Source organism: Acinonyx jubatus, chromosome E1, assembly GCF_027475565.1.
Source record: "Acinonyx jubatus isolate Ajub_Pintada_27869175 chromosome E1, VMU_Ajub_asm_v1.0, whole genome shotgun sequence".
Lineage (NCBI taxonomy): Eukaryota > Metazoa > Chordata > Mammalia > Carnivora > Felidae > Acinonyx > Acinonyx jubatus.
In genome coordinates, this window is record NC_069397.1 from 15898302 (window position 1) to 17051734 (window position 1153433).

The 1153433-nt window shown below is 39.8% G+C and overlaps 15 protein-coding genes, 3 long non-coding RNA genes, 5 other non-coding genes and 8 pseudogenes across 94 annotated transcripts; 17 read left to right on the forward strand and 14 right to left on the reverse strand.

Moving 5' to 3' along the window:
• The first annotated feature begins 1793 nt into the window (after window positions 1–1793).
• On the forward strand, window positions 1794–19044 carry TRARG1 (trafficking regulator of GLUT4 (SLC2A4) 1). Its single transcript, XM_015065107.3, has 3 exons — window positions 1794–2581; window positions 14688–14820; window positions 16366–19044. The coding sequence occupies exons 1-3, from the start codon at window positions 2195–2197 to the stop codon at window positions 16377–16379; spliced, it is 534 nt and encodes a 177-aa protein (XP_014920593.2). The 5' UTR covers window positions 1794–2194; the 3' UTR covers window positions 16380–19044.
• Window positions 19045–32945: 13901 nt separating this feature from the next.
• LOC113592768 (U6 spliceosomal RNA) lies at window positions 32946–33049 on the reverse strand. The gene has a single exon (XR_003412726.1). It is a non-coding gene; the product is annotated as a U6 spliceosomal RNA (small nuclear RNA).
• Window positions 33050–47603: 14554 nt separating this feature from the next.
• GOSR1 (golgi SNAP receptor complex member 1) lies at window positions 47604–94361 on the reverse strand. 3 transcript variants are annotated; one of them, XM_015065105.3, is made up of 9 exons: window positions 94218–94360; window positions 91405–91519; window positions 87002–87089; window positions 86499–86606; window positions 82410–82501; window positions 79288–79362; window positions 60209–60238; window positions 53131–53213; window positions 47604–49579 (listed from the first exon to the last, which is right to left on the reverse strand). In XM_015065105.3, exons 1-9 carry the CDS (start codon window positions 94246–94248, stop codon window positions 49455–49457), a joined length of 747 nt encoding a protein of 248 aa, XP_014920591.1. In that variant the 5' UTR covers window positions 94249–94360; the 3' UTR covers window positions 47604–49454. The 3 variants fall into 3 exon arrangements, with proteins under 3 accessions (XP_014920591.1, XP_014920590.1, XP_053068714.1); XM_015065104.3 differs by having other exon boundaries at window positions 91399–91519; XM_053212739.1 differs by lacking the exon at window positions 53131–53213 and having other exon boundaries at window positions 47604–49619; window positions 91399–91519; window positions 94218–94361.
• A 2212-nt stretch (window positions 94362–96573) lies between these two features.
• LOC113592758 (U6 spliceosomal RNA) lies at window positions 96574–96680 on the reverse strand. The gene has a single exon (XR_003412718.1). It is a non-coding gene; the product is annotated as a U6 spliceosomal RNA (small nuclear RNA).
• Window positions 96681–103843: 7163 nt separating this feature from the next.
• CPD (carboxypeptidase D) lies at window positions 103844–184332 on the reverse strand. Its single transcript, XM_027034606.2, has 21 exons — window positions 183527–184332; window positions 177309–177556; window positions 153533–153675; window positions 152564–152733; window positions 151195–151544; window positions 149606–149797; window positions 148348–148515; window positions 139223–139332; window positions 130855–130957; window positions 129781–129923; window positions 128294–128463; window positions 123593–123916; window positions 121470–121665; window positions 118507–118642; window positions 117036–117167; window positions 115134–115229; window positions 114967–115031; window positions 111039–111170; window positions 110294–110479; window positions 109894–109993; window positions 103844–107959 (listed from the first exon to the last, which is right to left on the reverse strand). The coding sequence occupies exons 1-21, from the start codon at window positions 184261–184263 to the stop codon at window positions 107733–107735; spliced, it is 4128 nt and encodes a 1375-aa protein (XP_026890407.1). The 5' UTR covers window positions 184264–184332; the 3' UTR covers window positions 103844–107732.
• A 36597-nt stretch (window positions 184333–220929) lies between these two features.
• On the forward strand, window positions 220930–237693 carry TMIGD1 (transmembrane and immunoglobulin domain containing 1). 4 transcript variants are annotated; one of them, XM_053212045.1, is made up of 8 exons: window positions 220999–221081; window positions 222375–222567; window positions 223047–223153; window positions 225035–225313; window positions 229710–229985; window positions 235768–235871; window positions 236999–237039; window positions 237577–237693. In XM_053212045.1, exons 2-8 carry the CDS (start codon window positions 222383–222385, stop codon window positions 237578–237580), a joined length of 996 nt encoding a protein of 331 aa, XP_053068020.1. In that variant the 5' UTR covers window positions 220999–221081; window positions 222375–222382; the 3' UTR covers window positions 237581–237693. The 4 variants fall into 4 exon arrangements, with proteins under 4 accessions (XP_026890406.2, XP_053068022.1, XP_053068020.1 ...); XM_053212046.1 differs by having other exon boundaries at window positions 223050–223153; XM_027034605.2 differs by lacking the exon at window positions 222375–222567 and having other exon boundaries at window positions 220930–221081.
• A 20592-nt stretch (window positions 237694–258285) lies between these two features.
• BLMH (bleomycin hydrolase) lies at window positions 258286–303964 on the forward strand. The gene is made up of 12 exons (XM_027034603.2): window positions 258286–258424; window positions 258737–258934; window positions 263288–263397; window positions 264086–264227; window positions 265053–265141; window positions 266561–266653; window positions 282649–282804; window positions 283695–283853; window positions 283967–284034; window positions 285382–285499; window positions 288208–288277; window positions 303012–303964. Exons 1-12 carry the CDS (start codon window positions 258412–258414, stop codon window positions 303161–303163), a joined length of 1368 nt encoding a protein of 455 aa, XP_026890404.1. The 5' UTR covers window positions 258286–258411; the 3' UTR covers window positions 303164–303964.
• A 141-nt stretch (window positions 303965–304105) lies between these two features.
• Window positions 304106–352892, forward strand: SLC6A4 (solute carrier family 6 member 4). 6 transcript variants are annotated; one of them, XM_015065102.3, is made up of 16 exons: window positions 304106–305187; window positions 308206–308312; window positions 310295–310418; window positions 328515–328969; window positions 331302–331436; window positions 332840–333059; window positions 334340–334478; window positions 335037–335171; window positions 335505–335608; window positions 337128–337255; window positions 338497–338609; window positions 339340–339471; window positions 340740–340839; window positions 342719–342819; window positions 346951–347118; window positions 350608–352892. In XM_015065102.3, exons 4-16 carry the CDS (start codon window positions 328627–328629, stop codon window positions 350680–350682), a joined length of 1893 nt encoding a protein of 630 aa, XP_014920588.1. In that variant the 5' UTR covers window positions 304106–305187; window positions 308206–308312; window positions 310295–310418; window positions 328515–328626; the 3' UTR covers window positions 350683–352892. The 6 variants fall into 6 exon arrangements, with proteins under 6 accessions (XP_014920588.1, XP_053067610.1, XP_053067608.1 ...); XM_053211633.1 differs by lacking the exons at window positions 304106–305187; window positions 308206–308312 and adding an exon at window positions 309984–310213; XM_053211635.1 differs by lacking the exon at window positions 331302–331436 and having other exon boundaries at window positions 304106–308312.
• Window positions 343911–355509, reverse strand: LOC113592715 (uncharacterized). Of its 3 annotated transcripts, XR_008293980.1 has the most exons (4): window positions 353874–355509; window positions 352391–352457; window positions 348740–348858; window positions 344464–345980 (listed from the first exon to the last, which is right to left on the reverse strand). It is a non-coding gene; the product is annotated as an uncharacterized LOC113592715 (long non-coding RNA). The 3 variants fall into 3 exon arrangements; XR_008293978.1 differs by lacking the exons at window positions 348740–348858; window positions 353874–355509 and adding an exon at window positions 343911–344062 and having other exon boundaries at window positions 345765–345980; window positions 352391–352523; XR_008293979.1 differs by lacking the exon at window positions 348740–348858 and having other exon boundaries at window positions 353874–355501.
• A 10381-nt stretch (window positions 355510–365890) lies between these two features.
• On the reverse strand, window positions 365891–426464 carry NSRP1 (nuclear speckle splicing regulatory protein 1). Of its 2 annotated transcripts, XM_053211642.1 has the most exons (8): window positions 426430–426464; window positions 425145–425235; window positions 392918–392923; window positions 380350–380406; window positions 371448–371576; window positions 370360–370567; window positions 369298–369406; window positions 365891–367450 (listed from the first exon to the last, which is right to left on the reverse strand). In XM_053211642.1, the coding sequence occupies exons 1-8, from the start codon at window positions 426447–426449 to the stop codon at window positions 366397–366399; spliced, it is 1674 nt and encodes a 557-aa protein (XP_053067617.1). In that variant the 5' UTR covers window positions 426450–426464; the 3' UTR covers window positions 365891–366396. The 2 variants fall into 2 exon arrangements, with proteins under 2 accessions (XP_053067617.1, XP_026890400.1); XM_027034599.2 differs by lacking the exons at window positions 392918–392923; window positions 425145–425235; window positions 426430–426464 and adding an exon at window positions 397810–398639.
• Window positions 426465–426542: 78 nt separating this feature from the next.
• LOC106968705 (uncharacterized) lies at window positions 426543–446231 on the forward strand. 5 transcript variants are annotated; one of them, XR_008293976.1, is made up of 4 exons: window positions 426543–426897; window positions 429254–429438; window positions 440044–440259; window positions 443990–446231. It is a non-coding gene; the product is annotated as an uncharacterized LOC106968705 (long non-coding RNA). The 5 variants fall into 5 exon arrangements; XR_003412661.2 differs by having other exon boundaries at window positions 426543–426821; XR_008293977.1 differs by having other exon boundaries at window positions 426544–426833; window positions 429278–429438.
• On the reverse strand, window positions 436464–627490 carry EFCAB5 (EF-hand calcium binding domain 5). 37 transcript variants are annotated; one of them, XM_053211616.1, is made up of 26 exons: window positions 626544–627137; window positions 625382–625475; window positions 605332–605415; window positions 602754–602803; window positions 602070–602132; window positions 600592–600676; window positions 572693–573269; window positions 546829–546985; window positions 543380–543428; window positions 538169–538239; window positions 523557–523712; window positions 502576–502675; window positions 499948–500784; window positions 498184–498258; window positions 497992–498084; window positions 496270–496484; window positions 489537–489693; window positions 471543–471832; window positions 468971–469140; window positions 468256–468484; window positions 465348–465500; window positions 454250–454353; window positions 451625–451746; window positions 450171–450457; window positions 449466–449562; window positions 436464–437219 (listed from the first exon to the last, which is right to left on the reverse strand). In XM_053211616.1, exons 4-26 carry the CDS (start codon window positions 602793–602795, stop codon window positions 437026–437028), a joined length of 4323 nt encoding a protein of 1440 aa, XP_053067591.1. In that variant the 5' UTR covers window positions 602796–602803; window positions 605332–605415; window positions 625382–625475; window positions 626544–627137; the 3' UTR covers window positions 436464–437025. The 37 variants fall into 37 exon arrangements, 36 of the variants coding, with proteins under 36 accessions (XP_053067591.1, XP_053067585.1, XP_053067583.1 ...); XM_053211610.1 differs by lacking the exon at window positions 626544–627137 and adding an exon at window positions 627376–627490 and having other exon boundaries at window positions 436465–437219; window positions 451625–451878; window positions 605332–605368; XM_053211608.1 differs by lacking the exon at window positions 626544–627137 and adding an exon at window positions 627376–627490 and having other exon boundaries at window positions 436465–437219; window positions 451625–451878; window positions 605332–605373.
• On the reverse strand, window positions 470024–470130 carry LOC113592754 (U6 spliceosomal RNA). Its single transcript, XR_003412714.1, has one exon. It is a non-coding gene; the product is annotated as a U6 spliceosomal RNA (small nuclear RNA).
• On the forward strand, window positions 575907–576425 carry LOC106968714 (40S ribosomal protein S20-like; annotated as a pseudogene).
• LOC128313373 (tubulin alpha-1B chain-like) lies at window positions 587951–594085 on the reverse strand (annotated as a pseudogene).
• Window positions 615556–616382, forward strand: LOC106968704 (COP9 signalosome complex subunit 8-like; annotated as a pseudogene).
• Window positions 618463–619102, forward strand: LOC106968719 (peptidyl-prolyl cis-trans isomerase A-like; annotated as a pseudogene).
• Window positions 627167–875472, forward strand: SSH2 (slingshot protein phosphatase 2). Of its 8 annotated transcripts, XM_027034594.2 has the most exons (16): window positions 627167–627406; window positions 684610–684690; window positions 723832–723875; window positions 810307–810410; window positions 813513–813577; window positions 823684–823805; window positions 828958–829026; window positions 829825–829890; window positions 834215–834409; window positions 838052–838145; window positions 838501–838629; window positions 848748–848794; window positions 852579–852725; window positions 855981–856181; window positions 865056–865890; window positions 868501–875472. In XM_027034594.2, exons 1-16 carry the CDS (start codon window positions 627344–627346, stop codon window positions 870532–870534), a joined length of 4296 nt encoding a protein of 1431 aa, XP_026890395.1. In that variant the 5' UTR covers window positions 627167–627343; the 3' UTR covers window positions 870535–875472. The 8 variants fall into 8 exon arrangements, with proteins under 8 accessions (XP_026890395.1, XP_026890397.1, XP_026890396.2 ...); XM_027034596.2 differs by lacking the exon at window positions 684610–684690 and having other exon boundaries at window positions 627168–627406; XM_027034595.2 differs by lacking the exon at window positions 627167–627406 and having other exon boundaries at window positions 684332–684690; window positions 828961–829026.
• On the reverse strand, window positions 769141–784513 carry LOC113592714 (uncharacterized). The gene is made up of 4 exons (XR_008293981.1): window positions 783972–784513; window positions 783586–783686; window positions 782768–782826; window positions 769141–770267 (listed from the first exon to the last, which is right to left on the reverse strand). It is a non-coding gene; the product is annotated as an uncharacterized LOC113592714 (long non-coding RNA).
• On the forward strand, window positions 817554–817634 carry LOC113592789 (small nucleolar RNA U2-19). The gene has a single exon (XR_003412743.1). It is a non-coding gene; the product is annotated as a small nucleolar RNA U2-19 (small nucleolar RNA).
• Window positions 875473–877245: 1773 nt separating the features above from the next.
• Window positions 877246–886951, forward strand: CORO6 (coronin 6). Of its 7 annotated transcripts, none has more exons than XM_053211636.1 (13): window positions 877246–877397; window positions 879159–879375; window positions 880522–880782; window positions 882178–882300; window positions 882761–882890; window positions 882983–883164; window positions 883769–883888; window positions 884322–884441; window positions 884860–884964; window positions 885053–885198; window positions 885527–885584; window positions 885694–885924; window positions 886019–886951. In XM_053211636.1, the coding sequence occupies exons 3-13, from the start codon at window positions 880585–880587 to the stop codon at window positions 886142–886144; spliced, it is 1539 nt and encodes a 512-aa protein (XP_053067611.1). In that variant the 5' UTR covers window positions 877246–877397; window positions 879159–879375; window positions 880522–880584; the 3' UTR covers window positions 886145–886951. The 7 variants fall into 7 exon arrangements, with proteins under 7 accessions (XP_053067611.1, XP_053067615.1, XP_053067613.1 ...); XM_053211638.1 differs by having other exon boundaries at window positions 877247–877397; window positions 886022–886951; XM_053211640.1 differs by lacking the exon at window positions 884322–884441.
• A 138-nt stretch (window positions 886952–887089) lies between these two features.
• Window positions 887090–905017, reverse strand: ANKRD13B (ankyrin repeat domain 13B). The gene is made up of 15 exons (XM_027034574.2): window positions 904793–905017; window positions 894003–894138; window positions 893749–893873; window positions 893617–893662; window positions 892856–892999; window positions 892575–892764; window positions 892432–892498; window positions 891317–891398; window positions 890469–890533; window positions 890112–890242; window positions 889827–889984; window positions 889534–889686; window positions 889247–889410; window positions 889093–889169; window positions 887090–888583 (listed from the first exon to the last, which is right to left on the reverse strand). The coding sequence occupies exons 1-15, from the start codon at window positions 904904–904906 to the stop codon at window positions 888346–888348; spliced, it is 1890 nt and encodes a 629-aa protein (XP_026890375.1). The 5' UTR covers window positions 904907–905017; the 3' UTR covers window positions 887090–888345.
• A 3862-nt stretch (window positions 905018–908879) lies between these two features.
• GIT1 (GIT ArfGAP 1) lies at window positions 908880–924334 on the forward strand. 2 transcript variants are annotated; one of them, XM_027034567.2, is made up of 21 exons: window positions 908880–909176; window positions 914777–914910; window positions 915369–915481; window positions 915607–915712; window positions 916260–916477; window positions 916563–916657; window positions 916996–917038; window positions 918812–918838; window positions 919018–919066; window positions 919515–919587; window positions 920224–920321; window positions 920681–920792; window positions 920923–921056; window positions 921221–921373; window positions 921486–921716; window positions 921806–921859; window positions 922047–922133; window positions 922224–922297; window positions 922401–922583; window positions 922695–922758; window positions 922922–924334. In XM_027034567.2, the coding sequence occupies exons 1-21, from the start codon at window positions 909125–909127 to the stop codon at window positions 923132–923134; spliced, it is 2313 nt and encodes a 770-aa protein (XP_026890368.1). In that variant the 5' UTR covers window positions 908880–909124; the 3' UTR covers window positions 923135–924334. The 2 variants fall into 2 exon arrangements, with proteins under 2 accessions (XP_026890368.1, XP_026890367.1); XM_027034566.2 differs by lacking the exon at window positions 918812–918838 and having other exon boundaries at window positions 908991–909176.
• A 443-nt stretch (window positions 924335–924777) lies between these two features.
• TP53I13 (tumor protein p53 inducible protein 13) lies at window positions 924778–929602 on the reverse strand. Of its 5 annotated transcripts, XM_053211644.1 has the most exons (8): window positions 929383–929602; window positions 928993–929271; window positions 928433–928501; window positions 928163–928204; window positions 926176–926304; window positions 925844–926050; window positions 925204–925759; window positions 924778–925111 (listed from the first exon to the last, which is right to left on the reverse strand). In XM_053211644.1, the coding sequence occupies exons 4-8, from the start codon at window positions 928175–928177 to the stop codon at window positions 924999–925001; spliced, it is 1020 nt and encodes a 339-aa protein (XP_053067619.1). In that variant the 5' UTR covers window positions 928178–928204; window positions 928433–928501; window positions 928993–929271; window positions 929383–929602; the 3' UTR covers window positions 924778–924998. The 5 variants fall into 5 exon arrangements, with proteins under 5 accessions (XP_053067619.1, XP_026890372.1, XP_026890369.1 ...); XM_027034571.2 differs by having other exon boundaries at window positions 928993–929602; XM_027034568.2 differs by lacking the exons at window positions 928993–929271; window positions 929383–929602 and adding an exon at window positions 928690–928844.
• A 797-nt stretch (window positions 929603–930399) lies between these two features.
• ABHD15 (abhydrolase domain containing 15) lies at window positions 930400–935473 on the forward strand. The gene is made up of 2 exons (XM_015065113.3): window positions 930400–931692; window positions 934523–935473. Exons 1-2 carry the CDS (start codon window positions 930824–930826, stop codon window positions 935046–935048), a joined length of 1395 nt encoding a protein of 464 aa, XP_014920599.2. The 5' UTR covers window positions 930400–930823; the 3' UTR covers window positions 935049–935473.
• Window positions 935474–942086: 6613 nt separating this feature from the next.
• On the reverse strand, window positions 942087–1085110 carry TAOK1 (TAO kinase 1). Its single transcript, XM_027034564.2, has 20 exons — window positions 1084970–1085110; window positions 1026738–1026959; window positions 998583–998654; window positions 995825–995926; window positions 994725–994770; window positions 994083–994179; window positions 991687–991800; window positions 988715–988806; window positions 986630–986723; window positions 983830–983911; window positions 979894–980061; window positions 977981–978184; window positions 975725–975859; window positions 973442–973678; window positions 971165–971293; window positions 968872–969075; window positions 966332–966571; window positions 961997–962209; window positions 959869–960051; window positions 942087–951420 (listed from the first exon to the last, which is right to left on the reverse strand). Exons 2-20 carry the CDS (start codon window positions 1026867–1026869, stop codon window positions 950959–950961), a joined length of 3006 nt encoding a protein of 1001 aa, XP_026890365.1. The 5' UTR covers window positions 1026870–1026959; window positions 1084970–1085110; the 3' UTR covers window positions 942087–950958.
• On the forward strand, window positions 971404–971506 carry LOC113592747 (uncharacterized; annotated as a pseudogene).
• On the reverse strand, window positions 980427–983341 carry LOC106968699 (60S ribosomal protein L34-like; annotated as a pseudogene).
• LOC113592767 (uncharacterized) lies at window positions 983948–984044 on the forward strand (annotated as a pseudogene).
• LOC113592772 (U6 spliceosomal RNA) lies at window positions 1057573–1057675 on the forward strand. The gene has a single exon (XR_003412727.1). It is a non-coding gene; the product is annotated as a U6 spliceosomal RNA (small nuclear RNA).
• LOC106983222 (L-lactate dehydrogenase A chain-like) lies at window positions 1060351–1061469 on the forward strand (annotated as a pseudogene).
• Window positions 1085111–1153433: the final 68323 nt, after the last annotated feature.

The window sequence follows — 1153433 nt, forward strand, 5'->3', positions numbered from 1 at the left end:
TCTCAGGCACCCGACTTACCACCCTTTGCAGGAGGTCTCATATTTAAAAAGACGTTAGCACATTCCCAGAGATTCCTGGACCAGGGAACCAAGCTCACTCTCCCTACCCCACTAAGATGAGGAGGAAGCCCCCACCCCCCCACCTTCACCCATGGCAAGAGAGCAACAATGTCACTGCCCTGGAGTGCCCTGCATTTTGCAAACAACGATAAGTTTCCTTTATGGAGCAATAATTCTTAATTTAATATAGTCAAATTTATCAAACTCGAAAATTTGCCCCAAAGCCACACACTATTTTCAAAGCTTATTGGCCCCCCGGGTGCCTTTGCAGCTCCCCAGCCTCCCCCTCAGCCCCTAGCACGTGGCTCTTCCTCCTGTCTGTGGCCTGCTCCTCCCTCTCTCTGCCAGTCACACACCCTCTTCCACCTTGTCCCAGCCCTTTCTGGAAGCAGCATTTCTGAAGCCGGCCTGATACACAAACCCAAGCTCTTACTTTCCGCTAAAATGACTCATCTTGCTCTAAACCAGCCCCTGGATCTGGGGATCTGGATAAGAGATTGGCGTCTGGTTGAGATACAGTTTGGGATGAATGTCTCTCCATCTCTGGCCTCAGTTTTCTAATCTGTTGATATCAAAGGATCTGAACTTTACAACCTCTGAGCCCCCGGCCCTCCTCTACCTTCCCACCCCCATCCTGGATGACCGTAAGGTCTTAGGTTTTTTTCCCGCACCCTCTTCTACCACCCGCCCCAACACACACACATGTACATACATGTACGGTGGTTCCAGGGTTCCAGGTCGTCCTTATGAAACTATGTAAGGAGAGAGATCAGGGACATAGAAAGAGATGTGGAGAATAGAGAAGGAGGCTGAAACAGAGGGAGAAGACACGAGAGGAAATGAAGAAAGACAAGAGACAGTAGGAATCAGAGAGGACAGTCTACCAGAACTTCGGAGCTGCGATTTGCCCCAGGCAGCTCCTGAACAGAAATATCTTTGCTGCTCTTTAAAAGCACCCCAGAGGGTGCCTGGGTGGCTCAGTGGGTTGAGTGTCTGACTCCTGATTTCAGCTCAGGTCATGATCTCACAGTTTGTGGGTTCGAGCCCCGCGTCGGGCTTTATGCTGACAGTATGGAGCCTGCTAGGGATTCTCTCTCTCTCCCTCTCTCTGCCCCTACCCCGCTCGTTCACACACACACTCTCTCTAAATAAATAAATAAACTTAAAAATGAATAAATCAAAGCACCCTTGGAAAGCTCTGATGGGCATGAGATGGAACCCACACTTCCTCCCTTGACACCCCTCCGCCCCACCCCTTGGTGAGGTGCTCAAAACCAATTCGGGCAGGATCCTCCCGTGGTGCTCAGGCTTCCCTCTCCTCCTGGACCCAGGAGCCAGGCTGTGACCTGAGCACCTCTGGGGGTTGGAGGTCAGGGTCGAGGTAGGATGCCAGAGGTCCAGGGCCCAGCGTTTCCCAGCAGATAAGAGGAAGTGCACAGATGGGAGGAAGTGGATGGAGTCTGCTCCAGCAGAAGAGAAGCAGAGGCTGTTTCCCAGGACGGTTGAAGACATACCCTTTTGTGAGCCACTTTGTCTTTTTCCCCTTCCAGAGCCCCCAGCCCAGAGAAGCAGGTTCTGTGGCTGCAGCAGAAACCAGAGGCCCACTCAAGTCCCTCTGGGCTGGGCTGGGCTGGGCTGGGCTAGGGCAGTACGCTGCTGGGTGGCTCTCAGGGGAGAGGGGAATTGAAAAGGAAAAGCATCTCGGAGGAGGGTGGGGAGAGAGGGAGGCTGTGTGGTGTTTTCTCTCTCTCTCTCTCTCTCTCTCCTGGACTTAGCCTAAGCCTCACCCGGGAGAGGAGTGTCTTCTGTCTGTTCTTGGAGCTGCTTTCTGTCACTTCCCCGCCCATCTGTGCTGTCAGCAGCACCGGCAAAGTTGGCCTCAAACTTGAACAGGGCTGAAGGCTCCAGCTTTCCTAAGCTCCGCGGGGGGCATCAGGCAGGCCTCAGCCTCTGAACTCTGGCTGGCCCAGAGAAGTCGACCCCCTCCCCCTGCCAGGCTCCCGCTGGCCCTTGCTCCCGTGGGTGACCTTTCTGCCCCTGGGCCCCCAGTCTGGGCTGAGGAATGGTGTGCTGAGGTCCCCCTGGAACTGATCGTCTCAGTCTGGAGCTGGAGCAACCCAAGGCCCGAGCCGACATGGCCAATCCTGTGCAGCCTCAGTTTCCCCCAGCCCGGGAGCCAGGCACTGCCTCGCCCACAGACCTGCCGGAGATGGAGAAGCTCCTCACTAAGGTGGAAGGCAAGCACGACAAGCCACTGAAGCTGTCCAAGTCCCTCTCGGGGGCCTTGGACCTGGAGCAGAATGGCCATGGCCTGCCCTTCAAGGTGGTGTCCGAGGGGCACCAGGAAGCCACACTCCCCTGGTCAACCTCTCGAGCCAGCTCTAGGCGGGCATCCTCCGTTGTCACTGCCTCCTCTGCCCAGGACCAAGAAGTCCCAAGAGATTACCTCATCCTTGCCATCACCTCCTGCTTCTGCCCCGTCTGGCCCCTCAACCTCATCCCCCTCATCTTTTCTATCATGGTAAGTGCTGCTGGGTTTCAGGGCAGGGGCAAGGCCAGGGCTCAGCAGGCATGGTCCTCTGGGAGGCACCAGACACTCTGTCTGGGTGCAAAGTAGGGGGGCTGGGGGCTCGGGAGAAGACTCCCCTTCTCACCTGGCCTGCTACCCCCCCCGTTAGAGAGGGGGCCAGGGACAGGAGACCTTCTGTTTGCTGTCCTCCCTCATCTCCGCTGTTCCTGTTCGGCATCACAGATCGACCTTGCACGCATCCCTGCTGGGGAGGGGACCCCAGGGAGCCACCTGGAGCTAAACTCTACACAGCAGAAAGATGGCCAAGTTGGGGTGGGGGCGGCTTGCCTTTTGCAGGAGTGTCCTGAGTGAGGCTGTGTATCAGCAGAGGTTGTGGCCAGTGTGGGTTCTCAGGACCCCCAGTTCTCAGAAGGGGAGCCAGCTGCCCCCACCCCCCATCCCAGGTCACCTGGGTATTCTAACAGCCTTTGCCAGCTCTGGTTTCCAAGAGCTGTGGCTTCCCTGCCATGCACTGAGGGCCCTGGGGCCTGGATCCCCCGAGGCTGCTCCTCTGTGGGGCGGTGTTTTTGCTGGGGGCCCTCTGGGCTTCGTGGCTACACTGATTTCAGCATCTGTCTTCAGGGTAGGGGAAAATGTGTGAAAAATGTGAGCGTCAGAGGGCATGGCTGGCCTTGCCAAGGAGGACTGTGTGGGCTAGTCATTGCTTCTCACATACTTGTCCCGTAAGGTTTTGAGTAAATTGTCATAGGTTGTCCCCAAACCAAGCCATTTGGCTAGAACAACTGACAGAAGATCCATAGAAAATGTCAGTACATGTTGGCAAGTGACTTTTGAGGTCCTGGAAGAGGAAGGAGGGAGGGACGGGACGGAGAGAAGGGGGTGAGAGAGAGACTTGTGGAATGAAAAAAAAAAAAAAAAAAAGAATGAAAGCGGGGAGGGTAAAGTACCAGCTCCAGGCTGGTCAGGGCTGGAGACTCTGTGTAGAGACACTGTCTGCTTCCCTCTGGAGCGCCTCCACTGCTGAGTCACCTATCACTGAGTCCCCTCAGGAGTTGTGGTCACTCCTGCCGCCCCCGGGCTATCTCCTGAGAAGGCCACTATTCTCCAAACACCTCTTGACTTCACTAAGGCCCAGTGTCCAGTCGGGGATGCCTTCCCTGATCCCCTGTCAAATCTAGCACCACCCGCCAGTACGTCAGGGGACACTGGTAGCATTCCTGAGTCCGAGACTTGGCATGGGCACAAGAGCCAGGGCTGAGCAGGGCCCAGGGTGGGGCCTCTGAGGAGCTTCCTGTCCTGCCTGCTGCATTTGGGGGCAGCTGGGAGGCAGAACCAGGCCTCAGGGGTGCAGCTGGGGGCTCTGGGCAGGGCCAACCTCTTGGTTACAGGGAGAAGCCCCGGGAGGGGAGACAGGCTTCTGGGAGGGAAACCACACAAGGGCCCAGGAGAAAACAGTTGCTAGAATCCATCTCCTTGTGGGGGTGGCGGGGTGCAGGCTGGGTAGACGCTGCCTTTATCAGAGGAAACCTGGGTCCAAGACTGTGAGACCACTGCACCCACCCCCAATACATTTCTACGTCCTTCCCAGGTTCCTGAGCCAGTTCTGAAGGTCACTGGGCCAGGGGCAGGGAATACCAGACACAATCACCAATTCCCAGGAGCCTCCGGTCCGGTGGGGAGAAACTTGTAAACAGTTCCTATCACACATTGCAAGAAGTACTCGTGCTAGACAAAACAGCAAGATTCTGTGTGGCCTCGGGCAAGTCCCTCGAATCTCTCTTCTCGGTGTTCCCATCTGCAAAATGGGTGCTGCGTAACACCTACATTAGAAAGCTGTGTGAGGGTGACGTGAGATCAGCCACACAATGTGCTTCAAGAACCACAGTAAGTGCTATGACGCCGTAGCAGTGATTAAGTGGCAGCTGAGGGTCTCCCTGGCCAGGGATGGGAAGCCATCACGGGATATTTGTTTCTTTTTTTTTTTTTAATTTTTTTTAAAGCTTTAAAATATAATACACATATCGTGCAATTCACCTGTTCAATGTGTACAATTCAAAGACCTTTAGTGTATTCACAGATGAGTACAGCCGTATCTACTGCACATTTTCCTCACCTCCAACCCCCCAAGCCTGTTTTGTCACTCCTCTCCCGTGCTCCCTCTCCCAGATCTAATGAACCACTAGCCATTCAATCTCTACGGATCTGCCACTTCTGGACATTTCCTATCAAAGGAATCACACAGCATGTGGTCATTTGGGACTGGCTTTGAGCTTCCCCCACATTGCTGCATATATATCATAGGATTTGGAGCCAGAGTGGGGTGTGGTTGGATTTCCAGTTTGGTGCAGGATGAGAGGAGGGACCAGAGGGGCCCCTCTGAGCCGAGCAGTTGGGAGAGGGAAGCTTTGCAGAGGCACAGGTGAGCGGAGAAGAGGCCTGGACCAGGGCCATAGCAAGGGGCAGAGAAGGTTTCTGGAAACCTTCTAAAAATTGTTAACACGGACAATGTATTCATTCATTCAGTCAACCATACGCTTGACTGGCAAGCTGCTTGTTTGGAGGGAACTAAGTGGTACAGAATGACTGGGTCCCCCATGAATGAATATGCCTCTTCTACAAATGAGGTGCATGCTAGGCATTTGGGAAGATGGATAACCTGGTCTATTTGGCATGTGGCCCAAGGATGCAAGAGTATGGTGATGGAGGGAGGGGGGCAGGGACCCGCTCTAGAAAATTAAGTTTATCCTGGTGGTTCTGAGGAGCCCCTGAAAAATTTTAAGCAGAGGCATGATGTGGTCTATTCATATTTTATCTTTTTTTTTTTTTTAACAGAGAGAGAAAGTGAGCATGGGGGGGGGGGGGGCAAAGGGAGAGAGAGAGAATCTTAAGAGACTCCATGCCCAGCACAAAGCACAACTCGGGGCTCAATCTCACCACAATGAGATCATGACCTGAGCCAAAATCAAGAATTGGAAGCTTAACTGACAGAGTCACCCAGGTGCTGTGGTCTGTTCACATTTTAAAACAAACATCCAAGTGCACTGTGGGAAATGACCTAGAGCAGGCAAGGCTGGGAGCCAGGAGACTCCATAGGAGGCTCTCGAGATAGTCTAGGCAGTGATGTGATGAAGGCACAGGCCAAGCAGTGGCTTAGAAAGGAACACACCGATGAGAGGATTGTTGAGGAGAGATCAGCTGCACTCACCTCCCAGTCCTGGGTCTCCACTCAAAAATAGGGCAGCTGTCTTGGAGAGAGCTCTGGGGACTGCAGCATTTAAGGGGTGGGTGGAGGGAGTGGACAGGAAAGAGTTTTGGAAAGAAGACTTCAGGAGGTGGGAGGCAAGCTAGAAGAGAGGGACAGATGCCCTGGGAGGAGTGAGTTTGAAGGAGGAGGGATGGTCAAACTCAGTAGGGAGATCAGGTCAAATTAGGATGGGGATGTCCACTGGTTTGGCCATATATAGACCCCTGGTGACCCTGGTGATGGAGAGGCTGGGCAGAAAAGAGAGAGGTGACTGACAAGGTCCGTGAAGAGTACAGATTGGGATCCAGAAGGACCCTGTCCCCGGGAGCCTGCAGGAAGGGCCATGAGGGCAGAAGCAGATAGAAATCCTCAAAGGAAAAGGAGCTGGCTCATGCTACATGGGCTCCTTACCACCAGGGATGTGGAGGGCAAGGCCATTTGCTGAGAAAGAAGGGCCTGGTGGCAGGGGAGGGGAGAGGTGACAAGGGACAGAGAGGTCAGTGGCCTGAGGGCTCTGCTGAGGCTGGAGACCACGGGTCTGAACTGTCATCAGCTTGTGTGGTCGTGTGTCTTTTCTCCGGCTATAGGTACAGAGTCATAGATGGGACACCGGGCCTACCCAGGGCTGGGGATGGCAAAGCTGCCATGAGGGCAAGACCAGGGGGCACAGAAGATGCCGGGAAGGGTGGCGGAGGTGGTACACTGAAGGATCAGGCTGGATTGGGAGGCAGTGAGGCTGGAAAGATGGTGGTGACCATGGAGGAGAGGCAGGGGTCACAGGCTGAGGCTCAAAGAAGTTAAGGGCAGGTGCTGTAAGAGAGAGATAGCAGGGGCTGAGATTGCAGAGGAGGGGCGTGTGGGGGGGTGGCCAGATGGGGTGTATAGCTGTGGAAATGAATTTCCAAAGAGAACTGTGAGAAGCCAGCAGGAAGGAGCCCGAGGGAGCCCAGTGTTAGGGGATAATATCACTTACTAAATGTTAGACACAGGTTCAAATTCTTCACATATATTATCTCATTGAACCTGGCCTCTATAACCCATCGGTATTGGTATTATGCTCCTTTTACAGTGGAGAAAACTGAAGCGCAGGTGTGAAAGAACCTGCTGGTCACTGGGGAACCTAGGACCAGAGGGATGCCCGGAGCCAGAGCTGGGGTTCTAGCCATTACACTAACCTGCTTGGCGGGGGTTATCAGGAGGTGCCCACAGTTGTCTCCCCTCTCTGGGAGCCAGTCTGGGTCACAGGAGGGAGTGCCGAGACTCGGCCCCACCCAAGCAGCAGGGGTGAAGGAGGGGACAGAGGGTGTGGGCAGCTAGTACGTCTCCTGTGCTGATGTCTCTAGGTCCTGGAGACAGACATCAGAACTCTGGCTACCAAGTAAAGCCCTTGACCCCAGGGCAGAGCCCCACAGCCCTGACAGCCTCTCTACAGCCTACTGTCTGCAGAGCACGCCCTACTATGAGGCTCGCCGAGTCACGTTAATTGTTCTCACTTAACACACGAGGCAAACAGAGACACTTGAACCGAGCCTTGCCCACGGTGGCACAACTGGGTGCTGAATCTAGTGTTCTCGCCACGACCCCACCCTGCCTGCAGCTACCTTTGGGGACAAGGATGGTGTGTCCCTCCCAGGAAAGCCACATGTTTGAGACATTTGTGCAGGGACGGAAGAATCCACTTCCTTCCCTCTGTCTCTCCACCCTCCTCCCCCTACCCCCACCCCCATCCTTCTGCACCCCTACTGACTCCATCAGTGGAAGACTCATGGACCAGCAGTGTCCTTCCCACTGTGGCTTTGACAGGGGCTCGCTGTGACAGGGGCTCAACCCGAGGGGCTGGGATCACAGGTATGCAGACCCAGCCCTGGTCAGCACTGCAGGCTCCCGTGAGCCTCCTGAGGTGGCCAGGGCAGGGCTAGCTTCATCCGTTTGACTTCTGAGTCAGGCTGAGAAATGGCCATGTTCTTCATCAGTGCCAGCAAGGTCTCCTGTCAGCAAGGGGTGCCGGACCCCAGGCGGCGGTCCTTCAGTTGACAATGGTGCTTAAACCAGCATCAGATAGGCCCGGGTGTACATGCCTCATGTACCAACCAGCTCCATGCCTCCTAAGCCACGTGATCATGTCTGAATCACTCCACTGCCTCAGTTCCCTCATCTATAAAATAGGCGTGATGAAACTGTCTACCCCGTAAAGCTGCCGGAAGGATTAACTGGGTTAATATGTGTGAAAACACCTAGTCCAGAGCCTGGCATATAGTCAATGCTCCATAAATGGCAGTGGTTGCTGTTTTTATTAATACTGAGTGAAACTTGGTAATGTCAGAGGAAAGGGCAAATCCCCAGTGGACAGGCAATTCCGACTTTAACCAGTTTGGGGGATAATGGGGTCTCAGCTGTCCTGACACCGGCTGGGGAGGGGCAGCCCTGTCCGTGGTTGTCGTGGAGACCTCTGAGCAGCCCCTTCTCGGTGGATTCCCTTACGACATGCAGGAGCGCTAAAGAGGTCCAGAGTGGGTCCAGGCTTCCTTTCTCAGGCATTTTGGATGACCTGATTATTTAACTGATATGTTGCAGGCTCCCTTTCATTCATGTACGCATTCATCCATTCACTCGGCAAGAGTGCTGAGCCCCAACGAGCTCTGAAGATCAGCCAGCACTCAGACATATGGCTTAAAATACTGACGTACTCCTTATTTATTTAAATCCAAGTTAGTTAACATACAGCATACTATGGGTTCTCCGGTTCTCCGGGACCCCCATCCCCCACCCACCTTGACAGCTGCTGCGTTCCTGACTCCTCCCCCAGAACCCTCCCCCACCGATGCTTCCCCACTCTCCAGCAACTGAAGTTAACCCTGTAGTTAGGGTGTTCCAGAAACAACTGCTCTGTTGCAGAGAGAGGGGTGCGGAGGGGGCATGAAGCACATCCCGTGGCTTTGACCCGCCTGCATTTGTTTGATCTCCTTGGAAGGACCAATAGCTGATCAGTGCTCAGCTGATCACAATTTGTCAAGTCCCCTCGGATCTCCTGGGGGCTTGGCCTGAGCCTCACCGGTGGAGGAAACTCTTTCCTGATAATTTTTGTTGCCGCCTGCTTCTGGCTGGTTTCCTCCGCTGGCATCTCTCCCCAGCACTCTCCCTGTCCTATCTTCTTCCCTCCTCACCCCTACCGGCTCTCTCCAACTTTTTTCAATGTACTTCTTCACCGATCTATTAACCTGAGTTCATCTTTTCCCTCACCATTCCCACTGCCATTGCAATCACAAATGATCTATTAATTTGCAGTCATTACAACCATTACTGCAGTTATGGCTCTGTTCCGTCAACCTGAGCCATTTTGTATAAGGGGAAGATACGGCACTAAGTGGGGTGTGGTATATGCAGCCGGTAATTCACTCGTGGAAAGTAAGAAAGGGTCTTCTTCCATCTCTGGAGTCAAGGGATGGATTAAAAAAATTTTTTTTAATGTGTGTTTATTTTTGAAGGAAAGAGAGACAGAACATGAGCGGAGGAGGAGCAGAGAGAGAGAGGGGGAGACACAGAATCCGAAGCAGGCTCCAGGCTCTGAGCTGTCAGCACAGAGCCTGACGTGGGGCTCGAACCCACAAACCGTGAGATCATGACCTAAGCCAAAATCGGACGCTCAACCGACTGAGCCACCCAGGCACCTCTAGGGATGGATTTTTTATTTGGGAGCTAAGGTTGGGTGGGGGGGTACTTCAGAAATGAGTGCCAGCTAGCAGTGAGGAACTTCTGTTTTTCAAAGTAGGGCTCTACCCTTCAAGGCAGCTATTCCCTCCATTTTATGGATCAGAAAATGAAGATTTACAGAATACTTTTGAGGTTTACACTGGACAATGTATGACACATAAAGTGTCTGACACAACATAGCAGGTGAAGTCGGGTCTGCCCCACTCCATCTGGCCATTCCCAGTGATCTCCCTCAACGCTGTCTCTCGGGCTAAAAGGAACACGCATGACTGGGATGCATGGGCTGATGGTGCTGCGGATAAAGAAGAGGGATTGGGTTTAGAGTGACTGAAAAATTCATCTCTCCTCTTGCTTCCCCTCCCCACCTCTCAAACCCAAGCAACCACACGTGCACCTCTCTCCACGGTCCTGGATCATTATTGAACACACAAAGATTTCTCTGGCAAGTGAGGAGCAGGACTCCTCTGAAACCCTGGGCCCCTCCCCAGTACATGCCATGCTTATGGCCGAGAATGAGTCCCTTGGTAATGATTCCAGGTAGCCCCAGAATTTCTACAGCTCAACTTCCTGGAAATCCCTAAAGCTTTTCTGTATGTTTCCCCCTCTTCCTCCCAATGTTGCCTTGGTGTTGAAGTCCTTAATTCAGTACCCTGGGCCGGCCTTGCAGAGAGCTGGAGGTGGCCTGGGTTAGTGGGTGGGGCCCAAACCCAGATAACAGATATCTCTCCTGTGGGACCTATTGCCTATATTTCATTCATGAATCTTCTATTATAACTTGAGCATTCCACTGACTAAGTTCACTGGTTAGAAAACACCGCTCATTCTTTTCTCTCTTCTGTTATTCTTCACTTCCTCAAACATTTACTGAATACCTACTAGGGCCAGTCCCTAGGTTACATAAGAGGGGCACAAAGATTTAGGCTTTGTGGTCCCTGCCTTCAAGGAGCTTACAGTCTAGGGAAAGAGACTGACACAAGAAGTAATGACACAAGATGGGAAGAGAGGCAAAGAGCATGGTGTGAGATGCTATGGGAGCTCCAAGGAGAAGGTGATTAATTGCTTGTGGACCCCAGGGAAAGTTTTATTGGAGGTGACTCTTGAAGGGTTGGAAGGAGCTGAAGTGGCAATGTGGTAATGAGGAAAGCTATTCCAGCAGAGACAACAGTACAGGCCAAGGCACCGAGGCATAAAAATGTGTCCCTTTTGGGGCATCTGGCTGGCTCAGTCAGTAAAGCAGGTGACTCTTAACCTCAGAGCTGTGAGTTCAAGCTCCATGTTGGATGTGGAGCCTACTTTAAAAAATGTTTTTACATGAAAAACATTTTTAAAAGAAACAGAAAAATTTCATTAAAAAAAAAAGTATCCCTTTTACGGAGAGCCATGTGACCAGGCTTGTGGTTTAAAGACCTCACCTTGGCTCTAAAGAGGTTGGCTGGAGGGGCTCCACGGTGGCTCAGTCACTTGAGCATCTGACTCTTGATTTTGGCTCAGGTTGTGATCTCAGGGTCATGGGATCGAGTCCCGTGTCAGGCTCTGCGGTGAGTGGGGAGCCTGCTTGAGATTCTCTCTCTCTCCCTCTCCCCCTCCCCCCTTCTCTCGCTCTCTCTCTAAAATAAATGAAATAAAATAAAAAAGGAAGAAGAGGTTGGCGGGGGGCAAGGCTGGAGCAGAGAGACCAGTGAGAAGGAAGGAGGCTGTGCAGTCTCCAGATGAAACAAACTGTGAGAGTGGGCTAGGGCCGTGGACTCAGGGCTGGAGAGGTAGGGACAGACTTGAGGAACATTAGAGAGGTCAGGAATTCATACGTGACTGTATTTGAGGACGGGGAGAGATAGAGAAGAAGCCACGCTGCGGGGACAGCTGTGGAGGATGGGGACAGGCATCCAGGAGGTCTGGTTCCAAAGCCTGTGCTCCTATCCGGGCTGGCTGCCTTTGCAGGGAGCTGGGAGGCTGTACCTGCTCCCTCAAGTCCTCGCCATGTCCAAGTGAGCCTCAGGATGGGCTGTTACCCGAGCCCCCGCCCATGCCCCCTCCTCAAGCCAGACCCATCTGTTCTTTCATGTCTCATGGGATCACACTCGTTTATTGTCACCGAGCGCCCTGGTGTCCGGAGACTGAACCCTCACGACTCTGCCCCGACCCGCCTGCAGACCGGTCAAAGCGTGCAGCTGCCCGCACCCACATGTATCTAGTCTCCAAGAACAGCAGTGCTCTCCTCTGCTGGCTGTAGGGCATCCCTTTGCGCAAGTCCAGACCTCTTCCTGCCACCCTGGGACATGGGGGCACCTGTCACTCCTTGGTCTTTTCAGCCTCTCCCTCTGACTGGATCTTTTCCCTCTCCTGTCGAAACCCTCTATTTGTCTCTCCCCGCTGCAGGCTCCCCAGGGCTTACAAGACAAAATCCAGATTCCATCCTGTGGTAGTTCGGGCCCTTCCTGATCTGGCCTTTCTCCCCTTCTCTCACACCTGCATGGTGCTCTGGGCTCTAGCCCCTCCTTTGTAAAATGGTCTAATAACCCTCCCTAACACACTCATAGGAGTGTGGGGATGCTCTAATGCTCTGCCTGATGGCAAGCACTTAACATAGTTCCAGGTCCAAGGTAGATGGTCAAATCATGTTAGGGATCATTATCAGTCCAGTCTCAGCAAGCTTCACGGAGGAGAAGGTGGCATCCGAGGCAGCCCTCGACAGATGGAGAGGATGTGGACGTGTGGTGTTTGAGCGGGAGCGGGAACAAAAGCAGGGAGAGGTCAGTGCCGGCAAAGGCATCCGTTGTGGCAGGGAAGAGTAGAAGATAAAATCAGGAAGGTGCAGAGCTGACCTGGGTTTGGACTTTGTTCTATGAACGGTGGTGGGGGGCCATGGAAGATGCTGGGCAGGACCACCGCCTAAGCCACCATCATCTCTTTGAACTCATGCGTCAGCTCCTGTCTCTCCGCCTCCTCTCTGATCCCACCCTAGGACCACATGCCGGGGGCCTCGCACAGGGCCTGGCATAAACATGTGTGGAGTGGAATGGTGGCGTGGGGGTGACACGGAGAGGAGGAGAGCTCAGAGCCGGGGCCGGGGGTGGGAGGCTCTTCAGGAGGCTGTTGTGTTGGCTTGGGTGAGAAGTGGCACCTGGAACCAGGGCAGGTGTAAGGGGGCCAGGGAGGACTGTGGGGGAACTGGCCAGGAGAGGAAACTGATGGGTAGGGTGGCAGCAGACAGGTGTTGTGACCGAGTGGGAGGACTCTGGGCTGTGGCCAATAATCGGGCAAGTGGACAGAGGAGCACAAGGCCAGGAGCAGATCCAGGGCAAAGAGAGTCTGAGGTCAAACATTGCACCAGGCAGGTGGCACTGTCCTGGAAGGAGCTTGGACAGGGAGCCGTGAGGTGGGGTGGAGGGTTGGTTAGGTTTCTGAGAGGAGAAACAGCACCTGGGGAAGGGGGGCACCCTCTTCCCTGAACTGCAGCTTCTTTACAAGTTTTTTTTTTTTTAATGTTTATATGTTTATTTATTTATCTTGAGAGAGAGAGAGAGCATGAGTGGGGCAGGGGCACAGAGAGAGAGAATCTCAAGCAAAGCTCCAAGTTGTGAGCACATAGCCGGACCCAGGGCTTGATCTCACAAACCATGAGATCATGACCTGAGCCGAAATCAAGAGTCAGACGTTTAACCAGCTGAGCCACCCAGGCGTTCCCTGAACTCCAGGTCCTTTAAAAGTGGCCAACACTGCCAGCCTCATGGGATGGTTCTGAGCCTAAGGGAGATCTTCCAGGTACAGTCCTTAGCAAGTCCCAGCACAAAGTAAGGGCTCAAGACACCATCATCATCACCACCGCCATCATCAAGGGACTTGACTACATTTCTGTGCTGAACTCAGGAGCCTCAAATAATCTGAAAATAAAATAACCAAATAAGTGGCCTAAGACCTTGAAAGCAGTCACACCTTTAGCGGACTCCTGCCTGTGCCTGTTCTGGAAGCCCAAGGAGCATCAGGGAGCTCTAGAGCTGGAGGAATCTGGAGGTCACAGTCAGCCCTGGCCAGCAGGTTGACACCTGAAGCATTATGGGTGAGGGTGAGGGTGAGGGGTGGGGGTGGGGGAGGGTGGGACACACCTCCTCCTGGGCCACTCCCAGGAGCTCCCAGGATCCTTTCTGGCCATCCCCACACTCACCCACCTGGTTTCACCGAATTAAATAAGGCTGAGAAAAACCGAGCTCACTGAGAAAGAAGTATCAAATGGGCCTGGTGAAGCCAGGCGTGGCTCTCGCCAAGCTCCAGCCTTTCAGTTCAAACCCAAGATACCTGCCTTTCTGGTGTGATTCGGCAAGTCAGCTTGGTTGAACTAAGATGTGGTTCCTGGGTGAAAATAGGAGGAGGAAGGATCGAAGATACTTTTTTCCTGCTGTGGAAGAAGGGGTCACAGAGGAGAGGAGGCAGGCACCTCGGGCCACAGAAAAAGCCACAGGAGGGGCGCTGGGTGGCTCAGTCGGTTAAGCATCCAACTTTGGCTCAGGTCATGATCTCACAGTTCATGGTTTCAAGCCCCACACCCGCCCGGCTCCATGCTGACAGCTCAGAGCCTGGAAACTGCTTCAGATTTTGTGTCTCCCTCTCTCCGCCCCTCCCCCCCCCAACTCTCTCTCTCTCTCTCTCTCTCTCTCTCTCTCTCTCTCTCTGTCTCTCTCTCAAAAATAAATAAGCATTAAAAAACATTTTTTTAAAAAGCCACTGGGGCTTAGTGTGGTCATAGCAGTGAGCCTTGGGCAGGGGTCCAGAGGGGCCTGGCGTGTCTGTTCCTGCCAGCCCAGCATGGCCTGGACCTGGTCCACCCTCCCAGGCCCTCCATCTTCACCAGAACACTGCCATGGCCACCCTGCCCCATCACTGTCCTGAGAGGAAGTGCCCCGCATTGCTTGGTTCTGCGTCCAGTGAGGGGCAAGCTCAGTTGGGGGTTCCCACAAGAGAGCTGAGCCACTTGGGTCCAGGCCAGTTCTACAGGAGAAGCCTGCTTCCTGCCCCCGAGGTGGGTGCTGGAGTGTGGGCTGAGGTGGGGGCTGGGTGGGCTCTGGAGGCCCAGGCAAGGGCCCCCCCCCCCCCAACAGGGCTGCTGGGAAGAGCCTTCCTGAGGTCTCTGCCACCCTCTCTCTGCAGTCTCGAAGTAGTGTGCAACAGGGGGACCTGGACGGGGCCCGGAGGCTGGGCCGCCTGGCCCGGCTGCTCAGCATCACCTTCATCATCATGGGAATCATCATCATCATTGTGGCCGTGACCGTCAATTTCGCAGGTGAGGCTCAGCCACACGGAGCTGAGGGAGGCAGCTTGCTCGGGGTGCAGACCACGGAAGGGCGCAGCCCAGCTCCCAGGGGAGGGGGCGGTGAGACTGGAGTAAGAGCATATAAGGGCCACAGGCCAATCCTCTCGGAGAAGCGACCCCGTCCCCGGGAGTGCCCAGCAGAGTGGGACTGGCTTCAGACCTCCCTTATGCCTGGATCATTAGGAAAGGGGGTGGAAAGAGCACAGGTCTGGGAACCAGAGGTGGCCCCGGTCCTGGGCCAGTGTGGTGCCTGGTTGAGCCTGCGAGCGTCACCCAAGATCATGGATGCGATGCTGCTTGGCGAATGCTGGGCCTGCCCTGCGAGCATTCCTGCTGGGGCGGCCAGCACATACGAGAAGTACACTACGCATGTGGTGGAAGTCTGGCAGTAACACTTTTGTAAGCCCCCAGATGTGGCCCACGGAGCTTATCCAAGCAGGGGCACCATTTTCAAAGGTGACTCTCAGCTGCTCAAAAGGCCGGTGCAGCTTTGAGTTTCTGGGCCACGTGGGTCAGTGCGGTCCACTCGCCTCCCTTCACACGCTGGCCTCGGGAAGCCCCCAAGCATCTCTGCCATTTGCAGTGGTCAGTCTAAACTTTTCCCCTAAACATCTTGCTACTCTAGATGCGCTGTGTGGACAGCGGCAGTGGCTGCTGACACTGGGAATGTGTCAGAAATGCAGAGTCTCAGGCCCCATCCCAGACCCACTGAATCAGAACCTGCATTTCAATAAGATTTCCAGCCCCGTCATTAAAGGAGGCACTGGTCCAGAACATGAGTGTTCAACTTGGGGCAGAAAGCCTGGGATACGGCGGTAGGGTCATGGGCAACCTTGGCCACTTCTTTGGAGAGGAAAGAGTTCAGGTTGGTAATCAGCCTGCCTGGGTTCAAAGCCCACATCCTCCACTGACTAAGTATCTGAGAGGAAGCACATTCCGCTCTCTCTCTGGGGCTGACGCACATGCAGGTATATGGAAGACAGGGATCTCCGGCCAGGGCATTAGCCTCCGTATCACCCTGTGTGCTTCACTCTCCTCTGTCCTGCTCGTCATGTTAGCCGTGACTTTTTTTTTTTTTTATTATTTTTAATCTTTATTTTTGAGAGAGAGAGACAGCTCAAGCAGGGGAGGGACAGAGAGAGAGATGGAGACACAGGATCTGAAGCAGGCTCCAGGCTCTGAGCTGTCAGCACAGAGCCTGATGCGGGGCTTGAACTCACGAACCGTGAGATCATACTTGAGCTGAAGTTGGACACTTAACCCACTGAGCCACCCAGGTGCCCCATAGCCATGACTTTTTTGATGGCAAATGAGAACTACCGAATTCAAGTTGGCAAAGGAATTGTTTAAAAACTTCAGGCACAGATGGTTCTATGTTTGGGGGTCCCAAGCCACTGTGAACCAGATCACCCTATTATCATCTCCCACTAGGAAACAAACACCCCAAACCTCAAAACGAGGACTTGAAGACTTGTTCTGAGCTCTGTTTTGCCTCAACTGTTCTCCCCTTTACAGTTCAGAAGAAATAGAACTAACCAGGCTGCTGTGCTGGCAGGGACGGCCCCTGCCGGCTAGAGGCCTCCGCACACCCCCACCACCGCAGGAGGGCAGGACCACGGCTGCCAAGCGCCCACTCTTCCCTGAGCTCCCGAAGCACGGACTTGGAGTCAAGCCCCTAGTCTCCCCACTGTCAGCCCACATCAGATGTGAAAAGCAAGAAGAAGAAAGGAAATTAAATTTCCTGTGAAACTGACGAATAATGAGGTTTAGTCTCATGGACACAGCCTGGTATTTGCCCTCAGTGTTCTGGCTTGTTTCTCGGCCCCACCGTTTCCTGGGATCTAGCAAGCAGCATATTCTGCGTGTTGGAGGAGGAGCCAGTCCCACAAATGAGATGGACTGTGGTTGGGAGAGAAGCAGCGCATTCCCTGCCCATCTGATGACCGAGAGCCAAGACGTGGGACTTTCTCTTTTGTATTTTTTTTGGGGGGGGGGGGGTTGTAAAAAAGACCACTTGCATGCCTGTGCCACATGCTTGCTGTGATCCCAGCCAGTGCCCTGAGCCCAGGGGCCCAGGTGCCGCTCAGCATAGGCCCTGGGACCGGTTGGGCACACAAGATGTGCAGCTGCCTGGAGAGAGGTGACCGCCACATCCATAATAGGGTGGATGTTGGTGAAGACAGGAGCAGGAACCGCATGACCCACAGACCTCTTCTCTAACTTTTCAGCCTCAGGAGCATCTCTGCTAAGAACTCTGGTCCCAATACGTCTCCCAGGATGACCCAGTCTGCCTCTTGCTTCCTCCCTCCCTGTGCTGTCGCCTGGGGCACCAACCAAGTGGCCTGGGGCCTGACCCCAGCCCAGCTCAGCCAGTGGGGAGAAGCCTGGACCGGAGCTTGCCTCCTGCCTGCCATGCCCTTCCTGATGGTCTAGGGTACAAACTTGGGGCCCCAGGTGGGGCCTGGGCTCTGGCTCCCAGCCCGGCAGCACCGGCTGCTCTGTGCCTTCTCCTGTGCCCCTGGCCATCCACAAAACAGCATAGGCTTTCCCTGGAGATTTTGGGGCCACCTCTGTGCTGAGGGCTTCCCACAGGCTCCCAGGCTGTTAGCAGTGTTAGTCCTGTTTGCAGGGGAATGGGCCAGAGGGTTTTTTATGAAGGTTTATTGTTGATTGGGTCTAGAGAGTTCTGGGACAGAGAGAAGAGCTGGGCGAAGAGGCCAGTCTTTGGGAGAGAGGGAGGCCCTGGGCTTGGGAACACACTCACATGCCTCGAGGCAGAGGTGACTCCATGGCTTCTGTCTCAGGACCTAATGAGACACCTGAAAGGACCGAGCAGGGTCCCTTGAACTCCTACCTGACTTCTGGCCTGGGATTCTCCCCAGACCTCTGCCTGGCACGGGCTCTACCCACAGGGGCCTCTCCTGTGCCCACCTCCCTGGCTCACTTCTCTTCCCAGACCCTCAGAGAGGGATGTTCCAGGATTTCCCACCCTGGGATGCCCTGTCTAGCAGCTATGGCTACTGCCTTTGATAAGAGGGCATGTTCCCAGCCACAGCCAGACTAGCCCCAGGCTGGCAAAGAATGATTCCCCTGCACTCATTCAGGGCCCTCATGCCTCCTCTCAGGGCCCTTTCCTGTCTCTCTGACGCTTCTCAGACTCCTAGGAAGGAGCCTGTTAGCTCTGTCTACTAGAAGGGTCCCCAGTGCAGCTCTGAGCCTTCTAGGAGGGGCTTTGTGGCAGGGGAGGGGTGTAGGGCCCAGGGGCACTGGGTGGATCCCTCTGGGGCCCCCGTTTCTGCATTAGTTCCCCACCTGGGGAGCAAACTCCAACCTCTCCAGATCCTAAAGGAGGGGTTGGGTTTGCTTTATAGGACCTTTGAGGCCAAAATAGAGATGCCTCTGTGTTTTGGGGGAGGGAGGGAGGGAGCCCAGAGCATTCGTGTCACTTGTGAAGTCAGGTCAGGCCAGGGGGTGAATCACAAAGTCTATGGAACTGGTGGTTCATGAGGCCATGGTCTCCTGGCAGGCCCCAGGGGTCCCAGCTTCAGCACCCCAGGGGGAAAGAGAATAACCAGTCAGCCGGTTTAGGCATGGTCTTGTGGGGGAGAACGATGGCCGAAGTGGGGCTCTATCTTGCACACTGTAACACATCCAGACCTGCCCTGGCCCCCGCAGTCACACCCACACAGACACACACTTGTTCACACTCAAAGCCCAGAACAGTCGAGAAAGAGAGGAGCCAGCAGCAGACAGCCACAGGACAGCTGGGAATTCCTTCCATTCAGGCAAGGACAACGTGGGAATACTCTAGTTGTACCAAGGACGTAGCTCAGAGGCCTCTGAGGGTTGCAGAAGGAGCAGAGGCCTCAGGAGACTGACTCCTGGGGCAGAGAGGAGCACAAGGCCTGCACCCTGCGGAGATCAGACTGGAGGGAGTGTCCCCTGACTCCCCTGTTGCCTCCACCCACAGGCAGCCTGGCCCACCCCCCCCCCCCCCAGGCCTAACCCCCTGCTGCCCCAGCTCCGTCGTGGGTCCAGCTGCTGGCTGCATGAACACAGCGGTCCCCCAGCTCTGGATGCAGACATAGCTCCTCCCCCTGTCCCAGCAAGAACCGTGCACCCCCGCCCGCACCACACTCTCTAGTTGGCGCCTCTGTATTGCTCAGCATGGAAACAAATAAAGCTGAAAGCGCATGTGCTCCACGGCCCTTTGCTGGGGTCAAAGGATTCCAAACAACAGGGTTGGGGGGACATCCACTCAGTCTGTCGGTGCCAGTTCCGGGGTCAGGGCCCGGAGCCAGGCAATGGGAAGGCTGGGCACACTCGGGGCATTCCGCTGGGTAAGTTTGTCCTCCCTGGGCCTCAGTTTCTCCAGTGACGAATGCAGCTCCCACCTTCCCCTCAGTTGTCCTTTCTGCACCTGAACAAAGACCTCAGGCACAGAAAGAAGAGCCCAGGAAACCGACACTTACTGACAGCCTGGCTCATGCTGGGTGTTTCACATGCACGGGGAAATCCTAGGGGGTTACTAGTGTTATCTCCAGGTTCAGATTGGTAAACTGAGGCTCAGAGACATTCAGGGACTTGTCCCAGGTCACACCATGCCCAGCACACAGAAGGTACTGAATAAATGTTGGTGAACCGACCCTGTCCCTAGGGCTGACCCCAAAGTTGGCTTCTTGCAACCATGCTTTGCTACTCAGAGAGGAAAGCCCTATAGAAGGAAGGCAAGTTAGTTGGTGGGGGTGGGGAGCGGTGGTGGGGGATAAGGTGGGAGGAAGGATCCATTTCCCAGACTGCTGGAGTGTGGGCCAAGCAGGGTGTGGGTGTGGGCAGAGTGACATCTACCCCCCCTTTCTCTCTCTCCCTCTCCCCCTCTGGGAGTCTCTTTTATAAGGGCACTAATCCCAGAACCCTTTTGACCTAAGCACCTCCCACAGGCCCCACCTCCTCATACCATCATCTTGACAGGTAAGATTTCAACATACAAATTTGGGAAGGACACAGCAGTCAGACCACAGCAGTGTGGAGGTGTTTCAGTGGGTGCTCACAGAGAGAGCCGTGGAGGGAGCAGCAACCTCTGCCCCAGAGTGGGAGGGAGGCTCCCCAAAGGACCCTGGGCTGGGACCCCTCCCTCTCTCCTTCCACAAACTTGTAGTAAGTGTGGGGTGCTCCGATCGGATAGGGGAGCCACCAAAGGTGGGGTGTCCCAATCGGATGGGGGCTGGTGGCCAGGGCGGTGAAAGAATTCACCCAAGGCAGAACAATGGAGATAGAAGTTTATCAAATACACCGTGAGAGAGCATGGGGCAGGATAGCAAAAGAGAGCCGGTCAGTGCCGAGGTGGTGGGGAGGGGCCACAGTTACAGGATGGAACGAGGGAGTATGGGAACATATGGAATTTTCCTTTCTTTGGTAATCTTAAAAACTGGTCATTTTTAGGTGGGTCCCTTAATGAGCCCATTTGCATTGCCTGTACCTTACTCAGTTTTCCGTTGCTCAAGCTTGTTGCCTAAAAGCTGCCTCTACATTGAACACTTACTACATACCAGGCCTTATACTGGACCCTGAGGACACATAGATGAAAAGGACAGGCTTTCTGGACCATAGGACCTGTGGCCTAAAGGGAAAGTTCTGGAAGGAAGGAGTTAGTTGCTGGGGCAGGGTGAGTGAATGTGCCAGCTGGGTAGATGAGGGCTGCAGGGAGGGGAACATGGGACAGAGGGCTGTCCTAGGAAGTCAGGGAAGCCAAGAGCAGGAAGGTGGCCTTCACCGGGAGACTCATGATCTTTCCAAGGATACTTAAAGCACCACCCAGGGATCCAGATGAAGATGAAATGCCACCAGTGTAATGCTGCCAATTTAATAACACTCAGGTGACTGGACACTTCCTGTCCACGGGCACTGCCAGTAACAATCACATCACTGTAGTGCCTGGCTTGTTGGTTCGACATTGTCAGACACAACCCAATTTTAGAAACTTTAAAACGGGAAGGGGGCACCTGTGTCTTACAATCAGTGAGGGAAATATTGGAGTTTTCACAATGCAGGAGGCCTCATATGACAGATGGCTATGCCCTGGGACAAGGGGTCTGGCCTCTCTGAACCTCATCTCCCCATCTGTAAATGGGGTGATAATCTGCTCTGGACACGCCCAGGGCTGTTGGGAGCCTGACGCAATCCTGGGGAACCGCGAGGGCTCGATACATGTGGGGGGCACAGCCTGGCCCCCAGCCTGGAGAGCATCCCAGAATCTGGGTAGTTCTGGGCACCCTGGCCTGCCCCTTGAGTCCCTGCCAGCCTCCTGCCCATCCCCCGACCCATGATAGGAGGCAACCCCGTGGGCCCTAGAAAGCTCTCTGGCCCAGGCCCCAAACTTTTCCCTCATTGTCTGTGTCATCGTGGGCAGCCCCTGGCCTCTCTCTGGGCCTCAGTCTCCTCAAGTAAAGGAGTGAGCTGAGCTGGTCTAGAATCACCTGGGGGCTTGAGGACATGCTGAAGCCTGGCTGCCACTCCTAGAGAATCTGGTTTAAGTGGTCTGGGGTGTGGCTGGAGCACCTGCATTTTTTCTTTTTTCAGATTTTTTTTTTTTTTAAAAGTAATCTCTACACCCAACATGGAGCTCAAACTCACAACCACAAGATCCAGAGTTGCATGCTCCACCAAGTGAGCCAGCCAGCCTCCCCTGGAGCATCCGGGTTTTAAAACATTTTTCCAGTGGTCACCCCAATGGTTTTTTGAGGTTGGAAGCCACTGGGATGGACTCTAGAGCCTTGCTACTCAAAGTGTGCTCCCTGGACCATTAGCTTGGACATGACCAGGGCTGGCAAAAATGCAGAAACTCAGACGATGCCCTTTAAGGAGAATATCCACCTTTAACAAGATCCCCAGGCTGTTCCTTTGCATGTTAAGTTTGGGGAAGCTCTGGGCTGGAAGCCTGAAGGAGAGCTGGCTAGTCTCACCTTAGGTGGTTCTTTTCTTCTCTAGTGGTTCTTTTCTCTCCCCTGCAAAAGTAACAGTCATTTGGGTTTCTTTCTTACTACAAGGATCTATTGTAACAAACTGAGAAAATCTAGGCAGTACTGAGAAACAAAGAGAAGGACAAAGAGAGGAACCCCGGGTAAGTATGGCATTTCCTAGCAGATGACGTCTACACCCCTCTTCCCAGTGTTTGCCAGTGAGGCTGCAGCCCTTGGCGGAGGAGGCGCGTGTGAGTAGGGGGTGCGTGTGTGGGAGGCAGTCAGAAGGTCACGGTGGGTGTGCCCCCAAAGCACCATTCCCAAGGAAGCACGGAACTTCCCCAGCCTCTGGCCCCCCACCATGGGTCTGCTGGAGTCTGCTGGAATCTGCTGGAACCTGCTAGGGACCAGAGAAAGTCAAACAGGTGTCTTGAAGCTGCTGCTTGGATGGAAGTTTCTACTTGCAACCAGAATGAACTCTCTGGCTCTCCTGGGTCTCTACCTGCCAGACTCTGGGCCCTGGAGGAAGAGTGGGGGATGTCTCTTGCACCCTCATCCTGTGAGAGGAATTCCTACTCCCAGGGCTGGACCGGTCCACATGGTTCCTTTGTGTTGAGGGACACACGGGCCCCTCCAGGCAGACGAGGTATGGAAATTGTAAAAAAAAAAAAAAAAAAAAAAAAGGCCACCTTCCTGGGTATGTTTGCAGCCCAGCTCCCCAGCCTGGAGCCCTGGGGACAGCTGGATTTCCATGAAGGATTTCAGCGACCCAAGCACAGAGGCCCACACCACCCCATCGAGGGAGGGCTGTGGAGAGTTCCTCCCTGGATCCTGGGGCAGAGCCGGTCAGCTGGAAGATGGGCCCTGCCAGGGCTTCTGCCTCCTGCATTATTGATCTGCTGCCTGGCCATGGACATGAATAATTCATCAGGGGAAGGAAGCACTGAGAAGTGCAAATTGGAGGCATCCAGGCTCCTCTCACCTCCATGTTGAGGTGGAGGGGGGGGGGGGTACTCCTCTTTGCTTAATGGGCTTCCTGGGAGGCCCTGCTGAATCTCAAGTTTCTCCTCCTGCCCATGGGTAGGCCCAGAAAAAGCCCTGCACATTTGGGGTGGCCCTGAATCTGGCCTAACTGGGTACAGAGCTGCCCACAGCCCCAAGAGCCAGATGATCCACCCTGGCCATGCTTCTGCTCACCTGGGACTCCACTGGGCCTGAGTTTACACACTGAGCCCTTTATCCTCTCTGATTAGCTGGATCACCATGCCATTGTTATGCCTGAGAAGGTCCCGGATGTAATCTTGCTCAGGGAACAATAGCCCTTATTGTTGTTGATGCTATATTTACAATAAAAGGTGGCTCCTTTCACTGCTGTCAAGGTCTTGGGGAAGGGCTGAGGGTACCAGCTGGGAAGGGGTGAGTCAGGATGATGGAGAAGCCTGCTTGGGGTGGGGTGCAGTCTGAGCCTCAGGGGGGTGGGGCAGGCAGCGGAGGGCAGGAGGTGCATGTGTAGAGGAGAGCATCGAAAGAATTATTCAGGATCCTTCTAGGGATTTATCCTCTCTGACCAGACTTCTCCAAACTATGGTCTCAGGGGCGGCAGGAATTGGAGTCCATCGACCAGCTCATCCCTGATGTTGTGGATCTCGGGCTCAGTTCTATTCACTGGTTCCATTTAACACATATTTATTTATTTTTATTTATTAAGTTTTAAATGTTTATTTTGAGAGAGATGGAGATAGAGGTGGGGGGGAGACGGAGGGGCTGAGAGAGGGAGAGAGAATCCCAGGCAGGCTCTGTGCTATGAGCACAGAGCCTGATGCGGGGCTCGATCTCACAAACTGTGAGATCGTGGGTGCCCCTAACACATACTATGAAGGGTAATGTACGGCCTATAATCTCAGGCCAAACTCAGGTGTGCAAGAAACATAATTTCTCTTTTGCCCCATTTGGCCTGGTGGCAGAAACTTAAGCTTGGTCAGTTCAGATATCTCTCCCCTTTCCCTGGGGATGACAGCAGGCCGAGGCATTGGGGACAGGGGTGGCAACAATCTGGTCCTCATTCCGCTGTCCTTAGTCCCTGCAGATGGCTGTGGAGGCAAACTTCAGTTGCCGTGTTCAGCCTCAGCGCTTGCTCCTCTGTTCCTCTGCCCTCTCACATGTCTAGAGATGGTTCCATTGTCTCCTCACTGAACCCATTTACAAGTGCTTTTGGTTGAGGGGTGCCTGGCTGGCACAGTCGGTTAAGCGTCTGACTCTTGGTTTTGGCTCAGGTCATGATCTCATGGTTTGTGGGTTAGAGCCCCAAGTCGGGCTCTGTGCTGACAATGCAGAGTCTTCTTGGGATTCTCTCTCTTTCTCTCTCTCTCTCCCTCTGTCCGTCTCCCCTGCTTGTGCTCTCTCTCTCAAAATAAATAAACTTAAAAAAAATTTTAAGAAAAGGAAGTGTTTTTGGTCGAGGCCCTCTGAACACCTGTGTGCACAAGATAGGGTTCTTTTTTTCTCATTTAACAAGAAGTCCAGAGGTAGGCAACCTCAGGGAGGGACAGTGCCCCCACGGTTCATCACCCAGGTGCCTTCAGTCTTCTTGCTTCAGCATCTTAATCTCAAGTCTTTGTCCTCATGCCTTCCACCTAATACTGGTCACAGAATGGCTGCCACTGCTCCAGCTATTCTGGCTAGCAAGGAGGAAAGGGGGCTGCAGAAGTTCTGTCAGGCTGCCCACGGGCTGCCTGCCCAGATCCCCTGGGCAAGTGTTTGTCTTCTCTGGCGTCCTGTTCTCCTTCCATCTGCCCAATCGGAGAAAGCTGCTCAGAGCCCCTCTGTTCTTGGATCTTATACACCCACCTGAGAATTGCATTGTGTGTCCCCGTCACTGCCACTATGTCCATGGACACTCAACTTGGGAGAAACTGGCAAACAGGGCCCCAATCTGCCTTTCTCACTTCCCTTCAGACCAGAGATTCTCGGGGTAGGAGCCCTGCTCTGACTCATGTTACATTTATTCTTCCAAATCCATTTCTTAAGCCTTTCGTTCTTTCAAAAGACCAGGCTTTTGAAACACAAAAGCCAAGAACTGGCTCCTTTTCCTTCCTGCTTTTTCCTGGGTATTTCCTACCGTGAGATGAAAAATAGGAGTGGATGGAGGAAATGAGGATTCAAAGAAATATAAGAAAAGGGGGGAAATATGGTTAATATGTCAAAGTAATACAACTACACTGCGCTGTTTTTCCTAGTTACACGAGCACACGTACAGGAGCAAAGAGCGCGTGGTCTCTGCTCACAAGCTGCTTGCGGCCTAGGAAGGTAGAGAGACCTGCAGGGTAGACAGAATCTGAGTTGTGTGAAGATGGCAGGAAGCAAAGGGAACCGCTGAGGGCAGCGCTGAGGAGGGTCAGAGGGCTCACCGAGGAGCTGAGCTCTGGGCTGAGCTGAGTGCTGGCATGGGAAGAAGGGAGGGTGGGGAAGGGTGTCCCAGGAGGGGAACAGCCTGAGCAAAGACCCAGAGGTCTGGGGTGGTCACAGAGGACATCATGCTGTTGAACAGCCTGGGAGGGGTGGAAGCAGACAGGTGGGGGAGGACCAGATTGATCACAGGAGATCTGGGAGCTCTGGGAGCTGCTGCCTGTGTCCAGGACTCCAGCCATTTTTATTTTTTATTTTTTGAAGTCTATTTATTTATTTTGAGAGAGAAAGAATGAGTTGGGGAGGGGCAGAGAGAGAGGGAGCCAGAGAATCCCACAGCACAGAGCCCAGTGCGGGGCTCAAACTCATGAACCGTGAAACCTTGACCTGAGCCCCAGGACTTCATCCTTGAAGAAGTTTGTTGTTTCTCGCTTCTGTCTTAAATGGAGCCTGGCCCTAACTCCGCCGCCTCCCCCGAAGCAGGGCCTTCCTTCTCACTGGGCTATAGCTACTCTTCAAGTTGCTGCATTAGAAGCAGATGCTTACTTCTTATTGCTCAACTGCTTTTCACAAAGCAAAGAGCTGAGATGAACGACATGAAAACCAGCCTTATTATTATTATTATTATCACTACTACTCTGTGCAGTTAGTAATTACTGAGGAGTGCAAGTTGCTTTTTTCTTGCTTTGAAACAATATTTCCAATATTCCGTCAGACTTGATACTTTTCCTTTCCTTATTACCCAAGACAAATCATAAATAAAACTTGAGAGATCCTCTAAACTGGGGATTGGCAAACTTTTTCTGTAAGGGGCCAGATAGTAGCCCTAAAGGAGCCATAGATAATACAGAAATAAATAAAACTTTATTTATAAGAAACATGTAGTGGACTGGAACTGCCCCATGGGCCGGTCTGCCCACCCTTGCTCTAAACCCACTTGATATATGACTTTCTATGGCACAGAATAGCTTTTTTTTTTTTTTTTTTTTTGGCATGGGCCAAGATCCAGGTGAGAAAGTGCTGGGCTCACCACACAGCAATGTCAGGAGGCCGGTTAGTGAACCTGGCTCCTTCCTGGTAGGTGATTACTCCCCTATTGTAGGTAAATTAGTGACAGTGGAGCAGATGATTGCTTGCTCATCCTATGATGATAAAACCCATCATAAGAAGGAGGGAAAAGTCAGATCATCAGTATCTACATTGGAAATGAACATGGACTCTAATTCCAAAAGGCGTTACCACAAACTGCCGGGTGCCAGGCCGTGGGGTGGGAACTGGGGGTGAGAAGGGGAGGGAGGAAACGCAACCTCTACATCAAAGAGCTCTTGGGGCCTCCAGGGAGGGGTGGGGAGCCAACGCTCTGCTAGAGACACAGTCACCACCAGTAGGGAGACAATGAGGCAACCAGGGTGACAGGCCTCCGCCCTGTGGCTGGGAAAGGGGGTCTACAGAAGAGGGCTCTATTATCAAGTAAATGAGGAAAACACTGAATTAAATAAGGTTAAATACAGGTGCTTGACTAGAAGACTTCTCAGCGCCTTGAATTTGCCGACATGCAACCTGAATCTCCAAGAGAGGACTGAGATGTGGTATTTCCTAAAATTAATGCACTGCCAAGCCCTTTCTTTGAGGAGCATTTTCTTGCAAACCTACTTTAGATTTGCAGAGCCGAGCAATTCCCTACGTTATTAAAGACTCTGTGAACATCCTTTTTAGTGGCTATATAATATGTATAAACCATCACTTATTATTTATTTGCTTATCTTTTCTCCCATTGCTGGGCACTTAGGGGCCCGGTTTTTCTCTCCTCTTTCTTTTCCTGCCTATAATTTAACAAGAGGGCTTAAGCACTAGGGGAGCAAAGTCCAAAAAGTGCTCCAGGAGCAGCTGTTGCTACTGAACCTCCTGGATTTCACTGCTACTTGGAGCCTGGGGGAAGAGCCCCGCCTCCCCACTGGGGCAGGTGGCTGGTCGCCATGGCAACCAGAAGGTCTGGGAAGAGGCAAGATGCTGACAGGTGGGGCTACACGAGGAAGCCCCCAAGGCCAGGTGGCTGGGAGCCTGCAGTGCTGAGGCTGACCAGACCTGACTGTTGCGGGACCCCTGGCAATGATGGATGGGCCTCTAAGCTGCTTTGACTTTCTTCATGGCTCCCGGCACCACCAGGCTACCAGGACCCTCAGCCAGAAGCCTCTTTCTCCCATTGGGGCAAAGTGGGAGACAGGAAGTAGTGAGGAGCTGGAAAGGTGGGTGGCTGGGGGGTCGATCGGCCCACATTCTCGCCTCAGTGTCCTGCATGTCTCCAGAGTTTCCCCGCTTGTTTTCATTGGATGGAGAATTTTCTTCTATGTGTTTCTTAACGTGCTTTGAATTGTAGGCTCCTCAAGGACGTTTTAACAAGGATCCCCTTTTGCACAGTTGCCTGTAAGAGGATGAGGTTTCTGGGTGAGAGGAGATCTGGTCTTCTTGGGACCCTCCCAGGGGCGCAGTGTGCAGGAGGGCCATGCGTGTCGCAAGGACCAGTGTCCCAAGGGCCTCTCAGGCTCCATGAATGCTGTAAGCAACCCTTCTCCACAAGAACTTGGTGCTTCCCGGCCCGTGCGATCTTCATTCTTTAACATTTTTTTTTTTTAACATTAAAGCAATACAAGTTATGTTCACCAAACTGAAGTCAGCAGTCACCCTTGGGGTGGGGGTGGGGGTGACCCTGGGGAGGGGACAAAGGCAGCCTCTCAGTTTTTATGCCATATACCTTGTACCCTCAACATCTTACAATAAGCACTTATTTCTGTATTACTTTCACAATGTATAGTTTAATTTTTAAAAAACAGGAATGTGGGAGGGAGGAAAAATCTGCGCCATAATCCATTAGCTGAAGCAATCAATGTGAATACCTGAGCATTTTTCTTCCAGGCTTCCAAGAAGGAATTTGTTCTGAATACACAGCGAGCTGCTTCATAGTAGCAGAGCTCAGCTAAGGGCTCTCTGTGCTGTAGCTGGACCTGGCAGAGATTTAAGCAGCAGCCACTTTCAATTTCCCTCAAAACTGCCTCCTCACACATGCCAGCCTCTCCTGACTGGAAGGACACACAAAACTGGCACAACATGGGTGGGATGGAGTGGGTGTTTTCAGAGGGGCTGGAAGCCCCTAGAAGCTCTCTCTCTCCTTGGCCTGACTGGGCGGATCTCCAGAAAACCTCGCTCTCTTGGCATAGGCATCGCCTCCAGGGACCTCCCCAGCGTTCACTTCTTCCGACCTTTGCTTTGGATTCAATTCTTGCTCTTGGCCATCGCCCTAGAACTGGATGCTTCGGTCTGGCTCTTGTCTCAGATCTTCTCTCAGCCCCTGCCCCAGTTTCCCTTTGCTGGGACCCTGCCCTCCCATTACTCCAGCTGGAGGCAGATACCTCTGGTGCATCCTCCTTCCCCTACTGAGCTCAGAGTCCCTTCCTGTATCTGCTAAACTTTCTAAGGGCCTGTGGCTGTAGCAAGATGTCCACATAAGGGACAAATTGGATGCTGGAAAGTCCATGTAATGGGATTCAACTTGGATGGACCTGTGTGGTTTTCTCATGCCCCTCAAACCACCTCACAGCTCTCCCCAAACCCATTCAATTTGTTGGAGGCTTTGGGAAGCTGAGGGAAGTCCCAGGCCAGGCTCCCTCTAGGGTCTCAGGACATTCCCCCGAGAGGGAGACACCTGGTTCCAGGTTGAGCCAGCTCGCCCTCCCAGAGGAACCAAGAGCGATGAACTCATGTTTTGATCATGGCCCTTGGGAGCTGCTCTTGAGCTGGTTAAACAGGCAGGAGGTAAACACACACCGAGGAGACCGACTTGGGCTCCCTGTGCAGCAGGTTTAGTTATAATGATGACAGAAAAACAGGGGAGGGACACAGGGAAAAAGCCCTCTTACCAGCACCCCCCTTCCACTGCTGGGTGTGTACGGGCCCCCTTGTGCTCCCTCTGGGTGACTTCCCACAGTGTGGAGTGGTTTCTTCCCTCCTTCATTTTGTTCTGATTACAAAATTAATACTTCATTGTGGCAAACTTGGAAAATGCAAAAAGTGTAATGAACAAGACAAAAATGTCCCTGAATTGCTCTATTCACTCTCTTTCACATTCAGCAGCCTTATTTTCAGTACAGCACTTATCAGCCTCTGAATTCATCTTGTTCATTTATTTGTTCGCTTGTTTACTGTCTACTTCTCCCCCACCACAATCTTAAATGTCTCTCTTTGATTTTGAAAGAGGAAGAGGGCAAGTGGGGGAGGGACAGAGGGAGAGAGAATCTTAAGCAGGCTCCACACCCAGTGCAGAGCCTGACATGGGGCTCAATCCCATGAATTGTGAGATCATGCATGATCTGAGCTGAAATCAAGGGTTGGATGCTTAACTGACTGAGCCACCCAGGTGCCCCTATGTCTGTCTTTCTTTCTTCTTTCTTTCTTTCTTTCTTTCTTTCTTTCTTTTCTTTCTTTCTTTTTCTTTCTTTCTAAGCATTTGCCATTGGGCTTTTGTTTGGTTGGTTGTGTGGACACAATGTATACAAGTTGAGTTGCACAGAAGTCCAAGGAAGAGGCTGTCTTAAGTCTATCTTGTAAACAGCTAATGCCCAGGGCCCAGGAAAAGGCTGGGCACGTGGGAGGTGCTTCATTGCATATCTGATGAATGAATGAATTCAGGGCAATGTGTAGATTTTCACTCAGTTGTGATCACCCAGTTCGTGTTATTTTGTATGCCAATTTCTTTATGTGCTTCATGCAGTTGTGGTGGATGGCAGGAGAGAGGGCGGCTCTGGACAGGGAAAGGAACAGGCCATCTAATGACTGTGATGTCAGAGTCACACATCTGCCCCATGCAGGGACATCTCCTAACTCTTCGGGGTTGTTTGTACAGAAATCTGAGGCTAATTGAACTTGCTCAAGGTCTTGCAGCTGGACAGCAGTGGAGTCAGGTCTAGAACCATAATAAAAGCTTCATCTTTTAGAAAAAAACATATCAAATCAGAGGTATGAGTTACATTTTTAGGCAGCTTTTAACTTAAAAGCTCTGAAGCACATCTCGGGGACCTCAATGTCCTTTTCATTCGAATACTGTTCCATCAAAAGACTTAGTCTGTGCTGATAATAAGATGGGTTTCACAAGATTGGATCCGACAAAGAGGTGTGGTTAGCTGATTAATTAACTGAAGCAGAGATTTGGGAATTTAAAATTTGGCGACCTTTGTTCTCCCTCAATGCCAGAAAAGATTTCTCTTGCCATCAGGCTGGTTTAATGTATGGTTGCCTTTATCCATCTGAAATGGAAAGCTATAGGTTTGCAAAACACATTTTAGAGAACTGTGAGAAATTTTGGTTAAGGAAGGAGATGATTAATACTTCACCGTCTGTATATACTCACCACTTCAAAATAAATCTATCAGTTGTACTTGTTAATTAAAATAAATTTTGGACACCTGAGTGGCTCAGTCGGTTGAGCGTCCGACTCGGTTTCAGCTCGGGTCATGGTCTCATGGTTCATGGGTTCGAGCCTCACATCAGGCTCAGGATTCTCTCTCTCCTCTCTCTCTCAAAATAAATAAATAAACTTCCGAAAATAAATAAATAAATTTCCACACCTCTCTGGGTCTTTGCTTTCCACACCAAAAAACATCTCAGAGTGGCTTTTGAGATGACTTTTGCACCTGCTGTCTCCCACCAGCGACAGTTTACAACGGTGATCCGCCAGAACAGCTTCTGACAGTTTGTAGTTTAAAATCCCACGTAGGTCTTTCTGTTCTCCAAATCCGTGCTCTTTCCAGCTGCCTCCTCCCGATGCTGTCAGCATTCTTGCTGGTCACCTACAGCCATCAGCATTTACAAAGCCAGAATACTAGATCTGGTCTGGATTTTACTTCACAGACTAAGTCGTCATTTTAACGAGAGGCCTTAGCGTTTTGTCTCTGCATTGCTGCTTGTGTTTCTGGGGTTTCTGGGGAGTTTCCTCCAGCCCTGTTCTGGCACCAGGGGTAGCTTGGCTGGTCCACCCACATCAAGGGCAAAGTCTTGCCCGCCAAGGAGCCTCCTTGAGAAACCCATGCCGCCCCCCCGCCCCCCCCCCCCAGCACAACGTGGGCTGTAGTTCTCAGAGAGTCCCTTGCCCCAGGATGCTTTCCTTGCTCAGAAGCATTTCCCCAGGGCACATCAGGGGCTTGGGGAGGTGGGGAGGGGGTGTGGCCGGGGGAAGCTGAGCCCTGGAGACTCATTCTCAGGATACTTGGTTCTGCAGGGAAGGAAAACCACCTCCCTTGAGCCTCCTTCCTCCTCAAAGGAGGAATTCAGTGAGGCAGAAATTAAGAAAACCCTCCATCTGGGGACACGGGCATGTGACTGGAGAGAACAGACATGAAGAAGTCACCCTCTTTACAGATGGCTAACAGAGGGTAGAGTTACCCTGAGTTAAATAGTGAACTGCAGATTTTCATTTTCACCAAAAACTTCCATCTCATTTTTAAAAAATGTTTGTCCATTTTTGAGAGAGAGCAGGGGGAGGGGCAGAGAGAGAGAGGGAGGCAGAGGATGTGAAGTCGGCTCTGTGCTGATAGCAGAGAGCCCGATGCGGAGCTCAAACTCACAAACTGTAAGATCATGACCTGAGCTGGAGTCAGAGCTTAACCTCTACTGGGCCACCCAGGAGCCCCCCAGTCTCATTAAAACAAAAAATTTTTTTTAAATGTTTATTTACTTTTGAGAGAAGGTGGGGAGGGGCAGAGAGTGAGGAAGACAATCTGAGGCAGGCTCCAGGCTCTGAGCTGTGTGCACAGAGCCTGACTCAGGGCTTGAACTCACAAACTGCAAGTTCATGACCTGAGCCTAAGTGGGACGCTTAACTGACTGAGCCACCCAGGCGCCCCTCCCTCAGTCTCATTCTTAATGCCAATTACCTGGGGAAAAATCATGAGATCCTCTATTCCACTCCCAAAAGCTGTTTTACAAGAACAAATCAGTCAATTGACATTTACTGAACATCTACTAGGTACCACTTACTTTTTCGCATATACTATCTCATTTGTTCCCAGTGACAATTTATTTTAAGTAGGAATTAGTTTTCCCATTTTACAGATGAGAAAACAAAGTTTTGCAAGTGTTAAAATTAAATTATTGTTATTACACACAGCCATGAACATGAGGGAATAAAAATGACATCTTTGGCTTCTACCCTGACAGCAGAGAATCTCCCCTCAGTTTTTTTTTTTTTTTCAATATTTATTTATTTTTGAGACAGAGAGAGACAGAGCATGAACGGGGAAGGGTCAGAGAGAGGGAGACACAGAATCCGAAGCAGGCTCCAGGCTCTGAGCTGTCAGCACAGAGCCCGACGTGGGGCTCGAACTCACGGACCGCAAGATCACGACCTGAACCGAAGTCGGCCGCTTAACCGACTGAGCCACCCAGGCGCCCCTTTCAGTTTTAAGTTCACAGTGTTTATTCTTCATTTTTAATTGTGGTAAAATACACATAACATAAAACTTACTATTCATTTTTTTAAAAGTTTACTTATTTTGAGACAGCATGAGTGGGGGAGGGGCAGAGAGAGGGAAAGAAAGAATCCCAAGCAGGCTCCACACTGTCAGTGCAGAGCCTGATGCAGGGCTCGAGCTCATGAACTGTGAGATCATGACCTGAGCTGATATCAAGAGTTGGATGCTTAACCAGCTTAGCTATCCAGGTGCCTCTCTTACTCATTTAAAGAAAAAATGGAAACAAAAAAAGAATTTGCATGTTATTCTTGCACAGGGGCCATGCTAATCTTCTCTTAATTCCAATTTTAGTCCCTGCACTGCCAAAGTAAGCACCCATCTTACTCATTTTTTATTTATTTTCCAGAGAGAGAGAGAGAGAGAGAGAGAGAGAGAGAGAGAGAGAATCTTAAGCAGACTCCACACTCAGTAGAGAGCCTGATGTGGGGCGCGAGCCCACATCCCTGGGATCATGATCTGAGCTGAGATCAAGAGTCGGACGCTCCACTGACTGAGCCACCCAGGTGTCATCCACCTTATGCATTTTTAAGGGTACAGTTCAGTAAGAACATTCATACTTTTGTACAACCATCACCACCGTCCATCTCCAGAACTCCTTTCATCTTGCCAAGCTAAAACTCTGTATCAATTGAACACTAACTCCATATTGCCCCCTCCTCCTGGTCCATGGCAATCACCTATTTTCTATTCTGTTTTCTGTCTCTAAGAATTTGACGGTTCTAGGTACCTCATATAAGTGGGATCATACAGTGTTTGTTTTTGTCACTGGCTTCTCTCACTTGGCATAATGTCTTCAAGTTTCATCCATGTTGTAGCACGTGTTAGGGTTTGCTTCCTTTTTAGGGCTGAGTAGTATTCTACCGTACATACAAACTGCATTTTGCTGATCCATTCATCCATCAATAGATACTGGTTGCTTCTACACTTTTGATTATTGTGAATAATGCTATGGACATCAGTGTACACATAATTCTTAGAGACCCTGATTTCAATTTTTTTGGGCATATACCCAGAAACAGAATTGCTGGATCGTATGCAAATTCAGACTGACAACCAAGTGTCAGTGAGGATGTGGAAGAACTGGAATATTCATACACTGTTGGTGGGAATGGAAACTGCTACCATCGCTTTGGAAAACTGTGACAGTATCTCCTAAAGCTAAATATAGGTATAACCTATAATCTAACCTTCCTACTCCCAGATTTAAATAACCAACAGAAAAGTGTATGTATGTGTCCCAAAACCCGTGTTCAAGAATGTTCAGGGCGGCACAATTTGTAATAGTTCCAAGGTAAAAAATTATGCACCTACAGTAGAATGGCTACATACAGTGTGATTATTCATACAAAGAAATACTCCAGAGTGATGGTTCTCAGACGTCTGTGTGCATCAGAATCACCCAGAGAGCTTGTTATACTGATTGCTGGGCTCCATCTGCCTGTCCCCTGCCACCTCACAGAATGTATCTCACATTTCTCCTCCTTAGCTGCTCTTATCATTGTTGAAGATGGCTGTCAGCCGCTCCCTGAGTATTCTCTCCTCCCCCACATCAGCAAGAGTGGGGACTAAAGAAGCATAAGAAGCCTGGTTTCTGACCATTAGCACAAACACAAAAATCGCTCTTCTGCCAGGTCAGTCCTGCACTCCTGAATTTGCTGACATACTTATAAACTTTACTTCCCATAACTCTGACAACATAATTAGAGCATAATTATGACAGCATTATGGTGCCCAGCTTTATCCATGTTTTATAGAGAAGGAATTGACCATTAGCTGTATTAACTGCAAGGTCCTCCTGCTAGGCAAAAGTAGAGATGAGATTCAAACCTGTATCTTCTGACTCTGGGTTTAATGCTCCCTCCTCCACAGCTGGCTGTGTCCCCAGAATGCCAGCCATGCTTCTCCCTCTTCTCCAGCTATCCAGGTGCTACCAAGTTCCAGGTCTAAGTCAAGGCCCCCTTTCTCCAAAAAATAAATACTGCAACCCAAAGCAAGATGGTTCTGCCTGATGTGAATATAATATTGTTTAGCTACCTAATGTGCTTCTGGGCATTAAAAGCTCAGCCCCGAAAGAGCTCCTTCAGGCAGTGTCTGCTGTTTCTGTGGCTAATTGGCTATCCAGGGAGGTGGATGCAGCTGCAGCGAAATGCTGATCTTTTCACCCTGATCACTAGGAGTGAGCTGGGATATGTTTCCTCTATGCATCAGCATTTCTGAAACAGCTGCTTATGACTTCGGCAGAGCCCAGGGGGAAGTGGGGACTCCCTGAGAGCAGCCTGTGGCTTAAAGAGGTTCAGTACCAAGGGCAGTGACTCAAGCCCCACTGGAGAATAAAGAGCCATAAAAGCAGAGGTTCTCAGTCCTGGGCTCCACCCCAAGTCCAACTGGATCAAAACTGGGGGTAGATCTGGCATATCTATCTATCTATCTATCTATCTATCTATCTATCTATCCATCTATCCATGCATCTATATAGTGATATACCGCAATTTCATATCTATCCATATCTATCTATCTACATACACATATATACATATATGTTTAAACCCCTCTTTCCCAAGTGATTCTAGTACACAACAAGGATTGAGAATGGCTGTAGTAATGAACCAATAAATAGGAGGAGGAGTGTTCCAAAGAATAGGCGGTGTCCATGAGACTTAAGAGTTTTAAAAGGAAACTTCCAGGGGAGGTCACTTAGCTCTCCACAGCCCTGCTTCCGCAAAAATATTCCTGGCCCACTGTAAGCGGGTGAGTGCTACTCTTTCTACTCAGGCATAGCCTACTTGGGATCTCTTTTTCTTATACCCACGAGAAACAGCCTGGACATTCTTCGGGGCAAACTGAAGAGCTCAACTACATCCACTTCAAAAAACAAATACACACACCCAGAAAGAAGCCAAGAGGCAGCAGATGTCTTGGGTGTTGGCAGAATGTTTCCTTTCAAGATTTTTAAAAAGAAAAACCAAGTGTTGCTTAGTTATTCATAATGGGGTAAACCTGGAAACTACTTTAGAGTTAAAAAATAGGGTGTTGGGGGGGCGCCTGGTTGGCTCAGTTGGTTAGGTGTCCTACTCTTGATCGCAGCTAGGGTCTCGATCTCAGCGTCGTGAGTTCAGGTCCTGCACTGGGCTCCACACTGGGCGTGGGGCCTACTTAAAAAAAAAAAAAAAAAAAAGAGAAATATAAAAAATAATTGTTGGTTATATTTATGTAATTAAGCAAGCAGGAATTAGGTGTCTGGATAATGAAATTCGGTGTGGCCACTGCAAAGTATGCCATGTATGAAAATGTAATGACATGGAAGCTGTGTATGTTCTAGTACATGAAAAAAATCTGGTCACAAGAAAGAATGTACCACATGATCCCAACTTTAAAAAAATATATGCATATAAGTGTTTAGGTATTTCAAAAATGAAAAAAAAAATTCAAGTGTTAGCCATTATCATAGAATGTTAGTGAAACAGGTAATATTTATTTTCCTTTAATTTTTCTATTTGATCCTTATTTCCATAACAAACACACATTTCTTCTGTCAGGAAAAAAGAAGTACAAAACCCCCCAGATGCTGAACCAGTGAATTGATCCATAAGAGTTTCTCGTTTTCAATAGAGGAATACAGGGAGTGTTAGGCTGAAATACAATTTCATAGTACAATCAATGGCATTCAAATAATGAAAGCAATATAGATCCTTCCCTAGAATAAATAACTTCTTTAAGGCAAATGTCCATGCCTCCTTGGAGTTAAATATTAATCTCACAGAACCCAGCCCAGCCTACAAGATGAGTTTTAGTTTATGTGAAATTTTTATGAACTAATTAGTGGGTTGGATCAAAGAGTAGGACCAGAATAGAGTCACAAAGAGGTCTTAGAAGATAAGGCATTTCTTAATTCACCATTGTTTTCTTAAAAGGACATGAACTTGGACGAAGAAGTTACCTACTCAGGATCAGAACACCTACTAATCTAAGTCATGTCCCAGGTGGGAAGCAGGGCTGGAAGCACGGAAAAGGGAGGAAATTAAAAAGCTGGAACAATATTCACTTAAACATAAATGCCAAACCCTGCTTGATGGGGTCTTAGAGAAGCCATGGCCCAGATGGCATCATTGCCATGTGTGTGCCACCATAAATGATTAAATAGGATACAATGTAAAAATCTCACGGTTCCATTAATACTTCAGTGCTCCAATTTTCTACCAGTGTGGAGTTTCTGAAGTGCTCTTGGCTAAACAGAACAATCTCTATTCATAAATTAAAAAACATGTTTGCAATACTGTCATTTTTCTAAGCAGCCTATTTCCCCTTTACAAAATATAAACAATTATAGAATGCAGTATATACAGGGAGAGAAAATAAGAGTTCTTTTCATCTATGGCCTCCAGTTTGCTTGTTCTGTTTCCCAGAGGTGGCTGCTCCTACCATCTCCAGTATCTTTCCCAATATTCTACACACAAAATAACCCATAAAAGTGAGCAAAATGGCACAACAGACACTCAGATCAATGGAACAGAATAAAGAACCCAGAAATGGACCCACAAACGTATGGCCAACTGATCTTTGACAAAGCAGGAAAGAATATCCAATGGAATAAAGACAGTTTCTTCAGCAAGTGGCGCTGGGAAAACTGGAAAGCGACGTGCAGAAAAATGAACCTGGACCACTTTCTTACACCATACACAAAAATAAACTCAAAATGGAAAGACCTAAATGTAAAATAGGAAGATAGGAAGATAGGAAGCCATCAGAATCCTTGAGGAGAAAGCAGGCAAAAACCTCTCTGATCTTGGTCGCAGCAACTTCTTACTCAACACATCTCTGGAGGCATGGGAAACAAAAGCAAAAATGAACTACTGGGACCTCATCAAAATATAAACTTCTGCACAGTGAAGGAAACAATCAGCAAAACTAAAAGGCAACCGACAGAATGGGAGAAGATATTTGCAAACGACATATCAGTTAAAGGGTTATTATCCAAAATCTATAAAGAACTTCTCAAACTCAACACCCAAAAAGCAAATAATCCAGTGAAGAAATGGGCAAAAGACATGAATAGACACTTCTCCAGAGAAGACATTTAGATGGCCAACTGACACATGAAAACATGCTCAACATCACTCATCATCAGGGAAATCCAAATCAAAACCACAATGATACCACCTTACACCTGTCAGAATGGCTAACATTAACAACTCGGACAACAACAGATGTTGGCAAGGATGCAGAGAAAGAGGATTTCATTTGCAATGCTGATGGGAATGCAAGCTGGTACAGCCACTCTGGAAAACAGTATGGAGGTGCCTCAAAAAACTAAAAATAGAACTACCCTATGACCAGCAATTGTGCCACTAGGTATTTATCCAAGGGATACAGCTATGCTGTTTCGAAGGGACACACACACCCCAATGTTTATAGCAGCACTATCAACAATAGCCAAAGTATGGAAAGAGCCCAAATGTCCATTGATGGATGAATGGATAAAGAAGATGTGGTGTATATATACAATGGAGTATTACTCAGCAATCAAAAAGAATGAAATCTTGCCATTTGGAACCACGTGGATGGAACTAGAGGGTATTTGCTAAGGGAAATTAGTCAGACAAAGACAAATATCATATGACTTCACTCATATGAGGACTTTAAGACACAGAACAGATGAACATAAGGGAAGGGACACAAAAATAATATAAAAATAGGGAGGGGGACAAAACAGAAGAGACTCTTAAATATGGAGAACAAACAGAGGGTTACTGGAGGGGTTGTGGGGGGGGGGGATGGGCTAATTGGGTAAGGGGCATGAAGGAATCTACTCCTGAAATCATTGTTGCACTATATGCTAACTAATTTGGATGTAAATTTAAAAAAATAAAATTAAAAAAATAAAAATAAAATATTTCATCAAAGAAAGAAAGCAAGGAAGGAAGAGAGGAAGGAAAGAATGGAGGGAGAGAGGGAAAGAAGGAGGTAGTGGAAGAACTGGAGGATAGATAAATGCAAAAAAATACATGGAACAATATTAGCAAAATATTGATAATTGTATGATGTGTACAGGTATGTTTAATATACTATTTCCCAAATTCAAAAAAAAAGTGAGCAAAAGATTTTAAACAGACATTTCACCAAAAAAAATATATATGGGTGACAAACACATGACACCATTAGATGTTAAGAAAATGTATACTAAAACCACAATGAAGACATCACTACAAACCTATGAGAATGGCTAATGTTTAACAGACTTATACCAAACGTTGGTGAGGATGTGGATGAACTGGAACTCTCACAGACTGGATTATAAAATAGTACCCTTTGGAAAACAACTTGGCAATTTCTTAAAAAGTTAAACACACACTAGCCAATTGGTCTAGTCATTCCACTCCTAGGTATTTACCTAAGAGAAAGGGAAATACATGCCCATACATAGACATGGACATGAATGTTCACAGTAGGTTTATTTGTAATTGTCCCAAACTGGGAACAACCCAAATGTCCAACAACAGAGAAGTGGATGAGCAAATTGTGGTACATTCATGCAATGGAATACTATTCAGCAAGAAAAAAGAATGGTCTATCGGTACACACAATAACATGGATAAATCTCAAAATAATTATGCTAAGAGAAAGGAGGCAGACCCACTCCAAAAGAATACATATTGTATGATGCCATTTCTATAAACCTTTAGAAGATGTAAACTAATCTGTAGTGAGAGAGCAGAGCAGTGGCTGCTTGGGGATGAGAGGATGAGGAGGGGTTAGAGGGAGGGATTTACAAAGGGGCATGAGGAAACTTTGGGGGATGATGGATATGTCCACTGTCTTGATTAAGGTGATCAAATTGTTCAATTTAAATACATGGAGTTTACTGTATGCCAATTATAACTGAATAAAGCTGTTTTTATTTATTTTTAATGTTTGGGTTTTTTTTAAAGGTTCTTTCAGTAATCTCTACCTCCATCCAACATGGGGCTCAAACTCATGACCTGGAGATCAAGGGTCTCATGCTCTTCTGACTGAGCCAGTCAGGCTTCCCAATAAAACTTTTTAAAAAACATATTATGGGGGCGCCTGGGTGGCTCAGTCAGTTAAGGGTCTGACTTCAGCTCAGGTCATGATCTCACGGTTCGTGGGTTCCAGTCCTGCATCAGGCTCTGTGCTAGTGGCACAGAGCCTGCTTGGGATTCTCTCTCTTTCTCTCTCTCTGTCCATTCCCCAGTTGCATGCTCTCTCTCTCAAAATAAACTTTAGACTAAAAACAAACAAACAAACATATTACATGTATATGACACATGCATATCATTTTTTCCCACTGAACATAGCTTGGAGATCATTCTGTATCAGGACATAGTAAATGAGCATTCTTTTTAAACAGCTGAATAGTATTCCATGATATAGATTTATATAATTTAGCCATCTTCCCTCTGATGCACATTAGGTTACTTATAGTCTTTCTTTTAGAGTCAATGCTGCTATTGTACTTATAAGGTTGTACTTACAAGGTTGATTCTTTTTGTACTTATAAGGTTGATTCTTAGAAATGGAATTGCTTAGTCAAAGGTTACATTAACTTATGATTTTGATAGATACTATGAAACTGCCCCATTTTTCTCACTGGCTCAAGTCCTGCCTGCTCTGGAATGGCAGGGATGGTCCCCACAAGGATTAAAAGGACTGACTGACAAGCAGCTTTCTGAATTCCACAAAGTGGAATTCTCCTGATGGTCACGCTCCAGTGAGCTGGTAGTGTAGTCTTGGTTTGTAATCACTCTTTGGTTCCAAGCTTTCTTTGACAAAGGATTGTCTTGAAATAGTTGTGGGAAAAGAGGCACCCCATACTGTGGCGCCTACTCTCCCTGACTGGTCACAGGGAAAGGAAAGGGAAGGGCTGAGCAGCTGTAAAACAGTGAGGCTGCAGTTAACGAAGAGGCCATGGCACTCGAGGACATTCATGTTACGGCCAATATAATGCAGGGCAACTGGGTCCTTCCACTCACCTCTCTGTCTTTCTCTTCCTCAATAATGATGGAGCATCTACTAGGTTTGCTGACTGGGGTTGTGGGATCACTAAGGAAGATAAGAGACACAAAGGAGGGGCAGGTCAGGAAGTCTTCCCAGAGGAGAGGCCATTTAAGTAGTGTTTTGTTTTGTTTTTTAAATGGAGTGAAATTTACATAACACAAGTCTTTTAAAATGTACAGCTCAACAGCATTTAGCACATTCACAACACTGTGCTACCACTATCTCTATGTAGATCTCTATGTAGTGCACTGCATCACCCCCAAAAGAAACCCCATAGCAGTTACTTCCCACAGTAGGGTTTTAAAACAAGAAGTGCTTCCCAGGCAGGCTTGGAAGGGAGGCCATTCCAAAAGAGGAACTTTACAAAGTCTTTGGAACCTCAAGCCACTTGGGATGGGCTGAAGAAGTGACTGGGTGAAAGCAGGAAGGAAAGGCAGGGCGAGGGGCAGTGAAGATCACGTGGGCCAGCTTTGTCCTAGAAGCAGTTCGAGCCAGTCAAGGGTGGTAAGGAGTAGTCAGTGGTTATGGAACCTATTTGAGTAATTTTCATCCCTGAGGAACATGACCAACTTTAACATGAATTCAACTTGAGCCAGGGTTTCCCAACACTGGCACTACAGGCATTTGGGGCTGGAGGATTCTTTGCCAGGGCGGTGGCGGCCATCCTGCGCACTGTAGGGTAGTCAGTAGCACCTCTGGCCTCTAACGCGAACTGCCAGCGGCATCCTCCCCACGTTACCACAGTTGTGACACTGCCAACCGTCCCCCCGCGGGAGGGGCAAAATCGCCCCAGTGAGAGCCCTGGAAGGACTGGGACTCTGTACTCCACAGTCCTGAGACGCAGGCAAATCACACAGCGTTCTGGGAGGCACTCCCTCTGAGCTGTGTGGAGACGAGAGGGCACGGAGCAGGACCACCTCTGAGCGCTGGGATGTGAGTCTTGAGCTTCCAAACACAGCAAATTAGTGTTAAAACTTTGCAGTGTTTTTCTTTTTTTCTCTTTTTAAATTCCTTCCACCATTTTTAGTCGACAAGCACTTCATGCCTACCACCTGCCAACTACTGAGGTGAGCACCAGGAGAATGAGCTCCTCAGGGGATTAGAGTCTCATTCTTCCACCTCACCATCCCCACAGAGGAGACCTCAACGGTGTGCGTCTTAGGGAGTAGTGTCTCACCCTGGAAGGAATGGGGAGAGAGGAAGGTGGGAAGACCAAGGGCAAGACCAAGGGACGGGCAGCGGGGGGAGATGTGCACTGGCAGACTGGGAGGTGTGTGGGGATCACTGGTATCCGCTGTGCCTCACCCTCTGCTAGTGTCCTAGTCCCTCACAGTCCTCCTCAGAGTGGCAGCACCTCAGGGGAATGGCTGTGGGTTGGGGTGCACCAGGGAGGACGAACCCAAGGCTCAGAAGCTCCTTGGTAAAGATCCCTATGCCCAAGGGTGACATACGTGGGCTCAGAAAGTGAACATACTGGGTTTAGTGTGGGGTTCAGTGTGGATTAGAGTGCCTGCCTCAAATGTTCTGGATGTTGAAAGACTCTTGATAGCTTTGTACAAGCCAAGACGCAAAGGGAAGGAGATTCAATTATGACCGAGATTCTTTTCTTTTTTTTTTTTTTTTTGCTAGGCCCAGTAGGACAGGGCTCTGAGTCAGAGTTAATTGAACTTAGAAGAGTTATGTGACAGTTTCTGCATAAAGTTCATACACATGACATGAAGGAAAGGAACACTGCCCTAGCTCTCCAGGAACTCACAGTTTAGTGGAACCCTCCCTCTGCCCCCACACTGTTTCCTGAGGACATTCTGAGGAATTTTGTGCCACTATTATCTTTTACTTGATTCAATCTCTACAACTGCATAAAGCCACTAGAGACCACTCTGCAGAAAAGACTGAACTTAAGAGTGGTTTAGTGACTTTGCCCATGGCCTAAATGTATCTGTTCTAGTGCCAGAACACAGGACGTCTGACTCCAAGATTTGTTCTTCCTACTCCATCAGGTAGCCCTGCTGACTGCAGCTCACAAGGGAGGAGGATGCTGTGGTTAGGCAAAGAGCAGCTGATGGCTACCAGGAGCACTCTGATCTCTTGGGCTTGTTTTTGTGTAAACGAATACTACCTCACTAAGTGAACAGGATGTTGTGTGATGTGTGTATGAACGTGGCAAAGCTCCAGGTGTGTATTCCAGGTGTTAACTCACTATAACACACTGGCATACATAACAGGGAACTGGTAGATATTCCTGAACAGGGTGACGAGAGGTTGGAAGTTGTTCGGGAGGATAAACTAGGCAGCTGTGTGCAGAACACGCTGAGAAGGGGTTACATGAGAGGTAGGGCACCCAGCTCAGAGGGACATGCAGAGGGGGACAGGAGAGGACAAGGAGGCGACTGAGGACTTATTCCAGAGTGAAAAACACAGAATTCCATATTCTTAGCACATTACCCACAAGAGGGAGAATTTTATGAATTATGTGCCACACTCACTTAGAGAGAACTTGTCGCTTTGGGGGAAATGATTCTGTCTGAACCATACTTTTTCAGCATTGAATCAAAAATAGTTACTATTTGTATTTGCCTGCTCTCCCTCAAGCTGTAAGCGATTTCATCAGTAAAAGGATGAACTAATGATGCTTGAGAATATCTAAAAAATAAAATAAAATAAAATAAAATAAAATAAAATAAAATAAAATAAAATAAAAAATAAAATAAAAGTAGTAATTAAGAGAAAGCGACTGTTTCCTAAGAGCTTTGTATCCCAAAGGACGGAAACTGAATACCACAGATCAGGATAACAAATTAGATGATGATTTGACGAGGGCAAGAAAATCGTCAAGTGGTATCTGGGATTCCTTTAAGCATTTACAGATTTTCAGCACCCAATCTTCTTAGTTTTTTAAGTATTTTCAGAGAGGGAGTAACAAAGAGCTGTGCAAGCTGAGAAGCTCTGCCAAAGTGGGAAATCTTAGCTGGGTGGAGCGGAAGGCAGCAGACAAAACAGGATCCCTCTTTGTTCCAACTCAGCCAGCAAATCTGTACCTTCAGGAGGAGGAACAGTCTTTTCTCCACGCTTTTGCTTTAGAGAAACAAGAGAAAATATCCTGATGGCAAACATCTTCAGGGAGAGTCTCCACCCACTTTTTTTTTTTTTTTTAAATTCTGGGCCTCTCTGCCATCAGACATGGCATGTTGGGGCAGGGCCTCAGATCCTTTCCCCAAGAAAGGGCAGCATAATAGGAGTGGCCGCCCATCAAAGCCATCACACCTAGAAAGGAAAATGCACCACTGCCTCAGTGTGGGTGGAACTGGCTTCAGGATCTGCTCTGAGGTGCTCTGTCCGGCTCGGCCTCGGCCATCTCTAGGAAGACCTCTGAAACTAGAAGGTTTGAAACTAGAAGGTACAAAAAGAGCTGAGCAGGAAGTGTGGCCTGAATTAAAGTCACTAAAAAATTTTTTTACAACTTCAATATATTCGTTCTCATAAAGGAAGTGATTTATAAATGAGTCCTCTTTACTAAGCAGTCAGCCAATAGTTAGTATTCCTTGAAAATAATCAAGCCACAGGACTTCAAATAAGATTTACATGTATCACTGTTAAAACCAGGCAAAATTGGTGCTTCTTTCCTAGCTTCTCCTGGAATCATGCAGCACAAGTTATACTTTCTGGAGCCAGCACGGTATCTGGCATCAAAAAGCCCTCAAGATTCAAATCCTTGCTTTACTGTTCACTCTGATTTTCAGCAAATTACTTAATCCTTCTGGGCTTGTCTTCTTATCTGTGAAAGGGATGGCTAACCTCACTACGAGTGGTGTTGGGCTCTATGTACGTCTATGTGGGGGTGTGCACGTATAGAGCTGGGCACATGTTAGTAGCCAAAGAAAGGTCAGGATCTCAAGAAAGGTGGGGTACTTCAGAAGCCATGTGAATGGATGAGAGGGAAAAACTGGGGTGGCCAAATCAGTAAGAACAGTCTGTTCAGATAAAAAGGACAGAGAGTGGGGTGGGGAGTCACTGCTAATGGGAACAGTGCTGCTTTCTGGGGTGATGAAAATGTTTTTTTTTTTTAATTTTTTTTAACGTTTATTTATTTTTGAGACAGAGAGGGACAGAGCAAGAACAGGGGAGGAGCAGAGAGAGAGGAAGACACAGAATCTGAAACAGGCTCCAGGCTCTGAGCTGTCAGCACAGAGCCCGACGCGGGGCTCGAACTCACGGACCGTGAGATCATGACCTGAGCCGAAGTCAGACGCTTAACCGACCAAGCCACCCAGGCGCCCCGTGAAAATGTTTTGAAGTTAGTGGTGCTGGTCATACAACTAACATACTAAAACCCATCAGTACACCCTAAAAGGGTGGATTTTATGGTATGTGAATTTTATCTCAATTATACCATTACTTAAAAAAAAAAAAAGATGAAAACATGAATAAAAACACGTGGAGAGGTAATGGAAAATGAGGGATTTTCAAATTCTCTGGTAGGGTAGAGAATCAAGTTCTGGTCTCCAGGATAAAAAACCATTATTTAGGGAGGGTAAGAACCTGTTTATCTTGCTAAATTCTACAATTTTACACTCCCAATCATACCTTCTGAAGTTTCATTTTGGTAAGAGGTTCTCCTGCATCCCTTGGGCTAAATTATCAGTGGAATAGTCATATGATGTTTCTGAACAACAGGTGATAGGCAGCTTCTCAGCACTTCTTCACCCGGGGTTTTAGGACATGATGAGAAATACTTATCGACAGCAAAGATTCCATAATCACTACCGCAAACTGCCTCGATGGTGCGGCTTCAATACAAACGACCACAGGCACAACCATTTAGATTTCTAATTTATTATTAAATTACATAACAAAGCTTCTTCTATACAGTCAGAAAATGCATTTAGATGAGAACAAAAATTAAGTACAAATACAATAAATCTGGTTCCAAGAAGCCATTTTAAAAGCAAAAAAAAAAAAATTAGAAAGTGCATTTGGAATAGATTTTTAAAAATCTGTATTGGCATTTCTCATGAGGAAACATTTTTTATCATGGCGAAGTGTGACTGGAATGGATGTCCCTCCCTCTCTAAGAGCTAACAGGATGTGGACAGATAAAAATACTCTGGTACTGAAGTGAGACACTAAGGACAGAGAAAATGAGAATGATCCCTCAAGACACGGCTCAGCTTTGTCTCAGTTTTTTATCCAATAAACATCCTTAAGAGTCACTTAGTCCTTCCTTATTTTCTTTCCCCATATACTCTAAGAATATGCAGGTCTATAAAAAAAAATAACAAGATTAGTTTAGAAAGACCATGATGAAAAGCTCTGTGTCTTTGTAGAGACCAGGCTAAATAACCTCTAACCCAAAAGGAGAATGGAACATAATCATTTTAATTTTCTGGGTAGAATCCATTTGTTCTCTAGTTATTACATTTGCCACCAACTTCGGCACTAATCCTAGACATGGCCATTTACCCTCAATGGCAAGTTAGAAAACTTGGTCAATTTCCAAAAATATCGTATCTGGCTAATGACCAAACATGAGGTATTAGAAGACCAAAAAGGTTAGTCCAGTTCTTTAAAGTCCTTTTCATCAGGTTGAGATTATTAACAGTGAAGAAAACATTAATGGTGGGAATGCAAGTCCAAGGTGCCTCAATTCCATAGAGGCCAAAAGTCATTATTACATGAAAAGGCTCAATAAGTACATTTTCCTATTCAGATGTACTCAGCATCCAGTAGGAAAGAACTAAAGTAAATATTTGGTTTCAGGTACAAAAAAGCGCCCGCGTGATGTTTCCTCTCTTCACTTGTCCAATTCTTAGGATTTTACTTCCACGCCTGATCTGAGTACTGGGTAGTAGGGAAAAAAAGAGGCATTCTCTGTACAAGTGAATTTTGGTACAAAGGAGAGAGGAATAGTGGAGAAGGAAAGCCCTTTTCTAACATTAGAAAAATAAAGGATGAGCAATACAGGTTACAGGGAATCCTTCAGCATCACTGAAAACACTAAGAAGATTGTAGAGATAGCCAGGACAGGTCACCTGAAGCACTGGGATATCAGGGTTTGAACTTTAGTAATAAATTAAACATTTCTAACTAAAGTCATCAGCTCACATTAAGACAAAATCTCAGAAGTATACCTTTGGGAGGTCTGTCCTTTTTGTTGCTGTGGTTTTTCACACTTCTTAGTGAAATGGAAAGTTTTGAATTATTACTAAAATAATCCCAAAGGAAAAGGTCCCTTATATGACAATGGCCAAGGAAGAATAACTTCCCTTAAGAGGAAACTTCCTTCCTGAACTCCCAGCTCTGACAGGCAACTTACTGTTGGCCCCTGAGCCTGGCAACAGGTCTGTAAGGACAGAAGAAAAGGTGGAAAACCAATCTGGTTAAAAAAAAAACAAAAAAAAAGTTAAATGGCACCAAACTGAAAGAGTTCAAATCAGCTACCACAGGATCCAAATCCTCTTTTTGTAAATGACACACTTCTATTTCCTTACTCCAGGGTTTCTTTCTGCAAATGAAAGAACCGTAAGAGGAAAGGACAAGCCCTGTCCTGGCTAGCTACATTTGGCCCTGGGTCACCTCACTCTGGGCTATATAGCACTGGGAGGTTAGTCAGACCTACCAGACAACAACATCTTATACCAAGCCTTATCAACTTCCTTGGAAGAACTAGTTTATTTTCATAAAGAAAATAACCAACATAATTCTATTACTTCATTTAAGCACTACCCTAAAGGAAAGGCTCATCAGCCATCAAAAGTATTTGCTCAGTGCAGCAAGCAGCTCAGCCCCTAGTTTTACTCTCACACAATCAGCTTTAATGAACATACCAAATAATCAGACCAGTAAAAAAGACTGGTAGTATAATTAAATAAATAACTTTATTTATGATACTTCAGATTTTATAAATGCCAACCATATAGTAATGAAAGTCCCATAAATTCTAGCTGAGGCACAACCACCAATCAAGGCCCTTTGAAAAATCAAAGATAATAAAGTGTCAGGGGAGAACAGTCTTGTTCTCCCAACAGAGAATTTAGTAAATGAACTTCTCTGATCCTTTAAGATTTACATTGGGAAAACTTAGACTTTCTTTTCAGGGCATCCCCAATCAAGTTATCTGATCAATCAACCCATATTTAGAAAAATAAACCCCATAGTTTAAAAAAATGTATCCAATGGCTTTCATACCCAGAACATAATAAAACTTTGACAACAGAATGAAAAAGCTCTCAGTTTCTGTACCAGACCAGGGGTTAGTATAGCCATCAGCTCTTGTATCAAGTTCACCTGAATGTCATCACCGATGCACTGTGATATCGTTAAGAACTACATGCTCATATCCTTTTATTCCCTGTGGCACAGTCTGAGGTCAATACTATAAATACCAGAGTCCATTCCAATGGTGAAGAGCAACCTTCTTTCTTGGTGAGGAGTGTAGATGTTGACATCTTCAAACTATTTGTGGTAGTTTAGGTGAATAAGTTGTAAGTTTACAGAAATGGAGAAATGGTTAAACCTGAAAAGAATTCTGGTGGGTGGTTTAAAATTCTGTTACCGTCCAGGGATGATAGTAGAAGACAGGTGCAGATACAGATAGATTCTGTCACATGCACCTTCAACAGTAAAACCATTCTCTGGATGTTTGGAAAGCTTAACAGATTTGGAATGAGTAGGTTTTCATAAAACACAGACTTCCTGGTACATTAGGCAGTATTTCTTGAACTTTTGCTCATAAATCATGGAGCATTTACAAATGGAATAATCTGGATGGTGACCCCTCAATCAATGTCTTTTTACATGTGGCTTGCTGAACAGATCTCACTGAAAATTGAGCAGTCCCCTCACTCAGGGTTAATCCTGACATGATGAGGAATAGTTGGGGGCACTGACAGACACTGGCTATTAGTTACTTTTACCATGGTAGAACTGAGATTGCATTTTCTCATAGTAGCAAGTATTAATCCAATGGAAGAAATAAACAAAACATCAAAACAATGACGGACAAAAAAGCCTGTTATTCTCAATGCTTTTCCAGCAATATAGTTAATCCCAGTGTGCATACAATTTAAAAAAAGAGGAAGAAAAAAGCTTTTCTTGCAGTGTTTGTCTTCTGTTTCAGACAACCTCAAATGTGTTGAAGTTGACCTGTTAGCATCTCAAAGAACCTGTGAAAAATGTAATTCTTCTGGAATACCAAAACAGGGGCACAGAGTAGAAATTTATAGCACAGCTTATCAAGAAATGACTTGTGATTTCTCTTCACGACTGTAAAATAAAAGGACAAGAACTATTTTTATTCACAACCCAATTTGGTGGCTGAAAGGAAAACAGTCTTTGGATATAGAGAAACCTGGTTTTCTGGAGTCCAGCTGTAAGATCTGGCTTGTTATCAGCCTTCAACACTATTACTGAAGCATAGAAACTCTGTTTCTGATTGGTTTACTTACCTCCTGGGAAGACAAAAGCAACTGAAAACTTTTTTTTTTTTTTAAACTAAAAATAGAAGGAAATGTGTGTTAGAAAAGATAGCACAGGAAAACTGTGGCTTCAGCTCAACCTGACCGTATCACAGAGTCCATCACCATCAGTCTTGAATTAATCCTGTTGGTCAGGCTAATCATCAGGACAATCAACTTCTCCTTCCTATTTTTCCTTATTCCGGATCAGGGTGTGAAAGTGGTGGTTGTCAAGAGTCCCTGGAGATGTTCCATCAGTGGAAAGCATACAGCAGCAATAGGATGGTACAGACACCAATAACACCGCCCAGGATGAGGGAGTCTCGCCGTTTCCTAAGATTGATTCGTTGGATCAGGCTGTTCACAGCAGGAAAACGATCTTTGGGAAATCTTTATTAAGGTCATATTTGAAGAAGCCTCTTTAGTGAAAAGTCACAGGGGTCACAAAAATAGAGATCAGTGGAGTCCAGAAACAATAAATAATGAGAAGAAATACAGAGGAAGAAAATTACAGAGGGAGTCTTTAAAAAAACACATACCCAAACTGGGAACATCCTACTGCTCAAGGTCCCAAACCAACCGAGGAATTACAACCAGGCTTGGGGTCAGGGGGGGAGGTAGTGAGCTTAGGAACAGAGGGACTCTGCAGGGCAGGGAGGTTTAAGTACAGCCAATACCACTGCTAACAACACCCTATTCTGTTCTCTTTTCCTTTCTCTCTCTTTCTCTCTCTAAACCCCTTCTCTCAGGAAAGTGAGAAGTTCGGCCAGAAGAGTTCTGAAGTTCTTGATCCTCTCCTCACAGGGTGATAACCCCCTTGGAATCAGGCAATAGGTGGTGGCATCCAACTCTAGGGTCTGAATAAATCAGTCACTGGTGAATTATTTAAATTTTTTAGTTTACTTTGCAGCAGTAGGTAGGATATGGTAGGTAAGGGGGCTACACTGTTCTAGCTGTCCTACTTAGGAAACATAAAAAAAGATAGGAAATTTCCAATTTTAGAGGTTTAAAAAAGCAGTCACAGCTATATTTTACTTAGTATTTCAAAATATCTTCATACTCTTATTTGTATGTTGTAGACCAAAGCACATGCCTGTGCATCCTAACTTGTTTTGCATTTTTTAAAGTTTATTTACTTTGAGAGAGAGCAAGAGAAAGGGGTGGGGGGGAGAGGCAAAGAGAGAATCTCAAGCAGGCTCTGCACCGGCAGTGTGGAGCCTGACATGCAGCTCGAACTCATGAACCATGAGATCATGACCTGAGCCGAAACCAAGAGTCAGACCAACTGAGCCACCCAGGTGCCCCTGTTTTGCATTTCTGACAATATACCTTCGGGTGCCTCCTCTTTGTTAATATAGGTATTTTATCAAAGTCAGGAAAATCACTGACAAAAACCACCTACAATACTAGAGAGCTAGAATAATACCTCCACTCTGTGAATCTTTATTGCATTTTCCTGTAATTAAACCACCCAGCAGGGCCTATATTTATTTGTACACTTATATATTCTACATATTATATGATTAGGACCATGTTATCTTCTAATCTTGAATTTCCCTATCCAGAACAGAGCTTTACATATTGTAGGCATTAATGTGTTTTTTGAATTAATGAGAAAAATTTGCAGAAATAATTTTTAAAAATACTGAAGCAGCAGCAGCATGAAATAATAGGCAAAAACTTTTACAAGGTACAAATCTCATATAGAACAAATGTTTAATCTTCTCTTGCTTCGTAAAGAATCAACAATCCCCTTAGAATATTTTTGGCATTAGGGAATTCTGTCTATAATGGGCATATTACCTTTAGAGAAGTCCCCCTCTCTCTCCTTCTATAATAATCTAGATCAGTCCATGTAATAGTGTAGGCTGACCTTGTCCTCTGCCATCAGGTATATTTACAAACTCGGATTGGCCAGAAAGAATATTCCCTTCTAGTGACTCAAGCTGGGGCAACTACAGTCCTCTTGGGACTTTTATTACAGCTGGTAGAAAAGACCCCCTTTCCATGGGGATTTTTAACTGGCAGAAGGTGATTCTTCTAGCCATCTCTATCACTATGTGGAGAAAACCTCTTTGAGAATGAGGCCAATCACAGGAAAGCAAAGATAAGAGATGGAGTAGGTAGGGGGAAAAGAGAGAGGAAAAGCAGATTCTTAACAATAAAATCTGAGCTCCTGAATTGAGCCATGCCTTAGGTTAAATTCTACCCCTGAATTTTAGATAAATATGAACAAATTAATTCCCTCCTTTCCCCCCTTAAGTCAGTCTAAATGAGGTTTCTGTTACTATCTCTCTATGGAGTCTCGACTAACACACGCATTTTGTTTTTGAACACATATTTTTCCAGAATTATTATAATTTGTGGTAATGGCAAGATGATACAATGTATATAACAGTACTCTGTAAACTGTACAGCCCTATGTAAAATATAAACAATTATGGATATGTTATTTTGCACTTAGGGTGACAAAACAGGAACAAAATTCACAAAAAGTTGGAAAATACAAAATACACTTCAGGATATTCCTTAGGGAAGTAAGTATCAAACTAAAAGTGACCTTAAATTATCTAGGACCAGGGTACCTGGGTGGCTCAGTCAGTTCAGTGGCTGACTCTTGGTTTTGGCTCAGGTCATGATCTCACTGTTCATGAATTCGAGCCGTGTCAGGCTCTGTGCTGACAGTGTGCAGCCTGTTTGGGATTCTCTCTCTCCCTCTCTCTCTCTGCTCTTTCCCTGTTCATGTTCTTTCTCTCAAAATACATAAACTTAAAAAAAAAATTATCTAGGACCAGAAGGTACTCAACTTTTTAGGCCCTTCCCCTTACTAATTGGGGAAGGAAACTTTTTCTCTAAAAGTCTTGACTTCTCAGAGAGTAAACAAAATGTTTCAGAGTAGCAGGCTTACCAGTTTCCCCACTGGGTTTCATGTTAGTATTAGTAATCCTAATTCAAATCAGGAAACTCAAGAATTAAAAATGTAGAGGTCACAATTAACAAGCAGAGAATCTATTCTAATGTTCAGCTTGTGCATAACGAATCACAATGAAAATACTCTAACAGCAGTTACAACTCATCTACATGTATGGCTGTCTCCTTCCTTCTCTAAGAATCTGACACTGACTTATTCTTCAAACTGGAGAAAGAAGTAATAAAAAAGCATATAATTTATGATGTTGAGGTAAGAATAATATATACTGTGGAGTTTTACTGGGGTGCCTGGGTGGCTCAGTTGGTTGAGCATCCAACTTCGGCTCAGGTCATGACCTCATGGTTTGTGGATTTGAGCCCCGCGTCAGACTCTGTGCTGACAGTTCAGAGCCTGGAGCCTGCTTTAGATTCTGTGTCTCCCTCTCTCTCTGCCCCTTCTCTGCTCATGCTCTGTCTCTCTATAATAAAACATTTTTAAAAAACTTAAAAAAATAAAAAAACATTTATTTATTTATTTTGGGAGAGAGGGAGGGAGGGAGAGAGAAGCGTGAGTGGGGGAGGGGCAGAGAGCGAGGGAGAGAGAAAATCCCAAGTAGGCTCCGTGCTGTCAGTGTGGAGTCCGACCCTGGGCTTGATCTCACAACAGTGACATCATGACTTGAGACGAAATAAATCAAGAGTCAGGTGCTTAACCAACTGAGCAACCCAGGCGCCCCAGGAGTTTTTAAAATGTAAAATAATTTGAAAATTCCTATTTATAATTTTCTAAATCTACTAATGTCAGACTTCTGGTGTAGAATCTTTTACAAATAGTACTAAACAGTATCAACTTCTATAGACTAGGAATGCAAGGCATATTCATATGTAACTATTGATGCTCTCAACCACTACTGATGATGGCAACCTGACCAAAACCAAAACCAAAACCAAAAAAGCACACACACAGACCCCCACCCCCACCTCAAAAACCTAGAAATTTCAAACTTTCAGAAAGGATACTGGCCAAAGTATTCATTTTGCTCTGAATTGACTTCAACATTCCTCTCTGTGAAGTCATATTTTCTTTTGTTGCCATAGCAATGCTGAAGGGGGAAAAGAGAAGATAATTACGTCGGCATTTAAGATTATCCTGCGCAGATCCATCATATTCTTAAAAGTGAAGAGAAAACTAAGATGGGCAACATCATCTTGAAAAGCACAGGCAGGAAAAAAAATCATTTCCCAAGTCACCTTCCCACTGTCTTTTCCTGAATGTCCACTCCATCCCTACTGCTATCTTCTGATGTCTTTCTGGACAGTAGGCCATTTCCTGTGATTTTTCCCAAAGTAACAAATGAAATAACAGAGAAATCCCTATTACAAAAGCTTCTTAAAATGGTTTTGAAAGGGGCCAGCTACTAAAAATATCTTTAATCAGGAAAACTGTTGAGAGAGAAGTAGGAAATTATAATCATAAAAAAAGAACCAAAAGTGTTAACACATCACAAAATACCCATATATAACCAGCCCTTAACTTATGAAAAGATTATGTTCCAGAATTCCACTTGAGAACCATCTAGGCAGATTTTAGGAGATACATGCAACATTATGCTGGGTTTCCAAGCCAGGTGACAAAGGTTATGCATTCATTAAATGACTCAAAGAGATGGGGGAACGTCCCTTCTCTTACAGACTATACTATAGTCTCTTCCATGTGACTATTCTGATGTCCTGTTTAAAAGAATCTCACTTAATATCTTTTTGCTTTCATGCCAGGATTAACTTCAACAGTCTTATCTCCCTGGGCATTAGAATCCTAGAGGATAGGTCAGTACCCATTTTTATATATAACACACAGGAGAGAGCTATAGATACTGATAACATAAAAAACAATAGGAAAAAGAATGTCCTTGAATAATTCTGAAAATATATCAAACGTTGAAAAAAAAAAAAGCAACAGAGATGAAGAGATTCTGGGAAGATGATGATCAGAGCACAAATTCCTGACCCTATCGCTGGTCCAACTTCCTCCATGGAGGAACACATGAACAAAGGCAGATATGATGGCGAGGGGTCCATCTGAGATCCCTCATTCTTTTGAAATATCCAAGGAAGAAAGCCAGGTAGGCTATACTCTCTCAAGCAAGGGAAGAACCAAGGAACTGATGGCAGGGAAGACGAGATTTTTCTTCAAGCCTGGGGCAAAGCCCTAGGTTTCAATTCACCCTAAGGAACCCAACAATGGAAGATATGGACGTGCGTGTACAGGAGCTACAGTGACGCACTGAACTGTAGCTGGTAAAGGGTGGTACACACAACCACAGAAACCTATGAGCCAGGAGCTGACAGTCCATCAGATGGTGTGATGCCCAGCCCTGAAGAAGAAAAAACTGCTGGGGCACCCACTACCACCTAGTATGCCACTGCTTAGGGGTCTAATAGCCTGACCTATCTGGGAGCTGACTGAACACACTCTTGAACAGCCAAGACCAGGTATCCTATTGGAGGAAAATGCTAGGAGTACTCTAAGCAAATGACATATCAAAACTGAAATTTCAAGATTTGAGAAGGCAAAGAAGAAACAGAAGTGTGTGGGGAGACAGATCAAAGGATATATATTAGAGTGCTGTTTGGAATAGTAAGAGACAAGAAAACAAAAACACCCCCAATGGAAACAACATTGGAATGGTTTAACAGATTATGATACAATGAAACTATGAAATAATATTTGGCTATTAAAAAGAATAAGTTGGCATTATTTCTATTAAACTGGAGAAATGTTTATGATACACTGAATAATTAACGAAGCCACAGAATGTGTAAAGTATGAATCCTTTTTTATTTTAAGCAATAAAACATCATTGTATATGTTTGTATGACAATGAGAAACGTATTTAGAAAGATACACAACTGTCAGTGAATACAAGTTACTTAGGGGGATAGGAATGGAGGGACACTACCAGATGAACTTTTTTTTTTACATTTTAGAATGATTTACATTGCTAAAATAAGAACACTGTACTTTTCTAAACTATACATATCTCACAAAGAAAATTACAGGAATTCCACCTGAGTGATGAAGAAACGTGAATAACATTATCAGCGCCAAATCTACTGTAGTTATTTGCCTCAGTACCGCCAGGAGTTAAGCATGATTTATAAAAGTTTTTCCCAGATCCTAGAAAAGATCAAGATTTAAAGGGATCAGGTATCTCTGAAGGCAAAACTGTGAAATAGGGCTAAAAATGGAAATTTGTGCAAGGAATTGCCAGACCCCTAAATTATCTTCCCTGAACAACACAGTCAGGTGACTGCCCCCAGTTCAGTAGAAGATCTAACCTAGAAAAAGAGACCTTAAAGATCCTGACATTTTGAAGTTCCCCACAAAACAACCAGGTCCCTTTCTGATCATTCATTGTAAGGCCTACTACTTGGCAAGTCCCACCACCCATGTACAGAGAACTAGCTTCCAATTACTGGATTTTCTGGAGCCTCACCCTTAAATATGAACAAAGAATCAAGAATCACTACAAGTTTGAGAAAAGCCTCTAACAGAGATCCAAATAAAAACTAGCAAACAGAAAAGTGAGTCTGAGGAAACAGAGGCAATAACAGAAGTTCAAGAAACTCTAAAACTGAATTATATTTAATGTCTTCAGAGAGAGAAAGAAGGTATCACACCCATGAAAGACATAAATGTATATGTGTGTGTGTATGTGTACGTGTGTGTAAGAGTGTACCCACCACTGAGAAAAGAGCCGGTATAAATTTAAAAAAAGAATGGAAATAAAAGTGTAACAGAAATCTCGAAAGGACAAACTGAGTAAACCCCTCAGAAAGTAGAAAAAAAGATAAGTGGAAAACAGAGAAAGGGTAAAAAAAGGAACAGAAAGCCCAACATGTTATCTTTTAAAATTAAAACCAAAAAAAACCAAAAAAAAACAGAAAACAAAAACAGTGAAGAAGGAGGTGGGAAAATGAGAGTTTAAGAAAATGTCTCAGAACTGAAGAGGAGTTTCCAGACTGTAGGAACTCATCCAATGGCCAGTACAACGAACTGGAAAAGATGCATGATAAGGTTAAAAAACACCAAAAGCATAGGGAAAAAGGGATAATCCTAAAAGCTTCCAGAGGAAAAAGGCTCATCACATACAAAGGAACAGAAATCTTAACTGGCAGTGAACTTAAAAACAATACTGGAAACAATGTCATCAAAAATTTCAAAATTATTCCTAACTTAGCTAAACAATGAATCAAGAATAGATGTGAAAAGTCCAAAAGTTGTACCTCCTGTTCTTTCTCAGGAAACCACTGAAGAACGTGGTCCAGCATAATGAGGGAATAAACTAAGAGTTTATGGAAGACACCAAATCCAAGAAATAAGTGATCCAATAAAGGAGGTCACTGAGGTGTCTGGGTGGCTCAGTCCGTTAAGCATCCGACTCTTGATTTTGGCTCAGGTCATGATCTCATGGTTGGTGGGTTTAAGCCGCCAAGTCGGGCTCTGCACTGACAGTGTGGAGCCTGCTTGGGATTCTCTCTCTTTCCCGCTCTCTCTCATAAATAAATAAACATTAAAGAAAAAATGGAGGTCATTTTAAGGTAATGGGGATAGAGCATCGCAGGACCAGTGCAGGATGGCAGGTCTAGAGAACAACCAGTCAAGATTAAAATAGAAGGAAGCAGACAATGTTAACTTTACACTGAATTTTAGATCCAAAGAAAGAAAAGAACACAAGAAGAGTCCAAAATAACAACGTCCTTTGCATCATTAGCTTTTTTTTCTAAGTTTATTTATTTGTCTTGAGAGGAAAAGGAAGCACTAGTCAGGGAGGGGCAAAGAGAGGGAGAGAGAGAGAATCCTAAGCAGGTATGTGCTGTCAGTGCAGAGCCCGATGTGGTGCTTGAGCCCATGGACCATGAGATAATGACTTTAGCCCAAGGCAGATGCTTAACTAACTGAGCCATCCATGTGCCCCTGCATCATTAGTTCTTATTCATAATTTTTCCCTTAAGTGTATGTCTATGATAGAATATAAGGTATTTAAAATGAGGCTTTAAAAATTATTTATTTATTTTAATGTTTATTTATTTTGAGAGAGGGAGGGAGGGGCAAAGAGACAGGGGGAGAGAGAATCCCAAGGAGGCTCTGTGCTGTTAGTGTAGAGCTGGATACAGGGCTCAATTTCATGAACCATGAATCTGAGCCAAAATCGAGTCAGACACTTAACCAACTGAGCCACCCAGGTGCCCCTGTTTTATTTTTTCTATATTTTGTTTTAGAGAGAGAGAGAGAGAGAGAGCATGCATGCCAGCGAGGGAGAGGGGCAGAGGGAGAGAGAGGGAGAATCTTAAGCAGGCTCCACACTCAGCACAGAACCCAGCATGGGGCTTGATCCCATGACCCTGGGATCAGGACCTGAGTCAAAATCAAGGGTCGGATGCTCAACCAACTGAGCCACCCAGGTGCCCCTAAAATGTGATTGTTTTAATATAAATTTATAAAGTACTTTAAAACAGGTATTATGGTCTTATATAAAGTAACACAATTTCATTTAAAGCTAGGCTGAGCATCTGAAAGCAATCTTTGAATCATATATGCCTGTTTTTTTACACTGGGACTATCACTATCTCCCATGCACTCTGACTCAGAAGTAGATAAAGAAGATTAAAAAATAATTTCCACAAAGCACTTTGTATTCCTTAGAGAATGGATATTATCATCATACATTATGTTATTATCTTGGTGAATATGCATGATTGCCAGTACCACACAAAGTATATCTAGACATACTTTCCCATCTCACTGCATCATCTGGAGTCAAGCTGAGTGAAATCTAGACTGTTGTTATTTCAAGGGTCAAATACTCAGAGGCAAAACAAGCTCCAAATAATATATAATGCTTTTAAAATGATAAATCATTGATGTGCTTACTGGAACTTTCTTACCTGTTGTGTGAACTAAACTCAGACACTTATTTTTTCAACAACAGACAATATCAGTTATACATTTAAAGCCTAAGAATAAGTTAGTATTAAAAATATCAGTTCTTTTCAATTAAGTGATGCCAGAGTCTATATTCAGTTGTGTACATATTCTTAAAATCTATTTTTATCTCTAAGAGTAAAAAGTAAATTGTTACATATAGAATATGCAAAAACAATTATCTGACACTTAAATTTTATATTACCTATAAGTAATCATAACTAGCTTTAGAATCAATAAAATTTTACTTGTGATATCTACCAGATTTTGAAATAAAGGGAAATAGTGAAATAAAAGACCTTATAATTATATTATTTTGCTTTTACCTAGCAAAATAACAGTAGCAGTGATTCAATGGTTCTCAAATGTTCCTATACTAGGAAGTACTCCAAATTTTTTATACTCATATTACCAGCCCTTAAATAGGCCAGCTTTGAATTGAAAAGCTTAATTAAGACAGCCTGGCCCAAAGAAGATCAGGCAGAAAGAGGAGGGGAAAAAAGGAAGAAAAAAGGAAAAGGATTATAGAGAAAGTTTAAGTCCTTAGCAAATGCTATCTTAGTTTATGTGCTGTTGAAAGGGAAGGAGTCACAAGGAAAATATTTCAGTTGACAATTAGGCAATTTTGCAAAACCTTTGCCCAGATGGACAACCCAATGCATGCAGTTTAAACAAAATCCCCAGATATGATAACTACACATTATTATAAGAGATTATAATTTATTAAATAATGATAGAAACATTATAATCTACTAAATAAAATAAGAATCCATGAGCCTGTATCAATATAAATGCATACTTAAAATGTGAACAATGAAATATTTAGTGGTAGAGAGGCATCATGTCTGCAATTTATTTTCAGGTAGTTCAAAAAACGAAAAGTGAAAAAGCAAATGTGGCAAACTGTTAACGTGTGGGGAATCCAGGTGAAGCGTATATGGGAATTCTTTGTACTACTGGAATTTTCCTGAAATCTGAAATATCATGACCTGAGCCAAAATCAAGGGTCGAATGCTCAACCGACTGAGCCACCCAGGCGTTCCTGACAAAGCTACCACTGACAGATTACCTAGTATCATTCACACATTGTATTAGGCATTTTACTCATTATCTTTCATGTTCACAACAATTTTTTAGGGAGGTATGATCATCAATCCCGGTTTTTGAACACATAAGAAAATGAAGACTCCAAGTAACTTAACCAAGAACAGATATCTAATAAGTAGCACAAACCAAATCACACTCCGAAGCTTGTACACTTTCTACAAGGTGGGAAATACAGTAGTAGCTTAGATAGAGCTCTGGTCCTAGAATTATAGAGATTCAGGTTTGAGCATTTGAATCCTGAACACAATTTATCAATCATGTCACCACAAGCAAATTACTTACCTTAATTTCTTTTTTGTTTTGGACAGTATTTATTTCATGGGTCATTAAAGAAATTAAATAAAATAAAGCATGTAAAGCATTTGAAACAATACCAAGGCCTACAGTAAGAGTACATGTTTGTTGTTGTTTCCATGTACTTCATCACACCTTTCCCAAAAAATGCTTTAGACATTGCTGAATTCTAACTGTAGCTGGTTCATTTACTTTTTTACCTTCATAAGATAGTATCTAAAAATTCACCACACCTAGAGAATTAAGTAGTTCAAACCAACATAATTGTCCCTTATCTTAAGCAATAAACTACTTCAGTGTTATTACAGATAATACTAAATATTACTGCAGCACATTTTCCACAGCTGCTGTGACTGAAACCCAATCTACATAAATGATATATACACCAAATCACATGTCTAAGATGGTTTTCCTTTAAAAAAAAAAAAAAAGAATAAAAAGACTGAAGCTGAAAGTACTGAGTATGAATTAATCAGAAAAATTAACCTTGGTAAGTCAGCTTAATTCCACTAATTCTTGAAACAAATATTTTGTGCTTCAAATGTCTCTTATAAGTGAAAGACACAGTAAAAATTCATCACAATCTAGTGAAATTCCCATCTCTAAGGATGACAAGTGAACTTTATCCCTAGTTACAGGGTTAACCTGATCTGTTCACTTATGTTGCAAACAAACAAAAAACAATACAGTAAAACAAATTTTTTTTCCTACCTTATTGTCTCTTCTATCAGACGATCTGAGCTGCAAATAAAATGGAAATTAAAATTCTGGAATTATTAAAGCACTTTAAAACTTGTACTTAATTTTTCTACACTTTAGAGAATAATTTTTCAGACATTTATACAAACAGAATACCCAGACTTTTGAAAGCATCTGGAGTATATTCTGGTCCCCGAAATAAATTTAATTTATCCACATATATAATTTTCATCTTACTTTTGTTAGCTTAAATCTATTTCTTTCACAGAGATACTTGATGACTAAAGACAGAACAGGGTTTTTTAAAAAAATATTTATTTTTGAGAGAGACAGACAGACAGAGTGCAAGCGGGGCAGGGACTGAGAGAGGGAGACAGAGAATCCAAAGCAGGCTTCAGGCTCTGACCTGTCAGTACAGAGCCCAATGTGGGGCTCAAACCCACAAACCATGAGATCATGACCTGAGCCGAAGTCAGATGCTTAGCCGACTGAACTGCCCAGGCACCTAAGACAGAACAGTTTTAATGACCGCATAAAGACATGAAACTTCTTTAATCTAGATAGCTCAAACTTGTCACCACCATCTATTCAAAACTTAAGAATTACAACCAACTTGTTGAGGCAGGATAAGGAAATATAGTTCTGATGCCTATAAGAAGTAATTATTTACACCTTAAAGTTCCTTCCATTTTGGGGAAATAGTTTTTTGTTTTGGAAACGAAACCAAATTTCAGCTTACAAAATTTACAATTCAAGAATCTGAATAAAGATACTAAATGCACCTTTGATCTGTACAATGTTTGCCTTTATGCATCAGACCTTGGAAACAAACAACTCTATTTTAGGGAGGAATTTATAGGTATTTAAACTGGTATAAAGGTGCTGCTTTACAGCAGAAAGTGGGAAAACTAACTCCTAAACATCTGCATCTGCGCAGCACATGCAAGGTGCACAGTAGGTTCTCAACTCAATATTTGCATATTTTCTTCCAACTGCTTCTATACAAAAGAATTTCTAGGTTCACTGTATAAAATAACTTGAGGTTTCATAATAGGAAACCTAAGTTACTGCATGAACTAGGTGACAAAGATGAGCTTTAAAAATACCATAAAAGGGGCACCTGGGTGGCTCAGTCAGTTAAGCATCCAACTCTTGGTTTTGGCTCAGGTCATGATCTCACAGTTCGCAAGACTAAGCACTGTGTCGGGCTCTGTGCTCACAATATGGAGCCTGTTTGGTATTCTCTCTCTCTCTTTTTTCCCTGTCTCTTCCCTGTTCACACACTCTCTCTCAAAATAAGTAAATAAACTTTAAAATAATAATAATAATAACAATAATAATAATAAAAGGATCATACATGATGATTAAGTGGGATTTATTCCAGGGATGCAAAGATGGTTCAACATTTACAATCAGTCAATGGAATACACCACCCTAACAAAATGAAGGATGAAAATCACATAATCATCGCAACAGATGCAGAAAAAGCATCTGACAAAAGTCAACATCCATTTATCATAAAAACTCTCAACAAAGCATGTACAGAGGAAATGTACCACAACATAATAAATGTTATGTACATGGCAAGCCCACAACTAGTATAATTTATGATGAAAAGCTAAAAGCTTTTCCTCTAAGATCAGAAACAAGGATGCCAACTCTTGCCACTTTTATTCAATAGTTTTAGAAGTCCTAACCAGAGCAATTGGGCAAGAGAAAGAAATAAAAGGTATCCAAATTTGAATATTATACATAGAAATATATATATCTATAATTATATCTATATTACATATAGAAAACCCTAAAAACTCCATCAAAAAACTTTAGAATGAATTCAGAAAGCTGCAGAATATAAAACTCATAACTCAAAATTGGTTGTTTCTATACACTAATAATGAACTATCAGAGAAATTAAGAAAACAATCCCATTTATAATTGCATAAAAAAGAATAAAGTACCTAGGAATATATTTTACCAAGGAGGTGACTTATATATTGAAAATGACAAGACATTAATAAAAAACACTGAAGAAGACACAAATAAATGGAAAGATATTCCATGCTCATGGATTGGAAGAATTAATACCATTACAATGTCCATACTGTCCAAAGCAATATGTAGATTCAATGTAATTCCTATCAAAATTCCAGTGGCATTTTTTTTTTTTTACAGAAATGAAACAAACAATCCTAAGATGTATAAGGAATCATAAAGGACTCTGAATAACCAAAACAATCTTGAGAAAGAAGAACTAAGTTGGAAGTACCATGCTCCCGGATTCCAAACTATATTACAAAGCTATAGAAATTAAAATAGTATGGTACTACCATAAAAACAGACATAGATCAATAGAAAAGAAAGCCCAGAAATAAACCCATGCATAGATAGTTAATTTATGATAAAGGAGCCAAGAATATACAATAGGGAAAGGGTAGTTTCTTTAATAATATATATACATTATTATATATATATTATATATACATACACACACACACACACTCACAATGGAATACTACTCATCTGTAAAAAAAGAATGAAATCCTGCCATTTGCAACAACACTGATGGAGCTAGACAGAGTATTATGTTGAGTGAAATAAGTCAGAGAAAGACAAATACCAAATGACCTCACTTATATGTGGAATTTATGAAACAAATGAATAAAGGGGAAAAAAAGAGAGAGGCAAACCAAGAAACAGACTCTTAACTATAGAAAACAGACTGATGGTTACCAGAAGAAGATGGGTAGGAGGTCAGGTTAAATAGGCGATGGGGAGCATTGGGTGTTGTATCGAAGTGCTGGATCACTATATTGTAATACTTGAAACTAATATTACACTGTATGTTAACTAACTGGAATTTAAACAAAAACTTTAAAAAATTATTCAAAAATCAATCAATGTAACTCACCATATATGAACAGGCTAAAAAGCATTTGACAAAATATAACACCTATTCATGAGGAAAATTCTCGGAAAAATAAGAATAGAGGGATATTTCCTCAACTTGATAGAGTATCTACAAAAACTTATAGCTAGCATTATACTTAACAGTGAAAGACTGAACATTTCTCCCTAAGACCTGGGACAGGGCAAGGAAGCCCATTCTCACCACTCTTATTCAAAAATAGTGCTGGAAGTTCTAGGCATGCAATAAAGCAAGAAAAGGAAATAAAAGACATACAATTGGAAAGGAAGAAATAAAATTATCTTTATTTGCAGATGACAAGACTGCCTACACAGAAAATCCCAAATAAACTATATAAAAACTCCTAGGGGCGTCTGGGTGGCTCAGTCAGTTAAGTGTCCAACTTCGGCTCAAGTCATGATCTCGCAGTTCACGAGTGCAAGCCTCGCGTTGAGCTCTGTGCGGACAGCTCAGAGCCTGGAGTCTGCTTCGGGTTTTGTGTCTCCCTTTCTCTGCCCCTCTCCCACCCACACTCTGTCTCTGTCTCTGTCTCTCTCTCTCTCAAAAATAAACATTAAAAATTTTTTAAATAAAAAAATAAAAACTAGAGTAAGTCAGTTCAGCAAAGTTGCATTACAAACATGCAAAAATCAACTGTATTTCTATGTACTAGGAAAAAACATGTGGACCCCAAACCTAAAAAGACAATGCCATTTATAACTGTTCAAAGAAGAAAAACATAGATGTAAATCTAACAAAACCTGTATAGGACTTGTATAGGACAATTACAAAATGCTGATGAAAGTAATCAAAGAAGATCTAAATAAATGGAGAGACACATCACATTCAGGGATTGGAAGACTCAACAAAGTAAAGATGCCAATTCTCAAACTGATTTACAAATTTAACACAATTCCTAGATATAGATAAGATCACTGCAAAATATATAAGAAAGCCAAAAGAATTAGAATAACTAAAGCGATTCTGAAAAAAGAATAAATGAAAGTCAGTTTACCCAATTTCAAGACTTATTACATATCTACAGTAATCAAGACTGGGTGGAAAAAAGACTGTGTTACTGGTCGAGGGACAGACACAGAGATCAGTGGAACAGAAAAGTGCCCAGAAATAGTCCCACACAGATATGTCCAACTGATTGTTTTTTTCTCATTTAGATCTCATAAGTAGCACTTGAGGTGGATATCTAAGAGCTGAGTTTTTAAAATACTGAAATGAAATCATGTAACATAAAATTAACCATTATAAAGTGTACAATTTAGTGGCATTTAGTACATTCACACTGTTGTGCAAGTAACTGACACCACCAAATACAGGTGAGGATACGGAGAAACTAGATCATTCACACATTAGCAGGAATGTAAAATGGTAGCCACTCTAGAAAATAATTTTAAAACTAGTTAAAAAGTAAACACGCAACTACCATACGACCCAGCAATTGCACTCCTGGGCATTTATCCCCGAGGAAAAAAAAATATGTTCACACAAAAACTTGTACGTGAATGTTCACAGAAACTTTTGTGTGTTAACAGCCAAAAGCTGGAAACAACCCAGAAATCTTTCAATGGGTGAATGGTTAAACAAACTGTGGTACATCCATAGTATGGAATACTACTCAGCAATAAAACAAAACAAAACAAAACACCAAACCAAACAACAACAAAAAAGGTGCTAGTGATACATGCAACAAGCTGCTCGAAACTCCAGAGAATCATCCTGAGTGAAAAAGTCAATCTGAAATGGTTATATACCATATGATTCCAGGTATAAACAACATTCTTGAAATGACAAAATTACAGAAATGGAAAACAGATGAGTGGTTGTTGCCAAGGGTTAATGGGGAAGGGAGAGGCAGGAGGGAAATAGCTTTTAAAAGGGAGAATAGGGGGGCACCTGGGAGACTCAGTCGGTTAAACGTCTGACTCTTGATTTTGGTTCAGGTCATGATGTCACAGGTTTGTGAGTTGGAGCCCAGCATCAGGCTCTGTGCTGACAGTGTGAAGCCTGCTTAGGATTCTCTCTCTCTTTCTCTCTCTCTGCCCCTCCCCAGCTCTCTTTCTCTCTCTCTCGCAAAAAACAAATAAACTTAAAAAAAAATAGTAAAAAAATAAAAGGGCGATGGAGAAACCTGGTGGTGATGGATAAGCTCTGACAAGTTTATCACTATCTTGGTTGTGATATATAGTGTTATAATTTTACAAGATGCTACCTCTGGGTGAAATGCACATGAATCTACAATTAACTCAAAATAAAAAGTGAAAAATTTAAAAACTGAAGTGTTGACCAATGTACCAATTCTAAGTTAGATTAAATATAATGGTACATACCTTAAATAGTATACAGTGGTGAAGCAATGTTAAAAAAATAACAACAGAGAAACTACTGTGTGGAAAACACATTTCTAACTAAACTCAACTGAATCTGCCTAGACAGTAATGCAAAAATACAAAGCTAAGCATTTCACACAAATCATGAGAAAATCAGCCAGATATACTTCAATGTTAGTTATCTGATTTCTACAAGATTTGAAAATACACTAGCATTTCTTTTCTATCTGTTCTCAACCATAGATGTCAGAGCTAAATTTCAGTAAACTAGCTAATAAATTAGTCTAACTATTAGACTTTGGTTGGTAAACAAAGTCATTATGTTTTCTATTCAAAGACAATGTTCTTGCAGAAGTTGAAATGCCCACTAAGAAACAACTTTCTATATCATGACATAGCAAGAAAATTCTTTGATGTTGTTTGTAGCACACAGATATAAGCCTTGGTTTATGTAATAAGTATGTTCCTTAAAAGATATCCTTTCTAAAAGTAACATTTTGGCCAACTGAAATTGTATTTTAAATGTAGTAAGGGGGCGCCTGGGTGGCTCAGTCGGTTAAGTGTCCGACTTCAGCTCAGGTCATGATCTCGCAGTTTGTGAGTTTGAGCCCCACGTCGGGCTCTGTGCTGACGGCTCAGAGCCTGGAGCCTGCTTCAGATTCTGTGTCTCCCTCTCTCTCTGCCCCTCCCCCACTCACACTCTCTCTCACACAAATAAATAAAATTTAAAAAAATTAAAAAAAAATAAATGTAGTAAGGCCATTCTACTTACATAAATCAAATTAAAAATCTTACAAGGCAAATACTCATGCCTCCATTCTTTGTTCTTCATATTTTTTTTGTATAAAAATAGATCTTCAATGATAGGTTTTCTTAAACTATTTTCATTGAGATAGGTCATTTTATATATTTTTTTTTAATTTTTTTAACGTTTATTTATTTTTGAGACAGAGAGAGACAGAGCATGAACGGGGGAGGGGCAGAGAGAGGGAGACACAGAATCTGAAGCAGGTTCCAGGCTCTGAGCTGTCAGCACAGAGCCCGACGCGGGGCTCGAACTCACCGACCACGAGATCATGACCTGAGCCGAAGTCGGGCGCCTAACCGACTGAGCCACCCAGGTGCCCCATGTCATTATATATTTCTGAGATTCACAACTTATCTTCATAAAATGGTAATTTTACAGCATCATCTGAACTGCAGTCAAATAAAAGAGTTTTCCGGCTTTCCCTAAAAAGGAAACCAACCTAATAATAGGTTTTACTTATAAAGAACACTAAAATTATAATCCCAAATATCCTATTCTGTGGAGGAAGGAGGTCCTCCCTCCCCATGGTATCCTTCATTTATACAGTGGCACATACAGAGGAAGCCCAGTGATTTTTAAATTTCTTCTCAGACTGCCCAAAGTCTCAAAGTCCTTAATTAGCTAAGCCCTCCACTGACTAAACATCATGCACTAAGAGCATCCTGGATAGTGTGGATACCCATTTAACAACAGAATGGCTCCATAAAGATGGCATAATCTAGTAAAAGTCAAATTTAAAACTGCTTTCCTTTGGGGCATAACATATACAATCAAGTGGAATTATCCTTCTTAAACAAGCACTTCATAACAGCCCACAGGCATCCATCTGAGTCTGTAATTAAGCAACAAGTTTCTGTTTCTTTCAAGACCAATTTGAACTAGCTGAAAACAATGAGCCAAATTTCATCACTAATTATTGTATGGAGGAATCACTAAGGCCACATTTAAATAATTCTCTTTTTTAAAATAATTCATTTCCTCCAACATACATATTGCAAATGGTACCAATTTCAGGAATGAAAATGGGATTTCAAGCACATTATTTGAAAGCAATTTAAACCAACAAAAATAAGAATGTGGCAAGATCACTCAGATAACACCTAATTAGAACCCTCTTTTATTCTATTAAATAAGTAAACAAATACGTAAAATAAGCAAGTACATAATAAATACAATTTTAAAACTGAACCCTTTATAAACTGCAATCGATGAGGCTGTCACCCACTAATCCTACCATTTACAACAAATACTGTAGTAATGTAGTCTTTCACTTATAGTTAACCAGAGAGGCCTTCAAGATCTGGGTCTTATTTCTGTATAAATATCTCTTAAAACATGTTAAGTGAATATAATGAAGCTACAGTAGGATACAAAAACCTGTTTCAGGGGCGCCTGGGTGGTTCAGTCAGTTGAGCGTCCGACTTCAGCTCAGGTCATGATCTCACAGTTCATGGGTTCGAGTCCCGCGTTGGGCTCTGTGCTGACCGCTCCGAGCCTGTAGCCTACTTCTGATTCTGTGTCTCCCTCTCTCTCTGCCCCTCCCCCGTTTGCAGTCTGCCTCTCTCTCTCTCTCTCTCAAAAATAAGTAAACATTAAAAAAATTTATATTAAAAAAACTGTTTTAGAGCTAACATGTTTATTTTACAGATAACATCTGGAAGATACAGAAAAACAAAGATGGAAATAGAAATTATTTGTAATCCCTCTTCCATGAATACTGTGGTTTATTTCTTTCCAATCTGGGTTGACCAAGAATATCTTTACTTGCTTTTGTGTGAGTGTGTGTGTGTGTGTGTGTGTGTGTGGCTTATTTGGCACAGTAATTTTTAAAATATTTACATGAAGCTACCTAAGGACAAAAAGTAAGGCATCTGACAGACTCTGAATTCTAATTTAGGGAGAGAAAAAAGAGAAAAGTAAAAGCTAAATTATTAGCAGTGAGTTCCCGGAAAGTCACTTCTTCCATTTAGAAGAGTTCCATTAGAAGAGTTTTAGTATTCAGTAGAAAGTACAGAGTTCCCATATACCCATTTCCCCCATTATTATTATTTTTTTAATATATGAAATTTATTGTCAGATTGGTTTCCATACAACACCCAGTGCTCAACCCAAAAGATGCCCTCTTCAATACCCATCACCTCCCCTTCCCTCCCTCCCACCCCCCATCAACCCTCAGTTTGTTCTCAGTTTTTAAGAGTCTCTTATGCTTTGGCTCTCTCCCTCCCACTCTAACCTCTTTTTTTTTTCTTCCCCTCCCCCATGGGTTCCTGTTAAGTTTCTCAGGATCCACCGAAGAGTGAAAACATATGGTATCTGTCTTTCTCTGTATGGCTTATTTCACTTAGCATCACACTCTCCAGTTCCATCCACGTTGCTACAAAGGGCCATATTTCGTTCTTTCTCATTGCCACATAGTACTCCATTGTGTATATAAACCACAATTTCTTTATCCATTCATCAGTTGATGGACATTTAGGCTCTTTCCACAATTTGGCTATTGTTGAGAGTGCTGCTATAAACACTGGAGTACAAGTGCCTCTATGCATCATCCCCCACCTATTATTAACATCTTTTAGTGTGGTATCTTTATTACAATTGATGAGACAATACTGATAGTTAAATAAAACCCATAGTTTATATTAGGGTTCACTCTTTGTGCTGTATAGTACTACAGGTTTTAACAAATGCATAATGTCATGTATCCATCTTACAGTGTTATGTAGAGCAGTTTCACTGTCCTCCTGTGTGCTCCACCTACTCTATCTTCTCACTCTGAACCCCTGGTAACAGCTGAACTTTCTGCTGTGTACAATTCTCTTTTAATGCTTATTTAGTTATTTTGGGGGGGGGGGAAGGGGAAGAAAAAGAGGGAGAGAGGGAGTATCCCAAAAAAGCTCTGTGCTGTCAGTACAGAGTCCAACACAGGGCTGGATCCCACGAACCATGAAATCATGCATGACCTGAGCCGAAATCAAGAGTTGGACGCTTAACCAACTGAGCCATCCAGGGGCCCCTCTACCATCTACAGTTTTGCTTTTTGTCACATAGTTGGAATTATACAGTGTGTAGCCTTTTCAGACTGGCTTCTTTCGTGCATTTAAGGCTCCTCCATGTCTTCAGGGACTTGCAAGTTTACTTTCTGTATCACTGAATAATATTCCATTGTACAGATATACTACAGTTTATCTGTTCATTTACTGAAGGTCATCTTGGTTGCATCCAAGTTCTGGCAATTATGCATAAAGGTGCTAATAAACATTTGTGTGCAGGTTTTTGTTTGAACATAAGTTTTCAATTCATTTAGGTAAAATACCTAGGAGCATGATTTCTGGATCATATGCTAAGACTATATTTAGTGTTTTAAGGAAGCTGCCAAAGTGGCTATATTGTATTCCCACCAGCAATGAGAGTTCCCTCTGTTCCACATTCTTGCCAACATTTGGTGCTGTCAGTGTTTTGGATTTTAGCCATTTTCATAGGTGTATGGTGGTATCTCGTTGTTGTAATTTGCTATTCCCTAATGACATCATGTTGAACATTTTTTCATATGCTTATCTGCCATCTGCTTATCTTCTCAGATGAAGTGTCTGTTAGATCTTTTGCTTACTTTTTAATTGTTGAGTTTTAAGAGTCCTTTGAATATTTTAGGTAACAGTTGTTCATCAAATATGTGTTGTGCAAATATTTTTTTTTCAGTCTGTGTCTTGTCTTTTCATTTTCTTGACAGTATCTTTGGCAGGGCAAAGCAGAAGTGTTTAATTTCAATGAAATCCATCTTATCAGTTTTTTCTTTCATAGATGGCGTTTTTATTTTTGGTATTATTTTTAATTTTTTTTTTTTTTTTTTTTTTGAGAGAGAGCATGCGCACACAGGGGAGGGGCAGAGACAGAGGGTGACAGAATCTGCAGCAGGCTCTTAGCTGACAGCAGAGTCCTATGTGGGGCTCCAACTCACGAATGGTGAGATCATGACCTGAGCCAAAGTTGGCTGTTCAACCAACTGAGCCACCCAGGTGCCCCCATATATGGTGTTTTAGTGTTGCATCGAAAAACTCACTGCCAAACCCAGTAACATCTAGATTTTTTCTACATTATAAAACTTCTAGAAGTTTTATAGTTCTGTATTTTACGTTTAGGACTATGATCTGTTTTGAATTATTTCTGGGAAAAAGACAGTGTTTATATTCGTGTGTGTGTGTTTGCATGTAGGATATCCAATTGCTCTAGCACGTTTTGTTGAAAAACTCTTTTGTCCGCTGAATTATTTTTGTTCCTCTATCAAAAATCAGTTGATTATATTTGTGTGCATCAATTTTTGAACTCTCTATTCTATTCCATTGGTGTATTTATTCTTTCACCAATACCACACTGTCTTGATTACATCCAACATACAATATATGTACAACAGAAAATCAAATATAAATGGAGAAGAAGTTTTTGTTTCTTTTTCCCTTCTCAAACTATTTTAATCAAACATTTTGGTGCAAAAAATACTTTTTTAATGTCAACAAATGTGTTCAACCATAGCAGAAACAGAAAGCTTAAGAAAGAATGTGGGGATGGTAGTTTCCATAGTCTGTTCTTTAGATAAATGGTTTAAGAAGACTGAAAATCCCAAAAAAACCTACCCAAATCACAAATCTATGAATTAAAGAAACATTTTCCCAAAAAAAAAAAAAAAATAATAAAGCATTTCCCAATGTTTCTGAAGCCTCTAAAAAAAACCTCCATTTATCAATATAAGCTAATCTGCTTACATAAGAATGGAACTATACTTTTCATTTTATGTATATTTCTCTCACATACTTATAACTCAGAAAACAGTTCCATAAATGTAACCACAGAAATTCAATAATACTAGCAATCATGACACTTATGAAACTATACAGAAGAAAATGGCTAGGGGCACCTGGGTGGCTCACTCGGTTAAACATTCGACTTCAGCTCAGATCACGATCTCTTGGTTCCTGAGTTAGAGCCCTGCACTGGGCTCTCTGCTGTAAAGCCTGCTTTGGATCCTGTCTCTGCCCTCCCTCTCTCTGCCATCCCTCCACCCCCTCTCTCAAAAATAAAAATAAACATTAAAAAAAAGAAGAAAATGGCTAATTGCTCTCTCTTACACCCCAGGCCCTGGGTTCTAGTCAAGGCTTTAAGCACCTTGGCTCTATGAATTCACTACACGAAGTTGTCATAAGGCTCAAAGGGATAATGTAAATATAAATATCTTGTAAACTATATAAGCCTGTAGATACGTGGTTGATACAGATCAAGGCACTTTCATGTCTCATAGTGTCTCTCTTGGCCTGGAATCCCTTTACCTGATTCTCAACATAAATTGCTTATGTTTTAAAGTCCAGCTCAGAAGTCAAATCGTCTGTGAAGCCTTTCCCATTTCATCTATATATCCAGGCAGAACTAATTCTTCTTTATACCATAATATTATGCTTTCATAGGTCTTTTGTTCTTATCAATTCATTCAAGAATATATAAGCATTTAAGATATACCAGACATTGTACTATGCACTGGAGGAAAAATATCTCAAATTTGTAAAGCTTCCAGTTTTTTTCATATATGTCATCTCATTTAATACTTTTAATTTTTTTTTTAACGTTTATTTATTTTTGAGACAGAGAGAGACAGAGCATGAACAGGGGAGGGGCAGAGAGAGAGGGAGACACAGAATCCGAAACAGGCTCCAGGCTCTGAGCGGTCAGCACAGAGCCCGACGCGGGGCTTGAACTCACGGACCGCGAGATTATGACCTGAGCCGAAGTCGGCCGCTTAACCGACTAAGCCACCCAGGCGCCCCTCATTTAATACTTTAAAAATGTAACATTTCACAAGATAGCACAATTATGTTTATTATTTCTCCAACCAGAATGAATTCCCAAGGAGTAGAGACTGAGTCTGATTCATCTTTGGTTCCCTAGAGTCTAGTATAGGACCTTGCACACAGGAGACACTCATTAAATGCTTGATAAATGAATAACAGAAACTTGTTAGATTAATAAAGTATCAATCAGTTAACAGTTAATCCATATAAATTCCACGGTGGGGGGTGAGCAGGCCAAGGATGTGTCACATTATGCAAACATGCATTTGGGGAGAGAAAATTCCTCACTACAGCAGAGCATCTCCAACTCAAATTTTACTGTTTAACAAAGCAATGTACCAACTGAAGATGAATTTTTATTTTTAATATTTATTTTTGTGAGAGAGAGAGAGCGAGTGAGCATGCACAAGCAGGGGAGGGGCAGAGAGAGGGAGACACAGAACCTGAAGCAGGCTCCAGGCTCTGAGCTGTCAGTAGAGTCTGACACGGGACTCAAACTCACGAACTGTGAGTCTGACCTGAGCCAAAGTCAGATGCTCAACTGACTGAGCCACCCAGGCACCCCTGGATTTGATTTCAATACAGCTCCAAGTAAAGAAAAATGAGTTCTCTATAAAAGCTCCTAACTAGGTCATTTTGCTTTGTAAAATTGTATATTACCACATGAATATAAAAATAAGAAAAGTATTATTCAGGGGTTCTATTAATTTGCTTTGTCACCTATTTCAACATGGCAGACAACTGCACCACCTGAGACAAATGGAGCTTTGGCATGTAATTTAAAAATATCCCACAAATAAAATGATAGATACATAGTGAAATAATCCAATGCTAGCAGTCCTCATACATTAAAAATTCAACTCACTATTATACAAAATACCCCTAATATAGGTAAGGGATATATCTCAAGATCTTTGCATATTCCCATATTTATGGCTACTATTATTCCATAAGCCTCCCATTTTTCTACTTATGAGCACCACTTTTGTAGCGTCACTTCACTAGCATTACCTTTATAAAGGCATTTTCTCCTTGGAGTGATGTTTCACAAAGAAACAAAAGTATATGCATGTACATGTATAAATCATTTCATAGTAGTTACCAAGTAAATAACAATAAGCAGAAATATGAACACAGAAGTGAGACTGAAGTGTAAATGTAGGTTATACATACTTGTTAGCCAAGTGACTTCCTCAACACCTGCTCATTAGCTCCTAACATTCAAGTTTGTATCTCAACAAAACTATACATCATGAACCTTTAGGTTTCATATATAGTTGAGAAAGCTAATGTCAAATCCTGAATGCCAGGAGTCTATTATACTATCCCATTCACAGATGTTATAATCGGACCATTATTTAATTGGAGTCTTATGCTTTTTATTAAACAATAAATGTACATACGATTACACCAAAAACTTTTGAGATAAAGCCACTCCTTGTGAAGGTCACTAAATTATGGTGATCGTATATCCCATACTTTTCAAATATGATCACGGTCCATTAATACAATTAGGATTTAATTTCACAAAGATTATCCTAGCATCACAAGCATTTCAAATTATATTTAAAACCTGAAAACTATCAGTGCATATAAAAGGTTTTCTCTTTTAGTATTTGCTTTTCTTACTCCTAAAACCCTCATTATGTTCTTTTTTTCTTTTCATTTGAGAGACAGCGCGTGCAAGTGGAGGAGAGGGGCAGAAGGAGAAAGACAGAGACTCTCAAGCAGGCTCCACGCTCAGCACAGATTGAGTACTGTGGGGCTCAATCCCGTGACCCTGGGATCATGACCTGAGCCATAACCAAGGGTTGGATGCTCAAGTGACTGAGCCAGGTGCTTTAACTCTCATTATTTTCTGCTTTGTATAGAAAAGCCTCACAGTTTGCAAAGCCTTTTTACGTGAGTTATCTTAGCAACTCTGTGATACAGATACCGTAAGAATCAGTTTAGAAGCAGTGCGATATTGTAGAAGCAACACAATCAGAATACCTGGGTTTGAATCTCAGCTTTTACTACTAGCTGTGGGACCTCAGAGAAATCTGCTGAAAATCACGAAACAAACAAAAAGTGAAACTGTTTTCATTGTTTTTAAAATGCTTATGGAAAATATTTTCATCACCACAACTTTGGATCACCTGAATGACAAGACTGGTGAGTTTAAAAGATTCAAAATTCAATAGTCTAAACATAGGCTAAGAAAGGTCATAAGAAAAATTGTTAGCAGAGAAATGTAAGCCTCTGAGAATATAATAATTCTTTACTCATTCATGGATATATTTACACCTAAGTATACAAATACGTATGCCACCTCAGTAACAATCATGTCAATGGAATGAAAACAAAACAACAAATTCTCAATACTATAACTGATCCTGTTTATTTAAGTGTAACTTGCTTTAAACAAGTCCTATATTTGAAAAGTTATGTGAAACAAATTCTTTAGATTTTTTAAGGTATTTTATAATGCCTTAACTCTTAAGCTATTCTTCCTGAAAATTACATAACATAAAGGGACAGCTACAATCCCATTACAAAAAACTAAAAACCCAAAAAGCAAACAAACAAACAAACAAACAAAACAGATACAGAGACCAGGTCACTTGCTTTTCAGAGAAGTGAAAAGCAACTGATCTTTCAACTGTTAATAGCATTATGCATGCTGGCCCCCTAATACAAGAAAAATAAAATTTTAAAGAAGAAAGTCACAGGGAAAGCAATATGATGTGGGACAAATATGGAAATAGTTTGGGAAATGTGGGTTTAGTATATTATTAAATAGTTATGAAACCCTGGCCTATGTCCTTTCTGAATCTTGTTTCTTATCTGTAAATAAGAGAGATGTTGCCAAAGACTGTTAATATATACCATATAAGAATTTGATTTTTAATAATTCATCACATTAATAATAGCCCCTTTAGTTCTCAAAGTCAGATTTTATATGTATATGTAGCATCTGGACCAGTATCTTATACACAGTATGTATTCAATAAATATTTGGGGAGTAAGTAAATGAATGAAACACGTTTCCTATATTGGGAAACAGGTGTCCTACATATACATGTATATGAAACCAAAATTAATACCTTCTGTTTACATCCATTTATTTATATAAGAAATAAATATTAAGTGTCTATGATATAACAAACTAGGGGCACAACACTGCCAAGAACTAGACTAACCAAGTCCTTACTCTTATGAAGCTTACATTCAAGGAGAGTCATATCATCATCATCATCATCATCATCATCATCATCATCATCATCACAATACCAAAAACCAAACAGATCATTACATGTTTTCATAAATGCTATGAAAGAAACAACAACAAAAGTTCTTGGTTCAGTTGGTTAAGTGTCTGACTCTTGATTGTGGCCCAGGTCATGATCTCATGGCTCGTGAGTTCAAGTTCCATGTCAGGCTCTGTGCTGACAGCTCAGAGCCTGGAACCTGCTTCAGATTCTGTGGCTCCCTCTCTCTCTGCCCCTCCTCTGCTCATGCTCTGTTTCTCTCTCTCGCAAAAGTAAATAAACATTAAAAAATATACATAAAATAAATATGGAGAGAGATAGGTCATAAAGGTAAAACTCCTTTAAGGGAAAAAAAGAACTTTAAAATACAAAACTAATTCAGATATTTTTTCAAAAAGGAAAATATAAGAGAGCAATGAAAGAGAACAGATTAAAGGAAGAGAAATTAATCTAAATAGCAAGTAAAGAACTCACAGGAATGCATCTACATTATAGCCCAGGGAAAAACAAATAGCTATAAACTTGACACTAACGCAAAATCAGCATTTTATTCTGACTGATACACTGAAACAGACTCAGATTTCAGAGACAAGTAAGAAATGAAAGCTACCTTATCCACAGGAAGAGAAATTATTATCTTTCATGAGATAAACTGTTACAAGCTAACAACACTTATGTTTAGACAAAAAGTGTTAATGGGAACTGATAAAATTACAAAGTTAGGATTTTTTAAAGTTTGCATTCATTTATAAAAATCCTTCTCAAGGGAAAATACATATTTTTGAAATAAGCTGCAGAAATTTACATTAACATACAAATGTTATGAAGAATCAAATAAAAATCTACATATGTTTTTAGCCATAAAAAGTCCAATGCTACTGCACAAAATCAAACTAGTTACCTGAGTTACTGGGTATTAAATGCCTTTATTCATGAAAGATCAACATAAAAATTACCCTACCAGTAAATCTGGCCTATTAATTACAAATGGTACTGATGAACTATATAATCTATAACCACTATAGGTTTCTATAATCACTTAAAATTTTTTTAATGTTTATTTTTGAAAGAGAGAGAGAGAGAGAGAGAGAGAGAGAAAGAGAGAGAAAATATGAGTGGGGGGAGGGGCAGAAAGAGAGGGGGACAGATGATCCCAAGCTGGCTCTGTGCTGACAGCAGCAAGCCCGATGCAGGGCTCAAACTCAGGAACTGCGAGATCATGACCTGAGCTGAAGTTGGAAGCTCAACAGACTGAGCCACCCAGATGCCCCTATAATCACTTTTAGGTTAATTTAACTACTACTTCTTTATGCTTCTTTTGCTTGGCCATTTAACTTGTTTTCTCCAATGAAAATGTATTCCTCATATTAAAAAAAAAAAATCTATTACCTGAAAAATTTTGCCTATCTTGCCATAAATTAAAAAAAAAAATCAAAATTTCAGTGTTACTGAGTGCACTGGGAAATGTTTACATATATACTACTAATAGCTCTCTAAACCAGAAAACCTTCAGAGGAAAATTTGACAGTAATATGCCAAAAGCTTTACAAATGAATATATTCCAGTTCTAGGAATTTATCATAAGGAAGTAATTATGGATATTTGTAAAGACTTCAATATGTGCAATAATAAAAACTGGAAATAATCCAAAAGGCCAACTTTAAGGAAATGGTTAAATTTTGGTTTATCTGTATTACAAAATATATGCAAAAACAATAAAAAAATGATCAAATAACATGCAAAAAGGCTCACAATATACTGATGAGTAAAAAATGGTTAGAGAATCTGTACTAACGAGTGATTTGAATGGTTTTTTTTGTGTTATTCATAGTTTCTACATCAAGGACTTTATTACAAAGAGCACTTATAGCTTTTGTATGGAAAAAAAGATCTTGTTCTGAAAAGATCTTGCCAATTGTGACTCAAACCACTTAGCCAATGAAATAGAGAGGACATTGAAAAAACAGAGTTTTCTGTATTATTTGTACATGTATCATCCATGATTTTACGTTATTACCTAACAAATATTCGTAATTTACACACAAAAGATTGATTTTTCCAAAATGTATTTGGAAGCTCTGTGATCCAACATTGAGAGCAATGACTGAGCTCTTGTTTTCAGTCTCAACAACTTCCCTGATTCATCAGAAGCTCATATTCCATTTAATTCATCCTGCCTCAGTTTCTCTCTATATAGAATGAACACACACAAACTTTTTCACAAGAATATTGAAAGGAATATATATATAAAGTACAGCATATATAAAACTGAGAAAAACGGAAAACACATTTTGATTTTCAGTCTTCTCATCACTTTTATAACCATAAACAAATTAGTTATGTGCCCCTGAACTGTTGTATTTTTTCTGTAAAATGGACAATACAAAACTCCTGAAAGGCTTTCTTTGATTATTAACACAAATGCAAAACCGCAAATTTTCATATAAAATTTATAATAAACAGTGTGTCTTGAAAGTATGAAACAAAGGATATTAATTTATGTAATTACTCTGGTATACTCTTTAGCAACAAACATATCATTCCTAAAGTAATTCAACTATTGCATTTCTAACTTAAACATCTTTTTGAGACAATACAGAAACATTGATGCAATCTAACCTTTATTTTGTATAAGATACTTAAGTATTAAGTATCTTATCCCTTAAATTTACTCTATAACTAAAGAATATGTTAACATCGCTTTGGATGTAATGCAAAGTTCTTTATTCTGGTGGTTTTTATCAAATACAAAAAGAATAACCAAAGCTACAAGTAACTATACACTAAACATACTCTAGGAAAGACTGCCCTCTTGTGCCAATCAATAATATTCAACAGACTAAGAAGGAACACTAATAACTATATCCAACACTAGAAGAACTCAGGCTTCTAAAAAGGTCTTGATTTTTCTAAGTTCTGATTTCAACAGCTTATATTTAGTGGTGATCTTCAAAGAAATATAAATTAAATAGTACATTAAGCTCATATAGACGTGACTAGTTTATGATATTCGGCAGCAAATATCAACATAATTTGTAATGTTTAACTATCATAGATACTAGCTGCTCAAGTGCTTTGAGGCTGACCTCACAGAGATAAGTAACTTTCTGATCCTTAAGTTCTACAACAAAATACAGAGAAAATATTAAAGAAACCAGTAGCTTGCAGAGAAAGATGAAAAAGGGATAGAATGTGGTGACTTGCGTTAAAATACATATAAAGTTCATTCAAGTTTCTAGGCATTTTCTTCTGAATTCTTAGATAATATGATATTCTCTTTTTGATGGATTTTTAAAGATTTGGTGTGTGGCCTATTACTCTTTATTTATTTTTAATTTTTTTTCATGTTTATTTTTGAGAGAGACCGAGCGTGAGCAGGAGAAGGTCAGAGAGAGAGGGAGACACAGATCTGAAGCAGGCTCCAGGTTCTGATCTGTCAGCACAGAGCCTGATGTGGGGCTCGAACTCATGAACCGAGAGATCATGACCTGAGCCGAAGTCAGACACTTAACCAACTGAGCCAACCAGGCACCCTGGCCTATTAGTCTTTATAAAGCTTCTTGGCATAAATAAGTGGTAACAGACCACTCAAACGTAAGTCATTTTTGGCATCATTATTATTACTAATAATGTATAGTACTGTACAAATGTATTAGAGGAATAGACTTGCTAAAGAAAAGAAACATTAAGGTGACAAAAGATGTATTACAAATAACAAGTGATGTAAATGCAGATTTTTGATATTCAATAGCATAATATCTTTTTTCCTAATTATAGCTGGAACAGTTACAATTCCATTTCTACCAAAGAGGGTTGTTAGGAGAATGAAATGAATTAGCACTGATAAAGCGCTTGCTATAAAAAACACTACAAAATGTTTATTATGTCAATAAAGGAATTAGTAAGTATGGGAAACTACATGATATGTATGTGTACAATAATACCTACTTTCGAAGGTGGTCATGTTCTTTCAAAAACAGTTCAGTTCTTCTGTTGTTCACTCCAGACCCACTTTTATATGACCTAGAACAAAACAGAGAAATGGCATTTATGATAAATAGATAAATATTATTGCCTCTTTAATTTAGGGATGTTTATTATTTTCACCAAAATCATCCAACATTCTTTTTTTTTAACATTTATTTATTTTTGAGAGACAGAGAGAGATAGAGCACAAGCAGGGGAGGAGCAGAGAGAGAGGGAGACACAGAATCTGAAGCAGGTTCCAGGCCCCGAGCTGTCAGCACAGAGCCTGACGTGGGGCTCAAACCCACGGACTGTGAGATCGTGACCTGAGCCAAAGTTGGATGCTCAACTGACTGAGCCACCCAGGCACCCCAAAATCATCCAATGTTCTTAAACAAAAATCTTATTTTCCTTTGTCTATTATTATTATTGTCTATTATGGTATCTTTATTGTCTCCAAGTGGAAGTAAAAGTTTAAAACTGATCACTGCACAGCACATGGGGTGGGAAGCTACTGCCATGCAATGTTTTCCTTCACAGTGGTACATGCAGTCTATCAACTGGAGCCTATGGAGCTAAAATGCAACTGAAGATCTGCCCATTTTGGCATACTTAAGGATTTCTATCTTGGTCTTAAGTGCATTAAAATTTATAAGAAAATGCTTTTTATCATTACTATCAACACTTTCATGTTTTTGGTCTTTACTCACAATAAAGTATTAAGAACAAAATAAAAAATTCAAGTAACTGCACATATACTGCAGTAAGACAAGAGGGCCATACTGATAAAACTGAACTACTGGCTAAGGGGAAGTGTTAATTTGCAAAGTATAGTGGAAAAGAAAACCTCAGAAAAAGCAGCATGAAATAACCTAGAGCACACTGGAGTTGGAAGACAGATAATTTAGATTTAAATCATCTCCCATCACTTATTAGCCAGTCAACCTTAGATAAGTCTCTAAATACCTAGTTTTACAAAATGGGACTAATGATTTCTAACTATACCAAAAGAATGAAGTCAAAAAAGCGGTAATATATGGAATAGTGCACAACTACAAAAAACTTTTAAATGTCAGTTATTACTGGGACACCTGGGTGGCTCAGTGGGGTAAGCGTCTGACCCTTGGTTTTGGTTTAGGTCATGATCTCGTGTTTCGTGAGTTTGAGCCCCACATGGGGCTCTACGTGGACAGTGTGAAGCCTGCTTGGGATCTCTTTCTCCCTCTCTCTGTGCCCCTCCCCTGTTCACTCTCTCTTGAAATAAATAAACTAAAAAAAATTTTAAAAATTTAATGTCAGTTATTGCTACTGTATCTCATCTCACTAATCATATTCTGCTTTGTATTATATTGAGTATGTGTCTTACTCCCTCTAGCTCCTATATTATAAAATCCTAGAGGGCTAAGTTGGTCTTTTCATTTCTACCATCTTCTGTGACTTATCTAGTGTCTTACTCATGGCTGGTAATCAGGAAATAGTTTAATGAATGGATGAACACGTTTCTTTTATGATTATCTTTCAGAAAGCAAGTTATTACAGTGGGCTATATTCTAACAATTCCCACCAATTGTGGGGAAACAAAATGCCTAAACATTAAAGGCTGTCCCCTACACCGGGGGCACTAAAATGCATATGTAAATAGTCTGTACAGATATTAAACAAAAGACTTATATGTTCCTGAGAACTAAAAATATTACGAAATTCCTAACTATGGCAAAAATGTTTAGATTTTTTACTCCCATGTGTTTTACAAAGTACACAAGACTAAGCATTTAAAAAAGATAAAACGGGGGCGCCTGGGTGGCTCAGTCGGTTGAGCGTCTGACTTCAGCTCAGGTCATGATCTCGTGGTTCGTGAGTTCGAGCCCCGCGTCGGGCTCTGGGCTGATGGCTCAGAGCCTGGAGCCTGCATCCGATTCTGTGTCTCCCTCTCTCTCTGCCCCTCCCCCATTCATGCTCTGTCTCTGTCTCAAAAATAAATAAACATTAAAAAAAAAAAATTTAAAAAAAAAAAGAGATAAAACAGAGACAAACAATAAAAATTAATTTTCCAAGATAATTCTGGGGGACAGAAACATAACTATTAGAGTTATGTTTAATCCTCAATTAGATAATCCTCAATTAGAGTTCTGAGCAAAAAATTTTGAATCCAGTGAATATGAAATTACTTCTGATGCTGAACTGTCTTACTGGTGTAATAAAATAAAGGAGCTCTAGGAAAACATTTTTCAGAATATACATGATACATATCAGTTTATCATATGGTAATGCATATCTTAGACATGTTTATGAAATACATTTTACTTATGAAAAGTGTCATAAATTTCTCACAAGTGAGACAATGATAGGCATCAATAGATAGTCCAAAAGTGGAAAGTCTTCAGTTTTAATTGGATGCCCAATGGATTTACCTTGTCAGAGGCGAAAAATACTTTAAATGTGTATATGAAATGCTAGAATATATTATTGAAGGTGAGGTAAAGGGATGGAAGAACAAATATTTAAAATTATGGATTGAGATCAGCATAAAAACATGGGAGTCCTTAAATAATTTGACATAAGGCTATGAAGTTTGAATAAAACATAGAAAACACAGATATTTCAGATTCTAGAGAAATAAAGGTTACTTTATATATATATTATGTAAAATATATATAAAGTTACAGATGTGTCTTTGCGTGTGTGTGTATATGTGTGTGCGCACGCGCACACACATAATTGTTAGGGCAAAAGAGAGGGTAGAGAGGTAGGTGGTAATCAGAATGGGAAACATGGACAGCTTCAGCTATTGGAAATTCTTAAGGTGAGTGTTAAGAGATCAGAGAAAAATTTAGGAAGATACCATCTAAGCTGGACTCCAAATTAAAAGAGTAAAGTCAAGATTGGCAGGAGCCAATGATAAAACTAGGGGAAACGAGAGATAAGTCCAGCAAAGTGGATTAGATCCATATTATAGCAGCAATGTTTAAAGAACAGTGAAATGGGAATTAGAAACCTTGAACTCTAAATCATGGTTCTGCTACTCAGTTTGCTGTTAATCACAGATATGCTCTAAACCTAAATGTGAATAAACATCCTACAGAATAATATAAAAGGTAACTTACTCAATATCCTTTCGTACTGATCCCATGAGATTCTCCCTTTCCCGTATTGCCATGAAGTTTGCTTTGGTTTTATGGAATTCATGTGTATAATCCTGCAATAAATCAACATCCAGTCTCAACACAAGCTAATTATATATTTTCATTTTATTGAGCCCATTATGTATTGTCATTGTATTAAAAATTTCTGTCAAGAAGATTGCTATTTAAGAATCAAACAGTCAGGACCCCTGGTTGGCTCGGTTGGTTAAACATCCAACTTTGAATCAGGTCATGATCTCATGGTTCATGAGTTTGAACCCCGCATCAGGCTTTCTGCTGTCAGCACAGAGCTCGTTTTGGATCCTCTGTCTCCCTCTCTCTCTCTCTGCCCCTCCCCAGCTTGTATGTGCGCTCTCTCTCTCTCTCAAAAATAAACATTAATAAATAAATAAACCTCTGAAAAAAAAAAAGAAAGAATCAAACATTCAAGAAGTAAAAATAACATTATAATCCTTTTCCTGAAGAGTGACCAACTTCTTTCAAATGAAAACAATTCAGTGGTAGGGTAATAGTGGCACTAGATCACTATCCTTGTATCTTCTAGTACCTTATGAGATAGAATTATGAAGAAGAAAATAATTTTAAGATAAAATGATTCCAAATAGCCTAGAATAAAATCTGAGGGACTCTTTAGTGTACACCGAATGGGCCTTATTTTCAAATTTCATCTTTTTGGAACTCCCACAGAAATTTGATTCCTAAACCAGTCAAAGGAAGAACAGAACCAAAAGAATTGTAATGAATAATCTTTAATATTTTCCTTTTTCTTTTTCTACTACCATACTTTTAAGTTATTAAGGAATATTCATTACTTTTTAAAATTCAGAGATGTATATAAAGAAAATGAAAATCATAAACCAATCTCCCAGAAAGCCCCTACTGCCCTTTAAAAACAAAAATATATATGAACATGGGAGAATACTAAAAGAGCAGCAAAAGTAATAAAAATAAAAACCATCCTGCTCTACAGCTCATAACTATTATCACTTTCTTGTATTTTCTTTCAGGAACTACAAGCTTTGTATATACAAGCTTACCTATTATTTCTTTCACTTATGCTAAAGAAATCATACCACAATTGATTCTTGAACAACACAGATTTGAAATGCAAAGGTCCGCTTACATGTCAATTTTTTATAGTACAGTTCTGTAAATGTATTTTATCATTTTTTAAATAACATTTTCTTTTTTCTAAATTACTTTATTGTAAAAATACAGTGAATAATATGTGTAACATGCAACGTATGTGTTAATCAATTGTTTATGTTAGGCTTCAAGTCAATACTAGGCTATTAGTACTTAAGTTTTTACAGAGTCAAAAATTATACACAAATTTTTGACTGCACAGGAGTGGAGAGGTGGGGTGCTGGCACCTCTAGTCCCCACACTGTTCAAGGGTCAGCTGTATTCTGCTATATACCTTCTTTTCAGTAGTTCATAAAACATCAAGTAACCTTTCCATATTAACAAATAGAAATCTACATTCTTTTTAATAGGTATATAGAATTCTATCTTATGACTATCATTTAGTAAATTCCCTACTGGCAAACATTTTAGTTGTTTTTTTGCTGGTTTAAAAAATGTTGTTTGAAAAATAAACATTCTTAGATACATATTTTATTGAAATTTCTTTCTCTTTTTTAAGTGTATTTAAAGAGTAAATGCCTAAAAGAATAACTGAATCAAAGAATCTTACATTTAAATTTTGATAGCGCTAAACTACCTTCTAGAATGACCACTACTTTATGTTCCCAGCAACAGTGATGGGGACTCATTTTTCTATATTATTGTAATGTGCTACATATGTTTCAATATTTGCTAATCTGACAGGTGAAAAATCATACCTCATATTGATGCGTATATTTTCCTTTCAGCATGTGGTTTAACGTCTTTTTTATGGTTTTGGACATTTTCTGTAAACAGCCAGTTAGTATCCTTTGCCCATTTTCCTATTAGGTTATCTTTTTTTTTTTTTTTTTAAGTTTATTTATTTAAAGAGAGAGAGAGAGAATGAATGAGAATGCATGGGAGGGACAGAGAGAATGAATGAGAATGCATGGGAGGGACAGAGACAGCCCTCTGTTAGCAGGCTCCGCACTAACAGAGATTTGAACTCACAACTATGAGATCATGACCTGAGCTGCAATCAAGAGTTGGAAGCTTAACTGATTGAGCCACCAGGCGCCCCTAGGTTATCTCTTTATTTCTATTATTTCTCTGTACATTAAGTAAATTAGACATTTGTTATAGTTTCCATTATTAGGTCTTGTTTAGAAAGTTCTTTATTACCCAAAATGTATAATTTTCCATGCTTTACTCTGAACATTTAGAATTTCTTTTTCTACATATAAATCTTTGATCCATTTGGAATTTATTCTGGATGTGAGGACTGAGATAGAAATTCAAGTTTGTTTTCTCCCCCCAAATAATTAGCCAATTATTACAGGTCTATTTATTTTATGATCCCTCTTTTTCCCACTGATTTAAAATACCACCTTTATCAGAAACTAAATTTCCATGCGAACTCTATTCAGTTCTATTGGTATATTTTTTCCTCCAGAATCAAACTATCTTAATTATTCTAGCTTCTTAACAGGTTTTAATATCTGGTAGAACTAGTCATTCTTTACTACTTATCTCCATTTTCACATTTTTTTTTCTTGGTTATACTTGTATCTCTGTGAATCCAAATGAACTTTGGTGTCATTTTGCTAATTAAAAAAAAAAAGAAGAAAAAAAAGAAACAAAAAGCCCCTTTTCATTGGGAAGGCACTCAATTTATAGGCTGATTTAGAGAGAAATATTCTTTCCAAAGGCAAAATAATTTTTTCTCTTATTTAAATTAAATCCTTTTGGGGGGCACCTGGGTGGCTCAGTCGTTTAGGCATCTGACTTCCGCCTTCCGCTCAGGTCATGATCTCACAGCTCATGGGTTCAAGCTGTGCTGACAGCTCAGAGCCTGGAGCCTGCTTCGGATTCTGTGTCTCCCTCTCTCTCTGCCCCTCCCCTGCTCATGCTCTGCCTCTCTCTCTCCCTCAAAAATAAATAAAGATTAAAAAAATTTTTTAATTAAATTTTTTTTTATGTTCCTCAGTAAAGTTTTATACATGCAAGTCTTAGTCATTCTTATTACATTTTTACACAAGGATTGTATAGTTTCTTCTATTATATTTTCTAACAGGTTATTGTTTATATGTAGGAAAACTACTTGCTTTGATATGTTAATTTGTAATCCACCATCCTACTTAATTTGTTTCTAATTTTCTCACTGCTACATAATGCAAATTTTGCCTCTTCCTTTCCATTATTTAGATCTTGTTTATTTATATCTCTAATTGTACCACCAAGAACTTCCAAAACAATATTAAACATCTGTGGTAACTGTGGATATCTTTATCTTGCTTTTTTCTTCAAAGGGAATGCTTTCAGTACTTTATCATTAAATGTGATGCTAGCTTTTAATATGGCATGCACATTTTTGCATTAGGTAAATAAAGTGTCCTATTCCTATATTTTAAAATTAGAAAATGTTGCTGAATTTTTTCAACATTAAAAACATTTGCCTTCCTATTTTTACTCTATGTTTTTAACATCTCTGAATGTAAATATTTAAGAATTTATTTCATTTTATTGGTACACTTCTAACATTTTCTCAAACAATATACTAAATATAGTATATTACCTCCCTTCCACATTATCTTCAAGGCCTGATGAAAGTATACTCCAAACCACCATATTAGGGCCTCTGCATGACAGCTGGCTATTTCACTATTATTGCTAGTGAAATTGCAAGGTCTTCCACAATAGAAGTTTATTTACCTAGTGATGAATATTACTCATTTTTACCAGGCAAAAGCAAGAGCTATCATTTTCAGAATTTTATTCTACCAAGGGAAAAAAGGTAAAACAAGACAAATTTCTGCAGCATAATATTTATCATTTCAGAAGATTCTTCCCTTTAATCTCTTAAATACATGTGTATATATTCTATTCAGGGATTTTAAAAAAACCTACTACAATCACTTAAAAATCTCCAGTGCAATATATTACCTGCAATATATCTCTATGTCGCTGTAATGTATGCATCAGTGCTGCATTCAAAGACGGGACACCTGCACTGTTGGTATATTCTGCCATTTTATCATTTACTCCTGTAAGCTAAAAAGAAGAGGAAGGAAGGAAGGAAGGAAGGAAGGAGGGAGAAGAAAATGAATAAAAATATTTTAAAAAGCAATACAAAGAGATACAAATCAAATATTTGCCTGTATGCGCTTCTGGCTAACAGCAAGCAAATAAAAAACCACCCCCAAACCAAAAACAAAACGACAGGCAAGGATTCAGTATTTCCCCTCAATAATCTATAAAGGCTAAAAATAACACCCAAAAGACTTGAGAATGGCTGTAATGAAAATTCAAGTGTCCTGGGGAGGCATATATCTTGGATGAAAAGGTGATTTCAATAAATATGTCTGCATTAATATAATCAAGTACCATAGCTAACAAGTGACTAACCTAGTAACTAGCAAAACAGTCATTTCACAGAAAGTACTTACCCTTGCCAAAAGCTGTTCAATCTCAATGGCCATTGTTTCAAACATTCTGTCTTGGCTTGATCCATTTAAAAGGGGTGTTGTGTCAGAGCTAAAGAGAGGAACCAGTAAAGAGAATCCATTACTTAAACCGAATCCTTTAAAACATACTTAAAATAAGGTGATTCTTAAAGAGGTCAAGTGGAATCCCAGAGACTTATTTTTTAAGAAGCTACAATTTTCATAGAAGTTTTCCTATAAAGATCACACATGTCCCAAATATTAAATTCAGTATAAAATTATATATATGATTTTTCTGAGCTTTAATACATCTACTCTTAATAATGTAAAGAAGTTTCAAATGCTTGTTTATAATTTCCCAAATGAAAGTAACTTAAGCTATGGCAGTGCCCACTGAATGCTGAATCTAAAGGAACAAATTATGTGAAACAGAACTGTAGAACTAAGTAGTACCACATATAAAAGGAGGTGTAAGAGGTATTATGGATTATTTTATGGGATCTTTGGGAATAGTTTTTTAAATTTTTACACCTAAGCAATTATGGCTCCTCAAATTAAGTTCTCTCTTCTTGGCTGGACTCTTACTGAAAAGAAATAAAATTAAGATTTACATGATCCATGGAAAACTAGTTATTAAGTAATCAGTACTGGCTTTAAGTCTAATATAGATAGCCATGTCCAGCAAGGAAGTTTCAGTACCAACTCTCTACATTTCTACTTATATTACAAAACTGTTTCAGTTTTGTTTTACAAAAAATGCGAGCTCTTCTAAAATCTGAATAACCAGTCAAAAAAACTAACTTTTTATAAGTGAAACTTACGTTTGACAGATTCAAATTCTAAAACCAGATGTCCAGAAAATTTGTTCTGCCTCTTCAGAAAAACCACTAGCCTTCATTAGATCCGCAAATGGTATGCATTATCCTATGAGCATCTCAAAAGAGATCTCAGTTATACTGAAAACAGATAAGTACTCAGGCAATGACTATGCTCTTTAATCTTACTGAAGACTTTGGCTTGTCCTGTGACAGTGCTTGGGTGTGGTGAATGAAAACAGAGTAAGTCATCAGTTTAACATCAAAAAAGTACCTTAGCTATTTCCCTTTTCTACATACAATTTCACAGCAATAGTAATAAGCAATCAAATAACCAAAAAGTAGCTAATAAAAAGGACTTCTACTTTAAGATGTTTACTAGGTCCAAATTTTTATTTCTTAAACCATTTCAATTTGTGGGGCACCTGGGTGGCTCAGTCAGTTCAGTGTCTGACTACAGCTCAGGTCATGATCTCGTGGTTCCTGGGTTTGAGCCCTGTATGGGCCTCTGCACTGTCAACAGGGAGCCTGCTTTGGATCCTCTCTCTCTCTCCCTCCCTCCCTCCCTCCCTCCTTTTCTCTCTCTCTCTCTCTCTCTCTCTCTCTCTCTCTTTCTCTCTCTCAAAATAAACTTAAAAATAATCTCAATTTGCTACTTGCCTTAAAATATATCAAAATATCTAGTTCTTTATTATACGTTAGGGCCAACCCAAAGTTCTGTGGTTATCTCTCAGAATGTAATCAGGCAAAAATGCTGAACCTCCTCTACCAGATATATGAAAAAGAACAATGGGTCAATGAAGGTAAGCCTCATGAAGAGGGAAACTGCTTGTCTTATTCACAGATATATGCCAAGCACCTAGAAAAGTGCCTGGCACATGGTAGATAACTCATTAAATACTTGAATGAATGAGAAGACAATCTCTATATTCACCATTCAGTTAAATTTAATTCAGGTTCAGTTAAATCTAATTCATTTTATAGATGTGTGATGATTCACTGACCATAAAGTTCTCAAAATAGAGAAAGTAAAAAAAAAAAAAAAATTACTCCTAGATGAAGAATTCTGATCATCACTGAGTTTATGCATTATGACATGCTTTCAATCTGGGCAATAATAAAACACTTTAGAATGTATATCGCATCTTGATCCTCCCTGCCCTTACGTTTCTTATTGAAAGGAGAGTTAGGCTATAAGAACCTACAAAGTCAGTCCCAATTTGGTGTAGAATTTCTGAGGAAATGTTTTCAAGATAGTTTTCCCTTTAAAGGAGTTGTAAAAGTATTAAGTTCATGAAGCACAGAAAATATAGAAAAATCATTATGTAACTGTATCTCTTAACAATTCATAGTTTTAAAACTGTATACTCACTGGCATAGTATATATGGGAGACTTAAATTCAGGAAAAATGCTGTGGTAAAATAAGTTTAAGTTTACTCGTACAAAAGAACATCCCTTGTTTTCTTTACTTGCTAAGTCAAGTCCAAAGCAATGTAATGCAATCAAAGCTATGTGATAAACCAACAGCTTACTTTTAGGTCCCCAAATCAATATGTTGGCCCTGCTATCTTTAATTCTTTAATAATGTGCCCTTATTAAAAAGAATCAATCCTTTGGCTGTAGTGTTGAAATGAGTCTTTTGTTGGAATGTGCATAGAAAGGTTTAGGGCATAGGCTCTGAAGATACAAAGATCTGGGCTCAAATCCAGATACTTTTTGTTTTTGTTTTGTTTTGTTTTATTTATTTATTTAATGTTTTATTTATTGTTTTATTTATTGTTTTATTGTTTTATTATTAGTAGCTGAGGATAATCCCACCCCACTGCCAATCCTCAGAAAAGTATGGGAAATAAAGAGCGGATAACAACTAACAGCTCTACCACTAGTAATTCCACTGCTAGATATACAGAAACATTTTTATAGGTAAAGATGTTCTACCAGCCTTCATATAAAGCTCTTAAAACAGTACCTGATACATGATGAACACTGTGTCAGCCCTTAAAATTATTAGCAAAAATGAGAAACAATGTCCATCTACAGATTATAATACACAATTACACTATCACAATATGATACTACATGTAGCAAATAAATATACCACAGTTAAATGCATCCATAGCTTAAACACAAAGATGTTAAACAAAAACACGAGCTGCAAAATAACTAGTAAGATACTATAAATTTTTTAGGAACACAAACATAATGTGTAGATTACAAAGAAGTAGAAAATGGGATGATAACAGGGACTTCAACTGAATTGGTAATGATTATTTCTTCAAGTGGGAAACAGGCACATGAGGATCCATTATTCTTCATACCTTCCTAAGTGTTGTGAATATTTCCTAACAGTTTTTTAAACAAGGGGATGGCCTAAGTGAGCATAAGATTCAAAGATAAAAATACATCTTCCATATGTTCAATACAGTAGTATGCAAGCTTCCCAAAAAAAAACCCAAATTTAAAATAGCTTGGATGATTAATAGTGAAGACACACAATGCATTAGATTCATTCTAAAACACCAGAATAGCAGTATGTATACTTTACATTTGGGTAGTTTCTCAGATCCATTTAGCAATCAGAAGGTATAAGAAATACAACGTGGGCAGAGGCGTCTGGGTCGCTCAGTTGGTTAAGCGTCCAACTCTTGATTTTGGCACAGCCGAAACAATGATCTCATGGTTTCATGAGTTCAAGCCCTGCGTCGGGCCCTGTGCTGACCACGCAGAGCCTGCTTGAGATTCTCTCTCACTCCCTGTCTCTCTGCACCTCCCCCACTTGTGCTGTCTCTCTCTCAAAATAAATAAGCTTAAAAAAAAAAGGGGGGGGGGGAACCTGGGTGGCTCAGTTGTTTGAGCATCCAACTTTGGCTCAGGTCATGATCTCACAGCTCCTGAGTTCAAGCCCCGCATCAGGCTCTGTGCTGATAGCCCGGAGCCTGCTTCAGATTCTGTGTCTCCCTCTCTTTCTGCCCCTCCCCTGCTCATGCTCTGTCTCTCTCTCTCAAAAATAAATGAAAGAAAGACAGACAGACAACATGGGAAAATCAACCACATTTCCTTACACTGGCTGAACTAGAAACTTATCTCTGATGCAAACTCATTCTTTTTTTTTTATTTTAAAAATCTTTTTTTTAACGTTTATTTATTTTTGAGACAGAGAGAGACAGAGCATGAACGGGGGAGGGTCAGAGAGAGGGAGACATAGAATCTGAAACAGGCTCCAGGCTCTGAGCTGTCAGCACAGAGCCCGACGCGGGGCTCGAACTCACGGACCATGAGATCATGACCTGGGCCGAAGTCGGCCGCTTAACCGACTGAGCCACCCAGGCGCCCCTGATGCAAACTCATTCTTAAGCCTTAGCATTTTCCTCCTGACATCTTTATGGCCTTTACTTAAGGATCCCAAATGAATGCTAGTCTCAAGGATTAAGAATTTTTATAAACCACTAAAATATAAACAATAACAAAAAAATATCAAAAACTCACCAATAGACCAAGTTACAGAATTATATATTTTAGTTTATTTTTTAATGCTTTTAAGAAATTATATGGTTTAAGGCATAAGAGACAGAATCTGGTAGTACCTATACCTGTCGCGTCTTCCATCTCGAGTACTGCTGTGACTGTAACTTGTACATAGTTTACTGAAGGAAACTAGTTTCAGGTCAAGTTCATTTTCCAGCTGTCGAGCCTGTTTCCTGAGATCTTTAACAAAATCATGAAAGAAAATAGTTAAACACAGAGTCCATCAGCAGACATAAAAATCACACAGCTATTCTGAAGAAACAAACTATGAAAATAATCATAAATTGAGGCAGTTTCTCCCATAAAGAATGTTAAAAAAGAAAACCAAAGATTTACCCAGAAAAGCAAACTGTCTCTCATTTAAACTTCAGATGGGTCAAGAAGGGGAGAAACAGGGAAAGGTGAAAAATTTCACCGGTATTCCAAAGACAGCTAGACAACAAATGTTCTAACATCCCTGGATTATTTCTGTAACAATGACTAAAATTTTGTAATTTGGCGGGAAACAGAAGAGAACACAAATCATAAAGAAACCGAGTATGGTTTATGACCAACACTACACCAACTTACCAACTAACTTTATAAAAGAGAAAAACCATCACTGTTTTTGACAGAGATTTTCCTATCTCTTTATATTCCAAAGCTTATGAAATTCTTAGATGACTTAGTAACTGAGGCTTAAGAAAAAATAATCATTAACAAAGGATTAAAAAATGGTCTTTCAATAAGTTTACTGAAAGAAACTTAGAGGGGCCTAAATTAACAACAAACAATATGCGATCAACAAGGTCAAATATAAGTATGACAAAATAAGAGCCTAAGTTTCAAAAGAACAGAAGCAAACAGAAACACTGGTATAGTAGTTTGGCCTAGTGGTTGAGGGAGAGAAGCCACAGTCTGGAAAGCTACTTCTAGATGTGAGTACTCTCATTCATCGTAAAGTGGAGGTCAAAATAAAAGGGCTGAAATGTAGAAAGGAACATCGTAAGGATTCATCTTTCATGAATAAGGAATACAAAATATTATTTCAATATGTTTATCAGCAACCAGAAGTAGGAAGCAGTATAATACAGTCTTAGAATCTTAGCCAAGCCTAATGTTCTGAGATTCTGAGAACTGGCTCTGAGATTCAGTGAAAATCTACTTAACCTGTGAACCTCAACTTTTTGTTTTTTAAACTCACCTTCAGGGTTTTTCTATGCATGAGTAATCATGTGCTTAAAGCACCGGGCACAGAGTAGGTTGTCAATAATAAGCTGCTATAATTATTATAGAATGGAGCTTCAAAAAACTATAGCCTGGGGCGCCTGGGTGGCTCAGTCGGTAAGCGGCTGACTTGGCTCAAGTCATGATCTCGTAGTTCGTGGGTTCGAGCCCCGCGTTGGGCTCTGTGCTAATAGTTCAGAGCCTGGAGCCTGCTTCGGATTCTGTGTCTCCCTCTCTCTCTCTGCCCCTCCCCCGCTCATGCTCTGTCTGTCTCTCAAAAATAAATAAAAATGTTTTAAAAAAACCCACTATAGCCTAATGACTAGTATTAAAGATAACCTTAGCCACTTGTACATAAGTTAAAAATATTTGCTACCTAGTACACACATTTCAAATAGGCATTTAAATACACGTTTTAAATCACGCTTCTCTGTAACTAGTAACTGTCTTCCCTAGTAGAAAACATCAAATAAAAGTATTTTGAAAATATAACAGGCAAGGGGTGCCTGGGTGGCTCAGCTGGTTAAGCCTCTGACTTTGGCTCAGTCATGATCTTGCAGTTCATGAGTTCCAGCCCCGCATCAGGCTCTGTGCTGCTTGGGGTTCTGTGTCTCCCTCTGCCCCTCCCCTGCTCGTGCTCTGTCTCTCTCTTTCTCTCTAAAATAAATAACCATTAAAAAAATTAAAAAGAAAGAAAAGAAAATATGACAGGCAAGTATGGATGAACTTAGAATTAAGCTCTTAGACCGAGTGGCTGATAGTGACAATACTGTTACTTGTAGTTTCCAAGAGACTTCAGAGGGTAGCAACAGGAAATAGGTTAAAAGAGAAAAAGGATTCAGAGAGTAGTTTCTGTTGTAATAAAGCAAAGAGGCAACTGAAAGAAAAAGATGAGCCTTCACTCATCCTTGGCTGCCATGGTCCGGGAGTGAGTTTTACATGAGCCCGCTTTATCAGAACATATTTTCAGTGAATAAAGGTACTTGTCAAATCTCAAGACGGTTTTTTGGCAGAAATATAGCAAATGCAATCTTTGCAATTCACAGGGGTTCTCTCAACTTTCTCTTTATAACAAACTCATCTCCATAGCAGAGGGTAAAGTTATTTCCTTTGCCTTCAAACGCGGCTCGACACCCAATCCTCGAAGTCGCAGCCTGAAGCTGCCAAGGGGACCCAGTAGGAGACACTTCGTTCATACAACTTCCCCCGACGGACCGGACTGACAAGTTCCTTCTTTCCCTTATCCTACTCAATTGTCCAACAGTGACCTCAACTCTTAAAACGCTGACTCTTCCTGCCTCCTGGGCTTGGGATATTCTCGCTCAAAACTCGTCTCCTCTCAGAGTTCGTGCCCCAAGACCCTTCGCCCAACTTCGCTTTGCCTCTCAACCCAGTTCTCCTCCAGCGGCTCAGGACCCTCTTCTTCTGAATCCGCGCTCAGCTCTCTCCGCCCAGCCCCTGCTCCAGGTCCCGAAGCCTCTCAGGTAACCCCTTGCCCCAGACCGTTCGGTCTCCTCAGCCCCCAGGCCCGGGGCTCCCACTAGACAAGCCTCACCCGTCGGCTCGGCCACTCCGGAGGTCAGGCTCTTTTCTCTGCCACCTCCCCCAAGACCCGTCCTCACCCAGCCCTTCTGCCTCTCGGCGAGACCCACACAGTAACGCTCGCCCTTACCTTCCCAATAATTGCTGGTTCCTGCAGCCATCTTTGTTATCCAACGTCAGTCGGGATAGGAGAGTAGAGGCGATGCGAATCAGAGAATTAGCTCCACACCTTCTTCCGCCCCGGCGCCAGGGCCGATGGGATACGTGAGCTTCCACAGACACCGCCACCTGGCGGTCAATTATCATTTCACAGCTTTTGAGCGGTGGGACTGAAAACGAGTTTTACTCCCTGACACTACCTGAATGTCTGTCCTGGAGCTCATACCCTCGGGCAGAACACCTAACCTGTATCATCGCCTTCGATTCGGCTTATCCTCTCTCTCAGCAGGGGCCTGCTTGGCTGAGAAGAAAGTCATCATTAGACGTAATTCCCTGTTTTCCTCACCTTTTCTCAATAGGTGTCTTCAGCCAACCTCTTCCCTTCTCAGAGCCAGAGGCTCTTTTCTTCCCAAGACCAACCCTTCCATCCTCTCTCTGCCTAGTTATTCCACTCTGACATAAGTGCTCTTCTCCACTGGCCGCCTGTTCTGTCTACAGCAGTTCAAGTCCCAGCCTTCTTTCTTTTTCAGCTGCCAAATCTAGAAAGTGTATGCTGCTTTTATGTACCTTATCCTTCACCCTCAACCTGTCAAAATCAGCCTTCCAAAGCCACCCTTTCTAGATACGTAAATTATCACAGTCGATCTGTGTCCACATTTTACCAGTTCTAGTGAAATGTACAAGTTACCTCCAGTAAAGGTGTTTAAATGATACCTGTCTGTTTACCCATTCCCAGTTATGACTGTTTTTAAGACTTCCTCTACATTCATCGAGAACCACACCAGATGTTATCATTTTTGCTTTGACTGTCAAACATAATTTATAGAATACAAAAGGAGAAGGAGAGATGACTGTATGTACACTTATTTTACTCTTTCCATTTTTCTTTCTTCATTCCTGACTTCCAAGTTTCCTTCTTTTATCATTTTTATCATTTCATTTCTGTTTCAAGAATTTCATTTAGTCGTTTTCTTGAGTAAGTGTGCTGTATGTATGTATGTATGTATGTATGTATGTATTTTCTCAAGTTAGTTAACATACAGTGTAATCTTGGCTTCAGGAGTAGATTCCTGTGATTCATCACTTACATACAACACCCAGTGCTCATCCCAACAAGTGCCCTCCTCAATGCCCATCACCCATTTCCCTCCACTCCCACCCCATCAACCCTCAGTTTGTTCTCTGTATTTCAGAGTCTCTTATGGTTTGCCTCCCTCTCTGTTTTTATCTTATTTTTCATTCCCTTCCCCTATGGTCATCTGTTAAGTTTCTCAAATTCCACATATGATTGAAATCATATATCTTTCTCTGACTGACATATTTTGTTTAGCATAATGCCCTCTAGTTCCATCCACGTTGTTGCAAATGGCAAGATTTCATTCTTTTTCATTGCCGAGTAGTATTCCATTGTATATATATATATACCACATCTTCTTTATCCATTCATCAGTTAATAGACATTTAGGCTCTTTCCATAATTTGGCTATTGTTGATAGCACTGCTATAAACATCGGGGTGTCTGTGCCCTTCTAATCAGCATTCCTGTATCTTTTGGATAAATTCCTAGTAGTGCAGTTGCTGGGTTGTAGGGTAATTCCATTTTTAATTGTTTGAGGAACCTCCACACTGTTTTCCAGAGTGGCAGCATAAGTTTGCATTTCCACCAACAGTGCAGGAGGGTTCACCTTTCTCCACATCCTCACCAACATCTGTTGTTTCCTGAGTTGTTCATTTTAGCCACTCTGACTAGTGTGAGGTAGTATCTCAATGTGTTTTTGATTTGCATTTATTTCCCTGATGATGAGTGATGTTGAGCATCTTTTCATGTGTCTGCCATCTGGATGTCCTATTTGAAAAAGTGTCTATTCATGTCTTTTGCCCATTTCTTCATTGGATTATTTGTTTTTCAGGTGTTGAGTTTGGTAAGTTCTTTATAGATTTTGGATTAACCCTTTATCCAATATGTCACTTGCAAATATCTTCTCCCATTCTGTCAGTTGCCTTTTTTTATTAAATTTTTTAAATTTATTTTAAAAATAAAATTTATTGTCAAATTGGCTAACATAACAGTGTGTAAAGTGTGTTCTTGGTTTTTGGGGTAGATCCCCATGGTTCATCGCTTACGTGTAACACCCAATGCTCATCCCAACAAGTGCCCTCCTCAATGACCAGCACCCATTTTCCCTCTCCCCCACCTCCCCATCTACCCTCAGTTTGTTCTCTGTATTTAAGAGTCTCTTATGGTTTGCCCTCCTCCCTTTCTGTTTGTAACTATTTTTTCCCTTCCATTCCCCTATGGTCTGCTGTTGAGTTTCTCAAGATCCACATAAAAATATGGAAGCTTCACGAATTTGCGTGTCATCCTTGCACAGGGGCTGTGCTAATCTTCTCTGTATCCTTCCAATTTTAGTGTATGTGCTGCCGGAGCAAGCCCTGTCAGTTGCCTTTTAGTTTTGTTGATTGTTTCCTTTGCAGTGCAGAAACTTTTATCTTGATGAGGTCCCAATAGCTCATTTTTGCTTTTATTTCCCTTGCCTTTGGAGACATGTCAAGTAAGAAGTTGCTGTGGCTGAGATAAAAGAGGTTGCTGCCTGTTTCTCCTGTAGGATTTTGATGGTTTCCTGTCTCACATTTAGGTCTTTCAGCCATTTTGAATTTATTTTTGTGTATGGTGTAAGAAAGGGGTCCAGTTTCATTCTTCTGCGTGTTGCTGTCCAGTTTTCCCAGCACCATTTGCTAAAGAGACTGTCTTTTTTTCCAGTGGATACTCTTTCCTGCTTTGTCAAAGATTAGTTGGCCATATATTTGTGGGTCCATTTCTGGGTTCTCTATTGTATTCCATTGGTGTATGGTCTGTTTTTGTGTCAATATCATACTGTCTTGATGATTACGGCTTTGTAAAATGGCATTTAGCCATTTTTTTAAAGAGTAGGTCAGCTGGAGACAAATTCTACTTGTTTTTCTTCATCTGATAACATCTTGATTTTCCCATCATTCCTGAAAGATATTGTTGCCAGATATAGAAGCTAAGGTTCATAATTTTTTTTTTTCCTTTGGCCCTTGAAAAATGTACCAATTTCTTCTGGCTTCCACGTTTCTGATGAGAAACTGGCTGTTCTTTGAATGGTTTTTCCACTATAGCTAAGGTGTCTTTTCTCTATCACTGCTTTCAAAATTTTTCTTTTGTTTTCAGAAAGGTAATTACAATGCATCTTAAGGTGGTTTTCTTCGGTTTTATCCTCTTTAGCTTCTTGAATCCTAGGTTCATGTCAGTTGGCAAAGTTGCGAAATTTTCAGCCATTGTTTCTTCTACTACTTTTTCTTCCCCATACTGTTTCTCCTCTTCCTCTGGGACTCTGATGAGATGAATGCTAGATCTTTTGTTAGTGTCCTATATATACCTGAGGCTCTACTAATTTCTTTCTGTTTTCTGTTTTTTATATTGGGTAATTTCCATGTTCTGTCTTCAAGTTCACTGACAAGCATATATTTCCTCTCTTCCCTCCATTCTGATAGCGAGCCCATTCACTGAGTTTTTCATTTCATTTTTTGTATTTTTCAGAACTAAAATTTCCATTTGGTTCCTCATATATTCTATTTCCTTTTTTTCTTAAAAAAAAACTTTAGAGAGAGAGAGAGAACATGCAAGCTAGGTAGAGGAGCAGAAAGAGAGGGAGAGAGATAGAAGCTTAAGCAGGCTCCACGCTCAGCATGGAGCTTGGCGTATGGGTCAATTTCATGACCCTGGGATCATGACCTGGGCTGAAATCAAGAGTCAGATGCTTAACCAACTGAGGCACCTAGACAAACCTTCTATTTCTTTGCTGAGACTCTTTTTATCATTTGTTCTGAGTTTATTTAGAATTTCTCATTACAATATATTTATTATGTCCTTATCAGATAATTCCAACATCTGTGTCATCTTGATATTCGCATCTGTTGATTATCTTTTTTTCCATTCAAGTTGAAATTCCTTGGGTTCTTGGTATAATTAATGATTTTTAAGTTGTAGTCCTTGATATTTTAAGACCCTGAATCTTATTTAAAGCTTCTGTTTAAGCAGAACTCCTCTGACATTGTGCTGGTGGGGGTGGTGGGGAACTGCCTTGTTACTATCAGGTTGAAGTAAAGAAATTCAGACTCTCCCCTGGCCTCTGTTGATAGCCCAGGTGGTGGGTGGGGGTGCCTTGTTACTCTTCCACAGATGGCCCTCGGTGACACCATGACGGGGGTCTCATTACCACTGTGCTGTGTGGAGGTCCTGGTTCTCCACCTGGGCTTTCTTTGACACTACCCACCCATCCTGGTTTTATTACAGCCAGGTGAGGGTGGAGTCTAGGCTTCCTGCTCAGCCATTGCTGTAAGGGGTAGAAATGGGCCTTGTTTTTTGTTTGTTTGTTTGTTTGTTTGTTTTTGGTAGCATTTGGCTGGAGCGGTGCAATTATCGTCTAAAATTATTGCACCTTCGTAGGCTGCCCCTTCCGGTGTCCTTTGGCTACAGAAGCATTTTCTTTTGGGGTTTTTCTGTCTGCACCCTTTGGAATCTCTGGACTGCCAGCTTCTCCATTATGGGATATATAATGCAACACCCACTATGGGATATATGAGGCAGAAAGAAAACCCAAGGAATTCACCACATGTCGTTTCTTGGGTACAGAGGTCCCTAACTGGTTTGCCTCTGTCTCTCCACCCTTTCTGTGCTTAGTGGGAGGAACTGAAGAGAAATATATCTACTCCATTTTGTCCAGAATTGAAAAACTTCCATTTAATTTTTAATAGATTTTAATTATTTGCTAAAATTCATCTTTTCTTTCTGCATTTATTCCTTGCCATTATTTTTAAGTTTCTGATTGATAAATGAAAAATCTGTAACTCCTATGGAACTGTTTCTATTTTTTTCTCTTGATCTTTCATCTTTTGATAGTGTCTTTTGACAATAAAAATAACTTTCAATTGGATGCTATATATTCTAAATTAAAATTTGTAGTAATCATTTGAGGCCCCAGATGATATCTTCTTCCAGAGACAGTTTACTGCACTTCACACAGGCAGTTCAGGTAGTGGCACACCAGCTTACTCAAGTATGGGCTGGGACTTTTACCAAGTAGGATTCTGGGTTTGTAAAAATTGGTCCGTTTCTAATTTGCCCTTACTTCTAATGTGCCACCCAAGTGTCCTAACTGAAAGCCTGTTGACCAGTGCCCCCTTCCTTGATAAGTGCTGAATTCATATTTTCCCCCGACCCAGTGATACTGGCTACAGCTTCTGTTTGGGTTCTCTGCCTCTTGCCTGCCCTCTCTGCTACTACGTACCTGTAACTCTCAGTTAGTTATGACTCTCAGATTCAGTTATGAATCAACAAATCCCTCAAGGTGAGACTTGACTGTCATGTTCACCTCTAAATTCCCTTTGCTCTAGGATCTTGACCCCATAAGTCCTTGTTACCTTAGTAGTTCTTCACTCTTTCAAACAATTGTTTTGTTTTGTTTTTAAATCCAGATTTTCTAATTGTTCCTGATGGGAAGGTCTTTTTGTTTCAAGCCAATTCATCTATAGCTGGAAGTAGAACTAAATTATCTTATTATTTCTAATTTACTTGTAGATTTTGTATTTTTCACATGCATAATCAAATCTGCGAGTGGTGACAAGTTTGCTTTTTCTTTGTCAATATCCATATCTGTCATTCGTATTTTCATGCTTCATGGCTGAGGTCTCTTCCATCAATCTAGCAAAATCCGGGTACTTTAGATTTTTTTATGGATTTATTTTGGTGATAGGGAGAGGTTGTAAGTTGCAGGACTCTTAAACATTCCTCTTTGCTTCTTTTCTTTCTCATCACTTGTTAAATTTTCCTTCACCAGAAGCTCTGTGTTTCAAAGCTGTCCCTTTAAATCATGCCTGCCCGCTTTGAATTGTGCTCACTTTGAAGCCTCTTCTCTATAGTTTGTACTCTGATCTACTTGGACATGTTTTTAGACCATTCAGACTGAAGGTGGACTTGGTCTTTCTGGCAGTAGTTTGAGACTAACATTAGGCCCTTCTTTTCTTTCTTGCTGTTCATCTCCATCTGCCTTCTCTCCACAAAGCCTTGCACAGGTGTGGTGTTGGGGCAGGCATATGGAAGTACGTGCCGAGATTTGATGATTTTTCTCATTTTATTCAGGTAGTTTGGCATTTCGAAATTCTCTGACTTCAGGTTGTGCTGAGAGTGTGGCTCTTGTGTAGGTTTCATTTTTCCTTCCTGTTTTTTGCATTACTTTGCAACGAAATATTGGAAGACAGGTAGCTTGGGCTTCACTAATGTCTTCAGCTACCTGGTCGTTCACCTTTATTCTTGAATGGCTTGCTCAATATAGAATTCTATGTTGGAAGCTATTTAGTGTTTTACCCAGCACCTTCAAAGTATAATTTTACTGTACTCTGGTTTCCACTGTGGGGAGTGAGTCTCTAATATTTTAGTCTAACTGCTTATTTTTTTGAAGTTAACTTTTCTCTCTGACCACTTCTCTTTGTCTTTGGTGCTTAGTGGCTTCACTGAGGTGCCTAGTTGTGGGTGCTTACCTTTTCTTGCTTAGATTGAGTGCCTTAAATCTACAGATGTCATTTATCAATTTTGGAAAATTCTGCATCATTGTACCAAAATAGTTTATGTTCTATTCTTTCTCCCCTTTTCTTCTAGAACACTGATGATCAAACATGTATTAGTCTTATGTTCAGTCCACACTTTGGCCCTGTCTTTCATATTTTCTACCTTTTTGTCTCTGTGCTGCATGAGACAGTTTCTATGGATCTATTTTCAAGTTCATTGCTTCTCTGTGTCCAATCTGCCATTATAACTGTGCATTTTAACTTCTGTACTTTTACTTCTGGAAGTTTTATTATTTTATAGTTTCCTGTTATAGTCTCAGGCTTATCTTTTATTCTTTGAAAATAGTAAGTATATTTGTTTTACAGTGTTTTCAGATGTCAGCATCTGAAACCAGCATAGAACTTTTTCTGCTTTCTTACTGGAGGTGTCTTATTTCCCTACGTGCTTGGTTATCTTTGCCTGTGTTTGGTCATTGCCCTTGAAAAATCAAGAGGTCTCCTCCAAATCTAGGATGGAAATGCCTTCCTCTAGAGAAGAATTGAGTTTAACTCAGTTACCTAGAGGTAGTACCACATGGCGTGATGCCAGGACCACGCAGGCTGTGCCTGCCTGGCTAGATTCTAGACACCTTATTTGCTGTGATCAGTCCCTTTGTTCCATTCAAGTTCTGCTGAATACAAGACTATATATACAACCCTTCCCCTGTTGCCCTCTGGACATCCACATCTTCCAAGTAAAAACCCAGTAGTCAATTCTACATTATCTTTGCAACTCTTCTGTAAACCTAAAACTATTCTAAAATTATTTTCTAAAAAATCCACGACTTGTCCAATTCACCCATTACCATAATCAGCCCACTGTCCACCTATCCCATTCTCTATCTTTAGGATCAATTATTATGGGCACCTCACATCTTTCAAACTCTTGAAAAAAAAAAGCCTGTTTGATCTTAAACAACCCTACTGGAATAATACCTAATAGACAATAATAATTATATACATTGGAATAACTTCAAAAACTCAAAAATAGTAGTGGTTCAGATCTAGCAATCTAGATCTTTCCCCATGACCCCTTTGCTTTTGGTCAATCTTGATGACAGTCACAGAATATAATCCATGTTATAACAATTTCTACTAAAGCTGCAATCTCTTTCTACATGTTCCATCTTAAATTTCTCCATCGGCTACTATTTTCCACCTACATTTTGATTGCAACACAACCTTTTCCTATTGCTTCTAACTGAATCCGTAAATTGTCTTTGCTGACATGGAGGTAATCATCTCGATATACTCCCACTTCCAGTTACCACACTTTCAATCTTCTCACCCTTCTGTATTCAGTCTTGACCAGCCTGGCCTCTAAACTTGAACAACTTTCTGCTCCTTGCTTGCCTTGTGTACATTTGTCTATGCAGTTAATAGGGAATAGGATTCCATCTGACTCCAGACAAAGTGCAAAAGAAATAACATGCTTGTTTTTAACATTCTACTGATGAATGTAGGTGGAAACTGTAATATTGAAGTTAAAATTGGGCTTTGTATGCTGATTTCATTGCTTTTAAGTGTGGGTAATAATGATGCATGTATCTGAGGTTTGCAATAAACAGCGTACAATCAGTTGGTGTTCTAGCTGCAAGTGAGAATTAGAGGTGAAGGCCTAACACAATGGCATTTATTCATAACTGAGTGCTCATTTAGCACTGAGCATCATGCTTAATTGCTGAGGACAATTAGCTTCTAGAAACCTGAAAAATGAAACACCACTGATAGATTACCATTTATGGTAGAAACCAAAAGGTTCTTGATCAGTTATGAGAAAACTCCTGACAAAAATTCAGGAAAACATTTCAAACACTGAGGGGAAAAGAACCATTATCACTATTCAGATTTCCTGTAGCAGGTTAAGTAAGGCTCTTTTCACTGAATAGGCATAAATACAATCTAATTTCATTTAAAAACAAATCTGAAGCATTTGGCATAATTTTTAAAACTTTACTGCCATGCTATAGACAATCTATGGAACTACATAATGGAAAATTTCATAGCTCTTTTTTTTGTTTTGTTTTTTAGTATTCATGTGTAGGGATTTCTTCTAAGTTAAAATGACCACCTGTAAACAGATCTCTGTTCATATATTTGATAAAACACCTTTCTTTCAAAAGATCAGACAAATGAAGAAAAATGATGCTGGTTACCATGGGCATTCAATTCTGAGTTAAATATTACGTCAATACAATCCTATCAGGTATTACTCCTTAACAGGCAGAGATATTAAGACTTAGAGAATGTGGAGAAACTTGTACAATGCAAGGTCACGTAGGGAGCAAGTGGTAGAGCAAAGAATCAATCACAGATCAGTCCGGCTCCAAAGTCCACGTTCGAATCTCCATGTTATACTTCCCCTGCCACAGAGATTTCCTTTTTCAGAGGAACCAATCACTGTGGAAGTAAAGCATATTTTCATTTCTATTTCTCTGGTCTGGACTAGGAGTTCCTTGTCAGTAGAGCCCATATTTTTATATAACTTTGCTTTCCCTATTCCTATTAGACCAGCAGTATCAACAAATCATTGCTAAATTGAAAGGGGACAGTGAATTCATCACCACTGTGCCTAAGGTGGCAGGACACATTATAGAATGTGGCTCATTTGGAAAAAGGATAACATTTTTACAAACAAGTTTGAAATGCATACATAAACTTTTCAATGGCCAGCTTTGTGGTGTTTGTTGTGAAATGATTGGACATATAGCAATCTAGCTGAGCCACAAACAGAAAGAACTGTGGCTACTATAAGATGGGATTATTTCGGAAACAGCTTTCTTTCAAGTCAATTTGTGAAGACAAAAACATTCTACAGGTAACACTCTGTATTCCTAGCCTGGTACTATTTTTTCCCCTTAGCACAGGTAGAAAAACTAAATACATAGCTTTCAAGTTGGGACAATAATTTTTTTTGGTCTGTTGCCTTTGAAAAAAGATTATGAGACAAAACACGAAGAAAGACAAACATCATAAAATAACCTTTATACAGGATTAGTAGATCTGTTTACATATAAAAAACAGAAACGACCTCATTACAATTAGATTTCACATAAATTACACAGATTGACTTTTTTAAAACTACTATTCAACTTCATTTAAAGTCCCTTTTAAAAATTTCATTTTGAAGGCACAGTGCATGAGATAAACCAAGACTGAAGCACTTGAGATGAATGAGTGTTGGGCACCTCATATGAATAGCTATAGAATTGTTCTGGAGCCTGGGAATGTCACTCTGGAAAAACAAAGAGGCGAAAAGTTGATTTTTACTCTGAGCATAAAAAAAATACCATTATGTCATACCTCCAGAAAATCTGCAGCATGGCCAGCATAGAGTGTAGCTAGTGCACTCATGTTACACCATTTATAAAAGTCATAATCATACATATTTGCATAATTTATATCCAATTGCCTTAAGATGGTAGCCTATTTTCAATTTCATAATATGTTCTGTCTAATCAAAGTCAACTAGGACAATATTCTGAAAATCAAATGGAATATTAATTAATCAATGCTAAAAATTGGAGAAATGGGTGTTGGGAGATATTTCTTCATGAACTGTAAATCCAAGTTTAGTTGACATTAATCAAGGGCTCTAACCACCCCCAAAGAATCTGCTTTAGTTAAAACAAATCAGAAACTCAAAGAGCTACCAATAAGTTTCTAGATAGAAAATCACTGAACATCAACCACGGTCGAATTTTTTGTAGTAACAATAAAGTTGCTATTGTTAAAAACAATTCTATCAGAGAACCATAAGGCAGGGCACCATTACAGCATTCATAGCCAAGAAGCTTTTAATACAGCAGGGACAAAACCTAGCACAAGTGCATTTCTGGCAACAAGACGAGAAAACTATTTACTATTGAGAATAAATGGATATAGGGGAGCAAGTCATGGTTACTGAGTAACCTGGTATTAGCTCAGAAACACAATAAGCTGAGGCATACGACTACCTTTTATTTATTTGTCAACTCATAATTAGTTTTAAGTTCAAAATTCATTAATTCAGCAAATGCCGTCCAGGTGAAAGTTACCAAAGATTAACCAATCATACTGGGCCGAATATACATTATGTTTCCTTTCTGGAGGATGACAAAGTCCCAAAGCAAATTCCCTCCAATGAAAATTGCAAGCATTCCTCAACTGGATGGAATCCCAAACACTATGCAAGTGTTCAGTGAAGTACAGCAAAACCAAAAGGTCTCTCCTTCTGAAATTAACTTGAGTTCATCTTATGGAACTGCATTAACTGTACATTAACAAGTACATTTACACAGGCAGACACTTTGAACATTACCTACTCAATCACTTTGCCTTTATTAAGGAGCTGGGAGGGAAGAAGGCTTACAAACTGATCACCAGGACAAAAAACATGCCTTGTGAGGAAAGAAAGGCACAACTCAGATTTGGGCAAATTCCTTAATACTGTGATACTTACTTGCCTCCATGACCCCAGGGAAATGGAAAGTCTCTAGGAGAAACACTGAAGAAATGCATTCCCTATCCCCTATGGCTTCAATGCCTTAAGCAGTTAATGTGGTCTAAGATTAGATCCACAAATAAAAAACAAAGCAGGGCTGAGAACACAATCTTAGTAGTCATGATCCTATACATTCATGTTCATAGGTAACACAGGCTGAGAAGGTCTTATTTTCCAGAGCAATGCATTATTTAGAAATTCATTAAAGATTCAAGATTTATAGCAGAATTTGGTTTTACTTTCAGGAAAAATTACTAAAAGAACTATTTGTATGTTCATTTCTAAAAAATTTTTATGCATGCTTAAAAGGCATGGACTCCAGCCACTGTGATGTACAGTTAAAGATATGTTTAACTCAACAGAGAAATGAATTTAAAAGGCACCCTCTACTGAAGACCAATGCTAAAAAAGTAAAGGCTGTCATATCAACTTCGTTTCATTTCCACCTGCAATGTCCCAACCAGGGCCAGCCACTCATAGGCCCTTGTTGGTTTTCTGACTTTGCGCTCTTAAAAGTAAAGCTCAAAAGAGCAATGCCACCACATCATCCCCTTAAAGAAAATGTAAAGTATTATTAGAAGAAGTTAAATCACATACATTTCATGAAGCATTAGCTGTTCTGTGTATGCGGTCAGGTGAGAATGGGGTGGCAAGGGCTCAAAATTTAGAGTTGTTAATGATAGGATTAATACCAGAATGGCTTAACCTTGAACCACCCAAATTTATCGCAGATACTAACAAATATCATGACCTCATTATTCCTGCTTAGCCAAATCTCTTTTTATAAAGCCACTTCGGGTGCATTCCTCACAAAACGTGGAATGACCTACATGGGTGGTAAACCACTCCAGAGGAAGGCTTTGGGATGACTGATACATTAATGGATATAGAATACAATTTGAAAAGATGAGAGCAAGTTTTTTGATCCCCTGATTTAGTACAAACTCAGCAGCAAGTTGGCCACTAAAAACATTCAAAGGTATTAAACCATTAGATCATTGGTAAGACTCATACTTAAAAAAAGCATCAATTCCATTGAATAGCATGATATGACAGACACAATAAAATGCAAATCTTTCAGGTCTTTGCAATAACCTGAGTGGCAGTGAAGATGATACTTTCTCACCACAGTGTTATAGCACACGGCAATCCACAGTTTACATTTTCTTTTAATGGAGGGAGCCATATTTAAATGCTTTCAATTGAACTTTTAACAAAATTGGTTGATCAAAAAGAGACTGCCAAATGAAACATTAGGACAAAGAACCCAATCACTTGCAGAGACCTATATGAATAAGACTGGCCAAGCTATTTCAGTAACAGTAGGATATCCGTAGGCTTGAACTGGAGCATGAACTGTAGTTATTTTGTGTTCAAATGTAGGTTAAGGATGTGCAAGTAGGTCTCTTCCACACTTCCAGATATTTTCAGTAGAATTCAGATCTTGTACATTGCCGGGTCATCTGAAAGCCATAAGTGTACAACACAGAAAAAGTTTCAAATTTAGGAAATATTAAAGAATTAGGCATTCCTAGAATAATCTAGTGCTTCACAGATAAAAAGCAGCAGCACCTGTGGGATTTTACCAAGTTAAAAGATATGCCGCACGAGTTTTAGCTTCTGGTAGATCTCCCTCTCAGTTCTATTCAAATGGACATTTAGATCTTTTACAACAAAGTCAACAAGTTCTCCCGTAAAATGGGGGTATTAGAACTTTGCCAAACCTTAGAAGAGAGGTAGTGAAGTCCTGCTTAGAGCACTGCCCACCAGTTCTGATCTAACCTTGGAACAAGTAGAAAGCCAAATGCGGAAGCCCATGTATTCATTTCCTAATGTTATATATTTAAAAATCAATTCAGCCTCCATTAAACCTGAATAATAAGAGAAACTCCAGCTGCTTAGTAACTAGAGAAAAGTACTTCTCAGTAGGTTGAGAAACCTTGAGTTTTTAAAGCTTTATGTCAGATTCTGACTGCTGTCCCTGCCTAAATGTTTCTGGATTCTTTTGGCCATTTAAAATAAAAAAGCTAAAGCCACTAGTAAACACCTGATGTGCAAAATATAAGATCCAAGTGGCTTTATGCAGTTATAACGTAAGCTCCAAACAGCTCATCTTAAATTAAAAAGAAAAACAAAGTGGCTGTCCCATCTCTGCTGCATAAATAGAAAGCAGATTTTTTTTTTTTTAAGGTAACAGTACTTAAAGGAGGGGAAGTTCAAAACCGCCAGCCAAATTCACAGAGAATACAAATTTAGCAAGTTAACTTCCCAAAGCTCTTTGAAGAAGCAAGAGAGTCTCTCTTCTGAATGCAGTGTCTCCCAAAAGGAACTGTAATTTTGCTGGGTACTTATGCTGGGAGATGTGCGAGGTCTGTTTCAATGTTTGCTAGAATATAAGGTTTCCTCTTCAGTGTCTGTTTCATCCTGGAACTCGTGGCTTAAGAGGGACTTCTTGGAGCCTGTTGACATCATGCGAATTTCATCTTCATACTCATCGTGATGCTGCCTGAGCCGATGAAAGCCATCCTTATGTCTGTTAGACTTGATTGAGCAGATGCACCAAATAATGCAAGCTGTTAGGATCAACGCTGACATGGTGGCACCTATCAAACAAAATTGCCACTTGAGTGGTGTTCCACTTTAAGGATATGAATAAGCTGCTTACAGTGATGCTTTTCATAATATGCCCTTTACTTCTTTTATTTTTATTTCATGCACTCAAAAACAACCATTTATTATTACACAGGCAGTACGTGTAGAAAAATACAGATAAACGGGGCGCCTGGGTGGCTCAGTCAGTTAAGCGTCTGACTTTGGCTCAGGTCATGATCTCACAGTTTGTGGGTTTGAGCCCTGCATCAGGCTCTGAGCTGTCAGCACAGAGCCTGGAGTCTCCTTTGGATTCTGTGACTCCCTCTCTCTCTCTGCCCCTCCCCCACTCACGCTCTGTCTCTCTCTGTCTCTCAAAAAGTAAAAACATTACAAAAATTTTTAAAAAAAGAAAAAAGAGAAAAAATACAGGTAAGTAAAAATACCAAAACCCCAAGCCAAAACTCCACATCACATCTCCATTAACCAGAGATGATTTTTAATAACGCTCATGAATATTTTTCCACAGCTTTCCATGTGCATGTGTGTGTAGGGGTGTGTGTGTGTGTGTGTGTGTGTGTGTGTGTGTATATATAATATATATATATATATATGTGTATATATATATATTAACCACAACGAAGCCAAACTATTGCTCTACAACTGGCTCTATATCAATCAGTGACTTCTGCTCCTTTCCAACAAATTTTATCTCATCCCAAACCCCCATTTATTTAAAATATTTGTACATAAGTTATCAAAATAAGAGTCTTAGTAACAGAAATAATAACAAAATCATAAAAAAAATTAAGTTCATGACAGTAAATGGGTGGCAAAGCTAGATTTAAACCATTGCTGACTCAGAGCTCCCATGTCCGTCTAACCACTAAGTTATTCACACTTTATCTGGTTCAAGCTAATAACTGTTTACTTTAAATATTCCACACTAGTATCTATGATTTGACCATATTTCCAATATACCATTCTCTATTAACTAAGACTCTCTCTGCCACACACCCTGTAATAAAACTTGGTTATTTTGTGTCAAGTCCAAATTGCACTTAGAAATGAGCCAAGGTTCTCTGTATCAAAAGGATACAATACAGAGTATTTATTATTGTACTATACTTTTTTTTTTTTTTAACTTTTTAACCTTTCAGTAATTCAAGCTATGGCACATATTAGTCCTGGAGAAAACAGGATCCACGATGTACTGTATTGTATTTTAGAGAGAGAGCACAAGTTGGGGAGAGGGGCAAAGGGAGAGACAGAGAGAATTTTAAGCAGGCTCCATACTCAGCACAGACCCTGATGCAGGGCTCGATCCCATGACCCCGGGATCATGATCTGAGCTGAAATCAAGAGTCGGATGCTCAACCAACTGAGCCACTCAGGTGCTCCTCTTCCTTCTATGATCTTGAAAAAACAGAATACAAGTCAAAGTCCAAGGGACTTATGATCTTAATATAAAGCAAATCATTCATTCAGTCAATAACTCTTCATTAAGACCCACTATGTGCCAGCCATGGTTCTAGGTGCAGGAGATGTAGATAAACTCCCTGTTCTCTCTGAGGCTTTTATGTTTTAGTGGGAAAGATTGAATATAGACAAGTAAATGACTAAATATATAATATAATGTCAAATGGTGATAAGTCCTATAATAAAAAAAGTGGGGTAGAGAGAGTGACAGGGGTGCTGTCTTAGCTAGGGTGATCAGGGAAGATGTCTCTCTGGAGGTGACATTTGCGTATAGACCTGAACACGTGAAAGAGCAAGCCATGAGAACATATGGGAGAACAGTGTTCCAGAAAAATCCAAAAAAATGTTTAGATAAGGAGGTATTAGAAGAAAAGTGTTTAGCTTCAGGTGATTGGGAGGCAATCCACTCTCAAGTTGAAATGTCAGAACCGGTTTTAACTTCAACTACTAAAAATTTAAATTTCTTTACCTGATACAGTTACCACAAGCTCCCTTGGCAAACCAAATATCCGGTTATCTGTGTCAAAGACTATTACCACAGAACTAGCTGCATCATGATGCACAAAGACCTAGAGGGATAAAGTGCAAGAATTACAAAAAAAAGTTCCCTTAAGGTATATTGTATCCTTGGAATATTCCTAAGGCCTTTATACCAAACCAAGGAGATGAGTCATTGTCATCACAAGTATACAAAATGCTATAAAAATTTCCCTTGTGTTGCCAAAGCCTAGAAAGATAACAAGATATCATAAGCAAGCGTTGGTTATACGTTGTGTTTCTTTATTCCTTACAAGAGTTGCAAAGAAAAATAGAAGTACTATTAAGAATAAGAATTTACATGATACTACTACTTAGTTTGAGTTTCTCACCTGTGAATGTTGTTGCTGATACCCATCAGCGATGGCGTTGATATTATGGACGCCTGGGGCTAACAGTACATGGAAATAGCCCCCTTCTTTTGTGTGTACCTTTATTCCTTCATTGAGTACAATGACTGCTTTAGAAATTGGTTTTCCAGTCTTATCTTTAACAAAACCATGAACTCCCTTGTGGACCTGAAAAAATATTCAACATATAAATTTGTGTTTCCAGATATTTCCAGAGGCAACAGCCTGAGGCATGATAAAAAACAATAAACAAATGAACAAAGCAACAGCAAAAAAAAACCCATAAACCTGGCTTGTTGGTCCTTCCCCAACTGCTTCTGACCTCATTTGCTACTCATAAACTGCTTCAGAGCATAAAGATGAAATATGTGAAAAAAGAACTCTGATAACAGTCAAAGCCTAAAGTGTCGGAACACAAATCTTCTGATATCCTGAATGATTTACTTTCCAGCACAGTATACTCGCTCAAAGTAACTAATGCATGAGATTCAAATGAAAAATATGTGCAACATCACACAGGGTTAAATTATCTAAATTACAGCAGATTCCAGATATGTGAAGTCACGGCACTGACCTAGGTGATATAAATTCAACAAAACTCTTTCCATACATATTTTTAAAATAAATAATAAAATTTTTAGTAAAAAATTGAGAACATGTTTTGATGAAGATTTTCATTGAACATATTCCTGGGAGCTTGCTTCTAGTTAAAAAGGGAAAGGCTCACCTCCACCAACATGCTAAGAAGAGATTTTTTATTTTCTGCCCACAAGGAAGGGAGTTGTGCTGCACTGGGAAAGTAGCAGCAGCTCGTGTACACTGTGATTTCCGGACAGTGGCCATAGGTGACACTATAATCCTGGAATATAAAATTCAAAAACGAATGTAGAAAAATTAACACATACAAGTAGGAGTGAGGCTTTGTAATGCAACAAATGAATAGAAAGAAAACCTGGGTGATGTAAGCAAAGAATCTGTAAAGCATTTTCTAGCAAATAAACTGCTCAGTATTATAATCAGTCACAAACATGGCTGTTGCTAAGAGAGTCCTTGAGACTAGGGACTAGGTCTAATTCACTTTTGTATCTCCAGTGTTTGCCACAGTGCCTGGCAGGTAGAGGAGGTTGACTAGGGTTTGCTGAATACAACCCTACAAATAAGTGCATGCAGACGGCCAGCCTTCCTCTCAACTCTGGAATGTCAGCCGTTCTCAGAGCTCTGGAGGTAGAAGCACAAGCACTCACCCTCTGGTACCTTCCACTGCTGGTGACGGCAGCCACTGTTTACAGAATAGCAATTATCCAGCACAGGAACTGCTGCTGTGGACAGGTTCCCAAACCTAACTTACCACCTTTTCCCCCAAACCTGTTTTTTTTCCTTATTCAGTTAATGGTATGAACTCATGTCCTCACGCAGACATGAAATCTCTTGTCTTTGACTTCGGTTTCTTGCCATCATCCATAATTTGCCAAATCCTGTCAATTCCACCTCTGCAATATCTCTGAGACTTCATCCTGTGGCTCCATTCCCATCGTCACCACCCTAACCCAGACCCTCATTTTTGTTTGTCTAGGAAATTCTACACTAGTCTCCCCACGCCACTCTCTCCTTCCTCCAAACTATCTCAACCCACTACAGAGAGATTAATTGTTCCATAGCACAGTTCCAATCATGTTACTATATGCCTGCTCAAAACCTTCAGTGGCTTCCCATTCCTTACTAAAACAAAGTGTTCAAAGCCCCAAACTCTCTTTCCGTTCTTGTCTTCTGCTGCTCTCTGTTACAGCTCTTGTTCTAACTAAACTAGACTGCTTATTGACCTCTGCCCATATTGCTTTCTCTTTCTAGAATGTTCTGCTGCACCATCTCTGCATCCCAAATGCCATTTTCTCTAAGAGAAGACTACATCTCTGATTAGGTGTAATCTTTTCTGTCTTTAATTTCTTATGGCACATTGAGAGTTGCTCTCTTCTAGATCAAATCAATTAATTATGTAAAATAGTTATTTGTACAATGGGACAGGAAATATATTTCATTTATCACTAGTATAGCAAAGTACCTCATACATAGTAAGTTCTTAGTAAATAAAGGAGGGAAGGCAGGCAGAGATGAGAATGAAGTCAAATTTCTAGTTGCACATGTTAATGAAATGAACTAATCACCCATCTAACAACTCCTTACTCATCTGAAGTGGATGGACAACCAATTAAAATGCTATCAAAAAGAAATTAAAGAAGACCTAAGTAAATGGAAAGACATAACTGCATTCATGAATAGAAAGTCAATACTATTGAGATGTTAATATAACCCAAAGTGATCTACAGATTCAACACAACCCTTAACAAAATTCCAACAGCATTTTTTGATAAGAAAGAAGGAAGGAAGGAAGGAAGGAAGGAAGGAAGGAAGGAAGGAAGGAAGGAAAGAAAGAAAGAAAGAAAGAAAGAAAGAAAGAAAGAAAGAAAGAAACGAAAAGCAAAGCCAATCTTCAATTCAAATGTAATTGCAAGGCACCTTGAATAGCCAAAAACAATCTTGAAAAAGGAAAAAGTTGGAGTACTCACACTTCTTAATTTCAAAACTTACTACAAAGCTACAGCGCTCAAAACAGTGATACTGGGGGAATAGACATAAAGACCAGTGAAACAGAATTCAGAGTCCAGAAATAAACACATACATCTATGGTCAACTGATTTTTGACAAGGGTGCCAAGACCATTCAAAGGGAAAGAACAATCTTTAAAACAAATGGTGCTTGGACAATTAGATTTCCACATGCAAAAAAATCCTACTTCCTATCATATACAAAAATCAACTTAAGATGTATCAATGACCTGGGGCACCTGGGGGGCTCAGTCAGTTAAGCTGGAGCCTGCTTTGGATTCTGTGTTTTCCTCTCTCTCTGCCCCTCCCCAACTCACGCTCTGTTCTCTCTCTCTCTGAAAAATAAACATTAAAAAATGTAAAAAAAAAATATACATATATATACATCAGCGATGGCGATGTATATATATATATACACATATATATATGTATATATATGTGTATATATATATATACACATTCTACATGTGTGTATATATATATATATATATATATATATATATATATATATACATATATATATCAATGACCTAAATACAAGAGCTAAATCCATAAAATTCATAGAAGAAAACATGGAGGTAAATCATGACCTTGGATTTGGCTATGAATTCTTAGATATGACGAGCATGAACAACAAAAAGACAGATAAGTTTGACTTCATCAAAATTAAAAAATTTTGTGCATCAAAAGGCATTATCAAGAAAATGAAATGACAACCAACATAATAGAAGAAACTACTTAAAATCAAACATATGATAAGGGTTTAGCATCCAAAATATATAAAGAATTCTTATAACCTAACAACAAAAAGACAACCTAATTTTAAAATAGGCAATGGAATTTTAAAAATAACAAAATAAGGGGTGCCTGGGTGGCTCAGTTGGTTAAGCATTCGACTTCGGCTCTGGTCATGATCTTGCAGTTTGTGGGTTCGAGCCCCAACGTGGGCTCTGTGCAGACAGCTCAGAGCCTAGAGCCTGCTTTGGAGCCTCTCTCTCTGCCCCTCCCCCACTCATGCTCTGTCTCTGTCTCTCAAAGGTAAATAGATGTTAAAAATTTTTAAATAATAAATAAAAACAAACCAAAATAAAATAGGCAATAGAGAAACAGACATTTCTCCAAAGAAGATGTACAAATGGTCAATAAGCACATGAAAAGATGCTCAACATCATTAGTGTTTGAGGAAATGCAAATCAAAACTACAATGAAGTTCCACTTCATACCTGCTAGGATGGCTATAATTTAAAAAAAAAAAAGAAAAATAATAAGTTTTGACAAGAATGTAGAGAAATTGGAACTCCTATACATTGTTGGTGGGAATGTACCAAATAGTTCATTGGTCCCTTAAAAAGTTAAACATAGAATTAGAACATGGGTAGCAATTCCACATCTAGATATATACCCCAAAGAATTGAAAATGAGGGCTCAAACTTACAGTTGTATGCTGTACAACTTGTTCTTTATTCTATAGCCAAAAGGTGGAAACAACTCAAGTGTTAAACTGATAAACTGATGAACAAAATGTGGTATGTACACACAATAGAACATTATTCAGCCATAAAAAGCAATAGAGGACTGATACAGGCTAAGAAAATGGTTGAACCCTGAAACCATTACGCTAAGTGAAAGAAGACAGGCACAAGGGACAAATATTGTATGACTGCACTTACAAGAAATATCTAGAATAGGCAAAACATAGAGACAGAAAGTAGAGAGGCTACCAGGAGTTGGGGGGTTACCAGCGGAATCAGAAGTTATTGCTTAGCAGATGCAGAGTTTCTTTCTGGGGTGATAAAAAAGCTTTGGAAACAGATGGTTTAGAATGGTGATTAGTTTAATTATCTTAAATGTAATCAATGTCACTGAACTGTACAATTAAAAATGATTCAAATGGTGGAAAAAAATGCTGCCAGAGGTTAAGTTGAGGGCTGTCTTATCAAGAAAGCCATGAAGCAGCTGCCATTCACTTTGCTTATATCAGAAAAGTCACCTATTCTGTCACTCAATGGCCAACAATTATATGCTACTTTCACTGTATTCTATAGAGCATACCTTCATGCTGCCCAGGTGACTGTGCCATTCTGCTCCACGCATTACGCCTCCTGGGATATTCTCATCTACAAAAGCATTGAGAGACAGAGGCTCAACAAGACCTTAGGGTAAGACACCCTCGGTCCCTGAAAGCACCAACAAGAACAAAGGGTATGGAAAATACTTACCTGATTTATTTGGGCAACTGGGCTGACCCATGTGCATGGATGGATGATTATTTGCATAAAGAGATGCCAAATGCTTCAGAGTTTCTTTGTTTTCCACTATAAAAAGAAAAATTCAGAAGTTGGAGAAATCCAAAAAATCTTACTCCAAGTTCAACTTCATGGATATAAAAGTCATCTTTCTCTCCTTCTAGTTAATCTTAAACCCCACTGAAGTGCATTGAGGAATTATTATAATTAATCACATAGTTCTGTTGAGCCCAGGACAATCAGACTAAGAAGATACACATCTTCCTTGTATTAGAAGGTACTAATGGTTAGTTTACACAACAGGACACCACACTAAAATACAAACTTGCTTGGTATGTTTTCTTACATTTAGGGCAATGAAGGCCTAATAACAATATTCCTTATAGGCTGCATTTAAACAACACAAACTACCTCCATATACGATGGCCCCAGAGAGATTCAAGAAGCAATTGTTAAACTCATCTAAGTGCAACCAAGTCACGGGGTGCCTGCATGGCTCAGTAGGTTAAGCATCTGACTTCAGCTCAGGTCATGATCTCATGGTTTGTAAGTCTGAGCCCTGTGTCAGGTTCTGTGCTGACAGCTCAGAGCCTGGAGCCTGCTTTGGATTCTGTCTCTGTTTCTCCCTCTCTCTCTCTCTCTCTCACTCTCTCTCTCTCTGCCCCTCCCCCACCCACGCTCTGTCTCTCTCTCTCAAGAATAAATAAACATTAAAAAAAATTTTTTGTTTTAAATGCAAGCAAGTCAGTCAAGGTTTAAAGCAGGGAAGGGCGATTCTGTATTGCTAATTTTTTTTTATTAATTTGTTTTATTTTTTATTTTTTTAGATTTACATCCAAATTAGTTAGCATATAGTGCAACAACGATTTCAGGAGTAGATTCCTTAGTGCCCCTTACCCATTTAGCCCATCCCCCCTCCCACACTCCCTCCAGTAACCCTCTGTTTGTTCTCCACATTTATGAGTCTCTTATGCTTTGTCCCCCTCCCCATTTTTATATTATTTTTGTGTCCCTTCCCTTATGTTCATCTGTTTTGTCTCTTAAAGTCCTCATATGAGTGAAGTCATATGATTTTTGTCTTTCTCTGACTAATTTCACTTAGCATAATACCCTCCAGTTCCATCCACATAGTTGCAAATGGTAAGATTTCATTCTTTTTGATTGCCGAGTAATACTCCATTGTATGTATGTATGTATGTATGTATGTATGTATGTATGTGTATGTATATATATATATATATATATATGTATATATATATATATATATATACACACCACATCTTCTTTATCCATTCATCCATCGATGGACATTTGGGCTCTTTCCATACTTTGGCTATTGTTGATAGTGCTGCTATAAACATGGGGGTGCACGTGTCCCTTCGAAACAGCACACCTGTATCCCGTGGATAAATGCCTACTAGTGCAATTGCTGGGTCATAGGGTAGTTCTATTTTTATTTTTTTGAGGAACCTCCATACTGTTTTCCAGAGTGGCTGCACCAGCATGCATTCCCATGTATTGCTAATATTTGCTTAAACACAGTATGAGTTTCTTGAGGCAGGCATTGTGTTTTATTCACTTTTGTATTCCCAATGTCCATAGACATAATAATTATTCAATAAATGTTTGTGAACTAGATTGAACAAATGTGACAAGATGGCTGCACTGGATAAAGCTGGCCCATCATTAGATCTGACCTCTCTCCTCCAAGTAACTGAGCTGTTGATATAAGCACAATCTTCCCAAGTTGGTTGTTGCTCATGGAGTGTGCTCAAATGCTCACAATTTTTAAAAAAAATTTAGAAGGAACATTACCTAATTGGAATTTCCTATCTAAGCTTAGAAAATATATACATAAATTGATATTCTACGTACCTGTTTGTACTGGTTTGTCATACGGGTATGTGACCAGCACTGAACCACCATCTAATGCAACAGAAAGACTGAAGTCCTGTTTTTGAATCAAATTTTCAATGATTGCTTTAGTCTCAGGCTGGGAGGCATTATCTAAAAAAAATGCAAAAGTCAAATATGAAGTACCATTTCAAAATTTTAGTATGAATAGCTAAGAAAATATTCTCTAATGAGCACAATCAGAGGCTAACTTTAGAAATCTGTATATAAACACTGTATGACTCAATACTATCTCAATAGTGTGAAAGATATACTCTAGAAGGTAGATTACTTTGAGTTTTATATAATTCAGGATAGTGTGTAAAGGTTAATGACTCTAAGCAAGCTTAAGAAAATTCTTACTGGAAACAAAAAGGGATGAACATATCCTCTATTTTTTTTAAGTTTATTTATTTATTTTTGAGAGAGAGAGAGAGAGAGAGAGAGAGAGGTGCAGAGAGAGGGGGGAGAGAGAATTCCAAGCAGGCTTTGCACTATCAGTGTGGAGCCTGACATGGGGCTTGATCTCACAAACTGTGAGATCATGAACTGAGCTGAGATCAAGAACCAACTAAACCACCCAGGCGCCCCGAATGTGTCCTCTTAAAAAAAAATAATATTGAGGGGCTCCTGGGTGGCTCAGTTGGTTAAGCATCTGACTCTTGATCTCGGCTCAGGTCATGATCTCACAGTTCATGAATTCGAGCCCCACATGGGGCTCTGCGCTGATGGTTCGGAGCCTACTTGGGATTCTGTCTCTCCTTCTCTCTGTCCTTCACTGATTGTGCTCTCTCTCTCTCTCAAAATAAATAACTTAAACTTAAAAAAAATAATTTTGAGAACATATAACCTATCTTTGAAAGAAAATAAGATTTTCAGAAATCAGGATGTTTTCTGTAGCACTGTTTGCAAGAGCAAAAAATTAGAAAGAAAGCAAATGTCCATTAGTAAGAAAATTATTCATCAAACTAGAGTATTGGCATACAGTAACAGTGTACTAAGATGTCATTAATAAGAATGTTAGAGATCTGTAAGTACTGAAGTGGAAAGATACCAGTGATATACTCAATGAAAAAAGTTGAAGAACATATGTATAATTATGATTCTGTTTAAGTAAATAAGAAAGAGGCTCCTTTACATCAACATACACATTAATTGTGTGTATGTGTGTACGCACATACATGGGGGGATAGAGAGAGAAAAAATATATATCTGTATGACTAGTAATGGAACCCTTCCAATATTATTGATTGAATTCATAAGAAAACACTTGAATTAATTTGCAAATAATAAAGGAGAAAAATTTGACAAGTTTCTAGTTTGTCATTTATACCTTACCTGTACAACCTGGAAGGAAGTTCCCCATTATTCATCTACACAATCTACCAGTTTCCTGGCTAAGAGAAATCAAACTATGTGCAAAGCAGTTTAATGGCTCCCAAATTAGTCTTACTTGTGAAGTCTGTATCCAAGTCTTTGCCATGAGCATTTGTCTGTCCTCTTTTTGAAGTACAGTCTTTCTCTTGTGCCCTCTCTCGCCCATCCGGATTTAGAGATGGGACAATCACAATTCTAGTCCTGTCAACCAGCTAAAAGAGAAACAGAAACCAGTGAAGTTTATTAGCAATATGTGGAATCATAACTTCCCATGCCTCAGAGTCTTTATTGTTTTATTTTATTTTTTATTATTATTATTTTTATTTTAGAGAGAGAGTGCAAGCAGGGGAAAGGGGCAGACAGAGAGAGAGGCAGCAGAGAGAGAGACAGAAAGAGAGAGAGAGAGAGAGAGAATGAATCTCAAGCAGGCTCCGGGCTCAGTGCAGAGCCCAACGTGGGGCTCGATCCCAAGACCCTGGGATCATAACTTGAGCTGAAATCAAGAGTCAGATGCTCAACCGACTGAACCACCGAGGTGCCCCAAGGCTTTACTGTTTTACATAGACTTAAAAGGCAGGACTAATATAAATAAAAATAAAATTCTTTCTTGCTTCAAATATATTTAAAAAGAAATGAAAAACTACTGCACAACTATTTCCAGACTTCCTAATGACTTACAAAGGGGTCAGAAACCACTGCCTGCAGGCTAAATCCAGCCCGCTGCTTGCTATTGTAAATAAAGTTTTATTGGCACACAGCCATGCCCATTCATATGACTGTTTTTGTGCTGTAATTCAGAGTTGAATAGTTGCAACACAGAACAGCTGTCTCACCAAGCCTGAAATACATACTACATGTCCCTTTATAGAAAATGTTTGCCAAACACTGGCTAAAACCAATAATAATGCTTAAGACTGTATTTTCCAGGTTAAAAACTGGAGTGCATATTGTAACAAATATCAATGTATGTCTGGAAACAATGAGACAGAAGAGTTGAAATCAGCATGACAAAAAAAATGAAGTAAAATATTTGCCTTACCCATAATAATTTCTCCTCCAAATGATCCATATGCATCAATACCTACATATGTGGCATGAACTAATTTCTGATATACTTCATCTTATCTTATATATTTCTGATAGTAATTCAGAATAAATAATCCCTGGTTTATTTATTCTGCTAAAACAGTCTAAAGATTGAAAATATTGGAGACCCTAAATTCATTAGTTCTTAACTTTCTCCACTGGGAGAGAGTTTTTTCTAAAGTGTACATGCTTGAGCTTTGCTACAGGTCTCAGGGTATGTGTATATTTTCTTGAACTTGCCAGATAATTCTGGCCCTTATCTCAAAACAAATGGCATCTAAAGTAACATTATGAGGGGCACCTGGGTGGCTCAGTTGGTTAAGTATCTGACTCTTGATTTCAGATCAGATCATGATCTTGAGGTTCATGAGATCAAGTCCTGCATTGGGCTCTGGGTTGGCAGCGTGGAGCCTGCTTGGGATACCCTCTTCCCCCACCCCCTCTCTCTCTCAGCTGCTCCCCTGCTGGCACGCTCTCTCTCAAAATAAATTTAAAAAAATATTTAAAGTACAATTATTGGGGTGCCTGGGTGGCTCAGTCGGTTAAGCATCATGATCAGGTCATAATCTTGTGGTTCACAAGTCCGAGCCCCACGTGGGGCTCTGTGCTGATAGCTCAGAACCTGGAGCCTGCTTTGGATTCTGTGTTTCCCTCTCTCTCTGCCCCTTCCCTGCTCACACTCTGTCTCTCTCTCTCTCTCAAGAATAAATAAACATTAAAAAAATAATAAAGTATGATTACTAGTTCTAGTCTAATTGGGCCAGTGAGGCAAATTCTCACAAGCTAGAAGTTTTGAAATTGCTGGTAGGTATTTTACCTAGGTCATACAGTCTCTTACAACCATAATATCAGTAGGCAGCCATCTGGCCAAACATTGGAATAACCTAAAGAGCTTTTAAAGGAATACTAATATTTTTAGGGATGGGGCCCAGGCACCGGTATTTTTAAAAACTTCCCAGATGTTTCTAATGTGTAGCCAGGCTTGAGAAACACTATTCTAGATACTCTCCCATTTTTTAAGAACAGAACAAAACATGTCCTTGGAGTACTCTTTACAACTCACATTAAGAAATTAATACAATTTGCTTTGCTGAAAATGGTAAAATAATTTCTGGTCAAGTCTGATTTAAGTTCATCTCAATCCCGTAGGTACTTTCTGGTCCTAATCATGATCTCAGTTCTCCCCAAATTTCTTTTAGGGGAGGCAGTATCATGTAACAAAACAGCACAGACTTGAGAGTGAGACACGCTTGGGTTTAAACCCCAGTGTTACCACATACTCGCTGTGTGACCTCCTGTAAGTTATCAAATATCTCTGCCTCGATTTTCATATCTGTACAATGGAGATAACAAATTGAGAATTAAATTATGATGTATGCGAAGTATTTGGTGTAAGTACCTGACACATAGGGGAGGGGCAGAGAGAGAGAGGGAGACACAGAATCCGAAGCAGGCTCCATTTCTCTGAGCTGTCAGCACAGAGCCCGATGTGGGGCTCGAAGTCACGAACCACGAGATCATGACCTGAGCTGAAGTCAGACACTTAACCGTCTGAGCCACCCAAATGCCCCACCTCATTTTCAATATAGTGTCCCAATTATAAGTCACTAGCAATGGAAGTCCCTCAAGTTAGAACGTACAGAATGGTAAGTAAAGATTGGAAGGGTAATTCGACTAGTAAATAAAGGAGTAAAAGATTGAATGCAAATCTTTAGTATTTTTTTTCTCTATGCCTCTAATTATATACAAAGAAATACAGCAGAAAGACACTGTTAACGGTGAGTATATACAAAGGTGGTCCATTTTCAAAGGGTAAAGTTTATAGTAATGCACTAAAAGTGCCTCTGTGTCAAATTTAACAGGAAATTTGAAAAATTTTTAATGGTGCCTTGATATCAAGGTATGATTGAGTTTTTTCCTTCTAATGCATGTCAAAACAGGCTATTCTCTTACTTGAGTAACAGCTGGGTTCTTTTTGTAGTTTAGGCAGAGAAATTCTGCCAGGGCCAAAAGCAGTTCAGTTCCGACTGGAGCATTTCCATGGATACCAGCAACAAAACGGATCTTTGGTTCTTCGGGTTCAGATATGTTGGGCTTATTGGAGATCTCAAGGGACCAGATGTGACGATATTCGGAACTCTGTCCCAAACTTTCAAAAATCAAAAACATCAAGTCAGCAAGTCATCAAGCATTATGTTAAAGCCAACATACAGATTTTTTTAAAAATATGTTTCAGACATGAACACAAACATGAAAAGCCTTTCAAAACAGAAAGAATGCATCATTGTGTCAGAAAATCTGAAGAAAATCGCTTTTCCTTGACCAAAGAAAATCAAATACAAGTGAGATATTATCGGATTTAGGGAAGAGTATGGTTTGGTGCAGCATTCCTCCATATTCAGTCATTTTCATACCATCTTCACAATATTTGCCCTTTCTTCTATAATCTATACTATTTACTTAATGTGTGGCTTTTAAATTAACTCGCTTGAAATTTTAATTGTGGAAAAATTTAAATATACATAAATGTACAGAACCTTACTTTTTAAATGTAAATTAATTTATACAGATAAGATACTTTATACTTTACTGTAAATGCAATACCAGTATCGCAGCAAACATCCTAAAGCGCTCTGCTCTTGTCCACGAGCTCTGAGCTTAAGGCCTGGTTTCTTTCACACAAAGGGAGATTTACAAGAGTTACATAGAAAAAAAAATTAGCATTAAGTTGAGAAGGATTAATAGAATAGAAATTATTGGTTTCCCATGTTTCTAATCAGTGATACTTAGTACCTGTTGGTGGACCACCTAAAACTGTCTTGTGTCCCATCACCGGCAGGTGTTGCATATTTGGGGGAAAATATTTAACTAAAAAGTGCATCTTGATTTGTAAGGTTGAAAAAGCTTAAATAGATGAAGTAATGGATAGCAAAAATAATGTCCAATTTTATCTTTTAAAATAAGAAGGTCTATAAGCTCTATACAGCACTAAGATGGACAATATTAAAACCTGAACTGGACAGAAATATTCAAGAACCAGTTGAGGAAGAGAAGAAAGTGGTATTGCCAAAGTACTGGCAAAAACAAAGTAAAAATACAGAAGGCTAGATAATGTTCATAAGGCGTGTAGTAGAGGGCCATCATCTCGGGGCAACTTGTAGAGTAAAACCCTCAATAAGCAGACAACAGGAATCAACAAATGAAGAAAATAATTTTCAAGTAACTGTAACAATTTTTTTCTCATCTTATTTTTATTCTATTTTCTTTTTTTTCTTAATTTTTTTTTTGTTTTTTTATTCTCAAGTTAGTTAACATACAGTGTAGTCTTGGCATCTGGAGTAGAACCCAGTGATTCATCTCTTACATATGACACCCAGTGCTCGTCCCGAAAAGTGCCCTCCTTAAGTGACTGTAACAAGATTTAAAGAAGGTTTGTAATGAAACAGTGAAAGTGAGGCAGAGAAGCCCCAGAAAATGAAGATAAAGGCTGGCTCAGCATCGGTTTTACTTAAGCCAGTACTGGATATTTTCCCAGGACCCTTGATCACAGATGTCCCTAAGGCTTCAGGGAAAAGCAACTGTGAATAGAGACTAGAGTCCGGGGAATGGCAGCAACCAGGCTTCATTTTCTATTTGAAAAGAAAGAATGATCTCTGACAGGTGAACTCACAGTTCCAAATTTGTCCCTTGCCCCCAGAAAAATAAAACAAACTAAGAAACAGGACGTGAATCTGCAGCTGAGAAAGTGGAAAACGCGTTTTTAATTCAAAGTTATCACTAGGAAGAGTAATTTTATGTTTTCCAGGAGGCACAGACCATCCATTGCTAATCTAACAAGTAATTCTCCTCCAATGTTCCTCATAAAAGTTTTCAGATTCATTGTTAGAAAGAACTGTTTCAAAAGAAGTAAATCCAATTCTCCCGATATGCAGTTCCAAATAAATTACAAGAACCATTCAACATGGCTTATGTTGAATGTAACTTCTTTAAAAAAAGAAAAGGAAAGAAACAAAGAAAAAGAAAAGAAAAAAGAACGAACGAATGAATGAAAAAAGCAGTAAGAGGGTGACACTTACTTGGTGAGATTTGTGATGTGTGGGTAGTTCATCACAAGTCCTCTCAGAAACTCTGATAAGTCTTTGTACGAGTGGTATCGGTAAAGAGCCAGATTTGAGGAGGACCGTAACATGAGGCTTTCCAAACCATTCTCGGCTGAAAGGTCTTTAATTAAAGTTTCAAACTCTTTAGTGGTTGGATCACTGGCATCATCGGTGTTGGTGCTGTCCCCCTTTCCCTTCTTTGATTCATTGTTTGAATCTGCTGACGATCGAACAAGTGTGAAGTTGACCTGAATAGCACCTTCACTCTTTACAGTCACATTCTTGGTAACTGGATTATACCTGTAATAAAGGGGAGATTAGAGCCATGCTTCCACAGGTGGAGTACCTATGCTTTGCAGAAACAGAAGGCTGCAGAGGGTATGTGAATCCTTGAGATAAATCCTATGAGAGTCAAATTTTTAACTTTGTGATAATTTATTATTTGTTTTAAACATAAATTAACAAAGAACAGACGTGGGTAAACTGTAAAATATGAGTGGGTTTTTAAGATTAAATATATGACCTCAAAAGAAAGTTAGTATTTGCAGTAAATACTCCACGTCTCCTGGAATCTGAGTTCAGTTGTCTGTCATCAGGGTATACGGTTGGAAAAATTTGAGAGGTACTAACTTAGGACATTAACTACCAAACACATCATTCTTGCCCTATTTTTCAGATATTTTGCTGCTTTCGTTTTTCTAATACTATGACAAAATGTAAGAAAAACAGAAAAGACCTCGTTTCTCATTAGTGTGAAGTTCTAACCCATACATTTTATGGACCAATAGATATTTGAAATCTTTTTTAAAAAAGGTAGCAGTAACTAGAAATATTTTCATGTTCTTACCCTTACTTCAATATAATGTTCAAGCTAACTCTTCAGAAATAAGATAACTAGTAAGGGAGGGGAATAATATCCAGTTGTAACATCTATACTTGTTAAAACACAAAAAAGAAAACTACAACACGGTAAAAATGATGCATTTTGGATTAAACAGGTGGTTCTGATTCTAAGCTGTTTGTAAAGGGTAGAGAAGATAAAGAAAATTAAGTTTTATCCAAGGAAAAAAGTCCTAAGTTCATTCTCTCTCTCTTTTTTTTAAAGTAAATATGTCTTTGTAGAAGTAAAACCTGTAAAAAAAGATGAAAATGTCCTTTCTTAGAGAATTAGAAATAAGAAAGAAAATTCCACCAAAGCAATACCTCAACATAATAAAGGCCATATATGAAAAACCCACAGCTAACATCATACTCAATGGTGAAAACCTGAGAACTCTTCCTCTAAGATCAGGAACAAGACAAAGATGTCCACTCTTGCCACTTTTACTTAACAGAATACTGGAAGTCCTAGCCATAGCAACCCCGCCCCCCCCCCCCAAAAAAAAGAAAAAAGAAAAGAAGAGAAAAGAAAGAAAAGAAATAAGATGCATCCATATTGGTAAAGAGGTTAAACTGTCACTATTTGCAGGTGACATGATATCATACATAGTAAATCCTGAAGGCTACCCAAAAATCTACTAGTAGTAATCAATGAATTCAGTAAAGTTGCAGGATACAAAGTACCCAGAAAGTTGCAGGATACAAATACTACCCAGTAGCATTTCTACACATTAATAACAAAGTAGCAGAAAGAGAAATTAAGAAAACAATCTATTTACAATTGCATCAAAAAGAATAAAATACCTAGGAATAAAACTAAACAAAGAGGTGAAAACCTGTACTCTGAAAACTATAAAACACTGAAAAAAGATATTGAAGATGACACAAACAAATGTTAAGATATTCCATGTTCATGGATTGGAAGAATCGATATTTTTAAGATGTCCATACTACCTAAAGCAATTATAGATTCAATGCAATCCCTATCAAAATACCAATAGCATTTATTTTTACTTTTTTTTTTTTATTTTGAGAGAGAGAGAGAGCGAGCATGTGAGCAGGGGAGAGGCAGAGAGACGGGGAGATAGGGAGAGAGAGAGAATCCCAAGCAGCTTCCATACTGTCAATGCAGAGCCCAACATGGTACTTGATCTCACAAATCATTAGATCATGACCTGAACTGAGATCAAGAATTGGATGTTTAACCTACTGAGCCATGCAGGTGCCCCCCAACAGCATTTTTCATAAAACTAGAACAAATAATATTAAAATTTGTATGGAAATACAGAAGACCCCAAATAGCCAAAGCAATCTTGAGAAAGAAAAACAAAGCTGGAGGTATCACAATTCCAGATTTCAAGATATACTGCAAAGTTGTAGTAATCAAAACAGCATGGTATTGGCACAAAAATAGACAAATATAGATCACTGGAATAGAATAGAGAGCCCAGAAATAAACCCACGCATACATGGTCAATTAATCTATGATTAAAAAAAGGCAAGAATATACAATAGGGATAAGGTAGTCTCTTCAATAAATGGTGCTGGGAAAACTGGACAGCCACATGTAAAAGAATGAAACTGGACCACTTCCTAACACCATACACATAAATAAATTCAAAATGGATTAAAGACCTAAATGTGAGACCTGAAACCATAAAAAATCCTAGAAGAGAACAGAGGTAGGTAGTAATTTTTCTAATCTTGGCCAAAGAAACATTTTTCTAGATATGTCTCCTAAGGCAAGGGAAACAAAAACAAAAATGAACTATTGGGACTACATCAAAATAAAATGTTTTTGCACAGTGAAGGAAATCATCAACAAAACAAAAAGGCAACCTACTGAACAAGAGAAGACATTTGCAAATGATATATTCAGTAAGGGGTTAATATACCAAATATATAAAGAACTTATACAACTCAGCAGCCAAAAAACCCCCAAATAATCCTATTAAAAATTGGGCGTAGGACCTGAATAGACATTTTTCCAGAGAAGATATATAAATGGTCAATAGGCACATGAAAAGATGCTCAACATTACTAACCATCAGGGAAATGCAAATCAAAACCACAACAAGATATTACCTTACACCTGTCAGAATGGCTAAAATAAAAAAGATAAGAAATAACAAGTGTTGGTAAGGACGAGGAGAAAAAGAACACTTTTACACTACTGGTGGGAATGTAAACTGGTATAGCCACTGTGGAAAACACTATAGAGGTTTCTCAAAAAATTAAAAATAGAAATACCATATAAGCCAATAATGCCACTATTGACTATTTGCTCAAAGAAAACAAAAACAGTAAATTGAAAAGATACATGCACCCCTATGTTTACCACAGCATTATTTATAATAGCCAAGAGATGGAAACAACCTAAGTGTCCATCAATAAACCAATGAATAAGGAAGATGTGGTGTATATACACAGTGGAATATAATGTAGCCATTAAAAAAAGATGAGATCGTGCCATTTGCAACAGCATGGATGGACCTAGAGGGTATTATGCTGAGTGAAATCAGTCAGACTGAGAAAGCAAATACTGTATGATTTCACTCAGATATGGAATCTCATAAAGCAAACTAATAAACAAACAAAAAGCAGAAACAGACGCATAAATACAGAGAAAAATCTGATAGTTGTGGGGGGTAGGTAAGCAAAATGGGGGAAGAGGAGTAGGAGTTATGGAATGAATAAGTCATAGAAATAACTTATTTCTATGTTATGGACTTCCAGTTATGGAATGAATAAGTCATAGAAATAAATGGCACAGTACAGGAAATACAGTCAGTGGTATTGTAATAGCATTGTATAATGACCAACGGTAGCTACACTTACAGTGAGCATAGCATTATGTAAAGACTTGTTGAATCACTGTTGTATACCTGAAACTAATGTAACATTGTGTGTGAACTATACTCAAATTAAAAATACTTTTTTTAAATAGAAAAAAAAGAGAATGGTTTAAGCGTGGATAGAAAAAAGTGTGAAAGAGCTTTAAAAGGGAACAAATGTATGGGTGGCTCACTAGGTTGAGTGTCCGACTCTTGGTTTTGGCTCAGGTGATGATTCCAGGGCTGTGGGATTGAGCTCTGCATTGGGCTCTGTGCTGACTGTGGAGGCTGCTTGAGATATTCTCTCCCTCCCTCTGCCCCTCTCCCCTAATCTCTCTCTCTCTCTCTCTCTCTCTCTCTCTCAATAAATAAATGAAAATAAAAGGCAACAAATGTAACTTCTAGTCATTGGACATGACTAGAAGTCATGTAGAGTCATGTACAGTAGAGCAGGAGTCCTTTTTTCCCAACTAACAGGTGCTTCCCAGAATTGTTACCAATAGTGAAGGAAATTACTCACATCTAGACAGGGAGCAGTGGACCTGAGAGGAGGAGGATAAAAGAGGCCACTGTCCAAAGTGCATAATTTCACAGATTTCTTAAATGTGATAATTCATGTACTCACTTTATCACTAGAGGAGATTCAAATGGGTAACCAGCTCTAAACTTCCCAGCATGAAACTCAGGGTTGCTTGGCTTCTCTGGGGCTTTCTGGCAATAATCTTCTAGGATACAACCATGTTTGTCTTTCCTTAAGCACTCAATTTCTTTTATTTTTTTTTTTTTATTATATGAAATTTATTGTCAAATTAGTTTCCATACAACACCCAGTGCTCATCCCAAAAGATGCCCTCTTCAATGCCCATCACCTCCCCTCCCCTCCCTCCCATCCCCCATCAACCCTCAGTTCTCAGTTTTTAAGAGTCTCTTAAAGCACTCAATTTCAAAGTATTCATTCACTCACCCTCGAGCAGATGCTGTGATCTTATAAGTTCCTGGAACCAAGAGACGCCAGTAATCTCCAGTTTTGTAAGTAGTCACTGGGTGATTAATTTCAGCAACGCTAATGGTGGCATTTAATATACCCCTGCCGTCCGTGGCATCTAGGACAAATCCTTTGACACCTTGATGAACCTGGATAAAGTACAAGGACACCCATATGTCAATGGTAAAGATCATCATCTAATTATTTTGGGAGCTTACATCCCAAATAACAGATTGGTAATAAAATAAACATGTGGAGCAAAGAGGAATTTAGGAGTTGACAGTAAAGGTAAACACCCATTAAACAAAGTATTTTAGTTGCTGAAAGGCTAATTTTTCATAGGTTATGTTTGTCTTTATCATGAAGAATATAAATAAGACTGTTTAAACTTTAGCACTTCTGACAATTTCAGTATATAGGGCATTCTACAAGAAAACTGTCCTGGCCTCTTTAAAAGGGGAATGTCATTTTTTAAAAATGGAAGGACCGTTATAGATTAAAGTGAATAAAGAGATGTAATAATCAAATGCAATGCATAAACCTTGACTAGATCCTGGTTCTAAAATACAGCTATGAAAAGACATTCTGGGGGAAAAGAAGGAAATCTGAATGTGGGCTAGGTATTAAATATTAGAGAATTACTGTTAATTTTCTTCAGTGAGATAATGGCACTTGAAGATGTCATATAGAAGAATATCCTTATTCTAAAAAAGATGCATTCTGAAATATTTAGGGGTGAAATGCCATAATAGCTGCATTTTATATTGAAATAGTTCAGGAATATATGTGTATGTGGGTAAGTTTATATAAATAAAACAAATGCAGCAAAATGTTAAAAACTATCAAATCTAGGTATTTATTAGTAACAACTTTTCTATGTGTTTAAAATTTTTCATAATAAAGTGTTTTAAAAAATTAGTACGCAAACTCATAGCCTTTATGCCAGTCAATGCAGCAAAAAGAATAAAGCAGAAAAGTACTGGCACAAAGTATTAGATTACCCTACTAATTAACTAATATTAGCATATTTCTTACAGTCTTTACCTATTGGTCACCAAGCATATTCAAACAAAAGGAAATTAACCATTTCAACAGTGAACCACTGGCAAAAAGAAAAAGAATGAAAACACTTACCCCCTAGCCCATCTTTCTATCACTTGACAAATGCTTAGGGGTGTATCCAATTTATGTCAGTCTTTTAATAAAGACAGAATAAAAAGTCATTATCCATTAAAAGCAAAACATCACTACCCTGTTTAATCATTTTCAACTCTTGCCTGCATGAGCTCTTCAACTCATTTTCATCCGTGAATTTTCCAGATAAAAATACTAAAACATGAATAGTCCAAACTGGAATTCAGAAGAGCATATTTGAAAATCACTGTGTGAAAACTACATGTACACACAATACACACATGTATTTTTGCTCTTGGGAGAAATTTCATACTTCACTCCTTAATAGTTACCTGTTTCATAAACTGGATTAGAGATCTTCGATTCTGTTCCCAAAATTTTGGCAGATCTTTCTCAAATGGGTATTTCACACAACCTAGCTCAATAGTCACTTCAAAGCAATTTGTTTGTAAATAGTTCCAGTCCTGCATACCACCTGGAGGATAAAAAATTAAAATCAGTCACTCTGAAGAAGTAGAACTAGATCCCATCCCAAAAGGTAAACAACATTCCTAGTAAAAAGCTAAATCCATCTTTTCTTAGCATTGGTTGAAAAACAATAATATGTTCATTTGAGAGCTCTTTGATGCTTGTAGTACAGGTAAGACACCTGTACCTTCACGTTCAAGAAGAATTCAAGTGTAGGGGCGCCTGATGGCTCAGTCGGTTAAGCATCTGACTTCAGCTCAGGTCATGATCTCAGGGGTTGTGAGTTCAAGTCCCACGTGAGGCTCTGTGCTGACAGAGCCTGGAGCATGCTTCAGTTTCTATGTTTCCCTCTCTCTCTGCCCCTTCCCTGCTTGCGCTCTGTCTCTCAAAAATAAATAAACATTAAAAAAATTAAAAAAAAAAAAGAATTCAAATGTGGCTTACACTCTTATCAGCACATCTAAGGTTTTTTGTCATAGCCAGAGATAAAATATAACACTTTCATGAAGTTTTAGTACACTATCTTTACTCAAAATTTTTTAAAAATGTTTTTATTTTATTTTTGAGAGAGAGAGAGAGAGAGAGAGAGAGACAGAGTGCAAGCAGGGGAGGAGCAGAGAGACAGGGAGACACAGAATTGGAAGCAGGCTCCAGGCTCTGAGCTGTCAGCACAGAGCCCTATGTGGGGCTTGAACCCATGAACTATGAGATCATGACCTGAGCCAAAGTCGGACACTTAACCAACTGAGCCACTCAGGTACCCCAACATGTGTCAAATTTAAAAATAGTTGAAAAGGTTATTTGAATGTTTTAAATTATTTAAACAATATTTTTAAAGGAATGATATTTTCTCAAAATTAAAAAATCAGTAAGAAGTGGCACCATCCAGGGTGACAGAAAATCCAAGTTATATGGCCTTGGTATTAAAGAATGTTTACCTGGGACATTATACCAACTAGCTCCATTTGTTATTCCATGAGGAAAGTATTCATTAGGGTACATATTCTTGCAGGGTCTACCTTGAAACATCTGGGCATTTTCCTGAAAAAAAAAAAATTAAGAATCTTTACTTATACTTGTTTCCATCTACATCAAAAACTGCAGGAAGGATAAGGAAAAACAATAAAAGTGGTTACCAATAGGGTGTATGTGGGGGTGGGAATGGGGTGGATGGAAGCATGGGAAGCAGTCAGACTTTTCAATGTATATCTTTCTATGCCATGTATAAACAACCCACCTGGATTAAAATACACACACACACAAATATATATATATATATATATGTATGTATATATATATATGTATGTATATATATATGTATGTATGTATATGTATATATATGTATGTATGTATATATACGTATACATATGTATGTATATATGTATATATATATTTGTGTGTGTGTGTATGAACAATCCCCCCTTTCATAAACTTAACACACCAATTATAAGCTTATGATCCCATTGCTTTCTTTTTTTAATCCCATTGCTTTTTAAAAAAATGTTTATTTATTTTGAGAGAGAGAGAGAGAGAGAGGCAGAGAGAATCCCAAGCAGACTCCGTGCTGTTGGCACAGATCCCAACATGGGGCTCAATCTCACAAACTGTGAGATCTTGACCTGAGCTGAAATCAAGAGTCAGACACTTACCCAAGTGAGCCACTGAGATGTCCCCCACTGCTTTCTTATTGAATAAAAATTATTATTTTAGATTACCTTAATAATTGTGCCATGCTCTTTTGCTTTCTGGTTTTTCCACTAAAGGCTTACATACATCTATGTCTTTATCTCCATTTCCATCAATATCTATCCATTTAACTATAAATTATATAGATATACTACTATATTAATATAACATATATAATATAAAGCTACATAAAAAAACATTTAAAGGATAAATTTAAAACTACAAATAGGATTTTTAATATATTCTTCCTATATCTTAGTGGATCATCTAGTATAAATCTGACTCTAGACAACATAGTTCTAGGAAGTAGCTATTAACATTTTGACTTTATTCTCAGAGTAATAAAGAGCCACTAAAAATCTCTGAAGAAAGGATGATATGTGAAGTATTCATGGCTCTAGGAAATTTATCCTAGTAATAGTGTAAAAAATAAACCAAAGCCAGGGAGATCCATCAGAGTACTACTGAAACAATCCAAGTGTGAGATCATGAGCCCCTGGATTTGATTTTACCAGTGCATTTTACCATCTCCTTTAATTCTCGTTACTCTGATAATTGTTTTTATTTTATTTTTTTTTATTTTTATTTTTTTATTTTTTTCATTTTTTTTTAACGTTTTTATTTATTTTTGAGACAGAGAGAGACAGAGCATGAACGGGGGAGGGTCAGAGAGAGAGGGAGACACAGAATCGAAGCAGGCTCCAGGCTCTGAGCCATCAGCCCAGAGCCCGACGCGGGGCTCGAACTCACGGACCGCGAGATCGTGACCTGAGCTGAAGTCGGACGCTTAACCGACTGAGCCACCCAGGCGCCCCTGATAATTGTTTTTAAACCTAAATTAATTTTTTTCAAGCAAACAGTTTGACGAGTTAAAGAAGACTGGGGGTGAGGATCTAACTGTCCAGTCTCAGACCACACAATCTAAAAGTAATTTATCAAGGTACTAAATGATGGATAGTCTTTAGGTTTCTCTTCTTCTTGTTGCTTGCCTGTATCTTCTAATCTTTTTACAATAACTTCCATTCTATGAAACAGTTTTTTAAAGAGGCATTTACAGAGTGGTGACAGGTAAAGCAATTGGATGCAATTGCCAAGACAGTAAAACGGCTGAGGACAGAAGATGGAGGGGAAAAAAAAGGAAAAGAGACAATGTCCAGCCAACAAAAGAGAAAAAACAGCTTTCTATTATACAATGGGACAGAGATCAAGGGAAGAAGACAATAGTGTCAGACTTCAGAGGTCAAGAAAGGAAAGAAAGAAAGAAAGAAAGAAAAAGGAAGAAAAAGAAAGAAAGAAAGAAAGAAAGAAAGAAAGAAAGAAAGAAAGAAAGAAAGGAAAGAAAGAAAGGAAGGAAGGAAGGAAAGAAAAGAAAGAACGAACGAACAGATTTCTGGTAAGCCTCGATGGGGCACCTCCAGGTAAAACAATGTAGGCAGAAGACAGATGACAAGAAACTGAGAGGAGAGAATAATAAGGGAGTGGAGATAAGAGACTACTTCCTTTTTTTCTTTTCTTTTCATTTCTCTTGAACTAATTTTAGACTTGCAGAAAAGTTACAAAAATAGTAGTTTTATATACCCTTGATCCAGCTTTTCCTAATGTTAGCATGTTGTATACCCATAGTACAGTTACCAAGATAAGGAAATTAACACTGGAATACTACTATTAACTAAAGTAAACTCATTTTTATTAAAAATCAGTAGTTTTTTCCACTAATGCCTCCTTGAAATTTTCTTGTCACTTGATATCTGTCACACTGTACAATAGAAAGCTCTGTTTCTTTCACTTAATTGAATTCATTGAATTTCATTGTACTTAAAATATAATAAAAGTTATTGTAGAAAGATTAGAAAATTTAGGAGCACAAAAGGAGAAAAATATAAGCCTAGAGATCATCAATCAGTTAATACTTTGGTATATAACTTTTAGACTTTTTTTGGCTTACATATAAACTGGGATGGTTGGGAATGGATGCCCCATCCCTTAGTCTTAAGGTTCTCAAAATCTGCTTTATTCAAATATAATTCACGTACAACTCAACTCACCCACTTAAAGTGTGCAACTCAATGGTTTTTGGTATATTCACTGAATTGTGTGACAATCTCCATGGTAAATTTTAGGACATTTTTATCACCCCAAAGAAATCCATACTCATCATCACTCCTCATTTTCCTCCAACCTCTTCCCTGCCCCTCCCTGCCTTCCAAGCCCTAGGCAACCACCAATCTATTTTCTGTCTCTATGGATTTGCCTGTTCCAGAAATTTCATATAAATGAATCATACAATATGTAGTCTCTTATGACTTATTCTTTCACTTAGCATAATGTTTTCAAGAGTCATTCAAGTTGTAATTCATATCAGTACTCAATTCTCTGAGTACTCTTCCACTGCATGAATATACCATATTTTGTTTATCCATTTATCAATTGATGGACATTTGGGTTGCTTCCATTTTTGCCTATTATGGAATGCTGCTACGACATTCATGTATAGTTGACCCTTGAATAACATGAGGATTAGTGGTGCCAATGCCCCCACACAGTCAAAAATCCAGGTATAATTTCTGACTCCCCCAAAACTTAACTAGTAAAAGCCAGAAGCCTTACTGATAATGTAACCAGTGAATTAACATATATTTTATATGTTATATATATTATATACTATATTCTGACAATAAAGTTAGAGAAAATGTTATTAAGAAAATCATAAAGAAGAGAAAATACATTTGCAGTACTGTACTGTATTTACAGAAGAAAGTCCACATACAAGTGGACCCATGCAGTTAAAACCCCTATTGTTCAAGGGTCAACTGTACAAGTTTTTGTGTGGACATATGTTTTCACTTCTCTTGGGCATATACCTAGAAGTGGAACTGTCAGGTCATGTGATAATTCTATATTCAACACTCTTAGGAACTGCAATACTGTTTTCTAAAGCAGTTGTGTGCCATTTCACATTTCCACCAGCAATATACAAGGGTTCTAATTTCTCCACATTTTTACCAATACTTGTTATTTTCCATTTTTTAAATTATAAGCAACCCTAGTGGGTACAAAATAGTATCTTATTGTGGTTTTGATTTGCATTTCCTTGACAGCTAACAATATTGAGTATCTTTTTGTGTGCTTCTTGATAATTTGTATATCTTCTTTAGAGAAATGTATATTCAAATCCTTTGCCCATTTTTCAATTAAGTTGTCAATCAGTTCAATTAGTTATAAGAGTTCTTCACATTCTAGATATGATTATTATCAGATACATAATTTTCTCCTATTTTGTTGGTTGTTTTTATAGTTCCTTGATATTCTGTTATGTGTTGAATTCTGGCCCCCTAAAACAGATATGTTGGAAGCCTAACCCCAAAGACTTCACAATGTGACTATATTTGATTACACAGGTATTCAGGTTAAAATGAGGTAATTAGAATGGGCTCTAATCCAATATGACAGATATCTTTATAAAAAGAGAAAACTTGGACACAGACACAGGGAGAATGCCATGTGAAGACAGAGGAGTGGAGTAATCCGTCTAGAAGCCAATGAATGCCAAAGATTGCAAGCAAAACAACAGAAGATATGAAAAGACAAGGAAGAATTCCCCTACAGGTTTCAGAGACAGCTTGACTTTGCCAACACCTTCATTTTGGACTTCTAGACTCTAGGACTAAAAGACAATAAATATCTATTGTTTTAGGGCACCCGGTTGGTAGACCTTTGTCACAGCACCCTTAGGAAACTAGTACAGTATTGTAGCAAAAATGTTTTTAACTTTTGATGATATTCAATGTATATATATTTTTGGTCACTTGTGCTTTTGATGTCATATTGAGGAAACCATTGTCTAACCCAATGTCACAAAGATTTATTACTATATTTCTTCCAAAAGTTTTTTTAAAAGTTTTAATTAATTAATTAATTAATTAATTTTTTTATTTATCTATCTATCTATCTATCTATCTATCTAGAGAGAGAGAGAGAATACAAGCAGGGAAGGGGCAGAGAGAGAGAATTCCCAGGAGGCTCTGTGCTGTCAGCACGGAGCCCAATGTGGGCCCGATATCATGAACCATGAGATCATGACCTGAGCCAAAATCAACAGTCAGGTGCTCAAGCTACTGAGCCGCCCAGGCACCTTCTAAAAGTTTTTTTTTTTTTTTTTTTTAAGTTTATTTATTTATTTTGAGAGAAAGTGCGAGCATGAGCGAGGGAGTAGCAAAGAGATGCGAGAGAGAGAATCTCAAGTAGGCTCCATGTCAGCCAGTGTGGAGCCTACTCTGGGGCTCAATCCCATGAACTGTGAGATCGTGACCTGAGCCTAAACCAAGAGTCAGATGCTTAACCGACTGAGCCACTCAGACACCCCTATTTTTTCTATAACTTTTATGGTTTTAGCTCCTATATTTAGGAATATAATACATTTTGAGTTAATTTTTGGGTGTGGTGTGAGGAAGGGGCCCAAATTCATGCTTTTGCCTGTTCATATCCAGTTTTCCCATCACTATTTGGTGGAAAGATTATTATTTCTCCATTGAATTGTCTTGGTGCTCTTGTCAAAAAATCCATCGACCATACACGTAAGAGTCTATATCTGGACTCAATTCTATTTCATTGATTCCTGTGTCCATCCTTATGTCAGTATCTCAGCACTTAATTACTATAGTTTTATAATAAGTTTCAAATTGGGAAGTATGAGGCCTTTAACTCTTGTTATTTTTAATTTAATTTTATTTTTTTAATGTTTTATTTTTTTATTTTAGAGGGGGGGGCGGGGCAGAGAGAGAGGGGGACAGAGGACCCAAAGCAGGCTCTGTGCTGACGGCAGAGAGCCTGATGCAGGCTTGAACTCACAAACCATGAGATCATGACCTTGAGCCAAAGTCAGATGCTTTGACCAAGAGAGCCACCCAGGTGCCCCTATTTTTCATTTTAGAGATAATTTTGTCTTTTTCTTCAATTTCCTTCCTGAGTTTTATCAACTGTTCTTCATTTGTTCCTATCTTTTTTTTTTTCCATTTCTGTTTTCATCTCTTAAATATCTGAGTCTACATGGTTTTTCATATTCTCAATGGGTGTTTGGGTATATTTCATCTGTTTGGAGTGCTGACTTATAGTTGTCTTCTGCTTCTTGATTGTTTTTTGGTCCTAGTAAGGTTTCCTCAGGCCATATGTGTGAAATTTCATTTCCCGATTTTCTGAAACGCTTCTCCATGGATTTTACTTACCTCTTGTCCATTTTTATGATACTGGGCTGTTACACATGATTCTTAGTTAATGGTGTCTTTTTCTGTCAGTCTAGCAGTCAAGGCACTTTAGTGTATTTCTGGTTTTTTGTTTATTTGCCTTGATGTAGGATGGAACTGTAGGTCCTCTGATTTTATGGTTCTCTTCTATCTTGGACAACCCTATATTTCCCCTTTTTCCTTCTTTTACTCTTCACATTCCAATGGTCAAAGAGCACTTCTTCATTTCTTTTCACTTTTTTTCTGCTCCAGAAGTTAAGAGTTTGGAAGATTTCCCTTTGAACCCATTCTTTTAAATTGTGCCTGTCCCTTTAAATTGCATCAGACCATGTAAGTTGTATGTTCTTTGAAATCTCTTCCCAATATTCCCATGCTCTCATCTGCCCAGTTACTATTTTATTTAGGTTTCAGATTTCGGGGGTACTTAAAGTTTGGTGGTCATTTCATCACCTTCAGGGTTGCCCTTCACAAGTCCCCCTCTTCTGTCTTCACAGAGTGTCTCAGTCTGCTTTTCCTCATCATGAAGCTATGGCAGGGCACAGGGTGGGTTGGGTGCATGATAGATCATGACACATCACAGCTAAGAGAAAGGAAGCTGTGAGTAAAGACTGAGGATTTTAATTATCACCTTTCCCATTTACAACAGAAAAAACAAAGGCACGAGATTCCAGAGGAGGCAGGATGTGGTAGGATCAAGAAATGGAGGAGAATATGGGAAAGACATCAATCGATAATACCTGAGAAGACAGAATCTGAATGAACTCACATCAGATTATTCAGAGTTCTATCTATTTAGTTCAAGGTACAGTGATCTACTGAGAATAAGGGGAGTAAAGCTGGGATTAGGAGGCTCAGGTAGAGGATAAAGGTTGAGAATCGCCAAAGTGTCTAGCAGCAAAACATGAAATACTGTCAAGTAGAACTGAGGGTTCAGCTGAGGCTAGAAAGCATACATATGTATGCAGTGTTGTCAATTTCCATGACTGTGTGACTTTTCTGGGATGTAGAAGAGAGACAGTGGCAATTACTGAGGACTGGACATTGGCAAGGCAGGTATGTCAAAGGTATTCCAAAGTGTAAGTGAGGGCATCACTAAAGTGGATGTCCATGGGTTTAGCTGGGTAGAGAGTAAAATCAAAACAATTCAAGGTCAAAGAAAACAAAAAGAGGCTAAGGAACTAGAAATCACAATAAGGATAAAAAGCAGAACTATAAGATTGGGCACCAAATGTGCAAAATCTGACCACTTAGATTTTATTTTGCTATTTAGAGGGTATCCCACTCTTCTCTTATGCCATGAACATCCCTCTAAAAGTGGTGCGCTCAAACAGAAGACAACTATTCCTTAAAGTGTAATAATAGACATACTCCCCTGTTAGAAACTCTCAACAAGGTCCACTTGTGCAGAAGGAAGGTGTGGAAAATGTAAAACAACAGAAAGCTGTGATTAGAGACCACAGAGTTACAGTATTAATATCCTTTACCTATAACCAATGGAGTCACAGACTGAGTCTGTAATAAGACCAAAAATTGAAACTAACAAGTCTAGTTTCCAAGCCCCAACTTTTAACACAGTATCTAAGAACAAGTTTTAAATTAAAATTTCACACAAACACACAAATATGACATTTCTGATTGTAAAAGTAGTGTATGTTCATTACAGAAAGTTTAGAAAATAAGGTAATTTCTACCTGCTTTCCCATTCTACGTTAGTACAGTCTTTTCAATAGCTTAGACTAGTGGTTGGCAGTTTTTTTCTGTAAAGGGCCAGAGAGTAAAAATTCTAAGCTTTACAGGCTTGAAAGTGTCTGTTTCAACTACTCAACTCTACCCTCTGCACCTATCGAGATGAATGCTGTGTTTTTATTCTTTAGTCTACTAATATGGTTCATTACACTGACTTATTTTCAAATGCTGAAAGAGGAAGAAGCCACACACAGTACGTAAAAAATAAAATATGGATGTGGCTGTGTGTCAATAAAATTTTATTTACAAAACCATTAGTGGGCTGGATTTGGCCCTAGAGCTGTAGCTTGTCAACCCCTACCTTAGACACTTTACTAGATTTATAACTTAAGTACTAGTCAAATGAAATAAACTAGCATGCTAATTTATAATTTTTAGTTTATGAGGATTCAGGTACTATGCTAAAAACTGTAGATGAAAAGACATTACTTGAGCTTAAAGGTTAATGGGGAAACACACAGTACATTCACAGTGAGGTGGAAAACAGGAGGAAGAGTGGTAATACTGCCTGAAAGGAATCATGGAAAGACTTAACCGAGGAGAAAGCACTTGACCTGTGTCTTACAGGACTTTGTTTTAATGCATTTTTTAATTAAAAAAATTTATAGCATTTTGTGTTTAAACACGACCCTACCTTTGAATAAGAAAGTGCTATTTGTTGAAACACAGCATCATCTGGTGATTTACTGTATGTGGCAAGCCCTTGTTCATCATCATCAAAAGGGTAGTTCACTACCAAAGAACCTGCAAGGGAACAAAGGAAAATGTACCATGATATCTCTTTCAAGATGGATCTTCAACATAAATAAAGTACACTTTCACAATACTGCCAGAGACAGGAAACCAATACAATTTTCCAAAGCTAATTTCCTCATTAGAAATAAAAAAGCTGCTAATTTCCTCAACAGAAAATCAACTGGATAAGTAAAATACTAAACAGCTATGCATGACACTTAGAATTTACCTGAACTTCTAGGTATAATTTACATGTCAGAGCTGAACCAAAAGTATACAGGGTGAATTTAAACAATTTTACTCTTATAATAATTAGGATCAGAAAAGATGAGCAAAATTTGATACTTTTTCAGTAAAATTCAGACATTTATAATGGCATGGAATTTTAAGATAAGAAATGATCCCTGAAGTCCAATTAATCCATCCTCTTCATTTTGCAGATGTGGAGTCTAAAACAGAGGGGTTAAATGACTTATGCATGGACAGCAGAGCCATCCCTGATCTACACTCAGAAAAAACTGCTAAAAATTTCCCATATGCTCACATTAGAAATTAGTCCATTAGAGTTATAGCATATGATATTTCATGACTTAAGGTAAAGAAAGTGATGCTTTAAGAAAGCAAGCAAGCAAGCAAGCAAGCTTGAAAACATATGTAAAGGGTGCCTGGCTGGCTCAGGTGGAAGAGCATGTGACTCTTGATCTCAGGGTCATGAGTTCAAGCCCACATTGGGTTTAGGGATTACTTAAAAGTAAATAAATAAATAAGTTTTTAAAAAATAGATAAAAAAATAAAACATACATAAAGAATATAAAGTCCCTTCATGCTCCCCATAAAGCGTAAACAAGTTAGGGTGCTTCTCAGACGAGAGCCCTGATGGAATCTCTTATTTTCCTATTAGTCACACTGTTTTCCTTTATTCATCTGTCCATTTATCCTTCCTTTACTAAAGCCACTCATCTTTGCCTTTGTTATCACACCACTTCATGGAATGGAAATGAAAGAACATATTCAACTTGAATTCAGATGAAGTAATCCTGTGGTAACAAATACCAGCAAACATTTATATAGAGAAAAAATTATTTAAGAAGCAAGTATGAAGAACTATGCTCACTCTATTCCCCAAAATAGTTCTAACGAGAACAAGTGTACTTCAATACCTCTTCTACAAATTTAATGTACCCCCAAAATTTAATTTCACTCCAGAACTATGACCCATATCTAAATATTTGAACAGAGAAAAGTCAACATCAACTTCTACTCAATTCTTTCAAATGGGTAATTTTCTAAGGACAGAAAAAAAAAGTCATAAAACATCTATTTCTATGAAACAGTCTACTTTTAGAAAATAATTAGTATCAACTCAAAAAGCAGGGACAACAACAACAAAAGATAAATTTGTCTTCATCAAAATTAAAAACTTCTGTGTGTCAAATGACATTATTAAGAAAGTTAAAATACAACATATATAGAATGGCAGAAAATATTTCCAAATCAGCAATCTGATAAAGAACGCTTAGAGCTATATAAAGAACCCTTAGAACTCAACAAAAAGACAAAAAATAAATAAATAAATTGGCAAAAGACTTGAACAGATATTTCTCCAAAGCAGATATACAAATGGCCAACAAGTACATGAAAAGATGCTTATTATTAGTCATCAGCAAAATGCAAATCAAAACTACAAAATGGGGGTGCCTGGATGGCTCAGTTGGTTAAATGACTGACTCTGGATTTCAGCTTAGGTCATGGGATTGAGCCCCACGCTGGGCTCTGTGCTGAAAGCAAGGAACCTACCTGCTTGGGATTTTCTCTCTCCCTCTTTCTCTGCCCCTCCCCTGTTTGCACACTCTCTTTCTCTCCCTCTCTCTCTCTCTCTCTCTCTCTCTCTCTCTCTCCCTCTCTCTCAAAATAAATAAACTTAAAAAATAAAACTACAATGAAAAACCACTTTTTACTCACCAAAATGGCTAGAACATAAAAAACAGAAAATAACAAGTGTTGATGAGGATGTAGAAAAACTGGAACCCCCGTACATTGCTAGTAATGTAAAATGGTTCGGCTACTGTGGAAAATGGTTTGGCAGTTCCTTAAAAAAGCTAAACATGCAATTATCATATGGTATTTCCATCAAAAAGCTAAACATGGCTAAATGAAATCAGTCAGAGAAAGACAAATACCATATTATTTCACTCATATGTGGAATTGAAGAAACAAAACAAAGAAAAAAAGAGGCAAGTCAAAAAGCAGACACTTAACTACAGAGAACAAACTGATGATTCTTGGGGTGGGAGGGGAGAGGGGATGAAATAGATAAAAGGGATTAAGAGCACACTTATCATGATAAGCACTGAGTAATGTATAGAATTGATGAATCACTATATTGTACATCTGAAACTATAATAACACTGTATTTTAGCTACACTGCAATTAAAATTTAAAAGAAAAAGCACCAAATATGGAATTACCCAAATTAATTGAAAACAGGGATTCAGCTTTCACATGCCATTGCTCAAAGCAATATTACTCACGATACCGAACAAGTGGAAACAACCCAAATGTCCTTCAATGGAAAAATGGATAAACAAATTGTAGTATACACATACAATAAAATATTATTTATCCATAAAAGGGGATGAAGTACTAATAAATGCTACAATATTAATGAACTTAAAAACAGTATGCTAAGTGAAAGAAGACAGACACCAAAGATCACATATTGTATGATTCCATTTCTATGAAATATCCAAAATAGGCAAATCCACAGAGACAGAACATAGACTAGTTGTTACCAGGGCTTGAGGGTAGGGGAAAATAGGGAGCAACTCCTTAGTTTCCTTTTGGCAAGATGAAAATGTTTTAGAGCTAAAGATGATAGTTGCACAACATTGTGAATGCACTAATGTTACTGAATTGTTCCCTTAAAAATTTTTTTAATGTTTATTTTTATTTTTGAAAGAGAGAGTGTGTGAGCACGGGATAGGCAGAGAGAGGGGGGACACAGAATCCGAAGCAGGCTCCAGGCTCCAAGCTGTCAGCATAGAGCCTGACATGGGGCTCGAACTCACAAACTGGAGATCATGACCTGAGCCAAGTTGGATGCTCAACTGACTTAACCACACAGGCGCCCCTGAATTGTTTGCCATAACATGATTAATTTTGTTATGTGAATTTCACCTCAATAAAAAAATATCAAAATTTACAAAAAGGAATCTTACTTTTCTCTATATTCTCTCAAAATCCTTCTAAATTGTTGACAGCAAAGAAATCCTCCTTGAAATTTCTTTGCTAAGATTTCAAAACCCATTTAAGATTTTATGATGAGTAAACAAAATATGTCATGGACAAGGAGGGGAAGATGGTGGCAGAGTAAGAGACCCTAGGCTTGCCTTGTCCCACAAATACAGCTAGAAAACTATCAAATCATCCTAAACACCCCAGAAATTGATCTGAAGATTGGAAGAACAAATTCCACAACTAAAGGTAGAGAAAAGCCATATCAGAGAAGGCATGAAGTGCAGAGATATGGTTTAGGAGAGAAATGGATCATGTCTACTGTGGTGGGGAGGGAGCCACAGTTTGGAGAAGGGTGAAAGACAGACCAACACACAGGGGATGTACAGGGAAAATGAATCCCCATAGCAATTGGCTTGGAAAGCAAGAAGGCCTGAATTTCATGAGTTCTTGCAAACAGTGGGGTGTAAAGCCTAAACTTGTAAAGGTCAGCATGTTTGGTTCTGGGAGAGCTCAGAGAACACTGGGGTTGTTCTTAGAGAGAAGGCAGGGTAAACAGCCTGTGAACATAGTGTGGAAACAGTGATCTGAAGAGCACCTGGGGCACACAGTAGGGAGGTTATTTGTTCATCTTGGAGTGTGTCCCAGAGAAGCAGCATTCATGTCTCCATGAAGTCTCTCAACTTCTCTAGGAACAAAGAAACTGGCCAGACCCATCTCCCTCCCCTATCCTTCAGCATAAACACAGAATCATCTTCAGGAACCAGTGCAGCACTAACACATGCTACCTAACTTGCTTACACCAAGCCCCACTCTCTACTCCCTGCCCTCTAACCCCCACCCTTCATCTCCTCTCCTCACCCCACCCCCGTGTTCTGGAAGAACCATCCTTCCCAGTCTTACTTGCTTGAGTCCCAGTATGGTGGGCCCCCACCCCCAGATGACCAGCTCAAGCCCCTGCCCATATGACAGCTCTCAAACCTTGAGTTTTGTGGGGTCTTCGTTCTGGTGGTGGCAGCAACAGGTCTCACTTCACAGGCAAACCAGAGCACACCTAGTTAAAACTCACCACATTCAAGGCAAGTACAAAACACTGGCCACAACCGGCAAAAATAGTCTCTGCAGACAACTGGCCTGAAGGATAAAGCAGACAGGACAAAACAGCAGAGCACACACAGCACACACTGAAGACACTCCTGGAAGTGCCAAGCCCTGCGTAACAGGAGACACTACACTACATGGCAGGGCACTACAGGACCTCTTCATGAGGCCATTACCCTCAAGAACAGGAGACGTAGCTAACTTCCCTAACATGGAGAAACGGCACAGAGACTTAGACAAAATGAGAAGACAGAAATTTGTCCCAAATGAAAGAACAGGACAAGGTTGGCTGAGGAACTAAGTGAAACAGATATAAGTAACATACCTGAGAGAATTGAAAGCAATGATCATAAGGATAGATATGGAATAACATAGAGACAAAGGGCTTAATAAATGAAATGAGAAGCATACTTGATGGAATAAACAGGACAGAAGAAGCATAGGAATGAATTAAGGACTTTGAAGACAGAGTAATGGAAAGTAATCAAGCTGAACAAAAGAGAGAAAAAAGAATTATGCAAAATAAGAATAGACTTAGGGAACTCAGTGACTCCATCAAATGTAATAACATTTGTGTTATAGGAGTACCAGAAGAAGAAGAATGAGGAAAGCAGACAGAGAATTTATTTGAAGAAATGATAGCTGAAAACTTCCCTGATCTGGGGAAGGAAACAGATATCCAGATCCAGGAGGCAGAGAACCCCCAACAAAATTAACAAAAGCAGATCCACACCAAGATATATTGCAATTAAAATGGAAAAATACACTGATAAAGAAAAATATTAAAAGCAGCAAGACAAAAGAAGACAGTTGCATACAAAGGAAACCTCATAAGGCTACCAGAAGATTTTTTAGCAGAAACTTTCCAAGCCAGAAACGAATGGCATGATACAGTCAAAGTGCTAAATGGGAAAAACCTGTAGCCAAGAATATTCTATTCAGCAAGGCTATTATTCAGAATAAAAGAAGAGATAGAATTTCTCAGACAAACAAAAATTAAAGGAGCTCATGACCAGTAAAGCAGCCCTACAAAAAACATTAAAGAGGACTCTTTGAGTTAAAAGGAAAGACTAAAAGTGACAGTATAAAGGTAGGAAACATAAAAGCAGTAAAAATGAATATTCCTGTAAAAAATCAGTCAAGGAACTTATAAAATAAAAGGATGTAAAATATGACACTATAAACCTAAAACATAGGGAGGAGAGGAGTAAAGAATGGGTTCAAACTTAAACAACCATAAACTAGGGGCGCCTGGGTGGCGCAGTCGGTTAAGCGTCCAACTTCAGCCAGGTCACGATCTCCCGGTCCGGGAGTTCGAGCCCCGCGTCAGGCTCTGGGCTGATGGCTCAGAGCCTGGAGCCTGTTTCCGATTCTGTGTCTCCCTCTCTGTCTGCCCCTCCCCCGTTCATGCTCTGTCTCTCTCTGTCCCAAAAATAAATAAACGTTGAAAAAAAAATTTTTTTAAATAAAATAAAATAAACAACCATAAACTTAATATAGACTGTTATATGTAGAAGATGTTATATACAAACCTAATGATAATCACAAATCAAAAAGCACTAATAAATATGTAAAGAATAAAGAGAAAGAAATCCAAATATATCATTAAAGATATATGGAAACCATGGAAGAGAGAAAGACAAGAAAGGATCAGAGAAAATCGTCAGAAACAATCATAAAACAAGTAATAAAATGGCAATAAATACATAGCTATCAATAATTTGAATGTAAATGGACTAAACGGTCCAATCAGAAGACACAGAGTGACAGAATGGATTAAAAGCAAGATCCATCTACATGCTGCCTACAAGAGACTCATTTTAGATCTAAAGATAGCTGCAGATTGAAATTGAGGGAATAGAGAAATATCTATCATGTGATGGATGTCAAAGGAAATATGGAGTAGCAATACTTATATCACACAAAATAGACTTTAAAACAAAGACTATAACAAGAGACAAATGATACTATATAATAATAAAGGGGACACTCTAACAAGAATGTATCACAACTGTAAATACTTATGCACCCAACTTGGAAGCACCCAAGTACACAAAAAGGTTAATAACAAACATAAAGGAACTAATCGATAATAATACAATAATAGTAGGGGACTTTAATACCCCACCTACATCAATGGACAGATCATCTAAATAGAAAATCATCAAGGAAACAATGGCTTTGAATAACACACTGGACCAGATAGATTTAAAAGATATATTCATCCTAAAACAGCAGAATACACATTCTTTTCAAGTCCACATGAACTATTCCCCAGAACAGGTCACATATTAGGCCACAAAATAAGCCTCAACAAATTTTAAAAGATTGAAGTCATACTATGCACCTTTTCTGACCACAGTGTTATGAAACTAGAAGTCAGCTGCAAGAAAAAAATCTAGAAAGACTGCAAATACACGGAGGTTAAATAACATGCTACTACATAATGAATGGGTCAACCAAGAGATAAAATAAGAAATTAAAAAGTACACGGAAACAAATTAAAATGAAAACACAACAGTTCAAACCTTCAGGATGCAGCAAAAATGGTTCTAAGAGGGAAGTTTATAGCAAGATATGTAATGGAAAGAAACGCGTCCACATGATTGAAGATGTATTTCCCCCCACGCCGATGACAAGATCTTGATACCACATGTTGAAATCTGTAAATTATTTTCACTGGAATGTAACTAGTATTAAGTTTTCAGATTTAGCCAACATGATATGTGACATATACTGAGAATATTCTTTGAAACTCAAATAAAAAATATTTTCTTTCAAATATGGTATGAAATATATTAAAAATTTATTTGCCAACCAGGCTATAACTTCTTAATTCCTATTTGGGTATTTGAGAATTGTTCATGATTACCAATTGTAAAGATATTTTTTCCTATTACTGGGAAGCTTTCAAAGCAGTTTTTGGAGAATTTCAATTTACTTCTTAAATACAAATATCATAACTGTGTACTGTCATTCTAAAATGTCAGGTTAAAAAATAAATAGAATAAAAAATAAAATAAAATGGCAGGTTAATCTACATGCCATCAAATTTCAACTGTAATACTTCATTGGATATTCCAACATATGTTGACACTAAATTACTTCCCCATTACCCCTGGTGCTAATACCTTCACTCTTTTTTTTTTTTTTTTAACAGCTTTATTGAGATGAACAGTTGACCTGTGAACAATAGAGGTTCGAATTACACAAATCCATTTACATGGGGATTTTTATTGATAAATACAGTACAGTACTACAAATGTATTTCTCTTCTTTACTATTTTCCTAATAACATAACATTTTCTTTTCTCAAGCTTACTTTGTTGTAAGAATACGGTATATAATACATACAACATACAAAATATGTGTTAACCAACTATTATTGTTATCGGTAAGGTTTCTGGCCAACAGTAGGCTACTATTTAAGTTTTAGGGGAGTCAAAAGTTAAAATGTGAATTTTCAACTGCACAGGGGGCCTGTTCCCCTCATGTTGTTCGGAGGTCAACTGTGATTCACGTAACATAAAATCCATCCACTTAAAGTATATAATTCAATGTTGTTTACTATATTCACAGGGTTGTACAACCATCATTACTTTCTAATTACAGATAATTTCATCATGCCAAAAAAACCCCTGTACCCATTAGCAGTCACTCCCATTTCCTCCCACCACTATCCACTATAGCCTGAGGCAACCATTAATCTATGACCTATCTCTATGGATTTACCTGTTCTGAACATTTCATAAAATGTAGTCATATACCATATGGTTTCTAGTGACTGGCTTTTATCACTTAGCATATTTTCAAGGTTCATTTAAGTTATAAAATGCACCAGGACTTCCTTGCTTTTCATGGTCAAATAATATTCAATTGTATGGGTATACTACATTTTACCTATCCAATCATCAGTCCATGGATATCTGAGTTGTTTATACTTTTGGGTTAAAATGAATAATGCTACTATGAATATTCATGTACAAGTTTACATGTAGACATATGTTTTCTGTTCACTTTGGCATTGACACTTTCATTCTTACTTACAAGCCCTAGTTGGACATTGTGATGATTTTTAATCTTGACCTCTCATTCTATTCATCTAATCAATTCTTGCTGAATTATATGAAGGTGTGTAAGCCCAAACACTACATGAGAATAAGGCCAATGTGCTGTAGTTAAATACATAGCAAGGAAAAAATAAAAGAATGTCTTATAAACCTACATAAAAGGGTTTATTAAATTTTAGGGAAAAAAGGACTAAAGATTTCCAATTTGTTAGTGTTTAATTTTTCTGAATCACAAAGAGCATGCTACTAAATTCCCAGTGAGAGAGACAAATATAAAACACATGTGAGGGATAAATACAAAACACTTGAAGAACTAAGCAAGGGCAGGGAGAGAGGCAGGGAAGAGAGGAGGGTGAGAAGGACAAGGGGAGAGAGAGATAGGGAGGAGGGTAGGAGGGAGAAGAAAATAGGGAAGGAGTATGTGGGAGGGGAAGGGAGAAAACAGCCAGAAAACTAGCTTAAAAAGCAATGAGAAAAGATCTTTATTACTGTCTGCTGCAAAAGCAGTAACAGGATACCAGTTTTGAGACAGCCTAAGACTATAAACAGATAAAATTCCACCAGGATTTTCAAATGCTCTCAACAAGAATTAATTACTGGAATATCAAGTTGCTATTACCTCCATGCAGGTTTGCTGACAGTACAAATGGATAGGACTTCATCCAGCTCATTACAGCAATAGTTTCTGGTTGGGTAGGATCTGTGATCTGAAAGAACTGGTCTGGGAAATTTCGGTTCAGGTCAAAGTTGTTGCTGTTGTTTCTGCCAATTACACTCACGGAATCTCCTGTATGATAAAGTGCTCAAATTTAAGCCATGTTTCACTTACATTTTAATCCAACACATACTACTTCAGCTAATCTTAACTCAAAGGTAAATGTGAACACATCAGGCTTCACTCCGAATAAGCACACTATGATTAAAAGACACATCTTTTTTGTATTGTACATTAATAAGGTGTTATCTCTTCCAGATCTTTTGAACAGAGAAGTAAAACCATTATCTTTTCATTTCTGCCCTCTGTTCATACTTTGAGAGGAAAAAAAATCCAACTATATAAATTATATTGTTAGTACTACTCAACTGTCAATAATCCATATACAATGACATGATCACAAAGTTGAGTGGACACGACTGATCAGAAGGAAGTTCTATTTTACCAGTACATAGGTCACTAAAACATTGTAAAGAAACAGACCAAATGGAAGTAAGAAAATTGTGGTATGCTTACACTAACATATCATGAAAAGCTAATCAAGAACATAGTTGGAAGTTTAACCAGATGGAGAAAAAAGGGTTGAACTTAAGTTTATGTCCCTTTAAAAAGGAGTGGAACCCTATTATTATCATTATGATGAGAAAAATCTGAAAGTGAGTGAAAAAAACATACATTATTTTTTAGTAAATAAGAGCCATTACCAAAGTGGAAAACTCCATTAAATATAAACTTGATAGGGGCACCTGGGTGGCTCAGTCGGTTTAGCATCCAACTTCAGCTCAGGTCATGATCTTGTGGTTCATGAGTTTGAGCCCACATCTGGCTCACTGCTGTCAACTTATCAGCACAGAGCCCACTTAGGATCCTCTGTCCCCCTCTCTCTGCCCCTTCCCTGCTTGTGCTCTCCCAAAAATAAATACATTTTAAATTATATATATTTATACATATTTATGTATATATATGTATAAGCTTGATATCATAATTGTTGACTGAACTAGCCTATCTTCTAAGAATACAAAAGCTGCAACAATTATATATTATAAGAACAAAATAAGAAGAAATTCTGAGGAAACAACCAATTCAAATTCTCTTCTACTTCCAAATAATCATAACATACGATGATCGAAAAGGTCAGCATTAATAGACGCCTCTTCTTTACCTTCCTGGGCCTTTTCATACCCATCAGGATTCATGGATGGCATAAGGTGAATTCGAGTGCTGAGAACTAGATCCGTCACTTCAGGGTCTGTTCCAAAGTTCTTACAAAGGTATTCAATGAGGTTCAACAGCAGTTCTCGTCCAACCACTTCATTTCCATGCATATTTCCAATGTACTTAAATTCCGGTTCACCTGAAAACAAAACGATTACATGGAAAGGTCTTTTTACCTTTTTATTTATCATGGACTCTATTTTTTCCCCAACACATACAAAGACCCTGAACTAAAAATTTTTTAAAAGATATATTTTGGCAAAAGAAGCAGTTAAAAGTATGTTATAAAGCAGCTTCCTTACTAACATATATGTCTAAGCAGGCTCAAAGCATACACAAACAGACACACAGACACACACACACCCATATAATATGAAAATAAAAATACTATTAGGAAAAGACATGAATAGACACTTTTCCAAAGAAGACATCCAGATGCCTAACAGACACATGAAAAGATGCTCAACTCATCATCAGGGAAATACAAATCAAAACCACAATGAGATACCACCTCACACCTGTCAGAATGGCTAAAATTAACAATTCAGGCAATAACAGATGTTGGCAAGGATGTGGAGAAAGGGAAACACTTTTGCCCTGCTGGTGGGAATGCAAACTGGTGCAGCCACTCTGGAAAACAGTGTGGAGGTTCCTCAAAAAATTAAAAATACAACTACCATATGACCTAGCAATTGCACTACTAGGAATTTATCCAAAAGATACAATTTGCACAAAAGATGCACAAATGCTGATTCGAAGGGGCACATACACCCCAATGTTTTTAGCAGTACTATCAACAGCCAAATTATGTAAAGAGCCCAAATGTCCATTGACTGACAAATGGATAAAGAAGATGTGGTATGTATACACATACATACACACACACACACACACACACACACACACACAATGGAATGTTACTCTGCAATCAAAAAGAATGAAATCTTGCCATTTGTGACAACGTGGATGGAACTGGAGAGTATTATGCTAAGTGAAATAAGCCAGTCAGAGAAAGTTAAATAGTATATGATTTCACTCATATGTGGAAATTAAGAAAGAGAAGAGATGAACATAGGGGAAGGGAAGCAAAAAGAAGATAAAAACAGAGAGGGAGGCAAACCATGAAAGACTCCTAAATACAGAGAACAAACTGAGGGTTGTTGGAGGGGTGTTGGGGAGGGGGATGGGCTAAATGAGTAAGGGCATTATGGAGGGCACTTGTTGGAATGAACATGGGTGTTGTATGTAAGTGATGAATCACTAAATTCTACTCCTGAAACCATTATTACACTATATGTTAACTAACTTGGATTTAAACAAAATTTTAAAAATTTAAAAAGTACTATTAGCAGAAAAAATCTAATCTATACATTTTATTAAATACATGGATTTTCTTCTTTTCTCGCCAAAGATTGGTTACATTTTCTTTATTCCACTTATACATTCTAAAGGTGACATTTCTAGATGAAACATAGAAATATGGTACATAGTTCTGAAAGGCACTACTGAGATTATGTATAAGACCACACAAATTACCTGGTTCATGGACACCTGGGTTATCAGATATCTCCATTACATAAAGTTCTCTTGACTCTACTGATTTTCCCAAAGAATAAAGCCGGGTGATGTTAGGATATTCATTGGCAAACCTTCTCAGGAAGATTTCCATATCAGGGAAATGGTGGTGATGAAAGTCTTTTGGCTGAATTGGCTGGTGTAAGGATTGGGTTCCAGGAAGATTATTAAGCAGAGCAACTGTGCTAGCGGTTACTACCATCTCAGTTGTGTCAGGGATTATTGAAGCCACAGTTGGCCGAAGGGAAAAATTCACCTTTGTGGCTGGTCCTTCTTTCACTATTATGTTATTAATAGTCAGTGGCATATACCTGCAAAAAAAATTTTTTGGAAAGGTCGGTGGCTTGCAGTTAAATTCAAACACACGATGCTTTTACATTATAAAAGCACAATAGCCCTTTCAGACTTTTACACTTAGTGATCTATCAAAATTCGAATGAAATACAGATAAATGGGTAAATTCAAGACTTTTAGGATATGATCTCAGAGAATCCCTGATGACATCTTTAAAGAACTATTTCTCTTTCCTTCTTCTCAGTACCACACATTAGAATGCTTACCAAAAATTGCATGCCAAGGAGACAATAATATGAAACACAGACGTCATTCACCCACTGCATCCCATTCTTTGCTGTGCCTTGTCAAATTGACTTTCCAACTACCTTTCTAAATAGGGAAATTCAGAATTAAATGAAAGGTTTTCAGTTAAATCCTTAGCAAGCCACGCTTGCAGAAAGGTGCTCAGGGGAGGTCAGAAACCACTCATTTCATATATTAGAAAGCAAATGATAAGACAGCTCTTTAAAATGTCTTTTTCAGAGCTCTGAGTTTGTTCTACTCTGTTATTCACTAGCGTTGAGGCAACGTTTTACACAGCTGACCATCTTTTGAATCAACCTTTTAAACTGGTCCTTCCTCACAATTTTACAACCATACTTCATATCCAGTTGTACTGTTAGACTATGTGACAAAAGCCTCCACAATACTATATTCTCATTATACAAGGAAAAACAAAGGCCAGATAGAGCAAACAACATTTCCTAGACTACATTTCTGTCTTAGCTATAAACAGAGGCTTGATATTTTTAAAGTCTAGTTTAAAATTTTTTCTTAATGTTTTTATTTATTTTTGAGACACAGCATGAGCAGAGGAGGGGCAGAGAGAGAGGGAGACACAGAATCCGAAGCAGGCTCCAGGCTCTGAGCTGTCAGCACAGAGCCTGACACAGGGCTCGAACTCACGGACTGTGAGATCATGACCTGAGCTGAAGTCAGACGCTCAACCAACTGAGACACCCAGGCACCCCTAGAGTCTAGTTTAAATTCTTACCCAGTTAAAACTGCTGTAATGTTGTAAGTTCCAGGAACAAGTAATCTGTGGAAATCACCAAATCTGCCTGTTGTGATATTATGATTAATACCAGCCACTGAGATGGTTGCGTTCTCTAAGCCAGATCCCGTTACTGAATCTTTAACAAATCCTTTAACTCCAATATGGACCTAAAAAAACAAGAATCAAAGTAGACTGCTCAAAGATAATTCAGAAGGCAAGAGAGCATAACCCCTCTGCATTGATGCTAGAATTTCTTTTTTTTTTTAAGTTTATTTATTTTATTTTGAGAGAAAGAGAGAGCGTGCATGAGTGAGGGAGGGGCAAAAAGAGAGAGGGAGAGAGAAAATCCGAAGCAGTCTCTGTGTTGTCAGAACAGAGGCTGATCCCACAAACCATGAGATCATGACCTAAACCAAAACCAAGAGTTGGATGCTTAACTGACTGAGTAACCCAGGTGCCTCTGATGCTAGAATTCCTAAAAAAGTATGTTACTACTATTTCCCTGAAATATTTTTCAATGCCTCCAAGTTAAAATAAAATATAGATAAAAATATTAAATCCTTAAACTTAAGTCATATGTGTCTGACATCTAGACTAGTAATAGACTTTTGAAATTCCCTTTCCTCTAAACCAGACTTCTAATTTTCTCGACAAGCAATAATTTCTCATTAAGTAATAATTGCTGGTATATCCAATAGTATATTATCCTGCCTGATGTTTAAATTAAACTTGCGTCCATGGTTCATACAGCGGTAAAGCCTCTCTAGCTCATATGATCGCATGACATTGTAAGAACCTGACAGTACAAACCTGATTATTTCAGTTTATAAAAGTGTTCTAGGACAATCAGAGAAAGCCCTCTGGAGGAAAATGAATGGTTAAAGATTGCTACTTATATGCAATTGAATTTCTCCCTTATATCATCCATTATTTCTGTACCCCACCCTTCCAGTCAGCTACTTTTACCTTTTCAATCAATGTGATCAAAGACTCACGATTGTTCTCCCATTCTTGTCGAAGCTGTGAAGCAGGGGGGTACTTGCAACAAGACAGTTCTAATGTGATCTCAAAACAGTTGGCCCATACATAATTGTAATCTTGCATGCCACCTGTAACATAAAGGAAAAAAAGTAAGTTTACTTTTGGAATTTTACTCTCAGAAAGACCAAAGAAATTAAATCAGTCATCTCTGCATGTATAAATTTTCTTTTCATAAAATTGTTTGAAATTGCAGAAAGCTCTTGGATTATAGAGGAGACTAAGAAGGAAGGATAAAGGAATATACACCAAAAAGGAATATGCATACGTAAAGCAAATGTATTTGACTGGTGGGATGAACAGTTAGGAAGAGCATGAACACATGGGTTAATAACAATAGCAATAATGCTAACAGCTCTACAATTTGAGTGTTTACCACATGCCAGACCTATTCTATGAGCTCTATGAGTATTAACATTTAATCTTTACAACAAGTGAATGAAGCAGGTGTTACTATCTCACCCATTTTACAAATGTAAGAAGTAGGATACAAAGAGAGAGGTTAAGATTTTTGATAGCATGAGCATGAAAGATACACATGATCTTAAAGTTGTGAAGGATGTTCATGCCAAGCATTAAGTGCCGACTATTCTAACTGTACTCCCTTTTATGAAGAAGGTGGAGGGGCGCCTGGGTGGCGCAGTCGGTTAAGCGTCCGACTTCAGCCAGGTCACGATCTCGCGGTCCGGGAGTTTGAGCCCCGCGTCGGGCTCTGGGCTGATGGCTCAGAGCCTGGAGCCTGTTTCCGATTCTGTGTCTCCCTCTCTGTCTGCCCCTCCCCCGTTCATGCTCTGTCTCTCTCTGTCCCAAAAATAAATAAACGTTGAAAAAAAAATTTAAAAAAGAAGGTGGCAAGAGAAAAAAAGAAAGGCCAAATCCAGGGTGGTGCAGTTACACAAATCGGGGGCGTGGGGGAGAAGACACAACAAACCCTTTCAAAATGTGTTCAATGGGAGAGGGAAGTAAAAAGGGGAAGAGGCATCCATAGCCAACTACTTTCACCACTTCTACACCCATATAAGCCCACTCACTCATTCCATAGAAAGCTTATTACCTTATCATTCCTGTCACTCGATTTTTAAAAATAGACTTTATTTTTTAGGGCAATTTTAGGTTCACAACAAAACTCAGCAGAAGGTACAGAGATCTGCCATATACCCCCTGCCCATTCACAAGAACGGAGCCTCTCCTTATCAACATCTGCACCAGAGTGGTGCATTTGTTACAACTGATAAACCTACATTGTTGACACTTCCTTACCACTCAAAGTCCATAAATTACATTAGGGTTCACTCTTGGTATTGTATATTCTAAGGGTTTTGACAAATGTCTAATGACATGTTTCCATCATTCCAGTATCATATAGTGTAGTTTCACTGCCCTAAAAATTCACTGTGCTCCGGGGCACCTGGGTGGCTTAGTCGGTTGAGCGTCTGACTTTGGCTCAGGTCATGATCTCATGGTTCGTGAGTTTGAGCCCCATGTTGGGCTCTGTGCTGACAGCTCAGAGCCTGGAGCCTGCTTCGAATTCTGTGTCTCCCTCTCTCTCTCTGCCCCTTCCTCGCTCATGCTCTGTCTCTCTCTCAAAATAAACAAACATTAAAAAAAAAAAATTCATTGTGCTCCATGTATTTATCCCTTCCTCTTCCTTAACCTCTGGCAACTACTAATCTTTTTACTATTTCTGTATGGTTTGCCTGTTCCAGAATGTCATATAGTTGGAGTCATACAGTATGTAGCCTTTTCAGATTGGTTCCTTCCACTTAGCAGTAGGTATTTAAGGCCTCTTCATGTCTTTTCATGACTTGATAGTTTTCTTTTTAGTACTGAATAATATGCCATTGTAGGAATGTACCACAGTTTATTTTACCTGATCACCTACTGAAGTGTGTGTTGGTTGCTTCCAACTTTTTTGGAAACTTTTTTAAATGTTTATTTTGAGAGAGGGAGATGGAGAGAGAGAGAGAGAGAGAGGGAGAGAAAGTGCAAGCGGAGGAGGGACAGAGAGAGAGAGAAGAAGAGAGAGAATCCCAAGCAGGTTCCATGCCCAGCATAGAGCCTACTGCGGGCTCAACCTCACGACCATGAGATAGTGACCTGAGCCGAAATCAAGAGTTGGATGCTCAATCGACTGAGCCACCCAGCTGCCCCATTGCTTCCAAGTTCTGGCAATTATGACTAAAGCCACTGTAAACATCTGTGTGCAGACTTTTGTGTGGACGTAAATTTTCAACTCCTTTGGGTAAATACCAAGGAGCATGGTTGCTGGATCATATAGTATGTTTAGTTTTTCAGAAACAACCACACTGTCTTCTGAAGTGGTTGTACCATTTTGCATCCCCCTACCAACGAGAGAGAATTCCTGTTGCTCTACATCTTCGTCAGCATTAGTTGTTGTCAGTGTTCTGGATTTTGGCCATTCTGCTAGGTGCGTAGTGGTAACCTATTGCTTTCATTTGCATTTCCCTGATGACATACAATATGGAGCATCTTTGCATGTTTATTTGCCACCCGTTTAACTTCTTTGTTGAGGTATCTGTTAAGGTCTTTGGCCCATTTTTCAATCAGGTTGTTATTTTCTTATTGTGGAGTTTTAAGATTTCTTCATATATTTTGGGTAACAGTCCTTTATCAGATGTGGTTTCTTTCTGTTTTGGGGCAGAATAATATTCCATTGTATGTGTATACCACATTTTCTGTATCCATTCAACTGTCAGTGGACATTTAGGTTGTCTCTTGGCAACTGTAAACAATGTTGCAGTGAACATGGGTGTGCAATTATCTTTTCAAGATCCTGCTTTCAATTCTTTTGTATATATACTTAGAAGTAGGATTGCTGAATCATATGGTAATTCTATTTCTAACTTTTTGAGGAAGCTCCATACCATTTCCTATAGCAGCTGCACTATTTTTATATTCCAACCATGCAGGGTTCCAATTCTCCACATCCTCACCAACATTTGCTATTTTGTCTTTTTTCAATAGTGACCAACCCAAAGAAGTGTAAGGTGATAAGTCATTGTGGTTATGATTTGCTTTTCCCTGATGATTAGTGATATTGAGCATCTCTTCATATACTTATTGTATATGTATATTTTCTTTGAAGAAATGTCTACTCAAATGTCTACTCCCCTTTTCACTCAGACTAAAAGCCAAAGTTTTTACAGCAGCCTAAGGCCCTACATGATGTCTTCCACCATTTCCCTTCCCCCTTTAACCTCCTTTCATACTCTCTCCATCACTCTGCATCCACCACAATGGCCTCTCTGCTGTTCAGTGGACACACTAGGTACCTCCTGAATTTGGGTCTCTGCTCTAACTCTTCCCTTTGCCTGGTATGTTCTCTCCCAGATAGCCGTGCTTGACTAACGCCCTTACCTTCAGGTCTTTGCTCCAATTTCAACTTGACAGTGAGGCTTGCCCTGACTTCCCCATTTAAAGTTGCTACTTACTTTTTCCCCACTACTATCCCCAAGCCCATCCCACCAATGCTTGCAATTCCCCTCACCCCTTTGTACTTTTTTCTTTTTTTTCTACAGTACTTAACAATTTACCTATTAGGTTTATTATTTACTGCCTATTTCTCCCTGCTAGATTATAAGCAACATAAGAGCAGAGATAGCTGCTACATTCACTGATGGACAGTCCAAATACTAGAAGAGTATCTGGCAAACAGTAGTCTTTCAGTAAACATGTGTTGAAGGAATGAAACTAAGTAGCTAATTAAGATTACTGTTTTGAATGTATTAAAATTGAATGCCCATTGAACATCTATGTAGAGATATCAAACAGACTTGTCTTCCTAGAATATAGGCAAGTTCATAACCACCACAAGCCCAGTAACTTGGTCTTTACCTTTTTCTTAGAAGGCAACATATCCATCTTTTGACTTCTGCTTATTGTCCAGCATCTTGGTACTCACTTTGGGTCTGGCATCTATGATTATCTTTGGTTAACTCTCATTTGTATGTACACATGTGGACATACACGTACCATTCACCATACATAATATTTATTAATCTTTTCCAATTCTTTTTAAATTTTTTTTTAATGTTCATTTATTTTTGAGAGAGAGGGAGAGAGACAGAACACGAGTGGGGGAGGGGCAGAGAGAGAGAGGGAGACACAAAATTCGAAGCAGGCTCCAGGCTCTGAGCTGTCAGCATGGAACCCCATGCAGGGCTCAAACCCATGAACCACGAGATCATGACCTGACCTGAAGTTGGATGCTTAACCGACTGAGCCACCCAGGGGCCCAAATCTTTTCCAATTCTTACTACCATATTGGTCATAGTACAATGGTCATTGTGTGTAAGACATTATACTAAGATTATATGGATTTATAAATAAGAGACATACCTTTTTTTCTTAATGTTTATTATTTATTTTTTTATGATTTTTAATGTTTGTTTTTGAGAGAGAGAGAGAGTATGAGTGGGGGAAGTACAGAGAGAACGGGGCACAGAGGATCCAAAGCAGGATCTGTGCTGACATCAGCGAGCCCAATTTGGGGCTGGAATTCACAAACCGAACTCATACACCGTGAGATCATGATCCCATGTGAAGTTTGATGCTCAACCAACTAAGCAACCCAGGCATCCTAAGAGACATACCTTCATTCAGAGTTTAAAGTCTTGGTGAGGAAGCAGAACACAGAACACATAAAAATAACAATTTCAGAAGAATGCAAGTACGACTAATACAAGTTTTTTTTGCATATGTAAAACTTACTGGCTGTGTTAAATTGCAAACATGGCCAACTCACACTTGAATTATGCCAGAAGGCAGTGAAATAGACTGCTTACAACACTATAATCACCAGGCTTGAGTTCTGGCATTCTTTTGTCTGTCCCTTAATTGTCTTACTTCAGTAGCAATTTAAGAAATACTAGCTAAGAGCAACAGCAAGACCATGTTTACAGTAATATTCTGGAGTATTATCTAATCAGCTTTTTACACTTAACTTTAATAGTACTGTAATTAGCCAGTGCCAATCAATGACACATATAAATATATTCCTGGAGTGGGGGGTGGAGGGTAAGGACAGAAGTCTTTAAGAAATAAGACTTCGGAGCACCTGAGTGGCTCAGTCGTTGAGTGTCCAACATTGGCTCAGGTCATGATCTCGTGGCTCACGAGTTTAAACCCCACATTGGGCTTGCTGCTATCAGCAGAGAGTCAGCTTCACATCTTCTGTCCCCTTCTCTCTCTGCCCCTCCCCTGCTTATGTACATGCGTGCGCTTTCTCTCTCTCTCTCTCTCTAATGTTTAATAAACATTTAAAAAGTTTATTTTTTTATTTTTATTTAAAAAAATTTTTTTAATGTTTATTTATTTTTGAAAAAGAGACAGAGTGAGAGGCGGAGGGGCAGAGAGAGAAGGAGTCACAGAATCCGAAGCAGGCTCCAGGCTCTGAGCTGTCAGCACAGAGCCCGACGCGGGGCTTGAACTCACGGAGTGTAAGATCATGACCTGAGCTGAAGTCAGACGCCCAACCGACTGAGCCACCCAGGCGCTCCAAAAAAGTTTATTTTTTGAGACAGAGAGAGACAGAGCATGAGCAGGGGAGGGGCAGAGAAAGAGAGGGAGACATAGAATCTGAAGCAGACTCCAGGCTTCGAGCTGTCAGCACAGAGCCCAATGCAGGGCTTGAACCCACGTACCGTGAGATCATGACCTGAGCTGAAGTTGGATGCTTAACCGACTGAGCCACCCAGGTGCCCCCCAAAATAAAATTTTTTAAAAAGTAAATAAAAATTAAAATAAGACTTCAAGAAAAGAAACTATATCCAGCAGCGTCCAATCCCACAAAGCACACACTATAGCCATTTTTAAAAATCATATAACACTAAAAACAATCCAAAACTAAAGGTCAGATTCACGGAGACAAAATTCTTTTTGTAGGTCCCATAGATTTGAGAAAATATTACAGTGAATGTACCTAACTGTAACACATCTTTGTCAAGTTAATGTTAGCTTCACAGCATAGAATCTAGTGGAAACACAAAATATGAATTAAATCTTGGCATACATTCCCCAAATGTTCCTTTGATAAGACACTAACAGAAAGCCATGTAAAATAGTATTGGAAATAAAAGGATGACTATACTACATTAAAAAAATTCAAAAATCAATTCCTTTCCCATATTTTAGCAATAATCAGAAAATATAATGGAAAAAAAAGATTTCAGCAACAAAACCCATAATACATATAGGATTAAATGTAATAAAACACATAATCAATAAGTTAATGTAAAATTTTACTGAGGGATGTAGATTTCACACTTCTAGATAGGAGGCTTATACAGATATCAATTTCTCTGAAATTAATATACAAATATTACTCAGAAAAATAGATTCTTATTGGGACTGAACAAAATGATTTAGAATCTGAAAAAATAAATGGATGACAACATCCAAAAACCTTAAAAAATAAGAATGATAATAGGGACTTGTATTGCCACATATTAAGATATAAAACCATACTTACTAAAGCAGTGCATTAAGATCAAAATAAATGGACCAATGGAACACATTAGAAAGCCCAGTAACAGAAACAAAAGAATTTGCAACGTGATTAAAGACACATTTAAAACCAGTGGGGAATGAATTAGTTGGCAACTGTTACATGAACAACTGATCAACTATGTGACAAAAAATATAGGTGAGTTTAGCTCATATCATACCAAATAAACTCTTAAACTCATATGGAATTTGATGTAAAAGTGAAACCACAGACAAAACTAGAAGTTAACATAAATATTTTTATACTTTCAGGATGAGGAAAGTCTAAGTATGACAGCAAAGTAGTAGGAAAGCATAAAAGGAAAAAAATGATAGATTTAACTAGCTAACAATTGTAAAATATTTGTTGATTCAAAAACTACCTTTACAACCATTTAAAAAAGAAACTAAGAAAAAAAATCCATAAAAATAAAGGGAGTATAGAACATTCCTGGGTAACAAATGAATAATTATGTGTATAGAATCTTCAAAAAAGGCACAACCTTAACACAGAAATGTCTTTTCCAGGAATTTATTCCAAGATAATTGCTATGGGGAATGAGGACTGTAGTGTTTAAACTGAAAGAGAGGGGCATCCGGGTGGTTCCGTCAGTTAAGCATCCAACTCTTGATTTTGGCTCAGGTCACAATCTCACACTTTTTGAGTTCAAGCCCTGTGTTGGGCTCTGTGCTGACAGAGCAGAGCTTGCTTGAGATTCTCTCTCTCCTTCTCTCTCTCTGCCCCTCCCCTGCTTATGCTCTATCTCTCTGTCTCAAAATAAATACACTGAAAAAAAATAAAAATAAAAATAAACAAATTGAAGGAGAATAACACTGGAAACAACGTGAATGCTCAAAAGTGGTGGATCAGTTTATAAATTATCATATAAAATGGGCTACTATGCTACTAGTTAAGGTGTGGCAGACACACATTTATGGGAATGATATTTACCATGTAATAACAAAAAAAAGGCTATAAAACAGCATATGGAGACAAATCTTTTTGCATGATACTTTAAATTCTACTCTTTGAAATATACAGAGTTTCTCAGTTCCTCTATACTCAAGTACAAGTTAACTGATTCAAAACAATTTTGACAATCTCTCTAATCAACAAGCTCCTTTACAGTTTTTTTTTTTTAACTTAGGTTTATTGAGGTATGGTTTATATACTGGAAAATTCATCCCTTTTAAGTATACAGTTACATGAATGTGTACATTCATATACTTAATGAATGTACACATTCATGTAACTGTATACTCCACCACAATTAAGATACAGAACACTTGTATCATCCCAGAAAGTTCCCTTCTCTCAGCACCAATCTAATTTCTTTGCCTATATTTTTGTCTTCTCCAGAATGTCATATAAATGAAATCATATAGTGTAAAGCCTTTTGTATCAGACTTCTTTCACTCAGCACAATGCCTTTGAGAATCATTTATATTGTTGCATATATAAATTCTCCTTTTTATTATACTATGTATTCCACTGCAAGGATGTAGTACAATTTGTTTATCCATTCACATGATGGGTATTTGAGTTGTTTTCAGTTTTTGCTTATTATGAAGAGTTGTGTATAGACCTTACTGTGGGCATATAATTGCATGTTTTTTGGATAAATATCTAGGAGTGGCATCGCTGAGTCATACAGCAAATATAAGTTTAACTTTATGAGAAACTATCAAACTGTTTTCCAAAGTGGCTGACCATTTCACATTCCTACCAGCCATGCATGAATGTTCCAGTTGTTCTTCATTCTCACCTAACAAACTGCTCAAGCAACTGGTCAGACTTTTTCGCTTTAAGTATTCTAGTAGGTGTGCTGTGGGATCTCATTGTGATTTTAATTTGTAATTTCCCTGACAACGAATGATACTGCATATCCTTTCATGTCTTTATTTATCATCTATACTGGGAGACCTTAGAAACTAGGGGCTGTTGGTAGTACTGTATAGAGGAGGGACCTTAAGAAAGGGATCCCATAAAGTTGTCTATGAATCCCTGGGCTCAATCCTGAACAGCACATGAGTGGGCATGCCCCTAAAAAGCATACCAAAGGCACTGAGAACTGAATTACAAAACAGACCTGGTCCCACACTGGTCCATGGGAGGTAAGTACACAGAATAGATCTGAACAGAACCACAAAGGCTTTGAAAATTGACATTCAATCACAGCCCACAGGAGGCAAGTCAAAACGTACAACTGAATGCAACTGGGTCACTCACTGCTAAAACAAACAAAGAAATCATCATTTTTTAAAATAAAATGTAACCAAGGTTCAGATTTCATAATGTAAGATCCAAAACGTCGAGCCTATACCCCAACATTATTTGACATTCAGAGAACCAGGAAAATGCATGGGGGCCTGGGTGGTTCAGTCGGTTAAGCCTCCGACCTTGGCTCAGGTCATGATCTCACAGTTTGTGACTTCAAGCCGGGCATCGGGTTCTGTGCCAACAGCTCAGAGCCTGGAGCCTGCTTTGGATTCTGTGTCTCCCTCTCTCTCTGCCCCTCCCTGTTCACACTCTGTATCTTTCTCTCTCTCTCAAAAATAAATAAGCATTTAAATAAAAGAGAAAAAAAGAAACGTTAAAGAAAGTTCTTCAGGCTAAAAAGAAATGATACCAGAGAGAAACTTGGGATTTCCAGAATGAAAGAACAACACAAATGGTAAATATCTGGGTAAATAAAATAAACTATTTTTTTCTCTTAAGTTCTTTATGTACAACAGTTGAAAGAAAAAAATCATAACATTGTCTAGTGGCATTTTCAATGTATATACACATAATACATATGATAACTACAATATAAAGTGGGGGAGGGTAAAGATGCGGTGGTAAGATCTATGCATTCCTCCTGAAGTGGTAAAATACCAATCCTAGGTAGAACTGGAAAAGTTAAGCTGTAAATTGTAATCCTAGAGCAACTACCAAAACAAACAATACAAAGGAGCTATAGTAAAAAAACAAAACAAAAACCACACAATAGATAAAATACTAAACACTCAAAGAATCCCACAGAAGGCAGGAAAGAGGAAGCAGAATTAAAAAATAAAAAAGGGATAAACAGAAAAATAATTTTAAAACTAGGCTTAAATCCAAACATATCAACCATTATATCCAATGTAAATGGTATAAACACACTAGCTAAAAGGCAAATTGTCAAATGATTAAACAAGAGCCAATTAACATGCTGTCCATAAGAAACTCACTTTAAATATAATGGTATAAGCAAGTTAAAAGTAAAAGAATGGAAAAAGATATACTATGCAAACACAAATCAGATGGGAAAATGGAAGGGCTTTATTAATATCAGATAAACTAGACTTTAGAACAAGAAAAAGTGCCAGGGATAAAGAGAGATATCACATAATGATAAAAGGGTCACTTGACCAAGACAACATTACAATTCAACTCCATCACCAACAAAATCTAAAAGATATTTATAGCATATCCCACCCAACAACAGCAGCTTAAACACTCTTTTCAAGTAGAAATGGAACATTCATCAAGACAGACAATATCCTGGGTTGTAAAACAAACTTAACAAATGTAAAAGAACTGAAATCATAACAGGTGTATTCTTTGACATGATGGAATTACATAGAAATCAGTAATAGAAAGTTATATACAGAATAACCTTTTCTTGACGAAATCTTATAAAAGCACATTTTCTTTGAGTCTATAATAAACTATTCTCAGAAAACAACTTATGAGTTGTGATATCTACTGAATCTACCTATTTCTAAACTCATAGGAGCCCTCCAATGTGAATAGTAGCAAAGTAACTTTTACTTGCAAGACAAAAAAAAAAAAAACCAGATAAATCTCTCCCATCTTTAGAATATCAGAAAGTTTTTATTCACCAATTTCAAAGTTCAGTTTAGAAATTATTTCTTTAAGGGTGACCGGGTGGCTCAGTCGACTAAGTGTCCAACTTTGGTTCAGGGCATGATCTCACGGCTAGTGAGTTTCAGCCCCATGTTGGGCTCTGTGCTGACAGCTCAGAACCTGGAGCCTGCATCAGATTCTGTCTCTGGCTCTCTCTGCTCCTCCCCCACTTGCGCTCACATTCTCTCTCTCTCTCAAATATAAATAAACATTAAAAAATTTTTTTAATCATCAAAAAACTGGAAGCAAATTAAGATATCAACTGAATTATGAATAACTTAAGAATTTTTTTGCAAGATGCCACAAATAAGCATTATTTGTTATCTGTGTTAAACTTAACATTTATTTTTCCAACACTAAATGTCAAAGACTCTATATAATGAGTAATCTTTACTGAGTAGCTGGTTCAGATCCTGTCATCTTGATCTTTTCCTCAACAAAAACCTACCTATACAAAGCTAGAGTTCCCTGTAATAGAGAACAGCCATTTATCTGGAGATAAGCCTGATGTTACTGACAGCTGCAGCTACTTCCAGATTCAGTAATACATGTGCTTTTTTTTTTTAAGTGGATGTCATGTGGCTCAACATAGACTAAAGGATTAAATATCAGACTTCAGAACAATATCTTTATCCAGTCAAAAGAAATTTTAATTTGGGGAGTAGAACATTCATTATTGGCATGCCTCAAAGCAATAAAGCACCATACTAATAGTATAAAGGATCTGTTATTTGTCCAACTTATTAACAATCATAAATAAGCAAGCCTCTATTATCCATTCGTCTCTCAGGGAGCTATCTAAACCCTTCAAACTTGTTTATTCAAAACAAAATAATTTGGAAAAATCATACAACACTTCACATATTTTTAAAACATTTTTTAAAGTTTAATTTCGAGAGAGAGAGAAAGCGCAAGTGGGGGGAGGGCACAGAGAGGACACTGTCAGCGCAGAGCCTGATGCAGGGCTTGAACCCATGAACCATGAGATCATGACCTGTGCCAAAGTCAGCTGTTTAACCATTTGAGTCACCCAGGTACCCCACACTTCACATATTTTTAAGTTGATATCTAAAAGTTTTCATCTTGGGGCGCACTGGGTGGCTCAGTTGGTTAAGCATCCAACTTCAGTTCAGGTCATGATCCCACAGTTCATGAGTTCCAGCTCTGCCTGGGGCTCTGTGCTGACAGCTCAGAGCCTGGAGCCTGCTTCGGATTCTGTGTCTCCCTCTCTCTGCCCCTCCTCCACCTCTTAAAAATAAACATTTAAAAAAAATTTTAAAAAAATAAAAGTTTTCATCGTAAGTTCAAATAGTTGCAAACAATGTAATTTCCTGGATAGCATAAATTTTTATATTTTTTAAAGTATTTTTTAATGCTTATTTATTTTTGAGAGAAACAGAGAGAGAGAGAGCGAGAGAGAGAGAATGAACACGGGAGGGGCAGAGAGAGAGGGAGACACAGAATCCAAAGCAAACTCCAGGCTCTGTGCTGACAGCACAGAGCCTGATGTGGGGCTCAAACTCACAAACTGCGAGATCGTGACCTGAGCTGAAGTCAGATACTTAATCGACTGAGCTACCCAGGTGCCCCTAAATTTTTATATTTTTAAATAAAACTTTTACACTGTATCCAAATAAATAAAAATATAGATTTAATTCCTGGAATCCCTTTTAAAAAATTGTGTGAACATTTCTTTAACATTGGGAATTTTACATCTTCCCTTTTTCTATTTGAGCTTTTATTTCCATTCCACTTCATCCATAGATTATTTGAGTGTGATATACTTGCATGGTTCAAAGTCTTTCACTGATCATCCTATAACACTTCAGTCTATAAATATGTATGTATGTGTATTAAAATTTTCCTTAACATTTTTTTTAATGTTTATTTATTTTTGAGAGAGAGACAGACAGAGCTTGAGCAGGTTAGGGGCAGAGAGAGAGGAAGACACAGAATCTGAAGCAGGCTCCAGGCTCTGAGCTGTCAGCACAGAGCCCGACTTGGGGCTTGAACCCAAGAGCCGCATAATCATGACCTGAGCCGAAGTTGGATGCTCAACCAACTGAGCCACCCAGGCGCCCCTCCTTAATTTTCAATGACTTAAATGTCCTAAGTATTAATTATTGTCTTCTAGATTAATTATTACAATAACTACTGGCATAAAACTCATCAGAAAGGCAAAATTATAAATTTTGATAAACAATAAATGGAACAGGTAATAATTACTAAAAATATCTTTCAAAAAATTTCTTATTAAAAATAAGATTTTTTAATGTTTATTTATTTTTGAGAGAGAGAGAGATACAGTGTGAGCAGGGGTGGGTCAGAGAGAGAGGGAGACACAGAATCTGAAGCAGGCTCCAGGCTCTGAACTGTCAGCACAGAACTGGATGCAGGGCTCAGACTCACAAACCGTGAGATCATGACTTGAGCAGAAGTCAGACACTTAACCGACTAAGCCACCCAGGTGCCCCTTAAAATATCTTTTAATAAGAAGTCTGGAGTGATGCTTTACTTATGTATGTATGTAGGTATGTATGTATGTATGTACGTATGTATGTATGTACATATATATGTATGTTTATTTTTGAGAGAAAGAGAGAGACAGAGCGTGAGCAGGGGTGGGGGAGAGAGACAGGGAGACACAGAACCCAAAGCAGGCTCCAGACTCCAAGTTGTTAGCACAGAGCCCCACAGGGGCTCAAACCACGAGCAGCATGATCATGACCTGAGCTGAAGTTGGACGCTCAACCGACTGAGCCACCCAGGCATCCCTGGATTGATGCTTTTATAATACCATTAAAGTAATCACCAAAAGTCACTTTTGTTTTGGTGCCATAGAAGTTTGTAAAACTGAGTCAACATACCGTAGTGTGGGGTGCCTGGGTGGTTCAGTTGGTGGAGTGACAGACTTCGGCTCAGGTCATGATCTCACAGCTAATGAGTTTGAGCCCTGCCTTAGGCTCTGTGCTGACAGCTCAGAGCCTGGAACCTGCTTTGGATTCTGTCTCTGTCTCTCTTTGCCCCATCCCAGCTCAGGCACTGTCTCTTTATCAGGTATAGATAAACATTAAAAAACAAAACAAAACCCAAAACATACCACAGTGTGCTTCACATGGGTAGAAAAGTATGCCTGTGTTCAATCAAGAGGGAGAAGAGGATATGTGATTGAACCCCCACAGCAAGCATCTCTTTCAATTTTTCTAGGAAAGAGTAGGTATGGAAGGCCTGGAAAATTTATTTCCTTTAAAGTTATCAAAACAAACAGGTCTCTTCCTTCTCCCCAAACATACCTCAGTTTGAAAACCACTGATTTAGATTACTTCCTCTACTCATAAGGAGAAATGGCAAAGAAAGAAAAAAGGTATAAAGTTTGCTTTTAAACCTACCTACCCAGGCATCTGGCTGGCTTAGTCAGAAGAGTGTGTACCTCTTGATCTTGGAGTCATGAGTTCAAGACCAGTGTTGGGTACAGAGATTAAATAAAGTTTTGAAAACTTAAAAAAAAAAAAATCCTTACTTACTAATCCAGAGCTTTCTATGCTCAGAAAAATCTGAATGCAATGAACCATAAACCCTATAATGCTCTCAATTCCTTTACTTGTATCAAAAAATAAGCCTAAAAGTGTAACCATTAGGAATATGTCCAGTAATACAAATTGTGATCACTACTTATTGTTAACAGGTAGCTAAGTGTTGTGATAGAACGATCAACTCATACCCATTAACCTCCTTCATTTGTCTAACAACAAACTTTCATATGCTTTAAGACACTCAATTCATCTTTACCGAGGAACCAGTCCCTATTACTGTTCTCACTACAGAGAGATCTAGTTCTGTTGGGGGAGGAGAGGTACTTAAAGACATTCAACTCTTCATTCAAAAATGGGACACTCATGAATGACTCACTCTTACGTCATAAGCAGAAAGTCAATAGAAAAAATACAATCAATGCTTCAGTGTTAAGACTTAAACATACCAAGATTTTTTTTTTTTAACTTGCCTTAGTAGGCCAAACTACAAACTATCAAACTGTATCATACAAGAACCCTATAAATCATTCACAGAAAACAACTGCAATGTATTTTTTTATTAGGACGAGCATTTTAGAGTGTAGGAATAGAGACAGGCAATTTCTACTCTATTTTTAAATTTGGAGCTTACTGTTATTTCTTTAATAAAACTACTTCAAAGGATAGTGAGAAGTTCTCACAACTTTGACATCCGTGAATAATTTCTTTATAGATAGTGACTTATTAAGTGATAATCTTGCACTCCCTGAGATATTTTTAAAAGCTAATGAGCACAGGGCTCCTAAAAAATTTTAAGTGGAACACCTGAGTCAAATGGGTGGAAAAAACAGAGGTTGCTCTTGAAAACAATTTCCCTCACTTTGACCAAATCTTAACTGAACTTAGTCTTTGTATTCTCAGCAACTTTATCTTATGAAAATCTATTTCCTTCACCACTCCCACTGAATATATATTTGCTAATGATATGGTTCTACAAAGTTAAACTAAATTACACAGTCCTGCATCTGTTTTCAGTTTTGTTTCAGTTGGTCAACAGGATCTCCCACACAACTTTTGAACTGCATTTTCCTTCTTTTTTTAAGGTATTTTCCCATCCTCTACCACCTGATTTAATTAGAAAAAGAAGAAAAAGCACATCTAATTTCTAAACATCAGACCTGAAGATTTAGGGACCAAATCCTGAAGTGTGATTAATGTTTGATTCTCAACCTTCACGTAAGTCTATTGCCACATTACAAAATACACAACTGCACAGCTCCTAAAGGTCAGATTTTATATCAGGCTATATTTCAATTTACTAAAGCAAACCCCTGACTCAGGTAGAAGCAAATATTCTGTTTGAGAACAGTTTTACCTTTTTGCTTTCCTTTTAAATCAGGCAGCACTCAGATTAAAAGAGAATGAGAAAAAAAAGAAGAGGTCCAATCAACTCCTTAGTGTACAAGATCAGGTAAGACCAAAAGCACATTTACTAATGCACATTTGACAATCAATAGTATTCTTAAAGCATGAACGATGGACTGAGAATTAATATCTGAACTTCCAGCATTACTTAAATAAAACATCTCAGTGCAAAACCAGAAGTACATTCACTTTGGAGGTAAAAACAAAAACAAAACAAAACAAAACAAGAAAACAAAAACCCACCCATCTGCTCATTTATATATGCATTCTGTTATATATATATATATATATATATATATATATATATATATATATATGTTCTAGTTGAATTTCTGGCTCCAGCTCTAAGCAATTAAATTATGCCAGGAAACAATATCAATTCAATTTTCAAAAATCATATATACCGCATATGCTTTCAACATCTCAAAGGTCCTAAATCTCTTTATCATCTTGATTTCTCTCCCAAGCTCCAGAGCCTATTTCCCAACTGCCCATTGGGTACTTGTAACATCAAGTACCATCCCCAATCTACACTCCTCTCCCTACCTAGAGAGAACACACACACACACACACACACACACACACACACACACACACTCCACTCCTCCAATTAGTTTTCCCATTTTCATTATCATTCTTATTTTTCCAGGCTCAAAACCTCCAAGTTATATCTTTGAGTCCTTCTTCTGGACACTCTGTTCTACCGTCTAACTGATGGTCAATGCTGTAATTTTTTTTGTAGTTTCTTATATTCATCCTCCCTTTTCACTCCCACAGAATCCCTCTAGCTAGAGCCCTTATCTCCCAGAAAGACCTTGCTCCAAATAACTGTAAAAACCTCCCTAGTCTCTCTTCCTCTAGCACTCTTTCTGTGCCAATACATTTTGTATAAAGATAACTCCAAATAAATGGTACCACACTGTCCTTATTATCAAATAATTCACACTCTAGCAGAAGACACAAAAACCTATTAACAACATAAATGGATAAGCATTATATTGATGGTATTAACAAAAAAAACCCTGGGAAGGCAGGAGTGACGGTTACTACACTGGAGGTTTCAGGGAACTTACAGGGGAACTGGAGAAAAGCAATCCAGAAAATAGCCAGAAGTTCATATTTTAGGGAAAGGACAAGGAGTACAGGTGTGAAGTAGGAGAGAAGACCAGAAATGTAGGCTTGGGTCAGACTCTGGGACTTGTAGTGTCATAACAATAAGTTTAGACTTGATATTAAAATGTGAAATAAGCAAAGGTGTAAGAACGCTTTAGGTTTTTGTAGGTTTGCTACTTTGCTTGTAATACATAATTTTAAAAACAAAGTAATACGAGCGCTAATAGAACCAGACACATCTTCCATAAGTGTAACTCGTGGTAAATTACCTATCCTCTACACTTCAGATTAGTAAAGACTCTGCATGAAAATTAGATGTGAGGACAGTATTCTGTACATGTTCATTAGATCAGGTTGATTTATTTATGTTATTTAAATCCACTGTGTCCTTACTGATATTTTTGTCTTTGTGACCCAACAAATACGGAGAGAAACATGTTTAAAATCTACTATATTTATGAATTTGTCTATTCTCAATATCAAATATTGCATTTTTTTCAGTTTTACACTGTCTATTTGATTCTTTTTTTGTTTCAAACAGATTCTGATTTTCCGGTGTCATATGATTAACTCATAATGCCCTGGGTTTTCATTTTTGTTTTGCTTTTTGTGTATTTATTTGAATATAGTTGACACAAAATGTTACATTAGTTTCAGGTGTACAACACAGTGATTTGGCAAGTTTATACATTATGCTGTGCTCACCACAAGTGCAGCTACCATCTATCCCGATACATCTCCATTATGACATCATTGACTGTATTCCTTATGCTGTGCGTTTTATTCCTATGACTTTTTCATTCTAAAACTGGAAGCCTGTATTGCCCATTCACTTCACCCACTTTGCTCAAGTCTCACCCTCCTCCCACTTTGCTCAAGTCTCACCCTCCTCCCCTCTGATAACCATCAGTTTGTTCTCTGTATTTATAGATTTGATTCAGCTATTTGTTTAGTTATTCATTCGTTTGTTTAGATTCTACTTATGGTATTTGTCTTTCTCAGTCTGCCTTATTTCCCTGAGCGTAATACCCTCTAGGTCCACCCATGTTGTCTCAAATGGCACAAATGCATCCTTTTCTAATGGCTGTGTAATATTCCATTGTGTATATACATACACATACATATATGTATACACACACACACACACACACACACACACACCCCACATCTTTCTTATCCATTTGTCTATAGATGGACACTTAGGTTGCTTCCATCTCTTGGCTATTGTAAATACCACTGCAATAAACATAGGGATGCGTGTATCTTTCCAAATTAGTGTTTTTATTTTCTTTGGGTAAATACCCAATAATGGAATTATCGGATTATATGGTATTTCTATTTTTAACTTTTTGAAGAACCTCCATACTGTTTTCTACAGTGGCTGTACCAATTTACATTCCCACCAACAGTGCACCAGGGTTCCCTTCTCTCCACATTTTTACCATAATGCCCTGTTTAATGACACAGAAAATGCTCCTCAAGAATAAGCTTTTCAGTTCATTTTTGGAGCAAATATAACTTTCATGCTGTTCAAAACAATTCGGTAATTGTTTTTCCCTTTCCACCAGCAATCTACTTCAAGCCAAATATACCTCAATATTTAGAGTACATCAGTGCTGCTCAGTCTGACCTCCCCTTTATGCAAAGAATATTTGTCCACATGATCAAAGATGTTTATACTCACAAAAAAACTGAATTTCTTACGTTATATGCTATCTGGTCACATTTCATAACTCTCTGCCCATAAAAGGAGAAGGGGAAAAAAGTCTGAAATAAAGTATAAAAGGAGAAAGAAAAAAGTTTGATAAATCCACACAACATTTTCTTCTTCCAGAGGAGAAAAAAATTCATAATTACCAGTTTGAAAAGACTCAGTCCCAAGTTAATAGTGGTTCAAAAAGACGTAAGTATAAAGCCTCTGGCAGCTGGCTTAATTAATCATATAATGCATAGACTCACATGAACACACGCAGGCCTGACAATATTTCTGACCAATTTCCTATCTCAGCACTCATTCAAATAACACAGAAAACAATCTAAAAGTAAGTCATTTCAGATAAACATGTATGGCTTAGTCCTCACTGGAAATGGCTGACATATAAACAAGACAGGGCAAAATAAAAAGCCTAATTAGTAAGTTACCACATGCAATTTATAAGGTGTTTTGTTCCTACTTAGAATTTGAAAATAAATCAACTTTACCATAGAGTGACCAAAAACAATGCATTTTTAAACTATAGGCCATGACCCATTTGTGGATTGTGAAATACAGAAGTACGTTCAGATAGGCATTTTTTGTTTAATGAGCTGGTAGAGACTGGAAAACAACAATACCAGAATATGCCACAAAGTTAACTATTGTTTCATGAAATGTTTCAATTTTATACATATATGGAATGTATTTAAATGACTGAAAGGTATTTTACATTGTAAGTCACAATAAAAAAAAAAAAAGTCTGAAAAATACAGATCTCGGATCTACCAGTAAGACAAGCTTATTTTCTCAGAGTGGGAATGAAACTAGGAGGGACAGTTTTATAAATTTTTGTAAGATTATCTCATCTAAAGATCATCTAAGATTTTGAATAACTGTGTACTCATTTTTCAGGTGCTGAGAATTCACTTATTCAAAATTCAAAAAAGGCTTATTTTTTCCCTTCTATAGACCAGGCATAGTTCTATGAGCTAGAAATAGAAAATTGAAAAAATCAAGTCCTGCCCTCATGAAGTTTAAATTCTACCAGAGAGAAGTTAGCCATTGTGCCAGCTGCTAGGCTCAGTGCTTTACATACATTCTCACTTGGGCCTCATAATACTATGAGGTAGATAGTATTTATCCTCATTTTATATATGCGGGAAATGAGGCTTAGAGAAATTACTTAACTTGTCCAAGATCTCTCTTCTTTTCTCTCTCTCTCTCTCTCTCTCTCTCTCTCTCTCTCTCTCACACACACACACACACACACACACACACACACTCATATGTGGCTAGTCAATAGTAGAGCTGGAATTCAAACTCAAGGCATCAGGATTCCAAAGCTCTACCCTTAGCCACTATACTACTCTGCCTTCTAGAGTTCTTCTATCGGCAAGAAAATGAAATGTAACAGCATTCTGCCCAAGTAAATTTCTAAAAGCTACATCAAAGGGTGGTTTTTGATCATATAATTTCAATTATAGGTGGTCTGGGGTTACATGCCCTCTTAAAAATTTTATAAGTTGAAAGAAGTCAAGTCTTAGAAGTTGACCTAGAACTACAATTCAGTTTCATCAGTTTGCTTTGGAATAAACATATTAAACCATCAGATGATTTTTATGTCTTAACTGTTTAGAAAGAAAATAAGAATGGTAGACAAAAGGCATACAAATCAGCACACTGTGGTTAAAAAAAAAAAAAGTAAGCCTGTTCCATGAATAAGTTCAGCTTAGGCTCTCAAAATAACAAGGCTTTAGCAGCAGAGCATGACTATTCATTCAGAGGCCTTATTAGGAGAGTCATTCCCTAGAGGGATCCTGCAGGTTTAAGAGACATGTTGAGAGAAGCAAGGCCCACCCCCTTAGTCAGCTAGACCTGCTGAGTCAAGCCCCACAACCAAGGTGAAGGTGGTGGGGCCAGATGACCCCATACCTCATACTTCGAATACACTGCCTGATCTTGAGAGCAGAAATTGTTTCTGTTTTGCTCCCATCACCTAATACAGTATATGGGATGTGGCAGAGACTCAGTAAATATTTGCTAAAAGAATAAATGATATTGCACAAGTTATTTCCTCTCTGGGGTCTTGATTTCCTATAAAGCAAAAGGATTGGAATAGATCAATATATTCACTTTTAGCCGTAAAAGCGTGTACCTCCTTGGGCTAGAATTTCTAAACACATCATAAGGCATCGGTAAAATTACTCCAGGACATCCGGGTCTGAATATATGCCTAGTCACAAGGTTTCACAACATCTTACTCACTGCAGTCCTGTGGAAGATAAACAAAATTAATCTGCCCTGTTGAAACTCCCAAAACTGCTCAGTATTACTGGAGTAGGAAGAAAGATATGCTAGTTGTTGTAGAAATAATAGAAAATATGTCTGACCATCCAGCTAGAGAAGGAGGAAAGTTGATTTTCATAAAAACAATAATAATGGCAGCAGCAAAGTTTAGCTTTTTCAGATGTTTGAAGAATCAGGAAAATCTCATATCTGGTTTCTCCAAATAATCTTACTTACTGTGAAGGCAGCACCCTTGTTTTTTTAATAGTATAACACAGATTTACCATCCTCGATCATCAACTAGAAATTATTTTCTAATCATTTATGATTTTCTCCAAAAAAGAAAAGTAAATTATTTTTAGCACATTATTTTAAATGATATCTCAAATTAATGAAGCAACTGGACTACATCTTAATACCCCCAGTTTCTGAACAGGCTTTATTAAATATGTTTGCTGAAGATTGAAATGGGATTAAACATCAAACTATGTCCCTTATCTATAAAAAAATTTAAGTGGTTTTCAAATCACCTGTAGTTGTTACGGGCAGAAATGGCTTCTAATTATTTTAAACCTCTTTATGGATGTTTGTTACACACAAGAAACATTGGTAGAAACTGTAGGGGAATCAAAACACTCTAGAAAGTATCAAGTCCTCAAACTTAGGACCCAATTTGGGTAAACACTGCTTGACCTAAAAAGTCAAAGAATAATACAAAGTTTTAAATAAAGGCACATTAAAAGAAATATCATAAGACACTTTATAATGTGACTAGTGGCCAGTAAAAAAGTAAGGAAGAGCTAACAAGGCATTTTACCATGTGCAGATTCTAAGAGGAGAAAATGTTTTTACACATGACATTTCCATGAGTTAACTTCTTCCTTCTGTTTAGTCTTAATTAATCTAAGAGTTTATAAAAACAAAAAAGTTATTATTCAAAGGACACAAAAAGTTTAAAAAGCACAATAGCTGTTTACATAACATTTAAAAAGAAGGTAAACAAGCTTACTTTAACAACTCTTTTAAAAATAATATTCCATGGAAAATAAGAACCCTTGTATATTACTGGTGGGAATGTAAAATGGTACAGCCACTGTGGTAAACAATTTGGTGGTTCCTTAAAGCTCAACAGAAAATTACTATATGACCCAACAATTCCATTCTTGAGTACACATCCAAAAGATTTGAAAACAAGGACTTAAACAGATACTTGTACACCAGCATCCACAGCAGCATTATTCACAATAGCTAAAAGGTGAAAACAATCCAGTGTCCATCAATAGATGAATGGAGGGGCACCTGGGTGGCTCAGCTGGTTAGGGGTCCAACTCTTGGTTTTGGCTCAGGTCATGATCTCACTGTTCATGAGATTGAGCCCCACGTCAGGCTCCATGCTGACAGCACAAAGTCTGCTTGGGATTCTCTCTCTGCCCCTGCCCTGCTCACGCTCTCTTCCTCTCTCTCAAAATAAACAAACAAACTTGAAAAAACAGATGAATAGATCAATGAAATGGGGTATATACATACAATGGAATATTTCTCCGTCATAAAAAAAGAATGAAGTTTTGATACATGCTACAAAATGGATGAACCTTGAAATCATCATATTAAATGAAATCACCCAGATGCAGGACATTATATGATTCCAGTTATATGAAATATCTAGAATAGGCAAATTCACAGAGATAGGAGATTAGAAGGCAATGGAGAATTATGACTTAATAGTTACCAAGTTTGTTTGGGGTGATGAAAAAGTTTTGTAAGTAGGCAGTGGGGACATGGTTGTGCAACACTGTGAATGTAATTAATACCACTTAATTCTATATGTAAATATGGTTCAACTAACAAATTTTATGTTATATATATGTGTGTGTGTTCAACCACAATTAAAAAAACATTCTACGATTGGGGTGCCTAGGTGGCTCAGTCAGTTAGATGTCTGATTTCATCTGAGGTCACGATCTTGTGGTTTGTGACTTTGAGTCCTGCATCAGGCTCTGTGCTGACAGCTCAGAGGCTGGAGCCTGCTTCGGATTCTGTCTCTCTCTCTCTCAAAAATAAACATTAAAAATTTTTTTTGTAAAAAGTCCACGGTCACCTCACAGATTAAAATATAAAAGGAAAATGTGCCCTTATCTAAAAATGGAGAGAACTGGTAGTCATTCCATTAACTAAGATGTCCACCATGGCCACATGGCACACACACACTTTATGTGCATCCTGATGTGATGTGATCTATATAATAGTCTTGCTGGAAAATTTGACCAGATCTACAATATGGGATGTTCTATAGTACAAGAACCTGAAAAGCCTGAACTCTTCAAAGGATTCACCATCATTACGAAAAGAGAGTATTGATATAACAGTTCTAAATTGGGGAAACTATAAAAACACAAGAGCCAAATGCAATGCTTGAACCTTGATTGGATCTGATCTGATCTGGAAGCAAAGGAGCTATATAGGATATGTGGGGAATAATAAAGGAAATTTGACTTATGGACAGAATATAGGATGGTAGTACTGAATTACTGTCTTTAAAAAAAAAAGTTTTTAATGTTTATTTTTGAGAGAGTATGAGTGGGGGAAGGGCAAAGAGCGAGAGAAACAGAATCTGACGCAGGCTCCAGGCTCTGAGTTGTCAGCGCAGAGCCTGATGTGGGGCTCAAACCCACAAACCATGAGATCATGACCTGAGCCAAAGTCGGACACTCAACCAACTGAGCTACCAAGGCGCCCCCTGAATTACTATTGATCTCTCAGTTACAGTAATGATAATATGGTTGTACACAATACTGTTTCTGTGCTTGGAAAATACATGCTGAGGTACTTACAGGTGAAGTATTAAGGAATCTGCCACCTATTTTTGGATGGTTTGGCAAAAGAGAATGTGTGGGAGGAAAGGACGGGAGAGGTGGAGCATTTAGGGTAAGATAACAGATGGGGAATTTAAATGAAGGATATACAGGCTTTCATTGCAGTGTTTCAATGTTACTGGGGATTAAAAATTTCAAAATAGAAAAAGGGGATTTTTAAAAATTAGAATTCTTCAAATTTTCCTCTTTTCCACTCAGAGTATACATAAGAAAGCTAAATGAGGGGTACCTGGCTGGCTCAGTTGGTACAGCATGCCACTCTTGGTCTCTAGGGGTCATGAGTTCAAGCCCCATGTTGGGCGTAGAGCTTACTTAATTTAAAAACAAAAGAAAAGAAAGAGGAAGGAAGAAAGCTAAATGAACAAGGGGGAAAAGATAGCAAATTCAGGCCTTTCCATACCTTCCACGTCATACCAGTGTGCGCCGTTTGTGATCCCATCTTTGAAAGTTTCGTCTTCATCTCCTGGACAATGAGGTGCACCAGTTTTCATTATGGGATGGTTTGATGCGTAGGCTTTTGCCAAGTATTTAAAGACTTCATCATCTGAGGTTTTGCTATAGATTCCAGTGGCCTTATGTTCTGGAGAATCATCAAAGGGATAGCTTGCTACCACAGAGCCACCATGCAGATTTCCAGAAAGCACAAACCTTTGAAAACAACCAAATCATGTATCACCAAAAAAAAAAAGGCACAGAAAATGCCATGTATTTAAAAATTCTACATTTTTCATAAATGAACTCAGGTATCTCTCTTAGAGACCCAGAAGACAACTCTATCAGCTATTACAAGCAGAACAACCAAAAAAGAAAATGAAAGAAAGCATCATCAATTTAACAAATTTTAGTCCAATGGTTTTTGTAATTCAACTTAACCTCAATCAACTTTAAAGAATTTTCCCACCATTAAAAAATTAGCTGAATCACAGTGTAAATTAACGTTTCAGAAGACATCTTATTCAGGGAATTCAAATTTGGCATTAGGTTGAACAATATGAACTTCCAAGTATTCAGTCACTTTTTGAGCTACAAAAGTGGCAATTTCATGTAGTTCAACCTAAGACTTGTATTTTGTAACATGTTAACATTGTAGAAAACATGGCTTCTATAAATAAATACTTGTTGAATACATGAGTTACGTTAGTAACTTTCATGATTTTTTATATTTACTACCCAAAAATGTTTCAGGTAGGAAGTCTAATTTAAAACAGGATGTGTTTTGCCTCACTCCAGTTTCACAATATACTGAATACTAAATTCACATTTTCAAAAGAGAAGCCACAGTTGAGAAGACTGGGGGTGGGGAGAACCTGATACAGTGAGCTGCTTTCAGAGAAAAACAATATAGCACATAAAAGATTAGTCCTCCATTGCGTCACCATAGAAGCAGCTCTAAGCCCAATGTTTCTGATTGGCCCACTAAAAAATAAACTGACATGCAGACAGGGCTGCTCCCATAAAAGAAACATTTTTTTTTTTTTTATGTTTCTACTTCTAAGCGAACCAATTTATAATTTGGTGAAATTTATAGATACTGAAATACTGAAGAACTCCTTTTATGGTGAAAGCTAGAGGCAAAAACATGCTCAAGTCCTATTTATACATCTGTCTCTCATGTAACAGTTTAAACTATTACTGTGAGTACAGATTAAACACTCTCCTCTTGGCCCTCTAAACTGGATTTTCTTGCTTCTGCCTTTTTGTGGCTGAAATGAACTGACCTACAGAAGTTCTATATATAACATTTCATTGCTTCAAAGAAAATCAGATCTATCATATGTCTAATTTGAAAGGTTATTTTAAGTATCATCAATACCATCTCAGAGAATATCAAAAAGTGAAAATTACTGGTAACACAGAATCTGGTCATCAGAAGACAGAACTTAGCCAATGAAAACAGTGATTAAATACTAGAATAGACTATGAAAAGAGACTAGTTAAAAACTAATATAATTATTATTAGCAACCTTCCAGACACCAGAGGATGCCATTTGGAGTAGCAGCAATAGCACAAGCTCTGGAGCCAGGCAAATATGGGGGAGAACATTCAGTCTCCCAGACTTGTCACTAACCAGCAACAAAATATGATCAGAAGTTACTGCCTCTAAACTCATTGAACCCCAGTTTCTCTCTCATCTGTAAAATGGGGATTAATGCTACCTGCTTCCCAGGATTGTTATAAGAATTAACACACATACAACACCTTCCCGCACAACAGCTTTATATCCTCTGCTCAACAAATGTTCATTCCTTTGGAGCTATCTAACATCCTAGTGACTAGGGAATCACTGCCTTCAGACTTTCATTTTATTCCCCACTACCAATGCTAGCCCTTGGGTGACAGAATGATACAGAAACAAAACCTAAGTATATATTCTAACATTCTAATTCCATTCTACCCATCTGGCACCCACTGCTAAGGTATTATCAATTTACTTTCTGATACGTATGCCTTAAATAATTTAAGTGCTTTTCTCTCCCCCTCTGATTTTGGGAGAGTTACAAGAAGCCTAGCCAAGTTCAGGCAATCCATTCAGCAACAAATTTTAAGTGTCAACTATGTGCCCTATTCTAGGCCCTAGGGAATAAATCAGTGAACAAACATAAAAATGCCCTCATGGCATTCATATTCTAGTAAAATACAATGGATAACTGCATATTCGAAATAAGTGAAGCATGTTGTTTTAATTGTGTATTTTTCAATTAAAACTTTAAAGTCCAAGATTCTTGGGGCACCTGGGTGGTTCAGTCAGTTGGGTGTCCAACTCCGGCTCAGGTCATGATCTCAGTTTGTGAGTTCAAGCCCTGCATCGGGCTCTGTGCTGACAGCTCAGAGCCTGAAGCCTGCTTCAGATTCTGTGTCTCCCTCTCTCTCTGTCCCTCCCCTGCTTGTGCTCTGACTCTCTCTCTCTCTCTCTCAAAAATAAATAAACATTAAAAAAAATTTAAAGTCCAAGATTCTCTATTAAATGCAGTTTTCACTGTTTGGCATTTTTTTTGCAATGCTTTTCAGAAATATTAAAATGGCCTAACCACGGGGCGCCTGGGTGGCTCAGTCGGTTAAGCGGCTGACTTTGGCTCAGGTCATGATCTCATGGTCCGTGAGTTCGAGCCCCGCGTCGGGCTCTGTGCTGACAGCTCAGAGCCTGGAGCCTGTTTCAGATTCTGTGTCTCCCTCTCTCTCTGACCCTCCCCTGTTCATGCTCTGTCTCTCTCTGTCTCAAAAATAAATAAACGTTAAAAAAAGAAGAGGCCTAACCAAATACTTGTAGAACAAAATATTTGCAATCTACTTGAGCGATAAAATTCACTTATTAGATCTTCCTTATTTTACTTACATAGTCTTAAAAGTATGAATGCTACTCTTATAAGGATTTCAAGACAAAGTGATACCTATTACAGTAGCTAGAAATTTACCGCTTTTAGTCTTTATCAAACCAACTTTGCATGTCAATCCAATTTATTTGAAAGGTATTTTATGGCTCCATTCAAATCATTTCTTTTAAGTGTTTTTCATACTTGACTTTAGTATCATATATTATTTCTTGCATAAGATTTAAAGTAGCTGCTAAATATAAATATTATAAACAAGAATCTATAGATATTTAAAAGTTAATCTCTAAGTTAACTCTGTTATGCTTTCCGGATAACCCTATAACTTTTAAAAATTAAGAGGACTTGAGTCTGATAAACTAAATTCTCAAGATTCAGGAAACTGTACACATAATACAAGCTCCTCAAAAGTAAACTGTACCCACCCCCAGCAATAAGATAATGCTTTTCACAAACATACCAAATAATCATTTATATGCTAATCTCCTATATAAGTCTAAGCAGGTATATTTAATTAAAGAAGCCTAGTGTGCTTTCAAAAATGGGGGTGAAGAAAACTATAAAATCTTTATTTTAATAATGGGGTTAAAACCTTGTATATTTTCCTAAGTATATGTGTCAATTACCAATAATACAAAAATACCTATTGGATGAAGTATAAAGTGAAACAAAGAAAATTCACTTTCTTAAGCAGACGGAAATAAGTGTTAAATTCTTACATATCCAAAATAGCAACAAAAATCTATTTCTAATATAGCTAGGTGAGTAGCATATCAAGAAGTTACTCGGGGCGCCTGTGTGGCTCAGTCGGGTGAGCATCTGACTCTTGATTTCAGCTCAGGTCATGATCGCACAGTTCCTGGGATGGAGCCCTGCATAAGGCTCTGCTCTGTGCTGACAGCACAGAACCAGCTTGGGATTCTCTTTCCCTTTCTCTCTGCCCCTCCCCCTGTGCTAGCTCTCTCTCTCTCTCTCTCTCTCTCTCTCTCTCTCAAAATAAATAAACTTTAAAAAAATTACTCAAATGATTTCAGAAAATACACTGAAAAAGGTAATTTTCCCATACAGACTAATGTGTTCAGTTCTTAATTTTCCAATTCATAAAGCTAACTCTAAGCATCATCTCAAATTGTGTGTGTGCTTGTGTTTTTCATTTTATTCACAGATCTGTGTCCTTTATTATTAATTTATCATTAAAGAGTATGCATTTTGAGTTGATATTTGAAAGCTGAAGATGGATGGATGTACTTTTCATGTACACCCTATGTAGGTAGTCACCTACTTTCCCTTCTGATGAGAGTTATGTGTTTGAAACCTGGTTGGGTACGATCAGGATAGTCCATAGCCACAGAACAAAATGACTTTCTGCATAATACCAACAAACACAGATGAACTCAAAATCGTCACAAGCTCCAATCATTGAACTAACCAGCCCAAACCACAACTTATAATTGTTAAATACTGTAATATGAAAAAGTTAACCAGGGAGCAAATTCCTGGCTCCACATTTTAAAGTTTAAAGCTTTTGGTATAGCCTCAAGGTGACTTGCACCAAGGCAAAGCTCATTTTCATTTCTGGTCACCCACCGCAGAACTAACACTGAAGAGAAAAATCTCATCATGGAATTCATATCATATCTGCAAGGGTCATGACGGGGCGTTTTCATTTAAGCAATGCAAACAACGCATTTGATATATCATCTCAGAAAACCCTCAGCCACCCCTGCTTCTGACAACAAGATATATATATTAAAGTCATGTTTCTTAGATAAATGTTCAGAGATCATGACATGGTTATCTGTAAAAGAAAAAAAAAATCTTCCCAGAATATATGTGAAGTTAAATATCTACAAGGGAGCTCAAAAGGAGGAGTAAAATCAAAGGTGGAAGATGAAAAAAAAAAAAAGTAGGATTGTCATAATGCCTATGAATTTTCTAGGTCTGCTATACGTACTGAAATCTTATAGAAGCGAGGATTCCCACAGAGAAACTTCTCTGTTCATTATTACCTTTATTGCATCTGTCACTTAGAAATCTTCAAATCAAGACGGCAAGTAACTGTTTATTCACAAGCCTTATGAAAGACACAAAAATGGGGATGTGCTGGCAAAGCTGATGCTTGAAAAGGGAAGAAGTACATGCTCACTCCAGACATTATTCCATCTGGAGTAAGTTCTCTCTCCTTTTATTCCTCCCCTCCTCCTTTTTGCTGAAAATCCTACTCATCTCTCAAGACGCAGTTCAAGTTCTACCTCTTCCACAGAGGATCCTTATTATTGCAGCCCACACACATTTTGCCAGTAGGAACAATTCCTGTAAAGTTTAACTGGGTATATAAACACACCTCATATGTATTTATAATATTCTCTTGTTACACACTATTTTCTTGAGGTCCTCATGCTTTTAATTTTTTACATCCCACATAGTGCTTAATAACACGTATGGTATGTATTAAATGTGACAATTAGCCATTCAGCCCTGGCCCACTACTAGTGTGCGAAGGGCATCAGAAACCTTCCAGAGAGTCTAAAATGAAGCAGCTCGCAGATGAAGATACCAGCTCTGTGCAAGTTCTCCAGCCATAGCCATATGCTCCCTAGCTGAGTCAGAGGTAAAGACTGGAAGAGGACCAGTTTCTGTCAAATAACCAAGAAGACCCAGGGAGTGTCATTTATCATTATTGGGCTACAGTCTCCCTCTATAGCTGTTAAAAGCACTGACAAAGAGTCAAAGAATCTAAGTCCCAGCTACACTTCCCACCATAGAAATTACTTAACCAATCTGACCCTCAATTTCCTCTATATGCAAAACAGGGGTTTTAATGATGTCTACTGCATGAGGTTGTGGCCAACATAAAGTGAGATCATGCAGCCCAGGGAAAGAGCTTACTTAGCAGGGTGCCCACAGCAGTAACAGCAATAGCGACAGCTTATCTATAAAATGAGTGAGCTGACCTAAGTTATCCTTAAGTTCTCTTCTATTGCTCATATTCTATGGTCTTGTGACAACACGGACCAGAATGTCAGAAAGGAGTCTCTCTTCCAGCCAAAGAGCTCTTTGCGTTGAGCAAATGACAGCCTCTAGACAGCGCTTCTTGGACTATTGGCGGGATAAGAGGCTCAGCGGCCTGGGCCCTGTCCAGGTTGCGGCGTGTCGCTCTCCACCTTCACTACCCCGGTCCCTTAGGCCTGCAAGCACTGTTTGAGTGTCTACTGAGTGCCCGCCCCAGCCCCTGCCCGTGGAGGCCCACGTGGATGGGGGTGGGAGGAGAAGGTTCACGACACTCACTTGTTCCTGCGGATCCAGTCCATGAGGGCGCGCACCTCCGGCACTTCATCCAGGGCAGGGGGCTCGCCGGTGCTGAACTGGTCGGGAAAGCTGCGGTTGAGGTCACGACCGCGACTGTTGTCGCGACCGCTGGCCCCGGGAGGGCCACTGTCGCTGAGGCCGCAGTCGCCCTCGTGGGCGCGCTCAAAGCCGTCGGGGTTGAGGCTGGGCAGCACGTACACGTCGGTGGTGTTGAGCAGGCGGACGATGCGCGGGTCTCCGCGGCGGTAGCCAGCCGCCAGCTCGCGGGCTAGGTAGATCAGCACCTGGCGCGACACGGTCTCGTCGCCGTGCATATTGCCCACCAGCTTCACCTGCGGCCGGCCCGGCAGGAGCGGCCCCGCCGCGTCGGGCCCCGCTTCGCCGTCAGGAGGCGGCGGCCCCAGGCCGGCGGTGAGGCGCAGCACCCACAGAGGCCGGCCCTCCACCGAGTTGCCGATGCTGAAGAGGCGCGCCAGGCCCGGGGGCCCCGCGGCCGCCGCCTCCCTCAGCGCCGAGCCCAGCTCCTCTTCGTGGTAGTAGCGGTCGAACTGGCCCTCGTCCGCCTCGGCGCCCGCGCTGGTCGTCGTTGTCGTCGCCTCCGCCTTCTTGATGTGCGCTGCCCGGGCCGGGTTCCGCAGCAGCAGCAGGAGCAGGCACAGCAGAAGCGGGAGGCGCCCCGGCCGCCAAGGCGGCCGCGCGTCCCAGCCGCTCGCCATCTTCCAGCAGCGCCGCTAACCCCGGCTCCGCTCCCGCAGCTCCGGGCTCCGGGAGGCGGGGGCCCGCCGGATCCCCTCCGCGCCTAGCAACCCCCTCCCGCCCTCCGGCCGCAGCCAATCGTGGACGGGCCTTCTGTGGCGTCACGCAGCGGGCGGGGTTTTCCTTAAAGCCCCAGATCCCCCTCTGGGCGTGCCTTCCTCTCGTCCCGGACGAGTTTGGTCGCTCTCTTCCTTCACTAAGATTCCTCTCGCTCGCTTTCCCTCCTCCGCTTTTCCTCTATTCGTCCGATCTCTCCTTTATGGCTTACCCTTTAAATTCTCACCCGCTTTTCTCTGAGTACTCTTATTAGTTCCTTTCCCATCTTTGTTGCAGCTATCTCCCGCTGCGCTTTAACGCTTAGAACCGAGAATCGAAAGAATCAAAAGGTTCCAAAGAATCAAAGGACTCAAAAAAAAAAAAAAAAAAAATCAAAAGGTTCGAAAGAATCAACCTTGTAAGAGCCGAAGGACGCCTTAGCTCTTTCCACCCTGCACACTTTCCACCGGAGCCGCCCTGCCTTGGCTTGAGCCCGGTGCCCTGTAAGCTGTTGAAGACAGTGGGACACTTGAAGCTCACCTCACAAAGCAGTCCGTTCCAGTTTTTAGTTTCTGTGTTGACAGGAGGTGTCTCCTTTATGTTTAATGGAAACCTGCTAGGTAGTAGGCTCTCTTTGTGTTAATGTGTAATAATGTATAATGTATATTTTGTCTTTTGGTGTCACTCCAGGCTATTTCGCTGCCACTAATGCTTGTGTGTGCTGGTCTCAGCCCTCTGTAGGCAGATTTCATTTCATAGTTCACTTTCTCACCTCTCACACTTATTCCTGAACAAGTTATTTGTTTAACCGTGGCCTTAGAATGACATTTTCAAAGCAGCAGGTATGACATTTCTGGAAACGCTTGGTGAGTATAATTCCTGAACTCCTTAAGGTTTTGTCAAAGCTGGCAAATAATACGGTTTTTATCGTTTAGAGAAAGGGCCTTTTAAACTGGTCTTTAAAATAAGCTTCAGGGGCGCCTGGGTGGCTCAGGCGGTTGAGCGTCCGACTTCAGTTCAGGTCACGATCTCGCGGTCCGTGAGTTTGAGCCCCGCGTTGGGCTCTGGGCTGATGGCTCAGAGCCTGGAGCCTGCTCCTGATTCTGTGTCTCCCTCTCTCTCTGCCCCTCCCCCATTCACGCTCTGTCTCTCTCTGTCTCAAAAATAAATAAACATTAAAAAAAAATTTTTTTAATAAGCTTCAGTCACTTTAGCTTGAAGAAACATAAAACCTCACAATTCTTTTATCAAGTGTGAAACTCTACTCATCTTACAACATAATTGCAATAAGTGTTGTATTTCCTTCTTTCAGAGCCAGGCATTTCAAGGCCCTTTCTTGAACTATGATTGAACACTAATATGACTAGTGAAGAATTAATTCATTCCTTTGTCAAATATTTATTGAGTAACTACTGTATGGCAGAGCTAGGTGTTGGTAAGATAGAGATCGGATACAGTTGGTGATAGTGCTACAATAGAGATATTCAGGTGAGGGAAATCTCATTCAACCTGAGGAGGAGAAAAGGAGAAGAGAAACTGGAAGGGAGAGGAGGAATTCTGGGCAGCAGGAGGAGCAAGCCCAGAAAGCTGCAAGGCTTGAGAGCAAATACTGCATGTTCTGAGGACTGCATGCAGATCAAGATTACTGATCTGAAGGCACTCACAGGTGTGGAGGTGACCTGACAGGATGCAGGCCAGAGAAGCAGGACCAGAACCCGAATAGCCTCACAAGCTAGGCTCTGGGGAGCATTTAATCCAAAAGACCATGGTGAGCCACTGATGGATTTTAAACTAGATGGATTTTAATTTGGAAAAATCGCCTTCACAGTAACACAGAGAATGGAGTGGGAGGCCTAAGACTCTGAGACCGAGAAACCTGTAAGAAAGATATAATCCAAGAAGACGTGATGAAGCTCTTAACCTTTCAAGGGCAGTGCCAGTGGAGGTGGAGAGAAGGAAATGGATTTGAAAGACCTTCAGGAGAGAAAGTATACAGGATCTGGGGACAGAGAGAGAGGATTGTAGGCTGACTCCAAGTTACAGCCTAAGCAACCTGGCAGGTGTTCGCCGAGATACAGGACAGGAGAAAGTGCAGGCTTAGGTGAAGATGATGAGTTTAGCACAGTCGCTGTGACCGGTCCTGTGAATGCCTCTTTCTCCTCCACGCCCCATTTGGTTTAGTCCACATCATGCACAGCAGCTGCGACTCATCAGGAACATAAGCCCCAACTCTGTACAAAGACCACTTCCCCCTGGGGAGTGCTTAATCATTACACTATGCACTTTTACAATAATCCAAATCAAAGAAGCCCCAGGGGACATGTTAACCTCTAATCAAATACTTCCTTTTCTACTATTTTCACTCTCCTTTGAAACCTCTTCCTGCCACCTCACTCTGGTAGCCTCACCCAGTGTGGCAGACTTGAAATGTAAATAAACAAGCCTGAGTGCAAGACAATGTGATGTAACTTGAGTCAGCGCCCTTCCAGGAATCCCCAGGCCTCTTTCAGGTCTGGAGCCTCTATTCTAATCAGGTACCCTATGCCAGAAGTTAGAAGTGAAACTCAAAGCTCCTAACCCTGGTCACTGCTCACTGGAGAGGAAACCTCCAGCTAGATACCTCCAGCTGTCCCAGAGAAGTCTTGAACCTTGTGACAGGTGTCCCTTTCCTCCTCCCCGACAAGGAGAGTCTTGGCCTCACAAATGAGGAAACTGAGGAAAAGCTTGAAGGTGAAAAGGCTTCCTGTTCACAGAAGCAGAGCAGTAATGACCTGGATTTTTAAAAACAAGGCAGAGCTATTGGATAGCCTTGTTGACTTTAGTAACTACTTTCTTGAAAAGACTTAAAAGTAACTGAAGCACAGCATAGACCATGAATTTGTAAATGTCACATTATTTGGCACAAACATCCATATACATACAAATTCAGCTTGATAAATATTTATGGAACACCCATTCTAGAGAAAGGTCTGCTTTGCTGGGTGCAGGAGGACTGGAAGCTGAATAAGAGATTCTCCTCCCCCTGGAGGTCAGAGTCTAGTGAGGGAGAAAGAGCATAGCCAGGACAGGATATGTCCACAGGGCCAGAGCTAAAGGCACTGTGCTTAGCCCTTTTCATTTGTTGACACATTTAATCCTCACAGCCATCCTGAGGTAGGTACTATCATCATTCCCATTTCAAAGATAAAAAGACTGAGGCACAAGGTCTTACAGCTGGCAAGCCACAGATCCAGGACTCAAACCCAGGGAGTCTGGCCTCAGAGTCTCTCTGTTTAATCTCTATAATAAAACTGCTTTTATGTAGTGAACTAAAAATACAAAACAAAACAAAACAAACAAACAAACAAAAAAAACCCCTGCTATTGGAACACAGGAAAAGACAACTAATGGTGATGAATCAGAGAAATTTTCACCGATACCATCAGATCATGAGCTTTGGCATCAGAACCAAGTTCAAATCCTAAGTCAACCATTTTCTAGCTGTTTTAACTTAGGGAAATTTATTTCATTTTTCTAATAATTAAATGAGATAATACATGTATAATATTTATGTCATATTTGTATATTATAAGCTTTCAGAAATCATTATTTTTGTTTATTTTTTTAATAATAAGAAGAATTCTCAAATAGGAAAAAAAAGTGGAGAAAAGATCACTCCAGGCAAAATGACCAGCAAGGGTAGAGGGATGGAGGCAGGTGGTGAATGGTGGGAGGAGGACTACGATGACAACAATTTCACAAGCTAGTGAGAGTGACCAGGTAGATGGCCTTGCTATTATCTAAGACAAGAAAGGCAGAAGAAAATCTCCTTGAGATGAGGACTAAATTGGATTGACCATTGTTTAGCAATGCACAGGTTCCTCGTGATGTTTATAAGAGCAGTCATGGCGCAATGGTTCAGGGAAAACCAGAATGGAGTGGCATCAAGAAAGACTAGAAGATGATGAGGTAGAGCTGGTGAAGTAAATCTTTTGAGGAGTCCTGTTATAAAAGAGAGTAGAAAATTGGGACTAAGCTGGAAGGGGGCACAAGGCCAACAGAGTTTTTTGGGTTTGGGTTTGTTTTTTTGTTTGTAAGATGGGAGAAATCATAGTTTGTTTGTGTACTGATGGGAATGATCTCGTAAAAAGGGAAGATTTGATGATGCGTTAGAGAAGGTGGAGAATGTCTGGAGCCATGGGATCTAATCCACCAGTGGAAGGGCTGGCCTTAAGTAGGAGCACAGACACTTCATCCGTAGACACGAATAGAAAGGCAGAATATATGGGCATAGGTACAATTAAGTGGGGAGGCAAGGTGTTGGGAGCTGGTGGATCTTCTCTGATTGCTTCTATTTTCTAATGAAATGGGAAATAAGACCATTAGCCAAGAGTAAGGATGTTACAGTAGGTGTCAGAAGTTTGAGAAAAGAGAGAAAGGTATGAAATAATCCTCTCAAAGAGTGGGAGAGAGAAATGGAGAGTAATAATAGTTTTCAGTCATTGACACTTAATAGGAACTGGCTGTTTTTAAACACATCCTCTAGACCTGAAAGCTAATGGGACATGGAACAGAAGGGTTTGTTTGTTTGTTTGGTTGGTTGGTTGGTTGGTTGGTTGGTTTTTTGATAAGGAGATTGTCTGGGAGCCTGAAAGGTATAATTAGAGTCCAAAGAATTGGGTTCTGAAAAGCCAGCTTGAGGGGATGTGAGATTCCTGAGAAGATAAACAGAGATGATGGCAAGACTGGGTCACAGTTAAATTCTCCATTTCATTTGAATTTTGCTCCATGCCCAGGTCCCCCTAGTGTTAACTCACCCCAACAAGTGACCACTTGCTCTTCGTCATCTCTGCAAAAGAAAGTCAAATCCAAGAAACTTGCAGTCCAAGAACCACTAGTAAGAGATCAAGTCATCTCATTCTGACCAAAAGCAACCATCTGAAAGCAAATTGGGGATTTGAAAGATACCATGTCAATCACAGTTTGCATAATAATACCTCCTTACATGTGATTTCTCACGTACATATGTTATCTTGCTCACAACTCTGAGGGGTACCAAGGTTGCCTACAAAGATTCTAGCTTTAAGCTGTCACTAACCAGCTCAGACAAGTCATACAGCTAGACACAGGGCAGAGCTGGGAACTCCAGCCCTACCTGCAAAATCTTTCCAGAGCTCCTGCCGCCACACCCCGGGACTCATTGCACTTAACTCACTCTGAGCTGTATGTGTGTGCTGTGTGTACATCTAACTTATAATGAGAAAGATTGAAAGAAATAAGCAACCAAGCCTAAAACAGAAGTAGAAATGTACGTTGGTGAAAACTCTTTAAAGAATATGGAAATAAGCTTAAGGTGTTAGTGATCAATAACAAAGAAATGAATGCTTTATTCAGGTCCAGACACATGGTTAGTGCCTATGGGAGAAGAAACTGAAGAATTAACTGAGGCCCACGGAGACACATTCATTTAAAGAAGAATTAGAGAAACCGACAAAAAGTTGTCTATAGGTGACAGGGATGATAAAGACATGAAGCAATATCCAATTAGAATTTTCACAAATTTGCTGACATGTTCTAAGTAGCAAAACACAAGAATGGCTTAATTTCTGAAGAGCAATTTTTAAAAATGGAATGAAGTCTCAAGGTGGGTGAATCAAAGGAATTTTCAAGAGATTTGACCACATCAGTTCTTGCAGGTGCTGTTGGTTCCCTGCCCAGATTCTCTGTACCAAGCCAGCATACCCCTTCCCTAGCTGCTGTTACACCTGCACCCTTTTCTGGAAGATTTCCCTTAGCTGACAGGAGATGCTTTGCCCAGAAATCCCTGCCAAGTTACACACACTGCCTGGATGCACGCCCCCTCCTCGCTCTGCTCTCCCACTAGACTCATCCTACTGTTTCACAGATGCAGGGTGCCTTGTCTCTGGATGGGAGAAACTTTGGAGCAATTTATGCTCCAGAGCTCTCTGTGGAATCAGGCTGAGGTAAGAGTTCTTTCATCTCTACTTAGCTTCTTCCCCATCATGCTTCCTTTAATCCCTTGTAGGTTTCTCCTGAGGGCACTTCCTCAATAAATCATTCATCCAAGAACCCCTGTCTCAGACTGCGCTTCTAGAAAACCTGCCTTAAGCCAGCCGGATCGGATGTAACTCCACAGTATGTCTCTCTATGGATTAGATAGAACACATTTTGCTTTATGTTTTTGTTGTTGTTTGCTGTTTGTTTTTGTTTTCATAAAGTTTGCTGTTGCTTCCTTGGGGTCTGTATCTTTCCAGGCCAAAGAGAAATGAAAGATGTTTATTGAAATCTCTTCTAAAATTTGCCCTTGGTTAGGTAAGCCTCTTCTTAAAATTTTAGTTAGGCCTGTTTCTAGGGCAGAGATAAGCTGTTGTCTAATCACGAGGCTATGACAGTGATTTTGATCTGTATTGCCAAAAAATTCACTATCAGCCAGCACCAAATGGACAGCAGTTCTAGTCTCATGAGGCAGAGAGGGAGGGAAGCAAGTATCAAATACTTTCAGTTACACATATCAGAAAACCTGACTCATTCTAACTTGAATAATAAATGGAATTTATTGGCTCGGATAACTGAGAAGTCCAAAGGAGAAGTTTGGAGTCAGTCATTGCTTTTTACCCTGTGACTAAACAGTCGCCACGCACCTGCCTTCTACAGTGTTCACTTTATTCTAAGTTTGACTCCACTTGTGGTCCCAAGAGAGCTCCCTGAAGCTCCCCAAACCACACACTTTCTCATTCATACTCAGCAAGAAACAGAGGATGCCCTTGTCCTATTAATATTGCTGAGTTTCACTTAGATTGGCTCAGCTTAGGTCACATGCCTACCCGTGAACCAATCACTACAGGGAAGATGGTGTATAATGATTGGCTTAGTTTAGGATATGAACGCCAGGAATGGAATCTGATCCCCAAGAATTGCATGGATCTTCACCGGGAAATCAGGGCCTATGGCAAAAGGTAGGTGGAGAATGGGAGCTGGGAAGACAACCAATCTATACCCACCTGCTTCACCAGACTAGCAGCAGAATATTTTATTCACTCTACATTTATGACATGTATCTGTGTGCCCTGTTCTGGCAGAGGGGTAGGGTGGGGGGCCATGTTACTGTGCATGAGAGGAAAGGAAGAAGGAAGAGAAAGTGCTGCAATGAAGTGAAATAAGCAACATGGTGAAATAAGTAAGAAATAGGTGAATAAGTAACTATGTATGCACACGGTGATGATAACTAATACCTACCTGGGCCTTAGAGCTTCCAGTATGCTTATCATAGTTTGTTTGCTAATCCTCACAATTTGAAGAGGGACATTTGTCCTTATTTCTGGCTGCCCTGTATCTGAACCTCCTCCCTTATTTTAGGGAATCCTCCACCTTATGAGTCTTAGTGGGAGGCAGGACCTTCTCTCACTACACAGGGTGAAAATGCCAGGATGTGGGCACACACCCTAGGTTTGGCCAAGCAGGTGAACCCATGACCAGCTTTGAATTGTGACACAAGGAGGCGGAGACTATGGGAAACTCATTTTGGTTGTACTGGAGCAAGGGTGGCAGCAACCTGTAGTTTCCATGCAACAGAGCAAACAGGTCCCCCGCCCCCCCCCCCCCGCCACTCTGAGCGCCAGCAGTAGTGGCCGCGGTGACAGTGGCATGTGGTGATGGTAGCAGCAATTCCCTAAATTTGACTGTTTGCTTTGGGGTATTGTTCCCTGCTGGGTATAATCTCTGGTTTTCCAACCCTGCTAGCAATTCCGTGGACCAACCAATATCCTTTAAATAAATTCACCTTCAACCAGAATTAGTTTTGTGGCTACAGCTTATTGAAATACAACCTTTTGGGGTCAGGTGTTTTTTTTTTTTTTTTAATCAAAAAAAATTTTTTTAATGCTTATTTATTTTTGAGAGCGACAGAGACAGAATGCGAGTGGGTTAGGGGCAGAGACAGAGGGAGACACAGAATCCCAAGCAGGCTCCAGGCTCTGAGCTGTCAGCACAGAGCCCGATGCGGGGCTTGAACTCACAAACTGTGAGATCATGCCCTGGACTGAAGTCGGACGCTCAACTACTGAGCCACCCAGGCACCCCTGGGGTCAGTTTTATCATCCTCATTTTTCAGGTGAGAATATACAGGCTCTGAAAAAGTAAGTAACCAGTGCTGAGGATCACACTATCTTCCAGCTAGTTTTTTCAGTACATGCCTCATTCGTAGGTAATGGAGAAACTGGGAAAGGCCCCTTCAGTTCCCAAACAGTCCTACCCTCTCCCCGTATGTCTAGGGCCTAAAATGTACCTTTAGAGATGGGTTCCTCGAAATCTGAAAGGCTTTTCACAGGCATGCATGGCAGGGATCTTGTGATCTTAGCTGAGACCAGGGATGGGGCAGGAAAGGTGGGGATTCTTACCTTAGAGAGGATTGTCTAACAGCTGCTTGAGAGCGGGGCCCATGAGAATGGGATATGGGTGGGTGGCACAGGAGAAGGAGAGAAATACTAAAAAAAGAATAAGGTTGCCATGTGACTGGAGCTAAAAACAGACTTTGTCCCCACATTTCTTTATATATATATATATATATATATATATATATATATATATGTTTATTTCTGAGAGAGAGAGAGAGAGAGAGAGAGTCACCGAGGAGGTGACAGAGGATCCAAACTCTGTGCTGACAGCAGAGAGCCCCATGTGGAGCTTGATCTCATAAACCATAAGATCATGACCCGAGCCAAAGTTGGACGCTTAACTGACTGAGCCACCCAGGCGTCCCTGCCCCTGCATTTCTTTGGAGGATCTTTGGCTTGTCTGCTTAGTCTGCCTGGGTAAAGCCTGGAGATGTCTTGGGGCGTCTGGGTGGCTCAGTCAGTTAAGCGTCCAACTTCGGCTCAGGTCATGATCTCACAGTCTGTGAGTTCAAGCCCTGTGTTGGGCTCTGTGCTGACAGCTCAGAGCCTGGAGCCTGCTTTGGATTCTGTCTCTCTCTCTCTCTGCCCCTCTCCCGTTCGTGCTCTGTCTCTCTCTGTCTCAAAAATAAATAAACATTAAAAAAAAAAAAAAAAGAGTGGCGATGTCAGCAGGGGAAGCCCCAGGAAAGACAGGATTATTTGATACTGATTGCTCTCAACCCTGGACACCTTTTAAAATCACCCAGGGAGGGGTGCCTGGGCGACTCAGTGGGTTGAGCGTCTGACTTCAGCTCAGGTCATGATCTCACAGCTCGTGAGTTGGAGCCCCGCGTCAGGCTCTGTGCTAACAGCTCAGAGCCTGGAAACTGCTTTGGAGTCTGTGTCTCCCTCTCTCTCTGCCCTTTTCCCGCTCATGCTCTCTCTCCCTGTCAAAAATAAACATTTAAAAAAAAAGAAATCTTTTAAAATACTACCACCCTGCATCCCATGAGAGGTGGGAGGGTAATAAAGGGTGGGTATGAGGGTGGAGGAGTCTCAGAGAGAAAAGGGCTCTTTTGGATTGGAGGAAGCTCTTAAGAAGTGAGACTTTTAGGGGCAAATGGGTGGTGCAGTTGGTTAAGCATCTGATTCTTGATCTTGGCTCAGGTCATGATCTCATGGTTCATCTCATGTGCTGACATCATGGAGCCTCCTTGAGATTCTCTCTCTTCCTCTCTCTCTGCCCCACTCACATGCTCATGGGTGCATATGCTCTGTCTCTCTCTCTCTCAAAATAAATAAATTAACTTAAAAAAATGAAGAAGTGAGACTTGAAGAGAGAGAATGTGCTCTGTAATAGTAAGGTAAGTTAACCATACCTTACTTTTCAAGGCTTTTATGGGAGTTGGATTTGGATTTCTTTTGGATGTGATTCTGTGCTGAGACTGGGCTAAATACAGCCTAGTTTTATTTGGGTTATACCCTATACCTATTTTACAAGTTTGCCCAAGGCTGGCCCTTGATTCTAGCCACAAATTCAAATGGGACCAAGTGCTCCCTTGCCCAGATGTGGTAAGGTATGCCTGAATCCAAAGATACCCTCCAAAAAAAGAGCAAGTAACTGAGACTGTGCACTCTTGCATAAAGCCTCAGAGCACAACTCACACCCCCTTACCAGAAAAGTATTCAGTTACCAGGGATGCTCTGGCAGCCAGCAACTTCAGCCTCTAATTTTGATGAAAATACTTGCCGAGACTGAATTGGCACAAACAACGTGCATTCACACCCAGCCAGCTGGACTCCATCTCAAGAGTACACGATAAAGCTCCAGAAGGTGAAGAGATTGATGCTATTTATGGAACAATCTGCAGTCATCTTTCTGTTATAGGTCTGGGTGGAAATGGTGCAAGAGAATATACCAGCTATAAGAAGAAAGCAGCTACTGAAATGGTGCAAGCCCACCCAGGAGCCAAAGCTCCCAGGAGACCCTGAGCGCCAAGGACACAGAACAAGGCAGTGGGTTTGCAAAAGGACTCTTGTGAGAAGCAATTGCTAGCTCATATGCTCACTAGAGAAAGGAAACACTTTTTGCAACACCCAAAGAAAGGAAAGAACAATGAAGCCAGATAAAATAGGGTGAACCGATGCAATCAAAGATACGACGGAATGAGTGGAAATTACAGCAAATCTCTAGGGGCACCAGAGCAGATGTTCCCACCAGGTTCTTGAATGCTGCTTCCCAGCACCACCCCACTCCTCGCTCTAATCTTTGTCTCCTTCCCAGCACTTTATTCTGTTCTGCAGACATTCCATCCATTTGTTAGTTCATCCAACAGACCTTGACTAAACACGGTCTCCATGCCAGACCTAGTACAAGGCTCTGGACACAAAGAAGTGAAGAAAACACAGTTAAGATCAGATTAAGAAGACCCTCAGGCCTTGAGCACTGAAGAGATTATGGTGTCCCCTCCCTGAAAGAAAATTCAAAAAAAAATTTTTTTTTTCAAAATGCTACAAACCTTACATATGTGCTAAAATTAAAATAGCTTCTTTCTAGATTTGAGGATTACAAAATTCTGGTTCCATTAGTTAAAGGTGAACATTTCTCTTGCTTCCACTTTGGTGTTCTTGCTTTGCTGGTGTCTTAAGGGGTGGCCCAGTTATGGATATTTTCCCTGTCCTTCAAAAGCCCTTGGGAGGATGACCCTCGCTTTTCCGGCTACTCTTCTCTTTCCCAATTTCTGGTAGTCATCATGGTTGTTAATGAGTGAAAGGAAGATGGGGTGGCAGCAAGGGAAGAATTAGCATTCTGGAAAAAGGACCAGCCTGCTTGCTGACAAAATCCCACAAAAAACATTGGTCTCTTGTATGAAGGTATTGAAAGAGCTTTTGGTAGTTGTGCTTCAAGGTGTGGAGAAGGTTTGGAGCACACTAAGTATAGTTTCCATCTTAGAGTGAACTAAGTCATGTTGTACTTTTACCACTAGCTAGAAATACAGAAATTGGGGGGTTATATGACCCCAGGCACAAAGATATGGCTTCAACAAATGTGCCTTCTTTTTTTTCCAACTTTTTTTGGGGGGGGGGTGGGGACAGAGAGAGACAGAGCATGAACGGGGGAGGGGCAGAGAGAGAGGGAGACACAGAATCGGAAACAGGCTCCAGGGTCAGAGCCATCAGCCCAGAGCCTGACGTGGGGCTCAAACTCACGGACCGCGAGATCGTGACCTGGCTGAAGTCAGACGCTTAACCAACTGCGCCACCCAGGCGCCCCAACAAATGTGCCTTCTTTACCATAGCCTTGAGCACTAGAATTATGGTCACTTCTCGAAGCTGAACTCAGGTACCAGTGGAGCCCAGAGACTAAAGCTTGGGGATAATGTTAAACCAGGCAGAACTTGGTGGATAGCAGGTCCAGAGAAAAGCAGTATAGGAATGGGTCAAGGCCATTAAAAAAATAAAGGCAAGATGAAGTAGCCAAAGGAGAATATAGGAAGAGGGAATGTGAACATGCTAGCAAGGGAGGGTAGGCTGTTAGGTCGCCTGGATGGGATTTTGGCTACTTGGCCCAACAGAATATTGTTTAAGTGGAACCCCCACCTCCCAGTTTTTAAGTTAGCCTGAGAGATCATACAGGAACCTGCCCATGTATGCTTAGATAAACTCATAGCTGAGAAATGTACAAGTTAAGTGAGATTAGAAATGTCTGGGCTATATCTCTGATTTGTGGTTGTCAGTGAAGTGAAGAACAAGGACTCTAAAAGACGTTTAGATATCATGAGAATACAAACATTCTTAAAAATCAAGATGAATATACAGACGTGTATTGTTTTACCTGCCTCAAAGAGTATTCTGCTTCTTTGGAAACTGCCCCTTCCCTATTCCAGACATAGTTATGGTGGGGTAGTCCAATCATAGTTTCCCCATTCTCCTGCTTCAAGGCTGGCACACAACCCAGGTTAGTCTCCACCATAAATATGGTGATTGGTTCAGGGACAGTGTGTACTCCAAGCTAGAATAATCAGGTTTTTGTTTTTTTTTTTAATGTTTACTTTTGAGAGACAGAAAGATAGAGAACGAGCGAGGGAGGGGCAGAGAGAGAGAGGGAGTCACAGGATCTGAAGCAGGCTCCAGGCTCTGAGCTGTCAGCACAGAGCCTGATGCGGGGCTTGAACTCATGAACTGTGAGATGATGAGCCAAAGTCCGATGCTTAACCAACTGAGCCACCCAGGCACCCCAGGAGGGATCTTTTTGAAATGAAGAAATGTAAGAAGGGCATAGCCTCAGGATAAAAAACAGTTATTTCCCCAAAATGACATTTGGATATGTTCTGCCACATTATTCTTACTCTTTTTATTTCATTGCTGATTAATTTTTTAAAAATCTTCCCAGATCAGCACCGATTTGGGGACCAGAGTTTGGAACTAGTAGATACTACAAAGTAGGAATTGATGGCACCACCAGTGATAGAAATCCTGAGCTCACCAAACCATTATTCTCATCCAATATGACATTTCTAGTGTCCTGAGAGCATGCTTTCTTTCATATGGAAGAATCTTTTTTTTAATGTTTGAGTTTATTTTTGAGAGCACACAGGCAGGGGAGGGGCAGAGAGAGAGGGACAGAGAATCTGCTGTGCTGACAGCAGCGAGCCTGATATGGGGCTTCAGATCATGACCTGAGCCAAAGTCTGGATGCTCAACTGACTGAGCTACCCAGGTGCCCCTCACATGGAAGAATTTAATTAAAAAATGGCCCAGAGACAGCTACTGAAAGACTGAGATCAGAGAGGCCTCTTCACGAGAGGATGACAGTGAAGGCTGGGCAAACAGTATTTTCCTAACCCTGATACCATTAGATAGCACATTCGTGGTTCTCCTGCACCTATGCTCTAATTTGCGTGCTTTTAATGGGTCACCTGCTTAGCCAGCAAAAGCTTCTACAGCTGCGGCTTCCCAGAAGCCAGGAAGTGAAGCAACCCAAAGTTGACGTAGCCAGAGAGGCTGAGTCTGCGTTGGTGGTGGCAAGGTGAGAAGAAAATATAGCAAGTGTGAAACCACAAGGAAATTCATAGTTGGTTCCAAGGTTCAGCCTTTGCAGCGGAGTCCCAGAAAATCCTGAGAGCCTGAACGCTGACTAAGCTTCATGCACCTGCCTAGGAAAGAGGTGAATGGACATGGCAAAGTGAGGTGGTCCAGGAATTCTCAATGTCTGCAGTCTACCCCCTTCATATTTTATTAAATTAGCATAATTAATGACATTTATGCTGATTTAATAAAATAGCATCACAAAATTCCTTAATGGTATAGCCAAAAGTATTTACATATTAAAAAAGACACAGTTGAAAGGAATCTGTGTCATGTGATTAATATGATACTCCCAGCATTTGTATACATATATATCAAATAAGACTTTATTTTTTAATGTTGATTTATTTATTTTGAGAGTGAAAGTGGGGGAAGGGCAGAGAGAGAGGAAGAGAGAGAGAATCCCAAGTAGGCTCTGCACTGACAGTGCAGAGCCCAACACGGGGTTCTAATTCAGAAACCATGAGATCATGACCTGAGCCGAAGCCGGACGCTTAACCAACTGAGCCATCTAGGCACCTCTCAAATAAATAAGACTTAAAGTATATTTTCTATGTTTTTTTCCTTCTAGGTAAGTAGCTTGCAGCAGAAAAAAAAAGTCTATGCTAAAACACATATAGAAAAATAGTCACATGGGGCTCCTGGGTAGTTCAGTCAGTTAAGAATCTGACTCTTGATCTAAGCTCAGGTCTTGATCTCAGGGTCATGAAATAAATCCCAGTGTTGGGCTTCACGCTGGGCATGAAGCCTACTTTAAAAAAAAATCACTTGGGGTGCCTGGGTGGCCTAGTCGGTTAAGCCTCTGACTTCGACTCAGGTCATGATCTTGTGGTTCACAAGTTTGAGCCCCATGTCAGGGTCTGTACTGACAGCTCAGAGCCCGTAGCCTGCTTCAGATTCTGTGTCTCTTCCTCTCTCTGCCCCTCTCCTACTCACGCTCTCTTTCTCTCTCAAAAATAAATGAACAAGGGGCGCCTGGGTGGCTCAGTCGGTTAAGCGGCCGACTTCGGCTCAGGTCACGATCTCGCACTCTGTGAGTTCGAGCCCTGCATCGGGCTCTGTGCTGACAGCTCAGAGCCTGGAGCCTGTTTCAGATTCTGTGTCTCCCTCTCTCTCTGACCCTCCGCCGTTCATGCTCTGTCTCTCCCTGTCTCAAAAATAAATAAACGTTAAAAAAAATTAAAAAAAATAATAAATGAACATTAAAAAGAAAGCTTTTTTTTAAATCACGTACTGTCAGAAGAATCACAAATAAGGACTCATTTTTATGCACTCCATTGGGGATTCCCTCTCACCATGCTCAAGCTCTCATACTCTATGCCAGTCTCTGCTCCTATGGAGAAGCCCTCCTCATCCTACTTGGGCTCTGACACCCTCATCAGATCACCTCCATGCGTGGACACCTTCCCCATCTGGCTCAGACTCTGACACCCTACCCTCAGCCACCACCACCACCCACCACATGGACACCCTTCTCACCCTGCATAGGCTCCAACTCCTTGAACTCAAGCAGCCCTCCAACTCCAGTACCCTGCACAGATTCTGAAACCCACTCTGTGTGGGCCTGCTCCCCTGCATGGATGCCCTCCTTGCTCCACTCAGGCTCTGACACCCTGTGACGGGACACACCACCACATGGATGTCCTCCTCACTTTCCATGCCAGCTCTTCTTTGTTCAAACATGAAGGACCTATTTTGTAATTATCTGTATTGTTTTGCTTTATTTATAGATTTACATAGATTTGACTTCATGATTAGTTCTGTATAATATTTTCCCCATTCCCTAGTTTTTTATTCTGAAATGTCTTAATTGGCTGGATTTCATCGTCAGGTAGCTTTTTCAAAAAGTGGTCTCAAAAGAAGTTTGAGTGGGAGAGAGCCAAAGCATAAGAGACTCTTAAAAACTGAGAACAAACAGGGTTGATGGGGGGTGGGAAGGAGGGGAGGGTAGGTGATGGGAATTGAAGAGGGCATCTTTTGGGATGAGCACTGGGTGTTGTATGGAAACCAATTTGACAATAAATTTCACATATTAAAAAAAAAACCCAAAAAAACAAAAAAACCAAAAAGTGGTCCCATATGCCGTACCTTCGTTGAGCTTAAGCACATGTGAGACTATTTGTGGATTGCCTTCATACACAGGTAGAAATTTGGCTGGGTATAAAATTCTTGGGTCACACTCATTTTTTTTTAAAACTCTGTAAACATTGGTCTATCATTTTCTGACATCGACCATTACTATAAATGAGTTTGAATCCAGCTTTACCTCTTCCTATTACAATTGACTTGTGTTTTTTGCCTAGATATGTGTAGGGTTATTCACTTGTTTATCAAGTTTAGTCATTTCATGTGACTATCATGTTTTTATGCCTCTAGCATTAATTTTTCTTATGACACAATGTATAATTTGAATTTGTAGATTCTGTTCTTCATTTCAGGAAATTATTTCTCTCTTTGAATATTTTTTATTCTGCATTTGCTCAGCTTTATACTTCAGGTACACCAAGTATATATGTATATGGTAGACTTCTGTTGCCTTTTTTCAATGTGTATCATTTCTATGACTGCAAAATTCTATATGGACATAAAATGTCTTAGTTTGAGCTGTTGTAGCAAAAATACAACATAGTCTGGGTGGCTTACAAACAGAAAATTATTTCTCTTAGTTATGAAGCTAGGAAGTCCAAGATCAAGGTGCCAGTAGATTCAGTGCTTGGTGAAAGTCCACTTCCTGGTTCATAGATGGCTGTCTTCTCACTGTGTCCTCACATGACAGAAGGGGCAAGAGAACTCTGTAGGGTTTCTTTTATAAAGACACTAATCCCATTCATGAGGGCTCCATCCTCATGACCTTATTACCTTCCAAAGGCCCCACCCCCTAATGCCATCACCTTGGAGGTTAGGATTTCAACATATGAATTTTGGGGAGACACAGACATCCAGTTTATAACATAAGCATAATTATTATTATAGGTATGATCCAAATATGGGAATGTTAATGTTATTTTTCAGTTCGGGTCTTAGATACTAAAAACTTTGTGGATAGTCTTTAGTGTGTGTGTATGTGCTTGTGTGCATGCATGGGAATGTGAGTACATTGTTTTCATATGAAACATTAAAAAGAACCAAATGTGTGCTACATGGCTGCTACTGTTTATAGTAATATTGAAGGGGAGAAAACAACACTTATTTGGGGACAGATATAACACAGGTCCAAGTTTTATAAGTATGTGAAGGTGTAGTCTCTGATATAGTAGGCTGAGGTAAAAGATATCACAGCAGCTAATTTGTTTTCCAAGAACTACAGAGACCAGACAATAATTAGAACCAATTTTTATTTAATGTTTAAATGATGCTTAAAAATTGTACCAGGCAAGGACATAAGTACTTTATGCAGTTTATTTGATTTCCATTTGCACAGTAACTATGTAAAATTATTATTATTAAGCCATCATTTTATAATCCCCCATTTAATAATGGGGGGACTATCTTAGAAGGGTTAAATAAGTCTTCAGAGTTGCCTTACTAGTAAGTGGTAGAGTGGGTTTGGAAGCTGAGTTTCCCAGAGCGGTGTCTCCACATTAATCTGGATTCTGGATTCACTCCCTTTCTGCTACCGTAGAAAGTCCTGAAGGAGGAAGAGAGATGCATGTGCCTCTAAAGGGTACTCATATTTTAAGACATCAAATCTGTTGGTTCCCATGAATACATATTATCTTTACAGAAATATGTTGGAACTGTAAAACATATGGACTGGAAAGACATTTTTAGTTGCTGTCACCCACTCACTTTTTTTCAACTGCTCCTTTGATCCTCTCTCTTAAGGTCCCAAAAGGCACTCAAGTTCAACATGTTTAAAATTAAATTCATTGTTTTATGCTCCAATAACTTTTTCTTCCTCAGTTCAATCATTGACACCTTCCTCTCTTTGCTTTCTATATGCCATCAGTCACCAAAGCTTATTGCTCTGTCTTCTCATCACTTCGTTTTCTTGAATCTGTCCCTTTCCATTCAAAATGTCACCACTCTTATTCAACCTTTTTTATTACCGCTGACGTGGAATGTCGCACACCAGAGGTGCCTGACAGGTCTCCTGGCCTACCATCTTTTTGCCTCTCTCTTCCTTTATCTCTTACGTAGGTTCAGACTTCTCTTTCTAAGCAGTGGTTTTCAAATTCTTTTGAAAGCACACTCTCCCAATAAAAATGCTTGAGCATGAATTTCCAGTATATTTCTTTATTTCTAAGCAATGTATACATATGACTAAACATATATGAACACTGTAAAATGGGCATAAGAATATAAATTAAAGGGGCGCTTAGGTGGCTCAGTCACTTAAGTGTTCGACTTGATCTCAGCTCAGCTCATGATCTCATGGATCGAGCCCCAAGTCTGCATCCCAAGTCTATATTGTCAGTGCAGAGCCTGCCTGGGATTCTCTCTCCCTCTCTCTCTGCCCCTCCCCCCAACTCGTACACACACACACACACACACACACACACACGCACACACACACACTCTATCTCTCTCTCAAAATAAATAAGCTTAAAAAAAATAATGTAAATTAAAAGGGAATAGAGAGGAAATGAATATTTTTACCTAAATTTGTATTTGATTTTTCAGAGTTCAAAAACATTTTTGTTCTCTATACACCTGAATAAATTTCACTGTTTTTTAAAACTTTATTTTTTTATTTTTGAGAGAGAGTGCAGGAGGGGCAGAGAGAGAGAATTCCAAGCAGGCTCCACACTGTCAGTATAGAGCCTAATGTGGGGCTCAAACTCACAAACAGTGAGACCATGACCTGAGCCGAAACCAAGAGTCAGATGATTAACCGACTGAGCCACCCAGGTGCCCCAGATTTCACTGTTTTTGTTTTAATGTTGGTTTAATAATTTGTGACTCAGAGATTCACAAATATATTTCTAAGTTCAGTTTATTTTGGAAATAGGTTTTATTAATTGTCATAGCTGAAAATGATACAAAGTAATATAGTATTAAAATGTACTAAAACTACATTACTAAATCCTAATATTCATTTCCATCCACCAATTATGTGAAGTTTTATTGAAATTCAGCCAATACATTTACTGATGTCAAAGAGTTATTCTTGCAAGCCAATTGAAAGGTATTGTAAACCTATGTCTGGAATATTAATAGATTCGAGGGCTGTGTTTCCAATTTTTTTTAAGCATGAAGATACAAATGTTTTAGGTAACGTTACAGCTTTGTCAATTTCAGGAATAAAATAACAACAGATTTCCAAGCATCCATTTTCAAAATGGTCTCAGTAAAAAGAGTTTCTTTGCAAAAGCATTTATTTTCACCTTCACTATTAAACACCTTTTTTTTTTAAAGATACTGTTTAAATGTATTTATAATTTTAATATCTACTGTGTAGCACAGTATTGAAGGTCACTTGGCATAAGAGAAAAGATCAGAAATTTTGGAATCCTAGTCTTTTTGTAAGAGAAAAAAATGTGTAATTCATCTCTAAGTTGGCAATTCTTTTAAGGTCTCTACTCCCAAAATGACCTATGAACCTATCTGATACAATTGATTTTTATGGTCTCTCCCTATTTTATTACACAATATTATAAAGATTCTACTACTTAGGGCCACAGTATGTAGAGCATGCGACTCTTGATCTCAGAGTCATGAGTTTGAGCCCTGCCTTGGGCATAGAACTTACTAAAAACAAAAACAAATAAACAAAAATCAAACAAAACAAAACAAAAACACCCCCCCACACACACACACAAGATTCTACTACTTAAAAGTCTTGGGGGTGTTTGGGTTTTGTTTTTATAAAAATGGTCCTAACAATGATACCCTACAGCGCACAAATTCGTCTCAGGAGACTTCACTTAAACCATTTAAGACACTTAACTCACATACAGACAAGTGTGCCTGCCACTATCAATCCACATATTAGATATCAGAAAGGTTTCATTTTTTTAAAGAAATATAAATAGAAGTTATATATATTTTTTTCTGTACTCCAGGGCATCCCCAGGGATGAGCACACATACCCCCCTCTGATCCTTCACTTTCCTGCCAAGAAACCAACATCAGCAACTCACTGTTTGTCCTGAGCCAGTTTTTCTGCTGGGCACAGTCTGACTTCAGCATCTTAGTTACCAGATACAATTTTCCTGCCTTGTGTCCTCATTCCTTCGTGCTTAGGTTTGAGTCCCAGACTTAAAAAATTTAATAAAATAAAATAAAAGCAAGTGCTACAGAGTTTATTCCTGGCCTACTGTTGTTCTGATAAACATATTTATTTAGTCATCACAACTCTATGAAATAACATTACTATCCCTGTTTTACAGAATATGAAACTTAGGGATTACATAACTTCTCCAGAGTTAATACTTACCTAGTGATGGAGGTGAGTGGGTTTGAGTCTAGGCAGTTGAACTCCAGAGGCTATGCATATAACACCTGATTCTTCTGCCCTCTTTCGTGCCATGGCCATGTGCCATGTGCCATGGCTAACTGTGGAAGGGGCAGAGAGACATTTCTAAGCCAGACAGCTTTCAACCCATAGCATGGCCAAGACTAGAAGTCCAATACGAAATTCAATAGGAGGCCATGCTGCTTCTGAGTAGATCAGATACTCTAGTTCAACAACATTGGCCCTGGCTGGGAGCTGAAATACAAAAGACTAGGAGCCAGAGATGGTTCAAAAGCTAGAGTGAAAAACAGGGGCTGTTGCTGACTCCAAGGAAAAGAGCCTGGTAGCCAAGAAATGGACTGACACAGGAATATGAACAATAGCAACCAGTAATTAAGACACTGTCTTAACCACTTTATGTTCCTTGTCCATCTAACTCCCACGATGACCCTGTAAAAGAGATACTATTATGCCTTCATTTCCTAGACAAAGAAAATGAGACTCAAAAAACTCAAGTAATTTTCCTAAGCTGCATAACTAAATTAAGTGGCTCAGCCAGGATTTAAACCTGGCTATGTCTGAATTATATATGCCAAAGAGTGATTTATTGTGGAGGAGTTCGCCACCACCAGCCTCTCCATAATCTCCATTATATGCCCAAAGCCACCCCAAGTAAATATACATCTAAGGAAAACCAATTGTTAACACTGTAAATGCAGTTTCAACACAAGACCTCCTTCCAACCAGATTGCTGCACCTTGAACTTCCCCAGTCTTATTCCAAAGGTGAGCTGTGAACAGGGGAGCTCTATACCCACTCACCACTGGGAAACGTCTACAGGTAAGAGAGACAAGAGGAGAAGTGAACTTGTACCCTCCTTTCTCCAACTTTGGATTGAGAGCAAGTGACACAAAGAATCGGGAACTGGTTGTGGTGCCTGGTGCCTGACGGTAGTGGTGGCAGAAACATCCATTTGCAGGGGCTACACTTTTAGCAGTGGGGCAATGTCCAGGGCCTCTGGGGAACATTGTCCAATCTCTGTCATTCGATGGCTCAGCAGTCATAGTCATAATATCTTCCTGGACTGATTTATGGTAATATTTAGGCTGTGGTTCTGGTTACTGCTGGGACACCCCTTGTTTTGACTATTTTCAGAGCCTACTTCTCCATAATTCCCAGCAATATTGCCTTAGTAAATTTTCTTTTGTGCTTAATCACTTAGAGTTAATTTCTGTTGCTTGCAACCAAGAACACTGACTGAACAATGATTAAATTTGCATTTTCATTGCCACTGTCACATTGCACCTTATTTCCAAAAGTTTTAAAAAAAGAACTAGTGGCTCAAAAGTAGTTCATTAAAATATTAGTACAGTCCACACATAATGGTAAAAGACTGAAAATTTTCCTTAAAAACAGGAATAAGCCAAGGATGTCTGCTTTTACTACTTCTGTTCAACATTGTACAGATGTTCCATTTGGGACAATCAGACAGGAAAAAATAAATGAAAGGCATTCAGATAGGAAAGGAAAAAGTAAAACTATATTTTCAGGTGATGGAATCTGATCTTATATACAGAAAATCCCAAGGACTCCACTAATAACTATTAGGACTAATAAACAAGTTCAGCAAGGTTGGAGGACACATGATCAGCATGCAGAAATCACCTGTCTTTTGGCACCCCTGGATGGCTCAGTCCATTAAGTGTCCAACTCTTGATTCCAGCTCAGGTCATGATCCCTGGGTTGAACATAGAGCCTACTCAAGATTCTCTCTCCCCCTCTGCCCCTCTCTCCTGCCTGCGTGCACACTCAAAATAAATAAAATAAAAAACAATCAACTGTATTTCTATAAAGTAGCAATGAACAATCTGAAAGTGAAATTAGGAAAACAACTCCATTTACAATGGCATCAAAAAAATTAAAACTCTTAGGAATCAATTTAACAAAAGAAGTGTAAGTCTTGTACTCCAAAAACTACAAGACATCTTTGAAAGAAATGAAAGAATATCTAAAAAACTGGAAAGACATCCCATGCTCATGAGTTAAAATTGTTAAGATGACAATACTCCAAATTGCTACACAGATTCAGTGAAATTCCTATCAAAATACCAGTGTTCTCTCCTGCAGAAATCGATAAGTTGATCTTAATGTTTCATGGAAATTCAAGGGACTTGGAATAGCTAAAAAAAATAATCTTGAAAAAGAAGAACAAAGTTGGAGGACTCATACTTCCTAATTTCAAAACCTAGTAAAAAGCTATCATCATCAAAACAGTGTGGTAATTGCATAAGAATGGACATATATAAATCAATGGAATGGAATTGAATGGCCAGAAATAAATCTTCTCGTTTTTGGTCAGTTGGTTTCTGGCAAGGGTGCCAACACCATTCGGGGAAGAAAAAATAGTTTTTTCAACAAATGCTGCCCACACAACAAGATGTCCATATACAAATGAATGAATTTAAATTCCTATCTCACACTGTATGTAAAAAATTAACTCAAAATGGATCATAAACCTAAATATAGGAGCTAAAACTGTAAAATTCTTAGAAGAAAACATAGCAGTACATCTTTGTAATTTTGGATTGGGCAATGTTGTCTTACATATGACACCAGAAGCTTATACTTGACATGACAGAGAAAAACATAGGTAAATTACACTTCTTCAAAATTAAAACTTTTGGGGGGGCCTAGCAGCCTCAGTTGTTGGAGCATGTGACTCTTGATCTCTTAAGTTCGAGCCCTACATTGGGTGTAGAGATTACTTAAAAATAAAATCTTTTTAAAAGAATTTAAAACTTTTGTGCTTCAAAGGACACTACCAGGGAAATAGAAGGACAGCCCACAGAATGGGAGAAACTATGTGCAAATCATGTATCTGATAAGGAATTTGTATTTAGAACATATAAAGAATCTTAGAACTCAACAATAAAAAGAAAAACAACTCAGTTGAAAATGGGCAAGATTTAAGCAGATGTTTTTCCAAAGACAATGTACCAAAAGCACATGAAAACATGTCCAACATTGTTCAGTAGGGAAATGCAAATAAAGACCACGATGAGATTGCTAAAGGGAATGGAGTTTCTTTTGAGGATGATGAAAGTGTTCTAAAACTGATTGGGTGATGTTTGCACAACTGTGAATGTATCAAAATCACTTTATTGTAAACTTTTTAAAATAGATTTGATTTTGGGGGCAGCTGGATGGCTCAGTCAGGTAAGCATCCAACTCTTGATTTCAGCTCAAGTCATGATCTCACGGTTCATGAGGTCCAGTCCCGTATCAGGCTCTGTGCTGATAGTGCGGAGCCTGCTTGGGATTCTCTCTCTCCCTTTCTCCCTGCCCCACCCTCTGCCTCTCTCTCTCTCTCAAAATAAATAAACATTAAAAAAATAATAAATGGGTGAATTGTATGGAGGTAGATCATATCTCAATAAAGCTGTTAACCAAATATCCACAATGAGATGCCACTTCACGCCCACTAGGATGGCTAAAATAGAAATGACAGACAATAACAAATGATGATGAATACACAGAAAAATTATAATCCTTGTACATTGCTGATCGTAAAATGGCACAGTGACTTTAGAAGCTTCTCAGAACGTTAAACATAAAATTACTATAAGACCCAGCAATTTGTCTCATAGGTATATACCGAAGAGAAATAAAAACACATGTCCACACAAAAACTTTTACATGAATGTCCATAGCAGTATTATTCGTGATAGCTAAAAAAAAGTGGAAACAATCTAATTGTCCACAAACTGATGAAGGGATAAGCAAAATGTGTCATATCCATATAATGGAATAATATTTGGCCATAGAAGGGGATGGGGAAAAATGATACATGTTACAGCATGGATGCATCTTGAAAACATCATGCCAAGTGAAAGAAGTCACACAAAAGACCACATATTGTGTGATTATGTTTATTGCAAATGTCCAGAATAAGCAAATCCATAGAGACAGAAAGTAGATCAATGGTTTTCAGGGGCTGGAGGGAAAGGGGAAATAGGGAGTGATTAATAATGGGTAGAGGGTTTCCTTTTGGGGTGACAAAAATGTCCTAAAATTTGATAATAGTGATGGTCGCACAACTCCATGAATATTCTGAAAACCACTGAGTTACACACTTTCAAAGGGCAAATTTTATGTGAATTATATCTTAACCTGTTATTAAAGTTTGGTTTTTTTAATTGTTTTTTTTTAATGTTTATTTATTTTTGAAGGAGAGAGAGACAGAGTGTGAATGGGGGAGGGGCAGAGAGAGAGGGAGACACAGAACCCAAAGCAGGCTCCAGGCTCTGAGCTGTCAGCACAGAGCCCGACACGGGGCTCGAACCCACAAACCATGAGATCACGACCTGAGCCAAAGTCGGACGCTTAACCACTGAGCCACCCAGGCGCCCCTGTTATTAAAGTTTTTAAAAAAATCACAAATATAGTAATGTGACTACCACAAGTAAAAAATAGCATTATAAATAGTGAACAGGACTCTAGTGAAAATATAAAGTATGATTCTGTATGTTATAGGATAAACACCTGAAAATGTGATTATTTTGCACAAGTGGGCAAAAAAATAGCAGCCAAATTCTAAGAGGGATAGTGAGTACCTGGAAATTGGATGTTACTGGGTTAGCAATTTATTCATCTCTATTCCTCAATGTATTATTATGAACTTGTTCATATATAAGCATAAAGCCACCCGTGACTTTTTACTGGCTTTTTTGAACAGAACACGGTGACCCCTTAGTAAAGAAATAGTATTTTTTCTAGAATAAGAGCAAAATAATGCTTTCCAAATTGATGAATTTTGTTTCTAAAGGCAGACAGAAAATATCATAACTATAGCAACATGATTGAAATCTACATTTCTGCAGCAAAACAAGGCTATAAATAATTCTATTGCCAAAAAGGTATAAATCCAATTACGGAGCTAATGACACATTTTATGCTTGAGGAGAAAGCAAACAGAAGTCCTTTATCTAGTGATGCTCTAGGCCGTTGCAAAAATTCAACAGCGTACAATGTAAAAGGGCAATTACTATTATGTGTGCATCCTGGAAGATACTTCCCTAGACATAGGAAGGAAACAGCTGATGTTCTATGTACAAAACAGCCTTTGGCATACATGTGCTACATATAGTAATAGGAAGATGCTCCATGACACTTTATTCTATTCATCACTGCAGATTCATGCTGTGGGAGAAGAGAGTTTTCATCTGTAATAATTATTACATGAGAAAATACATGTTGGGGTCAGTACTGATGGAAACCTGGCCATATGCTTAGCAAAGAAGAGCTTTATTCTAGGAATAAAAGGTTGCACCTGAATGCCAATCCACGCACTGCTTCACTCACAGAGAACAAAGCAAACAACAGATGCCCGACCTTGAATCAGGGACGAAAGAAGGAGAGGAGATTGCAAATATGCAATACAACCAATGAGGAAATGTCTTTTCAGCATGTTTGAGAAGGAACAAGATTCTGCTTTTCTAAGTGGAGGCATGTCATCTGTTGAGGAAAGGCGTTCCCACACATTTTTTTAAGATAAAGAAAGTGATTTATAGTATTTCTTTGTGACACTCATCCTGCCTGTAGAGATACTTCTCTAATGTCAGCTCTGTGTTCACATTCTTGCATGGCCTGAACTTGGCCCTTCAAGACTGATATACCACCAAGTTTTAAAAGTTGAGCATGGGATTAAACTAGCAGAATTTCTTAAGACAGAATTTCTTAAGAAGATGTAAACAACCTATATTGGTTATTTATTGCTGTGTAGAAAATCACCCCAAGACTTAGCAGTTGATAGCAATAAACATTTATGATCTCACAGTTTCTGTGGGGCAAGAATCTGGGAGCAGCTTAGCTGGGTAACTCTGGTTCAGGATTCTTCACAAAATTGTGGTCAAGCTATTGGTGGGGGCTGCAGTCATCTCAAGGCTTGACTGGAGAAGGATCCATTTCCAAGTTCACTCAGGTGGCTGTTGGCAGACCTCCATCATCTCTGGCTGTTGGCTGGAGACAGCAGTTCATTGCCATATGGGTCTCCCCATGGCAGCTGGATTTCCTGATTAAGTGGGCAAGATGGCAAAAGAGGGAGAGCAAGACAGAAGCCACTGTCTTTCTGTAACCTAATCTCAGCAGTGACATCCTATAGCTTTTGAATATTCTATTTGTTGGAAATGAGGCAGTGAGTCCTGCCCACACGCAAGGAGAAGTGATTACACACAGGTATGGATACCAAGAGGGAGGGATCATTGAGGCCTTCTCTAAGACTTCCTGTCACACTATCCATATACTTCTATATGTGTGACTTTACCTGGACCAACAGTGCCCCATGATTCACAAGGTTTTGGTCAGTGAAGCTCTCTACTCCTCCATCTGTCATGGCCTGAATTCTCAGTGCTCTGTGATCCAGAGGCATACCTTGACCAACCATGTTAGTCACTGAAGGTAGATGCAAGGTCCAATGCCCTTGGGTACACATCTATTATAGAGCTGGTGGGTTTCCCGCTGCCCTCTTCATTGGCATGGCTATTTGGTAGAACAGGTCTAAGTCTATCCTTCTTTGCCATGGCAGGGACAAAGGTTATCTTTAGATAGTAGGCCCTCTTAGCCAGGATACATTGAGAAACTAATTATCCCTATCTTTCAAATGGAGTCGGTCTGACCTGACCTGAGAGGTCAGTGGGTTCGACCTGAGAGGATGCTCTATCTATGGCTTGGAAGTTGGCTCTCAAATAAGAGTGGCCTGAATTGAGGCAATGAGTCTCTTATTGATCTGCTTCATCAGGGAGTAGAGACAGCTGGTTGTCCTTCAATTTCCATTTTCCTTGGACTTAGTAATAAAATCCCTGATTATTACCTGGGCACATGGCTGCCTGGAATAAAAACAACAAGGATCAGTCTTCTTGCAGTTAGATGCAGTCTCCATGCATAACCATGTTCTGGCCAATGAGATATAAGCAGTAGTTGGTATGAGCAATATGAGCAGTTTCTAGGAAACAGCCTTATAAGAAAGTAGTATGCCCTGCTTTGCCCTTCTTCCTCTGTGTTGGCTATAGTAGGGATACGATGACTGGAAGTCTAGCAGCCATGTTGAGATAACCTTGGGAACCATAACCATGCAGGATAAAGCAATATGCAAGAAGGACACTATGGCATATCTTACCAATCCTGAGATGACTATCTCTGGACTTCTTAAATATGAGAGAGAAATAGATTTGCATATTTAAGTTATTTCCAGATTTTTCTGTTACTTCTAACTGATTCTAATCCTAACTAATGATGTGGCTTTATTCAAGAACAGACAATCTTGCCATGACCTTAGCTCCCCCACTATTTCCTACAATATTCTTCTAGTAGGCAGGCATTGTCTCTAAATATAAGGCAAAGAATTAAAGCAAACATTGTTAGGTTTCCACTGGCAATTCTGCAATCTGCAGAAAGCTGGATGCTCCTGCTGAACTGTAGGGATGGGGCTAGGTCAGGTCAGGGGCTAGTCCTTGGGGTTCTCGTTAGATAGAAGGACCAACAGGTGCCTGTGGGGCTCCAAACTGAGCCCTCCTGCCATCTGTCCTGGGTGTTGCCTAAGTCCAAAGGCCTGACAGGTTCAAGATGTGTAGGTCAAGTCCTTGTCTAACTCAGATATGCAGAGCCAGCAAGTACCTTTAAGAATAAGGAGTGGGAGTTGCCAGGGATGAGGAAGTACAGATAAAAGACAAGTGAAGCTGTCTTCTGGAAGACGGTGGGGACTGGACAAAAACAAAAAGCCCGTATCAAGCACCAACGTGGACAGTGTTTGTGTTGTGTATGCAATGCCAGCCAGAGGGCCTTGGGAAACAAAGGGCATGTCTGTTTTCCTTTCATGGCCTCTGCTCCACGGTGTCAATTACTTTCTCTAATGAAACCCACACCAGACTTATGCCAGGGCTATGCTCAGCTCCCACTCTCCTTTTTACTGCATGCCAAGGAAATAACTTGGCTCTAAGCATACCTAGGTGGCATTTCTGAGGTATTTTGTGCTGATAGAGAACCCAGAGTACCTACCGGTTTCTTCTTCTTCTTTTTTTTATGTTTTTATTTATTTTTAAGAGAAAGAGAGAGACAGAGCACAAGTGGGGGAGGGGCAGAGAGAGAGGGAGACACAGAAACCAAAGCAGGCTCCAGGCTCTGAGCTGTCAGCCAGAGCTGGATGCAGGGCTCAAACCCAAGAACCGTGAGATCATGACTTGAGCTGAAGTCAGACATTTAACCGACTGAGCCACCCAGCCGCCCCTACCTACCAGTTTCTTAAGTCCATAGCACTCCTAATGTAGAATGCAAGTCCTGCCTTGTAGAGAGGGCAGGAAATCACCTTAGGCATTAGGAGAATTTCAGTAATTATAACCTGCTATCAGAATTCTGGACTGTGCACATTTTTTAATGCTTCTGCACTACACTTAACTTTAGTTTGATAAACTCACTCCAATATCTTGAGACTGTTCTCTGTTGGTATATGCTGGCCCAAGAATGCCTCTAGTTCAAAATCCATTACCCAGTGCCTACTATTTTTAAATATAGTTCCCAAAATTATGCAGAGGGACACTCCCTGACCCAGAAGTGGTCTGTGTGAGAGCCTTAGTGGAAACGGTATGGATTCTCAAGTCAGGCAGACCTGCAGTGAAACCAAGACTCTCACAATGGAGTTCAAAGATATTATCTGTAGTTGTGGAACGAAAAATAAAGGAGTATGTGCATTACTTAAGAGTTACAAAGGTGGCCAGCTGAGGAACTAAAAATATCAATAAAGCCTTAATGGGAAGCAGTTGGGGAGGTGAAAGGGAAATGTTAGTACACTAGATCCTTATCTTACTTACATAGCAGAAAGCCAACTGATAAATCAAGAAATGGTGGTATTTTTTTCAACAAATATTTACACTGTGCTAAGGCAATGAGGATACAGACATAAAACAAACTAAACAAAGTCACTACACTCATTATTCTACCAATAAGCCTATTGGGTGCCTACCAGAAGAAATAGTAAAAGTCTAAAAAGAGTTGCCTTGGGGGCGGGTGGAGGGGGTGGGTGGAGAGAAATAGGACAAGGGGTTGTTTTTCCTGCAAGCTCTGTTATACTATGCATATATTAAATCTGTTAAGTTACTAACAAATATTCTATTACCTATTAGCTACATATCCTTGAAAGGATTGCTTAAATTCCCTGGGCCTCCATTCTTTTGTCTGGAAATTAGGGATAATAATGGCTTCCTCCAACTGTTTGTTACAGGAGTATCTGCATAAAGTAGGCATGAAAATGTCAGTCCCCTCCCCATGTCTCCCATGTAATATTTTGAAGCTCCAGACTTTCAGGCTGAGAAGTGACATATGTTCCTGGGTCTGGCCTGAGCAAGCCACATGACTTTTCTCTGACTGATTCTGTTCATCTGACACAAAGATGCTCATCTAAAATTTCTTCAAGTGCTGGAGGAACAGGATGCACACTGGTGAAAACCGTGCGTCTGGAAAAAACACTGGCCAAATATTAACACAATTTCCATTTGCACAATATTGTACAATATTGGACAATATTGTTGATGTGGTCTTTACTGCTCACTTATGGGCAGTTAAAGTAATTTGCTGTCCTGTTTTAGTGCCTCAGAATCTCTCACAATTGGCTACTTAGTCCCTGAGGTGCTGAAGATCTCATGATGTAAGAGACAGAACAATTGTGAATTCAAGAGAGAGAGAGACAGAGAGAGAGAGAGAGAGAGGGAGGGAGGGAGAGATATCACTGCCTGGGATCAAGATTCAATTAGTAGAAAAACACTGAAAAATATCATGACAGAGCAAGGAGTATTGTGGACATCCAAACAGGTTATGAACGAGAAAGTGGATAAATGTGATCCTTTGTGTGTTTACCCATACACAGATACACAGGGGGGCATGCTTGCAGGTTCTGTGATTTGTCAGTGTGGTGTGTTGTGGGGGGTGGTTGCAGGGAGGGGAGGCTTTAGGGGTGAAGCACAGGCAGTGATGTGCTGGTAAAGGTCTAAGAGCCAGTCCTGGCAGTTGCCAATTTCAGTGGTGTAAATACTCCCAATGTGGCTGATTTCACACTACTAACTTGCAGTAACTGAATGCAGAATTGAAAGAAATGTGCAGAATCAGCTCTTGCAGCCAGTACCAGTCAGTTTCAACATACTGCTGGCTACAGGTTTACAGCACTATTCTCTTTCAAAACAGAAAAAAATTCCCAGCTCCTTACACTCATTTGCTTCTAAAGTTGTGGGTATGGATTTAGTTTTTATTCCAGAATCCATCTATACCTCCCAAACAGCACTGTTCGTTCAACCCTGATTGATTATTCACTCTTTTGTAAAGTTCATGGCTCATCACAGTTCATAGGAATTCTGGGACTGGAGTATTCCACACCCACTCACCCCCCCCCCCCCCACACACACCGACTAAATCTACACAATGGTTGGCAAGACCATTTGTTTATTCAGAAAGCAGCCAACAGGATGCTACAGGCTGGTCAGTGAACCACCCTGCCTTTCAAGATTTGGCAAACTCCTGCTGGCCAAGGAAAGCTCCAAGCAGGCAAGAGGGAGCTCCCTCACTTCTTGTCCCCCCACCATTACAGCTCTTTGGAAATTAAGTGCTTGCCTGGTTGTTTGGCACACGTATGACTCTCTTCCTCATCCCACAGGAAACTCTCCCTCATTAGTCTTCAGGGCGGTTTCCCTTTGAAACTCCCCCAACTCCTTTCCTCTCTGAAATCCTGTATCCTGGAGCCAGAGGAGCTATGTCTAGGCCTGACATTTATATACTTGGGGTGGGGGGAGGCTTCTTTAAAGAAAAGAATACACCATTATAAATATAAAGCTACTAGGGTCAGGGCCCTTAGAATGGGTCTGGGCCAATGAGGGTCTCCAGGGGAAGCTTCATTAGCTTCCAGTAGATATGCCTCTGTAGCCAGACTATGCTCCAAAGAAAACTGGATGTTTGCCTGGTGATGGGGAGTGGTGGAATGTCCTGTGTTTTTTTCCTTTTAGAGGAGGAGGAAGCCCCAAATGTTGTTCTGCTTCAAAACTCTGCCTTCGAGCCTGATACTGGAAGACATTATCCAACTTCTGAGGAAGCCATTTTATTCTGTATCACTCCTACTGTATCACATGGCTACTCCCCCAGCGCTTGGCACAGAATACAACAGAATGCCTGTAACAGGCAGAGACCTTCCCCATTGGTCCAAGGAAGTATCTTCTCTAATCCCTTAGCTGGCTAACTTCAGAATCACTGCAGATGAGAAGGGACCTCTAGTGGTCAGTCTCAAAGGTCACATCATCACAACCTTCTCCCTAGTCTCTCAAAGGTGTTCTGGTCTGTGAACTCTGGGTTGTCCATCCCAAGAGGTAGAAGAAGGAAAATACAGAATAGGTCAGAGGAATTTTTGGGTTTTGATACAGGTAGGTTATGGAGGGTAGGATGACCTCTGCTAAACGGCGTGTAGAGGATGTGGTAGATGTGTTTTTATATGCTTGCTGACAAAATCTACCCAGCTCCTAGTGAGATGGGGCCCAGCATCATGCCAGGGAGTGAAGGGTTATAGGGAAGCAGAAATGTGACTTCAACCCAAAGTAATAGATGTTCTTCATTTTGAATGCAGAGCATAATATTGTGAAAGAGTGGATTTTAATCCCTTTTTAAAATCATGACTTCTTTGGGGTGCCTTGGAGCCTCAGTTGGTTAAGCCTCCAGCTCTTGGTTTCGGCTCAGGGCATGATCTCATGATCTCATGATCTCATGAGTTCGAGCCCTGCATTGGGCTCTGTGCTAATGGCATGGAGCCTGCTTGAGACTTCTCTCTCCTTCTCTCTCTGTCCCTCCCTGGCTTGCCCCCCCCCCAAAAAAAAATAAATAAGCAAAAATAATAAAATCATGACTCCTTTGGGAAGCTAATTAAAAATCAGAAGCCATCTCCTCAGAAAAATAACGATGCACACATCCACACACCCATTTTTGCCTGAAATTCAGAAATTTCACTGATACTCTAAGGCACATCCACAGTGGTTCCAGAAGCCAAGTTAAACTCTGAAATAAGGCATTTGGATAAGAATGCATTGTGGAAGCCAGGAATCTTGAATGGACTCTAACCCCTTCACTTTGGACAAGTCCCTTGACCTCTCTGAACTTCATTTCCTCATCTATTAGAAAAAGGAAGGGTATGGGGCACCTGGGTGCCTGAGTCAGTTGATCATCTGACTTCAGCTCAGGTCATGATCTTGTGGCTCGTGAGTTTGAGCCCCAAGTCGGGCTCTGTGCTGACAGCTCAGAGCCTGGAGACTGCTTCAGCTTCTGTGCTTCCCTCTCTCCCTGCCCCTCCCCCGCTTGTGTTCTGTCTCTCTCTCTCTTTCAAAAATAAATAAACATTAAGAAAATTTTTTAAAAGGAAGGGTAGGCAAATGTAGGATTTCCAGATAAAAGACAGAATACTTGGTTAAATCTGAATTTCAAATAAACACAGATTTTTTTAAAAAGTACAACTATATCCCAAATATTGACTTTGTCCTGAATGAACAGATAGCGGTTGCACAGGACATACTTATACTAAGAAGTATTCATTGTTTACCTGGAATTCAAATTTCACAGGGTGTCCTGTATTTTTATTTGCTAAACTGGGCAAGCCTAGACAGGTGGCCTGTTGGGTCTTGATTTAAGGTCTAAAATTTTTGGTGATGAAGGAATCCTAATGGAGATTGGGAAGTTGGAGTATCATTAATCACTGTTTAAGCTAGAAATGCTGAAGTCCTGTGGCTGAGTTTAAGCAGCTTATTTTTAAAGTTTTTTTTTTGTTGTTGTTGTTGTTGTTGTTGTTGTTGTTTTTGTTTGTTCATTTAGTAATCTCTGCACCCAATGTGGGGCTTGAACTCACAACCCTGAGATCAAGAGTCGCATGTTCTTCTGACTGAGCCAGCCAGGCCCCCTGAGTTAAAGCAGTTTAGTGGACACTGTTGGATTCTGGATGGAATAGTCACCATGCTGGCTCCCTGAATTGCTCAAAGAACACTCTATTGTTGCTTAGCTGTGATGGCCAGATTTCTAGCTTTTCTGTCACTTTAAAACCCTCAGTAAATTCCCAGTGACCCAGCTAGATGATCTGTCTGGCCTGCAACCCTCCAGCCATTTGCTGAGCTGCTGCCTCTGTCCCATAAAGCTTGGGGACAGTGGCTGTGAAGACTGTGGCTTAAAGACCTTTGGGAATGGCACTGGTTAAAGTGGCTTAGAAACTGTGCCCCTCAGACTCTTCCCACATTCTGGTTGCTTGTTTCCCTCTCCTGTTGTTCATTCCCATACAACAAGAGGTACTCTGAGTTCTGTGCACCTGCAGAGTCAGTCTCCCTCCAGCCCTCCCCAACTCCCTCCTTTCCTTCTTCCCTTCCCTCCTGTTAATGTTTCTTGAGTACCTGCCAGGCAGTAGGGTCTGTGCTGGGCCCCTCCCCCTTGGCTGAAGCTCTTCCACAGCCATCACTCTCATCGACACTTGGTCCGTAGTCTGTGGTTCTCAAAACGAGAATCCTGAACATGGTGTTGGTCACCTGGGAGGCTGTTAAAGATGACAGTCCTGAGTCTCATCAGAACTGCTGAAGGAGGGGCGCCTGAGTGGCTCAGTCAGTTAAACAGCTGACTCTTGGTTTCGGCTCAGGTCATGATCTCACCTGTTTGGTGAGTTCGAGACTCCCCCACTTCCCCGCTGTTCCCCTGCCCCACCCTCCCCACCCAGTGCCGACTGTGGAGCCTGCTTGGAATTTTCTGTCTCCCTCTCTCTCTGCCCCTCCCCCTCTCACTGTCTCTGTATCTCTCAAAATAAATAAACTTTAAAACAAAAAAAGAACTGCTGAAGGAAAGGTGCCTGGAGACTGTTTCTTAGAAATGCTATTTCTTAGGCTCACCTAAATCAGAAGGCTGTGTGGGGCACCTGGGTGGCTCAGTCAGTTAAGCCTCCAACTTTGACTGAGGCCCCATGATTTCACGGTTCTTGGGTTCAAGCCCGTGGCTGGGCTGACGTCTTAGAGCCCGGAGTCTGCTTTGGATTTTCTCTCTCTTTCTCTCTCTCTCTGCCCCTCCCCCATTTGTGCAGTCTCTCTCTCTCTCTCTCAAAAATAAATAAATAAACATTAAAAAAAAAAAAAGGCTGTGGCTGCTTGTTCTTGGACCCCCTTCTCTGTCCAGAAGTGCACAGGCCTAATGTGGAGCCAATTGGTTTCTACTCCCAGGAATTTCCAGATGCGAGGCTGCCTCTCTCCTCTCCCTCTGGGCCTGAGCTACTTATAGAAGATGTGAAGTACTAGACTCTGTTAATACTGCAACCAGCCAAACTACTTAGGCTTAATGGTTAACTACTAGGCTTAATTATTTATGGCAAAAATAGTTTCCCCATTCTGTCAGTTTTAGGAAAGAGGAATGTTCCAGGAATGACAGTGGACAAATCTTGTCACTTCTTTGACTCTCCAGCAGGGGCACCACGATATCATTTTTAAAATCTGAAACCCTGCCCCAGCACTGAGTGCACTTTACCTGGCTCCTAACCATCATTAACTTTCCCTTCTAGAAGATAAGACCTTTCAAGTTGAGGAACTTTGTTTTGCTCATCTTTGTATCTCTCAGGGTATCCACTTAATGTAGTGAAATTCAGGGAGCACCATTTATCTTGTAGACATCACAGTTTTCCACAGATGACAGTTGAGTGACTTGAGAAGCCAAGTCTTTTATTTATTCATGATAAAGACACCATATTGGCTTGGATGGCACCGGCACTTCCAATGTTTAGAATACTCAGTACATGGAGGATACTCAATACATAACTGCTAAATACTTTCCCCCAACATGAACATGTCAAATATACAGAAAAAATGAAACTGGATATCTATTTAACCCTATATAGATTCTAGATTCAGCACGTGTGAATTTTTGCTATACTTACTGTGTGTGTGTGTGTGTGTGTGTGTGTGTGTGTGTTTATTTTTGCTGAATCATTTGAAATTTAATTGCAATCATCACGACACTTAACCCATAAATATTTCAGCAGGTATCTCCTAAGAATTAGGACATTCTCCTAAACAACTGCAATTCTACTATTACTCCTAAGAATAATTAACCATTACTTCCTAATATCATTTAATATCCAACTGTAGAAGCTGGTGTCGGTGCCCCGCCCACATCCCCTTGGTCTGCTTGCAAACAGTTCCCACATAGCAAAAAGGTGACTTCCTGAGTGTCTCTCCCTGAACATTCATGGCTAGACCAAAAGAGTGCACTCTACCCTCATAGGATGGGCTGGAGATGCTGGGGAGTCAATACCCCAAGAGTATTCCTTAACCAATGATGGAGAGAAGTTAGTGGATAAATACCCAAGCTTCCTTCCCCTCATGAGTCGATTCTGAGGTATGTTCCCCAGAGCTTGTCAAAGGGTCCACGGTGACAGTGTCCATAGTTATAACGTATCCATTAACACATACCCTTTCTTAGTTGTCCTTCCTTCCCTGTCTCACTTCCTTACTGTGCTCCTTGAGATCACCTTTAAATAAACTACTTGCAGCCAAAGCTTTTGTCTTAGAGTCTGCTCTGGAGGACCCAGAACCAAGACATCAATTCATTGCTAAATTCACTTACAAATGATGATAGTAAAACACACTCTTCTTAGATCCACCAAGAAGCAAACTCAAAACTTCCTTAGATGGCGCTTGCAACTCAGCAACAGAAACTGCTCTTAGTTATGATTCTTACTGGAACAATGGTATATACGAAGGCTGTGTTTATTTATTATGCCCTGCCCAGCCTGTAATAATAATAATAATAATAATAATAATAATAATAGCTACTGTAAATTAGCAGCTTACTGTGCGGCTGCTTCACATACTTTATTTCACCTAATCCTCACAGTGCCTTTGTAGGGAGGGCACTATTACTGTTTCTGTTGTATTGACAAAGAACTTGAGGCTCATAGAAGCTACACAGCTTTTTTGAAGTCACTAGTAAGAAGCAGATCTCTTCTGGTATGCCTACCCATTATGTCAAAATGTGCAGATAACCATAAATATTCTTTATCCTATTCTTGCATAAATGGGAACAATAGTAGTACCCAGATAACATTGTACAACACAGTGTAATAACACCACAAACGTACATTTTTTTAACCAACCAAAAAAAATGTTATCTTCAATTGCTAATTCTTGAAAGTATAATGCAAGGATTCCCCAATCATGTGAAAGTCTCAAAGGGATAAAACTTCTCCCAGTTGTGCTTGGCTTAGTACATCTTATGCACTGGGCTGGGGTTACCAGCATTGCTTAAGTTGTGGAATCTTCCAATATTTTGGCTGCCATGTTCGAGTTAGATAACTTTGGTAATTTGGCAGCCTGAGAGTGGTAATGGGGCAAGTTTGAGAAGAGGGTTGGTTTTCACAGCAGCCAGAATATTAGAAGATTCCACAACTTAAATAATGCTGGAAAAATATCACTTCCCACTGACCCACTGATAACCCAAGCCCGGTGCATTATCTAACTTGAACATGGAAATGTTTGGTGAAGTGTGCTACAAATTTTTGCACAAGGTCAGGTTTTCTTGGAATAATTACATCACTGTTAGTAATATCTGGCCCCACCTAGTTATTTAGAGACACATGAAAACTTAGGTCTGAAGAAGATGTCTTTCCCAGTTAGTGTCTTCTCTAAGAATCCATAAAAAGAAAGAGACTTTGAACCCAATTTATTTTGTGTACTTGACCCTACTGTCATAAAGTGTTCAAATTCAAGTATTATAAAGATGGTAACAGGGAAAGGATTCAGGGTTCCCAGATGAAGAAACAAGTGGCCAACGAAGTCACCTTTTCAGAGCTTAGCAGGTAAGTGGTAAAACTTTGTCTTCTATATAGAGAGTCGTAAAAATTAAAAACAAGTCAAGTAAGGGAAATTCATTTTGAAAAGATGCTGTCTAATGTGGTAGAAGGGAAGGGGTGACATCCATCTTCCTCTTTAATTAATAGGGTAGGGTATGGTCTGCTAAGAAGCTCACACTCAGCACTTATTAGGCACCTACAGTGGACAGTGCTTGAGAAAACTCTATTAATGATCAGATTCTGAAACCATCACTATTACGGTGGTAGGATAGAAATCTTTTTTTTGGCATAGTTTAAAAATTACGGAAGAATCAATGTTAGTACTAATTGCATCTTATTGAAATATTGATTCAGGCTTGCCAGCCAGAAAGGGTGAGTCTGGTGGGAATGAAGCTTGCTCTTGTCAGGACAGGCCTGGGGTGGGGAGAAGCAAAGCCCATCCACACAGTCGTAGGAATGTTACAGCTCTTGAAGGTTAATACTTGTAATACAGGGATGAAACTCCAAGTCACTGAGGTCTATGGAATGGCCAGGGCTCAGAAGGGATTAACAGCAGCTTCTTAAAGGAGGAGAATATCAGTCTAGGCAGTACAGTGATTAAGAGTCTGGCCCTGGGAGTCCTGGGTTCGAATCCTGGCCCTGACATTTACTGTCTTTGGGATCTTGGGCAAATGATATAATCTCTCTAAACCTTTAGAAATGACATCAAGAGGGTTGTTAGGGACTTCACTGAGATTGGAATAATGTATGTGAAGTGTTTAGTACAGTGCCTGTTGCATAGAAAGCATTCAGTATGTGTTTCTACCATATTCATAGTGGTACTCTTGAAAGGAAGTAATTAAATATATATTTTTCCTAGATGAAGTAGAGAATATCTAGGGAGATGGATGGCAGCAGCAAAAGCACAGAAGGAAAAAAGAAGGACTTTGTTATCTTTTATTCTTAGTCTATCCTGGGTTGAAGAGAATAGGTATTCTGAGGGAGAGTATGGGGGAGGGGTGGAAGGAAGCAAAGAGATTAACATGGTTTAAGACTAGAGACTAAGGGCGCCTGGGTGGTGACCCAGTTGGTTGAGTGTCCAGCTCTTGATTTCCGCTCAGGTCATGATCTCATGGTTCATGACTTTGAGCCCTGAGTCGTTGGGTTCTGCATGTGCAGAGCCTGCTTGGGATTGTCTCTCTTCCTCTCTCACTGCCCCTCCCCACTCACTCACCCTGTCTCTCTCAAAATAAATAAACAAAAAAAGTAGGGGGGCGCCTGGGTGGCTCAGTCGGTTAAGCGTCTGACTCTTGATTTCAGCTCAGGTCATGATCTCACGGTTCCCGAGATGGAGACCCACGTCAGGCTATTTTTTACTGACAGCAAGGAGTCTGCCTGGGATTCTCTCTCACTTCTCTCTCTGCCCCTCTGCCTCCCCAAATAAATTAAACTTAAAAAAAAAAAAAAAAAGAAAAAGGACTAGAGTCTATGCTGCAATTGAGTCTTCTCTAAGGTATTAACTTTTTGAGTCTATGGGATTTGGAACAATCTCAACAACTCTCTTTAGCAGAAAGCAACTTTTACAAAAATGACCCAAGACAGGCTTTCAAGATCAGAATTACTACAGTTCAGTAGAGACTGTCTGTGAATGAAGGGAGTTTCTTTCTCTTTCTGTTAAAATGACATTCTATCAATTTCTCCAGGGAAGACTGGTTCTACCTTCCCCGGGGCTGCCCTATAGCTGCCCTGTATCTTAAAGCCTATTTCCTTGTGGTTTTCTTTTTCTTGCCTTAAAAAAATATCCTGAATACTAAAAGTACTTTGGACTCAGTAATCAGAACAAGATTGTTTAATTAAAAACTAGAAATAGTACTGTTACAGCTGGGATGACTCATCTGGGATTTTATTTTAAATGCGTAATAGGCAAGAGGACGTTTCATAAACTCAGCATAGACCAAAGTACAGAACCAACTACTCCCTTTTTCCCCCCAGCAGACCAGACGTAAATTTGTTAAAGATGGCCTGGAAGATCAGTTGCCTAATGAGAATGTGCAGATTTCTTCTCTTAGTGATTTTGTTTCTGCCCTGTGAGGTGACAAGTAAGTTCATATTCTTTTGGTCTCTTTTTAAATAAAGAAAAATTTCAGATTAAAAAATTATCAGTGGGCATTGGGAAAATCCAAAATCCAAATCACCAAATACACAGTTGATATGGCTCAGAGTACAGGAGTCAGACAACATGACATAACAGTCAATGGAAAAATATTTTTATGGTTCTGGTAATTATGAGACAGAGTAAATGTTCTATTCTCTCCAGAGCCACAGCCAGAATTTTCCTACATTTTAATGCATTCCATTACTAATCACATCCCAAACAGGCTATGCTATTTATTTGAACATACCACTTACAGGAAAATCCTTCCTGAACTTGTTCTCTACCCCAGTCTGGAAGTGGATCTCACCGAACCCTTCGCACCCCACCCCCACCCCACGCACATCCGTTTTAAAAGTAATACATATTGGGGCACCTGGATGCCCCAATCAGGCATCGGTTGAGCATCTGACTTCAGCTCAGGTCATGACCTCACAGTTTGTGAGTTCAAGCCCTGCATTGGACTCTGGGCTGACAGCTCAGAGCCTGGAGCCTGGAGCCTGCATCAGATTCTGGGTCTTCCTCTCTCTCTGCCCCTCCCCCGCTAGCACTCTCTCTTAAAAATAAATAAACATTAAAAAAAATTTTTTAAGTAATACCTAGTCAGTAAAAAAAAATTCAGGAAATATATGAAAGAATAAAGAAAACTAAAAGTCCCCCAAATCCCATCATCCAGAGATGCACTCAACAATATTTTGGTATATATTCCTCTAGATTTTTAAAAAATCCTAGGCTGCAAAGTCACATTATTTTCATCAGTAGTTTATGCATTCTAAAGGAAAAGTTCATGTGTTTACAGACTATATTAACAAATGTTATGTAGGGGGCAAGTCTGTGACAGCTAAAGTCATTCTTAGTTTTTGTTAACTTGCTTCTGAACTAGGAAAGTAAAAATTGAAATTCAGGTATGTTACAGTGAATGCATTTCTGAAAATCAGAGATTAAAAACAACTGTTATATATCCTGATCATCCACTCTATAACCTGTCTACCCTACAAACCAGTTGTTTAACCAACAATTATTTTACCACACTGCCAAAACAATATTAAAACATCAGAAATGCAAGACCCATTTTTCCACAATCCCATCAACAAATCAGAAATCTTTCCAAATCAACTTTTGCCCATAATTCAATTGCATATTCAATTTTTATGTATTTATAGGAATTATTACAGATGTAACTTACATTCTGCCTATTCACCTAGAGTTGTGTCTTATGTATTTTTCAATTTTGTTTTCATTTGTCCTTTCCCACTCCCACCCCCTTGTTTTGCTACTTCCCACCCCTTGAATTAAACAATTTAAGTCTGGAAAGCATTTTTCTACTTTTATTAATTCTATTCAGTATACACAGGGAGATTTTTCCCCCAAATTTTCCTCATAAATGTGTGTGTGTATGTGTGCGTAAATGAGGGTAATTCTGTACATACCCTTTTCTAACCCAGTAGTTCTCAAACTTCACTGTACATTAGAATTGTCTGAAGGTTTTTTACAAACGCAATGCCCAGACTGCACTCATATCAATTAACCAGAATGTCTGGGTGAGGAAGCCAAGCATCAATATGTTTTTAAAGATCCCTAGGTGATTCTGATGTGCAGCAAGATTTTGTAACCATCATTTTAACATTTTCCTTTTTTTAGTTAATAATACATTATTTTTATCTTTATTAATCTTTTCCCTTGTAAAATCATATAGATCAATATGACTATTTTTAATTATTGCAGAGTATTTCATTGTACTGATGTAACATGATTTATTTAACCAATCCCCTATTTCTGCTATTTAGAATGTTCAGTCTATGTTAAAAGTTTCTTCCTGCCCTTTCAGGTTCTGTCTTAACTGTGAATGATAAAACTGAGAACTATATTCTGGACACTTGGCTTGGCTCCCAAGAATCTCTGAAATGTGCTGTTAAAAACCACACCAGGGAGGAAGAACTACTCTGGTACCGAGGAGAGGGGACAGTGGATTTGAAATCTGGAAACAAAATCAACTCCAGTTCTGTCTGTGTCTCTTCCATCAGTGAAAATGACCACGGAATCACCTTTACTTGCAAGCTACGGAGGGATCAGTCGGTGTCCATCTCGGTGGTGCTGAATGTCTTTTGTGAGTGAGGGGGAAGAAATTGCAAGTCAATCTGTGTTGTCTGCACTATATTAAGTGGTACTTGAAATCTGGGTCTAAAGAGTTACATGCATTTTAGCATTTGCTTGGTATTGCCAAATTGCCCAATTTATGCTCCCACAACGGTGCAGGTAGGGGCCTACTCCCCCACACGCTTGTGAGCATCGAGTATCCTCAACTCAAAGAATTTGCCAGCCTGGTTTGAAATTTTATTTTCACTTTCTAAATTACAAATAAGGGTGTCCATCTTTTTATAAATGTTTTGGCTGTTCATGTTTCTTTTCTGTGAAATGCCTGTTCATGTTCTTTACCCATTCTTCAATTGGGTTATTTGTCTTTTTAAAATTGGTTTGGATAAGGGCTATATATTAAGGAAATTAACCTTTTGTCATTTGAGATTATTGTATTTCTTGTATTTATTTTTGATCTTCTTATAGTTCTTTTTTTGGCCATATTGAAATTTTAAATGTTTATGTATTTAAAACCCCTGATCTTTTCCTTTGTGGTTTCTAGCTTTGTGTCCTACTTAGACATTCATTGGGAATCTTTTTTTTTTAACTTTATTTATTTATTTTTACCTTGGGGGGGGCATAGGAAGAGAGTGAAAGAGAATCTTTAAAAATTTTTTTTTAGTTTTTTAACATGTATTTATTTTTGAGAGACAGAGCATGAGCTGGGGAGGGGCAGAGAGAGAGAGAGTGAGAGAGAGAGAGAGGGAGAGAGAGAATCTGAAGCAGGCTCGCTCCAGGCTCGGAGCTGTTAGCACCGAGCCCAACACGGGGCTCGAACCCACAAACCGTGAGATCATGATCTTAGCTGAAGTCAGCCATTTAACTGACTGAGCCACCCAGGCACCCCTAAGTTTTTTTTTAATAAAAACTTATTAAAAGTTTTATTAAAAATACTTTATTTACTTTGAGAGAGAGAGAGAGAGAAAGCACAAGTGGGGGAGGGGCAGAGAGAGAGAGGGAGACACAGAATTCAAAGCAGTTTCCAGGCTCTGAGCTGTCAGCACAGAGTCCGACATGGGGCTCAGACCCATGAACTGTGAGATCATGACCTGAACTGAAGTTGGACACTCAACCGATTGAGCCACCCAGCTGCCTCCAGTGAGAGAGAATCTTAAGATCCATGCTCAGCATAGGGCCTCACGTGGGGCTCAGTCCCATGACCCTGGGATCATGACCTAAGCTGAAATCAGGAGTCAGACACTTAACTGACTGAGCCACCCAGGCACCCTGGGAATCTCTTAACATCACCTTAACACCCAAAATGAGGAGACTCTTTGATGGTTGGATTCAGGTATTGGTAACCCATTGGTAGAACTACGTGGGGGCAAGGGAGCCCTACAAGTAATTCCATATAGGTGATCACATAGGTGTTTTGGGTGGAAAGTGGTGCTATGTGAGGGAGGTATGGATAATACAGAGAGGGGTGATGTAGGATAAGGTGACGATGTGGTATGATTTGGTGGAAGAAGTAGCTCTGGACTCAGAATCTATAATAAAGTCAAAGGCATTTGACTCCATGAGCTCAGCAAACTTTTCTGTGAAAAATGGATGTCATTGCTCTTGAAATAAAAAGGTGGAAAAAAGGCTGAAGAATCCAACTCTGGAAAATACTGGCATCTTACAGTTTGGGTTTCCAGGGTGAAACATTTGCATGTTCCTGGGCAAAGGAGCTTTTTTTTTTTTTTTTTTTTTTTCTATGAATCAGTAAAATGTGGTTTTTAGCAAGCTACCTCTTGGCTACTTTGATAGTAGCCCTGATAGGCTATCAGGGATCTTGGAGGTCTTATAATCCTTATAAAATTATAGATGAGGAAACGGAGGCCCAGACTGAGGGCCCAAATTATCACAGCTGGAGCTGAGAACAGAACACCATTCCCCAGGCTCCTCAGTGCCCTTCCATTGTCTTCCTAAGGGAGACATGGCAGATAGGGTGCGGTGGCTTAAAGAAATGATTTTCAGTTTTCCAACCTGAATGCATGTTTCAGACCATCTTTACAACAATCTCCTAAATGTGGCTGTTGCTAAGCACATATAAAAAAGCCAAGTGGTCAGTGATTCGTAATGACAACAATTGGCACAAACTCATAATCAATAAATCAAAATGAGCTCATAAAAGTGATAAGAATATAATGTACAATTCTGGGGAAGTATTATTATTGTTATAAATAGCAGATTGAGAACTACATGGAAGCTTGATAATACACAATTTGGGGGAGGGTGTACAGAAACAAGTTTTTCTCACAGAACCTGACCCTTCTTTCACAGTTGCTGCTGAAAGTATAAATTCAGACCACCTCTTGTACAATTTTTATCAAAATTTAAAGGGTGCCTACCCGTGATCCAGTGTTTCTCCTTCTAGATGGTATAAGCTTGGAGAAACGCATGCAAAATGTACCTAAAGAAACATATACAAAGATATTTATTAAAGCATTAACATTTTAAAAATGAAAATAATGCCTACCAATCAAAATGATTCAAGAGTCTTATATTATATTGTAGCGCTCTAAAAGCAATGAGCTAGATCTCTGTGGTTCAAAGTGGATATATCTCAAAAACATGCAAGCTTTTGAGAGAGTAAAGTCTTTATATAAGCTTCCTAAAAACAATACAGTGTATTTCCTATTGATAAATTATATGTATAAAAAACTTTGTTCAGGGTCCCTGGGTGGCTCAGTCCATTGAACATTGGACCCTTGATTTGCGCTCAGGTCATGACCTTGTGGTTCGTGGATGCAAGCCGTTTGTTGGGCTCTGCACTGTCTCCCAACTGCCTGGGATTCTCTGCCTCCCTCTCTCTCTGCCCTCCCCCTGCTCATGCTCTCTCTCTCTCTCTCTCTCTCTCTCTCAAAAATAAATAAACAAACATTTCTTAAAAACCTGTTTTTTCAAAAAAGATCTGCAAGGATTTATGTCAAACTCATAGCAGTGGGTATCTTTGGGGAGGAAGCAAACAATATGGAATCAAAGAGGACCTTAACTTTATCTGAAATGTACTATTTTTACAAAAGGGAATACTCACATATAGCTGATATGATTTAAAATTGACCTTCAATGGTTAAATCAAAAGGAACAACTAATAGGACATGTCCACAGGTCCTATGGTATATTTGATAATTACATTCTCTATTGTAGCAGCTTCCAACATATCCGAATACCATATAACATCCTTGTTGGATACGGATACAGAATTCAAGCTCATTCCAAAGAGCAGCAAAATGTCATTCTTCTGAAAGAGTTATTAATAGCACAGCCTACTCAGGGTCTAATTATTCAGTGTGCAGATTACACAAGCTCTTTCTTTCTTCCTTCCCTGACTCTAACTCCTTCCTACTGCCCGCTTTTCAAGCACTTCATTATTCTTCTACACCTTAACCAGAAAATGCAAGGGGCATGGAGAAGAGAAAGAGTCAGTTCAGCCTTTTCTCCCCTTTGGTGGGTGTTGGAAAGCCCTGGTTGGAAAGCCCTGGTGCAGGTGAGGGTTGGAATTATTCGGTGAAGATAAATGTGTTCAAGTATCTATGTCTCTAGGACTGCCCTTATCATGGAGGGAGTACGGACTGGCTCACCCAGAGGGACGAGAGGGACCCAGAATGTCACATTCACCTTCCATAGATGTCAGAGTTGCCACAATCGGAGCACCTTCTGGGAGGGGGACATTATTTCTAGAGAATCATTGAGGAAATGTAAATATGCATTGGGAAATGTGGCCAGGGCAAATGCGGTTAGATAAAATGCAAAAATTGAGGATGTGAGGAGACCTCAAAACCACCGTGGCAGCCGCCGCTTCCTCCGCCGCCGCCACCACCATAAAAATAGTAACTAGCACTGTGGTAAATTCTTTACAGGTGTTATCTCATTTCATCTGTACAGTACCTTGTGAGATAGGTATTGTCCCACTTTTTAGATGAAGAAAGTGAGCAGTTGCTTAGCAATTAAGTAACTTTCTCAAGGTCACAGAAAGTGGTGTAAAATGGAATTAGGGACAAGTGCAATCCCTGCTTTCTTTATATTATACTGTTTTCTCCAACATATTAGTACAGATTGGTTTCAGAGAGCAAAGACTCAAGGCTTATCCTCTTAGGTAGTGCTATAAATGGTCTACTTGGTACAGATTCATCATTATATACATTGGTTTCATGGTTTATCTTCTCTACCACATAGAAGTTCTATAATGTTTGCAACTGGATGTATGTTATTTACCATTGTATCCCTGGTTCCTAGTCCAGCGCTTGGCGTAAAGTAGGTACTTGATAAATTTTTGTCCAATGAATGAATGACTGCGTGAGACAGACTGAAGGAAGATCTTGAACACTGTTGGTAAACTACTGCTTATCCACTAATTAAGCCTAAATGCTTGAGTCTTGCAGTTCCTCCTCTTCTGAGTGGAGACGACTTGCAAACCGTTGAGGAAGGCAGTGATGTGAAGTTGGTTTGCAATGTGAAATCCAACCCCCAGGCTCGAATGATGTGGTACAAAAACAGTAACATCCTGAATTTAGAGCAAAATCACCAAGTCCAACAGACAAGTGAGTCTCTTCAACTGTCAATCACCAAAGTCAAGAAATCTGACAATGGAACCTATAGCTGCATTGCAAATTCATCTCTGCAAATGGAGACCAAGGACTTTCACCTCATTGTCAAAGGTAACTCTCTTTTTAAGTAATATCCAGCACAGTGCAAAAGTCAGAATAGGTTCTCACTAAACATTTTGTGTGGCAACAAATGATGATGCTAATTATGGTTAATAGCCAATGATTTTCTTTGGAGAATCACCCCTATCCAAGAAATTTCCACTAAGAATTCTAATTCATGGGGCACCTGGGTGATTCAGTTGGTTAAGCATCCACCTTCAGCTCAGGTCATGATCTCATGGTTCATGAGTTTGAGCCCCACATCAGGCACTGCACTGACCTGATCATGAAAAGCCTGCTTGGGATTTTCTCTCTCTTCCTCTCTCTGTGCCCCTCCCCCACTTGCACACTCTGTCTCTCAAAATGAATAAATAAACCTAAAAAAAAAAAAAAAGAATTCTAATTCTTCCATTTAGGGGATCATGCCCATTCCATATGAAACACTGCTTTTTGAGCAAAGGTCCTTTCTAGAACCAAGTGGTAGCAGATAATTCTGGTTGGCTTTTAGGGAGGAGTACTTCTGTAAATTCTCCTGGGCCACTAGGTTTGTAGGAACTGGACTTTTGAGTTTACAGCCTAAAGATAAACAGAAAGAGAAGTCAGAAACACATAAAGAAGGGAAGACAGATAAGAAAATGAATCTCTGAAATCACTCCTGACTTGGGGTGCCTGGGTGGTCCAGTTGGTTAAGCATCCAACTTTGGCTCAGGTCGTGATCTCACAGCTTGTGACTTCAAGCCCTGTGTCGGGCTTTGTGCTGACAGTTCAGAGCCTGGAGCCTGCTTCGAATTCTGTGTCTCCCTTTCTCTCTCTGCTCCTTCCCTATTCATGCTCTGTCTCTCTCTCTCTCCATCTCTCTCTCTCAAGAATAAACATTTAAAACATTTTAATAAAAAATTTAAAAAAGTAATACAATCACTCTTGACCCTGAAATTGTAATCTATAGGCTAATCAGTAGTGAGGGAGGGGGAAGATGGTGGAAAAATGTCTTTCTCTTGGGCTTCATGCTTCATCCACCCAGACTTTTCACCTCTTCAATAACAGAGAACAAATGAAATTTCAAATGTTCTTCCCTCCTCATATTTCTCATTCATACAAAAAGAGAAAGGGGACCTGAGCAGAGAAAGCAAGGAAGACAGTAGAAAGAAATGAGGTCAGAGAGCAAATGGAATATAGAACGGTGTTCCCACATTTCCACTTCCCACTGGCAATTGTGGCAAAATTTGACCTTGAGGTGAGCTGCACAAAAAGAAACTTTCAAGAACGCAGCTGTGATGCCTGAGTAGGAATAGCCATCTTGATACCAGGGTAAAGAAAGCTGCAGTCTTAGCACAGCAGAAAAGACCTGTAGAGGATGTTGGGTCTTGGGGACTTCTTTAGACAATGCCCCAGCCGGGGGAAAAAGCAGGACGGTGTGAGACAGAATTGGCAACAATCAAGCCTGTCAATCATTCTTTGCTGCTGTTCACTGAATAAAAGTTCAAAGATAACTTCCTTTTTGATACAGATCCTGAAAGTTTGGTTAAAATATTTAAGTTTTCTTAGATAACATCTCTTTTAATTTGAAACAAACATTTAGTAAGACCCTTACATGTTAATTTTGCAGGGCGCCTCGGTGGCTCAGTCAGTTAAGAGTCTGACTTGATTTCGGCTCAGGTCATGATCTCACGTCGGGCTCTGCACTGGGCACGGAGCTTGCTTAGGATTCTTTCTCCTTCTACTTCTGCCCCTCCCCCACTCATGAGCGCGCGCGCGCGCTCTCTCTCTCTCTCTCTCTCTCTCTCTCATGCTGTCAGAAAAAATGTTAATTTTGATTGCTGAATATATAGGCAAAAACATACCAAAAAAATCTTTAAGTTTGTTTTCATGTTAAAACTGCAATTATGAAGCTGAGAGGCATACCCGATTATGTCATCTGCAGACTTGGGCAAGCTAAGTTAATTTTCCAGTTAGAAAGCCTTAGTTTGGGGACATTTATGAACTCCCTTCTTACTCTAATTGGATAATGTTGATCAGTTGAAATAAAATTTTATTTTTCTGAAAAACAAACAAACAATACCAAAAAAAGCCCAAAAAACAAAAAAGAGAAAGGCAAGATACCTGGTGTAGCAGATGCAGAAAATGCTCACACATTTTCTGGTCTGAGGCCAGTACGCCAAGAACAGCCAAACAAGCTGAGGCTCCTATTTCTTGTTAGAACATTATTCACTCTCCCATTTGCTTCCCTGTGCCCACTCATTGCCTTTCTTGCTAGTTCCTAGGAAGCCAACTGAATCCCTGCCAGAAGGGTTGGACGATGTGACAGGAGGGCTTATTTCCTGCCCCTCAGGGGGGTCTGGGACACCAACAGAGAGGCTGGTGGGGAGAAAGAGGTGCTGCTAGTTGAATGCCCATTACCGTGATTACTGGCATGCTCAGTAATTTGTCCTGCAGGGCAGTGAGAGTACCCCCAGGGTCTGTCCGCTTTAAAAAACCAAACCCACAAATAACCCAAGTACTCATGGGGTAGAAGCAGTGGAAGAGGCAGCTTACTGAAGCTTGTGGCTATTCACCTCCCTGCAAAAGCTCGGTAGGTGGGGCCTCCAGCCATGCCATTCTAACTGGGTGTAAAAAGCTACCCGCAGAGATCAGGGAATTATATCATCCCTCTTGGTTAAGAAGGAATCTTAAGTGCTCTGCGAGATAAAAAAAACATACAACTTGTGTGGCAAGCAGGATGTCAGCTTGACAAATTGGCTTTCAGGTGGGCAGGATCCTATTTTGGATGGAACCCTTCCAAGCCAACTTGTTTTTCTTATTTCTTCCTGCTCTATTATTTCCCAGGCTGTCAGCTGCTTTCACAGCAATAAGTGCTCTGCTGCCTGTGCTCAGGCTGAATGTGTTTGCCACGAGCCTCTCCTGGCTTCAGGGCTCCGTAGGGTAGTTTCTAAATGGGGCCATGCAAAGCTAGAAGTGTAATTACAGATCTTGAGCACGAGAATTTACCCTGTGTGTTGGGATTTTCTTGCATAATAAATATGGAGGGGGAAAAATTACCAAATCTGGTTACAAATAAGAGAATAAAACAGGGGCGCCTGGGAGGCTCAGTCGGTTGGGCAATCGACTTTGGCTCAGGCCGTGATCTCACAGCTCCATGAGTTCGAGCCCTGCATCAGGCTCTGTGCTAAGCTGTCAGCACAGAGCCTGGAGCCTGCTTTGGATTCTGTGTTTCCTCTCTCTCTGTCCCTCCCCTGCTTGCACACTGTCTCTCTCGAAAATAAACATTACAAAATTAAAAAAAAAAAAAGAGAGAGAGTAAAACAGGACAACAGGAGAGATGCAGTTATACTGACCAAAGTCACTTTCATTAGAAACTTGAAATCCAAAGGGAGCCTTAGTGGATCAGGCAGTTTATATCAGCTTGTTTAAGGAGTGAAAGCTGTCACGTGGGGCTTCATTTAATTCAGCTTGGTAAAAATATCCAGATCTTTGACCAAATTCTGATTTCTTTTCCTAATTGTCCCTCCTTTGCCTCCCCTTCATTTTGACATCTTTCCTTGGCACTGAAAGTAGAAAGGGCCCCTACTAAGGTTAAGGCTCTTCGGTGTCCCCCAGGGCTGGCTCTCACAGGGCCGGTGCTTATAAGAAGGCCCACGGAGCAGAATTTCTCCAGAATATTGGTGCAGCTCACACTCTCATGAGAAAAATTTTTAGTAACAGCTAAATGAGAGCCAGAGTAAAGGATGCTTAATCTACTTACTCCCCAAAATTATCCTGCACAGTAACTAGACATACAGGAAAGAAGAAAACAAGTGAAAGGTAAGTGGTTTAAGTGTGTCATACATTTATGGAGGGATAAATGCTATTTTATAATCTTGAGGGAAATAGGGCTTGGGCTTTAAAATGAGATTTATCTAAAGTCTTCTCTTCCCCTCCTTTCCACCTTTTGCCCCTCATATACTATTTCACGACCCTATGTCCTTTATAACACTGATCTCAGTCTGTGGTTTTTGTTTCATGTCTGTCTTCACTACTAGAATGTGAGCCCCATGAGGCCTTCCATGTCTGACCTATTTTTTGCAGGGCTGAGCACCATACCTACCTCACAGTAGTCATTTAGTAAGAACTTTTTGACCACACTCAATCTACAAACTCAAGGGCACAATAAATAGCACACTTTTTATTTCCTATAAGTTCCTAAAATATTATCTTAGCAAAGATTGGAGCCCCGCTCCCTGCCCCTGGTCCTGGGGTGGCATCAGAATCCAGGGGCTTGGGTGAGGTCATTTAAACATCTTTGTTGATCTTACTTTTAAAAGTTTCATCCCATGTCATATCAAACTTATTAAAATGAATCACACACAGTATACTTTTTTGCTGTAAAAATTTTGAAAGGATGTTTGTAACTTGCATACATTTTGAGTTTTATTATATATAAGTTGTTAATGTGGTTCTTAAGGTTTAAATTTGGCTGTTGGGTTACAGTTGACATAAAGCTACGTTTTATAGATATTTAAACATTTATTAATTTTGACCAATCTGCCACTTTATTTTCATATTTTGGAACCAATATGTATTTTCCAGGTCTCAAATATTTTCATAGGCTTTTGGGAAGCTTGCAAGTGCAGGCACTGTGCCTGCAGTGCCTGATGAACAAAATAGCTCTGAGTTTACCTGGTATTCCGAAAACGATGGGCTGGGTTTTCATTTCCAGGCTGTTATGATTGCTGCTGATCTCTTTCTAACCCAGGTTAGAAGTACACCCTCTGGGACCCCTGGGTGGCTCAATCAGTTGAGCGACCGACTCTTGATTTCCATTCAGTCACGGGATCGAGCCCCACATCAGGTTCTGTGTGACGGCACAGAGCCTGCTTGGGATTCTTTCTCTCTTTCTGTCTCTCTCTCTGCCCCTCCCCCACTCACAGCCCCCCCCCTTCAAAATAAATAAATAAACATTAAAGAAAAAAAAAAAGAAGTAGACTCTCTGTTCTTCCACATCGTTTAGAAAGGTATGAAAATCTTTGCCAAGGTTAGGAAGGCTGGTGCTCAGAGTCCCATTTCCCTAGGGGCACCGTGCAGTCACCTTATATAATGTCCTCTCCCTGCTTAAGGCACTATCACAGTACAGCTACAAGGGTCCCCACCTCTCCTGGGGCCCACAGGCCTCTCTCCCCTTAGTCCAGCAGGCTCCTCAACTTTTCTTGCTCTTAAAGCCTTCCTCCCTCCTTTTCTCAGAGATCCCTCCCAGTATCTTTTGGGCTTTCAAAGGGCAGGAAAAACCATTGATTTCAGCCTATTTCTACCTTCTGAGTGGAAAAATTTTGGATGAAGAAAGCACAAAATGGTCTGACTACCCGTTTGGGGGGAGTGATTCATATTATAATAAATTATCCTTTCACAAAGGGATGGATTCAAAACCCATCTCTGCTAATTACTAGCTCTGTGACTCTGGACAAGAGGTTCCTCACCTGCAAAATGAGGTTACTAACACCTACCTTTCTGGGTTGTTTGGAGGATGATACATGTCGAGTGCAAGGTGCCATGGCTGGGACTTAGTAGAAGCATATAAATGAGAAACATATAGCGGTGCCTGGGTGGCTCAGTCGGTTAAGCATCCGAATTTGGCTCAGGTCACAATCTCATGGTTCATGAGTTGGAGCCCCACGTCGGGCTCTGTGCTGACAGCTCACAGCCAGGGGCCTGCTTCGGATTCTCTGTCTCCCTCTCTGTCTCTTAAAAAATAAATTTTTTAAAAAAAATTTAAAAAAAGCATATACATGTTAGTTCTTATCTCCTGTGTTTGCATTTCCAACAGATAAAGGTGTGGCTATACCCATAGAACCCATTATTGCTGCATGTGTTGTGGTCTTTCTGACATTGTGCTTTGGACTCATCGCTAGAAGAAAAAGTATAATGAAGGTATTGAAGTATTCTAAGATATTTAGGTAAAAAATCATCTAAATACAGGCAGACAACTGGCTATATAAATGACTCTAGAATTGGGAACCATACTTGGACAATATGGTCTCTCTAAAGACCTAAAGTGGAAGTTGCTCAAAGGCATAAAAATTGTATGTATGTTATGTTCCACTCTTTAACAAAAGAGTGGAAGTGCATATGGACAAAACCTGAATGAAAATAGCTGTGGTGTTAGGAGTAGGGGATTTGGGGCTGATTTTTTCTTCCTTTTAAATTTCCCTTTATTGTTGCTATGGTACCTCTGGTACAATAAATAAATATACAGGGAAACATCTGCTGTGGATTCAGAGACCTGCATGAAAAAGGTGGCACTTTTTGCTCACCTCCTGAGCACAGCCACAAGGGCAGCTGCAGCAGCGGGGTTGGGACCGGGGCGGGGGGGGGGGGGGGGTGGGGGGGTGGGGTCTGGAGTCTGAATTGTTGAATGGTGAATCTTCTTGGTTAGCTTGATGCAGAGTATGTCTGTGTATTGGTGAATGCCTTGCATTTGGCTCTACCAGTTAATTCAATGCCAAAGGGAGGCAAAAGTGGCAGAGAGCCTCGAAGGAAAAGCCAGTGTGGTCTAGGCTCAGTTAATTACACAACACTATCTCTTTGAAATATATGGTAACTGCGTGTAATTCAGGGCAACAATGTCTGTCAAGAAGAAATTCACCCAACACCCAGTTCTAATCCAAAGCAAATTTTTCCCATAAAAGGAAAGAAGGAAGGAAGGAAGGAAGGAAGGAAGGAAGGAAGGAAGGAAGGAAGGAAGAAAGAAAGAAAGAAAGAAAGAAAGAAAGAAAGAAAGAAAGAATCAACTACCTAAGAATCCTGGAAGCATTCTGATTCAAGGATTATATCTCTGTAGGTTCAATACAGAAATGATTAACATGGCCAAAACACAAGATCTGGACTAGTGCAGCGGTGTCTGTATTTCCAGGCATCTCTGTATTGATGCGTATTTTTCTAGGTAGGAGATTAACAGACATTTGGGTTTCCTATCCCCTGAACCACCTTGATGCATTCAAAATGTTTATCTGCCTTAGAAAAGCATGCAAACTCATTGCCCTTGTGTTTGCTTTTAGCTCTGCATAAAGGATGAAGATCCTCAAAGAGAAACAGCTTTGTAAGTACTCTGGGCTGGGGCCAATGATTTCCCATAAGCAGATGGGTAACAGTGGTGTGCAACATAAAGGCCATCCTAGGCAAACTCCTCCTGAGATGGGAGGTGCTGGAAGGTGAAGAGAAGAAGGTTCTGACAAGAATGGAGGGTGGAGGGGAATCTGCCTCCACTTCACAGGAAGACAGGCAAGGCTAGGTTGGAAGGTTTTCTAGAACAGGAGAGTACCATTGGTCTTAAGCCTGCTCTCCATTTAGGAAGTTTTGGGCTAATGCTTAAGCCGCACCTTCATTGTACTGCCACGTGATGTAAATGACTGAGAGGGCCTATCCTGGGGGAAGCCATGCTACATTCTCCCTCACAACAAGGTCAGAAGCCATAGTCCCCATTCTAAATAATGCCTAGTCTGTCGGCTCCAGCATTGGAGAAGTAAGCAGTGGGTTAAAAGAACAAAGGCATTCCTTCCAAGGGCATGACTCTTGTTTTGAATTTTTTTCATATTGTTATGATCATTGTTATAATTGATTTCTTGGTTCATTTCAGATGAGAAAGCTGAGATGCCATCTAACACAGCAAGAGTTTTGCATCAGGACTTCCTTGATTTATGTAGTCCCATCTGTATTTATTGCTATTATTAAATTCACTCCTGTCAAATTGTCAGAGGTTATGAAGAAGTGTTTCATTAAGCACTGAACAGTAGTTGTTATGACTAACTTGATATACTTGCAGAACATTTTTATGAAGAACGCTATTAAGAATGAAAAGTAAGATTCTGTTAAGGCTTCTTCTTGAAAGGTATGTTAATTGAGATTTGTTCCAGAGAGATTGGTAAACATTTAGCATATATTTTCTAGGTAGGAGATAAATGGACATTTGGGTTTCACAAATAAGGTGCAAAACCAAAATCAAAAGGAGACCTGAATATAGAGTGATCGATATTTTAAGTTCGCCAAGAAAGCACATAAATAATATCAATTATCATCTACTTTAGCTGCTGTTTCATAAAAGAAACGTTTTAGGACTCAAAAAAGGAAGGATGCAATCTCAGAATATAAGGCACTCCTTTAAATGGAATAAATTTAGCGTTATGAAAAAGTCAGCATATGTCCTTATTTTTCTCAGTTCATCATGGTTTGGTGACACAGTTGCAGACCTGGTGAGCTTTACATGGTGACGGAGACAAAACCTGCAGGGCGCGGGGGCTAGCCAGCGGTCTGTTCACAAGCAGCCTTTGCCCTTGTGGAGCAGTTACTTGCCTAGATCCAGGGACATTAATTATGAATCAGCCTGTACTCCTTCTCATACACCTGTTTTAAATTGCAGCTCTTCTAATTTGTCTTCGACTTTGCCCATTTCCATTCTTTCTTCATTCTTTTCCCTTAAGAGTCTCTGGTTCTCTTTCCCACACAGGTGGGATGTATTAGGGAGAGAGACCATCCTGGCCAGAACCACCCCTTTTTTTTTTTTTTTTTAAGTTTATTTGTTTGTTTTGAGAGAGAGTGTGTGCATGCAGGAAGGGGAGAGGCAGAGAGAGAAGAGAGAGAGAATCCCCAACAGGCTCTGCACTGTCAGCTCTGCACTGTCAGCACGGAGCCCAATGGGGGGCTCAAACCCACAAACCACAAGATCATGACCTAAGCCGAAATCAAGAGTCAGATGCGCAACGAGCGGAGTCACCCGGGCGCCCCCAGAACCAACTTTGATGTCCCTGCTGTGCTCACCCTCTCATTTAGAAAAAAAACAATTTTTTTTTCTAATATGGCAGTGGCTAAATGTGCCACAGCAAGAGAGAGAGAGATCTGCTATCGGACAGGTGGTTAAAAGCTGGTGGTTAAAAGCTTCTTATTGACATGGAAGCAAAGAGAAGAAATGGACGGAAGGTATGAAATCTCAATTGTCTTGTTCGGAAGAGAGACCCCCCCCCTCCCCCCAATCCTCCTGTTAGGCTTCTCTCTGCTTCCTTGGAAAACTTCTGTATGGAATGGAGAGAGAGACTGTTAAAGACTATGATTTACAGATTTCTCTGTCTTGTTGGAGGCCCCAGCAGGCTTTTGTGGGATTTCAAATTATGTTCCTCATTCAGGATTTCTCAAAGTAGAATTTGGAAGCCCTGCTAAAAATGGCATAAGAACAAAGTAGGAGGAGTGTGAAAATCCAAAAGTTTAGACAATTAAGGAGAAGCCTGGAGACCAAATGGAAAAAACAGATCTCAGGCAATGGTGGGTTGGGATAGTTTAAAGTGGAAGAGGAAACAGGAAAAACTTACTGGACTCTATCTAACTGGACTTCGGATACAAGAGACCTGAATTGCCGTCTTGACTGTTTTACTTTGGGCATAGTCCTTTTCTCTCTCTTGGGCTTTTGGAAAACTAGAAGAAGGATTGGGATTTATTTTCATGTTAAATTTCATGTTAATTCATGTGATTCTAGAAAGATTCCCAAATAGTTTAGTTAAATGCTGGAAGAAGTTGGCAAGAAAAGCTGAAAATGTAATACCTTTGCGCTACCTGGTAGAAGTATGAATCAGCTTTGTTGTAGGACATATAGCAATTCTTGAGTATTACAAGTCATCAGTAGAGAATTTCGTCACCCTTATAAACTACAGTGACCTTGTACATTAGCATAGGTGAGGAACATTAACTAGTTTTAACAGAGCATAGCAATATTATAAATGGTCACTGCATTTCATTTTGCCTTGCAGTTTTGGAAAAAAAAAGTCTTTATTAAAAACTGTGTCTATTATTTATTTATTTATTTTGAGAGAGAGACAGAGTGCGAGCAGAGTAGGGGCAGAGAGAAAGAATCTCAAGCAGGCTCCGTGCTAACAGCACAGAGCCCAATGCGGGGGCTTAGTCTCACAGACCGAGAGATCATGACCTGAGCTGAAATCCAGAGTCGGATGCTTCACCAACTGAGACACTGAGGGTGCTCCCCAAAACTGTGTCTATTATTTAAAATTAGAAGTTCAGCCTAGGGCACCTAGATGGCTCAGTCAGTGAAGAGTCCCACTTTGGTTTAGGTCATGATCTCGTGGTTCATGAGTTCAAGCTCCACATTGGGCTCTGTGCTGATAGCTCAGAGCCTGGAGCCTGCTTTGGATTCTGTGTCTCCCTCTGTCTGCCCACCACCTTTCCACCCCCCCTCCCCCCTCCCCCGCTCATGCTCTGTCTCTCTGTCTCAAAAAATGAATAAACATTAAAAAAATTTTTTTAAATAAGTTCAGCCTAGAACCTGACTCAGAAGGACATGAAATTCCAGAACTTAAAAGAAGCCCCCAAAGCCTTTCCCTAAATGTGTTCTATATCTACTATGAAATACTTGAAATGCCAACATTCATTATTAGTCTGTTTTTGACACTTTGGACTACAAATACCAGTGGAGAAGTGACAGACAAAGCTACCAATAGGGACACCTTTCATGATTATCATTTCTCTCCTTCTTGGGCCCCATTTTTTGAAAAAACTGGTCTACCAAGCAGCTTGTATTTATTAAATAATAGCAATCTGCTTGCCCAATTTTTAAAACATCAGTGATATCTACTCACCGTCTGAACATCTTTTATGACAACACAATTACCCAGTTGATGTAATTTCATTTCAAAGCAAAGAAATCTGGTACTTTATTTAACCTGGGCAATCTTTCATGGGTTAACAATATAATCACTGCCATTAGGTTTTTGAGTCATTGAAAATAGTTTACAAACTCCTTTGCTCACCAACTTTACCCCTGTTATCGCTACGATCACCACCTTCTTGAACCTACTGGCCAGGAGTCATAAACTCAAATTCTGACCGGGTCAAGCAGATCTGTTTTACAGGACAGATCCGTAAAACAATAGGGAGTGGTGGAAACTGTGGCAAACGGAGAGCACATCTTTGTCTGAACAAGGGCTAATAGCTACCATTCGGGATAGATCTTCTGATTCTTTGAGAGAAGTCAGAATTCTGAATTTGTAGGTATAATTCTTCTAATTAAAAAAAAAAAAGGTTGTTGGTTTTTTTTTTTAATCCTGGATGTCTAGGAGTAGAAGAATCCTCTCACCCCAATATATGCTAATCTTTGTTAGTTAAGTTACAAACCAGTGTTGCCTTGGGCTTTCATTGTCCTGTGGAGATGTTTGTGAAACAGCTCTTATAATTTTCACAGCTATCCTTTTCTCCTCCAAAGCTCAGGCACGATCATTAAGAACTAAGTCAGAGGACAGTTACTGATACCATACTGAGGACTTTACCTACATTATTCGATTCAGTAAAAAAACCTTTAGGAAGTACTCATGGCTGTTCCAACTTTGATGATGAGGACACCTGGGCTCAGAATGCTTAACTGACTTATAGAGAGTGACTAAGCTACAATTCATATTGGACTGATCCAAAGCCTGGGGCCTGGAATGGGGGAGAGGATATCACAGAAGGAGCAAAGTTTGAATAATAAAGACAAAGTTCACATCCAATCCTACTCCTAGTGACCTATATACAGATCATGTATTTTAGTAAGTAAAGGGAATTTAAAACCATCTTGGTTGGCGAGTATTTTGTAGATGTTACAACACGCCTTGAGATAATTTGAGATGTCCTACAGTGTTGTAGTGTTGGAGCTGAGAACTGCTGCCCTAAATATTTGCTTGTCCTTCTGATGATAATAATCACCAAGTATTACTCTTTGCCAAAGGGTTTGCCTAGATAATTTCTTATCATTGCAACAACCCTAAAAGGTAGGTGTTGGAATCCTCATTTTACAGATGAGGAAATTGAGGATCAGAGAAACAAAATAACTTGCTCAGACTTGCACAATTAGCATGGGGTGGAGCTGGGATTCAAACCCAGGGCACACGGACCTCACGGTTCATGCTCCTTCTCTACACTGCACCGTCCTGGGGTGAGACACCAGGGATAAAGGTACTGGAATATGATTGAGAGCATCTTACTGACTGGGAGCTTGGGAGTTGTGGCAGAGATCTGTCATTAACTGAATAGCCTCATGCACGTCACACTTCCCTGACCCCTTTGCCATTAGCCAGTCCATGAGACTAGTCGTAGTCAAAGCACTGTGGATAGAATTAACCGTGTCACTTCTGGGCAAAGCAAAACAGAATGGGCACATGTTCTTTAGGTTCTTGGTTCCCCTGACATGGCAACTGTGGAGACACAGTAGAGCATCTGTCAGCCTGGGATTCTGAGTCACTATGTGGACCAGAGCTACCTACTCACATATAAGTGAGAAATAGACCCTTGTGTCAAACCACTAGATTTTAGGATGAATTTGCTACTGCGGCATAACTTAGCTTATCCTAATTATATTTCATTACAGTAAGAAATCAGGAGAACATTTAATCTACTTTAATGAAATGATGCTTAATTTCAGGCATAAGTTCATAATAATCCCCAACTCCTCCCAACAGGGACCCTGAGTCATTTAAAATGCTGAAAAACCTGTAATAAAATCGCATTTTCCCCAGTGAATTAATTCTCATCTATTGAGAACACATCTTTAAGGAAATAGGGCAGCAGTAGAGCAAGCCAGAAAAAAATTAACCTGTCTCATTAAAAAACCCAGGGACACCTGGGTGGCTCAGTTGGTTAAGCTTCCAACTCTTGATTTTGGCTCAGGTTGTGATTTCATGGTTTGTGAGATGGAGCTCTGTGCTGGGCATAGAGCCCACTTAAGATTCTTTCTCTCCCTCTTCCTCTGCCCCTCCCCTGCTCGCACACACACTCTCTTTCAAAAACATTAAAATGAAAAAAATTCAAAATCCAAATAACATTTAATCTCATGCCAGCAACTATAGAAAACAAAACTTTTACATGAATAACAAATTGTTTAACATGCAGGACTTTTCTCAAGAGTCTATTTCTGCAACACCAAGGTTATCATTTACCAAACAACTTCGAACATGAGTAGTTTTCACTTACAGAATACTGGAAAACATGGAAGACATCAGTATGCATTCCCAAAAACCTGAATTCTCAGAGAATTGTGTACATGGTAAGGGAAAATTGGAGATCTGGAATCCCTGCCAACAGATTCCTACAGTAAAGCTTTGCTGTGGCAGCACACGAAGTATGTCTTTATTTCTTCAGACACTCTTGACAGCAATAATAATAGCGTTGGCCTTCTTTTAGATTATGGGTGTTAACAACATTCTCTTACACTTTCAAGCTACCTTATAGTTTACGAAACATTTTTACGTGTATCTTATTTGATCCTCACAGACACAGCCACTCTTTGACATATGTAGCACTGTCTCTCTTTATGATTTGCAACTGGAGAGACTAAAGTTCAGGGGGTTTAAGTGATCTGTCCAAGGTCACATAGCTAGTAAGAGGAGTCATCCGTCCCATGACCCTGCCTGTGGGCTCTACGTAAGTGCTACAATTGCTTTCAGTTTTACATAAGACACTTTTGCCTTATACGTGATCACTGTATGCCAAGAAGGGAGACAGAAGATGAGAAATTACACTAACACACGCAATTAATAGACACTGTCAAAATTGAGTTCTCTGAGTAACCTAAAGTGACATCACATAACAACAGTTACACTCCTACGCTTACTGTGCTCTGTCCTAATCACTTTAAATATATTATAACTCACTTAATCCTAACATTCACACAACAAGGGTCCTGTTTTTATCATACCCATTTTATAGGAGAGGAAACTGAGGCACAGAGACATTAAGTCATGTGTGTCCTTGGTCATGCAGCTTTTTATTAGTGGCTGAACCAGAGTTAGACCCAGGCAGTATGGTTGCTGAGTTTTTAACCACTAGGAAAAATTACCTTTACATTAAGAACTGACTTATACAGTACTCTCTATATGGCAGGAACAAACACATATAGACTGATTTAATCCCTATGAGTGACACATTTAACATTTGAATTCAAGCAGAAAGTGGATGCAGAGAGACAGGGAGAGAGGGGAGAATGGGTAAAAAAGGGCTGGGGTGAGGAAGGAGAGACAGGTAGCTTCTGAGAAGACTGCCTTTCAACTCAGAGAACACGTGCCCTGATGTGAGCATCAGATGAGGAGGAGAGTCAGCTCTCCTGGCCAGTTCTAGTTCCCTCATAGTTCTGAAAGTGTGAGCATCTCATGTGCTGAGGACGAGTCTAGTGATGATGTGCATTTTTCTTATAACATGGCCCCTAAATGCAGGCCAACTACTCAATTTGATTCTCCACCTAAGAAACAGCAATCTCTTCCCATACTGGAATGAAAACCTGTTCTGCTGTGCACAAGAAGAGGAGCTGTTTGGATCTCTGAAGTGACACTTTCTCAAGGGATTTCCAAGGATATTGATTATAACCAATTTTTGCCCGACTTCGGAACTTAATCCTTGAGTAAGCCACAACCCACTTGGTATCAGTGAACCTGATTGGTACTAAAGGGAGTGATTGCATTCCTGTAGTGTGTAACGCAACTTTGCTGTGTATATTCAACATTGCTCACAGAAAAGTTTTAGTTACCAGATGTACATGAAGCTACCAGATGTATGAACAGTTGCTTCGAAAAACAGGCCTCCCTTCTTGGCTCGGCCACTAATGAGCTGCTCAGCTCAAGGATGTCCCATAATCTTCCAGAGATTCCAAATTGAGGTTCTAGACCAAAAGATAATCTCTAAGATCCTGTGAGTCCTCAGACTAAATGATTGACATTTAAAAAAATATTAATGAAGTACCTCTTAGAAGCCCTCACTACTTCTTTGTATGGCATTTTGCAAATTGTATGCTTCTTTTGCAACAGATTCTTAGCCTAAAACAGGTCATTTTTCACTCCTGCTGTCATGTCATTTGTAGGCTTTATAGGCAGTTCAAGGACATAATTTAAAACATTCCACCAAAGAGGATATAAACTTTGCTGCTGCTAAAGAATCACAGCCTTGAATTCCTGTATTTTATAGTTATGGTACTCATAAAAGTGTTTAATAACAAACTTGGCTCACTTGGAAATCACCAGTCTAAAGGACTTTGCCCCAATTTGAGATGTGGATCATATTTAAGAAAATATTTAATGATTTATTAACAAGTTCATATTTCTGCTAAAGATTCCTGTACACTCTCTTTTGATCACTCTAAATGCAGGCATAATGCGCTTTATGATTCCATAACACTATTAATCATCTAACTAAGGCTTCTGTCATTGATCCTTTTTTGTCTTGTTTGGTCTTCATGATTTTTTTTTAGTGTTTATTTGCTTATTTTTGAGAGACAGAGAGAGAGAGAGCGCACAAGCATGGGAGGGGCAGACACACACACACACACACAGAATCCAAAGCAGGCTCTAGGCTCCGAGTTATAAGTGCAGAGCTCTATGCAGGGCCTGAACCCACGACCCTGTGAGATCATGACTTGAGCCAAAATAGGACGCTCAACCTACAGAGCCACCCAGGTGCCCTGGTCTTCATGATTTTCTACCTGTATCAGACAAATTAAAATGGGCCAGTGTGAAAACATAACAGCTGCATATGTAAGCACCCAAGACAAACTTCCTGATTTTATCCCATTTGTCAAAGCCTAGAATAAAGGAACCCATAAACCTAAACCACCCACAAATGGAATATCCACAATGGTTGCCATGTTGCAAATTGAAAAATGACATATAACGTATGTAACAGCAATTTATAAATCTGTAGGCTTATTGTTTAGGCTGACATGTCTAAAGTACTTGAGTTTCAAAATGCTTTCACTTACATTCTATCTTTTGTGCTTATACTCTTAGTCCCTGGAATCAAACTACCTGGGTGTATATCCTAACTCTACTCTTTTACTAGCTGAGTGAGGATATGCACGTGACCTAACCTCTCAGCTCATTTAATCCTTATCATGACCCTGTGTTAGGAAGTAGCTTCTATTACTATCCCCATTTAATAAATGAGGGGATGCAGGAACAAAGACTTGTACATAGCTTGGCGGGGGGCAGGGGGTTCTGGGTGGCTCTGTGGGTTGAGCGTCTGACTCTTGATTTCGGTTCATGAATTGAGTCCTGTATCAGCCTCCCTGCTGTCAGAGCAGAGCCTACTTGAGATCTGTCCCCCATCTCTCTCTGCCCCTCCCTGACTCATGCTCTCTGAAAGAAATAAACACTAAAAAAATTAAGACTTGTACATGATAAGACCTGTAGCACAGCAAGCACTCACTAAATTTTAGTTATTACAGCTGGTACCCTACTTTTTGGAGGAGGAGGCTGACACTTAGTTTAAATGATTGCAGGGGCCCGTGGGTGGCTGAGTCGGTTGAAAATCTGACTTCGGCTCCGGTCAGGATCTCACAGTTCTTGAGTTCAAGCCCTGCACTGACAGCTCAGAGCCTGGAGCCTGCTTCAGATTCTGTGTCTCCCTCTCTCTCTCTGTCCCTCCCCCACTCTGTCTCTCTCTGTCTCTCAAAACAAAAATGAATAAACGTTAAAAAAAAAATGAAAAGATTGTTTATGCCTATAAATAGTCTAGTTGGGACCAGATTTAATGGACTTCAAACCTTGCCCTCTTAACTCCATGCTGCCTTTCTTATTTAACATAAAAAATTGGGATTTCTATTTGACGGCTTTTAAGAAAATACATTCATATATATATATATAAATATATATATATATTTATATATATATATATATATATGTCCTAAAAAGAAAGACCAATGTTTTATCCACTTTCAGGGTACGATGTATGTTGTCTTTTTTTAGTTTTCCATTTGTCCTGTGAATGTGTTCAGTTTTACTTTTATCTGACAAATTATTTTTCTTGGAATAAGCAAGAAAGAAAATTAAATGAAAGAAAAATAAGATGAGATGTAAAATGAAAGTCTAACGAGAAAATAGTAGAAAGGATACAAATTGGAGAAGGTGCTTTGGAGTCACCAACTCCTATGTATTAAACTTTATTTGTGACATGTTTATGCTTTTCATTTGATGCCTTTTATGCATCTCAAGAAACCTCTTTTTTAAAAAAGGCCAAAAATGTCATAATTAATACACTTCAATATTTGCTTTAGATAGTGATGAATGCAATTCACAAACAAAAGAATTACAGAAAGCTCTGGTTTTGTTCATTGCAGGTTAAGGAAAACTGGTCTAACAGCATTCCTAAAAGGAAACCAGGATCTATGGTCTCCAGTGGTATCTAGTTATTATGTTCTCCCAGGTCCAATTTCTTCTTTCTCATCTCTATTATTTTCTCTTTGGTTTGCTTATTTTTTTCTTTTGTCCTCATTTCAACCTTTATGTAATTCCACAAAATTTAGGTTTTGGTGATCTTAAGTGATCCGTTTATGAAACTGATCAATGTAAAGAGAAGCATTTTCAGAGTAGCCCTATCAGGGCCTCCCTGGGGCTAGATTATCTCAGTGCCTTATTTTGTTGTTCATAGGGATCTTCATTTCTCCCTGGCAAAGGGAAAGGAAAATGGAGGCAGTTTTCCTGCATTTCCAGAATAAGGCCTCAACTCCTTGGTGCACACAGTTGGCCCTCCATGCTTGACTCCTGCCTTCTCAGTTCTAGCTATGCTCAGTGTCTTCAGTTCCCAAAGAGCAACTTGTTGCTTTAAGATCTTTGTATAGGCCATTACTTGCAACCGGAATGCCTTTCCTCAGTCATCACTTAAGGAACCCCTAATTGTCCCAAACTCAGATGATCTGTCATCTCTTCCAAGAAGTTTTCCCTAAAGCTCCCAGTCTGACTTAGATATTCCTCTTCCATGCTCTACATTACATGGCACAAACCTCTACCAGAGCATAATGGTAGACGATCAGGATTAGGGTTAGGGTGATTTGCCTCTACAATATTTCCCATACATATCCATTTCTTTTCTTATCAGTGCTGCCCTCTGGATCCAGGTCACCATTCACCTTTTGCCTGAGCAAATTCTTGTCTCCTAACAGGTCTCCTGCTTATGTTCATGTCTCTCTTCAGTCCATAATTTACACTACAGCCAGAATAATCTTTTTAAGAAGAAATATTTCATATATACAAAAATACACAAAATTAGGTATAACCATAAAGTGAACAACCACCAGTTTAAAAAATAAAACACTGCCCATACCTTTGAAGTTGACTGTGTCTCTTTCCCAAAGGTAAACACCACCCTGAATGTGTTTAATTTTCCTTTTTTTTTTTTTTTAAGATTTTATTTTAAGTAATCTCTACATCCAATGTGGGGCTTCAACTCACAACCCTGAGATCAAGAGTCACATGCTCTACCGACTGAGCCAGCCAAGCACCCATTCCCTTGATTTTTTGTTTTTGTTTTTGTTTTTTAATTCTTGGAGCATCTGGCTGGCTCAGTCAGCAGAACTTATAACTTTTGATCTCAGGGTAGTGAGTGCAAGCCCCACATTGGGCATGGAGCCTCCCTTAAAAAAGGGTGGGGGGGCACCTGGTGGCTTAGTCAGAAGAGCATGTCACTCTTAGTCTTGGGATCTTGAGAGTTCAAGCCTCATGTTGGCTCTAGAGATTACGTAAATAATTAAAATTAAAAAAAAATTTCTTTTACCATGTAGGCATCTCTAAACAATACATTATTCAAATTTGCTTGTTTTTGAAATTTTAGAAAATAGTTGAATGCCATTTGCTTTGCAACTTGCTTTTTGCACTCAACATTATGTTTCTGAAATTCATCCATGTTGATTTTCACTTCTGTGTAATATTCCATTGTATGACTATGTCACAATTCATTTAAATTCTTGTTGATTCACTATTGGAATTCTTCCAGGTGCTATGCAATCACAAAAAATGCTCAGATAAACAGTTTTGACTATGACTTCCAGAGCACGAATGCAAGAATTTCTCCAGGGCAGGGCTGGCTGTCCAATACTACTTACCATGATGATGAAAATGTTCTATATCTATGCCACCCAATCTGGTTGCATGTGTAGCTACTGAGCACTTGGAATGTGACTACTACAATTGAGAAAGTGGATTTTTAATTTTTTTATTTTAATTAATTTAAAATTAAATAGCCACAAATGGCTAGTGGCTACCATACTGAACAGAGTAGCTTTAGAATATATACCCAAAGACGCGCCTGGGTGGTTCAGTCAGTTAAGTGTCTAACTTCGGCTCAGGTCATGATCTCTCAGCTTGTGAGTTCGAGCCCTGCATCAGGCTCTGTGCTGACAGCTCGGAGCCTGGAGCCTGCTTCGGCTTCTGTGTCTCCCTCTCTCTCTCTGCTCCTCCCCCGCTCACACTCTGTTTCTCTCTCTCTCTCTCAAAAAATAAATAAACATTTAAAAAAATTAGAATATACACCCAAGAATAAAGTTGCTGGATTATAGGGGCACCTGGATGGCTTGGTTGGTTGAATGTCCTATTCTTTTTTTTTTTTTTTTTTTTTAATTTTTGAGACAGAGAGAGACAGAGCATGAACGGGGGAGGGGCAGAGAGAGAGGGAGACACAGAATCGGAAGCAGGCTCCAGGCTCTGAGCCATCAGCCCAGAGCCCGACGCGGGGCTCGAACTCACGGACCGTGAGATCGTGACCTGAGCTGAAGTCGGACGACTGAGCCACCCAGGTGCCCCTGAATGCCCTATTCTTAATGTACACTCAGGTCATGATCTTGCCCCATGTTGGACTCTGGACTGACAGCTCGGACCCTGCTTGGGATTCTCTCTCACCCTTTTTCTCTGACCCACCCCCAACTTGCGCTCTCTCTCCCTCTCAAAAAAAAAAAAGAAGAATAACCATTAAAAAACAGTCACTGGGTTACAGGGTATGTGGGACTTCAATTTTACAAATATTAACAAATGTTTTCCAAAGTGGCAATATTAATTTATACTTCTACAAGCAGTATTTAAAGAATTATCAACAGTACTTTTTAATGTCTGCCTTTAAAATTTTTACCTGTCTGGGGTGCATGGGTGGCTTAGTCGGTTGAGCATCGGACTCCGGCTCAGGTCATGATCTCCCTCCTGTTCTTGGCTTTGAGCCCTGCATCAGGCTCTGTGCTGACAGCTCGGAGCCTGGAGCCTGCTTCGGATTCTGTGTCTCCCTCTCTCTCTCTGCCCCTCTCACCCATGTTCTGTCTCTCAAAAATAAGTAAATATTAAAAAAATTTTCTTAAGTAAAATTTTTACCTGTGTAGATATTAAATGGCATCTTATCACAATTTTCTTTTGCATTTCCATCATGACTGTTTGCTAGTCATGCTTCTTTTTTTGTGAAGTGCCTGGTGAAATGCCACTATCCTTTGTAAAAAGCCTGTTTTGTACTGAGTTGTTTGTCTTTTTACTATTTATGTTTAGGAATTCTTTGTATATATTTAATTTTATTATTTTTTATTTTTTAAAGATTTTTTTTTTAAGTAATCTCTATGCTCAACTTGGGGCTTACAACCTTGAGATCAAGAAGCACATGACCCACTGACTGAGCCAACCATGTGCCCTTCTTTGTATATACACATATATTTTTTGTTTTGTTTGTTTTGTTTATTTATTTTGAGAGAGAGAGAGAGAGAGAGGGAGAGAGAGAGAGAGAGAGAGAGAGCGAGCATCAGCAGGGGATGTGGGGCTCAATCCCATGAACCGTGAAATCATGACCTGAGCTGAAATCAAGAGTTGGATGCTTAACCAACTGAGCCATCCAGGCGCCCCTGTGTATATTTCTAATACTATTTTTCCTAATAAAATATGTTACAAATATCTTCAGTGTATCCTTAACATAAACCAGGGGGCGCCTGGGTGGCTCAGTCGGTTCAGCGACCGACTTCGGCTCAGGTCACGATCTCACAGTTGGTGAGTTTGAGCCCCCGCATCCATCTCTGCGTTGACAGCTCAAAACCTGGAGCCTGCTTCAGATTCTGTGTCTCCCTCTCTCTCTCTCTCTGTGTGTCCCTCCCCCACTTGTGCTCAGTCTCTCTCTCTCTCTCAAAAACAAACATTTAAAAAAAAACCACAGGGGCCCCTGGGTGGCTCAGTCAGTTGAGCGTCTGACGTCGGCTCAGGTCATGATCTCGCGGTTTGTGAGTTTGAGCCCCGCATCTGGCTCTGTGCTGACGGCTCGGAGCCTAGAGCCTGCTTCGGATTCTGTGTCTCCCTCTCTCTCTGCTCCTCCCCCACTCGTGCTCTGTCTCTCTCTCAAAAATAAATAAAGATAAAAAAAAAACCACATAAACAAGAACATGTCCCCTCACTCCTTTCCATCGCACTTAAAATAAAATCTAAACATCTTACTGTGATGTAGTGAACGTTGTGTTTGATGCCCAACAGCCATCCCACCCATCCTGCACTCAGGAGAAGCAATGATGTTTGGGGAATTAACTATTGCATGAGGATAGGCCTGACTGATGTAGGGGTAATCCCATTCCCCTAGCCAATGACTGTTTTGGGAACAGACATGTGACCTCATTGTGGACAATACAATTCAGGATGAAATCTGCTGGAAGCTTCTGGTGGTCTTAACTCTTAGAAGGAAGTGAATGAAGTTCCTAGAAGGAAGTGAAAAAAAGCCAGACTTTTTTCCCCCCACTAGACTTGAAGAAGGAACACAAGGGGAACAAGCCCAAGAATGGTAGTAACACTGTGGATGTCAGATCCTGGTGCCGGAAAGAAGCTGGGTTCTTTATGACCTTGCTGGCCACTGCTTGTTTCCCTCCCGAGGCCCTTGCCCTTGCTTTCCCCTTTTCTTGCTATTTTTCCCCAGAGATCCTCCCATGGCCAGATCTTTACTGCCATTCAGTATTAGTCACTTCCTCAGAGGGGCTTTTTATGCTACTACCATCTCTGACCAGTCACTATCAAGTCATGCTGTCTTATTTTCTTTACATCACTGTTGGAATCATCTGCATTTGTTTATTCTGTCTCGCCCACTAGAATGCAAGCACCAGGAGGGCAGGAACTTTGTCTGTCTGGCTTTCCTGTGTATTTCTGTATCTAATACAGTGCCTGACACGTAATTTTTTGTTTTGTTTTGTTTTTTGTTTCTTACATTTATTTTGAGAGAGAGAGAGACAGAGAATGCACAAGCAGGAGAGGGGCAGAGACAGAAAGAGAGAGAGAGAGAGAATCCCAAGCAAGCTCTACACTCTGTCAATTAGGGGCTCAATCTCAGGATCACAAGATCATGACCTGAGTGGAAATCAAGAGTTGGACGCTTAACTGACTGAGCCACCCAGATGCCCCACCTGACACATAGTATGTACTCAATGCATATTTTTTGCATTAATCAAAAAATAATGATTACTTTCATTTTTTATTTTCTCTACTAGATTGAAGCTCCTTGAGGTCAGGGACCAAGGTCTTGTCCATTTTTCTATTTCAAGTGCCTGGTACAGTTGCTGACAAACAGCAGATGTTCAACAAGCCATTGACTAAAAGAAAGAAAAAAGGAAAGGAAAAAAGGGAGGGGGAAATGAAATATTTGGGAGAAATAAAACACTTACCTATTGCCTTTATGGGCAATATCACTTGAAGATGATTTTCTCTCCTTACCACCTATGGGGGAATTTTGTGGATATAGTAATATCCCCATGAATAAAAGACACATGATCTTCCAAATGCTTCACAATATGAATATAAAGTCTTATAAACCTTATTTCTTACCACCTATATATCTTCTCCCCCTCACCCCCATCGTTTAGTCTTGCCACACCAAATTCCAGTGCAGTTGAATTTTAGAGAAGGGATACATTCCTGAAAACTTTACACAAAATTTAAAACATCTATAATTCAAGACTATTTAGCAAGACTATTTAGTGATAAATGTAAATTTATTGAAGGGAAGATACAATTTTACTAGCTAAAATGGCTCCGCCATGTGGCAATAGCATAAGTAGTTTCTGATTCACTGAGCCACCACCAGCTTTGAAAATATGCCATTTCTGACAAATGTTAAACATGTGAAAGCTTCACATTGCTTCAAATTTTGTGCGTACACTAAGGTGTTATTAATAGTTTATAATGGTGCCTGGGTGGCTCAGCAAGTTAAGCATCTGACTTCGGCTCAGGTCATGATCTTACGGTTCATGACTTCAAGTCCCACATCAGGAGAGCTTATGCCCCGCATTGGGTGAGCATGAGCCCTGCTTCAGGTGAGCTCAAGCCCCCTTTGGTGAGCCCTGCTTCTTTCTCTCTCTCCCTCCTCTCCCCACCCTCGCTCACTCGTGACCTCTCTCACTCTCTCTCTCTCAAAAAAAAAAAAAAAAAAAGGTTTATAATTGGGGTGCCTGGGAGGCTCAGTTGGTTAAGTGCCCAACTCTTGATTTCAGCTCAGGTCACGATCTCATGGTTCATGAGTTCAAGCTCTACATGGGGCTCTGCACTGACACTGGGGAGCCTGCTTGGAATTTTCTCTCTTTCTCTCTCTCCCTGCCCCTCCCCACCTGCTCTTTATCTCCCTTTCTCAAAATAAAATAAACTTTAAAAAATAGTTTATGATGAACTACTTCAAATTTGTATAATTAAAATATTCGTAAAACTTGTCCAGACTTTCTTACTTTTCCTGAATCACACTCAAGCTCATTTGTGCCTCTTTGCCTTTGCATACGCTGGTTCCTCTACCTGTATATTCTGTGAATTGCTAGCACCCAGAACAGTGAGTGAGTTGCAGAAATGTCATATCCAGAAGTAGGAATAATATTGCTGATGTATCGATGTCATTCTAGAACATTGGACAATGTTGCAAAAAAAAAAAAAAGACATGATTTACAATTGATGTCAAATATGTCAAATCCTTAAAATCTGAATCTGAAGGAGGGGTAACAGGGTTGGATTAAGCCTACATGGGGTTTAGGAATAGTAGGGAAGATAGAAGTCCTGAAGTTGCCAGTTACCTGTACTCAGATGGGTTCATCTGGAGGAAAAGTGTAGTGAAGGATATGGGCTTCTTTGGGCCCCCAAAAGTCCCAAGATCCAGTATCTGATCTTATCCAAAGCCTTATCCAAGTCAGCTCCTGCAGACTTTGCACATCTCAGGGAGGAAGGAATTTGGAGGTTATGGGTAGGGATGAGTACAGGAGAGAAGTAGTCTTCCCAAACTCCACCTAGGCCACCCGAAATCAGGGGATGAAAAACTCAAATATAAATAAATGTAATAAATGGAAATGAATGAAACAAGAAAGCTCAATATAAAGAAAATTATATGGGGGATGCCTGGGTGGCTCAGTCAGTTGAGTGTCCAACTTCGGCTCGGGTCATGATCTCACAGTCCGTGAGTTCGAGCCCCTCATCGGGCTCTGTGCTGACAACTCAGGGCCTGGAGCCTGCTTCAGATTCTGTGTCTCCCTCTCTCTCTGCCCCTCCCCTGCTCATGCTCTGTCTCTCTCTCTGTCTCAAAAATAAATTTAAAAAAAATTAAAAAAAAAAAAGAAAATTATGTGGGCCCCCTTAACTTGTTTTTTGTTTTTTTCACTTTTGATGGAGAAATGACTATTGTGGGGGAAAAGAATTTTTTTTGAAACAATATTTTCAAGAGAAGCCAGTAACCCAGATTTGTATACAAATTGTCCCAATCCTAAATATTGGCTCAACAATTTTAAAACACCATGTAGGCCAAACGATACATCTAGGAGTTGAATTTGGCCCAGCAGGACACCAATACGTGACGTCTGAAGTTTACTGTCAGGTGTAATGAAATACCAGGAGGCTTTCTCCTTTTTTCTTAATTTTTTTAAATGTTTATTTAATTTTGAGAGAGAGAGAGAGAGACACTGAGTAGGACTGGGGAAGGGGCAGAGAGAGATGGAGACACAGAATCCGAAGCAGGCTCCAGGCTCTGAACTGCCAGCACAGAGCCCAATGTGGGGTTCGAACTCATGAACTGCGAGATCATGACCTGAGCTGAAGTTGGCTGCCCAACCAACTGAGCCACCCAGGCACCCCAATACCAGGAGGCTTTCTGACCAAAGCAAACCTCAGTGTTAAGGCAACATTTAAATGCAAAATATTTGTGTTAGATAATAATCCAGACTTCCATCCAACATAAAAACCTGGTCTTTTCCGCCAAAGTAGAAGCAGGTAACCGACACTTGTCAAAGACAAGTGGACAGTGCAGAAGGGGAACCAGGATGCAGAATTTGCTCAGAGACTTGTCCTGTTGGCTTTAACTGGGTACAGCCCATGGAAGCAACAGGCAGTAGGCACACCCGCAACAGCAGGTGATGCCACTTCACAGGGTTTATAAAGATTTCCTTTTCTAATATTGTGGACTTCATACTGGAATTGTTTCTAGTTGCTTCATTCCATGAGGTGTCACTGGGCCCAACAACATCTCTTCTGGATGGAGCTAGAGGGGTAGATCCTAAGAATTGTATTTTGGGGGACATGTATGTCTTCCTGGCTAGGTCATTTGGGGTGAGCCCACTGGGAAGCCAGTTTTCTTCCACACCTCTTGTCTGAGCTCATATGGGGGCTGACTGTATGGGTGTGAGTTGCTGGGTGGAAAGCTGGCACTTAAGGGTGTCACCCTGACAATGTGGGCAGAGTAGGAGACCTGGCAAAGTGACGATAGGAATCTCTGAGCACGGGGTGGGGAAATGTAATTATTGGTATGAAAAGGGTGGCAGTAGCTGTAAAACTGGCCCCCTCCACCTACCCTGTTGATTCCATCACTCCTCTTTTTCTAGGCTCTTATCTTAGCAACTATACCCTTCTGGCATCTGGTTCCTGCCTTTCATCCTCCTGGTAGACATAAGTTTTCCTTTCCTCCCGAAGGAGCTTCCCTAACATTTCTTCCCTCTCAACTTACTGTAACGTGGCTTCTGTCTGCTGCACCCTTCCACTAAGCTGCCCTCTCTAAGGCTGCCCCTGATCCAATTGCCAAACTCTTCTGTAGCTTTCAGTCCTTTCACCGTCTTCTCCTTGCCTTCCTGGGATTCCAAGACATAACACTCCAAGTCTCTTACCTCTCTGTCTGCTCTTTTCTGTCCTTTCCTGCTGGCTCCCCGGTCTTCAATCATTCCTGAAATGCTGCTGTTACTGGAGTTAATGGCACTTCCATATGGCTTCCTTGTAATGACCTGTAAAAGATGCAGCATGCTCTGATTGAAGACAGCCACGGGCCAGAGCGCGTGGCTTGGCAAGCAGAGCTTGGAAAACACCCTATAAAACTGCATGCTGCCACCCAGGGTACTATCCCCAGTCCTCATCCCTTTTTTGCTTTACTCTCTTTTCCTCTGCAACCTGTTGACTTTCATGGTTCCAAGACTTGCATGTCTTACTTAATCTCTAGACATCCTTTCATCTGCTTCCTGTATTTCTCTTCTTGGGGGTCCTGTGGGTGCCCCAAACTTGCCAAGGCCCAAACTGAATTCATTACCTGCTTAATTGCATACTCCCAAATACCTATTTTTCTGTACTCCCTCTCTTGGTTAATGACACCACGATCCAGTTTCTCGCTCAGCTGAATACTTCCAGATTATCTGTGTCTCTTCCCTTTCCTCAATTTAAGGATCGTTTTCTACAGACACCACTGGAACAGTCTTCTAACTAGTTTCTCTATCTCCAGAATCTCTCCCCTCTAAGTCACCCTCCTCAGTGCCGTTGGGTTTCTTTCTTTACACAGAATTGAGCACATCGTTCCTTTGTTTAAAAATCAATTTTGGCATCTAATTACTCATAGGTTAAACTACAGATGCTGGGGCATGGCATATAAACCCTTCATATCCTGACCAAAGCTACCTTTCCAGTTCTATACCTCGCCCCTGATCTCAAACCCTTCCTTGCTCTTAACCACATCAGACTCTGATGCAGTTTCTTCAACATGATTTTGCTGTGTGCCTTAATGCTCTGTGCCTTTGCTGCTGCCTTGCGTGCCCTTCCTCTTTTTTGCCTTATAAAATCCCATCCATTCTAAGATTATGCTCACCTGTCACCTCTTTTTTCAGGAGCTTCTGGCTCTAATTAACAGCTCTCTCATCACTGTTTCTGCAGTACTATTGGTATGCTACTATCGATTGTCTAAAAGTTATTTTGCATCTTTCCCACTACACTGTGAGTTTCTTAAGGGGAAGTTGAAGCTTTATTGGTCTCCATATCATCAGCAGCTTGCTTCGTGCCTGGTACCTTGTAGACAATGAATAAAATTTTGAGTTGAATTGGGCAAGATGCTTGGGTATCATTTTGTGAAAGTACTTCTTTCAGCCTAATTTCCACCTGTTCCCTTTCTTCAGCCATCAGAAGAATCTCAAAACAGGACAGTCCATGGGCCCTTTTGGAGATAGTTAATATCATATCCCCAAAATGTTAGCTAGGTCTCCGTAGGGACATAAGAGATTGTGCTTTCTCAAATGACTAGTATCTGAGTGTGGATTTTTCCAGATAATAGAATTCTGTAGAACCAGTGATGATTCTCAATATAGCTCCTAGAGTCCAGGTTCCACAATAGACTCTCAGTGTTCTGAGTAGCAGAGTCGGGATTTTCAGCGATAAGGCAGATATATTTGTATTTGCTTTATCATCTGTGGGTCGCATCCCAGTGGGTTTAGATTTCATAGCGCGAAAAACAATATTAAAGGGCATCACAATCTCAAAACCATGGAAAATCGCTGAGTTATCTTGAAAGCCTGCAGAGAGGAGGGGGGCAGCTCATTTGCAGTTTTGTAGAGGGCCTGGCAAAACAGTGTTGGTGCATAAGACTGACCTCTGTCATCCCCCTTAGTTAAGCCCACAGTACATGCTGGGCTAAGCAGGAAACACTCACTGACTCCATGAAGCCCAGAATGGATAGTTTTCTTTGAACGAGCAGATGTCTTATTTGTAGAACCGTGGTAGTAGCTTCTGAGTGGGTGGGAAAGAGCGTGGTTCCAAATTCCCCTCAAATGCAAGAACTTGGTCCTGACTAGAATCCAAGCAACAAGTTGCCATCGAAAACGCAGTGAATGGTCAGCTAAGGATGCCTCCGGGTAGAGCCTTTGGGAACATTTTGTGTGTGTGTCTGCACGAGCCCACCCACCCTTAAACCCTGGGCTTAATGATGCGGCCCCTCAGCTCCGCCTTACTGCCTCGAGCGCCCTTTAGGCTTCCGGGAAGGCTTAATGGGTCCATTCCCCAAGGCCAGAGTATTCGGGCTCCGGATCCAGCACGGAACGGCTGGGGCGCCCCGAGGGCTAGGAAGCGCGAGCCGGACGCGCTAGGGCGCCGGCGCCGCGTGGGTCGACCCCGGGCCGCGCGGAGGTGGGGCGGGGGTGCGAGCTGGATGGAGCTCTTCGGAAGCCCGCCCGGTCGTCCCTCCCCCGGGCGGGGCCTGCCCAGACGGCGCTGACTCAGCAACGCGAGGGGGAGTTTTGTCCCTCCGCGGACCCCGTTTCTCTGGGCTTCAGCCCTCCTCCGCCACCGGGCCGGTTCCCTCTTTCTGGCGTTCGGTGTGTGAGTGGCAGGTCCGGCAGCTGAGGCAGCGAGCCACAGTGTAACCCCGGCGTTCCCCTGAGAACCCCAAAACTACCGTTCCCCAGCCGGGCGGTGTGGCCACCATGAACAACGCGGGTGAGGCGCCGCTCTTTCCCGCCGAGGCCCTGCCGGGGTCCTCTCGGGGGGGTTCAGCTGGGCCCCAGAGGCCCGGCGGCGGAGAGAACCGGGCCTGGGACCGGGGGCGATGGCGGGAATGGAGCGTTCTAGGCGGGCTGGAGCGTTCTTGGAGGGAGACAGCACTTGGAGGAGGTCGCCGGTAAGGGGCCTCTCCGCCGCAAGGGTCACCTCCGGCTGGTCTTCCGAAGTTAGAGCCAAGCTGTGGGAGCTCCGGATCAGCCCTCTTGAGCCCCCTTTTGATACTATCAATACCATTTGGTCTTCCAACAGGACTGAATTCGGAGAAGGTAGCTGCTCTGATTCAGAAACTGAACTCCGACCCTCAGTTCGTACTTGCCCAGAATGTTGGGACCACCCATGACCTGCTGGACATCTGCCTGAAGAGGGCCACTGTACAGGGTGCTCAGCATGTGTTCCAGCACGCTGTGACTCAGGAAGGCAAGCCAGTCACCAACCAAAAGAGCTCAGGTGAGGTCTCAAAACTCCTTGCACACTTTACTTAACCTTCCTGACAGTGCCCCATTTTGAGGTCTTAAGAATGGTACTGAGTAGAAGAAGTTTGCATTGAAAGAACTTGTAAATTTCCAGGGAACAGGCACAGGGAAAGGCAGGTCCAAGAACATTACCTTGTGACTTACTTTGGTCCTCTGTGGCTTGATGGTGTACTTGGCGTTGAGCATTAAAGTGACAAGTCATGTGTTTGAATGTAATTCACTGTATTCTGTCCTGAAGTTATGTGATTGTGGCCCAGTGTCTTGGAGATACATGTTTTTAGTACGAAACAGACCATGCAAAAATGTTCATGCTCTAGAAAACTCTCCAAAATGTTCTTGCCCTGAAGGCCATATACAAATGTATGGAGTGGAAAAGACACACGTAATTGTATCAAAATATCATCAAGCGTTTAAATAGGCCAAAAGTTACAGTTTGAGCAAATGTGCTAATGGGCTTAATTTCCACCAATAGACCAGTTTGTAATACAGAAAAATACTCAGTTCTCCTGCCTTACTGGTCAAGAGCTCTTGTTTTGCTGTCTAGCATGATTGTTTGAAAAGCAGCAATGTGAAAGATTGGTTAACCAGGAATCTAAATAAGGAGGACATTCTTATGGCAGAACTGTACTAAAAGGACTTTTAAAAGTCTATCCATTTAAAAACTAGTCTCAGTCGGGCGTCTGGGGCTCAGTGAGTTAAGCATCTGACTTCGGCTCAGGTCATGATCTCACGGTTCACAAGTTTGAGCCCCGTGTCAGACTGTGCTGATAGCTCAGAGCCTGGAGCCTGCTTTGGATTCTGTGTCTCCCTCTCTCTCTGCCCCTTTGCACTCTGTCTCCCTCTCTCTCAAAAATAAACATTTAAAAAATAAATAAAAAATAAAAACTACTTACAGTGTATTTTGACAGAAAGCAGATCAGTGCTTGGTGAGAGCCAGTTAGAACTCAAAGTGTATGTTTAACATGGATATATTTTCTTGTATGGAAATCATAACTCCGTGATTTTTAGATGTTAAGGCCATGACCTTGCCATAATTAATGTTTTGCCATAGTAAGAAGTGCTTGGGATGCAAGTGATCCAGTTAGTAATGTCATAGTGGTCCTACACAGTTTAGATTGCAGTGACCTCTTAGGGAAAAGCCTGGAAATGTACCTCTGGAATAGATCAAGTCTTTTTTTTTTTTTAATTTTTTTTTCAACGTTTATTTATTTTTGGGACAGAGAGAGACAGAGCATGAACGGGCGAGGGGCAGAGAGAGAGGGAGACACAGAATCGGAAACAGGCTCCAGGCTCTGAGCCATCAGCCCAGAGCCTGACGCGGGGCTCGAACTCACGGACCGCGAGATCGTGACCTGGCTGAAGTCGGACGCTTAACCGACTGCGCCACCCAGGCGCCCCTAGATCAAGTCTTATATTTTGTAGTATCACTTTTATTTACAAGAGTTACAAATAGCATATGAGCTATGTAGTTTTCACATTAACAGTACATACAGGTTTTTTTTACTGGGAAGTAATACAGTATATATGAGAGGGGTGACATACAGACAGACCCAAGGTAAAAATGAGCTAAGTAATTAGTGGTTTTTGAAAAATACTATAGTTGCTTATTTTTTTTCTTTTTTTAAAAAAATGTTTATTAGTGAGAGCATGAGTGAGCAGGGGAGGGACAGAGAGAGAATCCCAGGCAGGCTCTGTGCTGTCAGCACAAACTCAGACTCAGGGCTCAATCTCACAGACTGTGAGATCATTACCTGAGCTAAAATCAAGAGTCAGACACCCAACCAACTGAGCCACCCAGGTGCCCCTATCGTCATTTATTTTTAATTGTTTTTTCTTGTTACAAAGTTATTGTTCTTCAATGTAGAATATTTGCAAAATACCAACAGGTACATATTTTTAAAGTCAGGTCTTTATTCTGTGTGTGTGTATATGTGTGTGTGTGTGTTTAATATAGGTGGATACTTTACATATTGTTAGGTAACCCATCTACCTTTTTCATTTACCAATATAGTGGGAACATGCGTTTATAGCAGTAAAAAGATTACGCCCAGGAGTGCCTGGGTGGTTCAGTCAGTTAACCGTCCATCTCTTTTTTTTTCTTTAATTTTTTTTAATGTTTATTTATTTATGAGAGAGAGAGAGAGAGAAAATGAGTGAGTGGGGGAGGGGCAGAGAGCGAGAAAGACAATCTGAATCTGAAGCAGGTTCCAGCCTCTGAGCTGTCAGCGCAAAGCCCAATGTGGGGCTTGAACTCATTAACCGTGAGATCATGACCTAAACTGAAGTCAGATGCTTAACTGAGCCACCCAGGCACTGCGAGTATCCGTCCAACTCTGGATTTCAGCTCAGGTCATGATGCCAGGGTTGTGGGATTGAGCCCTGCATCCGGCTCTACCCTGCGTATGGAGCCTTCTTAACATTCTGTCTCTCTCCCTCTGCCCCCTCCCCCTCTTGTGTGCACTCACTCGCAAGCTCTCTCTCTCTCTTAAAAAAAAAAAAAAAGTTATGCCAAATAAAGGTCAGGGATTTTTCCCCCTGAATTTTCCTTTAGTAAAGAGAGTTACCTTATATTTGAGGCCTTACAGAGATCCTCATAATGAACACTTGTGGTTAATTTATTTTGAAGTAAAATACAATTTGGTAAGCACTTAACTCTGAAATGGCCTCAATCTGTGTTAGTTTGGGATGCGTGTAGAGATCATTTGATTGAATCAGTTTTTTAAAAATGCGAAAAATTTGAACATAATATATTCCTAGGATGTGACCTCACATGGAAATGTTGGATATCATTGTAAATAGATCTTTTAAAGATCACTTAAATCATTAAGGAAATGGTGACATTGTAAAGTTTGTGATTATCTACTTACTGAACAAATGAGAAATGTGATTATATAATTGATGCTGGCATACGGTTTTCAGGGATAGCATGAAGGATAGATTTAAAACATCGCTGTGACTCAAACATGCTAGATGGAAGAAAGATGAAGTGTTCCATTGAAAGAGTACATCTAATGATGGCAAAAGCACTGATACCAAAATGCAAGTGAAGATATGAATCAATGTGAAAATGACATATGTGAAAGTGGAAGAAACAATGTTTCTACGTCAATTTATTAAATATCTGTATATATTTAAATTACTAAATTAAATATTATAGGTGGACAGTTACTATTTCGTCTATATTTTCCAGTGTCTGTATGATCCAGTTAGCCAAACAACTGTTTCTTTTTTTCCTGAAGATTTTAAGTAATCTCTATACCCGACGTGGGGCTTAAACTCACAACTCTGAGATCAAGAGTTGCATGCTCTACCAACTGAGCCAGTCAGGTGTCCCAACAACCTTTTTTTAATTTGGGAGAATGGGGATTGACTTATGTTAGGGTCACCTTATATTGAAGCATACACTACGTGTTCCAGATTAAAGGGTAGGGACTTTATGCGGCACCCAGGTGGCTCAGTTGGTTGAGCATCTGACTTCGGCCCAGGTCATGATCTCATGGTTCGTGGGTTCGAGCTCCACACTGACAGTGTGTAGCCTGGTAGAGCTTTGGATTCTCTGTCTCATTCTCTCTCTGCCCCCTGCTCACTCGTGTCCACACACACACCCTCTCTCGCACTTGCTCTCTCTTTCTCTCTCACAAAAATAAATAAAACATTAAAAAAAGGTAGGGACTTTTTAAAATTTTTGCCATATATTGCCAATTTGCTTTCAGATATTTTGTGCCTTTTTGGGTCTATATCCAGAGTGTACAATAATGCTGTTTCCCAAATCCTTCTCAATATTGGGCATTATTAATTAAAAAATAATGTATCCCAACTTAACAGGTATCTTATGATAAACTTCAAAAAATGTTTCTTTGCCATTTATATCTTTTTCGGCCATTAAGTTATCTATCTATTCATGATCTCTGCTCACATCTCTCTAGCAGTATTTTCTTTTTCTAATGTGATTTTCTTAGGCGATTTGTATTGGGTTCTTTAAATGATATGTAAAGAGTTTTTTTCATATGTTAAGGACTTTAAGCCTTTGCGTATATATTTCAAATACTAATTCCGACCTTTCTTGTGTGTTTTTTTTTTAAGTTTATTTATTTAAGTAAACTCTACACCCAATGTGGGGTTTGAACTCACAACCCTAAGATCAAGAGTCACATACTCTTCCAACCGAGCCAGCCAGGCGCCCCTTGTTTTAATCTTTCTGTTCTTTCTGATTTAGTTTTAAATTGTCGAAGATCTTGTCATGCATTCAGTTTTAGGAAACAGGGATAGAACAATGTAATCTATGTGAACACTCATTCTAATTTCTTGGTTTGCTTTCTTGTTACAGGGCGATGCTGGATCTTTTCTTGTCTGAATGTTATGAGACTTCCATTCATGAAAAAATTAAATATTGAAGAATTTGAGTTTAGTCAATCTTATCTCTTTTTCTGGGACAAGGTATGGGATTGATCTTGCAAGGCTTTTTTTTTCAGTATCAACGTTGGTAGGGACTATCTCTTCATTTCTTGCTTTTCCAGTTATAGTCTGCCTTCCGTTATAGATGGGACACCATTTATTCTGATTTCCAAAGTATCAAAGGTTGACTCTCTTCAAACACAGAACTGCTTTTGGTTGGTAGGTGGCTACTCTTTGCAATGAAATAATAAGTCTACTGACTCACCCTGATGCTTCCTTGTTTCTTTCTTAGCTTATTTAAAATTTTTTATTTTGTTTTTAATAATTTCCCCTTTGAGCATCTTTATTTAGGTTCTTTGGTCTTTCTACGGCCTAATTTCCCATCCAGGTAATACTTGTTAGAAAAACAGTAAATAAAAATTTCATTTCATTTTTTAATTTTTAAAGTGTATGTTATATAAGCATCCATTAGATGTTTATTGATTAAGACTTTGTTTCAGATTTTGTATCTAAATAGAATAGTGCATTATTTTGGATAAACTATTGAACGTATCTACAGAAATATATGAAGAAACTTTAAATATGAAGCCAGATACTGATACTTAATTACCAACTTTAGTTTAAAAATACCTATTATGGTGTTAGGTCCAAAAATCCTGTTGTGTTGATAATGTCAATAAAAGTATTAGCTCTCTTTTCCTTTAATTTTATTTAACTTCTTTTACTCCAGGTTGAACGTTGTTATTTCTTCTTAAATGCTTTTGTGGACACAGCCCAGAAAAAAGAGCCTGAGGATGGTAGGCTGGTGCAGTATTTGCTTATGAATCCCGCAAATGATGGTGGACAGTGGGATATGCTTGTCAATATTGTTGGTAAGAGCATTTCTCTAATGGAACTGAAAGTCCGTATGATCAAGCAAGGCTCTGTAGTTGGGCGTGGGCCATTTCTTTGGTGGTTATGTACAGAGTAGAATTAGTCTCCCAGAAGGGTATACAGTTAGCTTAAGAACCTTTATCTTACACTCTCACCTATTAAGTACTTTTCTTAAATGAGAGGTAAGGAGGTAGGTACTGTGAAGAGCTGGTTGGAGATGGAATGGTTGTATTAAGTAGAACTGACTTTCTATGAAAAAGTTTATCTCTTGTCCATTGATGTGATCATAAAACTTTGAAACTGCAACTGTTTGAAAGTATTCTCGTTCGGGGCGCCTGGGTGGCTCAGTCGGTTAAGCGTCCGAATTCAGCTCAGGTAATGATCTCGCGGTTCGTGAGTTCGAGCCCCGTGACGGGCTCTGTGCTGACCGCTCGGAGCCTGGAGCCTGTTTCGGATTCAGTGTTTCCCTCTCTCTCTGACCCTCCCCCATTCATGCTCTGTCTCTCTGTGTCTCAAAAATAAATAAACGTTAAAAAAAAAAAATTTAGAAAGTATTCTCGTTCAAAAAGTTGTCTTTTGGGAAAACCTCATCATGCTGAGTGTTTTACAAAGTATAGGTAAAAAGAACAGAATTCAGTCTCAGATATATGGATAAATATGCAGATTTAATGTCCTGTTTATTAATATGAAGTATAAAATTAAGTTTTCTGATTTAGAATGGCAAAATATGGCCTATTCTTTAAAGCAGTGGTTATTTTTGCCAAGGTTTCTAATGCTGGAGTATGCTTTTACCTTACTGAACACCAAAATTTGTTTTCTTTTAGAAAAATATGGTGTTGTCCCTAAGAAGTGCTTCCCTGAATCTTATACAACAGAGGCAACCAGAAGGATGAATGACATTCTGAATCACAAGGTGCAACATATGGAGCAGGGTGGGATTGAATTTAGTGCACATACCTTAAAGCTCTTAACTAATTTTCCAGGGCGATTCCTGGGCATTTCAGTGTACACAGTTTGTGTACAAGGAGCTACTCTGTGTCTGTCAAAGGCAACGTAGCTACATGTTAACTTAAAAATAATTGAGTTTAGAATGTTTTGTTTTATTTATTTTTTTCTTTTTAAAAACCTTCTACTTTTATTTCCATTGATTTAAATGTTATCTCATGGGTACTGAGGAAAGAAAATCCATGCTTAATATGGGCTGTAAGTCCACTGGGTTCTATTGGAGGTGGGCTGGGACAAAAAAGAAGTATTTGTGAGACTTTTCTTAAAGAGTATGTGGAGTTCTGAGGCATCCCCAAATCACATCAGTGTATTTACTCACTAAAGATTTTATGTAGTCATTGAACTGCTTTTTATTGCATGAGTTATCTTAATGAATCATTTTCTTTACATAACCCATTTTCCCAAGGTGGGTTATATATATACATATATACCTACACATACACATACATATACGTTTGAGTAAACTCACAACCCTGAGATCAAGAGTCGCATGCTCTGCTGACCAAGCCAGCGAGGCGCCCCCCCCCCCCCCAAGGATGGTTATAAATCTTACAGGGATGCTACTCTACCAGACATCATTTTTTGACAACTGGGAGTCACAAGAATCTGTTCTCTTGATCTACGAGGCCGAAATTGGATTTGTCACCCCTGGGAGAAAGATGATGTTTTAAAATATAGATGTGTTTCCCCAATATTAGAAGTAGGTTATTTTCCACCCAGGAAACTGAGGATTCTTATCCACAGGCTAAAAGATCCTTAATAGTATATCATTGAATTTCCTTTTAGGGGAGAGCAAGATCCTCTTTAGCACTGATTAGATTTAAGACTCACCTCTGTCTTAGGTACTTTCAAAATTGAAAACAACAAAAATGAAAACTATCGGGTGGTTGGCATAGCCATTGTTATGATAGTTTGGCAGAGAAAGAGAAGTGAATAATCTGTAAAATTCTAAATAAAAATCTACTGAAGTGACTGAGTAGCATAATCATCTTAAGTCTCCTGCTTTTCCTAAGGGTGATAGGTGCTATGGAATCAGATGTGTTCCTCATCCAGGCACATACTGTCACAGAGAGTACCATCAGTTGCATAGCAGGAACGGTTGCACCTAGAATTCTTTGGGAATAATCAATGTTTTTTTTACCCTTTAGGGATAGTGTTTTTGGCTATGTCTTTTAAGTGGACCGGTTGGGGAAAAATATATGTGTTATGAACTTTGCTCTGGGGCTTGGCCGATTTACACTTTAAAAGAACTAGCAGTGATCTGCTAGGCTCATTCACAGTTGAAGTTGGGTAACGATTTGGAGTACTGAATAAGTTTCTGTCATAGATGAGGGAATTCTGTATACGACTACGGAACCTGGTACACAGTGGAGCAACCAAAGGAGAAATCTCAGCCACACAGGATGTCATGATGGAGGAGGTAAAAACAATTATTTGGATTTTTTGTACCATTCTAAAGAGCTCTCAGAATATTTCCATCTGTTAAACTGATGAGAAAGCATAACCGTTGCAGTAAATGTAGAATTGAATTGAAAATTGCTTATTTTATGGCTGAAAAAACTGAGGTGTAAACTTTGCATTTTAATATGAGACTTGCACTTATATCTTCTAATTCTCAATTTAATATTCTTTATAATTCATTCTTTTACTCATTTCATAAGGCACTAGGGATACAAAAATAGAGAAGACATAGTCTGTACAAAAAGCTCAATCTGTTAGAAAAAGAAACACATGAATAGTTATGGTAAATCTTATGCTAGAGGTGTGTAAAAAAGGATTTGGTGGTCCTAAATGAGGGAGTGACTAATTCAGTGAGCAGAAGGTTTCATGGGGAAAATACTTGAACCAGCTCTTGAAAGAGCTGTAGGAATTTACTGGATGGATAATTGGGAAGACCATTCCAGACAAAGAGAATTGCATGTACAGTGGCATGAACAGAAGTAGAATCTTCAAAGAGTAGCATAGCTGAAACATAACCTTTTGTGAGTGTGATTGGTAGTAAATTAAGCTAGAAAGGCAGAGCTATGAGGGATCTTAGGTAGATGCCAGGCTTTTGGCTTTACTTTGTAAGAGTAAAGATGGGAAACTCTTGATGCCTATATCAGTTAAAATAATGTATGTGTAAACGTTTTAGTAAACTTAAAAAGCATGAAACGAATATTAGGTGGTAATACTGTCAAGAGAGTTAATCTTTACTACTTAATGTTAATCTTTAATTACCTAATGCAGCTGAATATGTGTAAAAGTATGAATTACTTTTGAGAAAAGAACAAACATTACTAGGAATCACTCAACTAATAGTCTCTTCAAAACTTTATGTAGAATTAAAATGGCCTTATTTTTTCACAGCCATGGATAAAATTAATACTTCACTTGTGGTTGTTTTTTGAATTTTATTTATTTGTTTGTTTGTTTGTTTATTTTTTAATTTTATGTTAGAGAGTGAGAGCACGAGCTGGGGAGAAGGGCAGAGGGGGAGAGAGACATTCCCAAGCAGTCTCCACACTCGATGTGGAGCCTGACGCGGGGGGCTCCATCCCACAACCCTGGGATCGCAACCCAAGCCAAAATCAAGACATTCAACTGACGTAGCCACCCAGGCACCCCTCCTTTGAATTTTAGAGAGGCGGAAAAGTATAGTTGAGAGTATGGTCTCTGGAGTCAGATTGTCTGAGTTCTAATCTTTTCATTATTTAACAGATGTGTGACCTGGAACAGGTTCCTTTAGCTCTCAAATCTGTTCAGGTGTAAAATGTCTAACCCAATGCTTAACATAGTAACCTGTCTTAGGTTCAGTTTGGGATTCAAAATGTATTCCTCATTGGATTTTTGTGGGGATCAAATAAGGAATTAAATACAAGAATGCAAGGTATAGTGCCTGGCACACAGTGGTTGTCCAGTAAGTGTTAGTTCTCTTCCCTTCCAGCTTAGAATGATCTCTCTTGTTGAGGCCATATTTCCTGCATAATTTGCTTTCCATTTATGATCATAGTAAAATGGTGGGGTATAGTAAGAATGAAAATTCTGTAAATAGTTATGGAAAAGAGCCCAGATAATATTTCTTATAGATCATAAGCAACCTATCGGCTTTTGTTGTTTGTATTAATGATTTTCTAAATAATGTATCTAAGATTCATGTCATGACCCTGAGATGGCTGATAAGAATTAGGGCAGATATATTTCACATATCTTTCTTTCCCTGCTCCTACCTCAGAAAATGAGTAAAATACCACCTTACTGAGTCCTGAGTGTGGATGTTTTATAAGATTATTTACCTCATGATTCTACGTAAACTGTTGACTATAGAATTCTCTGTAGTAGGTCTTTAGATTTTTACAATCCCCCAACCCCCTTTTTATTGATCCTGACTCTTTGGTAATGAAGAGTCTAGCTATGATTTTAAAACCACAAATTAGTACCTATGATTTGCCTAGCCTTGTAGGCACATCAAAATAATGACTTAATCAACAACCATGAAGCTCAGATAGCTTTGAATAAAATGTTTTTATGCTAAATGCATTATTTAGAGAAGTGCAGGTTGCTTGTTGTGATGACAGACAAGACAGACCCATTTTGGAAACGTAGTCACCTTCATTGCAATGTTTTCTTGGTGTGTCTACTCATTCTTTTAGCCTCCAGATATCCTAAGGATTATTAACGTACTCTTCACCAAAATTCTGTTTAAAATAAAACATAAAACAAAGACTAGAAACAGTATTTATCAATGCCATGAAAAGAGACAGGAAGCCATTATGATTCACCTAAGAAATTCTATAGCAGTGGCTCTCAGCTCTTAAAAACAGAATATAGGTTGGGGTGCCTGGGTGGCTAAGTTGTTTGAGCGTCCGACTTCGGCTCAGGTGTTGATCTCACGGTCTGTGAGTTCGAGCCCCGCGTTGGGCTCTGTGCTGACAGCTCGGAGCCTGGAGCCTGCTTCGGATTCTGTGTTTCCCTCTCTCTCTCTCTCTCTCTCTCTCTCTGCCCCTCCCACACTCATGCTCTGTCTCTCTCTGTCTCAGAAATAAATAAACATTAAAAAAAAATTTTTTTTTAAGAAAAAAATAGAATATAGGCCTGGGCTTGCTCCAGACGTGCAAGAGATCAGTTTCCCTGAGACTGGAGCCTAATTATCTACATTTTTATTTTTTTATTTTAAAGACTACTTTGAATAAAAACGTTTTTTATTAGTCTTTTACTATTTTATTATTATTTTGAGAGAGAGAGTGTTAGTGGAGGAGAGGGAAGAGAGAGAGGTGGGGGTAGAGAGAATCTTAAGCAGGCTCCATGTTCAGTGTGGAGCCCAACATGGGGCTCTATCCCACGACCCTGGGATCATGACCTGAGCCAAAATCAAGAGTCAGAATTTCAACTCACAGAGCTACCCAGGTGCCCCAAAAAGTATTTTTTTAAATCAGAAATATAAAAAGGTGTACAGTGAAAAGTCTTCTTCCCATTCTGTTCTCCGTCCTTTTAGTTCCCACACACCTCCCAACCAGTTTTATTAGTTTCTGTTATTATATTAGCTGTCAGTTATCCTTCCTGACTGAGATCTTTTTTTTTTTTTTACAATCCAATCTGAATTTATATTATTTTCCTCCTCCTTGTAGAGATGTTAGTATATTACTCATATTGTTCTACACAGTTGTTTGTTTTTTTTTAAGAACGTCTTGGTAATCTTTCTATATTGATACATAAAGAGTTTCTGCATTTTAAAAAGTATTTGCATAGAATTCTATTGAATAGATGTACCATAATTAATTTATTTGGTCCTTAGTAACGGACGCTCTGATTTTTCAAGCTTCTATTAAAAATACAATACATGATCTTGTGCTTACATAATTTTGCATATATGCATGTATACTTGTAGATTATATTTCTAGAAGTAGAATTTTTTTGTTTTGTTTTTAAAGTTTATTTATCTGAGAAAGAAAAAGAGAGCAAGCGCAGGAGAGGCAGAGAGAGAGAATCCCAAGCAGGCTCCGCACTTCAATGGAGCCTGATGTGGGGCTTGAACCCATGAACTGAGATCCATGACCTGAGCCGAAGTCAGATGCTTAACAAACTGAGTCACCCAGGTGTCCCTAGAATTTTTTTTAAAGATAACTTTACACCCAATGTGTGCTTGAACTCATGACCCTGAGATCAAGAGTTGTATGCTCTACCAACTGAGCCAGCCAGGTGCCCCAAGAATAAGTTTTGAGTCAGAAAAAATACACATTTGTTTGTAATTTGAATATGCCAAATTATCCTCTTTGGGATTATACCAGTTTATACTCTCATCAGCAATATCTGATAGAACTTATTTCCCTTTAGTTAGATCAAGGCAATATATCTATCAATTGAATACTTACCACTCTGATAGGTAAATAGTTGATAGGTAAACAATCTGATAGGTAAAAGGAGTTTTAATTTATATTTATCTCATTGTAGTTTTAATTTATATTTTCTTACTCTGAATGGAGCTAAGCATCATTTCTGTGAACTGTCAATTCATATCTTTAACTTGTTTTCTTCTCTGTCTTTTGTCAATTTCTAGATACTCCTTACATGTTATAGAAATTAGCCCTTTTTGATATGAATTATAATTTTTTTCCTAGTTGTTTATGTATGATATGCTTTTTGTTATGCAGAATTTTTTACTTGTATATAATCAAATTTGAAAGCTTTTACGTTTTTAATTAGAAAGGCTTTTCTTGGGGTGCCTGGGTGGCTCAGTCGGTTAAGCGTCCAATTTCAGCTCAGGTCATGATCTCATGATTCACAGGTTTGGGCTCCTTGTCAGGCTCTGTGCTGACATCTCAGAGCCTGGAACCTGCTTCATGGATTCTGTCTCCCTCTCTCTCTGCCCCTCCCCTGCTTGTACTCTGTCTCCCTTTCTCTCAAAAATAAATAAAACATTTTAAAAAAAGGCTTTTCTCAGTCTAATTATAAAAGAATTCTTCCATTTTTCTTCTAATATTTATGGGGTTTTGATTTTTGTATTTGAATCTCTAATCCATTTAGAACTTATCCTGGTGTGGGGTATGAGGTATGGATCTAACTTTTTTTCCCCACGTTTTTCCTGAAAATACCCCTTAATTTGAGATGCTTTATCGTTCTAAAGCCTCTGGACTTTAAGTTCTGTTCTATTAGTCTGTTTATTCATTTGCTAATAACTCTGTGTTTTAGTTACTGAAGCTTCTTAATAGTGTTGTAATATTTGCGAAGCTAGTTCCATCTCATTCTTATTGTTCTCTGGCTAATTTTGATTTGGCATCTAATTAAGGCATCTGTACTTTAAATTTTTTTTTTAATGTTTATTTTTGACAAAGAGAGAGAGCATGAGCTGGGGGAGGGGCATAGAGAGAGGGAGAGACAGAATCGGAAGCAGGCTCCAGGCTCTGAGTTGTCAGCACAGAGCCTGATGTGGGGCTGGAACTCACAGACTGTGAGACCATGACCTGAGCTGAAGTCAGACACTCAACTAACTGAGCCACCCAGGCGCCCCTAGGCATCTGTACTTTTAAAAGCTTCTGGTTAAGATCCACTGCTGCAAAGAAATAACATTTTCTAGTATGGCCTTCTCTTCTGGGTTCTGGAAGAGAAAAGGGAATTATTCTTTTGATGGCCTTGGAGGACATCTCTGACACTGAATAAGGGACTAACCTCACATTAGTTCTTAAAGGTTCTTAAAGGAAACAGATAATGTTCACATACTATGTGTCCCTTTTTACTAAATAGACATAATCAGGAAAACCAATAAGTACTTAAACCAAAGACTCTGGGGCACCTGGGTGGCTCAGTCAGTTAAGCGTCCAACTTGGGCTCAGGTCATGATCTTACAGTTTGTGAGTTCAAGCCCCATGTCAGGATCTGCACTGACAGCATCATGCCTACTTTGGATTCTGTCTCCCTCTGTCTCTGCCCCTTCTCTGCTCACAGTCTCTCTCTCCCTCTCTCTCTCAAAAATAAATAAACATTAAAAAAAAATAAAAATAAAGACTCTCTTTAATAGTTAAAATTCTCAAGTAATATTAACTAAATATGTAAATTCAGGCAGTCTCTTTTAAGTATTCTGAGCTGAAAGTCAGTTGACTATATTTCTTTAGAGGTGATAATTTCACATCTCCAAACAATATAAAATCCTTAGTTAAAATGGAGATTAACTGTGTATCATGTTTGCTTACAACCCTAAATACATTTTTACAACCTTATCTATCATGAAAATCAAATATAATGACTTATTCCTTAGCTTTGTGAACTGTCATCATTTAAATATCTTTATTGGATCTCAAGTCACATTTCTCTTTTTAGCCCAATGAGGATCAGAATTATTTTGAAAATAAACCTACATTTCTTCTATCTTAGTTAGTGGATATTATAAAAAGAAGGACAGAAGCCCGGGAACATGCTTTCTTCTTTTTAAAGTAGATCAAAAACTTTTAGTCCTCCTCTTCACTTGAAAGAATGTTCGAAATTGCTTGCTGAGTCAGACTTCGATCCATCTGGTTCAAGGTTCTATTTTTCTTTCTTTCTTTCTTTCTTTCTTTCTTTCTTTCTTTCTTTCTTTCTTTCTTTCTTTCTTTCTTTCTTTCTAATTAATTGATTTAGAGAGAGACAAAGGCAGCATGAATGGGAGAGGGGCAGAGAGAGAGAGACAGGGAGAATCCCAAGCAGGCTCCACACTCTCAGCACAGAGCCTGACATGGGTCTCATACTCAGGGAACCATGAGATCATGGTGTGAGCTGAAACCAAGAGTCGGATGCTTAACCACCTGAGCCACCCAGACGCCCCAAGTTTCTCTTTCTGATAGTAGCACCCAGGAGGCATACTGTGTGAAGCATTCTGGAGCTACACAGCATTCAGTCAAATATTTCTCAGTGCCTGGTATGTGGAGGGAGTTACAGATAATACATGTTAAGTGGCTTACGTTTAGTAGGGGAATAAAATAAATTACAAAGCAAAGCAAACTAAATGTCTTAAGAGGTATGCAAACATATCTAACTCCAAAGATAGAATTGCTGTGTCTTATTTGGGAGATCAAGAAAGGTTTCCTGGAGAAAGTTGCATTTGAGATGTGGTTTGAATGAAGTGAGTTTGGAGTGAAAAGCATTCTAGACATGCTCAAGGCAGATTTGTTGGGTGATGAGTGGGGTAGTACCTAGAGTCATAGGGAGGAGCTAGAATGGTATGTCTCAAAAACTAGTCTGAAGTCTATCTGCGTTAGAAGCATCAGCAGCTTGGGGGCCTCTGGGTGACTCGGTTGAGCTTCTGACCCTTGATTTCAGCTCATGGTTTGTGATGTCCAGCCTCCTGTTGGGCTCCCCACTGACAACACGGAGCCTGCTTCGGATTCTGTCCCTTTCTCTCTGCCTCTCCCCTGCTTGTGTGTGTGCATACACTCACTCTCAAATATAAATAAATAAACTTTCAATGTATAAAATTTTTTTTTAGGAAGACAAGAAAGACTCATCAAAAGCTTGTCAAAAAATACAAATTTCTGGGTCCCACTGCAAATATACTGAATCTGAATCTCTAGGGCTGGCCCCTATAATCTGCATTAAATTAATGATATGAGGTATATTGAAGTTTGAAGCTAGAATAAGTGGAAAGTTAGAATTAGACCTAACATTGTAAGAGTTTTGAATATTAGGATGAGAGTTCATTTTAATTTAGCAGGAAATGAGAAGTTAGGAAGATTTTTGAGATGTAATTAAAATACAACTGCACTTTAGGAGATTAATTTAGTTAGGTGAAGCTGGAGGGAGGAGAGTTAGGAAGATCAATTATGAAGCTGTAGCAGTTCAGGGTGTAGTAACTTGGTCTGAACAAGAATAGTGACAATAGAAATGGAAAAGAGGGGAGAAATTGAGAGAGATCTTAGAGGAAAAATCTGTATGACTTGGCAGCTTATCTGCCAACTATCCATTGTAAAAATTATGTTAAGGAAATGAATAAAGATAAGAAGCAGAATCAGGTCTATAAATACAGACAACAAACTGATGATTGCCAGAGGGAGGGGGTTGGTGGGACAGGCAAATTGGGTGAAGGGGAGTGGGAGGTACAGGCGTCCAGTTATGGAATGTATAAGTCACGGGAATAAAAAGTACAGTTAGGGAGTGTAGTCAGTGATACTGTAATAGCGTTGTGTGGTGACAGAGGGTAGCTACACTTGCAGTGAGCATAGCATAACATACAGAGGTATTGGATCACTGTGTTGTACACATGAAACTAATGTAACATTGTGTTATGGTTACAATTATATTCAAATAAAATTTTTAAAAAAATGATAAGATTAGGGGCGCCTGGGTGGCTCAGTTGGTTAAGCATCTGACTTTGGCTCAGGTCATGACCTTGCGGTTCATGAGTTTCAGCCCCGCATCAGGCTCTGTGCTGACAACTCCAAGCCTGGACCCTACTTCAGATTCTGTCTCCGTCTCTCTTTGCCCCTCCCCCGCTTGCACTCTGTCTCTGTCTCTCAGGAATAAATAAACATTTAAAAAAAAATACAAATAAAAAAGTAATAAGGTTTTAAGCCTGGTAGCTGGGTGAATGCTGCTGTGGTTCATATAAGTCAGAGAAATTATTTTCAGAGACCACTGTGAGGAAGAGAAACATTGGCTTTAAAGTGCCTAGTCTCAAGGCACTGTCCAGTTGGAAATGGGTTTCAAGCACATGGGAGCAATTCTGGAACTCAAGAAGGAGAATAATCTAGAAAAGTGATAGTGATGATAGTACAAATGGCTGAAGCCTTGGGGATGATTGAAATCCTTGAAGGAGAATAGAAGGTGTGAGCGCGCTACAAAGACACGCACAAGATGTGTCTACAATATCAAGCTTTATTCAATCATAAATCAACGTTAAAATAACTGTAAAGCAGGTTCAGGATTCCAAATTCAGTGACATTTCTCCGCATTTAACTTGGCTTCATACGTGACACAGAAAACAAAGCAGAATACAAAGTCATACATTAAACAAGATACAACAAGGTAAGAAGTTAACAAATGCAAAGCCAGTCCATGGGCGCATAGTTGAGATGAAGTTCTGAGCATGTGCTGCTTGTTATGTTCAAGCAGTGGAGAATCTGTTATGTTCAGAGATCAGTCAGGCAGAGCCTTCAGTGGCACTGCCTTTTTGATGTGGTGAGATGTGAAAAGGTCAGCATCTGGAGGGTCTGACAGTTTGCTGGAAAAATCTTCCTTTTTAGAGTTTAATCAGCCGTGGGCCTTTGCAGGCTTCCTCTGATTCTGCTGCCTATCAGTTCTGGGTGTCATCAGAAACCAGTGCTGGTTTTGGCAATATCTGGTCTTAGCTGCAACCCCCTTGACTCCTTATGACACTGCTTGACATAAGTCCCTGCTTGACATGAGTGACTCAATCTAGCTATCTACATGGGGATAGAATAGATGTGAATAGAGAATTCTGGAAGATACCTATTTCTATAAAAGTGCATGCCAGAACTATGTTGTGATGTAGGCACCAATCATCAGGGTCAGATGTTGCAGACAGGTCAGAGAATATGAGGACTGAGAAAAGGCTGCTGATTTCCTGAACAGGTGTATAGAATAGTGTTAGTAGAAAGGAGAAGGGAAGGAGCTAGATGGAGAGGAGTCAGACCATGGCAAGAAAAGGAAGGTAGTTTCAAGAAGCTTGGCAATGAAGAGAAGGAGAAAAATTGATACTCATTAATTCCACAAGTATTTATGGAGTACCTACAAATATTAAGCATTTCTAGGCACTAGGAGTACAGTGATGACCAAGACAGATAGGGTCCCTGCTCTAATGGACTTTACATACTAGTGGAGGAAGACAGACAATACACAAATAAATGAACAAGAAACTATCTAATGTGATATGTACTTGGAAGAACATATAATATGGTGATTAATGAGGTGGTCAGGGAAAGCCTTTCTGAGGTCAAATTTGAGCTGAGCCAAGAGTAACAGGAAGACCAACCATGCAGAGAAGTGGACACAGAGCATACCAGGCAGAGAAGACAGTACGTGCAAAAGCCCTGAGATGGGAGAAAGCTTGGTACTTTTGAGGAACAAAGGAAAGCAATGCGGCTTGAGCTGGGCAAAGGTAGGAATGGTTGTGGAATGGGTCTTGTAGAGATGAATTGAGAACTGGCTTATATATGGCCATGGTGGTAATTTTGCATTTTATTGTGAGGTAACATTTCAATTAAAAAAAAAATCCCTCTGTTGGAGCGCCTGGGTGACTCAGTTGCTTGAGCGTCCGACTTCGGCTCAGGTCATGATCTCACAGCTCATGAGTTCAAGCCCTGTGTTGGGCTCTGTGCTGACAGCTTGGAGGCTGGAGCCTGCTTCAGATTCTGTGTCTCCCTCTCTCTCTGCCCCTCCCCTGCTCATGCTCTGTCTCTCACTGTCTCAAAAATAAATAAACATTCAAAAAAGAATAAAAAAAAAAAATCCTTCTGAGTGCTTTGAGAATGGATTGTAAAACCATTAGGAGGCTATTGTGGTCATGTAAATGAGAGGTTATAGTGATTTGGACCAGGTTGGTGACACTGAAGCTGAAGAGAAATAAATACATTTTGGAATATATTTCAGAAGTGAAGCTGTCAGGACTTGCTCATGTGGAGGACAATGAAAAAGGAAGAATCAGGTGATGTCACGGTACCTTGAAGCAGAGGGTTGCAGATTTGAGCAACGGTCTTTTAGCAGTTAGGGCAGTGTGAAGGAACCAGCATGTCAAAAAGGATAGCAAATGCAAATGAGAAAAATAATAAATAATAATTGAATAAGGGTTTGAAGGAGGGAAAGAATAAATATGCTTTCAAACTGTAATGTACTTATGAATCCACTGGAGATCTTATTAAAATGCAGATTGATTCAGGTCTGGATGCAGCTGGAGAGTCTGCATTTCTAACTATTTCTTTGATTCAAACACTGCTCTAGAAGTAACCTCAAAATCATCATTTGACTATTAGTTATCAGCTCTCTGTATGAGCTCATTTCCTTTAACATCACAGAAAAGGCACATACCTTTTAAGGGTACTTTTTTTTTTTTTTTTAATGTTTATTATTTTTGAGATAGACTGACAGAGAGCAAGCATGGGGAGGGGTAGAGAGCAAGAGGGAGACACAAAATCTGAACCAGGCTCCAGGCTCTGAGCTGTCAGCACAGAGCCCGACTTGGGGCTCAAACTCACGAACTGTGAGATCATGACCTGAACCGAAGTTAGACGCTTAACCAACTGAGCCACCCAGGCGCCCCTCAGGGTACTTTTTAATGTCTTTCTCTGCCTGAAAACATATTCAGTGCCTCCAGAAAGTATCTCCTCTGTCCGCTCTTGCAGGCACAGGTGAGTGTTTTTGATTTTCTTTTTAACAGATTGTTGCCCTTCTTTCATTCCCCACTAGAAAGCAGTAGAGAGCTGTCTTCTTGGCATTATCAGCAGTCCCCAAGGCCCTGCTCCTTCCCTCTTATAAATAGCTTATTTACCCTCCACACTGAACTTTCTTCAAAGTTCAGTGACCCCTATTTTCAGTGAACCCTTTTGTGTCCTTGTGGCCATTCTACTCTGTGATCAATAGGTCATTTTACCTTTGAGCCTAATTCCTCAATCAGTAAGTTGGAGTAGATCATCTCTTAAGGGCACTGTAGCTTTGCATTTTTTATAGCAGTAAGCAACTAATATTTCTATAGTTCATTAGACTTTATTGTCCACTCTCCCAGCAACCTAGTGTTGTAAAAACAAATGAAGATTCTGTCACTTCTATAGTGGTTCTAGACACCAAAATCTTTTAGCTTTACCAGTTTTCTCCATTTAGTGTAGTTAGGTTGATATCTTTGAACTACCTTCCATTCTAACCCTTCGAATTACCATGGTTTCCTCCATCCTGTGTCTGCCTGTAGCCGGCTTTAAACTCTTGCCCTGGTAAGTGTTCATGGCTGATTGTCAACTATTCCATCCTCCCTTCCTCCTCTCACTTGATGTCTGTCTCCCATTGAGCCAGGGCTATGGGAATTGATTCAGTCCCACATCATTTGTCTTTAAAGTGAGATCCACACATTCCCTGTTCCATGTTGCATGCCTCATGCTTTCTTTGTCCTTTTTTCTTTTTTCCATTCCCTTTACTGATTTTATCATTCGCCATGTAGACTTCAGCAGATCATTGAAAATGAACAGATCTCTCTGGAGAAATTTTTCTAGAGACCCATTATAATGGATCTTTTTTTTTATAAAATTAGACTTAAGAGGCAAAACCCTTTATAATTTACATTCTTCCTACTTGTAGACAATATAATAAGAAACATAGGCAATAGTACAAAATGGATATAAACTGGAAATAGGACGTGGGCCATTCTGACACCAGTCGAAGCTTTTCTGATGGATTATAGGTTGGTACACATATCCGCATTTTGAGGTTAGTTTAAATTTTTTTTTATGTTTATTTCTGAGACAGAGACAGAGTATGAGTGGGGGAGGGGCAGAGAGAGAGGGAGACACAGAATCTGAAGCAGGCTCCAGGCTCTGAGCTGTCAGCACAGAGCCCGACGCGGGGCTCGAGCTTACAAACCGTGAGATCACGACCTGAGCCGAAGTTGGTCGCTCAACTGACTGAGCCACCCAGGCACCCCTTGAGGTTAGTTTAAGCTCCCTGTTTATTTATTGGCCTCTGTGCCCACTGTGGGGCTTGAACTCGTGAGATCAAGTGTTGCATGCTCTGCTGACTGAGCCAGCCAGGCACTCCATAAACTCCCAATAATTTTAATTAGCCAAGGATATAAAATCATAGAAGCCAGCTGGCCACAAGAGGCAGGTATAGATGCAGCATGTCTCAGCATAGCTTCCCTTTGCTCCCCAAAGTATGCAAGGGAAGGATCTCGGTGAATCCTTCACTGAGATGAATTTTTGGCATACCATTGCCCTCTTATATTTGGCTCATGTCACAATTTTAAGACAACACTCTCTGGTGATCTCTATTTAAGGAATAATTACAAACAGTGGATTCCTCTGGGGTTTGTTGTTGTTTAGTTTTTAAACTATATTCAGAGTCAGCAGGGTCACCTTATTATTAGTTTGGGAAGTTAGAGAAAAAGCACTTTCAGTTCCCATGTGTCATTGAGACCCATATTTCTCTGCCTTCAGTATTTTAGTGTTTTAGAGAGCCCATATTCCCTGAATCCACTCCCTTGGCTCTCTTTAACACCTTTTTATCGGGTTGGTTCTTATACTAAGTTTAGTCTAAAATCACATTCACAAATTATTTATTCAGTAGGTATTTCTTTAACACCTATCCCTGGTACTATCTAGGCATTGGGATGTAGCAGTGAACAACACAGACGGGAATCTTTGCCTTCATATAGTTTACTTTCTTTTTAAAAAAATTTTTTTTTCATGTTTATTTATTCTTGAGAGAGAGAGACAGAATGTGAGCGGGGGAGAGGCAGAGAGACAGAGAGGGAGACACAGAATCTGAAGCAGGCTCTAGGCTCCAAGCTGTCAGCACAGAGCTGGAAATGGGGCTAGAACTCCCGAATCGCGAGATCGTGACCTGAGCCGAAGTCAGACGCTTAACCGACTGAGCCTCCCAGGCGCCCCTAGTTTACTTTCTAATAGAGATGAATAAAATATATAAAAAGTATAGTATGTTAGAAGGTTAGTGCTATGGAAGAAAATAAAGGAAAGATAGCAAGTGCTGGGATGGGGAGTGGATAATTTCAATTGAAGTCACAAATATATTTTCCTAAATGGATAATTATGGTTTTTCATATGTACTTATAATCTGAGGTATATGGTTATAGTCTTACTTTATTCAATTGTGTATAATGACTTGTGTTCGATGACTAGCATTTTTCTTTTGTCCTGAATGCCAAGTGCGTCTTGTGAGAAGCAGGTGACATTCCCAGGTTGACCACCAGAGAGCAGACTTGGCTATCTAAAGCTCTCTGTCAGTCGTACCTTTGAGAACAGGGAATGTTATTTCAGAACAGCAGAGCCTCTTATCAAGAAGATACAGTGTCAGAGACTCTGGAGATTATACTTTGGAAATATTTTTTTTAAGTTAGAGCTTGTGTAACTATTGTTAGTTTGCTTGGAGCCAACTATTCTTTCCAAAGTATTACAAACTGACTTGGAAGTGTTACAAACTGGCTTGGATAATTTATAATCACGGTAAACAAATAATATAAAACAAAACAAAGCAACATGTCTCAAATTGTAAGAGAGTAGATAAACTATAATATGTTTACACAATGGACTACTATACAGCAATAAAGAACAAATTAGTAATACCCACAGCACAGCCAGTGAATCTCACAGGCATTATGTCAACAAAAGAATCAGACACAAAAGAAAATATGCTATATGATTCCATTTATATGAAGTTAAAGAACAGGCAAAATTAATCAATGGTTATATAAGTCAAAATGGTACTTATCGTGGGGGAGGTGTGGGTTATTGATTGCCAAGGGACCGGGGAACTTCTGGAGCCCCGAAAATGTTCTGTATATTGATATAAATGGTAGTTACATTGGTATGTGTGTATATAAAAAGTTGAATAGAGCTGTATATTTCAGATTAGTGTACTTTATATACTTACTGAATGTATGTTATGTCTCAATAAAAAAAGTGAGAATAGTAAATAAGGTCATGGAATTTAGATTTGTTGTGGGAGGTAATAGGGAAGCATTATGAAATCTTCAACAGGGAAATGACTTGAAGAAACTAATGTTTCTAAAATTACTCATCCTCTAATGATGTGGAGAATAGAACAGTGTTCAGATCAGCTATTATATCTAGATCAGATATAGTGCTACATGCTATGCTGTAGGAAAGACCAAATATCCATGACCTGGTCCTTACCCTTAAGAAGTTTATGGTCTTTTGAGGAGACAAATTATATGAAACCGAGAAAGTTACAGTGTTAAATACTTGATTCGTGGTGGTATGGAAACAGCACTGAAATCAGATCTGAATGCAAATCCTAATTCTGCCATTTATTAGTTTTCTGTTAGTTTTCCCTTGAAGTTTTCCCTTATTAGTTTTCCCTTGAGTATTGGTTTCTCTATTTGTAAAATGGAAATAACATACTACTTTTGTTTAGAAGATTTAGAGATGTGGTATTCAAAGACTATAGTACAGCATGACATTCAGTAAATGTTCCCTTTTCTTTTAATTTTTTTTCAACGTTTATTTATTTTTGAGACAGAGAGAGACAGAGCATGAACAGGGGAGGGGCAGAGACAGAGGGAGACACAGAATCCGAAACAGGCTGCAGGCTCTGAGCGGTCAGCACAGAGCCTGACACGGGGCTCAAACTCACGGACCGTGAGATCATGACCTGAGCCGAAGTCCCGAAGTCGGACGCTTAACTGACCAAGCCACCAGGCGCCCCTGAAATGTTCCTTTTTCTTAAACCCTGTACCCATAGAGCTTTTTTTAAAAAAAAAAAAAAAAAACAACAATGTATGACCTTAGTTCAGACCATGGTTCTGGCATTTATTGGCTATGTGACCTTAAGTAGATCTTAATTTCTTCGAGTCTCAATCTCTTGGGGGAAAAAAAAGAGAGAGGGGAAATTATACCTTGAGAGAGTGTTATGAGAATTAACAAAGCCTAGCAGATACCTAGTATCTAGCATAAAATAGGCACATTCAATAAATATTCATTTCTCTGGAATGTAATGGAGTATACAAACGTGTGGTACAAATAATGCAGGTAATAACTGATGAAATTGGATCAGGGTGGTAACTGTGGGGTAGAGATTATGTTATATTTTTAAAAAGATATAGCAAATTTGATAGAGCAGACCTTATACAAGATATTTCTTTATGCTTCTATTTTTGTCTTTTTGTAAGATGAAAATAATGCAAAATATATCCTTGGATTATAATGATAACTTGAAAGGTGTGACATCATTAGAAAATAGGGTCTCGTGACCCCAAAAATGGTACCTTCCACTAGAACGTACCATTATTTTTGTTCTAATAATACTTTTAATAGGCATTATCATCCAAGCTCCAACTGAAAAGTTAATGCCTTTTCTGTTAGTGGAGATCCCTGTCATAATCAATGGAAAACCTAGATGCCTAAAGGGAAGGAAATCCATTTATAAAATACATCATTATTTGTCACTTAAAATATAATCACCAGAGTAGCAACCCAGATCTTATTGGGTATCAGTGGTGAGCGGTTTCTTGGCTAAAGAAGTATAATTTGCAGGGAAAATCCTAAGCACTAACTATTAACATTTCAGAATTGTATTGTTCAGAGTGTTTATGAACTCACAAGTTGAATGATCTCAAGTCCTAGACATCAGCCTTCAAATTTTTGGAAGTACTAGATTTCCTGTGAAACTTCTGGCTTGAATAAGCTGCTGATTTCTTGTGTTTCCCAAGCTTGAAGAAAATGATGAGGTAACACTTTTCCCTAGCAATTGCTCATTTGTCCTCCTTTCTTCCAGATATTCCGAGTGGTGTGCATTTGTTTGGGTAATCCACCAGAGACATTTACCTGGGAGTATCGAGACAAAGATAAAAATTATCAGAAGATTGGCCCCATAACACCGTTGGAGTTTTACAGGGAACATGTCAAGCCACTCTTCAATATGGAAAATAAGGTTGGAGACAGGCACTGGCAGCCACTGGCTGTTTACTTTCAGATACCTGTTGACTACAGGGAAGGGCATAAGATTCTTGGGTTAACATGCGATCATCAAACAAGACACTAAACACACTTTTTTCCCCCTTCCTCTGACATATTTTATGTACTTAATTATAAAGTTGATCATCTCAGGATCTGTCACCTTTCCTCAGTGCTCCTCTTCAGAGACTTTTCTAACTTTGGGCCAGCAGTCAGTTTAACTCGCACATGCTTCCATGATTTGGGCCCAGAATCAATCTCAAGTGCAAGACCATAAAAGGAGATTAGGTGTTTCTCACTGTGGGTTCAGAGCACCTCTGTACTGTGGGCTCATTAGGAACCCTCTTGTGGAAGGGAGCACTGTCCTCTCCTAGTTTTTTCTGCTCTCTTCATGTCTTCTCCACCAATTTAGCAAGATGACCAGAGAATCTTACTTTGTTGGTATCTTGACCCTCTTATAAGCAAATGACATTATCAGTGGAATCCCAGCTTGGTTGCTATATTGCCAGGAGTTGAGCTTGTCTTGTAACTTGAGAGCAAGGATCTTATAGAGATGTCATCTCTATCTTGCCTTGATACTCCGTGCATACAGTTCTTCAGAATTAGTTTTGGGGCAATTCTTGCCAGTAGGAAAAACAAGTAGATGTAGCTCCCAAAGGGTGTCCCCAACTGGATTCTGTAAGAATCTCTCTCACATGACTCACTTTTTGTTTCTTTGTTATTTAACACAGGTATTTGTAATGTTTTTTTCTTGTAGGCAGAGGTGATGAGTTTGATGCCCACATATGAACTTAGAGGAGAGGTGTGTGTGTCTTGTTTCACATTCCTGGTTTTATGTTCTAATCAACGTGGTATTGATCTCAATAGATTTGTTTAGTGAATGACCCTCGGCCCCAGCACAAGTACAACAGAGTTTACACAGTGGACTACTTAAGCAATATGGTTGGCGGGAGAAAAACTCTATATAACAACCAGCCCATTGACTTCTTGAAGAAGATGGTTGCTGCCTCCATCAAAGATGGAGAGGTTGGTGTTGTTTCTGTGTCTTCCACATTGGGGTTAAAACCTCTGCTTGTTTGGTGTATTAGGAAAATAGGATTTATGTTGACTTTCTTTTTTTCCTCTTTCTCCATTTCTAGGCTGTGTGGTTCGGCTGCGATGTTGGAAAACACTTCAGTGGCAAGCTGGGCCTCAGTGACATGAATGTGTGAGTACAAGAAATTTAAAATAAAAAATCCTTTGTGGGTTGTTGCTATTGGAGTGTACTCTTGGTATGAAATGACTCAGCTGAGGTTCACCCAAAGATTAAGGGTCAAGGGTGGATCTCTCTCTTTCCATCTTGTAGAGTTTGAGGACTCATAGCAGAACCTCCACGTACATACATGCTCTAACCTGGGAAGTCAAGATCATACTTCATACTAAGTTGAAATTGTTGCATGTTCCTGAAAAGCCATCCTATATGAGAAAAGCATTTTTAAAAATAGTTGCTCTGTAAGTCTGCTCAGTGCATTTAAGATGTAATGAAAGGTTTTTTAGATTTCTTATTCACTATTTCATCCTTAACTACTTCTCTTTGATGCCTTATGTATTTTGTCTTTATGACAACTAGGACTAATTTCCATGTATGCTTTAAAGCATTTTCCTGGTTGTTTATGACAGTGAAGATTCATTTGCTAACTAAATCATACAAAATTCCTTGACTATTATAAAATACACCCCTTTATGCTTTCTTATTGTTACTTATAAAAAGTTGAGAAATTAGCTGACAGTTAACAACAGAGGAAAGAAATCTGCTAAAAGAGAGAATTCATGTTTTTTTTTTTAACTTTGACAATATTCTTCAATATTTTTGACATTGTTTATTTAAATTTCACCGTCAACAGTGATCTAAATGAATTCAGAAACTGAATGAATTCAGCTCAGAAGAGATCTTTTTTATTTTTTTAAGTTACTTCATAAGTTTGTTTTTTTGTTTCTTCTTGGTGGGGAGGGGCTCCTGGGTGGCTCAGTCAGTTGAGCATCTGACTTATGCTCAGGTTCATGATCTCCTGGTTTGTGGGTTTGAGCCCCGCATCTGGCTCTCTGCTGTCAGCGCTGAGCCCACTTCGGATCCTCTGACTCCCTCTCTCTCTGCCCCTCCCCTGCTCGCACTCTCTCAAAAATAAACAAACACTTAAAAAAAAAAAAAAAGGCATTTTTACAGTTTTTCTTGCCAAAATGACCATTACAAACTCATCTTGTCAGCTTTTTGATATGGGGAATGTTTATATCAACATATTGAAGTAATATGTTTAATTACTTCATATTTTAATATCAACATATTGAAGTAATATGTTTAATTACTTCATATTTTTCTCAGTACTCTTGTGACACATAGAGAATGGAATCCCATCGAGAGACTAAATTCTGCATGTGTATTCTCTGAAATGCTACAGCCCATATTTATTTGGAACTGTTGAGCCCCTTCAGTTTCTTCTATATTCCTTTAAATCCCGAAGCCGGTTTTCCCCCTTGATTGTACTGTCTTTATTCTGTACTACCATTCTTTTTACAGCTATGATCATGAGTTAGTGTTTGGTGTCTCCTTGAAGAACATGAATAAAGCTGAGAGGTTGACTTTTGGTGAGTCACTTATGACCCACGCCATGACCTTCACTGCTGTCTCAGAGAAGGTATGACCCTCTGCATGCCTACTGCAGTGTTTGCACAGATGGACCTACATTCTCCTGTAGACTGTTATCCAAGAGAGCTTCATTCATGTGATTTCTGTTAAAAGTTAACTTCCAAGTAAAACATTGTACTCGCGTCACTTGGGGTTTGGCTGCCTGCTCAGAGGTAATAAAAATAGGAACTTTCCATGAGGAGCAGAATTTGGGTCAAGAGAGTAGGGAAGGAACAGCTTTTTTGTGACTTTGGAAGTTCTTGGTGTGAAGAGAAATCAGCAAGAGAACCTGGAGGAGAAGATAACTTCTATTTATAAGGAATTAACTTACAAATAAAATAACTTCTATTTATAAGGAATTAAATTATGTTCATATCTTGATGACTTATGTTTTTAGACTTACCTTCTTTTCATTTGTCATTCAGATTCTTCTGCAGTAAAATTTCAGGAACAGTAATTTGAGGATTTTGTGCCCATTACTGGATTTATGCACAGCTATTCAGGAAAATGTAAATATAAAGTATTTAGAATTTCCTATGAAATACTGTGAAAAGTAGTGTCACTATTTCTAGGACACAGTGTTGGAAACAGTAACTGAAATTTTATCTTTCACAAATAAGCTCACCCATTTCTAGGCTGTAAAGTGTGTATTTTACCCCTGTGCTAGTGATCAAAGGAAAAAAAGGCTTCAAACTACTTTAATTCTTTACCATCATAGCAGAAATGTTCTTTTTGTAGCCAAATCACTGGAAAGTCACAGAATAACTACCTTGACATTAGAAGCAAAACATTAGAAGGAACTTTTCATAAAATACTATAAAAAATAGAATGAAATACAAAATTAAATAAAATACTTAGAGTAAAATATTGAGTTGTTCATATTTGTATGTTTGGACTGCTATATTGTAAAATTTAGTGGATTTATAACTAAAGGTGGATTTAGTGAAGCTCCTTAAATTAAATTTTTAAATTTTTTAGAGGATTATTAAAGGACAAAAATAAATGAAAAAGCCTGTAATTTCCAGGAGAGGTTCAGCTTTTTATCATTTTCCATCTGTGTGATATTCCAATGTTTTTCAGAACTAAGAATCATACATACTTACTCAGAAATAAAAATCATACATACTATGTCATTTTCTGTGGAACTTCCATTCTTTGATTGGTATGGTTTATTAAGATGTCATTTTTTCCTCAGGGAAATGGAGCCACTTTATGTGCTAATAGTATAAAGCAAAATTTATATTATCATAACTGGAATTTTATATTGAGATTTCTCTCTTCCCTCCAATTTGGGGTTTGACTGCCAAAACTAGTTTGCACTGCATTTGAACGGTTATACAAAAATAAGCGCTGGTAGCTACACTCTGGGATATTCTTTCTTGTTGCTGATTTCTTGGAATCCCTATGAGGGAGGTCCAGGTATTATTCTATATTTGTAGATGGCATACAGAACAGCTGTATGTAGGCCATGCAGGAATTCATTGGCAGAGGAAAGGAGAGGAAACATTTGCAGACTCATTGTAATAAATGACCCTAGGTAATACAGATTCTAACAGATCTAATACAGATATTTAAAAGGAAAATAAATATATTCTACAGTGAGGGGGGTAGAAAACCAGAACACACATCTAATAGGCGAGCCCCAGAATGTAGAGTTTAATTATGTGGTTTTGAAGGTACCTAGGGCTGCGATGCAGGGGTAGTACAGATAAGGGTGTTTGAAACTTGTTGATTTGATTTTTGGCTATTTCTGAGACTGAAAATTACTGAGATCTAAGAAAACTGCCAAGAGTAGAGTCAAATCCCATGTAGCTGAGACTCATGCAGTTATATGCAAGTGGGAGTTGACAGATGAAATCATTAGGAGATAATGCAGTAGCCAGCTCTTCTTCTCATGCTACAAAGATTTAAGTTGTTTTGACATCAGCAAATGCCCTGGGTAAACATAAAAGAATAAAGTCTTTTCCCAAATGGAGCCTTCCTCTTGTCCCTTTCTGTGTCACTATAGTAAAGGTTATAAATGAAGGTTATCATGGTAAGTGTCATTGTTCCTTTAAGAAGATTATAATTGAGTTTATTTTATTAATGAAGATAGAGGAGGGAGAACGGTAGAACCATCTGGATTTTGTTTTATGAAAATAGTCCTTTTGCTTTGCCATTCAATCTGTATTGTATTAAATTCAGTACTTGTGTAACTGAATCAATAAAAGTGCACGTTTGGAGAGTATCATTACTTGGTTCCCCTAAGGAGAAAATTAGGCTGTATGATGAAAATATATTTGTTTTCTTTTTAAAACTCTGACTAGGTCTTAGAATCATTTCTATAATCAATATAGTGGGAAGCCTTTACAAAGAATGCTAATTGATTAAAAGCAAGGGTCCCCGTCTTCAGATGGTATTCACCACTTTTAGTAATTTAATATTTTGTATTTTCAGCCAAGGAGCATTTTATTATGCTTATTTTTAGTATAGACTACAGTGTAATGGAGAAAATAGTATTTATTAGATTTATTGCATTTTTACCTCGAGAGTTAAACCCCATTTCTATTAGAGTATCCCTTTAGTTATAGTAGAGAATATTTGGCCCTGGTCATGTAGATCATGGCTGTATAGAGAAGGCTGTTTCTTCTAAGTGGCTGAAGAAGAGCTAAAATTACGTGACACCTCAGCAGGAGGGATCTAGTTTCCGACCATACACTGTTATCCACTTTTTTGCAGGATGATCAGGATGGTACATTTGTGAAATGGAGAGTGGAGAATTCATGGGGTGAAGATCATGGCCACAAAGGTGAGCTTAATCGGATAATACTAACTCGGGGTTGACTGGAGTCGGTGCTACTCTGCCTCCTAAGACATATAAGTAAAAAGCTGCACTAGTGTGGAGTATTTTTCAGTAATTAGTCTATTAGCTAGATTATTCTATGGAAAATCTAAGGATCTGGTGTGCCCCCACGATCCCTGTGACCAGCATGGTGTGTCAGAACCCACAGTTTATCTCTGACACCAATATGTGCTAGCATTCATTCTAAACCATGCTGACCCTTCTAGATCTTGTACCAGAATCACTTGACCAATGACCAAATGCTATTTGGTGTATTTTCACCTACTGCGCTCTCTAGAAAGTTAAAGCCTTCTGAGTGGTAGAATAGGATTGGCAAGAAACTTTAGGCATTTATTGGAGAGTCCTTAGAAGTCCAAAGAGCAGAGGAGCGCTCTGGTTACCATTTAGAACTGCTCTATTCTGACAAATCAAAACCCAGGCAGAAGTCATAAGGACATTATAGTAATTAGGCTAAAAGCTAACAGGTAATAGGTAATATGAGTTGGAGAAAAATAAATAGATATATAAGCAATGTGAAGAAAATAAAAATTTCTAATAGTGATATCAGCCAGAGATCACCATTGACTAACAGTTTAGGGTATATCCTTGCAAATTTTGAGACCATATATTTCAAGACAGTTTTTCATAGTAGATCAAAGCCTTCTAAGGTGTTTTTATGCTTTAATTTTTAGGGTTTCAAACCCAAAGTGGCAACCACCATAGAGTATTGTACGTGTGTGCTGGTGGCATTTTGTAGCCACTCTTTCCCACAGCCCATATTCTTTTTTAAAAAAAAATTTTTTTTTTAATGTTTATTTATTTTTGAGACAGAGAGAGACAGAGCATGAACAGGAGAGGGTCAGAGAGAGAGGGAGACACAGAATCAGAAGCAGGCTCCAGGCTCTGAGCCATCAGCCCAGAGCCCGACATGGGGCTCGAACTCATGGACCGCAAGATCGTGACCTGGGCTGAAGTCGGACGTCTAACCGAGTGAGCCACCCAGGCGCCCTCCACAGCCCATATTCTTAACATTAGTCAGTGGATTCTGGTTAGGAAAAATACCATAACCACAGCTTACTAGACCAGTTAGGAGACTGAGAAGAAGTAGGTAGGAAATCCAGTAGATACCCAAACACTTAGAATCAAACTTCAGCATACATCCCACCAATCAGGAATCAGCCAGAAACATCCTTATTGAAAAAGAAAATAGAGATCTCAGCAGCTCTTTGCCTGTTGCTTCCCTGTATGTTTAGATAGTGATTTCCCAGCCATGTTTTTCAGAGCCGTAGGATTTCCAAGGGTCAAAGATGGAGAAGAAAGGGTGTGGAGGCTTGGAAGTGAGCAGATGGGGCGTCAGTCATTTATATTTGCAAACTACTGTCTTAGAAGAGTCTGTTAACCTGAGTTTTAAACTTGAGTGTGCTGTGATTCAGCAGCATGGGCCCATACATGACAGCCAAAACCTGGAAGCCATTTAATTTGTCATTCCAAGTCTTTTCATCTCCCCGTGATAGGATCATTGGTAGATTTTGACCAACCATCCCCAGGATCTGCCCTGAAACTCAGCAGCTCGGTGTTTATATGTAAACAAATACCAGGGCTGTTAGTGCAATTCATCATCAGATAGTTGCATATCTCCCTGCTGTTATTCTGTGATTGTGGGCACGTATTAATTAACTGGTGTGAATTAAAGTATAATATATTTCAATGCTTATTTTTGAGAGAGAGAGAGAGCATGCACATTAGAGGAGGGGCAGAGAGAGAGGGAGACAGAATCCCAAGCAGTCTCCATACCATCAGCATCAGCGCAGAGCCCAATGCGGATCTCAGACCCATGAACCGCAAGATCATGACCTGAGCCAAAATCAAAAATTAGACGCTTAACCGACTGAGCCACCTGGGTACCCCCCCAAGTGCAGCATATTTTAAAATTGGTGATTCCTTATATGATGAATTTTGTTTTAAGACAAATACACATAGGGATCAGGTGGAGAGGAGTAGAAACCTTAACAAACCTAGCAGAAAGTAACGGACACTCATAATTCAGTTACATCTGCAAATTGGTAGTAGTTAAGAAATGGATGCAGAGGAATAGCTTGTCTTAATTTGGAAGGATTTGATATTTGTAACATTTTACAACATAAGATACTGCTTCAGATGGACCTCTGTAGCTTCTGTTTCATTTTTGGTCTAATTTGGTCCCTTGTAATTGGGCTTGTGTCCATAATGGTTAGTGTCTAGGAAGTGGACTAGAGTTATGGTTTGTTTAGATGAGCCTGGACCTGTTGGCTTGCTTCTGTGATGTTTTTCCATCTGTCACAGTCACTCAATTTATAGATAGTAGTGTTTTTTGTTGGTCTCAGCCTGTCCATAGCCGGTGTCGTGGCTTGACCGCCCTTGTGGTTTTTACTATGATTACAGGATACCCTTAAGTGGTAACCATCAGGAAACTTTGAAAAAGTAAAAGTTTATTGCTTACAGAACCTGGAAATTACACAGCTCACGTGGGGCCAGACATTGAGGTCACAGGTAGACAGAGAGCATGCACATACCTGAGGTTCTGCTTTAAATAGAATTGAGGATGGGAAACTAGGGTTTTGCAGGCTCACTGTTTATTGGTGAATTTAAAACATAAGAGCAGGAACTTAAAGCGTGGGAAGAGAAGAAGCAAGTGGCCTGAATGGTCAGTTATTGAAATCAACTAGGATTTCTAAAACAAAGGAGCCTCAGTTGGGGGAGGTGGCCTGGCTCTTTCTCTAGTCATGTGGCTGACAATGTGTTTATTTGAGATAAACATCTTGGCAGTGGATGCCATTGCAATCAAAGCCTAAGTCAGGCACTTGCATTACAAAACAACAACAACAACAAAAAACCTCTCAGGGTTTACACTACCTGGTAGTATCCATTTAAGAGAGAATAAACACATAAAGTCAGACAAGTGCTCTTTTTGTGTAGTGTGAGTTATTGCCTTTATTACTTTGGACCTAAATACTCTTAAAGAGGATTCTGGGCCACTATTATTTTTTTCCCATTCAACTATACCTCTTTACTTACTCAATAAAAGTTTTATTTTTGCTAACTTACTCCATTATGTTGAGAGAACTGAGGTCTTGATCCTTGTGATCTGCCTGTAATCCTTGGTGAAATCTTCAGCTATCTAGTTAAGATTAAACTAACTTTTTTGTTGTTGTTCTTGAATAACTAAAATGCCTGAGATTATGCAGAGCAAAGCATTTCAGTGGAGAACTAAAAGCTAAGAAATTGAGGAGTGGGGAATAAGGAATAGTTCATTCAAAGCCAAAATAAATAAATTATTTTCATGTGTTTCTTAGTGATGTTCTTTTTTACTTGAAGGAAGGAAAGAAAACATAAATCTAACTTCATTAGCATACTTGGCCTGACCTTAGGAGAGTGTGTGTAGTATGTTGTTATGCTGGCAATATGTGTTTACCCCAGTGAGGCCCTCCTGTCTGGCATCCTGGTGGGCATTGGCTGGCATGTGCGAAACAGAAGCTCTATTTGTGCTCCCTCTGGAGACATGACAGCCTTAAACAGCAATGCTGGGATTTTGTTTCTGTAGATAACATTGTTAACAGTTTGTTACTATTCTCTTTGGGATTTCTGCCTGTTAAGATTGATGGTTTCTGAAAAAGCAGTGTTGATAATACAAGCCAGATGTAAACAGAGCAGAGATACTTAGGCATGCTGCCCTTGCCCTCTCCTCAGTCCTGGCTTTGGTCTTCCCCATCGGTCCTGTTTCCCCAAGTGAACAAAAGTACTTTCTGACCACAAGACATATAAAAAGAGAAATTCATTCTTGTCTTACTGGGCCCATTGGGTTACTTCATGTTGGTGAATTCCAGTATTCTTAGTCAGCTGGACTGAAAATTGGATGCATATCTAACATGTTGTATTACCAACAAGGCTTTCTTTTTGCACCCGCTTCTTAAAATACTTAGCTGTGTGTTTTGTACGTTTATGGATCGAATCAGAAAAGGGGGGGGGGGGCGTGCCTAGCTGGCTCAGTCGGTAGAGCATGTGACCCTTGATCTTAAGGTTGTGAGTTCAAGCCCCATGTTGAGTGTCGCGTTTACTTAAAAAAATTAAAATCTTAAAAAAAAAAAAGAAATGAATTTCACAACTGGATAAGGGAACAGACCTTGGGACTTGTTACACTGCCTACCATTTGGAGAAGTTGGTAGACTTATTAGAGTAAAATGGTTTGTAAAGTATTTAAGAATTTAAAATAGAGGAAATAACCTTTGGTGTTTCTCTTAGTCAGAAAATCACTTGAAAAGAGGACACTCTTCAAGCCAAAATAACCTGCAGGTCATCTAGATAATAAGTGATAGAACCAGAATTATACCCAGAAAGTCTGACACTAGAGCCAGTTTTCTTAACCACTGAACTCTACTTCCTCTCAGTTTCTCTGTTCTTGTAGCTTCTATTCCGTTCATGGAATAACAGAACAACAGAACAATTCATGATCTTTGGTGATCGGAAACTAGTGGTTGAGGGAACATAAAACTATAAAGGATTGGAGACATCGTGTAAATGGCTGATGCTGGGAAACCGGGCTCCTAGAGCACCATTTATGGCTGGGAATGTGAATAATAAGGGAGCGGCGTGGGGTATCTTGTGAAGTTTTATGTTCAAATTTAGCACGTTGTGAGTTGAGCAAGTAAAAAACTATGTAAATATCCCAAATTTCCCAGAATTATTTTGTCCATGCTGCTTTATAATGTGTTTGTTTGTTTGTTTTTCTTATTTTTTTATCATGGATAATTTTAAGCACATATAAACAGAATAGTACTAAGGAACTTCCACGTGCCCATCACCCAGCTTCAATAATTATTGGCATTCTGTCATGCATATAACAAGGTGTTTCTGATCATCAATAAATTGAATTCTTGGATGTTCCTCCTAATGAACCAGTCTTATAATGGAACTTTACTTCTCCAATGCGTTCACTTAGTCATGAGATGGTATTCTAGTTTTAAAATCTGATACAGCAGAGCTCTGAACATGGAGTTGTCATAACATAGTTCTTATTTAGTTTCTCAATATACTGAATAACACAGTCTTTAAGTGAGGGTAGGGAGAATATTATTTTCATCCTGCAGTGGTCACTGAAAGAAAATATTTCTTTTAAAAATTTTGTCTCTCCTCGGGCACCTGGGTGGCTCAGTCGGTTAAGCGTCTGACTTTGGCTCAGGTCATAATCTCAGTTTGTGGGTTTGAGCCCCTCATTGGGCTCTGTGCTGACAGCTCGGAGCCTGGAGCCTGCTTTGGATTCTGGTTCTCCCCCTCTCTCTGCCCCTCCCATGGTCATGCTCTGTCTCTCTCTGTCTCTCAATAATAAATAAACGTTAAAAAAAATTTTTTTTTTAATTTTGTCTCTCCTAGTTTTCATTTTGAACCAAGATTAGTTTTTCATTTTTCAAATTCCTGTTGTGCCTTTCAGATACATGAACATTTGAATTTGTTTTTAACCTATATTCTTCATCTTTTCTTACAAGTAGCCTCTCTGTTCTGATTTCATTTTAATGGAATTTTCAGACTTTCTCCTAAAAGAGAGTCTCTTGGTGATTTCAATTAAAGAGACTTCGGCATATTAGAGATTACTCTAGAAAGAAATTTATGTGGCTGATTCAGATTATATCTGGACTTCTCCTACTTCCGGAAAACCAGCCTCACCAGCCAAACTATCCCATATGATTTTGGAGACAGTATGTCCAAAGCTAGGCAAAGAAAAGTCCTCATATCCTTCATCTAATATCATATTGTGGAACCAGGAGAGACAGTGACTACTTTCTTGATTGTAGATCCTGGAAAGTAATTTAAGTCCTTACGGTTTCACATTCCTCTATCAGTAACATGTAATTTCTGTTTCCTTATGATGTCCTACAGTTTGTATATACCCATCAAATGAAATAATGTATGAAAGCATTTTTCAAACTGTATGCTATTACATAACTCTGAAGAGTTTAATGGGTATTCTGTATTTCTGTCAGAGGTACTCAGTATATATAGCTCATAGCATCTTGCTTCATAAGAATTCAAAATTTGCTGATGCGTTTGTATTTGTTTTTCCTCCTGGTATCAAGGTAGAGTAACTCAGGATAGGAGTATGGGTGATTATGCCCATGTTTTATGTGAAAAAACTGAAACTTGTTGAGAGGTTTTGATTTACTTGGATTGCGCTGTGTCGGAGATAGAATTCGGACTCAGATGTCTTAGTTTGACAGAAGCAGCTTCCCTAAAAATGTTTATTACCTATAAAAGGTAACCTGTTATTTGCAGACCTATTTGAAATTCAGTTTTGTATTTCTGGCACAAGTAATGTAAATTATAGATAATATTGAGCTGAATATACTGAAACGAGAAAATTATATGAACTAAAAACAGAGGCTTCTGACTTTCTGGAAGGGGGCAAGATACAAATTTGTTATTGCCCTGCAGGGTTTTCATGTCTCTTCTAGCCTGGGAAAAGTGCTGCCGTTACCAAGTATCAGAGTTCTTTCAAAGGGACTTCTCATCCTCTATCTTTATTAACCAAAGAGGCTGCATGACTTGGGCTAAAAAATAGTACATGTGAGTGAGTGAAACAAAGGAAGCTTGTGATCTCGGATCGACCGCTGCTTCCTTATCAAAGTGTATGACTAAGAAGGGCTACCGTTTGTGAGAGGGGACAAACTATGGGACAGTGGCTCCTCTTGACCTGTAACCAGGCGTAAGTTTCAGGGACAAATATCCTCATATTCATCGTAGAGTTTTGTGCCATGTGTTTGCTTTCTACTGTTTTCACCCGATCGTCTCCAAGGTGTATTTGCATTAGTTTCAGAAGGATAAAGGTGAAGCACAGAAGCCAGCGCCAGACCGCCCAGGTCCTGGCAGTCCCACCTATTGGCGGTATAACCTTGGTCATGGTATTTATCCTACCTAAGCCTTATGCTTCTCATCTATAAAGTGGGGATAATAACCATACCTACCTCGGGTTGTCGCGACAACTGTACCAGGCATAGAAGAAGTGTTCGGAATATTAGCTGTCATTGTGACTGTCGCTAGTATTACCTATGGACAAATGAAGGCAGAACAAGAAGAAGGCCCCTTAAACTTTCTCTTCTAGAGGAGAGCTGTTTAACCTGCCCTCGCTTCCAGTTTCAGACCTCTTACGAATTCAGGACTGTAGTGCAACCATCATGCTACATCACCAGTTTACCGGATGAGTAACTCATCTTGTGGGCTTAGTTTCGTGAGAGAAAGCAGTGGAGGTGAATAAACCTAGTGCTGTGGAAAAACCATTAGCAGGAGCATCACCTCACATTTATTGATGGGATGCAGGGAACCGTGCGCAGACCACGGTGGAGTGAATGTCTGGCCCACCAAGGAATTTATACTTCTTCATCAGGGATGCAGGAAGGGGATTTGAAGAGGGCCATGATGTGACAGAAGCGGCACTCATGGTGTGCTCCTCAGACTGTAAGATATAGGATAAGTAGACCCAGAAAAGGAAAAGGAGATGATTTCTCCAAGAGGGGCAGATGACGGAGAAATGGGAACTGGGGAGGGCCCCCACAAAGGGGAGACAGGAGGAAGACACTGAAGCTGAGGTGGGTGAGGGGTTAGCAAGGAGTCAAGGGACTAGATGGCATCCGGGAGAACGTGGTGGTAAATCGTGCTGCGGCAGAGCAGTCAGAAGATGCGTCCAGGGAAAAGGCGTTTAGGCAGGTTTTGGAAACTGTACGAAGGATGGGGATGCTGTTCTGCCACATCAGCAGCAGGACTAATCCCTTCAAATGCTAGGTGCAGTGAGAGGGCAGGATTGAAGCTGGGACGATTGAGGTTGTAAATCTTGCCGCACATGTAGTTTTTAATTATAGGAATGAAGTGCAGCATACTATAGGGGTAAACTGTAAGGTAGCGGGTGAGTGGAGTCTGAAGAAAGGTGTTAGGGTTGCGACTTTTTTTGGAAAGGAAGTGGGAGGCCAGCCAGAGAAAGGGTAGCTGAGGAGGGGTCTTGGCATGTGGAGCGTGCTTCAGCACATCTGAGGAATGAGGCCAAGAAATAGTGTGAGCTTTCGAGATTGAAAAGCAAGCTTTGCCTGAAACAGGAGTCATGATAGTTTTGGGGTCAGAGAGAAGTCGTTGAGTTTCAGTGAGAAAATAGACCCTTGGATGACACCTAAATCTGTACTTGCCTCTCCTGTCCATCGTTCAAGATCTGGCAGAATTGTGTGTGCTCTCAGGCTCGCCTGGGTCGTGCTCACGGGTCCAGGAAAAAGAGAAATCAGACTGGTTGGTACGTTGCCATTTCTCCTCAGCCCTGAGGTAGACAGGCTTCTTCTGGACTCCTTAGCAGAGGACACTTCTTCAGTAGCCTGTGCTTCTGCTATAACTAAATTTGGTTGTGATTTGATGGTTTAAAGAAACACAGCCCACAAGCCAAAACAGCTCTCTTTCCCTACCATATTTTTCACTCTGTAAGTTCTCTAGCTTTTGTTTCTAGAAAGGGGAAAAAAAAAAAAAAAGCCACAGGTAATACCAAGCTATAAGAGTATCCTTTCTCTTATCAGTGAAAGGTTCAGGAAATTGAATAGCCAAACTCACCGTATAACCAAACTTTTGTGTTAACTCTGGAGCGAAAAGAAGCCTCTTCTCATATCAGTGTCCAGTGTTTGTCTCATAAATGGCACTTGCGGTTCCCTTTCTTTCTCTCTCTCTCTCTCTCTTTTGTTTTTGAAACATCCACCCCAACCCGTTCTCTGTCTTCTCAATGCATGCCCTTGGAACACGTGGCATCTCTGATTTAAAGATACAAAATACCTTATAAGCAAACCTCACAAAAACTGGGCACATGACTGCTGATGTGGAATGTGTGAGCAGGTGAAGTTCAGTTGCCTGAACTAGATTACGTGCTGTTATTTATTGCCTAAGCCATAACTACCTAGCCTCTGAGCACTCTCTAGAAGGAAGCTGAACCTCATGGAAAAGACTCTGAATTTGAAGACGGAGGTTTGAATGCGGGCTTTACTTACTGGCTACACGACTTGAGACAATTCATACCAACCCTTCCTGCCTTGTAGCATTGTTGTAGGATTAAAATCAAAACAAGGGCAGTGGATGTGAAACTGCATTGTGAAGTGAAGCTTCCTACAGATTTATGCATATGCCTTTGTTTTGTTTTGTTTTGCTTTTGAAAGTGTAATTCTTTTGGCAAATGATAAAATCACATTGTTCCAAAATCAAATTACCAGAAAGCATATAAAGAGAAGGCTTTTTTTCCATTTCTGTCCCTCTCCACTCCCTTCCCCTTCCCTTCTTTCAGGTTACCATTTCTGTTAGTTTCGTTGTATGTTTGCAGTGTGGTTTAGTGCGGCAGAGGTAACACGCCGTATTACCCTGCTCTGCCTCTTGCTCTCACTCCTCTAAACAGCGTGTCTTGGAGGCATTTCGTATCAGTATGTTTCCATATCGAGACAGCTTCATTATTTTCCATTGTCTGAATGTACCATAGTTTATTCAATCAGTTCCCTTACTAATGGAACTTGGGGTACTTCCAGTTTTTTTGCTATTACAAACAGTATTGCAGTGAGTTAGTATATGCACAATGCTTAGAGCAGTGCTTGGCATATAGTAAGTGCTAAAAAAGTATTAGTTATTGTGCATAAATACATACTATGTTCATGCAAGTATTGTGTGTCTGTGGGATAAAGTCCCAGAAATGGCATTAGTGAAGGCGGTGAATGCATTTGAAGTTTGTCTAGATATTGCCAAATTCCATTTCAAGGGATTGTGTCATTTTGCACATTTGCAACACACTCAATAGAAATGTAAGGTATTACAACGGCTTTATACGGTGGGTACCCAACAAAAGTGGTTGACAGATTATCACCTTTTAATTATCTGTTGAAATTGTATATGTTCCTAATTGGAGACTAGACTGTGCCAAGGCCTTAGTGAGTGGTGGGTTTTCATTTAGACTATGCTTACAATGTTTTCTTACCATTCATCGTTCTTTTTTTCTCTTATTTTTTATTGTAATAGTAGAGAAATGTTTATTAAGCATAGCACCAAAGTTAGAAATCATAAAGGAAAAGATTAATAAATTTGATTTCATGAAAATAAAACGTTTTAGTTGACTAGAAAGCATCCTAGACTAAATTAGAGTGAAAATTATATGATAGGAAAAAATGTATGCCACCATTATAATATATAAATATATAGTGTGTTATTACTGATCACTACGAAAAAGGCAAACACACCAGGTGAAATAGGCAGAGATGCCAGACAGGCACTTTACAAAAGAAAACTGTAAATAGCAAGCAAACACACATAAGAAAATTAAATAATTAAGGATGTGTACAAAGATTTAGTTGCAAAAATATTTATAGCAATGTTGTTTCTAAGCATGAAAACACAATCCAGACTTCAACAGTAGGGGATTAATCATAAATTGGTTTACTCATACAAATTCAGCGCTTAAAAATTATGGTGTAGATAGATGTATTTTTTTTTAATCAGTATGGAAAGAGATGCATTGGAAAACAGCTTGTTTGGTACTTTGTAATAAAAGAGTGTGTATGATGTCTCATTTTATTAAATGTATAGAGTCTACCCGCAGTAACTATCAAAGGCTATATGTAAAACGTGGACAGGGCTTATCCCAAGGTGGTGGGATTGTAGGCTGTTTTTAAATTTATTCTCTTCTTCTCCTCATCCACCTCTTCCTCTTCCTCCTTGTGTTGTTCCTCCTCCTCCCATGCTTCCAAAATCTGTTCTAATATGCGTTAATTATTTGGGTAATCTTTAGTATTTGAAGTCAAAAACCAATATAAGAATTCAGAAATTTTGATAGGAAAATCACCTACCCTGTTGTATAAAATTATCATTTTGTTATTTTTTGTAAGTTTTTTTCACCTGTGTATCTGGATTTGTAACATGGTTGTAATTATATAGGGTATATCATTTTTAATATACTTTACTTTTATCACTTAAATATTTCCCATGTTGCTACATAGCCTTTGCAACTTCATTTTAAATGACTGGCTATGTTCCATGAAGCTGTTTCTCACTATTTATTAGGAAGTTGGAAATAGAACAATGCCAGTGAGGTTTTGCTTTCCTTTCTCGGAGGCTTTCCTCAACCTTGCATTATCACCATCAGGTGAAAGATTGGCAGTGATTTAATGAGGCCTTGACAGTCCAGCCTCCTTAGGTCCATGCTGCCAGACACATCCATCAGAGCAGAACAGAAACTTGATTTTGTCACATTCTTTTCAAAAATAGCCCTAAAAAACCCACCCCATGTTAGCCACAAATCATTTGTTAGTGAGGTGAAGTACCTCGTAGACCAAAGACAGCGCAAGATAGAAAATTGACCTAATCATGAATGATGGTGTATTTATCCCCTGAATCAAGTCTGAGAGGTTAAATGTTAGATTTCTGGTAGAATTTCAGAAAACTGTTTTCTCAGGTAAAGATCTTCTTTCCCTTAAACTAACCTATTCACACCTCTTCTGTTTCTGAGCGAATCTGGCCTAATCCATCTAGAGCTGTATCAACAACACCGTTTTTCTCTTTACAGACCAACGCTACCCTTTTTCTTAATAAATACAGAAACATTGCCAGTTTTTTTGAGGGACTAACTTATTTTATTTCTTTCTCACTGCATATAAACAACCACTTTAAAGTTTAAGCAAAATTTAATTTCACCTTCGTTCCTAAAGCTGACTTTATCTATTTACCTGTTTCCCAAAATATAACCTTGGGATCCTTGTTGCAGATTTTTCTGTTCCGTTTTCCCTGGGGAACGCCTGTTCTGGTTGCCGAAGTGCTTAGGGGCTAGAAGCTGCAACTTTGTTCAAGTCAAAATGGCCACTTTAAACCTGCCTGAATGGGTACTTTGCTGCTTCCTTACACAGCCCTCACTTGGGTTTCAGACATACTGATCCTAATCTCAAACTCCCAAGACACACAGTATACAACAGTTAGAGCAGCCCCAAGTTCATTATCTACTCAGGGTGCAATTACTTGGAGGCCACCTAGACTGTGAGGTTTTTGTAGGCCCCCAGAGAATTCATATCCTGAAGAGAGAGACTAATCAGGCAGGTCCTAAAAGGGTGGATTGCAATTGATAGGAGTTTTAATTTGTGAGGACTTAATCTGATCTGCTTTTGGAACAAGATAGTGTAGATGTACTTATTGTCCATTTTCTCTGTGCATTCTTTGAAGACTCATTTGATTGTGTGATGATAGTATTGTCATAAGGACACAGAACTTTATTACATGAATCTGCCCCTGTCCTTCACCTGCCTCACTGTCCAGAGCTATGCTAGGGATTGATTTAGCCTGCATTCTGTGGGGGCGGGAGGATGACTGATGTCTCAAATGGTGTGGTATTCAGTAGTCTGGTCTCCATGTCCACTGAAAACTCCTTTTGGGGAGGGCAGATGATGAATTTCTCAGGAAGCAGTTACTTAGTATGCAGCAAGTACTGGCCCTTCAGCTGACCAAGTTGAGAGTTGATGTCAGTTGATAGAACTATCTATCCGTTGATAGAACTTACTGGCAGTGGTGCAGGTGACAGTAAGGGCCAGGTCCTTGACTGGCTGACGCAAGCAAAGCAGGGCCTTTGGAGAATATAATTAAGACAGAAACGAGAAACAGCACAGGCTACAGCATTTGTCTGTGTTCCCCTCTCCTGTCTCCCCTGCCGAGAAGAAGAGAGCTGGATCAGGAGGCTTGCATCCACGGACAAAGATGTGTTCCCTCACGTGACTTGGAAGGAGCCCTTGGGCACTTCTCTGGGGTGTTTTCTTATGAGAACAGATACCCTGTGCCACATCAGAGCAAGCTGTCTTTGGCTTCTGTCAGAGGTGAAGAGGAGAATTGGGCACAGGGTGACCTCACCAAAATAGTTGTGGTTTTATGTCAGATAATGTCCTCTGTTGCACCATTTAGCTTACCTTCATGTTGCATTTTAATTACTTAAATCAGTCTGGCATTTAGAGCAGCAGTTGTCAAAGTTGTCAACCTCCCTTTGAGGGAGGTTGCAGGGTCTTCCCTTCTCCAGCAGCCTATCTGTATAAGGCCAGATTTTACTTCCTCTACTTCAGCCAGAACAACAGATTGCAGACAGAAGCAGATACAAGAATTCGTCTGTCTTCCATGAAGCCAGACATTAAATGGTAAAACAAAACCACTTTTCTAACTGAAGTTTAGTTTGTTTTGGAGGATATAATTATGTTTTCCTAAAAATATGTTATTTACATTCATGTTTTTTGATTCTTATGAATTAGTATTTTTAACTTAAGGTTTTAATTTCAAATACGGTAGGTATCGGTAGGTATTACCCACATAAACAACTTTTCACGGTCCTCAGTAATTTTAAGAGAATACATACAGTTTGTGTCCAGGGCTGAGAAGTTTGATAACTGCCACACCAGAGGACCGCCTTGAGAGAAATACCTACATCTGCTTTACTTCTCTTGGTTCTTTGTAGTGAGAAGGGATACAGCATATAGATTTGCACAGACACTTTGAGAGAAAAATGGCTCAAGTGTCTGGTGTAGAACGGGTGCCGTGGGAAGATGGGCGATGGTGACGTTAGTGATGATGACGAAGATGATCGCTAGTCCCTGTGAGTCCTTGCATGGGAGGAGCAGGACCCCTGTGTATATTCACAGTTCTGCGCTCTCTGCTCTCTCCTTGGCCGATTCTTGTTTCAAATACACACACTGTAGTCTCTCGCTTTAATTTTGCTCTTTATATTATCAGTGACTCAAGTGAAGCAGTTTTCCTGCTGTTTAAGTGTGTTGGAATACGTTCCTGAAGGGGAATTTGTTTCATTCTAGTGGAGCCCAAGATATGGGTTAATCTTCCCAATGGGAAAGGGCAGATTTCTAAGATGGCTGGATAGCTGATGACGCCATGTTTTCTCTCAGCTGAGCTCCCGGCCTGGGTGCCGGTCTCCAGTCCGCCCACTGGAGGTCCAGAAACGCTTGGGCCTTCCTGAGGAAGAGAGGTCAGGATGCTGTCTCAGTCTTCCAGTTCTACCTGATCTCACATCAGATTTCCCACGAGGCCAGCAAAGACTGTTATCATTTGACCTATGCAGTATCATCTGCTAAAGGGGGCTCCTGGGAATGACGACATGGCCCCCTCGGGTCTCCTCTCAGCTCTCCAGCTTAGCGAGTTGTAGGAATTTACAGTAGCGAGAAAGGTAGGAGAACAGCCAGTGGTGGTGAGAAGGTAGGTAAGAATGGACCCTGTGTGCTTGCCCTTCTGACCCTAGATGGAGATTAATCCCCGTGGTGTGGCTGTATGAACAAGAAGCGTTTCCTCCTATCTTTCAGGGTCATGCTCTCTTTAGCCCTGACGGCCTGGGCAATGGAACAGCATGGGATCTGGTAACAGTCTTAGGTTTAAGGCCCAGGTCTGAACCTCACCTGTGTGACTGGGACATGTCACTTAGTTACTCTGAGCCCCAGTTTTCTAACTGATAAAACTATAGCCTTGCCTGGCTTGTCTGCTTCACAGAATAGTTAGTAAGACTTAGATTAAGTGAGGTTATAGATGAGAAAGCTGAAAAACATGTGCAAATACTAGTTTTGTAGCAAACTTCTTTATAGTGCCTGTGGGGTTTCTGCTCTTTTCCCCTTGCCCTCTGGATTCATGAGGCTTTTGTTCTTTTCTCCAGGTTACCTGTGCATGACAGATGAATGGTTCTCTGAATATGTCTACGAAGTGGTTGTGGACAGGAAGCATGTCCCTGAGGAGGTGCTAGCTGTGTTAGAGCAGGAACCCATTGTCCTGCCAGCGTGGGACCCCATGGGGGCTTTGGCGAAGTGATGCTGCCTGCAGCTCTTTCCTCCTCCCGTGGGACCTGAAGTGACTACAAAGGACAGACCCAGGGACTGAAGCCAAAGTTACACGGGTTCCCACAGGACACAGTCAGATACTTGGATTGCTCTTCCAGGAACCTCTTGGAGAAGTGTGCTTTATGATGAAACAAAATATTCTGAAAGGGAAAGATCAGGTCACACTATGTACTCTCTTCATCTCCAACAGCTCAGGATCTCTTAGCATTTTAATCAGATGTAATTGTGTGTCTTAAGTCTGTCAAAAAGGTTTGGTTTAGTGTCTGTTTTAATAAGACAGGAGAGGATGAGCAATTGTAGAATATGGAGAGAAAATGGACCTGATGCTCCGTGTTTCTAGAGTAGAGTTGGGGGAGGGTTGTCCTAAGATTTGAGCTTTCAAACTGCATGCTGCCTGACAGTATCACTGTCCCTCCTAGATGGCAGTCACTGAATTCAGGTTTTTTCAAGGTAATTTTATATGCCTCTAATAGCCCAGGAATGGGAGGTTGATCAGATCTGACATGATTCCTTCCTGTTGTTTGGAACTGTGGGGGGGGGCACAGCTCTACTCAAGTCAGGGTTAAGTAGAGGCTTAGAGAAAAAGAGGAGTGTGAAAACAGCCAAAACCATATCATGATCTGAATTCTAATCATTAAGGGGAGCTTGGCCAAATGGCTTACCTTCTGCCTCTGGAATTGGGAGTTGGGTGGGCAGGAAAAAGTGATACCATTCTTTCTGACAACTAGATGGTGCTGAGAAGCTTTTGAATAAAACACTTTGCTAAATGAGAGTAAGTGGCTTATTTGATCTAAGAGTTTCTTTAGCAACAAAGGAAAGCAGCCAGGTGACCCATGTTCTTCAAAATAGAAAACAGCAAGATAGTTCAGGGCTTCCCTGCTTCAGCTTCTGTATGGAATAGATGATCCTTCCCAGTCTACGCTGATCCTCACTGGCTTCTGCTAGGTCCAGCCTCGGAATTGGCTGAAGACTATGTATTTCACTGAGACTGGACATCCCTTTCACTGAAAGCAAAAAGTGTAGCATCCTAATCAACATTTCCATCAGTGCCTGAGCCCCCTGCCTTTCTGACTTCCTAAGAATCTTCTCGGTCCTAGCAGGGGATATTGTCTGTCACAGTACTTTCCAAGATAACATTAGATAAAGGCTCAAGTTTGAATCAAAGTGTTTATGATATTCTAGTATTCCTGTTCCAAGCAAGATAAATAAATCCATTTCTAGACACATCATGGCAAAACCCTAGAACAGATCTTAAAAGCATCCAGGAACACTGATTACCTCCCTCCAAAGAAAAGACAATTAGATTGACAACTAACTTCTCATCAGCAACTATATAAGCAAGAAGAAAGAGAAATATTTCTTCAAGGTGCTATGAGAAGTTAACTGTAAGCCTAGAATTCTATGCTCCATGAAACTGTCTTCCAAAGATGAAATAAAATACATTTTCAGTCAAAAACTTACCCAAGGAGAAGGAAAGTGTTCCAGTATGAAAGATCTGAAATATGATAAATATGTGCATCATCTAAACAAAAAGTACGTGTAGGTAAGTCTAATAGGGTTCAGAGAAAGACAAAACTAAAATACATGAAAGCAGATAATTGTAATTAGGGAGGTCATTGAACTAAACATATTCTTTATATCATTCAGGTAGAAAATAAATACATTGATTAACTTTAGACTTTGATATGTTAATAACCTATCCTAGATTTCTAGATTTGTATATCTATTTTTAGTTATATAAAACGTATAAAAATATCTGTATCTAGATGTATAAAATGTTTATCTAAATTTATATATCTTTTTAATGTTTATATTTATTTTTGAGACAGACAAAGCATGAGCGGGGGAGGGGCAGAGAGAGAGGGAGACACAGAATCCGAAACAGGCTCCAGGCTCCGAGCTGTCAGCATAGAGCCTGACGCGGGGCTCGAACTCATCAACCACAAGATCATGACCAGAGCCGAAGTCAGACGCTTAACCGACTGAGCCACCCAGGTGCCCCTCTAAATTTATATATCTTATATACCTATTTAATATATCTATATTTCTACATTACTACTAAAAAATAAGCAGGATATAGTTTCTAAGCAAGAATATAATCAATCCATAAAGAGACAACATGGTGAGAGAAAAAAAATGTAGGACCAAGAAAGTGTCCAAAATAAGATAGAGATAAATCTAAATGTGTCAATAATTATATATAAATGTGTTAAATGTCCCAGAAAAAAGACACTGTCAAACTGGAGTTTTAAAAAAATAATTCAGCCATAAGCTGATTATAAGAGACATCAGCAACCCTGGGATATAAGAAAGGATAGGAAAGATATATCAGGCAGATACTAACCAGAAGAAATCTGGTGTGGCTATACTAATAATTACCAAATTAGGGCTACTCTGAGTAACCAGACTGATTCCAGAGTATGTTATTCACAGCCTCCCTGGAGTTGTACAACACGATGGCCCTGGAAGTAGGCTTTAAAACAAAAAGCATTACTAGAGATAGAGTCACTACATAATTATATGTTTAGTTGATTCTCTGGAAAAATATGAAGATTCTAAATTATAAATTAGTATGTACCTAATAACATAACCTCAAAAAATATAAAGCAAAAACATAACTATATGGAAAAATAAGCCAGTATTATAATGGAAGATTTTAATTGTTGATAGGTCAAGTAACCAAAAACTCAAGTGAAAGGTTTAAGCATTTAGTAAGGTTGGTGTAATGGACATCCATTTAGAACACTGCACCGAATAACTGCCCATTCTTTTTGAGCACACATGGAACTTTTTCAAAAATTAACTATACGCTGGAAAGTAGAGTCAACCTCACCAAATTTCCAAGCAGTTAAGTTAGAAACTAAAGAGATAACTAGAAGGTTCCTATATGTTTAGAAATTAGCTCCTAGGTCCAAGAAGAAATCATAAAGGAAATTTAACCTAAACAATGATAAATACTGCATATCAAAATGACAGATACAGCTAAAACAGTACTTAAATTTTATAGTATTAAAATTTTATTAGAATGGAAGAAAGACTGAGAATTGAGCTAAGCATCTATGTCAAGAAATTAGAACTGCAAAATAAATCTAAAAATAGAAGGAAATAAAATGTATGTGCAGAAATTGGGGAACCTGGGTTGCTCAGTCGCTTGAGCGTCTGACTTCAGCTCAGGTCATCTCACGGTTTGTGGGTTTGAGCCCCACTTCGAGCTTGCTGCTGTCATTACAGAGCCCACTTCAGATCCTCTGTCCCCCCTCTCTCTATCCCTCCCCAACTTGTGCTGTCTCAAAAAGTAAACATTAAAAAAATGTGCAGAAATTAAAGATAGGATCAACAAAGCTGTAAGTTAAGTCTTAACACACACACACACACACAAAAATTAACAGATCTTGGCAAGACTAATTAAAACACATACACAAGAAATCAAAAGGAAGATACCATGATAGATACTGCAGATATTTAAAAATTAGAAGATACACTTAACTTTGTTAAATGTGACAGTAGAGGGATTTGTTTAGAAGACCTAAATCCACAACTTGGGAGCAATGGAAGAGGAGAAACAATAAGCTGGAAAGCCCACAGAGGCACTGAACAATTTAGCAGAGCTGAAAAAGTTGAATCCTGAGCCAATGGTGGAGACAGCCAGTGCTAAGCAAACCAATTTACATTGTGTAATTCCCCAATATGGTAGTTCCAGATGACCATTAAGGGAATTGGGAGTGAAAGAAGGGTTACTGAAGGTTGGGTGTGTCTGTTAGATCCCCTCCCTACTTTGGGCAGCTGGTGACTGTCCCTCCCTTGCTCTCTCAGCCCATTCAAGATTTATTCTCAAGAGAGAAAAACGGTTTATGCTCTGGAAGTCAGAAACATAACTGAGGATGAAAGTACCATAAGGGGGTTAAGTGAGTAGTTACATTCTGAATGTTCTCTGCCATCTTGGGCTCCTAGAAGTCTAGCACCCAGGAGATTGGAAATCTTCTCTGGGGAATCTTGATTAGCCCAAAAGGAAAGACGTAAAGAAGTATTTTATGACATAAAGCATCATTTTATGAGACTGGCATAACTCTGTCAAGGATAGTAAGAGAAAAAATTACATGTGAATCACACCCATAAGCATAGATGCGAAAGTCCTAAACAAATTATAAACCAAATCTGCAATATATGAAAGAATAATCTTCATAACAACATATTTAATAAAAGCGATTTCCCAAATAAAATCAGGATCAAGTGGGGTGAAACAAACAGCATTGCATATGTCTTCTCTGCTGGAGATAAAGGGAAATGAGCCAAAGGTTTAACCAGAGACCTGAATTGGAGGAACTTGCTAATGTTTGGGTGACCACTGAGCACAGAAATAGGAAGGTGTGACTGGGAACTCTTTAACTGATACTCTGACCTCTGGAAAGTCTTTGCCAGCCAGGATGACTCTGGAGACATGTAGAGTCATGCTGACCCTACACTTCCAAGAAGCCAAGACCTGATAATGAGACATGCCTTCAGGATGTGGTTGTGGACCCATCTGCTTGATCCAGCTTGTCCTTAAAGAGCAGCTTAATTTTAATTTGCTGCTGGCAGAGCCAGGGCCCTTGTGCTCTAATTCCTTCAGTCACATGGTGTGTGTGAGCATTGCTGCTGACTCCAGCCGTAGGCTTCGGTCAAGTGGGACTTCTTTAAGTAATTCCAGATGAGCATTCCCATGTTTAGGACAACTTGTCTGAACCATTGTTGCTGCTCTTGACGCTGACTCTTCCTCCCTGTGGCCTGTGATACAATTTGATTGAAACCTAGGAATAAACCAGCCAGAGTTGTTTTTGTTTCCCTTTTCAAACTCCTAGCCTTCTCCGCATTACCACAAAGGGAAAAGAAGAAAGGGAGGGAGCAAATGTTCAATTCCTACCAGCTGCAGTTATTTGGGAACAGGACTGTGGAGGTGGTGAGCCCATCTGTGCTCCTCTCTCTCAGTGCAGTTTGAATACTAATTGCTCTTTTTCACTTTGCTTACTCCTCTAGAACAACTCTAGTTCCAAGAAAAAAGAAAAAGAAAACCTCTAGTTCCATAACTCCTCTTGATGTGACGGAGCATTCTCTGGAACCATTTCTCAGGCTGCCCCATGACGGTATTTTTGTTTTTTCAAAGTTATTTTTGTTTGTTTGTTTGTTTGTTTGTTTGTTTTAAGAGAGAGAGAAACAATGTGAGCAGGGGCGGGGCAGAGAGAGAGAATCTCAAACACGTTCTGCACTGTCAACGCAGAGCCCAACACGGGGCTCAGTCTCACAAAGTGCAAGATCATGACCTGAACCGAAATCAAGAGTCAGATGCTTAACCAATTGAGCCACCCATGCCCCATTTTTATTTTATTTTTTAAAATCAGCTGCAGTTCAGCAGAACAGGGAGCTGAGGCAGGGTAGGCATATGGTGGGAACTATCAGCATGTGTTTGACTTACAGCTTAGCCTCCCTGCATCTCATCCGGCCGGGGACCATAAACGTTAACTCATCCAAACTTGTCCAAAACAGTTAAGAAATCCTTGGAGTTTTACTTGGAACATTCAGTGACAGGAGTCTTGTGGCCTATGCCTACCTCCGCAGTCTCAACTTCCTCCCTTTCCTTCTTGTTTGCTCTGCTCCTGCTAACTGCTCTCTTCTTCCTTTGTCCCTCCAACACACCAAGTTCACTCCTGCCTCTTTGCTGTTCCCTCTTCCTAAAGCTCTTCCCGCAGGTCTTTGCATGGCTGGCTTCTCATGACTCAGGTCATGGCTGAGCACCTCACCTAGGTAGCCAGCTTCCCCCCACCCCACCCCCTGACTGCCTCTACCTTTTCCACACCCATCCCTCTCTACTGTGACCGGGATCTATTTTCTTCACCGCACTTATCACTTTCTGAAATTATCCTATTTATTTACATGTATTTGTCTGTTTTCCCCAAAGTCAATACTCACTGTCAGCTCCCCAAGGGCAGGGGCTTTGTCTTGCTCACCGCAGTGTTCACAAGCCTGGCTCACGGTAAATACTGATTGGCTGGCTGATTGAAAGTGCCCTACATTCCGACAGCAATGCTCAATTAAAAGTTTATACATAGATCTGAAGTCTCCTTTCCTGTAACTTGCTCAATAGGGACGAGTAGCAGGAGAACAAAGCCTCTGTGACCCTCATTTTAGTGCTTAACAGAAAGGTCCAGACTTCATGAAGGTGACTTACTTAAGGGGAGTCGAAAAAAGAAGGAAAACCCACACAGTTTAGTTTGCTTTTCTCACTGCTTGTACCTTCCTCATTTCAAACCAGCCCAGCACAGCGGGATGTGCAGGGCTTTTGGACTCAGACAGGCAGGCTGGTTTTGCTGCTTGGAGTCTGCATAACCATGGACAAGTTACTGAGCCTCTTTGAGCCTCAGTATCCATAGCACTTTTATTGAAAAATCATTTTTAAGTGTATTAAATATGAAGGGCACCTGGGCAGCTCAGTCAGTTAAGTGTCCGACTCTTGGTTTCAACTCAGGTCATGATCTCACAGTTCGTGGGTTTGAGCCCTGCATAGGGCTCTGTGCTGACAGTGCAGAGGCTGCTTGGGATTCTCTCTCACCCTCTCTCTCTACCCCTCCCCCTCCTCTGTCACTCTCTCAAAAAAATACACTTTAAAAAATTTAATTAAAAAGTTTTTAAAATGTATTAAATGTGCAGACTCACAACTTGAAAAGGAGGGAGTCTGTCATTTATTTTTAAAACCATTTACAGCAAAATACAGCCAAAGAGTTTTGCTGTGTATTGCCTACAGTAGGAGAAGGACAAAAGACAATGTGTAGAATGACTCTGGTGGATGATAGATGTTCCATAAATGGCAGCTTTTATTAATAACTACTTCTGACAGAGCCTCTCCATGTCCAGTATTGTGCCTGGCCGTCTGGGGTCCAAACAGTTCCCTCCCCTCTAGGAGTGTATCATTTTGCTGGGACAGTAAGATGGATATACATGAGCCAGTGGAAAAAGAAGGTGACTTTCTATGAATGAGGTCTTTCTTTTGGTAAGTGCCAGAACAGTTATAAAAGGGCTTGAAGTTGGAGAAAGAAAAGAAATACTGACTGGTTTTAAATTAAAACCACAGTGACCACAGACCTCAAGGATGAGGGTGATGAGCACACCAAGAGGAGACTGAGGGGAAACCTCCCACTACAAAGAGGCACACGTTATCTTGAAGCTCCTGGAAGGGAAGAAAAGCCGAAGGAAGGGTGAGTTTTTCATAATCTTGAGCTGGCAAAGGGGCACTGACAGTAGGACTCCAGGCGAGAGGACTGACCTCATGGGCTTGATGCACAGGACAGGAGTTCTAAAAACAATTCTGTCCCTCTTCATCTGATCCTGAGAGAAGCCCTAAACTTCACTTCTCGGCTCACCGCATCCTTGCTAGTAAATTAGTGCAAATAGATGCCCCCTTCCTGAGGGAACAGACTAAAGTACAATGGCGCTGAGTAACTTGGCCTGGAAGTTACCGTCTATACCCGGTGAGGTGCAGCCGGGCCCCTGAGAAAGCCTTCAGGTTCTGCCCTGCTCTGTGATAAGGCTTGGGGCTTCTAGAATGTCTTCCTGTGTTCTTTCTGTCTGTCTTTTTTCTTCCTTCCTTCTCTGTTTTCTCCCCCTCCTCTTGTTCTTCTTTTTCACTGGTATATACTTAGATTTCAATGTACCTCATCAGCTTCCCCCTGCTCGGCAAACTAACACCTGTTCGGTGGTTTGCTTTTTTTCTCATTGAACAATAAATCTTGTGAACCTCCCCAAACAGCCCAGACGAATCTGCCTCACCCTTTCCACCAGCTGGGGGGCACTCTGTTGTTGGGTGTGTCAGGATTTCCTTGCCAGCTGCCAGGGCCCTGGTTTTAATGGCACTTCCGAGTCTGTCAAGAGTAAAAAGCATTTCCTTGTCATTCACTGGCAGTACCTGTGCTCGCGGGGCCTCCTGTGTGCTGAGACATGGAGAGAGGTAGAAAGGCCCTTCCCTTGGGAACTCAGAGCCTCGCGGAGGAGGTGGGCATGTCGGAGAGGTCAAAGGACTATATCCCAGGTGCACACAGAGCCCTCCCTTGGGACTCTGCCCTTCTCCCGGCTGACACTTCTCTGCCAAGGTAGAAGGCAAAAAAAACAGCTGTCCTCCAGAATGTGGCCCCGGCTAAGGGTGTCCCCAGTCAGAGGAGGAAATTCTGTAGGAAGGAAGTAAACATCAAAACCCTGCTTCAAAGATATTACAGATAGAGCATGGGGTAGTCACCATCACTGTAAACTGTGGGGGAAGAGGGTTGTTTAGCAAAGGCAGGAGGCTCAAAAGGAATGAAAGAGAATGGGGCCAGGAGAGGTGACCAAAGCATCTTTATCAGGACTGAGCCTGACACAGCCTTCCATTCCTGCCCGAGCCCTGGCGAGGTCACCCTCCTGGCACTCCGGATGGGGCTGCCCCTCCCATCCTCTTTCCTTGTTTCATCTGGATCCAGGAGGCCCTGGCGCAGGGGAATGCCTGCCCAGCCCTCTGTGGGTTCACAGTGGCAGCAAATCCTGCCCTGCAGGTGCTGTCTTCTGCACATGCTTGAACATGAACAGAGTCTCCAAAACTGTGTCACCTCCCTGGAAAATCAAGGGGTGGGGTGCTTTGGAAGGGATGGAGCAGACAGACACCGTAAAGGCTAGAAAGGCTGGGGAAAGGCCCACAAGAAGGGGCGGGCCTCATCTTCCGTTACTGTGTTAACCAGAACAGAGCAGGCACACAGAGGGCACTTGGCGTTCTGGAGGGAGAGGATTGGACTTACAGGGTTTCTTCTGGTCTGGCTCCACAGGGGAACGGTTTGCTGAGCCTTGAGACACCCAGAAAGTGGGTCTTCTTGGTAGCAGTGTTTATGTGTGGGGAGGGAGAGGGGGCTGTGTTTATTCTGTGGAGGCCCCGCTATCTCTAGGTTAGTGCTAGCGGAAGTAAGAGAAATTCTTGCTGAACCACAATTGCCTGGCAGGGCTTCTCACCCAGTCACCCAAGTTCACCCAGGTTCACAGAGTCTTTGACAGCCCCATCACTTTCGCAACAGGGCAACCGGTGGCTGGGCTTCACAGGTTCTCCTGATTTCTCACTTCCACCTCCTCCCGACAGGTACTAGTGCCTCCCGGCCTCACTCCTTACTTGCTAAGGAACCTGTCTGCCTCCAGCACCCCCATTGCCCCGCTGGTCCTCTAGCCCAGGTTGGAGGAGCCATGGGATCCTTCCCTGAAACACCGCTTTCCTCATGCCTCTCCCATTCCAGGCTCCCTGCTGCCTACTGTGTTCAGCACAGACCTCCTGCCTGACTCCGAAGGGCACAGCTCCTGTCTTCCTCTGCCTGGCACGGAGCAGGTGCCCAGGTCAGGAAGGTGCTGTGTGATGGAGATGGATGATGGGGAAGGGTACAGGCTGCCCTGGCTTGGCAATAGACCATGACATCTGTCCACTCGCCCTGATATGGAAGGAGGATGGGCAGTGGAGTGGAGCTCCACAGGCAGAGGGAATAGGGTGCCAGAACTGGGGGATCTTCACAGGGGAGAGTCAGCTTCTGGGGATGACTGGGCAGTTGTGGCAGTGAGGGTGAGAAGCAGGACAGGGAAGAGTTCGCTTTAGGGAAGAGAGAGGGGCTGGATTCAGATTCGTTGAGGTGAAGGTGGGGCAGCTGAGGCTAAGTGATGTTTCATTGGTGGCACCCACAGAGACAAGAGGAAGAGAAAGCACGTGTTTAGAGAGAAGATGGACCATCTGGGACATTTTGTATGGACTCTGCCAGGGAGGCAGTGAAGGAACGAGGAAAGGGTGCAGTCTGTGTAAGTCTAATAGCTTTTTCTGGTAGCACCCTCAGGCAGGGAGCAAGAGGAGAGACGTCAGGCCTGGGTGGTCCAAGGTGGTCCAAGGCCAGAGAGGAGATGGGGGAAGTCTCTCTGGGGAGGAGAAGTGCACAGTGGGAGGGATCCTTCCCCCCTCCACACCCCCCAGGCCACTCACAGAATCCCTATTTTACAGACCAGGGACTCAAAGGCCAGAAGGTTGAGGTAAAGGAACTTACCCTGCATGGGAACAAACCCACACAGGCAGTAGAGGGTCAGAGCCGAGATTTAACCCAGATCCATGGGATTCCCACTCTCTAGGCCAGCATAGCACCAAAGAAGGCAGTACCAAGAGGGGCCTGGAGTGGCTGAGCAGAAATGGGTATTAGGATCTAGAAAAAAGGCCAGGAGTGGTGGGGTCAACAGGATCACGAGACTGTCAAGTGGTGTTAAAAAGCCACGTTGGAACCAAGGTGGAGGACAGATCGGGTAGAGCCTTAGCCAAGGGCTGAAGTCACCCCCACTGCTTCCTACAGCCTGTGGTCCCACTCTTGGTCTCCTCCTTCCTTAGCTCTGCCCCTCCCCCTCCTCAGATGGGCGCCCTACTTTTGTGTAGCCCCTTGTTCATACTGCGCTTACACATGAGTTTAAGAAGGCCAAGCAGAGCCCTGGGTGCATCAACTTGTTCATCTGAAAGGGGCAGGTGCCCACATGGGCCCCTGCCTCCTGGGGATTTGGCCTGAGGTGAAATTCCCAATCTTGCGCAGGAATCACCAGCCTGGCTCTGCCGCCCTGGATGCCAGCTGGCTCACCAGAGCAGCCCCGGCCCCTTGCAATCGCCACCCTGACGTCTAGGTGGCACCAAAGCCTCACACTGATTCCTCCCAGGTTGGGGACCCCGCCTGCTCCCGCTGACACTGGCTCCACTCAGCTCAGTGCGCGCTCTGCTTTGTGGGTTCAGTCCCTCCATGCACATAGGGGCTGCAAGCTTGTAATTCCTTTCTTCCTTCTACTCTGCCCCATCCCTGGCCCCCTTTGGGAGGAGGGAGGTGGTTTCCCCTCCCCTCTCATCTCTTCCTCAGGGACATCCCAAAGCAAGTACTCCGTCTATTCTTTTCAAATGTAAAATATAATTTTGCTGAAAAGACAATACAGCCAATAACATGAAATTCATTTTAAAATATTTTTTTTGTTTTATTTATTTTTGAGAGGGGGATGAGGAGCAGAGGGAGAGGGAGACACACAGAAACTGAAGCAGGCTCTAGTCTCTGAGCTGTTAGCACAGAGCCTGATGTAGGGCTCAAACCCACAAAGCGAGATCATGACCAGAGCTGAAGTTGGAGGCTTAACCAACTGAGCCACCCATCACCCCTGAAATTCATTTTTAAACTTAAAAAAAAAAAAAAAAGTTATCAAAGCAGTATATTCATATGATTCAAAACAATAAGCTCCTGTTGAACCTCTTGAGATAAATAAGATATTGTAGTAATTTATCCACCCCAGCAACACCACAGGCATATCCACTTCTGCAGATCACCACCTATACTATCTGTTCTGAGACAGCTCTGGTGTGTGGCGGGTTAGCAAAACGAGAAAGAATTCATTCATTCTGTCTGCCAGGATTTAGTGTGAGCCACCAGGCTGGGCACTGCTGGGGTTCTTGGAGATAGCCAGAAATTAGACAAGGGCCTTTCTGGCCAAGCGCACATCCCACAGTGGAGCCAGATAAACTCGGGAATGCCAGGTGCCAAGTCCTTGGAAAGAAAAACAGAGCAGGATTCGGGACGTCGGTGATGGGGAGGTGTCCGTGGTCTAGAAAGATGCTCTGAATAAGTGACTTTAAGCGGAAACCTAAACCCAGTTCGGGGAGAAGTTGGTGGGGAAGGAAATACACCTGTCTGTTGTGGAGCAGCCCCCTCCCCCGAAATGTTAGAGCCAGCAAGTTGGGAATCTCTGCTCTGCTCGGCCTTCTGCCAGCCCCCCACCACCCCAGGGTTTCCCCGTCTCCTAGAGCACCGTCCCCCTAGGAAGCGTGTACCCCTCAAGTCCCCCGGGGCCCCGCCCCCTGCTGCCCCTCCCCCGTACGGCGCAGCCCCCCACCCTCGGCGAGCCCCCCGGGGCGGCCACCCCTACCCCAGGTGGGAGGCCGAAGCACGACCGGGGACACCCGTAAAGTTTCTGCGGCTCAAAGTGACGCAAAAATTCTTAAAGAGCTCTTTGGCGGCGGATATCTAGAGATCAGACCATGTGAGGGAACGAGAGTACAAATACGGCCGCTTGGGCGCCAGCTCCGGTACAGGCAGCGGCGCCCCTGGTGCCTCGAGGGCGCGAGGGTTGCCCCGCCTCGGAGAGCCCCGGACCAGCCTCCCCACGGTCTCCCGGCAGGTGGGTTCGCCTTTCCTCTCTGCGAACTCGCACGCCAGCCCGCGGTGCCTCCCGGGGCGAGGGCGAGGGCGTGCGCCGCGGGGTGGGCTCCTTGCCCTGCCGCTGCCCTTGCCGGGAGGACTGGTGGGAATAGCCGGCGCGCCCGGGACTAGCGAGCTCCGAGCGGACGAGGGGACCTGGAGGGCTCCTTTGTCTACGGACGCAGGCGGCTTTTTTGATGTCCTGAGCACCAGAGCAAGATCCTGTAAAGACCGTATTAAGCTAAGTGCTGTCCTGCGCGTTGGGAAAAGTTGCTTTAGTTTGAACCCACGGCTTCTGTTTGATCCTTACTTACCGCTGTGGTGTGCAGGTGGCTTTGTGCAAAGGCATTTCGACAGGGTGAGTTCTGGTTGACATAAATGCTCAAACATCTAGAGAAATCTCTGAATGACTCTTAAGTGGGATGAGTCTCCCTGCGCTTGGGTTGTTTAACTGGCAGAGCTGATGCACGCTCAGACAGCTCACAGGCCATTCAGAATTTATGGGAAACTCAACTGCCAACGAGCTGTTTTACATGGTTGAAAGGTGTAACCATCAATTGCTTTAAAAAAAAATAACTGTACATTTAACTAAGTGAAAACACTCTCTGGAGCTAAAGAACCCCGAGGAGCAGTTTCCTTTTTGGGTCTTTTGCATAAAGAATTTCTTTTTCCGCTGGGGTTCTGAAGAACTTGAGAGGGGTAGAATTTCTAAGAGTCAGACTTGACAAACGCTTGTGTGTATGTATTTTTGTGATCAGTTTTGCTCAGAAAAATGAACCAGGTCAATGGATTATTTATGAGCCTGCTAGCTCTCATCATGGTAAGACTAGATCAAATATTTAATGTGTTTTGCCTTCAGTTACATAGGAAAAATGTCTAAGAAAGCAACATTGGGATTTGTGTTTAATTAAACGGAGGGGCACTATGGCAGCATTAATGTTAGGGTTTTTAGGAGTGGAGGGAAACACACAGCTTTGACTCTGTCGCATTCCTTGCTTTTGTGTGGCCACTGATGCCCAAAGGTGGTTTTCCTACCTGGGGTGGGGGTGGCTGCTTCCGGGCGCCTATGAGAGTCTGGTTCTTAAGGGGCTTTTGCAAATTAAGCAAGCCTTTTCGTGCATGGTTTTTTGTTTTGTTTGGTTTTGTTTTTTCACGGAAGCTGAATAAGAGTGGATTGAGACTGCTTCGCAATTAATCAAAAGTCCCCTCAGCACTTTGGTGATCCATGTGGGACATTTCAGGAATGTAACAGCAGCACAGATACTCAAACCTGTTTCTTTCAGCCTCTTGCTTAAGAAACATACACTGAGGGTGGGCGGAGGGGTGAGGATGAAGACAGAATAATGTTGCAGTTTTAACGGACTTAGCAAAACCTCAGAAATTCCTCTTTGGGGGCTTTTTAGAGTCGTCTGAGCATTTTGATGAAACCCGGAGAGGCATGTCAAAGAGTTCACTAATGGGCGATGTGGCCTCGGAAGAGGGGTGCTTGGCTGGAGGCGGTTGTCTCCAATGGCAGGCTTGCAGAAACATCCCTGATGTCCCCTTCCAAAGAGAAACACAGGTAATTCCAGAAATTCAGCCACTAAGTGGCCGGTCCTTCTCCTTCATAGTCATCAAATGGTTTTATTTGAGAGAACAAAGGCAGGGCTGCCTGAAGACGTTTAATTTTCATTTGGCTTTAATGAATCAGTGGGATATGGTCATGATTTGACTTTTTAAAGAAAGATGTCTGTGTAGCCAAAGGGAAAATTATGCGGTAATTTTTCTGTCCAAGGAGGTACCTCAGACTTCGTGCTTCCTGATGAAGATCAGCCCTTCTGGGTGTCACAGTCCTCAGCTCTAAGTGAGGGGCTGGAGGGGGCGCCCTGCCTAACATGAGGTCCCAGTCCCCTCCAACTCATTCTGTGACTGTGACCCTAATGTCTCTGCTTTAAGTAAACATGACTTGAAACGATAGTGGGAAATGCCCGGAGTGCTGGGACTCTACCCAGATGTTGTAGTCAAATCGGGGCCCACTGGGGACACCTCAGGTTTCACTCTAAGGCACATGCTGCCGTGCACGAGCCAAGTCCCAGACCTCAATGACAAACAAGCCACAGTTTCCCAGCTCCCCACCTCCCTTTTGCAATACGCCCAGGGCGCGATGTGGTGGAGACAGCTTCTCGGCAGTACAGATTTGGGCTGTGCCGATTTTCTTTCCAGTCATGGAGCTGTGGACAGTCGGCTGTACGCCTCTGAGGTTTGCGGTATCCCATGTAACAGTAACAGGCTTGGGTGTGGAGTCAAAGATACAATAAGTCACCCCATGTCTCCATTCCTGGGGCAAGTGAAACTGACTCACCCCACTCCTGTGGTGAATCTGTTTCTGGGCTTAACCTTAACGGGCACGCTAAGGAAAGAAAACTCATCCTAGGAGGGACCCAGTTGGAAAATAGATGAAACCAGCCTTGAGAAGAAACCTAGGCAGAGGGTGAACTGCTTTTCTGGGGTGGGCACAAGACCCACCACAGGCTGACACGGCCCCCTTATTTCTAGGCAGAGCTCATGGTACTGACTTGGGCCCGCTTGCAGAAACCATCTCTGAGGAATGTCTCTGTGCAGGGACATTCCCTCAAGCTTGACCTCCGTTGGCTGTTGGTGAATGGGAGGATGAATGCTCATTTACTGATGTCAATAGCATGTTTTTAAGGCAAGCGAGTGATTCCTCAGCCCTGTATTTATGTGGTGACAGAATGAGTAGAGAGAAGGCCAGTGTGGGGCAGTCTGCCTCATTTTCTCCTTCCTTGTGGCGCCCCTGGCACCTGGCAGCATCTTCCTTGCTGCCACCCCAACCTTGGGCCTAGGGTACTTGTTAGTGGGTATTTAATCATAGGGCTTTTTAAAAAATTAATTTATTTGATTTTTATCTTTAAGATTTTATTTATTTTTTAAATGTTTATTTTTGAGAGAGTGCAAGCGGGGGAGGGGCAGAGAGAGGGGGACAGAGGATCTGAGGCTGGCTGTGGGCTGACAGGTTGACCATAGCAGCAAGCCTGATGTGGGTCTCGAACTCACAAACTGAGAAATCATGACCTGAGCTAAAGTCGGATGCTCAACCAACTGAGCCACCCAGGCGCCCCTAAGAGCGAATGTTTAAATAATCCCTACGCCCATTGCGGGGCTCGAACTCACAACTCCAAGATCAAGAGTCACACACCCCACCGACTGAGCCAGCCAGGTGCCCCTAAGCCATAGGCATTTTAAAAGCTAGGAGTGGATATCCTTTCGTTAACCCTGGAGCCCCCTAGCCTGCAGAACAGAGATGAACCCCAGCAATGTGGAGACAAGGAGGCAATGTCCCAGGGCCAGCCTAGTGGCCTGGGCCCCAGGCACTGCCAGGTGGTTGATGGCATGGGGAAGGTCTCCCGGGATCCTGAGGTCCAGTTCTTTATGTCCTTTTTTGAGATAGGGAGGGAAGAGGTGAGGTGGGTGCCTGGGGGAGGTTGTGACAAGGCCAAGTGGCAAACCTGGAAAAGTCAGTTGTGTGCTGTGTCAGAGGGGGGTGGGGGGGGTGGCTGGTAGGTGGGCTGGATAGGAGGGAGCAAGTCAGCAGACCTTTGCCTTCTTGCAGTTTTGTGTGATTTTTCTGGGCCTATTCAAAGAAAAAGAACATTTTATTTCCGTTACTACTAAGCTGCTGAATGAAAATAAACTAAACAGACTTTTTCCCTCTAACTAAGGGACTCCCTCAAATTTAGGGAGGGGCAGAGCTGGAGGTGCCCCAGGTCCCCCGTGGCTTATTCAAGCCCATCCAGGAACTTGAGTCTCCTGTACTTCTGTTCTCTCCTTTCCCCCTGGGTGTGTTGTTTTTAAACACTAATCAAGTTAGCTGGCTCTTTTCCTCGCTTCAGAGGAAAGGAGCTGGGCCGGAGGAAAGGGGCGGGTAGGCACTGCCAGCAGAGTGGAGATAAGCTATTCTGGGTGCTCCAGCCCGGCCCGCAGGGAGGTTTGACTGACCAGAGGTTCCCCAGCCCTCCCAGGGCTAGAACTTCTTTCCTCCCCCCAGTTGAAAAATTTCAACTGAAAAGTCAGGGAAATGGTCCAGTGAAACTTCACCCAGAGTCACCGGCTATTAACATATTGTCACATTTGTGCATGCATGCTCTCTAATTTTTGCATGTGTAATATAGTTCAGTACACTTTCTGTAATATGTGATATAATTCATGTAATAATTATACAGTCTGTATATTATATAATTTTTTGGTTGAATCTCTGAGAATTTGCAGACATCTAAATATGTCCTCTCTTGTCTGCTAAGGACAAGGACATTCTCCTACATAAGCAGAGCCCCATTATTATCACATTTGGGAAACAACGTTGATAAAATATTTTTATCAAATATATAGCCTTTATTTATTTATTTATTTTAATTTCAGTTTATATTTTTCCTCTTTTTTTTCAAGTTTTTACTTAAATTCTAGGTAGTTAACATATAGAGTAATATTGGTTTCAGGAGTAGGATTTAGTGATTCATCACTTACATACAACACCCAGTGCTCCTCACAAGTGCCCTTCTTAATGCCCATCCCCCATTTAGTCCATCCCCTACCCAACACCCCTCCAGCAACGCTCAGTTTGTTCTCTGTATTTGGGTCTCTTCTGTTTTGCTTCCCTCTCTTCTCTTTCCCCGCCTTTGCATATGTTCATCTGTTGTGTTTCTTCAGTTCCACAGAGGAGTGAAATCATATTGCTTATCAAATACACTCTAGCTCCATAGATGTCGTTGCAAATTATACAGCCCATATTTAAGTTTCCCTTACTATCTCAGTAGTAAGGGAAGTGCAGAGGGTTATGTCTTGAAACCACAAACTCCTAGGGTTTGGAACCTCTTGCCCTCATCTCAGTGCATCTGAGGACTGGATCAATGCTGTGTAATGCTGAACGGATTTTCATGAATGCAAACTGTGTGTGACACATTGTAAAGCTCATTTCAGAACTTCTTGACCTAAGAGTAAAGGCCCCTTCAAGCAGCGTTACCTGAGTCACAAACATCTTGTGGCCTCTACGGCCCCCTCCACTCTGCTGCTTGACCCCATCTCTCTCCCCTTTGTGTCCCCCCCACCGCCGCTCCCTGCCGCACCCAAAGAAATGGGCCCAGCTCTTCCTTCCCTCTTGCCTCCATCACTCACACTGTACTTAATTCCACTTCAGATCCCTTTCTCCTGCCTTCTCTCTCCACTTCGTTCAGCTGCCACAGGTAAATCCACCCTCCTTTCATAATACCCCCTCCCTGGGGCTGGTTTTCTCCCTCTCCCGCCAGTCTCTCTTTTGGCTCTCTTTGTGGGTCTAATCATGTCTGTTTTACATGAAAGTAGTTTTAATGCAAGACTTCATATCAAGGAAGAGAAAACCTGCGTTTGGAAATGTTTTTTTAATCTTGATTTGTACTTATTGCATAAATTGCATTATGACAACAATAAAGGTGTCAGCAACACTCCTAATCCCTCCTAACCACATCACCTGTTTGAGTTTCCCAACTCCTTTCCCAGCCTAGGTCACACTGCAACACAGTGGCAGCAATTTTGTTTTCCACAAGAAGTTGTAAATTGTGAAGTTAAATGTAATAACAAATTTGTGTCATCACCTTCTACAGCTCTAATAAAGGAGCCTGAAAGACACCTCCACAGAATCTGCATGGGAGTCTCTGTACTTCCTTGTCCTGTCCTTACATTTAGAGTTTCTTAAGAATCAGAAAGAATGTTAAGAAAGATGATCAGGGTGCTTGGGTGGTTCAGTCGACTGAGCATCTGACTTGATTTCGGCTCAGGTCGTGATCCCAGAGTTGTGGGAACAAGCCCCGCATCAGGCTCTGCAGTGAGTGTGGATTCTCTCTCCCTGTCCCCTGTCCCTTTCCATGGCTCTCTCTCTCTCTCTCAAAATTAAAAAAAAAAAAAAAAAAAAAAAAAAAAAAAAAAAAAGTTAAGCATCTGACTTCAGCTTAGGTCATGATCTTGAGGTTTGTGGGTTCAAGCCCCACATTGGGCTCTGTGCTGACAGCTCAGAGCCTGGAGCCTACTTCGGATTCTGTCTGCTGTCTGTCTGTCTGTCTGTCTGTCTCTCTCTCTCTCTGCCCCTTCCCCACTCATGCCCTGTCTCTCTCTCCCTCAAAAATAAATAAACATTAAAAAATTGTTTTTATTAAATTTTAAAAAAGATAGATAGGTGATAGATGACCAGTAATTCATAATCACTTTCACTGTCCCCCCACCCCATTCTGTAAGACTTGACAGGGCTGTGTTCCATAGCTTACATTTTAGGTGTTTCAGTATTTGACAGTTAAACTAGGATTTTGTAAGCTAGTTCAGGAGGCTAACCACCACTTAACAAGATTTATTTCTGTAGGTAGAAAATACATTGCAAGTTCCAAACAAGCAAGGCACAAGTGAGTGTTTGGAACACAGACCGTTGACGGGCGTGCCTGCTGGTACTTGTTTCAAAGTCTAAAAGCACAACCCAGGCTCTTCTTTAATTCCAGACATGTCAGTCTTTTCTAGTCCATAGTCCATTAAAACGATTGTTGTGACAGTCTTCCTTCTGCCCCCAAGATGCACAGCATATCTTCCTGACGGGTGAGGAGGGGCAAGGCCCCTGAGAATGGGCCCCAGAGGGGCAAGAAAGAGGAGTGTCTCGCCTGAGGCTCAAAACTGCCGGCATGGCGGCTGTGGCTCCCTAGGGCCTGCGCCCAGGAAACCCGAAATAGCGCCTCCTCGCTGGGAGCTGCGCAGTGCACACACCAGTCAGCGAGTATTTGAGCACAGAGATGTGTAAGCCATGGCCCCTGGTTCCAGGGCATGCAAAGCAAATAGACATAGAAGGATAACTAATGGTCCATAATAACCATTGATAAACGACACATTGGTAATTGTGCAGTAATTGGGCTGGGGTGGTGAGCAAAGCTTCATGGAGGGTGTAGATAGAAACTTAAGCCAGGCCTCAAGGGATGCAGCATAATTGGGGGGGAGCAAGGGTGCAGGGTAGGGATGCACTGGGCATGCTCGGTGGCCCACCTGCCCCTGATAACCTGGGTGCTTGTAAAGCATGCAGCACCCACATGGATCTCCTGAATTATAATCTCTGGGACAGCAGCCTAAGAATCTGCTGTTTGCCGGTTTCCCAGAGACCCCAAGGAGAGTAACTGATGGAGAGGAGCAAGCACAAACCAGGGAGGCATGGAAGGAGCCAGAAGCCTTTCCTTCCATTGTGCTGTGGGCTAGGAGTCACTTAGCCTTTGGGCCTCAGTTCCCTTGACTGGGGTGTGAAGCTGAAAAGTAAAATGGGTTGCATATATGTGGTGGCATTGTGACCATCAATTCACTCTCATTTATTGATGCTTTCCATGCACTGGACACTGAGTTAAACATTTGTCATACCTGATTTCCCACAACAGCCTTTAGGAAGTGAGAATTTTAATAGCCTGCTTTTACACATAAGGACATGAAAGCTCAGAGAGGTTAAGTGACCTGCCCCAAGTCACATTGCCAGTAAGTGGTGGATCTGGGATTCCACTGCAGATTCCACAGGAGAGCCATGAGGTGTGGACACAAGAAATGTTATGCGATGCCTCATGACGATGGTTAGTCTAGGCTCGCCACTCATGTTCACTAAAGGAGGGCTATTTATGCCTACCTATGCCAAATCCATTTCTTTTATTAAAGAGAAGTTCACAGCTACTCTGTCCCAGGCAGGGAAAGTTCTGGACAGAGACCCTTGTCCTTTCTCATGGTAACTGGCCCAAACAGCCCTAAGGATTTTAGACTATTTATTAAATGTTTATTTATTTTTGAGAGAGAGAGAGAGAGAGAGCGAGCCAGCAGGGTAGGGGCAGAGAGAGAGACACACACACACAGAATCTGAAGCAGGTTCCAGGCTCTGCTCTGAGAGCAGATGGCCTGATGTGGGGCTTGAACTCATGAACTGCAAGATCATGACCTGAGCCAAAGTCGGAGGCTTAACCAACTGAGCCACCCAGGCACCCTGGTTTTAGACTATTTAATTCCTCTCCAGAAAATTAAACTGTCCGACTGTCTCACATAAGGAATTCTTTGGTTGGGATAGTGGAGTTCATGTCTACCCCCTTTGTCCAGAAACAAGCAGGTTTTCCCTGCTGTCTCCATTCACATCCTGAAGTCTGTTTTGTTTGTAAGGTGAGCCAGGAGTCCCTGCAGATACAAATACAAACCACCGTCTTACACTGTGGAGAGTGTGAGCCAGAACTGACTACAGTCTGGGGTTCTGGGACAGAAGCACAAAGGAACAAAAGAAGGGCTTTGAAAATCTGAGGGCACCTTGGAGCTGGCAGTGTGAGGCATCTCAACATGCTGCATCAGGTCGGCAGAAACCTTTGTTTACAGAAGGGTGCACAGCAGCACTGTGGAGCAGCGCCCGCCTCTCCCTCCTTAGACAGAAGTACCGTTTCTCCCACAGTCAGATTTTGGCCTTGTGCCGTGAGCTCCGTGAAGGCAGGACAGTGGCTGCCTTGCCTCCAAGAGCCTAGCATGTACTAGGCACACGGTGTGTCTTTGTAGAATTAGTGTTGCTGTGTGGCAGAGGGCCCGGCTCCATGCTCACCGTGTAAGTAGACACCAGAGCTTTCTTGTCACCCTCGGGAGGTGTCTTGGGAACTTCAGACTCTCTCTCTGAATAGTGAATGCAAATTGCCACTTGGCTATATAACCTATAATTAATCTTATCTCAGTGGTAAACCCGTAATTCACGTTGGGTTTTGTTTTGTTTTGTTTTGTTTTTGGAAATGAAAACTGAGCATCCTGAGAAATGAACTCACTTTGATCTTCACAAGTGAAGTCAAAGTACAACATTTCTATAGTGTTTCTGCTTAGAATGTGCTGATGTGTGTCAAACAGACAAGTAGGGTCATGGACATTTCCAAAGGTCTGGGTGGTTTCATGACTAATCACTATAATTATACACTTGTTCACATACTGGTTCCCCTGGCTACAGAGACAGAGTTTGTGAAAAGAGGAATAGAGATTTGATCAGAAGAAGTTTAAATGGAAACAATCCCTTTTACTGGGGTAGAGTTGGGGAGGTGGAGTGAATTAGCGCCCCCTCTAGGCTGGGAGGAAGCAGGGTGTGAGCAGAAAGTTGACTGCCAGCCTGTCAATGACACCGCTGTGCTGCCCGTGTGCAGAGATGTAGGGGATGAGAGTCCTGCATGTGAGGTTGTCATCCCACTGAGGACCGGGGTTATGTGGCACCACCCACAGCCTGTCACCTGCTCAGCCTGGCACAAGGGCACACATTCGAGGTGCAGAGGAAGGGCTTCTGGGGCTTTTTCTGGCCACGGAGAAACTCAAAGGCTACTGAGTGGAGGTCACAGCTGTCATATTGACCTCGTTTGCAATCTCTACCCAGCAGGATAAAAATATCTTGTAAAAAGAAAGCTTTTAAGGGAACATTCTTAGAAACCAATATTCTTAACTCTTACTTCTGTGTTCCCGGGTGGCTTGCTCTCAACTGTTACCTGCTGATCTCAGTAGAAAAGGGTGGCCAGTGCTCTGTCGAATCAGAAAAGTAGGAAGGGAGAGTGGGACCCACAAGTAGGAGCATCCTGCAGGCAGAAGGGGGTCCAGGCCAGGCCATCTTCTCCTGGCCAACTGGGTGAGTAACTGGGAGGAGCTTCTTCCACTTGGGAGAGGCAGAGGAATGAATTGAAGAAAAGGAGATGTGCATCTCCCACCTGTCTGGTGGCTTTGGGTGGCTGTAACTTATGTTTGCACATAAGTGATTGGGGGTGCAAGCACAATAGAAGAACCCTAGAAAGCAGAGCTGGGTGGACAGAGAGACCACCTGAAGTCATGGATCGCTCTTAACAGGCTTTCTTACAACTTGAACCATTTCAGGCTGTTGATGCAATTAAAAAAAGTGCTGGGGGATATTTCAGGAAACAAGATCTTTGTAATGCTCAGAACAAAAATAGCACGTTATTTGTCTAGAAGCTGCTCATGACAGATGCCAAGAAATCAAGATTGGTTGCCTTAGGGGAAGGTACTGAAGAACATACATTGTCCAAGAAAGTTCACTAACACACACACATCTTCCAGCTCCCCTGCAGAATGCCCCAAGGGAGAGATTACATGAAATCTAGAACAAATCACTTGACTCTCCCATCAGAAAGGCGACAGAGTTGCTAGGATGGCAAAGTGTGTATTCCCTCTGCCACTGTATTCTTCGGAGATGGGTGATGTTTCCGTCCCATAGACCGTGGTGGATGCGCCAGAGGAAGATCTTTGAGCTGCAGTTTTTTGTTTTGTTTTGTTTTGTTTTAAGTAATCTCTACACCCAACGGTAGGGCTCAAACTCATGACCCCAAGATCAAGAGTCACACACTCCACCGACTGAGCCGGCCAGGTGCCATGAGTGGCAGTTTAAACTAGAGGAGCATTGAAACTAGAGGAGTATTAAAGATAGGAAGAAGTTCCTGCAGAAAATTTGGGGTACGATTTTGAAGTTGGGGGAAAAAGGAATCTCAGTGATGGGCTGGCTTTGTTTGTTGAGTATCATCTGGCTGCACATGGTAAAGTTCTTTATCTCTGTCATCTGATCTTCAAGTTCTTCAGTGTTTAATGTGGAGAACACATCATTGATATAGGCCAAAGGGAAGTACAGAGACCTTCTTCAAACAACACAGCCAGGGACCACAAAGTTCAGGTTTAATTTAGCTGTGTGTTTAAATACACTGACACCTCATCATCTTTCTCTTGAAAAAAAAAAAAAAGAACTTTATTTTTTTATTAAAAAAAATTTTTTTTTAATGTTTATTTATTTTTGAGACAGAGACAGAGCATGAGTGGGGGAAGAGTAGAGAGAGAGGGAGACACAGAATCCAAAGCAGTCTCCAGGCTCTGAGCTGTCAGCACAAAGCCCAACGCGGGGCTCGAACCCACGGACCATGAGATCATGACCTGAGCCAAAGTTAGACACTTAACCGACTGAGCCACCCAGGTGCCCCAAGAACTTTATTTTTTTAAATAAGTTTATTTACTTATTTATTTTTGAGAGAGAGAGGGGTGGGGGGACGGAAGTGGGGAAGGGCAGAAAGAGAGGTAGAGAGAAAATCTCAAGCAGGCTCCACTGCAGAGCCTGATGTGGGGCTTGATCCGATGAACTGTAAGATCATGACCTGAGCCAAAACCAAGAGTTGGACACTTAAATAGCTGAGCCAACCAGGTGACCTGGGGAAAAAAATGAACCTTAAAAAAATCCCTCAGCCTGGTACATGGTTACTTATGGTGGATGAGAGAATGTGTGGTTAATTTTAAAAGTCCAGAGAAGCGGACAGGGAGAGGCTGGAGAACAGCGTCAAGATGAGCCAAATGGGGTTTTACCTAGAACACTCTTGGTCAGAAATGCATGTTCTTCGGTGAGTGGTGTTTGCATCCGTGAGCCCCGGATAGGGTCAGGGGGTGGGGACCAAGTAGCTGGATAGGGGAGAACCCAAGACACCCATCCCCATCCACACACACACACACACACACACACACCCTAGATCTATGGAGCTGGTTTCTCTCCTGTTGCTGTAATATTTTTGGCAACAGTCCCTTTAAAATTTTCTACTTTACAGAAAAAAGAACCCAATGAACACAAAACGCTAATTACTTGCATCCTCTCGTGTTCATTTCTAATCCTTGCCAGTATTTAGGTATGTTGTCATCAGTGTGAATCTACTACTTTGTGTTCTAATTTTTCACCACATTTTCATCTTCATGTTCCCACATGTGGATAGTTAAGTTCTAGTCCCTGAAAGCCCCAAGTAGGTAGGAGACATACTCAGCCATTTTTATTAGTTACCAATTTCTAGCCATCCTCCAACTGTTGGCTCTGAAGGGGTAATATCAGATCTTTTCAGTTGTGAATAGTGATACCAGGCATCTAGAAAGGTAGAAAGTGACCTGAGCTAAGCAGAAATGTGTTTCAAGTCCCAGACCATTTCAAGAGCTTGAAAAGTTCAGGCCCAGATGAAATGAAGTTAGATGGAAGGTCTTGGCTCCATACTACTTTATAACAGGTCACAGGTTTAAAGTCCAAAAGGGCTCAGATTTCTACCCCATGTTTGACGTGTGAGGCCTCGATCTGGATTGCCGAGTTGACTTCTCTGCACCTCGGCCCCCGGCAGGGATATGGCGGTGCCGAGTCCCCGGCCAGCCCTCTCCACCGAGGCGCTTAGGGACAGAGACACCAGTCATGCTGGCATCTCTACCCTGCATGCTCTTCTCCCTGGCTCTTCCGGCCTAGGGGAGAAGTGATCCCACCTGCCCACTGCTGCGAAGTAACAAGTGGACTCACCTTAGGAGAGGCAGGCAGAATAAATAGTGAGCAGTGGCACCGCTTCAAGCCTGTCGGACTTGTAGAGGCACAACGTGAACAGCGGAGCGCTGATGGACTGGACACAGCCAGAAGCAGCTGGCATCTCTAAGAGCTGGATTGCAGGAAGAGTGAACAAGCCCAGAGCTAAGGAGCTAGTGGTGCCTCCCACAGGGTGGCCTTTTCACCTCGTGCCTTTGCTCTTTTCCTTTCAAAGTCATACTTACAATTTATATAAAACATATGGCATGTTCAGCTTAAAAGACGGAGAGGATTGTCCTAACCTATTTGCAGGCAAAAACCGCTTCTTTCTTTGTTATTCTTTTCCCAGCGCAGCGTCCAGGACAAGGTAAGTGCTCTGCGAAGCTTTGTTGAAGCAAGCCCTCTTCTTACACTCTTCCGAGTTACTGGTAAACCCCAGGATGCAATTCCAGCCCCTCAGAGTGACGTCAGTACTTTGTTCTTAAATAGAGCCTGTGCAAGACCTTGGTGACTTGCTATTTTGTTTGTTGTTTTGGTTTTTCCTTCCCAAATTACTTGATTGTGCTTTGATACCTCATGTAGGTTGAAAACTGTAGTTGATTTTATTGACTATCATACAGCAGACAGAACGTTTCATGCTTGACAGAGGCATTTGTAATCCCACTGATTAATGTGGTTTAAGATGTTTGTTGATGTTAATACCAAAGATGAGTAAAATGCATAATTCCGTGCTGTCTGTGCCTTTCCAACAGAGCTCTCAATCCCATTGGTATAAAGCTCTGAGGAGACCCACGCATCTGAGCACTGAGGATTCGGTTCGGGTCCTCGGCAGATGGGTGTCAGTATCATCTCCTAGCCAGCAGGATGGATACCACGCCCTTAAATTCCCAGAAGGAGCTGTCAGCCTGTAAGGATAAAGACGATTGTCAGGAAAATGGAGTTCTACAGAAGGGTGTGCCTGTCCCTGAGGATAAGGTGGAGTCTGGCCAAATCTCCAATGGGTACTCAGCAGTTCCAAGCCCTGGTGCAGAAGATGACACTCAGCACTCCATTCCGGCTGCCACCACCTCCCTAGTGGCTGAGGCTCATCGAGGGGAACGGGAGACCTGGGGCAAGAAGATGGATTTCCTCCTCTCGGTCATTGGCTATGCCGTGGACCTGGGCAACGTCTGGCGCTTTCCTTACATATGTTACCAGAATGGAGGGGGTCAGTATCATGGGCTACGAGCAGAGGCTGTGTCCGAGGGATGGTCTGTAAATCCTCTTGGGAGGCCAGAACAGAAATCATGTCTTTTCTGTCTTAACTGAGGAATCTGGGAACATGATTGCTCAGACTTTCAAGCTAGTCCAAAAGACAAGTCCCCAGGAAGCCAAAATGCTAAGTCAGCATGTCTGGGGCTCTCTGGGTTATGAAGTTGGGTAAAAGCTCTCCCAAATGCAACCTCGCCAGGCTTTCAGCCTCCTTAGTGCGTCGTTTGTGGCAGAGCTCCCTTCTCAACCCTGCATCATCCAAGCTGCACTCTTGCAGCAAGTCCAGAGAGGTTACGTCTGTGTAAGGAAACGTTGGGAAGTGGCTCCAGGGTCCCAGGCCCTCCCGGGTCAGAGAAGGGTGTCAGCCCAGGTCCAGAGTCTGGAGTTAGAACCTGAGCATGATCTAGAGGTGAACCCAGCCACAGCACGGCATTGCTGCTAACCTAAACCATACATGGATATGTCTACATTTTTGTGCTACATTTTTGAGGCTAGAGACTACTTCTTATTCCTCCTTCTACCTTCAGAGCAGTTAACTTGTAGATTATCAAAACCAGTAGCTGACTGGAGGCATGGATGTGGGAGCCCCAAAGAGGAGAGTGGAGAAGAGTGAGATGGTATGGGGCCTCTGTGTTGACAATGGACTTGCTATCAAAGTGGGAAAAGGACGAGAAATGGAGGTCAAATCAGTCAATATTTATTTTGACAGAAGCTCTGGACACTGATTTGGTACAGCAGCTAAAACGAGGTTTGGGGGAGAATTCATTAGTGTCCTTCCTCATTTCCTCGATGGCCGGACGCAGAGTGGCCAGGATTTGCCACATTTTTTAAGGGCCTTGGTCCTTGCAGCTGCAAAGGCAGTTCAGGGGTGAGGGGTGGGGTGGGGGCTGGGGAAGCCCAGCACCCCCTGCCTGGGAGGAGCAGAAGTTGGAGTCACCTTATCTCCAGCCTGCAAGGGCTCACCTTTAGCCTGAGCTTTATATAAGGGGTTGGGTCACTGGTGACGTTTCTTCTACACCAATTCCCCACTATAAAGCTGGACAGATGCCATCCTGAGAACACAACGTGCTTCTTATTCTCAAGCCAGATTTACCCAGCATGATTCCAAGTCAGGTGGGACCTTTGTGAGTTGCACTGACTTCAGGTTTCTGAGTTCAGAGCACTTTACGGGAGAGAACATTATCAGGGAAAATCACCGCTGACCCACCCTGTGGGCTAAAACTCAGGCTGCAGGTGAGCAGTCGCCACCTAGGTTTTCCACATTCTGCCTCAGCCATGAGAACCAAGACACACCAGCACTTCCCGTGACACAACAACCCCACACTTCCTCATTCTGTGACGAACTACCCTTTTCAGCCACATCTGCAAAGGTGGCCCGGAGGGGAGCATTCCGGCGCAGCAGAATTATGGAAATACAACCAAATATCAATAGCAAGTATCTGGAGCCAGGGATAGTACGTACGGATGAACAAAAATACTAATTTGGTGATTGTTGCCACTGTTGTACGGGTTGTCATGGGGGATCTGTCCCAAGGGTCTCGAACTCCGCTCTGTGTACCAGCTGCATCAGAATCACTTGAGCAGCTTAAGAGTTTTTGTCTTACACCATATCTGGAATTTCTGCTTCAGGGGGATGGTGGGTGTGTGTTCTTAAGCTCACCAGTGATTATTACATGTGGCTGGGTTGGGGAAGCTCAGCCCACCTGAACCCTGTCATTTAAAAAAAATTTTTTTTAATGTTTTTATTTATTTTTGAGAAAGAGTGTGAATGGAGGTGGGGCAGAGAGAGGGAGACACAGAATCCGAAGCAGGCTCCAGGCTCTGAGCTGTCAGCACAGAGCCTGATGCTGGGCTCGAACTCACAAACTGTGAGATCATGACCTGAGCTGAAATCGGACGCTCAACTGACTGAGCCACCCAGGCACCCCTCGACTCTGTCATTTTTATAGGGGAGGGAAAATAGAGGTTCAGAGGGGAGAGGTGGCTCAGGGTCCTCCCGGTGGTTAGAAGTGGGACTGATTCTGGGACCTGGTCTGTTGAGTCCCAAGTCCAGCTTCCTTTCCACGCACTCTCTGCCTCCTTCGTGCACTCCCTGAAACCCCCGTTCACTGTGGTGCTCTGGTAGAGCACTAAGAGCAGGGGGGCACAACGTGAGGTCCCTCGGCACACCATGGCTTCATGACACTCAAGCCTCAGGTGGCCCTGTAAATCTTGGTGTGAGCCCAGTCAGTCGGGCTGTCCTGGGAGGGATGTGAGCAGGGAATAAAATTGTCTTTCATCTGTCGCAGGAGCGTTCCTCCTACCCTACACCATCATGGCTGTTTTTGGGGGGATCCCGCTCTTCTACATGGAGCTCGCACTAGGCCAATACCACCGAAATGGATGCATTTCGATATGGAGGAAAATCTGCCCAATTTTCAAAGGTAACTGGAAGGCTTAAGTGGGTGGGTGGATGAGTGGTCCTGCAGGGCAGAGGTGATTTCTGTCCACATATGGAAGCTAGGGACCCTCTTCTGGAATCAATTAGGCCTTCAGGTATCTGGGAGATAAGTTGAGTAATGAAGTTTTTGACTATTTAAGTGGTATGAGATTGTTAAAGGGAAGCAATAAATGGCAATTAAAAGTATACCAGGAGGGGTCACCTGGGTGACTCAGTCAGTTAAGTGACTCTTGGTTTCGGCTCAGGTTGTGATCTCATGGTTCGTGAGTTTGAGTCCCACATGGGGCTCTCTATGTGGAACCTGGTTGGGATTCTCTCTCTTACCCTCTCTCTCTGCCCCTCCCCTGCTCACGTGCACTCTCTCTCTCTCAAAATAAATAAACTTTCAAAAATGTTATATAAAAAAAGTAAACCTGGGTGTCTGGTGGAGCATGTGACACTTGATCTCGGGGTCATGAGTTCCAGCCCCACATTGGTTGTAGAGATTACTAAAAAAAATAAACTTAAAAAAATAATAAAAGTAAAGTAAACATTTTACTTATCAATAAATAAAAGTAAACTTATAAATAAACAAAAGTAAACCTAACAGACCTGTAAGTAAAGAGAATAAACTGATGGTTGCCAGAAGGAAAGGGGGTGGGGGGATGGGCCAAATGGGTAAAGGGGAGTGGAAGATACAGGCTTCCAGTTATGGAAAGAGTAAGTCACAGGGATAAAAGGCACAGCATAGGGAGTACAGGCAACGGTGCTGTAATCGCATCGTGTGGTGACAGGCGGCAGCTACACTTGTGCTGGGCACAGTATAACATACAGACTTTTCCAGTCATTCTGTTGTACATCTGAAACTAATGTAACATTGTGTGTCAACTATACTGAAATAAAAATATTTTTTCAGGCAAACGAAATAGAAAAAAAAGTTTAAAGCATTAACAGCACACGCACCTAGTTTCTAAAATGTGTAGGGGCGCCTGGGTGGCGCAGTTGGTTAAGCGTCCGACTTCAGCCAGGTCACGATCTCGCGGTCCGTGAGTTCGAGCCCCGTGTCAGGCTCTGGGCTGATGGCTCAGAGCCTGGAGCCTGTTTCCGATTCTGTGTCTCCCTCTCTCTCTGCCCCTCCCCCGTTCATGCTCTGTCTCTCTCTGTCCCAAAAATAAATAAACGTTGAAAAAATAAATAAATAAAATGTGTAATCTTGCAAAAAACATCTAAGGAATTTACCACATTGCCACCTTTCCTTTCCGCCGCCTCCCAGAGTCTTGGGGAATGAAGTGAATGGCAGCTCCACCTTTCTCCCTCACCTGAGCTGCAGGGCCCTCCGGCGACCCGGGGCCATCTTTCACTGTTGGGCTGTCCTTGAGACTTGGCCTCCCTTCCCGTCTCTCCCAGGGATCGGGTATGCCATCTGCATCATTGCCTTCTACATCGCTTCCTACTACAACACCATCATGGCCTGGGCGCTCTACTACCTCATCTCCTCCTTCACGGACCAGCTGCCCTGGACCAGCTGCAAGAACCCCTGGAACACTGGCAACTGCACCAACTACTTCTCCGAGGACAATGTCACCTGGACGCTCCACTCAACATCCCCTGCAGAAGAATTTTACACGTAAGTGCATGTAAGTGAGGGGGTGGTCTGTTAGAAGCAGGCCACACCCCTGGGGGTTGGCCTCTTAGGAGGGAGGCAGGGGTCAGGGGCGCTTCACCTCTTTCCTGACAGATTTCTGAGGGATGAAGCTCTTAGGGCGGGGTGAGTAAATGTAAGTGAGAGAGTGGCAGGGCGGCCCCGGGCAGGTTTGGAGCTGGGAGACTCTGCTTTGAGTGCTCCCTAATCTGGCCCTTTGTGATATCCCCCTCCTTTCTTTTTTTTTTTTCTTTTTTTAAATGCTTTTTTAAATGTTTATTGATTTTTAAATGTTTATTTTGAAAGAGAGAGGGGGAGAGAGAGAGCAGGGGAGGGGCAGAGAGAGAGACAGAGACAGAGAATCCCAAGCAGGCTCCATGCTATCAGCACAGAGTCTGACTCGGGGCTTGAACCAATGAGCCATGAGATCATGACCTGAGAGGAAACCAAGAGTTGGACACAAAACAGACTGAGCTACCCAGGCACCCCTATTTATTTATTTTGAGAGACAGAGAGAGAGAGAGAGAGAGAGAGAGAGAAAGTGAGCACAGGGGAGGGGCAGAGGGAGAGTGAGAGAGAGAGAGAGAATGCACACTCAGCACAGAGCCCGATGTGGGCTCCACTGTAAGATCATGACCTGAGCCAAAACCAAGAGTCAGACATATAACAGACTGAGCCACCCAAGCAACCCTGCCCCCTCCTTCCTGATATGCCAGGCCAGGCGGTCCCAATGTGCCCAGGGTGATTCCTTCATTCACATTACAAACTTACTCGCCTGTGTCAAAACTGCCCTTCCTCCTGGGCCCTGCTCTCATTCTGTTGTCATGGAATCCAAGCCTCCCGTTGCTTCAATAGTTTAAAACCATCCAGGGTTTCTGGTTTCATGTGTTCACTTCACAAGTGGAATCTATCCTTTGGAAGAAGATGCCTGGGGTGGGTAGTATTCTTTAATGCTGGAATTTCAGGCAGCTGCGGCCCAGGAGAGAGTAATTTTGGGGTGGAGAAGATGCTACCCACACATACAGATGCTGCCCCAGCCTGGAAGTCTGCCTTGGGAGCTGCGTGCTCTTCTAGGGTCTGTGGGCTGAACGTACGCCCTGTCCATCAGGACCCGCAGACCCAGCGCTTCCTGAGGCCTAGCGACTGCTTGGACCTTGCAGCGCGGTGTCTGTTTCTTCTCTGGACCCCCCCGGAGGTGTCGCAGGTGGTATCCTCAGCTTACTGCTCAGGCCGTTTCATGGGCCTTTCTTTCTTGCTGTCTCCAGGCGCCACATCCTGCAGATCCATCGGTCTAAGGGACTTCAGGACCTGGGGGGCATCAGCTGGCAGCTCGCTCTCTGCATCATGCTGATCTTCACTGTGATCTACTTCAGCATCTGGAAAGGTGTCAAAACGTCTGGCAAGGTGAGGAGGACTCTGGCTGCTGACCCAGGCCTGCCCAGGGGCTCCAGAGGATTCAAACTCAGAACTCAGTAGCCTGGACAGCTATAGACAGAAGGACAATGTTTCCTTCAACACCAAACACAATTTATGAGGCTCAGTTTCTCTTTACCAGATATGTGTTAAAAAAATTTCCATAAACGGGCCAATCCCAGGAACCATTATGTGATTTTTAAAAAATTCCTTTAACCCACTGGTAGTGTCACAATTATTAATAGTGACAATAATTTATTGAAAACCCATGATGAGCCATGATCAGTGCTTTATGTACATTGGCTACTTTATCATCTTTTGCTAGGTGTTTTCCCATATGACGGCTGGGAAGTGGGTTTGTGGTAGTATGGGCAAGCTGTGAGTCAGATCCCTGACCGATTCTAAAGCCGCTGATATTTCTGTAATGCCACCCTGCCTTCTATAGTTACAGAAAAGAAAAGGTACATCTCCTTCCTTGGAGATTTTTGAGAATAAAAGATACAAACATCCACATGCTGACAACCTGTGTTTCTACCCCTTTCTTTACAGGTAGTGTGGGTGACAGCCACCTTCCCTTACATCATCCTTTCAGTCCTGCTGGTAAGAGGCGCCACCCTCCCCGGAGCCTGGAGGGGTATTCTCTTCTACTTGAAACCCAACTGGCAGAAACTCCTGGAGACAGGGGTAAGATCATGAGGAAAACGATGTGCCCCTGTCTGTCATTTTACTAACTGAAGCTAGTCCCCCCGAGTAGGGACAACTATTGAAATTTGGGTTCAATGGCAAGTCTGCAGTCGTGCTTTAAGTCAGAAATAGAAGCATGAAAAGTAGAGTTGAGACCAGTAGATTGGTTTGTGCTTCAATGTTAGGAGGAGAAACCACATTTGTTGGCACTTGGTATGTGGTCATCCCTGGCAAGAGCTTTGAGAGCTGGGTTTTCACTTTGCACGTAGCCACCTGGAAGCCAGAGTGCAGGCCCGGGGCCCAGTCCTCACCCCCACCTCTGCTGCCTTCCAGGTGTGGGTGGATGCTGCCGCACAGATCTTCTTTTCTCTTGGTCCTGGCTTTGGGGTCTTACTGGCTTTCGCTAGCTACAACAAATTCAACAACAACTGTTACCAGTGAGTATCTGCCCCCCACCCCAAGTAAAGCCTGAAAGTGGGGTGAGCATAAGTCAGCTGGCCAGGAGGAAGGGGATCGAACTAATAGCCTCAAGCCTGGCTGGGCTCAGGTGTGTCACAGATCCCTGACCAGTTCCCTCGTGGCCAGAGCACCCCCTGGGGTCGAAGCCTCACCCAGACCATTCAGAGATTGAGAGGAGCCCCAGGCCGCTTCTGTTTTTTAAGTCTCTGTATATCAAAAAAAAATAAAGAAATGCCAAAGCAGGTTTACAAAAATTGCAACATATATTAAATATTTAGACTTCACTTATTGATGTGTTGAACAACAGTTGTAATGTGATAATTTCCTTATGTACATATGCATAAAAGTATGATGATTGGACTATTTTGACCAATACAAAATGCCATAATTTTGGGGGCAAAATCAGAAATTTGGACAAAACAGTGAGTGTTGTACCAATTATGATTTCGGTATCACTCATCATCTTTTTATTTATTTTTTAATGTTTATTTACTTTTTTTGAGAGAGAGAGAGATGAGCAGGGGAGTAGAGTGAGAGGGAGAGAGAATCCCAAGCAGGCTCCATGCTGTCAGTGCAGAGCCCGACACAGGGCTCCATCCCACAAACTGTGAGATCATGACCTGAGCCAAAAACCAAGAGTCAGATGCTCAACTGACTGAGCCACCCAGGCGCCCCCACTCATCATCTTTAGAGTTAAATTTTTTTTTTAATGTTCCACCACAGATGGCAGGGTCCAGCACGCTAATTGTGCTTGTTCATAAGATAATTAATGAATTCTTTTATTCTTAAAAAGGAATTCACAAGTACCCTAAGCAATGTGGCATTGCATCGGGACCCCTGCCTGAAGTTGTATGATGAGGTGTTCTTTTAAAAGTGTCAAGATATTGGGGCACCTCAGTGGCATCTGACTTTGGCTCATGGTTTGTGAGTTTGAGCCCCAAGTCGGGCCCCAGCTCAGAGCCTGGAGCCTGTTCCGGATTCTGTGTCTCCGTCTCTCTCTGCCCCTCCCCAACTTGGGCTCTATGTCTCTCAAAAGTAAGTAAGTGTTAAAAATTTTTTTTTAATTTAAAAGTGTCAGGATATCTCTGTGACACTCTTGTAACCTCATTTGCACATAATTTCAAAAGTCTGAATCTGAGGGCTTTGCAAATGTGAGTCCAAGGCCCCCTCCTGGCCCCCACTGCAATCCAGGCCCTGTTTCCGAGCAATTCTTGCTTGAAATCAAAAGGTCTGTGTTATTCCCGTTCACAACAGCACCATCTCTTCAAACCAGTCCTGACCTGCTGCTCTACCACGCCGTGCATGGTGGTAACGGCAGCTTGTGCTTCGAGCCACCTTCCCGTCTGAGAGGCTGGGCCTGGGAGGAGCGGAGGGGACACCAGGATTGGCCTGAGGTCCCTGTGAACTCAGCCTGCTCGTCCTTGCCTTGGCTGGTGACAGATGCTCTTTAGACTCTCTGCTTGGTGAACTGAGGTTCATTTGGGTTTTCTGCTCCAGAGACGCCCTGGTGACCAGTGGGGTGAACTGCATGACGAGCTTCGTTTCTGGATTTGTCATCTTCACGGTGCTCGGGTATATGGCAGAGATGAGGAACGAAGAGGTGTCTGAGGTGGCTAAAGATGCAGGTGGGAATGTGGGTTCCATTTACATCCCTTACTCGTCACTGAACTGCTTGGCTGCTCTGTGGATCTTTACAAATATCTAACTTTTAAATTATTTCTAAGTGTTCCTTTAAAATTTTTCCAAAGTTTTAGGGAAACTTATTGCCTTCCATGTGCTCCACCCTGGTGGGGATGGGGTAGCTCCCCTGGCACCCAGTTCTGGGACCTTCAACACACATAGGCTTGAAATATGACTTAGATGAGGGCTTTTTAAACCAGTAGGTTTGGGTCCAGTGATGGGTACAAGTCTAGTAAGCAAATGATCCTTAGAATTTCCCCTTGGAGAAAAATAAAATGTAGATGACACAGTCACTCTATTTGTATTATGAGGCTTTCATGGAAAAGGAGTGACAGATATTGAAAAAGTGGCAATGGGATCTCGTGGATGGAATCCCAACATGCTCGCCAACATGCTTCTGTCTCTGGCCTGATGCATAGCTCTGATCATGCCTGTACCCCAAACTAAGGCACCCCTATCTAGCTTGTGAGAGGTTGAGGACAAGTCCCTCACACTATCAAAAGGGACTTTAAAATAGCGGGAGGCCTTTATTCCAAAGCTTCTATGACTCTTCTGAAATCAGTTTCACGTCTCCGACTGTTTTGGGGCTAAAGTGATCAGAGAGAGCTAAATGTTGTGAAATGTTAGAGATATCAGTCCTGGCCCTGAAAAAAGCTCTGAGTTGTTATATGGTGGAAACTTATTCTTGTGTGCAGTTTTGCTAGTCTTAGGGTCTTGGGTTTGTTTCCATTCCCCACGTTAGTTGAGAGTTCACACTTTCCAAGATGGATACTATTCCTTGCCTGCCTCCCAGGATGTCAGCATGGGTTGGTGAGCTGGTGTGGAGTGTAAGGAAGTATTTGGTAGGTGTCCAAGCCTAGTTCACATGTAAGGTCTTGTGACAAGAATTGTAATTGTTGGGGCGCCTGTGTGGCTCAGTCCGTTACGCGTCTGCCTCTTGATCTTGGGTCATGATCTCGCAGTTTGTGAGTTCAAGCCCCACATCGGGCTCTGCACTGGTGGTTCAGAGCCTTCTTGAGATTCTGTCTCTCCTTCTCTCTGCTCCTTCCCCTCTCTCTCTTGAAATAAACAAACATAAAAAATAAAAAAAGAATTGTAATTGCTGGTATGGCTGAGTTTTCCCCTGAGACATCTTTACAGAGCAGATCCCAGGGACTACCTCCTCCTCTCTCCCTCTCTATCTCAGGCCCCAGCCTCCTCTTCATCACATATGCAGAAGCCATAGCCAACATGCCAGCGTCCACATTCTTTGCCATCATCTTCTTCCTGATGCTAATCACACTGGGCCTGGACAGCACCGTGAGTGGATGGAGAGGGAAACCTGGCTCTAAGGAGGAGGAAGAGGAACAGGAGGAGGGGAATGGGGAGTGGGAGGAAGGGGAGGGGGAAGGGGAGCAGGAGGGAGGGGGTGCTGCACCTATCCCCCACCCCTCCCATTCTGGCCACCCCAGGCGGTCTTGGCTACTCCCTCCCGGTGCTTTCTTAGCCCCTGTTCAGTCCTCACTGCTGGTGCTCACGGCCCTCTAAGTGTGTTAGAGGGTCATAATGGGCTAATGAGGGTAAGGTGTCTGCACAGGCCAGGGCTCAGCATATGTGACCTGTTATTACTGGGTACCGTCCCTTGACCAGATGGCAGTATTTAAGGTGAGAGCAAGGTTACTCTTTTGTCTCAGTGCCCTGCTGCCCCACATTCGGCTCAGCACCTTGTACTTATTAGGGTGGAATGAGTCTCAGCTTTGAGTTGGCCTTTCTGGTGCAACCAGCGTCTCGCCCAAGAGATGTCACATAAAGAAGTCCTGTCCAGGCCCTATATTTTCTTTCCTTGATGTCATTAGGGTTGGGTTCTAAATGAAATTGTGAAACAGGGTAATATATTTCCAGTGAGATCTGGTGTATGGTGGGGAACTGGTCATGACCAGCTTGACGGTCACTCCCTCCTGTTCACTGTCCTCGAAGGTGACAGACTTGTCCTCGAAGGTGACAGACTTGTCCTGAGCTTCCCCTGTGACTGCTTGTGTGTCCCTTTCAGTTTGCAGGCTTGGAGGGGGTGATCACAGCTGTGATAGACGAGTTTCCGCACATCTGGTCCGAGCGCCGAGAGTGGTTTGTGCTTGGTGTTGTCATTACCTGCTTCTTCGGATCCCTGGTCACCCTGACTTTTGTGAGTACCACAGCCCTCAGCTGTGAGCCAGCCTACCCTGGGGCAGCGGAACAGCACAAGAAGCTATTCCTTTCCTTCCACCCCACATGGTGCCCTGGCTTTGGGGCTAAAGTAAGAGGGGTTGTCACTGCTGTTAAAATGTCACCAAGGATAAGAAGAAAAGTTGTTTCTGGCAGCATCTGTTTGTAGAATCTGTGCATGGTATCTGGAGGTCTTAGCATTTTACATTAGACCCAATTTAGATTTCAGGCTTGGCAGGGTATCTGGAGAAAAACTAAGATTTGTTCTTCCAGTCTTTAGGGCTGCTTTCATGGGATTATTGCCGTGATGTCCTCATATGCAGAATATCTGAAGGCTGGCATCTCATGTTTGTCATGTCACCCTGTCTCCTCCAGGGAATTTGCAGTGGTGAGGAAGTCAGACCCTCTCTCCTATGATTTTTTTTACTTTTCTGTAGCTGAAGCACATACTGTAAAATGTAATCAGGGCCCACAGGCATCCTAGGCTTGTGTCCTCCCGACATAAGGCAGATTTTGAAGATCTGAATCTTCAAGCTATGACCCCAGTGGCTCTGGTAGCTTTGTCAAGGTGGTAGGGCCCTGAGGAGGATCCAAAGGATTTGTGAGTTAAGTTAGAAGGCAAAGCCATGGCCACTGTGTTCAGTGGGTCTGGTATTACAAACTCTCCCAGGTTCAGTCTTCAGGGACCAAGATTCTTTTTTTTTTTAGATTTTTTAAAAATTTATTTTACTTAGAGAGAGAGAGTGAGTCCATGGGAGGGGCAGAGAGAGAGAGGAAGAGAGGGAGAATTCCAAGTAGGCTCTGCACTGTCAGTGGCAGTGACCTCGGGCTCAAATTCATGAACCGTGAGATCATGACCTGAGCCAAAATCAAGAGTTGGTCACTTGCCACCCAGGCGCCCTGAGGGACGAGGATTCTTTAGGGTAGAATACATAGTAGGTATTCAGTAAATTGAAGAAAGTTGAAAAAAAGATCCAGGGACTCTGTTGAGTTTGTCTCTTAAATCTTAGTGAGATAAAAAAACAAGGAGAGAGTGCTCCATAGGACAGGAAGAGGCGTCTGATGGAATGAAATCTGGCCCATACAGTGAGGGTCAGTCCAAGAGGCAGGTTCTGGGATATTTATATTAGGTCCAAGGTGGGAATTTTCTAGATTTATCCTAAGTTAAGAAGCTGCTTTTGGCTTTAATCATAAAGAGAAGGTAGTGCCTCAGAGGGCCCGCACTCAGGATCATGATGTCGTTTCCAGGGAGGGGCGTACGTGGTAAAGCTGCTGGAGGAATATGCCACAGGCCCTGCAGTGCTCACCGTTGTACTTATAGAAGCAGTTGCTGTCTATTGGTTTTACGGTAAGATGCTTCCTTCCACACTCATGATCTACACCAGCCTGCAGCCACCAGAGTAGAGAAGGGCTGATTTCATTGAAGAAAGTCAGGGCAGGGTACATCACCTCCCAGTGGGTCTGTAAAATAACCTCAGTGGAGTGCCTTCTTCAGAAACAGGTCACCATTTCCTCCACACTGATTCCCCTTACTCTTGGGAGGATGTTTTGTTTGTTTGTTTGTTTTTTTCCTTCTGAGTTTAAATGTTCACCCAGTGGAGACAGGCTGAAGCAGTTCAATATAGCTCATCCATAGTGGAGGCTTCAAATACTGATTGTGTCTAAGAATTGAACAATGGACTAGTGCATAGTGAGTGCATTTGTAGAGTATACAATATCCCACTGTTTTATAGAGTAGCCCCAAGTTTAAATTTTGCAAGCAAGAGCTCCCTGCAAAGCCCTGAGATAGAGTTCAGGAGATTATTTTCCAGAGAAAAGGCAAGAATGTTCCTGTTTGTATTATCTGCCTTGGTGAAATCCCCACTTCACCCCCTCTGATCCTGGGATGGATTCTGATAAGGGTGAAACTAGCAGGAGCACAGAGAGTGGGCTAACATGGGTTCTAAGAATCCATGGGTGGGGGTGGGGATAACCTAGGAGTTGACATGAAGGAAACCAGGTTCAGAGATACCACTCTTCATCTTTATAAAATTAAGAAATGATTATTTTATTCTGAAAATGTATTGACTTTTCCCTCTAATTTCTATGGTAACAAAACAGCTTTGGCATGTTTGTTGTTACACATAATATGAAGAAGGGGAGGCCCCAAATTTCCAGCCCAGTTTTTAAATATGAGCCCAGTTTTTAAATTTTTTTTTTTCAACGTTTATTTATTTTTGGGACAGAGAGAGGGCATGAACGGGGGAGGGGCAGAGAGACAGGGAGACACAGAATCGGAAACAGGCTCTAGGCTCTGAGCCATCAGCCCAGAGCCTGACGCGGGGCTCGAACTCACGGACCGCGAGATCGTGATCTGGCTGAAGTCAGACGCTTAACCGACTGCACCACCCAGGCGCCCCGAGCCCAGTTTTTAAAACAGAAGCCCTCCCTACCTCCTCAGTGATTCAGAGTATGTGAATTGCAGTAGACCTGCCCCAGGTATTGCTGGGTCTCTCAGGGAAGCAACTGCCTTGTCCCTCTTGATGTCTTACCAATACTCACTTTCACATACTTTTTATGGAAGAATCTTGATCTTGATCTGGCATAGGAGATGGGCAATACGTGGTTAAAATTTTCTCTTGGGAGTTTCCAACAAAGGGTTGAAGTCAGCCTCTGTCAAATGGGTTCACAATTCCTAGAAAAAAATTTTTTTTTTAACCATTTATTCATTTTTTGAGAGACAGAGACAGAGCATGAGTGGGGGAGGGGCAGAGAGAGAGGGAGACACAAAAACTGAAGCAGGCCCCAGGCTCTGAACTGAGAGCACAGAGCCCGATGAGGGGCGGCTCAAACTCACAAACCCTGAGATCACGACCTGAGCCAAGGTCGGACATTTAACCAACTGAGCCACCCAGGCGCCCCTCCTAGAAAATCCTTTTCTACAGTAAAATCAAATATATGCTGAGATCTTAGAAAAGCAGTGTGGGTACCAAGCGGGGAGGCACCAGTGGGGGGGTTTTAGGTCCCCCCCAAATGTCCACCTATCCTCCCACTCCGTGTAGAAAGAAAGTTGCTTGCTATCAAATGCAGTTTTGTGACAAGTCCTCTGTCCCACTTTCAGACTAGATGGGTGCCCCTGAGCTCCTGCTGTGGAGAAATTCCAGAGCTGCTACTGTCTCTGAGAATCAAGGGACAGAACAGCCCATGTCCTCCCTCAGTCAATCTATTTTTCTTTTGGGTGATTTTAGGCATCACTCAGTTCTGCAGTGATGTGAAAGAAATGCTTGGCTTCAGCCCTGGATGGTTTTGGAAGATCTGCTGGGTAGCCATCAGCCCTCTGTTTCTCCTGGTGAGTTGTCATTTCCCTCTCCCTCTCCTTCAGGCCCACTCAAACACTTATAAAAAGTAAACTTTATTGAAGTGTAACAGATACATGGAAAAGTGTGCCAATCTTAAATGTACATCTCATTGAAATTTTGTAATGGAGCACACTTTTGTAGCCAAAACTATGCTAACAAAAACACAACCAGCACTCTAGAAGCCCCTCTGATGCCCCCTCCCAGTCACTGTGCTCCCCACACTTCCCCGCCCCCTCTTCTGACTTCTAACACTGTAGAGGAGTCTGGGCTTCGGTCCCTGCTGCATGTATTATATCATTCCCCAACTCAGTGATAATGATAAATAACATTTATTGAACATTAAGTGCCAGGCCAGACTTTGTGCTAAACTTACACCCATTGCTCTATTAATCCTTACAGCAATTCTACGAAGTATTAATAGTTCTAATGCTCCATTTTACATTTAAGGAAATTGAAGCCTTAAAGGGTCCCAGGTCACATGACAAGTAAGACCTATTCAAGACCTGGGAAAGATTTACTGAGCTGCTCTTGAAGGTCCTGGGAGGGGTCCTTGTAGTTTTGTATTCATTTTTTTTTCAATGTTTATGTATTTTTGAGAGAGAGAGAGAGACTGAATGCGAGCGGGAGAGGGACACAGAGAGAGGGAGACACAGAACCTGAAGCAGGCTCCAGGCCCTGAGCCATCAGCACAGAGCCTGATGTGGGGCTCAAACCCACGAACCTGTGAGATCAGGACCTGAGCCGAAGTCAGACGCTTAACCCATTGAGCCACCCAGGTGGCTCATTTTCTTAAAAATACCCCTGCAAGTCCTCAGGCATGGACCTGAGTCAGAAGTAGAATACATTTATTGCTAAAGGACCTGGGTGAGAACATTCAGTTCCAAGGGTTACCTACTTGCCAGGATGCATTCAGCACTCACTCCTTCCTTATAGCACGTGCCTCTGCTTTTCCTCCTGGCATCCCTCTGAAAGGAGGTAACTTGCTCAAAGGAGGATAAGCGCCCTGCTGACATCCCCAGTGTGCTCTGAGGTAGTGTGGGGTAAAGTGACTCTGTGCACATCAGCACAAATTACTCTCCAGTTCTTTCATTTATCTGTAACTTTATTTTGGAGGAAAATTTTAAAATCTTTTAGAGCCAAGAAAGTTTGTTGGACTGGTCCTTCCATCCAGCTCCAGCTTGTTAGGAGTGTCTGGGACATCTCTGCCTTTGGCATATAGCTGTTACTTCCTGTCTTTAAAAACAAAAACAAAACAAAAAACCATTTTGTATTCTCTTTTGACTTTCTCTGGGCAGTCCTTTGTTTGGTATTTTATACCCATACATCTGGACAGTAACATATAAGATGAATGTTCATTCTTGCCTCTGCGATGCTGCCTGTGTCTCTCTCTCTACCCCAGAATCCCTTCTTGACTTCCATTCCCCTGGACCCTGAAGTTTTCTAAAACCAAAGCCAACTATTGTCCCAGGCAGCAGATAATTCTCAGGTCCCAGCGGCTCTGGTATGTTCCCCTAGATCTTGGCCTGGTAGTTCCTTATTACCTTATCAGCTCACTGGTGCTTTTTGGTAGGTTAAAAACATATATATATATATATATATATATATATATATATATATATACACACACACACATATATATATATATATATATATTTTTTTTTTTAAGTCAGACGTTTCAGTTGTTTTCAGTGAGGGTGTTGGCATGAACCACCTAGCCTGCCATTACTAGAAGCATAAACTCTGACATAAGTGGATTATTAATTTATATTATTACCAATGCTTTTAGATAATCTACTTAAATCCTTTCATTTGTTTTTCAAAGCAATTGGAGACATTGCATTATTTCCTTGAGGGAAGAAGCCATGTCTGTTTGTTTGTTTACTTTAGTATTTCCTACACAGTGAGGAGATGATGTCCAGAGCTGAGATTTGGGAGAGGCAAGTGAGGCACTCACCACAGGCATAAAATTCAGCAGGGGAGGTGCCGAAAAACTCAGTAATCAAGATAAAGACCATTTTAATGTAATATTTTCTAAAAAACCAAAATTAATGCAAAAAAAGTCTCCATTTGGAGTACCTGGATGGCTCAGTCGGTTAAGCATCTGACTTCAGCTCAGGTCATGATCTCACGGTTTGTGAGTTTGAGCCCCGCATTGGGCTCTGTGTTGACAGCTCAGAGTCTGGAACCTGCTTCAGATTCTGTGTCTCCCTCTCTCTGCCCCTCCCCGGCTCATGCTCTGTCTCTCTCCCTCTCATGAATAAACATTAAAAAAAAAAAGTCCCTAATCAACAGATTTCATTTTAAATAAACACAAGATCTGACCCTGTGCTTGCATGTCTCACCTCACCCACCTTACCCTAATCTGGCCCTGTCAGATCTTGTCTATTTAAACTATTGCACCATAGTATTATTTCTTGATTGCTAAAATTTACTTACATGTTGTGCCCAAGGTGAGTGCCTCACATGTTCCACCCTAGTCCTGGCTCTGGGTTCTTAGTACTTTTAATTTCTCTGAACCTCTGGTCGTCTAACAGACTGGGTGAATACTTGGTGTACAGTCAGTGAGTTTCTGTGCCCAGCAAAACCCCTGCACAGATCTGTGTTCAGGCACATCACTCATAATTCCTGTGATGTTTGCTTTACTCACTTCCTCTAAAGGCAAGTGCTCCAGTGCCCAATTAAGAGGAGGCAAATCTGTCTTCCACTTCTGGGTTTACTTAACAGAGCCTTTGCCCTGGGCTTTTTAAGGCTGCTTTCAGTAAACAATGAGTAGCTTACTAAAAATATTCTTTTTCACTGAGGCCAAGTTACAAAAAGAGAAAATATTATATATGAGCAAGGAGAGAGGGCCCTGCAAAGGCGTGTCTGGAGCAACACTTACTGGCTCTGCCCCAAGAGCTTGAGGCCCCTCTGAACTGTGCTGGATTTCACACACCTGACATCAAGATGAGATCAGGGCTCCTAACTGCATCCAGTCCATCTTTCCATGTTCCAAAACTGGCTTCCTTAGTAGCTGGGTCTGGGGTGAGGAGAGTAAGTCCAGAGAAAGGTTTGCAATTGGCCAGGCTCCTGTTTTGAAAGCTTCCTCCTGGACTTAGGACAACACTGTTGGAAAGATGGATATGTGTTTAACAGCTTCCCATTTTATTACCTGCAGACAAAGAAAAAAAGATACAAATAGATGTTTAACCACACAAATAATTTACATTACTGTCTTCTTTATGACTATGAAGTAATAAAATAAAATTAAATCAAGAGCAATAACGATTTCGGCCCAGTGGTTACTGGGCAAAAACTGATGTTTACGTTCTCTCTGGAAACCAAACTGAAATAAGAAAACTTATAAATGGAGTGTTGGGAGCACACTGTAGAATTTTTCTTGGGAGAAATTTTCACTGAGTTTTCAAGTAAGAAGTATATTAAGCTACTTTTTCCTTCCATTATTCCTTGCGTGATGAGGGCCTGGGGCAGGTGGGCACCCACTGTTCAGATGCCTCAAGCCATCCTTGTTGAAACCCCAGGCTGAGGTACTCAATGCAGAAAGCAGAGAGCTCAAGAAAAGGGAAAAGTAGGAACATGTACCCCGGAGCCCAAGTCCTCTACAGGACTTGAGAACCTTAGTATCTCTCCTGGACAAAGCTAACTTCCATCTGACCAAAAATAATCACAGCTGAGAAATGAAGGAGGAAAAGAGAATAAAGCAGAGAAGTATGAAGCCTTAGGACTGGCAGGAGCCGTGGAGAGGTCATCCAGTTTAGTCTTCACTATCTGGGAGGACAGGCCCCAAACCACTCTTAGTAGATGCTGGTCTCTTCCCCTTTGCCCTGAAGGGGTTGCTGTAATTCCCCCAGAAACAACTTTCTGAGGCTTGGTGTCCCTGCTCTAAGCGTTAAGGTGGGGGGTGGAAAGGAAAATCAATAGAAGCACCTGTTTTATTGCTGCTGCTTAGGCACAGAAATTTGTGGATCCCATGTGTCAGAGCGCAGTCCAGGATAGATCACATCTGGGGAATTTCCCAAGAGGATCTCAGCCTTAGCGTTTGGTGTTCATGGTATCAGAACTGTCCCTGTCTGCACGGATATTGTTAAGATTTTGAATGTTTTTTGGTATTTCTGTTTTAGTTCATCATTTGCAGTTTTTTGATGAGCCCACCACAGCTACGACTTTTCCAATATAATTATCCTCAGTGGAGTATCATCCTGGGTTACTGCATAGGAACCTCGTCTTTTATCTGCATCCCCACATATATAACGTATCGGCTGATCATCACTCCAGGGACATTTAAAGAGGTAGGTGCTAGCATGTGTGTTCAGAGTAGTTAAATCGTTTTGGGAGAAAAGGGTCTTGTTATGCTCTGTTCGAAAGAGATGAGTCCACCACATGAAGCTCACCTACACCATGGTGTAGACCTGTGACGGCTGCCTCTGTCACCTTAAAAGGCATCCCATAAGCCTCAGATACAGTGGCAAAAGAGTGAGCTGGTTATTTGCATGCGCCACAGCACACAGCTTGAGGTGTGTATAGCATTCTATACTCATCAGGTAACTCCTCTGCCTTCTGCTTGCCATTGGGCATGGACATCAGATCTGTCATGTCTGAAGCAGTATGTGAATTTTAAGTAGAGATGATGGTGGAAAATGTCCATGGCCATTTTTCTAACAGCAGTATGACGAGTGCTATTTTGAAAATCGTCACTAAATAAGGATGTAGTAGTTTTAGCTTAAGGCATTAGAGTAAAAACAACTTACCATTATAGTAATATTAATACAGTAATGAACAATGTGCTCTAAAATTTTAGGGACACCTGGGAGGCTCAGTTGGTAGAGCATCTGACTCTTGATCTCAGGGTTGTGACTTGATCTCAGGGTTGTGAGTTCAAGCCCCACGTAGGGGTGGAGCCTACTTAAAAAAAATGATAAAATTAATTTTAATCATAGAACCTTACAGTTTGTATAAGATTATATATTTTTCAAAGCGTCTTCATGTATATTATCTCATTATGCTACCAAAATACCTTGCTCCATAACATTCTACCTATAAGGGAGGGAGGCCTCATATGCAATTTTGGTATAGTTAAGAAAAAAAAAAAAAAAGACTAAGAGATAGGTAAATTTCTTAACTCTTTAGGGCCCTAGGCAGATCAAAAGTTGGACTTTTATGTGGAAAGTCTACCACTTGTTCACCTGGAATTTGGAGGATAGCGTATGCACCTGCATCCTGGAAGTCTCAAGTTTGGAGTCATTCAACTAGATTAGGTCATTGTTGTAAAAACCTCCAGTAAACTACACAAAGATCCTGGGAAGATGTCCCCTAATAAGTAAGCATTCATGAAGACGTCAATAGTGATCCGTTTTCTTAGATTATCATCTTGTAAAAGGCCAGGGCCTGGCAAGTTTTGAGAGCAATGGTAGTCCAGCAACTAGAATGCTGCCAAAATATGGCAAAAAGCGGATCTGGCATTTTGGGATATCAGCAACCAGAAGGGCAGCAGAATGGGTGGCTAGGGACTAGAATACAAAAGCCAAAATTCTACTTTACAATGCTGTTCATTCCACCATTCTACCAAACACCTTAGTATACACCATACACCTTCTCTCCCTGCACAACATAGCTCCACTTAAGGGTAGTTAGAATTATTGGGGCACCTGGATGGCTCAGTTCATTAAACAACAGACTTCAAGCTCAGCTCAGGTCATGATCTCACTGTTTGTGAGTTCGAGCCCCGTGTTGGGTTCTGTGCTGACAGTGCAGAGCCTGCTTGGGATTCTTTCCCTCCCTCTCTCTCTACCCGACTTGCACTCTCTCTCTCACAATAATTAAAAAAAATTTTTAAAGAGTAGTTAGAATTATCTGTGTCCAGTTCCAAATTACCAAGACATAATTCTGTTTAATCAGTTATGATTTACATACTCGTCTATGGGGAAGGATGGTTTGTGAAACTTCACTTTCTATGGCTTGACACGTCCCAGTAGCTGATGAGGACTGGAGCAACTCCTTTTTAAGGGGATTTCTAGTGCGAGATTTCAGTACTTGAATGGTAAGGTCATTAGAAACACAAAATACATAATTTTATTAATTTCATTAATGGTGCGGCTAGAACTGTTTGGATTCTATAGGCCCTGCTCCTTAAAGAACTCCCAGAACCAGGAAATAAAAAGATTGAATGGGGGGGGGGGCGGTGCCTGGTTGGCTCAGTCAGTTAGGTGCCCCACTCTTGATTTGGGCTCAGGTCATGATCCCATGGTCCTGAGATGGAGCCCCTTGCTCCCCACCCCTGTCAGGCTCCATGTGGAGCCTTCTTGAGATTCTTTCTCTCTCCTGCTGCCCCTCACCTGCTTGTGTGCATTCTCTCTCTCTCTCAAATAAATAAGAATAAAAAAGATTGAAGGACTGAAACTAATGTAACATTGTGTATCAACTATACTCAAAAAAGAAAAAAAGATCAGAGGGGACTACATACTTTTTCAACCCAAAATCCAAAGGATGAGAAGCAGAGCTTCACCTAAAATCCGTAAATCAAAAACTACTTTCAGATCCAATTTTGCCCACTTCCTATACATACAGACTTTTGGCCATCAAAAATTTTACTAAGCCACTCAGTAAAGATTTTTCTAAGCCTCTGAAGTGGTGCTGTTTTTCCTTCTTCACAACCCTGAGCTGCTTCATGTCACCTTGATGCTAAGTTTTAAAAGGTGGGCTGTATATTTCATACCCAAGCCCAAACATATTTTAGATCTGTCTTAAAGCTTCTGTGTACTTCAGCTGTTTCTAAGCTAAAGACTCTCAACCTTTTCCCCATAGTGCGTTCTATGTCAACATGAGTTTGCTTTAGGAGTAAGGACTTAAATGGTCACATCTTTTTCAACTTAGTTATGATAATTTGTACCCTTGTATGAATTAACCAGTACTCCTTCACAGGTAGATTCATTAAATCAGTAACAGCCCAGCCATTACAGTGACTGCTGGCACTGCACCATGCCTGGGGTGTATATGCCGGGCACAAGGAGCCTGGCTGAGGGGTGGGGGAGCTGGGGGACAGAGGCCAGCACTCACTCTGCTCCCCAGGCCCTGTGTGGCCACAGCAGGCCTCCTTTGTCCAGAGAAAAAGATGCCCTTACCCAGGTCATCAAAAGCATGTTATAGGCCAGTGGAGGGTTCTATTGAAAGCTCATTATTTTCTCCCATTAGTGTTACAGTGATAGTCTTAGCTTACAGACGGTTATAGTTCCTGAATATGTCATTTTTTAAAGTTGTATGTATGTATGTATGTATGTATGTATGTGATCTCTATACCCAACATGGGTCTCAAACTTAAGATTCCAAGACCAAGAGTTGCATGCTTTCCGACTGAGTCAGCCAGTTGCTCCCTGAATGTATCATTTTTATCTACATTTGAAAGCAAATTGGGAATTCCTTTGTTTAAAAAAAATTTTAATGTTTATTTATTTTGAAGAGAGAGAAAGTGGGAAAGGGGCAGAAAGGGTGAGACAGAATCTCAAGTAGGCTCCACACTGTCAGGCGCAGAGCCCGACATGGGACTCAACTCATGAACCATGAGATCATGACCTGAACTGATATCAACAGTTAGACACTTAACCAACTGAGCCACCCAGGCGCCCTGGGAATTTCTTTCTTAAGGAAAGTCAATGAGACTATTCCAACTTACTATTAAATGCCATTAACATGCTATTTAAATGTTTCAATACTAAGGTTGAAATATTTTTGCAATACTGTTAAATTATAAGAATGTTTATAACATCATATTTTCTTCTCAACAGCGTATCATTAAAGGTATCACTCCCGAAACACCAACAGAAATTCCCTATGGGGACGTCCACTTGAACGCCATATAAAACACTTCACTGAGAGGAAAATGGCTTCCCAACAACCTCTCCTCTGGTTCTGACTAGTCATGCCTCGCCTTCTCCCCTCTGAGTCAGAGTTTCCAGCTAAGCCTGACAATGGAAGGGCCTTCTTCACGGAGAGACAGTCCCAAAGACTATGGTGCCCAGACTGTAATGGCCTCCAACTACTTCTTTCTGTGAAATCTCCCCGACATATTACGTTAGCTCTGTGACATAGCTGAACTGGACTATTTTGGATGTGCGAGGGTGTGTATGGAGGTGATGAAAACCACCATCTAGTCAGTTAGGATTAGGTTTAGAATCAAGTTTGTAAAATTTGTCTCATGTATCATTTCTTGTTATTATCATTGGTATCTGACATCCATTTGCTTCTAAAGGTTTCACTGTCATGAATGCATAAACCACGTAGGAGAAAACAGGGATGCTGTTTTGCTAGCCATATATTTTCTGAATAGCATAGAATTCTGTAGCTGGAATCTACTAGAACCCTTTAACCTGTGTGCTGCTGTGGAGTCAGGAGAGGAAGATGTAGAAACTAAACTCAAAAATAATGTATACATGTGAGCATGTGTGTCTGTGTATACTGTTGTTTCAGTGTATCCTTATCTCTATTCCAATACTTTGGGCCCATTTCAAACTATATGAATTTCCTTTAATTTTTCTTACATTAACAAATTCCACCTACTCAAATGTGTATGTATGTTATTATAAGGGTATAACTGCTACACATGTTCTGTCACCTTCTCCTTTTCCTATGACACTACTGTAGCCACACACCTTCCTTTATGGGTCAGTGTTCAGCGTTTGCTGCACTTCATTGCCATCTTCCTGTCTCTGCCAGCTAAACATTCAGGATAACATTCCACAGGCAAATCTGGCCTATTTCATCAGTGACTGTGGCTTGGCCGTGAACTGCTTTGAAGATGGATACTGACAAATGCATCTTCAGTGCTCAGTTAACTATCTGGTTTAAGCTCTGTTTCAAATGACTGGGTTACTTTGCTCTGTGAAGAGGATAAGTCCAATTCTTGCTTATAGGATATATAGGTCTGGCACCCTGACTATAACCAAGGTCATCCTTAGTCCAGAAGTAATTGGAGACTTTGGGTTAGCCTTAAATGGAACTCCCCCAACCCTTCCTGGTGACAATCAGGACTGTGAGTCCTCCAGATAATTTCCCAAGATTGAGTCTAAACTAAGTAAGGCTGATTGGAAAAGGGTCAATGAGTAGCTTTTCATTTCACATAAAGCCTTTAGTACATATCAAGTGAACTTGACCTTTTGTGGCTTGTGACTCTCAGATGTGTAAGTAAAGAAGCAAATTCACCTTGTATAAGATTTCCTCATCAAAATCTTAAAGGGAATAAAGCCTAGTCAATGATAAAAGGACTCACTCATCTAGCCCCATATCACTTCACTCCTCTATATAAATCAAATTTGATTCTAACCTTATAGAAAGAAGACCCATATAGCAGAGGCCTGGTTTTATCCAATTATAGATCTTCCTCTCTTGGCTTCCTTTCCCCAACAATTTCTGCCCCAGACATCTTCCTGTGTTCCCCCTACATCCTTCTATTTCTGATTCTTTGCCTTTCTCAGCGGGATATTTTCCATATAGATGTGAGCTGCTGAGAAGTTTCCCGAAATATTAGAGGAAAAGAGAAGAGGGATTAAAAAATGTCCCTCACTGACCTACCTTCATTATCTTCACTCTTTCCTTCCTTCATGCTACCGTATTTCCATTTTCTTTGCTTTCTTTCAAGCTGAAAGGAGAGGGATTGTATAAGTGGCAGCGTATTCAGTGGTAAATAGCTTTGCAAATTTTAAGAACTACTTTATATTCAGATATGGATTCTTTCCATCCCACACACACTTATACATGCTTCAAAGATATTATTTTTTAAAAAGCACTTTTTCAAACAATTAGAGTTGGCCAAGCCAGGTATTGAGGGAATTATATAGGCATTTTGAAATGTTGTCAGACTTCACTGAACTTAAAAAAAAAAAAACAAAAAAAACCTCTGTTCTGCATAGTTTGCATTTCCTTGAGCCCTATTTATCAGTACTACTATGGATTTTTTTTAAAGGAAAACGTAGAAGTAGGGAGATGGACTTTAAAACAATCTTTTAAAGATCTTTTACATTTAATGTAGTATTTACATAAAAGTAAAAATAAAAATGGAATTGAATTGTAAAGTACTGACTTTTTTTTTTTTTTTTTTTTTGCTGTGATTTTATTAGTAAGAAATACCCAAGAAATAGGCAAGACACAAGACAAAGGCATGCAGGCAATTCAACTGATTAAAGTTGTTTCCTATATTGATAAGTAATGAAGCCAAAGAATTCATCACTCTTCCAGAAAACAACCCATTTAAAATTCGTTCCATTTGTTGTGCAGACTGCATATGACTTGTAACCTAAATTCATTGCCCTGGCTGCCCCATCTGGAGATGAATGCAAGAACCTGACAAGCACAAAGTCTATATAATAGCTCCAAAATCAAATCGTGAAAATCGAATCAAATAATGAAATCTCAAAATAAGGCAAAAAAAGTTCTTTGGTGAGATGAATCACTCCTCGCCATCCTTTTTACTAGGCTTGTTAATTTGATGACACTAATCTCAAAATTTAAGCTTAAATATGAATTTCCATTTAATTTATCCACCCCACCGCCAAGCCTTAAAAGGGAGATTATTCTCCTAGAATTAGGATCATATTCTCCCTGGTAAGTAGGAAAGAGTGACCTGATATGTTCTACTTGTTGTATAATTGATTTGGGGTTCACTGTCAAAGCAAAGCTTAAAACTATGGAATGCAATGGCTTCACTGTGGTGTTCTTACACATATCTTAGTGCTTAGCTACAAAATCATACAGTTGAAGCCTGGTTCCTTTCTTAGCAAGTCTCTTTACTCATAAATCAACAACTGATGCTTAAGACACCAGAATTGTTCAGAATGGTTGTCTTCATTAAACAGCAGTTACCAGAGGACATTTTCCACCATCCTTTTGTCTTTTTTTTTTTTTTTTTTTTGGTTAGGGAAGGGTGGGGAAGAGAAGCAGTAGTTTCCTCAGAGAGACTATGTTGCAACCTGTTATCCCATAAGTAATACAATAAAAGCAAAATAGTCTTATGCTAAGTGGGAAGAGATATATAGTTTAAAGTCATCATGGAACTCACACAAGGTGAGGGGCACCTGAGTGGCTCAGTCAGCTAAACATCTGACTTCAGCTCAGGTCATGATCTCATGGTTCGTGAGTTCGAGCCCTGCATGGGGCTCTCTGCTGTCAGCGCAGAGCTCACTTCAGATCCTTGGTCTCCCTCTCTCTCTGCCTCTCTCCTGTGCATGTGCACAATCTCTTCAATAATAAACATTAAAAAAAAAAATAATAAAACACAAGGTGAGTTACACAAAAGGCTCTTAACTAAAAAGTTGAGCTTATAAAGTGCTTATTTGAGAAGAATGCTAGCAAATGAAATTTATAAATCCAAGTGTAGGAAAAAGAAACATTACAACAGAGAATATCCCTAAATTGTAGAAAGCTGTTCTGGTTCACATGAAATATTTTAGTTTTTGACTTTTTTTTCCAGTATCAGAGATAAGTAAATGATCTTTATTACAATTTGTCATGATTAGTTCCATGGATGGAGTATTTCAAATCTCTTAACTTTTTCTTTTCTTACTTTCCCTTCATTGCTTACCTTTCTCTAAATTTTAATGACAACAATATTTTAAGGTTTAGGTAACCACAGTACAGGCAGAGCAAACCTGGTGATCTACCTAATTTCTCTGCTCTTTTTGGGCTCTGGAAATTTCTTTTTTTATTAAATTTTTTTAAATGTTTTATTTATTCTTGAGAGACAGAGTATGAGCAGGGGAGAGGCAGAGAGAGAGGGAGACAGAATCCAAAGCAGCCTCCAGGCTCCAAGACATCAGCACAGAGCCCCAATGCAGGGGTCAAACTCACAAACCGTGAGATCATGACCTGAGCCAAAGTTGGACACTTAACCGACTGAGCCACCCAGGTGCCCCGGGTTCTGGAAGTTTCTAAATGAAGGTGAGGTTATTTCCTTTGCTAGAATGAAACAATACTCCTCTCAGTTGTTTTAGTGGGCATTTACCACAATGGAAAAGATAAACGTTTTAGGATGGAATCTTAAATATTGTCTCTCCTTTGGATTCATATAACTGGGATCTACTTAGTATTTCTAAATTAGGTGTTTCAAAACAACTCACCTTTTCAAGAGAAGACTTTAAAAAAAATAATTCACAATATATTTCAGTTGGAATTTCAGATGGTCTTTCTCTTACCTACATATCACAATATCCATGCCAAATTGCTCTAACACCAGTGCAAGTTCGTCTTTAGTGTTTTGTTTTGTTTCAAGCCATCACAATAGATTGTCTTCACTGGCCAACTCCAATTTGGAAACTCTGTATATGTTTGAATACCTCATCAGAAAAAAGTTTTAATGTCTGCTAAATCTTATCATTTATGGGAAAGAATAGATTATAGCAGTCCTTCAATTCAAAAATTGAAGACTCCAATTATAGTAATTTATTTCTAAGAGTTAGTAACCAGTGACAGCCCAAACAACAAATATTTGGGGAGGAAAAGTTATCTCACCTTTATGCTAAAATACCTAAAATACTATAAGCAAATAACAGCATTTCTGGTTTTTCTTTTTTTTTCTTTTGTAAAAAAATGTCATTTTGGGAGTGCCTATCTGGGTCAGTCAGTAGAGCATGAGACTCTTGATCTCAGGGTTGTAAGTTTGAGTCCCACGTTATGTGTAGAGATTAAAAATAAAATATTTTTTTAAATGTTTTTTTTTTTTTGAGAGAGAGAGAGAGAGAGAGAGAGAAAGAGAGAGACTGCACATGGGGGAGGGGCAGAAAAGAGGACAGAGAATCCAAAGCGGGCCCTGTGCTGCTGACAGCAGAGAGCCCGGTGCAGTGGCTCAAACTCGAACCATGAGATCATGACCTGAGCCAAAGCTGGACATCTAACTGACTGAAACACCCAGATACCCCAAGAATAAAATCTTAAAAAGAAAAAAAAGGTATCTGAAAAAGAAACATTATTCTTATTCAAACTCTAATCTACAGGTACACCTTAAGAAAAGTTGATATATGGAAAATGCATATTTTAAAAGATAAAATTAGGGACTTAAGAATTTAGTTATTTCTCCAATGTTATTTAAAATATGATTTGATTATTGCTTCTCGGCCTTTGGCTAAGATCAAGTGTAAATATGATTTAATTCACAAAATTTCAGGATACTTTGTGTGTTGGACATATCAGCGAGGTGTTTCAAATTCTAGATTATGGTTGAGTTATATACAAATGGTATTTCTTCCCCCTCATCTTTACTTCACCTCCCACATTACCTACAGCAAAAATTAAGCAAATTTTGGAGCACCTGGGTGGCTCAGTCAGTTAAGTGTGTGATTCTTGATTTCAGCTCAGGTCACGATCTCACAGTTTGTGAGATCGAGCCCCACATCGGACTCCACACTGACAGCACAGAGGTTGCTTGGGATCCTCTCTCTCTGCCCCTTCCCTGCTCACTCACTGCCTTTCTCTCTCTCAAAGACAAATAAATAAATATTACAATTAAGTAAATTTCTTCCTCACTTCTGTCAACAGTGGTAATATGAAATTTCTCACTGTTCTTTTTTACATGAAACATAATTATTTTAAAACTTTAGTGGCAGAACTAATTTTTTTTAAGTTTTATTTAAGTAATCTCTATACCCAATGTAGGGCTCAAACTCACAACCCCGAGATCAAGTCACATGCTCTTCCAATTGAGCCAGCCAGGAACCCCAGAACTAAACTACATTTTATTTGTATAAAAGTAGTTTGCTCTTAAAGATTCATAGCATGCCCCTGTATTCATTTATGCAGTTTAGTTGTAAATGGTCCAAGTTAAATGTGAGATGTCAGCAAATGCATTATGTTGTGAACTGTCAACTGTAATAACTTTTCACATTACGATATATAGATTTGTTTTGTCTCAAAATAGAAACAAAACTTACAAACTTTTAAGGTTAAGATAAAAATCTTTATCTTAGGGTGCCTGCATGACTCAGTTAAGCATCTGACTTTGGTTCAGGTCATGGTCTCGAGGCTTGTGAGTTTGAGCCCCCATGTTGGGCTCTCTGCTAACAGCACAGAGTCTGATTTTGGATCTTCTGTCTCCCTCTCTCTCTGCCCCTCCCCGTGCTTTTGCTCTGTCTCTCAAAAATACACATTAAAAAAAAAAATCTTAATCTTGGGCATCTGGGTGGCTCAGCTGGTTGAGCATCTGACTTCAGCTCAGGCCTTGATCTTGTGGTTTGTGAGTTCGAGCCCACATTGGGCTCTGTGCTGACAGCTCAGAGCCTGGAGTCTGCTTCAGATTGTGTCTCCCTCTCTCTCTCTGCCCCTCCCTTGCTCACACACACACACACACACACACACAACACACTCTCTCTCCCAAAAATAAACATTAAAAAAAATTTTTTTTAATCTCAGTCTTAACTGTACAAAACATTTATACAATTCCCAAGCACTACTGCATGTCATTTGCAAATATTTAGTATCGAAACTACCTACAATTAGAAATACTAAATTTCGGTAAGGCTAAATTATGACAATTCTTTGTGTTTTGTGCAGAACTTTAGTTTATAATGTATTTTCACATCTATCATTTCACATGATCATCAGAGCTCTGGGTGGCAGCTGTTATTTCCCTAGTGTTGCAGATGAGGAGCCTGAGGCTCAAAGAAGTTAATTTGCCCAAGTTCACAGCTGACAAGTTCCAGGACAGAACGTGCACCTAGGCTTTCTGATTCCAGGCCAAAGGTTATTCGCATGCTATCTTTAAAATCATCCATAGAAGCCTACATACATAGATCTAAATTCAAAAATGAAAATCATGGGGGATGTATTTTCAATAAATAAGGACATTCTCCTACATAACCACATTACAACCATCAAAATCAGGGAAGTGACATTGATACATTAGTGCCATTTAGTCTCAGGCCTCATTTAATGACATCCTTTTAGCTAAAGGATCCAGTCCAGAATCACAGTTTTCATTAGTTTCATGCCTCTTTTGTTTCCTTCAGGCTGGAAGTTTCCCAGTCTTCCCTTGACTTTCATGACCTCAATACTTCTGAAGATTATAAGTCAGATATTTGGCAGAATGTCCCTCAGTTTGATGATGATTGATTTCTCATGATTAGATTCAGGCTAAGTATTTTTGGCAAATATCACAGGAATGGTGCTCATGCTCCTCTGTCTTCACCTGATACTCCTCTACCGGGTGAAACACAATTTGATCTGTCCCATATTAGTGATGTTAACATCAGTTACCCAAATAAGGTGGTGTCTACCAGATTTTCCACTGTAAAGTTTCTTTTCTTTTGTAATTAATATTTTGTAGGGAGTATGTAACTCTGAGACTGTGCAAATATCCTCTTCCTCTTCTAACATTTATTCATTTATTTTTCATGGATTCTTATTTTGTTCAGTGGACTATAATCATTAATTTTGATGCTCAAATTATCCCACATTTAGCCAGTGAGAGTCCTGGCAAGCTGGCTCCTATCCTTATGACACGTGCCTATCATTTAGAACACTTCCTTACTTTCTGGAGTAAGATGTTCCAGGATCATCTTGTACTTTCCTTGCCACAGCTTTTTCTCTAAGAAGCCCTGGTTCCTTTTAGTGAAGAATGTATTTAGAAACCAAGATTTAGGGGGTAGGCATGATCACTACTAATGGCTTGTCACTGATCCCAAGTCCTCTCATTGGACAGAATGAAAGTATGTGTGTAAATGTGTGTATATCTGTGCACACACACATTTGCATCCATAATTATTTCTTGATCTGTACTGTGAAAACTATGAGTTCACACCCAGTATTTCCAACTCTAACCCAACACTGCAAAGTTCTCTCTAGTTTTCTCTGTATTTATAACCCCTTCTAGGACAATGAGAAACAATGGCTCCCATTTTCCTGAATATATTTACTTATTTGATCAGTATCCCTGAACATGAGCAATATTCTACTGCTGCTGCTCTCCTTATCCCATTCAAGTTCTGACACCTCATGATGAGATGTCCTCTGGACTAATGTCTTTCTCACCTTGCTCAGGCTGACAACGCTTATTGGGCAGTCACCACTGCCACCCACTCAGTGGATGCCTTCCCCACCATACCTGGGCTTAACCTCTTGCAGGGGTCTCCTCTCTGCACAATTACCCCTCACCCTCATTTGGTCTGACACAAAGTATAGCCACTCCTACACAGTTCTTTTCTTCGCTGTGTTGGAGTGACCCCCAGCTCTGGGCCATGAGAGCTTTTACCTTTCAGAGTACCACTTAATGGATTGACTAGTTAGGGAAGGGATGATCAAAAGGGGAGAGTATCAATTTGCATTAATAGTTAAAATTATAGCCTAAGAAAGCCATCATATTTTCTTAAGTGACAAAGTGAGGAAAGGGATTAGCAGTATAATGGGATGGTCAGGGCTTGGAAAAAGAACGCATCTTCCACGGGAGACACTTCAGTGATAAAGTATATTTCTAAACTTTTTCCCAACCCACAACCTTTCCTGTTAGTTATTCCTTATTTCTTCTTTTAGACTTTTTCTTAACACAATGAACAAGAATCTAGTACATCTGGCAAAAGGCCTCAATTTGCTAGATGCATGAAAACATAGCATATTTCATGTCATTCATCTGGCCTATTTTCCCTTCATCATAAGTATGACAGGTGTCATATATTTTGCCAAAAGCAAAAAACTTTCCTGCACTGGTGGAAAGAACCAGATAGGATTGAGGAGACAGGGCTCAAGTTCTTCTCAGCAACCACCAAACTAAGTAACCTTATATAAGTCACTCAACTTCACTGGCCCCAACTCCTCATGGGTTGTCATAACATAACTGGTTATGAATATTTACTGTGTGCTTACTAATATCAGGCACAGCATTATATGCACTGTTTCAAGTAATCTTTATATCAGTCTTAAGAAAGACACACTTTTATTATCCCCATTTTACAAATGAAGAGACTGAAGCTTAGAGAACTTAAACTTGTCCAAGGTTATGCAGCTGATAAATAGTAGACCCTAGACCTCCAAGTCTCAGCTCTTAAACATGATGCCTTAAAGACATTAAAAAAAAAAAGTTTTCTTCAGTTTATTTATTTTGAGAGAGAGAGAGTGCACAGGAAGGGCAGTGGTGGCGGCGGTGGGGGGGGGGGGGGGTGCACACATGCTCCAGAAGGGCAGAGGGAGAGAGGGAGAGGGAATCCCAAGCAGTGCCCTAAGTAGGGCTCGAACTCACAAACCGTGAGATCATGACCTAAGCTGAAATCAAGAGTCAGATGCTCAAATGACTGAGCCACTCAGGTGCCCTGTGCCTTACAGACATTTTAAATTGCAGGGGTTATGTTAGATGTTAGGTCATTCCAGTTTTAAAATTCTGATTTTAAGAAATGCTTAAGGTATATGAAACAAAAACTTTGCATTATAGTAGGCACTAGGCATATAAAGTTGAGTTTAGATCTTTGTCCTCAGACAACTAACATCCTATCATCATACTATAATGCACAGCACGTGAAGGAAACAGGGGTGTTGTTGAAGTGATGAGGGGTATTAAGAGAGGCTTTCTGGAGGCAATGCCACCTCAGGTTAGTTTTAAAAAGAAGTTATGGGGGCGCCTGGGTGACTCGGTCGGTTAAGCGTTCGACTTCCGCTCAGGTCATGATTTCACGGTCCGTGAGTTCGAGCCCCGCGTCGGGCTCTGTGCTGACCGCTCAGAGCCTGGAGCCTGTTTCAGATTCTGTGTCTCCCTCTCTCTCTGCCCCTCCCCTGTTCATGGTCTGTCTCAAAAATAAATAAACGTTAAAAAAAAATTTTTTTTTTAATTAAAAAAAAAAGTTGTTATGTAGTGGGGCTCCTGGGTGGCTCCGTCGGTTAAGCATCAGACTTCAGCTCAGGTCATGATCTCACAGTTCATGGTTTCGAGCCCTGCATCAGGCTCTGTGGTCGGAGCCTGGAGCCTGCTTTGGATTCTGTATCTCCCTCTCTCTCTGCCCCTCCACTGCTTGTGCTCTGTCTCTCTCAAACATAAATGTTAAAAAAAATTTTTTTTAATAAATAAAAATATGTAGAAATATAGGTAGCGTTCTAGGCAAAGCAACAAGTCTGTGAGAAGGCATAGTTATCATGAAACAGTACTATGTATTTGGTATGATTGGAGTAAGAGTAAACAGGAGGAGGGAGAAGGAAAATGAAAACATCTTGAGTTATTTATGTATTGTTAAAAATTGAGAGAGGCGCCTGGGTGGCTCAGTCGGTTGAGTGTCCGACTTTCGGCTCAGGTTGTGATCTCACAGTTCGTGGGTTCGAGCCCCGCATCAGGCTCTGTGCTGACCTCTTGCTCAGAGCCTGGAGCCTGCTTCAGATTCTGTGTCTCCCTCTCCCTCTGCCCCTCCCCTGCTCACGCTTTGTCTCACTCTGTTTCTCAAAAATAAATAAATGTAAAAACGAATTTTAAAAAAAATTTGAGAAAAAAATTGAGTTTGAGGAACAGCTATTCATCAATTCACAAAATTTAAGTATACTGTTTTCGAACTTATATATTTAAAAGAACGTATTTAGTAAAAAATTTAATGAATCTCTTATTCATACTAGCCCAAATAATACATTATTAAATACTGCGGCCCTGTGCATAAGCCATTCGATTAAGCAACATCTATATAGACTCTTCCTGTAAAAATGACTAAGATTAACCAGGATGGCTAATAGTTCCTCTGATTCATATATTAGAAATTTTTTACAAAAGTGTTTACTCTGAGATGTATTATGCATACAGAATATATAAAACATATTTACAATTGAAAGAGCAAACAGCCAAGTAACAACCATCCACATCAAGAAATGAAATATTGCCAATATCTAGAAGCCCCATGTGTACCCCTCCTGTATCACAAATCTTGACTTTAACCATCATTTCCTTGTTTTTTCTTAGTTTTATTACCTACCCAAGTATCTCTATAAAGTATCATTTTGCTTGTTTTTTTAATTTTTTAAAGTTTATTTTTTTGACCGAAAGAGAGCAAGTGGGGGAGGGGCAGAGAGAAAGAGAGAGACAATCCTAAGCATACCCTGAGCTGTCAGTGCAGAACCTGATGCGGGTTCTGCAAGCTCACAAACTGTGAGATCGTGACCTGAGCTGAAACCAAGAGTTGGACACTGACTGAGCCACCTTGGCACGCCTTGCTTGTTTTGTTTTTTAATTTTTTTTAAACGTTTATTTTTGAAAGAGAGAGAGAAAGAACACGTGCATGCAAGCTGGGGAGGGACAGAGAGACAGAGGGACACAGGATCCGAAGCAGGCTCCGCACTGTCAGCAGAGCCTGAAATGGTGCTCAAACTCACAAACTGTGAGATTATGACCTGAGCTGAAGTCTAAGACTTAACCAGCTGAGCCACCCAGGAGCTGCTATTTTGTTTTTGTTTTTTTAAACTATGATAATTACTTTTTGTTACTTACAATACTCTAAAATTCATCATAATTGTATATATTCACACTATATTCATCCTATAGCTCTAGTATTTTTTCACTGTATTGTGTATATATACATACCAGATTGACTTACTACTGATAGACATTTGAGGCTGTTTCCAGCTTGATGAAAAACACTATTATGAAAATTCCTGGTTCATCTGTGGAAGAACACAAGTTATAGATAAGGTGCAGCATCAATATTCCTAGGTAAAACTAAATTGTTGTACCAGTCATCTGCCACTGGTAGCATATATGACTTACCTTGGCTCCACATCCTCACCGACACTCAGCAGTGTGTCTAAACATTTTTGCCATTCCTGGTGGATGTTCAATGGTATTCATTATGGTTTTACTTTGAACAAAGTTTTCATTCACTGATGAGTCCTATTTGATGCCCAGATGGGAAACAATAAATCTTCATCTCCAGATTATACTACATATAAAAATTCATTCCAGATGCATGGTAAATCTAATTGTGAAAAGTAAACAATAATGCTTCTAGAAGAGTGTTGTCCAGAACTTTCTGCAACAGAAGTGTTCTATAAATCTGCACTTTCCTATATGGTAGCTGCTAGATACATGCGGCTGTTGAGCACTTCAAATGTCTAGTGCAAGTGAGGAAGTGAACTTTAAATTTTATTTAACTTTTGATTGTTTAACTTTATAACAATGCAAGACCTCTGTTCATTAAAAGATACCATTATGAGTGAGAGGGAAAAGGCAAGCCATTGAGGAAGAGAGGTTGCTTACAAAGACAAAAGACAACTCCTACCCAGAATATATAAAGAATCATTTAGGTCATGAAAACAAGGCAGATAATATCCCCCACCCCCAATCCCCAGCCCCTCTAAGATAGGCAAAAGAAACATATTCTTCAAAAGGGAAATATTCTAATGCTAGTAACTATATGACAGCCTGTAGGGAACCATGAAACCATGAGAGATCATCATACCCAACAGAATGACTAAACTCAAAAGACAAAAGAGAAACAATTACCAAGCTTAAGCAAGAAGATGGAGCAACTGGAACTCTCACAAATTGCTAGAGTAGTTTTGGATAACTGATTGACAGTATCTATTAAAGCTGAACACATATATAACCTATGGATCAGCAATTCCATCCCTAGGAATATCCCACCCTGCCCCCCCCCCCCCCCCCCCGCCAAAACATATATGCACACACTAGAAGACAAGTACCAGAATGCTCATGGAAGTATTATTTGTAATAATCCCATTCAGGAAATAATGTCTATTCATTCAATAGAATGAATAAATACTATAAAATCTAGGAAACAAAAAACCCAATTTGTGGAGTTCAAAGTCAAAGGGGGAAGGGGTAGTAAGGAGGTCAGGAAGGGGTGTGAAAAGAACTTCTTGTGGGTCAGGTAATGTTTTCACACTGGATGTGTTCACTCTGGGTAAATCCACTAAACTACATACTCAAGATATATGCACTATTTAAAAATGCTTATTATGCTATAATTTTTTAAAGTTTATTAAAAATGTTCCAGTAACTTCTGGCATAGACATCATAGGTAGAACCTTCTATCAAATAGGGCTTTTCTGGCTATAGTGGCAGAAATCCAATTGAAACTGTCTTAAGTAAAAGACAGGAAAAGTATTGGTTTAAATATCTAAAAAATACATGCCCAGGAGAGCCGGAGAGACAAAAGCAATCATCAGGTGTTTGTCCCTCACTCCCCTCATTTCTGCTCTTTGTGTGAGCTTTATTCTGTCAGGCACTGAGGCAGTCATTTTCCCATGCAACTCTGGACTTACCTCATCTTTGAAGTCAGCAATGGTAGTGGAAAACTTTTATCTCTTTTAAGTCTGACAGTGTCAGAATTGACCTAGGTTAAGTCGCAAACCTTTCCTGGAGCCTATTCAACCCCATTTGAACCAATGGACTAAGTAGTGAAGGGGTACTTTTCCTGAAAGAAAACCAAGGCACTGGTCCTAGAAGAGGGTAAAATGAATGCAAGAGAGGCAAAAACATCTATATATTTGGAGGAGATAGAAAAGAAAAAAAAAACACCTTAATTTGTAGTTTGTTCCTGAGTTATGTCAAAACTTTGTTAATAAAGGTACTATATTGTTTTTCCTATCCAAAGCATCCAAGCTGCTTTGTGAAAATTTCTGAACTACTGGGGGATGGAAATCAAATTTCTTATCAAATCTGACTCCAGTCTCTCCCTCCTTGACTGTATCTTGCATACTATGGTCAAATAAATCTTTCTACTATATGGCACTAGTAACTCCAGCAAAGAAACCACATTCCCAACTGAAGGGGAAGATTTTTAGCCTACCACTCATGGTCTTCCATCATCTCACCTGAACTTTTTCAGTTATATTACACGACTCCCTCTGTGTACATGTAGCCAGTGCTCTTAACTGTTTGTCACTGTCACTGATCTATGTTAAAGTATTAGGATGCAACTGACATTTAATGTGTCCATCAAGAGATAATGGCATTAGATTTCTTACTTTCCCTTTCTGGCTTTAAAGGTATAATAAAAATTACTTATGAATTCTAAATTTGATCCTAAATATATAATGTCTTTTCTAAAAGTCAATATTATTAAGTTTATTTTTATTTAATTCGAGAGGGAGATAGAGAGCAAGCTGGGGAGAGGCAGACAGAATCTCAAGCAGGCTCCATGCTGCCAGCACAGAGCCTGATGCGGGCCTCAAACTCACGAACTGTGAGATCATGACCCAAGCCGAAGTCGAGTCAGACGCTTTTTTTTTTTTTTAATTTTTTTAAATGTTTATTTATTTTTGAGAGAGAGAGAGAGACAGAGAGACAGACAGACAGATCATGATCAGGGGAGGGGCAGAGAGAGAGGGAAATACAGAATCTGAAACAGGCTCCAGGCTGAGCTGTCTGCACATGGCCTGACTCGAGGCTTGAACCCACGAACTGTGATCATGACCTGAGCCGAAGTTAGATGCTTAACCAAATGAGCCACCCAGGCACCCCAGAGTTCCAGACGCTTAACTGGCTGAGCCACCCAGGCGCCCCTAAAAGTCAATATTATTAAACTAAGTTTATCCTTCTGAAAATAAGACAATGTAACTTCATGATGAAGTATGAGAGATATAAACTACTTTCTGTTAGAACTACTTTCTCCATGTCATTCATTTTTTACCCATGAATGAATTATTTAATTTCAAATGCTGTTTCTTTATTGGAGTATATAAAAGAAGTCAGGGTCATACATAAACTACCTGGATCTTTAACCTCATTTAGGCTAAATGTCTCCATCTTTTCACCTCAGCTAAAACTGACTGAAATAACCAATTCACTACCTTGCTGAGGTTTCAGAATTAAAGTGATTTTTAAATAAGAAAACAAAGAGGTGGGGCACTTGGGTGGCTAAGTCAGTGAAGTGTACAACTTTGGCTCAGGTCATGGGTTTGTGGGTTTGAGTCTCATGTCTGGCTCTGTGCTGACCACTCAGAGCCTGGAGGCTGCTTCAGATTCTGTGTCTCCCTCTCTCTCTGCTCCTCCCCAGCTCGCACTCTGTCTCTGTCTCTCTCCAAAAAAATAAATAAATAAACATTAAAAAAAAATTTAAAAAAAAAGGAATCGTGGCATAAATGACATTACTTTTAAAATATGAGACTGAATTAAATGTACAAACGTATCACTATTTTTATTTGCATTTAAGCCAAATATTCTGTGAGCTAGAAAGTCAATGTATGATCTATATTTTATATATTAACATAAATATCAAAACAAAGTATAGCAATATTCTGTTACTCAAATCCACAAATTTTTTATCTAGAATACACTATTTATAAAACTAACACCTCCTGCAACAAAGCCAACATTATTAGGAGAGTTGTTTGAGGAGTTATTTTTTAATGGTTAGAGTGCAGACAATTTTCCTCATTAAGAACCTGTACAGGGATTTACCACCAACCAAGAATGTGGTAATGATAATAAAATACATATCAATTCAAACATTCAAGACAAAAGGACTTATTTTTACTTAAGCCAATAATGAATTTTGAAAATATATTAAAAAATACCCTCCCAACCACTGTTAACACACTCGTTTATGCTTTCACACAGCATGTTTCAGGAGTTTTCATTTTTTGTGCCTCCACAGGTCTTTCTACTGGGGCAGTTATCAATCATCTTCTTTCTCAATATATGTCTTTGCATTAACCCGTGCCATCTGCCTGGCCAGGTACCTATCTCTAGCTGACATTACAGTTTCTTCATTATTTCGCTTTGCAAACTTGTTCCCCACTTCATGTGGTCCCTCTTGTTCTTTGCCCATCTCTTGGTATTCCTCTGTGAGTCTATGTTTTGCTCCTACTGATGTTTCAGAACTGGAGGGTTTCTCTGGGTTTCTTTCTTTGTCCATGTTTCTCATTTTATTGGATTTTTCCTGGTCAAGAAACCTATCCTTTGCCCTAGAATTTGGGCTGCTTTCTTTTTTCTCTCGGTTTCTTTCTGAAGACTGAATACTTATTTCTCGTTGTTCTCTATGTCTGTACTTATCACTGTTTTCATATCTTTCTTTCCTTGCTTTCACATGCTCTTCTTTGCTTTTCTCTTCCTTCTCTCCTCCTTTCTCACTGTATCGATCATGATTATTTCGTTGTCTCTCTCTTTCTTGTTCTCTTGGGGAATATTTCTCCCTGTCTTTCTCCCTTTTCCAATCTCTGTCATTTCTTTCTCTTTGGTCTCTTCCCCTCAGTTTATCTTCTTGTTCATGTCTCTTCCAGTGGGAATCTCTATGGCTGGCTTCTCGGTGCCTATGGGAATCCTTCTTTTCTTTTCGGTAATCACGGTCATTGTAATAGTTCTCATGATCCCTGGACTGTCTCTCTTGGTGCTGATCTTCCCTTTTCTCATGAACTCTTGACTTGGACCTTTTTGTGTGGCATTTGGTACTATGCTCTCTTTCTTCACTAGAAGACCGTGAGTGGATTTGATTCCTCTGATGTTTAGAGTCACTCTTGGAGGTCTCTGTGACCCTCTCCCTTCTTGCGTTTGCTTTTTTATTTTCTTCCATTTCATCATCCTCACTGCTATTAGCATCAAAGTCGCTATCTGCATCTGGGTTTTCCTCTACTTGCACAACAGTTTGGAGAATGCATTTCTCATGTGGTATTCTGTTCTCTGAACTTACTTCATCAGAATAACCCCTTGATTTCTCTTCCTTTATTCCAGACCTTAAAAAAAGTAACATTTAAAAAATGCCACATTATCAATTGTAGTAAGCACATGAAATGTTCATATAATTTTTCTCAATACTTAAATTTAACTACTAAATGTGAAAAAGGTGCTATTTACCTTATGACTATTGTAAACTAGTATTTTCTAACCATTCAGGATATTTTCAGAAAAAGGTAGAAGTGAAATAGAGAAAATTAGATTGCTGTATTGGACTGCTAGAACCTTCAGACAGGAGTCTGTACAAGGTTTTTGTTTTTGTTAAGCATGCCAATAATTGGGAAAAGTAAGATATATTCTGTATCTAAGTACTATTTTCATAATATGAAGTTCAAGTTACAGCTCTTTGTTGGATTTTTCTCTTTTTAAAAAATTTAATAATAGTCCTGGGAATAGATGAAGATAATTTTTTTTATAGCAAAATGCTGGCAAAATCTAATTCTTAAGTATCACTAAGTAATTTGTCTTATGATTAAAAAGGCATGAGCACCTCTCCCTTGGCACCTATCACAACAAAACGGGGATATATGAATCTACTCGATTACAATCAATAACACTAAAATTGTTCATATCACCTACATTTTCCCAGCTGATAAATGTGGTTAATTTATCTACATTACTCACACATTCATTCTTACTAATCACTTAATAATTATACTAATAGAACAACAGTGGTTCTTTGGGAACTGGCAGCAGAACTATCTTCTAAAGGATTAACAGGAATTCTATTATTAGACTCTGAGAAAAGTACAATATTAAATGACATTATGGAGTTTCATGGCTGGCCTCACAACTGTTCCAGATGAAACTCTAACAGAAATTCTAATTCTCCATTCAAAATCTCTCTTCAAATATACTTTCTTGGACTCATAATTTTCATCAATTTTGTAATCAAACCTAGCAGTTGGCAGCAAAGGAGGTAGGGGTGGAAGTATAAATCTAATTCCTTCTCTTCACCTTTACTTCCATTCTCCTGCCTCTCTCCTTTTCCCAGCAACACAGACACAGATCCTCTAATCTGAATGTCTCTGTTCCAAAAACCATTTACTCAGATACAAGCTTAGGACAAATTCTCTTTTACCTTCAGCTATATACTTATGAGAGTCATTTAACCATTCCTACAATACTTTATAATTTTATTTTAAAAACCCTCCAATACTTTCTTTTTATACCGGTGCTAATGGAAATATGTACAGAAATAGTAATGTCCATATTTGTGCCATCTGCGGTAGCCACTAGCCATATGTGGCAACTGTATTTGAAATGTGGCTATTATAACCAAAATTTTATATTTTAGTTATAATACATATATTTTTAATGTTTTATTTCTTTTTTGAGAGTGAGAGTGCAAGCGGGGGAGGGCCAAAGAGGACAGAGGATCTGAAGCAGGCTCCACGCTGAAAGCTGATAGCAGTGAGCCACATGTAAGGCTCAAACTCATGAACGCGAGCCAAAGTCAGACACTTAACTGACTGAGCCACCAAGGCGCCCCTAGATTTTATTTAAATAGCCACATGTGACTACTAGCTACATATTAGAGAGTGCATTTCTAGCCCTAAATATGTGAATCTTACATTTTCTGGAGGCCATGTCCTATTTATGAAAATAAACTACTTCTTATGAACATACATGTAGGAATCCTGAAGAATAGAAATAATCTTGAACTAAATCTGTAAGTTTTTAATTAAGAAAGTGTAAATCCTTTGCAATTCAATCAGGTCAGGTTTGGCTGACAACACAACATGCAATGCTGCAATCTTCTATCTTTCAGAGGGTTAAAATAATCCTACAACCACAGATCATGAACAGAATTTTTCTTCTAAATATTCCATATGCCATGTCTCACCTGGCTTCACGAAAGCTGCATGTAGGTACTTCCTCTTCACCAACCGCTTGATTTAATAGGTGTCTATAAAATCCACTGAGATCTTTCTGCTTGGTTACATCCAAACGGGCTGAGAGGGAAAGCAAACATGAGAGGAATATATTCAACAAGGCACAACACAGTTCTGTTTTACAGGTGTAGAGTATGTAACATACAGTATATAAACTGTAGACAGAGTTGGCAAACTATAGCCTGCAGACCAAATGTGGCCTACTGTTTTCGTAAATACATTTTTATTGGAATGTAGCCTTGTTCATTTGTTTATTAAGGCTGCTTTTGTATTAAAAGGCAGAACTGAGGAGCTCCAACAGAGATCATATGGTGCACAAAACCTAAAATATTTACTTATCTGGTCCTTCACAGAAAATCTGCCAACTGATACTCTAGATGAACACTTAATACATCCTTAGAACATTAGACTTGATTTTCTTCTATTTAAAGTTGATGAGCATTTGTCAATTAAGCTATTTATATGTATACATTTTACTTAGACCTTGAGAAATGACCATGAGTAGAAAGGACTGAAGTAAAGCACTAAGACATTCTTTGGCTCCTGCACATCTTTTTCTTTTTTGAATTAATGTTATGCTTTTTCTAAATGCCCACCCAGTTAATGTTCCTTGAGTGGTATTACTGTAGTTTTCTAAAGCCAGAAAATATAACTAGGATTTAAATCTCAGTTTATGTTGCTTCTGACCAAGATTGTGGTGTTATGATTTGTAATAAAAGTTCTTACACTTAGAATTTTTCTATGGCAATGACTCGTAATGGTCATAGTTTTAAACAACAAAATGAGATATATGAAAAGTCCAGTAGAAATAAGTTACTGAGAGTACAACTGTGTTTTTACTCATAATCTCTTCAACATTTTATAATACTACAAAACATCATATCTTATACCTTAAATCTATATACGTAAATTAGGACCACCACATTATAACCTAGAAGTTCACGGACAGAGCAAATGGCTAAACCAATTTGCTGCTTCGGTTTCCTTCTACCCTTCTCCCTCTTCTATTTCACCTTCAAGTGCAGCAGCCCTTTTTTCTCTTTCTTCCTCTTCAGCTCTCTCTTGCAGTTTTTTCTTATAAGCAGATGTCACAAATGCCTCCTTATCATCAAACTCTCCCTTCTCCATCTCTCGTTCTCTCTGTATTTTCTTTTCCATTCTCTTTTCCTGTTCCTTTTTTCTGATCTCAACTGCTTTTAGTAAGTTGTGAATATACTTGGGCTAGGAGGAAAAATAAGATTATTTAGGGAAGAATCAAAAATAAAAATTAAAAAATATTGTTTTTATCATGAATTTATTAAGATAAAAATGGCTAGTCCAAATAGGCGGGACTGTCATCCTCTCAAAATTCAATATAAATTTACTAGCAAGAGTGAAACTAAAATTCTTTACAATAAAAATTTAAGTGTAAAACAAATTATTCAAACTGCTATTTTATTTTTTTTTATTTCAAATTAATTTTTCCACTGTGTTTTCACCCTTTTCACAGGTATTGTCTCAATACTTCAAGTAAGTGATTCAGAAGGTTCCTACTACTTTTTCCATTAGGTGAAATATGCTTATTTAAAAGAATAGCTTTAATTTTATACTACCACCCTACCTGCACATACTATAAGATGCAAAGATATCTGTCTGTGCTTATGAAAGACAAAAAGTGATAGAAAATGTGAACGTATTTCAAGCTCCCACTCTCAAGTATTTTTTTCAAACTAAAAATATGATCACATGTGCAGATGATTCTGTTACCAGCTAGAATGCAATAAAAAAATGAGTGAATGATAAAACACAAAAATATGAACAGGAACAGGAGTTACTAGTACAGAGACTTTCTAAGAAAAAAATTTCCAAAATGTGTGAAGGTTTTAAAGCAAAAAACACAACTTGTTGTTTTTATTGTTAGATAATTTACTCACTCCTGTTAGGATACTTTTAGTAGGGTTTCCTGGGTTCTAAATCAAACCTATATTATCTGCAACTAGGGGCTCTTCTTCACATTTCAAATACCTAAAAGCTTTTTCTCAGATCATCCTCATGCTAAAATAAGATTAAGATATAAAATACAAGTCAAGGTCAAAGAAATTTATACTTTTCAGCTACAAACCTTTCGGTCTTTTCCCAAAAGCAATTTGGGATTATTTTCCTCCCTTTTTTTCTGCATTTCATCATAAATACTGTCATATTCATATACAGTGGAATCTTCTGCAAGGGCCTTCTGGATTTCTAGTTTGGTCTAAAACAAACAAACACATTTAAAAAATGAGCCACTTAATACATACCAAAGAAAGTCTTAAGTAATTTTTCTCAGAGAGGATCATGAATCATATATAGATCATAAAAATTCTATCAATCACATTTTAGACTGAAAATATAAACATCAGTCTGAAGCCAGGCTGCTTGGGTTTGAATCCCAGGCTCTATACTTAGCTACTCTGGGAAAGTATGTGTAATCTTTTTGTGCCTCAGTTTTCATCAAAAAAAATTGAGGATAATAACTGTATCTACCTTCCAAGTTGTTGTATTATCTATTTTATATAATTCATTCATATAGGATTTTTAAAAACAAACAACAAACAAAACCTCAAACCAAGAGGTTTTGGCTTGACAATAGATACCTATCAAATATTGCATTTAATGATAACATTTAATAGCTTTTTCAATGAAATAGGGAGTAAAATAATGTTGCTATCATCAGTTCTGTGCACCTGAGGTTCAGATAAAACAACAGAAAGAAAAAGAAAAAAATGTTGTCGAGCTATTAAAAATATGCCATTTCTGGTGGCTCAGGTCACAATCTCACAGTTTGAATTTAAGCCCCATGTCAGGCTCTGTAATGACAGTGCAGAGCCTAGTTGGGATTCTCTCTCTCTCTCAGTCCTTCCCCTGCTTGAGCACGTGCTCTCTCTCAAGATAAACATTTAAAAATAAATAAATAAATAAATAAATAAATAAATAAAATATCCCATTTCTAAGAGCATTTTACCTTAGATTTAGTAAATATAATTAAGTTAGTATTCTTTACAATAAAAGTTAGTTTTGTATTAAAGCAGAACACAAGAGCCCTTTCTCACAAATAGACATTAAAAAAATTTAAAAAAAAAAAGAAAAAAGTGGTTCTGGACAGCTAAGGTTAAAAATGAAAGTAGATTTGAGATTTATGCTTTAAGTAAGAAAAGATAACACAAAAATGTCAAAAGAACACAAGGGGCACCGGACTCAGTTGTTTAAGCATCTGTCTTTGATGTTGGCTCAGGTCATGATCTCACGGTTCATGGGATAGAGCCCTGCAATAGGCTCTGTGCCAACAGTGCTGAGCCTGCTTGGGATTCTCTTTCTCCCTCTCTCTCTGCCCCTACACTGCTTACACACTCTCTCTTTCAAAATAAATAAATAAACGTGAAAAAAAATTTTTTTTAATATTTTAATTTATTTTTGAAGGAGAGAGAGAGAGGCAGACCATGAGCAGGGGAGGAGCAGAGAGAGAAGGAGACACAGAATCTGAAGCAGGCTCCAGGCTCTGAGCTGTCAGCACAGAGCCCGATGCGGGGCTCGAACCCATGAACCGTGAGATCATGACCTAAGCCAAAGTCGGATGCTTAACCGACTGAGCCACCCAGGTGCCCCCCTCAAAATTTTAAAGAACATCAGAACACTAGATGCCTACATTATGTTGGAGAAGTCATCAGATTCTCTGGAACTAATTCTCTCATTGATATGGTGAAGAAGTTGAACTCTAAAATTCTAACTCAAAGCACCTCAGCATTTATGTTTAAAAAACAATCAGTTTTTTATGTGTGCATTAAACCATCTTGAGGATGCTGAGTTACATTTCCACTATGAAACTAAGATATTACCTTAATATTACTAAATACATAATTCTGTGCCCATTCCCCAGGGTGGCAGTAAACATAGTGGCTAAAAGCATGGGCTCTGCAATTTCAATGCCTGGGTTTGAACTAACTATGAGACCTCATAAAAGTCACATATATCTTTTTGTCTTCATGTCCATCAACTACAAAATGGAGATTATAAGAGCATTTATCTCATAGGATTATTTTAAGAATTAAAGAGAATTCTCAAGAAGTGGTTGCCATAATGTCTGGCACATTAAAAAGTGCTTAACAAATTTATCGTTATGCAGAATTCCAGTTGGACAAGGAACAAACAGATGACAAACATTAAAGGAAATGTGAAGGAGAAGAGACTTCTACTACTCCTACTACTAGAGACTTCTCTTCTACTAGGCTTGCCTCATCCCTGAACACAGCTAGATAAATATCAAATCATTTTGAACACCCAAGAGATGAATCTGAGGACTAAGAAAAAATGCACTAGACATGAAAAAATTGCCACAATGTTGAAGTTAGGAGCTGCGGAGAGTTGATTTGGGGGACAGAAGAGCTGTGGGTGCTGTGATGGGGAGGGAGCCCTGAATGCAGAGAGAGATCAAAACATATCTATGATCCAGCTTCTTTTTTTCTTCTTTTTGTCCTTGACAATATGACAACACAGAGGAATTCACCCCAAAAGAAGGAACAGGAAGAAATAACAGCCAGGGATTCAATCAATACAGATACAAGTAAGATGTCTGAACTAGAATTTAAAACAATAATTATAAGGATACTAGCTGGGCTTGAAAAAGCATAGAAGACACTAGAGAATCCCTTACTGCAGAGACAAAAGAACTAAAAACTGGTGAGGCTGAAATTAAAAATGCTATAACCAAGATGCAAACCTGAATGGATGCCATGACAATGAGGATGGATGAAGCAGAGGAACGAATCAGTGACATAAAAGATAAAATTATGGAATATAATGAAGCTGAAGAGGGAAAGAAAGGTATTGGATCACAAATGTTGACTTAGGGTACTCAAGGACTCCTTAAAGCTTAATAAGATTCCTATCATAGGAGTCCCAGAAGATAAAGAAAGAGAAAAGGGGGCAGGTTTATTTGAGCAAATTAGAGCTGAAAATTTCCCTAACCTGGCAAAGGAAACAGACATAGAAATTCAAGAAGCAAAAAGAACTCCCATTAAATTCAACAAAAGCCAACCATCACTAAGGCATATCATAGTCAAATTCACAAAATACACAGACAAGTGAAGAATCTTAAAAGCAACAAGGGCAAAAAAGTTCTTAACCTATGAGGGAAGACAGATAAGTTTCACAGCAGATCTGTCCACAGAAGCTCGGTAGGCCAGAAGGCAGTGGCATGATATATTTAATGTGCTGAATGGGAAAAAATATGTAGCCAAGAATACTTTATCCAAGGAGGGTGCCATTCAGAATAGAATGAGACATAAACAGGTTCCCAGACAAACAAAAACTCATGGAGTCCATGACCACAAAAACAGCCCTGCAAGAAAATATTAAAGGTTGGGACTCCTTGAGGGGGGAAAAAGCAATAAAGACTAGAAAAGAACACAGAACATCACATACTGGGTCATGAATCAGGCCTCAACAAGCACAAAAAGATTGAGATCATACCATGTATATTTTCGGACCACAACACTATGAAACTTGAAGTCAACCACAAGAAAAATCCGGAAAAACCACAAATACATGGAGGTTAAAGAACATTCTACTAATGAATGAATGCAGGGGGGAGGGAAGGGGGAGTGGATGGTGGGGGGTCTGGATGGCTCAGTCTGTTGAGTGTCTGACTTCAGCTCAGGTCATGATCTCATAGCTCATGAGTTCGAGCCCCATATCAGGCTCTGTGCAGATAGCTCAGAGCCTGGAGCCTGCTTCGGATTCTGTGTCTCCCTCTCTCTCTGCCCCTCCCCCACTCATGCTCTGTCTCTCTCTCTCTCAAAAATGAACACTTAAAAAATAAAAAAATAAAAAAAAAGAATGGGTCAACCAGGAAATTAAAGAAGAAATTAAAAAGTACATGCAAGCAAATGAAAATGGAAACATGATAGTCCAAAACCTTTGGAATACAACAAAGGCAATCCTAAGAGGGAAGTATATTGCAACACAGGCCTATCTCAAGAAGCAAGAAAAGTCTTAAATACATAACCTAACTTCACACCTAAAGGAACTAGAAAAGGAACAGCAAATAAAGCCTAAAGCCAGCAGAAGAAGGGAAATAATAAAGATTAGAGCAGAAATAAATGAAACAAAAATAAAATAGGAGAACAGATCAACAAAGCTAAGAACTGGTTCTTTGGAGAATAAAATTGATAAACCTCTAGCCAGACTTAATAAAAAGAAAAGAGAAAGGAACCATATAGATAAAATCACAAATGAAGGAGGGAGAGATCACAACCAACTCCACAGAAATACCATAGATTTTAAGAATATACCATGAAAAATCATATGCCAACAAACTGGGTAATCTGGAGAACTGGAGAAGCTCCTAGAAACATATAAACTACCAGAATTGAAACAAGAAATAGACAATTTGAATAGACCCATAACTAGCAAAGAAGTGGAATCAGTAATCAGAAATCTCCCAACTAAAGTCCAGGGCCAGATGGCTTCCCAGGGGAATTCTACCAAACATTTAAAGAGTTAATACCTATTCTTCTCAAACTGTTCCAAAAATATAACAATGAAAAGAAACTTCCAAACTCATTCTACAAGGCCAGCATTACCTTGACTCCAAAATCAGACAAAGACCCCACTAAAAAGACGAATTACAGGCCAATATTTCTGATGAACATGGATGTAAAAGTTCTTAATAAGATACTAACAAATCGAATCCATCAGTATTTGCAAATCAATGTAATACATTAATAAAAGGATAGGAACTATATGATCCTGTCAATAGATGCAGAAAAAGCACTCATTCTTGATAAAAACCCTCAAGAAAGTAGGCATAGATGGAACATATGCAAACATCATAAAAGCCATATACAAAAGACCCACAGTTACCCCATCTTCAATGGGGAAAAACTGAGAGCTTTTCCCCTATGATCAGAACAAGACAGGGATGTCCACTCTCACCATTACTATTTAACATAGTACTGGAAGTCTTAGCCTTGGCAACCAGACAACAAAAAGAAATAAAAGGCATCCAAACAGGCAAGGAAGAAGTCAAAGTTTCACTATTCGCAGATGACATGATACTCTATGTAGAAAACCTGAAAGACTCCAACAAAAAAATTGCTAGAACTAATATGTGAATTCAGCAACGTTGCAGGATATAAAATCAATGAACAGAATTCAGTTGCATTTCTATATACCAATAATGAAGCAACATAAAGAGATATCAAGGAATTGGTCCCTTCTATAATTGCACCAAAACCAATAAGGAATATTTTGGAATACAACTAACCAGAGAAGTAAAAGATCTCTACTCTGGAACCATAGAATACTTGTAAAAGAAATTGAAGATGACACAAAGAAATGGAAAAACATTCCATGCTCATGGATTGAAAAAACAAACACTGTTAAAATGTCTATACTACCCAATGCAATCTACACATTTAATACAATCCCTATCAAAATACTACCAGCATTTTTCACAGAGCTAGAACAAACAATCCTAAAATTTGTATGGAACCACAAAAGACCCTGAATAGCCAAAGCAATCCTTAAAAAGAAAAGCAAAGCTGGAGGTATCGTAATTCTGGACTTCAAGCTACATTACAAAGCTATAGTCATCAAGGCAGTACACACAACACAAACACAAAAACAAACACATAGATCAATGAAAATAAGACCCGGAAATGGATCCACAACTACATGGTCAACTAATTTTTTCATAAAGCAGAGAAGAATATCCAATGGAAAAAGGTCTCCTCAATAAATGGTGTTGTGAAAACTGGATGGTGACTGGCAGAAGAATGAAACTGGACTACTTCTTACACCATACACAAAAATAAATTCAAATGGATGAAAGACCTAAATGTGAGACAGGAAACCATCAAAATCCTACAGGAGAACACAGGCAGCAACCTCTTTGACCTCAGCCAGAGCAACTTCTTACTAGAAGTTGCCAAAGGCAAGGGAAACAAAATCAAAAATGAACTACTGAGACTTCATCAAAATAAAAAGCTTCTGCACAGTGAAGGAAAACAATCAACAAAACTTAAAAGGCAACCTGAAGAATGGGAGAAGACATATCTAATAAAAGGTTAGTATTCAAAGTCTATAAAGAACTTATCAAACTCAACACTTAAAAAACAAATAATCCATTTAAGAAATGGGCAGAAGACACGAATAGACATTTTTCCAAAGATATCCAAATGGTTGACACATGAAAAGATGCTCAACATCACTCATTATCAGAGAAATACAAATCAAAAACCACAATGAGATACCACCTCACACTTATGAGAATGGCTAAAATTAACAACACAGGAAACAATAAGAGTTGGTGAGGATGCAGAGTAAGGGTTCATCTTGCACTGCTGGTAGGAATGCAAACTGGTGCAGCCACTCTGGAACACAGTATGAAGGTTCCTTAAAAAGCTAAAAATAGAACTACTCTGTGACCCAGCAATTGTACTACTAGGTATTTACCCAAAGGATACAAAACTACAGATTTGAAGGGGTACGTGCACCCCAATGTCCATAGCATTATCAACAGCCAAATTATGGAAAGAGCCCAAATGTCTATTGACTGATGAATGGATAAACATGTGGTATATACATATACAATGGAGTATTACTCAGCCATCAAAAGGAATGAAATCTTGCCATTTGCAATGATGTGGATGGAACTAAAGTGTATTATCCTAAGCGAAATAAGTCACTCAGAGTACCATGATTTCACTCATATGTGGAATTTAAGAAAAAACAAAAACAAAAAGCAGATGAACACATGGAAGGGGGAAAAACAAAAGAAAGGGAAACATACCATAACAGACTCTATGATACAGAACTGAGGGTTGATGGAGGATGATGGGTGGGGGAATGGGCTAAATGGGTGATGGGTATTAAGGAAAGAGCTAATCATTTTGAGTACTGGGTGTTGTATGTAAGTGATGAGTCACTGAAGTCTACTCCTGAAAATAACTTTACACTATATTAACTAACTGGAATTCAAATAAAAATTTAAAATAAATATATAAATTTTGTTGCAACAAGATATAGCTAAAGAACTGTCACAGAGGGGCACGTGGGTATCTTAGTTGGTTGAGCATCCAACTTTGGTTCAGTCATGATCTCACAGGTTGTGAGTTCGAGCCCCACGTCAGGCTCTGTGCTAACAGCTCAGAGCCTGTAGCCTGCTTCAGATTCTGTGTCCCCCCACCCACCCCCGTTCCTCTCCCACTCGCACTCTCTCTCTCAAAAATAAATAAACACTAAAAAAACAAAAAACCGTTACAGTTTCTCACCTATATAACCATATATAAATAGCTATTAATTCACTAAAAGATTTACTTACTAGTACTGAACTACTAAAAATTTTACAGGGATAATAAACAATGGTATAAAATGGTTGCTAATATTATACATACAAGAGCTGATATTTGATGTATGCAGGTTGAAACTGCTAAAATAACCAACAAATATTGACTAGAGGGTGTTATGTTTTCTCCTGTATTGATACGGAACAAATACATTAAAACAAATTTTTTTTTTTTAACATTTATTCATTTTTGAGAGACAGAGTACAGGGGTGGAGGGGCAGAGAGAGAGAGAGAGAGAGAGAGAGAGAGAGAGACAGAATCTGAAGCAGGCTCCAGGCTATGAGCTGTCAGCACAGAGCCTGTCACAGGGCTTGAACTCACAGACTGAGAGACCATGACCTGAGCTGAAGTAGGACGTTTAAATGATGGAGCCACCCAGGCACCCCTGGAACAAATACATTTAGATGAGTACTTGTCATTCAAGGAGATTTAATCAATTTTGATTCAAATGTTACTACTGACATTGCAAAATATGAGAAATTGTCAAGTGGATGGAGCAAATTGAACCCTATTCCTTACAATTTAACAGTTCCACATGTACGTTATAATGAATACCCCATGACTAAACTATAACAATGGATTAAAAAAAAAATATATATATATATATATATGAAAGTCTCTTAAATCAATAACATAACCCCCAATGTACTACACATGTAGAATAAAAATAATTTTTTTTTGAGAGAGAGCACAGGAATGGGGGAAAGAGGCAGAGGAAGAGAGAGAAAGGGAAAATATCTTAAGCAGCAGGCTCCATGCTCAGTGCAGAGCCGAATGAAGGGCTTGATCCCACAACCCTGGGATCATGAGTTGAGCCGAAATCAGTCAGACACTTAACTGACTGAACCACCTTGGCACACCTGAAGTTTCAGATTTCTTAATCAGGACCACAGGCAAGTTTGCGAGAATTTTAAAAATATAATGTATGTATTAAAAAAAAGTCCTTGTAAATAAATACTATAGAATGCCATATAAATATAAGGCTCTAGGCAAGTCTATCGAAAATTACTAGATATTCCCCATTCTTAGAGAATTTCAGATTATAAAATCATGAAATTACTTCAGTGTGAAAAGACTTTTTTTAAGCAAGTAAGCTCATTAATAAGAATTATTAAACCACATAATCCACTATAAGACTACTGAGTCATCTGAAAGCAGAAATGGGTTTAATCTACAACACAGCAATGAAGAGCTAATTCTTCACTGTGCTTTGCCTTTAAGATTTATCACAAAAACCTGAAATCTATTATGAATCAAGAAACATCCTAAACATTTTCAGAAAACAAGGGTCAAGATAAACATTTTTTTAAACATTTACTTATTTTTGAGAGAGAGAGAGAGAAACAGAGCACGACGAGCATGGGAGGGGCAGAGAGAGGGAGACACAATCCGAAGCAGGCTCCAGGCTCTGAGCTGTCAGCACAGAACCCTGACGTGGGGCTCAAACTCACGAACTGTGAGATCATGACCTGAGCTGAAGTCGGATGCTTGACCGAGTGAGCCACCCAGGTGCCCCTACATAAAATTATTTCTTTATATATGTTCAGTCTCAAGACCTAGATAACCAGAACTTATACTTAAAAAAAAAAACATGAGCTGAAATACTTCACCAAACACATTTAATTCACTCAGTCACCTTACCTGTTTCATTGCTTGCTTCTTAGCAGCTTCCCTCTGAAGGCTTTCACTCACGGAGGTCTATAAAACATAAAAAATACTGTCATTGTTTAAAACTAATTTAAAATTTCGTTTCTAGTATTCTGGTTGGCAGCCAGTTCCTTACCTATAGTTAAAAACAGAAAAAATTATGAAAAAATATTATGAACTAAATTAACATTTTCAAGGTCTTTTACCTAAACCTTAGGAAACAAATGAATTATAAATTATGAGAACAGGCTGTAACATGTAAGAGAAAATAGAGTGGTACAGGAAAAAATGAGGTAACATGGCTTTTTATTCCCAACTTCACCACTAAGGCATTCAATCTCTAACAGATTTCAATTTATTTTGTCTGTACATGTGAGTGTGTGTGTGAGTGTGCATGCATTGGGTAGGGGAACACTGGTCCCTTGCAACACGAAAGTGGTATGATTCCCAGCAACAAAAAGCACATTCTTTTAATATTCACCATTGAATAATAGTATCAAGTTCTTGGCATATGTTAAGGCTTAGGGGCTGCCAGAACTATCTGTGACTATAATCATTCAATAAATATGTACTGAAAAGCCTACATATCAGACACTGTTCTAGCTTCTGCAGATAGCAAGGAAAACAAGAACAGTCTCTATCTCTGAGAGATAAATGGTTTGAAAGGGAAGAAAAAGTGACTAAAGAGATAATTAGAACATAGATGTGACAAGCTATAAAGTGACTAAAAAAAAAGCCTGTGGGAGCACAGAATCAAGAAAGCCTTCCTAAAAGAGACAGGACATTAAACCTGAACCAAAAAAGAATTTAAGAGAAGGCAAGAGGTATTTAGTAATCACATGGGCAAAAGCAAACATTTACAGCTAAGAAAGGAAATATAATTAAAATACTTAAAAAATGTTTTCTTAAAAGGATAAGGCTTTGTAAATATACTAACCAACTTCGAAATGTATATTTTAAAAGTGTGAGTTTTATGGTATGTGAATTTTATATTAAAATAAGGCTGGGTGGCTCAGTCGGTTAAGTGTCCAACTTCAGCTCAGGTCATGATCTCATGAGTTCGTGAGTTCGAGCCCCACATTGGGCTCTGTGCTGACAGCTCGGAGCCTGGAGCCTGCTTTGGATTCTGTGTCTCCTTCTCTCTATGCCCCTCCCCCACTCGTGCTCTGTCTCTCTCTCTCTCAAAAATAAATAAATGTAAAAAAAAAAATAAAAAAAAATAAGGCTACTGATTGAGTTTATCTCTTAATGAAAAGTATAACCCCCAGCCTCAGGACTATACTTCTCTAGCATATTGACATTTGCTGCTTTCAGCTGTGTAGTATCAGTTGGTGCCTCCTTTGTTTACCATGGCAACAAACAGAACAAAATAAATAAACCTAATTCTAGTTCCCTAGAGCCATGGAGAGAAATAAAGTTAATACACAAATGCCATACAAGTAATAGAACACACACTTATTACAAGAATTGTACAGGCAAAGAACTAAGGACATTTTAGGTGACGGTGAATTGACTACAACTAGAGAAAAAGATATCAATAACAAAAACAATAGTAGCTAACATTTACCGAGCCAGGTGCCATGCTAGGTGGATTACTGGTGTATTACATGTATTATTAATTTAATACAAATTTGTTATGTGATACAACACATTTTTACTCATTAGAATACCAATGTTAAATATTAAAATGTTAAATGTACTAATAAGCATAACTCATAAATTCTTTCCAATCTATTTTTAATGTCTCAGTCTTTCTAAGTGTAAATTAAATGTTTCTTAATCATTGACTTAGTAATGTCTTTAGGATTGACTAGAAGATTAAGTGTCCAAATGCAATCAACTTCTTTGATTGCTTTTATTATATTATTTTTTCTTATCTCTCCTCCAGCCGGTCACAACTCATCTGCTGTCGCTTTCAGTGTGGTTGCTTCAACCTAAACTACTGAAGTTAGAAAAGTAAAACACAGAGCCAGTACTTTTTAGACTCATGTAATATAGAACAAGGAGACTGGGAAGGGCCTTTCTAATGTAAAGTATATATACTCTGAGACATAACAAGAGGTTTTGTTCCCATGTTTCTAGCTGTTCTGAAGGATGATTTCTGTCTGACTTTTGAAAAACATCAGATGTTCTTACTTAAAGTGTGTTAACAGAATGGAAGGAGTACAGTATTTTACACATTCTATTCAAAGACTTATAACCCTGGAATTCCAACAGCATCATCAGTGGAATAAAGAGGCAGCTCTGAACCTAAGCTGAGAAAGTCAGGGAAGAGTACCTCCTTTTAAAGCTTCTTCGATTTTCAGTTTAAATTTTTTTTTAAGTTTATTTATTTTGAGAGAGAGCAAACACACGTGCACACACGAGGGGAAGGGCAGAGAGAGAGGCGGAGAAAGAATCCCAAGCAGGCTCTGCACTGCTGAACTCAAACCACTCACAAACCATGAAATCATGACTTGAGCCAAAATCAAGAGTTGGAGGCTTAAGTGATTGAGCCACCCAGGAGCCCCTGATTCTCAGTTTTCTAACTAAACGAACTCTGACAGTGACTATTAAAGGTAATAACTAAAACGTTAACAACTGAGGGCCTCTGACTGGCTCAGTGAGTAAAGCACATGACTCCTGATCTTGGGGTCATGAGTTTGAACCCCATGTTGGGGGTACAGTTTACTTAAAAAAAAAAAGCCAATAATTTGTTTAAACACATACACACAAAAAGTTAAAAATAAAGAGTGCAGTAGAACTTTTAGTTGTTTCTATAATTGTGACCTCACATAAAAATCAGTGAATGTATTGAACAATTTTAAATCAATATATAAAAAATCAATAAATGTATTAATGATCATTTAAAATTTTCTGTATAACAAACATAAGAAATTCAAGTCTAGATCCATCCTGGAGATAGAAAACCAGCCAAATTAAAAGCAGGATCAATAAAATTTTGTATTTTAAAGGTCAAGTTTTTCTAAGTCTTTAGAGATATCCTTGAATTAAAATATGAATGTTAAGACTCAACTTTTAATTCACGGCTCTTTCTCAACTTACGACAAGGTATGTCCTAATAATCCCATCATAAATTGAAAATATTTTAAGCTGAAATGCATTTAATACACATGACCTATCCAACATCATGGCTTAGGCCAGTCTACCTTAAACATGTTCAGAACACTCACATTAGCCTACAGTTGGGCAAAATGATCTAACACAAAGCCTACTTTATAAAAGTGCTGAATATCTCGCATAATTTACTGAATACTGTACTGAAAGTCAGTAACAGAATGGTTGTTTGGGTACAGGATAATTTTAAGTGTATGGGTTGTTTACTCTTGTGATCACATGGCTGACTGTGAGCTGTGGTTCATGGCCAGAGCCCAGCATCATGACAAGAGTACTGCATATCATTAGCCCAGGATAAGATCAAAATTTGACATACAATTTCTATTGAATGGGTATCACTTCTGTATCATTATAAAGCTGAAAAATCCTACATCAAACTATCCAAAGTCAGGGACTGTCTATGGTTTCTATAAAAAGAAAGGAGCAGCGCCTGGCTACCTCAGTTGGTAGAGCACTCAACTCTTGAGCTTGGGATTGTGAGTTCAAGCCCCACTCTGGGCATAGAGCTTATTTAATTAAAAAAAAGAAAAGAAAAGAAAAAGGAAGGATAAGTGAGAGAAGATTAAAAAGACAAAAACAAGTCCTCCTGCATAAATCAAGGAAGGCTTCATCTTACTGAACTCAGTAAGAGAATAGATTTCATGTATATGCCTTATGAATTAAAAAAAACTTAGATATATAATAATCACCAAAATATCAGCCTCTAACTTCAGAGTTCCTATATTGTATGGTATAAAAAGGAAGTACAGAATAATGGTTACAAGTGTAGGCTTGGGACTCTGACCGAGTTCAAACTGTTCTTTCCCTTACTAGCTGTGTTATTTCAGGTATGTTACTCATCTATATAATAGTACCTACCTCAAAGGTCCTTTAATCCTCACAAGGATTAAATGAAAATAAAATATAAAAAGTGCTTAGCAAGTTTCTGGCTCAAAGAAGTACTCAATAAGGGGTAGCCATCATTATTACCATTATTATTACTATGTTCATGTTTAAGAACATGAGACTGAAGAAATGTTTATATTTAAACAAATGGAAGTTATGGGAAAACAGTTACAGTTAAACCAATGTGCTCACCAGAAAAGCATGTAAACTCTGTCTCACCTTATATTTATTGCTATGCTTAATAAAACACAAGATTGTTATTTAATTAGAACTCTAAATACATATAGTATGATTCAATTTACATCTACTAAAATAGAAAAATCTATTCTGTAGAATATTTAAAAGGCTGTACATGTGTTTTGTGTTAAGATGCCTTAAGGTTTTATATCCAGTATACCAATCAACAGGAAAATGGAGGATGCATACATTCAAGTCCATTGCTAGCCATGGGATCTATGGCATAGCTAAGGAATGGGTTTTTTTTAGAACTGATAGTGGCTTTATTAGGAACTACTTATAAATGAAAATATACCTCTCCAAGCATGAGTAGATCAGAAAGAACCCTTCTTTGAGGGAGTCCTCTACTGTGCTGCTATAGTAATAACTGGATAGTGGGACTTGATCTGGGATATCTGCCTTTAATAATTGCTCTGGTTTAGGGTGGAGTTCTCGTTGAAGTATATTTTCTAAAACTTTGTTTTTCAGTAATTGTAAATTCACAGGTAGCTGCAAAAAAATGTACAGGAAGGTCGTTTGCCCAGCTTCCCCCAATATTAACATCTTAAATAACTATAGTACAATATCAATACCAGGAAACAGACATTGGTACAAACCACAGAGCTTATTCATATTTTACCAGTTATACGTGTATATATTTGTGACAGTATGTGTATAGTTCTATGCTATTTTATGAAATGTATAGCTTCATGTGACTACCACCACAACCAAGATATTTAACTGTACCATCACCACAATATTCCTTTTGTGCTACCCCTATACAGCCATACTCACCTCTTTTCCCCACCCCTAATCCCTGGCACCACTAAACTGTTCCCTATCCCTATATGTTACTTCATGAATGTTAAATAAATGGAATCATTTTGAACCTGGCTTTTTTCACTCAGCATTATTTTAAAGGACTATATATTGCTTAGTACAGATATCACAAAACACTTTAGTTCTTGCCTCAAAATATTCTAGCCTACAACTGGCCTAAGGAAAAATAGCTGTTAAATAAAATGATTAAAGCTGAATGTGACCAAACCACACAACACAATCACTGATTGATTAGTTTCAAAATTAGCAGGCAGGCAATTATTCTAATTTTATGTCTGAACACCAAATTAGTTTATAAAATGAGAGTATTCCTTAATAGTGTCTCCTAATAAAACCACAATTACCATTAGTTTTAAATGTAGGAAGATAAAAATTACTGCCTGTAAGGGCTTTTATCTTAAAGAAAAATAACTCAAGTTATAAATTGGCTCAAATGTAAACACTCCAACTGTTCCTAAAAGTGTAAAAACTGCCACTGTACCACAATCTTTCAAAATAGGTTTTATACCAAAAATCTCAGAGAAATAACTTTTCAGAAAACCTGGAGTAATAGTTCCTTGCAAATGTTTCACTTAATTCGACAAACATGTTTTGAGAGCCTACTAGGTATATAGCACTGAAAGTGAGAGAGGAGCCATATTTGGTTAACACCTTAGTTTTTTATGTCTAATCTAAGAGTTAGTAGGTTCCTATTAACTTTAATTCCAAGTAAGAAATTAAGAAATGAACATGAAGACAAATGAGATAAAATGCCAGGTCCATTTTATATATACTAGTAATATATAACAATATATTCTTTCTACACACACACACACACACACACACACACACACACACACACAAACACACACACAGAGTAAAGATGTGATTATCAAGTACAGGCACCCATAAACTGAAGAATTAAGAAAAACACTGCAACTGGATATTCTTAGTCTTTAGTACTTCATTGTTCTGTGTAGATAACAAAAATTATTTAATCAATCTAATGTTTGTCTCAGTAAGCTGCAGACAGATATGATCTAATTAAAAGGGAGATGGGTTTTTTTTTTTTAATGTTTATTTTTTAGTGAGAGAGAGAGTGTGTGTGTGATCAGGGAAGGGGCAGAGAGAGACACAATCTGAAACAGGCTCTAGGCTCCAAGCTGTCAGCACAGAGCCTGATGCGAGGCTCAAATTCACGGACTGTGAGATCATGACCTGAGCTGAAGTTGGATGCTTAACCAACTGAGCCATGCAGGCACCCCATACAAAAGGGAGATGGTTTTAAACACCCTCACAATCAGTTCAGATAAATGCAAAAGAAACCGTATGTCTGTGCCTTTCTTAGATCACTACACATGTTTAGATGGTTTGTCTCCTGGGCTGTGAGAACTACCAGAAGAGAAATAGCTTTATACTATGGTTTAATGACACTGAGAAAGAAATAAGATACTGGACACATTAATTTATATTATTGAATTACCTTTCTTCAGTCACAAAATTTTTAAAAATTAAAAATTCAGAAAAGTGTTCTGAATTTTTCTTTTTTGGGGGGAGAAATCAATCTATTTTTCCATAAGTAATAAATCACAATTTAAAAATCACATATGGACTTCTTTATGAAATAAGAGGTTTACCTATCCACTTATCCAAAACAGTTCTCAGCTAAAGAAAAAACAGTTCAAGAATCAATCCTTCTTTTTAAACATTTTTTAAAAATCTTCATTTATTTTTGAGAGAGAGCGTGTGAGCAGGGAGGAGCAGAGAGAGAGGGAGACACAGAATCTGAAGCAGGCTCCAGGCTCTGAGCTGTCAGCACAGAGTGCGAAGTGGGGCTGGAACTCCCGAACTGCGCGATCATGACCTGAGCCAAAGTCCGACGCCCAACTGACTGAGCCACCCAGGTGCCCCAAGAATCAATCCTTCTTCAAGTGGCTTATCGCTACAATTTTCAATTGTACTCTGAAAACTTAGAAATGATAACTTCCTGTTCTTCATTTTTTAAACTATGTTTTCTTTTTTTAACATTTATTTATTATTGAGAGACAGAAACAGAGCATGAGTGGGGGAGGGGCAGAGATAGAGGGAGACATAGAATCTCAAGCAGGCTCCAGGCTCTGAGCTGTAAGCACAGAGCCCACTGCGGGGCTCGAACTCACAAACCAAGAGATCATGACCTGAGCCGAAGTCAGATGCTTAACCAACTGAGCCACCCAGGTGTGCCATTTTTTTTTAAACTTAACGAGATCATTTAATAAAGGGCCTGCAACTCTGCAATCTCTATTATGAGCTTTATTTGTCCACATTCATATAACTCTTTTGTAAGTACAAAAGCCTATTTAAGAGATGTAAAAAATAGACAAAATTTTTATTATATAAGCTCTGACAGAAAACATGGATATGGCTATCAACAGAAAATTTATAAAAGAGAAAATATGAATGACCATTAGCTATATGAAAAAAGTTCAATCTTATCAATAACTAAGGAGATAAAAATGAAAACATTAACTTTTATCATCAAATTAACAAGAGATTTTAAACATTTTATCATCCAATGTTGGCAAAAGCAAATATATACTCCCACATTGTGAAAATGTGAAATAGTTCCCAATTTGGCAAAATCTATTAAAAGCCTGAAAAAATATCTATTTCTTTTGACCCAGTAATTCCATTTTCAGAAGTTCATTCTATGGATAAAAAGAAAAAAAACAAAAGATGTACAAAAAGATTTAGGTGCTAGGATATTCACTGTATTATATAATGGGGTATCTACTCACACTTGTGAAAACCTTGATGCAACCTAACTTTCAACATAAGAAGATCAGTTAAGTTGTATATCCTTCTACAGTTCTGCAGACACTTAAAGATTTGGTTTCAACGACGTTTAATGGTATGCGCAAACTTTAATGCTTTACCCGTTATCGGTCCACATTCACTACTCAAGAAGCTCTGCTCTAATAATCATCCCCTCTCATACTATGGCCACACTGTTTCTTGTGTCTTTTACCTTGATTAAAACCTTCTCATGAAGTCCAACAATCCCCACATCCTCATTCCCTTTGATGAACTTTAAATTCCTTGATTGAAACCAGCTTTTCCCTAATAATCCCCTTTCTTCTGAGGCTGTTCATGGCTCACATTCTTCAAATTAGGAAAACACTGTGTCATACGCTACGGGTAAAACCCCTACTCCTTTGAACTTCATGCCATATGACTGTTACCTTTATCCTTTTCTTCTCTCGATTTGTGAACCTTTATTACTTACTATCTCTGACATCTTGATTTCAGTTTTCCTCTCTACTCTACATCATGCCATCCTCCATACAACATCCTGACCTGACCTTGTTTTCCTCAGCTCCAGTAATGATGGTTTCGTTTCCTCTCTACTTAGTCACCCTATCATGGTCACTCTCGTCATTATCTGCGACTGCTGAAGCTCTGATTTGAAAATGTAAATCTGGAAAACCAACCCGACAACAACCACTATTCTTCTACCAAATTTCACTGAATATAAGATGTACATTATTTCACATTGTTACATCTCTGAAATTGGGATACACCTTGTAATCAGTGGCATCATCTAATTGCTACTGACCAAAAGGTATTCTTAATATACTTGGTATTGCCTACATATGTGTGAATATCAAAAGTGTCAGCATCAAAACCTTCAGAATGAGTACCATCAAGTGTTGGTGATGTAGCATTTCTTAAAATTATGCAATTATGTAGAGATAATTTACTTTGGACTCCCACTTGGGATTAGTATTTAACAGGCCTTCTTCACCATCTCCAAACACCCTCTTTATGACCACTAAGCTTGATGTCAGAAAGAGTGATAAATTTGGAAAAATAGTCATCAAGGAGTCTGAATGAAAAAGTAAGTTCAAAAAAGACTGATGATGACTCACTCACATTCATTCCATGGAAAATCTGAACAAAATGACAACTCACTACCATTAAGAAAAAAATAAACAAAAAACCCTCGATCTGAAGAAGTTTTAGAGATTCCTTAACCAACTATTTTAATTCACATTTTGCTTTTTATATAAGAGTAAGCGAAGATAAAGATTTACATCTGATTAAGACTAAAAGAATTCTTTCAATATTATATTGCATACTAAATATATAGTTAGAACTCTAACTCATAAGAAAGACTATCATAGTTTAATTGGTAGTGTTTTCTTAATGATGCATAAAAGCGCAACTTACAATGTTTCAGATTTCAATAAAATAGATAGCTCTCTTGCTCATTTATTTCCACTGTATCTTTTCTTTGATCTTATGGATGCCCTTAATCCCTTGATTTTTCTATTTTATTTTTTTTTAAGTTTATTTATTTATTTTGAGAGAATGAGAGAGCCATGGAAGGGTCAGAGAGAGGGAGAGAGAATCCCAAGCAAAATCCACACTGTCAGCACAGAGCCTGATGCAGGGCTCAAACTCATGAACGATGAGATTATGACCTGAACCAAGAGCTGAGCTGAAACCAAGAGTCAGATACTTAACCAACTGAGCCACCCAGATGCCCCTTCTTTGTTTCTGAAGTTTACTCTTGCCAATAATCTTAACTCCCTTGCAACACTGCCCATCTTCTGCACCTACTTGATAATCACAAATCTTGAATGCATGCAACCATCTGCTGTCTACAGTAAGGCAACCAAACATTCCTGGAAAATATAATTTCTTAGCTTCCAATTGTAACTGAGCCCTCATGCTATTTACCACTTCTCCTTTTTCACTTATCAAGTCTCTCTTCTTTCTCTACCAACTATATTCAGGTCTCTTCTCTTTTTAAACCTCCTATACTCTGTCAACTTTCCCTATACATGACAACACTACCTTTAAAAATTAAGAAAAATCATTATGTGCAAAGAATAACACATCTGTGAATTCATTACCCAGCCTAAGAAATGGAACATTATCAGTAAAGTCATTATATATCCTTCCCTAATCTCATTTCCCACCCTTTCCACCCTAAATTTTTATATCATCTCCTTGCTTTTTGTTAGTTTTGCTACATATGTATTTAAGGAGATCAGGACAAGGCCACCCCAAAATATGCTGCTTTGGCATATTGATTATTTTGAGTTGAAGACACTTGAAAAACAGCCAATGCAAGGACACTATGACCTTCCTTTTTCTTCCTAAAAGCAGGAGATAAAATTCCCATGTGAAAGGTGCCTTCTCTGTACTAGAAGGAAGAAGCACACTTATCACCCAAGATGGGGAGTCAAGATCAAGAGACATCTACATAGACATATCTTGTTAAAATAACTATCTTCCTTTAGTCTACCCACTTATTTTGGTTACTTTCCCACAATTTCTACTTTGTTCAACCTAGTATATAAGCACTTAGGCCTAATCACTTCTTTGGGTCTTCATTTTTCTTGTGAACTTTGCTTTTCTCCTGTTAATCTGTCTCGTGTCCAGAGACTCTATGATAGTAGAGTAATAGTTTACCTCCCTTTCAGCATATCTCTAAATGATGCTGATTTTGCATGATCTGAACTTTTATACATTCTCCTGCTGATGAACATTTGGGTTATTTCCCACCCCCTTCAAAGAAAGCAGCTGTGAACATTGTTGTCCATGTGTCCTGATACACATGTGTAACCATTTAGGAGAACTGCTACCATGTACAGCATGTTGTAGGGCATGGATCCTCAATTTCACTAAATGCTGACAAGTTGTTCTCCAAAGTGGTCCAACCAATTCAAGCTTCCACTTACAGTGTGTAAATTCCCATTACTTTATTTTTGTGAACATTTTATACTGTCCATATTTTTCTATATTTCTAAATGGTCTAAAGGAATATGTATTTTTTATGTAACCAGGAGGGACTATGATTATTATGAAACCAGAAGTTATTCTAATTTATTAAGTAACAAAAGCAACTTTAAGATCCTACTCAGAACTTAAAGTTAATTATGCTTAGTATCCACCAGTTGTGGAATATAAAGTGCCATCTGCCTTTGTGTGGTCAGTTTCTAATTCTACACCTTCAGTAAGTACTTAATGTTGCTAGGTCACTCTATGCCAAAGAGAGAATTGAGAGTACACTCTAGGCTTCAGAGAACTTCTTGTCTAGTTAAGGAGACAACTAAACAATACTTTTATGTAACTAAAGAACAATTAACACCAACCTAACAGCATTTATTCATTCACTGAAGTACTTTCTGAACACATACCATGTGCAAGGCACTATTCAAGGTACTGATGAGAAAACAATAAAATAAAGCCCCTGTCCTCAATGAACTTATAAGGAATAACAGACTAGTAAAATTTATGTCAGATATATTGCACTCTATGCAGAAAAACAATCAAAGAAAGGTACAGAGACTAAGGAGAGGACTGAATTTAAAATAGGACACTCAAGGAAGGTTTCAATGAGAAGGTGCCATTTGAATCAAGACCTGTAAAGTTAAGAAAACAAGTCATAATGAGATCTAGAGAACAGCTTTTCAGGCATTGAGAATAAGCAAAAGCATGGCTAACATGTCCAAAGAAGTGGGCATGGATGGAATACAGTGAATGGAAAAAATACTACCAGTATTAAGAATTCAGAGGAGGGGAAATCATGGTCTGAGAGAGTCAAAGAAGAATCTATGGAGGAGGAAAGCCTAAGACAAATTTAGAAAGATGGGTAACATAGAAAAAAAAGGTTGTATTATATAAAGGAAACCCTATAAAGATATATCATGACATAAACGTAGCAAGAAAGAATGAAGAGATCAACATGATTATAGCAAATGACTTCTGCATGGGTGCTAAGGGCTAAAATTGGACTCAGACCATATCATAAAAACAAGAACCGTAAGAGCGATGCAAAGACAAAAAAGAAGTTTTAAATTTTTTTAACTTAATGAAAAGTCATTTACAAAAATGATCTGGAATCAATATAATACGGATAATAGGAAATTAGACTAGGGGCAGAGAAGTTATAAGACTATGGCACATGGGAACAGATAAATGGGATAAACTAGGTCCAAAATATAAACAACTTGGAAATAGATGGACAGAATGAATGCAGAAAACAGGGTCAAACTTGTATTAAAGTTTCTAAGCTAGAAAACTGCAGAAACAGTAATCAGAGATAAAATGACACATATGTTACAGAGATCATTTCATCCAGAGCAGTGTGTTTAGAATGGTTACAAAATGAAAAGTTAAACTCCTTATCCAAATAAGATATGAATGTACTTTTTTTTTTAAACTTACATAATAGTTCTCCATTGAGAACTCAATTATACCTCCTATACAGGACATGATCCTCAATTTTACCTCCTTAAAATGCTTTATCACATCATAAATGGAGAACTTATTTATTCTACGTTATTCTCTAGTATCTATACATTTAGATTTTAAAGAACAGGCAAAGAACCTAGAAATGTATTCATTTGAAACAATTCCTTAGGAAGGCAAGTTTTAAATCACTGGAAATATGATACACATTATTTAATAAAATGATGTGGAGACCACTGTCCAGCCTTCTGAAGGAAAAATTAAAACTGTTTTCTTCCCTCACCTCATTCTTTATAACAAACACCAAAATACATTCCAGGCCTTATTAAACATTTAAAGGTAAATACAAGTTGCAGAACATTAAGAGAAGAAAATGTTTTATTAAAAGGTAAAATGACAGTATGTCTATACAAATGACTTAGAGCAACTAAGACTCTCATATATCAATAGTGGAAATATAAAATGGTGCACCAACTTTGGAGAAGAATTTAGCAGTTTCTTAAAGAGTTACACATACACCTAACATGCAACCCAGCTACTCCATGCCTAGGTATTCATCCAAGAGAAATAAAAGTATATATCCATACAAAGACTCATACACAAATGTTCACAGCCATTTTACTTTTAACAGCCAAAAATGGGAAACAATCCAAATGATCAACAGGTGAACAGATAAGCTGTCATGTATTTATAGAATAGAATATTACTCAGCAAGAAAAAAGAGTGGACTACTAAAACACACAGTGTGAATTAACCTCAAAGTAATTATGCTGAAAGAAGCCATCCACACCCCTCAACCACAGTACATAGTGCATGATTCCATTTAAATAAATTCCTCAAAATGAAAATTATAGTTACAGAAATCAGATCAGTAGTTGCCAGGGGCTGGAGAGGGGATGGGAAGGGGCAAGAAGGAGGAACTACAAAGGGACATGAGAAAATTCTGGGGTGTGATGGGTATGTTCATTACCTTTACTGCAGTGATAGTTTCATGATATTTACTTATACTTAGCAAACTGTACACTGTAAATAGGTGCATGTATATATCAATTTTACCTCAATAAAGCTTTTTAAAATGTTTATTTGTCTTAGAGAGAGAAAGAGAGTGCAAGCAGGGGAGGGGCAGAGAGAGAGGGAGACACAGAATCTGAAACAGGCTCCAAGCTTTGAGCTGTCAACAGAGCCTGATGCAGGGCTTGAACTCACTCACAAACTGCAATATCATGACCCAAGCCGAAGTTGGAAATTTAACCAACTGAACCACCCAGGCACCCCTCAAGAAAGCTGTTTTTAAAAAGTAAAATAACATCAGGCCATACACAAAAAAACTATAGACTATTTTTACCTGTGGTGCGTAATTTTATGTTTATCTTTCATGGTGGGTAATTTTAAATAAAAAATTAAATAATAGTAACAATTTTAACAAAATGAGCTGTGGTATTATAATTCAAAAACTTGGAAGAAGAGAGGATTTGAATCAGTGACAGGACTGAACAGTGTTTTAGAAAAGAACACCTCAATGAATTACCTCAGGAAGAACAGAAGAACATATTTAAAAATAAAGCCAAGAGCCAAAATATGTCAAACCAAGTACATACGAGGACAGGTACAGAGCAAATTCAAAGGCAGGAATCTAGTAGCAGAAGCAAATTATAATGCAACAGATGAACAGACTGACAGAGACAAGCTAAGGAACATGGTCCAAGTATACGAAGCAAATCATTCCTGGAATGCTTAAAAACACTAAGATATGAGACTGATTTTAAGAACAGAAAGCAGGGTGGCCCAAATCAGGTGGAGCTAGAGAGTGTGTAGCTAAAAATGGGTCATAGTCAAGTAGAGTGCAGAATGAACAAAAGCAGTGTAGCTGTGCACAAAAAATCGGAGCCCACAAAAAAAAATTCTCCTCAAAGTAAGGATGGCTGCTCCATCTGGCTTTCACTCCTGGTTGCTCAAAGAGAAATGGCCCTAATCCCAACAAAACACCCTTAGTAGCTTCTGAAATTTTAACTTCTCTCAGAAGTGAAGATATTTTAGTTTTAACTTGAATATATATAAATTCACTTTCATAAAGTATTAAAAAAAAAAAAGCTCCTTGAAAGCAGATATCTTATCTTATTCAAACTTTTATCAGTAACACCCAGTATTATGTCTTCTACACATCACATGCTTAAATGATACTTAAAAGTTTTGAACAAGAAAACCATCAAAAAAAAATGTGCACTGAAATCTAGATTATCCACCTACTTTTTTCAATTAAAAATTTTTTTAATATATATTTTAAGTTTATTTTGAGAGAGAATGCCACAAGGGAGGAAGAGTCAGAGAGAGAGAATCCCAAGCAGGATCTGCACTGTCAGTGCAGAACCCACGAACCGTGAGCTCATGACTTGAACCAAAGTTGGATGCTTAGCCGACTGAGCCACCCAGGTGCCCCTACATTATCCACTTTCTGAATTATCCCTTAATATTCCTAAACCAGTTTCCTTCCATTGCTCAGGACATCTCTTTTTTCCTTTCCCACTGTCAAGAAAATATGTGATCCCTAAATGGAAAACAACCAGTAAAAGCTTAAATAATTGGAAATGATAATTAGAAAAATTTGTGGCAAAAAAAAAAAAAAATCTCATGTAATCAAAAGTCAAACATACATAATTTGTTAAATTAGTCATACTCAGCTTACAGTTCTTGGTAAGATACTAGGCCAAGCTCCCTCCCTTTGAAGTTGTTCTACAAGTGAGAGACTGAATATAAGAAAAAAACAAACAAAAAAACCAAAATAAACAAACAAAAAACTGAAAAATCCCTGGGAAACAAATGCTGGCTTATCAGGACAAAGGGAGGGAAAAGTAGCAACCCAGAGCTGAACAACTTTGGGGGATGGGGCTGGATGATGGGACAGCTTTTCAGAAATGTCTCTCTCCAGTCTCCGCAGGTAAAAAAAAAAGCAATTGCTCTGAGGTAATGTCAGGGTAGTACTCCAGTTTGCCTGGGGCAGCAGACCTGATCTCTGTTTGCTGAACAAACTTCCTTGGGAGCTTGGTCTTGATAAAGAGCAACTCTCTGATGGAGTTACTACCCTGAGGGATATAGTTACTAGGTAGATGATGCAAATGGGAAGTCCAGACTAACACTGTAGGGCTCTCTGCCCTGAGGTTCTTCCTTCCTCTTGACAACCTTACCACTCCTCTCAAACAATACCAGTTAACTTAATGTAGCTGAAAATCTCAATGGAAAATGTGTTCATGGAGAAGAAAAGAAAACAAAAAAATTCAAGCATTAAAGAAGTATAAGGACAATTAAAACCTTTTTAAAGATTAAAAACAAAATACAGGGCACCTAGATGGCTCAGTCCATTAAGCAACTGACTTCAGCTCAGGTCATGATTTCTCAGCTTGTGGGTTAAAGCCTGGCATCAGGCTCACTGCTATCCCCCACTCATGCTCTCTCTTGCTCAAAATAAACATTAAAAAAGTACAAAAAATTGTACATACATTAAAAAAAAGTTAATGACCCAGACAGAATTTATTTTTTTAAATGTTTATTTTTGAGGGGGGGGGGGAGAGAGAGAGAGAGAGAGAAAGAGAATGAATATGCAAGCAGGGGAGGGGCAGAGAGAGGGAGACACAGAATCCATAGCAGGCTCCAGGCTGAGCTGTCAGCACATAGCCTGACACAGGGCTCAACCTCAAAAACTGTGATATCATGACCTGAGGTGAAGTCAGATGCTTAACTGATGAGCCACCCAGGCACCCCAGAATATAATTTTTTTTTAATTTTAGAGAGCGCAGGGGACGAGAGAGAGAATCCCAAGCAGGCCCCATGCCCAGCGTGGAGCCTGACACAGGGCTTGATCCCATGGCGATGGGATCATGACCTGAGCTAAAATCAAGAGTTGGATGCTTAACTGACTGAGTCACCCAGGTGGCCCCAGAATATAAATTTTAGATGACCCTAATACATAGCCTCAGAAATGAGAGGATATGGGTAACATGAAGTGTAAATAGTTTTTTAAAAAAGAAACAAGGGATGCCTGGGTGGCTCAGCCGGTTAACCATCTGACTTCAGTTCAGGTCATGATCTCTCTCACAAAATAAACATTTATAAAGGAAGATTCTCTCCCTCTACCCCTCCCCCCCTTGCTCTCGCTCAAAAAATAAAAATAGATTTTAAAAAAGATGTATAAATTAAACAGGAATACATGAATGACCAAGAATTTTCTAGAATTAAAAAATGTTAAACTGACATGTATAAGTAAAACATACAGACATACATAAATAACACTTTGATACATACAATGAAATATTAAGAGAATCAAAGACAAAAAAAATTCTAAAAGCTTCTAACAAGGTAGAGTTCACTTATAGAGGAATAAGATCAAAATGACATCAGATATCTCATCAGCAACACAAAGTTGCTGTGTGGAATAATTTTTAAATGTTGATAGACTTTTGAACCAAAAAGTTTATATACAGATAAACTATCATCAAAAGTAAAGACCTCAGGCACATGAAGTCTTAGAAGATTTCCTGTATTAAAGGCCCTCTTTGAAAATACTCATTAAAGGAACTATTTCCAACAAGAATGATGTTGTGACATACATGAAAGTCAACAAATAATTTGGTAAAACTCATTATTATTTTTAAAAAGGAACAGAACAGGGGCACCTGCCCCTCCCCATGCTTTCTCTCTCAAAAATAAACATTTAAAGAAAAAAAAAAAAAAAAGAAGTGAAATGTGTAACTTTCCAAACTATGAACAGAAAATTCAATCTATTCAATGGGAAAAGGGGGAGGGCCAGAGACAGGGAGACACAGAATCTGAAACAAGTTCCAGGCTGTGAGCTGTCAGCACAGAGATGTGGGGCTCAAACTCATGAACTGTGAGATCATGACCTGAGCCAAAGTTGGCCCCTAACTGACTGAGCCACCCACACGCCCAGCAGCATTATTCTTAATAACCAAAAAGTGGAAACAACGCAAATGCCCATCAACTGATGAATGGATAAACAAAATACAATAATATATATCCAACAACAAAATATTATTTGGCCACAGGAAGGAATAAAGTATTGACATGTGCTACAACACAGATAAACTCTGAAAGCATTATGTTATGTGAAAGAAGCCATGTTTTGTGACTATAAAAGGCCACATATTATATGAGTCCACTTACTTGAAATGTTCAGAATAGGTAAACCCATTGAGTAGGAGACAGAAAGGCAATCAGTGATTTCCAGGATCTGAGGAAAGGGGCAACGGGGAATGACTGCTAACAGACAAGTTTCTTTGGGGGTGACAAAAATATTCTAAAATTAGGTAATAATAATGACTGCACTGTGAATATATTAACAACCAGTGAACTTTATGGCATGTGAGTTTTATCGCAATAATGTTACAAATACACATATATACACAAAGCAACAACTCTCACAAGTATAGGGACATCAACAATTTTAGATGGCAATTTTAACTTACTCTTCTCCGAAACTAATAGATCAATAGGAAAAGATTAATTACAGAAAATACAAGTAAGCTCAAACTAACAAATATATATAAAACTTACATACTGTGGAAAGTACACATGGTTTTCAAAGACACAAGAAGCATTTGCAAAAACCAACTATGTGCTGACCACAAAGTCAACAACTTCCCCTCCAAACAAACATTATATAATGTATGTTTTTTGGTCCTAACAAAAAAACTAAAAATCTGTATTAAAAACAAAACAAAACCCAGCAACAAACATTAAAAAACAAAACAAAACAAAACCTCCACCCATATGTCTAGAAACTCAAAAGCCATAGCTCTAAATCCTCAGGTTAACAAAGAAATTATAAAGGAAATTACAAAATAATTTTTTAAAAAGTACAAAAACACTAAATGACAAAATCTGTGAGACAGAATACTCAAAAAATCAAATACATTTATATGCTTATATAAGAAAAATTAAAGTTCAAGTTGAAAAAGATCACAGAAGAACTCAAGTTGAAAAAGATCATAGAAGAACTAAAAAAAAAAAAAAAACAAAGAAAACAAAGATATGGGCAGGAATCAATCAAATAGAGTATAAATCAACAAAATGCAAAAGATGAATAAAATCAGGGGCGCCTGGGTGGCTCAGTCAGTTAACCGTCTGACTTCAGCTCAGGTCATGATCTCGTGATTTGTGAGTTTGAGCTGTGTAAGGCTCTGTAATGACAGCTCAGAGCCTGGAGCCTACTTCAGATTGTGTCTCCCCCTCTCTCTGCCCCTCCCACACTCATGCTCTCTCAATAATTAAACATTAAAAAAATTTTTTTAATTAAAAAAATGAATAAAATCAAATGCTGGTTCTTTGAAAAGATTAATATGACAAACTTCTGGCAAGATTAATCAAGAAAAGTGAAAAGGGATGCAAGTGTGATAAATGAAAGATTTAAAAGTACTATTATGATAATGCTATGTTTACATTGTTATATGAGATTATAATATTTGTTAATAAATCTGAAAATCTAAGCAGAATGGATATACTTTCTTAAACGGTTAAAGAACCTGAATACACCAATAACCACAAAGACATCCTCTCCCAAAGAGCTGTAAACTCTGACAGTTATACAAGCTGAATTCTCCCCAATTTTCAAGGAGCAAATAATCCCTATTTTCTACAATTTGTTACAGATAATAGAATACAAAGAGGGAAATATCTAACGTGTTTTATATGGCTAACATCATTCTGATTTCTAAACTAGATGGTAACAAGAAAAGAATCGATAGCTATTTTGTTTTCTTAGATTCTGTATTTGTCTATTTGGCATCCATCCACCACAAGGCCAATTACATTAACTATATTTTCTCATTTTCTGTATTCTTGATGCTCTGGCATTTGCAACCTGGCAGAGAAACTGTCTCTCCCAGGGTTGGCCATTTGTTGAGAGAGAGTGAAGGGTTCACCCAGGAATATATCTTTCACATGTAAATTAACCAACCTAGAACCCATACTCTGAATCATCTCCTTTATCTGGGTCTTATACTCCAGGAGGCACTATTTCTCAGTCCTAAGCACTAAGAGTCAGGTATCAGCAAAAGGAGGTTCCTACCAGTCAATATTCTATGCTGTCATCAGTCAAAAAGAGTTGTGAAAAACTTTGTGAGATTTAGTTAAAACATATTTACTATAATTAATGACCTCTTCCAATTATTAACTTAATTTACCAATAAAAGGAAAACTACATTTTATTCCGCTTAGAAACACAAACTTATTGGTGTGCCTGGTTGGTTAAGCATCTGACTTCGGGTCAGGTCATAATCTCACAGTTCATTAGAGCCCTGCATCGGGCTCTGTGTTGACAGCTGTTGCCTGGAGACAGCCTACTTTGGATTTCGCATCTCTCTCTCTCTCTCTGGCCCTCCCCCACTTGCACTCTGTCTCTCTCTCTCAAAAATAAAAACATTTTTAAAAACAAAAGAAAGAAAGAAAGAAAGAAAGAAAGAAGGAAAGAAAGAAAGAAAGAAAGAAAGAAAAGAGAAAAGAGAAACACAAGCTTATTTTCCAAAGGAACATCATTAACTATGTTGGAAATAACTAGCACACTTATAATCAACAAAGGTCTTGTAGTCCTCCCCACAGGGCAAATTTTAATGAAATACACTTGGCAATGTATTTTTTTTTTTCAAAAGACAAGCAACAGTTTGGCACCTAATATATAATCACAATGACCAAGTCAGGTGTGCAGCATTCCCAGTACAGACTTTATTAGAGTTCAGTTATACATACACAGTCTCTTGACACTGAAGATGTAGTTCTTGCAGATAATGCCCAAAGGCAGGAAATGAATCTCCTCCCAAATGCTGCTTCTTATCTTTAAAGTAACCTCAAATTATTACTAAACTAATAAAGTAATTTTGTTCCAGAAAACGATCTGATCTATTTTATTTTCAGCTTTTGATAAATCCAAGAATGAGATGAGGGATTATTACTTTTTGTCTCACTATACACACTGAAACACAACAAGAAAATAAAGGAAAAAAAATTGTTAATAATTTTTTATGGTAAAGTTGGAATAGGCAGTATCAAAGGCTGTCAATAGATGAGGAAGATGTGTACAGTTTTGGAAAAATAAAAAGTTAATTTTGTTATTTAAAAGCAAATTTGGAAGTAAAGCTTTTACTGTCTTCTAATTAGAAACTGTCAGTTGTCAGTTTAAAAAAATGAGTAAAAAGAGTGCAGTAAGACTGTACACAATAAAAAATAATTCAAAAATATAATTATGGTTATTATTGCCTTCTTTATGGAATTTTTCTAACATAATGGCCCTTAGCTAATGGCTACAACCCAACATGAAGATCAAGATTCTATTAAAAAGCCAAAAAAAAAAAAAAAAAAAAAAAAAAAGCCAGGCTACCAAAATTATGACTGTCAAACACAAAGTAGGATGGAGACAGAACAAGAAAATTTCAGATGACTAATGATTAATGATGATATAGTTACTGCACACAGACAACGCATTAGATTTATTGTAGCAATGTGGGCACTATATATTGCACTTCTACTCTGTGCCATGCAATGTACTAGGCATTTAATATTATAGTGATAAAGGCACAATTACACATCTACTCTATACCATACACTGTACTAGGCATTTAAGATATACTCTAAGCCTTAAAATAAACTTTTAGTAGGCAGTATTATAAAACAGGTTTGTTTGTTTTTAATGTGGAACTGAATCTCAGAGAGATTAAACAATTTGCCCAAGATCTTAAAGCTAGGAAAACAATGCAAAGCTTCTGGCGTAACATGGCAAATTAATACATGTTGCAGCCTCCTTTTCCTCCTAATCCAAACCTTCGAAATGACAGAAAAGAAATCCATAATCATGCTAGAAAACAAGAAGGGATACCTTCAACGGACTGGAAACTTGAAGAATATAAAAGGCAAGAAAGCAAACTGCTTAAAGAGACTGAATGCTAGAAAAGGTGGGAGTGGTTCCCAGGGTGCTACAAATTCTGAGATAAAGGATGCAAAGAGCAGGAAAAGACAGAAGACAGATTAACTCATTTTCTGGAAAAGGCAAATAACAGAGATTTCATTTCTGCCCTTAGTTGGAAAGTGAGAACACAGGAACTTGAGTTAGCCTGGTAAAATTTTAGAACACCAAGGATAAAGAGAAAAATCCTTAAAAACAACTGGTGAAGGAAGTTGGGAGTACAAATTACTTACAAAGAATTAGATTGATACCACACACCTCCATTTGGAAAGAGTGGATATAAAAGTAAAACAAAGTATTATATTTAAAAGTTCTGAAGGAAAGGGGGCACCTGGATGGCTCAGTCGGTCAAGCAGCCAGCTTGGTTTTGGCTTAGGTTATAACCTAACAGTTTGTGAGTTTGAGCCCCATATTGGCTCCATGCTGATAGATAGTGTGGAGCCTGCTTGGGATTTTCTCTCTCTCCTTCTCTCTGCCCCTCCCCTTCTCTCTAAATAAATAAATAAATAAATAAGTAAATGATTTAAAAAAAATAAAAAAGTAAAAGTTCTGAAGGAAAATAATTTTGAACTTGGAATTCTATACAAAACCAAACTCTTTCAAATATGCCTCGCTGGCTCAATCCATAAAACGTGTGACTCTTAATTCTCAGGGCTATAAATTCGAGCCCTATGTTGAGTGTAGAGATTACTTAAAAATAAAATCTTAAAAAAAAAGTTTCAAGAAAATAAAGTAATAAAATATCATAAAATAGAAGACTAAAAAACTAAAAAATAGCAGATAATCAATAATCAAAAAAGCTGATTCTTGAAAAAGGTAGTAAATAATATAGGCAAACTTTTATCAGGTCTAAGAAAAAGGAGAGAAAGCAAACATCAGGAATAAAAAGCAGACAATTACAAATCCAGAAGAGATTTCAGAAGACATTTTAGCTACTACTGAAATTCTCTACAAATATGATTTGAATCCCTAAAAAAAAAAAAAAAAAGATTACTTAAGAAAATTTAAATGGCCAACATTAGCTGAAAAAGTAGAAATGTGAACAGATTTGAAAAAAGAAGAAATCAAAATAGTGAAGGACAAAATGCAAATAAATTACTTTGCATTTTAACATATTTTAAAGGAAAATACTTTCCTTTTTTACTATTCTAGAGCAGAGGTTGTTAAATATTTTGGTTTCAGGACCTTTTTTTTTTTTTTTAAGTTTATTTACTTATTTTGAGAGAGACAGAGACAGCACAAGCGGGGGAGGGGCAGAGAAAAAGGGAGAGAGAAACCCAAGCAGGCTCCATGCTGTCAGCTCAGAGCCCGATGTGGGGCTCGAACTCATGAAACGTGAGATCATGACCTGAACTGAAACCGAGTCAGACGCTCAACTGACTGAGCCACCCAGGCACTCCTCAGGACCTTTTTTTAATACTTCTTAAAATTACTCAGGACCCAGGGGCACGTGGGTGGCTCAGTTGGTTAAGTGTCTGACTTTGGCTCAGGTCATGATCTCACATTTTGTGGGTTCCAGCCCTGTGTCGGGCTCTGCACTCTACACTGACAATGTGGAGTCTGCTTGGTATTCTCTCTCTTTCTCCCTCTCTTCTCTGCCCCTCCCTGACTTGTGCTTTCTCTCTCAAAATAAACTTAAAATAAACTTAAAAAATAAAATAAAATTACTGAGGACCCACAGAACTTTTGCTTTCATGTGTTATCCTATCAATACTGACCATGTTATCTCTGTAATAGAATTGCTAGATTCTCAAATTTGCTGTATTCAATTTGTTGCAATTCACATGTAATGCAGCCTCTGGAAAACCCCACTGTACGCTTCTGAGAAAAACGGTAAAAAAGCCAATGTCAAGGGAAGAGCCAAGATGGTGAACAGCATGGAAGTTTTTTGTGTGTCTGGTGTCCATGAAATACAGCCAGACCAACACTAACTACCCTACACACCTAGAAAACTGACTGGAGGATTAACACAACAATCATACAACCTGAACCACAGAATTCAGCAGGTACGTGGTGCAGAGAAGTGAACTTGGGGAGCGAGAAGGTGCAGGAAGGGAGGTGCTTTTGCCAGCAGAGAGAGGACGGAGACGGGGGGTGGGGGAGAATACAGGGAAAAGCACCCCTCCCCAAAAGCAGCTAGAGAGAAAGTGGAAAATTGGAAACAGCTGCAGGGACTAAACTAAAAAGGGAGAAAGGATAAAGGAGACGGTTTAAATTCCATTAAGACTGTTAACAAGAGGAGTGCAGTCTGCAACTCCACAGCTCGATACCTGGCAGTGCTCTGGTGGGAAGGGCGAATCCCCAGGAAGAGAGTGGGGTCTGGGAGGATCTTGGGCCACACGGGGAAAAGCGGTTCTACTGCTGGAAGGACATTTGGTAGAGACTGTTGAAGCCACCTGGTCCCAGCAGACCCCAGAGAACAGCCACATTCGCTGGTGCTGGAACAAGGTCGTTAAGGGCGAAGCCTGGTGCCAGATGTGTGTTGTGATTTTCTATAATCCCTGAAAAGCTGCTGCCACACTATCCCACCAACTTTTTCTGGGGTGGGCTGGCACCTGGCCATAGTCTCAGGGCACTGGCAGCAGCAGGGTCCAGCAAAGCGTTCCTGTGTGCAGCCGACATTCAGCCATTGCCCATTCAGCCATTGCTCAGTGAGACCCTCCCACAGAGAGGCAGAACAGGTCAAAGCTGCAGTCCTTCAGAAGTAAGGGGTTGGGGAAAACAGCCGCATCTGAGACAAAACTCGGGAGAGAGGTACTGCCTGGGGCCTGGTCACGGAGAGTGAAAAAGCTGGGAGTGGACGAAGGCTGAAGACAGAGGACGGGTGCGCGATTGCTGATCCAGGAGAACAGACTGGGTAGCTGGGTGGCGCCATTTTCACTGCTCCCGCGCATGCGCATACACACCTACCAAGAGCCCAACCCTTCACCCCACTAGGCTAGCAGTGCCATCTAGTGGAGAGCAGAGCCATTACGCTGAGCCCCACCCAACTGGGCCAACTTTGCTCTTCAAGAACACAAGTCTCACTGCCAGCTTAGTTTATGGACTCTAAAGCGCTACACAGACTGACTTCTAGGGGAAAATGACGTAATTTCAGTCCTACTTCAATCTGGTAGTAGGTTCATCTATTCAATTTTCTTTTTTTTTTCTCTTTTACACTTCTTTTTCTTGAATACAGAAAGAGAAAAAATTCATTTTTATTTTCAATTTTTATTAAAAATATTTTTATTTAATTTTTATTACTGATTTTTTACTTTTGTGTAAATTTTTTCAAGTTTTATTTTACTTCCATCATTTTATTTTAGTCTCCTTCAGTGTATTCACCTTTTCAAATTTTCAAACAATCTTTTTCCTTTTTTTCTTTTTCGTTTTTCTTTTTCTTGAATGCAGAAAGAGAAAAACTTCATTTTCATTTTTAATTTCTATTAAAAATACTTTTTTTACTATATTTTTTGCTTTGATGTAAATTTTTTCAAATTCTATTTTACTTCCATCATTTTATTTTAGTCTACTACAGTGTATTCACTTTTTCAAATTTTCAAACGATTTCTTTTCTTTTTTCTTTTTCTTGAATATAGAAAAAGAAAAAATTCATTTTTTTCATTAAAAATATTTTCCTTTAATTTTTTCTACTATATTCTTTACTTCTGTGTATATTTTTTCAAATTCGATATTACTTCCATCATCTCATTTTAGTCTACTCCACTGTATTCATTTTTTCAAATTCTCAAACGATTTCCTTTTTTTTGTTTTCCCCCTCCTTTTTTTTCTCTTATCTGTCAAACCACATTCAACACCCAGACCAAAACACACCTAGGATTTAGCATCATTTATTTCATTTTTGTGTGTGTGTTTTAAATGTTTTAATTTTTTTTATTTTAATTTTAATTTTAATTTTTCTGCCTCATTAATTCCTTTTCTCCCTTCAAAATGACATAACGAAGGAATTCACCCCAAAAGAAAGAGCACGATGAAATGACAGCCAGGGATTTAACCAACACAGATACAAGCAAGATGTCTGAACCAAAATTTAGAATCATGATATAGTAAGAATACTAGCTGGAGTCAAAAACAGATTAGAATCCCTTTCTGCAGAGATAAGAGAAATAAAAAATAGCCAGAATGAAATTAAAAATGCTATAACTGAGCTGCAATCACAGATGGATGCAGTGGCGGCAAGGATGGATAAAGCAGAACAGAGAATCAGCAATATAGAGGACAAACATAGAGAATAGTGAAGCAGAAAAAGAGGGAGATGAAGGCAAAAGAGCACGATTTAAGAATTAGAGAAATCAGTGACTCATTAAAAGGAACAACATCAGAATCATAGGGGTCCCAGAAGAGGGAGAAATAGGAGTAAGAAGGGTTATGTGAGCAAATCATAGCAGAAAACTTTCCCAACCTGGGAAACAGGTTGGGACAGACATCCAAATCCAGGAAGCACAGAGGACCCCCATTAGATTCAACAAAAACCAACCATCAACAAGGCATATATCATAGTCAAATTCACAAAATACTCAGGCAAGGAGAGAATCAGGAAAGCAGCGGGGGGGGGGGGGGGGGAGTCCCTAACCTACAAGGAAGACAGATCAGGTTTGCAGCAGACCTACCCACAGAAACTTGGCAGGCCAGAAAGGAGTTGCAGGATATATTCAGTGTGCTGAATCAGAAAAATATGCAGCCAAGAGTTCTTTATCCAGCAAAGCTGTCATTCAAAACAGAAGGAGAAATATAAAATATCCCAAACAAACAAAAATTAAAGGAGTTTGCGACCACTAAACCAGCCCTGGAAGAAATTTTAAGGGGGGGGGACTCTCTGATGGGAGAAAAGATGGGGGGGAAAATACATATATATATAAATACCAAAAGCAACAAAGATTAGAAAGGACAAGAGACCACCACCAGAAACTCCAACTCTACAAGCATCATAATGGCAATAAATTCATATCTTTCAGTACTCACTCTAAACGTCCATGAACTCAATGCTCCAATCAAAAGATATAGGGTAACAGAATGGGTAAGAAAGCAAGATTTATTTATATGCTGTTTACAAGAGACCCACTTTAAAACAAAAATAAATTTTTTTTACATTTTATTTATTTTTGAGAGAGAAAGAGAGAGACAGAGCACGAGCGGGGGAGGGGCAGAGAGAGGGAGACACAGAATCCGAAGTAGGCTCCAGGCTCAGAGCTATCAGCACAGAGCCCAATGCAGGGCTCAAACCCACAAACCGTGAGATCATGACCTGAGGATGAAGTCAGTTGCTTAACAGACTGAGCCACCCAGGTGCCCCACAAGAGATCCACTTTAAACCTAAAGACACCTTCAGATTGAAAATAAGGGGATGGAGAACCATCAATCATGCCAATGGTCAATAAAAGAAAGCTGGAGTAGCCATACTTATATCAGACAATCTAGACTTTAAAATAAAGACTGTATCAAGAGATGCAGAAGGGCATTATATCATAATCAAGGGGTCTATCCTCTAAGAAGACCTAACAATTGTAAACATTTATGCACCAAATGTGGAAGCACCCCAATATATAAATCAATTAATCACAAACATAAAGAAATTCTTCGATGGTAATACCATAATAGGAGACTTCAACACCACACTCACAGCAATGGACAGATCATCTAACCAAAAAATCAACAATGAAACAATGGCTTTGAATGACACACTGGACCAGATGGACTTAACAGATATATTCAGAACATTTCGTCCTAAAGCAGCAGAATATACATTCTTCTCCAGTGCACATGGAACCTTCTCCAGAATAGACCATACACTGGGACACAAATCAGCCCTAAGTAAGTACAAAAAGATTGAGATCATACCACGCATACTTTCAGACCACAACGCTATGAAACTCGAAATCAACCACAAGAAAAAATTTGGAAAGGTAACAAATACTTGGAGATGGAAGAACATCCTACTAAAGAATGAATGGGCTAACCAAGAAGTTAAAGAAGAAATTAAAAAGTATATGGAAGTCAATTAAAATGATAACACCACAACCCAAAACCTCTGGGATTCAGCAAAGGCCGTCATAAGAGGAAAGTATATAGCAATCCAGGCCTTCCTAAAGAAGGAAGAAAGATCTGATACACAACCTAACCTTATGCCTTAAGGAGCTGGAAAAAGAACAACAAATAAAACCAAAAACTAGCAGAGGACAGGAATTAACAAAGATTAGAGCAGAAATTAATGCTATTGAAACCAAAAAAAACAGAACAGATCAATGAAACCAGGAGCTGGTTCTTTGAAAGAATTAACAAAATTGATAAACCACTAACCAGTTTGATCAAGAAGAAAAAGGAAAGGACCCAAATAAATAAAATCAAGAATGAAAGAGGAGAGATTACAACCGACACAGCAGAAATAAAAACAATAATAAAACAAGAGTCCAGGGCCAGATGGCTTTCCAGGGGAATTCTACAAAACATTTAAGGAAGAGTTAACACCGATTCTCTTGAAGCTGTTCCAAAAAATAGAAATGGAAAGAAAACTTCCAAACTCTATGAAGCCAGCATTACCTTGATTCCAAAACCAGACAAAGACCCCACTAAAAAGGAGAACTATAGACCAATTTCCCTGATGAACATGGATGCAAAAATCCTCAACAAGATATTAGCCAGCCAGATCCAACAATACATTAAAAAAATTATTCACCACAACCAAGTGGGATTTATACCTGGGATGCAGGGCTGGTTCAATATCCGTAAAACAATTAAGGTGATTCATCACATCAATAAAAGAAAGGACAAGGACCATATGATCCTCTCAATAGATGCACAGAAAGCATTTGACAAAATACAGCCTCCTTTCTTAATAAAAACCCTCAAGAAAGTAGGGATAGAAGGGGCATATCTTGAGATTATAGAAGCCATATATGAACGACCCAACACTAATATCATCCTCAATGGGGAAAAACTGAGAGCTTTCCCCCTAAGGTCAGGAACAAGATAGGGATGTCCACGGTCGCCACTGTTATTCAACATAGTATTGGAAGTCTTAGCCTCTGCAATCAGACAACACAAAGAAATAAAAGGCATCCAAATCGGCCAGGAGGTCAAACTTTCACTCTTTGCAGATGACATGATATTCTATATGGAAAACCCAAAAGATTCCACCAAAAAACTGCTAGAATTGATTCATGAAATCAGCAAAGTTGCAAGATACAAAATCAATGCACAGAAATCGGTTGCATTCCTATATACCAACAATGAAGTGACAGACAGAAATCAAGGAATCGATCCCATTTACAGTTGCACAAAAAATCATAAAATACTTGGGAATGTATCTAACCAAAGAGGTGAAAAATCTATACGCTGAAAACTATAGAAAGCTTATGAAAGAAACTGAAGAAGACACAAAAAAATGGAAAAAGACTCCATGCTCCTGGATAGGAAGAACAGATATTGTTAAAATGCCGATACTACCCAAAGCAATCTACATATTCAATGCAATCCCTATCAAAATAACACCAGTATTCTTCACAGAACTAGAACAAATAATTCTAAAATTTGTATGGAAACAGAAAAGACCCAGATTAGCCAAAGCAATCTTGAAAAAGAAAACCAAAGCGGGAGGCATCACAATCCCAGACTTCAAGCTATACTACAAAGCTGTAACCATCAAGACAGTATGGTACTGGCACAAGAACAGACACTCAGATCAATGGAACAGAATAGAGAACCCAGAAATAGACCCACAAACATATGGCCAACTAGTCTTTGACAAAGCAGGAAAGAATATCCAATGGAATAAAGAGTCTTTTCAGCAAGTGGTGCGGGGAAAACTGGACAGTGGCATGCAGAAGAATGAACCTGGACCACTTTCTTAAACCATACACAAAAATAAACTCAAAATGGATGAAAGACCTAAATATAAGACAGGAAGCCATCAAAATTCTCAAGGAGAAAGCAGGCAAAAACCTCTTTGATCTTGGCCGCACCAACTTCTTACTCAACATGTCTCCAGAAGGGAGGGAAACAAAAGCAAAAATAAACTATTGGGACCTCATCAAAATAAAGAGCTTCTGCACAACAAAGGAAACAATCAGCAAAACTAAAAGGCAATCGACAGAATGGGAGAAGATATTTGCAAACGACGTATCAGATAAAGGGTTAGTATCCAGAATCTATAAAGAACTTCTCAAACTCAACACCCAAAACACAAATAATCCAGTGAAGAAATGGGCAAAAGACATGAATAGACACTTCTCCAAAGAAGACATCCAGATGGCCAACCGACACATGAAAACATGCTCAACATCACTCATCATCAGGGAAATCCAAATCAAAACCACAATGAGATACCACCTTACACCTGTCAGAATGGCTCACATTAACAACTCAGGCAACAACAGATGTTGGCAAGGATGCAGAGAAAGAGGATCTCTTTTGCATTGTTGGGGGCAGTGCAAGCTGGTGCAGCCACTCTGGAAAACAGTATGGAGGTGCCTCAAAAAACTAAAAATAGAACTACCCTACGACCCAGCAATTGCACTAGTAGGCATTTATCCATGGGATTCAGGCATGCTGTTTTGAAGGGACACATGCACCCCCGTGTTTACAGCAGCACTATCAACAATAGCCAAAGTATGGAAAGAGCCCAAATGTCCATCGGTGGATGAATGGATAAAGAAGATGTGGTATATATTTACAATGGAGTATTACTCAGCAATCAAAAAGAATGAAATCTTGCCATTTGCAACTACGTGGATGGAACTGGAGGGTATTATGCTAAGTGAAATTAGTCAGTCAGAGAAAGACAAAAATCATGACTTCACTCATATGAGGACTTTAAGAGACAAAACAGATGAACATAAGGGAAGGGACACAAAAATAATATAAAAACAGGGAGGGGGACAAAACAGAAGAGACTCATAAATATGGAGAACAAACTGAGGGTTACTGGAGGGGTTGTGGGAAGGGGGATGTGCTAAATGGGTAAGGGGCACTAAGGAATCTACTCCTGAAATCATTGTTGTACTATATGTTAACTAATGTGGATGTAAATTAAAAAAAAAAAAAAAAAAAAAAAAAAACTAAAAAAAAAAGCCAAATGTCTAATGAAAATAGTCTTGAATTTACAGACCTCATGAAAGGATCTTGGGGGTCACTGGAACCTCCATATTACAACTTAAAAAGTTTTGGGGTAGTGGGAGGGAGGTGAGGGTGGGTGATGGGTATTGAGGAGGGCACCTTTTGGGATGAGCACTGGGTGTTGTATGGAAACCAATTTGACAATAAATTTCATATATTGAAAAAAAAAGTTTTGGGGCATCTGGGTGGCTCAGTCAGTTAAGTGTCCAACTTCAGCTCAGGTCATAATCTCACGCTTTATGGGTTCAAGCCCCACGTCATGCTCTGTGCTGACAGCTCAGAGCCTGGAGCCTGCTTCGGATTCTGTGTCTCCCTCACTCTCTGTCATTTCCCCCCCTCATGCTCTGTCTCTGTCTCTCTCAAAAATAAACTTAGGGGTGCCTGGGTGGCTCAGACAGTTAAGCTTCCAACTTTGGCTCAGGTCATGATCTCACGGTTCATGAGGTTGAGCCCCATGTTGGGCTCTGTGCTGACAGCTCAGAGCCTGCTTCGGATTCTGGGTCTCCTTCTCTCTCTGCTCCTCCCCCACTAGCACCTGGTTTCTCTCGAAATAAACATTAAAAAAATAATAAATAAATAAATAAACTTAAAAAATTAAAAAAGAAAGTTCTGGAGAGTGGTGATGATTGCACAACATGAATGTACCTAATGTCACACCTAAAAATGGTTAAATGGTAAATTTTATGTTATGTATATTTTTCCACAATAAAAAAAAATAGCAAATAAAATCCAGCTGCACATATAAAAGAATAGAAGACTAAGCAGGGTTTATTCTAGTATTTAAATAGTTTCACTTTTTAGAAAAATTGTCAGTATAATTCACCATAGTAACAGATGTCAAAAAAATGTGATAAAACTCAATCCAAATGCCTAATAAAATTTTTTAGCAATCTAGATTATTGGTCAACTTCCACTAATTTAGCCTGTGTTAACAAACAACATTAAAATCTCAAGCCTTACAACATAAACGACTATCTGTTGCTCATGATGTGTGTCCACTGTAGATGGTTTGTAGGTCCATACTGTCTTCATTTCAGGCTGAAGGCAGTCCCTATCTACAACATGCTGTTCCTATGGCAGGGCAGAAAAGCAATGGCTCAATCACAAGATGGCTTTGAAAGCTTCTGCTCAGATATAGCTTATCAGTTTCACTCACATTCCAGTGGTTAAAGCAAGATTCATGGATAAGCTTAGTATCAAGGCAGAAAGTATATACCAGGAGAAGCATCTGATAGGAGAACTCTCTAGAGATGGACCCAGTAGACAGGATTACCCAATAATTATAAATAAGAAGATTTGGGAATGAATAATCTACAACAGAGGGCAACTCCTCTAACTTGAAAAAGGGTATTTAATATAAACCTAGAGCAAAAACAACTATTGCTATATATCAGCAATAAATGCTTGGAAAATGTTATCAATAAATTTAAAAAATCCCAATCAAGCATATGCGCTATGAAATCAAGTGACTACGTGATCTTAGGCAAGTTAAACTCTCTTTGCCTGCTTCCTCAACTGTAAAATGAAGATGACAACACCCTATTTCAATGATTCTACAACATATTTTTTCATATTTTAATGTATCAGAAATTGATGATGTCTTAAAATAACAGCTGTCACCCAGAAGGCAATAATGCTGTGCCAAATGAAAGCTTTCTACTGACACTTTCTGGTAACATCAAGAAAGCATCACTAACAAAGCATCTTAGATTTAACAAAATACAGTAATATTTAGTGTTATTATGATGACTGTATGAATTTATTCATATAAAACAGAACAATGGCTAACAAATAGCAAGTGCTCAATAAATACTACTTTTTCTTATTCTATGTACTACTGTATATCAAACCAGATTATAATGCTGAAGTAATTGAAGTAAAACTGCATTATAGAACATCATTAGAGAAAGAAATTAGTGGAAGAGAACAGTCTAGAGAACAGACCCACATATGTATGGGTATTTAATATATAATAAATGAGTCATTTTACATCATTGGCAAAGGCACAGAATAGTATTTCTAAGTCCTGTTATACTCAATACCCTTTTATAGGGCCCTTTATCTATACTGAAATGAAACACACATAACTCTCTACATGTAATTTTTAAAACCTATATACATATTTCTTCTTTCTTGTGCAGTTTTGGATACACATATATACATCCCTAAAGAACTATACAGAATAAAGGGAAGTAACTTATAATGGAAAAACATAAACTATTTCAAAATGTAAATGCATAAGCACATCAGAAGACAGTAGTTATCAAAAGCTTCTACTATGTAGACTCACTGTAATCACTATTAATGCTACAGATACAAATGCTGACTGCAGAACTGGTGACTCAAATACCACAAGTGACACTGGTGACAAGTGACCTGATTTTCTTAAATGGGGAACTCTCTGTAAAGTTTTTTTTTGTAAAGTTTTAAACAAAATAAGATATAATCTTCCCTCAATCTACAAAATGGTCAAATTAGGGGAAATGTTAGCATACACTATACCGTGCAAAATCAATACTTTTTAATTAAAAAGTATTTAAATTTTTATTTTATTAAAATTTATTTAATAAAAATAAAATGTATAAAACATATTTTGTGTTTATATGTAAAAAGAACTTAGGTCTAGGCTCATAAAATTACAGTTTTTGATCTATATAAATGTTCAGAGGGATTTAACCTATATGGATGGGGGTCATGAAATGCAGAATATCTATCTTGCCTGCTCTACATCAAAAACAGATGGGTGGGGGGAGGAAAAATAAGATAAAAAGAGAGAGGGAGACAAACCATAAGAAACTCAAATACAGACAACAAACTGAGGGTTGCTGGAGGGCTGAGGGGTGATGGGCATTAAGGAAGGTACCTGTTGGGAGGAGCACTGGGTGTTACATGTAAGTGATGAGTCACTGAATTCTACTCCTGAAATCATTATTACACTATTTGTTAACTAACTTGGATTAAAAAAAAAAAATGGTGTAATACTTTCAATACTACAATAAGCAAAAGCCACTCCAAAAATTTCTTAATGCTCCTCTGGAAGTAGTAACACTTCCGCTAAAACCCCTGGAATAGACTCGTCAAAAAAAAAATTCTGGGGGCACCTGGCTGGCTCAGTCAGTTAAGCGTCCAACTTCAGCTCAGGTCATGATCTCATGGCTGATGGGTTCGGGCCCCGCGTTCAGGCTCTATATTGACAGCTCAGAGCCTGGAGTCTGCTTCGGATTCTGTCTCCTCTCTCTGCCCCTCCCCTGCTTGCACTCTGTCTCTCTCTCTCAAAAATAAACGTTAACAAAAAATTTTTTTTAAGTATTCTGGACAACTGGATACCCACTTTGTTGAAAATTAATAGCCCCATCTCCTCAAAATATTCCTAAGTCACCAGAAGGCAGAGTTGTGTAATCTCACATGGTAAAAAGCATGTCTCAACATAACTTCTATTTGTGTTCCTTTTCCAACTAGTAAACAAGATGCACTCTTTGAAGTCTATCTGATCTCTGCCAGTCCCCTGACTAACCCTTTTTCTATTGCTTCTGAAATCCATTCTCTCAAAGTTTTAAAATTCCACTATAGGGGCGCCTGGGTGGCTCAGTCAGTTGAGCGTCCAACTTCGGCTCAGGTCATGATCTCAAGGTTAGTGGGTTCAATCCCCACATCGGGTTCTGTGCTGCCAGCTCAGAGCCTGGAGCCTATTTCAGATTATGTGTCTCCCCCTCTCTCTGCCCCTCCCTCACTCGCGCTCTGCCTCTCTCTGTCTCAAAAGTAAATAAACATTAAAAAAATTTTTAAATTCCACTATAAACAAACTACTTCTCATAGGGAGTACATTACAATGTTAAAAGCATGGACTTTGGAATCAGGCAGATCTTCTGGATTCAAAATCTAACTATTACCAAAGGACTCTGTGTGTGATATATGCCAATTTACTTCCTTGACACCTTAGCGTCCGTAGCTGTATAATCTTTTTCCTTCAGATTCTTCCCTTCCAGCCTAAACATCCATAATTCACCTCTATCCTAAGAAAACCACAAAAAGGAAAATTCCACCAACTCTATTATTCCTTCAAGTTATCATCTCCATCTCCTCTCTTCTCTGTAAAATTCTTTGAAAATAAGATCAAATTAAATCAAATGAGTTAATGGTCAGATAATAAAACAATAAAAGGGATAGAAAGGAGACTGCAGAGCTAACATATTGAGGACTGAAACACCACCATTAAAGCTAATAAATAAATTAAAAAGAGCAAAAAACATATAACTGAAAAAAAGATATAACTGAAATACTGACAAAGGTTTAAGATAATAATGGTTAATGCAGAGAAAAAGACAAAAATCAAGTAATTTCCCCAAATATCTATTTAACTCTCTCATCCTACCTGGCTTTACATTTTCTTAGTCCTTGACACCTTCTTTATTATTATTATTATTATTATTATTATTATTATTTTTATTTTAGAGAGAGTGCACAAGTGAGGGAGGGGCAGGAGAAAGAGACAGAGAGACAAAAGAGAAAGAGAGAGAGAAAGAGACAGAGAGAGAGAATCCCAAGCAGGCTCTATGCTCAGCATGGAGCCCAACACGGGGCTCGATCCCACGATCCTGGGATCGTGACCTGAGTTAAAATCAAAAGTCAGAAGCTCAGTCTTTGACATCTTCTAAATTAACATGTAATTTACCTCTCTGTTAGGTTAACTATTTATCACCTCTGTTCCTCCCACTAGAATGTAAGTTCCACAAGGGCCATGGCTTTGTTTCACTGGCACAGAACAGAAATCACTAAAGATTTACTGAGTGAAATAATGAATAAATACACAAAGATATGAAAGGCAAAGATAATCTTCCAAAAAGATAACCTAGCAAGTGAATCAGAAAAAATACTCTGATACAATGACAGTAAACTTCTGTGAAATGAAGAAAAAAATATTTAGGTAAAAAACAACAATGCATTCATTCCAGGAAAAAATTAAAAATGATTTGCATGACAACACACTGAACTTAAAGAAATAAAGAAAATACTAATTGTCCAAGCCAATGAAAAAGTAAGTCATCTTGAAGATTTACAAAAAAAATAAAACACAGTATTGTACTTCCTCACAAGAACATTCAATACTAGGGAAAATAACATCTACAGGATTTTGAAATGATTTATTATTCGTTAGAAATACTACACACATTCAAGTAGATATTAGGTGACAAAAGCAATAAGCAATCATTCCTTAATAATTAAGAACTTAGGAAACAATGCCCTTATGAACACATGCCGAAAAAGTACTCAACAATGAAATTAAGTCAAAGACCTCAGAAATGGAAATCACTGGTAAAAAGATCAGTGCAGTGCCCAAATCAAAGTAAATAATAAATCAAATATTCTAGGAATACAAGGATGGTTTAACTTCAAAAAATTAATATAAACTCATATTAATAGATGTTAAAAAGATTAAAATTTAATATTCATTTGATAAAAATTCTTAGTAAACTAGAAACAGTACCAAAAGCCAACAGCCCAAACATCAGATTTAATTATAAAATTTTATAAGCAACTCTCATTAAAGAAACATTAAAGAATGTTTCTATCAGTTTCTGTTTATCACCATACATAGTTTCCAGGGAATGCAATAACATGCACACACATGACACAGAGAAATAATAAATATCAGATAAAAGAAGACACAAAGAAACTCAAAAAAGATGGGTGTGACCTTAATTGAGGAAATTTTCAAATTGTACTAAAGGATATATAAAATACCTGAACAAATAAATGAAAAGACTAAAATATTAAAATATCAATTCTCTTCTATAGTACCTATAAATCCAATACAAGTCCAATCAAAATTTCTAGTTTTTTCAATGTGTACCTTGAAAGTGACACTAAAATTCACTTAGATGACCTAACGCAATTTTAAAGAATAAAATAGGGCAGGGAAGTGGAAAAGAGCTAAAGAGAACAGCAAGATAATGCATAGCTTTGCAGGTAAAAAAATAAGATGCTGGTCTTAATTCTAAAAGCAAGGAGAAATCAATAGTGATTTTAAAACCAAGAAGATGACTTTGTCTGAAGTGTTCGAAAATGCATTGGAGAAGCTTAAAAGATAACCTGGAGAGTCACAGTCACTGAAAATGACAGATGGACCAACAAAACTCTTTAACACTGGCAAAAATGTCAGAATCAGTTTTTTTTCCGAACTCTGGAAATTAACCAAAGGCTTACAGGAGCTCAGGGAGCATTTATTCAAGAATAGCTGAATTTCACTAAGAACTTTGTGGTGTTTTAACTTTCCCTATTTCCATCATCCCCTCCCTAGTGCCATGGTAGCCTAAAACAACAGCCCACAATCATGGCAGAAACCAGCAGTCTGGCAGCCACTAGAGGAGGCAGAATGGGGTTAGAGCTCCTTCAAAACCCCTATTCCAGAGAATTATTATTGGACCTGTCTGGTGGTTCCCTGAAGACACCACTCAGTAGGCAGCCTTTATTTGACGTGACAGAGTGCCAAAGTAAAACAGCCTTTTCCCTGGGGGTGTCTGTCAAAAACAATCAAAGACAACTGCTGAACTTCAGGGCTGCCTGTGGCAGTGCGCAGTGCATAACAGTTGGGGTAAACAATAGGCTAACCAAAAAGCTTAAAAAGAAACGTTGAGAAATAGGATGTTCAATAGGGGGATTTGAAAGTTCCAACATATTCCTGGGGATCATGAAGCCCACATACGTACAAAGACATTTGTGCCTGATCAGGAAAAACCTGAGAAGGTCCTAAACTCTCACAACTGACCCTGAGACTGCACAAACAAGAAGTGAAGGCTAAAGCAAAGTTGTAAAATGCCTAGTGGTATACTATACACCTGCCCAGCATGCATATAGAGCCTCCTGGCAGACTAGAGACTTAGTTACAAGTATTTAAAGAAAGGTCTGTCAGGGGCACCAGGGTGGCTCAGTCCGACTGAGCATCCTATTTGGCTTAGGTCATGATCTTGTGGTTCGTGAGTTCGAGCCCCACGTCTCTGTGCTGAGAGCTTAGAGCCTGAAGCCTGCTTTGGAATCTGCGACTCCCTCTCTCTCTGCCCCTCTCCTGCTCAAGCTCTGTCTCTCTCTGTCTCTCAATAAATAAATAAATATTAAAAAAATTAAAAAAAAAAAAGCTAGCTCTGTCAAATCATTAGCTAACCACCAAGCTAACCAAGCAGAGACTTCAGTGGCCACACACACAAAAAAATATAAACTTTAAAAATTAGTTCAGAAAAGTCTCTGTGTAAAAGACAAAAACAACAAAAAACAACAAAAAATCCCAATAAACCTTGGGAAGAAGTGGGGCGCCTGGGTGGCGCAGTCGGTTAAGCGTCCGACTTCAGCCAGGTCAGGATCTCGCGGTCCGTGAGTTCGAGCCCCTCGTCAGGCTCTGGGCTGATGGCTCACAGCCTGGAGCCTGTTTCCAATTCTGTGTCTCCCTCTCTCTCTGCCCCTCCCCCGTTCATGCTCTGTCTCTCTCTGTCCCAAAAATAAATAAACGTTGAAAAAAAAAAAATTAAACCTTGGGAAGAAGAAAGGCTCTAGTTTCCAGAGTTGCCATATTGTATTATTTTAAACTTTCAGTTCCAAACCAAAAATTAAGAGACATGCAAAGAAACGAGAAAAGTATGATCCATACACAGAATGATTTCAAATAAAGAAAACCATGTCTAAATAACTAAAGTATGAGAACAATGTGTCATCAAATAGAGAGTATCAATAAAGTGACAGAAATTATAAAAGAAACCAAAACTCTGGAGTTGAAAAATAAAATAATGCTTATGCATTATATTTCAAACCAAAAAAGATTTTTAAAAAATAAGTTGCCCATGTGCCAATGTAAGTAAATTTGGCTAAAAATGCACAGATTTAAACAGAGATTCACAAATCAACTTTACATATCTTCAAGGACTCATGATTATACATCATTTCCTTCCTAAAAAAACCCCCAAAACTCCTACTTTATCTCATCTTCATAATCTGGGTTCTCTCAGCTACTTCTCTAATATTTCCATCCTACTGGGAGATAAAATAAGAATAGAATTCTCAGGGCACCTGACTGGTTCAGTCCATAGAGCATGACTCTTGATCTCAGGGTCATGAGTTCAAGCCCCACACTGTGCATAGAGCTTACTTAAACAATAAGAATAGAATTCTCTTGTCATCTCTCCCACACCTAACAGAATTCTATCATTTCATTTAGTGCTGTCCTTTTCTCCCCTCTTACATTTTGTTTCTGTTTCACTCCTGGACAGCAAATCAGGGGATGCATTTTTAGCAAAACTGCACAATAACTTTAAATTCCTCACTGCCTATACTGCTGTTAGATACATTCAGTATCATAAATTTACCAGGAATTCATTTTAATAGCATGAGAAAAGTGTAAAAAATTCTTAGTTACCATTAAAATAACCTAAATTTCCTGCCATTTCCATACATCATATGCTTTGTCATGTGTATATAAAACTGTCATTTTAACTGTACCAAACTTATCCAGAGGAATAGAAAATCATATAAGTGATTAAAAAAAAACACAACTGAAAATTTATTGGTTCAGATAGATTAGTATTTTAACTTTTTCTTACCATCAGCAAGCCAAACAGGCTTCCAACTAAGAACAGTTTTTCATTAGGAAAAACAGAACTATGAAGACTACTTTTCAAGACAATGTTTTTAAAAGATTAGAATTAGGGGCACCTGTGTGGCTCAGTTGGTTAAGCATCCAACTCTTGATTTGGCTCAGGTCATGATCTCATGGTTCCTGAGTTCGATCCCCGTGTCAGGCTCCACGATAACAGTGTGGAGACTGCTTGGGATTCTCTGTCTCTCTCTCTCAAAATAAATAAAATAATTAAAAAAAAATAATAAATGCAGTTAAATTTAAATAAATAAATAAATGATCAGAATTAAAGTGGAGAAAGATCAAGCAATAATGAAAGCAATGAAAGTGTACTATGTAACCCCGTTACTTGCTAATGTTTCTAACTTCAAGAATATACAATTATTGTTATCTTTTTCTTAAGTACTCATTTCCTTCTATTCTTCAAAATTACAATAATAATTTTTTAAATAAAAAAACCAGGGGTGCCTGGGTGGCTCAGTCGGTTGAGCGTCTGACTTTGGCTCAGGTCATGATCTTAGTCTGTGGGTTCGAGCTCCACATCAGGCTCTGTGCTGACCTCTTGCTCACAGCCTGGAGCCTGCTTCAGATTCGGTGTCTCCTTCTCTCTCTGCCCCTCCCCCGCTCACACTTTGTCTCACTGTTTCTCAAAAATAAACAAATATAAACAAAATTTTTTTAAATAAAAAAAACCAAATCCTGTCATCCAAAATAATAGTTTTCATTTTTCTATCTATACATGTACATATAGCTTTGTACAATCATACATATTCAATTTTGTATTCTGTTTATTTCACCTTACCTCATGCTTTAAGTTTATTTAAATTATTTATTTAAAAAAATTTTTTTAATGTTTTATTTATTTTTGAGACAGAGAGAGACAGAGCATGAGCAGGGGAGGGGCAGAGAGAGAGGGAGACACAGAATCCGAAGCAGGCTCCAGGCTTTGAGCTGTCAGCACAGAGCCTGACGTGGAGCTTGAACTCACAAACCACGAGATCATGACCTGGGCCAAAGTCGGACACTCAACCGACTGAGCCACCCAGGCACCCCTTAAATTATTTTTTTAATGTTTATTTATTTTTAAGAGAGACATACAATCCATATGACGAATTTCCATAAGTCATTTTAAAAATTCCAGTTTCAAGGAATATTAATGGCATGAGAACATGGCCACAGTGAGAGCTTTAATAAACTGTACAAATGCAATTTTTAAAAAAAAAATTTTTTTTCAACGTTTTTATTTATTTTTGGGACAGAGAGAGACAGAGCATGAACGGGGGAGGGGCAGAGAGAGATGGAGACACAGAATCGGAAACAGGCTCCAGGCTCTGAGCCATCAGCCCAGAGCCTGATGCGGGGCTCGAACTCACAGACCGCGAGATCGTGACCTGGCTGAAGTCGGACGCTTAACCGACTGCACCACCCAGGCGCCCCTATATTAAGTACATTATATACATTTAACTTATCCTCTTAAAGGATAAAGATACAAAACCGCAACAACTTTCAGGTTGTATGGATACTTCTTCATGGCATTATGAATTACTGTGCAAAATAGGATCTTGCAAGAATATTGTCTAGAAATAAGCATTTCAATTGCCAAGATTAAAAGGAAAAGTTACTATGCTACGCAAAATGAGCAAGCATCCATTACTGAGAAATATCTAAAAGGAAGTTCCTTGTTGAACCTGTCATGCAACATCAATTTTGGTCAGAGACTATCTTGTAAAATTTGTGAAATACTACTGGTTATCACAAGTACTCTTCAGAATAATTGTGTAGACCAGGGGTCAGTAAGTTACAACCAAATCCAGCCACCCCTCCTTTTGTAAATAAAGTTTTATTAGAATATATTTATTAGTCATGCTCATTCATTCATATATTGTCTAATGGCTGCTTTCACACTATGAAAGCAAAGTTCTGTAGTGGGCTTGCTCTACTACCTGTCTCTTTACAATATAGACAGCTAAAACATCTAAGTAAATAACTGTACTTGTAGTAAAAGTACCAGAATGGGGCACCTTGGTGGCTACTAGTTAAGCCTCTGACTCCTGATTTAGATTTCAACGCAGGTCATGATCTCACGGTTTGTGAGTTTGAGCCCCACAGTGGGCACTGAGCTAAGAGCATGGAGCTTGTCCTCTCTCTACTCCTCCCCTGCTCATGGGCATGTGCATGTGCTCGCGCTCTCGTTCTCTCTCTCAAAATAAATAAATAAACATTAAAAAAAATGTATCAGCATAGATATCCAGATCCTAACTTATGGAGCTCATACTCCGAGATAGTGACATGATATATGCAAATAACTTACAACACAAGGTATGAAAAGCTAAGTGCTAAGATAAGTAGAGTGACATAAAAAGGATGAGATTGCACCCACTGTATGAAATCTTAAAGGAAGCAGCTTTTGCAATGGGTTTTGAAGGATGCCTATAATATAGACACGTAGGATGGGGAGACTTCCAATGTGAAGAAAAGCAGAGCTGTGAAAAATTACAAACATGACAGTGTACTTTGCATAGAGGAGGACAGTTAGTAAAAAATGCTAATAACCATTTTGAAGCCAAAGCATAGGGAAGACTTCCAATGTCAGGATTAGCAGTTTAGATTTTAAATACAATCAAGTTCAAAAGCAAGGAGGTTATAAGTGAATACAACTGTGCTTTAGAAAGATCAATCTGTCAACAGTATTTCAAACGAATTTAAGGAGACAGGTGATAAGGAAACTAATTACAAAGTATTAAAATAAGTAATGAAGGTGGTGGCAATGGCACTGGAAAAAAGGATACACTGGATAAAATGGAATAAACACATTACTATAATAGCAAAATCACTCAAATACTTATGATCAGACAGTTGCATTTGGATACAATATAAACCTCTTACTCATAAGGGGTAAAAAACCATCTCCCCTACCTTTGAACAAAATATTATTTCTAATTAGTTCTGATAATTTAAAACCATTTAAATAGTAATTTAAAGTGCTGGGCTACCACTTTCCAGTTTTTAAACTTACTCTGGATATAAGCATATATTAATACTGAATTCATTTACTAGGGCCCCATCTGCTGGACCTGTGGAAGGAAAAGTCTGATCTTAAATTTGGGCTCATAAATGCTTCTGCTAAATTGCTATAAATAACAATAAAAGGATGTGCATTACAGCAGCTCTTCTCCTGGTATACCAAATGCCTTCTTTAGGAAAAGAACCATAAAATTTACCTTTATATTTTATAAAGCACGAAAAACTTTATTGTTGCTTAAACTGTTGATTTTTTAAATAAGAGATTTTGTATTCAAACCTCACAAATATTTAAAAATACTTAACTAAGAAATTTATTTCTCAGTATAAGAATAAGCTGGAATTCATTAGACTGATCTTATTGGTAAGGCATACTGAAGAAAAGTTTTACATCCTGTTCATTAAGAACTAAGCTGCAGCTTGTCAGTTGGCTTCTGGCTGAGCTCTACCAATGGAAGACAAAAATAATCTATTGGCAGGTAGAAGAAAGGGAAAAAACAAGGAATTCCACCCTGCCTTTTTCTCTACCTAAAACTGAATCTTCCTAAGTGGCTTCAGCTCCTTCGGGAAGAGTCTAGTTCCCACCAGATAACCCTAGCCCTTGGCCTCCAGGACCTGTATCCTACCTGTATCCCTCCATTTATCACCACTGACTCATCTCTGGGTTGCCTCACCATCTATTCTCTTTTTGGCTTAAGTCTTCCATTACTTATGTAACCAGTTCTCTGCATTAAAGTCCCTTTATGTAAAAGAATGGGAGGAGGCAGGGAGGGACAGAATGAAGAAAGAGCAAAATGGCTTAGCCCTAGCTTTCTCTAGCTCTAGCCTCACTGTACACCAGCCTCATTTCACAATGGAAAAGAAAGAGCAGTAATATGACTATACTTTCTAGATCACTTGTGTACATCCATCCTTCTCAAATATTTTGCTTTGTATTATATGGTGTGCCAAGACGATTTACATGAAACATTAGAATAAGCATATCCATGGTAGGATGACTTAAAAAAATATTTGTGGGGCTGGGTGGCTCAGCTGGTTGAGCGACCAACTCTTGATTTTGGCTCAGGTCATGATCCAGGGTCGTGGGAGCAAGCCCCAAATCATGGAGATGGAGCCTGCTTAGGATTCTCTCTCTTCCTCTCTCCCATCCTTCCCACCCCCCACCGCTATTTTTCAGGTTTTTTTTTTCTTTCTTCTTTGAATTCTTTATTTTTTTAAGTTTCTTTATTGGGGGGGGGGGTGTGGAGGGAGGGGCAGAGATAGGGGAAGAGGAAGAACCCCAAGCAGGTTCCACACTGTCAGCACAGAGCCTGACAATGGCTCAAACTCAGGAACTTTGAGATCACGACCCAAGCCAAGATCAAGAGTCAGACACTTAACCAACTAAGCCACCCAGGTGCCTCCCATCCTCTAAAATTAAAACGAAAAGAAAAGAAAAGGCACATTAAAACAAACTACAAGGGTGCTATCAATTCAATGGAGGATAGCCTTCAACAAATGCTATGGGACAATTGGATATCCATAAGCAAATAATAGTATTATTACTATTAGGACCTAGGTCCTAATAGTAGGACCCCTACCTCATACCATATACAAAAATTAACTCAAAATGGATCACAGACCTAAATTTAAGAGGTAAAACTACAACACGAGTATAAATCTTCATCGCAATGGATTAAGCGGTTTATTAGGGATGACACCAAAGCAATAGAAACCTATGAAAAAAATAAATTGGACTTTCTCAAAATTGAACTTTTGTGCTTCAAAGGATCCTATCAAGAAAGTGAAAAGACAAAAGAATGGGAAAAAATATTTAAATTATATCTAACAAGGGACTTGTTTATATCTAGAATATATAAAGAAATCTTGTAACTCATAAAAGGGCAATAATTCAATTTTAAAATACATAAATGATATGAATAGACATTTCTCCAAAGATGATACATGAATGGCCAACATCCCTGGCCATCAGAGAAATGCAAATCAAAATCACAATGAGATAGTTGCCTGGGGCAGAATGTAGGGAAGTAGACAGTGTCTGGAGCCAGTTTCTTCAACAGAAAGAAAGCAAAAGCAAAGAAGTATCAAATATGTTCAATTACCTACCTACGTCATTATAAAATGAGTAAAAAGAGAAGCTATCTTTCTGCCAGACCAAAGGAACTATCAGACTAACTGATGCAAAGGTCTTTCAGAAATACAGAAAATGACTCAAGACATAAGCATACATTTGAGGCTGTTTCTGCTATAAGCTGTAGATTTCACAGGAAAACATAGTTTTGGCTGCTAAAATAGAAAATATTCATATTAGGTGTTATTATTGTAGAACAATCAATTGTAACTTCATGCACTACCATAATTACAAAACTGAACAACTACATTTAGCAGACAATTAATAATCACAAAAGTAGTCTTAAAAGAAACTACTTTGCTAATAAAAATTTCTAGGAAATTGGTGACATATTAATACCTCATTTTCAGGGACATTTACACTAATAATTTTGTTACTTTAGTATTAGCTGTCTAAAACAGCTTTGTGTAACTACTTAGAAATAACTGAAAATCACAACTTGTGAAAAAAATCTTAGATTACCCATGTAACATTAGTGAAGGAAAAAAAATCAGTGAAAAGTCTTTCTTTAAATATTCCTTTTGATGATTCTGTAAATGATAATATACTCCAGATACACTGTAATGACAAACAACTAAGGCAAGCAAAGACATCAAATTCACAAGTTCGATTTAAAAAATTCTATTTCCAATAATGCAATAGAAAAACATAGGTTCCCTTACCTCATCATCATCAGAATCATTCCCAAACACTGATGGTTTTTGCAAAACAGGGTGCAACTGCTGTGCTTTCTTTGGCAAAATAAGCCCATACCTGCATTTTGTTTTTGAAATAGAAATTACACCATTATATTTAAATGTTAAAAAATAATACATCCACTACTTCTTCCAGATGAAGCTACCAAGTCAAAACATATCACACAGCTTATGAACACAGAACAGGGTTTCCGCTTTCCAATGATCTCAAAGTTCTAATGTGTGTTAAGATTTTATAATTACTCTTCTCAGTAATTATTTGCTGACACGGGCCAAATTCAAATACCATTTTAATAAAAAAAAGAGAAATAACTGAAGAGTTCAGAAATGTTTTAGATGATGAAATAATGTTTTAGAAACAATATGTTAGTGGAACGCTCGTTTCATGCCTACTAAAAATTTTAAAACACTCTAAATTATCCTTGTGGTCGAACAAGAAAATAGCTGTTTGTTTGTTTTTTCCTACTGGGTACTTACATAGTTTAAAATAAGTTATTGGGTAATGTGACCCACGAAAAATTTTTAAAAGATTACAGTAACTGAGAAACTCAAGAAGTCACGGGACAAATGCCCATTATATTCTATTGCGCTCATTTGCTCTGTCTTGGAGCATCTCAGAAAACCACCCCATCAGGTCCAACTCATTTAGTTTCTCACGCTTTGGCCTTTAAAATGCCGAGATGACTGGAAACTCCATCGAAAGTAAGAATTATACATCAAAGGTAAAACTTTCAAGAACATACAATATTTGTCTCTCTTGCGGCAACGTATACCCCAGGTCCCTATTATGCCTACCCTTTTGTGGCTTCTCAGCACAACATTCCTAAAACAAGGAGGGAGGGCGGGAATCAGGACTTGAGCAGCCAAGGAGAACAAGGCCCTCTAAGGAAGCCAGGAATTGTCTCTTCTCATTGCCCCTGAAAGCATCCAACCAGGGAGAAACTCAAGCGCGGGGTAGGAAGCAAGACTGAGGGGCCTCAGACCGAGCTTTTGGAAAATAGAAAAGTCTCGCTCTCTGCCCCTCAGCCTAACTTCCTTTATTTCCTCACAAGTTTCTCCCTCAAACTTCGGACTTCCATCCTGGAAAATGTGGGGGGGAGGGGAATATGTTCCTCAGGATTTCTCGCTTTTTCCCGCCTCTATCCCTGACGACAAAGCCCCTTCACTTCCAGCGCACTTTTACTCGTCGGTCAAAGACTAAGTCGCCGTGATCTTTCATTCCCAGCCTAACCCTAACTCCCGGATCACTCACTGCCTGCCCGGAATCGCCATCTTGCTCCCGTCTCCGCTGAACGTGGCCGACGGCTACGTGACGCTCACGCAGACGTCAACGTCATCACGTACACTCTCGCGCGGATCTGGGCGGCCTGAAACACTTTTAGCGGCTGAATCCCTCCCTTGAGCTGCTTCCGTCTTGCAAGGGCCCGAGTCCTACGGCCTTAGGCTTTGTTTGGAAACCAATTGGCTGCCTGGACGTTTTGGGAAGAAAGGAATGACAAAATTCTAGGCCAGCAATTCCCAAAGTGTGGTCCCAGGAGCATCACCAGGAATTTGTTAAAATGCAAATTCTCTGGCGGTTTCCCAGACTTACTGCATTTGAAACTCCCGGATGGGGCCCAGCAATCTGATTACAGAGCCCTGCAGGTAGCTTTGATAGTCAAGTTTGAAAAACACTGCCGTAAAGCTATCGATTTTTTTTTTTTTCCACCGAGGCTTCAGTGTGAGTATACCTGGCTCAGGGTAACTTGGCAACTGAAAATCTGTATGTTAATATAGGACCTATGCTCATAGACGAAATTATTAATAACAGCATCGTGGTAATACTGGATATAGGAATCAAAATTATATGTTATATATATATATTTTGTTTTGTTTTGTTTTTAAATTCTAGTCGCTTTTCGTCTGTTCATCCACCAGCTCTTGACCTGTTCAAAACTAGTTTTCTAGCAGCCAAAGAGATCTTTTCAGTTACTGACAAAAGGATGTTAAAATCTCCAACTGTAATTGTGGATTTGTTTATTTCTCCTTTTAATTCTGTCAGTTTTTGTCTCACCGATTTTGAAATCCTATTATTTAGGTATTTAAACATTTAGGATTGTTAGGTCCTCTTGCATTGACCATGATACCATTAAGAAATGACCCTGTCTTTTTTTCTCTTTATGTACTTTATCTGATTTTAATATAGACAGTTTTTATTGTTAGCATAGTTTATCTATCTAAAAGTAGATATTTTAATCTACTTGTGTCTTTATATTAAAAGTGGATCTCATGTTGATAGTATATACAATAAAACCTTTGTGAGTATAATTCATTCTGGAAACATGCTTTTAATCCAAAGCATATGTATATGAAAGTGAATTTCCCCATAATAAATAATGGAAACTCAGACGATTTGTTCCATAACCCAAAATACTCATATAAAAATGATTATAATACCGTAATAAAATACAAAATAATATAAAATATAAAGAAAAATAAATTAATCTGCACTTAACCTTTGAAAACCTTTGTGGCTGGTGTGAGGGAGACAAGAGAGAGAGGAGGGTTATTGTGTAGGACAACTTTCACTATCACTAACGGGTCACTGCTGTCTATTGGCTCAATGGTATCTTCTGCATGGGGGCCATTGTATATGCTCACAGGGATGTTGACTACAGTACAATATTAATAAACTTGTCATATACTGTATTTTATTTGTATATTATTATTTTTAATTTGTATCCTAATTAGCATATAGTACAATAATGATTTCAGGAGTAGATTCCAGTGATTCATCCCCTATCACACTCGGTGCTCATCCTATCAAGTGTCTTCCTTAATGCCCCTTACCCATTTCACTCATCCTCCCACCCACAACCCCTCCAGCAACCCTCAGTTTGTTCTCTGTATTTAAGAGTGTCTTATGTTTTCCCCCCTCCCTGTTTTTATATTATTTTTGCTTCCATTTCCTTATGTTCGTCTGTTTTGTATCTTAAATTCCTCATAAGAATGAAGTCATATAATATTTGTCTTTCTCTGACTAATTGCACTTAGCACAGTACCTTCTAGTTCCATCCACAGAGTTGCAAATGGCAAGATTTCATTCTTTTTTGATTGCTGAGTAATATTCCATTGTGTGTGTGTGTGTGTGTGTATACATATATATGTATATATATTCCATTGTGTGTATATATATATACACACACATATATACATATATATACACATAAGATTACATATATATGTATATATGTATATATGTAATCTATATATACATATATACATATGTATATATGTAATCTATATATGTATTATACACATCTTTATCCATTCATCTTTCGATGGACATTTGGGCTCTTTCCATAATTTGGCTATTGATAATACTGTTATGGATATTGGGGTACATGTTCCCCTTCAAATCTGTATTTTTGTATCCTTTGGGTATACCTAGTAGTACAATTGCTGGGTCATAGGGTAGTTCTATTTTTAACTTTTTAAGGAATCTCCATACTACCGTTTTTCAGAGTGGCTACACCAGTTTGCATTCCCATATACTGTATTTAATGTAACTCGGCAATAAAGCAGCAGAGGAAAAGGTCTATATCTGTAGGCAGCCTGACCTAGAATGAATCAAAGCATTCCTAAGCTTACTCTTGTATGGAAAAGCAAAAGACTATCCATAGGTGCTTTGAAGTGACAAAAAATACACTAGTGCCAGTTATGGGCACTTCCAAAGTTCAGAAAAATCACTGATTTCTGCCAAACACCATGGTCTGAGACTGAGCATCTGAGCATGGGAGGTGATCACCCACAATCCTGCAGAGAGAGAGAGAGAGAAGAACCATTGGCTCAGTTGTGGTGATTGTGTGACCTTTGGCATCACATACTACTCATATTTGCAGGACATTGCTCATTTATCAAGTTAAAATTTATTAGAAATGTTTATTAGAAATGTTTGCTTGTCTTGCAGAATACTCACAGAACAAATTACTTGCAATCCAAGATTTTACTGTATTTGGGTCTTGCTTTTTTTTTAATCTAATCTGATAATTTCTTTTATTAGCGTGTTTAGAACATTTTCTTTTGTTTTTTTTAAGTTTATTATTTATTCTGAGAGAGAGAGAGAGAGAGAGAGAGAGAGAGAGAGAATCCCAAGCAGGCTCCGCACTGGCAATGCAGTGCTGGAACTCAGGAATTGCAAGATCATGACCTGAGTTGAAACCAAGAGTTGGACACTTAACCAACTGAGCCACCCAGGCACCCCTAGAACGTTTTCATTAAAGTGAGTATGAGTATGGCTGCAGTTTTTCTATTTTCCTATCTGTTCTTTTTTCTCTAACCCTCCCTGCTTTTTTTTTTTTTTTTTTTTTTTGCCCTCTTGGATTAATCAAGAAATTTTTATGTTTCAGCTTACAATTTTTATGATGCAACCTCTTTGTTGACTTATTAGCCATACTTCTTTGCTTATTGTTTTTTAAGGTATTGCTTTAGGGTTTCATGTATACATCTTTAATTTATCTCAGTCTGCCTTCAAGTAAAGAATATACCTCTTTATGTATAGTTAAAAAACCTTATGGAGCACCTGGATGGCTCAGTCGGTTAGGCGTCTGGCTTCAGCTCATGTCATGATCTCACAGTTCATGAGTTCAAGCCCCGTGTCCAGCTCTGTGCTGACAGCTTGGAACCTGGAGCCTGCTTTGGGTTTTGTGTCTCCCTCTCTCTCTTCTCCTCCTCTGTTTGCATTCTGTCTCTCTCTCTCTCAAAAATAAATAAACGTTAAAAAAAAAAAAACCTTACAAAAATATACTTCCATTTTCCCTCACTTAGGTTTTGTGCTATTCTTTTCACACATTTTACTTCTACCTATGTTACAAGCACACAATAAATTGTTATTTTTGCTTCAAGCAATTATCTTTCAAAGCTATTTTTAAAATAAGAAAAATGTTTATGCACACATTTACTATTTCTATGTAGATCAGATTTCTATCTAGTACAGACATTCTTTTTTTTTAATGCTTATTTGAGAGAGAGAGAAAGTGTAAGCAGGGGAGGAGCAGAGAGAGAGAGGGAGAGAGAGAATCCCAAACAGGCCCCATGCTGTCAGCACAGAGCTCAATCCCACAACCCTGAGAACATGACCTGAACTGAAATCAGGAGTCAGATGCTCAACTGACTGACCCACCCAGGCGCCCCACAGCCATTCTTTTTTAAACAGTTTTATAGAGCTATAATTCACATACCATGTAATTCACCAATTTAAAGTGTATATAATTCAATGGTTTTTAATATATTCAAGGAGCTGGGCTACCATCACCATAATCAATTTTAGAATAATTTTAATGTCCAAAAAAGAAAGCATATATACATTAGTCACTCATTTCTGCACAAACCCTTTGACCCTAGGTAACTAGTTATCTACTTGTGTCTCCATGGATGCAGTTCTCTCAGTTTTTGCTTCATATGCTTTGAAACTCTGTTATTAGATGTATAAATATTTAAGATTGTTATGGTTTCTTAATTAATTGACCTATTTTTCATTATGAAATGACCTTCTTTATCATGGTAATATTCTTTGCTCTGAAATCTACTTTGTGTGTTATTATTATAGTCACTCCAGCCACTCTTGACATTGACTCCAAAAGAAACTTTAACTCCAAACATTAACTCCAGGGAAAGTGAAAAGATGTTCAGAAAAGGAAAATGATTGTAATTTACTACATGGCTAAGCCCTAAATAGCATACATAGTCATGATAATGCAAATGCTGAATATCAATCTATTCTAATTTAAATTCCAGTGCAATATATTGAAAAGGACGGAGGAATGGGAAATGTTTCTGTGTGTGTGGACGCACATACTGAGGAAGAAGCCGAATCTTTGTAATGCATACTGAGAGGTTAATAAATATTGCTTAAATCAGGGGAAAAAATGTAGCCACACCACATGTTATTTCACAATTTGGAGGTACGTGTCAAAATCAAGGGGTTGGGAAACTATGCAAAGGGTCAGATGGTAAATATTTAGGGGTTGTGGGTCTTGGGGTCTTAGTAGCTATGGCAGCTACTCAACTATGCCCTTGCAGTATGAAAGCAGTCATAAACAATATGGGCATCCTTTTCTTTCTTTCTTTCTTTCTTTTTTTTTAATTTTTTTCTCAACGTTTTTTTATTTTTATTTTTGGGACAGAGAGAGACAGAGCACGAACAGGGGAGGAGCAGAGAGAGAGGGAGACACAGAATCGGAAACAGGCTCCAGGCTCCGAGCCATCAGCCCAGAGCCTGACGCGGGGCTCGAACTCACGGACACGCGAGATCGTGACCTGGCTAAAGTCGGACGCTTAACCGACTGCGCCACCCAGGCGCCCCGTCTTTTTTTTTTTTTAAAGTAAACTCTACATCACATGTGGGGCTTGAACTCATGACCCTGAGATCAAGAGTCACTTGCTCCATGGACTCAGCCAGCCAGGCACCCCTGGGCATGGCTTTTCTAATAAAACTTTATCGTAATAGGCCTGAGCTGTTTATTAATTCCTGACCTAAAGGAATTGAAAGTAGTTGACTCGGAGGTAAGAAAAACAGGGGTGAGGTGGGGCTGGGAAATGTTGTGGTCTTAAAAGACCTTATATAACAAGATGACTCTTTAAATTATGAGTATGTGTTATTTTGCTTAAAAAGAATCAATAGAGGGTAAAAATAAAGCCCCCTGCCAAGACTGTCTGCCTCTTGCTTAAAGAGACTGAATGGGGAATTAGTTACACAAAATTACCCAGCTCAATATCCTATATATAATGTGAGCTTTTGAATTGGTGTATTGAATCCTGTATTCTCCCATTGCCTTTGGGATGTCGTAATGAAGCAGTTGTGAGATTTTCCTAAAGGTAGAAGGCTGATTTCTCTGATGCATTGTTTCAGAGAGTTCAAATTCTTCAATCACTTGGCAGAGTTTGCAGCAATGGTGGTACCTGCAGCAGTGAATCAGAGACACGGAAAAGACTCCTAACATTTTGAACCAAGTTTGGGAACTTTAATTGAAGATGGTGTAAGAACAGAAGCAGAGTGAACCAATAAAAGATGGTATCATTACTACCATACTCCTATTACACAACAGAGAATTCCAACTGTCTTAGACTTCCCAATAAGACCTCAAGAACAGAACAGTTGACTAGCATTGGATCTAAGGCAACTGTAGGGACCTCAGCACCCAAACTAATGGATCTTCCATTTAATCTTTTGACATTAATGTTACTGATGTCACTTCCCTACTCTTTCAGTCTCTGCTTCTTTTTGTGCCCTCTGCCTTTTTGTGCATTCTTGTCCCTAACCAACTACGCATTTTTTAAACTTTCTCGCTGCCAAATTGTAGTGTCTGGAAGGCAGTATCCTTTAATTTGTTTAAGGCCTGACATGACACTTTTGGCCTCTCTAAACTCTTTACTGTCCTTCTAGACACTGCTCTTATTGCTGTTTCCTAGTTTGGATTATCCATGGTTTGGTTACTTTCTATATTAGGCCTTTTCACAAATTGGTCTTCCTTTGGCAAGGGGTCAACCCCAGTTCAAAACGCTGTGGCTACAGAGTCAGGGTCACATAGAACAGAATATGGCCACCAAGAGGTACTCTCCTAGTTGTGGTCTATGGAAGGGACAGTCAAAGAGAGGTAAAATAGAGCTAATGATTAAGAGATGGAACAGCTACTGAGGGTAATTACTATGCCTAAGGACAAAGAAATAGGCAATATTTAATTGATATCTATTGAGGGAGGTCTTTATAATAAAATCATACAGGGGAGAGTAAGAACACAGAGTTAATGATGTAGGGTGGGGTTAGGTGGGAGTGGCATTGCATAAAACCTACATGAGAAGAATGAAAATTCCCTAAATTACCTGCGGAAGATCTTCTGAGTCTGGATTGGAGATGTCTGTGGAAGTTAAGGGTAGCTGGTTGCTTAAACATATTTAGATAAAGAGGGAATGGGAAGTGAGTCACAAGAGACCAACATATTGTACGATTCCATTTATATGAAGTGTCTAGAATAGGCAAATCCATAGAAAAAGAAAGATGAATAATTGTTTAGGGCTTAGGTGGGGGAAAATGGACTACTAATGGGTATGGGGTTTCTCACGGGGGTGATGAAAATGTTCTAAAATTGTTGTAATGGTTGCAAAACTCTCTGAATACAGTAAAAACCATTGCACTGTACCTGTTAAGTAGATGAATTATATATCATGTAAGTTATATTTCCATAAAGCTTGAAAAGAGGCAGTAGAAGCTTTCCTGAGATTCCAGTATCATTGTCTTGAAATCTTAAGTTGTTGCTGGACCATGGAAAGCCATAATTAAAAAGGAAAATGGTCTGGGCAAACAGTCTCTCCTTTGCTGTCCTGCCCACTGCTCCCTTGTGGTGTATTCAGTAAACTTCTATCTCCTTTGTTCTGCCCTGGGTGAATTCTTTCACTGCCCCTGCCACCATTCTCCACCCAATCTGGATGACCTGGCATTTTGTGGCCCATATGGGGAATCTCTGCTGGGCCCAGACTCTCCCTGGATTCTCCAGGAATTTCTCAGGACTTTTCCTCAGAGAACCATCTCTAGTAGTCCTTGAGGAACTGATGACCTTGGCTGAGGTCACACCTTGGTAAGGAGCCAAAGGCCCCAGAGGGAAATTGCCAGACTGCCCTTGCCTGAAAGGGTGAGGGATTTCCCCTCTTGACCTTCAGAGGAATCCTTTCTTCCCTCACCTTTCTCTTTTCAGCCCTTTGGCAGTCTAACCCTAGTACTCCTCCACAACTGAAGCTTTCTGGCCAGGGCAGCTATCCCCATGTGGTCTGAAGGTCCAAGGGCAAACAGGTTCGACACCTCATGCCTGTGAGGGCGAAGACTGCTTTCCTCTCCTCTCCCACTCCATCCCCCTGAGGTCTCTGTTACCAATTTGCAGCACATTTGGCAGCAGAAGCTCATCCAGGGCAAATCTGCACACATTACAGACTCAGTTGGGACTCTTTCTGATGCTGGCTGACGCTCAGCTGCCTTGCTTCCTTCTCCCCTGCACGCTTTTTTCCTTTGTTCCCTCAGATCCAACACCATCTTGATCTACAGGCAAAATACATTCCTACCTGTCTGAGTGAATCCAACAATTATGTATAGGAATGATTATTCAATAAGGATTCCATGCCATCAGAGGGTCCCCTCTCCCTAAATCCCATGGACCTGGCTACCAGTGAATTTCACTCCAATCTCCTTTCAGCACATTAAATAATACCATGGTCTGGTCTATAACTGCACAGAACCCCTGATGGACCCACAAGTTGAGGTAGAGACGTGCACCCACCCTGTCTAGCAAGAAGCAGCTACTGAAGATGAGACCTCTACTCAAATACCAAAGATTTGTCATTGTTGATCTGTCAGGGTGGAATCCAGAGGCTGTTTTACGCAACGGGTTTGAGCAATGGAAACCTGAATAAGGCAAAAGGGCCCAGAGTGATAACCAGGCTGCATGCAAACAGGTGCATTAAATGACCCACCTCAAAATAGCCATAGCCCCCAGCTGACCAATGGGCTACTTACAACCAGGCACTGTTACCAAAAAAGGAAAATTCCATAGGTTCCCATACCTCCTCATTTCACCCCATAACTATAGCCCCCCCCCACCGCCTCCTGGCAGACAGCCTATCCTTTGCTGTCCTGCATGCCACTGCTCCCTTACAGTGTTTTCAAAAAACATCTGTCTCCTTTAAAAAAGGGGGGGGGGGGGAGGCGTGGCTCAGTTGGTTAAGTATCTGGATCTTGATTTCAGCTCAGGTCACGATCTCATGGTTTGTGGATCGAGCCCTGTGTCAGTCTCTGCACTGACCGCGCAGAGCCTGCTTGAGATTCTCTTTTCTCCCTTCCTCTGCCCCTCCCCTGCTCATGCGCTCGCTCTCTCTCTCTCTCTCTCTCTCTCTCAAAATAAATAAACTTAAAAAAAATAAAGGGAAAATTGTCTGGATGGTCAACACCATACCGTGTCCATGTTATGTATAAGCTACAGTAAAGAAAGCCAACAAAAAACTAATCAAGTCCAAGCTTCTGAAGTATATATAACTATAAGTAAAGCAATGTATTCAATAAATAGATTTAAATATAAATCTGTATGTAAATTTTGTCAAGTATAAATAACATCCTCGTCACTAAAAAAGTAAGCTCCTAGTGCTAAGGGATAGTATTTTACTTGAATGATCATTAAATAAATTCAATTAATCTTTCTTGTTGGTTGCTTAATTTTACTTATTTTTTTAATGCTTTATTTATTTTTGAGAGAGAATGTGTGTGTGAGCAGGGGAGGGGCAGAGAGAAGGGAACAGAGGCTCTGCGCTAACAGCAGCAAGCCCAATGTGTGGCTCAAACTCATGAAACGCAAGATCATGACCTGAGCCAAAGTAGGACACTCAACCACCAGCCACCCAGGCATCCCTGGTTGCTTAATTTTAAAGTAGTTTCTAAAAGACTGATAGCATAATCATTAGTCTGGTAAAGGTTGAAAAGTGTCAGTGAGATGTCTGAGTGCTGGCAAAAGGTAGGATAGATGGAAGCTAGGTCCCCTGGCTTCTTACCAGCTGTTGTGATGTAGGTAACTCACGCATTGAGCCTATGTCCTCATTTATAAAGTGAGGATAATGGTATTAGACCGCCTCCCTTACAGGTTATTGGGAGGTTATAAGCTTGTGTGTGAAAATACTTCAAACAAGTTAAACTCCATGCAAGTGTATGATACCTGTTCTCATTAAGCTAGATGTCATTTAGTTAACTTAATTCCCATGATAATGGTTAATAAGATAGCGTTCTGCAAAAAAGTCCTGTGCTCGCTGCCTAAAATGCCATTTGTATGCACAGTGAACTCTATAAGCTTGTTCTGCAGCCATCAGGATATGTGGCTATCAGTTTAATATCTTCAAGAACATTGTTCCTAGAAATGTTGTTGCAAATGCCCTGAAAAGCCCTCTTCCAAATATGAAATAGGCTTATAGGTTAAGACTGGGCATGCGATCATCCAAGAGATGAGAACTGGTAATAACACTGCTGCCACTTTATCAGAGAAGGTTAAGAAGGGACCTCCAACCTCAAATTATAAGATGTTTGCAACACATCACATTTTGTCAACCAAATAAAGAAAATGAAGTTTAATTTCCCAAATTTTTATTAAAAATGGACTCTCATCAGATATGTTATTGCAAAGATGAAATCTCACAAAAGAACAGTAAAGTTTGCTGTAATAATAAGCTTTAAATAAATATAAACTCTTTTTGCAGTTCTTTAACTTGAGAGGTTTTTGTTATTAAAAAAAGGTGTTTTCTTTTTTCCATGAGTCATGGACATTCTCCTACAAGAATTTCTATTTATTGAAGTAACTTAAGTTGTTAAAGTCAGTAGGGAGGAGTAGTGATCGTTGGGGAGGGGGAAAAGGTGGTGCAAATTTAAGTCTGAAAAAATTAGAAAAACAATTCCCAGTTCATGTCTTAAAATCTTTATTATTTGGTACTCCTTTAATGTAAAAATAGCCATTTTTCCATAAATCCTCAGTCTTTACTTTGCACCTTTAAAGAGTTGAAATAATTCTACCCAATTAACCACAATAGTCCCACTGCAGATACAAAGCTAAAACTAAAAGGAAACTTTTCAATATATCCTATAACATGCATTTGGTTATGGCTACCTTAACTGGATATTTTTTAGATCAAATTTCTCCTTAGGTAGCATTTTCGTTTTGGAAAATGCTGAGGTCAATGTCTAGGAGCAAAATATGTCTATGTGACACTCCTTTCCAATTGAAGATATTTTATAGTTAACAAGCAAAACTGAACATGACAAAAATAGCCTGAATACAGTACCAATTCATTAGCATTTCCCTGGCAAGCTTCCCTTTGGCATTTTTGCATACACATACGAGTCAGTTTTGGAGGGCAATGGGGGTGCAATAGCACTACTTGTTTTTTTGCTTAGCTCCATGAGAGTTAAACAGATGTGTGCCCAGTGGTATAGGTATTCGATGACACTATTACCAAACTTCCATACTTCAATTCGAGAATGATCTATACCAAGAAAAAAAAAAAGTTAGTATGGATAGTTTTGTACCTTTATTATTAAAATATATAAGTTCCAGTATTATGATGAAAGTTCATCAGATATGCTTTGAGTCAAAACCATGGCAGAATTTTGTTTAAATGTATAATTATAAGAAAATGGATAAATAAATTTTGATACATTCATATAATAGAATATTGCATAGCATTTAATGAATAAAGAACTAAAGCTACACATTACATTGTGGATAAATCTCAGAACGTATTATCACAAAAAGCAAGTTGTAGAATAATATGTTCTTTTGGATACAATTAAAATATAATTTAAAACACTGCAAAATAATTTTGTATTGTTTATGGATTCATAAACATGTAAGTAAAAGTAAGGAATCATGCATAAAACTGATAAACATCAAATTCATAATAGTCTTAGCTCTAGAGAGGAAAAAAAGAGAATGGGAGGGATCAAGGAGAGGTAGAAAGTCTCAACTGTTTCTCTAATGTTTTATTTCTTTAAAAATGTTTGACTCAGGGCGCCGCCTGGGTGGCTCAGTTGGTTAAGTATCTGACTTTGGCTCAGGTCACAATCTCATGGTTTGTGGGTTTGAGCCCTGCATGGGGCTCTGCATTAGCAGCTTAGAGCCTGGAGCCAGCATCAGATTCTGTGTCTCTCTGCTCCCTCCTCCCCACCCTGCTTGTGCTCTGTCTCACTGTCAAAAAATAAACATTAAAATTAAAAAAAAAAAGTCTGACTCGAACATGTATAACATTCAGATTGGATACAGAATATGGCTCTGTAATGACTACACAGGTGTTAGTCTCTAACTTTGGTTTGTAAACTCTACACCCAACGTAGGGCTGGAACTCAGGACCCAGAGATCAAGAGTCTCATGCTCTTCCAACTGAGCCAGACAGGCACCCCTATAATTTTTATGTTTAAAATTTTTCCTAATTAAAATTTATTTTAAAATATGTAATAACTGCACACCATATGTTTCATTTGTTAAATTGTAAACTATTAAACTGCCATTCATAAAAGTTACTTTTTCCCAGGAGTCAGTGACTAATATCCAGATAGAATGGTCCAATGAAAAGAGAATATACTTTAAAATTGAACATATCTGGGTTTCAATCTTGGCACTACCCCAACTAGTTCTGTGACCTTCAGTAGGCCACTTAATTGGTGTTAGCCTGTTTCTTCTTCTACAAAACAGGGATAACACCTCAGAACTGTTATGAGGATTAATAAGAAAAGATATTTAAAAATCTGTCACAGAGTAGCTGCTAAAACAATATTTCTTTCAGGTGCCTCTCACCATTAGCTCGATGTTTTATTCATTTTTGTTACTTCTTATGTCTACCACAGTGACTAATCCAATAAATGTTTGCTAATTTGAGTTGAATAAACCATTAAGTGATACTTATAATTGAATAAGAGTTTTTAAATGTCATCTTCTATCCAATGGCTCTTTAATGACAAGTATGTCCTTCATGGATCTGTATTAGAATGACAGAACGGGGTGCCTGGGTGCTCAGTTGGTTAAGTATCTGAATCTTGATTTCAGCTCAGGTCATGATCCAGGATCTTGGGATCAAGTCTTGTGTCTGGCTCTGTGCTGAGCATGGAGTCTGCTTAGAATTCTCTCTCTCTCTCTCTCTCTCTCTCTCCATCTGCACCTTTCCCCCTGCTTGCACTCTCTCTCTCTAAAATAAAATTAAAGAAAAAAAAGGATAACAGGGACACCTGAGTGGTTCAGTTGGTTAAGCATCCAACTCTTGATTTTGGCTCAGATCATGATCTCACAGTTCATGAGTTCGAGCCCTGTATCGGGCTCTGCGCTGGCAATGCAGAGCCTGCTTGGGATTCTCTCTCTCCTCTCTCTGCCCCTCCCCTCCTCTCTCTCAAAATAAATAAATAAACTTAAAAAAAAGAATGACAGAACATTTTATTTCCCTATATTCTATCCCTTCTTTCTATGAAGGAAGAAGATTCCCTGAATTAGATTTAGCCTTTCTATGATTTCAAAGTTTTGACTTCAACAAAAGTACAATACAAGATATGAAAGGCACGTAAAAGCTGGGAAACATTCACAAGTCTCAATTTTTATTTGAGGCTGATTTAAAACATGGAGGTGCAATTTTCTAAAACTTTTTCTTTCAACACACACAGAGGCACTGTCTTTTCTCTCGGTTGTAACTGTTCAATAAATGTTGAAACAACATTAAATTACAGAATGGTTAAATTAGGTCTTTCAAATATTAAAAGTCTTTTCAGATTATAGCTCAGTAACAAATGAATAAAACAAAAACAGATGGTGGTCATGAGAGCATAGTACAAATATCTGATTCATCTCAAGTTCTGGGCAATCCCAGACCAATCCACATACATACTTAAAATATTGAGGTGCACTAGCTGTAATTGATTCCTTTTTTTATTAATTCACTTCCTGGAAACTTTACAAAGTAATGCTATAGGCTGGAAAGATTACTTTGATTATCTTAACGTTCCAGTGTTATGAATCTAAAGTTCATCCCAGAACACACCTAAAACCAAACCTAATTCATTTTCTGAGATATCGGCTCTGCTGCACCCCACAGTTTTTATTCTTTCTGCCCTTTCCAAATCCCCATCAAGAGCTCTGTTCCATTGATGCCTGCCTGCCTGCCACAGCGTTTTTATCTCAACATCCAAATGAAACAGACCCCTATCTGCAGCCATTATTATTAAGCTAGTCGGCCATCTCCACGGTGACTCAAGGACATGAGGATGGGGAGGGAGGCCTCTCCCTTTCACAAGCCCCTGTTGCTTATTTCCGGTCTTATTGTTACCCAGGACAGAAGCTCTGAACCTATCTGGGTTGTGGTTCCTGTTTGCCTGCGTTTTCCAGTGAGAGAGTGATGTGTTAACAACAGCTGTAATGATTTCTCTAATGAAGCCTCCTTGGCTCTGTTGGGTTCCCATTAACAACGGTTGAGCGCTACTGCCCTCTTGTGGTGGATGGACGCCAGATTTTGCCGCTTGGCAGATGACAAGAGCCAGATTGCACAGGTTTGGTAATTCTTTCAAACAGACCAATTTGTTTCTTTTCTAACTGTTAGAAATTATGTTGTTTTTTTTGTTTGTTTTTTGTTTTTTGTTTTTTTGTTTTTTTTTTTTTTTTGCTTTGCCTTGGTAAAGCTTATAGTAAATTATTGGAGGAAATCTGAACTAAAAGAATTGCTGGGTCAAACCCTTGAATCTGTTTATAAACCTATTAACTCAAAAACATTTAATGGTATTTTTGTAGGTTCTAGTTTAATCAAACTTTTAATTACATAAGGAATTGATTTTGCTAAAAGCTGTTGGATAGTCCAGGATATTTCTAATTCAAACTCCCTTTACAGATCTCTGTTTTAACACTAGTTTAGTAAACTCCCCTTTTGGGAATTATAGGCAATTAGAAAGATGGGCAAAGCAAAAATAATGAAGTACTTAAGCATCAAGTTCAAAAGTCAAAGTATAACTGCTCCTTTCAACTAATAACCCAAGTATTTCTTGAATGCTTCTCTCCTTAGCCTTAGTTCTTAGTTTTAGTTCCTTTATTTCTATTGTTTTGTATACTTTGTGCCACCTTTTAACATTACTGCCACATGCAATGGGCTGAATGTCCTGCAACATCATATAGCTAAAAGATCATGTGTGTGCATGTTTCAGTCAGTTCTTAAGTAGGTCAGAACACCCATATTGGCCATGGCTTTCAGGCACTTACTATGTTATCATTAACTTAAAGTGATCCAAAATGTATTGTAGAGTGCTGCTTCTAGGATCAGTGTTAAATGGGGAGGTAAAAACACATTTTTTTCTCGAATTACCCAAAGTTGGGTAGAAGTTTGCTCCAGACTGAACATTGTGTTCTTGCAGGCATATTAGTTTCATTTCTGTTGGTATAATTTCCTTACAATATCACATTGTATTGGCGCTTTTTTTTCATGATATATCTATAAATCAAATATGAGAGGGGTCCCTGGGTGGCTTAGTTGGTTGAGCATCTGACTCTCGGTTTCTGCCCAGTCATGACCTCACCGTTCATGGGTATGAGCCCCACTTGGGATTCTCCCACTCTCTCTCTGCTCCTCCCGACCTCATTCTCTCCCTCTCTTTCTCTCAAAATAAATAAACTTTTTTTTTTTAATGTGAGAATTGAAATCAATGCAATTTGCTTTACAAAAATTCATAGTTTAATGCAGTAGACTCTGAACTCTGATTATGTACTTCCATCAGTAACAAATATTGAGCATGAGCCCCAATACATGTATATTTATTTATAAATCATTCATTTTAAAACAAAGTAAGCAGTGATGGGCAATAGGCAATAATTACAAACAAAAGTCCTATAGTATTTCTCTTACACCCCGAAAGTACAGGTATCAGCTGTTTGTCCTTTTGTTTCCTCCTTTTTGTTTGGAGCTTTGTCGAGGAAGCTTACAGAGGGCTCTATATTCAGTAAACACACTCATAATCTCCCAGTTTTCACTCTGGTCCTCTCCCTCTCAACTGTGTCTGATGTCCCCCAGTCCAGAGAGTTTCTATGTTATCCCCTTTGAGAAATAAATTTCTAGTGTTGGGGAGAGGAAGTTGCCCAGTGGTGTGATGTAGAAATGAGATACAGACAAAAACACTACAAACAGAAAGAAAGGAGAAACAACAGGGAAGAGAAAACTTCAAAAAATAATTATTGTTGGGGTGCCCAGGTGGCTCAATGAGTTAAGTGTCAGACTCAATTTCGGCTCAGGTCATGATCTCACGGTTTGTGGGTTCAGTCCCTGCATCCGGCTCTGTGCTGACAGCACGGAGCCCACTTAGGATTCTCTCTCTCTCCCTCTCTCTCTGCCTCCCCCACTCACACCCTCCCTTCCTCCCTGTCTCTCAAAATAAAGCATATGCTCACATAAAAACTTGTAAACAAATGTTCGTAGCAGCATTATATACAATAGCCAAAAAGTAGGAACAACCCACATGTCTCCATCAACTGATAAATGGATAAATAAAATGTGCTATATCCATATAATAGAGTATTATTCAGCCATAATAAAAGAATGAAGTATTGATACATAGACCAAAGATGAACCTTGAAACATTATGCTAAGTGAAAGAATCCACCTTGTATGACTCCATTTATATGCAATGTCTAGAACAGGCAAATCCTAGAGACAGAAAGTAGATTAGTGGTTGCCAGGGGTACGGGTAGGGAGGGGCAAAGAATAGAACAGCTAATGGGTGCTGGGTTTCTTTTCCAAGTGATGAAAATATTCCAAAATTAGTGGTGATGTTTGCAAAACTTTATGAATATACTAAAAACTACTGAATGGTACAGGATAAATTGGTGAAATTTGTGGTATATGAATTACAATCTCAGTTTCTCAAAAAAGACAACGGGTCATTGTCTTCAAGATTATGTTCCCTGGAAAACTAAAAATCAAATATGAGGGTTGAATGAGAACATTTTCACACATGAAAGTCTCAAAAAATTTACCATTCACACACTCTTTCTCAGAAAACTACGAGAGATACGCTACCTCAGAGCAAGGCAAAGTAAATTCCTATGATAGCAGCAAAATGGATTTCAGGAAGGCAACTGAGTAGCAGATCTGGGTGGGGGAAGACCCCAGATAGAAGGAGAATCAAGATCTCTAGAAGGGATGGCTTTAAGGCAAAAAAAAAAAAAAAAAAAAAAAAAGGAACTAAAAAAAATTACCTGATAAAACTTCCCCCAAGGGAAATTATATGGAGAGACAAAATGGATGGGGTGGGAATTGTCAAGAAATACAAAGAAAATTTAGGAACTTAAAAAATAAAACTAAGGGGCCCCTGGGGGCTCAGTTGGTTAAGCTTCCGACTTCGGCTCAGGTCCTGATCTCACAGTTCGTGGGTTCGTGGGTTTCAGCCCACAGCCCACAGCTGTGCTGACAGCTCAGAGCCTGGAGGCTGCTTCGGATTCTGTGTCTCCATCTCTCTCTGCCCCTCCCCCGGCTCACGCTCTGTCTCTGTCTCTCAAAAATGAATAGACATTAAAAAAACTTTTTAAATAAATAAAAAAAAATAAAAGTGAATTATTTACTTCAGGAAAGACAAAGAGTGAAAAAGGAGCAACCAAAATATGTTTTATGTTCAGCTGTGGATCATATTTGCATAGGCAAAATCATGTAAACAATGCATTTTGATTTAACTCCAAATGATAATATAATTACATTGAGAGGACAGGATAAGAGAATGGTGGTACAACAGAACTCAACTTTCATCTATAATAAGAGGAAATCAGTTGACGAGGTTTAAAATTGAGGAATGAAAAGATAGCAATGCTCTACAGTATTAAAAAGACAGAAATGTGCACATGCCAGAAGAAATAGTCAAAAGAGTCAAAAAGAATGGCCTCTGATGAGGGGACCTGGGGAGACTGAGAAGAGAGAAGAGGGATGGGCTAATGACTCTTTTGTTAGAAGGCTTTTAGTTCCAGTTGACCTTTTAAAATACTTTAAAAAAACATATAATTTTTATAGTCCTTTGAGATAAAAGATTATTTAACATCCACTAAAATGAAAAAAAAAACTGTGTCAAGAAAATCTGGAAAAATATCTTAGCCTTAAATAGAAAAATGTTCTCATTAAACTGATTTTTAACAGACCTTATTGGATATTAAAGCATCAGTGATGGTACCTAGATAAATAAAACCATGTTGTTTAAAACCAAAAGCAAAAAGAAAATTGATGATTTGATTTTTTTTCTTTCTTTTTTCCCCCAGGATGACTTGGACTAGAGATGGAAAGGGTCTGCATGCATGGGAAATGGGTCAAGCATCCAGGCCCCAGGTCTTTACTGAACCCTAAACTAGTTTCCCAGACAGTGTGTGAGTTGAGTGCTTCTCCAATATCTTTCATACAACGCCTTTTAAGAGGTATTTGCCAGAACAAAAGGAATCTATTCTGAAACTAAATGGATGTTTCCTCCTCTAGAGCCTGAAATCTGGTGAGCATCTCATAAAAGGCACCCTCAAGGCTCCCTGTTTAACCCAGGTCTAACTGTGATTGCAGGTGGGAAAACAACAAATCTCAGAAGGAATCACCACCCAAGAAACCAAGTCTAAGAAGGCGGTAGAGAACTGTAACTAAATCCAAACCAATGAGGGTATATAGAGGGTCCAAATTAATAGGACAAAACAATATTCTTGGTATCTTGTTCATTTCACTTTGACTTGTTTAAAAGAACCAGGCATATGATCACAGTTGCATATTCAGTTCAGTGCTGTGTTCACATTTCTTATTTGTGGAAAGTTGGTAGTGTCTTATTAAAGGTTCCTATCTCATCTTCAGCTGTGCCATGAGGAATGAAGGAGAGGCTTGTCCCACTCTTGCAATGGAGGGAGATAGAGAATAGCAATTGCTAGAGCCACCACGATGGTGGCAGTAGTGCTTAGGGAAAGATCGCCTGGGGAAGGTGAATCTTGAAGACAGTTAATCAGGGTTGTGAGTCCAGCAGTCCTTCCCCCATGATGGTGGGTCATCTCCCTCCATTGCCATCTCTGGTGGATCATGGTGGTGTTTTTTTTGAGGAAGCTGGTGAGTTTCTTTATAGATGGTAATAGCACATCTATCTGGCTGCTTTGGCAGAGGAGGAGCTCTAGGGCTCCTGCAGGGGAACTCCTGCAGAGACCAGCATCTATAGACTTAGAGACCCTTGGATTTAGGCATGGGGAGGAAGTATGGCCACTTGGCAGAAATACAGGCTCTAGAGAGCAAAGTGATTCTGGTCACACTTGAAATGAGAGATCATTCTTCTTGCTTCCAAGTCTGATAACATTTCCCGGTAGATAACATGTGTCTAACCCCCTGGGATGGGGACATGGGACAGGTATGGGACACCCTACAGAAAGAGCAGGCAAAGTTGGCAGCATAGGTCCAAAGTGGAGTGGGGAAAATAGATCCTTGAGAAGGTGGGCAGGTCATGGGTCTTCAGGAAGAAGAGGACAACTACTGGAAGTGCTTTAGGCAGAGTGACAGAGGTTGTTGATGCACTACTGCATGCACAGCTGTCTGGGTCCTGGTCCAGGGGTCACTGGAGGCACTGGGTTCCCTTACAGGAAAGTATGTCAGCAACATTCACATGCAATGAATGGCACAGCCTTAGGACGCCAAGCTTGCTGAACAAAGCTGTCCAATACTCCTTCATAGATGACAGCCTCAATCTAAAGGTGGGATTCAGCTGCCTGGAATTCCACCAGAATATAAAATACCCCTTTTGATGCAAATCAAAACCACAATGAGATATCATATCATACCTGTTAGAATGGCTGTTATCAAAAGTTCAAGAAATGACAAATATTGATGAGGATGTGGAGAAAATAGAACCCTTGTACACTGTAGGGAAGGTAAATTGGTAGAGCCATTGTAAAAAACAATATGGAGGTTCCTCAAAATACTAAAAATAGAACTACCATATGATCCAGCAATTCCACTTTTGGGTATATATCTGAAGGAAAAGAAATCACTGTCTCAAAGGGATATCCGCACCCCCATGTTTATTGCAGTATTATTTACAATAGCCAAGACATGAAAACATCCAAGACTTGGATGGATGAAGAAAATGTGGTGTACATACATACAACGAATATTATTCAGCCATAAAAATAAGGAAATCCTATCATTTGCAACATGGATGGCCCTGAAGTCATTATGCTGAGTGAAAAAAAGTCAGACAAAGTCAAGTACTGTACGATCTCACTTGCATGTGGAATCTAAAAAAACTGAACTCAGAAGCAGAGCATGAATTGGTGGTTACCAGAGACAGGGGCTATGTGCAAAGGTGGTCAAAAGGTACAAACTGCCAGTTATAAGATAAATAAATTCTGGGAATGTAATGTACAGCCTTGTGATTATAGTGAACAATACTATACTGTATATATGAAAGTTTCTAAGAGAGTACATTTTAAAGGTTCTCATCACAAGAAAAAAATCTTTTAATTAAAAAAATGTTTATTTACTTGGGGGGGAGGGAGAGAGAGAGAGAGAGAGAGAGAGAGAGAGAGAGAAGGAACAGGGGAGAAGCAGAGGGAGAGGGAGAGAGAGAATATCAGCGGGGCTCAATCTCATGAACTGGGAGACCTGGCCTGAGCCAAAATCAAGAGGCAGACGCTTAACCAAATGAGCCACCCAGGTGCCGCCCCCCCCAAATCTTTTAATTATGTGAGGTAATGGATGTTGACTAAACCTACTGGTGGTGACCATTTCTCAATATGTAGATATATCAAATCATTATGTTGTATACCTTAAACTAATACAATGTTATATGTCATTATATCTCAATAATAACTGGGAAAAAAAAAAGAATAAAAAATAAAGTGTACCTTTATATATATTCCTTTCTAGAACTAGGATGAAGTAGGGTGAAAGTTGACAGCAGAAGTCCTAAGAAAGTGTAGACACATCACCAGCCCTGATTTTATCTTCTTGGCAAAATCATTAGTTTGAAAGTCTTGGTGGGTTAGGAGCTGTGTTAACAGTCCCTCCCCAACCTGGGCAGAAATGACCACTGTTGGTGGTATTTCATGCTAGGTAGTGTTGTTGACTGGGGCTTTAGTTAACACTGCTAGAAGGCTCAGATAAATTTTGAGCCACAAATTGCCCTGCCAGAGGCTCTTCTCTTTCAGGCACAAACAGAAAGGTGCCCCCGTGAGTTCCCCTTCTTTCCCTAAATGGAGAGCTTACAATTTCCTAATACAATTGTGTCTGAAGGAGAGAGGGTTGGTGTCTGGGTGGCCTATGAACTTTCTTGGTTGCAGCAGAGACTGCTATAATGCTAAAGGCTTGGCAGTGGTGGTGGAAGGGGGGCCTGAGGGCTATTAGGGTTCTGGCTGAATCCAGCTGTGTTAACTGCAGTTGGAATTCCTGCCACCTGAGGACACTGTTGGAAAAGAGAAAGAGGTGGAAGCTTTGGCGATCAAGGCTGCTCAGGAATTGGCTAGCACAGTTGAAAGGAGAGGAGAGGAGGCCGAAATTTGCATGTTTACCCAAACAAAGGAGCTGCATATGACTATAGGAGTTAGTTCTGGTAGGCAAATCAGAGGTGGAACCTGAACTGAAAAGATTCCCATAAAGCATTGGGACAGTGTTACAGAAGATGTCTTTGTCTGGAGATGAGCTAATTGAGGGTGAGAGCCAAATCCTGAACACACTTGCAAGATGGGGAGTTGTGGGGCTTGCTCCTCATCCCCAGCTCCCATCTGACAAAAGGACTAGATTTTTCAGTGGTGAGCGCCTGTGTCCTTGCCCGAGAAGGTGAAACAGCAGTCTGGGAGGACACCAGTGACCCTAGCAGCAGGGTCTGGCTCTAGGCCAAGGGGCTGGCATGTTGGGGTCTACGAAGTGGAGCAGGGACTCAGGTCGCACGTGGAGGGGAAGGGCCTACTGGTACTCATGGTGGGGACTAAATCTACCTTAAAGGGAGGAGCAGCAAGCAGGCACTGACACAGAGATGTTTCTTCTGGATTTTTAAGTCTTCAGTGAACAGTGAGTGAACAAGTATGGAACAAGTGTAGACAAGGATAGAGTTAAACAAGTTTTAATCTTTGGTTTTGCTCTTATTATAATTTCCCTTGAATAGCACCTTAAAAGAAGTGATACCTGTGACATCTATAAATTCAGAGGCTCCCATGAATCAGCCCAGAGTCATGAGGCTACAGGAGAAGCCATTCCAAATACACATTCTAATCTTTATTTTTTTAAGTTGATTTATTTATTCTGAGAGAGAGGGGGGGGGAAGGGCAGAGAGAGAGGGAGAGGGAGAGAGGATCCCGAGCAGGCTCCACACCTTCAGCCCAGAGCTTGATGCAGGGCTCAGACTCACAAACCCATGAGATCATGACCTGAGCCCAGATCAAGAGTCAGATGCTTACAGATGCTTAACTGACTGAGCCACACAGGCACCCCAGAAATTCTAATCTTAACTTTTATTTGAATGTCGTGTTCTCTCCTGTTCTCTAGCATTCCCAAACTTCTGAGAGTATCTTGCTTTCCTAGGCGATTCGATCTCTCCCCTTCATCTATCTGCCCTGGCTCACTGCTACATGCTTCCACTGCCAGAGACACCCTGAGGAGTGTGGTTGCCTTCCTCTTCTCAGACTTTCTCTGGTTCTCAGCCTCTTGGCATAATATGCACATCACAAAAGTCTAGAAACTCTTCTGACTTAGTCCAGAGTCTCTACAGAGAGTTGGAAAGGTGGAAGGGGAGGAAAGGGACAGATTTAGTAAAAAACTTCTACAGAGCCATTTTCCCAACTGATGGTTAGTTTTTCATCAGTAACAAAATAGATACAAACTTTAAATTTCTTCCTAACTGGTACATTTGCACAAATGGCCTGAGGTCTCTGGTGGGATAACATACACCCATGGAAGAATGTATGCCTATATATGTATAGATATTTCTTTTTTAAAATTTTAATTCCAGTGTAGCTAACATATGGTGTTGTATTAGTTTCAAGTGCACCATAGAGTGATTCCACAATTTTATACACTCCTCAGCGCTCATCATAAGTGTACTCTTAACCCCTTCACCTAATGGGTATTAAGGAGGGCACTTGTGAGGAGCACTGGATGTGATAGGTAAGTGATGAATCACTAACTTCTACACCTGAAACCAATTTTACTAAATATGTGAACTAACTAGAATTTCAGTACAAATTTGAAATAAAGAAAATCCCTTCACCTATTTCACTCTGGATATTTACTCTTATATGTGGTCAGTTCTCTGTGGCCAAAGAGCTCATCACCTTTTCCAACCTGGGAGCTCCCCTACTCTGATTTCTGGTGATTCTGCTTCTCCAAAAAGTCTACATTACTCGCGTATAAAGTCTCATGATCTATCATTTTCTTTGGTTCTTCATTGAAACCCAAAGATAGTAATAGCCTTTTTCCTTAATGTACTTGTTTCTTTTCCTCACTGCAGCCCATATCCTCTATTGTTTTTTAGTAAATAATACATATGTAGTCAATAAAGTGGGAGATGAACATGATTCTGAATTCTCGAACGTGTGGCATAGACAGTGACTTTGGGTAATGCACTCGATTATAGTGTTCCTCCCTGTAGAGGATTACTATCAGAACTATTTTTCCTAAAAATTGAACTTATGAGGCACTTGCTTTATTGTGATAAAAATGTCTGAATATTTGAATTGTAACTATGTTTTATTGCTGTTAGATTTCGAACACAATGAAGTGTAAATTTACCTCTGATATATTCACCAATGAGCTTTAAATTAACTTCCACATGCCTAGCAGTTGGATCAAAGGCACAAATGTTCGCGACAAAGTGTCTGTTAACATACTGTGAACAAAAGAATAAAAGTTATGGGAGCATCAGCAAGTGGGAGTATCCAATTCATGAGTTTACATAATTCCATTTCTGTAAATTAAAAAAAAAAATTTAATGTTTATTTTTGGGAGAGAGACACACCCAGAGTGTGAGCGGGGGAGGGGCAGAGAGAGACACAGAATCCGAAGCAGGCTCCAGGCTCTAAGCTGTCAGCACAGAGCCAGATGCAAGGCTCAAATCCACGAGCCGTGAGATCATGACCTGAGCTGAAGTCGTCAGATGCTCGACTGACTGAGCCACCCAGGAGCCCCCATTAATGTAAATTTTAAAACAGGCAAAACCAATCTACAGTGTTAGGAGTCAGGATTCTGGTCACTCTTGGGGTGAGTGAGAAAATGTGCGTGTGTGTGGGGGGGGGGGTAAGTGATAGGAGAGGGTACAAAGAAAGGCTTTGGGGGGTGCCATTAATGTTTCTTGAGCTAGATGCTGGTTACAAATGTTTATTGTGTAAAAAAATCTTGCATTTTTACTCTTAGGATTTGTGCAATTATGATTTGTATACCTAAACTTGTGTGGGTTATTCTTCAACAAAAAGAATGTTTAAAAAAAAAAAAACTTACCATTTTACACTTGTCCCAATTTCCGAAGTCACTTGATAATTCCAGCTCTGGATGAATGAACAAGATAACCGCTAACAGGATGTCATGTACTAGTTTTGTGTTGGCCTCCACCTCCTGGGACTTGGTGTCTGGCAGGTATGTGGGCTCTACCGAAGGATGATAGTCATAGAGTAACAGTGATACAAAGTCTAAGGAGGTAAGCAGTTGGAGGCTTTCCTGCAGCTCTTGCAGCATGATTCGGAAAAAGAGAATTCCTGCCCGCTGGACTTCACCTACATTTTCAATCTCTGAAACAACACAGTAACATCTCACACTGTTTTTCAGTACATATATTGGTTTTTCATAGCATTCTGAACATAATACAGTAACCTTTTTTTTCCAGGAAAAAGACAGCCATATCCTATGCTTTTAAACAATCTTCATTTCTCTAGTCATGAAATTAATATGCAGAAATGGAATTACACTGGTGACGCTCACAGGAAGAGGCTTTGAGGAAAGGTAAAAACTCAAGTTTTGGAGTTGGACCTCAGGTTGAATACCCACTCTTAGGTTTGTCTCTCTGAACCTCCTTTTCCTTTCTGTGAGCATAGGCTGATCCCTACTTCCCTGGTGGTCTGGGAATTGAATAAGATGATATAAGTAAAAGTACTTAGTGGTAAGTACATAGTGGATGCTCAAAAAACATAAATTTTCTTCTTTTTTCTACTTACTCCACCCTACCTGGTGGCAAGAAACCTCTCAGATTAATCCCATGTAGTGTTACTCTATTTACTCCATTCTAGATAGCCAAAGGTCTCCATGTTTCCTTCTTCCTTCCCTTATGGCCAAACTGATTTTGTACTAAGAGCAGCCTATTGGATGTGGAATCACAAGCACTGGGGTCTAGTCTTGGGTTCTGCCACTAAGCTCCTATTGGACCTTAACTCTGATGGTTTTTAGCTTCTTTATCTGTAAAACAAGATAAGATTCACTTGTCCCAGCAAATGAATACTGTGTAATCTAGTGGAAAGAGCACCAGACTGGGGTGCAAATCCAGGTTTCATCACTTGCTAACTGTGTGATTTGGTGTGAGTTGTTTAGTTTCTCTGAGCTTCACTTTCCTCACCTGTGAAATGAGGTATTACCATTCACCTCACAGAGTTAGGGTAAGGACTAATTGAAATTACATATTTAAAGTGCTTGATACATGACGAGGCATTTAATAAATGCTAGTTCTATATTGCCTTTGTGAGTCCTTCCAGTTCTAAACCATATGATTCTAGCCAAGAAAATGAGACTTAATACCCTTTCCTCTAATTTATAGACCACACTCATCAGCCCAAGACTGCATGAGGGAATTCCTTTTATGCTGTATATTGTAACAATTCCTTTTAGAAAGTGCATCCTTCATTGCAATCTATGATTCCCCCAAATTTATTAAACCCATGAATCCAGAACATTTACGTTCACAATACCTAGGATATAGTTTTTCTTTATTTCTCCAGATATTTCTCCCAATATTTCGTAGCAGGCAGCTTGGACCACCTTTATCATTTTCTGCAGATCTTTAAATTCTCGATACAGTAGCATCTTATTCCTGCCAATGTTAACATCAAGAACTCCTAAGGCCTTTCCCGTTCTCTCACGGAGTGGAATTACTATGTGGTTCTCTCCACAGACAGAGGCCAAAATGACTTCTGAAGTGTCTGTACACTTAAAGAGGAAGTCTCTGAAACCAAAACCAAATAAGCATAAGGATATAAGACATCAGCAGTCTCGTAACATTCCACCCAAACATACTGAATCGCTCTTTTGTGCCAGCGATGCTCCAGCCACACCAGCCCTTGTTTCATCTGCCTGGACCGCTCCCCCCTTTCTTTCACAGAGGTCTCTCTCTCAGCTCACTCATTAGAAGCCTTCTCTGACCAAGCAATCTAAATAAAGTAGCAGCGCCCAGGTTGCTGTCCATCTGCTACTCTGTTTTATTGTCTTTTGCTATACTTCTACTTGTCTGAAGGTATTTGGTTTTTGTTTACATATTGTCCAAGAAGTACCAGTTGAATGCCTGAAGGAACTGATGAGTATGTTAGGTCAGGTTCCCTAGAAGCAGAGCCTGAGACATGAATGCTTCTGCAAAGGATTTATAGAGGGAGTGCTTTCCACAGAAACCTGTAAGGGTCTGAGGAAAGCATAAGAGGGAAGAAGAAGCTAATTAAGAATGTGAAGGCTAGGGCCGCTTGGGTGACTCAGTTGGTTAAGCATCCGACTTTGGGCGTCATGATCTTACTGCTTGTGGATTCAATGTGAGTTCAAGCCCTGCATTGGGCTCGGAGCCTGGAGCCTCCTTCAGATTCTGTGTCTCCCTCTCTCTCTGCCCCTCCCCTGCTTGCTCTCTCTCTCTCAAAAATAAGTAAACTTATAAAAATTTTAAAAAGAATGTGAAGGCTAGCCTCAGCCTCATCCTAAGGGGAGCTCTGGAAGGCAAATGGTGCCAAGAATCTGCCCCACCTTGGAGAGGTCTTTTATCAGTCATTGGCTCCACCATGCATCTTTGGGTGTGTGTTGTAAGACGAGTGTTTACCTAACTGTGATGCACAGCCAGGTAAGGGGCTCCCATCACTCAAGGGCACTGCTCCAGAGGAAGCTACAGTGTGCAGCCCCTAGCAGAATGTATTTTAGGGATCTGGGTAGGGCCTCAGCAGCACTGCTCCCTGGAGGGACCTGAGATTTTCATTGAAATGTAGTAGTGGTTTCTCTCTCTAGTGAGGTATAAACACATCTCTTTCCCCCTTTCCAGTCTATGTTGACATTCAGATGTCATTCTTTTGAGGTATTTGTAAAAATGTTGGTGCTTTGCCTAGCCTCAAAAAGCACATTTATGACTCAAAATACCAATCCTATAATGCCAGGGAAGATTATGTCCTTTATGTCTTTTTTTTTTTTTTTTTTTTTTTTTGCTGTTCCCATTCCTTCCTGCTGCTGAGCCACCACTTTGTGTCTTTATGATAACCACAGTCATGAAGCATCATGCGAAACTTTCCAGGCATAAAGATAAAGCTGATTGGTCAACAAAGTTCCTCAAGAGGCACCTGTTGTAAGTTACACACAGGAGTCCAGATTGAGTCTGGGTGTGCAGGACTCTCATAAAATTCGACCAGCACAAGGAATAACTGTGGAAAAGAGGTTGAAACTGAATGAACATTCAGATATGAGGCCAAACTAAAATTTATTTTTTTTAAATTTTTTTTAACGTTTATTTATTTTTGAGACAGAGCATGAACGGGGGAGGGGCAGAGAGAGAGGGAGACACAGAATCGGAAGCAGGCTCCAGGCTTTGAGCCATCAGCCCAGAGCCCGACGCGGGGCTCGAACTCACGGACCGCGAGAGATCGTGACCTGAGCCGAAGTCGGACGCTTAACCGACTGAGCCACCCAGGCGCCCCGTGGCCAAACTAAAATTTAATTAACACATGTACTTGAATGTCAAATTAGCCTACCGGACTGGGATAGATTACTGCCTACTCAACCACACTGACCTCTAACAAGCAGTCAGTCCCTTTTGCGATAGGTGCGTCCCAGGTTGAGATCAGTTTTGCATCTGTCCGGTTTGTGTTCCTGGCATCCCACAGATGAAAGGCATGCAAAGTAACCCAGAACTGAGTACTTATTAAAGACAATGTTCTCTGCTTCCTCCCCACCTTTGCCTGGCCTGTTTTCTTCAAATAAAAAATACACGTCCACAGGCTAGCTAACATTAACATGATGAGCTCTGGTAAGTGACATGGATGTATTTTTCACAATCATGGTGGATTTTTGTTGAATTCCATGTTTGAAAAAACATCACAGAAAAATAAAACACTATCATGCTTTAAAACATGCAATTTTAATATAAAATACCAATGAAATCTGTTTTAAAAAGTACTTGAAGGGGAAAGGAGTTAACATGTCCCACGCAAACAGGAATTTTTCTTTAAAACCTATCAGGGTAAGATTTAAGTATACTAATAATGGACAAAAGCTGTGTCTCTCAGATCTACTATCACAGTAGGGGAATGTGTTTTGGCAGTCGAGCAAAACAAACATGAAAATGCTTCTCATACCTGAAGATGCATGTCTTCCTGAAGATGATAGGGGGATTCCTGTGGATTTTTGTTAGACCCAGGTGCCTTGTAACCATCATATTGCGTAAAACATAGTCTGAATCCTTGAAAACAGGAAGAGATTTCAACACAGAGAGAAATAATTAAACCTTACTTTCCCTTTAGAGAAGTTTGGGGAACAGAAAAATAGAGGAAAAATTTTAGGAAAGTTTAGATGATGTCTAGCTTGAAGTATCAGGACATTTTACTTAGTACTATTAAGAATGAGGTATTCATGGGGCACCTGGGTGGCTCAGTCGGTTAAGTGTCTGACTCTTGACATTGGCTCAGGTCATGGTCTTGGGTTTGGGGGACTGAGCCCTGCATTGGCCTCTGAGCTGACAGTGTGGAGTCTGCTTGGGATTCTCTCTTCCTTTCTCTCTGCCCCTCCCCCACACCCTGATCCCCATTCTCACCCCCTGCTCATGGGTGTGTGTTCTCTCTCTCTCTCAAAAATAAACATTTTTATTTTTATTTTTTTAATTTTTTTTTAACGTTTATTCATTGTTGAGACAGAGAGAGACAGAGCATGAATGGGGGAAGGTCAGAGAGAGAGGGAGACACAGAATCCGAAACAGGTTCCAGGCTCTGAGCTGTCAGCACAGAGCCTGACACGGGGCTCAAACTCACGGACCGCGAGATCATGACCTGAGCCGAAGTTGGACGCCCAACCAACTGAGCCACCCAGGCGCCCCAAAAATAAACATTTTTAAAAAAGAGAATGAGGTGCTCACAAGAGAAAAATTTCAAATTACGACATTCTTTTAAATAAACAAGCTTATTTTTTACAATTGTGATAAAACTGTGTGTTTATATTATTATTATTTTTTTTGATGTTCAAATTGCATTGTAGAACATTTGGAAAATATAGAAAAGTCCAAAGAAAATAAGACAATAAAAAATATTCTCCATTGAGGTCTTTGTCTTCACCAAAACTTCAACAAAAACTGTTCTGGTCAAGGTTACTAGTGGCTCTGTCATTGTATTATCCACTGATCTACCCCCAATCATCATCTTTCTCTATAGCAGCACTTGACTCCGTGAACAACTCCCTTCTTTTTCTTTTTCTTTTTTAATTTTTATTTATTTATTTTTTAAAAAGATGGGCTGTATTTTTAAAATTTTTATTAATGTTTATTTTTTATAAGTATTTTAGTTCCTTTATTTCTTTTTTTTAAATGAAATTTATTGTCAAATTGCTTTCCATAAAACATCCAGTGCTCATCCCAACAGGTGCCCTCCTCAATGCCCGTCACCCACTTCCCCCTCCCTCCACCCCCCATCAACCCTCAGTTTATTCTCAGTTTTTAAGAATCTCTTATGGTTTGGCTCCCTCCCTCTCTAAATTTTTTTTTCCTTCCCCTCCCCCATGGTCTTCTGTTAAGTTTCTCAGGATCCACATAAGAGTGAAAACATATGGGATCTGTCTTTCTCTGTATGACTTATTTCACTTAGCATAACACTCTCCAGTTCCATCCACATTGCTACAAAAGGCCATATTTCATTCTTTCTCATTGCCAAGTAACATAAAATACCTAGGAATAAACCTAACCAAAGATTTAAAAGATCTGTATACTGAAAACTATAGAAAGTTTATGGAAACTGTTTATAGAAAGTTATAGAAAACTATAGAAAGTTTATAGAAAGTTAAGGAAATTGAAGGAGATATAAAGAAATGGAAAAACATTCCATGCTCATGGGTTGGAAGAATAAATATTGTTAAAATGTCAATACTACCCAAAGCTATCTACACATTCAGTGCAATCTCAATCAAAATTGCACCACATTCTTCTTGAAGTTAGAACAAGGAATCCTAAAATTTGTATGTAACCACAAAAGATCCTGAATAGCCAAAGTAATATTGAAGAAGAAGACCAAAGCAGTAGGCATACAATCCCGGACTTTAGCCTCTACTACAAAGCTGTAATCATCAAGACAGCATGGTATCGGCACAAAAACAGACACACAGACCAATGGAATAGAATGGAGACTCCAGAATTGGACCCACAAAAGTATGGCCAACTAATCTTTGACAAAGCAGGAAAGAATATCCAATGGAAAAAAGACAGTCTCTTTAACAAACGGTGCTGAGAGACCTGGACAGCAACATGCAGAAGAATGAAACTAGACCACTTTCTTATACCACTCACAAAAATAAACTCAAAATAGATAAAGGACCTGAATGTGAGACAGAAAACCATCAAAACCCTAGAGGAGAAAGCAGGAAAAAACCTCTCTGACCTCAGCCGCAGCAATTTCTTACTTGACACATCTCCAAAGAAAAGGGAATTAAAAGCAAAAATGAACTATTGAGACCTCATGAAGATAAAGAGCTTCTGCACTGCAAAGGAAACAATCAACAAAACTGAAAGGCAACCAACGGAATGGGAAAAGATATTTGCAAATGACATATCAGACAAAAGGCTAGTATCCAAAACCTATAAAGAACTCACCAAACTCCACACCCAAAAACCAAATAATCCAGTGAAGAAATAGGCAGAAAACAAGAATAGACACTTCTCTAAAGAAGACATCCAGATGGCCAACAGGCACATGAAAAGATGCTCAATGTCGCTCCTCTTCAGGGAAATACAAATCAAAACCACACTCAGATACCACCTCACACCAGTCAGAGTGGCTAAAATGAACAAATCCGGAGACCATAGATGCTGGAGACGATGTGGAGGAACAGGAACCCTCTTGCACTGTTTGTGGGAATGCAAACTGGTGCAGCCTCTCTGGAAAACAGTGTGGAGGTTGCTCAAAAAATTAAAAATAGATCTACCCTATGACCCAGCAATAGCACTGCTAGGAATTTACCCAAGGGATACAGGAGTGTTGATGCATAGGGGCACTTGTACCCCAATGTTTATAGCAGCACTTTCAACAATAGCCAAATTATGGAAAGAGCCTAAATGTCCATCAACTGATGAATGGTTAAAGAAATTGTGGTTTATATACACAATAGAATACTACTTGGCAATGAGAAAGAATGAACAACTCCCTTCTTGACATACTTTCTTCACTTGGCTTTTGGGACAACACTCTCTCTAGTATTCCTACAAATCACTCATATTTCTTGCTGCTTCTTTGTCTTCCTCACCTCTAAGAGGTTTTCAAGCTGTAGGCCATAACCTACCTATGGGCTGTGAAAATGTTTTAATGCCTTTATTTTATTTTATTATTTGAGAGAGAGAGAGAGAGAGAGAGGGAGAGAAAGAGAATCTTAAGCAGTTTCCATGCTTAGTGCAGAGCCTGGATGGGGCTCAATCCCACGAACCTAGGATCATGACCTGAGCTGAAATCAAGAGTCAGATGCTCAACTGACTGAGCCACCCAGGCACCCCTTAATGCCTTTTAAAACCAGTTTTATTGAGGTATCATTGATATACAAAAAACTGCACATATTTAGTGTATACAATTTGAAGAGTTTGGACTGAGTCTTGACCAACTTTTTATTTATTCATTTATTTTTTGGTGGAGACTGATTTACTTATAAGAAAGTAATATTAACATATCTTGTAAAATATGCAGGATATATCTTATGACTGTATAATATATGACTATAGAAAAGACTAATTCAATTGGAAGAAGTAAAAAGGGGTTTTTATGTCTGCCTTTAAAAAGTTCTTTGAGGGGTGCCTGGGTGACTCAGTCAGTTAAGACTCTGATTTCGGCTCAGGTCATGATCTCACGGCTTGTGAGTTCGATCCCCACGTCGGGCTCTGTGCTGATAGCTCAGAGCCTGGAGCCTGCTTTGGATTCTGTGTCTTTCTCTCTCTCTCTGTCCCTCCTCCACTCACACTCTGTCTCTCTCTGTCTCTCAAAAATAAATAAACATTAAAAAAAAAAGTTCTTTGATTGGAGCACGTGGGTAGCTCAGTTGGTTGAGCGTCAGACTTCCATTCAGGTAAGATCTCACCCATGAGTTCGAGCTCCACGTGGGGCTTTCTGCTGTCAGCGTGGAGCCTGCTTCAGATCATCTGTCCCCCTTTCTCTCTGCACCTCCCCCACTCACACCCTCTCAAAGATAAATAAACATTTAAAAATAAATAAAAAGTTCTTTGATTAAGAGGGAACCTTGATAATAGGATCAATAGGGGCAGCATGACGAATGGTGCCTGGGAGAAGAACAACTGTTTTGCGGTGTGGAATGTTTACTTGCCATGACCTCAAGTGTTTTCCCAAACCCTTTAGATGAAAAATGTTTTCAGTAGAATGTTTAGCAAACTGTAAAGATTCTCTGATGCTGGCAATAGAGCATCTAGCTTTTCCTAATATATTTCTTCCATGGTTTGAATCCATCTAATTCCATGGTTAGAATCTCACTGTGTCTGTGTTTCTAGGTTTAAATCTTTAGCCCAAACTAAACAATTCCTCTCCTGTTCCCACCTCTCCCCTCAAAATTGTGTCAATTTGGCCACTTCTGTTAAGATTGGAACCATACTGGGGTGCCTGGGTGGCTCAGTCAGTTAAATGTCTGACTTAGGCTCAGGTCATGATCTCATAGTTCTCATAGTTCGTGGGTTTGAGTCCCACGTTGGGCTCTGTGCTGTCAGCTGCTTCAGATTCTGTGTCTCCGTCTCTCTCTGCCCTTCCCCCACTTGTGCTCTGTCTCTGTCTCTCAAAAATGAGTAAATGTTAAAAAAAAATTTAAAAAAATGCACAAAAAACCATAAAATACCTAGGAATAAATCTAACCAAAGAGGTGAAAAATCTGTAGGCTGAAAACTATAGAAAGCTTATGAAAGAAATTGAAGAAGACACAAAAAAAGGGAAAAAGATTCCATGCTCCTAGATAGGAAGAACAAATATTGTTAAAATGTCGACACTACCCAAAGCAATGTACATATTCAATGCAATCCCTATCAAAATAACACCAGCATTCTTCACAGAGCTACAACAAATAATCCTAAAATTTGTATGGAACAAGAAAAGACCCCGAATAGCCAAAGTAATCTTGAAAAAGAAAACCAAAGCAGGAGACATCATAATCCCAGTCTTCAAGCTATACTACAAAGCTGTAACCATCAAGACAGTATGGTACTGGCACAAGAACAGACGCTCAGATCAATGGAACAGAATAGAAAACCCAGAAATGGACCCACAAACGTATCACCAACTAATCTTTGAAAAGCAGGAAAGAATATCCAATGGAATAAAGACAGTCTCTTCAGCAAGTGGTGCTGGGAAAACTCGACAGTGACATGTAGAAGAATGAACCTGGACCACTTTCTTACACCATACACAAAAATAAACTCAAAATGAATGAAAGACCTCAATATAAGACAGGAAGCCATCAAAATTCTCAAGGAGAAAGCAGGCAAAAACCTGTTTGATTTTGGCCGCACCAACTTCTTACTCAACACGTCTCCAGAGGTGAGGGAAACAAAAGCAAAAATGAACTACTGGGACCTCATCAAAACAAAAAGCTTCTGCACAGCAAGGGAAACAATCAGCAAAACTAAAAGGCAATCAGCAGAATGGGAGAAGATATTTGCAAATGACGTATCAGATAAAGGGTTAGTATCCAGAATCTATAAAGAACTTCTCAAACTCAACACCCAAAACACAAATAATCCAGTGAAGAAATGGGCAAAAGACATGAATAGACACTTCTCCAAAGAAGACATCCAGATGGCCAACCGACACATGAAAACATGCTCAACATCACTCATCATCAGGGAAATCCAAATCAAAACCACAATGAGATACCACCTTACACCTGTCAGAATGGCTCACATTAACAACTCAGGCAACAACAGATGTTGGCAAGGATGCAGAGAAAGAGGATCTCTTTTGCATTGTTGGGGGCAGTGCAAGCTGGTGCAGCCACTCTGGAAAACAGTATGGAGGTGCCTCAAAAAACTAAAAATAGAACTACCCTACGACCCAGCAATTGCACCACTAAGCATTTATCCATGGGATACAGGCGTGCTGTTTCGAAGGGACACATGCACGCCCATGTTTATAGCAGCACTATCAACAACAGCCACAGTATGGAAACCACCCAAATGTCCATGGATGGATGAATGGATAAAGAAGATGTGGTGTATGTATACAATGGAGTATTACTCAGCAATCAAAAAGAATCAAAAGAAATCTTGCCATTTGCAACTACGTGGATGGAACTGGAGGGTATTATGCTAAGTGAAATTAGTCAGTCAGAGAAAGACAAAAATCATATGACTTCACTCATATGAGGACTTTAAGAGACAAAACAGATGAACATAAGGGAAGGGACACAATAATAATATAAAAATAGGGAGGGGGACAAAACAGAAGAGACTCATAAATATGGAGAACAAACAGAGGGTTGCTGGAGGGGTTGTGGGAGGGGGGGATGAACTAAATGGGTAAGGGGCACTAAGGAATCTACTCCTGAAATCATTGTTGCACTATATGCTAACTAATTTGGATGTAAATTTTAAAAAATAAAAAATAAAATTAATGAAGAAAAAGATTTTATGGTAAAAAAAAAAAGACTGGAAGCATACTATAGAAAATAAGGGGTTGGTAAAATAATATGCCTAAAAACAAGCTTTTCATTTAATTTTACTTGGAGCAAGAAACTATAAATTCAGCAAGTGCCTCAGTAATTATTCAGTAGTGAGATAACTACCATAGTTAAAAATTTCTAGGAAACGGTTTAGAGAAAGAGCTGCAACGATATTTTCCCCCATTTTCTTTCTTCTGCTACTGGCTTGTTATTTCCCCCCTTACCTTTCCAATACAGCTTTGCCCCACTATATGAAAGTAGAGCATTCCTATGAAACCTTTCATAAGTTGGACTGGCATAATGTGAAGAAGCAATTACTATTAAATCATACAGAAAAATTTTTGAGCATTCCCAGACCCCTGAAATAACGATTCTTAGGCTTTTCTGATACCTTAGAATACACCTTGCTAACGGATGCACAAAATAAATTGAGATAAAGCACAGATGCTCACAGACACAATTCAAAGATGTGGTGGTTTTGCTGAGTGCAGCTGGGGGGAAGGAGGTCTTGGTGGGGACACCCTTGCTGCTCTGGGGGCTAACTGCCAAACAAACACCGAATGCTATTTTCACTTTTTATCTTTTTTCATAAAAGCAAAATCCTCTTCGGATTTCTTTCAGTTAGCAAAAACAGATACTACTGAGGGCCTTTGGAAAACAGAAGTGGGCTAACATGAACTTCTGGAAGGTGGGAATAATAGCATCTGTTCATTCTCACCTTATATATTACACATCATTTAGTATTTACCCTCCTCTGCTTTGTTTTTCTTGTGAAAAACATTTTTTAAAGAAAGAATGAAATATACAGAAAATAGCAGAAAACATCACATAGTAAAAGTAGGTATTGTTTTGTGAAACTTCAGTCTTAAGTGTGTGTGTATGTGTGTGTGTCTGTAAGGGGTCAGGACATAAAATGGTTTTCATATGATAGGTCAAAGTCAATATAATTTTGAGCCACAATGATTCCAAACACTTGGGAGTACCTCAGGGCTTGGACCTCAGACTTTTTTTTCTATCCTCACTCATTCTCTTGGTCACTCCCTCTAGTTTCATGGTTTTTGTTTTGTTTTAGGTTATTATGGTAAAATATACATAGCATAATATTATTACTTTAACCATTCAAAGGTGTACAATTTGGTAGCATGAAATGCATTAATGATGTGGTATAACCCAGTCTCATAGTTTTCAGTACCATTTATTTGCTAGACTGGATTTTTTCCCCCAATACTAGCTCATATATTCAACTGTCTTTTTAATATCTCCACTTAGATGTCTAACAGGCATTTTAAGTTATAGTTAAAAAATATGTTTCAATTTATTAGGTAACATTTTTCCGTATGTTTATTGAGCATGTTTTTTTTTTAAATTTTTTTTAGTAGACTTGTCTTTTGCTTTTTTTCTTTCGGATTTTTAAAAAAATCTTACTGATTTGTGTAGAGCAGTGTTAACCCTTTGTTAAATATGTGGCAATTTCCCCCAATTCGCCTAAAGCAACTTATTTTGTCTATAATTTTGGTGCAAGGAAGTTGCACATTATTATGCCATCAATGTATCAGCCTCATTTTAATTGTTTCAGCCTTTGGTGTAGGGTTAGCCATTCTTCCCCAAAGATGGTAAATTCCCTCTCATCCTGCATTTTCTTAGCAATGCTCATGCACTTATTTATTCTTTCTCCGAATGAAAATTAAAATCATTTGGTCAACTTAAAAAATTGGGGGATTTTTCTTAGAGTTTTTTGGAAGAAATTATATATATTTTAGAAAGAGAGAGAGAGAGGGAGTGAGTGGGGAAGGGGCAGAGGGAGAGAGAGAGAATCCTAAGCAGGCTCCAAGCTCAGCTCAGAGCCCAACCCAGGGCTCCATCCCACGACCCTGAGATCATGACCTGAGCCAAAATCAAGAAATCAAGGACCAAATGCTCCACTGACTGAGCCACCCAGGAGCCCCAATCAGGGACTATTTGTAAAGGCCTGGGTAGTATATAGAATCCCAGGCCTAGTAACAATAGGGAGTTGTTACCACACTTAGCCTGAAGAGGCAAGGGAAGAAAGTGACTACTAGAACCTGGAGAGGACAGCTGTATGGAGAGAGTCATCTGACTGAAGGTGTAGTGGCCTTTAGTAGAAGAGTACAGCCAATCTACAGCAACCTGGCAGAGAGACTGCCAGAAGCAAATTACCCCAGCCTCACTCTCCGTGTGTCCTGCATCTCCTATTGGTATGTCTCATCGGACAAACCTAAACAGAAGCCAAGGAGCCTATTGATACTGTCTACTTTTTGAAGCAGAGCAGGCTGGAGAAGAGAGCAGAATAGACTGGAGAAGCTGCAGATGAGGAAGGAGGAGGTTTAGGAAGTTAGTAGAATTAAGTGCTTGGAAAAAGGTATCCCTACTGCCACCCACAGCCATTTTTAACACCAAAACCTCACCTATCTTCCACTTAGGACAAACCCCTGACTACACCCTTGGACAGGTGCACTGGTCTCTGCCCAGCTGTGACCTCACCCAGACCCTGGGCTGCTGAGTGGTCCTCCTCCTCATTCTGGGGATGATCTTTTTCACTCCATAACATGACTTAGATGGACAGTGACCCTTGTGATCTTGTCCACAGCATTGTGATTGTGAAAACTACATGCCCCTGAAGACACACTTTTTGTTGACTGCTGTGGGTGATTTTAACTTTCTTCACAGTGCCCTAGATATCATTTCCCTTAAGGCCCAAACAGGGGTCTTCTTAGGTGTGGACACTGGCCAAGTCAAATCTTCCCCAGATCCCACACTATGACTGTGGCCCATCAGACCTGGTGGTCTGTCCCCCACACCAAATGGTCCTCACCCACCTCACCCCCCACTGAGTTGTCCACCCCCCTTCTGAGGGTACTTGGAGGTTCCCATTCCTACCCCACCCCCGGGAGCAGCACCCAGGACTAGGGTTCTCCACCTCCTCAGTCTGTTCACTCCATCAGAGAGCTCTGTGATTCCGCTCTTTGGCCAAGACCTCATCAGCTTGGTCCAGCCACTGAGAGAAGAAAGAAGAAGCCTGGAGAGAAGGGGAGAGACACATGTGGGGGGCTAGCCGAGGGACTGAGAGACCACCAAGGTGATGCTATCACCTGATCAGGCACCACGCAGGATTTTTTAGCCTTTTTTTGTTTGTTTGTTTGTTTGTTTGTTTGTTTATTGATTTATTTTGAGAGAGACAGAGAGAGCAGGAGGGGCAGAGAGAGAATCCCAAGCAGGCTCCACACCCAGAGCAGAGCCCAATGCAGGGCTCTGAAAACTCATGAATTTTGAGATCATGACCCGAGCCAAAACCAAGAGCCAGATGCTTAACTGACCAAGCTACCCAAGCACCCTTTTTTTTTCTTTTTTAATGTTTATTTATTTATTGAGAAGGAGAGAGCAGGAGAGGGCCAGAGAGAGAGAGAGAGAGAGAGAGAGAGAGAGGGAATCCCAAGCAGGCTCCATGCTGTCAATGTAGAACCCGACATGGGGCTCGATCCCATGAACTGCAAGATTATGACCAAAACCAAGAGTCAGATGCTTAATCGACTGAGCTCTCCAGGCACCCCTTTCTTAAAAGGAAGACAGACACCTTTCCACCCATTCTCACTACATGCAAAATCTTAACATTAAAATTAAGTGTAAAAAAAAAAAAAAAAGGAGAGAGAGGCAAACCAAGAAACAGACTCTTAACTATAGAGAACAAACTGATGGTTACTGGAGAGGAGGTGGATGAAGGTGGGGGGGATCGGTTACATAGGTGATGGAGATTAAGGAGGGCACTGGTTGTGATGAGCACCAGGTGCTGTACGTAAGTGATGAATCACTAAATTCTACACCTGAAACTAATATTTCACTGTACATTAACTAGCTGAAATTTAAATAAAAACTTGGTGGGGGGGAGTGTAAAGAAGCACAACAAACATTCAGCAAAAACTCATTACATTATAGATGGGCCTTTTTTCTTTAACTGGTGTGATGTAATCATGTCTTTCCAAAAGAGTAGTGCCTCATTCCTTCCTATTTCACCCATACGATTCTGGTGGGGGCTGCCAGTTACTGTAAACTCCGCCAGCCCCACCCCCGGATGGGGGCCATGTCTCAGGATAGACTAAAAATGCTCTCTTGGGTTTTCCAAATTGAAACAAGAGGATTCTTTTTTAGTTACTAAGCATCTGGCTTGCCCTATGGAGAAAGCCTATCTTAAGCTGGAAGGACCAAGCTAAAGTGTAGAGGGAAGCATACATGAGACTTTCAGAGAGAAAGAACATGAGAGAGTGCTGACGATATCGAATTCCTGGTTCTTTCTGGTCATCCTGGAAGCCAGCCTGACTCCTGTCCATTCTTCATTTTGATCACACAAGTCAATCAATTCCCTTTTTTGCCTAAGGCAGTTTGAGATGGACTTTTGCCACTCATAACCAAGGATCTTAAGTTGGGATCATGGGAAGTACGTCCCCAGTTGGCCTAATAGCTAACTAAATATACTTTTAGCATATTAGCAAGACAATACTATCTAGAAACTCTGTTAGAGGTCTAACATTGCCCCACCTTGCCTACCTGCTTTGGGCCAGGCTCGATGAAGTATGTAGTGATGGTGGTGATGTCAGATGTGATCTCACAGAGCCAGGCGATGCCAGTGATCACAACATGCAGGATGTGCTCCCTGCTGTGGACGTAGTGATAGGCAGTGCTAAAGACATTGGCAACACCCTGTAGAGACAGAAAATTTTAATTGTCTTTTGAAAAAATTGTTTTTAATGTTTATTTTTGAGAGAGAAGAGAGAAAGAGTGTGAGCAGGGAAGAAGCAGAAACAGGGAGACACAGAATCCTAAGCAGCTCCAGACTCTGAGCTGTCAGCACAGAGCCCAACATGAGACTTGAACCCACAAGCTGTGAGATCATGACCTGAGCCAAAGTCGGACACTTAACTGACTGAGTCACCCTGGCACCCCAACTGTCTTTTCTTTTTAAAATAGCAGAATAATGCACCAATTGGCTTATCTTTTTTTAATGTTTATTTTTCAGAGAAAGCACAAGTGGGGGAGGGGCAGAGAGAGGGGGACAGAGGATCTGAAGCACGCTGTGTGCTGACAGCAGCGATCCCGATGTGGGGCTCAAACTCACGATCCCTGAGCTGAAGTCTGATGCTCAACCACTGAGCCATTCAGGTGCCCCGGATTATCTTTTTAAATTAATGATGACCTACTTCAGACAAAGTATTCATCAGTTCTCAAAAGGCAGTGTTCCAGATTCTACTATGAAAAAAAAGATCTCAAGAAATCAAAGATGTAAGGAGATATCTACTACAAGATCCGCATAACTTTATTATGTTTCCTGATAATCATCCACTGAAATTTGTGATATGTGCTATCAGAGAATAGAGTCAGAAGAACAAGATAAAGTTTGAAATGAGAAAAAATATTTAAAAGCCAGGAGCTAATGACAGCCTTGGGCAGATGGGTAGGAGCTGCCCTGATATGATGCAATTTCAATTTCTGGATCTTTCTGTCCTTTTTGTCATCAGATCAGTACAGGTTGTACTCTGGTCCAAGGCCTGCAACATGCTAGATAACACAGTCTTCTTATAGGCATTGAGAGAGGCTGTTACACAGAAAAGGGGGATGAAGTCCTTAGAACGCATCTGTTGTCTTGTTGTCAAGAGACTCTAGGAACCACAAATTCTTCAAGACTATATGAATTTTATAATACAACCCCAGGCATCTAAGGGTAACTCAGGACACTTTACCTCTAGGTCCTGGAGAATCTATTTAAAGTTCATATTCAGGGGCATCTGGGTTGGTAAGTGTCCAACTTCAGCTCAGGTCATGATCTCATGGTTCGAGGGTTTGAGCCCCATGTCAGGCTCTGTGCTGACAGCAGAGGGTCTGCTTGGGATTCTCTCTCTCTCTCTCTCTCTCTCTCTCTTTCTCTCTCTCTCTCTGCCCTTTCCCCACTTGAGCATGCTTTCTCTCTCTCTCAAAATAAATAAACTTAAAAAAATAAAAAATAAAGTTCATTTTGACATCGTCTCTAATAAGATTATATATAATTCACCTACTGTTAACTCCATTCTCCTCCATTTTCTTCTTGATATCTTTCTATCATTCTTATATCAGATAAGAGTGAATCACATTATTAAGAAGATGTCCAGGGGCACCTAGGTGACTCAGTCAGTTAAGGGTCCAGCTCTTGATTTCGGCTCAGGTCATGATCTCACAGTTTGTGAGTTTGAGCCCCACATTGGGCTCTCTCTCCCTCAAAATAACTAAATAAACATTTTTTTAAAATGTCCAGAGGAAAAGATTCCACCACTTTCCTCAGTTATACATCCAATAAATGGGAAGAGAAAAAATTTTTTTAAGTTTATTTATTTTGAGAGAGAGATAGAGAGAGTGGGAGAGGCAAAGAGAGAGGGAGAGAGATTCCCAAGCACAGAGCCCAATGAGGGGCTCAAACTCACAAACTGTGAGATCATGACCTGAGCTGAAATCAAGAGTTTAATCTACCTGACTGAGTCACCCAGGTGCCCTGAGAAGAGAAAATTTTTAAATTGTGGTAAATAAACATAAAGAGCCAGACACTTAGAGGGGAATACGTGGTAAAGGCATAGCAAGTTCCTGATTGTTGCTACATCCCAGTCCATCGCCTCCATAAAGGCTTTCAATCTTTCTTCATTGCAATTACTATTCATAAAATCAAATTAAAATGCTTGTAGAAATAAATGATCCAGTTATAGTCTTAAAAGTGCTTATCTTTTGGAGCACCTGGGTGGCTCAGTCGGTTAAGCATCCAACTTTAGCTCAGGTCATGATCTCCTGGTTCATAGATTCAAGACCCATGTCGGGCTCTGTGCTGACAGCTCAGAGCCTGGAGCCTGCTTCGGATTCTGTGTCTCCCCATCTCTCTGACCCTTCCCTGCTCATACTCTCAAAAGTAAATAAACATTGAAAAAAATTTTAAGTGGCCATCTTTTTTGTGATCTAATTTGAAAACATGAATACTCAAGAAACATTTAGGTTTCTTCCTACATTCTTCATCCTTAAAAATCATGACACTGAAATCAAGAGTCATGGGAATGCATTTGTGGAAAGAGTAAAAGATTTCTAGGTTCCCCCTACTAATAAAACATAAATATCTCCCTTCTAAAGATTCATTCCTACTTTGTGGGTCTTAGTTAGTAGTCTAATGGTTGGATTTCAGTGTTACAGCATAAAATGCTGTTCCTATAATTAATGCAATAGGGCACATATTAACAATCTTCCCAGAAGCTAAAGCATAGATGAGGCTGAGAGTCCTTCTATGTGTAATGGAGAACCTCTCCAAAGACTGTTAGACATACACAGTAAACAGTAACAAGTATGATGACACTATCTATTTTCATCTGGTTTTAGGTTTTACTTTTTAAAAAGTATAGAAGGAGAGGCCATCTTACCATTGCTCTTGAAGAATTCCTCCATGACTTACCTGATAGAATCTGATCTCATGAGGCACAAAGATGTTTATTTTTTGGGGATCTCTTAGGGTGTCAACAGCCATGACCCCAAAGACCCTCATATATGCATCCTGAAGAGGCAGAGCCAGGAATGAACCATTTTGATCACTCTTCTTGATGGAATTGTTCCAGAAGAAGACGTTCCCATGGTGCTGAACCTGGGGGACATGTATTGGCTTCCCTTCATCCACTACTGTAAAGCTGAGGAATAGGAATTAGAAGGTGGTAGAAAGGCACGGGAGAAGGCTTTAGATGAAACCGTGCAGGAAATTAGATCAATTCTCCATTCATAGTTATTGTCATTATATGTCAGAGAAGTGGACTCATGAAATTACTAGTTTGGAGAGTCTGACTTTAGAAAAAGATTAAAAAACAAGCTTAGCTCATACCAGAGAAAACATATATGAACAGGATGCTGGAGACATAACTTATAAAGCAGGCAGAAATAATTGAGCTGATGTTGTGAGGCAGAGTTCCAACATGGCAAATCACTGCCTAGGAGTCAGTTCTAGAATTGACCAGGTGAAATTATTTAAGACTGGAAACCCATCACCTCCCACTCCAGAAGCATTGGTGGCCTGAGGTCTTTCTCTCTTGGGAAGCTAACTGGGATTTCTATACTAGTATTTCAGAAAGGGAACTATTTTTTTTAGAAGTGTAAAACCAACCTCTTCAAGAAATTCTTACCTGATTCCCTTCATGTCCCTGTAGAGTACCCTGTTCAGTACAAATGGAGCATCATCTAAAGTAGAAGCTACGTTCCTCAATAGAACATTCCCTCTATCAGGCAGTAGTCTGTTTTCTTCTAAGAGGGAAATGTGAGCACTGATCTTCTTATTTCCATGGGATTCAGCATCCTATGTCAAAATGTTTCTGATGATGTATTTGGTGATTAAGAGTTATTCTCTTAATCATGTCTCCCATCATTAGCCAGTTTGTGCATCTGACCACAATAATTACCATTCATGGGCAGTGGGGAAAAGGCTGACACCACAGCTGTCTCCTAAACCTGAGTTTTTGGTTTTGTTTTTTATTTGAGAGAGACAGAAAGAGAGAGAGAGAGAGAGGGAGAGAGAGAGAGAGAAAAAGAGAGAGAGAGAGAATCTCCGCAGTGAGTGTGGAGCCTGATGAGGGGCTAGATTCTACAACTGTGAGATCATGACCTGAGCTAAAATCAAAAGTTGGACGCCTAACCAACTGAGCCACCCAAATGCCCCCCAAATCTGAGTTTTAATGAATGGACTGGATTTACTTTATGTCAACTAGACTAAAAAAAAATCTCTAAAGTCTTCTCAAATTTAGAGGTTTAAAACTTGGATCCCTTTGAACTATAGTCATATCGTCTCAGCTTCAGTTAAAAGTATTTATCTTAGAGGGCCAGGGCAAGAATATGGCTTCATTTAACTCATATTTCTTGAGTACATTTTCACCATCTACTCTGAAGTGAATGTAGGAAAAAATGCTCTCAGGGAATTCTTAACATAGTTTGGCTATGATATTTGATTTATGCCAGGAAAAAATTTCTTGGGGTCTCAGATTTCAGAGTTTATGCAACTACTATTTCTAACTAAAATAACAGAAAATTCTCTGTACCTAAAATATTATTGTGTTATTAACAATATTGTGTTGACACATTATTGAGCATGTCCATAATTTGGGGACATTACAAATGTTTTCCTTGATTTTTGCCTTCCCTTTCTATATATTTGGGTTTGCTTTTTTTTTTCTTTTCATTTTTGGAAAAATATTGAATGCTTCACAAATTAGCATGACATCCTTGAGCAGGGGCCATGCTAATCTTCTCTGTATTGTTCCAATTTTAGTGTATGTGCTGCTGAAGCAAGCACTAGGTTTACTTTTCCTGTATTTTTTTTCTTTTGCCTTTATTCTTCCTTTTCTACATAAAAGATCTATAGAGTAACTAGCAAATGTAGTAAGATTTCTCTTAGGGTACCACAGACCTCTGAAGCAAGTTGGAGTAATACTTGTTTTTCTAGGTTGGTCTTCTGCTCCTGGTCACACCATTTCAAAGTACATTGGAAAATTCAGCCATTCAGTTGATGAATCCATTAATTAAGTGTTGCTATTTAATTGAGCTGAATGGCTCCAAGTTCCCTGGACTAGTGGAATCTGTGATATCTATCTATCTATCTATCTATCTATCTATCTATCTATCTATCTCTATATGTCTATATATCTATATATCTATATCTATATCTATCTATCTATCGCAGCCATGCTGGCTGTTTCTGTCCGGGAGGGGCAGCAAGCTGGGAGTGCCTGAGGGGGTGGCAAAGCTGTGGGCAGTGGTCCATCAGAGTCATGTGTTTTAAGTGACATGATTCTATAATAGTATCAGCTTGTTTCTAGGCAGTGCAATGAAATATTGTGTGATATTGGATCCTACTTCCTAATGACCTTATGATTTAAATAGTTTCTTTTAAAAATTTTAATGTTTATTTTGAGACAGAAAGAGAGTCAGCAAGTGGGGGGAGGGGCAGAGAGAGAGGAGAGAGAGTCCTAAGCAGGCTCCATGCTGTCAGCACAGAGTCCAACATGGGGTTCGATTTGATGAACCATGAGATCATGACCTGAGTGGAAACCAAGAGTCAGACATTTAACTGACTGAGCCAACTAGGTGCCCCTTAAATTGTTCCTTTAAAATTTTTTTCATTTTAGAGGAAGAGAGAGACAGTGTGTGCAAGCAGGAGAGAGGGGCAGAGGGAGAGCGAGAAAGAGAGAGTCTTAACCAGGCTCCATACTCAGCGAGAACCCCACACAGGGTCCGATCCCATGACCTTGGGATCATGACCTAAGCCAAAATCAGGAGTTGGATGCTCAACTGACTGAGCCACCCAGACGACCCTAAATAGTTCCTTTTTAAACTGACTCCTAAAACATTTTTCAAGGGAAATGTAGCTTGAACTGCCTGTACCATCTCCTTACTGGTATTTTTCAATATTAGCCTATTGTCTTCTCTAAGCTTATTGACTCTCAGCACAAATGAAATTAGGAATCCCAAGACACAATTCTGTCTCTTATACCTTTCCTCTCTACTGCTACCTTCCCAACCTGCAATCATTCCAGTTGTGTCTTTCCTAGGCTTTGGGTCACTGTAATGTTTTGGAATGAACAAAACATCTATAGCAGTACTCAGTAATTTTTCAAGAGAATTTAGTGTGCTCCCCCTTTGCAACCATTGAACATCACATACTAGGAGGAAATTTTTCCTCTTATATTTCACTTTAGAAAAACATACCTGGGTGAGGGCCTTAAAGGTCTCGGTGTACACTGGCTCCAAAGATACCCCACTTGTCTCTGCAGCATGTTGGATTCGGTATAGCCACTTCCACCTGGCACAATTCCTCAGGTTCTCAGTAGGGCTCCTTTCTAAAGTATTCATCAGAAACTCCACAACAGTTTCCAGAACATGATCTTCATTGCCCCTGAGTTCAGATACAACCAACTGTATATATTTCTGAAATTGTTTTGAAGACATCCTCACTTCTTGACCAGGGTGTGGCTTTGGAAATTGGATGTGTAGTTTAGCTAAAAGACATAAACACAAAATGAAGAACTAATCAAAAGTTCATTTATCTATGGGGGAAATTTTCATTCCCCTTTTATAGCAGACTGAAGCCCCTGACAACTGCTCCCCATGGAAAACCAGGTATATCAAAGGCATCTCAAAGCCTAATGAAACATCTTACAGTGACTTCCTGTATTGAACTCACAATATCCTGTGTCATCTTCCCTGTTTCTGTTTTGTTTTTTTAACTCCACCACTCAGCCAGATGAAACTCCAGGGTCAACTCTGACTCCTCCCTACTTTTTACCTTCCATATCCAATAGGCCACTTAATCCTATCCTGTTAGTCTTTGGCAATATATCTTGTTGCCACTCCTCTCCATTCCTAATTCCATAATCCCAAACCAGTGTTAGTCATTTTATACGTAATTAGATTACCAATAGTAAGTCTCAATACATATTTATAAAATTAAATTAAAACAACTTACAACAAAAAGCAGAATCAGGCCTATAAATACAGAGAGCAAACTGATGGTTGCCAGAGGGAAGGTGGGTGGGGAGATGGACAAAAAGGGTGAAGGGGAGTGGGAGACACAGGCTTCTTGTTATAGAATGAATAAGTCACAGGAATAAAAGACATAGCATAGGGGATATAGTCAATAATATTGTAATAGCTTTGTATGGTGACAGATGGTATCTACACTTGAGGGGAGCATAGCATAACAGATAGAAAAGTTGAATCACTATGTTGTACACCTAAATCTAATGTAACATTGTGTGTTGGTTATACTTAAATAAAAAAATTAATAAATACATACATGCATGCATACATACATACATATATACATATCACACAACTGGAATGAACCTCAAAGGCACTAAGACAAATTTATGGCTTTTATTAATCATGGTATTTAAATAATCATAAACACACTCCCCAATTATTCTAAAGAATAAAAATATATCAACATGCAAAACCAAAAACTAAAATGAAAAATAAACACAATTTGCAGTATGCAATTCCCTGGTTCAAAGTCCTACCATATTCAGTGACAGATGACGATATACTTGAGGTAAGCATAGCACAATATATTGAGAAGTTGAATCACTATGTTGTACACCTGAACCTCATGTAACATAGTATGTTAACTATGCTGAAATTTAAAAATTAAAGATAAATAAAAATTAAGAGATAGGGGGAAAAGTCCTACCATATACAGATCCAGTTCATTTTCCAATAATATCTACCCATAACACCATATAGAAATTATTTGCCCTAGTATCTCCATTCTACTCATGGTCCTGACAATGCCTTACACACTTCTGCATCCACATATCTTCTATTTTTTTAATTGTACAATTATGAATGTGCTACCAAACTTAAGCACTTGCAATAACACATCTTACTCCATGCTCCTACCCTGTTTCATCCCCTGCCCCCCCACAGCCCCACCAATAACCTGTGATTTTGCTTTTGCATTATCTTTCCCTTCCTTTTATTTTCCCAGTAGTGTTATTGTGTGTGTGTTTGTGTGTGCACTTCTAAACAACATGCAGTTTAGTTTGGCCTATTTGTAAATTTCAGGAAAAGGACATCATACTATATATATATATATATATATATATATATATATATATATATATATACACACACACACACACACATATACATACATACATATACACACATATATATGTACATAGATGTGGATGAAGCTAGAATGTATTATGCTAAGTGAAATAACTCAATCAGAGAAAGACAAATACAATATGATTACACTTATATGTGGAATTTAAGAAACAAAGCAGATGAACATATGGGAAGAGGAGGAAAAAAGAGAAGAGAGGGAAACAAAACCACAAGAGACTCTTTTTTTTTAATACTATTTTATTTATTTATTTTTATTTATTTGATTTTATTTTTATTTTTTAAAATTTACATCCAAATTAGTTAGCATATAGTGCAACAATGATTTCAGGAGTAGATTCCTTAGTGCCCCTGACCCATTTAGTTCATCCCCCCCTCCCACAACCCCTTCAGCAAACCTCTGTTTGTTCTCCATATTTATGAGTCTCTTCTGTTTTGTCCCCCTCCCTATTTTTATATTATTATTGTGTCCCTTCCCTTATGTTCATCTGTTTTGTCTCTTCAAGTCCTCATATGAGTGAAGTCATATGATTTTTGTCTTTCTCTGACTGACTAATTTCACTTAGCATAATACCCTCCAGTTCCATCCACGTAGTTGCAAATGGCAAGATTTCTTTTGATTCTTTTTGATTGCTGAGTAATACTCCATTGTATACATACACCACATCTTCTTTATCCATTCATCCATCCATGGACATTTGGGTGGTTTCCATACTGTGGCTGTTGTTGATAGTGCTGCTATAAACATGGGCGTGCATGTGTCCCTTCGAAACAGCACGCCTGTATCCCATGGATAAATGCTTAGTGGTGCAATTGCTGGGTCGTAGGGTAGTTCTATTTTTAGTTTTTTGAGGCACCTCCATACTGTTTTCCAGAGTGGCTGCACCAGCTTGCACTGCCCCCAACAATGCAAAAGAGATCCTCTTTCTCTGCATCCTTGCCAACATCTGTTGTTGCCTGAGTTGTTAATGTGAGCCATTCTGACAGGTGTAAGGTGGTATCTCATTGTGGTTTTGATTTGGATTTCCCTGATGATGAGTGATGTTGAGCATGTTTTCATGTGTCGGTTGGCCATCTGGATGTCTTCTTTGGAGAAGTGTCTATTCATGTCTTTTGCCCATTTCTTCACTGGATTATTTGTGTTTTGGGTGTTGAGTTTGAGAAGTTCTTTATAGATTCTGGATACTAACCCTTTATCTGATACGTCATTTGCAAATATCTTCTCCCATTCTGTCGACTGCCTTTTAGTTTTGCTGATTTTTTCCTTTGCTGTGCAGAAGCTCCTTATTTTGATGAGGTCCCAGTAGTTCATTTTTGAAAACCACAAGAGACTCTTCAATGATAGAAAACAAACTGAAAGTTGATGGAGGGAAGTGGGTGGGAGATTGGCTCAATGGGTGATGGGCATTAAGGAGGGCACTTGGTTTTTTTTGTTTTTTTTTTTAATTTTTATTTTAACATTTTATTTATTTTTGAGACAGGGAGAGACAGAGCATGAACAGGGGAGGGTCAGAGAGAGGGAGACACAGAATCTGAAACAGGCTCCAGGCTCTGAGCCGTCAGCACAGAGCCCGACGCGGGGCTCAAACTCACAGACCGTGAGATCGTGACCTGAGCCGAAGTCGGCCGCTTAACCGACTGAGCCACCCAGGCGCCCCAGGAGGGCAATTGTTTTGATGAGCACTGAGTGTTCATATATATATATATATATATATATATATATATATATATATATATATGCGTGCGTGTATGTGTGTATGTATATATATAGTTTTATGGGACTTATTTTTTTTAAAATGTTTTTATTTATTTTTGAGACAGAGAGAGACAGAGCATGAGCAGGGGAGGGGCAGAGAGAGAGGGAGACATAGAATCTGAAACAGGCTCCAGGCTCTGAGCTGTCAGCACAGAGCCTGATGTGGGGCTCGAACTCATGAATCATGAGATCATGATCTGAGCCAAAGTCAGACGCTTAACCGACTGAGCCACCCAGGCGCCCCAGGACTTACTTTTTTATTCCACATCATGCTACCATATCCATCCATGTTGTTCCTGTAGCTGTGATTCATTCATTTTCACCACTGTATACTATGTCATTCTGTGTGTATACCACCATTGATTTATTCTCCTGTCAGTGGGCATGTAGGTTGTCTCCAGTGTTTTGCTATACATGTCTTCCTGTATGCATGTGCAAGTTTCTTTGACATTCATTATAAATTAATAAGTCATAGGGTATGTACCCTTCTTGTTTACATTTCAAAATCTCGCCTTCCTGAAGAAGGCTTCCACCACGATATCTCCTTCCTTTGGAAGACAAGCATCTATTCTATACCATATGTTTGACAATTAACAAATACTGCCTATTACTTTTGGTCCTCCTACTGATGAAGGTTTCTCATTTTTGTGGTTGGACTTTTGTTGATTTTTTTCTGAGTTTATACTATTTATTTATTTATTTATTTATTTATTTATTTATAAATTTATTTAAATTTTAGTTAACATACAGTGCAATTTAGTTTCAGGAGTGGAATTCAGTAATTCATCACTTACATACAACACTCAGTGCTCTCATCAAAACAAGTTCCCTCCTTAATGCCCATCACCCATCGAGTCAATCTCCCACTCACTTCCCTCCATCAACTTTCAGTTTGTTCTCTATCATTAAGAGTCTTTTTTGGTTTTGTTTCCCCTCTCTTCTCTTTTTTTCCTCCTCTTTCCATATGTTCATCTGCTTTGTTTCTTAAATTCCACAAATGAGTGCAATCATACGGTATTTGTCTTTCTCTGATTGAGTTATTTCATTTAGCTTAATACATTCTAGCTTCATCCACATCTTTGCAAATGGCAAGATGTCATTCCTTCTGATGACTAATATTACATTGTATAGATATACACCACATCTTCTTTTTCCATTCATCAGTCAGTGGACATTGGGCACTCTCCATAGTTTGGCTATTGTTGATAATGCTGCTATAAACATTGGTGTGTATGCACCCTTTCAAATCTGTATTTTTGTATCCTTTGGGTAAATACCTAATAATGTAATTTTGATAGGGATTGCATTACAAGTGTAGATTGCTTTGGGTAGTATAGACATTTTAACGATGTTCTTCCAATCCATGAGCATGGAATTCTTTTTCATTTCTTTGTGTCCCTTTCAATTTCTTTATACTTTTCAGAGTACAGATCTTTTACCTCTTTAGTTAGGTTTATTCGTAGGTAACATTGTTTTTGATGCAATTGCAAATGGAATAGATTCCTCTATTTCTTTTTCTGCTGCTTCATTATTGGCATATAGAAATGCAACAGATTTCTGCATATTGATTTTATATCCCGCGACTTTGCTATATTCATGTATTAGTTCTAGCAATTTTTGGTGGAGTCTTTCAGGTTTTCTTTTTTTTTTTTTAATGTTTATTTATTTTTGAGACAGAGAGAGACAGGGTGCGAGTAGGGAAGGGGCAGAGAGAGACGGAGACACAGAATCGGAAGCAGGCTCCAGGATCTGAGCTGTCAGCACAGAGCCTGACGCGGGGCTCGAACTCACGAACCGCGAGATCATGACCTGAGCCGAAGTCGGACACCCAACCGACTGAGCCACCCAGGCGCCCCTTTCAGGTTTTCTACACAGAGTATCATATTATCTGCAAATAGTGAATGTCTGACTTCTTCCTTGCAATTTTTATGTACTTTATTTCTTTTTTTTTTTGTCTCATTGCTGAGGCTAAGACTCCCAGTACTATGTTAAATAGTAATGGTGAGAGTGGACATCCTTGTCTTGTTCCTGACCATAGGGGAAAGTTTTTCTCGTTGAGGATTATATTAGCTGTGGGTCTTTCATACGTGGCTTTGATGATATTGAGCCATGTTCCATCTATCCCTACTTTGTTGAGGGTTTTTATCAAGCATGGATGGTATATTTTGTCAAATGCTTTTTCTGCATCTGTTGACAGGATCATGTGGTTCTTATCCTTTCTTTTATTAGTGTGGTGTATCATGTTGATTGATTTGCAAATATTGAACCAGCCCTGCATCACAGAAATAAATCCCAGTTGATCATGGTGAATAAGTCTTTTAATGTATTGTTGGGTCCAGTTTGCTAGTATCTTGTTGAGAATTTTTGCATTCGTGTTCATCAGGAAAATTGGCCTGTAATTCTCCTTTTTAGTGGGTCTTTGTCTAGTTTTGGAATCAGGGTAATATTGGCCTCAGAGAATGAATTTGGAAAGTTTTTCTCCCATTTCTATTTTTTGGAACAGTTTGAGAAGAATAGGTATTAACTCTTCTTTAAATGTCTGATAGGATTCCCCTGGGAAGGTATCTAGCCCAGGACTTGTTTGTTGGGACATTTTTGATTACTGGTTCAATTTCTTTGCTGGTTATGGGTCTGTTCAAATTTTGTATTTCTTTCTGTTTCAGTTCTGGTAGTTTGTGAATTTCTAGGAATTTATCCATTTCTTCCCTATTGTCCAGTTCGTTGGCATATAGTTTTTCATAGTGTTCTTTTATTCTCTTATAATTGTATTTCTGTGGTGTTGGTTGTGATCTCTCCTCTTTCGTTTGTGATTTTATCTATTTGGGTCCTTTCTCTTTTCTTTTTGATAGGTCTGGCTAGGGGGTTATCAAGTTTATTCTTTCAAAGAACCAGCTCTTAGTTTTGTTGATCTGTTCTACTTTCTTGTTTGTCTGTTTCTACATCATTTATTTCTGCTCTAATCTTTATTATTTCTCTTCTGCTGGCTTTAGACTTTATTTGCTCTTCCTTTTCTAGCAATTAGGTGCAAGGTTATATTGTTGATTTGGGACCTTTCTTGCATCTTGAGATAGGCCTGAATTGTAATATACTTTCTTCTTAGGACTGCCTTTGCTGCATCCCAAAGGGTTTGGACTGTCATGTTTTCATTTTCATTGGCATCCATGTATTTCTTTATTTCTTCTTTAATTTCCTGGTTAACGCATTCATTCTTTAGTAGGATGTTCTTTAACCTCCATGTATTTGAGGGCTTTTCAAATTTTTTCTTGTGGTTGATTTCAAGTTTCATAGTGTTGTGATCTGAAAATATGCACGGTATGATCTCAATCTTTTTGTACTTGTTGAGGACTGGTTTGTGACCCAGTATGTGATTTATTCTGGAGAATGTCCCATGTGCACTAGAGAAGAATGTGTATTCTGCTGCTTTTGGATAAAATGTTCTGAATATATCTGTTAAGTCCATCTGGTTCAGAATGTCATTCACAGCCATTGTTTCCTTGTTGATTTTCTGCTCAGATGATCTGCCCATTTCTGTAAGTGGAGTGTTAAAGTCTCTTACTATTATTATCAATGAGTTTCTTTATGTTTTTAATTAATTAATTTATATATTTGGGTGTATCAAGTTGGAGGCAGAAATATTTACAATTGTTAGTACTTTGTCTTTAAATTTTTTAAAAATGTTTTATTTATTTTGAGAGAAAGAGAGAGAGAAAGTGTGTGTGTGTGTGTGTGTGTGTGTGTGTGTGTGTGTGATATTGGGGGAGGGGTAGAGAGAGAAGGAGACCAATAATCCCAAGCAGGTTCCACACTGTCAGCATAGAGCCTGATGCAGGGCTTGAACTCACAAAGTGTGAGATCATGACCTGAGCCAAAATGAAGACTTGGACACTTAACCGACTGAGTCACCTAGACACCCCTATAATTGTTAGTACTTCTTGATCAATATACCCCGTAATTATGATATAATGTCCTTATTCGTCTCTTGTTATTGTCTTTGTTTTAAAATCCAGTTTTTCTGATATAAGTATGGCTACTCTGGCTTTCTTTTGATGTCCATTAGCATGATAGATGGTTCTCCATCTCCTCACTTTCAATCTGAAGGTGTCTTTAGGTCTAAAATGAGGCTCTTGTAGGAAACATACAGATGAGTCTTGTTTTTATCAATGCTGATACCCTCTGTCTTTTGATTGGAGCATTTAGTCCATTTACATTCATAGTGATTTTTGAAAGACATGAATTTAGTGCCATTATTTTACCTGTAGAGTTGTGGAGTCCTCCTTAAAATTTCTTGCAGGGCTGGTTTAGTGGTCATGAACTCCTTTAGTTTTTGTTTGTCTGGGAAACTCTTTTTATTTCTCCTATTCTGAATGTCAGCCTTGCCGGGTAAAGAATTCCTGGTTGCATATTTTTCCCATTCAGCACGTTGAATATTTCCTCCCACTCCCTTCTGGCATGCCAAGTTTCAGTGGACAGGTCTGCCTCTAACCTTATGTGTCTACCCTTGTAGGTTAAGGAACTTTTGTCCCTAGCTGCTTTCAGAATTCTCTCTTTATCTTTGTATTTTCAAATTTCACTATAATATGCCATGGTATTGATCTATTTTTGTTGATTTTGAGTGGCATTCTCTGTGCTTCTTGGACTTGAATGCCTATCTCCTTCCCCAAATTAGGGAAGTTCTCAGCTAAAATTTGTTCAAATAAACCTTCTGCCTCTTTTTCCCACTCTTCTTCTTCTGGGACTCCTATGATATGGATATTGTTTTTGCTTTCTAGAATCACTGAGTTCCCTAAGTTTCCCTTAGTAATCTATTAGTTTTCTTTCCCTCTTCTTTTCAACTTAATTATTTTCCATAAATTTATCTTCTATATCACTTATTCTCTCCTCTGCTTCTTCAATCCTCATTGTGAATATATCCAGTTGGTTTTGCAACCCCGTTATAGCATTTTTAATTTCAGCCTGACTAGTTTTCAGATCTTTGAGCTCTGCAGGAAGGGTTTCTCTGGTGTCTTCTATGCTTTTTTCAAGCCCAGCTAGTAGTCTTATGACTATTGCTCTAAATTCTTTTTCAGATATATTGCTTATATCTATTTTGAGCAAGTCCCTGGCTGTGATTTCTTCTTGACTTTTCTTTTGAGGAGAATTCCTCCCACTTGTCATTTTGGCTAAGTTTCTGTCTTTTGCATGTTTTGAAAGCTTGCTATGTTTCCTTCACCTGAGAATAATACTGTATTAAAAAGGGGTCATACACTGTCAAGAGCCTGGCACTTTAGGAAGTTTTTTTGATGTATGCTGTTTACACTCTGCTGTTGCATTTTGGCTGCTCTTTCCCACTTGTCAGTCCTCTACAGAGCTCCTCCTTGCTTACAGTTGGGAGTGTTTGGATATTCAACTAGGCATGCTTTGATTTGTCTGTTAAAATGAGCCTCGCACCTGCCACACTATCTCCTTCCAAACAGGGAGATCCTTCTGCCAGCCCACAGATAGATTTCCTGGGTGCTCCAAATGACCTGACCTCAATACAGCTGTGTTTGAGGAATGAAGAAGGCCCAAGGTCCCCCTACTTCTCCGTCATCTTAACTTCTCCCCTCTAGTGTGAACTTTTGTTAATTTTTGCTCTATCACATCCATTCGTCTTTCTATTACTAGTATCCCAAATTTTGTTTTGGGGAAACTACTCCATTCTCATCTCACTTCGTTTGTTTGAGTAGGATTCCAATCATGGTTCTAGAGATGTAGCATGCATCTCAGGCCTAAACCAGTCAGGACATTCTATTCCTTCAGGCAGAGTGGTTGGTTTAGTCCAGACTAATGCCAAACTCTTTGCTAGCAAGAGGATATTTTCTTTTTTATTCCCACTGGACTGGAGGATGTGAGATTGTACCTGGACTCGACAAGGGGGAAGGCTGTATGAAGATGAGTCAAAACATAGAAAAGAGCAAGATCAGACTGAAAAAGAAAAAGAAAGAAGCAGACACTTGTCCTCATGTCATTATTTGAACTCCCAAATCTGTGTTCTGAACTAGCCCTGGACTTTTCTATCATATGAACCAATAAAGTTTTTTTTTTTTTATTTAACCACTCTAGGCTGGGCTTCCTATTACTTGAACTCAAAGGGTCCTAACTGATATAGTCTTGAATTAAATTAACTTGTGGGTTCTTCCTCTTCCATTTCTTCTTCTTCTTCCTCCTCCTCCTCCTCCTCCTCCTCTTTTTATTCTTTTCCCTTCTTGAACAATTAGGTCCTAAAGCCATTGGTGAGGTAAGGCATGGTAAGTATTTGCTCCTGGTCAAAGTAAGCCCAGTGGCCCAGAATAGGGTAGCAGAAATCCGGTGGGGTAAGGAGGGCATTGTTCAGGAAGTGATAGGCATGGGTTTGTCAGAGCCTGAGCAGGTGAGGATGTTACCCAGGTGCAAGGGCAATCTCAGCCTATGTGAGTGAAGAGGGTGGCCCTGCAGAGGTGGTTTGGCTTGGGGTGTGAGAACCCAAGCAGGATGAAGAGGATACCCACATGGGATAGATGCCCAACATGGGGTATTAGGCCTGAGAAGAGTGAGAAGGGCATCCAAATGGAAGGACAGTTTGATTTTGGAAGTCAGAACATAAACAGAGTGAGGAGGGTGTCTGTGTATAGGGACAGCCCATCATGGGGAATCAGGACCCAAGCAAAATGAGGTCTTCCAGGTAGGACTTAGCTCAGCACAAGGAATCAGAAGTTTGATTAAGGAGAGCATCTACATGAAAAGGTCCCTTGTCACAGAATGCCAGAACTTAAGGGGATGTATGAGAGGCATCCATGTGAGGTGTGTGTGGGGGGAATCTGTTGTGGGATGTTAGAGCCTGAGCAGAGTAAGGAGGGCAACTGGGGGAAGGGAGATTAATACAGGATGTTGAGACTTAAGTGTAGTGAGAAGGAAAGAACATCAGTGTTGGGGAGAGGACAGTGTGATGGGGGATTAGTTCCATACAAGAGGACTGATTAGATAAATAAACAAATTTAGGATAATACAAGCAAGAGAGAAGAAGAGAGCTACAAAAAGGGAGAAAACTAGAATGAACTCTGTTACTGTTTTGGACTTGGAGGTATGAGTGTGAACTTACAGTTATTTTTTTCTTTACAGATTTTACTTTTAAGTAATCTCTACACCCAATATGGGCCCCAAACCCACAGCCCTGAGATCAAGAGCCACATGCTCCACCAACTGAGCCAGGCAGGTGCCTTGAACTTACAGCTTTTAATATTAATAGATATTTACAGAGATATGTACAGATGTAAATTTTTGTGTACACACACACACACACACACACACACTCCCTATGAGAAACTTGGGAGCAGGGACCTGGAAGCAATGAGCATGTATAGAACCAAGATCTTGGGATGTCTGGGTGGCTCAGTCAGTTAAGCATCCAATTTCGGCTCAGATCATGATCTTATGATTCGTGAGTTCAAGCCCCCACATTGGGTAAGCTGGAGCCCTGCTCTGGGCTCTGCACTCTCTCTCCCTTTCTCTGTGCACCTCATGGGATTCTCTTTCTCTCCCTCTGTCTGCCCCTCACTCACACTCACTCTCTCAAAAATAAACAAATAAATACATAAATAAATAAATTTTTAAAATCATTAAAATTGTACATTAAAAAAAAAAAGAACCAAGATCTTGGCTTCTAAATACGATTCTCCACTAAAAGAAACGAAGGTTCCTTAGAGAAATGGGTGATTCCATGCTGGCAGTAGGAAAGTATAAGATGAATCTAGAACATCTCATTGTGCAAAGCAAGGAAGTACTCAAAGAATGATGGATACATGTTAAAAGGACACAGGAAATATTCTGTCAGTTTCTTAATATAACTAAAAATATATCTACCCTATAGCCCATAAATCATACCACTTGATATTTATTATAAAAGAAATAAAAACATGTATTTGCACAAAAGATTTGTACAAGATTGTTTATAGCATTTTTGTTCATAATAGCCAAGAAATGAAATCAGTCTAAATGACTACCAGTTGAAGAATGGACTAACAACCTATAGTTTATTCATACAACAGAATACTACTCAACAAACAAACAAACAAAATAAGGAAATTGTTGGTACACAAAACAACATGTAAGAATCTCAAGGAAAAAAATGTGCTGAGTGAAAGAAGCCTTACACAAAAGGCTACATACAAATGATTCCATATATATGAACTCAGAGAGATAAAACATATCTGTAGTGGAAAACAACCAGAAGGGTGGTTGTCTTGGGGATTGGGTGGTGGGGATTGAGTGAGAAAGAGGCATGAGGAACTTAGTGTTCTATATCTTAATAGGGGTATTGGATACACAATCTATGTATTTGCCAAAACTCAGTGAATGTACACTTAAAATTTGTGTTTCATTTGTTTAATTTTACCTCAAAAGAAAAAAATCTGTTAACATATATTGAATTCTAATTAAAGATACACATGCCAAAGTGTTTAGGGAGGAGTGTATTGGAGTCAGCAATTTATTTTGAAATGTATAAAAAAATAAGAGAAATGGAGGGATAAAGAGATGAATAAATAATTTTTAAAAGTGTAATAAAATGTTAATGATAGAATCTAGGTGATGGATATATAGGTGTTCACTATAAAATTCTCTCAGCTTTGCTGTATGTTTGAAATTTTTCATAACAGAATATTGGAGGGAAGGGGAAGACATAAAATTCAGACTGAAAGGACTCCCATTGGTCAAATCTGAGACAATAGGAACATTAAAATAAATAATGATAGGAGCGCCTGGGTGGTTCAGTCGGTTAGGCGTCTGACTTCAGCTCAGGTCACGATCTCACAGTCCGTGGGTTCGAGCCCCGCGTCGGGCTCTGTGCTGATAGCTCAGAGCCTGGAGCCTGCTTCCGATTCTGTGTCTCCCTCTCTCTCTGCCCCTCCCCCGTTCATGCTCTGTCTCTCTCTGTCCCAAAAATAAATAAACGTTAAAAAAAAATTTAAAATAAATAATGATAGTGTTGGATTACAACATGTTGAATAAAATAGGAAACCATGAATACATATTGTTATAACAAATAAATAAAAAGTTTGATAAGGAAGAGAATGTTTCTGGGGCACCTGGTTGGCTCAGTCAGTAGAGTGTGGGATTCTTAATCTCAGGGTTGTAAATTCAAACCCCACATTGGGTGTAGAGATTACTTAAAAATAAAATATTTTTTAAAAAAAGGGAATGTTTCTATAATTTCAAAGTACAACCACAAAAAAAAAATCTATTAATTACAAAGGGAGAAAGAGTAATTTTTAAATGGAAGGGACTGATAGATATCATCTTTAAAAACTTTTTTTAATTCCAGTATAGTTAGCATACAGTGTTACATTGGTTTCAGGTGCAACATAGTGATTAAACAATTCATATGTTACTCAGTGCTCATCAAGATAAGTTAGTCTTTTTTTTTTTTAATTTTTTTTTAACATTTATTTATTTTTGAGACAGAGAGAGACAGAGTATGAACGGGGGAGGGTCAGAGAGAGGGAGACACAGAATCTGACACAGGCTCCAGGCTCTGAGCTGTCAGCACAGAGCCCGACGCGGGGCTCGAACTCACGGACCGCGAGATCATGACCTGAGCTGAAGTTGGCCACTTAACCGACTGAGCCACCCAGGCGCCCCAAGATAAGTTAGTCTTTAATGCCCTTCAGCTACTATTTCACCTAGCCACGCCACCCTCCCGCCCCTCCCCAACCATCTATTTGTTCTCTATAGTTAAGAGTCTGTTTTTCGGCTTGTCTCTCTCTCTTTTCTCCCCTTTGCTTGTTTGTTTTGTTTCTTAACAAATTATGGCTGAATTATTCAGCTATATAAAAGAATGAAATCTTACCATTTGCAACAACATGGATGGAGCTAGAAAGTATAATGCCAAGTGAAATAAGCCCGTCAAAGACAAATACCATAAGATTCCACTTGTTTATCCATTCATCTATCATGGACACTTGTGCTGCTTCCATAGTTTGGCTATTGTAATAATGCTGCAATAAACATAGGGGTGCATGTACCTTTTTGAAATAGTGTTTTTGTATTCTTTGGGTAAATACCCAGTAGTTTGACTACTGGATGATAGGGTAGTCCTATTTTTAATTTTTTGAAGAACCTCCACAGACATCATGTTATTATCATGGGACTTCTGCTAGGATTCAATGAGAAGAACATAGCATCACTTACGTGACATTCCTGGTAAAGATGAATAATCTGAATTTAATCATAAGGAAACATTAGACCAACCTAAAAGGAGGACATACTATAAACAAACAGCCTATAATCTTCAAATTGTCAAAGACACGACAATCAAGGAAAGACTGAAGAGTTTCTTAAAGATCCCTTGTTGTAGAGTAAAGAAACAGCAGTTGTTTTACACTAACTACTTGTCCGGTTTTCAGTTTCTTTAAAAAACACTATGTGGGATGCCTGGGTGGATCAGTCGGTTAAGCGTCCGACTCTCGATTTCAGCTCAGGTTATGATCTCACAGTTGGTGGGTTTGAACCCCTCATTGGGCTCTGCGCTGACAGTGTGGAGCCTGCTTGGGATTCTCTTTCTCTCCCTCTGCCCCTCCCCTGCTTGCTCCTTCTCTCAAAAATAAATAAATATTAAAAAAAAACCACTATGTGAGTTTTTCAATGAGATTTTCTAAATAAACATGGTTCATAAGTGTCCAAGATTTCTGGAATTTGGTTACAAAATGCATCACAAAAATTTCATAACATTTTATTTTATTTTATTTTATTATTATTTTTTTTAAATATGAAATTTATTGTCAAATTGGTTTCCATACAACACCCAGTGCTCATCCCAACAGGTGCCCTCCTCCATACCCATCACCCACCCTCCCCACCCTCCCACTCCCCATCAACCCTCAGTTTGTTCTCAGTTTTTAAGAGTCTCTTATGTTTTGGCTCCCTCCCTCTCTAACCTTTTTTTTTTTTTCCTTTCCCTCCCCCATGGTCTTCTGTTAAGTTTCTCAGGATCTACTGATGAATGGACAAAATTTCATAACTTTAAGAGAGTTAAATGTCCTACTTATATAGAAATTTTTATATTAAAGTAAATTTTATCATTTAATAGGAAATTAGAGGGTATATATATCCAGAAATGCTAATAGCTATTCCATGGGAAGTAATGGGGAAAGAGTGATCTATTCCATTAAGTTCTACAGTGTAGACAGGTCACATGTTTTACAGATTTTATATGTAATATTTCTCCTCTAAAGATTGAGCTGTATTAGACAAGAATAAACAGGGAAATTACCAGCTAAAAGTTTCAAGTTGCCCCCTCTATATAGACAACTTCCATTTTGAGAATACCAGCAGAAACATTTATAGACACTTCTAATTCTGTGGCTTTATCCTATTTCTCCAATTTTTATCCAATTTTTAATCTTGGACACAGAAATAGATAAGAAGGGTAGAGCAAAACAAAACAAAATGAAACAAAGAGCTATTTGAAGATTTGCTAATCAGTTATTAGCTAATGTTTGAATTTAGATTTTCTCCCTTTTTAAAAGAAGCTAAATCTGCCTTTCTTCTTCCATATGGCCATCAGCTCAGCAATCATCTCCTCAGGCCAGGTGGCTACCAACATGTGTTCAGAGAGAGTCATTTTGTATAAGCCTACCCTTGCAGAGAATAATTTGTTCTTCCTGCTTGCAGAAATTTATTTCTGGCAGCAGTTTCTGCCTCCTCATTACTTTCCTCATTCTCATTTGCTGGGCTTAACCCATTACATTTTATACTTTCTACCTATCCCTATTGCTGTAATTCACTCATATATATTGGAACTTCCTTAATGTCATCCTCAGGTTTCTTAAATTCTAGAAATTATCACGTCTAACTCCTTCATTTTACAAATGAGGACCCCTGAATCTATTGAGGTTCAGTAACTTGTCTTTGGTCCTGTGACCATTAAGTGAAAGATCCAGTATTGGAACCCAGCTCTCCTGACCATTGTGTGGTGTTTTTCCTCTATAGAACATGATTTTATATTATAAAATTTTCCCACTTTATAAGTGGAAACCATCTCATTGTGCCCTTTGAAATTCCATTGTTTGGATGCAGTCTAAGACAAGTAGTGTAGTTTAATGTCAAGTTTGCAGAAGATGTAGTGAATGAAGAACACACGACAATTGATAAACTTAAGTACATTTGAAGATAAACGAATACAATAATTTTTTAAAAGGTTGAAGAACTTAACTAACCCTGATCATTCTTTCTTTCACTTACTATACACTTTAAGAATTGGAAATCTAATATGCAAGAGTCACCAGATAAATCCTTAAACCCAGTAAAACGCAAAATCATTTATACTAGAATCTAATCAAATGGATGAGGAAACTTATTATACTAGAATAAGAATTTTAGTAACTTTTTATTGGGAAGTTTGATCAGAAGAGAAAAATGTAGTATAGGACAAGAAAAGTCATTAAGGAGAATTTAGTGGTTAAGTTAGTAAATTCAGGAGAAACTTGCAAGCCAGACCGACTTGAGAGGTGAATCGGACCTTGTAGAGGCAGAAAGATAAAACAAGAAGAGAAAATAGGCAGAATTGAGGAATGCTTTGGATTTTTTTAACCCCAAGAGTGAGGGTAGCTAGGCACATGGAAGGAATCTAACTAGATAAGAGTTAAGGTCTTGGACAAAGCACTCTACAACATAATACACTCCTGATAGCTCTGACATTTTCTACACTTCCCACCAACAAGGTACGAGGGTTGCAACTTCTCTACATCCTTGTCAACACTTGCTATTTTTCTATTTTTAAAGTATAGCCATACAACATAAGTAACAAAAGCGAAAGTAAATAAGTGAAGTACATTGAACGAAGAGGATTCTACACAGCAAAAGAAGCAATCAACAAAATGAAAAGGAAACCTACAGAATAGAAGATTTTTGCAAATCCTATATCTGATAAGGGGTGAAAATCCAAAATATATAAGGAACTCATGCACCTAAACAGAAAAAAAAATTTAAAAATGGGCAAAGAAACTGAATTTTCCAGAGACATGCAGATAACCAAAAAGTGCATGAAAAGATGCTCAACATCACTAACAATTAGAGAAATGCAAATCAAAGTCACAATGAGATGTCATATCACACCTGTCAGAGTTGTTGTTATCAAAAAGACAAGAGATAACAAGTTTTGGCAAAGATGTGGAGAAAAGGGACCCAGTGTGCACTATCGGTGGGAATGTAAATTGGTACAACTACTATAAAAAACAGTATGGACGTTTCTCAAAACATTAAAAATAGAGGTGTCTGGGTGGCTCAAGTCAGTTGAGCATCTGACTCTTGATTTTGGTTCAGGTTGCGATTCCATGGCTGTGGGATCGAACCTGCGTTGAGTTCCATGCTGAGTGCTGAGCATGGAGCCTGCTTAAGATTCTCTCTCTCTCCCTCTGCCCCTCTCCCTCACTTGTGCCCTCTCTCTTTCTCTCTCAAAACAAACAAATAAAAAACATTAACAAAATAGAGTTATCATATTGTCCAGCAATTCCACTTCTGAGTATCTAATGGAAAGAGATGAAATCACTATCTCGAAGAGATACCTGAATCACCATGTTCATTGCAAAATTATTCATAATAGCCAAGGTATGAAAAAAAACTAAACATCAGTGAATGAATGGATAAAGAAAATGTGTTTCTCTCTCTCTCTCTCTCTCTCTCTCACACACACACACACACACACACACACACACAGGAGTATTAGTCATCCATGAAAAAGATAGAGTGCTGCCATGGATGGATCTTGAAAGCATTATGCTGAGTGAAATCAGACAAAGAAAGACAAATACTGTATGATATCACTTATATGTGGAATCTAAAAAAGCCAAACTGAGAATGTAAAATGGTGGTTCTTAGGGGATGGGGTTGGGGGAAATGGGGGATTGTTGGTCAAAGGGTATAAACTTGTTATAAGATGAATAAGTTCTGTGGATCTAATGTACAGCATGGTGATTATAGTTAACAATATTATATACTTAAATTTGCTAAGAGAAGGGATCTTACATGGTCTCACCACAAAAAAGAAATGGTAATTATGTGAAGTGATAGAGGTGTTAACTAATGCTGCTGTGGTAATCATTTCAGAGTGTATAAAGATATCAGATCAACACATGTACACTTGAAACTTACACAATGTTATATGTTAATTTTATCTCAATAAAACTGAAAAAATTATAGCCATTCTAACAGCCGTGAAGTGGTGTCTTGTGGCTTCAAAATGAGAGTTTTAACTATGTATGACATAGTACTGGAAAACTTGAAACCAAGTTGTTACCACAGTTTTAATGAGAAAATTCTTATCTTTTTACCTTTCTTCATAGATTCTTTTTCCATTCCCTCCTTGTATGTGTACAAGAGTTCATCAACTTCATTCAGATCCAGGAAGCCTGAGCCATCACTGTCCCACATCTGAAACAGGGCTTCTAGGAGAAGTTCCCGTCGGACTCTGGAAGCATTATGTCTAATCTAGGATAGAAACCGGATAACAAAGCACAGAAGACACACTATTTATTGTGCTAGCTGCCATCCTAGGTTTATTCCCCCCAAAGTGAAGCACTATTTCTAAAAACAGCTTTATTGAAAAAACTTGGACTAAGCATGATATTAATGGTAAAATGAAGCATTTAATGTTAATACTCTAAATACTATTTCTCTGTTTCACCTCTAGACCAAAACCAAAAACAAAAACAAAAACAAAAGCAGGCATTCTCTGCATTGGACTAAAACACATTAACTTAGAAAGGGGGCCACACTCCTTAAGAATCTTTGATTCATTCCTTTCCACTCCCTTGCTGTTTGCTCAGGAATGTGATAAACATATGGTATGCTTGACCTGGCTTCTTGGGGGGTGGGGAGGGGGATATGCTATGTAGTTAAGGAGGATGAGTGGCAGTGTTCAAAAAATGAAAAACAACCATGTTCAAAAATTACTTTTTATATTTAACATTGACCTAACTGGACGTTGGTTTATTTACCTTTTAGATTTTTTACTAGATTAATTATAATATCAGTCAGACAGTAACTATTATCGGGGTGCCTGGGTGGCTCAGTCTGTTAAGCATCCAACTTCTGCTCACGTCATGATCTCTCATGGTTCATGAGTTTGAGCCTCTCGACCGTGCAGAGCCTGCTTGGGATTCTCTCTCTGTCCCTCTCTCTCTCTGCTCCTCCCCAACTTGTGTGCTCTCTCTCAACATAAATACATAAACTTAAAAAAAAATAGTAACTATTATCTAGATTTAATCACTAAAAGAAAGTGAATATATAGAATTTGTTTAAAAGGGGGAACTGCAATTGAGGAGGCAAAAGGGATATCAACTCTAGAATTAGGTTGAGAAGACTCATGAGGCTGATGGATATGCCTGGAGAATGTAATTTACATATTTCACAAAAGAGCACATAAATTGTTTATATCAGCTAACATGTATGCATTTATCTATCACTCAAGTAAGTAGTAAGTTTTTAGGAAACATGTAATACCTGGATTCACATGAATAAAAATATATATTCAAATCATAATTGTACTTCTAGGTATGTGCACTTGTAAATGCATTCACAAAGCAGATAAACAGTGCACACACACACACACACACACACACACACATTTTTGCACATACACATATGTGGTCCTCAGAATCTGCTCTGCAAGCTTCAGAGGAGGAAAAACAAAGCTGTACAATAAACCATCTCTTGACACCAGCAATCATGTTATTATTAGGGGAATGAATTCTCTGGAGTGTGATCTTGGACCATTTGACAATAAAATAAAATATTTAATGGCTATGCTCATTGAAATAAGATGATAAGTTTGATTGTAAATTTTTAAAAAGCCACATTAGGAGTAACTGAGGTTAGAGATTTACTAATAATAGTAACCTCACCTGTTTTATTTTATTTTTTAAGTTCATGTATATATTTTATTAAAGAATTAAAATTTTTTAATGGATACAGGTTAAAATTTTTAAGTTTATATATATATATATATATATATATATATATATATAACTAAAGAATTAAAAAATTTTAAACAGATGCATCAGGTGTATTGATGCTTTAAAGTTGTATAAAAGCAATGGGAAGGGGGCCAACAGAAGAACTGCTTATTGGGGTAGAGGCAGCATCAAAGAACTCCTGAGCCCTGTGGAGACTGATGTAACGTCACTTTGCTGAGGATCCTGACTACAGACTGAACTGTAAAATGTAGACCAGCTCTCCAGGCTGAGGAGCAGGGGAGGCAGGGCCAGGTGGCCCTTACCTCTTCGGTATAGATGTCTAAGGCAGAGGCCAGGGCCTGGGCTGTGTGCTCTATCTAGTAAGAAAGCCTCCATGAGGATCCTAGAGCCCAAGGTTGTAAAAGGAAGTGAAGACCTTGCATTCATATGATCCTCTCTGCCATCTCCAATGCCAAAGGGACCCAAGGTAGCTGAACATATTTAAGACTTTGTCACCCAAGTTTAAACAAATGAATGTTAGTTATAAATGGTTCCTCTACTGTACTTTGCCATTTGGAAGGTCAATCCCTAGAACTGGAGATTCTTTCAGGTCACCAAGAAGGTGCTGGTATCAGCTAGCATACATTGTTTACTGGGAGGGCATCCACTCTTGAGGTCTCTGTCAGCCCTTGGGACATGACCTCGGTCCCCTGGCACCTCAGGGGTCTGATTCTTTCATCTGACTTGATAAACCAGCTGCTGTCTTAGAAGCTCCTTCTGCCCTGCTGACACTATCCTCAGATGTCCCCAAGGACTAGCCAGGTACTCCAGCCCCTGTTCCAAAGCATTCCTTCTCAAAGCACTTCACAGCATGGCAAACCTCCTGCTGGCTCTTACACCTCTACAATTGGCTCTCAGGGGCTTTGTCTGACAGTCCTTTCCCTGCTTCCTAAGTATTAGTATTCCTGAGGCTCAGTTCTCTGCCCTCCTTTCATGCATGCTTCCTCGGAGACTTATAAATCAAGGTATTTAAAATGGGGACATTTTATTAACAACAGTTCCTTATGAGTCTACCAGGGATGCAACAAAGGCAATCTTTCCCAGGAGCTTGGGGAAGCTGCTAGAGCATCAGGTGTTCCTGCTAGAGACAGTTTTCAAGGTCGTGCCTCATGTATACACCTCCTCCACCTGCTCCCATGCAGTTCTGAGGCATTAACTCAGGGACTGTCTCATGGGCCTGAGGGCTAACCCAATTTTGTCAGGCAAAAGGAGGGCTGGGAGCACCTGGGTGGCTCAGTCAGTTGGGTGTCCAACTTCAGCTTGGGCCATGATCTCATGGTTCATGAGTTCGAGCTCCGCATCGAGTTCACTGATGTCAGTGCAGAGCCCACTTTGGATTTTCTGTCCACCCCCCTCCCCCCAGCTCTGCCCCTTCCCTGCTTGTGCTCTCTTTCTCAAAAATAAATAAATCTTTAAAAAAAAAAATAAGGCTGAACAGAAAGGCCTGCAGCACCTGGCCTTGTTTTTTGTCCTCTGCTAGGTATGGTGGTCCCTTACCAAGCAGTCACTGCTTGCAGCTGGGGTGATCATTGGTGCCAGTTGGCCCTTCTCACCTCTACTCCCAAGTAGGAAGGTAACTTCCTCTTTCCAGGCACCTTCCCGGGGACTGGGACTGGGAAAATTCCATCATTCAGTCTGGTTATAAAGCTCAGTTTTAAAAAGTTCTGAACCATAACAGGCAGGAATGAACCAGAGCACATAAAGCCACTTTACACAACTTCTGTATGCTACTGGAGGGGTGGTCCGAGGAGTGGCAGCAGGGGCCTCTGCCTCTCCTTACAAGGGCATCCCTGATCACCCTTACCACTCTCATGTCCTTCACCCAGCCCTGCCCTGCAAAGCATTCCAGACTTTTGGAGATCACTGCCAATGCTTGAAAGCCCAGACAGAACTGAAGACAAGAGCCTGGGTATCTAAGGTCATCTAGTCACCTCTCATTGGTGGGGACCCTCACTGTCTTTGCTTCCAACAGCTCTGAATACACCAGAACTCATTCATTTAACAAGGGCTATGGGTCTGCACAGGCTTCATCGGTGACTCATGCATATCTGCCCCCACTGTCCCATGAGATGATGACATGGCATTTCTGTCTGTCTCAGCACCGTATGCCCTAGGAGTGTGCTGTCTGTTAGGGAAGATGGGGCAGATAAAAATAAGTTAAAAGGCGCTCATTATCCAAAAAGAACTGAGACCTGAAAAGGCTTCTCTGAGTCAACCTACTTAAAATGGAGACCAGAGTGGCATATAATAAATGGTAGAAAAGATTTGATTGGAACTTCTTGCAAAATAAAACTACTACTAAACCTAGTATCGCTTAACAAAATGTAATTGCAACTATGGGATAATTCGTAGAACAAAATTATTTTAAGTATATTTCCTACCTAAAATTATATGATTGCCCAATAGGACACCATTTCCATAGGGCAATCAGTCATTTTTGCAAAAGTTAGTCAAGGACTTCCTCAGTTTTCCTGAAGGCCTCTCTCTCTCTCTCTTTTTGTTATTTACATTTAAGTTAGTTAACATGAAGTGTAGTCTGGCTTCAGGAATAGAAAGAACCCAGTGATTCATCTCTTGCATATGACACCCAGTGCTCATCCCGAAAAGTGCCCTCCTTAACGCTTGTCACCCATTTAACCCACACCCCCGGCCCCCCACTCCAGCAACCCTCAGTTTGTTCTTTGTATTTAACAGTCTCTTATGGTTTCCCTCCCTGTTTTTATCTTATTTTTCCTTCCCTTCCCCTATGTTCATCTGTTGAGTTTCTCAAATTCCACATGAGTGAAATCATGGTATCTTTCTCTGACTGACTTACTTTGCTTAGCATAATACCATCCAGTTCCATCCACACTGTTGCAAATGGCAAGATTTCTTTATTTTTTCATTGTCGAGTAGTATTCCACTGTGTATATATACCACATCTGAAGGCCTCTCTTTATCCGTTATCTCATTGATACTCAAATCACCCCCATGAAGTACCTACTTGGTTCCATGAAGCTCTTCATTTGTTAGTGGACCTGACTCTCAGATCCTCATTTGCCAATGACTGCAATCATTTTGAGCAGTTTTGCAATAACACTTTCATGGCTTTATGAAATTCTAGGTTTTAAAACTTAAATTTTACTTTGACACCATTTTGTTGCATTGTCAATATCAGAAGTTTACAACATCCCACAGCTGTAAGTATGAAATGGGCTATGATGGATGGATGGTGTTAGGTAGGGAGGTGTTAAAAAAGAGACACTAGGCTTGTTCTAAGCCCCATGTCAGTAAATCATGGCTTAATAATTAACCTAAGTGCACCTTCGGCTCCCCAGGCATAACTTTTAACCAGTCATCATGGAAATACCCAGTCAGCACTAGTGAGATAATCCACTTGATAGACCCCTTCTGTTCCTGTTAGAAAGGCGACCTTCCTGGAATAATGCATTCTTTAGTAATAATTTGCCTTCCCAGCCCCATTTCTGCCTTTTAAAAAACTTTGCAGCCCTTCAGAGCTCCTTTCTATTGCTGGATGAGATGTTGCTGAATTCATGAGTTGTTGAATCAAGCCAATTTGATCTTTAAAGTTACTCAGTTGAGTTTTTGTTGTTTAATAATATCTATGTGGAAAGTAATTTTTTAAATGGTCAGTTGTTTGGAGAATACTTTTCATGTCTGATGACTTTAGCTTTCCTCTACAACTTTATTATTTTTTAAAATAATTTTTTAAAGTTTATTTTATTTATTTTGAGAGAGAGAGAGAAGAGAGCACACAGCAGGGAAGGAGAGTGAAGGAGAGAGAGAGAATCCCAAGCAGGGTCTGCACTGTCAGTGTAGAGCCTGATGTGGGGCTCAAACTCATGAACTGTGAGATCACGACCTGACCCGAAATCAAGAGTCAGACCCTGAACTGACTGAGCTACCCTGGTGCCCCTCCTTTACAACTTTAGAGGAACTTGGATACTGAGATACTTAGAATGGCTCAAAGGAGCTCAAAGGCTCTCTCTGACCAGAGAGCCTGCCTTTGAGGGGCAGCAGTGACTTCAACTGATGGTAATACTGGGTCAGCATGAGTCAAGTCAGGAGGGCAGGTTTGGGAAACTGAGCTGGAGTGCATGGGTTAAAAGAGTCCAAGAAAGTCTATTTCAGGTTAAACACTGTTCTCAATTCTATAACTATTTAGGGTTTCTGACAAGAGAATTGAAGAAGATGATAATAGTTAAGGTTTATTATGGGTCAGGCACTGTTTAAGTACTTGAATTAACACATTTAATTCTCCTATCAACCTGGTGAGGTCAGTACGATTATATCTTCATTTGAAAATAAGGCATCTGAGCCAGCATTGCTGTTAAGGCTCTGGCACAAGGTCACACAGCAAAAAAGCAGCAGAACCATGGTTTGAGTCTAGGTGCTCTGCCTCCAGAAGCCATACTCCCAACCACTGCCCTATCCAGTCTCTCCTTAGTCAAGGCCAGCTGGGAGTGAGTGCTAGGAGGATTAAGTGGGAAAAACAGTAAGAGGCCATGTGCAGGATAAAAGTCCTAAATCAGAGTGGAGAAGGCTGAGGAGCAATTCCAAAGGGACCCTTAATGTATTAGTGCTGTTACATTGGATTTACACAGGACTTTTTATTTCCAAAATCCAGAACCATATTACATTATCCATGAAGCAGTCCCTGTTGCAAGAAAGAATTCGCTCACTCAGTGAAATTTTCTGAATTTCTTAGGAGGAGCTCCCCCACTCAACTGCAAGACTTCCACCTCTAACACAGAGACAAATCTGCATTTAAGATCATTGGCAGCAGACACTGACTCCATCAGGGGTCAAGACAACTTCAGCCTGAAGAAGCTAGAGCCTGGGGTCTGTCTATGTGTGTGTAGCCCTAGGCTGCTCTGACCCAGGGATTGTGGGACCTGTGTTCGATCCCCCTTAATTGCTTATTTAGGGTGTGACCTTGACCATTCTACTCTGCTTTAATTTCTCATCTGCAGGGATGTTTGTCCAGTCAACTCACAAGGCTGTTGTTGTTCCGACCTCACCTGTTTTATTGGTAAATAATATTACTCACCTGTTCTAAGCCACTTATTTTCTCCTCTTTTGTTTCAACATAGCCCCTCTTAAAAAAGGATGTGAGGGTCTCACTGACACTCAGGGGGGCATCTTCACCAACAAATGTCTCCAGAAGTTGCACAAACTGGAGCAGATTGAAGGAAACTCCATTGAAAGCACTCCCACCTTTTACTTCCTTGTAAGACTGAATATTTCTGATAATTGCATGTAGGTCTATTAAGCAAGAAACATACAACAAACAGTAAAGTGAACAATTTCTTAAAGCTTAGAGAAAATATACGAGTACTTATTGTAATAAACATCTGCTACTTTTTTCCTGTTAGGAATCCATGCTCCCTTCATGAGGAAAACATCTCTTCCCCACTGTCAGTTTAGATTAATCAGGTAGCACTCAGCCTCCCCCACCCTCGTGACAAGAATGACTATGTGACATAGGTCTGGCCAATGATTTCTATATGACAGCAATGTAATCCACTACATATGCCAATGAGAATGAGCCCCAGAACTTTTTTTGGGAACTATTGGGGAAGAATCACTCTTTTTGTATTCTGATTCCTGAACTAGTAGGATATAGGCTTAGCAATACTCTTACAAATATATCTGCCACAACATGAAGAAAACTACCTAAAACTGAAAGTTACACAGAGAGGAACGGGGATGAGAAGCAAAGATGGTGTCTCACTGCTATTATTGAGCCCTTGGATTCATTTGTGTCTGAAGCCAGCTGTAGTCTGGACTTCACAGTTAAACAAATCTATAAATACCATTACAACCTCTCCCCCAAAGAGTCTTGACTAATATATTTATCTTCAAGCTCAATGTTATGAAGCATATTTCATAAAATATCAGCCCAGTGACTTATGTTTGATTTATTCATCGATTCAATCATTCATGCCCTCATGCCTTCCATATGAGATTGACATGACTTGAAAATAATCACCAATGCAATTTTTTAGGTCGTAAAGCAAAACTGAAATAAAGAAGTAAGACCAGAAGAAGAATATGAACTAGTATAGGCCACAAGAGCTTGACCAATGCCATGCATTTTTACCAAAATATTTTGAGGATAGGAAGTTTGTTATTTGACCCAGGCTTAAATGAGAAAAAAATTTGCTGATAGGAAGAAAACAATCTTAATATAATTAGTAATCAAATATACTGCTTGTTGATGAAAGATAAAATGATAAAATAGCATTGTAGTAATATGAGTACTGGTTGGAATAATCATTGTTTAATACATGGTTTATTTGAGAGCTAAAAGTTACTCTTTGCTCTCTCTGTTGTTGAGTAGATCTTTCTTTATAAGTCTTCAAAAACATGACATATTCTCACCTGTCTGACATGTTGAGTTATGGGACTACCAGGGAGAGGAATAGCTGGAATGATTTCCATTGAGTTCTAATATCCAATATCTGATTCCTTTTGTACACCTGTATCATAGCTTCAAAGAAGTTGTAGGGCCATGTAATGGTCAAAACAAATTATATACTAATGCATATGACTTAAGGCAGAAAAGCATTTATCAATAGCACATGCCTACATGTACACTACCACCAAAAACATCCACCTTGTATATATTTAGATCCATCAATTCAGTGACAAAATAATGCAAGGATCATCCTGCCATTGGGTCTTGGCTAAGTTCATGGGGTACCACAGTAAATTAAATTCATCAACTGGACTGCCATCTATCCTTCCTAATTTGGTTGCTGACATGTACCTGTGAACCTGGAGCTACTGTAGAGTAAGTTTGCTTGTTCTTCTTCTTCACATTTGATATAATCCATATTCCAGTTACATGTCAAAAGTTCACCTAAAAAATATACATTCCATAACATGGACGATTTAATTTCACTTTCATAATGTTTTTGTTCTAGAGTATAAATGAAAGGAGGATTAAATGAGGAGTCACCTGACCATGACTTTCCTTCTATTTTTTGGGACTTTTCACAAGATGGATCTTTCTGAACTTCCTTTTTTGTAGTTTCTAAAAGGTATAAGAGAAAGTACCATAATGAACTGGAATTTAAATAAAAACTTGAAAAAAAAATAAAAGGCCTTTGAACTGGACATTATATATTCTATGATAAATTCCTAAGTTAATAAATGAGAAAAATGCTTTGCATACAGAACACTAAAAACTTTCTATCAGATAATTTCCCACATATGTTATATCACACTCAACCATAATGATATCACTTAATAACTCTAGTTGTTGAGAGCAGCTCTATGACAAAAGCTATTCCTGGTACCCAAATCTGGCCACTCAATATGAGGGCTACATTTCCTAGTCTCTGTCACAGCTAGGTGTCATCAAATGTCTAAATTCTGACCAGTGTCATGTGTAAGCAAGTGATGTAATGCCTATCCCTTCTTCTTTCTCCTTACCTTCTGGTCAGAATGTGGATATGTTAGTGAGCCATCCTGGACTATGTGGTTAGGGGAGACACAAGATAGGACTTGAGCCATTGCTGATTTCATGAGACTGAGCTGTCACATGACTTTTATATCAGAAGGAAAGAAACTTCTATGCTGTTTATACATTGCTATTTTGTTTTATTTTTATGTTTTTTTTTAGACACTGTCATTTTGAATCACTGCTACACATAGCCAAAATCAAGTCATCACCAATAACATCTAATTGAATAGTAACTTCACAATTTTTCTAGCTGCATCCCTCCTACATAAGGAGAGCCAGAAATTAGTGGCCCTTTTTGTGAAGAAATAAACATCATGCTGAAAAAATGAGAGATTTCAGATTAGTTAGTGATAATGTAGAAACTACAACACAGGTTACTCATTTCTTAGGAGTTTTAAATAAGGATTTTCTTTGGGACTGTGGGACTTTAAAATTAAAGAGCAGAACTTTAAAAATATTCGTGCCTAACTGAGGTCTTAAGCAGTATTGAGTTTGGCTCTCTAAGTTAGATTAAAAAAAAAAAAGACATACATTGGAATAGGTAATTCAGAGGAAAAGTCTTTTGCAGAATAAATATTTGAAATGCAGGGTGCTTTCTGTCTTCAATGTAACCTTCAGAAATGTTTCTAGAACATATATCTTATATAACTGAAAAAAGCAAGACCTATTTTATAGTCGAAACAAAAAAAATTTTAGGGGTATCTGGGTGGCTCAGTTGGTTGAGTGTCTGATTCTTCTCTTGATTTCTGCTCGGGTCATGATCCCAGGGTCATAGGATGGAGCCCTGTGTTGAGCTCTGCACTGAGCATGGAGCCTGCTTGGAATTCTCTCTCTCCTTCTTCCCCTCTCCCCTGCTCACACACACTTTCTCTCTAGAAAAAAATTTTAAAAAAGAAATAAAAGACATTTTTAAAAGTGGCTTCTAATATTACACGCTACATTTAAAATTAAAGGGCTTCTACTGCCTTTTCAGGAGTCCAGTGAAGCTTTCTATATGTAACATCACCAGATTACTTCTTTATGAATGGGCTTCCTGTGCAAAAGGAATTCTAGGTAAATTGAAAACAGAAACATTCTGGTTTGCATTTAATTGATTGTTCAAGGCCTAGATGCATATTCAGTAGCAAAATATGTCTAAGGTTTGATTGATCTGATATGCCAGAAAAAATGCTAATTGAAATGATTATTTTCTGAAAAGACTTTAACAATCATTCCACAAAACAGGGAGCCAATGTCATAGAAAAACTGCATTACTACCTGAAAGATGATATTTTCTTCTTGATATTGGAACCTCCTCTTGCAGTTCAGGACTCACAAATAGTTCCTCTTCATATATTTGCTCCTGAGTCCTCTTTTCCTGTGGGAGGATTTCAGTATGTTCAAAGGAAGCAGACTCCCTAGATTTTCTACTTTCTCTGAAGATACTACCTCTTCCTGACTGTAAAGTTGAATCTATGTCCTGTTGTTTTTCTGGAATTATCTCTCCAGATGGTTCTTGTTCCGCACGTGACCCTTTGTGTGGTTCTTGTTCTGTTACTGACTCTCTGTGTGATTCTTGTTCTGAGATTGACCTTCTGTGTGGTCCTTGTGCTGCTATTGATTCTCTGTGGCGTCCTTGTTCTGCAGTTGATTCCATGTGGACTCCTTGTTTTGAAGATGATACTCTTTGTGGTGGTCCTTGTTCTGTTACTGAATCACTATGTCGTCTTTGTTCTGTTATTAACTCTCTACTTGATCCTTGTTCTGGAGTTGACCCTGTGTGGATTTGTTTTGTTACTATTTCTCTGTATAGTTCTTTTTTTCCAGTAGACTCTTTGTCTTGTTCTTGTTCTTTGGTTGAAATTCTGTTTGGTTCTTGTTCTGCTGTCGTCCCTCTTTGTTGTTCTGGTGGTGTTGATTCTGTATATTCATCATGTTTATGTTGATCTTCTGGAGTTTCTAACAATGTGCTTTGGGTTTTGCTAGCATGTTTTTCAGAAAGTAATGCATTTATCTCTAAGAGCACTTTGTCAAAGTCTTCATAAATATGTTTCTGATTATCCATGTCTCCCCAGAACTCAGGCAAGTCTATCTCTTCAAATTCAATGAATGGCCCTAATGCAGAAAACAAAATATTTACTTAAACAATTGATCTTATAATGCAGAATCAGAGCCAGTAAATTAATGCAAAACAGCATTGATGACAGTAATTATAACATAGGCTTATTGTTTTAAATAAATAACAGCTTTCCCTCCAACACAAGAGGCAAAAAGATATTCAAAGGAACATAAAAGATGTTCACTACTGTAAGTTAGAAATCATCCCTTCCTAAAAGGTGTGGCTTTGGAAATGAACATGATTCTTCTTTTTCTACTTGCAGAGTTGCTTAAAACTGCCAACAAATAGAATTTATCCAGATTTGAAGGGGTACACACACACCAATGTTTATAGCAGCATTATCAACAATAGCCAAACTATGAAAAGAGCCCAAATGTCCACTGACTGATGAATGGATAAAGAAGATGTGGTATATTTACAATGGAATATTACTCAGCCATCAAAAGGATGAAATCTTGCCATTTGCAATGACATGGATGGAGCTAGAATGTATTATGCTAAGCAAAATAAGTCAACCAGATAAAGACAAATATTACATGATTTCATTCATATGGGGAATTTAAGAAACAAAACAGATGAACACATGGGAAGTGGGGGGAAAGAAAAGAAAAGAGGGAAACAAATCACAGGAGACTCTTAACTATAGAGAACAAACTGAGGGTTTGTTGATGGAAGGCAGGGAATGGGCTAGATGGGTGATGGGTGTTAAGGAGTGCACGGTGTAAGTGAGGAAACCAATATTACACTGCTTGTTAACTAAATTTTAATAAAAATTAAAAAAGAATTTATCTACTCTTGGTCCTCCCACAATAAGCACAGCATAGGGATTAAGGGGAGGACACATGTCTTCCACCTCAAATACCTTCTCAATATCTGCAATATCAAAATAAGGCAAGTCTCTATCCATGACTATCATTCCCTGGACTATGTTTTCCCAATATTAATTTTCCCCCTTTCTTATTCTCCACCTTTCTTTCTTTTTCATTCCTTAATTCCTTTCCTCCTCAACTTATATGAACACCTGTTTCATAAATCTAGGGAAAGATTAGATAGCATTCACCAGAACTCCACTTAAACACCACCACCACCACCACCACCACCACCACCAACAACAACAACAACAAAACAAACCTGGTGTCCAGGACCACTCTCTGTAGTGGGATTCATGACACAAAACTGTTCCTTTCTCACCCAAAATAGCCACGCTATAAAAGTGTGATTCCCACAGTTTTCAGGATTACTCTATATCACCCATAGATTTTTAAATATCCAACTAGTTTTACATAGAACTAAAATATTGACATTCTTTGGAAAACCCATCAATTTAGAGCCTTTTTTCTTTAAAAAATAAAAATAAAACCCATAATTCTATTTGTTTTGGTAGTAACATAAAAAACATATTTTACTGTATTATTTCAATAAAGGCATACAAGTAAAAATGCTTGGGAGAAGAAAACCTAGAAATGTTAGAATTCTAAGTTAGATATTAAAACTAGAATTTACCATTACCAACTTAATTTCCAAAATATTCAGATTATCACTCAAGCACCTCTTCATTTGAATGAACTTAAAATTGAGTTCTAACTTGACAACTTTAGTATTGCACTATAGTGAAAAATACATCTAGTTGTGATGAGTGAATTGTGTGGGAATGAACAGTTAGATATAGCTATCATGATCTAAGGGAGATGTCATGTGAAGGGATTCCATGGGAATAGAATGGCTTTTATTATGCCGGTGTATTACATCATTCCAGCTTGAGCACACTCCCTTTGAGTGGCACTTACATTGTCTTGGGTTTCGCAGCAAACTTCTGAGCATTTTCGAACTTTGGTCATAGAATGTTTCCAGCAAGGCCAATGTCCTCTGCCGACCCAAAAACCCTACCTAAGCAGAAAGTTTGCAATTAGTTGTCACAGAAAATTTGAGATTTTTGTGTAAATGTAATATGGCTTATTGAAGCTTTTATCATCACCACTACTACCATCATTACGTAAATAAAAGCTGAGGAGTCAAAGTCAGGAAAGTTATACCTTGTCTTCAGGCTTATATTCTACTTTCCCATCCTGTGACATGTCAAAATACCTTGCACTTAAATATATAGATGCTTAACAAATAGTTACTGACTTAATTGTTAAATCCAATGTACAATGCTCAGTTCTTATCTAATTTGATCTGAGTATGACACTTGAAACAATTAACTGCTTCCTACTTGTTCTATTTTTCGCATTGTTTTTATTTTGAGAAACATTTTAATTATAGAAAAATAGAGAAAATGATAAAACTAACACTTGTGTTCCCAACACCCAGAAATGATGATTATCAACATTTTGTTTATGTACTTTAAAATATATTGTTGACATCATAAAACGTGTACTTCTTAAAATTGCTTTTACTTACTCAACATTGAGATCAATTCATGTATGTAAAGAAATATACTTTATTCCTTTTAGCTGCTGTTTTCTATTCTATAATATGAAAACACTGTAATTTTTTTAAGTCCCTTTACTGATTGGCATTTCAATCATTTCCAGTGTTTTGATACTCAAATAATGCTGCAATGGATTTCCTTATACACATCTCCTTGAGTACACCTGTAAACATTTCCTTAGGGGAATAATTAAAAGTGTAATTAATGGATTGTATACTATGTGCATTTTCACCATTAGTAGTTATTGCTAAATGTTCAACAAAACACCTATACCAATTTACTTCTCACCATTACTGAATAAGAATGTCATTTCTCCATATCCATGCCAATACTAGATATTGTTAAAGGTTACAATTTTTTTCAATCTGATGGATAAAAAATGGTATCTAGTTATTTTAATTTGCATTTCCCTGATTCTTAGTGACATTAAATATTTTCATTTGTTTACTATGTATTTGCGTTCCCTCATCTATGAATGGCTTTTTTACATCCTTTTCCTTTCTTCTGTTAGAAAGAGTTGCCTATTTCTTACTAATTTGTAAATTTTTGACAATGATCATTCTGTGATCTATATAGCAAATACCCTTTCCCAGTTTATCTCTTATTTTTTAATTTAACTTTTGGTGAGTTTAGTCATATCATAGTTTTTAATTTTGAGGCAGTCAAATATATTGATTATTTCTTTTATGATTTGTGCTTACTAGAGGTATTCTTTAAGAATATTACCTACCTGAGGTTTAAAGGCATGCTCTATACTTTATATAGGCTTCTAAAATGTTTATAATTTTGTTTTCCATATCTAGGTCTTTGATTAGATAGGACCTATTTTTCCTCATTATGGAGGCTCAAATCTAATTTTAACTTTTCCCCAGTTGGAAAAGTTAGCATTTATTGATTAGGCTCTTCTTACTGATTTCTATTGCTACCTATGTCATATGCTAAATTCTCACATACTCATAAATCTAATGTCAGGTCCAATATTCTGTAAATACAGCTTTATTTTGAAAAACCCGGGAAATCCTCCCCAGCTTGCTCTTCTTTTCATAATTGTTTTTGCTATATTTGGACCTTAATTTCCATATAGCTTTTAAAAAGTAAACCTTTTTTTATAGTACAACATACATACAGAAAAGTATACAAATAATAAGCATATGGTTTTATCACAGTATAATCACACACAGGAGCTGTTTCTCAAAGGAGAATAGTTAACATTAGTAGAGGGTATAATTTTGCTCCAAAACTCAAGTAATCTACACTGTAATTCTTCTATTGCAACTTGCCATAACATTCCAATTTGCCCCATACACTTCAAATACTGTAGGATAATCTAGGTGTTAAGGTATAAAGTAAAGAAGAGTTTTTGCACTGTAGAGTACAAAACCTACAAAGCCTTTTCTTTCTCTAGGACTTTAGTAGCTAACAGCTCATTTAATGTGTAACAAAAAAATATAAGAGTAAAGGTTGTTCCTAAAATGTAAAAAGGTCCAATAAGCATTGTTCCTCTTTTTTAGTGGCAGGCGACATATTTGCTTCATATTTGAGATATCCTGTCATGTTTCAGGATATGCTAAAAATATTGCCATGGTAGTAAACCCTGAATTTGTATGGTTTTTATCTCTCAGCCTCTGACACATATGGGTTGTACCAAAGCATCTAAAGCATCATGCTCAGCAGATCCAATCACCATGATGGAAATCATCGTGGTTAGTAGATCTGACATTCTGTGAAATGTCTGCATAATAGATTTTAATAGAAAGAAAGAGGGCTGCTTATTGCTCTGGCAAGGCAGTAAAAGTATAGTGCTGACAGGTTAAATCAAACTTCTGTTGGTCCTTGTAAACTGCTCTAGAGAGAATAGTATTTGACAAACCAATAGTTGTAAATGAGGAGGTTGTGTCAGTTTGGTTCAATAAAGATTCCACACAGTGGATAACAACTGCAAATGGAGTTGTAGTACTCTACAAACATTCTTTAAGATCTACCTTCTGCATAGGCGAAACAGGAGAATTAGACAAGAATGTGATAGGGTTACTTCTTCTGAACCTTCATTCATGTGTTTTTATATCTAATTTCTGTGGAATGATTTTGTTTTTGTTATTTTTGTTTATTTTTACCATTCTGGCAGACTGAGAAAGTTCAGGAGTTTCTATGTGGTCCTTCCTACCATGACATCCTTTAGTCCCTAATTTGTGAGGATGCTGCTAGTCTCTGAGTATATCTATTCTAATTATACATTCAGGAACCAGAAACAAACAGAGCTAAATCCAAAGATTAATTGGGGGACCAAAATAGCATTTATCACTTGACACCTATAAGCTCTAATTTTAACCAGTGGTCCACTGGGGAATTTTGAGATCTTAGGAATTAGTATTAACTTGCAATCAGTGTCTGGTAATCTCTGAAAGTCTGGGATATTTTCCTTTTTCCAATGTATATCACCCTAGTAAATGGCTACAGGTATTTTGAGGAATGCTTGCAGTAAGATCTACAGTATATGTTTGAGGCAGTCTTGTAGGATTCTTTCTCAAGAGAGCCAGACTCCTGTTCAATCAAAGAATTCTGGGTGTATAAATTGGCTTAAGTCTGGAAAGTGGATGAGAAGCCAAGATTCTCCCTTGAGGTGTCTCAACTCATGTTTTTAGCCTCATAGTTAGAGCTTTTCTGTGAATAACTCTAGTAATAATTTAATAGACATCCTATTTATGTAACTCTAAGGAAACCGGTCAAAATTTTCAGATGGCTACTTTAATTCTTATTGTTCATTGTGGTAATTCCAATTATACATTCAGTAAGTAGGTAAATAACCACAGTGTAAGTCCCAGACAAAATGAATTCATTATAATATGGACCTTGACATTGGGCATTGAGTTAAAATGCCATTTATCTATGATATCTATGAGCACTGACTTTGACCAGTAGATCTTGTCTCAGGCAGTTAAATACCAGGTCTTCTATCATTTTGGAATCCCATAATTTCAATGGCACTATCTACTACCATCAACTTCAGCCTACAGAGGAGAGCTACCAAAGAGATTTTTTTTGGAGATACTAGTCTTCTCCTCATTAATGTACTTCTCAAGAAAGTGTCATCTGTGCCCTCTGGGGGGATATGGTAAAGGTGCATAATGGGCAGACCACATAAGAGAAATCAACTTTAACAACCTTATAAGCTTTTGGATTTCTTCCTCTATAGTATTCCAAGAAGACTCTGGCATCTCAATCTCATTGAACATAAGCCATATTTGAGTCAAGGTTTCAATTTACCTACCAAGAAAACTGTTAAAACCATTCACAGATATTCAAAATATTATTGCTAAGTAAATTTTCTAAGTATATTGACAAGTTTGAGCCAATCCAAACTTATATCTATCCTTCCTAGTCTAAAAGTTTTATAATCAATCCCCACACATATTCTCTAGGTTTTTGCTGCTATGAATTAGTAAAAACTTACTATTCCCTTAGAGTACCAACAATCACCTCTCAGTACAGATTTGACTAGTCCTGTTGGGACATGCTGAGATCTGACTCCAACTTTGGGTCTAATGGCAATGAATGTTGGACAGGTGGGCCTTAAGGAAAATAGACATCCCCCTGCAAGCTGAGTGCCTTAAGTGAAGTTATTATAGGGGCTATAAGGAAAGAAAAGCTAATATTCTCAAACAGGAGAGAAGGGATTGCTTCTGCTGCCAAGGAAGGCTTAGAGAGATTTGTACTTCAAGTCTTAGCTTCCATCCAAACGTAAACATTCCAAGCCTCAAGGTCCCTCTATTTTCCAAGCAGCATGCTGACTTTGCTATAAGAGACTTGACAACTCTGTGAATTCAACTTGCATTTTAATCCTGTTATATTAAATTTAGAGGCTGATTTTTCATCCACATCTGCCCTAAAAATAAAAGAAATAGAGATTCCTTCAGAGCCATTATGAAAATTTTATCGTTTTCTGACTGCAACTTGAGCGAGAATTTAAAGCCCTGAGCTTGTCTTTTACTTTCTACAATATCTCCAATGTAATGAAATGAAGCCCATCCACTGACAGCCCTTGTAGTCAACACTTACTGTAATTATGGTTAAATGCAACAGCCACTTGGTCTCTTAAAGCCCTTCCTTCAAAAGACACTTCATCCCAAGCAACCACAGTGACAATTTAAAAATATGTTTTCATTGAATAATAATAAATACATAACAAGGTGTGCAAATACCAAATGTTTATTTCAGCGAATGTTTACCTATACTATACTGTATACTCTATATAAGTACCACTCAGATAAAGATATAGAACATTTTCATAATTGCCCGAAGTCTCCTTCATGGCATCTCTTAGTCAATAATTCCTCCAAAGGTAATTATTATTATGATGTTTTCACTATAGATTAGTTTGCTTATTTTTGTATTTCATATAAATTAAATTATATAGTATATACCCTTTTGTATCTTTTTTGTTCAATATTATATCCATAAATTTTATTCATGTTTAATTTTTCTGTAATTTTTTTCATTGCTACATAATAATCCACTAATATATATAAAGATTTATTATTAAAATCTTTAATATATATAGATTTATTAATATATATTAATTAATATATAAAGATTTATTTAATCATACCATTATTGATAAACATTTGTACTATTTTTAGTTTTTTACTATTATAAATAATACTGTGAGCATTCTTGTTTTTTTATCAACCTCAAAGAAGTATAATTTACATCCAATAAAATGAGCCAATTTTAAGCGTAGAGTTCAATGACTTGTGACAATGTATACATCCACATGACTACCACCAAAATGAAGATATAGATTTTTTCATTAAATCAAAAAGTTCCCTTGTGCCCCTTTGTACTCATGGCCCCAGAAAACTATCATTCTGCTTTCTACTGCTATAGATTAGTTTTCCTTTTTCTAGATTTTCATATAAACGAAATCATGTAGTATGCATTCTTTTTTGTCTTCTTTCTTTCACTTAGTATAATATTTTTGAAATTCATCAATGTTATTGTGTGTATCAGTACTTCATCTCCTTTTATCGCAAAGTAGTATTCCATTGTAAGGATATAATACAATGTGTTTATCCACAAGTTGATGGACACTTGGGTTGTTTCCAGTTTGGAGGTGTGAATTACGCTGCTAAGAGCACTGGCAAACAAGTCTTTGAATATTCATATTTTTCATTTTTTCTAATTTTATTTCATTTCTTCTTGGTAAATAGCTAGGAGTGGAATTGCTGGTTGCTGGCTCATATGGCAAATATATGTTTACTTTTTCTCTATTAAAATTTTTAAAAGTTATTTATTTTGAGAGAGAGAGAGAGAGAGAGTTGCAGAGGGGCAGAGAGAGAGAGAGAGAGAGAGAGAGAGAGAGAGAATCCCAAGCAGGCTCTTCACTGTCTGCACAGAGCTGGACATGGGCTCAAACCCACGAACTGTGAGATCATGACCTGAGTCAAAGTCCAAGCTGTAACAAACTGAGCCACCCAGGTGTCCTTATATGTTTAACTTTTTAAGAAACTGCCAAAGTGTTTTCCAAAGTGTTTGTTCCATTCCTATCAGCAATATATGAGAATTCTAGTTGCTTCATATCTTTGCCAATATTTGGCATTGTCAGTCTTGTTTTTTTTTTTTAATTCCAGTATAGTTTACAGTGTTATATTAATTTTGGGTATGCAATGGAGTGGTGGAACAATTCTATACGTTACTCAGTACTCATCATAAGCGACTCTTAATTTCCTCCACCTATATCACCCATCTCCCCGTCCACCTCTCCTCTGGTAACCATCACTTTGTTCTCTATAGCCAAGAGTCTATTTTCTGGTTTGTCTTTTTTTTTCTTTGTTCATTTGTTTTGTTTCTTAAATTCCACAGATGAGTGAGACCATATGATATTTGTCTTTCTCTGACTGACTTACTTCACTTAGCATTATACCCTCCTGATTGATCCATGTTGTTGCAAATGGTAAGATTTCATTCCTTTTTACGGCTGAGCAATATTCCATTGTATACATATACCACCTCTTCTTTATCCATTCATCTATCAATAGATACTTGGGCTGCTTCCATAATTTGGCTATTATAAATAATGCTACAGTAAACATAGGGGTACATATATCATTTTGAATTAGTGTTTTTGTGTTGTTTGTGTAAATACCCAGTAGTGGAATTACTGGATCATATGGTAATTCTATTTTTAATTTTTTGAGGAACCTCCATACTGTTTTCCACCAGTTTGCATTCCCACCAACAGTGTCTGAGCACTCCTTTTTCTCCACATCCTTGCTAACACTTGTTTCTTGTGTTTTTGATTTTAACCATTCTGATATTTTAGTTTTGATTTGCAATTCCCTGATGATGAATGATGTTGAGCATTTTTCATTTGTATTTTGGTCATCTCAATGTCTTCTTTGGAGAAATGTCTGTTCATGTCTCCTGCACATTTTTTAATTGGATTATTTGGTCTTAGGGGTGTTAAGTTTTATAAGTTCTTAATACATTTTGGATACTAACCCTTTATTGGATATGTCATTTGCAAATATCTTCTCCCATTCAAGTAGGTTGTCTTTTAGTTTTGTGAATTGTTTCCTTTGTTGTGCAGAAGATTTTATTTTGATGCAGTCCCAATAGTTTATTTTTGGTTTTGTTTCCCTTGCTTCAGAAGACATATCTAGAAAAATGTTGCTATAGCTGATGTCAGAGAAATAACTGCCTGTGCTCTCTTACAGGATTTTTCTGGTTTCAGGTCTCACATTTAGGTGTTTAGTCCATTCTGAGTTTATTTTTGTGCATGGTGTAAGAAAATGATCCAGTGTCATTCTTCTGCTTATAGCTGTCCAGTTTTCCCAATACCATTTGTTGAAGAGACTATCTTTTCTCCAATACATATTCTTGCCTCCTTTGTTGAAAATTAATTTACCATATCAACAAGTGGCTATTTCTTGAGTCTCTATTCTATTCCATTAATCTCTGTGTCTATATTTGTGCCAGTACCAAACTGTTTTGATTAGTATAGCTTTGTATTAATATCTTGACATTTGGGACTGTGATACCTCCAGTTTTATTCTTCTTTTTCAAGATTGCTTTGGCTTTAAGGTCTTTGTGGTCCCATGCAAATTTTAAGATTATTTGTGCTAGTTCTGTGAAAAATTCTGTTGGTTTTTGATAGTGATTACATTAAATCTGTAGATTGCTTTGGGTAGTATGCACATTTTAACAATATTGGTTCTTGCAGTCCATAAGCATGGGATATCTTTCCATTTGTTTCTGTCGTCTTCATTTTCCTTCATCAGTGTTTTACAGTTTTCAGAGTATAGGTTATTTACCGACTTGGTTAAGTTTGTTCCTAGGTATTTTATTATTTTTGGTGCAATTGTAAATGGGATTGTTTTCTTGATTTCTTCTTCTGCTACTTCATTATTAGTGTACAGAAATGCAATGGGTTTCTGCATATTGATTTTGTATGCTGCTACCTTACTGAATTCATTTATCAGTTCTAGTCATTTTTTGGTGGAGTCTTTAGGGTTTTCTATAGAGAGTATCATGTCATCTGCAAATAGTGAAAGTTTTACTTCTTCCTTACCAATTTGGATTCTTTTCATTTCTTTTTGTTGTCTGATTGCTATGGCTATGACTTTCAATACTATGTGGAATAAAAGTGGTGAGAGTGGACATCCTTGTTATGCTCCAAGTCTTACAAGAAAATTCTTAGTTTTTCACCATTGGGTATGATATTAGTTGTGGGTTTTTCATATATGGCCTTTATTAAGTATGTTTCCTCTAAACCTTCCATGTTGAAGGTTTTTAATCATGAATAGATGCTGTACTGGCACTGGCAGTCTTTTTAACTCTAGCTATTCTAAGTGGGTGTAATTTTTAGCTCATGGTTTTAATTTGCATTTCTCTGATGACTGACACTGAAATATTTCCATGTATTAAGCATACATATATTTTCTCTTCTGACATGTCCATGGCATTTTTAACTGAATTATTTCATTAAGTTATAGGAGTTCTTTATGGGTTCTGGATTCAAATTTTTTGTCATTAAATGTATTGCAAATATTTTCTCCCAGTCTATAGCTTCCTTTTCATTTTCTTCATAGTGTCTTTCCAAAAATGGAATTTTAAAATTGCTTTTTATCAAATTTTCTTTTAAGGTTCATGTTTTCTTCTGGAAATTTGATTTTTACCTTAAACATTTAGGTCTAAAGTTTATTTCAAGCTTTTTTTTTTTTTTTTTTTTTTTTTTTTTTATCGTGTGAGGTAAAGCTTGAGGTACTTTTATTTCCCCCTAGAGTTGGTAGCCAGTTTTTCCAGAACCTTTATTTCAAAAGATTATCCTAGGCACCACTTTTTGTTGAAAAGCAATTGCCTGTGCACATGTGGTTTTATGTCTGACTCTACCTGGTTCCATTAGTCTGTTTGTCTATCCTTACACCAATACTGTGTGTTCTTGACTTCTGTTGATATATAGTAAATCCTTAAATCAGGTAGTGCGACTCCTCCAACTTTGTTCTTTTTCAAAATTATTTTGGCTATTCTGCATCCTTTGAAATGCCATATAGATTTTAAAACCAGTCCTGTCAGGGGCTCCTGGGTGGCTCAGTCAGTTAAGTGTCCAACTTTGGCCCACCAACTTTGGCCCAGGTCATGATCTCATGGTTCGTGGGTTCGAGCCCCTCGTCAGGCTCTGTGCAGACAGCTCAGAGCCTGGAGCCTGCTTTGGATTCTGTGTCTCCCTCTCTCTCTACCCCACTCCACTCACACTCTGTCTATCACTCTCTCTCTCAACAATAAATAAACATTAAAAAAAATGTAAAATGTAAAACTAGTCCTGTTGATTTCTACAAATAAGTTCACTGAGATTTCGGTTGGAACTGTGTTAAATTTATAGGTCAGTTTGAGAACGAATAATATTTAGCCTTTTGATTTATGAATATAGTCTTTGAGACAAGTGAGAAATGCTCTCTCTGTTTTTTAGGTTTTTAAAATTTCTCTCAACAGTGTTTTTTAGTTTTTAGTCTATAGGCATTGCAAGTATTTTGTTCAATATATCTCTATTTCGTGTGTGTGATATTAATGCAAATGGCATTTTATTTTATCTATTTAAAAAAATTTTTAATGTATTTATTTTTGAAAGAGAGTGAGTGAGTGAGCAGGGGAGGGGCAGGGAGAGGGGGAGACACAAAATCCAAAGCAGGCTCCAGGCTCTGAGCTGTCAGCACAGGGCCTGATGTGGGGCTCAAACCCATGACTCGTGAGATCATGACCTGAGTCAAAGTCAGATGCTTAACTGACTGAACCACTCAGGCACCCCAGGCAAATGGCATTTTAAAATTTCATCTTCCAATTGTTCATTGCTAATATATAGAAATAAATTGATCTTTGTGTATTGACTGTATGTCCTGAAGCCTTACTAAACCATGTATATTTTCTGGTGGATATTTCAAAGATTTTATTTCAAAGATTTTATTTCAAAGATAAAAATTTTTATTTCAAAGATTTCTTAGGATTTTATACATAGAAGATTATGTAATTCCTGAAGGAGTTTTCTTTTTCTTTTCATGCCTTATTTCACTGGCTATTACTTCCAGGACAATGTTAAATAAAAGTGGTGAAAGTGGACACCTGATATAAGGAGGAAATCACTAAAATTTTTACCATTAAGTATAACCATAAGTTTTTTTATAGATGCTCTTTATCAGGTTGAATAAATTCTATTTCTATTTGCCAAGAGATTTATTGTTTTTGTTTTTTAAATGATGAATAGATGTTGAATTTTGTCAGATGATCATACAGCTTTTCTTTTTTTAATTTCTTAATGTGGTGAGTTGACTTGATTGAATTTTTACCATTAATCAACCTTGCATCCCTAGATTAAGCTCCATTTGATACTGATATATTACTTTTTTAATATATTACTGAACTAACTCAAAGATTTTTGTATCTTGTTCAGGGGAGATATTAGTGTATTGTTTTTTGTCTTGGAAGAGTTTTGTCTGGTTTTGATTTAAGAATAATGCTGGTCACATAAAACCAGTAGGATGTATTCCCTCTTCTATATTCTGAAAGACTGCATGGGTTTGGAATTAGTTCTTCCTTAAATGTTTGATAGAATTAATCAGTGAAGCCATCTGGGCCTGGAGTTTTGTTTGTGGAAATGTTTTTAATGGCATTAATTAATTTCTTTATACATATAAGAGTATCTAGGTTTTCTATTTCCTCTGGAGTCAGACTTGGTAATTTGTGTCTTCCAGGAAACTTGTCCATTTAATCTAATTTGCAAATTTACTGACAAAAAGTTGTTCATAATGCTCTCTCATTGTTCTTTTAATGTTTTCAGGCTCTGTAGTGATGTCCCCTTTTTCTTTCTTGATATCAGTAATTTGTATCTTCCCTTTTTTTCTTTGATTAGTCTACCTAGAGATTCATCAATTATATTAATCTTTTCAAAGAACCAGGTTTTGTTTTGATTGATTTTTACTATTGTATTTTTTTCTATGTCATTAATTTCTGCCCATTTCTTTATCATGCCCTTCTTTCTACTTAGTTGTTATTTATCTGGTCTTGCTTTACTTTTCTAGCTTTTTGAGATGAAAGCCTAGATCACTGATTTTGGACCTCTCTTATTTTCTTTATAAAAGAATTCTAAGCTATAAATTTCTAAGCACCACTGTATTGCTCCAATTATAATGCATTGTGTTTTTAATTATCACTATTTAGTTTGATTATCATTAAATTATTAGTTTTAACTATCATTATTTAATTAGTTTAATATTTTAAACTATTTCCTAATTTCTCTGATGATATTTTTTTGTCCATTGGTTAGTTGGAAGTGTGTTTTTAATTTCTAAATATTTGGGCATTTTCCAAGTATTTTTCTGTTATTGGTTTCTAATTGATTCTGCTGTAGCTAAAGAACATATACAATATGATTTCAATTCTTTTAAGTTTATTGAGACCACTTTCATGGTATATCATTTGATCATTTTGGTGAATGTCTCAAAGTAAAATTGAAAATTTATCAATTTTATTGATTTTTTTTCAAAGAACCAGCTTCTGGTGTTATTGATCGGCTTCATTGTGTTGTGTTTTGTTTTTTAGTTTCTATATCATTTATTTCTTCTCTAATCTTTATTATTTCCTTCCTTCTGCTAGCTTTAGGTTTTGTTTAGTCTACTTTTTCTAGCCCTTTTAGGTGTAAGGTTAGGTTGTTTATTTGAGATTTTTCTTGCTTCTTGAGAAAGGCCTGAATTGCTATAAACTTTCCTCTTAGAACCACTTCTACTGTATCCCAAAGTTTTTGGACTGTTGTGTTCTCATTTTCATTTGTTTTCCATACACTTTTTAATTTCTTCTTTTAATTCCTCATTGGCCCATTAATTGTTCAGTAACGTGTTATTTAACTTCCATGTATTTGTGGACTTTCCAAGTTTTTTCTAGTGGTTCATTTGTGAGCTAATACATAATCTACTCTGGAGAATGTTCCATGTGCCCTTGAAAAGAATGTGTATTCTGCTCTTTTAGGATAGAATATTCTGAATATATCTGTAAAACCCACCTGTTCTAGTATGTCATTTGAAGCCATTATTTCCTTGTTGATTTTCTGTTTAGACGATCTGTCCATAAATGTGAGTAGGTTTTAAAGTCCCTACTATTATGGTATTATTATCAGTTAGTTTCTTTATGTTTCTTATTAACTGCTTCATGTATTTGGGTGCTTCTATGTTGGGTACATATTTTCAGTTGTTATATCTTCTTGTTGGATTGTCCCTTTATTATTATATAGGGTCCTTCTTTGTCTCTTGTTACAGTCTTTATTTTAAAGTGTATTTTGTGTGATGTACATTTGGGTTCTTTCCATAATTTGGCTATTGTTGATAACACTGCTATAAACATCGGGGTGCATGCATCCCTTTGAATTAGTATTTTTGTTTGGGTAAATAACTAGTGTAATTGCTGGATCATAGGGTAGTTCTATTTTTGATTTTTTGAGGAACCTGCATAGTCTTTTCCAGAGTGGCTGCATTAGGCCTACCTCAAGAAGCAAGAAAAATCTCAAATAAACAAGCTAACCTTACACCTAAAGAAGCTGGAAAAAGAATGGCAGATGAAGTCTGAAGCCAGCAGAAGAAGGGAAATAATAAAGATTAGAGCAGAAATAGATGATATAGAAACAAAAAAAAAAATGGAACAGATCAATGAGGAGTGCCTGGGTGGCTAAGTCCATTGAGTGTCTGACTCTTGATTTTGGCTCAGGTCATGATCTCAGGGTCATGGGATTGATCCCTGCATCAGGCTCATGCTGAGCATGAAGCCTGCTTAAGATTCTCTCTCTCAGGGCACCAGGGTGGCTCAGTAGGTTGAGCATCCGACTTCGGCTCAGGTCATGATCTCACAGTTCTTGAGTTCAAGCCCTGTGCTGACAGCTCAGAGCCTGGAGCCTGCTTCAGATTCTGTGTCTCCCTCTCTCTCTGCCCCTCTACCACTCACATTCTGTCTCTCACAAATGAATAAGTGTTAAAAAAAAAAAGACTCTCTCTCTTCCTCTGCTCCTTTCTCCCACTTGCATTCTCTCTCTCTCTCTCTCAAAACAAAAACAAAACAAAAACAAAAACAAAAAATAGATCAATGAAACCAGGAGCTGGCTCTTTGAAAAAATTAATAAAATTGATAAACCCCTAGCCAGACTTATCAAAAAACAGAAAGGACCCAAATAAATAAAATCACAAATGAGAGAGAACTAATAACCAAAACCACAGAAATATAAGTAATTATAAGATAATATTATGAAAAACTACATATGCCAACACTTTGGACAAAAATGAATAAATTCCTACAAACATATAAACTACCAAAACTGAAACATGAAGAAGTTGAAAACTTGAGCAGACCAATAAGTAAAGAAACTGAGAGGTACCGGGTGTCTCAGTCAGTTAAGCATCTGACTTTGGCTCAGGTCGTGATCTCACAGTTCATGGTTCAAACCCCACATCGGACTCTCTGCTGTTAACACAGAACACCCTTTGGATCTTCTGTCCCCCTTTCTCTCTGCTCCTCCCCTTCGCATTCTCTCTCTCTCTCTCTCTCTCTCTCTCTCTCTCTCTCTCTCAAATAAATAAATAAAAACTTTTTAAAAATTAAAAAAAAACCCAGAAATTAAATCAGTGATCAAAAATCTCCCAACAAACAAAAGTCCAGGGCCAGATGGCTTCCCAGGGGAATTCTACCAAACATTTAAAGAAGAGTTAATACTTATTTTTCTCAAACTCTTCCAAAAAATAGAAATGGAAGGAAAACTTCAAATTAATTCTATGAGGCCAGCATTACCCTGATACCAAAACTATCTAGATAAAGACTCCACTAAAAAAAGAGAACTACAATATCCCTAATGAACATGGATGCAAAAATTCTCAATTACATACTAGTAATTGAATCCTAAAGTACCTTAAAAAAATCATTCACCACTCAAGTGGGATTTATTCCTGGGCTGCAAGGGTTGTTCAATGTTTGTGACTTCTTCTTAACACCAGTTTGTATTTATCTTACAAACATCGTCAATAGAGTATTTGGTTGTGTTTCCCTTTTCACATTCACTGCCAGAAGCTTAGATTCAAATTTGTAGATGACCCAGAACAAATATTTAGATCATTACAGTATGCAATTTAGGCTTTGTTTCCAGCTTCATTTAGTATCTTCTCATTTATTTCTTCTTTCATCCAACTTTTCAATTATGTTCCTTTGTTGCATTTTATCTATTTGCATAAGCTTCCTTAAATCTTTTCTAGAACATGGGGTTACAAACAAATATAAAGTTCATAAACAAATGTCTTTCAATAAAGTTTGTACCTAATTTTTGCAAATCCATTTGGTATCCTAGCATACTAGTATTCTTCCAAACGCCATTCTTAGAAATACTTTTTTTTTAATTTTAATTTTTATTTTTTTTCAATATATGAAATTTATCGTCAAGTTGGTTTCCATACAACACCCAGTGCTCATCCCAACAGGTGCCCTCCTCAATACCCATCACCCACCCTCCTCTCCTCCCCACCCCCCATCAACCCTCAGTTTGTTCTCAGTTTTTAAGAGTCTCATGCTTTGCCTCTCTCCCACTCTAACCTCTTTTTTTTTCCCTTCCCCTCCCCCATGGGATTCTGTTAAGTCTCTCAGGATCCACCTAAGAGTGAAAACATATGGTATCTGTCTTTTTCTGTATGGCTTATTTCGCTTAGCATCACATTCTCCAGTTCCATCCACGTTGCTACAAAGGGCCATATTTCGTTCTTTCTCATTGCCATGTCGTACTCCATTGTGTATATAAACCACAATTTCTTTATCCATTCATCAGTTGATGGACATTTAGGCTCTTTCCATAATTTGGCTATTGTTGAAAGTGCTGCTATAAACATTGGGGTACAAGTGCCCCTATGCATCAGTACTCCTGTATCCTTTGGGTAAATTCCTAGCAGTGCTATTGCTGGGTCATAGGGTAGGTCTATTTTTAATTTTCTGAGGAAACTCCACACTGTTTTCCAGAGTAGCTACACCAATTTTCATTCCCACCAACAGTGCAAGAGGGTTCCCGTTTCTCCACATCCTCTCCAACATCCATAGTCTCCTGATTTGTTCATTTTGGCCACTCTGACTGGCATGAGGTGATACCTGAGTGTGGTTTTGATTTGTATTTCCCTGATAAGGAGCGACGTTGAGCATCTTTTCATGTGCCTGTTGGCCATCCGGATGTCTTCTTTAGAGAAGTGTCTATTCATGTTTTCTGCCCATTTCTTCACTGGGTTATTTGTTTTTCGGGTGTGGAGTTTGGTGAGCTCTTTATAGATTTTGGATACTAGCCCTTTGTCCGATATGTCATTTGCAAATATCTTTTCCCATTCCGTTGGTTGCCTTTTAGTTTTGTTGGTTGCTTCCTTTGCTGTGCAGAAGCTTTTTATCTTCATAAGGTCCCAGTAATTCATTTTTGCTTTTAATTCCCTTGCCTTTGGGGATGTGTCGAGTAAGAAATTGCTACGGCTGAGGTCAGAGAGGTCTTTTCCTGCTTTCTCCTCTAGGGTTTTGATGGTTTCCTGTCTCACATTCAGGTCCTTTATCCATTTTGAGTTTATTTTTGTGAATGGTGTGAGAAAGTGGTCTAGTTTCAACCTTCTGCATGTTGCTGTCCAGTTCTCCCAGCACCATTTGTTAAAGAGACTGTCTTTTTTCCATTGGATGTTCTTTCCTGCTTTGTCAAAGATTAGTTGGCCATACTTTTGTGGGTCTAGTTCTGGGGTTTCTATTCTATTCCATTCGTCTATGTGTCTGTTTTTGTGCTGATACCACGCTGTCTTGATGATTACAGCTTTGTAGTAGAGGCTAAAGACTGGGATTGTGATGCCTCCTGCTTTGGTCTTCTTCTTCAAAATTACTTTGGCTATTCGGGGCCTTTTGTGGTTCCATATGAATTTTAGAATTGTTTGTTCTAGTTTTGAGAAGAATGCTGGTGCAATTTTGATTGGGATTGCATTGAATGTGTAGATAGCTTTGGGTAGTATTGACATTTTGACAATATTTATTCTTCCAATCCATGAGCAGGGAATGTCTTTCCATTTCTTTATATCTTCTTTAATTACCTTCATAAGCTTTCTATAGTTTTCAGCATACAGTTCTGTTACATCTTTGGTTAGGTTTATTCCTAGGTATTTTATGCTTCTTGGTGCAATTGTGAATGGGATCAGTTTCTGTATTTGTCTTTCTGTTGCTTCATTGTTAGTGTATAAGAATGCAACTGACTTCTGTACATTGATTTTGTATCCTGCACCTTTGCTGAATTCATGTATCAGTTCTAGCAGACTTTTGGTGGAGTCTATCGGATTTTCCATGTATAGTATCATGTCATCTGCAAAAAGTGAAAGCTTGACTTCATCTTTGCCAATTTTGATGCCTTTGATTTCCTTTTGTTGTCTGATCGCTGATGCTAGAACTTCCAACACTATGTTAAACAACAGCGGTGAGAGTGGGCATCCCTGTCGTGTTCCTGATCTCAGGGAAAAAGCTCTCAGTTTTTCCCCATTGAGGATGATGTTAGCTGTGGGCTTTTCATAAATGGCTTTTATGATGTTTAAGTATGTCCCTTCTATCCCGACTTTCTCAAGGGTTTTTATTAAGAAAGGGTGCTGAATTTTGTCAAAGGCCTTTTCTGCATAGATTGACAGGATCATATGGTTCTTATCTTTTCTTTTATTAATGTGATGTATCATGTTGATTGATTTGCAAATGTTGAACCAGCCCTGCATCTCAGGAATGAATCCCACTTGATCATGGTGAATAATTCTTTTTATATGCTGTTGAATTCGATTTGCTAGTATCTTATTGAGAATTTTTGCATCCATATTCATCAGGGATATTGGCCTGTAGTTCTCTTTTTTTACTGGGTCTCTGTCTGGTTTAGGAAACAAAATAATACAGGCTTCATAGAATGTCTGGAAGTTTTCCTTCCCTTTCTATTTCTTGGAATAGCTTGAGAAGGATAGGTATTATCTCTGCTTTAAACGTCTGGTAGAACTCCCCTGGGAAGCCACCTGGCCCTGGACTCTTGTTTGTTGGGAGATTTTTGATAACCGATTCAATTTCCTTGCTGGTTATGGGTCTGTTCAAGCTTTCTATTTCCTCCTGATTGAGTTTTGGAAGAGTGTGGGTGTTTAGGAATTTGTCCATTTCTTCCAGGTTGTCCAATTTGTTGGCATATAATTTTTCATAGTATTCCCTGATAATTGTTTGTATCTCTGAGGGATTGGTTGTAATACTTCCATTTTCACTCATGATTTTATCTATTTGGGTCATCTCCCTTTTCTTTTTGAGAAGCCTGGCTAGAGGTTTGTCAATTTTGTTTATTTTTCAAAAAACTAACTCTTGGTTTCATTGATCGGCTCTACAGTTTTTTTAGATTCTATATTGTTTATTTCTGTTCTGATCTTTATTATTTCTCTTCTTCTGCTGGGTTTAGGCTGCCTTTGCTGTTCTGCTTCTATTTCCTTTAGGTGTGCTGATAGATTTTGTATTTGTGATTTTTCTTGTTTCTTGAGATAGGCCTGGATTGCAATGTATTTTCCTCTCAGGACTGCCTTCGCTGCGTCCCAAAGCGTTTGGATTGTTGTATTTTCATTTTCGTTTGTTTCCATATATTTTTTAATTTCTTCTCTAATTGCCTGGTTGACCCACTCATTCGTTAGTAGGGTGTTCTTTAACCTCCATGCTTTTGGAGGTTTTCCAGACTTTTTCCTGTGGTTGATTTCAAGCTTCATAGCATTGTGGTCTGAAAGTATGCATGGTATAATTTCAATTCTTGTAAACTTATGAAGGGCTGTTTTGTGACTCAGTATATGATCTATCTTGGAGAATGTTCCATGTGCACTCGAGAAGAAAGTATATTCTGTTGCTTTGGGAGGCAGAGTTCTAAATATATCTGTCAAGTCCATCTGATCCAATGTATCATTCAGGGCCCTTGTTTCTTTATTGACCGTGTGTCTAGATGATCTATCCATTTCTGTAAGTGGAGTGTTAAAGTCCCCTGCAATTACCACATTCTTATCAATAAGGTGCTTATGTTTATGAGTAATTGTTTTATATATTTGGGGGCTCCGGTATTCGGCGCATAGACGTTTATAATTGTTAGCTCTTCCTGATGGATAGACCCTATAATTATTATATAATGCCCTTCTTCATCTCTTATTACAGCCTTTAATTTAAAGTCTAGTTTGTCTGATATAAGTATGGCTACTCCAGCTTTCTTTTGGCTTCCAGTAGCATGATAAATAGTTCTCCATCCCCTCACTCTTAATCTAAAGGTGTCCTCAGGTCTAAAATGAGTCTCTTGTAGACAGCAAATAGATGGGTCTTGTTTTTTTATCCATTCTGACACCCTATGTCTTTTGGTTGGCGCATTTAATCCATTTACATTCAGTGTTATTATAGAAAGATACGGGTTTAGAGTCATTGTGATGTCTGTATGTTTTATGCTTGTAGTGATGTCTCTGGTACTTTGTCTCACAGGATCCCCCTTAGGATCTCTTGTAGGGCTGGTTTAGTGGTGACAAATTCCTTCAGTTTTTGTTTGTTTGGGAAGACCTTTATCTCTCCTTCTATTCTAAATGACAGACTTGCTGGATAAAGGATTCTCGGCTGCATATTTTTTCTGTTCAACACATTGAAGATCTCGTGCCAATCCTTTCTGGCCTGCCAAGTTTCAAAAGAGAGATCAGTTACGAGTCTTATAGGTCTCCCTTTATATGTGAGGGCACATTTATCCCTTGCTGCTTTCAGAATTTTCTCTTTATCCTTGTATTTTGCCAGTTTCACTATGATATGTCGTGCAGAAGATCGATTCAAGTTACGTCTGAAGGGAGTTCTCTGTGCCTCTTGGATTTCAATGCCTTTTTCCTTCCCCAGTTCAGGGAAGTTCTCAGCTATTATTTCTTCAAGTACACCTTCAGCACCTTTCCCTCTCTCTTCCTCCTCTGGGATACCAATTATGCATATATTATTTCTTTTTAGTGTATCACTTAGTTCTCTAATTTTCCCCTCATACTCCTGGATTTTTTTATCTCTCTTTTTCTCGGCTTCCTCTTTTTCCATAATTTTATCTTCTAGTTCACCTATTATCTCCTTTGCCTCTTCAATCTGAGCCGTGGTCGTTTCCATTTTATTTTGCATCTCGTTTAAAGCGTTTTTCAGCTCCTCCTGACTGTTTCGTAGTCCCTTGATCTCTGTAGCAAGAGATTCTCTGCCATCCTCGATACTGTTTTCAAGCCCAGCGATTAATTTTATGACTATTATTCTAAATTCACTTTCTGTTATATTATTTAAATCCTTTTTGATCAGTTCATTAGCTGTTGTTATTTCCTGGAGATTCTTTTGAGGGGAATTCTTCCGTTTGGTCATTTTGGATAGTCCCTGGAGTGGTGCGGACCTGCTGGGCACTTCCCCTGTGCTGTGGTGTATAACTGGAGTTGGTGGGCGGGGCCACAGTCAGACCTGATGTCTGCCCCCAGCCCACCGCTGGGGCCACAGTCAGACTGGTGTGTGCCTTCTCTTCCCCTCTCCTAGGGGCGGGATTCACTGTGAGGTGGGGTGGCCCATCTGGGCTACTTGCACACTGCCAGGCTTGTGGTGCTGGGGATCTGGCGTATTAGCTGGGGTGGGTAGGCAAGGTGCACGGGGGCAGGAGGGACAGGCTTAGCTCGCTTCTCCTTCTGTGATCCACTTCAGGAGGGGCCCTGTGGCAGCGGGAGGGAATCAGACCCGCTGCCTGAGGGGTGGCTCCGCAGAAGCACAGTGTTGGGTGTTTGCCCGGAGCAAGCAAGTTCCCTGGCAGGAACTGGTTCCCTTTGGGATTTTGGCTGGGGGATGGGCGAGGGCGATGGCGCTGGCTAGCGCCTTTGTTCCCCGCCAAACTGAGCTCTGTCGTCCTGGGGCTCAGCAACTCTCCCTCCCTTTGTCCTCCAGCCTTCCCGCTTTCCAAGCAGAGCTGTTAGCTTATAACCTTCCAGATGTCAAGTCCCGCTTGCTGTCGGAACACACTCCGTCTGGCCCCTACGCTTTTGCAAGCCAGACTCCGGGCTCTGCCTGGCCAGCGGGCCGCCCCTCCCCCGGCTCTCTCCTGCCAGTCTGTGGAGCACGCACCGCCTCTCCACCTTTCCTACCCTCTTCCGTGGGCCTCTCATCTGCCCTTGGCTCCCGAGACTTCATTCTGCTAGTCTTCTGGCGGTTTTCTGGGTTATTTAGGCAGGTGTAGGTGGAATCTAAGTGATCAGCATGACGTGCGGTGAGCCCAGCGTCCTCCTAGGCCGCCATCTTCTGCCGGTCTCCCGAAATACTTTTTGATATAAACTTTTCTTATTTTAAGAAGCAGCATAATACAATGTGGTAAGCTTCCTATTTCCAACAATTTATTTTCTATAGGAAGCCAGCAGCAAAGAGAGTAAGCAAAAACAATCTTAAAAAAATACATTCTTAAGAATGGAAAGAGACAAGCTGTACATTGTAAAATGGCAGTGCCATTGAAGACATGGTCTATAGGCTGGTACCAGTCTGTGACAAGAAAGGTATAGAAATTGAGGATAGTATCTAAAAAATTGTATAGCAATTTGAGAAAGTAACAGATAAATCATATTTGAATCTAATAATAAAAAATGTGGATTGTCTTTTGTACGTGCATTTTCCCCCCCCAGCAATCCGTTTTCATTGAGTGTTAGTCCACAACGGTTTAGCAATTAAAAACATCACCATCCACAACAACCTAAAATCCAGTCCTTCACAAAAAAATAGTTTGAGAATTATTGCTTTAAGGTCTTATCCTACCTTCCCACGGTCACAACACAGGAAGAGTTCAGCAAACATCTGCCTCCGCATATCCGTTTTTATGATCTCCCGGAATTCATCTGCACAATGACAGAGGTGCTTAAGGAGTTTCTCAAACATTTCACTTTTAAAGTCTGCAATGTATGAGGAGATGTACTGCAGACAAAAAGATAAATGATTGATTTAAAACAGGGCTCTTTACTTGGATTTTCCCTGGGATTCAGTTGATGCGTATGAAATTATTGGCTACAATTTTTTCCATATCATTTGCTTGTCACGTGAATAAAGCATTTTCATGTTAGTACTATTCTTCAGCTGTGCTGCAGACAGAGGTAATTAATACAAAACCATACACCAAAACCATACATCAGTGAGACAAAATATTTTTGGAGCAACTCCCCTCTAGACCACAACAGCATTATATAGAGCACACTTTTTACCTCCCGGCATGAAATAGCAGCAGTTATAAAACATTGCCTGTAAGTTAATAGTTCTAAAAATTGGATGCAGTTTTCTTTTGATGAATGGTATATAAAACCATGTGTTTTCCGAGACTGGCTACATTTAATTATTGGAGTATAAAGAATGGGGATTGTGCAAAGTTTCTGCATCTTCTGATATTATAATAAGGTATCCTTTGTCTATTTTTTTTTTTTGAAAGTATAGAGTCTGAAGACATCTATGCTTATGGGCCATTTCTCTTGGTTCCTATTGAACAGATTCCCGGAAGTGGGATTGTTAGCTTAGACGGTAAATGCATCTGTTTTTTGGGTAGGATTTTACATCAGGCTTGGGCTTTTTTGTTCTTCCAATACTAATGAATGAGTGGCCATTCCTCCTCAGCCTCACCACCAGTGTGTATTGTCTTCTGGATTTTCCCTCATTTTATGGGTCAGGAACATAACATTCTTGATCTATACTTGACTATAAAGATCTTATGTTAAGGGACAAATGGATCTAGTGCTGGAAGAGTTTCTGAGGGAACCTTTCTTGAAGTGTTAGCCCAACTCATAAGTAAATGATTTCCTTGTCTGTCCCAGCACAGTGGTAGCCAAATTTGTACTGGGAGTCCAACTTGGATCAAATCGCCCTACTTCCATAGCCATAAATGATTGGAGCAGGGGATGATCCCTGATATAAACAAAGCCATTCAGATTCTTTCCACTAGAAATTGGGAATTAGGACTGGGAAATGGTTGGTTGTCCTCTGAGAGGGGCTGGACTTGTGAATGTAAACTTAAGAGTTTTGGGTGGCCAGATTCCTCCAGGTAAATGGAGGATGCAGGATAAGTCAGTATATAGAGACAGATGAAACAGAAAGCAGAAAGAAGAGTCTTGATTTTTCCAAGTCCCTGACTTCCAGAAGTGAGACCATATTCTTGCTCTTGGACTCCATACATTTCATTTTCATCTACATTAACTCAGGTTGGCTTCTGTTTCTTACAATTAAAGGAGACTGATATAGCTTGCTTAAAATGGAATGTTTTATTGGCATATTTCATTGGCATAATTTTTGAAATGAAGAATGTAGTAGACATTTCACTTCCTCACTAATATCATCTAGGCAAATTTAGAATGTACTATGTAAGAGATACATTAGGCTTGAATGCATGCTAATGAATCATAAACCATATTCAATTGACTTAGAGATCAAAAGAGGAAATTTAAAGCAGTATAAGAGAGGTTTTCTAAATATTTAGTTTCATTGGCAGCCGAAGCCTTCTAATTGTCATTATTTCTGATGGATCAATGAGTACAGTTAAGTTCTTATGTGTTCCCTTGGGATGCAGAATAGTGTAATGGTTAAGAACTCACATTTTGCCTCATCAAAATATCAATGACATTTTTCACAGAAATGGAAAAAAGAATCCCAAAATTTGTATGGGACCATAAAAGACTTCAAATAACACAAGCAACCTTGAGAAAGTAGAATCAAGCTGGAGACATCACGCTTCCTGATTTCAAGCTATACTGCAAGACTAGAGTTAGCAAAACAGCATGGTACTGACATAAACATAGACACATAGATCCATGGAATAGAATAGAGACCCCAGAAATAAACCTATGCATGTATGGTCAACTAACCTATGACAAAGGAGGCAAGAACATACAATGAGGAAAAGACAGTTTCTTCAATAAACAGTGTTGGAAAAACAGGACAGTTACATGCAATTCTACTTCTGGATCTAGAGAAAATGAAAACACCAATTTGATACATGTACCCCTATGTTCATTGAAGCATTATATACAATAGCCAAGATATGAAAACAATTTAAGTGTCATCGATAGAAGAATGGACAAAAAAGATATGGTATATGTATACAGTGGAATGTTACTCCACCATACAAAAGGAGATTGCCATTTGCGACAACATGGATGGACCCAGAAGGTACTATGATGAGTGAAATAAGCCAGAGAAAGACAAATACTTATGATTTCACTTATATACAGAATCGATGAGGCTTTACCAGACCTGTATTGCAGCTGACTTCTGCCTAATCCTGTTACGCTTCCCTCCCTTCACAACTATTAATCCCTAATAAATAACCTGTGTACCAGGATCCGTCTCAGCATCTGCCTCATGGGGCAAGTGACATTTGAGTCAAGAAGGAGAAGAGGGAGTAAACCATGTGGAAATATGTGAGGAGCACTGTCCTAGAAAAGTGGTAAGGCCCTGAGGTGAGAACATACTTGGGGGTTTCTAGTAATGGCAAGGTAGCTAATGTGACTGAGGCAGAATGAGTGAGGAGTACAGAGAGAGAGGTGAAGAGAGGGGTCATCAGACAGACCAGGTCAAGCCCTGGGGTCATGTTAAGGGCTTTGGTTTTTACTTTAAGTAAGATGGGAGCCCTTGGAGGGTTTTGAGCAGAAGACTGGCTTAATTTACCTATATTTCTTTTTTAAAAAGTTTATTTATTTTTCAGTAATCTCTGCACCAAATGTGGGACTGGAACTCATGACCCAGAGATCAAGAGTTGCATCCTCTTCCAACTGAGAGAGCTAGGCACCCCTACCTTCCATGTTAAAAGGCAAGAGTGAAAAGCATAAGAGACTCTTAAAAACTGAGAACAAACTGAGGGTTGATGGGGGGGTGGGAGGGAGGGTAGGGTAGGTGATGGGCATTGAAGAGGGCATCTGTTGGGATGAGCACTGGGTGTTGTATGGAACCAATGTGACAATAAATTTCGTATATTAAAAAAAAAGGCAAGAGTGAAAATAAGGGTGTCAGTCAGAAAGCTAATGAAATAAGGCAGTTGTGAGATGATGATGGCTTATAACAGAGTGCAGGTGGTGAGAAGACATCAGATTCTAAACATTTCCAGAAGGTGGAGACAAAAAAAAAAAAAACAAAAACCCTCACATTTTGGAACCTATCTGAGTTCAAATCCCAGTTCCCATATTTACTGGCTGAGTAAACTTGGCTGAGTCACTGAACTTCCCAGTTTCTTAATTTATAAAATGCGTACCACAGTAGCTTTCTCACTGAGTCATGAAGAGGATCTTGTGTATGTACAGAGTGTAAGTATTTCATGTAATAAGTTCTCTGTAGCCATTGCTCCTGCTTCCTTTTGAGGTAGGTAAAAAAAATTGACCAAGAAAAAGAATAAAAGTCTTCTCAGTAGACATATCTATTTAGAAGGAAAAATCCAATGAGATCAGGGATTCTCAAAATGTTGCCCCTTGACTACAACTCCTGAGAGCTTGTTAGAACCTCTGAGGGCATCACCTGAGAGCTTGTTAGAAATTAAAATTTGGTATAAACTTAGGGGTGCATGTATCCCTTTGAATTAGTATTCTCGTATTCTTTGGGTAAATACCCAGTAGTGTGATTGCTGGATCATAAGGTAGTTCTATTTTTAACTTTTTGAGGAACCTCCATACTGTTTTCCACAGTGGCTGCACCAGTTTGCTCTCCCACCAACAGTGCATGAGTGTTTCTTTTACAGAAGCATTATTTATAATAGCTAAGATACGGAAGTAGCCTCAGTGTCCATCGATTGATGAATAGATAAAGAAGATGTGGGATATAAATTATGGAAAGAGCCTAAATGTCCATCAACTGATGAATGGATAAAGAAATTATGGTTTATATACACAATGGAGTACTACGTGGCAAGGAGAAAGAATGAAATATGGCCCTTTGTAGCAACGTGGATGGAACTGGAGAGTGTTATGCTAAGTGAAATAAGCCATACAGAGAAAGACAGATACCATATGTCTTCACTCTTATGTGGATCCTGAGAAACTTAACAGAAACCCATAGGGGAGGGAAAGGAAGAAAAAAAAAAAAAAGAGGTTAGAGTGGGAGAGGCCCAAAGCATAAGAGACTCTTAAAAACTGAGAACAGGGCGCCTGGATGGCGCAGTCGTTTAAGCATCCGACTTCAGCCAGGTCACAATCTCGCGGTCCGTGAGTTCGAGCCCTGCGTCAGGCTCTGGGCTGATGGCTCAGAGCCTGGAGCCTGTTTCCGATTCTGTGTCTTCCTCTCTCTCTGCCCCTCCCCCGTTCATGCTCTGTCTCTCTCTGTCCCAAAAATAAATAAACGTTGAAAAAAAAAGTAAAAAAAAAAAAAAAAACTGAGAACAAACTGAGGGTTGATGGGGGGTGGGGAGGAGAGGATGGTGGGTGATGGGTATTGAAGAGGGCATCTTTTGGGATGAGCACTGGGTGTTGTATGGAAACCAATTTGACAATAAATTTCATATATTGGGGGAAAAATAAGATGTGGGATATACACAATAGAATATTACTCAGCCATAAAAAAAAGAATGAAATCTTGCCATTTGCAACAACAGGGATGGAGCTAGGGAGTATAATGCTAAGTGAAATAAGTCAGTAGGAGAAAGACATATATGATATGATTTCACTCATATGTGGAATTTAAGAAACAAAACAAAAAAGTAAAGGGGAAAAAATAAGACAAAGAGAGAGAAACAAATCAAGAAACAGACTCTTAACTATAGAGAACAAATTGATGGCTACCAGAGGGAAGAGGTGAGTAGGATGAGTTAAATAGGTGATGGTGATTAAAGAGAGCACTTGTGATGAGAACAGGGTGTTGATATATGGAAGTGTTGTTACTATATTGTATACCTGAAACTAATAAGATACTGTATGTTAACTGGAAATAAAAAGAAACTTAACTTTAAAAAAAAGAAACACAATCCTTTGGGTGGCTATTAAAGCAAAATGTGTTTAAAGAAACAAACACTTTTCTCCAAAAAAAAAAAAAAAAGGAAGAAGAAATGTAAATTTGGGGACCCTACTCCAGATCTACTGAATCAGAAACTCTGAGAGGGGAGTGGGATCCAGAATCTGTGTTTTTAAAAGCCCTCTGGGAGCAAAATACACTTCTAGCTCTTAAACAGGCTCCTTCCTGTCACAAGTGTGCAGAGTCAGAACAGAAATATGAGTTAATGTCACATGACCAGACTAGCTGCCCCCAGAGTTCTTGGAGAAGGGAAATCATCTTTCTTTCCCCCTCTTAAAATACGGACGGACCCAAACACTTTTCCACTGTTATTCTTTCCTTGTATCTCAACACTCAGAAATCCTGTGACATTAGCCAGTGGGGGGCATGTGGTTGTGTAAACTATGTATAGAAATCTAAGTGGGCCCATCAAGGAGACTGGGTCCTTGGGTCTTTTTCCTCCAACTTTACACATGGTAACTTGAAATAAAAAGTCCACTCTGGAGTGAAAAAAATAAAATAAAATATAAAAATAAACCCTCTGGGCTATTTTTATGTTTACTAAAGCCTGAGAACCATTGAAATATATGACATGCGGGCGACTGGTCCTAATTATTCCAGAATCCTAATGTTGTTTAATATATAAATTAACCTTTTGGGAATTGACCTCAAAGACATTTGAGTTTTCTTGATGCGGTAATCCTATTAAACCACGGCTTAGTTTAACTGCCTCTCCAAGAGACACTTCAACATTCTGGATTTATAGAGTATGGGTTTTCTGAGTGAGTGTGTTCTGTAAGTGTGGGCTATATGACGTAAAGACTAGCAATTGCCAACTAACTACAAATTCCAAACAGAACAATTACAGAAGTTTGCCGGTATCTCTTCTAAAAACAGAGAAAGCAAAAACACATGACCTTTGTGTTTTCATAGCCTCCCAAGGAATAAAACAATGAATACCTGCCAATCCTGAAATGATTGCCTAATTTAATTTAAGAATATAATGAACTACTAACATCCTTCAGTTTAATAGCTCTGTGAGCTGATAAACACGTGAATTGTACTTAATCAAGTTATCTTCATGTGCTGGGTCCCAGTGTGATGAATTCTGGACTTTTTCTTTCTGACTTGAAAACCAAAATGTTGAGAATGTAGTGAAAGTCACAATTAACAGACTGATAGCTACTGTTAAATTCTACAACTCTGGGCCATTGGGATTTGTATTTATTTAATTGTAGGCATACTGGAGAGTTGATGAAGTGGGTAATATAAGAGTGATGGAAAGAAAACTATATTTGGAAGCTGTTTTAGGCATTAACTTCCAAACTATATATGTAAGTCCTGGTAGCATATAACATTTTCAGAAATGCCTGCAGATAAGGACTATAAAATATTGAAATACACAGATTATATTGGCTATCTATCATTGAAGAAGTGGTGTGTTCATATAGGATTTGGACAGAAAATTAGCTTTCCAGTCTCAGAGAGGGAATTTTTAAAAACAATTAATGCTAATTAATATGCCCAACAAAACAGAAATATACTTTAACTTTTCCAATTTTTGAAAATCAGAATCATTTGCTTAACAAATGAATTTCAACAAAGGCCTTATTCAATTATCCAATAATAATAATACATAATATAGTACATATTATATATAATACATATTATATATAATTATCCAATAATAACAAAAGTAATACAATAAAATAATAAATAAATAAAATAAAAATAATAAAAGTAACAGACTGAAACACACGATTTTCCCCCTATTGGTAAAAGGCAGCTTAGGCAATGTTATGGGTTAGGTTGTGTCCCCCCAAAGTTCATACATTGAAGGCCTAACCCTTAGTACCCCAGATTGTGACTGTATTTTGAGATAGGATCTTTAAAGAGGTAATTAAGGGGCGCCTGGGTGGCTCAGTCGGTTAAGCGTCCGACTTCAGCTCAGGTCACAATCTCATGGTCCGTGAGTTCGAGCCCCGCGTCGGGCTCTGGGCTGATGGCTCAGAGCCTGGAGCCTGCTTCTGATTCTGTGTCTCCCTGTCTCTCTGCCCCTCCCCCATTCATGCTCTGTCTCTCTCTGTCTCAAAAATTAAAAAAAGTTAAAAAAATAATTAAAAAAATAAAGAGGTAATTAAATTAAAATGAGGTCATTGGGGTGGGCCAAAAGCTAATATGACCAGTGTCCTAATAGGAAGAGGAAATTTGGACACAGACATGTGCAGAGGAAAGACCATGCGAAGGCACAGGGAGAAGATGACCATCTATCTATAAGCCAAGGAGAGAGACCCTCAAAAGAAACTAACCCTGCCAATACCTTTTCTTGGACTTCCAGCCTTCAGAACCATGAGAAATTAAATTTCTGATGTTTAAGTCACCCAGTACTTTGTTATGGTAGTCCTAGCAAACTGATACAAACAATAAGAAATTACTGATCAGCAAATTCCTTGATTTATGTATTTCTTACAGTTGAAGACCACGTAGGAAGACACACACCTGGGAGGACAGTTTACCATAGACCGTCCCATTTCCTGGGCTTAAAATTCCCTCATTTCTCCCTCATTTCCCTCATGCAGTTTTCATAAGATATTGCTACTCCTACCTCTACCTCCACCAAAGCCATCATTCCTTCAGTCAGAAAAAGACAAATATCATATGACTTCACTCATATGATACAAAACTGATGAACATAAGGGAAGGGAAGCAAAAATAATATAAAAACAGGGAGGGACACAAAACATAAGAGACTTAAAATATGGAGAACAAAAAGAGGGTTACTGGAGGGGTTCTGGGAGGGGGGATGGGCTAAATGGGTAACGGGAATTAAGAAATATGCTCCTGAAATCATTGTTGCACTATATGCTAATTAACTTGGATGTAAATTTTAAAAATAAATTAAATTAAATGGTAAAAAAAAAAACACAAAAAAGCCATCATTCTTCCTTCTTCTGTCCTTCCCTGCCATAACTCAAAGCATATGAAACACAAAATAAACAGAACAAAACAACACAAATTACAAAATGCAAAATTATAAATAACAGAATAGAGAGTCACTCAGATACATACCATTTTGGGGAAAATGCACAGCCTGGATTTAGTAGAATATGTTAAAGGAAAGATACAGTCTTTGAGTAATTTGATGAAACCTCTCTATTTTAAAATTTAAACTTTGAGTCACATCAGCTTGAAGGCTGTGTGATTGGTACAAAACAAGTGAGCCTAAGAAAGTGGCTATCTCAAAGCAGACCACTACGGAGCAAGAACAGACTAAGCCCCAGAGAAGAGAATTCAGGCAGAGATGTGGCCTTTATTTACTCCTCTTTAACTCCCTAGTTTCTTAGTGTCACAAAATCAGAAGTTAATATCTGAATCCCACTGTATAGTATTTGTAGTTTTTGCATAGAATTCTTCTCAAGCCTATTATATAATTCAGGTGCAGATCTCAGACTGTTTGAAGCCCAGGCCTACTGAAGGATGCTCCCAGGAAACTGACCCTCACTTCACCCAGTCCCACAGTAAACAAGATGCTAGATTGTTTTCACTTGCCTCTGGTGAGCAGGTAGGTGCAGCCAGAGTTTCCACAATGACCAGGTAGGAGATAGGATCAAAGCAAAGCAAACTCAGAGTGGTTGACTGCCTCAGTTTGCCTGGGACTTCCTTAGTTTTAGCACTGAGAGTCCCATGTTCTAAGAAACCCCTCACTTCCAAGCAAATCAGAATGGTGTGAAACTCTAAACATTGATCCATGCCAATGGTCTAATTCCTGTGGGAAACTCTGGAGGAACCTCTGTTTGGAAGCATACTGTGTTGTATCCTGCTTTATATAACAAACCATCTCTGTTAATACCTGAATCCTTTGCTATAAAAGAAATTTTAAAGCCTTTAACTGTGTGTGAAGCATCTTTCCATTACCATACCATTGGACAACCACACATAGGACAAGCTGTACAGAGAGTTCTTATTCTATGGTATGCATTCATCCATTCTCAATCCATTTGTTGTATTTATGTAATCACAAGATAAAGAATATGTATCTGTTATAGATAACTGGGAAGGATGATGAACACAAATGACAATTTGAGTCAGGAGTCTGGTGCCTAGAATGAGCAGAACTGATAAGCAGGTCACACTCCTCTAGAGAATAATGCTTTAAAAGACTTCACTCTTGTTTGAGAAGGCCATACTTTGTACTACTTTGAAGGCAAGAGTTCAGGGGACTAACTTTGAAATTAAACTAGGGAAGGAATATAACCCAGGCCAGAGCCAGCTGATACAATCAGTAGAAACAGAAGTATGTCAATCTCTGGAGCCCCCAGAGGTAGGGAAGGAGGATCTGCAGTGATAAGAGGTCAGCCTCCCTCAGTTCCTCACTCTGGGATCTTAGAAGATTCTCCTCTACCTGAGGCCATCCTTACCCCTCATTCCATGAACTCTTGTCATACTAAAAGTCTTGTATGTGGCCATCACTAATGATTTAGAGATAACAAATTTCCTTTCCCTGGTAGTGCATGGTGATGCCTTCTTCAGGTAGCATTTTCCCCACAGAAATAGTCACTTTTATTAAGAACTCCATTTCAGGCACATTCAAACCACAGACTCCAGCCACTACACAAAATATTGCTTCTATTTAGGAAATGGGTTCGAAGTTCCAAACAACCTATGGAAACCTTTTTTTTTTGGAGGGAGGGCATACAGCCACTTGTGGGACTGTCATTTAAAAATTATGGGCATTTTAGGGGCACCTGGGTGGCTCAGTCTGTTAAGCGTCGGATTTCGGCTCAGGTCATGACCTCCTGGAATTCAACCCTGTGTCGGACTCTGTGCTAACAACTGACAGCCCGGAGCCTGCTTCAGATTTGTGTCTCCCTCTCTCTCTGCCCCTCCCCGCTCATACTCTGTCTCTTTCTCTCAAAAATAAAAATTAAAACACTTAAAAAATAAAATTAAAAGTATGGGCACTTTAACAACTCACAGTAAATTTTGCTTTGAAATGTACCAAGAAAAATTTAAACATGTCCAACTCTCAGACTTCTCTGGAAGCAAATTAGTAAAAAATTCTTTATCGAAGCAAATGAAATTTGTAGAGCTCAAAGAGTCCAGGAAATGAAAAAAGAAACTTCCTACCTAAAAAAGTTAATTAAATTCTCTATAATCACATTAATGGTGATTTTCCTCTGCTGATAAACAAATTAACTTATCAGGTGAAAGGTGAAGTGAAAGGTTTGTCCTCTGAAGGATTGAAATCTGGAAATTTCAGGAAGGATACACCTATCAGGAACTGCTTACTTCTGGCCTGAACACAGTAATGCAGTTACTATGCTAATGGGGACACAGTGAAATCTAAAGGTTAAGACTTCTGTTCCTTTTTAAACTTATATTCAATATCGACTTGGACAACTGAACACCAGTGTTAAAATGATACAAATGCTAAGTTTTGTCTCCTGGAATGAGTTGTCTTTTGGAAACCAGAGTGTTCTGAGAACTCAAAACAAGCCTGACACTCTCCAAAAACATATTTCTTTTGTGTCTAAATATCCAACTTACAAAACAAAACAAGAATCCCAGATAAACCAGTACATTCTACATTTTAAATTGTTCTTGTCAATATATTAATGTTTAAAGCACCGTTATTAAGGTTCCTTTCAAAGTAAGGGGCTACAGGTATGGCAGGTGGAAAAAATTCAAACCTCATGACCACCAGATCAGTTTCCTACATGAAACCTGCCCCACTGAAGCCTCATTTTTCTTTTACAATGGATCCTTTGGCAGTGATGAATATAGTAATCATAATGGTTTGAACCTGTTTGTTGCTTTGTAATTATCTTGTGGTGTGTGTCCTTAATGTGCTTATATTTTGATCCTTCTATTCCCTGGATCCTACTCCAGTTCCACCCAGCATGTGTAGGCATGCATGCCCATACATACACACACACGCGCGTGCGCGCACACACACGTGTATGACATATATACTCATAGGCACACTCCCACACAACAAGGCATTATTTGGTCCTTAAGGGTAAGAAATACAACTTCCTATTTTGACATCTCTCCTACCAGAGAGTAAATAAATATTCAGTATATACTTAATAACTAAGAGACTAGACATATTCTTACATAATATATTATAAAGAAAGAAAATATTATTCTAAAAACAGTTACTTTTGATCTTCATTTACTAGAGTAAAACAGATGGAAAGTGAGAGAGGTTACACTCAACAAAAATATTGTCACCTGTTCATTTATCCATCAGAAAACAGCAACCTAGGAAAATGATAGGTATATAGAAGTATCTGTGACCTTTCATTCTCTCCATTTGTCTTTTTCTCTATATTAATTATTACTCAATGATTCCACTTTCTCCAAACACGCTCCATCCTGAATGCTAATCACTCGGCTCATTACAAATGATCAGAGGGGTAATTTCATGGCATAGTATCTTCACTGGATGGCAGGTGTGTGTAATATCTTGCCTTTAAACCCAACATTTACAATTTTATTGTCTTCCAGTGTCATTAAATGAGTGCTGACAAAATAGCCTGAAAGCAAATCTCTTTATCTTTTTTTAAAGTTTATTTTTTTGAGAGAGAGCGAGCATGAGCGAGTGCACAAGTGGGGGAGGGGCAGCGAAAGAGGGAGAGAGAGAATCCCAAGCAGGATCTGCACTGTCAGCGCGCCACTCAATGCAGTGCTCCACCCTGTGGCTCGGACTCACCAACCGTGAGATCACGACCTGAGCCGAAATCAAGTCGGGTGCTGGGTGCTTAACTGACTGAACCACCCAGGCACCCCAAAGCAAATCTCTTTAAAAGCAAGTGTCCACCCCCTCCACCAAAAAAAAAGGCACTGTTCCAAACACTACTTCTATGTCATATGTTATACAGAATGGTTCAATGATTTATTGATCAGATAATTAAATATTTTCAATAAATATTTCCATTCAAGAAATATTTTCTTGGTTTCTGTTGATGTAACAGCTCTTCTCTATAATGAAAGAACCTTAATATGGGCTGTTTATATTTCAGGAAGAGAAGTTGGAAATGTCGGGAAAACTAATATTAATGGCTGAAAACACCCATTAAAATTAGAAATAGAAAAATATCTATTCTATTCAGTGTTCTGCCCATTTTTAAATTGGATTGTTTTTTGGTATTAAGTTATATAAGTTCTTTATATGTTTTGGATATTAACTCCTTATTGGATATATAATTTGCAAATATCTTCTCTTATTCAATAGGTTGCCTACTTGTTTTGTTGATGCTTTCCTTTGTTACGTAAAAGCTAGAACAAATAGTCCAAAAATTTGTATGGAACCACAAAAGACCCCAAATAGCTAAAACAATTTTGAGAAAGAACTAAGCTGTAGATATCAAAATTCCAGGTTTCAAGATATACTAAAAGCTGTAGTAATCAAAACAATATGGTACTGGCACAGAAAGAGAGATCTAGATCAATGGAACAGAATAAAGAGTCCAGAAATAAACCCACAACTGTATGGTCAATTAATCTTCAACAAATGAGGCAAGAATATACAATGGGGAAAAGACAGTCTCTTCAACAAATGGTACTAGAATGGTACTTCAGCAAACGGAAAACTAGACAGCTACACTTTCTTACACTATACACAGACATAAACTCTAAACGGATTAAAGACCTAAATGTGAGACCTGTAGAGTGGAAGAGAGCCAAAGCATAAGAGACTCTTTAAAACTGAGAACAAACTGAGGGTTGATGGAGGGTGGGAGGGAGGGGAGGGTGGGTGATGGGTATTGAGGAGGGCACCTTTTGGGATGAGCACTGGGTGTTGTATGGAAATCAATTTGACAATAAACTTCATATATTGAAAAAAAATAATAAATGTGAGACCTGAACCATAAAACGCATAGAAGAAAACATGCAGTGATGTCTCTGACATTGGCTGTCAAAACATTTTTCTAGATATGTCTCCTCAAGCGAAATTAAGCTATTGGGACTACACCACAATAAAAAGCACTTCCTGTTCTTTTACAATGGCTTCGCTATTCCTGAAACATTTATTTTGATTCATCAATTAATTGGCTGAATTTATTATAAAGCAGTTTTCTTTTTTCAGGAAGGTCACATGGGTATTATATTTTCTGAGTTCTTTTGTGTTGAAAATGTCTGCATATTGCCTCTAAACTATACCATGGATGGATTATAGTGTGATTAGGTCACATTTTCTTTTCTTTTTACCTCAGAACAATATAGACATTTCTTGTTTTCTGGAATTGAATGTTGTGAAGTCTGATGTCAGTCTTACTGTTTTTCTCCCTTCATTTAATTAATTCAACAAACATATACATATACACACATACATGCATTCATACACACAAATCATATACAAATACATATATATCCACATATAAAACACATATATATGTGTGTGTGTGTGTGTATACATATCTACACATTTAAAATGAGGAAATGGGTATGTGTGATGTATACCCAATAATACTTGATACAAAATCATTAGCATTCTACATAATACCTTTGTGTGTGTGTGTGTGTGTGTGTGTGTACACATATACAATTTTGTTTTAATGGGGGGTTTGAACTATTAATATTAGTTTTCCTGACATTTCCAATTTATCTCCTGATTTCAAGAAGGATTCAAGAATCCTACACATAGAACCTTGAAATTGTATATAGTACATAGTCATCATCTACAATGGAGCAAGGGTGAGGTGGGAGAAGGAAAAAGTTACTTTGACTCTGGGACTCAGAGAAAACAAGGGAAATTAGAGGAAAGACATGAACAAATAAAAAAGCAGCCTGTAAAAGACATGACTCTGATACTATTACATTGTTTCTTTTGCTTATCCCAACACAATATCAATACAAAAGTAATCCCATACTTTCACAGATGAAATATTATGTAAACTTTGAAACTAAACTGCCTAAGTACAAATTTCCCCAGCTTCACTAATTTTGAGACCTTGTGCAAATTACTTAACCATTTTGCACTTTAAGTGTCTTCCTCTATAAAAGCAGGAATAAAGATTGCGGAGAGGGTTGCCTGAGTTAATACATGGATAGCTTAGGACAATGCCTGGCCTATAAGAGATGTTTTTCCATTTTTAGATTTCATTATTATTTGTATAACTAGATTTCACTGAAAAAAAAAAAAGAAGCTGGTTTTTCTTGATCCTAACTGAAGGTGTGAGTGGAAGTTTTTCACTTTCACATCATGAGTACCACTAACTGAAAGAAATTGTAAAATGACTTTGATCATAAAATGTACCCTAACTTCAGAGGAGTTAAAATAATATTGCATCTTAGAATCAAAGTGAGTTAGTATGCTTTAATTTAATTTAATTATAAGTTAACGTATATGTGACATCCCCCAGAAGTGAAACTGGCAAAAAAATTTGATTCAAATAACAAATAATATAACTTCTTACTTCTGTAAATTCCATTTTGTTCAGTCTTGGTCCCATTGAGTCAGCAATATCCAATTGTTTGCAACATGCTTCTAATTATGGAAAAAAATGTTATTTGCTAGTTAGTTTGGTTGTAATACAGTCAGATTTCATATTCATTTTATAGCTCTTTAAAAGAACATAAAAAAAAGAACATAAAATTATTTCTTAATTAATGTCCATCAGTTTTTACAAGTAAATGATATACAGTTGAGTAACACTCCAATTCCTACAAAATGATTATTTTTCCTGGCTTTTATTTAACTGAGCAACTCAAACACTGAAATAAACGTGCCTACATTTTTAATGACCAGCCTGAGATAAAGTAAAAACAAATATGCATGTCAATAGCATAAAGATTACAAAAACAACTGTGTTGGCTTATGCTAGCATTTAAGGAAGCAGGTCCTAAAACACACTTCTACAAACTTTCTTTTCAAATATTATGTCTTTAATGTTTCTTAAATTAAATAAAAAATATATGAATATGTTCTTTTAGTAAAAGATTCAAATAATACAAAAACATAAGCAGTAAAACATGAATATCTACCTTTTCCCTCTCCCCACTGCCAGCATTCTCATTCCCCTCTGCCCCAGAAGGAACCACTGTTTTTCAACACTTGTTGCCACCTTTCAAGCAACTTCTCTAAGCATTTTCATATATATTAGACACCTTTTGTTTTCCTACACATAAATATGGTTACATTGATCTGCAACTTGCTTTTTTCACTTACTCATCTTGTAGATCTTTTCAAATAGGATCTGGAACTCAGGGAGAAGGTTTGGGATGGGAATGTAGATATACGGATGGGTCATTAGCTAAAGTCATGGGTTTAAATAAGAAAATCCAAGGAGGGTGTATAGTATGTAAAGTGATAATAGAGCCAAAAAGGAAACTCGGAAAGCCACATTTGAGGTACAAATAAAAGAAGAACCGAGAAACAAAAATGCTAAGAGGTGATCAATGATAGATGAAAAATCAAGATAGAATGATATCACAAAAGCCAAGAAAAAAAGAGTTTCATGAGTAACAGAATGATCAATAATGGTAAATGTGGCAGTTCGTTCAAATAAAGATTTTTTTAAACCTCCTTTTGATATAAAATTATGAAACCTTTATTGACCTTACCAAAACACAAACACACAAACTGTTTAGAAGTTCATGATGAAAGCACTGGCTTCCTCTCCTACTTCTAGCAGCAACTTCTCCTGCCTATCATAGTCTGGTACATAAAAGATTCTTTAATACTCTTGATTTTTGTAATGATTTATTATATCAGTTATTGTTATAAGAAGATTGTATAAATGTTAGTATAAGCTTATGCATTAGATGCTGTTAGCCTCATCCTAAACTTCCTCCCAAGCTCTGGATGATTATTCAGTCCAGGCTGGTTTCTAATGATAATAGCTGTTATTAAGTGTATGTGTCTGTCTCCTGGCTAGACTTTGAGAAACTTGAGAGGAAACATGCCTTAGTCCTGTCTGCCTCCTCTACCTCATCGCAGTATCTGGAACTAGTTGAGAGCTTAATAACTACTGAATGAATGAATGAATGAATGGTACAGAAAATACTAGATAGTATAGGAGGTAAGAAGAGAAAACAATCACTGTCAATTAGAATGGTCTGGAATTTATCTAATTTTATCACAATTTCAAATAGAGCCCTCTTCACTCATTCCTTCTGTATACTTATCAAAAACTAAATAAATAAAAATAAAAGAAGTTATTCACAGATTTTTCTGAAGGAGAAGTTGAGGTTGTTCTAACCATGGAAAATTCTATATTTTGGGTAGGCTGTGAAAAGGTAGGAGAAAGAGTTGTCAGCAAGGCCCCAATCATGTTTGGGGACCAGTTATCAGGAAGATGGGAAGCATATTTTATTTTTTAAATGAAATATGAGAATAGATTTCAGACAATCTATTGTTATCAATGTAATAGCAGTCAAAAATCAATTGAAAAAAAAGCAACTTGATATAAATAATGTAAACCTCAGGACCCAAACTCTAGTGCTTTATTCTACAAGTCAGAATTATTTTTAACAGTTTTTTTTTTTTTAATAATCTCTACACCCAACATAGACTCAAACTCAAAACCCCAAGATTAAGAGTCACATGCTCTTCTGACTGAGCCAGCCAGGCGTGCCTACAAATCAGAATGTTTTGCTTAATCTCATATGAGGAAACGATTCGGAAAACAAAAGCATCAAAATCTATGTTTTTCTGTAGTTATAGTACTGTCTCTTTCTGCCTCTTGTGACCATGGCGGAAATCCGCAGTTTACGTTTTTGTTGCCACAATGATATCGAATTAGAGTCAGGTCAGAAATCCTGCAACTCCTGCACAATGAAGACTTTTTCCATTCAGCCAAATATTCAAGTAGGTAAAAAACTTCCTTAGAATAAATTTGAGTCTAGAAACTATTTTTTTATTTTATTTCTTATTTTTTTAAATTTACATCCAAATTAGTTAGCATATAGTGCAGCAATGATTTCAGGAGTAGATTCTTTAGTGTCCCTTACCTATTTAGCCCATCCCCCCTCCCACAATCCCCTCCAGTAACCCTCAGTTTGTTCTCCATATTTATGAGTCTCTTCTGTTTTGTCCCTCTCCCTATTTTTATATTATTTTTGTGTCCCTTCCCTTATGTTCATCTGTTTTGCCTCTTAAAGTCCTCATATGAGTGAAGTCATATGATTTTTGTCTTTCTCTGACTAATTTCACTGAGCATAATACCCTCCAGTTCCATCCACATAGTTGCAAATGGCAAGATTTCTTTTGATTCTTTTTGATTGCCAAGTAATACTCCATCGTATATATACACCACATCTTCTTTATCCATTCATCCATCCATGGACATTTGGGTTGTTTCCATACTGTGGCTGTTGTTGATAGTGCTGCTATAAACACGGGGGTGCATGTGTCCCTTCGAAACAGCACACCTGTGTCCTGTGGATAAATGTCTAGTAGTGCAATTGCTGGGTCGTAGGGTAGTTCTATTTTTAGTTTTTTGAGGCACCTCCATACTGTTTTCCAGAGTGGCTGCACCAGCTTGCATTCCCACCAACAATGCAAAAGAGATCCTCTTTCTCTGCATCCTCGCCAACATCTGTTGTTGCCTGAGTTGTTAATGTTAGCCGTTCTGACAGGTGAAGGGGGTATCTCATTGTGGTTTTGATTTGGATTTCCCTGACGATGAGTGATGTGGAACATGTTTTCATGTGTCGGTTGGCCATCTGGATGTCTTTTTTGGAGAAGTGTCTATTCATGTCTTTTGCCCATTTCTTCACTGGATTATTTGTGTTTTGGGTGTTGAGTTTGATAAGTTCTTTATAGATTCTGGATACTAACACTTTATCTGATATGTCGTTTGCAAATATCTTCTCCCATTCTGTCAATTGCCTTTTAGTTTTGCTGATTGTTTCCTTCGCTGTGCAGAAGCTCCTTATTTTGATGAGGTCCCAGTAGTTCATTTTTGCTTTTGTTTCCCTCGCCTCTGGAGACGTGTTGAGTAAGAAGTTGCTGCGGCCAAGATCAAAGAGGTTTTTGCCAGCTTTCTCCTTGAGGATTTTGATGGCTTCCTGTCTTACATTGATGTCTTTCATCTATTTTGAGTTTATTTTTGTGTATGGTGTAAGAAAGTGGTCCAGGTTCATTCTTCTTCATGTCGTTGTCCAGTTTTCCCCGCACCACTTGCTGAAGAGCCTGTCTTTATTCCATTGGATATTCTTTCCTGCTTTGTCAAAGATCAGTTGGCCATACATTTGTGGGTCCATTTCTGTGTTCTCTATTCTGTTCCATTGATCTGAGTATCTGTTTTTGTGCCAGTACCATATTGCCTTGATGATTACTGCTTTGTAATACAGCTTAAAGTCTGGAATTGTGATGCTTCCTGCTTTGGTTTTCTTTTTCAGGATTTCTTTGGCTATTCTGGGTCTTTTCTGGTTCCATACATATTTTAGGATTGTTTGTTCTAGCTCTGTGAAGAATGCTAGTGTTATTTTGATGGGGATTTCATTGAACATGTAGATTGCTTTGGGAAGTATCAACATTGTAACAATATTTATTCTTCCAATCCATGTGCATGGATTGTTTTTCCATTTCTTTCTGTCTTCTTCACTTTCTTTCCAAGCTTTCTATAGTCTTCAGCACACAGATCTTTTACCTATTTTTTTAGGTTTATTCCTAGGAATCTTACATTTTTTGGTGCAATTGTAACTGGGATCAATTCCTTGATTTCTCTTTCCGCTGCTTCATTATTGGTGTATAGAAACACAACCAATTTCTGTACATTGATTTTATATCCTGCAACTTTGCTGAATTCATGTATCAGTTCTAGATTACCAGTGTAATCTTTCAGGTTTTCCATGTAGAATATCATGTCATCTGCAAATAGTGAAAGTTTGACTTCTTCCTTGCCTATTTGGATGCCTTTTGTTTCTTTTTGTTGTCTGATTATTGAGGCTAGGACCTCTAGTACTATGTTGAACAACAGTGGTGAGAGTAGACATGCCTGTTGTGTTCCTGATCTTAGGGGGAAAGCTCTCAGTTTTTCCCCATTGAGGATGGTATTAGCTGTGGGCCTTGAATATTTGGCTTTTATGATGTTGAGGTATGTTCCCTCTGCCCCTACATTCTTGAGGGTTTTTATCCAGAAAGGATGCTGTGCTTTGTCAAATGCTTTTTCTGCATCTATTGAAAGTATCATATGGTTCTTATCCTTTCTTTTACTAATGTGGTGTATCATGTTAATTGATTTGTGAATATTGAACCAGCCCTACAGCCCAGGAATAAATCCCACTTGTTCATGGTGAATAATTCTTTTAATGCAATGCATATAATTTTCTTATGTCTTTCCTTGTATTTCTATTTTATATTATAGTTCAGACATTATAACTCTCTTTTAAAATACTGTGTATGTAAGTAATATTTTCTAGGAACTTGATAGGATGATAAAGAGATAATACAGAATATTTATAATAAAACAGCATTTCAAAAGAATTGAAAATTGCTGATTGTTTTTCTGTTTTCTACATTCTCCATCTGGAAAGAGCAAAAGAACTTAAGTACATTTATAAGAGCTTTGAATAACATATATCTCAATATTGACTTTTTATCGTAATCCAGCATCCCTCCCCTCACTGCTCCCCTGCAAAAGAGGGACAAGTAGAAATACCACAGGAATAGGCAGGCTTACCAAGCTGGAAATCTGGATTTTGAAAAAATTCATGAAGGACATTCTGAATCTGCAAATTAAAGAAAGTAGACTATATATTACTTCAGTTATCATACATTTAGTATTTTAGACTAAAATCCATGTAGGAACTTTCAATTTAAGTCTTGGGTAACCTTTCTAACTCAGGGACAGAAACAGTAATAATTAACATTTAGTTTATATACTACTTCAAGGTATATCAAATGCTTTTTCATATATATCCTCAATGACTCCCATTGAGAACATTTTGTTGAGAACTAGGATGCCCAGAGTGATCCTATTTTGTCCCCTCCAAGGACATTTCTAGCAACCCTCAGACACTAGGTACCTTTGGCAACCAGTTTAGCAATCCAAAGAATCCTCTATAATTCATTCTTCAATTACTAAAAAACAAAATTTCAGAGTTCTTCTTGGTCCATTAAAAATTTTTTAATGTTTATTTTTGAAAGAGAGAGAGAGAGAGAGAGAGAGGCAGCATGATGGGGGGAAGGGCAGAGAGAGAGGGAGATAAAGAATCCAAAGCAGGCTCCAGGGTCTGAACTGAGAGCACAGAGCCCCATGTGGGGTTTGAATGCACAAAACCGTGAGATCATGACCTGAGCCAAAGCTGGACGCTTAACCGACTGGGCCACCCAGGTGGCGTTGGTCCATTTTTTAAAAATAGACTTGAGGGGCCCCTGGCTGGCTCAGTCAGTATAACATGCAATTCTTGATCTCCAAGTCCTGAGTTCAAGTCCCACATTGGGAGTAGAGCTTACTTAAAAAAAAAAAAAGTAGACTTGATTTTTTAGGTCAACTTTACATTCACAGAAAAATTGAGCAGAAAGTGCAGAGTTTCCTTATACTCCCTGCCTCCTGCCACCACATACACAGCTTCCCCTGCTATCAACATTCCGCACCGCAGTGGCACATTTGTTACAGCTGATGAACCTACATGAAACATCACCACCCAAAGTCCATAGTTTACATTAAGAATCACTGTTTGATGTACATTTTATGAGTTTTGGCAAATGTATCATGATGTGTATCCATCATTTTGGTATTATACAGAATTGTTTCATCACACTAAAAATCTTCTGTGCTCTGCTTATCCATTCCTCCGTCTGCCTTCACTCCTGGAAACCACTGATCTTTTTACTCTCTCCATAGTTTTGCCTTTTCCTGAATATCATAAAATTGGAGTCATACAGTAGATATTCTTCCAGATTGGCCCCTTTCACTTAGTAATACACATTTAAAGTTCTTCCATGTCTTTTCGTGGCTTGATAGCTCATTTCTTTTTAGTGCTGAGTAATATTACACTGTTTAGGTGTACCACAGTTTATTTATCCATTTAACCACGGAGGGAAATCTCGGCTGTTTCTAAGTTTTGGCAATTATGAAAAAAGCTGCTGTAAACATCCACATGCAGGTTTTTCTGGGAACATAAGTTTTCAGCTCCTTTTGGGTAAATACAATAAGCATTGTGGCTGGATCATATGATAAGACTGTGTCTGGTTTTACAAGAAACTGCCAAAGTGGCTGTACCATTTTGCATTATCACCAACAATTCCCACCAACTGCTGCACACTTTTGGCAGCATTTTATGTTGTCAAGTTTCCAGATTTTAACTATCCTGATAGGTGTGTAGTGGTATCTCATTGTTTTATTTTGCATTTCCTTGATGTCATGTGTGGAGCATATTTTCATATGCTTATTTGCCATCTACATGTCTTTGGTGAAATGTCTGTTTAGGTCTTTTGCCCATTTTTAAGTCAGTTGTTTGTTTTCTTATTGTAGAAGAGTTCTTTGTATATTTTGGATAATAGTCTGTTATCAGATGTCTCTTTTGAAATATTTTCTTCCAGTCTGTGGCCTACCTTCCTTGGTCTATTTTTAATAATTCACTTTGAATTAAAAATATGCTTGGCCATGTATCTAGCCAAGAAATGTTCTCACACTTATGTACACCTAAAAGAATATGTTTAACTGTTAGAGTACAGTTGTTTTCTAAAGGTAAAAGACACAGGCTCTTAGTCTACAGAAGTAATTAGTCACACACATACAATAAACAAAGAGAAAAATGAAAACTATGTCTGTCCTTTTTTTTTTTAGATTTAAATCCAAGCTAGTTAACATATAGTGTAGTAATGGTTTCAGGAGTAGAATTTAGTGATTCATCACTTACATTTAACACCCAGTGCTGAACCCAACAAGTGCCCTCCTTAATGCCCATTACCCACTTAGCCCATCCCTCTACACAACACCCCTCTAGAACCCCTCAGTTTGTTCTTTGTATTTAAGAGTCTCTTATAGTTTGTCCCCCTCCCTGTTTTTATATAGAGAGTCTCCCTCTCTGCTTATATCTTTCTTTTTTAAATTTACATCCAAGTTAGTTAGCATATGGTGCAAGAATATGAATCCAGTGATTCATCCCCTACATATAATACCCAGTGCTCATCCCAACAAATGTCCTCCTTAATGCCCCTTGCCCATTTAGACCATCCCCCCTGCCACAACTTCTCCAGCAATCCTCAGTTTGTTCTATATATTTAAGAGTCTCTTATGTTTTGCTCCCCTCCCTGTTTTTAAATTATTTTTGCTTCCCTTCCCTTATGTTCATCTGTTTCGTATCTTAAATTCCACATTTGAGTGAAGTCATATGATATTTGTCTTTCTCTGACTGACTAATTTCGCTTAGCATAATACACTCTAGTTCCATCCACATTGCTGCAAATGGCAAAATTTCATTCTTTTTGATTGCCGAATAATATTTCGATGGACATTGGGTTTTTTATATACTAAGGCTATTGTTGATAGTGCTGCTATAAACATTGGGGTGCATGTGCCCCTTTGAAACAACACACCTGTATCCTTTGGATAAATACCGAGTAGTGCAATTGCTGGGTCATAGGCTAGTTCTATTTTTAATTTTTTGAGGAATCTCCATGCTGTTTTCCAGAGTGGCTACACAATTTGCATTCCCACCAACAGTGCAAAAATGTTTCCTTTCTCCTCATCCTAGCCAGCATTTTTTGTTTCCTGAGTTGTTAATTTTAGCCATTCTGACAGGTGTGAGGTGGTATCTCATTGTGGTTTTGATTTGTATTTCCCTGATGATGAGTGATGTTGAGCATTTTTTCATGCGTCTGTTAGCCATCTGGATGTCTTCTTTGGAAAATGTCTGTCCTTAATGAAGAGTTTGGGAACCTCAGCCAGAGTCAATATTTTAGAAATATCTAGAATTTAGAAATAGCTAGCTAGAATTTTTCTAAAATGCTCAAGAGAAAATTGAAGAAATTGGCTCTCATGGACCAAACAGGCCAAGAATCAGCTTACCTCAGTAACACTGAAAATTTAGAGGTAGGTTTCTGGCACTCCACTCAATATTCCAACAAGCATCCTCTTATCACCCACCCTACCTCCCCTTCACAGATATCCTCCTTTCTTACCACTACCACAGGAATCATTCCTTTGGGGTCTAGAATCCATTCACTGAACTGCTCCTGCAGAGCCTGTTTCCGTGTATTGGCCACCTTGATTTTGACTTCATTTATGCATTCTCTTTCTTCTCGTTTCTGTTTAATACTCTCCTTCATCTTGGATACTCTGAAGGAGGTCAAAATAAAAGACAGGTTGAGTTAAGACTGTTGGGTTTGATTCAGATTGTTCAAATGGCAGAAAACAAGAATCCAGAGCCTCATTTAAAATTTGTTCCCGTCTTTACTCCATGAAATCTTCTTGATTTAGGCCTGAGGTGACCCCCTTTCCCCCCCAGCACTTACTGAATTTGGCACTGATCACAGGCTGTCTTCTAGTATTATTTGAGTTTTTATAGAGGTGGGCCCTATTTTACCCAAGAAAATATCATACTTAAGAAATACTAAAATAGCCCTAGAGGCTGCCACATATACCTAAAAGCAAAGCTGAATGCACTAAAGCCTTACAGTGGTGGGGCTCTCTCTTCTCTGGATACAGAAATCATCTGGAAAGATTCTGATTTCCGGTCTACGGTGGAAGTATAGAAGCTGCATTTATAATAAGCATCTTAGGTAGTTCTAATGGCTTGGACCAAACTTTTGATTTCTGTCTAGGAATATATATTGCCAATTTCCTTTAAACATCTAGAGTCAAATACTTTGACAGTCCCTGAGCATCATAGCTATCCTTATATTCAGAGAGAGTTACATTATCCATGTTGGGAATGGGAGAAGAATTGTGATTTTGATTGTTCCCATATTTGTCATCCCTATTAGGACTCTAAAACCCCAAGCTGGTTTGGATTGAAACACCAAAATGTCTCAAAGTAATCAAAATATCTGCTGGTTTCAAATACAATTTGCTCGAGCCAGGTCTTCTTGTTTTAAAAAAGAAAGACTAAGGTCTTCCAATCTGATCTGATAGATTTGGAAACGCAAAAGAATTTACAATTAGGACTGGTAAATTGGATACCTCTAATAATCCAAAAGAATCAATCGAAACCTAAGTCATTGCTTTATGCTCATATAAGGCCTTCAAAATTTTTGTGACCACTCAAATTCTATCCATTCATTCAAGCAGTGCAAGGAACATCTTCCTCTTACAGCATCATTTGCCTATATTAAAATTGAATGTTTTATTTCATCAAAACCAATTCTAATCAGCTTATATTGAGAACTAGCTATAAACTTTGAGTGACCGCAGTGTACCAGACCATTGCTGGGCCTAACTGAAGACTCTGGACTGCTGAACAATGGGACTTGTTTTAATCAATCATGTACAAACCTATGGATTCCCTCTGCCCCATACAGTGTGATAGTTTTCAGTTGTTATAACTATAACCATTATAAACTTTTTGAAACTCCTATATTTTCCCCTTCTGTGAAGTAGTTAGTGAATTCTTCACTGCTGTATCTTCCTTTGCCTGGCAAGTTAATAAATTAAGTTTTTGCTTGTTTCTTTTTAAGCTATGGTGGTCTTAGTTTCACAAAGCTAAACTGGACTTCTTGGCATCCCTGGAGCATGTCCATATTATTTCTGTGATGAGTATTCCTATAAAAATCCACATATGACATGTGTCTACTTAATTATTATACTTACTTAATTCTTATTTTTGTTTATTCACCCATATCTTATTATGAAAGGTATAATGACTGAAGCAAAGTCTAAGTTACTGGATAATCAAATATTTGAATAGATGAATAATTAGGCTTATCTAGAATTTTATAAAATGATTAAAAACAGTTATCATAGCTTCCTTATTAAATACTGAAAATTAATTCTGAGATTACAAAATTAAATAATTACCCCAAATTAAGACATATCTTGTAATAATCATATGTGCCTAAAAACAAGAACAAAAAGGCAAAAAAAAAAAAAAAACACAAAAAACAAAACAAAACAAAAAAACCCCAAACAAACCCAAAACTCACACAAGAAAACTTTCATCATGAAAACAAGAGCAGGATTAGAATAAGTTAGTTAATTCATTTAACAAATACTTATTGAGCATTACTTATACAACACAGTGTTAGAGACTGGGGATGTGAAGATGAATACTACAGACAGTTCCTGCTTACATTATAGCAGGGGAAACAACCATTACAATTGTCATAAATGCAGTAAAAGAGAAACACAGGGTGCAATAAGAGATCATATAAGGGAAGAATTTCACAATGAAGTGGTATGTGAGCTAAACTCTAAAGGATTGGTAGGATAAGATAAAGAGGAAGGAGAAGAATGATACAGAGGGAATGGCAAACGACAAGACCCTGAGGTGAAAAGAAGCATAATATGTTTGAAGACCTGAAAGTAATCCTGTGTGCCTGGAGTAAGTATAGAGTGTGAGAAGAAGAGAGGCAGCAGTGAAGGCTAGAAAGTAAGTCCTATGCTAGCTTGGTTGGATGGTGATGACGTTACCAGGATCCAGTTAACCCATTTGGATTATATTTGGAGTCTCGTGTTCAATGGCCTGGAAATACAGACTAGGTTTTGTTTCTTCATTAAAAAGAGGGATGAAATGATGTCTGAGCTGAGACCTAAAGCTTGTGGGGGATCTAGCCAAACAAAGAGAGGGACCAAGTGGGTCATACAAGGAAAGTCTTATAGGCCTATTTAGGGATTTTGGTCTTTATCTTAAGAGTAAGTGGAGACCATTGAAAGGTTCCATACTGGGGGAAAATGGGATAAGATTAACCTTTTTGAAAAAATAATAACTTCTGTTACAAGTAAAGAATGGGTTGCAAGAGGGTAAGAGTGGATATAAATAGACCAATCAGGAGCCTGCTATAATAATGCAGGTGAGAGCTGATGGTAGTTTAGACTAGGGTGGCAGCAGCAGGGAAGGTCAGAAATGAACAGATTTGAGAGAAGAAGGTAAAACCAATAGGACTTAATGATTGATGAAAAGCACACAGTCAGAAAGTAGAAGGTGTCAAGTTGCATCTCTTGGGTTTGGGCTTGAAAATCTTGATGCAAAACGAAATAAGAAAATGACTTGTGGAAGATGAAGTGCTTATGAAACATCCAAGTACAGATATTGAGTAGATGCATATACTGGTCTGAAGCTCAAAAAAGATGTTTGGGCTAGAGATATAAATCTAAGAGACATGAAGGTACAGATGGTAACTGAAGTCATGTGTTGGAATGAGCGCACTCAGCAATGATTTTGGGTGACAGGACAACCACAACTTAAGGAACCTTAATATTTGAAGATCAGATGGCAGAGAATGAGCCAGCACAGGATACTGAGAAGAACTAAAATGAGGTAGAAGGAAAAAAAGTAAAGAATAATATCATGGAAGGGTAAGAAAAGAGTATCTCAAGGAGGAAATGGTCAACATTATTGAATATTGCTAAGAAGCCAAGTAAGATGAGGATTGCAAACTTTCCACTGGGCTTGGAAAAATGGAGAACATTGTGATCTCAGTAAGTGACATTTATGAAAGACAGCCTTGAATGAAAGCCAGATATAACAGGTTGAGAAATGTGTTGGGAGTGGGGAAAATGTATATGGACAACTGCTTTGATAAAGTTAGCTATGTTTTAGTTACATTTCTTCAACTCGAGGGTATAAATTCCTCACAACAAGAACCAAATTTTGAATTTTTTCCCTATAAGGTATGGCTCAACATTGAGTACTTGATAGTTATGCAATAAATACTGATTAACTGAGACTCCTCAATAAATCTTAATTTATAAGATTAATAATTAATAATTTATTATCTTAATACTGATTAACTGAGACTCCTTAATAAATTATTAATTTATCTAACACATATTTATTGAGCCCCAACTCATGTCAAGTACTGTGCTCAGTATTAAAAATACAGATATGATAGAAAATAGTCCTTGTCTTCAAAGAGATTATAGGGAGGTAAATCAACAATTACATTAAAAAATGTGCTAAATGCTGACATGAGCCTACAGGTGCTTCAGGAATATAAAGAAAGAGTACCTAACCCAGAGAAGGTGAGACAGAAGGTATCCAGAGGAAGTCATACTTGGGCTGATTCCTGAAGCACAAGGAAAAATTGTCCAGCAAGAGAAAGGAGGGGAAGGATATTCTAGATGGAGAAAGCTGGCACTCTGGATTAGAGGAAAGGACATCTGGCTAGTGGTTTTCTTTAGTTGATATGTAAGAGATAATAAAATTGATGTGCATAAAGAATGTAGCCTATCTAGCCCAGATGAGTGAAGTCAGGGCTTTATGATCTGAGTTCAATCTCACTACATGCTGGGTACCTCATATCTAGTGTCTGCAAGTTTTAAGCTTGACTTGATGGTGAAGATTTCTATTTCCCTCCCCCCCCTGCCTTTTTTTAGCAACAGTAATTGAAGAGTGGTCAAGATTTCTATTTCCAAATCAGGTGGTTGAACTCCAACTAAACCGCCTTCTTGGAAGCATATGAGCAAGGCAGAGGACATTTCCCACTGGATATTTCCCATGGGAGTCCTGGAAAGCATCTATTTTGATGGTGTAGGACTGAGGTTGGGTAGAGGATATATAAACCAGTATGGTATAGCACATAAGGTCTTCCATCTGTTCTCTACTATAAATAGAAAAAAAATCCTATTTTCTTCTGAGGGTATCAGTTACTGGATAGTTTAAAATGAATCAATAGTTGGGGCACCTGGGTGGCTCAATGGGTTAAGTGTCCGACTTTGGCTCAGGTCATGATCTCACCATTGGTGGGTTTGAGCCCCACATCGGGCTCTGTGCTGACAGCTCGGAACTTGAAGCCAGAGCCTGCTTCGGATTCTGTGTCTTCCTCTCTCTCTGACCTTCCCCCACTTGCACTCTGTCTCTCTTTCAAAAAAAAAATAAACATTACAAATTTTTTTTAAATGAATCAATAGCTTTATCTGGTAAATCCTAGGAATTTCTGGATATCCTGGATAGTCTTATTCCAGGACCACCACACCTTGTCATGCATTGTGACAGATATCCAGCCCCAGCTGGAGTGAACTTGATGTAGGAACTTCAGTCTTTTTTTTTTTTTTTTACTTTTTTTTTCAACGTTTATTTATTTTTTTTTTTGGGACAGAGAGAGACAGAGCATGAACGGGGGAGGGGCAGAGAGAGAGGAAGACACAGAATCGGAAACAGGCTCCAGGCTCTGAGCCATCAGCCCAGAGCCTGACGCGGGGCTCGAACTCACGGACCACGAGATCGTGACCTGACTGAAGTCGGACGCTTAACCGACTGCGCCACCCAGGCGCCCCGGAACTTCAGTCTTTTTAACATCAGGAATGTCTATGCCACTGAAGTAGGACCACAGACTCATTCACCATCAAGTTTCAGGGTGTGTGTTTGAAGGATATTAGGATAACATTCAAGGAGACCATGATTTCTCGGTCTGTAAGAACTTTTATTTCTAAGTACTTAATAAGGGGATATATACATATGCAACAAAGTGTGGCCTAGAGATGGATAGGAAACTGGTAATATATAAACATTGTTATTATGCTTCGGGTTGAACAAAAGTAGAACCTACTTGATAAAGTCCTACCACACACCATTGGCTATAATAGTCATTTAAATGCTATAAAAACACATTTTCCCTATCTATCCACTCACTTTTGGCATAATCTGTTTACTGGATTGATAAACTATGATATTCAGTATGAATTGACAAAATGATTGATATTAATAATATCACTTGTGGGAGAAGCGCCCATGGGATTTCCTAGCTTAATATAACCATAAGAGTTTGGCTGGGTAAAAAGGTGACAGCTGGTGTGGCGTATGAGCAGACAGACATCTGTCTAGGAAGTCACTGTCTCCTGGCAACCAAAGAAGATCCATATCATTCCTTTAGTCTTGCCAAGTCCTAGTGACTGGTGTATTGTAAGCATGAGTTAGACATTTTGGGGTTTTTTTTGAAACACAAAAAGTAAGTACTTTGAAGTAAACCATCAAACCTTTGCAGATACCAGATTCCAATAGAAACATACACAATGGGTGCTGTCATAAGGTCTGCATAAGTTCTTTGAACACTATACAACGAGTTAATTCTCAGGGAATTACTGACTAAAACATTTTTTAAATTATTAAGTAAAATAAAGAGTGCTGTCTCTTTTCCTTTTAGTTTTTACTTGGCTTATATGTATCCTTAATGCTTGAGCATTTATCCTGACTTACTTTTCTCCTTTATGTAGCTGTGGTGGAGAAAGTAATTCTATGAAATAGTTTGTCGTGATTCTTCTCTTTGTGCGTTAAATGTTCCATTGTTACTTCATAAGGCTAATAAAGAGTTGTCAAAGGGAAAATGCACAAAAGGTATCTCAAGGTGCTGCACAGACCCCACACTGATTATGCAATAAGCAAAGGATGTCGGAATCTAAGATCGTTACCAAGCCAGAACCTGGTAGGCATCACTATAATTGCCACACAGGAAAAGATCCAACTTTTTGCCTTGGGTCTCTTATATCTACTTCCTAGTTCATTTGAATTCTCATCTACGCTCAGGACTATATATCAGGACTGGTAGAGAAAAGTGAGGACATTTACAGTATAATAGGCCCTGCTTCTCTGGAATAGTGAAATTCTAGCATTAATAGTCTCTCTGTAATTTTTAAAGTTTTTTTTTAATTCCAGTTAGTTAATATACATCTCTGTAATATTCCTTTACCGTTTAAATTTTTATATTTTTAGAAATATGATATAGTAAAATTGACCTTTTTTGGTACATAGTTTTATAAATTTAAACACATACATAAATGTGTAACCATCACTATAATCAGGCTATTGGAAGTTCATAATCCTATTTTAAAAGCAAATGCTTTGCATTATCAGTTCACAATAAGGCAGTCGTGACTTATAAAATATGCATTCACAAGCACAGGAGGAATCAAGAGTCAGAGGGAAAAGATACTGAAAGAAAGATGTTAAAAGAAAAGAAAATCTGAAGGAAAGCACAAGGACAGAAACCTAACATATCAATTTTGCAAAATTACACACAAGAATTAAAGTCCACTTCAATTCTTTATCTGTTGTTCAGAAACCCTGATGAAAAGCAATAAGGGTATATTGCATATGTAAAACTTACAAACAACAGCGATATTTTATTTTTTAGTTAAGTGGCTACCACTATAAAAATTGTTCCAAGTCAGTAAAGAGCATCTTCTCTATCTATTGTTCTTGGGCACCAAACAGAGACGAATCCCTTTTTACCCAGGGAAGTAGTGAGATGAAAACAATTTTGGATCTAGTTGAGGCAAATGAATGCTTTAACATCATCACCAGAAGATAAAGTCTTGACAAACCAAACAAAAATTTTATTTGTCTTTTTTCTTGAATATAAGTAAGAAAAACTCTCATTCCTAAAATAAATGGACTTCTCCAAAACTCTGTAAGATGACCCAAACAATGATATAGTTTAGAGAATTTAAAAGCAAGACTGTTTTAGCTAAGATTCCTGTGTTTCCAAGCTTTAATGAATAGATATTGTACTGTTGTAAAAGTATGTCAAGGATTTCTGAATATTCTGCAGATGCCTGACACTGTCATATGTTGGCATATCGATCTTGAATTTTTGCAGAAAGAGATAAAGCCCTACTCCTGACAATCTAGGCAAACAAAGCATCTATGATTACTTTAACTCTTTCATGAAATTCCTACAGTATTGCTCCAATAGAAACTAGGGCTCTTATCAACCTTCAAATGACCCTAAATATTCAAACTATCAATTCAAGAAGCATCACCGAAATAAACTCTGTTGTGTTGTGTCATTTGTTGGCAATGAGACCTAGGCCAGTGTCCAAGTGCACCCATTACTATTCTTATTATAGATATTGATAAATGACTAGTTTTATGTACTGATTGAGATTTACATATCCCTAACAGGAGGAAGGATTTGTCAATGTATTGACTTACAGCCTTGACACCAACTCTCAGATTTTAAGTATTTTTCATGGTAATTGACCTAAATACAAATCTAATTTATTGCTTTGCAAGAACAGATGGTGAACAGAAATGTTCTTTAAGCTAGTTATTAAATTTAATGACACTGCCCCCTGCTGCTGTTGGAAGTTTTCACTAGTACTAAAATTCCCTTAATTTGGTTTCTCTACATAATTGGTTTTGAAACTTTTGTCAGTGTGTAGAATGACCTTCTGTGGAACTTGTTTTCAATGCATCCCTAAAGGTTCTGGTTCAGAAGATCTGAGGAAGAAGCTAGGAATCTGCACTTTTTTACCAAGCATCCAGGTAATCCTGATGTCATTCTTAGGCAACAACACTCTGAGAAAGACTGTTTGAACTGAAATTTAAAAAGCCATGTCCACCTATAAAATAAAACAAAAGAAGAGTTCTGTACATATCTCTTACTTTATTCTAGAGGAATATATGTACCCAATTTCAAAAGAATTGTTATTCTAAAGCTTCTGATTAGTTCCTTACCCTGTAGGAAGAATACTAAAACAAATCACAAGGAATTTTAGATTCTTTTATAAATTTTAAGCAATCCCTATCAAAATAACACTAGCATTCTTCACAGAGCTAGAACAAACAATCCTAAAATTTGTATGGAATCAGAAAAGACCCAGAATAGCCAAAGCAATCTTGAAAAGAAAACCAAAGCTGGAGACATCACAATCCCAGACTTCAAGCTGTATTACAAAGCTGTAATCATCAAGACAGCATGGTATCGGCACAAAAACAGACACACAGACCAATGGAATAGAATGGAGACTCCAGAATTGGACCCACAAAAGTATGGCCAACTAATCTTTGACAAAGCAGGAAAGAATATCCAATGGGAAAAAGACAGTCTCTTTAACAAATGGTGCTGGGAGACCTGGACAGCAACATGCAGAAGAGTGAAACTAGACCACTTTCTTATACCACTCACAAAAATAAACTCAAAATAGATAAAGGACCTGAATGTGAGACAGAAAACCATCAAAACCCTAGAGGAGAAAGCAAGAAAAAACCTCTCTGACCTCAACCGCAGCAATTTCTTACTTGACACATCTCCAAAGAAAAGGGAATTAAAAGCAAAAATGAACTATTGGGACCTCATGAAGATAAAGAGCTTCTGCACTGCAAAGGAAACAATCAACAAAACTGAAAGGCAACCAACGGAATGGGAAAAGATATTTGCAAATGACATATCAGACAAAAGGCTAGTATCCAAAATCTATAAAGAACTCACCAAACTCCACACCCAAAAACCAAATAATCCAGTGAAGAAATAGGCAGAAAACAAGAATAGACACTTCTCTAAAGAAGACATCCAGATGGCCAACAGGCACATGAAAAGATGCTCAATGTCGCTCCTCTTCAGGGAAATACAAATCAAAACCACACTCAGATACCACCTCACGCCAGTCAGAGTGGCTAAAATGAACAAATCCGGAGACCATAGATGCTGGAGAGGATGTGGAGGAACAGGAACCCTCTTGCACTGTTTGTGGGAATGCAAACTGGTGCAGCCTCTCTGGAAAACAGTGTGGAGGTTGCTCAAAAAATTAAAAATAGATCTACCCTATGACCCAGCAATAGCACTGCTAGGAATTTACCCAAGGGATACAGGAGTGTTGATGCATAGGGGCACTTGTACCCCAATGTTTATAGCAGCACTTTCAACAATAGCCAAATTATGGAAAGAGCCTAAATGTCCATCAACTGATGAATGGTTAAAGAAATTGTGGTTTATATACACAATGGAATACTACTTGGCAATGAGAAAGAATGAAATATGGCTTTTTGTAGCAATGTGGATGGAACTGGAGAGTGTTATACTAAGTGAAATAAGTCATACAGAGAAAGACAGATCCCATATGTTTTCACTCTTATGTGGATCCTGAGAAACTTAACAGAAGACCATGGGGGAGGGGAAGGAAAAAAAAAAGTTAGAGAGGGAGGGAGCCAAACCATAAGAGACTCTTAAAAACTGAGAATAAACTGAGGGTTGATGGGGTGTGGGAGTGAGGGGAGAGTGGGTGATGGATATTGAGGAGGCACCTGTTAGGATGAGCACTGGGTGTTGCATGGAAACCAATTTGACAATAAATTTCATATTAAAAAAAAAAGCTTCTGTACAGCAAAGGAAACAATCAACAAACCTAAAAGGCAGCCGACATAATGGGAGAAGATATTTGCAAATGACATATCAGATAAAGGTTAGTATCCAAAATCTATAAAGAACTTATCAAACTCAACACCCAAAAAACAAATAATCCAGTGAAGAAATGGGCAAAAGACATGAATAGACACTTCAAAGTTTATTGAAGATAGATAACCAGATGGCCAAAGAAAATATCCAGATGGCCAACCGACACATGAAAAAATGCTCAACATCACTCATCATTAGGGAAATATAAATTAAAACCACAATGAGATACCACCTCACACCTGTCAGAATGGCTAGAATTAACAACTCAGGAAACAACAAATGTTGGCAAGGATGAGGAGAAAGGGGAACATTCTTTCACTGTTGGTGGGAGTGCAAACTGGTGCAGACATTCTGGAAACCAGTGTGGAGGTTTCTCAAAAAATTAAAAATAGAACTACCCTACGACCCAGGAATTGCACTACTAGGTATCTATCAAAGGGATATAGGTGTGCTTTTTCGAAGGGGCACATGCCCCCCAGTGTTTACAGCAGTGCTATCGACAATAGCCAAAGTATGGAAAGAACCCAAATGTCCATGGTCGAATGAAGGCATAAAGAAGATGTGGTATCAGTGATCAAAAAGAATGAAATTTTGCCATTTGCAACAACATGGATGGAACTAGAACGTATTATGCTGAGCGAAATGAGTCAATCAGAGAAAGACAAATATCATATGATTTCACTCATATGAGGAATTTAAGATACAAAACAGATGAACATAAGGGAAAGGAAGCAAAAATAATAATATAAAAACAGGGAGGGGGACAACACATAAGAGACTCTTATACAGAGAACAAACAGAGGGTAACTGGAGGGGTTGTGGGAGGGCGATAGGCTAAATGGGTAAGGGGCATTTAGAAATCTACTCCTGAAATCATTGTTGCACTATATGCTAACTAACTTGGATGTAAATGTGAAAATAAATAAATTATTAAAATATAAATAAATATATATTTATTTTTATGTTTTTATATTATTTATTATTATATTATATATGTAATATATGTTATTATATATTATATAATTATTATATATTAGAATTATATTATATTAAATTATATTTAAATTAAATTAAAATTAATTAAAATATATTAAATATATTATTATATTATTTTACATATATATGTATATTAAGTATATTATGTATATTTAAGTATAGGCATGCCAGAAGACATTCAGAGGAAAATATGAAGATTTAGGAAGAGAATCAGAGTGTCTTATTTGTTTGTTGTTGTTCTTAGTTTGTTTTTTCAGATCTGGAAGAGAGCTAGATGTTATCTAGACCAGGGGTCAGCAAACCAAGCCTAGTGCCCAAATCTGGTCTGCTGCCTGGTATTTTATCACTCAAAAGCTAAGATGGGCTGTTACATTTTAAAATAGTTTTTAAAAATCAAAATAAGAATAATGTGTTGTAGAATGGTAGAAAATCTATGAAATTCACATTTGGTATTCATAAATAAAGTTTTCTTGGAATATAGCCATGCTTACTCATTTACCTATTGTGTATAGCTACTTTTGTACTACAACAGCAAAATTGAGTAGTTGTGACTAAAGTTTCCAGGCAAAAAGCTTTTAATTTTTATGTAATCAAATTTATCAATAATTTCACAATTTTGGAGTGCCTGGGTGGCTCAGTCAGTTAAATGTCTGACTTCAGCTCAGGTCATGATCTCACAGTCCGTAGGTTCGAGCTCTGCATCAGGCTCTGTGCTGACAGCTTGGAGCCTGGAGCCTGCTTTGGCTTCTATGTCTCCCTCTCTCTCTGCTCTTCCCCCACTTATGCTCTCTCTCTTTCTCTCAATAATAAATAAACATTAAAAAAATAATTTCACAATTTTGAGTCGTGGTGAAAAAGGTTTTTCTCTGGTAATAAAGGGATTTAACCCCTGGTTTCTTCTAGTTTTTGTATGGTTTCATTTTTCACTTAGTAGGATACATATACTTAGTAGGATATGTTCTATGGATAAAAAAGCTGCAAATAAATCTAAAACATCATTTAGTAGGGACGCCTGGCTGGTTCAGTCCGTTAAGTGTCCAACTTCAGCTCAGGTCATGATCTCGTGGATTGTGGGTTTGAGCCCCACGTCAGGCTCTGTGCTAATGGCTCAGAGCCTGGAGCCTGCATCAGATTCTGTATTTCCCTCTCTCTGTGCCCTTACCCCACTCTCTGCCCTTACTCCACTCTCTCTTTCTCTCTCTCAAAAATAAATAATAAACATTAAAAAACATTTTTAAACATCATTTAGTAGCTCTATTATTAGTAGGATTATTACCATTGTTATTTTTAAGTTATTTTACGTAAATTGTAGGATAAGACAACTAATTCTGTCAATGTTGTTAGGAGCCAAGATTGTCAGTAAGAAAAAAAAAGAGAGCTACAAATGTAAACTCAAGGATAGGTAAAAAAAAAAAAAAAAAAAACAAACAACAACAACAACAACAACCCTGCAATATTATATTTGATATGAAATGATCAGTATTTACTCATTATTTAAAAAAATTATACTTGTTAACCCTAAAAGAGCCTAAAGCAATATGATATAATATTTTTGAGCATTCCTAGCTCTCAGATGAGTGATCCCCATTAAAAGGAACTAAGAATCCTTTTAAAAAATGCATGAAGCTTCCAAAGACTAAAGGAGTAATGTTGGAAGAACACAGGGGCCAAAGTTGGGTCAAGCTGAGGATCAAGTCGGTAAAGTGTCTGACTTCAGCTCAAGTCATGATCTCATGGTCCATGAGTTCAAGCCCCATGTGGGGCTCTGTGCTGACACCTCAGAGCCTGGAGCCTGGTTCAGCTTCTGTGTCTCCCTCTCTCTCTGCCCTTCCTGCACTTGATCTCTGTCTGTCTGTCTGTCTCTCTCTCTGTCTCAAAAGTAAATAAACATCAAAACAAAATAAAAAATTAACTATAACGGATTAAAATACATTGAATATATATTAAAATCAATGTGTCCATTATGATACTCAAAAGGAAACTTTCCCCCAAAAGGGAAAACAATCTTTCAAATTTGCCCCTCCAGGTGACTATTGATAGATAAATAGGTAGACACATAGATACACAGAGATACAATATACAATACTCTGAAAATCTGTAATTAAAAGGAAAGAATTAAACATTAATTTTGTCTTACTAGTAGGAAGCATATTTCAATGTAACCAAATACATAGCAATCAAATGTGATTTATTGTAGGGATTCCAATGGCTCAAAATTAGGAAACCTATTAATAAAATTCATCATTAACAGGTCTAGGGTGAAAATCAAATGATTATCTTCACAGGTGTTGAAAAAGTGTTTGACAAAATTAACAGTCTTGAGCTTTAAAAATCACTCTATAAAGGAGTTAGAAAGAGAAGAACAATCAAAACACAAACCCAGCAAAAGGAAGGAAATAATAAAGATTGGAGCAGAAATAAATAATATAGAAGCTAAAAAAAGAAAAAGAAAAGCTTTTCTTTTCTCTGCCATAATGGTGTGTGCAGTTGAGTGTTCTTTCCATATCTTCTCACAAGACTTTCAGGATCAAGCAATTCTTGGCCAAGAAACAACGCAGAATCTTCCCATTCTTCAGTGGAATCAGATGAAAACTGGTAATAAAATCATGTACAACTTCAAGAGGACGCATTGGAGAATAACCAAGCTGGGACTATAAGGGATCACACATGAGATGGCACACATATTTATGCTACATGAAGGGCATGTACTTGTATCTTGGGACTCTGTAAACATTGCTGCTACCTAAACAACAGACGTGTTTTATCCAGGGAAATGAATTTCTCTTACTATGCTTCAGTAGGTTGCTTCGGTAATAAATATGTGAGACCTCGGTTTGAAAAAATAAATGAATTTTTTAAAATTTAAAAACAATATAACAGATGAAACCAGGAGCTGGTTCTTTGAAAAGGTCAACAAAATTGGGGGTGGGAGAGGAGTTAAGATGGTAGAGCAGTATGGAAACTCTGAGCTTGTCTCATCCCTGAAATGCAGCTAGTCAGCACAAAACCATTTGAACACCTAGGATATTGACCTGAGGACTAACACAACAATCTGCATAACTTGAGCCACAGAACTTGGCAGGTACACGGTACAGAGAGGTAAATTGTGGGAGAGAAAAGCTGTGGAGTGTAGGGAGCCATTTTTGTGGAGAGAGGGCAGAGAGAGAGAGAATTGAGGAGAGTGCAGCACAACAGTGTCATGCAGGAAAAGCACTCTCCCCAAAAGTAGCTGGAGAGAAAGAGAGAGAAAGAGTGAAAACACTCACAGGAGACTGAACAAGAAATCTGTGCCCTAAAACCTTTGATGGGGAGAAAAGAGAGGGTTTCAATACTACCTGGATTCTATAAACAGTGGAGCACAGAGTCTGAAGGTTGGGAGCTCAGTGCCTGGTGGTGCTCTGGTGAGGAAGTAGGGTGAATCCCCAGGAGCAGGCAGTGTGGTCTGCGGGGGTCCATGTGCCACATGGGGAGGAGTGGTTCCCCTGCTTGGAGTGAATTTGGTAGAGAGGATACAGCCACCCTGTGGGCAAAGGTCCCAGCAGACAACAGAGAGCAGCCACATTTGCTGGTATTGGAAGATGCCAGAGTGTGGTGAAACCTGGCACTGGCTGTGTGTTGTGATTTACCATACTCTCTGAAACTCTGCTGCTGTGTGATCACATGAACGTTTTCTGGGGCAAGCCAGCATCCTGCCATTGCTCAGTGAGACCCTCCCTCAAAGAGCTGGCTCATGTCCAAGCCACAGGGGTCTCTGAAGTGTGGGGTTTTGAAACACTTCCCCATCTGAGATAAAACTCTGGAGGGAGGTGTCACCTGGCTGGTGACAGCTTGGACACAGATAGGGTAGAGGTGGGGAATGGATGGAGGCCTGAGACAAAGGAGGGGTGCTTGATCTTGGGTCAGTGAGAATGTCAAATTCCTGCACCAGAGACTTTGGGGTTGGCTGAAGCCATTTCTACTTCTGTGCATGCACATGCCTACTGCGCTGATCCACCCCAGTAAGCTAAGCAGCGCCACCTAGTGGAGAACAGAGCCATTACACTAAGTACCACTCCACTGTGCCCTCCAAGCACATTCCCCACAAGACCAGCACAAGTCACTCCACCTGCTTAGTGTATGGACTATAGAGGGCTTCATATCAGTTCTAGAGGAAACTAGATATAACTTCATTTGGGTTTCATTCTGTTTCCTGGTTCAGTTATTTGTTCGTTTTCTTTGCTTCTGTTTTTGCTTAAATTGTTTTTTTTTTTCTTTATTTTCTTTCTCTTTCTTGGATTCAGAAAGAACATATTATTTTTTATTTATTTTATTTTATTTTTTATTTTAAAAAATTTTTATTCTATTTTCTTTATTTCATTTTATTCTATGTATTTTTTTAATTTTTAAAAATTTTCTTAACTTTTTTCTTACCTTTCCCTTTTTTCTCTATTCTATCAAGCTTCTTTCAACAAGCAGATGGAAACACACCTAGGGTCTAGCTACCTTTATTTGATTTATTTGTTTTGTTTTTTAGCTTTATTTTTTATTTTATTAATTCTTCTGCCCTCCAGAATGACAAGAAGAAAGAATTCACCCCAATAGAAAGAATAGGAAGAAATGATGGCAAAAAATTTAATGAACACAGATATAAGTAAGATGTCTAAACTAGAATTTAAAACCACAATTATAAGAATACTAGATAGGGTTGAAAAAAGAATAGAATATACCATATAATCCCTTTCTACAGAAATAAAATAACTAAAATCAAGGGAGGCCAAAATTAAAAATGGAATAACCAAGACCAGTCTTGAATAGATGTTGTGTAAGCAAGGATGGATGAGGCAGAGAAGCGAATCAGTGATATAGAAGATAAAATTATGGAGAATAATGAGACAGAAAAAAAGAGGGGAAAAAAGGCAAAAGATTACAATACAAAACTTAGAGAACTCAGTACTTATTAAAAAGGAATAACACCCATGGGGTGCCTGGGTGGCTCAGTTAGTTAAGCGTCTGACTTCAGTTCAGGTCATGATCTCACAGTTCGTTAGTTTGAGCCCCGCATCTGAGCCTGGAGCCTGCTTCGGATTCTGTGTCCCTGTCTCGCTCTGCCCCTCCCCTATTCATGCTCTCTCATTCTCTCTCTGTCAAGAATAAACATTAAAAAAAAATTTTTTTTTTAAGGAATAACATCAGAATCATAGGAGTCCCAGAACATGAAGAGAGAGAGAGAAAAAGTGGCAGAAGGCTTATGTGAGCAAATTATAGCAGAAAACTTTCCTAATCCGGGGGAGGACACAGACATCAAAATCCAAGAAGCACAGAAAACGCTCATTAGATTCAACAAAAACTGACCATCATCAAGGTGTATCATTGTCAATTCACAAAATACACAGGCAATGAAAGAATATGAAAGCAGCAAGGAGAAAAAAGTCCTTAACCTACAAGGGAAGACAGATCTTGTTCACAACAGATCTGTCCACAGAAACTTGGCAGGCCAGAAAGGAATGTCAGGATATATTCAACATGCTGAATCAGAAAAATATGCAGCCAAGAATTCTTTACCCAGGAAGACTGTCATTCAAAATAGAAGGAGAGATAAAGAGTTTCCTAGACAAGCAAAAACTAAAGGAGTTGTGACCACTAAACCAGCCCTGCAAGAAATTTTAAAGGGGAGACTTTGAGTGGAGAAAAGACAAAACAAAACAAAAGAGACCAAAAGCAACAAAGACTAGAAAGGACTGAGAACATCACCAGAAACAGCAACTCTACAGGTAACACAATTTCACTATATTCATATCTTTCAGTACTCACTCTAAATGCAATCGATCAAAAGACATATGATATTAGAAGGGATAAGAAAATAAGACTCATCTATATGCTGCTTACAAGAGACTCACTTTAGGGATGCCTGGGTGGCTCACTCGGTTAAGCATCTGACTTTGGCTGAGGTCATGATCTCATGGTTCATGAGTTTGTGCTCCACATCAGGCTCTGTGCTGACACCTTAGAGCCTGGAACCTGCTTTGGATTCTGTGTCTCCCTCTCCCTCTGCCCTCCTTTGCTCATGCTCTGTCTCTCCCTCTTTCAAAAATAAATAAAAAAAATTTTAAAGAGACTCATTTTACACCTAAAGACACCTATAGATTCAAAGTAAGGGGATAGAGAACCATCTATCATTCTAATGGACATCAAAAGAAAGCCAGAGTTGCCATACTTATATCAGACAGACTAGATTTTAAAATAAAGACTAACATGAGATGAAGAAGGGCATTATATCATAATTAAGGGGTCTATCCACCAAGAAGATCTAACAACTGTAAATACTTATGCCCCCAACTTGAGGTCCCCAAATATATAAATCAATTAATCACAAACATGAAGAAACTCTTCAATAATAATATCATAATAGTAGGGGATTTCAACACCCCACTTACAGCAATGTACAGATCATCTAAACACAAAATCAACAAAGGAAACAATGGCTTTGAATGACACACTGGACCAGATGGACTTAACAGATATATTCAGAACATTTCATCCTAAAGCAGCAGAATACACAGTCTTCCTGAGTGCACATGGAAAATTCTCCATCATAAATCACATACTGGTTCACAAATCAGCCCTCAACAAGTACAAAAAGATTAAGATCATACCATTCATATTTTCTAAACACAACACTATGAAACTTGAAATCAACCACAAGAAAAAATTTGGATAGACCATGAATACCTGGAGATTATAGAACATCCTACTAAAGAATGAATGGGTTAACAAGAAATTAAAGAGGAAATTAAAAAGTACATGGAAGCCAATGAAAATTAAGACAGGACAGCCCAAAACCTCTGGGATGCAGCAAAGGCGGTCATAAGAGGGTGGTGTATAGCAATCTAGGCCTTCTTAAAGAAGGCCTACACAACCTAAAGTTACACCTAAAAGAGGTGGGAAAAGAACAGAAAATAAAGCCCAAAACCAGCAGAAGAAGGGAAATAATAAAGATAAGAGCAGAAATCAATCATATAAAACAAAACAAAACAATAGAACAGATCAATGAAACCAGGAGCTGGTTCTTTGAAAGAATTAACAAAATTGATAATTCCCTAGCCAGATTAATCAAAAAGAAAAAGGAAAGAACCCAAATAAATAAAATCACAAATAAAAGAGGATAGATCACAACAAACACCACAGAAATACAAACAATAAAAAGAGAATATTATGCACAATTATAGACCAACAAATTGGGAAATCTAGAAGAAATGGACATATTGCTAGAAACATATAAACTACCAAAACTGAAACAGGAAGAAATAGACCATTTGAACAGACTCATAACCAGTAAAGAAATCGAATCAGTAATCAAAAATCTCCCAACAAACAAAAGTCGAGGGCCAGATGGCTTTCCATGGGAATTCTACCAAACATTTAAAGAAGAGTCAACACCTAATTCTTTTGAAACTGTTCCAAAAAGTAGAAATGGAAGGAAAACTTCCAAATTCATTCTATGAGGCCAGCAATACCTTGATTCCAAAACCAGATAAAGACCTCACTACAAAGGAGAATTACAGAACAATTTCCCTGATGAACATGCATGCAAAAATTCTCAACAAGATACTACAAACCAGATCCAGCAATACATTAAAAGAATTATTCACCATAATCAACTGGGATTTTATTCCTGGGATGCAGGGCTGGTTCAATATCTGTAAATCAATGTGATACATCACATTAATAAAAAAAAAGAAAAGGATAAGAATCACATGATCCTCTCAATAGATGAAGGAAAAGCATTTAAACAAAATACAGCATCCTTTCTTGAAAAAAACCCTCAAGAAAGTAGGGATAGAAGGATCGTACCTCAAGATCATAAAGGCCATATATGAAAGACCCGTCACTAATACCATCCTCAATGGAGAAAACCTGAGAGCTTTCCCCCTAAGGTCAAGAACATGACAAGGATGTCCACTCTCACCACTACTATTCAACATAGTGTTGGAAGTCCTAGCCTCAGCAATCAGACAATGCAAAGAAATAAAAGGCATCCATATCAGCAAGGAGGAAGTCAAACTTTTACTCTTTACAGATGACATGATACTGTATGTGGAAAACCCAAAATACTCCACCAAAAAACTGCAAAAACTGATCCATGAATTCAGCAAATCACAGGATATAAAATCAACATACAGAAATCAGTTGCATTTATATACACCAATAATGAAACAGCAGAAAAAGAAATCAAGGACTCGATCCCAGTTACAATTGCACCAAAAACCATTAGATACCTAGGAATAACCCTAACAAAAGAGGTAAAAGGTCTATACACTGAAAACTATAAAAAGCTTATGAAAGAAATTGAAGAAGACACAAAGAAATGGAACAACATTCCATGCTCATGGATTGGAAAAACAAATATTGTTAAAATATTGATACCACCTAAAGCTATCTACATGCAATTCAATGCAATCCCTATCAAAATAACACTAGCATTCTTCACAGAGCTAGAGCAAACAATCTTAAAATTTGTATGCAACCAGAAAAGACCCAGAATAGCCAAAGCAATCCTGAAAAAGAAAACCAAAGCTGGAGGCACCACAATTCCAGACTTTAAGCTGTATTACAAAGCTGTAATCATCAGTACAGTATGGTACTGGCACAAAATCAGACACATAAATCAATGGAACAGGATAGAGAATCCAGAAATGGACCACAAATATATGGCCAACTAATCTTTGACAAAGCGGGAAAGAATATCCAATGGAAAAAAGACAGCCTCTTTAGCAAATGATGTTGGGAAAACTGGACAGCCACATGCAGAATGAACCCAGACCACTTTCTTACACCATACACAAAAATAACTCCAAATGGATGAAAGACCTAAATGTAAGACAGGAAACCATCAAAATCCTTGAGGAGAAAACAGGAAGCAATCTCTTTGATCTCAGCCACAGCAACTTCTTACTCAACATGTCTCCAGAGGCAAGGGAAATAAAAGCAAAAATGAACCATTGGGACCTCATCAAGATAAAAAGCTTCTGCACAGCAAAGGAAACAATCAGCAAAACTAAAAGGCAAACGACGGAATGAGAGAAGATATTTGCAAATGACATATCAGATAAAGGGTTAGTATCCAAAATCTATAAAGAACTTCTCAAACTCAACACCCAAAAAAACAACCCAGTTAAGAAATAGGTGGAAGACATGAATAGACACTTTTCCAAAGAAGATATCCAGATGGCTAACAGACACATGAAAAGATGCTCAATATCACTCATCATCGGGGAAATAAAAATCAGAACCACAATGAGATACCACCTCACACCTGTCAGAATGACTGAAATTAACAACTCGGAAACAACAAATGTTGGTGAGGATGCAGAAAAAGCGGAACCCTTTTTCACTGCTGGTGGGTATGCAAACTGGTGCAGCCACTCTGGAAAACAGTATGGAGGTTCCTCAAAAAGTTGAAAATAGAACTAGCCTATGACCTATAGACCTATCGACCTATGACCTATAGAACTAGCCTATAACCCATCAATTACACTACTAGGTATTTACCCAAAGGATACAAGAATGCTGATTCAAAGGAGCACATGCACCCCAATGTTTATAGCAGCACTATCAACAATAGCCAAAGTATGGAGAGAGCCCAAATGTCCATTGAATGATGAGTGGATAAAGAAGATATGGTGTGTATGTGTATATATATATATATATATATATATATATATATATATATATATATAATGAAATATTACTCAGTGATCAAAAAGAATGAAATCTTGCCATTTGCAACAACATGGGTGGAATTGGAGGGTAAAATGCTAAGCAAAATAAGTCAGAGAGAGACAAACATCATATAATTTCACTCATATGTGTTATTTAAAAAACAAAATAGATGAACCTAGGGGAAAAGAAGCAAAACTAATATAATAACACAGAGAGAGAGAAACCATAAGAGACTCTCAAATACAGAGAACAAACTGAGTTGCTGGAGGCATATTGGGTGCGCGGGTGGGCTAAATGGGTGATGGGCATTAAGAGGGCCACTTGTTGGGGTAAGCATTAGGTGTTATATAAAGTGATGAATAACTAAATTCTATTCTTGAAATCAAAAAAATGTTTTTAATTTTAAAAATAACAATAAAATAGATAAACCCACAGAGATTTTCATAATAAAAAAAGATGTCAACAAAATTGATACTCCTCTCATTTTAAAAAGAGAGGACACAAATAAACAAAATTACTAATGAAAGAGGAGAAATAACAACCAACACCACAGAAATACAAACAATTCTAACAGAATATTATGAAAACCTATTTGTCAACAAATTAGACAACTTGGAAGAAATGGATAAATTCCTAGAAACATAAAACTTACCAAAACCAAAGCAGGAAGAAATGGAAAAATTGAACAGACCAATCACCAGTAATGAAATTGAATCAGTAATCAAAAAACTCTCCCAAAACAAAAGTCCAGAACTAAATGGCATCACAGGTTAATTCTACCAAACGTTTAAAAAGGAGTTAAAGAATATCCAACGAGAACAAGACTGTCTTTTCAACAAATGGTGTTGGGAAAACTAGACAGCAACATGCAAAAGAATGAAACTGGACCGCTTTCTTACACCACGCACAAAAATAAATTCAAAATGGATTTAAACCCTAAATGTGAGACCTAGAAATCATAAAAATCCTAGAAGAGAGCACAGGCCATAACTTCTTTGACATCAACTGTAGCAACTTCTTTCTAGATATGTCTCCTGAGGCACGGGAAACAACAACAACAAAAAATACACTAAAAAAGCTTCTACACAACAAAGGAAACAATCAACAAAACTAAAAGGCAACCTATGGAATGGGAGAAGATATTTGCAAGTGACATATCCAATAAAGAGTTAATATCCAAAATACATAAAGAACTTATAAAACTCAACACCTAAAAAATAAATAATACAATTAAAAAATGGGCAGAAGACGTGACCAGACATTTCTCCAAAGAAGATATCTAGATGGCCAACAGACACAAGAAAAGATGCTCACCATCACTCATCATCATGGAAATGCAAATTAAAACTACAATGAGATATCACCTCACACCTGTCACAATGGCTAAAATTAACAACACCAGAAACAACAGGATATGGAAACAATGAGGATATGGAGAAAAGGAAACCTGTGTGCACTGTTGGTGGGAATGCAAACTAGTGCAGCCACTGTAGAAAACAGTATAGAGGTTCCTCAAAAAGTGAGAGATAGAACTACCCTACAACTCTCAAATTACACTACTGAGTATTTACCCAAAGAATACAGAAACCCTAATTCAAAGGGATACATGCACCCCAATGTCTATTGCGGTATTATTTGCAATAGCCAAATTATGGAAGCAGCCCAAGCATCCATCAATTGATGAATGGATAAAGAAGATGTGTTATATATATAGAATGAAATATTCTTCAGCCATAAAAAAGAATGAAATCTTGCCATTTGCAATGATGTTGATAGAGCTAGAGAGTATAGTGCTAAGCAAAATAAGTCAGTGGGAGAAGGACATATTCCATATGATCTCACTCATATGTGGAATTTAAGAGAAAAATAAGCAAAGAAAAAAGAGAGAGAGAGAGAGACAAACCAAGAAACAGACTCTTAACTATAGAGAACAAATTAATAGTTACCAGAGGGGAGGTAGATACACTTATAAATAATAAAATAAAAATAAAATAAAATAAAAAAATCACTCTATAATGTAGGAATTAGGCACACTTTTCTAATGTAATAAAATATATCTTTTTTGGATCCAAATGGAGTAGAGTTATGACATTAATATATAGTTTTAAAAAACTGTTCATGGTGAGGTACTGATATAAAAATCATCCTTACCAAAGTCATAAACAAGACAAGGATGCCCATATCATCACAATTATTTAACATTGTATTGAAAATAATAGCCAACATAACAAGCTAAGAGGAAGATATTACATGTATACAAGTATAAAAATTGGAAAAGAAGGAAAACTCCTATTATTTGCAGATAATATGGTTGCCTCACTAGAAAACCCAAATAATCAACTAAAATTATTCTATAAACAGTTATACTCAGTAAGGTAGTAGTGTATAAAAATATACAGAATTTAATAGATATAAATAGAAACTACATATAAATAGAAAATGTAATAAAATAAAAAATTCCCATTTACAATGGGAATAAAAAATAATAAAATAACTAGTAATAAATTTAACAAGAGATGTAAGCCTAAATGAAAAAAACCAAAACTTTAAGACAACAATGATAGATACAAAATAAGATGAGCAAATGAAAAGACATGTGTTTTCAGAAACACATCATTATTAAAGACATTGATTTCCCCTAAGTTAATAAATAAATTTAAACATTTCAATAAACATTCCTATAAGGTTTGTTTTTCTGTTCTTTTTTTTTTTTTCAAGTAGGTGAATCAACCCTAAAGTTCATATTGAAAAGTAAAAACACTAGAGGGGCGCTTGGGTGGCTCAGTCGGTTGAACGTCTGACTTTGGCTCAGGTCATGATCTCACAGCTCGTGGGTTCAAGCCCCATGTCGGGCTCTGTGCTGACAGCTCAGAGCCTGGAGCCTGCTTTGGATTCTGTGTCTCCCTCTCTCCCTGCCCCTCCCCCATTCATACTCTGTCTCTGTCTCAAAAATAAACATTAAAAAAAATTTTTTTTAAGTAAAAACACTAGAATAAAAGAAGAATAAATAATAAGGACCAGCACAGTCAGATTTATTGAAATACAGATCTTCCTTGACTTATGATAAGGTTTTGTCACATAAACCCATCATAAGTTGAAAATATCCTAAGTTGAAAATGCATTTAATACACCTAAACTACCCACCATCACAGCTTAGCCTAAGCCCACCTTAAATGTGCTCAGAACACTTACATTAGTCTACACTTGGGCAAAATCATCTAACACAAAGCCTATCTCATAAAGTGTTGAATATCTTGGGGCACCTGGGTGACTCAGTCAGTTGGGTGTCTAACTCTTGTTTTTGGCTCAGGTCATGATCTGCAGTTTGTGAGTTCGAGCCCCACACTGTCAGTGCAGAGCCTACTTAGGATTCTCTTTCTCTCTCTGTCTCTTTCTCTGCCCCTCCCCTGCTCATGCTCTCTCTCTCTCAAAATAAATAAACTTTAAAAACATATTCATTATCTCATGTAATTGATTGAATACTGTACTGAAAGTGAGTAACAGAATGGTTGTATGGGTACAGAATGGTTATAAGTGTATGTATGTAATGCATGTAATGTAATGTATGTAAGTGTATGATATGTGTGTATGTAACGTATGTTAAGTCTATGATATATATGTATGTAATGTATGTAAGTGTATGATACCATGAAGGGTATCATGGTTACATGGCTGACTGGGAGTTGTGGCTCAGTGCTATTGCCCAGCATCATGAGAGAGCATCATACTGCATATTGCTAGTCCAGGAAAAGATCAAAATTCAAAATTCAAAGTACAGTTTCTACTGAACACATACCACTTACGCACCATTGTAAAGTCAAAAAATCCTAAGTGTAAATTGGGGGCTGTCTGTATACTTAAGAGTCTCAATGATTCAAGCAGTGTGGTGTGGTGCATGAACAGGGAGATAGTCAGAGGGATAGGATAGAAAAACCCAGAAATACACTCCAAAATATACAGGAATTTAGTAATAAAATTTCATCTCAAAACAGTGGGGCAAAATACACTATTCGACAGTTGTTGGGATCACTATGTAACCATTTGGAAAAGCAAAAAGTTGAATTCATATCTACATCTTATATTAGGATAAATTCCATATGGATCAATACTTAAAATGGAAACTAAAATATTAAAACTCCAGAAGAAAACATGGGAGGATTCTTTTAATATCTTGAAATGTAACAATGACTCTAAGTCATAAAATGAAAGTAAATAAATTCAACCACATAGAAATAATATCTTCCGCATGACAAAAGATAAATAAAAACAGAAGAAAATATTTGTAACTCAGATGCTCTTATATAAAGGAAGAAAATTTAGAATCCAAATTTGCATTTGCTTCTGTATGTATAAAGAAACTGGAAAAGAATCCACTGAAAATGAAGAACACTAGTTATTTATGGCAGAGGTGGAGTATTGGGTACAAGGAGGATAAGAATGGATGAGAAACTTTTCACTCTATAACTATTAATACATTTTGAATTTAAACCAGGTGAATATGCTGCCTATCTGAAAAGTTAAATTTTTAAGAAGTCCCTGCTCTCCTGTAACTTACTTTCCAGTGCAGGGAGACAGATGGTAAACAAATAAATATATACTTTGGCTCATAGTAAGATAACTAAATCTGCAAATTCAAGGAATTTATTTAATATGCTTCATTAATCTTCATAGTGCCTCATAAATAGTGAAGCACATACTAGCAGCTCAATAAATACTTTTTGAATATTTAAGTCCCATTTGTATGATTATGTTATTATTCTACTTCCTTTCAATGAAAGGACCTAGATCATCAACTGAAAATATAACAAATTATGGGGAGCCTGGGTGGCTCAGTTAAGCAACTGACTTCAGCTCAGGTTATGATCTCATGGTTTGTAAGTTCAAACCCCACATTGGGCTTTCTGCTGTTAGCGCCTTTCTCTGCGCTTTCTCTGTCCCCTTCTCTCTCTCTCTGCCCCTCCCTTCTCATGCTTGCTCTGTCTCTCTCTCTCAAAAAAAAAAAATTACATATATCAAACTGTACCTGTTGCCAATAGTATTGGGAACATGTATCTTCAGTTCTTCCGTGACATCCCTCATCACCCTCTGATAACCAGACATTCCTGAGTCTTTGATATAATAAGGATTGTTTCTCATTAAATATTCCCCCAAATGATTAATTGGATCAAACTTGGTTGTAATATCAGCTTCTGCCCAAAGTTTCTTCTTTTCCACTTGCATTAACATTTTTTCCACTCCAGGAACTAAGGCGGGTAGAAGTTTGTCAAGCAAATATGCACGAGTTTTAAGTGTCATGTTTTCAGTATTAAACCACTCTTTGGCCAAATTATTCCTAGGGAATTTTTTTTCAGCCTTTTTTTCTAGTTCTTTCTTCAGATTATCCTTATTTATTATTTTCTGCTGCATTGCCTGGGCTCTTGCCTCCACTCTTTCGTAAAAATTTTTCTTCCATGGCTGTTCTAGCTTTGAATTCAGTACATCTGGATCTAAGTTGAAAATCACTTTGGCAGGTTTTCTAACCACAAAATTCTTTGAGACATTAGTGTCAGAGTCCTTTATTAAATCAGTTGAGGCTTTTGTTTGCTCTTCCAAGTGTATTTCTGAGGAGGAAAAAAAAAGTGAAATGTAAGAAATACTAGAAGTAGATTTTAATCTATGTTACTTTAGAATATTATTTTTAAAAAGTTTTTTTTACATCTATTTACATGGTGTATTCAAACACAACTGAACATAACAGAAAATCAGGTAACTGTGACTTTAAGCATAAGGACATTAATTGTTGACTTAATCAGATGTCATTCAGCAGCTCACTGTTTTTCATTAAGTACATAGCCTGCTTCAATTGTTCTTTATTAATTTTTTGTGCTTGTACCTGAGGCTCACGAGATAGCTATTGTAGCTCCCAGCATCCTTTTAAAGGAAGAGATTTGAGAACAAAGGGGATTTTTCCTCTTATGGTTCTGTTTTATTATATAAGAATAGAATACCTCAGACTTGCTACTCTAAGATTTTCCTTTATATTTCATTGGCCTTATTAAGTTGCATGTCTACCCCTAGACCAGTAACTGGTAAAGGGAAAGAGAATTACTATGAATAATTTTGACTAATCATAAGTTATTCCTTCATGTTAGGGGTTAGAACAAGTTCTCTGGGGGCACCTGGGTGGTTCAGTTGGTTAAGCGCCTGACTCTTGGTTTCAGCTCAGGTCATGATCTTACCATGTGCGTGAATTTGGGCTCTGCACTGTGCAGAGCCTGCTTGGGATTCATTCTCTCTCTCTCTCTCTCTCTCTCTCTCTCTCTCTCTCCTCTCTCTTTCAAAATAAATTAATTAATTTAAAAAAAGAACAAGTTCTATGGTATCAAGTGATTTCCACCTGCTACAGAATTGAGGTTTAATTGTCAGGCAAAAAGGTGAGTAAATTTCTGCCGAGTAGGCAGTGAAGAGAGTCTACTCTCTCTTGAAGAGAGGCTTGTTATTTCCAGCCTCTTCCAGATTTTCATTTTAAAAATGCAATATGGGTGCCTGGGTGGCTCAGTCGGTTAAGTGTCCGACTTTGGCCCAGGTCATGATCCCGCACTTCGAGGATTCAGGCCCAGCGTCAGGCTCTATGCTGACAACTTGGAGCCTGGAGCCTGCTTCAGATTCTGTGTCTCCCTCTCTCTCTGCCCCTCCCCTGCTTGCACGCTGTCTCTCTGTCTCCCAAAAATAAATAAATATTTTTTAAAAATGTTTAATGCAATATGGAGTGGGGCACCTGGGTGGCTTAGTTGGTTAAGTGTCCAACTTTGGCTCAGGTCATCATCTCACGGTTCGTGAGTTTGAGCCCTGCATCCGTCTCTGCATTGACAGCGGACAGCCTGCTTTGGATCTTCTGTCTCCCTCTCTCTCTGCTGCTCCCTCTCTCTGCTGCTGCTGCTGCTGCTGCTGCTGCTGCTGCTCTCGCTCTCTCTCTCAAAAATAAATAAACATTTTTTTAAAATCTTTAAATGCAATATGGAGATATTAGACCAAGAGAGTAGAGTAAGAACAGGCACTTACATTCCCTATCTACTAAAATACCTAGAAATGACTAAAAAGTGTGTGTGTGTGTGTGTGTGTGTGTGTGTGTGTGTGTGTGTGATATAAACATGAGAAAACTGTCAATCATGGCAATTATGAAGGGGGTCTTCAGTAGTCAGAACTTTTGAACTTTTCTGAAAAATGTAAGATAGGGAGAATCAGATTGATTGATAAAACTATAGGATTAAAAAAACAAGAGAAAATCACTGTGAAATTGGGGGGCAACTTTGAGGCACCCCAAGTTTAAAGGATGTGGATATGGGTAGCAGGGGAATCACTGACCATTTGTGTACCTTCATCCCCATTTGAGCTAACCATCAGGCATCAGAGGTGTTCACCCCTGTATTGGGACAAGCGGGTTTGGGCTAGAGAGGCAGGATAATGCCTCTACATAGAGACAAAATGAATTGCTGACAGACTTCACTATTTAAAAATAAACAATAATAGTTTATTTTAAAAAAGAAACTAGGGGTGTCTGGGTGGCTCAGTCCATTAAGCATCTGACTTAGGCTCAGGTCATGATCTTTAAAAAAGAAACTAAATGAATCAAAAAAAAGAGAAATCACTTGGGAATGAAAGAGAATTACTGTTGCCAACAAAACCGTCAATACATTGACTTGAAGATCAGAAAATACTGAACAACTAACGAGCAAACTGGAATGCTAAGCCAAAGCAGATAAAAAAGGCAAAGAGAAGGGAGGATAGATCCAGAACTTTTAATATTCATCTTATACAAGTGTTCAATGGAGTGAGTCAAGAGTATAGAGACAAGGAAATATTCAAAGAGATAATGCAAGAAAATCTTGTAACCCTGAAGAAAGAAACAAATCTTGCACTTTAAAAGGCTTACCAAATGGAATTTCTGTTTGGAATGATGAAAAATTGCTGGAACTAGATAGTGGTGATGATTGTACAACATGTGAATTTACTTAATGACACTGAACTGTACACCCCAACATAGTTTAAATGGTAAATTTTATATTATGTGTATTTTATCACAATTTTTTTTTAAAGCACCAAATAATCAATGCAAGATACATGATTAAAATACAAAAGTCTTTTGAGGAAGATGCAGTTGGCACTATAGTAAAGCTCTGGACATCTGGCTCCTGCTCCTGACTCACTGCTGTTGACTGTCTCAGAGGAACAAGTTGATCAGGAAATCCACTGCAGCCATGGCTTTTAAAGATGCTGGGAAGACACCCATGGAACCAGAGGTGGCAATTCACCAAATTAGAATATTCTAACAAACCACAGTGTAATATCTTTGGAGAAGGTATGTGCTGGCTTACTTGATCAGAAGAGCAAAAGTAAAGAATTGCAAAGTGAAAGGACCAGTTCAGATGCCTACCAAAACTTTGAGAATCACTGTAAGAAAAACTCTTTGTGACGAAGGTTCTAAGACTTGGGATCATTTTCAGATGAGGATCCATAAGCAACTCATTGATTTGCACAGGCCTTCTGATATCATTAAACAAATTAGTTCCATCAGTATTGAGCCAGTTGAGGTTGAAGTCACCTTTGCATATGCTTAAATCAACATTTTTAAGAAATTGTTTATCATTTGTTAGATAGATAGATAGATAGATAGATAGATAGATAGATAGATGATAGGGATAGAGATATCCTGGGTACTAGCAATAACTGATTAAAAATATAATTTTTCAAAATTTCTTCTTATAATAGCAACAAAACTTGAAAATATCTAGAGATAAACCTAACAAAAAATGTGTTAAGACCAATATGAAGAAAACTATAAAAATTTTGCACTGGAATAAGGATAGGCATAAGTAAATGTAATAGAATTAAAAGTCCAAGGGCACCTGGGTGGCTCAGTCGGTTGAGTGTCCAACTTTGATTCAGGTCATGATCTCAGAGTTTGTGGGTTTGAGCCCCACATCGGGCTCTGTCCTGACAGCTCAGAGCCTGGAGTCTGCTTTGGATTCTGTGTCTCCCTCTCTCTCTGCCCCTCCCCTACTCATGCTCTGTCTCTCTCTCAAAAATAAACATTAAAAAAATTTTTTGAAAAAGAATTACAAGTCCAGAACTAAACCCATATGTCCATGACCAACTAATTTTCGACAGAGGTGCCAAGGTCATTCAATACGGAAAATTTTTTCTCTTCAGCAAATGATGCCTATAACAACTAGCCATCCACATGGGGAAAAAATTAAGTTGGACCTCTACCTCACATCCTATACAAAAATTAACTAGCTATCCCTAACATACATATAGAGAACATTTTACCCAACAAAGTAGAATTCACATTCTCCTCAAATGCACATGGGATATCCTTCAGATAGACCATATGTTAGGCCATAAAGCAAATCTCAATAAACTTAAAAACACAGATATCACATAAAGCATCTTCTCTGACCAAAGCAGGATGAAGTTAGAAATCAATAACAAAAGAAAACCTGGAAAAATCACAAATCTGTGGTAATTAAAACATACACTCTTAAACACAAATGAGCCAAAGAAGAAATCAGAAGGGAAATAGAGAATTCTTAGAGATGAATGAGAATGAAAACACAACATACCAAAACTTATAGGATGCAGTGAATGCAGTGCTCAAAGGGAAATTTATAGGTGTAAGTGACTACATTAAAAAAAAAAACCATCAAAATCAATAACCTAACTTTATATCTTATGGGACTAAAAAAAGAAGAGCAAAATAAACTCAGAACTGAAGCAGAAGGAAAGAAATAATAAACATTAGAGTGGAGATAAACGAAATAGAGAATAGAGAAACAGGAGAGAAAATCAATAAAATCAGAAGTTAGTTCTTTGGAAAGATCAACATAATTGACAAACCTTTAGCTAGACTGGCAAAGAATAAAAGAGACACAAATAACTAAAACAAAAAATGAAATTGGTGGCTGGGTGGCTCAGTCAGGTGAGTGTCCAATTCTTGATTTGGGCTCAGGTCATGATCCCAGGATTGTAGGATCAAGCCCCATGTCAGACTCTGTGCTGAGCTTGGAGCCTGCTTAAGATTCTCTCTCTCCCTCTCCCTCTGCCCCTCTGTCCCTCTCCCCAACTCATGGGTGCTCTCTCTTCAATAAAATAATTAATTAAGAAATGAAATTGGAAACATTATCACCAATCTCACAGAGATAAAAAGAATAACCTAGAATAAATGGACAAATTCCTTGAAACGCAAAGTTATCTAAACTGACTCAAAAAGAAATAGAAAATCTCAACATACTTTAGCAAGTAAAGAGATTGAATTAGGAATCAAAACTCTGCCAACAAAGAAAAGGTCTGGACAATATTGCTTCGCCAGTGCAATCAAACATTTAAAGAATTAAAATCAATCCTTACCAAGATCTTCCCAAAGAATTGAAGGGGACAGAATAATTTCTAACTCATTCTATGACGCCAGCATTATTCTGATACCAAAAGCAGATAAAGACATCACAAGAAAAGGAAATAGAATGAAGGGGGAAGAAAAAACACATAATCATCTCAATTGATGTAGAAAAGGTATTTGACAGAACCCAACACCATTTCATGATTTAAAAATAATAAAATAAAATGAATAAAATAAAATAAAATAAAATAAACTTCTCAGAAAACTAGGAACAGACGGGAAATTCCTCAAAATAATAAATGATATTTATTTAAAAACCCACAGTTAACATCATACTCAGTGGTGAAAGACTTAATTAAGATCAGGAAAAAGACAAGGATACCCACTTTCACGGCTGCTATTCAACATTGTCCTGGAAGTTCTAGCAGAGATATTAGAGAGATATTAAAAGAAAAAGAAATTAAAAGGCATCCAAGTCAGAAAGAAAAAAAACCCCTATATTTACAGATGAGATGACCCTATATGTAGAATATCTTGAAAAAAAAAGCTACTAGAGCTAATACATGAATTTGGCAAGTTTGCAAGATACAATACCAACACACAAAGTCAGTTGTGTTTCTGTGTTTCTGTGTTTAGGAAAGCAACTCCTTTTTCAGTAGCATCTAAAAGAATTATAGACTTAGGAATAAATCTAACCAAGAGATGGAAGACTTGAATACTGAAAACTACAAACCATTGCTGAAAAAAATTATAGACATACAGAAATGAAAAGAATCCTGTGTTCATGGATAGGAAGATTTAACATGTAAAGATATAAATACTACTCAAAGGGATCTATAGATTCAATGCAATTTTATCAAAATTCCAATTGTCTCTTTCAAAGAAATGGATAAGTTGGTCCTTGTATTCATATGGTGTTGCAAATGACCCTGAATAGCCAAAAGAGTCTTTTTAAAAAGAATAAACTTGGAAGATTCACATTACTCAATTTTGAAACATACTACAAAGCTAAAGTATGGGTGGCTCAGTCGGTTAAGTGTCCAACTTCGGCTCAGGTCATGATCTCGCGGTTCGTGAGTTCAAGCCCCGTGTCAGGCTCTGTGCTGACAGCTCAGAGCCTGGAGCCTGTTTCAGATTCTGTGTCTCCCTCTCTCTCTCTGACCCTTCCCCGTTCATGCTCTGTCTCTCTCTGTCTCAAAAAATAAATAAACGTTAAAAAATTTAAAAATAAATAAATAAATATAAAACAGTATGGTAGAGGCATAAGGACAGACCTAGACCGGATGAATTGAATAGGCAGCCCAGAAATAAATCTACATATATATATATTTATATATGTAAGTAAATATGTGTATGTATATATATTCAATAGGTTCCAAGCCCATTCAATGAGGGAAGAACAGTTTTTCAACAAATGATGCTAGGATAACTGGATATCCCATGCAAAGGAGGTGGAAAGCTGGACCTTTACACCATATACAAAATGAACACAAATTTAATTAAAGATTTAAATTTAGGAGCTGAAACCATAAAACTGTCAGATGAAAACTTGCGGAAAATCTTTATTACACTGGATTTGACAATGACTTCATGGATAGGACATCAAAAGCATACTAAACAAAAGAAAAAATAGATAAGCTGAACTTCATCAAAATTAGTAACTTTACCCATCAAAAGATATAATAAGAAAATTCCTCTTTCTCTGCATCTTTGCCAAAATCTGTTGTTGCCTAAGTTGTTAATGTTAGCCATTCTGACAGGTGTGAGGTGGTTATCTCATTGTGGTTTTCATTTGTATTACCCTGATGATGAGTGATGTTGAGCATGTTTTCATGAGTCTGTTAGCCATCTGGATGTCTTCTTTGGAAAAGTGTCTATTCATGTCTTCCGCCCATTTCTTCACTAGATTATTTGCTTTTTGGGTGTTGAGTTTGATAAGTTCTTTATAGATTTTGGATACTAACCCTCTATCTGATATGTCATTTGCAAATATCTTCTCCCATTCCATCGGTTGCCTTTTAGTTTTGCTAATTGTTTCCGTCTCTGTGCAGAAGTTTTTTATCTTGATGAGGTCCCAATAGTTCATTTTTGCTTTTGTTTCTCTTGCCTCTGGAGACATGTCAAGTAAGCTGTTGCTGTGGCCCAGGTCAAAGAAGCTTTTGCCTGTTTTCTCCTCTAGGATTTTGACGGTTTCCTGTCTTATGTTTAGGTCTTTCATCCATTTTGAATTTATTTTTGTGTATGGTGTATGAAAGTGGTACAGATTCATTCTTCTGCATATCGCTGTCCAACACCATTTGCTGAAGAGACTGTCTTTTTTCCATTGGATATTCTTTCCTCCTTTGTCAAAGATTAGTTGTCCATAACATTTGTGGGTCCATTTCTGGGTCTCTATTCTGTTCCATTGATCTGAGTGTCTGATTTTGTGCCAGTACCATACTCTCTTGATGATTATAGCTCTGTAGTACAGCTTGAAGTCAAGAATTGTGATGCCTCCAGCTTTGGTTTTCTTTTTCAGGATTGCTTTGGCTATTCTGGGTCTTTTCTGGTTCCATACAAATTTTAAGATTGTTTATTCTAGCTCTGTGAAGAATGCTGGTGTTATTTTGATAGAAATTGTATTGAATATGTATATTGCTTTGGGTAGCATTGACATTTTAACAATATTTATTCTTCCAATCTGTAAGCATGGAATATTTTTCCATTTTTTGTGTGTCTTCTTCAATTTCTTTCATGAACTTTCTATAGTTTTCAGTGTATAGATTTTTCACTCCTTTGGCTAAGTATCTTCCTATGTATTTTATGGTTTTTGGTGAAATTATAAATGGGATCGTTTACAAATCATTCCTTGATTTCTCTTTCTGCTGCATCATTATTGGTATATAGAAATGCAAATGATTTCTGTACATTGACTTTATATCCCGTAAGTTTGCTGAGTTCATCTATCAGTTCTAGCAGTTTTTTGGCAGAGTCTTTTGGGTTTTCCACGTACAGTTCATGTCATTGGCATAAAGTGAAAGTTTGACTTCCTCCTTGCTGATGTGGATACCTTTTATTTCTTTGAATGGTCTGATTGCTGAGGCTAAGGACTTCCAACACTATGTTGTATAGCAGTGGTGAAAGTGGACACCCTTGTGTTTCTGACCTTAGGGGGAAAGCTCTCAGGTTTTCTCCATTGAGGGTGATATTAGCAGTGGGTCTTTCATATATGGCCTTTATGATCTTGAGGTATGGTCCTTCCATTCCTACTTTCTTAAGGGTTTTTATCAAGAAATGATACTGTATTTTGTCAAATGCTTTTTCTGCAGCTACTGAGAGGATCATGAGAGTCTTGTCCTTTTGTGTGTGTGTGGTGAATAATTCTTTTAATGTATTGTTGGATCCAGTTTGCTAGTATCTTGTTGAGAATTTTTGCATCCATGTTCATCAGGGAAATTGATCCATAGTTCTCCTTTTTAGTGGTCCGTAGTTCTCCATTTTAGTCTTTGTCTGGTTTTGGAATCAAGGTAATGCGGACCTCATAGAATGAGTTTTGAATGGGAATGCAAGCTGGTGCAGTCAGTCTGGAAAACAGTATGGAGGTTCCTTAAAAAACTAAAAATAGAACTACCCTACAACCCAGCAATTGCACTACTAGGTATTTACCCAAGGGATACAGGTGTGCTGTTTCAAAGGGACACATGAACCCCCATGTTTATAGCAGCACTATCAACAATAGCCAAAGTATGGAAAGAGCTCAAACGTCCATCGATGGATGAATGGATAAAGAAGATGTGGTGTATCTATACAATGGAGTATTACTCAACAATCAAAAAGAATGAAATCTTGCCATTTGCAACTACGTGGATGGAACTGGAGGGTATTATGCTAAGTGAAATTAGTCAGAGAAAGACAAAAAGCATATGACTTTATTCATATGAGAACTTTAAGAGACAAAACAGATGAACATAAGGGAAGGTACACAAAAAATAATATAAAAACAGGGAGGGGGGACAAAACAGAAGAGACTCATAAATATGGAGAACAAACAGAGGGTTACTGGAGGGGGTGTGGGAGGGGGTATGGGCTAAATGGGTAAGGGGCATTAAGGAATCTACTCCTGAAATCATTGTTGCACTATATGCTAATTTGGATGTAAATTTAAAAAAATAAAATTAAAATAGAAAAAAAAAGAATGAGTTTCAAAGTTTTCCTTCCATTTCTACTTTTTGGAACAGTTTCAAAAGAATAGGTGTCAACTCTTCTTTAATGTTTGGTAGAATTCCCCTAGAAAGCCATCTGGCCCTGGACTCTTATGTTTTGGGAGATTTTTGATTACTGATTCATTTTCTTTACTGGTTATGGGTCTGTTCATATGTTCCATATCTTCTTGTTACAGTTTTGGTAGTTGATATGTTGCTAGGAACATGTCCATTTCTTCCAGATTGCCCAATTTGTTGGCATATAATTGGGCATAATATTCTCTTATTATTGTTTGTATTTCTGTAGTGTTGGTTGTGATCTCTCCTTTTTCATTTGTGATTTTATTTATTTGGGTCCTCTTGTTTTTCTTTTTGATCAATATGGCTAGGAGTTTATCAATTTTGTTAATTATTTCAAAGAACCAGCTCCTGGTTTCACTGATCTGTTCTGTTGTTGTTGTTGTTGCTGTTGTTGTTGTTTTGTTGTTTTAATTTCCAAATCATTGACTTCTGCCCTAATTTTTATTATTTCCCTCCTTCTGCTGGTTTTGGGCTTTATTTTCTGTTCTTTTTCCATCTCCTTAAGGTGTAACATTAGGTTGAGTTTCTGAGACCTTTCTTCCTTCTTTAGGAAGGCCTAGATTGCTATACACTTCCCTCTTATGACCACCTTTGCTGCATCCCAGAGGTTTTGGGCTGTCCTATTTTCATTTTCTCTTTAATTTTTTGGTTAACCCATTCATTCTTCAGTAGGATGTTCTGTAATCTCCAAGTATTCATGGTCTTTCCAGTTTTTTTCTTGTGGTTGATTTTGAATTTCATAGGGTTGTGGTCTGAAAATATGCATGGTATGATCTCAATCTTTTTGTTGTTTTTGTTTTTTTTTCAACGTTTATTTATTTTTGAGACAGAGAGAGACAGAGCATGAGCGGGGGAGGGGCAGAGAGAGAGGGAGACACAGAATCGGAAACAGGCTCCAGGCTCTGAGCCATCAGCCCAGAGCCTGACGCAGGGCTCGAACTCATGGACCGCGAGATCGTGACCTGGCTGAAGTCGGACGCTTAACCGACTGTGCCACCCAGGCTCCCCTGATCTCAATCTTTTTGTACTTGTTGAGGCTGATTTGTGACCCAGTATGTGATCTTTTCTGGAGAATTTTACCTGTGCACTCAGGAAGAATGTGTATTCTGCTGCTTTAGGATGAAATGTTCTGAGTATATCTGTTAAGTCCATCCAGTACAGTGTGTCATTCAAAGCCATTGTTTCCTTGCTGCTTTTGTGCTTAGATGACCTGTCCATTAATGTAAGTGGGGTGTTGAAGTCCCCTATTATTATGGTATTATTATTGATGAGTTTCTTCATATTTGTGATTAATTGATTTATATATTTGGGGACCTCAAGTTGGGGGCATAAATATTTATAGTTGTTAGATCTTCTTGGTGGATAGACCCCTTAATTATGATATAATGTCTTTTCATCTATGGTTAGTCTTTATTTTAATATCTAGTGTGTCTGATATAAGAATGGCTACTTTGGCTTTCTTTTGATGTCCTTTAGCATGATAGATGGTTCTCCATCCCCTTGCTTTCAATCTGAAGCCATCGTTAGGTATAAAATGAGTCTCTTGTAAGCAGCATATAGATGGATCTTGTTTTCTTATCCATTCTGATACCCTATGTCTTTTGATTGGAGGGTTTAGTCCATTTAGAGTGAATAGTGAAAGATATGAATTTAGTGCCATTTTGTTGCCTGTAGAGTTAGTGTTTCTGTTGATGTTCTCTGGTCCTTTCTAGTCTTTGTTGCTTTTGGTCTGTTTTGTTTTGTTTTGTCTTTTCTCCACTCAAAGAGTCCCCCTTAAAATTTCTTGCAGGGCTGGTTTAGTGGTCATGAACTCCTTTAGTTTTTGTCTAGGAAACTCTTTATCTCTCCTATTCTGAATGACAGTCTTGCTGGATAAAGGATTCTTGGCTGCATATTTTTCTGATTCAGCATGTCAAATATATTCTGTCACTCTTCTGGCCTGCCAAGTTTCTGTGGATAGATCTGCTGTGAACCTGATCTGTCTTCCTTTATAGGTTAAGGACTTTTTTCCCCTTGCTGCTTTCATAATTCTTTCCTTGTCTGTGTATTTTGTGAATTTGACTGTGATGTGCCTTGTGATGGTTGATTTTTGTTGAATCTAATGGGAGTTCTCTATGCTTCTTGGATTTTGATGTCTGTGTCCTTCCCCAGATTAGGAAAGTTTTCTCCTATAATTTGCTCACATAAACCTTCTGCCCCTTTTTCTCTCTTTTCATGTTCTGGGACTCCTATGATTCAGATGTTATTCCTTTTTAATAAGTACTGAGTTCTCTAAGTTTTGTATAGTGATCTTTTGCCTTTGTTTCCCTCTTTTTTCTGCTTCATTATTCTTCATAATTTTATCTTCTATATCACTGATTTGCTGCTCTGCTTCATCCTTGCTATCATGGCATCCATTTGAGATTGCATCCCAATTATGGCATTTTTAATTTCATTCTGACTATGGTTTATTTCTTTTATCTCCACAGAAAGGGATTCTATGCTTTTTTCAACCCCAGCTAGTGGTTCTCAATTCTAGTTCAGACATCTTGCTTATATTTGTGTTGATTAAGCCCCTGGCTGTCATTTCTTCTTGTTCTGTCTGTGGGGTGAATTCCTTCGTTTTGTCATTTTGGAGGAAGAAAAAAATTAAAATTAAAAAATAAAAAACAAAACAAAAAATCAAATAAAGGAAGCTAGATCCTAGGTGTATTTTGGTCTGCTTGTTGAAAGATGCTTGATAGAATAGAGAAAAAAAGGAAGGAAAAGAAAAAATAAAATAAAAGTAAGAAAAAATTTACAAATTAAAAAAAATTATATAATGAAATAGAATAAATGAAATAAAGAAAATGAAATTGAATTTAAAAATTTTTTAAATAAAGTAAAAAATAAAAATAAAATTTTCTCTTCATGTATATAAGAAAGAGAAAGAAAGAAAAAAAATAATTTAAGCAAAAACAGAAGCAAAGAAAACGAACAAATAACTGAACCAGCAAACTAATGAAACCCAAATAAAGCTACACACAGTTTTGCCTAGAACTGAAACTATGAAGCCCTCTATATTCCATACACTAAGCAGGTGAAGTGACTTGTGTTGGTCTTGTGGGGAGTGTGCTTAGAGGGCGCAGTTGAGAGGGGCTTGGTGTAATGGCTCCATTCTCCCCTAGGTGGCGCTGCTTAGCTTACCTGGGTGGATCAATGTGGTGTGCATGAGTGTGCCTGCAGTAGAGGTGGAAATGGCTTCACCCTGCCCTCTAGTTTTGGAGCAGGAACTTCTCGCTCTCACCAACCGGTGCACCCCTCCTTCTCTCAGGCCCCCATCCATTCCCCACCTCTACTTTGTCCATGTCCAAGCTGTCCACCTTCCAGGTGACACCTCCCTCCAGAGTTTTATTTCAGATGGGGGAGTGTTTCAAAACCCCACACTTCAGAGACCCCTGTGGCTTGGACATGAGCCAACTCTTTGGGGGGAGTGTATCACTGAGTAATGCCTGGGTTTGCCCCCAGAAAACTTTCAAGTAATCACACAGTAGCAGAGTTTCAGAGATTATGGCAGATAACAGCACACAGCCAGTGCCAGACTTCACCACACTCTGCCGTCTTTGTCCCAATACCAGCAAATGTGGCTGTTCTCCAGGGTCTGCAGGACCTTTGCCTGTGGGGAGGCCGTGTGGCCTCTACCAAATGTACTCCAAGCAGGGGGACCACTTCTCTCCATGTGGCATGTGCACCCCTCAGACCACACTGCCTGCTCCTGGGGATTTGCCCTAGTTCCTCACCAGAGCACCACCAGGCACTGAGCTCCGAACCTTCAGACTCTGTGCTCCACTGTTTATAGAATCCAGGTGGTATTGAAACCCTCTCCTTTCTTCCTAGCAATGGTTTTGCAGACAGATTTCCTGTTCAGTCCCCTGTGAGTGTTTTCACTCTTTCTCTCCAGCTACTTTCAGGGAAGTGCTTTTCTTGTGCTATCCCTACGGGTGCACTCTCCCCTTTCTCTTTCTCTGTCCTCTCTCCGCAAAAACAGCTCCTTACCTTCCTCGGCTTTTGTCTCCCCCAGTTTACCTCTCCTCACCGCATACCTGCTGAGTTCTGTGGCTCAAGTTATGTATATTGTTGTGTTAATCCTCAGATCAATTTCCTAGGTGTTCAAAATGGTTTGGTGCTGATCTAGCTGCACTTCAGGGATAAAACAAGCTCAGGGTCTCCATGCTGCTCTGTCATCTTAACTCCTCTCCTTTGCCTAATAACCACTTTTAAAGTGCCCTTTAATATTTGCAAATGACATATCAGACAAAGGGCTAGTATCCAAAATCTATAAAGAGCTCACCAAACTCCACACCCGAAAAACAAATAACCCAGTGAAGAAATGGGCAGAAAACATGAATAGACACTTCTCTAAAGAAGACATCCGGATGGCCAACAGGCACATGAAAAGATGCTCAACATCGCTCCTCATCAGGGAAATACAAATCAAAACCACACTCAGATATCACCTCACGCCAGTCAGAGTGGCCAAAATGAACAAATCAGGAGACTATAAATGCTGGAGAGGATGTGGAGAAACGGGAACCCTCTTGCACTGTTGGTGGGAATGCAAACTGGTGCAGCCACTCTGGAAAACAGTGTGGAGGTTCCTCAGAAAATTAAAAATAGACCTACCCTATGACCCAGCAATAGTACTGCTAGGAATTTACCCAAGGGATACAGGAGTACTGATGCATAGGGGCCCTTGTACCCCAATGTTTACAGCAGCACTCTCAACAATAGCCAAATTATGGAAAGAGCCTAAATGTCCATCAACTGATGAATGGATAAAGAAATTGTGGTTTATATACACAATGGAGTACTACATGGCAATGAGAAAGAACGAAATATGGCCCTTTGTAGCAACGTGGATGGAACTGGAGAGTGTTATGCTAGGTGAAATAAGCCATACAGAGAAAGACAGATACCATATGTTTTCACTCTTATGTGGATCCTGAGAAACTTAACAGAAACCCATGGGGGAGGGGAAGGAAAAAAAAAAAAGACGTTAGAGTGGGAGAGAGCCAAAGCATAAGAGACTGTTAAAAACTGAGAACAGGGGCGCCTGGGTGGCGCAGTTGGTTAAGCGTCCGACTTCAGCCAGGTCACGATCTCGCGGTCCGTGAGTTCGAGGCCCGCGTCGGGCTCTGGGCTAATGGCTCAGAGCCTGGAGCCTGTTTCCGATTCTGTGTCTCCCTCTCTCTCTGCTCCTCCCCCGTTCATGCTCTATCTCTCTCTGTCCCAAAAATAAATAAACGTTGAAAAAAAAATTAAAAAAAAAAAACTGAGAACAAACTGAGGGTTGATGTGGGGTGGGTGGGAGGGAGGGAGGGAGGGGAGGGTAGGTGATGGGTATTGAGGAGGGCACCTTTTGGGATGAGCACTGGGTGTTGTATGGAAACCAATTTGACAATAAATTTCATATATTGAAAAAAAATAAAGTGCCCTTTAACCACTTTTATCCATATTGCATGGCAGTAGTTGTTATTCGTTGATGCATGTATTTTACTGTATGAATATACCATAATTTTTAAATTCATTCTACTAATGATGGACATTTTAATAGTTTCCATATTCGACTAGAACAAAAAGTTGCCATAATCATTCTCTACATGTCATTTGGTAGACATATAGATTCACTTCTCTAGGAGTATAAATGCTGATCATGGGGTACATTCAGCTTTATAAATAGTGCCAAACAGTTTTCTGAAATTGTACCAGTTTAGATTCCCAACAGCAATGTACGAAAATTCCTGTATTCCATATCTTTGCCAACATTTGGCATTGTCTGTTTTTTAAGTTATTCTGCTGAACACATAATTTTATCTTGTGATTTTAATCTGCATTTTCCTGGTAAGTCATAAACTGGAACACATTTTCCTCTATCTATAGGCTATTTGAATGTTCTCTTAAATGAAGTATCTGTTTATATCTATTGTCCACTTTTCTGTTGGGTTGTCTGTCTTATTGATTTGTAGGAGTTTTCTATACAGTCAGATGAAAACCTTTGATGAACAAAGGTATTGTAAATAACTTTTCTCATACCTTGCTTGCCTTTTCACTCTCTCAATGGTGTTTTCTGATGAACAGGAGTTCTTAATTTTAATGTCTACTTCTGAATTTTTTTTATCATTGGTATTTTTTGCATTTTGCTTAAGAAATCTTTGCCTACTCCCAAATCATGAGAATATTCTCCAATGTATTTTTCTAAAATGATTTATTGTTTTATCATTCACATTTAGGTCTAAAATACATGTATAATTTACTTTTGTGTGTCAGGTAAGGTAGGACTCAAAATACATGTTTTCCATTTGGCATCGTTATTGAGAACACCTCCTGTTTTCAATACAGGACTTTCAATTGGACTATTCTGTTCTACTGGCTTGTCCATCCTTGTGCCATTATCATGCCATCCTAATTTTTGTAATTCTCTTACAAATCTTGATATTTGCTGTTATAAATCCTTCCACTTTGTTCTTCAAGATTTCCTTGGCTTTTCTGGATCTTCTGCATTTCCACACACATTTTAGAATCAACTTGTCAATTTATACACACACAGACATATACAGAGAGCCCTGCAGAAATTTTGATTAGAATCACATTGAATTTAGAGGTCATTGAGGGATAACTACTATCTCAACAATATGTATTAAATCTTGTAATTCATGAGTAAGGTGTGTATATTCATTTATTTGAACATCGTTAATTTCTTTTGGCAAAGCTTAATAGTTTCAGTATAGAGGTTTTGCTCATTTTTGGTTAGATTTATTTCTAGATAGTTAATGTTTCTGATGCTATTAAAATGGTATTTAAAAGTTTTTATTTTCTAATTATTTGTTGCTAATATATATAGAAATATACTTTTTTTTTTGAGAGAGAGCAAGCGTGTGCATGTGTGCAGGTGGGGGAGGGGCAGAGAGAGAGGGAGAGAGACAATCTTAAGCAGGCTCCATGCCCTGCATGAAGCCCGACACGGGGCTTGATCTCATGACTGTGAAATCATGACCTGAGCCAAAATCCAGAGTTGAACACTTAACCACCTGGGCCATCCAGGAACCCCTTTGTTTTCTTTCTTAAAGCCTTTACTTTGAGACATGATGGAAAAATCTCACAGGTACACATAGAAAAGTAAGACATGATCACAGTGAAAAGTGAAGACAATCTAACCAGAAACCTTTAATGCTTGTCAGTGAATGTTGAATCTAAAGTTCTGAGTGTGACATGTTATGGGACTGAAAGGAATGGTAATTAGCTTTCCTCTCCTTCTTCTTTACCCTCTCCTTCAAAAAAATCCACACCAACCAGGGCACCTGGATGGTTCAGATTATTAAACATCTGACTCTTGATCTCAGCTCAAGTCTTGATCTCAAGGTCATGAATTCAAGCCCCATATTGGGCTCTGTGCTAGGCATGAAGCTTACTTAAAAAAAAAAAAAGAAGAAGAATCCACACCAACTTTCTCATAATCTTTCTCAAGAGCGCACCCATGTCTTCATGGGCCTCAGAAAACTCTCCTTCCTCCAAACCCTCACCCACATATCAGTAAACAAGGCATTCTTGACATACATTAGGTCAAACTTGTGGTTCAGGTGAGCCCAGGTTTTAGCAATGGCTGTGGTGTTCAGCATGCATACAGGTCACTGTACTTTGGCCAGGTCTCCACCAGGTACCATAGTGGGAGGCTGGTAATGAATACCAACTTTGAAGCCAGTGGAGCACCAATCCACAAGCTGGATGCTACACTTAGCCTTGATGGTGGCAATGGCAGCATTGACATCTTGGGCAATCATAGGCAGCAAGCCATATATTTGCCATGGGGAGGGTCACATTTCACCATCTGGTTGTCTGGCTCAGAGCATGCCTTGGTGATCTCTGCTACAGAAAGCTGTTCATGGTAGGATATCTCAGCAGAGATGACAGGGGCATATGTGGCCAGAGGGGAGTGGGTACAGAGATAGGGCACCAGGTTGGTCTGGAATTCTGTTAGATTAGCATTCAGGGCTCCATCAAATCTGAGGGAAGCAGTGATGGAAGACCAATCTGGCTAATAAGGTAGTTAAGGTTAGTGTAGGTTGGGTGACAGATGTCATAGATGTCCTTGATGTCTACCATGAATGCACAGTCAGAATGCTCCAGGGTGGTACGGGTAGCAAGGATACAGTTGTAGGGCTCAATTGCATCTGTGGAAACCTGGGGGGACTGGGTAAATGGAGAACTCCAGCTTAGAATTCTTGTCATAATCGACAGAGAGACATACCATCAGTATGGAGGTGAACCCAGACAAGTACCACCTCCAAAGCTGTGGAAAACCAAGAAGCCTTGAAGACCTGTGCACTGGCCAGCCAGTTTCTGAATTTGGTCCAAGGCAAGGCCAATGATCTGTTTGCCAGTAGTGTAGTGCCCTCAGGCATAGTTATTGGCAGCATCTTCCTTGCCTGTGATGAGTTGCTCAGGGTGAAAGAGCTGGCAGTAGGTGCCAGTGTGAACTTCATCAATGACTGTGGGTTCCAGTCTACATACATCGTCCTGGGCACGTGCTTGCCAGCACCTGTCTCACTGAAGAAGGTGATGAAGGAGTCATCTTCTCCCCCAATGGTCTTGTCACTTGGCATCTGGCCATCGGGCTGAATGCCATGTTTCAGGCGATAGAGCTCCCAGCAGGCATTGCCAATCTGGACACCAGTCTGGTCAATGTGGATGGAGATGCACTCATGCATGGTGGCTATCAGTAGAAGGTGCTGGCAACAGGAGCATACAATGGGTCCCAGTTACCATCCCCAATAAGCTAAGAATCAAGATAAGAAAAACACTCATAATTGTTTTTTGTGTGTGTTGTGTATTGACTTTGTATGTAGAAACCTTGCTAAATTTATATCAATTGCCTTATTCAATTATGTCATCTGCAAAAAAAGAGATATTTCCACTTTATTCTTTACAATCTTTATAACTTTTACTTCCTTTATTTGCCTTATTGCACTAGCTAAAACCATGGATTTTTTTAAGAAAATAATCTGTTTCTAACACACTTTAGAAATTAAAACATATTAATGCAAGGACTCTGGGTTGGTTACTACTGATCTCCTAGTGGTTAGAACAGTGTCAGAAACATACTAAGAAATCAAATACTTGATAAATGAATAAATGTGTTAAAAAATATTATGGGCATTGGAATCAGAGATACCAGTTGCAAATTCTACCTCTAACATTTCCTAGCCCTGTGATTTAGAACAAATTACTCAATTTAGACTCAGTTTCTACTTCTGTGAAATGGAAACAATAATTATACTTTGCAGGATAGTCACAACGAGAAAATTATGCACATATATGAAATTATATATACTAAAAAATCTATACTTATTATTATTGGATGAGCTCACACAGAGAGAATGTCTAGAGTGAGAAGAGGACCAAGAAAGGAATCTTATGCAACATTTTTAAGGTGGAAAAGGAACACTTATACAGGAGTCTGAAAGTCTGAGAGTGGGAGAAAAATAGGATAGGTTAAAATCACAGGAGCCATAAGAAGAGTTTCAAGAAGGATGTATTACTAAATATTGTTTTGTTTTGTTTTTAATTTAAGTAGGCTTCATGCCCAGCATGGAGACCAATGTGGGGCTTGAACTAATGATGCTGAGATCAAGACCTGAGCTGAGATCAACAGGACGCGTGGTGAGCCCGGCGTCCTCCTATGCTGCCATCCTCTCTCTATCCTAGACCTGAGCTGAGATCAAGAGTCGGACTCTTAACTGATTGAGCCACCCAGGTGCCCCCAAAAGGATGTATTATTAAAGACCCTTTCAATTTCAAGCAATAGAAATCCATCTTACATAACTTAAATTAAAAATGGAATGTATTAGCTTCTATAGCTGGAAAATCCAGGAATATGACTGTTCTCAGGCATAGCTGAAATCCACTTCTAATTTCTAATTTGCTCTACTGAATTAATTTTTAGGCAGGTTGTCCTCACATGTTGTTAAAAATGATCAACAGCAGCTTTAGACTTGCATTATCTTTATAATCATTGACTTAAAAAATCTGCCATTAAAATTCCAGTAGTAAAAATCTGGGAAAAGTTCTCCTTGGTATAAATTATATGCCTATTTCTGAACCATCCACAGCATTGAAGGGGTAGTAAGTATTCTGATTGATCAGGTTTGGATTACCACCCATCCCTGGAAATAAAGGGGTGGAGTCAGCCCCATCTAAGCCAAAGGGATTAAGAAGGACAGGATGATAGTTTCCCAAAGAGACATTGGACAGACAAAAAAAATTATCACTGCAGAGGAAGTGGCCAACAGTGTCAAATACTGCAGAAAAATCAAATGATATAAGAAGTAGAAAATATACTGGGGTGCCTGGGTGGCTCAGTTGGTTGAGAGACCAACTCTTGATTTAGGCTCAGGTCATGCTCTCGCAGTTGGTGAGTTTGAGCCCTCCATCGGGCTCTGCACTGACATCGCAGAGCCTGCTTGGGATTCTCTCTCTTCTCTCTTTCTGCTGCTTCACCCGTGCTCTCTCTTTTTCTCTCTCTCAAGACAGATAAATAAACATTTAAAGAAAAGAAGTAGAAAGTATACATTGGATTTAGCATCCAGTTGTTCTTCACTGACCTTAGAGAGGGCAATTTCTGTGATAAGAATGGAACCAGGACTTCAGTGGGTTGAAGAGGGACTTGGGGGTGAAGTGTAGACTAAACAAGTGGACAATTATTTCAAGGAATCGGACTGTGAAGAGAAGGATTTTCTTTAAAGGTGGGATAGTCTTGACTGTATAGAGAGAGTGAAAGAAAGGAGCCAATGTAGAAAGGAAAACAGAAGCTACAGACGGGAGATTAGATAATGGTCCTTAGGGTCTGAGGAGATATGAGAGATTGAGATCAAGAATATAGAGTAAATTTGGATGAGGTGTTTCCTACACTATACTGAGGACATTCCCTGTAATAGCCTCTATTTTTTGTGGAATAAAATAAATATTGCTAAAACCAACAAATGGTGGGATCATAGGTTTGTGCATGATAAAAGTTTGAAATAATTTTTGTGGAAGTGGAAAGGAGCAGAAAACAAACACCTAAATGGATTTCCAAGTAATACAGAATGTCCATCTGAGATGGAAGACTATATCTTTATTGGTGTCAGGACATAGAATTGTATGACTTTTTCCTAGCATTAACTGGCTAGCTGGGCTCTGGGTTCCCAGGACCTAGCTAGCTCAGGCTCTGAACAATAAGCTATCAGATGGTTTGTTTGGTTTTTGTTTTGTTTTGTTTTGTTTTGTTTTGTTTTGTTTTGTTTTGTTTATGGATGCCGAGGTGACTGGAATGAAAAAGTTAATGGGAATCTTAAGTTTTTTTCTGACATGGTCATGGAGATGAAGTTATTTCAGGCCTTTTCAAACATTATCCACTAGTCAGTTTGCTTCTGTGTGCTGGAAAAGAATATTAGTGCCCAGCTGAACCACAATAGGATCAGGGCCATTTATTGTTAAAGTCTTTTGTTTTTGATGCAGGAGAAAAGAAGAAATAAATATGAAAATTATTTTTATACTCATTATTTTTAAGATAATCAGAAAGTAGTTACTGATTCATGCCTCGATCATTAATAACTCTCAATAAATATTAGTAGTGCAATAAAAGGGCAAGAGACCAGAACCTCCATAACATAGAGCAGTGTTTTTTTAATCTTAATATTAAATATTTAAGACCTATAAGTATAATGATATAATAAGTAGCCATATATCTACTCTTAGTTTAAGAAAAAAATTACCTAAAAAAAGAAAAAGATGGGGCGCCTGGGTGGCTCAGTCGGTTGGGCGGCCGACTTCGGCTCAGGTCATGATCTCACGGTCCATGAGCTCGAGCCCCGCGTCGGGCTCTGTGCTGACAGCTCAGAGCCTGGAGCCTGTTTCAGATTCTGTGTCTCCCTCTCTCTGACCCTCGCCCATTCATGCTCTGTCTCTCTCTGTCTCAAAAAAATAAATAAACGTTAAAAAAAATTAAAAAAAAAAAGAAAAAGAAAAAGAAAAAAATTACCTAAATATTAAAGCCTCCCATATCCCCCTACTTTGATAGAAACTCTATTCTGAATTTCATGTTTATCATTTCTCTGCAATTGTTTATATTGTATCTAAACAATATAATATTGTTCTTCTTGTTTTTAAACCTTATAAAAATTATTTCATACCATGTGTTTTCTGCAACCTTTTAATACATAATATTATGTTTGTAAATTCATCTGGAAATTCATCATTCAGTGCAACTCTAGTTCATTGATTTTTTTAAAGTTTTTATTTTAATTCCAGTTAGTTAACATACAGTGTTACATTAGTTTTAGGTGTACAATATAGTGATTCAACTATTCCATACATCACCTGGTGCTCATCATGGCAAGTGCACTCCTTAATCTCCATCACCTGTTTAACCCCATCATCCCACCCTTTCCTCATCTGTTTTGTTTCTTAAATTCCTCATGAGTGAAATCATATGTATTTATCTTTCTCTGGCTTCTGTCACTAATAAGTGAAATACAGTATTCACTTATTATATCCCCTTATATTAATAAGTATTATAATAATACACTCTAGTTCCATCCATGTTGTTGCAAATGGAAAGATTTCATTATTTTTTACCATTGAAGAATATTTCATTGTATACTGATAACACATCTTCTCTATCCATTCATCTGTCGACAGACACCTAGGCTGCTTCCATAGTTTGGCTGCTGTAAATAATGATGCACACGTTCATGTATCCCTTTGAATCATTGTTTTTTTATTCAGGGTAAATACCCAGCACTGCTATTGCTAAATCATAGGGTAATTCTTCTTTAACTTTTTGAGGAACCTCCATGCTGCTTTCTACAGTGGTTGCACCAGTTTGCATTCCCACCAACAGTGCACACAGGTTCCCTTTTCTCCATATCCTCACCAATACCTGTTGTTTTCTGTGTTGTTAATTTTAGCCATTCTGACAGGTGTGAGGTGGTATCTTATTGTAGTTTTAATTTGCATTTCCCTGATGATGAGTGATGTTGAGCATCTTTTCATGTGTCTGTTGGCCATCTGGATGTCTTCTTTGGAGAGATGTCTGTTCATGTCTTCTGACCATTTTTTAATTGGATTATTTAGTTTTGGGGTGTTGAGTTTTATAAGTTCTTCTTATATTTTGGATATGAACCCTTTATTGGGTATGTCATTTGCAAATATCTTCTCCCATTCCATAGGTTGCCTTTTAGTTTTATGGATAATTTCCTTCACAATGCAGAAGCTTTTTATTTTTTTATAGTCCTAATAGTTTATTTTTGCTTTTGTTTCCTTTACCTCAGGGCATCTGTCTAGAAAAAAGTTGCTACAGCCAATGTCAGAGAAATTACTGCCTACGCTCTCTTCTAGGATTTCTATGGTTTCTGGTCCCACATTTAGGTCTTTAATCCATTTTGAGTTTATTTTTGTGTATGGTGTAAAAACATGGTCCAGCTTCATTCTTTTGCATATTGGTGCCCAGTTTTCCCAACACCATTTGCTGGAGACTTTTTCCCATTGGATATTCTTTCCTGCTTTATTGGAGATTAATTTACCATTTAATTGTTTATTTCTGGATATTCTATTCTGTTCCATTGATCTATGTATCCATTTTTGTTTTGATTGCTACAATTTTGTAATATAACTTGAAGTCTAGAATTGTGATGCCTCTAGCTTTGCTTTTCTTTTTCAAGATTTCTTTGGCTATGTGGAGTCCTTTGTGGTTCCATACAAATTTTAGGATTGTTTGTTCCACTTCTGTGAAAAATGCTGTTGGTATTTTGGTAGTGATTGTATTGAATGTGTAGATTGCTCTGGGTAATATAGACATTTTAACAATATTTGTTCTTCCACTCCATGAGTATGGAATGTCTTTCTATTTCTTTGTATCATCTTCAATTTCTTTCATCAGCATTTTAAAGTTTTCAGAGTCCAGGTCTTACACCTCTTTGGTTAGGTTTATTCCTAGGTTTTTGTTGTTGTTGTTGTTGTTGTTTGTTTGTTTTTTGGTACACTTGTAATGAACTTCATTAATTTTTCACTGCTTCATAGTATTTCATTATATGACTGTATTGCAATGTATTTATTCATTCTCATTTTCGGTGGGGAGCTATCCACAAATATTTCAAATTCGTTTAATTAATTTATTTAAAATTTCCCCTAGCTTAATTGAGAATACTCTGAAGAATACTTTTAAATCCTACCTAGCTAGATAGTATCCATCTTTCTTCCCAGGAAAAAAATGAGTAGTCTATAAAGAAACTCTTGAAAAGCCAACATTTCATCTGAAGAATGTCTTATGTCCAATAGTAAATAGTATTTATGAACCTCCTCCCAATTTTTGATTTGCTCTTTGGCTAATTCTTTTATCCAATATGCGGGAAGTGAGGAGGGCAGTATAATGCTCTCCCTAATCTCTCAGTTGGATTTGCAAACAAATTAACCACTTTTTTGAGTGTGAAGGGATGTTTACACTCTGGTTGGGTACAACGCTTACTAAGTGTGAAAGAGAGCAATTCTTTAAAGTCTACAGGTTCTGGGGCACCTGGGTGGCTCAGTCAGTTAAGAGTCCGACTTTGGCTCAGGTCATGATCTCATCGTTTGTGGGTTCAAGCCCCATGTCAGGTTCTGTGCTGACAGCAAACAGCATGGAGCCTGGTTCAGATTCTATATCTCTCTCCCTCTCAGCCCCTCCCCCGCTCACACTCTGTCTCTGTCAAAAATAAATAAATATTTAAACAAATTTTTAGGGATGCCTGGGCTACTCAGTTAAGCATCCAATTCTTGGTTTTGGCTCAGGTCATGATCTCACGGTTCGTGAGTTTGAGCCCACATCAGGCTTCAAGCTGACAGTGCAGAGCCTGCTTGGGATTCTCTCTCTCCTTCTCTCTCTGCCCCTCCCTCTCATTCTGTCTCTCTCTCTCAAAATAAATAAATAAATAAATAAATAAATAAATAAATAAATAAATAAATATAATTGAAATAAAATTGAAGTAAATTGAAAAAATAATTTAAAAAAACTTTTAAAGCCTGCGGATTCTAATGTTACTCTCTTTGCTTTTTCTCTCTCAGACATAACCCAAAGAGGATCCTCTCCTGTTTTAAAGATACTGCTACAGATGTACAGCAACTTGATATCTACCCATCTGCCATGGCTCATTTGTACACTCACACATGAATTAGGACATTCTGCATCTTGCTGCAGACTGCTAGTGCTTCTCTAGTGTGCTTGGCTATTATAGGTTGCTAAACAATAATCCTAGTGTTTGCACTGATATGTAGAATAGAAGATGTGTGTTTGGTTACAACTCTAGTCAAACACTTCTCTCTTAGAGCCATAAAACCAAGAAAAGAGGAGGCACAGCAATAGCAGGGTTAATAAATCAGGATTCTAAGCAAGCCTAACTACAGTTTCCTTTTGACTGAGCGACCTCTGAATTCAAGGTTCATAAATTAACAGCCCCAACTGCCCCAAGGGCAAATTAATTCTGAGGTTCAGTTGAATATAGTTTCAAACAGGTATAGGGTTTTTTAGCAGGTCTATGCGTGGACATTCCTAACCCTTTCACAGACTGACTGATTCGTTTATACATTCACTCTAATAAATATTTATAGATGTCTCACTTTGTGCCAGGAACTATGCTAAACCCTGGAATTCTTTTTCAGGATTATCTTCCTAAACTCTTCATAGCATTAAGAGCCTTTCACATTCTTCCTCGACATGTATACCTTCAACCCTGTATTAATCTACCTTCTAACATGCAAAGACTTATTCAGGTACTTTGGGCATAAATGCTTTCAACTAAATAAGTAGGGACATAAAAGAATTCCTTGTTCATATTTTGAAAGGCCCAGCCTTCAAAGTGACTTTTACCATTTCCAGCACTTAGTTCATGGCCCCCTGCTGGGCATGGCCTCAGTACCACCCTATTTAAGGACATATATAGGAATGAATTATAATCCACATTATAAGCTTTAGCAGATTCTTTCTTCACAAGAGGGCTTATAACATTAGTAGGACTGTCAGCTGATTAAACTGGTGCAAATTGACCCAGCAGGGCTACTCAACTACATGTGTGATGTTCTCCTTAAATATAGGTCCTGTCTGAAACTCAGCTGGCTTGATTTTTTTTTCCACCTGGCTTGATTCTTAACATTTGTACATCAGGTAGAATGATTATAAAGAAACAAGGAGGAAAAGAACCACTATTAAATACTATTGGAATTAGGATTCAATAACTATAGGAAAATGTATTTTCCTACAAAATTGTTAATCTTAGGGCTGTGAAATAAGAACAGAGTTGAGAAAATATATTTTCTTTCTTTTCTTTTACTATTTTACTTTTAAGTAACCTCTACACCCGACATGGTGCTTAAACTCATAACTGCAAGATCAAGAGTCACATGTTCCACTGACTGAGCCAGCCAGGTGCCCCGAGCAAACACATTTTCAAAAAAAGATTTCTCAAAATGCAAGTTAAGTTCATACCCTGAAATGTATGATGACTAGGGTAAAGAAATGAGGAATTTTCATGGTACATTTAAACACAATATTTTCTTTGCAAAGATACATACTTGAGTGCATTCTCAGAGCTGCCTGACAAGATAACATCATTTTAATTTTGAAAATATATAACAAGAATAAAGACACTTCCTTTGATATATTGAAATTGCATTAACAGTTCCTCTTCCCACTTCTCACACACACACACACACACACACACACACACACACACACACACACATTTACAAAGGGAGATTTAGAATATTAGGCTTAATAGTGCCTGGTCACCAAATAAATAAGTACATTGCCTTGCAACTGATATTGTAATAAGCAACTGCAATGTTTTCAGTATATAACACATACTGGGATGCACAGATTTAAACAAAACACACTTCCCTATAGCACAAACTAAAAAGCTATAACAGAAATTGAAAATACAGGAACAAGAAATAACACAAACTCTTGATTGATACGTTTTCTAGAGAGGTAATAAATTACATGATGGAATGCATGCGTGAGTGTTGCATGTGCAAATTTGGCCACAAACTGATTAAAGTGAACATCTAATTAAATTTATAACAAATTACCAAGATCCCAATTCTGTTTGGCATATCTAAAATGAAAGAGTTCATTTAAAAACCTGGCTGAGGAGCACCTGGCTGGCTCAGTCAGAAGAGTATGTGACTCTTGATCTTGGGGTTGTAAATTTGAGCCCCACCTTGAGTGTTAGAGATTACTAAAAATAAATAAATAAACTTAAAAAAAACATGGCTGAAATGATTAAGGTAAAGGCAAAGTATATGTATGCAGCAATGGTGATGGAGGGTGGGAGTGAGGAAGAAGTAAAATCAAGAAATTGGGGTGGGTGGAGAGGCAGGTGGAGAGGGACTTTCTGAGAAACTTTTTAAAAGTTAGTGAAGCTATGAAAATAGTACAAGTTTATAATAAAAACAGAGTAAGTGTTGGAAAATTTGGTTCTTAATGTGTATGTATTATAATGTGTGTTGATAAGAAGAAATAGTAAATAACTGCTTTTATTGGTTTAAGAGACAGAAAACCCTTTGGAGAAAAGTTAAGTACCTAAAAGCGGTAAGTAGCACCCATATAACAATTTATACTTTAGAAAATGCTTTAAATAATTATTATGGTAACTTGGCCTAGCACTGCCTAGCACATACTTAACACTTAATACTTGAAACTGAACAGAAGCACATTTCAATTAATTAAAATTGTTAAATTTCAAATATTGTAAAGAATTTTTTTGGTACAGGATTTCACTAAGTATCTAAAGTTTGAAGAACTGCAATGAAAGGGATGACTGTCTTTCCCACTTGTGTTTTGTCTTTGATCTGATACACTTCCAAGATGCATAATTATGTGGGATATGGGTTAAGGATGGGGCTAGAAATCAAACACAATAAATGTGTGGTCAAGTACAGAGTTAAAAAGGAGAAACAAACAAACAAACAAACAAAAAACAATAAGCAGGCCAAATCATTTGTGTTCTTAATGGGTTGCCTGCTATGTATCAGTCAGATCTCAGCTAAATTTTCTCTTTAAGCACAGGATGAATAGTCATAAGGTTGCTTCAAAAATATTAATAGATGATGAAGGGAATACATTTTAAACTATTTCCCAAATTGTGTTTAAAATACCCCTGAGACTATATTTTTTTTAAGGCAGAATCTTAAGGAATGCATCCCCAGTGAAAACACAATTGTTTTAAATTCCATTGTGTAGGGGAAAGGCTAGTTCTATACCTTGGGATTTGATTTCATCTGTTGCTGTTTCTGGCACATTGCTGCTGGTGTCTAATGCAGAGCTGCTTGGTACGCTCTGTGAACTCTGAAAAGAGAAAAGAAATCCCAATTGTAAAATGAGTTACTTTTCTTCAAAGTTGCATCAACCCTCCCAATTAAAGAATGCAGATAAATGACTTATAGGAGTTACCAGACATACGTTTGATTTTTCTAGGATTTAATGCTGTGTATTAGAAGCAAAGACTGCTTACTGCATTGATAAGATAAAATACATTGGTTCAACATGTCATCCCATCTTTCTATGGCTAACAAAGTGATATGCAAAGAATATTATTTCAGATGTACATTAATCTTCAAATTATACAATACTTTCTAGAAACAATATTTGAGACCACTGCAAGATGAAAGTGGACTTTTGAAAATGCTACTGTTTTCTTCTACTATTAGAATCATCTTCTACGTTTGTGGTAGAAAGAAAAATATTTCATCTTAATTGAAATTAAAGGTTAGTTTTATGAATAAATGGTGGAAAAATCATTTTTTGTACTCATGTTGATGTAGTGTTAAAAGAACGATAACAATATTTTTAAGACTCATATTATTGAACTTAATGGTGAATCCATATAACTATTTTCTTTTTTTTTAAGATTTTTTAAAGTTTATTTATTTTTGAGAGACAGAGAGAGAGAGAGAGAGAGAGAGGAAGGGGCACAGAGGAGAGAGAGAATCCCAAGCAGAATCTGCAGTCAGCGCAGTCAGATGCAGGGCTCCAACTCATGAACCATGAAATCATGACCTGAGCCGAAATCAAGAGTCAGAGGCTTAACCAACTGAGCCACCCAGGAACCCCATATAACTGTTTTCGATCGCATCCCTTTTTCTATAGAATATTCTTTCTCATTGAAGTCTTGTATTCAAATAAACACAAAGTTACTTAAATTATTAATATGGAAATTATATTTTCAGAATGAATAATGAAGTTATCCTAAAAACTGGTGGGTTTTATACTTGGGGTAATGGTTCTGACCTTAGAATGCAACCTTTATTTATCTATAACTTGTAATAGCTTTTCACAAATAATTTATCTGTCCACAGACACTTCCTGCAACTGTCTCAGATGAGTCAGCTTAATGGTTAACATGAATCTGCTCATTTCCATTTGGCATTTTATTTATCCTTTTGGACATCCACATCTTTTCCTTCCTTTTGTAAAAAAAATTTTTTTTGAGAGAGCAAGAGGATGAGTGGGGGAGTGGCAGAGGAAGAGGGCAAGAGAATATTAAGGAGGCTTCATGCACAGTGCGGAGCCTGATGCAGAGCTCAGTCTCTCAACATGAGATCATGACCTGAGGTGAAATAGAGTCTGATGCTTAACTGACTGAGGCACCCAGGCACCCCTCTTTTCCTTTTTCATAAGAAAATTAATTTGACCAGTGTATTCTCCAGCATTAACATCTGATTATTTATGAAAACTCTACCTCAGTAGGGACTTTCACTTCAGTTGCTTCCTGTTTCCTTTCTTTCTCTTCTTTTCCATTTTCCTGAAATGGAAACAGTATTAGTTAAGTGGGATCCAAAAGAAGCTAAAGATAAAACTAACATCTTATACTCTAGTATAGCAAACTTTTTATGTAAAAAAATTTACATAATGGGCAAACATCATACCAAATAAAATCACACGAAGTAGCCATATTAAAAAATCAAACAAGGGGCGCCTGGGTGGCTCAGTCGGTTAAGCGGCGACTTCGGCTCAGGTCACAATCTCGCGGTCCGTGAGTTCGAGCCCCACGTCGGGCTCTGTGCTGACAGCTCAGAGCCTGGAGCCTGTTTCAGATTCTGTGTCTCCCTCTCTCTGACCCTCCCCTGTTCATGCTCTGTCTCTTCCTGTCTCAAAAATAAGTAAAACGTTAAAAAATTTAAAAAAATTTTCAAACAATAACAGACATGTTATAAATGCCAACCAACTAGAAGGTTACTGTAACCCAACTATTATTTGAACCCCTTTTTCCAGCACTTTTGTCATGACCTGAGGCAGAATACTTCAACTAAAAAGAGAAGTAAGTAAATGACAAAATATGATCTTGCATCTCAATTTTCTCAAGAATGTTAAATCTCAAATCCTCTTATAATTAAATGGCTAGAAATCTATGTAAGCCAAGTACCTGAACAGGTTTGGATCCCTCTTGAGATGCTGGCTCACTCATCTGGACCACTAAAAGGTATCATCAAATAGTAGGGAACACTATTATCAGACCAATATTAATAACAGAAAGAAAATATTAAACAACAAAAAGTACTGTGGGAGACCAAAGTCACTCCCAACCCCCACTGCATCCCACCATTCTATTGAATGGTACTAAGTTCTCAACTGCTAAACTTTTCAAACTGTACTACTGTTACTGCTGTTGTTACTGCCCAAACCTAGATTAATGCTAGGCTAGTGCCCAGGGAGGCAGGAAAGCTCAACCATAACAATCACCACCATTATCATTTTAAGAAAGAAACACACACACACACACACACACACACACACACACACACACACAGAGCAGCGGCGGCGGCAGCAGCAGCAACAGTAATGCAAGTGAAGTTTTAAAAACATTATTATCATCATGGGGCACCTGGGTGGGTCAGTCGGTTAAGCGTCCCGACTTCGGCTCAGGTCACAATCTCACGGCTTGTGAGATCGAGCCCCATGTTCAGCTCTGTGCTGACATTCAGAGCCTGGAGCCTGTTTCAGATTCTTTATCTCCCTCTTTCTCTGTCCCTCGCCTGCTCACATTCTGTCTTCCTCTCTCTCTCAAAAAAAAATAAACACAAAAATTAAAAAAAAATTTTTAAATATTATCATCCTTAATAATTTTTGAAATAACAAGATTAGGTGAAGTGAAACTCTGATGGCTACCCAATTCATCATGTGAAAGGCATACAGATATTAGAATAATAATCTCACTACAAAGCATTTTTCTGAGTGGGGAGTTCTGAGAGGAATGTGATTTATCTTGCTTATTTATTCATATTAAGGAATTAAAGTAGATAATTATCTGATGCTTACTTCATTGCAAATGACTACAGTAATCAAAATTACTGCTGTGCCAAAAATCATTTAAGAATTTGTGTATATTTAGGCTAGGTGCTATGTAAAAAGTAAATTTTATATACACGGCCTTTGCCTCTAGGACAGTTACAATCTAGGGACTATTTAATTTAAAATGGTTTCTTTAAACTATGCTAGAGTATTTGCATGTCTTTTTATCAACACATGTTCTAGCAGAATAAACCAGAAGTACTGCCTTTGGAGACAACAGATTCCAGCACTTAAGAATAGCTGCCTCAAAGCCTTTTTGAAGCAGTTCATAAATAAGTAATATAAAATAGATTTCTTTGGTAGGTCCCAATTGTACATTCTCACAGCCTGCTTTCTTTGCTTATGGTGTCCATCTCCTGAAATTACTAGAAGCTCCCTTCCATTTCTTTTAAAATCAGGGTTTTTTTGATGCACCCAGATAAATTCAATGCAATAAACCTTTATTGGGTGCCTTCTATATGCAAGCATTGGGGTTAAAAAAGATAAATGAGACCTGTGCTCAGGGAGACAGGAAAACTTCCTTTGAAGAGTTCCTAGTTTAGTGATGAAAAAAAGGATTTACAGGTGCAGTTCAATCTGCACAGTGCAAAAGCAGAGGTGTTAAGGAACACATAGGAGTAAGCAATTAATTTTCCCAGGGAGTTCAGGGAAGTTTTCATAGAGAGATTTCTAAACTGGATTTTAAAGGACTAGTAAGAAATTTTTGTGTAAAGGAGTGGGGAAGGGTATTTGAGGCAGAAGGAACAATACACACTAGGGTATAAAAGTTCAGGAAGTGAAGCATTCATGTACAGAGCTTAGTTATATAAAAGAAAATAGCAGAAGATGAGGCTAAAGAGGTAACTTTTCAGAGCACCTGGATGGCTCAGTCGGTTAAGCATTCAACTTCAGCTCAGGTCAAGATCTCATGGTGCATGAGTGCGAGCCCTGCTTTGAGCTCTGTGCTGACAGCTCAGAGCCTGGAGCCTGCTTCAGATTCTGTGTCTCCCTCTCTCTCTGCCCCTCCCCCACTCACACTCTGTCTCTCAAAAATGAATAAATGTTTTTAAAAAAATTGTTAAGGTAACTTTTCAGTCTATAATGTTTATTCATGTGAAATCAAGGAGGATGGACTTTACTCTGTGCTTTTTAAGCACAGGACAGATGTGATCAAATTGGTGTTTTTAAAAAGTTAACTCTGCCAGCAATGACTAGAATTATGAAGGATGGGGGGAGGGTGCACAGAATGAAGGTAAATTTTGCACCTGTTAAATGTTGCACGTTTCAATGCCCCTCACTCTAATCTACTTTCTGCTAGACATTGCCAATACCCTAACTACATCCCTTCAGCTTCACTTTTCAGTACATATGAATGGTCTCTGACTGCAAGCACCTGCAATTCTGTCTGAGGGCTTGTGCCAGTCCAAATGTGGGATGGCAAGAAGTGCCTGAGAGTTGATATTTTCTAGGAGAAGCCCTCAGCCAGTGATGAATAGGAAGCTGCATAGAGTCCCATGGGTGGAACATTTCTGTCTCCCAGAGTTCCCCAATGGGATAGAGCCTCAGTTGCCTCAGTGAAACCTGCCTAATAGTACAGGCTTCCCTCACTTTCCTGTATTACTTCCCTACTCCCTTGCCATTGTTTCCTGGAACCACCTCCCAAATGAACTTACATTTAACTCCTTGGATCAAGGTCTGTTCTGAAGGAACCTAAACTAAAACAGATATGATCATCAGGATTGGGGGCAAAGTTGGATCTAAAGAGAAAAAGAGAAATAGTTAAGGTTCACTGAGTGTTTTTTCATATTTATAAGGTTGAATGGATCGTGATGCCATTAAATGAAATATGGAAAGGAGAGGAAAACAGGTTAGAGGAATGATAAGAATTTGAGTTTGTAGGTGTTAACACATTTAAGATACCTGCTCAATAGTCTGATAGAAGTTTGCAGGCAGTAAGAATCTTAATGCCACTGAAATATACTGTGACTAAAATATATTGTAGGACGTTATGCAGAATCAAGTCCATTGGATAATGATAGAAGCACTGTCCGGTCTGAAGTATTAATTTGCATTTTAGTTACCCACAGTGCACAGCATTATTCACACCTCACACACCCCACTCATGAGATTCCAGAGTCATCCTACTTAGATTGTCAGCTCTGAGGCTGGGTTTTTGTGAATCTGGTAAGGCCCTTTCACAGGCACTCCCAATAGATTTATAAATTGGTGAATTGCAGCATTTGACATCTTGATTGGCAAGACTGTCAGTCATAGATGAAAGGGTAGCTAGTTATCCTTGAGGAAGAGGTTTCTCAGTATAAGAAAGTAATCATACACAATTCTGATTTGTCAGACTAATAGAAGATAAGCAGTATCATATAGCTGGATTTCATGAGTCTTAAATCCCTGGGTACTGACAGAAAGATGCATTTGCAGGAAGATGCTAGTGGAGCTCACCCAATACGAGTATCTTCTAGGAGATGAAAAAAAAAAAAGCTAAGGATAAACCCTTGCTGATAAACACTTAAAGGTAAGGCTAAGAAAGAAAAGCTAGTGTAAGATAGAGATAACTGCTGAGAATGGCAGGAGACTCCTGCAGCTATTGACCTGCATGCTGCGGGCTTGACTCTCATTACCAGCCTCTACTGCTGGGCATATGCCATGGCAAGCTCCTGCAGTCCCACAGGTATATGCCAACAGCCAACATCTGTATAGCTGTTGATGGGTCTGAACTGAACCCTAACCCCTGTCATTGGTCTGAACAGCCCCTCTCACTTGCAGTTAACCCTATGGTTGTACATCTGCAAGACACCAGCCTCAACTCCCATCACTGGCCTCCCCTGACAAATGCATGCCTACAGCTGGCCCCAATGGTTACACATGTACACACTGACAACCAGGGCCCCTGCAGGTGCCTGTGTGCCTGCAGTTGGCCCCAGCCTCTGCTGAAGGACCTAGCCTTCACCACTGCACATCTGCCTGCAACTGGCCCCTGCAGCCACCCCCCTCAACTAGCCCCATAGCTAGGAGGGTGCACACCACTGGCTATGGTCACCATCACTGTCTGGAATGTCCCTAGCCACTAGACTGGAGATGCCATTAAAGAATCCAACAGTCCTTGCAGACATTGTGGACTGCCTACAGCTCACACAAAGGATCATGTAACTGACGTTATGGACCACAGCTTTTGGAGCCAATGAGACACCATGCCACCTCCACCCATCCCCATCTACAGATGCTACATGCCCTCACACTTGGTATCCTGCAGTACTAGACCATGGGTCACAGCATGTGCCAAAATGCCCCCAACCACAGGTGAAAGTCTTTCCTCACCAAACTCATTCCATAAAATCTGGAAGAGACAACTGCTTCTTCAAATGCACAAACACCTATGAAGGTGACAGGGATCACAAAGGATCAGGGAAACATGACACCACTAAAGGAATGTAGTAAACTTCTAGTAATGGGCCCCAAAGAAGTAAAGATTCATAAACTACCTAACAAAGAATTCAAAATAATTGTATTAAAGATGCTCAGAGTGCTAACAGAGAACACAGATAAACAATTTGATGAAATAAGAAAAACAACAGAAGAATGAAATGATAAATTCCACAAAGAGAAAATATAAAAAAGAACACCAGAAATTTCAGAGCTGGAGAATACAAGGACTGAAATGAAGAATTCAAAAAAAGAGCTTCATAGCAGATGAGACCAAGCAGAAGAAAGTTAGTAAATCTGAATACAGATTATTTTATTGAAGTATAGTTGACACACAATGTGACATTAGTTTCAAGTGTACAACATAGTAATTTGACAAGTCTGTACATTATGCTATGCTCACCACAGGTATAGCTATCATCTGTTACCATAAAATGCTATCACAATACCACTGACTATATTCTCTATGTTGTACCTTTAAGTCCTGTGACTTATTCATTCCATAACCGGAAGCCTGTATTTCCCACTCCCTTCACCTATTTTGCCCATCCCTCAATATCCTCTCCCTGAAAACCATCTCTTTGTTCTCTATATTTATTAGTTGTTTCTGCTTCTTGTTTGTTTGGGGTTGTTTGTTTGTTTTTTAGATTCCACGTATAAGTAAAATCATACAGTATCTGTCTTTCTCTGACTTACTTCATTTAGTGTAATATCCTCCAGGTCCATCCATGTTGTCACATATGGCAAGACCTCATTCTTTTTTATGGCTGAATGATATTCGTGTGTGTGTGTGTGTGTGTGTGTATGGACATCTTTGTCCATTCATCTGTCAATGGGTGCTTGGGTTGCTTTCACACCTTGGCTTTTGTATATAATGCTGCAATAAACATAGGGGTGCATACTTCTCCTTGAATTAGTGTTTTCATTTTCTTTGTGTAAATACTCAGTAGGAACACAGATCATTTGAAATGATCCAGTCAGAGAAAAGCAAAGGGGAAAAAAATGAAGGGGAATGAAGAAATCCTATGGGATTGATGGGACACCATTAAGAGAAACAACCTATGTATTATGAGAATCTAAGGATAGAGAGAAAGGGGCAGAAAGCTTATTTTAAAAAAATATGCCTGAGAACTTCCCAAATCTGGGGGCATATTTGCACATTCAAGTTCATGAAGTTGCAAACAAATTCAACCCAAAGAGATCTTCCCCAGGACACGTTATAATAAAACTTTCAAAAATCAAAGACAAAGATAAATCTTGAAAGCAGCAATAAAAAGAAGTGTGCTACTTATAAAGGAACTCCATAAGACTATCAGTGGATTTCTTAACAGAAGCCTTAAAGGCCAGGAGAGAGTGGGGTGATATACTTTAAGTAACCAAGAATACTCTATCTGGTAAAGTTTTCAGAAATGAAGGAGAGACAAAGTCTTTCCCAGTCAAACAAAAGCTGAGGTTAGTTCACCACCACTAGAACTGCCTTATAAGAAATGATGAAAGGAGTTCTTCAAGCAGGCATGAAGAGACACTAATTAGTAACATGGAAACATGAAAATATAAAACATATTGATAAATTTAATTATATAGTCAAATTCAGAATATTCCAATACTGTAATCTGGTAGTGTGTTAATCAGTTAATTCCAGTATAAAGGTTAAAGGACACAAGTATTATAAATAACTATGGCTACAATATTTGCTAATGGATATATAATATAAGAAGATGTAAATTGTGGCCTCAAAAACAAAATGGGAGGGGTGCCTGGGTGGCTCACTCAGTTAAATGTCAGACTCTTGATTTTGGCTCAGGTCATGATCTCATGGTTCATGAAATCAAGCCTCACATCAGGCTCTGTGCTGACAGCGTGGAGCCTGCTTGGGATTCTCTCTCTCTGTCTCTCTCTGCGCCCCTGCCCAAATAAATAAATTTTTTTAAATGGGAGGGTAAAAGGGTAGACTCTTTGTCTGTAACTGAAATTAAATTGTTATCTGCTTAAAATACACTGTTGTATCTATAAGATGTTTTATGTAAGCCCCATGGTAACCACAAAGCAAAAATTCACAGTAGATGCACAAAAGATAAAAAGAATGCAATCAAAGCATACCACTATGGAAAATCATCAGCTCACAAAGGAAGGTGGTAAGAGAGGAAGAAGGCAACAAAGAACTATGAAACAGCCAGAAAACAATTAACAAGATGACATGATTAAGTTCTTCCCTATCAATAATTACTCTAAATTCATATGGATTAAATTTTCCATCAAAATGCAGAGTGGCTGGATGGATGAAAAACAAGACCCAACTACGTGCTGCCTAAACAAGAGACTCACATCAGCTTTAAGGACACACATAGGCTCAAAGTGAAGGGATAGAAAAAGATATCACATGCAAGTGAAACCAAAATAGAGGAGAGGTAGCTATATTTATATCAGACAAAATAGACTTTAAGCCAGAAGCTGCAACAAGAAACAAAGAAAGTCATTATAGAATGATAAAGGGGTCAATTCATCAAGAATTATGGGTTTCAGTGTTAACTGAATTCACATCCCAGCCAAGTTACTCATGTGAAAATTGGGGCACTGATTGGGAAGAAGGACTTCATTCCAAATTTCCAAGATTTAGTGGAACTAGGAGACTAATAATCTCAAACTCCTGAGTCACTCTAGCCTCTCTTGCAAATGGAGGCAGTTTGTCCTCCTGTATTTGTGGAGACTAGCCTTCACTAAATTGAAAACCTTGTAAAAATCTCATCTGAGGCAACTGCCTTGGTAGGGACTCCCATTTTCCTGAAGATTCACCACAACCACCTCTTACTTCTAGTAGACTCATAACTACAGTCAGATGTTCAAATGCCCCAGCAGGGCAAATACAAAGTCTGACCAGGAGGAAATAGCTTTTACAGCAAAAGACTCTCAGGATTTGCATATATAGTGACAAAAATCCAGGGATCCAGGGAATATGTGAGAGTATACTATAAGGGAGTTAAAGCAAGGAGCACAGAATATAATGTTGAGTTGGTTAGAATTTATTAATATGGGTACACTTATCAGACATTAAGGATTTAATGTTCTAGCATCTACAGCTGTAAGTGATGCTAACCATTTATTTGGTAAACTCACTGAAACTTGGACTCCACAGTGGCCTGTGTTTTAAATTGAGATACTGGAACATCCCTGGCATCGTGTAGGAAGAAATCCAAAGACTTAGGAAGACAGGAATGTTGGAGTATATTTATCACATATTGGCTTGCACATCCACTCCCTCCAAGTATATCCTCTGAGAGGATTCTGGGAACATCCCCTTACCAACGCACTGAAAATTATATTAGTGAGTGGGAGTATTTACATCCTTGAAAAGCTCTATAGTGGCTTTCTTCTGTAGGTTAGGCATGTGGGATGACCCATTTCCGAGTAGCAGAAGTTAAACATTACTGTTTAACCACCAAAGACAAAGCAGGCACATTTACTATAAAGAGAAGTAGAAATATAGGGGCACCTGTGTGTCTCAGTCAGTTGGGCATCCGATTCAGCTCAGGTCATGATCTGACAGTACATGAGTTCGAGTTCCGCATCGGGCTCTGTGTTAACAGCTCAGAGCCTGGAGCCTGCTTCAGATTCTGTGTCTCCCTCTCTCTGCCCCTCCCCTGCTCATGTTCTCTCTCTCTCTCTCTCTCTCTCTCTCTCTCTCAAAACTAAGTAAACATTTTTTAAAAGAGAGAAGTAGAAATATAGTGGTAATCAGATCCTTTTTTGACCCTCACCGATCTTTGTGGCTAAATGATTATGATGGTTGTAGGAATAAAATAGATGACCAGCCTACTGAAATGTTGGTCACCAACATTTAGTATAAAAAATCCATATATGGTGGCCAAAAATATGACTTTAGTCACCACAGTAGAGAGTTCTGACCTCTTACCAGTTACCAGGTCTAAGCCCCATAACTGAAGGCAAGGTTGCATCCCCTTAAAGGAGGCTACTGTAGCACTGCCATTAGTATATACTGAAAATCTTCCTCCAAGTCTTCTTTACAAGGAGCTGTGGCCATCTCCTAAAATGACTGTGTGCCAGGGAAAAAGAAATATTCAGCTTTTTCAGGGATTTCTAAACATTGGCACTAAATTGATGTTAGTTCCTGGGGACTCTAAATGCCATGCAGCCCACCAATTTAAGTGTGGGCTTTGTGGTGCACAGGTGAGAAACTGAGTCTCTCTCTCTCTTTATGGAACAGCTTAGGATCATTTAATTACAGTTCTCAGAACCCTTGTTTAGGGGCTTATGAGTATAGAGGTTGCTGCTAGTTCCTGGTTGCTAGAAATCTCCAGTCCTCTACAGTTAAGGGGACTTGTCCAAGTGGAGGTTACTGCCTCATACTCCACAGCCAATGTTGTAGCTGACTCTGGGCTGGTGGGGGTTGTAGAGTCATGAAAGAGTGGGGAGGAATATGTGGGGGTCTAAGAACATGGCTGTGGTATTCCTAGAGTTGCTACATAAACAACTGTAATTGCCTGTATCTTGTTTAAGAAGGCATTGTATGCTAGAAGACAAAAAAAAAAAAATGTTACAATAGCACCACAAAGAGGGTAAAGAGGATGGTCTGGTGAGAACCCAGAAACTTCTGGAGGACACCTGAATCTTCACACTGATCTTTCTCCATTCTGACATCTGCATGGACATGGAAGACTTTGCTTGCTGGGATGTCTAGCAAAGTAATACTGAACTGCACATGGCCCAACATGAGGGTCTCAGGAAGAAGTATTGCTGCAATGCCCATGGCCTGACTTGGGGTCCTTTAAGATTAGCACCATTTCTCCCAGTGGTGATGAGGAGTTTGAACACAGTTGAATTGGGGTCAATTGGTGAGTTAGGTCTTTGAGGTCGTAGCTGAGTATTAATCTTGATGATGCATTGACCACCACCTGGTTTCCCTAAGGGAAAGAAATCCAAAGGGATTTTTGCCTTTACAAAAAAAGGCAGAAAGTAAAAATAGCATTCAGCATTTGTTTTGAGGCAAGTCATTATAGAGGCAGCATGCATCCTAAGCTCCTTCCCAGGAGCCACACTCAGCAGCTCAGCATTCAGCAACCGTAGCTTTGAACTGTGTCTGAAGCATCTGTGCTTTATCTCGACATATATTGTGCATCAATTAACAAGATGTGTCCTGAGGAAACAGAAAAGCCTAAAAGAGTTGATTTTTTGGGGTCTAGGAATGTTCAAAATTTTTTGCGATATAAATAAATGGTAATTGCTTCTTTGCTTTATGTCATTCTGGCTTGCAGAAGGTTTCACAGGAATGTCATACTTTCAGACAGTGGGGAAAACCTGTACTTTCTTCACTTGGCTTCCAAGATAACAATACTTGAGTTTTTCTTTCACTTCCCTAGTCGTTTTTTATGTCTCTCCTGTTGGTTATTCTTCTTTTCTTAGAGTTCTAATATTGGAGTTCTCCCAGAGCTTAGTCCTTGCACCTTCCTTTTATTTTTTAAAAGTTTTTAATTCCAGTTAGTTCACAGTGTGATTTTAGTTTCAGGTGTACAATAAAATGAATCAACAATTCCATACATCACCCAGTACTCATCACAACAAATGCATTCCTTAATCCCTATCACCTATTTAACCCATTCCCCACCCCACAATCCCCCCGAGAAATTGAGTCTTAACTCAAGTTTGAATCAGTGGATTAAGTAAATCCACAGAACCACTCTATAGTGATTTCATAAGTTCCTGTGTGTATAATTAGAATAGATACATGGTAACTGGCAGAATTTTCAGTTTAGAATTCCAGATCAGAATTTCTGATCGTGAAATAAGGAGGCTTATAGTATGAAGGGTCAAGTTGTAGCCCTTGGAAATTCCCCTCCCCCACATATACATATACCAGGAGAGTAAACAAAAAATATTGTTTTCCTGGGATGACAGAATGGGGATTTACAGAGGTTAGTAACACCAATAAAGACTTGAAAGCAGCAGGGAGTGATGAAACCTATCTCATGCCAACTTAACTTGCCCGTTCGGTCTGTGAAGAAGGTGGATGGATTTTGGAGAATGTAGATTATTATAAATTTAATCAGGTGATGTCTGCCTGCAATTGCAGCTGCTTTCTGCATGTAGTATCTTTACTGGAGCAAATCAATGTACCCCCTGCTACCTGGTATGCAGCTATCGACCTAGCAAATGCTTATTTCTCCATACAAATTGGTAGAGAACACCAGAAGCTATTGGCTTTTACTAGGCAAAGCCAACAATGTAACTTCACTGTCTTGCCCCAGGGCTATGACAGTTCTCCTTCTCTCTACCATGATGTAGTCCACAGAGATTTTGAGCATCTTGACCTTCCAATCAGCATTGACTTGGTCCACTACATTGATGACATTATACTCATTGGATATGAGGCGCAGGAAGAAGGTCTTTAACTATCTTTATGAGATATATGCAAACCAGAGGATGAAAGATAAACCCCATTTCTGGTACCAGTTTTCACATCAGTCAAATGCCAGTTACTACATCATTATCTCAGCTCTCAACTCACCCTTTTGTATTATTCTTTGATGCTGGAGCTGGGACTCTGAAAACCACATTTCTTTGCCTTGCCATGTGGTCCTGTTAAGCTCTGTTAACTGGTGGCACCAGAGGGAGAACCCGAGACTGTGGGAGGGCAAGAGAATTGTTCCTTCCTGTCTACCTCAAGACTGCCTCCTATAGCCTTTTGGTTTCTGTGTGCTTTATGCCAGCAATGGTTCTTCATCCTGGTAGCAGCAGGCCCTTTCTGCAGCAACAACTGAATCCAGTTTGTAGTTTTTCTACAGTTTTGTACATTTCATCGACTCAAAGACATCAACACCAGCCGGCCATTGTTCCTGCCTTAGCGGTCTGGGTCCCACAGAATCCCTCCTCTAAGCTCAGGGACACCGACACCAACTGAGCAGCATCTTCTCATACATCTGAGTTTCAACTGAGGGGTCACTCCTCTGTTTGTAAGTTTCTTCCTTTGCTTCATTTTTTTTTCCCCCAGCTCTAGATGTGGTAATATTTGCTCCCTCTATAATACCTTGGATTTCTCTTTTTAGCTTTGTAGTCACTTCTTCACTTTATATCTGGGTAACAATTCTTGTTAAATTATGTATTCATGGCACAAAAACAGACACTCAGATCAATGGAACAGAATAGAGAACACAGAAATGGACCCACAAACATATGGCCAACTAATCTCTGACAAAGTAGGAAAGAACATCCAATGGAATAAAGACAGTCTCTTCAGCAAGTGGTGCGGGGAAAACTGGACAGCGTCATGCAGAAGAATGAACTCAGATCACTTTCTTACACCATACACAAAAATAAACTCAAAATGGATGAAAGACCTAAATGTAAGACAGGAAGCCATCAAAATCCTCAAGGAGAATGCAGGCAAAAACCTTTTTGATCTTGGCCGCAGCAGCTTCTTATTCAACACGCCTCCAGAGGCGAGGGAAACAAAAGCAAAAATGAACTCATTTTGATGAGTGGGACCTCATCATGTTCGAAGGATTCTCAGAGAATAGCCCAAAATAATCAGAGACTGATGATCCACTCTAGTGTCCCCCATGGTCCCATAGGAAGCAAGCATAATTAAGAATTTGCTTTATTAAAGCAAGTATCCTTTAATAAAAAAGCAAAGCCAAGGAGTATTCTACTACCAGGGCATCACCTTCCAAAGCCAGTTGCAGTGAGTATTGCTGCTTGTCATAAACACTGAGCCTTAGAGCTGCTGGAAGAGTGCATGTTCCAGGTACCCAAGGGGCAGGACTCACAGCCTAAGGTGTGGCCAGGAAACACAGGGAGGCCTGCCAGATACTCCTTATGGACTCAACCCCCAATATCTCTCTTCCTATATATTGAATTCTTCCCTTTCTTCATGGCTGATATGCCCTTTTAGTTACATACAAATTAGCTGCAGGATTTTCATTTTAATAACATAGTCATACTCTGCAAATTAGAGTTTGACCATTATTTTGTAATATATAATTGATATGAAAAAGTGGATTATGAAACCAGTCATGTTATCATAAGATATTGCCACCTTACATTTGCCAGTAGGAAAAAAGTAAGAGTGATTACAGTCAAATATAATTTATACTTGTAACTTTTTAATTGTTGTGAAAATTATTTTAAATTTATCACTTAGTTGCATGAATTATATTCTCATCAATAATGACTAACAAGTGATCATTGTTGAATTGTCTTGTTCAGGAATTATGTGCAGTCATTTCAATCATAAGACTCTACATTTCTTGTGAGACTAGTTTAGTGGTGAGCAACTCCTTTAACTTTTGTTTATCTGGGAAAATCTTTATCTCTTCTTAAATTCTGAATGATGACCTGAAATGTTAAATGGAATTCCTCTTTCTATTTGTTTTTGGTTTTTGTTTACAGGGAATTTTTTAGTACTTCACTGTGGGTGCGATGGCCAAGGGGCTGTCTGGGGTCTACTTTTGGGAAGGTGCTGAGGTGGGACTGGCTGGGAAGATGCCAGTGCTGGTTTTATGACAGAAAGTGCCTTAATTTCAGTAAGTTGCTGGATCAGTGTGGGAACCAGGAACTCAAGGCTCCTGGAGGAATTGCTACACCCCCAGTGTATGGTCAGCTGTTAGGCTTTATAATGATATGAATAATGGAAGATATCTTTGGAAAAGGATACTATAGAATCTGTAAATTCTGAACTTGGGGGAATTTGGTCAGTAGGACAAAGAATCTGGAGAGAGATTTTCCTGGCATCTACATGACCTTCAACGCACACCAGTGGTCTGAGATGGTCTGGCCAATCATAGAAGCACTTAGAGATGCCACAAAGAGAAGAGCCTTCACCCTAGTCTCTCAAGCCTACACCTCCATAAAGAGCCAACGACTTTGCAGCCGTTGTCAGGCTCCTGTGGAAGAGGCTGTGAAAGGTACATTAGAATAAGGATGGCAAGCCCACTTCACCACAAGAATGTTATGCCCAAAAAACCAGTTTCAGGGGCCCTGGATGTTTCCTTCAACTGGATCATTCCCTCATCAGAACCTGCCCCAATTCCACCAATCCCCAACAAGCAGCAGTTAGCCAGACTGACCAATTATGTGGCTTTCATCAAAAACTGATATATCATTCTGAATTCAAGATCCACCTTCAGAATCCTGTATACTGACAAATATAGAAATGTAAAATTTTTATTTTCAATTTATTGGATGGATTAGCACCCCAGCATTCCCTACTGAGTATGTGATAAAATACATATATATAGTATATTATATGTATTTTGTCCTTAAACATTATGCTGAATAGTTGTTGAAACAATTTTTGTTTTGTAATATTTGACAATTTGGATGGAACCCGTCAGTATTATGCAGTTTATATTTCCTAGTGACTATAAAACACAGATTTCCTGCTTCATGTGGGACAGTGGTTGTCAATTGTTTGTTCCTGCCGCAGCACAGCACACCCCCCAGTCTGTACCGATGGTTAAGAGTTACAGTGATTCATGTGGGATTTGAGAAAGACTGTCCCCAGAGGCAGTATCTGAGCTGCTGAGGATTCCTATCCACCCTCTTCAGAGAATGTGCTCTCCTTTCTCCTCACCTCCTGAATATCACACACAGAATGCTGAAATGTAGATGAGGAACAAAAGACCATTTCCTCAGTAAAGCAGTGTGTTAACTTCACATCTTTTCCTGGTAGTGTTAGTACATCCAGTGTACTGGCAGTGGAGGGTTTGTCATGAAAATGTGACTATTTAAGACCCTCAGGAGACATATTAGATGTAATATTCCTTTTAGAAGCAGGGAAATGTAGGGTGGAAAGCATTATATTGGCAAAGTTATTAAGATAAGTGATACACTTTGCCCAACTGTCCTGCAGCCTACTGGTTGCTTATATTTATCCTTTGGTTCAAGTTCTGCCTTTTGGAAAAATAGTGAACAAGTCTTTCAGTTTTTGTGTGATGCCCTCTGAATATTTGGAGATGTTCATTGTATCTTCAGGTTATCTCCCCACACCCCACTTAATTTATTCTGCATTTGTTCAATAAATATTTAATTGAAAAAATAAAATAAAGGGAATTATTTAAATGAAAAGAACATAAATGGAAGAAAATTAAGAAAAAACTTCACTAGTAAAAGCAAACATATAATAAAGGTAACAGATTAATCACTTATAAAGTCAGTAAGGAGGCTAAAACACAAAAATAATAAAATCAATTATATCTACAAAAAAGTAGTCAAGGGATATATAAAATAAAGATGTAAGACATGATATCACATACATAAAACATGCAGGGGGAGTAAAAATTTAGTGCCTTTAGAATGTATTCTTCAGCATACATGTGAACTCAAGTGACCAACTTAATATAGACCGCTAATACACATGTTATATATGAACCCCACATGTAACCACAAATTAAAAACTTATTATACACAAAATAAAAAAATAAACCTGAGCATAACACGAAAGTAAGTCATGAAACCAGAAGGAAAAGTAAGGAGGACAAGAGGATAAGAAAGGAACAAAGAACTAAAAAACAACCAGAAAACAACAAATGGCAGTTAGTACATACCTATCAATAATCACTTTAAATGTAAATGCTCCAATCAAAAGACATCAGGTCACTTAATGGATAAAAAACCAAAATGCACCTGTACGTTGTCTATGATACTTCAGACCAAAAGACACATACAAATTGAAAGTGAAGGGATAAAATAATGATATTCCATGCAATGAAGGTGGAAAAAAGGTAGCAATATTTACATCAGACAAAACAGACTTAAAAACAAAGACTGTAACGAGAGAAAAAGAAGGGCATTACATAATGATAAAAAGGAATCAATGTAAAAACAGGATTGACATGTAAATATCTATGCACCCAACATGGAAGCACCTAAATACAAGCAAATATTAATAGATATAAAGGGAGAAATTGACAGTAACACAATAATAGTAGGGGACTTAAATACCCCACTTACACCAATGAATATATCATCTAGACAGAAAATCAATAAGGAAGGAGTGGCTTTGAATAACCCATTAGATCAGATGGATTAACAGATATGTACAGAGCATCTCATCCCCAAACAGTAAAATAGACATTCTTTTCATATGCACATGGAACAGTCTCCAGCATCACATATTAGTCCACAAAACAAGTCTCAATAAAAAGATTGAAATCCTATCAAGTATCTTTTCTGACCACAACAATATGAAACTAGAAACAAGGAAAAAAAACTGGAAAAAACACAAACACATTGAAGCTAAACTACATGCTACTAAACAACCAATGGTTAACAAAGAAATCAAAGAGGAAATCAAAAAATACATGGAGACAGACTTGCAGGTGCCACCATCCCAGAGTTGCCCATGCCACCCAGTCATGGTCAACCCCACTGTGTCCTTTGACATTGCTGTGGACATTGCTTGGGCCGTGTTTCCTTTGAGTTGTTTGCAGACAAATTCCAAAAACAGCAGAAAACTTTCATGCTCTGAGCACTGGGGACAGAGGATTTGGTTATAAAGTTTCCTGCTTTGACAGGATTATTCCAAGATTTATGTGCCAGGGTGGTGACTTTACATGCCATAATGGCACTGGATCCAAGTCCATCTATGGGGAGAAATTTGATGAGAATTTCATTCTGACACACATAGGTCCTGGCATCTTATCCATGGCAAATGCTGGATGCAACACAAATGGTTCCCAGAGTTTCATCTCAGTGGTTCAATGGCAAGCATGTGGTCTTTGGCAAGGTGAAAGAGGGCATGAATATTGTGGAAGCCATGGAGCACCTTGGGTATAGGAATGGCAAGATCAGCAAGAAGATCACCAATGCTGACTGGACAAATCTAATAAATTTGACTTGTGTTTTATTTTAACTACCAAACCATTCCTTTTATAGCTCAAGAGTACATCCCTTCACCCCTATCTGCTTGAAATATCCTATAATCTGTGCTCTCACTGTAGTTCTATGGGTTCCATATTTTCCTTACTCCCCTCCAAGTCTAGCTGGATTGCAGAGTTAAGCTTATGATTATGAAATAAAAACTAAAAACAACAACAACAACTAAAGTACATGGAGGCAAATGAAAATGGAAACACAATGGTCCAAAATCTTTGGGACACAGCAAAAGCAGTTCTAAGAAGAAAGTTTATAGTCTACCTTGAGACACAAGAAAAAGCTCAAAACAATGATATAAACTTACAAGTAAAGGAACTAGGAAAAGAACAAGCAAAGCCTGAAGCTAGTAGAAGAAAGAAAATTATAAAGACTAGAGTGAAAATAAATGAAAGAGAAATGAAAAAAATCGATAGAAAAGATCAGTGAAACCAATGGCTGGTTCTTTAAAGAGATAACTAGAATTGGATAAACTTATACAAATCCATTAAGAAAGAAAAAAAGAGAGGATTCAAATAAATAAGATCAGAAATGAAAGAGGAGAAATAACAACCAACACTACAGAAATACAAAGGATTATAAAATAAAACTATGAAAAATAATATGCCAACAAATTGGACAACCTAGAAGAAATGGATAAATTCCTAGAAACATACAATCTTCCAAATGGAATCAGGAAGAAATAGAAAATTTGAACAGACCAATTTCTAGTAATGAAATTGAATAGGTCATCAAAAAACTCCCAACAAACACAAGTCCAGGACCTGATGGCTCCACAGCTGAATTCTACCAAACATTTAAAGAAGAGTTAATACTGGGGCCCTCAGGTGGCTCAGTTGGTTAAGCGTCAGACTCTTGATTTAGGCTCAGACCATGATCTCATGGTTCTGACAGTGCACAGCTGGCTTGGGATTCTCTCTCTCCCTCTCTCTCTCTGTCCCTCCCCTGCTCACTCTTTCTCTCAAAATAGATAGATAGTAAATATATATATGTATATCTTATATAATATATAAAATATTTAATGTTATATTATTATATATTAAATACATTATATTTTATATATTTATTATATAATATATTATAAATAATATAATTTATAATTATTATACATAATATTAATATTATATAATATTTAAAGAAGAGTTAATACCCATTCTACTAAAACTATTCCAAAAAATGAACAGGGAAGAAAACTTCCAAATACATTCTATGTGGACAGAAGTACCCTGATATCAAAACCACAAAAAGACACTGTGCCTGGGTGGCTCAGTTAGTTAAGTGTCTGACTTTTGCTCAGGTCATGATCTCAGAGCTTGTGAGTTCAAGCCCTGCATTAGGATTTGTGCTGACACAGCACAGCCTTCTTCAGATCCTCTGTCTCTGTCTCTCTCTGCCCCTACCCTGATCACACTTGCACGTTCTATCTCTCTCTCCCCAAAATAAATAAACATTGAAAAAAATTTTTTTTAATTTTTTTTAACGTTTTTTTATTTATTTTTGAGACAGAGAGAGACAGAGCATGAACGGGGGAGGGGCAGAGAGAGAGGGAGACACAGAATCGGAAGCAGGCTCCAGGCTCTGAGCCATCAGCCCAGAGCCTGACGCGGGGCTCGAACTCAAGGACCGCTAGATCGTGACCTGAGCCGAAGTCGGACGCCCAACCGACTGAGCCACCCAGGCGCCCCGAAAAAAAATTTTTTTAAAGACACTGTAAAAAAACTACAGGCCAATATCCCCAATGAACATAGAGGCAAAAATCCTCAACAAAATACTAGCAAACCAAAACCAAATTCAACAATACATTGAAAGGATTATTCACCACAGTCGAGTTGGATTTATTCCAGGATGGTTCAATATTCACAAACCAATCAATGTGATATATCACATTAACAAGAGGAAGGATAAAAACCATGTGATCATTTCAATAGATGCAGAAAAGCATTTGATAAAATACAATATCTGTTCATGATAAAAACTCTCAACAAAGTAGATTTAGAGAGAACACATCTCAACATAATAAAGGTCATAAATGAAAAACCCACAGCTGACATTATATTTAATGGTGAAACTGAAAGCTTTCCCTATAAGATCAGGAATAAGGATGTCCATTCTCACTACTTTTATTCAACATAATACTGGAAGTCCTAGCCACAAAAATCAGACAAAAGAAATAAGACGCATCCAAATTGGTAAGGAAGTAAAACTATCCCTATTTTCAGATGACATGATACTTTATATAGAAAACCCTAAAGACTCGACCAAAAAACCATTAGAAGTAATAAATGAATTCAGTAAAGTTGCAGGGTACATAATTAATATACAGAAACCTGTTGCATTTCTATAAACTAATAAGAAAGTAGCAGAAAGACAAATAAAAAAATACTCCCATTCATAATTGCAGCAAAAAGAATAAAATACCTAAGAATAAATTTAACCAAGAAGGTGAAAGACCTATACTCTGAAAATATAAGACACTGTTGAAATAAACTGAAGATAACACAAACAAATGGAAAGATATACCATATTCATGGATTGGAATAAGCAATCTACAAATTCAACATAATCCTTATCAAAATACCAATGGCATTTTTCATAGAATTTGAACAAATAATCCTAGAATTTGTATGGAACCACAAAAGACCCTGAAAAGCCAAAGCTATCCTGAGAAAGAAGATCAAAGGCTGCAGGTATCACAATCCCAGATTACAGGATATATTACAAAACTATAATAATCAAAACAGTATAGTACTGGCACAAAAACATACATAGAGATCAACAGAACAAAACAGAGAACCCAGAAACAGACCCACACTTATATGGTCAATTAATTTTTGACAAAGGAGGCAAGAATATGCAATGAAGACAGTCTCTTCGATATATGGTGCTGGGGAAACTGGACAGCTACTTGCAAAAGAAAGAAACTGGATCACTTTCTTATCCATTCACAAAAATAAACTCAAAATGGATTAAAGACCTAAATGTGAGACCTGACACCATAAATTCCTAAAAGAAAACATAAGTAATAGACTCTTAGACATTGGCCTTAGCAACATATTTATGGATATGTCTCTTCAAACAAGGGAATCAAAAGCAAAAGTAAACTATTGGGTCTACAACAAAATAAAAACCTTTTGCACAGCAAAGGAAGCCATCAACAAACCAGAGAGGCAACCCACTGAATAGGAGAAGATATTTGCAAACAATATAACCAATAAAGAGTTAATATCTAAATTATACAAAGAACTTATATAAGCCAACGCTAACAAAATTATACTCTGATTAAAAAATAGGTAGGGGCACCTGGGTGACTCAGTCAGTTAAGTGTCCAACTTCAGCTCAGGTCATGATCTCATGGTTCTTGAGTTCAAGCCCCACATCAGGCTCTGTGCTGACAGCTCAGAGCCTGGAGCCTGCTTCAGATTCTGTGTCTCCCTCTCTCTCTGCCCCTCCCCCACTTGCACTCTCTCTCTCTCTCAAAATAAATAAACATTAAAAAATTTAAAAAAAAAATAGGCAGAGGACCTGACTAGACATTTTTCCAAAGACATACAGATGGCCAACAGACACATGAAAAGATGCTCATCATCACTAATCATCAGGTGAAGACAAATCAAAACTACAGTGAGATATTGTCTCACACCAGTCTTAATGGATAGTATCAAAAGACAAGAAATAACAAGTGTTGGTGAGGACATGGAGAAAAGGGAACCCTTGTGCACTGTTGGTGGGAACGTATATTGGTGCAACCACTATGGAAAATATTACAGAGATTCCTCAAAGAATTAAAAATAGAACTACCATACGATCCAGTAATTCTACTAGTGGGCATTTACCTAAAAAAAGTGAAGACACCAATTTGAAAAGATATAAGCACCCCTATGTTTATTGCAGTATTTACAATACCTAAGATATGGGAGCAATCCAAGTATCCACCTATAGACAGATGAATAAAAAATATGTGATATATATATACACATATACATATACATATACATATTTATTATTCAGTCATAAAAAAGAATGGAATCTTGCCACTTGCAACAACATGGATGGACCTGAAGAGTATTATGTTAAGTGAAATAAGTCAGACAGAGAAAGACAAACACCACATGATTTCACTTACATGTGGAATCCAAAAAACAGAATAAACAAAAAGCAGAAATAGATTCATAAATATGGAAAACAAAGTGATGGTTGCCAAAAGGGAGGGAAATAGGGGTTCAGGTGAAATAGGTGAAAGGGATTAAGAAACTTCCAGTTACAAAATAAATAAGTCATGGAGATGAAAAGTATAGCATAGAGAGTATAATCAATCATATTGTAATAATGTTTTTAAAAACCCTACATAAAAAACATTATGCTTATAGAAGCAATCTCAAGTTTTTCATTAAATTTTTGAGAAACTTTATTTGGAAGTTTATACAAATTCAATATTTAATATCCTGAATATGTTTTTTTTTCCTCATTATATTATATAAATACAAGTATTTTCACCATGCCCCATTATAGTTGCCTCCAAATCTCCTTTAAATTTATCCCAGTGTGCTATACTATTATTTCTATGGATGTCATGATATGAAAAAAGGTTCAGAAGCACTGCTTTAGCTTTAGATAGGACTCTTTACCTGGGGCCTCTCAATGGATTTCAGTGGGTGTGTGAAATGCGCACATATATCTTTCTTGAGAGATAGTTAATACTTTTCATAAATTCTCAAAGCTTAAGAACCAAGTGACTCAAGAATTTCAAAAGTTCCCCTATAATTTCATCCCCAAAGAAGTGATGTTACAAGTTAAGGGTTAAAGGAATTCCAATAGCACAACTAGGCCTCCATTATCACAGGTGGGAAGAATAAAGGTGCTATAAATAGAACTAGGAGGACTTCTGTCTCTGGCTCCTTCTTTTGGGACTCCTGCTCTTGGCCTCTCTCTTCTTAAATTCAACTAACATATTAAGAGGATTCTAGGGTCTTTTCTCTGTTAGAAGTAAATACTTCCTCAGATCACCAGAAAGTACAAACCAGGGTGGAATCCAGGGAAGACAGTATAGATTTCAAATGCTCACATTTGATCTAGCTCTGCAGCCAAAGCCTGAAAGGCAATATTGTAAAATGTATATTTGCCCAGACCTCTTCCTCTGTGTTTCTAAAGCACTTTGCACATAACTAGACTTCTCCTATATCTGTGTCTCCCTTGGGGGCCTAGCAGAGGTGACAAAATCCACAGTGCCACTCTGCCATACTGTCATTATTTGGTGTGTTTTTCCCTAACAGGTTTTGAGCCCCTGATAGACAGACTTTTATTTTGTTTTTAGAACAGTCTCTAGTATAAAATATACACTCAGTATTTTCTCAATTAATGACAAATAAATTAATGAACACGCACCATTAATTTCCAAATCTTAGTTTCCTTAAAAGGTTATATGCCAGGAAGAGATACTTCCTCTGTAAATTAATAAATTAATTTCCTGATACAAATAAACTTAATGTGAATCTGGGTACTTTATAATCCCAACTTTTTTATAATCCCAATTTTGACCAGGATTTTATCTTCTCAGATATGTTTAATAGAGATGTTCTACGTTTTTATTTATTTTTGGGACAGAGAGAGACAGAGCATGAACGGGGGAGGGGCAGAGAGAGAGGGAGACACAGAATCAGAAACAGGCTCCAGGCTCTGAGCCATCAGCCCAGAGCCCTACGCGGGGCTCGAACTCACAGACCGCGAGATCGTGACCTGGCTGAAGTCGGACGCTTAACCGACTGTGCCACCCAGGCGCTCCTAATAGAGATGTTCTATATCTTCCTACAGATGACACATCTCTTGACCACTGATCTACTTCTCTCACTGTTGAGAAAGGCATGAATCATACGTCTTTTTAGCCCTTTTTAGTCCCTTTTTGCTTGATGCTATTTTCTACATATAGGGTACACTCAGCAAAAGCTGACTGAACTTGGAACAAACTTCAAAGAATAATAAAGTTATCTTAATTACATAAAAGGCTTTACAGATTATATAGGACTTTACCATGCATTATCTCATTTGATCACAAGAATCCTGTGAGTTAGAGCTCCATTGTAGAAACCAATGCTTAAAACGTCTAAGCCATTTGCATAAGGTTTTACAAATTGGAACTAGAAGCCAGGTCTTCTGACTCCTACAGTAGTGATCTTTCCCACTGGGAGATTAATGGAATTCTCTCATCTGCCAAAAGAATTTCTTAATATTATGTTGACAACAAAACTAGATAGGCAGTGTTGCTATCCTGAGTCAGTAAGAAAATCAACATACAAGTACATTAAGACCTATTGATCTGTATAATATTTTTTCTAGAACAATACTTTGGCTTATAAACCACGTGTTTCATTTGAGTTCATTCAGCTTTCAGCTATGTAGATTTCTTACCTATGCATACAGCTTCCTGTGTGGTCTCCTAAGCATTGGTTCAAAGTTCTTACTTCTGAACTTTGTCTTGTCTTTTCCTGTTTACTTCGCAGCTCTGGGAAAAACACAGATTGTTTAATCTGTGAACCATACATCTTTGTTTAATTTTTGTCTCGCAGGCACTCTTGACCACCACCAGGGGGCAAAAGCCTACCAGCTGGCTTCTCAGCAATTCATTCTACACAGGACTGTACAGTACAGGGACCCTCAGTGTCTGATTCTTGATGGAACCTCCCTGCTAATTATTTCAACCGCAGGGCCCCAGGGAGAGAACAAAGGCTCAGCACAGAGGGCTCTAGTGGCACTTAACCATACAGCAGCCAGAAGGAGCACATGACAGTCCTGTCAGTTTAAAGGAAGCAATGAAATCCAAGAGAGTTTGAGTGACAAACAGGAGGAGGTGGCTTTAATAACTGCAAACTCCTTAATGTGTGTGTTTCCTCAGTTTTGATACATATGGTGGTATATTCCAGAGCGTCCACTCAAATTGAGAAATAGTTTTGTCAACTTTCTCTGTGTAAACAATCAATGATATTTGCATAGTAAGATTTCCCCCCTTTTTAAATCTTGATTTTTAATTACTTTCTTCGCTTATGGTCTGCTAATGGTTTATCTTTTTTTTTTTTTAATTTTTTAACGTTTATTCATTTTTGAGAGCGCGAGAGCAGGGGAGGGGCAGAGAGAAAGGGAGACACAGAATCCCAAGCAGGCTCCAGGCTGAGCTGTCAGCACAGAGCCCTATGTGGGGCTGAAACTCATGAACTGTGAGATCATGACCCAAGCCCAAGTCCGATGCTTAACCGACTAAGCCACCCAAGCGCCCCATGCTGACGGTTTATCTTTTAGATTGTTCCTTTAAAATATTTAATAACCTACATTTCACATTTGTCTATGAAATCTAGAGCCGAAGGAGAAAAAAAAAAAATCTCAAAGAGCAAATGCTATTTAAGAGAATTTCTCCCCATCGGGAAGCAAGTGGGAGGTAAATAGCAGGTTGGACCCTTATAACTCTGTGAGCCCTGCTTTCTCGGCCTCCCGGGCTCATAGTCTCTCTCACTTTAGGAATAATGAATGAGTGAGTCCTTAGGGGCCAGGGTAATAGAGGAAGTGTGAGGGTACCTACCATGAAGCTTCTCAGGGTATAATATGAAAAAGCTTTCTTTCTTTCACGAAGTCGCATCATAAAACATGGACTCTGAGATAGAGGGTGGTACAGCTTAGAAAAAGCCCCCGAGAGCCGGGTCAAAGGGGGATAAACTCGTCTCCTGGTCGCGCCACGAGGGTCTCTAGTCCAGTAAGTCTCACTCCCGCCTAGCGAAAGCCTTTGAAGCCCCGCGGAGCCCTTTCCCACCAGACAACGTGTTTGCCTCAGGATTTTCACCTCAGTTTCCTTTCTCTAAGATCGGTTAAGCTGTGCGCCCCCACCTCATGAAATGGTCGTCTCTCAGGAGTGGGGACTCCAAAGGCTCCCAGAACCGGGGCCCCTCCCCCCATCCCAGTTCACAGCCTCCGGGCGCGGGCAAACCGCGCGATTCCAGAGCAAAGGAGGAAACCCAGGAAGGGGCGGCGGTCAGAGGCGCAAACAACCGGCCGGCTTCCGGCAACTCAAGGGTTACGGCGAGGCGGCGGCGCGCGCCGAGGGGAGAGGCGGTTGCTGACAGGTGGCGCCTGCGCACTGGGAGCGCTCATTGTGCCCCGCTGCTGCCGAACCGCCCGCCCGCCCTCCCGCCGCCCGTTCGGCGCGTCAGTCGGCGAGAGTCCCGTGGTGGGTGCGGACCCTGCGGCCGTTCCCTCGGCCTCTTCCTCCTCCCCGTTCCCCTCACCCCCCTCCCACACCCCTTTCCCCATCCCGGCTCCGTCACCCTCCCGCCCCCCATACTCAGGACAAGAATGCCCTGCCCGGAACAACCTAGCAGCGCCTAGATGGCTTTGGTCACGGTCCAGCGGTCGCCTACCCCCAGCACCACCTCCAGCCCTTGCGCCTCGGTGAGTCCCACCCGGCGGCCGCTCCGCTCGCTTCTGTCACTGCGGCTCCGCTTTGCCTCAGCGGGTCCCGCCGAGCGCCACTGCGCACGCGCCGCGCCGCTTCCCAGGCCTTGGCACTCGGCTGCCGCGAACCCCCCACACCCCCCATCTTTAAGACGAGCTGCGGGACCCACGGGACGTTGGTTTTTGCCCCCATCACTCTGAACACCTGGCTCTCGCAGTCCTCGCCCCGAACCCCCCCTCCCCCCCCGTGGCATGCTTTCCTACGGCTTGAACACTTCCTTTCGCGAATGAGTCATTCTTGCTTTTCACCCTCCCCCTTCCTTGTACCCTCTGTTGCTCTGCTGCAGGGAGAGGACGATGGGACTCCTGCGTTGCCCCTAACACACACCACATCCCTATACCCACACCCATTTCATGGACTCGTTCAGTATTCCCACCCTGCAACCCCTTCTTCAGGCTCTCCGGGGTATGTGCCTTCCCTCTAGTCACTTGCTGTCTTTCTTGGGCTCTGGTACTGTTTGGGCTTCATTGGATTGCTGAGCTGGTAGTTACTCCTTGGTTTCTTCCCTCCTCTCCAGCAGAGAGGTCTCTTTCTTGGACCTCTTACCTTTTCTCTAAGTAGTCCTGAAGCATCTGGCGCTGTTTGATAACCAGGGCCAATTCATTTACATCTTACAGGTATTAATGCCTTGCACTCATTGCTCATGATCATTCTTGTTCTTGGGTCGTGTTTGTATGCTTCAGATGCGTATGCCAGTGAAGCATGCTTCCAGAAGGAAAATACCCAATAACCAGCCTTTTCCTGCTGGGCCCTTCTTTGACTTGGCTCCTAGCCCCACCTCCATCCCTTTACACCCCACTCTTTTAGGCTTTATTCTTGAAAATGCTTATTTAAAAAATAAAATATTGCATCAGTGGGGCGAAATGGGATCTTTAAAACATGCAAATGTTGTAGAAGGAAATAGAATGAAAATAATGAGCAACTGGAAAAGCCATCTTGAACTCCCTACAGAATTGTAATTTTTAAAACTGTGTTGGTGGATTTAGTAGTTTCAAGTTGCCAAAAGGTATTCACTAAACCCTGTACCACCCTTCACTGTAAAACATCAGGTTATTCTTTATATTTATATGTTCACTGAGTCGTGGGCTTTGATATCTTGAAAATACAGTGACTTGTGATTTCAACATAGTTTCCTGAATTTCAAAATTCAGTATAGTGGTGGTTTCTTTTTTTTTTCCCCTGAGCTTTCTTGTGAATTTTGTGTGGCCAAATTGACAATTATACCCTAATTCTAGAAGTGATTATATTTCGGGGGTTAACTTGTATTGTTGCAGAGAGCAGAACTAGGATCCTTGGGTAAGAAGTTCAGGGAGGCAGATTTTCAATGATTGTAAGGAAGAAGAATCTTGTAACAGTGGAGTGGACTGCTTTGCAAAAATAGTGAATGTCCGTTGCTTAAAGTATTAAAAGAAAAGCTGGAGGACCTTTTGCCTGGAAGTTAGTATAAAGAATTCCTGCAGTGAGGGACTTCTAAGGCCTTTTCCAACTCTTAAGATTTTGTGATTTGAGAATAGTTGCACTTCAAAGGTGGTAAAACGTTTTTAATGTCCTCTGAAGACAAGTATCATAGGATAGAAATTTAGTAAAATTTATTTATATGTAGTACTTTATGCTAGATTTTGGAAAGTTAACATTCCATCAGACCATTTTACTTCTCTTTACTAGTAAACCCTTTGAGAATAGTGGTCACCAGGTGTGATTTTGGCTGAGAAAGCAACTGAAAGTTAGTAGAGTCATGCAAATAAATACACTATAAACCAGTATTATAGTAACATCATTTCCCCTGGGCATTGTTTAAAACAGTTTATGCTATAATAATAACATACATACATATATCAAGTTATCATACTAAGTTCTTTGAGGTGAATGATTAGTATACAGTAAGGCCATATCTACTTGATATGACTTAATTAGCCAAAACTTAGTTATTAGAATATTGAGGTATAGTAATAGTCACTTTTGAGATAGGTAATTAAATTGATCATGTGGTAAGCTCAGTTGTTGAGCTGATATTTCTATGTCTACTTACCATGGTAACTTGGTTATTTCAGTTGTGTATGCATGGCCCTCGGAATCCTGGGACGTGTGTGTGTGTAACACTCAATAGTGTTTGTATGACTGATAAGCCAGTTACCTTTCCCTTTAAATTGTCTTCCTATTTCACTTCATCCAGCGCTGTGTTCAGCAGAGTTGTCTTGTGGTTCTTGTGTTCCGATATTTGGCTGCTGTCTGACCTGCATATATTTGCTCTTGCATCTCTTGCTGCATGAATAGGTTAAGTTGTTTGTTTTAAAAGTAAAAGAGAGCAAAAAGAATCTAGAGAACCATGAAAGTAGAGATTTAATTTTGTGAGACTGGAGATTTAGATTTTTTAATTAATAATTTTAAGCATTTCATTTTACTTTTTCACTGTGGGAGGTGTAGGACATTTTAATACTGTCAGCTTTTCAATATTCATTTTGGGGATTAAAAAAATCTATTGATCATCTACTGGGTATGTGTGGCTGTTATAGATACTAACATGCATAAGACATTGACCCTGTCTATCAGGATCATGTAATCTTGGAGGGGGCAGAAAGAACAAATGTGAGATGAGAGGGTAAAAAAGGAGAGCGAGGGAAATGATACCGCATGTATATGAATAGCTGGTTTGTAATGTCCAGTATTGTCTGAATTCAGATTAAGATAAATTCACTACTGGCAATAGTAGAAGTAACAGTATCTCACATCTCTTGGGTTTTTGTCTGTGCCAGGCATCATGCCAAGTGCTTTACGTGGATTAACTCATTTACTCCTCACAATATGTCCAAAGGAAATTGCTATTATCCCTATCTTACAGATGAAGAAACTGAAGCAAAGAGCCATTAAGGAATGTGCCCAGTGTCACTTAGCTGTTGAAGATTTGTCTAACTTTAGAATTTTCCATCTGGTAATCAAAGAAAAGTACACATAGTAGGTGGATCTCAAACTAGGCCTTTAAGGATGGGTAGAATATGTATAGGCTGGGATAGAAGCTGGGAAGTAGAGAGTATTCCAGGTGGAGAGAAGCTATATTCCCAACACTTACAGGCAGAAAAGTACAAGGCATATCTGAAGGACTTAACTAGACCAGTTTGAAGAAGGATTTCTTTGGAAGAGTAGTAAGAGATAAAGGTGAAGAGGAAGCTGGGACTGCATAGACTCCTGAGCTTAGGAGGTTGAACTTGATGGGGAAGGTAATGGAGAGTCTTCAGAGGTTTTGAACAGATATAATCACAGTGGTGTTTTAAGAAAATTGATCTGGCAGCTGTTGGCCAGAGGGATTTGAGAGAGGCAAAGGAAGGCCATGAGTGGAACCAGTTAGAGGCTATTGTGGTAGCTCAGGTGTAAGATAAAAAGGCCTAAACTGGGGATGTGAACTGGTAGTGGAAAGAAAGGGACAGATGTGAGGGATTATGGAGAAAACACAAAGGGCCTGGGAACTGACTGGATATAGGGGAGGAGGAATCAGAGATGCCAACTCTTGGAATGTATTGTTCTTCTAAGATAATAGATGTTTCCTAATTAATAGGAGGCAATTTAAGAATTATCTCTTTCCTTCTTTCTGGTATGAATTTTATGAGTGGATGCCTATGTTGATCCAGGGTCATATAAACACAATGAAATACTATAAAAATATTTTACTTTTGTGTAGTGCTTTATACTTTTCAGAGTGTTTTTGTGTTTGTGATCTACTTTAAGTCTAGAGCGGCCTTATAAGTTATGCAGGACAGGTACCAAGGTTAAAAGACTTACTGAAGGTTACAAAACTGGTTGGTGTAAGAACCTGCACTAGAACTAAGTTCCTTGGCTCCTAGTCCACATTTCTTTCCATGGTGTGAAACAGCATATGAGTTTCTGATCCTGAGAACTTGACTGCCAGTATAGTAAAGAAATCAAGACTTAAGATACAATCAAGAACTCCTCTTTGCAGTTCATTTATATTGTAAGCTTAACTAGAACAGAATCATCTAGGTCTGTGCAAATCATTTTTAGGTGATACCCTTATTTGAAGCCTGTTATTTCTTAGTTTATACATAATTCCTAAAACTTGGATATTTAGTTTTCTTATTCTTAGAAGATTATCAACAGCAAAAAAGGAATGGAAAGTGTGGCAAGTGCTGCTAAAGACAGGCTGCTAATAGTTCTGGGAAATGATAGCTGATGGTTTTATAGCAAGGGAGGAAGAAGATGATTTCTAAATAACTGGCATAAGAAAAAATTTGGCAGTTATGAACTTCTTAATGTGAGGACAAATCCCTCTCTAAGATGACCCTGAATAATCATAATAAAGCTACATCTTATTTTCTCTTCATTTAAGCAGTCAGGATTGAGTGAATTGTACTTTTAGATAGACATCCATCCAATTCTCACTGAAGTTTTGATGTTTATAATGTACATTTTAATTAATCAGGAAATTTATTTACATATATGATACTTGATAAATAAGATACTATTGAATTACTTATTTATTATATATATTCAAATATGACTGCATCTTTCCCCAGAGAAAATAAAACCATAGCAAATATGAAATTGATTTATCTAAAGTATAAATACTTAAAAGTGATGCCTTTAAATTTTTAAAAGCTTTAGAAACTTTCTTACACTGTAGAAATAATACATGGGCAGTGTAGGAAATTTTAGAAAATATAGAAAAGCACAGAAAAGATAATAAAATATATGTGTTCTATATATCTACCTATTTATATATGTGTTATATCTGTATATATATAACATAGCTGAAATGCTGCTGTGTATGTAACTTCATATATATATATTTTTTTAAGTTTGAAATAAATCATAGATGTAGTACCGTATCACTTAAATGGCTGCATTGAGCAGTTATATTATAACTCATTCTAACCATTCCATTATTAGTAAACATCTGATTTTTTCCAAATTTTTTTTATTGCTATTTTAAATCACATTGCAGTGAACATCATTGGGCATAAATATTTGACAGCATTTTGGACCTTACTAAAATTTCAAGAAATAGAATTACTGGATCACAGACCAGCATAGTGTAAGAATACTCATTTATCCTAACCTTATTAACACTGGATATTCTCATTTCACATTTAATCATTAGTAATTTTCAAAGATAAAGAATAGTAGCTCGTTGGTTTTATGTATATCTTATTACTAGACAGGTTGAGTATTTTTCAAATCTTTATTAGGCGTTTCTGTTAACTTTTTTAAAAGATAGTTTTATTGAGGTATCATCTCCAAAGCCTAAAATAGACCCGTTTTAATAATTTTATAATTCAGTGATTTTTAGTAAAGTTACAGAGTTGTACAAACTTCACTATAATCCCTTATTTCCATTATATGAGCTATTTGGTCATTCTTTTCAACCTGTGTACCCTCTTGATATATTATGAATATTAACTCTTCATTTATTAGCACTATTTGCTTGGAATTGTTTGTATTGCCCTTAGAATAAAGTCTACACTCCAGAGTTTTGCTAGCAAGACTTCTAATGAGCTAACCTTGCTTTTACCTCTTCAGCCCTGTATCTTCCCAAGTTCCTGCCTTGCACACTGCTCAGTCAAGCTGACATGCCATGCTCCCTTTGATCTCTAGGCTTTTGCACATGCTATTTCCTTTACCTGGAACACTTTCTTCATCTCTTTACTTGACTAATTCCTACTCATCCTTCAGGTCTCAGCTTAAATGTCACTTCTTCTGGGAAGCTTCCCTGGCTCCACTCCCAGACTATGGTAGGTGCTCCTTCTATGCGCACCGTAGTACCTTATACTTACCCATCGTGGCTCTGATCTCCTTAACATACTTGATTGTTTGACTACTTATCTCCCCAACTAACCTTTAAGCCAGGGACTAGGTCTGTTTTCATAATTTTGTATCATTAGGGTCAAAAATATTGGACATGTGGATCAGTGGATGGATGACTCGATGGATATAGTATTATTCAGCAGTCTTTTCCATTTTGAGTTCTTCCATTGTTTTTAAGCATTTCTGTTTCCAGAAGCCTTTTAAGACTTTGGGTACATATTGCTAAATTGTCCTCTAGAAAGGCTGAATCAAACTTTGTAGACAAACTGTGAAATATGCCAGAGGTCAGGTGCATAAAATGTTGGCTCTGCTGTTCCCTCGTTAGCCCTATCATCATCATCATCCATTTTCTTTATTATAATAAGTGCTGTTGTTTATTGAACACTTACTCTGTACCAGGCACTATGCTGAGTACTTTACATGCATTGTTACTTAATTTTTACATCACTCCTGTGATTTAGATATTATTATTATCCCTATTTTACAAGGAAAATTGATGCTCAGAGAAGTAAAATGAGTTGCCCAAGTAAAATGAGTGATAGGCCTGATGTCTGACCCCAGACATTTTCCTCTTAACCTCTGCTGTTTTATTGCTTACATTTTTTTCAGAGGTTAAACATTTTTTTTTCAAATATTTGCTATTATATGTTTTATATTCCCTGTTTGGTAAGTCACTCACGCGATTAGCCCAGCTTTCTCCATGGATAGTTATTTTTGCCATATTGATTTGTAAAGAATTTTAAAGTAATCTCTACACCCAATGTAGGGCTTGAACTCATGACACCAAGATCAAGAGTTGCATGCTGTACCGACTGAGCCAGCGGAGCCCTCCTGATTTGTAAATATTTTTTATACACTAAGAATATTAACCTTTTTCTGTTATGGTGGACATTTGCCTTGGTTTTTCATTTGCCACTTTGTTTTATTCATTTCGATGTGTAGACATTTAAAAAATTTTAATGCCATCAATCTAAAGTCTATGTGTATATGTTTTTCCATTGTTTTTCTGCTTAGTTCAATTTTCCATCATTAGAGAAATATTCACCTGTATTTCTTAAGTTTTTTAATAGTTTATTTTTATGTTTAACTTTTATCGCCTGAAATTAATTTTACTACATGGTATGAGGTAAATATTAAACTTATTTTGTCCCAAATAGATAACAACTTGTCTCAGTGCATTTTATGAAACAATCACCTTTTTTTCTTTTCTTTTTTTTTTTAATGTTTATTTATTTTGAGAGAGAGCACGAGCAGGGCAGGGGGCAGAGAGCAAGGGAGAGAGAGAATCCCAAGTGTTGACAGCGCAGAGCCCCTCACGAACTGTGAGATCATGAACTGAGCCAAAATCAAGTGTCGGACACTTAACCAACTGAGCCACTCAGATGTTCCCCAATCACTTCTTTTTCTAATGGTGTATAATTCTACCTATGGGAAATACTAAATTGGAGTATAAGCTAGAATGTGTTCCATTGCTATTCCCACAGGAGTTTAGTTTAGCACATACTACTTAGTATTCATCAAGAGTTGGATGGACAGACAATAAACTTAAACTAGCTTAGATTTAAAAATTTTGACTCAGGTGCCTTGCGAAGTCCAGAGCAAGAGCATGCCTTTGGTAATCAAAAGGTATCTTCAGGTTTCTTGTCCTTTCTATCTGGCTTTAAGTGAGAGGGAACAGATTCTAAATTATGTGCAGTCTGAAAAAGGTACCATGCAGAGCCCATACTGCTTCCTATATAGCACCATTAAATATCATTCCTAGTACCAGCAGCTTGGAAAAACAGTTTTACTGTTTTTCCATTAAATGCCTGCTGTTTTGCTGGCTACACATTGCCTGGCCCATCGTAGGCATTCACGTGTCCATTTTTTTTCACCTATTTGCTCATTCATTCAAAAATCTTAGCTATAGTAAAGGAACTATTTCTAATAATAATAATAATAATAATAATAGTGTGATTATTGATAAGACCCTTTATCCATTCTGAAATATGCCAGAGCTCAAGTATACATGGGAGAGACCTAAGGAAGCTTGTTAATCAGCAAATATTTAATGAGTGCTATTTTGTTCAAGTAACCCCATCCATTCTCTTCCTCTGGTTCTTGGCGCTGAGTCCTTTTCAGATTCTTTTACAAACTGCCCTCCATTTTCTTGTCCAGCTGAGCAGCACAGCTGCTGTTCACAGTGCCCTTCATTTTCCTGTTTGTCAAGAGAAAGTCCTGTGAGGTGATCTTGGCTCTGAAATGTAGTGAGAGGTCCCATGGTTCCCTAGATTTCCTGAAAGACGGGAAATATTTCACTTGCTGAATGAGAGAGGATATGCTTAGAAACAAATGAGGGAGAAGTAGCATACTGTGTTACAGCCTAGTTTTCATGAAGCTGTTTAATTTAATTTTTTTTTTAAAGGTAATTTAGTACCTTTTTGTACCCTGGGCTATACTCAGTTCTAGAGTTATCTATTTACTCATTCATGCCAGTGTCAAGGATCCAGCAACCCGTTAGTCCCTGGCTTCAGGAAGCTTTTAGAGTATAAGTAGAGAGATTGGTATTAAGTAAATAGTGTAGTAATCATAGATGATATAAGCCTTGAGGAAGAGAAAGAAGGCCACCAAGGGTTTCTTAGTTGAGGCTTCAATAGTGAGTGGGAGTTGGCTTAGCAGACAGAGGGTTAGGGGTGAGTAGCAGGAGGGAGGGAAGCATTCTCAAGCATGAACTTAAAGCACAAGGGTAGAAATGGCAGATGTACGCTGGGAACCAGAAGCAGTACAGTGCTGATGTCTTGCAAAGTGCAGAAAATAGGACTGGAGAAGTAAACATAATTTCTTCTGAACTATAACATCTGTGCTGTTACTTTTACCTTTCATATAGTATGTCTGTTCTCTTGACTTTCCTGTAAAGCGAGTTTGTTAAAGTTTGTGATTAGGGGCAAGTATAACTGTCCTAATAGCTACCATGTTTCAAGCGTCTGCTGTGCTGTAGAAACTAGGTTCAGTGCTAAACAGGCATCACAACAACCATTCGAAGGAGTACCATTATCGTTTCTATTTTACAGATAAACTGATTTTCAGAGAGATGTCTAGATTCCCCCAGCATGGAGTGGCAGAGCTGGGATTTAAACTTTGCTTATCATACTCAGAAACAAACTACTAGACTAAATTATCTTCTGGATATTAGCGTTAGTCTCTCTTCCCAGGTGCTGTTTGATTTCTTCCCCCCTCCCTTTTTTTAAACTCATTTTGTTTCACGTTTGCCCTGTGTTAGTTTGAATCACTGTGACTTGTGTCATTTTCCTGCTTATGCCTTCCTTGGTAGTTGATAAACTCATTTGAGAGCCTTCTCAGGCACTGTGGAATGATATAAAGCATTATCTTTGTCTTAGAATTTTCAGGTCTAGTGGGGGAAGGCAGCATAACCAAAAAAAGTAGTATAGTGAGGGCAATGGGAGAGGCAAAACCAAGTGTGTACAAGGAAGAAGATACCAGTTCCAAAAGGAATAATGGATAGGGAATGTGAAACAGTAATTGGAAAAGATGGAGGAACAAAAGATCTTTGTGACTAAGAAAATGAAAGATATGCTATTTACTTCTAAATATTAATCCCTTCCAGTTCCATTCATAATTAGAAGCAAGTTTTTTTGTTTTTGTTTTTTTATTTTCCCACAGGGTGGTTATTGTGAGATATTGCTGTCTAAGGCATGGTAGCCTGATAATCAAGCTTCTATCTTTGGAAAATGTGTATTTCTGAGTGTTACCTTGCCTCTTACCTACTCTTCCTCTCCCAACTCCATACCTTCCCCTAGTGAAAGAAAAATCTAACAACTTCTTTTTCACTGCTTCAGACAGATGGGGGGATATATGAAATTCTATTTATTGAAGTTTAAGGAAAGACGTCTTTGTGCAACTTGCTCATTGGAGCAGTGATTTTCCAATTATTACTTCAGACATTTTTATAGAAACAGCAACAACTTGGGAGAGCCCTTTTTTTTTCACAGTTATGATACTTAGCATGTCTCAAGCAAAATTAAAGTAAACCACATGTTAGCATCTCATGACGCATCTTAATCTGTTAAGGAAGTTCATTGATTCTTTGGGGTTTGAGAAAGAGATTGTGGTTTAGAATAAAAATAGTATCTATGATTCTAATATATACCATGTGATGGAGAAGCCCTAATAGTATTTTCATTTCTCTCTTCTTAAGCTTCAAAAATACCTATAGCAACATGAAGCAGTCCACTGTAGTGGTTAATAGTTTAGGGTCTGGAAAATATCTGCCTGAATCTGAATCCTGACTTTACAATTTACTAGACTTAATAAATAAGTCACTTCAGTGTTCTATGCTTCAGTTTGCCCATCTGTAAAATAGGAGTAATAATAGTACTTCTTTCATAGAAATAAGCATTAAATAAGAGAATGCCTTAGTACCATGTCTGGCACCAAATAAGCATACATTTATGGAGTATTAGTTGTTTTTACAATGATGGTGATTTAGGATGGCTATTTGTTTATTAAGCAATCTTTCATTAGAGTACACATTTAGTGGAGAAGATACTTTCTTTATGACAATAGAATTCAAACAAATAGCCCGTTTCAGAGGTTAGTTTCTCTATATCTTTTTTCTTTCTGTTTAATTATTTTTTACTTAGCAATAGCTTTATTTTTTAAATCAGGGAGTCTCTGCTCTAGTTGCCAGTCTCCCGGCAGAGTATGTTGTGTGTGATTTTGTAATGACCCTGGAGCACCATACAGAATCATTAATGCAACTGTAATCTTTAAAACTCTCCTTCCCTTGAGAGCTTATCAATTTACTAGGCCATGCTTAGCAGCATATGAATTTATTAGATGTTCTGCTATATGGTAGGATAGATCATTGGAAGTGGTCATCTTAGTTTGGATAGTCAAATAATAGGCTGTGTTGGTGTTTTTAATGATTGAGGCTATAAATCATGTGGCAAAGTAGAACAGAAATTTACAGATTTTTTTTTTATATGCAGAATCTGAGGACACTGAATGTATTCATGGGTTTAAATATATCTTTGTACAAAGAAACAATAGGTGAGAAGAATGATCTGTCTAATTCAGCTATACCAAACAGTTGGGAGTTGAAATTGAATGCAGCTTTTAGAAGATGTATTTCTAAAGCAACTGAATGGTGATATAACAAGAGGTCTTTGGTTCAGGCTTTGGCTGCATTTTGATTATAGTTTTTATTATTGAACCCTGTTAGAAAATAAGACAACCTATTTCTTCTTTGAGAGAGTACTTTAAAAAATTGCACTAAGTTTTCTATGAGCACAATATTTTGATTCTTCTTCTTGATGTATCTTATATAAGCTGCAACTTTTCAACTGTGAGCATTTTTTATGCTGATTCTGTGGTTTTGAATTAAACTTCAAAGGAAACTATACTGACTGTAAAGGAAGTCTGGTTAGGCAAGATGTGGCCGAAAAATCCAGGAACTCCTCCACTTGCTTACAAAACATTTTTGCAGGGTATAGAATCTTGAAAATTAAATATAGGGCTTTTAGGAGAAAGAAGATATTCTTAGGAGATTTCCATTTAAGCACTGTTTTATGGAGCTTTAATCCAAAAGATTTTAAAAATTAAGAGAGTTTTATTAATTAAACCATAAAGTCTTATTTTGTTTCTGAAAAATGTCTTATAGAAGACTGTAGTTATGGCACAAAATGAAAATCATTAAAGGCACAAGGATGATTTGAACCTCTGTACTGGGTGAGCTTGTTTAGAATGCCAGTCTGCCAAAAGTTAGAAATAGAGATATCGCTCACCAAATTAGTCTTTCCTTTGCTTCTAGCTGTCCTTTCAGGTGATTCAAGGCACTCAGAGGAAGACTGTGTTTTACAGGTCCCAGCCTTTTTCTTTCTTTTTCTCATAGATTTTTTTTCACTTTATTGGATTGCACTCTTTTGCAAAACATTTAAGTGTACTGTGCACAAGACTTTGTGTCATTTAAGCTACTAGTAGTCTACCCTTTTTAAAACAACTTGCCTTATCTTAAGTATGTGATCTAGAAAATTAGATGATTGAGATTCTGTGTTTTATTCTCTTCATTCTGCTGATGTACTGAAATGTCCCATTTCATTTTGTACTTTTTTATTCTGTATTTTATTTGTGGCTCACATTTCGGAAGTAACCATGATAGTGATTCTCTAATTAGAAATTCTCTAATTAGTGATTCTCTTTTCTGCAATAGTTGTGTGGACTCCAAAGTGAAACCTTATATAGAATTAGATCATATATGGTCCTGCATTCAAAGAGGAAGGAAAAATTATTGAAACGGACAGTTGCCTTTGGAAAATATTTGAACACACACAAATGTTCTTGGAAAATGTATGGGTCAATAGTAGAGAAAATGCCTTATGAGATAGCTATTTCTTTACCCCTCCCTAAAGTTAGAAAGTTCTCTTTCCTCATTTTGCTTTTTACCTACTGTATTTGATTTGTTACTGGCTTTCTGAAATATAATTTTGGAAGTTGAGAGCAGAATTTTTTTTAAGATTATTAGGTAATGTGACAGTGATACTGAAATAATGAGGGTTTTTTTGTTTGTTTTGTTTTATTTTTTTAATGCTGCTAAACCTTTCTTGATTATATTCCTCTGAAGGAAAAGTATTTTATACACTGGCCCTCATTCAGTATACTTTTCTCTCTGCCACATCCGGATCCAAAAGGACAGTTTCCCTCTCTGGCTAATTTAATAATGATTTTATGTCTTAAGAACTTGTTCTCAAGGAAGTAGGCTGCATTATAGTATAGTGATTAGATTGGCTTTAGGTTCTGGACTCAGATTCTGAAGTTAAAATCCCAGCTCCCCCACTTACTAAGTACTGACTTTGGGCAAATCACCTTTCTAAGCTTCGCTTCCTTATCTTATAGAATTACTGTTGGCTTTCATGAAATAACTGAATGACTGCTTAGCACAGTGTTTAGCATTATAGCATAATGAGTGTTCAGTAACTGCTCGTGATTACTGTTGTTAAGTAGATTTAATTCTTTGCTTTTTGCACAGTATTACATACATACTTAATTTTAAGAGATTATGATAGCTTGGCTACCAAAGCATATTTATTTTAGGTGATATATTTGGGTCTTTACTGAATTGTGTCCAGTATGTTGTATTCTCAGATGTGTTACTTTATGAGAAGTTGTATACCCTGGATTAAAATGGACACAGCCATCTTTGTAATGGTAATGAAGTAATGTGTAATTGAAGTATATTTGAAGATGGTGAGAACTGTAGTTTGTGGTTACCTACAACTACCATTAGAGCTATTAAAATTCTTTTCAGATAAAGATAGGGTGAACTTTTGCACTGAGTATATGTCCAAATATAATGTTCAGTGGGCACAAATGGGTGATATTTAAGATAATTCAGCCCTTCGTTTATATTATTTTCCAAGGAATTCACGAGAAATAGTCTTCTGGTAGTTGAGATGTGTGTCATTTCTTGGAACTGCTTCTAGTGAAAGTCTACATTATTTAGCAATTCTAAATGACAGCCATCTTGAAAGAGCCCACAACATCATCCCCCACCTGTGACTAATGAGATTTTTGTGAAATTCTGGCTTTAATAGCTTTGGCTATCAGAACCCCAAACCTTTTACCAGTAATGTGCAGTAGTGGTGTAAGCTTACCTTGCTAAGACTACAAAATCACAACCCAAATTTCTTGTTTTGGGGATCTTGGATACAATAATTTTTATATTTCTTTGCTACTTCTATGAGGGAAATGCAGGAAGTTTCTTGAAACCTTTGATTACTGTCAAAATCTTAGTGTTTATTTATAAACATTGCCTCCTAGGGTTTCACAGAATTTCAGAACTGGAAAATTGACTACTCTGACTCTTTTACTGTTAGTTTCCAGAGTTTGGCCTCAGGAATAAAGTTTAGAATAACTCCTTTCTTGAGCAGTTTTAGGAGAGTTTTTGCTATACTAAAAACCCTACACTTTGTCTTAGGTAGGAATTGATTGGAGGTTTTCTAGAATGCTAGGCATTCAAGTGGCCACCTGGGTTCTAGGCTAGACATACATTGAAATGTAATATAGAAGGTCACATATTTATTTATTTTTTTTTCAACGTTTATTTATTTTTGGGACGGAGAGAGACAGAGCATGAACGGGGGAGGGGCAGAGAGAGAGGGAGACACAGAATCGGAAACAGGCTCCAGTCTCTGAGCCATCAGCCCAGAGCCTGACGCGGGGCTCGAACTCCCGGACCGCGAGATCGTGACCTGGCTGAAGTCGGACGCTTAACCGACTGCGCCACCCAGGCACCCCTAGAAGGTCACATATTTAAATATGGCAGTGGGATTAGGCAGATGAACAAAATTAGTGAAGCTGGCCAAATGGGGCCTGTGATAATTTGGAGACTAAGAGCTCTATTATCAAGGGCTGGCAGTTGTAATGAAGTGAGAGTGTAGATACAGTGTTTCCAGAAAAGTCTTCTAGTTCAAGAAATACTAGTAGTGCAGATTGTTATGTGAAATCTCCTGATTTTTAAATGTTAGCAACTGAATTGGCTGGAAATGATTTTGGCTGCAAGTAACAAAAGACCAAGTTTAAATCATAAGAATATTTTTGGTTTATGTGACAGAAAGTCCAAGATAGATAGTCCAGGACTACTCAGCAACTGAACAATGTCATAAGGATCCAAGTCTTTATAACTTTATGTTCTGCCATTAATAGTATACTGATTCCCATTTTAATGCACATTAAAAAAGTATCTGTTGTAGCTCCAGGCAGCCCAGGCAGTACATCCATGTTTGATGCAAGAAGAGGTAAAACGGTACACTGCCAGCATTTCACTGATTGATTGATTGATTAGGAAAGTATAAATTTTCTCTCAAACAAACCCCCCATTCCTAGCCGACTTCTCTTTTAGTCTCTGGCCAAAACTAGGTTACATGATTACCTAGGTGCAAGAGAGCCTGGGAAGGCAAGTATGTGACTTTCCAGCTTAATCATTGAGTGGCAGGAAGGGAGAAGGATATTTGCAACAGCTGTTTCAGACTTTGTCTATCATAACAACTAATGAAGATTTAATTTTTTTTAATGATTATTTTTGAGACAGAGATAGAGAGTGTAGGTGGGGGAGGGGCAGAGAGAGACAGTGAGACACAGAATTCAAAGCAAGCTCCAGGCTCTGAGCTGTCAGCACAGAGCCCAAAGTGGAGTTCAAACTCACGAACCGTGAGATCATGACCTGGGCCGAAGTCAGACGCTTTACTGACTGAGCCACCCAGGCTCCCCACAACTAATGAAGATTTAAAGGAATGTATCCTGAGGGCTAAAGAGAGCTTATCTGTGGTCCCAGATTTATCTTGTGGGCCACCAGTTTGTGAATACTTTATAACAATATTTTTTTTCCCCATTTACTACTCACTCCTGACTTACATCAGTTAGTTATTTTATTAGGTTTCTAGGATAACTTGGTGGAAAAGAAGCATCTTTTTGTAATGTGGAAAGAGTGTTGAACTTGAAATGAGAAAACTTGAGTTTAAGTACTGGTATAAAGACTTACTGACTGAGTAATATTGGACAAGTTTACTTAATCTTTCTGAACTTCTCATTTCCCATCTGGAAAATGGGCATATTGCAATAGAGCATAGTAGTTGAATGCAGAGGCTTTGGAATCAGAAAAACCCAAGTTGGAATCTTACCTCTGCCAAGCAAGTTGCACGATCTCTCTGCCTGTTAATTCTTTTGTAAAACAGGGTTAATAGTTGTACCTACCTCACAGAGTCTTTATGAAAACCCATGAGACACACAGTGAAGTCCTATCACAGACACAGAGGAAGTCCTGTCCTCCACAGTTCTAAAGTTAACATATAAGGCAAAAATCAAATTATAGTCAAAATTATCCCTGAAAAATATCTCTTAAACCACCCATAAAGAACAATATATATGGTTTTGGGCATAAAACTTTGTAACTGAGACTGTCTGAGGGGATGTGGTTTCTTTCACCTCATGCTTACTTTGTTACATGCACTTGTTGAATGTAATTGCAGGTAAAATCGTGCACTGTAGGATAACTTATATTTTCATTCATATTTACTCTCTTCCAAGCACATGTAATCAAATTAGCATAAATGAAATGCACAATTGTTGCAACTCCAGAGTTATTATGAGGTACTTGTCATAGAACCTGGGCCTTTTAAGTCTCCCATAATGGTAGCTGTTATTTTTACCATAGGTATAGCACATGATGTGTGAGGATGATGAAATTTAAGTTGTCTAGGGCTCATCTAGACTCCTGATGTGCAATATGGACCAAAGATGGGTTTTTTTCTGTCACACTAGCCAAAACTTAGACAAAGTGATAATGTCACTGTTGAGGGATTAGGACAAAGATTATCAATTGTATATCAAGGGAAAATTCTAACATAACTGCCTCCAAATATATAGGTCAAAGTTAATATGATCTGAAGAAAATATGCTAATTTTCTTTTATATATTTTTTTTTAATTTATTTTTTTTAACGTTTATTTATTTTTGAGACAGAGAGAGACAGAGCATGAACGGGGGAGGGTCAGAGAGAGGGAGACACAGAATCTGAAACAGGCTCCAGGCTCTGAGCTGTCAGCACAGAGCCCGACGCGGGGCTGGAACTCATGGACCGCGATATCACAACCTGAGCCGAAGTCGGACGCTTAACCGACTGAGCCACCCAGGCACCCCTATATTTTTATTGTTTAAATTTTTAAGTGTATCATTTATACAGAAGAATATTTTTATTTTACTATTATTTTTTAACATTTTATTTATTATTGAGAGACAGAGAGAAACAGAGCATGAGCAGGGGAGGGGCAGAGAGAGGGGGAGACACGGAATCTGAAGCAGGCTCCAGGCTCTGAGCTGTCAGCACAGAGCCTGACACGGGGCTCAAACTCACGAACCAAGAGATCATGACCTGAGCCGAAGTCAGATGCTTGACCGACTGAGCCACCCAGGCACCCCTATACAGAAGAATATTTTTAAAGAATATTTTGATTTTAATGCAAATTTTTTTTTTGCTTCCTTTCAAATTTATGATGTAAAGGTTTTCAAAGGACAAAGTGATATTAAGTGGAGTGCAAGATGTTAGGGTTAGGAAACCCTAATGATAAAATTCATCTGGGACTCATTCATCAAGGATGTTAACCATTTTCAACTAAAGCTATACTGAGCCATAAATAGCTACTGGTGATCTGTTTCACAGTGTTGACACATATGTCCAACAAGATCTTGTACCACTGACAAAAAGTACTTTTTTGTACTTACATTTGTAGCTTAAAATACTTAGGACTTAAGTTGCTTGGGTCATATTGGAGTGCTCAAATATAATGAATCATATATAGGGTAAGGTATAAATATAGCTTAAGAAATTGCCATATAGGAAGACAAATAGGACACCCCCTTTTCTGAGAAGTATTTACTTTGCAGGTTACAATGGGCAGGGGTGCAGCCTCTGAATGTTTTTCTTGAAGATCCAAAATTTTAAAATAAGCTTAAGAGTGATAGTAAAACTCTTAAGAGCAGTAGTGTGCTTTTTTTCAAGTATTATCCAAGTGTTTTCTACTGAATGTAAAGTTGTCTAAACTTGTACCTTATCACTTGTTGCTTGGTATAGGGTTGTCTTGTTTTTAAACAAAGGAGGAAAATCTTGTTTTAAGGTGACTCATATAGTGATGTAGTACATTAGTAACAGGGTGGTGTTTCTTTGCTCAGTATGAGCATTAATAATAACAGACACTGGCAACTTTCCCATAGAATTTAATTCATATTTGGGAATTCTTAGGAATCTGAGTGTACAGGGACCTGGTTCCAGAAAGTCTTAATAGTAAGAATGGTTAAGTATGACTGCTATGTGACCATGGGAATTTAAGGTGTGACGTTTATAATATATGAGTTATAATTAGCTTATACTTCTAAAACTTTAAATATCTCTCAGTCTCTCTTATCTGTGATTATTTTTTTCCTGCTGTCCTTTGAGACTCATTCATTTATGATTGGCTGATTTATCCATTTACAGTTAATTAAATTCAGCTTCTGAGTCTTATTTTATGTTGTTTTTTTTTTTTTTAATCTTACTGTGGTTATGGAACTAGGCCTAATGGAAACTTGATTTTGATATCTTTATAGCTATACAGATATTGCCATGATACCTGGAAATACTGTTTGCTAGTAAAAAGGGGACAGGTATGGATAACTGGAAATATACATAGACATTTATTTTCCTAGTTACAGAGATTTAAGAGATTTTTATGATTTCCTGTAAGAGAAATTGTATTGAAACTTAAACTCAAGCCATTTTTACAGTAATGAAGAATATAGTTTTTAATAATTTTCTATAACTAAGAGAGGCTTAGAGAAACTCAATGAAAACCTTTGGAAAAGGATTGAAACATGATTAAGGTTTTGGCAGGATTGATGCATTTTGACTCTTGATTGATTGGCGGTCTTGGAGATAATCAGAGAGTTTTTAAAAGTAACAAAGTGTTTAAGGCCAGATGTTGATGAAAAATAGCCAATTTGGTTTTGGACCTTAGTTTTTTCTTTATTTCAATTAGTTAAGGAGTTCTAGGATATAGGATAGTAAGACTAGTTCTTTTGACAGACATAACAGAGCTTGTATATTTGAAACACTGTTGTCTAGTCCCTAAAGAAACTAGATAACATACTTGTGCAAAAGATGCAACATTTGCTTAGCATCTTTGGAGCTCCTGTTCTTGGCTTTGCCCTTAGCTCTTCTAAATATCTCCAAGGAAGCAAACCTTCCTTTGAAGGTAAATTTGATTATTCGCAATAGCCAGAAAAATTTGTATCCATGTCTGATGATTAGTAATTAACCAAACCAAAACTTCTTAATTGAGTGTCTTTTATATTTCAGGCCCTATGGGTACAAGAATGTCTGAAATAATTTGTCCCTGCTTTCAAAGCTGTGGGACTTTGGTGGATGTGGATGGTGCATAATCTTGGGGGAGAAACCACATCTAAAAACTTGTCTAAGGGTTTTGGCAGAGAGATAAGAACAGGGAAGGGGCCCTAAGTCATAGAACCTAATTCACAAAATTAATAATTTCAGTAAAAGAAGTAAAGGAAATGAAAATAGGGGCACCTGGATGGCTCAGTCAGTTAAGCGTCGGATTCTTGATCTCAGCTCAGGTCTTGATCTCAGGGTTGTGAGTTGAGAGTTAAAAAAAAAAAAAAAAAAGCCTTGTGTACAAGATAAATTTCTGTGAATCCAGAACTGGCTTAAACACAGTTTCCAAGCAGATATTCCCAAAATGTTTCAAGTAGTGAGAAATCATAGAACCTCTCAAGATGACTATTTGAAGAGAATATTCATTTAAAAATATACATTCTGTTTTGTTGGTTAAAAAAAGAAACTTTCATTAGTTTATTATTTCATATGTTTAAATTGAATATTTTTACCTTGAGAGACATTCTCAAAAAGTATCACCATGTATGGGGCGCCTGAGTGGCTTAGTAAGTTAAAAAAGTCCAACTCTTGATTTCTGGTCAGGTCAGGTCATGATCCCAGGGTTGTGGGATTGTGCCCTGAGTTGGGCTCTGCACTGACATGGAGCCTGCTTGGGATTCTGTCTCTCTGCCCCTCCTCTGCTCAAGCCTGCTGGTACACTGTCCTTCAAAATAAATAAATAAATGTATATTTAAAAGTAATGTATAAATGTATTTTAAATGTATATTTAAAATAAATGTATATTAAATATATATATACATATGTACTTTTTAAGTATTTGCCCTGTAAATTAACATAGATTTTGTCTATTGTTTCCTGCCTCTCCTAGATGCCTCTACCACTTACTTGTTTTTTTTTTCTAGGCTAAAAAAGACAGTCTTCTTTCCCAGCAAATATGAACGGGAGGGAAGGAGAAAGAGGTAGTAAAACTGAAAAATATTTTGAGCTGATCTATCTCAGAGACAGGGTAGTTAAAATTAGATACTTTCCCCTCCTAAAGATGTTAAATGATAGATATAGCCTTCAGAGTGAAAAGAACAAATTATTGAAGTTGTTTTTAGGGGAACAGGAAGTGGATGATAAATAAGGTGAACTTACAATTTATTGTCCAAACTTATAATTTATTATCAAATAATGAGAATGAAAGGGATGCTAGTAATTATTTCACTGTGCAATAGATGTTAATGAAGATATACAAATGGGGACACATGGTGACCCTAGTGATAAAGCTAGAATTTATCTTCGTATTTATTGGGTGAGTTTTTACAGAGGGGGAGAACATTTATTTGGAATATGTTCTTATTATATTATTTTGAAATCACAGCACCTGAGTTAGTCATTTCTTTGTTTTCTCTTAAACATTTTATACACATATACATCTTTATAGAATTATATTGGGGTTATTTGGTTAAGGGTCAGCCTCCCTCATTAGACTGAGGTCAAGAGATTTTCTCGTTCATTTTTGTGACCTCCTTAGTATCTGGAATATTAAAAATATGTAGTAAACATATGTCAGCGAAGGAATGTTAATCTTAATTATAGGCTTCCTAATCACTAAAATAAGATGGTTCTGGGGCTGATAATTTTACCTAACCAGGTTGAATGTACTGCTTGTATTTTATAGTATTAAATAGGTTGAGAATGAATATTTACATTTATAGGCTGTGTTTTACATTTGTTATAGAGAAAATTTAAAGGCTGGGAATGAAATAACATATAATTAAATTCATGAAAAAGACCATTTGGAATTAACCAGCAGTAAAGTGGGTAGGAGTGTGGTTGAATTGACTTTATGAACAGAAGAATACGATGTGCAAAGACAAGACAGTAATGACCATTTGTAGAAATACACGTGATTTGAGTTGACAGGAGTGGAGAGTATATGTTAGGATTGGACATAGAGGGAGATGAGACATAAGAGGCCAGATCATTAGGAGCCTTACATGATATGTTAGGAGGTTGAACTTTATCCTGAAAACCTTGAGGAAATATTGAGGAATTTTAAACAGAGGGGTGATGTGATCAGATTTTGCACTTTAGAAAGATAGCTATCTGAAAATGTATTGGAGGGAAGTCAGATATATTTAGTTACTAAATTGGTGGGCAGAGAGAAGAATGTGTATGAATGTGAATGAGTATTGCTTCAGTGTTTCAGGTTTGGGCAGCTGGGTAGAGAGTAGTGCTATTCACCCAGCTGGAGAGTACAGGAGCCATTTAGATGATAAGATGAGAGGTGAGCATCTTGAATTGGAGGTATATATGAAACAACCAAGGGAAATTCCTAAGTTGGATAGATATATTTGCTGCTCATCAAGAAGATCTAGGCTGGGGACAGAGAAAATATTTGTGACCACTTATTAAACTTTTGCTTAAATGTGTATATATTTTGTAGATGTGTAAATATCTGTGGTAAATACATTATATATATTATGTCATTTAATCCTTATGCATAGGCATCGTTATTCTCATTTTATAGATTAGGAAACCAAGATCCAAGGTTACACAGTTAGTAAGTGGCAGTCACTTATTGACTCTAAGGCAGGTTAAAAGCATGAGAATATGACTGAGTGATTAGGATGAATATATACGGTGGAGACAAGTGGAAGATTGAGAGGTGACTAAGGTATGGAATGAGTGAAGCACTAAAAGTGGACTTTTGAGGAACTTGGACATTTGAGAGGCTAGTGGAGGAAGAAGATCTTACAGATAAGACTGAAAAGAACATCAAGAGCAATGTTACTCAAATTATGTTCCTCAATTAATTTGTCATATAAGATGGTTCTTTAAAAGGGAGAGAAGGGTTCTAGAGTCAAGTAAGTTTGGGAGACACTGCAAAACCCCATCTTGTACAGTCACAATGAACTCAGGTATTGATATGAGAAATCTGAGAAATCCTGTAGTAAGGAAACTTGTTTAACTTAATACCACATTTCCCAAACCTGTTTCATCATGAGTCTCCTCCCCCCACCACCTTTTTTTTTTTTTTTTTTTTTTTGCGTACATTTCATTGACATCCCAGAACTGAAGAATTCAAGTGAGTATGGCATCACAGACTCTAAGCAAAAAGGGAGTTTCAGGAAGGAAGTGGTCACTGTTGGATCATATATCTTGGAGAGGTCAACAGAGTAGAAAGAGTAGGCAGTCAGTTGACCCTGGTAGTTAGGGCGCTAGTGACCTATAAGAGAGCAGCTATGGTGCAGTTGGTGGTCAGAAGACCATTCTGTTGCAGCAGGTTAAAAGATAAATGAATGGTGAGGAAGGGGAGGAAGCAAGCAGAGATTGCCCTTTCCAAAACGTTGTCTCTGAAGGAAAGGAGAAAAAAGTAACTAGAGGAGAGTTTCAGGTAAAAGAAGGGCTTTTGTGTGTGTGTGTTATTTGGGAGAGATTTGAGAATATTTCTCTGCTGAGAGGAAGGAGTCCTTAGGCAAGAAAAGGGGTCAAGATGTAGTAGGAAAGAACAGATGATTCATGGAATAACATTCCAGAGGAAATGGGAGGAGAGAGGTTCCAGAGGACAGATGGAGAGATTAACTTTGGAGGGGTGGAAGTATTAAACTGAGCTCTAATACAGTAATGCCCTTAGGGGCATCTTTTCCAAGTAGGATTGTGCTCTTGGTGTTTGTGTTTGTGGCTACTTTTTATAGCTTTACTGAATCTTCTTCCTTACTGTCATAGTGTCAGCTGTTACTTCCTGCTGTCATTGTGTCTTTCTCTAGTAGCTCTTTACTTCTACTAATTTGCTGCTTTACAAAACAAAACAAAACAAAAAAACATTTGTTGCTTTATGTCCACTTCCAACTAGAAAACAAGGAAACCAAGCTTTGCAGAGTTGAATAGGAAGTAAGAATAAATAAACTGAAGGTTTAAAAGGCATGCAACCCTAAAGCCCCAAGAGATGGAGTTTATAAGCTTTGGGATATGTCTTTTCTGTATTTAGAATCCCCTTTTCTTTAGGGGAGGTGTTAGATTGGCGTTGCTTTCGAATTTCTATGTTTTCCAGATAGAAATACCAGATAAGGAACTACTAGAAGTTTATATATACATATGTCTACTATCTCTTTATTTCTCTACTTTTTAAAATTCTAAAAGCCATTTTTCTCATTTTGAAAAGCTTCTTGATGGTAGATATCTTAAGCTATATGTTGTTCATATAAAATCTCTTCAGTTTAAGGATATTTTTAAACTAGAATCTAGAAAAGTAATGGGACAAACAGGACAAAAAGTATTGAATAATAACCATTAAAATATGCAAGAGTAGGAGCGCCCAGGTGGCCCAGTCGGTTAAGCCTCCAACTCTTGATCTCAGCTCAGGTCTTGATCTCAGGGTTGTGAGTTCCAGCCCTGCATTGGGCTCCACACTGGGCGTGAAGCCTTCTCTAAAAAAAACGTGCAAGAGTAAATATTTTTCAGTTAATACTACCAAGTATTTGTGGTGTGGTCTATACTGAGGACTTTTGATTTAAGTGGGTCACCATATAACAATGCAGTCCTGTTCTGTGCTTTTATAGCTATATATGGTTCTTTTGTCTGCAGCTGGACATCCCTTTCATTCAAATGAGAAGTCTGGAAAATCTGTAGTTAACCTTTGGAATGCTTTTCACAAGTCATAAGTTTGGAGGCTATTTTTTTTTCCTATGACTAGGGTACCTGTTTGACATTTTAGAATTTATTTAGAAATGTATTCGATCTGGTGGGTTTCATCCAGATAACATAGTGCAGGGAAGTGTTTGTAATTAAATGTAGTCACTAACCATCTGCATTAAACACATGGGAACGTAGCAACATAGATTCGTAGGCTTCATCTCTGTCCCACCAAATCTCTTTTAATGAGGTTTAGGACTGTGAGTTGTAAAACTGCTCTTGGGTGATTCTGGTAGGCACTAAAGTATGAAAAACTACTGGTACCAGGGATCTAGCCTGTGATTAAGTCTGACCCAGCCTGATTCTTCCATTGAATGTGACAAAAGTGTCCATGGTCAGGACCTGAATCAAATGAGTACATGACCAGGTGTTTTTCATAGGATGATCTTTTTAAATTTTGTTGAGACTTGTTATTTTTAAACAGCTTTACTGAAATACAATTCATACTCTATAGTTAACACATTGGAAGTATTCACTGTTTTTTTGGTATATTTGTAGATAAGTGCACTTATCACCACAGTCAATTTTTGAACGATTTCAACAGCTCAGAAAGAAACCTTCTCCCCTTTAATTATCACCACCCTCTCTTTCCCTTTCATCACCCAAGCAACCATTAACCTACTTTCTGTCTTTATAGATTTCCCTGTTATGGACTTTCATATGTATGTAATCATACACTATTTTGTTTTCTGTGGCTGGCTTCTTTCACTTAGCATAATAGTTTCAAGGTTTGTCCATATTGTATCATGTATCAGTACTTCATTCCTTTTTATAGAATAATATTTCATTATATGGATGTAGCACATTTTATTTATCCTTTCTTCCACTGATGGACATTTAAGTTGTTTCCATCTTTTGGCTATTATGAATAAGGTTGCTATAATCATTTATGTTTTGGAGATATATTTTCATTTCTCTTAGGTATTTACATAAGGAGCAGAATTGCTAGGTAACTCTGTTTAATTGAGGAACTGCTGGACAAGTTTCCCAAAGCAGCTGCACCATCTTACGTTCCCTGTAAAGGAACTTAAGTGTAGAGGGTTCTGATTACTCCATATCCACGTTAACACTTGTTATCTGACTCTGAGTCTAGCAATCTTTTTAAGTATGAAGTGCTATCTCATGCTGGGTTTAGTTTGCATTTCTCTGATGGCTAATGATACTGAACATCTTTTCATGTGCTTCTTGGCCATTTTTATATCTTTGGAGAAATGTCTATTCACTATTTTTGGGTTGTCTTTTCATTTTTGAGTTGTAAGAGTTCTTTATATATTGTAGATACAAATACCTTGTCAGATATATGATTTGCAGATATTTTCTCCCATTCTGTGGGTTGCCTTTTCACTTTCTTTAGGGTATCCTTTGAAACAAATATTTTTATTTTGATGGTGTGTAATTTCTCTATTTTTTCTTTCGTTGCTCAGCTTTTAATGTCACTTCTAAGAATCCTTTGCCAAACCCTATGTCATGAAGATTTACTCCTATGTTTTTTCTAAGAGTTTTTCTTTTACTTTTAGTTCTTTGATCCATTTTGAGTTAATTTTTGTATATGACGTGAGGTAAAGATCCAGCTTCCTTCATTTGCATGTAGCTATCCATTTGTCTCAGTACCATTTGTTCATTCTTTTTAAAAAACTAGACTTGATTTTTATATAAAATGCTTTTCATTATTTTAAATTAGGATAGAAGTTACCTAAGAAAGAATATATATGAATTATATCAATTTTCTTTCTTTAGAGTGACTTTTTTTTTAATGCTTACTTATTTTTGAAGGAGAGAGAGAGAGAGAGAGAGAGACAGTGTGAGTGGGGGAGGGGCAGAGAGAGAGGGAGACACAGAATCTGAAGCAGGCTCCAGGCTCCCAGTTGTCAGCACAGATGTGGGGCTAGAACTCACAAACCTCAAGATCATGACCTGAGCCAAAGTTGGATGCTTAACTGACTGAGCCACCCAGGCACCCCTCTTTATAGTGACTTTTTCTATTTATGTCATTAAGGTTGCAGTTAAGACTATAGAAATATAAACCATTAAAATATTTGGTTTGTAAAAATTACTCAATTTTTATTTTGCATTCGTATAGATCCCAACCCAGAGTGTTGCCTAATTTTCAACTTGTCTCTGCCATGGAACCAAATCTCATGTATAAAGTTCCAACTCTTGTTTTCTTGGATTTTGGAAGGAAAGGAATATGCTTAAAGTCTGATTCTCTTCAAAGGCCTTTCTAGTCATTCCATGGGACCATGAAGACTTCCCACTCTTGAGCTTCGTGGAAGTAGGCTTTTTCTTGCTGGTATCTACCCATCTCTGTGGTGGGATCAAGTGCAATCTCTAATCAGCTTCCTTTATTAACTTCACATATACTAACCTATAAAGCTATTATACCTTTTGTAAGATCATCCTAATTTTTATAAAAGATGAGGGAGGAAATGTTTTCTTCACATTAAATCACAAATTCTTTCTTTCTTTCCTATAATTCCTATTTAGTAATAGAATCCTATGGCCTCCAGTATAGATGACCATTTAAAAATAGGTCTTATTCCCTGTGCTATGATGACCATAAAGTTTCTTCTCTCCAAAGAGAAAGAAGTAAGAATGATGAACATTTACTGAGCACTTACTCTCTTCCAGGCACTGAGCTCTTTATAAGTGTGTTGTCCTCACAACAACCTTCTGGGGATAGGTACTGTTAATCACCCTATTTTACAAATGAAGAGATTGAGGCACCAATAAGGGATAGAACAGGGTCAGAATTCAGGCAGTCTGACTTCAGAACCTTAACAGCTCATGCCAAGGATTGGCCTACCTTATCTTTCTTGTCTTAAACTCCAGTCTTGAATTTCATGTCATTTTTGATGGGTCTAGGAAAGAGGATCTAGGAAATACACCAGAAGTGCCTTTTGTTTGTTTTTCTACTAAAGCTGAAGCTTTTTCTCCATTAATCCTCATTAAACAAGTCTATGATGATGAACATCATAGTCTATGTATGAACATAGCTTTTGTAATATTAATTAATTAATTAATTATAGCTTATAGTAATATAATTAATTAATTATAGCTTTTGTAATATTAATTAATTACTGCTCCTGGGTATTATATTAAGTTGTTACTGAAATATCATCCATAGGGATGTTACCAAGTAAACAGGTAGCCTCAAAGTAACATAAACTGCACAATGTAGAAGAAGTAACATTGGCCTGATAGGAGAGCCATTCATCTGGCTTTGCTGCCATTTAACTCTATGGCCCTGGCTAGTCTCTTCATCTGTCTGGCCATAGTTTTCTCATGTGAGAAATAAAAGTTGAATGAATCTCTAAGGTCCTGTTCAGTTTTAGCATTCAGAGATACTACATACTCTTGGTAAAGTGCCTTCAGGCCCATGGAAGAGAAGTTGAAAGAGTACCATAATTGGGTTTTATTCCTTGGATTTTAAGGTAATTATTGGTGGGCATGCAGAATAGACCGAGAGATAATTCTCTTAGTTGACCTCTGGATCCATGGAGTAGAAACCCCTGTCCCTGCACAGGAAATGTGATTTATATACTATGTCTTAGAAGTGTATTTTTAGATGTTCTTAGTGTTTTGAGAGAGAGTGTGAGTGGGGGAGGGGCAGTGAGAGAATACCAAGCAGGCTCTGCACTGACATTGCAGAGACAGATATGGCATTCAAACCCCCAAACTGTGAGATCATGATCTGAGTCGAAATCCAGAGTCAGATGTTTAACCAACTGAGCCATCCAGGTGCCCCTAGATGCTCCTAGTGTTTATTAAGGATCTGCCCAGGGACACCTGGGTGGCTCAGTTGGTTAAGTGTCTGACTTCAGCTCAGGTAATGATGCCACAGTTTGTGAGCTTGAGCACCATGTCAGGCTCTGTGCTGACAGCTCAGAGCCTGGAACCTGCTTCAGATTCTGTCTCCCTCTCTCTCTGCCCCTCCCATTCTCTCTCTCTCTCTCTTAAAAATAAATAAACATTAAAAAAAAAAAAAAAAGGATCTGCCCAAAGACTGTTAAAAGGCTCAAATATATTCTCTAATGAGTTGATACATTAGTAACTAAGAGTTTTTAAAACTTGACTCCAAAATAATTTTTAAGGGGTGCCTGGGTGGCTCAGTCGGTTAAGCGGCCGACTTCAGCTCAGGTCATGATCTCGCGGTCTGTGAGTTCGAGCCCGCGTCGGGCTCTGTGCTGACAGCTCAGAGCCTGGAGCCTGTTTCAGATTCTGTGTCTCCCTCTCTCTGACCCTCCCCCATTCATGCTCTGTCTCTCTCTGTCTCAAAAATAAATAAACGTTAAAAAAAATTTTTTTAATAATTTTTGAAAATGTATCTTTTGGTAGAGGTGTAGGAATAGGAAGGGAGATATGAGATAAAGAATAGGATCCAGATTTAGTTTTGGCCTGGGAAACTGACAGTGGTTTCTAGAATATGCTTCCTTGTTTATTTTTCAAGATACTGTAGCCAATAAGCCTTTAATAGTAACTACCACTTACAGAGTGCCTACTGTGTGTGACAGCATTGACAAGAAATCTGTAAGACATATATGAAACCTATTGAAGGATATAAAAGAAAACCTGAGTAGATATTTATGCATGTTCCTTAAAAAGAAGACTTAATATTGCAAAGATGTTGTTTCTACCCAAATTAATTTATATCTTTTTAAAAATATAATTTTATTTATTAATTTTTTTAAGTATGTTCTACATCTAACATGGGGCTTGAACTCACGACGCTGAGATAAAGAATTGCATGTTCTACCTACTGGGCCAGCCCACTACCCCTAATTTATATCCAGTGAAGTTCCAGTCAGTATTCCAAAAGACTTTCTCTTGGAACTTGATAAGCTGATTCTAAAATTCATGTGGAAGAGAAAATGCTCAAGAATAGCAAAATATTTTTAAATAAGAGAGTGAGAGAAGACGTACTTTAGCAGATGTCAAAATGTATTATTAGCCATTACTAAAGCAATATCAATTAATGGAATAGATACAGATCCATGAATATATCCCACTGGAATTGGTAATAAGCTCTTGATAAGTAAAAAAGTAGAGCCCCACATTATCTCAATCTCAAAAATAATCCCAGATGGATTATAGGCCTAACAGTTTTTAAGTATATAAAGTTATTAGAAAAATATAGGAAAGTATGTTTATGATGTTGAGAAAGGAAAGTTTTTTTTGAGGGGGGGACAGAGGAAGAGGGAGAGAGAGAATCTTTTTTTTTTTTAATTTTTTTAATGTTTATTTATCTTTGAGAGAGAGAGAGACAGAGTACAAGTGGGGGAGAGGTAGAGAAAGAGAAAGGGACACAGAATCCGAAGCAGGCTCCAGGCTCTGAGCTATCAGCACAGAGTCCGATGCAGGGCTGGAACTCATGAACTGTGAGATCATGACCTGAATTGAATTCAGACGCTTAACCGACTGAGCCACCCAGGCGCCCCAAGGGAGAGAGAGAATCTTAAGCAGGCTCCACACCCAGCACAGAGCTCAATGTGGGGCTTGATCTCAAGACCCTGAGGTCATGACCTGAACTGAAATCCAGAGTCAGATGCTTAACTGACTGAGCTACCCAGGTGCCCCAAGAAAAGATATTCTTAAGTCACAAAATGCAAAAACCCTAAAAAAGATTAATAAATTTGACTATATCAAAATGTAAATTTTAATGTAATACAAGATAGTGTAATTACACTAGAAGACAAGCAATAATTGAGAAATATTTGTAATATGTATAGCAAATGCTTTGTGTTCATGATATATGAAGAATTCCTACAAATAATTTAAAACTACCTAATAGAAAAAATAAATTCATAGAAGAAAGAATAAAAATGACCAATAAGAAAATATGTTCAACTTCATTAATAATTAGAGAAATTTAAAAATAAGATAAAATTTTCACTCATTGGGTTAAGAAAAATATTTAATGAGAAAATATCCAGTATGATGAGGAAATAGGGAAAGACATATCTTCATAAACTGTGGACATATAAATTGATACAGGTGCTTTGGAGGGCAATTTGGCAATATCTCTTAAAACTTAAAAATACCTGTACCTCATGATTCAGCAGTTCCCTTTCTTGGTATTTACCCTAGAAAAACTTCCTTCCGTGTAATGCAAGCATGTGCCACAAGGATGATCATTGTAGTGTTGTTTGTAATAGCAAAACAAGACAAAATAAAACCAAAAACCCTAAATATCCATCAATAGGGGAATGCTTACATAAACTTTGGAACACCATGCAGTGCTTAAGAAGAATGGGATAAATCCGTATGTTTTACTCCAATACATTTACTCCAATGTATACTCAGATACATTGAGTATACAATGAAGAAGAAAAAAGTCAGACTTGTTCTTTCTCTAGATCCTTAAGGCCAGTTGTAAATCCTTGATGATTTCAAATTTGTTATCTTCATTTGATGGTAATAATAGTAGGAGAAAGAAACATGGCATAACAAAATGGATTTACTAGAAAACAGGCAGTGAACTTTTTAAAGAATTCTGGCAAGTGTGCCAAATTGCTTTCTAGAAAAGTATTGTTTACATTTCCAACAGCAATGACAGTGAGTATGCCCCAAACATCATTTTCCAAAAATTAAAAATTATATTCTCATTGTAGGAAAAGTTGAGAAAATTGACATTGTATAGCTATTCAGGTGGCAGGCAGAGTTGATAGCTATGTACCAAGCTATGGATGTTCTGGAAGCTCCCAGCTATTAAGTTCCATAACCAAACCACATTGTACACATCTTGAGAAGCCAATTATGTAATTTGTTTTTCAGTGGAGATATTTAATATTTTTTCTTCATTGAAGCCTTTAAAAGTTTGAGTTCCTTTTTCAGTTCTTAGGGAATTTCAGGTTCTAATTTCATCTCCCTGGTGTACTTTTCATAATTATTTTGTTATTAACAAAGAAATTGGGAAAATAGGGGCTATAGATGGTTTATGATTCCCTAATTCCATTTAATATAAGGATTTTATTTCTCCTTTTCGTTTTATTTTTTATTTTTATTTTTTTACATTTTTATTTATTTTTTGAGAGACAGAGTGAGACAAAGTGAGAGCGGGGGAGGGGCAGAGAGAGAGGGAGACACAGGACTGGAAGCAGGCTCCAGGCTCTGAGCTGTCAGCACAGAGCCCGACGCAGGGCTCGAACCCACAGACCGTGAGATCATGACCTGAGCCAAAGTCGGATGCTCAACTGACTGAGCCACCCAGGCACCCCTCTCTTTTTCATTTTAAAACCATCCTACTATTCTTTGGTAGCTGAGTGATAATAAATGTATTTTGTAGCTACTATAACTAAGGTTTGGGAAATCGTTAGCACTTTGCATATGTGTACATTTTGGCAGTTTATTATTAAATTATAGTTTCTGTCTTTAGTTCTTTAAAAAAATGCTTAGCCATTTAACACTTTGTTCATCTTACATTCCATTTGCGATCATTGGTTATATATTTGTATTTGTAGACATTAGCATGGTTTGGGATATATAATGGGCATACAGATACTACTCTTTATCTTTTAGATTCCCTATATGTAGTGAAATATATTATTTAGAGTGCAGTAGGTTCACTTTTAGTTTGATATAAATGTTTTTCTGGAAGGAAATAATTGAGCTACAGATGAATTGTTTGGGCATATGGTGTCTGGTCCTATGGGCTCAAGGCTTAGTAAAAAGACCCCTGAACTGAGCCAGGAATCCTGGGATCTAGCCCTGGCTCTGTCACTAATTAGCTTTGTAACCTCGAACATATGACTTATCTCTGTATTTTTATATAAAATGTCTTACACAAAGAATATAATTAATATTACTCAAACATGAGGTAGTATTATTAGGGAGAAGAAAAAACTTTGGCATTTAAGATTTGGGATGGTAGAGAAATAACTTGATTAAATTCAGTATGTCCTGGGGCACCTGGGTGGCTCAGTCGGTTGAGCGTCTGACTTCGGCTCAGGTCATGATCTTGCGGTTTGTGGGTTCAAGTCCCACATCCGACTCTGTGCTGACAGCTCAGAGCCTGGAGCCTCCTTCAGATTCTGTGTATGTGTCTCTGTCTCTGCCCCTCCCCTGCTCACACTCTGTCTGTCTGTCTCTCTCTCTCTCAAAAATAAATAAACATTAAAAAAATTAAAAATTAAATAAATTCAGTATGTTCTATTAGAGAAGGCAGCACAGAGTAAAACAGCAACACAGAACTCATTCTGCCAGACGAGGCAGGTAGCATGAATATGTGAATTAGGACTGTATAAGACAGGAAATATTTGGAATCTGTGATATTTGGAGTCAGTCTTTATGTACCTATTGCTTTAAAAATTCAGATTAACAAAGAAAATACTGTGAGGGCTACGCCAAGCAGTTTTTCAGGCAGGATTCTTTCTGAGAGCCTCTGATGTAAAGGAAAGAATGCTGAACCAGATATGAAAAGTCCTGGGTCTGCCATTGACTAAATGGGAAGTCTTGAGTAGGTCATTAGAACTCTCTCAGCCTCCATTCCCTCATCTGTAAGTTGAACTAAATCCATGTGTAATGACCCTTACACTGCCTGAGAATTACTTTCTTTTATGTTAAGAAGCTTATATTCTGGTGGCAGCAAACTAATTCATCTGAGTGTATTTTCTGTCTCACTATTTCACCTCCCAAGCAGCTGCTGTGTCTTAACCTCTGTTGTTAGTTTAGTAAGGTTAGGACATAGACTGGAGGAGAAAAAAGGATTCTGTGATACTTTATGGAATTATCTTAGTTTTATTCATTAGATTGGCTAGAGTAACTTTGGCTTATAAAAAGACTTATTAAGGAGAAGCTAGGAAAGAAAATGTAATGTGTAAAATTATTTTCTACCTTTTAAAATCCAGGAAAAGAAACTTCCTTTGAGAATATTACTCCTTTGTACATATTAATTACTTCTCACAAAATCCCAGTCAAGGAGGAAGGTGATGCTAGCTTCATTTTACAGGAAGAAGTGGGAAGTATCTCAACATTTATGAGTTAAATGGGCTGAGTTAATAGTAGAGTTATGGACTCCAGGGCGTAGCCTGGATTCCATTTAGCCTCTCTACAGTAGTCAGCCTGCCATCCGTACCTAGACAGAATGCACAAGTGTACTCTCCTCACATTTCCATCTATCCACATCTTTGTGTGTGCAGGCCTGGTTTAAACACCTTTTCTCCACAAATCCCTCCCTAATCCTTGAGACGAAAGTAACCTCTCCTTTTTATCTTGGAATTATTTTTTCCCTTAAGTACTAAACTGAAGGCTACCTAGGAATGGACTCCACATTTAATTCATCCTTATATACTCTGGGGCGGAGTGTCCTTTGTAGCAGGCACTCAGTGATGTTTGATGGCCAGCTAGTCAGGTGGATATTAGAAAGATAAATGGATGGATGGATGGATGGATGGATGGCTAGTGGGCTTTTTATCCTAGCAACATGTGCATAAGTGTATTAATTGTGGCTTTCCACTTGGTTTGCATTTTATTTTTTTATTTGATTCTCAAGAACAAATTATTTTGTAACATTAAGTTTTTAAAAACACCCTTTGTGGGGCGCCTGAGTGGCTCAGTCGGTTGAGCAGCCAACTTCAGCTCAGGTCATGATCTCACAGCTCATGAGTTCGAGCCCCGCCCGCATCGGGCTCTGTGCTGCTAGCTCAGAGCCTGGAGCCTGCTTGGGATTCTGTGTCTCCCCCTCTCTCTGCCCCTAACCCACTCACATTCTGTCTCTGTCTCTCTCAAAAATAAATTTTAAAAAACATTGATAACACCCTTCATTTTTCTAGTATTCTATTCTCTAACATGTTTAGGTGTCAAAATTTAGAAATATCCAACATTATATTTATGGCATTGCTTTCACCAGCTTAATTTCATGACCTTGATTGGGACTTGGAAACAATGCATCTTGTTTTGATAACTTTCTGATGGACCAGAGGCCTCAAATGGATGTCACATGCTGTTGGAGCAGATCTAACAAAGAAAACGACAGACAGTTGATCCTCTTTGTTTCAAATAGCCTCTCTCTCTCTCTTTCTCATTAGGTTTAGTTTAATTCTGGAAGTAGTTGTTAGCTTTAAGGAAAAGTTATAATTTCCTAATATCCATTAAATCACAGAAGCATCTAGTAGATACTCAATTAATATCGGCATAAATGAAAAAATGAACAGTTGAAAAGCATTGTAACAAATTGGAAACAGCTTGCACCTCTGATTAAGAAAAGCCTATTTTGGATATTAATTTTAACTCTTGTACTCATCATGAGTAAATTATTTGAGTTCTGTACCCTTATTTGTAACATGAAAATGATAATTATGGATTTTCATACTCTCTAGTTTTAAATATTCATCAAAATACATTCTGATTTCTTTGTGTTTGGAAAGCATGGTCATCATATTTTAGTTCTTAGACTTTTTCACCATGGAATTTTAAAACTAGATACTCCTAGAAAAAAAATTTAAAAAAAAACTAGATACTCCTGGACACATTTTAAAAACTAAAATGTATAGACATGAGGTTTAAGGGACATTCATGTACCTTAGCCACCAATTTGTACAATTTGTGTAATTATGAAAAATAACACCAAATGCTGTACTTAAGATTGCCTATGATTGATATCAGAAAATCAACCAATCTTGAACCAGACCTTTTCAGTTGTTTACTTGCTACTTTGAGCTTATTTTTCTACCTATTTCATAATTTATGTAGCTCAGATAATTAATAAGTTGAGATCCTAAGTATCTGCATTATTAATATAAGTTTACTAGTTATAATCATAGTAGATAACTAGTTATAACCATGCAATATACTTCATAGGATGTGGCTAGATTTTATCTCATATATTTTTTGCATATGCCTTCTCTGATACTTATGACTAGTAATTCATTTAATATGTAATATCTACTATAGTAGAAATCTGGAAGAAATATGAATGCTGATGTGTGATATATTGCAGTCCTGATTTTTTTTATATTCTCATTGTTTCCATATATTTCTCCAGTTGCTTTATAAAAAATCTTCACTTGTTTGTTAATTCTAAAAATATGTGTGAAGCATCTACTAGATGTTACATACTGTGCTAGGCCAATAAATATGTATTGATGAATAAGGCAGACATAGTTCCTTCTCTCATGAAGCTTATTCTGTATAGTAGTGAAGATAAAATTAAGCATGTACACAAATTCATAATTACAAACTGACACTTCTATAACTGAAACAAGTAGAGAGCAGTGCTTAGATTGGAGGTTAGGAGAGGCCTCCCTGAAGAAGTCAAACTTACATTTGAAGAATGCATAGGAGCTACCTGTAGGAAAACAAGGAAGAGAGTAGTCTAAACAGAAAATGACATATTCAAAGGTCCTGAGGTGTAGAGAGTTTGGCATGTTAGAATCTGGAGGAAGGCCAGTGTGCTGGCAGTGACTGAGGCAGAATGAGGAAACTAGTGAAGTATGCAAAGGCCAGATTACGTAAGGCTTTATAGAACATAGAAGTTTGTTCCCCCCCCCCCCGCCCCCACTTCGCTCAAGAGATACGGGAGAACCACTGAAAGGTTTTCAACAGGGTGTGGCCATATTTCTGCTTTCAAAAGATGGCTTTAGTTCCTATGTAGAGAATAGATTGTAGGAGATAGGGTTAGAAACAGGCTGGCCAGTAGGGAGGCCATGGCGGGGGAGACAAGAAGTGCATAGATATGAGGTAGAACCTGTAGAGCTTCGTGATAAGTTGGATAGAGGATTGAGGCAAAGGAATAAGTAAGACATGACTCCAGCTTTCTGATTATTGCAGGTGAGGTGTATATTTGTACCAGTTTGCAAGATAAGGATTTCTAGGCCAGGGCAGATTTCGGGGAGGGAGTTGGAATTGAATTGGGAGTTTACACATGACTGTGAGACCCCCAGTAGAGGTGACAAATAGTTAAATATGTAAGTCTAGACCATAGAGGAAAGGTTTGGTGCTAAGAATATACATTTGGGAATCATCAGTGAATAGTTGATATTTAAAATCCTGTGACTAATGAAATCACTTGGCGGGGGGAGAGTTATAGAGAAAGAAAAGAAAGCTCAAGACCAAATCCTTCCACTCAGAGCCTGGAGCCTGCTTCGGATTCTGTCTCCCTCTCTCTCTGCCCCCACCCTCAAAAATAAAAACATTAAAAACATTTTTTTTTTTAAAAGACCAAGTCCTTTATCTTTTGAGAGTCTGCAACATTCTAGTTAGCTTCATTTTCTGGCCCAGTTACATGTTACCTGACAATGAGAATTCTGTATCTCTATGTTCTCTTTCACAACTCATAAAGCCAATTAATATAAACCCAACTGTGAAATTTTTTTAAAAGTGTTAATCTGAAAACTCCTTTTAATTAAATATCTTTCTTTAGTATATTCATAAACTTTTCTGGAAAGCAGCCATTATTTTCAACACTTCTCTTTAGAGGGAGTATAGATTTGGAAAGTGGGCCAAATATCAAATCTCTGAAGTTTTCCTAGCTTGTTTATAAATCAGCCAGTCCATTTGTGTTCTTATAAAACTAGAACACAAAGGGGATGGGGTGGAGAGAACCTTCCCTTGAAATTTCCAGTTAAAATAATAAATTTGCTCCATTCAGATTACATGTCTTATACTGTTTGCCTCACTAGGTAATGATGAAAAAGCCCAGCTTTTCTTCTGGGTATGTGGCCTTGGTTTTTCTTTTCTTTCTTTAAATATATTTCTTGTCTCTATTTGTTCTAAATGTTTCTTTAGAGGTTTTTGAGCCAGTTATACATTCTAAAGCCTATTCATTTAAAAAATTATGTTAAAAGCTATCCTACTCACTTTCATTTCTCTTGGGGTTTTTTAGGTAACCCATTAGTAAGTATGGATATTTTGTTTTGCTTGCATATGGACTTGCTTCCTTGTTTTATTAACCCTGTAGCTCTGAAGCTCGCCAGAATTATTCAGATTCTTCTTTCAAGCATTAAACATTTCAGAGCCTTGTTACTTGCACCTTACTGTGCCAAAGAAATACCTTTTAGGCTACCAAGAATTTTCGTTGGTTTTCGTTGCCATTGTAAGCCCTCCTGAGCTCAGTATCATCATGTTATAAGAACACTACCCCCCCCCCCTTTAGTTGTTCCTGTACCCACCTAACCTTATGTAAATATCATTAAGCTTTTTTGGGTGAGAGAGAGATTTGGCCTTTCTTTTTCCTTGTAGGATCTCGGCATAGGAATACACACTGATTTTTATTGTTGCTATTGTGTTGTTTATTGGAGGGGAGCCAATACTTCATGCTAATGTTGTACTGTGTGGTTATGTCCAGTGAGTACTAATAGTCACCAATTACATTTGTGAGATGCTAAAACAAACGTAAAGCTGTAAACTCTCAGTTTTCAAGAATCAAAGCTGGAATTAGTCTAAAGCCAACATTACATAATTCAAAAGAAATAATTTTACCCTTCCATAACTTTAAAAGCCAAAAGCAAGCATGTCTGGTAGACTATCACTTTAGTCACTGTTTTTTCTGTTTTTAAAAAATAATTCAGGCTTATTAAAGGATTTGAAATAAGGGTCTCCCTGTGTTTTACTAAGATAGTCATTTCAACATGCTATAATTTAGCTATTTACCTGTTGGATATTTGGGTTTCATTATATATAATTCTGTAGGGATTATTTTGTACATAAATCTTTATATACATCTCTGTCTCTTTAAAATTAATTCTGGAATTTACTGAGTTCAAGACAATGAACATTTTCAAGATTTTTGATACAATGTCATATCACTTTTCAGAAAAACTCTACCAGTTTATACTCCCAGCCATTGTTGGGCAAGTTCCTCTTTTTCTTCAATAGCTTTGGAAACATTTATAGTCTCTTATCTTTTATCTGAAGGATAAAAATTATATCCTTTTCTGTGTTGCATTTTTGATTACTAATGGAGTAGGACATGTTTATTTTCAGATTTCTCTGAAAAAAATCAAATGAATCAGAAAGCACTAGTGTAAATAGAATAGTGTATCTTTATTCCACACTGGCGTGAAAAAGATTTGCTTACAAATGGCTGCAAGAGAGTATATTTTCAAATCTTGTTATCTTGAGAGAATAGATGTAAACTTTCAATTCTGCTAGCATATCTCAGGCTATAACCAGTATGCAGAATATTAACATTCTGAATCCAGTATTCCAGAACACAAATTTGCCAGTTCTCTGAAAACAGTAGAACACAAATGGAAAATTCAAGAACCCTACTTCAGTGACTTGCTTATGATCCACCAATGGGCAAAATGCAAGCAAGACTGCCAGCTGCTCTGCATCTGCAAACATTTGTGCAGAACTAATTTTAATAGCAGATGTTGGAAATATTAAAAAAAAAAAAAAAGCAGCTCCCCTCTGAGAAAGTCAGACCTATCCCGTGACTTCTCAGATGCCCCATAACCCTGTTAGCCAGAGTTTCATTCCTAAAATTCCATATTTTGCTTCCCTTCTTTCTCATGTGAGAAGATTTAGAAAGCTGAAGGGAATTTCACAATTTCAGAAGGTCTTGATACTGCTTTAATTGGCCCCCTACGATGTTGTCATATCTAGAAGCCTGTATATAATTAGGGTTTACCCATGGAATGATATACCCAGACTTCATTTATATTATATCCATCATAAGAAAGCCTATTTCTTCATTTTGTATTGAGGTAAAATTTACAGGGAATGAAGAGAAACTTTAAGAGAAAACTATTATTTTTGTTTATCAAATGGGCAATGAAGACATGGTAATTCTAGTAGGAATTTGCTAATCATCGCCTGAATGATGGCACATACAGATTTGGGGTTTATGATACCAATATTCCAGTTTGTAAAGGAGTTCACACAGGCACAGATAGGTGCTTTGTGACATTTGTCAGTATCTTCACTCATGCGTCAGAGTTTAATCAAATCTGGTTTTTTTTCTGGAGTTTGCTTATGCTGAAAGGCTAATAAGTAAATATTTTCATTGTTGTTTGATTTAAATTTTTAAAATTTAATTTCTTAAAGTGGATGCATTTCTTAAACATTCATAAGATTCAAAATTCAAAAAGTTCTTTCTCTTTCTGTTTCCCAGCCATCCAATTCTACTCTTAACATACAACTACTTAACTAATGCTACTAGTTTTCTGTGACTCCTTCTAGACATACTCTATGCATATACAAGCTGTGCGTGTGTGTGTGTGCACGTGCATGTGTGTGTATGCCTTTCCCCACTTTCACACTAGTGGTACCACACTATACATAATATCTTTGCTTTTTTTCACATAGTCTAACTTAGAAATATTCCATATTAATACATAAAAAGCTCCCTTGTTTTTATTATTCCTGGATGGGATTTCATTGCATAGGTGTTCAGTGACTAATTAACTGGTGTCCAGGCTTTTGTTATTAGAATAAATGCTGCAATAAATAACATTAGAAAAATGTCATCTCACATAATTACAATAAATTTCTAGAAACAGAGTTGCTGGGCCAAAGAGAAAATACAGTTTTATTTTAAGTAGACATAAAGCTAGGATGAGATCCAAGGGTTCACCCTTAAAAACCAAACCTGAAAAGAAATAGAGGTCATAGTTAGCTGACCAGGGATTCTGATTTGTGTCATTTAATAAGATGATTTTAAGATATTTTTCTTTATGTAAGTAAAAATGGCAGTGAAAATGCTAAATGATTTCTTTTTTTAAATGTTTATTTATTTTTGAGAGTGAGAGATACAAAGCATGAGCGGGGGAAGGGCAAAGAGAGAGGGAGACAGAATCGGAAGCAGGCTCCAGGCTCTGAGCTGTCAGCACAGAGCCTGAGGCAGGGCTCGAACCCACGAATAGTGAGATCATGACCTGTGCTGAAGTCGGACCCTTAACCCACTGAGCCACCCAAGTGCCCCAAATGATTACTTTCTATTAATGATTCAGTGATAACCAATAACTTTAATTCAGCGTTTTAAAATATTTTGCCATGGGTATTTCAAGGCAATTACATAATTCTAAGGAGTTCATTTATTCAACTTGCTACTGTCCTAAATACTGCTGTGCACTTTTTAAAACATTGATGTTTGGTATTTTAAATAGCATCATGATTTTAAACTCATTCACATTGCAGCAGGTTTAAACATTTATTAAGTTCTTATTCTATGAAGACATTGTCCTTGCCCTCAAAAAGTTGACCAAATTAGTAGTTCACAATCGGCAAAAATTCAGAAAGGATGCTTTTCATTTTTTTAATGTTATATCATGGTCTATAATTTGTTTCTTTATTTTTCCTTCAATAAATGGTACACCTGGCTACATCTTTTCATGTGCTTATTTGCTGTCTGTATCTTTTCTTGGTGAAGGATCTGTTCAAATCTTTTGTCTTTTATTCTGGTCTTATTTAGTTGTAAGAATTCTTTATATATTCTGTATACAAATACTTTGTCAGACATATTTTGCAGATATTTCTCCTAGTCTGTAGCTTACTTTTTTATTTTCTTAAGTGTGTCTCTTGAGAGCAAGTTTTTAATTTTGTTAAAATCTATCTTATAAATTTTTTCTTTTATGGTTCGTGCTTTTGGTGCCATTAAGAAATCTTTGCCTAACCCATTGCCACAAAGATTTGTTCCTGTATTCTGGAAGTTACACCTATTTTTTTGGTAACCATTTATAGTTCTCACAACTAGTCTTTACAGTTGAGGAAACTAGGCTCAGTGAGGTTGAAACAATTTGTCAGAGGTCATTGAGCTGTGAGTTGTCACTGTGTGTTCTGATTCCAAAGTGCTTTTCCCACTGTGCATATTATGCCAGAATATATACATATATAGTAAGATCATAGGCCCATGTAGATCTAATATATCCTGGGAATGATCATTTAGTTTGTCATTTCCCAAGGTCTTGCCTTCTCATTTCCTGCTGGGATCTACCATTTATTTTTTTTAAATAATAATTTATTTATTTTCGAGAGAGAGAGAGAGAAAGAGAGATAGAGTGCAAGCAGGGGAGGGGCAGAGAGAGAAGGAGACACAGAATGTCAAGCAAGCTCCAGACTCTGAGCTGTCAGCACAGAGCCCGATGCGGGGCTCGAACCCATGAACCGTGAGATCATGACCTGAGCTGAAGTTGGACGCTCAACAGACTGAGCCACCCAGGCACCTGGGATCTACCATTTATTTAGCACATCAATTAGATGGCAAGTGAAAGAGGAATTAAATTAAATTTAGTAATCAAATGTTATTTTTTAGTGCCTTCATAGAAGATATTTTCTAATTACTTGGATTCAATCCAAATTTTTATTTATGGACCACAGTATTAATGATTTAAGAATGCATATTGAATAATCAGCCAAAAAGTATTTGAGTGCCTATTATAAGTGGCAGGCGCTGTGTGTAATTGCTGGCTAAACAGTAATGAGTGAATCAGGTACACTTGATCTTCTTCCTCTTGAAACTTGTAGTCTAGAGGAGTAGCTTTCATTCTTAAGAATGGAAGATCTCCATTCTTATGGTGGAGATCCACAGTAAGAAATACATTTTACATTATGACTTGTTACACTCGTATAGTGCTCTTACACATACATATCTAAAACAGAAGTTTCATGAAACAGTTCTTCCTTTTTATGCAGGGTGCTCTGATATTTTCTATTTTTTTTTTTTTTTAAGCTATGTTGCTGCAAACCACTAAATTGATTTCACAAGCTATTAATGGGTCTCAGTCTGAAGTTTGATTACTGCAGTTTGATGAGTAGAAGCTGGTTGATTACTGCTTTGGGGGGAGATTTTCAAACACATGGTTTGTTGCCAAGGGGCTTGCTAGGAGAGCATGAATATGGTGTCTGCCTTTTGAGATTCCCAGCTGCCCATTGCTCAGATGGGACAGAGAATATAACTACATATTCCTCCCAAATACACCAAAACTTTCAAAATTTCAAAGGCAGTGCTAACTTCATAAGATTCTATAGGTCTGGAAAGGACAATGCTTCTTATTCTCAAAATGATCAGAGCTGTTTAGATTTAGGAATAAGTGGGAAATAACTAGCTAAGGAAATTTATCCAAGGCTAATGCTAAAACATACACAGAAAACCTGAAAACTTTCAGTAAGAAGTTTAGAAAGTATCTTTCTTCATTTGATTATTTGGAATTGAGGAAACTGAGTATACTTAGTAGTATTACTTGACTGGAAGTAAACTATGAACAATGCTTGCGGAGAGGACTTTTATGATCCCTAACCTCACAAGTGATCTTTTTGTCAAAATATGGAACTGTTTCTTATCCTTTACAGAAGATAGTTCAGAGCTTAGAAACACAAGAGGGGTCTATCCATTCATCTCAGTTTGCAGTTATTTGAAGATTAGAGAAAAAAGGATATTGCTTCAGAAATTTGAAATTAGAACTTTTAATCTGAGGAAGTTTTATTCTGTGGCACTGTATGGTCTGATTTCTACCCAAATTGGATCCAAAACTTGGCATTTTGGTAGTGGAGGTTTTTGTTTTCTACCCCAATGGGAGCATAACTATTATAGTAGAGTGATTTTTACTTTGATTTTTCTAATAACCACCTTCCTTTGATAAATCCACATGAGCCAATGACAATGATCTGAACTTACAGAAAATATGTTCCAGATTTAAAGTTTCTGGAGGGTGTAGGGTTTCATTACATTTCCTGATGGAAATGTATTTCCATGCATTTCCTGATGGAAATTACATTACAATTCCTAATGAAATTATTTTATTGTGGCAAAGGGATGATAGTAAATTACTGTATTTTAGACAATAATTCTAAGATGGACATGGCTTAATTACCAACTAAGAATACCAGTGTTGTTCTCATGCCAATATTTGTTCTCCATCTAGACACTGGAATAGTGAGAATAACAAAATGAGCTAGGACAACTCCCAAGTCAATGGCTTCTCATATTTTGTTTTGCTTTCTTCTTTTTCCCCAGTTAGAAGAAACTAGTATATTTGGAAAGAATTTTCTTGGTTATGAGAAACAGAGACCATCCTTTTCAGAGGATATGTTAACATGAGAAAGAACTAAGATTTTTCTCTACATGGAATGAACATTTTCTTTCAGAGAAATTATCCTCCCAGGAGGGGATTTTTTGCTGGAATATCCCGGTTTCTGACAATCCTGCCCATGCTCAGACAGCTCTGCCTTTCAAAACCTGACTGATGTCTGTAGGACTTGGCACTTATCACTGCTTCCTCAGGGGCATTGCCTGGGCCTGGAGTTCATCCTTGTGCTGACTAATGTCCAATGCAAGAAATCCATGTGTAAGCCCCAAGTTTTTTCTAGGATCAAGACAGTAGCAACCATAAACTCCTGTGCTTTAGTGTCTTTCTCTGCTTCTCATGAAAAGAGCTCTGATTTCTACTGACATGGGTTTTGATTTCTGCAGAGGACCTTCCTGCATTTTGCCTCTGCTCTTGAGAAGAAGCCACTGTCAAAAGCAGTTCATCTTTTTATGCAAGTTTCTTTTCAAAGGAACTCCTTTCTGTGGCAGTAATCAGGGGGCCTTGTTCACAAAGGTTTCTGCTGATCCCTGGCCTGAGCAGAGTGACTCTTCCCTTGTGAGCTCCCTGATTCTGCATCCTCCTTGATGCTCTCTTCTTTGGGGTCTCTAGTATCCTTGCTGTTATCAGTTGGGGATGCATCCTTGTCTGGCTCTTTTTTTTTTTTGACCTGAAGCTTAGGGCCCCAGGGTGTTTCCCTTTGGCCTCCATAAGGACACACAGCACCTGGAAAGCTGCCCTGGCCCCAGTGGAAACATTCAGGAGATGGAACTAGGAGACCTTAGAAGCCAACCAGAGTCAAGGAGCACTGCATGGGGACAACCTATGGTTGGCACTGGAGCCCTATCTCAAATTTGAGCTTTGACTCACCAGCAAGCTTCTCTCAAGGCATTGTTAGCTTGGATTTGGGGCAACTAATATTCTTAAAAAAAATTTTTTTTTCATGTTTACTCATTTTTGAGAGACAGAGAGAGACAGAGCATGAGCGGGGAAGGGGCAGAGAGAGGGAGACACAGAATCCAAAGCAGGCTCCAGGCTCCGAGCTATCAGCACAGAGCCTGACGTAGGGCTCGAACTCACAAACTGCGAGATCATGACCTGAGCCGAAGTCGGTGCTCAACCAACTGAGCCACCCAGGCACCCACAACCAATATTCTTGATTGCAGGAGGGACTCCTTTATCACTGGAACCCCTAGACTAGTTTTGGGGATTTTTCTCACCACAGTGGCTCTTATGATGTCTCCGAGTTGTGGCTTAGGAGGTAAGACTCCTTGGTATTGACTATCCACCTGGAATCTCTGGCCCTTGAAGTAATTTCTGAATTCATCTCCCAAATCCTTTCTCTAAAGTGGAACTAAACTTAGAGAAATGCTCCCTTTCTTTTGTGGGTTATTTTCTCTAGTCTCTTGCTCCTCTGTTCTCTGGCTGTGGGGTGTTGCTGTTTTATGTCTGGGATCTCTTGAGACACTTCCCCTCTCATCCTGGGCTCATTTCCTGACATTGCTCAACTTGTAGTCAGCTCTGGGCTGCTGTTAGCCCTCAACAAAGACCCGCTTTTCCAGGTTATTTTCTATAATGCTGGATGAGACAGGCTGAAAAGTCTGTTTTTCTCCTCTTGAGGGTAGCGGGAAGAACTCCTCAGACCCATGACCGATGTTTGAGGGACCTTTCTCAGAATTCTCTGGCGGAAACTGAATTTTATGTGGTCACGTTGTCTCCTACCAGCATGAGAGTTTCCCCAGGAGTTTAGCAATCTCACCATGGCGTCACCTGCTAAATTGTGGGTGACTGCAGGAAATAAAAAAGGCAGACTCGGGCAGATTTTGTAATTGGGCTTCTCTCACCATTAACAGTTTTATGAATTCAAGGATCTTGAGTAGTAAGCCCTATCTCTACCAGACCCAAAACCGAATGTGATTTTTAGTACATGTTGAGAGTCAAATCGGGGAAGGAGAGCTCTGGAGAGGTATTCAGGTGATGTTCACCTCAGATAGTTTTAATGGTTGGTATAACTCTTTCTCCAAAGAATAGGGAGTGAATTTTCTAGAAAGATTTTATCTGAAGTTTACAACATTACAACTCCTTCTGGGCAGCTTCTTTCGTCAGGTTCAGTTAATTAATTAGAATATAAAAATGACCTTTCTGCAGTATGAAGAGATCTTGTGGTCAAAATAGGAAATTAAGAGATGCCTGGGTGGCTCAGTCGGTTAAGTGTCAGACTTTGGCTCAGGTCATGATCTCACAGTTTGTGAGTTCGAGCCCCACGTCGGGCTCTGTGCTGACAGCTCAGAGCCTGGAGCCTGCTTCAGATTCTCTGTCTCCCTCTCTCTCTGCCCCTCCTCCACTCGTGCTCTGTGTCTGTCTCTCTCAAAAATAAATACACATTAAAATAATAGGAAATTAATTACAAGTACAAAATCATCACTCACTTTATTCCCAGTTCAGCTTGTTAGTCCTTAATTTTAAGTATCTCTAGCCTTCCTTGCTAATCAGCCTGGATCCTTCTCTGGTACTAGAGTTCAGTCTTTCAATTCTCTTACTTAATTGAAGAGGGAATCAAGCTCTTTACTGAGAAATAGGCCTAATCCTTGGTCCTAAGTAAAAACTGCTCTTTTCACAATCATCTGAAACCTGACTTGATAATGTCTTGGGACTCTATCTCAGTAAGAGCAATCTTTCTGCACTTGTCTTTCTTTCCTGGCACACATACCCAGACCTTTGTCTGAGGGAGGCTTTTCTCTTCTTTCGTACTCAGTGTCTTCTTGTCTTCAAGTTCTTCTTGTTTTCTGAATTCTCCCAGTTTCTCTAAAATAGCCTTCTCTTTGCTCTTCAAACCTGCATTCCCCAGAGGAATAACAGCTTTGCTTCTTTGCACATTCTACAGAAGCATACGGTGGTCGTGTTACATGGTATATGCGTTAGCATCTCTAAAACCCAACCCACTTTCATAGCCCAAGTTCCAAATCAAGCTACACACAAAAAAATATTAAGGTGTTTGTGGGGCACGAGTCGATGGCTGTGTTTAAACCACAGGTAGCTCTCATGCGTTGGTCTGAAGAGGGAAATAAAGAATTAGAAGTCTCAGGTTTTAAAGACCATAAAAACAGTATATAAGATGATTTACTAAATAAAAAGGGGACAACAAGAATTGTATGCTTTCAGCACATGTTGGGAGTTAAACTTTCTGTATCTCCTTGTTTTGCTAGCCTGCTGTCAGCTCATGAAGTTGACAGAACAGTTTTTTTTCCCCCCAAACTCCTACACAGAACAGGAGGGAAGTAATCAGCTAACCTGTTAATAGCAGAAGCCTAACCCAAAATGGAAAATAATAGATTATTTGGTTTGCCTAAGTTAAAACAAATCTATCTCTCTATGGATTATATATCAATTTTGAGCCACTTAATTAGCAGCTAGAGACATAAATCCAAAAATTTTCTTTTTTATTTTGAGATTACAGATCTAGAAGTTCTGAGTTACTGCTGCTATTTTATTCTTTTTTTTTTTTTTTTTTTATGAGATTTCAGTGAAAGTTGAACATCTACCACTGGCTTCTTTGCTTTTTCACGTATTTATGAGCTTACTTGTTACTTGCTTATTAATTTGTTCTTCTGTGGATGATTGCTTTTCAAAATCCACCATGGTACCCTAGTTACCTATGTAGGCATTCAATAAATACGGGTAGTGCCCCTTTTTGTAAATTGAATAGTCTGTATATGAATGGCTGCTTTTATATCTCACTGGTGATTCACCACTTTCCTTTTGTTGGTTTTGCTATAGAGAACTAGTTCAGGACTGATATGATTGCACCATTCTGATTCTAAAGCAGTGACTTAAGTGTTCTCTGTAGATGCAAATTCTTTAGACCAGTGTATTTCAAACCTCAATGTTTATCAGAATCACCTGGAGGGCTTGTTAAAAACACATTTCTGGGCCCTACCCCCAGATTTTCTGATTTGTTAGATCCAGGGCAGAGCCTAAGAATTTGCATTTCTAACAAGTTCCCAGGTGATGCTGTTTCTGTTGACCTGGGGACCACACTTTTAAGAAATCACTGCTTGGGGCAGGCAGGGTGTGCCTGGCTGGCTCAGTCAGTAGAGTGTGTGACTCTTGATCTCCGGGTTGTGAGTTTAAGCCCCATGCTGGGTTTTGTTTTGTTTTGTTTGTGAGCTGGGGAGAGGGGACAGAGAGAGAGAGAGAGAGCGGGAGAGAATGAGAGAAAGAGAGAATATCTTAAGCAGGCTCCAGGCTCAGCATGGAGCCCAACACAAGGCTCAGTCCCATGACCCTAGGATCATGACCTGAGCTGAAACCAAAAGTCATATGTTCAACCAACTGAGCCCTCCAGGCATCCCCAAAAATAAAATCTTTAAAAAAAAAAAAAAAAAAAGAATCACTGCTTAGGGATTTTTCTCCTATTTCAGAAACATGGCCTCGTAGGACAGATGGTTATATCAAAAAAAGAGAAGGAAAAAAAAGCCCAAACCTCAAGAAGATGACAGAGTTTGGTGGGCTTTAAAATATATATATTCAAATGATCTCCGTGTGAAGATGTGAATTTGCTATTACAAGTAATGTGGCGTTTGTATACGATCTGAGATAGTATCCTAAGTGAACATTCAAAGAATTAAAAAGTGGAATCTCCAAATCTACAAAATATTCATATATCAAGTTATCATGTTGTAGACCTTAAACTAATAATACATGTTATATATCAATTTTATCTCAATAAAATGGGGGGGGGACTTCTTATCACTGTTATTTGTGATAAAAGACTTGGGGAGAGGAGGTATAATGAAAGAGTAGGAATGTTGGTATCTAGGAGACATCAGTTAAAATCCTTGTTCTGCCACTTACATTTAATGAATGATTTAGGAGTGTGTAACTTTACTAGGTTGTTTAGTATTAAATAAGGTAACAAATATGAAATGCTCTGCTTATCGTTGTCCATCGGTTATTTTCATAGAAGCTGGCCTCCTCTGTTGCTTTTGTATACTCAGGAATCTTTTCAAACTCTGTGTGATAAGTTTTATCCAAAGTCATTACTTATAATTGGATCCCAACATTTGCAGCCCTGTGGATGCTATAGAAATGCAGACACAGAAGATAAGGACCCTGTTCTCGAACTACGTAAAATCTGCTTAGAGAGTTAGGATCCTTTCCATTGAAACTACCAAACTACTGCGGTGTCTGGGTGCCTCAGTCAGTGAACATCCAACTCTTGGTTTTGGCTCAGGTCATATTCTCATGGTTTGTGAGTTTGAGGCCTGCATGGGGCTCCATGCTGACAGTGTGGAACCTGCTTTGGATTCTGTCTCTCTCTGCCCCTCCCCTGCTTGTGCTGTCTCTCAAATAAATAAACTTAAACAAACAAACAAAAAGTACCAAACTACTATATTAAAAATGGGATAAACTATGACCTTTTAAACATAAAAAGGTCAGAGGTAAGGCAGTGGCTCAATGCAGTTATCAAGGTTCTGGATTCTTTTCATCTTTTGTGCTCTGTCATCCTTAGCATGTTGCCTTCTGTTCTTGAGCCTCCCCTTTCCAGGTCACAAAATGACTTGTCACAGCTGTAGACCTCATATCTTTGCTCCACTGCATCCAAAGGCAGAAAAAGGGCAGGGTTTTTATTGTTGTTTTTCTCAGTTCTCCTTTATCAGGGTGGAAAATCTTTCCCTCAAGCAGACTTGCCTTAGCTTTTGTTGACCGGGATTAGGATACTGTGTGCTAGCCTGCAGGAAGGCTAAAATGACAGATGGTAGGACTAATAGATGACAGAGTTGAGAGATGACTGTTGGTAGACAACAGGGAGAGTCTACTAAGGGGAGCTAAGACTGTGATCTGTAAAGATGACAGTTCTAAGCACTTTCTCATTAGGCAAAATTGTATGCTCTAGGGTAGGGGTTGGCAACCTTTTCATGTTAAAAGCCTGATAGTAAATATTTTAGGTTTTGCTGGCCACAAATGGTCTCTTGCATCTTCTTCCTTGCTTTTTCTTCTTCTTCTTCTTCTTCTTCTTCTTCTTCTTCTTCTTCTTCTTTAAAAAACAAAAAAAAAAAAAAACCACAACCTTTAAAAATGTGAAAAACATTCTTAGTTTGCTGGCCATATGAAAATAGGCTATAGTTTGCCAACCCTGCCAAGGTTATGAAGGCTCAGAGGAGAGGGAGATGACTGAGGCTGAAGTCATCATTTTGAAACTCCCTGAAATTCTGAGATTTGAGTGGTCTTTGAAGGATGGGTAAGATTTACATTGAGAGATTCTGTAACTTCTGAAGGGAGCAGTGGTTGGGGAAACATGCCTATGATGCTTACCATAAAATAGCTACATGTTACCTGCAAAGAGTGAAAAGCAGCAGTACCTCTGCAGGTGAAATGGGCTAAATTGCACATGAAAGTTAGGGAGTGCTGAATACCTGGACTGCCTCAGCCACTGACAAGCCAACCTTCTAAGTATCTCTGAGAAATAAAGATGCTCTTTTGGCTTAAAGCCTCCATGTTGACTTGGAGCCCAAGGAAGGCAGTGTCTCATGTAACAGTTGGCTCTTCAGTAGGAGCTGTTGCTACTATGACTAATTAAAGGACAAACATCTTGTGTTTGGAGAAGATTCTTGGTGTCTTAACCATAGCTATACACAAAGATCATAACTCATCTTCAATTTGTACTGTTGTTGTTGACAACAAGGAAGAATTGCATCAACTAATGCTAAGTCACTCATTCACTGAACATTTATTGAATGCTGAGTGTTTGCCAGGCCCTAAAGATATAAGTTGAAAACTTATAGTCTAGAGGGAGGGAAACAATATATAGAGAGATACTTATAGTAGAATGAAATAAGGATTAGAAAATATATGTACAAGGAACTGTGAATGCCTAGAAGAAGGAACCATCAGTTAGTTAATCCTGATTTAAACTCTAGGTGACTCAGTCTAATTATTGCTGTCCTTCAGTGGACATAGATTATATCCTTTTTTTTCTTTTTTTTTTTTAATTTTTATTTAAATTCAATTAGTTAACATATAATGTAACATTGGTTTCAGGAGCAGAATTTAGTGATTCATCACATGTAACACCCAGTGCTCATCATAACAAGTGCCCTCCTTAATACCCATCACCCATCTAGCCCATCCCCCACCCAATCCTTCCATCAACCCTCAGTTTGTTCTCTATGGTTAAGAGTTTCTTATGGTTTGTTTCCCTCTTTCTTTTTTCCCCCTTCCCATATGTTCATCTGTTTTGTTTCTTAAATTTCACATATGAGTGAAATCATATGGTATTTGTCTTTCTGTGACTGACTTATTTTGCTTAAAATAATACATTCTAGTTTCATCTACATGGTTACAAATGGCAAGATTTCATTCTTTTTGGTGGCTGAGTAATATTCCATCGTGTATATATACCACATCTTCTTTTTTTTTTCCAAGTCTAGAAAGGCTTTTATTTATTTTATTTATTTTATTTTTCATTTTTTTAAAATTTACATCTAAATTAGCCTATAGTGCAACAATGATTTCAGGAGTAGATTCCTTAGTGCCCCTTACCCATTTAGCCCATCCCCCCTCCCACAACCCCTCCAGTAACCCTCAGTTTGTTCTCCATATTTATGAGTCTCTTCTGTTTTGTCCCCCTCCCTGTTTTTATATTATTTTTGTGTCCCTTCCCTTATGTTCATCTGTTTTGTCTCTTAAAGTCCTCATATGAATGAAGTTATATGATATTTGTCTTTCTCTAACTAATTTCACTTAGCATAATACCCTCCAGTTCCATCCACGTAGTTGCAAATGGCAAGATTTCATTCTTTTTGATTGCTGAGTAATAACTCCATTGTGTATATATACCACATCTTCTTTATCCATTCATTCATCGATGGACATTTGTGCTCTTTCCATAGTTTGGCTATTATTGATAATGCTGCTATAAACATCAGGGTGCGTGTACCCCTTCAAGTCTGTATTTTTGTATCCTTTAGGTAAATGCTTAGTAGTATAATTGCTGGATCATAGGTTAGTTCTATTTTTAACTTTTTGAAGAACCTCCATACTGTTTTCCACAATGGCTGCACCATCCTTAATACTGGCCAGTTGTCTTACAGATCTGTACCATTGATTACAAAGAGGCCTATGTGAAATACTGTGATTGAATCAAATCCAAATCATCATCCAGAAAAAGCAATTTCAAACATTCTACTGCTGCTGTTAGGTGTTTAGGATCCTCTTTATGTACAAAGTATATGGCTGTAGTGTTATTTATTTACTTAATTTTGTGGTTCCTGCTATACTAGGTATGAATACTGGGTTCTATAAAACAATTATTTTCCCCAGTAAAACTTGCAGAAAAGAAGATTCTGTGGTAGGGAGAACATGTCCTCCTCCCACCCAAAGAGTCTCCTCATCTTAATCCCCTGTGAACCTGCAAATATATCATGTTACATGGTTGGGGCAGGGGGCGGATTAAGGTTGCAGATGGAATTGATTGCTACTTAGATGACTTTAAAATAGGCAGAGTATCCTGGATTATTGGAATAAGGGGAAATATAATTATAAGGGCCTTTGAAAGTGAAAGATGGAGACAGAGAAGAGGCTGTATTGATAAAATATAAGAAAAACTCACCCTACCTTTGCTGACTTTAAAGATGCAGGAAGGGAGCCACAAGCCAAGGAGTGTAGGTGGCCTCTAGTTACTGGAAAAGGCAGGGAAACGGATTCTGCCTGTATTAGTTTGTTAGGGCTGCCAAAACAAGTACCATAGACTAGTGGCTTAAACAACATTAATTTTCTCACAGTTCTGGAAGCTAGAAGTCAGAATTCAAGGTGTTGGTAGGGTTGATTTTTTTTTCCCCCTAATATCTCTCTCCTTGGCTGGTAGATGTCTGTCTTGTCTCTGTCTTCACATTGTCTTTCCTCTCAGTGTCTGTGTCCTGATCTCCTCCTCTTACAAGGCCGCCAGTCATGTTGTATTAGGACCCACCCTAATAAACCTTATTTTAATTTAATTACCTCTCTAAAGACCATATCTCCAGATAGAGTCACATTATGAGGTCCTAGGGATTAGGAGTTCAACATATAAATGGGGGCGGGGTGGAGAGAGCACAATTCAGCCTATAATACTCCCCTAGAGCCTCCAGAAGGAACATGGGTCTGCCACCACTTTGATTTTAGGACTACTGACCTCTAGAGCTATAAAGATAATAAATTTTGTGTTGTTTAAACTGTTAAGTTTGTGGTATTTTGTTACAGCAAATTAGAAAAATGAATACAGTTACAAGTAATCTGAGTCCATTAATAGACTGATTAAATGAATTTTGGAATATCTATACAATGAAATAGCAGTGATAAAAAATACTGAAATAAATATCCACTGACCAATAAATAGATTAAAAAATGTGATATATATACAATGGAATATTATTCAGCCTTAAAAGGAAAGGAATTCTGACACATGCTAAGTGAAATAAGCCAGTCACAAAAAGAGAAATACTGTATAATATCACTTATCTGTGGTATTCAGAGAAATCAAACTCATAAAAATAAAAAACAGAATAGTGGTTGCCAGGGGCTATGGGAAGGGGAAATTCGTTTTTTAATGGATATAAAATTTTCGTTTTGCAGGATGAAAAAGTTCTAGAGATTGGTTGAACAACAATGTGAATATACCTAATACTAATGAACTCTTTACTTGAAAATGGTCAAGATGGTAAATTTTATGTTATATTATTTTACCACAATTCGAAGTTTTAAAAATAGTGAAACCAAAGACAAGTTTAAAAGGCAATGACAGAAAAATAGGTGTAGTGTGCTTTCATTGTGTATTTTTAGAGAAAGTATACACACACACACACACAATATCTCTGAAAAAATCCCAAGAAACTCACATAGTGATTACTTATGAGAATGGGATTGTAGAGAATTAGGAAGTGGGAGGACAGGGATGGGAGGAAAACTTACATACTCCTTGACAGCTTCTGAATTTTATTGGCCACATGCATATATTACATATTGAAGTCATGATTTTTTACCGTAATTTACAATAATTTTGCGCTCATAGACACAGAGAACCAGAGACACAGAGAACGGATTGGTGACTGCCAGAGGTTGGGGAAAGACTGGGCAAAATGGATAAAGGCAGTCAAAAGGCACAAACTTCTAGTTATAAAATAAGTAATGGAAATATAATGAAAGAAAGAGAGTGAGAAAGAGAGAGAGGAAGGAAGAAAGGAAGGGAGAAGGAAATGGAAGGAGGAAGGGAGAGAGGAAGTCATAAGGTTTTTAAATCTGTAACTTGGGGTTAGGGACTGCAGAGAGGGTTTTCTCACTTGGGTCATGTTTAGACTGTGAAATCGCTTTGTCAATCCAGCTATGTCTAAGTGTCAGGATAAATAAGACCTTCTTGCTTTGGCCTTTAAAGAGTTAAAAACTTAGTTTCAAAGTGGTCATTAGGCTTTAAGGTACACATGTATGTTATGGTTTGGTATCTAATAGTATATTTTTAAAATCTCTAGTTTCTTTAAGAATAAGTGCAGTGTGTTCACTTAGAACCTCCGAAAAAAGTTGGGGGAGAAAATATAAATGAAAATAGAAAAGACAAAAGAAATGTAATAGCCAATATTTTCTGCTTCTTAAAAATCACATAACCTCTATACAACAAGAATAGAATAAAAGACACTTAACAGTAGAAACAGGTTTTGACTCTTGTGGGATTATTTCTTAAGACTTCTGCTTACAAATTGTTAGGTAACTGGACAAGTTAGATTTTAACATTCTTCAAAACATCCTTCTTAGTACATGAGTCCTTGCATCATGCATTCCATATAAAGATTGCAACATTTTATTACTATAATTGTTGCTTAGAAGCTATTCTGGATTGAAACTTCTTGTTATATACGGATGTGTTTGCCTTACCAACAATCTTGGCCCTTGTTTTTCTCCAATGCTTAGCCAAAGCATATTTCCATAGAGCCATATACTTCTTTTTGTAGTTTTTCATCTTCATAAAAAACAAAAAACTAATTCTGGAGCCTGTTCAGTTATCTTTCCCTTTTTGTTTAGAATTTTCCTGTAGCTAATATAGCACCCAGAAAATTGCTTAGTACATAGTAGGGGTACAATAAATGGTAATGAATGACTCATTGTGAACTCAAAACTTCAGGGTTATATAGGGTATACAAAGTTGTCTGTATTTAGAAGTGAAACTCCTATATATTTTTAAAGTTTATTTATTTATTTTGAGAGAGAGAGTGAGTGGGGAGGGGCAGGAAAAAAAGAGGGACACGAGGATACCAAGCAGGTTCCGCACTGTTAGTGCAGAGCCCAACGCAGGGCTCAAACCCCCGAACCACAAAATCATGACCTGAATCGAAACCAAGAGTTGGTCATTCAACCTACTGAGCCACCCAGGCACCCCAACACCTATAATTTTATAGAAGCAAAATTCCCCTATATAGTAAAAGTTTCTTTGAAAGGGAATTTAATGCAAATTTATAAGCCTTTTACATCTAATAGGGAGATTATTACTCTATTATTATTATCATCATTAACAGCAGCAGCAACAGCAGGAGCAACAGTAGTGACACCAGTAACTAAGTCATGCTGCGTGCTTTTCCTGTATTATCTCTCATGCAATATTTCCAATGCCCCTATTAGATAAATGCTATTTTCGTGCCTATATTTATGGATGAGGAAATTGAGCTCAGAGTGATTAAGTAATGTGTTCACCATCCCATGGCTAGTAGGTGTCAGAACCAGGGTATGAACTCAATTTAGTTTAGTTAAGATTTGGACTTGGCACTTCTAATGCAAAAATATGAATTTGACATTATCCACTTCAAAATTGGCCAAAGGGACATTTAAGAAGGGAAGGAGGAGAAAGAAGGAAAAGAAAAGAGAATTGACATCTGCACTACAAACTGGGCATGATCACTATCCTCATGCTAGAAAAACACTGGAGGATTTTGTTCAATATGAAATTCAGGCAAGGCCACGTTGGGGAAGAGCCTGCCAACTTGAGAAGTACTATGTATATATAAAAGTCCACCTGGGAGTGGATCAAGGTAGCATCTTTTATTCCCAGTTTACTAATGTTAATTTTATCAAGTACTTTTTAGCATCTATTTAGATAAATCTTATAGTTTTCCTCATTTGACCTAATATGCTAAATTATATTAATAGAATTCCTAAATATTCATTCATTCTTGGAATAAGTCCTTTATAGTTATAAGCAAGACAGTTCACTCTGCAGAACCCAGGAACAACTCAGGAACTGGAATTACCAAGTACCCCAGAAAGCAGAGGAAAGAACTTGAAATATCCTTTGTCTTCCTTTAGGATTAGATTTTAATTTGGAACTAAATATGTTGTTTGCTAGTAAATACTTGTTCTGTGAGCCAATTATTTTTAATGCTGCCAACACACTTAAATTGATACCTTGTAACTTAATGAATTAAATTACAATTAATACGTATGCAGTAAAGTCTTAAAATAACTTTAGGAGTGTAAGTCATCACAGAACCACCTTCTTGGAAGATATTTTAAAAGAAATCATGTAAACATGCTGAAATATTTTTAAGAATGAAAATTTTGAAAATCTTAACTAGTGTAATTTGGATTAATTGTACACTGTGGCAGTGACAAGCCACTATTGATATGCTTAATATTACTTGTGTTGTCATCTGTTGTGATCCGAGAATTTGGGAGAATTGAAAGCAGTTTTGATCTCTACCTTATTAATTTCTTCAAATATTTTAGTTTTTTTAATTATGCCTTTAGCTTTTCTAATATGACTTTTAGAAGTCTTCAAGTATTTTGTAGTCTGATTTTTTTTTTTAAAAGACAAGTGGAAAGTAAATGTTCTTATTATTCCCCCCTCCAAAATTCAAGGGAGTGAGGAATAAAGAGATTTTGCATTTGTAGGATTTAAAAAGTGATTTTAAATGTTTGGTTGTTTCTGTTTATTTTCTAAAAGAGGAAGAGAGAGGGAAAATGGAAGATGAGACTTGGTTGTAAGAGGGAAAACTAAAGTAGGCAAAAGATCAGGGTAGGAAAAAAGAAGATAAACCAGGAGAAGGCACTTACCAGAAATAATAGCTCTGAGCTTTACTTTTTTTTTTTTTTCAGTTGTTTATTTGCACTCCAAAACTCAATCTCTACAGGTATTAAGTAGGTTTAAATGTAGTTTCAGCTTTGAAAAGTCAAAGTAAGAGTCAACTAGGATAGCCACAGAGTAGTTAATATAAGATTAAGTTTCAGCCACTGGTAGCAAGGTGGGTTTTTTATTTGTCACTTGAGAGCTTTATTGAGATATAACTGATATACAAAAGACAGACATTGTTAATGTGTACAATTTGATGAGTTTGGACACATGCATACACCTGTGAAACCCATCACTATAACCATCTCTAAACCTATCTGTCACCTCCCAAAGTTTCCTCATGCCTCTTTGCATTTTTTTGTTGTTGTTTATTTGTTTTGTGGTAAGAACATTTAAGCATGAGGTATGCCCTCCTACCAAAAATTTAAATACACAATGGAATATTGTTAACAGTAGGCATTATGTCATATAGCAGACCTCTATAACTTTTTTAGCTCACTAAACCGAAACTTTGTACTCTTTAAAGAACTCTCAATACTCCTTCCCCCTTAGGCCCTGGAAACCACCATTCTGCTTTGTGCTACTGTGAATTGGATTATTTTGGATACCTCAAATAAGTGGAATCGTGTAATATTTGTCTTTCTGTTACTGGCTTATTTCACTTAGGATTTCCTTTTTTCAGGCTGAATAATATTCCATTGTATGTATATATCACTTTTTCTTTAACCATTTGTCTGTTGTTGGACATTTGGATTGATTCCATCATCTTGGCTTTTGTGTATAGTGCTGCCATGAACATGGTAGTGCAGACACCTCTTCCAGATCCTGATTTCAGCTCTTTTGGATTTATACCCAGAAGTGGAATTGCTTGATAATACAATAGTGAGAAGTTTTGATGACATAAGCATTTACATCTTTATGTAGGGATAGCTCAGTTTCCAGTAGCTTTTACTCAAACAGCAAACATTTGGGTGGAACTTAATGGGTGAGAGTTGGAGCTTTTTTTCTTCTTCTCTTTTTTGTGGTGGTGTTAGTCATAAGGGAAGAATATTCTTGTGTTACCAGCTAATTATTTCACTCTTTTGTCTCGTTTTCTTTATCTGTCTTCTAGACAGATTTTGAAAAAGAGATTGGACAGTGGAAGAAAGGTTTTAAATTGTTTTCTGGCATCCGTCAGGTGGACTTGGGTAGGGCATATCTTTTGGCTGTTCTTATAAACACTTGTTAGAAGATGGCTGATGAGGCTAGTAGTTAGATACCTCCAGTCATGTCCTATGTTATATTCTGAAGCCTGACTCTAAACAGTCATATTAAATATGTACCTTTGGATATGAGGATAAATGAACACAAACCTACCCTCTGGGAATAGTCCAGAGTACATACTATAAACAGTTAGTAATACCATCTTTACAGAAAAGGGACACCCCATTGCCCAAATTGGAAACCATAGAAAATGCTTCAGCTAATCAAACATGCCTCAATCAATTTTCTGGTCACCTAACCAATCAACTTGTTGGCTTTATTCTCTCCAAAATAGCCATCACTAATCAGAATTTCAGCTTCTCACGTATGAGCTAACATGACTCGGTGATGTCTGCTGGCTTTTCCCTCAGGCTTATGGCCCCATTCATCTGGATCTGTGAAATGATCTTGTTTGTATTACAGAGTTCTCATTTGGAAGACAGTGAATCAGCAGTGTTACTTTCCTGTGAATGTGAAGAATCAGATATCTTTAGTGGTTCCAATGTACGTAGGTATATGTTTTTATACAGCCTTTGGTAATTCCAAGTGAAAGCTTTTTGGGTAAACTTGGCTTTCAAATGCAACTGAGATACAGTACCTATTGTTTCATCTGTTTGGCCTCACTCAGCAAAATACATAGTCTGTGAAAGCAAATAAGGGACTTGGAATGAGCATATATATATAAATATAAGCATTATATTTATAAATATAAATATGAGTATATTTGTATGCATAATAATCTCCATTCAAGGTGTATTTACCAAAGTAGAAAAATGTTGTAACCTGAAACTTTGAGTGAGTTCTCCCTCAGTAAAGATGATTGTTTTAGTGGGCTTTTTACATTAAAAAAATTTTTTTAATGTTTATTTTATTTTTGAGAGAGCACAAGCAGGGGTGAGGCAGAGAGAGGGGGACAGAAAATCCAAAGTGGGCTCTACGCTGACAGCATTGAGCCCAATGTGGAGCTTGAACTCATGAACCATAAGATCATGACATGAGCTGAAGTCAGACGCTCAGCCGAGTAAGCCACCCACGCGCCCCCTTACATTTTTTAATGGTCAGTAGTTTCCTTTTCCCTGTGGCAACTGCTTGGTATTGGTGCTCCACTGGACCTTTATGCCCCATAGACGTAGACCTAACACATCCTGGCTGTTGAGAATGTTAAGCCAAATAATGTTTTAATTACTGGATCATGCTATCTAACTAAATACATTTCATGAGATGTTATAAATTTATTTATCTCACTGGACCCCCAAAATAGTTGCTTAATTACCACAAATTGCCCAGGCTGAATCAGGCTGAAGTTAGTTAGAGAAGGACTTAAATTGACTTTTAAAAAATTTAAATATCTCTTGTAACAGGATAACTGCCTTTGCTAGCCATGGCTAATGCTAGGTTCTACAAACCTTGATGATAAAATCTGGATCCTGTCTATTTTAGGATGTTTATTGTATATAGTAGGCACTCTATAAATGTTAAAGTTTCACCAATTGAAATTCTCGAAGTAAGTAGGGCCTCTTAAGTATATCACCATAGTACAGCCTAGCCTGCTCTTAAACTGTCTTCTTTACTTCACCTTCACTTCACAGAGAAGGTGATCGCTATTTCAGGACTTCATCCAACTGTTATATTGACTGACCCAGTTGCACTTCCTTCAGCGTTGATGATGAGTCTGAAATGGCATTAAGTTAGTTATTGTGACTCACTAATAGCTGGAGCTGTGCTCATTCCCTAGTGCTTGAAAACATTGATGAATTCACATGAACACTCATTTATTATCAACATTTTGCAGATGACAAACTGGTAGAAAGGGTAGAAAGGTTGTATTCTTTGCCCAGTGTTGTGTGATAAGCAGGGGCAGCGCTGATGTCAGATCTCAGCACCCATCAGTGCTGTCATCAGTGATCTCATTATCAGCAGGCAGCAGCATCATTGGTGGAATATGTACCAAGGCTGTTTATATAGTTTCCTCAAGATTTACTTTGCTCAGTCTGCAGTGGCATCTTCTGGATTAGACTGCCTTATTTTTTGGCTGACTTTGTCTTAAAGAGACCAATGCATGGCAATCTATATGAAGAAAATTTTTATGAAGTTGTGCACATGTGGGGAAAAGATGACTCTAGTTTTAATGGTTCTCTGAGAAACAATTAATTGGGTATGTATATTTGCAGATTATTCTGGATCGCTTTATTTTATTGCCAGATTTCATTCATTTAAGTCAGGTTTGTTATCTTTTCCTCTTTATAAGGCAAAAGTGGTTACATGTATTTGGCTGGCTCTTAAAAAGTATTGAATTATCCTCCTATTTGGTTGCTTAGGAAGTATTTCCTATATGTTTTCCCCCTGTCCTCAGCTCCCATTCCCACCCTCATGTCAAAGGAGGTTGAAGATCTCCTTCCCAGTTTGATGCCTTAAACTTGAAAACAAAATTGTTTGGAGAACAAACTGATTGAAATCTCCACTTTGAATTTTCTTCAAAGGAAATTGCATGGGATCTTGATAACTGTTTGAAATAGAAGTTAACTATTGTATAGAAGAGTAGCACATAAAGTCAATCACTGAAGAACTTTCTCTTCAATCTCGGGATAACAGAATTATGAACTTTCGTTATCTATATTCATTCATGCATGCATGCATGCATGCATTCATTCATCTCCAAGCACCGATTGACTATGTTGTACTAATCACTGGGCCCAGGGCCATGGAAGTTAGGCATAAAATATAGAATCTACCCTAAGAGCAAACTTTCAGCTATAAGATGAATAAGTTCTGAAGATCTAATGTAAAACATGGTGACTATAGTTGATAACATTGCATTTGATAATTTGACATGGCTAAAAAAGCAGAACTTAAATGTTCTCACAGAGAAGATAAATATCTGAAGATGGGGGGGGGATCTTTTCACAATGTATATGTATATCAAAGCACCAATATGTATACCTTAGAATCTTACAGTTTTGTCAATTTTACCTTAATAAAACTGAATTTAAAAAAATCTACCCTAGGAGAATGTATAACTATGCTTCAACAGCTTAGTTTTATGGATTTTTATGGAAAGCCATGAAAAGGAGAGGAGAAAATCATTCATATGCAGTACATGGGGAGAAGAAAAGAAATATGTGGATGAGTGGAAAGAAACTTGGCTGGAGGCAAAGAGGGGATGGCTGCCTTAGATCTCTTGGGGCTTTCTTAGAAGAGAAGGGAGGAGTGTAGAAAAGCTTCTCCCTCTTCTCTGGTCCTATTCAGCCTCTGGGGAAGCAGATAAAGGGTAGAAGCAGCTTCTTGTTCCCTTTGCTGTGTACAGGGTCGTTGGAGGTCTCCATAATGGGAAGAGGGACTGCCTGCCCCCAGAGCAGGCTTGACAGTGTGACTGGAAAAGGTAGCAGAGGAGAAGATACTGGCCTTAGCTGCAGGAGTTTCACTTTGGCTTCAGATAGGAAAGAATGTAGGCAGTGACTAAAGCAGGTTGGGGTACTGTTAGCCACAGTAGCCACTGAGATTCCTGAGAGTCCTCTCTATTCCTCATCCCCATACCTTGCTTTCCTGCCTTAAAGGAGAAAAAGCTCTGTGTAAGCTGGAATTCCAATTACCATGTTTGTTGGGGTTCAGCTAGAACCAAGCAGATTCTATTACTATTGCAGGGTTATATCTTCCCCAGCCTGGAGGTCAGGAAAATGCTTGTTATGTTGGTTTTTTTCCTCAGGATACAATTTCTTTCTTTCTCTCCTTCCCCTGGTCTTCTGACCCCACTCCCACTCTACCAAACAGAAGGAGGGACACATATGGGTGGTCATACTATTTTTATGGTCTGTTTCATTCCTATGCTTGGATATTATATCTTTGTAGGGAATGCATTTCCCTTCCCTACAATCAAAACAGCATTTTGTTTGATTAGCCCAGTGAAAGGAAGAAGTGTTAGCCTTCTGTTATTAAAGAGAGAAAAAAAGAAAATGTTACCCTTGAATCAAATGTGGAAAAGGCAGACAAAAAGGGAAATCTAAAATGTAAGAATTATTTGGTGTAGCATACTTTACATTTTTAAACTGTAGATTTGCATTCTTTTCTAGGGCAGGCCAGGTGTCTCAGAATATAGCAGTATCCTTCTAGATGGCAACTTCCATGGAGGTTTTCATGTGTAGTCATTTTGTGGGAGAAATGGCTTTGGAGAGAGAGAATGTTTAACCTATGTTTAAGATAAATTTAAGAATTGTAAAAAGTTATTAGCATTAAGATAAGCAAGCCCTAATTCAAGGCCTGCTATTGAGTAGTCAGCCTATGGGTTGAGAACAGAAGGCACTTTAATCTTTAGGATTCTTATGAAGCATCTTGTTTTTCTTGTATGTTTTAAGTTTTAGAATGTGGTATATGGGATGATCAAAACAATGAATTATTTGTCAGCTTAGAAAGTAAAACTATATTTAAGGGGGGAAAATTGGGGCACCTGGATGGCTCAGTCGGTTAAGCGCCTGACTCAGTTTTGGCTCAGGTCATGATCTCAAGGTTCGTGAGTTCAAGCCCCACATCAGGCTCTGCGCTGACAGTGTGGAGCCTGCTTGGGTTTCTCTCTCCCTCTCTCTCTGCCCCACCCCATTTGCGCTGTCTCTGTCTCTCTCAAAATAAATAAATAACGTTAAAAAAATTTTTTTTGAAAAGGGGGGTGAACTGCTATTGTCATTAAATCTACTTTTGTAAGACTCTAGATATTGTGAGCAGACACACTAAACAGTAGATCGTAGATAAACTCAGAGATACAATGATAACCAAAGTAGTTGGCTGGAAGGTGGTGATGGTGTAGGCTGATAGTATGTGCACCTAGTCATTTCTGATGGTTTGTATTTACCTTTTTTCTTTTAGCTCTCGGTATTGTATTTTTTTCCATTTTTGCAGGCTGATTTACAAAGATACCATTTCACTAGACAACATACACAAATATAAAAAGGATAAAAATAAGAAAATTTGTTGCCAAAGAGATGTGAGTTTTATTACAGCTCAAGATTCAGACAACCTGGGTCAGAGTCGCAACTCTACTTCCTGGCTCATGATGTCACTTCTCTAAGCCTCCTTTCTCCCATCTGTAAAATGGGATTAATAATAGTACCTGTCTCAGAGTGTTGTTAGAATTAAATAAGATTTATGTAAGGTACTGAGAGGGTCTGGCACATTTTCTGTGCTAAGTAGAGAACAAGGACAGATGTAGGATTCCCTGATGTCACCATGTCTTCCACAGAGTCAGGACAGTGCCACTGTTGTCTGTGGGCACAATTTAAGTTTGTAGTCCATCCAGTGCTGTGAGGGAAGAGGAAAAAGTGACCATTTTTATTTTTCTTCACCACCCTTGATTTGGCTTGTGGTCCGAATGACTTGTGGCAATTTCTAAAATATATTATTTAAATTTGTAAAATGATTATTGAAGGGCCAGAAGCTTTCTTTTATTCTTCTTTATATTTGCCACAGTGCCTACCATAGTGATTTGCAAGTTGCATACATATATGGAATGCCTTGGGTAATGGAATCTCAAAATGATGCTTCAGGCACACCAGGCTTTCCCCTGTACTGGTTTTATATTGGTCTGACTTCTGGCCCTTCTTTTGACCAGAGACATATTTTGGCGACATCTGGCACAAGGATATAGAATGTAGCAGTGAAATAATTGTAGGCAGACACCAAGAGCTTGACCTGATTTATAAAATCAACCAAATAAAAGCTCCAACTGGCTGAGTTATCCTGCTTCCATAATCTGAGGCAGGGCCTGTTCGGGTGTACTTGTTCCTTATTTTGGTTTAGGAAAGCAAGAAAAGCAGAAGATGGCATGACTTGTAGGATTTTTCATTAATAAAATTATACAGGGTTTTTTTAGATTACAGTTTGGAAATGAGTTACCCTTTGGAAGGTAAGCAATCTATTTAGCAATTACTATTTGCCAGACATGCTAAGTGATTTTCATACACATTAGTGTTGAATCCAAATTTTTGAGGTTAGGGACTTTTAGTATTTCCCATTTAAAGCTAAAGAAAAAGAGGCTTGTGTGAGGTATGTACCATGCTGGTAGTGACAGCCAGGTCTGCCTGACACTTATTTGAGCTTTTCATCTTATGCTGGATTACCTTTGCCTTTGAATGGAATATTGTTATTCTAGTGCTAGGGGGTTGGGGCAAATGGAATAGTGGTTCTCAGCTCTGTTTTTGCACCAGAGTAATCTATGGAACTTCTAAAAAATAGAGACTCAAATCTTACCTTAACGACTTTCTCATTCAGTGGGTCTTGGACATTTGTATTCTTTACAAGGTACGTAGGTGGTTACTTCACACAGCCAATGTTAAGAATCATGGTTCTTAGAAATTCCGTAGGGAGGAATTATAAGATTACAGATCTGGGGGCATCTGAAGACTGAATTTGGGATATTGTAAAGACACACCATTGATAGAAGTATAGGGGAAAAAGAGGTAGCTTAATAGTAATAAAGTTTCATGTTTCAAGAGGTAGAATAGTATGTGTCATCAGAAATTGGATATATCACCAGGTTATTTTATAGCCAGATTAATTCTCCATTCTTTCTGTGAATCTCTAGAGTGCTGCCACTATTGTACTTAAGCACAGTCCTTCTCAACCTTTGCTCTCCCAGATAACGTTTTACCCAGTGGTTGGGGTGAAGTTCTAGTGAATTTGCAATTTCAGACTATTAGGCAAGAACTGCTAACTCTGAAGAGAGCAGTGGATGGCAGTGATTAAGACAAATGTGATGGGAGAATGTAAATTTAACAGATTCTTAATCTTAATGGATCCTGTCTTCTGAGTCCCTCCTAATACCTTCTGTTTATTTTTTGTAATCTCACAGTATACTTTGGCAATAGGGAAGGGTTAGTAATTTTTCCTTTCACTTTACAATTAGGAAGCTTGAGTTACAAAGGCCAGGACTTGCTGAGAACTATAACTAAAATAATGGCTAACATTTGTTGAACACTAACCATGTTCCTGGCTCTGTAGGAATGTTTTTACATGTATTATCTCATATTGCATCTCTGATGTGGACAGTGTTTTAGGGATAATAAAACTGAGCTCATTTATTCTACTGAGCTCAGTTATTTGAGTCTCCTCTGTGGCAGGTACCATGCTAGGCAATGAGTATCCAGTGGTGAACAAACCAAACCCTTTCCCTAATGGAACTTATAGGGGAAGACACATAATAAAAAACAAATAAATATTCAATTATAAAATTTGATAGTGCAATGAAAAATACAAATGGGAAAATAATAATAAAGAATAACAAAGCAGAATAGCCAGTTAGATAAAGGGTGGTCAAGAAGGGCCTCCCTAACATGGTGATATTTTAGTTCAGAATTGTTCAGGGATTTGCTTAGTGTCACACATTTAGGAAGTGATAAAGTTCAAGTCTGATTTCCAAGGCTATGCTCACTAAGCTATACTGCCTGTCAGACATGTGCTTGGAATCTGCCAGACTCTCCTATCTGGTCTGACAAGCATTCCTATCATGACACCGTACCAAATTTCCAGAAGGGCATCATAAAATTTATAAATAAGAAATTATAATAATGTTTCTTTCCAAAGAAATCTGCCTCCTAAAATACTTCTTTAAAGAGAGCCCTAGGAGGCAGCAAGGAGAAGGGATAGCAAAAAATATTGCAAGCTGTATATGGATTTCAGCAAATGATAGACATAGCTCCAGAGAAGCTGGAAATCTCTGCTATAATTGCACCAGGTACATTTGCATGAGGAAGTGCTCTCTTGGCATGCATGGGCTGGGACTGGGTGTTCCACTTTGGATCAACATCTTATTTCCTGGCCTTACTTGAACTTGAACTTGAAGGTGCTGATCCAGGAGCCAAGCAGAAGACGTCTAATGGAAGAAGCTGACTGAGGAGTGTTACGTGGTGGCTAGAACCTCAGGATACTTGGAAAGAATGTTGAAGGAAGGGAAACTGCTCTTGGGAAGGGAAAGAACGAAGTGAACAGTGAAATACAGCCTTGCACTTAAATGCTGCGGTCTTCTTTTGACTTTACTGCAATGCTTAATTTGCCAAGTTACTTTCTTAGGATTTTTCAGCAGAGTCCTCTGAACTCCCCCTTTGCTCCAGAAGAATTTGTCCACTTAATCTTTTTCCTCCCAGGAAATAACAGTAGTTCTTAAGCTGTTTAGATTCTGTAGAAGTGTAATACAAGTTTTTAAACCCTGGATTATGAACGTAACTGTAGATTTGAATAGTGCTTAGTATAAATTTATGTTTGGAAAAGGTCTGTGCATGATATTCATGTCTATATCTTAACTTGATGATTATACTGGTAAAGATTGTAAATCCTGGCAATCTGACAGTTCAGTCAAAAGTTATAATTACGTTGAAACTCTATGACCCTGAAATCTAATTCTTGAAAACTTCCTCTGAAGAAATTATTTAAATAGTGTAGTACTAAAATTTTAGTGACCATATTTAATAATAGGAGAAAGGGAATGGTTAAGTAAACTGTGGTTAATATTAGACACAAAACCCAGGGACCATAAAAGAAAACACTGATAAATTCAAATACATAAAGCCAAAAATTCTACATTAGAAGATCCTATAAATAAAATCACAAGACAACACGTTGGAAAAAGATTTTCAACACATATGACAAAAGAGCTAATTTCTATAATATGTAATGTGTTATATAATTTTTTTAAGATCAGACACACAATAGAACATGTGCAAAAGAAATTCTAGAGTTTCACAGAAAGATATATAAATGGCTCTTCACCATATGAGAAAACATTCAGTAGTCCTCATAACCAATTATTTACCAATCAGATCAGCAAAGGTCATATAAGTATGATATTGCATTGTGTTGGCAGGGACTTAGGGGAAATAGCAATGCTGTATATTGTTGGTGGACTCTAAATTAGAATAAGAGGACATTTTGGAAATATTTATTAAAATTCTGTATGCCAATAGCATTTACTCTAGAAATTTCATTAGGAATTTATCCTCCAGAAATATTCCTATATATGTGAAATTTCATATATTGAAGGATATTCATTGCAATGTAAATGAATTTGACAAATTTGAATATAAATTTGCTATTTGTAATGACAAAAAATTTGAAATATCCTAGATGCCTATCAAGGTGTTTCAATATCAGCTAATATGGAATTGTCTTCTGTTGTTGAAATACCAAAATGCAAAGCAGTGTGTGTGTTTCATTTGTGTGAAAAACAATTAGAGGAAAAAGAATATATTTAGATCCTTAAATATGCATAGATTGTATCTGGTAATATATATAAAAATTTAAAACAGTGGGGTGCCTGTGGCTCAGTCTGTTAAGGATCTGACTCAACTTCAGCTCAGGTCATGATCTCGCGTTCATGAGTTTGAGCCCCGCATTGAGAACATCGCCTTCAGGGGCGCCTGGGTGGCTCAGTCGGTTAAGCGTCCGACTTCAGCTCAGGTCATGATCTCATGGTCCATGAGTTCGAGCCCCACATCGGGCTCTGTGCTGACGGCTCAGAGCCTGGAGCCTGTTTCCGATTCTGTGTCTCCCTCTCTCTCTGCCCCTCCCCTGTTCATGCTCTGTCTCTCTCTGTCCCAAAAATAAATAAACGTTGGAGAACATCGCCTTCAAGCCTGCCTGGGATTCTGTCTCCCTCTCTCTCTGCCCCTCCCCTGCTTGTTCTCTATCTCCCTCTCAAAATTAATAAAAATAACTTTAAAAATAATTTTAAAAAACGGCAATTGTGTTTAGGGAGAAGAGCCTGTTGGCTCAAGGAATGGACGTGAGATGGAGACCTATTTAATGTTCATCATGTTGCTGTTTTTTTTAATTGTGTACCATGTGCAAATGATACCTACTTTTAAAAAATACTAAAATAAGGGACACCTGGGTGGCTTAGTTGGTTAAGTGTCCAACTTTGGTTCAGGTCAAGATCTCGAGGCTCATGGGTTTGAGCCCTGCATCAGACTTTATGCTGACAGCTCAGAACCTGGAGCCTGCTTTGGATTCTGTGTCTCCCTCTCTCTGCCCCTCCCCCACTTGGTGCTCTGTCTCTCTCAAAAATAAACATTTTAAAAAATGCTAAAATAATTGAAAAAGAGGAGTAGAACAGAATTTCATAGCTGCCATTCATTCATTCATTCATCCCACAAATATTATTTTATTTATTTTCTTAAAAAAAATTTTTTTAATGTTTATTTTTGAAAGAAAGACAGCATGAGCAGAGAAGGGGCAGAAGAAGGAGACAGAATCTGAAGCAGGCTCCAGGCTCTGAGCTGTCAGCACAGAACCCAATGCGGGACTTGAATTCACAAACCATGAGATCATGACCTGAGCTGAAGTCAGATGCTCAACTGAGCCACCCAGGCACCCCTTACAAATATTATTTTAAAAGAAATAAGAAGACATCTCTTTTCCTTAAATACCCACAACCTAGAAAAAGAGATACCTAAATAAGATTATTAAAATATAGTATGGTAAGTACAATAATGGAGTAGATGTGTATACTAAGTACAATGTGGCACAAGAAGAGAATAATTCATTACTTACTTGATATGTCAAGTTTACAAATGAACAAAATTTGGGGGCGCCTGGGTGGCTCAGTCAGTTAAGTGTCTGACTTCGGCTCAAGTCATGATCTTGTAGTTTATGAGTTCAAGCCCTTGCTTTGGGCTGTGTGCTAACAGCTCAGATCCTAGGGTCAGCTCTAGATTCTCCCTCTCTCTCTCTGCCCCTCCCCACTCACACTCTGTCTCTCTCTCAAAAATACATAAATGTTAAAAAAAAATTTTTTTTAATGAACAAAATTTGGGATGCCTGGCTGGCTTAGTCAGTAGAGCATACAACTCTTGATCTCAGGGTTGTAAGTTTGAGCCCCACACTGGGTGTAGGGATAACTTAAAAATAAAAAATAAAAAAAATCTTGGGGCTTTGGGTGGCTCAGTCAGTTAAGTATCTGATTCTTGACTTCAACTCAGGTAGTGATCTTAGTGAGATTGAGCCCTGTGTCAGGATCCTGCTTGGGATTCTCTCTCTCCCTTTCTCTCTGCATCTCCCCCACTTGCATGCTTGCTCTCTCTCTCTCTCTCTCTCCCTCTCAATAAACATTTTTTAGATAAAATTTATATTAAAAGAAATAAAAATGAACAAAATTTACATGTATACTCTGATTATAACTACATTAAAACTATATAAATAAATAACAAAAAGAGGAAACACAGAAGAAGCCTTAAATATAAGAAGTTTCATTCAAATGGTGAGGATGTGAAGGGCTTTTGGAATATCAGAGTTGTCTTATTCATATTTTAAAGACAGTGCTTTTTTTTTTTTAATTTAGATTTTTAAAAATCAAGTTATCCAGGGGCGCTTGGGTGGCTCAGTTGGTTAAGCATCTGACTTCGGCTCAGGTCATGATGTCACAGTTCATGATTGGGCCCCACATCAAACAGTGCAGAGCCTGCTTCTGATCCTCTGTCTCCCCCTATTTCTGCCTCTCTCCCACATGTTTTGTCTCAAAAATAAATAAATAAACATTTTTTAAAAATCAAGTAATCAGGACTCAGCTAAGCCAGAGTCCCTAGAGTCCCCTACTCATAGTCTTAAAGATGAGAGGGTAAGAAGTACTGTGTTTGCCCTAAGTTAATATATGGAATAAACAGTCTCTTTATCACACATAACTCTTTACTTTTACCTACACAATTTAAGCCTGAATCTCTCCAGGTTACTGTGAAGAGCCTTGGAACTAATTAGTGTACAAGTTATATCTGTAGAAGTGCTCAGTGATCTTCATGGGAGGTGGGGTGTCTTTTCAATTTTTGGTATATAACAGTTTTTTCCCTTCTCAAAGAGCTTCTTTAACACTAGCAGACCTTTACCAGGGCCATTTTTAGATGTCTTAAAAGTGAGCTACAGAACAGCCAGGACTATATTGAACAATTCTGACACTCAGAATTTATGGCCTTCCTGTTATGAGCTACATATAACAAGTAAACACCAATTAAAACCCACTGTGATGTTGTGTCATAATAATTTAAATTCTACCATATGAGTTAGTTCGGGGTCTTATGATCAGCTCTCTCATTAAGTTATATATATATATATTTTTTAATTTTTTTATAATGTTTATTCATTTTTGAAAGACAGAGAGAAACAGAGCACAAGCAGAGGGGAGGCAGAGAGAGAAGGAGACACAGGATCCAAAACAAACTCCAGGCTCTGAGCTGTCAGCACAGAGCCTGACGTGGGGCTTGAACCCACGAACTACGAGATCATGACCTGAGCTGAAGTCGGACACTTAACTGACTCAACCACCCAGGCGCCCCTAAGTTATATTTTAAAGCCCTACCATTTCATTTCCTTCTCCATTCATGGTTTCCACTGGTCTGGTTCTATGGCTGTATCTTGAACTATTTAAACCGGCTCAACAGGGAGCAGCACTAGGCACAATACCAAAAGTGGAGCAGAACTGGCCTTGGTACTTCCTTCATTGACTATAGTCACACTTCTTCGCCTGACCCCTGTGCCTTAAGGGCATGACCTTAGTTTCTATTTCTTGTGTATATGGTTACCTTTCACTCATTATTCTTTCAGCCAGTAAATATGCAGAGTACCTCCTATGTGCTGGACACTGTTCTAGTTGCTGGGATATAATGATGCTTATGGCAAACATGGTTCCTCCCTTTGAAACTTATATTCTAGTAGAAAAAGTGGCATTAAGCAACTAATTCTACATTGAATATTTAAATTATAATCGTGATGGATTCTGAAAAGGGGAAAGTACACCATACTATGAGATTATAGCAAGCTGAACCTGACTTCCTTAAGGGTTAGTGGTCAAAAAGAGAGCTTCCTTGGAGAACTAGTGTTTTGAGTGGTACACTGAAAGATGAGTCAAAGTCAACTAGAAAACTGGATGGAGAGAGTGGGGAAAGAAATACCGGTCAGGAAACCTATGGCATATTCAAGGAACCAAAAGGAGTTAGTTTCTTAAGGGTTAGTGGTCAAAAAGAGAGCTTCCTTGGAGAACTAGTGTTTTGAGTGGTACACTGAAAGATGAGTCAAAGTCAACTAGAAAACTGGGTGGAGAGAGTGGGGAAAGAAATACAGGTCAGGAAATCTATGGCATATTCAAGGAACCAAAAGGAGGCCAGTGAGGTTGGAAAATAGAAAATAAGGGAGGAAATAATGCAAGATGATGCTAGTGAGGTCTGCAAAGGCCAGATGGTAAAGACTCTTGTAAACTAAATTAAGGATCTTGGTCTTTATTCCTTAAACAATAAGAAGCCATTGAAGAGCTGGGGAGTGAACCAGTTAACATTTTAAAAAGATCTACCTGGTTTTACTCTGGAGAATGTGCAGAAAAACAAAGCCCCAACTGTCTATGGCTTTTTGCTTTTTTGTGATTTGATTTGATTAACTAATTTGTTGGAGGATGGCATGCTTAATAAGAGGGAAATTGACCAAAAAGTCAGTATGGTGTGGTGGTGAAAAGTGTATGACCCTGGATAAGTTACTTTCCATCTATAAGTCTTAATTTGCTCATCCAAAGAATGGAAATAATAAATAACATACTTGCCTTATGGGATTATTGTGAAGATTAAATGAAATAATGCCTGCAAACGCTTAGATTAAGGCCTGGTTTATTATAAGCCTATAATAAATGTTAGCCACTGTTATAATCTAACAGTCTCACAAAGGGTTCATCTGTTCCTCTGAGAACCACCCATTCTTGGCGGTCGATGGAGTAGCTTTCCATCTGGAGGTCATGTGTGGATTTGCCTAGCTACCACCACTGGACTGTAGGAATCTAGTGTCGTCAACTGATAAGGAAACATCATGTTTTTGGTTTACTTTTACAAATGTCATTTGAAGATGGCAATAGAAGCTGAGGAATGGTTGTTCCCTTGAACCCTAGCTATGGTTTTGCTTTAAAGCTGGCTTTTTACAGGGGTGACTAAGTGGTTCAGTCGGTTAAGTGACCGACTTTGGCTCAGGTCATGATCTCTCGGCTCGTGAGTTTGAGCCCTGTCAGGCTCTCTGCTGTCAGCTCAGAGCCTGGAGCCTGGTTCAGATCCTCTGTCCCCCTTTCTCTGCTCCTCCCCTGCTCACGCTCGCTCTCTCTCCCTCTCTCTCAAAAATAAACATTAAAAAAAATTTTAAGGCTGATTTTTTAAACACCAATGTGAAGGTCTGACACAGGAAGCCCAACAGAATGTAGTTAGTTGCTTGGAAACATCTGTATTTCTTTGTTTCCCACAATACTAGGTAACTAATGTGTGTAATTATACTGCTGAGCAAAGCTTCAGGTTGATAGAGGTTAATTGTTGACAGTATTTGAAATGTTAGTAATGTCTCCCCCAAAAGCTGCCTTTCCAAAATAGATCGTTCCAGCTCCACAAAAGATTAAATGCCATTGATTTCTTCATTCAGTGAGATATAATTCTAGGCCTGAAAACTGGGATCTTTCAATTTAATATTTTCTGAGAAATTAATACACAGAAAATGTGTTTTCTCTTTCACTTTAAAGTTTGCCATATCACATGCCTACAGAAATTCTCACCGCCTGACTTTTGCTATCTTTAGCCTGTTCTCTAAAATTATACATTTATCCTTTGATCCATTTTGTGGAACTGGAGAGAGTGGCTGAAGTATGTCATCTTTCATGAGGGTCCTGGGGGTTTTGGGTAGGTGGGAATCTATTCTGAAAGTTTGCAGTGGATTCAGACCCTGCCCAGAAATCCTTTGTTTTGTCTTTAAAAATTGTCTTCTAGTTTGAGAATATAAGAGGGCAAGATTTTGAAGGGAGTTTTGCTGCCAAGTGCTACAAAAGAAAAAATTTAACATTTCTCATGTAGTCAATGAGAGTTCACTGCAATCACGTTTACTTACTGAATTTGTCAGAGACTTCCTGTGGTGAAATGGTTCACAGATGGTGAATAATTCCATTTTAAAAATGAAAGTGAGCTTTGTGTCTTGTTCCTTCTCTTGTCCAACATGATGGCTCCACCTGTATAGCTGTTTTTTCTGTCGCTCTGTGCTCTAAGGGAATACCCAAAAGAATCAGCTAAATTGTTCTGGCAGTGGAAAGGGTGTTGAGTGAGAAAGAATTGGCCAAAAACAGGGCTTTACCAGCTGTTGCAAGAAGATAAACGGAGGTTTTACCATATGTAACTACCTTCTTTAAAATTATTAAGTAACGCGTTATATAGCATTACTACTAAAACCTAAAGTAGTGTGGACTTATGTTGATCTAGAAAAATGTTCATATACAGATGTTATAACCATGTTGATTTTTTTAATGTTCCCTTTCATTCTGTTTTCTTTTTCTTTTTCATTGTTTTGTGTTTGTCCTGCTCAGCTTCAAGAAGCAACACTGAGGAAAGTACCAAGTCACAGTTTGTGTTACCTGGAACTTCCTGGGAGCTGGACATTTTATTTCTGTAGAAATTTGTTTACTCAAATTTTAGAAGAATAACAATGTGAGAAAACCAAGTTTATCTTAATTGCTGTTGACTGTTTCTTAAAATAAGAAAAGGAACTTAATCCTTACGCTTTGTTATCAACCACTTAGTGTGTGCGACACACTGTTCTACTTGCTCTAGAGACATCTGTGAACCAAACCAAAAGCTCTGCCCTATAAAGCTTATAGTCTGATGCCTGTTACCATTTCACGTTCTGCCTCTGCCAAGAGAAGTGCTGAGTTCAACTCCTAGTATGACTGCATGTTGTCTGTGACCTTGGGAGGCTACTTCCCATCTTTGCTCCTCTTACTTGTAAGCGTAATAATCGTGTTGTCATGTTATTTATCCGGTTATCTCAAAAAACGTCCATTGTGTTGGTGTTGGTTGTGTAAGAGGAAATTTCCTTGTTAACTGCTTGGATTTATACTCAGAGGAGCCTTATACAAAATAACTTAAAGAAATTTTGTCCTCGGATTTACCTGTGTATGTTCCCTCCTATGTTTTTACAACGGATCTGGCTTAACATCAGCAACAATTTGTAATATGAAAGCCAAGACCACGAGTTTATGTTTATAGAATTAATCTCACATATGTCATCACAGTTGCAGGAAATGATGAAGGAAATGAAATAACAGAGTGCTCTAGTTAGATAGCTGCTGCTTTTTTCGTATGGTCTGCTTTCCTTTTGGTAGCTTGTCTGTTCTATTCTGTGTGATTCTGGGGGGGCTGACAATCCCTTGGCCCTACTTTGCTACCATTAAGACAGCCATATGTCTGTAGACTCATGTCAAGCTGGTCAAAGTACCCATGTTCCCTAGATTCCATGGTTGGTTCAGAGTAGCATATGACCCAAGCTGGGCCCATCAGAGTATGTTAAGAGACAGATACAGATGCTGGTGGTAAAAAAGGTTTAGTTCTTTTTTTCTGGACTTTCTGATTAAGAGAGTGATACATGCTTGGTGTGGTTTATGGTCATCTTACTACCACATGGAGTCTGCCTAAGAATAAGAAGAAAGAGTCCAAAGGGAGAGAGGGGAAGATGGAGATCTAATAACATCATTGCATTTCTGAATCCCCCTTACATTTACCAGTTATGCGAACCACTACCTAACTACTACTTTTTTGTTTTTTGTTTTTAAGTCAGATTGCCTGTAACCAAAAGCATCTTGTATAATACAGTATCCTTATCTGTTACTGGGGTAGTCATTTGTGTTTGCTAGTATTTCCGGTTCTCTTTATTCCAGATAACGGTGGAATTATACAGCCACGGTGACGTGAAATACTTTGGCAAATGAAATTTGTGACTTTTGTCACTTCTAGGTGGAAGTCTTTAAGTCTTAAGAGCTGATGAATGATTTGTTATATTCCATTCTCCCTGCCATAGTGACCAGTCATGTCCTTGGTGAGTGAGGGTAACATGGAGTAGAATCTCCACTAATCTAAGATTGACATATAGCATAAATGAGAAACTGTTATTATTTTAAGCCACTAAGACTTTGATGCTATATGTTTTTCTAGCTGATCTGATTTGATATTCATATGGAATACATTTTTCTATATTAAAATTCTCTAAATATTTCAGGTGAAGAAATATTTTGGTATATAACATCTCAAAATACCAGTGTCCTCAGAATGAGATTCTTAAAATATTTAGTATAAATAGTTATCTTAGTTCCATATTAATGTACAGACTAGAAGTAAACATCAGTGTTTCCTTGTCTACTATACAGGAATTAAACCTGCTTTTAGGACTGTGACCCCTGACCAAATTACAGTTGCCTTGTTTCATATTATGTGGCAGGACAAAGTCTATAATGACAGGTGTTTAAAACTCAGACACTATGTAAGCATTCTGGCCTTGCCGATGACAGTTCTCTTATGTGGCCTGGACAGTGGGGTATCTCCTTAACTAGGCCTTGCTCTCTGAAAATAGAGAAACCAGACAGGTAGGAGGGAATGGTTTAAGGACAGATTGAACAAAAGCCTGATTTGCAGTCATGTAGTATCAGTCAGGAAGCCTTGGAATTAACAGAACCCTTGGCAGATAACCATCAAGGAAGCTGCTGTCGTTGCAAAGTGAGTGTGTGTGTAATATAGGCAGCAATGAGCTCTGTGGGCATGAACATCCTCTTTGAGCCACGCCTCTTTGAGGCAGTGTCATTTGTTCATGCCACACAAAACATGCCCCCAGTGCTAGACTTTAAAGGCAGATGTATAAAATTTTTCACCAAAATTTTGGGGAATATTTTATTGTAAGAAAAAATCATACACACACAGACACTGACACACACCTATTCTTTTTATTTATTTATTGTAATCTTCAGTATCTGTGTTGGATTGTCCAGTTTGTGTGAAGGGCAGCATATTCTCATGGGCAGAGCACATTGGGTAATTCTACCTGTAAAATGGAAAGAAACAAATTTTCCCATTCTTCTCCTTGATTGTGCACATGGGAAAATGTGGTGCATAATGTATTTGTCAGGATTCTTGGTTTAGAGTAATAGAAAACTGGTTTAAGTAGGCAAATAAAGGCTATTTATTGTTGAAAATAAAATTATTTGTTGTTTCATTAGCAGCCAGTCTGAGGGTGCCATCCCTTTGCTAATGGTTGGCTTAACCATGTGATCCAGGTCAAAGCAGTGAGATGAGAGGGGAAGCTGGAGGAGGTAGGGTTGCAGGGAGGCTTCTGGGACAATTTTCCTTGTACTGAAGAGACACAGGAAAAGAGCTGTTTTCTTCAGCTGACTGTTGCCGGATATATATGTGATGGACCTTGAATGTGGCAGTTATCTTGGGACCATATTAGCCTGAGAGAAATGCTGCTACAATCAGGATGGCAGAGCCAAAAGATGGGAAAAACTGCATTGTTGATAAAGTTCAGCTACAGAATTAAGATGAAACTTTTCTTTATTGTTTAGGCCATTTGGGGGTGGCTTTTTTAATTACTTGAGACTGAAAAACATCCTGAGTAATAAGTAGAGATATTGTGGGCTCCTCAGAAAAGAAGTTCTTGGAGAGCTACATAGTTCCCTTGGACCTAGTATATGCCTTGCACATAGTTGAAACACAGTAAATACTTTTTAGAGGAATGTGGTTGTATTTATTTGTGTTTATGAAAAAAGCACTAAAAGAATAAAAGACTTTTCTTCTAACAATTTAGTACAAAAGCCATTAGATGAGACTAAGCATGCTAGGTGTCTTCAGGCACCAAGGCCCCGTGTGAGTGGGATATTGCAACCCTGAAGTGGATTGCTGGAACCTGAATAGGGTGAGGAGGGAGTCTCTGTGGGAAGCAAGGATTGTATGTCCTAATACAAGGGGTGTTAGAGCCTGAGGAACATGAAGAAGGCTTCTATACAGAGGGACATTGGCCCAATGCAAGGTGTGAGATCCTGAGTGGGATGAGAAAGATATCTGCTTACACTGTTTTGGAAACTTTACTGTAATTTTGTAATCATCTGTGCCTCAAATGCACCTCGTTTCACTTTTTAATTTTCATTTTTTTAATGAAAACATCACAAAATTAACTTTTCCAATGCCCCTTTTCAAAATATGAAACTATTGTTTATTTTAATATATCACATGAAATTCCTTGAAGCCCTTCTATTTAAGTGTCTTCACCTTCCCAGCAAATCAGCTTATTTTCTATAATGCATAAATTTCATTAATTATAATCTGCTTCTCATCTACATAGAAAATATTTTTCATTTTAGTTTTCAGTGGAGTAAAACTAACTTTTTCACAATTGTACTTGGGCACTTCTAAAAAGTTTCAAAGGAAACCTGATAGAAATTGTCTTTTGAGGAAAAAAAATTAACCTTACTGATGTTCCAAGCGCTTTGATTTTTATAAGCAAAAACTTCAGCTCACCCTTGTTACCAACACAACAGCACAATATGGTTGCGATTCTTTTACAAATGTGATCAGGTAGTCAAGATTAGCCTCATTTTATTAGTGGTAAATATGGCCAACGTAGGTCCCACTGTGATCTTCAGGAAGAACTACAACTAGGTTAATTTTCCTAAAACCAAGAGCTATTAACTGTCTATTAAAGGTGCTTTATGGAAATGAGGATTGGGGAAAACTAGGGCCAGAATAAAGGGAAGGAAAAACAAGTACCTGGCTCATAAGAAGTATTTCTTCAGTTTTTGTACATCATTTTAGCAAAATCTTTTCATAGCTAGAAATATATACCACTTAAAATTTGCTTAGTTTCATGAGATTGAGGAAGTGCAATACTTATTAACTAATTGTCAGTCTCAGATAACTGAGCTGGTAGGTTACCCATCACTGGAAATGCTAAAGGGGTAAGTCAGCGTATATGGAGGTAGCAGCGTCGATGAATTCAGAGGACAAGATGCATTGAATGAGATTGCGTTGGTGATTCTGGTTCTAACTGTGATCATATAAAGTGCAGCCTTTGCCCTAACTTAGCTACAAATTTGACCCAGGTTGTTATTTAGTTTCTTTTCCAGTCTCTTATTACCATGAATTCCAAGTTTTATTAGGTATAACACATTAGATATTCTTTACTTATTGCCTTGGTTGACTGATAACTTAAGTCCTTATTGCTATGTAGTAGACCAGAATGTACCCCCTCCATGGTTTTTTCATAACGTCCATGTTTTTTTTCATTATTATGAAGTCTGTTTTACTCATTTGCCTTTCCCTGACTTAGAAACTTTTTTTTTTCATAATTTGCTCCAATGACTCACTCATTCAGTAAATATTTAAAGAGCACTTATTAGGTGCTTTACTCTTGATAAGTCAGGGCGCCTGGGTGACTCCGTTGGTTAAGTGCTGGACTTCCACTCAGGTCGTGATCTCATGATTCATGGGTTCGAGCCCCATGTCGGGCTCTGTGCTGACAGCTCAGAGCCTAGAGACTGCTTCAGATTCTGTGTCTCCCTCTCTTTCTGCCCCTTCTCGGCTCACGCACTCTCTCTCTTTCTCTCTCTCTCTCTCTCTCTCTCTCTCTCAAAAATAAATAAATGTTAAAAAAAATTTCTTTTAATAAATAAGGATAAGTCATGATTACATGTAATTATAATTTTAAAAAGTACATAAATGCAAGAAGAAAGAATAGGACTTTAGGAAAGCAGGGCTCATACCCAATCTGGGGAGATCAGAGACTTTAGAAATTTGCATGAGTTTTCTTCCTAAAAAGCAGGAGCCAAGTCCTTGATGAAGGAAGGTCAAAGTAAAATATGTTTTTGACTGAAGCATTTCTCTGGGATGTGGTGCTAAGAATAACTTGCAGTGGTCTGAATTCTGAATGGACATCTTTCTGATGCTTGTAGGCGGTATAGGAGAAGAGAGAAATGAAAGTGCCTGGAGTTCTCATGGCTGACGGTGCCCCCAAATAGCAGAGTCAGAAATTGCTGCACAGTCCAAGGACCAGGGGCAAGAGAGAGGAGGCAACGGGCTGAATTCAATCTAATCTGAATTTCATATCTATTGTAATTTTAAAAATTTTTCTAGCTAGTTTTCTAGTAGGCTCCTTTATGATTTAAAATCCAAAGCCTACATTAATAGCCTGTGAGGTAGTCTCCAGGGCAGCACTCGGTTCAGAAATTCAATAGAAATGGTTTATTTAAATTTGTTTTATTTTGTAAATGAATGATGAAGAATGAAAAGAAATCGTGAGGAATAACTTCTAGAAGGGAGTTAGGATTTTTACTGTAGACAGCATAAAAACTGGGACCTGGGGTGCATAGTATGTATGTGTGATAAAGACCAGTAATACTATTTTATTTCCCAACTGTTTGTAGTTAACAATTTATTTTTGCTTATTTGCTTATGATTATTTTATTGCTTCCTTTATCAGACTGAAGCAGGGACTATATCTGTCTTACCTCCAACACCTAGCACAGTACTTGGAGACTGGAGTGACTTACAAGACATTTTCTGAATACATGGGCATGTAGGTCTGAAGGATCATGTCCCATATTTCTGTGGTGGATTCATTTTGAATCTAAGAATGTAAAAAATCCTATATTTGCTTTTCTCACATAAGCTTTTTGAAGTGAAGTCTAGAACAAAAGTTGAATATGCACAGCCTGTGGTATACCCTTTAGTTTACATTTATTTTGCCCTTTATATTATTACCATAACTATTGTTGGCATTGGCCTTTATTTTAACCAATATAAGGGGAAGAACCATGACTTTTGAATTAGTTTGCCCAGCACCCCAGTATGAAAATGTCATGGGACTAGTTCATATAAAATAGAATGTTTAAAAAGTGGATTTGTTTTACTTCACTAGAGAAATATTTTTAATATTTTACTTATGTGATGTTGTTTTAAACCCTTGACTTATACAGGTCAAGAAATAAGTATTTGTGAACCCAGCATTGTTGTTAAATTATCTATGCAGTGTAGTTGCTCTAAAGGCTGAGGATCAGATCTGAGTATATTACATAGCTTTCATAATTGTCACAGGTAACTATTAATGACTGCTTACTTGCTATTGGATTGTGCATACTGAGTATTCAGTTATGTGATTCCACAAAGCTATTAAAATTGGAAATTTATAAAAATTTATAAAATTCAGTTTGATGGTGCAGTCTGTGGAAGCACTTACTTAAGACTGATGATGCCTGTGTACATGTGTTCACATCATACACAGAGATACAACTGTAAGCCACTATTGATTTTCTTCAAGGCCCAGGTTTTCTTATTGTTGGTCTCTTAGATCTTTCAGGAAATACAGCATGAAAGCATTTTGTCTGCCATCTCAATTTACTTTGATAGTTTGAGAGTTGTTTTTTTTTTTTTAAGTTTATTTTGAGAGAGAGAACAAGCAAGCAGGAGAGAGATAGAAAGAGAGAGAGAGAGAGAATCCGAAGCAGGTTCCCCACTGTCAGTGTAGAGCCTGACACAGGGCCTGAACCCACGAACCATAATAAGATTGTGACCTGAGCTGAAATCAAGAGTCAGATGCTTAACTGACTTGAGCCACCCAGGTGCCCCTGGAGGGTTTTTTTTTTTTAATTTTTTTTAACGTTTATTTATTTATTATTGAGAGAGAGAGAGACAGAGCATGAGCATGGGAGGGGCAGAGCGAGGAGGAGACACCAAATCCGAAGAAGGCTCCAGGCTCTGAGCTGTCAGCACAGAGCCCTACGCGGGGCTCAAACTCACAAACTGCGAGATCATGACCTGAGTCAAAGTCGGACGCTTAACCGACTGAGTCACCCAGGCTCCCCGAGGTTTGTTTTTTTTTTTAATCTACAGAATACTTTATAGCTACTATTTTATTGCATAGTTTCAGTTGACTCTAAGTTGTATGATAGTAGTGTGTAATGTTTCATTTTACCAACACTTAGTTCGTAGCCTTCAGTACTCTTTTCATAGGATATTTAAGGCATTGCTTATCAGGAAATTTATGTTTTCAAGAAATTAGGAAAGCAATAAATATTTTTTGGTAGTTGCTTCAAAGTGTTTACTGACCAAGATACTGCTGGCAAATGTCTTTTTAAAACTATTTTTGCTTCCAGGAATTGTTCTTATGGAATTGCTGGTGCTTTTATTTTGTCCTTTGGATTTTTGCCTATAGCAAAAATCTCTATTGGGACTGTGCTAGTTTCTCAAGAAGAAATATCTAACTAATGACATTGAAAGATAAATGCTTTCAGTTAAACTTATTTGTACTAGAATCTGTAAATAGGGAAAGGGGCTTCCTATCAGGTATACCCATCTTGCCTTTTAATGTTTACCTTTTTTTTCTCCCTTTTCCTCCCCAGCTCTATCCAGTTTGGGGGCAAAACCTAGATCAAAGAGTAAGTTACTAATAGATAACATAGAATAATTAGCAAACTATCATCAGAGGCTTCCTGTGGTTACTTGTCTTGATTTTCAGAATTCTGACGATCCAAAGCATCACTAATGAGGTACATTTTGAACTCCCTGCAGATGGAAGAAGAAAAGGATTGCATTGAAAAGTTAGTTTTAATAGTTTCTTCTGTCCTAGACTGTTAACTAGTGAGTGAGTGGTGGGAGAGATGCATCAGTATTTCCCCAAACTTTAGAGTCTAAACATTTTCTAAAGTTATCTCAAGGTATAAAAAGACCAAGGAGAAAACTTTTTGAGATTTGTGCAAAATGGAAGGGAAAGGTGGATAGGAGCCTTAGGGAAGTAAAAGTGAGGCTGGAGGAGAAAATGGGGAGACATTGTGGAAGTATTTAACGAAAAACAATAGATACATAAGAGTGAGTAGCCAAGAAGCTTCTGAGGTGGGTTAGGTAATCTAAAAATTGACAATACATGATTCTGATGTTTAACAAATTGGTGCGGAAATTCAGGTGACTGAGTGCTTCTCTCTCACAAGATTTTACCTTTTTCTTAAACAGTGTTTTGTAATCATGCCGTTCTATCTAGTTAGACTTATATTAGTGGGGGAGGCACTCTTGTTATAGGTGAGTTGGTAGGTTGTCAAGGTTAATGGGGACTGTGAGTGTAATTAAAAGTTTCCTGCAATAAGTCGCCAATTTTTTTTTCCTCTGTCATTTATTCCCATTAATAAAATAAAGCCAGGAGTGTTTTAACTGTGGAAGACTATTAATAATTGGATTCCTTATGATGTTCACTGTGTTAGCAAGGTTCACTAGCTAGGCCTAACTTATATTAGGAATTAGATTACATTCTGATTTATAACTTCATATTTTTTCTTCATTTCAGTATCTCTGTTTCACTTCAAGTAAGCTTGGAGGCTTTAGGTTTGTTGGTTAAAGTACTCAATCAACTTTTTCACCACTTTTGTTTTTCAAGCCTTGTTTATGGAAACCAAATAAAGTTAAGTGTCCTGCCTGTAGTCTTAGAGGTAGATCAAGAAATCTGATCTGATCTTTTCATATTTATTAACTGACCATACTACCCAGAATTTAACTTATATATTAATTGTTCAATATTAGGCACAAGCTTTATTTTATTTTATCTTATTTTATTTTATTTTTTAAAATTTTTTAATGTTTATTTATTTTTGAGAGAGAGAGACAGAGACAGAGTTGCAGCAGCATGGGAGGGGCCAAGAGAGTGGGAGACACAGAATTCGAAGCAGGCTCTAGTCGCTGAGTCGTCAGCACAGGGCCCGACGCGAGGCTTGAACTTCTGAACAGTGAGACCATGACCTGAGCCAAAGTCGGCCACTTAACTGACTGAGCCACCCAGGCACCCCTATTTTATTTTTAAAGATTTATTTTATTTTGAGAGAGAGAGCATGAGTGGCGGGTGGGGGGAGAGGGAGCGAGAGGGAGAATCTTAAGCAGGCTCCACACTCAGCACAGAGCCCTTCACAGGGCTCTGTCTCACAACCCTGGGATCATGACCTGAACCCATATCAAGAATCAGGCACTTGACTGAGCCACCCAGGTGCCCCACAAGCTTTATTTTAGAGTTAAACGCAGCAAGCGTTGCCTGGCTGGCTCAGTTGGTAGAGCACGTGACTCTTGATCTTGGGGTCAGGAGTTCAAGCCCCACATTGGGTGTAGAACCTATGTAAAAACAAAAAAATAATAATAATACATTACATACATATATACATACATACATACCTACATACATACATATATAAAGTTACACACAGCAGTCCTCTGCAGTGCTCCTCAAATTTTTCCACCAGAAATTTCTCTAACAGCAGAGGGGAGTGAATAGGAAACCCCTAGCTGTCTGGGTATATAGAGTTTAAAAGAGTCTTTATAAGCCTGAGATTTATTTGGATTGTTATGGTCTACTTCAAACTTCACATTTATATATCTGTGTCTTTGTTACCATAAAAATATTACTTCCCATCAGGGAAAACTGATGCTCTGGGAGTATGATTTATATTCATCCTTTGATTTCAGTAATCCCTACCACGTTGAGGCATGACCCTGGGGTACTTCTCTCCCGTTTAAAAAGCATGGCTCTAGAGAAAAAGGACGTTGAATAGGAAAAGTTGTGAACTTGAGTTGAGTTCACATGGCTGTAGCAAGAGTTTAGAAGCTACTGTTCAAAGAGGAAGGAAACGGAGCATATCATTTATTCAGGTAGCCACCTGCCAACAGAGGCTTTTACTAGCTGATGATCTTCCAACTTATTAATTATGTCTCTTTTAAAACAGTGGTTAGACGATATGTGTAATCTTCTACCTATCAGAAGACATCTAATTAAGAAACGAAAAAGAATAGGAATCTGTACATTTCTCCCATGTTCTACTCCACATTTTTTAAAGTTTTTTTCTGATTATAATACATGATCATTGTAGAAAGTTTAGAGAATATAAATGATCATCAAGAAGAAGGTTACCACTTATAACCACATCCCATAAGAAACCTGCCTTTTTCTCAGTAATCATTACATTCTGATCATGTTCTCATTTTAAATAGTATAAACTAATGGCTTAGTAAAATTCTGTTGTTTAGCAGTCTCTTAATTTACTCAACTTCTCCTGTCTTGGTACATTAAAGTGGCTTACAACTTGTTTGTTAAAATGAGTAGTCTGCATTTGGTTTCCTTGTATATAAATAAACCTTTGGGGATATTTCTGATTTTTTTTCACTAGAATACATTTCTAGACATGAAATTATAAGGTAAAAAATATGACCCATTCTAAAGCTGGTAATGTAGATTGCTAGAAAGAATGCCCATTTTCATGAATTCTTGACTGTTTTGTGCATTATTATTTATTTTATCTTAAATAATTTAATAGGGAAAATATGGGACAGCATCTTTATTTGAGTGTGTGTGTGTGTGTGTGTGTGTGTGTGTGTGTGTGTGTGTGTGTTTAATTTCATGCTAACCTTGGGCTTCTGGCTGGCTCAGTTGGTTGAGCACCCAACTCTTGATTTCAGCTTTGGTCATGGTGTCAGGGTCATGAGATCGAGCTTCTCATCAGGCTCCACACTGGGTGAGGAGCCTGCTTGAGATTCTCTCTCTCCCTCTCTCTCTCTCTCTGCCCCTCCCCCTCTTGCACTCTCAAAAAAAAAAAAATTCAAGCTAATCATATTTTAACTTCCTTTCCAGCCCCTTTGTATCTCATTTGTGAATTATCTTTGTCTTTTTATTGATTCATTAGAATTCTTTGTTTATTGAAACTGTTAATCCATTGTTTTATATATGGTGAAAATATTTTTCAGTTTGTCATTAGACTTTTCTTTTTTTTAATTTACTGCTTTCCTCTGTACATAGATTTTTTTATATTTGAATATATGGCATGGTTTTAAAATGTGTGACCACAAAGGGTGCCTGGCTGGCTTAGTCAGAAGAGCATGCAACTCTTGATCTCTAGGTCATGAGTTTGAGCCCCATGTTGGGTGTAGAAATTACTTAAAATCTTTTTAAAAAATAATAATAAATAAAATGCATGACCACATACTTAGGAACACATATTTAACCATGTGAAGATACTAAAAAATTAATAGGTAAATTTTATGAGACATAATTCATATGTATCAATAAAGATGTTTAACCAAAAAAAAAACCCCAAGACACATACTGTGTGCCAGGTACTTGGATATAAAGGTAAAACATAGTCCCTGCCTTCAAAAAGCTCACAGTTTAGTGGGTCTTTCTATACTTTCTATACTTTTATTTTCTGCAAGGGTAGTGTAGGTATTACCACTCCCATAAATAGACCCAAGTACATGAAAATATTTAATGTATAATTAAGGGGGGCATCTGGGTGGCTCAGTAGGTTGGGCATCCCACTCCAGCTCAGGTCATGATCTCACGGATTGTGAGTTTGAGCCCTGCATTGGGCTCTGTGCTGACAGCTCAGAACCTGGAGCCTGCTTCAGATTCTGTGTCTCCCTCTCTCTCTGCCCCTCCCCCACTCACGCCCCATCTCTCTGTCTTTCAAAAATAAATAAACAATTAAAATTTTTTTAATTAAGATAGGATTTCTAGTCAGTGGGGGAAAATTGGCCAATAACCAGATAGTACTGAAATAACTGATTAACTATTTTGGGGAAAAATGAAGTTATATTGCTATATATTAAACCATACACCACAAGAAATGATAGTTGAATTAATGAGCTAAATTTTTAGGGAACTCATTAAATATTTAAGTAATATTAGAGAATCTATAACGAAAAAGATTGTTGGATATGATGATTTAAAATAAAATAAATAGAATGCATTTCTAAAAGAAGAGGGTGATGATTAGGTCACTGATTCCTAACTGTTATTGCCAACATTGCCCCCATTCATCTTTGTTTCTATCAGAATTCTGTTATACAAGCCTCTAAAATGATTGGCCATGTGAAAATGTACAATAAGTATGGCTATGAATATTCTTGTGCTAGGAATTACTACTACATTTTTGTATTTAAATTAAAATAGTAAATAATGTTTGAAGACTGAATCTACATTATAGAAAATGGGACACCTTGGTTGAAGGGTCTGTTCCACTATACTTGAGTAGCAGTAGGCAAGGAAAGAGGGGAATGAAGTATATCATAGGCAAAAGGAACAGTATAGCAAAGTCTGAGTTTCAAGATGGCCTGGCTTGTTGAAGATAACACCAGAATTTGAGTATAGTAAAATTTACCTGCAGTTGAAATACCTAATACCTGAAACCAAATGTCATTTTTCAAAGAGAAAGAAAATATTTCTGATAATAGCACTGATCAAAAGTGGAAGAAAATTGGGGCACCTTGTGTGGCTCAGTCAATGGACCCTTGATCTTTGGGTCGTGAGTTCAAGCCTCTCATTGGGTGTGGAACCTAGTTAAAATTTAAAAAAAAAAATAAAAAAAGAGTGGAAGAAAACTACTTCCAGCTAATAACAGAAAATCGACCTACTACCGCCCTCGTTTCTTTAATGACAGATATTTTGCAAGAGATCGAAACAGAAAAAAGTTTCCCTTTTTTTCCCCCTTCCATATGTTCTGTTCCTTAATTCCACATATGAATGAAATCATGTGGTATTTGTCTTTCTCTGACTGACTTATTTCACTTAGCATAATACTACTCTAGCTTCATCTGTCATGGAAGTGGTATGTGTATACAAAGAAAGCATCTTTCAACTAACATCTTTCTCTTTTTTTTGTTTAAATGATCAGATAATGCATACGTATGACACATAGTTATGGAGAACCAGACAAATGTTTGGGGGGGGGGATGGGCTAGATGGGTGATGGGTATTAAGGAAGGCATTTGTGGTGAGCACTGGGTATTGTATGTAAGTGATGAATCACTGAATTCTACTCCTGAAATCAATAGTGTACTGTATGTTAACTATAATTTAAATAAAAAATTGAAAAAAATAATAGAAAAAAACACAGAAAAAATGTTTATGTACTTTGCAGAATCTAGCCTTAGCATCTAAAAAGTTTGATGGAATTCTCAACCTTTTTTTTTTAATTTATTTTTTTTTTTAACGTTTATTTATTTTTGAGACAGAGAGAGACAGAGCATGAAGGGGGGAGGGGCAGAGAGAGAGGGAGACACAGAATCGGAAACAGGCTCCAGGCTCTGAGCCATCAGCCCAGAGCCTGACGCGGGGCTCGAACTCACGGACCGCGAGATCGTGACCTGAGCTGAAGTCGGACGCTTAACCGACTGCGCCACCCAGGCGCCCCTCTTAACCCTTTTATTTAGATGTTAACATTCATGCTATGTTAGTGAGACCTGAGGACTCCCACTAACACCCCTATATGACAGCTACTCAGCCTGCTGAGTCAAATGTACATAAAAGATCCTCTATCTGGTGACCTCACCTCACTCTGACTTCAAAGGAATGAGTCCCTAAAACCAAGCACATCCCCAGTTGACCAAAAAGAGAACCTAGATTGAAATCACGGTCCAGATAATATACACATTGTTGGGCATTGGCTTGAGCAGTGGTTAGGATGTGCCTGAGATGGGAGGGGAAGATCGAAGGAAGGTAGTCAGTGATGAGTCCTGCTGTTGGCATTCCAGTTACGTTACAATGCGTGATGAGCACATGCGCCTGTCACCTAAGCTAGATTCCCAAGGTAGAACTTTTCCACTGGTCCAATTTGCAATTAAGAAGCATTTCACACCACAGAAAACTACTCTGTGAAACATTTATATGCTAGCTAAAGGCTCTGTTCAAGGTTAAAAGCACTGAAAATGGTCTTTACACAACACAAGACATTTTCTCTTAGTATTTTCTGTGGAGGCAATTTTGCCAGTTAACCACAGAATAAGCTTTGACTTGTCTGCCCTCTAGTGGAGACCTGTGGTTAAACTGAGCAGTGTCTTCTGGCTTTAGGAAAAGGACCTCATTTTTCGTAATTGGCTTTCCAAATTTTAGCCTGTTTCCTTAAAAGAATTTTATTACCACCAAAGCAACATATTTAGGATTTTGTTCCGTTTTCTAAGTTGCTGATAAATACCTTCCCTAGCTTCCCCAGCTTCCCCATAGGATCAGGCCTAGATCCCTGCCCTTTGCAACTTTGCAACTCACATCAAGGCAAGTCCTGGGTTTCAACTCAGCTGGTCAGCTCACCGGCACCCCAATGTGTCAGACATATTCCTGCTTTCCTTCCTTTTGTTCATGTCTCAGATGCCCTGTCAGTCTCTGTACCTCTTCAGATCTTACGCTTCCTTCAATATTGGACTCATAGCTCACTTGTTCCTATGAACAGTATACCACCATATCTCCTGAACTTCTGTGAAATGTACTCACTGTGCCATGCATTTATACTGTAATTGTTGGATCCACTCTTCAAATATAATAATAGCCTTATCTCTTCAGAAAGATAAACTCCTTGACTATGGTACTGTCTCACACTTCCTTTTGTCTCCTGTTGACTCCAGCAGCTTTTAGTGAGTATGTTGATTATTTATTTCCCCGAAGATATCCCAGATCCTCACTCTATCCCTTCCCCTATTGATGGCTGAATAGCTAATTGTCTAGATTTAAATATGAATACTCGGAAAATAGTAATGCATTTTCCCCTATCAAACTAGTCTTAGCAGTACATCAATGTCTTAAATATTCCAATTTCTAGCACTGGGTGTTGTATGGAAACCAATTTGACAATACATTTCATATTTAAAAAAATTCTTATTTCTTTTTGGTCAGAGCCATTAACTGTATTTATCAACTCCTCAGTTCGAAAATGACTTTGGAAAATTTGAAATAATTATGCTGTTAGTTTAGTAATATTTGGCAGGTAATCCGTGTTCCTTCATTACCCTTCTGCCTGTGTTTTTGGACAGCTTGCTTGCTAGCTTGCTTGCTTTTTTGAAGTATAGTTGGCATATTTTATTACTTTCAGATATATAACATAATGATTCCACAGTTATATACATTATGAAATGTTCACCAGATAAGTGTAGTTACCATTTGTCACCATACAAGGTTATTACAATGTTATTGACTATGTTCCCTATGCCGTACTTTACATCCCTGTGATTTATTTTATTTTATTTTATTTTTTTTAGAGGAAGAATCATACACTCGATACAAGATAGATCAAATTCTCTTATGCTGCCTCTTTCTTTTTTTTTTTTTTCAAAGTTTATTCATTTTTGGGACAGAGAGAGACAGAGCATGAACGGGGGAGGGGCAGAGAGAGAGGGAGACACAGAATCGGAAACAGGCTCCAGGCTCTGAGCCATCAGCGCAGAGCCCGACGCGGGGCTCGAACTCATGGACCGCGAGATTGTGACCTGGCTGAAGTCGGACGCTTAACCGACTGCGCCACCCAGGCGCCCCCCTGTGATTTATTTTATAACTAGAAGTTTGTACTTCTTAATTCTCTTCACCTATTTCATGAATCACCCACCCCCCCATCCCTCTGGCAACCACTAGGGTTTTTTTCTATATTTATGAGTCTATTTCTCTTTTTGGTTTTTTGTTGTTGCTGTTGTTGCTTATTTGTTTGTTTTGTTTTGTTTTTTAGATTCCTCATATAAGTGAAATCATATGGTATTTATCTTTCTCTGCCTGATTTATTTAGCATAATACCCTCTAGGTCCATCCATGTTGTTGCAAATGGCAAGATCTCCTTTGTTGCGGCTGAGTAATACTCATTTTCCATTTATATCACATCTTCTTTATCTATTTGTCTACTTTTGGACACCTTAGGTTGCTTCCATATCTTGGTTATTATAAATAGCACTGCAATACACATAGGGCTGCATTTATCTTTTTGAATTAGTGTTTTCATTTTTTTGGATAAATGCCCAAAAGTGGGATTACTGGATTATATAGTACTTATATTTGTAGTTTTTTGAGGAACCTCGATACTTTTTTTCAGTGGTTGCATCAGTTGACATTCCTACCAACAGTGCATGAGGGTTCCCTTTTCTACACATCCTTGCTAACATTTATTTCTTATCTTTTTGGTAGTAGCCATTCTGACTGGCGTGAGGTGATATCTCATTGTGGTTGTGATTTGCAATTCCCTGATGATAAGTGACGTTGAGCATCTTTTCATATATCTGTTGGCCATCTATAAGTCTTTAGAAAAATGTCTATTCAGGTCCTCTGCCCATTTTTTAATCATATTAGTTTGGAGTGTTGAGTTCTGTGAGTTATTTATGTATTTTGGATATTAACCCCTTATTGGTTATATTATTTACAAATATCTTCTTCCATTCAGGAGGTTGCCTTTTCATTTTGTTGATGATTTCCTTTGCTGTGCAAAAGCCTTTTAGTTTTATATAGTCCCAATTGTTTATTTTTGTTTATTTTCCTTGCATTGGATGACATATCTAGAAAAATATTGCTAAGGTTGATGTCTTAGAGATTATTGCCTCTTTTAGGAGTTTTATGGTTTCAGGTCAGGTCTTACATTTAAGTCTTTAATCCATTTTGAATTATTTTTGTGTATGGTGCAGGAAAGCTCTAGTTTCATTATTTTGCATGTAGCTGTTCAGTTTTGCCAATACCATTTATTGAAGGGACTGTCTTTTCCCCATTGTATATTGTTGCCTCCTTTGTTGTAGGAGTACATTGAGCATAAAGTGTGGGTTTATTTCTGGGTTATCAGTTCTTTTCCAGTGATCTATGTGTCTGTTTTTATGCCAGTACCATACCGTTTTGATTACTATAGCATTGTAGTGTAGTTTGAAATCAGATACTGCTTGATCTCTACCCAATTTTAAGTACTCATCTTGGATTGACAAACCAAGGATATGACCAATAATTTAATGGAGATGAAGCACATAATATATTGAAGTTAGCCCCAAGGCTCATTCCTAATTCTGCCACTTAGTGGTTATCATACCTTGGGCAATATTTATTAATTCATATAATATCTGCTAAGCATATGACTGCCACTATGCAAACACAGTCCTGCCCTTGCAGACTTTCAGTCTAGGAAGGGGGACAATAGATCCTGTTGGAGAGCTAAGTGCCCATCACCACTGATCTCCTTGTAACTAGCACAGTTACCTTGAGGGAGTAGTAGCATTGTGTATCCCAGGCTTTAAAATGTTTTTCCAATTGTTTAAGACAAAGGTTTTCAATCTGAACTGTTTGTTAGTTATCTATGAAGCTTTTAAAATGTACAGATTCTGGGGTACCTGGGTGGTTCAGTCAGTTGAGCATCAGACTTCGGCTCAGGTCATGATCTCATGGTCCATGAGTTTGAGCCCCACATCGGGCTCGCTGCTGTTAGTGCACAGCCTGCTTCAGATCCTCTGTCCCTGTCTCTCTGCCCCTTCCCCACTTGCGCCCCTGCACTCTCAACCAAACATTAAAAAAATAAATAGAATGTATACATTCTTAGGTCCCACACCTCATGATGTACTGGTAATTGTTTAAAAAACTTTTCTCTGGGTGGGGGCTGACTTGCAGCACTTGCTGATTTTCCTGGTAAATACTCCCACCATGGCCAATTTCAGGCTACCAATGTGAGTGTCACAAGATTCCTAAAAATCTAACAACTGGCTCATCATTCACTGCCATGATGATTGTAATATTAATCTAAAAAAGAAAGAAAAAAACGTTGAGGATCTTGTGTTAGAAACACTACTCTGGGGGCAGCTGGGTGGCTCAGTTGGTTGAGCATCTGACTTCAGCTTGGGTCATGATCTCATAGTTCGTGGGTTCAAACCCCAAGTCAAACTCGGTGCTGACAGCTTGCAACCTGGAGCCTGCTTCAGATCCTGTGTCTCCTTCTCTCTCTCTCTCTCTCTCTCTCTCTCTCTCTCTCTCTCTGCCCCTCCCCCACTCATGTGTTCTCCCTCTCCCTCTCTCTCTCTCTCTCAAAACTAAACTTAAAAAAAAAAAAAAAGAAACAAAAGAAATACTACTCTGACTTGCCTTTTTGTGTGTGCCAAAAGAAATTTTCCACTCCTTTGGCACTATTTTAAAGTGTTGAAGTCATAGAAAAATGACAGAGGATATTATTTTATTTTAAGTCCTGAAAAAAGAAATGCTTTCTTTTATGGCTCACTCCCTAACCTCTGACTCTGGATGTAGGTATTAATGTCAGATTCTTAGGTTAGAGGAAGCTTGGTTGTAACAGAAAGATAGACGTGAGTTCAAACCCTAACTATACCATTTATTGGCATCGTGACTTTGAACAAGTCCCACTATGGTGCATATTAAATAAAATAACATATAAAGCACTTGAGCCATAGTGATGCTCAATAAATGCTAGTTCTCCTCTGCAAATGTAACTGGTTTTGGCTGTGTGTGCCCCCTAAGAAGCACCAAGGGTATTTTTGTTTTTTACTTCTCCACATACTTTCACAAAAATTCCCTTAGAAAAATCCACCAAAGAACTGAAAATAATTTGAATTATCTCCCTATTGGTCTGCTCATTTTAGGTATAAGGATAAGAGTGTGAAGCTAGCAATAGGCTAGTAATACACTCCTGGTAAGAGTATAAATCAGCACAACCATCTTGGAAAATAATTTGGCAGTATCTTGTAAATGTTAAGCTTTGTTTACTATGTGACCCTGCAATTCCAATCCCTGGTACACTCCTATACATGTAGACCAAAAGACATTTACAAGAATGTTTATAGCGGCATGGTTGATGTCACCAAAAATTGGAAACAATCTATCTAAGTATTTTACACCAGTAAAAATGAACTATGGCTATATGTAATAAGTAAATGAATCTTGTTAGCATAATACTTAGTGTTAAAAAGCATATTGGGAAGACCAGATACATATAATACAATATTTAAAGGTCTCTTTTTTAAATGTGTATTTATTTATTTATTTCGAGAGAGAGTGCTTATGCACATGAGCAGGGGGACGGGCAGAGAGACAGGATGACAGAGAATCCCAGGCAGGCTCTACACTGTCAGAGCAGAGCCTGATGCAGGGCTCAAACACATTAACTATGAGGTCATGACCAGAGCCAAAATCAAAAGTCAGATGCTTAACCAACTGAGCCACCCAGGCTCAGTTTAAAAATTTAAACATTGGGGCCAATTTTTAAATCTCTTAATCAAAACTAAATAATACATTGTTTAAGAATATAGACATGGGGCACCTGGCTGGCTCAGTCTTTGGAGCATGTGACTTTGATCTCAGGGTTGTGAGTTCAAGCCCCACATTGGGTGTAGAGATTACTTAAAAATAAAATCTTGAATACAATGGAATACTACTTGGCAACGAGAAAGAATGAAATCCTGCCATTTGCAGCAACGTGGATGGAACTGGAGGGTATTATGCTAAGTGAAACAAGTTAGAGGAAGAAAGATATCATATGTTTTAACTCCTATGTGGAACTTGAGAAACTTAACAGAAGACCATGGAGGAAGGGAAGAAGAAAAAAATAGTTACAGAGAGGGAGGGAGGCAAACCATAAGAGACTCTTAAATATAGAGAACTGAGGGTTGATGGAGGTGTGGCAGGGGAGAGGGGAAAATGGGTGATGGGCATCAAGGAGGGCACTTGTTGGGATGAGCACTGGGTGTTGTATGTAAGCGATGAATCATGGGAATCTTCCCCCAAAACCAGGAGCACACTGTATACACTGTATGTTAGCCAACTTGACAATAAATTATATTAGAAAATAAAAATAAAAAAATCTTGAAAAAGAATGAATACAGACATGTAATTTAAAAAAACAATGGAATAAAAAAAATAATGAAAAGAGGTAGAACCAATAAAGTAAATTAAGGGGTGCCTGGGTGGCTCAGTTGGTTGAGCGTCCAACTTCAGCTCAGGTCATGATCTCGTGGTGTGTGAGTTCGAGCCCCGCGTCAGGCTCTGTGCTGACAGCTCAGAGCCTGGAGCCTGTTTCGGATTCTGTGTCTCCCTCTCTCTCTGCCCCTCCCCCGCTCATGCTTCGTCTCTCTCTCTCTCTCTCTCTCTCTCTCTCTCTGTCAAAAATAAATAAACATTTAAAAAGTTTTAAAAATAAATAAAAATACAGTAAATTAAAATGAAATTCTAAAAAATATTCAAATAACATAAAAGAAGACAGAAAAAGAGTAACAAAGGAATAAAAAGGTAGATGACAAACAAAATAAATAGTAACATTGTAGACCCAAATCTAACTATATCAAATTACATTAAATGTAAATGAACAAAACACTACAATTAAAAGGCAAAGGGGCACCCAGGTGGCTCAGTCGGTTAAGTGTCTCACTTTGGCTCAGGTCATGATCTCATAGTTTGTGAGTTTGTGCCCCACATTAGGCACTGTGCTGACAGCTTGGAGCATGGAACCTGCTTTGCATTCTGTGTCTCCCTCTCTCTCTGTCCCTTTCACACTTGTGCTCTGCCTCTCTGTCTCTCAAAAATAAATAAACATTAAAAAAAAGTTTTTAAGAAAAAATAAAAGGCAAAGATTGTCACAATGAATAAAATAAAAATAAAGCAAGATACAACTATATTTTGTTTATGAGACATTCATTAAAATATAAAGTGATTGAAAAATATGTCTTGCAAACATAGAGCATAAATAAGTGAGCATAAATATGCTCAACATAATGAGCATAAATAAGTCTGTAGTGGCTCTATTAATATCAGATAAAATAGCTTTCAAGACAAAAAATCTTATAGAAAATAAAGCCATCTTGAAAAAGAAGAATCAAGTTAGAGGATTTATATTTCCTTCAAAACGTACTATAAAGTACAGTAATCAGGATAATGTGGTCCTGGCATAAACATTGACAAATAGATCAATGGAACAGAATAAAGAACCCAGAAATAGAGATCACCTGTACAGTCATTTGATTTTTTACAAAGGAGCCAAGTAATCCATGGGAAAGGAAAGTCATAAACAAGTGGTACTTAAAACTGGATATCCATGTGGAAAAATATGAACCTCACTCCTCACCTCTACCTCATGCCATATACACATATTTATTTCAGCATGAGTTATAGACCTTATATATAAAACCATAAAGTTTTTTTTAAAAAATATGGTAGAGTGGCACCTGGATTGCTCAGTCAGTAGAGCGCATGACTCTTGATCTCAGGTTTATGAGTTCAAGCTCCATGTTGGGTGGAGAGATGACTTAAAAATTTTTTTAATCTTAAAAAAAATATGGTAGAGTATTTTTGTGACTAAAGGCTAAGCAAAAGTTTCTAAGGACATGGAAAACAATAACCATTGGAGAAGAAAATTGCTAATTAAGCTGTAATTGCTACTTTCATACGTTGTTGATGAGTGTAAAGTGTTAGAATCTCTTTGGGAAAAGGCCTGCACTTTCCTATAAAACTGTGCATGCATCTATCCCATTACCCAGGAGAAACAAAAACATATTTCTACCAAAACCCCACAAAGGAATGCATATAGTAGCTTTATTCATAATGGACAAAAATTCAAACACCCGAAGCATATATATCAATAGGAGATGAATAAACAAACTGGTGAATTCATGGAATCCTCAGGAGTAAAAAGAAATGAACTCCTGTTAAATGCAACATGGATGAATCTTAAAACATAATGCTGCATAAAAGAAGCCTCACACAAGACAGTACATACTATATGATTTTATTTATATGAACAGTGGAATCATATAAATGGAATCATATGCTGTGTACTAATTTGGGGGGAAAAGTTTGTAGAAAAATCAGAAGAGTAGTTGCCTCTAGGAGTAGGTGGTACCAGGTGTTGACTGAGAAGAGGCCCAAGAAAAATTTCTCAAGTGATAAAAATGTTTCATTTCTTGATAGAAGTTTGGGTTACACAGATACATAAATTTTCAAAACTCATTGAATGATGCACTTAAGATTTGTGCATTTCATTGTGTATAAATTTTACCATAAAAGAAAAAAAAACTATAATACTGAATTCTAATTAATTATACACATTTAAGGACAAATATACTGATGTCTGTATCCTGCTTTGAAGATGGATTGATGGATGGGCAGAAAAATAATATGTAATAAAGCAAGTATATAAAATATTAATGGTAGAATATATATATATGATGAATATACAGATTCACTACAAGGACTTTCAACCTTTCTGTATGTTTGAATTTTTTTATAGTAGAGTGAGAGCAAGAAAATGACAATTAAAATTCAAGATAGTAGTCACATCAGGAGAGGATAGGAATGGGAGATAGCTAATAAGCACAGAGATGCAAAGGGATTGATACTGTTTTAGCTCTTAAGTGGAATGGTATTCACAGGTATTCATTATCTTATTGCACCTCGTAACTTACATTTATCTTAAATATAACCTTTGTATAATTGTTCATATAATTAAAAATACGACAATATATCAGAAGTTGAGCTCTATTAACCAGTAATAATAATGAAGCACTATTTGAAAAATGAGATTACAGGAAATCATTTCTATTGATTATAGTTCCTTTGGGAGTCAAAATCTAACATTTACATTTGCTTATCTGAATCTTTTCACTTGGTTTCTTGCAAACTTCTGGGTTCTGACTATTGACTCTAGAGATAATCAGTTCTTTTCCTGTGACACCTTTCTTTTCAATCCCTAAAGGGAATACTTCTGAACCTAAAGCCTCCCCTACAGCAAATAGTTGAGCGCACCATGACATTTAATCTGTCTTCCCTCTTTGCTGTGTTTTTCCCTTTGTGGAAGATAATAGGCATGCCTGAAATCAATAATGAAAATAAAAGGGGAATAAAAATTGTAGAGTTTTAAATTATAGTAGCTGCTCAGGAATGGAGACAGAATGATAACAGAGGTGAATGGAGATAGTTCCATAAACTCAAAAATGTAGGTGGCTCATTGGCAGACAGTACACATACTGCTTGAAATTCAGCAAAAGTGAATTTTTTTTTATGTTTGCCAAATAGAGCAAAAGTGACCAAAAAACAAATGTAAAATGTCAGGGAGCAAATTTAAAGAAACATTTAGCGCCCTAGCATTATTATTTCTTACATCCTTTCTCACTTTTCCTTTATGTCAATATTCTTGTGTCCATGAAAATCTGTATAATAACTTGTAAGTCCTGACCTAGGCCAGGGAGGGGTAAGCTTTTACAATGTGTTGGGAGGCAGTATTTTTATTAGTTTTAATTCTACTTCACCATGTGAATTTCCTTAAACAACTTATTTATTTCTACTTTCTGGATTTCATTTTCTTCATCTGTAAAATCCATATTTCATTGAGTCTAATTGCCATGTTATAACACCCTCAATTATTTTATGTGCTACTAAGAAAATTAAACATTGTAATTAAACAATGATTCAGTACGTTTTTATTGATTGAAGATACTTATCCTAAGCTGTGTGTGTGTGTGTGTGTGTGTGTGTGTGTGTGTGTGTGTTGTAGAATTCATGAGAAATATAGTACCATCAACCTTCTAGAACTTATAAATAAGACAATATACTTAAAGTGTTGAGCAAGGTGCCTGGCACATGATAAATACTCAATAAGTAGTAGCCATTGTGTTGATGGTGATACTGTTGGTGATTTGATCATGAGCATTTTGTGAAGTGGTGCTCATTGTTTAGGTTGTTCTTTGGGGATCAGAATTATTAATAGCTCATCTTGATGAGATTTGCTGATAGTAATCAGAATGCCCACTTACTTTGAATTTGAAGTAACATAACAATAGCATAACATCTTTAGTTGGTTTTCAGAGGTATAGTTCTTTTAATTGTTAGTATTTTGTTATCAATGAAATTTGTTTGTAAAACTATTGTTGAAGTTTCCTCCAGAAATAAATTCTGATACATATCAACCTTCTGGGGTGGTTGAAGTTGCTATTTATGGAGAGAATTCGTTCAAGTGCACAAGGTGAATGAGATGCTCCTACATACAAAGCTTAGTAAAATTGCATTGTTGATATTATGATATGAGACCTCAGGTTTTAAATAATTTTTTTTATCATTTTTCCTGATATGCAGGAGGCAGACAGTGGGGAGGAGGAATGCCGGTCACAGCCCAGGAGGTATGTTTGTTTATTATATTCTATAGCATTTCTGTATTTAATTAAATTAATTCTCTACTTAATTAAATAAACACTAAAAAAAAGAATCCAGTTACCGACTCAAAGATTTAAAATGGCAGATTGTGGGGCGCCTGGGTGGCTCAGTCGGTTAAGCGGCCGACTTCGGCTCAGGTCATGATCTCGCGGTCAGTGAGTTCCAGCCCCGCGTCGGGCTCCATGCTGACCGCTCAGAGCCTGGAGCCTGTTTCAGATTCTGTGTCTCCCTCTCTCTCTGACCCTCCCCCGTTCATGCTGTCTCTCTCTGTCTCAAAAATCAATAAATGTTAAAAAAATAAAATAAAATAAAGTGGCAGATTGTATTATGTTGTATACATGAATCTGATAGGATGTTGTATGTCAATGATACGTACATACATACAATGGTAGATTGCTTTAAGAAAGTGCAGATATGCCAATATTAGCCCAGTTTTGACTCAAGTCTCCAGAACTATCTTGAGTAATAAAAAAGTACGTTTTTATTGCCTTTTAGGACACTATCAACTGAACATTTCAGCCTTCAGTTTTGTACTTAGGTTTGTCATTCATTTTGATAGATAATTTGAATTCTTATAGATTGGTCAATATTTCACTTCCTAAATACAAAGTTTAAATACAATGAATATAATGAATACCCACGGAGTAGCGGGCATGTGGTTAAAAGGGTACCAATACCTACTGCCATTAAAAGAAAAAAATTATGAGAGATTGTTATCTCCTTTAAGTGGTTTTATAAAACAACTTTTTTCCACAAGAAATAGTCCTGGTAAGTTCTAAATGTTTATCAAACTTGGGGCACCTGGGTGACTCAACTGGTTAGATTTCCAACTTCAGCTCCAGTCACAATCTCGCCGTTTGTGGGTTTGAGCCCCACATTGGGCTCGGTGCTGACAGCTCAGAGCCTGGAACCTGCTTCAGATCTGCATCTCCCTCTCTCTCTGCCCCTCCCCTGCTCACTCACGTGCACACACGCTCTCTCTCTCTCTCTCTCAAAAATAAAATAAAACATTAAAAAAATTAAAATGAAAAATAAAAATAAAAAAAAATAAATGTTACCAAACTTGTATCCTCTGAACTCAATCACATGAACCATTCTGCACAATACAGAGAATGGATACAATAAGCATGCTCAATGTGGAGAAACTGGCTAAAGGGAATGCTTCCTTAATGATGAATTATCAGGGGTTTGTTGATGTTTACCACTCTTGTAAACTATAACTTTATATAAAAAGTTTCTTTTCATCAGTAACTGAGGTTTATTGACAATATTTTTCTGTCTTGGTTAGCATAAAAAAATTTGGCTTGAAGCTTAATTTCTTACTTTCTCTTAGGGAAAATCTGACAGTGACGTGTCACTCTTTTGCATAGGGCTAAGGGATACAAACCCAGAAAAAATTTTAGCTGAAATTACCAGAGGCACTACAGAGGCATCATAAGCTTATTCCCATTAGAGTTAAAAAAAGATTCCAAAAGATTCTGAAATTTTCTAGTAGGCCAAATGTAAAGATATTTGGGTTAATTTTCAGCTTCACATATCGACTTGGCATCTACGGGGATAATTGTTGTTCCAAAAATTACATAATGATGAGGCGATGCAAGTTTATTCTCATTCACAACACTGAATTGTCAAGCCATTAGGAACCATATAGACCACTGTTTTTAAAGTTGTTGGCAATAAATCATTAATATGACTAGCAGAGGGTTTTTGTAGACTTCTATTAATAAGAAAAAAGATCATTTAAGAAATGATACAAAAAACAGTGTGGAGGTTCCTCAAAAAATTAAAAATAGACCTACGCTATGACCCAGCAGTAACACTGCTAGGAATTTACCCAAAGGATACAGGAGTACTGATGCATAGGGGCCCTTGTACCCCAATGTTTACAGCAGCACTCTCAACAATAGCCAAATTATGGAAAGAGTCTAAATGTCCATCAACTGATGAATGGATAAAGAAATTGTGGTTTATATACACAATGGAGTACTACGTGGCAAGGAGAAAGAATGAAATATGGCCCTTTGTAGCAACGTGGATGGAACTGGAGAGTGTGATGCTAAGTAAAAGAAGCCATACAGAGAAAGACAGATACCATATGTTTTCACTCTTAGGTGGATCCTGAGAAACTTAACAGAAACCCATGGGGGAGGGGAAGGAAAAAAAAAAGAGGTTAGAGTGGGAGAGAGCCAAAGCATAAGAGACTCTTAAAAACTGAGAACAAACTGAGAGTTGTTGGGGGGTGGGAGGGAGGGGAGGGTGGGTGATGGGTATTGAAGAGGGCATCTTTTGGGATGAGCTCTGGGTGTTGTATGGAAACCAATTTGACAATAAATTTCATATATTAAAAAAAAGAAATGATACAAATACAAATAATAAGAAGAAATGAATGAAATAAGAAATAGAAATAATAAATGAAGAAAAACCTGGTAGCACCCATTTTTAAAAATAAAAATTTATTTGTTTATTGTAATTTCTTACATTCAGTATGTTTCCCAGGCTATTTCTAAATCTAATTGCTTTAGTCTTACTCAAAGAAAAGAAACTTAAGTGCCACTTGAATGCCCCTTATAGCTAAAGGTGTGTAAAAAGTTGATTTTTTTGTATGCTTGACCACTACAGATTATTCTGGCATTTTTCACCACTTACCACAGAATAAACCAGCATTGAGTTAGCATCATTTCACTGAGCATGCCTGAACTCATCTTTACAAGTTTGCAGATTCAATTCTGGTTTGTAGTAGAGAATTGAATAGTAAGCAGCATATTATTAAAACTAATGCAGCTCCAGGTAATAAAAAAAAGATGTTGTATTCATTATCTCTTTTATTTATTTATTTTTATTTTAGAGAGAAGAGGGAGCACATGTGAGGGGGGGGGGGCAGAGAAGAGAGAGAGAGAGAGAGAGAGAGAGAGAATCTCCACGCTGAACATGGAGCCTGACATGGGGCTCAATCCCACAACTCTGGGATCATGACCTGAGCTGAAATCAAGAGTCAGACACTCAACCAACTGAGCCTCCCAGGTGCCCCTAATTATCTCTTATTTTATCCAAATGCCATTTATTGGGAAATTCATAAGTTAAAAGTAGTAGTTTAATATAACCAACCCAAACTATGAAGGCTTAAAAACCAGTGTTCACAGACAACAACAAAAACAGATAAATTAAGCTACATCAAAATTTTTGCAAATCATATAGCTGATAAGGAGTCAATGTCCAGAATATATAAAGAACTCTTACAACTCAACCACCACCACCACAACAACAACAAAAACAACCTGTCTTCTTCAGCTCAGGCTCCTATAACAAAATACCATAGACTGAGTGGCTTAAACAGAAGGAATTTATTTCTTACAATTCTGGAGGCAGGGAAATCCAAGATCGACGTGCTGGGAGATTCAGTTCCTGGTGAGAGCAGGTCTCACATTTAGGTGTATAATCCATTTTGAGTTTATTTTTGTATATGGTGTAAAAAAAATTGGTTCAGTTTCATTCTTTTGCATGTAGCTGTCCAGTTTTCCCAATACTATTTATTAAAAAGACTGTCATTTTTTGGGGCGCCTGGGTGGCGCAGTCGGTTAAGCGTCTGACTTCAGCCAGGTCACGATCTCACGGTCCGTGAGTTCGAGCTCCGCGTCAGGCTCTGGGCTGACAGCTCGGAGCCTGGAGCCTGTTTCCGATTCTGTGTCTCCCTCTCTCTCTGCCCCTCCCCCGTTCATGCTCTGTCTCTCTCTGTCCCAAAAATAAATAAAAAAAAAAACGTTGGGAAAAAAAAAAAAAGACTGTCATTTTTTAATTGCATATTCTTGTCTCCTTTGTCAAAAATTAATTGTATAATTATAGATTTATTTCTAGACTCTCTTCTGTTCCATTGAATTATGTGTCTGTTTTTATGCCAATATTATTACTGTTTTGATTGCTATAGCTTTGTAGTATGGTTTGAAATCAAAGAGCATTATACCTCAACTTTACTCTTTCTCAAGATTGCTTTGACTATTCAGTCTTCTGTGGCTACACAAATTTTAGGATTACTTGTACTAGTTCTGTGAAAAATTGCCATTGTATTTTGATGGAGATTGTATTAATCTGTAAATTGCTTTGAGTGGTATAGACCTTTTAACAATATTAATTTTTCTAGTCCATAAGCATTGTTTACCTTTCCATTTATTTGTGTCAACTTTAATTTCTTTCATCATTGTCTTACATTTTTCAGAGTATAGGTCTTTTACCTCCTTGGTTAAATTTATTCCTGGGCATTTTATTCTTATTAATACAATTGTAAATGGGATTGTTTTCTTAATTTCACTAATAGTTCATTATTAGTGTATAGAAATGGATCAGACTTATGTATACAGATTTCATATCCTGCAACTTTGCTGAATTAATTTATTTTAATAATTTTTTGGTGAAGTCTTTATGGTTTTCTATATATGGTACCATTTAATCTACAAATAATGACAGTTTTACTTCTTCTTTTCCAATTTGGATATCTTTTGTCACTTTTTCTTGTCTGATGTGTCTAGTAGTGGCAAGAGGGGCCCCCTCATTCCTGATCTCAGAGAAAGAGCTTTTTGCTTTTCACCATTAGGTATGATGTTAGCTGTGGGTTTGTCATAGGTGCCCTTTATTATGTTGAAGTATGTGCCCTCTATACCCACTTTGTTGAGAATTTTTATTATAAATGGATATTGAGTTTTATCAGATGCTTTTTCTACATCTATTGACATAATCAACTGATTTTTATCCTTCTTTTTGTTAATGTGGTGTATCATACTGATTGATTTGCAGATACTGAACCATCCTTGCATCCTTAAAATAAATCCCACTTGATCATGGTGTATGATTTTCTTAATGTGTTGTTGAATTTGATTTGCTAATATTTTGTTGAGAATTTCTGCATCTATATTCATCAGGGTATTAGCTCGTAATTTTCTTTCTTTGTGGTGTCTTTGATTTTTTTTTTTTTTTTTAATTGGGGTAGTGCTGGCCTTTTAGAATGATTTTGGAAGCATTCCTTCCTCTTTAGTTTTTGGAATAGTTTAAGAAGGATAGGTGTTAACAGTTCCATAAATGTTTGGTAGAATTCACCTGTGAAGTTGTCTGGTTGTGGACTTTTGTTTGCTGGGAATTTTTAAATTACTGCTTCAATTTCATTACTAGTAATCAGTCTAGTCAGATTTTCTATTTCTTCTTGATTCAGTCTTGAAAGATTGTATGTTTCTAGGAATTTATCTGTTTTTCTAGGTGTCGCATTTATTGTCAAATAATTATTTGTTTATGATTTTTTGTATTTCTGTGGTGTCAGTTGTAACTTCTCTTTCATTTCTGATTTTATTTATTTGGGCCTTCCCTCTTTTTTTCTTGATGAGTCTGACTAAAGGCTTATCAATTTTATTTCTTTTTTCAAAGAACTGGCTCCTAGTTATATTGATGTTTTCTATTTTTTTATTTTAGTGTCTATATCATTTTCATTTTAACCTTTATTATTTCCTTCCTTGTACTAACTTTGGGCTTTGTTCTTTCTCTAGTTCCTTTAGGTGTAAGGTTACATTGTTGTTTTGAGATTTTTCTTGTTTCTTGAGGTGGGCCTGTGTCATTGTACACTTCTGTCTTAAAACTACCTTTGTGTCCCATAGATTTTGTGTTTTTATTTCAGTTTGTCTCAAAGTATTTTATTTCCTTTTGATTTCTTCATTGACCCATTAGTTATTTAATAACATGTTGTTCAGCCGCATGTTTGTGTTTTTCCTGATTTTCTTCTTGTAATTGATTTCAAGTTTCATACTGTTATAGTTAGAAAAGATGCGTGATATGATTTCAGTCTTACTAAATTTATTGAGTCTTGTTTTGTGACCTAACATGTGATCTATTCTGGAGATATTCCATGTGTATTTGAGAAAAAAAATCTATTCTGTTTTTGGATGGAATGTTTTGCAAATATCTATGAAGTTCATCTTGTCTAATGTGTGATTTAAGGCCAATGTTTCCGTATTGATTTTCTGTCTGGGTGATCTATCCACTGATGGAAGTGGTAGAGTGTTAAAGTTCCCTACTATTATTGTATTACTGTCGGTTTCTTCTTTTATGTCTGATAATACTTGCTTTCTGTATTTAGGCACTTCTATGTTGGGTGTATAGATATTTACACATGTAAAAATATATACTCTTCTTGATCTTTTTATCATTATGTAATGTCCTTGTCTGTTCTTACAGTCTTTGCTTTAAAGTCTATCTTGTCTTGGAGCACCTGGCTGTCTCAGCAGAGCATAGGACTCTTGATCTTGGGGTTGTGAGTTTGAGGCCCTCGCTGGGTGTAGGGCTTACTTAAAAATAAATACTTAAAAACTAATAATAAAGTCTATTTTGTCTGATATAAATATTTTACACATGTAAAATATTGTTACCCTAGCTTTCTTTTCATTTCCATTTACATGGAATATCTTTTCTCATCCCTTTACTTTCAATCTGTATGTGTCTTTAGATATGAAGTGAGTCTCTTGTAGGCAGCATACACATGGGTCTTGTTTTTTATCCATTAAGTCACCCTATGTCTTTTGATTGGAGCATTTAGTCCACTTACATTTAAAGTAATTATTGATAGATACGTACTTATGCCATTTTGTTGGTTGCCTTCTGGTTGTTTTTTGTAGTTCTTCTGTGTTCCTTTTTTCTTCTCTTGCTCTTTTCCCTTGTGATTTGGTGAATTTCCTTAGTGTTATGTTTATTTTCCTTTCTCTTTATTTTTTGTGTATCAGTTATAGGTATTTGGTTTGTAGTTACCATGTGGTTCATACATAACATCTTATGTATATAGCAGCCTATTTTAAGTCAATGATTGCTTCAATTCATGCATTCTAAAAGCTCTACACTGTTACTTCCTCTCTCCCCACATTTTATGTTTTTATGTCATGTTTTACATCTTACTATTTTGTATATTCTTTGACTATTGTAGGTCCTGATGATTTTACTAATTTTGTATTTTGATTACAGACTAGTTAAAGTAGGTGGTTGATCCACCACCTTTATGTTTACTTTTATCATTGAGATTTGTTTCTTTCATAAGTTTCTTGGGGCACCTAAGTGACTCAGTCAGTTAAGCATCTGACTCTTGATTTTGGCTCAGGTCATGATCTCACAGTTCTTGGGTTCAAGCCCTGCATCAGGTTCTCTACTGTCAGCACAGAGCCTGCTTAGGATTCCCTCTCTCCCTCTCTCTCTCTCTGCCCCTCCCCTCCCATGCTCACTTGCTTTTACTCACTCTCAAAATAAATAAACTTTTAAAAAGGCATAATTTTCTTATTTCTAATTTTGTACTTTTCCACTTAAAGAAATCCCTTTAATATTTACTATAGGGCCACTTTGGTGTCTCCTTTGACTTTTGCTTTTCTGGGAAAAGCAGAAGTCTCCTTCAATTCTGAGTGATAACCTTGCTGGGTGGAGTATTTTTGGTTGAAAGTTGTTTCCTTTTAGCATTTTGAATATATTGTGCTACTCCCTTCTGGCCTGTAAAGTTTCTGCTGAAAAAATCAATTATAGTCTTATGGGAGTTCCTTTGTACATAAATAGATTTTTTTTTCTCTTGCTGCTTTTAAGATTATCTCTTTATCTTTAAATTGATGACACTTTGGTGATAATGTGTGTTGGTATGGTCTCTTTGGGTGCATCTTATTTGGGAATCTTTTTGCTTCCTGGACTTGGGTGTCTGTTTCCCTCACCAGGTTAGGGAAGTTTTCAGCAATTATTTCTTCAAATAGTTTTTCTGTGCCTTTCTCTCCCTCTTTTCTCCTTTTGGGAGCCCTATAATGGAAATGTTAGTATGCTTAATGTTGTCCCAGCATCCCTTAAACTATCCTCATTAAAAAAAATTTTTTTCCTTTTTTCTCTTCTGAGTGGGTGATCTCTACTACCCTGTCTTCCAGATTGCTGATCCATTCTTCTGCATTCTGATCTGCTGTTGATTCCCTCTAGTATATTTTTCATTTCACTTACTGAATTCTTCAGCTCTGATTGGGTTTTTTTTATATTTTCTGTTTCTTTGTTGAAGTTCTTGCTGTGTTCATGCATTCTTCACTTGAGTACAGTGAGATTGTTTTATGGCTATTACTTTGAACTTTTTATCTGATTATTTCCATTTCATTCAGTTCTTTTTCTGAGATTTTATCACATTCTTTCATTTGGAACATATTCCTGCCTTTTTATTTTATGTAACTCTCTGTTTGTTTTTATATATTAGATCAGTTACATGTACCAGTCTTGGCAGAGTGGCTTTATGCAGAAGGCATCCTAGGGCCCAGTAGTGCGAACATCCCTGAGGCACCTGGCTCAGGTGCCTCAAAGACATTTCTTGTATGGGCTACATGCACCTTCCTGTTGTGGTCTGGTCATGATCAGTGCAATCTCATGGGTCTGTGGGGCAGCTGCAGCAGCTGTGAGCATGCTAGTGGGCTGGGCAGGCCTCTGGCAGAGCTGACTGCCAGGTTGGCTATGACTATTGCAAGCATTCTAAATGCAGGGCTGGCACTCCACGGCAGGAGCACTTGGGAATGGCTCTGGTGCTGAGTATGACTGTGGGATGTGGTGGATCAGGGAGCCACGTGGGAGGGACTCCAGGCCAGGGTGGGCAGGTTGGATGGGGCTAGCTGTACTAGTACAGTAGATGGAGAGCGTCAGAAATGGCACCTGCTATGGCCAGGCAAGCCAGGCAAGAAGGGAAGTAAAAAAATTAAAAGTGCCCACCGGTGTTTCTATCTTCAGAGAACATTCCAACAGATCACTGCCCCTCCAGCTCACACCATAAAACTAGTCAATGGATCTCCTTCATGCGTAACCCAGGCACTTTCAAACTGCTGCTTCTGCGTTGGGACTAAGAGCAAGAATGTACACTTGCCCTTTAAGAGCAGAGCCTCGGTTTCCTACTGCCTTCCAGCTCTCCCAGACATTAGTCCCATTGATTTTGAAAGCCAGAGTTTATGGGTGTGTGTCTTCCCAGTGCAGGTCACCTGGACTATGGAGCCAGATGTGTGGCTCAGATTTCTTGTTCCTTAGGAAGAGCCTCTATGGTTGCAATATTCCTTCCACTGGTGGGAGTGTGGGTCCTAACTAAACTGAGTCTCCACCTGTGCTACATGTCTTAATGTGGCTTTTTGTTTATATCCTTAGTTGTATATGATCTATTCTGCTTGCCTTCAGTTTGTTCTCAGAGATAATTGTTTTATATATAGTTGTAGATTTTGGTGTGTCTGTGGGAAGAGGTGAGCTCAGGATCCTCTTACTTTACCATCTTGATCCCACCTCCAGAAGGTGACTTCTAAGGTTACATAGCTATTAGTGGATGCCGGTTATATCCAAAATATGACCAGCAGGAATCTGTTACCCTCTGGAGGAATCCAAAATAATGGGGGCTGGAAGTACTGAACCTTGTCTTTTTAAATTACTCAATGTGAAGTTATTTTTCTTTTTAATTTTTATTTATTTATTTATTTATTTTTTAAAGCAAGCTCTATGCCCAATGTAGGGCTTGAACTCACAACCCTGAAGTCAAGAGTTGCATGCTCCACTGACTGAGCCAGCCAGTTGCCTCTGTGAAGTTAGTTTCCATGTTCAACCCAAAACCTCTCCTGTTTTAAGCCTGGTTTCTTCCTTTTTAGTCTTTCATAGACATGAAGAATTACTCACCATCTACTGAGAAAGTTCTTTACCATTGAAAACATGTTTTTTCCCCATGATACCTCAAACCTAGCAATGAAAACAAAGTTTGCAGCAGATGGGGTAAAGAGAGCAGTGGGGGCCAAAGTACTCTCGGGAAATCTCTTAGAAGAGCTGGATCTTGAATGAATGGGATTTAGATAGGAGAACAGAAGAGCATTCCAAATATAGGAGGATGGAGAGAATGGAAAGATACCCTCAGAAGTCTAGAAGTAGGTGTTGTTGTGTTTCAGTGATAGTAAGAGGATAATTGCCTATATCTTAAAAGCAGAGTTTCTATTTGATAGATCTTTGTCTAGAAGAATGACATGATTGCCAGAAAAGAGTATGGCAGTGTTAAGCAGTATGAGAAGAGGCAAGAAAACTATCCAGGAAGCTGTTTCAGGCAAGTGGCTAGAGGTGGGCAATCTTCTTCCATCTGACAGCCCTGTGAGGGCAAGCGTTACATCTTTTATCTCAGTATCCACAGCAATTAGCATGTGTTTGGTACTCAGTAAATGCTTGTTGAATGAATAAATGAAAATAGGAGAGTGTTGATATCTCTACTAGAAATGATGTAGTTGAAAAACAGAACTTGTATGAGGAGTTCACCTTTGAACATGTGAAATACCAGTGTGATAGTCAAGTAGACTGCTTGAAGACAGTTGGAAGAAAACAGAATCAGACATGTCTTTGTGTGAGATATAGTTTCACAATGGCATTTTATTATGAGTTCATTCAATTTGTAGCCAAATCTTTCCTCTTTGGTACCTCATCAAGTTGTTGTGTTTTTTTTTTTTTTTTCATCTTGTATTCATTCTGTTATTTGTACTTTCGAGATATGTCTTCCATTTATTTGGTAAAATAACTTTAGTATGGATTTAAATATCATAATGACAATAAATGTCATTATGCATTGCCCATCTTTTGACTATAAGAAAAGGACACATACACTTCTACCTCAGTGTACGTTCTAGTTAAAGAACATATTGTCCTAGAGAATAAGAGTATTAAATAAAAAAACGAGAAACAAGATAGAAGTCAATTGTAAATGTGAGCTGATGATTTAATCCTAATTTTTATCTCTTTTAACATTTTGAAACAATCTTATATTTACAAAAGTTGCAAATACAAGGCATTTTTTCTCCTCAGCCATGTGATAGTAAGGTGCTCTATCACCTTGCTTTTCTGTTTTAAGAAATAGAATGATGGCATTAACATTTCAAAGATGAACTGAATATTTATTGAACTTACTGCTGTAAGTTCAGTGTGTGTGTGTGTGTGATCTGTTGTTTGCTTACAAAATTAGAGCTTTCCATAAATTAAAAACTGGTTCTAGGGGTGCCTGGGTGGCTCAGTCGGTTAAGCATCTGACTCTCGATTTCAACTCCGATTACGATCTCGCAGTTTGTGGGTTTGAGCCCCACATTGGCCTCCGTACTGACAGTGCAGAGCTTGCTTGGGGTTCTCTATCTTTCCCTCTGTCTTTCCCTCCTCTGCTCATGCTCTCTCTCAAAATAAATAAATAAACTTAAAAATTTAAAAAAAAAAAACTGTTTCTAACTGATCACATTGAAGTATACATCTTCTGCTGTTGGCCCTTCTGAGGTCTCAGTCTCTGCCTCCCACCATGCAGGTTATTCTAATCCAGAGAACTATCAACTGTCTATAAACATTTGGGTGTGGCCAACACAGGGTGTAGTGAGCTGGCTTCTTATTCTATTGAATTCTGCCACTGTATTGAGTTGCCTCTTCAAATTGTTAAGTGCACACTTTTAAAGGCTCTTTGCATTTGTTGACAAGAGTGAGAATTTTCATTTCACTGAAGCATTCTTTGTTTCTGAAGAATGTAGTCACAGGTATTTTGCATTTATCTGGCATGTTCTGCTTCTGGTAGCTATGAAAGGCATTCTTCTTAAATCTAATTTGAAAAGCAAATCTAATTATTGCAGCCAGGATGAAATTATGCATATCTTTTAAAGGTAGGTAAATAGTTTTACCTTTTTTCCAGATGTTCTTCATGGCATTAACAACAACAAAAAAAATGTAAAGTAAATTTCCCCTCACTTATTGACTTTTCTAAACTATGTTTTGGAAAAGTTATTTTCTTAGGTAAATACATAGAATTGTTGAATTTTTATATTAATACAGGAAGTAATATAACACTGTATGTTCCTTACACTTCAATTTTAAAAGAAGATTGCAGGGGCGCCTGGGTGGCTCGTTGGTTAAGTGTCCAACTACGGTTCAGGTCATGATCTCACGGTCCGTGAGTTCGAGCCCCGCGTCAGGCTCTGTGCTGACCGCTCAGAGCCTGGAGCCTGTTTTGGATTCTGTGTCTCCCTCTCTTTCTGACCCTCTCCCGTTCATGCTCTGTCTCTCTCTGTCTCAAAAATAAATAAACATTAAAATTAAAAAAAAAAAAAAAGAACATTGCATACAGCAAGAAGATAGAACAATTGTATATATTTATGCACCTGATGTCAGACCATCAAAATGTATGAGGGGCACCTGGGTGGCTCAGTTGGTTAAGTGTCTGACTCTTGATTTTGGCTCAGGTCATGATCTCATGATTCGTGAGTTTGAGCCCTGTCTTGGGCTCTGTGCTGACAGTGTGGAGCCTACTTGGGATTCACTCTCTCCTCTTCTCTCTCTCTGCCCTACCCCATTCAAGCACACACACTCTCTCCCTCGCTTTCTCTCTCTCTCCCCTTCTCTCTCTCTCTCCCTTTCAAAATAAATAAGCTTTAAAAACATTTTTAAATGTATGAAGCAAAAACTAACATAATTGAAGGGAGAAACAGATATTTGTATAATAACAGTTAGAGACTTCAGTATTACACTCACAATAATGGATAGAACAACCAGACAAAAGATAAGTAAAAAATTAGAAGACTTAAACTAACTAGATTTAACAGACATATGCAGAACACCATCCAACAACACCAGAATATATATCCCTCTCAAGTACACAAGACACTTTATAGGATAGACCATATGTTAGGCAACAAATTAAGTTTCAATAGATTTTGAAAGGTAGATCTCATACAAGATATCTTCTCTGACCACAATGGAGTGAAGACAGTAGTAAGAAAAGGAAAACTGGAAAACTCACAAAATAGTGGAAATTAAAGAGCATACTTTTAAACAACCAATGCATCAAAGAAGAAACCACAAGAGAAATTAGAAAATACTTAGAGACAAATGAAAACAAAACACAGCATACCAAATCTTATGGGATGCAGCAAAAGCAGTGCTAAGGGGAAAATTTTATAGCTATAAATGCTTACATTAAAAAAACGAGATCTCGGGGCACCTGGCTGGCTCAGTCGTTAGAGCATGTGACTCTTGATCTCAGGGTTGTGAGTTCGTGTCCCACACTGGGTGTAGAGATTACTTAAAAATAAAATCTTATTTTAAAAAGTTAAAAAAAAATACCCAACATCTCAAACTAGCAGCCCACTTTACAACTCAAAAGACCAAACCAAATCCGTAACTACCAGAGGGGAGGGAATAATAAAAATTAGAGCAGAGATTAGTGAAATAGAGACTAAAAAACAATAGAGAAAATCAGTGAAACAAAAATTTGGTTCTTTAAAAAGATCGATAAAGCTGATGACAAACCTTTAGTTAGATAAACTAAGAAAAAAAGAAAAGAGACTCAAACTACTAAAACTAGAAAGTGGAGACATTACTGATTCTACAGAAATGAAAGATTATAAGAGAGTACTATGAACAAATTGGATAACGTAGATGACATGGATAAATTTCCAGAAAAACAGGGGCGCCTGGGTGGCTCAGTAGGTTAAGCATCCGACTTTGGCTCAGGTCATGTTCTCACAGTCCGTGAGTTTGAGCCACACGTCGGACTCTGTGCTGACAGCTCAGAGCCTGGAGCCTGCTTCAGATTCTGTGTCTCCCTTTCTCTAACCTTCCCTGTTCATGCTCTGTCTCTCTCTGTCTCAAAAATAAATAAACATTAAAAAAAAATTTTTTTTAATTTCCAGAAAAACAAAATCTTCCAAGACTAAGTCACAAAAAAATAGAAAATCTGAATAGACCTATAACTATTAAGAAGATTGAATCAGTGATCAGAAATCTCCCAACAGGGGCTCCTGGGTGGCTCAGTCAACTGGGTGTCTGACTTCGGCTCAGGTCATGATCTCACAGTTTGTGGGTTCAACAGCTCAGAGCCTAGAGCCTGCTTCAGATTCTCTCTCTCTGTCTCTCTCTGTCTCTCTGTCTCTGTCTCTGTCTCTCTCTCTCTCTCTTTCTGCCCCTCCCCTGCTTGTGCGCATGCTCTGTCTCTCAAAAACTGAATAAATAAACATTAAAAAAAAAAGAAATCTCTCAACAAAGAAAAGCTTGAACCCAGTGGCTTCAGTGGTGAGTGCTACCAAACATTTAAGTTTTTTTTTTTTTTTTAACATTTATTCATTGGGGCGCCTGAGTAGCTCAGTCGGTTAAGTGTCTGACTTCAGCTCAGATCATGATCTCACAGTCCGTGAGTTCAAGCCCCGCATCGGGCCCTGTGCTGACAGCTTAGAGCCTGGAACCTGCTTCGGATTCTGTGTCTCCCTCTCTCCCTGCCCCTCCCCTGTTCATGCTCTGTCTCTCTCACTCTCAAAAATGAATAAGTGTTAAAAAATAATTTAAAAAATTTATTCATTTTTGGGGAATGCAAGCTGGTGCAGCTACTCTGGAAAACAGTATGGAGGTTCCTCAAAAAATTAAAAATAGAACTACCCTATGACCCAGCAATTGCACTACTAGGCATTTATCCAAGGGATACAGGTGTGCTGTTTCGAAGGGACACATGCACCCCCATGTTTATAGCCGCACTATCAACAATAGCCAAAGTATGGAAAGAGCCTAAATGTCCATCGATGGATGAATGGATAAAGAAGATGTGGTGTATCTATACAATGGAGTATTACTCGGCAATCAAGAAGAATGAAATCTTGCCATTTGCAACTATGTGGATGGAACTGGAGGGTATTATGCTAAGTGAAATTAGTCAGAGAGAGACAAAAATCATATGACTTCACTCATATGAGGGCTTTAAGAGACAAAACAGATGAGCATAAGGGAAGGGAAACAAAAATAATATACAAACAGGGAGGGAGACAAAACAGAAGAGACTCATGGAGAACAAACTGAGGGTTACTGGAGGGGTTGTGGGAGGGGGGATGGGCTAAATGGGTAAGGGGCATTAACAAATCTACTCCTGAAATCATTGTTTCACTATATGCTAACTAATTTGGATGTAAATTTTAAAAAATAAAATAAAATAAAAACATTTATTTTTGAGAGAGAGAGAGACGGAGTGTGAATGGGGGAGGGGCAGAGAGAGAGACACACAGAATCCAAAGCAGGCTCCAGACTCTGAGCTGTCAGCACAGAGCCTGATGCGGGACTTGAACTCACAAACCGTGAGATCATGACCTGAGCTGAAGTTGGACGCTTAACCCAACTGAGCCACTCAGGCGCCCCTTTGCTACCAAACATTTAAAGAACTAATACCAATCCTTCTCAAACTTCAAAAAAATTGAAGAGGACAAAACATCTTCTAATTCATTCTATGAGGCCAGTGTTAACCTTAAACCAAAGCCAGACAAAGACACTATAAAAAAAACAAACAATATTTCTTATAAATATTGATGCAGAAATTTCTAACAAATTATTAGCAAACAGAATTCACAAGCATATTAAAAGGACTATACACTATAACCAGGTGGGATTTATTCCTTGAATGCAAGGATGGTTCACATATGAAAATCAATCAATGTAATATGCCCCATTAACAGAATAAAGGGAAAAAACACATGATCACGTCATTTGATGCAGAAAGCACATTTAGCATAATTCAGTACTCTTTGATGTGAAAGGTGAAAGACTGAAAGCTTTTCCTCTAAGATCAAGAACAAGACAAGGATGCCTACTTTCACTACTTCTGTTCAACATAGGAGTGGAAGTTCTAGCCACAGCAATTAGGGAAGAAAAAGAAATAAAAGAATATCCAAATTGGAAAAGAAGAAGTAAAATTTTTGTGCTTGCAGGTGATACGATATATAGAGAAAACTCTGAAGATTATACACACGTACACCTGCTAGAACTAATAAATGAATTTAGTAAAGTAGCAACATACTAAGTCAACACACAAGTCAGTTACATTTCTGTACACAAACAATGAACAACCTAAAGAGAAAATTATAAAAACAATTCCATTTATAATAGCATCAAAAAGGATAAATACTTTGGAATTAATTTAACCAAAGAGATGAAAGGCTTTGCACAAAGAAAACTATAAATTTGTGCACCTGGGTGGCTCAGTCGGTTAGGGGAGGAGCCTGCTTGGGATTCTTTCTCCCTCCCTCTCTCTCTTTGCCCCTCCCCCACTAGCATGCACGCACGCTCTCCCTCTCTCTCTCAGAATAAATAAACATTTAAAACTTTAAAAAATTTTTAACATTTATTTATTTTTGAGAGAGAGAGAGATACAGGATGAGTGGGGGAGGGACAGAGAGAGAGGGAGACACAGAAACCAAAGCAGGCTCTGGGATCTGAGTTGTCAGCACAGAGCCTGATGCAGGGCTTGAACTCACAAACTGTAAGATCATAAATATATATTTGTCATATATATTTTATTGTGTGTGTATATACATACATATATATATGTGTGTGTGAGTGTGTGTGTGTGTGTGTGTGTGTGTGTAGGTATACATACAGTGGAATATTATTCAGCCTTACAAAGGAAGGAAATTATGCAATATGCTATAACACAGATAAACCATGAGGACAGTATGCTAAGTAAAATAAACCAGTCACAAAAAAGACAAATACTATATGATTCCACTTATATGAGATATTTAGAATAGTCAAAATCATAAAGACAGAAAGTATAATGGTGTTTGCTAGAGAGGGGAAAAAAGGAGTTATTGTTTAATGGGTATAGAGTTTCAGTTTTATAAGAAAAGGAGTTATGAGGATGGATGGTGGTAATGGTTACATGTATTTCATACCACTGAACTGTATACCTAAAAAATGGGTAAGATCATAAATGTTATGTGTATTTTACCACAATTACGAAAAGACAAAAAAAAATACCTATCAGTGCTGATTATTTAGTAGTAACAAAATATTTTTAGCTACATGACTTGTGACTATAGGTTCCTGTGGACTATATCCTGGAAATGAGTGAATTTGATATTTACTTTTTGGCTGGACTATTTCTCTTATTACCAGGGCCAATATTTAGCAGAAATTCTATATTCTAGACTGAAAAGGTCTGAGGTAAAATTCCTCCACTAGAAGGGAAATAAGAGGCAGCTCTGGGAATGTGGCCTCTACCTTTTTCCCACCATTCAAAGCATTATACATTCCATAATTCAGTTCTCATCAAAGCACTGAAAAGTGTTAGAATAAATAATCTCTTAGTCAATTCAGTGTTTATTTTTTTTCTGCTGGGGAGAGGGCAAATGGGGAAGAACAACAGTACAATCATATCAGAAGAGGAAAGAGTCCCTTTCAGGAGTAGAGGAAAGAGCTGATAGTCAAGAACTCTTGAGCAGTTGAGAGGATACTGTTCCTACTTGTTGTCTCCTCTCCCTGGCAAGCTGGACAGATTACAAGTCAGAGAAAGGTATGGCAATGTGGCCTCTGGCATAGAGACCTTCCAGATCAACCAGTAGCAATAGAAAGAATTGTTCATAATTCAAATTTTCTAAAGACAAAGGTTAGTGATCGGAAGATGCCCTTTCCATTCTTACCCTTTGTAAAATGAACATAGGTGCCAGGGGGTTGTGCTTTTACAGTATGGCAGCATACTATATGTTGCCTTATTAGATTGTCCTTGAGTAATACTCTTTTTTTAGTTTTATTGAGAAATAATTGACAAATATAGAATTACATTTTATAGGTAAAGTTTGAGTCCTTAAGCAGAAGGTCCAGTGGCTAAAAATGTATGATTATGCCTCTAGCAAAATAAGTAATTTTCAATAACTATCAAGTATATATGTGCTAACTACTAGAACCAAGGGGCATCTCCCTATCAGAGCTGGATAGATGCTGTAAGTTATAATATCTAATGAATAAATAACTATCTTAATTTATAAAATAATTAAATATTTAATGATAATAGCAATGAATTTTTAATTTCAGCCACTATCCAGTATGAGGTTTCTGTATTTTTTGAATTAAAAGTCTTCTTTCAGTAATAGCATAGTTTTATACAAATATTCTTTTAAAGTTAATCCTTTTAAAAAAGGCATTTTCAGGGAGCTGTAAGAGAGAGTTGAAGCCACAGCCACTATCTCCAGTGCTCTATATGTGGGTACAGTACCTCCATGGCACCCACATGACAATCCAGATGTGCTTCTTCAGCTGTGTGGGCTACAACTTTTGTGTCAGTGTCTGTCCATTCCATCAAGGTCCAAAAGATCCAGGCCAAAGACCACAACCCATGCCCAGAGATTTTGAAGTCAGTGTCATAATGGTAGACAAAAACAATTATTGATTCTCAAATTGGAAATGAGCCGAATTAGAGTGATCTTTTATTATCGGCTATGTATGCCTTTCTGTGGTGGGTCTATAGAACACAACTGGAGTGTCTGTCACAATAGTGGCTATTACCTGGAAAGCCTTTTTTGCTTGGCTCTTTATGACAACAGCCCTCTACAGAAACAGTTTAAAATTGATAGTGAATCTTTTGAGTTTGAGGACTGTGCACTGAGGCATGACTCCTAAAAGTGTTTTTCTCATCTCCTATAAGGAAGGTCTTGAGACCTATTCATCTCTCAGATCCTAGGTAAATCAAGTGTCAGAGGAATAGTGTAATCCATAAGTGTTACCGCTTTAGATGACTAAGTTGTGGCACTCTAAAGGAGCACCTTCAACAACTTTGTACTTTACACAGACCACAGGAAAGGGGCCAACCTTGGGAAGTTTCTAGCTTTGGGCTATTGTTCTTTGCTAAGACCACCGATGGAAACTTCCCCGTTGCTGACCTGGCCCTCTACCCTCAGGGTCAAGGGGCAGCTGGTTTCCAGGGCATCTCAGCAGAAACTCTGCCAAACTGTTGCTGGAAGGAATCTGCAGGGGCAAATGTGTGGATTCTACTAACCAGAGCCTGAGTTGAGAAGCTGCTCATGATCCACAGTCCTGCTAGACTTGCTGTCTTCCTTTACCATAGTTTTTGAGGCATATGAAGAGCTATTCCAGATTATGTTTAAAATTAAAACTAAAGCCATGTTGTAAAGAGTTAAAGGGCAGAGACAGAGTATTGATAACTTGTGTTGGCATTGGCTTTACCAATTTAGCAAGACCATCAAGTGAAATAGTCTCGGGATAAGGCCCTATGCTACAAACAAAACAGTATGGCCAGGGAAACTCAGGAAATGAGTTTGAAGGCATAAATCCAGGACAGGAGAGTCACTATATTAAGGACTTCCTTTTCTTCCCATCATCATCAACAACAACAACAAATCAGAACATACAAATAAAAGACAACTATATATATTTTTAAAGACATATTCACAGGATAGTTCTACTCACTCATGAAACAATTTTAGTGAATTTGGTGTTAGTCCTGTTTTAAAACTGTTGAATTTTGCTGGTCTGTTCTGTATTAATTTGATGAATGAACTTAGCAATGAAAGTTCATCATAATTCACAGATCTCTCTGTAGGAAAGGACTTCAGGTTCCATGCTGTTATTTGTCTCCCCTTTAGGTACTCAGCTCACATGCATTCCTCGTTTTTGCATTCCCAAGGTCCATGCTAACCCCTAGCAACTAATAGGCATACATTACCTAATTGTTCAATTACTAAGTAAATTAATAATAAATGTATGAATTGAACCTAGGGAAGCTTGTATGGCAACAAGTATCTTGTAGCTTTAAAAGTAATTCATGACTGGATGATTAACTTTTTATAGTGCTATTACCTTCTCCCAAAATGATTTTCCCAATTGAATGAAAAGTGTAATTGACTTCATTTAAAAAAAAAAAAAAAGCTTACAAATAAGAACCAAAGATTTGCCCATCCTTCTTCCCCACTTCCCTACCCTCCTAGTCCAACCCCCCAAATTAGAATCTCATCTTCTTCCAGGAAATATTCAGGGAAACTTTAAAAAAATTAATAAAGTTGATATACTTTCCTTCTTGTTCACTACAAGTTGTTTTGGTTGAAAGGATAAGACGCTATTAGGAAAGGTTTATTTTGAATACTTAATTCAGAACTGCTGAGTTCAGTATAAGGTCAAGCTTTTTCTTCTTCTGATACTCTCGTGCTTCTGGATTTAAACAGTATAAATGTAGGAACTCCTCATATACATGATTTTTCTTACCCTGAAACAAGTATACATATATGCGTGTGTGTGTGTTTACACACACACACACACACACACATCTACACACACGTATATATTTCAGGGTAAGAAAAATTATATATATATATACACATATATATATGTATATGTGTATATATGTAATATATATATCACCTGTGTGTATGTTTATGTTTTAAATATATTTTAGGGGAAATGGATACTACAGAAAGATTTCCTGTTATAACCAAAATGAACTCTCAAATTGCCATCATCATCAAATTCCATATTACTTCAATATTCATATTTAATTATTTCAAAAGAGGAGTAAACCCTTTGATGGAGAATTTTTACAAGTGAAATTGAAATTAAGGAGCATTTACTGAAGTGCCTGGGTGTCTCAGTCAGTTAAGTATCTGACTCTTGATTTTGGCCGAGGTCATGCTCTCACTCTCATGAGATTGAGCCCCTGTGTTGAGCTCCACACTGGGCATGGAGCCTGCTTAAGTTTCTCTTTCTCCTTATTGGTATATAGAAACGCAACAGATTTCTGCACATTGATTTTATCTCCTGCGACTTTGCTAAATTTATGTATTCTAGTAATTTTTTGGTGAAGTCTTTTGGGTTTTCTACATAGAATAGCATGTTGTCTGCAAGCAGGGAAAAGTATGCCTTACTCCTTGCCAATTGGGATGCCTTTTTTTCTTTTTATTGTCTGATTGCTGAGAATAAGACTTCCAGTTCTATGTTAAATAGTAACGGGGAGAGTGCAGCAGAAAAAGAAATCAAAGAATCAATTCCATTTTCTTTTTTTTTTTAACCTTTATTTTTGAGAGAGAGAGAGACAGAGTGGGAGCAGGGGAGGAACAGAGAGAGAGGGAGACACAGAATCCAAAGCAGGCTCCAGGCTCCGAGCTGTCAGCACAGAGCCTGATGCCAGGCTTGAACCCACGAATCATGAGATCATGACCTGAGCCAAAGTCAGATGCTTAACCAACTGAGCCACCCAGGTGCCCCCAATCCCATTTTCAATTGCACCAAAAACAATAAGATACCTAGGAATAAACGAAACTAAAGAGGTGAAAGATCTATACTCTGAAAACAATAGAACACTTATAAAAGAAATTAAAGAGGACACAAAGAAATGGAAAAGTATTCCATGCTCATGGATTGGAAGAACAAACATTGTTAAAATGTCTATACTACCCAAAGCAATCTACACATTTAATGCAATCCCTGTCAAAATATCACCAGCATTTTTCACAGAGCTAGAACAAAGAATCCTAAAATTTGAGTGGAACCACAAAAGACCCTGAATAGCTAAAGCAATCCTGAGAAAGGAAGACAAAATGGAGACATCACGGTTCCAGATTTCAAGATGTATTACAAAGCTGTAGTCATCAAGACAGTATGGTACTGGCACAAAAGCAGACACATAGATCAGTGGAACTGATAGATGGACCCAGAATAGAAAACCCAGAAATGGTCCAACAACTATATGGTCAACTAATCTTTGACAAAGCAGGAAAGAGTATCCAATGGAGAAGAGACAGTCTCTTCAACAAATGCTTTTGGGAAAACTGGATGGCGACATGCAGAAGAATGAAACTGGACCACTTTCTTACACCATATACAAAAATAAATTCAAATGGATACGAGACCTAAATGTGAGACAGGAAACTATCAAAATCCTAGAGAAAAACACAAGCAGCAACCTCTTTGACCTCGGCCACAGTAACTTCTTACTAGATGCATTACCAAAGGTGAGGGACACAAAAGCAAACGAACTCTTGGGATTTCATCAAGATAAAAAGCTTCTGCACAGTGAAGGAAACAATCAACAAAACTAAAGTCAGCCTATGGAATGGGAGAAGATACTTGCAAATGAATATTTAATAAAGGGTTAATATCCAAAGTCTGTAAAGAACTTATCAAACTCAACACCTAAAAAACAACCCAGTTAAGAAATGGGTGGAAGACATGAATAGACACTTTTCCAAAGAAGACATCCAGATGGCTCAGACACATGAAAAGATGCTCAACATCACTCATCATCAGGGAAATACAAATCAAAACCACAGTAAGATACCACCTCATACCTGTCAGAATGGCTAAAATTAACAACACAACAGGTGTTGGCAAGGATGTGGAGAAAGGGGAACCCTTGGGCACTGTTGGTGGGAATGCAAACTGGTGCATCCATGCTGGAGAACAGTATGGAGTTTCCTCAAAAAACTGAAAATAGAATTACCCTACGATCCATCAATTACACCATTAGGTATTTACCCAAAGGATACAAAAGTACAGATTCGAAGGGGCACATGCACCCCAATGTTTATAGCAGCATTATCAACAATAGCCAAACTATGGAGAGAGCCCAAATGTCCACTGATAAATGGATAAAAAAAGATGTGGTATAAATATACAATGGAATATTATTACTCAGCCTTCAAAAAAAGAATGAAATCTTACCATTTGCAATGACATGGATGGAGCTAGAGTGTATTATGCTAAGCGAGATAAGTTAATCAGAGAAAGACAAATACTGTATGATTTCACTCATATGTGGAATTTAAGAAACAAAACAGATGAACATATGGGGTTCATCTGAATAGAGGAGAGAGGGAAACAAACCACAAGAAACTCTCAATGATAGAGAAAACTGAGGGTTGATGGAAGGGGGTGAATGGGAGATGGGCTAGATGGGTGATAGGTATTAGGGAGAGCATTTGTTATGATGAATACTGGGTGTTGTGTGTAAATGATGAATCACTGAATTCTACTCCTGAGACCAATATTGCACTGTATGTTAACTAACTAAAATTTAAATAAAAAAAAAAAAGAGAGAGAGAGATAGTCTCCCCTCTCTCTCCCACTCTCCTTGCCCCTCCCCTGCTTGTTCACCCTCTCTCCCTCTCTTTCAAAAAAATAAATAAATAAAAATAAAGAGCACTTACTAGGACTAATACGAATATTAGTTTTATGTATAGAACATTAGTCTTCTGAAAAGGTAGTTTAAAATGTTTCCCATATTTTCATCTTAGAGATTAAGATTTCTGAAAAACAAAAAATTTTCCAGGTAAAAGTAAAAATTTATTCCAGAGCAGCATCTGTTCTTCAAATTAAATTAAAGCAGAAATGTAGATAAATTATGGGCCTACAATTTCTATCACAGCTACTTAATAGCAGGGAATTGGACATTATTATTTTTTCAATCTTAACTGTAGTATTTCTATAAAAGTTTGTTTTAGCCTTCCTGTCTCGTTAGCTAAGATTCTAAGTCTACAGCTGATTTGATTTTCTTTTTATATATACAAAGGGGTCATCAAGGGTAGTGTGGATATCCAGCAGTGTAATAGAGGGAAAGAGTGTGAAGTAAGACTAAGAAGACCTAATTTTAATTCTGTCTCGCCATTTCTGTGCTAAGCCTCAGTTTCCTCATCTGTAAAAAGAGGATAACATCCACCCATCTATCCTATAGGTTTGTTGAAAAAGCAAAATAGCCTATAGGAAAGCCTTAATGTTAAGCATCCTATGTTATAGCAAAATGTAAACTGGTGGTACTTTCACTAGTACTTATCTAAATTCTTTTCCATTTTGGGGTGCCTGGGTGACTTAGTTGGTTAAGCATCTGACTCTTGATTTTAGCTCAGGTCATGATCTCAGGGTTTGGGAGTTCCAGCCCCACTTGGGGGCTCTAAGCTGACAGTGCGGAGCCTGCTTGGGATTCTGTCTCTCTCCCTCTCTCCCCCACCCCACTCCCTCTCTCTTAAAAATAAATACATAAACTTTAAAAATAAATAAATAAATTATTTCCCATATTAATTTCACAAACTCACAGGCCTAATTTATCAAATTTTGTTTTGGCTGACACCTTTTTATATTATGTAGTATTAAGATTATTTACTGAGAAAAAATAACAAGAGAAGTTGATAGACTTTTTAGATACCAATATAATTCTTATTTAGTACAAATCTAGTATTGAATTAGAAACGGGAGCTTCCCATCTCTAGGTCAGTAGTTCAGATCTGATTCAGTCTGGATGATAACCTAAAGTTAAAGCCATTGAATGCTATTTGGAAATTCCTGTTTAAAGGTACTGATCATCTTGTTTTATTCATTCAATGAATATTAAGCAAAGACTCATCTACTTGCTTCTCTGACTCACTACTATTCCACTGCCCTGGGGCAGAAAGAATATATTAATAAACATAACTGGCAGCCTATCGTGGTGTTAATTATTCACTGGGAATTTCCCCAAGCCAAGCAGTCATTTGGAGAGAGAAGAAAGGACCTGTTATTGATTACCTCGCCCCGCCCTAAAACAGCTATTCTGCTGAAACACCAAACAAAAGGTCGTGAAATTTAGAAACTGTTTAAAACACATGATTGGTTATGAGCCATCTTTGCTTACAAAAATCCGTACTCTTCAGTAGAAAAATTCTCACTTCATGCTCTAACCTTTCCTGCTTTCCATGCCCTGCTTTCCTTATACAACACTTCCAACACTGGTGTTACACATTATGTATTGTCTGTTCTTGCCACTTAAAACTAAGTGAGGACAGCAAGGTTCTGATTGTATCCTTGAATTCTGGCACATAGAAGGTATCAGTTACTTTCTGTAGACGGAATAAATAAAGACCCATACTTTTCATCTATTTTCATGCTTTGGGAAAAGATATTTAGCTTCTTTGAGCCCATTTCCTCAATTCTGTAATAAAAATAAGAATATTTTACAGTTTTTCTTAAGGATTTTTATAAAATATAAAAGTGCCTATCACAGTAATAGGACCTCAAGAAGTAGTGACTATTATTATTTTTACTATTTTTCCTTTTTATCATTATAAACTAAGTTCTTCTAAAACTAGGATCATAATTTTTTGTCCATAATAAATAATCTTCACAATACATATTTCGGAAACCTTCAAAATCACTACAGCCTAGTTCCTCAAAGCAGGGAGAAAGCAGTTGATTTTAAGGTTAAAGTTGTTTTCAAATAAGTTAAAATATACCTGGCAGGCCGAAGTTGTTTTGTTCTGTTCTGTTTTGCTTAACTGTCCCTCCTCATAACAACTGGAACATATAATCCATGAAATCACTTTTTTAAAAATTGTTTTTAATGTTTATTCATTTTTGAGAGGCAGAGATGGAGCGTGAGTGGGGGAGGGGCAGAGAGAGAGGGAGAGAAGAGGGAGCCTGAAGCAGGCTTCAGGTTCTGAGCTGTCAGCACAGAGCCCGACACGGGGTCGAACCCATGGACTGTGAGATCATGACCTGAGCTGCAGTCGGACACTCAACTGACTGAGCCACCCAGGCGCCCCATGAAATCACTTTTAATATTCAACTGAGTTAAGTAATGATTGTCTTAGATAGGTTGGTATATGAATCTTATAGAATAGCAAATGACTTAGTTTTAAGAAAACCAAACTTTGGGCTTTCTGTTTAAAAGATGCTTTATAACATATATACATTACACACACACATTATACTTATACATACATTGCTGCTGCATCTTTAGTCACATGAAACATTTATATCCTCTGGAACAGGAAAATATAGGCCATATAGAAGATAAGAATGGCATATTTGGGAAGATTGCAAATACTTACATGTAAAAATATTATCCCAATAGGAAGTTCATGTGTGTTACTATTTTTAAGTTGGAGATTTTATCTGTGACTGAGAAAAGGAAACAGTCGTTGTTTTAAATAACCTATTGGCTAGAAGTTATGAAACTCCAAGTTCCTTAACTGAGATAAGGTATCTATGCAAGAGCTCAATTTTTATAGAGTACCAGGTTCTATCAGCAGAGCTTATTAACTGAATTCTGTCTGCCCCACACATACTGTTTTGTTTTTTTATATATACTGTAGTTTATTTGGGGGTGTATTGAACTCTAAATGCCATGTAATATGCAGGTAGGATTGTCCTATGGAGTTTAGGAACTGGCCTGGAATTGAGAAGGTCAGGATTACTCAGCAGCATTGCAATAATAATGGAAACTAAGAGATTAGTTGAGATTGCCCAGGAAGACGGTTAGCCATTATTTTAATACAATTACCACTGATTGTGTATCTGCTCTTAGGCAAAAGGGGGGAGGGGCAGAAAATGAGCCTATACAGATATCTTTATATGTGAAGCATATGTCAAGAATGAAAACTTAAATTATCCTTAAAACACACATGATTACATTTTTCTGTCACTCTAGAAATTTCTGGAAAATGGCTGACAAGCCAACATGATGTGGATCTTTGAGGTTCAAGTGTGTGAGTACATTTTGAAAAGTTTGAATCTGCAAAATATTCTAATAGCCTTAAAAACATTCTAATGGTTTCTTGGAGTTTAGACTCTATAAATATTATATCCTTTAAGTTAAAAATGTTTGCATATCAAGATCAATTATTCTGATAATGTTCTACTTTGTCAATGGATTAAGTATATATTTTATCTTTACTGGCTTGTTTCCCTCATTTTATCAATGTGGTCAGGTCTTTATCGGACATCAATGTGGTCAGGTCTCTATCGGACTAAAAGAAATCAAAATATAATTTTAAAATACCATTCCATGGGAATCCAAGCTGGTGCAGCCACTCTAGAAAACAGTATGGAGGTTCCTCAAAAAACTAAAAATAGAACTACCTTACGACCCAGCAATTGCACTACTAGGCATTTATCCAAGGGATACAGGTGTGCTGTTTCGAAGGGACACATGCCCCCCCCCCCATGTTTATAGCAGCACTATCAACAATAGCCAAAGTATGGAAAAAGCCCAAATGTCCATCAATGGATGAATGGATAAAGAAGATGTGGTGTATCTATACAATGGAGTATTACTCGGCAATCAAGAAGAATGAAATCTTGCCATTTGCAACTATGTGGATGGAACTGGAGGGTATTATGCTAAGTGAAATTAGTCAATCAAAGAAAAATCATATGACTTCACTCATGAGGACTTTAAGAGACAAAACAGATGAACATAAGGAAAGGAAAACAAAAATAATATAAAAACGGGGAGGGATACAAAGCATAAGAGACTCATAAATATGGAGAACAAACTGAGGGTTACGGGAGGGGTTGTGGGAGGGGGGATGGGCTAAATGGGGAAGGGGCACTAAGGAATCTACTCCTGAAATCATTGTTTCACTATATGCTAACTAATTTGGATGTAAATTAAAAAATAAAAAATAAAACAAGTTGAAATTTAAAAAAATAAAGTACCATTCCATAACTTTGCTTTCACCTCAAACTACAATTTTGATTTCTTGAAAGGACCATCTGTATTTATTACCTCCTTTGTCTACTCCCATTCACTCTTCAATTCATGAAATCTAGCTTCTATCCCCTCTACCGACTCAAACTGCTGCTCTTGTTAAGATCACCAGTGAAGGGGCACCTGGGTGGCTCAAGTTGGTTAAGCATCAGACTCTTGATTTCGTCTCAGGTCGTGAACTCACAATCATGAGCCTGCTTGAGATTCTCTCTCTCCCTCTCCATCTCCCCCTCCCCTGCTCACATGTACACTTGCTCACTCTCAAAAAAAAAAAAAACAACCCAAAAAACACTAGTGAATACTTTTTGATTCCCATTTTAAATGGCACTATTGACCTTTCTTCTCTGCAGGTTCTCACCCCCTTTGGCTTTTTATCATCATTCATTGCTGGTTCCCCTTATATCCTCTGCGCATAGCTTCCCAATTGGTTTCACCAGCAAGTCTGCCCCTGCTCATCTCTTAAAAGTTAATTTTTCCCCAGAAATCATCCTTACCTCTCTTTTATTTTATAGTATAGAGTGACATTTTCAATCTTTTGGAAAACATGGAATCATTTGAAAAGCTAGTTAGAACACTAGACCTGAGGCACCTGGGTGGCTCAGTTGGTTGAGTGACCGACTCTTGGTTTCGGCTCAGGTCATGATCTCATGGTTTGTGAGTTCAAGCCCCACATTGGATTCCATGCTGACAGTGTGGAGCCTGCTTGGGATTCTCTCTCTCTCTCTCTCTCTCTCTCTCTCTCTCTCTCTCTCTGCCCCTCCCTGCTCACACTTTCTTCTCTTTGTCTCTCAAAATAAATAAGCTTTAAAAAAAAAAAAAAGCTAAATCTTTTCAAAAGAAAAATGTGTGCATACAACTTAATTTTGCATACAGTTTCAAGAGTGCTGATGGTATCCCATTCTCTGCTCTGTATGTTGTCCTTTGGTGACCTTATCCACCCTATTATTCATGCCCATGTGCCAAGAACTTTCACATCTCTGTATTCACCTCAGATCTCTTTTTGGTGCTTTAAACCCTTATTTCTAACTGCCTACAATCTCTCGTATATCTTCTGATTGTCCTTATTGTATTTACGAAATCTATTTCTCGTACAAAGTTTCTTTCTCTTCTTATTAAGGACCCCACCATCCACTTATTAGTCTAAGAAACTTCATATTTATCCCTGACTCTTCCCTACCCCCCATATTCAATAAATCCCTGTGTCTGTTACTTCTACCTCCTAACTGCTTACTGATGAAAGCACAAATATGAAAAGGTTATAGACTGAAATAAAGAATTAGTACAGACAGAATCATTTTAAATTAGTGAAAATAATTCCTTTTTTTTAATTCCAGTATCATTAATGTACAGTGTTGTATTAGTTACAGGTGTACAATATAGTAAGTCAACAATTCTATACATTATTCAGTGTTCATCATGGTAAGTGTACTTTTAATCCCCTTTACCTATTTTACCCATTTCCCCAATCACCGCAAAAATAACTTCTTGAACAAATATCCAAGTAAGAATAGTAAGCACAGGTTTAAGGTGGATTTGGACAGACCAATCCTTTTATTCTGTGGTGATGCTATAAGCTTTATTATCTGGGTATTCATTACCATTTGGCAAAATCTATTTTAATCAAATTTTAAAAGCTTACATAACAATATAGAGTTTATTTTATTGGCAGGATTTATGTTAATAAAAAAATCCTTTTTTAAAAAAAATTTTGTTTTTAGAGAAAGTGCATGAGAGCAGGGGGCTAGGGGGAGAAAGAGAGAGAATCTTAAGCAGGCTCCATGCCTGCTACAGTGCCCAACCCAGGGCTCAATCTCACAACCCTGAGATCATGATCTGAGCTAAAATCAGGATGCTTAACCCAGGCACCCTATGTTATTAGCTTTATAAAGGACTTTAACTCTGTATTTATAGAATCATTAAAGGCAGAAGGGGTTACATAAAGTACATATATGTGTTTTTATATCAGACTTTTCCTTTTCTGTTTACAACCTCTGCCTTCACTATAGTCTAGGCCTTTTCTTGCTTGAATTATTGCCTTCTAACATCATCTCTTTGCATCTAACTGATCCTCATGCTGATACATCCTTCACCCACCCTAAGGCATGATTCAGATTTATTCATGTCTCTTTCCAACTTAAAGTCTCCCATTATTCCCCATTGCCTATAGAATGGTCTAGACTTTGTTTATGATATTTAAAAAACTTTAAAAACTGACCCCCGTTCAACTTTCCAGCTTTACCTATTGCCATTCAACCTTACACCCTTTATTCAGGCCTTAAAGAATTAGGTGCTCTTCCCTAAACATGCCTTTTATCCTCTCAAAGCTAACTAGTATATGCCTTCAAGCACCAAATTAATGCTTTGTATTTATTATCTCATTCAGTACTGCTGTCAATCCTAGGGAATTATTATTGTCTATTCTTCAGGTGAGAAAGAGGAAACCCAAAGAGATTAGTTACTTGCTCAAATCATACAGTACCAAACTCCAATTCAAACTCAGTATATCTTCACTCTAACTAATTAATGCCTTTCCTACTCTCTTCTGGAATGCCTTTTCCCATCCTTTTAATGTCTAGTAGCATTCCATTCATCTGTTAAAAGTCTATATCTCATATCACCTCCCATGGAGAGTTTTCTCTTTTCATTCATTTATCTTGTGAACTTTTACTGAGCACTTTTTGAGTGTTGGTTAAGAACCTGGATTTTAGAATTAGATGAGATGTGGATTGTCCTGGTTTTCTGATCGTGTGATTTGTAGTTTTTCTTGTATAACCCAACCCATAACGCAAGCATTGTTTTTTAGTTTCCTGTTTTGGTTTCTTTAGAGAACTTATAGATAATTGTGGCAAGAGTTAAGTACAGAATTCTACTAGAAATTTAGCACTTTCTTTCAGTCTCTTACAGCCCCCTTAGCCACACCTAATTAAACAGCAGTTGTTAAAGTAAGTCTCCTTTATTGATTAGGCTTGTCAAAAACATTCGAGTTCATATTCTTAGAAATAACAACTTTTTATTTCTGTACACGTATGTAGTTAGTTTACATAATACTTAATTAAATTATACAATTATGATAAGAAATGCAATGGATACAACTGTTTTTAAAACAAACACGCAGATTCTTGATAAGCATGCAGCTTAACTGGTAAAAGTAGAAGTGAATGGGCATCACTAGAGAGGAGTAGCCTGCTAAGCAGGAGCATCTCTGCTACTATGACAGTGTGCTTTATAGAGAGAATGGAGACTGTCAGTCCAGCAAGTCCTTTAAAAGTAGAAGCTGTTTGGGGGTGCCTGGGCAGCTCAGTCAGTTAAGCTTCCAACTTCAGCTCAGGTCATGATCTTGAAGTTCGTGGGTTTGAGCCCTGCTTTGGGCTCTGTGCTGACAGCTCAGAGCCTGGAGCCTGCTTCGGATTCTGTGTCTCCCCCTCTCTCTGCCCCTCCCCTGCTTGCGCTCTCTCTCTTTCTCTCAAAAATAAATAAACATTAAGAAAAAAAATGTTTTTAAGGAAAAAAAAAAGCTGGTTAGCAATTCTCACAGATTGCTGTGATGATGAAATGTGACAGAATCCATTTACATAGTTTGGCATAATGCTTAATTGAATATAGTAAATGTTCAATAAATGTTATTTACTATTACTAAGACCCATTATAACCTTTATAGAAGGGGTCTTAAGTAAAGTACTAACCAGACAGCATTGGGTGGTGATGAGTGGAGGGGAGGAATAGGCTTTTCAATTTGGGTGGACAACATCTGCAAATGCAGACCAGTAACGAGAACAGCATTCAGGGAGAACATTGAGTAGTTTGGTGAGCTGAGGGCCAATTTTTCATGTATCTCATCTGTCTCCCCTGCTTTTTTACTGTGAACTGTTTGGTATATAATTATATATCCTCATTTTTTTTTTTTGAATGCTTAGCATTAACGGTGCCTGGCAGAGTTGGTTTTCATATTTTGGTATGCCTCTGTTTATCCATCTGTAAAATATGAGCAGTAATTATAGTATATGTTCAAACATGAATTACTATTTGAAAGGACTTTGAAAGCCCTGTTGTGAAGATTCAGGATAAGAAATTTAATATTCTGTCTCCCAGTGTTGTGTTTTTATTATTAATAGAGTTTTTCTCTAAAGTATTAGCACTTACCATTTCACTGCTTACTAGTGTGCCCATGTAAAAGTGCAAGCAGCAGTTCTTCTGTAGAGAACACTTTAGTTTGACTGACTCAAGCCTCTTTCTTGTGACATTTTTTAAATTATTTTGTCAATGCTTATCTATTTTGAAAGAGAGACAGCAGGGGAGGGACAGAGAGAGAGAGATGGAGAGGGAATCCTAAGCAGGCTCCACACTGTCAGCACAGAACTTGACTCAGGGCTCAACGCAGGGCTTGATCTCACAAACCTGTGAGATCATGGCCTAAGCCAATATCAAGGGTGGACTGAGCCACCCAGGCACCCCACTTGTGAGATTTTTTAAGAAAAGGTCCTCGGAGCAAACAATGGCTACCTCTTATGTTTTTGGGATGCAGAACAAAATTTGAACTCTTTGAAAAATGTGAACTTAATGTTTGGTTGAACACATCCATCATTCAAGCAGTATCACCCAAAATAGTCCAATATCATCAGTATGGCCCTTTGGAGATGGGGTGGCTATGTGGAACTAAAATGCCTGTAAGCAGGAATTGCATTAGACAAAGATGAAATTTAACTGCCCACAAAGGTGGGTATTTGTGTGCTTTTGTTCTTTTTTTAGTGATGGGATTTCTTCTTAGAGGAATTAAGTTTTAAATGTGTATTTAGGTGCCACTTTGGATTCCATTCAACTATGAAGAGTTTCAAGTGAAGAGTTTGGGAGCTATGTTTTTGTTATAATTTAACTGACTGTTTAATCATCCACCTCTGTTCCAGTAATATCTAGAATAAATTACTCATGGTAATAATATAAGAAAAAAAAATCTTTCCTTAATTGTAATTCATTCAGTGTTAGCTAAATCCGTCACCACACTCTCACTCAAAGCCCCAAATTTATTTTCTATGACATTAAAGTGACTATAATTATAAGTGGTTTTCAGCAATCAATAAATTACACTAAGGACTTTATTTTTAACAGCCACTTATTATATCTTCCTATTTGCTCAATTTAAAAAATCAGCTTGGACATATTTTTAAATTTAATTTTAACCTAAATGATTAATTGCAAGAAGTAATTTAAAAATTGTTGTTGTTGTTGTTAGAGGAACGCCTGGGTGGCTCAGTCGGTTAAGCGTTCAACTTCGGCTCAGGTCATGATCTCCTGGTTTGTGAGTTCGAGCCTACATCAGGCTCTCTGCGGTCAGCATGGAGCCTGCTTTGGATCCTCTGTCCCCCCCACCCCCCGCCTCTGCTCCTCCCCTGCTTGCACTCTCTCTCAAAAATAAATAAAACATTAAAAAAGTGTTTTGTTAGAGTTTGGGTTAAGGCAGTAATATCTCTCATTTCCCAAAACTGAATTTCTATTTTTAACTCAACACAATCCTTTTCCTTAAAGACCTTCCTTTTGAAAGGTAGTATTCTACAATTGAAACAGTCCACATTCAAGCTTAGTTTTCTTTGAATCTATTACTTTACCTATAAAATTATGAAAACATTAGCCTCAAGGAGCAATTACTATTAAAATTAGCCCACTTAAAGTGAAGTACCCCACAAACAAATAATAAATAATGCAATTTCTGGCATTTTAGAATGACACCCAAACCAAAAGGTTTATATCCCATTGTTTGCAGTTATGTGAAAAAAGCACTGGTATTGGAGTTAGGAGATGTGTTTGTATTGGTTGCATGACCTTAGATTCATTCCTTGAGACTTAATTTCTTCTTCCTTAAAAAAAATTAGCATGCTTATTATGGGGCATAAGTAATATACAAATATGAAAATACGTCAAACAGGCAAAGCACTGCATGTTCTATCACAGTGGTATTTTTATCATTAATGAATCATTTGTTATAGTTCTTCCTGTGGTCAGTTTGTAACAGAGCATTTTCCTAAAGTAAGAGTTCATTTAGAAGGTTTATAAAGGGGGACTACAAAAATCTTTTAAAAACTTTTAAAAGTATTTCTCTTCTAATTATTAATATACTCATTTTATTAGGGATGCTTATCAATCATAAGCAGTTTTCCAGCTCTGGGCTTAAATCATGGTGAGAAAGGGATTATAAAATCATTTCAGATCATTTCATGAACTCCCCAGTAAAGGATGGAAAAGCCAAAGCTGAAATAACTGCTTTACGAGAAGTTGCTATGTGAAGATAAATCTTAGCGAGACTGGTCTTTTCTTTCTTTTTTTTTTTTTTTTTTTTTTGTTAGATACCATAAAGCAAGAGCTTAAACAGTAATTAGACTAGCAAGCCTAATTACTGTTTTCTATAACTATACTAGATTCTTAAGTATCTGAGACCAGTTGATATTATTCTTCACTGAGACTTTTTTTTTATGTGAGAAAGAGCACATGAGTCGGGGCTGGGGGAGAGGGTGGGAGAGAGAGAGAGAGAGACAGAGAGAGAGAGTCTTAAGCAGGCTCCACGCTCAGCTTGGAGCCTGACGCAGGGCTCAATCCCGTGACCCTAGGATCATGATCTGGGCCAAAATCAAGAATTGGACTGGACGTTCAACCAAGTGAGCCATCCAGGCTCCTCTTCACTGAGATTTTTACACAAAATATGAACTAGAGATTTTTGTTTCATTTTTCCAACATTTTATTATTTAAGAAAGTAAATGTGCAGACAAATTGAAAGAACGGTAAACACCGAAATATACACCCCTCCTGGCTTCACAATTAGCACTTTGCTCTATTGGCTTTATCATGTTTCTACTCACCTATCCACCCTGGACTAGAAGTTTTAAACAGGAAAAATGTTTTATTTATTCTTTTATATGTGTTTTATGTAGCAATATATAAGAAATTTTTTAAAAGTTCAAGACTTTACAAGCTACACTTTTCTGAATTAATTTTACATTTAAAAATATGCCATATGCATAATATAAAAACATGAATGGAAAGATGAACACCAAATTCAGGAAGAGGAGCTATATAAACAGAGAAAGGGGAAAGGGCTCATTGAGAAGTTTACAGGGGGCTGCAGTTGTGATGTTTTACTTCTTAAATTCTGAAGAGTAAAATGTTAGAATGTGATAGTACTGTCTATTGAGTATCTGGCTGCTTGTTATCCTCTCCGTTCTTTGCTGTATGTTTGAAATATTTCACAATTAAAAATTAAAAGATTTGCTACTTAGTTTTGTTTTCCCCTGGCAAAGTATTTTTCACTTCACTTAAGATCCATTGTCCAGTTGGCCTTCCAGCTGAGGTGGATTGAATAGAATCTGACAACCCCATATCTTTTCTCAGTTGATGCGCTAGCTAAAGAATGATACAATGTACCCCCTTTCTACTAAGGATTAAGGAGTATAACTTGCATACTTCTTGGTTTTGACTAACCCAAAGAGAAAAAAAAAAAAACTTCCTGTATTGTATTTAAATTCCTTGAAGATATTTGACATGGTTTTTGAAAAGCGTATAATTGTATCAGTATGTGATTTTGCATGTTCACCTGATTTTAGAAAAGAAAGACATGGAAAGTGAAATATGGCCAGGGAAGCTGATACATGAAAGCTTGAAAAGATAATGATGCTGCTCAGCCAGGGCCTAGAAACTTGACCAGTCTAAACAAACTGCATAGTACTAAATTGCTTGTGAAAGGGCTGAATCAATCCTGCTGCGATTTGAACTTTTGGCTCCTGAAAGTCTAGGACAAGCCTGAAAATAAAAATAAAGCCCTTACCTAACTGGGTTGTGTTCCAGGCCCTCTACTGGATTCTCCGATGAAGGAAGCATCTACCTATCAGAAAAGAAAGACAGCAGGAGAAAAATGAGGCAGTGAAAAGGAGTCTTATACCAGCTTATACCTATACCAGCTGTGAGGGAGATCACTAATGTATTGATTCCTTCAGGAAATGTTTATCTAGAGCCCTAAGAAAACTACAGCAGGGTGTGGTATAAGGTTGGATCAACCAACCAACCTAGCACTGTACTAGGCTCTATGAAGACCACCAGAGAGAGTTACTGTGTCTGATTTGCTCCCACAAAAGATAAGCTATATGGCATAAAAGAGAGAGTTAAAACCTTGAATAATGATATAGATTATAAATTCCAAAGAAACTAGAAAAGTGTCATAGCATACTATAAACTAAGAATTGATCATTGGACTTAACCAGAAGACCTAAGTTCATTTTTTTAAATGTTTGTTTGTTTGTTTGTAGAGAGAGAGCACGCACATGCAAGCAAGGGGCAGGGGAAAGGCAGAGAGAGGGAGAAAGAATCCCAAACAGGCTGTGTGCTGTCAGCAGAGTGTCCAACGTGGGGCTTGATCTCTCGAACCATGAGATCATGACCTGAGCCAAAATCGAGTTGGACACTTAACTGACTGAGCCACCCAGGTGCCCCTAGAAGAGCTAAGTTCAAATCCAAGCTCTGACACGTGCTATGTAAACTTGGGCGGGTCCCCTAATTTCTGAGCTTCAGTTTCCTCATCTGTAAAATGAAGCTGATAATCCCAGCTAGCTCTGCTTACCTATACAAAGGATTGTAATGAGAATCAAGTGAGGATAAATGTGAAAACCCTGTAGAGTTTCTAATTATTGAAAAAGCTGAGAATTGAAACTAGATCTTGATAAATAGGTTTTATATGGATAATTTGAAAGACTAGATGAAAGTGGTCTCAGAGAGGGACAACTTGAACAGAGAAGAGAATGAGACTCAGATACAGGAGGACAGGATAGAAACCACCTAATAATAGCAAAGATTTATTTTGGGAGAATGGGTAAAAAATAGTTACACTGATTGTGTCTGAGAAGGAATGGAATTGTGGGTAACATGCCATAATGACTGAATTATGGTAGGATTTAAATTAAGGAGGATCTGGAGGCCCGAAGGAAGAGTTTGGACTTGTTCTGAAAGGGAGTAAGGAACTATTTGGGGATTCTGAGTAAGGAACTATTATAAAAGTACTTAACTCTTAAGTCATTTTGATAGTATCTTAGAAAGTGCCTGACATACAGCTATTCAGGATTAGTCCAACTGAATTCAGTCAGTCTATCAACAACATATAGGATGAATTAGACACATTTGCACCTAGAGTCTAAGCTTCTTATCACCTAGATATTAGTCTGGTTCATGTTTTTCTTTAACTGTCACAACGAATGATAATACCTGCCTAGCTAGTAGGTTTATTTCAAACATCAAATAAGATGACGATGCCATTGTTATCCACAAATACATTAAATACCTCCTTCACGTAGGATACCAAGTAAAGAAACGAGGGAAACAAAATGTAGATATGAATGCCTTAGAGAATCTTGTGATGAATATTAGTTTGAAATTCAGAATTCTGAGGAATTTGGTAGCAAGAGGATGGTATACAACAGCCAAAAGATGTACTATATTTAATATTAGTTTAGGTCCCTATTATTGTCAGGACCTGCTAGACATAGCTAGGATCAAATAGAGGAGAAAATACCAAGTGCAGTCAGGTAAGTAAGGTCTCCAGGAGTCCTTCCTGTTGGCAGTAGAACTTTTCAGACTTAACCTGTTCTGTAGTGAACCTCCATCATCATGGAGACAGTGTAGAATACTGGTTTAAGGAAACAGGTTTTGGAACCAGAATAACTGGCTGGGGTCAAAATACTGCTATCTAACAGTAAGCAAATTATTCAATCTCTCTGAGCCTCATAAAGATAAGAATAGAATCATAGAGTTGTTTGAGAGAATTAAGTGAGATACTGCATGTAAACTCTTAATAGAGGATCTGGTACACAGTGAATGTTAGCTCAACAAATGTCAATTAATGTTTTTATTTTCAAGACCTCCTCAGCTCGTCTAGCCTCCACTTTTTGTTATTCCCCGATTCACTTTCTATTTTTCTATCTCTTGTTTCACCCCATTCCAGGACACTGAAGGCCACATTTGGCTCATTTGCCTACAGTATGTTCTACAGCATTAGCATCAACAAGATCCTTAAATATCTTCTGAATTTAAAATTATATTATCTTCAAAATAGTTTAAGTATTACCTATATTTATTATAGTCTAAGTAATTATTTGAAATCAATGATCCTTAACATAGTTTTTCTTTATATTTTTCTTTAACATTTTTTAAATTATTAAATTTATGTAAATTTTAAAAATTAACATATTTTTCTTTATAATTTACTCTATTTTTCTAGTTTCTCTCTTTAAGCATGTGTCATATATATATACACATATATGTATGCATATATACATATATGGTTTTTCTTAATGTAGTATATAAAAGATGGGACGTAGAAGAGGATCTTGGACCCTGAGTTAATTTAATAGCTCACAGGAGAGAAGGCGCTAAGGTTCTATGGGAAAATAAAAAACTAAACCTTTTAGGAGGGCAATTTGATCATATCTACCAATTCCTAAGATGTTTAAAATATTTTAACTGCCAATTCCACCTCTAGATGTAAATCCAAGAAATATATTCACATGTATGCATAAAGACATGTTCATGGTGATATTGTATGTAATAGTAAAAATTGTAAACAACCTAAATGTCCATCAGTAGTGGACTGTTTAAATAAATTATATATAATTATAAAATAAAACACTATGAACTCCTTTAAAAGAATGAGGCAAATCTAAACATAGAAAAACATCTAAGATATAGTGATAAGTTTGTGGGGGGGAGCAAGAAGCTGAATAAAATGTATAATATATATAATTCTATGCTTGTGTGCATGTGTGTTTCTAAAACAGCAGCTTCAATATATTAACATTTGCATATGCAAGAACATTTCTGGAAATATTAACAGCAATCCCTGGGAATAGGACGATGGGAATGAAAGAGTGACTTTTATTTTACCTTTCCGAATACTGAAAAAAAGTTTTAATAATTCAGCATGTATTACTTTTACTTTTTTTAACTAGTTTTTAAAAAACAAACTGTTTGAAGAGATAGAATGGGGATGAAATGGTTAAATGTTTTATAAGGTGTGTTGGATGTGAAAAGTGATCTATAAATGCCTATTATTTTTACTAAACAATAGCATGTGGGGCTTTTGTAACCTGAAGAAAGCAGCATTTCAGCATCTTTTCCTACTGGAGCATATGGTGGTTAAGACCATGGGGGTGAATGACTTAGAGATTGCCTCTCATGGAGTTGATATGCAGATCTTTTCAGTATTCCCATTGCTCTTATGGTGGAAAGTTCCATGGAAAGGACTAGAAGGGTTCAGTGACATTGCTCTATCCAGTGTTTAAAACTACTGTCAGATACTCTTTTAAATAAAACTATTAGCCACATGGTGATTGCAAAATGATTGCTTTTAAGAGCCTTTGTTTACAGAGTTTAGTTTATTGTATTGTATGAAGAGTGCCTTTGACTAAGTGTAGTGAGATACCTCTTGGTGCTGTCTGGGCAACAAGTTTGGAACTTGTGTGTATTATCTTGAGAGTTTTATCCTAGCGTTTTACAGATTAACAGGAGACAGAATGTTGTGCTACTCCAGGTAACAGGCTTTTTGTTTTGTAACTCTTTAAAGTGTTGGTTTTCTCCCTTTTGACACTCAGGGTATTAATTTACTATTTATTTCTGTAGATACGCCGTTAGAGAAAACATAAAAATACAAATAGGTCTTCTGACAGGTATAATCATATTTCTTATGACTAGGTATTTTTTAAATAAAGTTATATAAGGTAATACTATTATTTCAAAGGTTATAAATACAAAAATGTAGTGAACACTGCAGATCTCACATTACTACAGAATGCAATATTAAGTTAATGTAATTAGCTACCTAGCAAACAATAATAGTGAAGACTCCTGGAAGAAATGGTGTGGTACACTGGCGAAATCTGTATGTATGTTAATTTTCATTCATTCTTCAACTTCTCATCCCAAATACAAACAAATACAACTAGCTTTCTGTTAGCCCATTGGATAAAGTCACTAGAATCTATAACTCTGACATCAGACTCACTGACATTTTAATGCTGCCCGCCCTGCTTTAGCTGTTTTTCAGATTAGTGGAAAAGAGCATAGAAGATTATTTCTAGTCAACATCTTAATTTCGTCAGTGCATAAATTAAAATGTACAGTCAACTTTACCTCAAGGCTGCCAGACAGACTTCAGAGTCCCCCTGCCCACTCCCAACACACACACACACACACACACACACACACACACACGAAACACACACAACACACAGCTTTCTTCATGACCTGAAGAAAGGCACATAGGTCTTTTCCCTATTAAGAATTTTTACCTCAGAGAAACAACCAAAAGATCAGATAAATGGAGGAGTTAGAGAAGCAAAGAAACTTAAAAATAAAAAAGATTTAGGGGTGCCTGCCTGGCTCAGTTGGTACAACATATGCCTTTGATCTTGGGGTTGTGAGTTCAAGCCCCACATTGGGTGTAGAGATGACTTTAAAAATAAAATCTTTAGGGGCACCTGGGTGGCTCAGTCAGTTGAGCGTCCGACTTCGGCTCAGGTCATGATCTCGCGGTCCGTGAGTTCGAGCCCCACGTAGGGCTCTGTGCTGACAGCTCAGAGCCTGGAGCCTATTTCAGATTCTGTGTCTCCCTCTCTCTCTGACCCTCCCCATTCATGCTCTGTCTCTCTCTATCTCAAAAATAAATAAACGTTAAAAAAAAAACCATTAAAAAAAATAAAATCTTTAAAAAATAAAATAAAAAGATTTATTACAGCCATGCACTCTGATCTAAGATTGTTCTTTGGAGATTCCAACTCTCTGATTTTATCCCTGAAGGGCAATCTCCTCCTTAACCTTTCTCTTAGCTCTCTTAAGTTTATAGAGCCCTTAAGTCCAAAGAGTAGATTTTTGTGCCACTCTTTTACACTTTACATGTTAATACTGCGAGTAAATTAATCCTCACAGTAACTTCATAAATTAGGGACTAATACTGAGCCATAGATTAAATAACTATCCAAAATACACAGCTAATGGTGACACTAGGATTCAAACCCATCCAATTAATTCCAAGGCTAGGATTTTTTTCCAAGTATAATTAACATAGTTTTATATTAGTTTCAGGTGTACAATATAATGATTCAACAATTCTTTAAATCTCTCAGGGTTCATCAAGATAAGTGTATTGTTAATCCCCTTTATTTCACCCATCCTCCCCCACCCACCTGCCTTCTGGCAACCACCAGTTCTCTGTATTTAAGAGTCTAGTTTTTTGTCTCTTTTTTCTTTGTTCATTTGTTTTGTTTCTTAAATTCCACATAAATTAAATTCACATGAGTGAAACCATGATATTTGTCTCTCTCTGACTTGTTTCTCAGTCTTATTCCCTCTAGCTCTATCTATGTTGGCACATGGCAAGATTTCATTCTTTTTTATGATTGAGTAATATTCCATTTTATATATAAAACCAAGATTGAGATTTGCTGGGCTCTACTGCTTTCATCTAGATGACTGTTTATCTTAAGTGGATTAAATGTATTTTTCAGGACTTCTAAGCTGAATGATATTCCTTTCCTAAGGTTCCTAACTCTCACAAAAACAGATTTGGGGACCTTTCCTTAGGGTTTTATTATCCCATTTTACAGATGAAAATAAGTGACTTAGCCAAAATCTTAGTTTATTAAGTGGCCATGTTAGAACTAGAACTTAGGTCCTCTCTGGTTTCTGGCCTACTGCTTTTGGCACTTTACACTGTCACTTTTTAGTTCATTAGCTACCTTCCCTTCAAGTGATCCACCCATGATGAAATTTTGTTACAGCAGCAAAAACATGCCTACATCCTTCACTCACACTTAAGTTCACTTTCATATCTGTCCTGGAATACCGATTGATCAACAAGTAAGTCTCTGGTTTTACAGTTTTACAGCGTTTGTATCTTATGGAGAGACACATGAAGGCATAGTAATGGAAGTACCGATGGATACAAGAGACATCTATTACTTTAAAATTTTGTTAATGCTTTTAACATATAATTCTATAAAAATTTAATCTGGTCATAGCTGATGCTATCAAGAGCCAGATTAACATTATAGAATATTCAGGGGCGCCTGGGTGGCGCAGTCGGTTAAGCGTCCGACTTCAGCCAGATCACAATCTCGCGGTCCGTGAGTTCGAGCCCCGCGTCAGGCTCTGGGCTGATGGCTCAGAGCCTGGAGCCTGTTTCCGATTCTGTGTCTCCCTCTCTCTCTGCCCCTCCCCCATTCATGCTCTGTCTCTCTCTGTCCCAAAAATAAATAAACGTTGAAAAAAAAATTAAAAAAAAAACATTATAGAATATTCATATTTCTGAGCCTTGAAACGGTCAGCAAATGACATGACAAAATTTATTTTAAATCTTCTAACTCAAACAGGAGTGTGAAGAAATGCATCAATTTTTCTTCGGGGCCTTTGTGCACATTTTTAAAAGCCCCTTTGGACTTCATGTGGAGTAGAAAACTAGCTTCATTTATTTCACGTCGCTCAGTCTAATTTAGAATCATTTTTGAATTCCTAGAAGCTTGGGTACAGAGAGCTTGCTCCCTAGAGCCTTGTTTTCTGACAGTGTAGAGTAAAGGATTAAATTGAGCTGAAACTAAATTGATTGACATTTTGACACTCTGCAGATTGTGAAAAGAAAAGGAATTTGTTAAACTTTTAAAAACAGTAGCAGAAAGATCTATTCCCTTAAAGGTACCTCACTTTGCAAAGATGATTACATTTTTTTCTTAAAAACCTATGAGGCACGTTGTAGCACTTTCCCAATTTCCTATATTACAGTTCAAAGCAAGAATTTAACTTTGAAAGCTTTTGAAAAGGCCTAGATGGGGGTGTTAAAATAGACTTCGCTGAAAAGGCACTGGCAGAGGTCTTTTGAGGGGAAACAAAGGACTATGCACTTCTGGAGTGTCACTATAGGAACCTATCTATAAAAGACAGATATACATATTTATGAAATCCTTATCTTTAGCGTTTTTTAAATGCCAGAGATATTAAGTGTGAATTGAGTAAGATACATTTCCTGCTGACTTCTTTTTCAGACAGATACAGATGACATTCCATTGTCTTCCGTAAGCAGCATCAGTTAGTATTGACTTCCATAAAATCCCATCTCTGCTGTCATGAAAGGAACTGGACTCACCTTAACAGTGCTCTTCTAAAGAGCCTGCTGCGTTTTTTTTTGATCACTGCCAGGAGGCTATAATAAATTACAGCCTGGAAGAAGTTTCAAACTGGCAACTTTGCCAGATATTTAAAGCAATTTATTTTGGGGTGTATCAGCAGATTTTTTTTTCTTACACTGCCATTTGGGTGCCTGCTGACACAGCCTGAATAAATCTTTCAAACATTTTCCTTACTAGAGATGGATGAAGACGATGATGCACTGGACTCCAGACCTTTCATTAACTCTTCACTTGCCAACTGGTTCTTTCCTATTATCAGATCCATAGGAAACTTAAATCCTATTTCCAGTATGAGTTTGCAATATTTCAAATCCCTGGGCAACAACTTTAAGGTTTTTTAAAAAAATCTTTATTTATTTATTTTGAGAAAGAGTGCAAGCATGCTCGCCCACATTGGCACAAGCTGGGGACCAGCAGAGAAAGAGAAAGAGAGAATCCCAAGCAGGCTTTGCACTGTCAGCTCAGAGCCTGACTAGGAACTTGATCCCACCAACCATGAGATCATGACCTGAGCTGGAATCAAGAGTTGGACACTTAACCATCTGAGCTACTCAGGCACCCCAGCAACTTTTAAGTTTTATGGAAGGATAAACTAACAAAAGAGTTTCTGGTTTTAGGCATAGAATGTATAATTTAGATTATTTAATTACTAGTATTTAGAAAATTGCCAAATCTCCCAATAGAAAAAGAGATCTGAAAAATTGTATATATAAAACAAAGACACATTTTGGGGTGCCTCACAGTTCTTGAGTTCCAGCCCCACGTTGGTCTCTGTGCTGACAGCCTAGAGCCTACTTTGGATTCTGTGTTTCCATCTCTCTCTGCCCCTCCCCCGCTCGTTCTCTCTCTCTCTCTCTCTCTCTCTCTCTCTCTCTCAAAAATAAGTAAACATTAAAAAAAAATTAAGGGGCGCCTGAGTGGCTCAGGTTAAGCGACCAACATCAGCTCAGGTCATGATCTCTTGGTTTGTGGATTCGAGCTCCAGGTTGGGCTCTGTCCTGACAGCTCAGAGCCTGGAGCCTGCTTCTGATTCTGTGTTTCCCTCTCTCTGCCCTCCCTGCTTGCTCTGTCTCTCTCTCTAAAGTAAACATTAAAAAATAAAAATTAAAGACATATTTCTTCTTGATTCTAGCATATGTTGAGTCTTAAAGTGACTTCTTCCTCATTTTAGTCTCTTTTGTCTGGTAATAGAATAGTGAAATCATTTTTTAAAATTATTAATTTCCAGCTCTAGAACTCCTGACAGTTCTATTGATATATAGTTTAGTCAAGTATTCAAAAAGCACAAAATGCTCATACCTGAAAATATTTGTTCTGATGAGACTGGAAGGGCAAGAGGTGAGGGAGCTAACTTTACCGAGTGCCCACACCAGGTCAGCCCCTTTTGTAAACCACTATATAGCATGCAGGAGAGAAAAGAGATTTTCAGAGAGTTGGTTCCTGGTCAGGTGAAAGGCATTGCTCAGTGAGTTGTTAGCAACATTGATAAAGGATTAAACTCATGAAGGCATCAGGGTATATAGGGTTGGTGGGAAAAGCCCAACCTAGATCAGAAGTCATAAAACTAGGGTTCCTATCTAAGTGATGTCACTTACAAATGAGGTTATCTGGCTAGACCCTTTATATTTATTTCCACATCTGTAAAGTAAGGTTATATTCTCTAGCCTGTCTCCCTCTCCTAGATCATCTGGCACAATAGCTGTCTACCACAGCTGCGTATTGGAATCACCCGGGGAGCTTTGAAAAAATTATTGATGTTTAGGATCCCAACTTCAGGAGACTCTGATTTGATTGGTCTGTGGTGTCGCCAGGTATTGGAGTGTTTAAAATCCCCACAGGGGATTCATATATACAGCTAACGCTATGAGTCCTTGGTTTGGAGGATGGTTAGGAAAGCCTTTTATAAATTTATTTACAAGGGTTAGCAGATGTAATCGACAATGTAAATAGGTTTTTTCCCCATTATAACTTCAGATGTTTTGCTTTAAAAAAAAATTTAGTTTATTACCGAATTTCCCTAGCCCTTAACACCTAGAAAACCGCTGGTAAGTATCCGTTACATTTGTTAATGTACGACCTTTTATTAAAGTTTTAAGATCATTTGAAAAATGGGATTTGAGGTTCAATGTATAGAGCCGTTCAAGATAAGCAGGACCTTTCTGTGGAAACATTCCCAAGAAACGCGAGCCTTTCTTGCTCACCCCAGGCTCGCTTCACTCCTTCACACGAGCCGCGATGTCTTCGTGCCGACCCTCGCTCGCTCGCCCGCCGAGAGGCACGCAGCGTGATCCGGTGGGTGCCACGAGCTCAGGGGCGGAGCGCCCGAAAGGGCCGACCCTCTCTGCTCTTAGGACTCTCCCCGCCCGCTCGGCTCGGCCCGCTCGGCTCGGCCCGCCCCGCCGCAGCGCCCCGCCCCGGACGCGGGTTGGGGTGGGATGTTGGTGGCGCCCGGCCGCCGGGACTCCACAGCCGAGCCTTAGGGCTGCGGCGACTGCCTCCGCGCGACCCGGCGGGCCCAGTTTGGACGCGGGGTTCCCGAGCTGCCCGCGCCTCTGGCCCCGCGGAGCCCTACGCGATCGCCTCGTGCCCGAGCCGGGAGGGGCCAGGATGCGGAGCTGTGCGCCTTGAGCTGGCCTCATGACCCTGAGCACGTTGGCCCGCGAGAGGAAGGCGTCTCCCGCCTGCACCTGCAACCTCGGTAGCCCCGACATGATCCCTTACTTCTCCGCCAACGCGGTCATCTCTCAGAACGCCATCAACCAGCTGTGAGTTCGCGGCGCGCCCTCCCGCCCTCCGCGAAAGCTCGGAAAGTTTGCTTTTCCGGAGCCGCTTTCCCCAGCATCCTGGGGAGCAAGCAAGCAAGCGAGGGCGAAATCGCGCCCTGCGTGCTTGGAGGTCTCGAAGTGACCGGGGATATAGTGGGGTGAAGCTGTGGAGCAGTTCTTGGAGACAGAAAGTGTCCCTGGGGGTTGGGCGGATTAAAGAACCCTTTGCGAGAATTTCTGGTAAACTTTGAGGGAAGCTGAAAGTGCAGTCCTCCCTTGGAAGCTGTCTATGGTGACCGAGTGACAGCCGAGCCGGGAGGCTCTGGGTGAAGGGCGGTCTGTAGCTTCTGAACCGTCGCCCGGAAACGCTTGGACTCCCTCGCGGGTCCTGCTGGAGATCAAGCTCCCGTGTTTGTTGTTTTGGGGTTGCTGTTTCAAATAAATTTGCGTGTGACTATAGGTTTCTTTTCGAAAGCCGTTCACACAAAAGAAGGCTGTCCATTCTTCGCTCCCGCTGGCTGTATGTAGTCTGGAATTATTTAAGAAAATTGGATTTCGGTAATTTGGCTGTTTTTCCTTTAATCTCCCCCTTGTACCAGTACGTACTCAAAATCCAAGCCTGCATGCACACCTTCATTCACGAAAGTACAAGATTCAACGCATCTTAAATCGTCGCTGTTTTTTTGAAGTCTCTGGAGTTGTCGTCCTTCCCTTCCATTGTGGTTGAGCTATTTCTGAGAACTGTGTGCCGAAGCTTGTGGTTAATCTCGCCTCACAGTTAAGGCGAGGGTTACTTTGTGTAGCAGCAGTTTGGTCTTCGTAGAGTGTTAGCACTCACTCCGGAGTGGCTTCAGGAGAGTCAGCTACTGAGGTTTTTCCAGACTTTTGGATACTTAGGGAATGTTTCTTTCTCCCTCCCAGGTCAACCCTGAAAAACTTTTTTTAATGTCCAACAACAGAAACTTTCCACTATCTCTTATTAAAAGTCCTAAAATAGCATGTGATTTATAATGTTACACATAATTTATTATTTTAATTGATGGTTTGCTCTCCTACCAAATCAAATTAAGCTCATTTGAGTTTCAGGTTTTTTCTTTGTGTTGATTCATGGTGGAGCTCCTACAAAAAATAGCCACAAAATAAAGTGGTTTTAGTGGTGTGTATATCAACTCTACAGAATTAAATCAGCCATTTACTTGCATTTGTTTTCTTAAAAAAAAGAAATGGAATAAAAGAGAAGGAAAGGAGGGAATAATCAGAAACTGGATAACCAATATCAATAGTGTTGACAATATTTTGAAAAAACAAAACAACATGGGGAGCAACCCACATGTCCGTCAGTAGATAAATGGATAAAACAAAATGTGGTATGCAGTACAACTGAGTATTATTCAACCTTAAAAAAGAAGGAAATTCTGACAAATGCTGCAACAAGAATGAATTTTGAAGATATTCTAAATGAAATAAGCCAATGACAAAGGACAAATACCACATGATTCCACTTGAGGCACCTAAAGAAATCCCCAGGAGTTTGGGGGAGGGGGAATGGAGAGTTTGTGTTTGATAGAATTTCATTTAAAAAGAAGAAAAAGGGGCACTAGGGTGGCTCAGTCGGTGGAGCAACCGACTTCAGCTCAGGTCATGATCTCAGGGTCTGTGAGTTCAAGCCCCACGTTGGGCTCTGTGCTGACCGCTCAGAGCCTGGAACCTGCTTAGATTCTGTGTCTCCCTCTCTCTCTGACCCTCCCCCACTCATGCTCTGTCTCTCTCTGTCTCACAAATAAATAAACATTAAAAAAAAATTTTTTTTAAGAAGAAAAAGTTCTAGGGATGAATGATGATTACGCAACAATGTGAATGTATTTAATGCCACTGAACATGGTTGAAATGGCAAATTTTATGTATATTGAACTACACTTTTAAAAAACATTAAAAGACAGAGCTTCTCAGCTTTTGCATTTTAGTTCCTAGTATAATCAAATTAAGCCCAAATTTCTTTTCCTACTTATTATTGCCTTTGAGTAAATCATTTGACTTCAGTTTCTTCCACTGTAAAATGAGGCTCCTACCCCCAGGTTGGATCAAAAGAGATCATATGTGCCAGTAACACTTTGCAAACCATAAATACCTACATTAAAAATGAGTTAATTGAAATTAATAACTAATGCCTGCCATTTGTTGACCTCTTGGCACCGTGCTAAGAGTTTAACGTGTATTGTCTCATATAATCATAACAGCAACTCTATGAACCAGTTTGTTCTATTTACAGACAATGAAACTGAGACTCAGAGATGTTAATTGCTCAAGGCCATGTAGCTAGTAAATGATAAAACTGTCGTTAGAATCCAGAGCCGTTTCCTAGACTGGTGCTTTCAACCACTATAAAAATTATATTCTGAGGAGTTGCAAGGTCACTTTTGAGACTTAATCTTACGAATTGTCTTTAACTGCTGACATCTTCAACTTAGCAATAAAAAAATGTATTTGCTACACTAAGATTTGCTGCTAACGTAGACAGTCTTTTAAAGAATTTGCAGAATATCTCTTTAATTTTTGTCTTTTGCTACCCTTTTTTCTTATAAGAGATGTAATATCCAAATTCACTTCATCTAAAGTATATTCATTAGGATTACACCAGCCATCATTTTTATTTTGCATTTATAGTGTTCCCCAGTTCATCATTATTTAAGAATCTTTAGAGGTCATTCTGATAAAAATAATACCAAAAATTCTGTTGAAACACACATTTTTGGCATGTAATGTAGAAGGTCTTAATTTGGGATCCATGGTCACCTAGAGTTTTATGGATTGGCTTTAGAAGGTCACTGAACTCCTAGGGCCACCTGGGTGGCTCAGTTGGTTGAGTGTCTGGATCTTGGTTTCTGCTCAGGTCATTTGAGCAGATGAGCAGGTGAGTTTGTCCTGCGTAGGGCTCTGCACTGGTGGCACGAAGCCTGCTTGGGATATTCATTCTCTCTCTCTTTTTCTCTCTCTCTCTCTTTTTCTCTCTCTTTCTCTTTCTCTCTCCCCCTATCTCCCTCCCTCCCCCTCTCTCCCCCTCTCTCCCCCCCCTCCCTCCCTCCCTCCCTCCCCCCCACTTGTGCTGTCTCTCTCAAAATAAATATAGACTTAAAAAAGTGAACTCCTTAAGGTCATATGAAAATGTTGTGTAGATAAATATATTTTTAAAATTAGATTCTCTAATGTGATCTTATAAAAAGTTAATCTCTTTCCTAAAGGGAAGTTATTATTTCTAAGGCTTGATAATGTAAAGCTCAATTGGTGTGAGCATTTCCCTGGTGGTGCCAGATATATAAATAGCGACTAGTGGGAGTAACTAAAAGATTAAGATTTAGGATCATAAGTGGAGACTGACTCAAAAAAAAATTTGAAGTGTATGTTTGGGGAAGGGGATACCTTGACACAAGTGTACTCTTAGCCAGATAATTCTCTTGTCACTGCTGAGAACCCACTCATGAATTTTTATTCTGTTCTTATTTGCTGCCTGGGATTTGCTGTGGGTTTAGAAACCAAGTAACAAATGCTGTGAGAATTGTGTCAGAGGAAAAAGGCTAGCATAACAGACTGAGATCCTTGGGGCTCTCCAATGGAGAAAGTTCATGACCTTTGGAGTATGGTGTTTAGATACCTTTTTGGTGATTTCACAGGTTCATACTAATTTCTTGAGTTTCAACTGTTATATATAGATGAAATTAGAGAATAACTAGGGTATTACTGTATTTTACTGGAAATTATATCATCATTATTAGATTATGGTCTCCCTTTGTCATTGCATAAAACTCACCAAATAGGGGGTTAATTTTGAAGTATCAATGAAGAACATTAAGAAGTGATTAAATTCACTCCAGAAACTAAGAATAGTCCCTGCCATAAGCTTAAATCCTACTAGAAAAAAATATGTGAGCAACCCAGAGCATCATAGAATCAAATTTCAGGAGTCTTAAATCAGACTTCTCAAATAATCATGAGAAGTTACATGCCCTTTAAGAGTCTATACATACTTTTTTAATAAAAGAGAAATTAGAATTTCTGAAAAATATGGGAGCCTATGTTATGTTTCGAGGGCCAACATTCAATCCCTGAGAGGTGGCCACTAAGCAAGGGGTCTTCTAGCATTATTGGTATATGCCAAACAACGTATCAAATAGGTGGCTATTTTTGTGCCTACCAAAAAAGATCAGAAAAAGATCAAGAATTATTAGACAAAATGCTGACAGAGGCTGCCATTAAAACAGTGTTGCCTTTATGAAAACCTCTGATCAGAAATCTTGGAACTTAAGTGCTTGAAACATTGCTTGATTGTGAAATGGGTTACCTTGAGCTTTTTATCCTTGACCTAAAATACTTGTATTTAGTATTTGATTTCATATATGAGTTTGATTTCGAAGCTATACATGGATGCTTTCTAAAGCTCAAGTTTAACAACAGGAGAGCATATCCAGATAATTATCCAAAATGTAACTTTTTGTGAAACTGAAAGGTGTTTTGTATCTCTAACAAGTTCCTAGATGATGCTGGTCCAGGGGCTGCACTTGGCAACAACATCCTTAAAGTATTCCTCTGAGGCAGATTGAGCAAGTCCTCATCCACATTTTATGAAGTAATAAACTAAAAAAAAAATTGAAATGGTGCAGTGATTTTTGCATAGCAGTTACATGATTTGTTATTGGCAGAACTGAAACTAGAACCAGCATTTCCTGTCTCAAAACACAGAGCTCCTACACTGCTGTACTGGACTGCTATCTTTGTATACATATGGAAACATTTCTTTAGATAAATCTGTAGCAGTGGAATTTCTGGGTCTAATGGTATGTATATGTTAAAAATTTGATACATACTGCCAAATTGCCTTCAAAAAAGGCTTTGCTAATTTGCTTTTACCAGCTGTAGGAATAGACCTTCACCAATCCTGGTAATACTAATAATAACATTAAATAGCACGTTATTGAACTCTTACTATGTACTAGGCATTATTTTGAATACTATTCATATTATCTTTCTTTTTTCTTATGAGTTAGATATTCTCCTCAGTTACAGATGAGAGGCACAGAGATGTTGAGTTACTTGTATAATATTATATAGCCAGGGTGCAAACATAGGCATTCAGACTCCAGGGCCTGCTCTTAAATATTTCTCTATTCGCAATTCCTTTATTACTATAGAGGTTTAAGTATCCTTTTATATTTTTTTATTAGTCTTTTTCACTTTTCTTCTGTAATTGGCATGTTTGTACTTATGACTATTTTTCTGTTGGTATTTGTTTCTTTTTGATGTACTCTACATGATCTTAATATGTAGCCAAAAAAAAAAGAACCCAAAACCCTTTCTACCAGTTTATTATGTGTCTTTTAATTTTTCATCTTGTTATAAAAGTTTTTAGGGGCGCCTGGGTGGCTCAGTCGGTTAAGCGTCCAACTTTGGCTCAGGTCATGATTTCACGGTCTGTGAGTTCTAACCCCACGTCAGGCTCTGATCCGACAGCTCAGAGCCTGGAGCCTGCTTTGGATTCTGTGTCTCCCTCTCTCTCTGCCCCTCCCCTGTTTGCACTCTTGTCTCTCTCTCAAAAATAAAATAAAAACATTAAAAACTTAAAAAATGAAAGTTTTTAATTTTTTTTCTTAAGATTTTATTTTTAAGTAATCTCCACACCCAAGAGGGGGCTTGAACTTGTGACCCTGAGATCAAGAGTTGCATGCTCAGGGGAACCTGGGTGGCTTAGTCAGTTAAGCATCTGACTTCTGCTCAGGTCAAGATCTCATGGGTTGTGATTTCGAGCAAGGCACGGGGCTCTGCGTTGGCAGCTCATAACCTAGAGCCTGCTTCAGATTCCATCTCTTTCTCTCTCTGCCCCTCCCCTGGCTTGTTCATTCGTTCTCTCTCTCCCTCCCTCTCTCTCCCTCTCTCTCAAAAATACAATTAAAAAAAGAGCTGCATGCTCTAAAAGAGACAGCCAAGTGCTCCTAAAAGTTTTTAATATTTATTTAATAAAATCTGATATTTTCTCTTAGGATTTCAGAGTTTTGTATCTTGTTTAAAAAACCCTTCCCACCCACTTTCAGGATTATAAAAGTATTCTTTTATGTTTTTTCTAATAAGTCCATACTTTTTAAGTATTTCACTCTTTAAAATATCTGGAATTTATAATGTGAGATAGGGGTGTTGACTTTACCTTTTTTTCAAATGGATAGTCATTTATCCCAGTATCATTTATTTAGTCCATTCTCACTTTGCTGATTTGAAACACTACAGTTATTGTATATTAAATTCTAAGAGATATTTGGAGTTGATTCTGTACAATTAAGTCCTATTGATAGTTTTTCTATTCATACACCAATACCACATTGTGTACTTACTATAGGAATTTAGTGGGTATTTTGATATCTTGTATGGCAAGGCTTGCCTCGTTATTATGTTTTAATGTATCAGCTATTCTTATTTTATTTCCAAATGTCTTAGAAACACCTTGTCAATTTCCACTTTAAAAAAAATCCTGTTAAGGGGGCTCCTGGGTGGCTCAGTTGGCTAAGTATCTTGATGATTTCAGCTCAGGTCATGATCTCACAGTTACTGAGGTGAAGCCTTGCATGGGGCTCTCCCCTATTGGAGCCTACTTGGGAGTCTCTCTCTCCCTCTTCCCTGCTCATTTGCATAAACCCGGGGGACTCTTTCTCTCTCCCCCAAATAAATAAACAAACAAAAATCCTATTTGGATTTTGACTGAAATTGCACTGAACTGGTTTTGGAGAGAATTAACAGCTTTATGAAATGAGCCTTTCCAGTGAGTAATGTGGTGTGTGTGTTTACTATATTTTAAATGCTTTTCATTTAAATTTTACTTTTCCTCATATAGTAGTTACACATTTCTTATTAGGTATATTCATGGGTGTTTCTTAAAGTTTTTGTTGCTCTTGTTTTAATGTATTTCTTGAGCTCTCTCCCATGACATTTTCTTTTTTTTAATTTTTTTTTTCAACGTTTTTATTTATTTTTGGGACAGAGAGAGACAGAGCATGAACGGGGGAGGGGCAGAGAGAGAGGGAGACACAGAATCGGAAGCAGGCTCCAGGCTCTGAGCCATCCGCCCAGAGCCTGACGCAGGGCTCGAACTCAACGGACCGCGAGATCGTGACCTGGCTGAAGTCGGACGCTTAACCGACTGCGCCACCCAGGCGCCCCGACATTTTCTAATTAGTCACTGTAACTGTGTAGTAAAAATTTCTATATTTGCTTTTATATCAGACCACCTTGCTGAACTCTTGCTTGGTCCTAATATCCAATAGATTTTTAAGTTGATTTTCTTTACTTTTCTCCATGCATCATTATATCATCTGTAAATGAGTTTTATTTGAAACATTGCTTTGGCTAGGGCTTTAGTGGAATGTTAAATAATAGCAGTGCTAATGGTTTTATCTTGTTTTCCACTGTGAAAGGAATGTTTCTTATGTTTTGTTAGGAGATGTATTGTGTGCTGTAGGTTCTGGCATAGGCCATTTCTCAAGTTGAGGATTGAACTTTATGGATTTTATCTTTGTAGGTCCACTTATACATGGATTTTTTTATAATCAGTACTATAAATATATTTTCTTAGGATTTTCTTAATACATTCTTTTGTCTAGATTACTTTATTGTAAGAACACACTATAGAATATGTATACAAAATATGTATTATCGATTATTTATGCTACTGGTAAGGCTTCTAGTCAACAGTAGACATTAAGTTTTCAGAGAGCCAGAAGTTATTTGCAGATTTTCAAATGCATGGGGGCTCAGTTCTCCTGACCCCCACATTGTTCAAGGGTCAGCTGTATATCCAATCAAAGATTTTTAGGTATAGTTATTGAATTTTTTTAAGTGATTTTTGAATTTTTTTTCAACGTTTATTTATTTTTTGGGGGACAGAGAGAGACAGAGCATGAACGGGGGAGGGGCAGAGAGAGAGGAAGACACAGAATTGGAAACAGGCTCCAGGCTCTGAGCCATCCGCCCAGAGCCTGACGCGGGGCTCGAACTCACGGACCGCGAGATCGTGACCTGGCTGAAGTCGGACGCTTAACCGACTGCGCCACCCAGGTGCCCCTTTTTAAGTGATTTTTGGACATCTATTGGAATGATAATATTTCCCCCCATTTGCCAGTAGTGCAGCAACTTATATTGAGTTACTAAGTTAAATCATCCTTACATGCTATTTGCATTATTTGTTAAGAGATTGGTGGATTTGGTTTACTGTTGTTTACGATTTTTGCTTTTGAGTATTTGTTGAATCTTTGATACAGTCTTTGTCCATCTTATGTCTGATTTGTAGAATAATTTAGGTGTAGCCTTCCATCTTTTTCTAGCTCTGAAACAGTTCTTTAGCAAAAATTACCTGTATTTGACAAGCCTGGAACCAAGAAGTCCTACTCTCTGTTATAATTTTATGAATTTTTTTTTGCCTTTCAAGTTTTTAAATTTCTTTGTTCTCATTGCATAAGTATAGTTATCATCCATGATATTTTTTTAAGTTTATTTATTTTGAGAGAGAGAGAGAATGAATGAATGAATGAATGAATGAATCCTTCGCAGGCTCCACACTGTCAAAGCAGAGCCCAATGCAGGGCTCGAACTCACAAACCCTGAGATCATGACCTGAGCCGAAATCAAGAGTCAGTCGCTTAACAGACTGAGCCATCCAGGCACCCCTCATCCATGATGTTTTTTTATTTTTTTATTTTTTTGTAATGTTTTATTTAGTTTTGAGAGAGAACATGAGTGGGGATGGGCAGAGAGATGGGGGGACAGAGGATCCAAGGTGGGCTTTGTGCAGAGAGCAGACAGCCCAATGTGGGGCTCAAACTCACAAACCATGAGATCACAACCTGAGCTAAAGTTGGCCACTTAAAGTTGGCAACTTAAAGTTGGCCAATTATGTTAAACCGACTGAGCCATCCAGGTGCTCCTCCGTGATATTTTTTAAATCTAAATCATGTATTTTACAGAAATGGACAAACATAATTAGAATAATTGATTATTGATAATGGATTGAAACCAGGCATTTATTTGCAATTTAAGGTCTTTTTTTTCTCTCTTTGGTGGGTAAAGAAACTAATATAGTTAAAAGAAGCATAGGATGTTTCTTTTTCTTTGATTTTAAATTACTACCGACTGTTTTTTGTAGTTATCAGATTCTTATGCAGAGAAGATAGCCTCAAAAAGCGGATTGTTTGGGGCATCTGTGTAGCTCAAGTCAGTTGAGCGTCTGGCTCTTGATTTTGGCTCAGTTCATGATCCCAGGGTTGTGGGATCAAGACTGACATCAGGCTCTTTGCTGAGCGTGGAGCCTGCTTAGGATTCTCCTTCTCTCACTCTCTGTACCCTGTCCCCCACTCACTCTCTAATATAAAAACAAACAAAAAATAAAAATTTTTAAAAAGTGTAATACCTTTAAAAGATGATCAACTAAATTTACATCTAGTGAATCTTCTAGGTGTCCTGGCCTTCAAATATGAAGGAAAGGTTAATGATCTGCTGTCACAGTATAAAGGTACATTTATGTTTTCGTTGGTGGTGATAATTTTATGTGACTTTATCCACACTTGTGTGTGTTTGAAGTCAGAGCAGTAATTGGCTAGGAACCAAGGAGAAAAAAAACAAAGAGAGCTCTCAACTTTGGTTTTACTGGAAACATGCTTACTTAAGCCAGGTTAACTAAAGAGTAAATCTGCACAATGAAGATGAACAGGAATGGTGAGGTTGTAATACATTCAAGTCAAAATTTCTTTTTGATAAATCTAGAGTGGATTTTTTCCCCTAAATTACTGCTTTTTGTTTGTGTGCTTATGTGTAATCACTCCTGAAATTGAGCAATTCCTTTTGACTAACACTGAGAAACCACTGCCCAAAGCTAAATAATTAAGGATGTTGTCATTCTCTGTTTCCAAGAGCTGTTGGACCTCAGAGTAATAGAAGGGTCCAAACTTCTATGTATCATGTTGCTCACATCTCTTCTTGGGTCTTTCCAGTAACTGTGAGTCCTCTTAATTATGTTAAACTGCCTTGGTGCTAAAGAGTAGTGGTGTAGATGCTATCCCATAATGTTTCTGAATTTCTAAGGTGAAAGAAAAAAAAATTGGTATCCTAACTACTTGAAGACAGGGTTAAAATTAACTTTGCTTTGTTGAATGGTGCAGGATGTTGCTGCCAGTAATGTAATTAGGTTTAACCTGAAGAAATGTGCTAAGAACATCAAGGACTTCTGGGTGTTCCTGTGATTTGGAAAGGATGTAGCAAATTATTTATAAATAGATTGCTAGTGTTACACACCAAAGGGCAAATATGGGCCCACTTCATTTTTTGCAGGTTTGTGCAAATTGAGCAACTCTTGTTTTCTGCATTAATCTGTTTCTAGAGGATTGTGATCCTTATTTTAGTAACCTGAGGGATTGGGCATTAGTTATGTCTGTTAAAGCAACAGAATCCAGTGGCTCGAATTACTTTCAAATTAAGAGAAACCTCTGGGTTAGTGTATTTTAGAGTGTTAGGGTTGTTTTTTGGTTTTGTTTGTTTGTTTGTTTTGTTTAGTTGTAACAGTTTAGTTTTTAAATGTAGAAGACTTAGAATTACAGTTGACCTTTGAATGAACGAAGCAGGAGTTTGGGGCATTGACCCTCTTGTTCATAGAAAAATCTGTGTATAACTTAACTCCCCCGGAATTTAACTACTAATAGTCTGCTGTTGACTAGAAACCTTACTAATAAAATAAACAGCCAATTAATATATATTTTGTATGTCATATGTATTATATACTATATTCTTATAATAACTTCTGACTTTTTCTGTGCTGCATGGTTCATCTGTGAATTTTTTCAAGTTGCTGCAGCTTTCTGAAATACCTTCCAATGTATTTGCTGAAAAAATCTGCACATAAGTGGACTTAGGCAGTTCAGACCCATACTGTTCATACTGGTCACCTGTACAATGTTTCTCCTAAGGTTGATATACCAAATTCCCACAACACCAAAAATATTTTAATTTCTATTATTATTAATTTTTTATTTTCTATTGTGGAGCGCTTTAGTTTGAAAAGTTGCAGCATCTGTGGAGAATATAAATTCTCAGTGTATATTTCTGTTCCTAGGAGATGAATGGAATAGGACAAACAGTATGTGAAACTGAACTTCTTTGACATCCCACCTCTGTGATGTTTATCCATCCCCAATAAAATTTCATTCTTTTTTTTTTTAATGTTTATTTATTTTTGAGAAAGAGAGACAAGAGCGTGAGCAGGGGAAGGGCAGAGAGTGAGGGAGACACAGAATCTGAAGCAGGCTCCAGCTGTCAGCACAGAGCCTGATGCAGGGCTCAAGCCCACGAACTGCGAGATCATGACCTGAGCCTCAGTTGGACACTTAACCAACTGAACCACCCAGGCGTCCCTCACAGTCAATTCTTAAAGTATCCCATTCCTTAAATATTCTCTTTAAAAAGTCTCAAAAGGTCTCTTGGTCACATGTTCAGGATTTTACTTGCCATTTGTTCTTGTTGCTAATAGTAAGAGTCCCATTCAGAGTTTCATCACCTATGAGCTGTGTGACCTTGAATGTATTATATAACCACTGTAAGCCTTATTTTCCTCATTAATAAAATGGAGCTTGTAATACCTATTTGGATTAAATGTGATATGTGTGAAGTACTACTAATAGTAAGCACTCAGTAAATGGTAGCTAATATTTTTGCTCTTTTGACATAAGCTGAAATACAAGAGTAAGAATTAGAATACAGAGTGGTGAGCCTGTCTGATGGTAAAATCCTATCATTTGCATCATTGTAATAACTGCACCTATTCTGGGCAAAGGGTGGGAGATACAAAGAAACACAAGACATGGTTCTTCTGCAGTCAGGATGCTTAGTCTGTTGAAGATATAGGAACTGGTCAATAAAAGGATAACTAAGAGGGGCGCCTGGGTGGCGCAGTCGGTTAAGCGTCCGACTTCAGCCAGGTCATGATCTCGCGGTCCGTGAGTTCGAGCCCCGCGTCAGGCTCTGGGCTGATGGCTCAGAGCCTGGAGCCTGTTTCCGATTCTGTGTCTCCCTCTCTCTCTGCCCCTCCCCCGTTCATGCTCTGTCTCTCTCTGTCCCAAAAATAAATAAACGTTGAAAAAAAAATTTAAAAAAAAAAGGATAACTAAGAAAACAATTTAACAGGTGCTAAGTGTCAGATGAATGGTACAAATGTTAAGTATTCAGAGGACAGAAAGGTATTGTAAATGAGCCAGTTAGCAAAGGCATTACAGTAGGATTTGAGCTGGGGCTCTGACCTTTATTTCTTGCTGTCTTAAATGTCTTGATTTGTATAAACAGAGGTAAAGGATACTTGAGTGGTGAGAGAAAAGGAAGATGAATGTGGTGGATGTTATCACCATATTACAATAGTTACTTTTCAGTGAAGGACTGCTATTAATGATTTGTGGTTAGCAGAAGAATCCAGAAAGGCTTTTGTATAGACTGATGATTTTCTTTGGGATATTGCTATGAGCATATTTTGGATCTATCATGGGCAGAATTTATCAAGTTTTATTGAGTACCCACTGAGTACACAGCTCAGTAACATTTGCAGACTTTACATAGCTTATTTAGGAAGGCTGCCAATTTTACAAGGCTGTTAATGAATCAGTACCGGTGGCTGGGAGCATAATGTGAAATCCCCACAGGCAGCATAAGAATAGAAATCATTACACTATCTGCTAGTGGAAGCTTTATGGTTTAAAAAGGGGGCAGAGAGAGAAGAGAAAAGAAAAAGAAAAATGCATTCAAGTAATTCAAAGCAAAACCTTTCTCTGCTTCCTCCAGGTGCTTAGCTCTGGATATTATTACATCAGCATCATGTGGTAGGCAAGGTGGTTCCCATGGCACAGAGCGCTTGTAATATTTACAGTAGAGTGAGCTATAAGGGGTGGAGTGTGCTGATAACTATTTGCCCTTGTTCTTATTGGCTTGGTTACCAGTTTAATGGCCTGGTTGCCTATTAATGGCTCAACTTATTTAGTGTTCTATAAGCAATGTTCAGCTCCTTAGTTTCTAAGTCAGATACCCACCAAGTGCCCCAGTTATTTTTTTTTAATATTTGCAGATAATGTACATTTATTATATAAAAAACAGAAAATACTAAAGCACTCCTTTTCCCCCACAAAAAGCATTACGCTCATTCTTATCTCCTAAAGATCTTACTATTAACATCATCCAGGCTTTTTCTATATATATATATACTTTTAAAAATGGGATTGTCCTCTATCTACTGCTTTGTAATCTGATTTTTTCACTTAGCATATTGCGAACATCCTGCCATTGTCCTCAAACTCATTTCTCTCATATCCTTGTTCAGAGTTGTTTGTTTTCCATAGAACTGATTCAAATTCTGTCCTATTGTTGCACATTTTGATTATGTCCAGTTTTTCTCAGTTATAAACAAAGCCTCACTGAATGAATATCCTTGTGCCTAAATCTTTGCACGTGTCTTATGCAATCTTTGCATAAAAGAACTATCCTAAAGCTCAATTGTGGGATCGCTAGACCAAAGTGTATACCTATTTCTAGGACTTTTGATAGATTGCTAGTTTGCTTACCAGAAATATACCAGTCTCACTGCCACCAGCAGTTTAGGCAATTCATTTTCATAGCACTCCTGAAATGATAAGTGAAATTGAGATAAATAGAATTTTATTCATTAATTCATCTGAACTACTTAGAGACCTAGAAAAACTGATCCTCATTTGCCTTTTTCTATCAGGAAGCTATTTCATTCCTAAACACTAATGGAAAATGCTTTAATTTGTGAACTATTTGAGTAGAACTAATAGGAAGATGAAATAATAATGTATTATCAATACATTATTGTTGGTTAGAGGTCAAAATAAACTAATTATCCTGAGCTGTTGTTGAGTATATATGTAGCATTTGCAAATTTTAGTTGGCTCCCCACTCTTTCATTTTATTCTAAAATCATCACCATTTTTGACTTAGAGAATTTTAGACCCCAAAGATAAACTTACAGGAAGCAGCTGGATTTCAGAGAAATCCAGCTTACCTAGAATCCTGCAGCAAATTAATTCAGACCTTGAGCAACATTTCGTTGTTTTCTGTTTAGGAAATGTTAAACAGCATTGAGATTTCCAGTAGTACCATTTTACTCTAGGGATAGTGAAATTTAAAAAGATGATCAAACACATTAGTTTGTAAACAGTTCTAACTGATGAAGTTAGAATTTCCAGATTCTATCTATAGGAAGCAGTGGATGTATTTCTCAGAGTTGAGGAGGCTAACGTTTTTAGGGAACAAACTGCTAAATTCTTGGAATGAAAGTTTTCATCTTAGAGTCTCTATGAGTATTGAGTAATGGAGAAAGGAGAAAGGTGTATTTCCTAAAGCTTTTAAAGCATCTTACCTTGATGGGGCGCCTGGGTGTTTCAGTCAATGAAGCATCCGGCTTCAGCTCAGGTCATGATCTCAGGGTCCATGGGTGCCGGTCCCACGTTGAACTCAGTGCTGATGGTGTGAAGCCTGCTTGTGATTCATTCTTTCTTTCTCTCTCTCTCTCTCTCTCTCTCTCTCTCTCTCTCTCTCTCCCCACCCCTCCCCCCTTCCCCAATTTGTGCCTTCTCTCTCTCTCTCAAAATAAATGAATAAACTTAAAAAAAAAAAAAGAATCTTAACCTTGAAATGTCACCGGCATATCTATATGTGTGTATATATATAGTAACCAAGGGGTCCTCTGGCAGACTTAACGGGGAAAAAAAAAAGGAAAGAGAAAGGAATGTTAAGAGTACAGACCACAGTTGCATGCTGGTTTCAGTATTGGTGGTTGCCTGCCTCTCTCTGAAATCCAGCTGCTTCCTTAATGAAGGTGTGGGTTTAAATCACCAGCAGAGAAAATGTTTTTGGGTGAAGTTTCACTTTTTGTAGTGACAGCAGTCCTGGACATGCTGCTGGAACACAGAGGATGAGTTCAGCACCTTCTCTTCAGATCGTATCTCTGCCCACAGCTCACCTCTTTTACATAACCAGCCTTTGTTCATGGAGAGTGGACCTCTGTTGATTGGCCTGTCCAACCACTGTCAGAGACCAAAGGTGACTGATAAGGAATCTAAAGGTCAAAATGGACTAGTATAGGCTCAGTCTGGATTTCAGAGGAAAAGGCATGTTTTTGGCCTGCAGACATCAAAAACTGAATTGCAGCCTGGGAAATGTTCAGTTCATCAGCTTCAGCCTTTCCGTTTCAGTCAAGGAAAAACAGTCACCAACTGTCTGTAGTCAGCAGGAGCAGAAATAAACAAAACATTATTTAAAGGGTGTGATTTCATTGAATTGGGTTGTGTTAAGGATATTATTCCAGAGATGATTTCTGTGGTAATGTTACTTGGCTTACTGTGAGATAGCAGATATCAAATCAAAACCAAAGACAATCCACATTATAGGGTCTTTTGTTGGATTTCAGAATGGAAAGTCAATTTGATTAGATTCAGGTATTCCATTTATTCATCACATTTTGGCTCATTATTAGGATGTGATGGAGCACAAAAATAGGAAAGGCATATGGCGTTTGTATTTCTAACTGGGGCTAATGCTTTTTAATTAAATTGGCTTCTAAGAAGTATTTTGCTCACTTCAAAATACTTCAAGTATTATAAATGCGTGATCACCAACATGTTTAAAGGTCTTTTTAGTGAATGCCCTTTAAGTTAGCAGTGATTCCTGTATACAGAGTCATTGAGACTAAGCTATTGTTCTTGTCCTCTAGTGGAAAGATTATGGGCAGGACCAGCCACATAATTTGCAGGGCCTAGTGCAGAATGAAAATGTGGTACCACTTGTTCAAAAAGAACTGAGAATTTCAAGACAGCGACAACAGCATTAAACCAAGTACAGGGCCCCTGCGAGCTCCTACCCTGTGCAGCTGCACAGATCACACATCCCTGAAGTTGGCCCTGCCTGTGGGATGTGAAATTAAATAGACCTGTAGTTGATCAGAGCTTTGCTACTTATTCACGTCTTTCTGAATCTCTGTTTTCTCTTCCCATTCTCTATCTTCCTATTCTATCATTATCTGTTGTGTTCCATCCTCTCACCAAAGTTGGAGAGCCCGCAGCAAGAATTGGGAGTAGGTATACTTCTGCCTGTAGTCTATGTGATCACATTCTTGAATAATACAACCTTCTATTTGACTGGTGGAACAAATAAGATTAGGATTTTCTTTAAGGAATGCCAGTTAATTGATTTTAATAAAAACACATATTCTGCATTATATTCTAAAAGTGCTTTCATAATTAATGGAACATTTGAATAAAACAATTACACTTTTGAGGCAGTATTTTTCCCTCATTTTATAGATTAGAAAATTAAGCCTTAGGTTAAGAGATTTTCTCAAGGTCAGCCAGCTGGTAAGTGAAGTTCAAGCCCATCTTTTCTAACTCAGGGCTTTCTCACTACTTCATTCTCCCTCTACAGTTCTGCAAGACCAAGGATAAGGTGACTTGAGATAACTTGCTTTCTCGAGATTGATCTGTTTTACAGAATTTTCTGCCAGTTTTCCAAGAATAACTTCTTAGATACAATCACGAATATTTGCAACACATTTTTACTTCTGTTATTTTCTGTAATACTTGCAGTAACCCTGTGCAGTAATATTTTAGCATCATTTTAAAGGAAAGAGATTGAGATTCAAAGAGATAAGTGACTTGTTCAAGGTTCTATAAACAATAAGTGCAATAGCAGTGACTGAAATCCAAATCTTGTAACTTCATATCCCATGCTTTTGTGCTGTGCCATGGTTGCCTCTGTTTCAAATCTGTACTTAGTAAATATCTTTTCATTCATTTATTGATGACCTATAATGTTTTAGGCACTGGGAATGCATCAGTGATCCAAAGACTCAAGTCTCAGCTCTTAGAGCTTACATTCCTTCATGTAAATAAATTATTATTAATAATTAGCTATAACTATCAACAATAGCCAAATTATGGAAAGAGTCCAAATGTCTATCCACTGATGAATGGATAAAATGTGGAGTGTGTGTGTGCGCGCGTGCGCACACAATGGAATATTTCTCAGCGATCAAAAAGAATGAAATCTTGCCATTTGCAACAACGTAGATGAAACTAGAGTGTGTTATGCAAGGCAGAAGAAGTCAGGGAAAGACAAAATGATTCATTCGTGTATGGAATTTAAGAAATAAAACAGATGAACATAGGGAAGCGAAGCAAAAATAAGATAAAAACAGGGAGACAAACCATTAGATACTCTTAAATACAAAGAACAAACTGAGGGTTGCTGGAGGGGTTTTGGGTGGGGGGGATGGACTAAATGGGCTGTGGGCATTAAGGAGGACACTTGTTGGGATGAGCACTAGGCATTATATGTAAGTGATGAATCACTAAATAGTATTCCTGAAATCATTATTATACTATATGATAACTAACTTGGAATTAAATTAAAAAAATAATAAATCAGCTGTAAAGAAAAAGCAGTACAAAGAGATGAAAAGTAAACTGGGAGTAGGCGATCCTATTTTAGAAAAAATGGTCAGCAACCTGATAAATCATTGTTTGAGCCACAGACTGAAGTGTAAATATTTGGTGTATTGTATAAATCAATTTCTAGGTATAAAAAAATCACCTAAACAATATGAGGCCACTGCATTTATGAACATAACGGCAGTAGAGGAGGATTGTTAACTGTGATAAACATTAACCTTTATAGTAACAGTTACACTTTGCATTTAATCTCCTTTCCCGTGTAACATGGATTATAAAATCATAAGATCAATAAAGTTCAAAACCTAGTCATTTCCTTCATGATGAATCACTTACCATAATAAAGCAATGTTTAATGTATTAGTGATACTAGATTTCTCACACTCCTCGAAAATAAGTACTGTAGCAGCATGGTACATGGAATGGCATGCTCTGGGTAGCTGTTAAAATTTCTGGAGCATCCATCAGGTTTAAGAAATGTAAAGTCTCGTTTGCTGGTCTGATTCAACTTTAATGAATTTAGAAATCTTGTCCAGAATTTTTTATTGTACTGAAATTCTGTTATATCTAGTACTTCAGGGGTTCAGTGAGTGAAGTTTCACCTAATGCTTGGGGATCTTTGTAATTTAAATGTGTTTGTCGGAGAGGGATTTTTCAGAAATGGGGAGAAATGGGGGCAGCGTAGTGGGGAGAGATAGAGGATCTTTTCATTCGATTTGCCTGTTGTGTGCTTTAGAATTGAAAGAGTCCAAAGTATTAATAAAAAAAGACCCTTAGAAAGTCCCAAACTTTATCTATTGATGTGTGTTTCCTTTGGTTTCAAAGTTAAATCCAAGCATTGATCACTCAGTGTTTGCCTCTTGTTAAAGTGGAGTTGTTAGCTGCTAAAAGATGAGGGGTAATAGTGGGGAGGCTGTTAATTCTCAGCTGCCCATAGTTTTTTTAAAGCAATTACCAGGTTCCTTTAATCCAGAGTTTTAGACTAAGAAATTCATGGATACTTTGAAATCACATACAAAAGTGGGTTTGTATATGATTAATACATTTATTTTTCTGCAGGAGAGGCCATAGCTTTCATCAAACTGTCAAAGGAATCTAGTGACATTCCCTCCCAATCCCTTCTCATGCCCCAAATTAAGAACCTGGAATAGACTGTCTCAGGCATTTGACTTAGAAATTAAGTCAAAACTCTTTTTTTCTTAATTAAAAAAAATTTTTTTTATGTTTATTTTTGAGAGAGACCAAGTGGGAGTGGGAGAGGGACAGAAAGAGGGAAAGACAGAATCCAAAGCAGGCTCCAGGCTCTGAGCTGTCAGCACAGAGCCCAGATGCAGGGCTCAAACTCATGAATTGAGAGATCATGGCCTGAGCCGAAGTCGGATGCTTAACCAACTGAGCCACCCAGGCACCCCAAGTCAGAACTCTTTTTAAGCTTTTTGACCTTACCAGTGAGATTCATTTATCCATTTTTAAACAATCACTCATGATTTCCCAACTCTGAAAGATCCTGAGCTAACATTTTCTCACTATTGAGAAGGATTGTGCAGCCTCTTGAATTCTCATTCTCTCTCTCTACCCCCCCCATCTCTCTCATTCTCATAATAATCTTGGAGTAGATATTCCAGAAATGGAATTTGCTTAAGAAAAACTAGGAATATTACTGTAAAGGCTGAATATTGTGTGTTCTTCAACGAATAGTCACAACCTATGTGATGAGTGTAAAGAGAAGCAATATTGGGTAAAGTATTTCTGGTGCTTTGAACTATATCCTAGAAGGCAAAAATGACTTAAAGTTGTTACTTTGAAGAAAAAGTTATGAGAGGAATTAGAATTTCTAATTTCATTTAATCCAGATACTTAGTAAATTAATTATAAAGGGCTTGTTGGGAGGTTTGGGAGACACTGCCCGGGGCTTAGACATTTAGTGGAATGAATGTGCTATCGAACTCAGTTGTGCACTGAAGGTCAAGGGTTCTCTAAGCTATTAAACCATTCTTTGCTGTTAAGACCAATTTCTACAGCCTACCACATATAGTTATAAATTTTCAGAAGTGTGACCAGTCAAGTTTTAGGTGCCATTTTTGCTTTCTTGCCATCTCACATTATTTATTTAGGCATTAATCCAATACCTATTTGCTGTGGCAAAAAAATCTGGGTTTTGCATATAAAGACTTGAGAAAACTCAGACCAGTTTAGCTCTCTTAGAAATTAAACACCTTATAAAGAAAAAAAAAAAGTAAAATTAAAAAAAAAAAAAAAACCAGCTTTATTTATCTGTCTTAGGACTTTTTCCTCTAAGAGGATTACTTCAGTTTTCAGTGTCAATTGAGAATACTTAGACATAGGTATTTTTCTTTAAGTGGGGTTTGAGGCAGAGGAAGCAGAAAATGGGGATTTTGAAAGTTCACTCTATTTGAAATATTGAACTATTTATGTAACTTTTAGTTTAGAAGTAAATATTGGAAAATGAAGATACAAGTATAATGTCTAACTATATGTTTTGTTTTCTTTTTGGTAACTATTGTTTAACTATATCACTGTAGAAATGATAAAATATGAAGAGAAAAACAACATTCAGAATGTTGCCTTTTTAGCATTAACTGTTAACTGAAAAAATGTAAAGCAGATTTCATAAACCTCTTCAGTGACACTAGAGAAACTTTGGGAAAACATCCAACATCTGCTTATCTTACCTACAGTGGAAATGTTCATAACTGCAATGTGCAGTTTCCTTTGAATAAAGATAAACAGATTTCTGTTTGTTATGTTTCAGAAGTATGTTTACTACATTCTTTAAATGTATTTAATCCCCCCCCCCCACCCCGACAGTTGGGGAGGTACCAAAACATCTGATTGTTACTGGAGTTTTCTTAGCTTTCTCTTGAGGGCAATTTTATTTTTCTTTAAGATATTTTCCTCAGAAATTTTCCTAAGATACATTCTTTTGATTCCAGATTTAGAGGCCACTTAAGGAAATATGTTCATCCAAGCAGGTTCCCCATTACCTGCACTACCATGTCTCTGACTCACTTCATCACATCCTTTACTATAAAATCCATGTTCCATAACTTTTTTTTTTATATAAATACATAAGTCAGCTTTGTCTCCATTTGGTTCTTCCTTTTTTTTTTTTTTAAATGTTTATTTATTTTTGAGACAGAGACAGAGCATGAACAGGGGAGGGGCAGAGAGAGAGGGAGACACAGAATCTGAAACAGGCTCCAGGCTCTGAGCGGTCAGCACAGAGCCCAACGCGGGGCTCGAGCTCACGGACCGTGAGATCATGACCTGAGCCGAAGTCGGACGCTTAACCGACCGAGCCACCCAGGTGCCCTGGTTCTTCCTTTTTTGAATGCTGGGTCCTATTGGCTGTCAGCTGGACACTGCTACAGGGCTGTACCCAGCCAGACCCTGATGTTTTAAAATAATGGTGATTCCTGAGTTGTAAACCTGTTTGTTCCAATTCCCAGGAGACCAGACTGTTGAAATGTTTTACCCTGTTAACCTGGGCAGTTCCTTGTCTCTGGCTAAGACATGACAGGCAGTCATGGCAAGAGAGTTACCCAAAAGATATTCACGGTTCTGCTTTAGTCATGACTATGCCAGAGTTTGTGGTAGACATTGCTGTATGCATCCTAGAGATTATATGTCTGTTAAGAATGAAATAAAATTGAGCATTGGTTGTTCTCTTGGTTGCCAAAGAATACATCATTATACAGTTTTTTTGTTAGCGTCTTTCCCCCTTAAGCTGAGGTAAAACCCCACTGCTGTGATCCTATGCGTAGATCTGAATCTCCCTCCTGTCTTTAATGGGATAGGCATAACTTATCTAAATATAGCAAGGTGTGGACTTGGCTGATATGGTAAGAGACAGAAGAATGACCTTAGCTGGTCTTCATTACTAGTGTTAACAACTAAATTTAAAGAAATAGGGACAGTGTTCTAGTTTTGCTTATAGGCTTAGATGTTCTTTCCAACTGCTCAGCTTCCTTAGGTAAAAAGCTTTCTGCACCAAACCAATAAATTGTTTTAAAAGCTAACATGAGTCCCTTCAGAAGGAAGCCAGAGTTCATTCCATATGAAAACATGCCTAGAGGGTGATTTCTTTTTCCATTTAATTGACCTAAACTTAACATTTATTCAGGGGGCGCCTGGGTGGCTCAGTCAGTTAAGTGTCCAACTTTGGCTCAGGTCATGATCTCATGGTTTATGAATTCGAGCCCCACATCGGGCTCTGTGCTGACAGCTCAGAGCCTGGAGCCTGCTTCAGATTCTGTCTCATTCACTCTCTGCCCCTCGCCCACTTGTGCTTTGTCTCTCAAAAATAAATAAATGTAAAAAAAATTTTTTAATTTAAAAAAACAGTTATTCAAGATGTAAATGGTAAAGCCTAAGCTTTATGTACTTTAGAATAATAACTTGCATTTATATAGTCCCAATACTTGCTGCATTTTAGAAAGCTTACACCAGCTTTTGTCTACCAAGAAAAAAGGATATTTTATCCCTAAGCATGCAAGACAGGGTAGATCAATCTGATCTCCTGTTTTACAGATGAAGAAATTCAGATAAAGCGAGATATAATGATTTTCTAGAGGGCTAAATGAATCGGTAATATGGCCAGTGCAGGTAATTCCAATATACTACCCTTTAGCTTAAACAGCCATCTATTACCCTCTTTTTTGAGTGTAAAACTACCCATATGATCTTCCCATCCCTTTTTTTCTTAATTAACCAACACTGGGGTTGGGGAGGGATGAGATTCCACTTGTAGAAAAACTTTCCAGTGGAAGCCGGAATCTAGTAAACAAATTAACTGAACAGAAACCTATAGGATTGAAGTCATATTTACAGAATAGTCCATCCCATTGTGACATAACTTTTGGGAGCGTTGAGAGTTCGTCTCTTCTGTGAGAAACCTGGTTGTATTTTTTTCATTGTTTTTTAATACTCTTAAAATATGGTGATGATTTCATCTTGAACTAGTGGAGTGCTTTTAAGGTTCCTAGTGGTAATCTTTTAAAAATCATAAACTTGGAGAGTTTATAATGTTCTATCAGAAAATTGAGATCTAATTGTCTCACCTCATTTTATATGATTCATTAGTGACAGACAAGAATTCCAGGTCACCTGTCAGTTCCATGCTTTTCTCCCTACCTTTGTGTTTCCCTGCAAGAAGTGAGATACTAACCTTCTCTTTTGTAAATAGAGAATCTGCCTACATGTTAAAACTGACTCAGAAGCATCCAGCCATAGAAAACACGGGTCAGGTGAATCCTAGCCAAATGTGCACCTACTGTTTACTGCTTCCCCTAAGTCAGGGAAAACGTGATCTGAGAACTGGAAGTCTATTTGTGGAAAGGTTTGATGTAGCCACCTTATACTTCTCATCCTGTTTCACTCAAACATCTTGTTTAGTGTTATGATCTCATTTGTAGAAGAGAAGAAGCAAAGATAGTTGCCTATTATAGCATGGCAACTGTACTGTAATTTAGATATATACTGAGGGGCACCTGGGTGGCTAAGTTGGTTAAGCGTCCGACTCTTGATCTCAGCTCAAGTCTTGATCTCAGGGTCATGAGTTCAAGCCCCTCATTGGGCTCTACGTAGGGCATGAAGTCTACTTTACAAAAAAAAATCATAGATGTGTATTGAATCAAATCTTATTCCCCAGACTTGCTCCAGTCCTTTCATCTGGATAGCCTGTGGTTCATCTGTAAAATAAATTCTTTTAAAATTCTCAAACAGCTGCATTTTGCACAACTACTGATTTTAGAGACGGAGAAATTATCTATGAGAACTGTCTTCTAATAGATAGCTGAATTAAAATATCTGTTGTTAAAAATGGAGAGCCAAAGAGATTTGGTACTACCTGCCTAGCAGTTCCTCCCTACATGTCCTATTCTAATGTAATACAAATGAATTTATAAAATTCATTTGCTTTCCTTTGATGGAAGTACCTTCAGGTTTTGATTCATCTTGCTTGCTATTACTTTCAGACAACTAAGTTTTCTGTCTTTGAGTGCTTTAAAATGGTCATTTCAGAACTTAGCTGCATTATCTTTCATTTCATTTGAGCCCTCACTGTATCATTCAGTATATTGTCATATCCGTTGAATAGGGGATAAGGAAGGAGGGAAATCCTTTGTGTAAAAGCATTCTCCTCCGCTGTTCTTCCTTGATGCTGGAAGTTTGGTGCCTGGCAGGAAATGATATAGACATGTGTGATAACAAAGTGACATGAACAAAAATTGCCTGTAAGGTTCCCTGACTTGTCCAGGATGATTGGCTGTCAGCTGGCAGATAGAGTAAAACAGATTTTACGTCGAAATCTGAGGATTAACAAAGTATAACTTAAGAGAAAGAAACCTATTTTGAGAAAAGTTTGGACAAAGCAGGTGGTATGAAGGCTGTTAGCCATGTAAATATGCTTCTTTCTTTGACCCTCCTGGGTGAGAGTCACAGTTGGAATTTATTAAAGGGAAAAGATGATCAGTCTGGAAAGTCAGGAGGTACACAGAAAAAGACGTTCTTTGAGTGCAAGAAATTTGCACATATCAAAGCTTTTCTCTCGGATTTTTCTTACAATTTGAATTTATTTATGGACAAATTTTCCATCTTACCAGAAAGTAAACCAGACAAATATCCCCAAGATATCCATGTCCTCTTCATTCCCATCAGCTCAGATCAGACCACCCTTCTTTCTTGCCTGGAATACTAACATAACCTCTGTCTTCCTTTTTTTCTAAGTTTTAACCCCTTCAAATCCATTCTGCATTTGTAGTTGGAGAAATCTTTCTGGAAATGCTAACTTTGGATCTGTGTTATCAGAGTGAAATCCAAATCCTTTGGCAAGTTGTATAAGACCTTTCAGATCTGTGCCCAGCTTACCACTCCCCATCTTTACTGCAGACCTGCCACCACTCTTTCACAATATAGTGAGATTATATTAGCAGTTTGGGTAGCTTTATCCTAACAAATTTGTATAAACCTACAGATTATTAGCAACATTGTCATGTTAACAGTAAGTGGAGCTTTTATAGGACCTAGAAGAAGCTCCTGTGCCTGAACAAGAGGTGTCTAAAATCTTTTGCAGTCAACTTGCCCAGAAGGCAAATGTAGGACAATAACCCATACAACCCACCCAACTTCTCAGAAAAGGGAAGTTCAAGACAGAAAGTTACATAGAACTTTGTAAGAACTTTGCAAGTAAGTTGAAAGTTCTTGTGTTGAGTAGAAGTTCCCCACTCACATCAGGCATGATGGAAGGCTGCAAACAAGAACAAGTAAGGCAGCTTTTCCCTGTGGTCTGTGTTGCAGACATATGGGCTTAGACACTTCCTACATGAACAGCAGAGAAGAGGTTTCACACGGTGATTTTCCTCCTTTATTATCCTCCGAAGTATGCTTGAGTCTTCAGCATCATCCCTGTTACCATTTTCCGATCACATTTATTAAACATTCTGTACGTGGTGTTAGACTGGGCAGTACGTAAAGCAAGTGCAAACGCACTCTCCTTTCGTTGCCTGGCACGAAAAAGCAAACGCTGTAGACCTAGGAGTATTCATCTCACTAAACAGAATAAAGTTTAACTTACACGAAAGCAAGGCAGTAGAACAGATGAACGTATTTATTGTCTTTGCTTTTACATGAGTTTTTTCATACATAATAAGTGTTTTTATTTGGAGTTGGAACAAGAAAGGAGTGGGGCATCTTGCTTCCCGCTCAGATTTTTACATAGGAGACTCTGCCTTATCTCTCCTACCACAGAGTTAGGCAACCACTGCAAAGAGCTGAGTGGCACTGCTAACAGAGAACCTCAGTCACTTGAGTAGAGACATGGGCAGCTTGAGTCCTCTTTGTTTCAGTAGGAGACATTGCTGATGGCAAAGCATTTTGGGCAGAGAGGTGGCTCATAAATGAGGAACTTAGTCTAAGAAACTATGTGTTTCTCAGCCCTCAGGGTTCTAATTGTTGGTTTCTTCACAGCTCACTTTCTCTCAGGCCCCACCCCTCACTTTGGAGAACTTGTTGACAACAGCTTTACTTTTTCAAGTCTTGCACAAAGGCAGATGTCTCTGAAAATGCAGCTTACGCAAAACATCTGTGTGCTTGACTCTGTTCCCACGGTGTGTTTTCCTGTACTGTTAGGCTTTTTTTTTTTTGGTCCTTTTTAAAAAAAATGAAAACCCAGTGTAACAACATCGTTAAAGAGAAATTTGCAAAACAGAAAACTATCACCCACAATGCCACCTTCCTTTGCTAATAGCCATTTCCATTCCTGCCATATTACTTTCCCATTCTTCACATGCATAGCTTTTTGCCTGATTATGTCCTTTTTCTTAAGCAGAAGTTCAGGTACTTTGTTATACAGTCACTTCCCTATTTTCTTCCTGATTCTAGCCTCATTTGGTTTTTGGTCTTGAGTTACCAAAAGGGCATTGCAACTTTATCACTATTTTGTCAGTGAGTTCTAGTTTTTATTTTCCTTTCATAGACCCAAGTATTCTAGTTTTTAGAGTATGGCTGAGACCCAACCTTTAATTTTAAAAGTAAGACATTTATGTGTAGGATTTTTAATTTCTTTAACACTTAAAAACTGGTATTTTAAATTACATTGATTTTTCAAGGCACGTTACTAGGCCCACTCCAGAACAGCCTTATTTAGAAAAAAACGTGTCTACAATGTAGAACTGTTGATTTGCTGCATTAAATATACTTATTAAAGTTTTAAGATATGCATGTAAAGGTAGAAATAGAATATATATTATTTTTTACCCTAATAAAGTGCACTCTCCTTTCATTGCCTGACATGAAAAGCAAATAGTGTAGACCTAGGAGTATTCATCTCACTAAACAGAATAAAGTTTAACATACACGAATAGATAAAAGATAATATGCAAGAAAATAGATAAAAGAAAATATATGAGAAAAATCAAGTAAATAGAAAACACAGATTAGTCCACATGTCAGTATTCACAGCAAATATAAATAAACTTACCAATTCATACAGCCAAAAAAAAAAAAAAATGTCTATATCTTTTGTCCCATGTGTGTTACAAGCCTCAACTCTCCCAGTACCTCACTAGTCTTGTTTGGTAGCCATGCTTCACTTGTAACCTTATCAAGAGCCCTCTGTACATCTCCCCCTTTGTTCTCTAATGGTGAGTGAGGCCATATCCATGTCTCTCATTATTCTTCCTTTCTTTTTTGATGAAAAAGAATGAAATGGGCCATATCTTCTTGTTTTGGTAAAATGGAATATCTTCAGCCACCTTCCTCTTAAAACTGTGTGCCCTGTGCTTAGATGTTTAAAGGATGAATCTCTGGGGTGTGTAGGGTCCTCTGATGATGACTAAGCAAGTCTGCCAAACTCAGATAGAGCCATGCCAGCTGTCTGCTACCATGTGAAAAAATGAAAGACGCTCTTTAGGATTGCAGCTTTCCTTAGAGTCATTGTACAAAAATTTTGCCTTTGACAGTTAAAATCATTTCCTTTTGTTGTTTACATTTTCCTATGTCTTGAGTTGCCATTTGTGAGTTTATAGGACCTAGCTCAACAGAACCTAAAACCATTCTAGGTATGGAATTGTACAGGATTGTCTTCTCCTAAACTGGAGCAAATATGTGACTTTTTTTTTTTCAAGATTTTTATTCTTGAGTAATCTCTACACTCAACGTGGGGCTCAAACTCACACCCCCAAGATCAAGAGCCACATGCTCCACTGACTGAGCCAGTCAGGTGCCCTGAAAATATGTGATGTTTTAACTTTTTTTTTTCTTTAAAACACATACGAAACTTTTTAAAATTTTTTAAGTTAAAAAAACTTTTTTTAAGTTCACTTATTTTGAGAGGGAGACAAAGAGCAAGCATAAGCAGGAGAGGGGCAGAGAGAGGCAGAGAGAGGGAGAATCCCAAGCAGGCTCCACGCTGTCAGCACAGAGCCCCATGTGGGGCTCGATCTCATGAACTGAGAGATCATGACCTGAGCCAAGATCAAGAGTGTGACACTTAACCAACTGAGCCGCCCAAGAGCCCTGTAAACACATATGAAATTTAAATTTACTCTTGGATCAGTTTGATTGGAATATTTTTTTTTGTATCCAAATCCTAACTAAAATGTTTGGAATTCTCATTGCTTCACATTGCACTCTAGAGTGTTGCAAAATACTACTGTATGATCTCTTTGTCTCTAGCTCTCTGATTTCTTATGAATAGTATTTGGAAAATAGGGAAGAAAGTGCTTTGGGTCATTGCTTCTTCATAAATTTATCTAAAATGTGCATTTAGTAAATTTGAAAAATAAACATTACATCAGGCATCAAGAAAGTTCAATAAATTAAATTTTCAAGAAACCAGTGGAGTAAACTTTTCATCTGTACTGGTGGTACAAGTCTACAATGAGTCAGTAATGATTAAGAAGGAAGAGAGTAGGAAGCAAGGAACACTGGAATTGGTTAAAAACTGTGAGCTATTTAAGGCCTGAGACTGCCACTTGCTTTCTCTTTTTCCTTTGGCAACTCCTTAAATTGCCCTTTGAACTTTGCCTTTAGCTAGTTTTCTTTTCTCTTCCTTCTCCTCTTCCTCCATCATCATCACTATTTTACAAAAGTTCGCTGTTTTTGTTAAGTGTCAGAACCTAAGCAGTGGCAACCCTGTTCCTCCTACATTTCATTGTGCATCAGTACAGGGCCAAGGGGATCTGTAATATGCATCAAAACAGTTATGAGAATAAGTGTTTGCCCAAGGACTATAAAAAGACAGTAAGGTGATGGTAAAGAAAACCAGGCAGAAGATATTCAACATACCTTGCCATGCCTTTCTCTATTCCCCTTTTTTTGATATTTAAGAATTAGTATTTTGGGGGTGCCTGGGTGGCTCAGTGGGTTGAGCTTCCGACTTCAGCTCAGGTCATGATCTCACGGTCTGTGAGTTCGAGCCCAGCTTTGGGCTCTGTGCTGACAGCTCAGAGCCTGGAGCCTGCTTCCGATTCTGTGTCTCCCTCTCTCTCTGACCCTCCCCCGTTCATGCTCTGTCTCTCTCTGTCTCAAAAATAAATTTAAAAAAAATTTTTTTTAATTTTTTTTTTTCAACGTTTATTTATTTTTGGGACAGAGAGAGACAGAGCATGAACGGGGGAGGGGCAGAGAGAGAGGGAGACACAGAATTGGAAACAGGCTCCTGGCTCTGAGCCATCAGCCCAGAGCCTGACACGCGGGGCTCGAACTCACGGACCGCGAGATCGTGACCTGGCTGAAGTCGGACGCTTAACCGACTGCGCCACCCAGGCGCCCCTAAAAATTTTTTTAAAATAATAAAAAAGAATTTGTATTTTTGATATTTAAGAATTAGCATTTTGAGGGACTTTTTTAAGAATACTTGTTAGCAAATTATTTCATTTTCTTAGCCTAGTAAGGTAGAAAACAACTCTAGGAGAAATGATTTGATAAGGAAAATTGACAGACTAGTGTTTTACAAACTGTATTAAATGTCTATGGCCAGTGAGTTTTGAAAATTACTTCTAAGACTACATACAATAATGTAGCACTGAACTGACTCATATAGAAAGAAAGAAAAGAAAAAAGAAAAGAACAGACAGATGGACAAGACCAGACCAGACCCTGAGTTTTCTGATATTTGAGAATTCTCCTTTAGAGAGTAAAGATACCCTGGTGGGTAGGGTACACAAAGTTCAAACTGCTAAAGAAGCCATGGAATGGAATTTAAAAAAAAAAAAAAAAAAGAAATAGGCCTAAATTTTTATTCCTGCTCTATCGTACTGATTGTGTAATTGGTAAGTTTAGACAAGTTACTCTCATCTCTCTCATCTATGTTTCTTTATGAAATGGGAAGAATGCCTTCCTTTCATAGAGGTGTTGTGAGACAGTGATATGAAGCACTAGACATCATGTCTGACACAGGGTGGGTATTCAATAAATGATAATTACAACATCCTCCTTAAGCTTGTTTGATAGTGCTCAGAACCAACACCTAACCACTTCTACCACCATGACACAATTCCCAAAGAGAACATTTTGATGGATATAGCATTGTACCAGATTGCAAGTTTTCACAAATAAAAGTATGTGAAATACTTGTAAAGCTATTGGCATTATTATCAACAAAAAGCTACCCAGTAGACAGCTGATTGTACAGGTTTAGGGCTCTGATGATGGATCTGAGCTCCAGAACCATTGTGGAAGTTGTAGCAGCCAGCTTTTGTGATGGTTCCCATTGATGCTTGACTTCCAGTGTTTACATCCCTATGTAGTCTCATCCTATGTTAAATAAGGATGACCTTATTTAAATAAGGGGCACCTGGGCGCTCAGTCAGTTAAGCGTCCAACTTCTCCAACTTTGGCCTACATCATGATCTCACCATTCCCGAGTTTGAGCACTGTGGCAGGCTCTGTGCTCACAGCTCAGAGCCTGAAGCCTGTTTCAGATTCTGTGTCTCCCTCTGTCTCTCTGCCCCTCCCCCACTCATGCTCCATCTCTCTCAAAAATAAACATTAAAAAAATCTTTTTAAATAAGGTTGACCTGTATAATAGTATGTTGCAGAAATTATGGTGAACTTCCAAGATTAAGTCCTAAAACCTTGCACTCCTGCCTTGTTCTCTCTGGGGTCACTCTGGGGAAGAACAGCTGCCATGTCACAGTTCTCAAGTAGGACAGTGCAGAAGTATACATAGCAGAGAACTGAGGCCTCCTGTCGATAGCCATCTGAGGGAGCCATTTTGTTTATTTTAATTTTTATCTTTTTTTATTTTCTTCAATTTTTTATTTAAATTCTTGTTAGTGAACTTACAGTGCAATGTTGGTTTCAGAAGTAGAATTCAGTAGTTCATCACTTACATACAACACCCAGTGCTCATCATAACAAGTGTTCTCCTTAATACCCATTATCCATCTAGCCCAACCCTCACCCAACCTCCCTCCATCAATCCTCAGTTTGTTCTCTTCTCATTAAGAATCTCTTATGGTTTGTTTCCCTCTCTTTCCCCCCGATTTGTTCAGCTGTTTTGTTTCTTAAATTCAACATGAGTGAAATCATAATGGTATTTGTCTTTCTCTGACTTGTTTCGCTTAGCTTAATACACTATAGTTCCATCCACATCATTGCAAATGGGAAGATTTCATTCTTTTTAATGACTGAATAATACTCCATTGTGTGTGTGTGTGTGTATATAATATATATATAATATATATTATATATATAATATATATAATATATTATTATATATAATTATATATATATTATTATATATAATTATATATATTATATTAGTATATATAATTAATTATTATATATAATTAATAATTATATAATTATTATATATAAATATATATTATATATAATATATATAAATATATAATTATATATATAATATATATAATATATATTATATATAATATATATAATATATATAATACTATAATATATAATATATATGTAATATATATATTATATATATAATATACACACACACACACACCACATCTTTTATCCATTCATCAGTCGATGGATATTTGGGCTCTTTCCCTAGCAGATTCCCTTTGAATCTGTATTTTTTTTTAATGTTTATTTTTGAGAGAGAGAGCGAGTGTGAGGGTCAAAGAGAGAGGGAGACACAGAATCCAAAGCAGGCTCCAGGCTCCAAGCTGTCAGCACAGAGCCTGATGCAGGGCTCGAACCCACGAACTGAGTTCATGACCTGAGCCAAAGTCAGATACTTAACTGACAGCCACCCAGGTGCCCCTCAGATCTGTATTTTTGTATCTTTGGGGTAAATACCTAGTAGTGCAATTGCCAGATCTACAGTAGTTCTTTCTATTTTTAACTTTTTGAGGAACCCATACTGTTTTCCAGAGTGGCTGCACCAGTTTGCATTCCCACCAACAGGCAAGAGAGTTCTCCTTTCTCCATATCCTGAGGGAGCCTTTTTAGCAGATCTTTCAGCCCTAGTCAGGGCTTCAGATGTCTGCTGCATCCTGATAAAGACACTCTGAGCCAGAACCACCCCTCTAAGTTGCTCCTGAATTCCTAACCCACAGAAACTGTGAGATAATGAATGTTCTTTATTGTTTTAAGCTTCTACATTTTAGAGTAATTTGTTATTCAGCAATAGATAAGTAGTCAGAAGTCATCTGTATATAGGACAGAATGGCCATGAGTGTGGTGAAGAGAGTAAACACATGAGAGTCATAAGAGTGGGGATCGTAGTCGAGAAGTGGGAGTTTTGTTTCTGAAGTTAAGTCCATCAAGATCTGATGCCTTACTGGGAGCCTGGGTGGCTCAGTTGATTAAGCATCTGACTTCACCTCAGGTCATGAGCTCACAGATTGTGAGTTTGAGCCCCGCATCAGGCTCTTTGCTGTCCACAGAGATCCTCTGTCTCCCTCTCTCTCTGCCCTTCCCCCCTCTTGTGCTCTCTCCCTCCCTCCCTTCCCTCTCTCCCTCTCTCTCTCTCTCTCTCTCTCTCAAAAATAAATACATTTTAAATAAATAAGTGAAAAGAGAGATGATTGAGCTAGATTAAATAAAAGATGGTGACAAGGGTGTCAGAAGGTGACAGCAGCAAAGAATAGAAGATGACCTGAGCCTCCTTTGCATTAGAGCGAAAGAGAAATCTGAAAACAGGGTTGGACATTTGGCCAAGTGCTTAAGAGCCAGCTTGCATTCCTTCTGCAGGTGTGTTTTAAATACCTGGAAAGGCATTTGTTGAATCATGCAGATGAAATTATTTTTCAAATGCTGAACAGTTTTTCTGAGTTACTATCCTTTTGTTTTATCTATTCCCACCAACTATTTTAAATTTGGTCCCAAGTAATATTGGTCATATCTTGGTAACCAGTACACCTGGCAATTTGAATACTGAGAAAGAACTGTTCAGGTCATTTACTTTTTGGTCCAAACAGCTTTTAAAACTTAACCTTTTTAGAAAAAAAAAGTATTTAAGCCTAGAGTTTAGAGCCACAGGACCGAGGAGCTTTGATAATTCGGCCTGTAAAGGGAATGGGCTCCTTTGAGCTGAGGCAGTTTTCTCCTCTCCTTAGAGGAGGACCTTCTCAAGAATAAGACTCCCACTCATATATGGCCTTTATTGTATTGAGATATGTTCCCTCTAAACCCACTTTATTGATATTTTTTATCATGAAGAGATGGTGAATTTTGTCATATGCTTTTTCTGCATCTGTTGAGATGATCATACAGTTTTTACCCATCATTTTGTTAATGTGATGTATCACATTGATTTGCAGATGTTGAACCATCCTGGAATAAATCCCACTTGATCATGGTGAATGATCCCCTTAATGTGTTGTTGAATTCAGTTTGCCAGTATTTTGTTGAGGATTTTTGCATCAATGTTCATTGGGGACATTGGCCTGTAGTTATCTTTTTTTGTAATGTCTCCGTCTGGTTTTGGTATCAAGGTAATGTTGGCCTCCTAGAGTAAATTTAGAAGCTTACCTTCCTCTGCTGTGTTTTGGAATAGTTTGAGAAAATAGGCATTAACTCTTTAAATGTTTCGTAGAATTCACCTGTGAAACCATCTGGTCCTGGACTTATGTTTGTTGGAAGTGTTTTGATTACTAATTCAGTTTTGTTACTAGTAATTTGTCTGTTAAGATTTTCTATTTCTCCCTGGTTCAGTTTGGGAAGATTGTATGTTTCTAGGAATTTACCCATTTCTTCTAGGCTTTCCAATTTGTTGGCACATAGTTTTTCATACTAGTTTCATATAATCCTTTTCTTTATATTTCTGTGGTGTTGGTTGTTACTTCCCCTCTTTCATTTCTGATTTATTGAGTCCTCCCTCTTTTTCTTTTGCATCCACTTCTTTTGTCAAGTAGTCTTTCTTGCCCTCCTTCCTAGGTCCCATAGTCTTTGTTTTTGGCATCTAGTTTTTGATATTTTTAAAGCAATGTTTAATAGTCAACAAACTTACTAAACAAAAAAGAAAAGAAACAACTTTAAGAAACAGCATGAAAGTATTTGCCTCATGGGAATATGTCTAAGCTTTTCCTCACTCGAACCTCAACTTTGTCTTCAGGATGCTGTGAAAAATAGAACAAATATCACACCAGGCTTTGCAGTAAAATCCTGTCTTTGTTCTCTTTAGATGAACTGACCAGATGTGTTTTTAACTGCTGGTTGCTTCAAATTATTAGGTCCACAACATGTAGGAACATCGAACTCCAGATAAAGGGTTAAAGTGCTGCCCAGGGTGTCAGATGACATGGGGCCTAGTTTAGGTTCCAGTACTAACTAGCTGTGTGACTTGCAACAAGTCATTAAATTCTTTTTTTTTTTAATTTTTCTAATGTTTATTTATTTTTGAGAGAGAGACAGAGTGCAAGCAGGGGAGGAACAGAGAGAGAGAGGGAGACACAGAATCCGAAGCAGGCTCCAGGCTATCAGCACAAAGCCCAACATGGGGCTTGAACCCATGAACCATGAGATCATGACCTGAGCTGAAGTCGGATGCTTAAGCAACTGAGCCACCCAGGCATCCCAGTCATTAAATTCTTTGAACTTCAATTGATATATCAGATTCTCTGTTGCAAGCTCAGAAATTAATTTTAACTATCTTAACCAAAATTTTTGTTTGAAGGAGGTCAGAGCTCACCATATGGATAGGGAGGCTTAGAGAACAGGCAGGAGCCAAAAGCATTAAAGGAAGGCCAGGGAGTAGGAGTAGTCTGGTCTATACCTTGCCATTCTCCCCATAGTGAATGTGACCATTCCCCACTATTCTTGCTCCCTTGAGTCACTTGCCTAAGATCCAGGGAGAATTTCCAACTCGCCAAGCCTAAGCCACATGCCAGGTTCCTGCAAGCCCCTTACAGTTCCAGAGCTAGAGGCCACCAAAACCATGCACATTTGGAGACTAGAGTGAGATTAGGAAGGATAGATCTATTTCCAGACAGCCAAAAATAACAGATGTCAATTTAGATGTACTCCAGTCTACAGAAGTTAGAAGGTTGAGTTGTACGGTCATTGGCAAAATTATTGATCCTATGTTATGTTTCTGTCTGAACATTTCTGAGATGCACATGTTTGAGGCAAAATGGAATTGTTACAAGATCTTACCAAGTAAGTGAACATTCAAAATGAACAAAATAAAAGGAATTTTCTGGGTTTGTTTCTTCTCCCACTTATGATTTATAGGGAAAAGACCAGGAGGATAGTCCTGAAGGAATTTGTTCCTCAGTCTTAAACAAACAGACCCTTTCTTTTCTTCTTAGATTGTGGAAAAGTAGGAAAAAGGTAAAACAAATAGCTGCATCTGAGGGTAGTTGTGCTGGATATTGTGCAAGAGAGTTTAAGTGGAAGATTAGCTGGAACTAAAATGATCTGATGGTTATAGTTAATGAGTAGAACGGGAGTCCTAAGTTCTTCTTCACCTTGCCAATAATTGGTCTAGAAATGTACCCAACCTCTACTTGTCTGCTGATGAGAGAAATAATCCTGCTGCCTGCATTCATAGGCATGTGTCTGGAATTTATGCCTTGGGGGGAGAGGGTTCCAACAGATAGTGATTGCTGTCCTAATACTATGATTTGAACATATGGCCATGTATGGTGGGGGTGGGGATGGGATTGGGAAATGTTTAATTACAGAGAAGACTACATATGATATTTGGATTTAAGACTTTCTCCCATTGTAGTGTAGTCCCTAAATTCCTTGAGGATTACAGAATCAAACTTTTTCTCAACTGCCTAGAAGTATGCTTTGACTTTTTGCAGCCATGTTTCAACATGAAAGCACAATGACTTTTTCCTTCCTGTTTTTTGGATTTAGCCAAACTTCTGAGGAGGCAGTGGGAGCTCTGTAGTTTTTGGTAGCTCTTTGGTTTTTGACCTCTCGTCTGATATTTGAAGCTTTTTATTATGAAATTTCCTTTCTGTTTGATAATGGTCATGCTAAACAGGGACATGAATTCCTTTCCACCTAAGAAACTTATAGAAGCTACCCTACTGCCCTGAATCTGAAAATTAAACAACTTTAAAATAAGCGGAGAACACTTATCAGGAAAGGGAGAATATTAGGGTAGAATATATTTGAAACTTTCCAGTAGATGAATCTTCCTCAAGACAAAAATATAACAGTTTAGATTATGTGTATTTTAATTTTATGTAAATGCTAACCATCTCACTTTGTGCAATTTATAGGTAAAATATACTTTACCTTTAAATTTTAGTGTTATACAGACATACCAAACATTACAAACACTATAAACACGAAAATCTCCTTCCTTCATTTTAATGTTGAAATACAAGTATTACATCCACTTTCTGAAACCCAATTTCCCATAGTAAATAATCCAGTTCTTCGTGTGTATTGTATATAAAACAGAAGAATATGTGTCCAGCCGATATCCTGCAATTTGGCCAGGTGTGTTGCTTTGTTTTGCTTCCTTGGCCTTTCTCCTGGTCATGGATGATCGCCCTGGCCACATTCTTCAGAAATCATTCCAACCTTAGAAGAGTTAAGTATTTTCTTCCATTAGTTGACCTTTTTCTCTATACTTTGCCTGAAAATTAACTGCCAGTTAACAAATTTCATGCTTTAGGAAGTGACTTTGATCAGGAGGTAGTGGTATGGAGTGCTTCCCAAATCTGTTTAAAGCAGAATAGTCTTTCCTACATTTTCGAGACTTTTGAAATGCTACTGCCATTCCCAACAGAAGTTAGAGTTCTCTTCTCTACTGTCCATCCCATTTGGATTCATCTCTCTCAGCCAGATGTTCTTGATTCCCCTCAGTATAGTCTTTCTGCTCCTGGCCTTGATAAGGGAAACAAAAAAGGCATGAGAAGAGTTGAGATCTGGATTTATTTCAGTCTTTTCTTTCACTCCTGTACTCTATTTTAAATTCTATTCTGTTGAAAACTCTGTGGGAAAACATTATATTTCATCCTACATAATATCGTAAAACTAGAACAGCCTAGTGGAAAGAGTAGTAATTCAGAGCATGAACTTCCAAGTGAAATCTTGGTTTGAATTCTTGCTCTGAGTATTACTAGCTGTGTGATCTTGGGCAAATAACTTAGAATCTCTTGAGTCCATCAGTCTCTTACATGTAAATTGGGGGTTAAAAATAGTGCCTACTTCATAGAGTTGTTATGAAGATTAAATGAAATAATGTCCCGTGCTTAGCTTAGTGCCTTGCACACACACTAGGTTTCTAGTCACGTTAGTTATTATTAGCTATTCGTGTCTAACTAGGAATGATCTTCTCTTTGTTGAGCAAGTGAAGAATAGATGAACTTCAACTGTGTTCTGATAGACTGGAGAACTTCATGGTCACTCTGTTAGAAACATGATACTGTGTCATTTTCTTATCAAGCACCTAATCACTTCCTAATCACAATCCGTCTTTAGATCGAGAGAGTGGTATTCTCTTTATCTTGTGTTTTCCTTAATATAGAGGTTCTGGAGTCCTTTTGGGTTTGTGTTTACCTTAGGCATCTGTAATTACCTATGGATGGCTCCGTAAGATTTATTGGAGAAGTCCTGTGTCTGGTCCAGAATTGGTCAACTCAGAAAATGTGTAAAAGGTTTCACCTGCCTGTCTAAATTTTTAAGTAGAAATGAACTCTATGTTGATTGAATCTTCAGGAAGCTTTTCAAAAAGAGCAATGAATTTCTTGCTGTTGTAGCAAAATATACTAAGCTTTTACCTTACACTGAAGTACCTGTGATTAAATTTACATATAATTTTATTCATATGTAAATAAGGCATTTAATTTTCAAGTTGAATTTGAACCACCTAAATCCTGTTGGTTGTGAATTTTATTTTTTCACTTCTGTGCCATCATACTGCCATCCCGTCTTTGATAGCACTTACAGAGCTTTGACTTTTGTTCAGTGATGATAAAGGATTTTTGTAATCATCCACACTTTTATTCCGGATCTCCAGTGACCAACAATATATGCCACTTTTGTGTTAACTGGGGGGTCACAATCTGGGACCACAGCATAAAGAGGATTGACTGTACCATCCAGCGCGTGTCTGCCATGACTCTCTGGGGTTCTGTGCTGCACCTAGTATGGTAGTCTCCTGGCCCAGCTGTTTCTGCTCTGCATTTTGTTCTGAAAAGTTCATTGAGATTTGTGTAAATGATTTAAATAGAAAGGCATCTTTTCTCTTATACTAGATGTAAGTTTGACTCCTGGTCTTTCTTTTATTTTATAATAAGGAATTTTCCAAGTAGCTTTGAATTAACCAAGGGCCCTTGCCCCCTACCCCAACCCTCCCCTAGTGAAAAGCACTACCTACATTTAAAAAAAAATTTTTAATGTTTATTTTTGAGAGAGAAAGAGATAGAGCGCAAGCAGGGGAGGGGTAGAGAGAGAGGGAGACGCAGAATCCAGAGCAGGCTCTGCACTGTCAGCACAGAGCCTGACCTGGGACTCAAACTCACAAACGGTGAGATCATGACCTGAGCCCAAGTCGGACGCTCAACCAACTGAGCCACCCAGGTGCCCATCACTACCTACATTTTAAAGAGCACACTTAGATTTGCTTTAAAGCATAAGCAGCAGTCAGCAGTAAATGTATCAAACGAGGAAGTTAGTTCTTAGATTAGTGTTTGTCAAAGAGAAACTACCTCTGTCTCAAAAGGAACAACTGAAATATGCTTTGTTGTTTTAAGCTCTCTACATATACTTCTTTTGAAGATACTGAAACCACTTTGTTTACTGGAAACCAAAGTGCCCACACCTGTAACTTTGTCTGGGTTAGGTAGAGTATTAGCCTATATTTTTAAAATATTTTCATTTGATAAAGCAGACTTGCTGTGTTGGCAGAAGTGTGAATTTCATTTCCTGTCTGTGGTGTACCCCACTCATCCTGTCACTCAAGACATTTTGTTTTAGGTTGTTCCCGTAATGTGAGTGAAACACAGTGACCCACAGCAGGGTGACATGTGCATGCCACGAATGTAACAAGAGACAAGACTTGTGCAATAGACCACAAGAGCGCAACGCTTTATTTAAAGATGGAAACAAAACAAAATAAAGGCAGTCCCTCCTAGCCAGCATGCAGATTTTTTTTAAAGTGGCATCTGTGGATTCTTCTGTTTGTTTTTAGAAGACATGTTCCAATCTATTTAGCAAGTTAGCTCAAAAGTTTATCAGCTTCATGCCACTTAATTAAAGAATAAAACTGAGTCAACAAGTGACATTATAAAGGTGATTTAATTGTTTGCCAATTAATTTATCGTCAACCATTTGTAGTTACAATCCATTAATTTGCCAAATCTGTTGAGTTCTGTAACAATTATTTTTTGCATGTGAAATTACAGAATTTCTGTGTTCTTGTCCTAAATTATAGTTCCTGCTGCAATGACAGGACAGATAAAACAGTGTGGAAAAAACCCTGAGATGAACTCATTCATTTGTCAAATATCTATTGAACATCTAATGTGTGCTTGACACTATTTCCAATGTTGAGGATATAGTGCTGAGCAAAATAAAATCCTTGCTCTTCATTGAGCTTATATTCTGTCATAAGGAGATAACCACATTAAGTATACAAAGTAAGTAAATGTAATTTTAGTATATGATACATAAATATCCTGAAGGAAATAAAACAACAGGACAGAGTATGATTGGGATGGGTGAGAGGTGATCTATTTGGAGCTGTGACTTAAATAGCGTCAGGGCAGGAGAAATGTGTCCCAAGTAGAAAACAAAAAGCACAAAGACCCTGAGAAGGGGCCTAAAATATAGAAGAAACAAAAGAGACCAGTGCAGCCAGACCACAGTGAACAAAAGGGGAGATAGTGCAAAATTAGAGAAGCAATGTATTATCGGATGTTACAGGGCCTTGAAGTCTGAAGACTTCAGCTTTTATTTGTTCAGTACAAAGGGAAACCGTTGGAGAGTTTTAAGGAGGGAAGTGGCATTATGTGATATATATGTGTATTTTATATACGTAAAATCACTCTGGTTACTCTTTGGTAAGTGGATAGCAGTGGTGCAGAAGTGGTTGCAGACAGACCAGTTAAGAAATTTTTTGCTGATAGAATGTCTGGGATTTAGTTTCACTTCAGGGACCAGGTGAATAGAGTAAGGATGTAGAAGAAACAAAGATTGGCCTTCAGTTAAAGCTGAAATGATGAGAACATGGGGGTTCATTATATTATGCCCTTAGTTTTCCATAATAAAAAGCTGAAAAAAAAAACTTTAATAGTGGTCTAAATGAAAAATGGTGGTGCTATGGACATTGTCAAAGTGGTAATGGAGATAAGTGGGCAGATTCAAGATATATTTGAAAGTAAAACCCCTAGGTCTTACTGATGGATTAGGATACATGTTGTTGCAGGGAAAAAGAGAAACCAAGGATGACTGCTAAGTATTTGGCCCAAACAGTTTGGGTGGATGAGAATAGGGATCAGGTTTGCAGGGACGCAAGAGCTTTGTTTTGGCAATGCAAATTTGCGATGCCAGTTGGATTTCCAAGTGGAAATGTTGAGTAGGGAGTGTAATTCACAATGCATTACCTAACTCTGCATAACATGCTTATAAGCAAACTTGGAACCCTCCATTCTGAATTTTGCCATTAGTGTTTTAAAAGTTCTGTTAGACCTTTTCAGATTTGTGGGTAACGTTAAAAGTCTTAGTCTGTTGATATGAAATAGTTTGGATATATTTTGTTTTCTGTGGATATTCACTAGTAATTATATTACTGCTATCCTGAGTAGTAATTCTCCACCTCCATTGAACTGTTATTTACATGAAGGATGGTGTTAACATGACCAGCTCCATAGGTTAAACACATTTCCTGTGCCTTACTCCTTCCAGGCATATGGGAATACAAGTCTGTAAAAGTAAAATCTTGAGTAACACTTTAGTGTGGTGTATGTGTATTTTTTTTAAGTTTTTTATTTACTTATTTTGAGAGAAAGAGAGCAGGGGAGGGGCAGAGAGAGGGAGAAAAGAAGGAGAAAATCCCAAGCAGGCTCCACACTGCCAGTGTGGAGCCCGATGTGAGGCTCGAACCCATGAACCATGAGAGCTGAAATCAAGAGTCAGACACTTAACTTACTGAACCACTCAGGCGCCCCAGTGTAGGTGTATTTTAAACAAACAAACAAAAAATATTTTTTTTTGGCAAATTTTGAGCCTGTTAAAGTATTATACTTTACATCTGATTAGGACACTAATCAAACACGTATTGGTAATCATAGATCTAATAACAATACCTAATATTTGTTAAGGGTACCACTGTAAGAAACTGTATTTATATTGGCTCCTCATGACAGCTTTGTTTTTACAGATATGGAAATTTAGGGCCCCCAAAATTCACTCAGGTAAGAAGTAGCAGAGCCAGGATTTAAACCCAGGCAATCTGGCACCAGAGCCTTCACCCTCTTGTTTCCAGAACCTTCACTCTTAACTACTACCATGTAATATGTAGAGAATATCGTAAGTTATGTTTCAGAAAAATTGTCTAGAGTAGAAATGACTTTGCAAATAATCAAGGTCTCTTTTGATTTTATTTTTACTTCATCCCTTGAAATTGGGACTTTGGAAGATGGGAGAGAGAATAATCCCAAAATGGATCTCCATCATACTCTGATTTCCTTCCTTAAATAATTCGTTTTGTTTTGACTTTTTCCTGACAGCATCAGCGAGAGCTTTCTAACTGTCAAAGGTGCTGCCCTTTTTCTGCCACGGGGAAATGGCTCATCCACACCAAGAATCAGCCACAGACGCAACAAGCATGCAGGTAAAGTTCCATGTATACCATTCCTTTCTTGGTTTCTTAGCCTTTTGTTTTGTTCTACAAGGCTGACTGCCCCATTCCCATTTCTCCAACAGTTTTGTGATAGTGAAAGAAAGAACTGTACTGTGCTATAATCACTTTTCCTTCATTCTCACTATTTTTCTGGCACTTAGCAGAATGCCTTATATATGTAGTAGGTATTCAGTAAATTTTTGTTGGACAAATACTAAGGTACAAATATACTCTAATGAATTTTTCTATGATTTAGCAATGAAGGTTCCCGGTAGAATATACCCAGTTTACTTACTGGCAGTACTTTTCACTGCTAACAAACCTGAACTTCCATATACCCAGCTCACATAAGAAGCCTTACAGTGGGGATAGGGCTCCCTGACTTTTGCCTGACCTTCAAAGAAGCCATCTGGATCTTGGGGCCAGTAGCACTTAGAGTAGGGACTTAGGCCCACTATTGCCCAGAAATGGTTCTCCTCTACAAGTTCTCCATCCTAAAAATCCTTTCCTCAGGCTATTTGTCCTGATAGAACAGAAGAAATCTTAATTTTTAAAAAGCCTCAGCTGCTTAACTCAATTGTAACATGAAACTTAAGTCACTCTTCATTGTTTATTCCTAACACTTTGTCTTCTCCCCACACTGGTTCTTTTTTTTTTTTTAAACACTTTTAGTGAGATATAATTCACATACCATATAATTCACTCTATTTACTCATTTAAAGTATACATTCAGTGATTTTTTTTTCATATATACAGAGTTGTGCAACCATCGCTCTAATTTTAGAATGTTTTCATCACCCCCAAAAGAAACCCAGTTATCCATTAGCAGTCATTCCCTATATTCCCCACCTTCCCTGCCAATCCTAAACAACCACTGATCTACTTTCTCTATATATAGATCTGCCTGTTCTGGGTGTTCCATATAAGTGTAATTATGTAAACGCTCTTTGGAGACAGGCTCCTTTCACTTAGCATAATGTTTTCAAGGGTCATTTATATTAATTTTTTTTAGTGCTTATTTATTTTTGAGAGGGAGAGACAGAGTGTGAGCAGGGGAGGGCAGAGAGAGAGAGGGAGACACAGAATCCAAAGCAGACTGAGCTGTCAGCACAGAGCAATGGGGCTCAAACTCACAAACCATGAGATCATGACCTGTGCCAAAGTTGGATGCTTAACCGGACTGAGCCACCCAGGTGCCCAGGGGTCATTTACATTATACTGTGTATCACTACTTTATTCCTTTTTATGACCAAATAATATTCTAGTGTATGGATATACTATATTTTATTTTTCCATTCACCAGTTGATAGACAGTTGAGTTTCCATTTTTGGCTGTGATGAGTAATGCCGCTATGAATATATATGTATAAACTCTTGTGTGGACGTGTTTTAATTTCTCTTGGTTTTATACCTATGAGCCCATATTGGTTCTTACACATGAGACTTAGATTGTGTCTCTGGGTTTGAAATGTAGCAGAACAGACCTGGCCAAACATAATGACTCTGTTTTTTAATTTTGAAAGTTAAAAGATCCTGCAATAATGGAATTGGTCAGAAGCCAGCACTGAAATAGGGGTGGGGTGGGAGTGAGGCAAGAAAACTATTCTTTAAGAAAAGGAAAGAAAAAGGAAAGTCTTTCAGACTTGCCGACCTTTATTTATTTATTTATTTATTTATTTTGAAAGAGAGAGAGAGCATGAGAGGGACAGAGGGAGAGAAAGAGAGAATCTTAAGCAGGCTTCATGCCTGGTGCAGTACCTGACACAGGGCTCGATCCCATGATTGTGAGACCATGACCTAAGCCAAAGTCACGAGTCAGACACTTAACCAACCGAGCCACCTAGTTGCCCCAGACTTGCTGACCTTTTAGACAAATACCTGTTTGCTAACCTACTTTTTCCTTCTTCCCCCTCACCACTTCTTGCATATATCAGTATTTCATCTCATAGTTAAGAGTGGAAGTTAACCTGGAAGAAAATTTTGTATGCAGATTTCAAGATAATGTGAGAACATCAGAATCTTTAGACTCTTAAAAAAGAGACAGATCTGGATGGGCACGAATGAAGTTTTTTGTTCTCTGATTGTCATTATTTATAACAGTACGTTATTGGGGCTCCTGGGTGGCTCAGTCGGTTAAGCGTCCGACTTCGGCTCAGGTCATGATCTCATGGTTCGTGAGTTCGAGCCCCGCATCAGGCTCTGTGCTGACAGCTCAGAGCCTGGAGCCTGTTTCAGATTCTGTGCCTCCCTCTCTCTCTCTGACCCTCCCCTGTTCATGCTCTGTCTCTGTCTCAAAAATAAATAAACGTTAAAAAAAAAATTTTTTTTTAAAAAACAGTATGTTATCTAATTATCTTCTACTAGCGAAAGCCTCAGGTTTTCTAATACTTTAATACAAAAAAATTTCAACTTAGTTTTATAGAATGTATAGGAACAAGTATGTTTTCAAATACTGATTGGCCGTGTTAAAGTACCTAATAATAAGTTCAGTGGAATATTTACTTCTTGGGATCTGCTGTATTTAATGAGAACTCTTATTTTAATATCAGCCACTAATATGGAAATAATTAACTATTGATATTATTTTATGGGAAATCTAAAAATCTTCTTAGGTTAAATGCAACAGAAGATTTACAGGAATAAGAATGGCAAAATGGCTAGCTTTTTTTAAAGTTAGGGATAATTCTAACCTCAGTCACACACCTCATTTTCAGGATTCCTTCCTTGCTACCTTCAGTGTGCCTGAGAGCACAGCCAGTGGTGTCTGTGCCCGGACATATATCACGGTTGCTCTTTTCAGCACCCACTGCAGTACGGAACAGAGGTTGCTTTCAAGTGCACTTTCCGTTGGACAGACACAAAGCAAATTTTAATATAGTACAGGCTAAAAGTAAATGTATAGAGATGCAGTCTGCCATTCTGTCTTTTCACTTAAAAAGAAGTTAATCATATTAAGACATTCACTTAATTTCTAATTACAGTCCTTGAGTGACCCAGAACTTTCTTTTACACAGGTTATTAAGGTAGAAGGAATCCTCTCTGTTGACATTACAATGAGGAATAATTATTGTTTTGTTTTACCAATTTAACCAGGTGATCTCCAACAGCATCTCCAAGCAATGTTCATATTACTGCGCCCAGAAGACAACATCAGGCTGGTAAGTTAGTGTTATCATTACTAAAACTCTTCCTCAAAAGACTTTCTAAGATAGCAAACATTAAACAGTCATTTTTATGTACCAGCAGAGTGCTGGGAACTATGTGGAACAAAAAAAAGAATAACATGTCTGCACTATCAGCAAGCTTAGAATATAATTGGGGATAGGAGTTAAGGTGAAATGATGCAAAATAATTTGATGAGTCAGAGCTGTTGATAAGCACCAGTTTGTGAGTTATTGACCATAACAACTGAATTTCAGAAGAAAGAATACTTGGAGACTTGGCTTAGTTAGAAAGGTTTTTATGTAGGGGTGCCCAGGTGGTTCAGTTGGTTAAGTGTCTAACTCTTGATTTCGGCTCAGGCCATGATCTCATGGTTGTAAGATCAAGCCCCACGTCAGGCTCTGTGCTGGGCGTGGAGCCTGCTTGGGATTCTCTCTCTCTCCTCTCTCTGCCCCTTCCCTGGCTGTGCTTGCTCTCACTCACTCGCTTGCTCACTCTCTCGGTCACTCTCAAATAATTAAACATTAAAAAAAGAGGGGGGGGTTACATATACAGTAAAGCTTGAGCTGGGTCTTGAATGATGATGGATTTACATTAGCAGAAAAGAAGACAGTCCTTCTAGATGAGGACATGACAAAGCAAAAGCACGCATGTTAAGAAGGGACAAGGAGAAGAGTAAAAGGACCAGGGATTTGTGCTGGTCTCTGAGTCAGGAGACCTGGGCTTCGGCTGTTACTAATCATGTGATGTTGGACAAGTTACTTAGCTTGTTTGAGTCCCATCTCCTTTCTGTCTCTCACAGTTAAGAGGACCAAGTAGACGTGAAAGCTTATTGCTGCCTAAATCTGGGGATTATTGTTACTATAAGGAAGATAAGATACCAGAAAAAAGGCAGGCAAATAGGACCTTAATGCTCCATACTAGAGGTCTCAAACTGGCAGATATGTTTTGTTTGGACCACAGGGGTAGTGTTTTTGACTCCAAGCCAGAACTTTAAAGTTGAATGATTTCACATAAAAATCAATACTTGAAGCTTGTCCTCAAAAATCTAAAAATCTGGCAACACTGGAACCTTATTCTCACATGACAAAACTTGCTAGACCTGGAGGAGCAGGCATTGGTATGGCCCAGGCTCTTAATTTACCGTAATCCCCACATATCCTGTGGTCTTCTAGACACTGAAGCCAGGTGTCTCCATTTGTCATCATATCTTCACTGTTTTCTTGTAGTGTAGAACTTTAATTCAAGTAGGAAAACAAAAATGGGATGAGTATGTTTCTTTAAGAAAAGTGAAGAGCATTTTTACCCATTTAGTTTTCATGTGGCCTCCTTCTCTCATTTACATTCCCTGTCTGACTGTCTAGATTAATACTTGGAGTAGTACCTCAGTAAGCAGTAATGAAACATTACAGGGTTTTGAGCAAGGAATTCGATGGAACAGCTATAGTATTTGAGAGGGGTGCCTGGCTGGCTCAGTCAGTAAAGCATCTGACTCTTGATCTCTGGGTTTTGAGTTTGAGCCCTACATTGGGTGTAGAGATTACATCTAAAAAAGAGAGAGAGAGAGAGAAAGAGAAAGAGATTCCTCAGAATCTAATACAGAATAGTGGGAGGAGGAAGCCATTTAAGTCATGGGGGGCCACTAAGCAGTTATTGCAGTAATCCAAGCATGTGATGATGGGCCTTTCTAGGTTGGGTGGTAACTTGGAAAGTGGGTTTCTACTGGCATGTTCAGTTCAAATAGTTGATCTCTGCTGTCTGAATGGGGAGAGAGATAATAAGTAGAATACAAGAGTAAATGGAAAATTGATGATCAGATCTCTGAACTCTATAGTGATTAACTGATTTTTCATTCACTTATTTGTTCTGTGTTTAAATTAGGTCATTTTGTCCTCTCAGATGCTACCTCTGTCACCTTCTTAAAATGACCACCAATTTTTTTGAGAAACTTCCTTTGAAATTTAAAGAATATGAAATAAATCCTTACATCATTATTTTATATCCTAATCTGAAAATTACATCATACACTTATGTAAATCCTGTCTATATTTTTATATATTTCTATCTTAAAACTTATTTATAATTGAACAAAGTGGGGTACAGCTCTTACAGCAAAAATGCTCTAAAGCACGGGCACCTGAGTGGCTCAGTCAGTTAAGCGTCCAACCTCGGCTCAGGTCATGGTCTCGTGGTTTGTGAGTTCGAGCCCTATGTCAGGCTTGTGCTGATAGCTCGGAGCCTGGAGCCTGCTTCGGATTCTGTGTTTCCTTCTGTCTCTGCCCCTCCCCGATTTGTGCTCTGCCTCTCTCTATCAAAAATAAATAAATGTAAAAACAAAATTTTTTAAATGCTTGAAAGCAGATACTCAAACCTTGGAGCCCATCAGAATCACCTGCAAAGCTTTGTTGAACTGCCATTTGCTGGACTCCACCCACAGTGTTTGATTTGGGAAGGGGTAGGCAGTGATAATTTGCATTTTTAACAAGTTTTCGAGTGATGTTGATGCTGCTGATCCAGGAGTCACACTTTGAGAACACCTCCTCTAGAACCCATAATAATGGTCACTTGCGCGTACTAGATGTCCATTAGATATATTTGTTTATAGTTTCCAAAACTTGTGTGATTTGGTAGAGCTAAAGTTGAGGTCTGTCATCACTTACTTTATCTTTTTCTCTTTGATAACCTTCTGGAGTTTAGAATGTACCTCTAAATGTTAAAATAATTTTAACCACAGGAGAGCACTAAGGAAGCAGTTAGGAAGGCAGAGTTGGCAATTAACTGTTTTTCTTCCCCTGCTAAAATGTGCAACTTCAGCTGCTTTACATTTATAAAATACAAATTCAGAAAATGTAACTGATGCCTCTGAATTAATTCAGTTTAAATGGCCAGCCATTTTACAGTTGTTTTGAATTGTTACAAACACATAGTCATTATGTTTCAGATTATTGAGTGAGTCATCTTCAAGAAAATGAGTGAATACATTGTGTGACTTTGGACAAATTAGCACTTTTCTAACTGAAAGGAGCATTTGTAGACTCAAAGCAAGGCCTTTTGTTTTGAGTTAAATTTGGAATGCTAAAATTCTCATCCTGGGACTTGTACATAAGGTTAAAAGTTTGATAGTCAACTGAAAGCCCTGCCTTTATTTTTTCAGTAACCAAACAACAAATAGAGGCACCAAATCCCACATTTTGCTTTAGCATTGAAAATAAGACTGAACCAGTTTTTCCTTCAGGGAAGCTCTGCATTCCAAATACAGTCTCAAGCATTAACTTCAGTACTTAGGAAAACTGTAGCTGATAAAATAAAGACAGTGGGTTTTTTGGTATTCTTGCACATTATCAAAGACCCATTTAACATAAAATGGACTGGAGCAGGGGGTACCTGGGGAGCTCAGTTAAGTATCTGCCTTGGGCTTAAGTTGTGATCTCACATTTGTGGGTTCAAGCCCCACATCAGGCTCTGTGCCAACAGCTCAGAGCCTGGAGCCTGCTTCAGGTTCCGTGTCTCCTCCTCTCTCTACCCCTTTCCTGCTCACACTCTGTGTGTCTCTCTGTCTGTCAATAATAAATAAACCTTAAAAAAAAAAAAACAGACTGGGAAATAAAAAACTTTCTTAACATTTGAAGTAAGTTCAATGTTCTTTACTAGAGGTAAGGTGCTCATAAGATACAGGGAGATGTTTTTTAGTACTTTCACTTTGTAGAAGAGTTTAAGAAAATAAGGAGTTTTTTGGTTTTGTTTTTTATAGTTCATTGATAGTTGCTCAAAATGAAAATGGGTTTATTTTTTCTAAATACAAAAGTTTTAAAAATCATACAAACAGAAAGGTATAAGGAAGAAAGTAAAAATCACTTTGTATCTTACACTCTGAAAAAACAATTCTTAGTAATTTGGATAAGCATCCTTCCAGTCTTATGTGTATATATAAAAGTATGTGTCAGATTCTCTGACTCTGCTCTTGCTGAAGTGGATCAATGATAAAAATAGCCAAATCTGAGTATCAGAAAACCTACAAGTCTCCCTGATGTGTGATCTTGGTTTCAGCTTAGGTCATGATCTCACAGTTTGTGAGTTTGAGCCCCGAGTCAGGCTCTGCACTGGCAGCAGGGAGCCTGCTTGGGATTCATTTGTTCTCATTCTCTCTCTCTCTCTCTCTCTCTCTCTCTCTGCCCCGCCCCTCCCCTGCTCATGCTGTCTCTCTCTCTTTCTCAAAATAAATACATTTGAAAAAAAAGTGACAGTGAATAACTGACAACTTGCTCATGGATGAAGGAAAGTAGGGGAAATGTGTGTATATGAAAGGCTAATCAGTTTTGAGCAATGAAAAGGTTTTACTACTGATCTTTATAACTATGAAGGTTTCGGGGGGCCTGGGTGGCTCAGTCAGCTAAGCATCTGACTCATGATCTCACGATTCATGAGTTCGAGCCCTGCATCAGGCTCCATGCTGACAGTATGAAGCCTGCTTGGGAATCTCTCTCCACCTATCTCTGCCCCTCCCTTGTGCGCATGCTCTCTCTCTCTCTCTCTCAAAATGAATAAAAGAAAGAAAACTATTAAAAAAACCAAACAAACAAACAATGAAGGCTTCTTACACTTGATCTGAGCTTAGAATTAAAAGGAAAAGAGAGGGGTGCCTGGGTGGCTCAGTTGGTTAAGTATCTCACTTCAGCTCGGGTCATGATCTCGTGGTTTGTGAGTTGGAGCCCCACAGCAGGCTCTGTGCTAACATCTTGGAGCCTGGAGCCTGCTTCGGAGTCTGTGTCTCCCTCTCTCTCTGCCCCTCCCCCTCTTGCACTCTGTCTCCCTCTCTCAAAAATAAATAAACATTAAAAAAAAATAATAATAAAAGGGGAAAAGAGTATATGTCAAAGCACCTTTTTTTTTTTTTTTTTTTTTTTTTACAAAAATGAGATAAGGGGGTCCTTGGGTGGCTCACTCGGTCAAGCATCCAACTCTTGATTTCAGCTCAGGTCGTGATCTCAGTTTGTGAGATTGAGCCCTGCATTGGGCTCAGTGCCAAGCCTGCTTGGGATTCTCTCTCTGCCCCTTCTCTGCTTGCGTTCTTTCTCTCTCAAAATCAATAAATAAACATTTTTAAAGATGAAATAGAAAAAATATAAATGCTGTCTTATAACCTGCTTTCTTCACACTTTATTATGGATATCTTTCCGTGTCAGCAAATAAATCTGTTTTTAATGGCTACAAAGAATATAATACATAGATTTTTTTAATTGAAGAATTTCATAGAGATAGACTGAAGGAATAAAATCCTGAGACTCCCTCAAGCTCTGTTTCTTTTGAAAACAATGTTCTTTAGTTTATTAGTATCACATCTGAAGTCTGTTTTAATTTTATATATTGACTTTGCTTTGTTCTTTTGGCTAGAATTTAATATTTACATACTTTTGAAGCCTTTCTCTCTGATGGATTGGGTGAGCTGCCTGTCTAGACATTGGGACTTTATAATGTGGCTTCCTTGAGGATAAACATTGCATGCAGTGGCATGATGTAAGACTCTTAGTAAAAAGAAATTAAAGGCAAAGGTGCAGTATAAGCTTAAGGAATAGTATTTCTTAATGTTGGATGATACTGAGGACAGAAGTTATTTTACCAGGTGGTGTTTGTGAACTGCTTATAATGAGATTAAAAATTTAAATTAGTTACTGAGAGAAATTTTAACATCATTCTTTGATAGATGAGCTTTGCAAACAGGTTGAGTTATCTCTCAGAAATAAAGCAGAGGCAGGTGACTTCTCAGACCTACCCCAGTCCTCAGATTGCTGAATCCAGTTCACCTGAAACTTGTAACAAGATTTCAACTTTAGGCAATAAATGGAGTTTCTTGGAATAATTTTCTCAGTTGCTATTATTGCCAAGTTTCGAAATTTAAAATATTGTTTTGGCTGGACAATTAGAATAAATTTCAGTGGTATTCTTTTCAGTGAGAACTTTAGTTGATCAAATGCATCTGAATTGTTGTCTTATTCTAGTCATCTATTCCATGTAAATGTTGGAAACTAAGGAAATGTGGGAATTACTGCCGATTCCAATATTAAGGAATTATGTAAAAAACTGCCATTTTAAATTACATTTCTCTGATTAACTTGTTGGGTTAAATTAGATTACTAGATTTTGTCAATCTTCTTCCCAACAGAAGAATATGAAATAAACTTCAAACCCAGGTGGGTATTGGGTTTTTCTTTATGCTGTGGCTCTTAAATTTTTAATTCCATAACCTAGAATCTTGAACTTTGAAAGGAAATTTAAAACCTTGCATTGCAGTTTTTTCTATAAAAGCTTTCATCTCAACCTTCTTGAGTATATAAGTGTTAATGGCTTCTGACTTCCTGATTAAAGCACCACTTCCTTTTAGTAAGAATTAGTTGGGGCACCTGGCTGGCGCAGTCGATAGAGCATGCAACCCTTGGTCTCAGGGTTGTAAGTTTGAACCCCACATTGGGTGTAGAGATTGCCTAAAAGTAGATCTCAAAAAAATAAAAAACAAACAAACAAAAATGTATTAGCAATTACACAGGTACTCTCTAGAGGTCCGAGATCAAACCCTAAGGCCTCTAAGTGCCTTTCTGCCATCTAAAAAGCCTAGAATTGAAGAAATCTGAGCTGTACCTATTACTTAATCCTAAATCAGTATAAAATGGGAAATCAGCATTTCCCATTAGGTTTGGGGTCTGATGTTATGATTATATTAATAAGCAAGGGAAGGCCAAATGTTTGAAATGCTCTTGATGTTATGAATAAATAAACCCCTCACATTTACAAAAGAAAACTAATGGGGCACCTGGGTTGCTCAATTGGTTAGGCGTCCGACTTCAGCTCAGGTCATGACCTTGTTTCTCGTGGGTTTGAGCCCCTTGTCGGGCTCTGTGCTGACAACTCAGAGCCTGGAGCCTGCTTTAGATTCTGTGCCTCCCTCCCCAGCCTGTGTGTGTTCTCTCTCTCTCTCTCTCTCTCTCTCTCTCTCTCTCTCTCTCTCTCTCTTTCAAAAAATAAACATTAAAAAAAAATTTTTTTAAGACAACTAATGTTTACCCTGAATATCCCAAAGAAACTCTTGCTGCCCACCTGCTAACTTAGTCTCATAACTTGTATGATAGGTAATGTTTGTGGAGGTTATTTGTTTTTTCCTTTTATTTGTTTCAGCTTAGCCACTGGTTGGTGTAGAAGCTGTGGATAAATTTCAGGAGCACAGTTCAGTTGTTCCCATTCTGTATGTATTTGAGCCTTGACAGAGGATGAAAGAGCCTCTAACATATTCAGGAAACTGAACAGTTAGCTCAGAGCTTGCCAAGGCAAGCCCAAGTTTAGGTATGTAATAATATGTGAGCTCTTGTTGATAACAAATTCTAGTTTACCTGTACCTGGTTTCTGATTAGTTTAATATTCTGTGTTGTGTTCCTAGAATCAGAGTGTTGATGCTGCCTTCCAGTCTCCTCATGTGCATTTACTCCTATCCATAGCTATATGTGTATAATGCTTGTTTGGCCCAGCTCTCTGTTAGACCTTTGTCCATTTAAGTATTAGTTCTTAGCTTCTCACAAATGAATTTGATTTGAAATGCTCTGTTGCTTTGTGGAACATAAAGTTAGCAGTACAGCTCTCTCAACCTTGCATACTTGGAATCAGAATGGTGGACGTTACATTCTTGTTGTATCAGCTTTTATTAGAAACAAGCTTTGATATGGCCACTTTTGCCATTTGTGCTTCCCTAACTTTTCCTAGTTGTATCGGATTAGAGACAAAAAGATAGCCATGGCAGTGAGTCTTACCTCTCTCTGCCTTGCTAAATGGCTCACTTAAGCTGTGTGACTGCATTTCTTTTTCTCTTTGCATGGCTACTTTTGGATTAGTGACAGAATTGAGGGAAAGGAAACTCCAAGAGAAGCATTGAAAGAATCCCAAATAGAAATTTCTGTCAAATTTCTGACAGATATCTTGAGCTAGTTGATGGGATTGGAACTCTGTGTCTCTTATGAGATAAGGAAAGATAAGGAATGGTGGGTATTTTATACAGAGTAAATTGCCTCCAGTGCAGTTTCCTGGTTTTTTATTAAAACAGATAAAGAGAAGAGCAGACTAGACTGTGCACTCTGCAAGGGCAAGGACGGTATCTTTCTTCTACCATTGAATCTTCAGCACTTGGCTCTGATTATATATGCAGTAAATGTACAGTAATATTTGAATGGATGTTAACTGGAAGCCATTTTTTTCATCTGTTTCCCACCCCACCCCCACATTTTTTTCTTTCTTTGTTGGAATTTTTATTTTTTAAGCTTCAACTCTGTGCCCAACGTGGGGTTTGAACTCATGACCCTGAGATCTAGAGTCACATGCTCTACTGACTGAGCCAGCCAGGCCTCCATCTTTATTGGAAAATTTTGTTAAATTGCTTTATTGAGGCATAATTGATCTTCAAAAAGTTGTGCATATTTAATATGTACAGCTGGGTGAGTTTGGAGATAAGTATACATCCATGAAACCATCACCACAATCTATGCCATAAACATCTCTATCATTTCCCAAAGTCTCCCCCAACCCTCTTTATTATAATAATTGTTATTATTTATTGTTATAACATAAGATGTGCCCTCTTTTTTTTTTTTTTTTTTTTTTAACATTTATTTATTTTTGAGACAGAGACAGAGCATGAACGGGGGAGGGTCAGAGAGAGAGGGAGACACAGAATCCGAAACAGGCTCCAGGCTCTGAGCTGTCAGCACGGAGCCCGATGCAGGGCTCAAACTCACAGACTGTGAGATCATGACCTGAGCCGTAGTCGGATGCTCAACTGACTGAGCCACCCAGGCGCCCCAAGAAGTGCCCTCTTAACAAAAATTTTAATGGCCTTTTTTTTTTTTTTAGCAGTTTTAGGAAAATTGAACAGAAGGTAGAGATTTCCCATATATTCTCTGTCTCCATTCTTTCATAGCCTGCCCCATTTGTTACAATTGATGGACCTACATTGATTGACACATCATTATTACTCAAAGTCAAAGTTTACCTTAGGGTTCAGTCTTGGTGTTGTACATTCTGTGGGTTTTGACAAATGTGTAATGACATGTATCCATCACTTTGGTATCCTACAGAGTAGTTTCATGGCTCTAAAAACTTCTGTACTCCCCTACACTCTGGCAACTACATATCTTTTTACTGACTCCATAGTTTTGCCCTGTACAGAATGTCATATAGTTCGAATCATATAATATGTGTAGCCTCTTTAGATTGACTCCTCACACAAAGTAATATGCATTTAAGAGTCCTCCATGTCTTTTCATGACTTTATAGCTCATTTCTTTTTAGTGTTGAATAATATTCCATTGTCTGCACGTATTTAGTTTATTCACCTACTGAAGGACATCTTGGTTGCTTCCCATTGTTGGAACATTTTAAAGTAAAACTTGGACACCATGTCATTTTACTCTAGATACTTAAGAAAAAAGCATAACCACAGTGCCATTATCACACTAACAGTAAATCCTTAATATCATTTAATATCCTGTCCATATTCAAATTTTTGGAAGGCCCTTTTAAAGTACTATAAACAAGCAATAAATAAAATTTTTAACAAAAAAATAATACAAGCCTCTGAAAAAGCAATGTCTTTATCACTAAAACTAAAGAAGGAAATCTCATAGTGTATAATCTTTCAATTGAGTACACTCCTCTTATATATTAATAGCTTGCTTTGTATTGAAATTGTTTCTGCAACTTGCATCTATGAGTCCAGTGCTCACATTCATACAACTCACATTTCCCTCTTCGATCTTTAGAACATGCCCTGGTAGTTGTTATTATAAATGCTAGTAGCAAATATTTATAGAGCTTTTACTCTATGCCAAGCACTGTGTTTTACATGCATTATTTCATGTGATTCTTATGATCCAATGGGGGTAGGTATTATTATATCTCCCTCCAATTAATTTAGTAACTTACTGAAGGTTTCATAGTTAATACATGAGCTGGGATGTGAATTTAAGTCTTCCTGAGCATGCTGTAAGATGCTGATATAAAAAAGGTTGAATGATCTACAACTAACCTTCTAAATTTCCTAACATATCTGTTGTCTGTTATCTTCCAGGCTGTAAGACTAGAAAGTACTTACCAGAATAGAACACGCTATATGGTAGTGGTTTCAACTAATGGTAGACAAGACACTGAAGAAAGCATCGTCCTAGGAATGGATTTCTCTTCTAATGACAGGTACAGTACCCCAAAAGGGAGGATGAGAAGACTCCTTTTTAAATGACCTATTCCGGTTGCCTTTTGAGTTATTACAAAAACATCTTTTGCCAATTCTGTTCTTAAAGGTCAATGCCTAAAACTAGGGAGCACAAAAGTTATCTTAGCCATACAATTTTGAGGTATGAAAATGATTAGTGAATGTCTTTGATTGTGTTCCTAATTTTTCACCTATTCCTCACCTTCCTCTACCCTTAGGTGGTAATGAATATAAAGCAAATGATTTAAACTTCAGTCTCCAGGAATAAAAAGCTACCTTTTCTTTGTAGTTAACTTTATTTTAAGCAGTAATGATTCACATTGCTGATTCTAGGGCACGTACCCTTTAATATAGTGCACCAGTGGGTCTTGGGTTCAAAGAGAGCCCACTTTAACTGCAATCTCTTCTATTTATTCTTGGCCTTACACCTTGCTTTTACCAAATGTTTTACTTCCTTTTTCCTGCTTCTGAGGTAGAAGGGCAGGGTTGGGAGGAATTGATTCTTTAAACTCAGAACAGAACCTTTTATAATCTTGCACCTTTGGCTTTAGCAGTACTTTGCATCCTATATTTAAAGATACCATACACCACTCAGAACCTGGCCCTTTTGTGTCCGTAAGGTTTATTGCTTTCCTTTTTTATTTTCCCACTTCTTCTGGAGAAACCTTGAGAAGACTGTGGAATGTGGCTAAGCAGATCTTTGCACTCCAGATAATAAGCCTCAGGAAATCCTGCCAGATGTCTCAAAGCATTGACTTCCTGGTTCAGGACTAGAATGGAACTGTGGAGTAGCTGGCAGTGTGATCCGGGCCTGGGAGAATTTAGCCACAAAGAGAAGACAGGGAGTGATTCTAATTGTCCTGATGTTGGGAAGAAAAAAATCACATTTGTCGTTAGGTTTCCCAAACAAGTGTTTACCTACACTTGTACAGTCAACCTGAAAGTTATTTGTGGTTTCACGAGGCCAGAGTTGTTACCTTGTATAACTCTTACAGCCTTTAATTGTATGCTCTGAAATTACACGGGTTTATAAACCACATTTCGGTTTTCTCCTGCATGGATTTAACCTCTGGTATTAGCTAAGCAATAGACCTTTCAGAAAGTAAGCATTTATCCTTTTAACTACCTACCTTGCCTACATCATTAGTATTTTAAGACCTCTGATTTGGACTTTTCTCTCTCTAGATCTGCGCTGTCCCATACAGTAGCCACTAACCACTTTGTGACCATTTAAATAAGTTAAAATTAAACAAAATTTAAATGTCAGTCCCTCAGTCACAACCAGCCACATTTCAAGTACTTTGGCTATATGTGGCTAGTGGCTGCCATATTGGACAGTACATGTACAGAACATTTCCATTGTGGTAGAAAGTTCAGTTGGGCAGTGCTACTCTGTATCTTATTTCCTTTGGTTCTTCCTGATTCTTCTCTTAGAAAGCCCATAAAACAGGAACTGGGATTGCGTGGAAACTTATACTTGAGTCTTCCCCTAGGGATACAAGGCAACAACTTCAGATTCTCCTGACTCAGCATGTGAGAAATGAGCTGTGTAATCTTATCTCTTTTACTTTGTTCCAAATGTTCCCAGAAATCATAAAGAATGCTTATTAATATGGGTGCCCAATAATTTATCCTCAGTGAATTTCATCTGTCTTCAGTAATGGTCCTGCCTGAATCACATCTAACAAAAGAAAATTTTATTTTATGGAAGACAGAATGTGATGTGAAAAGCTATAGAAACTAGTTTTCATTCTGTTTGGTAACCTCAGTATTATGAATTCCCATCTTCTGTTTGATTAATCTCCTTGGATAATAAAAAAAAGTGCTGCCCACTTCAGAATACTGGCACTCAGGTAATCTAGTATCATTTCTAGCTCAACTGCTGTTGAAGGAATTTGTATCATTTTATATCAGAGAATATAAAAAGTTCATGTTTCAAAATAGCACTAAACCAAAGTAGAACCCAGATTGTTTATGACAGACATATCTTCCCAAATAGTTCCCAAGATATGATATGCCAATTCATTTAGCCTGTTTACAAGTTCTTTGAGTATTGTGTTATATTTTAAGGAAGACATTTTTATTTAATATGAAATTTATTGTCAAACTGGTTTCCATACAACACCCGGTGCTCATCCCAAAAGGTGCCTTCCTCAATGCCCATCACCCACCCTCCCCTCCCTCCCATCCCCCATCAACCCTCAGTTTATTCTCAGTTTTTAAGAGTCTCTTATGGTTTCGCTCTCTCCCTCTCTTTTTTTTTTTTTTTTCCTTCCCCTCCCCCATGGTCTTCTGTTAAGTTTCTCAGGATCCACATAAGAGTGAAAACATAACAAATATTTAATATACAGTGTAACCTGGGTTTGCAAATTGCATTGAATATATTTCAAATTATAAAATAATAGAGCTTTTTGGTGTCATTTTGTAATTTTTCTTTGAACCCCCAACACCTTGAAATGTCTGGTACAAATAGGCACTCGATAAATATTTGTTGAATGGGATGAGTACTAAAATAAGTACCTATACTCTAAAGGAGAAAAATCTCATGAAACTCAAGGTAAACTAGATAAAAAATACTAGGTGTGCCTAATCCAGGCCTGTCTTTCCTATCATGTGAAAAAGCTATTTCTTAATGTAAAGAAGGAGCCTGGCCTGAATATAAGCTGAAAATGTGATGTTTGATTCCTACATATCACTGCCTCTTGTCCAAAGTTTAACTGGTGTTTGATCACAAGCTCATATATCACACTCTTTTAGACCTCTGCATCATCTTCTGTAGTTACTTAATGTCAAGATTTGTCACTAGGCTATAAACGTTTTGTGTTTATACCCAAACTATACTTGTTGCTGAGAACCTGGCTAGGCACTCACTTCAAAAAGAAAAAGAAAAGAAGGAAAAAGGAACTACTCTGAAAATAACCCCACTCCATCTGAGGACACCATTTTCAAAACAAGTTTTACTTGTGCTCATCTCATCTTCTCAATGAAAAGAGTGGTAGAGTTGTCTTCCTCCCCCCTGGACTCTAGCATGATAGCTGTGTGTCTGGAGTTCAGGCCCAGCCTTCCAATGTGGATAAGCTGTTGCAATCTTGATTTGACTCTCCTGAACTCTGGAATCATTAGTGGAGGGAGCATTGAGTAACACAGACCAGCAAGCACAGTGCAAAGCATTAGACACAGCCCACCTAGGGAATGGCCTTGGTCAGCCCTGCACTGACTCCCAACAGTCAAAGCTTGATATTCTTCATGTTGTTTTCACTGCATCTTTGTGATGCTTCCTGTCTCTCCATGCCCCCACTTTCAGTTGTATTAGAACACTCACCAAAAATTCATACTCAACATTTGTTTTATGTGACTATTCATATGCATTGTTTCACTTTAAATATTTAAAATATTTATGATAACTCTATGAAAGTAGGTTTTGTTACCTGCATTTTAAGATGAGGTAATTAAGACTGAGAGAGAGTAAATAACTTACCAAAAAGAATTGAAATACCGAAGGAGATCAAATCCAGATATTTTGATACAGTGTAAGTGTTTTGTTATGTTTTGGTACTGTGATACACATTTTTAGTGTGTTATTTAATCTTCAAAAGAAGGTGTTTTTGGTTTTATAGATGAGAAAACTGGAGCACAAAGCAATTAAATAATTTGCCTAAAATTATACAGTTAGTGCCAGAATCTAGGTTCCAGAGCCCATGTGACTCCAGAGCCCATGCTCTCAACCATAGTTTGCTGTTCTGCCTCCCATGTGTACGGTTCCTTCTACTATACCATGCTGCTCTTCTAGATATATTGGCAGGGAGAGGGCATCAAAGCCTTTGGGAGACTGGATGGAAGGGGAAATTGGCTTATGGCAACCTTAAAGAGAGAAAGTGGCAGAGGTCCGGGGAAGACTACAGAGAAGTGGTGCGATAGAGACACAATTGAGAACCCATGGCTTTCTTTCTTTTTTTTTTTTTTTTTTTTTTTAATTTTTTCTTTTTTTACATTTTATTTTTTTGAGAGAGAGAGTCAGAGAGACAGAGCACAAGTGGGGGAGAGGCAGAGAGAGAGGGAGACACAGAATCCGAAGCAGGCTCCAGGCCCTCAGCTGTCAGCACAGAGCCCAACATGGGGCTCAAACTCACAAACTGTGAGATCATGACCTGAGCCAGAGTCGGATACTTAGCCAACTGGGCCACCCAGGCACCCCGAGAACCTATGGCTTTCTATCCCAACCTATTCCCTTAACTTAAAGCTAATTTCCTCCCTGAGTTAATATGTGACTTAAATAGGATTTCAGTATACTAGGGCTGTCCTTTTGTTGGTTTGTTAACATTCCTACTCGCTCTGCATTTCAGCAGCACTGGTCTAGTTCATTGCACTGTCACCAGGCTCTGTTTTATTTAAGTTGTGTTGTGTCTATTTTTTCTCTCTAACTTGATCACAAACCATTAACAATTACTTTTTTACATATTTTAATTCCCTTTCTCTTTTAGACAATTGAATGTGTTCTGATGTTTAGTAAATCTACATAAACTTCAGAATTAAATTTGAGCAAATTATATATTCAGAGGTCTTCAGCAACCAGCAGTAGTTCTTGGCATTAGAAAAAATTTTGGAGGGTGCCTGAGTGGCTCAGTCAGTTAAGCGTCCAGCTTCAGCTCAGGTCATGATCTCAAATTTCATGGGTTCGAGCCCCTTGTCAGGCTCTATACTCACAGGTCAGAGCCTGGAGCCTGCTTCAGATTCTCTCTCTCTCTCTCTCTCTCTGCCCCCCCCCCCAAAAAATAAATATTAAAAGAAATTTTTTTGTTGTTGTGTTAGGTGCTGTGACTTTGGGGTGAAACCTGCCAATCGCAAGTCAGCATGTGGATTTTTAGACAGTGGCCACTTTCGAGATTGCAATACAAGTTGCTCAGTCAATAAGTTTTCTTTGTTAAATATGTAAGGACCTAACTAACCACCTGTTTGATACAGCTCCAGAGCACATGCATTAGGTTGATAGTAATATGATAGAAATTCCTCCGCTCCTAACACTCCAGAATTTAGAGCTGAGGGGCTTTATCCTTTGTGTTGAAAGAGTTAATAAAGAACTGCTTCCTAGAATAATAGGCATTATTAACCTGTGGACTGTTTCTTGTCTTGCAGCAGCACTTGTACCATGGGCTTAGTCCTGCCTCTCTGGAGTGACACCCTAATTCATTTGGATGGTGATGGGTAAGAGCTTTCCCTTTTTATTCTCCTACAGAAAGCCAAGGGATGGGTTCCGTCTTAGTGCCCATTCATTCAGCTGAATGGGAGGCCCAGGGTGCCCAAGTGAACTGTCATGTCAGCAACTCAGTGAGTCCTTTTAAACTTCTGTTTTGTAAAGTGGAGTAAAAATACAACTTGCCAGGGCCTCTCACTTCTGTTCTTCTAGGCTGGCTATGGTAAGAATCCAAACAAAGAAAAACTAGTTTGTTGGCTCACTCTTTCATCTGAGCATGTGGGACTGTTGCAATGCTCTCCCAGAGGATGATATGTTCTGTTTCAAATAACCTCTTGCTGCCTCTGCCAGCTGTCAGCCTACAGTATAACCCCTTTCCTGTGCCAATTCCTTCCAGTGACCCTCCACCCCCACCTCCTGGTGTTTTTAGAATGTGTCCCCAAGAGACCAAGATGTTTGCTCCAGTTTATAAAACCCAGGTCAGGTTTGCTAAGAACGCACAAGACTTCCAAATAGAAATATACAGCAGAACAGTTTGTCTGTAGCTACAGCTGGGAAACTATATGTAATTTCCTAACTCCAGTGTGGGAGTCCATTCGTTTTGCTTGGTAGATAAAATCAGACAATTTGTTGAAGCTTTTCAGTCAAGCTTTTCAAGTCAAGTTAACTATACTCCAGTTAACTTCTACATGAACCTGGTGATTTCTTCTACCAAGCCAGCAGTTGTGAGCCTGGGAAATGACCTCAAAAACTCCAAACTGAAATAACCTACTCTCATTTGTGGATTTTTGTCTCATTTTTTTCCTTAGTGGGTTCAGTGTATCAACGGATAACAGAGTGCACATATTCAAACCTGTATCTGTACAGGCAATGTGGTAAGAGGACTTTTAATGTCTCTATGAAAGTTTTTAAATATAGTATTAGGGCAATATTTTGTGAGTAGTAGTATTTGAAATACCACAGTTCTCTATGAAAATGCTATATGATCTGTTTGTGTGTTTAAGATTTTGTGTGATCTGTTCGTGTGGTCCTCATAGTTAAAGATGACCTAAGAGTTCATTTTTCAAATTATCATAGTGGAAGGCCTTAAGCATTGGTAAACAAGTAAAATTCAGAGATGTTCTTAGACTCTGGAAGACACTTAATGGATTAGATTGCCAATTGGACCAGAGTTTTACAGGGACACATTGACTTAAGTTAGTAACAGTCTAGAGCCAAATCTACAACATTGCAGTACTACAATGCATTAGTGTTGAATTTCTTAAGGTAATCAGGGATATTATTGATGGAGTTATAGGTAGATAAGTTTCCATTTAAATTGCTGGTGACTGTTTGCAAGACTGCATAATACAAATAAAGCCTACACATTATAGTTGTCAATAACCATCAGTGGTGTACTGATGCTTTGGAGCTACTTAACTATGTGTCAGACAGTATGCTTTATGTGGATTATATCTAGTCATCACACCAACTCCCCAAAATAATATTAGTGGCTCCTTTTTATGGATGAGAAAACTGAGGTTTTGGAAAGGTTACATAACTGGCCTGAGAGTATCTCTTCTATTTAGACAGAATTGACTCTTACTTATTCTCGATTATGTAGAAAAATGATCTCATATAACTAGGGAATGGTGTGACTCTAAGATTTAGTCTGTCCCCGAGTTCAGGGATTTGAATTTTAGTTTCTCATTCAGCTGCCTGTTCTGTAGTAGAAGTCCCCCTGAGGAACAGAATGGACAGAATGAAAGCCAACAGGAAATAAAGGAGCCTGAAAAAAGATTCCAGAGAGCTCATTTGCCCCTGAATAACAGGATTGATAGACTTGAGGTGGATAAAACAGAGTCAAATGAGCTTAAGAGTCACCATTTCATGCAGTAATTGAGGTAGAACAGAGTTATGTGTTTAAGCCAGATTTTTAGATTTAGGGCACATTTCACAGATAAATCTCTCACGGAAAACTTACCTTCTCTGACGAAGGCTCCTTTAAAGGCAATTGACCTATATCTGTTCCTAGGTCCCAAGTAAAACCAAACAGTGTAAGTCCCAAAAATGACAGTGTTTTTAGTTATATTTTGAAAAGGAGTACAAAGCAGTCTTAATTCATAAGACAGTGAAGATTCAAGTAATAACCTAGTTCAATCTGGGATGTTCTAAAGCAAATTGACTAGTCCTACTTCTGTTAGCTCATTGTAGAATAAAGTTTTCGGTGTACCACATGGGGAGTAGTGAACTGAAAGTCACAGAAAAAAAAAAAAAAGATGTATGGATCAAAGCAGCATTTAGACCAGGTGTTTCCTTCATAGAGAAGATGGTTACTGCATACTGCAGCCTCCCAATCCTGTATGCAGCTAAAATAACTGAGGTGGCTAATAAGCCTTGAGTGTATTTTAGGGCACTTGCCCCAGACATTTGTGGCATATGCTTTTGAAGCACATGTTTCCTGGATAAAGAAAACATGTGTTGAATATCCTGTACATTGCACTCAGCTGGCCCTTACCTTCCAATCTATGTAATGACACTGAAATTCACTGAGAATTCTCAGAATCTGACAAACTTCTCTTGAGAATTTGGCTTACTTTGAGTAATAGAAAGCATTTTAAAAGATTCTGCAACTTTGTTTTTAGGGAAAAATTTGTTTCCCTGATAAAAATGGACTGAAATGTTTTTCCTTTATTAAATTGGCAACTATTTTCTTTTTTAACTTACATTATATGGGGTTGACAAGGACTTAAGGAACAGACGTTGTCATTTACTATTGGTGGAAGAATAAACTGGAACAGCCTTTCTTAAGGATGATTTGCCAATATGCCTTACCATTTTGCATGCCCTTTTAACCTAGTAATTCTTCTTCTAAGAATTTATCCTAAGGTGATAACCATGGGCGTGTACAAAAATTTTAACCATAAGTGTTGTAATAATAGCAAAAAATGGAAAACAATTTAAATGTCTGAAAAGGAGGAATTAAATTATGGTGCCTCCATGTTACTAAATATAATGCAACCATTAAGAATAATCTGGTTGATGGGACACCTAGGTGGTTTAGTTGGTTGAGTGTCCGACTTCGGCTCAGGTCATGATCTCGCGGTTTGTGAGTTAAAGCCCCGTGTCGGGCTCTGTGCTGACAGCTCAGAGCCTGGAGCCTGCTTCTGATTCTGTGTCTCCCTCTCTCTCTGCTCTTTCCCCACTCGCACTCTGTCTGTCTTTCAAAAAATAAATAAATATTTTTGAAAATTAAAAAAGAATCTGGTTGAAGAATATTGACATAGACGTTGGTAAGAAGGTACAAAGTAAAATCAAGTTAAAAGGTATATAGAATGTGATCATATCTTTATTATAGATCTATGCATAAACAAAAAAACTGAAAAGATCTATACTAAAACCTTAACAGTGGTTATTTCTAGGTGGCCAGATTATAGGCTATTTCTGCCTTATACTTAAGATCCCTAAATTTTCTAAAGTTAACATGGATCACTTCTGTTTTGAGGCAAAATTTTAGAAGTAAGATGTAAATAGATTGCCTATAGAATTTTCTCATACTGCCCTCTTCCCACAGGAGACCAGCATGAGCTAACAGCTAATAAGACATTTCTTTTAGCAAATACTGTGCTCCAACCATAAACTAGACATTCTTTTAGGTACTTGAAATATGTCAGTAAACAAAATGTAGAAAGATCCCTGCTTTTATGTAACTGACTTCCTAGCATTTCTGGCTTTAGCTTTTCCCAAGTATATAACCAAAAAGGTACTTTTCAAATAAAAAAATAAAAGTTAAAAAAAAAAAAGGTACTTTTCAGTTTTGTTTACCCTTGGGTTCCTAAGTTCAGAGTCAGAGATTTAATTAGTCTTAGTACAACCAGAGCTATTCTTAGAAAGTAGCTCAAGCATATGAATAAATGGTTTAAAGAGACTGGGAAACTTACTCAGCAAGAATGATAAATGTCATTATGGGAATACAAGCTGGTGCAGCCACTCTGGAAAACAGTATGGAGGTTCCTCAAAAAACTAAAAATAGAACTACCCTACGACCCAGGAATTGCACTACCAGGCATTTATCCAAGGGATACAGGTGTGCTGTTTCGAAGGGACACATGCACCCCCATGTTTATAGCAGCAGCACCATCAACAATAGCCAAAGTATGGAAAGAGCCCAAATGTCCATCAATGGATGAATGGATAAAGAAGATGTGTGTGTGTGTGTGTGTGTGTGTGTGTGTGTGTGTGTGTGTGTATACACACACACACACACACCACAATAGAGTATTACTCGGCAATCAAAAAAGAATGAAATCTTGCCATTTGCAACTATGTGGATGGAACTGGAGGGTATTATGCTAAGTGAAATTAGTCAATCAGAGAAAGAAAAATCATATGATTTCACTCATATGAGGACTTTAAGAGACAAAACAGATGAACATAAGGGAAACAAAAATAATATAAAAACAGGGAGGGGGACAAAACATAAGAGACTCTTAAATATGGAGAACAAACAGAGGGTTACTGGAGGGGTTGTGGGAGGGGGCATGGGCTAAATGGGTAAGGGGCACTAAGGAATCTACTCCTGAAATCATTGTTGCACTATATGCTAACTAATTTGGAGTAAATTTAAAACAAAAATTAAAATTTAAAAAAGTAAAAAATAAAGGTTCTAACACCTTAAAAAAGAAAAAAAAGAATGATAAATGTCATTAGATTAATCCTTCCTGGGCATGAAAAGACTCAAGGCTTAGGGACATCTAGCTATGTGTTCTTTGTGGACCCTCTGAGAATCATAGGGAATATATGCTGTAAGATGATTCTGCACCAAAGGAAACCAATCTTTATATAATTAATGTAGTAAATGGTTGAGATCTTTAGTTCGGTAGTGACATAGTACACCCATAGATAGCATGTTCCAACCACAGGGTCATGAGCTCCATAGGTACTTGTTTTTCACTGATGGGTTGTCAGTTCTCCTACCCCCATCTCTAACCCAACCTTAATAATGCATCATATCTTTCAGCAAGAAGTATCTAGCCAAATGCTATGAATAGGTAATATAGTATAATCAGAATCAGAGAATCTTAAATTCCAGGGAATAGATTCTCCAGAGGCCAAATTCTATAGGATCTAAAAATTGAAAGAATTCTGGGTACACATGGATTATTGGCTTTTTGGTATCCCCACAGTTCTACAGTGTTTATTTCCCAATGTATCTTTCAGGTCTGCATTACAGAGTTTACACAAGGCTTGTGAGGTGGCCAGAATGCATAACTACTATCCAGGTAGTCTGTTTCTCACCTGGGTGAGTTATTACGAGAGCCATATCAACTCAGATCAGTCATCAGTCAATGAATGGAATGCTATGCAGGATGTGCAGTCCCACCGGCCCGACTCTCCAGCTCTCTTCACAGACATGTAAGTCAGTTTACTTAGGATCACGGAATTTTTCTGTACTGTGTCCAAAGTGTCGTAAGCAACATGTTCCTCCCTAATCTCTCCTCTTGGAGAATTAATCTTACCAGTGATATTAGTCATTGTCTACACTACACATCTGCCATACAAAGAACCCTGTTCTTTCCGTCTGCAAAGGCTTTAGGAGTTTCACTCCTGGGCACACTGGAATCTCCATAGTAAAAAACTGCAATACCATAAAATCCCATTGAGATTCCACTAATTTGAAATTTGAATTTAAAGGGAGTTAGGCTGGGACGCCTGGGTGGCTTCGTCAGTTGAGCATCCAACTCTGCTCAGGTCATGATCTCATGGTCATGAGATCAAGTCCCATGTCAGGCTCCACACTCAGTGGATCGCTCAGAGTGGAGCCTGATTAAGGTTCTCTCTGTCTCCCTCTGCCTGGCTCCCACGTGCTTGCTCGCTCTCTAAAGTAAAATTTTTTTTTAAATAAAAAAAATGTAAAGGGAGGTAGACTAAAGTCTGCCTTTGCATTATCTGTGAAAGAAGCATTTGGTAAGCAAATTAATGACATAGAGAAACTTTTAAAGGGATGTTTCTAATGTTTCCAGTCAATTTAAAAGACTGCCTAGGTTGTTATGCTAATTTTAAACTGATTTCTGTTCACGTTTGTCAAAAAATAATTTATAATTCGAGTGTTGGAATCAGCCCCACCTTTGCCTTTTTGGGTCTTTGTCAGGGAGATTTTATTAAATTTCCCTGGTGTACTGTTGAGTTGGATAAAGGCCTGAGGTGGAGGTGATGTTTATTTCCTTTTTAGGTCTATGTGTTGAAACTTATGTGACTATTTTGGAAATTAAAAAAGGTGTTTATTTTGCTCTGAACTGATCTCAGCACTTCCAAGGTATTCTACAGCTAGGAAAAAAGAGTAGTCACTTACCGTCTGATCATATAAACCTTCACCTTCAGATTCCTAAAGTCCTATCAAAATAGTTCAGGGGGGTGGAGTTCTTTTGTTTTTTAAGAAAATGCTTAATTTAGATAATAATGTGAACTTATTTTTACTAGAAAAGGTAAAATATCCAAGAATTGTGTGAACAGATCAGTCAAAAAAGCGGTGGAAGCTCTTTTGCGTAGGGTGTTACTGATAATAGGACCTCCTTTTTCATTATCCCTAATCCTTTGACGATCCCACAGTAACTGAAAAAATAAGGATTAGTCTGGCTTTCAGAATCTTGGAAAATGTTACTGATTTCATGCTTTATAGCTGGTTGATGGGTATCAAAGGGATGGATGTCTCATCTGACTCAAAAATGGACATTCTATTTTTTTAAGTTTATTTTGAGAGAGGTGGGGGGACGGCAGAGAGAGAGAATCCCAAGCAGCCTCCGAGCTGTCAGCACAGAGCCCAACATAGGACGCATACCCACGAACCACGAGATCATCACCTGAGCCGAAGTCAGACAGCCAACTGAGCCACCCAGGTGCCCCTCAAAACTGGACATTCTAAAGCAGACTTGCATGAGAGAGAGAAAACCCTTCTCATTTCTCATGATTTATTGGAGAAAATTTGGGTATTAGAGCAGAAAGAAAGAAAAGGAAAGGAAATTGGCCATTTTCCATCTATATATATCCCCAAGCAAAAAGAATAATGTAAAGTGTAGTCCCTGGCACATGGTAGAGGCTCATTAAATGTTAGTTCTTGGTATGTACAACATAACCCCAATTTTAAGATATATTTATATATCTGCCTTAGAAAGAGACTGAAAGCTATAGGTCAGAGTATTGATGATTATCTCTGATGCAGGGATTTTTAGTGATTTTTCTTTTTCTTTGCATTTTTATGTATTTTCCTAATTTTTCTCTAGTGAAATTGAGCAAGAAATTGTATCTGTGTTGTCATGTTTTTTCCATTCCCTCCTCCCTAAATTGACTAGAAAAGCCTAAAAAAGAATGCTGAGCATACAGGGAGAATGTGTGCCAAAATGGATTGAAGTGCTCTAGTGCAAATACAGTTTATATTTTGAAATCCAAGGAAGGGGAAGAAGGGAACATACGTGTGTAGTACCTCCAGTGTATATCAAATATTATGCCAGCCACTTCATACATGGTACCTCATTTAATCCTCAAGAATCTCATGAGGCAGATATTGTCCTCATTTTATAGAAAAGGAAACCTGCTGAGAAAAGGGAAGGAATTTGTTCAAGGTTGTACCACTGGTAAGTAGCAGGGCTGGGATTAAAACCCAGGTGTATCTGCTCCCAAACCACTCTGATCCAAGTGTTGTGAAGGATTAGGAGAAAGATTACTAAACTAGGGAATCTAACTCATGCACATAGGTGGTAAAATTTGTTTTTATCAATATTTTTTAATAAAAGACTGAAATATATAAGTTCCTACCATTAGCTGTGTCTAGGAAAAATCGTGGGGAGCATGATTAAGAATTTTAATCCTGGTCAAGACAGGGATGCCTTGATGGATAGGGAAATGGCACAGTATTATCTGTATTCTGCAGGGCTCATGAGAAACTAAGAGTCCAAGTGGTAGGGAGCCCCAAGGTTGTGAGGTCAGAGCATCCATCTTTGGAGATTACCAAAGCTATTTTTGCAGCCAGTGATAAGGCTTTAGGCAGCAAAGGCAGGCAGGATGCCTAAAGGCTTAGTCCATTTCCATCTCCAAATAAGGAGGTACAGAGCAGATACCTTCTTGAGTAGGTAAGAGGGAAAGATGAGATGGAAAGTGCTCTTTGTCAGCCTCACTCAAATTCTGCATAATATGAAATAGTGCTTTTAGAGAGAAGCATCCAGTTACATTGAACCAATGTCTTTCTAGTAATTGGAGAGTCAGCTTCCTAGTTTAATTTCCTTTAGTTCCTGGGGTAATTTTATTTTTGAGAGTCAGAAGATTAAAGGAAGTAACATAATCCTGCAGGTAGGGTGTTATGCTGGGCTGAGAGTGCTGGTTCAACTGCCAGGGTGTGTGATCTGTGGTACGTCATTTAACCTTTCAACTGTGTTTGCTTCCTTCATCTGTAAAATGGGGATAATAATTTCACAAAAATGTTATGAGAACCTTCATGAAAAGGAATGCATTTTGGATGGAAGTCCTCCGGGTAGTTAATTCTTGGAAACCCATTTTGGAAAGAATTTGCCTCATTGAATAAGGCAGAAATCATTCTTTTGTCTTTCCTGTTTTCTAGAACGACAGCAGTGAATGATCAGCATTAGGTGGCATTTTAACCGACAGAAGACCCAGTTCCATAGTGGGTCACAGCATTGTTCTACCCAGCTTGGTATTCTAACGCAGCAGGCGGTAGCCAGGGGTACTTGATGGAGAAGTATGGCTGTGGTTCTGTGTTAAAGTAGCATACACAGCATAGCCTATTTGTCTTTACTCCTTCATAGATGATTATGAATATATTTAAGGGCTTTTACATGTACAGCCTCTCTATACATGTTTACATTCTATACATTGTGCAAAGAAAGTTTCCTCAGTTACATTTTTTTTTTACCATACCTTCAGAATATGAATTTTTGAGGGTAATAGAGGGAAGGTCTGCCAGTTGGGAAACATAATCAAATGGTATGTTCATTAAGCTAGTCAAATGCCTGCCTAAGAAAAAAATCACCATTTCTCTCTTCTCAGACCAACTGAACGTGAGCGAACAGAAAGATTAATTAAAACCAAATTAAGGGAGATAATGATGCAGAAGGATTTGGAGAATATCACATCCAAAGAGGTAAGAAACCTTGAACTCCTGTTCCAAGGCTAACAATGGAATAGCAGGTGTGGGGTTAGAAATAGTGAATGACTGGGGTGCCTGGGTGACTCAGTCAGTTAAGCGTCCAACTTCGGCTCAGGTCATGATCTCACGGCTCATGGGTTCAGGCCCCGCATTGGGCTCTGTGCTGACAGCTCAGAGCCTGGAACCTGCTTCCAATTCTGTGTCTCCCTCTCACTCTGCCCCTCCCCTGCTCGCACTCTGCCTCTCTCTCAAAAATAAAAAAAGAAAATTTTAAAAAGAAAAAAAGAAATAGTGGTTGGAAGTACAGAGGCACTTTCCAGAGAAGTAAAATATGTCCTCTTTGTTTCAGATACGAACTGAGTTGGAAATGCAAATGGTGTGTAACTTGCGAGAATTCAAGGAATTTATAGATAATGAAATGATAGTGATCCTTGGTCAGATGGATAGTCCTACACAGATATTTGAGCATGTATTCTTGGTAAGTCTCAGGCTGCTTTAAGTGATGTACTGAATCTAGTCCATATTATATTTAAATAAAATGTAACTTAAATTTAAAACAAAGGTAATAAATACTCAAACTTCATTACTTCCTAGTTTTTTGCTACATTTTACTGTTATCTGTGCTCTTAGATTATTTACATCTATTGTATGGTGGAAATGTTATCTAGTAGTGTGCTTCTGCTCATCTCTTCCCAGTTCCTCATTCAGTGACATCAAGCTGGTGGATTAAAATTGACTCGTCAGGGGGTGCCTGGGTGGTTCAGTTAGTTAACCGTCCAAGTCTTGATTTCTCAGTTCAGGTCATTATCTCCCAGTTGTGAGATTGAGCCACTCATCACCTCTGCACTGATAGCGCTGAGCCTGCTTTGGATTTTCTCTCTCCCTCTCTCTCTGTGCCTCCCCTACTCATGTGCATGCTTTCCCTCTCTCTCTCTCAAAATAAATAAATCTTTTAAATGATGGGTGGGAGGGGCGCCTGGGTGGCTCAGTCGGTTAAGTGTACGACTTCAGCTCAGGTCATGATCTCACATGTGAGTTCAAGCCCCATGTCGGGCTCTGTACTGACAGCTCAGAGCCTGGAGCCTGCTTCCGATTCTGTGTCTCCCTCTCTCTCTGTCCATCTCCCACTCACACTCTGTCTCGTTCTCTCAAAAGTAAATAAACACTAAAAAAAATTTTTTTTAAATGGGTGGAAAAATTTAGACCAAGGAAGTAGGCAAATGCTATAAATCATGCCCTTCTTCCACCCATCGATTGTTAAGTATCTCGTCTGTTTTCATGACAGTCAAAAGTCCAAAACGGGAGCCTGGGTGGCTCAGTCGGTTGAGCATCCAACTCTTGATTTTGGCTCAGGTCATGATCCCAGGGTCATGAGATGGAGCCTTAGGGTGGAGCCTGCTTGAAATTCTCTCTCTCTCTATCCTTCTGCCCCTCTCCCCCACTTGTGCACTATTTCTCTCTCTCTCTCTCTCTCTCTCTCTCTCAAAAAAAAAAAAAATAGTCCATAATAGTTTTATACAATGTATCCAAATAGAATGATCCTTTGAGGTCATCACTCTTTCAAATCTGCCACATTTGCCTAAGGTCTAATATATCTGAGCAGAGCAGGTGGGAACTACTTATAACTGAGATGCTATTGGACTTTTAAACATTTGGAACCTTATAGCCACATTTTGAGTTCGCCAAATACTTCTGTGATTGCTAAAATTTCAGTGACTTAAAATTGGTTTTCGTGGTTCCTGAACATTTAATGACCTGCGGTTAGCCCAAGGACACCTTTCTGACTGATGGATTGGGAAACCTTCTACAATCCTAAGACCCATTTTCCTCCCAAATGCTAAGAGTTTTAGTTTTCATCTATACATGGTAGTGGGAATGAGGTTAGAAGGGTCATTAAAATCAGTGGGGAACGTCAAAACTTTGTTTTGTTTCCACTTCCCACACACTTTGACCAAAAACGCTAATAACCAGAAACTAAGTTGATTTGGTTTGAATTTCACTTCCTTTCTCCAGTAAGGACATTTGTGAAATGACTAGAAGCTGAGAAACAGGAGATAAGAGGAATAAATGCACAGCAACTGGCTAAATTGGATCATCTCACCCTGAATATTCAAGAGTTTATGTCACCAAGCAGTCAGATTTTATGCCATTGAAGGCTTGTGCCCTGAATTAACTTTTTGACGCTCTGTGTGTGCTTGTAGAGTGATTCACAGTGGTGTATAGCTATGAAATTACTCATGAAAAGCTGTGAGCTGGAAAAGGAACTTTTTTCCATTACTTTAACTTGACCAATGTGTGTTGCCATGTCTAAGTGTAGATCATACTACAAAGCTGTCATTGACCTTTCCATTTGTAAAGCACTTGACTTTGTTGTCTTTTGTGTGTACCTCCACAAGGGTTCCCTGCTGTTGTATTATTGGAAAGAATTTTTGTGTTCTCTATAGAAAACTTATGAGTCACTCATTCAAATGGACCCTGCCCCTGACTGTGTCTATGTAACATGACTAATTTTTATGAAGGGCAAGTGCCTGTAGCCAAAAATAGCTCATGTTAGAAAGTGACCAGAGCTATAAACTTGGAAGTCACTTTTCCATTAGCTTATATTTTAATACCAAAAAGGATGTAGACATGATGACTATGAAATATAATTAATATCTGACTATTCAACCTGTTTAACTTCAGGTGTACTTCCCTGTGTCTCTGATGCCACCCGCTCAAGAACTACCTTCTCCTTGGCTTATTTTAGGACAAATAGAGAAAATTTAATAGTACTCTTAGCAGAAAAAACAATCCAGTTCTTCCCAGATTAGAGTCCCTAGTCAAGTACAAATGCATTTCAGTATTTCTGAATGAATATTGATCCTGTTATTTCGTGATTATTGGCATATCCTTCTGTCTTGGGTGTTTTTACTTATTATAAAAATGATTCATGATCATTATAGAAAGCTTAGACTGCTTATTAGTGAGCTACACAAAGTCCATTCTTTTCTATTTATTTTTTTATTGAAGTATAATTTAATTACCATACAATGTAATGTTTCAGGTGTACCACATTGTTGATTCGACAGTTTTATACATTACTCAGTGCTCACCACAATAACTGCAGTCACCATCTGTCACCATACGACATTATTACAATATTATTGACTGTATTTCCTATCCTGTACATTTTCATGTCTGTAATTTATGACTGGAAGTTTGTAACTCTTGAACTATTTTTTTAAGCTTATTTATTTTGAGAGAGAGAAAATGCAAGCAGGGGAGGGGCAGAGAGAGGGGGACAGAAGATCTGAAGCAGGCTCTATGCTGACAGTAGAGAACCTATGGGGCTCGAACTCACAAACCATGAGACCCTGACCTGAGCTGAAGTCAGACGCTTAACCAGCTGAGCCACCCAGGTGCAGAAGTTTGTAACTCTTGATCCCCTTTATTTCACCCATCCCCCCATCCAGCTTTCCTCTGGCAACCACCAGTTTGTTCTCTGTATTTGAGTTGGGTTTTATTTGTTTGCTTTTTATATTCCACATATAAGTGAAATCATATGATACTTGTCTTTCTCTGACTTATTTCACTTAGCATGATTATTGGCATATTCTTCTGTCTTGGATTTTTTATTCATTACAAAAATAATTCACGTTCATTGTAGAAAAGTTAGACAATTTCAGAAAGCTATAAATAAAGTAACATTTGCTCATCACCAAAAGAGGTAAGCACTGATATCTTTTGTTATATTAGTCTTTTTTTATTTTTTTAATATGTATCTATAGATTTTTGAAAAAGGGAAAATCTACTCAGCTTCACATATAATTCCATTTTCTAGAAAATGGACATGTTCTCTCCATTCTGAATATTTCTCTTTGGGAAAAACTTTCAACTGGAGAATTCTGAAATTTAACTCTTATGCACAAAATGGGTACATGAACACTTCTTCCCCAATGGCTTCCTCCCCTTGTTTGAACCACCATATCCTATATCCAAACCCCTCTCTCTTCTCCAGTGAGTCTGTGCTCTGCTGGCTTTTCCAGCAATTGACACGGAAAAAGGTCTTATCCAAGCTGCAAGTGGTGGTGTTAGTTTTCTGCAAAGTCATTTCATCTTATGCTTAGCTGCCATGCCTGGAGTGCAAAGCAGGTTGTGTGAAGGGAGGCAGCAGGATTTTTCCCCTCCCTTCAAAAGAATGCTCAGCTCTGCAGTGCACTGCACAGAGATGTTTATTTAGAAAGGTGTCCAGCTGGTATGGAGAAAAGTATAGAGCATAGTTTAAAGAAAACCTTCAGCAAGAAGAGAGGATTGATTGGTTGGAAGCCAGGGTATTTCCAGAAAAAGTTCTTCCACATCCTTAAGAGTGTACCACTTCTCTGAGCTGGAAGCCTTTGCCCAATCAAGTCTTAATATCAACAGCTCTCCTGGATGTTGTCCCATTGGCTGAGAAAAAGCTAAATGTGAACAGAGACCCTTTGCTGAAAGGCAGGCAGCTTTCTTAGTTGAACAAGGGAAACAGGAATATTGGACACAACCAATAATTTTGTTCATGAATAAAAAACTAGTCGATTTTTATTGCTGATTGTAATATTTTTCAATATTTGACATTACAGCTCCTTTTAAAATAATGTTTCATTTCCAAAGAAAAATTAAGCCTCAAATTGTAGTTACCTCTATAGGTGCAGAGAAATGGAGGGTATATGAACAGAACTTAAAACAGATGGGCTATTTTAATCCTTCATGATTTTGTCCCTCACCTGAAGATGTATAGCATAAACTTTTCCCAGAAGGAAAAATTAATAGAGATGTTGTGCCTGGTTGTCTCAACAACTTGATTCACAATATTGAGGCTGTAGGTGTCGTGTGATGAAGAGAAGATATGGACAGGATACCAATCCCTGGAGATGATATCAAGTTATACTGATCCTAGCAGAACCCCAATACAGTCTTCCTTTAGGTGCTATAAATGTGCTCTCTTCTATTTTGCTTGGAACATTTGGACCCTCACAAGGCTATTTCCTGAGGATGACATTTGAGAAGAAATTAATCACTTGGGGGCGCCTGGCTAGCTCAGTTGGTAGAGCGTGCAACTTGATCTCAGGTCATGCGTTCGAGTCCTACATTGGGTGTGAAGCCTCCTTAAAAAATATATTTTTTTAGAAAGAAAGAAAGGAATTAATCACTTGGGTCTTTGGGAATGGCACAGTATAGGGGAACAAGAGTGAAAGATGGAAATGAACTTACTTAAGAATGTATTATAGTCCCAAGATTTCATCTTACACTTCAGTAAGATTAGAATATACTTTGCATAATTACATAGAACATAGTGGAAAAACCCCTTGGAATTGTGTCATTGTAAGCCTGAGAAGCATGGAGGAAAAAAATAGATGGAGTCTGTGGAGGGCCCCAGGTGGCTAATATGCATGGCATTTATATTGAGGACAGAAAAGTAATTACACCACATAGACTCCAGTTCTTTCTTTCAGGTTGAACCTGAAGCAACCCTAAGCACAACCCAAGTCACGTTATATGGACTTCACTGAGTCAGTCAGTAGCCAAAGCTTTTAATTTCTTTTATTTCTGGATATGTGCCATTTCAGATTGTCAGATTGAATTTTCTCTGGACAGGTAGATGAAAACCATGGACTTTTCCCATCACGTAAGGGTTATTTCCATCTAGCTGGACAGAGTTCCACAGAGGATTTAGATTTCTAAATTAAGAAGTGAAGTGGTCACATTTCCCTGGCTACCGTTTAGCCACTCAACCCTTATGGCTTGCTTCTGTCTCCTTGAATCCTTTATAGTTCTTAACCTCTTTCTTTGGTGTGGGAGCTTATTTCCTAAGGTTGAGCACAGAGCCTTCAGAATCTCCCATATTTTTTTAAAGCAAGTCAGCTGAGCCCTGGTCTGTAGAAAATATCAGTTGTCCGTTAGTCCATTTACCTAAATGCACCTTCACAGCCTCCTTGATCTGTCTCCCAGTTCAACAGCCAAATTAAATTACATATCACTTGTAATACAATTATAGTGCTTGCATAACACTTTACAGTTTCAGAGTGTTTCATTTATTTGTCTTATTTGATCATTCATTCAACAAATATTTGTTGACCCTCTCTTTTGTACCAGACAAGAGGCTAGATATTTGTGCAGTCTGATCTAATTCTACAAGGAGAGGGGCGCCTGGGTGGCTCAGTCAGTTAAGCGTCCGACTTCAGCTCAGGTCACGATCTCACGGTCTGTGAGTTCGAGCCCCGCGTCAGGCTCTGGGCTAATGGCCCAGAGCCTGGAGCCTGCTTCCGATTCTGTGTCTCCCTCTCTCTCTGCCCCTCCCCCGTTTATGCTGTGTCTCTCTCTCTGTCTCAAAAATAAATAAACGTTAAAAAAAATTTTTTTTTTAATTCTACAAGGAGGGAGTAATGAATCCTATCAGATAGATATTCATGGAAGGCCAATGAGATACAGACACAAAAGTGACCCCTGGGTTAGACAATTAGAAGAGGTCATTAGTAACATTAGCAACAGTAGTGAGGGCAAAAGCCACAGTGCTGTGGGTTGAGACTTATGGGAAATGAGTAATCAAAGAAGGTATTAGATTATATTTCTATGAATGTTGGCAAGGGATTAGATTTCTATGAATCTTGGCAAGGGAAGGGAAAAAAGGACAGTGTCTAGAAAAGAATTCATGATGGAAAGAGAGTTTTTCCATTTTAATATGGGCGAAACGTTTTGGGTTTGTTTTGTTTTGACAAGGATGGGGGGGAACAGGGACTTATAAGCAATAGAAACTTCTCAAAGTTCTGTAAGCTAAAGTCTGAGATCAGGGCACCTGCATGGTCAGGCGACAGCCATCTTCTGGGTCATTGACTTCTCTGTGTGTTCTCACATGGCAGAAGGAATTAGGAAAAACTTTATAATTTGAGAATGTACCGATTAGGTATATAGGACTAGGGTGGGAGGAATGTTCCATTTTATGGATAAGGAAAGTGAAGACAGGTTAAGCAGTTTGCTCAGTGCCCCACAATAGAATGGGGAGTTAAGATTTGAACCTGAGTCTTCTAATGCTAAATTCCATTTAATACATAATTCGAAAATAGGTAAATTATTTTAAATGTTTGCCTTTTCAAAAGAGATGAACATAGTCCAAAGATAGAAAATGAGCCTGAAACATTGAAAAGTTGCTCACTTTTAAGAGAAATGCAAATTGAAATTACACTGAGGTAACATTTCACACCTGTCAGATTGGCAGAAATCAGAAGCCTAACCACAGGTTTTGTTGGCAAGGCTCTGGGGAAAAAAAGGGGCACTCTCCCTACATTGCTGTGGGAATGCAGATTGTCTCAGCCTCTGTGGAGAGGAATTGAGCAATGCCCAACAAAACTGCTCATTGGCTCAACAGTCTCACTTCCACAGATATGAAACATCATTCACAGGAGACTAGGTGAATCAACTATTCTCTGACTATCCAATGAAGTGCTATATAGGTGTAAGAAAGAGTAAGGAAGGTCTCTGAACTGTGCTGTGGAGTGGTTCTGAGGCTATATTGTCAAGTGAAGCAAACAAAGAACAAACATATGTATCGTATACTACTTTTACATAAGGAACAAGTGATAATAAGGGCGTATTTGCTTAGAACATAGGTAGAATAAACCAGAAACTAGTTACAGTGGTTTCTCTTGGGGAGATTGGAGTAGGAGTGAGGGTTCAAGTTTACCTTTTAATAAACTTTTGACTTGCAGTCTTATGAAAGTTTTGCATATTCAAAATCAAATGGAAAAGAATGGAAAAATCACACCCTAAAATTGAATACAAACAGGAGCAAATGAATCCAAATGTATATCAAACGGGTAACTTCACAGAAAGAAATTAATTCAAGTAACTTTCAGTATAATATTCTGTCTTAACCTCTTCATGGGAAGAGGAAAAAAGACTGCAAAGAAGGAAAAAAATTTTTGAGAGAGCACGAGTCCATGTGGGGCAGAGAGAGAGAGGGAGAAAGAGTCACAAGCAGGTTCCACACCGTCATTGCAGAGCCCAATGCGGGACTTGAACTCACGAACCATGAGGTCATGACCTAAGTTGAAGTCAGATGCTTACTCAACCAATTCACCCAGACACCCCAGAAAATTTGAACTTAATGGGTTTGTAATTGGTGTAATTGGTATTGGAAAAATAATGTTGAAACTATTTTGTAAATAGAGCAAATGAGTTGTTGGAAACCAAGGTTATCCCAGTGGAATAGGGAGCTATAAATGATGGCAAAGGGGCAAGAAAGAAAGTACCTTGTGGTGTTAAATTTGAACTGGAGGTACCAATGTAAATTCAATATTTTTTTAAAAAATATTTCCTAGATCTGTCCACTGGAAAGTTTAGAAGCAATGATCCATACTTCTGAACATCTAATTAATGTCCAGATCTTGATTACAAAATACCATTCTTTGCTAAAACCAGGACTCCTTGGGGAAATGGCTAATTCCACTCACAGAGTGATTCTGGAACAACTCTTAAACTAGGAAGCAAGGAAGTAGTGGGGTCAAAGACTAGTGGGGTCAATATCAGAAGGAGCTTGCTTACTTGAAGAGATTCCCACTGGCCAATTCAGGACAATTTGAGTGTCAAAAAAAATGTCAATGGATAAAAACATTCTAAATGCAAAAAGAATTCAAGAGTTCAGAGTGTGGAAGGAATGATTAGGTGAAGCTCTCCTTTACAGAAGAATGCAGGTAGGAATGCAGAAGGAATGATAAAATTAGAAAACCACCATTTTGTAAACCTCCAGTAAAGTAATTTGGGCAAGGTCAGCAGCTGATGCCAAAACTATAGAGTAAGAGATTATTGTGAAACAGGATATTCACATGACTTCAAAAATCACTAATACTGGGGCACCTGGGTGTCTCAGTTGGTGAGGCATCAGACTTCAGCTTAGGTCATGATCTCGCAGTTTGTGGGTTCAAGCCCCACGTCAGGCTCTGTGCTGACAGCTCAGAGCCTGGAGCCTGCTTCAGATTCTGTGTCTCCCTCTCTCTCTGTCCCTCCCCGACTCATGCTCACTCACTCGCTTGCTCTCTCTCTCTCTCAAAAATAAACATTAAAAAAAAAAAGATCATTAATACCTATAGATAACTAGTAATTGTAAAGGAACCTTTACAATAGTGGGGTGTGGCAGATACAAAGGAACCTAGCAAGAATTCAAACTCAGCATGACAAATAATGAGACAAACTGACATTGTGTGCCTCAGGATTTCATGCAATAGGAAATACATAGCATCATCCTTGTAATATTCTTGCCAAGAATGTTTGACCTGAATCTAATCAGCAGGAAACAAATCAGACAAATCCAGATTGTGAAGAGTTCTCCAAGATTACAGACCTGTAGTCTACAAAAATGTCATCATGAAAAACAAAGTCCGGGTGGACTGTCCAAGTCCAGATTAAATGAGAAAGAGACATGGCAACTAAATGCAAAGTATAATTTTTTTAATGTTTTATTTATTTTTGAGAGAGACAAGTATGAGCGGGGGAGGGGCAGAGAGAGCGGGAGACCCAGAATCTGAAGCAGGCTCCAGGAGCTGAGCTGTCAGCACAGACCTCGACATGGTGCTCAAACCAGGAGATCATGACCTGAGCCAAAGCCAGACACTCAACCAACTGAGCCACCCAGGCACCCCCTGTAAAGTATGATTCTTGATTGGATGAATATAAAGGATAGTTTGAGAGGTCAATTTTTGAAATTCAAATATAATGTATTAGAATATCATTGTGTTAGTGTTCTCTTTCTTAGTTGTAAAAATGGGAATAGGAAAATGTTCTTGTTCATAAGCAATACATGGTCAAGTATTGAAGTGTCACGATTGCTCAAATTACTTTCAAATGGTTCAGGAGAAAAAAGTATGATATATACTGAAAGAAAGGGAAGGGAAGAGAGAAATCAATGTGGTAAAATATGAAAAATTGATCTCCAAATCTGTACAACCCTCCCTTTTTTAAGTTTTGCATTATCATGTTTCCCTCATTTAACAGAAGCTACTATTTAGCTGTCCTTTGATGTAATATAATACACTAGAAAGAATGTGGGCTTTAGAATGAAATCTAGGTTTAATTCATAATAATGCCACTTTGTTCATTTAACACATGTTTATTCAGTACCTACCAGGTGCCAGGCACTCACTGTTCAGGGGTTTCCATAGGCAACAAGCTGTCCTCAGGAAGCTTATATTATAGTGGAGGAGAGAGGTAGTAAAGAAACTAATAAATAAATATACAAGTAGAAATTGTGATACATACCTTTGAAAGAAATCAGAATACTATAAACCAGAAAAACAGATGACATTTAACTTAATTGGAGTATGATCAAAGACAGCTTTCCAGAGTATGATCTTGAGCAAAAATTATTTGAATTCTATGGGAGTTGGTTTTCTTATCTGTAAAAATGAAGATAACTTTTTTACACTTTCATTTGTGAAAACTAATTGTTATAACATACGGAGTACCTGAGTTACAGAGAGGAAATGCAATAGATGTTATTGGATCTGCTTCTTCCCTCATAGGACACCTTTTCAAATATTGTATTTTGTTCATTTGCTAATACTCCGTAACCTTGTTTTTTTGGTTCCACAGGGCTCTGAATGGAATGCCTCAAATTTAGAGGATTTACAAAACCGAGGGTAAGCACACACAGCAATTGCTTTCAACCCCATGACTGAAATCGCTGTTTGTTCTTTACTTTTTCCTGTTAAATATGGTGTCAATGAGTAACTTTAAGCTTAAGAGTTGCTTCCAGTTGATTTTAATCAGGTGGAATCTAATAAAAATTTAAGTGGCTGTTATCCCACTGTTTCGTCCAACACCTCCTAAGAAAGATCTTCTGTTTCAATGGAAAGGCTTTCCAAAACAGATGTGCATGTCTTTTGCACTGTTTTAAAACCAAATGTAGTTATTGGTCCCTTTTGTTTGTTTTTAGAACAGTTTAAGGTTCACAGCAAAATTGAGGGAAAGGTACAGAGATTTCCCATATTCCCCTGCCCCATACATGCATAGCCTCTCCCATTAACACCATCCCCACCAAAGGGGTTGCATGTATTAACAATTGATGAACTTGCATTGATACATTATAATCACCCAAAGGCCATATTTACTTTACAGTTCACTGGTGGTGGTGTACATTCTGTGGCTTTGGACAGATGTATAATATCGTGCATCCATCATTATGGTATCATACAGAGTATTTTCAATGCCCTAAAAATCCTCTGTTCTGACCATTTATTCCCACTTCCACTTCTGGCGACCACTGATCTTTTTACTTGTCTTCATAGTTTTACCTTTGGTTCCTATTTTTTATGTAAGAGTACACAGAACTGCATATGTTGGGTTCACAGCTATTCATCAACATTTATTGATCATTTTCTGTGGACTAGGTACAGTGCTAGATACTAGGAATCCAAAGAAAAATAAGACTCAGTCCCATCCTTTTTTAGTAAGGTGCTTGAGGTCTAAGTAGTTTTTTGTTTGTTTGTTTGTTTTTAAGATTTTACTTTTAAAGCAATCTCCATACCCAACATGGGGTCAAACCCACAACCCCAAGATCAGGCATTGCATGTTCCACAGACTGAGCCAGCCAAGTGCCCCTAAGTAGGTTTTAAATATAAAGTGGACAAGCTTCTGAAATTGAACAAGAATACATTCTACCTTGTATTAAGATATGTGCCCCTGAGCGGCATGGTTATTGAGTTTGATTGTAGCTGTTGAGACGACCATGAACATTCAGCAACCAAAAAGCTGCCATTCTTCTAACCTTTTTACTTCTTAGCTAATACCTAAATTTTTCATTGAACTTGGCCTTAGGAGGCCAAATTATCCCAGTAAAAGAAGAGAAAGTCATGTCTGAAAATTGGCCACATGTAACTTGATTGTGGACAGTGATCAGACCTACTGAAACCCAGAAGTAGTGATGGCTGCCTGTTTTCTCAGCTGTAAGTCAGCCTTCTGGTTATCTTTAACATGATTAGATACATACTCCCTACTTCTCCCTCAAAAGAAAGATATATCCTAATTGTTAAAGTGAATTTGGGACAAGACTTAAGCCAAAGAATTATACAAAGAGTTCTTGGGTTGAGAGAAGGGGGCCTGTGAATCTGGTTATTACTTAATTTAAGATATGAAAATAAAGAGAACTTAGAAATTTTAAATTGATTAGAATTGAGTCTAGAGTTCTTGAAAATATAGACTGTATCTTAGTTTTGTGTAAAACGTACGTCTACCTTACTCAGAGCTTTATACCAAGAGGGTGCTCAGTAAATGTGAAGGAATAATAGAAAAATTGACTGACTTGCCAGAAACTAGCACAGAGATACAGTATTTAATATGGAATCTGAGACTTGATGCAGCTGTTGCCTGGCAAATGCATTGAAATTACATCATGCATACATCTTTGAGTTTAGAATACACTTTGACAAGATCAATGGAGATGATACCTATTCATCTCATTTACTGCTTAAAATGCTAAATTATAAAACACAGATGTATCTATCTTAAAAAACAGTATAGTTAGATGCTCAGACATCTACTTAGATCTTGTTTCATAAATTCACTTGTTCTTAAACTCTTGTGGATTAAGAATTACAGTTACAAAACATGTATACTGCCCCTTGTGGATGATTTAAGGGATATTCAAGTTTAATTTTGACATAAGACCATTTTCACCCAATCTTACTGACTTCAGATCCCCAAGTAAAGTGCTACTCCATATAGAGGTGGCAAACAAATTTCAGGGGGTGCTGTTCTCAATTGGTAGTGGCTGTGTAGAGTTCTGTAATGAATAGGATTGGGAAACCTTGTACTGCCGTAATCTATTACTAAAGTATGGGATTAGAGGTGGGAGGTGGTTCCATTTTTATTTTAAATAAGATAAGTGTGCTTTCCTTTTTTTTTTCTGACCATTATATTGAGATAAAATTCACATATAGTTCACTCATTTAAAATGTATACTTTGGGGCACCTGGGTGGCTCAGTTGGTTAGGTGTCCAACTCTTGATTTCAACTGAGGTTATGATCTCATGGTTCATGGGTTCGAGCCCCACATCAGGCTCCAGGCTGACACTGAGAAGCTTGCCTGGGATTCTCTCTACCCCTCCCCAGCTTGCACATGCTCTCTCTCCCTCCCTCCCTCCCTCCCTCCCTCCCTCCCTCCCTCCCCTGCCTTCTGTCATCCCTCTCTCAAATAAATATACTTTAAAATGTACACTTAAATGGTATTTATTACCATGGTATTAATTTACAGTTTTTCAACCCAAAAAAGAAATCCTGTACCCTTTTTCCCCCAGCTTCTAGAAACTACTAATCAGTCTATCTTCTGTCTCTATACGTTTACCTATTCTGGACATTCCATTTAAATGGAATCATATAATATGTGGTTTTTTAAGAATAGTATCTTCCACTTAACATTATATTTTCAAGATCTATCAATGTTGAAACATGTATTAGTAACTTCATTCCCTTTTTTATTGCCAAGTAATGTTCCATTGTTTGGAAATACCACATTTGTCAGTTGATGGACATTTGAGTTGTTGCCACTTTTTAGCTATTAATGTATGAATGCTGTGACCATTCACACACAAATTTTGGGGTAGACTTATGTTTTCATTTCTTTTGGATTTATACCTCAGAGAGGAATATGCTGTAGAGTAACTCTACATACTGTTTTCCACAATTGCATATGCTTGCTTTTTAAATTAAAAAGGAAAAAAATTCTTTGTAGTAATGGACTTTGATGCTGAGATTCAAATGTTTCAGAAAAATTTTGATCTCTGGAACTTAACCACAGAATTGGTTAACTGTGACTCTCTCTCTCTCTGTAGTCATTTCTCTGACTTCAGAGATTGGGTTTGTAAGAACCCATGTATAGTTCTAAGAAGGAAGCAGCTTCTACAGAGAGAAATAAGTAAGTCTGTGTTGTGTTGCTGGAGTAAACTCCAGTGATGTTTAAGTCCACACAGCACTGAGAAAAGATAACCCTGTGGCAAACTAGACCCAAGCATTTCTTGAAGTTGTGCAGTGAGAGAGAGAGAGCAGAAGAAATTTATGATACAGAAACCCTTTTCTGCAAGCCTCTCGGTATGGGAGAACTCAGACACATCGCCTGCTGTGGTGGCCAGGAATGCAGCTTAGAGAGTTAAGAGAGTTTCAGGTCCAACTTTCCTCTGACCCTCCCATCCCTCACCTCTTTTGCCTTTCTTGTAGTTTAGAGAGAGTAATAGAGCAAAATCTGACCTTTAGAAAGGTAAAGGAGATTTTTCCCTTTCCTGTTTTGTTTTTTTTTTTCCTTGAGGTAGATGTTAATAGTCCTGATTTAATACAAATGACTTCCAAAGAATAAACTATGTTTCTGGTAATTTTAACAACTCAAGAGGCACCTAGTAGTAGAGCCCATATTCTCCCTTGGTTTCCTCACAGGGTGCGCTATATCTTGAATGTCACTCGAGAGATAGATAACTTCTTCCCAGGAGTCTTTGAGTATCATAACATCCGCGTATATGACGAAGAGGCAACGGATCTCCTGGCTTACTGGAATGACACTTACAAATTCATCTCTAAAGCAAAGTGAGTAATGGTCCCACACACATATTCTGACCTGTGTTCCTTGTGCACCATCCATGAGTGAGGCCTAAAGCTATAGATAACCTGCTTGACTATACTCAGGGAGAAGGAAGTAAAGAGAAAAAGGACACTGATATTCCTTAATCCTAGGGAAGAGTTGACTAGAGACTTCATCCTTTTCCTGTAAGTAGATGAAGCCCCTGGAAGAAGATCACCTCATGTTGACTGTTTCCATTGAGCACAAAATTAGGGAAAATAAACCTAAGCTGCTGCAAAAGAAATAAGAATAAGAGAAGGAAGAAATTCTGAATGAAATGATTAAGTTGTCAAGGTGGACATTTGAAAGTTGTGTAATAGAAATTGCCCCACATGGGCGGAGCACAGAGAGCTCTTCTTCCTGAAGACGAGGAGACACGTAGTGGGGTTTGGAAGCCTTCTCATTCTTTTACTTTACTTTTATGGTACTCTAAACAGTGAAATTTTTCTCTGGCCCTTCTGTTGATGTCATCTTTAAATTGGTCCTTTTAGTGAAACTATTTAATAGTATTAATTTGGTGTTTAATATTAATTAGTAATATGTCAGCACTAATTTTTTTTTAAGTCCCTGGGGATTTCCTTGCCAATCCTACATATTCCTTCAGTAGAAGGAACTGTAAATGAGCGTGCTGGCCGAGCTGCCCTCTTCAATGGGACCACATCCAAATCATCCATGGCAGATGAGAAGCACTTCTGTTTTTAAAGTCCTCCTTCAGCACTGATTCCACATCTCTCTGCAGACCCTCCATAGTCAAGAAGTCCTTCCTCTTAGTTACCCTGAATCCTCCTACACTAGCTTTGAGCCCATACTCTCAGTCCTTAGCTAACACCTGAGTGTTTTATATTTTTGAAGCCTATGAAATTGTTCTCAATAATACCACTCATGGCATGCTTACTGCATGCCAGATACTTTACCCATATTCTCTTATGTAATATTTTCCAAAACCTAGAGAGGCATGTGCTGTCATCCTTTTGTAGAGATGGGGACAGACTGTAGAGATGAGGTTCAGAGAGGTTAAGTAACAAGTGGTGAAGATAGGACTTGAACCTGAGATCATGTCTGATTTCAGAGTCCATCTAGTATATAGTCTAGGTCCTTGAGCAAAGGAGACTGGAAAAGACCAGGCCAGTTGTCAGGATCACTGCCAAAGAGGCTAGAGTTCAGATGAGGCCCCAGTCCCCGTGAAAAGAAAAGCCAATTTCAGCAGGGCTGGGATTGAGGTGAGATATGTGAGGCACCCAGGTTGCTGTAAGCGGGCCCTCCTGCTCAGGCCCATGCAAGTGTGGGTCAGCGTCTGTGAGTGAGTGCCTCCTTAAATGGCCCCCTGGACACCTCATGTATTTCATCCAAATCAGGGCCCTGAATTCCAGACACAACCTACATATGGGTGAGTTTAGGATTCCTAAAGTGATACCAGACTTAATCTAGACAACTGGCTCAGGGAGGGATGGGAGAGATAGGGGAAGTGTGTGGCCAGAACTGAAAGATGAAGTTGGATTAGGTGAGAACTGACTTCAGATCTTTCAGTATGTGAGTTACAAGCCATCCACTGAAAAAGCCCAGTTCAAAATGAAGAAATGATTTTATGTGGGTGGGTTTTATAATTGTATTTTTCTTAAAACTGTCCAACTTTGAGTACCTTCAAAGCCTGCAAGTATAGACCTGAAATTTGATGTCAGAGCTTGATGGAAAAATATAGAGCACATGTCTGAACTTCAGTCTGAGTCACTGTGCACTGTAGTTTAAATGAAAACCCTGTGGTGTCATAAACAAAACAATATCCTAGTCAGTTGGGATCATCTAAGCACACACAAACAAACACCTGCACCAACCTATGGACTCCAAAATTTTGCCTCTAAATGATGGGTAGCAGGTTAATCTTACCTTCCTTTTTAGACTATTTCAGTTATTCCAGACCATTATTACCAACCATTCTCTTTCTTCCTATCACTTATCTGGTTCACTCATTTTGGCACAGAACCTCATGTCTCCTTGCATTGTACTTAACTCTTCAATGTGTATCTATCTCCAACAGAAGAATTACAAGCTTCTGGAAGGAAGCTTGTCTACTGTGATATAGTGAATGAGTGAATGAATAGGTTTCCCTATTAGGCGATGTACTTTTTTTTTTTTTTTTAACTTATTGGAATAGCCACTTGGGAAGGATTTTTTTAGCCCATGTATACTGGTAAAAAGAGTAACCATTCTTTTTTCCATATTTTAAAATATTTTTACTTAACAGCTGACAGCTCTAACAGCAGACCACCCCTAAGTTTGTTCATATATTTGGTAAATATTTGAAGACTTACTCTGTGTCACACATTGTGTTATTAGAGAAGTAGCATAACTGAGTAATGTTCATATCCAGCGTAATGAGCTCTGGCATGTTAAGACTAAAGGGTTTTGTTTGTTTCTTAGTGTCACTTTATGGTAACTTTGTTTTCTCTTTCTTCCACTCCATTAAAACAACAGGTAGTTAATCATTCCACCCTCCTCACTAAGAAAGTCACATAGGGCATCACATGGTCCCATCTAACCTCACAGATTGTCTAGCCAGCCCCTAGGCCGAACAGGGTGGTAGTGTGGTGAAAAATAATATCTAGGGCTACATCTGAGTAAAGAGGAGGGTTAGTTTCGTTTGTTTTGTACTTTCCTCCAGGGGCAGAACCTTTACTGGAACTTGAACTAGAAGCAACTCCGAACATTTGGATGAATTAGATGAATCACTGTCACACTCTTAACTCAAGAGTGTGCCAGCCTTGAAACATGTCCCTGAGGCGGTGCGGGGACTGGCCTCCAAACACATAAAGTGGAGTCCAGTCTCTAAATTGAAAATTCTTCCCCTCACAATCTGTGATCAACTGTCATTGCAGTTACCATTTTAATTATCTGTTTCTCCCACTGAACCCCCTACCCTTTAGAAGATTTATTTAACTTTGCATCCCAGGACCTTGTACATTGTCTTACATATGATGGTTGCCTGGTAAATGTTTGCTTGAATAAATTAAAAAGAATTAATATTAACATTGAATATTGTTTGAGTACACTAGAATTGCCTACCCTCCCTGCACATTTGACTATACATGTATACAAGTACACCTAAGGTAGGATGGATTGAAAGAAAATGGAAGGGCGACAGGAGACTTGGAAACATTTAGAACCTAGCTTTTAAAATGTACTCACTATAGTGTTTTTCTGTGTACCTCAATCCCCCAACCTAGGAAACATGGATCTAAATGCCTTGTGCACTGCAAAATGGGGGTGAGTCGCTCAGCCTCCACTGTGATTGCCTACGCAATGAAGGAATATGGCTGGAATCTGGACCGAGCCTATGACTACGTGAAGGAAAGGCGAACAGTGACCAAGCCCAACCCCAGCTTCATGAGACAACTGGAAGAGTACCAGGGCATCTTGCTGGCCAGGTGAGTCCTGCAGTGACTTTCTCAGATCTTCCCTCTGTTATACTCCTTGGACCAAGGTAAAATGTCCTTCCCTGCAGCTAGTTTTCAACCTAATTTGGATATGTGATACATTTTGAAAATTGAAACTTCTCTCAATCTAGTTTTTAAAAAATAAGTACAAGCATTTAAGATTAGTATGGAAGATTGGGTGTTTAAAGACTTTTAAACTGAAAGGTGGAAATACTGTTCTCTTACTTTAGTTCTCAACTAGGTGCTGATTATCATAAACATTTCTCAACATCATCTAAGGCCAGATACAGCTACCTTATCAAAATGGGTACTTCTTGCTCCCAAAGAAATGCTAAGCATAGATGAAATTCTTAGAAATTTTTGGCATTATTTTTTTCAGTGCTTGGTTTCAGGGAGTCGTCTTCAAAATTTTGGTCACGTGACAAATCAGATTTGGGGTATGAAGGCACTTCCCGGAAATAGCTCTCTTGTTTTCTTTTTAAAAATCTTTCCCTCTGCTTTTATATGTATGCTTTGCAAAAATGCAGACAATACAAAGAGAAAAATCATTTATAAATTCAATATCCACATACAGCAATCAACATTATCTTACGTGTTCTCCAAGTCTTACCACATATATTGATGGATATTTTCTCACAAAAGCTATTCTTCAGTCTACCTCTTCACCTAATAACCGGTCTTTTTTTTCTTTTTCTTTTTTTTTTTTTTTAACTATAGCAACACATATTCAACAGTTATACTGCTTAGCCATCATTTAACCCCTACCCTAGCTTTATTGAGATGGAATTGACCTATAACATTGTGTAAGTTTAAGGTGTCCACTGTGTTGATTTGATACATTTATATATTGCAAACTGATTATCACTGTACCATTAGCTAACATCTCCATCCCTTTAACATAATTACCATTTTTTGTGTGTGGTGAAATATTTAGGATCTCTCTTAGCAACGCTGGAGTATATGATACAGTGTTATGAGCTGTAATCTCCAGGCTGTACATTAGATCCCCAGAATTTGTTACTCTTATAACTGGAAGTTTGTACCCTTTGACCAGCATCACCCCATTTCCCCCATCCTCTACCCCCTAATATACCACCACTCTATTCTCTCTTTCTCTGTTTGGCTTTTTTAGATTACACATCTAAGTGATACCATCTTCACTGCTTTCAGAGAAAAAGATTCATGTATTAAACTGGATTTAAGCATCAGTTTCCTGAGATGCCACATGCTAAAGTTCTGTGCAGTGCTAGATTTTGCTTTGTTTTTTCCATGTGGGCATGTTCTAGGTGGTTTTGTTCAAATGAAGGCACAGCTGCCTAGAAGCAGTTGGGGCTGGTGCCAGAGTTTGCCTCTAGTGAGTCTCATGACTTGGTCTTGACTGTTGAATCTGGGCTGTGTTTCCCCTGAACAAAATGTTAAATAGCCTTCCAGCCTATCCAGGCAGAGGGACCACCCTCCCACCCCCAAAGTATTGTGAAAATGCAGCCACAGCGTAGCATTATGGTTTCCACTAAAAAACCCCTCCCGTTTACTCAGTACTTGGCATGATCTCATCTGAGCCATTCTTTGAGGAGGCTGGGAGGATACTCAAGTCTCCTCCACTTAAAAAGAATTTATAGGTCTTTGGGGCCAGATTTTGATGACATTTTTAGATTAGATCAGAAGGTAGGACACAGCAGTTCTTTTTGGCACAAGAAGGAGGCATCTGAGTGCTGGATGAGACATAAATATTGTATGTTCCCAGACACACATATGACGGATGTTAGGCAGTGTCCTCACGTGACCCATCAAGAGCAAGGATACTATGTGTCCTGCCAATTTCAGTATTTATTCTGGAATCCCAGGCTACTGCAAGCTGTTGGGTTGGGTTTTTTTAGCATATGTGGTTTTTCTTAGATGTTAAAGGAACTTCAGAAAAATCTTAGATGAGGATAAGAAGGGCAGCATAAATCCACAAATCACAACTGCCTCTTCCTTTCCATTTCTCTTCCATCCTGCCTTTCTGGGCTTGATTCATGGAGGGAGAGGCAAGCCCTGAGGAATGAGAAAACCACAGAATTTGAGTCAGTAGATCTGGTTTCCATCTCTGGTTCATCCCCTTGCTGGAACTTTGAGAAGTTACTTCACAGTCGTGATCCTCACCTGACCCCATCTACAAAATGAAAATCAAGAACCCTATCTCGCAAGGTTTTTGTAAATACAAACATGTATAAATGTATACTCTATGCTGGTAAGGGTTATTCTGATGGGATTCCCATCATCTCCTTTCTCCAAGGCTCCCAGAAAACAGACATATACATGTGCCATTTATTTCATCCTCCTTCTACCACCCACAGACACAGTAAGTCCATTAGAAACTAGAATAGGAGGGCGCCTGGGTGGCTCAGCTGGTTAAGCATCCAGCTCTTGATTTCGGCTCAGGTCATGATCTCATGGTTCATGGGTTCCAGCCCCACATCAGGCTCTGCGCTGGCAGCAAGGAACCTGCTTTGGATTCTCTCTCCCACTCTCCCTGCCCCTCCCCCCGCCAAAATAAATAAAATTAAACATTAAAAAAAAAAAGAAACTAGATTAGGAAGTGGTCATGGAATTTCCTATATTGTGATATTTCCTGGATTTTAAGAACTAGAATCTTAGTTCTAGGAATATCATACAAACTGCTTTTAGCTGCAAGTAGTGAAATACCTCCGTCACTTGGGATTTCAACAAGAAACCGCATACTCGGATTAGGATTATTTGAGAAGGGCTTTTTATAAAGCTACTTTTTACAGAGGTGTGGGGTTGTGGTGGAATCAAGGGACTTGGATCAGCAGAGCTGTTTGGTAATAGCTGCTAGGCCCAAAGAGGGAGGGAGCAGTTACTAGAACCTAGAAGGAGACTCCTGAAAAAAGAGGTACCTTCAGAGAGGAGAAATAACCTTCAGTCAAGGGACACACCAGCCTGAAGTGGCCCTGTGGGGAGGGAGCTAGGGGAATAAGTGGCCTGTCCCTACTCTTCTCCCTCCAGACTGTCTCCTGCTGGGGCTCCCATGGAACAGTGAATACCCAAACCAAATCAGGCCTCTGCGAGTTAGGAAAAAGTGGGAGTGCCTGCTGGGTGTACAGCCATTAGGGTCTGCAGTCTCTGGTGTGTTGTTAAGAAACAGCACTTGTAGACTACTGCTGAACTAGCTGCCAAGTGAATTGGGCCCAGCAGACTCTTGCCCAGCTGTAAAGTGCTACTCTAGGACCTGCCTGCTTAGAAGAGCAAAGAGAGAAAAGCCCCAGACTCCTGGAACTGCCTGAAGCTCTATCAGTTACCTGGCAGCTTAGGTAGCCAGAAGAGGAAAGTCCTTCGAAAAATTCCATTCATTGTGTTTGCAAAGAAATCCATTTCCTGTGGAGGTGCTTTGATCTTGTATTCCACATCTTCTCCCAGGAAGTATGTGGTGGTTTTCCCAAAAAGATAGAGCCCTGATCCTAGCATTCTCTAGCCCCATGGTTGTCTAGGGAGGCACTGGGTACTTAACTTGAGGTGGCAGCCTTCTGTTTGAGGGTGTATTAGCTCTCAGTACTTTGATGTCTTGGTAGAAGTGAAGTTTACCAAAGTGATGCCAGGCCCCGGTAAGTGACTTATGAATTGGTTATAGTCTCTTGATCAGATGTGAGGGTATGGGCCTAACAGTGACCACCTGTCTGAAATGCAAGGGACTTTTTGCATATTTCAGTATGTCTTTAAGAGCCTAGGGAAGACTAATATTTAATATAATCCTTTAGACCTAAAAGTGAGGGTATCATAAGGCCACTGGTAACTGTTTATATCTAACTTTATTTTTTCTGTTATTATAGCTGGGGGATGAGAGTGAGACAGGAAGAGGCTGTGTGTGTGCATGCACGCGCATGTGTGTATGTGTATACGTGTGTGTCGAAACCCTCCATTAAACTGCCAACATCCCTGTTTGTTATTCTGTACTCTGATCATGCAGGTATCTGGCAGATTTATGTTCCGTTAGACAAGTTCAGATTTCAGTCATTTGCAAGCTGGACCATGTGTCTATGAGATTAGGTTCCTGTGTACAAAGAGCAGAGAAGAAACACTGGGTTATAGCCAGGGAGAGTTCATGCCACATGTCTTCATGGATGTCAGTTCTGATTCTTTGAATGCCCCTGTCACCAGGGCCAGAAGAGGCAGAGGTGTCTTTTACACTCCCCAGCTTTGCTGGTGGACACATTGAAGTCTAGTTAGCTGGTGCACAGTGGTCAGTCAGCAGAAGGGAACCCAAAAATGCACCCAATTCACAATTGAGATTTAAAGGATTTTCTTAATAGCTTTTTAGTGAAATAATCTTTTAGGTTTTTGTTTTATTTTTGAGAGAGAGCACAAGCGGGAAATGCAGAGAGAGAGAAAGAGAGAGTCCCAGGCAGGCTCTGCGCTGTCAGCACAGAGCCCAGTGCAGGGCTCAAACTCACGAACCATGAGATCATGTCCTGAGTTGAAATCAAGAGCCAGATGCTTAACCAACTGAGCCACCCAGGGGCCCCTTCAGTGAAATAATCTTAAAGCATTTATGACCATGCACACCACACAGAACGTGCTCGGTTGGTGCTTTTTCTCTTTCTTCTTCCTCCTTTCTTCAGGCTGCCTCATGCCCTAAAAAGTAACCATAAACACTCTGATTTTACTATAACCGATACCCCATTTTTAGCAGTATTTTCTTCTATATACCTTTCTCAAACAAGGTAGGTTAGTGCTTTACCAAACATGTAACAAGAAGAAAGCAAATTAGAGGCAAGAGAATGGGATATCATATGCGTCCGGTCATTAGATTTCCTTACTATTCATTTATGAAGTAAAAGGCCAAATTCTTGCCCAGAATGACCCAGTCATCTTATGTGTGTGTCAGTGTGTTTATGTGAATACAAATTTAGGCCCACAGTCACTCAGGGGAGAAAAGAACCTGAGACTTCTTTGCATCATCCAGGCCACAAACCAACTCTGAAGTTCTTTTTGACAACTTGTTTATTTGGTGCCTACCTGAAATAGATGGAAGGAGTCAGCTGAATTTAAACATTAACAGTTTAAAATAATAAATACAATCTAATGTCTTATATCTATCCTACCACTGATGGAGCATCAGAATAAGCTGGCTTGGAAAAAGCAGCACTGGAAAACAGTTTGGTGTTACTGAGTAAAACTGATGATGCACGTATGCCCTATGACCCACCTTTTCTTCTCATATATATAGCATCTTTTAGAAACCAAAGTATGCACCAAGTACAGGAATGCCCATGACAGTGCTACTTGTAGTAGCCAAAACTGTTCAGCAACAGATGGATACATAAACCGTGGCATATTCATCATACTCGCTGAAATTATAGCTATACACAATGATGAATCTTGTTTTTTTAATGTTTATTTCTTTTAGAGACAGAGAGACTGAGTGGGAGCCGGGGAGGGGCAGAGAGAGAGGGAGACACAATCTGAAGCAGGCTCCAGCCTCTGAGCTGTCCGCACAGAGCCCGACTCGGGGCTCTAACTCACAAACCACAAGATCATGATCTGAGCTGAGCTCAACCCACTGAGTCACCCTGGCGCTCCTGATGAATCTTAGAAACAGTGTAGGCAAAAAGCAGTTACAGAAGAATCCATACATGAGTATGATTTCATTATATAAGTTTACAACATACAAAACTAGGCAGTGTATTAAGAACACAACCTGTCAGGGCACCTGGGTGGCTCAGCGGTTAAGCGTCTGACTTCAGTTCAGGTCATGATCTCGCCATTCTGTGGGTTCAAGCCTCGCATCAGGCTCTGTGCTGACAGCTCAGATCCTGGAACCTACTTCAGATTCTGTGTCTCCCTCTCTCTGCCCCTTCTGACTTCAGGTGTTCATTCTCCCCCCCCCCCTCAAAAATAAATGAACATTAAAAAATTTTTACAAAAACACAACATGTCGACACTATAAAGAAAGAAGATGATAAGTACAAAATTCAGGACAGAGTTTACTAACCTCTGAGGTGGGAGGAGGAGGAGGGAGGGGAGCAGGAAGGGGCCCTGGAGTAGCAGTGCTTCAAAGGCCATGGTAATGAGTGCCTTGTTTGTGTCAAAGAGCTGCCCACCACTCTCCCTGCAGGTGCTATTGCAAAAGTGAAAAAGGCAGTGGAATCAGACCTATCTTTGGATTGGGATTTTTCTTTCTCCTTTACAAGAAGGTGTCAGTTTAATTCCAGAGCCCTGACCTAATATTTTCTGATGATTATCTCCCCCAGGAAGAGAATGAAATCCCTGCTGGGCAAAGAAAGCAGCTGTAACATCAGCCACTTCCTCTGAAACATACGCTGTTGGTACCTATTAGTGTAATTTTAGTCTCATTCCCTCCTGATTGATTAGTGATTTGCAGGCAGTTTCAAAAAAATCATACTTTGGAAGGTTCTTGGGATCATGAGAAAAATCCCATTTGCCTGTTGACTGATAAGATAAGCTGTTCTTAGAAAGGTGAGAACAGCTACTCCCTGTCTTCCCAGTCATCTGCATCACAGGAATTGTCCTGCCATGGGGGCTGAGTGGTCTTGGTGCAGGTTTGAACATCATCATGATGGGTGAGGGATAGAAATTGGAGAACAGAGCCATATGTAGGTCAGGAAACAAGAGTGTCCAGATACAAAGGAAACTTTAAAGGGAAGCACATTGGCCTCTGTTGATCACAATGTACAATTTAAGCCCCACCTATCCAACCATTCAGCTTGCCCCTCCCACAGTCACTCACTTGTTTGGGAAGTGTGATATGTTGTCTCCTCCTAGGGGTGGCTAGAGTTCATGCAGCTTGGAAAGGGTGAAAACCCTATCTTTCTCCCTGCTATTGATTATAGCTTGTCTTCATAAACAGAATGACCTGTTCCCTACTCAGAAAAGCACTCTTCTGCTGTGCAGGCCTGAGTCAGAGCCCCACCCAAGCCACAGCCAGACAGGGGGAGCTGAGAGCAGGTGCAGAGCTGAGAACAAACAGGGGTTCACATTAGTGCAGGCGCATGACTCGGCAGAGATTCATAGGCAGGCGTGGCCCTGAGCAGGCGGTAAATTGTTTTGGGCTGTTTCCCATTCCACCCTGCAGTTAGGTAATTCTTCATCAACTTCTAAGTCATGAAAACCACACCCCTAAATAAGGGACCTGTTTCCTGGGCAGGTGATTCTGACCAGCCACGGGGCCATCACCTTTTTCTTTTTGGCTAGGGCTTTGGAAACTGCTCCCTTGTTAGAGAATATGGTATCAACTAAAATTTCATCCCATCAGACCTTCTGTCTGTAAAATGAGCTAAAGGATGGATCTGTGTGTGTGATCTTCCTTTGGGCCACCTGCTTTTCCAGGTGTCACCTCAGCTTGATGGTTTTTATCCAGAGATCCTTATGGAAGAAGCCTATACTTTATGCATATCCTCTTCCATTCTGTTACCAACCTTTGTGGATTTATTAGCCTCATCTTTGATTTCTAATTCAAGAAAGATTACCACCCTCCTCACATTTCTACTTCAGTGATTAAATGTGTATCAGCTCTTTATCCAAATTATGAGAACTTGGAATGAGCTCCAATAGAATATTTCTCTTTGTATTGTTTAGGTGCTATTTTGTTTTAGTTTCCCCCTCCCCGGTTATTAATGTTAAACATGCTCATTTTTAAATTTTAAAACTTATAGAAATACAGAGTAAAGACAGTAAAGCCCTCTCCAAAAGTATTCTGCCTTCCTTGAAAGAAACCCTGTTACCAATTTGATGATGTACCTCCAAATATTTTCCTGTACTTATTAACCTGGGAACTGACCATTCCAAATGTGGTCAGCATGCTCTTTCACTCATCTTGGACAACATTCTACTAAAGTACCTGTAGCATGTGGGTATATGGACTGTGATTCAAATAAATCCTCTTTTTGAGGCACCTGGGTGGCTCAGTCGGTTGGGCATCCAACTTCAGCTCAGGTCATGATCTCACGGTTCATGGGTTTGAAACCTGCGTCAGGCTCTGTGCTGACAGCTTGGAGCCCGGAGCCTTCTTCGGATTCTGTGTCTCTTTCTCTCCCTGCCCCTCCCCTGCTCGTACTCTGTCTCACTCTGTCTCTCTGTGTCTGTCTGTCTTTCTGTCTCTCTCTTAAAAAATCTATCAATCAATAAATAAACATTAAAAAAAAGTTTTTTTAATAAGTCCTTTCTTTTTCGTGTCTGATCCATAGTATTATATAGTAAACATCTTTGTATCTTTGTGCACCTATAGTTGTATTTCTCCAAGAAAAATCCTTAAAAGAATTGATTGCTGGGTAAAGGGTTAAATTTTGAGAGCTATTGTCAGATTGTACTCAAGATTTTACAGTTCCCATTCCTACCAACTGTATGTGAGAGGGCTTGTCTGGCTATGCCATCATCAACACTAGCTGTTAACCATTTTAGCTCTTGTCAGTCTGATAGGTAAAAAGTCAGATATCATATTGATTTTTGTTTTGTTTTTGTATTTTGCTATTAGTTAAATAGAGCATCTTTTTTTTAACTTTATTTATTTATTTTGAGAGAGACAGATACAAGTTAGGGAGGGGCAGAGAGGGAGACAGAATCCCAAGCAAGTTCCGGGCTGTACACACAAACCTGACTTGGGGCCCGATCTCACAAACCATGAGATCATGACCTGAGCCAAAATCAAGAGTGGAATCCTCAACCAACTGAATCACCCAGGTGCCCCAAATTGAGCATCTTTACAAATGTTTATTGCCTACTTCTTCCACTGGGTATTAACAAAGCATTTTGCAGGTTAAGATTTAATATTATCTGGGAGCGATTTCCTGGGTGGGTGTTGGTTGATTTCACAAACCAGAGTGAGGCATTTCCTGTGTATGTCCTCCACAGCAAACAGCGACATAACAAGCTCTGGAGATCTCATTCAGATAGCGACCTCTCAGACCACCACGAACCTATCTGCAAACCAGGGCTAGAACTCAACAAGAAGGAGATCACCACCTCAGCAGACCAGATTGCCGAGGTGAAGACCATGGAGAGTCACCCACCCATACCTCCCGTCTTTGTGGAACATGTTGTCCCACAAGATGAAAATCAGAAGGGCCTGTGTACCAAAGAAAGAATGATCTGCTTGGAGTTTACTTCTAGGGAATTTCATGCCGGACAGATTGAAGATGAATTAAACCTAAATGACATCAATGGATGCTCATCAGGGTGTTGTCTCAATGAATCAAAATTCCCTCTTGACAACTGCCATGCATCCAAAGCCTTAATCCAACCTGGACAGGCCCCAGAAATTGCCAACAAGTTCCCAGACTTAACAGTGGAAGATCTGGAGACAGATGCGCTGAAAACAGATGTGAACGTCCACTTACTGCCTCTGGAAGAATTGACATCTCGCCTGAAAGACCTTCCCATGTCCCCTGATCCTGAATCACCGAGCCCCCAACCCACTTGCCAGGCTGAAGTCTCAGATTTCAGTACAGATCGCATTGATTTTTTTAGCGCCCTAGAGAAGTTTGTAGAGCTTTCCCAAGAAACCCGGTCTCGATCTTTTTCTCACTCAAGGATGGAAGAACTGGGTGGAGGAAGGGGTGAGACCTGTCGACTCTCAGTGGTAGAAGTAACCCCTTCTGAAGTGACAGCCGACGACCAGAGAAGCAGCTCTTTGAGTAATACTCCCCATGCATCTGAAGAATCTTCAATAGATGAGGAACAGTCAAAGGTAAAAACTGTCTTTATAGTTTTCTACCTAATGAAGTTCTCTTTGAAGATGAAATAGTTGAGAGTCTGCTCTGTTCATTGTGTTTTTGATGTTGCTAAAGATTTAGGAAGGCAGTACGGGAGAGACTCTATAGCCGAGACTTGCCTTAAAAACTTAGGATTAAAATTTTTTTTTAATCCATTGCCTTTTGAGAAACTTATCTTTCCAGATTTTTGGTGTTTTTAGAAGCACTTCTGAGAGGGGATGTGGGAAGAAGGGATTAGTCAAAATGAATGTCCTGCCTGCACAAGGAGAAGTCCCTTCCCTGATCCTCTGCAGTTCAGACCAGGTCTCGCCAATAATGAAGTGTCTGGGATAATGAGTAAGGCCTTTTTGTGGAGATGGATTTGTTTGGGAAATTCTTTCTGTCTCAGAAAATGCAAAGACTAGATATGTGTGAATAGTTGTTAGAGTAGGAACCAATGCTGAGTTCTTGATGGTGATGCTATTAATAATGTTTCTGGATTGTTCCTCATCTCAGACCCTGTAGTATCCAAGACTTGCGGGATGGTTTGAGGAAATGATTGAGAGCAGACAGAATCCCTGGATTCTTCTCTGTAGCATATGAACTCTTAGGAGCCCAGGGAAAGAATTACTGTGTATCATCAATGCTAAGACTCACACTTATTCTCATTTTGACACTTCTGAAATTGGGATGCATCTTAAAAACAATAATGGTATCTTAGATCAATATAATATAGTAGTTGGGAAGTAAATGATGACAGATTTACTCTCACCTGCCAAATTTCACTTAATGGTTTCAGTGGGAGTGACTACATTTTGATATCTCCTGATATCTATCTACTTATATTTACCACCTTGTCCATTACTTATCTTTTCTCTATCTCAGCTATCCCAGGACATTCATTGCCTCTGCTGCTGTCTTCTCTCTCCTGGAAAATCAGAATGCTTGAGCTCTCCTTTGGACCAGTGGGTGTAGCAGCTCTGACAGAAATAGCTTTTCTGCAAAGTCCCTAGTCATATGAGCACTCTCCACAGCCCATGCACATACTGGGCTCACTGTGGCTTCTCTCCCAGTCTTGGCTAGTTTACCTCTGCCTAATGTCCCAGGAGATTTCTCCCAAAGGCATAACTGACCTTGTTAGTTTGTACTAGTTCTGACTTTCTCTTGAAGGAGAAAGACCAAAACAATTCCTATGGAAATATTATATGTTGAAGGCTTATAAAAATGTTAACAAAGCAGATTGATGGCTATCATGATGCCACTTTAAGAGATGTCCATGGGGCGCCTGGGTGGCGCAGTCGGTTAAGCGTCTGACTTCAGCCAGGTCACGATCTTGCGGTCCGTGGGTTCGAGCCCCGCGTCGGGCTCTGGGCTGATGGCTCAGAGCCTGGAGCCTGTTTCCGATTCTGTGTCTCCCTCTCTCTCTGCCCCTCCCCCGTTAATGCTCTGTCTCTCTCTGTCCCAAAAATAAATAAACGTTGAAAAAAAAAAAAAAAGAGATGTCCAATGTCCATTTCCAGATTTTGAAATCCTTATCTTCCCCCCCCCACATAGGACTTGATTTTGTATTGGCCAGTTTTCTTTTGCCTTGTTCTAAATCCATCTAGGAATTGTAACTGGTAGAACAGTAAAATGTCAGAGAGTCACAGTTTCTAAGTTGCTCAGGCATATGGCTGCATAAGCCAAGTAAACCTTTCCCAGAAGGAGCCATGTCAAACTTGGAAATTGTGTGATCAGGTGCAGAGTGCCCTCATGTGCTGGAATGCTACTGCCAGGAGGTGCAGCGGGAGGATCAGGAGGAAAGCTGGCAGGACAGAGGAGAGAAGGGAGCAGTGAGTCTCCAAATCAGGCATTAGATGATAACCTCATCCATCTCGCCCTATCACTGGGCATGTTGAAGGTGGCCACTGAGCCCTTGAATGGAACTCCTTTTCTTAAATAAGGTTAGAATCAAAGTGGAAGTTGAGGGGCACCTGGGTGGGTCAGTCGGTTAAGTGTCTGACTTCGGCTTAGGTCATGATCTCATGGTGCATGAGTTCAAGCCCCGTGTTGGGCTCTGTGCTGACAACTCAGAGCCTGGAGCCTGCTTCAGATTCTGTGTCTTCCTCTCTGCCCTCCCCCGCACTCGCTAGCTCGCGCTCTCTCTCTAAATAAATAAATAAATAAATAAACAAACATTTAAAAAAAAAAAAAAAAAGAATCCAACTGGAAGTTGATAGGCCAGAAAAGAAAAATCTCATCTACCCCAATATGGCCTAAATCCTGAACGCTAATAATCTTAGGAAAGTAAGGATTATAGGAACCTCCAAGGCTATCTGCTGTTCATTTTTGGAACAAGATATTGGGTCAGAATTCTGTTTGAGTAAACAGAACAAAAGTTTAGTAGGCAGTGATTCAACCTGTAACTAATATTGTATCTCTGCCTTTAATGAGTCTGTTTTTTTCTTGTATGACAAAACAGATGGCCAGAGGACAGTCCCAGGCACTCTGTGATTTGTGTCCTCATAGCCAGAAGGTTCTCCTGGATTAGAAGATTAATAAGCACAACATCTGGCATTTTTAATTAGACTGCACTTTGCCATAACCATCTCACTGTTTCTCCCTAGGCAATCTCAGAGCTGGTCAGCCCAGATATCTTCATGCAGTCTCACTCAGAAAATGCAATTTCAGTCAAAGAAATCGTCACTGAGATCGAATCCATCAGTCAAGGAGTTGGACAGATTCAACTGAAAGGAGACATCCTATCCAACCCATGCCATACACCAAAGAAGCACACCATCCATGAGCTGCCCCTGGAGAGGGCCCAGGCCCTGGAGAACAAACCTGGAAATCTGGAGCAGAATGAAGGTTCCTACACAGCCCAGCCTGAACTAGCCAAAGACTCAGGGAAGTGGGACCTAGAAGGCTGCCTGACTACACACTCATTCACCACAGAGTTGGAAGAAGAAGAACCAGCTGAGGAGGAACAAGAACTCTGGGGCCCAGGGATGCACCCGGGTGCCAAGTGGTGCCCTGGGTCTGTGAGGCGAGCCACCTTGGAGTTTGAAGAACGCTTGCGACAGGAGCAAGAGCACCATGGTGCTGCCCCTGGTTGTACCTCATTGTCCATCCGCAAGAATTCCAAGAATGAGTCTTCTGTGGCAGACCTAGCACCAAAAGGGAAGAGTGATGAAGCTACCCTAGAACATTCTTTTGTCCCCAAGGAACCAGAGATTAACAAGGGCAAAGGGAAATGCAGTGGGTCTGAGGCTGGCCTGCTGCCCCATTCCGAGCAAAATGCACCTGAGCCGCTGGAGTTTCAAGAGTACCCAGGGTCAGATATTAGAACAAAGCTGGAAGGAGTCCTGAAGGATCCGAGGACTGTGGTTTCATGCCAGGGATCTGAGACACAGTCGGTCCCTCTTTCCCTTCCCAAGAAGATCGAAATCATTATGTCATCCAGTCACACTGAGCAAGGGGGTGAAAGAGCCACCAGCGAAAAGAGTGGGGAGCAAGGACTGAGGAGCGTGAAAAGGGAGAATTCCATCACCGTCCTCTGTACACTGGATGAAAATCTGAACAGGACTCTGGGCCCCGACCAGCCTGCTCTACACCCCACACTGCTACCTCTGCCTCATTCTTCCTCTCCTGAGCACGACAGTCCCACCAACCTGACCTCTACCCTGAGCAGCCCTGAAGACTGGGACAACAGCCTGTCAGTGGCACTGGAGACAGGAACACCTTTTGTCAGTCACACAACCCATGTACCGTCTGCCAACTTGGATTATGCACATTCCCGGACCGTAGTTCACCTGGAAGGCTTCACAGAGCAAAGCAGCACCACAGACAACGAGCCCTCTTTGGAGCAGGGCGGCTGGGAAGAAGGTCTGGACGGTGCACTCTCCAGTGGCCGTGAAGTGCCGTATGAGGGCTCTCTGTTAAGGAGTGAAGACCTAAGCAAACTTGGTGATAATATTGGGGAGTTACAAGAAAAACTGGACCCATTACCTGCAGCCTGTCAACCCCCACATAGCTCTAGTAGTGACAGTATGAAGAGTGTCAGCCATAGCCTCAGTGTGGTGAAAGAGCGCACTAAAGACATCGAGTCCCGAGCGATCTGCCAGGCAGGACTCACCAAAACAGCCCAAATGCGGCATTCAGCTTCCCTTGCCAAGTTAGGTTACTTGGACCTCTGTAAAGACTGTTTATCAGACAGAGAGCCTGTCTCCTCTGAGCCCTCTCATCTCAAACTGCTTCAGCCCTTCATCAGAACAGACTCAGGCATGCATGCCATGGAGGCCCAGGAGTCCTCAGAAAACCCAGATGCCTCCCAGAACCTAGAGCCCACCAAGTATTTTATAGAGCAACTCAAAACTACAGAGTGTATCGCTCAGAGCAAGCCAGTGGAGAAGCCTATCGTACAGTATGCCAAAGAATTTGGTTACGGTCAGCAGTGTTTGCTCCCCAGGGCAGAACCCAAATTGACTAGTTCTGAAGGAGGCCTTCCTTTGCTACAACCCCAGGGACTTCAGCGTGCAGGCCCGGCTCCCGGGCTGGCTGTGGCGCCCCGTCAGCAGCACGGCAGAACTCACCCCCTTAGGAGACTGAAAAAAGCAAATGATAAAAAACGGACAACCAACCCCTTCTATAATACCATGTGATTCTGAGCCTACACATGTGACTTTCTAAAAGAAATGTTTGTAAAAGGGGCAGGTGTAATATGTAAAGAACATGCACTTTATTGGTTAATTTTATAATATTTTGGTCATTTTACTGTTCCTGGCGCATGCAGGGTTAGGGTTTTTTTCTCTGTGTATGTGTGTGTGAGAGATTGATTTGGACAGCAAGACCATTTTATCATTTTTTTATTTTTCGAAAAATCAAACCTCAGAAAATACTCATTTTCAAAGAGCACCTTTATCAAAGGCAAATTGCTGTTTTTCAATCAGCTCCCATCGGCTCATTTTTGCCCTCTGAGAAAAAGCACTCTTGCTTGCTTGCTTGCTTGCTTGCTTGCTTGCTTGCTTGCTTGCAGAAGGAAGCAGATGGGGAGGGTGGGGAGGAAGCTGGGAATTGGAAATGCTCCTCTTCCCCTGGGCCTGTGTGATGATGGTTTGGTCTTCAGACCCAAAGCCTGAGATTGGGCCGAAGGGCAGCCACAAGTCTCTGAGCCTTGGGCCCCCGCCCACCAGGAATTCCCCAAGTTGGCAAATTCCGCTGTGCTTTCGAAGGGGTCTTCCAGAATCCACTTCTTCTGGTATTCCAGAGTATGTCATCACAGAAAGGCACAATAGTGGCTGGCTTTGTAAACTTAGCAAGCAAATAGGGTTTTTCCCCCCAAACACATAATTTTTAAATTCAAAGTGAACCCCAAATGAAACCCGAGGGATCCTGTGTAGAGGAACGCATACGAGAAGGAGGAGGCGCAGTCTGGAGAGGCTGGATCAGTGGGCTCCACGTAGGTGGTCATCCTGGCCCTCCCTGCCAGGAAATGCAAGATCCTTTCAACCAAAACGTAATAGGGACAGGTTTGAAAAACAGCAATTGAAAGTCAGTGTGTTCTTGTAAAATGAATACATTACATAGGGTTTTAACACTTCCATTACTTGAATAATTCTGTGGGCCTTCTGAGTTTAATGGCCATGTTTTTTTCCAGTTTACTTTCCTCCTTCATGCTGTTTCTTCAATGCTGCCTTTTTTTTTTCATAGATGATATTTGAATTGTTACATTACCTATGTATAACCTCCATTGAATGCAAAGTTTTCTTACCAATGTTATCACTGTTAACACTTGACATAGGTTGTTGTTTTTTTTTATTTTCCTGAAAGATTTGTCATTTCTCTAGCTTATACACAGTATTTATGTACATAATGTTGTCACTTTCTTACAGTGTTTTGTTGTTGATGTCATAGGATCTTTTTGATTTATTCTTTTTAAGAAGAAGTAAAGCTGCAACTGGAGAAAACACACAGCACAGAAATAAAACTGATGGGTGTTGGTAGGAATCTGCAGAATATGTTGATGGTGGTTTTAATTGTTTAAATGGAGACTTCTAATCGCCAGCTCCTGCCAAATTATGTGTTAGTATCTTCCTCCTCAGAGAAACCCCTAAAGGCTCCCATTAGATCACAGTTTGACTGAAGTCTGATTTCTCTTTGAGACTGAAATCCCAGGGTAGGTTGTTTGCTAGTAGCTGAACCACAGCCAAGGAGTCTGTGAGTGTTACTGCTGTACTGCTGGCCCAGGGTGGAAGCTTCTCATGTGGATTGGGCTGAAAGGTTGTGGGGAGGCCCCCCCCCCGCCAAGGGCAGGCTCCCATTATGACTCCATTTAGGATGCCGTTGCTTTGCTGCTATTGTGGAGATCCTTAACACAGGAGCACTTGCCATAAATAAGCTTATTTCACCTGCTTGCAAGAAGCATTTAGCCTGGAATGAAACACCCTCTGCAGCTCATCAGAACTGAAGAGGTTTGCACATTTGCTTCTGTTGGCTCTGGTTGATGTCCACCTTGCTGAGAGATTGACCAAGTACAGAGTTGAGTTTTGGTTTTTTGGTTCATCACAGCACTGAGAGGAAAAGGTGGATACCTAGACTGTCAAGGGAATGTCAGAGGCTGGAGTTTGGTGGGGGCAGGTAGCAGGGTGACCTGCTACAGAGAGGTGGACTGAGGCCATTCACAGATGCTCCAGGGGAGCTGTGAATCCAGTCGCTGTGTGGAAGCCATGGTTGGGTCTGACATTGCTGCCAGGAGGTGGATTGGACAGAAGCCTCCCGCTCTAGTGTCTTTATGATGTAGTAATTTTGTGTACCTGTGCTGTCCCTAAATAGTTTCCTTACATGTTCACATGTATCATCCACATGGCTTTGTGGTTCCTGGATATTTAATATGTTATGAAGTGTTTTTTTAGGTGGTATGTACCAGTGTGAGGAGGCTTGCAAGACAGGGTTATGAATTTCCAGGGCTCATCCATCTAAACGGCCCTGTCTTGTTGAGGCACTTCCACCACCGCCATTATTGATGGAGAAAAGACAGAAAGTTGTGGTGGGGTGAGAGGTGAAGAGAGTGGTGCCCGCTCATTAACCCTTTGAAATGGTGACATCCCTCACATTAAGTACAAGCAGGATCAACAGTATTGCACTGTTCTCTCTACTCCCCTGCAGTCGTGTTGAACGCTCCCTATCCCTGCATTAAGTAAGAACAAAGATGGGGAAGAGATCCTCTAATGCTGTGAAGATGTCTTTTTAGAAAAGGAAAAGGAAATAGTCTTGCTCTGCCTTCCTTTTTTTTTTTTTTTTTAATCATTTAATTTACCTGCTTAAATAAACATCTTCTACACAGGGCCTGTAATTCAACCTTGCCATGGGGTTTTGCCAGCCCTCTCAAAACTCCCACAACTGAGTGTTCTTGTGTTATTTGCATAGCTGAGCGAGGTCCAGGGGAAGTACATGATGAGCGCTCTCAAGGACTTCTCGGACTTTCTTGTCTTCAAACTTTCTGATAGTCTTGGGTGGCCTATTTCTCTTTTCCGTTCATGGAAAACTCAGACCTGGAACAGCAGGTCTGGTAGATGGACAGGAGTAGGAAGTCTTGACCTCTTGCTCTCTTTATTTTGAAAGCCACCATAGTCTGGCTCTCAAGTTACTCTGGAGGAGAGAGTAAGTGTGTATGTGCGTGCACACGTGCAAATATAAAATAACATTTTGGTGCAGGGGGTAAAAGCCCCAGGAGCACACTTTAGAGCTGTAATCTGGAGGGTTACCTGGTCAGTAGGAAGGAGAGAAACCCCAACCTGTTCTGGATTTTAGAAACACTTAGGAGTGGTATATACTATAGTAGAACTATAGTACTGTAGTGGAGTAATCATCATCTCCTCATTTTGGTTGCCTTTCAGATTCTTAATGTTCGGGATCATTCTTAGCATCCCGGGCTCTTCAGGCTCTTTATCATTTTCCTGATTCTATACCTTTATCCCAATTCTTTCTCATTTGGGGAACTACCAAGCACTCCAAGGACAGCCTGAGGAAGACAGCCCAGGCTCTGAGGTCCCCTCCTGCTGAAAGGCCCCAGACAGTAACTTTTGGATAGACCTGAAGTTTCTGAGACAGCAGCTCACAGAAATCTTCACCCGTTCCACCTGAGGATTTCAGTTTAAAGTGATCTAAGCATGTTTGGTAAAGATGTTTTTGTGGGAGTTGTTTTCTTTTAAGAAAGCATTATGCAAAGAGGGTCACTTTTAAGGGCATTGAAAAATTTTTTAAATAAAGCCATTCTTTGGCTCTTTTTGACAACTATTTGTGGATACTTTGTTTACATTATGATAATTAAAACACGCATCATCTTGATAGCCACTCAGTATCCTCCTCCAGGCACCCAGCCCTGGCTGTCCTGTGAGTCCTCACACAAAGCAAGGCCAGAGTGGTCAGCCCACTGGTTGGTACATGGGGAGGACCTGGAGCTAATTTTTCCATCTGTGTCCCACACTCCTGTTTAACACTCTGTATGGAAATCGTCATTTCCTCAGTCAGTGATGGTGTGTCTTACAGTGATGGTTATAACAGTGAATGGCTAGTGTCATTTTTGTCCAGTTTTGTTTTGCCTTTTTTTTTTTTTTTTTTTTTTGATGGTAGGTGAAATTGTAGCTCTTTCAGCACCAATCCAACTTGAAAGTATCTTGGACCTTGTTTTCCCTTCCAGACTAAAAGGTCAAGGCATGTATTAGGCATAAATGTATTTGCTGCCTCAACTCCTCTAACACCCACATTAGGAAAAGCCTGCCACCAGAGCAGGAAGATGCACACTCCTAACCCTGTCCCAGGGCTTTGGGGTTCCTTGATGCCATGGAGAGCTATTGCAAGGTGCTTCTGTACTTTTCCAGCCTGGAAGTGGAGGGTGACCGGGCCTGGCTCCTGCTATGAAAAGAAAACCAGCCTCACTTTCTCAGTGCCCCAGAGATCTAGGACAGGATTTCTAAACTGGAATCATCCCTCACTGGCTTCAAGATGCCTCAGAGGGTATATGACTAGTGCTGCCATCTGTGTCCTCACAGCGACACTGGTGGCAGTGTCCTCTACACATGCAGAGCTAATACCCAGGGCTTACTTCAAGCTGATGACCCAATCTGGAAACTGGGTAACTGGCCCTGAAATGATTCTCAATCAACAGGCCCACAGGGAATTGTTTGGTTTTTATGTTTTATTGGATTTTGGTTTGCCTGGCATAGCTTGAGGTGCCTTTTTTTTCTTTCTTTGTACTTTATTTGGTAGGACTTGTTTTAAATGTAGGAAATAAGTCCAAAAGACTCTCCCACTGACTGTTACCTTTGCCCCAAGCCAGTCCAAACTTTTATGCTCACATTTTATTAAATAAAGCAGGTGCTCCCTGGAATCTCTGGGACCTTTCTGAGGCATTTGAAGCAGAATATAGAGTGGTCTCATCTCCTTCCTTAATCTTCCTGGTGGTTGGGATGTTCCACTTGTATTATAGATTTTTTTTATTACTGATGTGCTCTGCTGTTTTTAAATGTGAACTTGTGCGCAAATGTGCAGATTCAATGTTCTTGTTACAGATTAAATAAATTTTTATTTTGAAGATGAAATGTGTACTTGATCAACAAAAGTGGGGTGGTGCTGGAGCAGGTGAAGGGATTGGAAGAGAACACTGATGATAAACATGGAACGATTCTCACTGATCTCCATCATGCACATCCTTAACAGCTGAACTCAGTGGGGGGGGGGGGGGGGGTGAGGGTATGGATCTTAACTTTCTACCTCCCACAAAGTAAAGACTGGATGGGCAATAGAATCACTAAAGATTATTTCAGACATTGTGCCTCCAATCAAGTGACCAAGCGGGAACTTGGCCTGGTCACCTGAATGTTAGGAGAATGAATAAGCAAAGGAACCAAAAATTCCTCTGCCATGTGTGGTACAGAGCGACTGCTCTGGGACAGCTGCTGTGACCTGCCCCATCAGGGACTAGATTTTCTGGGTGGCTGACCGCTGGACATTAGTGAGATAGAGCTCACAGACTTTGAGCACAAGCCACCTCAGCTCACTGAGTGGTTTCCAGAAATGAGGTATGACTTTCTAACGAAGTACAAGCTCTTAACCCCCTCCTGCGATTAGAAGCATTGAATGTCAATAGTGGAAGAAGGGAGATGAGGTCAACTGGCAGTTCTCTAAAACAGGCAGGGTGTGGGAGGAGAGATTCTCCACTAATCCCACTCCTCCATAGACCCTTCAGGAGCTATTTAGTGGTGCCAGTCATCATATACAAGGAAGCACTACTGTCTAGGGAAAGCTCAGTTTCCAAATTGCTAATAATGTACTGAAGTTTCCAGAGGAAACACTGCCTTGAACTAAGATGAAGTCTGCCTGCTGCTTTCTGAATTATCCAAATCAAGTAGAAAGGGCACATCACTGGGCTCTGGCTGGAGTGCCAGAATGCATGATAATGGAGGCAAGGTCATTTCACAGATTTTCTAGGGGTTCCCAGAGTCACCAATCTGTCTAGATAAGCTCAGTCTTTCTGGCCAAAGCAAACGAACCAAATCATGTCTAAGTTCCCAGGCCACCTCTCCCAGAAAATGACTTTATGAAAAATGGAACCCATGCTTGTCTTCTACAGATTGTAGTTCAGAGCTCAGCTAATAGTTCAAATGGTTAACCACACAGGAAAGCACCAAACCCAGTGGCTTCTCCTGCTAATTAGTTCTTTATGCCTTGGCTCCACCCACCCAACTCTCTGTCAGTCTTTGGCACTCTGAAAAAAGCCAGAGGGCAGGGCTGACACATGCCTGGTCCAGGTAATTATTGCAACTCCCTGCTCCTGTACCTGGAGAGCACCCCTCCTCTCAGATGATAGAACTGAAGGCAGGATGGATTAAAAGAATCCTGCTTCCTAGTCTCAAACTCTTGTGTCTAGAATGCAGTGCTCCCGGCACCTGGATGGCTCAGTCGGTTAAGCATCTGACTCTTGACTTCCACTCAGGTCATGATCTCACAGTTTGTGAGATGGAGCCCCTTGTTTGGCTCTGCAAGTTTGGCGTGGAGCCTGCTTGGGGTTCTCTCCTTCTCTCTGCCCCTCCCCTGCTTGCTCTCTCTTTCTCTCAGAATAAATAAACTTGAAAAAAGGGGAGGGGGCTTTAGAATGGAGTGCTCTTTAAAGAGGAGGAAAGGAAAGGGAAGAAAAGGTCACTTCAAGGTAGAAGGTGACATATCAAATCCCTTCTCTGCCAACAAGTCGTGCAGAGTTGGAAAGAACCTGACCCAGCTCTCTTTGTTTTACAGCTCAGAGAACTGCACAAATGGGGTGATTGAGCCAGGGCTAGAGCTCCAGTTTTCTAGTTAGTCCAAGCATCCTTTGTGCCACAGAGAGTATCTCTCAGGATCAGCACTTGTGAGATAAAGTAGCATTATCCTTCAAGAGGAGGCAGAAATGCATGGTGCTGAAAAGCATGGACCCAGATGCCAGACCACTGGATAAAAGTTTCAGCTCCACCAACTGCCAGCTGACTGATGGGTAAGCTACTTAATCTCTTTGTACCTTAGTTTCCTCACCTCTAACATAGGGATAATAATAATAGCTATCACAGAAGACTTATCAGAATGTAATTAATATGTGTAAAGACCTTAGAACAGTGTCTGGCACACAATAGGTGTGAGCTATTGTTATTAAGGAGCAACTGATTCACTCAGGTCTTTTCCTCCTAATCATGTACCTGGAATCTTTAGGTAAAAGGGAGACTCATTGCCCTTAAGGCCCTCCATGCCATGAATTCTTTCTGGAGCACCTGTAACAGTTTCTGGTTCTGTTACCCTACAAGCCACTGGATACTTGGAATCTTCCTGAGAAGGACCCTTGTGTGGGCCTTTGAGCTTTCCACCATCTTCCCTCCCCAGGGCTGTTCCGTTGATCCCCAGGTGTGCCCTAGAGAAGAAGAGGTAATACCTGGCCTCATGCTGGCCTCCAAGGGCCTTATGATCCAGAGCAAGAAATCCAGGCAGTGGGTGGATACTGGGTGTACAGCAGCTTCAGGGACTAGTTGTTTTTCACTGGCTGTATTTTGATTAGGTTTCTTTTTATTTCCTCCTTAGTCTTTTTTTTTTTTAACTTATTTATTTTAAGAGAGAGAGAGAGAGAGAGAGAGAGCATAAGCAGAGGGAGGGGCAGAAAGAAAGGGGGAGAGAGAATCCCAACCAGGCTCTGCACCAACAGCGCAGGGCCCAACAGGGGGCTCAAACTCATGAACCATGAGATCATGACCTGAGCTGAAACCAAGAATTGGATGCTTAACATAATGAGTCACCCAGGCGCCCCTTTAATCTTTTTGTTGTTGTTGTTGTTAATGTTTATTTACTTATTTGTGAGTGAGACAGAGCACTCGCATGTTCAGGGGAGGGGCAGAGAGAGAGAATCCGAAGCAGACTCTCAGCCATGGGCACAGAGAGCCCGACTTGGGGCTGAACCCACCAACTGTGAGTTCATAACCTGAGCCAAGTGGATGCTTAACCTACTGAGCCACCCAGGCACCCCTATTTCCTTCTTAATCTTGATCAGTACTCAGATCCATGGATCCCAGCGGGAGTGAATGAGGGCTGGGACTTCCCTGGAACACAGCTGGCCATCAATTCAAACAAATCCCGGAAGACTTAGGAGTCAGGTTGGGCGTCTAAAATTTGGTTGTTGAAGGCCTGTGGCAGCTGCTTCTCCTTGCATCTGGTGTTCCCATGGGGTCAAGGTGGATTCACTCCCCCACCCAGTCTTTAGGCTGTGTTCTGCCTTGCTCCATGGAATCCTCTCTAAAAGGGTGAAATGCCTACAGTGCCAACGTCGTTACAGCCATTAATAACAACAATGACAGTAACATCAGTGCCCCCTGTCAGGTACTCTGGAGCTGCCCTGGGCCAGCCTAGGCCCTCATCCAAGGGTTGAAATGACTCCCTCAAAGCAGCTTGCGGGACCTCTCCCCAGGAGGGTCTGGGCGTTCAGTCCCGAAGACCGGGACCACCAGCCGGGACAGGCTAAATTGGGAGTGCGATTGCAGCAGAAATGCGGCGCGAAGGCACCTAATCTTGCGCGGTATGCCCAGCCCACCCAGGAGGCACGGAGGGCGGGAAGGAGTGCGTACAACCCGCGTGTACACATTCAATTACTTTTGACAGTTTTCTTTGGCCAGCGGACTGGCTACGGTGGCGCGGAGTCCACTGCGCTCAACTTTCCCGCCGCTGGAGGGGCGGGGCAGCTCTGGCCCCGCCCCCGCCACAGGCCCCGCCTCCGCAGGTTGATGGCAGCGGCAGCTGGGACTGCGGCGACGCCGGGCCTCAGAGAGCCGCAAGCAGTGGCTGGAGCGCTCAGACGAACACCCGGGCCCCAGACGCCGCGGACACCCGGAGAAGCAGTTCCGGCGCCCTGACGCCTCCCTCGGCCCCCAGCGCACCCCTAGCCCCCACTGCAGAGGAGTCGCAGCGTGAGCGCCCCTCGGCCAACTCAGGACCAGGTACCCCCCCACACACACGCTGCCACCGCAGCCAGCGGAGCGGGCGGGGTCTCCGGAGAAGCAGAGGTCTGCGCCCCCTCCCCCGCGCCGCCAAATTCGGTCCCGGGCGGGGCGGACTTGGTGTCTATATTTGGCCGGACAGCGGCCCGCGCGCCTGCAGGGCACCGACACCTCGTCTCCCAAGAACGCAGTGCTGGGGCAGGAGGCCCGAGGAGGGTGCGGGGAGGCCAGGCGTCAGGCCTGGGGCCATAGAAGCGGTGTGAAGGGCACGGGGAAGCCTGGGGCTGGGGAGGGGCAGGAGTCCGTGGCTGGGGCTTTGGAAAAGCTCGGTGAGCCCCCTGGGGTAGAGCACAACACAAACCCTGTTTGAAGAAAAGGATCTTCACCCTCCCCACTTCAGCCACCCCACTCCTGCAAATCTGGCCATAGCCTGGGCGTTGAGGACCCCACCCCAGGAAAGTTGAGTAGGAGAGAGGACGCTTATAAGAACGGGACCAAACTGTGGTAGGCAAAAGCCAGACCATAGTTAAAACTTCTTAGAGAAGCCAGTGAAGAGAAGCGTGGAAAGAGGAGAGATCCACTTACACTGTGTCCCCCAACAGGATGGGAGGAAATTGATGAAAATAGTAGCAGGAAAGGCTCAGGTTAGCTGACAGGAGGAACTTCTCCTTGGCATATTTTTAGAAACAGGCAAAAGTCCCTCTGCATGAACTGTTAGACATACAGGTTTGGGGATCTTGGGGGGGGGGGGGGCTACAATCTTAGCCCCATAGCTGGCCTTGAGCCAAGATCCCACAACCAGGGCCTCTGATTCTGGACAAGGTGCTGCTGGGAGATAAACGCTTCCTGAAGAGATGCTCAGCCAAGGCTGACAGCAGGAGGGCAGCCTGGCATGGACATTCCTCCCAAAATCACTTCAACTTCCAGGAAGCTTTCAGTCCCAAACTCCACTGTCTCCTGCCTGGGTCTCAAAAAAGTCAGTCCCCAAATCCTAACCTCTTGAATTAAGCAGCACTTTATAGGTGGCAAAGATCTCTCCCATACTTTAATCACCTGGAAGAAAGCTCCCTGCTTCTAGGACCTGACTTGTGGCCAGATAACCCTTCTCACTTGCCATCCTCTCCCTACTCTTCCTCCCTCCCACAGCTCACAGGACTAAGGACCAAAGGCATTTCTGGGCACTGAGATCCTCCACTTCTACCCACAGCCATGAGCCGGCGTGTGGTTCGGCAGAGCAAGTTCCGCCATGTGTTTGGGCAGGCAGCAAAGGCTGACCAGTCCTACGAGGATATCCGTGTGTCCAAGGTCACGTGGGACAGCTCCTTCTGTGCTGTCAACCCCAAATTCCTGGCCATTATTGTGGAGGCTGGAGGTGGAGGTGCCTTCATTGTCCTGCCTCTGGCCAAGGTGAGGGATGAAGGGAAGAAAGCAGTGGGGAAGACACTGGCTGTAGCTCCTGGGGACCCCTCCTTCAGTCAGGAGGGCAGTTTGTATCCACTGGCTGCTCCCTGTTCCCCAAGCCCTTGGGGACCAAGTGGGAGGCTCCCTCACCCTTCACAGAGCAGCAGCATCACAGTGCCCTGCACCCACTCATAGCCCATCCCTCACTCCATGCAGCACCCTGTTGCCAGCAGGGACCAGAAGAGTATTATGAAGATAGTTGGGAAGCAGTGGAGCCAGGGCCTGGCCCAGACTCTGTCCTCATCTCTCCTAATGCCACGCCTCCTCATGTTTTGGGTGTGGGATCTTTCTCCCCAGAGCAGGGTGATCATTGGATTAAATCACACCCCAGAGCAGCACACTGAGGACAGAGTCAAGCTCTTTCCAAAGAGTCCCTGGCCACCTCCCCACTGTGGTTCTTACAGTGGGATAGAATGAGAACGAAGGGCAGGGGGACATGACACATAAGGCCAAAGCCCTCCCTACCCCAGGGATGGAGGCCAGCAGTGACTGCCACCTTTGATGAGTGGCCTCAAGCCTCTTAGAAATCTCCACCCCCCAGGACGGCCACCTGAAGTCATGACCTTGACCTGGATCTGGCCCCTATACCTTGTTAAGGGAGGCTCCACAGGTGGCAGGGTCAGAAAGACGCCTGACAATAGCCAGTGACTCACTTGGGGACAATGCAGACATCATCTAAGGACACCATCCCCAGGGCTCAAATTTCAAGCTGGAGCCACTTCCTCACCCAGTACAACTGCCATTCCAATGCTACACAGCCACCCCACTCCCCTACTGCCTGGTCTGGACTGACTCCAGCCCCTGCAAAGGCTTCAGAGCCCCCATAAAAAGCCCATAAGGACCAAAGTAGATGAGCACCAGCTCAGGCACTAGGAGTAACTGCTGCTTGTGGTTCCAAGGTCAAACTAGTGACAAGGGGGAGACTTGCCAAGGGGGACAAAGGAAGGGCTATTGGCCACTGCATTCCATATTACCTCACCTTGACCTCTTCTACCAGGGGCTTCCTATAGACATTCTCACTGGGAGAACAGGCCCAAGAACAGCCTCCTCCTAATAGGTATTTTTGCAAGAGCTCTGGACTGAGAGTTCAAGTACTGACTCAACCAGTATCTTGCTCTGTGTCTTTGGCTAAGTCATTACCTCTCTGTGTCTGAGATATTAAATGACTTCAACTCTGCCTTCAGTGAAGTACAGGAAGTAGTTGGATGGGGCTGAAGGTGCAGAAAGGGGTTTGCAAAGAGAAAATAGGTGATAGAGTACTGAGATGTAAACAGGTCCACTGCCTACCCCCAAAAAACACACAGGAAAGTGATCCTATAGCTCCCTCTCTGACCCCTCCAGACAGGACGAGTGGATAAGAACTACCCTCTGGTCACTGGGCACACTGCTCCAGTGCTGGACATCGACTGGTGCCCACATAATGACAATGTCATCGCCAGTGCCTCAGACGACACCACGGTCATGGTAGGAGCCAAGTGGATGCTTCAGGGCAGTTGGGCAGGGGAAGGGGGGAGGGCTGCCTCACCTGTGTTAGGGAAGGTGGTAAAAGAGGTGCTAGGTCCTAGGGCCCTACCCTGCCCAGCTCCCAGGCTATATTTAGCCACATGCCCACCGGCTCCCAGGATGCACTTCTTAGGACTAATTATAGCCATGGCCAACTTGAGGCCTGAAGAGCAAGGGGGCAGTGCTCTGAAGTCTCCCTGCTGGGGTGTATAGAGAGGTCTCTGGAGAGCTGGCAGTGCCCCCTCCTGGCTCCCAGCTGCTTCTGCCTGGGGCAGGCACCATTACATCTTGCCCTGCATTTGATTTTTACCACTCAAGAGAGCCTGTAGGGTTGGGGTGCAGGGTGCGGAATAAGGGAGGAGTAGAGGGACAAAGCAGGCCCCTCATCCCACTTACCCTATGCCTTTTCCTCCCCACCTAGGTGTGGCAAATTCCAGACTATACCCCTATGCGCAACATCACAGAACCCATCATTACACTCGAGGGCCACTCCAAACGTGTGGGCATCCTCTGCTGGCACCCTACTGCCCGGAATGTTCTGCTCAGTGCAGGTCTGGGGCCTGGGGGAGGGGTCCCTATTGTAGATTGTGGGGGGGCAAGCAAAGGCAGGACCCAAGTAATAGTGACCGGCTGCTCTGGACAGGTGGTGACAATGTGATCATCATCTGGAATGTGGGCACTGGGGAGGTGCTCCTGAGTCTAGATGACATGCACCCGGACGTCATCCACAGTGTTTGCTGGAACAGCAATGGTAGCCTGCTAGCCACAACCTGCAAGGACAAGACCCTGCGCATTATAGACCCCCGCAAGGGCCAGGTGGTGGCGGTGAGTGCTTGGCGTGGCCATCCCCCAACCAGCTGTCAGGCCCCTGTACCCTTAATCCTCTGAGCCCCTAGTCCCAGCTCTCGCCTCCCCACCCCAACCCAAGGCCACCCTCCTTCCAGTGTCTGCAACCACTGCTCCCAGTCCTAAGTAAGCCCACAGTCCACAATTTTCTGCCCCGCTCCTGTTCCCTCCACTCCCCTGCATCTCAGAAGCTCAGAGCAGTGCTCTTTCAGTTGTAATTGAGCGAGAAGCTGCCAACTCTATCCCTCCACCAGAACCTGCATGAAAACTCCCGCACCCCTCTCCTCTCAGCTGGCACCCAGCGCCATCTTCCAGGGTTTGGAGCCCGACAGGGGCTCTCTGGCAAGCCCCTTTCTGCCCTAGTCAACCCACTGGGCGGCAGGGAGAGAGGGGACAACCCTCGTGCCTCATTAGTCCCAGCTCGGTACCCTGGCAGGGCGGCAGCACCTGCCTCACCAGCCTCAATTTTACGCGGGGTGCGGGTGCGTGGGGCACGTGCATGTCTGCGCGGAGTGCGCGTGGAGGGCGCGGCCGGGGCGGGGGCGGGCCGGCGGGCGCTCTAACCCACTAACCCCGCGAGCAGGAGCGAGCCCGGCCTCACGAGGGCGCCCGCCCGCTGCGGGCCGTCTTCACTGCAGACGGGAAGCTACTCAGCACCGGCTTCAGCAGGATGAGTGAGCGGCAACTCGCGCTCTGGGACCCGGTAGGCCAGGCCGCGCTGGGCACACGCGCTCGCTCCTTCGCTGGGCCTGCCAGGAGCGCCCTCCCAGGCCGCGGCCTGTGCCCGAGAAGGCGGAAGCGGAGCGGGGAGCTCCTGTCTGGGAAAAGCCTCGCTGCGACCCGGGGAGCCGGCAGACATCCCCTGCTCTAGGGATCAGCCTCTGAGGGTGCTTAAGGGCTCGGGATCTGCTGAGAGGCCCGCGCCTCCCACTCTCTCTGGGCCCAGACGCTCTCCAGGCCAGCGGCCAGACAGGGCCCCCCAGGAAGCTGAGTAGTTAGGCCCTCTTCTGTCTCCAACCCCCACCCCTACCCTGTCTCTTCCCCACCAAAATCAGCAAGCTGGTTGCTCGGCCCTCCAGGCTCTCCAGAGCAGGCAACTGGGTGACGCCTCTCCCTGTCTCCCCCCCTTCCCCCAGGAGAGGTTTGCGGCCCACGAGGGAATGAGGCCCATGCGGGCCGTCTTCACGCGCCAGGGTCATATCTTCACCACGGGCTTCACCCGCATGAGCCAGCGAGAGCTGGGCCTGTGGGACCCGGTAACGCAGCTGGAAGCTTGGGGTGTGTGCCCCGGGGACTGGCATCACGGGAGAGGGGCCAGGCGCCCCCCACCCGCAGGGCATGCCCACCTGGACTGGGCTGGAGGCTGCTGCCCCCTTTGCAGCGCCTGCCATCCCCACACCCACCCCTCTGCCCAGTTTTGCTGCGTCGCCTGAAGGAGCCCACGCTGGCACCTCCACCTGGTGATGCCGAGTCCCTGGGGGTGGTTTGCAGTGACTGCATGCTGCGCAGGGGTATATATGCGGGCGGGGGCGGGGGGGGGGGGCTGCGTTCTCCAGAGCTGCCTTGGGAACGCTTGGAGTTTGGAGCGGGTAGGAAGCTTAAAGGGGCTTTCAGGGGATCCAGAAATGGCACGTGGCCAGGGCAGGGCTGGTCACGCCTCCTGTGCTCGGGCAGAACAATTTCGAGGAACCAGTGGCACTGCAGGAGATGGACACAAGCAACGGGGTCCTACTGCCCTTCTACGATCCCGACTCCAGCATCGTCTACCTATGCGGCAAGGTGCTTGAGGCCGGGAGGGAAGTACAAGGGCTTGACCGAGATGTTGAAATTCTGTCTGGGAGAGTCTCTGACCCGACTGGTTTTGCAGGGCGACAGCAGCATTCGGTACTTTGAGATTACAGACGAACCACCTTTCGTGCATTACCTGAACACGTTCAGCAGCAAGGAGCCTCAGAGGGGCATGGGTTTCATGCCCAAGCGGGGACTGGAAGTCAACAAGTGTGAGATCGCCCGGTCAGCAGCCTTCTCGCTTGCCATGTCTGTCCCCACTAGCCATTGGGGAAGACACAGGGACTTGGGGGGGGGGGGGGGTGTGTGTCAAACAGGCTTGTTTCGGTGCCAGTCTCAGCATTAACTAGCTTAATACTCTCTAAACTTCAGTTTCCTCATCTGTAAAATAATATAAACACCCCATCAGAGATGTTTTACCAGCTGGGCCAATAATGTGTTTTGAAGTACAGAGCATGATAGGGGCTCAGCAAGTGTTGGTCTCCAACCCATTGATCCCAGGCAGAAAAGGGGGTGGGAGCCTGCGGGGGTGTTGAACCCCGCTCCCTTCCAGGTTCTACAAGTTGCACGAAAGAAAATGTGAGCCCATCATCATGACTGTGCCCCGCAAGGTGAGGAGGCTGGAAGAGGGGTTGAGCGAAGGCTCCGAGGAGGAAGGGAGCGGAGCAGGCCAGGCACTCTGCTAACACTAGGCCTCCTCTCTCCCCACGCTGCCCGCAGTCAGACTTGTTCCAGGACGATCTATACCCAGATACGCCTGGCCCTGAGCCAGCCCTAGAAGCTGACGAATGGCTATCTGGCCAGGACGCGGAACCCGTGCTCATCTCGTTGAGGGACGGTTACATACCTCCCAAGCACCGTGAGCTTCGGGTCACCAAGCGCAATATTCTGGACGTGCGCCCTCCCTCGGGCCCCCGCCGCAGCCAGTCGGCCAGCGATGCCCCATTGTCGGTAAGATGCGGCCTCGCTCCACTCCGGCCCAGTCTACACATCCCCCACTACCGATCCCTTCCAGACACAGCCTCTTCTCTCCTCTGTGCCCCAGCAGCAGCACACTCTAGAGACGCTGCTGGAGGAGATCAAGGCCCTTCGTGAGCAGGTGCAGGCCCAGGAGCAGCGCATCACGGCTCTGGAGAACATGCTGTGCGAGCTGGTGGACGGCACGGACTAGTGCAGCGCGCGGGGGGGAAGCTCCGAGCCTGGGGGGCCCTGCCGGACCGGGAGCACCCTTGGCCCCGCCCTGGTTCTTGGTCTGGAACTCGGACCCCGCCTCTCTGGGCTGGGGCCGGGGCGGGACTGGGAAGGGAACTCCGCCCCTCGCGGGAGTCCTGGACAAATGGAGCGTCGCAGAGACTCGAGTCTGCCTGGCACCCGCCAGGCTGCGTGCCTCGTCCGAGACTCAGCAGGAGCTGGCCTTGGGAGACCCGGGGTGACAGGAACCTCAGCAATGGTGCTGCTGCACGGCGAAGCGGTGTCCCCTCTGTCCCCCGGTCAGGGCAGGGGAAGTGCTTAGTATTAGCGCTATTCTTGGGGATATCTGGGAGCTTGGGCTTGACCTCAAAGGGGTGGCGATTCGATGGGTCTCCCCAGACCGACTGGGGTTGAGTTACGCTTCTCTTTCTAATCAGTTCACTTGATTTCACTACCCTAAGTGGTAAAACGTATGGGTGTCACCCCAGTTCTACAGACATACACAACCTGTTGGCTGTGGAGCCGAATCCACCGGCTACACCCAGCAGTCTATGGCAGAGGGCTCTCTTCCTTCTTTTCACCCACAGGGGAGAGGGCGGCTTCCTCACTGCACCCCCGCCGGAGAACTAATCAGAAAACTGGCATGGAAGCAGGTTCACACCCTCCTTCACGTCCCCCCCCCCCGCCCCCCGTTACCCACCCCCCCACTGCCCCCAGCCTTCTGCTGTGGCCTTGACCCTAGGAGGAAAACAAGACGTACGGAATGAAATATTTTACTAAGTGCTCAGTCTGTGCCTCCTGCATGGGTGGGGATGAGGGGGGCGAGACCCAAGCCTCTGTAAATGCTGTCCCCAGGCTTGGGGGGGGGGGGGGGCAGTGCTGACAAATGCTCAGGACCCACTAGGCATTCTTTTACCTCAAAACCCTCCCACACTGAGTTTCAGAAAGAACCCCTAACCCGTAGGTGGGCGTTCTTCCCCAGTAAAGCCAGCTAGGAAAAGCCTTGGGTTTGAAGCCTCTTTTATTTGTGCCTCAGAGTCAGTCTGGTGCCCCTGGCATCAGGGAAGGAGGTGAGAGGAACAGTTTCTCTTTGTTCTTTTCTTCCATCCCTTTTGTGTCCCTACTGAGCCTCATTGGCTGAGCCAGGAAGGCCAGCCTGAGAAGGTGGACAAGGGTGTGCAGTGGGCCCCTGCCCCTAGCGGGGTCTGTGCTTCTCTGGGTGGGTGGGGTGGGGCAGGGGAGAGCCGGGGGTTAGCACCATTGGATGAAGGGTTTTAGAGTCAGCCCCTGGGTGGGGGCAGGTGGGACACACGACCACAGAGGGCTAGCAGCAGCTGGTGGGAAGGGGTGGGTGGTGGTGCCAGGGCCCTGAGCCGGTGAGAGGGCTCCATGGTGCACCTGCCCATAAGCGGGGCCGGGGGACAGGGTCTAGTGCTTGCCCCCAGCCCAAATATGCCCCCCATTTGCCAAAACATCATGAAGGAACCAGGCCTTGCCCAGGCCGGGGGGCCACTTTGGGCACCCTTCCTGATCACAAAAAGCATGCCTTGGGGATAGGGACTACAACCTCTGGCCGCCCAAGGAGAAACTGGGACCACCCTGAGACCCGGGAGGGGTGTGGGGGGCTGGGGAAGCCGGGCACCCCGCTAAGTGCACTTGACGCTGAAATGCCGGGGTGAAGGAGGAGCTGGGCCCTTGACGTGCTGGTTTGTGTCTGGGACAAAGCAGCAACACAGCACGTGGGGAGCTCAGCTGCCCCCCAGGGGTGAAGAGCGGAGATGCAAAGGCTTCACGGACAGTGTCCTACAGTGGGTTCTGTGAGCAGAAAAGGAGGACCGACCAGAAGGAGCAAGGGATGGGGACAATGCTCCTTTAAGGACCCGGCTCCCCCTTAGGACGGCCTGGCCCCCTTGGACAAGTCTGAGCCCAGGATAGAGTGGTGGGCGTCAGGATATAGCAAAGCAGGGGGACCGGGCCGTGCGAGCTGCCTACAGGGCCCTGGCCGGGACAGGTAACGCGCGGTCCCCCGAGCCCCCTCCCCGCATGGTGCCGGATGCGCCTCTATGCCCCCGAGGCTGCGGCTCCAGTCTCCGGCCGCAGCCCGGCGGGCGCGCGGGCGCGAGCGAGTCTCGCTCCGAGGCAGGTCACGCGGGGCGTGGCCGAAGGGCCCGGCAGTGGGCGCTACTGCTCCGTCAGTGAGAGCCGCAGGATGCGCTCCAGCTCCTCCTCCTCCAGGCGCGCGCGCCGCCGCCGCTCCTCCTGCTCCTGCGCCGACAGCTCCATGGCCAGCCGCAGCTGCTCGTCGTAGCTCCGGAACACATGGCCACCTGGGCCGGGGCGCGGGCTGGGCCGAGGGCTGGGCACCGACGCCAGGGCCGCGGGGGGCGCAGGCTGGCGCTGCGGCGTAGGCGGGGCGCTCCTGGGGGCGGGTAAGATACGTCGAGGGTTCCGGGCGCACCTGCCCGTAAGCGGGGCCAGGAGACAGCGTGGAGGCCCGAAGAAAGAGTAGGGCTCGTCACCCGCCGGTGGAAGCGATGAATCCTGCATCACCTCCCTGGCTCCCACCCAGATGTGACAAATCTCAGCCCCTACAAAGCCCATCCTCCCAGTTGACGGTGGACCAGCACATGTGGGCATGCATCTTCTAGAACCCTAGCCCTGACATCCTGCCTGGTAAGGGTCTGAAGGCCTTTGAGGCCTGTCCCCTGCTCCCTGGCTGCTTTTGGAGTACTGCTCAGAGTGAGGAAAGGGTGGGGATTGAAGCCTTCTGGAAACGAGCAGGGGCGCAACAGAGGGTACCATGGTTTCCTCGGGCCAAGAAGAGCCGCTCAGCCAGCAGTATCCTCACCCTCTGGGACAGGGCACCATGGTACATGTGCATGTGTTATTTCGGGGGAGGGAGGACAAGTCAGGACTGGCGGAACTGACCTGTCCTGTCGGCGAGCGTCGTAGGACATGGGGTGAGTGCCCGGCTTGCTGTTGGTTAGCGCCTCCCAGATAGTGACCTGGAGGGAGGGACGTGGGCCAGTCAGCCAGGGTGGCGCTGCAGCCGGGCAGGGGCGGCGCGGTGGCAGGGACGCACCTGATCATACTCACTACCCGCCTCAAGCAGGCTCTGCTGGATGGCAAACTGAAGCAGGTCATCGTCGTCATCGCGTGTGGCCGCCTCCCTCTGGCCGCCCAGCACGCTGTAGCCGCGCGGGGCCTCGAACAACGAGGGGGAGATCTCGCAGCCGCGGCAGGAGGCTGAGGGCGCCAGGCTGGGCGTCAGAGCGGGGGCGGCCCCACCCTCCGCCCACCTGGAAAGGGCGTGGGCAAGGGCGGGGCGGGGAGGTACGTAAGGGCAGCGTGCAGAGGGTGGGGTCTCACTCGTGGAACTGGAGCTGCTGACGCTGGAGGAGTCGCTGCCTGGGGAAGGGGTCTCACTGCTGGGGCTGCCTCGCACCGATGGCACTGGCTCGTCACAGCCATTGAGGTTCCCGAAGGTAATACGAGCGTTGAGGATGTGGAAGATTGGGATTTCTGAGGATGAAGAAACTGTCAGGTGCCACCACCCACCTTCTCACACCTTAGGCATCCCCAATCTTTACCTCATCTAAGCCCTACCCACCCCCCCACCCCCAGCCAACAGCGGCTGAAGAGAAATGGGGGTGGGGTCTCACCAATCTTGACAGGAAAACCAGGGGGCAGGCGCAGGGTAATGAAATCCCGGAGCTTGGCGAAAAGCGCATTGCTGACAGCCATGAGGTCAATGATGGGGGCCACCTGCTCACACAGGGACAGGGGATGCTCCTCACACAGCCACAGCTTGGCCTTGAACCTGCCCCCCCCAGATCCCAAGGGGTGAGGGACATAGTAGAAGCCATGGCCTCCCACCCAGTACATTCTGGAGACCCCATCCAGCCCTGGCCTACCCACCCCTCCCCAGCACCGGCAGGGGGCCTCACTTCTGTGTCTTGGTGGTCAGTTCCATGGGGCGGCCCATGTCCCGGTTGCCAAGCTCAAAGTTGGGGTTGAAGTATTCTTCTGCAGTGATGGCAGTGGGGTTGGCTTGGCTCAGAGTCTGAGTGATCAGGGTCTGTACCACATGAGGAAGTGCCCATGAGCCTGTCAGTCTCTGATGCCAGCCCAGCCATTTGGTATCATGGGCCCCAGAGCTATCCCCCCTGCCACTGTGGAGCTGACACGGCCTCGGGCATTGTGGAAAGTAGGTCCACTCAGGCCATGCTAGGCAGGACGCCTCCCAGGTCTCCTGAGCCACATCCACACCCTTCCACACAAGGGCACCCCTGGCACATACTCACCCCATTTTGGGGGCCCCCGTGCTGTTCAGCAATTCCCAGGAAGGACTGCAGAGGTGTCTTACAGCCTACAAGAAATGTAGCATCTCAGAGGACACTGCAACCCTCAGAAGTGATGCACCCCCGATCTAAGGAGGAAGCTGGTTCCTGGCAGGTAGGGAGGATTGCTCACCCACACCAAACTCTCAGGCACCTTCATCTGAAGGTGACTGAGGACTCCAAAGGCCAGGGGCGAGGAACACTACAGGCACAGTGGGAATAAAAGTAGGCCTGGGGCTTAGGAGAAACTTCCAAAAGTGTCCAGGTTGGTGACACTGGACGAAAAATACCTGCTTTCGGTGAGCAGTTTTAGGGGATGTATGTGTATGTGTGTGTTTTCCTTCAAGCACTTCCATCTTAATTACCTCATTTTGTTCCCCTGTGAGGTAGGAATTGTCTTCCTACCTTAGGCAGCCTAACCAGTGCCCAGAGAGAGTCAGGTGTAGTATCAAGAGGCACAAAGCATCAGTGACACACCCCCTGACTTTCTGCTTAGGATATGTTCCACTAGACTGGAATGGCTAATAAGTAGCATACATGACATTTCCACTCCCAAATCCAAGGCAGACGTCAGTTACCAGTTGTAGAATTCCTTCCCACTGAGCCCAGATGTTGCCTTAGAATCTTCCTAGCTGCACTCCAGACAGTCACTCCCAATTATTAGCACTTGGCACTTGAACTGAAACCTATTTATGTGAATAAACTATCCTGGCTTTTGCTGGGCTGTCACAGGGAATACTGATGGAGGTACTCAAGTGGGAGCTGCTTCCTTACACCACCCCTCCCCTGCCACTCCACCACTGCTTCATTACCTTTGACCTTGCCCTTGTGCTGTTCTGAAAGATGCTCTGTCCGTGTCCGGGTGATGAGCTCCACATTGGATGCCCCGTATACCTGGCGACAGATGAGGAAAGGGCTCAAAGACAATTCCAGTACCCTATCCCCAGCCCCCAAGGGCCTTATGAACACTTCCTGCAAGGAAGGGTCCATTGGGGGATGGGGGAGCTGTTTGCTCCATCTCCCAGCCTTTGGGCAAGTAAATATCTGAAGTCATTCATCCATTCTCTTATTCATTGAACAAACATTCTGTGAGGAGACTTTATGTGCCAGGCACTGAGGCAGGCATCAGGGACAGTGATGAACGTGCACCACTCAGTGGTGAACAAGCACTACTAGAGACAATCCCCACCCTTTTGAGGCTCACACACTATTTGAAGAGATAAGGAAATGGGCAGTTATAATATAGTGTGATTCACTCTGGTGAAGGTTGCAGAGGGCTGTGGGAACAAAAAGCAGAGGCCTTAACGCAGTCTGCAGGGCCAGGGAAGGCTTCCAGGACACAATGCAGTGCCTGGCAGCATTTGTTAGTTCCTTCCTTTACCAGCGGCACCATGTGGCCCCACAAGGGTGATGTAGGGGTCCCAGCGTGACCAACACGGTATTCTTAGGAGTAAAGGTCGGGCTTTGGAGTTAGGCAGCCAAGGTCTAAACCTTGGCTTTGTCACCTGTAGCTGTGTGACCCTGGACAGGTCATGGAACCGCTCCAAGCCTCCTTCCTCATCACAGAATGGGCCAATACCCCACCCCACAGAAGGTTCCTGTTGGAAAGGCTCAACAAACACCTGTAAAATGGGAATAATAATACACCTACCCAAAAAGGTTGTTGGGATTAAATGAGTATGTGTGTGTGTGTACATATGTATTCACACATACATACAAAACATCAGAACACAGTCTCGAACATGAGTATAGTAAGCACTTCAACTCGGGCCATTCTCATCAGTTGCCTCTTAGTCTAGTGCCCTTCCCTCCTTGCTGCATTGCCTCTGCACCTCCAAGGCTGAAAAAGAGTGGTCAGGAAACCCCTGCCCAGGGCACTGCAGGCAAGAGTTTGGCAGGTTCTGGTACCAGAGAGCGGTGGCCTCACCTTGGCTTCATACCCATTCACCATCTCTGTCTTCTCACTGCGCCAGCCCAGGATGCCAGTCTTGTTCCTGGGGAAGCAGAGTGGTCCAGGTGAGGGGGCATCCAGCAGCCTGGCTCTAGGCTACGAGGGCTGCGCCCACTCACCTCTCAAAGGAGATGTTCTTGGTGTCAAGCTGCGTGGTGACAACGGGCGCGGTAAGCCGGCTCAGCACCTGCTCCTCAGTGGGCTGGGCAGCAGCCAGCAGCAGCTCACGGTCCTGCCCAGCCAGTGCCAGAGTCTCTGTGTACACCACCCGGCGGTCGTGGTCAATCTCCATGACCACGGCGCTTGTGTCTGCCAACCACAGAATAGCACAGGGGGGTCAGGGGTGGCGTGGAGCTGTCCCCAGCCTTCCCACCTTGCCCTACCTCCTGCCCTGCCTGACCTTGGCCCCTGAAGACGAAGCTGCGGTTCCCTCGCTGCCACGTCATGTGGTCAAAGCCCAAGAGCGTGGTATCTACCCGCAGGTTTTGCCCACTCTTCCACACTTTGTAGGTGTCACTAGGGCAGATCTTGGACACCAAGGGCACTAGGTGGAAGGGAAGGTCAGAGTGGCTTCATTTTGCCTGGTCCACCCAACCTGGGCCACCTCAGGGCATAGGGGTCAGGGTCAGTGTTGTGGCTGGGCAAGGATAACAGAGCTAGTGGGAGAGCAGCCCCTTTCCAAACTCCCCCCACGTGAATGGAGACCCGTCACTCAGATGTAAGCAACCTGAAGTTGAAGATGGGCACGTCTCAGCCGCTATCAAGTCCCTAATAGCCACCATTTGTTAATTCATTCACTCAACCTTTCAATCTCCCAACAAATATTTATTGAATACCTACTGTGTACCAGGCACTGTTCTAGTCAATGAGGATAGAACACTGAACATGCCCTCTTGGAGCTTACCTTCTGGCAAGGAGTGACAAGTAACAAACAAATGAGCAAATCATTACAAAGTGAAGGAAATAATAATAATGGAATCAAGACAGTGTCTGAGACAGTGTGGAAAAGCCTAGCCAAGGAGTTGGCACTGAGGTGGGAACTAAAAAATGAGAAGGAGCCATAGGAAGAGCTGTGGCAATAGAGCTCCAGGCAGGGGAGCAGCAGGTACAAAAGCCCTGAGGTGGGAGAATGCCCAGAGAGGCCCCCATCGGCCCCCTTACCCCAGCTAGTGAACTCCCATTTCATCTCCACATAGAAGTCCTGGGCCTGGAGGATGAAAAAGAGAGTAGCTAAGCCTGTGCTAGAGACAGGGTTCAAATGCATTGTGGGGAGGCTGAGAGGCTGGCCCTCACCTTGCGCAGCTTTTCCAGGAGCACGGGGATGCCCGCCAACCGCTTCACCACCCGCTGGTAGTCCCGGTACCTCAGCACCAGCTGCACCAGCTCCAGGTCCCGGGTACTCACAGCCTCCTGAAGCACTGGGGGTGGGGGGAGGAGGCAAAGTCACAGGTCAGGACCCTGCCTGCGGCCCCCGTCAGCAAACCAAGGGTGAGGATATGAAGCTGGGAGACGCTGGCTGTGGGGCTGGGGTGAGCAGGGGTGCCCACCTGTCCAGCCGCTGCGATTCTCCCTGCCCACATCTGCACCATGTGCCAGGAGCACACGGGCACACTCGAGGTGTCCCAGTGTGGTGGCCAGGTGCAGGGGGGTCCGCCCACGGGGATCCAGCTGCTCGATGTCCACCTGGAGAAGGAGGTGAAGATGTATCCCTGGTCACTTCTGAGGCAGCCCATCTGAGCCCAACAGCCTCTAGGGAAGCAGCAACCACCTGAATGCCCTGCCTTGCTCACCTTACAAGGCAATGGAAAAGACAGACACAATGAGCTGGGGTCAGGTGGGTGAAAAGAGGCTTGTAGGACAGGGCAGGAAGTAGCCCTGAGAAAGGAAGGACCTTCCTCCTTTCCTGTCCACCTCGGTCCCCTGACTGGGTTCACTCTTCCGAGGCCCAGTGGGCTAACTTTGAAGAAGAATCCCAGAGCTGAAGGGTGGTCGAGACAGGCTGTTGGCCAAGGAGAGCACTTGAGACTAGATTTATCCTACAGGTCCAAGACCACACTTTCAGGAAGGGCTATTAATTTAGATCATTGACATTATCACTGAGTGAGGTTTAACAAACAATTGCTGTAATATATTGATAGGAATGAAAGAATATGGTACAACTTCAAACCCATGTCCTTTATATGTGGGACACTATGTATTAACACTTTTTTTTTTTTTTTTTTTTTTTTTACAAATCCTATTATTGTTTTGTGGATAGCATAATTATATTGCATAAGATTTTTGTTGTGTGATAAAAACATAAATATTTAAATATATTTCAGGAGTCTAAGACCTCTAGCTAAATACAGTGAACTGACCACATGCATGTAACTCCTCTTCTCCTTCCCCAAACTTGATTAAAATGCCAGTAAATGGCTTCTATTCCAACTATAGTGAGATACCTGAAACCACCATCCCATTATAACAGATAAAAATACTTCAAAATACATGAAATAATTGTTTTCAGACATTAGGCAACAAGTAGTCCAGGACTATGATCCCTGAAATAAGAGAAACAAATAAGGTAGGCCCTATGATTGCCTAGATTTCTACCTGGGAGTATCATTCCAGACAGCAATGCAGGAGGCAGGGAATCCCTAGCAGAGCATGGTAGTCTTGCTGAGGAGTTGAGGAGACAGAGGAGTTCAGGCAGGCTGAGGTAGCAAGAAGTTGCAGGACCAAGTTCCAGGAAGGAGTGAGATATGCAAACAAGGGACTCCAGAAAATCTGCATGGGGTTCCTCTGAGTCTTTGCAGAATACCAAACCTCACCTATGTAGAGTGAAACTCAGCAATACTAGACAGAAGAGGAGCAATAAGCTGGTAAATTTCCAGCACTCATGTCTCAGGGCAGGGAGACATTCAAACTCCAACCCGCTAGAATAGAAGGTCTTTGTTGTTTGCACAAGGTATTCAACAGAGACCCAAGAATGGTGATGCCTTTGTAGTAGGATTAAACTATCCCTAGAGAAAAGGCTCACCTAAACCCAATCTAATAACTATTAAAAATAACCTCAAAAGGATCAAACTGATTTACAAGTAACTTAACTCAGTCTGTCAGAACGAAGCCTTACACTCTTTAAAGGAAGACAATAAAATCCAGATGCTTAACATTACAATGTTTGCAGTATCTAACATCCAGTTACAAATTACTAGAAAAAAATTATCAGACATGCAAAGAAATAGGAAAATATGACCCATAATCAGGAGAAAAATCATTTAACAGAAACATAGTCAGAAATGATAAAGATGATGAATAGTTTAATGTGCTCAAGAGTTGAAAGAAAAACATGAACACAATGTTCATGGGGAAAGAAATGAGAGATATGTACAATATCTGAAATCAAAAATTCATAGGATGGAATTAAGAATAGATTAGACAGGGCACCTGGGTGGCTCAGTCAGTTGAGCAACAGACGTCGGCTCAGGTCACGATCTTGCCGTTCGTGGGTTTGAGCCCCATGTTGGGCTCTGTGCTGACAGCTCAGAGCCCGGAGCCTGCTTCAGATTCTGTGTCTCCCTCTCTCTCTGCCCCTCCCCTACTCACACACTCTCTCTCTGTCTCTCAAAAATAAGTAAAACATTAAAAAAAAATAGGTTAGACACTATAGGGGCACCTGGGTGGCTCAGTCGGTTAAATGTCTGACTTTGGTTCAGGTCATGCTCTCATAGTTCATGAGTTTGAGCCCCACATCGAGCTCTGTGCTGACAGCTCAGATCCTGGAGCCTGCTTCGGATTCTGTGTCTCCCTCTCTCTCTGCCCCTCCCTCGCTCACACTCTATCTCTCTCTCTCTCAAAAATAAATAAACATCTAAAGAAAATTTTTTTAAAGATTAGACACTAAAGAATAAAAAAAAAATTAGTGAGTTTGAAGATATAACAATAGAACTATAGCACAGAGAACAGAAATGGAGCACAGAAGAGGGAAAAAGTACTGAAAAACATTCAAAGAGCCTCAAGGATATGTGAGACACTATAAGGCATTTTAACATATATGTAATTGGAGTCCCAGAGACTAGGCTAAGAAAGTGGGAGAAATAAGACATTTAAAGAGATAACAACCAACATTTTTCCAAATTTGTTGTTTTAAAAAAGCTACTATAGGGGGCTGAATGGTGGTGTGCCCCCAAATATATGTTTATACTCTAACCCCCAGAACCTGTGAGTGATGGGTATTTGCGGGTGAAATTAAGGTAAGGATCTCAAGATGAGATCAGCCTGGATTTTGCAGGTGGGCCCTAACTAAATCCAATGACCTGCCTTTATAAGACCTACAAAGGAGAGATCCATGGAGAGAGGAGAAGTTCCATGTAAAGAGGAAGCAGAGACTGGAGTTATGCAGCCACAAGCCAAAAAGTGCCTGGAGATACCAGAAGCTGGAAGAGGCAAGGAAGGATTCTCCCCTTAAGCATTTGGAAGGAGTGGAGCCCTGCTGACTCCTTGACTTTGGACTTCCAAACTCCAAAAGAATGAAAGAATAAAATTACCCAATCTGTGGTAATTTTCTGCACAAGCTAACACAATGATAAACCCACAGAACCAAGAAACTCAATGAATCCCAACCAAGACAAACACCAAGAAAACTACACCCAGGCCCATCATAATCAACTGCTGAAAGCTTAGTGATAAAAAGACAATCTTAAAATCATTTTCAGGGGCGCCTGGGTGGCTCAGTTGGTTGAGCGGTGAGACTGCAGTTCAGGTCATGATCTCACTATTCGTGGGTTCAAGCCCCACATGGGTCTCGCTGCTGTCAGCGTGGAGCCCACCTTGGATCCTCTGTCCCGTCTCTCCACCCCTCCCCTACTTGCATGCACGTGCTCTCTCGCTCTTTCTCTCAAAAATAAATTAAATCTTAAAAAAACAATAATAAAATCATTTTGAGAAATGAGACACACTATGTCTAGAAGAACAAATACAGGAAATACTGCATACTTCTCAACAGAAACCATGCAAGTTAGAAAACAATCGAATGAAATGTTTAAAGTGCTGGGGGGAAAAATGTCGACCTAGAATTCTCTGTCCTGTGGAAAAATATCCTTCAAAAATGGAGGGGAAATGAAGACTTTTGTGGACAAACAAAAAAAGCTAAGAGAATTTATCACCAGAAGACATGCAAGAAACGTTAAAGGAAGTTATTTAGGTGGAAGGAAAATGTTAACCGATGGAAACTTAGATCTGTACAAAGGAATGAAGAGTGCCTCAAAAGGAAAATTTGTGAGTAAGTGTAAGAATGTCAATAAAATATTTAAAACCCACAAGAGTAAAGAGAAGAGATGCTAGCAGATGAGAAATGTTAACACATCTTTAGAACATAGAAAGTGGCTGGGGCATTACAACCGACTCAGTGGAGCAGAGGGTACTAGAACCCAAACACTCATAGGGGAACCCCAGTGAGTGTCAAGCCAGACCACCCTTGAAATGTCCAGAACATGAAGGCAGTGGGAATGGCAGAGGTATGAGTGAGGCTCAGAGCTAAATCCAGGGGGGTGGGGGAGGCTGGTTAAAATTCAGAACCCTTGGCCCCCTCCCCAATCTTATAAAGCTGGGAGATGTCCCCCTTCCCCTCCATAGGATGCCAGAAATTTATTCTCTGTATAAACTGAGCCTGAGACCCACTGGACTTGGGGACACTGGTCTGAAGACGAGGTCATGGGGCTGAAAACTAGTGAACGGTGAAAGCCCAGTCCCTTCCTGCCTCAGGTCCTGAACCACTAACAGCCTGACAGTACACGCAACTGCCCCATCCCACCCCAGCAGGAGACTGGAGAATTCTTCTTGGAGAAACTAGAGGCACCGAAAACCTCTGGGTACGGACCTCTGGGGACCCTCCAATAAGCAGGCCAGCTTGCACCCATCGTTTGACAGTAATACCACCCATGCATCAATGAGCTCTACACCCACATTCTTAAATATGCCCCAACAGCCAAGGGTGCCTGGACATTTGAGGAAAGCTGCCAATATGAAAGAGACCAAAACATGCAGATAGATGCTAAAAACCTAGAGGATGCACTGTCAATGCAGGAAATACAAGAACACTTTTGGGGAGGGGGGAACAGTAATTCATATCCTCAGAAATATATGAAAAGATAACTGAATTCATGAAACAAGAAGAGACACCTTGACTTCCCATGACTCCTTGTCTTTCCCTTTGCCTTCTTCCCAGCCATTCCTGGACAGCTACACCTGCCCCAATTCTCCCCTAAAAGGAAACATTACCTCAATTCTCTCCCCCTTTTGGTAAAAAAATAAAATAAAATAAAACTTTATTTTAAATTATTTATTTATTTTAGGTAATCTCTACCCCCAATGTGGGGCTCAAACTCATGACCCAAAGATCAAGAGTCATGCTCTAAGCCAGCCAGGTGCCCTGGTAAAAAGAAACAAAACAAAACAAAACAAAAAAACCATTTTGTAACTGTCTTTATCTCTTCCTTTTCTCTCACCTTCTATATCAAATCCATCAGCAAGGCTGACCTTATGAAGGCTCTTATGAGCCTTTTGAAGGCTCTACCTTCAAAACAGATCCGGACTGTTCTCTGTTTTCATCACCTTCAGGCTACCATTCTGGTGGCAGCCATCCTATCTCACCTGGTGGCCTTGTGGGCCCTTCACTGGTTTCTTCACTCCTCTCTTGGCTTCTTAGGTCTAGTCTCCACATGACCCATCGTAGCCTCCATCATCCTGTGAAATGTCCCTCAGGTCCTGACATCCTTTAGCTCAAAACTTTCCCAAGGCCTCCCATCCTGTTTAGAATAGAATCCAGCAGCCCTGGATGTCTCCTTGAACTCATGTGCTCTCCCACCTCTCCTCCAAATTCCACTCTGCTTGATACCCTAGATAGCCACAGCACTTTCTCCCTCACTTCATTCAGGTGGCTGCTGAAATGTCACCTCCTTAAAAAGGCCTGCCCTTACCATCCATCTTAAATGACACTTGCTATTTGTCTATCTGTTGCCCCTGATCCTGCTTTAGTTCTCTTCCAACATTAAATTACTTGTTCATTTGTTCGTTGTCTCCCTCATCTAGACTGTAAGCCCCACAAAGGGAGGATCCTTGTGTTTTGTTCAATGCTACATCCCCAGTCTCCAGACAGTGCCTGGCACATAACTGGTGCTTAATAAATATTTGTTCAACAGATGCATAAATGACTATATTTAAGGGACCTGGGGAGGGGAAAGCAATACAATGTAAAACTGATAAGCCAAGAGGTAGTTGTAGATGTATATTGTTTGTAATCTTGGAGGTAAATAACAGAACAGCCTAAAGTCCAAACTGGTCGCCTCCAGGGAATGAGGGCGGCAAGTGAGGACTACAGCTTTTCAGTATAATTCTTCTAGCAACAGCTAAATATTTTTTAAAACATGAGAATTAGCTCCTTTGTCAGAAACAAGACATTTTGAATAATGTAAGTAATTTATATGATTTTAATAACCCTGTGTTGGCATTTATTCATTCTTTATTTTTAATTCTTTAAGTAGGCCCCATGCCCAACATGGGGCTTGAACTCACGACCCTGAGATGAAGAGTCACATGTTCTAATGACTGAGCCAGCCAGGTGCCCCCATTTCTTCATTTTTGAATATATTAGGAGCCTCAAAAAAAAAATGTACCTAGCCCACGTGGCATTCTGAGCTGTGGCTTAGAGATCCAAGTGCCCCTCTCCCCACCCCACCTTACGCTCCTCTACATTGGCTCCCCTACAACAAGGACTGCGTTCTTTACTCTTCATCTGTTATGGGATGGGCTGAGCCTCTCTGCGTCCAGCCTAAGTGGAGCCCTGAGTCTGGGGGTGGGAGTGCAGGATCCACAGACTCTGAGCCCGGGGAAGTCAGGAGGAGCCTTCCCATGGGGCAGCAGCTGAAAGTCTATGTGTCTATGCGTCCCACCAGCCCTGTCCCAGATGCTACTACTGCTGCGCTGCTAACAAGGCCCCAGGGAGCTGACAGGGCCCCCCCCCCCCCCCCAGCCCCAGAGCTCCAGATGCTGCCTGCCACCCTCCCCCTCAGGTGCCTCACCTCCAGGACCCAGAGAGAGGCTGGTGCTGCTAGCTGGGCCTGGCTGCCCCTCCCTACCTCCACTCCTGGGGAGCTCTCCCCAGGGTCCCCAGGGCCCTGTTGTTTTCCAGGGATAACACAGCCCCTCCTCTCCCCCCCACATACACCCAGCCAACCCCTCAAAGAAGCTCCCCACACCTGCTCAAAGCATGGCCTGCAGTGAAAGCGGCACCTTGCCCCAGGCCCAGGTGGAAGAATTCATTAATTTCCTCAGCAAAGGCCTGCAGCTATTTAATTGCTAGAATGAAAAGGTTTCCTGTGAAACCTAACACCCAGACCTCACCACCAAGAGAATGAAACTCTGCACCCCAGCAGGCCTCAGCTGGAGTCAAAAGCAGGGGTCTTTTGAGCTCAGGGGCTGAGGCTCCCTGGGCAAAGAGACTCCCTGCTTCCACTCAGGTACACACCTACACACACGCACACGTGAACAGGTACCATAGGAATCCACAAGAATCCACTCCTTTTGCCCCCACACTGAGGGTCCATGTGCTCCCATAAGTGTACCAGCATCTGCAAGCTCAGTTGCCTTCTGGATCTGTAGGGGTCACACCTAAGTTTGCTGCCAGCTTATTGGCACATGCATACCCCTTGAACCCACAGGCACTAGCAGGTTATTTTTCAAACTTATTTAGCATTAGCAGAATCCTTGTTAGATGAAACCTTACAAGGGCACACCAAACGTATAGAGCCGGAAAAGAAAGGTGAAGGGCCCAGCGCATAGAGCCACGCATGCTCAGCTTTGATCTCCTTTCCCTGCTCCCTCGCCTCCCCCAGCCAGAAAGAGGACAACCGGTGTCTAGTGTGGTCACTACTTCCGAGCCCCCCAGCCTCCACCAGGTAGGCCTGAGCTCACTCAAGGGGCAGGGAGGCCGGATGCTTCCTCAAGCTGAGTTGGATAGGAGAGGGTGGCACCTGCTCACTCTCCTCCCACCCTACCCCACGCAGCCCCTCCCCATCTGCTTCCCAGACACATTGATTTGGGGTTTCTGGGGTTTGTGGGTCCCTCTCCTGAGCTTCCCCACTCACCAGATGTAGTGATGGCCCACACCTAGGGCTGCCTATGTTAGGGGACAGGGGATCACAGGTGTTCTGGGACACACCAGGTACCTTGGGTGGGGTAACCTCTGTCTGAGCACCTAGGGTCCCCACAGTCCCATCTTGCCTGCCTCTAGGTTAGAAGGATGAACTGAGGAAAGCAGGAAGGAAGACCATGATGGAGGCAGCCCCAGGAAGAAAGAAATGTTTCCTTGGGAACAGTCTGGCCCCCTCCAGAGTCTCTGTTGCCAGGAAAGAACCCTGCCCCCCTTGGCCCTCCCACAGGGAGCCACACAGCCGAACCTCCACCTCCTGCCCCGCAGGGAACACCAGGGACTTCTGACTCAGGAACCCGGGCTGTGCTCAGCTGGCTGTGCCAACCTCAGGGCGTTGTTAGCCAAGGGGAAACTAGCACATCCACTGGCCTACAGCCCCCTGCCCCCTCCCAACCTGGCAGGGTGTGTGCACAGCAGGAAGAAGGGCACCCAGCAACCATCATACTGCTGGGTGCCAACTAGGGGTGGTCATAGATCCTTCCCGTCACCAAAACACCTGATGAGCACCTCCAGTCTCCCCACGACTCCCTGATTCCAGCCCCCAACACAGCTATGGGGGTGGAGGCCCTAAGCAAAGCCAATGAACCTGCTCTGAAACCTGCCATTCCATCTCCCTCCCCAGCCTGCCAGCATTGCCAAGGCTGCCCATGGGAGGGCCTCTGCGGGGCTTTCTTGGAGCGAAGAACAGGCAGCTATGCCAGGTGAAGACCAGGGAAACCCAGCTGGTATGTGCTTGAGCAAAGCCTGGGTGTTTTCTGTGACAGTTGGTGCCAGGAGAACCAGAGGTCAGGGAACCCCCGCTGGATGGAATGCTTAGGGTCTATGGGGTTTCGTTATGATGTTAGAACGCTGCCCCAGTATTATCCCCAGCAGTAAAGGGCTGGGTTGGGCACCCTCAGCTCCCCCTGGGACCCTGATGTCTGGAGGACTGAGCAGTGCCTATTTGGATGCAAGGACCACTCTGCATCAGCCCTAATGTGGAGATACAGCCAGGGGCCTCTTCCATGCAGGATTGGCATTCCCCTTCTTGGCAACCCTGGAGCAAGGCAGAGGACTGGCCTGACTCCTTTGTGGTTGAACAAGGGTTAACTTCAACCATTGCCCTATATTCCTGCTACCCTGGATCAGGGTAGGCAGTGTCCATTTCAAGGAGACACAAACACACCAGGGAAGTGGGAGGGATGGGAGGCTGGAGATACTGGTGAACGTGGTGCCTAGTTTCTGTGGCAGCTTGAGGGGAAAGAGGAACACACTCATCAGCCCCAAAGTACCCCTACCTGCAGCGGGTTCCAATGCTCCCCACCTCGACCTCACTTCAGCAAGATGGCTGCTGACTGGAGTACTATCAATCAGAGAGACCTAGGTGAGAGTCTTTTCTTCCAGGGCATTTTGCCTCTCTCCAATCTCAGCAAGAAAAGAACCACCCACCCCTCAGGCAAGGGAGTACAACTGAGACATTCTGGAGATTCAGCCACTAGCCTTCTGCCTAACAATCCTTGGACCAATCATCTATCACTCCATCAGGAAGTTCCTCTCAGATCAGATTTAAATCCCTCCAGCCTTAACCTCCGTCAGAAGCTTGTCTTCTTTTGCCCTCAGGGGAGGAAAACAGAAGAGTCAGAAGAGACTGAACTGTCTTAGCACCCAGCACAGCATACTCTGTTTCCTGGTTCACACTCACAGCACCAGAACGGGGTCTCCTTGAGAGCGGGGGATGTGCCTGGTTTGTTCATCTTTGTCCCCCAGGACCTACCACTCAGGCCTCGCTTCCTTTACCAGGGCTCTCTGGTTGCAAACCACGTCCTTTATGATGGATAAAACAGAGGCATGGTCTGAGGAGCAACTTGGAGTGCCCTTGTTTAAACAGAGATGGAAAGTAAGTGGACACCCCAACCAGCCCAGAAGCTTGGAGACTCAGGTCATCCCAACATTTCCTAGGACTGCTCTGCAGAGGCAGATGCCTTGCTACTCCGAGGGCTCAGTAGTGGACTTCAGAGACTCCCCAACCCTCACCTTCCTCCCCCCCCTCACTCGTCCTTTGGGAAGCAGGCAGCTCCTCAAAATGAACTTCCTGTGACTCAGGAAGTGGCCCTCCAAAGGCATATTCCCAAAGGGGACCACTCCTGAGCAAACCACTCCCATGGCCCTGGGGTCTCAGATCCGGGCCAAGTCTGCAGGCCTCAACCCGAGGCAAACCAGAGCAGGCTGACCCCAGCACTAGCTCATGCTTCCCCACCCTGGAGGGTGAGTTGTCCACACCCCAAGGGCCCATCTGTGGCCTGGGGACTAAGGGCAGAGTCGGAGCTACCTGTGACCTGTGCCTGCCTTGGTCCTGAAGAATGACCAGGAGACCCCATCCCTTAACCTGGTCTTCTTGGAGGCTACTGCCCAGCCAAAGCTGGCTGACCCACTCATTCTCACAGACTGGCAGCAACCAGGGGGCCCACTTTGTGTACAGAACCCCAAATCCTGAGGCCAGCGGCCCCTAGCTTCCTCAGCGCCCAAGAAGCCAGGCCCCAACCCCAGAGGGCAGGAGAGTTCCTTTCAGCACCTGGACAAGGCCCTTCAGGGCTTCCCCACAGGGAGTCTCTCCCCACTCTCCATTCCAGAGCGGGTGCTGAGGTCTGTGGGACCCGGGGGCTCTGCTCAATCTGAGCAAATAGATGAAGAGCTCGGCGGGAGGGTAGAGGGCACTGGGTGGGGCTGGGATGCCTTGGAGTGCCACAGCCCATTCTCTGATCCTTGACCTGTGACCCCCTCCCGACGCAGGCCTTGCCCACCTCCGCACACTCACGCGGGAGGTGTCGCTGCTCTGCTGCTCCGCGGACTCTCTCACCACATGGAGCACAGACCGACCCGGCAGCCCCTCCCCGCAGCCCTCCGCCCCGGCCGAGGAGGGGCACAGCGTCCCCTACCCCAACCTGGGAGGGTCCAGAACACGTGTGGGCCGTCCGTCCGAGCCGGAGGGGAGCGGCCGGGGACCGCTCCCATCACCCTCTCCCGGTCAACAAGCACAAAAGCCGCCGCTGCGAACAAAGAAGCGCTGCAAACTCGCCGGGGAGGCGGGACAGCCCGCGCCGCGCCCCCTCCCCACACCCAGCGGGCGTGCCCGGCCGTGGGGTCCCCGCGGCGCCCCGACGGCGCTCTTACCTGGCCGGCGCGGACCTCTTTCTCCAGCTCGCGGTGGCGGTTGTGCCACACGAGGTAGTGCAGCGGATACTTGCTCTCGGGCCCCTTCCTGACGGAGGCGTTGGCTGGGATCATCGCCCGCTCCTCATGCCAGGGCCGCGGCGCCCGGCCGGGGAGGGGGGACGGCGCCGGAGCCGGGGCCCGGGGCCGCGGGGCGGGGGGCCGGCGCTGCCTGCTCGCAGGGCTGCGGCTCGGGCATGTGCGAGCGGCGCCGGCGGGCGGGGGCGGCGCGCCCGGCGCTGTGCGGGAGGCGCGGGCCGCGGGCGTCCTCGCGAGGCGGCGGCGGGCGGCGCGGAGAGGCCCCCACCCGCCCGGGGAGGGAGCGGGCGCTCGGCGGCGCGGCGCGGACTCGCGCCTCACCTCCCACACCCCCGCACACAAAGACGCCTCTCGGCGAAGGGAGCAGACTCCCGCAGCGGGCGCGGGGGCGCACGGGGCGCGAACCCCGGGGACGCCGCCGCAGGGACGCGCGCCCGCAGCCCCCGGCTCCCCGCAGCTGCATTGCCCGGCCCTCAGCCCGAGCGGCCGGCGAGAGATGCGGGGATGCGGGGAAGAGGGGAGGGGGACCCGGGTGCCCGGGGCAGAGCTTGTTGTAGCTCGGCCCCGCGGCATCATGGGGCATGTAGTCCGTCTCGTGGAACTGGGGGTGGCGGGCGGCCGGAGAGTGTCCCACTCTGTCCCCCTGATCCCCTGAGAGGATGGGGAGGGAGTCAGGCCTGCCAGGAACGGAGACAGTGTCCTGACGCCAGGTGGGCTGGGGCGCACCCCCACCCACCGGCGTTTTGCCTTTTGCTGGTGAGGGAGGGGGCTACAGGCCTTGCTCAACCATTGGGGGCACAGGAAAGCGTGGCTTTCAGGATTGAGTTTGGGTCCCAGTGGAACGTGAGATGGGATCCAGATTCCTAGAGTGGCTGATGGGGGAGAATCCCGAGAAAGGTTCGGGGCATTAGGACCAGTGGTCGTTGGAGCAACCAGGGATCTGTCACGTGAAATATTATGTAGGAGTCTTCCCCGCGCTCTTATTAAATTCCATCTTCCACACTTGACATTAGAAAGGGAATGACCACTAAGGCTGGGAGTACAGTCCCTTCCCCCCTCCCCCCCCCCCCATTTGCTGTCCTCTGCAAGGACCAGAGTGGGGCTGGGCAGAGAAAGCAGCAGGTGGCAGTTCCCCACCTCCACCGAATGCGGTCCCCTCAAGAGAGGAAGTGACCGATTCCAGAGACTGTCTCCTTCCCGAATAACCCCCGGGCACAAAGGTCCTTCCAGAAGGGTCCCTGCAGACGCTGTGGTAAAAATGGAATTGACCTCTGGGGCTGCCTATTGCAAGGGCTGGAAGGATCTAGAGGCGTGGCCCAGACCTGAAGGGAGAGGGGATTGGGATTTTAGAGCAGTCTGAATTCCCCCTTACTAACCGCCTGACCAGAAGCAAATTGCTTAAATTTTCTGCTTCCTCAGACCACTCACCTCTAAAATGAGACTCGAAATACTACCTACTGGGGTGAGCTAAGGATAGTAACTACCCTGGAAACGGCGCGTCCCGCCCCCAATCAGGCGGACTGAGACAGGTGGCGGGACCAGGCACAGCGCCTTCTTGAGTCCACCCTAGAACAGGACAGGAATTAGGGATTCCATACCGGCTCATGATAGAACAATCCAAAAAGTGTTTGTGTGGGAGGTGCTAGCAAAAGCTTGCAAACTCTCTGCGCCTCTTTCAGGTTTCTTTGTGTGGTCTTCTCTCCTTCCTCCTCCACACCCTGCGGTGCCAGGCCTAGGCGGGAAAGGATAAGGGAGGAGTGGACTGCCTCGCCCCTTTCTCCAGCCTGGGAGGAGCCAGGCTGGCACCTCGGGCAACCGAGGACCGCTGCCCACCTCTACCGCGAGGGGTCAGCAGAGTGTTGTGGCCGCTGCCAGAGTTGGGGAGGGGGCTGGAGCGGGGTAGGGACGGCTAGGAGTGGCCGGGAGAATGCGTGTACATTTCCTCATTAAACTGTTTTTAGAACCTTGTCTGAGATTTCTTTTTTACTGTCCTGCTCCCCGAGTTGGCGACATCTCCCAAGGGAAATCCTGAAAACCTTTTATCCCTAGTCCCAGGCCCAGAAGGTCTGCAGTGGTGGGTCTGAGGGCTTCCGGAACAAAGTTTGGACCGTGCCTCTCAGCCTAGGCCACGCCCAGGTAGTCCCTGGGCCACCGAGAGGTGGAGCTGGCGGGCGGGAGGGGGCAGTGGGGTGAATCATCCTGAAAAGCGTTGTAGCTCTGGGAGAGGGGGAGCTCAGCCTGGATTGGGGGACCTATCCCCTTAGCAGCCGGGCCTCTTTTTGCCAGGCGGCCATACCCTAAACCCGGGTCGCTCTTCCTCCGGTCTGCGCGCTCCAGCTGCCACGTGCTCGAGACGCGCCCACACAGCAGAGAAACAAAGACAGCCGAGCGATGGGGCTGCCAGTAGCCGCCTCGACATTTAATAAATGAAATTCCATAGCTGGGGGTCGATCGGGGGTGAATGGGCGGCCACCGCTCGTGGGTTGTGCGCCCGGTAAAGAGCGGCCAAGCCGCTCCTTTTCATCGCCCAGCCTAGGGCCATCAAGCCCACAGACTGACTGCTTGGTGCGGGTGCAGCATGGGCGGCAGGTGGTGCTCCCCCCGCCGCCGACCCCCACCCCCACTGCGAGGTACCTTTGCTTGCAGAAACCCCGCCAGCTGAGCGGCTGGCTGTGGGGGGAGGGGAAGCCTGCAAAAAAAAAATTTTTTTTTAAGGTGCGATTATAAATATACCCTGTGGATCGCGATTTCAAACAAACTTGTCAATCTGGGCTGCAGCAAAAGGCGATGGAGGCAGCTTTGCTTGTATTTCGGGTGGTGTGACTCATGAGCATTACTTGTCTCCCCCAGGGAAGCAGCCTGCCCACCCACAAGTCACTGCTGCTCTGGCACCGCTGGGATAAAATCGACCAACCCCGAACCCCTGCCCAAGGACTTTCCCTCCTCCCTCCTTGTTACTGAGCAGTAACCCCTACCCCCTTGGGAATCTTCCCTTAATTCTGTCACCACCGACCTGGCCCCCAGGCCTGGTCCTGGCCACCCGTGCCCTGTCCCCACAAGCAAAGTGCTCTGGCATTTTGCTGCTGCAGGGATGGGGGTTGGGTGCACGCGGGGCACACGTGTATGGGGGAGCATGCTCAGTGCAGGGGTGCACCCACGTGCGGCCCGCGCCTCCGCTTCCTGTCCCCCCCACCTACGCCAAGTCTCTGTGTGAAGTCCAGGAAGAAAGGCCACCACAAGAAAAGGTCCCTGTGTGTTATGTGCACACGCCCTGGACACACAAACCTGCGGTGGCCCAGAAACACCGTGGACTTATACAAGACGAAATGCCAAGTGGATATTACTGCACACAGGCACAGTGGTCACTCCTCGGGAGGTCCTTAAAAAGTGCCCAGATTCTTTCCTCCTGGGATGGAAGCATGGATGAGGTACAGATGTATTTTTAGTTGGGAGGCAGGGGAACACCTGGGCGTCTATATTGTTGGTGTCGTGCATAATCAACAAGGGTGTGACCACACACACACACATGGACCCACGGATGAGGACACATGGGGGACCAGGACACACATGCTACCCCAGCCAGACATAGGCGGGTACCCCAAACAGCCTCTTGACCGGGAAGGGGGCCTGGGCCTCCAGCTCCTTACTCTCTTCCCTGTTCCCCAAGGGTCACTGTCCCCGGGGCCGAGCCCCCTGGACCACCCTCTACCTGGAAAGCGAAGCGGATGGGGCTGTGAGGGTAACTCACACTGCCGCGGGGCCGGAGAGTGCCAGAGCAGAGGCCAAGGCCGAAGGCGATGCTGCCCTCTCCGGCCTGTCTAGCGGAGGCCGCGCGGCCCCTTTAAGCACCCCCGCCCCCTCCCGCCCGCGCTCCCGGCTTCCTTTCTCTGGGAGGCGCGGCCCGCAGGGCCCGGCGGCGGGGCGGGAGTGCAGGCTGCCCCTCCCCCGGTGGGCAGGGCCTGCGCCGCTTCCTGCAGGAGCGGCCCGGAGCCGCGCAGGGGGCGGAGAGAGCGAGCGGCGAGCGGCGGCGGGGCGGCGCGGGGCGGCGCGGGGCGGAGGGCGCCGGAGGGCGAGCGGGCAGGCGGGCACGGCGGGTTCCGGGCCAGCCCCGGGGGCGGACGGTTGGCCGGGCGCGCGGAGCCTAGCCGGGGCCTTGCCGGAGCGGGGCCGGGCAGCAGGGGCCGCCGCCGCCCGGGCCCGCCGCCCGCGCCCCCCACGCTGGCCCAGAGGGCTGCGGCCGCGTCGCCGCTGAGGATGTCCCGGAAGGGGCCGCGGGCGGAGGTGTGTGCGGACTGCAGCGCCCCGGGTAAGCGGAGCCGGGCCGGGGGCGGGACCGCGCAGCGAGGCCGCCGGGCAGGCGCCGGGGCCTGGCGGGAGTGCGGTGCGGGGCCGGAGGGCGGGGCGGGGCTGGGGGCTGCGGCCTCCGGCCTCGGCCCCCGCCCGGGCCACTGCGGAGCCGCGTCCTTGGCGGGAGGGCCGGCTGGGGGCCCCAGTCCCTCGCGTCCGTGGACGAGCAAGGAAGGACATTCCCGGCGCCACATCCCACCCCTCAGTCTGAGAGAGGCAGGCAGCTAGCTGCCCTCCCTCCCTCTCCCCTCCCCCCCCCCCCCCCCCCGCCCGCCCGCCACCACCTTCCATCTCTGTATCCCAACGGAAGCGCCAGCCTGGGGTGGTGGGGTGGCAGGAGGGCTGTGGCAGAGGCCAGCAAGGTTTAGGAAGTGGGGGTGAGTGTGGTTTTGTGTCATCTCAGTGCCACCCCCGCGTCTTGCACCTGCTGCTCGCATGGTCTGCGCGCCCGCTGAGGTGGCGGAGGTCAAGGGGCAGAGAACCAGGCAGATGGGCCAGGGGAGGCCTGGATAGTGTTTCCTCGTGAGCAGACGAGGGGGTGGCTCCTCCTAGGACTCCCTGCCCCTACTTCCCAAGGCGGGGGCTCCTTGCAGGGCCTGGTGCTGAGGGCCAGTACAGTCTGGGCATCTTCCTCTGAGGCATCCCTGGGAGCAACTAGCTCGGCTTTTCCTATGCACCAGTAAGGCCTGCTTGGGAAGGGGGCTTAGCATTGACCCAGCTTGGGCACAGACCCCTCCTAGCCCTCTAGCCCAGTCTGACCAGAAATGGGTAGGGAACAGTACCCAAGGGCGCCTAGGTTCTCAGGATCTGGCTTCCTCGCCTGCCTCCTGGCTGTATTTACCGTGGTGTTTCCCTTCTTCCCAGCACAGTCAGATCCAGGCTGATGCGAACCCCCCACCCCTGATCTGAGGAAGTGAGGAGCAGTGACCTGAGAGGCTGCTATCTTATGATGTGGGAGGACACTGCCAGTGATGGGGCTCAGCAGCTGGCCTGGGGAAGGAAGCCCTGGCTCTTGTCCATCCTCTCTTTTAAAAAGGAGCTATCTCCCTGGGAGACCTCTGGGAAGGCTCAGTGTGTCTGTGAACTCCAGGGGGACTGTGGGCACAATTAAGTGTGAGAGTGTGAAGTGCTGTTTCATGGGCCCATAACTTCTAGCTACCCTTTGGACAGGCCCGGGGCCCCAACAGGTTGGGACCCACAGATACTCTGGTGGTTCTGATGCCTCCAGGCTAGAGAGTTTGGCACTGTGGATGCCTGGAAGAGACGTGGTACTCTGTGGGTGGTTGTGACCCTGTGACTCCTCTCAGGTCTAGAGGACCCTGAAGAAGCTATCTGGGCTTATGTGTCCTTACCCTAGTGAGCTGGAAACTGTCATCTCCTTCCCCCAACCACATGCACGTCTGGGGATGGAAGGGCTAAGAGGACAGCTTGCCTTCTATTCCTCTCCCAGGCTGGTCTATACCTATGCGGGGCAGGCATAGCATGGGGGTGGGGAGTGATTAGCAGACACCCTATCAGCTTACCCTGTGAACCATGGCAAGACTTTCCTCACTCTGGGCCTCAGTTTCCTCAATTGTGAGGTAAAGAAGTTGGAATAAAAATGGTTTTTGAGGACCATCCCATCTTGAAGTCTGTGGTCCTGATTCCCAGCCAGAGGGACATAGGGCAGAATCAGCAAGGCAGTTGTCCCTCTTTCATTGCGTTTGGCTGTGTGAAGTCTCTGGGTGCCCAGCGGGTTCAGGAAGGAGTGGTATGTATCTGATATCTTGGGACTGTCTGGTTCCTATCCATAGTCATTGTCCCACAGAGGCATTTTTGCCCCAGGTACCTCCTTTTCCCCTGATCCAGAATACAGGTCAGAAGAGGCAGGTGGTGAGAAGGTGAGGAGTGAGGTGGGCAGGGTGCTGACAAAGTCTTTACACATCACCCTACCCCAGCACCTGGCAGCAGGCACTCCCTGAGTGTTTGGATGCTTGTCAGAAACCCAGCTGGCTACCCCATTTCCCCACTGTAGGATGCAGGGAGGGGCATCCCCGGTGTGGGACTGTAGCAGTCCAGGTATGAGGCTCGAGGGTAAACAACAGTCTGGACTCCATTGGTGTATGCCTCCTACCTAGTCATAGGCTTCTCTCACTGTGAAAGGTGGGGGGGGGGGGGGGGTCCAGCCCTAGGGGTGGGGCCATGGCCTTTTTGTGGTTGGTTAATTTGGGGAGGTTAAAGAGGTGAAAGGTGAAGTGCAGGCTGACCCCAAAGGTCTTCATCCTCCCTCTGCTCCCAGGCCTGGGCATATAAGTGACAGGTGGATTTTGTAAGACAGCTGGGCATGGCTTGGCTGCTGTGGTACTACCTCATCAGGCCCCACATGTGTACCTGCCTGCCATGAAGGCAAGGGAGGGGCAGCAGTCAGGAACCCTGGAGAATGTGTTCCCCCCACGTCCCCCTCCATTCACTCTGTCACACAGTCCTGGCCCAGCTCAAGAGCCTGCTCCTCATCCCATGGGCCTCTATCTCAACCTTTCCACTTTGGTGGCACAGGAGTGAATACCTCAAGGTACCTGAAGTACCTCGGGTGGCACCTTGGATGAGCATGGATGGCCACTGGCTGGGGACATTTGGAAACCTGCAGGCTCATTTGTTTCTTCAAAATGTAGATTGTTGGGTGGGGTGAATGGTGGGCTCTCTTCCTCTTTTACTGAGGTTTAATTTAGGTACAGCAGAGTTCCTGCAGCTTACTGTTTAGCCTGTTGAGTTTTCACATGTCTATATACCTGCGTAACCACCACTCCAGTCAAGAGGTAGAGCATTTCCATCACTCTCTGGACCCTTCTTCTGCCCCCTCCCACTCAACAGCCCCCAAAAGTAACCGCCATTCTGATCTTTATCCCCATGGATTAATTACTCTTAGCTGCTTTCAAGATGGTGGGCTTCTCCCTCATGCCTAGTGACAATTTGCTCAGGAGACGCTGGCCCTTAGAGCAGACCTAGAGGCTACTAATGGCTTTGAGTGATGACATGAATTCACCTTAGTAGAGGCCTGCATGGTTAACATTATCCCAGGATCCCTCCTACCACTTGCCCACACTTCCCAGACCCCCACCCTGAAGCAGAAGCTGCCAGGAGTGTTGGCAGGATACTGAGGAGGTCACCGCATCTTCTCGCCTGGCTGGCTCAGTCAGTAGAGCATACTACTCTTGATCTCATGAGATCAAGCCCCACACTTGGCAGTTGGGCATGGAGCCTGTTAAAACAAAAAACCCCTTATGTCCCTGTCCCTTCCACCCCAAGTTTAGTCTAGGGAGCCTCTTGGGGGCAAGAGTCCCTTAACCTTCAGCTACAATAGCCATTTGACTTTTCAGAAACTCTACCTGGCCTTAGGAACTGGCCTAAGTGGGGCTTGGGGGCTCCTGCTTGGGTAGACGCAAGGCCCCTCGGGCATGTAAGAAGTAGGTAGTGGGCTTCTCATCTGTGTAGCCCAGTGAGCTGACACCAGCGTTCCCCAGGCCAGGACAGTGCCCCCTGCTCAACCTTCCTGTTTCAGGTCATTGTGGAGGAGAGGGAGGACCCCTCCCCCAGGCTGAGTGGCTAGCAAAGCCTTGGACTACATTCCCCAAATCCTGATCTCTTCTTGGTCATTGCCATGTTCAGAGTCTCACCATGTCTGGTCTGGCTCTCGATATATGTGCAGTTTTCCTAGGCCCTGCTTCTCCGGTAGAGCCATGGGCCTGGGCTGGAGGCCTCAGGGCGGCCCATTTATGATCCTGGCCTGGGCGGCTCCCCATTTACAGGAAACCCCACCGTTTCAACAAGAGGAATTTAGGCTGCGTCATTTCCAGCTTCCTGCTTGGGCTGCCGGAGGTGGCTGGTGGCTGGCAGACCCCTAACCCCAGTGATTTGGGAGTGGGGGGAGGGAGCTTTCCATGTGCCTCACTGGGGTGCCTCACTGTTTGGGTAAAGCCAGTACTAAAGAGTGTCCTTGGGCTCCCCCTCTTGGCACAGATGGTGGATCCCTTCCTTGTGGGCCCCTGGAATCAGCTCCCAGGAAGGTGTATGGCAGGCATCTTGTTGCCCTGTTTTTGGGTAGATGCCTAAAGAAGCTCAGACCCAAAGAGCTGAACCCCCTCTTTCACTTTTTGTTTCTTCCTGTCCCCTATGGAGGGGACACTTGCTGTAGGCAGAACAAAGGCTGCACCCTGACTCGGTCTCCTTACAATTCTCCTGGAAACTTTGATGGAAGTCCTTGTGGGGAAGGGCCTGAGAATTGCCTTCTGGTTGGAGAGGCTCTCATTACCCCAAGGCTGTCCCTCCCCTAGGGGGCCCACTTCTGGACTCCCTAAGCACTCCCAGGCAAGGAAGATAGCCAGTCCCTGCTCCCCCACCCAGCACAGGGATTCCTGAGACTGGGGTGGGGGGCCCGGGGCAGAGCACAGTGTCCTGGGAGAGAAGCTCCCTGCCCCCACTCTCTGGAGGCACACAATGGCTGCTTTCTCCCCCGTGACCTTTCCACAGCTTAAGCTGTGTGCAGCTGTCTCCTCCCCCTCTCCCAAGGGGCCTGGGATGGGTGGTATCTCCCCTGCCCTTGAGAAGCACCCAAGGAGCTCCCACCCTATCCTGGCCCCGCTTCTTGTTTCCAAAGTTTGCTGCTCCCCAGGGAGTAAAGAGTGGCTTCCAGGGCCCTTGCCCACTTGGGCCTGACCCCTTCCAGGCAAGAACGGAGGAAGAGCAGTGGGTATGAACATGGCGTGGCTTCTGGTGTCTAAAGTGCCTGGGTCCACATCCCAACAATCCTGCTCATCAGCTGTGTGACCTTGAGCAACTGCTCTAACCTCTCTGAGCCACCATTTCCTCATTGGTAAAGCAGGGATAGCATTTCCTGCCTTGTCTGACAGTTGTGAGAGACCTTGTACATACAGGTCTATCTAGTACACAGTGGGTATCCAATGTTAGTTCCTTTGCTCTCTCCATCCCTGTTAAGAGGGGCTCCAGCTCAGCCCATCAGTGATGGTGGCAGGAGGCTCAGCATGAAACAGCCTCTTGCCTGCCAAGATGAGGACAAAGGGAGGAGCCCATGGAGGATATGGTGGGTCAGGTGGGTGGCCAGTGGTTCCAGCAGAAGCCTGGGTGCAGGAGAGATGTGGCACTGACCCAGACACAGGAGTGTCTAGGATGTCTGGCATGTAGCATCGGTGTCACATCCCCCAGAGGATTCCTGCCTCCCTGGGGAAGGCCTGGGCCAACTGTCTTGTTCCCTGGGAAAGACTGCAGGACATACCCGCTGAGTAGGCCCTGGGGACCACACATTCCTCCCCCCACCCCCTCACCCCCCAGACAAGCAAAGATGTGTAGGAAGGGGCCCAGCTGTCAGTCACCTGCTGCGAGCCTTTGGGGAAATCCCTCCTACGCCATAGCTCAGCTGCTTCCTCAGCAACCTGTGTCCCGGCGGTCCCAGCTTCTAGGTATTTGAAGTGTGTGAGCAAAGTGCTAGTGTGGGCCCGGAGTAGGTGCCCGGCACGCACTGCCGACGACCTGGCCTCCGCTGACTGTGGCTTCCCCCTTTGGCAGACCCTGGCTGGGCCTCCATCAGCAGGGGGGTGCTGGTGTGTGACGAGTGCTGCAGTGTGCACCGGAGCCTGGGCCGCCACATCTCCATTGTCAAGCACCTCCGCCACAGCGCCTGGCCTCCTACGCTGCTGCAGGTACGGGGCCAGGCCGCGTGGGCACACTTCCCCCATACCCACACACGCTGCTCTGGATTCTGCGGCTTCCAGAAGGCAGCACCCACCTGGGGCAGAACCTAACCCTGACCCTTTCCATCCGTTGTGTTTGCCATGCAGATGGCGGGGGGGCTTCTGAGACTGGGGTCTCGCAGACCGGGGCTCTCTCCGCAGCTCCGCCATTTACTAGCTTGGCCACATAGCACTGAGCAAGTTGCTTTATCTCTCTGAGCCTTGGCATACTCGCCATACAACCTGAGGTGCTGACCAGGACCCACGTGCTTGGGCGGCCCGGCTGGATGGAGGTGTGATGGTGGCAGGCACACAACAGGCCCCTTGGTACTGGTTGCAGCCACGCCGGCTGCGGCCAGCACTTGGAGGTGTTTCCCCCAGTACCCAGTGCACAGTGGGCACTCTCACTTGGCACTTCTTCTCTGCAGATGGTGCACACGCTCGCCAGCAACGGGGCCAACTCCATCTGGGAGCATTCCCTGCTGGACCCCGCGCAAGTACAGAGCGGCCGGCGCAAAGCCAACCCCCAAGACAAAGTCCAGTGAGTTGTGCCGGAGGGGTGGTGGCAGGGGCTGTGTGGTGTGGGACGTGGGTCTGAGAGGTGGCGGGGGGAATAGCCTCTCCCACTCTGCCCCCCACCCATTTCATCCTCTGTGCCCCATCCAGCCCCATCAAGTCAGAGTTCATCAGGGCCAAGTACCAGATGCTGGCATTTGTGCACAAGCTTCCTTGCCGGGAAGATGACGGGGTCACTGCCAAAGACCTAAGCAAGGTTAGAGGGGCCCCACGGTGGACAGATGGGTGGGCCTCCCCTCCTGTTGCCCACAGCACCCCGAGGGCCTCTCCATCACCACCAAGCCCTAGTCCCCAAAGGCAGCCAGCCGGGTCAGGCAAGGATCGTGGGCACAGCAGGGGATGGGGATTGGGTGGTCAGCTGCATGTGGCCAAGGCCCCTCCGCCTCTAGGTGGACACAACAGGCTGCCATCCAAAAGCCGGGAAAACTTGAGGCGGTTTCTTAGCCACTCAGAGCCTCAGTTTCCTCCTCTGTAAAATGGGAAAGAAGCAACAGCATCTCCCTTATAGATAATGCCTGTTTCAAGCAGAGCCCATAGCACAGGTAGATGGTGACTGATAGCAGCTGTTAGTATTTGGCGCTAAAGCCTCTGTCCTCCCTGACAACCCAACTTCAGCCGGGCCCTTGGAGCTGGTAGGAGTCCCAGCAGCTGCCTAACTTCGTACGGCTTGGGGGTTGGCGGGGGGGGGGGGGGGGGGGGGGGGGGTGCTCACACACACTCGCTGCACACTCTGCTCCTTGCAGCAACTGCACTCAAGCGTGCGGACGGGCAACTTGGAGACATGTCTGCGCCTGCTGTCCCTGGGTGCCCAGGCCAACTTCTTCCATCCAGAGAAGGGCACCACACCTCTGCATGTGGCTGCCAAGGCGGGGCAGACACTGCAGGCTGAGCTTCTTGTAGTGTATGGGGCTGATCCTGGCTCCCCTGATGTTAATGGCCGAACGCCCATTGACTATGCCAGGTGAGGGTCGGATGATGGGTGAGGCTTGGGCGGGTGGGGGGAGTGGACTGCTGCGGCAGGGCTGAGCCATGCCCCCTCCCCACAGGCAGGCGGGGCACCATGAGCTGGCGGAAAGGCTAGTCGAATGCCAGTATGAGCTCACTGACCGGCTGGCCTTCTATCTCTGTGGACGCAAGCCGGGTGAGCAGAACGCGGGGTGGGCCTGGCTCGGCCAGGCAGGTGGGACCCAGACACACCCCAGCAGCAGGTGCCATGGTGACCGAGCCGGCTGGGGAACAGTGTTGCTAGGCAACTGGCTCCCGTGAAATTGATGAAGGCTCTGGGCTACAGCACACTGGGGTAGGGAGTGGGGGGTGGGCATCGCTTCCAGTCAGCTCCCAGGGCTCTTGGGGGTGGCCTGCCCTCACCCCTGTCCCCTGACACTTCTGGGTGCCAAGGTCTGCTCGTGGCAGTGAGGTGGGCTCCCAGCTGCTAAGGCCACCCAGCACCAGTGACTTGGCATTTTTATTTTTGTTCAGATCACAAGAATGGGCATTACATCATCCCACAGATGGCTGACAGGTGAGTGCCCACCTGATGCCCCTTCCCAGGGGCTTTTGGACACCATGTGGGTGCCTGAACCCCAGAACCTCTACCCCTCCCAGTCCCCGGGCTTTAGGGACCCCACCCCAGGTCTGGTGTACAAACATTTCAGTCAGATCCTCACTCCCTAATGCTGGGCCCTATGGCAGGGAAGGGATGTCAGCTCAGCACATGGCCAAGCACCGCCTGAGCCCCAGGCCATCACACATAGGCCTGAGTACAAGAAACACCTGCCCCAGGAGGGGTGGCTCACTGGGCTCTGCTCCAGTGGCACTCACCCCACTGTAAAATCTTAAGACGAGCCTCTGCTCTTCATTGAAAAGATGGTGGGCTCCAGGGATTTGACTAACTTTGGGCCTCCGTGGTGTGCTCAGAAATTGGGGAGGGGTGGGAGGTGGGGGCAGGGCCCCTCACAACTGAGGTGTTTCTGCCTCTGATCTGAAAAGCCTCCGCGCGCCTAGGCCGTGGGGGGACATGCACCCAGTTCACAAGATGGATGCTGGCGCCACCTGGTGGCCACATCTGAAGGCCATTTTTCCAACCTGTGCCTGCTGGCCTGGATCCAAGAGAGGAGGCTCCCTCCCTCTCCAAAGACCAGTGTGGGCAGACAGGGATTGCCAGGCCTAGGCGTCTTGAATCCTTGAACCCAGACCTACTCTGTTCTGAGACTCCAAGATTCCCTCCTACTTCTCTGGTCTTATTCTGCAGGGTGTGTGTACCTGCATGTGTCTGGTGTATGTGTTTAAACACATATGGGCATGGACTCAATAAAGGGCTAACCGAGCACGTGCCCGGTGCCAGCTGCCGTTCTTGGCCCTGAGACACACGGGTAACTCAGATATGATCTCTGCCCTTCAGGAGCTCACAGTCCAGGGAAGGAGGCAGCCTGGTCAGATAGCTGTAGTTCAGTGTGGGGAGTACAGCAGAAGTAAAGGCATAAATGGTATAAGTGAGAAATGCTGTGCCAGGACCTGCAGGGAGTCATGTGGCTGGAGCATAGTGTGAGAAGCAGGGAATCCCAGGAGCAGCACTGGACTGGAAACAGGCAAGAGAATGGCGAGTCCTGTGAGCCCCAAGAAGAGCAGAGAGGTTCCAAGCCCGGATATGTCAGCTCTGCCATTTACTGGCTGTGTGACTTCAGGCAGGCTACTTAACCTCTCTGAGGCTTAGTTACCTCCTGGGAGTAAAGGCAACAGTACCTACGTTTTCTGGGCTGTTGACAGGATTAAAATAAGATAATGCACACTAAACACGTAGTATATTTTTTAAGGAAGTTTTTTATTAAAGTACGGTTGAAGTATCCATACATGTGTTTTGTCATTAAGATGTTTTTAAGGCCAGGGGTAGTGTGGCCCAACGTGTCAAAGAGATGACCCAGGCTGCTGGGTGGAAAAAAAGGGTTGTAGGGGCAAGACTGGAAGTGGGAAGATGGATGAAGAAACTTGCAAAGGCCCAGGCAAAGAGGGATCGATGGCAGAACCAGAGAAAGCTTGGCTGGGGCTTGAGGGTGAGGGAGGTTTCTGGTGACTCCTAGAAGCAGACGCTGGTGCTGGGTGAGTGGGTCACAGAGGGAGAGAGCAGGCTGGTCTAGGAGCAGGTTGGGAGGGGAGAGGAGTTCGTTTTGCACCCTCCGGGTCTGGCGTATACACGGAGATGGGTCTGAGCTTGCCGTGGAAGGCACGTGGGGCCCTGCTCCTGGGTAATCGCTGCCTCTGTCCTATTCTTTCCTCTGCTGCCTTTCTCTGGACTTAGATCTCGGCAAAAGTGCATGTCTCAGAGGTATATGGTGCCTGCTTCGGGAGCAGGCTCTGGAGGTTGGGGGCAGGGTGGGGGGCGGCATCTGGTGTGCAGCATCTGGGATGTTGTCTTCCTGGGATCCCTGCATGTTTGGGAGTCACAAGTGGGGGCCTGGTCACCTCTCCTGTCTGCCCATTCTCATCTCCCTCCTCCTTCCACAGCCTAGACCTGTCCGAGCTGGCCAAAGCTGCCAAGAAGAAGCTGCAGGCGGTGAGTCCACTTGGATGGGCTCCTACTACTTGGAGCTGTCCTCACCTCTGAGCCTCGACCCCTAAGATTGCTCCTCCTTCCTCTGATGGTCTCCTTTTCCAAGGGTTTGACCTGCCCCTCACTCTGTCTTCCCTGCTCTCTTTCCCCCACCTCCCCACCCCTGGTCTTTGACCCTGGCTCTGCCCTCCGTAGGCTCCCTGGGCCCTAGCTCCACCTCTGACCTACCAGGGCACTAACTGGTCTGATCTGGTCTCCCTTCCATCCTCTCCCACCTTGGAGCTTGGCAGAGAGACCCCTGCCCCAGTTTCCAGTTCTGAGATTGTGGGGGCTGGGCAGCATAAAGGACACAAGCCACTTCCCACATCTTAGGACATCCTGGTTGACCTGGCCTTGTCAGCACTGGGGACCAACTGATTTGACAAAGACTGGGTCCCCCTTTTGTCTCTAGCTCAGCAACCGGCTTTTTGAGGAACTTGCCATGGATGTGTACGACGAGGTAGACAGAAGAGAAAATGACGCTGGTGAGCCAAGAGGGCATCTGAGGCTGAGGGTGGATGAGACACGGGTACCTACCCACCTGCTGGGGAAGGGCTGGGACCTGGTGTGGCTCTTGGGGCCTTTTGCTGGGACTAAGAAGGGAGGCCTGAGGTTGGTCTGCTCGGCAGGTCTGCCTCTCCAGCCCTGCTGGCTGTGAGCAGCCCGGGCAGCCTCCCCAGCCAGGCAGAGCGTGCTGAGCTGGAGGCAGCCAGCCTGCTCCTCCGCCCCCACCCCTGGACTGGGGCTCATCTCTGCTCTGGCTGCCTCCCACTTTGGCTCACTCCCCAGTCCCACTCCACCCCCCCCTACATCACTCCTTCCTGGCCACAGCCAGATTCCAGCCCAAACCCTGGGCTGGGCCTGGCAAGGAGTCGTCGCCTCATTCTCTTCGTCGTCATCGGCCTGGCCAGTCTTGCTGGCCTCGCCCAGCCCTGCCCTGACCCAACCTTGCCTCCGGTGTCTGAAGACCACCCCTGGTTTGAACACCAGCACTTGGTGGACGTGGGGAGGATTGAGGAAGGCTGTGCTCAGCACATCCCCACCTCCACCCCGTGGGCCTGGCCACCGTGGACGCTCTGGATGATCTGCTCCCTGCTCCTCCCCCCCTCCTCCTCCCCCAGTGTGGCTGGCTACCCAGAACCACAGCACCCTGGTGACGGAGCGCAGCGCTGTGCCCTTCCTGCCTGTGAACCCCGAGTACTCGGCCACGCGGAATCAGGTGAGGGGGCTGGACAGGGGCCTCTCCTCCCCTGCTGGGGTCGCCAGCTTCGCGGGCCCTGCCCTTCCTCACTGGCTGTTGTGTGGGCTTCTGCCTGGGCCTGCTCTTCTCCTCCCCTGGCCTAGGCCTCTCTCAGGGCCCTGCTAGCACTGGGATTTGGGATTTGGGGGAAAGGTTTTTTTTAAGCTCTTCGTGAGCAGCTTCTGGGGGACATTCCAGCCTCTTCTTGGGAGCTCCCCAGGCACCCAGAATCTGGCCGGGTGAGCCAGGTAGCAGGGGACGGCCTTGCTTTGTTCCCACACCCATCTATCAGCTGTAAGGGGGCCCGTCATGCAGGCTGGGTTCTTTCTGCCTACCAGGGGCGACAGAAGTTGGCCCGCTTCAATGCCCGAGAGTTTGCCACCTTGATCATTGACATTCTCAGCGAGGCCAAGCGGAGACAGCAGGGCAAGAGCCTGAGCAGCCCCACAGGTGGGAAGGGTGTGGCTAGGGCTGAGGGCAGTGGGTGTTTTTCTAGTATATTCTTTCATGGCTCCCTTTTGGGGTGGCATGATGGAAGGGTCGTGTGGCAGAATACTGAGTAACTGGACTATGTCCTCAGACAACCTTGAGCTATCCGCGCGGAGCCAGAGTGACCTCGACGACCAGCACGATTACGACAGTGTGGCCTCAGACGAGGACACGGACCAGGAGCCCCTGCGCAGCGCCGGTGCCACTAGGAACAACCGTGCCCGGGTCTGAGCACTGCCCCTCCCTGGGCCTCCATTAAGGCCCGGCTCTATCCCCTTGTAGCCCAGGGCTTCAGGGACTAGTGGGCTGGTTATGGCCTCAAGAAGAGTCTTCTGTGGGCATTCACCCCCTGCCCCTGATGGCTAACCAGCTTCTTTCTCACTCTGCAGAGCATGGACTCCTCAGACCTGTCCGATGGGGCCGTGACACTGCAGGAATATCTGGAGCTGAAGAAGGCTCTGGCTACCTCCGAGGCAAAGGTACAACAGCTCATGAAGGTCAACAGCAGCTTGAGTGATGAGCTCCGGAGGCTGCAGAGGGAGGTAAGGGCTGCAGCATTGGTGGGAGTGCCCAGGTCGGAGAGGATCCTCCGCTCCCAGAGGTGGGGTGCTGCCTGGATCCTCTGGAGTTTCTGACATCACTGTCCACTCTCAGATCCACAAGCTGCAGGCAGAGAACTTGCAGATCCGGCAGCCACCCGGGCCAGTGCCCACACCCCCACTGCCCAGCGAGCGGGCAGAACACACACCCATGGGGCCTGGCGGGAGTGCCCATCGCAGGGACCGCCAGGCCTTCTCCATGTATGAACCAGGCTCTGCCCTGAAGCCCTTTGGGGCCCCGCCTGGGGATGAGCTCTCTACCCGGCTACAGCCTTTCCACAGCACTGTGAGTTGCCTGTGGGTCTCAAGGATTGGGGGGGAACAGAGGGCTGGGGCTGCCGCAGGGCCCTCCGTGACACCTGTGCCAATCCCCAGGAGCTGGAGGATGATGCCATCTATTCAGTGCATGTCCCTGCTGGCCTTTACCGGGTAAGTAGGGCCTGGAGGAAGCGGATCCATTTCCGCAGATAGGTGTTGAGCCCCAGTGGGTGTCAGGCTTTGTGCTGCTGCTGGGCACAGGAATGACTAGATATACCTGGTCCCTACCCTCACTGCCGGGAAGCTGGAAGGCGGGTGGCAGGGAGGAGAGACTGACTCCGGTCTTCCTGGGTTTCAGATCCGGAAGGGGGTGTCAGCCTCAGCCGTGCCCTTCACTCCCTCCTCCCCACTACTGTCCTGCTCCCAGGAAGGAAGCCGCCATACGGTAATGTTCCAATCCCCAAGGGGACAGGTGATGGGCTGTGTGGGTCTGTGAATGTGAACCTCACCCACTACCCCTTCCCTGATCCTCCAGAGCAAGCTTTCCCGCCACGGCAGTGGTGCTGACAGTGACTATGAGAACACGCAAAGCGGGGACCCACTGCTTGGGTGAGACACCCCAGGGAAGAAGGCTGACTGGGCTCTGGAGGATCTGTGAGGGTACAGGCAAGCGGCTTACCACTGGAATGTCTCTTTCTAACCCTGACCTCAGGCTGGAGGGGAAGAGGTTTCTTGAGCTGGGCAAGGAAGAAGACTTCCACCCAGAATTGGAAAGCCTGGATGGAGACCTTGACCCTGGGCTTCCCAGCACAGAGGATGTCATCCTGAAGACGGAACAGGTCACCAAGAACATCCAGGAATTGTTGCGGGCTGCCCAAGAATTCAAGCATGACAGGTAAAGGGCTCACAGAAGCCCCTGGGTGTTGCAGAGGGCAAGGGGGTGGGGGGTGACCAATGTTCTGTCCCCGCAAACCCTGCCGATATTTCCCCTCCCCTGCCCCCACAGCTTTGTGCCCTGCTCGGAGAAGATCCATTTGGCTGTGACGGAGATGGCCTCTCTCTTCCCAAAGGTACAGGGGCCAGAGAGAAGAGCAGGAATGGAAGGCTCTCAGGGTGGGGCAGGTGTAGGGAATGTGACCACTACCTGGGTGGAGACGAGGGAGGACACACTGGGCCATGTTCATGGCTCATGGTTTGAAGTCCAAGGCCCAACTCCCTCCTCCCTCCCTCCAGAGGCCAGCCCTGGAGCCTGTGCGCAGCTCACTGCGGCTGCTCAATGCCAGCGCCTACCGGCTGCAGAGTGAGTGCCGGAAGACCGTGCCCCCGGAGCCTGGCGCCCCTGTGGACTTCCAGCTGCTGACTCAGCAGGTGATCCAGTGCGCCTATGACATCGCCAAGGCTGCCAAGCAGCTGGTCACCATCACCACCCGAGAAAAGAAGCAGTGACCACTCTCCCTGCACCCTCACCTGCACTGGGACCTCACTGGCCATGGGAGCTGGGCCACTCCAGACACTAATCCCCACCCCAACGGAGCCGCTGGCACAAGTGCCCTTAGTGCTGCCACTGTCCCCTGGCAGCCAGGCGCCCTGGTGCCCGCCCCCCTCAAGTCCCCAAGGATGGGGAGGTGGGGTGGCAGGAGCTTCTGTCCCCCACATTCCATGCACCTCCCCCTGTACATAGCATCCCCCCCTTCTAGTGTGCAGGGGCCTCTAAGGCATCACTCCCAGCCCCTTCCCCTCTGGGGCACCCTCAGCAAAGGGTCGGGTGGGGACACTCCAAGTGAGGCCAGTTCCCCCTACAGGCACCCCACCCCCATGAGCCAGTTCAGCCCTGTTGGGGGCTGAGCCGGGGGCATCCCCTCCTTTGTACATAATCTCTGTGGATGTCCCCTGCCCTGTAGCCACCAACCCCCCTGCTGCTCTCCTTTAATGCCAAACGGCCCCTGCCTAGGGCACAGGCCCCAAACCTGTGTTCCCAGGGTCCCTAGCAGCAAACACTGGAAAATCTTTTTTTTTTTTTTTCTCTCCTCTTCCACCCCTTAATTTTAACATTGTGGTAACTGAGTGTCCCTGCGTGCCTGTGTGTGCGTGTGCGGGGCGGCAGTGCCGTTCCGGAGGCCTGGCCCATCTGGAGTTTTGTGAAGGGTGAGGGGACCAGGGTAGCAGGACCAGAGTTAGGGGTCAGTCCCCCACTCTCCCATCCTGGGGCCAGGGACTGCTGGTAAATCATCTGGGGTCCTACCCGTTGCCTTCCCCCATCAGTCCCCTTCTCTATGAACTTACAAAAAAAAAAAAACCCACTTCCCTGCATCTCTCCTCCCCCCCCTCCCTTGTGGAGGGGGCTGTGCTGGCTGGGGCAGAGAACTGAGCACCTGAGCCTGGGGCTGGCTCCCCAGGGTCCCTGACTCAGCTGAGAGCCCCCTCCTATAACCTCTGAGAGGCCAGCACCTGCCCTGCAGTCTCTGGGTATCTGGAATCTGGGCAGCAGCCTGGGAAGGCTGGAGAGGCAGATGGCCGTGCCTACCAGCCCTTCTCTCTGTCCTGCCTCTGCCCTAGGGGCCAGGCTGTACCTGTGTGGTGGTGGGTGGGCTGACTGTCAAGACGTGTGTCATGTACATTTGTATCAAAAATAAATAAGTGACCATGTGCTGTTGCTAGTGTTGAAAGAATTTGGGGGTGGGGAGGTGACAGACATGAAAGGGACAAAGACAGACCTGGCAAGAGCATGAAACAAATGAAGACTACAGCTGCTCCAGACCTGGAACTTGCAAGGAAAGCCCTTGTGTTCTAGAAAAGAAGCTGGGAAATAAAAGTGTCAGTAACTACCACCACCACCACTTTCTCCCTCCCCACCGTTGGTCCTACCACACTCCTAAAACTTTGGCTGAGGCCAGGAAGGCTGGAGGAGGCAGGCTGGTGGGTGCCTAACTTGATTTTGTAAGCACCCACTTCAAACAAAACCTAAGTGGCCGAGGACAGTGTCCTGTCTTGATTTTGTAAGCACCCACTTCAAACAAAACCTAAGTGGCCGAGGACAGTGTCCTGGCTGGGAGTGTCTGTGTGGCAGAGGCACAAGCTCAACTCCAAACTCTACCAAAATAATTTAATTAGAAACACAGCCCATCCCTCCCCCACCCCCGCCGCCACCAGCCAACCACACCTTAAGAACAAGCCCGTTTGCAATGCTTAGGCAGGACTGCTCCATCTGGCCACCAGGGGGCGGTCCTTCGCAGGGTCCACGTGGCAGAGGTCGCGGCCTCACCAGGCGCGGCGAAACCAAATCCGCCAAAGTGGCAGGGCTCGGGTCAAGTCAGTCGGAGCTATCCCCATCCGGGCCGCTGTCCGGCGTGGGCGGGAGGAGGGGTCTCCGGCGGGAGCGCTTGACCCGGCGCGGGGGCATCAGTAGCCTCCGCTTCAGCACAGCTACGGGCAGGGTGGGGAAGGGTCGGTGATCGGCAGGGATGCCCTGGAGGTCCAGGGCTGGGGTGGGTGGGTAAGGAGGGTTAACTTCTCACCAGCCACCGTGTCCTGGCTGTCCGCTGTGGGCTCCCAGTAGATGCTATCCCCCCGTCGGAAGTTTCGGTGCAGCCGTGTGCAGAGCGTGGCCAGAGTGAGCAGCACTAACAGGAAGGTCAAGGCCATGGCCGCCCAAGCAGCCTCCTCCGTGCGCGGGGTAGGGCCCCGGGCTACCCGCGGGGGCACTGCTGCCCGAGGGGCTGGGGAAGCCTCACTTGGACAGGTACAGCCCCCTGGGCTGCTTTGCCCTTTGAGCACTTGAGCCTCTATCCTGGAGCTGGCATTGCCTCTGGGCCCCTCATGCATCAAGGGGAGAGTGGGCACAGATGGGGCATCACTCCCCTCACCCCGGGCTGCCGGCATGGGCTGCTTGGCCTCCAAGCTCCGTGGAGAGGCAGGGGGGAGCCTCGGGGCTGAGGGCGTGGGCTGGAGACCGAGAGCGGCCCGCAGCCCACGCCTCTTGGCACCAACAGGAGAGAGGTGCCTGGACCCTCCAGCTGCCTCCTCCACACCTGGGGGCCGCCAGCTCCGCAGGGTAAAAGCCAAAGCTGGGGCCTTTGGGGAGAGAGACAGCAGTCACCCTTTTCCTGCCCAGATAACCCAAGGACCCCACCACCAACCAAGCCCAGCACCCCTCACCTGCAGACACCCTCTCCGGCACAGCCTCCCTCTACCTGGCCTTGGCACCAAGGGAGAAGACCCAGAAAGACCGTCAGAGCAGAACCATGCCTTCTCCTTCCTCAGCCTCCTCCGCCGCCGCCACCGCTTCTTCAGCCAGTGGGCAGCCCAGGCTGGCTCTATCCATGCCATCTCCAGCACCACCCCACATGCTGCCAGCACCAAGGGCTAGGAAAGGAGAACTAAGTTGAAGGTGGGGAGCCAGCAAGAGGAAGTCCCTGAATTTTCCTTTCCTGCACATGGGGCTGCAGCCTCTGCCAGTGCAAAACAACGACCTTTCATCAACTGCTTACCCGCTCCTGAGTAAGGCTGGAGTCCGGGGCCAGTGAGGGCTGGGCCACACAAACGTGGGCCAGGAGGGCAAGCTGGAGCTTCAGCCAAGGGTGGGCACAGGGGTGGTAGAGGAAGGTGACATCCTCAGCCTGGAGTAATGGCATGGAGACATTAAGCCAGGCCAGATGACTCTCTGAGAATCCCAAGTTCTCCCGTCCTGGAGACCAGCTTTATTAAAGGGATTTCCAAGGCAGCCAGATGACCCACCTTTGGGGCTCAGGAAAGGACAAAGAGCCCTGGGTACTGGTGAGCATTCCCTTCTGCCTCTGAGCATTTTCACCCCTCCTCTCCCTCAAATGCCACACCTCAAAGCTCACAGCTTCCATGACAGCAAGCCTGGTTAACGCTGTCAGAACACACTCTTCAGCTGTATTTCTCTGCACCTGTGACAGTGGCTCTACGGGTCCCCAGTCTAGACTGTAAGCATCCCCCAAATGGAGACCAGGTCTCCTATCTACTGATCTACCTATATATTCAATCTTCTCCAAACATCCAAATGCAGGGCACTCAGGCAGCAGGTGCATGGTTCCACGATGCAAACACTTCATCAATTACTAATTATTTTTGATTATGCTGACCTAATGCTCCACACTGTGCCAGATGTTACAGGAGATGCCAAAAGACAACGCCTGGACTCTGCTTGCGGGAAATGTAGAGGAAACTCAGGGCAACAGAACTAATGCAAATGAAAGAATAGAACTCAAAGTGATTAGCCATTAAGTTGTAAGAGAGAAGTTGTAAGCATTACATGAATTTGGAGAAGGTGATGAATAAGGGCTGATGTGATCAGGCAAGTTCTCAAGAAAGAGCTGACTCTTGCACTGGGCTTTGGAGGTGGATGGGATGGATGGCAGGAAGGCAGGGAGCTGCCCACTCCAGCTTCTAGTCAGGATAGGCCAGGTGTGGAGAGTAAGTGGCATTAAAGGTACAGCAGTGGGAATAAGCCTGACACTCACACGTGTGGTGGATAGACCAAGATGACTGGAGAAGAACCAAAGATTTGGGGAGGTCAGACAAGGCCTGAAAAGCTGGGGGTGGAAGCGAGGGGTCGGTTGGATATGACCATAAGACGAGAAATAAGATATTGAAGGTTTCCAAACAGTGGAATGACTTAATGAAAGGGCTGTTTGAGGGAAGGAATTAGGTGGGTGGCATGAGGTTTCTTGGCCAGAAGCTATTACAAGGTTTTAAAAAAAAAGTTAGGGGCGCCTGGGTGGCTCAGTCAGTTAAGCCTCCGACTTCAGCTCAGGTCACGATCTCACAGTCCGTGAGTTCGAGCCCTGCATCGGGCTCTGTGCTGACGGCTCAGAGCCTGGAGCTTGCTTCAGATTCTGTGTCTCCCACTCTCTCTGACCCTCCCCTGTTCATGCTCTGTCTCTGTCTCAAAAATAAAAACATTAAAAAAAAAATTTTTTTTTTTAAAGTTAGATATTTCAAAAGGAAAACCAAAGGGACAGGGAAGGTATCTGACCACTGGCCTCGAAAACAGAGAGGCAGCCACGCAAGGTGAAGCCACAGTCTGGTGCCCAGTAACTGAGGCACACTCTTTTACCTCATACAGCTTCCTACTTCCCAAAGTGCTATCACACACACTTCATTTAGTCCTGGGGAGGTGGGACATTAACAGCCCCTCTTAAGAAAACTGGGGCTCAGAGAAGTCAGGAGACTCTCCACAGTCACACAGCACAGTTGGGGCATGGGTTGTTTTTTTGCCACTAGGGCCAGAGTTCCCCCTGCAGCCTCCTGCCCACGGGCAGACAGCTACTGGACAGCATTCCTGACACAGCACTGCAGACGACAGAGGCTTGTGGCTCACTGTCCCGGGCCTAAGAACACTGAGGGAACTGGTGAAGAATGGAGCTGGTGAGCAGAAAAAGCTGAGGAAGCCTGCAAGGAGCTCGCTGTTTCGGGGGCAGACACCAAGGATGGCTCCCTGCTTGTACTTACCGGCCATGGGCTCATCCGCGTGTAGGTCACTCTTGGTGACACCTATGCACGAGGGGAAAAGGAGGGCTTAGAGCAGCTGGGGCTCCGCCTGCGGGTGGGGAGGGGACAGCAGGCCCCATCCGGCCAGGCTGGGATGGAGACGCTGGCAACTGAGGGCCAGAGGAACCGGCAGAGGTCCTCAGAGGGTGACGGTGGAGGGTGCAGCGAGGCCAGAGCGGGGCTGGACTACCCCTTCACACCCCTCTCTCCCATCCCCCGCCAAGCTCCTACCTGTGGGGGCAGAGGCCACGGGCCCTCGGGACAACTGGCCCCCGCTTCCTCCTCTGGCTCAGCTACCACCTGTGGGTCCAAGGCACAGAACTGGGAGAACTAGCCTCGGTGTGGGCCCTGCCCTCTCCCTCCCAGGCCCAGCCAGTCAGGGGAGGACTCCTAGTTCCCCCTCCACGAGCCACTCCTTCCAGGACCAACTTTCAACAAAGCGCTTTGAGATCTCAGGCCGAAGCCTGCTCAAGAGCGGGTCGCCTTACCTCACTGGGACCAAGGAGCCCCGCAAGGGCTGCCAGAAGCAGCAGCTGGGGCGAAGGCGGCTGAGGCGCCATCCCGGCGGCCCGGGGCTCGGCCCGAAGTCCCACAAGCCAGAGAACGCGCGCCCCCTCCCTCCCCGCGCCCCCGCGCGCGCCCACGTGGATCCCGGGATCGCGCGCGCGCACCCTCCCGCCCCCACCCGCACACGACTCCCAAGATCGCGCGCCTCCCGCCTCGCCCCGCCCCCGCAGCTGCGTACTACTCTCGCCCCGCCTCCGCCCCAATACCCGCCCACAACCACCGACCTTGAGCGCACGCGTCGTAAGCCCGAAGCCGGAAAAGTTTTGCGTAGGAACCCTGCCCAGGCGCACAGCGCTGCAGCACAGGCGGGGACCTCTCCTTCACCCGCGCTTCAGTCCCAGCACGTCTCCACGGCCTGCGGAGGGCAGCTTCAGTGCTTGGGTGGGATCATGGAGCCAGGCGAAGGGCGGGAAGTGGGATCCCAGTGGACCGAGTGGCCCAGGAGGGAAGACGGGTACGCTCCTCCCGCAAACCCGCTTCATACACGTCAGTGTGACCTACAACTAGAAGAGGGGCAGAATCATGAAGTCCGAGCTGCGGGAGGAAGAGCGTCCCCGCTCTAGAGCTTCACCTTCAGCCCATTCCACTCGTGCCCTCGCAAATAGGGCCCGAACCCAGAGGAGCTTCGGAGGGTCTCAAGCCACCACCCTCCCTAGGCCCAGAAGTCCGTGGAAGCTGAAGCCGGGCCTGGGGCTGCTTTGTTTCCCCCATGCCCGCCTCCGCTCTTGTTGTCGTTAGTTCACCGATGGCTGGCATGTGCCCAGGGAGACATCGGTCACCGTGAGATGGAGTCACAGGCTTCGCCCCCAGCAGGGAGCGCTGGCCGGACCTCCCCTGCAGTCTTCTTTCCAATGCCCTTCTCCTTGGCCCGACTCAGGATTTTGACGAAAGAAGGGAACGTGGGTGGAGGATGAGGGTTGAAATGCCCAGCCTCAAATTAGAAGTAGAGCGAGAAAGGGTTATTTCTAAATAGAGCAAGAACGTGACCTACAGGGGGATTTCTTACCCATCCCTCGTCCCCCACCCCCCAGTTGCCAGTTACTGAACCGATGAAGGGCCTGCAATCTATCACCTGCCATGGCCCCATCGTAGGGTGACAGGCATCCTTCTCGCAAGGCACCCGAGTGCGTCTTTTCCCCGAGTTTGGGGCTGTTGCTTCTGGGGAGGTCTTTTTCAGGGAGCGGTGTTGAGGATTTCTTCTATCTGAAGCCAGGCTCCTGGGGAACCCTGTGCTCCCGGTGGGGGCGGGGGCGGGGGCGGGATAGAGACCGCACGCTGATGCAGGCAAGGGAACGAGCCCCTTGCAGCAAACCAGCTGTTGGGCGGGACGCCCGCCCAGCCCTCGCTGGCGCTGAGCCGGACCCCCGCCCAACTGGGCTCTCGCGCAGTTGAGGGTGCCCGCGGGGCCGAGACGAACACACAGGTCAGAGAGCGCGGCCGAGCCTCGGGAGGGAGGCGCGGCTGGTGGCTCCGGCTGCAGCCGCCCCGCGGGAACGGGAGAGCCCGCGCCCCGAGCTGTGGTTTATGCACTTCTCCCTTTTGCTACTCCTCAACTGCGGCCCCTGAGGGCGCAGCGACTCAGGGTCTACCCTCGCAGCTACACACCAAGCGGGGCAGAGGGGAGGGGTCGGCGCGGACTCTGATGCTCATCCCTGAGTCCGGATCCTCGGTCTCCGAGTCTCCCCACTGTCTGCCGACAACACCCCACTCCTCGGCTCGCTGCCCTCCCCACTCCCTTCCGGCCCTCTGGCGCGTCCTCACTCCCTTTTTGTGGCCTAGGCTCCTTTCACCCTCTGCTTCAGCTTGTCGCAATCGCTGTACAAAGGGCCAGGGGCGGGAGTGGGGGGCGGGCGAGGGGAGCCGGGCCCGAACTGGCTGCCTCTGCGGGGCCACGGCCAATCCGGAGCGTCCACCCCCCACCTCCGCGCAGGAGAGCCTGGGGCAGCTGCCCGCCGCCGGGCGGAGCCGCGGGCAGAGCGGGGAGCTCGCCGAGGGGACGGCCCCGCTGCCTTCCACCCGCCGCCCGCTATCCGCCGGGGGCTCTCCCGCCTGGCCATGCCGCCGTGGGGCGCCGCCCTCGCCCTGCTTCTGGCCGCGCTCGCCCTGCTCGGCCTGTTCGCCCCGCGGCTGCGGCGCGCCGTCGGAGCGAGGACTCTGCCCGGGCCTCGCGGCCGGGACCACGAGGAGGAGGTGGACGGCAGAGGCGCCGCGGACGAGTTCAGCGACGGGCGTGAGCCGCTGCCCGGAGGGTGCAGGCTCATCTGTAAGCCGTCGGCGCTGGCCCAGTGCCTGCTGAGCGCCTTACGACATTCAGCAGCTCTGGAGCCGCGCCCGCGTTCCTGGCTCTCCGGGCCCCACCTGCAGACCCTCTGCCACTTTGTGCTGCCGGTGGGGCCGGGGCCTGAGCTGGCCCGAGAGTACCTGCAGTTGGCGGACGACGGGCTGGTGGCCCTAGACTGGGTCGTGGGACCTTGCCCCCGGGGTCGGCGGGTCACCAACGCCGGGGGCCTTCCCGCGGTGCTGCTGGTGATCCCCAATGCATGGGGGCGCCTCACTCGCAACGTGCTCGGCCTCTGCCTGCTCGCCCTGGAGCGCGGCTACTACCCGGTCATCTTCCACCGCCGCGGCCACCACGGCTGCCCGCTGGTCAGTCCCCGGCTGCAGCCTTTTGGGGACCCGTCCGACCTCAAGGAGGCGGTCACTTACATCCGCTTCCGACACCCGGCGGCCCCTTTGTTCGCGGTGAGCGAGGGCTCAGGCTCAGCGCTCCTGCTCTCCTACCTGGGCGAGTGCGGCTCCTCCAGCTATGTGACCGGCGCCGCCTGCATCTCGCCGGTGCTACGCTGCCGCGAGTGGTTTGAGGCCGGCCTGCCCTGGCCCTACGAGCGGGGCTTTCTGCTCCACCAGAAGATCACCCTCAGCAGGTGGGTAACGGAGGCCCCAGCCGGGCAAGGGGGCAATAGAGGTCTTAGGCTGACCAAGAAACATCTCTGCCTGGTATTGAATCAAATAGGTTTAGGGCAGTTTGAGCAAAGTTCTCCTCACACAATTTCTGAAGCTGCCCTGACCCTCTGGTCTACACAGAACCAGGGAAACAGGTTTAAAAGCCATAGATGGGCTCGCATCGTTATGCTAAAATAGGGACTCCTGGCCTGGAGCGCGTGGCCTCACCTCAGCCTCAGCGTGTCCTAGCAACCTGATCACCTGCCCCACCTGTAGCAGAGGCAGCACCTGACATTTACCACTTAATTCACACAGTTTGTCAAATCAGCAAAGAGGCCTCTGGAAGCAATTACAAATGATTATCCAGAATGTTTCCTTCCAGTGTCTGAGACTGGAGGTGATAGGAATCAGAAATTTGGTGTTACGTGATTTTTAACATTCTTTGGACTTGACAAATGTTTTGCATATTCCTAGGTATATTGAATCCCAAAATTTAAAGAATATGTCAACATAGTTTTTAAAAAAAGTCTCCAAAAGGAGAGCAATCTACCATTATTGTAACAGGTGAGACTTTGGCACTGAGAAGGCCTGATCGATGTTCCCACAGCAAATAACCACATCTCAGCATGCACCGTTGCTTTCCTAGGAAATGGCAAAATGAGATCAAAGACATTATAGCAGAAAGTGTGGTGTGCAGAAAGACCTGGGATGTGCAGTCAGAACCACTGGGGTTCAAATCCTAGCACTGGGTAGGTGCTCAAAAAGTGGTGGCAATTGTGATTTCTCTTTCCTCTTTTTTTTTTTTCTTAATTTTTATTAGTTTAAAAAAATTTTTTAACATTTTTATTTATTTTTGAGAGAGAGAGAAAGAGAGAAAACGAGCAGGGAAGGGGCAGAGAGAGAGAGGGAGACCCAGAATCCCAAGTGGGCTCCAGCCTCTGAGTTGTCAGCACAGAGACCAGCACGGGGCTTGAACTCATGAACCTCGACATGACCTGAGCTGAAGTTGGACACTCAACCCACTAAACCACCCAGGCACCCCTAAATAGATTTTTTAAATGTTTATTTTTGAGAGAGAGAGAGAGAGAGAGAGAGAGAGAGAGAGAGAAAGCACAAGTAGGGGAGGGGCAGAAATATATGTGTGTGGGGAGAAACAGAGGTTCTGAAGCAGGCTCTGTGAGCTGACAGCGGAGAGCCCAATGCAGGCCTCGAATTTGCTGCAAATACTTAACCAACTGAGCCACCCAGGTGCCCCCTCTTTCTTTCCTTGCCCCATTTTGTTGTGAGAAGGCCAATCCCTGAGCTCCACAATGGCCCAATGCTGTCATGGCAACCCAGAACTTGTGAGGAATCCAAGGGTAAGGTGTTCTTATATGGCTTAATTGCCAGTTTCCATCCCCAAATGACCACCACCAGTGCCGACTCTGGGCACCAGCTGGAGTAAGGTGAGAGAAGTGGAGAGGAAGTCTGGGCCTTTAGCATCTGCCCTGCCCATGGAAATTTGGGATTGAAAAAAAGGGCAAATCTTTTTGAATGTTTGTAGGAGATGCACATCCAAATTCAACTGGCTTAAGTTTGGACTGAACCACCCAAAAGACTGAGCTGCCTGTCCTGGCCCCCTTGTCAGGGTGCTGGGCTGTCTCCATGGAGGTGGAAGCAGCAAAAATGTCCCTCTTCCCCAGAGCAGTAGCTCTCAGGCTCCCTTGTGGGAGCTTACCCTGTAAAGTAATGATACTCCCAGCCACTTCCTCTGCTGCTGGGCCCTCTCTAGGAATACCTGCATCACTGCTCAAGGTCACACTTATTTGCCATTATCTGGGCACCATATTAGGCTTTTTTTTTTTTTTTTTTAAGTTTATTTATTTTGAGGGGAATGGGGTGGAGAGAGGAAGAGACAGAATCCCAAGCTCGAGGCGGGGCTCAAACTCACGTGAGATCATGACCTGAGCCCAGATCAAGAGTCTGACTCTCAACAGACTGAGCTACCCAGGCGCCCCCAGCATATTAGCTTAAAAAAAAAAAAAAAAAAGGCTAATATAACCTAAAGTAAAATGTTAACGATGGGGGATGTCACCTGCTGGTTTGGATAGTCTGAGCCAGGGAGCTCTAGCAGGGGTTCAGGAGGTGAGAATTCAAAGCAAGTTCCCTACAGAGGATCAGAAGTTGTGATCAGGAGGAGAGCTGTCACACTATGGATCATTGGCTGTAAAGTCATTTGCTGCCCCAGGGCTGGGCAGGTAATGTCAAGAGTGGCAGGCCTGGTAGGAACTGTGACACAGGAAAAAGGGAAGAGATGCAATGCTTGTTGCCCTGAGGAATGCCAGCCCACGTTGCCAGACCTTTCCATTTCCCTTGAGAACGCAAGTAGCTGCCTTTTATGTACAACCTCCTGGTTTTAAACAATGATGAGGCACCTGGCTTAGTCAGTCGGCAGAGCATGTGACTCTTGATCTCGGGGTTGTAAAGTTTGAGCCCCACATTGGGGTGTAGAGTTTACTTAAAAAAATAAAATCTTTAGGGGTGCCTGGCTGGCTCAGTTGGAAGAGCACGGGAGTCTTCATCTCGGGGTCATGAATTCAAGCCCCACTCGTATAGTGGGTGTAGAAACTTTAAAGAAAAAAAAAATCTTTAAATGATGACAATGAAATGCAAGTTTTAAAAAATATTATATGGCCAAAGAAGGTTTCTGTGGCCAGAATCTGGCCTGTGAACTCCCCCCCCCACCCCGCCTCCCCATTACTTCTGCTATCAATTTGTTTTCTCATTCTTCCCTCTCCTTCCTACCTTCCCCGTTCACCTTCTTGCTGCCAGGTACGCCTCGGCCCTGCAGGACACAGTGGACACCCACAAACTGTTCAGGAGCCGCTCCCTGAGAGAGTTTGAGGAGACCCTCTTCTGCCACACCAAGAGTTTCCCCATCAGCTGGGACACCTATTGGGACCACAACGACCCCCTCCGGGATGTGGACGAGGCCGCCGTGCCTGTGTTGTGTATCTGTAGTGCTGATGACCCCGTGTGTGGGCCCCCAGACCACTTTCTGCCCACCGAACTCTTTCACAGCAACCCCTACTTCTTTCTCCTGCTCAGTCACCACGGAGGCCACTGTGGCTTCCTGCGCCAGGAGCCCTTGCCAGCCTGGAGCCATGAGGTCATCTTGGAGTACTTCCGGGCCTTGACTGAGTTCTTCCGAACGGAAGAGAGGATGAAGGGGCTGAGCAGGCGCCGAGCTTCATTCCTAGGGGGCCGCCGTCGCTGGGGAACCCTGCAGAAGCGGGAGATCTCTCCCTCTTCCCATCTGGAGGAGATCTTTAGCTGGAAGCGATCGTACACAAGGTGAGACCTGGCCCAAGAACATCCCTAGTCCTGCACAGAAGAGCAGGGCTGGGCACGCCAGAGTCCTGACAAGGTAGTGAGGACTGAAGGCGGCAGGTGGTCCCAGCTCTTGATCACTGATTCAGCCCCTTCTCTCTTGAACTGGTCCGTGGGAAGAGATGGGACTTCCAGCAAGCTGGTGCTCACTTTACCCGGAGAACACTCCCGCCCCAGGCTTTGCTCAACACATCCTGGCTCTTCCTGGTCAGCAGCTGGGCTGTCACTGTCACTGTCTCCTGTCATCAACCTCCTAAACCAAAGAATAGCACCATTTAAGCCATGGATTCAGGAGAAAATACTCTCTCACTCAAAAGGACTACAGAGAAAATGGGTTTATGTATGTCATCGGGGAGCTGTGTCCCACATAAATAATCGGCTCTGTGACCCTGATTCTTGATCTGGAGCCACTCACTGCAGTGAGGACAGGATGTTTGTGTCTTAGTCCCACTTCCCTCATTCGGTTCTGTGGTTGTGGCTCTCTGCTGACTTCATGCTGTAGCAGCTGTGGAAGCTCCTAGAGCGGTGTGGCTGTGTCAGTCTTGCGTGAGTGTGAGAAAGGCGGCAGAGGCAGTGAATGCTTGCTGAGGCTGGGGTGGTGAGGTTAAGTTATGGAGTGAATGTGTCTGTGCCTGGAAGACTGAGGTCCTGTCTTCCGGACTAGTTCTGCAAATCTTGGTTGGGCAGATCTGGGGCTTCAGGCGAGGACCTCAAACCTAGAGAGATCGATGATTCTAGGAAGAGGAAGTCCTCACACACAGTCTGCCAGACCATGGTTCAAAGAGCCAGACACTTAGGTACTCTAGCTGCTCCCTCCGGTACCGTTCCTGGAGGTTATTCCGGAAAACCTTAGCCAGAGCTACTTTTCTTCTGCCACGTGGGCTTTCTCTAAGTGGCAAAAAGTATAAATCTTGTATCTTTGGTATTTTCTGGTTAGTTGCCCTCTTTTCTGACCCTACTACTAGTCTCTTCCTCTTCAGAGCCTGGAGAGACACCTGGGGCCAGGGAAAGCAAAAGTTCCAAGAGGTTGGCTGGTGCTGACCCAGTGATTTATGAATATTTCCCATTACCAAGTTTTTCTGGTCAATTTATTCAAAAGGCCACCCGTGTAGATGTAGAAAAAGCTTCCTCCTGGATCTGGCCACTCAGTGACTGGTTTTATGGTGTTTGGTTTCATGAGGAATAATGCTGACGATCAGAGTAAACTAAGGCATCGTACAGATTGATCCGTACATCCTGGTTTGGATTAGGCCATTAAACAATAGGGCAGGCATCTAGTTCTATGTGTTGCTAAGAGCTTTGCCCTGAAGTTTTATTTTGTCATCAAGAAAGAAGACACCTGCTTTGACCCGAAGCTCCGTCCTGGCCTCACAAACAGCAAAGCAATTTTAAAGAGGAGAGATGTTTAAGGCTTGATATGAGGAATTCCTGGGGCTATAATTTTCAGGTTTAGATGATCTTAGTCCAGCCTTCTTCTTCTAGATCAAATAGGAAGAAACTCTGAACTATCCAAGAATCTCACCCGAAATGCAGACAACACTCAATTGTATCGAAAGCACATTATCCTGTCATGAAAAAATGTCTTCCCTTCTTTCTCATTTCTTGCTCCTCCTCCTCCACATTCCTCATCTAACATTCTTTCACCGTTTTTGAGCAGGAGAAATAGCAAGGAACTGAAATCTAAAGGAGCCGTCCTACTGCTGGTTATCAGCCTCGGCACAGGGCTTGCTGAGCAAGAATTACTGACATCTGGCCACCCCTCTCCCCCAGCATCTGGTATAGTGGGGATTTCAATTAGTCAGGGTCCTGCAGTCCCACATGCAGGACCTAGGATCATTCAGAACTGCCTGCAAAATGGGAAGCAGCCCAGTGGTTTTTAAGCCCGCAGCTTCCAGAGCCCCCAAGGGCTGAACTCTGGATTGTTTCTGATATCTGGTATCTGGCCATGGGACTCTGGTTCTTTAAGATAATAGCTTTTGGAGAAATTGTAGTTCGTTTTCTTTTCCTTTATTATAAGAAAGTAAGTTTGTGGGGGTGGGGTGCATGTACATACATATAAAAATTTCCTTTCAGTTGTAGCCCAGGCTTCATTAATTCCCTTCGACCCAGGGCCCTAATACCTAAACCCTAAGGTATTTCTCCTCCGTGTCCCTTGTGCCCCACGTGCTTATAACCTGTCTCAGGAAGCTACTTCTTTCTCATCTTCCCATCACTGCTTTTTCAGCTCATTTTGCCAAGAATGTGCAGCCCCTATCGGGGCAGGTTTGGGTGACCCTGTCCTTCAGTGTAACAATGAAGGAATCGCCCATATTGGCTCTGCTTTGGTTAATAGCTAATTACATGAAACCAGCCAGAAGAACCCCAGAGAGAATATGTGATCCTTGAACAAAATACCAAGTTATGAGGTTGAGGAAGGAAAAACCAAACAACAAAACAAAACTAGCCTCAGAGAGGGCACCAGAACAAAAACAAAAACAAACAAACAAAAAAAACTGAGACAACCCAAGGAAGTACCTCTGAGTTGGGAGTTTTCTAGGTCTCAAGTCTTACATGATCCTCTCAGGCCCTCATTCACTTGCTTGCCTTCCTTTTGGTCTCTTCATTATTTATTAACACCTTCAAATGGTAAGAGAAAACAAAGAAACAAAAAATTCCCCAAAACCCCATGGCTTAAAGGAGGCACGATCTCAGAAGTAGACTGAATCCTCTGTCTCCTCACATTGGATCAGAGTGCCAGGAAGCAAACAGTTGCCTCAGAAGGTTGAGTTCTCAGTAGTGAGTTATGATCTCTGATACCTAAGACTGTGCTAGCTAGAACTTGATTCTCTTAAAGAGTTAGTATTTTATGTATTTATACGTAGGTGTCTAGGGGGGCTTGGCCAGAGACAGTATGAAAAAGCACCAAATCCTCACTTTGAGGAGGTATCATCTCTGTTTTGGGTGAAGGTATCCTTTCTAAGATTTGAGTACTGTTAGAAAAAGTCATGACACAGGAAGTATCATTTTGGCTTTATATATAACCTCAAAATTACCCCAGAGTCAGGATCTCCTCTGTACTTACTTTCCACCCAGACCACAAGAGCCTTTTTCACTCAGCCACCCTTAGTAACGCCAAGGTATCTTCCTTTAGAAATGAACTTTAACCTGCATTCCTCTCTCTGCTTAAACAAGCAGGCACAATTGGCCACTTTGGTAAGACTTGGTAACAATGCCAGTGAGCATTTGTGATTCTATAGTCAAGCCACAATGGATGGCATAAGAAACCTTCCCTAGTTATCACAGTTTTTGAGACAAGATTGACAAGTTATATGTAGGGAGTGCCTGGAGATGGAATGAATGCCTCAGGAAGCAGCAAGTCCCACAAAACTGGTGGGACATGCAAGCTGGACTGCCATTTGGCACACATCAGAGAGGGGACATGTGCTGAGAAATAAGGGGGGGCCTAAATTAGTTTTTTTTTCTTTTAGTGTTTATTTATTTTGAGATAGAGACAACAAGCAGGGGAGGGGTAGAGAGAAACTCCCAAGCAGGCTCTGTGCTAACAGCAGAATATGTGAGATCTCTAAAACGTGAGATCATGACCTTAGTCGAAATCAAGAGTCGGATGCTTAAATGACTGGGCCACCCAGGTGACCCACTTTTTTTTTTTTTTAAAGTAAGCCCTACACCCAATGTGGGACTTGAACTCACAGCCCCAAGATCAAGAGTTGCCTGCTCTACCGACTTTGCCCCAAGCCAGCCAGGTGGTCCAAGGGTGGTCTAGATTAGATATAAAGTCTCTTCTCATCTGAGAGGTGGTGAATTGAAATAATGCTAATGAGCTCGGTAAGTTGCAAAGACTTTTGGTTGGTTGGAATCAAGATCACAGACCTGTTCCAGATTCTGGGAATTGGAAAAGGACATAAAGATTTTAATGAAAATAACCTTGCCAAGGGACACCTGGCTGGCTCTGTTGGTGGAGCATGTAACTCTTGATCTCAGGGTTGTGAATTTGAGCCCCACGTTGGGTGTAAAGATTACTTATAAATAAAATCTTAAAAAAATAATAACCTTGCCAAAGTGACCGAGGATGTTTTTCGGATACCCGACAATTATACTCTAAAGTATCCAGGAAGCACTAAGAGTTTGAAAGAAAAATGGAATTTCATTAAAAGAAACACAAGACACTAACACATCAAAAATAAATGTCTCTAACCCCTCCGTGTCCAGCCTTCCTGTGTAATGACGTAATACCCTAGTACTTATCACCATTGTGGCCGAACAAAAACTTCTAACTTGTTTGCATCTGAGTAATAAATTGCAGTCTCCCTGCAACAATGGAATGTCATTATTTTTTAAATCTCCAGAAACAAAGGCTCTGTTTGTCTTCTGAAGTCCTGTGTGTACTGAGCCATGCCTGCTTACCCACCTGCAGAGTTAACAGAGCCTCGCTGCACATTCTGTTTGCTGGCGGTTGCTTCACTTCTGTACATCTAGCTTTGTGTTCTCAGGCACATCCAGTGGCAGCTCTGTTTAATCAAAAACCAGGCCTCCTGCTCTGGGCTAATAATTTCCCAGCAAACTCAAAATTCCCCAATCAATGATACCTACAAAGAGATATTTTCCAGTGAGCAATTAGTTAACTTGGAATAGAGTACTGAAGAGGTAGCTTGGAGATGTGGGTTCTATTTTCTACTTTATCTGTGACTCATAGGACTTTGGGAAAGTTATTTTACAAGTTGTTCCACATAAAGAGATTGAGACTGTAAATAGGCCTTAATTCAGAAGGTCTGTTGGGATAGAATAAAATAATAAAAGTAGGTAGGTCCCCTTGTCCAAGTCTACTTAGTTTGTCAACCAGAGCTCAAAGACCTCTAGGATGAGGTGGCATTTGCCTTCAGACGGAATGTGTTCCCCAATTCTTACAAGGCCAAGAAGTTCCAGTTATTAATTTCATGGTAAAGCTAGGAAGGCCTGCATGAACTGGGTCCTGGGCTGCTCAATTGAGGGCAAACTCTCCCCACCCCCTGCCCAAACGAGTGCACACACACATTCTCTGATAACCATGTTATAGCTAACAGGTTGCACATTGGTTCATTTGTTCCAGCCCAAAACTGTTTTCCTAGTTCTTATAAATGGTCAGAAAAGACGTGGCTTTAAGATCTCATCATTACTGGTTATGGGGCTAAAGCCCAGACCCCAAATCAGTGCTGTTTATGCCATACTTTGCCTTTTCTAGTCTATCACTGGCTGAGATGACAGTAAATAATGCCCATTTTAGACTTCATAAAGCATGGTAACGAAAGGGGAAATAATTCGTCTTCTGAGCTGCTTAGTGCACAGCTCTGCGGGGAAACCACACACGTTAATCTATAAATGGCACCCGTAAGGTTGTTTATTGCATAGCCTGCACAGCCTCAACACCCTCAACGCCCTCAGCAACTCTGTTTTCCTCTACCATTAAGAACAAGTATCTGCAGATATAGTAGCAATTAAAGTCACTAATTGGCCACTACACATACAGAGACCCTCATTTTCCAGCTGGCATCTCTGAGATGCAAATGATAGCCTTAGCTTATCGCCACTGTGGCTGTGGAGCCAGCCAAACGCTATGGCAAATTTTTATTTATGTTCAAAATTCTTTTACAGTCAGGATAGGTTTTGACAGCTAAAGCATAGCTTAGAGCATCTTTGATGTGTTTAGACAATGACAAATTAGACATTTGGGTTGTTGACAGGGGATATATAAGCTACAAGTTTTACAGTACTCTCTTTCCACTACAGTTTGAAGAGCCCAAATGTGGGGAGAATGAAGAAATTTTTTTTCCTTAATGTTTTTTAATGTTTATTTTTGACAGATTGTGAGTGGGGAAGGGAGAGAGAGGGAGACACAGAAACTGAAGCAGGCTCCAGGCTCTGAGCTGTCTGCACAGACCCTGATGCAGAGCTTGCACTCAAGGACTGCGAGATCATGACCTGGGCTGAAGTTGGACATTTAACCGACTGAGCCACCCAGGCACCCTAGAAATCGTTTCTTAAACCTTTTTTGAGTTCCTCCAAATTCTATGTAGGAGGTTGGAAATGCTGGCCATAAGAGATCTGGGATCTAATCTTGGATCTCCTGCATAATTACACTACATAAAATGTTAATGTAGAAATAGCTCAGTATCAACACACTAGAAGTTAAAAAGCTGTGTTAAAAAGTTAAAAGTACTTTTCAGACAGTATTCTCTTCAATAAAGCAGGTAACAATTCTACTTTTTAAAATGACACTTAAAAGTTTCGTTAGGGGCACCTGGGTGGCTCAGCGGGTTAAGCGTCTCTTGGTTTCAGCTCAGGTCATGATCTCACGGTTTGTGGGTTCAAGCCTCGTGTCAGGCTCTGCACTGTCAGCGCAGAGTCTGCTTGGGATGCTCTCTCTTTCCTTCTCTCTGCACCTCCCCTGCTCACTCACTCGCTCTCAAACATTTAAAAAAATGTTTTCTAACTAAAAAACATGAAACTCCCTCTCCCCAAATTAGCCTCTGGCAAAAATAGTCACTTTAACAGTGTTTTAAGCAATGGGGCTAGATTAGAAATTTGCCCCAAACAGGGGCAGAAAATATGAATTTTCAAATTAGGGAAGGTAAAACCACCCAGATGAAATGACCTTTTGAAGTTCTGTACAAGGTCCATGAACCACATACATTCATGTGTCTGTGTGTGGTGGGAGGAGCTGCAGTTACACAGACTAGAACATGGGTCTGTATAAAACCGCAGAACCTGCACTGAACCATCAGAACCTAAATGAGGACCACCTCACACCCACAACACAATCAGCGACTTCATTCTCTGGGCAAAGAGAATCTGAGGCCATTAGACTGGAGGGTTTATGTCTGTATCAGGGAGTTCACTCTTCCCTGTATCTCACACATTTTTGTAATAGCCCCAACATCTAGCACTGTGCCTGAGATTAACAGTCACTTAATTGAAATATACTTGATCTTTTGGAAATAAAATTACTTTAAAAAACTAAGCAGACACTCTGTGTACTAAAATTACTTTATTACAGTTGATTTTTTTAAACATTTCCTTTGCTATGATACAAAGGATACTTACAAACAAAATATTACATATGACCTTGTTTTCGCTCTTATGTTCTGACAACTTGGTAACAGCTTTAAATGCACAATCTATACAATTAATACAGGTTATATATGAACTATAAGGTATGTTGAACCAGAAGAATACTGACAATATACTGTACAATAAGCCTTACCAGTTAGTGCTGCGGACCATTTCTACCAAAAGGAAAATGCACATCTGTACAGTCACCTTTACCAGCTGGTGCTGACAGTGAGGGAGAGGCTTCTTCCCCATTGCAACCCTTGATAAGCCTCCACTGTGGGCATCTGTTTGGTCCGAAAATTGAGAGGACCGTGTATATTTAAAATTAGTCATCAGTAAAGTGGCAGAACATCACTTTCAACATGATAATCTCTCACCAAAAAATCAGTCCTAGTTTTAAAAGACCACAAGTCCTTTGTCTACCGCGAAAACCCTACAGGCTCAAGGGCTTTGGGAGATGAGAAGATGAAGGCTGCCAAAAAAGGAGGCAAGAAACCAAGCCAAAATCTAGGTCTTGCAAAATCATCATTTTTCCCTTCACCAAAGGGAAGTAGAAATGTACAAATTCATTGATGAACCTCAATGATAACATATCAGTTAGCTGATAACCCTCATTTTATCTGGACCCCTGACTTGTGGGAATAACGGAAAGAGATCGTGAATAATATAAACCACTTTTAGAAAAGAACTTCTTGCTTAGTTAACATATTCCCTTTAGCCACCAGAGCTGGTCCTGGGCCATTACAGGTGTGCATTCATCTCTCAATGGTCTACTCGGAAATGATAAGGTTACAGCTTTTTTTCTTTTCTTTTTTCTTTTTTAAATAAAAAAGCAATTGACTGAAGCATTTTTCTTTTTCTTTTTTTTCTTTTTTTAGGTAAATAGCAAAAATAAAAATAAAAACCAACCCTGGCATTTGCACAAATGATGCAAATGGAGCGATGTGGCCTGTAAGGTAAGGGGTTAGTAGAAAGGAAGAGAGAAGTGAAGGAAATTCAGAGAAAACGATGTATTTTAACTTTTCTTAAAAATTTCTACAATACATGTGCAAAAAAATCATGCTGGTTGAGGAAAACAAAGGGAAATGAGTATATAAAACTAAAAACATAAATAATATGTTTGGATGACTGGTGAAAGCAGAAACCAACCTGGGTTACCAAAAGGATTATACATTCAAGATGCTCTTAAACCCAGTGGGATAACTTATGTTAAAACTGTGTTAATAGTTACGTTAAAAATCTCAAGTTTGTTTTTAAATCTTCACAATACAAGCAAAGCTGTTTTAAAATATACACTATACATATTTCTCAAAGTCTCTCCAACCTCATTAATGCGCATTAGGCTTTTTCATACACTAAAACAAGGGGGTTCTGAAAGCTAGGTTGCTCAGAGTAACCCATCCATTATTTAAATGTTCGTTTTAAGTTTTAAATGGGTTAAAAATTTTAGCAGACTTACATAAATAGGATTTAGCAACACAAGTGTTAATTTAAAAAACTCTAAAGCATTTACAAATTATCTGGTTGGAACAGTCTGGGAAAGGTATGTGCACTATTACTTTAAAATGTTATTTACATCAGACCATTGCTTTTGTAAAAATTTCTCTAAAAGATAAAAAACAAAACTCAATAAATTTGGAGCATTAACCTATTCTAACCTAGCACAGAAGGATCATAAAAGGAAAGGTAAAATATGAAGAAAATTATCTTCTAATAGAAACCCCACATATCCTCTCCACTTGGATTTTGCCCTATGAAACCACCTGCAACTCCTAATAGGCTCATATATCAAGTGTCAAGATAATGTGGTAAAATATCTTGTCAGATAAATTACTGGCCTCAAGTGGACTTTTTAAAAAAATTCTTCCACCTTGTGTCTCTGGCTTGGATTATTTTAGGACACATACATGTAATTAATTGGAGGGGCACTCTAAGTAGGCACAATTCCCATTTAATGTGGAAGAAAATGTGTAACACATAAAATGTTAGGGAGAAGGGTGGTGGTTTCTTTGATATTATGAAATGCAAGGAAGCACATTTGGAATGGGCACCAAAAAAGAGCTATCTGGCAACACACCAGGGGCAGCCAACATCTTAATAAACTAAATATAGTTGTCTATGACAACAAGGGGGTTAGAAGGGTCCAGGACACCCCTCTCCCACTGTTTGATATGTGCCAAATAGTCACATGGACCAGCCAGAATCTGAAAACATTAAGCAGTTACATCTTTTTAAATCACGTAATTCACTCCATGACCATGTGCAACTTATAGTAACAATAATGTTCATGCTGAGGCAATGTACTTGAGGGCTCAGAAAAAGCAAAATGTGCCACTGAGAGAAACCTGTTCCCATACAACTGGTTTTCATGCTTTCAAGTGGCCCTAATACACCTTTGAAGCTAAGCCAAGCCATGCAAAAGCAAAGAGTACACACTTTTCATTAACATTGGTATCTCATTTTGCTAAACTCCACTGACCTCAGAGTTGCCACTGAAACATATCAGTACTGAATGCATACAAACGACGGTTCACGGGTTTTTTTAAATGCATTTCCCTCGTCTATATTTACCAGCCTGTAATACCTTAGGCTACAAGGCATTTTAGAGAAAGGTTTAGTGGGGATAATGACAAAGGAACATATGCAATTCTGGAAATAGAAAAATACTCCAGAAATGGGATCAATGTGCCAGCAATTCACATAGTTCATTTCACTGAAAGTTCAGCTACAGAGCCCAATAAACAGTTCCAAGCCATAATGTTATCACCTGCATAATTTACATAAACATTAAAACTCTTGCACTTTATAGACAAAACACACGTCTGTAAACATGGCCACTGGGGGAGGGAGGCTCCCTACCTCATTCATGATCGAAAACATGTAATCATTATATTAAATAAAATGACTTTGCTTCAAAAGATGTAAAACCTGACCGATTAAGCTTCACTTTCCCCTGTTCAACAACAGTTAAGCATTAATTCTAAAAATGTCACCTAGGATGGTTTCAGGATTAGATGCTAGGACCACAACTGGCAATGACAGCAACTCCTCTCTAGCTGGAACAGACTTATAAACTTTAGTACAAAAACAAAAAAATACAGAAACTAGGTCAATTTGTTAGCTACATATTTACAGATAATTACATGATTTTTCACTCATAATTGCTAAAAACTATGAGTGAAAAGGAAACTGTGCAGGCTGAATTACCCGTACTTGGGGGGGGGGGAGGGCTCCTTGGGCATCAAGACACCCTTTTCATTCATTCAGAAATCTCATCTTCTCTCCACTTTTCCATGGCAAACTACCTACAGATGTCCAGGTTGGTATATCCAGTGGGCATCCTGTTTCAGAGAGGATTCACTTTTTTCTACATTAAAGAAGAATTTCTTGTATATTTAAAATCAAAAAATAAACCCGACACAGACAGACACATACATACACGCAAAAAAATCTCTCCGCAACTTCAAAAAGTTAGGATTGCTGGGAAACAGTTAACAGTGATGGTGACATAGTAAATGGCTCCCCAGTTTTAATTCTCCGCCTGTATTTTCTTTAAAGATATCTATTTTTGGGTGGGTGGGAGGGAAGTGCAAGTTTAAGAAACCCACAAGAGGCAGATAAGGTGCATATTAATTTATATTTCTTGTAATCTGAAGACTGTCATTAGGCCAAACGGGTTCTCTTCCTTTGTGTGAGTGAAATTTTGGAAATTTGAATATAAACGAGGGAAAACTTAGTCAACGTGACTTTAAAGGGGGCTACCGGAATTCAGCAGAAAAATATAAATGCACAATAACGGAAGAGTTCTCAGCTTCACTTTCTTTTTCTAGACAATGTTTAAATAAAACTTACTTCCTTACAAATTAATAGTCATTTCCAATGCAGACCTATTGTGGTGATTTCATAAAAGTGCAGACAACATAACCACACACACAGCAAGACAGACTTCAATCAGTAGTCCTTGCATACAAGAGGCAAGTCTGCTAAGTGTACAGCACAGCCTTCATCCTTTAGGGAATCTGAGGATGGGAAATTTCCAGTTCTCAACTTAAGAGTAAGTGAGCGCCTTCTCAAAGGCAATGCTACAACCTCAGGGGCACTATCATGTTAGGTGAGGGAAAAGAAGAGAGACTTTGTCTCTCTTTAATAATGATCTGTATTTTGGTAAGCAGCTCAAAGATGACAGCCCAAGTTTTGGCTTTGTTCCTTAGAGAAGGTAGTTTTCTATCTAAGAAACAAGAACCTCTTCTTCCATCATTATAGGAGATTCACACTTCTATACCTTAAATATATTATTTTCTGACTTGAATACACACTACACACTTCACATTGTAAGCATGGGACAGAATGCAGGACCATATAAACCTCCCAGGAAAGGGTTGCTGTGTTAGGCCAAATCTGTGCTTGAATAGTAGTGGCTCAGAAGAGCTGGAAGGTGCATGAAGAACTTAACTATTGGCAAGCAAGAAGAGGCAGCTCAAGGGAGAAAGCCCCACACCAATACCATATCCTTCTCTCCCAGTGGCCATTTCCTGTTGATCTCACCGTTTAGGAGAACCTTAGATGCTTTAGTAGTAATTCCTTTCTTGGCTGTTTTGGTCCTTAGCAAAATGTGTAAGTGTTAGTATCAATGGAGTAAAAAGAGCAAGAGGATCAATGGCATCACTACTAAGAAATACACCGAGATCGCGCACATGGAGACTGTGACTTACTGGTTCTTTTCATCATCTTGGCAGAGGAATCACCACCAGTGTTTGTAATTTCCACGGTTCATTTCTCTCTGCACCACTTATCGTTTATTGCATCACAACACAAACTCACAGAGACACTAACTGGCTCCTCCCCTGGCATTATTTTACTGCATTGCAACTTATGGTTCCACATTTACTTAACTTTCTTTCCACCCACACAAGTGCTAAGAAGGGAGTAAAAAAGAAAAGATTGCATCTAATGACCACCTTCTCATAAATATCAACCCAGAATACTCATTCTTAAGAAACACATGCATTCTTGCCTTAACTGAGGACTGAAATAACAAAATAACAGAACCTTAAGCACCCTGATGGAAATGTACAGTATGAATTACATCCATCTATCTATACACACATATAGACACTCATATGTATATACAGTATATACATACAAATGATAATAACTATACCAAAATGTGCATATTTAACACAGTTTAAAAAGCCAGTAGATCATGGTATAATACAATTTATTTCCACTAGTGAATGGCACAAATGGAGAAATGCAAAGGAGGTGTTTCAAGTACAATAGTCATTTTTTCACAGGTGAAAATAAACAGTATTATTCCAGTGTCCAACACAATGTATTCTATAAAAGTTTAAAATGCCAGACATTTAGTACTTAAAGAAGTAGAAAGTTACTAAAGTCAGCCTTACGGTCTGAGAAAGATACTCATAGAGTTTTCGATTTGGGGATGGGGGTGAGGAAAAATAGGGAGGAGTGTCAAGGACAGTTTTAGTGAATGGTCTTGATGTCTAGGTAGCTGAAAATCATAATGACTTTGCTAAAAAGTTCAGTTTATCAATAAACCCTTGGCCTTGGGTACCAAGCATATTATACCTGTGGGGTGGTTCAAACGCAGGACTATTCATCTCTAGGCATAGAAAGGACTAAAAGGACTGGCAGCTCTAAATAAAAACAATATAAACACATTTTCCAGCTAACATTCTCTATATCATGAAAATACTTTCAGATCCTATAATTTGGGGTTAGAGTTAACTTTAATAACAAGAGAAAAAGTATGTGCAAAAGGAAGGAAACCCAATTAGGAATAATATATTTCAAGGTATGAGGTTTTGCATTTTTAAAATGCTAACTTAAAAAATGGGAGAGACAGTGAACACAAGAAACTTTTTACTGCCAAGCTCTGGATACCAGATATAGCATTTACAACATTCTGATATGCTGGACAAATTTCCCATACTTTTTATTTTCTTAAATACATATATACCAAGTGAACACCAACACTGGGGAGGAGGTAGTATTAATTTGATCAAATGTTGACATTTGTATACTGACTCAGAAAGTGCCTGCTTCTTTCTTTAGGATCTCTCAAAACTTTTCATATTTTCCTGCTACAAGCTTTACTCTTTGATGATTCCTACCATGTATGAGATTCCTCAGAAGTCAGATCACACAAACCAATTAAGTGAAATTATTTTTGCAAACTATAAATATTTTAATTAAATTAACTTAATGGAATAATCCAGGTATAGTCATGACCTACATGTAAAACTGGCTGTCATGCAATTCAATCAGATAGATACAAAGCCCTACTGGACAGACATGCTGAGTCAGTACTCAATCACGATTTTAAAAGTATATATGAACTCAATAACTCGATTTGACTAAGTCCACAAGTAGACTCTAGCATGTATCACGGGTAGTATTTTGGATTTTAAAGAGTTTCGTACGCAAAACTGATCTGCTTCCATATTCCACCCCCTCCAGTAGTACAGATTGGCCAGACTGAATGATAGTTTTTTGAAATATATAAAATTCCATTACATTTTTGGACATTTAATTAATTCTAAAGAGCTCTCCTATCATTTTCCTCCAAACAGGTATATATCTCAGTTTGTTTGAAATACGGTAATATTTTAATGCCAGAAAAGAGAGATTCAGAAAATCAGAAGCCCCTTTCATTAGATAGGACAAGTGCATGTTATATTCACCTAATAACTAGTGATCGTGAGCATGGTCAAAAGGACAATGTATCATAGTGTTATCTGAAACACTGCCTAAACTGAGTGTGAATTCTACTGTTACCTTGGTTTTTTAAAAATTTACATTAAAATATTAATTTTTCTTCCAGTTACCTTTAAATGAATGCCAGAAACTCCTAAAGGGGAGGCTTCATGGAGATTGGGCTGACATACCTGGGGAAGACTTAAATTTGGTTGAGAAAAACCAAGATTTCAACAGTGATAGATTACTGTTTGGTCATCACTCAGGTCTAGGTGTCACTGAGTGAGACTTAGGGAATTCTAACTTGGAGTCCTCTGACCACATGAAAATGAGGACCCAGAGTTAGTAGCAAGGGTTCTTCAAGACAACTGGGGAGGGGGCAGGGCAATAACTTGTAAGAAACTCTGATCTGTCACTGGGAAGGACATTTTTTTTCCTTCAAGTCATACTCATAGCTCCTTAACCACCTTCAACTCAATTTCCACACTGGGTGTGGAATGCCAAGGAACATCTGACTTTTAGCGTTGGGTTGATCCTTCATTGCAAAACATAAAACAAAACAAAACATGCCCCTCTCTGGGGGAAAAAAAAAGTTAGCTTTCATTAAGAGATTCCCTGACCACTATAACTTACTTAACCTTTTTTTTTGTCTTTTTTAATTTGCCAAACTTGATAGTTCCTTTTCAGTAGTACTTTAGCACTGAGGCTAGAGACTTCTGGAAGTGGTGTTTCCTACTGTGTGATGTTAACATGATGCCAAATGGTCACTAAGTCTCAAGGAACTAAAAGTTTGTAAAGTATTGCAGCAACAAAAACAGCCAAAAAAAAAAAAAAAAAAAAAAAAAAAAAAGAGAGAGAGAGAGAGAGAGAGAGAGAGAGAGAGAAAAGAAAAAAAAGGACCTGCACATGCAGCAAAATCTACAGTGGTGATGAGGATTAGTCAGCAGCTGGTAAAGTCATTGGCTCAGTGACTCCTGGTTCACTATGGCAACTAAATATTTAAATAATTGGCTATTCTACTTGTAAACAGGAAATCCCATAAGCCAAAAGGGGGAGGATATGTCTATGTAGTGTAATGAGAATTCCAATGGATGGCAGTTTGCAAATATGGCATCCTTCAAATACCTCTGGCATTTGATTTATATTGGCTATATGTCTGTTTTTGTACAAAGTAAAAGTACGGTTTGGGGTCTTGGGAGTTATAGAGCTTAGCTAGGATGAGATATCACAGTAAAAGCAATAAAACATTAGGATATATAGGCTTCATCTCCTCACTCTGCTGCTGAACATACCCACCACATGAACTTTCAGGGGCCTCTCTCACCTTCCAGTCTCCCCTTTGAAGGCTCACAGGTTTGTTGATGCAATTCCCACACAACTTGTGATCTCCTGAAGCACCTCCATCTCACCATGCCACAAAGAAGGCACAATTGAACGGACAAAACAAAAACAAAAACTGACAAACCTATGCAGCATTCAGAAAAAGAACTAAGTTGTTTTCTACTCTCTGTAAAAGTCAATGCAACCCTTTAGTGTTCGTGAATTTCTACTCTTTTACTCCAAATGAAGCCGAGAAGTCAGACCAATTTAATAAAGAAAATACACTGGTGAGGGGATACAGGTGTGTTTCCATAATCACTTGGCTCAACATATGCTGCCTGCCTGCTGTGAGTGGCTCATAAGAATTTGGGGTGTGGGGAAGGCTTTAGATCTTTTCACAAATTTCTTAGAATACAGTAGCCCCAAAGTGATGACTCACGCCACTATGCTGTATTCTATTTTTGCAGTGTTCAAAAATTACCCCCAATCTAGCCAATTTCTTTTCACATACACACAATTCCCCCTTTCAAAATTTTTCCAGAAGTTAAAGAACAAAACAAAACCCGGCAGCCAAATGCTATGACATCTCAATTAGTAAACACAAAACAGAATGCTTTACAAAAATGAATAAAATATACCATATGCACTCAGCGTCCACACTGTAGTACCCAAGTGAGGAGGCTGCTGTGATGATGTCTGTAGGCAGTTTCTTTTGGCAGACAGCTCCAGCGGAATTGCCACTCTCAATTATTAAGTTATGTATAAGACATGTGTGACCCATTGGATATTTGTGAAGTGACACTCGTGCTTCTGCTCATGCCCTGCTCTGTCCGTCCCCCAGAAGCTGTCCGCCTCAGAGCCTGAGGGCTATTGCGGACTCCCATACTGCTACCTCGGGGTACCCCTTGCATTGGCCCTGAAGGGTGACCCCATGGTTGGGGTCCACCTTGCATTGGATGGCCCCAAGCCTGTGGTGGGCCACCCATGGGATGACCCCAGTGAGGTCCTGGACCCCCAGTAGGATTGTGAGACCAACCAGAAGCTCCCGGGTAGCTGTGGCTAAATGCCTCAGGGGAAAGATTGGAAAGGACCATGTTACTAAAACCTAGTCTCATGCTTTCAGAGTCAAAAGCTTCAATTTCTCTGGCTTGGCGCTCCAACAGACTTCTTATTCGTTCTGTGCGTTCATTCTGCAAAGCCAACATCTCTTCCTCAATCTGTTTGGGGTTGGGGAGGAAAGCAAAAAAAAAAGGTGATTTATTTAAAAGAACATCTATAAATTAAGGAAACAGTAATTACTCAGCTTTGAAGTGAATCATAGAATAGTTCATTCTGGCTATTTTATGGATGTATGTTTAAAGTTAAAAAAAATTTTAACATTTATTTATCCTTGAGGGAAAGAGAGAGTGTGAGTGGGGGAGGGGCAGAGAGAGAGGGAGACACAGAATCTGAAGCAGGCTTCAGGCTCCGAGCTGTCAGCACAGAGCCCGATGTGGGGCTTGAACTCACGAGCCGCGAGATCATGACCTGAGCTGAAGTCGGATGCCCAACTGACTGAGCCACCCTAAAGTTTTTTTGTTTTTTTTTTGAGAGAGAGTGCAAGCAAGCATGCATGTGAGTGGGGGAGGGACAGAAAGCAAGGGAGAGAGAATCCCAAGCAGGCTCCACGCTGTCAGCACAGAGCCCAATGCAGGGCTCGATCTCATGAGGTCATGGTGAGATCATGACCTGAGCTGAAACCAAGAGTCAGATTTTTAACCAACTGAGACACCCAGATGCCCTGCAAATTTAAGAATTTAAAGAGATGTGGGGCACCTGGCTAGTTCAGTTTGAAGAGTATGTGATTCCTGATCTCAGGGTCATGAGTTCCAGACCCACACTGAATGTAGAGATTACTTAACAATAAATAAATAAATAAAAACTTAAAACAAAATTCTATAAAGAAATTAAAGAAATGTACTCTAGGAATCATGTACAATTTATTTTTTTTAATGTGTAAGATCACGTTCTTTTTTAAAAATTAAATTAGGGGTGCCTGGGTGGTTTAGTCGGATTAAGTGTCTGACTTCAGCTCAGGTAATGACCTTACGGTTCATGGGTTCAGCCTCGTGTTGGGCTCTGTGCTGACAGCTCAGAGACTGGAGCCTGTTGAATGTTGAATAAACATTCAAAAAACATTTTTTAATTAAATTAGATGATTTTATATTTAATATAGTTGATGTTACATTAGTTTCAGGTTAAAATCAAGTTCTTTTTTTTTTTTTATTTGGTTTTTAATGTTTATTTATTTTTGAGAGAGAGAGACAGAGTGTGAGCAGGGGAGGGGCAGAGAGAGGGAGATATAGAATCCAAAGCAGGCTCCAGGCTCTGACCTGTCAGCACAGAGCCCGATGCAGGCTCAAACTCATGAGCCATGAGATCATGACATGAGCTAAAGTCAGACACTTAACTGACTGAGCCACCCAGACACCCCAAAGTCAAATTCTTAAAAGCAAAGGCAGGGGTGCCTGGCTGGCTCAGTTAGTACAGCAGGTGACTCTTGAGTTCAAGCCCCATGCTGGGTGCAGACACTACTTTAAAAAAATAAATCAAGGTAATTATCATAAATGGCTATTAAATTCATTAGGTAAAAAAATGAATGAAAAAAAAACGTGGGTAAGGGGAAACTAGCCCTATCACACATCCCATAATGTCACTCTAATAAAATATGGTATTGGTGTGAAACAGATAATTAGTAAAACAGAATGAAGATCTCAGTTTGCAGGCTTTTAATGCAAGACAAAAGCAGTACTTAATTTAATGGGAAAAAAAATAATGCAAGCACAACTGGCTATTATCTAGAAGGAAATGGAACCCCATCTTAATACCATATTCTAGACAGACCAAAACTTTAAGTGAACACAAACAAACCAAAAAACCTAAAAAGTTTTCATTAAAAAGTTAGAAGATTCTATGTAGCTAAAGATTCATAGCTGGGTAGCCATCATCATCAGTTCTGAAAAACTGGAAGGTATTACAAATAAAGATAGTTGGCTGTATATGATTTTTTTTAATATTAAAAAATACATAATAGTCAATAGATAATGAAAAAAAAAGGTTGATAGAGAACTCTTGAATGATCAGATGGACAAAACCTGAACCCACTGATCAATATTAATATCACTTAAAAGTGAGACAACTAGACATTATGTATCTCTTGATGTGATGCAAAAGGAAGTACACAGTAACCCTTATGAAAATTACCTGCAAAATTTTTTGAAAAAAAAGAAAGTTTAATGTAAATATTATCATGCCTCCAGATTTAATTACCAGTTTACAGGAAATATGAAGTAAAGGAGACAGGAATACATTAAATGACACCACAAAAATGAAATAAGTCAAATTCATATGTGAGAATTCCTACAGAGTAAATGATCCAATCCTCAGTAAAAAAAAAAGGGGGGGGGCAGGAGTGGTTACAGACTAAAAGACTTAAAAGATAATTAACCAGAGGTGCCTGGATGGCTCAGTTGGTTAAGCAGTCAACTCTTGGTCTTGGCTCAGGTCATGATCTCACAGTTCAGGAGTTCAAATTCCATGTCAGGCTCTGCACTAGTGGCACAGAGCCTGCTTGGGATTCTGTCTCTCCCTCTCTCTGCCCCTCCCCAGCTCTCTCTCTCTCTCTCTCTAAATAAATTTTAAAAACTTAAAAAAAAAAAAATTAACCAAATGCAATGTGTAGACTCTGTCTGGGCCCCAATCCAAATAAACCAACTTAAGACATTTTTGAGATAAAAGGGGAAACTTAGGCATGGACTGAGTATTAAACAATATTAAAATTTTATTATGAATTTTCTTAGATATCACAATGGAATTATCATTATGTTAAATTCAAAAAGTCTTTACCTATATTTAGGAGTCAAATGATGGTATGCTGAAATTTGCTTTAAAATACTCCAGACATTCTTCCCCACCTCCTGCCTCCACCACATAAAGCTGTGCGTGTGGAGCAGGGGGATAGATAAGAAAAAATTAGCAAAATATTAATAACTGTTGAAGCTGGGTGGTGAGTACTTGGGGATTTCATTGTACTAATTCCTACTTGTGTATGTTTGAAAATTTCCATAAACAGTTTTTAAAAGATAAAAAGAGATAAAGGAGCATTAAATCAGATATCAAGGTATTTGATGATTTAAGCCAATAGTCACTTCTCTGCAGAATTTTAATTCAACAAATGTTTAGTTCTTATGTATCAAGTTTTCAGAAGTACCCTTTTTAAAGAATATGAAGTTTAGCATGGGAGACACATGCAAATACAAAATCTCAATAGAATGTGGTAAGACATAATAACGAATTTATGAGGTACAAAAATAAAAAGGGATGGAGTGATTCACTCTATAAGGGAGAGAGACGAGGGCAAAGTATTCTCAGAGGAAGTGGCAGAAACTGGATTCTGAAGGAAGAAAATAGATTTACCAGGAAGACAAAGGGGAGGAAAAGATATTTTCAGCAGAAGGAACACGTGCAAGGGCACGAGAAAATGATAAAATAATAATTATTATGGCCAGATGGATTCCAGTAAGAAGAGTATGAAAATTATTGAACATTCTAAGTACTAAAGTGTTACAAAGTTTTACACTAAGCATTTCATACCAAGGCTGAAGAAGAACTTAAGATTACACATGAATGCTTTTTCTGAGGGAAAGATATCAAATTGTTAACTGTGGTGATTTGAATGGTGGGACTAAAGACATCTTCGTTTCTATTTATGTTTTTCTAAAGTTGTCAAGTTTTTTTTTTAAGTTTTTTTTTTAAGGTTTTATTTTTAAGTAATCTCTGCACCCAACATGGGGCTTGGACTCACACACAACCCGGAGATCAAGAGTCGCATGATCTACTGAGTCAGCCAGGTGCCCCTAAGCTTGTCAAGTTTTAAGAAAAATGATTGTGAATTTGTAAAATAATTTTCCACTTTTACTCTCTTTATATAAAATACCTGATTCATATACAATTTACATATCTCTAAGGATTCAAAGAACTTCAAATTTTTCTTTTAAATATTTTTATGTAAAACTTTCAAAAATCCATTTGCTAAAAGCATTTATTTTAATTCAAGGGATCTAATAAATGATGAGAATGTGCTAAGTATATAACTGATCCAGATGTCTTGCATATTATGAAGGAAACTCATGACAAAAGCATTAAACACACTGGAGTACCTGGGCAGCTCAGTTCATTAGGCATCTGATTCTCGGTCTCAGCTCAGGTCTTGATCTCACAGTCATGAGTTCAAGCCCCACACTGGGCTCTGTGCTGGGTGTGAAGCCTACTTAAAAATATATACATATCTATGTGTCTGGTTGGGGTACAGCAACCAGATACATAGATACATATATATTTTACACATTAATGTTTCTCAACCTTTTATCTAGTAAGCACAGTTTTAATTTTGATTAGTTTTGTCACTTAGAACATTTTTCAACAAGATAAAAATGAAAACTAAGATTTGTGATGGGCTATATTAATTCCCATTTCTTTTAAAAGATGTTAGTTATTTCTGAAAATTAGAAAGGTGGTTTCACTGGGTAGATAAGAATTACCGTAATTAAGACTTTTGAAAGGCTCTTCCAACCCATCTCCTTTGAAATTAAATGTGATTATTTTTATGTTCCACAAAGAAACGTCCTATAAAATATTCCAATTGTCAATTCTTACTTAAAAACTACTAACCATGTTGTTGGTGCTGTGACATACTGAGGGGTGCCTGGGTGGCTCAGTCGGTTGAACATCCAACTCTTGGTTTCCACTCAGGTCATGATCTCACAGTCATGAGATCGAACCCCACGTCTGGCTCTGCACTGGGCGTGAAGCCTAAGATTCTCCCTCTCCTTCTGCCCTCCCCCTCAAAAAATTATAAAAACAAAAACAACAATAACAACAACAAAACAAACAAACAAAAAAAACACCTACCAACCATGTTGTTGATTCTGTGAAATACTGAAAGAAAATTCAATGATAATAAAAAAGCCCATTTATACTTCAGAGACACTGCCACTTTTCATGCATGTATAAAATTCACATGGAATTTAACATTTATAGTTATGTTATCTTGCTGTTTATGTAAAGGAAGAGCAAGAAAAGTTGTAATAAGACCTCATGTGAGTCAAGTGCAGCTTACATTGTTGGTGTCTCAACAACCTAAAGGAACAATTTTTGGTTCATTTGGAGGCTGAAAGCAATCTTCAAAGAGAATTGTTATTCATCTCTGAACAACTCTGATTTCACCTCTATTTTCAGATGACTGTTTCTTATCTGTACAACCAGTAGGTACAAAGTGCAGAAAAATAGCTGTTAAAAATTTTCAAAGTTTTTGTAGAGAAGGTACATGGACTTGGTAGTTGCCAAATGACCCAACTACTTTATAGTCATGCACTTCACTTGAAATGTAAACATTAGCCCTAAAAATCAAGCAGCAACTCAAAGCACTATTTATCACCCTATTGTTCTTTTATTATTAATACTAAATTATCATAAGCACTTTCCATTATCAAAGTTAATATTTTAAAAATAAAAAACAACCAATTGGGGCACCTGGGTGGCTCAGCTGGTTTAGTGTCTGACTCTTGATTTCGGCTCAGGTCATGACCTCACGGTTGGTGGGTTCGAGCCCTCATCGGGCTCTGCACTGACAGTGCTGAGCCTGCTTGGTTGGGATTTTCTATCTCCTTTCTCTCTCTGTCCCTCCCCCACTCGCTTGCGGGCACTCTCTCTCAAATAATAAAAAAAAGAAGAATCACTCAAATCTCTGTATTAATATTGCCACTACTAGCAATCTTTCAATTCACTTTTAAGTATAATTTGTCATTTTTATTTCATTCAACATATCATAAGCATTTCCCCATATTAATACTGTCTTTGAAGCCATCATTTAAATGGCTGAGTAAGAAGATTTCATTGGCTTGGCCATAATTACTTAATTATATCTCTATTTCAGATGGTTAAGTGTTTTATTTTTTTCTTTTTTTCCCATGTTTTTATTTAAATTCCAATTAGTTAACATACAGTATATTAGTTTCAGATGTAGGATTTAGTGATTTATCACAACACGTGCCATCCTTAATCCCCATCACCCATTTAATCCATCCTCCACCCCTGCCTGAGCCCCCATCCTTCCAGTAACCTAGATGGTTAGGTGTTTTAAACCATTATGAAGTATGTTATAGTGATAATTTTTATGTATATTCCCCCCTATATTTTGGATTTCTTTTCCTTAGACTAAATTCTTAAAATATTAAATACTTAACAATTCTAAAGCTCAACGTATACATCCAAACTGCTTTTCAAAATGGACTAACAGTCCCCCTACGCAGTAGGAGAGTACCACTGCGTCTTTACCAGTGGGTACAGTTTTACACCAGGCTTTGCAGAACATGTAAACTTTGGTTCATATATTGAAATAAGACTGTACCTAAGATACTAATTAGCACTGTTTAACTCTCAACCACTAGGTGGAGCTATAAAAATACAAATATATTATAATAGTACGTACCTATATTTCTCTCACAACACTATTTCTACAATACTATAGAAGTTTTCCTTTTAGTGATAATTTTGAAGCATAAGAGACAGAACTTTACAGTGAATTTTAAATATTCAAATTGGAATCATATTTATGAAATCTGTACATAGTACAAACTAGATTTTTCTTTTTTCTTTTGAAGTTTATTTATTTGAGAGAGAAAGAAAGCACAAGCAGGGAGGGGCAGAGAGAGGTGAGAGAGAGAATCCAGAACAGAGCTTGATGTGGGGCTCAAACCCACAAACTGTGAGATCATGACCCGAGCAAAAATCCAGAGTTATACACTTAACGAACAGAGCCACCTGCTTATCCCCAAACTAGATTCTTCTCAAATTTTATATGTGTTCTATGTTTCTCATCTTGAGTGAGAAACATAACTGAGATAATTTATAGAAGCAAATACCTCTCAAAGAAGCCAGCAATAAAGACAGCTGTCCCAGGGAAATAGCAACATCTTAGTGGATTTTTTGAGACTATTATTTTTTAATATAAGAAGGCATTGTATTTTTATTCAGAAACAATGACAACTTTCATTAGGCAAGACCGTTAGAAAAGTATTCACTTACAATGGATCTAAGACTATACCAGCTGTTGGGAGCTTATGGCCCAGGAATTCTTGAACATAGCTCTGAATCCTAGATACAACTGATATTCTACTACAGTTGCCCCTTAAACAACACAAGTTTGGATGACATGGATCCTCTTACATGTGGGTTTTTTTCAGTAAATATAGTACAGTACTGTAAATGTATTTTCTCAATAATATTTTTTTTTCTCGGGGCACCTGGGTGGCTCTCAGGTGGTTGAGCTTCCAACTTTGGCTCAGGTCATGATCTCACTGGTTCATCAGTTCAAGCCCACCTTGGGCTTGCTGCTGTCAGCACAGAGCCCATTTCGGATCCATTGTCTCCTCTCTCTCTGCCCTTCCCCCATTTGCGCTCTCTCAAAAATAAACATTAAAAAAATATATATTTTATTTTCTCTAGCTTACTTTACTGTAAGAATACAGTATACAATACATATAACATACAAAATATGTGTTAATCGACTATGTTATCGGTAAAGCTTCCGGTCAATTTTATAATGTGTAAGAAAAGTTATACATAAATTTTCAACTGCATGGGTTGTCACAACCCCAAACCCCTGCGTTAAGGGTTAACTATACTTCTAAAAACAAATACTTTTCCTCTCAAAATTCTGCCCATCACCCTTTCCCTAAAACATACATAATACTCACACACAGCTCTACTACCTTAAAGGATGAAATAAATTTGGAGATTATAGTTCTGTTCTTTAATATATCTGACAAAGAATAAGTAAAAAATAAGTAAGTGAAGATACATCTAGAAGTAACATTTTCACCCTGATTTTTCACCTGTGTGGAACTGGTTTTACCTCCTGCCCTCTAATAATCTTCCACCAATCTGTATAGTTACAGGCCCAAGATGTACAAGTATATATTCCTGATGCTTCATTCCTGCTTCTCCCAGGCAATTACTAATGTTCTGTTTCTTCACTACCCAAGTTTTTCTCCAATCTCCTTTTTCACCCCCAATCTCCTTAACGAGAGAAGGTACACAAAAGAAGTGAGGAACACGGAGCCAGAACTACTCTCTCCCAATTCAACTGTCTTCACAGAACCCCATATTCCTTTTTCTAGCAATTACTACTTAATTATATTTCCTTGATGTTTAGAACTCAATAATTATAAGGTTAATTATTGGATCAATAATTTTATTTATTTTTAATTTTTAAGTGTTTATTTTTTAAGAGAGAGAGAGAGAGAAAACCACGGAGGGGCAGAGAGACAGAAATCCCAAGCAGGTTCCACGCTTTCAGAGCAGAGTCCAATGCAGGGCTCGAACTCCAAACCCTGAGATCATGACCTTAGCCAAAACCGAGAGTCAGACACTTAACCAACTGAGCCATCCAAGCACCCAAATCAATAATTTTAAAGAAAAAGCAAAACGCTACCAAAACTAGAATTAAGGAAATATGGTATTATGAAAACAATCCAATGCCACCTCTGTCAATATGAAAAATATGTATAAAATGCTTTTGCTAAAAGCAAACACTAGCACAATTACCTTCCTCATATTACTTATACCTTTTGTTCTAAGAGTGCCCTGCGGAGGGAGACCCTCTGTTCAAGCTCTCGAAGCTCCCGATCATGTTGTGCCTCGGCTTGCATCTTGATTTTGCTCTGATATGCATTCAATAGCTCCAGTTCCTGCTGCAGCTGCATCTTTAAAACCTGGCATTCTGCTTCCTGTGCTTCATCCAAACGTAGCTGAAAGAGAGAAGGAAAACAAATATATCCAACTGTGAGCTCTCTATTCCTGACCTATGGAAAAGAGGAGGTGTGAAAGAAGACAGACTACTCTTTTGTAGGATATACAATTGTTCTCTCTCATGTCGTGGAATGAACATCTCTGAAAAAGGAAGGTCTAGTAACCTTTATCTTTAGGAAGGTAAAGCTATCATCAGCTCTTTGGAAGATGGCTAAATAACCATATTTTTCTTAAGAAAAATCTAGAATCTGATCAGGTAATATGTATGACTCTGAATGTTTTCTCTCCAATGAAAATAACTACAGCATAGGGACCAGCAAACAGCTTACTGGCCAAATCTGGGCAGCAGCTGGGTTTTTTTGCTTTCATTTTTTTATATACTCCACTAGTTAAGAATGGTTTTTACATTTGAAGTAGTTACATTTTAAATAGCTATATAAGTATCCACATAATATCCTCAATTTTGCTTCCTGGCCTACAGACTCTAAAATACCAAAAAAACATGTTTATAAAACTTATATAGAAAATATTTTACATTTCTATTCAAATGTTACCATTTGGATTCCAAATATAGTACTACTTTTTGCCCACTACCTAACAAAGCTGCTGTTCCAATCTTGATATGCTTTTTGGATAAGCCTCAACAGGCATGTGCTAAGAGGCACTGGCAGAGAGCTTGTTTAAAACTTAGTGTCTAGGGGCACCTGGGTTGCTCAGTCAATAGAGCATTCAACTCTTGACTTCGGCTCAGGTCATGAACTCACGGGTTGTGAGTTTGAGCCCCAAGTCAGCATCTGTGCCCATAGCGCAGAGCCTGCTTGGGATTCTCTGTCTCTCTCTCTCTCTCTCTGCTCCTTCCCCACTCATGCTTGTGCTTTCTCTCTCTCAAAATAAATAATAAACTTAAAAAACAAAACAAAAAAATTTTATGTCTGGGGCACCTGGGTGGCTCAGCTGGTTAAGCCTCTGACTCTTGATTTCAGCTCAGGTTATGATCTCACACTTCCTTAGTTCCAGCTCTGAGGGGGGTGGATCTGCTGACATCTCAGAGCCTGCTTGGGATTCTCTCTCTGCCCCTCCCCAACTTGCGCGTGTGCGTGCGTGCATGCGTGTGTGTGTGTGTGTGTGTGTGTGTGTGTGTGTGTGTGTGTGTCGGCATGCGCATGCGCATATGTACTCTCTCTTTGACTCTCTCAAAATAAAATTTAAAAAAAGAGAAACTTCTCTGGGAAGACTTTAATTAAAAAAATTTTTTTTTAAATGTTTATCTATTTTTGAGAGAGAGAGACAGATAGACAGACTATGAGCTGGGGAGGGGCAGAGAGAATCTGAAGCAGGCTCCAGGCTCTGAGCTGTCAGCACAGAGCCTGATGCGGGGCCTAAACTGATGAACCGTGAGACCGTGACCTGAGCTGAAGTCAGATGCCCAACTGACTGAGCCACCCAGGCGCCCCCTTAATGTTTGTTTATTTTTGAGAGAGACACACACAGGGCATGAATAGGGGAGAAGCAGAGAGATAGGAAGACAAAGGATCTGAAACAGGCTCCAGGCTCTGAGCTGTCAGCACAGAGCTAAAGCAGGGCTTGAACTCAGGTCAGCACAGAGCCTGATGTGGGGCTTGAACTCAGGAACAGGAATGGTAAGATCATGACCCAGGCCAAAGTCAGACACTTAACTGACTGAGCCACCCAGGCACCCCTCCCTGGAAAGATTTTAAAAATAAATAAATAAAACTTCATGTCTGAATGTATCAATAAGAATTCTGCATACATCATGCATACTTCCAAGCAATGCTCAGAGAAGGAAGAATATGGACCATCACCATTATTTCCCAAGCTGCCCGAGAAGTATCATTTCTAACTAGTATTTTAATTGCTGGGATTTCATTGCTGGTAGAAAGAAAGGAGCACTAAATTTATTTTGTCTAAATAAAACAAACTCACAGCTTGTGTGGAGAGCATTTCATTAATGCTGTGGTCATACTGCTCAGCCAAGATGGCTAACTTCCGGGTCTGCTCCTCCTTGAGCCGTTTCAGAACAGCTTTGTGCTCGCTCTTTGGTGTAGTCTCCAGTAGGTGATTTCTTAATGCTTTGTACTGTCTGGTTTGGATTTTACAGGTATCCTGAAACTGCTTTTTTATTTGGAGTTCTTTAGACTGGGAAGAAAAAAATAGATGCATATATTTTTAACATTTGGCATTTGGTATACCTTAGGTTTTCATTAAAAGAAAGGCTACTAGGAGAAAGGGAGAAAACAAAAAGGTCAGATCGTAACGTTGCAGGTACTTTTACACTTGGCTATTGGGTCAAACCACTGGATTCTATGCATTTTTATAACAAAAGCTCTAATTTAAAACATTAAAATATCAAGAACCTCATTTATCACAGGACTTCAAGCAATAGTCATAATTTTGTTAGTAAATTTAGTGATGAGCAGGTATTAAAATTAGCTTTGATTATGGTATATATTAATGACAGAAAATCAAATTTCTTCTCATTGATTACATGTAGCAAAGTATTTTATTGGCCAGACAATATTTTATCAAATCTCTGAGGCAGAAAATAAGCATATTTTCCATATCTGAAACACTTTGCTTCAATTTCTTTTAATAACAACCTCAACTCTAACTACATAGTGTATGACAGATTCCACAAAAGCAGGGTATTAGTAACAGACTAATATTGTTTCATACGATTCTTTTCCTTAAGGAAATAAACTAGGTAGAAACATCCTTAGCAAAAACTTGAAAGTCAGTCAAGTTAACTAACCTTTTAAAGGTCAAACAAAAGTTATGGGATGAGGTGTTGGGGGGGGGGACTGGGCCAAATGGGTGATGGGCATTAAGGAAAGCGCTTGTTGGGATGAGCACTAGGTGTTATATGTAAGTGTCGAATCACTAAATTCTACTCCTGAAGTCATTATTACGCTATATGTTAACTAATTTGGATTTAAATAAAATTTTAAAATTTTAAAAATAATTAAAAAAAATAAAGTCATGGGGCAAGGGAGAGGACATCCTTTCTTGGAGTGATAAGAGCCATGAGCTACATAAATATTTCTGAGATAAAATAACTGAGCTCCGAAACAGAGAGTTTTGGCTTTAGTTTTTGCTAATCACTGAACTCAGGTTTTAATAAGATTTAACAAGATGAGATATAATTCTGTAAAGTATACTGAGTAAGCCTGTAAATGAGAATATATTCATTTACTACACTAAGGCAGAAACTACACTTGAAATTATTTTACCTAAATATAAATACTGCTAGATATTGATTGGTTGATTCAGTGTGCAACAAATGCACGTATTACACCAAAGTAAAACACTTGTCAAGGAACTATTCACCACCCCTTGTAATACTACAACCTCAAACAGCCCTTTTCCATATTTCACACCAACTGAGGCACTATGTCATAGTCATATACTTTATTCTGTGAAGGGTCAAGAATTGTCTAGCTAGAAAGCAAAACTCTTGCTTAGTAGAGACCAAGCAAAACTCTATGCTTGGTAGTACCACACTTAAATGCTGTCATTGGTTAACAAAATTCTTCCAACTTAGCTAGGAATCAAACAATACAATTTAGACATTCTCTCCTGCCTCTGTATAACATTTGTTCTTTTAAAAGTTTTTATTTTTAAAATATTATATCAAGAAAATTATCATTCTATATTAGCCTAATAAGAAAAAAGAACTTGAAAATTTTTTCACATGAATAATACTAATATTTATAACCAAGAATAAACTGTATCCCTCAATACTAAACTCAAATGAAAACTAGAACATAGTTACAGTTGTTTCTAATGATTTAACACTATCATCTGGATGACAGATGAAGAAACAGCCGAGTAGGCAATTAAGTGTTTACCCAATCCATTTTACAGAAATGGTACCCCAACTCCAACTTACGTAAGTACTCAAACTAAAGTCCCCCTAGTCCCCATTAAAGTCTTGAAGAAAGCTGAAAGAGACAACTGTTACGATTTAGTCAAATAAAATTGGAATGACTTAGTGTTAAAATCTAGTCTGATTTGTTCAAATTGAGCAAGTAGATAGATATATATAACTAAGAAAGTATCGTGATTTTCTTCCCTACTAATGTAACAGAATGATTTCCTTTATGGAAAATCTTGAGCTCACTGGTCATTAAAGGAATCATTCTAGGGATGCCTGGATGGCTCAGTCAGTTAAGTGTCCACTCTGGATTTCGACTCCAGTCATGATCTCTCGGTTATGAGACTGAGCCCCACATCGGGCTCTGCGTTGAGTGTGGAGCCTGCTTGGGATTCTCTCTTTCCCTCTCTCTTTCTGCCCCTCCCCTGCTTGCACACAAGTTTGTTAACTCTAAAAAATAAAGAAAAGGAGGCTTTCTATTCAAAGTCCATGACTATGAAATACTACTTTTTCCTCACTTTTTGTACAGTATCTGTAAAAATCAAATCTAGTGTTTATAAGCTTTCAAACTGAAAAGGCTCCAACAAGAGGAAACAGAAAGGAAGGGTTAAATATCAAACAACTACCTATTCCAAGTCTCAATGAAATGCAGTCATAACAGATTTATGGTATGACTATAGAAAACTCACAAGCTTTCAGTTTGGTTTACTTTTGGGTACTGCTGACTTTAAAATGATAACTGGGGTGCCTGCCTGGGTGGCTCAGTCGGTTGGGTGTCCGACTTTGGCTCCGCTCATAATCTCGTGGTTCATGAGTTCTAGCCCCATGCATCGCAGAGCCTGGAGCCTGTTTTGGATTCTGTGTCTCCCTGTCTCTCTCTGCCCCTCCCTTGCTTGTCTCTGTCTCTCTCTCTCAAAAATAAATAAACATTTAAAAATAAATAAATAAAATGGTAACTAATCTTACAGACATGTTTTAAAAATCTTTTGGTGGGAAATTGTTCTGAAGACAAAGGTCTTCATTACAAAGACAAAACAAAGCTGAAAAATCATTATGAATTCCAGTTTTTCTAAGCAATGACTAATGAAGGTTATATGGGTAGTCAACACAAGTTACTCTTTAATTGATGTTAGTTATTTTGAAGACATAGCAAAGTGCAATTTTATCCTTCACAAGGAAAGGGTAAAACACTTTAATTCTGCTTCTATATCTCATTCAAGACAGCCTATTAGAATGGAGTTGGGTGGGAATCAGAGTTATGATTGGGTACAGATTTTAACATAGATTACCTCTGTGAATGAACTGCACTTCACTCCAGGACAGTTACTCAGGTAAGACAAAGAACAGTTCTATAGTTAAATTATCAAATAAAAGGGGTCAGGGTAAAGTTTAAAAAGGAGATACTGTGGGATGTAGGCCTTAATGGATGTAAATAAAATTAACTGAGGTACTACTATAGACAACAGCTTATGTAGTAGATGGTTTTGTTTTTGCTCATTAAGATTAATGTGATTGATTATATTCCTTCAAGTATTTATTACAAGTTACAAAATTTGAAAACATCCTAGAATTGTTAACTCTGGTTGATTCAGGGCTAGATCAGCTGGCTGGAGAGGCAGAGAGGGGGAAATCTTTATAATATACTTTGGTATATTTTGAATTTCATATTATATGAATGAGTTCCTGTATTCAAAATAAATACAAAATTTAAAGTCCTTTGTATTATATATCACCAACACTTGTTTTTCCTTATTTTGGAGAGGGAGGCATATAACAATTTGCTTTACCCTGATGTGCCAATTAAAAAAAATATTATACCTCCAACTACCTATGCCATGGTTTTTACCTACACTACCAAGCAAAGAAAGCAAGCAAGCAGACTGGGGGTAACACTGTGATGATTCCCTTGCTCCTCTTACAGTAAGTATAGATAATGAAGGGAGAGAGGATAAAAAAGCAGTTTTCATTCATTGCTTTTGTGCTGATTAAGAACTTAGTGCCTTTTCTGGAAACAAATCATATTTAGAGGAAATAAGATTCCAAAACTGTATTACTTGGGACAACAGTGAGAAGACAACAGGTTACCATGTTGACATGTAGACTGTAATATCAGCATTGCACATTTTGCGTACATTTAAAATAAGAATTTTGATTCATGTTTATGGTACTTCCCACAGTCAAAAGTTTTGGTACGCTGCTGAAAAATACATAAGCAAAAAGTCTACAGCTATGGACACTCCACATTAAAACTAACCAAACATTCTTAAAATGAAAAGAAAAAAGTTTATTCAAATTCTTTATGCCAGACCTCTTAGACTTTTATGGTTTACATGGATGCATTTTATCTCTTTTCCCCCTTTATCAAGAAGCTTAGGTTAAAGGGGTACCTTCAGACTCTTAGGCTGTTGTCGAACCTCCATGACATGCTTTCGCCTTAGTTCTCGTTCTCTTCGCTTGTTATATTCCAGCTGGTTTGTGAGCTCAGTCTGATGCTGCAATCTGATCAACTCACAGCGCATCTTCTGAATTGTGTTGAGGTGACGGAACTCCAGTTCTTGCATGGATTCATGTTGTCTCAGTAGCATGGCATGCTCTAAGTCCTTTTGAGTCTGCCTTTTATTTAACTCCTAATCCACAACACAAAAAGCAAAAGTATAATTTACTGCTGTATGATGCCTGGAAAAAAAAATCCTAAGAAACAGAATAACCAAGAAATAGATGTAATCCTCTGATGTAATAATGGCTGCATCGTATTAGAGTTTTATAATATTTGCTGTAGTAAATAAACAATTAGCACATTTCCTTACACTGTTCATTTACTATTCATTAACACTACTTCATGCAGTGAGTTTAAAAGGTACCAAATCTATCTCAAGAGGTTTAATGTCCTCCCCTCTTTCCTTTCTTTATTGTTTTCTAGTTGTATATTTGAAGAGGGTTCACAAGTCATCCAGTGTATTTTTTCAGAGTATGCTATTCAAGTCTATTACATGCAGTATACCCAATGTAGTGTAGTGGTTAAAAACATGGACTGTAGAGCTAGGCTGCCTGTATTTTAAATCATAGCTCTGCTACTGATGAGCAGTAAGTCTTTGGGTTAGTTATTTAAACTCTTGGCTTCAGCTTCATCACTTCTCAAACGAAGATAATATAGCAATTTCGTAGATTTAATGCGAGGATGAAACAAGTTCATAAATGCGAAGTCCTCAGAATAATACCTAGCACATCATGCTCAATAAATTTTTTTCAGAATAAAAGGAACAAGTGTATCACATACAACAGACACACCCACACCCACACACACTGTAGAAGTGTAGAAGTGAAACTTGCCTCCTTTGCCCTTTCTCCAGAAGCCAACAGTTTGGTGCAAATGTTTCAGAAATATCCCCCCATGCTTATCATGACACATCTGTTATACAAAACCTACAGTTTTAAAACTGAATACCAATATACATTATAGGCCTGTAATGTGCTTTCTTCACCTAAAAATATAATGGACATACATCTTGACCAGATCAGTACATAAAGATCTTTTTTTTTTAAGTTTCAATGGTAAGGGGTGCCTGGGTGGCTCAGTTGGTTAAGCGTCCAACTTAGGCTCAGGTCATGATCTCATGGCTCATGAGTTAGAGCCCTGCCATCAGGCTCTGTGCTGACAGCTCAGAGCCTGGAGCCTGCTTCAGATTCTGTGTCTCCCTCTCTCTCTGCCCCTCTCCCACTCACGTTCTGTCTCTCTCTCAAAAATAAATAAACATTAAAAAAAATTTTTTTTAAGTTTCAAAAGTAAGCTACTGCTTTGCAATTCCTAATTTTTCCATTTTTCTGCTTTAAACAAATTTTCAATAAATATCCATGGCATGATAGATACATCATATAACCATGTTACTGTTTCTTTAAAAAAAAAATTTTTTTTAACGTTTATTTATTATTGAGAGACAGAGAGAGAGGCAGAGCATGAGCAGTGGAGGAGCAGGGAGAGAGGAAGACACAGAATTTGAAGCAGGTTCCAGGCTCCAGCTGCCAGCACAGAGCCCGATGTGGGGCTCGAACTCGCAAACCACGAGATCATGACCTGAGCCGAAGTCAGACGCTTAACCGACTGAGCCACCCAGGCGCCCAATGTTATTATTTCTTTAGGATACAGTCCCAGAAGTAGATTTGGTAAAAATATAGATGCATATTAAATTTTAAAACCTATTGCTGAATTATACTCCAAAAGGGCAGTATCAGTTTATACTTTATACTTACCAATACTGTCCATTTCCCCATGTTACCAGTCTTTTTAATTGTTCTTATCTAATTGATGCAACTGTTTTAATTTCAATTTCTTTAATTATTACTGAATTTGAACAGTTATGCTATACTTGAAGCTTATTTTAAGCCATCTTGGAAATAAATTTATCTATGTTCACAGTTATCCCTGATAAGAAAAAAAATTGTTTTCATTTTGATAAGAGTTTCTACACTTGACCAGTTAATAAATGTATGATTATAACAATGTGCTAAGTGGTAACACACAATTCATGGCACTCATTTCAGATCAAAAGGCATAAATCATCCAATTAACATTCTCATATTTAAAAATTAATACTTCATTCATGGATAAATAATAAATATTATTTATTTAATAAATATTTATTGAATGCCTACTATGGGCCAGACACTAGGGATACAAAGACCTGTACAAAACCTATGACTTCACATAATTTCCATTCTAGCTGGGAAGAGAGACTTCCCCCAAAAAGTGTATGTGTAAGAGAAAAAAGTACAAAGAAGAACATTTAAAGAAGGGAGAGGAGAGAGAGCTAGCTATATAGATTGGGTATCTGGGGAAGAAGGATTTAGGCAGAGAGGATTAATGAGTGCAAAGGCCTTATAACTGAGATGTGATGGGACTTATTTCTGATTTCATATCATTCAAACATACCTCCCTGACAAGGTCCTGCTCCAAGTTATGGCGTCCAAGTAACATTCTTCGCTTGAAGCGACGGCACTCCAGCTCTAGGTATTGCCTCTGTCGTCGAAGAAGATTAGCCTCTTCCTCTGCTTGGAAATGTTGTATATTCTCCTTCTGCTTTGAAAGCCATTCTTGTTTTTCCTTTTTTGGGGTGCTCTGGTTTTCATTCAGTTCCTGGCAACAAAAAAACAACTCAGTTCAAAATACATAAAAATTGGGGTAGCTGGGTGGCTCAGTCAGTTGAGCATCCGACTTCGGCTCAGGTCATGATCTAGTGGTTTGTGAGTTTGAGGCCCCACATTGGGCTTGCTGCTGTCAGCCTGTGAGCAGAACCCATTTTGGATCCTGTCCTCCTCTCTCTCTGCCCCTCCCTCACATGCACTCTCCCAAAAATAAACAAATATTAGAACGAAAGAAAGAAAGAAAGAAAGAAAGAAAGAAAGAAAGAGAAAAAAACATAAAAATTAACTACATGAAAGTAGTTAATGTAATATTTGGTAGCTGGTAAATTTAAATAAAAGTACTGAATTTGTGTTCTCTCTAATGCTCAAACAGGGCAATGACCTTAAGGAGTTAGGTAGTTTCCTTTTTCTTGAGTTACCGGTGAATTAGGACAGGAAAAGAGAAAAATACATTAGAAAACATGCATACCTTTTGGTTTTGCATAACTACAAGTATGATGACTCAAAAGTACATAATAATTGGTAAATGAAGTAAAACATATCTTTCTTTAAATCCATCCCAAGAATAGACAGAAGGTGGTGCTTTCAGGGTAAAATCAAATGTAAATTAAAGTTAGGGCTACAATACAGTTATGTCTCAGTTGGTTTTTGACATTCTAAATATCAAGCTTTTGGCAAGATTACGGATGCACTCAATATAAAAGACTTGTAAATTAAATGGAAAATCAACAAAACCAGGGGAGAACAGAGACATTCTTTATGAGTGGTATTTAATATTTGGCATTATAATACCACTAAACAAATAAAAACCAAGGCTTTTCTACAGCACTGTATTTATTTTTAAAATTTATTTATTTTTGAGAGACAAAAAGAACACACTTGTGCACGTGAGGGAGTGGGGCAGAGAGAAAGAGGGAGAGAAAGGGAGAATCCCAGGCCGGCTCCGCACTGTCAGTACAGAGCCTGATGCAGGGCTTGAACTCATGAACAGTGAGATCATGAACTGAGCTGAAATCAAGAGTCAGAACACTTAACCGACTGAGCCACCCAAGTGTCCCTCTATAGCATTTTAAATATCATCTTAGAAACTATCTAAATGAAATTGCATTTATATTGGGCAAGATGAGAACATTCATGATACACTCAATGAGACAAACCCTAGGATGTTAATACTAGCATATTTTCAACCTAAAAAAACATCAATATTGCAGAGAATACAAATCAGCCATCATTCCTAAGTGTAAGTTGATTTTTCAGAGACTACTAACCTTATGGTCCTTCCCCTGTTATTCAAGAAAGAGACCAATTCTTTCTAACTTTAGTTCACAAGATATTCAAACACATAAAAACAAACACATAAATTAGTAGTTCTCCAAAGAGGACATATATACACACACAGTATAGAAAGAGACAAGGAGAACACGGGCCACATTATACCCAAGGGTGTCTTTCTCAAAATCTTCTGCCAGGAAACTTCCCCACCAAAACTCTAGTATGGCCCTTCCTCTACACTGAGAATCACTATTCCAAATGAACACACACACACACACACACACACACACACACACACACACACACAGGCATACATACACAAGTTATACACCTAAAAGATTATTTAAACTAATATATCCATTAACATTCAACTCTTACTGCACTGGGAAACTGCATGCTGTTGGATATTTATTTACAACTGGGAATCCTATTTATAATCTTTTCAAACCCAATGTTCTAGTATAGAGTTTGACTCCTGTTATACAGAAAGAAATGTGCGGCTTTTTGTTTCACAGCTCACATATTTTTATTTCTAATCATTCAGTTACTTAATAAGTGCTTACAAAAGCTATTATAAATAAAATAACTTCTGTTGGCAGGAGACGATTCTTTTTAGACCCTACTCAACTGAGAATCTCAATCCACTGAAGAGTAATTGATTATAATCAATGTCTTCATTCAAACTGATATACATTTTATGGTGACAAAAAACAAACAAAAATTTTATCTTAGTGGCTCTATGAGTTGATCAACATCACATACAATCAGTAAGCAGACAACTGGCTTGAAAAAGTTTATAAAATAAGTACCTCCTTAAGCTGTTCCTTTCGAAGTTTATATTCTCTTTTCTGGGACTCCAAAAAACTATTTAGTTCTTTCTTCTGTTGAGCCTGAATATGTTGCTGAAATTTTTTCTCCTCATTGGCCATCACTTTAGCCTATAGAAATTTAGAAAATGGATCGAATTAGTTAAGTTGATACATTCAAAGCAACACTTTAATAAGACATTACCAAGGAGGTCATTTTCAACCAAAAATAGAAAATCAACATTGCTTCTCGGCCTTTTGGCTAAGATCAAGTGTAGAAAATCAGCATTAAGTATTACCAAAATGAGAATACCCAACAAATTAATTTTTTAAAGTTTATTTATTTGAGAGAGAGAGAGAGAGAGAGAGAGAGAGAGAGAGATTGAGAGAGAAAGAGAGAGAGAAAATGCACACAAATGAAGAAGGGGCAAGAGAAAGAGGAGAAATCCCAAGCAGACTCTATGCTCAGCACAGAGCCCCAAATGGGGTTTAATTTCACTAACCATGAGATCATGACCTGAGCCGAAATTAAGAGTCAGACACTTAACTGAGTGAGCCACCCAGGCATCCTCCCCACCAAATTATTCATAATTGTTACTCAGCATCCATATTTGAATTTCAGAGAACCAATAAAATGGAACATGTCTTTAACATGATCTTTGGGGCGCCTGGATGGCTCAGTTGGTTGAGCATCCAACTTTTTGATTCTGGCTCAGGTCATGATCCCAGGGTCATGGGATGGAGCCCCATGGCAGGCTCTGTGCTGAGCATGGAGCCTACTTAAGATTCTCTCTCTCTCTCTGTCTCTCCCCCCCACCTCCCCTCTCCCCTGCTCACATGCTTTCTCTAAAAATAAAATAAAAAAATAAATAAAATGTTGATTAATGTTTATACCTTTTCCCCCCATTTAACAGGAGTGTGTTCTCCCCCCAGTAAAACAAAACACACAATTATATATCACTTATCTACAAATGTGTGACTTTGTGTGACCAAAAATCATGACTTCTTATGTTAGTTGACTTCTTCAAGTTAAACCCTGACCTTTTATTTATATATTAAATAATATGAAAATATTAAATATCAGATATATGCATCATATTGTTATCTTTCTTTTTTTTAAAGATTTTATTTGTAAGTGATCTCTACACCCAACATGGGGTTCAAACTTACAACTTATAACAAGAGTTGCACGCTCTAATGACTGATATGCACACCTTATTTCTGATTATATATGCAATGCATAAACATTGTAGAACATTTATGAAGTACAGAAAAACACAAAGAAGGAAAATCTTCCATGATTTTAGCACCCAGAGATAACCAATATAAACATCATTTTGGTACATATTCCTAACTTTTTCTAAGCATATATATTTTTAAAACAAATTTGTAATCATATTCTACATCCTGTTTCATGAATTGCTTTCCTAAGTATGTTAGAATCTACTTCTTCCTAAGTTATTGAAAATACTACCCAACGCCCAATAGGATAGTTTTCTTTCACCAAATTATTTCAAAATCAAATATTTACTTTGATAAATATTTATTAATATGTAAATTAATAAATTTATATTATAAGCCACTACGATAAAGAGATAGTGGTTCTTTTTGGGGGAGAAGAAGGGTGAATAGGGTAGCTATGATAAATAATGCCTCAATGTGGACTAGTCAGACATATCTGAAGGTATTCTGTGAATTTACTGAGAAGCTTACATTGTACTTGACAAATTTGACTATCAAAATAAAATGAAACTGATGGGACAACAAAAACCTTTAAAAGAAAAGGTTTCAAAAACATTAATACTTTAAATGTACTTTTATCATATAGTAGAATGACATTTATTTGTAAATAAACAAATGGGCTAAACCTTAATCTGAATCTCTTAATCTTTAATTATTGTCTGATATAAAAATGCTGGTCTAAATTTAAGGAAGATTTCCAAAAAATACACAAGGAAGAGAATCATGAATGATTTTTTTGAGACCCGAGCCACCTTATTGATAGGTGATTTATCAAACTCTTCAGATAACCAGAGTACCTGAGGGCCAGAAAGGTTGAATGATTTACCCACCGTGACACTATAAACCTATCAAGTATCAGGAAACAATCCCATGTCTACTGGTTCCCAGACACAGTACTTCATACTATACATGTTATATAAATGTCCCTCCCTTTCTCCAATTGATTTGTTTGTTTCTGAGGAAAAGATACTCTAATATCAAAATGTTATCTTGGTTAATTCTGGGATGGTCACAAATTAATAATACTGAATCAATCACCTCTTTTTCCATAGCAGCCTGATGTTTTTTGATAAGTTTCTCCATCTCTGCAGCAAAATTGTTACGCTGAGTTTCAAGATCTTTGTCTAATCTGAGGCGATGTTCATCCATCTCAGCCTTTAGCTTATTTTCCAGAGTCATCAGTTGCTTTTGATGTTGCCGCCTCATTCTCTTATAGCCAGACATCTGTTCTCTAAGCTCAGAGTCCTGCTCATGTTCTTGCATTTGCCTTGTAACCTAGACATACAAACAATAGAGAAAAAAGAATAAAATAAAGCAACACATTTCTTTCAAAAGCATTTTAAGACCACTCTGCTGTTAACTAAGCAGGCAATTAATGTAAAAGATCCCATTTAGCCAAAACAATCTTGAGGAGCATACAAAAATTGGAAGACATACACTTCAGCAACCAAAACAGTGTGGTACTGGTACAAGGACAGGCTGAATAGACCAAAGGAACAGAATAAAATCCAGAAACAGAGCCACACATAGTTAATTGCATTTTCTACCAAGGAGTCAAGTTAATTAAAAAAGGAAAGTGTTTTTTAACAAATCCTGCTGAGGGGCACCTGGGAGGCTCAGTCAGTTAAGCTTCAGACTCTTGATTTCGGCTTAAGTCATGATTGCACGGTTCAGTTTGGGAGATCGATCCCCGAGTTAGACTCCGTGCTGGGCACAGAGCCGGCTTAGGATTCTCACTCTCTCTGCCCCTCCCTAGCTCACACTCTCTAAAAAAAAAAATCCTGCTGAAACAACTGGTTATTTGTATAAAAAATAAAGAAATAAACCTTGGTTCATATATCATTCCATATACAAAAATTACTTTGAAAAGAATCATGTGACCTAAACATAAAACTCAGAATCATAAAGCAAAAGAAAACATGGGACTACCATCATTACTTGGGTAAACAAATATTTCCTGGACAGGATACAAAAGGTACTGATTATAAAGAAAAAAATGTATAAATTGGATTTTTAAATTGAGCTAAAAATTCACATAGTATAAAATTAATCATTTTTAAAAATTTTCTTTATTTGTAAGTAATCTCTACACCCAGTGTGGGTGATGGCATTCTTGACCCCACATGTCATACAGATTCATGGGCCACTGCATGGGATTTATAAAGTCTGCTTATGTAGCTGATAACTCAGATAACTTTTTTCCTCAGATACATCTTTTTTTACTTCCTGTCATATTTTCTAACAGCCTACTTTTCATATGATATCTTAATGTAATTTCTTTTTATCCAGTGTATCCTTTATCATGTTTTGGTCCTACTTAATCTGACTGATAAGGGTAATAAAAGCACCCCACTACAACAACATCCTTGCTGATATATGATCCTTTTTTTAAGTTTTTTTAAGTTCATTTATTTATTTTGAGAGAGAGAAAGACAGGGCAGAGGAGGGAGAGAATCCCAAGCAGTCTCCACACTGTCAGTGCAGAGCCCAATGAAGAGGTCAAGCTCACGGACCTTGTGATCATGACCTGAGCCAAAATCAAGAGTTGGGACACTTAACCAACTGAACCAGTCAGGCACCCCCATAATCCACTTTTTATTGTTATTTGGGAAATCAGAACTATATTTTGAATACATCAAACTGAATTACTTGCCATTTCGTAAACATTCCCCCATTTTGGTTAGCCTCGGTTATTTCCTTACTGTTAATTCTTATATTGTAGAAATAACTTTTTCTTCCTCTCTGTGCCTAAAACCAACTAATTATTAAAATCTCAAACAATTTCTTTTATAAATACTTCCTTTATGTCACAAACCAAAAATAATCTGAATTCCTATTTAGTACCTTCTAGCCCTCTTAAGCATTTGATATATTCTAATATATTAGTTATTTCTGTACACCGTGAAGACATTACTAGTTTAATGTCTCTCAGGGTATTCTATATAGTATCTTATAAAAGGCACTTAAATGTTGAATGGGTATTTTATAAAATAATCCTCAGATACAAAAAAATAAGACATAGTCATAACCTGAGTATAGGTGCCACAATCCAAAATGAAAAATGTATTTCTTCTTAAAAAATATTTATTTATTTTGAGAGAGAGCAAGCATGCAAGCATGAACAGGGGAGGGGCATAGAGAGAGAGGATGAGAGAGAATCCCTAGCAGGCTCCTTGCTGTCAGTGCAGAGCCCAACATGGAGCTTGATCTCATGAACCGTGAGATCAAGACCTGAGCCAAAACCAAGAGTTGGATGCTTAACCTACTGAGCCACCCAGGTGTCCCTGAGAAATGTATTTCTAATTCAAGGGAAGAACATACCAGTGATGCTGTCCGTATAGTAGCAAAGTGTTCCCGATTACGATAGTGTGATTTATGACGAGACACTTGAGGTGGAGATTGTGGATCTGATGCTCTTGTTCTAGGATCTCCCTCTTCTCTGTAATTTTCTTCCTCCTAAGCAAAGAAGGAGACAATACTATTTGAGGTGAACAAATACAGTTCACTTGAACTTTCAAGAAAATTTAGAGACCATGTGGTCAATTTATCTTAAAGAAATAATTTTAAAAAGTAAAAACAAAAATTGAGAATGCTGACATTTTATTTTCAATATAATTAGAATCAGGAAACATTATTCCCTAAGTGTATGAAACAGCACACAGATTTAGGATAAGGAAATATATGAGGTTAGATTTATATCCTAATTATTATATATAAAATGGAAAAGGTTTAATAATTTTAAACAGCAGTCAAAAATTAATTACTCTAAGGCTCTTGGGTTTTGAAAACAATAATATATCTTTTTTTTTGAAAACAATAATATATCTTAAAAATACTTTTATAATACTTCTGCCTTCTGTCCAAAGTAAGTAATCAAAAAGTAACCGTAAATATTTTAAGAAATGATGTCTTTCCTTACATATAGCTTAGTTCATTAACTGAAGAGGAAGTAAATTAAGTAGCAACCAACTAATTGTGGGAATAATCTTATTTTACTGCTGATTCTACTGCCTAAGGATGCAAAAATTAAACATGAGTTTGTCCTGAATAATACCACCACTCAACTAAATCATTCCTAAGCACTATTTGTGTGAGTGTAGTAAAATATATATAAAATTTGCCATTTTAACCATGTTTAGATGTACAATTCAGTGGCAATAATTATATTCTTAATGTTACACAACTACCACCATTTCCAAAACTTTTCCATCACCCCAAATGGAAATTGTATCTATTAACAAAAACTCTCCATTTTATCCTCCACTCAAGTCCCTGGTAACCACTAATCTACTTTGTGTCTCTACGAATTTGCTTATTCTAGATATTTTATGTAAGTGGAATTATGCAATATTTCCTTTTGCATCTGGCTTAATACCCCTTAGTGTTAACATTTCAAGGTTTACTTGCATTGTAGCATATATCAGAATTTCATTCTTCTTTATAGCCGAATAATATTCCATTGTATGTATATACCATGGTTTATTTATGTATTCATCTGTTGATGAATACTTGGGTTAGTTCTACCTTTTAGTTCTTGTGCCTAATAAGCTTCTAGGTAATACTATAAGCTGTGAAGTTAAAAAGGAAGTATTCCTATTAGTCACTAAAAACAAGTTACCTGACTTTCAAATGTTTTCAAGAAAATTAAAAATTTTGCACTCAAAAGTATGAAGAATAATGTAGCAAAAATCATATTTCCTTTTTTTCTAAATATAATTTACTGTCAAGTTAGCTAACATACAGTATATACAATGTGCTCTTGGTTTCAGGAGTAGGTTCCCATGATTCATCGCTTACATACAACACCCAGTACTCATCTCAACAAATGCCCTTCTCAATGCCCATCACCCATTCCCCCCGCCCTGCCCCCTCCTTCAAGCCTTAGTTTGTTTTCTGTATTTAAGTCTCTTATGGTTTGCCTTCCTCTCTGTTTGAAACTATTGTTTTCTCCTTCCCTTCCCCCATGGTCTTCTGCTAAGTTTCTTAAATCCCACATATGAGTGAAAACATGGTATCTGTCTTTCTCTGACTGACTTATTTCACTTAGCATAATACCCTCCAGTTCCATCCACATTGCTGCAAATGGCAACATTGCCAAGTAGTATTTCTCACTGTCAAGTAGTATTCCATTGTATATATGAACCACATCTTTATTTTAAAGATGTAAACATTACAGACAATGCAAGTCACTTTTGATCATTACCCACTGCAATCCTTTTTCCTACTCCCCAAAGACAACCATTATCATGACTTTCAAGTGTATACTTACTATTTGTAAATATTTTAAATACTTTATTTTTCATGAAACTAACTTCAAATTATATATTACCTAGTGTTTCTATATATGTCTTTCTTCTAAGATTTTTAAAATATTCTTTTTGTATTCTCAAAACAATAGGTTCCCAAATGCAGATATTATACTGGGAATTAACAAGCCTAATGTCACTTTAAAATAAGTTACCGAAAAATGTTCCAAAGTTCTGAAACATCCAAGACAAGCTCCTTATTAAACTAATCAGATAAAGAAAATTATTTACCAAAGCTGAAATTTTTTTTCACTGAAACCCAAATACTCACAGGTTTTAAATGGATGACAGAACTATTAGACATCACTGTGTGGTCTCCCTCCATCATATCTAGCTCACTCTTGTCATCTGAGGCATCTGGAAGACTGTTAACACTACTACTTTGGCTACTGGCACTGATGGACATACTGGGAATAGACTGATTACTTCCGACACTATTCACTGTTCCTGTCCGGCCAACACCATGATCTTGTTCCTAAGGGAAAAAAGCATTAGGTTCAAGTATCTTTATCTCTTTTGAATTGCTACTTATAATCACTTATCACAGTGCTTGGCACACAATCTTTAAGAAAGAAAGTTAGAGGTCTATTGTGAGAAATTCCCTGTATTTGCCAAGACCAGGAAGTTTAGCAGCTGAAAAACAAACAAAATAAAAATGACCAACACCTAAATAACAAAAAGCCCAACCATGTCAAAAATTCAGTTAATCATTTATGGGTTATTCCACAGTGTAGCATTTTCTCTAATTTGTCACTTTTGAAATCTATTTCTACCACACATCTCATGGGGTATAGAGAAAATTTTGCTCATTTCTCAATAACTCCCATACTTAAAATACGCACCAGTCATTTTTAATTTTATAAATAACCCCTTTTAGTTATTTTTTAAGGAAGCCTTTTAAGTATATTTTCCTTCCTCAGAATATATTATCTAGCCTATCCTTCTTTCATCAATTTAGTATTAATTCCCATCTATTTTTTGTAAATTAAAAATTATGTATTGCCTATACATTTAATCACATTCGTAAGAATGTTTTATGAAGTAACCAGGCAAGCCATGTTATCTGGGCACCAAAATTCTGTAAGATACGCAAAATTTAACACAGACATATGATTATATATATATATATATATATATATATATATATATATATATATATATACACACATATGTATATATATATCCCCAGCCTAAAAGAGATGCTGTTATAGATTTAACTACATTAGAATTTTATTAATTTTACAACTTTACTCAAATATTTCAGATATCTAAAAAAGCTCAAAATAATCTTCTAGTGATCACTGTATGAACTAAAAAACAAAATGAACAACACCAAAACTGTAAGTTAAGAAAGTCTTGTATTTTCTAGTTCATTAATTATGTAGCACTATTAAAAAAGAAAAAGTAAAGTAAGTAACTATTGCTCCTGGTTTCAGAATGCAAACTGATCTCTCTGAAAAGTAGTAAAAAAGAATCAACAAATTCTGACAGGAACAAAGAAAAATGAAAATATTTAGAGTAAAAAAAGATAGCTCCACAAATATGTAGATTTCCTTGTGAGGAAGTTCTATAACATTTCTATTGCAAATTTATATTTCCATACCCTACAAAAGGCAACATGGAAAGAACTTGGCCTTGAGAGTGAGAGATACGTGAATTTGAACCCATATGAACCTATGAGAAATTAACCACTGAGCTTTGCTTTACTCATCTGTAAAATTGGTACTTTAGAACTGTGCAGATGGAATGAAATTATATAGAACTTCTGATTCAAGTATCCCTGGTGACAGAGCACAATGCTTTGTAATTCTAACGACTTCTGAATGAGTACTGTCAATTTCTAGAGTCTATAATTTCAAATACTTCCAAAAGCATGTCCCATGCAATCAGGTAATAAGGCAAAACAGGGTTCAGTAGCCAAAAAATTTGATGGAGTCTAGATTAAAGTTGAATAAGTTTCTTTAATAAAAGACTTTGCAGAGCTTTATCAGGTCATTGTGTACTACGAAGGGGTTAGGTTTAAAGAATGCAAAACCTTTTTTCCCTCCTGGGATCTTACAGGACCAATATTAAGAAAACACAATCTGGGAACCACTAATATAAAACATTCATGGCAAGACTAGGTGCATAAGGAAAGAAGCCAATAAAGAGGGCTCAATATTTGAGTCATTTCTAAGTTATTACCTCTTCTTCTTCCTGTGCTTCTACTGCTGGTCCGTTATGTGCCTCCTGGAAAAGGAGTTTCTTCATCTTTCGATACTGCAGATTGTCCAGCTCTCTTACTGCATCCTTTGTCCTTTGAATGAGATCTATTAACACTGTTTCAGGGCGCTCCCGAAGAACAAACATGTGCTGGATAAAAGAAGAAGGTGAAAGGCAGGTTGAAATTTATATATATATTTTTAATGCGTACAAATGTACCCCTTTCTCAAACAGTAGTTACTATCATAATTAATCATAATAGATAATGCATATAATCTATAGCTATCTAATTCTACTACATTTTTGGCTTCTTAATTTACGAAATTGTCTTCTACATACACACACACACACACACACACACACACACTATGCATACTTAACTACCTCTGTGCATTTAATAGAAACATGATACCTTTGTTGGCTAAATGAAAATGCAGAGTTGAAATAAACAAAAAGTCCAATTAAACACTAAGAATTAAGTTCAACAGAGCCCTAAATAAAGGCTAAAAAAGGTTTACATATTCTTAAAACCGATTTCATAGAAAAGGCATGTACAGTTCTGAGCTGTATTAGGTTTCAACAGAAATGATTTTATGGTAAATTATGGTTAAAATCAAAAATGATTTTATAGTAACATAAACTTGGATAGTATGAGTTTCTTTATATGCTGTATAAACAACACTCCATAAAACACTAGCGGTTAATTAAAAGCCATTGTATAGTGATTTTTACCACTAACATTTAATAAATTTAACCTTATCAAATACAGAAAAGTACAAAGAACAATTCTATCATTATCACTGTTACATTTTGATATATTTCTTCAGAAATTTTCTATGTATAAATTTTGATTTATAGAAACACAGCATACAGGGGCGCCTGGGTGGCTCAGTCGGTTAAGCGTCCGACTTCAGCTCAGGTCATGATCTCACGGTCCGTGAGTTCGAGCCCCGCGTCGGGCTCTGGGTTGATGGCCCAGAGCCTGGAGCCTGCTTCCGATTCTGTGTCTCCCTCTCTCTCCGCCCCTCCCCCGTTCATGCTCTGTCTCTCTCTGTCCCAAAAATAAATAAACGTTGAAAAAAAAATTAAAAAAAAAAAAAAAAAAAAAAAAAAACACAGCATACAGACTGCAGAAAGACACCTTTTGCCTTGAGTTCTGTGAAATGTCCTTGAATTCTTGTAATACTTTTTACCTTTGTTAGTTCAAAAGCATTTCTTCTTTAAAGAGTTTTTTTTGCCTTTTGATTTTTTTATTACTCAAAAAACTTCATTTTTTTATTTAGCTTTCTGATTCTGTGCTTATGCCTTCAACACTTTAACGATTTTCTGCTCCTCAACAGGAGAGCACACTTGATCCTGTCCCAAACACATATAGCACACCATAGGCCCTGCTGATGTATTTTTCGTTTTAGATAATCTCATAAGAACTGTAAGTGTCACAGCATAAACTCCTCAAAGTCAGTCTGGGCACACACCACATGGGGATTTTGGTGCTTTCCCACCCTTCTTTGTATAAAGAAGATTCTATTACCAGGGGTTCGGGACAGCCTAGTTTTGTTAGAACCTATATTGTATGTAGGACAGCCTATGACAGTATGTCAAATGCTGGACCATTCTGAATGCCTAAAGACACCATCCCCAGAAGAGGAAAAAGCTTCTGTAAAGAATTTTAATTATATGATATTTTATTCTACTTTCACTGTCGTAAGTATTGTTATTTCAAACTCATAAACACGAGGCCTATAGATTTTTAATTCTGAGATAGCTTCATACATTAAAATTTTTTTCTATTAGCTCTTTTTATGATGAACTGTAACAGAAATATAATTAGATCAAAGGGAAAGTACCAAATAGATAATTCCTATCATTTTCAGTAAGGCTGTGCCAATACATGCTATGAACTAGCAAAATGAATACTGTATGCAGACTTGGGATCTAACCACCAAATATCCAGGTCTCATCTCATGGGTTGTGTTATCATCACCAAATCACTTCTTTGCCTATAGTATAAGAAGACAGTCAGATTCTTTTTCCTGAGCCTTAGAAAGGTTAAGGTATCATGATTTACAATATTCGGTCTTCTTATCCAAAAATAATAAATCTTAAATTTCTAAGTTTAATAGTTTTCTACATATAAACCTTGCTTATTTAGGGGCACCTGGGTGGCTCAGTTGGTTGGGCATGCAACTTCAGTTCAGGTTATGATCTCACTGCTCGTGGGTTCGAGCCCCGCGTCGGGCTCTGTGCTGACAGCTCAGAGCCTAGAGCCTGCTTCCAATTCTGTGTCTCCCTCTCTCTCTGCCCCTCTCCCACTCATGCTCTCTTTCTCCCAAAAATAAATAAATGTTAAATCTTGCTTATTTATCACTAACATAATTTCTAGTTATACTAAGCCTTTTGTTACTATTATAAATACCTATTTACCTAGGCTTTCATTTCTGAGACTATGAATGAACTTACTGCCTCAAATCCCACAATCATTACTGAAACTATATTGTTCTTCTACATACTGTGGTTCTAAATAATACAATCAAATTTCAGTTTCTTTGTATCTTTGATGTGTGTTAGTGAAAATAAATTAAACCTCTCTGAAATTATAGAACATTCATGTAAAAATGGTCTACTTAAATCTTATAGTGAAAAATCAACAATATCCTTTAGGGGCACAAGAAGACAGTCAAATCCTGCTTTATCTAGATGTTTATCTACTACTGCTTTATCTAGATGTTTTAGGAACTATATTAAGTTCAACAATGTTATTATTGCTATTAATAACATGGCCAACCTCCAAATAAAATAATCAATTTTTGAGAATAAAGAGCATACACTAATCATGTATTTAAACTCAGTAACCAAACACATTGAAAACCGAATAGAATTTACATGATTCTTAGAATATTTTCATTGCCAAGTTAGAAAAATTATTTCCAAAAAGGAAACAGAAACATGATATGCATTTTTAACAGTTTCTTTTAAAAGCTCTTTTCTCCCACAATAATTATACAGATATATTATACACCATTTCTCTTTCTTTCATATTATTTTAATATACAACTGATAAATATATAAAGTGTGGCAGACATAAAACTTAAATCAGAGCACCTGGGTGGCTCAGTCAGTTAAGCATCTGACTTCTACTCAGGTTATGATCTCAAGGTTAATGGGTTCGAGTCCTGTGTTGGACTTTGTGCTGACAGCTCAGAGCCCAGAACCTGCTTCGGATTCTGTGTCTCCCTCTCTCTGGCCCTGCCCCACTCGCACCCTCTCTCTTTCTCAAAAATAAATAAACATTAAAATTTTTTTTTTAAATTAAATCCAAAGTTAAACTTTGTTTTACTAACTTTGAAATATGACATTGTTCCACATGAATTAAAATATGGAGTTATAACTCATAAATATATTCTTGCACTTACAAATGGCCAGTTGGTAGTATTTGGAATATACAACTATATGTTCTATTCAGACATGGTACAGCAGTTAATTAATTTTGGAAAAACAAATGAAAAAACTCTAAGAAAAGTTCCAAAAGAGAAGAGTATATAAAATGAGCATTTTAGTAAAAAATTAGTAGAGCATACTTTATTTTTTTTTTTTTTAATTTTTTTTTTCAACGTTTTTATTTATTTTTGGGACAGAGAGAGACAGAGCATGAACGGGGGAGGGGCAGAGAGAGAGGGAGACACAGAATTGGAAACAGGCTCCAGGCTCCGAGCCATCAGCCCAGAGCCTGATGCGGGGCTCGAACTTACGGACCGCGAGATCGTGACCTGGCTGAAGTCGGACGCTTAAACGACTGCGCCACCCAGGCGCCCCAGTAGAGCTTACTTTATACTGACACAAAATCAAAAAAAGAATAAAACACCTTCTTTAAATTATTTTAATTTCTTAAGGGTAGAAAACAGACCAAGTAAAACTGACCTTTAAAAGTTCCTCTGATGTAGGGCGATCTTGAGGGATTTTCTGGAGGCAAGAATCTACAAAGTTGCGAAAATAATCAGACCTATTGTAAAGGAAAGTATCAAGTGAACATATTGCTATTTCCTTTTAAAACACATCCACAAACCATACAGAGAAGATCAGCATAGTCCCTGTGCAAAGACGACATGCAAATTCATGAAGTATTCCATATTTCTGAGCAATAGGTGTTGTATGTAAGTGTCAAATTACTAAATTCTACACCTGGAACTAATTTTACGCTATATGTTAACTGGAATTTAAATAAAAACTTAATTAAAGAAAACAACATCCACAAATCAAGGCATGTGCCTACTGGTGGGAGGGGGAATGGAAAAGGAATTATCAAAAAAAAAGCAGATAAAATATATTGTATATTTTATATAAATCTATGAAAATCTATTTAATTTTTTTTTAATGTTTATTTATTTTTGAGACAGAGAGAGACAGAGCATGAATGGGGGAGGGTCAGAGAAGAGGGAGACACAGAATCTGAAGCAGGCTCCAGGCTCTGAGCTGTCAGCACAGAGCCCGACGTGGGGCTCGAACCCACAGACCATGAGATCATGACCTGAGCCGAAGTCAGACACTTAACCAACTAAGCCACCCAGGCACCCCTATGAAAATCTATTTAAAGGAACCAATGAATCTTTACCATTTTCCAAGGACAAATTTACACAGATTATTTAAAAAATCCTGCTCCCACAAGTTAAGAAACAAAACAAACGAGCAAAGGGGGGCAGAGAGGGAAGGAGTGGGGGGAGGGGGGAGAGAGAGGCTCAAACCAAGAAATGGACTCTTAACTATAGAGAACTGATGGTTGACAAAAGGGGGGTGTGTGGGGGGATGGGTTAAATAAGTGATGAGGATTAAGGAGTGTACTTGTCATGATGAGCCACAGGGTGATGTATGAAACGCTCAATCACTATACTGTACACCTCAAACTTACATTACACAGTATGTTAACTGGAATTTAAATAAAACTTAAAAAAAAATCCTACTCCCACATATTTAAATATCATAACTTGTTCTATATTGAGGCAAAATTAGGGAAGCCAATCTTTCTTCTTTGCATTCAAATTTAAGATAACATTCTTTTCAATTTTTTGTTTCTTTTCTCCAAGCCATCTCTTTTTTTTTTTTTTTAATTTTTTTTTAACGTTTATTTTTTTTGAGACAGAGAGAGACAGAGCATGAACGAGGGAGGAGCAGAGAGAGAGGGAGACACAGAATCGGAAGCAGGCTCCAGGCCCCGGGCCATCAGCCCAGAGCCCAACGCGGGGCTCGAACCCACAGACCGTGAGATTGTGACCTGAGCTGAAGTCGGACACTCAACGACTGAGCCACCCAGGCGCCCCGCCATCTCTCTTTCTTGTTTGCCTCTTGGATCATCTTCTCTATTGCAACTTTAGAACATCAATCTATTTGTTTTGGAGGGAGCAGTTTTACACCTAAGTATTTAGTATTCCTAAATAAGTGCATAAACTTCCATTAAGCCCAGAAAATCAATTTAGATATTTTGTAAAACATCAAAAGTCTGCAATGTATTTTTAAAAAATGCTTATTGTTCTGAGAGAGAGAAAAAGAGAGGGAGTGAGGATGAACCGTGGAGGGCAGAGAGGGAGAAAGAATCCCAAGCAGGCTCCATGCTAACATCACAGGGATTGAATGAGGTCACGAACCATGAGCTCAAGACATAACTGACTGAGCCACCCAGGTGCTCTAGAAGTCTGCAACATATTATTATACAATGTTACTGATGAGGGTGAGGAAGGTAGTAATAATTACTTAATCAATGTTTGTCTTTCCATATTCACATAAGATTTTAAATTCCTTGAAGGCAAGAATTCTTTTTTGAATTCCTATGTATCAAAGAGTATAACGATAGTCTGTGTTCAATATATTTATTACTAACATATACCATGATGGTAAACTCTGTGCCAGAAGATTCCTTCTACATATCTCTAAACAGGTAACAATGATCTACAAATCTGCCTTAAATATATAATCTTAAAAAAAATAAAGTTTCACTAATTTATGTAACTACTTGCGAATCTAAAAGTATTTAGCATTTTAGATATCTCCCCAGAAGTTTTTAAATGCTAGATATACTTGAATATACTTAGATACATACACTAAAATTTTCTATCAATGATAAAAATTCTAGTTTTCTAAAACTGTCAATCTGTCCTTTATAAAGTTCTTTACATGAATGAGCTAATTTTATCAAATCAAGGAAGTACTAGAACATGGAATAACAAACCATTCTAAATATAAATATCATAGTAACAATTAGAACAATTGCAAAGTTATGAATTATCTGATAATTTTGATAAAATCATTTTATCTATGCTTTAAACTTCATAAATTATAAACCATTCCCCCCAAAAATACCACTATAAGTTGTGGCAATATATGTATTTTAGTTATAAAATACTGTTTAAATTAAGCTATTTATTATATAATCAGGGTTATAGGTGTTCCAAAAGTTCAAAGAAAAAAATAAAATTTAAAATTTTATAAAAAGCAATACTTTTTGCTTCTCTGTGGCCTCATCTATCCTTTATTTCTGAACTGAGTTACACATATGTTACAAAAAGCAGAATATATACAGGATAAACATGATGTAAGGGTAAAACAAACCAATTTAATATCTCTTCAAGTAATACACTTTACCTAATTGAATTAAATCATTTTGATAACATTATTTAAAAAGTATTTGATTTATACAATGTTGAGTAATATATGTCCAAGCAATACTCACCATTCATTAGACTGTAATGTAGGGGATTCATTTTGGGCTATGTGATATAAGGCACTCATTGCATTCATATTAAATAAAGGAGGCTTCCTTTCCGCTGTAAAAGAAAGAAAATTTTCCTGTTAAAATATGAGCCTATTAAAAAGAAAAAAAATAATAAAATAAAATAAAATAAAATAAAATAAAATAAAATAAAATAAAATAAAATATGAGCCTGTTATATAGAGGCATGCTTGCAAATACTGTTAAAAAAAATTTTTTTTTTGGAAATAGTCTCAAACTTAGCAAAAAAATTTCCAAGTAGAGCTCAAAGAACCTCTTCTTTTCTTTTTAAAAAAATTTTTTTAACTTTTATTTATTTTTGAGAGACAGAGCATGAACAAGGGAGGAGCAGAGAGAAAGGGAGACACAGAATCCAAAGAAGGCTCCAGTGTCTGAGCTGTCAGCACAGAGCCCGATGTGGGGTTTGAACCCATGAACTGCGAGATCATGACCTGAGCCAAAGTCAGAGGCTTAACCGACTGAGCCACCCAAGAACTTTGAGTTCTTTGAGCCGCCCCTCAAAGAACGTTTTCAAGTGAGTCAATTTACACTACGTTGCTGGCTTAATACTAAGTTGCTGGCTTAATGCCCTACCACCCCTAAATACTTCAGTGTATACTTTCTATAAATAAGAACATTCCACTAAAGCACCACAATTAAATCAGACCATTAATACTGATACAGGACTATCCTCTAATCCTCAGCCCCCATTCAAATTTCAATCAAAGTTCCAATAATGTCCTCTGTAGCAAAAGCAAGCCTTGATCATTTGCATCAAGGAATGGGTGAGTCTTATCTAAATTGTTAAATTAACATAAAATTGTTCATAATACCTTCCTATAATCCTTTTAATACCTGTAGTAGTGATGTCACTTCTCATTCTTGATATTGGTAATTTGTGTCTTCTTTTTTTCCTGATCAATCTGGCTAGAGACTTTATTTAATTGATTCTTGCTTTGATTTTTTACATTCTCTTCTGCTTATTTTGGGTTGAATTTACTCTGTTTCTTTTCTTTCTTTTTTTTTTAAAGTAGGCTCCACACTCAACATGGGGTTTGAACTGACGACCCCAAGATCTAGAGTCGCATGCTCTACTGACTGAGCCAGGTGCACCTTGCTCCTCTTTTTCTAGTCTCTTAAGGTAATAGCTGAAGTCACAACCTTGACAATTTTGAAGTGTACAAGACTCTTGAATGTTCCTCAATTTGAATTTGTCCTATGATTAAATTTGAGTTATACATCTTTGGCAGGAATATCAAGAAGTAAAACATTTTTATCATTGTTACATTTTCTCAAGAGGTGGTGCATGATTTTGAATTATTCCATTATATTAAGTTTATATATTTATTTTGAGAGTGAGCGAGCACGCACGTGAGCAGCGGAGGGGCAGAGACAGAATCCCAAACAGGCTTTGAGCTGTCAGCACACAGCCCAGTGCGGGGCTCAATCTCATCAACCAGGAGATCATAACCTGAGCCAAGATCAAGAGTCTGACACTTAACCAACTGAGACACGCAGGTGCCCCTTCCCACTTTTAAATAAAGTTGACTGGAATACTTTTATAAGAAGAAAAAAAAGGAAAGAATATTGGACTGGAAGGGGAGTAGCATGGAGAATCAAGAGCAAGAAGATGGACATCATCATCAATTACAGTCACAGTTCAATTATCTACCTGGCTCACTTACACTGGGAATGTTAGGTCCCACCCTGGGAATGATGGTACACTACCTTTAGCATAGCTCCCTTTATGGGCAACAGAATAAAATGTGTGCAGAAAATCAAGCTGTTACAATATGGCATGAGGTCCAATATCTAACCCTCATACTTAATTCAAAGTAAGAAGTATCCTAGGCAGAGGTTAAGTAATTCATAAATGCTTTAGACACTTTCTACCTAAGGTAAATATAGTAATCAGACATATTTTACATGTTTAACAAATACTCATTAAATATTGGACATAGATACCTGAAAATTAGCATCACAGTGCAAAATTATTTTAGGCAATTTAACAAAGCAAATATAATATACCTAAGGAACAATGCTTACCTAGTTCAATACATGTTATTCCAAGAGACCATACATCTACTTTGCCATCATACTGTCCTTCATCCATGGCTAAAATTACTTCTGGGGCCATCCTAAAACATAAAATGACATTTAAATTAAAAGCAAAAAAAGGTATACTATGCTTTTTTTTTAATGTTTATTTATTTATTTAGAGAGAGATAGAGCACAACGAGCAGGGGAGGGGCAGAGAGAGAGGATGAGAGAGAATCTCAAGCAGGCTCCGAGTTGTCATCACAGCTTGTCATCAAGCCGAAATCAAGAGTCTGACACTTAACTGGCTGAGCCACCCAGGTGCCCCAGTATACTATTCTTTAAAAATATAATGACCATCTACATAGAGAACACCTGTGTGAATTCTAGATGAATTCTAGACATTATGTCTGGATGTAAGAATTTTTATAATGAGAAATAAATGCACCACAGGCTGTCAGGTAAATATTTACCATTGCATATATAGTGTGAGACTCACTCTCCCCATTTGTCATGATCATGTAACAGCATCCTAAAGAAAGGATGCCCCAGAGCAAGGCTGCATACTGTAACATTGTATAATTCTTGGGCTAGTAAGTCTTAACTATTTTGATCTCAGGATCCCACTACAAAAGTCTGATTTATGCTTGAAAGATGGAATTTCATCATTGACAATACTGTCAGTTGTTTTCCTTCATGTGACAAGCTCACTCCATGCATTTAAGAAAATATCTGCCACAATAACCAACACCGAATAACAATAGTTTGTCAGTCTTCCTTTTAAATAGGAACAGTGCTCCATGATACACATGGCTAGAGTAGCTCATAACGAAGACAATTACACAATTATCAACCTTACAGGTAGGTGTCTTGGTTATAAAATGGAACATAAATTCATGTTTTCAATTAGACATTTTTTTTAAACTGTTTTTTAATGTTTATTTTTGAGAGAGAGCGGGAGAGACAGTGTGAGTGGGGAAGGGCAGAGAGAGAGAGAGGGAGACACAGAATCCAAAGCAGGCTCCAGGCTCTGAGCTTTCAGCACAGAGCCTGAGGCAGAGCTTGAACTCGCAAACTGTGAGATCATGACCTGAGCGGAAGTCAGACGCTTACCTGACCGAGCCACCCAGGCGCCCTTAGAGTCTAAACTTTTTTGATGGTACTATACTTCATCTGTTTTTGGTGTTAAGCACAGACTGACCCTTAGAACAGTTGCTAATGTTCACTAGGATTGTCACCAGACACCCCAGTGTATGTGAGTGTGTGTGTCTGCATGTAAGTGTAAAGACATCCAAATATGTACCTCGTTACTATGCTCCAAATTCTCTATATACAAATTAACAAGTATGTAAATAAAGTAAATTTTCAATGGTCAATAGAAGAGTGTTTCCAAGGTGTTCTTTAAAATGTTGAAGTAAGTTTGGGAAATTACTAAGTTAAGGAGAGCTAAACAGGGTAATTTTGTTTTTTATTTGTAGAACTTTTCAGGGCTTTTTTAGTATCTAATATTCATCATTAATTTCTAAACAGAAGAATCATTAAGAAATATTATTTGCTCACAGAACCCTTTTTTATAGAAGGGAAATGGACTCTATCTAAACTAGAGTTCTACATAAGAAATTTTTGATCATCTAGAGCAGTGGAAGAGTAAAAACTCTTCAAGTTTTTAATTTGTTTACCTCCAATGAATTTATGAAATCTATTTATCCCCTTGTATACTTTTACATTCTCTATATTTTATAATTTAATAGCTACAAAGGATATAATGTGCAGCTTATGTATATACTTTATATTGTATATGTGATTTAAAGATATTTAAAACGTGGAGTTACAGAGTTGTTTTATTAAACAGCAGTAACAACAACACACTGCTGTGTGGCCAAATTACCAAAGCCAGTCTTCACTGTCCTATCAATCAGTCAAATCAGAATCACTTTCTGTCAAAAAAGTCTGACTTCATTTTCAGTGCCAACATGTTAATGTGTCCCTATGACAGCATCTCAGTTATGAATTTTACACTAGAAAAAAAGAAGGGAGAGAAGATAACTGGGGAGAGAGAAAAAGCAAGGAGTAAAAGGAAGGGAAGGAAGAGGACTTGAAAGGGACAAGGGCTTGCTAAGACTTTGTATCCTGACTCTTCAGTATTTCTGATAATTACTATACATTCTCTCAAATTGTACTTCTGCTATTGCTTTGAGGCTATTACATCCCAGACCAATGCATCATTGTAATATTCAGGATGGGTAAGAAGTCCTTCCTTTATAAAGTGAGAGAGGGAGATTTGGAAAGTGGGTGGTAAAGAAGATGTAGTGGACCTAAGACATCACTCTCACCATACACAGAGAACATGTGGGAGTTGAAGATCTGGACATTTCCTTCAAACTTGCTGACATTAATAACGAATTATTTATGGATAAAATAGATGATGCCTAGAATTTGCTTCATAATAACTGGTAGTGGGTGGGGGAGGTGGGGAGGAAGGAGAGAGAAATGAGTACATAGGGCAGGACTTTTATTGGGTTGGGTGACTGGTATGTGAGGCTTCATTACACTTTTGTCTACTTTAATGAGTATGTGAAATTCTTCATAATTAAAAATAAAACCAAAAAACTCCAAATCAGCTATCAGCCTTCAGATACTCCTAGTCTGAAGACACAGTAAGTATCAATCTAAAGAGCACACAGAAATTTCCACTTAGCATTTCTATCTTCTCCTCACTTGGATTTCATTGAATTTTTTCACTCCCACACCCAAAATATCATGCAGGTTATAATATGGAAGAAAATATCAAGAGGACAAATGAAAAAACAGGAGATCCAAGGGCAGCACTCCAAATCTGTATTTGAAACTAACTAGGTTTAAAGTTAAGATGTCCAAAATAACATTATATTACCAGGAAAAAGATAAGACATCTGAAAAAGTATCACCACACATCGCCTATCTCAATTATGAGGATCAATAGCAAATAGGATTATTCTTACCAATATGGCGTTCCCACAAAAGAATTGGCAGGAGATGCCATGGAAGCTGATCCAAAGTCAGCAAGTTTCACCTGGCCTGGTTCTGTCAGAAGGATATTTCCTGCTTTGATATCTCTGGGTTTAAGGAACACAGAAAATTATTTCTCTTTCCTTCATTAGATTATGTTGAGATGATAAAAATCAAATAAAAGCTTTTAAAATAGGGAAGGAGAAATCAAAATAATTAAGTCCTTGGATAATCTCTCAATTAGGACAAGGAGATGTAAGATCCACATTAGAAAACAAGAAATACCGAAGTAATATAAATATACAGTAACAATTTTCTAAAAGAGAACACAAAATGGCAGTAAAAACAAGACAGAAAAATCAAGTAATTAGAGCATAGTTTATATTTGAGTTCCCATTTATTGTTGCAAACAGTGGTTTTAAAAATGGAATTTAATTAGCTGACCACTCCATAATAATATATACTATACATATATAGTATAGTATAGTACAGTATAGTATAATATAATATAATAATATAATTTGAGTACACCATTTAATGAAAGAAAGAAAGAGAAATTTCATACCCAAAATTTTTTTAAAGGTTATTCTTCTCATTTCCAAACCTTAGCATAGTTCTCCTAACTAAACATGAAATGAAAACTGAAGCACACAGATAATATAGTATCCAAAGATCCCAAATTTATTTCCAAGCTTACTTTTTAAAGTCAGCAAACATACTGTTCATGCAAAATAAGAAAATTATGAGTATTTATATAATGGGATTATATGTCCAACTAGCACCATAACATACATTTAACCTTTCAAAAAAAATTCCAAGCACTTGTCAATTCTTACTATAGTATTGTAATGGATATAATATTAAATAAATCTTTTTCCTTCCACTTATTTTTTATTTTTTAAAGTTTATTTATTTATTTATTATTTTTTTAACGTTTATTTATTTTTGAGACAGAGAGAGACAGAGCATGAACGGGAGAGGGGCAGAGACAGAGGGAGACACAGAATCGGAAGCAGGCTCCAGGCTCTGAGCCATCAGCCCAGAGCCTGACGCGGGGCTCGAACTCACGGACCGCGAGATCGTGACCTGAGCTGAAGTCAGACGCCCAACCGACTGAGCCACCCAGGCGCCCCTAAAGTTTATTTATTTATTTTTGAGATAGCATGCACACGCAGGGGATGGGCAGAGAGAGAGAGGCGAAGGAGAATCCCAAGCAGGCTCTATGCTGTCAGGACATGGGTCTCGGATCCCAAGAACTTGAAGATCATAACCTGAGCCAAAATCAAGAGTTGGACACTTAACCAACTGAGCCACCCCAGTACACCATCCTTCCACTTGTTTCTTGAAAGAGGAGAGGTACTTTGATGTTGATAAGACCTTAGTTTCTAATTCCAACTCTTCCATTCACTTATTTATTAGCATGTGGATTTCTCTTGGACCTTACTATCCTCATCTAAAAAATGATAAGCCATTTAACTCACAGTGACTCTACTATATAGTTTAATATGTATTGCCTGGTTCACATATATGAAAAAAAAGAGCTAGTTTCCTTCTAAAATAGACAAAACCTAAATCAATGCTAAAAATACATTATAAAAGTTCAGTTTTTTTTGTTTTTTTTTTTGAGACAGCAAGAGTGAGACAGCATGTGAGTGGATGGAAGGACAGAAAGAGAGGTGACAAAGAATCCCAAGCAGACTCCCGCAGTGCCAGCACAAGCCCGGTGGTACGATGGAAGCTCGAGCCTGACACGAAGGTGGATGCCACGAACCGTGGGATCATGACCTGGGCCAAAAGAGTCAGATACTTAACTGACTGAGCCACCCAGACTGCCCTAAAATAGTTTGTTTAATCTTAAAGTATTACCCATGATCATGGATTATCAAGGATTAATGCTCAACAGCATAAAGAGTGTTCAGTCTATGTTGTGGGATCAATGGCACAACTCTAGCATTATCAGTTACTGGAAGGACAAAACACCTAGATTTAGTTCTAGTCTAGTTTATTTGGCTTTGTAAGCACTTCGGAAAAAGTAGTCACGAATTGGGGCTTCAATTCCTTTATTTGTAAAATCAAAAAAGGTAAGACTATATAATCCCCAATGTCTTTTCCATTTTACAAATTAAATGATGCTACAATTAAATTCCTACCACAATCTATAAAGTGTACATATGTCCGAAAACCCAGTAACACATGCAGACAAAGATAAAAATAAACCTAAAGGGAGATCAAATGTTTGTAGGACAACCTAAAAAACATACGTTTTTAAGATTCTGAAATGCTTTTATTTGGCTACAACCAACACAACTTACAGGGTTAATAAGTTCCAGGGTTGATAAACGCAATAAGCCATTTGCTGCTAATACATAATAATTTTTAAAGTGCTTACCTATGGATCATGGTATGAGAATGTAAGTAGGCTAATCCCTGGAGAGCACCATGTGTAATTGCTGCTATTTCCACTTCTTGTAATGGCTTTTTGTGAACTTAAAATAAGAATTTATTGGAAAATAATTACTATACAGAATATTTTTGTTCAAAGAGATAAACATATCTAATATATGTGGCTATTTTTGAAAACTAACATTTAACAAGAAGATTTACTTCCCAAGACAATAAAACAAGGCTATTGAACTTTATAATTAGTATTACAGTTGTGCTTAGCTGTTAAGTAAATAATTCACAGCCAATTTTCCCCTAAGCTAACAACATGTAAGAATTAGTTGATTATAAAAACAAAAGTAACAGAAGAGAAGTTCTCCCTTTATTCTCACACATCTTAATTCTGAACAGAGGGGACAGATTAAGCTAAATGACAAAGAAGGAAGAAAAATGCTTGTTACAAAGTCATAATGTAAGAAAACTCACTTAGTTTTGCTACTACAGAATAGTGCATACCATGCTAAGAACCTACAAAAGGCTAAGGTTCTTACTCTTTGTGGAAAGCTTTTATAGTATTTAAGAAAATCATACGGAATTCTCATTTTATTTTGTTAATAATTTTTACCCTTAATAATTAAAGGAAACCTACCTTCCAGTAAATCTGAAGCAGATCCTAAGCAATATTCCATTACCAGCTACATAGGAAGAAAAATTATAAAAGCATTAAATTAGTAAAAAGATTCTATTTGAGATAAAATAAATTCACCAAGGAGATCAAGAACATGGTTTGATGTCAAGCAAACACTAGTCATCATTTACCTTAAAAAAAAAAAATTATACATTTAACAATTTGTTAAATGATAGAGTCAAGCCAATGATACATTAATTTTTTTATGCCAACATATAATCACATGTATAAGATGTGTATTTCATTCATACTTACTAACTAAAACTATAAAGGAATATAGTTACTTGTTAGGAATTACTGTTAGGAAATGGAAAACTGTCCTCTGGATCTATATGCACAAAGTTTAGGTTACAGTTTAAATGTTTCTTTAAAGCAAACGCAGAGCACCTCCTGTGGGTCAGGTATCTTATGTACATTAACTAATTTAATCCTCACAACCACCTTATAAGGTAGGCCCTATTATTACCCTTGGGGATCATTTCTGTTAAAAGAAAATGTGGCCTTTTCCTCTTTAAAGATGCAGTTACTATGCCTATATCACTGCTGGATTACTGCTTTGTCACTTCAATGGTAACAAGACAAAATTAATCTCTACCCTTTGTAATAAAGTGTCTCAATTCTCTACAGTTAGTATTATTCAGCCAAGGAATTATAATCAGTTCATATTTCACCAAGAGTCACTAAGACTTCACCAAGATCTTTGTGGTTAAATAGATTACAATATATTTATGTCAAAAAGGTATGCTAACTTTCATCATTGAATAATAGGATTGTTTTTACAATGTTTGATAAACCATTTGAAAAATTATGCTACTAAAAAATGTCAGAGAGCAGTTTACCATGCACATAAAGGTCAGTTAAATCTCTGTAGTAAACTTGCAAAAGTTCTATTATCTCTTATTGCCAAGGAGTTCTAAGAAAAGCTGCTCTTCCTCTCTCAGAATGAACTAACATTTCAAGGTGTTTTTGCATGGCTTTACACAACCATTTTGAAACATTCTTGAATTAATTAATTCTAAACCAAAACCAAGTAAATTACAGCAAGGGGAGAAAACACCTACCCATGCTGTGTGCTCACGTAAATAGCAGCCTTTGTATTCTATACTGTTGGGATGTTTTATTCTTTGTAGAAACTTGACTTCCTTAATAATATCCTGCCATTTCTGTGGGGAGAAAAAAAGGAATAAAAGAAAGAATTATGAAAAGTTGCTTTTCTTTAGAAAGCTATATAAGAAAAAAAGGAATAACTAGAGTAAGCAGGGTTAATGCTTTATTTGTAATATTTAAATACCAAACTAACAAATTTAAAAGAAATTACATTTATATACTTTAAACTCAATTATATAATTTATAAAAGTATTTTATTCAAGGTAGAACAAATTTTAATTTGATAAAATTTATCATCAATGAGTATCATTAAAATTTTACAACCACACACCAAGGATGTTGATAAAAATTACATGCTATATTTAGTGATTTTTCTTCAGTTCAGCTTCCCCTTTCTTATTTGCAGCTTTACTAACATATAATTTACATCTCATAAAGGTGATCTATTGTGTTTCTGGCTTATGTCTTGTACCAAATATTAAGATTGTTTGTTTTTAAAACTCAAATAATTACTGTTCTATTTAAATTCCTAAATGTATACTTGCTAAATGCTAGCAAACAATTGTTATTATGTAGGAAAGTTCACAGAAAAAGCAAGCTGTATGAAAACATTTTCTTACAAATTCTACTTAAGAGCCTTCTTCACTGACAGCTATGAGGAAATACAGATAAATCTTTGGACATAAGCTACTCCAAGACAACCTTAGACACTTTCATCATATCCTAAACATACTTACTCTTAAGAAGCAACCAGACAACTCTGAAAAAACAGGTTGGGTCCAAAAATCAAAGAATCTAAGGGTTTAGTAGATGTGGGAAGAAAACTAGGAATCTGCTTTTGGCTCTTGTTCAAGGTTTTCCACTAACAGGCCACATTTCTTAAGGCAGGGAAACTAGCATAATAGAAAACTTTAAGGAATGTTTTGTACTAAAATTTAAGATCATGTATCTCCTATTTTATTTCACAAGTCCTCAACAAAATACAGTGAAATATGTACAGTGTTTTATATAAAATGTGTATGATACAAGATCCTCAATTCAGAAAATATTTCATGGGCTTTAAATTTCATATTTGAATGCTCTGGAACACAAATTCAGAACACAACAAAGCCAGTATTTGTAAACGGAGAAAAGACTTTCATGAGGACTATTCCTAACATTCTTGAAGGAGTATTAGATGTGAAAAGATGATACACTAAAATGATTCTTTCTTCTAGGTGTAACTAATCAAACAGACTCCAACACAGTACCAGTCTGCTGTGAAAACTACTTCTGAAGTTGTGCTGTAGAAATGGCAAATAAAATTAGACTGAACTTATAACAAATGGAATTTTTTTAGGAGTTTTAGGAATTTTTAGAAGATTTTTTTTTGGCATCAAAATAATGGAAGAATGAAATAATCAGTAGTGTTACCATACCCATTGTACGATCTTCACAAAACCCTGATTTACCATAAAATAGAGATTCCAAAGGTATAGAAAACCAAAATGTTTAAAAAGTGAAGACTAACCCAGCAATTCCACCTCTGGGCATACACCTGAAATTACGGAAAGCAGAGATTCACAGAAGTATTTGTATATCCAGGTTCATAGCAGCACAATAACTAAGTGGTGGAAGCAACCTAAGTTTCCACTGACAAATGAATGGATGGATAAACAAAATGTGGTCGTTTATACACACATACAGACAACTATCCAACCTTAAAAAGGAAGCAATTCTGACACATATTATAACAAGGATTAACTTTGAGAACGTTATGTTAAGTGAAATAAGCCACTCACAAAAGGGCAAATACTGCATGATTTCACTTATGTGAGACACCTAAAGTAGTCAAATTCCTAGAGACAGAAAGTAATGATTTCCAAGGGAAGGAGAGAATGGCGAATTATTGTTTCGTGGGTACAGAATTTCAGTTTTCCAAGATGAAAAGAGTTCTGGAGAAGAATGGCCATGATGACTACATGACAATGTGAATGTCTTCAATGCCACTGAACTGTACATTTAAAAATGGTTAAAATGTTAAATTTTGTTAAATGTATTGTATCGCAATTACAATAACTAAATTTAAAAATTAAAGCCTAAAGATTCTGTATTTAAAAAACTACATGTTATAAAATGAATTCATATAATAAATAGAATAAATACAATCTGACAAGAACTAATTGAGTAATAGAGAACTAAAGTGGTATCAATGTAGAATCAGTAATTTTATTTTTTGTTTCTCAAATTATTACACACTGCCCATTTTTCAGACTATACTGCCTATTGATTATTAAAGTTTGTTTAAAATAAGTCTTACACAATTTCTAAACCACTAAAAAATTATACTCAATATAATTTATTGTTAAATGTATCTTACTCTAGTTTACCTCCTCAGAAACTGGTAATTTCTCTATGATAGAGTTATGTATTAAACCACAGTTTAAAAAAGTAATAAGCTCACTTCAGCAGCACATATACTAAAAAATTAAAAGCAAGGGACACAAGCTGGAAGGCTTTTGGCATGCCACAAATGTCCTGTTTAAGGTTCTAGGCACAATTTTAATGGGTATATTTAGTTTCTGAAAGAAAATTCACTGCGATAGACACTTAATATTTCTACACTTTTCTTTAGGTACGTTTTACGTTTCTGAAAGAATTCCCATCTACCCCTAATTAAAACCAGTATGTCATTCTCTAACATACCAGTAAGAATGTATATATTTCACCCACCTCAGTAGACTGCTTCCCACTGTAAGACATTTTCTTGATAGCCACCACTTCATTGGTGCGCACATCTCGTGCCTAAAAAAATAAAGGACCGTTGTGAAAATGAACACAATAAATCTGGGCAATTATTTATCTCTCTGAGCATAAAAGCATTTATAAGCTATCATGTCAAAAAGGACATCAAAAGTGCTTTCAAATACCTTAAAAAATAATAAATATATATGAAAACTTATCAAATTATCCAGGAGCTCATACTTTGGAGAGAAAAATAAAGCAAGTTTATTTTTAGTGATCTACTTGAGAGAAAAAATATAGAAATTTTAATAGTACTATAAACAGAAAGAAAACAAGACTAGTTAGTATATGTAAGTCTATGCTAATCGATTTTGAAATCTCAATGAAATGGACAGTTTTCTAGGTAAGAATAAAACTGATCTAAAGAAAAAATGTAAAAAAAAAACAATGGTGGCAGATTGAATACCAATTAATTATCTTTAAAACAGCCTTAAGTGGAAAATAGTTTTACCAGGGGAAATTTCCAAGATATAAGTGGGAACAAAGGAAAAGATATCCCATTAGTTTTATGAAGGCAGTATAACCCAATAACTAAAACCTCACAAACAGCACAAAATAGAGTACCAATTTTGTTTGAAAATATAGATAAAAGCTCTAAATAAAATTTAAAAACCAAATATTACATGGCATTAAAAGAAATTTTCATTTGGATAAAATATACTACAATCATATAAATGCAAAAGACTCTGATAATAGGAAAACACTTCATCATTTCAATTTTTTTTAAGTTAAAGGGGAAAAATATTATGTAAATGCTCAATAAATGCTAGAAATGCAGGAAAGGCCGAATGCTAAATGTACTCAGCTTCAGGAAAGGTAAAATTCCTAGCAAACCCAGATGAGAAAGGTAATTCCTCAACATGACAAATCATGTCTACTGTAAACAACTGCTAATCAGAATTAGAATGCTACAATGATATCACAATTATTTACCATTCTTATGGAACTTCTGAAAAAAGTAATAAAAATGTAACAGAAAGACAATTTTTAACTCTTGGAAAGGAAGGCCAAACTCTTACTATATGTATATATACACACATACAGTATTGAGTTCATAAAAGGGTCAAGACCATCTCAAATCACCTGTGGAAGAAATGATCTTCAGTTTAGACTTTAATAAATTCCAAAAGGTCAAAATACTCTAAAATTAATTATGATGACAGCTATAACTCCTATTTGCTAAAATCATTGGAATGCACAATTAAAGTTGGTGAACTTACGGTATGTAATTCATGCCTCAAAACTTGTTAAAAAAATAAATAGCACATATGTAAATTATACCTCTACAGCATTGCTTTAAAAACTTTTTAAAAAAAGACACTGTTTGGGGGGCGCCTGGTGGCTCAGTCGATTAAGTGTCCAACTTCGGCTCAGGTCATGATCTCATGATTCCTAAGTTCAAGCCCTGAGTTAGGCTCTGTGCTGACATCTGGGAGCCTGGAGCCTGCTTCGGATTCCGTGTCTCCCTCTCTCTCTCTGCCCCTCCCTGCTCTCTCTCTCTCTCTCTCTCAAAAATAAACATTAAAAAAATTTTTTTTAAATTTTTTTAATGGAACTATATGTGGTCTTTTGTGTTTGCTCCTTTCATTTAGCATAATGTTTTCAAGATTCATGACTAATGATGTTAAGCATCATTTTTTGTGCTTCGTGGCCATTTGCGTATCTTCTTTGGAGAAATGTTAATTCAGATCCTTTACCCATTTTTAAATTGTCTTTTCATGACTGAGTTATAAGAGTTCTTTATATTCTAGACAAATCCCTTATCAGATATGTGATTTAAAAATATTTTCTCCTGTTCTGTAGATTGTCTTTCAAAGTTTCGAAACACAGAAGTTTTTTTTTATTTTGATGAAGTCCAGTTTTTGTATTTAAAACATTTTTTAATGTTTTATTTATTTTTGAAAGAGAGAATGTGAGCAGGGGAGAGACAGAGGGGGACAGAGAATCGGAAGTGGACTCTGTGTAGACAGCAAAGAGCTCAATGTGGGACTTGAACCCATGAACCATGAGATCATGACCTGAGCTGAAGTCAAGACGCTTAACTGACTGAGCCACCCAGACGGCCCTATCTACTTTTTTTTGTCACTCATGCTTTTGGTGTCATATCTAAGAATCCTTTGCCAAAACCAAGATTGTGCAGATTTACCCCTATGTTTTCTTCTAAAGTGTTATAGTTTTAACTATTACATATAGGTCTTTGATCCATTTTGGAAAAAAAAATTTTTTTAAGGTTTATTTTTTATTTTTGAGACAGAAAGAGAGCATGAATGGGGGAAGGTCAGAGAGAGAGGGAGACACAGAATCTGAAACAGGCTCTAGGCTCTGAGCTGTCAGCACAGAGCCCGACACGGGGCTAGAACTCACAGACCGCGAGATCATGACCTGAGCCAAAGTCAGACGCTTAACCGACTGAGCCACCCAGGCTCCCCTCTTTGATCCATTTTGAATTTTTACATATGGTATGAAGGATCCAATCTCGCTGTTTTGCATTAAACAGCTGCACTTTTTAATTAACCTAAGATAAAGCTTGATTTAAAAGTGGGTATACTAGGGGCGCTTAGATGGCTCAGTAGGTTGAATATATGACTTCAGCTCAGGTCATGATCTCATAGTTCATGGTTCAAGCCCCGCAATGGGCTGTGTGCTGACAGCTCAGAGCCTGGAGCCTGCTTCAGATTCTATGTCTCCCTGTCTCTTTGCTCCTCCCCTGCTTGTTCTCTTTCTCTCTCTCTCTCTCAAAAATAAGTAAACATTAAAAAATAAAAGAGGGTATACCAAATGCAAATCAATATTCTGGATCAGATTCCAAAAACAGAAGAGACAGTAGTTTTAAAAACTGGAAAACTCTGAGTATCTGGTTTATAGTATCATTTGATCAATATTGATTTCTTAGTTGTGATAAAGGTAATGTTGATAAAACATTATATAACATGTTAACATTAAGAGAAATGGGTGAAAATTACATGGAAAGGGGCGCTTAGGTGGCTCAGTCGGTTAAGCATCTGACTTCAGCTCAGGTCATGATCTCACACTCCGTGAGTTCAAGCCCCACGTAGGGCCCTGTGCCGACAGCTCAGAGCCTGGAGCCTGCTTCGGATTCTGTGTCTCCCTCTCTCTCTGCCTCTCCCCTGCTCATGTTCTCTCTCACTCTCAAAAATGAATGTTAAAAAAATTTTTTTTAATTAAAAAAAAAAAAAGAAAATTGCAGGGAAAAACTCTTTACTGTAACTGCAAAATCTTCTGCAATGCTAAGATATTTTATAATAGTAAATTAAAGGGGCTACTGGGTGGCTCACTCAATCATCCAACTTCGGCTCAGATCACGATCTTGTGGTTTGTGAGTTTGAGCCCCGCATCGGGCTCTGTGTTGACAGCTTAGAGCCTGAAACCTGCTTTGCATTCTGTGTCTCCCTCTCTCTCTGCCCCTCTCCTGCTCACGCTCTGTGTCTGTCTCTCAATAATGTTAAAAAAGTTTCTTAAATAAAATAGTAAATTAAAAAAATGAGTATAATTTATTAAAATCCAAACTTATTAGTAATGATTACATTAAAATTAAATGACAAAATGAGATCCTTTGCCTATTATGTCTAAAAATAAAAATACGTAATGTCTACAAATGTTTTTCTCTCCTTTGGGACCACATGTTGTGCTTCCTCATCATGCCTTATTAGTCTCCTCTAATCTAGAACAATTCCTCAACCTTTGTCTTTTATGACACTGTCATTTTTTTAAAAATATGCAGTGATATTTTATAGAATGTTATTAAATTTGTGCTTGTCTGGCATTTCTTCAAGATTAGATTCTGGTTATACGTCCTTGGCCAAAATACTACAAGAGTAATATCGTGTCCTGATTTTCAGGGTTTCATATCTGTAGGTATACAAGGTCTGTCTGTTCCTCCTTGATGTTACTAATTTTTATAACCCACTCAAGCACTGTCTCTTCTTTTCCAATGTATACAGTTAGAGTTACTATTTTCTACCTTGTATCTAACAAGGGATTTGTGAAGAGATGTTTTTTTTAAGTTTATTTATTTATTTTGAGAGACTGAGCACAAGCAGGGGAGGGGCAGAGAGAGAATCCCAAGCAGGTTCCGCACTGTCAGGGAGGGGCCCACTGTGGGATCATGATCTGAGCCAAAATCAAAAGTCAAAGGCTTAACCTACTGAGCCACCCAGGCACCACTGTGGAGAGATACTTTTAAATCACGTAAACATCCTGCTCCAAAAACTTTTCCCCTCGATTACCAACCACTGAAGTTTCTAGCCCCAAACAATCTTCACTATGATGATTACAAAATGCTGATTTTTTCCAACTCTACCATTCCCTTCACATTTAACAGTCGGCATTCTGTTATAAGGAAAAGCCCTCCTTTTTTTTTTTTTTTAATTTTTAATGTTTATTTATTTTTGAGAGAGACACATAGGGAAAAGCCCTCCCTTTTTATTCATCCATCTATTATCTGTCATGGAAATGATGGATTCCTATTTTTATTCAATAGGCTATAATCGATTACCATTACAATTTTTTTTAATGTTTATTTACTATTGAGAGAGAGAGAGAGAGAGAGAGAGAGAGAAAGAGAGAGAGAGATACAGAGTGAGCAGGCAAGTGGTAGAGAGAGGGAGACAGAATCCGAAGCAGGTTTCAGGCTCTGAGCTGTAAGCACAGAGCCTGCTGCTGGGTTTGAACTCACAAACTGTGAGATCATGACTTGGGCTGAAGTCAGTTGCTTAACCGACTGAGCTACCCAGGTACCCCAATCCATTACCATTTTATATTGATGCTCAAATAATTCCAGATTTGGCCAGTGGGAGCCCCCTCACTCTGGTTTCATGTCCTTTTGCCAGGCCCCATCTTTTTTTTTCTAAAGCACTTTTTAACTTTCTGGCACAAGATTTTCTAAGGCTTATCTTTTAATGTTCTAGCCCTGAAACAGAATGAGCCATTACTCCAAGGAGCTCTTGTTCGGTTTAGTGAGGAATTCAAGATCCGAATATTCTCTGGTACTGAGGTATCACTGCGGTGACCTTCTTGCAGCAGATAGATAGGTAGATAGGTAGATAGGTATGTAGGTAGGTAGGTAGGTAGATGGACAGAGACAGACAGACAGACAAAGAAGATATATCCTATCAAATCCCACAGGGTTCTTCCTTACTTTCCCTGATTCCATATTTCTCTCTTCTTTCAAAGTTAGGATCCTGACTCTAAATAACATCAATATTGGGGCCCCTCGGTGGCTCAGTCTGTTAAGTGGCTGACTCTTCATGATCTCACGGTCGTGAGTTCAAGCCCCACCTCGAGCTCTATGCTCACAGCTTGGAGCCTGCTTCAGATCCTGTCTTCCTCTCTCTGCCCCTTCCCAGCTCCCAAGTGCTCGCTCGCTCTCTCAAAAATAAACGTTAAAAAAATTTTAAATAATATCAGTATTATTCACTGCTCAATCCTTTAACACATAGTTTCAGAACTGTCACATCCATCTGAATATGTAAGAAATGTATTAAGAGTTGAAAATTTGTCTTCAGTTTCCTTCTCCCAAGACTGAGGGTATATAGTTAAAATACTGTGTACAAAAGTTACTTGCATTAGTTCTATTCTGTCCTCCAATGTGGTTATACCTGAAATACAGTTGGATTCATTGTTCTTGTTTTCCTTTGATTTCAGTGACATGCCCCCCCCCCACATACTGAGTAAATTTTAATTTTTAAATATGTAAAACATTTATTACCCAAAGAGGTGAATTCAAACAAGGATCATTCCATCCTCTACCTCTTCCATTCTATTCCCCACAACTGTCACCATTCTATATCTTGAATTGTTGGTTGTATAGGGGCATAATTTGTCTAATTTCATCAAACTATATACATTTAATATCTGTATATTTATGTACATAAATTGTACTCAATAAAAACAGTCAATTTAAAAAATTCTACTGGCACACTGAATGTCTACAAGTCAGGGTTTTCTCAGTGTGGTTCTTTTATTGAGCCCAATTCTAAGATTCTATGTGTATTTTTCCTGTGTTCTGTATTTCTCTACACTAGTGTATATGGAGGAACAAGCATAAATACAGACAAAACTATAATACAAAAAAAAGCTTGTTTTTGAAATAATCTGTTTTCTAGGTCCCTCTTCCTTCAACTAGTGTCCAATCTGGAAAGTAAACAAATGTGATCAACATCAAATGCACACTTACGACATGTGTACATAACAAGATTCTTCAAGGATATATACCTAACTGTTAATAATAGCTGTCCTTGGGTAGTGAAATTATAGATGGAGTTTTTATTCTTTACTCTTTTTGTGTCCAACTTACAAATGGGATATAAATCAAAAGTTCAAATTGTTAAGAATTTGAAACAAATTTTCTCTAGGGGAATAATATTTTAAATTGTGATTTTATTCCAAAGGTGCCCATTAAAAAAAATTAAATCCATAATAACTGTCAAAATGTTAAACATCTATATAACATTTGTTGCTTGAGGGGAAAATAAGCAATTTTAATAGGAAGAAGAAATAAAGAATGTGAATGGAGTTTTCCCCCTACAGATTAAGAAAGGAATTCTTAGAGATGTTTTATTATGGCTTTAGAGTAGTAGTTCATTGGTTTGCTTTTATTTATTTATTTGTTATCATTTGAGAGAGAGCGAGTGTGCGAGCTCAGCATGAGCAGGGGAGGGGCAGAGAGAGAAGGAGAGAGAGAATCCCAAGTAGGCTCCACTCTGTCAGCAGAGCCTAACACAGGGCTCGACCCCACAAACCATGAGATCATGACCTGAGCCAAAATCAAGAGTTGGGCACTTAACCCACTGAGCCACCCAGGCACCCCCATTGGTTTGCTTTTAAAATTACAATTTTTAGGGGTGCCTTGGGTGGCTCAGCTGGTTGAGAGCATCATACTCTTTTTTTTGTTAAGTTTATTTATTCTGAGAGAGACAGAGATCACAGGGGCAAAGAGTGAGGGAGAATCCCAGCAGGCTCTTTGCCACAAACCAACAAAGAGCCTGCTGTGGGGCTCAAACTCACAAACTGGGAGATCATGACCTGAGCCAAAATCAAGGGTCAGATGCCTAACTGACTGAGCCACCCAGGTGTCCCAAGCATCCTACTCTTTATTTTGGCTGAGATCATGATCCCAGGGTCATGAGATTGAGCCCCACATCTGGCTCTGTGCTGAGCCTGGAGCCTGCTTAAGATTCTTTCTTTGTCTCTGTCTCTCCCTCTCTCCCTCCCTCTAACCCACTGCCCTGCTCATGCTCACTCATAAAACAAAATAACAATCTTAAAAATAATAAACATGTTTCTTTAGCTACCAATTTTATCACCTGGAATCTTTTATTTATGAAGTGTACATTATTTCTCTGAAGTCAAGAGAAACTTCCTTTTCTTTTTTAGAAAAAGTCAATTTCTGGTTACAAATGAGCTTAAAAATTTTTTTCACGTTGAAATAATTACAGACTTATAGAAGTGTTGCAAAAATAGTAGTTACCATATATCCTTCACCCTGCTTCCCATAATGTTAACATCTTTCATAGTACAGTACAATTATCAAAACTAGGAAATTAACAAGTTATTAACTATTAACTAAGCTAAGACTTTATTTGAAGTTCACCAATTTTTCCACTAAAACCTTTTTTTGTTTCAGGATCCTACATTGCTTGGATATCATGTTGCCTTAGTGTCTTTCAGCCTGTGACAATTCCTCAACCTTTCTTTGTCTTTCATGACTTTGACACTTTTGAAAGACTATTGGTTATTTTGTTAACAGTGCCCAAACTGAGTTTACTTCCTCACGATTAGATTAATAAGAACAACACAGAAATGATGTGTCCTCAGTGTCATGTCAAGAGACGGAGTACATGATGTGAACACTGTTGATATTAACCTTGATCACTTAGTTAAGGCAGTCTGTTAGATTTATCCACTGATTTTCCCATTTCAATTAATAAATATCTTTGGGACCATACTTGAGATTATGCATATATCCTGTTCCTCCTCAGACTTTAATCCACTAATTTTTGCATCTATCAGTGGATCCTGGTTGCAACAATTATTTCCCTTAGTCATATTACATTTAATAACAGGAATTTTCATTATGTGTGTGTGTGTGTGTATGTACATCACACACACACACACACACACACACACACACACACACACACACACCTTTGTGTTGTGAGACAGAAATACTAATACCTTCACAATTCCAATCCAACGCCAAAAGGTTATACCTAGCCTCCCCCCTTTATTTGTAACTTCTCAGTAAGAAAACGGGTTTTCATTATCTATAATATTATAATACATTTACTTATGCAAATCTACAATATATATTGTTTCAGAATTGCCAAACCATACACCTGTGAGAAACTAGAAACTAGAGTTCCTTTTGCCTTTAGTCTTATTCAGCCAAAATACTGTTTCCAAAATCATTTAAGAGTAGGTTCTTTTCTTTCCCACCCACTTCTGTGTGTTTATGTAATTCATTTATAATACAGTTAAGGTTCAGGGCACCTGGGTGGCTCAGTCAGTTAAGCGTCTGACTTCGACTCAGGTCATGACCTCACGGTCTGTCCGTTTGAGCCCCGCACTGGGCTCTGTGCTGACAGCTCAGAGCCTGGAACCTGCTTCAAATTCTGTGTCTTCCTCTCTCTCTGCCCCTCCCCTGCTCATGGATGTCTGTCTCTGTCTCTCAAAAACAAACTTTATAATACAGTAAGGATCATTTGCTATAGTCTGTAGTCCATTTGTTTCCCCATAACATAGTTTTTTTTTTTTTAATCAACATTAATGAACATTTAATAAACAGGTAAAATTCACTCTTTGTGGCATGCACTGTGAAGTAGATTACAATTTTTGGCAATTATCAACAAAACTACCATTAAATATTCATTTATAGTTTTTAAAAATATTTTTAATGTTTATTTATTTTTGAGAGTGAGCAGGTGGGGGCAGAGAGAGGGGAACAGAGGATCCAAAGCGGGCTCTGTACTGACAGCAGAGAGCCTGATGTGGGGCTTAGACCCACAAATCACAAGAACCAAAGTTAGAGGCTTAACCAACTCAGTCACCCAGGCACCCCATTTAAAGTTTTTTGTGTGAACTTGAGTTTTCATTTCTCATGGATTAATATTTAGGAGTGAGATTGTTAAACACAATAGTATGTTTAACTTTTTTTTAAGAACTGCCAAACTGTTGGGGCGCCTGGGTGGCTCAGTCTGTTAAAGCATCCAACTTTGGCTCAGGTAATGATCTCACGGTCTGTGAGTTCAAGTCCCGCCTCGGGCTCTGTGCTGACAGCTTGGAGCCTGGAGCCTGCTTCGGATTCTGTGTCTCCCTCTCTGTCTCTGACCCCCCCCTCCCCCCCCGGCTCATGCTCTGTCTCTCTCGGTCTCAAAAATAAATAAATGTTTAAAAAAAAAAAAAAGAAAGAACTGCCAAACTGTTTTCACAGTGGCTAGACCATTTTACATTCCTACCAGCAATAAATGAGATTTCTAATTGCTTGACATGTTCACCAGTACTTGGCATTATATTTCTTTCATCTCATCTTTATTTCTAAGTCATTCTAACAGGCATGCAGTGATATCTCACTGTGGTCTTAACTTGTATTTCCTTTAAAACTAATGATGCTAAGTTTCTTTTTATATTTTTATTAACCATCTTTTTTTTTTTTTTTTGGTAATGTGTCTGTTTAGACTTTTGCTCAATGTTTATTAGGTTGTTTTCTTATCTATGTTTATTAGGGGGTTTACCAACCTTTATTAAGTTGTCTTCTTTGTTTGTTCTGGATACTAATCCTTTGTCATATATGTAACATGAAAACACTTTCTGACAGTCTGTGGCTTTCCTTTTCATCCCTTAAAAGCATCTTTCAAAAACCAAAAGTTTTTAATTTTGATAAAGCTCAATTTGTAAGTTTTATCTGTTTGGATGGATAATGCTTTTCGTGTTAACAACTTTCTCCTATATTTTATTCTAAGAAGCTTCATAGGCTTTAAATGTAGCAATACAATCCATTTTGCATTAATTTTTATGTAAGGTGTAAGTCGAAGTTTATTTTTCTTTTTAAGATTTTGTCATTATTTTAATGTTTACTTATTTTTGAGAGAGAGAGCACAGACGCGAGAGCTTGGGGGTGGTGGTGGAGAGGATCTGAAGCAGGCTCTATGTCCAAGCAGAGCCCCAAAACTGTGAGATCATGACCTGAGCCAAAGTTGGACGCTTAACTGACTGAGCCACTCAGGCACCCCTAGATTTTATTTTTAAGTAATCTCTACATCCATCATGAGACTGAAACTCACAATCCTGGGATCAAGAGTCGCATGCTCCACCAATTGAGTCAGCCAGGTGTCCCTCAAAGTTTATTTTTATGCACATGCATGTCCAATTGCTCTGGCACTATTTGTTGAAAAATCTATCCTTTCTTCATTGATCTGCCATTGCACCCTTGCCAGGAAACTGTTCACTACATTTGTATGGGTCTATGTCTGGACTCTAGGTTTTGTTTATGAATTTATCCTTTCAACAATATCATATTATCTTGATTACTGTAGGTTTTTGAAATCAGATGGTTTGAGTTCTTGAACTTATTCACTTCTTCAGAATTGCTTTGGCTCTTCTAGTTCCTTTGCTTTCCCCCAAATTTTAGAATATGCTTGTCAATATCTATTTTAAAAGCCTGCTGGGATTTTTATTGGGAATGCATTGAATCTATACATCAATCTGGAAACAGCTGACAGCATAACATTATTTAGTCTTCCAATCTATCAACACAGTGTATCTCTTCAGTTATTTAGGTTTCCTTGGAATTTTTTCAATGTTTTATGGTTTTCAGAATACAAATCTTGTCCATTTTTTGTTGAATTTAAACTGCAGTTATTTCATTTTCTGGGTATTACAGACAGTACTTCTAGAATAAAACAAGTTCCAGTTGTTCACTGCAGACATACAGAAATACAATAGGTTTTTGTATATTGAGCTTATATCCTGCAACTTTGCTAAACCCACCTATTAATTCCGGGCATCCTTTTGTAAACTGTTTGGGAATTTCCAAAGTAAATAATCATGTTGTATGTAACACGGTAAATATGTGGATAAATTTTAAAACTATTTTTTCTCTTAGATTCTTTAAAATATATAGGACTAAAGCAAAAATTGTTAACACTGAATTCTAGATTTATAATGCATGCAAATGTGGGGTGCCTGGTGGGCTTAGTTGGTGGATTGTACAACTCTTGATCTTGGGGTGGTGAGTTTGAGCACCACATGGGGTATAGAGATTACTTGGTGCATTTGGGTGACTCACTTGGTTAAGTGCCTGATTCTTGATTTCAGCTCAGGTCATGACTTCCTGGTTCGTGAGATCGAGCCCTGCATTGGGCTCTGCGCTGACAGCTCAGAGCCTGCTTGGGTTTTTCTCTCTCTCTCTCAAAAAAAAAAAAAAAGAAAAAAAAATATATATATATATAGTATATGTAAATATATATATTTATATACATATATATACATTATGTATGTAAAATATATATTATATAAATATACATATATATACATATATATATATTTTTTTACATTTGTTTATTTTTGAGAGACAGAGCACAAGTCGGGGAGCAGCAGAGAGAGAAGGAAACACAGAATCTGAAGCAGGATCCAGGCTCTGAGCTGTCAGCACAGAACCCGACGTGGGGCTTGAACTCACAAACTATGAGATCATGACCTGAGCCAAAGTTGTACGCTTAACCAACTGAGCCACCCAGGTGCCCCTACAAAAAGGATATAGGGAGGAGTACATAATTTCTACATTTTCCTTGAAGTGATTAATATTAACAAATAAACTGAAAAGAAGATGGGATATTCTTCTTGTAGAGAATAAGATAATAATAGAGGAACACCTGAGTGGCTCAGTTGGTTAAGTGTCCAACTCTTGATTTTGGCTCAGGTCATGAACTCACAGTTCTTGAGATTGAGCCCCTCCCCTCCCACTAGGCTCTGCACTGATAGCAAGGAGCCTGCTTGGGATTCTCTCTCCTTCCCTCCTTCCTTCCCTCTATCTCTCTCAAAACAAACAAACATTAAAAAAAAAAGAAAATAATAGAAAAGTTTTAAGTGTTTGTATATACACATAACCAAATGCTATGTAGAACAGAAATAAATGAACTGTAAGTAATTAAAGAGTACAATACTGGGGCGCCTGGGTGGCTCAGTTGGTTGGGCAACCGATTTCGGTTTAGGTCATGATCTCACAGTTTGTGAGTTCAAGCCCCGCGTCAGGCTCTGTACTGACAGCTCAGAGCCCAGAGCCTGCTTTGGATTCTGTGTCTCTCCCTCTCTCTGTCCCCTCCCCTGCTCACACTCTGTGTCTGTCTCTCAATAATAAATAAATGTTAAAAAAAAAAATTAAAAAAAAAAGAGTACAATACTTCATGTCATCTATTCTCACTGCCTGAGAATAAAGGTAAAGACAAAACTGGTTATAGGCCTAAAGACAAGATAATGCTGTAAAGAGAGAAAAAAAAAGTAGGAAAAAAATATATATAACATATATATACATATATATACAACTAATATATATATACACATATATATGTATATATAATATATATACAACAAAAAATATATACAACTAATCATTTTGTTTGAAGCCATACAACTGTGAAGATCCACTTTGGAGCCATTTTAATGAACCAATTAACAATGATCTGAAATCACCACCAAGTGTAAATAGTCTTTCTATATCTTTTTTGTATATTTATATCTTTCATTAACATTAAACAATTTGCTATAGCCACTGAAAATATAAAACTTGCCAAGCTCCTAAAAGAATATATATTCACAAAACCTTACACTAGAAAAAAGAGGTAAACATTACATCTCATTTTTTAAAACAAAGAAAATACTTAAAAAAATAAATAAATGAATTTGCTAGAATCATACATGGTCTGCCCTATTTGTTGGCAAGTTAGTTGGCTCCTAAGCCAGTGCAATGTAGCCCATCTACTGACATCATGCTGTTTATATTTAAGATACTGGAAACTAAAAGAGAAGATATTTTTTAAATGTTTATTTTTGAGAGAGACAAAGAGAAAGTGTGAGCGGGGGAGGGGCAGAGAGAAAGGGGGACAGAGGATCCGAAGTGGACTCTTTGCTGACAGCAGAGAGCCTGATTCAGGGCTCAAACTCAAGAACTGTGAGATCATCACCTGAGATCTGTCTCAGGTTGAATGCTTAACTGACTGAGCCATGCAGGTGCCCGAGACATTTTTATCTTCCTGGCAATTGCAGAGATAGTCCTTTTGGACATCTGACTCTTTGGCTTGGTTTCAAACTTAAGATACCAGCCCTTGATTAACCTGCCTGATGAGACAGCTAGCACAGCTGGCTCAATCAGAGTATATTTAAACTTAAGGTGATCCTTATGGTCAATTAATGAAAATTCAGAAATATTATACAAAGCGCTTTTAGTCATCTAAAAAAATTTGATGAAAGGTTCCTTCCTCTATATACCCTATAGATAGACACCACATTAAGCTCTGTCATGGGGTAGGAGTGACAGGAAACAAAAACCAAAGCATGCATTCATGCGTACACACACATGCTACATATACACATACACAGGTTTATTTGATACCACGAAATATGAATGTTAGTAACCTAGAAATGTAACTGTGGCAAAAATATTCAATTCTGGGCTATATTCAAACTTTGCTCATTTACCTGGTACATGTTTCCCATACATCAGGACATTTAACAGAAAACACCTGCTTTGGGGCCACTGGATGGCTCAGTTCCGTTAAGCATCAAACTTGATCTCGGCTCAGGTCATGATCTCATGGTTCATGGGATGGAGCCCTGCCATCGGGCTCCGTGCTGACTGTACAGAGCCTGCTTGGGATTCTTGCTCTCCCTCTTTTTCTACCCATGCCCCATGGGGGGGGGGGGGGGAGAAGGGAAGGGAAGGGAAGGGAAGGGAAGGAAAAAGGAAAGGGAAGGGAAGGGAAGGGAAGGGAAGGAAAGGGAAGGGAAGGGAAGGGAAGGAAAGGAAAGGAAAAAGGAAAGGAAAGGAAAAAGGAAAGGAAAGGAAAAAGGAAAGGAAAGGAAAAAGGAAAGGAAAAAGGAAAGGAAAAAGGAAAGGAAAGGAAAAAGGAAAGGAAAGGAAAAAGGAAAGGAAAGGAAAGGAAAGGAAAGGAAAGGAAAGGAAAGGAAAGGAAAGGAAAGGAAAGGAAAGGAAAGGAAAGGAAAGGAAAGGAAAGGAAAAAGGAAAGGACAGGACAGGACACCTGATATGAGTAGTTGCCCTTGACTCCTTGAGGCTTTCATGCATGTACCCATGCATTTCCTGATGGGTGGTCCTAATCTGAACCTAGGTTTCCTGACTTCCTAAAACAGCATTTTTCTGGTTTCCCTCCCTCAGACACACAGTAAAGTTAGTATAGGTCAGTGAATCTTTGTTATGCCTTCCAATAAGTCAGAAGTCAGCACACATTTTCTATAAAGAAATATTAGTATTAGTATTAGTATTTTAGGCTTTCTGAGCCAAATACATGTATTATCCTTTTTCTGTTGCATCTTCTTCTTCCTTTTTTTTAAGTAATCTCTACATCCAACATGGGGCTCGAACTTTATAACCCCAAAATCAAATGTGGCATGCTCTACTGACTGAGCCAGCCAAGAGTCCCTGTAAAAACCATTCTTAACTTGGAAGTTGAGCAAAAGTGGTTCATAGGCTGGATTTATTTGGCCCATGGGCTATCGTTTCCCAGACACTATAGATTAACCTTAGTTAACACTTTTCCACATTTGGTTTGAAACTTTCTAAAATACATATTATCACCATATTGTCATTATTTATCATTGAAAAGGATTTGAGAATACATACTCTCACCCTTGGTTCCAAAGTACTTCTTCATATATCTCCTGAGAACAAAAACATTCTCTTGAATAACCCCAATACATTATCAAATTTAGAAAATTTAGTATTGATAGAATACTATTATCTAGTGCATATATAGTCCATACTCAAATTTCACCAACTATCTTAGTAATGTCCTCTATAGGAATTATTTTCCAATCTCTGATCACATATTGTGTTTAACTGGGTCTCTTCTAAGCCAGCTCCTGATATCCAGCTTAAACCAATTTGCTTTAGTTGGTCCCATGAGATCTTTACTTTGGGAACTATGCAACTTTCTCTCCCAAACACAGCTCTCTGAAATGTTCTAGCCTGCCTAGGACAATCCCAAAAACTATTGCATAAGGAAGTCTAAGCAATAGAGAATCACCCCCATACACACACAAAATTCTTTTCCATGGGTGAGGCACTACAATGTGTACCCTCTTATCAGAAAACAAGTTCTCGTATTCTATCAATTTAAACTTGAGCTCAAAAATATGTATTCATGGGGCACCTGGCTAGCTCAGTCAGTAGGGCAGGTAACTCTTGATCTCAGGGTCATGAGTTCAAGTCCCACATTGGGTGTAGAGCTTACTTAATTTAAAAAAAAGTGTATTCACCTCTCTACCCTCAGTGCCACTATCTAGTTTAAGCTCTCAGTATTTCATAAATTATTATAAAAGCTTCATTACTACAAAAGCTTCTCTTCTTTGATCTTTGACAATGCCAATCTTTCCTCCACACTTTCCTCCACACTTTTTATAACAAATGGAAATGCAGTATTTCTCTTGCACTTCAGTGGTTCCCTCAAAACTTCAGAATAAAGCCTACATTTCTTTAGTGTTTGTTTATTTTTGAGAGAGAGAGAGAGAGAAAACGTGAGCAGGGTAGGGGCAGTGGGGTGGGGGTGGGGGAGCAACAGAGAATCTGAAGTGGACTGTGCTGACAGCAGAGAACCCAATGTGGGGCTCAAACTCAAGACCCTGAGATCATGAGCTGAGTCGACGTTGGACGCTTAACCTACTGAGCCACCCAGGTGCCCCTAGCCTACATTTCTGAGTACAGGGTAGGGGGCTGTCTTCAAAAGCCTTTGCTTGCCTTTCCTTTTTACCTTCCTCTGATACATCCTCAAGTCCTGACTGCAACCTTAATTCAAAACCTACTTGCTTCAGTTGCTTCAACAAGGACTACTGACAAGTTATGGATTGGGGTAATACAATTTTATAGATTTAAAATTTTTAAATCGTTGACATTTTGCTAATATGTGATTTAACTCAGTCCCTTTAATGTAAGAAAAGGATAATAACATTACTTCCCCCAATGGATAGATCATATGGGCAGGTCTAAAGAAAAGAGAAAAATCTACGGAAATTCTATACTTTTCATTATTAACAATGAAACACCAATTGCTCCAAAAACACATATATTTACAGAATGATATATGAAAAGCCCAAACAAGTACAAATTAATATCAAAATTTAACCTAGGAAAATCTCACTACTACTTCTTGCCCAAACAACCATAAAAACAGGAAGTATATGCAAAGCAATTGTATGAAACTGTTAAAGAGCAACAAATGCAGGCAAGGCTTTAGAGACGACGAGAATTAGAATGCTTGTGAGAAGAATAAAATACAAAGTGAGATGTAAATTTACTCCAGCTTCATCCCTGAACACGTGGTACAGGAAAATAGAGTCCAAGAAGAAAGCTAAGGTGAGGAGACAGAGGCCAGAGAATAAGAGTTTCCAAAATGTAAGACTTTACAAAGCATCATCTCAGAAAACAAAGCTGAAAAGCAGCAGCAAATTATCAAAAATCTGCAAATTATCCTCAAGTAAATAATCAATTTCTAAGCACATAGCTGCATAAGGCTCCCAGAAACCCAGCAGAAAATAGCAGCTGGAAGACTAATCAGCAAAGCTGTCAAAACACAAGAAGTGCTGGAGAGATGGAGATTGGAATTCAAACCCCACCAAAATGACTGAGCCTTGATAAACACCCAAACATTCAGTTGGAATCCCAGAAGGGTCTTGCTTTAAGAGTAAGAATCAGGCCTAGTAACAAAGGCAAAACTGATACCAACTAGTCTTAACAAAGCCTAAAACCAAACCTCAAGGTGATTCACCAATATACCATTAGCTAGCCAAAAGAAAATTCAACTGGGAACACCTAGGTGGCTCAGTCAGTTAAGTGTCTGACTTCAGCTCAGGTCATGATCTCACAGACTCTGAGTTCAAACCCCTCATCAGGCTCCGTGCTGACAGCTTAGAACCTGGAGCCTGCTTTGGATTCTGTCTCTCTCTCTCTCTCTCTCTCTCTCTCTCTCTCTGCCCCTCCCCAGCTCGTGCTTTGTCTCTCTTTCTCTCTCTCAAAAATAAACATTTAAAAACATTAAAAAAAAAAAAAGAAAATGCAACTGTCTTTGAAGAAAAATAACATCACCCAAAATATCTATAAATTGTCCTCTATGATAGTGACCAATCAAAAATTATAAAGCCTGATAAAAGTAGATCAAATACTGAAGAGCAAAAGAAACTATAAACAGACCCAATGAGGACTCAAATACTGGGATTACCAGACAGAGATTAAACATACACAAAAGGGGCGCCTGGTTGGCTCAGTCATGATCTCATAGTTTGTGGGTTTGAGCCCCACATCAGGTTCTGTGCTGACAGCTCATAGCCTGGAGCCTGCTTCGGATTCTGTGTCTCCCCCTCCCTCTCTTTCTCAAAAATAAAAGTAAATAAACATTAAAAAAAACTAAAACACACACACACAAGAGAATCAAAGGGCACCTGACTGGCTCAGTTGGTAGAGCATGCAACTCTTGATCTTGGGGCTGTTGAGTTCGAGCCTCAGGTTTGGTGTAGAAATTACTTAAAAATAAATAAAATCTTAAAACAAAAAAAGAATCAGGGGCACCTGGGTGACTCAGTCAGTTAAGCATATGACTGGCTCAGGTCATGATCTCACGGTTCATGGGTTCAAGCCCCGTGTCAGGTTCTGTGCTGACAGCTCAGAGCCTAGAGCTTGCTTCAGATTCTGTGCCTCCTGCCCTCTCTGCTCCTCACCTGCTCACACTCTTTTCTCTCTCTCCATAAATAAACATTTAAAGAAAAAATTTTAAATCAATCAATAAATAAAAAGAATCAAATGGACATTTTGGAAAAATTGCACAAAGAACACGAAACAGCTGAAATAGTATAAAGTTTTCACATTGTATAGTGGCAAAAGTGCTAAGTTAACTATAATAAGAATTATACTGGGGTGACAATTAAAATACTAAAAGAATGCATGACCAAAATGTTATTACAAGGGAAAATTTATATATAGATATAGATATATACATATACACACACATATACATATATGTATCTTTCCATAGTGGGGAAAATGTATATTCATGTCTTTTTATTTGCTGTAATTTGAAGTTCTGTTGTCTGGGGCCTTGCTAACACGAAGGGACTGCCACTCCCAGAGTTAGCTAATTCACAGAGACAGCAAACAAGCACATCTTTCACATACAAATCACTAATCCAGAGCCCTTACCTCCAACAACCTCACAGTCTAGGTTCCCTATTCTCTGCTTTAATTACCACAGGGCCAAACACTAGACAATTAGGGATAACTCCTGTATCCCAGAGCCTAGTGAAAACGTATAAACTGAGTAATCCTATGGGTTCCTGGCTAACTCATAAACAGAGCATGTGACTCTTGATCTTTTGGTTGTAAATTCAAGCCCCAGTACTTAAAAATAAAATCTTAAACAAAACAAAATAAAACCCTAGATAATCTTAAACTTGCTTACCTTGCCTCACTTGCTTCTTCCCATAGAAACCACAATAATGCTCCTGCCCATGTTTTTCTCTTGCTTCTTCTGCCTCCTCACTGACACCAACACTTCCCCATGTGCCCCACTTTGGCGTGGCATGCCCCTCTCACTTGGATCTATTCAGTATAACAAACCACCTTTCCAGTGGCCATTCTTACTTGATCTGTTGGCCTCCCCATGCCTGAGTAAAACCTATATTTAAAACAATAACAGCAACAATAAACTCTTCACTAATTAAAAAGATGACAAGAAGAGGAGTGCCTGGTTGGCTCAGTCAATAGAACATGTGGCTCTTGATCTTGAGGTCATGAGTTTAAGCCCCCACTGGGCATGGAGCTCACTTAAAAAAAAAAAAAAAAAGATGGCAAGAACAAAGAATATCAAAAGAACAGATAGGATAAATAGAAATCATATAAGAAAAAAAAAACCAGATTTATGCCCAACTATAAATAGTAACTGCATCAAATATAAGTGGGCAAAACACCTCAATTAAAACTAAGATGAAATAGAGAAAAATCTCCTTGCTTTGCTCTTGGCAGAAATTTTCTGGATAGGACACCCAAGTGCAAGCAACAAATGCAAAATGCTGTGCTCTGCACAGCAAAACAATCAACAAAATGAAAAGGCAATCTATGAAATGGAAGAAAATATTTATAAATCATGTATCTGATAAGGGGTTAATATCCAAAACATTTAACAAGTTTTAGCTAAAAATAACCCGATTAAAAAATGAAGAGTACCTGAATAGACATTTTTCCAAAAAAGACAATAGGTAAATGAAAAGGTACTCAATATCACTAATCATCAGGAAAATTCAAATCAAAACTACAATGAGATAACACTTCATACCTGTCAGAATGGCTCTAATTAAAAAGTGATAAGTGTTGGCAAGGGTATGCAGAAAAAGGAACTCTGTGCACTGCTGGTGGGAATGTAAATTGGTACAACCACTAAGGAAAACAAATGGAGAGTCCTCAAAAAATTAAAAATAGAATGCCTGTATGATCCAGCAATGCCATTTCTGGGTACATATATAAAAGAACTGAATTCAGGATCTTGAAAAGATACGTGTACCCTATGTTCACTGCAACATTATCATCATCATCATCATCATCATCATCATCACCACCACCACCACCACCACCACCACCACCATAAGTAGTCTCCACACCCAGCGTGGAGACCAGTGCAGGGCTTGAACTCACAACCTTGAGGTCAAGACCTGAGCTGAGATTGAGAGTAGGACACTTAACCAACTGAGTCACCCAGATGCCTCCACAGTATTATTCACAATAGTCAAGATATGGAAACAATCATATCTTAAAGTGTTTGCCAAAGGATGAATGGATAGAAATATGATGTACACACACATACACAGAAATACAATGGAATATTAATTTACCCATGAGGAAGAAGGAAATCTTTCCATTTGCAACAACTTGGATGAAACTTGAGGGCATTATGCTAAGTGAAATAAATCAGATAGAAAAGGACAAATACAGGGCTCCTGACGGGCTCAGTTGGAAGAGCGAGCGACTCTTGATCTTAGGGTCATAAGTTCAGGCCCCACGATGAGTGTAGAAATTGCTTAAATAAACTTAAAAGGAAAAGAAAAGAGGCAAATACTATATATTATTGCTTATATATGGAATCTAAAGAAAACCTCAGAAAAAGAGTAGAATAGTGATTACCAGGGGTTGGGAGGTGGGGAAAATGGGGAGATACCGGTCAAAGGGTACAGACTTCCAGTTATAAGGTTATCAAGTTCTGGAAATTTAATGTACAGCATGATGGTTATAGCTAATAATACTATATTATATACTTGGAAGTTGCTAACAGAGTAGATCTTAAATGTTCTTACTACAAAAAGGAAATGATAATTATGTGACAGGAAGGAGGTATTAGCTGATGATATAGTGGTTATCATTTTGTAATATATAAATGTATCAAATCAACACACCGTACACCTTAAACTTACACAATGCCATATAAATATATTTTATTATATATCATGATATCATATCGCAATATATATATGATAACATATATATATCATATCACAATAAAGGTGGGAAAGAAATTTGGGGGAAAAAAGACAACAAAAACAAGAAACACTTTAGATATAAGGTTCCAGAAATAATAAATGAAAAAGGATGGAGGCATGCCTGGATGGCTCAGCTGGTTGAGTGTACGACTCTTGGTTTTGGCTCAGGTCATGCTCTCGCAGTTCATGGGTTCAAGGCCATATGGGGTTCTGCACTTACTGTGCAGAGTCTGCATGGGATTCTCTCTCCCTCCCTCTCTTGATCACACATGAACTCTCTCTCTCAAAATAAATAAATAAAATTTTTTTAAAAAAGGGATGGAAAAAGAAATACCATGCAAGCATTAGCCAAAGAAAGATGTCTGATTAACATCAAAGTAGATTTGTTTTTAATGTTTGTTTATTTTGAGAGCGAGAGGGTGTGTGCATATCTGTGAGAGGGACAGAGAAAAGAGGGGGAGAGAGAGAGTCTGAAGCAGGCTCCAAGGGGTCATCACGGGAGCAGGATTCAATCCCACAAACTGAGCCAAAATCAGGAGTCATAAGCGTAACTGAATGAGCCACGCAAGCACACCCCAAAGTAGATTTTAAAGCAAGAAATACTATGAAAGATAAACAGTGAAATTTTGTAATGATAATGGGACAATTCAAGAAGATACAATCCAAAATTTGTATATTCTTAGTAATTCAGCTTAGAAATGCATAAAGTAAAACAAGAGAGAGCTAAAAGGAAAAGCAGATAAATTCACAATCAGTATACATCTTTGAGTTACTGACAGAACATGCACACCAAAACAAATGAAATCAGAAAGGATGCAAAAGATCTGAAGAACATAATCAATGCATGTTATCAACTTGACATGCATAGATCATTATACACAACAAACAGCACAATATATGTAATTTTCCAGTTCCGGGAGAAAATATTCACAAATACATAATACGGGTAAGTATCCAGTATGTACAAAGAACTTACAACTCAACAAAAAGAAAAACATCCCATTTTTTTTTAAATGGGCAAAACACTTGAATAAAAACTTCCCAAAGATATGTGAATGGCCTTTAAATCTATGAAAAAGTACCAATCATCAGGGAAATGTATGTTAAACCCTTACTGAAATACTATTACACATCTACCAGAATGACTCAAATTAAAATGACTGTCAACACCTAATGTTGGAAAGGATATGAAGAAAAGAGAATTTTCATATACTGTTGATGAAAGTATAAAATTTCTACTTCTTAATGAAGAAGTCTGACAACTGGTCATAAAACTAAACATATACCTGCCCCATGATCCAACAGTTCCATCCAAGGTATTTACTTAAAAGAAATGAAAAACTGGGTCCACAAAAAGACTTGTAAATCAAAAGACTTTAGGTCAAAAAAAGTTACAAGAGACAAAGATATTATATATTAATAAAGGTTCAATACAGCAAGAAGATTTAACAATTATAAACATTTACAATACCTAACGGCAGATCATTAAAATGAATGAAGCAAAGATTGACAGAATTGAAGAGAGATATTAACAGTTCTACAATAGCTGGAGACTTTAATACCCCACTCATAATAATGGTGAGAACAACCAGACAGAAGATGAGCAAGGAAACAGAGAACTTAATACAATTAACCAATTAGAATTAATAAACATATAAAGAACACTCTACCCAACAACAGAATATACATTCTTCTCAATGGTACATGGGACATTTGCCAGGATAGACCATATGTTAGGCCACAAATCAACTCAATAAATTTAAAAAGATAGGTATCATACAAAGAATCTTCTCTGATCTCAACAGGATAAAGTTAGATATCAGTAACAAAAAAGGAAAACTAGAATATTCACAAAGTTGTGTTAATTATAAACAATACACTTCTAAACAACCAACAGATCAAAGAAGAAATCACAATGAAAATTAGAAATACCTAGAGTTGAATGAAAACAAAAATACAGCAGATCAAAACTTATGGGACCAAGTAAAAGAAGAGCTCAGGAGGAAATTTATAGCTATAAACACATTAAAAAAAAATAATAAAGGAAAAAAAAATCTCAAATTAACAACCTAACTTTACAACTTAAGGAACTAGAAAAAGAAGAACTAAACCCAAAGTTAGCAGAAGGAAGGAAATAATAAAGATTAAGGCAGAGATCAAACAGCGAACACAAAAACAATAGAGAAAATCAATGAAATCGAAAGTTGGTTCTTCAAAAAGACAACAAAATCGACAAACCTTTAGCTAGGTGGACTAAGGAGAAAAGATTACTAAATTACTAAAATCAGAAATTAAAAAGGGGACAGTACTACTGATTCTACAGAAACAAACAGGATTATAAGTGTAGTATGAAAAACTATATGCCAACAAATTAGATGAAAAGGGCAAATTCCTAAAAATACCAAACCTACCAAGACTATATAATGAAAAAATAGAAAATTTGAATACTATTACTTATTACTTACTGTAAGTAGTAACTAGATTGAATCAGTAATAAAACTTTCCCAATAAAGCAAAGCTTTGGACCCAATGGGCTCTTAAAATTCAACAATAACAAACAGCCTGATTTTAAAATGGGCCAAACACCCTAACACTTTACCAAAGAAAATATACAGATGGCAAATAGGCTGATATAAAGATGGTTCACAATATCAGGGAAATAGAAATTAAAACAATAAGATACTATTAAATACAATTAGAATGGCCAAAATGTAGAACACTGACAGTACCCTTTGGTACTGCTGACAATGTGGAGCAAAAAGAACTCTCATTCATTGCTCGTGGGAATGGAAAATGGTACAGCCCCTTTGGAAGATAGTTTGGTCGTTTCTTACAAAATTAAGTATAGTTTATCATACAATCCAGTAATGGTACTCCCTGGTATTTACTCAAAGGAGTTTAAAAATATATCCACACGGGCACCTGGGTGGCTCAGTCAGTTAAGCATCTGACTTTGGCTCAGGTTATGATCTTACAGGTTTGTGAGCTCAAACCCTGCATCAGGCTCTGTGCTAACAACTCAGAGCCTGGAGCCTGCTTCTGATTCTGTCTCCCTCTCTCTCTGCCCCTCCCCTCCCAAAATAAATAAATAAACTTTAAAAAATTGGTAATTCAGGGATCCCTTCAATAGTCTCCGAATATTCTTTTTATTTTCTAGGCTATTCACATTGCTTTATTCTCCTTCTTTTTCCCTCCAAACTGGCAAACATGTCCATTAAGAGGAAACATAATGATGTTCATTACAGCATTATTTTTAACAGCAAAAAAACCAGGCAGGGTTGAAAACCTTAATATCTAATTATGTGGAATGATAAAGTGAATTATGATATATCAAATAGATACATGACAAAATGTGATATAGCCATTGTTATACATGTACACTTATTCATAAGAAAAATAAGCAGTACTGCAAAATTTTGTGAAACAAACTATACACTTTAATTTTAAAAATTAAATGGCAGGGTGCCTGGGTGGCTCAGGTTATAAATATTATGTGGTACAGATATATGTAGGATGAATAATCATCTCATCTGACCTGGGCTATGGGGTTTCTAGGACATGGGACTTTCATCACTGAAACTGGAAAAGTCCTGGCTAAATTGAGGTAACAGTAATCCTAGATATATGTACATTCTTGAAAGGCTGAACAGATGTAAATGAAATAATATCAGTGGGTTATCTGAAGGGAAAATAGTTGTAAGTAATGGTTTCTGTACACTTTTCTTTTTTCAGTGTTAAAGGTGATATGATACATCTTTCTATGAACAAGGAAAGTTTACAAAGAGTCTTTTATTGAAAATCTCAAAATAGAATTATAGTTAAAATTCAGGAGAAAACAGACTGAGCTTATACCAATAAAAAAGAAAAGAGAGAAAAGCCAAATAACTAAAACCAGGAAAAGAACAGGACTATTACAAACAACCTACAGAAATAAAAAGGGTCATATGAGCATACTATTTTCAACTGTATACCAATAAATTAGACAACCGAGATGAAACAAATTCCTAGAACCCACAAATAAAAGTAACTTAAGGGAAAACATCAAAAGATGGGGGCACCTGGGTAGCTCATTCAGTTAAACATTGGACTTTTGATTTTGACTCAGGTTATTATCTCATGGTTCATGGGTTTGAGCCCCACAACAAGCTGTGTGCTGGTAGCATGGAGCCTGCCTGGGATTCTCTCTCTCCCTCTCTCTCTCTGCCCTTCCCCCTGCTCATGCTATTTTTCTCTCTCTCTCAAAATAAATTTAAAAAACACTAAAAAAAGAAAGAAAGAAAATATTAACAGACCTATAACAAGTAAACACTGAATAAGTAATCAAAAACAAAGTCCAGAACCAGAAGCCTTCACTGGTGAATTCTACCGAACATTTAAAGAAGAATTAATACCAATTCTTCACTAACTCTTCCAAAAACTAAAAAAGAACACTTCCTAACTGACTCTATGAAGCCAGTATTAGCCTGATACCAACAACACACCAAGAAAATCACACACACACACACACACACACACACACACACACACATTACAGTGTCCCTTATGAATAGAGATGTAATGATTATAAACCATGACAAAGTGGGATTTATCCCAGAAATGCAAGAGTGGTTCAATGTAACAAAATCAGTAATGCAATATATTCCATTAACAGAATGAAGGAGAAAAACCATTATGATCACCTTAACTGACATCCAAAAGGTATATAACAGAATGCAACAACCTTTCATGAAAAACAAAACAAACAAACAAAAACCACTCAAAAAATTAGAAACAGAAAAAACTTCCTCAATATGATAAAGGGCATTTATGAAAATCCCACAGCTAACATCATCCTCAATTATGAAAAACTGAAAAAAGTTTCTCCCTAAGATAAGGAACAAGGATGCTCATTTTCATCACTGCCATCAAAGTTACAATTAGAGCAAATAGATAAGAAAAACAAAAGGCATCCAAATTGGAAAGAAGTAAAACTATCTTTGTTTATAGGTAACATGATCTTATATACAGAAGTCCACAGTATCCACATAAAAGATACTAGCTAATAAATTTAGCAAAATTGTAGTGTAAAAACCAACACACATAAATTAGCTGTTCCTATATATCAGCAATGAATAAATTCAAGAGGAAATTAAGAAAATAATTCCATTTACAATAGCATCTAAAAGAATAAAATATTGATGACTAAATTTAAGCAATGAATTAGAACCCTTGTATACTGAAAACTACAAAACATTGCTAAACAAAATTAAAGAAGACCTAAATAAATGTTTAGAAAGACATACTGCATTCATGGAGTAAGACTCAATATTGGTCAGATGCCAATACTACCAAGCATGATCAACAAATTTAAACAATCCCTAACAAAATTTCAACAGCAGAAATGGAAAAGCTAATCCTCAGATTCATATGGAATGGCAAGGGGCCCCAAACAGCCAAAGCGATCCTTAAGAAGAATAATAAAGTTGTCCCTGATCTCAAACTTAGTACGACAATACAGTAATCAAAACAGTATGATACTAGCATAAAGATAGATATATAGACAAAAGGAACAGAACTGAGAGTTCAGAAATAAACCTATACAATATGATCAATTGATTTCACAAAGATGTCAAGACAATTCAACAGAGAAAGAACTGTCTCTTCAATAGAGGGCACTGGAACACTGAACAACTAGATTTCCACACACAAAAGAGTAAAGTTGGACCTCTACCTCACAACATGTCCAAAAATCAACTCAAAATGAATCGGTGACTTGTATATAAGAGCTAAGACCATAAAACTCTCAGAAGAAAACATAAGGGTAAATATTCACAACCTTGGATTTGGCAATGGATAATGAGACATGACACCAAAAGTATAAGCAACAATAACAAAAAATAGACCAATTGGACTTCATCCAAATTTAAAACTTTCGTATATCAAATGTCATCATCAAGAAAGTGAAAAGACAAACTACAGAATGGGAGAAAATATTTGCAAATCATGTATCTGACAAGGACTTAATATTCAGAATACATAAAGATCACTTATAACTCAACAACAAAGAGACAACCCAAATTTTAAAAGAGGCAAAGGACTTGAATAGACATTTCTCCAACGAAGATATGCAAATGGCCAATAAGCACATGAAAAGATGCTCAACATTGTTAGTCAATAGAGAAATACAAACCAAAACATCAAGATACTACTTCACACCTAGCAGGATGGCTATAATCAAAATAACAAAAAATTACAGGCATTTGTGAGGATGTGGAATAATTGGAACTCCAGTAAATTACTGGTGAGAATGGAAACAGTACAGCCACTATGGAGCAGTTTGGCAGTCCTCAAAAAGTTAAACATAAAATTACCATGTGATCTAGTATTTTCACTCTTAGGTACACACCCAAATTTGAAAACACTGACTCAAACAGATATTTGTACACCAATGTTCATCGTAGCATTTATTCACAATAGCCAGAAGATGGACACAATCTAGTATCCATCAGCAGATGAATGGACAAACCATGGCACATACAATGGGATATTATTCATCTATAAAAAGGAATGAAGTACTGATACATACTACAACATGGTTGACCTGCAAAGTGATTATGCTATACATTATGCTAAGTGATACAAGCTATACACAAAAGAACAAATATTGCATGATTCCATTTATATGAAATATCTAAAATAGGCAAATTCATAAACAAAAAGTAGATTAGAGATTGGGTAGAGGGGGAAGGAGTTACTGCTAATAAATACATAGTTTCTGCTTGGGGTGATGAAAAAGTTTTGAAATTAGATAATGGTAATGGTTGCACAACATTGTGCACGTAATTAACGCCACAAATTGTACACTTAAAAATGGTTAAAATGGCAAATTTGATGATTATTTTAGCATAACACACACACATATACACACAAGAAAAAAAGACTGGTACATATCCTTCTGTCAAATAATAATCCTAGATTTCCAAAACACTAAAACTGACTGTGTATGAGACTTAACAGAAATCAGAGTTCTTCTGCAATATTTAATTCTGTAGTAATGCAAGTCATTAGACTCTTCAAACCACTGTACTAAAATGCTAAACATGTAAGTTAAAGCAAAATAATATTGTTTCCCATTTTTTTAATAATCCAAGAAGCTCAATAAATAAAACTATCTACTTTCATATTATACACATATATCTATGTAAGTGATTATAAAATGGACTATTGCCTATGTTTCTTTATATATATATATATATATATTTTTTTTTTTTTTTTTACTGTGCCAGGACTAGATATTAAGTAAATGCTGGTCACTGACATTAAGCCTTTAACACTTACAAAATATACTGCTCCAAAGCTTCCATGGCCAATTTCTCTGAGATCTGTGAAGAGCTTCTCTGGGTCTTCTTTGAAGAAGAGCTCTGCAATTTCAGGGTCCTTCAGACTGCCCGCTCGGTTGGTTGATGGCATCCTGCTGGGCAATCAGTTCTCTGATTCTAATTTTATACTGCTATCCCAATCCCTGGTTCATCTGTATGAATGAAGCCACGCTGGCATAAACTATTGAAGAGAAATAAGAGAAAAAAAAGTCAGGAAAAGCAAAAACCACTCAGAATAATTACAAGATCATTTTCTGACAGCATATACAAAATTATCTGTGGCCTAGAATTTCACTGAGATGGAGGTGTGGTCTACTAGTACAGTAGTTCCTAAATCTGAAAAGATACCACTTACCAGTGTTTAATCAACTCTGATACAGACATTCCAAAGAAAAATACAATGGGAGAAAGTAATGAATTTCACACAGACAACTGTTTCCCTCATAAATCTGATTCACATTAAAATATGGCCTTCATCAAATCTGTATCATTAGATAAGTAGATATTACAGATAACCAGTAATTCCCTGGTGTTATCAGTTCCTTTATACCAGAGTACTGACATATACAGATTATAGATAATATAGATATTTTTAAAATATAGACTTTTTTAAATAAAAATTTAAAAACTGAGAGGCTTCAGAACCTCTGGGTTCTGGAATGACACTGCCACTGCCTGGACATGAATCCTGACAACACTATTTACAAACTGTGGACTTGGGTACCCTCATTTTCCTAATCTGCACAATGAAAATAACATACTTCATAGGATAGCATCCCTCGGGGAAATCAGAGAAATCAGAAATAATGAGGGACATTTCCTCTGCCAAATATCAAAACAGAATGCACAACAATGGCATCATTAGAATACTAAAAATAGGACAAGCAAATTAATAATCTAAAAGATAGTCAAGAAACAAACCAATGTATGTGTACCTTGGAATTTAGCATACAATTATAAAAAGAAATAAATGCAGAGAAAACTGAGAACACATTCAGAAAAAATATATAAAAATTATAACCCTATCACATATCTTACATAAACATTACTGGCCTATAGAGGTATCCCAAGTAAATGAGGAAAAAAGGAATCGGATATATACAAGTGATGTTTGGAGACTCCAGTAACTATTTGGTAAAAAAAATAAAATAACACCTGTTCTTCAAACTAAACAGAATCACACACAGACAATACAAACATAAATACAACATATGGCAATTACATATGGGAAATACAAACATAAAAAATGAAACTGGGGCACCTGGCTGGCTCAGTTGAAAGAGCATGTGACCCTTGATCTTGGAGTTGTGAGTTTGAGCCCTACACTGGGTGTATGTAGAGATTACGTAAAATAAGTACAATTTTAAAAAATGAAACTATACAAGTAGTAGAAGGAAACAGGTTAAGTTCCTCCATAATCAGGAACTGAGGAAACTTTCCTAACTGTTCCAAATCCAAAACAATAATGACAAAGACTAATACATATTCAACAATATAAAAAGACAACTTGGGAGGAGAAGCCATGGAAAAAGACACACCTCAACAAAAAGACAAAAGATAAACTTGGAAAAAAGTTTGAAACTTATGTTTACAAATGTTAATATCCCTAATATGTAAAGAGCTTTTAAAAAAAAGTGTGTGTCGGGAGTGGGGAGAGGTGCCTGCGTAGCTCAGTTGGTTAAGCATCAGACTTGGGACTCAGGTCACGATCTCACTGTTATGGATTCAAGCCCTGTGTCTGGCTCCACACCATCAGTGTGTGCCCCTCCCCACTCATGTTTTTTCTCTCTCAAAATAAATAAATAAACGTTAAAAAAAAAAAGGAAAGAAAAAAAGACAACAATCTGATATACTTAATATCCGAAAAGTTTCTGAAAACAGCAAATAGAAAAGAATCCAGCAGATATGTGTAATTCACAGAAGAAAAAAAATAAGGAAACAACCATTAAATATATGAAAATATGTTCAAAATCACTCCAAGTAAAAGAAGACAAATTAAAACTATACTAAGATTTCATTTTGTAATCAGAAAGGCAAAAATTGACCACCTGTTGATGGTGGGGTAGAAGGGAAGTATGTATGCACTCATCCATTAGCAGTGGTAATGGAAAAAAACAATATAAACCTTATGGAGAAAAATCTAGCAAAAACATATGCACTGACCATTTCAAACAAAATACCACTCTACGGAATTTATACCAAAGGTACTTCTAGAAAACATCAGAAATGATAAATGTACAAGGTCAGGAACTGGAAATCATTACAGTGCTCATGGGAGTGTAAAATAGTACAACCATTTTGGAAAATTGTTTAGCAGATGCATATCAAGAAAAATAAGTATTTACTATATGAAGGAGCAATTCCTGAACTAGCTGTCATTTATTCAGTGATAAGAAAACACAGGCACACAAAAACTTGTACATAGTAGCTTTATTCATAACAGTCCAAAACTGCAAATAATACAAATGTCTATCAACAAATAAATGTAGAATAGAATTGTGGTATATTCACACAATGAAATACTATTCACAGCAATAAAAAGGAATAAACTAACAATACATGTAGCAATCAATACAGATGAGCATCAAAAGCATTATGCTCAGTCAGCAAAAGAAGCCAGAAACAAAGAATACATACTTGATGATTCCCCTGATACATTCTCAAATAGGCAAAACTAGTCTAAAGTAATAGATCCATGGTTACCTGGGATGGGTATGGAGGAGTATGTGGGTATGTAAGAGACGAATCACTGGGTTCTACTCCTGAAACCAAGACTACACTGTATGCTAACTTGAATTTAAATTTAGAAGAAAAAAAAAACAAAACAAAAAAAACAGGAAGAAGAAAAACATTACTTGCTAATCTAGACATCCATATTATCTGAATTTTTATAGTAATTGTTTTTATAATTTTAAGAAATTTTACTTTACATTGTACTTCGAATTAGAGAAAAATAAAATAGAGCATTTTTTACAACTAGAATAATACATATTCTGAACAGAAGAACATCGAAAAGGCTATTAGCATTTTTTTTTAATTCACAAAAGACTAATGCATTTTTTTAAATGTTTACTTATTTTTGAGAGAGAGAAAGAGTGTGAGCAGGCGAGGGGCAGAGAGAGAGGGAGACACAGAATCTGAAGCAGGCTCCAGGTTCTGAGCTGTCAGGACAGAGTCTGACGTGGGCCTCAAACCCACAAACCCTGAGATCATGACCTGAGCCAAAGTCGGACATTTAACCGACTAAGTCACCCAGGTACCCCAAGACTAATACATTTTAAAATTTTGTATGTCAAAAAAAACTGAGTCAAACACAAAAACTGAAACATCCAGAGAAAACACAATTAAGAATTAATATTCCTTAAATACACAGATATCAGAGAAAGTAGCTACCTCACCAGAGGATATACATCAGCATTCCATAAACAGTTTAGGTAATAAAAATTACTGGGGAGAAAAGTTAAAATGTGAAGAATGATGGGAATAGCCATGAGTTTCCTAATTCTATTTTCCTCCTTTAACTCCTGGCTTTGACTTAAGAATGGCCTGAGTTACAGAACTATGTTGAGGGTGCTGATAAGGAAACTCTTAAAGAAATCCCCTCTTTCTGCCCAAAGGAGCAGAAAAAGGAAATCCTGTAACCTAAAGACTATGGGGGGAAAGCCATTTTCTTTTTTCTCTCCTCAGTCACAGAAATGCACTGCCCTAGCAACAGAAAAAAGAAAAGAAAAGAAAAGAAAAGAAAAGAAAAGAAAAGAAAAGAAAAGAAAAGAAAAGAAGGGAAGGGAAGGGAAGGAAAAAGGAAAGGGAAGGGAAGGGAAGGGAAGGAAAAAGGAAAGGGAAGGGAAGGGAAGGGAAGGAAAAAGGAAAGGGAAGGGAAGGGAAGGGAAGGAAAAAGGAAAGGGAAGGGAAGGGAAGGGAAGGAAAAAGGAAAGGGAAGGGAAGGGAAGGGAAGGAAAAGGAAAGGGAAGGGAAGGGAAGGGAAGGAAAAAGGAAAGGGAAGGGAAGGGAAGGGAAGGAAAAAGGAAAGGGAAGGGAAGGGAAGGGAAGGAAAAAGGAAAGGGAAGGGAAGGGAAGGAAAAAGGAAAGGGAAGGGAAGGGAAGGGAAGGGAAGGAAAAAGGAAAGGGAAGGGAAGGGAAGGGAAGGAAAAAGGAAAGGGAAGGGAAGGGAAGAGAAGGAAAAAGGAAAGGGAAGGGAAGGGAAGGAAAAAGGAAAGGGAAGGGAAGGGAAGGAAAAAGGAAAGGGAAGGGAAGGGAAGGGAAGGGAAGGGAAGGGAAGGGAAGGAAAAAGGGAAGGGAAGGGAAGGGAAGGGAAGGAAAAAGGGAAGGGAAGGGAAGGGAAGGGAAGGAAAAAGGGAAGGGAAGGGAAGGGAAGGAAAAAGGAAGGGAAGGGAAGGGAAGGAAAAGGGAAGGGAAGGAAAAAGGGAAGGGAAGGAAAGGGAAGGGAAGGGAAGGGAAGGGAAGGGAAGGGAAGGGAAGGGAAGGGAAGGGAAGGGAAGGGAAGAAAAAAACTGTGAGAAAACCTCTCTCTGAACAGAAAAAATTGGAAAACAGGCCCCTGTTGGTCCAAAAAGTATGAGGGGGAATTCCCGTTATTTTTTTAAACTCCTCTCTCCTTTCCCCACTTAAGAGTAGCCCCAGTGATGAGTAACTATACAATGCACAGGTCTAAATGCTCATAGAAAAACCTGTCTTTCTGATCAAAAGAACAGGGAGTTTTAGATTCTGTGTCTCCTTCTCTCTCTGTCTCTCATATCTCTCAAAAATGAATAAACATTAAAAAAAAAAAAAAGAATATGCGCCTGGGTGGCTCAGTTGGTTAAGCGTCCAACTTCAGCTCAAGTCATGATCTCACGGTTCAATGAATTCAAGTCCAGTGTCGGGCTCTGTGCTGAGAGCTCAGAGCTTGGAGCCGGCTTCGGATTCTGTGTCTCCCTCCCTCCCTCTCCCTCCCTTTCCCTCTCCGTCTCTCTCTCTCTCTCCCCCCCCCCCCACTTGCACCCTGTCTCTCTCTCAAGAATAAACATTAAAAAAAAGACGATGACGACGAACTGAGAAAAACCATTGGAAACTGAAAAGAATGGAGGAAAATCATGGAGAAGAGAGAGCTGGAAAAGAGATCCCTAATTCTTTTGTTTTGGTATAAGCCAAAACAAATACTGTATTTGCACTTGTGTAAAATACACTTAAAGAAGCATAGCAAAGACTATACTAAAGGGAAATAATCTATATTATACACCACTGCCAAGTCTCATACCATCACTGAGAGGCATAGCACAGGGCAAATCCAAAGAGCACAGTAAAGATTTTGAAAATAGAACTGCTACTGGAACTACCACCAATAGAAAGTGAGACAGAACTTTCCATTTACACCAGTTGGTGTCCACTAAAACAAAGAAAACAAATCAACATTCTCTAGAGGATATTAATATGATTCAGAAATATTCACAATGTCCAGGGTAAAATCCAAAATTATCCTACATGCAAAAATAAATAAACACACATAAACACACACACACAAAACTGGTAAATGTGACAAATTATCAAGGGAAGAGAGGACCAACAGATGCCTATTTTGAGATGACTAATGTTAGAATAATCACACAGACTTGAAAGCAGTTATCATAATCATAATAAATGAGGTAATGGTTAACACTTTGCAAACAACTGAAAAGACATCAGTTCTTAGTAGAGAAATTCAAAATATTTTTTAAAAACATGAAAAATTCAGAACTGAAAAATACAGTATCAGAAATGAGGGGCACCCTGCCTGGCTCAGTCTTGTAGAGCATGTAACTCTCAATCTTGGAGTTTTGAGTTCAAACCCCACATTGCACATAGAGTTTACTTAAAACAAACAAACACCTCCTTGCATGGCCTTAAGTGCACAACAGAAATGATAGAGGAAAGAGTAAACTTTGAGACAGAGCAACAGAAATTACTGAAACTAAAGAACAGAGAGGGAAAAAAGATTGAAAAAATAAGAGCCTTGGTGACTTCTCGGACAGTATCAAATTGTCTACATTTCAAATCACTGGTACTGTTAAGGAGAGGAAAAATAAATTGGGAGACAAAAAAACTGTTTTAGTAATTTCTGAAAACGTCCCAGATTTGACAAAAACATAAATTTAGAGATTCAACAAGCTCAACCAACCCCAAACAGGACAATTCAAAGAAAATCAGGCTAGACACACCTAGTCAAAATTCTAATAAACGAAAATAAACTCAATGTAAATGACAACAGATTCTGAATAAAAGACACTGGAGTCCACAGAAAGTGAAATATCTTTAAGGCAGTAAAAGGAAAGAACTACCAACCCTGAACAGAATTCTTTATCTAGTAGAAATCTTCTATAGGAATGAGGGCCGGCGGGGGGGGGGGGGGGGGGAGGGGGGATCTTAAATGGTAGAAAACAAAAACAATCTGTTGCCAGCAGACTTATCCCAAAAGAAATGCAAAATATTACACAAAAGAAAGTTAGAGTAGCTACATTAATATCAGACAAAATAGACTTCAGAATTAAGGAAATCACAAGTGATAAAGAGGAATATTATATAATGATATGATTACTTTTACCAAATCCCAAATTTGTCTTCACTGGCAAAAGAGCTTCAAATTCATGAAACAAAAATTGATGCAAGAGAAAAGAGAAATAAGAAGTCTATAATTATACTGGGAGACTCCCAATACTCCTCTCTCAGAAATTCAAAGAAAAAGTAGTCTGAAAATATATAGAAACAACACTATCAACCAACTTTATCTAATGACATTTCTAGAATACTCTATCTGACAAAAACAGAATATACATTCTTTACAAGAACACATATGATATTCACACCAAGCCATTATATTCTAGGACATAAAAAAATCTTAACAAGTGTAAAAAATTTCAACTCATACAAAATAATGATCATCTGACCATAGTGTATTTAAAATCAGTAACCGAAATATATCTATAAAACCCATGAAATGTGAAAATTAAACACACACTTCTAAGTAATCCATGGGCCGATAAAGGAGCTTCAAGGGAAATTAGAAATTAGAAAAGAATACAAATTGAATGAAAATAAAATGCAACACAAAATTTGTAAGGTACAACTAATGCAGTGCTTACATAGAAATTCAAGGCACTCGGGGTGCCTGGGTGGTATAGTTGGTTAAGTGTCAGTCTCTTGATCTTGGCTCAGGTCATGATCTCATGGTTTGTGAGTTTGAGCCCCACATCAGACCCCGCACGGATGGTGCGGAGCCTGCTTGGGATTCTGTCTTTCTCTCCACTCCTCCCCAACTTGTGCTTGCTCTTTCTCTCTCTCAAAATAAATAAACTTAAAAAAATTTTTTTTATTTAATCTTTTTTCACTTTTTGAGAGACAGAGACAGAGCGCGAGCAGGGCATGGGTAGAGAGAGAGAGGGAGACACAGAATCGGAAGCAGGCTCCAGGCTCCGAGCTGCCAGCACAGAGCCCGACGTGGGGCTCAAACCCATGAACCGCGAGAGAGATCATGACCTGAGCCGAAGTTGGATGCTCAACTGACTGAGCCACCCAGGTGCCCCAAACTTAAAAAAAAATTTTAAAACAAGAATTTAAGGCACTAAATCTGTATTAGAAAAAAAAGGATAGATTTCAAATAAATAATCTAAGCTTCTATCTTAAGAATCTAGAAACAGGGGTGTCTGGGTGGCTCATTCGGTTGACCAACTCTTGGTGTCAGCTCAGGTAATGATCCCAAGGTCTGGGATCCATGCTCAGTGTGGAGTCTGCTTGTGATTCTCTCTCTCCCTCTGCCCCTCCCCTGCTCATGCTCTCTCTCTAATACAAAATTAAAAACAAAACAAAACAAAAAACCCTAGAAATAGAAAAGTAAATAAAGCCAAAAATAAATATAAAAAAGTAAATATTAAAGAAACAGAGTAGAAATCAATGAAATTAGAAAACAAAAAAGCCAATGGAGAAAAATCAATAAAACCAAAAGATGGTTCCTTTGGGTTTAAAAAAAAAAAAATCAACAAAACTGAAACACTTCTGCCAAACTAACCAAGGAAAATAAGAACAGACATAAATTAGCAAAAACACAAATCAAAAGGAAAATATTACTACATACTCTTAGAAAACTGAAAGAAAACCAGCTTTAAGTTCCTGAATTTAAGTCACCATTCTATATGGGCTAAAGATAAAAGAAACACATGATCATATTAACAGAGGCAGAAAAAGATTTGACAAATTCAACATCCATTTATGATAAAAATGGTCAAAATACTAAGAATAGAAGGGAACATCATTAACCTTGCTAAGGGTATCTACAAAAAACCTACAGCTAACATCATAATGATTAAAGACTAAAAGCTTTCCCCTTATGATTAGAAACTAAGTAAGGTTGTCTAATCACTCCTCTTAAACACTGTACTAGAGGTTCCAACCCATACAATAAAAAAAGCAAAGCAAAGAAATACATAATAGAAAGGAAGAAATAAAACTAGTTGCTGCCATTACCGTGTATTTGAAAAACCCCAAGGAATATACAAAACAGTAAAAGAAGATATATATAAAAATATTTGAGGGGCGCCTGGTGGCTCGGTTAAACATCCAATCCTTTGATTTCAACAAAGGTCATGATCTCATGGTTCCTCAGATGAAGTCCCAAGTCAGGCTCTGTGCTGACTGCAGAGCCTGTTTGGGGTTCTTTCTCTGTCTCTCTCTGTCTCTCTCTGTCTCTCTCTCTGCCCTTACCCTGTTCCCGCTCTCTCTCTCTCTCCCACTCTCAAACAAACATTCTGGGGCACCTGGGTGGCTGTCAGTTAAGTGTCCAACTTTGGCTCAGATCATGATCTCATGGTCCGTGGGTTCAAGCCCAGCATCAGGCTCTGTGCTGACAGCTCAGAGACTGGAGCCTGCTTTGCATTGTTTGTCTCCCTCCCTCTTTGCCCCTCCCCCTCTCATGCTCTGTCTTCTCTCTCTCAAGAATAAACATTTAAAAATTTAAATAAACATTTTAAAAAATGTTAATATCTGAACAGAATTTATATATGGGGGGCCTGGGTGGCTCAGTCAGTTAGTGTCTGACTCTTGATTTAGACTCAGGTCATAATCTCATGGTTCACGAGTTCAAGCCCTGCATCCGGCTCTGCACTGACAGCGCAAAGCCTGCTTAGGATTCTCTCACTCCTTCTCTGCCCTTCCTCCTACTTGCTCTCTCGCTCTCTCAAAATAAATAAATAAACTTAAAAAAAAAAAAAAAAGAGGGGTGCCTTGCTGGCTCTATTGGTACAGCATGCAGCTCTTGATCTCAGGGCTGAGTTTGAGGCCTATGATGGGTGTAGAGATTACTTACAAATAAAATCCTTTAAAAAAAAGAAAAGAAAAAATAAACATTAAAAAAAATAATAAAATAAAAATTAAAAGTGAACTTTGCCTCATACCTTATAGAAAAATTAATTCAGGGGAGCCTGGGTGGCTCAGTTAAGTGTCTGGCTCTTGATCTCAGCTCAGGTCATGATAACGTGGTTTGTGAGATCAAGACCCACACTGATAGCCCTGCTACCAGTGCAGAGCCTACTTGGGATTTTCTCTCTCTCTCCCTCTCTCTCTCTCCCTTCTCTCTGCCCTCCCCACACTGGTACATGCGTGTTCTCTATCTCAAAATAAATAAAAAAAAATTTTTTTAAGAAAAATTAATTCAAAATAGTCCATTTATCTCAATGAAAAAGTTAACACTTTATGTAAAACATTCAGATGAAACCACAGGAGAAAACTGTTGCAACCTAGGTTAGTCAAAGAGTTCTCAGATACAACACCGAAAGTGTTATCCATAAAAAAAAGGCAAAATTAATAATTTGAACTTCACCAAAATTAAAAGCCTTTACTCTTGCAAATAAGACTTTTAAAATAATGAAATCAAGGGGCACCTAGCTGGCTCAGTCGGTGTAGCATGCAACTCTTGATCTCAAGGCTGTGAGTTCAAGCCCCATAATCGGTGTAGAGATTACTTAAAAATAAAACCTTAAAAAAATAAAAAATAAGCCACAGGCTGCTAAAAATTATTTTCAAATCATGTACCTGAAAAAGGATTTGTATCCAAAATATATAAAGAACTCTCAAAACTCAATAATGGGATACAGGAATGCACACTTGGATGATGAAACTATAAAAAAATTTCCCAGAAGTTATTACCATAGTAAACGCCAGATAGTAGTTACTTTAGGAAAAAAGAGTGATTGTGATTGGGGTGAGACATAAGGAGGAACTTCTAGAATGACTGGTGAAGTTCTATTCTTGCCTTAGTGATTACATGGGAATTTTATTTCTAATAATAAATTAACCTATATGTTTGTTTTGTGAATTTTCTCCATCTGTTTGATTTTATAATAAAAAAGAATGAAAACAGAAAATATATATACTGTAGTTTTTGCAAAGAAGGCAATACAACAAATTGGTATGAATTATATTTAGGTAGTTATGGCCAGTATTACAGACAACATTCACAAGTCAATACTTTCCTTATGTTCTAATTATCAACAATAATCATACATTCAACTTCCACAACCAGGAAAAAAGATAACAAAAAAATATCTAACATGTGTGCACGTTCTTTGGGCTGTTAGAAGATAGAAAAAAATGAAAATTAAAATAAATACAAATGTTAAAAATCCCTGAAACACTCCATTATACTGTTAGGCTAGAGTTTACAGTATACATTGCATAACTGCTTTTCTATACATCCTTAAATTCCCAAAAGTAAAGTACTTTATTATAAAAATGAGCACCATCTTGGTTGCCTTGCACACATTCAGAATATTGCTACAACAGAGTCATCACTGTTAAAACTGACAAAGACATTTGATTTGAGTCTTGTCCATTTTAAAAATCTGTCAGGAATAACTATAGAAAAATAAACAGCACAGAGGCGCTTTCACAGCAACCCTACTCATCAACTCCATAATTTCTGCAGAATGCTAAAAATGAATATTAGGCACATGAATAACTAACATAGAGGACTAATATAGCTAGATAAACTACAAGTCAGGCTTAAAAGATATAAATATCTACAATAAGTTCTTAAAGGTATTATTAAACTGTACATGCAATCTTCTTTTAAAAAAAGGCGGGGGGGGGGGGGGCGGCGCACCTGAGTGGCTCAGTCGGTTAAGCATCAGACTTCGGCTCAGGTCATGATCTCATGGTTTGTGAGTTCCAGCCCTGTGTCGGGCTCTGGGCTGACAGCTCAGAGCCTGGAGCCCACTTCAGATTCTGTGTCTCCCTCTGCCTGACCCTCCGCTGCTTACACTCTGTCTCTAGCATTGTCTCAAAAATAAATAAACATTTAAAATAAATTTTTTTAATTAAATAAAAAACAAAACAAACAAAAAAACCAGGGGCACCTCCGTGGCTCAGTTGGTTAAAAGTATTCCACTCTTGGTTTCATCTCAGATCATGATCTTACAGTTTGTGAGTTCAGGCCCAGCACCAGGTTCTGTGCTGACACTGCGGTACCTGCTTGGGATTCTCTCTCTCCCTTCTCTCTCTGCCCCTACCCCCTTCTGCTCTCTCGCTCTCTCTCTCTCTCTCGCTCTCAAAATAAATACACTTTAAAAAAAAAACAGGCTGTTAGGTTATATTTTTTAAATATCTATTCTCAGAGGATAAATATCGTTAGAGTAACTGATATCCTTCTTACTAAAAGAGAACAGTAAAATGAAATTAACAGTCTTATAAACAGGAATTGAGATCTAATTTGTGCCTGGTTCTACAAAAATAGGCCAAGGAAGCCTATCATTTATTAGATTATTTAGGGTTGAATGTAAAAGACAAACAATTTTTGTAGGTGGTACCAGTTTGTTAATCCTAAAACATACATCTAAGAAAGCTGATTAAACTAGAATAAAAAATCCAATATAATTTATTTTAAAATCTCAGACCAAATTAGGATTTTGAGAATTAAGTAACTGTTCCACATTTGTAAAATATAGTCAAATAGCTGACAATAACATCAGTCAAAGCAAGAGAAAGAAGATGGGGGAAGGGTACTGATAATCAAAGCATATTCAGTATTACTTGAGGAATGCTCCTTGGATGAACAGTGATGATGTCATGCTATTCCATCTTTTAAGAACTTTCAGATTTTCACAAAAAGGACATTGTTGGTCTTAAGCAACTGCTTCAATACCATAAAGCCCTTTTCCCTACATCTGTTAATCAGAGGGCTCAGGCTTAGAAAACAGCCAACTCAGTCAAACATTCAATCCCTTTAGAGAAAGAAAAATTGCCCCCTTACTCAGTCTAATTGGAACATGAACACATACATAAAATGAAATGGTAACTGATAAGGTTGCATAATTAAGGACCTTCTTGAAAAGAACATAACATTATCTCTCTTTAAAAATTAAAAAAAAAAGGTAATATATGTATTTGGGGAACAAAAATTTTGAAAGGTAGAAAGAATTGACAAGAAAAACTAAGTCTCCCAAGTACACCTATTTCTATGTATCCTTGCATAGATTACCTGGGTGTGATTGTTAATAACCCTACAATGGGCCCCTAAGTGTTCAAGTGAAAAAATTACACTTCTCTGACTTTAAATCAAAAGCTGGAAATCATTAAGTTTAGTGAGGAAGGCATGTTGAAAGAAATGTTAACAGTGAGACCTTGTGTCAAAGAGCCAAGTTATAAAAGCAAAGGAAAAGTTCCTGAAGGAAATTGTTACTCCAGTGAACACATGAATGATAAGAAAGAGAAACTGCTTTATTGCTGATATGAAGAAAGGTGGTTTGGGTTTTTTTGTATACTATTTTTGCTCTTTTTTTTTTTATTTTAGTATAGTTAACATACATAACACAAGTTTCAGGTGTACAACATAGTGATTCAACAAGTCTATACATTAATCTATACTTACCACAAGCGTAGCTACCATCTGTCACCAAAGAACATTATTACAACACCACTGACTGTATCCTCTATGTAACATCCTTGATCCCTATGACTTACTCATTCCATAATTCGAAGCCTGTATCTCCCAGTCTGGTTCACCCATTTTGTCTAACCCATCACCCCCTCCCTCTGGCAACCGCCAGTTTGTTCTCTGTATTTATGGGCTTGTTTCTGCTTTGTGTTTACTTATCTATTCGTTTGTTTTATGTTTTAGATTCCACATACAAGTTAAATCATATGGTATTTGTCTTTCTCTTATTTCACATAGCATTATACCTTCTAGGTCCACCTATGATGTCACAAAGAACAAGCTCTTACTCTTTTTTGAGGCTGAGTAATATCCTATTGTATACCAAATCTTCTTTATCCATGCATCTATCAACAGACACCTGGATTGCTTTCATATCTTGGCTATTGTAAATAACGCTGTAATAATCATAGGGGTGCATATATCTTTTCAAATTAGTGTTTTCATTTCCTCTGGGTAAATACCCAGTAGTGGAATTACTGGATCATATGGTATTTCTAGTTTTAATTTTTTTAGGAACCTCCACACTGTTTTCCACAGTGGTTGCACCAGTTTACATTCCCACCAACTGCACAAGACTTCCTTTTTCTCCACATCCTCACCAACGCTCGTTATTTCTTGCCTTTTTTCATTTTTTTTTTTTAATTTTTAGTCATCTCTACACCCAGCATGGGGCTCAAACTTACAACCCGGAGATCAAAGGTCATATGCTCCACCAACTGAGCCAGCCAGGTGCCCCAATTTGTCTTTTTGATGTTAGCCATTCTGACAGGTGTGAGGTGATATCTCATTATAATTTTGATTTGCATTTCCCTGATGATAAGTGATGTTGAGCATCTTTTCACGTGTCTATTGGCATGAGTATGCATGCCTTCCTTGGAAAAATGTCTATTCAGTTCCTCTGCCCATTTTAAATCAGATTATTTGGGATTTTTTGTGTTGAGTTGTATAAATTCTTTATATATTCTGGATATTAACCTGACATGGAGAAAGTTTTAGTGGTTTGGATAGAAGATCAAACCAGCAACAACATCCCCTTAAGCAAAAGTCTAATCCAGAGCAAGACCCTACCTCTCTTCAATTGTAGAGTCTGAGAGTTGAGGCGGCTGCCGAAGACAAGTTTGAAACAAGCAGAGGTTGGTTCATGATGTTTAAGGAAAGAAGCCATCTCCATAACATAAAAGTACAAGGTGAAGCAGCAACTGCTGATGTAGAAGCTGCAGCAAGTTATTCAGAAGACCTAGCTAAGATAATTAATAAAGGTGGCTACACTAAAAACAACAGATTTTCAGTGTCAAGTAAACAGTCTTATATTGGAAGATAATGTCTTCTAGGACTTTCATACTTAGGAGAAGTCAATGCCTGGCTTCAAAGCTTCAAAGGGCAGGCTAACTTTCTTGTTTAGGGACTGTTGAAGCTGGTGACTATAAGTTGAGGCAATGCTCATGGACTGTTCTGAAAATCCTAATGCCTTTAAGAAGTATGCTAAACCTACTCTGCCTGTCATCTATAAATGGAACAAAGCCTGGATGACAGCACATCTGTTTACATGATTTACTGAGTACTTTTAGCACATTGTTGAGATCTATTGCTCAAGGGGGAAAAAAAAAGATTCCTTTCAAATATTACTGCTCATTGACAATGCATCTGGTCACCCAAGTACATGGAGATGTACAATGAGATTAATGTTGTTTTCATATCTGCTAATACAACATCCATTCTGCAGCCCCATGGACCAAAAGGTAATTTCAACTTTTGAGTCTTAGATTTGAAAATACAATTTGAGAGGTGCATGGATGGCTCAGTCAGCAAAGTACGTGATTCTTGATCAAGGGTCTGCAGGTTTTAGCCCCACGCTGGATTAAAAATAAAAATTTGGGGCACCTGGGTGGCTCAGGTGGTTAAGCATCTGACTCTTGATTTGGGTCAGGTCATGATCTCACAGTCCTGAGTCCAAGCCCCACATGGGGCTCTGTGGTGATGGTGTGGAGCCTGCTTGGGATTCTCTTTCTCCTTCTCTCTCTGCCCCTATCCTGCTTGTGCTCTCTCTCTCTCTCTCTCAAATAAAAAACTTTAAAAAATGTTTTTTTTTTAATTAAAAAACAAAAATTAAAAAAATAAAAATTAAATCTTTAGGGGTGCCTGAGTGACTCAGTAGGTTAAGCATCTTTTTGTTTTTAATTTTTAAAAAATGTTTGTTTATTTTTGAGAGATGGAGAGACACAGCATGAGCAGAGAAGTGGCAGAGACAGGGAGACACAGAATCTAAAGCAGACTCCAGGCTTCACACTGTCAACACAGAGCCCAATGCAGGGCTCAAACTCACAAACCATGAGATCATGACCTGAGCCGAGGTTGGACGCTTAACTGATTGAAACACCCAGGCGCTCCTAAGCATCTGACTCTTGATCTCCGCTCAGGTATGATCTCATGGCAAGTGAGTTCGAGCCCTGGACCAGGCTCTGCGCTGGTGGTGCAGAGCCTGCTTGGGATTCTCTCTCCTTCTCTCTCTGCACCTGCCCTGCTCACACTTTCTCTCAAAATAAATAAATGAACTTAAAAAAATAAATAGGGGCGCCTGGGTGGCTTAATTGGTTGGGTGACTGACTTTGGCCCAGGTCATGATCTCACAGTTCGTGAGTTCGAGCCCCGTGTTGGGCTCTGTGCTGAAAGCTCGGAGCCTGGAGCCTGCTTTGGATTCTGTGTCTCCACCTCTCTCTGCCCCTCCCATGCTCATGCTCTGTATCTGTCTCTCAATAATAAATAAAACATTAAAAAAAATTTTTTTAATAAAATAAATAAAATCTTTAATAAATAAATATACAATTTGTAAAGCTATAACTGCCATGGATAGTGCCTGATGGATCTAGGCAAAGTAAACAAAACTTTCTGAAAAGGATTCATCATTGTAGATGCCATTAACAACATTTACGATTCATGGGAAGAAGTCAAAATATCAACATTAACAGGAGACTGGAAGAAGTAGATTTCAATCCTCATGAACGACTTTGAGGTGTTCAAGGTTTCAGAGAAGGAAGTAATGGCAGATGTGATGAAAATAGCAAGAGATTTAAATTTTGAAGTGGAGCCTAAAGATATAATTAAGTTGCTACAATCACATGATAAAATTTTAATGGTTGAGGAGTTCCTTTCTTATGGCTGAGCAAAGAAAGTGGTTCTTAAGATGGAATCTACTCCTATGGAAGATGCTAAGAAGACTGTTGAAATGACAACAAAGGATTTAAAATTTTCCACAGATTTCTCTGAAAAAGGAGTAGCAGGGTTTGACAAGACTTTAGACTTTTGACAAGACTGACTTTAGAGTTTTGAAAAATTAGTTTTGAAAAATTTTACTCTGGGTACAATGCTATCAAACAGTACTGCATACAACAGAGAAATGTTTATGAAAGGAAGAGTCCATCAACGTGGCAAACTTCACTGTTGTCTTATTTTAAGAAAATGTCACAGTCCTCCTAACCTTCAGCAACCACCACCTTGATCAATCAGCAGTCATCTAATCTACATAGAGGCAAGATCCTCGACTAGCAAAAAGATTACAATTTACTGAAAGGTCAAATAGTGGTTAGCATTTTTTAACAACAAGGTATTTTTTAATTAAGGTATGTACATTTTTAAGACATAATGCTATTGCAATATGTAGCAGACTACAAAATAGTTAAGTATATTTTTATATGCACAGGGAAGCCAAAAAATTCATTTGACTCATTTGATTTCAATACTCATTTCACTGTGGTGATCCAAACCAAGCCCACAATATCTCTGAGGTAATGCTGCATAAATGTTAGTACTATTAAAGGAAATTAGACTAAAATAATCAAATCATTTCAAATGTATCTTGTGACATATACAAATTTTCTTGTACATACAAAAACTATCTCCAGAAAGATACTTGGAAACTGGTAACATTGGTGGCCAATGTAAGGAAGAGACTCAAAAGCCTGAGACACAAAAATGAGAGGAAGACTTTTCACTATTTTGTATTTTTTGAATGGTGAATGTTTTACCTATTTAAAAACAAATGTTAAAAATTAAGGTAAGAGGGACACCTGGGTGGTTCAGTTGGTTGAGCTTCCGACTTCAGCTCAGGTCATGATCTCGCAGTCTGTGAGTTTGAGCCCTGCATCGGGCTCTGTGCTGACAGCTCAGAGCCTGGAGCCTGTTTCGGATTCTGTGTCTCCCTCTCTCTGCCCCTCCCCCGTTCATGCTCTGCCTCTCTCTGTCTCAAAAATAAATAAAGAAACGTTAAACAAACTTTTGAAAAAAAATTAAGGTAAGAAATTCATTTTCTGGCCATAGCACTTACATGAAACTTAGTCCCAAATAAAGTTTAAGATTTTCATAATTTGCAATTCCACAAGCACTCACCTCTCTAATGTCCCCTCATCCCCAATCAACAGATATTCTGAGAACTAGAAAAACAACTGTATGATACAACCTTTAAGAATTATTTACAGTACTTTGGAAGAATCTAAATGCTGACTGATAAGAGCCGCTCTTTCCAGTTATTTCCCATTAATAAGATCATATAACACTTCTACTTGTCCATTCTTTCATTGTTTAATAATGCAACCACTAGTAAAGAAGGGCAAAGCAAATTACAGCGCCGTGTTACAATACAAAAAAAAATTTTTTTTAAGATTTAATTTTTTTTTTCAACGTTTATTTATTTTTGGGACAGAGAGAGACAGAGCATGAACGGGGCAGGGGCAGAGAGAGAGGGAGCCACAGAATCGGAAGCAGGCTCCAGGCTCTGAGCCATCAGCCCAGAGCCCGACGCGGGGCTCGAACTCACGGACCGCGAGATCGTGACCTGGCTGAAGTCGGACGCTTAACCGACTGCGCCACCCAGGCGCCCCAAGATTTTATTTTTAAGTAATCTCTACATCCAATGTGGGAGCTGAATTTACAAGCCCAGGATCAAGAGTTGCGTGATCTACCAACTGAGCCAGCCAGACACCCTGATACAAAATTCTTTTAATGTCTCTCACACATACACTTTGATTCCCTCAAGACTGGAAGCGTATAGACTAAAATGTTGACAGCTATTACATATGAGTCCTAGAACGTATACACTTATTTTCTTCATTTTGCTTCTTCATTTTGCTTTCTTCATTTTTAGTTAGTTCTTTCAACGAATGCAGTTTGTAAGAATTTTTACAATGCAAATAAAAAACATTAGAATTTCAATGATTCTTCAAAGTGCTAGAAACTTGCCAGGTAGGAATGATGCAGAAATTTAAGTTTTAGTATAACTCAAAATCTGCAAGTGTTACAACTTTGCAAAGGAGATTTATTTTCATTTAGATTTTTCAAAATTTCTTGCATACACTGAAAACCATTCTTTTTTTTCTTTTTTTGAGGCAGAGACAGAGTGTGCACAGGGGAGATGGGGAGACGCGGGGCTTGATCTCACAACCCTGGGATCATGACCTGAATTGAAATCAAGAGGCAGACACTCAACTGACTGAGCCCCCCAGGCACCCCTGAAAAACATTCTTATAAAAAATTACTGGGTCAAAGATTTGGAGGGAAGAAAAAAGACTACCAAACTATTTAGATATCTACAATTCCATATTAACAAATTTTAAAATCTCACAAAGATGATAATCTGTCAAAATGGAAATTAGTTGACAAACTAACGTGCATTCTTCAAAATATCATGAAAGACCAAAAAGACCAGGGAAATGTTCCAGAAGTTAAAGAAAACCAAAGACATATGACAAATAAATGCAATGTAGGTCCTTGATTGGGGGGAAAAATCCATCCTTAAAAGACATCATTGTGACAAACTAGAAAAACCTGAATATGGGCTGTATATTTGATAAGAGTATTGTACTGTTAAAATTCCTGACTGTGGCACTTTTATTGTGTTTAGTGAGACAATGACCTTGTTCTTACGCAATAAATGTGTAAGTATTTACAATCACGTCTGCAATGAACTCAAATAGTTCAGGGGAATCAAGTCAGTATCTATGTAATACAGCAATAGTTATATACGTTAACAACTGGTGAAAATAGTTATATACGTTAACAACTGGTGAATGTTCATAAGGAGTACATTGGGTATTCACTGCACAATTCTAGCAACTTTCCAATCTATCTTATATTTCTCAAAATAAAAAAGTTAGGAGATGGGGGCAACGCAGCTGGGGCGCCTCCTAGGGATGCAGACTACCACTATCATACCGGAGCTGCCCACTCTGGAGGATCCGAAAAGCGCAGGAGGTAAAAATGACAGTTCTGTGCTTAAAGCTGCGGCCCACCTCTATGGAGCTCAGGGTGATAAGTCCAACAAAGACTTCATACTCCAGGGACAACTGGCTGGCTCAGGCAGTGGAGCTTGCCACTGCTGATCTCAGGGTTGGAAGTATGAGCCTCAGGGTGGGTGTAGAGATTACTTACAATCTTAGGGGTGCCTGGGTGGTTGAGTCAGTTAAGTGGCCTATTCTTGATTTCGGCTCAGGTCATGATCTCACAGTTGTGAGATTAAGCCCAGCGCAAACAGTTCCAAAGGATTCGGCATTGAGTGGGCAGGGAGCCTCTTTAAGATTCTCTTTCTCCCGGGGCGCCTGGGTGGCTCAGTCGGTTGGTCTGATTCTTGGCTTTGGCTCAGGTCATGATCTCATGGTTCAGGAGTTCAAGCCCCAAGTCGGGCTCTTTGCTTGACAGCCTGGAGTTTGGAGACTGGAGCCTGCTTCAGATTCTGTGTCTCCCTCTCTCTCTGCCCCTCACCTGCTCATGCTCTCTTTCTCTCTCTCTCTCTCAAAAATAAACATTAAAAAAAAATAAATAATTTTCAGAAAGATTCTCTTTCTCCCTCTCCCTTTGCCCCTCCTCCACGCACACTCTCTCAAAAAAAAAAAAAAAAAATAGAGGAAGAAAGAAAAGCTAATAACTATTTAAACAACATGAAAAAAGAATGTACACCGATCTGCATTTCAGGAAAGCAATGCAGGGCTAGATAGCAATATAAAAATATACTCCCGCCCTTTAACTCAACTCTACCTCTGGAAACTAAAAAAAGATCATAACAAATATGTTCATAATAGCATTAAGAGCTAAACAGCTAGAAACAATCTAAAGGTCTATTGCTAGAGAAATGAGTAAATGAATCCATTTGATGAATTTCTGTAGGCCATTTTAAAAATTCCAGTTTCATTCAAGGAGTATTAATGGCATGAGAAGGTGGCCACAATAAAAGCTTTAATAAACTGTACAATGCAATTTTCAAAATACACATAAGTGACATTTATTATGTCCTAAGTACTATATATTTTTTTTTCTTGTCAAAGATATACACACTGGAGGAACTATTTTTATTTTTATTTATTTGGGAGGGGGTTAACATTCTTTATTTTTTTCTTAATATATGAAATTTATTGTCAAATTGGTTTCCATACAACACCCAGTGCTCATCCCAAAAGATGCCCTCTTCAATGCCCATCACCTCCCCTCCCCTCCCTCCCACCCCCCATCAACCTTCAGTTTGTTCTCAGTTTTTAAGAGTCTCTTATCTAAGCACTATATTAAGTACATTACATCCATTATTTAATTTATCCTCTTATAGGCATTTGTTTATTTTTGAGAGAGGGACAGAGACAGCAAGCAGGAGAGGGGCAGAGAGCAAGGGAGACACAATCTGAAGCAGGCTCTTGGCTCTGAGCTGTCAGCACAGAGCCTGACTCAGGGCACGTATCCATGAACCCTGAGATCATGACCTGAGCTGAAGTCGTTGACTGACCCACCCAGACGCCCTATAAAGGCACTATTAAGTGGCTCTTAAATAGAGATGTTATGAAGATTCAGATTTTTCACTTAGTAAAGCAACTGGCACACAGCAAACAGTAGTATTTACTTTTATATCCTCATATTACAAATTTTGAAACTCAAGATTCAGAGAAATAAATTTGCTAAAATCACATAGCTAATAAGTGGTGGGACAGAAATCTGAACCTATGGGATTTAATTCTAGAATCTTTCCATTCTTAACTACTACACTCTACATGGTCTGTACATTAAAAATACAGAGAAGTAGCGGCACCTGTGTGGCTCAGTCAGTTAAGGGTCCTACTTCAGCTCAGGTCATGATCTCACAGATCTTGAGTCTGACAGCCACATCTGTCTCTGTGCTGACAGTGTGGAGTCTGGAGCCTGCTTTGAGTTCTGTGTCTCCCTCTCTCTCTGCCCCTCCCCTGCTTACACTCTCTCTCAAAAATGAACAGACGTTAACAAAAAAAAAAATTTTTTTAACAATAAAAAAATAAAAATAAATACAGAGAAGTAACAGTAAAGGAAATACACCAAAACAGTGATATCTCTAGGTGGTAAATTCAGTGATGGCTTTTATCTTCCAAATATTCTATATCTATATATGAATTACCTTTAAAACTATTTTTTCCAGAGAACTTTAAAACAACAGTAAAACAGCACCTGGCTAGCTGGCTCAGTTGGTGAAACATGCAACTCTTGATCTCAGGGTTGTTAAGTCTGACCCCACTTTAGGTATAGGGATTACTTAGAAAGAAAAATCTTAAAAAAAAAAAACTTACAAAAATAAATAAAATATTAGTAACACAGAAACCAACATTACAATACCTACAAGATATAAAATCTTCATCAAAAGCTTAGTCTTGTCCAGTATCACAATACTTTTAAGAGTGGCAATATTTTCTGATAAAGGGAAACTACTGCTCTAAACTCAATAAACAAAATCTAATAATCTGAGAATAGCTTTAACTTAAAGAAATATTAGTCAGACCTCTTCTGTTTTTCAAGAAAATTTAAAGTGAATAGTTAAAATATACAATATGCCTGAATGTATAAAGTAATGCTATGCTGATTTATCAGCACAGCATCAAATGACTATGATGGAGAAATGAAGAAAAAAAACATTTCACTTCTGGTGTAACTATTCCCACTGTACATCTACAGTAACTTGGGTAATTGTAGTTTAGGTAAGTCAAGAATAATTCTGTTATTAACAAAAGGAAGGAAATATGTAACTTCAATATTCAAACTAGATTGCTCTTAAATTGTCATTTTAGATTTAGATTAGCCTTTTTTGGCCCTCTTTTTCCCTCGTCTCTTATCAGGGTATATTCTTAGTTCTGCCATTATCCAAAGGAGAACTGTCCTAACATACTTGTCTTAATTGCTTTCTAGATTGAAGAATCTTTTCACATTCTTTTATTAGCTCTACTGACAGCCAAATTCTATTTACATTCTTTTTTATTACCAGTGATTCAAGAGATAACAACTATGATAAAGCCCTGAAAAAGTACCAATCAGCTATGCTATTAGGGACAAAATAACGGACACCTCATTTATTTACTATACAGAAAGTTCAAAGGTACTATAAAGCTATGTATTTGACATCTCCACTTTAATATCTCAAAGGCACTTCTAACTCAACATAGTCTAATCACTCAAACTAATCATTCTGTGACTATATAAAACAGTGAGCCAACCTAATATATTCAATTCAGCAGTTCAGAAACCTAAGGGTTATTTTTCAACAACTCCCTTTCCTTCACCCATAACCTAATCCATCATCACATTTTGTAGATCTGTCCTCCTAAATCTTTCTCAAATTGACCCACTTTCCTACATCTCCACAATTTCCTCCTTATTCCACCTAGGCTACTACTTTATCTCATTTGGGCTGCCTTACTATAACAACTTCCTAAATAGTGCCATTGCATCCACTCGTGGCCCTTCTCCAATCCATTTGGTCTACTACAACTAGAATGACCTTTCAAAATGCAAATCTGATTATGTCATTCCCTCTACTTAAGTGTTCGATCCCTTTACATTGTATTTCAGTTGGAACAAAAATCATTAACATTAAAGGAATTACATTATCTGGTCCCACCCTACCTCGTTAGTCTCAACTCCTACTTCCTGTGCTCTGATGACACAGACCTCTCAGTTTATTGCCATGCTCCTTTTACCACAGAGCCTTGAACACACAGTAACTAAAAACACAGGTTCTAGAATTGTAATATCTAAATCCCAAAACTGGATCTGCCAACATACCAACTCTTGGCAGTTAACTTATTGGGAAAGCAACTTAATTTCTCTGACCTCAAATTTTTCACAACTCTACAATAGGGGAAATGGTAATACCTATGTCATTTTGTGAGGGTTAAATGAATTTTGTGTGGAGAACATAGTGCTTATAACCAGTAAGCACTTCATGCCAAATTCCTCTACTTTTTTTTTAATGTTTATTTATTTTGAGAAAGAGAACACATATGTATGGGAGAGGGGCAGAGAGAAAGGGAGAGAGAATCCCAAGCAGGCTCCATGCTGTCAGCATAGAGCCTGACTCAGAGCTCAATCCCAGGAACCATGAGATCATGACCTGAGCTGAAATCAAGAGTCAGACACTTAAACCAACTGAGCCACCCAGGTGCCCCCTTTTTTTTCTTATTATTTTTATTTACTTAAAATTTTTAATTCTGTGTCTCCCTCTCTGCCCCTTCCCCCCTCACACTGTCTCTCAAAATAAAATAAAAACATTAAAAAAATTTTTTTTAAAAAGTCTGTCTCCTGGTTTGTGTCTCTACTTTTTTTTCCTTTGCTTATTTTGTTCCTTAAATTTCACATATGAATGAAATCATGTTATTTGTCTTTCTCTGACTTATTTCACTTAGCATTATACTCTCTAGCTCCAACCATGTTGTTGCAAATGGCAAGATTTCATTCCTTTTCACGGCTGAATAATATTCCATTGTATGTATATATATATATATATATATATATATATATATACCACCTCTTTTTTATCTATTCATCTATCAATGAACACATAAGCTGCTTCCATAATTTAGCTATTATAAATAATGCTGCAATAGGGGCAGCATTAGTCAGTTAAGCACCTGACTTTGACTCAGGTCATGGCCTCACAGATTGTGAGTTCAAGTCCTGCATCAGACTCTGTGCTGACAGTGCAAAGTCGGCTTGGAATTCTCACTCTGTCCTCTCTGTCCCTCCCTTACCCGTGCTTGCTCTCTCAAAATATATAAACTTTTTTTTTTAATATATAAATAATGCTGCAATAAACCTAGGGGTGCATTAGTCTGAATTAGTGCTTTTGTGTTTTGGGGGCAAATATCCAGTAGTGTGATTACTGGATCATAGGGTACTTCTAACTTTTTTTTTTTTAAGCTTTATTTAAGTAATCTCTATGCCCAATATGGGGCTTGGGCTCCAAGCCCAAGACCCCGAGATCATGAGTCATGTGCTCTTCCAACTGAGCCAGCCAGGCACCCCTATTTTTAACTCTTTGAGAAACCTGTGTACTATTTTCCACAGCTGCTGCACCAGTTTGCATTACCACCAACAGTGCACTAGGGTTCCTTTTCCTCCACATCCTTGACGACACTTGTTGTCTTTTTGATTTTAGCCATTCTGACAGGTGTGAGGTGCTATCTCATTGTAGTTCTGATTTGCATTTCCCTGATGACAAGTGATGTTGAGCGTCTTTTTATGTGTCTGTTGACCATCTGTATGTCTTCTTTGGAGAAATGTCTGTTCATGTCTCCTGCCCATTTTTTTTTTTTTTTTTGTAAGCTCTATGCCAAACATCGGACTTAAACTCATGACTGAGATCAAGAGCTGTATGCTCTACCAACTGAGCCCACCAGGCACCCCTCTTCCACCTATTTTTGAATTGGATTATTTGGTTTTGGGGTATTGAGTTGTATCAGTGCTTTATACATTTTTGGACACTAACTCTTTATCAGATATGTCATATGCAAATATCTTTTCCCATTCAGTAGGTTGCCTTTTAGTTTTGTTGATTGTTTCCTTTGCTGTGCAGAAGCTTTTTATTTTGATGTTATCTAAACTCCTCTACTTTCTTCAATCTCTGGTTATCATCTCCACTGGGAAACTTTTCCCACCCTAATTCTTCCAGGCAAAGTGTGTGTGTGTGTGTGTGTGTGTGTGTGTGTGTGTGTGTGTGTGATATGCTTCCATAAGGTTTGCTTATACCCAGTTAGCACTCATCTGACTGCTCTGAATTGTTTACCGATCTCACCCAACGACTTACTGAGTTCCTTAAAGGCAGAAGCTATCTTATTAATCTTTGATCTGATATACCTAATACAACATCTCTCATAGCAGGCATTCAAGAAATGTAAGAGTCAATACAGAAATCAGGTAAACAATGAAAAATATGGTTTTAATACAAGAATTGTGACAGTAAATAAAAACTCTTTATGTACAGTTATGTTTTTTCAAAGTGTAGTCCACAGCCACCTGCATAAAAACTGCCTAGTATTTTTTTTAAATGCATACTCCTGGGCCCTTCATCAAACCTATATATATCTACAATTTTTCATATACATTTTTTGGTAAACCAAAGGTTGGGAATTGTTGGATTAGAATAAATAATGAGACCTTACACAATTACTAAATGTAAATTTAAGAAAATGAATAATACAAAAAAAAAAGAAAATGAATAATACAATAGTCAAATATTACAATTCAAGGTCCTTAAAAGTAATGAAGTCATTTAATAGAACCTACTTTTGAATCAGAGTCAATTATTTGTAAGTCAAGGCCACTGGTACATTGTGTTCAACATTTCTGAATAGGAGAATCCAAGAGATAAAATACAACTGTCTTAAGATTATTTCCAATAGGATATTCTCCTTAACCTAGTATGGAAGTGAAAAGGGGCAACAACTTAAAAATATAAACAATTTAACATTTTTCAAATCATGCCCAAACCTGAGAAGCACTAATAAGCAACAAAAAAATGAACTTAGATTACAGTAAAATTTCAGTTTAAGAGTATAATTCACTTTGGAAATATGCTTTTAAGGGGCACCTGGGTGGCTCAGATAAGCGACCTACTTCAGCTCAGGTCATGATCATATGGCTTGTGAGTTCGAGCCCCACATCGGGCTCTGTGCTGACAGCTCAGAGCCTGGAGCCTGCTTAGGATTCTGTGTCTCCCTCTCTCTGCCCCTTCCCCAGCTCACACTCTGTCTCTGTCTCTGTCTCTGTCTCTGTCTCTCTCCCTCCCTCCCTCAAAAATAAACATTAAAAAAAAAAAAGAAATATGCTTTTAATCCAAAGCACTTAGGTATATCAAAAAAAATTTCCCCATAAGAAATAATGGAAACTCAGATGATTAATTCCACAACCCAAAAATACTCATATAAAAATGATTTCCAACACTATAATACAAAATAATAAAGAAAATACAAAATATAAAGAAAATAAACAAATTAACCTGCACTTATATTTGAAAACCTTCATGGCTGGTGTGAGGTAGACACGGGAGAGAAGGGTTACTGTGTAAGATGACTTTCACTATCACTGACAGAATCACTGCTATCTATTGGTTCAGTACAATCTTCCTCTGCACAGGGACCATTGTATACACTCGCATGGATGTTCATATAGTACAGTATTAATAAACTTGTTATATACTGTATTTAATGTAACTGGCAATAAGGCAGTAGAGGAAAGGGTCTATATGTGTAGGCAGCCTGACCTAGAATGAAGCAAAGCATTCCTAAGCTTACTCCTGTATGCAAATGCAAAGGACTGTCTGTCCGTAGGTGCTTTGAAGTGACAAAAAATACACTAGTGCCAGTTGTGGGCACCTTCCAAAGTTCTGAAAAATCACTGATTTCTGCCAAACACCACAGCCTGAGACTGAGCATCCAAAAATGGGAGACAATCACCCATGATCCCACAGCAAGAGACAGAGAGAGAGAGAAAGAGAGAGAGAGAGAGAGAGAGAGAGAGAGAGAGAGAGAGACAGAGAGAGAGAGAGAGAGAGAGAGACAGAGAAAGAACCACTGGCTCAGCTGTGATCATGTGACATTCAGCACTGCATACTTACTACTCGAATTGCAAGACATTGCTTGTTTATTGAGTTAAAATTTATTAGAAATGCTTGCTCGTCTTTCAGAACACTCACCGAACAAGTTATTGGCAATCCAAAGTTTAACTGTATTTAGGATATATCTGTTCTCAATTATCTTCATCATAAATTCTACTATATTAAGATCTACTTCAAGTTACATTTCTAAGCTTCGTGTCCTCCCTAATATTCCCAAAATGAACAGTTTAACAATACAAATGTTTTGGACTTTCCTTTCAATCATTACATAACTAAATAGAGAATCTGTTAACTAGTATTTACAGAGAAAATGAGTCAAAACACAAACCCCTACCTTTTTGTCATTTTTTGTTCAAATAGAAGAAAAAGCTCTTGTGAGTTTCCCCAAATCTCAATATATAGTTTTCCTTTAATGCTAAAGTTACAAGATAAAAATTGAATTTTTTTTTACTGTCAACAAGATCTGGTGTATTGATTAGATCTTAAAATCTCTTTCAAAATAAAAAGTATACTGTATGACAGATATAAACAGACTCAGAAAATTAAAACTACAAAATTAAAATTAGATATCCTTTAAGTCAATATTTACATTATGGAGGAGGGCCTGAAGGGTTCAGTGGTTGCCTAAGGTCACACTTAATAACAGACATGGAATTAAAAATCTAAATTTACTAAATGCATGGTAATATCCTGAATTGGATCCTGGAATAGGAAAAATGACTTCAGTGGGAAAATCTGGATAAATCTGAATAAAGTCAATAATTTACAGTTTCATATCAGTATTAATATTAACTTTGTAATTCTGACAAATAGACCACTCTTACATAAAATGTTAAAATTAGAGGAAGTTGGGTGAAAGGTACATGAGAACCGCACTAGCTATAATTTTTCTGTAAGTCTAAAATTATAAAATAAATATAAAAGGCTTACTTAAAAAACTCTAAATCTAAAACTAATTTCTTTTTTTTTTTAAGTTTATTTATTTTGAGAGAGAGCATGCCCACAAGCAGGGGAAGAGGAAAGAGAGAGGGAAAGAGAGAATCCCAAGCAGGCTCCGTGGTGTCAGCACAGAGCCTGACTTGGGACTCGATCCCATGAACCCTGAGACCATGACCTGAGCCGAAATCAAGAGTTGGAGCCTCAACCGACTGAGCAACCCAGGAACCCCTAAATCTAAAACTAACTTCTAATCCAGAATGCTTCCTTTCTGTTTGCATAAAATTCGCTAAACAGAAAGGCATTAGATTCTAATACTGTGTATTCAGAGGGAACAACATATAGCACCTCCTTATAGCTTATAACAACATATAAGCACTTCCCAACCAAATACAATCAAAAGAAATCCTCCCTGTTTTTCTGCTTAACAAGAAAATCTTGTTATATTCCAGGCATTTTGCTTATTTTATTGAATTGTCACAACTGTCCTAAAATAATTATCAACCTAAATTATACCTGAGGTTCAGAAAAGCTAAGTAATTTGCCTACTATCACATGGTTTTCACTATACCTCATCATTGACTTTTTGCCAATCACCTAGGTACTTTTAGGATCATGTGTATTTGAATGAGTAAGAAGCATTTGTTACTAAATTTTAAAAATTCTACCTCCACAGTGTTCTTCATTTCCAAACCCTTACTGCCAATCACATAGCCACTACCTTTTGTTTAGGTCTCTGTCACCTCTTGTCTGGTCTAGAGAAAAGAGCCTCCCAAACAAGCATTCTAATCTCGTCTTTCCCCCTTAATCCATTATGACATACACCCATAGTCATATGGGCCTCCCAGAATGTATACCCACATTTTAGTAAAGGTACGGATTTCCTTCTGGGAAATAACCTCTCCTCTGCCTAGACAAAACTATGTATAAATATGCCTAGCTCTGGAGCGCCTGGCTGGCTCAGTCAGTGGAATGTGCGACTCTTGATCTCAAGGTTGTGAGTTTGAGCCCCATGCTGGGTGTAGTGAGAACTTAAAAAAATTAAATCCAACAGAAATAAATATGCTACTTCTGCTCTTACAGATGATTGGATATGAACCAAGCTAAGCCAACCCCACTCTCTGTTTTCAGAGTCTGGAATCTTGAGCAAAATGAAAAAAGTTTGGGGGGAAAATGGATGGCACTAATTTATTCTGGTGGCCTCCTGTTTAGAATGTCAATTCATTCCTGATATCAAGATCCCAAGAACTGTCCCAGACTGGCTCTCTAGCCTTCCTTTTGAGTCTATGAGCAATTTAGTAGCCTTACAATGACTTTCATTTCTCCATAAGATAGTCACCATCACTTTTCTGCTTGCAAACAAAGATCATAATGAATACAGCACTCTTGATTCATTTCAGATCTCTAAAGCACCTCGAAAGTATCACTCAATCCTCCTGTTCAAAAACTTCAAATGAACCCACAAATTTTCACTATTATAATCTTCTCCAGAGTGACTTTTCAGAGTTCTCCCAACTTGGGTCCAATTGATATTTGTGAGCTTATTTCTCACCAATGACATCATGTATATTAGGGCTATTTTCTTCACTTGGAATGCTATCCGCACCATCTCTGCCTATAAATCTTATCCACCCTTCCAAATATACTTCAATTATTACCTTGTATGTAAATTCTTCATCAATTCCACTAACACAATAAGATACTGTAGAAAAATCCTCATGCAACTTTGTATCTATTTTATTACATATTCTGCATTCACTTACTACTGTATGAGTTATATTCTTCCACAGACCCCACTAACTCTTCCAAAAGGCAAAAGAGTGGAAATACGTCAAGTATGTGCTGACACAATTCAATCAAAAATAATACCACCAGGGACACCTGGCTGCCACAATCAGAGGGGCACACGACTCTTAGTCTCACAGTCATGAGTTCGAGCCCCATGTTGGATGTAGACATTACTTAAATAAATAAAACTTAAAAAAAAAAAAAAAGAATATCACAATATTGGCTATTCATATTATGACAAAATTTAAGCCAATCAAACTGTTTTGAAACTTGGTATATGCAATTTCAGGATCAACTTCTGTTTCTGAGTGATGATAGGGTAATTGGGACAGGATTTATATTCCTGTCATAAGATCTGAAAAGCTGGAAAAATATAAAATTCCTTTTTAGACACTGCACAAGAGGCAGTACATGACCACAATCTCTGCTAGAAGTGAAACAAGGTAAGTTCTAGGGTTACTGCTTTCTACCTAGAAACACTTTCTAGAATGCAGTATAGGCAAAGAGATTCCAAGAAAAGCACAGCAGTCTCTGAGCAAAGACGACAAATATCAGGGGTGCCTGGATGGCTCGACTGATTAAGCATTCAACTCGTGGTTTTGGCACAGGTCATAACCTCATGGTTCTTGAGTTCGGGTCCCATACTGGGCTCAGTGCTGACAGTGTGGAGCCTACTTGGGATTCTCTCTCTCCTCTCTCTGCCCCTCCCCTGCTCACAGTCTCTCTCCCTCTCTCAAAATAAATAAATTTTAAAGTTATTAAAAAAAAAAAAAAGATCAGAGTTTAGGAAGGCCAAGCCTACTGAAATAGAGAAAGTAGACTTTCTGGAGAAAGAATTTCAGAACTGTTCAGCAGATGCCTTCCAGTATCTCTGGCTGAATACAAAGCTGCACATGCACAGGTTTCCTGAAACTCCGTAAGGCCAGGCAAAGAACAACTATGGGGGAGCTAAACTCCCAGAGGTCACACAGGCTAGAAGATGGTCTCAGTTCCAACTCAACCATGGTGGAGAATCCTTAGAGACTTAGAGAACTCAGTAGAGTCCCCAAAAGGGTCATAACTTACCAGCAGAGCTAAATTAGCATTCCTGAAGGGATTAAGGCAATCCACAAGCAAGTGCCCATCAAGACAAAGTGTAATGTTCTTTAAAAGATAAGCAAAAAATTCAGAATAAAAAAAAAAGAGGGGAGAACATACTAAACTCAATCAAAAATTAAAAGATACACCAAAAACTGCTGACTTCAGCAGTACATATACTAAAACTAGAATGACACAGAGATTAGTAAGGTTCATATGCAAGGATGACATGTAAATTTGTGAAGTTTTCCATATTTTTAAAAAAGGAAAAACTGCAGGGACATCTGACTGGCTCAGTCGGTGGAGCATGTGATTCTTGATCTTGGGGTTGTAAATTCAAGCCCCATATTGGATGTAAAGATTACTTAAAAATAAAATATTTTAGGCAAGCCTGGGTGGCTGAGTCACTTGAGTGTCCAACTTCTGATTTCAGCTCAGGTTATGATCTCACCGTTTGTGGGTTCAAGCCCGATGTCAGGCCCCATGCTGACTGTGCAGAGCTTGCTTTGGATTCTCTCTCTCCCCCCCCCCCCCGCCCTTTCCCCACTCTCACACACATGCTCTCTCAAAATAAATAAACTTAAAAAAATTAAAATAAAATAGAATATTTTAAAAAAGAAAAAGACATACCAAAAAACCCAAGAAATGCTATCCATAACCAACAGAAAACTTGGTCAACAAAAACAGATCTCAGAATGAAAGAGAAATTAGCAAAAAAAGAGCATTAGTTATTCTAAGTATCTACAATTATTTAAATAAAAACATATACAAAACAAAGAGAGAAAGGAGAAAGAAAAAAACAAAACAGAGCAAAATGGAACTTCAAAAGATGAAAAATACAATTCAGAAATCAAAAAATACACTAGATGGGATTAATATGACATAGGACAGTGAAGAAAACACATAAATTTTTAAAAGATCTACTAATATGGAGACATGAAAATAAAAAACCATGTAACAGCACAATTAAAAAAGAAAAAATGTATAGGATCACAGTGACTGTGGGACAATATTAAATGGTCTAACATATATGCAACTGGAGTACCACATAAGAAGATGAACTAAAAAATTATTAGAAGAAATAATGAGCAAAAATTTCTTAATTTTGATGGAAACTTTAATCCCACAGATTCAAGAAACTCAATAAACACCTCCAGGATAACCTCAAATCAAGATGAAGGTACACTATAGTCAATTTATTGAAAAACCAATAATAAAAAGCCTTACGACTAGTCAGAGAAAAGACATATTTCCTACAGAAAAAAAATAGTAAGAATGTAGAATTCACATCTAAAACTGTCATGTCAAAAACCTATCAGCATGGGGGTGCCTGGGTGGCTCAGTCAGTTGAGCTTCCAACTTCAGCTCAGGTCAGGATCTCAGGGTTCGTAGGTTTAAGCCCCGGCAATGGGCTCGCTGCTGTCAGCACAGAGCCCACTTCGGATCCTCTGTCCACCCCCGCCCCCTTCTCTCTGTCTTTCCCTGGCTTGCATGCACACTCTCTCCCTCAAAAAATAAACAAACATTAAAACATATACCACAATCCTAAATGCATATGCACCTGATAAAACTTCAAAATACATGAAGAAAAACAGACAAAACTTTAAAAAGACAAATGAGGGGCACCTGGCTCAGTTGGTTGAGTGTCTGACTTTGACTCAGGTCATGATCTCATGGTTTGTGGGTTCGAGCTCCGCATCAGGCTTCCTGCTGACAGCATGGAGCCTGCTTGGGATTTCTGTATCTCCCTCTCTCTTTGCCCCTCCCCTGCTTGTGCTCTGTCTCTGTCTCTCAAAAGTAAATAAACATTTAAAAAAAATTTTTTTAATTAAGAACATAAAAAGACAAATGAAAAATTATACTTAACATTCCAAAATTACTCTCTATAACTGAACAAACAAGTACAGAAAATCAATAAGGATACAGAAACTTAACACTCAAATAATTTGACCTAATTCACATTTATAAAGCACTCCATCTAACAAAGAATGCACATTCTTCTCAAATGCTTATGTAACATTAACCAAACCAGACATACACCCAGCCATAAAACAAGTCAAAACAAGGTGCCTGGTTGGCTTAATCAGTGAAGCTTGCAGCTCTTGACCTTGGGGTTGAGTTTCAGCCCCCTATTAGGTGTAGAGATCACTTAAAAAACAAAACCTTTAAAAAAAAAAAAAGTCTCAACAGGAGTACCTGGGTGGCTCAGTCAGTTAAGCATCCAACTTCAGCTCAGGTCAGGATCCCACAGTCCATGAGTAAGAGCCCCATGTGAGGCTCTGTGCTGACAGCTCAGAGTCTGGAGCCTGCTTTGGATTCTGTGCCTCCCTCTCTCTCTGCCCCTTCCCCACTTGTGCTCTCTCTCTCTCTCAAAAATAAAAACATTAAAAATAATTTTAAGGAAAAAAAAAGTCTCAACAAATACAAAAGAATTAAATTCATACAGAGTGTATTCTCTGACCACACAGAATTAGAAACTAAATCAGGAACGTTCCTAAATATTTGGAAATTAAACAACACAATTCTAAATTTTTTTTTTAACGTTTATTTATTTTTGAGACAGAGAGAGACAGAGCATGAACGGGGGAGGGGCAGAGAGAGAGGGAGACACAGAATCGGAAGCAGGCTCCAGGTTCTGAGCTGTCAGCCCAGAGCCCACGCGAGGCTCGAACTCACGGACCGCGAGATCGTGACCTGAGCTGAAGTCAGACGCTTAACCGACTGAGCCACCCAGGCGCCCCAAAACAACACAATTCTAAATAACATATAGTGGGGATACTGAAGCCACTGTCACCAAGTCTAGATCCAATGCCACACATGTGCACACCCACCTGGCCTAACAAGAACCCTCAATTCCTTTTGGTTCTAAATCCAATGTGGCAATTCTCAAGGATCAGCTTGGGAGGGAGGGAGGGAGGGAGGGAGGGAGGGAAGGAAGGAAGGAAGGCAGGCAGGCAGGCAGGCAGGCCATAACCCCAAGAGTAAGATTACAGTTTTTGAGTGGTGCTGTTGGCATGGCCTGTGCCATCAGTCTCTTTTTCTATTTTAGAGAGATAGAGTTTGTGAACGGGTAGAGGGGCAGAGGGAAAGAGAAAGAGAATCTTAAGCAGGCTCCACTCTCAGCACAGAGCCCCACAAGGGGATCTATCTCACAACTGGAAGATCATGACCTGAGCAGAAACCAAGAATTTAACCAGGGTCCTGCCATCAGTCTCTCAATGAAGGACTTGGAAAATGAACTTGCTCTTACTGATATCATGAAAGACAAACTGAAAGGACAGATGATGGATCTCCAACACGGCAGCCTTTTCCTTAGAACACCAAAAACTGCCTCTGGTAAAGACTGTAACATGACTGCAAACTCCAAGCTGGTTATTATCACAGCTGGGGCCTATTAGCAAGAGACTGTCCAGCGTAAAGCAAACATATTTAAATTCATCATTTGTAATTATTGTAAAATAGAGCCTAAACTCCAAGTTGCTTGTTGTTTCCAATCCTGTGGATATCTTGACACGTGTGGCTTGGAAGATAAGCACCTTTCCAAAAACACTGTGTTATTGGAAGTGGTTGCAATCTGGATTCAGTCTGGCTCCATTACCTAATGGGGGAAAGGCTGGGAGTTCAGCCATTAAGCTGTCGTGGGTGGGTCCTTGGTGAGCATGGAGACTCTAGTGTACCTGCATGGAGCAAATGTTGCTGGTGTCTCCCAGAAGTATCTGCACCCTGACAGAGACACTAATGCAGATAAGTAACAGTGGAAAGAGGCTTAGAAACAGGTGGTTGACAGTGCATATAAGGTCATCAAACGGAAAGACTACACATCCTGTGGCAGATTTGGCAGAAAGTATAATGAAGAATCTTAGGTGGGTGCATCCAATTTCCACCATGATTAAGGGATTCTATGGAATAAAACATGATGTCTTCCTCTGTGTTCCTTGAGACAGAATGGAATCTCAGATGTTGTGAAGGTGAATCTGACTCCTGAGGAAGAGGCCTACTTGAAGAAGAGTACAGATACACTTCAGGGGGATCCAAAAAGAACTGCAGTTTTAAAGTTTTCTACTATTGTACCACTTCACTGTTTAGGCTACAACAGGATTTTAGTTGGAGGTTGTATATATTGTCCTTATTATGTTACTCTAGTAATTATTAAAATGATCTAGGAAAAACATCAGTTTCCTCAAGTTGCAAACAGAATAGCTCATAAAACCCTGCAGCCATATGCTGATATTGGATGATACCTATCTTGTGTAGTCCTAAATTGGTTAATGTAAAATATAAAATAGTTCTACCACCTCAGAGGCACCAGTGACACTGCTGCATATGTTACAGTTGTTCTTCAAATCATATATGTATTTACTGTGTGTGATATATGATTCCTGGTTCTTTCACCCAACATGCCTCATACAACTTTTTTTTCCAGTTAACCACATCCTGGGATCCAAAGTATACATTCAATATTGCATATATCGTGCAGAACTGTTCCAACAGATCTTGTGTACTACATATATCAGAATAGTATACATTGCCATACTGTAACAAAACAAAACAAAAAAAAGATCTACATGTAAACAATGCAACCAACTATCCAAGAGTCATACCAATTAAAATACCAAATAAACTTTGAACAGTAAAAAATAAACAAACAAATAAACAAAAACATGTGGTAGGTCAAAGAGAAGCATATGGGAAAATAAGAAAATATTTTGAATTGAATAAAAGTGGAAACAGGATTCAAACTTTGTGGTTCAGAACTAAACAAGTACTTAAAAGGAAATTTGTAACATTAAATCCCTGCATTAGAAAACAAGAACGATGTAAAGTCACACCATAAGCATCCAGCTTAGGAAATAAACAAAACAAACGAAAAAAAGCAAATTAAATACAATAAAAGCAGAAGGAGGAAAATAATAAAGAGTAAAACCCAATGAAATTGAAAACAAAACAAACCAAGAGAAAAATCAATTTCACCAAAATCCAGTTCTTTGAAAAGGTAAAATAGATAAATCTCAAGCCAAGTGATCCAAAAAGAAAGAGAAAGGATACAAATTACTAGTATCAGGCATTAAAAAGAGGCTATCACTTACAGACCCTACAGACAGGGGCTCCTGGGTGGCTCAGTCAGTTAAGCGTCAAACTTCGGCTCAGATGATGATCTCATGGTTCCTAAATACAAGCCCCATATCAGGCTCTCTGCTGTCACTGCAGAGCCTGCTTCAGATCCTCTGTCCCCCACCTCCCCACCACTCTCGCACTCACACATGCTCGCTCACTCACTCAAAAATATACTTCAAATAAAATTATAAGAGAATATTATGTATAATTTTATCACTTAATTTGATAAAAACAAACTATCAAAGTTAACTCAAGAATAAATAGACACCCTAAATAACTGTTTTACTTTTTTTTTTTTTAAGTTTATTTACTTTTTTGGTAATCTCTTTACCAAATGTGAGGCTTGAACTTACGACCCCAAGATCAAGAGTCACATGCTCTTTGGACTGAGCCGGCCAGGTGCCCCTAACTATGTTTGTTTTAAATAAATTGCACTTTTTACGGGGCGCCTGGGTGGCTCAGTCGGTTAAAACGTCTGACTTCAGCTCAGGTCACAATCTCGCAGTCCGTGAGTTCGAGCCCCGCGTCAGGCTCTGGGCTGATGGCTCAGAGCCTGGAGCCTGCTTCCAATTCTGTGTCTCCCTCTCTCTCTGCCCCTGCCCCGTTCATGCTCTGTCTCTCTCTGTCTCAAAAATAAATAAAAAATGTTAAAAAAAAATTTTTTTAAAAAAGAGAATGAAAGGAATGAGAGAAAATATTTAAAAAATAAATAAATAAATAAGTTGCATTTTTTAATGTTTATTTATTTATTTTGAGAGAGAGAGTGTGTGTGTGCAGCACAAACGTGAGAGTGAGTGAAGAGAGAGAATCTCAAGCAGGCTCTGTGCTAGAAGTACAGAGCCGGATGTAAGGCTCGGATCTCATGAACCATGAGATCATGACCTGAACCAAATCAAGAGTCAGATGCTTAACTAACTGCGCCACCCAGGTGCTCCTAAATAAACTGAATTTAAATGCCTTGTCACAAATAAAATTGAACCCAAATGGTTTCACTGGTAAATTCTACCAAATATTTAAGAAAGAAATAACATCAGGGCACCTGAGTGGCTCAGTTAAGCATCTGACTCTTGATCTCTGCTCAGGTAATGATCTCAATGTTCATGGGATCCAGTCCTGGTCAGGCTCTGTGCTGACAGTGCAGAACCTGCTTGAGATTCTTCTCTTTCCCTCTTTCTCTGCCCCTCCCCTGCTCATGCTTGCATGTACTGTCTCAAAATAAACATTAAAAAAAAAAAATCACATCAGTTCTACATAAACAGTTCTAGCATATAAACACTTAGCAATTTAACTTAAGAAGTCAACAATACCATGATACCAAAATCAGATATGAACAAGAAATCTACAGACCAGTATCTCCCTTAGATATGAATGCAAAAACTCTGAACAAAGTATTAGTAAATAGAACCTAGCAACTTATGAAAATAATAATGTATCATCACCAAGTGGAGTTCATCCCTGGAGTGAAAAATCAACCTATATAACTCACTATATTAGACTTAAAAAGTATAATTATATGATTTCGGTAGAGGCAAAAAAAAGAAAAATTGACAAAGTTCAATTCATTCATGGCAGAAACTCAGCAAACTGAAAATAGAAGGAACTTCCTGAACTTGATAAAGAATATCTATAAGACTACAAGAACCCTACAGTTAACATCGTATGTAATGATGAAAGACTAAGTACTTTTCCCATAAGATGGGGAACAAGGCAAGCACCACACCTATTCCAGATTGTACTGAAGGATCTAGTCAGTGCAATAAGGCATGCATGCATGCATAAATAAATAAATAAATAAATAAGCAAGCATTCACATTGGAAAGGAAGAAATAAAATTATCTTTAATCATAAACAAAACTGTCTACTTAGAAAATCCCAAATAATCTATAAAATAGCTTCTCAAACTTACTAGTAAGTGATTTCTTAAGGTTGTACAATACAAAGTCAATACACAAAAATCAACGTATTTTTACACAGTAGTAGCAAAACAGAAGTTTGGAGGAAAAAAGTAACATTTACAATAACATCAAAAATCATTACTTAGGAATAAATCTAACAAATATGTGCAAAATTTGTATGCTGATAACTACAAAGCACTGATGACAGAAATCATAGATAACCTAAATAAACAGAGAGATACGCTCTACTGGTAGACCGGAAGACTCAATATTGTTAAGGTGTTCATGCTCTCCAAAATGCTCTCCACGATGCCATACAATCTCAAAAGACTAATGGTCTTTTTTTTTTTTTTTTTTTTAAGAAACTGACAAACGTATTCTAAAACTTACATTAAAAAGAAAAGCACCTAGGGGCACGTGGGTGGCTCACTCAGCTAAGAGTCCGACGTCGCCTCCGTTCATGATCTCGTGGTTCTCTGGGTTCAAGCCCAACTTCAGGCTCTGTGCTAATTATGCTCTCTGGAGTCTCCCTCTCTCTCTGCCCCTCCCCCACTCACACTCTGTCTCTCTCTCAAAAATAAACAAACATTTAAAAAAAAAAAAAGAAAAGAAAGAAAGAAAGAAATCAAGGGGCACCTGGGCGGCTCAGTTGGTTAAGCATCCGACTTTGATTTCAGCTCAGGTCACGAGCAGTTCACGGGTTCCAGCCCCGCACTGGGCTCCACGCTGACAGTTCAGAGCCTCCTTGGCATTCTTTCTCTCTCCCTCTCTCTCTCTGCCCCTCCCCTGCTCGTGCTCTCTCTCTCTCTCTCTCAAAATAAATAAATAAATGTAAAAAAAAGTTTTTTATTTTATTAATTTTTTATGTTTATTCAGTTTTGAAAGACAGAGACAGAGCACAAGCAGGGGTGGGGCGGAGAGAGAGGGGGACACAGAATCCGAAGCAGGCTCTGGGATCTGATCTGTTAGCACAGAGCCCGACACAGGGCTTGACCTCACGAATTGCGAGATCATGACCTGAGCTGAAGCTGGATGCACAACCAACTGAGCCACCCAGGCGCCCCTCAAAAAAAGTTTTTTAATAAAAAAAAAAAAGGAATTGATAAACTAGACTTCATCAAAATTGAAAACTTCTGTTCTCTGAAAGGTAATATTAATAAAAAACAAGCCTGAGAGAAAAGATTTGCAAAACACATACCTAACATGTTAATTAACTTGGATTTAAATGAAATTTAAAGAGGCGGCTGGATGGCTCAATCAGTTAAAACGTCCAACTTCAGCTCAGGTCATGATCTAGCAGTTCATGGGTTCGAGCCCCTCATTGGGCTCTGTGCTGACAGCTCAGAACCTGGAGCCTGCTTTGGATTTTGTGTCTCCCTCTCTCTCTGCTCCTCCCCTGTTCATGCTCTGTCTCTCTCTGTCTCAAAAATAAATAAAACATTTAAAAAAATTTAATTTCTAATTATAATACTCAGAAAACTATAGAACTCCCCCCTTTTTGTTTTAAGTTTATTTTTTGAGAGAGCAAGTGAGCACAGGGAAGGGACAGAGAGAGGAAGAAAGAATCCCAAGCCGGCTCTGCACTGACAGTAGGGAGCCTCACGCAGGGCTTGAACCCATGAACTGTGATATTATGACCCGAGCTGAAATCAAGAGTTAAACGCTTAACCCACTGAGCCACCCAGATGTCCCTAGAACACTTATGATAGAAAGTGAAAAAGACACAAAGAAATGGAAAAACATTCCATGCTCATGGACTAGAAGAATAAACATAGTTAAAATGTCTATATTACCCAAAGCAATCTACACATTTAATGCAATCCCTATCAAAATACCACCAGCATTTTTTCAGAGCTAGAACAAAGAATCCTGAAATAGCGTGGAACCACAAAAGACTTTGAATAGCCAAAGTTATCCTGAAAAAGACATCACAATTCCAGATTTCAAGCTATATCATGAACCTGTAGTCATCAAGACAGTATGGTACTGGCAGAAAAACAGACACACAGATCAATGGAACAGAACAGAAAACCCAGAAATGGACCCACAACTATATGGTAACTAATCTTCAAACAAAGCAGGAAAGAATATCCAATGGAAAAAAGACAGTCCCTTCAACAAATGGTGTTGGGAAAACTGGACAGCAACATGTAGAAGAATGACACTGGACCACTTTCTTACACCATACACAAAAATAAATTCAAAATGGATGTAAGACCTAAATGTGAGACAGGAAACTATGAAAATCCTACAGGAGAACACAGGCAGCAACCTCTTTGACCTCAGCCACGGCAACTTCTTACTAGACACGTTGCCAAAGGCACAGGAAACAAAAGCAAACATGAACTACTGGGACTTCATCAAGATAAAAAGCTTCTGCACAGCAAAGGAAACAATCAGCAAAACTAAAAGGCAGCTTGCGGAATGGGAGAAAGATATTTACTAATGACATATCTGATAAAGGGTTAGTATTCAAAATCTATAAAGAACTTATCAAATTCAACACCCAAAAAACAAATAACCCAGTCAAGAAATGGGCAAAAGACATGAATAGATACTCTTCCAAAGAAGGCATCCAGATGTCTAACAGATACATGAAAAGATGCTCAACATTACTTATCATCAGGGAAATATAAATCAAAACCACAATGAGATACCACCCCACACCTGTCGGAATGGCTGAAGTTAACAACACAAGAAACAACAGGTGTTGGTAAGGATGTGGTGAAAGGTGAACCCTCTTGCACTGTTGGTGGGAATGGAAACTGGTGCAGCCCCTCTAGAGAACAGTATGGAGGTTCTCAAGAAACTAAAAATAGAAATACCCTAGGACCCAGCAATTACACTATTAGGTATTTACCCAAAGGATACAAAAATACAGATTTAAAGGGGTACATGCACACCAATGTTTATAGCAGCATTAGCAACTATAGTCAAACTATGGAGAGAGCCCAAATATCCATCAACTGATGAATGATAAAGAAGATGTGGTATATACACAATGGAATATTACTCAGCCATCAAAAAGAATGAAATCTTGTCATTTGCAATGACGTGCTCAGAGCTAGAATGTATTATGCTAAGTGAAGTAAGTCAGAGAAAGACAAACACCATATAATTTCACTCATATGTAGGATTTAAGAAACAAAACAGATGAATACATGGGAAGGGGAGGAAAATAAAAAGAGGGGGAAACAAACCACAAAAGACTCTTAATGACAGAGAACTAACTGTGGGCTGACAGAGGGAGGTGGGTGGGTGGGAGATGGGCTAGACGGGTAATGGGTACTAAGGAGGGCATTTGTTGTGATGAGCACTGGGTATTGCATGTAAGTGATGAATCACTGAATTCTACTCCTGAAACCAATATTGCACTGTACGTTAACTAAAATTTAAATTAAAAAATAAAATATGATAATATTTCTAATTATATATAATGTTGGAAGGAGTCATACTCTTAAGAAAATTTAAACTAGTGTCACCATATCCCTTCTTGTTTTACAATCTCTTCTTTTTAACTACCCATAGTACTTTGTATTTGTACCAAACAGTTTGGCACTTGATTACATAGTAACACCAAATATTTTGTATCTTCCCAGACTTTTTTTTTTTTTTGGTAACTTAAGCATACCTCTTTGAGAATCAAAAGTTTTATATTTTTCCATAGAAGATATACAAACGGCCAATAAGCAAATGAAAAGATGGTTAATGTCCTTAGTAGGAAAATGCAAATCAAAACCACAAAAAGGTAGCACTCACACACAGTAGGATGGCTTATAATTTTTTTTTTAATTTTTAACGGAAAATAACTGTTGGAATGCATGTGGACAAACCAAAATCCCTGTGCATTGCTAGTGGAAACATAAAGTAGTTTAGTCTCTGTGAAAAACACCTGGCAGTTCCTCAAAGTTAAAACACAGAATTATCATATGACCCAGCAATTTCACGCCTAGGTATATACCCACAAGAACTGAAAACAGGTACTCAAAGAAGTACATGTGCACACACACATGTTCATTGTAGCACTATTCACAACAACCAAAGGTAAAAATCACCCAAACGTCCAACAAATGAATGAATAAACAAACTGTAGTATGTACATACAATCGAGTAGAATTAAGCCATAAAAAGGAATAAAGTACTAATACAAACTACAGTGTGGATGAACCTCTAAAACATTAAGTGAAAGAGGAACCTGGGTGGCCCATTTGGTTAAGTGTCCAACTTCAGCTCAGGTCATGATTTCACGATTTATGAGTTCAAACCCTGCATCAGGCTCTCTGCTGTCAGTGCAGAGCCCACTTAGGATACCCTGTCCCCTTCTCTCTCTGCCCCTCCCCTGATTGTGCTCTCTTTTTCTCTCAAAAATAAACACTTAAAAAATTTTAAATAAATAATATTAAATGAAAAAGGCCAGATACAAAAGGTTTTATATGATTCCATTTATATGAAATATCCAGAACAGATAAATCTACAGAGACAGAGCACAGATTGGTGGTTATCAAGGCAGCATACTATAGTTAATAATATTGTATTGCATATCTAAAAGTTGCTAAGACACCAGACCTTAAAAGTTCTCATCACAACAAAAAAGTATTTGTAACTTTGTATGGTGACAGATGTTAACCAGACTTATTGTGGTGATCATTTTGCTATATAAATATTAAGTCATTATGTTGTATAACTGAAATTAGTATAATGTTATATGTCAATTATACTTCAATTTTTAAAAAAAGATATATTTGCAAAAGTAATTTATGATAATCTGGAATGTTAGAAACTTTTTCTAGCTTAATCTGAGTGATAGGTACATCTGTAAAACTTCATTTGTATAACTAACCATTTGTATATTTTACCACAATTGAAAGAAAGACCCACAAATAGTTGCCACATAATACAGTACCTTTGTAGGTTTGAACAGTTAACAGAAGAGTGGTCTGTCAGGAGATAAATCACACTAATATGTAAGAGGAACTGAAATGGGAAAGGAAAAAATAGCCCTTAAAGTAATTTAGAATTGGAGCACCTGGGTGGCTCAGTCAGTTAAGCATCCAACTCTTGATTTCGGCTTAGGTCTTGATCCCAAAGGGATGGGATCAAGCCCCACGTCAGGCTCTACGCTGAGCATGGGGCCTAAGATTCTCTCTCTCTCTCCCCCCTCTGCCCCACTCCCCTGCTCGTGCGCTCTCTAAAATAAAATAATAAAGTAACTTGGACTCAAGGTAATAATACTAACACTTTATACCAAGTACTGTTCTAAGAACTAACTATACATATAATAATGCATCTAATCCTTCTCATAACTCTACATGACAGGTATTATTATTATCCTCATTTTACAGATGATGAAACTTAAGCCCAAAAAGGTTAAGTAATTTGCTCAAGGTCACACAGCAATGAGAACTTTCCCCATGATAATAAACTTATTTTTTTTTACCATAACATACATACCTATGAATATACAACAAAACAAAAACGAAGACAAACTAAAACTGGCATTCTCACAACTGGCATTCTCACTAAAACTGGCATTCTCACAACTGGCATTCTCTTTGGTTTCTACAAAACCAGAGACCAACAGTAACATTTCTTTGCCCCATCATGAAACTTCAAAGTCAGCATCATCCTCTCACCAATTTCAGTCTGCAATCTTACCTAACTATAAACCTCACTCAGAAAGGCACCATCTACATCACCCTTGATCTTCTACTCTGAAATAAGGCTTCACAAAATAAAAAGTACTTACTTTCTCACAAGAATGTTAAAGATACTTGGAAAAGAGAACGAAGAATAAAACATATTCCAAAGGAAAAAAATCCATAACTTCATAATCTACTGGATGAATACAGGTGAGAATAGAGGTTAAAAGAATCAAAAACAATCCCAGAGTTTCTAGCTTGCAAGGTTTTAGAAAGGTTAACAGCAATAAAAATAAATGGCCATAAAAGTCTTGCACACAAATGTTCATAACAGCTTTACTTGTAATAGCTAAAATCTGGAAATGATTCAAATACCAATAAGTAAACAGATAAATAAATTATGGTATAACAAAACAATGGAATAGTACTAAGGAATACAAGAAATGAACCATAATACATGCAACAACATAAATACCACAGACATTATGCCAAAAGAATACAAACAACAACAACAATACACACTGTATGATTACATTTCTATGAAACTAGAAAAGACAAACCTAATTCATAGTAATAGAAATCACATCAGTGGCTGCCTAGGAATAGAGTGAGTGATTGCAAAGGGTTATAGGGAATTTCCAGGGAACAGAAAAATGCTCTTTGCTGTCACTAGGGTGACGGTTACCTGAACACTAAAAATTTGTGAATTTTACTGCAAGTAAATTATACTTTGGTAACGCTGACTAAAAAAGCATTATTAACTTTGAAACTGGTAAATAAGGGGAACCTTTTGCAAGGGGAAATGAAAAAGATGAGTTCATTTTGTATGTGTTGAAACTAGCATATCTATGAATATCGAAGAAATACAAGACATCTCAGGCAGGCATTTGGAGACATTTAGAGTAAGGGGCCAGTAAAATAAAATTTTTAAGAAGGGGACAATAAATAGCACTAAGCATTACAAGGAAGACATTTAGAACCACACATGAATATTTATTCTCCTTGAGACTTCTCAAAAACATTTTTCTAAGTTTATTTATTTATTGGGGGTGGAGGGGCAGAGAGGGGGAAGGGGGGAGAGAGAGGAGGGGAGAGAGAAATACTCCCAAGCAGGCTCCACTCTGTCAGAGCAGAGCTGGACAAGGGGCTCAAACCCATGAACGGTGAAATAATGACCTGAGCCAAAGCCAAGAGTCGGACGCTTAACCGAATGAGCCACGCAGGCACCCCGAGTCTCTCTCTAAACTCAAAGTCCTGCTCCCTGAAAATCGACCTAATAAAAAATGTTTTTATTGATTTTTTTTGGCACTTAAAATATTAAAAAAGCAAACAAGATCAGGAGGACTAAGATCACCGGTATATTTATGCTCTTAGAAAATTTTTTGCATATTTTTGCACACACTAAATTGCTAAAAAATACCAATAACATTTACATATCCTAAATTTCCCATGTGTACCATACAGGTAATTTACTAACTACAAATTTTTTTTTAAGATATTTTACTTTTAAGTAGTCTCCACACCCAACATGGGGCTGGAACTTATAGTCACAAGACCAAGAGTTGCATGTTCTACCGACTGAACCAGCCAGATGCTCCTAAACTCTATAAATTTTTCATGTCTCTCATTTGAAGTGCTTGTAAATGTGTACTGCTGTTCTGCAGACATGCATACTAGGAGGTTTTCCTCCTCCTGCCTAATCCACCATTCAAATGTTTAATACCAACCATCTTTGAAAGGATAGATAAGAAATTATGATTGCTTGTACAAAGGGGTACAGTGTGGGAAGGGGATAGACATGGAAGGATAACTTACTTTCCATGGTATATCTTTTTTGTATATTTATTTTTTAATTTTTCAATGTTTATTTTTGAGAGAGAGAGAGCGTGAGCAGGGGAGGCGAAGAGAGAGAGATGGAGACACAGAATCTGAAGCAGGCTCCAGGCTCTGAACCGTCAGCACAGAGACCGATGTGGGGCTTGAACTCACGAACTGTGAAATCATGACATGAGCCGAAGTCGGACTCAACGGACTGGGCCACCCAGGCACCCCTGTATATTCTAAATTTTATACCATGAACAGTTATAACTTATTCTAAATAACTTAACCTCTTTCCATTATTTAAGGCCTTTTCCAACTTTAAGGCAAAAGCTGATGATTTCCCAAAGGCAACCGTGGTGCCAAGATGCAAGTATGATGGAAATACTTTGACTAATTTACTTCGCACAGGCCTTTGCCATTATAGAGAGCCTTAGCTCTTAGCTCTGTCCATTAACTTCATGTAAAAGTACTATTAGCCTCTAAAAGATAAGCTCTTTCTTTGCCTCATTAGAAGCTGGAAGACAGTTTTACAAATCAAATTTATTTCCTTTAATCTTTACTAAAGTTTTTTTTATAAAATCCTGACTCAGCCTTCTCCTTGACTTTTCTATTCCCAACAGCCACATTCCCTCTAATTCTAATTATCAATACCCCAAGACTAGTAATTCCCATACCTGAAAGGACATTCTCACTAAGGAAGAGAAATAGAGAAATAAACTGCATACACTAGTATTTCACGTACAAAGAAGTGATGAAAAATTTTCATATTCAAACATTAATAACTCTGTTATGATATAGGCAGATATCAGAAGGTGGTAAAAAGAGAGAATTAATGAATACAAAACAGCAGCTTTTAATCTTTGAATCTTTAAAATGTAGTGAAATACTCTAAACTTGTGAAATCTCAGTAACATTCTGGAGAAATGTCATTTACAGGAAGAACACCACTGCTAATTCACTTCAGTCTAATTAACAATATTAAGTCTGGGGGGGCCTGCCTGGCTGGCTCAGCTAGTGAAGCGTGAAACTCTTGATCTCAGGGTTGTGAATTTCAGCCCCACACTGGGTGTAGAGATTAGTTAAAAGCAAAATCTTTTCCAAAAATTAAGTCTAATTAGCAATATGTGATTGATTAGTCAAAAAGTTTTTTTTCCTCCCTTTACCCTACTGCCATGTAGATTCTACTTAACCTGGTAGAGTACAACTAGCTCAGGTTTTACAGACATATTCCTGGCTCCATTACTTACTGGCTACACAAATCTTAAGTTCTTTAACCTCAAGCATCGGTTTCCCCACTATATAATGGGGCTGCCACCTACCTTGCAGAAATGTTGTAAAAATATATCTTAAAGTATCACACACACAAATAAATGTTCAGTAACTGGCAGCTCTACTACTACTAAAACTCTTACCATAAATTTCAACATAATTAACTATTTAAAAGACTAAATAAGCTGTAACTCAACATATGGCAAATATTTACTATGGCTGAAATATTTCAGTTCTCTTCTTCAGAATGCACAGTATGACTGCACTTCCTTACCTCTTCTGTGTAATCTGTTAAGACCATAGGATTTGTTTTGGCCAATGAATAAGCCAAAATGACATGACCCTCTTCTAGACACTTTAAGAGCCAGTGAGTTATTAGCAAGTTTCCTTTCTATTGCCATTGAGATCGCGAACAATGTGTTAAAATGGAGCCTCTATCAGTCTGAGACCCTGCATAGCAAGAACAAGCAGAAGCCCCCACCAACCCACACTATACATACAGCATGTCAAGCAAAAAAATGTCCTGTTAAAAGCCACTAAAAGTTCTGAACTGTTTGTTACCACAACATAACCTAGTCTCTCCTAATACACAACCAAAGCCAAAATCACTATCTTTCTTGTTTGCTTACAAAACAAAGTCTTCCTCAACACATCCTTTCGCTTACCTCTAGTAAACCCCTATCCTATCAATTTTTCTGCCTTAATGTCTCTCAAATCCATCATGTCAGCTCTCCTTATTTAGACTTCTGTAATAACATTCTAACCAATCTTCCTACATATAATTTCTGCCCATTTATTCTCCATAATACCTTCAGAGTAATCTTTTCAAAACACAAATCTGATTAATACACTCCTGCTTTTATATGATTCTCACATCAGCAAAAATGGTCCTTCAAAAAATAACTGTAAGAACTGCTAGAAATGTTTCATATTCTGCATGGTGATTACATGACTGTATACATCTGCAAAAATTCAACAATGTTACACTTCATATTTATGCAGTCTGGTGCATTAATTATGCCTCAATTAAACAGTTAAAAGAACTAAGATGGCCCCAAAGTAATTTTTTACCAAATATCCATTCCTAACCCTATAAATAACCTATAGCCACAAACTATGAATCCCTTTCTTAGATATTGATCTTTCATGCTCTCAGGTATTTGATATCCTTTCCAGTCCTACTTTTCTTTAGGACCTAGATAAAATCACACTCCCTCAGGGCTCATTCCAGCTTTCTGAACATCATTAAACTCTACCTTTACTTTTGCTATAACAGCTCTTTGTACATTCCACTTCCCATAACCTTAGCATTGACTAAACCAGTGCATCTCAATCAGAAGTGATTTTGTTCCCCAGGGGACATCTAGCAATGTCTAGACATTTTTGATTGTCACATGCGGCAGGGAGTGCTACTGGCATCTAATGGGTAAAGGCCAGAAATGCTGCAAAATATCATAATACACAGCACAGATCCCCCCCATAACAATTAATTATCCTCCCTAACATGTCAGTACTGCCATGGTTGAGAAATCTTGCACTGAATTATTGTATATACCTATTTGCAAGTCTATATCCCTAACTAAACTCAACTACAGGAGGAATCCAGTCTTAACTCATTTTTTGTATCCGGGCACAGCACCTAGCAAATAGCACTTGAATGTATAATAAATAGATGTCATTATGATAAACACAGTGCCTAGAATATAGGACTCAAAATATATAATAAATACATGTGTTATTAATGAATCTCATTTTAATTAAAATAAACCTAAAGCTACATAGTGTACTGGCTAAACTGGTAGTCTTTATTTTTTTCTTTTAAAGATATTTTTTCATTTATTTAAAGTGGGCTCCACACCCAGCACAGGCTCAAACTCACAACCCTGAGATCAAGACTTGCATGCTCTACCAACTGAGTCAGCCAGGTGCCCTAAGCTGGTAGTCTTTAAATTCAAATTTCATCAATTACTATTTTGATTTGGTGTTTTCATAGTATATGCCAACAAATCAAAAGTTATAACCTGAGTATCTCAAAAGTGTTAAGTGAAAATTGATTTCCATACTAAGATAAGCATGAGTATACCAAATAGCTTAATCACTATGCATCAAAAGGAATAAAAAAAGAACACTGTTTCAAAAAAATGTTTTCATCTTATCACACAGTACCACCTAAGACAAAGTAAAATAATGAATACTAAAATTTAGAATACCAGAGCAACTGGCTGGCTCAGTTGGTGGAGCATGCAACTCTTGATCTCGGGGTTGGGAGTTCAAGCCTGAATGCTGGTTGTAGAGATTACTTAAAAATAAAAATAAAAGCGGCACCTGAGTGGCACAGTCGGTTAAGCATCTTGACTTCAGCTTAGGTCATGATCTCAGAGTCTGTGAGTTTGAGCCCCGCATCAGTCTCTATGCTGACAGCTCAGAGCCTGAGCCTGCTTCAGATTCTCTGTCTCCCTCTCTCTCTGTCCCTCCCCCGCCTCACTCTCTCTTAAAAATAAACATAAAACATTTTAAAAATATAAATAAAAAATTTAATACTAAAATTTAAGGATACCATTCCAGAATCCTAACTTTAATCCAATATAATTTATATTAACAGAGTAACAGTGCACCTCAAATTAATGTCAAAAATAGACATTTTAATTATTTAATAAACATTTCATATCTCAAAAACAGAATTTTATTGTTAATGACTGGATGTACCACCTCAAAGAGTCATAAGACATATTTTAGGTGTTTGCTTACTGTACCTGTTTTACCATTCCTACCCTAATATATTCCACACCATCACGTAGAAGGTTGAATGAAGATCTGCACTTTCAAGACTTTTAAATGAATCAGATGACCTGTTAAATTTAGTTGTTTAGAGTAAAATATCAGAAGGCTAATTATCCAACTGAAGGTAAATTTTTGAAAGAATGATACATTATTGAAGTATCTACATTCCAAATATGGTAAATAAAAGTTCTTTGATTCCTACTCAAAGTTCTCAAAACATACAACTTTCAAAGTAGGTCCATTCTTGCGGATTAAAAACATGTTTTTTTCAAATATCATTTTGGCCCTCCTTACAGGCACAAAATCTAATTCAATTCCAATACTAAAACTACCAAATGCAAAAACAAAGTAAAATACAAACCAAAATACTCCCATCCCCCTTATCATTTATTTTTTATTAAATAATAAATAGCACTTACTTCCTATATATTCAACCAGTGACAGAAAAAATTTCATTTGGTAACAATCCTTTATTTAGGATTTTGGGATAACAACTTTTACTATAGTTATAAGCCTCTCTTGCAAAACTTAGTCTTCTAATTTACTGTATTATCTAATACATATTACAAAAACAAAATTCACATATCAATATTTTTATTTTCTTCTAAAACCATGCTATTCTTGAATATAGTGGTTCTCTTCAACCAATTCACTATATATTTGTATGTATATGTGTAATTAGTTCAACCAAAATGTCACATAAACGAAGAGATACCCAAATTCTATACTTTCCATCGCTAGCAACCCAAGTCTATTATAGGACATTCCTTTTCTAAATAGAAAACTTTCACATCTTTTCCTTCTTTAAGTCCTTTTACTCTAAAGTTTCACAGCATTATTTTACAGAACTTGAATATTCACACATAATACACAAAAACATTTTGTCAGTACCTAAAATGAAGATAAAAGGATCTTTTCATTACTCTATTTTCTCAATAATGGAAAAATCAGCGCTAACAACTATATATGTCAAAGTAAAGAATTTGAAAACAAGCACATTATATTGTTCCTCTGGGACTCAGAACCCTTAAATTCTAAGGAACAAAACCAACAAACACCATACTACTATAATGTGATGATCCATTATTATAAAACATCACAGTCATCATCTATCATTTACATAGCATGAGATTACTGAAACACTACATGTTAAATACTATCACACATACCATACAGAGTTTCTATGCAACAATAAAGTTTCCTTATCAAGTATAATTACAGGTAAATAAGTAACTTTAGTCTTTCCAATCAACAATATAGATGCTTTTAGCAAAGAGAGAAAGCTTTCCCAAAGGAAAAGCCTTCCCCTTGTTTAGTAATGCTGTTCATCAAGTTTTTCTGAAATTTCTTTCTCAGTCTCAGTGGAAATAAATTTGAAGAAATCAGTAAAAAATACAGCCTAGAGACTCATAACTGCTACCACAAGTGGACTAAAAACATCAACCAAAACATAAGGATATGGTAAAATGTCAGGCACTGAAGCACACTGAAATTTTAAAAATATACTTAATATACTTATCTAATATATTTAAATAGTCACCTTACAAATCCTGTTAAAATATATGCTACAATATTTTTAAAATCCACATATACCCCAAATAAAAATAAAAGACATTTTCTCAATATGCTCCAAATAAAAAGTTTTCCTTCCTTAAAAAATAAATTTTGCAATTCCTAAGAAACTGCACTCATACACACAGGCTATGACTCTAGATATGTAATAACATAGGTTCCCCAATATAAACACCTCAAAAGTTACCATCACACCCAAAATGGCTGGTACCCTTACCAGGATCTTTTAGACAGAGTCCTTAGTACCCTAACAAGATGTGCAGCCTAATAAAGGTAAATACGCATAACATAACTATCAAATAGACTAGAGACTAGAATCAGGAAACACTGGAAGTAGACTTATTAAAAGAAAAAACAAGTATATTGTACTTCAGAGGCATTAAAAGTAAATACATAAAGTAAAGGCATAAAAAGATGATGTAGTGCCTGGCTAGCTCAGTCAGAAGACCATGTGACTCCCGATCTCAGAGTCATGAGTTTGAGCCCCACCTTGGCTGTAGAGATTACAGAAAATAAATAAATAAATATACACTTTTAAAAAAGGGGGGGAGGGGGTGTGCCTGTATGGCTCAGTTGGTTGAGCATACAACTCTGGCTCAGGTCATGATCTCATGGTTTGTGGGTTCAAACACCACATCAGGCTCACTATCAGTGCAGAACCTGCTTCCTATCCTCTGCCCCCCCTTTCTACCTCTCCCCCAAATACGCTCTCTCAAACAAAGTAAACATTAAAAAAAGGTAGAAAGGATGAGTTGAAAAAGAAATTTTTAAAAAATGTAACTGGGTAACTAACTTGAATGTACATATTTTTAAAATGTAACTGGTTATCCAGAGCACATAAAGATACAGCCAAAAAAAAAAAAAGTTTGTTGGGATGCCCAACTCTGAAGTTTCTTAAGCATCTGACTCTTGATTTTGGCTCAGGTCCTGATCTCATGGTTGGTAAGCTTGAGCCCTGCAGAGCCTGCTTGAAATTTTCTTCCTCTCTCTCTGCCCCCCTCGCCCTGTGTGAGCACACTTTCTCTCTCTCTCTCTCTCTCTCTCTCTCTCAAATCAATAAACATTAAAAAAAAGTTTCTCATTAGAATGCTTACCCTTACATACCACATTCTGATTATTTCCTATTATTTTTCATTTAAAAAAACTGTTATTGTAACTTACTAAATTGAATTCACTAGCCATTATTAAGTCACAACCTAAAGTTTGAAAAACACTAGCTTAGAGGAACTGACAATCCCAAGGAACTGACAATTCCTTGCTTTCATGAGTATCTAGTTTAAGAAAATATTCAGGAGGTGGAAAAAAAATGAAAAGACAGAATTCCCCCAGGGCAGGTATCATGTCTTACTGGCATATGATCATCATTTAATGTCTGTTAATTAATATATTGTAGAATACAAACCACTTTCAAGGTAAGGATGTACAAAGGGAACCTATAAAGATAAGCTTAGGAGAGCAGGAGTACTTTGGATGCCTTCAAAGCTAGGAAGGTGAAAAGAGCTCCAGGATGTGGAAGAGTGACATGAAATGACTCTTAAATAAACAAATGAAGTAGAAAAGGGAAAGAAAATTTCACTATTTAGGAAAGGTTTATCCACAAAGGAAAAAGAATATCTCTTGTAGAACTAGCCAGTAGTCCACTATAGGTATAAAAAGTTTGTAAGCTACTCTTAGAATTAGAAATTCTAATAATTTAGGGGCTCCTGGGTTGGCTCAGTCAGTTAGGCATCCGACTCTGAAGCTCAGGCTTGAGTTCAAGTCCTGAGTTGGGCTCCACGCTCAGTGTGGAGCTAACTTAAAAGAAAAATTCTAATCATTTCTTTCAAAAAGGTATGTCCAGCTCCAAATGTATTAATCCAAATCAAAATTATGGAATGCACTTCAGTGTTAAATATTAGACTCCCTGTATTCATTTGCAAACATTTATTTAAACAGCTAGTGTGTGATAGCCAACAACTTACTGGGCACTTACTATGTATCAGGCAATATGCTAAGTACTTAACAAGTTATCCCATTTAAACCTAACAACCTTGTAAAGTAGGTTCTATATTCATTTTATAGATGAAGAAAGTAAGGCTTAAAAAGTCACATAAAGGTCGGGGGGGGGGGGGGACCTGGGTAGCTTAGTTGGAAGCGACCAACTCTTGATTTTGGCTCAGGTCACAATCTCCCGGTTTGAGCCCCGCATCAGGTGCTACACTGACAGTGTAGAGCCTGTTGGGATTCTCTCTCTGCCCCTCCTCCCCTTTCTCTCTCAAAATAAATAAACTTTTTTTAAGTTACATAAAGTAATTACACAGCTAATATTAAGTGAAATTAAGATATATTACGTGCCAGTTTTATCATTATCAGTGGTTGCAAATCAGAATATTTTGTTCCATTCCATTATTTGTCACTGCTTTTCTCAGAAACTAAATTTTGCATATCTTTCTAAGAGTTCTTTTTTATTTTAAAGTTTATTTATTTTGAGAGAGAGAGACAGCATGAGGAGCACGAGCAGGGTGGTAGGCAGAGAGAGAGAATCCCAAGCAGGCTCAACCCATCAGTGCAGAGTCCAAGGCAGGGCTCAAGCCCACAAACCACAGGATCATGACCTGAGCCAAAATCAAGAATCCTACACTTAACCGAATGAGCCACCCAGGCCCCCGTGCATGTCTTTCTAAATAGAATAATTCACCTTCTTCTAACTCTGCATTTTGTCAAAAGGAAAAATCAGCTCCTTTTCAAATTTAAAGATGTTAGAGGCCACTTAAAAGTAGTTATGTTTAGGGGCGCCTGGGTAGCTCAGTTGGTTAAGCAGCCAACTGCGACTCAGGTCATCATCTCCCAGTTCGTGGGTTCAAGCCCCGCATCAGGCTCTGTGCTGACAGCTCAGAGCCTGGAGCCTGCTACAGATTTCTGTGTCTTCATCTCTCTCTGACTCTTCCCTTTTCTCTCTCTCTCAAAAATAAACGTTGGGACTCCTAAGTGGTTCAGTCAGTTAAGTGTCCAACTTCAGCTCAGGTCATGATCTAAGGATTCATGAGTTCAAGTCCCATGTCAGGCTCTGTGCTGACAGTGCAGAGCCTGGAGCCTGCTTCAAATTCTGTGTCTCCCTCTCTCTCTCTGCCCCTCCCCTACTTGTGCTGTGTGTGTGTCTCTCTCAAAAATAAATATTTAAAAGAAGTAAAAAATAAACATTGGAAAAAATTGTAAATATACAACTCTAAAAAGAATGAGTTGTTTACACTGACATTGGCATTTTTAATAGGCTATATATCTATACTTTTATTTACATGCCAGGTATTTATGTGAGTTCAAGCCCACATTGGGCTTTACACTACAGTGTGGAGACAGCTTAGGATTCTCTCTCCCTCTCTCTGCCCCTCCCCCACTGGTGTGCATGTGCACACAAGTGTGCTCTCTCTCTAAATAAATAAACTTAAAAAAAAAAAAAAGGTGCCTAGGTCGCTCAGTAGGTTAAACGTCGAACTTTGGCTCAGGTCATGATCTTGTGCTCATAGGTTCGAGCCCTGCATGGGGCTCTATGCTGACTGCTCAAAGCCCACAGCCTGCTTTGGATTCTCCCCCTCTCTCCCTGCCTCTTCCCTACTCAGCAATCTGTCTCTCAAAACAATAAAATACAATGTCAAAAATTTTTTTTCTTCTTAAGAACTGTTTCTAGTCCCTCCATACAACTTTTTAATTCATGTGGATTTTTTAGAAGGTCTGAGACATCTTTAATGAAATTAAACATCAATTTTTACCACTAAAAATTAAAATATTTCAACCCAACAATGGAATGGAATGGAATAATACAGGTTTGTATCTTTCTCACATCTTAGAATTTCAAATCTTGAAGAATATTTTTTTTTAATTGATGTTTATTTATTCTTGAGAGTAAGAGAGACAGAGCGTGAGCAGGGCAGGGCAGAGAGAAAAGGAGACACAGAACCCGAAATAGGCTCCAGGCTCCGAGCGGTCAACACAGAGCCCGATGTGGGGCTCAAACTCACGAACCGCGAGATCACGACCTGAGCCAAAGTCAGATGCTTAACCAACTGAGCCACCCAGGCGCCTCAGAAATCTTGAAGAATATTTTTTAAAATCCAGCCATAACAAGTATAAAAACCTAAAAGCAGATAAATGTAACGTTGGCACTCTGTTTAACAGATCAATCTCAATTTTTCGCAAGAAGTTGACTACAGAAATAACACTTTTTAGAAAAGACTCATTCATACATGATTCTGAACATCAGTTAATACATACCAAAAAACCCTCCTAATTTTTTTTTTTAAGTTTATTTAGTTTGGGGGGGGGGGGCGGGCAGGCAGAGAGAAGGGGAGTGAGAATTATGACCTGAGCCGAAATCAGGAGTTAAGAGTTAAGCCTCTAGGCTTAACCTACTGAGCCACCCAGGCACCCCAAAACCTCCTAATTTCTAAACGGTTAAACTAGTATGAATGCAATTATTATAATAGAGACTACTGATAACCAAAAGTGATACAAAGAAAAAATTAACTGATTTTAATACACAAATCAGTCAGATGAAAAACCCAGAATTTATTTCCTGGTAATGTGAGTAACAGATTAATCTCAAATCTAATTTCAATGCCAACTGTTGGCCCCTAGAAAATTTCTGAAGTTACTAAGTATTTATATCCACTAAGTATGAGCAAATTACTAAAATAAATTACTCTCTTTATGGTTAATAACAGCATTTAGTCTTCCTGGTGTTCTATAACTAATCAGCTTCTTTCTTATTAATGGACTGACATAACATGGGACCAAATATGTCTGTGCCTCGATATACAGAAAGGTTGTTTAATATTAACACACATTCAAGTAACTGCCATATCCATAGTTCTCCTCAAATCTATACTATAGAAAATACAGTAATAATTTTCTATTCAGTTCACTCATACTTTTGTTCTGTACATTGTTCTATTTCTCTAAAACCTCTCAGAGTTTAAATATGTTTGAGAAACTATCTTTTAGTTTGGAAGGTAGGTTACTGACAAGATAATATTAGACTATTAAACCCAGTTGATTCTTAGAAATTCTTCCATCTATAAAACATGAGAATTATAACGAAATTAACAAATCAGATATCAGAATGCCAAAAGTTAAGTCATTAAAAGGGAATCCAGAGAAAGAGTCAGTTGTGAAAGAACAGGAAGTGATGTACACTGCCATTTTGTAGATGAACTATTTAGAAACCTAAGTACCATACTAAACGGGAATCAACCAAACCCAGCTCTCAGTATTCTCTGACAGTGGCATCAGAGGTCAGCCGAAATAACCCTCAGGCAGTTTTTCCTTAATAATGAATTTATATAATTGGTAAAGAAGATACTTTACCACTTTTAGAATTCCTACCAGCTATGGAAAACGGGGTTTCTTTTTACTTGTTCTTAAGAGTCTTAGTTCTAGCATGCTGAAGTATAGCAAGAAGTTTACGTACATTCTGTGTATATTCTCTAAGTTTTGTAGCCTTCACTGACAAATCTTCTCTGCCTGCATCTTTTCAACACAAAAACATAATCATTCTCTGCTGAGCAGTATGCTTGGGTTTATACGTGACAAAAAATATGAATTATCAACAACATACAGAATTAAACTTTACGGCATAATTTCCCATATAGGGAGAAACTCTATACACCAAAACTCTACATACATGGCAGCTTTGTGCCATGAAATAAAAATTCAAATGAGAAGTGCTGTTTAAGTCAAAATAAATTTAGATAAAAATCAAAACGAAATAAAGAAAGGAGAATTCCCTTTTCTGAAGAAAAATAATAAAACTGATTTAACATATCATTAATGTGCCTCCTTATATCAAAATCATGAAATGACAGAAACTAAATTGTTGCCTAAAACTACTACTACTAACATCTTTAAATCCCTGTCTTAAAACAGGTTTCAAAATGCAACAAACACACCAAAAAACGTCTGATGGGTAACATTAAATGTAGATGACATCCAGAGGTATTTTAAAATAAGTCACCCACTAAGCAAAGCTTAAACACCAAATGCAACTTGTTAGCAAAATATCAAAACAACTCATATCTGTACATATTTTAGTCTTCACTGCTTTGGGAAAAAAAAGTAATTCTACGAACTTTTATATATGAGACATTTTTAAATCATTTCATCAGTAAATCTAAACACTTAAAGAAAAAAAGTATGAACAGTAGACTTCAAGACTATTCTTTGATCACAAAAAGCACTTTGCAACACACTTCCAGGATGTTAAAATTTTTATTTTTATTTATTTCTACTCTAAAAACAAGTACTACTGTAAACCAGATGATTTCTTTTAAATAAATATGACATGAAGCAAAAGAAGTGGAAAATGACTACATAACACAGATCCTTTCACAGAATAATTAGGCAAATTAATGTCTTCTTTTTCATTTCCTTAACAAAGCATCTCCACAGAAAGGTTTGTAACCTAATCATTTTCAGAAAATTCCAATTTCAATGTTATACAAATAGCATTAACCCTAAAAATTCACAGCTCAAAGAGAACGAAGGTCCATTAAACGGCCTGCCTGTATGCATTAATCTTTAATAATTCTTCAAAAACTACAAAAGTCACAAAAGAAAAAAAGAGAGGGACATGAAAGAGTACAAAATCATTTCATCTGAATCCCAGTGAAAACCCAATGTATTCACACACACACACACACACACAAAATGTCAATCTAGTGTTTAAAAAGAAAGCGAGAGAGAGACATCAAAACTGTTCGAACATGGCAGGGTCCCTCTCCAGAGACCATATTTCTCAACAATAACAACAGGAACAGATATGCTTCCCAGGGACAGATCTCAAGGGAAGAATATTAAACCGGTACTGTTATCGATTTAAAACCAAGGGAAAAGGGTAACCTTTCCAAGGGAAGCGCCATTACTTCCCACTCCTGCTCCCCCTCCCTTCAGTGTATACACGGGCCTGTGTATGAAGAAACTGCCTTGGACTTCTGCAGCATTGCAGTAGACTAAAGGATGGGGAAGGGGGAAGGGTAGAGGGGAGAAACGCTTCCATCACCCCTACAGGAGTATAGATTTCCTGAGCGGGGGTGGAATCCATCCAGCAGGCTACCCTTCCCAAGAATACAGACACTACAAAGGAGGAGAGGGAGGAGCAGAGGGATAAGAAGAGAAGGAAAGGGACCTCGCGCCTTTAAATCGGGGTGCACAGCAACCCAGTCTCCCCATGAGAGCCACACCTTCCTCGAGACATCCCCTTCCACCACCCCTTCCGGTGACCCTCAGGAAAGAGAAATGTAATTGCTCTTGCCCCTCAAAACGGGAGGGCGCTCAGCTCACCAGCTTCTTCACCCCACCCACAGAATCACAGACCCTCCTTGTCTCTCTCCCTACCCCACCCCCACATCCCTTCTACTCGGAGAGGCCCGAGTGGGCCGAATTTCCCCGCCCCCTCCATGTCTCCCTTTCCCAAAGCAGAGGTGCCCTTACCCTTTCGCCGACAGGTCTGGGCGGAGTAGGCAAGCGCAGCCCCCTGCAGCGCTCGGGTAGCCGCTACGCTGGAGGGCGAGGAGTGAGGAGGAGGGGGCCTGGCGACCGACCGCCGCCCCCCCCCCCCGGAGCCCCAGCAAGCCGCCCAGCCCAAGCTCTGCGACAAGGGGCAGGGGGGGAGGGGGCGAGGGGACGACCGGGGTCGAGGAGGCGCCCTCAGCGCTTGGGCTCAGCTAAGATGGCGCGGGGAAGTGCTGGGAGCCGCCGCCGCCGCCGCCTCGGGGGAACCGGCCCGGGCCTCGGCCGCCTCCCGTCCTCACACAGCCGAGGCCCTCTCGTCCCCCGCCGCGGCCCCTCGGCGGGCGGGCCCACGCACAGCCCTCCGCCACCACCACCACCCCTGGGAAGGGGGCGCTCACAAAGGGAAGAGAGGCCGCGGGCCGGCCGGCCGGCGGCGGGGCGGGGTCCCCAGGGGCCGGGAGGCCTCAGAGGTTCGCCGGTGCCTCGCGCTCTCGGCCCGTGAAGGGCGCAGGCAAGCGGGACCCCTCCTCTCTCCTTAGACAGGCGGCGGCACCAACTCACTACCTTTGCCACCCTCCCTCTCTCTCTCTCCAAGCCCTGAAGCCACAGAGCCCGGCCGCTGCCCAGGTTCCCCCCCCTTCCCCGACACCACTCCCCTCCTCCCGACAGTCATCCCAGTCTCCGATCTCGCGAGATTTCCCGCCTGACAGGCCCGACCCTGCGCGAGACAAGACTGCGTACGCGTGCGCGCCCTCTCGGGAGCGCGCGAGTGCTTGCACTGGGCGGAGTCTTCCCGGGTGGCCCAGAGTCCCAGCCTTAGTCCAGCCCTGTCTCGCTCAGCTGGCTGAACTCTTCTGCCACGCGGGTGTCAGGTGCATTCATTTCACCCTGAAATCTAAGAAGAGCTTATCGGCTCTCCTTCTCCTTCTCTCTTCCAAAAACATCCGCCCCCCCCCCATAACCTTACGAATAAGAAGCTTGCCCTGACATGTAGAACATCCCATTCTTACACATCTTAATTCAACCCCTCCGTGGAATGCAGAGGTAAACTGGTCAGCGTCATCAGTATTATAGTTGAGTATTTGAGATTCTAAAAGTTTATAGTAATTTTTGGAACGGTAATAAGAGTTGCGAATACAGATTAAACCACCCTGTATGTTGGTAATGGTAGGAAAGAGACAAATTCTTGAGAAGTTTTTGGTAGGTTGAGTGAAGGTAAGTTGTTGAAACGTGAGCAGTAAACAAACTAAAGAGTCCTACGGGTCCTGATGCAAGAAACGAATAGAGCTTTTAATTTTTTGTGTGGTGAGAAATTTTTTTAGAGGAACTCCCTTCAGTGGGCTATAAAGAGAGCAGTTTTATTCAAGAACCAAAAAGTGTGCCTGAAGTGCAGTTATAAAAAAAAATCTTGGTTCTTGGGGCACCTGGGTGGCTCAGTAGGTTAAGCCTCTTTGGGCTTAGGTCATGATCTCATGGTTAGTGAGTTCTAGATCCAACAGAGCGCTCTACTGTCAGCACAGAGCCCTCTTCTGATCTTCTCCACCCCCTCCCCGCCCTTTCCTCACTGGTTCTATCTCAAAAATCTCAAAATAAATAAATAAGTAAACTTAAAAAAAAATCTTGATTCTTCAACTAGTAAGCAGTGAGATAAATATGTGAGACTTATGCATAAAAATGTACTCCAGAACAATTACTAGAAGTTACAGCAAACTAGGAAAGTAAACTGGCTATGATCAGAAAAACAAGACATCCACTTTAGTGTGTTATACATATAATTTATTCCAAATATGCTTTCTTGTAGTAAGGGGTTTTGCTCTGTCAGTCAGTCATTACTCTTTTCACCTATATTGTCAACAACTATTAAGTGGCAACCTCCCCTCAACATAAAAACATGTCCTAGTTTCTTTGAGAGGAAAAGAAGGATTAGGATCTTCATCTCTCCTCCCCTTCACAGCCAAGCTTCTTGGGAAAGTTGTGTCTTCCCACCTTCACTGCAGCTGATCTTACCAAGGTCAAGAATGACCTACTTGCTGTGTCTAGTGGAGTTTATTTTAATCCTTTCCTTCTTGACATCTGCAATATTTAACATAGTTGATACTCCTTCCATCTTGAAACTGTGTTCCTCCTTGGTTTTTCAACACAACTCAAAACCAGTTTTCTTAATACCTTCTTGTCCTTAGGGCCCCTCTTCCTCCACCTACCCTCAAATGATCCCCTTCCAAACCTGATCCCTTCTTCTGAAATTTACAGCAAGAATGTTCTAGTTATTTCATACATTTAGGAATGGAAACAGGCTTTTCTATATAATATTTGTTCTTAACTTTGTATAGAAAATTTCAAACATACACAAAAGGAGTGGGATGTAATAAACCTCCATGTGTCCATCACCTAGCTTCAACTATTACCACCACTTTATCATTTTTGTTTCACCTATTCTCCCACTACCTTTTCCCGCCAATGTATTTTTAAGTAAATCTGTAGTAAACCATCATAGCATTTTACCTGTAAATACTTCAATATGTGTCTCTAACAAATACCTTTGTTGTAAACATAACCACAATATCATTATAACACCTTTACAATAACTTCTTATTATTTAATACCCAATCCATGTTCAGTTTTTCAGTTTATTTAATACCCAATCCATGTTCAGTTTCCAAAATGTCTTCTTACAGTCCATTTATCTGAACCAGGATCTGAAGTTCTGCACTCTGCATTTGATTTATTGCGATGTCTTTCATGTCTCTTTCCTTGTATAACAGTTCCCCTTCCTTTTTCCTTCCTTCTTTCTTTCTTTTTTGTACGCAGTTTATTTGGCTATGAAATCAGATACCTGTAGAACTTTCCACATTCTGGACTTGGCCAGTTGCAAAATCTGTGTACATACACATGGGCTTATTAACAGTTTTGATACTGCAAAACGTATCAGTTGTTTAATTTCTAAGATTATATGCAAACAAGAGAATTACACTCATCAATGGTGGGAAAATAAGTTAATACTTAGAATAAGTGCAGATGTTGCACTTTATGTGATTTAACTCCTAAACATTTCTCTAATCCATCTCTTTCTTCATCCCCACTGCCTCTGCTATGGTGGTTCATAACTGAGTTTCTTTTTCTTTTTTTAACGTTTACTTATTTTTGTTTTAACGTTTATTTATTTTTAAGACAGAGAGAGACAGAGCATGAACGCGGGAGGGTCAGAGAGAGGGAGACACAGAATCTGAAACAGGCTTCAGGCTCCGAGCGGTCAGCACAGAGCCCGACGCGGGGCTCGAACTCCCAGACCACGAGATCATGACCTGAGCCGAAGTCGGCCGCCCAACCGACTGAGCCACCCAGGCGCCCCAACGTTTACTTATTTTTGAGAGAAAGAGAATGTGAGAGTTGGGGGGGGGCAGAGAGAGGGGGACAGAGGATCCAAAGTGGGCTCTGTGCTGACAGCAGCGAGCCTGACATGGATCTCATAGACCGTAAGATCGTGACCTGAGCCAAAGTTGGATGCTTAACCTACTGACCACCCAGACGCCCCCATAACTCAGTTTCTCTCTCTCTTTTTTTTAATGTTTTTATTTATTTTTTGAGAGAGAGAGAAAGTGAGAATGCAAGCAGAGGAAGGGCAGAGAGAGGGGGAGACACAGAATCCAAAGCAGGCTCCAGGCTCTGAGCTGTCAGCACAGAGCCCTACGTGGGGCTCGAACCCACAAACCATGAGATCATGACCTGAGCCAAAGTCAGACGCTCAACCAACTGAGCCATCCAGGCGCCCCCATAACTCAGTTTCTAACTTAGGGTACTATAATTGCCTTCCAACTACTCTCCTCATCCCCCAGGATGCCCCATTCTCTATATTGAGGTGAGTGGTTTCAATCTTCCTAAGATGCAATTTCTAAAAGCTGAATGTATCATTTCTCTGCTTAAAACTCTTCCATGGCTCCTCAAAACCCTCCAGATAAAATCCAGACAAAACCCTGCATACCTCTCTAGCTTTATTTAGGATGTTTGCACTATCTTGAACTATTATTCACTCTTCTGCTAACTGCTAATATGCTGTGAAGAGTATTAAAAAATATTTTTTAAGTGGGGTGCCTGGGTGACTCAGTAGGTTAAGCATCCAACTTTGGCTCAGGTTATGATCTCATGTTTCTTGGTTTCAAGCCCTGCATTGGGCTCTGGGCTGACATCTCAGAGCCTGGAGCCTGCTTCAGGTTCTGTGTCTCCCTCTCTGCCCCTCCCCTGCTTGTGCTCTGTCTCTCTGTCTGTCAAAAATAAATTTTTAAAAAATTAAAAAAAAATTTTTAAGTTTATTTATTTTGAGAGAAAGTGCAAGTGAGCAGGGGAGGAGCAGAGAGAGAGAGGGAGAGAGAGAGTCTCATGCAGGCTCTGCACTATCAGTACAGAGCCTGATGTAGGGCTCAAACTCACAGGCTGTAAGATCATGTCCTGAGCCAAAACCAAGAAGTGGATGCTTAACCAACTGAGCCACTCAGGTGCCCCAAGCATGCCACTCTTGATCTTGGGGTCATTGAGTTCAAGCCCCATGTTGGAGCTAAAACCTAAAAAAAACCTAAAAAACCTAAAAAAAACCTAAAAACCTAAAAAAATAAATAAAGGAAAGAAAGTTACAGGGTAAAGAATGGGTACCAACCATGTCTCGACCTTGTTAGAAAAGTTACCCAAGCAGTGGCAAAACCAAGAATAAGCTCTTTCCATACACTGTCTTATTTAATCCTCACAACAAACTTGTGAGATAGGTTCGATTATTATTATTACCTCCATATTATAGGTAAGGAAACTACAGTTCAGAGAGCTATGTCACTTGCCCTGATCACACAACTAAGAAGTTATGAGCTAGAATTTGAACCCCACTTGTGAGTGAATCTCAACCACACTCTCTTTCCAACATATTGTACTCCTGGCACCATCAACCGAGGACAGCTTGATGCCATGCACATATTTTTAGTATGTGTAAGACATGCCTGACCATGTGTAATGTCAGTGTATTTCTTGTCATGCATGTATCTTTGTGTGTAAAGGCACCTTGACAATGTGTAGGTGAGTACACTGACTGATCTGGTGTCTATCCAATTAAACTGTCTTTTCAGTGTTGTCACTCAGTAAAAGACCAAGTCATATTCAACTCAATTTAACAAATACTTGTTGGGGGCAGCCGGCTGGCTCAGTCAGTAGGGCATGAGACTCTTGATCTCAGGGTCATGAGTTCAAGCCCCGTGTTGCATGTAGAGCCTATTTAAAACAAACAAACAAACAAATAAACAACAAATACTTGCTGAATTCCTACTGTATGATGTTAGCCTTAAATAAAATACAGAAGGGGCAAATGGAACTAATGTTTATAAAGTTACTCTGTGCCAAAAACTGTATGAAGCAAGTGTTTTACATTCATTATCCTTTTAATCTTTCCAACAGCCCTGAAAGAAGGATGATGATGATGATGATAATGATTGTGATGACTCCCAATACAGAAGAAGAAAGTTCAGAAAAATTAAATAACTTTGTGCAACATCACTTAGCTGTTAGTGGAGAGCTAAAATTACACTACAGGTTCAACATGAGCCCCCTTTTTTCTCACTGCCTCTTGGTCCCCTTTCTCAAATCCCTTTCCAGACTAGGAACTCAAAATCCTATTAGAGAGATGAGATCTGCTTGCACAAAACATTTAAATACCAATGCAAAACAACTTGTAAGCAAATGATACACTGAGCCAGACCTTAATTTATGCTTTTCTGGGCTTCAACTTCCTATCTAACTGCAATAGACTAAAATGATCTCTGGAATTCTTTTAGTTCAAAAATCTATAATTATAGGAATGATGCAAATAATATGTACAGATAATTTGAATTCCAAAGTGTGTGCGTGTGTGTGTGTGTGTGTGTGTGCGCATATGCATATTTAGAAGAAGAAAGGAAAAAAGCCTCTTTGGGTGTTTTACCAGACTCCTACTAAAATTTGGGGGGGAATTGCATTAGTCCTGATGATATCTCCACCAACTTTAACTAGTGTATACATGTTTTGCAATTACATTGTGATTATTTATGGAAACCTCTATTTCCTTATAGTAGACGGCAAAAAACATTAAAGCTGAGTGCATGAGAGGGTAGTTGGTGAGAAGGATGTGTCTTAGAATTTCCATTGTAGAAACCTGTAGTGAGACACTCCATGAAACTGATAATCAACAAATCAATAAATAAGTATGTTACTAGAAGCCCATTCAGTGCATCCTGGCCTATTGGTTCATCCACAGATTTTGTCTTTAGGTTCTAAGACCAACCAACTAAAGCAGGTTTAAGTCTGGTTTTCATACCTCACTCAGACATATCTACATAAGGCTGTCTGATATAGGCTGGAAAATAAACCTCATCATGTGTAAAGTGGTTTCTTGAGCTCTTCACTCCCATACAATTGGGTTCATTTTGTGAACATCATTGAAAAATGCCAATCTTTTGAAAATGCCCTGCATGTGGAGACAGCTGGTTCTTCCATTTTAACCCACAGGAATAGATAAATGCTGGGCCAAGGTACCGTTAAGGATAGTAGAATATAACTCAGTTCCATAAAGTCCTGACCTAGAAACCTTTCAGTCTCAGGTAACTATCAGATAAGCATCTGTAGCAAGCCATGAATAAGTTAAATCAGCTGCTCCAGAGTCTCAAAGAAGTCCAACCCTGGGGTGCCTCAGTGGCTTAGCTGGTTGAGTGTCCAAGATCTTAGATGTCAACTCAGGTCATGATCTCTAGGTCAGGGGATCAAGCCCTGCATTGGGCTCTGCATGTGGAGCCCACTTGGGATTGTCTCTTTCCCTCTCTCTCTGCCCCTCCTCCATGCACGCATGCACGCACACATTCCCTCTCTCAAAATAAATATATATTTAAAAAATTTTTTTAAACTTTGTTTATTTTTGAGAGAGAGAGACAGAGCATGAGCAGGTGAGGAATGGAGAGGGAGGGAGACACAGAATCCGAAGCAGGCTCCAGGCTCTGATCTGTCAGCACAGAGCCCAATGCAGGGCTTGAACTCAGGAACTGTGAGATCATGACCTGAGCCAACGTCGGATGCTCAACCGACTGAGCCACCCAGGCGCCCCTCAAAATAAATATTTTTTAAAAATTAAAAAAAAGAAGTCCAACCCTGAAGGTGTCAAACAGAGGATGGGAAGATACAGCAACAGTAAACACTGACTGTGGAGTCCCACCTCCATCACTTACTAGTGTCAAAACTATGCTACTTTGCATCAGTGTCATAACCAGACTGAGTATTCCTTTCCTTATCTGTAAAATGGGGTTAACATTATCTTCCTCAAGGGAGCCTGACTGGCTCAGTTGGTAGAACCTGTGACTCTTTTTTTTTTTTTTTAAGTTTATTTCTTTGAGAGAGACAAAGACATTAGCCAGGGGAGGGGCAGAGAGAGAGAGAGGGAGATAGAGAACCCCAAGCAGGCTCAGCACTGTCAGCACTGAGCCCAATGCAGGGCTCAAACTCACAAACCCTGAGATCATGACCTGAGCAGAAATCAAGAGTTGGACGCTTAACCGACTGAGCCACCCAGGCACCAGGAACCTGTGACTCTTGATCTCAGGGTTGTGAGTTCGAGCCCCATGTTGGTATAGAGCTTACTTAAAAATAATAAAATCATTTAATAAATAAATAAATAAAAAATTACCCTCCTCAGAGGGTTGTGTGAGGATTAAATATAACATGAAAAGTTCCTAGCCCATTTAAAGGGTTAACTCTTTTTTTTTTTTCCTCAAAGAGATCAGATTTTATTGGGAGAAATAGGCAAGTAAGCAGACAATTAAAATATTGTGTTCTAAGTACTGCAGCAGGAGTGAGCTCAGGATGCTTTGGGAGTACATGAAATCTCTCCCAATCTAGCCCCAACGTGGGGGAGACACTCAGGGAAGGCTTCCTTAGAGGAGGCAGTATCAGTGTTGTACTTCTCCTACCTTTCTCGGGGAGGTTGAAATGTAAATTACTTACCTAGGTGATGTCTAAGTGGGAGATATAACAAGAATTCATTATTTGATTACTTTCAGTTTTATACCACATGGAATTACAAAACATATTTCTGGGACTGGAGGTAGCGGTGAAAAGAAAAGAAAAACACCAAAGAGACAAACATACAATTTTCATGAACCGAGTAAATAGGGTGGGGACTCAGATGTTCCCTGGGAGAATTCCTGGAAATTAACAATTAGAAGGCTGAGGGCACCTGGGTGGCTCAGACAGTTAAGTGTCCAACTTCGGTTCAGGTCATGATCTCGTGGTTCACGGGTTCGAGCCCCGCATTGGGCTCTGTGCCGACAGCTCAGAGCCTGGAGCCTGCTTTGGATTCTGTGTCTCTGTCTCTCTCTGCCCCTCCCCTACTTGCTCTCTGTCTCTCTCTCTCAAAAATAAATAATCAAATAAGAAAATTTTTAAAAATTTTTAAAAATTAAAAAATTTTTTTTTTAATTAGAAGGTTGAATGCAGTCTGATAGGTGACCATGCTTAGGATCTTTCTGGAAAGGGTGATGTAGTTAGATTTTTTTAAGTAACAAACAAAACACACATTTTGAGTTGTGTGCATTAGCTTGTTTGTTCAAGTGTTATAGCTTGAACTATAGTGTTCAAGTGTATAGCTTATTACATATGCCTAAGGACATAAATATTCAACCCACTGCTGTGACGCCACCCTCTGGCAGGCACCCCATGATCAGTGCATCATGATTGTCTGGGACATCTGTGAATGTAGGAAGGGTTGGGCAGCATGTTTGTGGACTGAGAGGTTTTTGGAATTTATCTTCAGGACCAATTGGTGATTTTGTCATGCCCTTCTCTTTGGCTGACATCTGCCAAGATTAAAAACAAAACAAAACAACACAAAACAAAACAAAACAAAAAACCCCACTACACTAATTCCTACCAGTGTCGTGCCACATAGGATATAAAACAAACAGCTGGTAGGGGAGCCTGGGTGGCTCAGTCGGTTAAGAGACTTTGGCTCAGGTCATGATCTCGAGGTTCCTGAGTTCCAGCCCTGCTTTGGGCTCTGTGCCGACAGCTCAGAGCCTGGAGCCTGCTTCAGATTCTGTGTCTCCCTCTCTCGCCGCCCCTCCCCGGCTCATGCTCTGTCTCTCAAAAATAAATAAACATTAAAAACATTAAAACAAACAGCTGGCAATCAAAATATAAAAGAAGTTGCTGCTTTATTGGCTTGGAATTGTCTTTGTGTCTCCTCTCTAGCCTTCTCTTTGCTAGGTAGTAATACTATACTAGTAAGAAGTCTTTTGGTTTAAAGTGACTGTTTAAATCAGTTTCAGAAGGGGGGGGAAAAGGAAATTTATTAGACCCTATAACTGAAAGGTCCAGTGCCTCAGGAATTAAAAGAATTTTGTTAGGTGTCTGACCCCCCCTTTTTCTGTGTCTCCACACATCATCCCAGCTCCCAATTGTTTGCCTGTTTTTCTCTACAGGCTGGATTTTGTCATAAGGGTGTCTGTGTTTGTTTTGGGAGCAGTAGAGCTGATGGTTCAGGTGCTCTCCACTGCTGCCACCTAGTTTAAAATACCCCAGCACTGAATGCTGCCATTGCTACTGTCAACACACAGGAAATCAATCAAGGAGTTTTCTAACATTGGTTTTAACTAGATGCTTCCCTTACTGATAGGTTGTATTATGATCACTAGTGACAGGAACCCCTGTCCCAAAGTTCAGGTGTATACATCCACTCAAACTTGCCTGCTGTGTGATCTTTCCTACATAAGCTGTCAAAAACCCCTGAGCAGGGGACAGAGGTCTAGTCTACTTATCACATGGCACCATACAATGGCTATCGTGAACCTCAGCCTTTCTTTCTCCTCTTCATAAATATTCTCAATACTGAAATGTTACGATATGGCAAATGTAGACATTGAAGGCATTTGGGACTTTGTGAGGATGAACAGATCGGAATTTGGGGCTTATGTGTCACACACATGTTTCCACGAGAAGTTTAAGCAAGATTCACATAGATCCTACTAAGGTTGATTTCCATCCTAGTTTATGTCATACAGCAGAAGGATGCTGGACCAGGACAGGGGGCAGAGTGGAGTGGGAGAAATGGCCACAGAAGCATCCCAGGTTACTGACCTCAAAGGCAAAGGGAAGCTTCTTGCTCTCTCAGAGTACATAAAATATAAGGAACAGCTCCAGGCAGCCCAGCTTGGGCTCTTTTGTGGGCTAGTAGCTTCACCAAAGGATGAGACATTTTGATTGCCCTAGCTGGGATTCTGTGTCCACCCAGTGGCGTGAGGCTCAGAGTAACAGCTCCACAAGAACTACATAGAATTGATGTGGTTGGAATGGAATAGAGAGGAAATTCCCCAAGGAATGTAGGGTACCTTTTGCCAGAAGAAGAGGGAGCAATTATGGACAGACAAAAACAACAGATGTTCACTACAAGTAGAATAGAACTGCTGGTGAGGCCAAACGATATGGCTCTGTGAGGATGCTAGAGTAGAATGTGTTAACCCTTGCTACGGTCAGGTACAAGAAAGCAACCATCACCTAGATACAATGAACTTCCATATCTATGAGGTCTTCTGACCTTTACCATAAGTCTGAGAAATGGACAGGGCACACTCGTTTTACAGAATATATTGTTGAGACTCAGGCAACACTAAGAAGCACAGCAGAAAGAAACATGGTTCGGGGCGCCTGAGTGGCTCGGTTGGTTAAGCGTCCGACTTCAGCTCAGGTCATGATCTCACGGTCCGTGAGTTCGAGCCCCGCGTCGGGCTCTGTGCTGACCACTCAGAGCCTGGAGCCTGTTTCAGATTCTGTGTCTCCCTCTCTCTCTGCCCCTTCCCTGTTCATGCTCTCTCTCTCTCTCTCTGTCTCAAAAATAAATAAACGTTAAAATTAAAAAAAGAAAGAAAGAAAGAAAGAAAGAAACATGGTTCATAGGACAGGATCAGGTATAAATCTTACATGTACACCAGTTTGGGAGGCAGGTGCCTTCCAGACATTCTCAAAGCCTTAGACAATCCTGAAAATATCTGGCATGTGCAGGAGCCCAGGAGATGCCCATCAGTCAGGCACTTGGTACCAAGGTGACAGCAACTTCCTGGGAACACAGCATATGTATGCATCTTTTCCTAGAGTTCTCTATCACACCAGCCTTTGTAGTTAGCTATTCTTCCACATACTCCCTGATAACAGTTTTCATTCACTCATTCTTTTTTTTAAATGTTGTATTTATTTTTGAGAGAGCTCAAGAAGGGGAGGGGCAGAGAGAGAGAGAGGGACAGATGATCTGAAGCAAGCTCTGCGCTGACAGCAGTGAGCCTGATGTGGGGCTTGAACTCCTGAACCATGAGATGATGACATGAGCTGAGGTCAGACACTCAAGCAACTGAGCCACCCAGATGCCCCTCATTCTTTTTTTTTAAAGTAAGCTCTATGCTCACCATGAGGCTTGAACTCAGAGCCCCAAGGTCAAGAGTCACATGCTCTACTGACTGAGCTAGCCAGGCATCCGTATTCACTCATTCTGACTTCCATCTCCCACACCTAAACCAATTTCTGACATACAGACGACTCACAATAAATGTTTATGGAATACTGAATTGATAAGATAGCAAACATTTATTGGATGTCAATTACATGGATTATACTAGGCTCTGTGGAAATACAGATGAATAAGATACCATTCCCATTCTTGAGATCATCGCCTAATGGAAAAGACCAACACATAAATAGTTCTACGTCATTTACGACTCTTTGGTCCCAAATGGCAGAGAACCAGACCCAAAGTAGTTTAAGAAAAATGAGAATATTTTGGTTCGCAGAAGCTAAACAGTCCAGAGTTAAGATTGGCTTCGGGCAGAGTTAGTTCCATGCCCATAAAGGCTCTGATTTCATCTTCAGGTCTTCCACTGTATTGCCTCAACTACCTAGGCCCCCTCATCCAAAGGTGGTTGTGGTAAAATCCACATAACAAAATTTACCATTTAACCATTTTCTTTCTTTCTTTCTTTCTTTCTTTCTTTCTTTCTTTCTTTCTTTCTTTCTTTCTTCCTTCCTTCCTTCCTTCCTTCCTTCCTTCCTTCCTTCCTTCCTTCCTTCCTTCCTCAGTAGGCTTCATACCCAGCACAGAGCCCAGCATAGGGCTTTAGCTCATGACCCCGAGATCAAGACCTGAGCTGAGATGAAGAGTCAGACACTTAGTCAACTAAGCCACCCAGGTGTCCCCCATTTTAACCATGTTCAAGTGTACAGTTCAGTGGCATTAAGTATATGCACACTGTGGTGCAACCATCACTGCTCTCTATCTCCAGGACTTTTCTCATCTTCCAAAATGCAAACCCTGTACCTGTTAAACAACGCCTTCCCATCCTACCTTCACCTCCCCAGTCCCTGCTATTCTCCATTGCACTTTCTGTCTCTATGAATTTGACTACTCTAGGAACCTCATACAAGAGGAATCACACAGTGTTTGTCCTTTTATGACTGCCTTATGTCACTTAGCATAATGTCTTCAAGGTTCATCCATTCTCCAGTCCCTGCTATTCTCCATTGCACTTTCTGTCTCTATGAATTTGACTACTCTAGGAACCTCATACAAGAGGAATCACACAGTGTTTGTCCTTTTATGACTGCCTTATGTCACTTAGCATAATGTCTTCAAGGTTCATCCATGTTGCAGTAAGTGTCAGAATTTCATTCCTTTTTATGGATGCATAATATTCCGTTGCATGTATATACCATATTTTGCTTAGCCATTTGTCTGCCAATGAACATTTGGGTTGTTTCCACCTTTGGCTACTGTGAATGCTGCTGCTGTGAACATGGGAGTGTCTGAGTCCCTGCTTTCCATGTTTTGGATGTATAGAGGTTGAGCTTTTTTTTAATTATTATTTACTTAATATTTACTTATTTTTGAGAGAGAGAGAGAGAGAGAGAGAGCACAAGCAGGGGAGGGGCAGAGAAAGAGAGAGAGAATCCCAAGCAGGTTCTGCATTGTCAGGGCAGGGTTCAATGCAGGGCTCAATCCCAGGAAGCATGAGATCATGACCTTGGCCAAAATCTAGAGTCAGAGGCTTAACCTACTGAGGCACCCAGTGCCCCAAGGGGGTAATCGTTTTAAGAACAAAATAAATAGCAACTTTATTAAAGGCTGTGTTGGGGGCACCTGGGTGGCTCGGTGGGTTGAGCGTCCAACTCTTTTTTTTTTTAATATGCTTTTTTTCCTCAGTGCCCTCATCAGCAGGTAACAGCTACATATCTATTAAGAGTCTGGTCAAGACAATCTAGTTTTGTTTTGTTTTTTTAATGTTTTATTTATTTTTGAGACACACACACACACACACACAGTGCGGGAGAGGGGCAGAGACAGAGGGAGACACAGAATGTGAAGCAGGCTCCAGGCTCTGGCCTGGCCTTAAAAAGGCCGATGCAGGACTCGAACTCATGAACTGCAAGATCATGACCTGAGCTGAAGTCAGACACTTAACCGACTGAGCCACCCAGGTGCCCCCAGCGTCCAACTCTTGATCTCATCTCAGGTCATGATCTCATGGCTCGTGGGCTCGAGCTCAGTGTCCAGCTCTGTGCTGAGCATTCAGCCTGCTTGGGATTCTCTCTTTCCCCCTCTCTCTACCCCTCCCCTTCTCACGTGCACACACACATGTGCTCTCTAGCATGTGCTCTCTCTCTCTCACCTTCTCTCTAAAAATAATAATAGTAATAACATTTTTTAAGGCTACGTTAAATTCCCATAGTCCCATGCCACTTCTGGCTTGGATCATTCCCACTCTACTTCCAAAACAAAGAGTCAGCCCTTACCATTGAGGACAGACACGAATCCAGAGGTTTTCCCATCACCACCACTGGCCACTACGTTCTGCTTTGGAATTGGATAATGTACCGTGAAAGCTAGCTTTCCTCTCAGATCAGACTCTTTGAATGATAGGAGGAACCTAGGACTGAGCAACTTTGGCTCCCTGCGAGGGAACATGCCGGCTGTGGAAAGCCCATAGTTGTAAATTGTCAGGTGGTGACTGCCTGTGAAACCTGTCAAGGCTCTGACAGCCCAGCTGAGAACCTAATTAGCAGTTACAAAGAGAGACAGGAAAAACATGTTGTCAGAGAGCTCCCCGTCTGAGAGAATGAAGTACAGTGTCCTGCCCCGTCATCAACCTCCTTCTTGTTTCAACTGGAGCAAAGCACATTAGTATAATTGACATTACACATGTTTATTATCTGGAACAAAGGAACCATGTCAAACCACAGCCCTGTGTCAGCTGAGTCTTTGGTAATCACAGAAATTGAACAGTGGCATTTGACCTGATTGTATGAGCACTTCCGATCTTCTCAGTGCCAAGGATACTACCAGCCCATGCTCACTTTTCTCCTGGAATTTACACAAACTTCAAACAATCCTCCTCCTTTCCTGGAGCGAAGAGGAACAGTGATCCTTTGTTCTCGTGAAACCTAGAAAGGGATGATAACTTACCCAAAGTCACACGGCCAATCAGCAACCCGGCATCTTATCTTCCAAGGAAAATAAATTTGTAGCAACCATGCTGTAGTGGCAATGTGAGGAAACCAGCAATCTTCACCAAGAATCCCTAAATTGGGGAAAAGCAACATTAGAGTATTCACATGCCAGTTTTTACCAAATCTTGGTCCTCTACTTTTGCAAAACACTCACTCACACTTCCCACTTGCTTCAATTGTATCAGCAGCACCTGAGCAAGGATGCTAAATTTCTCAATGGGAATTTTTTTCCCCCAAAATCTTGAAAATAAAGGACCTGGTACTTGTAGCCTCTGGAGATGGGAGGAAAGAGAGTTAACATTTACTGGATACAGCTGTTACATTCTAGATACTGTGTTTTGCCTCTAATTTAATCTACAAACCAACTGACAAAGTAGATATTACTATGTACAACTTCAGATGCCATACCCGGAGCTCAGAGAGGTTAGGCAAACTGCCCAAGATGACACAGCTAGTAAATGATAAAGCGGATTTAAAAAAATTCGGTGGGGGGCGGGCGCCTGGTTGGGCCAGTTGGTAGAGCATGTGACTCTTGATCTCAGAGTTGTAAATTCGAACCCTCCAGAGGGTGTAGAGAGTACTTAAAAATAAACAATTTTAAATTTTTAAAATTAAGTTTATGTTTTTTGAGAGAGGAGAGGGGCAGAGAGAGAAGGGGGGGGACAGGGGTTCCAAAGTGGACGCTGTGCTGACACCAGATGCCTCCATGCAGGGCTCAAACTCACAAACTGGGAGATCATGACCTGAGCCAAAGTCGGACACTTAACCAACTGAGCCACCCAGGTGCCCCCCCAATTTTTAAAAATCTTTTAAAAATGTATTTAACAATGGTTTTAATGTTTATTTTTGAGAGGGGGAGGGGCAGAGAGAGAGGGGGACAGAGGATCTGAAGCAGGTTCCGTGCTGACAGCTCGCACCCACAAATGACCTAAGCAGAAGTTGGACGTTCAACCGGCTGAGCCAACCAGGATCCCTACCCTAAAAAATTTTAAATGTATTTATTTATTTATTTTTTAGGACAGAGCTTGGAACCTGCTTCTTTCAGGCTTCAAGGTCTGTGTTCTTTGTAATGCATTATGCTACCTCAGAAGAGAAGAAACTAAAGGGATTCCCAAGAGATAAAGGTGATACAGTCAGCCACTCTGAACTGCTGGTGCATTTGACTTTCTTACACATGTATGGATTAGAATTAAGTACAAGGCATTCAGCAAAACACTCCATCAGGTTCCAAGCCCCTACAGAGAATAGGGACCCCGGGTGGAAATTGGAAGAAAGGAGGGGAAAAGAAGTGGAAGAAGAAAGGAGGAACAGGAAGGGAAGTTTCCTGGGAAATGTAATGGGTGGGTAGCTGGAGGTTGTTCTCAGAGGCCTTCCACCTACACCCAAAGAACGGTGCAGAAGCTGATACTCCTTTTTTGCTCCATTCACCATTTATGTTCTCTTCTTCTACAAAAGGATTAGCAGGATGGGCTCAGTGGGAAAGGAGGCCCCTGTGGGATCCTGTTACCAGCCATCTGTGTTCTGTTCTTTACTTTCGAACAAGACGGCTCCAAAACTCTGAACTGGAGAGGGAGTCGGAGCTGTGTACGGATCAGCAGAGCTGTTGCTAACAGCTCTGACGCCTGCAGGATGACTCAACCCTCTGTGCCTGGCGGAGTCAGCTGTGGTCCCCTGGAGCCTCCTACTCTAGGGACAAAATCAGAGATGTGGAGAAGTATCAAGATCCTTGATCTTGGGCAGGAATTCAGGATACAGAGATAGGTAGGGGCTCCTGAGTCTTTATTTAAGCGTTCTGGCTAATGATGGGGGAGGGATCAAAGGCAACAGGAAGTCACAGTCCTTTATATACTTTAGCTGCTCCACAAAAGGAATATACCATCTGGAGGATGGCAGTCAGCAAAAGCCATATGGCTGTGTCACCAGGAATTCAGCCTAAACACAAATATCACTCACTTCCCTGGTGAATTTTACTCAGGTACAAGCATCTCCCGCTGTTCCCTCACTTGGGAGAAAACCAGACTTCCTGTGCTGACATGATACCATGAATACTGACTGAACTGTTGCTCCCCTGGTTACTCTCCCCTGGTTACTTGTTCAGATCTCTGAGATACAGGCAATTAGGAGGAAGCTACTCGTGCATCATGTCGGGAGTCACCTGGATTTACCCCAGACCAACACATAGACACCTTGCTCTACCTCCACCTCCAAACAACCCCAGGCTTCCTCAAAGACTTTTCCTTTCAGTTGGCTCCTTATCACTCACCGATAAACAACCCCCAAAGTTTGGCTTCTTGTTGTCATGGCAACCTGGGAGAACAGGCTGAAGCTGCCAATAAAGGCGTTTGCAAGAGCTCCCTAATCTCAGACTCTTTTAAAAACAATAGTAGGAAGTGGGATCACCACTATCTCCCCTCCCCACCACACTACGTACCCAATTGTCACCAACTGGTGACACCAATTGGTCCCTACCGCCAATTGTCAGTTTTATGGAGTGATTTAGTTCTTGGAATAGCTAAGACAGTGGCTGTTTTGCCCCCACGAAAGGTTTTCATATTTTAATGCAATCCTTTCTTTACACACTAGCCCAGTAATCAGAACAACCTACTGGGTATTAGCATCTCTAAGGGTTCATGGTTACAAAATACGACTCCTGTGCTCTTTACTCTATTTTCCTGTGCCTGTAGGAAGTATCTGGGTAGTTGGTATTTCAGGGCTAGAACTGCTGGCTAGTTTCCAACCAAGGGTGAGAAGACTCCTGGTGTTCTCATATAATATGGCGAAAGTACTTTGTATAGGAGTGTTCAGATATTCATATTAACTACTATCCCCTGTCCACAAAACCCTTTACCTCAAGGCTATATTGCACAGGAGTTAAGCTCATGGATTCTGGTCCAATATTCCTGTTTTGAATCTCTTCTCTATCCTCTACCTTCTATGAGGCTTTGTCTGTCTCACTTTCCACTTCATGAAAGGTAAAAATAATAGTATCCACGTCAGAGGGCTTTCATGAGGATTAAATAAATTAAAATATGTTAAGTATTTAGATCAGTACCTGGTTTTGTATATCAAGTGTGTCCCTAGACAGAGTATGTTGGAGAGAAACACGGACAAGCTATCTTGTCCTCAAAGAGCTCACAGGCTGATATCCACATGGTAAAGATAGACAAACCAATATTTATAGATAACATGACAAGTGCTTCTCTAAATGGAGAAAGGAACAGAGAAGGGGGCCAGAAATTCAGCCCTGAAGGATGCCTGGGTTTTCCTAAATCAGAGAAATGGTTTATCAGTTAGGCACTCTGTGTTGCAGAGGACAACTCATTCCATTTATCTCAATAATTTTTTTAAGTTTATTTATTTATTTTGAGAGAGAAAGCATGCATGTGCAAGAGAGGCAGGGACAGACAGAGGAGAGAGAATCCCAAGCAGGCTCTGCGCAGTCAGCATGGAGCCCAATGTAGGGCTCAATCTCACAACTGTGAGATCATGACCTGAGCCGGTATCAAGAGTCGGTTAAGTGTCCAACTTCAACTCAGGTCATGATCTCGCTGTTCGTGAGTTCAAGTTCCGCATCGGGCTCTGTGCTGACAGCTCAGAGCCTGGAGCCTGCTTCAGATTCTGTCTCCGTCTCTCTCCCCTCCTCCATTTGTGCACTGTCTCTCTCCCTCTCTTTCTCTCTCAAATATAAACATTTTTTAAAAATTAAAAAAAAAGGGGGCTCCTGGATGGCTCAGTCGGTTAAGTGACCGACTTGAGCTCAGGTCATGATCTCACAGTTCGTGAGTTCGAGCCCCACATTGGGTTCTGTGCTGACAGCTCAGAGCCTAGAGACTGCTTCAGATTCTGTGTCTCCCTCTCTCTCTGCCCCTCCCTGCTCGTGCTCTGTCTCTCAGAAATAAATAAACGTTAAAAAACTAAAAAAAGAAAAGAATTAAAAAAAACAAAAAAAGAATGGAAATATGGATGTAGCAGTCATGACATTAGGTTTAGAACAGAAAGAAGTATTAATATATTCAAAGAGCATGGAAAAGAGAAATACAGTGGAATTGACTCAACACAATTATTGAGGCATTGTTAAATGTCAGTCAGTATGCCAGGAGTAGGTAACACATCCGTGATCCATGTTCTACAGCATGCTGTGGGAACCCATTGCAGGGCCACCTGAACCAGACGTGAGGTGCCAAGAAAGCTTTCTTAGAGGAAGGAAACCCAACTTTGGGACGAGAAAGAAGAGTAGAAATAAAAAGGAGTATGGCACATTCCGGAATCTGAAAGTAGCTTAATGGACTTCCAATGAGAGGAGGTAGTAAGCGGCAGGCAGGGACTACATCATTCAGGTCCTAATAATTGTAGTTACCATTTATTGAACACAGACCTGAACACTGTCCTATTTTATGTGTAGTAGCTTACGTAATCCTCCCAACAACCCTAGGAGGCAGGAGTAATTATCGCTCACATCTTTTAGATGAGGAAACCAAGTCTCAGTGAGATTTAGTAACTTTCCTCTGATCCCTTACCTAGCAGGTACCCAAGCTTCTAAGTTACACTTCCTTTATGGATCATATATATTTTTTAAATGTTTATTTTTTTATTTTTGAGAGACAGAATGCAAGGAGGGGAGGAGATGGGAGAGAGGGAGACACAGAATCCAAAGCAGGCTCCAAGCTCCGAGCTGTCGGCACGGAGCCCGATGCGGGGCTTGAACCCATGACCCGTGAGATCATAACCTGAGCCGAAGTCGGACGCTCAACCGACTGAGCCACCCAGGTGCCCCCCTTTATGGATCATATTAAGGATTATGGTCTTTAAGAGCAATGGGAAGCACGAAGAATTTTAAGCAAATTTGCATTTCAGAAAGATCACTCACTGCTACAGAGTATATAAAACAGATTGCAAGGAGCCAAGGGGGACGTAAGGAGACCACTTGGGTTCCTGCTGCAGAGCAGAAAGGAGATGGACTCCTTTCTGGTGGACTAGGATGGTAACAGTGAGGTAGATGAATTCATTCATTTATTATCTTGATCGATAAATGTTTAATGAGCTCCTATAAGAGTGCTAGGACACAAAAATGACCAAAGTAGATGTGGTCTCTACCCTCAGAGTCTATCTGAGGGAGAGAAGAGACAGGAATTAGTGGAGTTGAATATGAGGGTGATGATAAAGGGGGAGTCTGGGATGATTTACTGGCTTGAGGTTAGCTCCAACACCCTTGCCCTTTCCACCTCATTGCTCTCCTAGGATTGTGTATGTTCAGGTGGGGAGCTGGGAGTGGGGGTGGGGACAGGGGGGTATGGGAGGGGTGCTAACTGGTAAAGTTAGAAAAGAAGACCAACAACAGGGGCACTTGGGTAGCTCAGTTAAGTGTCTGACTCTTGGCTTTGGCTCAGGTCATGATCTCACAGTTTGAGAGTTCAAGCCCCGCATCAGGCTCTCTACTGTCATCACAGAGCCAGCTTCAGATCCTGTCCCCCGTTGTCTCTGCCTCTTCCCGGCTGGTTCTCTCTCCTATCTCAAAATAAATAAATAAACTTAAAAGAAAAAAAAAAGACCAATGACAGCTCAGGAAGAGCTTTGGTATGCCATCCTCCTCAGCTCAGACTCTATTCTGGAGACTTCAGGGAGCCATTGAAAATGTGTAAGCAAGAAAATGGCTTGACCAAATACACATGTTAGCAAGATCAAGATTTATCCTTTCTGAATCTTCGAATTCCTCCAGGGCTATGGAAGCCAATTTGAGAGGGTGAGAAAGCTCAAATCTTCTTTTCACAGTCTGCCCTCTCGTGGCCAGAGGAAAACCAGCAAGTCCCAACTCCACAGGTTTGTAAGGGGCAGCCCCCTCTATTTGCCCTCAGTGTCACAGCTCCTGCGCCTCTCAGCAAGTTCTGTTGCTCAGTCTTCAGCAGACACCAGCCATTCATTCCAGGATTCCACCAGCTTCATGGACACCACTCTGTCTCCGACTACGGAGAACCCTCTTCTGAGAACTCTCACTAGCCTAGTCCCCAAGCTCCCACGCGGACTGCTGCACTTGGTGCTACACTGCCTCTCTCTCAGTGAGCAGCCCTATGGAGGTGGCAAAGGCCAGCACTGCTGCCCTCAGGTGGCAACCTAGTGAAGTGCATATTGCTTTTCTCCTGCAACCGTTCCCTCTCAGAAGGTCAGTTCTTTAAACTTGGTGTTTTATTGAGCATCCACTTCGTTTACATTCTACTTATAAAAGGATCCGAGCGCCTGGGTGGCTCAGTCAGTTAAGCATTCGACTCTTGATTTCGGCTCAGGTCTTGATCTCACTGTTCGTGAGATGGAGCCCTGCTTCCGGCTCTGTGCTGACAGCGCTCGGAGTCAGCTTGGGATTCTCTCTCTCCCTCTCTCTCTGCCCCTCCCCCGCTCATGCCTACTCTCTCTCTCTTTCTCTCTCAAAATAAATAAACACTTAAAAAAAAAAAAAGGATAGTACCCCCTTCTACTCTCTGGTTCAAATCTAAGGAAACAATGTGGAGGAAGAAAAAGCAGGAACTCCTCCTCCCCATGAATCCAGCATTGTCATCACCATTACCAGCAACAGGCCCCGGAAAACAACTCTTCACAGTCTTGAGAACAGAGAGTAGGGCAGATATAGGGTAGCCTTTTCAAGGACATCTGCTTTCCTTGAAAAGAGATATTCTCCTTCTCTCGTATCTATATCCTTGTCTCTTTGCCCTAGGGTCCCTGTGCTTCTAAGATGAGGTTCTGATAATGACCATCACAATATAAGGCAGTCTTATTAGTCTATGGACCTTAGAAATAAAAACTGGAATCACTTCTCAAAAATCCAGATTGATTTTAAACACTCTCTGGCAGTGTTCCTTTGGCATCCTTGCCAATGTGCTAACGAATCGGGCCACATTCTCCTCCACTCATCGACTCAGCACTTAGTGGCAAAGCGACCCTTTTAAGTCTCATCTCAGCTAAGACAGCTCCTCTACCTGCTAAAAAGGTGATTTTGTGAATTAAACGTTGATGCTGTTTTTCTGATCTAGCAGATACACACCACCCACAGATAATTTATTCCAGAATTTCTTTTAAAGCCAGGGGCTTTAAGATTTCTGACCGACAGATTCCCTCCCCCATTCAAGCCCTCTATTCATCCAGGAATTTGCGATGGAAATAGTACTGCTGGCTAGAGTAGAGCACATACCAGTGCTGCTGAGAGCTGAGTGGCCGTTGCCATGGGGGCCAGTGTTTGTACAGAACTGCCTATACGAGGTGGTGGCCTTGAGGGCCGCTTAGATTCAGAGGATTCTAGAACTGAGCCAACCCCCCTCATTTTGCCGACGAGGAATTTGAGGCCCAAAGACTTAAGTTAAATAACTTAATGGAAGGTCCAAGGGCAAGTTAGCGTCAGAGTGGTGCTCTTTGCAATGCGTCACCCTTTTCATTAAAACACTCATGCTGGTTGGACGGGTGTTCCGCCAGCCGTTCCCACTCGTGCCACTGTGCTATTCCAGCACCACCAATTCCAGAGAAAAGTGCCAGGAACTGTGGGACTGGCAACGGTGGCTCGTAAATATCCTTGCATGTGTATGCATGCGTATTCTTGCACCAAATTACTTGTGCATACCTAGAAGTAAGTGATTGTGCTAACTAGGTATTTGTATAACTGTCTGATTACATGGAATTCCTTAAGCCTCGGTGTCCTCAGGAGTGAAATTCAGATAAGAAATAATACCTATCTCAAAAGATTGAGATAATGTATTGAAAGCACTTAGGTACAGTAGCTGCCATATAATAAGCGTTGGGTATTATATTATTTACTATGTCTTTCTAATGGAATATGTCAGGGATTGCCCTGAAAGCTTTAATTTTGGGGGCGCCTGGGTGGCTCACTTGGTTAAGCATCCTACTTCGATTCAGGTCATGATCTCACAGTTCGTGAGTTCGAGTCCCGCATCGGGCTCTGTGCCGACAGCTTCGTTTCCTCTGTCCCCCTCTCTCTCTGCCCCCTCTCAAAAATAAACATTAAAAAAAATTAAAAGGCTTTCTTTTTTTTTCATTTGATTTTCACAATAACTCTTTGAAGTAGGCCCTTTCACTTTCTATGTAGCACTGATGAGAAAACTAGGCCTAGGGATGTTGAGTAACTTACATAAGGTCACAGGGCTAGCAAGAATCAAAACCAGGTCTGCGTAACATTAATGCTCTGAATCTTAACCATAAAGTTATACTGTCTCTCCTACAGAAAAGCAGAGGAATAACTGAGCTATTCTAGTATCTTTGGATTTGTTTGCTGGAACTCGAAATTCAAATACATTAGATACATATTGCATGTGAAATGGCCTGGCTCATCCATCTAAATACATTATAATTAAAGCCACTGAAACTGTAAGCAAATAATTTGTTCTCACTCCCCTTTAATTACAGTTCTTTACAGAGACACTACTTAGCCATTTTGTACAAGAAACAATTTCTCAATGAATGAATGCCGTTTTATTCAATATCCTGTTGTTTCTCAACTCCTAGTTGGTCGTGGTGAGACCTATGTAAAATATACTAATCTCCTGAAATCAACACAAAATTCTTGAGATCCTACTTATCTGATTATCTATTCTTTAAAATCTCCTTGGGCGTAAGAGGCAGAAATTGAACATTTTAAAAAAATGTTTATTTGAGAGATAGAGAGACCAGGGGAGGGGCAGAGAGAGAGAGAGAGAGAGAGAGAGGGAGAGAGAGAATCCTGAGCAGGCTGTGCTATCAGCACAGAGCTCGACGCAGGGCTCAAACCCATAAACCACGAGATCATGACCTGAGCTGAAATCAAGAGTCAGACACTTAACTGACTGAGCCACCCAGGCGCCCCAAATCATTTTTATTTAATAGATATTCTTCCATTCTTTTTATTAACATTTATTTATTTTTGAGACAGAAAGAGACAGAGCATGAACGGGGGAGGGGCAGAGAGAGAGGGAGACACAGAATCGGAAGCAGGCTCCAGGCTCTGAGCCATCAGCCCAGAGCCCGACGCGGGGCTCGAACTCACGGACCGCGAGATCGTGACCTGAGCTGAAGTCGGAGGCTTAACCGACTGAGCCACCCAGGCGCCCCAATATTCTTCCATTCTTATCAAAAATTTCAGCTTTAGGATTTCAGAGTCCAACCCAAATTTCTCTTATGGTCACACCATTTATTTTCTATCAGATCAGTTTCAATCCTAAATTAGTTGTTCTTGATTTTTCTCTTTTCCTATTCTCTCTTTTCTCCCTCAGTAATTTCTTCTTTTTTTTTTTGCTTTTAATGTTTATTGTTTATTTATTTTTGAGAGAAAGAGAGAGAGAGAGACAGAATGCAAATGGGAAAGGGGCAGAGAGAGAGGGAAACACATAATCTGAAGCAGGCTCCAGGCTCTGAGCTGTCAGCACAGAGCCCAACACGGGGCTTGAACTCACAAATTGTGAGATCGTGACCTGAGCCCAAGTCAGAGGCTTAACCGACTGAACCACCCAGGCACCCCATCTCCCTCAGTAATTTCATCCATTCCTGTACCTCCAACAATCTCTGCTAGATAGAAAACTACCACATCAGAGGTGCCTGGGTGGCTCAGTCGGTTAAGCCTCTGATTTGGGCTCACGGTTTGTGATCTCACAGTTTGTAAGTTCGAGCCCCGTGTTAGGCTCTGTGCTGACAGCTCAGAGCCTGGAGCCAGCTTCAGATTATGTGTCTCCCTCTCTCTCTGACCCTCCCCTGTTCATGCTCTGTCTCTCCCTGTCTCAAAAATAAATAAACATTAAAAAAAAAAACCTACCACATCAATCGTATTTGTTCAATAAATATTAACTTCTTGCTGTGTGCTACGATGTGTATTGCACTGGTCCAGTCAGACATCTATCCTAAACGCCAGTCCAGATATCTGTGGAACATTTTTTCGACAGGATGACGTGAAGTGATACCCCTGTAGAAGTTGATCCGTGTAAAGAACGTACCTTGGCTTCTCTGTACTCCACTCTCGGCGTGACCTCTCTGACCCTCCTTATCCTTGCATTAGAGATACCCACAGTCTCTGGAATTCTCTGCACTCAATCTGTAAATCTTCTTTACCTCAGTCCAACTTAGAGCCTTGGTAGAAGTAACTAGTGTTACCACCCCAAGGTCAATAAAACCTAAACCGATGTTGTCACCTTCTTCACCAAACCCCACTGCGTTCTTAATTTCCTTCAGTATTCTATTTGGTAGAAGCACTATTTGTCTGAAATTTCCCTAGACCTCCTGATCGCCCTGATGCAATCCATCCCCATTTAGTAACTAAGATAATGTTAAACGCAAAGCAAATCATGTTATTCCCCTGCTTAAAACCAGCCCTTAACTTCCCTTTGCTCTAAGAATATACTTCAAATTCCTTACCGGGGCTTAGAAGAACCCCTGAGTGATCTGGCCTCTACCCACATATCTACTCTCATCTTATGCCACTCCTCTTGCTGTGCTCCAGCCACACTGGCCTCTTTTCAATTCCTGGAAAATGCAAAACTCTTGCTGTGAGGTTTTAGCAAAAGCTCTTCCTTCTGCTCTTGTCATGGTCTCTTTCTTATCCTTTGAATCTTGGTTTGAAGCTATTTCCCTTCTCCAACCTGGCCTCCAACCATTATTCTTTGTCACGGCTCCATTTGTTTCCTCATGGCATGTATCCCAAATTATAACGTTATATATACATTTTTATTATTTGAAAAAATTTTTTAATGTTTTTAAATTTAGTTTTGAGAGACAGAGAGACAGAGTGTGAGCAGGGGAGGGGCAGAGAGAGACAGAAATATAGAATCTGAAGCAAGCTCCAGGCTCTGAGCTGTCAGCACAGAACCCAACCTGGGGCTTGAACTCATGAAGGGGAAGATCATGACCTCAGTCGAAGTCGGCCACTTAACCAACTGAGCCACCCAGGTGCCCCAATAATGTTACATATTTTTAGAATATACCTATTTGTGGTCTGACTTCTCTACCTGGACTGGAGGCTCCATGAAGGCAGGGACCATGTCTGCTTAGTTCATCAATGCATGTCCTGCATTTAGCAGAGTGCCTGGTATATAGTAAGTGCTCATAACTGGTAACTGATATAATTTCTAGTGAACTCCCTTTCTCATTCTGTAAAATGGCTGCTTCAGATTCTCTTTAAACTACCTTCTCTAATCTCCACCTCTTTTTCTTTGTTTATTTATTTATTTTGAGGGAGGGAGGGAGGGAGAGGGAGAGAGAGAGAGAGAGAGAGAGAGAGAATGAGAATCCTGAGCAGGCTTCACACTCAGAGCATAGCCCCACAAGGAGCTCCATCCCATTACCCTGGGATCATGACAAGAGCTGAAATCGAGAGTTGGATGCTTAACCGACAAGCCACTCAGGTGCCCCTCTAATCTCCACCTCCTTAAAATCTGACCACAAATTGCCATCCTAGTCTCACTTCCTTAATGAGAAAAATTCTCATAATTTCCTTAAATGCCCTACATTTGAGTGCCCCTGGAACACTCAACTATCACACCTTCCGTCCATTGTTCATGCTATTTCTCTGCCAGAAATACCTACTCTCTACCCACTTCCCAGCCTTTGTTATCATATTGCCAGTGCAAATGGCACATTTCCTCTTCCGCTTTTCCTAATAGCCTATAATAACCCACTCCCTTGTAAGCATTCTCAAAGCCTTTCACAATATTTTTACATAAAAGTTCCCACATTTGGGGCACCTGGGTGGCTCAGTCAGTTAAGCCTCTGACTCTTGATTTCGACTCAGGTCATGATCTCATGGTTTGTGAGTTGGGACTCCATATCGGGCTCTGTGCTGACAGTGAGGGAGTCTGCTTGGGATTCTTTCTCCTTCTCTCCCTGCCCCTCTCCCGTGCATGTGTGCACACATGTGTGTTCTTTCTCTCTCTCTTTAAGACTTAAAAAAATATTTTTAAAAAGATAAAAATAAAGAAGTTTCCACATTTTATCTGTTGCTTGTGTGGGTCTCTTACCATGGAGAGTGAATTCTTTAGAGATAAAGGATTTATTTCTTCTTTCTTATTTTTTAAAGTCATCTCTACACCCAACGTGGAGCTCAAACTCATGACCCTGAGACAAAGAATCACATGTTCCATTGAGCGAGCCAGCCAGGTGCCCCTGTTTTCTTTAAATCCTCACCGTCTAGCACAGCTTTTGATGCATGGTATACAGTCAATATATAGTAATCAAATTAATAAAGCCAGAACAGAACACCTCTAAAAGAAATTCAAAGCTTGTCCCAGAAACTAGAAAAAAGACACTTGATGGTATTCTGAGAAAAGGCAGGTGGTATGTTCTTCTCTTCAAAAGCCACAGAAATCTTCAAGAAGACTCTCTTTGGATATTCTTCCCATATGGAAAAAACAGAGAAATCCAGGAATGAAGTGAAAATTGGGTGAAATCAGGGCTCCTTGAGCTGACTGCTAAGTCTTTAAGAAAATTAGTGCTCGTTACTTTTTTTACAAAGTGAATACCACCTCTTTCTTTTCCTCTTTCTTTCTTTCTTTTTAAAAAAGATTTTAAGTAATCTCTACAGCCAATGTAGGGCTCGAATCCACAACCCTGAGATCAAGAGTCACATGCTCCACTGACTGAGCCAGTCAGGTGCCCCAATATTATCTCTTTCTAACACTGCCTGGCACATAGCAAATGCTCAATAAATGTTAGCTATTGGAGTAATAGCAATATTAGCATTATCATCACCATCATCAAGTAGATAACCACAGGGTGTTAGACACTTCCTTTAATTTTCAATAATGAATTAAAGATGCATTATTTTTCTGATAAAGACATTAAGACTTAGAAGAGTGAAGTCGTTTGACCGAAGCTTCAGACTCAGGATTGAAATTATGACTGAAATCTGAATGTTTTTAATTCCGCTATGTTAATGGCAGGAGAAACAGCTTCCTGTTTAGTTACTTAGAATAACAATTCCCAAGACTAATATTATTATTCATACTTAACTCGATTCCTTGGACATCAGCCACTTTTTTTTTTTTCCAGATTAGGCCTTCCAATGCTAAAATAAAAGTCATAATGGGCTAAAACCAAATACAGATGGGCAGACATTTTGGACCTAAAAACCCAACAGTTTTAAAATTCCACTTCTGGTATTTATCCAAAGAAAACAAAAACACAAATTAAAAACAATATATGCACCCCTATGTTCATTGCAGCATTATTTATAATAGCCAAGATATAAAAGCAACCTAACTGTCCATCAATAGATGAATGGATAAAAATGATGTGGTATGTATATATACAACGGACTGTTCCTCAGTCATAAAAAAAGAATGAAATCTTGCCATCTGTGACAACATGGATGGACCCAGAGGATACTATGCCAAGTGAAATGAGTGAGACAGAGAGAGACCAATACCATCTGATTTCATTTATACGTGGAATCTAAAACCCAAACCAAACCAACAAAACAACAGAGACGGACCCACAAATACAGAGAACAAACTCGTGATTGCCAGAGGGGAGGTGGGATGGGGAGGTGGGTGATATAGGTACAGGAGATTAAGAGGTACAAACTTCCAGTTATACAAGAAACAAGCCAAAGGATGTAAAGTACAGTGTAGGAAATATAGTAAAGAATATTGTGATAACTGTAGAGTGACAGGCAGTAACTACACTTTCATGTGAGCATTTTGTAATATATATAAATGCTGAATCACTATGTTGAATACTGGAAACTAATATAATATTGTATCTCAACTATACTTCGTTAAAGAAAAAGAAAACCCGGGGCGCCTGGGTGGCTCAGTCGGTTAAACGTCCGACTGCAGCTCAGGTCACGATCTCGCCGTCCGGGAGTTCGAGCCCCGCATCAGGCTCTGGGCTGATGGCTCAGAGCCTGGAGCCTGCTTCCGATTCGGTGTCTCCCTCTCTCTCTGCCCCTCCCCCGTTCATGCTCTGTCTCTCTCTGTCTCAAAAATAAATAAAAAACGTTAAAAAAAATTAAAAAAAAAGAAAAAGAAAACCCTAATGGCCACACCTGGTAACAATTAACCTTGCAACCTATAAGAGACTCTTAAATACGGAGAACAAACTGAGGGTTGCTGAAGGGGAGGTGGGTTGGGGGATGGGCTACATGGGGGATGGGCATTAAGGAGGACTTGTTGGGATGAGCACCGGGTGTTATATGTAAGTGATGAATCACTAACTTCTTCTACACCTGAAACCAGTTTTACCATATATGTTAACTAACTAGAATTGAAATAAAAATTTGAAAAGAAGTGTTTGCAAATGTACGTGTAGAAAACAACAACAATTAGCCTTATTTACAATACAGAACCTCCTCCGGTGCCTGGGTGGTTCAGTTGGCTAAGCATCTGACTTCACTTTAGGTCATGATCTCGCCAGTCCTGAGTTCCAGACCTGCCTCCGGCTCTGTGCTGACAGCTCGAAGCCTGGAGCCTGCTTCGGATTCTGTCTTCCTCTCTCTCTGCCCCTCCCCCACTCACATTCTGTCTCTGTCTCTCTCTCAAAAATAAATAAACATTAAAAAAAAAAAACAAAAAAACCCAGGGGCGCCTGGGTGGCTCGGTCGGTTAAGCGTCCGACTTCAGCTCAGGTCACGATCTCGCGGTCTGGGAGTTCGAGCCCCGCGTCGGGCTCTGGGCTGACGGCTCAGAGCCTGGAGCCTGCTTCCGATTCTGTGTCTCCCTCTCTCTCTGCCCCTCCGCCGTTCATGCTCTGTCTCTCTCTGTCTCAAAAATAAATAAACGTTAAAAAAAATTTTTTTTTAAAAACAAAACAAAACAAAAAGACCCCCAAAAAACCCAAAAACAATACAGAGCCTCAGGCTCATACGCTATCCCTTGAGGCTTGAAGAAATCAGATTGCTAAAGACAGCCTTTTTCTAGAGGTTCATTTCTTATCCGGTACTCATGCCCTTCTACCCTCCTTATTTTCTACAAACTGTTCATTTTCTAAAAACTCAGAGGATAAAGCTCGGAAACGGGTCCAGAAGATGGGAAAAAGTGAGAAGTGCTATTGTTGACATTATCCCAATATTCCCAGAAACCCAGGTCAGGCCAGGACATTTTTGGTGCCCTAATTATTCTACTCTGTCCAAAACTGGATCAGGTTTTTGACAGTCTGACTTCCTTTTGATGAGAGAAAACCCCAGAGATGGGCCAGATTCCTGCCAGGAAGCCCTACATTTCACTTGGCTAATATTCTTTCATAAAGAACCGAATCAAAGTCCTCTCTTTTGTGACATAATGTTAACATTTTTCTCCGTGATCCTCACATTGGAACTACCTTTGTCACAGCATTTGTCATTGTATTACTTTTTAAATGTTTACTTGCATTTTTGAGAAAGACAAAGAGAGAGAGACAGAGAGAATATAAGCAGGTGAGGGGCAGAGAGAGAGGGAGACACAGAATCTGAAGCAGGCTCCAGGCTCTAAGCTGTCAGTACAGAGCCTGACATTGGACTCAAACTCACAGCAGGGAGATCATGACTTGAGCCGAAGTAGGACACTTAACCAATTGAACCACCCAGGCGCCCCTGTATTAAAAATGTTTGATTACCTGTTGCTCCCCTTCATCTTGCTATGAGGAAATAGAAATTTATCTCTATTCTCCCTCTAACAGTAGCAATTACAAAGTGGTTGATACATTGGAGATGATCAAGAAATGATAGCTAAACAAATTGATGCACAGGGGATGCCTGGATGGCTCAGTCAGTTAAGCGTCCACTCTTGATTTTAGCTCAGGTCACAATCTTACGGTTTGTGAGTTCCAGCCCGGAGTCAGGCTCTATGCTGACCGCAGGGAGCCTGCTTGGGATCCTCTCTCTCCCCCTCACTCTCTCTCACAAAATAAATAAACATTAAAAAAATGCACAGTTGCAGAGGATATACTTTTGCATTATTTGGACCTGTATCTTTGTATCATACTACATGATTAACTAGATGATAAACTTCAGTTTGCTCTATTCATCCTTATATCTTCCACAGCATCAGTTTTCAAGAAATATATGTTTTTTTAATTTAATTAGAAAAAAATTTTTAATGTTTATTTTTGAGAGAGAGAGAGAATGCACGTGTGTGAGCGAGTGGGGGAAGGGCAGAGAGAGGAAGGGAGAGACAGTCCCAAGCAGGCTTTGCACTGTCAGTGTGGAGTCCGAGGCGGGGCTCAATTTCAGGAACCGTGAGATCATGACCTGAGCCAAAGTCAGGAATTGGATGCTTCACAGACTGAGCCACCCAGGTGCCCTCGGCAGGGCAGAGGTTTAAATCAAGCCCTGGCTCTTCTAGATTCTCACCTAGCTGTGAGACGTAGACAAGTTATTCCAACTGCATAGCATAAACCTTTATTTTCCCATCTCTAAAATAGGGATGATGAAAATAGTACTTACTGTAGCTACCCAACGAAGACTAAGTAAGGTCATGCAATAAAGCACAGAGCACATAGTGATTATTCAGTGAATGTTAGTTCTTGTTATTATTAGTGTTATCAGAAGATGGTGTGAGGAGATCTGCCTGATAGGATGAACACATGGTTCACATCGGGGGCCTGAAGGCTGGAGTGCAGTAAGTGAGGTGGGGCAAATTGATAGAGACTGTGGTATTTGTATTTATTTTCAAAAGGTACGTGGAGATTTAGAGGGAAGAGAAGATCTCCAACTCCAAGAAGGAAAGGAATTAACTGTGGGATTTTTGAGATCAAACATAACAGGTAGGTGGCAATAAAAACACAGAAGGAAACTGCAGATAGGCAAATTGTTGAGTAAAAAAAGATAGGAAATGAGCACTAGTTGGATGATGATAGCTGTATTGATTCTAGATTCTAGCTGTATTGAGAACACTTCTCTTTTCTAAATTGGATTTGTATATGGGTAATAAACCTTAATTTTAGGGGCGCCTGGCTGGCTCAGTCGGTAGATCATACAACTCTTGGTCTCAGGGCTGTAAATTCGAGCTTTGTGTTGGATGTAGAGATGGCATAAAAATAAACTCTTGGGTCGCCTAGGTGGCTCAGTCAATTAAGCATCTGACTCTTGATTTGGCTCAGGTCATGATCTCACGGGTGTGGGATTGAGTCCCATGTCAGGCTCTGTGCTGACAATGTGGAGCCTGTTTGAGATTCTCTCTTTCCCTCTGTCTTTGCCTCTCCCCTGCGCACGCACATACGTGCACTCTCTGTCTCTCTCAAAATAAATAAATATTTAAAAATAAATTGACAAATCTTTAAAAAGCAAACAAAACAAACTCTTAATTTTATTTACTCATGTATTTGCTCATTCACGCATTCATTTATTTAACAAAATGTACACACCAGAGACAATAAGAGTGCCTACCATATAGAGTTGTCATGAATTAAATGGATTAATTCCTGTAAAGCACAGTTCATGAAGTTGCTTTTGCACATCCTATTAGGGAATTAGATCTGAGCTTCTAAGAGTTGTTTTCAACCTGTTTATATTAAGGCTCACTAGTTAACTGGCAACCCAGAGCTGTTGTATTCCATGTTCTTGTTAGAAATATAGTCTAGAACTCACTGCCATTCCATACTTTTCAAAAGCTTAGCTGGGAAAAATAACCTTTGTGGAGAATATACAACAAGTTTATCCATTTACCATTTTGAGGACTTTTTGAGGTCTTGGATCTCTTTGAAATTTAATGAAAGCAGGAGTTCTCAATCCAAAAAGTCTTAAAAATCAATGAGCTTTTGTTTATGTGGGTTATATCTACCAATAATTACTATATTAGAAATTAAAATAAAGAAATAATTATTTTATTTTAAAATAAGAATAAACGAATTGCTTGTTGACAGAAATAACATATTTTTAGGAAATGTAGCTATATTTTCCAAAACAACAAAAAAATGTAATAAAAACAGTGTCAATGTTTTACATTTTTACCAAGTTCTTTAATGTCTGCTTTAGCTAGATTTTCATATGTGCCTCCACATTCAGTCTGTTGCAATATGTTGTTTTTAGCTGAGGTATATGAAGAAAATATGGCCTCATATAGATATGCATTTGGAAAAGGAGGAATTATTTTAATAGATTTTTCAGAAAATTGTGGTTATTCTTTGATACTACATGGAAACTTAAGAAGTGGTAATTTCTTTTTATTTAATGTTTATTTATTAATTTGGAGAGAGTGCAGTCGGGGAGGGGCAGAAAGAGGGGGAGAGAGAGAATCCCAAGCAGGCTCTGTGCTGTCAGCCCAGGGCCCCACGTGGGGCTCCATCTTACAAACTGTGAGACCAAGACCTGAGCTGAAACCAAGAGTCAGACATTCAACTGACTAAGCCACCCACGTGCCCCAACAGGTGGTAATTTCTCGAAGTTTAGTGGCAGTGTAGAATCTGAAACCATCATATCAATGAGCTTTTTGGTTTTTTTGTTTCATTAAAATCCACTGGTCTTTCTTGTTCTTTGAATGGATCTTTTACACCTTAATTGGTCATTTGAAAATATTAGTTCACTGGGTTATGAAGAGCTTCCAAATGCTGACACATTTCATTATACAATATTTTAATTAATTAATTTATTTATTTGCTTGTTTATTTATTTATTTTTATTAAAGTTTATTTATATTTATTTTGAGAGAGAGATAGAAAGCAAACGGGGGAGGCGCAGAGAGAGAGGAACTCAGAATCCCAAGCAGGCTGTGCACTGTCAGCTCAGAGCCTGATGCAGGGCTCCAACTCACTACCCGTGAGATCATGACCTGATCCGAAGTCAAGAGCTGGACGCTTAACCAACTGAGCCACCCAGGTGCTCCTATTTTTTTTAAGATTCTATTTTTAAGTAATCTGCACACCTAATGTGGGGCTCGAACTCATGACGCCAAGATCAAGAGTCACATGCTTTACCAACTGAGCCAGCTAGGCTCCCCTTCATTATACAATATTTTTTTAAAGTTTTTATTCATTTTTTTAAGTTTATTTATTTTTGAGCGACAGCACGAGTAAAGAAGGGGCAGAGAGAGGGAAGGAGAGTGAGACTCCCAGGAAGGCTCCATACTGTCAGTGCAGAGCCCGAAGCGGACCTCCAACTCACGAACTGTGAGATCGTGACCTGAGCCAAAATCAAAAGTCGGATGCCTAACTGACTGAGCCACTCAGGGGCCCCTAAGTTTTTATTTATTTTGAGAAAGAGAGAGAGACAGAGTAAAGGAGGTGCAGACAGAGAGATACAGAGAATCAATCCCAAGCAAGCCCCACACTGTCAGCACAGAGCCCAACATGGGGCTCGAACCCACAGACTGCGAGATCATGACCTGAGAAAATTGAGAGTCAGAGGCTTCACTGATGGAGCCACGCAGGTGCCCCACACAATATTTTAAAAACAAATGTATCATCATCAGAAAAATCTTTTAAGTACGGGGAAGCTGTTGAGCTCATGGTGGTCGAAATAAGTTTTCTAAAATTCTAATCTTGGTTTGAAAATTCAAATTTTATCATTGGCAGGAAAGGCTGTCAATGATTTTTCGGGAAGTTCAGGCTCACTTTGTTCGCTTCTGAGAAAATTTCAGCCAAGTGTCCAAGTCTGCACAGCCGTAGTTTGTTAGTCATTGTCTCAAGTAAAAATGGTAGTCAATGGGAAAAGCAGCTACCTCGGGTCACGACCCAATGAATCACTTAACTATTTTCCCTCCAGACCAGCCATCAGTTGCTCTTACACATGCAGCGCAAGTGCCTCATAAATCCTTCCCATTCGTCATACAGACCAGTTAAAGGCACAGTTCCTGAAGGGTCAAGACTGAATAAAATTAATAAGTTTCACTGCTTCATAGAGGATATTCTTAAGTAAAACAGCATCCTTTTTTTTAAAAATTGCAAGTAGATGGCAGTAAAGAATACAATGAGTCCTAGTATGGTTTGGTGCCACCACTTGATTTGTGTTAAAGCATTTGCAATTTTTTTTAAGTTTATTTATTTATTTCGAGGGTGGGGTGAGGGGCAGAGAGAGAAAGAGAGAGATGCACAGCCTGACAGGGGACTCCATCGCACCGTTCAGGAGATCACGACCTGAGATACCAAGAGTCAGATGCTTAACTGAATGAGCCAGCCAGGTGCCAGGCATTTGCAATTTTACCCACCATTTGTGCAAATGGCAACATCTTGGTGTTAATATGCATATAAACCATTCTCCCCTACCCCAAAGATTCCCAGATCACACTTTGAATATTACTGTTCCAAAGGTTTTCTACCCAAAGTATTTTCTGAAGATCAGCAGTGGCGTCAGAAGGGCAGACTCTCAGGCCTAACCCCAGTTATACTGAATCAATATCTGCATTTTAACAAAATCCTTAGGTGTTTGGTATCGTATTAACTTTGCACATTAGAATCACCTCATGACAGGGCACCTGGGTGGCTCAGTCAGTTAAGTGTCCGACTTCAGCTCAGGTCATGATCCCACGGTTCGTGGGTTTGAGCCCTGCGTCGGGGTCTGTGCTGACAGCTCAGAGCCTGGGGCCTGCTTCAAATTCTGTGTCTTCCTCTCTCTCTGCCCCTCCCTGCTTGCACTCTGTCTCTGTCTCTCTCTTTCTCAAAAATAAATAAACATTAAAAAATTAAAAAAAAAATAGAACTACCTTGTGAACTTTTAAAACATTGCCATATCCAGGCTCCCCAAGACTGACTAAATCAGGATGTCTGGAGACCCTGGCATTGGTATTTTTTAAAAGCTCCTCAGGTTATTCTAATGTGTGGTTAAATTTGAGGACTACTGCTCTAGACTTTCCCCTCACAGAAAAATACATCTACTCATGGACACATTTTCCCCCTGTTTAAAAAAGACTTTCTTTGGGCGCCTGCGTGGCTCAGTTGGTTAAGTGTCCAACTTCCGCTCAGGTCATGATCTCACCAGTTTGCAAGTTCAAGCCCTGCATTGGGCTCTGTGCTGACAGCTCAGAGCCTACAGCCTGCTTCCAATTCTGTGTCTCCCTTTCTCACTTTCTGCCCCTTCCCCGCTCATGCTCTGTCTCTAAGAAGTAATAATTAAATGTTAAAAAAATTTTTAAAAAAAGACTTTTTTTTTTAGAGCAGTTTTAGGTTCAAAGGAAAATTGAGAGGAGGGTACAGAGGTTTCCCATATACTTCCTGCCCCCACACACGTAGCTTCTCCCATTATCAACATCCCCACCACAGTGGTACATATGTTGCAATTGAATCCACACTGACACATCATAAACCTTCAAAGTGACACAGTATTTTTGTATACAATTCTAGAGAATTTAGAATACCTTAAATGTTGCTCATGAACCCCAGTTCAAGAACTTTTACACTAATCCTTTAAACAAAAGAAGCGTTGATCTAATAAAACCAGAAGAGAGTTGCTTATCTTCTGGGCAGCAGAATAAAAATAAAATAATAATAATAATAATAATAATAATAATGTAGTAATTAATACAATAATTATTAAATTATTAAATTATTATACTAATAATTAAAATTATATTATTTGCTTTTACTGAATGGCATATGGCTGTAATGTTTTCGGCTTTTATTAGAGGCACTGTAAGAAACAGCCCTTCAAAATTGATCTCCATGCTTACCATAAGGAGGATGCTGTTGAAGGTGACATTGCTCACAAGATTTGCAATCAGAGAAGACACAGGAAAAATTGATGTCAAGCCTTATCTTCAGGAAAAGTAGTGATTTTCCTAAAAACAAGGCTGCTTTTGCCTGTGAACACTGCCAGTACTGTTGTAACTGATCACATTTTCATCTTTTTGTTAGTTGCCAAGGAGCTTAAAGTAAAAGTTGTTTTTGACCTTATTAGCAAGCACATAGAACTTCATGGTATGCATGTTTTTGTAATTCCCTCATTCTTGGCTCTATTTTACTTGCCTCCCCTTATATGCCCTTTGCTTCACCTTTCTTATATATACTTTACATATATACATATATATATGTATATATGTATATATTTAAGTTTATGTATTTATTTTGAGAGAAAGAGAGATCGTGAGCAGGGGAGGGGCAGAGAGGGAGAGAGAATCCCAAACAGGCTCCATGCTGCTAGTGCGGAGCCTGACATGGGGCTCGAACCCACAAACCATAAGATCGAGACATGAGCTGAAATCAACAGTTGGAGGCTTAACTGACTGAGCTACCCAGGTGCCCCTTATATATAATATATTTTGTCTTGCTCTTTGCTTTCACAACTTTCTAAGCCACCTTAAGTTCTCTTTGCAATAAGACAAACTATAGATGAATGAATTAATGAGTTCAATTATAAAATAAGGTGATTCCATAAAGCCCCATCCTGGAATCTCCATTAAAGACAGAGCTAGTCATTTTTCTTAGATGGGCTTTTAGATCAGATACTCTACATGTATTTAATAGTCATGAAATAAATATTTATTATCTACTTTCTGTCAGGCTCTAGGCTGGGCAACTCATCAAGAAGTAAAGGAGCCCACTTTTCTTTTTTGCCCTAGAAAACAAGATGTTTATTCTGCCCTGTAAGCACCCGCTTTTCTTTCTTTCTTTTTAGTGTTTATTTATTTTTGAGAGACAGAGACAGAACACAAGCAGAGGAGGACAGAGAGAGGGAGATACACAATCTGAAGCAGGCTCCAGGCTCTGAGCTGTCAGCACAGAGCCTGACGCAGGGCTTTAACTCACGAACCGTGAGATCATGACCTGAGCCAACATCAGACGCTTAACCGACTGAGCCACCCAGGCGCCCCAGCTTTTCTTTTGTAATAGAAAAGCTAAATAGAAGGGAGGGAGTAGACAAGTCTTCCAAGTGAGAATAGAAAAAAGTTATTGATGATTTAAAAATCTTTATATTCTTTGACCTGGTAATTCTGCTTCTGAAAATTATCCTATGAAAATAATTCAACAGAAGAATAAAAAAGTATATATGTGAAGGCGGATTATCTTTATCATAGTGAAAAATAGGTTTTTAAGCAAGGGTGTCAGATGGGCAATAGTAACATCTACTTCTTAGAAAGGTGTGATAATTAAATAAGAAAATGCATGCAAACTACTTGGTGTAGTGCAAGGCAAAAAATAAATGCTTAATAAAAGATGCCTGGCATATATAGTCAACTAATATTTGACAAGGTGTCAAGAATACACCATGAAGGAAGAATAGTCACTTCAATAAATAGTGTTGGGAAAACTGGATATTCATATGGAAAAGAATAAAACTGGACCCCTATCTCATGCCAGTTGCAAAAATTAATTTGAAATGGATTAAGGACTCCAAATGTAAGACCTGGCACCATATAGTTCCCAGAAGAAAACATAGGGAAAGATGTCCTTGACATTGGTCTTGACAATGATTTTTTGGATATGACACTAAAAGCACAAACAACAAAAGCAAAAGTAAACCAGTAGGATGACATTGAACTAAAAAGCTTCTGCACAGCAAAAGGAACAGTCAATAAAATAAAGAGGCAACCTATGGAATGGGAGAAAATATTTGCAAATCATATGTAAGATAAAGGGTTAATGCCCAAAATATATAAGGAAGACATAAAATTCAGTAGCAAAAAACCCCCAAATAATCTGATTTATAAATGGGCAGAGAACAGGAATAGACATTTTACCAAAGAAGACATGCAAATGGCAAAAAAAAAACACCCCAAAAAACAAAAAACAAAAAACCATGAAAATATGCTTAGGTATAAAAAATATATTTTAGTTTTAAGTTATCTCTATGCCCAACATGGGGCTCAGATTCATGACACCAGGATCAAGAGTTGCATGCTCCTGATGTCTGGTTGGCTCATTTGGAGGAGCATATGACTCTTGATCTTGGGGTCATGAGTTCAAGCCCCACATTGGGTTTAGAGATTACTTAAATGCATAAAACTTAAAAAAAAAAAAGATCAGAAAAAAAACTGTCACATACTGTACTGACTGAGTCAGCTAGGAGCCCTAAAAAGATGCTTAATTTTACTAATCATCAGGGAAATGTAAATCAAAACCATAATGAGGTATCACCTCACACTTGTTAGAATGATTCTTCCTAAAAAGAAAAGATGTAGGAAATGCTGTCGACAATGTGAGGAAAATGGAACCCTTGTGCACTGCTGGTGGGAATGTAAACTGGTCATGGCCACTGTGGAAAACAGCATGAAGGTTCTTCAAAAAATTAAAAATAGAACTACCATATGATCCAGGAATCCCACTTCTGGATATTTATCCCGAGGAAATGAAATTGCTATCTTGTAGAGCTATTTGTGCATTTCAGCATTATTTACAACAGTCAAGACATTGAAACCACCTAAATATCCATTGACGGATAAATGGATAAAGAAAATGTGAGATTATAGATATAGATATAGATATAGATATAGATATGGAATATTATTTGGCCATAGAAAGAGAAGGAATTCCCATCATTGGTGACAACATGGAAACTTAGGACATTACGGTATGTGAAATAAGTTAAACAGAGAAATGCAAATACTGTATGGTCCCACTTACATGTGGAATCTAAAAAAGCTGAACTCAAAAACAGAGAGTAGATTGGTGGTAGCTGGAGGGGGGGGCGGGGGGCGGGAATGGGTGAAGGTGGTCATAGGGCATAAACTTCTAGTTATAAGAGGAATAAGTCCTGAGAATCTAAGGTAATTGTATAACTAGAATGGCATAAACTTCTAGTTATAAGAGGAATAAGTCCTGAGAATCTAAGGTAATTGTATAATTACAATACTGTCATGTATACTCGAAAGTTAAGAAGAGACTAAATCGTAATTGTTCTTACCACCACCACCACCACCACAACAAAATGGCAATTATGTGAAGCGGGGGGGGGGGGGGGAAGGGGTTAACTAACTTTATTGTGGTGAACATCTAACAATATATGTGTATATCAAATCATCGCAGTGTACCTTAAACTTACATAATGTTATATGCCAATTGTATTTCAATAAGGATGGAGGAAAAAGGTGGCTGGTCTTATGCTAGCAAGCGATCCACACCTCTGGAATGCTGATCTCCCCCTCTCTCCCAATCCTTCACACTCACACTTTAACAGACACTGTACATTTACAGAGCTGCCTCAGGGAAGGCAGGAGAGCCATAACCAACCTCTGTTCCCCTGTCCTTCAAGTAGATCCCTGCTACCTCAATTTCCTAACTTTTATATATACACTACCTTAGAAATAGAACCTTAGAAGTTTATATATACATTACCTTAGAAGTAGAAGTAGAATTTTTGATGAATTTCTTAGGGGCGGAAGCTCAGAGAAAGAAAAGAATCAAGAATGACTCAGGCTTTTAGTAACTGAGCGGATGGTAGTGTCATTTACTAAGAAGGGACAAGCTCTGGGAAGGTCAGACTTGGAAGAAAATCAAGACTGATAGAAAAGAAAAGAAGGTCCAGGACCAAGCCTCAGGAAGCAACAGTGTGCTAGATATTTGTCGTGTTTTTTAAATATATCCACAGTGGCGCCTGGTTGGCTCAGTCGGTTACACTTCCGGCTTCGGCTCAGGTCACAATCTCATGGTTGGTGAGTTTGAGTCCTGCATCAAGTTCTCTGCTGTCAGCATAGAGCCCGCTTTGGATCCTCTGTCCCCCTCTTTCTCTGCCCCTCCCCTGCTTCTGCTCTCCCTCTGTCTCTGTCAAAATAAATAAATAAACTTAAAAAAATATATATGTATATATGCACAAAATCTTTGATACTCCTCTCTTCAAGCTTGATCCGTTTCCCTTTGAATGTGGGCTGGACTTAGTGGCTCGCTTTTATTGAACAGAATATAGCAGGAGTGATGGTGTTTGACTTCAGAGACTAGATCATGAAGGACATTACAGCTTCCTCCTTGCTCTCTCTCGATCACTTGAGGAAGCATTTGTGGGAGGTGGCACACAAAACAGCCCTATGGAGAAATTGACTTGAGGAACCTGATAGCCTTCTGCTATCAGCCATATGAATGAGCCCTCTTGTTAGCAGTTCCCACAGCCTTCAGGGAACTATAGCCCTTACTGACATCTTGGTCTCAACTTCACGAGAGACTCTGAGCCAGTTAAGCAACTCACTTTCATATTCCTGACCCTCAGAAACCGTGAAATAATAGATAGTTGGTTTCAGCTACTAAATTTTGGGGCAGTTTGTTGACCAACAAAAAATAGCTAATAAAATACTTTGCCTATATTTCCTCTGTTTTTTACAGCACTCAGGTAAATGGTATTATTTACACCCATTCTACCAAAGAGAGAACTGAGGTTCGGAAATATTAACTGGGAGGATGACGGAATACAGGGCATTCTGGGCTCATCTCATCCCCTGGATACAACTAGGAGGCACCCACATCAGGGTAAATAACCAGAGAATAACCCAAAGACTGGCACAACAGATTCTCTATAGCTGAATGTAGAGAGGAGGCCACAGTGAAGAGGTCAAATAAAAAGTGAAGGAATAAAACGTTAACTGATTTGTCCAAAGACTCTTAGCTAGTGACTTTTGGAACAGATGGTAATTTATGGAACTAGATTTGAACTCACACTAGCAACAACTCTCATGTTGTTTCCTTGCCTTCCATGTGTGTGTGTGTGTGTTCTCTCTTTTCCTTTACCCTCTCTTCTTCTCCTCCATACAACTCTCTCCTTTCTATAATTGCAACTCTCGCTCTGTGGATGACCCCAAATCTGTATATTTCATATAAGTCTCTCCTGAAGTCTCATTTTATGTTTTGATTTTTCTGAGTGTACAAAACTTAACCTGTTCAGGGTGTCTGGGTGACTCAGTCATTTAAGTGTCTGACTCTTGGATTTCAGCTCAGGTCATGATTTCACGTTTCCTGAGATCAAGTCCTGCATCGGGGTCTTGGCTGACAGTGTGGAGCCTACTTGGGATTCTCTCCCTCCCTTTCTCTCTTTGCCCCTTTCCTGCTCACACACACACTCTCTCTCAAAATTAACAAATAAATTAAAAGCAAAACAAAACAAAACTTAACCTGTTCCAAACTGAAGACATTAGTTCCTAATCCAGCATCTCTCAGCCTGTCCAAAATAAAAGGGTTCATCATTCTGACTTCCTCTTTCCTTTTTTTTTTAAAGATTTTATTTTTGGGGTGCATAGGTGGCTCAGTCAGTTAAGTGTCCAACTTCAGCTCAGGTCGTGATCTCACGATTCGTGTGTTCAAGCCCCACATTGGGCTCTGGGCTGTCAGCACAGAGCCCACTTTGAATCTTCTGTCCTCCTCTCTCTCTGCCCCTCCCCTGCTTGCACATGTGCTCTCTCTCAAAAATAAATAAACATTAAAAAAATTGGTGGGGGGGGCACCTGGGTGGCTCAGTCGGTTAAGCATCTGACTTCAGCTCAGGTCATGATCTCACAGCTTGTGAGTTTGAGCTTTGAATCTGGCTCCGTGCTGACAGCTCGGAGCCTGGAGCCTGCTTTGCATTCTGTGTCTCCCTCTCTCTCTGCTCCTCCCCAGCTTACACTCTGTCTCTCTGTCTCCCTCTCAAAAATAAATAAACATAAAAAAATTTTTTTAAATATTTTATTTTTAAGCAATCTCTATACCCAGTGTGGGGCTTGAACCCTCAAGATCAAGAGTCACAAACCAAGCCAGCCAGGTACCCCCCAAAACAAAATCATTAAAAACTATATTAGTGCTATATGTCTATTGCAGAAAATGTGGGCAAGCAACTATTTTTTAAAATTTAAAATTATCTTTTTTTTTTTTAAGATTTTATTTTTTTAAGTAATCTGCACTCAACGTGGGGCTCGAACTCACATCCCTAAGATGAAGAGTTGTATGCTCCACTCACTGGGCCAGCCAGGAGCCCCTTAAAATTATCTTTCAACAACAGTATGAATAACTGTAAATAAGGAACTTGTGAAATGAGTTAGGGAACATCCATACAATGGAACATCATGCACCAATTAAACATTTTCAAAAAGAAGAAGTAAAGTTTAAATTTTATATTATAGATAAAGTCAACTTTCTAAACTATAGGTAATACTTGCAGGGCAATACTCATTTTCCTAGATATAGGCTGAAAAACAAAAGAAATGGATATATTCTCTTCATTGTCCACAGACTTGCTTCTCTTATATTCTTTAGCTTGGAGAATAGCAGGCAGTACCATCCATTCAGTTGCAAAGCCAGAGACCAGAGAGTTATCTTTAACCAGTCTCCACTGCTCACAGCTACAGCCCATAGGCAACTTCTTCCATCGCTTTGTTCTCTTCCCGCTGCTCAACAGATTCCTAGTGCCTCTTGCCCAGACGACCACAATATCATCACAGATCTCCAGGATTTTAGAATCTCCGTCCTCCAACCCATCTTCCACATCGCTGCCATAGATATCAACCCTAGACTCTCGTAATAATAAATAATTTTTCTGCTGTTTGCTTCTAAGACCTACAGGAGAAAGTTTAACCACATAATAGACTCTCAAAATGACATGACTTTACTTATACCTAGTAATACTGTGTTTTTTTTTCTTCTTTGCCTGACAAATTCCATCTCATTGTTTTAAGGTGTCTTCATTTTTGAGAGAGAGTGTGTGAGTTGGGGGAGAGGCAGAGAAAGGGGAGACAGAGGATCCAAAGTGGGCTGTGGTTGACAGCAGTGAGCCAGGATGCGGGGCTCCAACTCACAAACCATGAGATCATGACCTTAGCTGAAATTGGATGCTCAAGCGACTGAGCCACCGAGGCACCCCAATTCCATCCCATTAAAAAACACTTTTTTTAGGGCCACATGGGTGGGTCAGTTGGTTGGGCGTCCAACTTCACCTCAGGTCATGATCTCTCATGGTTTGTGAGTTTGAGCCCCTTGTTGGACTCTTTGCTGTCAACACAGCTTTGGATCCTCTGTCCCCCCCCCCCCTTCGCCCGCCCCTCCCCCACTTGTGCTATCTCTCTCTCTCTCTGTCTCTCTCTAAACAGATAAATAAACATTTTAAAAAAGGGTTTTTTTTTAAATGTTTATTTTTGAGAGGGGGGGGGGCAGAGAGAGAGAGAGAGGGAGAGAGAGAATCCCAAGCAGGCTCTGCACTGTCAGCACAGAACCTGACGTGGAGCTCAAACTCACAAACTGCAAGACCATGACCAGAGCTGAAACCAAGGGTCGGTCACCCAACCGACTGAGCTACCCAGGAGCCCCTCCATCTCATTTTTAAACACAGCTCAAATGTCACTTCCTCTCTGAGTCTGCCAACATTACTGTACCCTTTGTGCTTCCAAAAGCTCTTTGCCCATACTCCTTTTATGACACTTATTATATTATACCACCCAGTTTAACAATGCTTATTATCTAAGAATTATCTTTACCTCCCTTTTTTTTTTTAACTTTTTGCTTCTTTGTTTCTAGAAGGAAGCACAATACTATATGGGAAGTCAGAAACCCATTTTATATTAATCTTAGCAAATGTTTTAATGTACCATTTAAAATATGTATGTTCTTTTTTATTAAAAATTTCTAATGTTTATTTTTGAGAGAGACAGAGACAGAGAGCTAGTGGGGGAGGGGCAGAGAGAGAGAGGGAGACAAAGAATCTGAAACAGGCTCCAGGCTCTGAGCTCTCTCTCAGCACAGACTCCAACTTGGGGCTCAACTCATGAACTATGGGATCATGACCTGAGCCGAAGTAGGAGGCTTAACCGACTGAGCTACCCAGGTGCCTCTCTATGTCCTTTTAAAAAAATGTTTATTTATTTTTGAGAGAGAGAGAGAGAGAGAGAGACAGAGCATGAGCAGGGGAGGAGCAGAGAGAGAGAGAGATACACACAGAATTCAAAGCAGGCTCCAGGCTCTGAGCTATCAGCACAGACCCCAATGCAGGGCTCGAACTCATGAACTGCAAGATCATGACCTGAAGTCAGATGCTTAACCCACTGAGCCACCCAGGCACCCCCATGTTCTTTTTTTAAAAGTAAGCTCTATGCCCAGTGTGGGGCTCAAACTCATAACCCTAAGATCAAGAGTGACACATTCTACCAACTGAGCCAGCCAGGTTCCCCTAAAATATCCATGTTTATATTTGAATTGAGTTGGGGTTGAAAGCAAAGCACAGAAAATGGAAGGAAATCTCTTATCTTTCGCAATTATTTAATTGACTCTGGGATATAGTCATTTTGGGTTTTTTTGTTCGGTTTGTGTGTGCATGTGTGTGTTTTAAAGTAATCTCTAGGGGTGCCTGGGTGGCTCAGTCAGTTAAGAGACTGACTTTGGTTCAAGTCATGATCTTGCAGTTGGTGGGTTCAAGCCCAGTTAAGCATCCAACTCTTGATTTCAGTTCAGGTCATGATCTCACGGTTTGTGAGTTCAAGCTCCACGTTGGGCTCTATATTGAGTGTGGAGCCTGCTTGAGAGTCTCTCTCCCTCCCTTTCTCTCTGCCCCTCCCCATCTCATCCTTTTTCTCTTTCTCTCAAGATAAATAGATAAACTTTAAAAAATATAAATAATCTCTATACCCAACATGGGTTTGAACTCATGACCCTGAGATCAAGAGTCGCATGCTCTTCTGACTGAGCCAGCCAGGAGCTCTGTCATTTAGTTTTATTAAGGCCAAATTGTTTTTTTGTTTTGTTTTGTTTTGTTTCAAAGACCTTATTTTTCAGTAACCTCTAAATTCAACGTGAGGCTCAAACTCACAATACTGAGATTAAGAGTCACATACTCCACCAACTGAGCCAGCCAGGTGCCCCAAGGCAAAATTGTTTTTGAATAGATTTTTTTGAGTAGATATTTAAAATCTATATTTATGACATGGAAAATTTTTTGATAGTTTTTCATCAAAGTGTGGAGTGATGGCACGTCAAAAAAATATCAAGAATTCTATGAGTTAATGTTTAAAAATATATCTTTTTTTTTTTTTTTTTTGGTCTATGGCAGCTAAAGATGATTTCATTTGGCTTTTCAACTATTTATATTTTTGCAAGACGTGTTCTTCTTTTCATATATGTTTATTCTTTGTTTCTCTTTTTTAATAATATGTGCATTCCCTGCTTCCTCTTTCTTTTTTTTTCCCTTTCTCTTTTTTTATTTATTTTTAAAAATTTACACCCAAGTTAGTTAGCATATAGTGCAACAATGATTTCAGGAGTAGATTCCTTAGTGCCCCTTCCCCATTTAGCCCATCTCCTGTCCCACAACCCCTCCAGTAACCCTCTGTTTGTTCTCCATATTTAAGAGTCTCTTATGTTTTGTCCCCCTCCCTGTTTTTATATTATTTTTGCTTCCCTTCCCTTATGTTCATCTGTTTTATATCTTAAAGTCCTTATATGAGTGAAGTCATATGATATTTGTCTTTCTCTGACTAATTTCACTAAGCATAATACCCTCTAGTCCATCCATGTAGTTGCAAACGGCAAGATTTCATTCTTTTTGATTGTTGAGTAATACCCATTGTATATATATACCACATCTTCTTTATCCATTCATCTGTTAATGGACACTTGGGCTCTTTCCATACTTTGGCTATTGTTGATAGTGCTGCTATAAACATTGGGGTGCATGTGATTCTTCAAATCAGCACACCTGTATCCCTTGGATAAATACCTAGTAGTGCAATTGCTGGGTCATAGGGTAAAAATATATCTTTTCCTAAGTTTATTTATTTATTGAGATATATAGAGAGAGACAGAGAGTGTTGGAGGGGCAGAGAGAGAAGGAGAGAGAGAGAGAGAGAATCCCAAGCACAGAGCCTGACATGGGGTTTGATCTCATAAACAGTGAGATCAGTGAGATTGTGACCTGAGCTGAAATCAGGGGTCAGATGCTTAACTGACTGAGCCACCTGGGGCTCCTAAAATTGTATCTTTCTATACCTAGTTGCAGTATAGGTTTTTAGATTATAAAATATGGTTACTGGAGGCACCTGGCTTGATTCTTGATTTCAGCTCAGGTCATGATCTCACAGTTTGTGGGATGGAGCCCTGCGTCGGGCTCTGCGTGCGGAGAGTGTAGAGGCTGCTCGAGATTCTCTCTCTCTCTCTCTGCCCCTCCGGGCTCACTCTCTCTCTCGAAAATAAATAAACTTAAAAAAAAAAAAAAGAAACATGGTTACTGTAGTTTTGTATGCTAGAATTTGTCTGTGTCAGACAGGACTCTATGTTGCAAATGTTAGAAAATCCAACCAGAACTGCCTAAACAAAAATATAAAACAAAACAACAAAAGTTTATTGGTTCACATACCACTCAAAAAGTTTCTTGCTTCTGATAGAGTTTGATCCAGGACTCAAACAATGTCTACTTCCTTGGTGATGATTCCATTTTCAGGCAGGCTCTCTCTTCTTGGTGCCAAGCCAGCTGTTAACAGGTCCTGGAGTTATGTACATCTATCTGGCAGAAAAGATTTCCCTGATAGCTGGAACAACAGTCCCAAAACTTAGGTCTTATTAGCCCTGCATATCCTGTCTTGGGACATATGCCCATTCCTGAACCAATTTGGGCGTTAGGGGAGTTAAGGGGAATATGAGATATGGTATTTGGCATGAGTTGTTATCCAAGAGTTGCATATGCACAGAAAGAGGAAAGTGAAAGGGAAAATATTGGATCAGCCATTATTTTAAAATATGCTTTCCATAGGAGAAATGCCATAGTCATCAACCCCAATATTTATGGAGCTTCTAATTTTAGAAACAGTTTGAAGGTCATTAGACTGATTTTTATTGCTTCTGCTTGCTTGCTACAGGAAATTTATTAAGGAAAAAAAAGACAATCAATAATTGTCTTGATATTTCTTGGTAAAGTGTAAAATTATTTTTCTTTAAAAAAGATTTTGTTCTCATCATTTCCTCCAATCTTTCTGTTTTTTCGTTGTTTGGAATTTTCATTTCTGCCAGCAGGAATTTCATCTTACACAGGTCGAATACTGGGAGTGCTGTTAGTAGATTTCAGGGCAGTATTTTGAGTTCGGTTGGATTGTAGAATAAGGATGGCTTCATCAACTCGGGCATGGAGAGACTCGGGACATTTGAGCATATGAAGAATTTCAGCATCATCCATCTCCAATAATATGCCAGAGTTTTCTCCAGCCGGAGTTGGGTGAACAGATTGAATCAGAGGAACCAGCTTCTCACCCAAGATCTTCTGAGTAATAGCTGACGCTAACACAGATACATTCAATATATCATGACCTTGTCTACAAACAGGGTTAGGCTTCTGGATGGATGATGGTCTTTCTACTTTAAACTTTAGAGGCCTGTGAACACCTGAAACGCCTGCAACTTTTTTGAATCCTTGAGTCAGACATGGTCTTGAGGCAGGAGTGAGAAGGTGAATAGCCAAGGTCTGGGTTGTTGGACTGGTGATCTGATAGGCTGGCTTGACTGCTAGAACTTGCGGTGGTCTGCAGGTGCTAAATGATGATTTAGGTGCTGCTGCTGCTGAGGGGATAACACCGCATATATTGGGATAGATGAGGTTTGGCCCTGACCACAGGCTTGCAGAGCTGTTCACTTCCGTGTTGTCTGAAGGACAATTGGCATGAAGTTACTTGATGTTGCTGCTGCCCGTGAGAGTTGATGATAGCATTACCTCCAATTCCCATAGTCTCCATTTTCTCCATTTAGTGCTTGGTGAGAGCCTGGCGCTCCTCCTTGCTTTGTGCAATGGCCACATGCAGTGGTTTGGTGCTCACAGTTCTTCCATCCATTGCCATGATGGCTCGTTTGCTTCCTCGGGAGATGTAAAGCAAGTGAAGCTGAAGCCTTGGCTGCAGCCAGCCTCTCTAGTGACCTTGGCACTAGTGATTGTGCCAAAGTGGGAGAGTTCTCTTCTTAGCCATTGATTAACAGTAGCATCTTCAACAACTTTCACATAAAGATTAGCACCCTTGCACCTGGTGGGTTTACTGTTTTATTTGCTCAAATTTGTGCTTTAATTCAGATCGTCTCTCTGCTTTGTTCTGTGCCCTACTGGCATAAACTGGTTTCCATTAAGGATTTTTCAGTGTGTGCCTTTGATGGCTTTCTGAGCATTTTCAAAATTCTCAAAAGTTACAAACCCAAAGCCTCTGGAGTGTCCACTTTCATCAGTCATTTGGTGTCAATTTATGTATTATGTTTCAAAACCCTAAAGACTTCACCAAAAAAAAAACCCCATCAGAACTAGAAAATGAATTCAGTAAAGTTGCAGGATACAAAATCAATGTACAAAAATCAGTTGCATTTCTATATATTAATAACACACTATCAGAAAAGAAACTAAGAGGGGCACCTGGGTGGCTCAGTCGGTTAAGCATCCGACTTTGGCTCAGGTCATGATCTTGCAGTTCACAAGTTCAAGCCCCACATCAGGTTCTGTACTGACAGCTCAAAGTTTGAAGCTTGCTTCAGATTCTTTGTGTGTGTCTCTCTCTGCCCCTCCCCTACTTATGTTCTGTCTCTCTCTCAAAAATAAATAAAAACATTTTAAAAATTAAAAAAAAAACAAAAGGAAACTAAGAAAATAATCCCATTTGCGAATGGAATAAAAAGAGTAAAATACTTAGTAATAAATTTAATCAAGAAAGCGAAAGACCTGTACACGGAAAACAATAAAACACTGATAAAAGAAATAAGGAAGGCACAAATAAATGGAAAGATATTCCCTGCCCATGGATAGGAAGAATTAATATACCTAAAATGTCCATATTACCCAATGCAATATACAGATTCAATGCAGTCACTATCAAAATTCCAATGGCATTTTTCACAGAAACAGAACAAACAATCCTAAAATTTGCATGGAACTACAAAAGATCCTGAATAGCCAAAGCAATTTTGAGAAAGAAGAACAAAGGCATCACAGTTCCTGATTTCAAACTATATTACAAAGCTATAGTCATCAAAACACTATGGTATTGGCATAAAAAGACACATAGATCAATGGATCAGAATAGAGAGCATAGAAATAAACCCACACATATATAATAAATCAATTTATGACAGAGGAACCAAGAATATTAAATGGGAAAATGTAGTTCCTTCAATAAATGGTGTTGGAAAAACTGGACAGCCACAGAAAAGAATGAAACTGGACTGCTATCTCACCCTATAGACAAAAATCAACTCAAAATGGATTAAAGACTTGAAAAGTAAGACCTGAAACTATAAAATCCCTAGAAGAGGGATGCCTGGGTGGCTCAGTTGGTTAAGCATCCAACTTTGGCTCAGGTCATGATCTCACAGTTTGTGCGTTCAAGCCCATGTCAGGCTCTGTGCTGACAGCTCAGAGCCTGGGGCCTGCTTTGGAATCTGTGTCTCCCTCTCTGTCTGCCCTTCCCCGTCTTGTGCTCTGTCTCTGTCTTGCAAAAATAAACAATTACAAAAAAATTTTTAAATCCCTAGAAGAAAATGTGGATGGTAAGCCCTTTGACATTAGTCTTTGTGATGATTTTCTGGATTTGACACCAAAAGCAAAGGCAGCAAAAACAAAACTAAACAAGTGGAACTACATCAAACTAAAAAGCTTTTGCATAGCAAAGAAAACCATATGCGAAACAAAAAAGCCATCTATGAAATGGAAGAAAATATTTGCAAGCCATATATCTGATAAAGGGTTAATATTCAAAATATATCAAGAACTCATAAAACTCAATAGCCACAAAACAAAACAAACAGGCAAACAATCCAATAAAAAATAAGCAGAAGTTCTAAATAAACATTTTTCCAAAGAAGACATACGGATAGCCAACAGGTACCTGAAAAGGTGCTCAACATCACTAATCATCCAGGAAACGCCAATCAAAACCACAATGAGATATCACCTCACAACTGTTAGAATGGCTGTTACTGGGGATCCTGGGTGGCTCAGTCAGTTAAGTGTCCGACTTCGGCTCAGGTCATGATCTCACGGTTCATGAGTTTGAGCTTGGCATCGAGGTTTGTGCAGACAGCTCAGAGCCTGGAATGTGCTTCAGATTCTGTCTCCCTCTCTCTCTGCTCCTCCCCTGCTCACGCTGTTTCTCTCTCTCTCAAATATAAATAAACATTAAATAATTAAAAAAATTTTTTTTAATCTTTATTTATTTTTGAGAGAGATAGAGACAGAGCATGAGTAGGGGAGGAACAGAGAGAGAAGGAGACACAGAATCCGAAGCAGGCTCCAGGCTCTGAGCTGTCAGCACAGAGCCCGACGCGGGGCTCAAACCCATGAACCATGAGATCATGACCTGAGCCGAAGTCAGATACTTAACTGACTGAGCCACCCAGGTGCCCCAAACATTAAATACATTTTTAAAAAAACAATGGCTATTACCAAAAAGAAAAGAAATAACAAGTGTTGGTGAGGATGTGAAGAAAAGGGAACCCACATGTGCATTGCTGGTGGGAATGTAAACTGGTGTAGCCACTATGGAAAATAGTGTGGAAGTATGGAAGTTCCTCAAAAAATTAAAAATAGAACTACCATGTGCCAGCAATTCTACTTCTGGGTATTCATCCAGAAGAAAGGAAAACACTAGCTTGAAAAGATATCTGCACCCCCATGTTCACTGCAGCATTACTTACAATAGTCAAGAGATGGAAGCAACCTAAGTGTCCATTATGTATTAATAGATAAAGAAAATGTGACACAGGTGCACGCATGCACACACATGCATACACACACAATGGGATATTATTCAGCCATAAGAAAGGAATCTTGCCATTTGCAGCAATGTGGAAGGACTTTGATGGTATTATGCTAAGTGAAATAAGTCAGAGAAAGACAAATACTGTACGCCCTCATTTATATGTGGAATCTAAAACAAACAAACAAAACAAAACTCATAGATATAAAATAAGTAAGTCCTTATTAGGTTGTGATGTGCAGCATGGTGACTACCGTTAATAATGCTCTACTGTATACCAGAAAGTTGCTAAGAGAGTAGATCACTTAAACATTCTCACCAGAAGAAGGGCGCCCGGGTGGCTGAGTCAGTTGAGCGTCCGACTTCAGCTCAGGTCACGATCCCACGGTCCATGAGTTCGAGCCCCTTGTCGGGCTCTGGGCTGATGGCTCGGAGCCTGGAGCCTGCTTCCGATTCTGTGTCTCCCTCTCTCTCTCTGCCCCTCCCCCGTTCATGCTCTGTCTCTCTCTGTCTCAAAAATAAATAAGTGTTAAAAAAAAATTAAAAAAAAAAAAACATTCTCACCAGAAGAAAAAGAATTGTAAGAATGTGTGATGGTGGATGTTAACTAGAGTTATTGTGATGATCACATTGCAATATAGACATATATTGACTCATGTTGTGCACCTAAAATTAATGTCATATGTCAATTGTATCTCATTTTTTAAAAAGCAGGCAAAATAATATTTCCAGAAATACAATTAAGATCTTCAGGAATTAGGAGTCAGAATATTTGCCCACTTGCCATCCACTCCTTTCACTTAGTGGCTACTCCAAGCTATTTTAGTTTCTGGTCCCATGTTCTAGGTTGAACTTCGATTTCAACCCATTCTTCTGTTCAAACTTACTTCTTTTTTTTCTTTTTACCTTCTTTCTTTCTTTCTTCCTTAGAGAGCACGTGTGAGAAGGGGAGGGGCAGAGAGAGAGAGAGAGGGAAAGAGAGAGACTCTTAAGCAGGCTCTACACTGTCAGCACAGAGCCCAATGCAGGGCTCCATCCCATGAGCTGTGAGATCAGGACCTGAACTGAAATCAAGAGTCCCAGGCTTAATTGACTGAGCCACCCAGGCACCCCAGAGGGGCAGGGGTAGAGAGAATCTTAAGCAGGCTCTATGCTCAGCAGAGAACCAGATGCAGGGCTCAATTCCACCACCCTGGGATCATGACCTGAGCCAAAATCAGGAGTTGGAAGTTCGACCGACTGAGCCACCCAGAACCCTTCCGGAGACATTTTGACTGTCGCAACTGGAGGGGATGTATGTTACTGTTATCTAGTGGGTACAAGCCAAGGATGCTACTAAACATTCTAGAATGTACAGGACGGCCCCCTGAACGAAAGAATTATCCAGTCCAAAATGACAATAGTGCAGAGGTTGAGAAACCCTACAAATAACATCCTGTTATTATTACCTGTTTAAAGTGGCTTTATTTCATTGCCATGTTTATTTCCTTCACAGTACTTACCATAATATGAATTTATCTTATTTCTTTGTGTGTTAATTCTCTGCATGTTCCATTAAAACATGAGCTCCATGATGTCCAGATCCTCATTTGCTTTCATCACTGCTGACTAAATGAATGAATGAATTCCATGAACCTGTAACTACTCAGTTTCCCCAATAATTTAAAATTTTATTTTACAAATTAATCTAATTCATTACCAAAAAAGCATCTACTTTTATTCATTAATTCAACCATTATTTTGTTCTGAGTACCAACTATGTGCCAAGTAAGAAGCTAGATGCTGGATCTATAATAGGGAATAAGACATGGCCCTTGGTCTTAAAGAACTTATAAGTCAAGCACTGGCTGGGGAGGGTTACATATAAGTAAAAAGTCCATTTATAGTTTGGGACTGTGGGGAATTAAGGAGAATATATGGTCTCTGCTCTCAACAGGCTTCATTTCTTCCAAGGGCAGGGCTGTGGAATGAAAGATACAGATGAAATAAACAACTACAGATATCAGAAAAGAACACAAACAAGAAAAGCAAGATCCATACCAGCTATGGAAATCAGAGAAGGCTTTGCGGAAGAGGTGTTATTTGATTTGAGACATATAAAACAGATGAGAGGTTGATAAAATAGAAGGAGGAAATGGAGAAAAGGGGAGAGGGTATTCCAGGCAGAGAGAATAGCATGAGCCAAGGCACAGAAGTGTGTGCGCCAGGAACAAGTAGACGTGCTTGGCTAAAGCACAGGAGACCAGTGAGAGCTAAGGCTGGAAAGGGAATCTGGGTCCAAACTGGGTCAATTGACTATGAATACAAATGACCCAGATCTTGCCCACATTTCCGCTATTTCAGAGCAGCATTTCCTTCATGCACACCGGGAAAGGGAAGCTTAGAGAAATCGGGTGACTCACAAGTCATTAGTAGACCTTTATTGTTTTGACTGTCAGGATTTGGGGGAGGTTCCTGGCTTACCATCCCTCCCAGGACCTTGGTATGATGACACATGTGAAGGGACAGAGCTCCTGATTTATAATAAGGACACTTCCTGTCTCAGTGTATAAACAATGTATTGCCAGATTGAATTTGGCAGGGGGGTAGATAAATAGGCTCGAAAACGAGTATTATTTTTCCTTTAATTCTGAGGTAAGATAGGAATGGGTGTACACTAATGAAGGAAGGATAAGGAAACAGGAGGGGGACCCAATAACGGAAAGAATAGGTCAGTTTGTTTGAGAAACAAGCTATGCTGAAGTATTTATTTGCAAAATTCCAGTTGCCATAGCAATTGGATGCTGTTCTTCCCACTGTTCCTCCTTTTATCCTTTGCACGGCCTTTAAAGAAGTCATTTCCTAGGCGGATGTAGTCCTTGCCGTTTATCTTAAAGATTTGGGGTCATTTCTTACCTCCTGCTTTCCCCTTTCCCTTTTAGCAGTCCAAATCCAGCCACTCATCTGGGAAGAACTGGATGGTACTGGCCATTTCAGGAGCAGGATCTTCAGTACAGAGGAGGTTTACTCAGCCAGATCCTAGTGGAAATGCCCAGCTGCTGCCTTCTGTAGCATCCCAGTGTATAAATAAGTGATAAGTATAGGGACTAAGTAAAATGTGGCATGGCTTGAGAAACACACACACATACACACACACACACAACTTACAGGTTATAGACACTGTAGTCAAAACTCTCTAAAACCCAAGGGTGCCTGGGTGGTTCAGTTGGTTAAGCGTCTGACTTCTGCTCAGGTCGAGCCCCACATTGGGCTCTGTGCTGACAGCTCAGAGCCTGGAGCCTGCTTCAGATTCTGCATCTCCCTCTCTCTCTGCCCTTCCCCCTCTCGTGCTCTGTTTCTGTCTCTCTCTCAAAAATAAATAAACATTAAAAAAAATTTAAAAACAAAAAACAAAAGCAAAAACCACAACACTCTAAAACCCAGAGTAAGGGGTGCATGGCTGGCTCAGTCTGAAGAGCATGCACGTGACTCTTGATCTTGGGGTTGTGAGTTCCAGCCTCATGTTGGGTGTAAACATTACTTAAGTAGATAAAACTTTAAAAATTGTTAAAAGAAATAAAATAAAATAAGACCCAGAAGAAGAATTATCCCTTTTTGGAGGAAACAATAATGGTTATGAGTCACATTGTCTTATTCCCCTGGGTCCTCCCAACAACCCTGTGAACCGATTGTAGGTAATATTTACTGAGTGCTTACTTTGTGCCAGACACTCTTCAGACCCTGTGTTATCTCATCTAAGCTATCCCAACAACCTTTGTTGCAGATGATTATCATTATTTCAAAATTGAAAAATAACATAGACTTAATTATTGGATACAGATAACATGCCAAGGTACTGGGTAAGCATTTGGCATGCATTTTCCTGTGGCAAAGTGGTTCTATATTTTACTGAGGATCAAGGAGGTTAAATAGCTTGCCCTAGTCTATATAGGGCAGAATGGGAAGAAGCAAGATTCAAAGCTAGGCTTTCTTATTCCAAAGCCCATGAGCTTAAGCTCTCCAAAAATAGAAATGGAAGTTCAGAGAGTTTAAAAGTCTTGCCCAAGTTTACACAGCCAGCAAGTCTCAGACTGAATCCAGGTTGATTCCACAGTTGAAATGCTGACATTTCACAATAAGGAAGATAATAGCAAATAATTCAGTTCTTTCGTTTGAAGCTAACTCTGAGAGCAGAGCCATCTAACTGGGTTTGATTCCACTATAGTCTTTAAATATAGTTCCCTCTGGGGCACCTGGATGGCTCAGTCAGTTAAGCGTCCACTTTGGCTCAGGTCATGATCTCACGGTCTGTGAGTTTGAGCCCCGTGTCAGGATCTGTGCTGACAGCTCAGAGCCTGGAGTGGAGCCTGCTTTGGATTCTGTGTCTGCCTCTCATTCTCTGCCCCTCCCCCACTCGCACTCTTTGTCTCTCTCTGTCTCAAGAATAAATAAACATTTAATAAATAAATAAATAAATGAATGAATAAATAAATAAATAAAGTTCCCTTAGAAGTTAGTGGGTGAATCACTAGCCAGACTTTTTGGTATCTGGCTACTAAACTGTAAATTTACAGGGCAAATGCTTCCTATTCTAAAGGTGTTTACCAACTATTTAGGGGAAATAGACTTTAAAAAGGAGAGAAAGAAAGGAGGAAGGGAGGGAGGCAGACAGGCAGATAGGAAGAGAAGAAAGAAGTAAGGGAATAAAAATAATAGTATAGGAGGCAAGATACAGTATTTTTATCTTTAACTTCTGGAGCTAGTGAAGATCGACTTTTACTATGTACATTTTGTAAGATGAGACCAGGATGGATTTTGCTACTAACTGGCGAGTGTTCAAACTCAGTGCTTTTCAAATTTTAATGTACAGATGAATCACCTGGAGGATCCTATTAAATTCAGATGCTGATTGAGTCCTCTAGGGCAGGGTTGCGATTCTGTGTTTAGAAGACGCTGATGCAACTCTTTGTGGGTCACACTGAGCAGCAAGGCTCTAGCTTAAGTGGTATGATTTATTTTCATGTAAAAATGATGAACATAAATCTGTAGAAGAGAAAAAAACCGAATTCACATTAAACTGTATTTATACTTACCTTATTACTTAATGATTGCCATGAGGATCTGCTTCCTCCAAAATAAAATTTCCACTGGCCTGTCAGAGCATCCAACATTTTTCACTATAGTTCTGCTTTGGGTTAAAATATGTCTCCTAAAAGTTTTATTCAAAGGCAAACATATGGGGGTGCCTGGGTGGCTCCATCGGTGGAGTGTGTGACTCTTGATCTTGGGGTTGTGGGTTTGAGCCCCACATTGGGTGTAGAGATTACTTAAACAATCAAATCTTAGAGGCACCTGGGTGGCTCAGTCAGTTGAGTGTCCAACTCTTGATTTCGACTCAGGTCATGATTCCAGGTTTGTGGGATCCAGCCCTGTGTCGGGTTCCACGCTGGGCATGAATTGGGATTCTCTCTCTCTCTCCCTCTACCCCTCTCCCTGGCTTGCGGGTGCACACGGGCTCTCTCTCTCTCAAAAATAATAAGTAAACTTAAAAATAAAATCTAAAAAAAAAAAAAAAAGGCAAACATGCCTCCCTGACTGTCTTCTTGCTTGCCTTCCTGTCCTTCTGACTCCCTCTCTTCCTAAATAATCCAGTCCAAAAGCCATTTGGTGGCGCTGAGCAAAGCAGGTGTCCACATAAAGGGCAGTGTCAACTGGGTGAACATTGTTGCAGTGGGAGTGGGGTGGGGAGAGTGTTTGCCTGGGGAGGAGACATCATGGATATAGGTGATTAGCCACTTTGCAAAATGAGGGAGAATTAATTCAATAAGTAAATATCGAGGATATTTCGCTGTGGGAGTCACAGATACAGAAAGGGAGAAAACTAGAACGGCCCTCTAATATTATATTAGAATTGGACTTACAGTGTGAACTCAAGGTTTAACGTGTATAGAAACGGACATAAAAACAAATATTATAGATGCAAATGTCTGTGTATGTACATACACATATATGTACACAATATATACATGTAAACAATATTATATATTGTACACAACATAAATTCTATACATATATATGTATAAACAACCCTTAGCTTCTAGAGGGTCTGGGAACAGCAAAAACCCAATAGCAATGAGCACACAGTACCCATATCTTGGTTTCTAAATAGTACTCTCTGTTAAAAGATATCAGGGATGCTGGGAGAAATAGCTTATTCCAAGGCTGGGATATGGAAAATATAAAATAAGCTTGGAACATCTTACTCTGGCAAAAAAAAAAAAAAAGTACTCAAAAGAATGATAGGGTATGTCAAAAAGACACAGAAATCAGGTCAAAGGGACTAAATAAATAAAACAAATAATGACAGTAATGTATTATACAGAAATCTATAAGTCCATATTGATATAAATAAATAGATGAATAAACCAACCGGAGGACTAGAAAGATTTTCTTTACATTCAAATGCTAACTAATAACCACAGAAAGAAGACTAGAATGAGAAAATCACCATTTGGCAACCATTGTAGCCATAGTTAATTCAGCCAGGAAACATCGTGAATACTAAAATTAATGGGTGAAAATTTGATGAGGAACAGAATTTTCACATAGTCTCAAAATACTTCCCCATAAAATACTTAATTACAAAGTGAAAAAGAGAAACTTTAGGGTGGAGAAACCTGGCAGATACAACATTAATCAAGTGATCAAAGTTACCATCACCAGTCATGGCACATATTGAAATTGTGTACCTTTTGATAGGATGCGATGAGAAAAATACAATGTTACTTCTGTGAAAATTCTACCAAAAATGCACTACCTGAATCTAATTTTTTAATTGTTTATTTATTTTGAGAGACAGAGAGTGTGAGCAGAGGAGGGACAGAGAGACACAGAATCCAAAACAGGCTCCAGGCTCTGAGTTGACAGCACAGAGCCTGATGCGGGGCGCAAATCTATGAACTGTGAGAACATGACCTGAGCCAAAGGTGGATGCTTAGCCAACTGAGCCACCCAGGTATCCCTGCCTTACCTGAATCTAATCATTAGGAAACATCAGTCAAACCCAACTTAAGAGGCGGTCTACAAAATCATTGGCCAACAGTCTTCAAACGTGTAAGATATTAAAAGTCAAGGAAAGATTAAAGAACTACTATTCCAGATTAAAGGTCACAACTAAAGGCAACATAAAACCTTAGATCTAATCCGTAGCTACAAAGGACATTATTGGGACAATATGAATAGATTCTGAGTATTAGGTGGTAGTCACGTATCAGTTTTGATGATGGATTGTAGTTATGTAGGAGAACATCCATGTTTGTAGGAATTACATTCTAAAGTATTTGTGGATAATGGGACATCATGTTGGCAACTTTCACCCAAATGAATTGGGGTGGGGGAGGAGTTATTCATATTATTCTTACCAAAAAAAAAAAAAAAAAGTATACTTAGGATGTTGAAGTGACTTATTAAAGAGCTCTATTATCAATTAATAACACCTAAGTATACAGGATATTACTATCCAAACAGTATATTTTCTGGCTGTAGCCTACGGGTGTGATGACATTAAATAATCACTATTTAGTAGTGTGGTTGACCCTGTTTGTTGCCTTCCCAACTGCTGCTCCCTTCTATTTTTTATTGCTAACAGAACCCTAACTTTATTGAGATATGGACACCTCAGTCCTTCCTATCTCCAGGAGGTGAATTTTTATTTGGTCTAAGCCAATCATGGTTTAGGCATGGGCATGTAATATAATTCTAATCAATGATGCATGCAACAGGTATTTTGGGGTGAGAGATAGACCCTTAGGGAAAGATACAGACATACAGAATGAAAAGTTTCTTTTGATGCGGCCACGTCTACATGTGATACCCTAGAACTGCAGCAGCCATCACACAACCATGAGGAGATAACCCTGAGGATAAAAGCCAACACACTAAAGATGACAGAGAAGGAAGGGAGAAAAAAACAAACAAAAAAACCCCCATCAAACCTCCTATATCCATGATAATGTCATCTGCTGCTAAATTAAACATCTTAGTAACTACACTACCTCCTGTCTATTATGTGAGATAATAACTTTTCTTATTTATTTAATATTATTATTATTATTATTATCATTATTATTTTAAGTAAACTCCAACCCCTAATGTAGGGCTTGAACTCAAGGTTCTGAGATCAAGAGTTGCATGCTTTACTGACTGAGCCAGCCAGGCGCCCCTAAATTTTCCTTACTTAAATCATTTGAGCTGAAGTTTTCTGTTGCTTGCAACCAAAAGCAGCTTAATTGAGAAAGACAGCCCAGAGGAATTTTTACTCCCCAGATTTTCCAAGATAGACCTCGTTGCCCTCTGGCTAGGTAAACTAACATGTACCCCATTCCCACAAATTTGAATGGAGTTTGAAGACCCCTCATGGAAAAAGACAGTTACCTGAACACTTATGTAGCTCACACATGAAACCTGACATGCTGTTTCTGAAAACCTAATGGCGTTGCACTGGCTGGAATATAAGCCTTTGATTTAACACTTCCCACAATCTAGACTGTTTTGCTTACTAGACAACAAAAGTTTCTGTAAAGATTTATATGGAACATTCCATTCTTTAGCATATTCCCAATGATATATGCTATTGTTTATTCTTTCTCATCCCTTAATCTGTTGATAAAATTTTATGTAAGGGTCAGAAATTAAAATTTTGTAAAAATCTCTGTTAACTGCATACTAAATAGATTCTCATTGAATAAGCACATCTTTCTCTTACCCTTCCTTCGTAGTCATATACTATGAGTGCTTGAAAAAGTTTTGTGTTTCTGTCTTATTTTTTTTAATAATCTTCACTTGTTTTTTTTTTAAAAAATGTTTAAGTTTAGGGGTGCCTGGGTGGCTCAGTTTGTTGAGCACTGACTTCAGCCTACGTCATGATCTTGCAGTCCGTGAGTTCGAGCCCCACATCAAGCTCTGTGTTGTCAGCTCAGAGCCTGGAGCCTGCTTCAGATTCTATGCCTCCCCCTCTCTCTGTCCCTCCCCTGTTCATGCTCTGTCTCTCTCTGTATCTCAAAAATAAATAAATGTTAAAAAATGTTTTTAAATAAAATAAAATAGGGGCGCCTGGGTGGCTCAGTCGGTTAAGCGTCCGGCTTCAGCTCAGGTCACAATCTTGCGGTCCATGAGTTCGAGCCCTGCGTCGGGCTCTGTGCTGATGGCTCAGAGCCTGGAGCCTGCTTCAGATTCTGTGTCTCCCTCTCTCTCTGCCCCTCCCCTGCTCATGCTCTGTCCCTCTCTGTCTCAAAAATAAATAAACATTAAAAAATTTTTTTTAAAAATAAATTAAATAAAATAAATTTTTAGTTGATTTATTTATTTTGAAAGAGACAGAGAAAGCATGAGCAGGGGAGGTGCAGAGTGAGAGGGAGAGAGAGGGAGACTCCCAAGCAGGTTCTCCACTGTCAGCGCAGAGATGGATGCAGGGCTCAAACACATAAAACCATGAGATCGTGACCTGAGCCGAAATCAAGAATTGGACGCTCAATCAACTGAGCCGCCCAAGTGCCCCTAATCTTTACTTGTTTTATCAGATTTTTCCCAATGTTCAATTTCTGTCTTTTTGTTGCTCTTTTGGTCACGTGCTCATTCTTGGATTTAGAATAATATGGTGGTTAAAAGCTTGAGATAGGCTTTTCTTATTTGCTGTATGATCTTAAACAAGTTACATAACTCTCCTGGGCCTCAATTTTCAAATCCATCAAATGGGGATTCAGACAGCACCTACCTCACAGGGTGATTATTAGAATCAAGTGAGAAAATGAATAGAAAGATCTTTGTAGAACACCTATGATTTCATTTGGTAACTCATTAAATAATAGGAATGTAGTACTAAGGTATCACCTATACATCACCTTACATAACTTTCTGTAGGATTTTACTATTATAATTTGTTTAACTGTTTCCCTATTAATAGACTTTAGGAGATAATAGTGGTTGGAAGCATTTGGCTTTGGAGTTGAGCAGAACTGTTGAATCCTATATTTACCGCTATTTATTTATTTATTTACTTACTTACTTACTTAAGATTTTATTTTAGGTAATCTCTATACCCAACATGGGGCTTGAACTCACAACCCTGAGATCAGAGTTGCATGCTCCACTGACTGAGCCAGCCAGGCACACTTTTTATTAGAATGATCTTGGGAAAGTGACTTCACCTCTCTGATCTTCAGTTTCTTCATCTGAATAATTAAGATCATAAACCTACAGTAGATCCACATTATTTATAGATTCTGTATTTGTAAATTTGTAAATTTGCCTGTAAATTTGCTAAAATTTCTTTGTAATTCTTTGTAATTCCCAAATCAGTACTTGTGGTGCTTTTGTGCCTCTTTGTGGGCACGTGCAGAACAGTGAAAATTTATTTTTTATTTATTTTTAATTTTTAAAAAAATGTATTTATTTTTGAGAGAGAGAGAGAGAGAAAGGGAAGGGGAAGGGCAGAGAGAATACCAAGCAGGCTCTGCGCTGTCAATGTGGGGCTTGAACTTACAAACTGAGAGATCCTGATTTGAGCTGAAATCAAGAGTCAAATGATTAACCAACTGAGCCACCCAGTCGCTCCCAGGGCAGTGAAAATTTTGAGTTGTCCACCTTGCAAGTTCCCAGCTTGAGATCTGCCTTCTCGCTTCAGCTCTCACACTGTAAACATGTGTCCTTTTTGTGGTCTAAATAGTGAGGTCTAACACTAAATAGTGTTACATTTTTTTGCATTTTATGCTTTCTGTTGATTTCACCAATTAGATGGCCTCCAAGCATATTGGGGAAGTGCTGTCTACTGTTCCCAAGTACAAAAAGGCTGCCAAGGAGACGATGGAGAAAATACACGTATTTGATAAGCTTCATTCAGGCATGAATTATAGTGCTGTTGGTTAGGATTGCAATGTTAAGGAGTCACTATATATTAAATATGGTATCTTTAAGCAGAAACACACAGAAAACAAAGTTATGTATTGTTGATCAGCTGAAAAAAATATTATGACCAGAGGTTCACAGGAACCTAATCTGGTATCTACCTTAGTAGCAATGGTTTCCACATTATAGAATAACTACTGTAAATAATGAGAATTGTTATTTATAATAACTATATAATTAAATAACGAGACTGGATTTCATAAGGCTGTTACGGCAAGGCTTAACTGAACTATTGTGTGCAAGCGTTCAGCATTATGCCTGGCACATGGAAGTTAGGACAAGTGTAAGATGGAGGGGAAGACTTTGGATAGATTTTTGTCATTTTGATTGTGACACGTATCTAAGTACCACATGGTTAAAAGCAGGAATATATTTGAGTGAAAACCATGAAGATCTAGAAATTTCACAAAGAAACTCTCAGGCTAAGCCACCGGATTCCCCTTAAGGTTCAAATAGACCATTTCCTTGTAAACAACAGTTTACTTTTACAAAAATAGATGACCTAGCTCATGATCATAATTAGCCTTCTGGAATTGAATGACAATTGCAAATGAGTGACTATTGTTCCTTCTTCTCACTTTCCTAAACTGCTGGAGAGTTCCTACTCCTTTTTCTCAGAATGGGCATTTTAAGAGTGAAAATGCCACATTTTGTTGATGATTCCATTATAAATACGCTTAAGTAATACAATAAAAAGGGCAAGTATTTTACAGATGAAATATATTGCACTTTCACAAGAAGCTCCAGAAGGAAACTCATAATTCTCATTTCAAGGATGTCGAAACAAGGCTCAGCAATAAAGTTGAGCAGCTAAGTGACAGATCTGAGTAAGACCTGTGCCTCGTATCCTGCACTGTGCTCTGCAATTACTGAGATTAGAAACAGTGGAGCCTAGACATGCCTTTCCGTAAGAGATTGCACTGATCCTCTCTCAATTACCCCAAGGCTCCAAACTTTTTTTTCCCTACCTTATGGGCTCTGCATATGCCATTTTCTTTTCCTGGAACACTCTTCCCCACCTTTTCCCCTAACTCTTACTCATCTTCTGGGTTCCGGCTGAAATGTCACTTACTCAGAGAGGTCATGTTGAACCACTCCCTTCTCCTACCCTAAAATATCCCCTCCCCCAATTATCTTTCATAATATTCTGTACTCTTCTCTGTAATCCTCATCACAATTTGCAACTATATGTCCATTTGTATAAGTATTTGTCTTCTCCACTAGGCTCTTGGCCCTATGCGAGCAGGGACCCCGTTCTCCACTGCAAATCCACTCCCTAGTACAGTGCCGCATGTATAACAATAGGCTCAGAAATAAATATTAACTGAAAGACTAAATGAATGAACGAAATGTCGTGTTTCACACACTACCTGGTAAAGATCGCTTGGAGTGGAAATGGATGTTACTAATAACACTTTAATGATTGGTGGTGGGCTTCAACATTCTCTACTCTCTCTGCCCCCCCAAACCTCTACCCTCACCGTCAAGTAGTATTTGTCTAGTACATCTTAATCTCCTAGTGCCAGACCTAGTCTCTGTAAATTTGGAGATTGGTTTTTGGAACAGATAACCATACCAGGACTGATTCAATTTGTAGGATTTTAGGCTTAAAAATCCTTTCTGAAATAAAGTTCGATTTCATATTATTTTGGAGTAACTCCAGGCATTCACCATTCAATGTGAATAATTCAATATTATTCTGGAGTAACTCCAAGGCATTCACCATTCAGAGAAAAAGACATTTGTTTTGTTTTGCTAAAACTGAACTCAGACTATTTGAGAGACACTGCTGCATTTACAGATAATTTTGTGCATTTTAGGTATCTAAGAATGGATATTGCTTTTGGATGGTTATAATATATTCTTTCTATTTGTACTGATACCCTACAAACTTTTTATCATATATTTTAATTATAAATGATAACTTTTTTCTAATTGCAAAAGCAAGCATATTCTCTGTAGAAATTTTGGAAAATGCAGAAAAGCAGGAAGAGGAAATAAAAAGTATAAAGAAACAAATAAAAATCACCCCAAATTCTACCACCTAGAGATAACCATTGTTAACATAACACACACAGATATTATATATGACTTATTATACATAACATATAAACACATTATATAAAATATATATTAGTGTGCATATACAATATATGTACATACATACATGTATAATCTGTATACTGTATAATCTCTGTCTCTATATAATACACACACACGTATATATTAGTTATCATTTACTGAGTATGCCAGTTACTTTGATTTCCTTTTTATACATTTATCTCTTGTAATCTTCTCAGTAGTTCTCCAAGAAGATACTATCATTCTCACTTTACAGGTGAGTAAATTGAGGATGAGAGTTAATTGTTGGCCTAAGGTCATCAGTTAGTAAATGGTAGATCTGAGACACAAATCTAGATCCAATTCTAAAGTCTATAATCAACCATTATGCTGCAGGACTGCCTGTCCATTTCTATATCTTCAATTAAATTGGAATTACTGTAGAAATAATGTTGATCTTGCTTTTTGTTATATTTTGTATGACATTCCATATACTTTGCTAACCTAATTTTTATTTATTTATTTTTTAATGTTTATTCATTTATTTTTTAATGTTTATTCATATTTGAGAGAGAGAGGGAGGGAGAGCACTAGCAGGGGAGGGGCAGAGAGAGAGGGAGACACAGAATCCAAAGCAGGCTCCAGATTCTGAGCTGTCAGCTCGAACTCAGGAAAGGTGAGATCATGACCTGAGCCAAAGTCAGATGCCTAACTGACTGAGCCACCTAGGCACCCCTTTACTAACCTAATTTTAATGGCTTTATGATATTCCATAAGATTACTGAAATAATAAGTGAATAAATGAAATACTGTTTATCATAAACAGTCAAGGATAGATTGGATACTTTGATGTTTTAGAATTTTTCTGTCATCTTATTTTCTTTTAAAAAAATATTTTTTAATGTTTATTTATTTTTGAGAGAGAGAGAGACAGAGACAGAGAGTGAGCAGTGGAGGGGCAGAGAGAGTGGGAGACACAGAATCTGAAACAGGCTCCAGGCTCTGAGCTGTCAGCTCAGAGCCCGATGCGGGGCTCGAACTCACAAACTGTGAGACCATGACCTGAGCTGAAGTCAGACGCTTAACTGACTGAGCTACCCAGGCGCCCCTCATCTTATTTTCTTAATCTTTTTTTTTCATATTCTGTATAATTTTCTCTTTTTCTTGTCTCTTACTGTCTGGACTATGTATTCTTTGCTTTTTATTTTATTTTTTAATTTTTAATTTTTTTAAGTGTATTTATTTTGAGGGGGAGGGGCAGAGAGAGAAGGAGAGAGACAAGCCCAAGTCAGCTTCACACCTCCACACTGTCAGCACAGAGCCCTGTGGAAGGGCTCCATCCCACAAACTGCGAGATCATGACTTGAGCCGAAATCGAGAGTTGAGTGCTTAACTGACTGAGCCACCCAGGTGCCCCTCTTTGCTTTTTAAAGTCTGTTTAATGATTTGGAAGTTATATATCCTGTTTTTATTCTAAAATTATCTACACTTATTTTTACTTTATTATTTTTTTGCCTACCTTTAAATTAAAGAAAACGACCTCTTTTCAATATCACAGTGAAATCACAGCTCTTGATTTCTCCAGTGTAAGATGCAGTATTTAGCACACTTTATTCCCCCTCATTCTTTTTTTTATTAAATTTTTTAAATCTTTATTTATTCTTGAGAGAGAGAGACAGAGCACAGCAGGGGAGGAACAGAGAGAGGGAGACACAGAATCTGAAGCAGGCTCCAGGCTGTGAGCTGTCAGCACAAAGCCCGACACGGGGCTCGAACTCACAAACCATGAGATCACAACCTGATCTGAAGTTGGACGCCCAACCGACTGAGCCACCCAGGTGCATCCCCCCGATTCTTTTTTTCCTTCTTTCTTTCTTTCCTTCTTTCTTTCTTTCTTTCTTTCTTTCTTTCTTTCTTTCTTTCTTTCTTTCTTTCTTTCTTTCTTTCCTTCTTTCTGTAAGGTCTATGCCCAACATGGGGCTTGAACTCCTGATCCTGAGATCAGACATCTCATGCTTTACTGACTGAGACAGCCAGGTGCCCTCCCCTCATTCTTTACCTCCCACTCTCCACCCCACCCAGCTTGATTTTAGTGCAATCTGGCCCTTTCTACCTTGATTATTCTTCTTGGAAAAACAAATTTCTTTTTTCTTATATTCTGTATTTTCTCTCATTTTAGACACTCAAAGATCTTTTTTTTTTTTTTTTTTAATGTTTATTTCTGAGAGAGACAGAGCACGAGGAGGGGAGGGGCAGAGGGAAAGGTGACAGAATCCAAAGCAGGCTCCAGGTTCTGAACTGTCAGCACAGAGCCCAATGAAGAGCTCGAACTCACAGATCATGACCTGAACCAAAGTCAGACGCCCAACCAACTGAGCCACGCAGACGCCCCTGACACTCAAAGATCTTTTAAGCATAAGTCCTTTCATGCCATGACTTTCTTCTCTCTTCTTGAGTTCTAATTCAGCAGTGTGTGTTTGAGCCATTTTTTCTTTCAGAACAGATAATCTGGGTGGTTTAATTTTTGAGACTTTAAGCCCAAGCACTTATTTTTGAGGCTCTCACAACTGCATGACAGCTTGGCTAAGTCTACACTTAATTCTTAAATTATAAACATTTACCCTGAGAATTCTGTGGGATATGCTTTGACTTGTGTCCTACAGCGTTGCAGAATTCTGAGGCCAGCTTGAGTTCAGTTCCTTTGGAGATAAACTGTTTTGTTTTTGTTTTTCCCTGGCTGGATTCTTGAAGGCTTTTTTCTTTATCCTTGAAATATTTAATAATGTCACCTGGTTAGTCTAGATGTTGGTTTCTTTTCATTCATTTTACCAGCAGGCTTAAGTCTGGGGACAATTATTTAATTATTGTTTCTATTCCTACCCTGTTTCCCCCTTCTGAGATTCTTTTTTTTTTTTTTAAGATCTTTTTTTTTAATGTAATCTCTACTCTCCATGTGGGGCTTGAACTCATGACCCCAAGGTCAAGAATCGCACGCTCCACCAAATGAGCCAGCCAGCATCCCCCCACACCTCCCCTCCACCAGATTCCTAATGTAATCAGTCTGCTTATTCAACAAAGATTTATTGAGCAACTACTTAATGGTAGGCACTATTTTCTTTTCTTTTTTTTTTAAGTTTTCTTAAATGCTTTTTTATTTATTTTCGAGAGAGAGAGACAGAGCGTGAGCAGGGGAGGGGCAGAGAGAGACAGAAACACAGAATCTGTGCTGACAGTTCACAGCCTGAAGCAGGGCTTGAACTCGTGAACTGCAAGATCATGACCTGAGCTGAAGTCGGCCGCTTAATCCACTGAGCCACCCAGGCGCCCCTAGACACAATTTTCAGTAGTGGGGAAATATTATTAGGGAATGCAAATGCTTACATTTTTGTTGATTGGATTTCCTGAATCTGCTCTATATATTACCCGCTTTTGTTCTGATTTTTCTTTTTTAAAAAAAAATTGTTTTTAACGTTTATTTATTATTGAGAGAGAGAGAAAGACAGAGCATGAGCATGGGAGGGGCAGAGAGAGGAGGAGACACAGAATCCGAAGCAGGCTCCAGGCTCTGAGCTATAACACAGAGCCCGATGCGGGGCTTGAACTCACAAACCGCGAGATCATGACCCACGCCAAAGGCAGATGCTTAACTGACTGAGCCACCCAGGCGTCCCTGTTCTGTTTTTTCAAGGGGACCTCATACTTTGAGCTGTGGCATCTTTGTATATGTGTTTTTTAAGTAAACTGTGCCCCAAGTGTGGGGCTTGAACTCACGACCCTGATATCAAAGTCACATGCTCTACATGACCCAGCCAGGCACCCCAAACTGAGACATCTTTGAATAGTCCTTTGGTTTTTCTCCATTTGCTCATCTTAACATAGAGAGGTCTATGTGTGTCTAGCTTTGGTTAATGTTTAAGTAGGAATTGCAGTGGGTTCAGTTAGAGATTGAAATGGGTCTGAGCATAAGGCTTGACTGTCTCTCCACCTGCCCTCACCTGGCCTTCAATCCTAAATAAGGGAATGTTCATGGACTTCTATTGGGGTGATAGTACATTTTACAGAAGTGGAATCTTGAACTGGCCCTTCCTTGTAATTGAGTCCTTTTATATTCTAACTAGCAGAAGTTCCTCAAAGTTTTTGGCACGTGGAAGACTTTTCTTCTATGTTTATTCCTTCGATCTTTTCTACGTAAACTTAAAATGAGGTGATTTAGAAGCCTTGTCCTCATAAAGACATTTTATTAAAGAAACCACAAAATATTTTTTCTTTATGTGAAGAGGGTGATAAAAAAATGCTCAAGACTCATAATTGTACGTAGTGTTGAAAGTTTTAGTACAGGGTCTCAAACCCCGTGTGGGAGTCAGGAGGATGGAATTTGATGATTGTGATAGGTAATTTCACTTGTGGCTTTGAACAAACTATTTGAACGTCAGGTTCTCTAATCTCAGATCTCCTTA

Bases quoted from the DNA above. Each gene is read 5' to 3' on its own strand.
- ANKRD13B (XM_027034574.2), bottom strand. From the start codon at position 904,906: ATGATCCCAGCCAACGCCTCCGTCAGGAAGGGGCCCGAGAGCAAGTAT. The intron at 892,765-892,855 runs GTCAGGCAGGGC...TGTGGTTGGCAG, and splicing joins CTTCGTCTTCAGGGGCCAAG to ACACAAGCGCCGTGGTCATG. The intron at 890,243-890,468 runs GTGAGTATGTGC...CATGTGGTACAG, and splicing joins ACGGGGGCCCCCAAAATGGG to ACCCTGATCACTCAGACTCT.
- TMIGD1 (XM_053212045.1), top strand. From the start codon at position 222,383: ATGATCTCACGGTTCCCGAGATGGAGACCCACGTCAGGCTATTTTTTA. The intron at 222,568-223,046 runs GTATTAACTTTT...TTTTCCCCCCAG, and splicing joins GCAATTGAGTCTTCTCTAAG to CAGACCAGACGTAAATTTGT. The intron at 229,986-235,767 runs GTAACTCTCTTT...CATTTCCAACAG, and splicing joins CTTTCACCTCATTGTCAAAG to ATAAAGGTGTGGCTATACCC.
- EFCAB5 (XM_053211613.1), bottom strand. From the start codon at position 602,795: ATGAGTGAGCCAGCATCTCAAGAGGGATCCAAACCTGTTCAG. The intron at 471,833-489,536 runs GTAAAAAGATAA...TATGTCTTTTAG, and splicing joins AAAAGAATCTATGAAGAAAG to CTAAACTACACATCCAATTT. The intron at 449,563-450,170 runs GTAAGTTTTTTT...TTTTGTTCACAG, and splicing joins ATTGGGACAAGTGTAAAATG to TATGTTAACAGACACTTTGT.
- SSH2 (XM_053211629.1), top strand. From the start codon at position 684,535: ATGTCTGCTGGCTTTTCCCTCAGGCTTATGGCCCCATTCATCTGGATC. The intron at 834,410-838,051 runs GTAAGTCAGTTT...CTCTCTTCTCAG, and splicing joins CCAGCTCTCTTCACAGACAT to ACCAACTGAACGTGAGCGAA. The intron at 838,146-838,500 runs GTAAGAAACCTT...TCTTTGTTTCAG, and splicing joins AGAATATCACATCCAAAGAG to ATACGAACTGAGTTGGAAAT.
- GOSR1 (XM_015065104.3), bottom strand. From the start codon at position 94,248: ATGGCTGCAGGAACCAGCAATTATTGGGAAG. The intron at 91,520-94,217 runs GTAAGGGCGAGC...ATTTTGTTAAAG, and splicing joins AACCAGCAATTATTGGGAAG to ATCTCAGGAAACAGGCTCGA. The intron at 82,502-86,498 runs GTAATATATTGC...GATTTATTGCAG, and splicing joins GACATAGAGATATATTGCAG to GATTATACACATGAATTCCA.
- BLMH (XM_027034603.2), top strand. The intron at 265,142-266,560 runs GTGCAACATATG...TTTCTGTCATAG, and splicing joins ATGACATTCTGAATCACAAG to ATGAGGGAATTCTGTATACG. The intron at 283,854-283,966 runs GTTGGTGTTGTT...CTCCATTTCTAG, and splicing joins CCTCCATCAAAGATGGAGAG to GCTGTGTGGTTCGGCTGCGA.
- GIT1 (XM_027034567.2), top strand. From the start codon at position 909,125: ATGTCCCGGAAGGGGCCGCGGGCGGAGGTGTGTGCGGACTGCAGCGCC. The intron at 909,177-914,776 runs GTAAGCGGAGCC...CCCCTTTGGCAG, and splicing joins TGCGGACTGCAGCGCCCCGG to ACCCTGGCTGGGCCTCCATC. The intron at 916,658-916,995 runs GTGAGCAGAACG...ATTTTTGTTCAG, and splicing joins TCTCTGTGGACGCAAGCCGG to ATCACAAGAATGGGCATTAC.
- CORO6 (XM_053211636.1), top strand. From the start codon at position 880,585: ATGAGCCGGCGTGTGGTTCGGCAGAGCAAGTTCCGCCATGTGTTTGGG. The intron at 882,301-882,760 runs GTAGGAGCCAAG...CTCCCCACCTAG, and splicing joins CAGACGACACCACGGTCATG to GTGTGGCAAATTCCAGACTA. The intron at 883,165-883,768 runs GTGAGTGCTTGG...CCCCGCGAGCAG, and splicing joins GCAAGGGCCAGGTGGTGGCG to GAGCGAGCCCGGCCTCACGA.
- CPD (XM_027034606.2), bottom strand. From the start codon at position 184,263: ATGGCGAGCGGCTGGGACGCGCGGCCGCCTTGGCGGCCGGGGCGCCTC. The intron at 148,516-149,605 runs GTAAAGAAGAGG...TTTATCATACAG, and splicing joins GTATGAAAAGGCCCAGGAAG to GAGATTCCGTGAGTGTAATT. The intron at 118,643-121,469 runs GTAAGAGAATAG...TTTCTCTTTTAG, and splicing joins AGAACCCAGCTGTTACTCAA to CTGGTTGACAGGACTAGAAT.
- NSRP1 (XM_053211642.1), bottom strand. From the start codon at position 426,449: ATGGCGATTCCGGGCAGGCA. The intron at 371,577-380,349 runs GTAAGGTGACTG...TGTTTGTTTTAG, and splicing joins AGAAGCAAGCAATGAAACAG to ACCAAACTAGAAATCCAGAA. The intron at 370,568-371,447 runs GTTTGTAGCTGA...TTTTCCTCCTAG, and splicing joins TTTTGGGAAAAGACCGAAAG to CCCAAGTATATTCACAACTT.
- TRARG1 (XM_015065107.3), top strand. From the start codon at position 2,195: ATGGCCAATCCTGTGCAGCCTCAGTTTCCCCCAGCCCGGGAGCCAGGC. The intron at 2,582-14,687 runs GTAAGTGCTGCT...CTCTCTCTGCAG, and splicing joins CCCTCATCTTTTCTATCATG to TCTCGAAGTAGTGTGCAACA.
- SLC6A4 (XM_015065102.3), top strand. From the start codon at position 328,627: ATGGATACCACGCCCTTAAATTCCCAGAAGGAGCTGTCAGCCTGTAAG. The intron at 333,060-334,339 runs GTAAGTGCATGT...TGCTGTCTCCAG, and splicing joins CCTGCAGAAGAATTTTACAC to GCGCCACATCCTGCAGATCC. The intron at 340,840-342,718 runs GTAAGATGCTTC...GGGTGATTTTAG, and splicing joins TGCTGTCTATTGGTTTTACG to GCATCACTCAGTTCTGCAGT.
- TAOK1 (XM_027034564.2), bottom strand. From the start codon at position 1,026,869: ATGCCATCAACCAACCGAGCGGGCAGTCTGAAGGACCCTGAAATTGCA. The intron at 988,807-991,686 runs GTAAGAATAATC...TTTATGTTTTAG, and splicing joins TTTGTGGGAACGCCATATTG to GATGGCCCCAGAAGTAATTT. The intron at 969,076-971,164 runs GTACTTATTTTA...TTTTGTTGCCAG, and splicing joins GAAAGGAACAGCTTAAGGAG to GAACTGAATGAAAACCAGAG.
- ABHD15 (XM_015065113.3), top strand. From the start codon at position 930,824: ATGCCGCCGTGGGGCGCCGCCCTCGCCCTGCTTCTGGCCGCGCTCGCC. The intron at 931,693-934,522 runs GTGGGTAACGGA...TCTTGCTGCCAG, and splicing joins CAGAAGATCACCCTCAGCAG to GTACGCCTCGGCCCTGCAGG.
- TP53I13 (XM_027034568.2), bottom strand. From the start codon at position 928,761: ATGGCGCCTCAGCCGCCTTCGCCCCAGCTGCTGCTTCTGGCAGCCCTT. The intron at 926,051-926,175 runs GTAAGCAGTTGA...CTCCTTTCCTAG, and splicing joins CCAGCCTTACTCAGGAGCGG to CCCTTGGTGCTGGCAGCATG. The intron at 925,760-925,843 runs GTGAGGGGTGCT...CTCTCCCCAAAG, and splicing joins GCCGGAGAGGGTGTCTGCAG to GCCCCAGCTTTGGCTTTTAC.